We start from the raw sequence: 1,153,433 nt of genomic DNA on the forward strand, positions 1-1,153,433 counted from the left end.
CCTGACCATAACACCCCATAAGGAGATTGGTGCTAAAGAAGGAAACCAGGTAGATACGGGATGCTACATCTTGTACTGTGGAATTACATGTTTTTGCCAGTGTGTGGCTTGTGTTGTTGATAAAGTTGGAAGAATCAAAGCTATATGTTTCTGATGTATATGCAGAGATGTACCATTTGAAGATGAAAATGCTAAAATAGAAAGAGGATTTTTTTTTATTTCAAGCTAAACAGCTGATTGGAAAAACTACTACCAGAACTGAAAAAAATGAAGCTTCAGACCTGAGGAGGTAGCAGAAGCACTCAGAATCAAAGAAATCACAAATGTGAATCTATGGCTATGTCTACCCTAAAGAGCTTTTCCGGGGCTACCTTTGGTATTTTGGAAAAACTCTACCATATCCAGGGAATGTATCTGCTCTTCCACATTTTTTTTTTTGGAAGAGCAGACGTGCTTTTTCAGCATCTCTGTAAACCTTGTCTTACAAGGAAGAAGGGATGTTTCAAAGAAGGTTTTTTTTTCTGACATTTGGCCGAGTGTAGATGGGTCAAATGTTGCAAAAGCCTCTGCCGAAAAAAGAAGTGGAAAAAGCTACTCAAATTGCAGTTCGCAATTTGCGTAGCTTTTTCCAGAACAGGGTAGTGTAGACACAGCCTAAGAGGAATTCTGCATCACTTAAGATTAAAACATCAAGAAATTTCCAAATCTGAGAGTGAAAAGTGGATAAGTACGGTCCTGAAAAGAAACCCCAGAAATCTAACTCCAAATAGTATAATTTGTAGAGAGGATTTTTTTCCTTAATGAGAAATAGAAGGTCTGCTGAACAACACAGAGATGCAGTGCAGATTTAATTAAAAGTGAACTCCAAATTTGCATACATTGCTGGTTATTCTTCAGCAGAATCTGGAGTTACAGAGTGTGGCAAAAACCAGAAAGACATACACCTGTCATATGTGGATAAGTATTGCTTAACAGTGAGATATAAACTAGACACCTCCAATGTCACAGGTTGCCATCCCTGAAAACAATCAGGCATTGGCACGCCTCTCTAGCACTACATATGTACTATGAAGTCAAGAGAAAAGGAGAATCTTATCACTTTCATGGAATTGTAGGGAGAAGTGTCAGTAACTAGCGGAGCTAAATCCAGGCTATAAGGGGGGTTGTCATGTGGAAGAGCAAATTTTGGAATTTTTAAAAGCCCCACATTTGCAGTCAGATCATGTTCCTGCTCTGGTCAATAGCAACACTCTGACTTCTGAGGAAATGGGATCAGACTCTGGAGAGCTTTAGAACTTTGCCCACCTCCAAATTCTGCAAATGTTTCGGAGCTTTGCAAAGCTCTCAGGGCAGGAGCTCTCATCCTTTCCAGACTGCTGTACCCCTCACAGGAATCTGACCACTCTTACGTACCCCAACTTTCACCTCACTTAAAAACTACTTGCTTACAAGAGTCAGACATAAAAATAGAGAATTATCCCAGCACACTATTACTAAAAAGGGGCATACTTTCTCATTTTAGCATAAAATTATAAATCAGTTGGAGTTAAAATATTGTACTTACATATTGGCATATAGAACACTAGAGGACTTACTCAGTATTGCCTGAGTCCTAAATACAAATAATTTGTGTTACTCGTCATTTAAATCATTGCTCTAGGGTGGGGTTGGGGATGAGGGGTTCAGTATGCCGGCTGCCCTGGGGAGAGAGGACTATGCTGGCCCTCTCTCACTGAAGCAGCTTGGGGCCATGTGAAAAGTGCTTGTCCATGGCCCCTGCAGATGCAGCAGGCACAGCCAGGGGAGGAGTACATGTCCCCCAGCTGTGGGACAGACACACAAACTCTTTCAAATATATAGTAGATAGCTGTGGCTTTCTCCACTCTTGGTCCCAGCTGCCCCAATGGGGTTATAGGTGTCCTAGTTCCCATCTCTGGCCCCTTGCTGCCCTTGAGGTCATTGTACTGTATAGCTGTCCCCTGCTACCACCCCCCCTTGCCATTTTATGAGAAGCAATTCTATGCCAGGCATACCCCATTGGCTTGGCACAGCCAAACCCTGACCTCACTTTAAGTTATGATCAGAGGAGGCTGCATACTGAATTTGGAGGTCCTAGCTCTTACAGTTTAGGAGAAGTTCTTGAACAGACAGACAGACAAATATATAGTAGATAGAGCAGTACAAACAAGTCATTTGTCTGTATGAAATTGTAGTTTGTACTGACTTTGCTAGTGCCTTTTATGTAGCTGTTGTAAAACTAGGTGAATATCTGGATGAGCTAATGTACCCCTGGAAGACCGCTGTGTATCCCTGAGATATGTGTACCCCAGCTGAGAACTACCTTAGTGTTTGGTACAGAAATGTACATGTTTTCATTGTTCAACAAAGGCCTACTCCAAAATGCATTGAAGTTAGTGGGAACCATTTACTGACTTCACTGAGCTTTGGATCAGGCCCCAAAGTGAGATTAAGTATATTCGGCAAATGAGACAGAATGAGCTACAGGTTTATAGCATGAAGACAATGCTGAAATGTTGTTGCACCTGATTAATGCACTCTATCAATGTCTGATTAAAATGAGCAGAATTTTTTTATTTCCTCGGCAGCGAAAGAGCTCTCTTACGTGGCAAGTGCTTCTCTTAATTACCACTCTCAGTTAGGCACCATCTCAGCTAGGTACAGCATCAGCATCATAGATTAATTTTTCTGCCTTAATAACATTCTCATTTCATAAATGTATTAGGCAGGATTATATATGTGCAGGGCCTTTTCCTTTGGTCATGCACAAATGTCCTTCACACAGTAATGGAACTGGATAATCTCAGTGTTGGAAAAATAGGATGATCTATTCTTATAACCATGCAAGACAGGCCCATGCCAAAATCTTTGAGGAAGGAGGAGTCTAGACTCACAGCTAGTTTGGTTTTATACTGGAAGGAACCAAACTCCTCTGTTTAAACACTGGGTAAAATCTTGGCCCCATTGATGTCAATGGCAAAATTCCATGCAGTAAAGTCAGGATGTTGCCCATTTTAAAAATAGAATTTTAAAATAACATGATCTGTTGGAGTCAGGTGCCATAGTGCCTGGAGGATTCCGTCCTTAGTGACTAAACGAACTGTGGATGTAATGCAGTTTATTGGGCTGCTAGTAAAGTAGCTGATATGTCATCAAAAAATCTTATACCTGAAATGAATTCTAATAGAAAACTGTCAGATGGATTGGAAACTGGCTGCAAGACACACACATATATACATCATGATAAACTGCCGGGTATTGAACTGTGGGGGAAAGCAAGTAATAAGGTAGCACAAGGACTAGAGTTAAAACCAATCTTTTTTTCACATAATTTCACCCTGGAAATCTGATCAAAATCGAGTCTCCATCACATTATGTATGAGAATGTTCTGGAAGAAGGGGCAAAACAGCAAGTTAATGAAATTAGATGATAATAAATTGAGAATATTTGAAAATGTCATGAAGGATAAGTGGAAAAATTAGGGGAAGGCTAGAAACATAGGTGGAAAATGAGATTCAGCTGGAAAAATGCCAGATGGTGAATATGGGTAAGGGAATAGCCAAATGCAGCAAAAATGAAACAGCTCTTCCATACAGAGACAAACTTGGAGTTGATAATACAGAAAAAGATGTTACAGGGTAACAAGGTCTGTTATTGTTTGTATGACAGTATTGTATAGAGGCCTCTCCTGAGATCCAGAGGCTCTCAGGTTGGTGAGAAAACACTGGTTTGTTGAACCTGAAATGTCTTACCCACGTCGGGTGGGTCTGACTAATTTTCATTGGCTCACCAGCTGGGTTCACACAGAAAATTGCCTGGCTCCCTGCCATCTCCTTGCAGGCTTTTGGGAAGCCCAGGTTTCTGGGGTCCACAGCAGTCCTGCCATGAAGACTGCCTGGAGCCCTGAGGCTGCCATAAAGTCTATTAGAAACAATAAAACTGACAAGAATGTCATCTTCATTTAGTAACTGCCGGCCCTGGGACTCATGTTTCATTAGGAAACACCATGTGTCAGTGTTCTGAAAGAAATGTGTTCCCAGATTGCCTGTTTGCAAGACATTTTAAAAAATGTGGGTTTGGTCCAATTTGGATCAAAACTGAACTGTGAAATCTCAACATTTCTCACAAGCGGAAACCCTTAAGATTTGGCCGGCTCCTTACGTTCAGCATTTCTGCCTGTTCAAATAGGAATTAATTAATCCATCCTAGGGGGCTGTGTAATATAGGAGGTCAGACTTGGTGGTCACAATGGTTCCTGCTTTCCTTGGAATCCTTGACTTGATGTACTATGAAAACTTAGAGATGCCACATCCGATCAGTTACAAAATTTTGGCAACTGCTCAAAGCTTCAAACAGCTGAATCTTATTGATTTTTGTGAAAACTGAATAATTAGAAAAGCTACCCACCTTTAAACAGTCGCTCCTTGACCTGCCTGCTGAGCCATCCACCAGGGGAAGGGCAAGGTAGAGGGCAATGAAGGTTTCATTCCTTCCTCTGTCCTAGTGTGCTGCCTCCCCAAAGCCAGCTCCAAGGCTGGGGAAAGGGAAGACACAGAGAGGGCAACATCTGTCTGTTCCTCCCTTCCCATCCCGAGGGAAGAAAGGTGCTTTGGAGGTGCAAAAAGAGAGACACCCAGAGCCAGGGGCAGCAGATCAGGAGAGGCTAGCAGGCTATGGCTCCATTGCTTTTTACCATCTGAAAGGGCAAGATAAGGCAGGGAAGAGGATGTGAGCAGTGGGCAGGGTGTCCTGGGAAGAGGCAGTGCAGGAATGGGGTCTCAGAGTGAATCGGAGGCCTGGAGGGGAGGCCACAGAGGAAGGGTGGTGCAGGGGGAGTGGCCATGTTTCATGTGCTGGTGACCCTCCTTTTTTAGGGGGGCCACCAGCACTCCTGCTCAGAGCTCCTGGGGGATTCACTCTGTGGGGGATGGGAATAGGCGCACACAGAGCCCTGGGGTTGGGGGAAATGGAGGGGCACACCCATGGACTTCAAGCAGATCACTGATTGATGGCAGTGATGATTGCCTTTGAGCAGAACAGGGGTGTAATTATTAACATCCAGTTTTCTCATCAAGACATTTAACCTCACAGTCCCAATCAGTTTTGCTCCCTTCCTATTCTCATTGACTTTAAGGCCCAAAGGGACCATCATGAACCTCTAGTTTGACACCCTGAACATGGCAGGCCACAATACTTCTCCCAGCCACTCCCATGAAAGGCCCAAGACACCTGTGGCTGAGTTCCTGGAGTCTTTGGAGCTTGATTTAAAGGTTTCAAGCCACAGAGAATCCACCAGTTATTCTAATTCAAACCAGTAAGTGACCCATGCCCCACCCTACAGCTTGATTCATGCCCTGGGGTGTCTGCCAGTCTGACCACAAGGAAAACTTCTTTCCCAGCACCAAATATGATTTGGACCCTGAGCATGTGGCAAGATTCCCTGGCCAGATGCCTTGGAGCTTTCTCTCCCATTCAATGTCTTCTCAGCGAAGCAGGAAAAACTGCTTTCCATGGCCTCCTTATTGCTGTGTTTATGGAATCAGTTAGCTGGGACAGACTTCAACCCAATTCATTACTGTCTCAGCCCTTCCAGCCTTAGTTTCCATATCTAAGGTTTCAGTTTCTGGCAGAAGCTATGCTCCGATTGTGCCCACCCTCTATTATCTGTTCAGATGGTCCTTAGAACTGAAAAGCCATGTGTGCATAAAAAGTCAGGTACACAGTGTTTGTTCCTCATGAGTGGGGGGGACGGGGACGGGCTGGTCGGGGAGAGGGCGGGCTGTGTGCAGCCAAGGGGAGCCACGGGAAGCCGAGTGAGTCATACTGTTTCCTGCAGCTCCCCTTGGCTGCAAACAGTCCCAAGGGGAGCGGCAAGGCTCTGTGGCTATGGAGGCGTAAGTACAAACTGGAGTAGCACAGTAGCAGCTTTCTCAGAGTAAGTCCATGGACCACGTTGAGAAACACTGGTCTAGGGCCAACTTCTGTACCAAATTATAGTCTGTCATTCTGTTGTAGACCTCAGAATCGGTGACCCTTCAATACCTCGGTGGTAAGTAAGTGCAGATTGTGACAAGTGAGATACAACCCCCCCTCCCACCAGTCCTCACTGATGTGGCCGCCAACTGAGAAGGAGACACTCCCCTCACGCAGCAGAGCCTGGGGGGAAGGACTCACACTAGCACATTTTGTGTGCTTCAGCCCCACAGAGGCAGTGGGGGGCTGCAGTGCCAGCATGGACTCCCCAATGCAGGGGAGGGGCAAAGCCCTGAGCTTTGGGGGGCCAGATCCAGGCAAGCTGGGGGCCACATCCGACCCCCGAGCCTTACGTCCCCCACTCCTGTTTTAAAAGAAATTGTCTGAAGCCAGGTATTTTATTTCCCTTATTATTCCAAATATTTTTGTTGAAAAGAGCTTATGGATTTAAGGAAAAGGCACGAATCAATCAAGCAATAGCCTGTATCTGACTGGAATTACTGAGCTCCATTCATCTCCTCAGCAATTAGCCAGGGAAACCTGAAAAAAACCCAACTCACCCTAGAATATAAGCAAATGGATTCCCTTGATAATGGAAGCTTTTGCAATGTTCATGGAAGCTAGCGTTTATCTGGTCCAGCAGACAGTGTGCAGACAGGCACTGGGCTATGGACCATAGCAGATGCCTACCTGCTTTCTCTCCTTGCTGAAGTTCAGGTGGTCTGACGCATGTACAAAGGAGCTGGCAATTACTGAACCCTGCAAGATAGAAAGGCTGTGGAGTTTAGGAGCACAGCACTTGCCATATGTTCATACGCTGCCTAGCAGCATGTAGCTTGCTAGCCCTTGTCATTTTAGGGAGTAGCTACACTAGTGGAGTGCATTCGCCACCACGATTGGAAACAGGGCTCTCTGAGTGCCGCTCCTGCACATGAGCTGGGCTTGCTGTTCTGTCACAGTGAGAAGGGGAGCTGAGAAACCTCATGTAAATGGCCTGCTTACTGCTGTGTGATGCTGCATTGCAGTGCTTACCGGATAGCACCTGATGGTGTGAGGATTAGATTTGAACTGGGGATGTGAATGGTGAACCCGTTATCTGGTAAGCCTCACCCTGCCCTCCCGTGAGGTCTGCCACAGGCAGGGGCGCTCCAGCTGGCCAGAGCAGCTCCTAATGGCAGTGGACCCAGCCCCAGGCTGCTCCAGCCAGCCAGAGCAGCCTCACCCACGGTGGGCCTGACCCAGGTGCACTACAGGCAAGGGCTGCTCCAGTTGGCCAAAGTGGCCCCTGTCCATGGTGGAGGGGCCACTCCAGCCCGGCCATGGTGGGTGGTGGGGGAGGGAAGGCTGCTCCAGCCCAGCTCAGCTGAAGTGCCCTCCTTCCCCCATCTGCCTTTCCTTGACTTGGTTAATCGGTTAAACACCACATTTAACAGGTTAGCCACTTAAACATCCCTAATTTGAACGTTGTGCTATTTAACTAGTATGGTAGGTGCCAATGGATGGTGGTGTTAAATAGGGTCTTCCAAATTCTTTTTCTTAGGCTGAGAGTAAATGTTCAGTCTTGGGGAGGCATGCTGTGTGGGGCTAGCTTTGCTATGCTGCGTTTTGGGGAGAGGGAACAGTGTGAGTAGCTGCGGAGTTTGCTCTTAGCCTTGGTCTCTGACTGGAGTTAATTCTTAGTGACGTTTCTCTCTGGCACCTGGGCTCTGCTGCTGGGCTGAGATACGTGACAGTAGGAATTTACTGGCATGCTGCCTGTGACACTTAAAATTTGTGCCATTGTTTGATATTTTTTTCCTTCCTCCACTGGGCAGCTTGTCTACAAAACAACAAAGCCCCAGACATTTGTTACTGCTTGCTATGTGGGAAGACGAAGCAACATTTTTATTGGTATGTGTGTGTGTGTGTGTGTGTATATAGGTATATAATATACTTATTATTTTTAAGATGTTAAAACACTGTAAATTGCATTGAAAGTTAGGAAATGACAGCAGAGATTGCCTATGCAACTTTATTTCTTCTGCCTTATGTAACTGTTGGCTTCAAGTATATGTATCTAGCTCCCTCGTTCCTATAAAATTCAGGGCTGCTTAGATAGAAGGCCAATTCGGGCTTATTTCTATGTTATGGACCGATGGTTCCTGGCTGAACTAGATGTGCCACGAGGAAAATGGTGCCTTCCTTGTTCGTGCCACTTTGCCATGGTTTGGCACCCTCTCATTCAGGAGCACATGGCCCCAGTCCCTGCTAACAGAGCTGCTAGTGCTATTTGACCTTAAAGGAATGCTGAGGGTGGGCTGGTGGTTCTGTTCGCCTGCACTAGACATTGGCTGTTCACCTCATGCCAGGGGAGGCCTAGCTGCCAGTGCAGGGTGCACCCCTTGGAGAGAGCTTAGGAGGAATTCCGTCTGGCTCTCTCGCTGCAGTACGTTATCTCCAATGTGCCTCTGGCTGAGAAACTGGAAACCCTGCCCTATACCTGCAGTTGTCTTAATGGTGTGTAAACTTGGTACCAAAAGGCATTCCCCATAAGGATGCAAAAGAATAGTCGATTAGTTGACTACCCAACAGCCTAGGCTTATCAGGTAGTTGAGTTGACTACTCATATTTCGTCCTCCCCTCCATTGCTGCCCCTTAAAAGATGGTTCCCCTCAGCACGGTCTCCATGGTGCCACTTGGCCCCCCTCTGCTGCTTCTATAAAAGGCAGGGGAGTGGGGGGAGAGGAGGATGCTCCGGCAGCAGCCTCAGTCCATGGTAGATCATAGCTGGTGGTGGGGACCCCCATGGACAGGGGCTGCTAGACCCGCTGCAAGCCGCTCAATCCCTGCTCATGCCAGCTCCAGGAACTAACCCGCCCCCCGCACCCTCCACTGTAAATGTAGTAGGAACCGAGCTCCCTGCACACCCAGCTCTTATTACATTTAAACTGCAGAGCTGCAGCAGGGGTAGCTCCTTCTAAGTGCCTTCCCTTATTGACTAATTGGGTAGTCGATACAAATTGTACTGACTATGTAATTACCCACCTCTAAACATCCTTAATTCCCAAGCTGAAAACTCAGTGGGTGAACAGTGAGCCTCTTGCAAAATGCACATGCAGTGCAAAGACATTCTCAGCAGTGTGAGGGGCCATTCTGGAAATGAAGCTTCTTGACCACAGCAGAATGTAGCCCGGTACATTAATAGCTTCCCGTTATCTCAGCATTTTAGTCCTTTGCTCAGCACTATGTCGTTTTCTATTCATGCTTGTCAAGCCTGTATGCAGATTGGGGAGAGACGCCTGCCAGACGCAGATACTAGGGGGACTGTTATAGCCAGGCCTGTTTGAAGCGTTGTCCTGAAGTGTCACAGAGTGAATTTAAATGGATTGAAAATGCCACTTGGAAGATGCTGCACAATATATCTCCCTCGTCTCTGAAATGCAAGAGCCCCTCTCTGCATATGTCTCTGAGCACAGAGCAGCTCCTGTGTGAATGAACGAAGGCTGGAGAAAGTCAGTGTTAGAAAGAGCAGAACAATGGGGAGAAGACTGCAAATGCCATAGCAGAATGGCTCTTAGCTTGGGGTTCACAAGTAGGATTCAGGGGGGCTATGTCACCCTTGCATTATGCTAGCAGCATTTAGCTGGTTTGTAACATTACAGCACTGTATAGAAAAGGTTATGAATGGATGAAGTGAAGGAAAAAAATGTTTCCTGGTAGCTGGTCTTCACATAAACAACTTCAAGGTTTTAGGACAATAGCAGGCAAACATCTGTACTACCGAGGATAGCTGTTCAAACTATGAGTTCATTCTGGGTAAATTAACTTCTACTCAAGGCTCGTCCACCACTTACCTGCATATTAAACCATCCCTGAGTCAGTCCTTATCTGTGAGTATTTGCCTAATCTCCAGTTCTTTGTGGAAAAGTTCCTGAATGATTCCAGAAAGTGCCCAACATATTAGCCCAAATGGCCATTTCTCCAGAAATTCAGGCTGAATTAACTTTATTCACAATTTATTTTATTTCTGTTTCAGAAAGTTTTATCATCCAGTTAGAGAGCAGAGTAAATATCATGTCACTTGCTTGATCAACCTCAAAACAATAGTGTATGGCAAATATAACTCAAGTGAATAGTTTGAGTAACCAATATTATTAATGGTTATACTGTGGTAGCACTGATGAACCCAGTTAAGGATCTGTGCCACACACAGAGACATACATAATGAGAAAACAGTGCCTAACACAAGAGCTTACAATCTACATAGTAAGAATTTCACCCCATGGCATTTGGTGAATATTTACAGTGAATGAATGCAAAAATCTGGGATTGATTCAGAAATTATTTGTTAACCTACCAAAGGAGATAAAAATTCTTGTGAAATTTACATGTGAACACTTAAGTCTCACTTATGTCCCTATCCCACCATAGTGAATCATATTATTGTACTATTTTTTCTTCTTTTCTTTTGTCCTCTTTGGTACAAAATTCAGACTGACATTTTCCCCTGATAATGTCAGATTTCCTGATAAGCTCAGCATTTTAGGTAACCGCCTGTTGCCTTGTTGTTGGAGATACCACTAATTAGGGTGAGTGATTTAGTCACTAAGGGCAGGGATAGAAGTCTGGAAATGGGCTTTGAGATGCCCAACTAGGAACATCTGCATGAAAATTTTATGTCATTGTTTTGCAAGAACTGTAACCAGTGGCAGGTGTCCATCTCCCTGCTGACTTATCCTTTCAGTACCTGAAGAAGAATGCCCAGCTTTCTTTGAGTGATGCTCTTAATCAAAGTATAGCGTGTTATTTTTCTTACAAAGATCAAGGTACCAGAAAACTGTCACTTACAAGGAGATAGAAGGAGCTACTCAGCCATCATAGTTCTAGGAGTCTGCTCATGTTCGCACTGAAGGCATGGCAAACCTCCAATTGACACAGGTCAAGGCTTTGGGAGAGTGAGCTTGGAGCACTGAAGTGGACAGAACAGCATCTCACTGTTGGGACTCTGTATTAGCAGCACTAAAACTGATCCAGACTGACGAACTCCAGATCACAAGGGGCTAGACTACAGTCAGGACTCTGGGTTTTAGCCAGAAAGATTAGCTCCATATACTTAAAGTGGTTGGTTTTATCTAAAGGTCTGGTCTAGTTCTTACCCTGTGAGCTGATCTCTTCATCCTGCACAGCCATGCAGTTGTTGTAGAGAGACTTTGCACTTTACTCATTGTGAAGGTTTGGATATGGAGAACCCAGTTTATTTTGAAGTCTTTGTTGGTTAAATGAGGGTGTGTCTACACCGCACTGTAACTCGCAATAAGATATGCAATTTGAGCTACGCAAATTGCATATCTTATTTCGATGCTATTTTGAAATAACTTATTTCGTCATTTGGTGGTGTCTACACAGCACCAAATTTCAAACTAAAGCACTATTCCAAAATGTCCCTTCCTCCTCATGGAACAAGGCTTACAGGGATGTCAGAATAGCAAGCCCAAAATAATGGGCTTGCTGTGAAGACGCGGGATAGCTATTTAGGGATACTCCAGTATCCCCAAATAGCGTAGCAATATAGATGCGCCCCAAGTGTTCTGGTTAACTGAGTGCCAGATAACTGAGCTTTTGCTGTATGGTTCTCCCAAATATTTTTCAAGAACAAAGAGAGCAGTAATAAAGGAGAGAAAGGAACACAGAAGTAAATTTATCTGGGGGTACGTCTACACAGCAATATTATTTCAAAATAACTAGGTTTATTTTGAAATAACTTAGTCCACATCTACACAGCAGGCAGTTATTTCAAAATAATTATTTTGAAATACTGTCAAGCTGGAGGACTTCTTACTCTGACTCTTGTAACCCTCGTTGTATGAAGAGTAAGGGAAGTCGGCGGAAGAATGCTCTATTTGGAAATAAGTGCCATGCAGATGCTCCCAATTTCAAAATCAACTATTTTGAAATAAGCTATGCAATTGACATAGCTCAATTTGCATAGCTTATTTCAAGGTAAGCTCTGCTGTGTAGATGCACCCTTTGTGTGTCATGAGTGCATATAGACCCTGTAGCACATACCAGAGTACTTGCTTCATCGTGAGCTCTCTGGTCCAAGGATGCGTCTATGCTGGAGGTGGAAGGTATAATTCCTAGTTGGAGGAGACATACCCATGCTAAAAGTATCAGTGTAGCCACTGTGGTATGGGTCATGGGACAGGTAAGCTGCCTAGGCTCTCTGACAGGGTCATATTCAAGGCAGGGAGCTGATCAACAAACGGAAAAATGGTTATATGAAACATTTAGAAGCTTAAAATTTTGTTTTTGTTTTTCAATTATTTTTGCATTATTTAAAAATAATTGTACATCAACATTATTAATGAACAAATTTTAGTGAAAGAAAATCTAGTTTTTAATTATTCTGATTTTAAAAAATCATGATGAATGTAGTAAAAATTGAAAAAAAAACAATTTTTCAACAAAATTTTCTTTGAAAAAAATTCAACTAGGTCTAGTCATTTTTGCTGCCAATGGATTAAACTAACATGATTTTTTGCATACGTTTTAAAATTGCTTTTGTGTACAGAATCTGTGTAGGCTATATTATAAAGTGAAAATAGAAATACATATTCCTTACCAGACAATCATATTTTAAAAGAACAGTGGATAATAGAAACAAGCAAACAAACTTTACTGACCCAAGGAATGATCAGAAATGTTCAAATCCCCTGGAACTATAGGAGCTGGTGTTCGTGTGTTGTTCACTGTGTGACACTGTGACCAAAACCCTGACCACACATAACCAATCAGTCATTATTGTCAGGCCTTGTCTTAGGCACTGCTACAGCCACAATCACTATGGCATCTTAATCTTCCCTCAGAGGGTGGAAATACTCTCAGGAATGACAACATCTTGGACGGCCACAATTACTATTATTTCAATGCAAAGGCTGGATGGGCATAACCAACCATGGATAGCAAAGCTATATCAACTGCTTTAAAGCTAGACCTTACAGCAACAATCTCTTAAAATGCTTCCTTAGAAGCTGTCCTGGAGAAGGCTTCTGTGGTCTGTGCCAGTGCATTACAACCAGATTTTTGCAGGGAGAAGTAATTTTTGAGCTTTCCTCACTGTACCTTCCATGAGGTGACACTAGAATAGGTGTGTCATCACAGCCTTGCAATGCTCGAGTAATTTGATACTTTCTTAAAATGCAGCTTGGGAGGAGTCAACTGGTTGCCTGAGAGGTGCTACTGAATAATTGAATGACTATTTGCCAGTTTTGCACTGAAGTACTAACAGCTGTGGTGTGTTTTGATATTTATGAAGCTAGATAAATTATGCATTAGCCAATGCAGTGAGCCCAGTGTGATGCCTATTACTGCCAGCATTTCAGCAACTATGATATAGCATTCATTTCATTTTACTTCCATTGCGGTGTTGAATACGCCTGGTGTCTATTACTGGACTTAATAGACCTTGCTTGAAGGTTTAAACTCCAGTCCCTAAGATCTGATGGAGTATTTTAATTTCTTCTTCACTCTGCAGACCTTAAAATTACATGCTGCATCTATATTTCAAGATTACAGGTTGTTGCGCTGGCTCATGGGAATAGATATTGTTTTAGTAGTGGAGAATTGCATATATAGCCAAATCCCAGGGTTAAGCTGAAAATTGCACAAACTCAGATATTGTTATCAAAGCATGGCACAGTGTAAATACATTTTGTGGTCTCTGAGGTGCCCTATCTATTCTATAACCTTTTCCTCCTCTTCTAATTCATTAATCAAACTAGGCTTGCCCTATGTTAAAACTCTTTAGTCAACTTTTTATTTGCTGGGCAGATTCAATTTCATTGACCAACAAGTTTTTCTTTGCAAACAAACTCAGTTCAATATAGAATTGTCCCCTGTATGTATGAGTCCGATGCCTGAATGATCCTGAAAGGAGCTGTAAATAAGAAAATAACATTTTGAAGCAGCAGATGGCATCCTACCATGCAGAAGCTTCCTGTTAGTGTAAAAGTATAACAAATCAGTATATAATAGCAAACATTTGAATTCTTTGGTTATCATTAGGACAAAGACTCTGTAACAAAGCTGGGGATTTTGCTCATTTTAACATTTTCTTGTAATTAATATTTATAAATTGGTAAATAATATTTATTAATTGGTAAAACTTAGATAGACTCTCCCATGTCTCTCTCTTTCAAAACAGTTGCCCAAACAATGTGTCTTAACTAACATGTTAACCTGACATTTTAGGACTCAGTAGACACAAAAACCTTTTTAAAAAATTACCTGCAATATTATTTTGATTCTTCCCTAAGGTATTTAACAGTAACACCTTGCTCTTTGTCAATGGAGTTCCAGACTATAGTTCAGGATAGCTGGATTCTATACCTGGCCTGGCAATTGGCCTGAGAGGAGCTCTTGGTCAAGTCCCTTTTCCTCTGTCAGTTCTCAGGTGTTCCATCTGTAAAATGAGATATTTGCCTCCATTGCAAAATAAACTTTGTGACCTACTAATGAAAAATGCTACACAAGATATATGAAGGGCTCTGTATAAAAGCTTGTCTCTCTCATCAACAGAAGTTAGTCCAGAAAAAAATATGGCTCAGCCCCATCCACCTTTTCCTTCTAACATAAGATCTAGGTATTCTTATTGTTGTAGAGCATATTTCATTCGTAGAGCTAAAGGCATTTTAGAAAGGAGACAAATATCCTTACTCCCATTTTGCAGATGGGAAAACTGAGCCACAGAGATACATGGTGACTTGTGTAACATCAGTAATCCAGCAGGCTAGTGGTATGGTGACCAGAGAGCAAGTGTAAGAAACTGGAACAGAGTTGGGGGAGAGGGAGAGGCTAACAGGAAAAAGCCCAAAATTTTAAGACTTTCCCTGTAAAATTGGGACATCTGGGCAGTGTCAGAGGTAGGAATGGAATCGAGGATGCAATGCCCTAGCCTCGACTCTATTAATTGGGGAATGCTTGCCATGTATTCCTTCACTAACTATAGGTACCATATAACAGTTAACCTTTGTCGAGAAAGTCAGCTGTAGCCTTGAAACTATCTTTTAAGTATATATAGCTACAGCATCTGCCAGAATGTTATAAATCTATGGGCATTTGAAAGCAAAAACTGGTACCTCAGATCTGGGCCTGAATGAATGCTTTACTGAAAGCTAGCTGGAAGCAAGGAGAGATGCTGGGTGTGTCTATGTCAATACACATATTTGTTCCTCCTTTGCTTAGATTTGCTTGATATTCAGCAGATGGAACTATGTTTTGCTCATTGTAATCAACTTAATGTTTGACACAGCACCAGCTATGTTTGTATTAAGTGCAGAGATAGTGAAATATGGTTTATATTGATGTTTGTAATTACTGTGGGAATACAGAAAAGCAGGATGGTGCTTAATGTGTTCCAAATGAAAAAGCTCCCATTTAGCAGAAAAGGCATTGCCAAGCAGGGACTTGACTGTCACAGCCCTGTGAGAGTAAGAAGGTATTTTGGTCAAGAGGCTGTGCACTTTTGGTCAAGAGGCTGTGTACTACCTGGACTGGTTGGACCTGTTACTCCCACTGTTCAAAGAATAGAGCTAAATGGGCTTCAATAGGAGCCTCTTTCTTATTTTAACTGCTTCTGCCTATTCAGAGTTAAAATCACTGGGAGCTGAAATTGCTCGAGATGGGGCAGTGGTTCTGTCCAGCCTGCAAATAAGATGAACATTACTAAGAGAATGACGTGCGGAAGTCACAGTCATGAGGTGCTTGGCAGTGGATGGTGACTGACAGCCAGCAGGGCTGTAGCAGAGAGGTGGGATGAGCAACCAGTAGGGCAGCACTAGAGAGCAGTAAGCAGGTGGGCAACAAGCAGAGTCAGTAAGATGACTCATTTTAACTCTCTCTGCCCAGGGTGGGAGGTGAATTCTGCAGATGCACCTCTTAGCTTTAGGCCTGCTCTGATCAGGGCAGCAACTGTGAATGGGGTACAGAGGTGAAAGGGACTTTTGGCTTGCTGGACTTAAAAACCTGAGGGGAAAAGGGCACAGCCCAACCTACTTGGGGTGGGTCTTTTACTCATGGTTTATATTTATGAACCCTATTTTGGGTGTTTTCCCAAATTAATGCCAAGTTATTTCCCTCCATTTATTAAATGTTTCTTTTCCACACTCTGACTCTTCGCTTGTAGGTGGGAAAGCATCTCAGAGGTGCCCAGGGGTGTTGAGCGAGCTGGTTCTGTGTTGGACTGATAGAAAGGAACCCCTAGATATTGAACCTGGCTCTGGCTGCTGTTGGGTCCACCTGGCAGAAAGGTTACACTTCAATGATGTACTTCGGAGAGGGAGAATTTGGAGTAGGAATGGAGAGATGACAGATGCTGTTATGTTAACAGTAATGGTGGTTCATGTATTGAAAGTGTGCTGCTCTGGGATATGACTTGGCATATTCCTTATAGGAACAGAAGTTGCAGACACTTTCTCAGAAGTCTGAGTTGAGTTATTGTCTGCTATTGGCATTTGTTGTGTGATGATAAATTGTTTACATTCTGCCACTAGTGGTTACAGGGAAAGTTAGTTCTAGCTCAGTTTACTTGGAATTATATAATCAAAGCAGTTAGAGGGCTAATTAGGTCATTTAGTCCTTATCTTTTCTTCCAAGCAAGGACAAATCCCCCACAGTTCAGAAAGTTTAATGTTTTCCAAGTCTCAGTCAAAAGACATTTTCCCAACAAAAATTACAGCACACAATATAATGTAGGTAGAATGGGTAAGCAATTATTAGATAGCATTTATTATTGCACTGCCATTCACAGCTGAGCTTGAATTGTTTTCCCAGCTCCATGATCAACAATAAATTACAAACTTGTTATAGTTAAGTCCTTAATCAACAACTCAGAAGCTACGATTTTCACTCCTGGTTATTGCATTGGGAGTTCTTTGCAATTCTGTTCACATTAGTTAAGGCATAAAGTAATACTGGCAATATCTGGTTACTGCTTTCATTCTCAGCCCTGATTTCCTTATGGACCATTAGCATTTGTGGGTGAAGGGTGTGAGTACAGTCACTGGCTCACAGTGATTGATCTAAGCTAAGAACACCATGAGCCTTTCGTTATCTTTGTTGCCCTCAACCTATCTCTGTATGTGTGTATTTCTGACTGCTCCAAGCATGTCTAAAAGCGACAAGTAATTCAAAACCTGGCTTGACATGGTGGCTTAGCAAATACATCTGATGCTTTGGACACGTAGGTCATCATTTTCTGTGCTGTATAGATTACTGCAGTCGAGGATACAAAAGCAATAGTAGCTCAACCTAACAGGGCTCAACTCTGGTTCTTAAAGAGAGGTGAATGGTTGGGTTACTCTTTAAAGCAGAGGGCGGTCTAGGAGCCCTGGCTGGGGTTGTAAATGACTGGGGATCTTTCCTGACCTGGGGCAGGCTGTTTCCTATATCTATAGTGCTGTGCCTGGCATTTCTACACAGACGGAAAATTCATTGGGAATGAGGCTTTTACTCACTATTTGTACAGCACTAGCACAATGGTTTGCTGATTATGGGTCAGGGCCCTTGGGTGCTATTGTAATGCTAAAATAATGAAGTGCGCAGGCCACTGGCAAGGTCTACAGTCTGCATAACTAATAAACATTAATGCTAGTGTTGCTCTGTCAAAGCACAACAGATTGTTAGGAGATAAAGAGAGCCATAAATCATTTTCACAGCTCCTGCAGTAATCGCTGATGCTGAGGTGGTACATTCCAGAGCCTTTCACACACAGCGTTGGATAATGTGAAACTGAGGAGAGTGGAGCTGTAATATGAGGCAATTATGATGTGATAAACACTGGGACAAGAGCTAATAATGGTAGTAACGTATAGCTGATGTAGAACTATTTCATTCAGGGGATTACTCTGGAAAACTAGCTACAAGTGGCTGCCCCAGTTTAGTAATTTGACAGGCTTGTAAGCAAGTACTGCAGATGTCAAATCTGACACTATCTCCCTGACATCCCTCATTGTCTCACATTCTGGGGACATCCAATGGGAAACCCCTTTTTAAAGACGCGAATGGATGTGATTGGTTTAACAGGTAGGATTCAGATTCATCATTGCTGAGATGATTTTGAACTGACAAATGGATGAGCCAATGGGGTGGTACTAAGTAGCAGTCTGTGACTGTATGTCAGAGAGGATTTTCTGTGAGTTATGGTAAACATGCACAGTGTATTGTGGACACAAAGGCTATGTCTACACTGCACATTTATTTTGGAATAAGCTATTCCGGAATAGTTACAGGAAACCCCTGAGTTGCGATCACCCACGTTGCGACCCCCTGCACTTACAACTATTTTTTAAAGTGCAGAAGGAGCCAAAAAAAAACCCAGCTTACGTCCTTGGCCCACATTTACAATGGCGCATGGCACCTGTCATCAATGAGGGTTCGAGTTACGATGCCCCTGACTTGTGATGCTTCCCCAGGAACCAATTGCATCACAAGATGGGGGTTGCCTGTATTCTGAAATAGCTTATTTCAAAATAGCACGTTTACACTGCAGGGAAGACTCAAAATTAGTCCGAGACAGGCTTCCATAATGTAGATGTGCTATTTCCATTTAGAGCCTCAGGAGGCACTGGGGAGGAATAAGTTAGAATGGCCCTGGTGAGGGGCTAGTTCAAAATAGCAGCAGTGGACTGTCTACACAGCCCCTATTCCAAAATAACTATTTTGGAATAGGCATTATTCTTTGTAGAAGGAGGTTTACAGAAGTCGGAATAAGCCTCCCATTATTTTGAAATTATTTCACAATAATGGAATTACTGTGTAGATGCTCACATAGTTATTTCGGAATAACGGCTGTTATTCCAAAATAACTTCTGCGTAGATGCACCCTAAGTGGCTGAATGCTAATAGAGAACTGCTTTGCTGGAATCCTGGGTCCAGTGTGCTAGTTTCTGTGTATGGGGGGTTTATTGAATCATCTTGCTTGCATTTTGTTTTGGGTTGTTTTTGTAGGGGAACAGTTTATACTCTTAGAACATCATCCTAAAGGAGGCAGCGGGTAGTAGGTGTTTTAATGCTTGTGCAACCCAGCTGCCAATCCTCAGGACAAATTGCACGTCAGTTCAAATTACCTGTGGCTGCTTAACACAAATTACATTTCAGGACCTTGACAACAGCTGCTGCAACCACGAGAAATGTATGACCTGTGTGTTTGTAACCAGTGAGCACGAAGGAATAAATCTCAGTTCATTGAGAGCAAAGTGTATCATGCTCTCTGTACCACAGAGATACCTTTTCTCTTTTTAATTTATATTCCACATTAAAGTTTAAAGGTGAAGCATGGTTCATCGGAGCATGGTTTGTTCTTGTGTTTTATTATTCCACAACATACAGTCTGCTCTGTCTCCTGTCACAGCTATGTCTTGTCCTGGCTCCAGTTTGCTGCTGTGCTCAGAAAGAAATATTTTACTGAAATAGTTTCTGATAACCTGGTCGTGCTGATTGATAGGGACAGGATGAACTTTATTAAATTTTCTTTTTAGAAATGTCTTAAACATTTGCTACCCTTGCTCACATTAGCAGGAACCATTATTTTAATATATGGCTTATTAGTGTGCTGAGAGCTTGCCTACATATATAAATGGAACTGCTCTAACTATATCTGGAGAGTTAAAACAATACACGCCCACCTCAAGAATGATCAGTTATAATGTCATAAAAGAGCATGGGCCAGGATCGCTCATTCCTGTATGGCAGTGTTTCCCAATTGGTGCTCCATGGAACCTAATTGGTGGTCACAAAAGTAAGGGTTCGGCACTCCTTTACTCCCTCTCAAAGGATTTTTTTTGTTTTGTTTGACAAATTGCACGGTGGGGTGTTTTGTTTTGTTTTGTTTTGCTTGGAACCTAGGATCAGATGTATCTGCTAAGCCACCATGTCAAGCCAGGTTTTGAATTGCTTGTCGCTTTTAGACGTGCTTGGAGCAGTCAGAAATACACACATACAGAGATAGGTTGAGGGCAACAAAGAAAACGAAAGGCTCACGGTGTTCTTAGTTTTCAAGCCAAAAAGGCTTCTGTGGCCAAATAAAATTGGGAAACACTGCTGTATGGTAAAGCAAATAAGCAGTGCTGCCATAAGACACTTTTATGTTGGTAGAATTGCATCCACATGAAAGCTACGTCTAGACTGGAATGATTTTCCGCAAATGCTTTTAACGGAAAAGTTTTCCGTTAAAAGCATTTGTGGAAAAGAGCATCTAGATTGGCACGGACGCTTTTCCGCAAAAGCACTTTTTGCGGAAAAGCGTCTGTGCCAATCTAGACGCGCTTTTCCGCAAAAAAGCCCCGATCACCATTTTCGCAATTGGGGCTTTTTTGCTCAAAACAAATCTGAGCTGTCTACACTGGCCCTTTTGCGCAAAAGGACTTTTGCCCGAATGGGAGCAGCATAGTATTTCCGCAAGAAGCACTGATTTCTTACAGTAGGAAGTCAGTGTTCTTGGGGAAATTCAAGTGGCCAGTGTAGATGACTGGCAAGTTTTTCCGCAAAAACAGCTGCCTAAGGCTTTTAAGCCATATAATGCTTTATGTTTGTAACCATCACTGGGTGGATTTGAGCCTAGGACCTCTGGCCTACTCACTAGTTTGCTCCCCCCCCCCCCAACCCTGCACTGCCTCCCAGTTGCCAGCTGAGCACTGCTGCCAGTCACGACTGCTCTGAGGCTGCCATGCAGAGCTCCACACAGTCCTCCCACTACACAGCAAAGTGCTCTTCCATGGCCGGGAAGAGCTCCTGCCCCTGCCCTACACGGCCTGGCAACAGCCCAGTCCCCAACACGCACATGGGCTCGGTGGTGCCTGCGGGACAGGGGCGGGTGCACGTTTCTGGTGACTCGAGAGTTCCTCCTCAGGCCATTAACCGTTGGGGCCTAGAGGTGCAGAGTCACTCAGCCTGCACATGTCTCAGGCTAGCAGCACCCCCACAACAGCCGGGCAGTACTAGCCTCACCTGACACCCTCTGGTTTGAATCAGGGAGCCTGGCTCCCACCGCACATCTCTGACTGGTGCTGCCAGCTGCGATGCCCCAGGAGGTTGGGAAGCAGCCAGACATGTGGTGCAGGCCAGAGCCAGCAGGGAAGACCCTAGAGGGGAAGTTGGGCCCTGCTGGAAGAGGGGACGGAAATCATGGACTCCCAGAGCAGCTCCCTGAGGCCTCTAGCCTGATTGTCCACGGGGCACTCATGGCTGTGAAGGCTCTGCTCCCCTGCTCCCAAACATGCTGCCCGCAATGGACCGGACACGGAGCAGCTGACCACCATGCAGCCCTGCTGGCCGTGCCACATGGCTGCTGTCGGAGCTGGAACTGGGGCTGTGATGAGGCTGCCCCAGTAAGGACAACCTATATATATTAGGCAGAATATTCAATGAAGCTTGGTCCTTAAAAAAGCTTCTCTAGCCCCCCCCCCCCAGCCTAATTGGGGTCTCACTAAGCTACAGCATGACCAAAAAAAGCCAACCCAGCCAGAATGAAGAACAAGGGGCAGAAGAAAACGAAAGCGGTACAGGGCCATCTCTTTAGTGATTAAGAGGACAGATTCTCCTACCAGACAGCACAGCAAAAATCCCTTTGTTACAAATACGTCTACAGCCTTGTTACAATTGTAGCGGGCCAGTTTTTAAACCTGGAGTCCTGCTCTCAGTAAGCTTCTGGGCCCCAAACAGCTGGGGTAACCCTTTGCTTCCCTTTGAAGGTATTTTTTAAAAATCAGCTAATTTAGACCCTATCATTTTGTGTATTTAGGGGGGATTATGTTTTTCTATGTTCTTTAGTTTGTATTTGCCAACACACCATTTCATTTGACATTTTGTTGCCCAGTCACTCATGTTTATGAGCTCCCTTAGTAGCTTTTTGCCGTCAGCTTTGGACTGAGTAATCCGGTATTGTTTGCAAACTTTGCCACTTCTCTGTTTTCCCTCGTGTGCAGATCATTGATGAATAAATTGACTCCTCCCAGTAGCCTTTGACACTCCCCCCCAACATGTGCTGTACAGTGTGAAACCTGGCCACTTATTCCTCCCCTTTGGTGAAAAGACAGGAACTAGCTACTGATTAAAACAAATAAACCATGTTCCCATCATCATCTCCCGCTATTTCAGAGATGCTCTGTGCCCCCCTGGTCTCGACTTGTTGGGTACTGGGAGCCATGCATGGTGGAGAGCAGCAGCTCTTCCCAGACTTGGTTGCACAGGGGTCCCTTGGCAGTGCGTTCATTGGCCCTCCCACAAGGTCAGACACTGTTCCCCGTTTGTCTGGGTGTCCCTCAGCCTAGGCAATGGAGTTGGATTATGGAGGAGCTTTGGGCACAAGAGCTGCTCTGGGTTCACCAGTCCGGGACTGGGGCGGGGGGAGGATATCTGAGGTGAGCACGGCAGGGATGGGTGCTGGTTTGTAATGAGGCAAGGGGTGCTATGCAGTGGGGGGGGGTTGTAACACTCTGTCTGCTGGGGCACTAGGAAGTGGAGGGATCTGTGGGGGGTGCTGGGCAGTTGTAGTGGGGCTGTGGGTGCACTGGACGGGGTGGTGGTATGCAGAGCACTGTGTAGTTGTGGGGAGAGACTGAGTGCGGGGAACTGGGTTAGAGAGTCAGAAGCTGTTGGGGGAGACGAGACTGTGCGACATATCACAGGCCTCCCCCCCCTCCTGAATACTGACAGCAAAGGGCCGCGTGGCCAGTGTAGGTCTGGCAGCTGCTGGTTTGTAAATAGTGCTGTCACACTAGGCTAGGCAATGCAGGGACACCCTCGCCATTCTGTGCTCTAATGTCCCCATGAGACCTACAAATATATTTAGCGCCAGGCCCACAAAGGGTTAATTCAGCCCTGTTTTCCCCTCGGCCACTAACTGTGTGTCAGCCCTAGTCCCCTCTGCCACAGAATAGCTAAATACCCAAGTGCCTTTCCCCCATTCTCTTCCTTCAGTTACAAATCCGTGTGCCTCCCCACTTCCACCATGACGTGTCTCTCCGAGCAAGTCAGGTGCATGTGCCACCATTTCCCCCCATTTTTATTGCTTGTCTTTCTGTCTGGGAGGGGAGGCCTTTGGGATTTGGACATGTTAAACTTGTGGGGAGCGAGGGATATACTGCAAGGTGCTCCTGGCTGGGTCTTGGTCTTTGATCTATAGCTAATTAGGTATTTGAAACTCCTGGATTTGCTAACCAGTTGGCAGGGGCGCGCAGTCTCTTATTTCCCCAAACCCATAAGCGTGCTGCTCAATACACCCATTGTTGAATGTTTAGAATGCATCAGAGGCAAGGTTCAAAAGTTACCATGTTCCAGCCAAACAAAAATGCCATCAAATTGAGGGTAAGAAAGATCTGACTTTTCTCTACTAATACAATAAAATTAATTACATAAGATTAATTAAAGTTTAGTGTAACTACAGCAGTACTTTATGTCCATAGCAGTGATAAATATTATTGATGCTCGTGTTGCTGGTAGCAGAGATTTAAAATGAAATTGCCTTGGTTTATTGTAAAAAACTGCTTGTTACGCTCCTTCAGAGAACATAAGAACATAAGAATGGCCATACTGGGTCAGACCAAAGGTCCATCTAGCCCGGTAGCCTGTCTGCCGACAGTGGCCAGCACCAAGTGCCTTGGAGGAGGTGGACCAAAGACAATGATCAAACGATTTGTCTCGTGCCATCCGTCTCCAGCCTCTGACAAACAGAGGCCAGGAACATCATTCCTACCCCTTGGCTAATAGCTTTTTATGGACCTAACTTTCATGAATTTATCTAGCTTCTCTTTAAACTCTGTTATAGTTCTAGCCTTCACAGCCTCCTCCAGGAAGGAGTTCCACAGGTTGACTATGCACTGTGCGAAGAAGAACTTTCTTTTATTAGTTTTAAACCTGCTACCCATTAATTTCATTTGGTGTCCTCTAGTCTTTATTATGGGAACTAATGAATAACTTTTCTTTATTCATTCTCTCCACACCACTCATGATTTTATATACCTCTATCATATCCCCCCCCCTCAGTCTCCTCTTTTCCAAACTGAAAAGTCCCAGTCGCTTTAGCCTCTCTTCATATGGGACCTGTTCCAAACCCCTAATCATTTTAGTTGCCCTTTTCTGAACCCTCTCCAAAGCCAAAATATCTTTTTTGAGTTGAGGAGACCACATCTGTACACCATATTCAAGATGTGGGCGTACCATAGTTTTATACAGGGGCAGTAAGATATTCTGTGTCTTATTGTCTAGCCCTTTCTTAATAATTTCTAACATTCTCTTTGCCTTTTTGATCGCCACAGCACACTGTGTGGACGTTTTCAGAGAACTATCCACGCTAACTCCAAGATCTCTTTCCTGATTTGTCGTAGCCAAATTAGCCCCCATCATACTATAGGTATTGTTGGGATTATTTTTTTCCAACGTGCATTACATTACACTTATCCACATTAAAGTTCATTTACCATTTTGTTGCCCAATCACTTAGTTTGGTGAGATCTTTTCGAAGGTCTTCACAGTCTGCTTCTGTCTTGACTATCTTGAACAATTTCGTATCATCTGCAAACTTTACTACCTCACTGTGAGTCCCTTTCTCTAGATCATTTATGAATAAGTTGAATAGGATTGGTCCTAGGACTGACCCTTGGGGGACACCACTAGTTACTCATTCTGAAAATTTACCATTTATTCCTACCCTTTGTTTTCTTTCTTTTAACCAGTTCTCAATCCAAGAAAGGACCTTCCCTCTTATCCCATGACAATGTAATTTACACAACAGCCTCTGGTTAGGGACTTTGTCAAAAGCTTTCTGAAATTCTAAGTATACTATATCTACTGGATCCCATTTGTCCACATGTTTGTTAACCCCTTCAAAGAACGCTAATAGGTTAGTAAGACATGATTTCCCTTTACAGAAACCATATTGACTTTTGCTCAACAAATTATGTTCTTCTACGTGCCTAACAATTTTATTCTCAACTATTGTTTCAACTAATTTGCCCGATGTTAGACTTACTGGTCTGTAATTGCCGGGATCACCTCTAGAACCCTTTTTAAATATTGGTGTCACATTACCTATCTTCCAGTCAGTAGGTACGGAAGCCGATTTAAAGGATAGATTACAAACCACAGTTAACAGTTCTGCAATTTCCCATTTGAGTTCTTTTAGAACCCTTGGATGAATGCCATCCGGTCCCAGTGATTTGTTCATGTTAAGTTTTTTTATTTGTTCCAAAACCTCCTCTAATGACATGTCAATCCAGGACAGTTCCTTAGATTCATCTCCCACAAGGGACAGTGCAGGTTTGGGAATCTCCCCAATATCCTGAGCCGTGAACACTGATGCAAAGAAATCATTTAGCTTCTCCGCAATGACTTTATCGTCCTTGATTGCTCCTTTTATATCTCGATTGTCTAGGGGATCCACTGGTTTTTTAGCAGGCTTCCTGCTTCTAATGTACTTAAAAAACATTTTGCTATTATTTTTTGAGTTTTTGGCTAGCTGTACCTCAAAATCTTTTTTTGTTTTTCTTATTACATTTTTACACTTAATTTGACAGTGTTTATGTTCCTTTCTATTTATCTCACTGGGACTGGACTTCCATTTCTTGAAAGATGCCTTTTTGTCCCTTGTGGCTTCTTTTACATGGTGGTTAAGCCACGGTGATTCTTTTTAAGGTCTCTTACTATGTTTTTTAATTTGCAGTATACATTTAAGTTGGGCCTCTATTGTGGTGTCTTTAAAAAGTTTCCATGCAGCTTGCAGGGATTTGGCTCTCATCACTGTGCCTTTTAATTTCTGTTTAACTAAGCTCCTCATTTTTGTGTAAGTCAGTCCCCTTTTTGAAATTAAATGCCAGAGTGCTGGACTGCTGAGGTATTCTTCCCACCACAGGAATGTTAAATGTTATTATAGGTCCAGCACTGTAAATAAGCTACTATTATATCATTCTGAGTTTAGACCATCTACCCTAAACAATCAGCAAGACATCATCTGAAGAAGTGGGCTGTGCCCACGAAAGCTCATGATACCATCTACATGTTTTGTTGGTCTTTAAAGTGCTACCAGACTATTTGTTGGTTTTAACGTTTTTCCCGTTACAGACTAACTTGGCTACCCCTCTGAAGATCATAAAATGTGTTTTCCTCTCCATCATGTTTGGTGAGCAATTAGTCCATGACCAAGCCTCTGACCCTACGCTTTTAAAGGGATAACAGGAGAAAAAAAGCATCTAGTGGAAAGACAAGTTCTGGGAGTGCAGATTCCAAACTCCCTTTGAAGTAGCAGCCCAAGGCGGAGAGCAGCATGTGATGTTTGTGTGCGTGTGTGTAAGAGGTTAGGAAGATAACCAAGGTTTATAATGGGAGAAAACTCCATTTTATCCCAGAGTGTATGGCAACCACGGATGTTCTCCAATCTGAGAGATGCTACATATAATATGTGAAGAAAATGTAGCCCTTACTTAGCAACCAAGGAGCTCAATGCCATGTTCCAATGGGTATTGTCCCCATGTTACTGACAGACACACCTACACACAGGTAACTTGTACATAATCTCTATGTAGCTGATTTGGTTACTTCTTCACTGTATCCCTTCTGTTATGTAATGGTCATGCCATTTCACTTTCAGAATATGGTCTGAAGAAGTGGGTCTGCCCCACGAAAGCTCATCACCTAATAAACCATCTTGTTAGTCTTTAAAGTGCTACATGATTGCTTTTTTTATTTTATCAAGATCAGACTAACACGGCTACCTCTCTGCTACAGAAAATCAGTGTTAGAATAACACTCCCATTTCTTTCACTTAACCTGACAACCGTCTTTCTTCTAGCAGAAGAGACGGAATACATGGCAATAGAGTTAAATCTCTTTTGTGGTCTTCACTGCAACTTGCTATAAATGATGTTAAAAGGCCATTTGGCCAAGCTTCCCTAGCTGAGAATACTTGACTATAGCCTTGCCATTAGCTGCAAGCAAGAAATGGCTAGCGGGGTGGACTGTAGAAAGGCCACTGATTACTTCTATGATGACAGAGAATGTACAGCAACAGACACTGTTGTCAGAAAAGATGGTTGAGTAACAGAGGACTTCAAATTAGATTTTTTTGGACTGATCACATTCTACAGCACTTCACATCTTCCTCAGAAACAGCACTCCCTTGTTAGGGAGATGTGCTTAGTAAGTGGCTTTCTGCGTTCACACAAGATGTTATATATTGAGTCTGTTCAGCTGGGGTTTGGTTGCCACTTCAGTTAGAAATCACACTTATAATAACTATTATTTAAGTATGTAACTAAAACACAAAAAATAGCAAGCAGGGTGGTAAAATAATGTTTTATTCCATGGATGAACAAACACTACCATGCCACATCCTAAATGTCCTCCTACAAAAGATTGCGGACAGAACAGATTTGATGTTTTTCTGATCCAGTTCATTTCAGACTTTTGAGCCCATTTAGTGTAGCGAAACCTGGACACACAGCATTCGTATTGTCTATTTGGCATACTGCCTAGTACAGCAGATTTATACTGTAGTTCCTGTTCGCAAAATGTCACTGCATTGTAAATTAAAGATTCCCCCCTCCCCCAAAAAAAACCCCCAAATTAGATTGTTTCGATGATTTACCAGGATAGAGTCCATGATGGTCTAATTACAACCAACAGTCAAAGCTTAGAAATTAAAATAAAAAAAAGAACTTGACACCTTAAAGAACACAATGGATACATCATCATTGCTGTCAGGATGTGAGTTTACCCACAATACTGTGTAAAAATGTAGAAACCTGCGCTGACATTCATGTTGTCAAAACAAGAAAAGAAATCACATTAATTGATATAGTTTCAAGCTAGTACCTCTAGAGAGTCCTGATCAGCAAAGGAAGGTTATAGCATGCATGCTCAACACAAGACTAATATTGGATTGGAGACCTGACAAATAACTGACTTACATTCCTTTATATACAACAAAATGAAATATACAATATTAATACTGGCTGTACATTTGGTCAGAATATCTTACAATGAGCAACACTAGCCAAAAATCTTTATGATATGATAACCGCAAGTGAATTAATAATTTTTGAGATTTGAAAGATTTTCATGAGGGTTTTTAAACATTGTTTTCCACCCCTGGAAAGAGTAGTACAATTTGAGCATACATGCTCTGAGTGTATAAATCTCCTGCAAACAAAAAACATAACAAAAAGTGGAATATGACAATCGTTGACTTGGAATCCAAAATCAAAAGTAAGCTGCAAACAGCATGTGAAATAAACCTATCCAAATTGATTTTCTTTTTTAATGCTTCACAAGTATCTGATACAAACTTCCACTATCATAGTGTAGATTGGTTCTCAACCCTTTCAGGTTGGTGATAGGGATGTAAAAATATATATAAAAATATTAACCGTGTCACCGATAAAAATTCTATCAGTCACACGGTTAATCATGGGTGCTTGGCTGCTGGCTTTTGGCCCTGTGAGGCTCCCAATGGGCGGACGGGTAGGCTGCTCCGTCTGGGCTGGGCGCTGATTAACCAGTTATCCATTTACATCCCTAGTTGGTGACCACTTATTCAAAGTAACAAATGTTTGCGTTTACTCTCTAGAGGAGTAAAATGTATCAAAGCTAATCCTACATTCATAGATTCCAAGAGCAGAAGAGACCATTGGGTATGACCTCCTGTATAACACAAGCCATTGAATTTCCTAAAAATAATTTATTTAGATATGCGCTTGGAGAGGCTACCAGAGAATAACTGAAGGGTGTGCAGGAAGGGAAGGAACAAAGATTTTCTTTGCTTTACACTGTAATCAAATGTAAGACCTTGCACCCTCCCCCCTTTCCCTGATTGCCTTTGTGACCCCCTTCTTCTGTCATGACCCACCGACTGAAAAAACACTTGTCTAGTTAGTTCAGTGCCTGTTTTCTTCCACATCCAAGACAAGTTGTGAAGCTGATAAGGTAAGCATGAGACCAAATGTAAAGAGGAATAGGTAAAAACAATATAAAATAGTAATTAATTATATGAGATTAATTAAACATTAGTGTAACTACAGTGATACTTTGTATAATTAGAATCTGTATGCCCCATAGCAATGATGAATATTCTAAACATGGGGGAGAACAGGCGAATATGTATGAATCTGTACCTTAAAATAATTGTGCTATAATCTTTTTCATTTGTTAAGTTTTATCTGACACAACAGGATGCTATGGTAACCCTAACAGAGAGGATGAATTTCATTGCTACTACTTCATTGTTTCAATGCAAAAAGGGCCATTTAACCTGCTAGTCCACAAGGTGGTTTCTTGGGGTGGTCCTTCAAGTCCAGTTTCTTGAAAGCCTTTTACTCCAGAAGTCATTTTGTGGCAAATAAGGTGGTGATGTATGTGACGGATTCATGTCAGACAGCAGTTTCTGCTGAGTTCATCATGCTTAATGTTCTTCCATTCAGGAAGGAGTTGCTGTCCGTAAAGCAGGCAGGCTGCTTTCAGTTTTGTTTAAATACATGCTAACAACATAACATTTCTTTCTCCAGGAAAATGATTCAGTTGCATATTGTTATAAAGAACGGCTTTGTGCTTAGCACGAACCAAAAGGGTTAATCTTCCTCCTCATCCTCTTTCAGTGTGACTATTGGGACTTTGTCCTGAACTTTGAAACATTCCACAAAGAAATTGACAAGGGATTGGTACAAGTGTTGCTCAAGCATGGCATTGTTAAAGTAATGGCTTTCATCAGGGTATATCTGCAAAGGAACCAAGGAGATTGTGAGTAGCTGTATGCCAGATTAGAAATGGGCCTGAACTAAAATCCCAGATGTGAACACCTGGGGTCGGTCCAGAGCTTACTTCTGCAACTCAAACCCAGCTCTCGCTAACAGACCTCACATAAACACTATTGTACGACACTTAGAGGGCTTGTCTTGCACTGGCTAAACCAACAAACTGTATTTAAACAAGGTAGTGAAATTGGTGCCAACGTCTGTGTGGACACACTTGTTTCAATTTAAAAGTTGATTCTGATCAGGTTTAAGTTAAACCTAAATAGGCCTTAGCTACAGGACAAATGTTCTGGAGGTAATAGCTGTATCAGCACAGCCTGCTACTGCAGATGCAGCGTATGCACACAGGAGTTTTTCTGTCAGTATAGAACAGCCAGCTCCAAGGAGAAGAGAAATTGGGAGTGTTGCCAGCCAACCTATGCCCCTTGGAGGGGGTGGCATTTTTTTCATATTCCTCACCAACAAAACTATGCCAACAAAATGTTGTAGTGTAGATATGCTCTTAGGGTGACCACACTGGGGTGCTACCAGGTTCGTCCGGTAGTGCTGCCCCTCGCTGCGAGACCAACTCGGCAGCACCTCAGCTGCTCTGTCCCCGGTTTCCCTGATTCAGCTGCTGGTCAGTTTCAGCAGCGGCTGAATCGGGGAAGCCGGGCGCAAAGCAGCTCCAATTGTCCAGCTGCCCGGAGCACTTCCGGGTTCCTGATGGTGCCGGACCATCAGGAGTGCCAGAGCATTGGATGCTGGACCAATGGAGTTTTACTGTAGTTTCATTACTTTAAAAAGTTGAATGCAAACCTATTGAAAAAGGAATTTATTTGTTGGTAGAAGGAACTTTAATAACTCTCTAAAGGAAATTTCCTAAATTATCTCAGCTATGCTTTTTACTTAGATCTAACAGGCAACTTTGCTACATGTTAAATGAATGACAGTTAATTATAACAGACTTTGAAAGCTACAATTTTCGAAAGGGAATGTGGAGTTGAGCGCCTAGGTCTCATTGACAGTCAGCAGGAGCTGAATATCAAATTTCTTTGAGAATCTCATCCAATGTACATATATTTTGAGATTTGACCTTGGAGAAGTATTGGGCAAATCTAAATAATGATTGTGTATGTGTGGGTGATAGAGAGAGAGACAGAGACAGTTAGAGACAGAAAGAGAAAGAGAAAGTATAACTACATAATGTACATATAGCTTAGAATTGCAGTTCTAGTTGTATTTCTATATTGTATATACAGTGAGGGTTTTCTAAAGTTTATTTAATAGTATCTGGCTTCTGTTCCAAGTGCAAAATGACTAAGTATGAAAAAAAGGAAACAACCACATACTGTACCTGTAAGCTGTAATTAGCCTTTGCCCTAATTAGGTGTGTAATAAGGTCTGCAGTATGCTGGAAATGGATTTTTTCTGTAAAATCAGATTAGTATCAATAAATGCATAAATGTGACAAATTTAATTAAGAAAAAAATCAGTGTGTCATAAAATACATGATGTATCACACTAAAATAGTGAATTAACTTACCATCAGCTGTGGCATGAATGATCAAAAACTTTTGATCTTTCAGTAATGAAACTCTGTGTGCTAATTTGGTGATCTATGAAGATAAAAGTTGCAGGTAAGAATAACCCAGAAAGTAGTGATTTATAAGTACAAAGAAAAACAGCATTTTAACTGTTTGATATGTGACCAACAGAATAACTAGCTAATATCATTGCAACCTCTTTCTCTTGGCAGCTTAAATCATTACAGCAGCAAAATAGAGGAGAAACTATGATGTTCTTTTCTCTAACCTTTTCTTGCACTTCATGACCAATCCTGCCTTTACAGTAAATGGTGAGTATGATGTCACACCCTACACACTAGTGTAATAATCTTTGTATAAAGTATACCTTGTGAGATATCATTTGAAAACTCATAACTTGCTGATCAGTATAGTTATGGTGAAATATATTTAGAAACATAAGCTACAATTCATTGTAAGAGTTATTAGTCCAGTCAGAAGTCAGTAAACAAAGGAATGCGTGTTTGCCCTAATTTGCATTTAAGCAGTTAACAGAGTTATTAAGCAGCAATGGGAGAGGAAGGAAACGAAAGGAAACCTGCATGTAAGTGTATACAGGTGAAAAAAACCCAGCAGGGAACATCCTTCCACACAAACATTTTGTTTCTTGGTTCTCATCTACAGGGAATCCCTGTTATATGTCAATTCTATACTAACATTGTTGATGGTTGTAGGAACTATTGTGCTATAAGTCTCCATTTCCTGCTCTAAAGTCGTGTGCAAAAAAAAAAAAAAAAAAAAGAGAGAGATCAATTTGTGCAAATGGAAGTCAGCTGCAGAAAAAAAATTCACCGCTTTATGTCGTTTCGCTATATGCCCATGTTTTTTTGACTGTATCTTGGACATATAGCAGCGAGGCCCTGTAGTTCCCTGCCTGGTGCTCTTTCTGTTATAACATTGCCTCTAGTGGAAAATCATAGCTTATAAAAGTCTGCACCAGGCCTTGGGTGATCTGGTCTTTACAAATTCCACAACATAGTTCCAAAGCTCAGGAAATAGCAGTTTCATGCTCCTCAATTATTAGAGAGTGCATGCCACAGTTGTGGTGTTTAAGGAGCATGTGCTACATCAGTGTCTAGGCACTGTCATTAGGCCACACTTAGAACACTGCAATGTTACATGAAATCACATTGAACAGCTAAATAGTTCCCTCCTCAGGCTAATCTAAAATACCCGTACTTATCAAAACCAACCTTCTGAATCAAATAGCCAACATATTTTGCACTACACCCAACTGAGAGAACTGATTGCTTTGCTTTCACTTTGTCTGATTCGTTTTCAACTTTCTAGAACCCCCCCCACACACACACACACAATTACCTAACTATGGTGTTGAAATTTTAGAGGACAAGGGAATTCACTATATGGATCACCTACCCACAAGCCCTACCTGTTAAGGAGAAGCACATGGTATCTGACTGATTTTTCTCTTCTGGCTGGGTGCAGGGTTAGTACCTATTTTTCGGCACTTCGCAGACACAGACCAGGGACCCTTTCCCTCCATGTAGTTACTCTTTTCTGGCTTCTACAAACTAATGGAAGCATTCCTACCCATTGAGCCTCCCTCATGTCCTCAGCAATAACACCGTATCTAATGAGCTAGCTGCAATTTTAAACTTTGCTAGATTGAAGCCCAGATTTCTGGGTACCACCACCTTAAGCTTCAGAATTCCAAAATACCCATTCTGTGCTTATCACCATCAGCAGCTCAACATTTAACTTGGGTGAAATATTAAAGTGACTTTAAATGGACTGTAAATGAAAAGGCATGATCTAATGGGCTGAGTATCAGAATAGCGTTCTAATCAAAGCTTTGACACTGTTTCCTCCTGTGACCATGGACAAGTCACTCATTCTCTTTGCCTCAGCTTGCCCACCTGTCAAATGGGGCTAATAATAACTCCCTACTTTAGAGGTGTATCCTGAGGATTAATGAATGACCAGGTTATTAATTATACTGTTACATTCAATGAAACAAAACCAGCTTTTCAGTCTGCAGACTTAAAGCCAAAAAAACTTTCAAACAAATACTCTTTTACTGCTCTCATTGCTTTTGATATTTCCCTCCAAAACGTAAATAAGAAGATAGGGTTAAAAAGTTAAAGAAAGGTTTACATTTTGTTTGGAAAGAGACTTAAAGCTCTGTTCTCAACTCCATGCAATTACCTCATATGCTCTGTTATCAATGCCATGTAGTCCCAAATACCTTTCAGAAAAGGCAGAAGCTTGAAAAGAAATAAAGAAAACATATTGGTCAATCTTTAGTCCAGTGCAGTCCGTTCCAACAATAAAAGCCTTATTTTCTGACTCAACTTTCATTCAATGAGAAATATTTGAGAATCTCTTGTGTTTCTGTTTTGTTTTAGAAACTTGGTCAGAATTAATGCCTCACTCTGTAATGACACTGATGGAGAAAATTTTATTCTAATTAAAGAATAGTGAAAAAATACCTGAAAAGCCAAACCTTTGTCACGTTCAGTTAGCATATGATTCACTATGCTACAAGGCCTTTCTCCATCAATGTATATTGAGAGGTATTAAATTAATCACAGGAGGGTTCTGCTATTGATTTTTGAATGTAACTGAAATATACCGAGAGCTACAAGTTATATCATTTCTATTCTGCTTTCATCTAATGGCTGATCCAAATTCAGTTGAAATCAATGGGAAGATCTTCAGTGGCTTCAGTGAAAGTTACTGGGGACCTAATACAGGTGATGCATCTTGATTTTAATGGAACTACTCCTGATTTACACAGAGCAAAATAAGAGGAGTGCCAGTTCCACTGACTAGCCAGCCAAGGAATGTATGGAGGAGTATCAAGAAGGCTGTTATGCCTTCCAGCAGCTAGGAGGAAAATCTCTATATAGGTCTACTGGGTGGGAATGGGGTAGCTTCCTCTCAGAGGTGTGCTTGATGGGAGAGGCTACGGAGTGGCCTTAGATCAGTTTCTCTTTGGCTGAAGGAGCAGCCCTTCACAAACCCTGATGGGAATGTTAGGACTTTGGAAAAAAATGAGTTTTGATTTTTCAATGGGCTGATAAAAGTGTGAATTTGCAGACCCAGCAGGTCTGCCCCTCAGTACATAAAGCCCAGCGCTCCAAGCAGCTCTTAGGGTGGTGCTGAGGGCTGGCTGCCTCAGCCCAACATCTTCTAGGAGCATGGAACCAGTCTGCCCACCTTGTGCAAGAGCCTGGCAGGCTGTCGCCTCCATTGCCTGCAGCCCCCTCCAACGCGTCAGCCCAACACTATAAACAAGACTTTCTGTGCGGATCAGAAATGCCAGAGTTTCGAGCCTGCTGACTGATGAAGTGCTGGATGAAAAGGCTTTTGTTTATCGTACATGTGTAAGATGATATATAACAGTCCTCATGTACATGTCAAGAACTGAATTGGTCGAACAAGCCTAATAGCTTTCTTTGATAAGGTAACAAGGCTGTGTGTGTGTGTGTGTGTGTGTGTGTGAGAGAGAGAGAGAGAGAGAGAGTGTGAAGGGGGGGGGGAACACTATATGTGAGTTATATATCTTGATTTTGGTACTGTCTTACATGACCTTTTCATAAACAAACTAGGGAAATACTACCTGCATGGAGCTACTATAAGGTGGGTGCATAACTGGTTGGAAAACCATTCACAGGGAGTAATTGTCAGTGGTTCATGCTCACACTGGAAGGGCATATTAAGTGGGGTCCATTACGGATCAGTTCTGGGTCTGGTTCCATTCAGTATTTTCTTCAGTGATGTAGATGATGGCATAAAGAGTAGACGTAAAAGTGTGAGGATGATAACAAACTGGGAAGGGCTGCAAGTGCTTTGGAGCAGTGTTTCTCAACCAGTACCCTTAGGAGTACTCGAGAGAAGTCTGGGGGGTACGCCAACACAACTGAAATTTGGAGAAAACTGAATTTTTATTTTAAGTTTTATAGCGCTTTATTATTTTTGTACTTTTTACAAGCAAAAATTTAATCGCCCGCCTGGCTACGATTAAGTTGTTTAAACAAATGTGTTGCAATGGTAGAAAAAAATTGTGTGTGTCTGAAAACTGTAGGTACTTACAATTTTTTAAAAAGGGGATACTTTATAAAAAAAGGTTGAGAAACACTGCTGTGGAAGATAGGATTAAAACTCCAAATAATCTGGACAAACTGGAGGAATAGTCTAAAGTAAATAGGATGAAATTCAATATAGACAAATGCAAAGTACTGCATCTGGGAGAACTATGACCTGGGGGCTGGATCCAGCCTGCAAAGCCACTGGATCTGTCCCACAGACCACCGTGCCAGGACTCTCAAGCACGCAGCTGCCGCGGGTTTAAAGTGCAGTCCGGCGACTCTCTGCTCTGGAGGGAATGACAGGCTTCATGCAATCTCCCCGCCCCAAACCCAATTTTCAGCTCCTATTGGCCAGGAACAACAGGCCAATAGCAACTGACCTCAGCCAATCTCTCAGCTCCTATTGGTGGGAAACAACCAACCAATAGGAGCTGAGAGATTTGCGTGGATGATGGAGGCAACGCAAGCTTCTCCCTGTCCAGGAGCTGAGAGCCACATGGATGGAATAGCCTGCAGCTCTAAGTGATCTGGGGCTGCCGCAGGCAGGGAGCCCAGCCTGCCTTGGGGGTTCTGGCCAGGAGATGCTTAGGTAAGTACCTCCCAGTCAGAGCCTGCCTCTGGCACCCCCGCCCCTCCCGTACCCCAACTCCCTCCCCCAGGTTACCATCCAAACCCTCTGCACCCCCTGCCACAGGTTACAACTCCCTCCCAGGCCCTGTACCCCCTCCTGTACCCCTTCCCCAGGCCAGAATCCTCTCCTGAACCCAAACTCCCTCTCAGAACTCACACCATCTCCTGCACCCCAGTCCCTTACCCCATGTGACCTTCTGCACGCAGCCTCTTTCCTACACCCCGCATTTCCTCCACAGAAAGTGCGGCCCTTGACCACTTTCCAAAATCTTGGAGTGGCCGTGCACCAAACATTATTGCCCACCCCTGCCATATATGAATGAAAAATCAGTTGCAGACATACAAAATGGGAAATGACATCCAAGGAAAGAGTAGAGGAGAAAGAGATCTGGGGGGTCACAGAAGATCATAAGTTAAATATGAGTCAACAGTGTTAACACTGTTGCCAAAAAACCAACCAACCAACCAACCAAATATCATTCTGGGCTGTATTAGGAGGAGTGTTGTAAGCAACACATGAGAATTAATTCTTCAATCCTATTCAGTGCTGATTAGGCCTCAGCAAAAATACTGTGTCCAGTTCTGGGCCCAGATTTCAGGAAAGATGTAGACAAATTGAAGAGAGTCCAGAGGAGCGACAAAAATGATTAAAGGTCTAGAAAACATGACCCATGAGGGAAAATTAAATGAACTGGGTATGTTTAGTCTGAAAAAGAGAAGACTGAGATGAGGATATGATAAATAGTTTTCAAGTACCTAAAAGGGTGTTACAAGGAGGAAAAGGAGGAGGAGAAGAAGAAGCAAAGGGCTTAAATTACAGCAAGGGTAGTTTAGGTGGCACATTAGGAAAAAAACACCCTATAGGGTGGTTATGCACTGGAATAAATTGCCTAGGGAGGTTGTGAAATCTCCATCAGTTGAGATTTTTAAGAACAGGTGAGATAAACACCTGTCAGGAATGGTCTAGATAATATGCAGCCCTGCCACAAGTGCAGGGGACTGGACTAGATGACCTCTCAAGGTCCCTTTTAATGTTCCCTCTAATTTTTTCCATCCATGTGCAGAATAAATGTTATTATATGCACTGAGGCATGTGCCAAAGTGAACCACCAGTAGAAACACATGCTGCCAACTATGGGCACTCTGCTAATCAGCTAGGCAGCACATAAATCTCTTCTGGGTGGCCGTCCAAGTATTCAGCTTAATGGGAATACTGGTCCCTTCCAGTCCTATGTGTCTGTCTATACTACTATGGGCGAGCTTCCAGAATGTCTGCCGTATTGTAGTGGCACTGTAGATGGCTGCACTTCGCAATCATTACCACTGTTGTGTGGGCTCAGCGTGGTATAAGAGCCAGAAGGACAGGGTCCTACCTTAAGAAGCCTACTATCTGAGGCCTTATTGTGGGGCTCCTATTTATGAATGCAGGGGACTCATCCCACTGAAGTGAAGGAAATATTTTGAGTGACTTAGCAGAACTGTTTACCAATGGAGTAAAGGTTTTACACTCTGGCTCAAACCGAACACCACCAAAGACACTAGAAAGGCAGAGGCAAGCTTTTTAAGAAACAAAGAGAAGGAAGCCCTAGTAAGGAGAGGGTGGGAATGTTGGTTGTGGCTGAGAGCTGGTATTCTGTGGCCTCCAGGGAGTGGTGCTTACCGTATAATTTCAAGTCTGTCAATGGAGAAAGAGAGGCTCCACAAGTGAACACTTGATTCTCTTCACCAGCCGGAAGAATAAAAGCGCTCAGATAGCCCCCATAATCCTAGAGTACAGACAGACAAACAGCCACATGCATCAGTGAGAATGTAGAAACTGGTGGCACAAAAGCAGTCACCTCATGCACAATGCTCACGCAGCGTTAGCCAGAACAAGGGCCAACCTGAAGCATTGCAATGCTGTGCTAGCAAGTAGCAGAGGCAGACCAAGAACCCTGTGGGTGCCTTATGACAAATAGCGTACAGTCTCTTTGTTAATTTTAATTTGTGTTGTACCTAGAGATGCCAAACCCACCCTGTACAGACATGCATCAAAGAAACGGCTCCCTGCCTGGAATGTTGATAGTCTAAGGGTATGTTTACACTTTGGTCAGAAGTATGCTTGCAGCATGTGTGGACATATCCGAGCTTGCTTTGATCTAGCTAGCTTGCTAACGTGAACCCAAGCATGGATTATACAACCCTGCCTGGTCCAAACTGCTGTGGCTGCATTGCTAGTTTAGCTAGCTAGATCAAAGCAAGCTTGTCTGTGTCTACATGGGCTACCGGCACATCTCTGACTGCCATGTAGACACACCTTGAGACCTGGCTGTGGATCAGTGGGAATTCGCTGTAAATTGAGCCCAACTAATACAAGATAAAGCCTTAGCTTGGGTGTTAAGTGCACACAAATTCCCTCCTTCCCACCTCACTTTAGATGAGGCAAAATACCACCAGGACCAGGCACAGCAGAGCAAGGTGCTCATTTAGATAAAAACCATTCAACCCTGCTTCACAATGAAAGGGCTGGTAGCTAAGTGGGACACAGTGAGGTGCATTCTGGCAAACCTGCCAGAATTATCTATGCCCCTGTGCGTGCGGGGCAGTGGTGTTCTTAATACACACTCTACGAAATGGGACACAGGGTGCTAAACAACTCCACCAAGAGTTAATAAACTAGCCAGGACCTAAAGCCTCATTCTTGCAGGCTCTAAACAGACAAATCGTCCCCTTTGCTTCAGCTGGAGTTTTGCACTCGTATACAGTGGAAGCCTGAGTCCTAACTCTGGGCCTGATCCTGCAATTATTTATGCATTGAAGTAACTTTGGGATAGATCCACAAAGGAATTTAGGTGCCTAAGTCCAAAATTTAGCTCCCTAAACTCTGCTCAGCTGCTGCCTGCCCATGCAGGTGCCTAAGTCCTGAGGTCACTAAATTGCCACTGACAAAGTCCTGTGGCACCTATAATCAGCATCTGGGCATGTGGGCATGTGCACAGCTTCCTCAGTCCTGCTGCCCAGGCAGGATCCTCAAGCAGGGTGGTCCCCCCTCTATCTCATCTGGGGCCTCACCTGGAATAGAGGTGGAGGAGGAGGTGAGGTGTTAGCACCCAAATTGCTGGGAGTTGTCTGTCTGGAATGGGTCTCTCTCAGTCTCTCCTATGGAAGCTGCTCACTTTGTATAGCCTATTAAATGGTCATTGGAAGAGGGACTGGAATTTGGGTCTCCCACACCACAGTCATTCCGGCTGTCTCTCTGTCAGGCCTAGGACTCAGGGGTATAGCCACAGGCGGGCCTGGATACACTGCAGTCCACCCACTTAGTATCCAGGCCCATCCGACCCAGTGCTGACTCTGGGGTCCAGGGGCTTGCCCCTCAGGCCATGCTCTGCTCCACTCACCCAGAGCTCCTGTCAGGGAGCCGAGTAGGGGGCTTGCCCTATGCCCTGATCCAACTCTCTGGCAGGAGTGCCTAGTGGGCAGAGCAGGGCAAGCACCCCTACCCTGCTCTCCAGCTGGAGCACTAGGCAGAGCAGAATAATATCCTGCACTCCGACCGAGCTCTGCAGTGGGAGAGTGGGTGGAACAGGGTTAGGTCCCCAATCCTCCTCCTCGGCCGGAGAGCGGGATAAACCCAAGCACCTAGCAGGGAAGGGGAATGGAGAGGGGTGTGTGGGACACATTTTTATGGAGCTCCCCATGCCAAAACATCTGTCTCCCCCAGAGCCAGCTGTGGGGCAGAGAGGCAGCCACATCATCCCTCACCGTCCACACACCCAACCAGCTTCAGCCACTGAATGAGACCCACTCCAGCATTCCTCAGGTCCCCCCTGACTAGGGCACTCACTTGAGAGGCAGGAGTCCTGGATTCAAATCCTTGCTCCACACCAGTCAGAGGAAGTGGGATTTGAACCTGGGTCTCCCACATCTTGTGTGAGTGGGCTACCCACTGGCTAAAGCTGAGCACATATGCCTGTAGGTGTGTTTGTAAGAGGGGACATTCCCCCTTGTGTAAAGCTATCAGGCATCTTTCTGTGCAGGAAGAGGTGTGAGAACAGTGCATGGGAAGTTCGTTAGAGACCCTCAGACAGGGTCTCTAAGGAAAGCAATGGCCATGGCAGTCCCTGAGAGTGTAGAGCTGTGGGCAGAGGTGGGTCCTTACAGATGGCCAAGCCTCCCCCAGATCTTTGGGGAACTGCCTGGTTCAAGGGTGGGCCCCATGTCCTAAGCCCCTAGTTCCTCTTGGCCATTCTCACTTGCCCCACAGCTCCCTCCTACATGCTCTTCCAAAGGAGAAGAATGATCTAGTCCATGAGGACCATTTCAGTCATCAAAATAACTGTGACCAGGATTGGGCTCTGTAATTGGATGGTTATATACAGTCTTGTTTGTTGCAGAGTTTGTAAAACTGAAACATCCTCTAATAAACATCAGTCACTAGTGCTGAATTTGGTTACTGCAATACCCAGTATGCCAGCAAAGATGCTAGAGGTGTCTCATCTATCTGAACCAGAATTTATAGTTGGATTCACACTGATTACACTTAGGCTATGTCTACACTACGAGCTTTTGCCTGAAGAGACAATGCAAATGATCCTTATGTGCAATACAGCCACGGCCACACTGCTTGTTTTTGCGCAAAAAACTCTTGTGCAAAAACGGCTCAGAATAGATTATGCAAATGAAGCTTGACAAAATGCTAATCAGTGCTTCATTTGCATTGCTTCTTCCGACAAAAACTAGTAGTGTAGACAAAGCCTTATAGCCTAAATTGGCAGCCCCTGCCGGGGCAAAGCTCCTATTTTGTTGGTGAAAGGTCTGAGTTTTCTAAGCTACAATGGTACATTTATTGTATATTGTCAACCTTAGTATGTTTTCCCCTCAGGTCTGAATGAACTGGTACCAAGACAAGAACCCATCGCCTTTCCTTGCCCGCTTCAGAAACAGCAACAATAACAAAACTGATATTAGCATTTCAGTGACTGTTATGAATTGGGAAGCAATCCTGAGACAGGAATTCTATTATTTGTTCAGCACTTTTCACTCACTTTATCACCCTACCTATATCAAATAATATTTTCTTCTAACAATTCCCTTCTCATATCTGACATATCTAATAGATTTTTTTTCCCTTTTCCAGATAATTTCAAAGGAAACACTGATAAATGGGCTGAAAAAAAAAGAAAGCTCTCATCCAAGCAACAAGCAATCCATGTTAAAAAAAAAACCATCACCACAGGTACACTCAATAAATCATGATTAAGCACAAGTGTTTAAACACATCAGCACACTACCAGAGGGCAGGGATCATAGGAAAATTTTACCTTCCCAAATACAGCAACTCGCATTTTATCAATATAATGTTCTTTTAACATTGTCCTAAAATATGAAACAGATGAGAAATAGTTCAGTCCAAGAAAGACACTGTTAAATATATGGAACAGATGATGGCATTGTGTGGCTTGAGGATTTTATCAGCATGAGTTTAGGATGGTTGTGTTATCCAAGACAGAAGCAAATTATGTAGGCCAATCTAAACCCATGATGAGGGCTACTGCTTTCATGTCTCTTTCTCTTTGATTTGTTCTTGCTCTTTTAACCCATCCCCTGATATGGACTATTCCAGGTATATCATGCAGAACACATCTCCTATGAGCCAAAATATACCCAGTATACCCTAATTTCTCATCATTTTGATTGGATCATGGAAGCAAAACATTGCCCGTAGAATCAACAAGAAAACTGTCATATATACATAGTTCCAATGGCATTTTTAAGGTGTGATATACTTAGAACAGTTACTTTGCAAACAGTACAGGGTCATCATTATTGCAATGACTTCCATATAAAAAAAAATTTCACTTTACAAATCAGAAGAGATTTTTTTTCCCAACTGCAAGTGCTGCAAAACTAATCCAGGCACTCAGAATCAAGCAGTATTCTTTTGCCCCTCTTGCTATTTAGCTCCAGTGGCTCTTCTGTGTATGGAATCACTCTACAGTGCTAGCAGTAAGGGACAATTTTTTTTACAGTAAAGTAAGTGGATAGGACTTGAACATAAGCAGGGTCAGATCACTTCATTTAACAATGTTTAAATATTTCAGTTAGCCAAAATCTCTATCTGTGCAACAAACAGATCATTATAAGAAAATAATTCATTATAAGTTATTGGTAAAACTAATAATAAAAGAAAAAAATTATTTGTTTTTCAGAAACATTCTTAATCATCTTTACTATAGTCCCCCAAATGTTAATCTAAATAATCTTTCTGTTGGTCCTTAAACACCCTAATCCACCACATTGATGCTAGATTATTACTTTAATAAAGGCTGCTTGTTTATTTATTATAATAAACAGTAGCTACAATCATCCATATGCATGCCCACTTCCTTAGAGACCAAGTGTATATTCAGTGAGTGTCTTGTTGATGAGTCCCAGACATTGCATTTGATGTGGCAATGCAGATGTTAAAGGCAGGAGAAATTGGCTTTGTAATGCATCAACCAGTTAATGTCTTTATTCAAGTCCAGGGTAATAGCGTCAAACTTGTAGATGAATTCCAGTTCTACAGCCTCTATCTGTAATTGGTGAATGAAATACCTTTGTTGAAGAATGGCTACTTTTAAATCCATGATTGAGCGACCTGGCTGGTTAAAATGTTCCCCATCAGATTCATGTGTTACCAATTCAGATGTCTGATTTGTGTTCATTTATCCTACGTCATAGAGACTGTCTGGTCTGGCCATGGCAGAGGGACACTGCTGGCACTTGATGGCATATATCACATTAGAGCAGAGGCGGGGAACCTTTTTTGGGTCAGGGTCCACTGACCCACAGAAAAATAAGTCGAGGGCTGCACACAAAAAACCCCTCACTGATGTGGTGCCCGTCTGAGAGGGAGAAACATATTCCCCTTGCACACCAGAGCCTAGTGGGGTCCAGCCTAGTAGATTTTGTTTGCCCCAGTGCCATGCATGGGGGTGGAGGGCTGGAGTGACAGCGCAGGTTCCCCAATGCAGAGGGAGCCAGATCCAGGCAAGCTGGGGACCACATCTGGCCCCTGGGCCTGACGTTCTCCTCCCCTGCATTAGAGGATGTTCAGTTGTATGAGCCCCTGATGTTGTGGCTTATGTGGTTAGGTCCTGTGATGGTGTCAGTTGTATAAGTATGTGGACAGCGTTGTCAATGGAGTTTGTTATAGGGGTAGGTTCCTGGGTGAGTGTGTCACACCTCAGATACACTCACCCACAACACCAGGTCCTACAATTGACAGGCACGTCTTTTGCTCTTATATCTATCTTGGTTTCTGTTATTTTCACTCAAAGGCTACATCTACACATCTATCGAAATATAACGGGCTTGCTATTCCGACATCCCTGTAAACTTCATTGCACAAGGGATAAGGGACTTTTCAGAACAGTGCTCTGTAGACAGTGCCAAATTTCAAAATAAGCTATTTTGAAATAGCATTGAAATAAGCTACTCAATTTGCATTGCATAGCTTATTTTGAGGTAAGGGTGCTGTGTAGATGCACCCAAAATGAGCTGAGGAAGTGGGTTTTACCCACAAAAGCTCATGATTCTATATATTTTTGTTCTCTAAGGTGCCACAGGATCACTCACTGTTTTTTAAAGTTACAGACTAACACGGCTATTCTTCTGAGACAGGTATATATTTTTATAAACCATACTAGCTATATACTGGCGTGGAAGCACCATTCCTATATATTATGCTATTTCTGTAATCACATCGCATGCATTACACTGGTGGTTTTGCAACACTTCTATGCAACACTTCCCAGGACTCAAACAATTCTTTCTCTTAACAACTGAATTGGCCTTCAATCTAGCCCAACCATTTTTTAAGATTTTTCCTTCTCTTACTTGCCCAAATACTTCAAAACAGACCCTTGGACTTTTCAAAGGTAAGCCCTTTATCTCAGCCTCTATTCATGTTAATATCAGAAGATAAGTTTTTTGGGTACATGGAATTATTATTTAGCTGACATTTTACTTCCCATATTGAAATATATTGCAGTGAATTTATCCTTTCAATTTATCATGTTTCTTCAATTGTTTACATAAGAGCACTCAAATAGGAGATGTATTTCTGAGTGGTACCTAGAGAGACAAAACAATTAATTGACTTTAACAATAACAACAGGTCGGTTCTGGTTGCAGGGGGAAGGGTGACCAGATGAACAGGGCTTTCTCTCAGGGAGACCCTGATCCTGGAAGAGTATTGTGTAAGGAGGCTTTTCCCACCCCTGCTTCACAGATCCCTGTTGACTTCAATGGGATCTCATGCTATGTCTATACTGCCGAGTTATATCGGAAAAAGATACACAATTTGAGTATCTTTTTTTTCTGGAAAAGGCTTTTCCAAAATTTGGCCCATCTACACGGGGCCAAATTTCAGAAAAACCTCCTCTTTCGGAACATCTCTTGTTCCTCATACAATGAGGAATACAATGAGGATGCTGAAAGAACACGTCTTCTTTTTTGGAAACTGTTCCGAAAAAGCAGATGCGTTCCTTGGATACAGTAGAGCAGTGTAGACATAGCCTTACTGACGCAGTTCTCTTTGCAGGATCAGGGCCTTAAAGTATTTTCTAGTGTCCAGATACAGATGAAGGGCCTTTGAGAACACATTTCAATATTAAATGCAATTTGGACAGTGTCATTCACCGGAGAGCTTCCAACTGATCCTTTTCCTCCAGAAGGACCAATCTTCTCTTAACTTCATGTAACAACTTAGTGCCTTGGAATCCGCTACCACGGCCATCAAACTTCATCACAATTGCATTGTGAGAGCTGACCAGTACGCTTTCCCAATTCACTTCAAACTTCTCTGTTACACTTTGGCTACCAGGCGTTCCATCACTGAAACAAGAACAGATACAAACCATCTTACTAATGCTCAATGGAACAATGTCAAGGCTGCCAAAGACTAGAGACCTTTCATGTCCCATAATCTCCTTTTAAAAGTGGCTGTGTAGTCTTTCCTTTTGAAGGTGAATTTGAAGACCAGCGTGCACCAATGCCACATGCATGCCCAGAGTTTTAACGAGAAAGTCATGAGATGTGTCTTAATACAGAATTGTTACAGGGAGGTAAAAAGGAGATCGCTTTTTCAACACTTTCGCAGTGTAGACGCTCTCTTTCGGAAGATGTTTTTTCGGAAGATCTCTTCCAGAAAAGCTTCTTCCAAAAGAAGCCTGTAGTCTAGACATAGACTGAGGGATTTGGTCTTATTTAGTCTACAGAAGAACGAGGGGGGATTTGGTAGCAGCCTTCAACTACCTGAAAGGAGGGGCGGGGTTCCATAAAGGATGGAGAGAGGCTGTTCTCAGTAGTTACAGATGACAGAACAAGAAGCAGTGGTACAGTGTGGAAGGTCTAGGTTGGATATTAGGAAAACTATTTTACTAAGAGAGTGGTGAAGCACGGGAATGAGTTCCCCATGGAGGTGGTAGAATCGCCATGCCTAGAGTTTTAAGTCCTGGCTTGACAAAGCCCTGACTGGGATGGTTTAGTTGGGGTTGGTCCTACTTTGGTCAGGGGGTTGGACTCAAGGTCTCTTCCAGACCTAGGAGTCTATGATTCTATGATTTCTATGCAGGGAGGTTTCCTGGCTATTTATCTAGATTCTTATATGGCAGCTGCCACCATGATTTGTGTAACTCTGAAGCATCCCTATAAATGGGCCAGATCCTCAACTTGGTGTAGTGACGTAATTTCACTGAAGTTAATACTGTTATGCCATTATGCACAGCTTGAGGAACTGGTCCCAATATACTTTTTTTCCCCTTTCTCTCTCATCCCTCCAGTTGGAAGGGGCTGAACTCTGGCAGGGTTGCTGGCAGAGATTAACTGGAAGGGCCTCGCCTGGGAACACTGCAGAAAGTTTGGGGGAAGTAATGCCTTTGGAGCCGTTAGACTCCTGTCACCCATCATAAACTTCCTCTCTCTTTCAAGAATATCACTTGATGTATCTATTTTTAAAACAGATACAAGTGAAAGGCAAATTACAAAACAAAACTGAAGATAAAACAGTTGACTTTTATAATAATTCAGCTCTCGTTGCAACTTTGGAGTGGGCAGAGTGATCAGTCGAACAGGGATCCCTCTCAGAGAAATTCTGAATGTGGAAGAGAATTGCGCAGGCAGACTTCTCCCCCATATCCTGCCCTGCACTCCCAGACTAGGTTCCATCAATGAAGTTCTCATTCTAAGATCAAGGCCTTAGCTTGCATGCTATTTGATGATACTCAGTCCTAAATGGTCTTAAGAAACACACATGACCACACAAATACACAAAGCAGAAATTACAATGCATCCACAGAAATAGGGTGAGCAGGGACAGGACATTTTGCTGAATTAGTTCTAAATGACTCAGGATAATGACCTTTCCACCCACTTTCCTTGCTTTTTTGGGCTCCCAGAGACACAACAAAACTTCTCCCGATATTTTAACATGCAGATGTCTTAAGTTATTTGCATTCGCTCCACAAAGGCCCAGGAGCATCCACTTTCAGAGGCAGCCTAATCAAGTGTTGTTAGCTTGATGAGTACCAATCTTCCTCAAGCACTTGTATAATGAAGTATGTTTTTGCTGAAGTAATTTTGTGATGTGGTAGCGTGTTTACTGCAGTGCTTTTGTCCTTCATTGAAAGAAGCTGCAGGGTGATGTTTTGGAATTCATTAGCAATGCATCTTTGCCTCCTTCATTCCCATATCAGAAGCCTTTCTCTTGGCAAAGTGCATCCCTATTTGAAATCAATGGGAGTTAGGAACCTGAAAAATCTTTAAGGATCTGGGGCTAAGTGATTCAGTGACCTAGCTGTAAGGACAGCTCAATTGTTGGGATAAATGCCATTAACAGTTTGGTGCTGAGATGAGGAAAACTACTTTTGGACGGAGGTGGCTGGTTATTAACTTCTATTTCTAGGACCACATGGCAGACTAACTTGAGGCTGAAGCTGCTGCAGAGGCTATAATAGCCCATTAAAAAGTAAACATATAAACTATTCTTCAACAGCAGGAAGACTATGCATCCCATAATATAGTATTCTAATGTGAGTGGGCTCAGCCAGTCATGTTAAGAGATTCTCTGAAATTATAATATTCAGGAGCCATGGGAGGGAGGGATGTGCAGGGGTTTAAATAAAAATGTCCTTCCTAATAGGTGCAATATCGAGAAAAAGCTGATTTCACAACTTTCTGCTAGGTTTAAAGTGAATTTTCATTAAGACTGTGTTTATTTTTGCCCGAGGCAATTTGTTGTGTTTGTAGCCAGGGTTGAGAGAGATAATAACCAATTTGGAAGAGGGGAGTGGAGCCAGCACTGTTATGTGTGGTAGAGAGATGACACAACTTGTTCAGTGAAAAATCTATTTGAAGATCTTGAAGGAAGTTTCACATTTCAGTAGCAGATTGAAAAACTCTGTAGCTGACCCCTCAGGTTCACCCGAAAGGTAGCAGGATTAGAATTTTTTTTAAAAATGCTGACATTTTCATGTGACTTGTTCTCTCATAGGCAGCCCTCCTCTCCTTTTAAAGACATCTCCTTTATTATCCTGAAATAGCTGGCTCCTAGTGGGTTTGGTCTGCTATCACTCTGGCTTTAACTATGCAGATCTTTTGGGTACGTCTACATGGCAAGTAGGGTTTCACAGCCACAAGTCTAAGAGCCTGGGTCTACAGACCTGAGTTTACACTTTGGCACTAAAAATAGCTCCAGACTCAGCTTGAATGTCTATACAGCTATTTTTAGGGCTTTTGCATGAGCCAAAGTCAATAGACCTTAGGCTCTGAGACCCGCTGCCATGAAAGCTTACTTGCTTTGTCTATGTGTCCTCAGTCTAAAGAAGTTGGACTTGCATGCAGAGAGTATTGTCTGTAGTCAGTATCAAACACAGCACTTGACTAGGTATAAGAGATCTCTGTAAAATGTAGTGTGTTTCTTGAAGTCAATATCAATACTCAGAGGGTATGTCTAGACTACATGGCTCCGTTGACGGAGCCATGTAAACTATCAGAGGTTTACACTATCTGACGAAGTGGGTCTTTGCCCACGAAAGCTTATGCTCCTACACTTCAGTTAGTCTACCATGTAAACTAGTTTACACGGCATAGGCAAAGAAGTGGGGATTTAAATAATCCCCGCTTCATTAAAATAAACATGGCCGCCAGACTGTGCCGATGATCATCTGATCTGGCACGGTAGTCTAGATGCGGATCAGTCGGCTGGGGAAGCCTTTGCCGACCGATCCCTTATGCCTCGTGAAACGAGGATTACAGGATCGGTCAGCAAAGGCTTCCCCAGCCGACCGATCTGCGTCTAGACTACCACGCTGTGCCGGATCAGCTGATCATCGGCACAGCGCAGCGGCCATGTTTATTTTAATGAAGCGGGGATTATTTAAATCTCCGCTTCTTTGCCTGTGCTGGGTAAACTAATTTACATGGCTCCGTCGATGGAGCCATGTAGTCTAGACATACCCAGAGTGTGTATAGTTCAGCATGTGTGTAATTCTTTACAGAATATGGGCCTTACATGGAATCATCTTTTATTTTCTATTTCTATTGCACCTTGCATATTAGAGCTCTGATCTTGATTTCTTTTTGGTCTTAACAAATAAAAATAAGAATTACAGTTTAGAAATAAAAATAAGAAAACTTACACAACCAGTAGCAAAGGATAGTGTATGGTGTCCGCAAAGGTTGCTGGCTTTAAGATTTGCATTGGCAATTCTAGGCAAAAGTAACAAATAACAACAAGGGGAATGTTGAGATAACTATAACAGATTTTTACAGCGTTGTGGCTACTTAGCAGCAGAAATAAAACAGCATTTTATACGATGCTCTGGTAAGTAAAACCCTAAAATCACAGATGTAATTAAGGATAAAATCCAGACCTTTATAGCTGAGGTAACAAAAAATTTAAACCTAGAGTGAGCTATTTAGTCATGCATCACTTACACAACATGCAATTAACATCTGGCAATAGCTATTATTTTCCCTTTAGGCAGCTGGATGAGTGACACTGCCAGGAATCAATATTTTTGGGAAGCAAAATAGAAAAAGAAAAAAAAAGAGGGTAATGATAGCTTAAGACAAAAGGAATGTGAAAGTACAATTGCCAATTAAAATATAGTTGATGATCTGACAGCTAGAATTTTTCTGGTGTAGGGGCTTCAAGATACTTAGGGGCTGGACTTGCCTCTTAATACTAAATTCTGGGCCCCTCAATTTTGATCTCACTTCTCTGGTATAATACAAAGCAGGAGTAACTCCAAGTTGACAGAGTTACATTGGTATAAGATCAGTGCATGTGACAGCTGAGTCAGCCCCAGTTGTGCTATGACACTCCCCAAAAACTTCATGTAACTGCTCTGAAATGCACTTCTTGACCACCAATCGGTATATGAAATTGCTCCCATACAAACGATTTCTGCATTAAGGAGACACCATTTGTCTTTAAAATATTAACTATAATCCAGATTACCAAAGGCATGGCAATTAAATTGGTATTAGCAGGATTTTCAATACAATTAATATACAGATTAACCACTAGATTTAAGTGGTTTATATTGCAATCATTTTCTGATATTCAGTCTAATTACTTATTCCATCTGAATGCTAATGGACTGCAATGGCCCAGGGACAGTTAGAGACACACTATTTGACTTTAAATATACATAAAACGTGGCACACACTGCTCCCATGACTCGGACGCCTTTAGGGCAGGCCTTGGACACATGGCAAAGGCACATGAAAAAAATCCAATCAGCTTGTATTTATTACACACAAAAACAGGTTAGTAAAGATCAGCAGAAGATACTTTCACCAACAACTGCAGTTATCAATGCCAGCAACAGTTCTTGAGTTATTTATAGTAAATTCAAAATATGATTAGGAAATGGTTCATGTGGTCTGGACAGAGCAGGATCTTAATGATAGGCTGTCACTTATCTTCTGTCCTTGCCCAAAATGTTCAGGAAATGCACAGCTCTGTTTTCCTTTTTTTCTATGAATCAATTTCTCTTCATAACAACAATGTTAGAGGCAGAGCATTTTAGGTAATTACTGCAGTGTTCAGATAGCTGCAGAGACTCGGCTTTTGGCCTTGTGTTTAATAACACCACTCACTAGTCCAGATTATGCAGTAACACTGCCTCTCTCATGCCTTTTTCTGTGTCATTCTATGTTGTATTTGAAAGGTTGTTTTCACCATTGTGCATTTGAAGAAAATCTCTACTATGACCAATCCCATCGTAGGGGAAGTATCAAGGAACATATATTTAGCCCAGTTTCCTTAACTGCTTCTGAATTGTCAAGTATAACCACACAAACGCCATGCAGAGATTAAGATCTGTAGGAGTCATTACATATTTTGGGATTTCAAATGTGGAGCTTGCATGTAATAAAACAGATGCTCTTACAAATGTTGTAGGTGCAGCTAAGGAGGCTGGCAGGAAATATTTGGCTCTAACTTTGTCTATATTATGTACATTTGTTTGTATCTTTGCCCTCATCCTCTTCCTTTAGTCTAGCCTCATTTGCACACAAGATGTGAAAAGAATATTTAATTAAGAAGTGTCCAAAAAAAATAGGGCTACCTGCATTCTGCATTTTTAAACTGTTCCATTTTCATTCTTCTCTTCTGCAAATAAGATCTTACTTTGCTTTTCTTATACATCTGCTTTTCTCAACCTCTATCAAATTACAGGGTTTCATGAACAAATTTAAGTTACTGAGACTAAAAATCTCTTACATGCCTGTATCCTGGCTATTGCTTGAATTACTGCAATTTATTGCTCTGTGCTCAGAGACTGCCACAGTTGTAGCTAGCAAGCACATACAATATTCCATTTCCAACCTATTTTAACTAATAAACCAGTCACGTTTGAGCCAACACACCCTGTAGTACTGCTGAGCCATATTAGGTCACCTCCTAGTATGATTTTTTTGAATATCAAATCTAATTTGTATCCTTTTCTCTTTCTGTCTCCTCCTTCCTCATCAGCACCTGTCTCCAAAATAACTTCCTTCTATGCAACATACCCTAACAAATTACCTCCCAAACAGGACAACATTACTGAGAGCCACAGTAATTTTTCCTCCTGCCAATCCAGGCAAGATGATTGTGCTATTTCACCACAATAATTAAACAAGGAGAAAAAAGCTACTTACTGTAATCGTCTATCTTGATTTCCATGTACTCCACTTTAGGCATTTGCCTGTCATTGACAGTCAGCTGCACGTTTTCATTTACCTCCAGCTCAAATATTTCTAAAAGAATAAGGGCAGAAACCGCACAAACCCTTTGAAGTTATTTATAGATAACTTAACATTTTACCCATGCCCCTAATATTTGTAAATTATATATTTTCCTACTAGACATGCTGTCCCGTCTGAAGTCTATGGTGAGAGATGCACAGTTAATATGTAATAGATACTTTGTGCTATTTCTGAAATGTGCTCTATATCCAAAAAATTATAATAGGCTCTGTATCCCATAGAAAACAAATCTTCATTCCAGATCAAGAGTGGTATACACTAGCACCCACTGAAATCAATCGGACTAAGTGGATTTACACCAGCTGAGGATCTAGCCTTGTAAGTCTAGATGTTGTAACTGTTTTAGCCTCAGACAAAGCAACAGAAGATATGGGATGAATCAATTCCCTTGAAGAGCTCACTCTGAAGTTCAAGTAGATTTGGAGAAGAGGGTTTTTTTGGTGCATGTTTATGTTCAGACTCACTCTTGAGGAAGATATTCTGTTGGAGAGTTCTCCAGGCATGTGAAATCAATATGAAACAATTAAAAGTCAATGAAATCTCTAAACAGAACATCATTCATCGTCTACATAAGAACATAAGAACGGCTGTACTGGGTCGGACCAAAGGTCCATCTAGCCCAGTAGCCTGTCTGCCGATAGTGGCCAGCATCAGGTGCCCCAGAGAGGGTGGACTGAAGACAATGATCAAGCAATTTGTCTCCTGCCATCTTTCTCCAGCCTCTGACAAACAGAGGCCAGGGACACCATTTCTATCCCCTGGCTAATAGCCTTTTATGGACCTAACCTCCATGAAATTATCTAGCTTCTTTTTAAACCCTGTTATTGTCTACCACACTGGTCTACGAATTGCAGCAGAGCTTGCTCACATTTTAAATATCTTCCTTGGGTCAGCATTATGCTCTGTATCCAGCAGGCAGAGGATTCTAGTGGTTAAGACCGAAGCCCTAGATTTTCAAATGTTCCACCAAATATGAGTGTCCTAGTTTCAGGATTCCCAGCTTGAGGGCTGAGCCCACTTTGACTGGATTCATGGGTGCTTGGGACCAGGAGTGGCCCTATTTTATAGGCTTATCCTGCAGTTGCCAAGAGTGGCATCTTCCTCATAGCTATTCCATTGGCTCCTGTTAAACTGTCCCTGTCTCCTGATTGGCTATTTTCCCAGCAGCAGTCCCTTTCCTTCTCCCCAGGTTGTACGTAGAAGCTGAGCAGCCTTCTGCTCTGAAGTCAAATTCTCCAGCACTCATGGGGTGAGTCATCTCCAGATGGCCCTTCCCTTCCAGCCAGGAGGCCAGCAGCTAAGCTATTTCTCTCCAAAACAGCTTACAGATGGACCTGGAGCTGTCCCACCCCCTATACTCAGCTGTAGTACCCATAAGGTTCCTAGCAGCAATGTATGCTAAGTGGAGAGTAGGCCAGGATTCCCAACATGGAGCAACTGTGTCTGATCGTGCATGGCTTTCCTGCAGGCCAGGTTCCATTCTTAGCCTTTCTGACAAGACTTGTTTTCTTTCCTCCCCTTGACAGAGAAGGCCTAAGTCATTCCCTTCAGGAAATGAAGTCTGCCCTGCGTCAAGGACCCCTATCTCCTAACAACTCTTTAGGTCAGGCCATTGGAAACAAAGTGCCACAGCAACTCCCTGGTTCCCAAAACTGTTAGGGCGCATCTACACAGCAGGGCTAAAGCTGAAATAAGCTGTGCAACTTGAGCTACGTCAATTGCGTAGCTTAAGTTGAAATAGCTTACTTCAACGTTTGGCATTGTTTATGCAGCAGGAAGTCTGTTAGAGCATTCTCTGACTTCCTTTACTCCTTGTAAAATGAGGGTTACAGGAATTGGAGTAAGAAGTCCTCCAGCTTGACATTATTTCAACATACTGTCAAAATAATTGCTTGATATGTAGACACAGACTATATTGTTTCGGAATAGCATCGGTTATTCCAAAATAACTGCTGCATAGATATAGCCCTAGAGATTGTGCCTCTATTTTCTCCCTCAGCCATGATTACACTGAACAACACAACCAGAGTGGCCAGCCTGAATCATCAAGGCAGGACCAGAATGTTCCATTCCAGGGAGAATCCAATGTCCTCTTCCACTGGGGTCCATCAAAGCCCAACTCTTTGACTCTTCCAATGGACTGGCTGTGCCAGAAATGACTCTGTCAGAGGAGTAGTCCCTGTACCGGCAGGCCTTCAACCAAGCACTCGCCTGACCCTAGCCTCCCTCAGTCAAGGGCCAGCTGTAACTCTCAGGTTCCCAGATTCTGCACCACACACCTGAACCCTAATACTTCGGCACAGGCTATCTTTTCTGTGTCATGGGTGCAGGGAACTAGTTTATATCTTCCCTCTACTCCTTAATACAGTGGGCTGTGACAATGGACAGTGCCTTTTGATTCTCAAAGCCACAATCTGGCGGATACGGGCTTGATTCATGACTCTCATGTGTGTGTCCTAAGGTCTCAGATTCTACATACAAGGGTCTTTTCCAGAAGGGGTCCATCCTTCTGACCCCATCCTTCTTGAAATGTGGGCCCATGAACACTTCATCTTCTGTAAGCTGGGTGTCTGAACCAGAATTATTTTTCCTATGAAATCGTAATACATATGGCCTATTTGATCTGGAAGACACTGAGTAAAATATAACGTGGAACCTCCCAACTCCAGTTACACATTTTATTGACTACAAGTGCATTTTAATGATACTTATGCTTATGGATACTACTCCCTCAGGCCCTCCTGAAAATATAATACTGTAGGTAGTTCACAATCATGTTCTGAATCACATTTAGTCATGCCCATCATCTCCAGTGAATAGAAAAGCACGCACAGCACAAAAATATGTCGTTACCAGCTAATACATTTCACAGCTCTTTCAGCAAGTGGCTATAATGGTTCAATGACTATTCAACATGTTTTTGAATAGCCTGGCTCATCTCTATTGAATTCATAACCCCCACAAAAGCTCCAAAGCAACAGTCTATTAAGTTTAGTTAAATATTAGAATTCCCTTTTAATTATGGCCCACACAACTAGCTTTATCAGCAGAAAGAGGTCTGTCACACAGGGGAGTTCAGTAAAGCCATTTTATTTGTTCATATAATTGCATCCAGAGAAAGGCAGGAACAGAGTGAAGGAAATAAGGAAAGATTGGCACAGCTCCTAAAGGACTTTCTTTTCTGCTTTAGGACTACAGGGAACACTAGACTGTGAAGTACAAATGGTCAGTGCTTAATTAAATGTAAGCACTCTATAATATTCAGCGTGACTCATTGTTATCAGATTACTGCAGAATATTGAGACAAATGCTTTTTATTGAGTAAAGGTCTTATATTAAATGAACAAATTCAGTAACAGGCAACTGCCATAACTGTCTCCATTATTCAGAAGAAAACTGGAAAATGAGGAAACAAGGGAAACACTAATCAAAGGTAGAAATCATGCATTTTAGCAAAGAAAATGAGTTTTGTGCAGCTTCTGTGCAATAAATACTATGCAATAAATACTACACACTATAACTCTTCATATACATCAACATTCTCAGTATGTTTTATGCCACTTCAGTGAAGTCTTTTATTTGCTTTGGGCTTTCCATGATAACACTGTCTATAGTCATTTATGATCCTGTCTTCAATATTATGAGAGTATTATAAGGAATATGCTGTTAAATGCAATCAGAAAATCAAAATATTTATATCAAAGGAAAAAGAAAATCGAAAGAAAAAATCCAGTCTGGTTTTGAATGTCCAACAATTAAATCACCTGCATGCAAAAGTCCAAAATCAGGACGAAATCTTGACTGCTTTAGTCATGCTCTTAGTTTCACTGACATTGAGAGAAAACAGAAAACAAGCAGATACAAAACAGGCCACTTTCTCAGTTACTTAAAATAATGAGCTCACATAGCCTCCTTGTAATTGCAATTCACAGAGTTATGAAGCAATCCCTGGCATGTGGAAATGTTTCTGACAGCCTAATGCTGTAGCCTCCTAGGACTGGGTAGCCTGCAGAAACACAGAAATTACCTTGGCTCAAGTTCAGCTTTTTCTATGGCCCTGATGTTCCTCTCAGTTTCTTCTAATTTACACCATTGTAACTCTACTGACTGTAATGCGGCTACATCTGACTTAAACTGGTACAAAGTGAGGGGGGAGGGGGAACAAGCCAAAGCCTCCATTGGAGACAAAATGAGCTAATATACCATAATAGCTGGAGAGACTACAGAGAGGCTGAGAAGTTGGTAGGTACTTACACAGTGTGTGGAGATTATCGAAACAGCATGTTTGCAGTATATACTCTATATTATTAACCTGAAATGTAAAGAGGTTATTTTCTGAGCCTCTTTGACTGTTTTAGCATCAACTACCTATCTTTAAGTACCAGCTGGTATTTATGCATTGCAGAAGCTGCATTTTCACCAGGGCCCAGCTCCACACATTGGCAATTCTTTTTGTACTTGGATCTGCTTTTGTCCTACCTCCCTGGCACTGTTTCCATCTGCTCTGCATTGGGTCCCAGAGAGGGAGTTCTCCAGACCTGGGGATAGTTACCCCATTTTCTTATTCCCCCTGTTAAAACCAGCAGTACATCTGCAGAAAAACAAGCTCAGGCCCAGGCCAATATAACTACTTTACACTGCTTAGTCTATGGTGCCAACCCTGTTTTAAAGGTGGCTCCAGGGTAGCCATGCTGGGGACCACCAGAAAAGGTACTTTGAAGGATCCGTGGTGTCCAACAGAGCTAGAGGGAGCTGCAGGGCTTCTCTGGGGTGCTGTGCTTCTGGTGGAGGGAATAGTCACAGCAGCGTGAATGGCAGCAGGGTATAGCCACCTCAAGTTCACATCTGTCCAAGATGCTAGGTATGCACTCAGGGCAGTGAGCCCTTCCCACTGTTTGCATCATCCTGATTACCCTAGCTTGAGCAGAAGGAGCACAAATTTGGTTTCCTTGAGCTGGTCATCACCCCTCCACTCTCGATCACATTTCTTACAACTGCTCAACTCTGGGTTTGTTGTTGATAACAAAGTTCTTGGCCTCACAGTTTCTTCAGTGCTAATCCCAATGCATGAGAGAATTGCCCATTTTGAAATAACTCCCTAATGTTGACCAGGGCTAACAGCTTTATTTGGGCATAGACTTCCATTGATCAACAATATTTTGTCAGATGTACATGTAACCACCACAGGGCAGATCTGAACCTGGGACCTGAGAAGCTTCATATAGGACCCTTTACAGTTTGGGCTATAAAGCCACCTGGCACGCAGCTTAGACTGTAGAGCTCCCTTGTTCTTTTATCTCACTGTAAGTGGTCTAAGTGCCATGGAACAGTGGAACCACATTAGGTGTATGGGTTACACTTTGAGGTGGCTATACCCTGCTGCCACTCACGCTGCTGTGACTATTCCTTCCACCAGAAGCACAGCACTTTGACATGTCACAATTTCATATAGATCAGCTCATAAAACTAACTCCGCTCATCGGCTCATCCACAGTCGGCTGAATGTGTGGAGGGGGATTTATATTCTGTTTGGGGAGCCATGAATAAGCTGTAGTTTGGCCAAAGATAGATGGACCAGGTGTAACCCACACACCTAGTGTGGTTCACTGTCCCATGTACTGGCACTGAGAGCAAGCACTAAGAACAAGGGAGCACTACAGTCTAAGCTGAGCTTATGCTGTAGTGGCTCCTACGCTAAGCTCTACAGGCCCCAAGTTCAAATCTGCCCTGTGGCAGTTACACATGGACAAAGTGTTTTTTACCCTTAAAAACTTGTGCCCAAATACATCTATTGGTCTTTAAGGTGCCACAGGACTCCTTGTTGTTTTTGCAGATAACATGGCTACCGCTTTGAGGCTTGTCTCCTGTCACAGACTCCTATAAAGTGCCCTCAGATCCACAGCCTTCAAAGGGAAGTGAGAGGTACTCATCCCCTAGCAGGCTCTGCATTTGTGGGCCAGGTTCACTGGTACACTCTGGCAACTAGGAGCTGCTCTGGCACCACTAAATAGCTGCAAAGCCAGTTATACCAGACTGACAGCTGCTTTGCATCGCCAGGGCCATGAAAAGAAGCTGGAGCATATCAAGCCTCCTTACTGTTTATCATCAGCCTTATGGCAATGCCTAGAAGCCTCAGATACACAAAACAAGGCTCCAATGTGCTACCCATCGTACAGACGTGGTGAAAACAGGGTTCCCACCTCACACTGCTTACAGTTGAAATGTATGAATATGGCTCTGGATCGTAATGGGGGCAAGCCAGATAGTAGCTGTGCAGAGAAGGGACCTTGCCTCTATTTCTTTGTGTTTTAAAGAGCTGGGCATGTTTAAAGTGAAGCCACAGCCATTTGCAGGTCTGGGTTGTGTGAGGGTCAGGTTAACTAAATTCAGTATCTGTCCTCTATAAAACTGTTTATTATCTTGTGGGGGAGATGGAAAGGGGGAGGTTAACACACTCTGGCTTCATATGAGATACAGTCCCATTCCCTGTTTCCCAGGATTGCTGGATTAAAGAGGTTCAAGCATATTGCTTATTATTTGTATTACCGTATTGCCCAAGGCTCCTTTCAGCAACTAGGGTTCGTCTGTCCTAGGTGCTGTACAAACCCTTACTAAAAGGCACCCCTTGCCTCAAAGAAATTTCAGTTGAGGCTACAAAAACATGCAACTGGTAGATGAAACACATAGCAGGGGAGGGGAGGGCAAGGTAAAATTAAAACATGCACATTGTGCCTCTAGCACAAAGAGGTTCACCCGAGGTGCACCATCTTCCTAACAATCTGCTCAGTACAACACATATTGGTTTAGGCCCTTCAGTTCCAGCTAAGATGCCTCTGTGGCCCACCTATAGGCACGTCTGGGTACTTCCAATTTAAAGTCTAATGGAGAATGGCTGTGTTTTATTATATTGCCTGACTGCTTTTCTTTGACAATGTGCACAATATAGCCCAGTACTTACTTTGTTTATCTGTCATGTTATGAACAGTCACAATTGGAACTCTTGGACCTTGAAAAGAAGGAAAAGAAAGGCATTTGGTTAAAACAAACGCATATATATGTGTACATATAAACCCATTTTCTAATCCATTGAAGTTGCAGACTTCTTAGGAATTATGTGTCATGGAAGAGTAATCTAAACAGCCAATCACCCAGGTATACATAACAGCCTATAAATTAATGGCAGCACTATAAACTCCAAGACATGAAAGGTTTAAGGACCCTTTCCCGATGGGACAATAAATGCATCTTTCTCAAATTTGTAAATATTTTAATTAGCACAAACACAATTCAATCATTTGCTTTTTAATTTATTCTAATGACACACAAACATCATTGCAAAAAGCATTCACATTTGATGTGCACTGGTTAGTAGTTGCTTTTACATAGATGCTGTAAATTTTTTTAAAATCAAACACCGGGTAGGTTCCAAAAATACAAAAGGTCACAGGTTCACTCTAGAGACGCACTGCATAGCTACTGTGCAATGTGTATCCACCAGTTTGTAAACAGAGTGACTATTGTTTAATATTTATATTGAGGTAGCATCCAAAGGCCATGATCAGTGTCCTTAGATTCTGTGTAAACTATGGTAGGTACTGTGCAAATACCTGCTAACAGGAGGGAGTGATTTTCTCAGAGAAGTTAGCAGAAAAACTGACAGTAAAGTCTAAAGGCTGCCCTTTGTTATTGGAGGAGTCACAGGAGAGGTGTGCTAAGGAGAGGTAGGGAAAAGGGCAGAAAGGTGAAGACTGCCCAACCATTTCATACCAGCAGTCCACCAAACCCAATATCCGGTTACTAACCGTGTTCCTTGTCTTCTCCCATTACCACACCCAGGCAATAAGAGGGAACAATAGTGAGGGCTGGATCTTAGTGGCAGGGGGACCATACTCCCAGTCATCCAGTGCGCACACTATGGCTGGCAGTACAGTACATGCTAGCTTTGTGGACAGACAGTAAAGTGCTGTCCCAGAGTGAACCTTTCAAAGTACAAACAGGAGTGAAACAGGCCTGTATCGTTGCCCCAACCATGTCAGCAGTCTTTACTGCAGTCATTTTTTACCTAATTGCTGGGAAGCTCCCAGCTGACATTGAAATCATCTACAGAATGGATGGAAAGCTGTTTAGGCTTAGCAGGCTGAAAGATAAAAGTAAGATTTCCACCACATCTGTCATGGAACTTCAGTGTGCTAATGTCAATGGAGTTTTTGCCCACACTGAGAAAGATCTTCAGGCTATGCATGTCTGGGTCTCACCCTCAACATCAAGAAAACCAAAGTGCTCCATCAGCCCTCTCCAAATGAGGTACCATGTGCCCCATCTATTAAAATCAACAGAGAGGCACTGGAGAATGTTGATTATTTTCTATACCTTGGAAGTTGTCTTTCATCAAGGACAGATATTGCTTTAGAAATCCAACATCGTATGAGCTGTGCCAGTGTGGCCTTTGCTCATTTACAGCTCAGGGTTTTTTAAGATCATGTCATTGGAACAGACACTAAACTTCGTGTCTATCAGGCTGTCATTCTTCCAACACTATTGTATGGGTCTGAAACCTGGACAACCTACAGACACTACTTCAAAGTCCTTGACAGATATCACCAGCACTCCCTCCGCAATATCTTGAAGATCAAATGGGAAGACAGGCGTACTAACATCAGTGTTCTGGAAGAGGCAAAGACCACCAGTATTGAGACAATGATCATCTGTCAGCAACTTCACTGGACTCGTCACGCTGTTCAGATGCCAGGCCATCGCCTCCCAAAACAGGTCCTATTTTCTCAGCTGAAAGGATACTGTAATGTGGGATGCCAACGGAAGCATTATAAGGACTTGCTAAAGGATGACTTAAAGAAGTGCAACATTGACATTGACACTTGGGAGACAATCGCCCAGGATCACTCAAAATGGAGACAAGCTCTACGCAATAGCTCCCTGCATTGTGAATTTGCCCGATGACATGCTGAAGAGGAGAAGAGGTGCGGGAGGAAGGAGAGACTAGGTTCTAGTCATGGTCAGCAGCCTTCTGCTGTACCTAGAAACATCTGTCCTCACTGTAATATAACTTGTGGTTCAAGGATCGGCCTTAACAGCCACCTGAGGGCCCATAACTCTCATGGAAAATAATAATGCTTGGCAATGAGTGATTGCCCATCATCATCACAGTCTAGCTTTGTGGACAGACAGGAGCTCCTGGCAGCTCTTTCTACCCTGAATCTTTCTGAGGCACTGGCTCCAATGTAGGTTCATTGTCAGTAGGGCTCCCTTCCCTGCTGGCACAGGCTTAAATCTTAGTGGCAGGGGTTTGCTCCAAGCACATATAGTGTATATTTCCAATGCGGCTCATGAATGCTGTGTGGCTAAGCAACCTGCTGAGGCTGCAATGTTTACAACTGGCTGTATAGGGAAACCCACCAGAAGGTTGGTTAGAAACCTTATCCCATCACTGTCTTTAAGGTGGCATTGGAAGGGGCTCAGAAGAGTCTTGTGGCATTTCCACTGTTCCTCTTGTGCTAACAATTTCAAGGCACAAGTGATCTGAAGGGTGCAGGCAGCATGCTCTGAGTTGCATGGGCTGTGAGCATGTGGAAAGTGAACTGGATAGGCACTTTAAGCTCTGGTCTACACTACTAAGTCCATTATTTCAAAATAAGGGGCTGGTTATTTTGAAATAATAACTCCTGCTTTCCACAAGGAACTATGCTAATTTTGAAATAGTTATTTTGAAATAGCAGTAGTGTGGACGCTCTGGTGCAGCTATTTCGAAATAACTACTCCCCAGAGTATTTTGAACTAATTACTCTAAGTCAAGGCAGCATGTCTACATTAATGGACACTGCCTCAAACAAATTTCGAGGCTTCCCTATAGTGTGGACACACTATTTTGAAATTATTATTTTGAGAGTTATTATTGCCCTAACAGTCCTATAGCTAAGGCCCTGATCCTGAAAAGCTCTGAAAACTCTGGCACCCACCCAGCAATGCACTTAGGCAATGGGATAGTTTTAAGCAGATGAGCAGTCCCATTGAAATTAATGGACTGTCCATTTGTGAGCTGCTCGGCACTTGGCAGGATCAAGCCCTGAAATACATGTTCAAGATTAAAAATATAAACAACACATCCATTCAGCAGCACCATTGTTTCTTTTTTCTTTGTTTTCCCTATAGGCCAGTATTTTCAAAAGTGACTAAATTATTTTGGGTGTCCAACTTAACACTCCGTCGAACAGACTGATTTTTGGATGGTGCTCAGCATCTGTCCTTGAAGAATCTTTTCTTTTTACACTTTCCTTTTCCTCATATTCAGTGCCCCACGACAAAAAAAAAAAAAAAAAAAAAAAAATCCAAAGCACATGCCCATCACAAGTCACTTTTGAAAATCTTGGCCATGGAATTCTGTGAAACTTTTTGAAAATATTCAGTCAAAACTTATTTTTGACTGCCCCCCAACCTGCCTTTTTTCCAAACAAAAAATATCACTGACAGACATCCAAATATTTTCTTTTCCACTGACAAACTGGAAAATGTCAGTGGTCAGATCTGCACTAGAAAAGATTTACTAGTATAACTATGTCATATATATATTGTGTAGGTGCAGCATATACTACAAGTTGCACCTCTAAAATCTGGGAGTCTCTGGCCTGACAACATCTGTGGTCCCGCATGACCACTGACGTTTCAGGATCAACTTAAAAAACAACAATAGACTAGTAGCACCTTAAAAACTAACAAAACATGTAGATCAGGCGTGGTCAACCCGTGGCTCGCGAGCCACATACGGCTCTTCTCCTCCTCCCCCATCAGTGTGGCTCGCGAAGCCGCCCTAGTGCCCCTGAGAATGGCCCACGCCATTATAATGGCCCCTGTGCTCACTGGGGCAGGGAAGCTGTCTGGTGCTTCCAATATGGTGGTGGCTGGCAGGAGCCTGCTGAGGCCAAAAAGCATAGAAACACGCTTCTTAAAGGGGCAGGCCTTTTTTTTTTTTTCTTGCTCTACAACTTTGCTCCGGCTCTTTGTGCTGATCCGGCTCTTTGCTCTGGCTCTTCATCCGGAACGGGGTGGCCACTTCTGATGTAGATGGTATCATGAGTTTTCGTGGGCACAGCCCACTTCTTCAGATGACAGGAGTATTAGTGCTTTTCTACATGTTTTGTTAGTCTTTAAGGTGCTACTAATCTATTGTTTTTTTAAGTTTTTCCTGTTATAGATTAACTCGATTACCCCTCTGAAGCTTTTGTTCCAGGATCAGAGAGACTCGGCACACTGCAGGATGGTGGGCTGCAAGGGGAGTCTGGGAGCCAGCATGTGGCTCAGTTGGGCTGCAAGGGAGGAGCCAGGAAGCTGGGCGGGGAGAGGCAGGGGGGCCAGAAGCAGGGTGCCGGAAAAATCCTTCACCAAGGACCAGTCAGGTCCTGAGGATACTGGACCAGAGAGGTCCAACCTATAGCAGACAAGTGCTTTTGCCAGTATTGCTTCTACTGCCTTGGTAATCAACATAAGCAATCCAGGAAAAAAAGCACTTTTATGCCAGCTCTACTTGCGTCTACATAAGGAGTACATCTATGTCCTTAAAAAAAAACAAAACAAAAAACAAAAAAGCCCCACTAACAACATCAACCCTGCACCCTAACCAATATTACTATGGCAGCAAAAGTGTAGATGTAGCCTAGAAAATTTTTGAAAAAACCAAACAAAACTATTTTTTAAATTTTCTTTCTGAATTTTTTCATGCAAAATACTTATTTTCAGATTACTGCTAGTTCTTTACATTCAGTAAAAAAAATCATGTGTTAAGATGTGCCATTGGACACAGCAAATGCTAGTTTTAACGTTATTGAGCACAGGGGACAATTTATACCTTCTAGTCAGCAGCACTGCTATGGGTACCTGCATAGCCCCACAATATGCCAACATTTTTATGTCTGACCTAGGATGTTTCCTCAGCTCCCATCCTCTGGTATCCCTCTATTTACACTACTCTGATGACATCTTCATCATATGGACCCATGGGAAGGACATCTTGAAGAATTCCACAGGGATTTCAACAATTTCCACCTCACTATCAACCTTATCCTGGATTAGCATACACAAGAGATCAATTTCCTTGACACTATAGTACAAATAAGTGATGGTCACATAAACACCACCCTATACTGTATACCTATTAACTGTTATTGTTACCTACACACCCAACAAGGAAAATAACAGAACATCACTGGTCATTACCTACAGCTCCTAGCTTCAACCTCTCCAGTACATCATTAACCATCTACAACCTATCCTGGAAAATGACCCCTCACTCTCACAGACCTTGGGAGAAAGGTAAATCCTCACCTACAGACAGCCCTCCAAACTTAAGCAAATACGTACCAGCAGCCACACACCATTCCACAAATATACTCATCTAGGAACCTACCTCTGCAACAAACCCCAGTGTCAACTCCACATAGCTATACAAGCGACACCATCATAGGACATAACCACATTAGCCACAACAACAGGGGCTCATATAACTGTATATTCTCTAATGTGATATTTGCCATCAAGTGCCAACAATACCCCTCTGCCATGTATATTGGCTAAACTGGACGTCTCTATGACAAAGTACTAATGGATACAAATCAGACATCAGGAATTGTAAGACACGTGTCTCCTATAGGGAAACATTTTAACCTCCCTGGATATTCAATAATGGATTTAAAAGTAGCTATTCTTCTATAAAAGAAATTTACCCCTGATTAGCGAGGGACATCTGAACTAGAATTCGTTTACAAATTTGAAACTATAATATTGGTCTTCATTCTTCTATAAAAGAAATTTACCCCTGATTAGCGAGGGACATCTGAACTAGAATTCATTTACAAATTTGAAACTATAATATTGGTCTTGAATAAAGATACTAACTTGTTAATGGACTACAAAGGAAATTTCCCCTGCCTTTGATATTCACATTTACACATCAAAAGCTATGACTGGGACACGTCCAGCCTGACTACATTAGCTTTATTAACACTGGTCCCACAATTGACAGGAAAATGCTTTCACTCTTATATATATGTGGGATTCTGTCATTTCCACTCCAATTCATCTGATGAAGTGGCTTTTACCATGAAAGCTCACAGTATAATATATTTGTTAACTTCTACAGTGCCACAGGACTGCTCATTATTTTTAAAGTTACAGACTAACATGGCTACACTTCTGAGATTTACAACACTATGGCTGTGCTAAACTGGCATGAATTTCCGGAACTGCTTAAAACGGAATACTATTCCGTTTTCAGTTTTTCCGGAAAAGGAGCGTCTACATTGGCAGGCTGCTTTTCCAGAAAAGCCCTTTTTTCGGAAAAGCGTCTGTGGCCAATGTAGACGCGCTTTTCCAGAAAAGACTACTGGGCTGTCTACACTGGCCCTTTTCCGGAACAGTGTTCCGGAATAAGGACTTATGCCCGAGCGGGAGCAGAATAGTTTTTCCGGAATAGCGGCTGATTTTGTACAGTAGAGCGTCGTTGCTTTTCCGGAAATTCAAGGGCCAGTGTAGACAGCTCACAGCTTATTCCGGAAAAGCGGCTGATTTTCCGGAATAAGTGGCCCAGTATAGACACAGCCCGATATGTATTTCTCCCAGAAAGGGAAAAAGTAGCACAGAAGTATGGTATTTTTTCCTTTATAAAGAATACAAGGAATCAATCAAATTAAGTGGATTAGATTCTGATGTCAGTTATATCAGTGTAAGCCAAACAAGAACTGTGTTACAGTCAATGCTGTTACTACAGAGTTTATGGCAGTATAAATAAGATGAGGATCTGATATAGAAAAAACATACTGTGGCCAAGTTTATATCATTCTTCATTTCAGAAAGATTTGCCATTTGTGCAGTCCAGATATGAATGGAGGCACAGTAGGTGTATTCATTATACAGTTTGAGTGATGTGGGTAGTCTGATTTTCAGTCTATTAACAGCAAATTTTGTTCATGGACAATGTGATTCCTTCATTCTCTGTTTGCTAAATGGTTTCAGAATGGAACTGAATCATCACAGTTCATGGTGAGAGGCTAGTAATTTTGTTTTGTAGGTAGTAAGGTAAATAGACAGTCAGTTTCAAAAACAATGCTAAATATTTCTGAAGAAACTGGTACAACTTTTCAGCTATTAATATACAGTGACAACAAAACTTCCCCCCAATCACTGAACTAAGGTTTTTGGAGTGAAACAAAGTTAAAGTACTATTCAAGTAGGGCCTGATCAAATTTCCATTGAGGATAATGGGAGTGTTTTAATGGAAGCTTAATCAGTCTCCTACTAATAAAGATATCCCTTATACAAAGAAGAGAATGCAAGTGAGAAAGATGTTGCTCACTCTGATTTCTCTTAAGGTGGTAACATTACATATACAGTAATTTGTATTATTTAGGTGGATATTCTCTCACTCCCTGTTGCCCTTCTGCCAAAGAAATGTTATAAAGCTAAGCAAAGGTCCCTGTCTCTGGTTCTCATTTTATAGCGATATCAAATAAGGTATCTGAAAAAAATATATCCACAACCTGAATGAATTAGCATTCTCAACTGTTTTCTTTGCAAGTGGAAAAAAACATAATGGTAGACATAATATATTGACTAGAATCATCCAGTACATTTTAGAGTTTATTCCTTACAATTTAGTTAAGTATTCCTGAAAAATACATAGTTTAGTTATGGCCAGGGTGTAAATCTTTGAGAAAAAAAAATCTATAGACACGAAGCAAATAATGTTGTTTAATCTTTATGTTTAAACCAAGTTGAATAAGACCAGTTTAGAGGTTAGCCTGGCAAAAAAGGTGAAAATTCGTTAACTGTTTTTTACCACACATAATGTACTAAGTGGCCAATGTCTGTTGCTGCAGAGTTGAATTCTGGAAATTATGTAGTGCATGTTCATTAGCTGCCTTCCAGTACTTTAATTTTAAGTCTGTAACAACATGACAATTAAAATACACACACCATCTGGCAAATGCCATCCACTGTCATTTACAGATCTAATAGCGAAATCTAATTTGTTCGATGAAATGTTCAAAGATGACAGAAACAGAGTGAAGGTACAGTTTGCATGGCTCTCTCTCTCTCTCTCTGGAGCCTTTTCAAATAGAAGTCTGATTGGGACTCCTGAGTCCTGACAAATTCCACTTATTATTTTTAAAAATAATATTGATTTGTGGGTGTTTACCCCTCTTATCTCTGCTCTATACCAGGTTCTTGGTCTGCTTTCAGTTACACCCTGAATCAGCAAAGCACTGACGTAAATTCCTAAATCTCAATAAGATTTCAGAATTTGCTTAAATTGATCACCTGCTTAAGTATTTTGCTGATTAGAGATGGATTTAGGCATATGCTTAAAGTTAAGCATGTACTTTAGTGCTTTTCTGCATGGGAGCCTTGCACCATGAGAGTCTGATCCTGAGAGGTACTGAACCCTTTTGTACCCACCCATTATCTTCGGAGGAAGCTGAAGGCACTCACCACTTCACCGGATTGAGCCCAAAATCAAGAGTAGCAAATTCATGTAAATCAACAGAATTCCATCAGGGTAAAAGTGGTGTAAACAAGATCAAAATCAGGTCAAAATAGTTCAACACTTCTTATTGTGGCACCAGGGGGCTGTCTTTAAGATTTAAGGGGCTCTACACAGTACTATTAAATTGGTGTAGCGGGGGTGTATGTGTGTGTGTGTGTGTGTGAGATTTTTTTAGTGATGCGGTTTTATAATCTTCAGACTAACTCAGTAATTCAGAAACTGACCGTATATACCTGGGGTTGGTAAATGCCTGTTAAATGGCTTCCTTGATTGGCTCTTTTACACATTCAGTGTTCTTCTAATAGGTTTTTTCACTCTTAAGTTGGCTACAGCTTTTCTGGAGGAAGTGAAACAACAGCACAGGGATAGGAAGAGGTGGGTGAGTAGGTGGACATTAAGACTCAGTGGTGTCCCTAAATTTTCAGGTGCCTTATGCAGCTGCATATCCTGTGTGGGCCAGAATGGAACCTCCCACACTCTGCATGGCCCTTGAAAAGCCAACACTATCATAGACAGCAAGGAAGTGCAAGGCCTGGAGGTGCCTAGTGACTGAAAGGGGGTGGGAAAGCAGCATAGTCATGGAATAATACAGCAATTATCAATCGGCAGAGTGTGCTTTCTCACCAATATCAGAAAGAGGCAATATAACATGGCTTATTAGTTTAAACAGTTTGCTTCTCTCCCTAACCCAGTTTACATCAATGTAACTCTACTGACTCCAGAGTCAATGACAGCTCTATTCCTGATTTACATTTGGCATAGGTGAGAGAGGAATCAGGCCCAAATATTTTCACTGGGGACTTGCATGTAATGCCAGGTGCTCTTATTTGTTACTGTAGTTAATGATGCTCAGTCCACAGCCATAGGAACAAGATTTCCAATTCATAAAACTAGTAATTTTGCTTCCCCATATAGCTTTTCATGCAAACACAATCACAGCTATTATCCATGCTGGAAGCAACTTTAAGTCATGTCACCACAATGACAAGGGGAAATTAATTAAAGAGTAGTTTTAAACCAAACAAAAGGAATTACTTCTTTACAGAATGCAGAATCAACCTGTGGAACTAATTGTCAGGGGATGTTGTCAAAGCCAAAACTATAATGTGTTCAATAAAGAATTGGATATGTTCATGGAGGATACATCCATTAATGGCCATTAGCTAGGATATCTGGGGATGCAACTCTATGCTCTGGATATCAGCCTGCAAACTGAACTCCTCATCCCCAGCCCCACCTCAGAATAATGATTTAAATGAATAAAAACAACACGTATTTGAGGTAAGGACCTGAGCAACACCAGGTAAATCTTCTACTGGTTTATGTTTATGACCCGTTTGCGATGTTTTCTCAATTCAATGCTGTGTTGCTTTCCCCTTTTTATTAAAGTTTCTTTGCTACACTCAGACTTTGTGCTTGCAAGAAAGGAAGTGTTACCTCTTAGACTAGGTCTACACTACAGCGTGTTTTTGCACAAGTAAAATGAAAGAACAGAGGGTTTTTTCTGGTGTAGGTATTCCTCTTTCTATGAGGAATAACTCCTTTTTGCACAGGAGCTCTTGCACAAAAAGGTGTGTGTGGAAAGGGAACAGGGTTTTTTTTGCGCAAAAAGAGACAATCAAAAAAAGCCCAGGTGCCCTGGTGGCCATTCTGTAAATAGCAATAAGAGTTTCCTTTCAAAAGAGCATCCATGCAGTCTGGACACTCTCTTTCGCAAAAGCGCATTGCTTTTTCAATGCGCTTTTGCAGCATGGATGCTCTCTGGCGCAAGAAGTTTTTGCGGAAGATCTCGTCTGGAAAAAGCTTCTTTCTCAAGAAGCCTGAGGTGTAGCCATAGCTTCAGAGATGTCAAAAGGTAGTGTGCAATTGTCCCAGATCATTGGGTGGGAGCTAAAGACAGTTTTTTTATTGAAAAACTTTTATTGAAAAGAAGCCCCTAGATACTGAATCCAGCTGTTGTTGCTGCCAACTCTGATTAGCAGAAGAGCTACATTATACTGAAATTTAGCAGAAATAAAGCAATACTCTGAAAGTAAGCATGAACACAATGAGCAATTTAAATGAAAATGCTAGTGGCCATAGCTCATATTTTTTAAAGCAGCTTTTATCATTATTTTCCATGGAAAATTCTGCTTAAAAACTGAGAGCAGGAAACAATGCTAGGTGTTTAGGTGGCAAAGAATAGATTGCTGAATTAGAAACTGAAATAAAAAAATCACATTCTATCACTTGACAACTCCATGAGTAAAATGTTTGCCATGAATTCATTTAGAAAACTTGTGAGAGTTTTTTATTTTGTTCTCAATTCTTCCATGCTCTGAGTAGCATAGCAAAAAAAGAAAAACAAAACAAAAAAATTGCCAATTAAAAATTAAGATTAAACAACAGCCACAAAAATATAAAAATGCAAATATAAAGATATATAGATATGTAGTTGCTGTTTGTCCTGTTCTTTTAATCTGTATTCTCTTAGAGGCTTCAATGTGGCAGATAATTTCAGACCAGAAGCTAACCTCGCACTGTGTAAACAATGAAAATTCAAATTGTCTCTGTCAGTGCCACCAGCATATCTCTTAAGCACTGATGAATGATTTAAAAGAGCAGCTGCAAACAATGTGAACGGAGCGGGTCTGGCTCTGCAGAAGTGAGATAATTGGCATCAGCCCTCTCTGCGTACAGATTCCAGATCTCTTTATTTGTTCATTCATGAATTATTTATACATAATGCATAAAGATCATACATCGGCCTGATATTATCATACTAATAAATAAAGGCATGGGGAGTCTGCTGAGCCACTGCTTATAATTAAAATATTTGTCCCATTGACAGTGTTGCCTAGTCAATGCCACAGACAAATGTTCAGATGTTTTGTTTTGCAACCCTGTTATCACAAACATTAGAGATTCACCCCCTCCCAAGACATTTCATTTTTTAATCTTTAGTTATATGTGTCTAACCTAAAAAAATAATCATCACTCCTGTCTTGTTTTCATGTGACACACGGCACTGAGCTGTGCGTACAACACTGATAGTGCTGCATGATTCTGGACTGCTCTAGGCTGATAGCGTGCTTACGTGCCTGAAGTACAGACATGCCTACTTGTCCCAATGAAGAAGAGTCTGAAGATCAACTGAGTGAAGAAAAATTAAACAATATTGACCCTAGATCCTGTGAGGTGTCAGGAATCGGAGCAAGATTACATTTCTGTACAGTCCCATCGAGTTCACTGGGGCTGTGTCCAGACTCAGGGGTTTTTTCAGGAAAAGTAGCCTTTTTCCGAAAAAACTTCACCTGCGTCTAGACTGCAGCCGCGTTCTTTCGAAATTAAATCGAAAGAATGCGGCTTTTCTTTCGACGGCGGTAAACCTCATTGCACGAGGAAGAACACCTTCTTTCGAAAGTGCTCTTTCGAAAGAAGGCGTTCTTGAATGTAAATAGGGCTTCTTCGAAAGAGAGCATCCAGACTCACTGGGTGCTTTCTTTCGAAAAAGCGGCTTGCTTTTTCGAAAGTTCCGCATGCAGTCTAGACGCTCTCTTTTGAAAGAGGCTTGCAGTCTAGACATAGCCTGGGAGATTACTGACATGAATAGGTATTTGTGGGCTTAGGGTAGACTGAAAGGAATGAGGATTTTTTTTTAACATAAGCAGCAAGGAGACGGTTTTGCTAGGGAGTATTGGCTTTGGCAGGTGCTTGTGAAGGTATTAGTGCTTTCAGGAGCAACCTGGATGGCTCTTTCTCCCTTCTAGCCACACACTGATCTAAGCTTTCCAAACTATCAAGGGACCTGTCTAATGTGTGTGGGTGGCTGTAAGGAGAAATGTGAATAATCTGTGATCTTTAGGAACAATTCACTGGCATGTCCACATACTTCCAGTGATCAGGCCAGATGGAAAAGAGCTCCTTAAACCGGGGGGCATGCAGCTAGAGGGGGCCGTGAAACTCCAAAGACCCATGTGACATGGAGCAGTAGCACAGAGTTACACCTTCACCTTTACTGAGGCCTCAGCAATGTTCCCTGCAAGCTGAGCACTTGGGCAGTCACCCAGGAGACATTCCACTGCTGCCCAGCTGATTAATAGAGTGCCCACAGCCCCCTGCAGCATGTGTTCCTACTGGAAGTGCACATCTGCACATGCTTTGGTGTACATAACAAAATTTATTCTGCACATGGATGGAAGAAATTGGAGGGAACATTGGGCCTCAGATGTGTCAATATTAGAGCAGGGGAGTGAGCTACATCATTCACAGTTGGGTCCTAAAAACCCTTTTCTCCCCACCCCGCAAAATAAAAAGATATCATTTGGATCCAGTATTGTAGTTCCAAGCCATTGCTATGAAGTTCAGATTGTGATCCAAGCTTTCCCCAAGTGGAGATTTGTTCTACTTTGGGTACTCGATCAAGTTAGGCTTGTGCAATGAAGTTTTAATCCAAGCTTTCCCCAGGGGTCACTTGGAAGCATGGGTTACCATTTATGCGTATTTCTAAAATATACTGGAGTTTGTTATAGGATTCAATATGCTAATACTAAGAGAAACACCATCTGCAGGTATGTGCCCATATGTTTGCGATGTGTATATGCCAACATCTTTATGGCTGACCTTGAACAACATTTCCTCAGCTCTCGCCCCCTAAAACCCTTACTCTACTTATGCTACATCGATGACATCTTCATCATATGGACCCACCGGAAAGAAACCCTTGAAGAATTTCACATGGATTTCAACAACTTCCACCCCACCATCAACCTCAGCCTGGATCAGTCCACATGAGAAATCCTCTTCCCTGACATTACAGTACTAATAAATGATGGACAAATTTCCACTATCCTATATCAGAAACCTACCAACGGTTACACTTACTTTCATGCCTCTAGCTTCCACCCCAGACACACTTCCAAATCTACTGTATACAGCCAAGCCCTAAGATACAACTGTATTTGTCCAATCCCACAGAGACAAACACCTACAGGATCAATATAGAGCAGTCTTAAAAATGAAATACCCACCCGGAGAAGTGAAAAAACAGGTCGACAGAGCCAAAAAAGTACCCAGACATGAACTACTTCAAGACAGGCCCAGAAGAGAAAACAACAGAATTCCACTTGTTATGACCCACAGTCCACAAGTTAAAACCCTCCAATGCATTATCCACAATCTATCCTGGAAAATGACCCCTCACTCTCAGAGGCCTTGGGAGAAAGGCCAGTTCTCACTTACAGACAACCCCCTAGCCACAAACAAATTATTTCCAGTAACCACGCAACACACCTCCATTATAATCATCCAGGAACCCACTCCTGCAATCAGCCCCAGTGCCAACTCTGCCTACACATCTATACCAGCAATTTCATCACTGGACCCAAAGACATCAGCCACCAAATCAAAGGCTCATTTAACTGCACATCCACTATTGTGATCTATGCCATCAAATACCAGCAATGCCCCACTGCAATGTATATTGGTCAAACTGGATAATCTCTATGAGAAAGAATTAATGGACACAAATCAGATATCCAAAAAGGCAATACACAAAAACCTGTTGGAGAACACTTTAATCTTCCTGGACACTCATTAATGGATCTCCAAGTTGCCATTTTGTTTCAGACCAATGCCACAAGCCAAATACACAGAGAAGGACTGGAACTTAACTTCATTCACAAGTTTAATTCTTGTGCAAATGGTCTGAATTGGGATTTAGGCTGTCTCGCACAGTATCATCTACCTTTTAATGACTTAACCAATCAAACAAACAATGGAGGTGCTAATGGTTCTTTACAGCCTCTTTGAACTATTTGAACTATCTACTCACTGTCTCTCTTTTTCTTCCTTCTCTCCCCCCCCCCCCTTCCCTTATTTATTCTTGGATCTGGACGACTTATACTACGGTCATCTGAAGAAGTGGATTTTGCCCACGAAAGCTCATGATACCATCTACATGTTTTGTTAGTCTTTAAGGTGCTACTAGACGATTTGTTGTTTTTTAAGTTTTTCCTGTTACAGACTAACTCAGCTAACCCGCTGAAGCTTTTGTATGTTTACTGTGCAGTCAACTTTATGCAGGAGAAAAGGGTGTTTCCTTGTTTCATATAGGAGATGATCACTTTTCAATGCACTTATGTAACTCATTTGTACTAATGAAAAAAATTGAGGTTCAAAGGAGAGAGATGTGCCCCTAAATATACAACTGTGCGTGCATTTGCCTTTATTTAGCTTGCCAAATTCTTGCAATTACGTAGCATAGCTGATTTAAAGAGCCATCTTAAACTATTCTCTTCCCTAAGAAAGTTTCTACTACTTCAACATAGTAGTTTCCTAGCGAGATACCCAGTCACTAATGCTACATATATAAACTTTTTCAGATTTATTTCTTAATCTATTTTTCCTCAGACAGGTTCTCGGGTTTTAATATGCCCTTGTCTGCTTTAATACGATGCTAAACGAGCATCTCACAACCAGAAGACAAAAGCCAGTAATAAACATAATAACTGGTCCAGGTGAATAAAGCAGTTTTCCTTAGAGCAAGCTTTAAATCTTGTGGGACAGTAATGTCTATATTGTACCCCCAAGAAAAATGGGTTCATTCAAGGTCACTCTTATAGCCAAAAATAATTCTCAGAGGGCAGGCTGCCACTGCCTGATTTGTGAAGGTTCATTATTTGAAGCATGTTGGAGGTCCAGTTGTCATGGTCATTTATGTCCCTTGAGTAGAGTTTTCACATATAAAAACAGTCCAGCACAACCAACCAATGAGGATTTCTGGCTATAAACAACCAATGTTTGAGCACTGTGGGGTGGCTCATACATACAGAGGAAAATTAAAGAACAAAACAGGATCCAAGAAAGTTAGTGATTTTCTGAATCTGGGAGTGATGGGATTTTCATTTCTCATACCATAAATGTTCTGGTTTTCTTACCCTGGAAAGTACAGGTAGCTCTTTATGTTCATTCCTTTTTTATTATTAAACACTCCTATGAATCATTTCCTATTCACTTTTTATCCCTGTCAGAGAGCAATTAGGGGTAATTTACACAAAATTAATGATGCATAACACTACAATGAAATATTTTATAACAGACAAATGAAGGCCTGCTCAAAGGAAGCGGAAATGTAATTTGAACATCCACAAAAGTGACAATTTTAATTAATCTCAGACTACTTTAATAACTATATTGTAAACGACTGACAGAACAGATGTTCTCTTTTAAAAACCAAACAAGCTAATATGCTCCTACTTTTTTTTTCCTGGAGGAAAAGCTCCTAGGAGGGCTTTTGCTTGTTGGAAACGAACTTTCATATCAGCCTTGTATTCTGAAGCCATGCTACAATGAAAGAAGAGGCACTCTGTTTATTTCCTTCATCCCAACGAGTTTTGACACAGAGCCATACACAAAGGAGCTTGGAAACATGAAGCCATCCTTAACGGTTAAGGATACAGATCCTTTGGAACTAGGGACAAGTGAATGCAAATGTGAATCATACAGTAATTATAATATAAATGGGACCGAGAGATTAAGTCTGTGCAAGCATTCAAAGACCAGAAACTAATTTAAGCTTTACAAGCCTCAGGAAAAGTTCCAGAAGGTCACCATTTGCCTTGAAGCATTAATTATAACCTCCTGCTACTGAGTATACAAAAAAAAAAAAAACCCAACAACTTCATAATTGTCCTTGTGTAGGAAGCCATTCTGGCCACAACAGATAACACTCATTTAGTGATCTAATATGCTAGAAACAACCAACACTCCCTTCCAGGCAAGAATCCTACAGCTGCTCTCTTTAATATTCCACAGAATGGGACACAAGTATCTCTGTCATTTTGTCATGCCCAAGATTTTGCAGATGCATTGACATTTTATTTGGCCTGCTAAGTGTGCTCTGCAACTGTGTATGAATAGTGGTTCCTGCATTAAATCCCTCTCCCACCCCCGCTTCAAGAAAGGGGATCTGGATGAGCCTGCCCATGTGCGTGGGTAAATGGCGTTGCCACTGGCTCAAGGATGAGAAAATACAAAGGCTTTTTTTTTTCCTGATCATTCTTCCCTTATGGCACGCCAAACTTGTGCCAAGTGCAGTGCCAATCTACATTTGACTTCAATTTAGTTGTGGTATGCTTCACTACTATATGCACAAGAGGATAGTACTAAACAGATGATAATCATATACATGGTTGTGAATAAGATGTTTGATGGCTTCAGTTCCTGCTTTGGTTCACAGAAAATGAAAGTCATGATTATCTGATAAGAACACAATAACATAAGAATGGCCATACTGGGTCAAACCAAAGGTTCATCTACCCCAGTATCCTGTCTTCTGACAGTGGCCAATACCAGGTGCTTCAGAGGGAATGTCCAAATAGCCAATCCGCAAGTGAGCCATCCCTTATTGTCCCCTCCCAGCTTCTGATAATCAGAGACAAAGGACACCTAGAGCACAGGGTTTCATCTGTGGCCATCTTGGTTAATAGCGATTGGATGGACCTATTCTCCCATGAACTTATCTAACTGATTTTTTGAAACCTACTATAATTTCTGCCTTCACAACATCCCCTGGCAATGAGTTCCACAGGTTGACAGGGGCTATGTCTACACTGTACCTCTCTTGCACAAAAGCCTATGCAAACGAAGCATGGATTAGCATATTGCTGCACTTTATTTGCATAATTAATTAGGGGGTGTTTTTGCACAAGAGGCTTTTGCTCAAAAAGGAGCTGTGTAGATGGCTCCTTTTTGCACAAAAAAACCCTCTTGCGCAAGAGCAGTTCTTCCTGACAAAATGAGGAAGAACGGCTCTTGTGCAAGAGGTGGGTTTTGAGCAAAAAGGAGCCATCTACACAGCTCCTTTTTGTACAAAAGCCTCGTGTGCAAAAACGGCCCCAATTAATTATGCAAATGAAGCACAGCAATAAGCACAGCATAGGCTTTTGCGGTGTAGAGGCAGCCTATGCGTTGTGAGGAAACACTTCCTTTTTTTTAAGCATCATTCCTGTTCATTTCATTGGATGGCCCCTCGTTCTTGAGTTATGTGAAAGATTAAATAACACTCCTTATTCACTTCTCCACACCATTTATGATTGTATAGACCTCTATCATATTCCCTTCCTGAGTCATCTTTTTTTCCAAGCAGAAAAGTCCCAGTCTTATTAATCTCTCCTCATAAGGAAACTGTTCCATACCATCAATCATTTTTGTTGCCTTTCTCTGTATCTTTTCCAATTCTATTTTTTCTCAGATGGGGTGACCTGAACCGCATGCAGTTTTCAAAATGTGGGCATACCATGAATTTATATAGAGGCTGTCTGCTGACTATCGTAACAATAACTTGCTCTCAGATAGCATTTTCATCATTAGTTCTCAAAGTGATTTACAAAGGAGGTCAGTATCATCATCCTCATTTAATAGAAAAGAAAACTGAGGCAGAGAGAGGCACAGTGACATGCCCAAGGTCACTCAGCAAGTCAGGAGCAGAGCCCAGACTAGAACCCTGGTGTCCTGATTTCCTGTTTAGTTGGTAGTCTTCCACAGAAATGACACCAGACCACACATCACCGCCATTTGCAGTTGGCATTAACTGCTGGCAATCTCAGCAGAGAGGCTGTGTGGACTGAATAGGCCTGGAGGCTGAGCTATTGTCTTGCTACTATCATTATTGAGGCTGATTGGAAGAGCTGCAGCATTGTTGTTTCCTGCTCAAACCTGTGGCTAAATAAAGGAGTTCAATTTCCAACTCTCTTTATTCCATAGTTTTCATCATGAATGACTTAATTTATTTTTAAAGACAAACTGATTGCACATTAATCCTACCCCATATTCTGTCAGCAATACAAGTATTCATATAGCATCTTGGCAGGCACTAAGAATCATGAAATAAGACACTGGCATGAAATGCTCTTTAACTTAAAGTAAAGTAATGCACATCGGGAAAAATAACCCCAACTACAGTAGACTTCCGATTATCCGGAACCTATGGGACCTATCAGATATGGGACCTATCAGGAGGTGCCGGATTATCAGATATGCCGGACTATCAGGAGGTACTACAAGGTGGTTATATATATACTGTATATTTTATATATCCTTTTTATTGTACATACTGTATACAGTATACTGTAATGTTTTAGTTTTTTTAAGCCTTTTTTACCCTTTTTGCTCAGTTCAGCTGCTGCCGCTGTTACCTTGTGACTCATTTTTTGCCGAAGCTCACTCACTAGGCTCTTGCCATTTTGATGCCGGACTATCAGGAGTGCCGGACTATTGGATGCCGGACTATTGGAGTTTTACTGTATACGTACAGTATGATGGGGGCTAATTTGGCTATGACAAATCAGGAAAGAGATCTTGGAGTTATTGTGGATAGTTCTCTGAAAACTTCCACAGTGTGCAGCGGTGGTCAAAACGGCAAATAGGATGCTAGGAATTATTAAGAAAGGGATAGAAAATAAGACACAGAATATCTTACTGCCCCTGTATAAAACTATGGTACGCCCACATCTTGAATACTGTGTACAGATATGGTATCCTCACCTCAAAAAAGATATTTTGGCCTTGGAAAGGGTTCAGAAAAGGGAAACTAAAATGATTAGGGGTTTGGAACGGGTCCCATATGAGGAGAGGTTAAAGCGACTGAGACTTTTCAGTTTGGAAAAGAGGAGACTGAGGGGGGATATGATAGAGGTATATAAAAGCATGAGTGGTGTGCAGAGGGCAGATAAAGAAAAGTTATTTATTAGTTCCCATAACAGAAGAACTAGAGGACATCAAATGAAATTAATGGGTAGCAGGTTTAAAACTAATAAAAGAAAGTTTTTCTTCACACAGCGTGTAGTCAACCTGTGGAACTCCTTGCCAGAGGAGGCTGTGAAGGCTAGCACTATAACAGAGTTTAAAGAGAAGCTAGATAATTTCATTGAGGTTAGGTCCAGAAAAGGCTATTAGCCAGGGGATAGGAATGGTGTCCCTGGCCTCTGTTTGTCAGAGGCTGGAGAAGGATGGCAGGAGACAAATTGCTTGATCATTGTCTTCAGTCCACCCTCTCTGAGGCACCTGGTGTTGGCCACTGTTGGTAGACAGGCTACTGGGCTAGATGGACCTTTGGTCTGACCCAGTATGGCCGTTCTTATCCTCTTATGTAACTTTAGTAGGGATAGAGGATACAGGTGCACTTGATTGGGAACCTGAGTCCCAACCTTAGTATGTCTTAGATTCAGGTTAAAGCTTTTCATATGTTGAAAGGGCACCTAAGTAGGAAATGCTTTGTCATAATCACTTTAATTTTAAGATGCTGCTAGAAGACAATGAACCACATTCCTCATAGACACTTTCTGACAGAATTTCTACTTAACTGAGTGAGTTTAAGAAGGGATTCAACTCGGATTCTTTTTTCTGTGAATTTATTGCTTGTGAATCGTCCTAGATTGAAATCCAGGCATAAGCCGTGGCAACACAAGCTACCTCAAGCCACCGGAAGTGTTCCCGCTCTGGCTTGATGTGTACAAAAATAACAAAAAGCAGCTTAAACAGCTAAGTATGGGTAGAGTATATGGAACTATATACAAACAAACAATTGCCCTTATTTTATTCAAATCTTTACTGAAAGTTCACATCTCTTGTATGACCTGTATGAAATAAGTGGGTTCTATAGTTCATTAGACATACACAGACAGAGCCATCAAGGGCTACACATGCCAAAACAGAGTAACTGCCTATTCTTAGTACTGCTCTTCCTTCCTTTCTTGCTTCATCCATCCTTCACTTGTTGCATCTTATCTACAACTAGACTGTAAGCACCTAAAGGCAAAGCACAGGAGTGTTTTTATCTTGTGCTCTGAGAACACTTGGGGCTCTACAACAGGGATGATACAACCTGGCGATTCATGCTGAGATGCAATCCTGCACTGTGCTGAGAACCTCTGCCTTCTACTCCCACTGAAATCAGTGCAAGTTAAGACCGTTCAGCATCTGAGAGGATCGGGCCCATTGCTATTCAAATTTGCTATGTAATTACAGCATGGCTATTGAGTTGCCACTGAGGCGAAACACTGTACAGTGCTGTGAGCTAAAAACAGATGTGAACAACCACTGAACTTCATGAACTCTTCACTGCTGCATGGTCTAATCAGCTTGCATGCTGCATTTTTTACAGGAACCTTTGGCTACATGTTAATAACCAGGTTTCTCTTTGGTAGGTTTCTGGGCAATTAAGGGATTCAAGACTCATTGAATCCTATGGAACTGCTATTTTTTAATTTATCTGGGAACTTACAAGCCCCACATTACCATAGAATCTGAGCACCTCATAATCATTAATGGATTTGAGCTTCACAGCATTCTGGTGAAGCAGAGAAGCATTAATCTCATTTACAGATGGGAAACTGAGGCATTGAGTGATTTACTTAAAGTCACATGGGAAGTTTGTGCCATAGCAAAGAATCTAACCCAGGTCTAGGGCATTGGTTCCCAACATGTGGCCCACAGGTACTGTAGAGGGGTCTGTGGAACATTTAGGAAAGGAAAGGAAAAGTAAGGATCGGGCCCACCGAGGGACTGGGACTTTCTGCCAGGTGATTCTCACTTGAGGGTTTGCCATTTGTGACCGGCCGCATGCACGTATGCACGCTGTCTCCTGCCCTTGGGATGGGATCTTGATACCTCAGGAGGCACCATCTGTCCTCCCACCCCCAGCAGTGCTGCTGTTTATGCTCCAGCCTTCTCCCTACACCCAGTCCCACAGTGAACCTGATCCTTACTTTTATTTTCCTTTTCTTTGTTTTCTTCCCCAGGGCTCCATGCCCAGCCAAGGACAGAGTGCTGGGGCAGGAGCTGCATTTGGCTACGAGAGACCCCTCACCGTATCCTCAGTGATGGGCAGGAGATGGAAGGGGCAGGAGCTGAGGAAGCAGTATGGGCCAAGGGATGTGCTGGCCATCACTTCCCGCCCCTCCCATTGGAGGGTAATGTAAAATTTTAACAGATTGAAAAGGGGTCCGTATGCTTGAAAAGGTTGGGAACCCCTGGTCTAGAGCGCTTCATTACACCATCCTTTCCCCTTTGTAATAGTGAATTAAATGCCTCTGAACACTTGCAGCTCAAAGCTACATTTGGCAGGATTGGAGTGATATCAGTAAATATCAGTAAACGCTGACCTTACTATACACACATAAACCAACAAAAATGTTTCCTGATAGGCAAAGAAAGACAAATGAGTTTGACTTAAGGAAACTTACTTTGTATATTATAACATAGGATGCTGACAATTTATGTTTTCATGTTTTTAAAGCTTTAACTTTTTGAATCTCAACATCTAATCTTAAATTTTCATAGTTGGACCCTCCATAATTTCTCAAAACCATGACAATTTAAATTGATAAACATAGAAAAATGCTTGAAAATAAGCATCAATATTAGCTACTCAATTATTTTAAAAAATCTAATTCTGCCAAGTATGCTTAGAGACTATTTAGCATTTTATGCCTATTTTGTGATTATGCCAACTACACAGGTCCACATTTGGAATGCACGAAATCTAGATCATTGGCAAGGGCTCTAAAACTAAGACTTCTTTCTATTATAAATCATGAAGAGGCCAAAGAAGTCAGTGCACTTACTGCTTTCTCTAATTTCCCTAACACTTTGGCTACTGTGTGAAATATGCCAAACTTAATATATTCCCACCCCAAAAGCAGCACATTTTCACCATAACTCTCATTGATGCTAATAAGAATGAGAATTAGGAAAAAAACTACTTAAAACAAGCAGATTTTAAGATGAATGAACCATATAGCTGGAACAGTGATATACATGTTTTCTATCAGATACTTGATACAACACATTAGTAACTGCAGTTAAGCTTTTGATACAAAATATTGGATTAAGACTTAGTTTCATTGACTTGGAGAAGCCCTAAATCAAGCTAAGGTTAGGTCTACACTGCAGGTAGGCACTCATGGTTGGTCTACACCCACTAACTCAGGCTCATGGGGCTGTTTAAGAGTATTGCAGAGATGTTCAGGGCTGGGCTGAAGCCTGAGCCTCTCCTATCTCACGGAGTCCTTTAGCCCCCATGTCTATTTAACCCACATACCTTCTGGGTGTGGTTCACTGGCCCATGTAGTGGCACTTAGACCACTTACAGAGAGAAAAATGAGTCTTTTTGGCAGCCTTAGCTGAAAGGCAGCTGGCTTTTAGCTTGAGCTGTAGAGGCTCACGTGCTACGCTCCAGAGGTCCCAGGTTTGGTTCTGCCTGTTGGCTGTTAAATCTACACTGCAGTTAAACAGCCCTCTAGACTGAACCTCACGAGACCGAGTCAGCTGCAAGTTTTTAATTGCAATGTAGACATACCCTTAGACATTTCTAAGGCTCCTGTCACTTTGGTGTCTAAGGCTGGTATCAAAGGACTTGATCTCAGTATTTTCCATTGAGTTCCATGGACACCAGGGCTGGCCCCATAAGCATAGGTTAAAAGGTCTGATTAAATGAAGGAAATGTGAAAGGAGTACAAAGAGCTTCATTATTCTCATGCTTCAGGGCACGAGGCAACCTTCCACTAAGGGGGTTGGGAAGACATGTCCCCTAAGGACAGATTATTACAAGAATTTTGAAGCTAGTAATTAGGTACCTTCCACTGACAGGCTACCGACCTAGACTGATAACGGATCAGATCCACTCTCTTCCCTGGAGTGCTGTCTAGTAATGAGAACAGGGCAATGGGGTCAGGCCAGTCAGCTCAGTGTGTGGCTTTGTACAAGTCACTAACTCATTCCGTGCCTCAGTTTCCCAGTTTGTAAAATGGGTGTTACTTCTCTGCTTCACTCAGATATTGAGAGGATTGAAGAGTTAATGTTGCAAAAGCAAAATAAAAAGGTGAGGTACCATTTGTTTTACAAAGGAGGAATTTTCTACCTAGACACTTGTATTTAGATAATTCATAATGCAGAAACATCCAGAGGAATGATATAATAATATTTAGTATTTATGCAGCAGTTTCCATGTTCAAAGTGAATTACAAATCCAAACTAATCCTCACAATATCCCTGTACAGGCCTGTCAACAGGGAGCTGTCTCCCCCCACCTCCGCACACACACACACACCTTGCCCAAGGGCTGTTGGCAGCCCTGTCCATATGACACAGGTAGCTAAATATTATTCCAGTGCTAAAGATAGGGAAACTGAGGCAAAAGGTGAAGTAATGGCTCAAGATCAAAGAGCAAGTGTCTGATAATATACGGTCTCCAGCCTTTTTAAGCACAGGGTCACTTTTTAAATTCAAGCACAATCTACAATCTACCTCAAACCCAAATATTCAAACCCCACCTCCCTTCCCACCCCAGCTGCACTCCTTCTCTAAGGCCCCATCCTGTGCACTCCATCCCCTGGCCTTTTTCCATCTTGGGAGGGGTGGGGGAAGGTTCTGGTCTTGTGCTCAGGAGTTCAGAGTGTGGGAGAGGTTCTGGGCTGAGGCTGGGGCAAGGTGTGGATGTGCAGAAGAGGTTCAGGGTACAGGCACTGGGAGGTAGTTTAGGTGCAACAGGGGCTCAAGGGTCATCAACATCCCTTCTCTGCTTCCCCTACTCTGCACAGCAAGCAGGAGGCTCCCAGGGGACAGCTTCAAGGAAGAGGGCAGAAGCATGGCAGTAGGGGAGGGGCAGCTTCAAGGCAGAGGGCAGAAGCATGAGAATGGGGGGGGGGGGAGGTGCAGCTGAAGTGCCCACAGTCAGGATCACCTGTCAGAGGCTCCAATATTTACCAGTAGACCCGGATCTATTGGTTGGTGACCACTGCTCTAAAGTTTTATAGATTCCAAGGCAAGAAGGGATCTCTGTGATTATCTGGTATGCCCTCCTTTGTAGCACAGGCCCAAATCTCCCCCACAATAATTCCTAGAGCACAGCTTCTGGAAAAAAAAAATTCCAATCCTAATTAAAAATGGTCAACCATGATCTTTCATAAATTGTTTCAGTGGTTAATGGGGAACAAGGAACTCAGCACTTCAAATGAGACTCTTGCAGGATAAAGCATCTGTGTAAATTCATTACAATCTTACTGATTAGCATTTGTTCAGTGGCACCTCACTAAAACTAATATGCTTTTTTCCTGTGTAAATTCTTGAACATTAAAAACTAGCTTACTCAGGGTACGTCTACACTACAGCGCTAGTTCGAACTAACTTAGTTCGAATTAGTTAATTCGAACTAAGCTAGTTCGAACTAACGCATCTAGAACTAAAAACTAGTTCGAACTAGCGTTTTGCTAGTTCGAACTAGTAAGTCCACATTGAGTGGACTCTGAACAGGGCTTAAGGATGGCCGGAAGCAGTGCCGGCAGGGCATAAAAGGAGGACTTAGAGCATGGAGATACTGTCTCAGGCTAGCCGAGGGCTGCGCTTAAAGGGTCCCGACCCCCACCCCGGACACACAGTTCTAAGGGGTGCCCCGCTTGCAAAGAAGTTCTGGCTTGGAGTGCCCTGAGTGCCCACACTGGGCACATCACACCACTCGGCCATCAGCCCGGCTGCACTTGCCGCAGGCTGCCATCTGGGGAGAGGGAGTAATTGGGGGCTGCAGGAGAGCTTCCACCCCCAGAAGCCCGCAGAGCCAGCCCAGTCCTCCCCATCGGGGGCTCGTACCCCATTCCTCCCTCACCTCCTTCCACTTGCCCTTCCCTAGCCCCCCTTCTTCTTGATGTACAAAATAAAGATAACGTTTCTTCCAACATTGACTCTGTCTTTATTGAAAAAAACTGGGGGAGACTGGGAAAAGGAGGTGGGAGAGGGGAAGAGAAAGGCTGGGAGAGGGGAGGGCAACTAACATGATCAGGGGTTGGGAACAGGTCCCAGATGAAGAGAGGCTACAGAGACTGGGACTGTTCAGCTTAGAAAAGAGGAGACGGAGGGGGGACAGGATAGAGGTCTGTAAAAGCAGGGGTTGGGTGGAGAGGGTGCATTCAGAAAAGTTCTTCCTGAGTTCCCATAAAGAAGGACTAGAGGACACCAAAGGAAAGGAATGGGTAGCAGGCTTGAAACTAGTAAGAGAAAGTTGTTCTTGACAAAGCAAATAGTTAACCTGTGGAACTCCTTGCTGCAGGAGGCTGTGAAGGCTACAACTAGAACAGAGTTGAAAGGGAAGTGAGATCAAGTCATGGAGGTTGGGTCCATGGAGTCCTATTAGCCAGAGGGTAGGAGTGGTGTCCCTGCCCAAAGTTTGTGGAAGGCTGGAGAGGGATGGCACGAGACAAATGGCTTGGTCATTGTCTTCGGTCCATCCCCTCCAGGGTCCCTAGGGTTGGCCGCTGTGGGCAGACAGGCTACTGGGCTAGATGGACCTTTGGTCTGACCCAGGACGGCCATTCTAAGCTCAGGGCTCAGTGTCGGGGGTCTCAGTGGACCCCCTTGATTTTCATGCACACCTGGTCCTGGGTGGCCAGGCTGGCAGCTCTCCTGCCCTAGACGGCCACTTTCCTGTGCCTAGTGCGGAGATCGTGGACGAGGTCCACGATGTCCGCACTAGCCCAGGAAGGTGCCCGCCTCTTGCGGTCCAGGGCAAGCTCCCGGGAGCCGCCAGCCTGGTCCCGGCAAGAGGGGGTGGGCTGGGGGGCATCGGGTGGGTGGCTCTGTGCCGTGCCAGGTGCAGGGTCTGCTAGCTGGGTGCTGGCAGGCTTGCACCTGGCACGGGCACCGTAGCCAGCCCGTGCCCCTTTAAGGGGTCCGGGGCCGGGAGGGGGCATAGAGTTTCCCTGGTGTTGGCCAGAGTGGCCACAGGGAAACCTGGGGAGGGCTAGCCTCCCACTAGTTCGAACTAAAGGGCTACACAGCCCTAGTTCGAACTAGCTAGTTCGAACTAGGCGTTAGTCCTCGTAAAATGAGGTTTACCTAGTTCGACTAAGCGCTCCGCTAGTTCGATTCAAATTCGACTAGCGGAGCGCTAGTGTAGCGCATAGGAAAGTTAGTTCGAACTAACGTCCGTTAGTTCGAACTAACTTTCTAGTGTAGACATACCCTCAGAGTTTTACTTGGCTTTTAGGGTTATAAGACATGCTGATAAGGTATATCTGCTTCAATACATAAAAAGCAACCTTGCAAAAACTATTGCTTTATTACAGTAATATTCATCAACAAATCCAAATGGTTTATTGGTTTTAATTGATCTCTGATCAGTAAAACATGCAAGCCTGGTTAACGTAAATCTGAAACTGGTAATTACTAAATATAGGGATAGCACAACACTGACACTTAAAGAGGGCACAATCTTAAACTGTGAAGATAATTACCTTTGCAGTATTGGAGCAAATCCTGGGGTGTTTGCTCAAATAACATTGAATCCATCATTAACAGAGCCCCAAAAAATTCATGGCCATGAAAAACATATCACAGATCATGAACTCTGGTCTCATCCATGAAATCTGATCTTTTGTGTACTTTTACCCTGTACTATTCAAATTTCACAGGGGAAATCAATGTGTCTCAAACTTGGGGTCCTGACCAAAAAGGGAGTTGCAGGGTAAGAATTAGAAGTTTATTGAAGAGGGTCACAGTGTTGACATCCTTACATCTGCAGTGTCTTCAGCACTAGATAGCCAGAGAATTACAGCTGTTAGCCAGGTGTCCAGCTCTGAAGGTAGCGCCCCACGAGGAGCAATGTGGAAGCGAGGTCCTACCATATCATGTCATCCTTACTTCTGCACTGCCATTGGTAGTGGCGCTGCCTTCAAAATGGGGCTACTTGCCTGTAGCCACTTCTCTCCACAAGCCCAGCTCTGAAGACAGTGCTGCTGCCAGCATCAGTGCAGAAGTAAGGCTGGCAATATCCCACAACCCCATTTTAGGTCACGATACCTACAGTTACAAGACAGTAAAATTTCAGTTTTAAATATCAGACATCATTACATTCACTGTGAATTTGGTAGGGGTCTAATTATTAACAAATTACTCGCTCGATATTAATGTACATACTCAATTTAGTGTGATACTAATGGTCAATACAAGTGAAAGATGAAGCCAGTTGATTTTTAGTAATGCCATCCAGCAAAGAATATATAACATTACAAGCAGTGGTGTAAATTTTATGTCTACTCCCATGTATCCTTTGTCCCATCACTGGCCTTTTAAGCCTCTGGTTTACACAGTGCTATATTCTGATCCTAATGCATACAAACAATGCCTACCAGAATCTTATCTAGGTTCATCTCGCAGAACATGGCATACTCGGTTAGCAGCATATGTGGTCATAGTAATCATCTAATTTACCCAGTTTCCTGATGAAGTCCAACTTCTTCTTAAGCCTCTTTCATTAGGGAGGTTGCCTAGCACAGTTCTTAGTAAGAATTCTCTGTCCACATTGTTCATGCTTAGAACCTAGGTAGCAACAACATGATTTAAACATGATTGCAGCTAACATGGTTCTGATCCCTGTACACACAGGTCTTAAAAGTATAAGCTCAAAGCTGACATACCTTGCTGAAATTGCCCTCATGAGAAATAATTGACTTCAGAGCATGACTAATAATGTTCCTTAGGTTTATATATATGCAAAATGTACCATGTCAAGAGATCATAGCATTACACAATTGTATTCCAACCACGTTGTAACCCAATGTTATATATTGTAAAGGATTGGGATGTAATAAAATTATTCCACTGCATGGTTTTGGATTTGTCCATACCTGTAAGCCCAAACTTGCTAAAACATAATCTGGACATTGCTGAGTTACAACACAGTTAAAAATATAAAGAGGATGGGCCCCTAAAAATAGAGATGTTCAGCACAACTTGGTAGTGAAAACTTTTGATGAATCCAACAATAGCCTACAAATAAAATAAATGCAGAATAATGAAGAAACTTTTAAAATGCTTAGACATAAACTTGAAAAATGGAGGCAGCAAATATCTATTGCATTTATGTGCTCCATTTTCTGGACGTTGTTTGCATGTTCCTTATAATACGACCTGTTAAACTCTTCCTACAGGGAGGTAAGGAGATAAATTATATCCTCAAGAAACAGTTGAAAGAGCTCAAGCATTTATAGCTGCAGGAAGACTCTGTAAATGTTAAGCTTGTAGCACACCGATTTTATTCTAATAAACATAAAAACGGCAAGTATTATGTATAGGGTTTAAATAACAATTTCAACATGTCGTGAACAGGCACTCATTAGTATCATGCTTTCTCCGCTCCCTCTAACATCTGTCATAGTGATGGGGCTTCTGCAATGGCTCCCAATTACTTTCTCTACCAAGCTTCATTTATTACAGCAATAACCTGCATTCAATCATAAATCTATCCCAGGTTTTACTGTTACTCTTGACTGGTTTTTTTGCCACTACAGCAGGGACGATGTGGTTCAACCCTGCTATGGTTTCTAGCATTAATCAGCTAACTGAGAGTTGTTCCAGGGAGTTGAAGGAGATCGTATGCCTTTATTTCACTTGTACATTGTTATATGGAAATTATATTTCTTTGTTAGGCCCCATGGACTAGAACTCACATGTGTGTGTGGGGGTCCAAGCATGGCTTAGTGCCCCACAGTGCCACATCAGGGGAGCACTGGGGTGAGCAGGTGTTGCAGGAAGTACTGCCCCAAGGACCCAGAGTGCTAGCACCCTGCACCCCTTTGATTGGCCTGGCACACTATTTATCCCTGGCCCATGGCCCAGGATATTGTCTAGGCCATCACACAGACTTCTGGCCTGATGTGACTCCAGACCTTACCTCATCTTCTGATCTCCAGCCTCTGACCCTGGCCCAACTTTGACTCTTGCTTATTGAACCTGGCTCTAGTGATTCCTCTGACTCCTGATTGCCATCTACCTTCCTTGGTGTGTGGACTTTAGCCCAATTTTGACTGCTAGACAAGATTGCCTGTGCTTTAGTACCTTACAGTATTCAACCCTAACCCTCCCATACCCCGATATATGTACTTACCTTCCTTGTCCCCCTCTCTGCCAAACACGTACACACATGAATACCTTTAGGCACATGTGTACTTCCACTAAACTCAGATAGAAGTTGTATACCATAATGCATTGATTGGCATGGTATAAGACCCCCAAAAAACTAGTAAATGTGTATAAATGTGCACTTAAATTATAAATTAGATCTTAAATTATAACCCCTTCAGGGCAGAGACCGTGCCTTTGGGTGTGTTTGACACCTAGCACAATGAGGCTCCGATTCTGACTGAGGATTCAGGGCACACCATGATATAAATATGAAATAACTATAATAATCTAGCTATGATGATGAACATAGTAACAGATGCCTCAATGTCATGGCCAATTAAGATGAAGTCATTTGAAATTTGATGCAGACTATCATTAATTTGAGTATGTTGCTTCCATGTCACAGTGTATTCCCTGTCCTCGACTTTCTAGGTCTGATTCATTGATTGGAAATAGCAGCACAAAGGAGATATAACACCAGATTTACTACCCCCCAGTAGGACTCCTTATGCCTAGGGGTATCCTCCAGCATTATGGGATCACCATCGTGGCTTCAATGCTAGCCCATCCTTGCCACTGGAATAAGGTACATGGCTAGAAAAAACAGATATTAGCTAGGGTGCACCTGGACCTAGAATCCTGGCTTCCCACAACTCTTGAGCTCCTGTGTCTAGCACAGTTTGATTAGATCTGAGAATCTGGTGCTACATCTGCAACATTTATTTGCCAAGAAGAGTGGGAATGATATCCCTGCTCTCGTGTGAATCCTAACCTACAGCAAGGCCAAGGCGATTTAGTATCTCTTTCCTGCTCCTTCCCTGTGCTGTTCATCAGAACTACCTTTCAAGTATACCAACACAGAAGATGTGGGGCTGCAGAGAAACTATATGAGATGCATGTGCAAAAGAGCTAAAACAGATCATACTTACTGACAAATATTTTAGACAAAGACAAACTTATTAGTTCTGGGAAAGGAGAATGGATTTGAGATCCATTGGAGATAGACAAAGCATTACATCATCTAGCTGACCATAAGGTGGCATTGTGTCTCTCCTAAGGCAAGACTACTTTTTTCCCTGTCCACTGACTGAACCCTCAATAAATAATGGGATATTGTGTACTCTAATGGCTAAGGAGTGATTACCAACCACAGAGACATTTCTGAGCAAAATACAATAGCCAGCGCTTGCTTCCTTCCTTCCTATCTACCTACGGTATGTCTAGACTACATGGCTCCATTGCCCTTAAAGGGATTTTTGTTTGAGAGTAGACACCAGACTCAAGCCTTTGCTGTAAATTGATGGAGAAACACACAATTTGCCAGCAACCAAAACAGGCTATGCATCCCTCCCTCCCTTAACTGCACTGATCATTTTAGCAATCCCATTAGGTTACGATAATGAGTGAGGGAGGGATCCTTTGAACAGTGGCAGGCAGTGTAGCTACAGGGATATCCCTGGATCTTAAAAAGCTTGGAGACCACTGATCAAGGAGGAGGCAGCACAAGTGGGTACCAGCAGGAAAAGCCTGTGATAAAGAAGGTGCTGTGAAAGATGTGGGGAAATAGCCCAGGAGTTTCTAGCTGTCTCACACCTGGTGTGGGAGACTTTTACATACAGCAGCTTTTACAGGGCCCTGGGCTGGAACCTGGAGTAGAGGGTGGACTAGGTCCCTTCCACCTCCCATTTCTGCTCGAGAGGTCCCCTCCACTCCCCCCCCCCCATTTCTGCTCGAGAAAAAGACTGATTGGGAAAAAGAAAAGGGTTTATCCAGCCCTGTGTCATTTTTGAGGATCCACTTAGACTGTGACATTTAGTTTCCTCTGTTCCTCATGCTGGTCAATGATGAGAGTAGCTCAACAAACAAAATGGTGCCTAAACTGAGGGCTGCTGTGAGCCTCTTGGGCAAGCAATCCTCCTGAAAACACAGGCCCACCAAGGTTGAATAGGAGCTTTGTCACATTCCCTACAACAATTCAATGAAACTTAGATGTAAATAAGTTAACTAGCAATGTTCCTTCTAATTTTTTCCATCCATGTACAGAATACATTTTTATGTGTACTGAGGCATATGTAGATGAGCACCACTAGTAAAAACAACAAATTTAGCCACACTGACCAAACACATTTGGGAAGCTTTGGTACAACTCATTTGATCTCAAAGGTCAAAACTACTAACAGTATTTTTCAGCCACTGGAGACTTTAGATCCCCCAAAGCACTTGTTTGGCTGAATGTCTGCTCCGTCAGTTAATAATTCCACATCCTATCAAATAAAATGATTCTTCATGGACAGTAAATAATATGATTTTAGATATCTACAAAGATATATGCAGCTGGCACAAAGATAGAGTTATACAAAGTGTACTGCTTCTATACACATCCTTTGGTAAAATAATTATATGGCTTAAAATGGGAACACAGAAAAATGTGAACCACTAAAGGAAGAATTACAAATAGTTCCTTCTAATAGTTGAAGATGATATAAACTTCAACTAGTCAACAAACCAACCAACCAACCAACCAACCAACCAACCAACCAACCAGTGTTCTGGCTTTTCATGTAGAGCATGGAATCATGTCAGATTTTGTCTACATTTTTTGATTTTGTGGGATATAGTAAAATACATCTTGAACTATAGCACAAGGGAACAGCAAAGCAATTGATCCCTAGTCATGGACAGATGAAGACAGATGCAACATATTGGCTACGTCTAGACTGGCATGATTTTCCGGAAATGCTTTTAACAGAAAAGTTTTCCGTTAAAAGCATTTTCGGAAAAGAGCGTCTGGACTGGCACAGACACTTTTCCGCAAAAGCACTTTTTGCGGAAAAGCGTCCATGGCCAATCTAGACACGCTTTTGCACAAAAAAGCCCCGATCACCATTTTCGCGATCGGGGCTTTTTTGCGGAAAACAAATCTGAGCTGTCTACACTGGCCCTTTTGCGCAAAAGTTTTGCGCAAAAGGGACTTTTGCCCGAACGGGAGCAGCATAGTATTTCCGCAAAAAGCACTGATTTCTTACAGTAGGAAGTCAGTGCTTTTGCGGTAATTCAAGCGGACAGTGTAGACAGCTGGCAAGTTTTTCCGGAAAAGTGGCTGATTTTCCGGAAAAACTGGCCAGTCTAGACACAGCCATTGTGTCTACTATAATCTAGAGAACTGGAACACAGAAATGTCAGGAGTATGGAAAGTGTAGACAAAGACATTAGAAAGATTCTTGCATTTTCCTTCAGGAATGGCTGGCTGCAGAGTCAGCCTCAATGCTCTCCACTAAGAGAAAGGCATTGGTCTTCCAATATGCATGTAAACAGTTTTATGTCTGTGTGGACTATGCTTATATGGGGACACAGAGGGAGATATGACTACTTACTTATCAGGAAGTTCCTTCCAAAACTCTGAGCTATACAGCAGCCATAACAAACATTTTGAATACCAAAGTGGAGCAAGATTAATGCTAAGCATGATGAAGAGCCATGAATAAAGAATTCGCACATTATTGCAACTCATAAAATATAAGAGACCTAATTTTCCTCTTACATCAGTTTTACACCTGTGTTGTTCCACTGATTTCTGTGTGATTTACTCCTGATTTTTAGCACTCTGAGAGAAAGGCAAAGACCAGTGTGCTCTCTGGGCCACTTAACATGAAGTGTAATGAAGATGAATATGTTGCAAAAGAAAAAGTTTAAATTATGAAGTGCCTCCACATATTGCGGTAATTAACTCAACTTTTAGAAAAGCAACTCCAAATCAGTATGTATAACACAGCTCAAACCTTATTGTTGATTCTAATTACTTTGCCCATACCTGGAGCAAAACAATGTTTTCTATGTATGAGGGTTGAATATAAAGGGCCTGATATGCCTTTCACTTCCAGTAGTGTGAATCATGTCAATGGAGTAACATTGATCTAAAACTGACATATAGGAAAGCCAAATCAGGATCACTATCTTTTTTTGTCTTTGTACTCATTCCCAGTTCATCTCATTATGGAAATGTCAATAGCAATTCCATAGTTAAGATTGGGTTGAGTTCTGCATTTAAACTGAGATTACATTTTGAGAACATGGTATTGTACAATTAAAATCCAAAGGGACATATCCTAAGTGGCTGTCAGTCAGCATAACTCCATTGAAGTCAATAGTGTTATGATTTACACTAGCTGCAGAGATGGTCCAGAGAATTTTAGTTGAAAGTCATTTTCGTAGTTGGGTCCATTATTACTACAGGAATGTGTAGTCTAATAAAATATATTAATCTTCAACGAATTCCAACAAACTTATTGTAGATAATGCAATAGGAATTAATTAACACTTAGAAGTTGAGAAGAACCATAATCTTACTATTCACACGTGCTTCTATTTGTATTAAAACATTTCTCTCTTGATATATATGAAAAAACTTTTCCTGTGGGATGACAGAGTGACGTCATTATGTCACTCTGCATCCTGCCTGCTTCCTCCTTCCCTCCCTCCTCCGCAGTCCTCAGGGGGCAGGTGCTGCACAGCCTCCCTCCTCCCCGGTGTTCCGGGGAGGAGCCAAACCTGCCATGACAGCCTCGGCCCACCTCTACCCTTTGGCAGCTGGAGAGAGAGAGTCGGGCCTGCCACACCACGGCGTCAGCCTGGCCCAACCTCCCGGCAGCCAGAGGGAGAGAGCAGGACCTGGTGAGGCCTTGGCCCAGCCCAACGTCTCAGTAGCTAGAGAGAGAGAGAAAGACCTGCTCTGCTGCAGCCCAACTCCCCCAGCGGCTGGGGAGGGGGGCGAGAGCCGGGCCTAATGAGGCCTCAGCACAGCCCGCCATGCCTCCACCTGGCCCTCCTCAGCGGCCGTGGGGAGAGCCAGGGCTGCCTACCCCCAGAGAAAGAAGGATTGACGAGCACAGCAAGCAGGGGACGCTGCCCCCTTGTACTCTATAAAAAGGGGAAAATGGGCAATGTCGTCAGCAATTGCGATCAGCCTGTTTTCAAATGGATAGTTTTTGAACACAGCTTTCCTTGTCAACAACAAACCCAATCAACATGGTAACATTTACTGTACTTATTTGATAAGATTCTCTAAAATGGGAGTACTCACCCAAGTGAGCAAAGGGCCTGCCATCTGGTTCTACCCTAATCCCAATCTGCTCTCTACCCTTCAACACTCTGATTCTGAACGCCAATCGTCCCACTCTTTGAAATCCCTCCTACCCATCTTTTTCCACCACCTCTCAGATAACAATTTTCTTTAAAAATATAATTATATAAAAAGGATAGAAAACTAGGCCCACCAGTGACAATTACAGTTACCTATGTGTTGACGTTATTGGTCCCAGGGGTATACTCCTTTTAAATACAGGGAATCTGAAACTGAAAGATTCTTTCAAAATAAAATAAACCTATTCAGTTAAACTACTGTACCATGATGTACTCTGTATCATTCAGCAACTTCATAACCTTATTCAGCTCCTACCCTTTTCCTTTAGTTATTTCCCTCAGTATCCTGTTTTGTGTGCTGTCTTTTGCTTACTACTACAAAAATCCTCTATACACAGATAGGCTTTGCCTACACTGCTGCACTATTTTGGGGTACCGTAGGTATCCTGAAATACCTATTCTGTGTCTTTTGAGCACGTCCATTATTTCAAAATACAATGGGCTCGCTATTCCAACAACCCTGTAAACCTTATTCCGTGAGGAGTAAGGGACATTTTGAAATAGCGATTTATTACGAAATACATGCTGTTCAGACTGTGCCAAATTTTGAAATAAGCTATTTCAAAATTAACTCGAAATAAGCTACGCAATTTGCATAGCTCAAATTGTGTAGCTTATTTCAAGCTTTAGGTGCAGTGTAGATGTACCCCTATAGTGTTATATTCACTTATATTTGATAATAATATTCAAAACTCTGTGTCAAACCATAGACGTACCAAGTAATATTTGAAAAGCAAATAAGTGATGTAAGAGCTTAAGTTCCAAAGTGACTTGAGTATTTAGGGCCAGATTTTCAAAAGTAATTAAGTATATAAAGATACAGAGAAGCTTTTCAAAAGTTCATAAGCAGATTAGGCATCAAATTCCCACTGAAATCAAGAGTCTACATTTATTGAAAATCAATGACACTTAGGCTCTTAAGTGCCCAAGTCACTTTAGAAAATGGGATTTAGGCACTTCTGGAATTTGTACTCACAGTCACTAAATTCATTATATAATACAGTATAATGGATCAAGGAAATCACTAACATCTGAATGAGAGAGAACCACTATCATCAGTTAGGATTAAGATTTGTTTCTTAAAATGTGTTTTTTAAATCATCAAGCAAAATGAATTATTTGAAGGCAACAGATCTTTGTGCTGCTAGTTACAGTTTGGAGGTACATACCGAGTTTGGTTATTGCCTGCTCTAAAAATCTATCCTTAATAATAAAAGAAACATACCTTCACAAGTCAGTAAGAAGTACTCCATGTTGTGACTGAATGATGCACTGAAATAAGTACAGTTTTCAATCAAATCACAGGACAGACACTGCCTGTTGAAGTTTCCATTTGTGCTTGCACTGAAAAAGTTAATACATGTACAGGAGGGTCAACTAAGCAAGGGTTACATTGAAGCAATATCTTTTGAACTTTATTGCAGTGAGAGAAAAAGAACATTAATGTGTTCAGCATTACTAACAGACTAGGCAATCTAAATTGCTAGATTGTGTTTTTTTTACAAGAACTGAAAAGATAAATAAAGGGCGTTGGTGGCTTTTGTGCAAGGCATGTGGTTATATTTGAGGGCTACAGCTTTTCAGAAAATGATGAATGCACCTGAACTTTCAATATAAAAATAACGCGTTTTAATTCAGGGAATAGACATGTAATTAAGAATTGTTTCTATGCTACTTTATGTTTACTGCAGACAAAAGAGAACTAGAGAACTTTTCTTGAAGAGGCAGTTTTTATGACTTGCTAAGGGCTGCCTCATAGAAAATCCTCTGTCTGTGCATCTAAATAGGGGACTAACCACAACATCTAGCTAGAACAAAAAGAACCTGTTTTGCCTGCTTTATTTTTGAAGTACAAAGTCTGTCCTGTGCATGTGCTAAAGAGTACCATGCCGGATAAAGACTAAATTACTATTTATTAACAATGAGGAGCGTATGGCACCTTATAGATTTACAGTTTTATTTGGATATATGCTTTCATGGGCAAAAACCACTCTGTTAGACACACAAAGTGGTTTTTACTACAAAAGATTATGCCCAAATAAATCTGTTAGTCTATAAGGTGCCACAGGATTCCTCATTTTTGCAGATATAGATTAAAATGGCTATCCCTCTGACATTTATTAACAAATAATAAATAACACTTAGCACATCTATAGCAATTTGCAACTTCAAAATACTTTATGAGCATTAACTAAGTAATCCTCAGAACACCCCAGTGAGACATGCCTAGAGTATTCTTCCATTTCACAGGTAGCAAAACTGAAGTGAAGCAGCTGTGTGAACTGGTCAAGACCAGAGGAATCATCACTGACAGATCCAGGGTCATGCCCAGTTCACCCCAGCTCCCATTCCTGTTTTCTCTCTAGCTCACACTTTCTTTTATGAGAGCCAACCCAGTGCATCTTACTTATTCAGAATTTATATACCGAGGGCCAGATCCTCAGCCAATATAAATTGTCACAACTCTATTGACTTCAATGGGGCTATGACAATTTATGAAAGTCAAAGCTCTGTTCTTTACAGTTCACTACATGAGTCACCTTCCAAGGCTGGTGGGGTTTGGCAATGTGGAAGCAATGTGAATCATGCCAATATTTTCTGTGAAGGAATTCTCCCTGAATTGAACTTTCAAACTTAGTTTTGTTCGCTCCAATACAAATGCCTAGTCCAAACAGATTGGTTACGTCTAGACTGGCCCCTTCTCCAGAATAGTCATTCAAAGCAGGTAAGTCAGAATAGGGAAATCCGCGGGGGATTTAAATATCCCCCGCGGGATTTAAATAAACATGTCCGCCGCTTTTTTTCCGGCTTGGGGAAAAGCCGGAAAAAAGCGTCTAGACTGGCGCGATCCTGCAGAATAAAGCCCTTTTCCGGAGGATCTCTTATTCCTACTTTGAAGTGATCCTCTTTTCCATTTTGGTGACATACTCATATTTATTTCTGAAATTCAGTTGGAGAACAAACAATGTCAGTTATGAGGGGCACAATCCATTTTCTGTGATGACCTCATTCATAGAGGAATAACTGGAAAACGATCTCAATGAAAGAACTGAAAACATACCTATATAAGTGTCGCCGTCTTGGTAAATCTTCTGTGCTGAGGAAGTAACTAAGAATAGAAAGTACAGCAATGAGAAGTAGAGTTTTGGAAGGGGATTTACAAATCACAGAATCATAGAATACTAGGACTGGAAGGGACCTCGAGAGGTCATTGGGTCCAGTCCCCTGCCCTCATGGCAGGACCAAATACTGTCTAGACCATCCCTGATAGACATTTATTTAACCTACTCTTAAATATCTCCACAGATGGAGATTCCACAACCTCCCTGGGCAATTTATTCCAGTGTTTGACCACCCTGACAGTTAGGAACTTTTTCCTAATGTCCAACCTAAACCCCCCTTGCTGCAGTTTAAGCCCATATTATTAAACATCATCTCCATCCTCATGTCTATCCTGTGAACATTTCCTTGATCTTGTGAGGCAAACTGAAAGTATACGTGACTTCTCTATTTCACTAAACTGGAAAAAACAATCAGAAGGGCCTTCGCTTCAGCACAGGAAATATTTGGTAAACTGCATAGCAATTTAAAATAAAAACAAAAATATTTCAATGGTGAAGTGTATGTGATAGTTGTGCTTCAAGGTAAAAGTGTTCCATGCAAAAACCCGCCCTGAATTCAGGTATGTAGGCCTGGCTTGATATGAATAATTGGACAAGGGTGAAACCCCATTTCTTGGGAGACAAGATTAGGCAGGCAAATGGATCAGCAGATTGGAAATAGAATTGTCTGTACTAACTAAGATGGTGGTGTTGGTGGGGATATTCAGGGGATCATTTACTGTGAAAAAAATAACAACATATACATAAGTTGGGAACATAAAGATTCAGTAAAGAGTAAGTTGTACAAGGGCAGCGAGTGGACAGGGCATGCTATACAGCAGGGGCAGGCAAAATATAGCCAGTGGGCCAGATCCAGCCTGCCAGGCCTTTGGATCTGGCCTGCAGCCTGTCAGGACCCTTAGGCAGACTCCCTACCTGCCACAGCCCCAGGCCACTCAAAGCAGCCAGGAGGGTTGTGTGCCTCTAGGTGCTGCGTGCCCCTTGCGGGCCAGACCTAAAAGATAAAAACCTGTTAGCTTGCCATTACACCGACATCTTTACTTACATTTTATGCCTCTTTTCATCATATGCCAAAATCTTTGTCACGTCCCAATCACCAGATGTAATGGACTGTAAGTTATCACTGCTGCTATTAGGCTGGCAAGAAAAAAAAAGTGTTTTATTTTTTCTGAAAAGACAACACTTGAAAAAGACTAAAAAAAATTGTTTTTATTTTTCAAAACACAGAGCTCTCGTGACTCCTCCATGACTTATTAAAAATAATCACTCATTTGTGATTCTCCCCCCAAAGTACTGCTATGAATTTGCAGACATTCTTAAATGTACTGAATCAGATTAATCTCTGGCATATCTGCATTGATGATAATGGGATTAATTGGACCCAACATAAATAATACATAAGGAAGTCCTTTCCCTTGTTCATCTTCTGCCCATGGATTCTGGTTAATAACCTCAGATGACTGTGCAGAGAATCATTTATTTAGAAATAATGGAGGAGGAGCTTGTTTAAAAAAACAACCCATAACATTCTTTGAATTTTGCTTAAAATGTGAAGACCTTTTAATTATTATTCTAAGCAAACTGCATCAGTTCAAATTATTGTTCCTCATATGCCTGAAATGCTACTAGCCTCTAGCCCAGTTAAGGTATTCATCCTCATGGCCAGAGAGTTTCAGACTCTACATAGACACCTCACCATATCTTGGGTTTAAACACAGATATCTGTCCATGGCATGTTGTAGTCAGCAATGGCAAAGAATAACAACAGTGGTTGTTTTCACCTGTGATGACGACATGGCAATATGGTAGAATTTTCCTCGTCCTCCTTGAGGAATGGCTCGGATGAAGAAAAACTTCCGTCCATCTTTAGAAAAGATTGGCTCTTCATTCTGCAAATGTCAATCAAATGGGTTTAATTGTCATTAGATAGGGCTTCTTGGTGTTTTTTAAAACTCTTCAAAACTTGCAAAAAATGAAGCACTTTCTAACAACCTAAGACAAAGAAACAGCTTCCTCAAAACAGAGAAGAAAGTCCTGAAATTCTGAAACCCCTTGTTTTTCTGTCCACTGAGGAGCAATTTTCTTTTAGCTAGCTTCTTTTGGAATTAAAGGCAGACAGGCAATAAGGAAGCATTCTTGGTTTCAAAGGAATATCCATTTGTGAAGCACAAAAAATCTACATACCTACAGAGAAGCTTTTTAGGGGGTAACCAGAATGAAGCACTTTTATAAGCACACATTTAGCAGTGTGTGGCAAACCTTGTCTACTCAGCTGGAAAAACTGCATTGGGTTGTGTATTATTCAATATACATTTTCTTAAAGAAACACCATTGACGTCTTTCAGAGTCTAAGTCCAGTCTCCTTCCCTTCCTTCTCATAGAAGATTAGTCAGGGGCGGATATAGGGCAGGGCGAACGGGGCGGCCACCCTGGGCCCCACGCTTCAAAAAGCCCCCCTGTGATTAGTTTACAAAATTATTTACAAAGCGGGGAGGGCTGGATGGGGGGGGGGGGGGGGGAGGAGAATGGCTACCAGGTGAACCTGGTGATTGATTTTCATCCCATTTTTATGACTTTCAGTCAGAGAAACACAAGGTACTGTGTATGGAAAATTAAAAAAAAACTGCAGATAGCAAATAGTTCTTTTCAGAAAACTGCTTTGTTTTCCACTATATGAATCCATGGGTGGATGGGATCTTTTTATTGGAAGAAGCTACAACAGAACTCAGAAGACTCCGATATATATGACAGCAGAGAGTGGCAAAAATCATTAGCTCCCTATATCATGGCATTCAGCTGGTTGCACATCCTTTGTTCTAGGTTTTCTTTGTAGAAAGGCTGGTTACTAAAATAAAACTTTCAGAAGTGCATATTGAATTAATTTAGGAAGAACCTGAAGCTTTCCTTCCCACAGCATTAGGCACTGCTTGGAGTACGAACAGGGCCCTGCCATCCCTGTCTATCCTGAGGCACTCATTGCATATTCAGTAATCCCATAAGTATCCCCCTCCGAGAGTACTATTCAATGGACAATCGTCCCTTGTGTGGTTCCACCAACTACCCAATGGACACGCCTGCCATGCCAGATATTCTGCTCTCATTCTTAATGCATGTCAGACAGAACCATCCAAGATCAATAATAATAACTTGATCATAGTAGGAATTGTTTTAATGTTACAGATTATTTTTTTCATTAACTGCAAATTAATCAATTTTACTTTTTTTAATGCTGCCACAGTATTTTTGCTTTATTTTACTTTGTTCCTAGTTATTACACTAGTATTTTTTCACTTTCTATTAATGTTACATTTACAAAGTCTAAATTTTGGATCTACCCTGCTAGGTTTCCTTTTGTTTTTTCTTCTTCTAGAATATTTTAATATTCAGTTTACAGGCAGTCCCCGGGTTACGTACAAGATAGGGACTGTAGGTTTGTTCTTAAGTTGAATCTGTATGTAAGTCGGAACTGGCGTCCAGATTCAGACACTGCTGAAACTGACCGCCAGTTCTGACTTACATACAGAATCAACTTAAGAACCCCAGGCATCCCCAAGTCAGCTGCTGCTGAAACTGATCAGCAGCTGATTCCAGGAAGCCCGGGGCAGAGCAACTCTGCCTGGGGCTTCCTGTAGTCAGCGCTGGTCAGTTTCAGCAGAAGCTGACTTGGGGACGCCTGGGGCAGAGCAGCTGGGGTGCTACTGGACCAACCCAGCAGCACCCCATCTGCTCTGCCCCAGACGTCCTGATTCAGCCGCTGCTGAAACTGACCAGCAGCGGCTGAATCAGGACCTGGGGCAGAGCAGCTGGGGTGCTGCCGGGTTGGTCCAGTAGTGCCCACGGGCGCTGCAGGACCAATCGGCAGCGCCCCAGCTGCTCTGCCCCAGAGTCCAAAACAAAAGCCTGGTCTGCTGGGGGGGGAGCACACTAGCTGCGCCCCCCCCCAGCAGACCAGGGACACGGGGAGCAGAGCCGCAGCGGCAGTGGGGTGCCGCGCCTCTGAGGCTTTGCTCTGGCAAAGCCTCAGAGGCGAGGGACCCCGCCGCTGCTGCCGCTCCAGTCTGGGTGCCTGTGGTCTGCTGGGGACGGTCCCCAGCAGACCACAGGCACCCGGACTGAAGCCGCAGCCGCGGGGGGGGTCCCGCGCCTCTGAGGCTTTGCCAGAGCAAAGCCTCAGAGGCGCGGGACCCCCCCGCGGCTGCGGCTTCAGTCCGGGTGCCTGTGGTCTGCTGGGGACCGTCCCCAGCAGACCACAGGCACCGGGTCTCAAGGGGCAGCAGCAGCGGTTCCCGTGCTTCTGAGGCTTTGCTCTGGCAAAGCCTCAGAAGCGCGGGAACCCGCCCGGTGCCCCTGGTCTGCTGGAGACGGTCTCCAGCAGACCAGGGGCACCGGAGCAGCTTACGAACGGGGCTTTCTCGCCCCGACTTCCGGGGCGAGAAAGCTCCGTTCGTAAGTGCGGATCCGACGTAAGTCGGATCCGCGTAAGTCGGGGACTGCCTGTATATAATATTTTAAAGGATGTCCATATCTTGCTTGGCAAAATTTCATGGACTACATCTCACCTGTTTCTTATATTGTTTAAAAGTTTAATTACGAAAATCTATATGATTATTTCCAGAGGCAAGCTAAGAGGATTAAAAAACCCACTGGCAAACTACTACCACACAATGGGACAAATTTTATGCTAGTTTAAACTAGCACACTTCCACTGTAATCAATATAGCAGTACCAACCAACAAAGGTACATAATTTTACCATTTGTACAAATTTATATTATTGTAGCAGCATTATTCTTGACTGTGGAAGTAGACTTTTTACAGATTAGTTTAACAGTTTACTTGAATCTACTTCCCACTACACTGAAAAGTCATAAATGTTGCTCTCCATCAGTACTTCTCTCAGTATAAGAGTGGCCTGTTTGTTGTATTACAGAGACTTGCTATGGACAAAAAATCAAACCAAACCAAAAAAATAACACTTCAGAAATTTTTGGGTTAGCCCACTAAATTATTTTCATGCCAAGAATAAGCAATAAGCATGCCAAGAATAAGGTGTGGCGGGAGCTTACTTATTCTTAGAGCTAAAGGAGTTAGGGTATGTCTACACTGCATCCCTAGTTCGAACTAGGGATGCAAATGGAGACAATCGAAGTAGTTAATGAAGTCAAAAAATGAGGAGTAACATTAGTTCGGACTAAGGGCTTTAGTCCGAACTAACGCGTCCCGGCGCGCACTTCCTGGTTCGAATCAGCTGTGATTCGAACTAGCGCGCCGGCGAGATCATGTTAATGGAGCGCGGGATATTTAAATCCCCGCTTCATTAACTACTTCGATTGTCTCCATTTGCATCCCTAGTTCGAACTAGGGATGCAGTGTAGACATACCCTTATTTCTCCCCCCACCCAACTCTCATCTCCAAAGCTAAGAGGTTAGAATCTCCACTCCTTGTGCCTCCTTTCACCCCATTACCCCCTCCACTAGAACACAACACATATACTGTGATTACGGAGCAGCCTGCATATGTCTATGCATATCCCTGCTGTCTACTGGATGGACTCAGAACTGTTCAACAAAGCACCATTAGCTTGAGGCTGCTCCCAACCAATCAAGTCTCCCCTTTAGCTCAGGCAGGCAAGGCCTGTGAATTATGAGGTTCTGAGTTCTATCCCTGCTGCACTAGACACTGGAAGGCAATCGCAGAGCAGCTGCAATGAAATCCAAGGCAGCTGGGCATTTTATATACTCCACCAGTTCTAAATACAAAAACCTCATTGATGGTTGAGCGTAACGTGTTAAAAAGCCAGGCTTGTTTTAAGGATCCCAGAGCACTAGTGGCATTGAAAAAAGTACTTGAGGCTGCCTATCAACCAGTGAGAGAACCATTCAACCTCTCTATTTCTCATCGCTATGGCACCAGCTCCCTCCCACTTCTGGCTATCAAAACATGGGCCCACTGCTGCCAGGAGCTAGCATCCCATGTTTGTAGCTCCTGTGGTGTGGCAGTACCGCTCCCAGCCCTTCAACACAGCTGCGCCTCCGGTCTGATATCTGGATGACAGAGCGGGGGGTTGGGGCTGGAGGCAATACAGCTATGCTGGGAGAGCAGCTGGCATGGAGTGCTAGCTCCTAGGAGCAGTGGGGCCATGCCCTATTTCTTTCACTGTTGCCGACATCTGCAGGTATAAATGTGTATCCATGCAGAGTTAAAATCTACTTGCATCACAGTATATCTGTCATCTTATTGATATTACCCACATTCTGTTTTCCTCTCCCAACATACTGCCACATTTCCCTTTGTTACATCCTATCTCATATACTTTGTTAACTCTTCAATATAGAGATCACAGGTAACATTTTCAAATGTGCCTAAGGCTATGTCTACACTACATGTTTCTCTCTGCAGCAAATAGAGTATGTTCTTGAATAGTTCCTCCTCCCCCGCTTCCAGAACTGGCTTCAGTAGCAGTATAGATAGTGAGGCATAAGTACAGACATGCCTGAAAGATCTGGGTATATGTGACAGAGCATTCCATATGCTTTACGAAAATCTGCTTATGATATAAATATATCATAAATGAGGTGACTTATGCAAGATGTCTCATGTAACCTATCATTGGAAAGGTTGTGATTTATTGAATATGAGTATCCCATTTGAATGCATGAATCATTTTTTTAGCTCAGATTAGGAACTGAACTGTGTATCTGTAATTGCATATTCGCTGCTTTGGGTCACTCTCACTGATTACATTTCAGGGCTGTGATGGCTCATTAGCAAGAGTCATTGGAACAGCCATTCTGTAACCTTCCTGTAGACGTGTGGGTGAGCCCACGAATTATAGAGCCTTACAGAGAGATCTGAATCCATCTTAAACTCTGTACTTTTCCATAGGATGCAGGTAGGAGTTTAAACTTGAAACAAAGGTGTGCCGCCGTATGCAAATACTTCTTAATAGTGAGGAGTGGAGCAATCCTAGTCATCAGTTCTCCCAAGATACCTTGCCCAAGATGACTGCTGGAAACTCCTAAGACTGAACTGGTGGAAGGAATTGGGCCAAGACTAGAAGGATGTCTAGTCTGTTCGGAAGCTTATTAGACCAACTTTTAGGGAAAGATATTAATGTAGCCAGTCTCTTTAGTGTATAAAGCTTGGTTTGAGTGTTCTGTTTTATTGTCCTTAGTAACCTACTTTGGTCTGTGTGTGATCCCTTATGACCATTTAAATCCTACCTTTTACACTTAATAAATTCATGTTTATTATTAAATGTTTGTTTATTAATAAACCCTGTGCAAATAATTGTTACTTGAAGCTGCAAGGAGTCTGTGCATTTCTCTCTTCGCAGTGAAAAAGAGGGCAAATTTAATGAGCTTATATTGTACAACTCTCTATGCAGCCCAAGACAGATTTATCTAAGGGTTCAGATCCCAGAGGAGCAATGTACTTGAGTGTTGGGGAAATGTCTCACACTGTACTGCTTACAGTATGTGTTTGCAGCCTTGAGGATGTGGCCTTGTCCCTGTGTCTCACATGAAGCAGGCTGGAGAGCTGGGCTCAGCAAGACAGGGTTACAGGGTGCCCTGGCTGTCTGTATATTAGTCTCAGTGGGGTCTCAGCACATCAGGGAACAGCCCCGTGTGGGTCATGACTTGTCACAATATGTACTCAAGTACCTATCCTACACATAGATCTTTACTCTCCAAAGTGGTGCCCTCCTTTCTACACTGCTGCTTTCAGCCATGTTGTGTCTTGTGGCTTCCCACTGCTGGAGCATTTTTCCGCCACAGGAAAGAGTCCTGCTGAAGTGGAAGGGCTACCCCTATCACCACACCTAGACCCCTTCCTGGCCGGGGTAAAGACTCTAGCAGCGGGGAAAGATTTCAGCAGTAAGAAGCCAGGAGGGAAAGGCTTGGACATGGTGGAGGCAATGGAGAAAGCAGATTCTTACCCTGACTTGTATAGCTGCACAACACAGTGTGGATGAAGTTGCACATATCCCACACGCTGCGAGATATGGTATGTAGCATAGACTCAGGAGCCTGTGTCATTTTCAAAAAATGACTCAGGCACAAAGTCATGTTGATTTTAAAACACAATTTAGATGGTTTCGAATATTTTACTCTGACCTCTAAACATCTAAGTGACTTTCAAAAATGGGACTTAGGCTCCTAAGTCACTTAGATTCTTTATGAAAATTTGGCTTTTGAACATTTAATTGCAATGTGCAGAATACACCTGTATGGCAAAAGGCCAATACACCACTTAAACCCAAGGTAAGCCCCAAAATAAGAGCTTGGTCAGGGACTTCAGTACAGGACAGATCATGTGTTGGCTCTCGGCAAATTCCACCTCACATTTGTTTTTTTAGATTGTTTCAATTCAGGTTCAACATATGCTGGGAATTAAATTTCCAGCCACTGGGGTCTGCTATGTAAGAAAGTATCTCAGCTATATTAGGTGGAGATGCTCCTTACTTCAACCAGAAGAGCTTATGTATTTAGTTAAGAAAATCCCAATACGAACCATCACAATTTCAAAGTACCAGTTGGAGTTCCAAAAATAAGCTTTTGATCTTGGGGAAAGAGAGGTGCATGGAACCATCCGAAAGTATAATAATGAAGAGAATATCACTGTTACCTGTCTGTGTAGCCAGGCTTCGCTTTCATCTTCATGTTTCTAAAATGAAACAACATAATTAAATAGTGTCGTTTTCCTGGGTTACATTTTGTTCAGCAGTGCAGAAAGTAGTTTGACTGAATTTGAACAGGGGTGAACAAGCAGCGAGGAACTGCTCAAGCATGCTGTTTCAGAATGTAATCTTGGGCTGCTCTTCTTGTCCTCTATTGTTGCTCTCTGATAAACAAGCAAGTGAGCATATGGGAAGGCATGTTATCATACTGACAAAAAACAGAATCCCAACAGATAAATTATTCCCTAAAGAAAGTAGCAATTTAGTTGTTGTATGCCATTCCCAGCAACTTCATGTGGGCCTTGACTACACATAGTTTGCACTGACTTTAACAGTACTAGTTCGAAAACCAAAATTGGTGCATATCCCCCCGCTAGCGTGGAGGTACCAGTTAAAAGGTGCTTATATGTTGGTACTGAAACAAACGATAGTGATATACATGTCACTATGTGTGTATAAATGTGCCCCCATAAGGGAATAGGAGCAATTTAACTAAATTGGTACAAAATTTTGTATAGACAAATCCATGTGTATTTCTATTGAGCTCAGATGTTAAAAAGGACACCAAAGTTAAAAATAGTAAGGGTATGTGTGTGAGAGTTCACAACAGAGAATGCACCTATAGATTTTCTCACTTTCTCTCCTCTCTCTCTATACACACACACAAACATTGCACAGATAGGACTGGACTGTGATTAGCTTTTCTTTTCTGTAGTGGGCCACAGGTAGCCCACACTCCTTGCTCAGCAAATATTGTGCATGTCTCTTGTATTCTTTCTATACATAAAGTACTGTAATCCACTTTCAGATAAAAGAACTGAAGGATATTCTCTTCGTGAGGATTACACAAATGGAAGGTCAAACAATTTTCTTTTAAGAGTCTTTCCTACCTTTGTGCAGACTCCAGTGGTAGCATCACACAGTGTCAGGATAGAAACATTCTGTGCCCGGTTTAGCCAATTTACTGCCACTTTGGTGCTAGTGGCCCATTTCACCATGGTTATGTAGTAGTCCCTGGAAACATGTAAATGCATTCAGTGGTCACTGCTTCAGGTTTACATCACTAAAATAGTGCAAGAGATACTTATGCTACAATGTTTTTCAGCTCAGCAAATCACTGGAGTTTGTGGGCCCTAGAATGAATGGATGTGAAAGGAAAAGTCTATTGCTATTAGAACATCTTTGTCTTGATCTTTCTAGGGCAAGTTATGCATTCATATAAACCCCTGAAAACGTCATTTTTAGGGCTATGCATGTAACTCCAACTTCCCATTCTGCATGTCAGCTGTAAAATTTGTTTTTCATAGGAGTCAAATCTAACAACACAACATCGCATATGTTATTCAGAACCTCTCAACAGTAGGTGGAAAATGCATGTGGCTACATACCCGAGCATATGTGACCAAATAAACAAATTGCATGTGTAGTAAGATGAGGGCTTAAACCATAAGCCACAGTCCTGGTACGAGGCCCAAGGCCTAGCCAACAATGGTCAAGACTTTGCTAATATAAAGGAAAATTAAGCTGTGAGCAAGAGACAAGACCTGTACTGAGAACTTGGCATGAACAGGGCTGATAGTGTAGAAATACTAATTGGTACTAGGCACTGGCTGTATGCTCATTCCAGAGGGATGGTAACATCACCTCATTAAGAACAGCTTAGTACTAACACACTCCCCGCAGATAACAGAGACATACTGACCCAGGTTCAGGACAGCATAAAAAATGACAGTATGTTGGACAGAGATGTTTTGATTGAATCATGAGGTGCAATGTAATGGATGATATATGGGTAATGTCAGAGGGTGGCAATGTAATCCCTGTATATAAATTTGTGTCTTGGAGGAGTTGTCTCTGTCTGGCTTAGGGGGAATTGATTATCCCTCATTGCAGAAGGAATAACAGCTAATTCAATGTAGGGCTTTAATTCGGAATCCCATTTCACTGCCGCGTGTAGACACGGGCAGTTACTTCAGGCTAGTCAATTTAAATCCCGCGCTTCATTTGCAATTTCGGTCACCCTGATTAGCCTCCCTAGATTGAACTAGGGGGCTAGTGTAGACATATCTGTCAGGACCCCACACTGGTAACTTCTGACCACAGCATGGACTATTTCAATTCTCATATAGAACTAATTGCCTCTAAATATGCATATTAGTTAAATTACCGGTTAGGGTCTGGAGAGGAATAAAAAGAGGTGGTTTATAGATTCTGGTGGCTCTGGCCCAAGAGGTGTGACCCAGCTAAGGAATCTGGAAAGCAAACTAATCTCCCATTCAAAGATCCCACTAGAAGCAGTATGAAACAATTCTTTAATAGTGGCGCCATGCTGAAAATAAACTAGTTTTAAGGAATACAAAGTCAGACTGCAGGTGTTTTGCACAGCAAAAATGTGTATAAAGAAGTCAATGGAGTTGCCCTGGTTTACATCAGAAACTGGCCCACAATCTCAGTCATCATCTTATTATTATTAAACGTTTACATTATGGTAGCTCTGAAGGAGCACAATCAGCTTGGATCTCATTATGCAGGGTGCTGTTCAAACATATAATCAAGGACGGTTCCTTCCCCAATGACTTTATAAAAGTAAATTGCAAAAACTGAATGTTCCTGGGGTGGAGAGGAGAGATGGGTAAACAAATAAATATAATGGGAGATGCAAATTCCTAGCTAGTTAATGGTAGTGATCACAACTGTTCATGTTCAGTCACAGAGGAATTCATCTAAAGGGTGAGACACTTGCTGAACTGACAAATCTAGAGATACAATAATATACTGGAGGAGTGTGTAGGCCAAAAACACCCTTAAATTATAATACAATAACTGCTCATAGAGTGCAGTCTATAAAAATTTATTAGTTCATTTGTTTGCTATAAAATATGTATAAGGAGTTGTTTCTCTCATTGGGATTAATGTGCTGTGTCACTAGAGAGTACTCTGTGTTCTGGCAAGGATTCCCATACAGACCGCAGAGAAAGGGCAAAAGCAACAAAGATCTGTTTGTCTAGCAAAATAACAAGCTGGAAATTAATTTTGTAGCTTTCAGCAATATTTAGAGCATGAATTTGGCTGGGGAAAAAACAAATGAGTTCAGCTGCATGAACAATACAGGAAGATAGGGCACCTTTGGGCAAGGTAATAGTGTCCTGGAAATTTGGTGGCTGAAAGAAATTGTCATATTACTCCATATCAGCAGTAGCATATTCCCTAGCAGGGGAGAAATGGTCACACAAAATTAAATTGTGCTAAAAAACCCATTTGGCAATAAATAAATGTATTAAAAAAGTAAAAGTAAATGTTCATTTAGGACAAATTGTTGATTTGAACATTTTTCCATAAATTTTGCAGAGAATCTGAAGTAACTATGTTACATTTTGATGTCATACAAGCTTGCAGAAAATACCTTGCAGAAAATTAAGATGGTAGTGGAATATCAAATTCCCTACTTACCACTTGCCTCTAACACTGCCTACAGAACATTATCAAATGGCTATCAAAGTAGTTATATGGCTTCCATTACCATGATAGCTGAGCACTTGCCTGTGAGGTAAGGAAACGCTAGCATCCCCATTGTACAGTGTCTGGGGGGGGAGGGAGGAGCGGGAGGGCTGAGCTATAAGAAGACTAAGTAACTTGCTCAAGGTCACACAGGAAATTTGTAGTTGAGCATGGAATTGGCCCTAGATCTTTAAAGTCCCATGCAAACCACTGGATTATATTTCTTCTTAGTTAATGTTTAGGCAAGGGGCAAACTGAAACTCCTCCTTAGTGTTCAGGATTCCTCACTGCTCCACATGCATTGCTGAGTGCCCCACCTGACATATGTCTGCCTATCCACCTTATCCATCCTATCACAATCGTAGATTGTCAGCTCAAAAGGGGAAGTATCATCTTTTTTATTGTTGCATGTACAGCACCCAGCACAATGGCCCTCAATGGAAAAATAATAAATGACAATAATAGTGAATCTCATTTGTTCTTAAAGAAAATTCTTATGCCTCGTGAAACAAGGTTTACCGGAGCGGTTGACAAAGGCTTCCTTTGTCAACCACGCCGCATCTAGACTGCTGCGCTGTGCTGCACCAGCTGATCGTCGGCACAGTGTGGTGGCCATGTTTATTTTAATGAAGCAGGGATTATTTAAATCCCTGCTTCTTTGACTATGCTGAATAAACTAATTTACATGGCTCCGTCGATGGAGCCGTAGTCTAGACATAGCCCTCTTGTCAGCACAGGTAATGTCTGCACTGAAGCACTACACCAGAGCAGATACAGTGTGGCAATTTTTCAAGGATAGCCAAGCCCTACTTCTACACGAGATGTGCACTGTCTGTTCTAATGAAACACAATCACACTAAGCATATCATTTTAGAAAAAATATGCATATTGACAATGTACCCCTCTGAGACCAGCAGCACCGCTTGCAGTATGCTTTAGAAATGTTATGTTTTTGAAGAAATGTACAAAGAGTAAATAATTATGGTATATTTTGCATCATTGTTCAATTATATCAAATATATTATTTTTATCCATGATTGTTAGAACTGACCCCCACACACTACACCTCTTTATTAGAATACGAAGATGCTGTGTTTCTATAAACAGTTTCAAGCTGTTATAAACAACCATGTTAAATAATTTTAGCTTGAACTTTGCATATAGACAATGCTATTTCCCTTTCAGCAGTCCAACAGAAAAATGACTAACGATGGTCTTAAATCGCATGACACTGAGCCACTGCTTGATACATGCAAATTTGAAATGTTTTTTTTTTTTTATAAGACAAGTCCTGTTCTACATATTTTTGAGTGTATTTGCTGGTGACACTTCTGTCTTATCAATGTAAATGGATTTGTAAAGTAACACTTTAGAATGACAATGCGAAAAACAGTATGGGGAAAATTCTGATACCCCAGAAGGTGCTTAGATATTCATTGAATCATAAAATCATAGAACACTAGAACTGGAAGGGATCGCGAGAGGTCATCGAGTCCAGTCCCTGCCCTCATGGCAGGACCAAACACCATCCAGGTCATCCCTGTTAGATGTCTGTCTAATCTGCTCTTAAATATCTACAGAGATGGAGATTCCACTACCTCCCTAGGCAATATTCCAGTGTTTAACCATCCTGACAGTTAGGAAGTTTTTCCTAATGTCCAGTTCTTTCAGCCTTCCTTCATAGCTCATGTTCTCTAGGCCTTTAATAATTCTTGTGGCTCTTCTCTGGACCTTCTCCAATAAAATAATCGCGGCTTCATTTAAATTTAAATGGCTGCCCCGCTCTGCCGATCAGCTGTTTGTCGGCAGATCGGGGCAGTCTGGACGCGCCGCGCCGACAAAGAAGCCTTTCTTGATCGGCACAGGTATGCCTCGTGAAACCAGGTTTACCTGTGCCGATCAAGAAAGGCTTCTTTGTCGACGCGGCGCGTCCAGACTGCCCCGATCTGCTGACAAACAGCTGATCGGCAGAGCGGGGCAGCCATTTAAATTTAAATGAAGCCGCGATTATTTTAATCGCGGCTTCATTTCCCTCTGCCGATCTGGCTAATCTACATGCCTCCGTCGACGGAGGCATGAAGTCTAGACACACCCACAGAGAATTCCCTCAGGAGTAAGAAGGGCAGAGAGGTTGGGAGCTCAAGTGAGGGAAGCTGGAAGTGGAGGGGTGAGACACTGGAAAGAGGGACATGAGAGAAGTGTCAGGGGAGGACTGGGGGAGAATAGGTAGAGGGTCTCTGGAGGACCCAAATGGTGAATGGTGTTTAAGAGAAGGTACAGTTCTTCATTTGCCTAGATGTACTATCTGGGGGAATTACAGTGCACATGCACCAGTAAAGAAAACCCTTGGAATGGTCTCTAGGCAAACATTTCATACTTGCCTGGGTCACTCAAAGAACTGTGCCAACATCGTTGCCCCCAGTGAGCATCCCACCAATGACAGTTCTAGTCCCATCTTTTGTACACCTGGGCAATATAAAGATTTAATAACTTGCTTCCCCCTTTAACAGTACTACATGGAATTCTGTGTGTGGGAGCCAACGGTCTGTAAAAGGCTTATACATTTCATAGAATCATAGACTACTAGGCCTGGAAGGGACCTTGAGAGGTCATCAAGTCTAGTCCCCTGCCCTCATGGCAGGACCCAGTACTGTCTAGACCATCCCCTACTCTTAAATATCTCCAGAGACAGAGATTCCACAACCTCCGTAGGCAATTTATTCCAGTGTTTAACCACTCTGAGGGTACATCTAGACTACATGGCTCCGTCGACGGAGCCATGAAGATTTGTTGTTTTGGCAAAGGCAAATGAAGCCACAATTTAAATGATCGCAGCTTCATTTACATTTACATGGCTGCCGCGCTGAGCCGACAAACAGCTAATCAGCTGTTTGTCCGCTCAGCGCGCTAGTCTGGACGCTCCCCTGCCGACATCAAAGCCCTTTGTCGGCAACCCCGGTAAACCTCATCCCACGAGGAATAACGGGGCTGCTGACAAAGGGCTTTGATGTCGGCAGAGGAGCGTCCAGACTAGCGCGCTGAGCCGACAAACAGCTGATCGGCTGTTTGTTGGCTCAGCGCAGCAGCCATGCAAATGTAAATGAAGCCACGATCATTTAAATCGCGGCTTCATTTGCCTTTGCCTATGTGTCTAATCTACATGCCTCTGCCGACAGAGGCATGTAGTCTAGACAAAGCCTGACAGTTAGGAACTTTTTCCTAATGTCCAACCTAAACCTCCCTTGCTGCAGTTTAAGCCCATTGCTTCTTGTCCTATCCTCAGAGGCAAAGGAGAACAATTTGTCTCCCTCCTTGTGATAGCCTTTTAGATACCTGATATTTCTGCAATTGTAGAGTGAGCAGAGTAAAAGTCTGTATGATAATGGGGTGTATTGGGGCACTTCTGAAAGAGAGCAGTGCAAGGTTTCCTAGGCAACCCTAACTCTGCATTTCCTAGTTTTCAGAAGTTTGTTTTTTCCTCATCTTAATGTTCTACGAGGGAATGACATATCACCAAGCAATTTGAAATTTGCACTAACATAGCTTTTTTGCCACTAAATAGGCTTAACTTCCCATCAGGTTTTCAGGTGCTTTGCTGAATAGTAATAGACTTAAGCACATGCTTAAATATAGGCACATCTTTAACTAGTTTGTTGAATCGGGGGGCTTACTCTCTAAAAACTCAAGCCTATACTGAATCAACAAAAAAGTTTTGCTTCTGCTTTGATGAAAGGTTCTTGGATCAAAAGTATTTGTATAAAGCCTGTTTTGTTTCAAGTTCATGTTTGAGCCCCAAAGCAGCTGAGTTTTGTGTTTGCACTGCAGTAGTTATATGTCTGCCCAAGGGTCCAGTTTGGAGGTCTCCCCTATATGGGGAAAATTGGAATTAAAGTATTGGCTTTACAATTGTGAAAATCAGCATCAATTTGTTGAGCTGGATTTTACCGCAGACCTAAAGACTTTTCTCACAATGGCCCTCAGTCTAATACTTGAGGAAAATGATTTTAAGGAGAATAAAAAAACCAAAAATAACCTTTATTCAACATCACACTTAAGGAGCAAAAAAATCTCTTTCAAGTGGGTCAAGTAGTTTCTTTTTTTTTTAATTTGCACAGAATGAAATTACTTAATACTAGTGAAGGAAAAGTCTGTGCAATTAATATTTATAAAGTCAATCTTTGATTTAAGGCAGTGGCATAATGAAAGAGCCACATGCGCAACATATTAAGCAACATACCTCATTCTTTGATCATCAGGGGGAGTCATCTCCAGATCATGGGTAGGTCCATTCAAACCAATGACATGTAAAGAAATGCTTGGATTTTCCATTCCAGCCTGGAAATTAAAAACAAGAGTATATTACAACAAATAACACCTTACATTCATAGCTATAACCTTTCATATGAACAGATCCTAAAATGCATTGGAATCCAAAAGTTCTTTTCTTATGTAGTTCAGCCACTTCTGGGCTGGAATGCAGCAACTGTTTAACAGTGCACAGAAAAATCAAACAGCCGTTTAGACCAGGCACTGATGTATGAGCAACTTAGGATGGTAGGATGTAACTGTCCACATTGAAATTTGGCTAGAACACTGATGATAACATTCACCGCTTTTATGAAAAATGTCATGGTTGTTTTAGCAACAATACCGGGAACTCAAGTTGATGCCTTATTTGAAAAGAGTAGGCTGTCTCTTAGTGCCATGTTGGATATTGCATAAACATGGAGTTATACATAAGAGCACCTCCTATCGTAACATCAGCACCATTTCCTTCAGCATCTAACTATTCTCTTGACATCACCTATCTTCAAGAGTGGCTGGTCTGACCTGGCTTAGCATGTGAGGTCAGAGGGAACCACCCCCTACACAAGGTGAGATGTCTGAAGGAAGCAGCTATGCAGAACCATGCAACATATTATAGTGCAGCAGAAAGAATTAATAATATTTCAACACTGGCTGGAGATTTATATGGTGCTGTTCACCTACAGTGACACTATTCTGCAGGGCTCTATGAAACAATGAAACATTGGCCCTTTCCCATTCCCAGTTCATTTTCTACTCTAAAGCTAAAGTACAATGTGTCCCAGAATCCTGACTATTTGTCCTGACTATTAGTCCATCTTGAATTTTACAGGAAAATCTAAGTACTTAATTTTCCCAAATGCCCTTTTGATGCAAAGGCATAAAACCAACAAACATAATTTTGTTTGCAACATCTCAGAGGTAATCACACCCCATCTAGCATCAAAACAACAGATTTTGTCCAGGTATGAGAGAAAAAGGGTTTAGACTTTACTTTTTCGCTTTATATTTTTGAATGGCTAATACCTGTGTCAGAAAAATGTACTTTTACAGAAGCAGATACAAAACAATGAAGCCCACAGTTTAACAGTTCAATGATGAATGATCTTTTCTCTGTTCATTGTACTGTTTATAAATATGTCCTATTATGCATTACCATAGTGGAGTCAGCTAGAAACAAAACTGTGAACATTTCAAAAAAAGCATTGACTATGTGTTTATATTTTCTCTTACCTTTGGATAATGATATGTTTTAATGGTAGGATAAAGGCTGCCAGTGTAGACTGGAATTTCCATAATAGGGACTCTGGAGTCATTTATTGTTGCATACGCTAACCTGGTGCCATCAGGAGACCACCAATGTGCTATATGGGTCTTCAATATCTCCTCTAATTTAAAAATAAAAATGCACCTCTTAGACATATAACGCTAGTTACCAAACTGTATAGAGTTGAAGAGCATAGTATAATCACAAGACATGGAGGATATAATAGGAAATTCTGTAAAAAAAAATACTCATTACATTATGCAATATCACTAATGCGCACAATTGATAATTATTCTCAACATATAGGTTAGTATTGCTCAAGAAACATCAGGTTGCTTATACTATCAGGCACACATCTCTAATACCATAAAAGGCACTGCTGTCCCTGTGTTAGGCATACTGTACACAGGTATGCGGATGTACATTAGTTGCATACTGTACATGATGTTCTGTGTAAGGATATTGACAGTCTGAGACTATAACTCATTGGTGGTAACAAAAAGGATGATATTTTATGTGGGGAGTTATATCGAGTCTGCCTGCAGAGGTGGTACATGGAAAACTCCAAAACCACAAGCTTTCAGGTGTCACTAATGGAGACAGCCAGGCACCCATTAACAATCCCTGATATGGCAACAATGATCATGTGTAAGGGAAAATATAAAGAGAAGTAGGGGATTTAGCAGAGAAATTAGAGGGCAATTATTGGACCAAGTTTGAGACCAGAATTGCCCACCTGGGAACGGAGAGGGCTGATGATTACAATAGAGGGAAATGCACAAGGATCTGGGTACTCACTCTTTGGGACGTGGGGGAGGCGAACGAGTGGTACAGCTGTGTTTTGCAGGGTGTAACAGGGTTTCGGCTACAATAAACCAAGCCATAACCAAAGACTCCAGTCTCCATGTGTTCCTACATGTTTGTTGGTTATGTCTGAAGACATAGAATACCCCAACATTTCACAGCTTTTATGGCTTATTGAAAATGCTTCACAGATTGAGATTTTAGTCTCTTTAAGGAGAGACTTGTGGCCTTATATCATTATAGCACTGAAACATAGAAACAAGCATCAGTCAAGGACTGAAATTTTTCATCTTTCTACTTACTGCTGCCAGGTTTGGAAAAGTTTGCTGGTCTGCTTGAGGGCAGGTTACAGTGGCACATCAGAAGCCATTGGCCTTTAAAAGCATGTCATTCTGATTACCATTGTGCATTTTATTACCACATCATTTCTGACACCATTTTTAAAAACCAGTATCTTATAAACTGCAGTGATTAATGCTTCACAGCCCTGAATGCTGGGACTCCGGACTTTCAAGTATATATATATATATATATATATATACTTTTTGTTCACACATGAGCCACAAAAATTATGTCAGAATTCAAGTGTGTGAGAGTTAGTCTGGTGGGAAATCAAGAGGATACTCAGAAAGAGCCTGGCAATATGCCAGGCCCAGAACCACCACTAATGTTTACCTAATATGAATGCCAAGAAGTATAAAAGTAGCCAGGATTGGAATGTGACAGTGTAACCGTGTACACAGTTAACTGATGAACCCGGGCTCATTGGTTAACCTTCATGGTTATATGCTGCTCCCCTCCCTGGATACAGAGGCAGCAGGGAGGGGAGGAAAGGGGAGACAGGAACCAGTATATGCAGGGAGCAGGCCTTAAAGCCATGTCCCCATGAATGCTGGACCCACCTGTCCCTCTTTCCCCACAGAGGGGCCAGTGACGGCAGCAAAGATCCACCACCTTCCACTCTCCGGCAGCTTCAGGGGAAGCAGAGCAATGTGGCCCCAGCTGCTTTGCTCACCCAGCTATGTCGTTCCACTTTCACTGGGGATTGCGGGGGCAGTCCTGCCACCTCTCCCAGAGCGGCATGGCCAGGGAATCAAAGCAGCTCTTCTTCTCCTGCTGCTGCCGGTGAGTGCAGAGGGACAAGGTCGGCCCATACTGTTGGTGCAAGCGCTCCCTTCCCCCTGCTAATTCCCCTACCAGCTGCTGGCCAGCCTCTCCCACCCATGGCATTCGGTGGGGCTTGTGTCTCCTTGTGCCCCCCAGTGCATCACCCCTGCTTAGGCCTGATCCTTTCATCTCAGCTCTGCTGAAATTTTAACAGAAAAGGTCTAAGTCAGGGTTGGGGAACCTCAGGACTGGGGGCTGGATGTGGTCCCTGACTTGCCTGGATCTGGTCCCCAAGGAGTAACGGTAGTTTGAATTAGAAAGCCTAATTCGAACTACCGACTCCGTGCCGCATGTAGCCGCGGGCACGGAGTCCGCACTAACGGGGATTTAAAAATGGCGGCGCCTGGCAAGATGCAAATGAAGCCTGGGATATTTAAATCCCGGGCTTCATTTGCAACTTTGAATGACTACATTAACCACCCTAGTTCGAACTAGGTGTAGACATACCCTATGAGACTTGGTTGTCTAGATGGGAGCCAAGGATTGGCTTGCCTAAAGGGGACTGTGTTTCACATTTTATTAACCAGTGGGTACTGCAGAATTTCTTTTGTTACTAGCTTAGTGAATCTACCCATAGAATAAACCACCAGTTTGGGGGATTGTCTGCTCTATTTTTTGCAGTCTGCACTGAGGGTGGCAATCTCCGTGTGGCCAATCTAGACTCGTTCACACACGGGGGCTGTGTCTACACTGGCACCCTTTTCCGTAAAAGGGATGCTAATGAGACACTTTGGAATTGCAAATTCCGCGGGGGATTTAAATATCTCCCGTGGCATTTGCATGAACATGGCTGCCGCTTTTTTCCGGCTCGGGGTTTTGCCGGAGAAAAGCGCCAGTCTAGACGGGATATTGTGGAAAATAAGCCCTTTTCCGGAAGATCCCTTATTCCTACTTGAAAGGAAGTGTCTCATTAGCATCCCTTTTATGGAAAAGGGTGCCAGTGTAGACACAGCCGGGGTGTATAGAGTGAGCTAGGATTTATTCAATGTAAGCTAACTAAGAAAGAGATGGTCACAGAATGCTGTTTTTTTGTTCTGTGGGGGAAAGAATTTAAACATATTACCTAGAGTAGTTACTTTGCATAAACTGTCTTTATAGCTTTTAAAATATTTTTTTCAGGTATATATGATTGAAAATCTTTGGTTGTTTCATCCTAGTCCCTAAAAACTCAAACAACAACAAAATCCCATGGCATAATTTGGCAAATGGATCAAGAGAACCATTTTTGAACAGATGATAATCATGCAGCCTAGGGTTAGATAACTGTGGGTATGTCTACACTAGCCCCTTAGTTCGAAGTAGGGAGGCTAATGTAGGCATTCTAAGTTGCAAATGAAGCCCGGGATTTAAATATCCCGGGCTTTATTTGCATCTTCCCATCAGGGCGCCATTTTTAAATCCCCTTAGTCCGAACTAACTGCTCGCAGCTACACGTGGCAGTCAAATGTTAACTCTAACTAAGTCCTTAGTTCGAGTTAACTATTACACCTCGTGGAATGCAAACATTGCACTGAGATTGTGCTTACTGTCCAGTTATACAAGGTAGTATAGGAAAATTTTTAATGGCAACCAGTGTAAATAATTACTTACAATAATCATAACATAATGACTATCCATTACCTTCCAAATAAATACTTGGGAGGGCAAGAGAAATGTGAAATATTGCAAACAGCAGCATAGATCAACTTGGCAAAATGTTGCTGCAATATTTTCATCGCGTGTCCTAAAAAAATACAGCTCTTGGCTTTTTATGTTAGCAGGTCATTAGAGATATAATTAAGCATTAGCCAGAAAGGGGTAAAAAGGATGGCGGGCAAATCTTCGACATTTTCATATTAATTAGGAATGACTTTATTCAGCAAACATTTTCTCCAAGCTCTTAGGCTTAATGAAACAGTTCAGCTGAAGGTCACATGCCAACTGATGTTTTAGTGCCCATTTTGTAGGCCTCTGCTGCTGAGATTTAATTGCATGAACCTTTGCCTTGAAACAAAGCCAGGATCATCTTGCCATTATTAGAAAGAACAATTAGCTTTAGCAAATCAGAAAATGTATTTATGAATACAAAGTGACTAAGTATCGGAGATTAAACTTTCATTTGGGGCCTCTTTATTCTTTGTATTCAGAATCATCTCCTGAACATAAGGAACGGTTAGTAACCCTTCAGCAACTGTGCATCTTCAAGATGCTGTAAATATGGACCCCGCTGTACAGCAACCTGGGATCAGTGTCTTTAGCTGGCAGTGTCCATTCGGGCTGCGCAGGCACATTCTGTCTCCTAATGCATCCGTGTGCGAGTATAAAAGGCAGGGTTCCTGCGACCCTCCCTGTCCTCTCTTGTAACTTGAAGCACATGTTATCCGAAGTCTCTGAAAAGCAGGGTTGGAGGGTGGGTCATGGGATCCACATGGACCACATTACCTGAAACAGCCACACTTACTGCAGGCTAAGGTATCTTTCTTTGAGTGTGTGTCAGTGCAGAGCCCTGTGTAGGTGAATGGCAAGCAGCATCCCCTCAGGACAGTGGGAGTGAAGAGTTTCAGCATGTCAGTGAAACAGCGATTGTAGTATTGCCTTGCTGAATGTGGCATCTGACTCGATGCATAAGTTCAAGGCTCATTGTTTGACATGTCAGTAGGTTACTCCACATTCTAGTACTGGCACATTCCTGAACCAAACAGAGGATGCTGCTTTTGTTCTTGTGAAAAGAGCCTTGATGTTTGACGGAAGTGGCTCCACAGCCAACTTCTTTAGTGATGAGACATCTTCATGAACATCCCATCCAGTGGCTAGAGATAGAATAACATAGTCTACCAACTTACTAAGTCCTGGATACATCTAATGTGTGTGTTTTCTTTTTCCATGTGACTTAGGGTGGCTTTGGGAAGAAGACAGACAAGTTAGTTGACTGGTTTAAATAAAATTCTGAAATGCCCCTTAGGGATGAACTTCAGGTAAGCTCTCATGACCACTCAGTTCCTATGGAACATCATATAGAAAGGTTTAGGTACAAATATATGGAGCTTGTTCACATTTCTGGATGAAATAATAGCCACCAGGAAAACAGTCTTCAGAGTGATGTAAAGCATGGAGCTAAGGTTCAAATGGAGGGCCCATGAGTCTCAGAAGGACATATTGTGGATCCAGTGGGAAAAACTTTTGATATCGTTGCGTAAGAACAGATCAGATACAACAGCACAGGCAGATGGCAAATCAAAATTGCCACAAGAAGCACCTTATTCAAGCTTCACGAAAGGGTGGCCTGCTTCAAGAATAATAGACAGCGCAGGATCTGTAATCTTGGGGTTTGTAAATGTTACCAACGAGGCTGGGCTGCTCATATCAAGAACCTCTTCCATTTAGACGCGTTTTCCTGGTAAATGTTTGCCTGCTCTGAACCAGGATTTTCAGGAGCAGCAGAGAACAGCCCCTGTGTATCATACTCAACAAGTCAATACGCTCCTCCCATGGATTGTTAACAGGTTAAAAGGAAACAAAGGGTAGAAATAAATGGGACCCCGCCACGGCTGCGGCTTTGCTCACGGTGTCCCTGGTCTGCTGGAGATGGTCCCCAGCAGACCAGGGGCACCGGGAGCAAAGCCGCAGCCGCGGCGGGGTCCCGCGCTTCTGAGGCTTTGCGCAAAGCCTCAGAAGCGCGGGACCCCGCCGCGGCTGCGGCTTTGCTCCCGGTGCCCCTGGTCTGCTGGGGACCGTCTCCAGCAGACCAGGGGCACTGGGAGCAAAGCGGGTCCCGCGCCAGAGCAAAGCTTCAGAGGCGAGGCACCCCGCCGCTGCGGCTTTGCTCTCCGTGTCCCTGGTCTGCTGAGGGGGGGGGGGCGCAGCTAGTGTGCCCCCCCCCCAGCAGACCAGGCTTTTGTTGTGGACCCTGGGGCAGAGCAGCTGGGGCGCTGCCGGTTGGTCCCGCAGCACCGCTCTGGGCCCTACTGGACCAACCCGGCAGCACCCCAGCTGCTCTGCCCCAGGCGTCCTGATTCAGCCGCTGCTGGTCAGTTTCAGCAGCGGCTGAATCAGGACGCCTGGGGCAGAGCAGCTGGGGTGCTGCTGGGTTGGTCCAGTAGCGCCGAGGAGCGGTGCTACTGGAGCAACCCAGCAGCACCCCAGCTGCTCTGCCCCAGGCGTCCCCACGTCAGCCGTTGCTGAAACTGACCAGCGCTGACTACAGGAAGCCCGAGGCACAGTTGCTCTGTTTCAGCAGCAGCTGACTTGGGGTTCTTAAGTTGAATCTGTATGTAAGTCAGAACTGGCGGTCAGTTTCAGCAGCGGCTGAATCTGGACGCCAGTTCCGACTTACATACAGATTCAACTTAAGAACAAACCTACAGTCCCTATCTTGTACGTAACCCGGGGACTGCCTGTACTTCATGCTCTCTCTCCTCATGTCTCTGTTGTCAATAGCTCAGTTAATCTCAACATATATTAATTTCCCCATAAGAAATTATGCAAAACCTTCTTTGTCTGAGGTACTTTCCTTTTCTTCTGTTGTTGCTTTGATTGCTGATATGTTAAACCCAGAAAGAGTTACTGCTGATCAAGGAAAATCAGCAGCTTTATTTATAGAACATATTGCGGATGATGTTCAAATATTTGGTGCAATGAAATCATTGGATTCCTTTGTTAAAATTGTTAATAAAAAGGAAGTTTAAACAAAAGGAAATTACAGTCTAAGACCACATTTCATATTAGGATAGAAAATTCAAAGAATTTGTCAGTAAGAACCACCAAAAGAAGATTAGAAGAACAGACATCAGACAAAGGAAAGAGAGTCTGCAAAGGGAGAAAACAAAGACTTCTTTGAGATAAGGGAAATCCCAAAGGTCTTCACTGAAATAGCAAATACATACATTGAAATAGCAAATAGCTTATTTGACAGGTGCCATCTTTTAAAAAATCAATTATTAGATCATCTCAAATCACTCAACACACATCTAACAAGATTATCATTTTACAATCTTAAAGCAGGCAGTTTTACTCCGGTAGAGAAACCACTGTATTGTTCAGATTGGCCTTCAATGAGACATACTGTGATGATTGTTTCCAAAGATCACTGTGTCATATTCTCTACATGCTCACTTTGATTTTCCTTAAGTTTCTTTGGTGCAATCCAAGAATAACACCGACTCCATAATTTTATGTTCCCTACTTTCAAGTAGGAATAAGAGATCCTCCGGAAAAGGGCTTTATTCCGGAGGATCGCGCCAGTCTAGACGCTCTTTTCCGGCTTTTTCCCAAGCCGGAAAAAAAGCGTCGGCCATGTTTATTTAAATCCCGCAGGGGATATTTAAATCCCCCACGGATTTCCCTATTCCAAAGTTCGAAATTAGCATGCCTCTCCCGGAGAAGGGGCCAGTGTAGACGTAGCCGAAAAGTTCCTGCTCTGAGGAACTCGCAGCCAAGTGACAGCAGAGCAATAGAGAAGCCATCCCTGTGAGGCAGAGAGCAGAATGAACAGCCTTTATTTAGGAAATGCCTGGGTGCAAGTAGCAGGTCTATGTATTTCAAAAGTTCTAATCTCAGGGAAATGAGAACAGCTGGTCAGTGTGTATTCTCTCTAGCACAAGGAAGTTGTGGGCTGGAACTGTCATGTTAATCTCCTCCTAGTCATAAGTTTAATTACTGGGAACACATTGTTTTCCGCTCAGACAGCCTGGTAGTCTCTGGCATTGACAGAAAACACTCTGTTTTGTCTCTAGTGTTCATCAAGTGGACTCCATCTGCTTGAAAAGTGATAGGCAAAGAAGGGGTTTATTGACTAACCTAGACAATACATGTAGGCTATCTCTACACTCGCAGCTTCTTGCGCAAGTACAGCCATTCTTGCGCAAGAATCCGCAGAGCATCCACACTGCCCGCTTGCTCTTGCGCAAGGAAATTTATAGTATGGCGTGGTAAGAGAGGGCTTCTTGTGCAAGAGCTACGCTCTTTTTTAACAGGTGTAAGCCCTCTTGTGCAGGAACTCTTGCGCAAGAGGGCAGTGTGGACACTCGGCAGGGTTTTCTTGTGCAAGAAAGTCCTATGGCTAAAATGGCCATTGGAGCATTCCACACATGGCAGTGTGGAAGTTTTCTTGCGCAAGACTTCTTGCACAAGAACCCTTGCACAAGATGTTCTTGCGCAAGAAGCCGCCAGTGTAGACATAGCCGTAGTGTGGTGCTGATCACCTAATGGTGTTGGTATGTTACGTCTCCACTGCTCTGCCAAATCCTGTCCCGGTGGGAGCAGAGTATGGGCAGAGCTTCCTTTGGTATGGAATCTTCCCAGCCAGGGCAGAGTTCTTTAGGGTGTACCAGCAAAATACCCTTTGGGGTGCCCCTGACTGCTGCTGTGAGAAGAAGCACAGTATAGTACTTCCTGCAGCTTGCCTGGGCTTACTGTCATTCACAAGATATGCATATGACCTGATTTGCATTGATACTGAATGGAGGTTAATTGGAATGAGATTATGGGTGTTTAGCACTTATCAGGCCTGGGTGGGAAGCTAAACATGTTTCATCACCTATAGATCAGCAATGGGCAACCAAGCCCAGTGAGAAGGCCACATGACTGACATGAGAGACCTTCCTCATCTCAGTGGCCTGCACAATTGTAACCAAGACAGTGCCCTGGGACAGTGTAGTTTTGCTAATTGCGTTTGCATATCTCGAATTTGTGGGATGTGCCGACTGAACTGTAACAGCGCTTTGATTGGATGCAAAGGGAGCGCACAGCTCTCATAGTCCATGTTGTGTGCAATCAGCAGGCACCTCACTTCACATGCCCCCACATTATGAACAGATCACTTTAGTAATACCAGTAGGAAAAAAGCTACGTGGATGGAAGCCAGTGGAATCTGGCAACCCTGTGAGTGGGTAAACAAAATGCCTTGTGGGCCACACACAGAACCCTGATTGGCCACATACAGGCCTTGGGCAGCAGGTTGCCCACTAATGCTGTAGATCGTGAGCTCTTGGGGAATGTGGTGTGCAGGCTGGCAGCTTTGCTGGCCAGGTCTCTGAGTGCTCGCAAGAGACTGTGCTTCACTGCTTGAGCTACTGTGAGCTCCTTCTCCCCACGAGCGGGCAGGATCTAGCCCATATTCTTCATAAAAAAAATCCCCAAAGCACAAATTTCTTAAAGTATTGTAATAAGGATTATCACCAAAACCACCAACCCCTGGGTTCACTGCCAGGTCTATGATATTTATTTATTTCAAGGCAAAAAGGGACCATTGTGATCATCTAGATGGGCATCCTAGGCTAGTGAGTGCACCGCATGAGTGGTCCTCCATCTCAGTGGGATGCAAAAGTGTCCTAATCTTGATGATCTCCTGGATTAGGGTAGTTTTGCTAACTATGCTTGTGTACCTAGAATTTGTGGGATGTGCTGATTGAATCATAGCATAACCTGTGACTGGATGCATGGCTCTCAAAGCCAATATTGTGTGCAATCGGGACACACGTCACTTCACATGCCTTTCCTTTACGTGAAGATCACTTTAGAAACCGGTAGGAAAAAAACAACATGGATAGAAACCAGTGGAACTGAGCAACCCTGTGCATGGGTAACAGTAAACAAAATGTCTTGTGGGCCACAAATAGAATCCTGATGGACTGCACAGGGCCCTCAGATGCAGGTTACCTACCACTAATCTAGTCTGACGTCTTGTGCAACCCAGGGCATAGAATATGTCCCAAAGAATTGCTAGAGATTTCAGACATACTGGAGTTGACAATAGCTGTTACCATTCAAGAAAGGGATCTTGGAGTCTTTGTGGGTAGTTCTCTGAAAATATCTACTCAATGTGAAGATTTAATACTGAGTGCAGAGCTGATCATCCCATCACAAAAAAAGATGAATTGATATTGTAATAGGTTAAGAAAAGGGCAACAAATATGATTAAGGGTATGGAACAGCTTCCCTATGAGGAGAGATTAATAAAACTAGGACTTTTCAGCTTGGAAAAGAGATGATGAAGGAGGGATATGATGGAGATCTGTAAAACCATGACTTGTGTGGAGAGAAAATAAATAAGGAAAAGGGCCCCCGTGCTTACCTGGTTCTGCAGGGAAGTTGCCTTCTGGCTCCGATCAAGAAAACATCATGGCCCCCAGCAAAAAGCCTAAAGACTTTTCTTAAAGGGCCCATGCTGTTTTAATGCTTTTTTTTGCTTAACAACTCTCAGTGTCCCTTTTTTTTTGCTCAACAACTTTGGTCTCCCCCTTTTTTTTTCCTCAACAGAATTTTTTCCCGGTGGTTTCTTTTGTGGGGGGAAGAGGAGTGGTGTTTGGTATTTTTTGTTAAACCATCTGGCAACCCTAAAGGCAAATCAGTGGGCTTCGGAGAACAACAGAGGTAAAAATGGCCACCCTTTTTTTCTTTTTTTTTTTTTTGCTCAATAACTTCCGCCCCATCCTTTTTTTTAAATTATTTTTTGCGCAACAAAAAATGCTTGGTGTTCCTCATAAAAAAATTATTGTTTGGTGTTCCTTGGTCTTAAAAAGTTTAAGAAACACTGTTCTGGCCAGCACAGCAGTCAGTTCTCTCTCTCTCCAGGAGTCCTTCTTTATATAGACCCCAGCTGGGCCCTCATTAGCAGAACTGCCTCAGCTGGGGCTTCAGTCTCACCCCTCACTCAGGGCTGGGGTTTTGCCCTTAAAGGGCAAGTGCAAGACAAATACCCTGTCCCACCTACTCATAACACCAGCTAATGGATTAGCCATATCAGCCACTTCATTATCTTGCCCCAGATCAGTGTCAGTTTGACAGGCCCAGGGCGTTCCTTTTACCTCTATAAAAAGTTGGCACATTAACTTTCTTTCAGACTTCTGGAACTTCCCCAGTGCTCCAAGACTTATTATTGAAAATCAGCATTAATGATCCAGTAAGATTTTTGGCCAGAAATTTAAAAACTCTTGGATGCAAATTAACTGGGCTTGCTGATTAAAAAATGCCTAACTTGAATAGCTTCTGTTTGACAACCTGCAGGGATACTAGTGGAATGGAAAGTGTTATCACCATAAGAACAGCCATACTGGGTCAGACCAATGGTCCATCCAGCCCAGTATCTTGTCTGCTGACAGTGGCCAATACCAGATGCCCCAGAGGGAAGGAACACAACAGGTAATCCTCTCCTGTCATCCATTTCCAGAGAAACAGAGACTAGGGTCACCATTCCTACGCATCCTGGCTAATAGCCATTGATGGACCTAACCTCCATTAATCTGTCTAACTCTTTTTTTAACCATGTTAAAGACCTAGCCTTCACCACATCCTCTGGCAAGGAGTTCCACAGGTCAACTATGTGCTGAGTGAAGAAAAACTTCCTTTTGTTTGTTTTAAATGTGCTGCCTATTAATTTCATTTGGTAACCCCTAATTCTTATATTGCGGGAATAAGTAAATAACTTCCTTATTCACTTTTTCCACACCAGTCATGATTTTATAGACCTCTATCATTTCCCCCTCTAGTCTCCTCTTTTCTAAGCAGAAAAGTCCTAGGCTTTTTCATCTCTCTTCATATGGGACCTGTTCCAAACCCCTAATCATTTTGTTGTCCTTCTCTGAACCGTTTCCAATGCCAACATATCTTTTTTTGAGATGAGGCAACAACATCTGTACGTATTCAAGATGTGGGTGTACCATGGTTTTATATAGAGTCAATAAGATACTTTCTGTCTTGTTCTCTATCCCTTTTTTAATGATTCCTAACATTCTATTTGCTTTCTTGACTGCCTCTGCACACTTAGTGGATGTTTTCAGAGAACTATCTCAATGACTCCAAGATCTCTTTCTTGAGTAGCTGTAGACAAATAAGTCCCCATCATATTGTATGTGTAGTTGGGATTATTTTTTCCAATGTGCATTACTTTACATTTATCAACATTACATTTAATTTGCCATTTTGCTGCCCAATCACTTAAGTTTGGTGCTATCTTTTTGAAGCTCTTTATAGTCTGCTTTGATCTCAATTATCTTGAGCAGTTTGGTATCATCTGCAAATTTTGCCACCTCACTGTTTACCCCTTTCTCTACACCAGTGTTTCTCAACCTTTTTTTTTATAAAGTACCCCTTAAAAAAATTGTAAGTATCCCCAATACATATAGTTTTCAGACACAATTTTTTTTCTACTATTATCAGAGGGGTAGTCGTGTTAGTCTGAATCTTGCAAAAGCGGTGAAGAGTCCTGTGGCACCTTACAGACTAACTGAAGTATTGGAGCATAAGCTTTCGTGGGCAAAGACCCACTTCGTCAGATGCATGTAGTGGAAATTTCCAGAGGCAGGTATAAATATGCAGGCCAGAATCAGGCTGGAGATGACAAGGTGGATCCAATCAGGGAGGATGAGGCCCACTTCTAGGCATTTATACCAGCCTCTGGAAATTTCCACTACATGCATCTGACAAAGTGGGTCTTTGCCCACGAAAGCTTATGCTCCAACACTTCAGTGAGTCTATAAGGTGCCACAGGACTCCTCGCCACTTTTTCTACTATTGCAACACATTTGTTTAAACAACTGAATTGTAGCCGGGTGGGCGATGAAATTTTGGGGTGTAAAAAGTACAAAAATAAAGCGTTATACAACTTAAAACAAATATTTAGTTTTTCTCCAATTTTCAGTTGTGTTGAGGTAGCCCCCAGACTTCTCTCATGTACCTCTAAGGGTACTCATACCACTGGTTGAGAAACACTGCTCTAGATCATTTATAAGTAAGTTGAATAGGATTGGTCCCATAGGATAACTATTGGATAATAGAGAACACAGAACAGAATTTTTTCTGAATACATTTGCCTTTTCTTCAGTGTTGTAGATAATAATGGGTTTTGAATGCATTTATTTTAAACATTCACCAATACTGAATGGCACCAGACTGAGAGCCCACAGAGCAGGTACAGGTAGCTGCATGTCCTTGAATTGCCCCTCACCCTGCCTGAATCCTGACCGGTAGAGTATAACTGCTGAATCCATCATTCTTAGCCTCTCTCCTAAGACTGCCAATAAGAATGCCTATTAGGACCTACCGGGATGATAGTGTTTACAAAGTGAGCACCAGTCCACTGGGTACTGGACCAAGATCATCAGCTCGTTTGAAAATGGGCCACCAAGGTGACAGTAAAGGTTTTTCATCCCCACTGACTTGGACCATCTCAGAACTGCTGCTCTAAAAAGCTCTGTGTATCCAATTACCAATCCTCTGAGCCATCCACCTGCCCATTTAGTTGCATTTTATACAATGAAAGATGCAGTAGTTCTCAGAAATGGACTGTGAGGCAGCTACATAAAATACAGCACGCTTGGGTACATGAGAGCATTAGCACTGAAGAAGATTATCAATAAGCAATTGGCCAACATCCCTGCTTTCAAGGCATTTGGAGGGCTTAAAATGCTGATGGTACCCATTAACTAAGGATCTAATTCTGCTCTCAGATAAATCCTGCAACCCCAACTGGTGTGCATATGTAGAGAGTAGAATTGGGCTGTGAATATTTCATTGAAGTGCAGTTCTACTAAGCAGGTAACCATAGCGCAGGCATGTCAAACTTGAAGCCAACTGAGGGCTGCACAAACAAAAACTGATAGCTTTCAGGGCTACCAAAGAAAATGTACTTCTATCAGAAAGTCGTAATTATTTATTATTATAGATTATGTTTTAGGTATATTTTATAATATTTTTTCAGGTCTTGTTTGAATATAATACAGTAATTTGATGCGTAAAATTGTTGTTATTTCTCATATATAATAATTTGTAATTTAAATATAAATGTAAGGTACTTTTTAATTATTTTTATATGTTACATAAGTTGTTTTGTTGAAATAAAAACCAATATAGACAATGGTTAATGAAATAGAATAGGATTCTGTGAAAATTTGAGATACTTTGTAAGTTTGAGATTTTGCATAAACATATAATTATTTGTGTGATTGCAAAACACGGACATATATTTATTGATATAAAATTAATATAATATGTTTTGTGATTTTATTTGGGAATACAGAAAAAAAATATTAAATCAATTTTTTTATTATTCAGCACTGAGAAGCAAATACAACAGTAGCATAAGAATAAAATATAATAGCGTGAAAATTTAAAATTAAAACCTGCAGCATTTCAGTCCCAAGTATTTTTTCCAGAGAGCTGACACCGCTTTTGTGATACCAGTTTTTCAATATTTGGTTTCCTATTTTGAGCTGATACTACTCTAATTATTGCTGATAAATGTTCATCACTTAACCTTGACCTTTCGGGTGTTTTGTTGGCTTTATAAGCGAAGACAGTTGTTCACATAGGTATGTGCTACCAAACACTGACAATATTTTGATGCAAATTTACCTACTTCAACAAATTGCCTGGGCACATATCTGTAAAAATCAAGAATGCCAACTTCATTATATTTGTTTTTCAAAACAGAGTCGCACTGAATTTCAATAAGTTCCATTTGTATATTTCCTTCAGCCTTTTGAAAATCATAAGAAAACAGTGCTGTAAACAAGAAGAACTTATCTTCACGTGATCTGAAATCCTGGAATCTGTCCTCGAATTCACGTCGCAGCAGTACAATATTTGATGCATAATTAGCAAAATGCGAACTGGGGTATTTGCTTTTATAGTCTCGGCATGTAATGAAAGGAGTTAAATCTTTTTTTAACTGTATTTCCCAAAGACTAAGTTATATCATAAAAGCTTTTATACTGCCATACATAGTAGTACTACCTGGCACTTCTCTTGAAGTTTTAAATTCAGGTCACTCAGATGTTTGGTAATGTCAACTAAAAATGATAAATCTTGTGCCCAGTTATTGTTATTGATTAAGTCTGTGTCCTGTCCTTTCATTTCAAGGAAAATAATGATTTCTTCTTGTAGTTTCCAAAACCTCTCAAAAACTCTTGAACAAGAAAGCCAACGGACCTCAGTATATATAGTCCTCAATATATATAGTATGGCAACCCTTCACACTCAATTCCAAACTCATTTAATAATGATAAAAATTGACGTTGGTCCAAACCACGTGCATGGATAAAGTTTATAATTTTTTTCACAACTTTGAGCACATGCTCTGTGTTTATAATCTTTGAGCACAGCACCTCCTGATGGATTATGTAGTCGATATGGTTAAATTTTATGTTTCTTGGTACTAAGTGTTCTTGTAATCTAGCCACAAAACTGCTTCTTTTCCCAGTCATGGAAGGAGCACCATTGGTCGTTATGAAAACCAAATTTGACAAACTTAAATTATATTTCTCCAAAAGTACAATCACGCAATTGAAAATGTCATGGCCAGTTGTAGTGTCATGCATAGGTACTAGTTCAAGACTCTCTTCAGTTAAATTGAAATCACAGTCACAAGCACGTAAGACAGTCAGGTGCGCAACATCGCCAATATCTGTACTTTCATCAAGAGCAATTGAAAACACTTCAAAAGTTGATGATTTATCTTTTAATTGCTCACTTAAATCACTTGCCATTTCATTTATCCTCTTCCAACTGTGTTCCATGACAAGAGATATCTTTGAACGCTGTCACATTTCCAGGACATACAATTTCAGCCGTTTTCACCATGCACTCTTTTATAAATTCACCTTCAGTGAATGGTTTTGAACTTTGCACTATTAATTCTGACAAAACATAACTAGGTTTAACTGCAGCTTCACTTTCTGTTAATTTTTGTAGACACACGTTGCTATCTATTCAATGCTGTCTTTAATTCCAGTAACTTATCTTGCTGTAATTTCCCTTCTAATTTATCATACTTTTCTCGGTGGGTTTCATAATGCCGCATGATGTTATACTCCTTTGGAAAACTGATAATTTGATTGCATATTAAGCAGATAATCTTGCCTCTTCAGTTGACAACAAAAATAACATAGTTCTCATTTGTCCTGGAAAACAAGGTGCTCGTCTCCAATCTTCCTTTCTATAGATGTACTACTTTCCGGTTTTGATAGTGACATTGGAAAGGACTTTTTATAGCATAAGAAGCACAACAATCCATGATGAATGAAAATCACAAACTGATGAATGTGGCAGAGAAAATGGCAGAGCGCAGCATGCGTAATGGCAGCGTAGAGTGGGGGGCCAAAACTATACCCGTCCTACTCACACGTGCAAGTATGGCTTGGTATGAGATCACGCACCACGGTGGCATTGTCTGCATGCAACTTAATAGCAGCTGATGTCCTGTGCACATGTACAAATTGAGAGTTTTTTCTTGGAAGGTCCCACGGCCCTATACCTACTTTATCAACAATGTAACTGGGCGGGCCATACTTAGATACTTTATAAACATGTAGTTGTGGGCCAGAAAAAAATTCGATCGGGCCGCATGTTTGACATGCTTGCCATAGTGGGATAAAAACTCCCCCCTTCATGGGCATAAACAGAAAAAAGAGAGAAGGGCCAGAAACACATTGCGCCAACCATAGTGTATGTCTGGGTAGATGGCAGATTCTCCTCATGGGGGAGAGAGACGGCAGATGCTCAGGGGGCCGAGGCACCTTGACATTCCACAGAGTTGAAAGTCAGGTCCCAGCCCTGCAGATCTGGGGGTTGTGAAGTGTGTCTGTGCCTTCACACTGCCCTTCAAAGTTCCTTTCAGTCTTGGCTCATACAAGAATCACACTGCCAGTAGCCTCACTCCAGGAGGCAAAGAGATCATGGAGGGGGAGTATTTTTCACTTGGAAACTGCTGTTTCTCTGTGGGGACTAGAGTAATCCCACCTCTGCTGAGGTCTGACTCTTCCTTCCAGTATGGGTATCATTTATTTTGCAGTCCACTCAGAGGCCCCTGTCAGTATTGGGACTCTGATGTGCTAGGCCCGGTACTATCATATAGGAAAACATAACCCTTCAGGCAAGTACAAGAGCTTCTATGTAGCTCTTTCTTTCCAGTTCGGCTGTTTTCAGAACCTTCTTGCCTCCTTTTTAGGCTTTTTGTCCTACCCTGCAGAGGAGATCAGTCAGTTCACACTCTCTTAACACCCATAGCTGTTTGCTGTTAAATACATTCAGGCATGTGATGGATTAATATCCTCAGTGTTTCCCAGGATGGCACTCAACGCTGAGCAAGCTGTCTTTTTTCCCAGTTTAAATCAATCACTGTCACTGTAAAATCTTTCCTGAACAACTGTTGCCAGTGCTCAGAAGGTATTTTAGGAACAAGTGAGTTCTCATCTGCCAAGATACCTGGCAACAATCAAAACAATTAATGAATTATGAAAAAGTAAGGGTGTTACTTACTGATTTCATAATGAATCATTCTCCTAACATCTGTTCCAAACAACACGCACACCTTGAAAACCCAGACCAAAGCAGCAGTCTGCTAGTGTATTGCTAATGCACAGTAAAAATGTAATTTCCCATCACTTGGCATAAACATAAACCTGTGACCTTTTGACAGTTTTCCAAGAAAGCCTGTGAGACAGAGGTATTGAATCTGCAATAGCCTTTTGCGAGTGGAAATCCTCTGAGGATTTTCAATACTTTGAACATGCACTTTTTGTCGGTATAGTTGTGCATGTTCATTGCAAGGAGGGCATATCAAAACTGACCCTCCGAGCCGCATACAATAAGCTTCAGAAGTTCAAGAGCTGCAAGCCATACACAGCCTACTCCACAGTGTTATGCCTTCTGGGGCATGGAGCTAAAGCCCCAAAATTTCCCTCCCCAAAGGGTAGAAGCCATTACCCTCCTCACCACACACATAGGGCAAGCCACTCCTCATCTGATAGGTGAAGAATGGGGAGAGCTTGAGGGACTTTAACTGTAAAAGAGCTGTCTGCATCTCACAAGCTATGATTTGTTCATGCCTGTCATAAGGTTTCAGTTAAGACTCAACCCAGACAGAAGTGATGTTTGCAGATCTGACTGGAAGACTGTGGCTACATCGAGACTGGCATGATTTTGTGGAAATACTTTTTACGGAAAAGGTTTTCCGTTAAAAGTATTTCCGCAAAAGAGCGTCTAGATTGGTTCCAGAGTTATTGTAACAACGATGCGCTTTTGTGCAAAAGCGCATCTACATTGGCGAGATGCTTTTGTGCAAAAGCAGAAGCCTGGAACCATTTTGAAGAGGGGAAAATGGCACCAGCCCTTTCTGCGGGTGGGGGCTGGAGCTCCTTTGAGATACCTGCTTAAAGGGATCTCCCTGGACAGCCGTTTCTCTCCTGCTGCGTGCTATAGGACCTCTTGCAGTGACTGACAGCTGTAGCAGTTTTGGTGGTTGCCCTCTGCCTTTTTGGACACCACTTCCTTCTGCCTTTTAGTGCCTTTGCCTGGTTTTTTTTCATTTTGCTTGTTTTGTCTGCCATGGAGCCAGGGGTGGCCATGTGCCTGCTCTGGCCCCTACCGGCCATTTTGGAGAGCCTACAGCTGGTGCTCCAGGCTGGTGCCCTCCTGTTCCAGGACCCGGAGGCGCACGTCGCTTTGGACTTCCTCACCACGGAGGCAATGGCATCCCTGTGGCATCCCCACCCCAGCGTGGAGAGGCTACTGTGGAGACTGGACACCAGTACGGACTGGTGGGACCCGCTGGTCCTGGGGCAATGGAACGACCAGCAATGGCTCCGGAACTTCCGCATGCGAAAGCAGACGTTCCAGGAGCTGTGTGCCTGGCTTGCCCCTGTGATCCAGAGAACCACCACCCAGCTGTGGGCACCCATCCCCGTCAACAAGAGGGTCGCCATCGCAGTCTGGAAGCTGGCCACTCTGGACAGCTACCGATCGGTGGCACACCAGTCCGGGGTGGGCAGATCCACCGTTGGTGTCGTCGTGATGGAGGTAAGTCCCAGGGGGAGTGGGGGGGGGAGGGTGCTGCACTCCATGCCCAGGGGCAGCCAAGACTCCAGGCTGGGTCACCCAGGGGTTTGGGCCGTCCCTCCCTTGCACAGACCTGCTGGTGGGGGGGGGGGGGGGAGGGACGTGGGGCGAGGGGGCCCTGGTGTGTGTGTGAGCACAGAGGTCATCATGGGGAGGAGGGGGCCAAGGGAGCGCACACTCACCCTGTCTTATGTGATGTGTTCCCCTGTGTTTCTCTGCACCCTTCTGCAGGTCGTCCATGCCATCAATGACATCCTGCTCTCGAGAGTCATTCGCCTCCACGACGTGGACGCTACGGTGGCCGGCTTCGCTGCCCTCGGGTTCCCCAACTGCGGGGGAGCCTTGGATGCAACCCACATCCCTGTCCGGGCCCCAGAGCATCGAGTGGCCCGTTTTATGAACAGGAAGGGGTACTGCTCGATCATACTCCAGGCCCTCGTGGACCACCGTGGCCGCTTCCTGGACGTTTATGCGGACTGGTCCGGCAGGGCACATGACTTCCGCATCCTCCAGAACTCCGGCCTGTTTTGGAGGCTGGAGGCGGGCACTTACTTCCCCGGGTGGGAGTTTACTGTCAGGGATGTGCCTATGCCCATCTGTGTCGTGGGGGACGCGGCCTACCCCCTGCTGCCCTGGCTACTGTGGCCCTACACGGGGCGACTGGACCAGAACCAGGCCCAGTTCAATGACCACCTCAACCGGGCCCGGAACCAAGTGGAGTGCGCCTTCGGCCGCTTGAAAGCCCGCTTCCGTTGTTTGCTCACCTGTCTTGAGATGGGTGAGCGGAATGTCACAGAAGTAGTGGTTGCGTGCTGCGTGCTCCACAATCTTTTTATTTACAATGGGAAGAGGGGAGATCTAGGATGGGAGGGGGAGGAGACCTTGAACTGGGAGGGGGAGGAGCTACTCATGGGAGGGGTGGCCCTTGCGACTGCTCCTGCGGGGGGCAGACCTGCACACGGGGGGCAGGCCACATCGGGGCAGGCAACACGGGGAGGTTAGCAGGAGGGGCAGGACCAGGAGCAGGAGGGGCAGGGACAGGAACAGGAGGGGGCAGGGGCAGTGCTAGGGGAGGGATGGCGGGTGCATGGGGCAAGGCCATGCCATAATGGATGGCATGGCCAATGTGTGCAGTGAGGGTGGCTATTGAATCTGCCATGCGGACGAACTGGGCCTGGAAGGAGCCCCAGGCCTCCTGGCGCCACTGCAGGTCCGCCTCCACATGCCGTGTGATGGCTGCCTCGATGCGCTCGACAGCCTGCATGTGGCACTGAAGGAGCTGGTCCCGGTGGCGAAGCCGCCGCTGTGGTGGTTGGGCGGCTGGGGGTGCTGCTGCCTCTGCTGCAGGCTAGAGGGTCCCCGGCTTCTGCTTGGTCCCGCTGCAGGGAACAGAAGAAAAGACGGGTCAGTCAGGCAGCCCAGCCACTGTCCCCACACCGCACGCCCTCCACCCCTGAGCCCAGGTGATCCTATAGTAGTGTGGCTTGGGCCCACTCGGTTACCCCCCCCTTCCCCCTGTGTTGTATGTTTGCATACAGGACCGCCCTTGGAGTAGGGTCCTCCTCCATGTATTGGAACCACCAATCTGTGTCCTGACCCCTTGGTAGGTGGGAGGGCGCTTGTGTTGTGTTAACCTGTGGAACTCCCTGCCGGTGGAGGCTGTGAGGCTTTGGGCTAATCAATGGTGTTTGACAGGGAGCAAGATGAATCCCCACACAGTGCCTGGGAGCACATCTGGCTCTCAGATCCCCATCACGTGGGATGTCTCCTGGACAGAACCAGGAGAGTGACTGGGGAGTGTACCGTCCTTGCAGCAAAACTTAGGCAGCCCTAGGGCCGGCCTGAGCACTTCCCCTCCTCCCCCTCCCACTAGCCCTCACACATGTAGCCCAGGGACATGTGTGGCCACAGTGGGGACCTCCTTCAGGGGGCCAGCCAAGGCACCGGGAGCAGGCGAGGGGCTCAGTGGGGGCCACGCTCACAGGCTGTGACGCTGCTGTTTTCCCAGGAGCAGCTGGCTGTGCCTCACAGTCAGGCATGGGACAGTGTGCTGTTCTGTGTGCTGCACCCTGGCAGAGGTGCGGGCTCTGGCCTGAGCCCCTGGGGCCCTGGCTGGTTCCAGCCGGCATCCACCCTTCCCCCCGGTCCTGCTGGATGTGTGTGAGCAGCACTGTCACAGGCGTGCCCTAGAGCTGCCTGCCCCGGCCACATGGTTGCACGTGCTACATACTGCCTAATGCTACACAGCCCGTGCAGCTCACGTGGCCTGAGTGACGTGCTCTCCTCCTCCCCGCTCTGGGTGCCTGGCTCCCCCCCCCCCGCCCTTGTGAGTGCAAAGTGCAACACTCACCACTGGATCCTTCCCCGGCCTTGGAGGATGTACGGGAGACGTTGGGGCTGCCAGAGGGGGCATGAAAGGTGGCAGTGCGGGCCTCGTCTTCCAACCCGCTGCTGCTGTCTCCTTCCCCCTCCTCGGTGGTCCTGGTGACGGGGGAGGAGGGGAGAAGCGCGCATGCAGGTGTCCACAGAGACGTCTGGTCCCTGCGGTGCTGGCTGGCCCATGATGGCATGGAGCCGTCGGTAGCGAGGGCAGGCGTCGGCTCCTGCCCCCTGGCCCTCGCTGGCCCAGACATAGCCCAGGCGCAGTTCTTTCACTTTAGCCTGGACTTGCTCCAGGGTCCAAGCTGGATGTCCCTGCTGGTCAAGCACCTGGGCCATGTGGTGAAATATGTCTGCATTCCGGCGCTGGGAGCGGGTGTCATGCAGGGCCTCGTCCTCCTGCCAGAGGTCCAGCAATGCCTCCAGCTCCCCCGAGGACCAGGATGGGGCCCTTCTTTTTTGGCCCCTTGGGGCCTCCTGTGCTGGGGGTGCAGGTGCTTGATCCCCCCCTGGAGCTGCCATCGTGGTCTGTGTGGCCTTGGGGACAGCAGGAGCTGCGTGGCAGAGCTGTGGCCAGAGGTCCCAGAAGGGCTTCTGCCTTGTGGCCTCAGCAGTCTGGTCTGCCTTTAAGGGGTCTCGGGTTACCCGGAAGTCAGGAGCAGGCTTGCAGCTATGGAGCATCCGAACGGCCCCCTAGGACTTTTTTCCGTTTAGCCTGCTTTTCCACAAAACGTCTTAGCTGCCTGTCTACACTGGCCCTCTTGCGCAAAATCATTTCCACAAGAGGAATTTTTCCTGAACGGGAGCGTCCAAGTATTTGCACAAGAAGCACTGATTTCAGACAGTAGAACATCAGTGCTCTTGCACAAAATCAAGTGGCCAGTATAGACAGCTGGCAAGTTTTTGTGCAAAATCAGCCCCTTTTGCGCAAAATCTTGCCAGTCTAGATGCACCCAATATGTCTGGAAATACTCTTTGCTCATCTGTGCAATGCAATGAAACAAACTGGGGCTTTCATGATAAGCAGAAAATTAGTATATTCAGTCTCACTATGAGTAGGTTTCACTGCCCCTTTCCCTTTAAATAAAAGGGTGATAGACTCTGCCTGGCTGACCTGTAGGCTTTATGAATGAAAAACAATGAGCTGCAGAGCTTGACACAAAGGACCAATGCCAACTGAAAGTGATGTACTGAGAAAGTGAATAACCACAACTCCTCTGAATTCCACAATCCAAAATTCATTACAAGCTTGCTTTGGGCATTTGGGGTGTGTCTAAACTACATGGCTCCATCGATGGAGCCATGTAGATTAGGCTGATCGGCAAAGGGAAATGAAGCCGCGATTTAAATAATCACAGCTTCATTTAAATTTAAATGGCTGCCGTGCTGAGCTGACAAACAGCTGATCAGCTGTTTGTCAGCTCAGCGCGCTAGTCTGGACACTCCCGCGCCGACATGAAAGCCCTTCCATTCCATTCAAAAAGCACCTCGTTCCATTCAAAAAGCACCTCGTTCCATTCAAATCCCGGGCTTCATTTGCAAGTGCGGTATGCCTACATTACCCCACTAGTTCGAACTAGCGGGGTAGTGTAGACATACCCAAAGAGAAGAAGGCTGGACAGCAGCACATTGCTATTACAGAACCTGATTCTGCAGTCAAAAGGGCTTTTAGTAGTGCTCATGCAAGGTGCCCTCTTTGTAGTCAAAACTACTTGGGTGAGCAAATGGTTACTCAGTCTGTGTAGCACTTATTCACCCATGTAACCCTGTTCACTGCAAATAGGTCACCTGGTGTAAGTGCTAATATATGCCAGTAAAGGTTGCACAATTAGGTCCAAAGTTGTAAAACAGGAAACCATAGCACATTAATAATTTTGATTCAGTCCTGAAGTCCTTACCCAGGCAAAAGATAACCCTATGAGCCAACATATGAAACCCTCGTTTAGAGGGTATGCTTATCTTTTCTCAGTAAGACTCCCATTGGCTTCAACACTGAATAAGTATTCAGGTTCTGGTCAAATAACAGTTATCTGATTAAAGATTACATGCCTAATATGATCAAACAGCAGTATAAATCAGAAGTAACTCTATTGAAGTCAAGGGAATGAAACTGCAAGGGAGATGGCAATATTTCAGGAACACAAATGCCCAAAGCAAGGGATATAATAGAGGAATGAGTTCAAGATTGAGTCCACAGCAAAAAAGCCAGAATAGCCGTCTTTTTAAAGAATAGTAACTTTTATTATTAAAATGCTATTATTATACTGTTGACATGCACTAGTCAGGCCCTAGATTGGTGACTCTAGTTTCAATGCATTTATTAGAATAATATGGTTTGCATTCAATAGATAATTCACCAAGGAAACACATTTCAGGATAGTTTTCTGGTGGCAAGAGGAAGAGGAGCAGAGCATGGAGACAGGCAGTGATAAAAGATAAATAACTTTTTCAAGCTCAGTGCAAAAAGCCCTAGCAGAGAAAACATGAACTTATTACGGTAATTGTTACAGACAATGGAAAGGAAATCTGTGCTACACTCACTCATTGGAGATGGACTTTGCAATCAAGTCCACTAATGACATGGCAGGAGCTCAAAAAGAAATGGACAATTTTGCACTCAGCAAACCCTTTTGGAACGACACAGGGTAAGAGAGGCATAACAGAGACTTGTGCTTTTGAGCCTGTTTGGGGGCCTAGCCACGTTCACTCTTTACCCACATTCATGCCTCATACAGTTTTTTCTCCAAAGCCTGTTATGACTGGAGAGCCATCACGGTTCCATAAATGAGACTAGCCTGCCAGAACACTGAGTTTTGGAAATCACTGCACTCTGTATAAATTCTGCAGCAAAACTAAAAATAAAATGGGTCTGAGGCATTCTGGAAAACAAGGCTTCCCACCAACTGAAGAAGTGTTTTGCAGAAACACTCCAGTATCTGACCAGCATTCCCATTCTTCTGTGTGAGTCTTAGGAGTTCCCTACTATTGAGTCAGGTAAACACATACTAATGAGAAAATCTGAGGATATTCACCCACTGAAATCCCTTCTGTTCCTGCTACTCTGGAAAATATAAATTCTGCTAGAATGTCTCTTTACTACTAGCCCTATGAATTGAGTGGCATTGCAGCCACAAACAGCCTGGGAAAGGGACATATGTCAGAGAGGCAGCATTACCTTCCTGCTATCACAAGAAACTAATCTACTACTCTACTTTATCAGTAAGGGTATGTCTACACTACCCTGCTAGTTCGAACTAGGAGGGTAATGTAGGCATACCGCACTTGCAAATGAAGCCCGGGATTTGAATTTCCCGGGCTTCATTTGCATAAGCCGGGCGCCACCATTTTTAAATCCCGGCTAGTTCGAACCCCGTGCCGCGCGGCTACATGCGGCACGGAGTAGCTAGTTCGGATTAGGCTTCCTAATACGAACTAGCTGTACTCCTCATTCCACGAGGAGTACAGCTAGTTCGGATTAGAAGCCTAATACGAACTAGCTACTCCGTGCCACGTGTAGATTCGCGGCACGGGGTTCAAACTAGCCGGGATTTAAAAATGGCGGCTCCCGGCTCATGCAAATGAAGCCCGGGAAATTCAAATCCCGGGCTTCATTTGCAAGTGCGGTATGCCTACATTACCCTCCTAGTTCGAATTAGGAGGGTAGTGTAGACATACCCTAACAGATTACCACCCCACACATCAACTGAGCTGCATCAGCTGGCACATAGGGGCTGAAACTGAGAATGCATAGGATTCATAAATGCTCTAAAACAACGGTTCCCAATTGCCAGTCCGCGGGCTGGCAATGTGCCACAAACCACTCGCTGCCAGGCCGCAGTGGATTTGGAGGACGGGACAGGAGAACACCACCCAGAGCCTCTCCTCCTGCCACAGCTATTGAGAGAGATGTGTCCTGCCCTGCCTCTCAGCCCATCAGCGACGAGCAGGGGCGGGGTCTCTTTCCGGCTGCAGAAGAGGTGTGGGAGAGGCTCTGGGGGCTCGGGCTTTTGGTGAACTGGCAACATTTTATCTGCATATTCACATATTCATTATTTGCATAATGAAAATGCAACTATGCAAATAAAATGTTGCCAATCTCCAGTATCAATAAGGTTGTGAAACACTGCTCTACAAGGATTGCACATCTCTGGAGTGGACCTTTAATGAGCTCTTCATAAAAATTAGGCAAACACATTCCAAATCAACAAAGAAACACCAATGAGGGATAGAGAGCATAAAAACCAAATTCTGGAGTCTTAAGGCACTGAATGTCACCCTCACAGAGTGGGGTAACTCATCAGCTTGAAGGAGAATGACAAAATGGATCCTCACTTGCACATACTTTTAGAAGAGATAAACTCTTTGGGTGAAGGACCATCTTTTTGTTTTGTGTATGTATTACACCTAGCACAATGGGGTCCTGAGCCATGACTGGTGCTCTTGATACTACCACGTTACAAATAATAAAACAAATAGCTGGTAGATTCTTCTAAGGTAAAACATGGAATTTCTTGTTTCCAGCAGAATCTCAGCTGACATCTGTTCAGAAAATCCACTCTTTTGAAAACCCCATAAGCACATAGTGATGTGGGCTAGGAAGGACGAGAGCTGAAACCTACCTCCTGCTGACTTGCCCTAATTTTGATTGAGAGCTCTTGGGGCAGGGGTCATCCTTTTAGGTTATGACTTTATAGGGGCTAGCACAGCTCTTGGATTGGTGTCTGTAGATGCTATTGGTATACAAACAACAAAAACAATGAAGACCAACAGGGAAACTCCCAGTGAGGGGCCCAATGAAAACAAGGATGGGGCTTATTCCCAGTAATCTGTTTCAGACAAGCATGGCTCTGCCCACTAATTTTTGTAATGTGTTAGGCTTAAATGTTAATGAGCAAATATTGTGAAAGTATAAAGACCCCCTGAAACAAGGGGATCTAGGTCCTAACTCCCTTAAGCTAATTGGTTGGGATTTTGGTAGCTATATTTTTCACACAGGTAGAACCTACTGCTTGCCTGTGAGTGCAGCAACTTTCTTACTGACTTTATCACAATTTTTAATTTCCTTAGAGAGTTCAAAGTTTGTTCTGGTGACTTTTCTCTAACAACTGATTATTTCACCATAAAACTATAACAATTAGAGCTGTGTAATGAGAGTTTTAATTGAATAGTGAATGAGATTAACTATTCACTTTGGTAAAGGAGTTCCAGCATTTTTTATTGTTGGTATTGTTTGGAGTTCTCCTTTTCCTTGTTGCATCTTGCTGTTCAAGCCCATGTACCGGCTGTTATTTTCTGTAATACTTTTGTTTAAAATAAATTGTCACACTACAGCATAGGCCGTAGAGAGGAAATGTCAACATAATTATGCCTAAACTTGAGGAAAGAATGCAGTCAAAAATGGATAACACAGGAAGATAATTAAGAATTTTATGTCACCCCCCCACCCTAATTAATTAACCACACATTTTAAGTATTACTTTGAACTGCTCTTTACACCACAGTATCAAATTACTAATCATCTTTGCCTGCACTGCTCAAAGAAAATGAATACACATTTTAATTTAGACAGGAGCAAGCTGAACATACTGTGATCTTGCATGGAAACTCCTCCCCATTACCATATAAATGAGATGCACAGATTTATAAATTAAACACATAAGATTTTGCCAGTGTTACTCCCAAGATGTAGCAGGCAAATAGTCAACATTATAAGTTTATCAAAAAGTGTATAGCTTACCAGAGAATAAATTCACTCTACACAGCCCTAATTTCCCACCCATCAAATGACTATTTCAGATGCTAACTGCTTTTGCTGATCAAGAGTAGCTTTGGAAAACTATAGTTTTAAAATATCTGTTGAATTTTTTTCTTGAATGGTTTGCTATGTTTTTTGCTAAGACATTCAACCTTGTGGGTGCAGAAATTACACAACACTTTACATTGTCTTTCTAATAAACTACTGGGCTTCACTTTTCAGCCCTTTCACAGCCTAACCCAGCCTACTTTCAGCTCTCAATCACTGTAGAGATATCGACTCCCACCTCTGAGCCAATCATGGTGCCAGCCTCCATTACCCACTTGCTAAATTTTCAAACAAGCACCTTCATGCTATCTCTTGTGCTGCCCTTATTTGGTGGAAGGTGCTTCACTAAACATTCACAAAACTAGCTCTTATCCTCCTCCAACTTTCCTTTTCCGTGATGCTCACAAAACACTTGACAGTGGTTAGGCTGCTGTTGTGCTAAGACCACTGTCTATCATGCTAACCAATACTACTGTCTCATTGTGCTCTCTTGTCCATCTATCGGTATCTACATCAGACTGGAAGCTTTCCAAGGCAAAAACCATCATTATGTTCTGTGTTTGTACTTCACCTAGGCACAATGGGGTCCAAGCCCTAGACTAGGGCTCCTTGGCACTGCTGCAAAATAAACAATACATAACAACAGCAGGAATATGTTGAACAAGTTAATCAGTGATCTGTCCGTCTCACTGAGGTTGCATCGCTGTTCCAAAGTGCCTTGTGGCGTCTAGATGAAAAGCATTATAAAACCTCAAATTATTACAGTTGCCATACCCTGACTCCTGTCGATGTGAATAATTGTCATTTATTGGTTAGAATCAGAACCGCTGACTCATGCACCCAATTCCTATACTGACAGCTAAAGTTGATTTTCCTTTACTTTCTGTTGCTATTATTGGAGAATTTGGATCTGGGTCCTATCTTTGTTGCTGCCAAAAGAGGAAAACAAAATATTGTGTGCACTTGAAGCAGAGTTAGTATTTAAACTTGCCTGGATCACTGTTACGATAGTCTCATGGCAACACTATTCCCCTGGTTAAATTAGCATACTGAAGAATGACTAAGGGTATGTCTACACAGCAAAGTTATTTCGAAATAACTTTCATAGCATCTACACAACCAAATCGCTATTTTGAAATAAATTCAAAATAGTGGAGCTCTTATTTCAAATTTGGTAAACCTCATTCTATGAGGAATAATGCCAAATTCGAAATAGCTATTTCGAAATAAGTGCTGTGTAGACACTTAATTCAAAATAAGGGGCCTCCAGCCTTTCCAGGGTGCCCTGCTGGCCACTCCAGTCTGAATGAAGAACACTCCTCTCTTTCCCCCCAACCCCTGAACCCTGAAAGGGGTTGACTCTGGCCACAGTGCCTGTGCCAGATTCAAGCCTGCCAGCCCAGAGCCAGCAGTCACTGCCCCGACCCAGTGGCCCCAAAACATGAGCCAGCAAGTCACTGGCAGCCAGCCCTCCACTGCTCCCCAGGAACAGTCTGCCAGCTCCCAGGAGCACTCTGCCTACTCCCAGGAGAAGGTGGGTGCCTTCCTGGTCCAGGGTGGAGATCATGGACCTTATTCAGGTTTGGAGGGATGCCCCCAACGTCCATGATCTCCGCACTAGACAGAGAAACGTGGCTGTCTATGGCAGGATAGCTGCCAGCCTGGCCACCAAAGGTCACATGCGAACCCAGAAGTACATTTGCATGAAAATCAAGTTCATCCGGTGAGACCCCCACCCGAGCCCTGAGCTTCCCCTACCCCTTCTTCTCCTTGCTTCCCCCTTCCAGCTCCCTCCTCCCAGGTTTCTCCCTTCCCTCTCCCACCCTCTCTTCTCCCGTCTCCCACCTCCTTTCCCCAATCTCACCAGAGTTTCATTCCCCTCCTCAGTTTTGTTAAATAAAGAGAGTTTATGTTCATGAAAATGCGTGTATTTTATTTGACATCAGGAAGGGGGGTTAGGGAGGGGTAAGTGGAAGGATGTGAGGGAGGAATGAGGCACAAGCCCCCAGTGGGGCAGACCAGGGAGGCTCTTAGTGCTCCTCAGGATGGAAGCTATCCCGCAGGGCCTCCTGGATACTGACAGCCTCCCGATGGACCTCCTGGGTGGCAGCCTGCAGAAAGTGCAACCAGGCTCGCAGCAACGCGTCCAAGAGAAGCACCAGAGTGCCCAGGGGCAGCTCTAGCTCCATGTTGCTTAGTGCTGTGGTGTCCCGAGTGAGGGCAACCAGAGTATGCAGAGACAAAATGCTTTGTTGTCCCTTATCGAGGTAGACAAGCAAGCAGGGAAACCTGAGAACTGGCTGTCCGGGGTGGGTCCCTTTAAGCACAGACCTCAGATAGCCTCAGGCAGCAGCCCCACACAGTAAATCCTTACCTGGTGCCCTGTTGGAATTGGTTTCAGCCAGCCTTAAACGCGATTCAGAGTCCACTCAGTGTGGACATGCTATTTCGAAATGCATTTTGTTTGTAGATGCGTTAATTCAAAATAAGATATTTTGAAATATCATGTAGTGTAGACATACCCTAAATGTTCCCTTTAGCCTATACTTCTAGGCTCAGGACAGTTCCTGGAACATTAGCCCTGGACTCCAGGGGAATACAGATCAGTATGTGTAAATGCATATCAGAAATAGTTACAATGATTTATCATTCTGATGTCTTCAAAGGAATATTTCTGTCTCACTCACTCATATCCCTAGAGACTACCTACTTTACTCTGTAGTTATAAATTCTGGTTATTTCACATCAGCACGACAGGTGTGAGGTTTCATCTAGATCAGGCATCAGGCTTAGAAGATTTCTGCTAGAATACTATAAAATGTGTTAAAAATAGTAGAGATGGGGTTATGTTTGATCCACTGCGTGAGTCAGATTTTTATTATTTTCAATTTGAAGTAGCTGGAGACTTTTCTATGAAATACTCACTGAAAGTTTAATTTCTCTATGCATATTCATTAGCTACAAAAAAAAATCTAACGATGTTATACTGTCATAACCTCAACCTCTGTGCTGACCAATAGCCTGCAAACTGGATACCTTTGTATTATGTATATAGACACTTGACTTAGCACAATTTTAGGGCCAGGTTCTCACTCTAAAATTCTGCGGTGTAATGTCACAGTATGTAATGCTATTCTTGGTCAATGAAGCCTAATAAAGTATTTGTAAGGGCCAAAAAACCTCCTTGACATCCAAGCAAGGATTTCTTGCATAACACATCAAGGCATGTGTGGATGTGCACCACCAGTACAGACACATGCGGCCAGCTGTGGGAGGCTGTGAGTGCTCTGCTAAACAGCTGGGCAGCACTGGAATCTCTCCTGGGTGGCTACCCAAGTGCTCAGCTTACAGGTAACAGTGCTCATCACTAACAACTTAAAAAGAAAACCCCAGGTTTAATTCAGGAAAGACAGATGTTCCGCCACCTAAGTTATATGTGAGATCTGCTGGTGGTGCCCATCTAATGATAATTAGCCCCATGGTCAGAGTACTCACCAAGCTTAATTTCTTCCTTTGTCTGAGGGAGAGAAAGGATCTGAAAATCCATCTTCCATCTCTCAAGAAGGGGTCTCTAACCACGGCACTATTATGATAAATAATAAAAGAGTCATTGGAATAGTGGGACCAGATCCCCCATCTCTTGGGTGAGCGCTCTAACTACCAGTCTACAGAGTCTCTCTCCTGCTCGTGTCCACTTTCTCTGTATGAATCATTTGATCTAAGGAGGAGAAAGCCCAAGCAGGAGAATGACTTTATAGCTAGGCAGTCAAAGAACCCACCCAGTGTGGGAGAGGCAGGATCCAATCTCCCTCCCCCAATGACTTTTACTTTGCTATTAAACTTTCAGTGAATCTGTACTAGCCACCTATACTCAGGCACAAGGAAAACAAATCATAATGGAGAACACCCCGCCTGATTCAGAAACAAAAGTATTGCTGGTTTGAACATCCCTGAGCTTCATTAGGGTTAATGGCAGTAAAGGGTATTCTCTTCTGTTCCATTTAGGTTGTTATACTGTGCTCATCATTATAGTAGCACATTAAACTATGCGACTAATATCTGTTGTGTGTTGTTTGGTCTCTTATCCTCTTCCCAGGGAGAAAAGTATGAACAGTGGAGTTTTTTAAATAAACATGTTGCTATGTATTTATATTAGCAAAAGCAAGATGAGAACATAAGAACAGCCATATTGGGTGAGGCCAAAGTTCCATCTAGTCCAGTATCCTGTCCTCTGACATTAGCCAAATGCACAGAGGGAATGAACAGAACAGGTAATCATGAAGTGATCCCGCCCCTACCACCCATTCCCAGCCTCTGACAAACAGAGGCTAGGGACACCATTCCCATCCATACTGGTTAATAGCCACTGATGGACCTATCCTCCACAATTTATCTAGATTTTTTTTAACCCTGTTAAAGTCCTGGTCTTCACAACCTCGTCTAGCAAGGAATTCCACTGGTTGACTGTGCATTGCTTCTTTTTGTTTGTTTTAAACCTGCTACCTATTAATTTCATTTGGTGATCCCTAGTTCTTGTATAAAGTAAATTAACTTTTCTTTATTCCCTTTCTCCACACCAGTCATTATTTTATAGACCTCTATCATATTCCCTCTTAGTATACTCTTTTCTAAGCTGAAAAGTTCCAGTCTTTTAAATCTCTCCTCATACAGTAGTTATTCCAAACCCCTAATAATTTTTGTTGCCCTTTTTTGAACTTTTTCCAGTGCCAAGATATCTTTTTTGAGATGAGGCAAATGACATGTGCATGAAGTAATGTGGGTGCACCATGGATTTATAAGATCAAAGAAAAGCACCTTGCACTTGAAATAGAAAGAGTTGAGGAATACCTTAATGAAGTAACCATAGTAATAGCATATAAAGGATATATAGACTCAATCAACCAACCCTTATGGAAAAGTCCTATGTAATTTCATAATGTTTTATAAAATTAATAAAAAAATCCTAAATGTTTTAAATTCACATATTTGGTATCTAATTTGATCTTGCAGTGCCCCATTAAAGGCAGAATATTGAAATACTTCTTCATTCCTAGTACACTGCTATTATCTTCCCCTTTTGCTGGGCTCTAATAGAATAGCATTCTTCTATAAGAAAAGCAAAAACAAAACAAAACAAAAAATAAGTACATTTTCTTCTGTCATACAAATTCACTCCTCTTGCAATTTTCTTTCAGTCTGAACTGCCATTAAGAATTGTTTTACTACTTGATCTGCTTATTAAAGATAACATTGGATATGTCTACACTAGCCCCCCAGTTCAAACTAGGGAGGCTAATGAGGGCAACCGAAATTGCAAATGAAGCGTGGGATTTAAATATCCCGTGCTTCATTAGCATGTTCCCAGCCGGTTGCCATTTTGGAAATTGACTAGCCCGGAAGAACTGCCCACGTCTACACGCGGCAGAGAAGGGTGATTCCGAAATAAACCCCTTACTTCGAATTACCTGAGGTTTAATGCCAGGCAGTTTTGAAAGCAAAAGCTCCAAAATGTGGCATTTTTCCTTAAACATCCATTTCAAAATCCAAAATCTGGCTGGACAAGTTCTAATAAAAAGCACAGTAATGATAACGCTCCGTTAATGACAATGGGTACATGCTTCTCATTCAGCTCCCAGGATCCTGAAGTTGATACACTGAGTATTGTTGTGAAAAGACTTGCACAAGTTACACATTATCTTCAATAGAAACTTTTAATATTGACTGTTGATCAAACACTTTTTCCTCCTGTGAAGAAGATAAAATGACCCGTACAAGAATATAAACATCTCCCGATTCCACTCTTAGGAGGTCTACACATATCAATAAACTTCCTAAAAGCCCTGGGGGAGCATACACAAGATTTTGGATTGTTATGTTCGTGGACTGAAAGTGGAATTTTAGACAGATGAGTGATATAGCATATAATTGCTGGTAAAATTATGCAAAAGCCATCTTGTGCTCACAAGATCACTCTGCAGGCAACAATGCAACTGTTAATATCACAACGCCTGTGCTATCAACAGCTACATAACAAAAAACTAAAAAAAAAAAAAAAAAAAAGCCTGTGTTGTGCAGAAGATTACAATAACCCAGTGTTTCTTCTGGCAACTTTCTGTCATCAGATGGCATTATCTGTGCTGAGCAACATGGATAAGCATCTCAATTTCCGGTACTGGTGGCAGTACATGGATATGGCGTATATCCTCATACTCTTCAGCACAGATCTGGGAGCTTCATCTGCACGCGTTCAAAAGAATGCATCCGTTCTTTTACTGATATCGCCGTACAAATTATGCTCAACAGGGATCTGTATACTTAGCAAAAATGAACCGGCTCCCTCTGAAGGTTCTTTATGAGTTCTATAGAGGCAAACCAGTTGTGAAAGTTTCCAACCACAGATTCGATCAGGTAGATCTGGTCCACTTCCAAGAGTGGCTCAATACCACTGATTTAAAAAAGGAGGGTGCGGAGAATTAGAGGTATTACAAGAACAGACTTAGCCTGTTGGGTCTCTCTTATAATCTAGGTACTAAAATTACATCCCAAACCAGATAATTGTTCATTCTTGAATATGCGGACCAAATGGATCCACACCAGCCTGAAAAACAGAGTGCTCATGTTGATGAAAATATAGTGCTAATGATACTTCATAGATTTGAAGTATTCATTCATGAGCCTGCCTCCAACATACTGCAGAATATTGTAATGAAGAATTTCACTCCTGAAATAATTGAGGAGGCTCTGATGATGACAAAAGTATTTGGCCAGGAGCAAGTGAATAGCTTTGTTCAGGAATGGCTCATGATGCCGAAGGAGGGAAGCCCATACCAAATTCTGTGAACCACTGAAAAAGACAAGAACTCTCTCATTCTCCTCTCACCATGTAGTGAGAAAAGAAAAGAGAAAAGAGGAAAAAGAGATCACAATAAAAGTGATTGTCTCATATGACAGCTCTTCATTAGTCTATAATGCGGAAGGACAGTAGGTCGGCATAAATATTGCATCATGAACTAAAGCCAGTTACATTTGTTCTTGCTGAGGTACAAGTGTCTTAGAGTTCAAAATAAGTCTGTTATGATAGATGATGTAACCCAGTGGTGGGCAATAATTTTTGAAGGGGACCACTTCATGAATTTCAGAAGTGGTTGTGGGTTGCCCCAGAAGGGAGGGTCCTTGAGTTGAAGGGGCAGGGCCAGGAGACTTTGTGTGCTCCCCTGCTCACAGATCCTGATTAGCCTGGGGGCAGGTAAGCGCATGAAGTCTATGCCCTCTACCTCCAACCTGCCAGGGGTGCACAGAACTTAGAGAGAACCGCCGGCTGTTCTCAACAACTGGTGGTTCCCTCTGGTGTCACGTGCCCCTGATGTGGGGGGAGAAGATTTTGTGCCTGGGGGTGAAGGAACGGCAGAATGGCTGTGGGCTGGATCAAAGGACTTGGCAAGCCGGATCCAGGCCGCGGAAGCTGTCTTGCTCACCCGTTATAACCAAAACACATCCCTTGTTCTCCTGAGATGACACTTAATAGTACATCCTCTGCATTGATGGATGACCAAGCATGTGCAATGGCACTGGGAAAGCTTCTTCTATGTACACCTTTGGTCACGTTGAAAACGTTTTTGTTGATTGAGCTCTTCATTCTGGACAGCATTTCCACAGGATTGATTCACTTCTTTTAAAGGAATGATGCAACAGAAGCCCTTCAAAGCTTCTAGGTCAATTCAAAAATCACTAAGGACAGATCTGTTGCACCTCCTATCAGATGGCTGGACTCTTTGGCCCAACCCAAAAATAAGCCTGATCTGGCTTGCTTTTCCTCTGAAGAACTCCTAGCCAATTCTCCACAAAACAAAACAATTGTCATATAGGGAGATTTCAGGTAGAAGGGTTAAATCATCAAACCCAACTCATGCAAGCTGACCATGAAGGGGAAGATACTGCGATTGCCTTGTACTGCATGCATACAGATGCTGACTGTGTCATTATGTCAGCACAAGAAACTGATGTTTTTCTTCTGTTAGTGGCAAACTACAACAAAATGTCTTGAAGCAAATTGTGGATGAAGGACAAAACATTTTTAAAAATCCCAAGTGTGCCATTTTGGGGAAGTTTCTGCCTATAATTCCTCAACCAGACATAAAAACAATATCTTTTCTCCATGCACTGACAGGCTGTGATACTGTATTCCACATGGCTGGGCACAGCAAGAAAACTGCTTGGGCAATATTCATGGAGAAATATAGACTTCTAAGGAACATGGGTAAGGTGACTAAGAATGAAACAGTCATTTCAGCAGAAAAGCTCATCTGAAAACTGTACAATTTGCCTGAAGAGGAGAGCTGTAAGAAGGCATGGGTGGCATTGGTCTCCAAGCATTTGATCAACAGAGTGATGCATTGCGCCATTGTGCCAAAAGAACTCATGGTGCAGATGTTGGCATATTACAACAATCCTACGCTACCTTCATTAGAGAATATAAATTGGACCAAACAGTGGAGAAAAGGAACCCAAGCTAATCTCCCTGAAGCCACTCCCTGAAAGTTGTGTGGGGATTGTTACCAGTGGACAGAGGGACTGGAAGTAGCGGTGATGGGGGTGCTGTTACACTCCTGGCTTGAAGTGGTTTACATCATATACAGTGTTGGTTCAATGGCTCTCTACATGCCCACTAAACAAACTGTTCCAGCCTGTAGACGTTCTAAGGGGTGCATCTCTCAATAGTGTCACTAAAGAATTGTGACACTTTCATGCCCTGGAGCCTATGAGTGCAGAGTATATTGGCACCTGTTGCAACTGTTAAACTATGCTTGTCTAACCAATATTCAGGATATGTAGTAACTCTTTGTCGTGAAATAAAAATAATAGAAATATGATTTTTACTTAAAGTTTGGACCCCAGTTTAGCCAGTAAAATATTCAAAATCCAGCTTGGCAAGCATTTTTTTTCAACTTCAGCACAATCAAGTCATGAAAGATAATTCTTTACCTACTCCTCCCACCAGAAAAAAAAAATCTCCTACATCTTATTTTATAGAAAATATACCCAGACTATTATAGGTATGGCACAGAATCCCAACTATCAAGTCTAAAGTGGCTTTTAAGCTCTTTCTGGCATGCTTCTGGTCTCCCTTTCTGTATTTCATGCTGTCTAGCATGTTGCAGTGTGCTCTAGAATCAGACATAATAATCACCATGCATATAGCACGGGACAATCCAATATGCAAACAAATTTAAAAAATTATGTACTGATTGTTTTGTTCTAAATAATGTGATGTGGTTAGAGCCTGTGATGGGGGCTGGAAAAATCAAAATAAATGCAACAGATGTAATGATTTCTAGATAATTTGCATTAGGAAAGATTTCTTTCTTTCTCTGACCTCAGGAGGCTACCCTAACTCTAATAAGTACGGCAGCATGGAAAAACCTTGCCATTGCTTCATCTCTTCCCTGCCCAATTTGGATTGGTTAGTACATGTGGATAGCTAGATAGTGAACAGGGCCAGTCCCTTTTTCAGGAAGGGGCAATTGAAGAGGTTCATTTTGTCCTTCCTGCCTGTGCATGCTAGCATAGAGGTTAGCAATAATCTGATATGAAATTGGTATGAAAAGAGGATTGCTAAAAGCTCATCAAATTCACGTTCTGAAATCATGATTACCTGACATCACAGTAAGTTCCACAGCTACTACTTGCAATGGCACAAGAGATTATGAAGTAAAATTGGAAGAAAAGCATAGGCTCACACAAATACATAGGAAACCCAAATCCTCTTCTTAATATTAATATTCTTAAGCAGAATGTTTTCCAGTTTTTTTTTCTTTGGTGACGCTTCAGAGGCCCTGTGTTTCTAAACATGATAGAGCTGGAATGTGTCCCAGAACTACACGCTGTATTTGAGAAAATCAAAATTCATGGAGAACCTTGGAAACAATTACAAAAGACAAATAACCGGATGATGGATTTTTGTATTCATGAAGACCTGTAAATGTCCTAATTTTAAAACAGAGAACAATTTATTTATTCATCTCCATATTCTGCTTGCTTTCCTTTTCCACTGGCTATTTCATGCAAGAGGTAGAGATTTGAACTAAAATTAGAGTAAAAAGCATATATTCATCAATAAATAAACTGAGATTTTTCCTTGCACGACCTCCCATTTCTAATCAGAGTGATGTTATTTGCATATTATATTTATTCCCTCAGAATAAATATAAACAAAGTCACTCAGAATTATGATTGTTTGGAATTTCTGTGTCAAATAAATGCAGCTAAAGTGTAATTCTAAAAATGCTGTTTCCTTACTTGCAATACTTTTACCACAAGATGGCGATATAACATCCATCTTTCTATTAATGGATAAGGGACAAGTTACATTTCTTATTTCCTGTTTCATTACCTCTTCTTCAGAATCATTATTATCTTAGCAGGAAGCCATTACAATCTCTTAGGTGGCTGCTTTCCATTTCCTCTAGAAATTTAGCAAAATATAATGGATTTTTTTTCAAATAAACGATCCTGCATTTCAAAGAACTCTAAATAATGCTATGTAGTAGCTTTTCTCTTTCAATTAATGTAATATAACAAGTTTTCCAAACTTGAAACTAAACCCAAAATTGAGATGATCACTTAAAAATTATTTTTCTTTGCTGAATACATTCTTTTACCTCCCTGTATTCACTTCTTTCCTTTCATGATGTGGATAGTCTATTTCCTCCTTTTAATCTTTTTAATATACATTTTTTTAAACAAATTTCAGTGATTTGAAAAATAGTTTAAAAATGACTCTTGAAAAGAGCAAGTCCTGAAGCGCAACAGAGAAAGACAAAGGCACAGAGGGAAGATAAAGAGCTAGGAGCAGAAAGGAATGCAGCAAACCTCTTGCAAAGGAGATTTAAAGGGAGGCTGATCAAAGCATTAGAAAACTTGCACTGCCTATAAGTAGTGATTGCTGCATGTATTTAAAATAGAAATTTCAAGGTACAAGGTAGAACCAATACACTGATTTTTAAAAATTGATTCTAGGGATATTCTGAATCCAATGAACCCCTTTCTCCTCACTTTCAGAATTTTGTGGGGAAACTGATAATACTTCTCAGACTGTAGTGATAATGCTAATCATTCTTAGGCAAAACCCACGTTCTTCTAATCCCCTGCTCACACATCACAAATTTAAGATTTAATTGGTTATACTCAATTTTGGCAATCCAATGCAAAGTGTAATGTCTTCAGGACCATTTCAAGAACGCTCAGGACCAGATCAAGTAAAGCTGTTGGAAGGAGAGTGTTCATTTGTTACAGGAATCAGCTTTGTACAAAAGTTCTCAGTTTATCATGCTGATGTCAGCTGCACTTCTCTGTGCCCACTAACCTCCTGTGCTAGGGAAGTGGGAGGGCAGGTAACCCCTTGGGCTCAAAACCCAAGACTCCACCTTTCTTTAGGCAGTCACTGAGGTTCTCCCTCCCACACACTGTCCCTTTTCCCTTCCTCTGCCCTGGACAAAGGTCCCCATGATCTCTGTCCCCCTGCTCTGTGTCCAGGAGTCTGATTCTCAGAGTCCATCTGTCTGGCCTGGAGTTCTGGGCCCCATCCTCTCATGTGGCTACAGTAAAAAGCTAATCACAGAAGGAGCCACTTTCTTCTAATACTGAATAAGGAACCTAATTAGAACAAGGGGAAAACAGCACTGCCTTTTGCACAGTGCATACTGTGAACAGAAACATGTTCTGAGGTATGATGAAACTGTTGTGCTATAATGAGTTTTTAATATCCTGCTGAATGTATAAGTGTCAAACAAAGCTGCAGCAGCATTTGCTCATACTGCACAATTTTGCTCTGGGCAGGAAATATGAACAGGATTATAACACATGGGCTTTGTGTCCATTTTCTTCTCTGACACATTTACTCCTAGGCATTAATATCACACTGCTAAGGGAATGATGATATACCATTATGCATGCTAGAACTTGAACTCTACTTGTTGCATATTTCCCTTATTTAAGCTTATGAGCAGAGGGGGAGAGGAAATCATTTGGTGCATGATGTAGTTGCATTCATTGTGGTTAACTGCATTCACACGAGCATACAGTGGCCCTGTCTGCAGCACTGTGCATTAGGAGACCAAAACAGTGTAGAACTAGAGATTTTTTTAGGCCTTAAGTATAACAGTATGTCGCAGAATCACCCAAAGGTAAAAGAGCATTCTGTGTTGAAGAGCTATCTGGTAATATATTCAAATTGCCCCCATTTAGATTTCCAATCACTGGAGACTTAATGCAGCTAGAACTAGAATATCTTTTTTGGTCCTGAAATGTTTTGTGATTAACACACGTTACATTTCCAGTCCTAATTTTTTTTTAAAAACTATAACCTTTTACTTAGTCTGTGCCTAATTTTGCTGAAATAGGTGTGCTGAAGAGAGAGTGGTCTCCAAGTTGGCCAGCATGAGAGAGAACCACTCACAGGCTGAATGAGTCTGCGTGAGCAGGAAGCATAACTGGTTATAATGCACTAAAACCTCACCTTGCAGGGCTGGATTAAGGGAAACTAGGGCCTTAGTCACACTTTATATGGGGCCTCAGGGCCAATACTGCAAGAGAGAGGACATGTGGCAATTTGGGCCAGCACAGTCCTCTTCTACTTCCAAGCAGAGTCAGTGCAATACCTGCAAAATAGGGAACCAGGTCTGCCCTAGTGGTGGGTATGGGGCCAGGAGGCTTCCTCCCTGCTGGAGACTGCCTGCAGACTCTGTCTACACTTGCACCCTCTTTCGAGAGAGGGATGCAAATGAAGACATTCGAAATTGCAAATGAAGCTGGGATTTAAATATCCTACGCTTCATTTGCATATTCACGCTATGGCACTATTTCGAACTAGTGCTATTTCAAAATAACAGACGCTGTTAAGATGCGGTTGTTTCGAGAGAAAACCCTTCTCTTGAAATAACCCTTATTCCTCATACAATGAGGTTTACCAATAATTTTGAGAGAAGGGTTTTCTCTCAAAATAACTGCATCTTAACAGCATCCGTTATTTTGAAATAGTGCCCTAATGTGAATATGCAAATGAAGTGCAGGATATTTAAATCCCGGCTTCATTTGCAATTTCGAATGTCTTCCTTTGCATCCCTCCCTTGAAAGAGGGTGCAAGTGTAGACATACCCACACAGACATTTCAGCACTGGCATAACACTCAGCAATGGCACTTGACTCTGAGAACTACCATGTGGCCCAACATCAGTGTGCAACAAAAGCTGGTATGTGAAAACTCCTTTCAGGTCTCAGCCCACTTTGAGGTAACTATGAGAGTCTGTATAGAGTTTTGCCATTGTGGACTCAGGAGAAATATATTTCAGCAAGTATGTAAGGTGTCCAAGCATTGACTACAGGTTTTTAACGTACTTTAGGGCAGAGTCTTTCACATCAGCTTCTGCTGATGTTAGGTGCTGTCTGGATTCTGTCAGCATTCACAGATGATGTAGTTGCATTCATTATGGCTAATTGTCAGGAATGATGGATGGTGGGTTTGAGAATTAAAAAATGTGGCTCTGTACTTCATGGATTACATGCCAGTTACCAATCCTGTGACACAAAACAACCATAAACCCACTTTAACCATCCAGTTAAGATGGGTTTTCAGGCACTCAGTGTCCCAAGATCAGTATAGTGCAGTCAGAGCACACCTGGCCCCTTACATTAGAAGTGGGTTGTGCCCACAAAAGCTCATGATACCATCTAAATTTTTTGTTAGTTTCTAGGGATGCATCTACACAGCAGGGCTTAACTTGAAATCGGCTATACAAATTGATTTATGTTAATTGTGTAGCTTATTTTGAAATTGGGAGTGTTTACACAGCACTTATTTCAAAGTAGATCACTCTTCCTCTGACTTCCCTGAATCCTTTGTACAAGGAGGGTTACAGGAGTCAGAGTAAGAAGTCCTCCAATTTGGCAGCATTTTGACATTATTTCGAAATAACTGCCTGCTGCGTAGATGCCGACTAACTTATTTAGAAATAACACTAGTTATTTTGAAATAATGTTGCTGTGTAGATGTACCCTAAGGTGCTGCAGGACTATTCACTGTTTTTAAAGTTTTTTCTACATGTTTTAAAACAGCCTCTGAAATAAGTTAGTTCTCTCCATTTCTCTAATCACTGTTAAACATTGACATGACTTTGCACAAGTGTCCTTTGTAGACTAATATCCACTGATGATTGGAAAACAGCTGGTGTAGAAGCTATGCCATATGGTAGTTACTTACGGAAATATAAGCTTAATTGAGCGTTGATGGTGATATAATCTCTGGATGCTTTATCTGTTATTTATTGCTAGCATGTCAGCAAGAAGTCTTGCTTCAAGAATCCATGCACCATGAACAGTTCTTCTTGGTGTAGGTATAGTGTATCAAGTCACCCTCATTCCCTGGTTAATGACACTTTATAGTCACTATAGAAACAAATAACTTCATGTGGGCTTTGGTATAGATTACACTGAATAATATGCATTCTCTATGACATCCAAGTTATCTCAATTCCTCTGAGGTTCTGTCCTTTAAAACACAGTAAACAGAATATGGTTGGAAAGTTTAGGAGTAAAACTGTATCTTGTTTCCAGGTACCCTGAGTGACAGCTATAGTGCCCAATAAAATGTCAAACATTTAGAATATGTATAGCAATTTTTCAAGGACGCTTTCTTTATACAAAGGTTTAATCTCTTGCCAGTTCAGTAGGAGGAAAGAGTCAATTCCAGCTTTGCAGAGCCACTCCTGATCCCAAGATAACATACAATAATAACTGTGCCTATTACATTTCATAGGTCACTTTCACCACGGGATTCCCACTCAGACAAACTCAGTGACCAGTGAATGATTTTAGCCTGATACTGAGGACTTGAAGATGTAGCTCTTTAAGATTTACAGGGTTGTTTTTAAAGCAGCAAAATTAGTGATATGCCTGTGTCCAAATTCCATAACTTGAGCTGCTTTTCTTTTCAATTTCAATTGTAATTTCTGGATGCTTTTTCAATTTTGCACACTTTACAGTACAACTAAGCAGGTCAATTCTCTGGTGGTATTCACACAATCTCACATGTAGCTATCACTTGTTTTATTTTGAATATGTTTACTTTTGTTTTTACCCTCTGTTTGTAATCCTCTGAGTTATCATAGTCCAACTTCAGACAGAAAGCCATAAAACATTCTAAAATATTCTGAAATAATTTTCTGTATAAAGAAATGTCTCAGCTTTATCTGTTCTAAGGCTAGCCTGTCCAAATATCTATGTTTCATGTATAAACTCCTGAAGATGAGTTTGGTTCAAAGTTGGTTAAAAAAATCAATATGCAGAAAAAATCACAAGTCGAAAGCATTTAAATCTCTGGTCCAGTCAGGCTACAATTGTTATTCTTCTGTTTTATTACAAGCATCTATGCTTTAAATCATCGACATTACAGGGGGAAAAAATGAAACTCCTAATATTATTTGAGTTTACCACAAGGTGGCATGTAACATTCATACATCTTTTCTACGAATAATGTCTAAGCTTAAAACATAGCCTGTGCAGCTAGAGTTATAGTGAATTGAGAGCATAAATATTATACTTGAACAAAATTCTTCTTTTGGGCTGTGTCTACACTGCACCCCTTTTCCAGAAAAAGGATGCAGATGAGACAAGTCAGAATTTCAAAAGAAGTAGGGAATTTAAATATCCCCCGCTTCATTTGTATAAACATGGCTGCCGCTTTTTTCCGGCTCAGAGCTTTGCCGGAGAAAAGCACCAGTCTAGACAGGGATCTTTCAGAAAATAAAGCCTTTTCCGAAAGATCCCTTATTCCATACCATACGGTACGTCTACACTTGCACCCTCTTTCAAGAGAGGGATACAAATGAAGACATTCAAAATTGCACATGAAGCCGGGATTTAAATATCCTGTGCTTCATTTGCATAATCGTGTTATGGCGCTATTTCAAAATAACAGATGCTGTTAAGAAACGGTTATTTCAAGAGAAAACCCTTCTCTCGAAATAACTGGTAAACCTCATTGTATGAGGAATAAGGGTTATTTTGAGAGAAGGGTTTTCTCTCGAAATAACCGTGTCTTAACAGCATCCGTTATTTCGAAATAGCGCCATAACGCAAATATTCAAATGAAGTGCGGGACATTCAAATCCTGGCTGTATTATCAGTCTTTGGGATATTCAAATCCAGAAGACTGTAGAATCCTGCTACTAGCACAACATTCCCTCAGATCCTAGCTCACAGATAGGGTCCATGTGAGTGTGATGGAGCATGGAGAGGGATCTGACCCCCTTAGGTGGCCCAGGGGTCCCTCAGATGCTGTCAGATGCAAGGAGGCATAAAGGATCTGTCAAAAAAGGCTTTCTTTCTTGACAGATACCCCTCTAGACTGCTGCTTTTTGCAGACAAAGTGCTGAGTCGGCAAAACATGGTGGCCATTTTTATGCAAATTAGGTGCGGTATTTAAATCCCTGCCTAATTTGCAATGTCGACCTGCCTAATCTGCATCCCTCTGCCAACAGAGAGATGCAGTCTTGACATACCCCAAGTTACCAATGCCTCTGATCTCCCACACCACCTACCATTTACCCCTTCATAATACCCTTGATGCAGCCCAAACGCCTTTTACCTCTGTTCCCCCATTCCACTACCCCTAAAATGCCCCCATGCAAGCATTTGCACATTTACATTTTTGTACAAAAATTGTTCTTTACATTCACCTGCTCTGTCCTCGAAAAAAACCCAGATAGATTTTAGCAATACGCCTTCCAACCTTTCCCAGATTTCTGACCAAGGTGAAACTCAACTTATCACTGGCTGAGTGAGTTCAAATTCAAAGCCTTACTATTTATTCTTTTGAGCTATTCACCTCTAGGACAAGCTTTCTACCTATAAATCCCCTTAGCCTTACTCTAAAAGGGTGACCTATTTGGTTGACCCTTACTCAAGAGACTACAGGAGAGCCCAATTCATTTCTAATAATGCTCCGAAGTTTGCTCCCCCAAAGTGCTAGTGGGTGCTATTAACTCTCTGGGGGTAACCCTCAAGCAAGTGAGACCATTGTGCCAGGATCAGAGTCTAGGCCAGGGGTGGACAAGACGGCATCCATGTGCCAAGTCCAGCCAGCCAAACTGGTTGATCCAGCTCGCAATCACCCTGCTGATCCCCTGCCCCAAGATCAATTGAGATTTGGGGATGAGGGAGCATGTGAAGTCTCCTTTCCCTACAGGGAACCATCAGCTGTTCAAAACAGCTGTTTATATGCTCCCCCGCCTAGGCCAATCAGGACGTGGGGGTGAGGGAGCATGCAAAGTCTCTAGGCCCCACCCCTTCCAGAGCAGCCTGTGACCACTGCCAAAATTTGTGAAGTGCCACCCCCCTTCAAAAATTGTTGTCCACTGTTGGCCTGGGGAAAAGGACATTGGCATAAAATACCCTTAGAAAAGCTGTTATTTGAGGGGTTGAATCTCAGAAACACTGGGTTAATTTACCCCGTATTTGGATCTCTTACTCATGCACTTCCAAGAGGAACACCAAATTCTAAGGCAGTCTGAATAGCCACTGAGAAAAGACATGATTTAGAAAAAATTTAGTCAGCTTTAACTGTAAGGACACACCAGGTGAGAAAATACCCTCAGTTCATAGAACAAACTTTGCCATTACAAGCCCAGAAAAGCTTTTGCCATATGTGGATTGAGTCTAAGTCAGATAGCTTTCGATCAGTCCTTATCTCGGTTCAATGCTACAATGAAAGGGAAACAGAAAATAGCAGGGGTGGGCAATAATTTTGGAAGGGGTACCACTTCACAAATTTACAAGCTGGCCACAGGCCAACCCAAAAGGGGTGGGGCCTTGAGTGGAAAGGGCGGGGCGTTGGGCAGAAGGGGAGGGGTTGAGAACTACCCTGAAGAAGTGGGCTGTGCCCACAAAAGCTCATGATACCATCTACATGTTTATTAGTCTATAAAGTACCACCAAACTATTTGTTGTTTTTAAAGTTTATCCTGTACAGACTAACTTGGCTACCCGCTGAAGTTGCTGGGTACGGTGACCTTATTTTCTGAATCAGTTGCAGCTAGGGAGAACAATTTAATTTAAACTATGGAACAGAGTAAGGGTATGTCTACACTACAGCGCTAATTCGAACTAACTTAGTTCGACTTAGTTAATTCGAACTAAGCTAATTCGAACTAATGCATCCAGACTAAAAAAGTAGTTCGAATTAGCGTTTTGCTAATTCGAACTAGCATGTCCACATTAAGTGGACCCTGAACTGGGGTTAAGGATGGCCGGAAGCAGTGCCGGCAGGGCATCAGATGAGGACTTAGAGCGTGGAGCTGCTGCCTCAGGCTAGCCAAGGGCTGTGCTTAAAGGGACCCGACCCCTTCCCCGGACAGACAGTTCTCAGGGGTGCCCCGCTTGCAAAGCAGTCCTGGCTTGGAGTGCCCTGAGTGCCCACACTGGGCACATCACACCACTCGGCCATCAGCCCGGCTGCACTTGCCGCAGGCTGCCATCTGGGGAGAGGGAGCAATTGGGGGGCTGCAGGAGAGCTTCCACCCCCAGAAGCCCACAGAGCCAGCCCAGTCCTCCCCATCGGGGGCTCGTACCCCATTCCTCCCTCACCTCCTTCCACTTACCCTTCCCTAGCCCCCCTTCCTGATGTACAAAATAAAGAAAACGTGTGGTCAAAAATAGAATCTCTCTTTATTGAACAAAACTCGGGGAGACTGGGAAAAGGAGGTGGGAGAGGGGAAGAGAGAGGCTGGGAGAGGGGAGAGCAACTAAAATGATCAGAGGTTTGGAAGAGGTCCCATATGAAGAGAGGCTAAAGAGACGGGGACTTTTCAGTTTAGAAAAGAGGAGACCGAGGGGGGATAGGAGAGAGGTCTATAAAAGCAGGAGTGGGGTGGAGAGGGTGCATACAGAAAAGTTCTTCATTAGTTCCCATAATAGAAGGACTAGATGACACCAAAGGAAAGGAATGGATAGCAGGCTTCAAACTAGTAACAGAAAGTTGTTCTTCACAAAGCAAAGAGTCAACCTGTGGAACTCCTTGCTGCAGGAGGCTGTGAAGGCTAGAACTAGAACAGAGTTTAAAGGGAAGTGAGATCAAGTCATGGAGGTTGGGTCCATGGAGTGGTATTAGCCAGGGGGTAGGAGTGGTGTCCCTGCCCAAAGTTTGTGGAAGGCTGGAGAGGGATGGCACGAGACAAATGGCTTGGTCACTGTCTTCGGTCCATCCCCTCCAGGGTCCCTAGGGTTGGCCACTGTCGGCAGACAGGCTATTGGGCTAGATGGACCTTTGATCTGACCCAGGACGGTCATTGTAAGCTCAGGGCTCAGGTTCGGGGGTCTCAGTGGACCACCTTGATTTTCATGCACACCTGCTCCTGGGTGGCCAGGCTGGCAGCTCTCCTGCCCTAGATGGCCACTTTCCTGTGCCTACTGCGGAGGTCGTGGACGAGGTCCACAATGTCCGCACTAGACCAGGCGGGTGCCCGCCTCTTGCGGTCCCGGGCAAGCTCCCAGGAGCCGCCAGCCTGGTCCCGGGAAGAGGGGGAGGGCTGGGAGGCATCGGGTGGCTGGCTCGAGCCGTGGCATCGGGTGGCTGGGTGCTGGCAGGCTTGCACCTGGCACGGGCACCGTAGCCAGCCCGTGCCCCTTTAAGGGCTCCGGGGCCGGGAGGGGGGCAATAGAGTTTTTCTGGTGTTGGCCAGAGTGGCCACCAGGGAAAGCTGGGGAGGGCTAGCCTCCCACTAGTTCGAATTAAGGGGCTAAACACCCCTTAATTCGAACTAGTAAGTTCGAACTAGGCTTAGTCCTCGTACAATGAGGTTTACCTAGTTCGAACTAAGCGCTCCGCTAGTTCGAACTTAATTCGAACTAGCGGAGCGCTAGTGTAGTGTAGTCCGTTAGTTCGAATTAACTTTGTAGTGTAGACATACCCTAAGTGTTTTAACTTTCTCATGTTTGTTTATTAAACTTCATTTTCATTAAAGTAAAATATTATGTCGAACACAAAAGGTTTCCATGTTTTCTTTATTTATGGCAGGGGTGGGGAACCCTTTTTGAGTTGGGGGTCACTGACCCACAAAAAATCAGCTGGGGACCACACAAGTGAGGAGCAAAAAACACATTCAAAAACCCCCAGCGCTCACTGATGTGGCCCTGACTGAGACACCTCACTTTTCTGGTGCCCCAGCATCATGGGTGAGGGGGAAGGGAAGGTGGGGATGGAGGTTCCCATAGACCAGACTTACTTTTCTGGGGTTCTGGAGTTAGTGGATTTTATGGACCTCCTTAGGCTCTGGAGTAGGGACAAAAATTAGGTACAATGCGCGAGACGGGGCTGCCAGTAAGTAGGATACGTATGGGGTACAGGATCTGGGAGGGAGCTGGTGTGCAGAAGCAGGCTGGGAGTAGGGTGCCTAGCCCGGTAGAAGGATCAGGAACAAGGGAGGGTGCCGTGTGCGGTTAGGAGAGAGGGTGCAAGAACAAGAGAGGGTGTTGAAGCAAGCTGGGGATCCCGGGCTTTGTGGGAGAGGGAAGTGAGGAGATTGGACTGGGGGGCTCTGGGCATGATGGTGAACCTTACCTGGCTTTGTGCCCCCTTGCAGCAATGGCTGCAGCCATGCTGTCCCAGACACCCCGGAGACAGGTCTTGCTGCCGTGGCAGCCACACAGTCCAGGGCTGGCCCTGGAGGCTGGAGGCATCATGGCCATGTGGCCCCAGATGCCAGAGGCACTGCTGCCACAGCCACGGGTCTGCACCAGAGGCTGGAGGCACTGCTGCCATAGCTACGTGGCCATGGGTTAGCCCCACAGGCTGGAGGTGCCGCTTTCGTGGCTACTTGGCCTGGGCCCAGAGGCACTGCTGCAAAGGCCTTGTGGCACAGGGCCAGCCTGGAGATGCTTCTGTCATGGCCATGGGGCCCCCGGCCAGCCCTAGAGGCTGGATAAGCTGCTGCAGCAGCCACACGGCTCTTGGCCGGCCCAGGAGGCCGGACATGCCGCTACCCTGGCCACATGACCCCGGGCCAGCCCCCGAGGCAGGAGATGCTGCTGCTATGGCTACACAGGTATTGCTGTCACAGCCCCGTGGTCCAGGGCCGGCCCTGCTATCTTGGCCACGTGGTCCAGGGCCAGCCCCCTTCCTTCAAGGCATGCATGCCACAGGTTGGGCACGCCCATTAGGTGGCGGGGCATGGAACTGCCTCACGGGCTGGTTCAAAACTTGAGGTGGGCTGGATCTGGCCCACTGAGAGGCTTTTGCTCACCCCTGGAAAACAGTAATGGAAAATAGCAGAGTTCATTAGCTTAATGGTGACATCAGAGTTTCTACAGCATAGGATTTGCTTGGTGGCAAAGCCCCAGACACTGAGACCTCACTGAAAGGAAGCAGTGAGTTATCTCATGCAGTACTCTTCACCAGGTTCCTTATTGAGCACCATGACCTCTGTAGACAGATTTAGTGATATCAGGGCAGATGTCTGGCCTCTGTCCATGCTCAGAGGAGAACACTGAATAGAGCAGTTTTCATTTCAAAAGTTGAAGTCCAAATGATGGGAATCCAAAAAATGGAGGGTTACAATTGGCCAGCCATCATTTTCCAAATGACCTTCCCCAGAAAAGAAAGGGAGAGAGTGGACTGAAGTTGGTAAGTGCTGTTTTTTTGAGAAAGGACTTGGGAATAGCAAGTATTTAATTCCTCAGAGGCTTTTTGTTTTGCAGACAGGCATTCACAGTCTAGACTGGTAAATGGTCCAGACAGCCTTCAGTGGTTTTAACCATCTGAGAAGGACAAGGAGCCCATTCATCTCTCGGATGCAATCTATACAGCATAACTCACCTAGACAACCAAAGTTTAGCCCATGCATCAAGTTGAATGAGGAACTTCCGATATATCAAGAACCCTGCATTGCTTGATTGGATGAAACCTGAGTTGTAAAGGCTGAGCTGCCTTTCCCCTTCAGTAATACTATGGTTCATGATGCTTTGGAAAGATTGTCCCAAATATGATCAATCTTCCCTGAAACAGAATTATTTACAGTGGGGGGGAGCTAACTTGTGTGTGAGGAGAGAACTAATCTGCCAATCTCACTTTGTTGTTATAGCAAGGACCACAGAAATTCTCTTTCACATTCACTGGTATCTTACTCTACAAGTAATTCCACTGGTTAATAGGGTCCTAATAAATGTAAGTAATCTGCTCCGACAGCTCAGCTGCTGCTCCAGTGACACAGACCTAATGATGGGCAGGTATTTGACAATTCCTGAATAACATCCACCATAAAACATGGGGAAAGTTTGTATTTAAGCATTCTGATAATATTCTACCAGTGATATGTTTCTGCTGCCATAGAGAAAGATGAAAAATGTAGGCCCTCGGCCATGTCCCAACAGTCAGCCACTCAATAAACAACTATAAAAACAGTATGGGCTGAATTCTTTGCAACTCCTCTCAAATTAAACAGACACTATTAAGATAGCATGAAAAAAAATCCCTGTTGACTAGATATCAAATATTCTGTCATCTGGTGATTTCCAGGTGTGATACAAACTCTGTGTCATTATAACTAGGGATGTCTCGGAGCACAAATTTAAAGGACCTAGTGCCTCAGTTGCCTCCTTACACTAGAGGAAGATCTTGGAATTTAGAAATCTTTGTGACAAGGCACTAATCCTACACTGGCACCCTATAAGGTTTAAAGGCAACCCCAGGAAGGCAGTGCAGTAGATAGCCAATAGAAGGGTGGACTGGAAGATACCCAATCCATAAGAAGATGGATTGAAGAACAGTCAATCAGAGTTGAGCAAGCCCTGTATAAAAGGAGCTGAGGGATGGAGGAGTTTATTTCCTTCAAGAGAGCCTGGGGAGGTACTGATTCCCAGTAGGCGAGGGAACCATCAGCACCATGGAGAGTGCAGTGTTGGGCAGTTAGGGGACTGCTAGACCTGGGGCCTGAGCAAGAGCAGGGAAGATGCTAGGGTATACAAAGGAAGTGGTTTAGGGAAGCAAAGAAAGAGGGGAAAGTTGGAGGAGGGCAGGGGGAGGCTGCCACTAGAGGGTTCCTGAATTGGGGCCTAGAGTAGTAGGCAGGCCTAGGCTTCTCCTTTCTCCCCACACTTGCCAAGAATCAGAACAGATTGCCTCTAGAGCAAAAGGCTAGAATGCTGACTGCCGTGGGCCACTGAGACGAGTGAGAGAATAGCGAACTTCTACTCCCATGATGGTGGAGAAGGACAATATAGTGTAGCACAGCCAGAGGGCAGTGACCAGAAAGGGGATGTCATGGTCCAGGGAGAGATGTGGACCCTGAAGTGAAATGATGATAACGAGACACCACCAGAGGAGGGTGTCTCTCCTTTCCCCTGTAATTCCCAGTGGGAAGGGCCACGGTTTTACCTTTTAATGTGAAATATTAGAATGCCCATTCTCTTTCTCTGGTGCCACCTAGCAAGAATTTTAGGTGTAATTCACTTATAGCTGTCATCACTCTTGGCTCTTCTTCAACTTCATGCATAAATTGACTATGAAAGGTCTCAGTTTCAAGTAAGAAGAACTCGCAGTTCTAATGTTACAATTTCAGCAGACTCTAATGCATTTCCTATATCTATCATGTGGGCAAAGTCGGGATTTTACAAAGCTCCTGTATTAATACTTCATTTGACACCAGCCTAAGCTATGAAGAGAAAAATAGCTACTTCAGGTACTTAAAATATTAAAATTATAAGAAGTACTGCTCAAAGTAAACATGCAGATACTGTGAAGCACTGTGCCTCTTAGACAACCATGAATAATATACTCTCTGATTTTTGAGAGATGTTGATTAAGTTATAGAGGAAGACTTTTCAGAATGACATCCTGCACTGTCTTTTTTAAAGTCAGGAAAGGGCGCAGAATTACAAGGCAAGATTGTGTTGGCAGCTGTGTATATGCAGCTGCCAGACGTTTAGTGGCAACTGCACAGAAGCATCAAAGGGCAAAAATTGGGATTATTTTGCAGTGTCTTGCAGCAAATTCCTATACATTTATAACATATGCAGCCTTAACGAGGACGACATCCTGGCCTCTCCCACCAGGTGTCACTGCAAAGTCACATTACAGTATCTAGCATGATAATATTTGATGCAGACAAACTGTGGATTATGAGGCTATGTAAAGGTCACTGAGTAAAATAATCTTTTTTCATTACTTTTTTTGCTCTCTCTACTAGCCAAAAATAAAATATAACAACACTTTGCTTTGTGTGAAGTTCAACAAAAGAACAGAGGTGTGACTGTAAATTGTGGGTACAAATATCTTTTATTGCATAAAAGTCTGTAAGAGATTGACATTTAAGATGCTGTTCCTGCCCACTGCCACAGATATGGTACTCCCTGACTCACAAGTAGGACAAACAGCAGTTTCATGGCGTTGTAATCAGAAAATCAGGGCAAGCTTTAAAGATGAGCCAACACCAATCTGTCTACTTGAGAATGTCAGTTTCTGGATGACAGACTCATAGGTTAACTGCTGCTTGATCATCACTTGTGGTCACCACTCCAGATGGGGAAGAAAGTCAACATCTGATTTTTCCCTCTGGCAAACAAGGTCCCTAAAAATCACAAAGCCTGCCTGTAATGGGCAGCATTCACCTCTTGAGACTCTCTGAGCTGCTACATATGGTACTATAGTCCTCTTCTTGTCCCTGGTGCCCCTTGCAGGCTGCCAGCTGACCTTTGAGAGTTTTCTATGGTTTGGGCAACTGACTAAGTCACAAAGTCCAAAATGAACCTCTTCTGGGCTATGAAAAAGTCCCCAAAATAACAGCCTATTTGCTCTCATTGGGATCTTCAACCCTGTCTGAGCCCTTACCTTTGGCCTTTTGTTCTGGCTCCAGTATAAGGCCTGTTTCCTACCTGGAATTTATGCTACTTTACCTGTGGCTGGCTCATGAAACTGTACCTGCCCACTATTCCGGGTTCCAACCCATGGCCACATAAATGGAATCTATACACCACTTGATTTCAGTTCATTGCTGTTTCTTCCCTGGCCCTCCTTCTATCTGGCATCATTTATTTTCATCCCTATCACAGAATTAAATCCTCTCTCTGCACGACCAACTTAAGAAAATGCAGCCAGAAACACAATGGTTGTCTGTCAAGCCTTGTTGACCAGAGAGGAGCACACTTCCTTGCCTTTCCCGTCCTCTCCTGGAACTGAACTGCTAAGGTCCCAAGCTCCTTTTATTGGAGCCTGCTGGGCTCTGACTGGCTGTCTTCCTAAGCAGTCGTACACAACAACCTTCAGAGTATGGTGTAGTAAGTCTTTAGAGCTTCCTGTATGGAGCTGCGAAGGCCAGGTTCAACCAGCCACACTGTCTTATATATTAACTCTAAAAGCAGCTTCTGTGCCTTTGTGATGGGCTACATTTTATATCCACGGAAATGTGCACATAAACCAAAAATGAAATGCCCAGTTTGATGGCATATAAATACGAGAAAGACCTATATAAGAGCCTAAAGTCCCTGCCTTAGGTCTTACAGAGCACAGCCAAATGAATGAAGTTCATGTGCTAAAGTGGCTCAAGGAAGAGCTCTGTGAAGCTTGAAAACTGTCCCTTCCACCAAAAGACACTGGAACTCTACATTGTCTCTTTTAAATCCACTCACATTCTCCATGAAGGAGAAGGCAACACATCTAACAGAAAAGAGTGACTCCAACTTCTAAAGAACACTGTGGTTATAGACTAGCTCAAGAAGGCCAGGTAGTGATTTTATGAGAATGAAGCAGCATGGGAAAACTGCTTTTAGTGTAGCATAACTTCTCTGTAAATAGCTTTGTAAATAGGGCCTGAACTATAGTACTTACATACTGCCAGCTGTTCCGTATAAGTACAGCAGTCGTGTGTAGGCATGTATTTATTCACAGGCTTTTCTACAGTATGTAGCAACATAGAATCTCAGCACTTCAGAACAATAAAGCATTTTTTAGCCTCACAACACGTAAGCTTGTGAAATATTATTGCCTCTGTTTTCAAGTGGGCAAACAAAAGTTCAAGGAAGTTGCAACTTTTCCAAGCTCACATGGGTAATCCGAACCGAGAACAGAGTGTAGGTCCCATGACTCCCATCCTCTAACTTAACATGACCTCTGGACACTATCTGTAGATGTTCAGAATGTTGGCAAATATGAAGTGACATTAATAACAATGTGTGTGACAATATTTGGTACTGCTGTCAGGGTGTTATAACAAAGTGTGTGATTGCAATGCATTCTAAAATTCACTACATTTTTTATGGAAGTGTATTTTTGTCAAATTAGTACTTCATTTCACAGACAACACTTTCAATCATGCCTCTATTCTTTAAAATTATCTTTAAATTCCACTGTTTCTTACATGTGCACACATACACACACAAATTGACAGTGGTCGTGCATAATAAATGACACTGTTGTATAAGTTTTCCCTCTTTTGTCTCTGGGCCAGTTTGCTCTCCAGGTATTGAGAGGGACAGAAGACATGTCTCTCTCCAAGGAAAAGACTCTTCAAAATGTGTAAGAAGGGTAAAGTTTATATAAATCTGTTAGGTTTTATTGTTTTCTGTTGTGGGACTGTGGATCTGATGTCTGTGCTGTTAGAAATGGGGTTTCCTCCCTTTTGTGACTAAGTCCCGAGGCCATGGGAGTCCCCATGTGTATATTAATTGGTGACTTTTTCCAATCTAGTCATTATGCTTGTAACAGGAGGATTGTTTTAATAATACAAGTTCTTTCTTTTTTATTAACCTGGTATTGGTTCAGTTCTGTGTCCTGACTAGAAGGCAGCTACCACAGACTGCAATTGGTATTTTCTTTTCTTTTTCAAGCTCTTTGGGGAAAAGTACTTGGGGTGCCCTGGAGTTAGTTTCAAGTGTCCACCCCTGTTTTTGGGTTCAAAAGCACTTGATGGTGGCAGCGGATTTTATCTCCAAAATCCAGGTATTAGGATTTTGGGGGGGGGGAGTTTTATAACAAAGCCTGTAAAGATACGGTTTTGGGGTACTTTTGCGGGCCCTCACTTCTGCATTCATCGTGCCAGAGTGGGGACTCAGCCTTGACAAGTAGTTACATATTTATGGACATAGCTTGTTTACAGCCTCAGGACTCTTAACGGGCATCCAACAAAGATACCTGGAATAGCACTGGATATGTCCCATTTCTGTGCTATCACTTCAAATTTTACATTAGACATACAAGGAGCATAGCAAAAAAGAAAAAAAAACATATCAGACCATACAAAAGCACTGGAAATGTTTATTTTAGCTTAATCTAGTCTTTCATGTTATTCTAATCTATGTATCAGCCTATAACCTTCCAGCTAAATGCACTAAGTAGATTAAGCTAATACATCAGCTCTGATTGATTTGAAATGTTTTTCACTATACTATCAAGAGTCAACAGTTCAGCATAAGTACCTTGAAGGAAGTTTTCTCCCTTTGGCTAATTTACAAAAGCAAATGCTTCAAATGAATCACAAAGAATTTCTGCATTTTACAGGAAATAAAAACCATCTTCAAATCCACTTTAAAGCTGCTTCTGCTTCCAGATTTACCAAGACCATCTGATTAATACTAGAGGGTACCTATTTTATCATGACAAAAGCAATCATGTTATGAAGAAAAATGGTCCCTTTGGGGCCTGTCATTTGTATTAACCAGTAGCAGTGGCACACAAATAGATTGTACCGCTGGGGCTGTAATTTGCATAGCTAATATGCAAAACAGCTCTGAGATTTGAGAGGCAGTAAGGATTTTGCTAGCACATAGTTATCAACATTATATAAAAGAGTTTTATAATCTTACTCTTTAAATTTGAAAAGTTTTTTGCACTTCATTTGGAGAAGGTAGCAAGTAGGGTCATAAATTTTAACCGTAACCCAAATGACTGATCAGCTGCTAATATTATCAGAGATCATGAACATCAGTGACAAGAACACAAAAGAGAAAAGAATAATACTCTGATTCGTTATGCTAATACTGCAGCCTTCACTGGAGCATATATTTGCATAGCTGGAGCAAGAACTTGGCATATGTTCAGAATCCATCTCAAGAACTTGCTGAGATGTTGGCAACACAAACAATTACAAATGTGGCACTGAATATCTGGCCTGTCTTCACAGGTGAGGTGAGAGAGACATTGTGATAGGAACTTCTGAAAAAGGTAAAGCACTAACAGTTGGATGATCCTGAGATTCACATTTTAGATCTTTGTCCAGATTTCAAATAGTTTTAGTTTGGCTCACTATTAGAGCGAGGTAGTAGTGCAGAGCGTGTATTACTAGTGGGAAGGTGACTGACATCAGCAGGGACATAACAGCACAGCACTGCACAGCACAGCACAACACAGACAGCTAGGGTAAATCAGACAGCTTCATGGAAACTGATGTTAAAACTCCCATTGACTCCTGGACTCCAGCTACCACTGCTCCTGGAGATTCCCTTAGCCCTGCTGAACTCCACAGTTCCTCTGGACTTCCCACACATTCCAAATGCAGAATAGTAATAGAGATGTAGCCGTGTTAGTCTGGTCTTGCTGAAACAAAAGACAGGACTATGCAGCACTTTAAAGACTAACAAGATGCAGTGTGCCTTCAGGGCTCCTGAGTTCCATAGGGTGCTCTGGCTATACCAGATCCTGTAGCCCTCTGGCTTGCTTGCTATCCATTTGGTTTCACCCAATCGTCAGTTCTCTGCTCCCTACTATTTTGATCCCAACGTCCTGTTCCAGCATTGCCCTCTACAGATTTTTTTTAAATCTGGTGAACCTCAGGCTCATGGGCAGACTGTGAATCAATTTAGGAAGCCAAAGGGATGCTGAGATATGGAAGGGAGCTGACTTATGGAGACTAGCTGGAAGCCAGAGACCATCCACAGCACCTAACTTTCACAGAGCTTTCTGCTTCCTGGTTCTCCCATTCACAATCCACTGCAGAGTGTGGGGCTTCTGGGATAAACAAGAGAGACAGGTCCAGCCAGCAAAATCAGATTCTGAACTCTACCTCAATACTCAGCGGGTGTTTGCATCTGGGGTTTTGGTTTGGATCCTTCTCTACTCTTCTCATGGGGACTGGTCACTTTATTATTCAAGTGTTAACTGTCTTCAGCCACATAGTCTGTGACACTGACAGCATCACAGACAAAAGGCTTAAGTATGTACATCATATAACAAAGAAATCACTGAGAAATACATGGATACAGTGGACCTGATTCTGCATCCCATACTCACAGGGAGAAGCACTTTCAATGGGGTTATTCTGTAAGTGTCTTTCAGTGTAAGGAGTGCAGAATAAGTCCCTGTATATATATGTTGTATTTAATCATAGAATCATTTACTATATCAGTAAATTAACACAGCTTCAGTGTGATAATTTGTTATAAAGGACCAAACAAAGTCACTGTATCCAAGAAATAACCTGAGTAATGCAGAATAGTAATAGAAATGTAGCCGTGTTAGTCTGGTGTAGCTGAAGTAAAATGCAGGACTATGTAGCATTTAAAGACTAACAAGATGGTTTATTAGATGATGAGCTTTCGTGGGCCAGACCCACTTCCTCAGATTAAATATCATTATTTTATCTGAGGAAGTGGGTCTGGCCCACGAAAGCTCATCATCTAATAAACCATCTTGTTAGTCTTTAAAGTGCTACATAGTCCTGCATTTTACTGAATAATGCAGTAATTGAATAAAAATGTGTGTTGGTGTAACATCAGCATCACTGGGTGGTAGCTTGCTCACTCAGAGTTTGCTGACATGATAAACTCCTTGTGTCAGCAGCATGCCCTGTATGCAGCACGGTCTGAGAGGATCTTAGATACTACATGCTGTTTATCAGCAAAACAGAGATACTGATATGTGCACTTGACCTACAGAGTTGCAAAACAGAAACCTCATCTCTTTAGGAAAAATTAGAATAAATTAGCATTTATAGCCTATAAGCCACTCTAAGTGCAAAATGTTTTACAGGCAAAATGTTGCATACAGTGTTGTTGTAGCCATGTTTGTCCTTGGGTATCAGGTAGAGCTCTGGGAGGGGCATAAGCATCTTTTGCAAAAACCCCTTCTGCAAAAAGAAAGGGCAGAAAATATGCTAATGATATCACGACTCATGCTAATGAGCCCCTCATTAGCACATTTTCTGCCGTAAAAACTCGCAGTGTAGACAAAGCCTAAGTTTGAAAGTGTCTCTCTCTCTCATACACAGAATTCAGGCCAATCAAAGATATAACCTCACCCACCTTGGCCCATTATAGGGACAATGTTAACTGTTAAGTATTCTGTGATACATAACTATTTCATCTTCAACATACATACAAACACGAAAAGCAATTACAAGCTGATGTCCAAAAACTTCATGTATGTGTGTGTATAATTTAGGACCCTGATTCTTTGGGAGTGATGACTACAAAAGGGCTGGTTTTAGTTTCCTGGTTCTTAAGGTCAGTTCTCTACCAGCCTTAGCATTGGCACAGTGCAGAACAGTCTAGATGGGTCTACACTTTGCCAGCTGGTAGTGGTACACAAGGGGATATCTGCCAGCTGAGAATAGGAGGAGTGCAGCTATGGCTCTCCTCCTCTCATAAGACCATTATGTGGAGTAGGAGTCAACTGCCCTGGTTCTGTGCCAGCTGAGGACTTGCCCATGGCAGAGAAATTATCAGCTAACGAGATCTGCACAGCTTCCAGCTCCTTTGTGCTACCTGTCTTGATACAAAAGGGCAAGAGCATCTGGTTCTAGAAGTCTAAATCATAGGAGTTTTTTTAGCAGCTTCTCACCCTTAATTCCCCTACCCACCCTGCCCAATGTCTGCCACTTACTGGGATTAGAAAATAAGCACATCTGATTATTGCAGGTGCCATTACATCATGAAGCAGTTCTGTTCATTAACACGTTGTGATTTATCACCCTTGAAAGAGTGGAGAGGAGCCCTGGAAAAAACTTTTCTTATATCCTTTCACATTATTCCCAGTTCAGCACTTCAGATAAGCATTAGAACTGCTTAATTTCCAACTAATAGGCCATCGTCCCAAGAAATCAAATGCTTCACTTCTAATTTTTACCCAGTTCTCCAAACCTAGAGCTTAAACTCATAACTAACGGCAGCCTTCAATATTGTGTCCTACCTTCATATAGCCAGTCGCTGAGGCCATTGAAAATAACACCTTCCTTTCCAGTGGAGACCACTCGGATGGCTTGCTTCCCCACATGGGCACAGTAATAGATGTTATTCTCAAAGATAAATATCTAATTTGAAGGGAAAAAAGAAAAGAGAACACTGTTAAGCAGGGAGTCCATTATAAAACTGCAGTGCTTTCACAATAATCAGCAGTACATGGCGATAGCTCACTTTTTTACAGTAAGTTTCAACAAAAACAGTCTCAAAGCCCTTTATCTACTATTTTGCTAGCTTCTCAGCTGATTTAAGTTGGGAAAGTTCCATTTACTTTAACAGAATCTGCTGATGATTTGGCCTAACAAACAAGTATTACTTCACTCGCTACTAAAATATTGTCATCACTTCAGATATTGAAATATAGCAGTTAAACAGTAATGATCTGCAGCTTAAGGCCAAGATGTAAAGAATGCTATATGTCCCCAATCAATCCCAAATCATTGTGCTTAGACCATGGGTGGTCTGCAGAATGCTTGCTTATGTAGAGACCGGGCTGGTTCTCCTTGTTTGCAGGTGATAATGTTTTCTTAAAAGATAATAAATACCTTTTTAATAGCGATTTCAATCCAAGGACTGGCTCTAGATGCTACAAGAATGACGAGCACTCATGAATAGGAGGGGAAGTGGGCCGTGTGATTACCAGCAGCTTAGAAAGTGCTCAAGGCAGTCCTTAAGATTTATGGGGCCCTACGCAATTCTATTAAACTGGCGTCACTATGTCCAACAGTAGCTAAGGGGAGAGCTGCGGATGATGATTTTTTAGAGATGTGATATATAGTCTTTAGCAACATACTAATGAAATATTTTTAAAGCAAATTTTAAACTAAGGTCCCATAGACTAATAGTAAATTCAAAAGTTCTGGTAGCTGTGTTAGTCTGTAAGAGTATGTCTATACTACGGCGTTATTTCAAAATATCGTATTTTAAAATAGTTAATTCAAAATAACATGTCTAGCATTTTGTTATTTTGAAATAGTGCGTCCACACTGAGTGGACACTGAATCACATTTAAGGCTGGCTGGAACCAGGTCCGGCAGGGCATCAGGTCAGGAGTTACTTTGCATAGTTGCTGCCTGAGGCTATCTGAGGCCTGTGCTTAAAGGGCCCCCCCACCCCCCCGGACAGCCAGTTCTCAGCTTTCCCTGCTTGCTTGCCAACCTTGATGAGGGACAGCAAAGCATTTTGTCTCTGCATGCTCTGGTTGCCCTCACTCGGGACACCACACCACTCTACAACATAGAGCCAGAGCTGCCACTCTGGTGCTTCTCTTGGACACGTTGCTGCGAGCCTGGCTGCACTTTCTGCAGGCTGCCATGTAGGAGGTCCATCAGGGGGTTGTCAGTGTCCAGGAGGCCCTGAAGGAGCACTAAGAGCGTCCCTGGTCTGCCCCACTGGGGACTTGTGCCCCATTATTCCCTCACGTCCTTCCACATGTCAAATAAAATACACATATTTTCATGAACACAAACTTTCTTTATTTAACAAAACTGGGGCAGGGAATGAAACTCTGGTGAGACTGGGGAAAGGAGGAGAGAGAGGGGAGAAGAGAGGATGGGAGAGGGGAGGAGGAAACCTGGGAGTAGAGAGCTGGAAGGGGGAAGCAAGGGGAAGAAGGGGGAGGAAAGCTCAGGGCTCAAGGGTGGGGGTCTCGCTGGACCAACTTGATTGTCATGCGAACCTGCTCCTGGGTTTCTATGTGGCCTTTGGTGGCCAGTCTGGCAGTTATCCTGCCATAGATGGCCGCATTCCTCCATCTAGTGCAAAGAACATGGACATTGGGGGCATCCCCCCAAACCTGAATAAGGTCCATGATCTCCACCCTAGACCAGGAAGGCGCCTGCCTTCTCCAGGCCCTGGCAGGTTCCTGGGAGCTGGCAGACTGCTCCTGGAGAGCGATGGAGGGCTGGCTGCCAGTGGCTTGCTGGTTCATGTTTTGGGGCCACTGGGTCAGGTCAGTGACTGCTGGCTCTGGGCTGGCAGGATTGGAGCTGGCACAGGCACTGTGGACAGAGTCAACCCCTTTAAGGGCTCTGGAGAGTGTGGGAGGGAGAGGAGTGTTCTTCGTTGAGGCTGGAGTGGCCAGCAGGGCACCCTGGGAAGGCTGGAGGCCCCCTATTTCTAAATAAGTGTCTACACAGCAATTATTTCAAAATAGCTATTTCAAATTTGGTGTTATTCCTCGTGGAATGAGGTTTACTAATTTCGAAATAAGTGCTCCGCTATTTCGAATTAATTTTGAAATAGTGGTTTGGCTGTGTAGACACTAGTAAAGTTATTTTGACATAAGGGCTGTTATTTCAAAATAACTTTGTTGTGTATACATACCATAGGTGAAAAAAATTGCCGTACATGGTAACATCTACAGTAAATTCAAAAACTGACAGCATATACCTGGGCTTGGCAAAAGCCTGTTAAATGGCTTCATTACCATTTGAATGGCTCCTTCACAAGTTCAATGTTCCGCTAATAGGTCTAGCAGGCTTTTTCTCTTTTAAATTAACTTACTAGATCCTGTCCAGAGGAAGCTGAGCCACAGATCAGAGATAGGAAGAGACGGGTGGACATTAAGACCCTGTGTCAGTGGTGCCCCAAATTTTCAGATGCTCTATGCAGCTGTATATTCCGTGTATGATGTAAGGACAATCCTGAAACTGCTCCACAAGAAAATCTTTTCATGTGGCCCACATTATAAGGGCTGAGCAATCTTCTCCCATATACCATTGAAACTGCAGGGTAAATATAGGTTGTTGGAAGGTAGTCACCCAGCATGAAATTTGACCAGGATTCAAACATTATATTATATATATATGTAATTACTATTATATTGCCAGCTATACTTTTGAGAAAGGTGACAGGAGAGCCTTTATTCAATAGAGTCCAAGGCCAGAATGGACTAGTGTGATAATCTAGTCCGTCTCATTGTAAGGACAATTACTGGTCAGGACCAAGGGGCCTGACTCTGGAAACCTTTACACACACACAGCTTTACTCAGTCAGAGGGACCATCTGCATGACTAAAGTCTTGTAATGTCATACCTCTAGGGTTTATGAACAGGAAAGAACTCAGACTAACCACATAAAAAATGGTGCCTATACTTACACTTCTAATAATTCATCCTGGTTTTCAATGTTTCATGCACCCGTAGATTTGGTTTTAGTCAATGGGACCAGGTGGGTGCTAGGGCCTTCTGAAAATTAGGCCACTTATTTAGGTGTTTAAATATGGCTGTAAAAGCAAAACTGTAGGTACCTATTTTTGAAAATCTTGGACCTTGCCCACAATCTCTGTCATTAACGCTCGCTAAATGCTGATGATCCTGTATCACTGTCACATGCAATACACGGATTTATTTGCTTATTTTCTCTGCAGACAGTTTCATCCTTTTAAAAATAACACTCTAGGTTTGAAAACTACTTTTAAATGTCATTCTATCAGGCTGCAGAGATGCACAGAACAGAAATATCAGCAAAGCCATTGAGTCTGAAAGACAAATTGTTAATGACATTTAATGGAGCTTAAATGTGGGATTTTTATACATTTAATGATATTGGAACAAATGTAAGAATCTGTTCCATGATTCTAGAATACAATTTCCTACATTGTGCTTTTGAAAAGGTAGAACTGGGAAAAATATTTGCTTTCAATTCATGTTTCACATCCTATTACAGTACGTATTTCAACCAAAGATGAGTTGGAATGCTGCCAGAAGCAAGTATAGATCCTAATTTAATTTCAGCAGCTGTTATGTCTCATCTAAAAAGTAGCACTAAATCTGAAACTTTTTTTATTCTTTTCCAGACTAAATGAGCTTTTGAACCAAAAAGAACTGCGTCCAAGTAATATATTCTAAAAATAAAAATATGCTGTGACAGATACTAAATGCTCCTGTTTCTCCTGCCTTTATTTTTAGTATGTAGATAAACCAAATGAGAGGTGCTGAGCATATAGACTATTCTATTAACTAATACATTTGCATATGCTGAAGTTTAGGTGTACATAAGAAATCAGGACTAAGCAGAAGAACATACTGTAAGAAGAATACTGAATTTTTCTTTTACACTTCTAAAATCATCTCTCCTCCTTGGATGAAATAAAAATAATAATAAAAAACTATTGTAGTCATGAAAACTAAACACAAATCAAACTCTAAGTCACAGAGAACTAGGACACCTGATTATGAACACATTGCCCTTGGTTTAAATCCATTCATGACTTCAGTGAAACTACTCATCTTACAGACTCAGGCTCAGAGGTGTCCAAACTTTGCTCAGACACACTGTAAACTAGCAAAGAGACCAAAGGACTACAGCTAATTTGCATCAAAGAGAATAAATTGTGGCCACTGGGCATGTGTGGTAGCAGAAGGATGGTATATTCATCTGTCAGGCAAATAACTATCACATTATGGCTACTAATGCAATCTAAGGAATATTCATTATAAAAAAAACACTGTTGCACCACATTTGTATGAGCCTTAGGGTTGTGGGAATTCCTGTGGGTTCTGCATCCCAATGGCACAGACAGAAGGTCCCAGGACTCCCGGTGAGAGTACACTGTGGGTGTTGTACAAATTCCTTTCCTTCACTGAACTAGTGGTTCTTTAAAAAATTATATTGCTCTCCACACAAAGCCTAGTTCTCTCTGGGATTGGTCAGCTTCTAGCAACTCCCAATCTCTATTGTGAGACAGGCAGGATAGTCTTATAGTTATGGTACTAGCTTACGACTTCACACACATGGATTCAATTCCCTGTTCCTCCACAGACTTCCTGTGTGACCTAAGGGAAGTCTCTCCCTTTATGCCTCAGTTCCCCATCTGTAAAATGAGGATAACAGTCTTTCCTACTCCACAGGAGTGTTGTGAGGATAAACACCTTACACACTGTGTGATGCTCAGATACTAGCTAATAGGTGACACATATGTACCTAAGATAGATAGCCACATTTATTGCTGTCTGGGTTTTGGTGACATTCATTGTATGTACCAAAGACGTAAGGCAGTGCACCATTAGTTGTTAATATAAGGGCTATTTATTTAGACTGTGGTAGCACTAGTTTTTTTCCAAAGCTATATGAAGACACTTCTTCTGAACAGAAAAGCCTCCCAAAAGGGAGAAGGACAGATCATAACTGGCCTCCGGGCACTTTTCCAACACCTTTTTTCTCCAGTGAAAGGAAAGAATAGGGGTCCTCTAGACTCACAGCTCTTATACATTCAGGTAGAGCTATTGGTTTAACTTTAGATGGCCCTGTTTGAAAATTGTGGCTGTAGATTTTGAATTTTAGGTCTATCCCCATTTTCACTGAAGTCCATGTGAGCTTTTCCAGTCACATCAAAGGGAGATGGATTGGGCACTTGCAGACTTACTGTGCTACTTTCCTAGACAACATCATCCTTTCTATGATATGATGAATAGCAATGAACACAGTATATTCTGGGGGCCTTGTCACTGTACAGGAGGACTCCATTTAGTCCTCTCTAGCTGAGATTTATTCCTCTTTTCTGCAAAGTTCACTCAATCAAGCATCCAGATCAGAAGGAATTATTCAAGTGATGCAACATGCTCCTTGCTCAGAGTTTCACAGTAATTGAAAAAGAAGGACTTGCCATACTTTGGATGTTACTTACTTTTCAACAAATCTATTGGAAAAGTAAACTACTGTAATCCGAGTTATGATCTTTTTACACTTTTGCACAGTGATGCCCATATTTCTTTACTTTTTGCATCCTCAGAGCTTTGCTACACTAAGCAGTGTGCACATTGCGTCAAGTAGGCTTTTTGGAAAATCAATACAACATTTTTACTTTAAAGTAACTTCCGTGGAATCCAGAATCAAACTGCAGCACCTCATAGAGAATTTAAAATTATCCTCTTAACTACAGTGCTTTGTACTCTGAAAATGTCAGCCATAATCAAGATAAAATGTAACAGAAGCAGCACATGGAAGACTTCTGTGTAATGTAGTTTATAAATTAAGAAAAAGCTTTTGAACTTTCGCTATCCATCAAAAAGCAATGTCTTCATGTTACTTCGTATCCCAGGTTACAGAGATATGATTTTATGAAATACTATTGCAATATTGTATTTTCATTTTTTATATTAGAAGAGAAATATGCCTAATATAGGCAGAGTACTTTAACTTAATCAGAACATAAGAATGATTTATAAAACAATATTTTATAGACATCATTTCTACACTATTTTATGTTTACTTATAAAGAAGTATATTTCACCTCTATCATAATGTATGGCAATTAGATGATTTGATCTGACTCCCATTAAGGAGAGGGAAAACAAGCACTAAATTTCTGGTTTCCTTTCTTTTTTCTGAGATAGGCAGCATGAATATAGTCAATTAAAAACTTCCATACACTGACAGACTGGAAAGACTGGGGCAGTTTAATGGAGACAAACAATGAGGTAAGACATAATAAAGATCTGCAAACTAACAAATGGCAAGAGATGGTAGATGGGGCACTGCTATTTACCTCTTTTTAAAAACAAGGGAACTTTCAATGAAAATGAAAGACATGAACGTTTAAAATTGATAAAATGATTCTCTCCTTCTCCCCTAAATGTATAATTAACCTGCAGAACTCACTGGCATGAGATATAATCAAGGACATGAAACCCTCTTTTATATCAGAGTTCAAATGATTGGACATCTATTTATATAGATAACAAAACATTCACAAATACTATTGTCAAGGATGTTCCCCACTCAGGTCATTTGAGTGCAGAAGGTGGGGCCCAAAAGAGACCTTAAAATACTTTGCCATTTAAGGCTTCTGTTTAAAAAACTCCCCAAGGTTACAGACTTCCTGACCCAGGTGGTACACCGCTACCACCCAAGTGCAAAAACCCCTTGAAGCCAGGAAGAAGCACTTGGGAACTTTTCCTTGTGGGGTAATACCAAGATTTTAACACTCCCTTAAGAAAGCGCTTGAAAACAAACTAATTTCTTAATAGCTGACTTACTGTTGAGGCACATGGACACAGAAATTATAGTCTGAAAAAGAGGATATTTGGTAAAGCATACTTGGTTGCTAGGCTTTACAGAACAAATAAAGAAAAAAAGATTAAAGCACAGAGAACTGCTTCCCTGGGATTCAGTTTCAATTACAGTATACAGGCAGGAGGGTTACACAGAGGAGTTTGACTAAACTAAAACCAAAGGGTGCATCTAGACTACATGGCTCCATCGACGGAGCCATGTAAAGTAGTTTACTCGACATAGTCAATGAAGCAGGGATTTAAATAATCTCCGCTTCATTAAAATAAAAATGGCCACCGCGCTGCGCTGACAATCAGCTGATTCGTCACAGCGCAGCAGTCTAGATGCGGCGTGGTCAACAAGGGAAGCCTTTGTTGACCGCTCTGGTAAACCTCATTTCATGAGGCCTACCGGAGCGGTCGACAAAGGCTTCCCTTGTCGACTGTGCCACGTTTAGATTAACGCGCTGTGCAGGATCAGCTGATTGTCGGCACAGCATGGTGGCCATTTTTATTTTAATGAAGCGGGGATTATTTAAATCCCTGCTTCATTGACTATATCGAGTAAACTACTTTACATGGCTCCGTCGATGGAGCCATGTAGTCTAGATGCACCCAAAGAAAATAACCTGATTGCATGTAACTATAAATATTCTCTATTCTATTTACATCTCTGTTGTTCCAAAATGTAGGTTTCTTTTCTTAGACATGGATATTTCTGGGAAATCCATGCCTTATTACTGCTTAGTCCATTTCTCTCCCAGCTCTTGCTGACACACACACAGAAAAAACGTAAGCAGGCAAAAACTTGTTTCATTCAGTCTGCAGACTATTTCTAAGATTCCCAAATGGCTCGCACCTCCATTCAAAAAGTTAGAAGTCCACAAATGAAAAAAGGTTGAAAACCACTGGTCTAGAATATATGACCAGTCTGATTCAGCATGAAAACTGTGGGGTTTTTCCAATGAGATAAGATTGGGCCATCTCTTTTTTTTTTCCTGTCCCAGGAAAAAGGGTGCCAAAAATGTAGCAAAAATCTGAACATACAAGAAGCATATTCCCTCAGCTCTAACCCTTTTAACAAATATTACGGTTTAAACTGCCACAAAATATAGCCTGATTCATTTAAAATATATGAGGGTTTCTTCATGAACGTGGCTATGGAAAACTCAGTTTTTTAATATTTCTGCAGTCATTGTTAGGTTTCTAAGAGAACTTTCTCTTGCTGACCTGGACCTACCATAGTATTAACAATATTAAGCTTTAGTCATGAAAATAGTGGAATAAACTGAACATTTTGAATGTGTGACATTCTATGAGCATTATTACAAGAATCTCTTTAAGATTAATGTAAACTACTAGTCAGCACTGAGCAGTGCTGTTTCATATCCTGCCCCTTGCTATAGCAGTACAATCCCTGTTCCTTGTCAAAAAAATCCAACACAGGTGAGTGCATTTCCAATTTCCTTACAAGACGACAGAAAAATCAATTTACTCCTTTGTATTTTTACTGCTTCTATTTATTTTCCAATTTGAGGGCAGAATTCTAAATTGATGTTCTGTTTCCCCTATAATTTCCAGTGTGTATACCTTGTCAAGTAAATGAGCAATATCACCCAAATTTATCACCATCAGGCATAAGCCTTATGTTCTGACTGTTTATTGCATTGCATTATAGACATTGTTACAGGGAACTTTTCATACAAGTTAAAGGGTACCTCCTTTGACATTTTGAGCTTTATGTTTTCCTTTTTTATTTTTTTACCTGTGCTTCATATTTGTACTCTTGCATTTGGAGGAAAACATTCACACCCACCCAGGAGTCCACTGACTTCAACAGGTCAGTCCAGTTTAAGTCTCTGCCCACACCAATACAACCGAAGAATCAGGGTTTTAGTCCTGATCATGTTTGGGCTTTGGCTTTATTGAGAGCACCATAGAGGCCTAACATCTTGGCATTTCACATATTTTAAAATTGAAAACCATCTCAAATCAGCCCTCAAATTCCAGTAAACTGAAAAGGCACCAAACTAACATGTCTCATTGATAGGCAGGGAAAATATATAAGCAGGTCAGCATTCTGCCTACAACTAGATTCTGCTAGCTACACTGCACTCTCTCTCTCTCTTGTTTTTTAGCACTAATGACTCATTTCTCCCCTAATGAATTCTCTCTTTTTTTTTAAATTGGCAAACTAGTTTGCATGATGGAGTCTTTTGGCAGAACAAACAACACAATGGTCCGAGGACTCTATACTTTCTAGAAAAATGTTCACACAAAATTCCATAGAATTGGTGAAAGTGTAACCACGTACAATCTGTATTATCATGATCATTTATTATTTACATTATTGTAGTACTAGAGGCCCCAACCAACATCAGGGCCCCACAGTGCTGGTTGTTGCATCCTGAAGAAATGAAGCATACAGAGTTTAAAAGACTTGCCCAAGGTCACCCAGGAATTCCATGCAGAGCCAGGAGTTACACCCACATCTCCTGAATCCCAATCCAATGCCTTAATCACAAGACCAGACTCTTTTTAGTTATCATGTCAGTGATTAAACAATGATGACTGGAAGTCAGAACAGCCACATGTTCCCCTGAATTTCCAGTCTCACCCTGTGCAAATCACTTAAACGGCCAAATCAATTTTAAAATTAGACTTCTGCCTGAAAGTATTTTAACTATTACTGTTACAATCACCACCTTCCATAAAACCATTGTAACTAAAAGATTAGAGAAAATTAAAAGTTTTGAAATTTCTTGTTCCACACATTGGACAGCAATCTATTTTCGCTGTTTGTCCCATCAATTATGCATATGAACAAAGCTTCATTAAAAATTATAAGAATGCAGGATTAGAAGGGACCTCCTGGATCACTGAGTCCCATCAGGTGACTACTGCAGGTAATCCTGCCATATAAAAACTAAAAAAACAACAATTGGTCTAGTAGCACTTTATAGACTAAAAAAAAAATGTAGATGGTATCATGAGCTTTCGTGGGCACAGCCCACTTCTTCAGATGACCAAAGTTTGAAGAAGATTAAGAAGATGAAGAAGTGGGCTGTGCCCACGAAAGCTCATGATACCATCTACATGTTTTGTTAGTCTATAAAGTCCTACCAGACCATTTGTTGTTTTTTAAGTTTATCCTGTACAGACTAACTCGGTTACCCCTGAAGTTTCTATATCTAAATTAGTTAGGTTATTTACCCCCACTACTCCTGTTGGGAGGCTGTTTAAGAACCTCACTTCTCTGACGGTCTGAAATCTTCTTAGAATGTCCAGCCTAAACTTATTCATGGCCCATCTGTTTTTGTGCCAGAATTGTCCTTTAGCATAACTAGCTCTTCTTCCTGCCTTGTATTTATCTCAGATGTACATACAGGGAACAATTCGGGAAATGGCCACTGTCAGAAGACAGGATATTGCTAGATGGACTTTTGGTCTGAGCCAGTATGGTTGTTCTTAATCAGATCCCCTCTCAGTCTCATTTTGTCAGACTAAATCAGACGAGCTCTTTTAGTTTCCCTCATAACATAGGTTCTCCATTCCCTTGATCATCCTAGCAGTCCTTCCTGCACCTGTTCCAGTTTGAGTTACTCTTTCTTAAACATGGGTGACCAGAAATGTACAGTCTTCCAGATCAGGTCTTATCTGTGCTTTGTAGAGGGGTATTAATACTTTCTTATCTCTACTGGAAATACCTTACCTAATACATCATAGAAAACACTTCAGCATCGTCTTGTTAACATATTTTAGCCAACCACACATGCAAAAATGATAGGTACTGAGATATTTTGTTGAATGGTGTAATTATTATGCACTTATTTATACAGTCTTCATCAGTGCAGCATCTGAAAGCAGGGGAAACAACAGCCTGTGCAGTCCCCTGGGCTGCAGGGGGGTGGAGTTGGTTCCATGCTCATGGAAGGGATAGGGCCTCACATTGAAAGGCTGGGGATCGGGGCATTGTGTCCCAGCCCTCTGGGACATTCAGAGCACACCATGCCAGCTCCCTCCTGCCCTCTGCACTGTCCAGAGAGAATCATGCCACCCCTCAGTCCTTAGAGTCACATGGATTGTGTCGTGTGGTGCTCTGGCAGCTATTTAAAGGGCCCGGGGCTCTGGCCACCACTATTGCCACAGGAGTAGTGGAGGTGGCTGGGAGCCTCAGGCTCCTTTGAATCTCTGGGCCCTGGGGCAACGGCCCCATTACCTTCCACTCCCTTCGTGGGTGGGCGTGTCCAAAATCCAGACAAATATATCCTCTCACATATCCCTCTCCTAGAATGTAGGGAAGTACAGTCCCTTTACACACACTAAGTGATTTGCCCTATGTCCTCCAGGAAAACTGTGGCAGAGTCAAATCTTAGGCCAGGTCCTTATCCTCATAGGCACTTAACCTTTTATCTGACTCTTATTTCTGCAAAGCTGGGGCCTCAGGATATGCCTACACTGCAGGGAAAAGTCAGAAAAAGATACACAAATTGCAAACTGCAATTTGCGTATCTTTTTCCACTTTTCTTCTGAAAAAGGCTTTTCTGACATTTGGCCTGTCTATATGGGGCCAAATGTCGGAAAAAAACCCTCTTTTGGAACATCCCTTCTTCTTTGTAGAATGAGGTTGACAGGGATGCCGAAAAAACACATAATCTTTTCCAATTTTTTTTCTGTAAAAACAGACACATTCCTTGGACGTGGCAGAACTTTTTCGGGAAACCTTCAGTATCCCGGAAAAGCCCTGCAGTGTAGACATAGCCTTAACCAGCTTGCAGTGAACTCCATGGATGTTTTGTCACTGAAGTAGACTAGAGCAAGACTGGGCCCCATGGCTGCTTATGAAGAACCGTCTGTTTCAAGATTCCTTGTACTTCCCACTTCCAGTTCAACACTTCGATGATACCTTCTGGGGGCTTCAGCTATTCCGCTCTTGAATGAAACCCAGAAACACAGGGTATGTCTACACTGCAGCTGGAAACCCATAGCTGGCTCATGCCAGCTGACTTGGGCTCACAGGGGTCTGGCTGAGGGGCTCGTTCAGTGTGGCGTAGATGTCTTCAAGATGCCATGGGATAGGAGGGTCCCAGGGCTCTGACTAACCCTGGAGCCTGAACATCTTCATGACAATTAACCATCTTCTTAGTCAAAGCCCACAAGCCCGAATCAGCTGGCATGGGCCAGCCACTATTGTCTAGTTACAGTGTAAACATACCCAGAGGCCCACGAAAATGAAAAACAATAAAGAGAAAAAGTTCCTTGCTCATAGGTGCGGGAACTACGGATGCTGCAGCACCATGTGGCTTGAAGTGGCTTGCAATTTGGTTTAATGGTTCACTGCATCCTCGCTGTACAAAGTATTTCCGTGACAGATTTACATTTGGAGCCAGCTCGCCCATCTTTGCCCATAATCCACTTTGAGACACATCAGAGAATCACAAGTGTGTTTTCTTTGGGGCACATAAAAACCTTACAAACATTGTACAGAAAATGTCTTGTCACTTTGCCTTTACTAGTCTTCCATCAAAGGCAGCAGCATAAACCTATGTGATCAACTAGCAATCAACTCTAATGCCTATTGCTGATTGAGTATGCATTATTTAATGAGTACTTCACCAGTATATCTTTTCTTTTGGCTCTACAAAACAATCCAACCTTTGATGTTTAGCTCACTTCTATTAATAAATTCTGCTGCTGGTGTTGTTCTTCATGCATTTGACACAATTATGCCAGATCTTATCATTTCTTCAGATAGATTACAACAAAACTGCAACTCTTGTTTTCACTGACAAACTTCAAGACTAATGAGCATGACTTTTGCTGACATGTGGCATTTTCAATTAGTTTTTAAGACTATTGTTTAAATTTGACAGCAGAGGGAAAAAAAAGTTTTGAAAATGGAACTAGACATCACATCTCCAGAAATTATGGAATTTTTTACCCAAAAATGGTCAATATTTTGCATATTAGGAAAGAGAAACAGACAAGATTAAGGTGGAGGTATGGGAAGGAGGGGATTGTCAAGAGTGTTTCTTTATAAGCGGCATAGTCCAGCCTTCCATTAACATCTTTACTTCCATGCAAATTTGCCATGTGATCAACCACATATGATAATTTCATTGACACCAAAGTCACAACTCTTCATACAGAGATTTAGGTCTGAAACTCTCATTTATAATAAGTGAAAAGTAGCAGCTAAATTGCTCCTTAGCAAGAAGAGAACATGGAGGAATTCAATTGTTTTGGAGGGAACAGTGTATAGTTGCATAGACCTTGCTACAAAAAGGGAAGGAAATAGTGTCCTCAGTTCTCTTGACCCAAGCATACACAATTAGATAGCTGGATAAGTTCAGACTGGAAATAAGGCATACATTTTTAATTGTGAGAGTAATTAATCATTGAACAATTTACCAAGAGTCATGGTGGATTCTCCATCAATGTCAATTTTTAAATCAAGATTGAATGTTTCTCAAAAAGATCTGTTCTAGCAGTTACTTTGGGGCTAATTCTATGACCTCCATTATACAGGAGGTCAGACAAGATGATCACAATGATCCTGGCCTGAGAATCTATAAAATCTTGGGGACTGGAACCCTCAGATCTGCCACTATTTTCAGGAGCACTGGCTAGATGCACTAGAGCAGATAGGAGAGCTGTAAAGCAGGTCAGGCTATGTCTACACTGTAGCCTTCATCTGGAAAAGCTTATGCAAATGAAGCATAGAGTGGAATATTCCCACATTTTATTTACATAATTAATTAGCAGCCATTTTTGCACAAGAGGCTTTTGCACACAGCTCCTTTTTGAGAAAAACCGCCTCTTGTACAAGACTCGTTCTTCCTGAAAAAATGAGGGGACGGACGGACAAAGAGGAGCCATCTACACAGTTCCTTTTTGCGCAAAAATGGCTGCTAATTAATTATGCGAATGAAGCGCAGCAATATTCCACTCCATGCTTCATTTGCATAAGCTTTTCCGGAAGAAGGCTACAGTGTAGACATAGCCTCAGAGCCACTCAAGGCCTTCTGATAACAGAGGAGGCAGGAAGGAAGGACAGCAAGTGTGTCACATGAAATCTGGTCTGAATTCCCAGGTCTGACTTTTGTGTAATTTCAGGTATATAATTTAATGTCTCTGTGCCTCAGCTCTCTCTCTATAAGGGCAGGTGAGAAGATAGATTGAGAAATATTTGTGAGATGCTCCTACTGTATAGCAATGATGAAGAGAGACGGATCTTCTCCTCTGACAAAATAGGGAGAGAAGGACAGATTCCTGGCCCCAGCAGCCACCTCATGGATCAAATTCTGCTCTCAAATGCACAAGGGCTACCAACAGAAGAATTCTAACCAAGAACTTTCAGTGGGTGAAAAATAATTCAATCATTCTTCAACATAAAAATAAACAATTGCTTGTTTTTGAATTCCAATAGTGTGGAATTCCAATAGCTCAAATCAGTTCAAAACACCGTTGTGCTAGGCGTTGTATTAATACATAGCAAGAGATTATCATTCTTCCTAAGGGCTTATCATTTCAGTTTACGAGAAGACAAAGCAAGTAGGTAGAAGCAATCAACTTGGGCATAGGTGGAAAGGAAGATCAGAGTAACTGAACTATGAACATTTTTAATAGGCTAGTTGTGTGCACAGTTTAAAGCAGTGTATTTTTCTTGGCTTGTAAGTTAAATACACCAAATAAATACACCACCATAGCTGTAAGATGTACATCAAAGTAAGTTTTAATGAGGGATTTGTAGGAAAATAGGGAAGTGACTTTAAAGATTTTGTTCTTTTGTAAAAGAAGTTGATTTTAGAAAAAGAACATATGTAAACAAATTCCTTTTGGGTTATACTATTACTTTAGGAAGCATTTTCTGTAAAACCTCACGGACTATATTTCAGCCTCTGTGATGCTAAGGTATTTCTAACAATGTACATCTGCTCTTACATTTACTAAGATACAGATCCTGGAAGTCCATTTTAATAGTGTGTCCATGGCTTTTGGCTGCATTGACAGCTTGAAAGCACTTTTTAGAAGAGCTGTTGAGACTGCTTTTTGAAATCAGAAGGATTTGTGACATACTGCAGGTTTCAAAGTTCTACTCTGAGAATCTATAATTGCCAAAACATATATGCATGTTAGTCATATATACCAACTGCATCTCATGGAACTCTATGACCTGACATTATCATCCAAAATTTCCCTTGAAGGACATGCACGGAAGAGTCAGCATTTTTATCCTGGCACTCCCAGCCTAGTCTGTATATATTATATATCTCCACATGCTTCTTCAGGTTTCTTTTAATTTTACATATTTCATCGTTACAGACTGCCGTGCATTTCACATTTATATTCTGTGAGCAAGCTGTTCCATATACTACATGAATCCTAATCAGGCCTATAATTTGAGGTGTCCAGCAAAATCAACAGATATAGTACTTTTGGAAATGTCTTTAAAATATATTGTTCTCTCTTATTTCTTGAAGAACTGAAAAGAGGTTTTATGCTATATCTTTTAATAGAGCGACCACTGACTGAAATTCCTTGACCCTGTTTTTAATAAGGTTATTTTAATTTATAACTGCCTTGTTTCATTATTTAAAGTGTATATATGCAAGTGTTCCTTTTATTACCGAACTCTGATTGTGCTTTTAAATTGTGTGATGGATTATCTTGTTGTTCTGTAACCTAATACCAGTGTTCACTATGTAGGGCAACATTGTAAATTAGATTTCTTCATCTGGGATGATACACTGTTTCACTGAAAATATTTTATTATATTATAATGTCTGACTAAGAAGAGAGCATTTTCTTGTGGCTGGCATACAGAACTGAGAGTTGTGATTCTGGGCTCCTGCACCAACACGTTAAATCATTGTGGATAATTCACTTGATTGCTAAAAAGTCAGCAGGAAATATGTTGACATTCCTTTAAAAAAAGTAATTAGAAATGTAAATCACTAATGTTTGAGAAATCAACTGGCTTATTTCATTCAGCTAGATGGCACCATAGGGTATATAATTCCATAGATAGATAGATAGATAGATAGATAGATAGATAGATAGATAGATAGATAGATAGATAGATAGATAGATAGATAGATAGATAGATAGATAGATAGATAGAGAATGGCTTCTAATTGCACTTAATGAAGATGAGGCTTCCACCACTGCGCTGGAGAGACCATTCAACAATCCATTATGGTTCACTCTTTTGCTCAGCTCTTGCCTCCTAGCACCCTAATCTTCTTACACTACATTGATGACATCTTCATCATATGGACCCATAGGAAAGAGACCCTTGAAGAATTTCACAAGGATTTCAACAACTTCCATCTCACCATCAACCTCAGCCTGGTTCAATTCACACAAGAGATCCACTTCCTTGATACTACAGGACAATTAAACAATGGACAAATTTCTACCACCCTATACTGGAAACCTATCAACCGCGACACTTACCTTCATGCCTCTAGCTTCCATTCCAGACACATTTCTCGATCTATTTTATACAGCCAATCCCTAAGATACAACCCGGATTTGCTCCAATCCCACAGACAGAGACAAACACTCACAGGATCTATACAGAACATTCTTTAAACTGAAATACCCACCCGGAGAAGTGAAAAAACAGATCACCAGAGCCAAAAGAGTACCCAGACATGAACTACTTCAAGACAGGCCAAAAAGAGAAAACAACAGAATTCCACTTGTCATCACCTAGGCTATGTCTACACTGGCTCCTTTTCCGAAAGGGCATGTTAATTTCACAGGTCGTAATAGGGAAATCCGCGGGGGATTTAAATATCTCACTTAAATACTTCAACGTAGGAATAAGAGATCCTCCGGAAAAGGGCTTTTTTCCGGAGGATCGGGGCCAGTGTAGACGCTCTTTTCCGGCTTTTCTAAAAGCCGGAAAAAAGCGGTGGACATTTTTATTTAAATGCCGCAGGGGATATTTAAATCCCCCACGGATTTCCCTATTACAACCTGTGAAATTAACATGCCCCTTTCGGAAAAGGGGCCAGTGTAGACGTAGCCCCCTAGGGCGTGTCTAGACTACATCCCTCTGTCGGCAGAGGAATGTAAACGAAGCACTTCAAAAATGCAAATGAAGCGGGGATTTAAATAATAATTCAATAATAATAATAAATGCATAATTCAATTTTCAGGATCTTTCGAGAAAGCACCCCATTTTCAAAAGAACTGGGTCTAGATTGCAGTTTATTTTGAAATACCGCTTTTTTGAAAGAGCGCCATTACGTGATTATGCGAATGAAGCGCAGGATATTTAAATCCCCGCTTCATTTGAACTTTCGAAGTGCTACATTTACATCCCTCTGCTGACAAAGGGATGTAGTCTAGACGTAGCCCTACAGTCCACAAATTAAACCCCTCCAACGCGTTATCAACAATCTACAACCTATCCTGGAAAATGATCCCTCACTCTCACAGGCCTTGGGGGAAAGGCCAATCCTTGCCTACAGATAACCCCCTAACTTCAAACAACCACACAACACATCTTTCCAGTAACCACACAACACATCTCTGTCATAATCATCCAGGAACCTACCCTTGCAATCAGCCCCAGTGCCAGCTCTGCCCACACATCTACACAAATGATTTCATCACTGGACCTAACAACATCAGCCATTACGTCAGGGGCTCATTTAACATCATATCCACTAACATGGTCTATGCCATCAAATGCCAGGAATGCCCCACTGCCATATATATTGGCCAAACTGGACAGTCTACGAAAGAATTAATGGACACAAATTATATATCCAAAAAGGCAACACACACAAACCTGCTGGAGAACATTTTAACCTGCCCAGGCACTCATTAATGGATCTTCAAGTCACCGTGTTGTTTCAGGCCAATCCCATAAGCCAAATAGACAGGGAAGGGTTGAAACTGAAGAATTAAACTTGTAAATGAAGTTATCAGAATAGAATGAATAGAGATATCGGCTGGCTCGCACACTACCTTCCACATCCTAATGACTTAACCAACCAAACAAACAGTAGAGGTGCTAATTGTTCTTATCAGCCTCTTTTAACTACTTGAACAATCTATTGACTGTCTTTTTTCTCCTTTTTTCCTCCCCCCTCTTCCCTTATTTATTCTTGGATCTGGACTTATAATACATCAGTCATCTGAAGAAGTGGGTTAGGCCCACAGAAGCTGATGATACCATCTACATGTTTTGTTAGTCTTTAAGATGCTACTACACTATTCATTGTTTTTTAAGTTTTGCTTGAAATCATTCATTCAGGAGCAATGCTCTTGAACTTCTAGGGCCAAGTAAGGCCCCAGTGAACTTGATTTTTTGAGGTGGTATTAGTAATAGACTTTTCTTTGTTCCAAATCAGACTCAGATGATCAAAGAGATGTAGTTTGAACTGGACACGGATGAAGACTTGTTCAAGTATAGGAAGAGAAAATTTCCTCTTTTTCTGAGATATACTACTACACAAGCATTTGGTAAATACCACAGAGTAGAGGACAAGCCAAAGGGAAACATGCAGTACTGATAATGCAGATTTGCAACTATACATGTCAGAAACTTCCTATGCTTTGAAATATTGCCACAGTGAAGGAAGTGTCCTGAGTTTGAGGGCTACAAACAAGTTGTTGTCATTTAATGCACTGAGCATAGTTGCTAAGGTAACCATGTGGAACCTAATGTAGTTGATGTACTTGTTGATACTACAAAGATCAAAGCTAGGTCACATCCCTTCCTTGGATCTGGGAATCAGGAAGTACCATTGTTTCAGTGCATGGCAAGGAAAGAGACACATTGGATGAGGATCCATGGTTACACCTATCTTCCTGTCTTCCCCTTGAGAGAATAACTGGATAAGGAACTGTGTACACTGCTCCTAGGCTGCAAAAACCTATGCAAACAATCATAGAATCATAGAATACTAGGACTGGAAGGGACCTCGAGAGGTCATCGAGTCCAGTCCCCTGCCCTCATGGCAGAACCAAATACTGTCTAGACCATCCCTGATAGACATTTATCTAACCTACTCTTAAATATCTCCCGAGATGGGGATTCCACAACCTCTCTGGGCAATTTATTCCAATGTTTGACCACCCTGACAGGTAGGAACTTTTTCCTAATGTCCAACCTAAACCTCTCTTGCTGCAGTTTAAGCCCATTGCTTCTTGTTCTATCCTCAGAGGCCATTAACAAGTTTTCTCCCTCCTCCTTATGACACCATTTTAGATACCTGAAACCTGCTATCATGTCATAGAATCATAGAATCATAGGACTGGAAGGGACCTCGAGAGTTCATCGAGTCCAGCCCCCCGCCTCAAGGCAGGACCAAGCTCCGTCTACACCATCCCTGACAGATGTCTATCTAACCTGTTCTTAAATATCTCCAGAGAGGGAGATTCCACCACCTCCCTTGGCAATTTATTCCAATATTTGACCACCCTGACATTTCCTAATGTCCAATCTAAACCTCCCTTCCTGCACTTTAAGCCCATTACTCCTTGTCCTGTCCTCAGAAACCAAGAGGAACAAATTTTCTCCTTCCTCCTGTGACACCCTTTTAGATATTTGAAAACCGCTATCATGTCCCCCCCCTTAATCTTCTTTTTTCCAAACTAAAGAAGCCCAGTTCATGAAGCCTGGTTTCATAGGTCATGTTCTCTAGACCTTTAATCATTCTTGTTGCTCTTCTCTGTACCCTTTCCAATTTCTCCACATCTTTCTTGAAATGTGGCGCCCAGAACTGGACACAGTACTCCAGCTGAGGCCTAACTAGTGCAGAGTAGAGCGGCAGAATGACTTCACGAGTTTTGCTTACAACACACCTGTTGATACAACCTAGAATCATATTTGCTTTTTTTGCAACAGCATCACACTGTTGACTCATATTCAACTTGTGGTCCACTATGACCCTTAGATCGCTTTCCGCCATGCTCCTTCCTAGACAGTCACTTCCCATCTTGTATGTATGGAACTGATTGTTCCTTCCTAAGTGGAGCACTTTGCATTTCTCTTTATTAAACTTCATCCTGTTTACCTCTGACCATTTCTCTAACTTGCTAAGGTCATTTTGAATTATGTCCCTATCCTCCAAAGAAGTTGCAACCCCACCCAGTTTGGTATCATCTGCAAACTTAATAAGCGTACTCTCTATCCCAATACTACATCATTGATGAAGATATTGAACAGTACGGGTCCCAAAACAGACCCTTGCGGAACTCCACTTATTATCCCTTTCCAGCAGGATTTAGCACTGTTAACAACAACTCTCTGACTACGGTTATCCAGCCAATTATGCACCCACCTTATCGTGGCCCTATCTCAGTTATATTTGCCTAGTTTATCAATAAGAATATCATGCGAGACCGTATCAAATGCCTTACTACAGTCTACTTATATGACATCCACCGCTTCTCCCTTATCCACAAGGCTCGTTATCCTATTAAAGAAAGCTATCCGATTAGTTTGGCATGTCTTGTTCTTCACAAACCCATGCTGGCTATTCCCTATCACTTTATTACCTTCCAAGTGTTTGCATATGATTTCCTTAATTACCTGCTCCATTATCTTCTCTGGGACAGACGTTAAACTGACCGGTCTGTAGTTTCCTGGGTTCTTTCCTTCCACCCCTGTTCATTTGCCCCAGTCTCTTTCTGTCTACATCATCTGGCTGCTAGACACTGCATCTCCCCCATAATGTTTCATTCAAACAGGACAGATTTAATTGTTTTGGAAAGGCTACCCTTTTCACCTTGTTGCTAACAAGCACACCAAACCAGATTAATTACATATGGCAGACTGCAGCTTAGTATTCATTCAGATGTCATCACAATGGAAAATATAGGAGAACAGCAGTATGAAAAATTAATGAAGCAGAATCTATGATACAGTGCTGGAAACACACACTCCTACAGGAATTATATTCTCAAAGCAGATCAAAGGCCCTGTTGGATTAGAAGCAACAACAGATGATTCACTTACTCCTGTGAAAGAGGTCTTCCTCAGTTGATATCTGCTTAGCACTTCTGCCTGGAACTAAGCTAGACTGACAGGCATGAATTCAGGCAAAAAAAAAAAAATCTAATTACAGGAGTCAGTCCAGTTTAGTTCCAGGTGCCATCACTTACCCAACATTCCACAACTGAAAAACCCTGCTAGCTTGGACACACATACTACAGAGTTGAATTAATTCAACATCAGCCATATGGAGAAATTAAACAGATCTGTCCTAGTCCTGTACAGTAGCTTCTGTGATTCAATTCTTCAATATGTATATTCAGTGAAACCTTTGTTATCCGGCACTCTGTTAACCAGAAAACTTTGTTAACCGGCATTGCACCCAGACATAACACTGTCGCATCTTCAGGCGCACAGGCCTGGCTTGGTTTACCATGATTGGACTAATAATTTTGTATTTAAAAAGTACTAATCAGCTTTAACTCAAAATAGAAATGTGAGACCAACTGCCTCACACTACAAAACTACCAATATTAAAAACTCAAGTTTTACTATTATTGTCCATTGGTTTTTCCTAGATTGATGGGACCCTCAGATAACTGGAATTTTTAGATAATCGGAACGCTCTAATCCCCAAGCATGCCGGATAACACAGGTTTTACTGTACACGGTTGTTTTACTTTTCTCCACACTGCACTTTCTATACAGTGCCAGCGATTACAGGGAGCTGTTCACGTTCATTAATGTTCATTGCTTGAGCACTTTTAAAACCTGAATCTGCCAGTGGCTGATGTATGCTTTTTATTCCCAGCATAAGAATTTGAGATGTCTTCTTGAAATTACTACACTTTGTTTCAAACACAACTTTCATCATCATCATCATCATCTATTTTTTTAGCACTGACTTCCTGCTCAGAGCTGAACAAAGCACAAAAATAAAAGTGCCTCTTCCCCAAAGAGCTTACATTTGAAAAGATACATTGACTTTTGTGGAAATAAAAGAGGAATGAGTTTCAATAATCATGTAGATTTGTAATAAACTTCAGGGTAAAAAAAGTTGATTGGCTGCTATGGACAGACACAATCCCCTTCCATGTTTCTCATGCAATTTAAAAAGTCAGTGGAAATGGCAAAGAAGTGATGGGGCCAAGAGCACCAGCATAAATCATCACTCTTCAGGCTAGGATGAGAAGTATAATCAGAGGAAGAGAGGACATTTGAATTATAATTCTTGGCTGTAGAGGGCTCCACAGAATTGCACCTCCAGCATCCAACCCAGGACTGCATCATGAATATCAGTTTGGATAGCAGTTATGAATTCACATAGAAAAAAAATCTTAAATAGCAATTATGACACATGGCCAGAAGGGGTGAAAGAACTTGTGGGTTAAATTACCCTAATTCAATCTTTTGGGATATTGTGGTTTTGTATATATGTATATTGTTAGAGACAAACAATGTCATCAAACAGTCCGTCTGTGCTGTTTGCTATTAATGCAGAAATCAAAAGGAACTCTTAACTTATCAATGAACTGTAAATACAGTGATATCACTGTGTTCATCTCTCTTGGAAATATATAGCCATTCATCTGCAAATGGTGAAAAAACAGCAATTGCTTTATGTTAATTTATGCAGCTAATTACTGGTGATATATAGGAAACAGGTCTATTTTAGAGTCTCCATGATTGTCTCTCGTTTACCTAAAGTTTCCAAGCTCTGAAAAGGAGGCCTGGTACGATATACAGTTCTCTTGGGTCCTGAACCTTTATATCTCTATCAACTTGATGCTTCATGCAGAGAAAGCTTAAATCATAAGATTGAGATCTCCAGTCCCACCTGGATCACCCTGAATATGGACATTGGACTATAACCTATGGACTAATTCTGAAAGAACTCTTTGCAACTATAAAGCTCACCACCTCTACTATGAGTCTGATTTCAGAACTGTACTCATGTCTGTATGTAAATTGATTTGTTAAATCATGTTCTCTTCTCTTTTTAAATAAATATTAGTTTATTTAGTAAGAATTGGCTATAAACATGTATTTGGGTAATATCCAAAATATCCATTAACTTGACAGGTAATGTGTCTGATCCTTTGAGACTGGTAGAACTTTCTTGTATGATGAATAAGATTGTCAGCAATCCTCACAGTATTTGACTTGGGTGTCTGGGAGGAGGCCTAAGGCTGGCTTGCTTTAAGGCAACTGTGATGTTGGCTTATGGGTAACCAGTAAGGTAATATAGAAGCTGTTTTGTGCTGGTTTGATAAATCTAAATATTGGAATGTCCACCAGCTTTGGGGCTTCTCTGCCCCTTTCTTTGCAGTGTATCCTAAGGCTACTTCTACACAGCTGCATTATTTCAGAATAACTGATGTTATTCCAAAATCACATGGTATGCGTCTACACGACGAGCCTTTATTTCAAAATAATGTCGAGCTGGAGGACTTCTTACTCCAACTCCTGCAACACTCATTTCATGGGAGGTAAGGGAAGTTGAAGAAAGAGTGTTTTTCCTTCAACTTCCTGCTGTGTAGACAGCACCAAAAGCCAAATTAAGCTATTTCAACTTCAGCTATGCAATTCACACAGCTGAAGTTGGATAACTTAATTCAACGTTAGCCCTGCTGTGTAGACGTACCCTAACTGAGTAACCTTAGTGTGGCTTCTTTGGGACCCCAGGCACAGCAGCATATCAGCAATCCCTCTGATTTCAACATGGGAGTTGAACAAGTTTTGTGAAAAGTGTTTTCACCTTGTGGAGACACATTTTGTAGGCACTATTTCTAAGGCATTTCCAGAAAATCATGCCAGTCTAGACATAACCGTGCAGTCTAGTGGCACTCAGATGACAGAAACACTCAGATGTTTCTCTCCTTTAGTGTATTTTTAATTTTCAAACAGTGGAGGAAGAATTGTTGCGAAGTATTTATTTCAGTGGGTCAGAAGTGAAATATATTTGCACTTTGTATTTGTAACTCAAGTAGATTTTCTCAGCTATGATATCTGTTGCTATATAGCTAGCTACACAGGTGCACATGACACTTTACAGAATAAGATGCCTCTATAAATTGATCCTATTGATCATGCCCTAAGGAGTTTTTAATCTAAAACAGACAGATAACATAACAGGAAAAGACAAAAGAAAACCTGGACAAAGGGAAATTGCTCCTGGGAAAGGATTTTTACAAAGACTGCAGATCATTTAGGGTATGTCTATACTACCCCGCTAGTTCGAACTAGCAGGGGTAATGTAGTCATCCGCAGTTGCAAATGAAACCCGGGATTTGAATTTCCCGGGCTTCATTTGCATGAAGCCGGCCGGCGCCATTTTTAAATGCCGGCTAGTTCGAACCCCGTGCCGCGCGGCTACACGCCGCACGGAGTAGCTAGTTCAGATTAGGCTTCTAATCCGAACTAGCTGTACTCCTCGTGTAGCCGCGCGGCACGGGGTTCGAACTAGCCGGCATTTAAAAATGGCGCCGGCCGGCTTCATGCAAATGAAGCCCGGGAAATTCAAATCCCGGGCTTCATTTGCAACTGCGGATGACTACATTACCCCCGCTAGTTCGAACTAGCGGGGTAGTGTAGACATACTCTTCGTTTCTTTCTGCTTCAGGTTTTTTTTCTCTCTCTCTCTCTAATATAATTAGGCACACAAGACAGAGGAAGAGCTGACATTAGTGACTGAAGAAAGGGATATTTTAAAAAAATAGCCACAAAAAGGATAAAATACTGGAGCCAGATCCTCCACTCCTATTATTGTGAAGCAGCACATACCAGCTGGAAAGCTGTCCTAAATGGGGAGACAGCTTTCCCCTCAACAGAGGGGAATCCCAAGCTGGTGCAAAGCCAGTGTAACTGGCTTCATGTTACCTGTCCCTTCCAACCCATAACATTCCTGGCTTGCATAACATGGCTGGCATCAAATTATCATATTCAGGGCTGCCAGATCTGCCATTATTTTTTGAGGCTTCTTTGCTTGTTCTTCTGAATGAGTGGATGGATAGAGTCAAAAACATTTTCTGCTCTGGGTGACAAAATACCTGGTGGAAACACTACAGCTTAGTGTCAGATCCAAGGCCATTTTGGCCTTCCACTGGGTCAGGATTGGGGGAGCAAAAATAAGACTTACAGCAAGCTGCCTTCTCCCATCCCTTCACTGCTCTCACTTGCATCAAGTATAAGCTCAGGACACACAGCTGAAGTCTGAGCCGAAGTTGTTTACAAAGACTGGGGAGATTCAAGAGAAATACATATATAGTCTGTTCTCCTCTTAATGTGAGAGAGAGACTGGGTGAAACTCTTAGACCCGTGGTCCCCAACATTTGCATGCGCCCGCCAGGTGCTCGGGGCTGGCCTGGCCCCGGGCACATGGCGCGGCGCTTGCGGGGAGCGTCGGCCCCGGGCGCGCGGCGCTTGCAGGGGGGAGGGGGAAGCACCGGCCCCGGTCCTGGGCGCGCGGCGCTTGCAGGGGGGAGGGGAAAGCGCTGGCCCCAGGCGCGCGGCGCTTGCAGGGTGTTTGCGGGGGGCCCTGGCCCCCCGGGCATGTGGCTATGGCGGGGGGCCCCGGCCCCGGGCAAGTGGCTATGGGGGGGCCGCCCCCGGGCGCGCAAGTGTCCCCGCCCCCTGGGGCCCGGCAGGCGAACGGCCACGCCCCCTGGCGCCCGACAACCTCAAAAGGTTGGGGACCACTGTCTTAGACCCTTACCAACTTTTTTCAAAGAGAAAAGAATATATCAACAGGACTCAGCAGTGGCTTCCCTGCCCCCCGCTCCCGGCCACCTGCAACTGTGGGCTGCCCAGCAGCCCAGCCTGTGTGGTTCCCCTTTCCCCCACATCCCTTCAGGCTCAGGGAAGCACTGGAGCAGGGAAGCCCTGGCAGAAACCAGCCATTGGGAGCTGCTTGTTAGAATAACAGGCAGCTAAGAAGAATCACACCCCCTCCCTGGCCTCAGTTATTCATGAAGCACATGGCCAGGCAAGTAGGCTGGCTGGCTGGCTGGAAAACATTTTAAGCTCTGCAGGCAGGCAGGCTAGTTTGGCAGCTGACAAATAAGTCTCTTGGTCATAGCCTGCTTCTGGCACAGCAGTCCTTTCCTGCCCCCCCCCCCATATACCCAACCATCTATCCCCCTCTTACACCCATACCCCTCCCAGATCTGGCACCCTAATCTCCTGCCCCAGATCACAATCCCCTCCTACCCTAGGTCACATCCCAAACCCCTGCAGTCCAATCCTCTGCCCTAGGTCATAACCGCCTGCTTCATCCCAACTCCCTCCTGCACCCCGGTGCCTTACCCTAAGTTCCCTTCTGCACCCAGCCTCCATTCCAGACCCCGCATCTCCTCCATTAATATCATGGAAGAGTGCAACCCTTGAACACTTTCCAAAATCTTGGAGTGCCCCCTCCATCAAAAATTATTGCCCACCCCTGCTCTTAGAGTTGCCAGCTTTCTAAATGAACAAAGCCAGAATTCCTTGGTCTACCCCTTCTCTACACGTCCATCCCATCCACTCCATCCCCTCTCCCTCCGTTGTTCACTCTTCCCCACTATTACTCACTTTCACTGCTTGAAGATGGAGTGAGAGAAGGGTGTGCAGTAACAAAGGGTACGTCTACACTACAGCGCTAGTTCGAACTAACTTAGTTCGAATTAGTTAATTCGAACTAAGCTAGTTCGAACTAACGCGTCTAGAACTAAAAACTAGTTCGAACTAGCGTTTTGCTAGTTCGAACTAGTAAGTCCACATTGAGTGGACTCTGAACAGGGCTTAAGGATGGCCGGAAGCAGTGCCGGCAGGGCATAAAAGGAGGACTTAGAGCATGGAGATGCTGTCTCAGGCTAGCCGAGGGCTGCGCTTAAAGGGTCCCGACCCCCACCCCGGACACACAGTTCTAAGGGGTGCCCCGCTTCCAAAGAAGTTCTGGCTTGGAGTGCCCACACTGGGCACATCACACCACTCGGCCATCAGCCCGGCTGCACTTGCCGCAGGCTGCCATCTGGGGAGAGGGAGTAATTGGGGGGCTGCAGGAGAGCTTCCACCCCCAGAAGCCCGCAGAGCCAGCCCAGTCCTCCCCATCGGGGGCTCGTACCCCATTCCTCCCTCACCTCCTTCCACTTACCCTTCCCTAGCCCCTCTTCTTATTGATGTACAAAATAAAGATAACGTTTCTTCCAACATTGACTCTGTCTTTATTGAAAAAAACTGGGGGACACTGGGAAAAGGAGGTGGGAGAGGGGAAGAGAAAGGCTGGGAGAGGGGAGGGCAACTAACATGATCAGGGGTTGGGAACAGGTCCCAGATGAAGAAAGGCTACAGAGACTGGGACTGTTCAGCTTAGAAAAGAGGAGATGGAGGGGGGACAGGATAGAGGTCTCTAAAAGCAGGGGTTGGGTGGAGAGGGTGCATTCAGAAAAGTTCTTCCTGAGTTCCCATAAAGAAGGACTAGAGGACACCAAAGGAAAGGAATGGGTAGCAGGCTTGAAACTAGTAAGAGAAAGTTGTTCTTCTTGACAAAGCAAATAGTTAACCTGTGGAACTCCTTGCTGCAGGAGGCTGTGAAGGCTACAACTAGAACAGAGTTTAAAGGGAAGTGAGATAAAGTGATGGAGGTTGGGTCCATGGAGTCCTATTAGCCAGAGGGTAGGAGTGGTGTCCCTGCCCAAAGTTTGTGGAAGGCTGGAGAGGGATGGCACGAGACAAATGGCTTGGTCATTGTCTTCGGTCCATCCCCTCCAGGGTCCCTAGGGTTGGCCGCTGTTGGCAGACAGGCTACTGGGCTAGATGGACCTTTGGTCTGACCCAGGACGGCCATTGTAAGCTCAGGGCTCAGTGTCGGGGGTCTCAGTGGACCCCCTTGATTTTCATGCACACCTGGTCCTGGGTGGCCAGGCTGGCAGCTCTCCTGCCCTAGACAGCCACTTTCCTGTGCCTAGTGCGGAGATCGTGGACGAGGTCCACGATGTCCGCACTAGCCCAGGAAGGTGCCCGCCTCTTGCGGTCCAGGGCAAGCTCCCGGGAGCCGCCAGCCTGGTCCCGGCAAGAGGGGGTGGGCTGGGGGGCATCGGGTGGGTGGCTCTGTGCCGTGCCAGGTGCAGGGTCTGCTGGCTGGGTGCTGGCAGGCTTGCACCTGGCACGGGCACCGTAGCCAGCCCGTGCCCCTTTAAGGGGTCCGGGGCCGGGAGGGGGGCATAGAGTTTCCCTGGTGTTGGCCAGAGTGGCCACCAGGGAAACCTGGGGAGGGCTAGCCTCCCACTAGTTCGAACTAAAGGGCTACACAGCCCTTAGTTCGAACTAGCTAGTTCGAACTAGGCGTTAGTCCTCGTAAAATGAGGTTTACCTAGTTCGAACTAAGCGCTCCGCTAGTTCGATTCAAATTCGAACTAGCGAAGCGCTAGTGTAGCGCATAGGAAAGTTAGTTCGAACTAACGTCCGTTAGTTCGAACTAACTTTCTAGTGTAGACATACCCACAAGGAATCTTCTACAAACCATTTTTCACATGTATGGAAACCCATGTATCAGTACTGTTGTTATTTGTGCAGTAGCTACTGGTCTGCCACTGCATCAAGGCTAACTTTTCTGGTGAAGTAGAAGACAAGTATCATTCCTGTGACTCCTACAAGCAACAATGTTGAAGAGGGGAGTTAGGTGTCAGGAATGGCAGCCACTACCATTTCCTTGTCATGAACCACAGAAGCATGTGTAAGGCTCCTTTGGTGTGTTGGAAACCAGAACATAGTAATGCCACATGCTGAACATTTTGACAGCTAGCCTGTGAGAATGTTTCTTGAGACTAGAGAAAAACAAGTGTGGTTTCCCTGGTCAGTTTTCAAGATTAATTTTCAGTGTACAAGTCCATTTGAACATGCAGTCACACAAATGGCTCTAGCAGATGATAATCCCTTAGAACTGGCTACAGCCACTTTCTCCAGGAAAGTACAATTTAAATGAAAGGTGATGAATTCTCTGGACAAACTTTCATGGCTTCCTCCTCCCCCCTTCCACAAAGAAAGTCTACCAGCCTGCAAGCAAATCTTAAAACAGGTTTTCTATAAAAGCAAAAACATCATGGCTTAACTACCTGGTTCACAGACTCTGTGGCTGCCACCATTTCATTGTGCCTTCTGAGAGAAAGTGAAAGTCAGCAGCTGAGATACTAGATTTGCAACAGGAAATGAGGGCAGGGATTCTTGCTTTAAGCAAGGACAATCCCAACCTCGCAGGAGCTGTGAGCTGACATAGCTGAGATTGCACAACTTTCATGGTGTGGAAACCTGCATTAGCCTGAAGAGACCATGACAATTTTGTAAACAAAACACCCCCAGGTCTACATTTGTCCATTTCACAAGCATCCCGATGCAAATCCAGAGTCAGTCTGGGGAAGCTGCTGTGTACACATCTCTCATCTCTACAAAGCTCTGTCAATCTTAAACTATTAGTCTTAAACTATCATTTCCCTGCTACTCCAGAGGATGATGTCCTCTTCCGACTCTGCCAAATTACAGTGTTGCAAATCAGGGGACACACTACGGAAACAGAAACCTCTCATAAAGAAGTGATGTTTCCCCCAAAATATATTGGCAGACTTGTGACAACAGGAGAATTCTCCTGATTTGATTCTCCCGACAACAGGAGAATCAAATTCAGGATCTCAAGTCACTACCAAGAAAATGCTACTTTTCTAGATTTTGCCTAATCAGCAGCTTGCACTAAATCTATTGAGTTTCCTACTGTAGAATACTACTACATAATATTTGTTATCATTAAAAATAATCCCTATACATGTTTTCCCTTTCAGAAACATGAAGGACTGATCAACAGGAGGGACTGGAGGCAGGGCATGGAGCAGAGTAAGGCAAAGCCAGCACAAAAGGAGACAATTTATAGTAGATAAATGGGGAACAAAGCTTTGGCAGCAGTGCCCACAGAACACCAAATATTATTAATTATCTGCACTGCAAATACATTACAGTGCTGAGGGGATCGTGGCTTCACTGTGCAGTGCTGTACAAACATGTTTTGATATTGGGCACATGAGCAATGGTATGTGCCGGCCCAAAATGGCAATACATCCCCTTGCACTGAGTGTCCTACATGTACAAGTTGGGTGTGTGCTAAAAAGTTGGGGTCACCACATTCAGAGATGACTTAGGATTTAAATAATATGGGGACAATATACTATAAATGCTCCAGACATATATTTGCCATGTTGTTTGTAAGAAATCAACCAGTTAAAGATGGTTCTAGAAATGAGGTGAGTTTGCACAATATGCATTTTTAATTATTTTTTTAAAATTAGAACAGTATGTGTTTGTAAAAACTCATTTGCATGCATGTGCTATCTTACCAGTTGTTGCCCCTTTGGACCCCATCCAGCGTATTGAAGCTTTGCATTACTAACTTCAGGTGGATACAAACTCTGGGCGTCCCTGCAAAAAGACAAACAGATACTTTAGCCTCTAGAATTTCATCCTTTACACTTACCTAGTCCCTACTTTGAATTTCTATCTCATCCACTTCCAATGTCAGCTTCTTTGGGTAAAACTTGCTAGTACTTACTACTGAATTTCAATGACTGCTTAATGTGTAGTCAGCACTACCTGTGGCACAAGAGTTGGTATGATCAGCTGACATATCTCTTGTCACTAATATAAGACTGAAATGTATTATTTCTTCCATTAACTAGCCTGAGCCTTAAGTATTAGTGAAGGGAAAGCAAACAAAATAATTGTATTTATCAACACTTGCGATAGCCACAAAGGACAAACAATAATTAGGTCTGGATCACACTGCCATGAGATAATATAATTTCATCTTCTTCTCCCTATGGCTTTTCTGCCTTATAATTTCCTTCAGAACATGATGGTAGGGAACTTTCACATCTCTATTGCTACTTCATAAACTTGGCTTTCAGGGGGAAAGCTGTTTATAACACTGAATCTCAATCTGTTAAAAATAAAATTGAGATGCTTTTTCTGTTTCTTCAGCCGTTACCTTTGTTTTAGAAAAGAACATCAGCAGACATAGCAAATGCAATAAAAAATAATGCACTTTGGTAAATGTCAGGCCTGCATAATGTCATCTTGTCACATGACAGCATGATGTTTCCCATTGTTTTGATGGTATTTATAATCCCAATGCAAATAATTATTTTTGATATTTTGCAGTCACTATTACAACCCTTTTTATTTACATCATAACTCTAAATAAGAATAATAATAAAGCTTTCATATAGTGTTACTCATGGTAGCTCTCAAAGTGCTGTTCAAAGGAGAGCAGAATCATTATTGTCATTTTATAGATGAAGAAACTGAGGCATAGAGCAGCAAAGTGACTTGTCTAAGGTTACACAGAAGGCTGATGGTAGAGCTGGGAATAAAAGCCAGATGCTCTAAGTCTTAAATCAGTGATCTACCACTAGCCCACGCTGCCTCTCTTCTTTTATTTGTATTACTTATTTCCTCCTTAAACATATTGTTTTTTTCTTGCCTCTTTTAACTACAATGAAATGAAAGACAATAATCAGATACCACCAGTTAAATCGAATTATTTCTAAAAATGTGTTCCCTTTTCCCTTTTAGACTGGAAAACACTGAGGCTCCGTCTATACTGCAGGCTTCTTGTGCAAAAAATGTTTTGCGCAAGAGTTCTTGCACAAGAGCACATCCACACTGTCATGTGCTTTTGTGCAAGAGATGTGCTTTTACAGAAGAGCGTCCATGGCACTGTGGACGCTCGCTTGCGCAAGAAAGCTCTGATGGCCATTTTAGCCATAGACGTTTCTTGTGCAAGAAACCCGTTGCCTCTCCACACTGCCTTCTTGCACAAGAGCTCTTGCGCAAGAGGGCTTATTCCACTCGGGGGGGGAGGAATAACTCATGTGCAAAAAGTCCTCTGTTCCAACGGTTTACTGTAAATTTACTTGAGCAAGAACGCGCATGCAGTGTAGACGCTCTGCAAGTTTTTGCGCAAGAATGACCATTCTTGCGCAAGAAGCCTGCAGTGTAGACAAAGCCAATAAGTCCACATGCACCATGTTTTCTGGTTAATGATATGTATTAGGGCCTGATCCCACTCTCTTTAGTTAGTGAAAAATTTATTTTCTTCACTGTGGGGGGATTGTGTATGGGTATGTCTACACTACAAAGTTAATTCAAAATAACAGCAGTTATTTTGAATTAACTTTAATAGCATCTATACACGCAAACCGCTATTTCGAAATAAATTCGAAATAGTGGAGCCCATGTTTCAAATTTGGTAAACCTCATTCTACGAGGAGTAACACCAAATTCAAAATAGCTACTTCGAATTAAGTGCTGTGTAGACACTTAATTCGAAAAAGGGGGCCTCCAGCCCTTCCCAGGGAGCCCTGGTGGCCACTCTGGGCACAACCAGGAAAACTTACTCTCCTCTCCCCCAGCCCCAGAACCATTAAAGGGGTAGACCCTGGCCACAGTGCCTGTGCCAGCTCCAAGCCTGCCAGCCCAGAGCCAGCAGTGGCCACCAGGGCCCCTGATCCAGTGGCCTCAAAACATGAGCCAGCAAGCCACTGGCAGCCAGCCCTCCACCGCTCCCCAGGAGCAGTCTGCCAGCTCTCAGGAGCCTGACAGGGGCTGGAGAAGGTGGGCGCCTTCCTGGTCCAGGGTGGAGATCATGGACCTTATTCAAGTTTGGGGGGGATGCCCCCAATTTCCATGATCTCAGTCCTAGATGGAGGAACACGACCGACCGCCTATGGTAGGATAGCTGCCAGCCTGGCCACCAAAGGCCACATGTGAACCCAGGAGGAGGTTTGCATGAAAGTCAGGTTGGTCCGGCGAGACCCCCAACCCTGAGCTCTGAGCTTCTCCTCCCTCTTATTCCCCTTGCTTCCTCCTTCCAGATCCCTCCTCCCAGGTTTCTCCCACCCCTCTCCCATCCTCTCTCATCCCCTCTCCCACCTCCTTTTCCCAGTCTCCCCAGAGGTTCATCCCCCACCCTAGTTTTGTTCAATAAACCCGGTTTCTATTTTTGAACATACGTGTCTTTTATTTGACATCAGGAAGGAGGGCTAGGGAGGGATAAGTGGAAGGACGTGAGGGAGGAATGGGGCACGAGCCCCTAGTGGGGAGGACCGGGGAGGCTCTGAGGGCTCCTCGGGGTGGACGCTCTCCCACAGGGACTCCTGGATCCTGACAGTCCCCCAACAGACCCCCTGGATGGCAGCCTGCAGCAAGTGCAACAGGGCTGATGGCAATGACCCCACGAGTCGCACCGGCGTGCGCAGGGGCAGTTCTGGCTCCATGTGGCCGAGCGCTGTGGTGTCCCGAGTGCGGGCACTCAGGGCACTCCAAGACAGGACTGCTTTGCTGTCCCTCATCGAGGTAGACAAGCAAGCGGGGTACTCTGAGAACTGTCTGTCTGGGGTGGGGGTAGGGTCCCCTTAAGTAGGGAGCTCAGTTAGCCTCAGGCAGCAGTCCCACACACTAAGTCTTAACCTGATGCCCTGCCGGCACTGGTTCCGGACAGCCTTAACTTCGGTTCAGGGTCCACTCAGTGTGGACGTGCTATTTCGAAATAGCAAAACACTATTTCGAAATAGTTTTTGTGTATAGATGCATTATTTCGAATTAGCTTAATTTGAATTAACTATTTTGAATTAAGTAAATTTGAAATAACACTGTAGTGTAGACATACCCTATGCGAGTATCTATACAGCAATAGCGTTATTTTGAAATTATTTTAACATAATGGGCATCTTATTTTGGTGTTGGTAAACTTCATTCTATGCCAGATAATGTCTTTTCCAAAACAGCTATTTGGAAATAGGGGTTGTGTAAGGTTAGCCCTTCCCACGGTGACCTGCTGCCAACTCTGTCTACACTCAGTCAGTCTCTGTGGGTAGGTCTACACTACCACCCTAGTTTGAACTAGGGTGGTTAATGTAGTCATACGGAGTTGCAAATGAAGCCCGGGATTTGAATTTCCCGGGCTTCATTTGCATAAAGCCAGGCGCCGCCATTTTTAAATGTCCGCTAGTGCGGACTCCGTGCCCGCGGCTACACGCGGCACGGAGTAGGTAGTTCGGACTAGGCTTCCTAGTCTGAACTACCGTTACTCCTCGTTTCACTTCCTAGTCCGAACTACCTAGTCCGTGCCGCGTGTAGCCGCACGGCATGGAGTCCACACTAGTGGACATTTAAAAATGGTGGCGCCCGGCTTTATGCAAATGAAGCCCGGGAAATTCAAATCCCGGGCTTCATTTGCAACTCCGGTTGACTACATTACCACCCTAGTTCGAACTAGGGTGGTAGTGTAGACATACCCTAAAATCCTCCTTTCCCTGGAGCTCTTAAAGCTGCAATCTCAGGGGAAGGGCTTGTGGCACAGAGGAGGCCCTGACAGCCCTGAGCCACCCAGCAGCTGCCACAAATTTGGAAAAATGAGCCAGTCTGCAGCTCCCACCCAACTCTGCACTGCTCCCAGGGAGCAGTCAGACAGTTCCCAAGAGGCATGCACCCAGGGATGCCAGGTGTCCAGTTTTGAACCAGACAGTCCAAACAAATTGAGAAAATATAAATGAGAAAACCTAAATGTCTGGTATTTTCTAAATAAGGTGTAATGTAAATTGTGATGTAATGTCAAGTGTGTCCGGTACTTTTGTTGAAACCATCTGGCAACCCTACATGCACCTTACTGGACTGGTGCAGAGATCCTAGACTTCATTGAGGTCTAGGGCAAGGAGGCAAACCTCCAGGATAGAATACACAGAATACTAGAACTGCAAGGGACCTCGAGAGATCATCAAGTCCAGTCCCCTGCCCTCATGGCAGGACCAGTCACGGTTTATATCATACCTGATAGATGTCTGTAAAACCTGCTCTTGAATATCTCCAGAGATGGAGATTCCACAACCCCCCTAAGCAATTTATTCCAGTGTTTAACCCCCCTGACAGTTAGGAAATTTTTCCTAATGTCCAAACTAAGCCTCCCTTGCTGCAGTTTAAGCCCATTGCTTCTTGTCCTATCACCAGAGGCTAAGGAGAACAATTTTCCCCTCTCCTCCTTGTGACACCCTTTTAGATACCTGAAAACGGCTATCATACCCCCTCTCAGTCTTCTCTTTTCCAAACTAAACACGCCCAATTCTTTCAGCCTTGCCACATAGCTCATGTCCTCTAGACCTTTAATCATTCTTGTTGATCATCTCTGGACCTTCTCCAGTTTCTCCACATCTTTCTTCAAATGTGGTGCCCAGAAATGGACACAATACTCCAACTGAGGCCTAATCAGTGCAGAGTAGAGTGGAAGAATGACTCCTTGTGTCTTGCTCACAACACTCCTGTTAATGCATCCCAGAATCATTTTTGCTCTTTTTGCAACAGTGTAACACTGTTGACTCATATTTAGCTTTGGTCCACTGTGATCCGTAGATCCCCTTCTGCTGTACTCCTTCCTAACCAGTCACTTTGAAGCCTTAAAGTTTTGTAACTAAGTAGTCAGTTAGTTATAATGAATGTATGTTATAGAAAAAGGTTTGGATTAAACTTAAATACAAGATGTAGGCCTCAGACAGGCCAGGCAGCTTTGTTAACTTAGCTCCAGCTGTTTGATGTTAGCATATTGAAGTGAAGAGGCGGAACATTGTAATGCATAGTGATGCTAGTGTTAGATAAAGCTTTGTGATAGAGAGGAGGGTGTTAACATGTTGAAGGACCTTGTTAAAGTGACTAGAAGTACCCTCTTCTGTTCCATGCTGCAATTATGCTAAATATATTGTTTGGGTGAATGACAGAAAGAATGTTTGAGAAGAGATTATTACATGCCCAAATGGTCAGAGGAGGTGCCGGGAACTCAGTCCAGCAACAAACGAGTTGTCAATTGGACTGGAGCAGATTGACCGGCCCTCAAGTTAGTGGCAAGCACCCTTTGATAGTGAACCGATAACAACTTTCACCCTCGAGGGTCATTAACATTTGTATATCAAATGACTGAGAGAACTACCTCCCGATTAGAAGACTGATTGTGATGCGGAGTGACTGATTGTGATGCGGAGTGACTGATTAAGTTTAATAAGGCAAAATGCATAGATTTACATGGAAGGAAAATCCTATAAATGATGGGGTGTCTTGTATAGTTCTTTGGGTTCCTGTCCTGCCAAGTGGAACATCAGTCCAGACTGACAAGGACCCAGATCTTTCCTCGCACCCGACCTATCTGGCCAATGGGTTGGGCCGAGCAACAGACTGGTAACTATTCCATCAGCAGGGCATGGGCGTGGGCGTGTGTGTGTATAAATGCATATGCTACTTTGTTATATTGTCAATAAATGTGGCGTGTTGCCTTATCCCCCTTAAAAAGATCCCGTGTGCTTCTTCTAAGCATAATAACTTCCCATTCGGTATGTGTGAAATGGATTGCTCCTTCCTAAGTGGAGTACTTCGCATTTGTCCTTATTAAACTTCATTCTATTTACCTCATACCATTTCTCCAGTTTGTTCTGATCATTTTGAATTACGGCCCTATCCTCCAAAGCAGTTGGAACCCCTCCCAGCTTGGTATCATCTGCAAACTTAAAAAGTGTTCTCTCTATGCCAGCATCTAAATCGTTGATTAAGATATTCAACAGAACCAGTCCCAAAACAGACGCCCGCGGATCCCCACTTGTTATGCCTTTCCAGCATAACTGTGAACCATTAACTACTCTGAGAACTGTTATCCAGCCAGTTATGCACCCATCTTAAAGTAGCCCCATCTAAGTTGTATTTGCCTAGTTTATTGATAAGGTCATGCGAGACCGTATCAAATGCCTTACTAAAATCTAGGGCTATGTCTACACTACATGTGTTGTTGGAAGAGGCAATGCAAATGAAGTGCTGATTACCATTTCCTTGTGCTTCATTTGCATGATCCAGTTTTGCGCAAGAGGTTTTTGCCCAGAGAGGCATAAGGACGTCACACAAAAAGGGGATTTTGCACAAAACAGACATGTCCACACGGCAAAAACCTCTTGCACAAAAACGGATTGGAATAGATTATGCAAATGAAGTGCGAGAAAATGCTAATCAATGCTTCATTTACATTGCCTCTTCCGACAAAACACATAATGTAGACATAGCCTCGGTATACCACATCCACTGCTTCTCCCTTATCCACAAGACTTGTTACATATCAAAGAAAGCTATCAGATTGGTTTGGCATGATTTGTTCTTTACAAATCCATGCTGGCTATTACCTAACACCTTATTATCTTCCAGATGTTTGCAGATGGATTCCTGCTGCATTACCTGCTGCATTATCTCTCCTGGCAGAGAAGTTAAACTGACTGGTCTGTAGTTTCCTGGGTTGTTCTTATTTCTCTTTTTATATATTTGCCCTTTTCTAGTCCTCTGCAATCTCCGCACCAGACACAGGAACATGGATGTCTATGGCCAGATGGCCAAGAACCTGGCCACCAAAGGACACATCTGCACCTAGGAGCAGCTACAGATGAAAGTCAAAGAGCTCCTCCAGGCCTATACCAGGGCCCAAGAGCACAGTTCCTGCTCTGGGGTGGAACCCTACACCTGCCCTTACTTTGAGGACCTGAACTCCATTCTGAGGGGCAAGGAAGTCCCTCTCTGCCACCCCCAGTAGAGGACTCAGGGCTCAAGATGCCCGTTGTTATCCTCTGGGGGACAGAAACAAGGAGGATGAGGAAGAGGAGGAGGTGGATGAGGCCAGAACCATCACCCTCCTGACCCTCAAGCTGGTACCACACACACTAGATGTGTCCCAGTCATTGTTTGAGGCCAAAGAATCCACATCAAGTGAGTGCCATCAGGTTCCCTATGCATACAGGGTGGAGGGGGCAGGAAGCAAGGGACTAGGACGTGCACCTCACTCAGCCTGTGTGTCTTGGGGATCACGCAGCAGCCTGTGCAGCATCACTGTGGAAACAGCCCCCAGCAGGCTGCACCAGAGGACCCTTGTGCTAATGGCCACAAGGAGTCTGGAGAGGCCTGCCATACTCATGGCACCTGGGTAGGACATCCTAGTCTCTCCAAACACCACCACTAAAAGGAGGCTCGGGATATGGACACACACACACACTCTCAGTGGTGCCGCACATGGCACACAGGCATGCCCGCAATCTCGGGGTAGCATCGACTCCCGGAGACAGGGCGGCAAGGCACAGGAGCATCTGCTGCTCACACACCTCCCTCCCCAACACCCTGTCCCCCTCTCTCCAGGTGGGCAGGGAAACAAGCCCTCTCCCTGCAGGATGTCACCACTGCTGGACCCGGCGGGCGTGTGGCACGGAGGAAAGCCCCAGCTGCCCCATGCCTCCCGCCCCACCTGCAGGATCCCGGTCTGGCCAGCACCTTCACATGCTTGCTTGCCCCCGGGAAATAGTGAGGCTAACCCCCCTAGGAACATCTCCATTTTCCGGCTAGAGCACACATGGCGTTGCCTTCGTTTGAGCTGAGAACTCTCTCTTGGCTCAGAAATGGGGCTAGGTTTCAGGCACAGTGCTTCCTGAGATGACTCTTTACTCCCTGGAGAGCGCGCGCGTGAGAGCGCACACGCGCACACACACACACATACACACACACTCTTTATTCTCTGCATCCAGATCAGTGCAAGAAGGGGGCAGTCGACACCACCCGGGGCTGTCTCCTGAACCCAAGGGACCCGCAGGCACCGGAGACCCATGGATAAGTTCCAGAGGGAGCACCGCGCAGCACCCCGATCCATGGAACAGACCATAGACCGCAGGTGTAGCCAGACAGGAACCCCCCTGTCACATTCATTTTTGCTTGCCTGGAGCATACAGGGCACACAGAGCAGTAAAAGCCTTGAACAGAAGGCCCGGATATGCAGGCTGCTGTGACCCTGGATGGCTGTAAACAGAGATACGTCAATTGCTGACCAAGAGGCTGCCAAGGAGTGCCCTTGACTGAAACCTATATCGATATGAACACACACTGTCCGGGGGAGGAATCTCCCGCCAAGTAAAAAAAAAAAAAAATGTCCAGTACTCACAATTTAGTTCTCTCTCTTGCAAGTGTAAATTAACTTGAAACTCCCTTGTAAGAACTGGCGTCACAAAGACAAACCAACACAATTCGTCATCTTAGATAAGAGAGGATACGGGCCCCTATGGGTATAAAGATGGGTCCAGCATCACATTTACTCTGAGTGTCAATCTACCATCTATCTGCTGGTTGAGTTTGGTGTTTGACCTGCTGAGGTTCCACGGGGATGCCCACCTCGTATTTGTCTTTCCTAGGAATTGAGGGACTGGCTCTGGCTTGACCCGCTGGAGTCAAGAGGCACAGAAAGGGGTAAAAATTGTACCTGGATGTGGTCCTTTGTCTTAAGTGTACACATAGACTTAGAGCTCTTTAAAGATTAAGCTGTCACTTGGTACCATTATTTCTATTTTCTATCTTTATTTTCTTTGTAACCATTTTTAAGATCTATATTTGCTAGCAGTTAAGAAATAGAGCAATAGCTATTGCAACCATATGATTTATAAGCTTCTTTAATAAACCTGTAACTGTTTAAGCTTTAACCTGACTCCTTCAGTTGCTGTAACAGAACCAAGCACAATTTAAAAGAACTTCAGCCAGTCATAAGGGACAGATATAGGAAGAGCTGGGCATTTGGATCGTATCGCTTCCAGGGGACAGATCCGTAGGGACATCTCTCAGCCTTCCCTAGGCTGCCCGCTGCGAAGGGATCCTGTATCCTAGCAGTTAAAATCTGAGATGTAATAAGCTCTTCCTATAAACTCTGGGGTGTCTGTCAGCCCGTTGGCTGCCCTCCTTGACAGGACCCCGGTCCTAGCGGTAAAGACACGGACGTTAACTTCTCGGGGTGCCCTTCAGCCTCCTAGGCTGCCTGCTGCGATGAGACCTTGCGTCTCAGCAGTTAAAGACTTGGGTGTGACACACACACACACACACACACACACACTGCCCTGACCATTGGCTGACAGCAGGCTACAGGAAGACATCCAGCTGTGGCAAGATTCCTGGCGGGAGATGCTGGATCAGGGCCACATCATGGGCACGGTGTGCAATCCCTGGTTACCAGTGTACTGCCTGCTCCTGCCACTGCTCCTCCTGCTTTTCCCCCCACCACAGCTGTTGAGGCCCCCACACCTGTAGCGGTGGGACCTCCAGAGCCAGGTGCCACTCCCAGCCCTGAGCCTTTCCTCACCCCATCTCCCCTTTTCTGCCTCCAAGGTTCTCACCCCCCATTTATCCCCCTCTCCCAGGTTCTTTCCCCAGTTCCCACCTCCAGTTACTTGGACCCCAAATAAAAAAACAGAGTTTGTTTAAAAAAAAGTCTGTTTTATTGTCTCTGCAGGGGAGGGAAGGCAGGGATGTGGGAGGAAAGACAGTGAGGGGCTATGCACATGCCCCTGGTGGGGAGGCCTAAGGGAGAGTCCTTGTGAGGGGTCTTTTTGAGAAACTCTCTCAAGGCCTCCTGGATGTGCACGGCTCCTTGATGGGCCTGCTGGCTGGCAGCCACATGCGACTACTTGAAGGCCCTGTCGATGCAGTCAGCCTTTGCCACTAACCCTGGCAGGAACACCTCCCTCTTCCTCACAAATTATGTGGAGCACACAACTTGCAGCCACTATGTATGGGATGCTCTGCTCCCTGAGGTCCAGCCGGGTAAGGAGGCATCTGAACCGCACCGTCAGATGTCCAAAGGCGCCCTCAACGACCACATGATCCCTGCTGAGCCTGTCATTGTAGCATTCTCTGGAGTGGTCAAAGTGGCCAGTATAGGGTTTCATGAGCCAGGACAAGAGAGGGTAGGTCTTATCCCCCACCATGCACATGGGAATGTCCATGTCCCCAACCCTGATAGTGTGGTTGGGGAAAAAAGATCCGGCATGCAGCTTCTGGAACACGCTCAAGTTGTGGAAGATGCGGGCGTTGTGCACCATCCCCGACCACTCAACATAAGGTCTGTGAACTGGCCCCGATGATCTGTGATGGTCTGCAGGACCATCAAGAAGCATCCCTTCTGGCTGATGTAGACAGAAGCCCGTTGGTTGGGGGCCCGAATGGGGTGGGTGCCATCAATAGCTCCTCTCTCTCACAGTTGGGGAAGCCCAGGTCCACAAAGCCAGTGATGGTGTCTATGTCATCGAGGTGAATGACCATGTGCAGCAGGATTGTGTCGATGGCCCTCACCACCTGTAGAAGGAGACAGACAAACACACATAGAAACAAAGAATTAGAGGGTGGCTAGAGTCCTCAGGAAGTCCCTAAGCCCAACCCCCTCCCCCTCCCCTACACTTACTCCATCCCCCATCAAGGCTTTCTGAGGGTGGGACTGAAAATCTCCTGGGGAAGGGGCTTAACCACCATCCCTATCCCCCATTCTCCTTTTCCTTAGGGAACCCCATTCCAGCAGTCCACCCCTCCCTTGGGACAATAGCCAAGCGCATCATACCTGCATGAGCTGGGCCCCGACAGTCAATCTCCCCATGCCTCGGTAGCTGTCCAGCGTGGCGAGCTTCCGGGGGTGATGGCAACCCACTTCTGGAGGGAGATGACGGGTCTCATGTAAGTGTCCTGTCACCTGAGGGAAGGGGCGAGCCACTCAGAGCTCCAGAAAGGTGTCCTTCCTCATCTGGAAATTCTGGAGTCATTGCTGGTTTCCCCACCGCTCCATGATGAGCCAGCTCCACCAGTTGGCACTGGTGTCCAGACGCCAGAAGCAGCAGTGCATTGTGTGTAGGGAAGGGCAGTCAGGATCCAGCAGTATGAGCCATTCAAGGAGGGCCTCCTAGCAGAGCAGGCGGTTGGATTCCTGCAGGACCTGGGAGGCAGCCTGCAGAAACTGCTGCATGAGGTGCAGCACAAGCTGCAATAGCTCAGATGTAGGTGCCCAGAGGTAGATCTGGCAACATGTCTAGAGAGCTAAGGTGTCCGCAAGGGTAACTACAGCAAGCAAAAGAAAAGGCTCTGCTGTCCCTCAGGAACAGCTATACTGGGGTTTCCCTTTAAGCATGAGCCTCAGGCAGCAGCTCCAGGAAATAACTGCTGTACTGACACCCTGCCTGAAGTGGTTCCAGGTGGCCTTAAATGCAAGTTAGCATCCAATCAGTGAGGATGCTCTATTTTGAAATAGCTAAGCGCTATTTTGATGAGTTTTTGGTGTGTAGGTACGCTATTTTGAAATAAGCTATTTCAGAATATCTCTTCTGAAATTGCTTACTCTGAAATAAATGTGCAGTGTAGACATAGCCTGGGTGTCCCCTTGGCTTAAGCTTTGCAGTGCTGGGGCCTGAAGATACTGGCAACAAAGGCTGTGTCTAGACTACATGCCTCTGTCGTCAGAGGCATGTAGATTAGACACATAGGCAAAGGCAAATGAAGCCGCGATTTAAATGATCGCGGCTTCATTTACATTTACCTGGCTGCTGCGCTGAGCCAACAAACAGCTGATCAGTTTATTCCTCGTGGGATGAGGTTTACCAGGGCTGCCGACAAAGGGCTTTGATGTTGGCAGGGGAGCGTCCAGACTAGCGCACTGAGCGGACAAACAGCTGATCGGCTGTTTGTCGGCTCAGCGCGGCAGCCATGTAAATGTAAATGAAGCCGCGATCATTTATATCGCGGCTTCATTTGCCTTTGCCAAAACAACAACGACGGAGCCATGTAGTTTAGACGTACCCGAAGAGATGCAGAGCCATGTACAGCCTGTTCTTGGATGGGTGCACAACGGAAGGTAGAGTGAGCCTTTCCCTTGTGCGCCTGTCTGGAAGACAGCTAGAATACTGCTGCTTGCACTGCACAAGAACTGCAGGGTCCCAAATGGGGCATGGCAGGGTGTGGGTATAACTAAAGTTGTCACCCTGCTCTTGCCACATCAGCTGGTGGCCTTGTGCTTAAGGATGAACATGGAATCATAGCATCATAGAATCATAGGACTGGAAGTGACTTCAAGAGTGACTGACTCGTCCAGTCCTCTGCACTGACGGCAGGACTGTGCATTATCTAGACGAGGGGCGAGGAACCTTTTTTGGTTTGGGGGCTGCTGACCCACAGAAAAAAAATCAGTTGGGGGACGCATATAAGTGACAAGCAAAGTGAAAGCTCAGACTGAGAAGGAGAAAGACGCTCCCCACATTCCCCTTGCACACCAGAGCCTAGGAGGGCCCCAGGCTAGTAGATTGTGTGCTCCAGCTCTGCAGGTGGGTGGCACAGGGGATAAAGCGCCAGCGCAGGCTTCCCAATACTTGGGGTGGGTGGGAGGGATCCCTGTGCCTCAGGGGCTGGATCCAGACAAGCCAGCGGCCCCATCTGGCTCCCGGGCCTGAGGTTCCCCACTTCTGATCTAAACCATTCCTGACAAGTGTTTGTCTGATCTGCTCTTAAAAATCTCCAAGCATGGACATGCACAATCTCCCTAGGCAATTTGTTCCAGTGCTTAACCACCCTGACAGGAAATTTTTCCTAATGTCCAACCTAAGCCTCCCCTGCTGCATTTTACATCCATTGTTTCTTGTCCTGTCCTCAAGGTTAAGGAGAACCATTTTTCTCCCTCCACCTTGTAACAACCTTTTATATATTGGAAAACTGTTATATCCCTTCAGTCTTCTCTAATCTAAACAAATCCACTTTTTTCAATCTTTCCTCATATATCATGTTTTCTAGACCTTTAATATTTTTAGTTATTTTTCTCTGGTCTCTCCAATTTGTTCACATATGTCCTGAAATGTGGTGCCCAGAACAGGACAGAATACTCCAGGCAATACCTAATTAGTATGGTGTAAAATGGAATTACTTCTCATGTCTTGCTTACAACTCTCCTCCTGCTATATCCCAAAATGATATTAGCTTTATTTTTTGCAACAGGGTCACACTGTTCACTGGTATTTAGCATGAGATTCAACATGACCCCCATATTCCTTTCTGCAGTACTCCTTCTTAGACAGTCATTTCCCATTTTTATTTGTCCTTATTGAATTTCATCCTCTTTATTTCAAACCATTTCTCCAGTTTGTCCATATATTTTAGAAATTTAATTCAATCTTCCAAAACAATTGCAAACTTCCAAGCTTGGTATCCACAAACTTTATAAATGTACTTTTTATATCATTATCTAAATCATTGACCTCTCAAGGTTTCTTCCAGTCCTGTGAGTTTATGATTGATGAAGATATTGAACAGAACCAGGGCCACAACTGATCCCTGTGGGACCCCACTTGATATGCCATTTCAGCTTGTTTGTGAACCACTGAGAACTGCTTCCTGGGAATGGTTTTCCAGTCAGTTATGTACCCACCTTAGGTTAGCGCCAGCTAGGATCTATTTCCCTATTTTGTTTCTGAGGAACATCAAATGCCTTTTTAAATCCAAGTTATATCACATCTGCCACTTCCCCCCTGCCCATCTTCAACACTTGTTACCCTGTCAAAGAAAGCTGTTAAGTTGTTGCCCCCCAATTTTAATAGGTGCATAATGTGTGTTGCTCTGGCATAACATGCATGCCCCCTGTGGCATTCATGCAGTCTATATCCTCCATAGGCAGAATGTCTCCTGGAGCTCTTTCAGGATCAGTGCAAATTCTGCTTCCCTCAGGGCAGGTTTGATTATAATGGGCTTATTGTCGTCCTTATTCACTTTTGAAAGCTAAGAGCTGGGGAGCAAGGAAATGAATCAGTCTATCCTGAGTACTCTGTTCCCATTAACTTCAGTCACGAAGCTCCCAGTGACCACAATGGAGAAGTTCCACAGGTGGTTATGTTTAATTCTAGGGTTACATCCACTTTGGGCTTGTCTACAATATGGAAAAGATGGACTCTCTGGAGGTCGCTCTACTATCGTTCAAATTAGTGGATCTAGTGAAGACCTGCTAATTCAAACTGAGAGGGAGCTCCTTTTGGTGTCAATTGTCCTGCTCCTCATGAAGGAGTAAGGGAAGTCGACAGGAGCATTTGCTCCCATCAACCTCCCACTGTGTGGACAGCCCAAAAACATGATTTAAGATACGTAGACTCCAGTTACATAATTAACATAGCCGGTGTTGCCTATCTTAAGTCGACTTTCCCCTTTAGTGTTGACTAAGCCTTTATGCCTCAACCACTCAGCCATTTTTGTCAAAATTCCAGCAACATGATTAGTCATTTTGGTTACCTCAGCAGAGAGCAGCCTGTGTGTGGCAGAAATGTCACAAGCTGATAAATTATGAGAAATTTCATTGTGATTTACTGAGAGGAAAACACAATTTACTTGTTACAAAAATTACTTAGGGCAATTTTTTTTACCTGTGCCAATAAGATAAGCAACATATTTTAATATAATATTCCCACCCAAATGAACAGACTAGACAAACTACAAGAATCTAAACTCTCATAATACATCCAAGAAGGCACATGGAGCTGACTGATATGCATATCCATTACAACCAATAATTCAGACAAGTCATGTCAGTTCTGCTCACTGCATCATCTTTCAGGAGAGCTAAATTCTGTTACAATGAGAACTGCATCACAAACAAGATTTGGTAGCAGATAGGGGATTGTACAACAAAGAAGGATAAAAACCACCATTCGCTCTGCTGGAAAGGAGCTCTGCTAGTGACAAAGAAGCAAGAGTCATCCTCTGGGGCTCACACTTATTTTTAAAGACAAAACAAATTTCATCCGCTTGAAATTAGCTCCTAAGTTGTTTAGATGGACTGCCTGATGTTTGTGTAATTTAAAAAACAGCAAAACCACTGCTGCAGTTGCTCTTCTGTTCATTCAAACCTTTTGCTATCAACTGCAAAGATAAGAGATAAAATATTATATATACACTGAGTGGCTGAAGGAATAAAAGCCATGCATTCAAAGTAGTTGTTTTCAGTGCTAACCCTTGATTTCAAACCAGCTTGCTCAGTGCAGTGCATCACCACAGCATGGGCCAGATCTTAAAAAAAATAAAATAAAAAAAACCTCATCAGCACAATGGGTCCTGAGCCCTTATGAAAATCCAGCCCCAACTGTGGGTGCCAAGCACCTGGAAATCTGATCCTCAGCTCATTCAAAAATCCCTGTTCAGTAGCTGGACCCCGTTCCTGTAGTATCTGAGTACCTTGCCTCATGCCTGTGAGACAGGGGAAGGCTATTATCCCATTTTACAGAAGGAAAACGAAGGCATAAAGTGACTTGCCCAAAGTTATACAGGAAGCCCAAAGTTATACAGGAAGTTGTTGTCTCCTCAGTCCTAGACTAGCACTATAGCCACTGAACCTCTCTCCTATCTTAAACCTGGTCTACACTTGCAATGGTGCATATAAGCAGATACATGCTGTAGTGGAAGGCAGGCTGCATTGACACTTACTGCAGTGTAGCCACACTCAGCAGTGAAAGACTAGCGCAGGAAGACAGCAAGGAAAGGCTCCCGGCAGCTCTCTGCTGCTGGACATTTTAACTACCCTGAAGTCCACTGTTAAAAGATCTGCCAGAAAAAAAGATAAAATTCTACCCACAACATTTGTAGGTGGAACTGGCTACAATTCTGTATTGTTACTTCAATGGAAAAGCTGTTACTTATCTTCAGATTATTTCAGTTTTGTTTTCCTATTTGAATCCCTACAAAACAAAACTCGCCTTAGACTCACCCAGACATTTCTGATTCTCTCCTGGGTTTCCTGGCTGTTGTACCCCATACCTGCGGTCAAGAGTGCCTTACAGAAGTCGGAATCCCCTCAGTTGTGCTAAACTTTCCCCTGAAACTCTAATGGCGTTGCCTAATTTTTAGGTATTTGTGTGGCGGCCTGGCCAACCAAGCCTTCCTGGGAGCCATTACCTCCTTCTTCTGGTCTCCATTTCTTCCTAGAACTTACTCCTGGGGGAACTCCACACAGAAATTTAAAAATCCTGTGAACAATATTTTAAAACTGCATGTTTTGTCAAACCACCACAATACAATCGGGCAAGTTATTATTTTGGTAATTTAATTAAAATTTTTGGAAGCACTTGTGTCTAATATCCCCTCCCACTAACCCTTCTCAACTCCAGTCTCTGTAACCTCCCAACAGTCTCAGGCATCCCACTCTGTTCTGCCCTGTGCCTCAGCACCTTGCCTATGGGTAGGATGCTGTGAGGAAAGTAGTCACTCCTCCACCCTTTTGTGAGCTGGCTGCTCAAGCCCTCAGTCAAATGCTCTCTCCTCTGGTGCCACATCAGCCCCCAGTGTGCAAAAGGTGCACAGTACCTCCCTGGAAGAATTTATTTTCTATGAAAGAAAAATAAATCTGGAGGGGACATGAAGTCTGCACACACGCAGTGGTGCAGAATTTCCAACAGGAGTACACTGTTATCATTTGCCTGAACATCCCGACTTCTCAGAAGATCCTGTGTTTCTCACAGCTACTCATCTCCAGGCCTTGCAGTTTTTTCTGAACCTTCGCATGGTATGGAATGCTTGATAATGCCTGATGTTGAATTCAGTCTTCGTGAGCTTTTCTATTAGTTAGTTCATACCACGTTTAGTAATGAACTGTTTCCATTATAGATTTATATTTCATTGTACGTTATCCTTTTCTATAACCAAATATTGTACATTTGTCTTCATTTCCAACCAGGAAATCACTGAGAACACTCCCACAAAAGGTTTAATGTGTCCTCTTTTGTCCCTTAAATTTGTGATTGATATTAGTGATTAGGAAGTGATGGAACAATATTCACTGTTTTGAATAAGATATAAGATGGAATAGTGGATCAAACTTTCCCAATGCACCTCAGACTTGACTTGCTTCAACCCTTCTCTAGTAGGCTTAAGTATCTTTAGAAGAGAGACTGCTGAAGTGTTTCAAACAGTCTGGTGAATGTGTACAAGCAGAAGAACTGTGATCACTATAAAGTTAAGCGTATGTAAGATATCAGTAAAGCAAAAGGGAGCACAAAAGACATTGTTGAAGAGATTAAGATAAATAAAAATGTATCCAAGTACACAAAGAACCAAAAGTAGTGACTTGAGAGAGAAGGCAAATCTTTCAAAAGATGAGAAGGTTATTTGACAGAAGGAAAAGACACCGTTGCACACTTAAATGACTTGCTTATTTCAACATACACCAAGGAGGTGAAGAGACAGCTGTCAGAAAGAGAAACACTTCTCAGGAAAGAGAAAATACTGAAGGGAATAAATATTTGTTGGAACAGTTAATCAAGGACTCAAATGATCAGAAAATGCAGCACAAGGCTCAAGGATTCCCCCCATCCCAAAACAAAATAATGTAAGTTTTTATTTTCCACTGTATGTATCTTCCATGATATTTCAGACTCTCTCATTTAAGAGTGTGGGTGTGTGCATACATGAATGTATGTAAGCATACACACCCAAACAGATTTAAAAGATCTTATGAAATAACTAAGCGTTTTATTTTACTCCCCACTAAAGTAAGCCTGACAGTACTTTTCAATGATCAAAAAGAAGATGTAAGCAATGAAAGCAAATCAAACTCATTAAAAGTTCAATCAGATATATAGCAGTTCTGTGTTTTGGTCTTAACAACCAGGGATCCCACAAGTCTAACGCAAGGAGTGAATTCCACACAGGTAGAGCTTAACACACAAAAGCACCAGGTAACAATACAAGTCTGCCTGACACAGTCAGCAACCCAGTCAAATTCAACCACAAATGTAAGACGCTAACCAGTCTAACTGACTACAGTCTGCCCATGCGTAAAACAATGTAATACAGTATTTGGTAGCAGGTCAGGCAAAATACTAATATAACATTAAAATCAACCATTTGCCATAGCAGGAGCCAGTGGATATCCATTGAGAATGATATACAAGTCATGGCACAGGCTGGTCTTTGGTGTGAAATTCTGCAAACACTGGAGCTGAGATTGGGAAAGCGTAAGGAGGTAACAATAATCTATTCCAGAGGATATGGAGGCATTGACTGGAATGTCTAGGTTTCTCTAAGCATCTTTAAAAATCTCATGGTGGGGATTCCTCTCCCCCTCCCCCCCCCCCCACACCCTTGCTTATGGAAGGACTCTTATGCATTGATCTCACACATATATGATGGTGCAGAAGGTCAGTCACCTCCATGTCCCATTGCCTCCTCCCCTCTTCCATCCTCTTTGGTGGTTGTTCTGTGAAGCAAAGTTCTGTGCCAAGAGGTGGGATGGGAGAAGGAAGAACTGGCATGCCTATGTATCATTCCCCACTTCCAGTTTCAAAGTATCTCATCAGCTGGGTATCACATTATGTTTTCCACAGAGAGTCTGCTTTCAGCAGCAGCCAGAAGACCCCCTAGTAGCAGGGTGCTAATGCCACCATGCATGTGGGAAAAGTCAAGTGCAAGGAACCGGAGTCTGTGCGCAACACTCACATCATTGCATTCTTTAGGGAACAGCTTATAGAGGTGAATCTTTGGCCCTCACTGAAACCCATGGAAGTGAGGAGGTGCTCAGCACCTTGCAGGATTGGGCCTAGAGGTTGCAACTTAAGGAGCACCATACCTTTGTTTGTGCCTTACAGTGTACTATGCACAAATCAGCATGTTATGTAATTAAATAATATTATATCTGGATTTTAAATGGGCGGAACAAACTGTCTGAACCTACGCTGTGCATAGTTGGAAATGGTAATCAAAGCCCATGTTTTTATGGTCTCTTTCCTGTGGTAGGGGCCACCATGCAAATGGATCTCTTGGGGAAATGCATCTGGTTCTTCCAACCTCCAAAAAATGCAGAAGAGTCCCAACTAAGCAACAATCCTCTCTTCCCCCGTTTTCTCTTCTTGGTGGTGCGAAACAGAAAAGCAAAACAATTGAAAGGGCTTCCACAAGGTTGGGTGGCCTGCTTTGTGTGGAATGATGGTACTGTAATCGAATGGTTTCTCTTTTTCCTCTGTTCTTGTTTTTTCTAACAGTGCACCTTGTCCTATGTTGAAAATGCTGGGTATAAACAAGGAGCGCAACTCAGTCCAACCTGCTGAGATTTGTGCTGGCCAGTTTGGTGAAGGGGATACAGAGCCTTGGGGTGAGTTGAGGGTTCAACTGAGCCTGAAAGAAGATGGAGGAGATTCACCCAAAAAAGCACAGGGTTTCCAGCTTTATTAGGTATGAAAATCTAAAACCTCTCATATTTAATTTTAGAATGGAATTTAATGGGAGTACTTCCAATGACATCAATGAGTACGGAAGTCAGGCCCATAGCTCAATAAAAGGTGTTGTCTAGGATCTTAAAAATACCCCCTCAGTTAGCTGACAGGCAATAAGCTATTAATCTTTGTGACAAAATGATTTGCTGAGCTTTTTCCCATTTAGCAATTAACATCTGCTCCGAGTTCTAACTATTAATTACTAAAAAGATTATTATTGTATCTGCATCAGTCATTACTGCAGTTCTAAATATCAAATTCCCCACTCAGTTCCTGTTATTATTATGCAAGGAAGAAGGGGGCTTCTGAAAAAGGTTTTTTCCAACATTTGACCCAGTCTAGATGGGCCAAATGTTGGAAAAGCCTCTTCCTACAAAAGAATCGGAAAAAGGTATGCAAAAACCTGTAGTCTAGTCATACCCTAAGGGTAGACATGTCCTCATTTCCACCAATTAAAATCCAAATGGCTGAAATAGATATCATCATCATCATCATCATCATCATCCTTTGTACTTCTGTAGCATTTGCCACCCCAGTACCTCAAAGCACTTTATCAACATTAATTAATACAAACACCTCTGCATAGTAGCTAAATAGAATTATCATCAATGTTTTAACAGTTGGGGGAACTGAGGCACAGGCAAATTATTGGACTTGCCACAGTGTTCAGATAACAGTGATGGGCCATTGGGCAGCAATCAGAAAGGAAGAGATTAAACAAACGTTTGGTTTAAACTCAGTTCTCTTTATTGTCAGTACTTCTATTTTTTAGCCATGAAACTAATATTAAATAATTTCTCTCTTCTGTCACAAACACTGTATGTTATGATAAAATCTTGCTGTCAATCAACAAGAAAAATTTTAGCCTCTACTGCTTCACAATGAAATTTTTGTGCATTCGTGACAACCATCTTTCTATGCATGTCTGCCTTGGCTTTCTTTAATTTATTTTGTTTTATTCTGTTTGCTATCAGACAGTTTGCTATCAAATCTGTTTGCTAGCTGGTGTAAGAAACACAGGATGAATTTGAACATTAGAGGGAGTTGATCAGTGAAATCTTCATGCACTGGCTTAAAAATGTATCCCAGATGCACAAGGAGCAAAATTCTCCTATTTCCTATCCACTGTGGATTTTGCAGTTAGTCCACACAGAGCTTCTCATGATGGTAATCAGAGTTGTGTGGGAGAGGAATGTTCAATACTGAATAGAATTTGACAGCATGGATATATGAACAGTATAACTGTGTTCTAAGATTGCTCCTTGGATACATCCACCAGCTGCCTCCTGTTACACAGTATAAATCTAGCAAGAAGAAAAGGTCCTGCCTAGAAGCTGCTATGCACAATTCCCTCCTCTCCACATGTAAAATAAACACTATGAAATCTCCTCTTGTCTGAGCTTTATAGGTACATTTAGGAATTCTGGGTGGTTTTTTTGGGGAAGGGTTACTCACAAATTGTGGCAAGGGTTCAGTTTGGCAATCTTTTCCTACCGGTAATGCTAAAGGATAACAATCAGCTCAGGAATGAATGCACAGCACGAAGTTGGACAGAATGTACTTTTTATGCTAGATTTTATTCTGGGCTTAAAAAAAAAGCAAAACCAGAAATGGTGGCTTTTTAGACCACAGTGAAGGCAGAAGATATGGTTACTTGGTAAAAGAACAATCAAATGTTACCTCTTCCACAGGTGTTGCCATACCAGAATAGAGCTGTGATCCTCCTAATGCCACATGCAGTTTTAAAAAGCAGCCAGTAACCAATGCCCTTACAGTCAGTGGGCAGGGATACATGAAATAAACAATCTTCTAGAGCACTCAAGAGAACTGGGTTCTAGACTCAATTCTGATACTGGGTGACCTTAGACAAGTCACTTCACCCTCAGTTTCTCCATCTATAAAATGGGTTTAATGATACTGACCTTCGTAAAGTGCTTTCAGAGCTATGGATGACAAGCATTTGATAAGAGCTTATTATTAAGTGTAAGGTCCCAGTGCAGAGCCCCAGTGGGAAAAGGGGGAAAAAACCCACCATACAGTCAACTAAATATTGTGTTGGTTGTAAATTCAGTAACAGGAACCATGCAGCAAAAGTACTAATAATATGTAATGCAACCTAACAACGCATAGTATCAAGAGGAGTAGCTGTGTTTGTCTGTATCTACAAAAACAATATGGAATCCTATGACACATTAAAGACTAACAAATTTATATGAGCATAAGATTTCATCAGCAAAATCCCACTTTGTCAGATGCATGGAGTGGAAATTACAGAGGTAGGCATAAATATTCTCCTATCCTATCTTACTAAGTCATACGATGTAGTTTAATTTAAAAAAACCACCACCACTTTGGCACATGATTCTCAAGGGGAAGAGTCAAGCAAGTAGTACACAAATATCTCCCAGCTCAGTGGAAGATTTGTTTGCAGGCTGGGCATTAGGGGCCCGGGAAGGATTGATTACACTGAGGAACACTAGTGAGCAGAACTCATACTCCTCGGAGTAAACAAAAGAACATTCAGAAGTTAACAAATAGGCCTGTGTTCCTATCCTGTATTTCTACTGCACATATAGCAATGGGGATCTGATCCAGGAAAGGGGCTCATAAGTTGTATTGCAACACAAATAATAAACAAACAAACAGGTTGTCAATGACAGTTTGGCAAGTGAAGCCAACATGTTGCATTAGAAGTTTGGCAAAACGATTTTAAAGGCAGATAAGACCATTTCTATCCCAGCACCAGTAAGGGAAAAAACAAACGTGGGATGCAAAGTGGTGTATGATAAAACACCTTCTAAATTTTTACAAAAAATGACAAATCCACTAGATGGCACCCAAGATCAGTATGAGCTTCATTGCTTTGACACCTGGTAGATAAAAAACAGGGATATAGATTAGGGATGTTACATTTTGATTAGCTGACTAATCAAATAGTCAGTGCAATTTGCTGTTGCTACACCTGAAAGGCAAAAGCACTGCAGGGAGTATGGGGCCAGACCCCGTGCTCCCAGTGGCATTTCAAAGCAGCAGTGCTGCACAGAGCGCAGGATAAGCAGGGGACTCTCCTGCTGACCCTGAGCTCCACGTGGCACTGATGCTTTGAAATGCCACGGGGAACCCAGCATCAGGCTCCACACAGTGTTTCAAAGTGGCAGCACCACATGGAGCCTGGGGTCAGTAGGGGAATCCTCAACTGGTCCCGGGCTCCACAGGGCGCTGCTGCTTTGAAATGCTGTGTACAGCTTGGGACTGCCTAGCTGGCCCCAGGATGCATGTGTAGCCCACACATCTGGGCTATGTCTACACTCGCGGCTTCTTGCATGAGTAATATGCAAATGAGGCTAAGCGTGGAATATCACCGAGTCTCATTTGCATACCTAATGAGTCACCATTTTTTTCAGAAGAGGCTCTTGTGCAAGAAGGAGCGTCTACACTGCCCCTTCTTGCGCAATGCTGTTCTTCCTGAAAAGTAATAGGTGTAACAGCATTGCCCAGGAGGGTTTTTCTTGCGCAAAAAGTGGTTTTTCTTGCGCAAGAGCCTCTTCTGGAAAAAAATGGTGGCTCATTAGGTATGCAAATGAGACTCGGTGATATTCCACGCTTAGCCTCATTTGCATATTACTCATGCAAGAAGCCGCGAGTGTAGACATAGCCCAGATGTGTGGGTTACACATGCATCCTGGGGCCAGCTAGGCAGTCCCAAGCTGTACACAGCATTTCAAAGCAGCAGCGCCCTGTGGAGCCCAGGACCAGTTGAGGATTCCCCCGCTGACCCCAGGCTCCATGTGGTGCTGCCACTTTGAAACACTGTGTGGAGCCTGATGCTGGGTTCCCCGTGGCATTTCAAAGCATCAGTGCCACATGGAGCTCAGGGTCAGCAGGAGAGTCCCCTGCTTATCCTGGGCTCCGTGCAGCACTGCTGCTTTGAAATGCCACTGGGAGCACGGGGTCTGGCCCCATACTCCCTGCAGTGCTTTTGCCTTTCAGGTGTAGCAACAGCAAATTGCACTGACTATTTGACTACTGTGGTTACTGAGCAATGCAAGTGGTACCTAGACCATAGCAACAGTTAAGATCAAGAGACCTTTACAGCATGGGCTGGGAGCCAACTGGCTTTTAGCTCAGAGGGTAGAGGCTCCTATACTCTGCTTCAGAAGCCCCAGGTTCAAATCTGCCTAGTGGTGGTTACACATGCAACGTTTCACAGTAGCAACGCCATGTGGAGGGTCTGGGCCCAGGCTCCACGTGACACTGCCATCTTGAAGCAACTCCTCCTCTTCCCCCCGCCCTTCTACCTCTTTCTGATAGATAGCGATGGGAGCGGGAGAAGCGACTAGTCGACTACTGTGTTGACTGTCTGATAAGCATTTGCTTATCAGATAGTCGACTACTCGACTAGTTGTTCATGTCCCTACTACAGATAGTGGGTTCCAGGTTTCCCATTTGATTGAGCAGCTTAAAAAAAGACCAACAATCCCCCAACTGTTCACTCTTGAAAATAAAAACAACTATAGAACATCAGTCAGTCTCATCATAAAAAAAGCCCTAAAAACCTTCTAAAGATCAGTGGGAAATTTGGCAAAATACAAGGGATTTTTATCCTGAATCTACAAATATCTGAAGAAAGTTGAGATAACGGGAGGGAAAGGAAATGGTTATTATCTGCTTTTAATAAGATACCATGGAGCTTGCTTACTTCTGTCATTTATCACTCTGCACCAGGGGCCCAAACCTGCTTCTTTTATTCATGAAAGTAGTTTGATTTACTTCCCCAAAGATACCAATAGGAGAAAGGGCTGCAGATGGGAACATTTTTACACACCATTCATTCATGCCTTCACTTGAATTGTACATTATTGTCAAGGGCGCCTTGTCCACCTACCAGAAAGGGTGGCAAAAGTCCTCTGCAGCCCCTCAAGCTCCCATTCTAGATAGGGTAGCCAATTAGCCACAAAGTCTATGTACTGCAACCTATGCTCAGGGCAGTACAGCCGCTCCCCGAGTTACGAACACTTGGTCCGTAACTCGAAGTGTTCATAACTCGGATCCCATAGAGTTACATGGCAACCGCACTGTTCGTAAGTGCAGATCGCCATTCATAACTCGGATCTGCATTTACGACCGCTTTGGTAGTAATGCGGATGGTTGTAAGTGGAAGAGGTCATAACTCGGGGAGCGGTTCTATGGCCCTGGCAGTCAGAGTCTAAACATTCCCTGTTTTGTTCAGGGTAACACAGTCCACTGGCCTCAGTCGGTATACAGTCCCCCTGTATTCAGGGTAACACAGTCCACTGGCCTCAGTCAGTATACAATCTCCCTGTACTCAGAGTACTACCCTGAGTTCATGCACAGGACAGCCCAGCAGCCTCAGAGTTTATATCCAGTACAGCCCAGTGGCCTCAGAGTCAATATAAAGTCCCTCTCGGATCAGGGTAGTACAGTCCAATGGCCACAGAGTCCATATATAATAAACAAAGCTCCCTCACATGTGGGTAACTGAGAAGGGGGGTAGGAGAACCCTGGCCCTCCCACTCCACCGGGCTCAGGGCCCTGTTAGCAGTGGCACAGTCCACTGTTAGTTCAGCAGGGAATTCTATTGCAGCACACCAAGCTCTTGGGGAGCAATTCCCCATCCTACCCAGTTCTTATAAGAAGTCCTCCCTGTCTTCACATTCTGGTCAGGGGGCTTCTACTGCAGGCCCTCTGAGTCGGGTTGCAGCTGTTTGGTCCAGCTATGCTTCCTACTCCTACAGCACCTCCTTTCCCTGCAGCAGTCAGCCCTGACTGAGAAGCTCCAGAGGCTTTTATAGCCAGCCTCCAGTTGGAGCATGCCCAGCAGGATTGTGGGGGTGGGGCCCTCTCAGCCAGCTGGGTCAAGTTAACTCCTTCAGCACCAGTGCAGGGTTGATACACCCACTCACAATTATAAACTGAAAATGGACCCAAGTCAAACGCCCAACTGGAACGCCCCTGAACTTAGGGAAAATTCAAATATAATTGATGGTGGCTTGGGTCCATCTCTGTTGCAAACATAACCAGGATCCGCAGGAAATCAGCAAAAAAATCCATGATTTCCCTTGAAAATACAGTTTATGGGGAGAATTGAATTAAATTAATGTCATGTTCTTTAAAAGTGGTGACACTAATTGGCTCTCTTATTACTAAGGCCCAGCAGAGGCAGCAAGGGTTACATGAGCATGAAGGCTGAACTACCTACTCCTCCCTATATGAAAGGTTTGATTTGATGGCAAGGATGGTGGGTGAGACAGTGGAGGGAAGCTTACACGCGCATGGCTGCTAGGGCATACGTTCAGTGGAATTCACATTTAGAAACAGCAGGATTGAGATGGGCTAGGGTCACAGCTAATGAGGCCACCTATGCTCAAGCTGTGGCCACTGGCTTGGAAACGTGATCAGGCCCCAAACCCCCATCTGGCAGCATGCTAACAGGGTAGACAGACTGTCCCTTTTTGCAGCAGAGGTAGGGTGCACTGCACCTGAAAGGGCTTTGGGGGAAGGAGATGAGGGTCTTCTTTGGCAGGATTTGGGGCTGAGCAGCTTTTCAGAAGATTTGTCATTTTTACTGACTGCAAGCTGAGGTAAATGGTTTATTCCACTTGATTATTTTAAGGCTGGTAGCTAGTGAAATTCATGTGTTTGACTATTGGTGCTAAAGCTGCTGGGTGGTTATTGGAAGTTTAATTGCTGTCAAGGCGCTCAAAGCATTTACAAGCTCTTTGTTCATTAATGTCAAATCTAAAGGAATACAATAAAATAGATACTCTACTCTGAGGCAGCTGGTGGGTGTTTATGCCCCATCCCTGCCAGAACAACAGCCTCACTTCCTCATCCCCACCCTGGCTGATGAGAGAGTTCTGTTCTCTAAATGAAATCAGTGCTTTTGGGTTGTGCATCATCCTTCCTCGCCCACTCTCAGCCCACTTGGCTGGGATTACCTTGTTAACTGTACCCAGTAGAATTCCCTAAACCATTTGCAAAATTCCAAATACACTACTTGAAGATGATAAATTCCCATTCAGTAGCCCTAATCAAGGGATACATTTACAATGTACTTATTCCCCTATCACATCATGCAACACGACCCACTAGGGGAGGGGAACCCAACAACTTGTTACTTGCTCTACAATACGGATAAAATATAAGCTTGCAAGATCTACATATACTTACATAAACCGTCCATACTATGCAATCAAAACGTTGTATAACAACAAACAGAGCAATCCTACCAATTCTCTCCATTAAAATATCTTCCTGCTCCACCAACACATCATACTATGGGAAAACCGACAGGATTCTGACATAATTCAGTGACTCCTGACACTATAATCCTTTCATAATCTTCACTTCATACTGAATGAAAAAATGAAATCAAAATTATTCATCCAACACTACGGTTCCATCGCAGAACCAAAAAAGATGCAATATGCAATGTATATTTGATGTAGGGACGTAAAATCTCATTTAATTGGTTAACCAGTTAAATGTAATGTTTAACTAGTTAACCGATTAAGTGGGGGGGCTGACCAGGAAAGGGGGCACATCAGCCCATCTGGGGGGGAGTGGCCTCCTCACCTGCCACTGCCGGGCTGGAGCGACACCCCAATTTTACGTAGGGGCTGCTCCTGTGGACAGGTGCTGCCCCAGCCATCCAGAGCAACCCCTGTCCATGGTGGGACCGGATGTACCACTGGCAGGGACTGCTCTGGCCATTTGGATGGCTGGAGTGCCTGTTCCCTCAGCGCACATGGGCCCACCGCAGACAGGAGCTGCTTCTGCATGGCCAGAGCAGCCCCTGTCCACAGTGGGTCCTGCAGAGCTGGAGCAGCCCCTGCCCACAGCAGGCGAGGAGCTGCTCCAGCCCCTACTGGTTAACTGGACCTAGTAAGCCTTACCCATTAACTGGTCAACCTTCCACATCCCTAATTTGGTGGGGTGGACGATGAATGATTCCGTGGTGGTACAGAAGTGACTGGATTCCTAAACTGCTAATATAGAAAGTTTCTAATATTTTGGGGTATTTTAAAAATATGTGCAGAATACTGAATTTCTGTAAAGAAAACATAATAATGTTTCCTGGCTGTTAATTTGACATTGGTGAAAGAAATTCTCAATGTGAACTCTTTTTAACTAAGTGGGGGAATATACCAAGATATCTTATTGACACCACATATGAACATGACCAGTATTTTAAAGAAACTAAACATGATGTCTGTCTGTCAAGCTGAGGTCTAAATTGTGCTATGAAGTCAGGGTCTTTATTGTCAAGTCTCAAAATCAGAGCAGTCTTTAACAGGAAAACGAAGGCCCTGATTTTTAAAGGTGCTTAGGTGTTGCTGCACTCACCATCACAACACCTAACCAATTCAGGAGCCTAAATCACATTTTCAAAAGGGACTAATGCATGCAGCATCTAAACTGCATTGAGTCAATGGGATTTATATTGCTAAGTACTTAAATCCCTTTTGATAAGCTCCTAAATCATGTAAATATGATACTGAGCACACCTAAATACCATTAAAATTGTGCTGAAGTGACTAAATTCTGTCATACTTGAATTTTTATATAAAATATTATAATAATTGCTCTCCAGGAGATAATTATAAATACTTTGTATTTCTCCTTTCCTGTTATATACACAAATATATTGAAAAATGTAAAACCAATTTTGGGGCCACATTGTGATACCCACTTACTCGTGAGTGCTGGCAACTTATTCATTGAATATTTACTGACTTTAGTGGGGTTTCATGTAGAGGAAGGTAATATAAAATATTGTAATCGACCACTTTACAAAAAGGCATCTAACATCTCTCCTACTCCTCCCAGTTTGTCTCCTTAGGTCCTTATGCTGAAAAAATGTATGCACATGCTTAAATGGTCACAGGATGCTGATTCACTAAAGCACTTAAACCTGTACTTAATTTCATGCATATGCTTAACTTCAATTGAAGTAAAAAAAAATCCCACTGAAGTCAGTAGAACTTAAGCACATGCTTAAGTGCTTTGATAGATAACAGGTGAGTAGTGTCATTGACTTTAATGAAGCTATTCAGGGGCTTAACATTAAGCACACTTGCAAGTCCTTGCAGGAGCTGGCTTGTAAGTATGCAAAACACTTATTATCTATTTGGACACTCTATATAGAACTAATAAACCAGTGAATGAATACAATGTTTAGCAAAAAAAGAGCATTAGTTTGAGAATTGCACTTGCCATATTTTATTAACAACAGCAAAGCATGGACATATTGCAGTTTCTCTCCTTTTTTGCTGGTGAAAATTTGCACATATGACTAGCAGCCAGTATAGCCTTCAAAACACACCAATTTATGTTCACTTCCCAGTTTTTAGCTAAATACACTATTTTCCAGCCAACAACATGAAAACTGGGCCCTCTCTAGGAAGTGGACTACTCTTACTTCTTCCATGGTATGTGTTCAGTTGTGCAACACACAGTACAGTGGAGGCTGCACTGAATGTTGGACTGTGGCACAGAATTGTTACAGGCAAGCCATTAGTTGTATCTTGTTTTACTTGGTAGAATTTGAAATGTCTGTGTTTTAAAATGAATACTGAATTAGAGCTTACCCAAAAGGTATTTTGCTGAGGACATAATATGCTGTATACGAATGCCGATAAACCTGCAAAAGAAAACAATATTAGTAATGTAATTTATGTTAATGGGGCTCTTATCAATGCAAAGTCTAGCATTTTTGGCCAGGGAGCTGTTAGGAATACTTTGTACTTTGTTCTGGAAAGGAACAATAAATTAATTCACCTAATGGCAATGTGTTATATTCACCTCACACCTTGTTAAAATGTTTGGCAAACTGTATCCATCCAGATGCTCTGTGTCGTTGCCATGGCTACCAGGTCTTTGATTAAGGTAGGGGCACATGCTCCCAACAATGGCTAAATATAGAGCAATCATTAATGAGGACATCTTGGTCACTTGGAGACAGGTTACATGGTTACACACAATAAGAATATAATATACTCCCTGTTTTGTTTCTCCTTCAGCAGAGAATAATACTCACTAATGTCAGTGAATGCTGCAACATCCTTTCGAAACCATCAGAGGAAAACTAATTGTCTTTGGGCTCAGTACAAACTTAAGCTCTATTTGACCCTGAGAGATGCTGAATAGCATCTTCAACTCTCATTGACTTTTCTGGGAGGTGAGGGCACTCCACACCATCAAATTAGACCTTTAGAGAAGGGAAAAATTATTACTGATTTATGGACTGATTTTAAGTGAAAACTGATTTGCTGAAGGGATTTTTGATTGCTCAATGGGAGTAATGGGTGCCCAAGACCTGTGAAAGTCAGGCTGCTAATTTTGGTATGTACATATAGATTTAGGTCTCTGACGTTAGGCATCCATGCTTTCAAATTCCGGTCTTTTGCTTAAAGCACATTAAAATGTCAACATTTACCCCCATATACCATCTGATGGCATCTGGAATACAGTGTACTACTGTTATTTCAATTTCTAATTTATCTAGTCTCCAACATGGCTTGTAAAGCACTTGAGCTTTGTCGTATGTTGAGAAAGAGGGAACTCTTGAAAAGTAGCCCATACACAACATTACTGTTTTCTCTCTAAGGCTACATCTACATTGGCAAGATTTTGCACAAATATTTTTAACGCAAGAGATTTGCATTAAAATATTTGCGCAAGAGAGCATCTACACTAGCATGTGCTTTGCGCAAGAGACGTGCTTTTGCGCAAAAGCATCCGTGCCAGTGTAGATGTTCTCTTGCGCAAGAAAGCTCCGATGGCCATTTTAGCCATCGGACTTTCTTGCGCAAGAAATTAATGTTACCTGTCTACACTGGCCTCTTGCGCAAGAACACCTGCGCAAGAGGGCTTATTCCTGAGGGCTTATTTGCGGCCGCTTTTGCGTAAAATCTTGCCAATGTAGACACAGCCTAAGAGTTACCTATTATCTTGCACAAAATTTTCTGACTCTTCCCACAGCCCTACAGATAACCTAACGGGTGACAGAAGCCTTGACATGACCATCACACAGACTTATTGCTTTGCTTGATTGTGATGACACAGCCAGGGCCATGGAATACAAGATATTGTTATAGAATTGTAGAGAAGCAACCGCAGAAATGAGTTTAAAAACTGACAGCATTACTTAGCTGCTTCCCATCCCTTCCCTTTCTTCTTTACATTGTTCCTTGTTTTGTTCATGCTGTAGACACTGATTAATGGGAGAAAGTCAGATAAGTTAGGGCTAAAGTGTAAGTTTCATTATATCAATGACAAAATAGATCAAACTATAATAATAGAAACGCTTTGTGAAATTTTTAAAAAAGGAAAGCATGAGGGCCAACATCTTGCTTAACCCAGTAGGGATTGAATGGGAGGTCTTCAAAGCTCATAGAAGAATTTGCTACAACATGAGCTAGCCAGACATGGATGGTTTGCACAGACACACCTCCTCTATGGATCAGGCAGAGAAAAGGACATTTAACACACACTGATTCCTGGATTCCTAATGCAGACACTCCTTCCTAGTGATCGCAGCCTTGTGCTAGTACTTGAAAGCTGGTGAATAAAAGAGGAAAGTAGCTGTCAGAGTGTAGGGGGATCTGTCTCCCAAAAGCTGGAGGTATGACATTGGATGAATATCTAATCAGTTACAGGTGACAATCTGCATCTTCTGTCTTCATTCATTCATTCATTCATTCATTCATTCATTCATTCATTCATTCCTTTACAGACACAAACTCCTTGGGGAACAACACAACATCACATCCTGTTAACCTGTGTTAGATTTCTGGGTCTCTGATTTACTTGATAGATAGGTACAATCACTTGTAGCTTAGATAACTACCTCATGGTTACACACCTGAGAAGGCTCAGGAATGCAAATGATTTTGCTGCAGGATGGCATTTATTTATGCTCAACAGGAACCCTCTACTCATCTGAGATGATGTCCTCCAGCCCTTAATTTCATTAAATTTGAAGAGGACTCCTCAAAGGTCATAGAGTTTAAACTTAGAGAGCTGCAATGTGAGTCTGAAGATAACATAGTCCCCTAGGTTTTATTTCAGTGTTACCGAAGAAGATATAAACCTGTTATGATTCCCCAAAGGGAAAGACTGAGAACAACACATCCCAAATAAAAAGGAGAAACATTGCATGGAGCCATGCAGTAAAATCCTGGCACAGCTGGGCTAGAAAGCTTTTCTGAAATGTCCGATAAGATTTTTCATGTGAAGTCCGACCAAAGAGTCCTCAAAATAATTCCCTTTATACCTGTGTTTAACACTATAAAAACACACTGAGCACTGTTCATCCTAAAATTCCATGGAAACACTAACACTCCTACAAAACCTCTAGGAAGGGGGAAAATTAAGCAGACAGATAAAGTACAGGGCCATAAGAAGGGTAGGTCAAGCAGGGTGCTCGCCCTAGGTGCATCATAATCAGGGGCACAAAGACACAATGGCTACGTCTAGACTGGCATGATTTTCCGCAAATGCTTTTAATGGAAAAGTTTTCCATTAAAAGCATTTGCAGAAAAGAGCATCTAGATTGGCATGTACGTTTTTGCACAAAAGCACTTTTTGCGGAAAAGCGTCCATGCCCATCTACACGTGCTTTTGCGCAAAAAAGCCCCGATCGCCATTTTTGCGATCGGGGCTTTTTTGTGCAAAACTGATTTCAGACAGTAGGAAGTCAGTGTTCTTGCAGAAATTCAAGCGGCCAGTGTAGACAGCTGGCAAGTTTTTCCGCAAAAGCAGCTGCTTTTTCGGAAAAACTTGCCAGTCTAGACGCAGCCAATAAATAAAAGTAATAAGCTGCAAAAGTAAAGAGCACGACGTGTGCTAACCTAAGGAAAAGGGGTGCATAATTAATATTTTGCCCTGTGTGAAAGAATATCTCTTTATGGTGCTGCTGGAACATGCTTTTAACATAGGCAGGTTTTTAGGCATTTTGCCTCCTGCTCTGTATGAGGACCATCCTCCATATCAGAAGATAGTTGAAGTACCAGCGTGAGCACTGACACGCTCATACCAAGGAGATGGAGAGAAGACGTGATGCGGGCGGGGAAATAGCCAGGAAAAGGCATTGGCTAGTGCTTTTTCCTGTGGTTACTATAGGATTCAGGCAGAGGGAGCAATGCTACACCAATTAGCACTGTCTGAGGCAAAGGGGTTTTCAAGGAGACACAGCAGTTGAGAGGGTAAACTGGGATGAGAAAAATGCAAGTGGGAGGGAGCATACAGGAGCAGCAGAAAGTGCAGAGCCTGAACCTTGCAGAGTAGCAAATGGCCAAGTTTGTTCTCCCTGGGAGGATTTTTATTATTTGATCATCATCCCACACTAGCTCAGGTCTGAGACCAGCCCTTACAGGTGCACACAGGATCATCTTTCATTAAATAGTGAGATCCATCTCTCTCGGTCTCATGACTCACTTGTGTTATATTGGGTTTCCCTGTGGTGTGCTGTCTCCCATGGGGACTTTGCTTACAAAGCTCACACGTGGCAGGAACTGTTGCTCATGTGAGCCATCCCATTGAATCCATGATATCAATACAACTAGTTACATGAGTGAAGGCTGCAGGAACAAATCCTAATTATAGTATGTCACCTTTTATGCTTAGTAGACTATGGGCCCCAGTGGCTCTGGTTACTGCCATTGTCCCATGCATGCTTACATGACACATGTATGCATATTCCTAAAACAGAAAGCAATGCAAAAGCGACAGACTAGAACACTTTGGTGCAATATGAAATAGCTACATCTTTCTTTGGTATGAGGATCAGAACCAAATTATTCCAAAGTCCTGGGAGAGTTGCTTAATATCTCCATGGCAAATTGTTTTTGCTTCTGATGCAGTTTGGAGCCATTTTCTTATTTACCTGCCAAAATGTCCCACACAGGGCAAAACATAGGACAGAGTGACCTGAAATCAAAAACATAGGCTTTGTGGCTGGCTAGTTCTTGAAATTATTTTCTATTTGTTCCAATTCCATACCTCAAGTAATGAACAACATATGAATTTCTGATGATAAGTATTGGGCTTTCATAGCATGGACATGAGAGAACCCTCCTGTCTCTCGATTGGCTAATCTTTGACTTAGAGGGACAGCATGGTTTAATGAGGTGAATAACAAAAAAAACCCCTAAAATAATCAGTTTTAAACCAAGCTGTGCCAAAGACTTACTTGGTAGTGAATCGTGTAATCTTTCTCTGTCACAGGTTCTGTGATAGAGAAAGCAGAAGAGGGGAGACAATGCCCTGAACTCATTTTATACATGCATCCACTCAAGAACAGAACTGGGTCCTGATACTGGGAATGCAAAACAAAAGAGAACACAGGAGCAGAATAGTCACTTTCCTAATCTCCCATAATAAGGAGTAAGTGGAGAGGGCCACAGGAATACAAGGTGTGGGAAACACCTTCCAGCCTCTTGCACTGAAGAAAATGGTATTGTATCTATAATAACCCATGGAAGTACTAGGCCAGCAAGGCACTTATGCATGTGCTGCTTACGTACATAAGTAGTGCCATGAGTCTGACTGCATTTACTCATTGGTATAAGAATAAGTGCTTGTTTAAGTGAAGCGTTGGACTGAGCAGCCCATAGCTCTTGCTCCTGCCCCAAAATTCATTAGAGTCTCAGCAGCATTTGATAGTGCTCCATGCATCAAAAGAAGGATGTAACTCTGTTTTTCTTCCAGACTCTGGCCCAGGTAGCTGATCTTCCCCTGCTCTTGTGCTTCATGATTAGCTTATAGCTGTTAATAACATAGGTGTGCTTCCACTGTTCCTTTCATCCAGTACAGTCACACACAGCCAGACAGAATCTGGCAATAAAATGGTCCTTTGCTTTCCAAACATCATTGATTTTAAAAGTTTCCTAAATTTCTTTAGAAATGTCAGTAGAAGATTTTAGATTTGGCACCATACAATTATTTCCCAAAGAGGAAGATAAAGTGAAAGAAAAATTAAGAGATCACACCATGCACCCCTCCCCTGGAAAGGAAATGATTAGAAGTGAAGGATAGAAGACTGATCTATTTTCTGGTATCTCTGCCGCCATGGAAGTGATTTGCTTCTACAGATGGAAAGAGTAATCAAATTTCAGAGGAAAATGAATCACTACTTGGAAAGAGTCAGAAACAAAACAGAAGCAGAATAGCCGAGGATCAAAAAGTGTCTTAGACACTAAGGCTCCAGGACATGTCAAATATATGCCCATGAGAAAAATATGGAGCAGAAGCTGAAAAGCTTGAGACTCAGTGATGAAAGCACAAGTGTCACTTTAAACTGAAAACATTACTTACTAAGAATATAATCGGAACACTTTAAAAAAGGAAAATCGAAGTGGAGAGAACTCACCGAATCTGAAGCTCACTGGGGTCCTCCAAGAGCAACCAATTATCTTACTCTTGCACCACTGGTCACTGAGCTCAGAAGTTCAATTTATTGACAGTTCACAAAAGGAAAAATATTTTAGAAGGAAGTTGGGGGAGTGGTAGGAAATCTTTTACTTTCAAACATCTCGGCTGGAACAACACAGACGTTAACTAGCAAGGATCTACCACTTACTTCAGGAAAAGGAAGAGTTTATTTTATATTATAGCGCTCTACCTGTTATGTGGATTTCTATTGTTTTGTAAACACCCTTCTTGCTAGCATCAGCAGTAACCAACATTTATCCGGGGTGTTTCCTTTTTTTATACTTTTTTATAACTGGTGAGCTGACTTGGCACAAAGAAGACATGAATGAGGTCAGTGAAGGTTTTCTTCCAACGATGTCCATAAGCAAAGAACACAAAATGTAAGGAAAAATATTTTCAAGTTTGAGATTCAGCCCAGTCCTCATCTTCCCAAAGATAGTTTCTCAAATAGTCCACCAGAATCCTAACTGCTAAGTGGATGAAGATTGAGATACGCCCCTGGTGATCCTGCATCCTGGATATTCTCATAATTAGTACTGTTGCTATTTATTTATTTATTTTAATATACACATGAAGGAGTCATTTAAAGTTGACTCAATTGGAGCAGACTTGGGCACCATGTGGAGTTAATTACAGGACCAGAGCCTTGGAGGTGAATCTTCTGCCTCCCGTCTTGTTGTTAGTCTGATTCTTTGAAAAGACATGATCTGGCCTTGACAGATGAAGAGCTATATTTTAAACCAACAAAACCGGACTTTGGGAGACAATACCAGGGTACTCATCACACTGTAAATAGTCAATTGATGGAAAGACTTAAGTTTGATATTTACTGTTAACATTCTAAATACTCACCAGAAACACCCTGCTATCATGCCTGTCAATAGGAAATAAAGATCTTCAACATTTTTAAGTGATTAACCATGAACCAATCAGTGCTTTTCTATGTGAAAAACGCCACATTTCTGTCAACAATAATGAAGAGTATCCCCAAAGAAGAGATTCTTTCTGAATCCTCACTAGACACAAATGATTCTTATAATCATTTGTCCCTTTTCCTCTCCAATGAGACGAGTACAGTACAAATAAAACTCAGATGGCGTGTGTGAAATTGGAGCTCCTAGATCTGCGAGCAAATCCTCCATTAATTTCCTCTAACAAAATGGCTTGTCAGCAGAAGGTTCATATACCTCATTTTTCCTATCTTTACTGCAATTGTACAATGCAGAAATGAATATACCACTGTCAGACCAAACACATAACTCTTCAAAAGAGTTAACTATTAATACCACTTCAGAGTGGACTTGATAGCATGGCTACAGTAACCTGCACTGTGATGAGGGAGACTCAGGATAAAAGATGCCTTGAGACATTTTGCTCTTTAGGCCTGTGGAAATATTCTGAAGCTGAAAAATTATGGGTACCAAGAAGGAAAAAAACTGTACTAGTGAACAGGTGGAGTTGTAAGGGATCTGCTTTGAAATCAATTAAATGGATCAACAGGAAAAATCTATTCTGAAAGGAAATAAGATCTAGGGGTATGTCTACACTACCACCCTAGTTCGAACTAGAGTGGTAATGTAGTCAACCGGAGTTGCAAATGAAGCCCGGGATTTGAACCATTTTTAAATGTCTGCTAGTTCGGACTCTGTGCCCCGCGGCTACACGCGGCACGAACTAGGTAGTTCAGACTAGGCTTCCTATTCCGAACTACCGTTACTCCTCGTTCCGCATGTAGCCTAGTTCGTGCCGCGTGTAGCCGCGGGGCACGGAGTCCGAACTAGCGGACATTTAAAAATGGCGGTGCCCGGCAACATGCAAATGAGGCCCGGGAAATTCAAATCCCGGGCTTCATTTGCAACTCCGGTTGACTACATTACCACCCTAGTTCGATCTAGTGTGGTAGTGTAGACATACCCTAGGTGTTAGTGGTAAGCTGCAATTCTCTGTTACACATTATTAAGACTACGTCCATATAACATGCATTATTCATGCTAAAACATATGACCCACAATAACAACCAGTTTACTTTTCTATTATCTTGAGTCAATCAATTAAGAAGTAATATTGGATTGTTACTTCCTAGTGACTGAAATCTTCCTGCACTGGAGACTAATTGTCAGATTGAAAAAAATCATCACATTTCCAGTTCATTAAATTCTTTAAAGAACTGGAACAAATCAGTGCACCCCTCTGGGTAAGAGTTCTGTATTTTTATACAACACAAAAGGGTAACTTTTCACTGTAGGATTAATTATATTCTAAGCCAACCTGTGAGCCCACTGATTTTAATGGGACTGTATGAGCTGAGACTAGTCAGTGCATAATCTGGAGCATGTTTCTTTCTGCTTTTTCTAACCAAACGTTGTAAACAAAGTCCTATTTTTGTACTGTCTACTGTATGGTCTGTCATAGGATAGAAAGATCCAGTTTTGTAAACTGGACACTGTAACCATGGCAATCCCATGGCAGTGTTCTGTTAAACTTTTAACCTTTTGGAACACATAAAATGCAATTACACTTTGTTCTTCATGCTTTTACATATGAAAGACTTATAACACTAAGAGCAACCTCCAGTTGAGGCATTTCCTACTGCTTGGTAGATCACTCTGAGCTTCTCTAGATGATGATAAGTTGTGGTAACGCCCTCATCACAGATCAGTATTGCCAGCTCAAAACACCATCACCATTTTATGGCTAAAGAAAGAGTTCCAACAAGAACCTTGTTTCCTGCAGAATCCAATTCAACTGAGTAAATCTCTGTGCCTTCTCCAGTCAGTGCATTCCAGAAATGTGGACTCCATGCAAATATACCTGTGTCCTCAGCTCACTGAAACTCTGCTATTTGCAGGAAGAGAGCCAAAGGATAATTTTAAGTAATTAGAGGCTTTCTATCCACCTCTCTAACCGCTCCCATTTATCATGGTGCCTCTCTGATGTGCCACCTTTCCTTCTATGACAGATGATTTCTGTTTTTCTCTGCACCTGTGACAAGGGCGTGTGACCACCACACTGAGCAACAAGGAGCAAAGGAAATACTCTGGGCTCACCTATAGCAAATATGCCAACTATAGAAGGAGATAAAAAGCAGGGGAACAGCTCGTTTGGGATCAGAAAAGGGAAGAGAGAAGACCTGCTACCAGCAACTCCAGGAGAGAGAGAGGCTGAGAGAAGGCAGAAACTCTCTCTAAACAATTGCCCCAAGGCCCCTCCCAGAGGGAAGAGAGAACCTGCTGAAGGGACAATCTGAGAAGGAAGCATCCCATTTTATATAAATACTGGATCAGATTGACCCCTTTCACTTTCTATTTGGACTACCCCTGCATGGGAAAGCCCTTAGACTGAGCTGGCTCAGGAGGCTAGGCCATACCACAGGAAGGGGCAGTTGTTACCTGAGGGCAAAGGAGAACATCTTTGCTATATACAGCCTCTGAGGAAGAAGAGGTGGAACAGCAGGAAGAGTCTGTACAAAGGCCTGCACAGGGCTTTTTCTTATTTTTGAGAGGGGTTGGTATGGGGGGTCCACTTAGTCTTAGAGCCTAAGACTTAGATGAAACCATCTGGGTCTATATGACATAGCACTGGAACACTACAACATTAGCCTAAAACAGCCCTCACTTTTGTGAGCTCATCCCTAGAGCATGGACAGTGGAGACAGGTGGCTCCTTCTTGTCACACAACCAGCTGGGGGGTCTTGAAGCTACTTGACTAACCTATTCCAGGAATGGCCAGCTCTCCTCTGCTAGCTACACTCTCGGCGTGGTCCCTTGGAGCACGAACACTTCCAAGGTGATGTGGAATCATGAAGTGAAAACACATTTGTGCAATAGGGTCATTTAATCCTGATAAATTGTAGGCTTTTGTGGCTAGAACACAAGCCTGTTGTAATAAATCAACATGCTGCAGGCAACTGACAAACTCACTATGCAAATCCCACACACAATCACACACAGAGCATGCTGGGATGAGGAACCTGCTTCCTCAGCTCCAAAATCAAATGCCTCTGAACCAGCTATCCCATTAGCTGACAGCCTCATCTCCAGTATGTAAAGTGCTAACCAGTAAAACAAAGTATTTTAGCCAAAGTAATGTGGATAGACTGTTGTACTGTAAGATAGTGATGCTAATATTGTACAAATTGAACTATCTAGAGCATAACCAGCTAGTGCCATGCCCAGTTAGTAAAGTGGATGCAGCTGAAGTAAAGTGGATGCACTTCTTTACAAATGCAGTATGGAATCAATACAATCTACAGGTATTAAACATACAGCTTGAGTGCCAGATCCAGCCCCCAGGAGAATGTTAATCCAATCTGCCAACTGCTGTTCTATTCGAATACAGAGTAGACCCGCCAAGCAATACAAAAACCTTTTGCTTCTGAGCTACCTGGCCTCTTCTCATCACAAAATTGGCACTACTGGAAATAGTAATGGCTAGCAATGACTGAGTGACTTAGAGAAATGCTGTTTAATTTTTATTGGTAAATAAATAAGGGCAGCTTCAAAATACTCTTAGAATTTCCTGCCTCCATTTGTGCTGTGTACTGTTTATATTCCAGGTTACTGAGGAGCAGCTGCAATCAAATTACTGAGAACTGAGAGTGAAGTGCATAAGCAATGAGCATTTATTGTTCATAACCTTTTTATACATGTTTAAGCATTCAGATGGCACTGACTAAACTCCCAAAGCCCTGAACTGGTATGCAATAGGCTCAGTGTAAAACCAGGCATAGATTTTCCAGGTGTAGTGTCTCTGTGTGTTATAAAGTTCCGAACAGGATAACGCATTACAGAACTCTTGCTTGATCTTATTATTCTACCAGACTTAATTATTGCCCCCCCACACACACCAACATTAATATGCAGTTAAGACTGTGGCCATGTCAATACTAGGGAACTATTCTGAAATAACTAAACTTGACTTAACTCCCGATTTTGCAAAATCGAAATAGTGTGTCTCCACTACAGGGAAGCCTCGAAATTAGTCCAACACAGGCTCCATTAATGTGGATGCACATGCTCAGCTTAGAGCCCCAGGAAGCACTGGGGAATAATTAGTATGAATTACTCTGGGCAGTCATTCTTTCAAAATAGCAGCACCGGAGCGTCCACACTAACACTATTTTGAAATAACTATTTCAAAATTAGCATTATTACCCGAGAAAAGCAGGAGTACAAATTTTGAATTAAGTGGCCCCTTATTTTGAAATAACGGGCTTGGTAGTGTGGACTTTCTGCTTATAAATTTGACCTAAGAGGGGTTATTTTGAAATAAAGCCCTCGTGTATACCAGGTATACTAGAGACCTATCAGAAAATTAAAGGCAAAATAAATACAAACATGTCAAAGTAAGAAATGCACAGTTAAGGCACCCAACCATTTTTTTGCAGCAGGCCAGGTGATGGTGGCAGCATGATTGGGGCTGCCTGACCATTTTATCATTTTATAGTATGACTAGAGATGGGCAAATAATTCACAGTTACATAATATCAGTCTATTTCTTGGCTTTTTTCTATGAAGCACCTTAAATATATTCATGATATACAGAACAGGTTTAGGCCATCACTGTAGAATCAAGCAGGAAGAACCAATCTTGATAGAGAATTAAAAGTGCAAACTGAAATGCCAATATCTAGATGCTGTCTCAGAGGAAGAATACAAGAAATTAGTGACATAAACAAACTAGCAAAAAATGAAAACAAAAACAAAAAAAACCCCTGTGCTAATTTGTGTTTTATCTTCTAAATGAAAGGCATTGACACTAATTTCTGTCAGCATGGAAACGAAGAAGATGGAAAGTAAACATTGTCCTCCACTGTGTTGATATTACAGGCAGTCCCCGGGTTACGTACAAGATAGGGACTGTAGGTTTGTTCTTAAGTTGAATCTGTATGTAAGTCGGAACTGGCGTCCAGATTCAGCCGCTGCTGAAACTGATCAGTTTCAACAGCGGCTGAATCTGGACGCCAGTTCTGACTTACATACAGATTCAACTTAAGAACCCCAGGCATCCCCAAGTCAGCTGCTGCTGAAACTGATCAGTGGCTGATTCCAGGAAGCCCGGGGCAGGGGCTTCCTGTAGTCAGCCACTGGTCAGTTTCAGCAGCGGCTGACTTGGGGATGCCTGGGGCAGAGCAGCTGGGGTGCTGCTGGGTTGGTCCAGTAGCGCCGCCGCTCCTCGGCGCTACTGGACCAACCCAGCAGCACCCAAGCTCCTCTGCCCCAGGCGTCCTGATTCAGCCGCTGCTGAATCTGACCAGCAGTGGCTGAATCAGGAGCCTGGGGCAGAACAGCTGGGGTGCTGCTCGGTTGGTCCAGTAGCGCCCAGAGCGGCGCTACGGGACCAACTGGCAGCGCCCCAGCTGCTGTACCACAGGTGTCTGGAGCAAAGCCACAGAGCACGGGGGCAGCGGGACAGCCCAGATGCGCCGTGGCTGTCCGCTGCCCGCGTGCTCCGCGGCTTTGCTCTGCTTTGCTCCCCCCCCCTCCTGGTCTGCAGACCAGGGGAATGGGGGGGGGGGCAAAGCAGAGCCAAGCCGCGGAGCGTGCTGCCAGCTGACAGCCCAGACGTCACACAACTAGACGTCTATGAGACTAGAATTCAGAACAGGAGAGAGTAAGATGAGGGGAAAGGTTTTAAAGAGTCATGGCTAGACAGTTGTATGGGAGACATGTAGGGAGACTGAAGAGACGGGCATGAAGATGTATGACCAGGGTAACCTTGGCCTGGGACTCAGTGAGGGTACGTCTACACTACAGCGTTAATTTGAGTTAACTTAATTCGAAATAGTTAATTTCAATTAAGCTAATTCAAAATAATGCATCTATACACAAAAACTATTTCAAAATAGTGTTTTGCTATTTCACAATAGCGCGTCCACACTGAGTGGACCCTGAACGGAAGTTAAGGCTGGCCGGAACCAGTGCCAGCAAGGTATCAGGTTAGGACTTAGTGTGTGGGGCTGCTGCCTGAGGCAAACTGAGCTCCATGCTTAAAGGGACCCTATCTCCACCCTGGACAGACAGTTCTCAGGGTTCCCCGCTTGCTTGTCTACCTCAATGTGGGACAGCAAAGCAAAGCAGTCCTGTCTTGGAGTGCCCTGAGTGCCTGCATTCTGGACACCACAGCACTCGGCCACATGGAGTGTGCATCTCATGGGGTCGTTGCCACTAGCCGAGCTGCACTTGCTGCAGGCTGCCATCCGGGAGGGCCATCGGGGGCTGTCTGGATCCAGGAGGCCCTGCGGGAGAGTGTCCGCCCCGAGGAGGCCTCAGAGTCACTCTGGTCCTCCCCAACCGGGGGCTTGTGCCCCATTCCTCCCTCACGGCCTTCCACTTACCCCTCCCTAGGTCCCCCCTTCCTGATGTCAAACAAAAGACATGCATGTTCAAAAATAGAAACTGGGTTTATTGAACAAAACTGGGGTAGGGGGTGAACCTCTGGGGAGACTGGGAAAAGGAGGTGGGAGAGGGAAAGAGAGAAGTTGGGAGAGGGGAGGGGGAAACCTGGGAGGAGGGAGCTGGAAGGGGGAAGCAAGGGGAAGAACAGCAAGCGGAAGCTCAGGACCCAGGGTTGGGAGTCTCGCCGGACCAACTTGATTGTCATGCAAACCTGCTCCTGGGTTTGCATGTGGCCTTTGGTGGCCAGGATGGCAGCTATCCTGCCATAGACAGCCTCATTCCTCTGTCTAGTGTGGAGATCATGGACATTGCGGGCATCCCCCCAAACCTGAATAAGGTCCATGCTGGCTGACAGTGGCTTGCTGGCTCATGTTTTGGGGACAATGGGTCAGGGGCCCCGTGGCCACTTCTGGCTCTGGGCTGGCAGGCTAGGAGCTGGCACAGGCACTGTGGCCAGGGTCTACCCCTTTCTTGGCTCTGGGGCTGGGGGAGAGGAGAGTAAGTTTTCCTGGTTGTGCCCAGAGTGGCCACCAGGGCTCCCTGGGAAGGGCTGGAGGCCCCCTATTTCGAATTAAGTGTCTACACAGCACTTAATTCGAAATAGCTATTTTGAATTTGGCGTTACTCCTTGTAGAATGAGGTTAACCAAATTTGAATTAAGTGCTCCGCTATTTCAAATTAATTTTGAAATAGTGTTTGCATGTATAGACACTATTAAAGTTAATTCGAGATAATAGCTGTTATTTCGAATTAACTTTGCAGTGTAGACATACCCTGCGGGTACGTCTACACTACAGAGTTAGTTCGAACTAACTTAGTTGGAATTAGTTAATTCGAACTAAGCTAATTCGAACTAACGTGTCTAGAACTAAAAACTAGTTCGAATTAGCGTTTTGCTAATTCGAACTAGCATGTCCACATTGAGTGGACCCTGAACAGGCCTTAAGGATGGCTGGAAGCAGTGCCGGCAGGGCATCAGAGGAGGACTTAGAGCATGGAGATGCTGTCTCAGGCTAGCCGAGGGCTGCGCTTAAAGGGACTCGACCCCCACCCCGGACAGACAGTTCTCAGGGGTGCCCCGCTTGAAAACCAGTCCTGGCTTGGAGTGCCCGGAGTGCCCACACTGGGCACATCACAGCACTCGGCCATCAGACCGGCTGCACTTGCTGCAGGCTGCCATCTGGGGAGAGGGGGCAATTGGGGGGCTGCAGGAGAGCTTCCACCCCCAGAAGCCTGCAGAGCCAGCCCAGTCCTCCCCATCGGGGGCTCGTACCCCATTCCTCCCTCACCTCCTTCCACTTACCCTTCCCTAGCCCCCCTTCCTGATATACAAAATAAAGATAACGTTTCTTCCAACATTGACTCTGTCTTTATTGAACAAAACTGGGGGAGACTGGGAAAAGGAGGTGGGAGAGGGGAAGAGAAAGGCTGGGAGAGGGGAGGGCAACTAACATGATCAGGGGTTGGGAACAGGTCCTATATGAAGAGAGGCTACAGAGACTGGGACTGTTCAGCTTAGAAAAGAGGAGATGGAGCGGGGACAGGATGGAGGTCTCTAAAAGCAGGGGTTGGGTGGAGAGGGTGCATTCAGAAAAGTTCTTCATGAATTCCCATTAAGAAGGACTAGAGGACACCAAAGGAAAGGAATGGGTAGCAGGCTTCAAACTAGTAAGAGACAGTTGTTCTTCACAAAGCAAAGAGTTAACCTGTGGAACTCCTTGCTGCAAGAGGCTGTGAAGGCTACAACTAGAACAGAGTTTAAAGGGAAGTGAGATCAAGTCATGGAGGTTGGGTCCATGGAGTAGTCTTAGCCAGGGGGTAGGAGTGGTGTCCCTGCCCAAAGTTTGTGTAAGGCTGGAGAGGGGATGGCACGAGACAAATGGCTTGGTCACTGTCTTCGGTCCATCCCCTCCAGGGTCCATAGGGTTGGCCGCTGTCGACAGACAGGCTACTGGGCTAGATGGACCTTTGGTCTGACCCAGGACGGCCATTGTAAGCTCAGGGCTCAGGGTCGGGGGTCTCAGTGGACCCCCTTGATTTTCATGCACACCTGCTCCTGGGTGGCCAGGCTGGCAGCTCTCCTGCCCTAGATGGCCACTTTCCTGTGCCTAGTGCGGAGATCGTGGACAAGGTCCACGATGTCTGCACTAGCCCAGGAAGGTGCCCGCCTCTTGCGGTCCCGGGCAAGCTCCCGGGAGCCGCCAGCCTGGTCCCGGGAAGAGGGGGTGGGCTGGGGGACATCGGGTGGGTGGCTCTGTGCCGTGCCAGGTGCAGGGTCTGCTGGCTGGGTGCTGGCAGGCTTGCACCTGGCACGGGCACCGTAGCCAGACCGTGACCCTTTAAGGGGTCCGGGGCCGGGAGGGGGGCAGACGAGTTTCCCTGGTGTTGGCCAGAGTGGCCACCAGGGAAACCTGGGGAGGGCTAGCCTCCCACTAGTTCGAATTAAGGGGCTACACACCCCTTAATTCAAACTAGTAAATTCGAACTAGGCTTAATCCTCGTAAAATGAGGTTTTCCTAGTTCGAACTAAGCGCTCCGCTAGTTCGATTTAAATTCGAACTAGCGGAGCGCTAGTGTAGCGCCTATGAATGTTAGTTCGAACTAACGTCCGTTAGTTCAAACTAACATTGTAGTGTAGACATACCCTGCGTGAGTAATAAGAAAGTATGTCAATTTCAAAAGAGATCAGCTGCCTCTGAGGTATAGCCTGAGAGACACTAGCATGGGTGGGTCTAATACAGATGAAAGAAAGCAATGCATTTCCATGGCAAAATTGGGACAAAACAGCTGAAAATGTGAAGATGGTACCCTAGACTCTGGGCATTCTGCCCCTCTTGTATGTCATGCTTGTGACATTAGGGATGTTAAATTTAGTTTAATCAACTAATTGACTAGTCGATGGATTTTCTGTTGATTAGTCAGTAAGTGGGGGAGTTGCAGCAGGGTTAGCTCCTAGACCCGGGAGCTAATCCTGCTGCAGCTCTGCCTTTTAAATGTAGTAAGAGCAAGTCTCTCTACTGCACTTCAGCTTTTTAATCATATTAAGAGCCTGCTGGCTTAATAATCCCTGCATGATTTACCCCCCATAGCAGCGGTACCATCAGCAGAATAGGTAGGCAGGGGTTCTTTCACATAAAAACATATTAAGGCTGATGACTCAGGCTCCACTGTGTTGTAGCACATTTTTATATGAGGAAACCCTTTAATTTTCTCAAGATAAGGCCCTTTGCAATGAGAGAATGGAAAGAAAAAAAAGAAAGAAATCCTATTTCCAAAACTGGAACATTAGCTGCCCAAGGAGGAGCATTAATTACTGGTTTTAACACTATCTCCAATCAAGACACAGGTCTTCAGGCAGCTACTAAGATTAAAGAGACTTGCTCAAGGTAAATACAGAGCAACACATTCTCTGGAATTAGTCAAATAACTCAAATAAAAGGGAGTACATTTCTGTCATTAAGACTGGAATTCTGTGCACTCTGAGCACCTGCATTTAACTGAGGGTTTTTATGTAGCAAAATTTAGTGTACTAGAGGAGGGCATTAAATATATTTTTCTGATTTCAGTTATGGGAGAAAAAAGTTGGCAGAGATCAGAAAAAAAAGGTTTAAACTATTATGCTAGCTTGACTCCAGCTAGTGTGAGTCTGTCTATCAGGATCGGATGGCTCACTTCCAGCTGCAACACCAAAATATCCTCCATATCTGCAGTGCCCAGCAAAAAGAAAGAATTTCACTTTACAGCTCTCAAATTTTGCCTCTCTAATGTCTTTTGCCTAGTCTTGTCTTTCCTGTTTTGAGTTCCAGTCTCAAAGTTTTTCTGTCAATAGAATTTTTAAACAAACACAATCACTTGTACCTATCAATTTCCAGACCCAGATAACGAGTATGTATTTTAGAGGAAAGAAGGGAGACAAAACTGGACTTAAAACTGAAACTCTGTTGCAATAAGGAAGCTTTAACCACCCCTACCATAATAGAAGGGATATAATTTTCTATTAAGTTTTATAGGCTTTCAGAGTCATTGTATAAAACTATATTTATTTCATCCCTATTACAGTCTAGAAAAGGGCTACTCAATACGTGGCCCGGGGCCCATTTGTTTGTGGTCTGCGGTGAGGTTTGGGTTTACGCGGGACTCATCACAGGACCTTTGAACATAGCCTCCACTGGCAACACGCTTCACAATGGCAAGTCAATATAATGGTCTTCTATTGATATGAGATTTAGTAGTTAAATTCCTAGACTGTCATTGCTCATTAATAGTGCTGTCATATGGGTGGAAATCGGGTATTACATTTTGTTAATATCAGCAGAACTGACTTAAATGGGGCCTGTGTGTTGCATAGTCTTGCCTTCATCTTTGTATTCATGCCCATCAGTGTGAAAGAAGATATTTGCATATATTCCATATATATTTGCATGTATATGCAACCACACTTAAGTTGCAGCCCTGGGCACATGTTGTGAGTATCACTCTGGCCCCCAGGGTTTCCAAAGTTGAGTAGCCCTGGTCTAGAAGATTCTTCCATGAGGGTTTCACTTTGCTCTTAGACAGATATAAGAAAATTGTATTTCCGTTCAGTTCTCTGCTGAATTCCTGTTTGCCATCAACATAGGCAGCTGGTGAAGTTGCTGCTCCCTTGCCTGTGGCCCCTGCCCATACTCCACCCCTATTCTGTTCATGCCCCACCCCCAATGTTCCCAGGCCCCATCCACTCCCCACTGTCTGCCTCTTCTCTTCCCTTCCTCTCCCTGCTCACTCTTTCCAGCCAACCCCCTGACTCCAAATGTAGCAAATGATATTGAAAAAACCCCACTCTTCTACAATTTCTTTCTGAAGAAAAAGGAGCATGTTTTCCCCTTGCATGCCACATGGTAAAGATTGGACATGCAGAAGTTACTTAATTGAAAGCACTAAATTTGGGAATAAAAAATGTCTCTCTCAGATTTTTTTATATACCCTGAAATTTGTCAGGGATTTATTTGCAAGAACTTTGTATAGTAAGGGCAAGCCAGCTGTCCTGATGAATGCAACATTAAATATTATGGAATACATGATGCAGCTCTTCCTTGTTTTACGTTTTCTTCATCAGTCTTTCTAAGCTGATGTTATATAGGTTCCACCTCCCAAATCCAGGCTTCTCTTGTTTGGCAACATCCATGTTCCGGCATGACCACGGATGTTCCTGGATAAGAGCGCCCCGGGGCAGGAGGGCCAGCAGCTGGGAGCCTGCTGCAACCCTGCGAGTCGGTGAGCATTCCAGCTGTCTGTCATCTGGCAGCAGGGCTGGGACCACAGCAGCCCAAGCCTGTAAGCCTGGCCAGGCCGTATCAGCCTGGGAGGCAATGGGTCCACAGCAGGCCAGGTGGCAATGGCAGCATGATTGGGGCTGCCTGCCACCCAGCAGCAAGACCAGGGCTGCAGACTCAGTGGCCCGGCAAAATCAGTACGGCCAAGGCCATGTGCCACCTGGCAGCGGGGCTGGAGCTGCAGCAGCTCAATCAGTCTGGAGCTGACCAGATAGCTGGCTGCAGAGCTGGGGCAGGGGTTGGCCTGCAGACAGCCCAAATGGGCTGAAGGAACCTGCAGCGGGCTGAGGGGCTGGTATCAGGGAGGGGCGGTGCTCTCAGGCCACATCACGACTGGCGGGCCAGTTCAAAAGGGCCCACCAGCAGCAGGGAAGGGGGCAAGCTCCTCCGCCGCAGGGAGTGGAGGGCCGGGCCGAGGACAGACCGGAGCTCTCCCCGAGGCCGGCAGGTGGCCCATCCCCGCCCCAGGGCATCCCGGGACAGTCCCCGCTGGCGGCGGACAGCCAGCCCGGAGGCCGGAACCGACCGGGGGAACTCCCGCTGTCCGAGGAGAGTGCGATCCGGCAGGGACTCGGCACAGGGGAGCGGAGCCCCAGGAGGAGCGACCGAGGAGCACCATAGGCACCAAGCACCAGAACCCCGGTAGGCAAGGGGGGGCTAGAAATCGGGCCCTCAGGGCCCGTGGAGGGGAAGAAGCAGCCCGGGGTGGCCCATGGACAGGTGCGTTTCAGGAATAAACCCCCATCTGTCATGCAGGGGTGATGGTGAGCCCCTGCACTTAGGACCCCGGGCTGGGACCTGGTAGCGAAGGTGGGTCCGGGTCCCCCTCTCCCTACCCTCTTCATCACAAACCCCACACCTCGGGGAATACGCAAGCGTGCATTTGCACCGGCGGGCCTACCAGGCAAAAGCCGCCGAGACTGGCCCCATGGAGGGGCCCAAAACTCTGGGCCTAGGGCCCACGGACCATGCTGGACTGTGGACGGCGGGTTCTCTGAATCCCCCCGGCTCACCTGAGAGGGGGTGACTGCACCCAACCTACCGGCCTCGTGACTGGGAATCTCACCCAGAGGCCAGGCAAACAGACGTGAACCCCCCTGCCCGGCTGGCAGGGGGTGATTGCACCCCGTGACTCGTCCACAGGTGGTCTTGTGAAGAATTTGTTTAAAAAATGATATGTCCAAAGATCCAGGCATTTAAGGTTAAAGCTGAGTACTCAGATTGTTCATCTAAAAATCTTTGTAAGGATTTTTGGAGATGTGATTTTATAATCATCAGCAACAAACTAATGAAATATTTAAAGCAAATTTTAAACTAAGGTCCTGTAGGCAGATAACAGTAATGTACAACTATTTTTCTCAGTAATTTCAGAAACTGACAATATTTACCTCCAGGTTTGCACATGCCTGTTAAATGCCTTCATTACCTTTACACAGGTTCAATGTCATGCAAATAGGTGTGGCAAGCTGGAAAGCTTTTCATTTTATGTTACTAGATCCATTCTTGAGGAAGACTCACCAGGCTGCAATAGCCTGCTTGGGAGCCTGCAGGAATGGTCAAAATAGGGATAGCCAATGTGGGAAGGGTAGGCACTAAGACCCAGGAAAGGTACTGCCTCCCGTTGCCTCTTGTACCCGCTACCCATGGCTATCAGCCATTTGGGAGAACATGCACGGTTACTTCCTTTCTGTTTTATGTTTTGAATCACAATCAACTTTAAAGTGTCTGGTAATTTTTCTAAGGACAGTAATCTATATATATCTGTTCAGTTTAATTTTAAAAATGTATATGAATTAAAGAAAACCAGAATGAAAAATGGTGTTTTATGACCCAAACAAAGTGGCTGTGTCTACACTGGCACCCTTTTCTGTAAAAGGGATGCTAATGAGACCAGTCAGAATTGCAAATGCCGCGGGGGATTTAAATATCCCCCGCAGCATTTGCATGAACATGGCTGCCGCTTTTTTCCGGCTCGGGGTTTTGCCAGAGAAAAGCGCCAGTCTAGACGGGATCTTGCAGAAAATAAGCCCTTTTCCAGAAGATCCCTTATTCCTTCTTTCAAGACTGGCGCTTTTCTCCGGCAAAACCCCAAGCTGGAAAAAAGCAGCAGCCATGTTCATGCAAATGCCGCGGGAGATATTTAAATCCCCCGCGGCATTTGCAATTCCGACTGGTCTCATTAGCATCCCTTTTACGGAAAAGGGTGCCAGTGTAGACACAGCCACAGAGGCATAGCTTTGTATCTGTCACGAACAGGAGGAGTGTTGATCAGCACCCGGTGACTAAGGGATTAACTCAGCTACCTAGCAAAGGTGTTGGCCAGAGGGCCAGGAGAACCAATTGAGAGAGAGGGTTGAAATTTGAACTAGATATAGGTTCCCTGCCTGCTTTCTTTGTGTGGAAGAGTTAACCAGGAATTGAGAGAAACAGAATGATTTAAACTCAGGAAGGACTGCCATGCCCCTCAGGAATTCAGGGCAGGGGAGTGGACTGAACAAAGAGAAAATTAGAAGTGAGTACCAGGGAAATGTGAATCCAGTCTTATTCAGGGTAATTTTTCTTTATTTTGTGGTTTGGTTTGAATTGATCTGTGTGATTCTATGCCTCCCCTTCCCCTTTGCCATCTAAGCATTGTGCCAGAGGTTTTTTTTTCCCCTCTATTTTAATTCGATTTCCTCAGTTGCTCTGTAACATCTAGCTACCAAGTATGGTTTATCAAGTTTATCTTTTGTAATAAAAATCACTTCTTTTAAGGTGATGATTTGATTCTTGTGTATTGGAAAGTCTGTCTGTATCTGCATATCTCTGAGGGGTCAGCTACCAGAGACTGCAGCTTGTTTTTCTCTCTTTGTTTTGTTTTGCAAGCTCTTTTGGTTTAAAAGAACTTGGGGTACCCCTGGGGGTGATTTCAAGTGTTCACCGCTGGTTTTTGGGAAAATGCACTTGATGGTGGCAGCAGTTCTCAAAATCTGTATGTTACGATTCTGGGGGAAAGTTTTTATAACCAGTGCCTGTAGAGGTAAGGTTTTGAAGCTCTCTTAAGGGCTTCCACCTTCTGTACTCGAAGTGCCAGAGTGGGGAACAGCCCTGACAGTATCATATATTTTTATCATTATCCTTTTCAATTATCCCATTTCTGTTTGATGTAAATCTAATTTGCTAACCAAAATATTTACCAAAAGCGATTGCTGAGATTGATACATAGCACCTCTCTGTATTCTTTCATGACAGGCCAATTATTCCTGATAGCTTGATACTGCTTTCCCATTCCCCAGTGCTGTTGACTTAATGTTGAGTTTACTGATGTGTATATGTGACTGTGAATAATTGGTCAGAGAATTAGTTGGACTCTGCAGTGTGCATCAAACAGCCTCGATTCCATTGAAAAACTTACTGCTAAATTTCTCCTCAATTATGAGTGTGCAAACCCACTGAAGAGTATCTTCCCAAATCACAGGGCTTAATCTTTATCCCTGGCTCTGTTTTCTTTGACTTTTTGGAGAAAGGGCTTCACAGAATCCTGCCCTTAGTTTTTCTGGTGAAATTTAATGCTTTAAGAATCTATATATTCCTATGTAACTGCTGCCATCAATATATGTTTATAATGCTGTTAATTTCACACATCCAGTAACTGATACAAGCAGTGAATTTCCTAAAATGGAGATGGCAATCAGAAACTGAGCTATGGTATCTGCACCTAAAACATTCCTACTGACAATTATAGGATATCTTCAGAGCCAGGCAAATTGGTTGAAAATATAGTGAAGAACAAAATGGTTAGACACATCGGTGAATAAGATATGTGGAAGAGGGCAGTCAATACTGCTTTTGTAAAGGGAAATCATTCCTCACCAATTTATCAGAATGCCATGCTGGTGTTAACAAGCATGTGGCGAAGGGTAATATAGATAATGTATCTGGACTTTCTGAAATCCTTTGAAAAACTCTTAAGCAGCCATGGGATAAGGAAGCAGGAAGTCTCATGGATCAGTAACTGGTTAAACAATAGGAAACAAAGGATAAAAATGAATGGTCAATTTAAAAATAGAGGAAAGACCAAAAGATCAATAGTGGGGTATTTCACAGATCTATATTGGGATCTGTGCTATTCAACCTATTCATAAATGATCAGGGAAAGGAGATATGCAGTGAGGAGGAAAAGTTTCCAGATTACTAAATTACTCAAAATAAATAAGCCCAAAATTGGCTGTGAAGAGACACAAAAGGACCTCACAAAAATGTATGGGCACAAAATGGCTGATGAAAATCAATATTGATATGTGCAAAGTAATGTACGCTGGAAAATTAATCCCAATTATGCATACAACATGAATGGGGTCCAAAGTAGCTGTCTCTTCTCAAGAAAGAGATTGTGGACAATTCTCTGAAAACACCTACACAACATGTATTCAAAAAAGCTAACAGAATGTTAAGGAGCATTAGAAAAGGGATTGATAAGAAGACAGAAAATATCATAATAGCACTGAATAAATCCATGGTATGCCCCAATTTTTAATACTGCATGGAATACTGGTTGATCCATCTCAAAAAAAGATATATTAGGACTGAAAAAAGTACGGAGAAGGACAACAAAAATTACTCGGGTATGGAATAGCTTCCATACAAGCAGAGATTAAAAAAACAGGGAGGCTATGTCTACACTGCAGGCTTCTTGTGCAAGAAGCCTTTTGCGCAAGAGTTTTTGCACAAAAACTTCTTACGCAAGAGCACATCCATACCTCAAAGCACATCACAAAAGTGATGTGTTTTTGCGCAAGAGAGCGTCCACATGGCCATGGACACTCTTGCGCAAGAAAGCTCTGATAGCCATTCAAAGAATGTGTTTTTTCCCATAGGGGTTTCTTCCGCAAGAAACCCCTCTGGAGAGCCCATACATGCCTTTTTGCACAATAGCTGTAGAGCAAAAGAGAGTTATGCCTCATAGAAGGAGATTTACCTACACCAGCAAAAGCCCTCTGTTCTGCCATTTTACTGCTGATTTTACTGCATTTGAGGTGTGGACTCTCTACAGGTTTTTGCGCAAAAATGGCCATTTTTCGTAAAAACCTTCCAGTGTAGACGTAGCCAGACTGTTCAGCTTGGAAAAGAGATAACAATGGACAAGGATGAAAATACCTATGAAATCATGATTAGCATGGAGAAAGTGAATAACACAATATATAACACAAGAACATCTGTCACAATCCTAAGGAAGTATTCGTCACAAACCACCGAGTCAACCTGTGAAACTCATTGCCAGTGGATGAGATGGCCAAATGTAAAACCGGGTTACAAAAAAAAGATTAGATAAGTCCATGGACAGTAGTTCCATCAACTGATATTGGCCAAGATGGTCATTGATGCAACCCCAAGCTTTGGGTGTCCCAAAACCTCTGACTGCCAGAAGCTGGGACTGGACAAGACAGAAGGGACCACTTGATAACAGGATCTGTTCTGCTCATTCCCTCTGAAGTATCTGGCACTGCCCATTGTCATAAGACAAAATGATGATCTAGCAAGATCTTGGTCTGACCCAGCTTGGCCATTTGTACATGATGTTCATGTAGGGGTGTGCAATGCTTTTTTTGTGATGGTAGTGCCCGGTATGCAGTACCAGCACCTCCAGTCAGTGCTCAACAACTTTTCCCCTGGAGTACCGGCACCTTTCCTTTTTTTCGTTTTTGTTTTTAACAAAAAAAGCACAGAGGGCTTGTATTTATATATTTATTCCTCTGTGACAGCTGAGTAGAAAAACTGCAGAATTAACCCCTTGCCTCACCACCCCCATTTAGGTAAATAAGGTGGATATGGTTGGAAAGAACCTGCCCTATTTGGGAAATGAGAGACAACTGCCTGCCCAATTAGCCCAGGACTAGAAAAGAGGCTGGGAAGAAGGAAGTCAGCATGGTGGAGGGACAAAGGAAGGCGAGGGAGTGCAGGCAGGGAGAAAGCCCTTCCCTTCTGGGTTGAGCCACAAGGAACCCATAGCCGTGTATGCTGTAGAGTGAAGGTGGTGGGAGCACAAACTTGTAAATAAAAGCACCACTGGTTCCTGAACCCAAGGATCTCTGAGTGATTTTATCTGAGCCTCACAGTGGCAGGAACCAGGAGGGCCGGTTTCGCGACATTACATCCTCCTACATAAATCTCACCTATTATTGAAAATAAAATGAGCCACACGGAGAAACAAAGCTAAACAAATTGAGTTCCTGCATGGTTTTACATCCAGCACCACGACAGGGTGTGAGTGGAGGTGCACCCTTCCAGCAGCTAGGGCTAGAGGGAAATGGTTTATGCAGGACTGAGCCTTGTAGACCTGAATCTGGAAGCCCACTTGAAGCAGTTCCTGCATATCCCTCAGATATTATTTTTTATTTGCAATGCAGTTGTACCTAAAGGCTCCAATCAGACATGAGGGCCCCACTGTACAGGATACTGTACGAAATACTCAACCAAAAGAAGCCTCTGAGAAGAAGAAGGCTCTGAAATACTCTGAGAAGTCTGTAATCCAAGTAAAGGAGCAACATGCGCCCCGTGCAACAAATGCCTCCAGATACAAGATAGCTTCATTCTAACATGCTGACCTATGATCCTGTGGGTGTGTGCCATGCTTTGGCCTCTCTTCAATCTTTTCACTTGGGGAAACACAAACATGTTCTCTTTCATCGTCTTTATACTGGGACACATGCAGGCTAAAGAAAGCCTCCCTACTTCCATCCACAGTGTAACAATCGCAAAAAAAATGGGAACATCATTCTGGGATGTATCATCAGGGGTGCTGCAAGCAAGGCATGAGAAATAATTCTCTTGCTCTGCTCCACACTTTTGAGGCCTCTGCTGGAGTGTTGTGTCCAGTTCTGGGCTCCACATTTCAGGAATGATGTGGACAAATTGGAAAAAGTCTAAAGAGCAACACAAATGATTAAAGGTCTAGAAAACATGATCTATGAGGGAAGATTGAAAATAATTGGGTTTGTCTAGACTGCATCCTCTTTTGAAAGAGGCTTTTTTGAAAGATGCTTTCGAAAAGCCTCTTTCAAAATAGAATGTTTAGACTACAACCAGTACTTTCAAAAAAGCGAGCTGCTTTTTTGAAAGAGAGAACCTAGACAGTCTGGATGCTCTCTTTCAAAAAAACCCTGTTTGCATTCAAGAACGCCTTTTTTCGAAAGTGCACTTTTGAAAAAAGGTGTTCTTCCTCGTAAAAGGAGGTTTACCGTGGTTGAAAAAAATGCTGTGTTCTTTGGATTTAATTTCAAAAGAATTTGGCGGCAGTCTAGACACAGGGGAAGTTTTTTTAAAAAAAGGCCACCTTTTTTGAAAAAACCTTGTAGACTAGACACACTCTAGGGCTGTGTCTACACTGGGCCACTTATTCCGGAAAATCAGCCACTTTTCCGGAATAAGCTGCAAGCTGTCTACACTGGCCCTTGAATTTCCGGAAAAGCAACAACGCTCTACTGTACAAAATCAGCCGCTATTCCGGAAAAACTATTCTGCTCCCGCTCAGGCATAAGTCCTTATTCCGGAACACTGTTCCAGAAAAGGGCCAGTGTAGACAGCCCAATAGTCTTTTCCGGAAAAAAGCGAAAATGGCGATCGGGGCTCTTTTCCGGAAAAGCGCGTCTACATTAGCCACAGACGCTTTTCCGGAAAAAGAGCTTTTCCGGAAAAGCAGCCTGCCAATGTAGACGCTCCTTTTCCGGAAAAACTGAAAACGGAAATTCATGCTAGTGTAGACACAGCCAACGAGAAAAGCCCTTTAAATGTCAGGGTACTTAAGCATTGGAACAAATTGCATAGGGAGGTTGTGGAATCTCCACAAACACCTCTCAGGAATTATGTTGTTATAACTCAGTGCTGCACTGAGTGCAGTGGATTGGATTAGATAATGCTTTATGGTTCCATCCAGTTCTATGCTCTCTTTTTTTTCACTCCAGCAGCGCTGGCAGGAGCGGCATCAGCGGCTCCAGGGCGCTGCCTCATCACTCTCCTGGAGCCGCTGATGCCGTTCCTGCCGGCGGCCGCTTCGTCCCCTCCCTATAGCACCGGGATGAAGTGGCGCCGGCAGGAGGGGCATCAGCGGCCCCAAAAGAGTGACGGGGCAGCGAGCGGGGCCATTCTCCCATCCAGCACGCTGGAGCCGCTGATGCCACTCCTGCCAGCACCGCTTCGTCCTGGGAACTACAGGCATCAGCGGCTCCAGGGCGCAGGCAGGAAGAACGGCCCCGCTCACTGCCTCGTTGCTCTCCTGGAGCCGCTAATGCCGCTCCTGCTGGTGGCTGCTTCGTCCCCTCCCAGTAGCACCCGGGGACGAAGCGGCGCCAGCAGGAGCGGCATCAGCGGCTCCAGGAAAGCGATGGGGCAGCGAGCGGGGCCGGGCACCCGGGAGCTGCAGGGAGGGAAGGGTCAGGGCCAGGCAGGGATGGGGCCAGGATACATACAGTAGAGTCCCTATCATCCGACATATTCAGTAATCTGACCACGTGTTGGTCCCGTTTAGGTCGGATAATTGGGACTCTACTGTAGTTCAAATCCAGACCTGCATGCTTGATTCACGAAGCAGCTTCTCCTTCAGAAGGACTTATAGGTGTACAACCTTCCTCCAGTTTTCCTCCCACCATCTTGTGCTGATAGCCAAGAAGTTTCCAATTTAAATGTAACATATGACACGAGTGGGAGGCAGATGACAGTAAGGAACAAGGGCTATTGCTGAAACCCAGGCATCTCAAGATGACTCAAGTTAAATATTTTAATATTATAAATATATATGCAGCTGAAGGAAGGCAAAGAAAAGGCAGTAAACATTCCTGACTGAACTTGTAAAATGTGACATTTGGAAAGCTGTTATTTGCACAAAATTTGAGGACAGCTGTAAAAATTTGGCCCGAAAGGCAACATCACTCCCTGAAGATTTGTGTATTTGTGTTTTCTCCCCTGTGCCATAACATAAATCAAGCTTTAATTAGCTTGAATCAATTACTGTATGCTATCAATGCAGTAAAATAAAACTCCATATGCTGTTGTGTCTTGACAGAAATATTCATATTTGTATATGGACAGTGATTAATTTGTAGTAGCTATAACATCTGTGTCTTCCTCTGATTGCTCCTCATGCCCCACTGGCAATAAAGCTTACTTAATTCAGTGTGACTGGGAAGCACCAGTTTCCTGCACAAGTTGCATACTTCCATTTTGGCAGCTCGCGAACGGGATTGGAAGAAGAGGTTGCTATTCAAACTAACTTTGTTGGACGCTTTCTAAAATCACCATTGCCTATTTTGTTTGTGCTGTGCACCCTGCATTGCAAAAAAATGGCTCGGGGAATTTATTCATAGTGATTTTGAGATTAGAAAAGGCAGGGGATATCTTGCAACAAATTTTAAAATAGCACAGATTAATAATTTTAAAAATATTACGCAACATACTTTTGAACTAGAGTCTTAACAATTGACTGCTCTCTAATTTTCTCAAATAATAGCTACTTCCACTGCTATTGAATCTAAAATAAACTATCGTGCACAAAATTAACCTCATTTGTGTTTCCAAAGCTCTCCCGTTAATAAAATAGTTCAGTGCATGCACGACTCAGCTTTTGTTATGTAAATGCAGTTTGAGCATTTTTGTTCATTCTTATCACTATAAATAGGGTACAAAAGAGCAGGACTAAACAAAAAGATGCTCATGGGAAATGGAGTATTATGTATCAAAAAAGGCATAAGGTGGTTAAAGTACTAGTGGGTCCCAGGAACAAAGGCCAACATTTTCAAAGTTTGGAGCCTAAATTAGGCATCTAAATGAAAGTGATATGATTTTCAGAAGAGCTGAAACCATTTCTTTGTAGCTCTGATATTTAAGACTTGTGTTCTAAAAGGAACGCCCCAAAATACATGAAATCAATGTCCACTTTTGAAAGTTTAGGCTCCACCTTCTCTTTGCCTCAGTTTCCTCATCTGTAAATAGAGACACTAATGAGTACCCTTTATAAAATGTGTTGTGGTCGATGGATGAAAAAGATTACATAAGACCTAAGTACAATGGTTGATTCTGAAACAAGTGACAGAATTCGCTATACCGATGGAAGAGATCCAACATTGATTAGAAAACTTGATTCGTTGTTACAGAGGGGAAAAGTGGATGAGTGCCCAGGCTTAAAGGTTTCCATGAAATTGCTGGGAGTCTGATGGCAACAAACCAAAGAATGAGGGGGAAAGAATCACCGAATGATTATTGTTCTTCATTGAGACAGGAAGAGAGAATTATTATTGCCTGAATTGTGTACTCAGATATTCCTGGATGTAATCTTTGCAAAACAATTCAGCTGATGAAAAGTTTGATCTTCTCAATGCTGAATTTTCATAGGCATGAGCTAAAGCTGCACTCATTTATCCAGCTAATGTGTGAGTAATTATAGCAGGTAACAAGTATGTATTTTTCACATTTAATGGTGCTACAATGTTCTGGATATGAAAATGGCAATAATGAAGGGAAAGATTGTTTAGAGACAGAACTTGTCAAATGCTCTTTTTTGACTGAATTTTAGCAATTAGCATTTGATGATAGTTAACATTCCCCTTGCAACTGCAAAATACACGAGATCTAGTCTCCATGAGCAAGTATCAAAGCCTCATCTTCCACAGCCATATAAAATAAAAGGGAATAAGTATGTCTACAGACAAGGTACCAGTTTTGAACTGAACTGGTTAAATCTGTTTCGGTTTGCATTCAGTATCATAGCTACAATATTAGCAGTATTACTGGTGATAGTGTGTAATTTTCAGAGGCGTATTTATCATAATAACAGCCCTTAACTAACTCAAAGGGATGTTCGGAAGTTTTATTAATATTTATACATATTAGTTAAGGCAGTGGGCAGACGTGACAGGTTTATACGGGAAGAGACGTTCCGGCCCCCCATTAGTCTTGGAGTCACACATCGGAAAAGTGTGAGGAATTCCTAAATCTCCCTGCTAGGGTTATGACAAAGTCCTTACCCTCACATTAGTGCCAACAGTGAGAGTGGTGGCAATATAAGGGCAACCTCCTGTATATATGCAGCAAGGGCACCAGAACCTTTACATAAGCCATGACTTCCTCTCCTCCCCTCCCTGTTTTAGCACCAGTAGAGGGAGTGGGAAGAAAAGCAAATTGTACTAGGAGTAGCTGGGGTTTGCTGGGACAGAGCCCCCACTTCCTAGGAAATAACCTTTTTGAGAAAGGCAGGGTCTGAGCCACCACTGCAGGAAGGTGAGGAGAGCCCCTCTCAGTGGAGTGGGGGGCAGAGTCCACCCATGGAGGGAAGGGGGCTGAGCAGTGACTGGCTGGGCTCGGGGGAGAGCAAAGCTCCATCTTTGAGAAGCAGATGGGGGGAGGGGTTACACTGTGCCCAGATGGTGGAACAGGAAGGAAGAGGAGATGGGGAAAAGGAAGCCCACCCCCAGTGTTGAGCAGGGAGTAAGGTTGAGTTTCCCCCCCTAACCCATAGCAGCCTCCTCCCTGCTTCCCTTCTTCACCTTCTTCCTGATGGTGCCTCTGACTGTAGCTGCTTTGTCATAGGTGTTGCAGTACAGCATGTGCTGCCCATATCCACTACTGCCATGTACATAGAGATAGAAGGGGCAGTGGTAGCACCTGCCAGCCCTTCCTTGCATCACGGCACCCCTCCCTCCCCCCCACACAGGCCAGAGGCAGTTGGACATGGTGTGGACACATGCTGAATGAACTGGGCTGGCTCACCCTATGAGCAAACTACATCCTAGCAGTATCCCTGTGCTGTGAGCTGGCCTGTCAGCAGAGGAGCGAAGGGTGAGCTGAGGAGAGATAGGAGTTGCCAGGTCAGAGCAGGAAGGGGTAGGATGAATGGGGCAGGGGTTAAGCAGAGTTCAGCCCGAGGTGTTGGCTGCCTTTTCCCATTGTGCAGGCAGGAAGCGAAGAGAACTGCTTTCAGCTGCAGAGGGAAGGAAGAGGGGAAGGAATGAACAAAGACGCTGGCCAAGTCATCCCTTTTCTGCTCCTCCTCCTTGCAGCTGGAGGCAGCTCCTTTCCCAACCTGCATGCACAGGGCTGAAAGGTTGCAGTTGGCTACTAATAGGGTTGCCAGATGGTTGAAACAAAAATACCGACCCCCCCCCCCCAAAAAAAAAACAGGAAAAATTCTGTTGACAGGGAAAAAAAAAGGGGAGAGGGAAACCAAAGTTGTTGAGCATTGCTTCCCCTAGGTCTTTTGGCCGGCAGCCATTTTGTGCCGGCAGCCTTGGGGAACCAGGTAATTATGGGGGCTGGGGTCAGGGGGCTGGGGGTGTTGGGCGCCGGAGAGGGGGAGAGGTCGGGGGGGGGGGGAAGGCCAGGTGCTGAGTGTTTGTAGGGTTGCCAGGTGTCTGGCATTTTCTCCTCCTGACTGGGAAAAAATTCAGAAAATACCGGACATTTTAAGTGTCCCATATGCTCTGAATTTTTTTACCGGATAGGAGACAAAAATACCGGACTGTCTGGGTGAATACCGGACACCTGGCAACCCTAGCCACTAATAGAAATCTGGAGGTTATGTTTCTGTTGTTAAAAAGCGGAGGCAGGGACATCCTTCCTTGAAATGTGGCGGGGAGCATGACCCTCCTGGTCCACCCCCAGTTCCAGTGCTGCTGAAACACAGTCCCAGACGAATTATTACACTTATGGGCAGTTGAGGCTCTTTAGCAGATGAGTTGGCAGCTCATCTGGGAGAAGGACAACTCTGACTACAAATCCTCCATTCACATTAGTTGCCATGCTTGTAAGTGTCCATTGCACTAGCATGGCGTTAGCTGCTTGCGAGAGGAAATGACAAAGGCCATGTACAAATCTTTTTGTAGGCTCTAAAGACATGAGAGATGAGTGCATCAACTGCTCCTTGAGAGGAACCAAACTCTGGTCAGACTGTCATCTTGGGAGACGCATAATGTCACTACACTTCCCATCGAAGCACCTCAGCAGATGCCTCACACCCAGTGTTCCCTCTAAACTTCAGGGCAGCACAGCTTCATGGGTGATTAATCATCCCCACCCAGTGAGTTAGCTCCATGCACGGAGCCCTGAGCCTCTGACTGGGCGGGGCTGATTAATCACCTGGGAAGCTGTGTTGATGCGCAGCTTAGAGGGAACACTACTCACACCACCAAAGAAGATCTTTGCGAGTGATCTGAATGATCCCAGCAAAAAGGAAAGTTGCAACAGACACTAAAGACTGTGTTCCTGAGAACTTCCCAGCCCCGCCCTCGTGGAGATTGACACCAGGCATGTCCTGGCTGGAGTCGATGACGATGGGAGAGAGAGGTCACTGGCAGCGAGCCAGGATAGCATCCAGCTGCTCATAGCCACCCCTGAGTGGGAACTCTGCTCCCGGGCCTTGGTGTAGGCCTGCCAGAGCTCTTTAATTTTCATCCGGACCTGGTCCAGGGTCCTGGTGTGTCCTTTCTCCGCCAGGCTGGTGGCCTTGTGGCTGTAGATGTTGGCATTGCACCTCTTGGTGCTGGATGTTGGTCTCCCCCCCAGACATTAATGACATCCAGGATCTTTAAGCCAGTCCAGGCTGGAGCTCTCTTTCACTCCAGCCAGTGGCATCAGAGGGTGCTGCAGGCAGGCTGGCAGCCAAGGACGGCACAGAGGGAGCATTTGTGTTGCTCATGGCTCCACTCAAGGGTGCTGTGTGGCACAGGGGATAGCAGGGCTTTCCTGGTGCCACAAGCTCCTTCCCTTCTGCCTGCAGCTTAAAGTCTACAGAGAAGGGGAGCAGTAGAGTTGTCAGGTAGGTGGCCAGCGCAACAAGTGCAGCTGTGAGAACCCTCTGTAGGCCAATTATTTCAAAATAGTGTGGACACTCGGCTGCTGCTAACACTATTTTGAAATAACAATTGCCTCATGACAAGCAGGCATTACTATTTCGAAATAACAAGCCTGTTATTTCAAAACAACGAACTTGGTAGTGTGGACGCTGCACTTGTTATTTCGAAATAAGGAGAGTTATTTGGAAATAACTCCCTAGTCTAGACCAGGGCGCAGTGAGCAGCCTGTAGGAGCTGGCATATGTTCACAACATTTTTGTCATGCGGTGCTATAAGAAACAACAAAAACTTTGTAAGTGATCATGGACTCTTGACAATGTGAAAACAGAACAAAAGGCTGAATCCTCCAAATAAACTATTCTTAACAGTTGGGCCAGCTCTTATTACAACAATGATTAATTCTTTATAGTTTTCAGCAATATACCATGAACTGCTTTAGTAGCAAAATAGATAATAATGTCTGTTGTACCCGCCATAAAAATCCCTAAGTCCTCACTGTAGTGCAGAAGACTCTAGCAGTTTGGTCTGTAATAATCAGCTTGGATTTCCTGGATATAATTGTTCTTAACTAGCTCACACACAGTAATGGGCTGCTAAATTGGAAATGAAGAACAAACAGCTTTTAAAAGGATCTGGGCAAGTTTCCTTTTACTGCCACATTACCATAATAGCCATTCATAACAAAAGCAATTAAGTATTCTCTATTTAATATCTCACTGTGTCATTCAGCAAAACCACTTTTCTCCTCTTTCATTACCAATTACACAAACACCACTGGTTATTCAGATTACCAGAAGAACTAGCACAAGTCTGTTGTTTATTTTTATAATTATAATTATTCATATCCAACTATTGTGCAAATTATGGATGTGGGACAAAATATAGAAAAGCTGCCTGGGTATTTTAAAATCCAGTCACTAAAAGCTATATCATTCTGAGCATGCAATTTGGGTGGGAATCAAAACTCAGCGGGATCCTTTGAGATTCTCTGATGACAGGCATTGCAGTTCAAATCGTTATAGCTTGCCTGAGTAGCACATACCTAGCTGAACAGAGCAGGGTCCTTTCAAAAGACTGCAGTGTCAGCTCTTGAGGAGCGTGTTTCAGGAGCACACGTAGCAAGTGGTGGCAGACCACATGCAGAAAGAAATGGTGACACCCACATTCCAAGCAGGGCTTTCTGCCAGATCACTGGTTCCAAAACTTTTTTATACCGCAGACCGGCAAACCACTCACAAGCATTTGGTGGACCAGTAACATTTTATTTGCAAAGTTGCATATTCATTAGGCGAATGATGAATATGCAAATAAAATGTTACTGGTCCACCCTCAGAGCTGCCATGAACAGCCAGCTTCAGTTCCACCAGCCCTCCACCCCTTAAGGCTTAGAGCCCCCCCCCCACCAGACTCCTCCAATGCCAGCCTCCTATTTCCCGACCCCCACTGCACCCATCCCCCCTAAGGCTCACTGTGCCGGCCCCCAGCCCCCAATATTAGCCCTACCCCATAGTCCCCCAGTGCCAGCCTTGCCCCCATAGCCCCACCACTACTAGCCCTGCCTCTAGAGCCCCCCCAGACACTAGTGTCCCCTCTAAGCTGCAGGGCAGAACAGCGTCACAGGTGATTAATCAGCTCTGCCCAGTCAGAGGCTCAGGGCTCTATGCACACCTATGAAGCTGTGCTACCCCGCTGCTCTGATGCCCCAGAGCTCCCCAGTCTCAGCCCCCCACCTCTTAAAGTCCCCTCCCCTTAAGAGAACCCACAATTCAGCAGCCTGAGGGATGGGCAGAGAGAGCTGGGAGAGGGGAAGGGGGAAGAGGCTGCTTGGAGTAACCACACTGGGCCCCTCTAGGGACAATCAGCAGCCTTTGAAGCAGCCTTCTAGATCCAAGCCCTGCAGGTTCTTAGTCCCACGCTCTAGGTGCAACACAACAGCTCATGGACTGGACAAAGGGTCCTCCACAGCAGCCTGGCTCCTCTCTCCCAAAATGCCTGGACAAGCCCCCATTTCCTCCTTTTTCCCCAAGGGCTCATGGGAGTTGTAGTCTCTAGGACTAGACTGCAGCACAAAGGATCCTCCCAGAAAAAGTCAGAGGCCCCTTTAATAAGGGGACTACACATACAAGGTTTAAAAGGAAAATATAACATGGAAACTCAAAAAGAGCATTCGGAGCCAGGCAATGTTTTATGTCCTCTTATTTAATGATCATTTAAAAGTGAACAAACTACATTTGTTTTCTTTTAAACTTGAAAACAATTAAAAAATAGCCCTCATCTAAAACTTAGTAGTAACCATGGGTGAATTTTTATGGATGATTTATATATCATTCTTGAAAAAAAGGGCTTTATAATGAAAGTGATAGCTCAGACTTAACTGCAGCACTGGGAACAGCGACACTATAATTAATGTATTATTTCACATGTGGGAGACACTGACAGTTGCTTTTTGCTCTGAGGAAGAAATTTATAGCATGACTGAGGAAGAAGTCATGGAAAAGAATTACACTAAGGGGAACAGAAATCTGTGGCAAAGACATACCTTCACAATCTCCCTCTCAAACCTTATAAAACTCTGGCATTGACAGTATTACCCCCTTGTGTTATTTATAGCTTTCCTTCTATTCGATAGGAGTGACATACACTAGGAGAATATATTTTATGGCAGAGAGGGCTTTTTTTTTTATAATGATGAATGAAGTTAAAGAATCAAAGGGAAAAAACTGATTGTTTGTTGTTGATGACATAAATGTGCTTACCGGTTCAACGTCAAATGCGTAAAGGGCATACTCCCGATCAGGTGACACTTCATAGCGAATGGCCTTTAAGAAGACCTAAAAAAAATCAGATATGAAAATACACATGTGATTTTGTAATATAATATATCAAACTATTTTCATGCTCATCACAGAGGAAGGGAGGGAGGGAAGTATAGTCCGATGTCATTATTTTTTAGATGACACTTGTAAATAATACTCTGTTTTGATAAAAAAAAAGGTGAACAGATCATATGCATTTGTTCATGTCTCCTAACACCTCCACACCCTAAGGAGATTCAGCATGATTTCTCACTCACTTGTTTTTTTCTTCCCCGTTCATTTCCTTCCATCTATAGTGTCACATACATTAGTCCCATGCAAAAAGTTGATGGGGTGGGAACTAGAGGCAGCTGCATATCAGGATGGGGACAGAAAGCAGACCATAATAAAATATAGGAAAGGGCTCTATCCCTCTCATCCCCATGGTGGCTGGGCCTGTGTTGCTATCTTCTACTTAGTTTGCAAGCTCCTGAGGCAGGAAGCCCTGCCATCTTGTATATCTGCAACATGCCCAACACTCTCTTGATGTTATATACAAGCTACATTGTGACTTGGGCTATGTGCCTGCCGAAGGGATAAGAACATCCCCTCCCTTTGCATGCCTATGCAAGCTATCTCTGGCCTGACAGCAGAGGAGTTTACTTTGTTTACTTCCTCCCTGTAGTTGAAGGGTAGGAAGCGAATAAGAAGCAGTGAGACATTAGAGGAGCCTTGTTTCCACCCAATTCTCTGCAGTCATTAGCTGATATCCTTGATCCACTGAATAGAAGTAGAGGAATATTAAATCACTATTTGTACAAGCCATTCATAAAACACTACAGATTCCCCTAGAGAAAGAAAGGAGGAACCAGAGTAGGGCTTGTTCCTCACAGGGATCTCTGAATCACCATGTCTCCCAAGATTAGTGCTGGGGTGATGTAGTTTATGTGCCAGCCTTTCCTGAGGGTCATACCTAAAATTAGCTCTAGCATTACCATTCATGCACAGTAGCTCCTGATACTTGTCTGGTGATGTTTTTTTCCCTCCTCTGCTTCTAATTTGCCTAGTGCAGATATTCCTATCTCTTTCCTACATGGTTTTAATATGCAGGGCCATCTCCTACATTTCCAAGGCCAAAGATAGATCACTCTAATATGCCTTCCCCCCTTTTGCTTTTAAATCCTTTTCTTCCACCTAACAAACCAGACGGAATTTGAGAAATTACCGATAATCACAATGTAGTAGAATCTTGGGCATAGTGCAAGTGGATGGTATCATGCAGAAAAGCCCTTCACAAGGTCAGCAAGTGGGTTTGAGTGGCATGAGTGCATTAACAATCAGATGATCTAACCAAAGGCAAGAATGCCCATAGGAGTGTGCCAACCAGCACTGTCGGCATGAAGACAGATTTTGTTTGCTGATATATTAAAAAGGTGAAGGAAGAAATCTGCGCCAAGACAGTGAAAGTTGTTTTGACACAAGATGAGGATGAAAAAAGGGGGTAGATAGGTTAGAAGGAATAAGTAAATGTAAATAAGATGGATAATATAATCCATGGCAAACCAGGCAGACTAAAAGCATAGGCAGATACAGTTTAAGGTAGTAGGACAAGGGAAAAACAACCAAAAATCAGATGATCTTTCAGTAGCTATATGATAAAACATAACATGGGAAAAGGCTTCTCCACAAAGAACAGTTCTAAACCCTCCAGTACCGGGAGCAAAGAATGGTAAAGAGAAAGTGAATGCAGCTCTGCAGTGTTTAGAGACAGAGGCCTAACATAATACGGAGGAAGGTCTTCTAGTGCTGAACAAAGGAGGCCACATTCAGATTATTGTGTGAGGTCCCGCATATCTTACCATTAAGAGTTATTGTAAGTCATAGTATTATTGTACTATCTGAATATGGTAAAGCAGTGGTTCTCATACGAGGTCTATGGACTGCCACCAGTTGGCCAGGAAAACTCTCACTTGTATATCGAATACTGAGGGCAGTTCTGGCAGGCAAGGAGTAAAGGAAGCTGACGGGACCATTTGCTCCCATTGGCCTCCTGCAATGGGTAAAGTGCCAAGCTTGGCTTAATATAAGCCGACTCCAGCTACATATTCTACGTAGCTGGAGTTGCGTACCTTAAGCCAACCTTCCATGTCTAGTGTAGACCTGGCCTCAAACGCTATCTGAAGCTATAATAAATAAAACTAGCATGAATTTGGCTAAGAAAAGTCAGACATTAAAGGTGAAGCGTAGCCCAAGGTCCAGTGTGCTTCAACAGCAGCCCTGGGAACTACCAGTTGTGGACTACAAACCGCAACATGTTCAGAGAACTTCCTGCTTCCTGCCAGGATGTGTCCTCTGCCCCCAGCAGGGTCCCAGCAGAGACTGAGCTAGAAGCAGCTCACAGACTGCATGCTGAGAGGAGGGGCTGGTGAACTGTGATCCTGTTCTGGTTTTTTATGGAATAAAGCCTGTTCCTGGTGGTTTGTCTGAGTGGGTCTGGTCTGAGGTGCACACACACACATAATACACAACACAGAGCACACCAAGGATCCTCAGGCCTAGCCTCTCACTGTTGTGTAAGAAGTCACAAAATAGTTTCCACTATGCCGAATAACCTCACACTGGGCTAGTGAACAGGAGGGGTTACAAAGGAATCTAGTCAATTCCTCTACACAGAACACAGCTGATGGTTTCTGCGGGAAAAAACACATTGATCAGTTATGGAACAATTATGATATGCTGTTGTCAGAAAGTATTCAACAGAGATAGCCTGCTGGTCTAGTTCCGGCATGTGGCACTCCCATGCAAAGAATGGATGAAAACCAGCCTCAGATTGTTGAATGGCTGATGCTGATAGCTCTGGAGAAACTTCCATTCCACTGTCATTGTCAGGGACAGAGGCACCTCAGCATGTGTCCTTTGAGGCTGGTGGGAAATGAAAAGGAAGGATGCGGGTGGGGAGGGAGCCCATGGAGCTTTCCTGGGAAAAATCATGAAATATGTGCTGTATTGTAGGGCTGTACTGTACTAAAGAAAGAAAGAGCTGGATGACTATGGGCTTTCTTGTGAGCTGAAACTTGAAAACCAGGATGAGACCTTTATTCCACAGGTCTAAAATACACATCAGAACCCCAGTGGCATGTGCTTGCAGGCTGATGTGGCTGATTTTTCATTCCCTTTTTAGCTCCCTCCCTGACATGAATTTCTGTGGTTCAACTGCAAGTGAGTGTCTCACTTTGTAAAGGTGCCAGGGAATAAGCCACTGATGTAAATAGGTATGCCTGTGGACAAAGTACTTGCAAGGGGCTTACATTATGGTAAAACAGTACAGCCTTGGAGGTGAAGCAAGGTGTGAAGGTAAAATGAAAACACGTGGCCTTTAAAACTGGATATAGCACAATGATATAAAAGGCTTGAAGGAGGCACGTCAGGATTGCTTTTAGGCCAATCTTTTAGGAATATTTAAAACACTGACATGGTGCTAGAACTGAGTATGAGCAAAATTAGATTTTTACAGCATGAAGTCAGTATGGCATATAGATTTAATATTTTTTTGAAGCCAAACAGGTTTTGGTACAAATCTTTCTTGTGTTTTTCCCCTTTTTGTTTTGTTTTGGATTTTTTGGTGGCAAATTCAGTACACAATTCCCAGAGTTCTTTTTACAGTTGTTAGGCAATTATGTTAAACCTGCCTTCAGTTTGTTCTGCTTTTGTGACAAGGCATATTTCTGGGAAGGAGAAGGAGAGGAACCTTTTGCCGTTCCCAAACGTGGAGGCACAAAAGTTTGATGCCATAGGGCAGTGGATTCTTTGAAAGTTCTCTGCACCATTCCAGCCCTGCAGAGCAGGCAGAGAAGTGGCTCTTCCAGCCATGTATGATTCCCCTGGATGTGGAAAGGCAATTATTGACTAGCAAAATAGCCTCTTGAAGGATGTTTCCAGGCAGACTAACTTAGGGCAAAATGGCTTAGCATTGGGAGGATGGTGTGTATGGGCAGGCAAAGGGGGCAAATGCCCAGGGGCCCACGTGATTTAAAGGGGGTCAGAGGGCCTGGGCACTGCTGTGATAGTGGCTGTCAGGAACTGCGCCAGGCCCTTTTAAATCATGCCCGTATGGGCAATGGGTGGAGCCCCTCTTGGGGGAAGCTAGTCCCCAGCTCCACTTCTGCCACCTGCCTCCCTCCATGGCTGGAACTGCAAGACACCCCCTGCACTCCTCCCTCAGATGGAGTCATGAGTCCCTCAGCTTGGATAAGGCCCAAGTGCCCACTCCCCAGCCACAGGAGCCCGGGGCCAGCTGCAGCCACTCCTCCCACCCCTTCCTCTGACCCATCCTGCTCTGGGGGAAAGCATCTCCTCAAAGACGTTTTTGATATGCTCTGTGTAGGTTTCTGGGTGGCTGAGTAGCAAATCGTGATGGTGGCTTTTGAAATGTGGGTAATTTTTTATCTTGTCTTTAAAAGCAGAACTGTTCCTAAATAAATCATGGAAGCTTCCCATGAGCCATGTGTGGGTCTTCACTGGTGTTTACGGTAGCAAGATGGTGAGGTGTAGCAGTGTGATAGCCTACAAGTTGTCTTGGCTTTCATACTGCCTCTCCCTGCTGCATTGCTTCAGCATGAGGTCTTGGTAGTCCACAGGCTAGAAACAGAAGGAAAACTGGTTTACACAGATCTGGATTGTGCAAGGTTGGAAATATTCTATGAAAGATGCCTGTATTCATGAGATTCTTTTTAAACATAATGTATATTTGGTATTCCATTTGGAGCTGATTAATTAATTTTTAAAAAGTATAAGACAGCTTCTTGCAGCAGGACTTTGCTCTGAACTTCTGTCTCCTCTTTTTCAGATTTTACATTCAATCAGTTTTAGAATTATTGTCCTGTTTGGAATGCAAACAACATTGTTTGTTCACCTCCTCCAACCCCACTCTTCTGGATATATGGACTCATTCCAAGGAAATGTATGTTGAAGATGGTTTCTGATTGGTTGCTGTTTCAAACGGTTAACTTTCTGTGACACATAACTGATTAGTCTGGACACATAAGAAACCCTAAAACAATCTAAAGCAATCTAAAAATTAATCTAGGGAGGTTGTGGAATCCCTGTCATTGGAGATTTTTAAGAGCAGATTAGACACACCTGTCAGGGACGGTCTAGATCAGTGGTTCCTAAACTTTTCGGCATCACGCCCCCTTTTTGATTTTTGAGAAACTCTCATGCCCCCCAAAAAAAATTTTGCAGCAAAACTTGTTGAGAAAAAGAAAAAGGTTGACCTTTTAAGAGCAGAGCAGGTGGCCATTTTGAAGTCTGCCCGGGACACTCCATCCATCCCCTGCCCCAGCTATCCTGGGGGGAGGAGGGGAAGCGGCGAGGGGAGGGATTGAGTCACCTTGTACCCCCCCTGGAATTTCTTCACACACACACACCAGTTTGGGAACCTATGGTCTTGATGCTTGGTCCTGACAGGAGTGCAGGGAATTTGATGACTTCTAGAGGTTCTTTCCAGTTCTGATTCTATGAAATCCTGTGAATTGGGTCTGTGGAAAGGAGGGGAGGCATGGCTACCACTGGTGTGCAGTTCCCCCAGGCAGGTGGGGGAGACCACTGCCACTGGCTCAGGAGTCCTCTGGGCAGTGGGAGGAAGAGCAGACAAACTCTCTGAAATATATGGTAGATAGCTGTCCCTTCCTCTGCCCTTTCTTTATTTAAATCCCCGCTTCATTGACTATGTCAGGTAAACTACTTTAAATGGCTCCGTCAACGGAGCCATGTAGTCTACACACACCCTTGTACTCAGAGAGATGCACGGAAACACACAGACAGATGCACAAACTCTGTCAAATATATAGAAGATAACTACAGTGGTTTGTACAGTAACTGTGTAAAAACCTTCTGGTTGGCAATATATGAAGTGGAAAATTAAATTCCATTTTCTACTTTATTGACCTGAATGCAAGAAAGCTGTTAAATTATCCTGCTCATACTTACAATTTTTTTGTTTTCTATTAATACTGTTGTGTTGTTTGTTTCAACATTCCACAGGATCACAGTTCCATTCTGATTTCTATAAATAAATTCTTTATCTGCAGGAAAAAGAAAAAGAACATTTAGAAATTGGACAGATTTTAGCCAGAGAAGTTGTTTATTTATGTAGAACTAATTATGGCTTTATGCCAAAACGAACTGCTATCTTTATTCTATTTTGTGGTCTTATATCACACTCATTCTAATCTGTTCTGCTTAGGTTCTAAAAACCTGCTCATGACTGTTGCCTGAACCCCTTCAATAAGTGCATTAAGCAACATGATTAACATCTGTGATGTTTCTGTTTTCTCAGCCTTTTTCGAGGGGGAGAAATGTGTGCAGGCGAGAGTTTTCATTCAGATTTTTAAATTATATGCCCATACACACGTAGAGCAAGAGGAAGAGCGCTATTTGTTTATCTAGCAGAAAGCCAAGTCAAAGAAATGACAGGGATGTGGTGAGGTTAATGAGGATTCTTCAGACGACAGGTTGGCTTGATCAGTATTTTTATGGGAGAACACCAAGGGAAAATCATTGTGCTGCATGAAGGAGTATGTAAAGGTGGTTCTCTTCTTTGCAGTCAGTAATGTACTTGTTTTCCAGTATAGCATGCTGCTGGAGACAGGGCCTTTCAAATAAAACCTAATATTGAGGTCCTGACCACTTTGTAATGAAATGACCCCATCACACTTTTCAGACATGGGTGAATTAATAGCTAAGGCTGTTAAATCCTAGCTGCCTAAATTCCCCCTTCCCATTTCAGTTAGTGAAGTAACTCTTCATTTCCTGTTTTAAAATGCCATAAACCTGCCCCTACAGGTGAAAAGTTCATGGGGATAGCAGTTGCCGGGGAAGTCCCACTTGAAGGGGGAGAATACAAAAGCCACCTATTCTATGCACCTCTGTTCTGGATAGAAGCTGTTGTTTATGTGTATGCCATTATTAGTACATGTAATAATGCTTAGCAGATTTATATATCTACCTGCAACACATCACCAGCATTTGAATAAACTACCAATACAATTTAATTGGCATAATGTACACGATATGAGGTCTTATGATTCATTCAAAAGCAAGAAAGCTGAAAAGTTTAATCTCTTAACAGTGCACGTATCCACAGCTACCTACAAAACTGACATGTCCCGCAAGCATTTTGCTCATCAGTACCACCAAAATAAAGAATTTTAAAAGTGCAAGATTCACAATGATGAACTAGGGCTGTGACATCTTACTTAGGGTATGTCTACACTACCACCCTAGTTCGAACTAGGGTGGTTAATGTAGTCATACGAACTTGCAAATGAAGCCCGGGATTTGAATTTCCTGGGCTTCATTTGCATGTTGCCGGGTGCCACCATTTTTAAATGTCCGCTAGTGCGGACTCCGTGCCCGCGGCTACACGTGGCACGAACTAGATAGTTCGGACTAGGCTTCCTATTCCATTTCACGATGCATACAGATATTTCGGAATAGGAAGCCTAGTCCGAACTATCTAGTTCGTGCCGCGTGTAGCCGCGGGCACGGAGTCCACACTAGCGGACATTTAAAAATGGTGGCGCCCGGCAACATGCAAATGAAGCCCGGGAAATTCAAATCCAGGGCTTCATTTGCAAGTTCGTATGACTACATTAACCATCCTAGTTCGAACTAGGGTGGTAGTGTAGACATACCCTCATAGGCTTCTATGTTTTGTTCACATTGCCTTACTTTATTCATTTTGCATTGTCAAGAGTAATGTGTATGAATCTTGGTAATACATGCTTGATATGCATTTTTCTTGTTTTGGCTGAAAAAAGGGTGGACAAAGAGTCTAACAATGATAGTTTCCCATGTTGGTAATAGGGATATAAAATCCTTTAATTGGTTAACTGATTAAGTGTGATCCCGCTCCTCACCCACTCCACACAGTCAACTCCTGCTCCCAGCTCCTCTGCATGCGGGAGCCTGTGGGGCTGGAGTAGCCCTCTGCCCATGATGGGCCGCAGGCAGAGGGCTGATCCCACGTACTGGTTAACCAGTTACCTGTTCACATCCCTAGTTGGTAAATGCCTATGTAATGGGCACATGCAGTTCAAACAGTTCCCCTTAAATGAATGGGATTCCTTCCACTGCCTTCACTGGAACTTGGACTTGTCCTTTAGATACCAAGTGACAGGTGATATAGAAGAACCTGGGAAAGACAGATGTGCCAAAGTCTGGAATTAATGGTTATATGCACCCAAGGCCTGAGCTTCTTCTAAGGGATACAACTGATGATAAATGAAAAGATTTGGTATCTGATCACGCAGAGATTAGCAATAAGCAAAACGCGAGATCTTAGAATGATATATTATATTCAGCACACAACAGGCCTACTGTAAGCATGGTAAGATACAATATTCAAACTATTAGGATATTTTCTAATTAAGTGAACTGAATTAAAGCTTGATCCCCACCTGGAAGCTTGACTCAGAGGCTTCATCTGCTCTGCAGGTTCCTTGTGCAAGAACTTTTTGCAGAAGAGATCGTCTGCAAAAAGTTCTTGTGCAAGAGCGCGTCCACATTTCCATGTGCTTTTGCGCAATAGAGTCCACATGGCCATGGACGCTCTTGCACAAGAAAGTTTTGATGGTCATTCACAGAATGGCCATCAGAGCACCTGTGCTTTTTCTGATAGGGGCTTCTTGCACAAGAAACCCCTGTTGTCCATCCACACATGCCTTTTTGCGCAAGAGCTCTTGGGCAAAAAGGCTTATTCCTTGTAGAAAGAGGAATAACTCTTGTGCAAAAAAAAAACACCTGTCTTCTGACGATCTACTGTATTTTTTCTTACACAAAAAAATGCGCTTGTGTGGATGCTCCGCAAGTTTTTGTGCAAAAATGGCTGGTTTTGCGCAAAAACTCTGCAGTGTAGACATGGCCTGAGGCAGCAACTGTAAGGTCAGAAGGGATCATCATGGCCATCTAGTCTGACTATCTGCATATTGCAGGCCACACACCCTCACCCCCCACTCCTGTAATAGACCCATAACCTGCAGCTGAGTTACTGACATCCTTAACTCCAAGTTAAAGAACATTCACTATTTATATTGGTTTAAACCTGCAAGTGGCCCGTTCCTTGTCCTGCAGAGCAAGGCAGAAACCCCACCGAGTCTCTGCCAATCTGAGCAGGAGAAAATACCTTCCTGACCACAAATAGGATGACTGGTTAGACCGTGACCATGTGAGCAAGACCCAATAGCCAGACACCTAGGAAGGATTATCTGAAATAACTCAGAGACCTCCCCATCTAGGGCTTCATCATCAGTCACTGGAGCTACTTGCTGCTAGCAGTCGCAGATCAGCTACCTGCTGCTGTGGACAGTCTCAGCATACCAGTCACTCCATAAACTTATCAAGCTCAGTTTTGAAGCCATTTAGGTGTTTTGCCTCCACTACTCCACTTGTAAGGTTGCTCCAGAACTTCAATCCTCTTGAACAGATAAGTGACATTTATTATTAATCAAGTGGACCTGCAGGCTTATTAATAATTAGTAATTAATTCTCAGACCATAACACAAACCGATAAGATTTATATTGCTCCTCCTAATGAAATTCCTACTAAATTTTTATTACTTCTTATTTCCCTGGTTACACTTATCCTAATGAAAAAACAAAATGCTTTAAAATGAACTGTAAATCTTTAAGGTGACTATGTAAATCCTATTCCATAGCTGGAAGTAAATAACAAAAAACTTTTTTTTCTTTAAAGTTTAACCAGCTTAAAATCTTCTGTTAATCTCTGGTATGTATTTCTAGCACTACTAAAACACGTTTTAATAAGAGATAATGAGTATTCATATGTCAAAGCTCTATATCTTGCTATCATATTTAATACAGGCCATGGATAAAGGGTCCCATTTAATGAACTGAAAATTGGTTTGCTTAAACGTAGAACAAATTGATCCACATTGTATTCCAGGCAAAACACAATAAGGTTTTGCTAGTCTTCTAGTCATGTTATCTTAGTCATCAAATGAATCAATGAATAATATTCCAAGGCTGTTTTGGAATGTGTGATTTGTTCCGGTAAAAGAGTATTCATTTTAATGGGATGTATCTCAATCAAAGACAAAAGCAGCACAGCAATCTTTGTCTCTAATGAATTCTGTCCAGTGAGCTGATGAGAAGTTGCAGTCTGATTAATAGCCATCACTACAGTTGATAAAGGTCATCACTGAATCTCATTGTTTATATCGGCCTTTCAGTGCGGCTGCTATTCATTGTAAATGTTGCTGAAAATTGTAATTTTAGGCATAAAATTGTTTATTCCATTATACAGTGGATTTCTTGAATAGCTGTTAGAACATAAGCATAGCCATTTTGGGTCAGGTCAATAATCCATCTAGTTCAGCATCCTCTCTTTCAACAGTAGTGTGTGCCAGATGCTTCAGAGGTAATGGACAGAACAGGATAATGTCAAGTGATCCATTGCCAGTCTCAACTTCTGGAAGTTTAGGTCACTTTGATTATTCCTTCCCTACTTCCAACTTCCAGGAATTTTTCTATTTTTTTTCATTTTTCTGTTATTGATGATGACAAAACTACCAGAAATAACTTTACGGCTTGCCTCTACACAGTACAGGTGTGAAACATAACAGTATTGGAGCATAGTAAAAAATAAAAATGACACACAGCCTAGGCAATGGAACACAATTCTGCATTAGTGAGTGTGCTGGGAAGCAGGAGTTAGGCTGCACAGGAAAATGTTTTAGCAGCACACTGAGTATCCATCTGATGTCCCTGTCTCTTCAAACATGGCCATCCTCTGCCCATGCCTTGCCTCTTTTAGTCACCCTATATCAGGGATGGGCAATAAGTAGTCCATGGGCAAGATGCAGTTCGCTGGGCTTAGCCCCTACGGTAAGCACCCCCGGTTAGCCATGGTTCACCGTTCCCGCCCAATGGGAACATCTGGAAGTGATGTCCCAGGCCACGCCACTTCCCGCAGCTCTCATTGGCCAGGAATGGCGACCCATGACCAGCAGGAGGTGCAAGTGGCTCTATCTGCAGATGCTCATATAAATAAAGTGTGGGCAGCCCACCAGGGGCTAAGCCTGACAAACCACCTCCGGCTTATTGCCCACCCTTGCCCTATACACTTGAAAATAAGGAAAAGGGCACTCATAGGACTTGAGATGTTCTGCTTCCCAGTGCAGAAGGATTGTACATAGCCTTGCATGAAGTTTCTTCTTATGGGACGCAACTGGGGCCAGCTCCTGCTCCAGTAAAATCAATAGTCAAACTCCCACTGATTTCAACAGAGCAGGATCGAGTATTATGGAAGAACTTGGAATAAAATTTACAAAAGAGTCTTAAACCAGATTACCAAAGATATTTAGAAGCCTACAGATAGGCACCTACTGGGGCTCCCAAAAACACTTATCCTGCTGAATTCAATTTATGTTAAGGGGATTTAGATGCCTAACCTGCTTAGATACTTAACTGCAATTGAAATCAATTGAGAGTCTCAAACAAATGAATTAAGACCCACTGAAAGTTAAGGAGACTTTTGCTCCTAAGTGTCTATATCTCTTTTGAAAATGGGACTATGTTGAAACTTTTGCTGTTGAAATCTCATTGTCTACCATGTAGAACTTGCCTTTATTGAAATACAACAGGCCATTGTAAGTTGGCTTCATTCCTTCAAAGGGAAACATCATGGTAACTCGCCTCCTCTTCTGAAGGCTTTTTAACTGAATGGACAGGATTTTTTTTTCAAGTTAATTATCCTGTAAGTTATTAAACCTTCCCACACATTGTCCTAAATCTAAGAAGGATATATAGACCTTCTTAACTGTGCATAAGATGAACAAGTGCACCATCATTACCTCTTCTAGACTGAACAACACATAGGACAGAACTTGTTAATATTACACATGAATGTACTCCTTCTGAATCCACAGAACTCCTTCCATAAGCCAGGCCTTGCCTACAATGGGAAGGCTTTTGGGTATAGTTATATCAGCATAGTTAAACTGGAAAGACCAACTTGTGTAACCACCACCAGGTGAATTTGAACCTGGGACCTCTGAAGCAGAGTATAAGGAGCCTCTACCCTCTAAGCTAAAAGCCAGTTGGCTCCCAGCCCATGATGTAGAGATCTCTTGGTCTTAACTGTTGCTGTGGTCTAGGTGCCACTGCACGGTAACCACACTAGGGGTGTGTCTAGACTACATGCCTCCTTCGACGGCTTCATTTCCCTCTTCCGATCTGGCTAATCTACATGCCTCCGTCGAAGGAGGCATGTAGTCTAGACACACCCTAGGTGTGTGGGTGAATTGCATGAATTAAGTTATGTTGCTATACCGATTAGGGTTGCCAGGTGTCCTCTAACCAGCTTAAGCTATACTAGCACAAGTACAGTTATACCAGTAAAACTGCATCTACACTGAGGCTTTTACTGGTATAGCTTTCTTGATTACAAAAAAAAATCAGGCCCCTAACACAACTACACTGATAAAACTTTTAAGTGTAGACCAGGACCAGGATTTGGCCCTTGATTAAGTTGGAGTGAAGTGTATATAGATGGAGAGCAATGTATATTTTCTTGAACAACTACGAGCAACAATAAAAATGTTTTAAATTAATATAATTTTAAGGACAGCATGCACCTAAGAGAATGTTTTATATAGATACCAACTGACTAGGTTTAATGATGTGTTCTTCCAGAGCCACCCTTCAAATCATCTGTTAAAAGACCCTGTCAATGAGAAGAGCATCCACAGAGAATCATTTAACCCCTTTTAACTTGTTACAGTTTATTATGGATTTCTGCCTGCTTAAAAGGCCCAATATTCTGTGCCCTTTTTAGCCACTAGCTAGTATAATTCTACAGAAGAACACAATATGAGATGCAGAGAATCTGATGAAAGAAATCATGCCAAAACCATTTACGGTATGTTTTACAAGGCAATAGTTAAAAGGACATTTGTGCCTCTAAATGCCCTTCAGACATAAACAAGCACACCCCAGTGGTCACAAGCAATCCAAAAGATGACAGTCTCTGATTACATTTTCTTTTTACGGCAACCATACTAAAAGAGTATCAATATTTCTTTGAAATTAAGTGGATTTTAACTTCAAACCTAAAAGAATTGTGGGTAAGGAATACATGACAATTTACTAGCAAGTTTCCTTTCTTGTGTGTGTCTGTTAGATTGATTACCCAGGACTAACACATACTCTCTGACAGCTCTCTTACAGCACATCTTTTAAATTAGTAAAGAAGTAACATACAGGCAGTCCCCGGGTTACATGGATTCGACTTACATCATATTCCTACTTACAAACAGGGTGAGGCAACCCCGCACTAGCTGCTTCCCCCAGGCAGACCAGGGAGACGCGAAGCTAGCGCCCCCCCCCCCCCCACCCCTCAGCAGACCAGGGAGATGCGGGGTGGCTTTTCTCAGCAGACACCTCAGCTTGAGAATAAAGGACTGAGGGAAGTGAGGTGTGGGAGAATAAAACTTGAGCTCTGGAGAAATGTTTAGCTAGAGTTTCCCCTACAATATGTACCAGTTCCGACTTACATACATATTCAACTTAAGAACAAACCTACAGTCCCTATCTTCTACGTAACCCGGGGACTGCCTGTAGTTTATTGTGGCACAAATTTCCATAAGTGACAAGGGATTTTAGGTGCCTCTATTTTCAGATGTCCAATTCAACACATCCTAAAGGGGTCTTATTTTCAGAAAATGCTGAGACTGGGTCTCTCAGAAACAGGTCAATTCACAATGTCTCAATTTGGACAGCCAAATAACTGACCTCTGTTGAAATATTGAGCCATTGATCTTTCTAGATACCCATGGTAAAAATAAAATTCATCATAGCCAGACATACTAAGGAATTACTGTTTGGACTAAGGAAAAAATATTTACATCAGGCTTTGTCTATGCAAATGAAGAGAAGATCAGCATTTTGCCGCTTCATTGGCATAATTTATTTGAGCCATTTTTGCGCAAGGGGTTTTTGCACAAAAACAAGCAGTGTGGACTTTTTTTTGTACAAGAACCCCATTTTGTGCAAGATCCTTATGCCTCTGCCTTTCCAGCATAAAGATCTTGTGCAAAACGGGGTTTTTGCACAAAAAAACCCATCCACACTGCTTGTTTTTGTGCAAAAACAGATCAAATAAATTATGCAAATGAAGCACTGCAAAATGCTAATCTATGCTTCATTTGCATAGACAATGCCAGCAAAGCCGGCAGTGTACATGTAGCCTCAGTGTCAAATAACAGGAAGAAATAATGGCTGTGCAACCATTCTATCAATATTAAATTGGTACAGTGATAACATCCAATATTAGAGCTCAGAGATCATAACACAAGATGCATGATAGACTGATAAGCTTTTGAGAAGAAATATCCTATTTTATTATTTGTCTCTAGAGAGCATAACTACTTGTTCAATGATACAAAGCAATAAGAATTTCATCCAGATAAATACAAAATGATATAGCCTTCTGTTATCTTTTCAAACTTAAGCAAACAAAAAATATGATTGAAACGGAACAAGAACAGATATTCTAAAACTGACATGTTGCAATTTTGCAGACATCACAGTCAAAAACAGGTTTGGTCTGTGACAGAAAATGTCCTAATTAGCAATCTAATCAAGAATCATGCAAAAAAATGACATCTCAAGAAAATTACAATTAGACAATGTCAACAGAGTTAGCTATAGACTGCCCTATGAGAAAGTTTGACTCAGCTATCTCAGGGCTGAAGTTATTCTGCAGTAGGCAATGTAAACTGCTGTGATTTAGGTGCGGTCTACGCTATAGGGAAATGTTGAATTAAGATATACAACTCCAGCTACGTTAATTACATAGCTTGAGTCAACACACCTTAATTCAAGTTTCCACATTGGAACGTCATAAGAACATAAAAACCGCCATATTGGGTCAGACCAAAGGTCCTCCTAGCCCAGTATCCTGTCTTCTAACAGTAGCCAATACCCGATGCCCCAGAGGGAGAGAACAGGACAGCTAATACTCAAGTGATCCCTCTCCTGTCATACATTTCCAGCCCCTGACAAACAGAGACTAGGAACCCATTCTACCCATTCTGGCTAATAAGTATGGATGGACCTAAACTCCATCAATTTATCTAGTTCTTTTTTGAACCCTATTAAAGTCCCGGTCTTCACATCTTCTGGCAAGGAGTTCCACTAGCTGACTGTGTGCTTCATGAAAAAAAAACTTCTTTTTGTTTGTTTTAAATCTGCTACCTATTAATTTCATTTGGTAATCCCTAGTTCTTATGTTATGGGAACAAGTAAATAACATTTCCTTATTCATTTTCTCCATACAAGTAATGACTGTATAGACCTCTATCATTTCCCCCTTTAGTCTCCTCTTTTCTAAACTGAAAAGTCCCAGTCTTTTAATCTTTCTTCAGATGGCACCCTAATAATTTGTGTTGCCCTTTTCTGAACATTTTCTAATGCCAATATATTCTTTTTGAACTGAGGATACCACATCTATATGAAGTGTTCAGGGTGTATAATGGATTTATATAGAGGCAATAAGATATTCTCTGGCTTATTCTCTATCCCTTTTTAAATTATCGCTAACATTCTGTTTGCTTTTTTGACTACTGCTGAACATTGAGTGGATGTTTTCAGAAAACTATCCACAGTGACTCCAAGATCTCTCTCCTGAGTGCTTATAACTAAATAAGTATCCAACATTTTGTATTTATAGTTGGGATTATTGATTTTAATGTGCATTATTTTGCATTTATCAACATTAAACTTCATTTGCCATTTTATTGCCCGATCACTTAGTTTTCTAAGATCTTTTTGAAGCTCTTCACAGTCTGCTCTGTTCTTAGCTATCTTTAGCAGTTTAGTATCATCTGCAAATTTTGCCACCTCACCATTTACCCCTTTCTTCAGATCATTTATAAATAGGTTAAATAGGATTGGTCCCAGTATGGACTGCTGGGGGAACACCACTAGTTACCTCTCTCCATTCTGCAAACTGACCATTTATTCCTAACTTTTGCTTCCTTTCTTTTAACCAGTTATCAATCTATGAAGGGACCTTCCCTCTTATCCTATGACAACTTACTTTACTTAAGAGTCTTTGGGGAGGGACCTTGTCAAAGGCTTTCTGGAAATCTAAGTAAACTATGTCCACTGGACCCCCCTTGTCCACATGTTTCTTGACCCCCTCAAAGAACTCTAGTAGATTAGTAAGGCATTATTTCCCTTTGCAGAATCTCCATTTTGACTTTTCCCCCAACAAAATATGTTCATCTATGTGTCTGACAAGTCTATTCTTAACTATAGTTTCAACTAATTTGCCCGGTTCTGACATTAGACTTACTGATCTGTAATTGCCAGAATCACCAATAGAGCCCTTTTCAAATATTGGCATCACATTAGCTATATTCCAGTCCTTAGATACAGATGCTGATTTAAAGGGTAGGTTACAAACCTGTTAATAGTTCTGCAATTTCATATTTGTGTTGTTTCAGAACTCTTGGGTGAATGCAATCTGGTCCCAGTGACTTGTTACTGTTAAGTTTATCAATTTGTTCCAAAACCTCCTCTAATGACACCTCAGTCTGGGACAATTCCTCAGATTTGTCACCTAAAAAGAACGGCTCGCTAATATTTTCAGCCGTGAAGACTGAAGCAAAGAATTAATTTAGTTTCTCTGCAATTACCTTACTATCTTTGAGTGCTCCTTTAGCATGATGATCATCCAGTGGCTTCTGATGTACTTAAAAATCTTTTTCAAACTGCAGGAATCCATAGAAAGCTTGGTGACAAAATAAAGAAAAGGGACAGGATAGGGGCAGTCTACACAAGCCTACACAGATCAGTAGCCATTCACACCACAGTGGGGGATGCAACACTCCAAGAGATCACTGTAGCCTCTATGCATTGTGGGGAAGGATTGAAGGCCCTGTGAGATTCAGGCCTTACAGTGTATAAGGAATTGCATTTCTGCTCTCATGCTGAAGAATAACATTTTATTGTCACAGCAGCAATAGAAAATTAATTGCAGCAAACTTCATACCTAGAAATGCTGCAAGTGGCATGGCCGTGGTGGTATCTGCATGGAGTACACATTTGTATTCACTAGGTAACCATGCCCTCCTTCCACAAACCACTGAGGTGATAAAGCAGCCTGCGAACATTGAGTCTGCAATAGGCTTACAGATTAAAAGCAGCCAACCATCCAGACAAACAATTCACCTGGACATCTGAACACGCACACATGGAATGTAAATTGTGAAGGGCTTGGGAGTTCCAGTCAAAAAAATGTTTCCTGAGTGATGGGAAATAGCAAGCATGACAGGCTAAGGTGAAGAGGCTTCGGTGTCTGTGACCAGCATACTCAATAGTGCCATAGAAATGAGCCCAAACCTACAAGGTGCAAAGATTATAGCTCCCACTGATTTTGAGAGTGGGGGAATTTGATTCTGAGAAAACAAGGACAGAGTGATGCACAGTGCAAAAAAGATGTAATTTAAAGTAACAGATAATGGACCAAAGGAAAGTCTGGTGGGAGAAGATTAATAGAGAAGATTAATAGAAACACAATGAGAAGGAAGAGAAAGACCAAGAAGAGAATGGTGGAGAAGCACCAGTATAGTCAAGCTTAGGAAGTAATATTGATTTTATACTGCATTCATGACATGGTAAGCTGTATTTTTATTTATTAGACTGTAAGCCTGGTTCTGGCTTCATTACTCTCTTTGGGTAGTACTTCTCTTATGGTAATCAGTGGCATAAGTTGCACAGTAAATGAGGCAGAACTGGCTCAAAGGAGTTTCTCTCAGGAGAAGGTACTGTGTGTTCCTCAGTATAGCAGCAAGATTCAGATATCCAGCAAGAAATAACATGGTACAAGCTCACTAAGCATTGCGCTGCTGAAATGCTGGCTTTATAAATCACACAGTTTGCCCCCAAATATGGGCAAAACTAGAAAGGCAGAGAGTTTCAATGAAGCCTTAGAAAATTACAATCTCATTTTTATCAGTCATGCTACAGTGTGTCTTTCAGTCTTCTAAGAAGTGTAGTCATAAGCCATTAGAATTAATCCCCCAAAATTACTGGTCAAGCCACAACTCAAAGCATACTCCAAACAACTTGGTTATGGGCTGGGAAAAATACCATGAGGAAAGTCTGAGAAATCCTCTCTGCACTTGGGGGGGATCAGGAAATAAGAGAAGTTATGTACCAGTGGAACTTCAAGCACCCAGAGGCACACCCTTGACTCACCCGCAATTTTACCTCCCACTCCCTCACCCATGAGTTTGGTTGCAGAATGATGTCAGGTGGAGTTGTCCTCTGAGCCAAACAGAGATGTGGCCCCCTCATGCAGTTCTCTGGTAACATTGTTCTCCAGCCTCAGCGTGAGTCTGCTCTCCACCAATATGTGTTTTTATTTCAGGGCTGCTACTCAGCAGTGCAGAAATAAGCTACAGTTTAATATACTCCCAGACACTGCTGTAAGGGAACAGCTTGCCTATAACAACATGAGTACAGCCCTTAATTCCAGGAGGAAACTCATTTTTATCTTTCTGACATTATGGGTCATTATCATTTTACTGCCTTTAGCACTTTTTGCATGAAGAGCTAGGACGAAAACTTTTCTAAATAGGTGATTTACTGCAATTTAGCTAACTGCTGAATATCACATTGCATCGGTACATTAAGTAAACACAACATGACAGAGTGTGCTTTATTATGCAAGACATAGTTTTAATCATTCGTCACTTCAATGCAGCATGTACCCATTGCACCAATCTGGTGCTTTTTCAGTGGCAGTGTTCAAGTACAACACAATTATAGCCCCAGCAAACTAAAGGTGGAAAGAATTTCCCTCCCCCCATCTATGTTCATCTAACCGCTTTTCAGATTTATGTGTCCAAGGTTAAGACAACTGAGGCCTCCTAGAAAATTTAAAAATAAAAGTCAGTTACAAAATTCTATTTATATCTTTTGTCTGATTCCAGACCCTGGAAAATCCACATTAGAAAAACATCAATTTCTCCAGATAAGGAGCAGAACTGGGACCAACTCCAAGTCTTAAAACCAAATTTCAATGAGCAGAGTTCTGAATGAAAAAGCAGTTCTAAGGGTCTGAACCAATCCCCCGGGTCAGAACAGCTCTGGTTTGGATGGGGATCCCAGCTTCGTAGATCAAATATGTCCATCTTTGGAAAAGCTGGAACTGATTTCAGTTTCACTGAAGTGCCTCTTTCCTGTCTCCCTTAGATGCTTTTACAATATGGCAACACATGCAACATATTTAAAATAAACAAAAAATCCACAAAAAAATCCACCCACAAGCACACCCATAAGCTGACCAACACAACCCAAACTATACAGGTCAATATAAAAATGCCCCAAAATAACAACAGCAAAAAACTCGAATCTCTCACTACCCACAAACCTAAAAAACAAAACCCTGGGGGAAAGGTGAACTTTATAGTGAACAAACATTGTCCCACCAAGTTCAGACAGGAAGTTCCAGAGGCAAGTCACCTGCCTGGAAATGCCCTGGCACCGGCCCCTCCCTTTATAATTTAGGGTATAGTCAGCTCAAGAAGGCCTGGCCAAAAAGTTTGCGAGGCCCAAAGCGGTTGGCTGTACCACGTGGCTGGGCGGCTCCCAGCCAGGGCAGTGAATGAGCAGCTGGGCGGGCACTGGGCAGCGCAGGGCCCTGAAGGTGCAGGGCCCATGGCAACTGCCTTGCCCTAAGGCCAGGCCTGAACTCAAGTCCCAGACAAACTGCTGTGACATGGGAAGAATCTTCAATTGTTTAGGGCAATCTAGGTTCAGAAACAAATCTTTGATCTCTACCCAGAAACTCAGTGGCACTCAGTCCGTGGGTCAGCACTGCCCTGTGTGGCTGCTCCCTTTCCTACTACCCCCGTAGGGGACAGTTCTCATGCACAGAAACTCCAATAGTCTGATGTTGGTCAGAGCATCATTCTAGGACATTTCTCTCCTGAATGCATGGGGGGCGGGGCATATCATTTAGCTATGCTTCACATAGGGAAGCATGTGACCCTATGTGTTACCCATAAATGTAATAATCCATTTGACACCAAGAAGAAAAAGCATCTATGAATACATTTTCATTCAGATCTGACCCTATAGCTGATTCCCCTAATCCCATTGTGCATTTTCTTATCTCCTTGCCTCTGCTCCCAACTGTATTGCAGATGTTAGCAGTCCTGATAGAGCACAAAGCCAGTTAAAATAAGTTTTGCTTTTTCTGTTCATGTTCAGGCCAGCAGGATGCTGCGATTGTGGTACAGACTGAAGGAAATGTTTGAATATTAACAAGCAAATTAGATTGGGCTACAGCTCTGCATTAATATTTTCATTATCACTGAATGCAATAGTGGATGATCCCTTTACTTCAAGGTACGTCTAGCACAGTGTCTGAGTCTGTGTATAAATAAATTTAATGGAAAAAACCACCCCAGCTGTCAAAAGATTTGAACTTAATGCCTTTGAAATGCAAGGCAGGCACTTTATTCAACATCCCACACATTTTAGTTAAACGGATTGGTGTCAGATTGGCCACAAGAGGTCACTCTTCCACAAAGCCAATAGGACCATCTTGAGAAATGCAGCAAAATGATGATAAACAATGGAATCTGACCTGGGGCAAAAAAAGGTAAATGAGCAACATGATGGGCAACTGAAAATCAGCATAAACAAGTGCAAGACTATGTACATTGGGAGAAGTAGTTTGTGGTTACATATACACACTAATGGATTTTAAACTGAACAGTAACTATGGAAGGAAAAAATAGCATCATCTAAAATATTTTCCTCTCTTTTGACCTCAAATTTCTCTACTGCATAGCCCCCTCCTCTTCTATATAAGAAGAGGAGACCAACGTTCAATCAAATTTGGTATCCTGCAGTGGTAGGTATTTACTTCAGTGGCATTAATCCCTGTAATATACTACTATGCAATAACACACTTACCAGGGACATTCCTTCCTAATCACAGGAAAACTTGTTGGCTTATGTACTGAAAGATGAGGGCTGATATTCTTCATAATTCTGATCACAGGTAATTTAAACCAGTTGGATAATATTATGTTAAAACACTCAATCTTTTTTTTTTTTTTTTTTTTTTTGCATTCTGCTAAACTGTTGGGCTATGTCTAGACTGGCCCCTCTTGTGCAAAAAAATATGCAAATGAGGCAAAGTGTGGAATATCACCACATCTAATTTACATAATTAATGAGGATCCGTTTTTGTGCAAGAGGCTTTTGTGCAAGAGCCGTTCTTCTGCATTTTTTTTCAGGAAGAATGGCTCTTGCACGAGAAGGGTTTTTTGCACAAACAGGAGCCGTGTAAATAGCTCCTTTTTGGGCAAAAGCCTCTTGTGCAAAAACGAAGCCTAATTAATTATGCAAATGAGGTGTGGCGATATTCCACGTTTCGACTCATTTGCATTTTTTTTGCACAAAAGGGGGCAGTCTAGACATAGCCCTAAGAAAGATCTTGTGGCAAAGAGTTCCACTACTTAATCATGTACTGTGTAAAAAAGTACCTCCTTCGAATTCTTTGAAGTGGGCTGTATTATAATTACTGAATGATTGTAATATGGCAAGCCCTGAACTTCTCTTTACCATTCCCTATTTTCAATGTCACGGTTATGTCACCTCTTATTTATCTCTATTCTAAGCTAAGTTCATGTAATCTTTCATCTCTCTCCATATATGGATGCCTTTCCATGCTGTTCTCACTGTATTTACTCTTCTCCTTTTCTATTTCTGCTACCACTTATCTTTTTCAGAAGGCTGACCCAAAGCCAGTATAGTTTATGAGCAAGGTGAGTGTATCCTACCAATTTAGATAATAGCATTACATTCTCAGTATTATTTTCTTGTGTGCTTTCTTAATATAGAGTATCATCTTTCTTGCTTTTTAGACTAGTACTGCCCATTGATCAGATGTTTGTAGTTGCCTGACCAAAAAGGATAAAAACTGAATGTTACCACATTTCTCCTCTTTTATGCCTCCATCTACATTGAATGGATATTTTCTTTAAAAACAAACAAACAAAAAAAACAAAAAAAAAAAACCTAAATATCTTGGTAGCAGATTCCTACAAAAATTAGTCTTCTCACCTTTTTGTTTCATGTGACATTCACATCTCCTTGTGGATGAAAACACAGAGAGAATAAAGTTTAATTGATTGGCATCATCATAGCAATATCCTGGATTCTCCATTTAGTTCAGTACTGGTTTCAATTGCTATTTTGCCTCAGTAAGGACTGCGTGATAAGGCACAAAGGCCCTGTTTGCTTGCAAGTTTCCCTTGGAATAAAACTTGGAAGAAGCACTGAATATCCCCTCTTGCCTCTCCCCACACAACTACCTTTACAGAAAGTCTGTGTCTACAAAATCTTACCGCCTGTCTACACTGGCCGCGAGTATTTGCGCAAGAACACTAACGTTCTAATGAACAAAATCAGTGCTTCTTGCGCAAATATTCTGACAATTCCGCCGAGGGATAAGCCCTCTTGCGCAAGTATTCTTGCACAAGAGGCCAGTGTAGATAGGCAATGTTAATTTCTTGTGCAAGAAAGCCCGATGGCTAAAATGGCCATCAGAGCTTTCTTGCGCAAGAAAGCATCTACACTGGCACGGATGCTTTTGTGCAAAAGCACATCTCTTGTGCAAAAGCACATGCCAGTGTAGACGCTCTCTTGCGCAAATACTTTAACGCAACAACTTTTGCCAGTGTAGACGCTCTCTTGCGCAAATACTTTAACGCAACAACTTTTGCCAGTGTAGACGCTCTCTTGCGCAAATACTTTAACGCAACAACTTTTGCGTTAAAGTATTTGCGCAAAATCTTGCCAGTGTAGACATAGCCAAACTGTTTTTGAATGTATGTAACAGGTTTTGATAATCAAATTAATCCTGCCCTCTGGGAGGAAAGTGAAGAAAGGGAAGAGCCTTCCAAATGAATTAGGTTCTTGGTTTATACATAAATCTCCCACAAATGCTAAATTTTTTAATATGTTGGCCCATCAGTGCCAGTGGCAGTGGATTTTCTATACGGGCATTGGTCTCCTAGGAATTGGATGCAGATCATCAGTCCACTTCAGTTATCCCAATGACCTATAAAATGGTGAAACAAAAGACAGAACTCTGTAGCACTTTAAAGACTAACAAGATGGTTTATTAATAAACCATCTTGTTAGTCTTTAAAGTGCTACAGAGTTCTGTCTTTTGTTTCAGCAAGACCAGACTAACATGGCTGTATCTCTATCACTATAAAATGGTGAGAGGCCAGAAACACCAGATGAAAGACTGGGAGAGAGGAGAAAGAATGTTTTTAATGTTCATGGAATGGATAGAAAATGTAACAGTCTCCTAAGCTCTCCAAGGGTAACTGAGAGTCTAGAAAAGCCTTCAAGGTGACTAAACCCGTAGCTAGTCTGGAACACTGCCATGTTTTGCTTCAGTACATAACATTGCTTGATCTAGAAATAAAATATGCTTTGAGGCTGACTGACTGCAATACTCTCAGCCCCAAAAAATAAAAGAATCATGAGCCAAGTTTCCCCCAAAATCATGAGACTGGTCCAAAAATTATGAGATTTAAAAATAAAATATCAGGTTATTTTCATTTGTGTTCTCATTCTTCACCATTATAATACCCTCTGGTTGCATTTTCAAGCCTTTCTTTGCAACCATGCAGCTACAAACTTCCTTTTTTTTTAATTAAAACCAACATTCTCAACTTGTTGCTTGACTCTAGGAGCTGAGTAAAACACGAACTATCAAAAAGTTCACAATAATGAGAGCTGGGAACACTGTTTTCATGCCAGCCCTCTTTCTGGCCACATGGAGACACATCACAGTTTTGTTTTTAAAGTTCAGGTCTCTTTCTCTCAACCAAAGACTTTGGACAGTAGCTTCTCCAGCAAGAATTTGTCACTGCATTTTATTTTACTCTGATCACTCCTCCCATTACTTAAACTGACAGTGGTGGTTTGGGTTTTTTAGTTTTCTTAAGCAGGCAGGGTAAGTCTACACTACAGCGCTAGTTCGAACTAACTTAGTTCAAATTAGTTAATTCGAACTAAGCTAATTTGAACTAACGCATTCAGACTAAAAAACTAGTTCGAATTAGCGTTTTGCTAATTCGAACTAGCATGTTCACATTAAGTGGACCCTGAACCGGGGTTAAGGATGGCCGGAAGCAGTGCCGGCAGGGCATCAGAGGAGGACTTAGAGCGTGGAGCTGCTGTCTCAGACTAGCCGATGGCTGTGCTTAAAGGGACCCGACCCCCACCCCGGACAGACAGTTCTCAGGGGGGCCCCACTTGCAAAGCAGTCCTGGCTTGGATTGCCCGGAGTACCCACACTGGGCACATCACAGCACTCGGCCATCAGACCGGCTGCACTTGCCGCAGACTGCCATCTGGGGAGAGGGGGCAATTGGGGGGCTGCAGGAGAGCTTCCACCCCCAGAAGCCTGCAGAGCCAGCCCAGTCCTCCCCATCGGGGGCTCGTACCCCATTCCTCCCTCACCTCCTTCCACTTACCCCTCCCTAGCCCCCCTTCCTGATGTACTAAATAAAGGACAATTGTGTTCAAAAATAGAATTTCTCTTTATTGAACAAAACTGGGGGAGACTGGGAAAAGGAGGTGGGAGAGGGGAAGAGAGAGGGTGGGAGAGGGCAGGGAAACTACAATGATGAGGGGTTTGGAACAGCTCCCATATGAAGAGAGGCTAAAGAGACTGGGACTTTTCAGCTTAGAAAAGAGGAGATGGAGGGGGGATATGATAGAGGTCTATAAAAGCATTAGTGGGGTGGAGAGGGTGCATACAGAAAAGTTCTTCATTAGTTCCCATTAAGAAGGACTAGAGGACACCAAAGAAAAGGAATGGGTAGCAGGCTTCAAACTAGTAACAGAAAGTTGTTCTTCACAAAGCAAAGAGTCAACCTGTGGAACTCCTTGCTGCAGGAGGCTCTGAAGGCTAGAACTAGAACAGAGTTTAAAGAGAAGTGAGATAAAGTGATGGAGGTTGGGTCTATGGAGTGCTATTAGCCAGGGGGTAGGAGTGGTGTCCCTGCCCAAAGTTTGTGGAAGGCTGGAGAGGGATGGCCCAAGACAAATGGCTTGGTCACTGTCTTCGGTCCATCCCCTCCAGGGTCCCTAGGGTTGGCTGCTGTTGACAGACAGGCTACTGGGCTAGATGGACCTTTGGTCTGACCCAGTATGGCCATTGTAAGCTCAGGGCTCAGGGTCGGGGGTCTCAGTGGACCACCTTGATTTTCATGCACACCTGCTCCTGGGTGGCCAGGCTGGCAGCTATCCTGCCCTAGACGGCCACTTTCCTGTGCCTAGTGTGGAGGTCGTGGACGAGGTCCACGATGTCCGCACTAGACCAGGCGGGTGGCCACCTCTTGCAGTCCCGGGCAAGCTCCTGGGAGCCGCCAGCCTGGTCCCGGGAAGAGGGGGAGGGCTGGGGGGCATCGGGTGGGTGGCTCGAGCCGTGCCAGGTGCAGGGTCTGCTAGCTGGGTGCTGGCAGGCTTGCACGTGGCACGGGCACCGTAGCCAGCCCATGCCCCTTTAAGGGATCCGGGGCCGGGAGGGGGACATACGAGTTTCCCTGGTGTTGGCCAAAGTGGCCACCAGGGAAAGCTGGGGAGGGCTAGCCTCCCACTAGTTCGAATTAAGGGGCTACACACCCCTTAATTCGAACTAGTAAATTCGAACTAGGCTTAGTCCTCGTAGAATGAGGTTTACCTAGTTCAAACTAAGCGCTCCGCTAGCTCGAATTAAGTTCGAACTAGCGGAGCGCTAGTGTAGCGCCTATCAAAGTTAATTCGAACTAACGTCCGTTAGTTCGAATTAACTTTGTAGTGTAGACATACCCCCAGTGAATACATAGGTACTAGAACTCAGAATACGTCTACACTGCGGGACAAAGTCAAGTTAGGATAAGCAACTTCAGCTACATTAATTGCGAAATTATTTTGAAACAATGGGCTTACTGTGTAGACTTGCATTCTGTTATTTCAAAATAACGTGACTTATTTCAAAATAAGTGTGCAGCGTAGACATAGCCCAAGGGTGCTGCCACATATCCTGACCTGAAGTGGTCCAACATACACAGGGTTTAAAGTTTGTTTCAATAGCTCTCAGCACCCCCACTATACAAATTGTTACAGTACCCGTTAATGAATGCCAAGTTTTACTTTACCCTTTAGATCCAACAAAGGACTTATGTTTTATTTTAAGTAACTCTAGACACTTTGTTTCAAATAATCTGAATGGATGCCAACACCAAAATATTACAACATAAAAAGAATATTTCATATAAATGGATTGCAAGAATTATAATGTATGGATACTGTATGAAGTGGAACAGAAGTCAATTTTGTAGGAGACATGTTACAGTAAATCATCATTTCTCTCTGCCTCAGTGATCCCATTTTCCATTTTGGGACCACCACAAGATTATGTCACCATCTAGCTCAGAGGTGGGCAATAATTTTGGAAGGGGGGCCACTACACACATTTTGGAAGTGGCCGAGGGCTGACCTAGAAGGGGCGGGGTTAAAAACTACACTGCTGGGTACGGTGACCTTATTTTCTGAAGCAGCTACAGCTAGTAAAAATGGTTTAATTTAAATTATGAAACAGATTAAGCATTTTAACTTTCTCTTGTTCATTTATCAAACTTCATTTTAAATAAAGTAAAATATTAGTTCAACACAAAAGGTTTCAATGTTTTCTTTAATTATGGCAGGGGTTAAGGGCTTCCCATAGACCATATTTACTTTTCTGGGATTCTGGAGTTAATGGATTTTATGGACTCTGGGATAGGGACAAAAATGAGGGGTACACTATGCAAGACAGGGACACTAGCAAGTAGGCTAGGGTTGGGGTGCAGGATCTGTAAGGGAGCTGGTGTGCAGAAGCAGGCTGGAAGTAGGGTGTCTGGCTAGGTGGAGGGAGCAGGAACAAGGGAGGGTGCAGTGTGTGGCCAGGAGAGAGGGTGCAAGAACAAGGGAGGGTGTTGGAGCAAACTGTGGGTCCCAGGTCTTGGGTGGGAGGGAAGTGAGGTCTGGGCATGATGGGGAACCGTACCTGGTTTCATGCCCCCGTGCAGCAATGGTTGCAGCCACGCTGTCCTGGCCACCTTGGTGGGAGGCCTTGCTGCCACGACGGCCGCACAGTCTGGGGCCGGCCATGGAGGCTGGATGGGCCATGGTCATGTAGCCTCAGAGGCTGTAGGCACCGCTGCCACAGCCACATGGTTGCAGGTCAGCATTGGAGGTGCCACTGCTGTGGTTACGCAGCCAGGGGCCGGAGGCATTGCTGCCATGGCCACACGACCCTGGGACAGCCCTGGAGGCTGGATAAGCTGAAGCAACAGCCACATGGCCCTGGGCTAGCCCCAGAGGCTGGACACATCACTGCCTTGGCCACACAGCCCCGGAAGCAGGAGATGCCGCTGATGCGGTCCAGGGCCAGCTCCAGAGGAGCCGCAGCCATGGGCACAGATTGCCCCAGAGGCCGGAGGCGCAATGGCCTGGGGCTGGCCCCACAGGTGCCATTGCCATGTCTACACAGCCTGGAGCTCGCCCTGGAAGAGCTGCTGCCTTCCCTCACAGCATGCATGCCACAGGTTGGGCATGCCCATTGGGGGCGGGGCTGGAACTGCCTCGTGGGCCAGATCAAAACCGTAGGCGGGCCAGATCCAGCACACTGAGAGCTTTTGCCCACCCCTGTATTAGACTGTATGGGTATGTCTACACTACCACCCTAGTTCGAACTAGGGTGGTTAATGTAGTCATTCAAAGTTGTAAATGAAGCCCGGGATTTAAATATCCTGGGCTTCATTTGCATCTTGCTGGGTGCCGCCATTTTTAAATCCCCGTTAGTGCGGACTCCGTGCCCGCGGCTACACACGGCACGGAGTACGTAGTTCGAATTAGGCTTTCTAATTCAAACTACCGTTACTCCTCGTGGAATGATACTATGCCAAATTTTAACATGATGCAATGGAAACAGTAGGTATTGAGATATATAGTCTTGAATTCTGATACAATGTATCCAGAAAATCTTTTGGCTCTTCTGGGTTATGTTAACTATATTAAAAGAACTCATTTGCCTCTAATTAGCACGACATCTTAGTGCTTCTTTTCTACTCTTAATTTATTCTTCACAGATATGAGCCATCTGTGGGCTTGTATTTTGAGAGGCAGGATTACATTTAATTAGCCTGTGATGTTCTTTTGATTCTAAATTCCCAGTTTCCTGTAATGAATGATATAAATCTAACATGTCTCATGGGAGGAAAAAGTTACCTCCTGGTTTATATCATTAAGCTATTGAACACCAGAACAATCAGAGATCCAAGAGTCACAAGAGACTTTCTTTTCTGGATGAATAAATCTTCACCCAGTATATTTTCAATTACAAATATCTGATATAAAGTCTAATTACCAGGAATATGGTATTCCCCACTGCTGACTTATCTACTCTATATTTGGGTACGTCTACACTACAACGTTAATTCGAACTAACTTAGTTCGAATTAGTTAATTCGAACTAAGCTAATTCGAACTAATGCATCCAGACTAAAAAACTAGTTCAAACTAGTGTTTTGCTAATTCGAACTAGCATGTCCACATTAAGCTGACCCTGAACCAGGCTTAAGGATGGCCGGAAGCAGTGCCGGCAGGGCATCAGAGGAGGACTTAGAGCGTGGAGATGCTGTCTCAGGCTAGCTGAGGGCTGTGCTTAAAGGGTCCCGACCCCCACCCCGGACAGACAGTTCTCAGGGGTGCCCCACTTGCAAAGCAGTCCTGGCTTGGAGTGCCCTGAGTGCCCACAGTGGGCACATCACAGCACTCGGCCATCAGCCTGGCTGCACTTGCCGCAGGCTGCCATCTGGGGAGAGGGGGCAATTGGGGGGCTGCAGGAGAGCTTCCACCCCCAGAAGCCCGCAGAGCCAGCCCAGTCCTCCCCATCGGGGGCTCATGCCCCATTCCTCCCTCACCTCCTTCCACTTACCCTTCCCTAGCCCCTCTTCTTGATGTACAAAATAAAGATAACGTGTCTTCCAAAATGGAATCTGTCTTTATTGAACAAAACTGGGGGAGACTGGGAAAAGGAGGTGGGAGAGGGGAAGAGAGAGGCTGGGATAGGGGAGGGCAACTAAAATGATCAGGGGTTGGGAACAGGTCCCATATGAAGAGAGGCTAAAGAGACTGGGACTTTTCAGCTTAGAAAAGAGGAGACGGAGGGGGGACAGGATAGAGGTCTCTAAAAGCAGAAGTTGGGTGGAGAGGGTGCATACAGAAAAGTTCTTCATTAGTTCCCATAAAGAAGGACTAGAGGACACCAAAGGAAAGGAATGGGTAGCAGGCTTCAAACTAGTAACAGAAAGTTGTTCTTCACAAAACAAAGAGTCAACCTGTGGAACTCCTTGCTGCAGGAGGCTCTGAAGGCTAGAACTGGAACAGAGTTTAAAGGGAAGTGAGATCAAGTCATGGAGGTTGGGTCTATGGAGTGCTATTAGCCAGGGGGTAGGAGTGGTGTCCCTGCCCAAGGTTTGTGGAAGGCTGGAGAGGGATGGCACGAGACAAATGGCTTGGTCACTGTCTTCAGTCCATCCCCTCCAGGGTCCCTAGGGTTGGCCGCTGTCGACAGACAGGCTACTGGGCTAGATGGACCTTTGGTCTGACCCAGGACGGCCACTGTAAGCTCAGGGCTCAGGGTCAGGGCTCTCAGTGGACCCCCTTGATTCTCTTGCACACCTGCTCCTGGGTGGCCAGGCTGGCAGCTCTCCTGCCCAAGCCGGCCACTTTCCTGTGCCTAGTGCGGAGATCGTGGACGACGTCCACGATGTCCGCACTAGACCAGGCAGGTGCCCGCCTATTGTGGTCCCGGGCAAGCTCCCGGGAGCCGCCAGCCTGGTCCCGGGAAGAGGGGGAGGGCTGGGGGGCATCGGGTGGGTGGCTCGAGCCGTGCCAGGTGCAGGGTCTGCTGGCTGGGTGCTGGCAGGCTTGCACCTGGCACGGGCACCATAGCCAGCCCGTGCCCCTTTAAGGGGTTCGGGGCCGGGAGGGGGGCAGTAGAGTTTCCCTGGTGTTGGCCAGAGTGGCCACCAGGGAAACCTGGGGAGGGCTAGTCTCCCACTAGTTCGAATTAAGGGGCTACACACCCCTTAATTCGAACTAGCTAGTTCGAACTAGGCTTAATCCTCGTGGAATGTGGATTACCTAGTTCGAACTAAGCGCTCCGTTTGTTCGAATTAAGTTCGAACTAACGGTGCGCTAGTGTAGCGCCTAGGAAAGTTAGTTCGAACTAACGTCCGTTAATTCGAACTAACTTTGTAGTGTAGACATACCCTTTGAGAGCATTTGTTTGTCTGTCTTGTCTGTCTGTCAGTCTATTTGTTCAATAACTCCTCCTAAACGGTAAGAGCTAGGTCCACCAAATTCAGTATCCAAAAGGTAAAGTTAAAAGTACATCTGAAAGGTAAACATTGGGCTGCTGTAGACACAGTCATTTCTGGAAAGCTCCACTCAAGGGGTGTATCTAGACTACACATTTTTTTTTAAAAAAAAGTAGACTGCCGCCACGTTCTTTCAAAATTAAATCGAAAGAATGCAGCGTTTTTTTCGACCGCGGTAAACCTCATTTTACGAGGAAGAATGCCTTTTTTCAAAAGTGCTCTTTCAAAAAAAGGTGTTCTTGAATGCAAACAGGGCTTTTTTGAAAGAAGTTATTGCAGTCTAGACACTCTCTTTCGAAAGAGGCTTGTAGTCTAGACATACCCAAGAGGATAGTGGTGAGTTAAAAAGGTTGGTGAGGAGATAGGAAGGGTACAGTATTGTGGGTCCAGCTCTGTAGCCTTTTCCCATGTTGAGTTGTGGTTTTGAGTATCCTTCACAGAACCACTGGAATTTGTGATGAGGTGTTCTAAGTCTGGAAGTACCCTGCTGGAGGTCTTACAGCCCTGCCTCACTCTACTCCAGAACAGAGCAGCGGAAAAGTCCTCCAGGCAGCCAATCAAGGCTTATACAATCAAGGCCCTATATAAAGAAAACCAGGTTCACGCCTTACCAGAAGGGGGATGCCTGCAAGAATGAGTGCCACCCTGTTCAAAATGAGGGAGTGTGGACACACATCTGCCAAAGAAGAGGGTGCTTGTGAGAAGTGGGTGATGACCCCTTTATAGGTCCCATTAGACTAAATGCAATGGGTGCGCCTAGACTGGCAAGATTTTGCGCAAAAGCGGCCGCTTCTGTGCAAAAACTTGCCAGCTGTCTACACTGGCCGCTTGAATTTGTGCAAGAACACTGACGTTCTAATGTAAGAATTCAGTGCTTCTTGCGCAAATAGTTTGACGCTCCTGCTCAGGGATAAGCCCTCTTGCGCAAGAATACTTGCGCAAGAGTGCCAGTGTAGACAGGCACCTTAATTTTTGCACAAGAAAGCCCGATGGCTAAAATGGCCATCGGAGCTTTCTTGCACAAAAGCGCGTCTTGATCGGCACGGATGCTTTTGTGTAAAAGCATCCGTGCCAAACTAGACGCTCTTTTGCAGAAATACTTTTAACGGAAAACCTTTTCCGTTAAAAGTATTTCCGCAAAATCATGCCAGTCTAGACGCAGCCAAAGGGATTGGCTGGGTAAGTATTCAGTGTAATTCACCAAAACCAGTCCATACTAAGGAAACAAAATATTAAAAAGGCCAAGTCCTGTCCCCATTGAAATTAACTGCAAACATCTTGAGAGATTTCAATGGAGCAAAATTGAGGGCTCAGCAAAAGCAATGAACAATGCTTCCTTCCCCACTACTACTGCTTGCTACCCACCATGCCTCTGTGGCTCTCCTTGAATCCTTTCATCTTAGCTTTCCCCTTCAAGTCCGATCATTCGATAATTCACTCCTTCCCTCTGGTTCTCCCAGCCTCCCACTTCCCCTGCATCATTCTCCCATTCTGTGCCCCTGCCCATATCTTACAGATACTCCCTACCCACACACTAAACCCACTTTACAGTGCCAGAGGTTTGTGTTCACCATCCCTTTTTCTTGATCTTTCTCATCAGTCCATTGTGCACTCTGTCACCTCCCCACCATCACAAAGCTGAACTAATACTGTGCTGCACCCTCTGAATCCCATTCCCAAATCTATACATGCGTCACTGAGGTACTCACATGGAACAGGCCATACATTTCAGAGGTGCAAATGGGGGCTGTCCAAGCTGCAGAATCCTTTGCTCCTCTTGGAATGCCTAACCTCCTCTATCAGACAGCGCACTGTGGCATGGCCCTGCCTCCCTCCCTCCTTCCCTTGGATGATATGCATCCTTGGAGATACACATGGAGGGCAGGAGGAGTGTGCAGTGAGCCCCTCAGGCACACAGGCAACAGCCATCATTATCCTATGGGTGTTGTGCACTTGCACAAGGACCAGTGACGACGTGACTTCTGGCTTGTAGATTCCTGTAGGACATAATGGCTGCCATTGGAGAAGCTCTGAGCAACCACTTCAAAATTGCTGTGGTAACCTTGCTGATTTATTGTGTCTTTCCTGACTAGCACCAAAACAACTGTCCTGGTTGCCCTGTATTAACTCCCTGGGTGGCGCACCATTTGAAGTCCTTGATTTACAATAATGCCTGGATAACTAAGGTCAGTTACAGGGAGGCCTGTCTTTCAAGGGAAATGGGCAGTTTGGGACCAGTTAGTCCTGTTTTGTGTTGTGGCCCTTTTAAGAAGAGGTACTTGGGATGGTTACTATAGTTTGGGAGACAGAGACTCACCAGACCCGGCTGGGAATGGGGACCTGGTGACAATGCCATCTGGGGATCATAAATGAGTGCTCTTAGCTCAGTCCAGGAGAAGCATAGAGACAAGAGGGACAAGGATGCTCTTCTGACATAAGAGCCTGAATGACAGAGGTCTGGAAGGTCAAGAGACCAGCGTGCCCAGAGCTGGCTGGCTCCGGTGGATGCCCCGAGAAAAGGAAAAGGATTATGGTTTCTACATGCACCTGGTGTTGGGTGGTTTGATTGTGAAGAAATTCAATGCATTCCTGAAGAGAGGCAGTGAAACCCAGAGGCTTTAGGGAATAGGTTTCGATACACTGGTTGGTGGATGGATCTGATGTCTTACAAGAGCTGCAATAACTTCTAAGTCCTAAGACTGATTGTTCCCATCTCCTTCAGAAGTCGTTCTGTACCTTGGCACTGACCAGTGCAAAAGCTGATAAACAGCATCTGCTGCCATTAGAATATAGACTCTCAGATGTTGGGAGAAGGTGGCTCAAATGGTTAATTGTTAGTTCCATACAGTGCATCCAAAATAGCTGGTCGTTGACCTGATTTTCCCTAAAACATTTAGGTGTATAATTAATATGAATACCAACCACAAACACAATCATCTCATTTGTATATGTATAGCTTGTAAGTGCACATGCAAATCAGGCACTCCCATTGTGTAGGTCATGCAGACTTCTTAAAGTATATAGAGAGAGATAAGGCCTGATTCTTTCCTTGTTATACCAACATAAAACCATTATAACTACATTGCCTTCAAAAGGACTGGCTCTTGATTTGAAGCCACCATAAGTAAGAAGAGAACCAGGTCCTGTCTTTTTAACTGGATTCAGATTCTTAAGCTCATCTGCTGAATTTGTGGTGTTATGTGGGGTAAACTGAGGCTTAGGGACTGCATCTTTAATGGTGCCCCATAAATGGTAGTTTGCCATTTCTACTCCCACTGTTAACCTGTTTATAAAGAGGCTCCCTTGGCAAATGGGGTGCAATAGCCATAAGTGTCTGCCACAGAACTGAGATAAAGCACTATAATCAACAGCTATGTGTTAGCCACTAACAGTAGCAATCCAGAATCCTGACAATGTCTGGAGCACACCACGTACTAAAACGGATGGAACGTGTAGTTTGGATGACAAGGGAGAAGATGACAGATGAGGAGGAGACACTAAAGGGGAGAACAGGTATTTAATTTTCATGGATCTGTACCTCGAACCTGTGACCAAACTTAAAACACAAAAGCACCCCTACTGCAGGAGTCCGCACATCCTCCCATTCCAAATTGTCCTCCTCATGCCCATTGCTTGCTCAGAGGTACTATCACAGCAGGAGGTGAGTGTGAGTGTGAGTATGAAAGGAAATCACTAATTTTGCTGAGTGAGGGGAAATGGGGTAATTAGTTTGCCATCCCTGACAGCTGTAACAAGTGCAGAAATACTGCTTACTGGCCTCTCCTATAGTACTACTCCAAAAAGGAGTCAATTATCTGTCTCCTTGTGTTGACTGCAGTGCTGTAGCATCTGTGTGAATCCCAGGATAAAAGAGAGATAGAAGGTGGGTGCAATTGTTCTCTTGGTGAAAGAGCTTGAAAGCTTGTCTCTTTCCCCATGGTAGTTGCCCAGGGAAAGATATTAACTCACCCAGCTTGTCTCCTTGTGTGAAGAAAATGTATGTGTTTAGATCCTGTTCCTGTTGAAAGCAATAGAAATCCTGCCATGGACTTCAATGGGAGCAAGATCAGGCCATCGATGAGTTATTAGGAAAAGTGGAATTAACTGTGTCTAGGATAGTGGGGCAGGCTAAGGCTGCTAAAACTCTTTAGGTGTTGCTTTAGAACAACCTGCCTTTTCTTGGCTTTTGTTCCCATGTTGCTCCCCATTAACCTATCCAACCTGCTGAAGCCTAAAACATCTTTTCCACCCCACTGTTCTACCAACCCTAACATTAACCTCCTGCACTGCCTCCTAATCTCCTAAGTATTTCACTTCCTCCTCCTCCTCCCTGCTAACGTCTTGCAAAGTTCTGATCCTACCTACATTTCCCACTGTTCCCTATTCACACCCTTGGCTTTCTCAGTGTAGAGCATCTCCATAACTTCCCCCGTCCTTTCTCACAAATGACTCTGCAACTTCTTACACCACTGCTCTCCTCCAAATCCCTCCTCACCAGTCACTCTTTTCATCTAACCTCTCTCAGCTGACTTTCATTCCTCATCTCCTGCCCTTGGGCTGGACTCAGTACCATCAGCATGGTGCAAAGCAAAGTTGTAATGAACTGTAGAACACTAAGGCCAGCATCTTGAAATAGAAGTGTTTAAAGTTAAGCACCTAACTCCAAGCTTGGGTACCCTAATATGTGATCTGACTTTCAGAGCTGCCGAGACCCAACAGAAGCCATGGAAGCCAGGAAGGATTGTGGGTGTTCAGCATACTTCAGAAAACCAGGCCATACAACAAGGTACCTAAGTATACCGTTAGGTGCCTATTTTAGGCATCCAAGCTGAAAAGTCGGTCTGCATACGCAAAAAAAGAGTGTCGGTTTCTTTTACCGTTGCATTTCACATTTTCCCCATACCTTCCCCTCTCACTCTTTGCTCATTATCAACTCTTGCTGTGTTCTAATTTAGACTGTAACTTCTGAGGAGCTGGGACTGCCATTTTTTGTGAAGTGCATTGCCAACTATCATAGGGTATGTCTACACTACCCCGCTAGTTCGAACTAGCGGGGTAATGTATGCATACCGCACTTGCTAATGAAGCCCGGGATTTGAATTTCCCGGGCTTCATTAGCATAAGCGGGGAGCTGCCATTTTTAAATCCCCGCTGCTTCGAACCCCGTGTAGCGCGGCTACACGGGGCTCGAACTAGGTAGTTCGGACTAGGGTGCCTATTCCGAACTACCGGTACACCTCGTTTCACGAGGAGTACCGGTAGTTCGGAATAGGACCCTAGTCCGAACTACCTAGTTCGAGCCCCGTGTAGCCGCGCTACACGGGGTTCGAAGCAGCGGGGATTTAAAAATGGCAGCTCCCCGCTTATGCTAATGAAGCCCGGGAAATTCAAATCCCGGGCTTCATTAGCAAGTGCGGTATGCATACATTACCCCGCTAGTTCGAACTAGCGGGGTAGTGTAGACATACCCATATTGTAGACAAAAACAATAAGATTCCAGTATAAATAATACAATGTTATAGGCAATGATGCCTATGAGCAGATGGCCCAGGAGGAGGAACTTATCTAGAAAAAGTCCTGTCAATAATGTACAAATACTAAGCAGAACTGTGGCTAGCCAAAGGATGCCCAAAACCTTTCCATTTAACAGCTCTATGTAGGATCACAGCATTTCTAGCACTGTAGAGAAGCACAGCCTTCCCCTGCAATGCACTAGGATAGATTTAAAGCAAAAGAGCAGATTGTAGCCTCACACCAGTATGCGTCTGCAGACTAAATTAATTTTCAGGAGAGCCAGATTGATTTCCTGTTTCCTTCTCTTTAGCAGCAACAAAACAGCTGCCTGCTGGAAATGTTTTCCTTCACATCCTATCTTCATAGGAGAGGGAACATTCAGAAACAATAATTTCAGGCTTCTCTCTCTCTAGTTTAGGGATAAATTCAGGTTCCTGCCTATATATGGGCAATATTGCTCATTTTCGGAGTTCTCTGGTATCCACTGTCTGCAGAAAGAGTCATGGAGGACATGTTACAAGGTGGAGGTCTTGAAGAACACCCTCCCTTGTTCTTGCACCCTCTCTCCTGGTCCATGTGACTATGCTTATACTTTGATTCTGTTTGCAACATTTTGCGTTGAGCATGAATGATCTTAATGGTTCTGGGGGCAAATACTCTGGCTAGACAGACCATCACTTAAGCACATGGATAGTAACTATCTTTAAGCATGTGAACAGTCCTGCCAATTTCTACAGGACTATCCACATACTGAAAATTTGGGATGTCTTACAAACCTTCATTAATTGGTGATGCCATCTCTTTTTTGTAGGTTTCTTATAGATGTTAGCAATGTTTTATTCTGTTCCTTTGAGGGGTCTGATGCTTGTAGACTTTTTCCCCTTGTTACTTGCCCTACCAATTATGTGGTATGCTGTCTTAACCATTTACCTGCCACGTTATAGTTTACAATATTCTATTTCATGGTTACAGTCTCTGCTCTAGCCTTAGAAATTGCATATTTCAGCCCCACTATACTTTTACAAATTCATATGGACCTCTTTTGCTAGCAACCCAACAGGTCCACACCTTATCACGCTCCATGAGGATTTTAGAGAAGGGTTAAGGGGATTCCTTAGCACATGGTTTTCTGTCATGTTAGATCCCAATTCCTAAAGAGCACATTTACTTACCAGATCAGTGGCTGGGGTCACCACCTGTGGTCAGAAGTCATCGATGTGCTGTCCTGACAGCTATCTTGCTCTGCCAAATGTTGATAACCATTTGGCTGTGTGAGTACACTCCCCCATGTGATAACCTCACTCTGTGCAGACAGCCAGCACAGTAGACTCCGAAAGAACCCCCAAGGATCGCAAAATCAGATAAGGAGTGAAGATGCCCAGGGAACATTTATTGAAAACACAGCACAGTAATAGTTGTCAGCAGACTCTATTGAACCACTATGCATATGTGTTGCCTCACAATGGATTTAGCTCAGCCAGTGACAAGATTTTCCACTGCCCCCTACTCTGGACAAGGATGGCCCCTTTAAGGTTCATCATTGTACACAGACACATGCAAAGTTACACTTCACTTCTGATGTAACAGGGTGCCACCCTCTGAAGTACCTGAGTATCACACATTACTTTGTACATAGTGGTTTGATCAAAACATTGCTATCATCATGTTGGGGTGGGCAATAATCTTTGGACAGGGGCCACTTTTTGAAGTGGCCCTGGGCCTCATCAGAAGGGGCGGAGCATCAAAAGGAAGGGGCGGGGCTTCCCCACCCACAGGCCATGATTGGTCTGGGAAAGCCCTTACCCCTCCCTTCCCACTAAGCACCCATGCCCCTGTTGGTGGAAGAGACTTCCCGTGCTCCCCCATTCCCCCAGACCAAACAGGCCCTGGGGGTGGGGAAGCATGTGAAGCCTCCTCCCATTCTGCCAGCAGAGCACGGCACTTTGAAGCACTATGTGCTCCTGGCAGGGCACAGGAAACTTCATGCACTTTCCCCCACCCTTAATTGACCTGGGGGCAGGGGAGTGGCAGGCTTCCGCAGACCGGATCAATCTGCTTGGTGGGCCAGATCCAGCCCGCAGAGGCCCTTTTTCCTGAATCTGGGTTGGTATGTCCCTGTTATCTGCAAGAAGTGTGTTGGTACCAAGATGTTTCCTAACAAAGTGTTCTGGTACACCCTCTTGGAATGTGTCTATATGACTGGTGCCTACTATCTCTTACAGAGATGTGTTTCTGTAATGTTAGCCTTGTCCTTGGCAAATTCTATGAGCAGTGCCTGCCTCTTGCTCACAGCTCAATTTTGCTTTATATTAGCAAAGTTTTGATTATTTTTATCTTGGCCTCAGGTCTCAAACCAGGCTTGTGGTAGGGGGCTTATGTTTCAGGCCTTCTTCTTACTACATTATAATGGCCATGTTTGGCTGCCCTTACAGTAAACCACTCAACAAACTATAAACGCCTAGTAAATGAACCTCATGAAAAGGAACTACACAAGGTCTGGGATGGAAGAAATCCAAGTTCAATCCCCCAGCTTGGTATCCCTACTATAGTTCAAAATCTCACTGCAAACCTAGATTGTCCCTTAGGCTGTGTCCAGACTCCATGCCTCCGTCGACGGAGGCATGTAGATTAGCCAGCTCGGAAGAGGGAAATGAAGCCGCGATTAAAATAATCGCGGCTTCATTTAAATTTAAATGGCTGCCCCGATCTGCCGATCAGCTGTTTGTCGGCAGATCGGGAGAGTCTGGACGCGATGCCCCGACAAAGAAGCCTTTCTTCATCGACACAGGTAAGCCTCGTGAAACCAGGTTTACCTGTGTCGATGAAGAAAGGCTTCTTTGTCGGGGCATCGCGTCCAGACTCTCCCGATCTGCCGACAAACAGCTGATCGGCAGATCGGGGCAGCCATTTAAATTTAAATGAAGCCGCGATTATTTTAATCGCGGCTTCATTTCCCTCTTCCGAGCTGGCTAATCTACATGCCTCCGTCGACGGAGGCATGGAGTCTGGACACAGCCTTAGACAGGAGACTGCAGCTAATTTATCTGCACACCTGAGAAACTGTATTCTCTCCTAGACATTTATTTTCCCCCTTCAAGACTTAGAGGCCATGAGCACATTGAAGCTGTTGCATATCTGCTACATTGCAGGGGATTTCACCACTCTCTGCACCTGGGGATAGAGATGCTTAGACACTTTGAGAATGGGCTAGATAGCTAAAATTTCACCCTAATGCAATCAGGACAAGAATGGGCCTGTAGTGTTTACATCTATCAGAAAACATTGCAGCTACATACAAAAGGGCAAAAAGCACACCCGGGCAGAACAGGAATAGGTTGCCATGAACTATGATTCCAGGACTGGCCACAGCGGGGTCAGCGGTAGGAGAGATCTCCTTGCACTACGGTTACCAGGTGGCTTAAAAAAAAATACCAGACACACTTGATCTCAGATGGGGGCGGGAACTGGCCAGGAGGAGGTGGGGGGAAGAGGGGAAACCGGCCAGCGGGAAGTAGGGCTGGCTGGAGGGGAAGCGGGAGGAGAGAATTGGCCGGCGGGGAGCAGGACTGACCTGGGTGCACGCAGATCCTGGGGCGCTGCTCATCCCGCGCACAGTCCCAGTGAAGCAAGAGTGAGTTCAGCCCCAGAGATTACCTCCCCCCCCCGGCCCCGCCCCCCCAGTGTAGTTGCGTACTGCCTGGCTGGTAGACACACTTACGCTGTGTGAGTGTATCTACCAGCCAGGCAGTTCGCAACTACGTTCTGATACTCCTAATAATAACAAAACGTACCTAATTATAAAATACCAAACATTTTATATGTCCGGTATTTTCACAATTTGTTTCCCGGACAGAACCCTCAAATACCGGACTGTCCGGTTCAAAACTGGACACCTGGCAAGCCTACCTTACACCCATCTCAGCACAACACACTTGAGAATGCAGTCTAATACAACTTGATTAATAAGGAGTTCAGCTGCAAGAATAGCCAAACAAAAATGAAAATATAACAGGTGTGATTCTTTTCCCACTTCCCCCAGATTCACACCAGCATTAATACCAGTGAAGTGACACACAATTTACACTATTGTAAATGCTAGGAGAATCAGGACAAGTATGTTGCTGTAATCTACCAGCACCCACAACGGAGAACACTAGGATGAACATAGAGGAATATGAGTGAGTCATAGTAAAGGGGAAAGATTAGAAACAAAACCATCTGAACTAGGACCATTTGGGACCATTGGTGACAAAAGAGGCAGGGACAGACTGGGCCAGGAAGATGAACTATTCTCCCACTAAGGAGGAATCCTCTTACCTGTAGGTACTGGTCCAACACCAACTGAAGTCAATGTAAGGACTCCCATTGATGTTGACAAGAGTGGTACCCCAATCCTCTTCTAATCAATCTGAGGAAACTAGCAACCTCAGCTAACTATGCTATACCACTGTGACTTCAGTCTCTAGCACTGTCTCAGTACTTCTTTAAAAAGTGAAAAATGTTAGCACTTAGAAAGTTCTAATATTTAAGCTGAATGAACCATAAATAATTCATTTACTCCACATGCGCCTGCATCATTTGAAATGCATCAGTGGCTCTATCAATATAGCGCAATGAATTTATATTATGTGGAAGAGGCTTCAGGACCTCAGGGCTCTCAAGGTGTTGTTAATCTGAGCATTATTACTAAAGGTAAACTGAAATAAATTACTGCTGCTAGCACGAGACAACATTTTTCAGCACGGTAAATAAAACATATTAGTTCTAGATCATTAAATTTAATATCAAACTTTAAGAAGAGCCTAGAGATTTATTTTATAATTATATTAATAAAATATACTATGAAACTAATGTGATGTTCAGCATTTAAAAAAAAAGGCTGAGCTTTGTTTAGATCTCAGTTATTCGGTAACATTTTTGGAAGGACCTGTGACTTACTCAAGAGCTTTTGACTTGTAATGAGATTTAGATACCTAAATGCCTGTTGCTTTTGAAAATGGGATTCGGGTCTTTTTGAAAATTGTACTCCTTGTGCCTATTCATGTAGGATGAGGAATATTATAACAATGAGAACAGATGGTCTTACGGATGAGACTCAAGCACAGGGCTCAATTCCATTATTCAATGTCTCTGTGCCCCAGGCCTCATCTGTGAAATGGGGATAATAGTTAGGATTTTTCCTGACCTGAATACGGAGCATGTGCAGAGGTGAAAGTAACTTACTTTTCTTATGGGTACTGTTGTATTGCACGATGGGACTCGGGATCGGGAGTTGGGGACACAAGGAGGTTCAAGGCAGAGGTTGGTGTGTGTGTAGGAGGGAGTGCAGGGGTGGGTGGGGCTCAGGGCTTGGGCAGAGGGACTTTCCTCGGACACTGTTCCAGACAGGGGCATTGGTGAGCAGAGGGAGGATCTTGCTGGCCAGGCTGTTGGTGAGCTGAGCACTCCGGTGAGGGTCTGGTTCTCTGCACAGTGCTGGGAGTGGGACATGCCCCACTGCATGGGATATGGAGGAGCTGTGGGGGTGAAGAAGCAAAGCAGAGAGAGGATAGTGAGTGGGGAGCACATAAAGGCTCAATAGGTGGGCAACAGAGATGACATGTAACCATCTACCCCCTGGCACCTTCCCACACTCACCAATCATGGCCAGAAATGGGATGTGGTGGGCAGAGACCTGCTGGCTGAGAGCTGGTATGCAGCGTGGGCTGCCCTGACGGACCAGCAGGGGGAGCCGCTGGCCCCTTGTGCTGCAGCTTCAGCCTACTGGCAGCCTTGTACATTCATCTACATTGTTGGCCAATGGACACTCCCCCACTCACCACTGGTGGGCAGCCAGCTGGAGAGCAGGGATTTGGCCATTAGCAGGACCTGCCAGTACTGATGGGGAGAGTCAGAAGCTAGGGGACAATTTGCCTGTTTTTAAGAAGTTAGGACACCTGCATGAGGGCTTATATATGTGGCTGTCCCTTTAAAAATGGGTTGTCTGATCACTCTAAGAATAGTAGTCTCTGACTTTCATCCTTTGACTGTCTTTTCTGTTTAGCTTGTCAGTGCATGGGATCAAGGGTCATCTCTCTCTACATGCTGGTACAGTGCTAGCACAGTCAGGCCTAATCTCAGCTGATGCCTCAAGACATTACCATAATACAAAAAATAAGCAATGTGTTGCCAGATGTTACAGCGTACACTAATTCAAGTCGGGCAGGAAAAACATCCTGCAAATAGCAGGCACTGGTGGCACACTACGTCCGGTTCTTCTTCACACAGCGTGTGGTCAACCTGTGGAACTCCTTGCCAGAGGAGGCGGTGAAGGCTAGGACTATAACAGAGTTTAAAGAGAAGCTAGATGATTTCATGGAGGTTAGGTCCATAAAAGGCTATTAGCCAAGGGATAGAAATGGTGTCACTGGCCTCTGTTTGTCAGAGGCCGGAGAAGGATAGCAGGAGACAAATCGCTTGATAATTGTCTTCGGTCCACCCTCTCTGGAGCACCTGGTGCTGGCCACTGTCGACAGACAGGCTACTGGGCTAGATGGACCTTTGGTCTGACCCAGTACGGCTGTTCTTATGTTCTTATGTTCATACAGCTGCAATAACCCAGTGAAGAGGTTGCTGTTATGTTTCCAATTAACAAAGAAAACATTTACTTTTGGTACTGGTGAAATGTACCTGTCACTCAGGAAAAACAAGCAAAAAAAGGACAAATATAAGTCTTAGTGTCCTAGCATACAATATGAAATTCATTTGTTAGTAGCCACCTTGACATGACACAACACTGCTCCCAAGGAGAATGGAGGAATGCTCCTGAGAGCTGAAAGTGCAGCATACAATTCCTTAACTGGTATATATCAGCACAACTCCCCAACAGTTAATGATGCTGTGGCAATTTACACCAGCTCAGAATCTGAAACACAATATTCCTCCTCTACATTTACTTTGCCAGTTCCTTAAGGCACTACTCCCACTGAGGGCTAGAGCTGCAATCCTGTCCCCCCTCCCCCCAGAAGACACCTCACGGAACTGATTTAGATCTTTGTTTGCCTCTAGACAAAAGTCTGGAAACCATAGGATCAAACCAAAGGTTCACCTGCACAGTAACCTGTCTTTCAATAGTGGCTGGTGTCAGATGCTTCGGAGAGAATGAACAGAACAGATAATCATCAAGTGATCCATCTGCCATCACCCATTTCCCAGCTTCTGAAATGCCATCCCTGCCCATCCTGGCTAATAGCTATTTTTAAAGGACCTATCCTCCATGTTCTAGTTCTTTTTTTCAACACTGTTGTAATATTAGCCGTTACAACATCTTCAGGCAAAGAGTTCCACAGGTTGATTGTGCATTATATGAAGAAATATGTCCTTTTGTTTGTTTTTAAATCTGATGACTATACATTTCATTTGGGGTTTCAGGGTGCAAGCTTAGGGAAGGAGTTTGGGTGCAGCGGGACTCACGTCTGGGGCAGGAGGTTGGGTGCTGGAGGAGGTTCAGGGCTGGGACATGGGTTCAGGAAGCAGAATCTGGCTGGGCACTGTTTAACTGAGACAGCTTCCGGGTGGTGGAACAGTGGGGTTAAGGCAGGCTTACTCCTGCCATGGCCCTGCACCACTCCTGAAAGCAGCTGGCAAGTACAGCAATGGTTCCATGGCACCATGCACTGCTCCTCATCCACAGGCACTGAGCTCACAGCTTCTACTGGCCATGGTTCCCTGTTATTGATCAATGGTAGCTGCAGGAGTGGTATCTGCAGGCAAGGTCAGCATGTGGAGATCCCCTGCTCTGCCTTGCTCAGGGGCTGCAGGGACATGCCAGCCACTTCCAGGAGCAACAATTACCATAGGGATAATTGGCAGTGGGATGCTGCCCCGGGCTGGCCATGAGGAGAAATTGGTGGGCGGCCTGTGCACTCACTCTCACCCACTCTGGGCCAGTCCTGGGGAGAAGCTGCCACCGTCTCAGGTCAGTCCAAAGTCCATTAAAGTACAAGAGAGTCTTTCTATTGATTTCACTGGGGACTGAATCCAGGCCTTTACAGACAATTAAGTGTTGAAGTTATAGTACCTACCAAAAACAGGGGCTAGCAAAACATATACATAGTACCAGCATGCAAGCACAGTTTAGGAAAGCTTATATTGGCACAGAAAAAGGAGAACATTACTATGCAAAGAAACACATTTTAACCATGAAAGAAATTGTTTTTGAAATCCTCAAAGTGGAGCTGAAAATATAAAAAATACATTGAATTATCAACCTATTAATATTCAGGTGGCAGAGTTTAGGGGGGAAATATTAATTGGAACAGGATATTATGAAGCAAAAAGAAATTCATCCGGGGCAAGGAATGTTTCATAATAAATTTCTGCACAGTGCCCAGAGCAGTGCCATCCTCTTTTGATTGCGGCCTTTAGGCCTGAAATTGTAAAATAGTAATTCTAACGAATGGTTTCCGAACTCCTAAATGCAAGTATTTCCACCTCTACTCTCCCCATAGATTACTGTACTTGGAGCCACATTCCAACAGCTGTACAGAAACTGAACAAGGGCATTCATCAGCCATAAGCTCTCTAGCAAGCATCCTGCCAATTGTGTTGACATACAGTGCCTGAAACAGCCTCTTCACCAGTAGCTATTGCAGCAGAAAATGTGGGCGGGGGTAGGCAGAGACAGATATGCTTAGGGCAGGAGTGGGCAATAAATGGCCTTCAGGCCCGACCTGGTTCATCAGGGTTAGCCCCTGGCAGACTGCCAGATGCTTTATTTATCTGCGCATCTGCAGGTAGGCTCCCGTTGGCCCCAGACTGCTGTTCCTGGCCAACAGAAGCTGTGGGACGTGGCGTTGACTGGGACACCGCTTTCCAGAGTTCCCATTGGCCAAGAACGGCACTCTGCAGCCAATGGGAGCTGCAAGTGGCCACACTTACATTTTCAGATAAATAAAGCATCTGGCAGCCCACTGGGGCTAACTTTGGTGAACCACGTCCAGCTCGCAGGCTGCTTATTGCCCATCTCTGGCCGAGGGTGGAGGATGCTCTAATGCAGCATAGCCCTTGGCAATCTCTCTCCTTGCTCCTCTCCAAAGGATTAAAATTACTCCCACTAGGTAGAACCCCTATAGTGAAAAAAAGAGACTGCAACAGTGAGGTCCTGGTTCAGCTCCCATTAAACTCAATACAGAGATTCCCATTTGCTTTCATGAGAGCTGGGTTGGTCCCTAAATGAGCTGTACAGCAGGTTGTTTCATCCCAGCAAGAGCTGATTTACATTGTAGTAGATACCAGTTGGGGCTGCAATTTGCATCTGTAGAGCAATTTCCACTGCTGCAAATATGGTGTGCATTAATTCTAGTATTATTCTGTCTCTTCCCCCACTACTGGAAAATTTAGATTGCAAGACAGGATTAAAAAAAAGAGCAGACCAGCTGCTGCTGGACCACTGTGTAGCTAGTTGCCTAGCAACTCTTCACCCCTCTGCCTGAAAAAATATTTTGGTGAGGGAATACATTATGAAAATATAAATCAGAAGATTTATTTTTGGTAAAATAAAAACTGACCATGGTAGTGCTCTAACCATTTGTTCTGACCACCTGCTGTATCTTGTCTGCTTATAAATTGGGATGGGGCTGCCTTTTTCACTTCGGCTACGTCCAGATTGCATCCCTTTTTCGTAAAAGGGATGCAAATTAGTCGTATCGCAATTGCTAATGAAGCGAGGATTTAACCCCCCCCCCTTCATTAGCATAAAAATGGCTGTCGCTTTTTTTCGGCACGGAGCTTTGCCAGAAAAAAGCGCCAGTCTAGATGCGGATCTTTTGGAAAATAAAGCCTTTTCCGAAAGATCCCTTATCCCTTATTTTAAGAGGAATAAGGGATCTTTCGGAAAAGGCTTTATTTTCCGAAAGATCTGCGTCTAGACTGGCGCTTTTTTCCGACAAAGCTCCGTGCCAAAAAAAGCAGCAGCCATTTTTATGCTAATGAAGCAGGGAGATTTAAATCCCCGCTTCATTAGCAATTGCAATACGTCTAATTTGCATCCTTTTTATGAAAAAGGGATGCAATCTAGACATAGCCTTCATGTATGGTGGGCACCTACCAACAGTTCTGACTAAGGCCTGACTATGATATAGAGATGTATTACTGACATATATGTGATGCTGTGTATAATGGAGAAATATCATTTATATATTCACCTTGAGGAAAGCTGGGGTAAGAATCTGGATATGGCACAACTCAGGAGAAGGAGTGAGAAAAAGAGGGAAAGAGAAAGACAGGGAGAGGAAAGAGTAAGTGAGAGTGAAATAATTGTCAAGTGTGCATGTGAGACTCACCACTTATCCATTTAGCCTCTGGATCATGAATTTTGAAATCTGCACTGAATAGATCTTCCACTGTTATCTTTTTCTTTTGAGACAGGCTGTTATCTTCAACTGTAAAATATTCACAAGGAAATAGGCATTATTCCTAATTTGAAATTTATCTGCAAATGCAATAGTTGTGAATGGCATACAACTCCCCATACTGAATTTTTCCACATTTCAGAATAGATGGGAAAACAACATGGCCTCAATTCTCAATCATGGTAGACCCCAGTAGGCAGTCTTTGTGGTTTAATGTGACCTTCATGTAAAGTTAAATCAGGCTCTATATTCTGAAATTCATATATATTGTGTTTTTGGAGCCAACACTGGGTCCCAATTACTATGAAAGCACCCATATATGATCCAAAGAATGTGTTTCTTCCAGACTTGGGCTTTTTAATGTATTCATAACAATAGAAATGATTGAAGAGACTATTTTAATATCACTGGTTTAATTATGCTGTAAATTGAACATTCACATAGTGGGAAAAGAAAAACACAAACCTAGATTGACAAAGGCTCCTAAAGATGCAGATTGGTTCTTGGTGGGATTTACAAATGCTTTCAGGGGGAATTAGGTACCTAAACTCCTTACGTGTTTTTGCAAGGCCTACTAGGTAACTCTCCGCATCTTTAGGCTTCTTTATAAATCTTCCCCCATTCAGTACATTTATAATAAAAGTAATTTATAATAAAATCATTTGCAAGAACAGTGAAAATGGAACTGCTCTCTGGATTTCATGCACATAATTCTGAGACTCGGGAAGATTTCTTAGACAGTGGAGGGACAGGCCCAGCATAATTCACACATACTGTGTCTCCTGATGATGCTACTTCTACTGCCTTCCCTTCCCCCACAAAATTACCCCATTTCCTACACCACTAGGATGCTGTTGTCACAAACTCTCATGAGACATGACCGGGTTCCCACAATATATCTTCATGTAAAAGGAAAAGAATTAATATGAACATCAAAAAGATAGAACTCTTCATACAGAAGACCACAAAAAGTAGCAACTGCTTCATGGCAGAAGGACATAAAAGGATCCCTTGAGTCTCATTCTCATCCAATGGTACACTGAGATATAATAATAGGGACACAGGGGAATTCAAACATAAATGCAAGCAAGTCTTTCATTGTTTGGTTCTAATTTCACACCATGTAGAGTCAAAGCTTCATGTATCTTCAGATATGAACTAACTTCACTTTTTTAAAACAAAGATTGCTTTGATGTGAAATTCTTCAGGGCAGGTGTTTGGGGCACTGTTTGAACACAACTGGCTAGGGTTGGGCCAAGTGCTGCCTTTTCAGGCGCTAGTCTCATTGCTGTGAAACCAGCAGGGCTGACAGCCTCTCCAGGCCCCTGGGCAAGGTCGGGGGGGGGGGGGGGGGGGAGGTAGGCTATCCCACTCCTCGAAAGAGGTGGGGCCTTGGGCAGCAGGAATGGGGTTGGGGCTAGGGCTAGGCAACCCTCAGCACTGCTCAGAGAGCAGTGCACTCTCCAGGCAGCCCTCAGTGCTACCCAGAGCTGCAGTGCTCCAGCAGCGATTTAAAGGCCCAAAGCTCCAAGTGCCTGTGCTGCCACAGTCAATGGCTGGGATCCTCAGGCCCTTTAGTATTGCCAAGGCCCAGGGCAGCTGTTTCCTTTGACCTCCCCTATCAACAAGACTGGAAATGAGGGACAAAGAGGAAAACAGCAGAACCAAAAATAAAGCTGGTTTCCTGTACTATTTATAACTCTATGGAGTCCCATTCCCACCTTTATGATGCAGTGTTGAACACCTACTGACAGCGCGTATGCACTGAAATTTAAATAGGGGTGCCTGACTGGTGCACTATAGAGCAGAGGGATTTTGTACTACTTATTAGAAAACAGAAGTATTGGAGCATTCTATCAAAGAGGCAGAATTCTGAATGGCATTATGATGCTACTTTCTCAACATTTTTCATGATTCCCCTTCTACTCTGAATTCTGAGACTCTTGCCCAGCTTTAGAATTTCCTGAGACATACTTTGGCTAGCATGAGACTGGTATAGATGCAGCATTCTAAGCACTTTTTTGGCCAACAGTGACATCAAGATTCCCAGACATTCTTAATGTCATGTCCCTTTAAAGTCTTCTGATTCCGGTATGTAATTCATGTAGGATTCTAAACAAGTGCCTGCACTGTACATTCCCAGTGGGCCCCATTAAAAACTGAACTCATATGACATTATATGTCTGGTGACAATCCAGAGAAAGTACAGCAAAGATCAACAGCTTTGTGATTCTTAAAGGAAAGTTAATTTTATTGGGAGTATAATTAATGTCTGCAGTGTTTAATAAGCACCCAGGAGTCAGGATGGTTAGAAGGAGGGCACAGCACTTTTATTAGCTTGGCTCTGGACGTACATAGTTCACACCAGGAATGGTCAGAAACTGCACACGAGGATTACTATAAATTAACATGACATACTAACATGGCATCTCATTTGTATAGTCACTACCATGCCACATACCAATCTACATACATTATCATCTGAAGAAGTGGATTGCACCTACGAAAACTCATGGCACTATCTACATATTTTGTTAGTCTTTAAGGTGCTTACTAGTCTATTCGTTGCTTTTTAAGTTTTTTCTGTTACAGACTAACTCGGCTAACCCCTCTGAAGCATTTGTACATAAATTATGTCATAAATACATGATAAAGTTTCTCAGTCCAGTGGAGGAAGAGCATATACAATATCAGTGGATCCTAGATTAAGTATATAACTGCCTGGAAAATGGAAAGTTATTGTTTTTGTAGAAAAAACAAATATCAACAATTCTGGGCCTGGACAGCTCCTTTTTGTTCTGCCGTTTTGGGGCAAACATTGAAAATTTTCAAGGAAGGTAGACGCTGCACAACTATTTTGTTTTGTCATAGACCCACTTGTTTAAAAAAAGTTTTGGTGGAAAATTTCCGTTAGTTCTTAGTACTTCTGTTTATTGCTCAAATGCACAAATCCATATTTTTTAGGTCACCAATGCATGTCTGCCTACTTCATCTGAAGAAGTGGGCGGTACCCACAAAAGCTCATACCATCTACATGTTTTGTTAGTTTTTAAGGTGCTGCTAGACTATTTGTTACTTCTATAACATCGCTGTAGAATCTGATTGCATGAGGTTTGTTGGTATCATGTGGTCCTAAACATCTTTACTACTGTTGAATGTTAACTTGTTATATGTTTAGATATATTAGAAACAGACTCCTTGAAGTCACATAAGGCAGGAGAAAATGGCTTTTTATTTTACAAATGTGTAGCTACTGAGTGACCCAGAGCCTCTTAGCATTAACTGTGAAGCATATTTAATTTCACTATCAGGTACTCAGATATCCTGTATTACCTCTATATGGTTGCAACATGTTTTTCAGTTTTCCTATTTTCAAACTATGATTGAGTCTTCAGTTGTTTTACTTGATTTGGCCTCACTTACTGTAGGAACTGAAATAGCCTAACACAGATCTCCTAACTATGCAATAATATTTTTCCAGGCTCTTCACATATTTATTAAACCAACAATATAGGTTCCAAGGAACTCAATGGAACAAATCTCTTCAATTAGGCTGTGTCTAGACTACATGCCTCTGTCGGCAGAGGCATGTAGATTAGACAGATCAGCAAAGGCAAATGAAGCCGCTATTTAAATGATCGCGGCTTCATTTACATTTACATTTACATGGCTGCCGCGCTGAGCCGACAAACAGCTGATGAGCTGTTTGTCGGCTCGCCGCTAGTCTGGACGTTCCCCCTGTCGACATCAAAGCCCTTTGTCGGCAGCCCCGTTATTCCTCGTGGAATGAGGTTTACCGGGGCTGCCGACACAGGGCTTTGATGTCGACAGGGGGAACGTCAAGACTAGCGGCGAGCCGACAAACAGCTAATCAGCTGTTTGTCGGCTCAGCACGGCAGCCATGTAAATGTAAATGAAGCCGCGATCATTTAAATCGCGGCTTCATTTACCTTTGCTGAACAAACAAATCTACATGCCTCTGCCGACAGAGGCATGTAGTGTAGACGTACCCCAAGTGATAAACAATGCTAATGGTGCTAATACTTAGTACCTGATGGCAGCAAACAGGGTAATCAAAGTAGGCGAGGGAGGAATGTTAGGGCTGCCAAAGCCTAAATAGCAAGGCAAGACTGACCGACATGGAAACTGATTACTGGAAAAAGCCACTATGAAACAAACATTTAGATATATATGTCAGGTCCTTGGTCTTCCAGCATAATTGTAAGGACATGTGCTCCCTTATAACTTGGAGATGGGGTGCAGGGTACAATTCTTCCCGATCCACATGGACCAAAGACAACTGCATCCAGACAAGCATCCAGGACTAGGCACAGAGGATTAGGCAACACTCTTGTTTCTGTTGTAGCACCAACAGGTGGAACAGAACCTGGGACCTCTGGAGCTTAGTACATGAGTCTCTATAGCAGGAGTGGGCAATAATTTTTTATCAGGGGCCACTTCAGAAATTTTTGAAGTGGCCCCAGGCTGCCCCAGAAGGGATGGGGCCTCAGGTGGAAGGGGGGAGGGCAGGACACTTCCATGCTTCCCCACCCACAGACCCTGATTGGTCTGTGGGTGGGGGAGCATGTGCAGTCTTTGCCCCGCCCCCCAGAGAGAACCGCCAGCTGTTTTAAGCAGCTGGTGGTTCCATCTAAGTGCTCGTGCCCCTGGCGATGGGAGGAGACTTCACACACTGTTGCCCCTCTCCAGGTCAATCAGGGCCTGAGAAAGGGGGAGCATGCAAAGTCTGCCTCCGCCCTGCAAGGGAGTGAGCAGCAGCTGGTGGCCGACTCTAAGTGCCGAGCCACTTGCAGGGTGGGAGGAGACTTCATGCACTCTCCTCCCCTGCCCCCAGGACAAGCATGTGAAGTGTCCTCCCACCCTGCCCCCATCCTGCAAGGAGCGCACAGTGCTTCTAAGCACCCCACACTCCTTGCAGGACAGGGGCAGGGTGAGAGGAGACTTTGTGCGCTTCCCCCTATTCCCTGGCCCTAATTGGCCTGGGGGGCAAAGGGAGTGCAAAGTCTCTTGCTCCCGGCCCTCCAGCATGCAGCACTTAGAGTGAGCCACCAGGGTTGACTCTATGTGACGCACACTCCCCCATCCCTACTCCCTGATTGGCCTGAGGGTGGGGGAGCAGCAGGATCTCCGTGGACCAAGACCCCTGTTCTACAGCATGAGCTATAAAGCCAACTGCCTGCCAGCTAAGGCTGTAGAAGAAACTCATTCTTTCTTTCTGTAAGTGGTCTAAGTGCCACTGCATGGGAGATGGAGTGTGTGGTTTACACCATCACACACTCAGAGATGCCTAGGTGAGACATGGTATCTTCCACAGCATCCCACATCTGGGCTAATAGCCCACAACAGGTTGTGGAGACTATTAACCTCAGCTAGCTATGGACAAGATAGGTTCAGGTTGGAGATTAACCAAGAACCATGTTCTGTGTTTTGCGGAGCTAGAATAAGGTACCTTGTGCCAACACCATGCACTCCCAGAGTAACACAAAACAATACAAACAAAGCATTGGTGACCGAAATGGACCTAAAGGTCTTTCCCCTTGCAGCTCCCCGTATAGCTTCAGGACCAGACACAGGAACCCAACTGCTTCCCACAGCTCCTCTTACAATTCACTTCTCTCGACCCTTTATAGGAAACAAGTGACTTCTTCTCAACTTATTGAACAAGGCAGGCTGGGTCCAGGCTCCCTGGCCCTTACCATGGCAGACCACCCTGTTACACCTTACCAGAGTTAGAGCTGTAATGCCCAGATTTGCCCCTCTGGGCAATAATAACAGGAATTTCAACACTAGAAATTCAGAAAATAAAAATGAAAAACACAGAGAAGGGGTGTTTTCTCATTGGTTTAGACTAACCAGCATGAGGTTAGGCACCCTAGGCCTTGCTCATGGCTCAGTGCAGCTGTTGGCAGTGATCAGTGAGTTAATGTTTTTCAGTGGCTGCCTTTCACACTATCTCTGTATAAAAAGGTACCTGTGACATCTGCTAAAAATTAATATGAAATTGGATGCACTTACTTATACAGCTAAAGGTCAGACTTGAAGGGAACCATCTTGGAGTGTATCTTCAGAAAGTGTTAAGGACTCAGAATACTAAGAAGCTGGGAGTTTTCTTCCCAATGTAGCCAGACCAGGGGTGGGCAAAAGGGCCTCCGCGGGCTGGATACGGCCCACGAAGTGGGTGGATCTGGCCCATGGAGGCCCTGCTGCTCCCCCAGCCCCAGCCTTCCCTGCTTTGCTCCCGCCCTGCGAGCGGCTCTTCAGGACCTAGGGGCGGGGGGAGATGCGTGAAGCGTCCTTTGCCCTGCCCCGGCACCTATGAGGAGCCATGTGCTCCTCACAGGGCGGGAGGAGGCTTCCCGTGCTCCCCCGCTCCCAGGCCCTGATTGGGCTGGGGGGTGGGGGCGTGTGCCAAGCCTCTTCCAGGGCATGGGTACCTAGTGGGAAGGGGGGGTAAATGGGCTCCCCCACCCCCAGACCAAGGTCGGGTAGCCCTGCCCCTTCCCATTTCGGTCCTGCCCCTTCCTGGGTGGCCCAGGGCTACTTCAAAAATGTTTGAAGTAGCCTCCAGGCAAAAATTATTGCCCACCCCTAGGCTAGACAGACATGCACCAGTTCTGCTAGAGTTACCATGCTAAAAATAGCAGCAAAGCCAGGTTAGGGGCTAGCTGTCTGAGTATGTACCTAGGGGTATGTCTACACTACCCTCCTAGTTTGAACTAGGAGGGTAATGTAGGCATACCGCACTTGCAAATGAAGCCCGGGATTTGAATTTCCCGGGCTTCATTTGCATAAGCGGGGAGCCACCATTTTTACAACCCCGCTGGTTCGAACCCCGTGCAGGGGCACGAGGAGTAACGGTAGTTCGAACTAGGAAGCCTAGTTCAAACTACCTAGTTCGTGCCCCGTGTAGCCGCGCTGCATGGGGTTCGAACCAGCGGGGTTTTAAAAATGGCGGCTCCCCGCTTATGCAAATGAAGCCCGGGAAATTCAAATTCCGGGCTTCATTTGCAAGTGCGGTATGCATACATTACCCCGCTAGTTCGAACTAGCAGGGTATTGTAGACATACCCTAGGAGTCTAGACAGGTTTGTCTCAAGTGGCTAATCTGAGCTGCCATCCACGCTATCCCCAACTATGCTGTTATTTTTAGCACTCTAGCTTGAGCACAGCTAGTGTGTGTCTTGCACTGGGAAGCATGCTTCCAGCTGCAGCGTAGGCATACCCTAAGAAGAAACATGCATAAAGCCATTACTTAGTTTTGCTTTCCAAACAAATGGCCCTATCTTGAAGCTCTTCCTTAGGCAAAACAGCTACTGAGGTCAGTAGGAAGTTTGCTTGAGGAAGCATTCTGGGATTGGGCCAAGTGACAGCAAGTCTCGCCTACTTTCTTTTGCTTTACATATTAGTTTTGATCACCTTCAGTGAGAAGGGAGCTAAATATTGTTTGCAAAAATACCAAGCAGACAACACTGGACTCAAGTGACCTTTTTAAAGGGTGGTGAGAGACACTGATATGAATGCAACACAGGAGCTGGCCCTGCATTTCAAAGCAGGATAGAATAACTGTCCTCACACAAGCTTGTATCTGAAGCCACAAACCTACGATGGGTTTTGTGGGCAATTTTGTGCAAGCAGATACTCACTAGCAACTATCTGCTAAGACAAGCAAATACAGGCTTTGAAAATGCTGCCCCTGCACATCTAAAGGAAAATAAATCACTGAAAACTCACAATTTTAGTAGGATTTTGTAGAATAATAAGAAAAAAAGGCAGTTAAAAATAAAACACTGCTGTCACCAATCCGATTTTCTACTGCATGTAATGAACTCTGCTCATAATTTATGGGCTAACTTAAAACAGGGTGAGTGACCCGTTTCCTAAACATCTGAACTAGCATGAATCTCAGCCTAACCGGAAATTGAACTTGGAATGAAAACCTTTGTTTGAAGGCTTGGATCAATTTGGAAGAGAAATTTTAAAAGGTACATACAATGTTATTCTCAGTTACTTGGCTCTAGTCACCTAACCTCCTAAGGAAATCACCTCCCCCCAAACGTCTCCACGCCTCCCACTCACCGTTGTCCTGGCACTGACCCTGAATGAAAACTCAGCCATTGTGGTGCTAGGCCTGGATATAATTAATCACTGCTGCTTTGCTTATAGCTGGATTGTTATCCTGCACTCCCTAGTTAGGCATTTGCATCATGCTAATGATTGATTCCTGAATATTTATGCCCTGCAAGCCATGGGGAAGCACTGCAGAGAGGGCCATTGGAGCCATATCTCAAAGCAATGGCCTAAAGTGGGAACTAGTTCTAGGTGAACGAGAGCTCTATTATAGGTAGGTATGAGGGAGGAGAAAGTGGACAAAGGTAGACGTCTTCAGCAGCAAGCCAACAGGAACAGGACAAATGATATAATAGCTTTGGTATCTTTATGATTGGGTCTGGGACACTACTATTTACAGGAAATGTTCCCTATTTTGTGTTTGCTCCATGTGTTCATATAGTTATGTGATATATGTACATACATATAGGTACATCTCAAGAAAGATGTGTATATGTGTGCACAAATGTGCTTACACACACACACACACACACACACACACACACTATATAGTGCAAATATAAAAACATACTCATTATATCTGTTCCCTATATGTATTCTGAGTGACAGCAGATTATTTCAATGACAAGTTGTATGCCAACTACTAACTCTGAAGATTCAGTGCATGAAAGTTTCTACCTCCCTAGAAGTTTATGCAAGCTGAGGCAGCAGAAACCTGAAAAAATAGCTCAATGTGCCCTGGACAGATTCACCTCAATGGGATGTTAATTTTGAAACCCAACAATGGCAGTTTAGCCAGTAACTTTGGCTACTTCACTGTAGATCATTTAGCATGAACAACCCCCAGCTACTATGCTCATCTCACAATCCCAGATTGACAGCTGCACCTTTCCAGGTGTCAAAGGCTGCAACTGCCCCTTATCCCAGCTATCTGAACCTCCAACTTCTGTCTGGTAAATCCTACAGCCCAGAGGTATGTTTTCAATTCCACTACCCGGTTCCTCAGTCCACTGATCTTGGTATTCTTACATCAATGCTGCCATGTCCGTTTACATCAGCTGAGGACCTAGCTCAAAATTCTTCTGCAAATTGAAAATGTAGACGGCTGAATAAAATATACTGAACCTGGTATCAAGTTAATTAACAAAAGGGATAATGTTGTGATTATCTAATTCATTTTCATATACAGTGTAATGGAAGCCAGCATTTCTTGATTTATCTGAGGCTGGCGCAGAATCCCCAGGATCACAGACTCCAGCTAACTTGTCATAGAAGACTGGTCAAACTTATGTAGGAGTACATGGGGCACTAGTACCTACATAAAGTTCGGTGCAATCTGGCTCCCACAGCTTGCATTTGCATACCCTATGTTCTTTTAATTCCTGCTGCTTCTCTTTGAATCCTTTCCTTATTTTGGCTTTGGGCTTCTTACCATGCTGCTTCTTATGCCTGGAACCACCCATCTGTTCTTGTTCATGGAGACCCCTCTCTTTTCCTCTTTCCAACTCATCTTTTCAGGGAAACCTTCAACCCTTCATCTTCAGCAACCGCTAAACCTTACTGCCAGGGCTTGTCTACACTATGGAGAAGATCAATGCTGCCGCAGTCTATCTTCCAGGGTGTTGAATTAGTGGGTCTAGTTGGCATCAGTAGTCCTGCTTCTCATGAGGAGTAGGCGAAGCTGATGGTAGAGTGTGCTCCCGTCGACCACCCGCAGTGTGGATGGTGCCAAGATGCCATTTAATGTAGCTGGAATTGCGTATCTTAAATTGATTTTCCCCTTTAGCGTAGACCAGGCCCCCCTGATTTTTTTGTGCTATGTCTTGTCTTACATTTGCTTGTCTTGTTTAGATTGCCAGCTCTTCAGGGCAGGGAAAGCATCTTACCTCTATTCTGTAAATAGCCATGGAAATTTATGAGCCATAAAAAAAGTAATAATCAATAAACATAATGATATCACATTAAAATTCAAGCCTATGGCCTCTGCCTGGTACTTGGCAGTTATCGTAAGAGAAGTAATTTACAAAAGCTATGCATACAGAATATAGCTGAAAGATGAAGTTTAAAGATCAACCATTGGGAAGTATAAATTATTTACTCCACTAAAAGCTATGTAGTGCACAGTTGTCTTTTATTGTCTTAGAAAAATAAAGAGCTAGGGTCTGATTCAAACCCCACAGAAGTCAAATGGATCCTTCCATCAATGGAAAAAAGGCTTTGGATGAGAACTCTAGAGAATCCTGATATTAAACAGTGTACTGGACAGGGTTCTGCACCCAAAGTTAAAGAAAGCTAAAGAATAGGAAACCATTTGATCTCTACTTTGCATTCACTTTAGCATGTCTCTGCCCTTGGAGTGCAAAATTATAAAAGAAAAACAGAATGAGAGCAAGTTAACGGATATAAATACCTGGTGTCAGGAGTATAACAGAGGTGACAATCAGGGAGCAGATAACCAGAATAACCAGTAAAGCAATTGCAATTCCTTTCCAGTTTCTTTGTGGAGGATTACTCCCCACCAGCTCCTAGAAATAACAAAGAACGTGGAATATTAAGTAAAGGCACCAGAACATGGAAACAAAAAAACAACAAAATCCAATTATTAGTGCATTTTCCCCAGTATATTCATACTGCGCCATATATTGTTATGAATGTGGTAGCACAAACAGCCACTCAAAATACAGGTTATTTCATAGTACTATATCCTGGTGTTTATTCGATTCACTCTCAATCAAAATAAATGACCAGTGCAGGCAGTTCTAGACTTTATGAGGTTTGAGATACAATGAACGACACTTACAATATTTATTTTAACTTCTGATATTGGTTTCAACTTTATAAGTTCAATCTGTAAAGGAGAAAATTCCAGTTCCAAGTTATGATGTTTCAACTTAAGATGCAATGGTTAGGAACCAACTGTGTCATAAGTCCAAGCACTGCCTGTAAATATGATGGGCCAAATCCATATCTGAGATGCTTCCTCTTAGGTAACTGTGTGTATATATGGGAGGAGAAGCCATAATGCTTTGAAGGTAGAGTTGAAAGGGTATCTCCTGTACCATTATACTTGTGAAAAAGAGGTAGCACACTCTTTCCACTTCACCCAGCCTTCCCAGCAAAGCTCTTCAGCATCTGTCTTCTGTGCAGGATGGTGGCAATGTCAGCGGCGTTCAGGCATACCTCCTTGGGGCTGTTCAGTGCTCACTACTATGCTCCCCAATCTCCTGCCCCTGGAGAGTGAAGGAGATTGGGGAGAGGCAGCAGGAACCTGCTGGGTCTCTCTCTTTGAAATGTATAGGAGAAGTGCAGCGGGATAGCGAGCATCCCCCCCCCTTATCAACTAATCAAGTAATCAATGAAAATTCCATCGACTACTCAATTAGCTGATTAATCAAAATTTCACATCCATAAACCTAGACTCACTATCCTCCCCTCACTGAGTCTGAGTATACGGAGTTTTAAAGTGACAGTCAGGAAGTCTTGCACCAAGACACCAGAAAGAGGGGTGCAAAAAGAAAAGTAACATACAGGAGGATGTAAGTACACATAAGATAAACAAGGCCATCTCCTTTCTTCACTTAGACCAATTATTCGCTCTTCAAAACATACTGCATGAACTTAGACCTCATTCCATTCACTTACACATCAGAAGGGAGTCTCTGTATTACCTCTGAGCCTGGCCCCACACATTTCAAAAGCTACTCCACTGTTTACTGATAAGCCTGACAATCTATTGAAGTTTTACCATGTACTGTACTTCTGTTTCCTATCTCTCAGGTACCTCTGCATTTCTCACTGAGGGTTGTATGAAGTGCTGTGTACACATTCACAGGATCTTAAATATTAATTGCACTTTATCCCCTGCCTTTGTTTCCCAGCTTCCACCGGATTTCCCTTAGCACTGTACATTAAAACTGATTTCATGTGTGCATGGAAGCATTCAATGGACTCTGTTTTCTGACCATCTTGAATTATCACTCAACAAAACTGGGCTCACACGTGCAACACTAAAACCTCCACATCTAGTTACTCTATTTGGGATTTTGCCAAGTCTGAGGAATTACAATAACAGTGGGGAGAAGTCACTTTCCACTGGCTCTTGTTTCAGGTGCCTTTTCTTTTGCCAGCAAAACTGCTTTGTCCAAATTAAATGCACATGGAATTCAAAAGATAAATTCAATTTGCTGCAATGGGGGGCTTGTAAAAAATGTCACTCAATGGTATGTAAAGTGGGACATTTGTGCAAATCTCACTTGCTTTGATCTTTGAAAAATGCTCTTAGTTTTTTTATACTATGATCCTCATGTCACAAAAGAAAATTTTGGAACCCTTTTTTAATGTGCTTTAGGATTAAGGCATACAAAAGATCTGGAGCTGGAACTGAGAACCCATGCTGTATGCCAATAAGCCTCTGAAAGTGGCATCTGTAATTCAGTTGTTTATTCTGTTTTATCATTCATATTAGAAGAAGAAACTGAAAAGAAGTCAGGAGCATTGAGAAATGCAAGACTAACAACAACTAACCAGAGACGCTAGAAATGCCCTCACATTGTCCAGTCCTTTCCATCGGAGCATCTGCAACATTATCCCAGTCTTTTCCATCTCAGCATCTTCACAAACATGAATTAATGTAGCATCCAATGCCTTTGTGAGGCAGGGTTGCTTAGCATTCCCCATTTTTCAGGTGATGAATCTAGGACTCAGAGAGATTTTCTGATTTCCCCAAGGAAGTCAGAGGAAGTGCCAGGAAAAAAATCCAGGACATGCCAACTGCCCATAGGACCACTCTTCTTTCAATATAAATGGCCCCAGCATCCAAATTGCACTGTGTTTTCACCTGTGTGCCAAAGCCTAACGGAGTGGTTCTTGCACTTCAATAGGCAAAAGTGGAAGAAGGACGGAGCAAGCCTCAATCTATTGCCCCTCTGCCCACTGGCAAAAACTGCTACAAACGCAGCAGAAGCACTAACAAAAGAGAGCCGAGGCCAGCAACAGCAGTATGTGTCAAAGAGATTCTTTTAGGGCAGTCTTTTCTGCTTCTCCCATTAACGAGAAAAAGGCAAGGTCTAGTCCTTGTGACTTCAGAGCAGAATTATGTAGTTTCATTCCATCAAACAGACCTTACTCTGTAGAGACATTCTGTGCATTACACAAAGCACACGAATCAATCATTAGGTCAATGATACTGATAGCTTCTGCTCACTGGAGCTGGGAGTGAGAATGGGCAATGAAATATTAGAAGATGATTTTCAGAAAAAGCCTAGTCTTAGCTCTCGTGTCATAGCTAGGCTTGCAAAACTAGCTGAAAGCCCCTCCATACTCAGGAAATTACTCAACCCCATGTTCTCACACAGCTTCTCTGGCTATGGTGGGAAGGGGTAGAAGGTAGAAAGGCTGCAGGACAGAGACAAGTCTCCAAGGGTAACTATAGAAGAGAGGTTCCACGAGGAGTACAGGTAGTTCAGAATAGGAAGCCTAGTCTGAACTACCTAGTTCGTGCCGCGTGTAGCCGCAGGGCACGGAGTCCGAACTAGCGGACATTTAAAAATGGCGGCGCCCGGCAACATGCAAATGAAGCCCGGGAAATTCAAATCCCGAGCTTCATTTGCAACTCCGGTTGACTACATTACCACCCTAGTTCGAAGTAGGGTGGCAGTGTAGACATACCCCAGCTCTTCCTCCTTCATCCCCTTCCTGCCTGCTCACTTTTGTGGGGAGTAATACTGGGAACAAGGTCCCTGCTCTATTCACCAAGGCAATATTCACAATTTCAGCAGGAGAGCTAGGGGGGGTTATTCCTCTTACTCCCTTATGTGGCCAAATCAGGGCTGTGGCAATTCAGGCCTCTGTGACGATGTTCATGATAACCACACTGGAGGATGGGCTACCCCTTGATACCTCAACATTCTGCAACCCAAACTGCAGGTTAGCTTACAGAACCCAACTTTGCTTCATGAAAACTATAGAAGAGAGGTTTGCTGTAAAGAACTTTAGAGCTCCAGGAAGTAGGACTCCTTATTTCTGAAATCTGGATTTCTTCCCGCTGTAGAAAATGCACCACAAGAAGCAGATACCAAGCCACCCTATTGACAATCTAGAGCGGGGTGGGGAATCTTTTTGGGTTGGGGGCCGCTGAGCCACTGAACAATCAATCAGGGGCCACACACAAGTGAGAAGCAACAAACAAACCAACCCTCACTGACGTGACCCTAGAGTGAGAAGGAGAAAGACACTCCCCACATACCCCTTGCACACCAGAGCCTAAGGGAGCCCAGGCTGGTAGATTTTCTGTGCTCCAGCCCCACAGGGAGGCGACAACAGGGGGGGAGGAGGGAGAGAGAAGGGAGGGCTGGAGCACCAGTGCAGGCTCCCCAATGCTGGGGGGAGCCCAGAACCTCTGTGGCCAGATCCAGGCAAGCCAGGGGCCACACCCTGTCCCAGGTCTGAGGTTCCCCACCCTTGATCTAGAGTAGTACCCACATAGCCCATAGTGCTAAATTCACTCCCCAGAAAAAGAAAGTTCTTGGTAGTGACTATGGCCTTCATTACCATGGAAATATGTGGTCCACATCTGTGGTACCAGGAGTTAGAGTTCTTGGTTCAATAATAAAGGTAGCTGCAGAATTTTGTTTGTTAGAATTATCAGAGAAAACATTTCAACAAATGAGCAAGCTGCACTCGCTTCCATTATCCCAGTTCAAAGCATAGTTATGGGTGTAATGTGGAAAGCTTTTGAGGTGAACATATGATTTTTATATTCCTCAGAGCCTGACCATTACAATCACTGGAAAAACTTCTGTGGCAATTGGATTAGGTCCTAAGAGAAATTGTAGATAAAAGGGAGTGTTAATGTATCAGGTCTTGTTCTTCTAGGGCCTAGGTTTGCCCACAAAGCCCAACCTTTCTGCATTGTCACGGGGATTTGCTTGCATAGACTAAGGACTTTTGTACACAGTGAGTTACTGTGAGGCAAGCTGATGTGCTGTACGATTCACATCCTGGCTTGCATGAGCAGTTACTCGCTATATAAACAAGCTTTAAATAGCTGCTCATCTAATGCTCAATTTGAACAACCCAATGTGGTGTACTATTGAGATGCAATACATCTGAACATATTTTCTGTATAATCCTGTACTGCAAAGTTTGATCTCTGAAGTCTTGGTTCCAGCTGCAAAATCAAAATGTAGCTCACGGTCTCTCTTCTGCCTTCCTAAATATTAAAAATTCATATTGGATGCAGTGCCTGTAATACATAACATGATTCCAGAAGTGTATAGGTCTTAATACTGCTACAGAGACTAATACTTTTCAAAGATGCTTTTTATCCTACAACTTATTGAATTGTATTTGAGATCTCACACTTTGTGGAAGTATTTGGCTAGAATTTTGTAATGCAGTCACAATCAACTGTTATTGTCTTACAGCCTTCAGCATGACAGAAGGAACTGAAGCAAGGCAAACCCATGTGCCAAAAAATGTTATAGATAACAGTTCTAGATAATAGTCAAAAGGTCATTTCAGGGAATGTGCAGTCCTGAAGTTTCAAACATCTTAACCCCTACAGTGTTGTAAGAACAAATTGGCACAAACTATGTAGTGTTAATAGAGAGAAAAGGAAGTCAAAGCATCTGGTTTCTCCTAGAAAAGACAGTATTCATTTTGCCTAAAATTGAATCTGCTTGAATATTATGACTTGAAAGTCAGATGTGAATTCCAGTTTTCTGGGGTTTGCCCTCCAATAGGACAGGATGACAACAGGAGAAGAGAGGAGAGAAAAAATATAAGGGCACATAGTAAATTATAGAGCAGAAAGCCATCAGAGTGAAAAACAAGTAGAAACTGAAAAGACTGAGCAGAGAAGGGGAAAGAAAAAAAATCTGATAAAAATAGATACAGGCTGTGTACAGAACAGCTAAGTCATTGGGAACTGTTGCCAATATAAAAGAGGCTTGCATTCAACCAGAAAAATGTTGTCACTTTTAAAATAAATCCATTATTTCCTGAAAACGAACTAACAAAAACCCAGAGGATTTAAAATTATAGAAGGAAAACCAAAAAGTCAGACACTCAAATTAGTTTTAAAACTCGGATATATTTCCACAGATTAATTTTTTTGATTCAGTAGCCAAGAGCTGATAAAACAAGGGGAAAATATTGATAAAAACTTCAGGCTTTTATATGAGACAGAAGAGCAAAAAAGGAACTTTTTTTTTCATTTTCAAGTGACCTTTAAGGGCTCTTAGATGACAGTTCCTAAAACAAAGTGAGGACTATAAACAACCGACAGTACAAAAATAGGTAAATAGCCTTATTTACCAAAGGTTGTGTTACTTCTGCTCTTGCCCTTGTCCTGCATTTGGATTCTCAGTGTCCCTTAAAATGAACTTGCTGTAACATGGAAGGAGATAGCTTAAGACCACGAGGATTGGGGGCAGGTGCCTTTTCTATCAGTTTTCTAATATATTTGTCACTTTCAAAGAAGCAACATGGATCACAACAACAAGCTTTTATTTTACAACTTGACATTTCCTCCTGCAGTGGGGGCTATTATTTCTGGCACGGTTGTCTTCAATTCCCACCCTCTGTGTTGGGGTGAAGAACCTTCCCCTACAGACTTTATGGAAGCAAGAATTTACCCAGGAATCTCTCCATGGTATAGTTCTAATCTAGCACCTTTATCACAGAACGACATAATGACTGACGAGGACAGCTCCTGTTAATAAATACAAGGCTTCACAAAGGAGCTCAAGCTTTGCAGCACAGATCCTCTCTCCCAAGTCTGCAGTCTCTTCTGGATGGCTTCTCCATTTTCAATGGGAAGAGAACTTGAGGTAGGAAGTGATTTTCTGTCAAGGCTCAAGCTAACCCATGCTCTGTAATGGAGAGATCAGCTCCTACTTTCTTCTCATTCCCTGACCAATGGGAGTTCTTGGGGCAGAGCCAGTCAGCACAGCACATCTGCTAACCAATGAGGTGGGAGCTCCTTTCCTTCCGACATTTCAGGATGTATTGCATGGGTGGGAAACCTCCGGCTGGCCCCCGGCTTGTCTGGATACAGCCCCCAAGGCTCAGGGCTCCTCTCCCAGCATTGGGGAACCCGTACTGGTGCTCCAGCTTCCCCTCCATCCCCCCCGGGGCTGGAGCATACAAAATCTACTAGCCTGGGCCCCCCCAGGCTCTGGTGTGCAAAGGGAATGTGGGATGTATCGTCCTCCTTCTCAATCAGTGAGGGTTTGTTGTTGTTTGTTTGTTCTTTGCTTCTCCCTTGTGTGCAGCCCCTGACTGATTTTTCAGTCAGTGGCCCCCAACCCTAGAAAGGTTCCTCACCCCTGATTTATAGGGTTGTCAGCTCACTGAGATGAGCATCACACCAACTGACAAAAGTTAGTGCAAGGCTCTGCAAAGGGTTAAAGTAGTTCTAGAGAAATGCTGACAACTAATCCTACCAATGAGATTCTATACAGTGTAAAGGAACTATGCAAATTGCACTTACTTTTTTAACAGCCCAATATTTAATTTTTGTTATTAATTATTTGCATTATGGTAATGGCAGGAGACCAAAATCAAGGCACTGAGGTACAAGGAGCTATGTGATCATAATCAGAGACTGACCCTGCCAACAAAGAACTTTCCTTTTAAATACAGAAGACAGACAAAGGAAGCTCTTTTACCTCCATTTTACAGATGGTGTGAGAGAAAGACACTAAGCAATATACCCAGGGTCCCTCAGGAAATTTGCAATAGAAGCAGCAAATTGAACCCTGAACCCAACTCAGTGCTCCATCCACAGGGCTATCCCGAACAGTGCTTTTCTAGGAAGCATTTCTCTGCTACCTTAACCTTAATTTCATATTATTACAAAAAAAAAGATGATTTTTAAGGTTCCAAATTTCCCCCACTTTTGAAGTGCACATTGCACCTGTTTGTTGTTATATTTGTTATATTTACAATGTAAGTTCTTTGGGGGCAGGGATAGTCTCTGATTATGTGCTTGCACAGTGCCTAGTACCCCAGGACTTTGATTTTGGTTGGGGTCTCCAGGCACAACCAGAATGCAAATAATTAACCTTTCGCGACGGTTCCAAGGGGAAATCAAACAAGTTAATGTATTATTCATAGAACAAATTGTGAGTTCCAATGGCAAATCAACTGAAATTCAAGAGAGAAACTAAATAAACTCCTGGGGACGGGCAGGGCCAAGGGGAGCAGAACTGCAGCTGAGAAATATTACACTGAGTTATTTCACTGTATAGTTCAAATAGACTTTCCTCCTAATATTTGTTGATGCTGAAAAGATATGCTATAAATTTCTTTTATGTTTCATGGGCCATTTACCACGAGTAGAGAGGGTAACAACAAATTACAAAATCAATGGTGCATACATCTCAGGCACACGAAACAGGTTTCTAATCATCTGTGTTTCTTGGGGAATGATAATAGAAGAGGGAAAACCTTGACACACTAAGAAACATACAGAACATACAGAATTTAGAACCAGGTCTATGCTGCCTATCCCAGTTTTATTATTACCATTGATTCATTTATTACTTCTTAGCTCACTGAGATTAATATGTATTACATTCAAAGTACCCAATTTATAGTTAACTGTGGATTTCATTCTAATTGTGTATAAAACTGAAGCCACAAAAAATGTGCATGTTAAGGCCCTCTGTAGAAAAGATTTAATCTGAAGATAAAGTGATGTAATGGAGTACATTAAAAAATGAAAGCTAGAAACCGATTCTTACAGACTCCAACCCTGCCACATTTACAGGAAAACTGATCTAAACCCCATTGAAGTCAATGTAGAGGCTTCAATTGACTTTAGATGTCAGTCCTTACTGAGATGAGCTAACTAGGATGAAATCCTGACTCCACTGAAGTCAACGGCAAAAAATCCCATTGACTTTAACAGGTCATGATTTTACCCTAAGTAGAGGTGAAATTCCCTGCTGATCAAGTGAGGTTTTCAGGTTAACTGAACACCAGCTGGGGCCAAATTTGACCCTTAGACATGGGCTACTTCTGCAGAATGGAAATGGAAAGAATCTTTCCCTCAAAGCTATGGAGCCATACAATGTCTCTTAGGGTGCATCTACACAGCACCCTAAACTTGAAATAAGATATGCAATTTGCACTATGCTTATTTTGAAATTTGGCGTGTCTACACAGTGCCAAATTTCAAAATAACATGCTATTTCGAGCCATCCCTTATCCTCATGCAACCAGGTTTACCCAGATGGAGAAATAGCTCACCCGTTATTTCAAAAAATATTTCAAAATAACAGACATGTGCAGTATAGTTGTATCCTTACTGCAGCCTTCACTGGGCATGAAGAGATGGGCTGGTGACTTCACACAGTCATTTTCACTGGCAGGCATCATGCCCTCTACAATTCCCCCTTCTTCCACAGTAAAGATGCATGCACCCTCTGCATGTCCTCCATTCCTTCTTTTCCTTGACGCCCTTCACAGAGGAACAGCACCAATTTCACTCCACTGTGGGCCCCAATTCAGGAAAGCATCTCCATGTAAGATAGCACCTAAGCACATGCCTAATGTATGTCATGGGCAGAGATGGAGTGTAGTAGGTGCTGAAGTGCTTTTCACATTTGGGGCCCCAGAGCCATTAGATTCCACCATAAGGAGAAGCGTAATATGCCCTGTACTGAAGGGTACCAGCATGAAGGTAAAAAAATAAGCCAGTGAGACACCACTCATAAATCATCTCAGGATGTTAATCCTAAAGATGCTGCTTTGTTTTTAATAGTGATGTCATTTGAGTCTGAGTGGTTATTACTCACATGGAAACAAACCAAGTGCACAAAATTTCCGCTCTAACAGAGCGCCAATAATACATAATCAGCAGAAAGGTAATATTAAAACAGTGTCAGTCATTTGGAGAACTCACTTGCTTACTGATACCAATGGGAAAGAATTAACTCAAAACTCAGATGACTGCTGCAAACAGCCCAAAGTCCTTCAACCTAATTTTCCCCTCCCTTTTTCTTTGCTGTTCATTCCCTCTGCCCTGGCAGCTTACATAAAAGTGAAATTGTTTCTGGATTAGAAGAGTAAAACAGATGTTACTGTAGGTTTTAAAATAAACAGACTTCACTCAAGCCGCGTATTAAACCATCTGAATATTACTGCTTTCCTCCCTTTATGATTGCTCCATAACCTTGCCCACCTCCCAAGATAAATTTGGAGCCATAAATCCCTGCCACCTATAGTATTTTAAAATTGTAGAATATGGATCTGTGATGGGTTATTCTCCTAAATGTAAAAGAATCAACGCACTGGAATGCACTGGATGAATGCTGGAAATGCTCCAGTGTGGGAAGCTGTCAGCAAAATAATTTCTGGCATGTTTATTTCAAACCTGCCAAAAATCTGCCAGCGAGGTGGCCATATTAGAATATTAATATACAGACCTAACACTCTTAAAACAAAAGCTCATCAAGCACAGCTTCTGTTATCCTTTCATTTAGCCACATTTATATGGCTACTTAAACCAAGGACAAATATTGATGTCACCTGTCAGTACTACTTATGCCCATGTATATTAACATTATTTATTAATACTATGCACAGCAAGCCAGATCCTCAGTTCTACCTTGCCGTAGTTTGTAACTACTCAAGCTGGGCTGGTCATCTGGAGTCTTTTTGATATTCTTTATGAGGAGCTACCATTTTTCAGGGACCCACAGAAAATCCACAATGTTGTGTACTCCCTTTCCAGCCACATTGTCAGCTCCCCTTGCTGACTGTGCAATGACACTAGTACATAGGGTGTAAGCCTTCTGCTGAAGAGTGGATTGAACTCGCACAGCTTGATTGATGATGCGAGGCCTTCAAAACCCAAAGGCACTCACATACCCCTGTGCCATATTGCAGTGATGTTGTCCTCTCTGAACAGATGGGGAACCGAGGCACAGAGACCTAGGTCCTGCCTAGAGTGGAGGGCTGGACTTGACGACCTTCTGAGGTCTCTTCCAGTTCTGATTCTATGATAAGGGGATGGTTGGATGAAATAACATGATCTTGGTAACTAATTGACCATTCATTTCCAGTTGGAAATAGGTCAATGGAGGGATGATAGGAGTTGCTATAGGGAACTTTCTGGGTGTCTGGCTGGTGAGTCTTGCCCACATGCTCAGGGTTTAGCTGATCGCCATATTTGGGGTCAGGAAGGAATTTTCCTCCAGGGTAGATTGGCAGAGGCCCTGGAGGTTTTTCGCCTTCCTCTGTAGCATTGGGCACAGATCACAGCTGAAGGACTCTCTGCATGTTGGGGCCTTCAAAGTATTGGAAGGCTTCAATATCTGAGATAGGTGAGAGGATTATTCTAAGAGGGGTGGGCGAGATTCTGTGGCCTGCACTGTGCAGGGGGTCAGACTAGATGATCTAATGGTCCCTTCTGACCTTAAAGTCTATGAGTCTATGAGTCTATGAGACATTGAGGACATCCAAACTGCCACTACAACGTGACAGCAATCTGAATGCACACACTTAACCTAGCTTTAATCTCACTAGCTCAGGTACCAGATCAGCAATGCCACAGGATCATGGACCAGCCTCTTGACTAATTACTCAGGGTACATCCATACTATCACAGCCTCCCTGTGCCGGAACCAAACCACACCAAGCAGTCAGCCATACTCCACAGTCTAGACTCGCTCATGGTCACACAAGGAGTCCATGGCAGAGCAGTGACAAGCTTAACACTTAACCATCAGGCCATCCCTGCTTTCTGTGGCCTATTTGTGTGAGGCCTTCAGCTTCCAAACTTGTTGACCCAACCAGTCTCTTCTGCCAGCATTAATATCCTTCTGTATCTCCCCAAAGGGAGCATTTTACAGCAATGTCCCCTCCAGCCTCTGTCCACCAACAGGGGAGATTTCAGTGGAAAGGGTGGTGCCCAGATCAGAATTAAGACACATTTTAACCAGTGTAGTTCCAGTGAAGTCCATGGGTAACACTGTGCTTGTATAAACACATTCAGGGCCAGGCACTTCTCTGAGTTATATCAGTGTATTTCAGAAGTAATTCTACTGAAATGAAATTACATCTGTGGTACATAACCAGTGATAAGCATGGTCAGATTCAGTCTCTTTGACTAGGCCAGATTCTCAACTGTACCACATTGGTACAGCTCAGTTGACTTCACAGTTCTGCCTATTTGCAACAGCTAAGTATGTGGCTTATAGTATGTAAAAGTTGCATATAAAAATACAACTCCAAAGACGCAGAGGAATGGCTTGGGGTGATCCTGGAGTTTATAACTGTGAATATCAGGATAAAAGTGAGCACGGGACAATTTAAGCTGAATATTTGGTTTTATTAAATTCCTTATAGTGAATTTTATTTAACTATGGAATAACCTGTCAAAGAAGCCAGAGGAAGCTCTATTGCTTAAGTCATTTAACACTGGATTGCACAAAGCAATGAAGAACATAGTTAAGGGAATAATTATGTATTAGTAGGATGATAGAAAACATGATCTACTGTAATAGAGCTATTCTCTTTTCCGTCTGTATGACTCCAAGATTCAGAAAATGTTTAGCACTACAGTATGTGCTTTAACAAGTGTGTAAGAGCATAGAGTGAAATCCTGACCCCACTCAAGGCAATGGCAAAATTCCCAATGGGTTTCATGGAGCCAGAAGTTCACCCACAGTGGCCATAAATAATAGCCTCTGTTAATCAAAATGTAAGTGTAAAGCCGATGGACCTAGCTGTCAGCAGGGGGGTTTAAACCTTGGACCTTAAGGGCTAATGCCAAAAGCCTCTATAACTTGAGATAAAAGCCAACTGGCCCTTAGTTAAGGCTGTAGAGCAGATCTCACTCTCCCTTTCTTGGTAGTCTCGGTACCTCTGGGTTACATAGGTATAACATGGTTAAAATGACGTGATTTTTTTTCAATTTAATGTACTGTATATACTATATACTATGATATTCAGAAAAATGTATGCTATGAGGTTTAGAAGAGTCTTAATGTTTTAGAGAGAAACATGTGCACTCCAAGTAATTATGGGCATACAATTAAATGCCTGTTATTTACAGCTGTTTATTAAGTAGTGTATCTAATTACAACTACTCAATGTAAGACTGACAGACACAGGCCTTGTTTCTCAGGTGTGCATGTAAACAGGATAAAGAGCGATGATATGGGCTCAAAGGTGGTGTAGCTATTTCTAAAACACCCTCTTATTCCAATCCTGGAGACCAAATTCTGCCAGGCTGTGCCAGTTTTGCTAAAATATATCACTCCTGCAGGCACACGGAAGTGCTGAAGACACACACCTGGGACTGAGCGAGGGGAAAAGGATGAGCTTCCACTTGCTTTAAGTGTGCATCTTTTTTGTCCACTGCATTTCTGGGAGGGGGGGTTTATGAAGGATATGTGCATAAATATTAATTATTTGAAGTATGATAATGAAGAACACACTCATAACTACAACAAATAAAGGGCTATTCATGGAACTCTTATGCATGCTGAACAGTATCTTGACTGGTCAGTCATCTCACTGATTGATTTTTAAATCTGGCCCAATGTAAATGTATTTCTCGGGAACTAAGGTCTACTCCTATGAACACAGAGAACTCTGGCAAAACTCTAAAGGTGTTCAATGGGAATCCAGCCACAAATGATTATCACTAAAAATTGTTGTATGTTACTATCAGCTGCTAAGCATTGCTACTAACGAAGTACAACATGAATACCTCTTACTCACACATTACTAACTGTAGTAGCAATAAGAATATGTTCATTATGGGGATAATAGCCATATACTTAAAACCAGAACACAGACTGCTAGGGTGCTGAGGCCATTACCAATCCTGCAGACCATTATTGCCTCATTTTTCCTTGTGTTCTCCTGTCTGTCTGTACCCACCTTTGTTTCTTGTCTTATACTTGACCAGATGGGGCTGGAACTACTGTTCCTGTCTGTAAAGTGCCTGGAGCAATGGGTTCCTGGTGCATGCATGCCAGGGGCTTCATGGCACTACCATAATGCAAATAAGTGACAACCCTAACCATAAAAATAAAAATACACTGTTTATAATAAGGTGTCAATACATCTCTTTGCTCTGGTTTCAGGAGGGATGTTTATGGGGGTTTTTATTATTAAAAGAATGTCTTTTTTATTTCTCCCCCATTCTCTTTCTATTAGCCTGCCTTCTGCAGACTCACTGTGCATTACTGGGTTTTTTTATTCCAGCTGAAGAGTGATGCTAAAGAACAAGACTCTTCCGTGGGGGAAAGGTTTCTCCAACCCTTGTGCTTTAGATTTGAGAGGTGACGATGCTAACAGTCACCTCACTTTCTGGTGCTAGGAGAGACACAAAAGCTTGGACCTTCTTTTAAAGGAAAGATGGATAATACACCAGCCTCATTACAGGTGTCCTTTGGCAAGATTCAGAGGATTACAGAAAGGAAAACATTGCAACAGGCCATGACTTCCTGTTAGCTGCAATGATAAAAGGCAACCAGGCCACGCTTATCTTCAACTTACTGGCTAAAAGTTTTATATTTCTTAGCAAGGAGCAATGGCTTAGTTTTATACCTAAATCCCTGTTGGCAAGTGTTTGAAACTGTGGGACAGACTCTTGTGTCCTGCTTAACTACAACATACTATTTTAGCCTCAGAGCTCCTCTTAAGAACCCCGTTGTTCATATAAGTAAAATATTTTTCTCCCTACAGGTATGTCTCTTGTAATCATTTTAAATAAAATATACATTAAAAAGTGTTGAAGTCTAATGTTGAGGGAATATTTGAGAATGATACAGAAAAAAAGGCTATTGTTGTCATCTTCAGGTTTTAATAAGAATAATTCTTGCATGTTTGATGTCTTGAGATCAAGCCTCTAATCTTTCAAGTTGATATTACAGAGCCAAAAGTAGAAACCAAATGCCATCTGCCTCATATACACACAGGCTTTCAGTTAGCTTTCACAGATGACAATTCTCCTGAAGCAATGGAGCAACACCAACTTATACCAACTTAAACCAACTGATAAACACATGATGTCAGGTTGAGAGAGAAGCAACAGACCAAGGACTAAGAGGAGGTGTATTTTTAAAAGACCAGGTGAGGTCAGAGGGGCAATTAGCCGCTTCTTTGTGACAGGCTGGACTTATTTCTATGTCCTCCTCCTCTGCCTCTTCCCCACAATGTTGTAAAATTGTTAACTGTTAACCAGTTAAATGATAAGTTTAATGCTTATCAATTTCTGTTTATGATTAAACTTCATCCAGATTCCTGGCTGCTGCTCTGCACATCCAAGGGTCCTGTCTGGCACGGTGTTTGGGGCTCTGCTGCCATCTGTGCCCAGAATCCCAGCATACCTACGGTCCCAACTGCCAGCCCCATGCCTCAGGTCCCAACACCCAGGACCAGCAGCAAAGCCCTATATAAAACGTGGGGCATTCCACAGCATCTCTGTACCCCAAGTTCCCCGGTTAAAATAGAATTTTAATTGGTTACACAGTTATTGTTCTGATATGTTGTGATGGGCTGGATCCCTTGCATGCCACCCGACCACTGTGTCAACCAATTCTGCCAGTGTAGGTCCTCTTTCCCTGACCTTGTTGAGCCAGGCACTAAAGCCTCCTCCAGCAAAGAACACAGGTAGGGTCATACCCAGCTGCAAACACTGAAATCAGCTCTGGGAACACTTAGCTTAAGGGACTTGCCCCAGCACCCAGAGGTACACACCCTCCTGGGGTACAAACTCAAAGTTATATGAAATTCACCTGCTCTCACAGGCTATGTCTACACTGCCTTTTTTTGCTGCAGAAGATATGCAAATTGTATTCTCATTTGCATATCTTCTGCTGATCCTTTCTGCAGAAAAGATTTTGCCTCTGAAAAGCCATGTGTAGATGGAGCCATTTGTCAGAAAAACACTCCTTTTGCGCAAAAGCCCTTATTCCTCAAAAAATGAAATTTACAGGATCTTGCGAAAAAGGGGTTTTTTTCCCCAACAAATGGCTCTGTCTACACAGGGCTTTTAGTGGCAAAACCTCTTCTGCAAAAAGGATCCGCAGAAGATATGCAAATGAGAGCACGATCTGCAAATCTTCTGCTGCAAAAAAAGGGCAGTGTAGATGTAGCCTCAGTGTGGAGGAAGGTGCACAGCTTCTCGCCTGCCCACTTGGAAATTACATAAACTGGGTTATTTTATAAACAAAGAATAAGTTTATGTGGTCAAAGTGATACCAAACAGAACAAAGCAGAGTATTAAGAAAATAATACAAAGAATGTAAACGAAGCTAGATTCACTAAAGGAACTGGCTACACATCGTAATTCCTGGAACAGTGTCAAAAAACTGTCAAGCTGGAGGACTTCTTACTCACTGTATGAGGAATAAGGGAAGTCGAAGGAAGAATGCTCTATTTCAAAATAAGCGCTGTGTAGATGCTCCTCATTTTGAAATAAGCTATTTTGAAATAAGATACGCAATTGACGTTGCTCAATTTGCGTAGCTTATTTTGAGTTAAGCCCTGCAATGTAGATGCACCCTTACTCAGACTTCTGTAAACCTCACTGTATGAGGAGTAAGGGAAGTTGGAGGAAGACTGCTGTATTTCAGAATAAATGCCCAAATTCGAAATAAGCTATTTTGACTTGAGCTACGCAATTTGCATAGCTCCAGTTGCATTTCTTATTTTGAGTTTAGCCCTGCTGCAAAGACGTACCCTAAGAAATTCTAGTCCCAAAGAGTGGTGAAGGACATGCTTCCTTGGGATTTGGGGAACTAGCAGCAGAGACCACTCGACAACCCACAGTTGTGTCCACTGGACATTTTTCAAGGCTCCATCCTATTCACATTGGTGGAACGAAGAATAAAGCCTATGGAGAACTTGTGTTTCAAAATAAGGTAAATCTCATTAAGCTTGTAAGCCTGGACATCTATGAGGAATTCTGGGATAATTGAAGAAGTGAGTTGTTTAATCTCACAGAGTAAAAAGACCACATTACCACTACTGTTTAACAATACATATTCCCGGAACACAGTAGCCCTCAAGCTGTGGCCAGCAGGCCATTTCCAGCCCAATCAGCACAGAGCTGCTCCTTGTGTAATATCCTTAGAGCCACACAGGTAATAACTAGGGTTGCCATTTGTCTAAACACAAACCCAAAAACTGCGCCAGACCCCTTCACTGAGACCTAGGTTCCTGCTCACTCCATCCCCTCTCTCTCCATTGCTCACTCTCCCCCCATACTCATTCACTTTCACTGGGATGATGCAAGGATTTGGGGTTTGAGGGGGGATGTGGGCTCTTGGCTGGGGTTGAGAGGTTTGGAGTGTGGGAAGGTGGTCCAGGATGAGTCTGGAGCAGTGGGTTGGAGCGTACGCTCTGAAAGGGAGTTTAGGTCCTGTAGGTAGTTCAGGGCTGGGGAAAAGGGTCAGGCACAGGGAGGAGTGTGGGATGCTGACTCCAGGCTGAGGCAGGGTACAGGGGGTCCAGCCTGGCAGTTATTACCTCTCAGATGAGAGAGTGGGTTTTGTCCACGAAAGTTCATGATTCATTTTTTTCCTCTCTCTCTCTTTGTATATATATATATATATATATATGTATGTATGCATATGTTAGTCTCTAAGTCTAAGGTTCTACAGGACCACTTTTTATTTTTTTTTTAAATTGTAAATAGGTTGAGAACCATTGTCTAAGGCATGGGTTCCCAAACTGGGGGGCATGCCCCCCTGGGGAAGCATGAAGAAATTCCGGGGAGAGAGGCGCAAGGCAACCCAGCCACCTCCCCTCCAAATTTTGCTGCTATTTTTGTTTTTCGGCCCAAGTTAGTCCCCCCCCCCTTTTTTTTTTTGCTCATCAAGTTTTGCCGCTATGGGGAGTGGGGCTTGAGGGTTTCTCAAAAATCAGAAAGGAGGCATGATGTCAAAAAGTTTGGGAACCACTGGTCTTCCTCCCCTGAATTTCATTTCTAAATAATATCCTTCTAAACAACCTGAGACGTCACAAAAAAACAGATTTTAGGACTAACAGAACTGCAGAGGCATCCAGAAGAGGTTTGGTCTTGAATACATAAATGATATGGACACCTGGGTTCATTTTCAGCACTTCTTGAGTGTCTATCAAACTCAGGATGCAAAAACTGCACTGCTTCTGAAGAAAGTAAATGTTCCCTTGGCAGCTTACTTGAAACCAAATGAGTGATAAACTAATTATTATTATACTAATGCATAGATGAATTAAAATAGCCAGGGGCTCACCCTCCAGTTAATAACATATCCACTTCTCATTAGCGCTCATCAGACTTCAATCAGAGCACACATGGAAGAGAGAATGTTAACCTCTACGGGGCTTCAATAGCAGGACAGTAACTTAATATAAATCTTTACAAGACCTTGCGTGACAAAAAATAAATCTTTAAACAGAGGCAACCCATACTGGCTGGTAGCTAGGAGGGGAGAGAGTGAGGGCAGCTGCTTCAGCAGATGTTATTAAGTATGTTCTGGCTGAGTGAGTGTCCATGTGTTGCCTCTTCTTTTAAATAAGGGAGAAATGCATAATACGGGGTGTTACTGTAATGACATAGACCCTAGTACCACTGGCTGAAATTACTCACTTGCAATGTAGCAATGTAGTCAGTAGCAATGACATTATCAAATTAGCTTGATGGCTGCACATGAAAACATTCCCCATAAGGGGATCATGTGCCCTTCCCACATGACTTCCCCCTTTTACTCCTCCCCAACTCATCCCCAGCCTGACGCCCCAGCACTCTCCCTACCCCATGTTAACTGGAGGCGAGGGTGGCGAAGCTCTGTCCTCTCACTGTGATGGCTCTCCCAAGCATGTTTGGCGGCACAATGCAGCACAGTAACTACCTGGGAGAGTGCCTGGCTGAGGCAACAGTGGTCTGTGTGCCTCCTGGGACAGTGGCAGGGGGAATCACAGGAGCAGGGGGATAGGAGCAGGTTTCCAGCTCACTCAGCCTAGTCTTGGTGGGGGTTGCCACAGCCAAGTGTTCTCCCAGTGGCCAGGACCCTGTACTGCACTGAAGTAGGTAACATCCCCCTGGAAGAGGCTCTGGCCCCACTTCTTCCCTTCTGGCTCGGATCCAGCTCCTTCCCTTCCCTGGCCAGCTGCTGGAAGGGTGCTTGACACTTGGGGGGGGGGGAGCATTTGCCCCCTTTTGTCCCTCCTGCTAGTCACCGACCCACTGAAATCAATCACAATATTCACTGTTGCAGGATAGAATTTTCTTTTAGTTAATTTTCATATGGAATATACATTTAGTCAAAAATGTGATGCACCCAAAACTCCCACTGAAATCAAACTGAGCAGCTGTGTGTGTCAAGAACACAAGACTGACTCCCATGTATATGGAAGCAGCAAAAATTTATGGAAGGCTTTTAACAAACAGTGAAAGAGCTACAGAAGCTATGGCATAATTTTTATTTGAACCATTTACTGCTTTGAAAAGTGCAAGACAGCTAGATTACCTATCATATAATCTTCATTTTTCCAACGGTTTCTAAAACAAAAAGAACTTGCTGTCTAAAAAATACTTTGAAGTCATACTTAATTTATGGGGCTTTAATCTTTCATTCAAATCTGTCGCATCTAGTTGAGTGTTCAGGATAATTTTTGGAAAGACTCTACTTCAATTGCCTTGCTTGTATTTATTCTAAAGGTACTGGCATGGGGAAAACATTGCTTATGTCTAGATCTGGTGTGACACCATGAAGGAGGTGAAAAAAGAAAAAGGGAAAAGCTGAATTTCATTGAGATATGCTTTAGATCAGTTTCCAGCACCATCATTCATAGTGTCTCATATCTTACTCCATTGAGCTACTTGAGGAGTAATGTTCACCACAACTAGTCCTTTACTGATGGTATTTAGTCCTTGCGAGGACATAATGCTGTTTTGCCATTTCCACCATTGTGAAATATAATAGTGTATAATTATTAAAAAAAAAAAAAAAAGCAAAATAATTTTCTTAGAAATAAATAACACCCCATAATCATTAAATAAGATGAGAATGCAGCAAACCAAAGCCTAGCATGTGATTGTATATATGGTCACTATTTTTCAGCTCAGAGCAATGACATCACATCAAAGAGACACTTTGAATCATTGCTTGTGATCAGTTAATTTTATTGAATTTCTCATCAAAGTCTGACTTCACCCATAGAGCTCCTTTTGAAAGGCAGGGGAGTTTGAATCAAAGGCCTGGTCTACATTAGATCAAGAAGATTGGCTTAAGGTATGCAACTCCAACTACGTAAATTGCGCTTACATTAAGCCAAGCCTTGGTGGCATCCATACTACAGGATGTCGACAGGAGCAAATGCTTCCATCAGCTTCTCTTACTCCTCACAAAAGGAAGCATACTGGATGCCGGTGAGAGCTGCCCTCAGCATTTGATTTATGGGTCTATAGTAGACCCAATAAATCAAATGCCATAAAATCAACCTCCACAGTGTCGATCTTCTGGTAAATATAGATGTGCCCATAGTTACTAACTCCACTCTCTTCTTTAACTCTTCGTCACTTGAACAGTGCTTCTTCACTGATACTTCTTGAGTAAGTGCCACGCAAGCAAAAAGCTGCCGAATTGGATCTCAAGACAACAAAATGACACCTGATTTTTCTTCTGCGAATTATAAGTAACCCCCTCTGATTTCAATGGGAACTGTTTGTATCCTGCGGTGGAAGAATATAGCCTTGAATTAATGGCTTTATTGAACTTGATTATAAGCCACATGCATCCTCTTAGTTCTTTTCCTAGTGCCATGTGTTATAGTTTCTTCAGATAGCCTTGAACAGTGTTGCAAGTGCAGTATGTGCACATTCCAGGTTGACAGTACCAAAGTTTAAACAAGTCCCGATCTCCAGAGGCCACTGTCCAGCTCTAACTTGGTAAAATGCAGTCGGAAGAATTATAACTCTTTGGAGGATTTTAAGGCCTTTGTCATGAAATGCCAGCTCCCTTTGGCTCAATATAGAATGCTGCTATCAGACACAGTGGCTCCAAGGTCTTTGAAGCTTTACAAGTCTTATGCTTGGTTTATTTTAATTGATTTCTATTTTTATTAGGCCTCCTACAGCACGTTGCAAAGAGCTTTGTAAAGAACTCATTTTCATTTTCAAAAAGCAACCTATTGGACAGCAGCAGATAGCAAGTAATTTCTCCTTAGGAAAGCAATATGCTAATTCTCTTTCATATATCAGGTTATCTTAGCCCTGGCACTGTAAGGAAGGAACATGTATGCTTACATATGAGAAACACTGTTCTTGAACACTATTAATCTAAAAAGAAATGCTCTTGATGAAATAAAATAAAACCCTGGAAATGGGTTCAGAGGAAATGAATTAAACAACACACAAAATCATCATTTTCCTCCTAGAAAATACAAGCTATTCTATTAAGGCTGCTATGCCATTCAGTTCCAGCACAACAGTTGAGCCAGTGCATTGTAATAGTTATTTGAATCCCCCCTTCTGCAACATGGTAACTCATTTAAGCTTCTTAGTGGTGAGGGGGGAAAAACAGACCAGAGAGAAATGATTTGGTTACAGGCTTCTGGTTGACCTGGATTCTTTCCACTGGTTTCAAACCAGAAGTTTCCTCCATTATCAAAATATTTTCTTGAAATATGGTGGGTATCTTGTTTCACCCAAGTTTAGGGATTTAAAGGCAAGAGAATGATGGATCAATGACTGCAGGACTATCTAACAAGGACTCACCACACAGGGAATAGAGGCTGAACACAAGGGCTGTGTCTAGACTGGCATGATTTTCCGCAAATGCTTTTAACGGAAAAGTTTTTCCGTTAAAAGCATTTGCAGGAAAGAGCGTCTAGATTGGCACGAACACTTTTGCGCAAAAGCACTTTTTGCGGAAAAGTGTCTGTGCCAATCTAGATGTGGTTTTGCACAAGAAAGCCCCGACTGCCATTTTTGCCATTGAGGCTTTTTTTGCGCAAAACAGTTTTTAGCGGTCTACACTGGCCCTCCTCCGCAAATACATTTGCGCAAGAGGGCTTTTTCCAGTACAGGATCATCATATTATTTGCGCAAGAACACTGACAATCTTCCATTAGATTGTCAGTGTTCTTGCGCAAATTCAAGCGGCCCGTGTAGACAGCTGGCAAGTTGTCAGTCTAGACACAGCCAAGGATTTTACACTAATTTAAACATGCTATAGGATTTGAAAAGAAAAAAAAACAGCCCGATGGAGACCATGAAGATGTGTTGGGTCTCATGATCCAGTTCACCCCACCCATGGGAAAACTCCTGGGAGAAGGAAAGAACAGTGCCTGCAGAGTTTGCTCCATTTCTTTGTTTCCTCCACCAGCCCCATCTCCCACCCTCAGAGCAGACAGTGTGAGGGCCAGCCACACGCAAGCTGTATAGATCTAGGGGAAGTCACCAGAAGAAAAGAGCCATCTATATTAACTCCACCAAGGATGGAACGGAGCCCCCTGGAGCAGAGATAGCTAGGTACTTACATGGTGAGTTATCTGAAAAGTAAATCCAAGGAAGAAGGCTCATAATAAGATTTACATTTGTGAGCTATCATTTGAGTGACCAATGGAACCAGGTCCCAGAAAGGGTTTAAACAAAGTGGTGAAATCTTATCCCTATTGAAATCCAGGTGAGTGACATACAGAGAAAGGAAGGAAGGCCCAGGAATTCAGATGCTAATCTAGGACTTGAAAGCTGTGAGTTTAAATCCCAGCTCCACCACAGACTTCCTGTCTGATCTTAGGCAACTCACATAGTACCTCAACACTCACCAGAATACTCTGAGTTGCTCATTTAGTAGGGGGGCGAGGCACAAGTGCAAAAGACAGACCGCAACAGTGCTAGGTTTTCACCCCATGTGTGTTGCTTCATTTGAAAACCGAGTAGGAACTACATCATACATTTCATATGTACATGTGTCTATACAGGCCAGAGCTGAAGAATCACTTTTTCCTTGGACACATATCATAAAAGAATGAAAAGGCTAAGGCAGCAAATGTGAGTGCACTTTTAAAAATCAATTAAAAGGGAATTTTCTCTGTCGTAAATTAGGTTGTGGCATTGGGGAAAACAAATCTTACATTAACAAAGGAAACAAAAGAATTTCATTTCAAACTATCTTGCAAGTGTAATGCCCATGGATTCAATCAAAAATCAGCAACATCCATTTTGTTTTTTACATTCTTTAACTAAGAGTAAGGCTATTATATGTGAAACATTATTGAGTCGTGAATAGAAGTGGTATTCTTTCTGCTACCAGCCTGAAGATCCCAGAATTTTATCTAGCACAATATAAACACATAATGTGAAAGACAGTTCAAGATTACACTGCTCCATACGATGTATCCCAAAGGGTTATGAATCACCTGTAATCCTTCTGCTGGTTTCATTGCCGAGTCTTGGTCACTCCATCAGGGTTTAAGTTTAGAGGTAGTAGTATTAAAGATGGCAACATTCTGTTACATGCTTGCCAGAGAAGAGTGTGTGTGTGTGTGAGGGGGGAGAATATGGCCTTTAATGTGTGTTTGTTGTACCAACCTTAGTGCTGCGTTAAAGATAATAGGTTCCATGGGTAAGTCAAGATAAATCAGTTGTGTCACTTTCTTGTTACTTTCAGGATACAAATGGCTAATTTACCCCTCACACACAGCTAACAACCCACGGTTCTCATGTGGTCCATCCATAATAACTGCATTTACAAGGGATGCTGGTGTGCAATGGTACAATGACATTGAATGACATTTCAGTATGAAGTAGGGATGTGAAAATGCATTTAAAAATGTAACTGTATAACCAGTAAAAAATCAGACTGGTTACATGGTTACTCACCTTGGGTATGTCTACACTAGTGTTATTTTGAAATAATGCGTCTACACACAAAATGCATTTTGCTATTTTGAAATAGCATGGCCACAGTGAGTGGACTCTGAATTGCATTTAAGGCTGGCCAGAACCAGTTCCAGCAGGGCACCAGGTCAGGACTTACCATGTGGGGCTGCTGCCTGAAGCTATCTGAGGTCTGTGCTTAAAGGGACCCACCCCAGACAGCCAGTTCTCAGGTTTCGCTGCTTGCTTGTCTACCTCGATAAGGGACAACAAAGCATTTTGTCTCTGCATACTCTGGTTGCCCTCACTCGGGACACCACAGCACTCGGCAACATGGAGCCAGAGCTGCCCCTAGGCACTCTGGTGCTTCTCTTGGACGCGTTGCTGCGAGCCTGGCTGCACTTTCTGCAGGCTGCCACCCAGGAGGTCCATCGGGGGGGCTGTCAGTATCCAGGAGGCCCTGTGGGAGAGCTTCCACCCTGAGGAGCACTAAGAGCCTCCCTGGTCTGCCCCACTGGGGGCTTGTGCCTCATTCCTCCCTCACATCCTTCCACTTACCCCTCCCATCCCCTCTTCCTGATGTCAAATACAATACACATATTTTCATGAACATAAATTCTCTTTATTTAACAAAACTGGGGAGGGGGAGGGAATAAAACTCTGGTGAGATTGCAGAAAGGAGGCGGGAGAGGGTGGGAGAGGAGAGGGGGAAACCTGGGAGGAGGGAGCTGGAAGGGGGAAGCAAGGGAAAGAAGGGGGAGGGGAAGCTCAGGGTTGGAGGGTCTTGTCGGACCAACCTGATTGTCATGCAAACCTGCTCCGGGGTTCGCATGTGGCCTTTGGTGGCCAGGCTGGCAACCATAAATGGCTGCGTTCCTCTGTCTAGTGCGGAGATCATGGATGTTGGGGGCATCCCCCCCAAACCTGAATAAGGTCCATGATCTCCACCCTGGACCAGGAAGGTGCCCGCCTTCTCAGGGCCCTGGCAGGCTTCTGGAAGCTGGCAGACTGCTCCTGGGGAGTGGTGGAGGGCTGGCTGCCAGTGGCTTGCTGGCTCATGTTTTGAGGCCACTGGGTCATGGGCAATGACTGCTGGCTCTGGGCTGGCAGGCTTGGAGCTGGCACAGGCACTGTGGCCAGAGTCTACCCCTTTAAAGGCTCCGGGAGGAAGGGGAGGGAGAGGGAGAGAAGTGTTCTTGGTTGAGGCCGGAGTGGCCACCAGGGCACCCTGGGAAGGCTGGAAATAAGTCTACACAGCAATTATTTCGAAATAGCTATTTAGAATTTGGCGTTATTCCCCGTAGAATGAGGTTTACCAAATTTGAAATAAGCCCTCCACTATTTCAAATTTATTTCAAAATAGCGGTTTGGCTGGGTAGACGCTAGGAAAGTGATTTCAAAATAAGGGCTTTGCTGTATAGACATACTCCATGTCAATAAGCTTTGTACAGGCAGTCCCCGACTTACGCGGATCCGACTTATGTCGGATCCGCACTTACGAACGGCGCTTTCTCGCCCCAGAGGTCAGGGCGAGAAAGCCCCGTTCGTAAGCTGCTCCGGTGCCCCTGGTCTGCTGGAGACCGTCTCCAGCAGACCAGGGGCACCGGGCGGGTTCCCGTGCTTCTGAAGCTTTGCCAGAGCAAAGCCTCAGAGGCGCGGGGAACGGCCACTGCTGCCGCTTCAGTCCGGGAGCCTGTGGTCTGCTGGGGACTGTCCCCAGCAGACCACAGGCACCCAGACTGAAGCGGCAGCAGCGGCGGTTCCCCGCGCCTCTGAGGCTTTGCTTTGGCAAAGCCTCAGAGGCGCGGGACCCTGCTGCCGCTGCGGCTCTGCTCCCCGTGTCCCTGGTCTGCTGGGGGGGGGGCGCAGCTAGTGTGCTCCCCCCCCCCCCAGCAGACCAGGCTTTTGTTTTGGACTCTGGGGCAGAGCAGCTGGGGCACTGCCGATTGGTCCTGCAGCGCCCGCTTTGGGCACTACTGGACCAACCCGGCAGCACCCCAGCTGCTCTGCCCCAGGTCCTGATTCAGCCGCTGCTGGTCAGTTTCAGCAGCGGCTGAATCAGGACGCCTGGGGCAGAGCAGATGGGGTGCTGCTGGGTTGGTCCAGTAGCACCGAGGAGCGGCGCTACTGGAGCAACCCAGCAGCACCCCAGCTGCTCTGCCCCAGGCGTCCCCAAGTCAGCTTCTGCTGAAACTGACCAGCGCTGACTACAGGAAGCCCGAGGCAGAGTTGCTCTGCCCCGGGCTTCCTGGAATCAGCTGCTGATCAGTTTCAGCAGCAGCTGACTTGGGGACGCCTGGGGTTCTTAAGTTGATTCTGTATGTAAGTCAGAACTGGCGGTCAGTTTCAGCAGTGTCTGAATCTGGACGCCAGTTCCGACTTACATACAGATTCAACTTAAGAACAAACCTACAGTCCCTATCTTGTACGTAACCCGGGGACTGCCTGTACTGCAGAGCCCACAGAGAAGCATCCTTGGAAGCACCCACTCACCACCCTCTGCTAAGCCAAAGATATTCAGTATTCTTGATTTCTCTCGCACTCATATACAGTTGTCTTTGTGCCTTTCTTTCTGCTGGCCCTTATGCAGAAAATACCCTTTTCCAAATGTGTGTGCATTCTCCACCCCATCTCATGACGTCTACAGCAAGGGTGGGCAATAATTTTCACGGGGGGGGGGGGTGTACTTTATGAATGTTGGTACATGATCACAGGCTGGCTCTGGAACCCCCATACCCACCATGGAATGAGCAGGGTCTTGGGCAGAAGGGATGGGGGTTGGTGCTACAGAGAGGGAAAGACTGTGGAAGAGAGATGTTGTGTGAGAGACAGACTCTGTGAGACAGATTGAGTGTGGGTGGCACAGAGATGGGAAGCGTGTGTGGCAGTGTGTGTGTGTGGCAGTGACTCTGTTTGTGGCAGTGAGAGGGTGCGCACTGGCTGCTGCAAGGTATATTTCTGAAATAAGCCATGTGCTGTCCTGCTCTATTGTCTCCCCCCTTCCCCACTCTGCAGAGATGGAGGTATAGGAGTGTGGGGGGGGGGGGGGGAAGCGTGTATGTGTGAGTGAGAGAGAGAGAGAGAGAGAGAGAGAGAGAGAGAGAGAGAGAGAGCACTGAAATCACCTCTTAAGACAGGCACTGCTCTGAGTCAATATCCATGCTTCAGACTGGAGCAGCTCCACTGTGTGTCTCCTTTTCCCTGACCCCTGCTCTGCAGAGATGGGCTACAGGGGCAGGAGGACACCCGGACTTCAGCACTTCCCTCTTCCTCTACCCCAACCCCACTCTGCACAAGTAGCAGGAGCTTCCTGGGAGCAGCTTGGCTGCAGAACAGAGCAAGGTCGGGGAGAGGTAGCTGAACACACACTGCTGTCTGTAAGTTTGCACGCTCCACTAATCAACTGGGCAAGCTGGAGATAAATATTTGGCAGGTCAGATCTGGCCAGATCTGGCCCCTGGAGTGAGGAGAAAGGGAGAGGCTTCAACATATGGCCCCCATCCCCAGCAAAATTTCTCAGTTTCTACTAGCCAGAAACCAACCAATGGGAGCTGAGAGATTGTGCTGGAGACAGGAGCAGTGAAGCACAATTTCTCAGCTCACATTGTTTAGTTTCTGGCCAATGGGAGCTCAGATATTTTCCTGGGGGTGGGTGAAGCAGTGTGTAATGCCTCTTGCTCCTTACTCCCTCCCTGCAGTGCAGTGCAGAGAGCCATGTGCAGAGCCAGCCATCTGGGGCTGCTGGCAGAGAAGCTTGCCTGAGAGTGTTTAGGTAAGTGCCCCCTGGCCAGAGTCTGCCTCTAGCACCCCACACACTCCTGCACTCCAACTTCCTGCACCCACCCCATAAATCTTCCTCCAGGCTAGTATCCTCTCCTGCATCCATACCCAGTACCAGACCCTGCACCCCAGTTCCCTGCCCAGGTCACAACCCCTTCCTTCACCCCAACTTTCTCTCAGACCCTCTCCTGCACCCCAGTCCCCTACCCTGAGCTTCCTTCTGCACCCAACCTTCAGTCCAGATCCCGCAGCTCCTCCACAGAAAAGTGCAGCCTTTGACCACTTACCAAAATCTTGGAGAGGCCCCCCAATCAAAAATTATTGCCCATCTCTGCCATAGCAGGTGCTTTCTTCCCTCAAATTCCCAATGAAAAGAACAGAAATCCAGCTGCTATCTTTTTCCTCTTCATAGTTTTCTGCATCGTAGCTGCTTCTAGTAGTAGTCATATCCTTAGCTAGCTATTACTATGTTTCCCCTCACTGTCCTCTTCACTGTCTGAGGAGAGGGAACATTCTCACCCTATGAATTGTCACAAGACTTGTGGAAAAATACTATAGCTGTTAGGGCATCTACAGAGGGGGCTCATGAATTTCCATTGAAGCCCAGTACCTACGTTCTTATCACCTGTGACAGAGCAACTTCCTTTAAAAGCCACATTTCCACAGCTTCTTTGCCCACGGGTGGAACAAAACCATGCCATTAAGGATTTTGAGAGCATGGGGGGAGCCTCTGAAGGTTAGCATTAGTGTGAGAATGTGCCCGTCTAAGTATAAAATTAGTTCAGTTTGGTATAAGAAGCACTTTCTCATGTTTTCTCCACACTACACTCTAGTCTGCCTGTACAGGTCTAAAACACCTGCCTGTGTAAGCGTACAAAGAGATGGGAATGACTGCAAAACAGAAAAATCTCAGGAGCAGACTGCTGGCTGTGGCACTGAGGAAAAATACAGTTGACAGGGTTTTCTTTGAAACACAAAGGGCCAAAGTCTCCTCTTGGTACGTGCTGCCCCAACGCCACCAAAATCCATAGTGGTCCGCACTCTCATGCAAATGAAGGACAGATAATATACTACCCAAGTTCAGGGGCTCTGGAACAATTTGTATAATAGAGGTGCTGAGCGCCTTATATATGATGGAAACCACGTCAAGCCAGCGGATGCAGCAGCACCCCCAGCACCTCTAGTTCCAGCACCTCTGCCCAAGTTTCAACACTGCAGCTCGTTTGACATCCATATGCACCAGCAGCTCAACTGTGGCGTGAGCAGCGTGAGGAAAGGAAGGCATCATTTTGAGTAATGCAAGCAGGCAGTTACTGTTAATCAACTGTCATTACCACAGACAATCAGAGCTTTTCTCATTACCTTGTCAGGAGAGGAACATTTCAACTCTGCTTGAAGAATACCACTGGGCATACTATTCGTCTTCCATTATCTTACACAGGTAGATCTAATCTCTGTATATTTTATTAGCTCCTCTTATGCTGCATGAACAACTATCGTTTTTAGTTTCACATTAATACCTTTATTCTGAATTATTAAACTATGAGTTGCAGAGAAGAATCCTTCACCCATGCAGAGGAGTGCTAACTGTTAGAGAGTTACAGCGGAATGTTGAATAGTTTCTTTCGCGTTGCCTGAGAACTGGAAAACATCTTTGACATGAATTGGCACAGTGGCATGGACCATAGGCATCAATGGGAGTTCAAAGTGGTTGGCACTCTGCGGCACATGCTGAGCATTCCAGAATATCGGGGTCATGCTGCATGTCAGTTTTCTAGAACATACTTTCTGCAAATTGAGTTCATCCAATTAGCTCAGACTTTCACTGATGTGCACAGATGATGTGGGTGTCGCTTTTGCATTGAAAATTCCATCTTCTGTGTAGTTTTTGTTTGTTTGTTTGTTCTAAGAGGAAGACAGGTAGGTCAGGCAAACCAAACCCATAATTCCTGATGCAGCTAAAGCATGTCCTGTATTTTGATTTTGCTTGTTTGATTTTGTGTTTAATTGTAACTGCATTGTTCCTTATGGCACTGCTGATTTCGTTATTTGAATATAATTTTAACAAGTGCATATTATGGAACGTTTCTAATGAGATTAAATACTCCATTAAATTCCTTTCAGTATATATTAGAAAACAGTGCCATCAGTGTAGGAATTCATCAATTAAGAAATGATACTATACTGTGGGTTAGTATCCCCCATCTCTGTAATAGGATGCGCTCCACATGCTTATAAAACAGGAGTGAATGATGATGTGCTATAGTGCTTGGGGGAAAGCAATAGCCTCCTTTTGTCCTACATTCCCCTAGGGTCCAAAGATGTCTGTGTTTCAGGAAATCCTTAAATCCACCTGGATACAGGCAGGCTCTGTGCTCAAATCCCATGGACTTCAATGGGACTAAGAGTGGAGTTTAAGAACTTCCCTGAATAGGGATAGTTTGTTGAGTCAGGGCCTAAGTCCTTTAACTACCAAATAACATGTTTAATTTTAATGTAATAGTCATTCAAGAATACAAGTTACAATTGACACAAACTATGTATTAACATCTCATAAAAGGTGCCAGAATCTATATTGTATGTTTCTGCTTTTAATCAGTTTAATATATGAGATATAAATGGCGCCACCCTGGTACAATTTCAAAAGAAAATTATCAAGGAGATTAAAAAGAGTAACCACAGTTTACTAGCATCTTTCTCTAAAAATGTAACATTCAAAACACAATAAAAAAAGAGATGTTAACAAGGTAGAGTCAAAACCCAAAAACTCTAATTAAGTTTTATTATGATTGATATTGCAGATTTAACCACTCCCTTGTGCTAGGCAAACCAATGTAGTGATAATACGTTTTCACATCTTGCTTTAGCCTGTATCTCCAGGGTGTTTATAAATAGTTAAACAACTATATCAGAAGTCATCAATTTTTACAGAAAAATTAAACCTCAACATTGTAATATATGCTATAATGACTCACAAATCAGCACATAATTAATCTTGATATTAACTGCATACCCTTGTGACATATGATTTATTATGTGTTATTCATCTAATTTCTTCTACAGGAATTACATCATGCCCATACAGTTTAATAACTTTCTATGCAGTAACAGGTGCTACTCCATAATACAAACATTAACTTTTTTGGAAAATATCATTTTATATCAATTGATGACATTATATTTCCTCTTCCCTAATGGATTTGCTAGTGATTAAAAATTAATACAGAAACATACATCTTGTTCTTCCGTCCTCCTACTGATTACCTTTCTCATTACTTTTTTTCCTACAGTACTGCAGCTTCACAAACCAAAGGTAAATGACATAGCTGCTTTTGTATCATGTACTCATTCTGGGATGATAATATCCTATGTAGTTTTCACCACCTGGACTAAGAGTGTTCAGAGAGATTTAAATTTCAACATCCATTCAGTCTAACAGCCAAGACTTACTTGGACCATATATATTAGCGTACCACAGGCTATGACTGCCAGTTTCCTTTGGCTTAAAACTCTAAGCATTCTTGCCAACAATAAAAAAAATCATCTCCTCTTGAGCAACAGGTGGCTATTTATTGATGAAAACGGGCATCTGTAAAACAGTTCCTGGAGTTTCCCGACAGGTCTTTATTTGTTACAGAATTAGAGGGACATTTCTACAGGACATGATGCATGAAGTGTCTAAAGGGAAGATTCTAATATAGACCAAATAATGTTAAAAGAATGCATAGAAACAAATTCAAGGGGTATGTCTACACTACCCCGCTAGTTCGAACTAGCGGGGTAATGTATGCATACCGAACTTGCTAATGAAGCCCGGGATTTGAATTTCCCGGGCTTCATTAGCATAAAGCCGGCTCCGCCATTTTTAAAAGCCGGCTAGTGCGAACCCCGTGCCGCGCGGCTACACGCGGCACGGGCTAGATAGTTCGAACTACGTAGCCATTCCGATCTATCTGTACGCCTCGTTCCACAAGGCGTACAGATAGTTCGGAATAACTACGTAGTTCAAACTATCTAGCCCGTGCCGCGTGTAGCCACGCAGCACGGGGTTCGCACTAGCCGGCTTTTAAAAATGGCGGAGCCGGCTTTATGCTAATGAAGCCCGGGAAATTCAAATCCCGGGCTTCATTAGAAAGTGCGGTATGCATACATTACCCCGCTAGTTCGAACTAGCGGGGTAGTGTAGACATACCCAAGGAGATTCTTCAATCCCCAAGAAAAATATAGGAGAACAAAATCTCTCTGCTGAAATCAAAATGATTATGTGGAAACAGAACTAATATATGAACACCAAACCTTTTCACCACCTTCAGCCATTCTTCCCTCTCAGATTAATCAGTCATCTATAGATTCCTGCCCCCCTCCTAATCCTTGTGCAATCAGAAGTCTCCATGACTTTCCTGCTACCAAGTAAGGATATGACACTAGCAGAAAAAAATGTTGTGGCATTCTAAGAGCACCACATCAAAGTGCCATTGAGGACTTCAGATCAGCTCAACCTTACTATATGTCAGAGGTCCAGACTGAGGCAGCAATGACAGCCAGATGTTTCTGTGACCAACAACACAGATGGTACCAGTGCTGGCTGTACCACTAAAGATCAGAAACCAGATTTTAAAGTGTTCAGCATCCACAATGGGAACGCGATTCCCAGAAGAGCTCCACTCCCATTCAGGCACCTAATGAATGGCCCAATTTTCAGAAGTTTTCACTCAAAACCCAGTATCTTCCATTCTGATACTTACTGTCCAGCTTCTCAAATGAAACCAGCATCTGTTAGGCTCATTGCTCCTGAAAATTTGGCCATTTATTTCAGTGACTAAGGGAAAGCTGAGTTACCTTGAAAAGCTAGACCTCCATTGTTATAAATATTATTTATTTGTGATATGGTAGCACTCAGAGCCCCAACCATTGGCAAACTCAGGACAAAAAAGAACTCAGTTACAGATTCTCACCGAAGGAATTCCAGTGCCATGAGTCTGGCAACTAAGGAGTTTGATGAGGACCACTTAAATTTCACCTGCATCACCAATACATCTCCAAGACTGAGCATAGCAAGAAGCTGTGAAATACTTTAAAGCATGATAACCATTTTTACCACTCTCCTTTATAATTAATGCTTTGAGGGTGTGAGGGAGTGAAGAAAGAAGGGCCCGGCACACAGGGATTAAAGAAAGCCTCTGGGCACAGCTAACTCCACCCTGCTTTACCTGAAACCAATGCTAGGCCTGGAAGGAGGAGAAAAAAAAGGAGCCGGGCTCAGTTTGGGGCTGACTAGCAAGGAAACAAGAGCCTAGTTTAGTGGTCTAAGGACATGAACCTGTCCACTCAGCAGCCACAAGGCCCCACCCAGCCTCTCTGAGAAAAAGGGGGGAAACCTATTGAGAAGCCTCAATGAAGGGGAGTCTGGAGTCTTGGGACCACGCTCTAAACTTAAGGATTTGAACAGGGAGTTGTTTGGAGTTCCTGGGCCAGCTTCCTCAGTGACCTAGCCACTAGGCCACACAGTCACCAGGGATCTGGCCACAGAGGGACTCTCCCCACTTCTCACCAGGTCCTGAAGTTTAAGGTCAGAGAGTTCATGTTGATGAGTTCAATGTATAGGAATTAGGCAATGCTAGAAAAACATTTGTCTCCTCCTGATAAATGATGTCTTGATGCTATATCCCAGAGCAGATCACATACCTAAATTACAGTCATATAGCCAACTCCAAAAGGATGAGAAGAAACAGCTAAATTTACTGTCTGTGTTTATTGATTACTGTTAGAGTATTGCTTGCAGCTAATAGCTGTATCCTTCTAGTCAGGCAATACCCTAAAAATGCCTACGTGAATAAAATAATAATGTAAGAAATAGAAACAGGCGAATGTGATGACCCAGGGGAGTGGTAACAGTATACAAAGGAGTACAATTGCAAGTATCTGGTTCAAATTCACCCTGTATTAATAAGGGCTGAAAACTTCTATTTGACAGCTGTTCTGTGGTGCACACACACAACACACACACCAATCATACCCTTGAGGTTTGTAGTTGCTGCCTTGAGTGAAAAGTTATAGACACTTCCAGATCATTAGAGTATTCCCAAAGCCACGAGCCTGTAGCCACATGCCCACAGAGTGGTGATGTCTGCACAATGATACCATTAGAGAATGGTTTGCAGTGCTGTTGTCAAGAATTAGAACAAATTACATTAATCTAGACCATCATAATCATTACTGCATTACACTTCAAAGTTTAAAGATTTAATCCTGTTTAGAAAATTCAATTAGTTTTGACAAAAAGTAATGATAAATGTTTTATATAAATGGATCTGAGCTAAAAATAGAATGGAATGATTGTTTCAGTGAATTTCAGGATGCAAGAAAATCAATTCATTGTGTCATATTCCTTTAAAATATATTTTACAGCATGGATTGATACATCATGTCTACATGGATATATAATTTAAAGCCAACTTTGAATGGGATTATGGGGATGATGATTATATTATAATAACAGTTTGCACTTTTGATCCAATACATGTAGAATAAGTGGCTTAAGTATTCTGACCCCTAAATTTCTGTCCACAAAGTCTCACTGTCAAATTTTTGTTGATTTCAACAAAGAATGTGGGTGTGCAGCTTTTCTGAAAAATTTGTAGTTAGGTATCTAAAATATTGAGTTGGGTCACTTTCAAACACCTACATTTGAAAATTTTGGCCACGGTACATTTAGTGATACATATTTTCAGCTGTGCAGTAAACTGACTCCCTGACTAATCACCAAGTGAACTGAAGACTGAATTCTTAATAAACTAGGGCAAGGAGATGATTTGAGAGGGAGAGGGAGAGAAAGAGACAATCATGGTTAAATAATGTTTTGTTATTTGGTTTTTTTTTAACTTTATTTCTGGTGTTTTAATGCTGATATAACTCTAAAAACAACATGATAACAGAGTTCTAAATAAATGCCAAGAAAATCTTTGGGTGAGAGAGGAATATGCTTTTTAGTTCTCAAATATATCATAGTATGAACCTCTAAAGAATTCTTGAAGATCTGCCAACATTTCCAATGACTTTCAAAGTCATTCCATTTTGTTTTACTTGCCCCAGAACTGCTGATATCAACAAGAATGTCGTTCTAAATAATTTATCGGCATTTCTACATAAATTAGATACTTAAAGGTGAAGATGTCATGAACCTTGTGGAGGCTGAGTGCTCACTACATGGGCTATAATCCATCAACTCAACAGACAGATTTCCAAACCGGCTTAAACCCCAGCAGGTTTACTGCTTGGAAATAGTTCAAGGACTCCAGAGACTGCAATCTGCTACCAGAATGCCACATTAAGTAAAACCACATTGTGCACAACAATTAATCACTATGAAATAAGACATAAACCTAGGATACATATAAACTCATCTTTTAAATCACACATTAGTAATTGCTTATGAAAAATAACCAATGCAAAAAATGCTAACTTTAGATATGGAAAATGTCATATAAAAGGCAGCCACATTTTACAAGAGAGAACTGCAACTATAATACAGATCAGTGTAAATATTACATTGTTTTAAATGCTGGATTTTTTGGGTCTCTTTTAACCTGATCCTAGTCAAGTCTACACTACACAAGATTGATGCTGCTGCAGTCGATCTTTCGCGGTTTGAATTAGCAGATCTAGTGAAAACCCACTAATTCAAACTAAGAGGACTCCCCTGTTGGTACCAGTAGTTGTGCTTGTCACAAGGAGTAAGGGAAGCTGATGGAAGTGTGTGCTTCTGTCGACCTCCCGCTGTGTGGACAGCACCAAAAGACTATTTAAGATACTTGGACTCCAGCTACATAATTAACGTAGCTGGAATTGTTTATCTTAAGTCAAGTTTCCCTTTAATGTAGACCAGGCCTAAGAGTAGGCTAGAGCTCCTTCTCAGAGCCCTAAATCACAGTACAAGTTGAACCTCTCTACTTTGGCACTCTCTGGTCCAGTGAGGGGAAGAGAGTAGAGGAGTGCTTTGTGAGACATGGGCATGGAGAAGAGCCCCTATAAGCACCAGTCACAGTTTGCTGGTTGAAACAGACACAGGAAGTATCTGCCCTCCTGATGCTCTCCCCAGAGTGCTTCCTGGGGCTATAAGTCTAAGGCAGGCCCCATTAAATGTGGATGCAGTATTTCACAATAATTTCGATGCTTCCCTGCAGTTAGGACACGGACGTTCAAATCTGTTAAATCAGGTGTCCAGAAGTCGAATTTAGTAAATCTGAAATAATCTCCTAGTGTAGACATGGCCATGGAGTCTGTCACTCTGCTCTCTGATTGGTTAACACCAAAAACTCAGAAAGGGCTTTCAAAATGAGTGACAAACGCTTTCAAGGTGAATACACGTGTAGAATGCAATCTGTTCACTTGAGTACATACTCACACTGATATCTGTGATACTTTCTCCTATGGCCATCATCCTTGCAAACAAAAATTCACTCATAAACACTGTTCATGAAAAGCAAAAGCAAATGCAATCAATGTGAATTTGCAGTTGTTATTCAAAAGAACGCTTTCAAAAAATGTTCTATTTTCCCATAGCTAGAATTCTAACTATTTGCGGAACAAAACAAAAAACAAAAAACAAAAAAAGTAAAGGAAATACATCCAAGAGAGCTGCAGATATTCAAAATTAGGATTCTGGGCTTTCTCCCTTTATCTTTTGAATTGTCTGTCATGAGACAGGATTAATAATGTTTTATTGTCTGTTACTGTTTCAATCCCCAGAAAAAAAAAAGATTAGACTTTTAATACATGCTATAATATGTGTGTTTTGTATTGCACTCCGGCACTTTGTCCTTATTAATTTTTTCCTTCTGACTCTGACACATCCCTCTCTTCTCAGCACTATTCAGATTATGGCTTTGAGAATGAGGGGAAATAAGGAAAATTGTCATCTTCATGACAAGAGATGGAGTAAATCACCAAATCAGAATTCAAGAGCGATTTCAACTGAGTTAAATACAGAGCCCCACCATTATTACCTATGGTGTCAAGATTTACCAGCTACATAGGGCTAGATGACTACGGGAGCTTGGGGTGCTGCTCTCACATACAGTGCTGTCCCTTTATCCTGAATGATTGACATACCCTGTTTAATAAAACCCCTTTTGTCAATTTCATTACATCTTGCAAAGTCAATGGTTTGGTAGCCACTGCTGCATTAATTTTGATTCATGGCTCATTTTAAATATGTATATAGGACAAAATGCTTAAGTGAAGGTCAATAATAGACAAGACTTCAAAGTATAAAACTGCCACCTGTAGTGCCTATCTAATTTTTGTCATCTTAATTTAATGAAAGAGATGTAGGGTGTGATGAGGCTACAGTATACAACAGCTGCAACTTAGGCAAATCTATCGAACAAAGAAAAATATACATACCGCAGTAACAGTTGATTTACCACCTACAAATAGTTTTGCATCACCATCATAATTATGCATGTACATTGTGCAGAAACCTCCTTTACCAGCATGCATTGCAACAAAAATGGTTTAGTTATTAACAAAAGGTATCTCAAAGAATTTTATATTAAAATACAATTAAAATATAATTCAATAAGTATGTATTAAGGGTAAAGACCTGTCCTGCGATGTGGCTGTGACAAAAACGGGGAGAGGATGCAAGAAGGACTTTCTCTAGGCCTTCAGTGCTCAGCAAAAAAATATGAGTTCTTTGAGGATTTTTTTGAGTGCTATTAGCTGGTACTATGCATCTCCCATTCTGCCTTAGCTATTCTCTTCTGTGATGGCAGAAGGGCTCAAAGAATCCACTCCCAGGCTGCTCCACTTCCCTCAGCTATCTGGCCCTAACATTAAATACGTGAAGAATTTCCCCCCATTGTGTACCAAAGCTGAAATCCTGCACTCGAGAACTACTCGAAGCTGTAATAAGGAGTATCTCATTGCCAATCTCCATGGCAGAATGCCATTACAAGCAGCCAGGTAACCTCAAAAGGACATCAAATTAAATGACGATCAGACTGCATCCCCCTCTCTAATAACTATACAAAAATGTAATGCAAACTATGGAATTACCGTAACTAAAAGATGAGAATAACTAAGCTCCAGAAATTCCTTGAAGGACACTAACAAACTTTTACTAAAAAACATGTCATAGTACCCAAAACCCAGGCATGCACTACACGTAGGACAATAGGATGGGTAGTCCAGCAAAAAGCGGTAACATAATGAGCAACAAGGCAGCAAGCGCATTAATTAAAATATTTGGATAATTATTAGTGGGGAAAGAACTTCATTCTAGTGACATTATTGTGAAGAGAAACATCCAGTGACATTGTCAGCAGCTTTTCTCATAATTAGACTGGCAGCTAAACGAAAAGCAGTTTCCTGCCAGAGGAGACAGTCACAATATGACCATTATAAAGGAACGTGACAGACGCACCAAAATATTATAAAAGTGTATTGTTATTTATACTGCCCCCAAGGTGGTGCTAAGCTGCCTGAAGCCCAACCCTGAAATCAAAGACAAAATTGCCCATCGACTGCCAGAATGCAGAAGCAAACCCTTGCTGCATAGAAACATTATCTGAGCTGTAGTTCAGCTGAATTCACTCCACCTGGTCCATGTGACAGAATAGAGCTAGGAAAAGTTGCAGCGAAGAGTTGTCTGTGGAAAAGACAGACTGGCTATTTCTTCAACACAAAAGGATGAAATTGAACCCTAGCCATGATCCCATCCATACACATCTTCCGAAGCCTTTGGAAGTACAAAATTCTCAGGGGGAAGCCACGTTAATCTGTCTACATCATGAGCTTTCAAAATTAGGTTCTGTTAGTCTCTAAGGGTATGTCTAGACTATAGGGCTCTGTTGCCAGAGCCATGTAGATTAGCTTAGTAGACATACCCAAATGAAGCGGCAATTTAAATAATGGCCACTTCATTTAAATTTAAATGGCTGCTGAGCTGTGCCGATCAGCTGTTTGGTGGCACAGCGCTGTAGTCTGGACGCTCTGCGGTCGACATCAAAGGCATTTGTCAACCTCCCCGGTAAACCTCATCCCACGAGGCATACTGGGGAGGTCGACAAATGCCTTTGATGTCGACCGCGGCGTGTCCAGACTACAGTGCTGTGCCGCCAAACAGCTGATCGGCACAGCGCGGCAGCCATTTAAATTTAAATGAAGCGGCAATTATTTAAATTGCTGCTTTATTTGGGTATGTCTACTAAACTAATCTACTTGGCTCTGGCGACAGAGCCATGTAGTCTAGACATACCCTAAGGCTAGGGCTACACTTAAGCTACGTCTACACTGCAGGCTTTTTGCAGCCGTTCTTGCTCAAAAAGCTTGCGGAGTGTCTACACTGCACATGCATTCTTGTGCAAGTAAATTTACAGTAAGGCATTGGAACAGAGGGCTTCTTGCACAAGAGTTATTCCTCTCCCAATGAGGAATAAGCCTTCTTGTGCAAGAGCTCTTGCCCATCCACACTTCCTTTTTGCGCAACAGGGGTTTCTTGCACAAGAAACTCCTATGGCTAAAATGGCCTTCAGAGCTTTCTTGCACAAGAAAGCATCCACTCTTGTGCAAAAGCATTTCTCTTGAGCAAAAGCACATGGCAGTGTGGATGTGCTCTTGCACAAAAAGCCGGCAGTGTAGACGTAGCCTTAGGGATAAGTTTGAATTAAGATACTCAACTCCAGCTACGTTAATTGCGCAGCTTGAGTCAAAGTATCTTAAATTGAATTTTGTGCTGTCCACACTGTGGGACATCAACGGGAGCACAATCTCCCTTCGACTTCCCTTACTCCTTGTAGGAGCAGAACTACCAGCATTGGCAGGAGTGCCCTTTCAGTTCAAATTAACGCATCTTCACTAGACCTGCTAATTCGAACCTTGGTAGATCAACTGCAGCAGCTTTGATCTTCTCTGTAGTGTAGAAATGGGCTAAGGAGCCACATGTTTTATTGGAAGTATGGCCATTCTAGTTACCCAAACTAACAGCTAGGGCTGTGGCTGGAAATGTGAGACTCCATTTCCAATATACATCTCAAAACTTGTGGCCATTGTCACAGCAGCTCTGAAGAGCACTCATTTGATGTACTAGCTTTGATTATGGAACCAGTTTCCACTTGGAGCATTTCCACAAGGGTTATTGACCAAGAGGATGCTGATGAAGCTGTAAAAAGATGCCTGAAATATTTCAGGTATATAAACAGAATGCCGGATATATTTCCTTCTTCCTTGCACATTACCCCATTGCAGCTGTTTCCACAAATTTCATCTCTATACAAATTCAGTTATGGAGCAGAAGTAGCAATTTAGTCACTATTGTATTTAATTGCTTAAAATAATTCCAGAACCATAAATGTACAGCCAAAGAAACCTCATTCCCTGTCTCCAAAGATGCTTTTTTTCAGGGAGAGAGAAGAGTAGATTTCAGTGTCATCAGCCAAACAATAAAATAATCCATAAAAATGTAATAGTCAAAACAGAGCCCGTACATATTAAAAAACATGGAATCTGAGATGAAATCATATTGCCTTAAAGCTTAATATATAATTTGGTTTAAAAGAGGAAGTTATATTTGTATTCCAAGCTGTGCAGCTACCTTTATTGTTATAGTTGTGCAAAGCACACTCTTCTCTGTACTGCCTGATGGATTAGCAGATAAAGGTAATTTTCTTTGTGCTGAACCGTAATTCCTGGCCATTGTAAAATTAGGAAGAATAAGTTCTCTTATGCCTGAGCCAAGTATCTACATGAAAATAAATGAGACACGGTGATTTTCTAAATATTGGAAATTGGTTTTTAAATATGGATGTGATTAAAATGAATTTATTGCAACTCTGACATTTTATTTTCCATGCCTCCTTGAATACTAAATTCCTTTTTCTATGAAGGTATATGTAAAATAAAGAGTCCTGGAAAATGATCCATCTCAGCAGTTCCATTATAATTAAATGCAGTCACATACTGGCAAAAGTAATGACCACCATCTGTTCAAATACACGGCTAGTCCATCCTTCGCTCCAAATCACAAATCTCCAGCAAATTACCCATTACCAGCAGATTCTCCAAAGCACCATATCAACAATCTGAATGTGCAACATGTTTGCTACAGATGAGTGCTAATGCACATGGTCTCTAAAAATGGGAGCACATTTGAAGAGATAGATATTACATGAAACAACTGATATTTAAAATATCTTAATGATGCAAAGTCAAGGACTCTAAAGTTAGAAAGTGCCTGAATTAAGGTTGCCCATTCAACACATGGGCATTTGCATGAAGATTAGGGATGTAAAACCCTGTTTAATTGGTTAACTTGTTAAACATTATGTATAACCAGTTAACCGATCAAAATGGGGAGCATGGGCTAGAGCGTCCCCACACCATGGACAGAGGCTGTAGTGAGAGAGGGCAGGGGAGCTGGCCCTGCCATAGACAGGGGCTGCTTCAACTGGCCAGAGTTGCCCCTGCTTGTGACGCACTGCCCTGGCCAGGCCCTCCACAAATAGGAGCTGGTCTGGCCAACCAGCCAGAATAGCCCCTGCCTGTAGTGGGCCCTGCGGGGCAGGGGCAGCCCCCTGTCTGCGGTGAGCAGGGAGCTGCTCTAGCCCCTATTGGTTAACCAGAACCAGTAAGCCATCCACATACCTAATTAAGATATAAGATTATGTTTTTAATTACACGATTACATACTTTTTCCCACCACAGAGCCCCAGGCCTCGTTCAATCCACAGAGTGAATGAAGCACTCTGAACAGGCTATTTAATGGTTAGTTTTATTGCTTTTGTGCCCCCATCATATTTTCTTCACACTCCTTGAAGCCTGTCCTGGTTACAGAATTATTAATTTCCTCGTCATTTTTTTTGATGGCGCTCCTCATCCTAGCATGTGAGTGCTTCTCAACATTAAAACATTTATCTTCACAACACCCTTGTGAGGTAGTTGGTTATTATGCCCATTTTAAAGATAGGGACCACTGGCATAGAGACATTGTCAAATTTGTGGTGTCCAATTTAAGATGCCAATGTATGACTTTTCAGAAACCTTGCCACTTTCCAGAACTTGCTATGTTTATCACACACCTCTTCTTGCAGTCAGGTGCAGTTATTTCCAGAAGTGCTGACCAACCACAAACCACACCAACATGGGCACCCAGAAAACGAGGAACCCTGTCAGTGGCTAGAGTACAGTTAGTGAAAGGTTTGGTTTAAAACACTTGCCCAACATCACAAAGGAATCCACTTCTTCAGCACTGTATTCCACCTGCCCTAACCATAAGATCATCCCCTTTCTGAGGGTATGTCTACACTACAAAGTTAATTTGCACTAACAGACGTTAGTTCAAATTAACTTTGATAGGCGCTACACTAGCAAACCGCTAGTTTGAACTTAATTCGAACTCGCGGAGCGCTTAATTCAAACTAGGTAAACCTCATTCTACGAGGACTAACGCCTAGTTCGAATTAATTAGTTTGAATTAAGGGCTGTGTAGCCACTTAATTCGAACTAGTGGGAGGCTAGCCCTCCCCAGCTTGCCCTGGTGGCCACTCTGGGCACCACCAGGGAAACTCGTCTGCCCCCCTCCTGGCCCCGGAGCCCTTAAAGGGGCACGGGCTGGCTACGGTGCCCGTGCCAGGTACAAGCCTGCCAGCACCCCAGCCAGCAGACCCTGCACCTGGCACGGCTCGAGCCAGCCACCCGATGCCACTCAGCCCTCCGCCTCTTCCCGGGACCAGGCTGGTGGCTCCCGGGAGCCTGCCCAGGTCCGCAAGAGGCGGGCGCCCGCCTGGTCTAGTGCGGACATCGTGAACCTCATCCACGACCTCCGCACTAGGCACAGGAAAGTGGCCGTCTAGGGCAGGATAGCTGCCAGCCTGGCCACTCAGGAGCAGGTGTGCATGAAAATCAAGGTGGTCCAGTGAGACCCACGACCCTGAGCTTAGAATGGCCGTACTAGGTCAGACCAAAGGTCCATCTAGCCCAGTAGCCTGTCTGCCGACAGCGGCCAACACTAGGTACCCTGGAGGGGATGGACCGAAGTCAATGACCAAGCCATTTGTCTTGTGTCATCCATCTCCAGCCTTCCACAAACAGAGGACAGAGACACCATTTCTACCCCCTGATTAATAGCACTCCATGGACCCAACCTCCATGAATTTATCTACCTTCTCTTTAAATGCTGTTCTAGTTCTAGCCTTCACAGCCTCCTGCAGCAAGGAGTTCCACAGGTTGACTATTTGCTTTGTGAAGAAGAACTTTCTGTTATTAGTTTGAAGCCTGCTACCCATTCATTTCATTTGGTGTCCTCTAGTCCTTCTATTATGGGAACTAATGAAGAACTTTTCTTTATGCACCCTCTCAACACCACTCATGCTTTTATAGATCTCTATCATATCCCCCCTCAGTCTCCTCTTTTCTAAGCTGAAAAGTCCCAGTCTCTTTAGCCTCTCTTCATATGGGACCTGTTCCAAACCCCTGATCATGTTAGTTGCCCTCCCCTCTCCCACCCTCTCTCTTCCCCTCTCCCACCTCCTTTTCCCAGTCTCCCTTGGTTTTGTTCAATAAAGAGAGTTTCTATTTTTGAACACACGTGTCCTTTATTTTGTACATCAGGAAGGGGGGCTAGGAAGGGGTAAGTGGAAGGAGGTGAGGGAGGAATGGGGCACGAGCCCCCGATGGGGAGGACTGCGGTGGCTCTGCGGGTTCCTCGGGGTGGAAGCTGTCCTGCAGCCCCCGATTGACCCCTCCCCCCGGATGGCAGCCTGCGGCAAGTGCAGCCGGGCTGATGGCCGAGTGCTGTGATGTGCCGAGTGTGGGCATTCAGGGCACTCCAAGCCAGGACTGCTTTGCTGTCCCTCATCGAGTCAGACAAGCGAGCGGGGAACCCCTGAGAACTGTCTGTCTGGGATGGGGGTCGGGTCCCTTTAAGCACAGCCCTCAGCTAATCTGAGACAGCAGCTTCACGCTCTAAGTCCTAATCTGATGCCCTATTGGCACTGCTTCCGGCCATCCTTAGCCCTAGTTCAGGGTCCACTCAATGTGGACATGCTAGTTCAAATTAGCAAAACGCTAATTCAAACTAGTTTTTAGGTCTAGATGCACTAGTTCGAATTAACTAATTCGAATTAAGTTAGTTCGAATTAGTACTGTAGTGTAGACATACCCTTACTGAATCCACTGCCTCCTTCTCAGTTCACCTTCCAACTTCTGCAACAAATGAAGCACAGATCCCACAGATAGAGCCTCATTCACGAGACAACCCGATTCATTCACAGAGCACCGTTCTTGAACTGTGGACAGAATGAGAGCAGGGCCCCTTGGAACAAGGCCCATGTGATCCTGAAATGAAAGACTATCATAAGACGTACATACAAGGTGGTTCAATTAAGATTAGATGGGCAACTGTAATTATGGCATTTCCTAACTTTTGAGTTCTCAACTTCATAATTTTAACATTCCTGTAATGGAGTATTTTTGTTTCACTTCCTAGAGCAGGGCTACTCAACACGCAGCCCACAGCCCCTTTGCATGCGTCCTGAGGCACCGTGAGCCGCCTCCCGAGCTGCCTGCCTGACTCATTGCTGGGCTCCAGTGGCAGCACCGAACCGTGAATCAAGCCGCGCAGTTTTGAGCCAGGCCGTGTGGTGGGAGGAGGGAGGGAGGAGGAGAGGCAGGGGCAGAACATGCCTGCCACGTCTGCCACAGCAGCAGTGCCTCCCCACGAGCAGAGCCACGTCTGCGTGTGCGTGGGATTTGCTGGCTGGGGGGAAGGGGAGGTGGCAAAAGGCACGGCAGAGCATGCCTGCCGTGTCTCCTATAGTGGCAGTGCCTCCCCAAGCCAGGCCACATCAGTGCATGCACAGGAGCTGCTGGGGGCGGCAAGAGGCACATGGCAAGGCAGTGGCAGAGTTGGGCAGAGAGACAGCGCGGTGGCAGCGGAGCCAGGCAGCGAGGCCAGGGTGAGAAAGGTCTATGCTGGGGCTGGGGCTGGGGCTTGGGTAGTAATCAATGGAATGGTCTTCTATTGATATGTATTTTAGTAGTTAAATTGCTGAACTGTTTTTGCTTATTAAAAGTACTGTCATATTTGTGGAAATCGGGTAAATATTGCATTTTATTCATATCTGCAGATCTGACTTAAATGGTGCCTGCGTGTTGTGTAGTCTTGCCTTAATCTCTGTTTTCATGCCTGTCAGTGTGAAATAATCTATTTGCATTTATTTGCATATATTTTCATATATTTGCAACCATGCTTCAGTTGCGGCCCTTGGCATGTGCTGTGGGTGTCGCTGTGGTCCCTGGGGCTTCCAAAGTTGAGTAGCCCTGTCCTAGAGTGACAGCAGTAGGAAGCTGAGCTCCTGTAGGCGAGAGGGACATGAGAGTCATTTTGTCAGTGGGTTTCAGAGGTATTTGCTAATTGCAGAAGAATGTGGAGACTTGGGAATTCTGGGTTTTGATCCAGGCTCTGTGAGGAGTGTGTTCTAGTACTCTCAGGGTATGACTACACTACAGAGGAAGATCGAAGCTGCCGCTGTCGCTCTTCCAGGGTTCAAATTAGTGGTCTAGTTAAGACAGCTAATTCGAAGTGAGAGGGGCCCTCCGGTTGATGCCGGTAACACTGCTGTCACGAGGAGTAAGGGAAGTCAAAGGAAGAGTGATCTTTCTTCGATTTCCTGCAGCGTGGACAGCGCCAAAAGCTGAGTTAAGCTACTTCGACTTCAGCTACGCAATAAACGTAGCTGAGGTTGCATAGCTTAATTTGACTTTGTCCCGTAGTGTAGACATACCCTCAGAGTTTTCTGCTCCTATATAAGAACGGCCAGACTGGGTCAGACCAAAGGTCGATCTAGCCCAGTATCCTGTCTTCTAACAGTGGCTCATCCTAGATGCCCCAGAGGAAGTGAACAGAACAGGTAATCATCAAGTGATCCATTGGATGCAACAACAGGAGGGAAAGTCCTGCTCAGCCTGAAAAGGAGCATGCTCATTCCACAAGGAAGAAGGCAGGAGCGTACTGGCAATCAAAATAGACCCAGTAAATGGGTTGAGAATGGCCCTCCCCAAGACATCACCCCTGCGTTCCCCAAAAGCCCTGCCCCCTGCGTCATGTCCGGCACGCGGTGGGTCGGACTCTGCATGCCGCATAAAGCACAGACGCAGAGCCACTCAGAGTGAGGGGCAATGGCGTGCGGACACAACAGCCCACCAGATGATGGCCCACCGGGAAATTCCCAGTTTCCCGCTGGTCCAGTCCTCCAGGGGGCTCTTCCAAAAGAGGAGGTTTTTCTGGAATTTGGCCCAGTGTAGATGGGCCAAATTTCAGAAAAGCCTCTTCTGACAAAACTATTGGAAAAAGGTACACAAATTGTGGAACGTAATTTAAGTACCTTTTTTTGATAAAACATTGTAGTCTAGATGTAGCCTAAGAGACAGACTGACATTTCAAATCACTGCTCCAAACCATGGATGTGCCAGAGCTCCTCAATAATGTGGTTGTAAGAAAGTTTTTAAAATGGGCAAAACAACAGAATTTTTTCCTAACCCCATTCCGAGAAATGGCTGCACTGTTTTAACTGAAATGTTTCAAATCCAGAGTCCACTAAGGGAGATAGCCAGTATGAAAAATGTCAGCCCAAGAGAAAGAAGTGTAGCAAAGTTATAAGCTAAAGAGAAGACAGTCTTACAGTGGAAAGTGTTTGGATTACTTCAATTGTAGCCATACCTGTGCCACCTATAATATATATCGATAGCTCCACTGGGGGAGTAGAATTTCCCCAAAGTTAGTAGGGGAAATAAAACAGCCTAAAGAAAAATGCATTTTCTCTCTTTAAACAAATGTTCAGCTGGAGAATAGTTACATTATGCATACCTAGATGTTATATTATATAGTCGCCCACCTACTTTATTAGTACCACAGTAATTTGCTTTTGTACATGTTACATTTTTAAAATCATCTTCAACTCACTTGGTTTTCGGGGGGTGCATCTAGACTGGCAAAATTTTGCGCAAAAGCATCCACTTTTGCACAAAAACTTGCCAGCTGTCTACACTGGCCGCTTGAATTTGCGCAAGAGCACTGACTTTGTAATGTACAAAATCAGTGCTTCTTGCGCAAATACTTGCGGAAGAGGGACAGTGTAGACAGGCACCTTAATTTTTTGCGCAAGAAAGCTTGATGGCTAACATGGCCATCGGAGCTTTCTTGCACAAAAGTTCGGCTAGACTGGCATGGATGCTTTTGCGCAAAAGCACTTTTTGCACAAAAGCATCCTTGCCAATCTAGACGCTCTTTTGCGGAAATACTTTTAAAGGAAAAACTTTTCCATTAAAAGTATTTCCGCAAAATCATGCCAGTCTAGACGCAGCCTAGGTATTGGAATAAAAAAAACAGCAAGTTCGGAAATTCTTTTAGCTTCCCCATGAATTGTAAAAACTAACCAAGCCTTTGTGCTGGTCTGGTGACAACACAGTGCTTGTACATTCCGCCTTTCTGGCTCTAGCTTAACCAGAAAGTTACTGGTAGGTTCTGGCTACACAGCTTTATATGTGCCAGGATATTAGGCTGGAGAGGGGGGAAGCCACCATTAAAGCTCTAATGTTCAGACATTGGCTAGATTGACTATTTACAGATTTTTTAATTTAAAAAATATGTGCATGCAAAAATGTCAAAGACCTGCACAGGACTGTACTCGTGCAAAACACCCAGATCCCAAGAGCTCTGCACATCCATGGATATCCACTCTGTATACACACCTGCAGACCATTTCTGTAGATCACAGATTGGATGCAGATACAAATGTTTTACCCACACATGCCTCTATGGATCTCTGACTCATGCACCTGGCTTTGAAAAACATGGACCTAAATATTTAGATATGGGGGGAAGGGGCTCTGTGCTGATCAGTCTACAATAATACTCCTAAATGAGCATCACTGCTTAATGGAATCCTCGTCCACTTCAACAGCTTTTTCGGGGCCAGGATTTAACAGGCCATTCAGTGGGTGCACAGGTAAGTTCCCAAGGAGCCACCTCATGTTGTATTCTGTGTTCAGGGAAGCACAGAGACTGATCCTTTATTACACCCTGGAACAGCACATATTCCCCCAAAAGGTGGAAAGTAGTGAGGGCATGAGCCTATGGAGAACAGATTGCACCATCATCTCCATGTGCAATAGGCAGCTTATGCACAATCCTTCCCAGGCCTCCCCCTACATACTCAGAAGCCCCTCCACCCAGAGTTGCCAGTCTTCTCCCATGAGTCTCGCCTGACCTCCTCTTATAGCCCCTCCCTTCGTCCTCACGCCCCTCCATTTCCCCAGCTGCCTCTGCCCCACTCCCTTCCCTTTGGGCCATTGCCCAGGGCAGCTGCGTGGACGCCGGTGGCAGTCCCCCTCTTCCCGAGGTGCATGCACTGGCATCCTCCGGACTCCTCTCCTCTCCCTCCCCCGCTCACCGGCAGTTCGGCACTCCAGTGTGTCCTGCTGGGGCACCTGCCTCGGCAAGCATCTGGGGTGAGTCTGCGGCAGTTTCCCTTACCACTGTCTCGGGAGGGCTCCCAACTCTCTGCCCTCCTCCCCTGTACTCCGGGGCCTCTTGCCCAGTGCGGGGTTGCTTCACACCGTCCCAGACCCAATAACCCTTGAGATCACTGGAAGTTATTCCACAGTAAGAAATGCAATCTAGATTATTTACCTCTATGGACTGATCTTATTATCTATGTGCATGTGTAAGTAAACACACACAGGGCTTGTCTAGGCAACAGTAGTATGTGGCAAGCTTGGTGTAAACCTACTGTGCTCTAGGCATTCTGCACACAATCTGTCCGTGTGGACCCTGCCCTGCACAGATCACATTCTTGCATCATTACTTATGTGTTGATCAGATTGCCTTGGTCAATTACGTATTAAGACTCATATTTAGCCCTTATATACAATAACGATTGACATTTCACAGCGCTCCACAAATAAATACTTTCTAATTAACACTATATACCTCTGGTATCAAAGACCCTGATACTCTTTCAGATCAGTAACCATATATTACACCCACTTTACAGGTAAAGTGACTCAGAGGGGCCTTTCATCAAGTATATATTAATTATTAGGAAATACAAATTAAATCCATCCCCAGTACAAGCATGTTAAATTATATTCATTTTTCTCAGTGCTAGGGCCATTTATTTTGATGGGAAGAAAGCTACTGGGTTAGAACTTTTTTTCCTACCAATATCTTCCATCACACAGGATAAAAGCAACTCACTCTCCCTGCTCAGAATTAGTGATGATCAGAGGTTGCTTAAAGAAATGAAATATTTCTGTCATAAAGTGAAATTATATGGCTTCAACATTTCATTTGAAGCGAGAAAAGTAATTTTTCCTTCATAACTAAATATCCTCCTGGATTTAAATTGTTGTCCTTACATAGAACAAGTGGGCATAAGATGCAGCATACGCATTAAGGAAAAGCATTGAGAAAAGGTTATACAGATGGAATCAATCTAATTGTTCTTTAGATATAATTACAGTTTCTCCAAAATTCTGCTTAAAATCACATTTGAGACTAAATAAGATTACTAATAACAAATGGTAGCTACTGGCAAATTTCAGTTTGAAATGTTTGATACATTTTTAACTGTCATATAAATGAAAATTATACACTCTTTCAATCAGTTTTTCCTAATCAGATGCAAAAACCACCTGTATTCTTGTCAGTGAAAATCAAGGCTATTTCAACTGTAGAATACAATATACAGTGCCTGCTTACAATTAACTATTATTATATTTTCCAGTGGAGGTAGTAGACATGAGATTATATTGGTAGTGGCATACTGAACATATCAACAGTTGATTATTGATTTGAATCCCAGAGATGGCCTCCAATCTGCAAGCTCCTCAATACTTCATTATGGACAAGGTCATGCATGTTTAAGGGGCACCCTCCCCCTTTTTTTTTGCTCAACAACTTTGACCATGTTTGGTATTTTTTGTGAAGGTATCTGGCAACCCTAATGAACACATTCTATGGCATTAACAACTGGCAACTAGATTTTCAAACGTGTGTGTGTCAGAGAGAGAGAGTTTTTGTTGCATGCATATACTTAAACTGTGAGCTATTCCCAGCTGATGGCAACCCAGCAGCCTATGTGAACTAATTTTGATGGTCTCAGGGGAGGCCACCCTAACCCTAACCCTAACCCTCCCCTCTTACAAACTGCAGTTCCCTAAGATCACACAGAACACCCATGGTAGAGACAGGAATTGAATCCAGATCTCCTAGATCCCAGTCCAGTGGCTTAACCACAAAACCACCTCCTCTGTTTAAAATTTCTAAGGCTATAAGGAGACACCGGGAAAGCTGATGTAAGAATCTATCGCTGTCAATTTTGAGTAATGAAACACCAAAAATTCCTATTAAATTAGCATTGAAGGTAAAAGATGTTCTAGCTCAGACAATTATTAAGAACCTTGCAACAGCACTGCTGGTCTAGCACTGACTAAACAAGTTGTGAATAATTCAGCAGGAGGAACTGCCACTGCCTTAATATCTGCAACAGGCAAGAAGACCATCATTCTTTCCCTGCAAAGGGAGGTAAAACATTCAGTTTTCTTAATTACTTAACATTTTCTGTAGCATGTTGTATTGCCCATGTGGGAAAACATTTGCTGGAAGAAACAAAACACATTTGAAGCACCATACAGATAAGCATCCGGCAGCAATTAAATCCAACAAGAAAATGATATGCCATGGATGGACACTTCTAGCGTAATTATCAAATCAGTGCATATTTCACCAAAAAAGCCCAAAGCACTTTGCAAGCTGCAAACCCATCCATCCTACCCCTCCACCGTTTTTCCTACATAAGCGCTTGAAAATCCAGTGAGTACGTGCTGGATATTCCCCCTACTTCACCTCCAGAGATGCGGTAGGGAGGTCAGCCATGAAAGTGTGAAAGGATCTCTGGATAACCCTGTGGGTAAAGCATTCACAGTTCCCACTGCTTCCACGCTTCCATCATGGCTGTGCTACCACAGAGCAGTCAAGCAGCTTCCCTCCTTCAACAGTGGCTGCATCAAAACTCCTACCACAAGGGGGACTAACAGACTTGCTGGACCTCTGGGAAAGGTGGAAGGGCACCTCTGTGCTCCTGGAACGGGTGGGGCCTTGGGTGCAAGTGGCAGGGCTGGGGCATCCAACTCCCATCCCTGCCTGGAACATGCCACACCATGGCCCCCCTGCCCCATGTAGCCCTCAGAGCTGCCCAGAGCATGCCATGTGGCGCTCCAGAGGTGATTTAAAGGGACTGGAGCTCTAGCTGCTGCTGTTGCTGTTGTAGTAGTAGCAGATGGAAGCCCTGGGCCCCTCTGAATTGCCAGGCCCCAGGGCAAAGGCCCCCTTTGTTGCTCCCCTCCTCCGTTGGCAAGCCTGCTTGTCTTAAAAGGGTTCAGAGTCCTGTAGGAAAGGTTCATGCTAGTGTGATGATAATAACTTGCAAGTAGACTTCCAGGGGCAAATTGTTCCACACCTAAGAGGACCCTGATGTATCCTGAAGCACCTTCCCATCTCCACCCTCAGTTCCACAAATAGAGCCCCTACTCTACAATGGAGCCTGAACAAGATCCGTGTGACAACACAACAATGCAGGAAGATCACAGTTCTCCCCACCCACTTGGGGATCCAGAACAACCTACACTGGGCAAAAATCATGAGTTAGGCCCCCATAAATCATGAAGCTGACTTAAAAGTCATGAGGGTTTTTTGTTTGATTTTAATTTTTAATATAAGTAATGCATTTCCCCTTCCCCCCGCAAATTACCAGAGGAGTTTGAGTGATGCCACTATGGTGCCATTCCCACAAAGGGAAAATCCTAATGTGGTAAAGGGTGGTAGCACTCAGTGAGTGGCATGTATAGCCCATGGGACCCAACATCTACCAGGATAAGCTGTCAACTCTCCCTGGGCCATGGAGCATTTCAAGCGGGGGAGGGCGGGGGGGGGGGGTGAGAATGACAGCACGCAGGGGGTTAACAGGTGAGCCTGCAATCTGTTCACTCTGACACTAATTGGCTCCCCAGAAAGATCTGATTTGGGAAGGAAATGTAATTAGCTCCTCAGGATAGCAGGCTGAGTGAGCTAAAAAGCCAATCAGCCCATCAGTTGAAGATGGATAAGAAGGGTACAGGAAGAATGTGGGCTAGCTCAGCCCAAAGTCACAGAAGGGAGACCTCTTCCCCTTTTGGGCCCTGGGAAATGGATGGAAGGTATAAAAGACATTGCAAAGAGTATTGCTGCTCAAAACAGTCAAGGTGTTGGTGGAGGAAACATAAATAGCATGCTGAGAATAACCCACCAGTGGAGTCTGAGCAGGTTAGTGTGGTGCAAGAAGGTAGGAGAGGACGATGTCCTGCTACTGGCAACTTTTGCCCTGAGAGTAGGAAGCGGCTCTCAAATTTGGATGCATTGAGTCTGGAAGCTTTGGGTGACAGCTGATCTAGGAGAAGATAAACTCCAAATGAACAAGGCTGCAGGATCAGCAAAGTGGGCCAGCATTGACTAGGAATGTTTGAGACTAGTTGACTATCCACTAAGCATAAGCAACTAGTCACTTCTCCCCCAAACTCTTGCTGCCTCTACCAGAGGCAGCAAGTGGCGGGAGCAGGAGCTGGTGCTGGAGCTCCCACCACCACCTTCTCCGCAGGGGGCAGGGGAGGCAGAGAGGTAACAGGGACTGGGCATGAACCTGGAATCAGCTGATTCCCAGCTCACGTCCAGTCTCAAATGCTGCACCTATGCTTTTTAAATGTATTAAGGCCCAGTAGGCTCTTAATACGTTTAAAAAGCACAAGCACGATGGGGGGGGGGACCAGTGTGAGCTGGAAATCAGCTGTCCTGGTGGAGTCCCACCCCACACTGCACACCAGCTTTTGAAGTGTAGTAAGAGCCTGCAGGTCAGGACCTAACTCTGCTGTAGCTCCCCCGCTTATCGACTAATCAGCTAGTCGATGGAAATTCCATCAACTAGTCGATTAGTTGATTAAACTTAATTTAACATCCCTAGCACTGACAGACGATTTATCTCCTAGGTTCTTTGTGTACCGTGGATTTATTTAAAACATGCTGCTGCATTCAGAGTAACTGATGTGCCATCTTCTGAGCAGCAGACAAACTGGCAAAGATCTGAGAATTGCAACTTGGCACATGGGTCTCTTATGAGCAGGTCAAGAGAGACAATGGCCGGAAGGAGAACCCTTGTACCATATCTGCAGGAAAATATAGGATATAGCGGCAAAGGGGAAACACTGAAAAATGACATTAAAATATTTTGGTCTGGAAGGAAAAAAAATATCGTGAATGCTATTGTCTTGAGTCCAGAGACTGCCCAGGTGCCATGAGGGCAGAAGGAAAAGGAGACTGTTTGACAGCAGTATGGCTGGTGATACTCAGTAGGATTATGTGTGTGATGTCAGCATATGCTCCACAACAAGACAGACTGGTGGAAGAAAAGGAGAACATTGGAAAGAAATTGGAAAAATCAGTAGTTACAGGGGGTTGAGAGTAACATCTTGCGAGCGGTTGATTGAAATTTAAATGCTATGTTGGTCAAGGAAGCCCAGCAGAAGGAGCGGTGGGCAAATACCACTTTTTGGTAAAAGAAATGCAGGAGAGAAGTGAGTTGAGCTGTCTGTGTTTAATAGGCTTTCAGTGATGATTTGAAAAAAGTGAATCTCACAAGGTGACATGGGCGGCAGGTAATGTAGGTGAAGAAAGGCACAGCCTCCCCCAAATGGACTACATGCCCAGCTGCTGAAGACTTGGGCCACAGCATGGCAGCTTCACAGCCACCAGGGAGGTATGGGGCCATGGCACAGCAGCCCAGCTTCCTTGCTGGGAGGGATGGGGCAGTGGTGCTGCTTCCTGACCATCTGACTAGGAAGAATTGGGATGGGGGTGGGCAGGGCTTGGCTTGGGAGGAAGGAGCAGGGCTGGGCCTCTTCGTCCCCAGCTGCTGGGCCTTTCCTTCACCCGCCGCTCATGCAGGTTGATGCATTACAGTAGTAAAAGTAAAGTCCAGGTGGCCTACATTTGGATAAAGTGAACGTATGAAAATGGCAAAAGATGTGAAGGTAACACCAAACAAGATGAAGAAGGTAAAGCAGCTGGAAAGATGAGATAATTATTGAAATGACTGAGACAGTTGGAAGTCCTGGTGTAAAGCGGCTTCATAGATAATTGTGTGTTTGCTGGGCTCCAGCTAGGATACCAGACGACTGAAGAACAGGATTGATTGTGCCTCTTGGGTGGGATAAAGTGACACAAAGGATCCAAACATGTATCAGGGCATCACCATGTTAAATCAGCTTCTCAAAGTGTTTGAGAGAGTTTTGGGGGCAAGGTGGAGGAAAATACCAGCCAGGAAAGGGGGAAGGGAAGGAGAACTCTTGACACCGATTTGCAATGAGACAGTTTGAAAGATAAATTAAGGCCAGAACTCTTGCATAGCACTTACTTATTCTTAAGAAAGTTAATGACTTGATTCTGCAGGAACTATTATTTGGAATATTGAAATGGAAGGGGATAAACTTCATGAAGAGGAGTTGAGAGCAGAGCGGTATCAAGAGTGAAGAGCTAAGGTGGTGACAATACATGGTATTTTGGAGAGCTTTGAGATGTTGGTGGGTTTGAGACAAGGCAGCACACTGAGTCCACTTCATTCTAGTTATGGAGTTTCATTAGCAGGAGATCCAGGCCTGTGGAGATACAGATAAAACTAACTATACTGCTGATCTCACCCTTTTGGGGTCAGCATGGACATCAATGTCAGACCATGATTCGAAAGTAAACCCAAAGAAAACTAAAGTATAGAAGTAGGGAATGTGGAAGACTTGCTGTTGACTGGATTTTCAGGAGAGAGGCTGAAACAAAAGCAAGACTTTATGTACTTGGGAAGTGTACTTAGTGCCACTGAAGAGAGATATGGAGAATCAAAAAGAAGAACCAAAAGTACCTGGGCAGTAGTGAATAAGCTGGCAGGAATTCTGTTGGACTGGCAATTAAAAATACACTGAAAGGAAAATTCTATATTATGTGTATTTGTCCTTGCCTGCTCTATGATTTGGAAATGGTGGATTTTCTGAATATTCAAGAAAAGAAGATACGGGTACTAGAAAATATTATATTGAGGAGAATGGCAAGGAAGCAGTAGGTTGACAATGGGCATGGAAGAAGTTAGGGGAAAGAAACTCGGGACTGTCAGTGGCTGGGCATGTGATAAGAATGGGAGAGGAATGAACAACAAAGAAAAAATCAGGAGGAAGAAGACAGCAAGAAAGATGTGGAAGAGTGAGGCTACAATGGAATGAGAGAAACATGAAGACAAAAGGAATGGGACAAGACCCACAAACCCATGCCATGGACCACAAGGAGTGATGAAGGATCACGGGCTCCTCCAACCCCATGTATGTAGGAAAAGGAATTGAAAAGGAAAGAGAAATAATGAATTTTTGTATTTGCCTTCTGGTTGGAGGAGAGGGGCTTTAGAATGCACTCAGTTCAAATGTTTTCAATAGAAGCTGAGGTTTTCATGTAGTCATTCAGAGCCAAGAGTTACAGCTTTTAAGCAAATACCAAGTATCACCACACGTGATACAATCACAAGGGCTGAAAACAGTGATAACCATCACTTTTAATAGCAAGTGTTGCACGTGGCCTGTCTGCCTAGACAGATAAGAAGTAACTCAGAAGTTACTCTATGGGCCAGCCAACTGTAGGGTGTTAATGTGGCAGCCAGCAAAACAGCCACTGGATCTCAGCTGAAAGGGTAATACATAAATTACTCTTATATTTTTGGAGGTTGGAGAGAAAGCCATAGATCTTTACAAAGCTATCAATGGGCCGGTACAAGGGTTTTACATCTCACATGAAAAATGGTATACGCTGATGGAGGTGCCAACTAGAATTATACCGGCCCACTGACTCATTGGTGAGTCAGAGAGAGCAGTAGGGGACCAGAAGCAGGCAAGAAGCTCTTCACAATTCTTTCGTTTCTGTCCTACCTCTGTCACAATGTTAAATGCACTAAATCATAAACCTAGCTTCTAGCAATGCCTGGAGACTTCTGGAACTGATGAAACCTCATTTTCTTCAGTTTTAGAGATCTTGTCATAGTCTATATGGAGATGGCTGCAGGCCATTAAGATCATCCACTTAGGGTAACATTTAAATGAATTGGTGGGGAAGAATACCAGTGAGACATGGAGACAACATGGATACTGCCACCAATCTGAAACACTTTATATCTAAACCTTGGAACCTGGAGAAATCGTTGGCCTCAAAGACACAAATTATTGTATAACTCTTTGTAATTCTCAAGTGTGGTTTTTATCCCATAGATACCTTCATTCAGTCTCTTAGTTTTGATTACATTCTGGTTAATTTTTAAAATATGTAGTTTGCCTTCTTTTGGCATGTGTCTCAATTCATTTTTTTTTCCTGGAGAGAAGAGGGTTAAATGGTATGTCTTTTGGCAGACCTTTAGGGACTAAATCCTAACCTTTACTTTGCGGGTATAATTCTATGGTAACTCCATTGACTTTAATAATAGAATAAGAGACTGGAAGTTGACCCTACCTATTTATTTTTACTGAAAAGTGATTTTTCTGACTCCAACTCTTTCTGCTATTTAAAACATTTGCTTAGCTTTTCTTAGTCAGATGCATGTTTAAAATAATACAGTTTGGCCTGTTAAGTGCTTTTCCAAATATTGAATGAAATCGTTTAAATTAATGTGGTTAATCTGCAATCAATTTTGTAGTTTAATTAATTTCTTAATTCCTCTGTTTCTTGAAATAAGGGAGCAGAATTGCTTATTTCAGCTGGGTTCCCGGGGGAGATATGTAAAAAAGCACGGGCTTTTTTCCCCCCTCTTACTTTGCTTTGTTACAATAAAACTGACTGCTGGAGGGAGAAAAATTCAATGGAAGCAAGTCAGATCCACAAAGAGCTACCACCTTTCACAGTTTCACTCCTGACTTTTGGGCATGATCTTTCACTCGACAGTCAAGCAAAACTAATTTTGGTTTCAGTGAGTCTGGTATAAAGATTTCATAAACACCATTTATCCTACTAGCTAAGGAACTTTTATATGCCTCCCCCCATCATCACAGAGCCTGAATGGCTCACAATTCTTAGTAAATTTATCCTAACAACATCCCTGGGAGGTCATGAAGTACTACTGTCCCTATTTTACAGAAAAGGGGCTGAGGCACAGAGATGCTCAGGGTAAAAAAACAAGCTACCATCAAATTCACTGGGGCAAGGATTTCATCCTGAATGGGTTGCCTAAAGTCATACAGAAATTCTGGGGCAGAAGAGGAAATTGAACCTGGGTTCCAGATCAGGGCTCTCACTGCTGGATCATCCTGCCTCATCCTCCACACAAAAACTCATTTGATCTTTTCCATCCACTTTCTGTTGGTTCATGTTTTACATACAATCAGAGTAGTAAACATATAATAAGCATGCAGATCCTCCTCCCCAGCTCTCGCCATTGGCTCATGACTCCCACATCACCTAGGTGCTAGAGGATATTGACAAGGCATGTGTTGAATCAAGGGATTCTCCCAGCTGTCTATCAGCAGGTTCCTGCATGGCCTCAGTCTTTTAAAAGCCTTGTGGCTACTCAGGCCTTAGGCCAACTTATGCAGCCTCATGCAGTCACAACCCTTTCTGGGGTATTCTTCTAACAGAGGCCCATCCTGGTGTTCTCTATAGAGTGTCTCTCCGGCTATGTCTACACTGGTGGCTCCTTGCGCAAGAACTTCTTGTGCAAGGGTTCTTGTGCAAGGAGCCCCGCAAAAGAACACATCCACACTGCCTTGTGTGAGATGTGCTTTTGCGCAAGAGCGCCCATGGCAGCATGGATGCGTGGCAGGGGTTCTTGTGTAATAAAATTCTATAGCTAAAATAGCTTTCTTGAGCAAGAGTGTTCACACTTGTGCTTGTGCAAGAGCTACACTCTTTTCTTACAAGTAGAGGCTGTTTTGGCAAGAGCTCTTGCACAAGAGAGCTTACACTTGTAAGAAAAGATTGTAGCTCTTGCACAAGAAGCCGTCTCTTACCACGCCGTACTGTAAATCTTCTTGTGCAGGAGCAGGTGGGCAGTGTGGATGCACTGCGGATTATTGCGCAAGAACAGTCGTTCTTGCGCATGAAGTCGTATGTGTAGACATAGCCTCTGAGTCCAGTCTCTCAATCTGTTTACCCACTCAGTAGGGCTACGTCTACATTGGCCCCTTCTCCGGAAGAGGCATGTTAATTTCCAACTTCAGAATAGGGAAATCCGCGGGCGATTTAAATATCCCCCGCGGGATTTAAATAAACATGTCCGCCGCTTTTTTTCCGGCTTGGGGAAAAGCCGGAAAAAAGCGTCTAGACTGGCGCGATCCTCCGGCATAAAGCCCTTTTCCGGAGGATCTCTTATTCCTACTTGCAAGTAGGAATCCTCCGGAAAAGGGCTTTATGCCGGAGGATCGCGCCAGTCTAGACGCTTTTTTCCGGCTTTTCCCCAATCCGAAAAAAAAGCGGCGGACATGTTTATTTAAATCCCGCGGGGGATATTTAAATCGCCCGCGGATTTCCCTATTCTGAAGTTGGAAATTAACATGCCTCTTCCGGAGAAGGGGACAATGTAGACGTAGCCTAGGAGAGTGGTGCGTCCAGGACTTCTCCTCCCAGAGACAGCATTTGGAACAGCTGCCCACTCTGAACTCTCCTTGGTTCTGTCAGCCAGCTACCCCTAACCATCTCCCTTCCAGGTCTGGGCTGCAACTGAACTATCGCTAATCCTCCAGTTCCTTTTGTAGTCCTCCCTGGCACCTAATTGGCCAGTTCTTCCGGAGGCTCTCTAGCCTCTTGGAGGATTTCTCTATGGCCCTTTTGGTCTAGCCCCATTACCCAGCCCCTCTGTTCCAAGGCACAGATTTTTGTAATCCTCATTGGAGAATCATTCTTGTATCTCTCTCTCTCACTCAGCAGCAGCAACTCCACCATTCCTCAGTAATTTCTTCAGGGCCCATGTATGAAAACAAGGAAACAGCCTCTTTGTGACAGCTTTGAATTCCTGTTCACAGAGCAGCTCCATGGCTCCAGACCACTAAGCATACACAGTGGATCAGCCTGTTTTGATACAGAGACAGGTGATGAGATAGCAAGGGATACTAATGAGATGACAGGCCAGGATTCAGTCTGTGAAATAGTGATACTGTTTCAAAACCCTTTCAGATTGTTCAAAGTTAAATAATTTAGGGTCTCCTTTTTAGAGCTCCAGTAGCTGTTCTTACTGAACTTGGTGGCTGTAGGGCACTCATGCTTTCTGAAAATCAGGTCCTGTTAATAATTTCCTTAAAGCCCCTGTTCTTGGAGTCATGTGATTTTGTGACAATTGCTTTTTTAAAAAAAAAAATTCCCCTCATGGTTAGAGAGATGCATGATGGTATGACTCAAGTACATCTTTAAAGGCTCAGAAACAAGAAGGCAACTATAAAGAACACACTGTCATCACTTACATGTAACCCTGTCCTATTGTGTTGGGGGTGGAGAAAGCTGGTTTCCCATTTTTGAACCCATGAGGCTGGCAGCGTTGTAACAAATACATAGCAGATTCAGATCCTCTGATGGATGGTGCAAAGGAAATGCACAGAACGTTTACTTTTGTAATTTTATGGGGTATGTAAATCCATTTTTGGCACAAAGCTTATGCCTGTGGCAGGTGTGGTAGGGCACAGAGGCTCTTGATTGGGCCAGGGAAGAACTGCTAGTGCTTTTGGATCTTTTGTGCCTGCAATTCCTGGACCAGTGAAAGGCATTTCCCTCATTTTAGCATTTGAAGTCATTCCCAACAAGGCAGGGAGTGCTCTGCCTGGCACTGTAAACATACTGCAATTAGGCCTCTGCATGTGGGATCCTAAAGATACAAAGCCAGTAGGAACAATGTCAGCTTGCAACGGTAACAAAGTCATAGCTACTGCAATCTAGTGCTGTGCTGAATACAGTGCAAAGGAAGGGTGTTAACATTATTGCACTATGAGGTATTATTCCCAGCTACACACTCTAATAGTTCACCCAGCAAGTGGACTTTCCAGGAGCCCTCTGCAGGTTGTAATCAGCTGCTAGTCTTGTGCTACCATAAGCGCTGAGAGGAATGGGGTTAGACAATGCAGACATTACAAAGACTTGTGCCTGCTGGATGCTCCAGGCTCAATGCTGTGCAGCTAGCAGACACTCTCCCATGCTTATCAGGGAGAGCAAAAGGGCTAGGAAAGAGAATGGATGCCTGAGAAATACAATTTGCCTCATTGTGGACTCCTGTGTTTCCAATGACAATCCCTGAATATGGGGCCGGCTTTGTGAATTGCCACTGTGGCTAGGTAGCATTTAGAAACAAAATCCTTCTTTGTGACATGATTCACATGGCACTGAGTCAAAACCCCTTTTCACATGGTCCTTTCTTTGCCTCAAAAAACAGTTATTACATATTTGCCTCTGCAGGGGGGTGGACTAAAGGACCATAAACGCAACCAAATGTAACTTTGCTTTTAATCAAAATAATAATGAAACCCCTCTCTTTGTTTATTTGCTTCATTGGATACCAGTTTTTGGCAATCACTACTGCTTAGATGAATTGAACAGCATACCTAGACTACTACACACTGACAAACGTGCATTCTAGTAGTAGAAAGGTTCAGAATTCGGAGTTCTTTTTATATTTAGGATCTCAAATATCATATTCTCTTTGCCTTTCCTGGTTTCAATTCAAGATAGTTAAGCAGGCAGTATACTCGGTTACCGAATGTTGCTCGGTTGAGCTCACTCCACCTTCATTAACTTCAAACAGGCTGCATGGATGTGTTTGCCAGGCTGGAGATATGAATATCAGACTCCACAACCCCGTCTCTTTCTGGATGCATTTGCTGGCACATCTGCTAGCAAATCAAACTCAGTATATGCCTACAGTAATGTTTCAACAGCACAATACCTGCTCAAGATATTTTATTTATAAATTGTTATAGATCAGCCCCCCTGTCCAGCATGAACACTTGTGAGAGTCAAAACCAAAATTGGATGGTTATGGACTTATTTTTCCCGCCGAAGTTGCTCTACCACAGAAAACCTTCACTAAAATCACAATGGGAAATCTACATATGGAATAGCTCTAGGTATTAGTATTTTAATGAATACTATGCTGCCTATTGCTTCCAATGGACTCAAAGCTTTCTATCCTGTACAATCCCTGCACTTGCTTCCACTGTACACATTTTGGCAATAGCACTTTTTCAGGATGTTGATGTTTGTGTGAACATCTTAAGTTATTCGGGAAGCCTGTTATGTAGTAGAAATTAGACTTGTGGTCTGTTCTCTACCCTAAATCTGTACCCATGAGACAGTGAAAAATGGCTTTATTTTCTGCCATTGTACTACTTGGTGTACAAAGGCAACATTTATTGACCTTACTGAAGCTATGATACAATTAAAGGCAATTTGGTTCTTGCAAAAATGCATGAGATTGACCCTACTTCATTAGTCTGAAGATCATTTTACAAACAGAGAGCAAAGTGCTGTGATTTAGCAGATGAACTACAATAGCTGATTCATTTAATCTTATTTCAACTCCAACAAACCCAGTTACCTTTGGGAGATAATGCATTAATGAAATAGACACTATAAACATATTGGTTCAAGATCAAAGAAAATTAGTATCTTTTTTTTAGATGTTTATTTCAAATAGATCTCCTTGAGCTTCACTGTATTGATTCAAGCACTAGGTTTGAGATAGGCAGATAGAGGCAAGTGGTTCATCTGATTTACATTCATCATATCACATGAATGTAAATCATTAGAATCAATACATTCAAATGCTCTTTCAGCTTTACTCTTGCATAAGCAACCTGTGTATATCCAGGGCACAGATTGTGAGAAGATGATGGGAGAAGGAACAAAGAGCTTCTCCAACTCTTGTACAAAGGGCAGGCACAGAATCACCCTTTAAGCGCAGGGGAGAATTCCTGACCCTACTGAAGTCAAAGGGAGCACTGCCATTGACTTCAAGGAGGCCAGAATTTTACCCCTAATGCACAGAAGGCCAAGAGTGTCTAGAACTACCAGATGTGGTGATACTATAAAGGAAGTGGAAGGGACAAGGTGAGAGCTATAGTCCTGCCTCCTTTCCACATGACGACCAGTTGGTATAAGTATCCTAGGGGAAGAATGGATGATGCATTACATTTTCAGTGTCCTAGCTGGGAGAAAGAGTAAAAGATGGGATTTTCAAGGGCACCTATGGGAATTACACATGTAATTCTCAATGGTGATTAAGGGAACTAGATTACCTTTGAGAATCTGAGCCAAAACAAACAGTGTGATGCTCCTAAGGGATACCCAGGAACAAACTGTGAGGCACCTTGTCACCAGCTGACCTCAGCGTGAAGTCATCTTCTCTGTTCTTGCTGTGGATATCTCTCCCTCTCCCCCCCCTCCACTCTTCCTCTCTCTCCTGCCCCGAGGCCCTGGAGTGTTGTCCACTGAACACTCACAGAACTACCAGGCCTGCTGTTCCCAAAGGAATGTAGAAACCAGTTTGTAAGATGCTGTTCAGGAAAATCCTTTTGCTTGACATTAGCACATAGATATTTTTATAGTGAAAGCCAGAATAAATTTATAATGAAAGCAGAGAGATTGAAGTAATAGTAAAAATAATGAAATAGTTACATATAAAGCAACATCACAATATACTATTGGAGACTAAATTTAGCTAATAGGTTAACTTCCTGTCTAAAAATGTTTTATCCTCACTCAAAGTCCTTCGCAGTGTTTTCAGACAAGCTTTGAGACCCCCTTTTCATTAAGCAAAATCACTGTCCTTTTACTTCTTCAGTGAAGGGTGCACAGGTGTCTTTTTTTGCCCACAAAATATAGTTAATCCAACCTTTGAAGTGTACCTCCAGATAAAGTTCTTTCCCTCCATCATTTCTCTCTTCCTGTTTGATTCTTTCTGAATTTCTGACAATCTTTTATTTGCATCCAGTTCAGATAAACATCACCTGTCTGACAGAAAACCTGGTGACCAGTCTCAACACACTTTACAAACACATTTTTAGTATACATATACAACTCTCTACATCAGTGGTCCCCAACGCGGTGCCCGCGGGCGCCATGGCGCCCGCCGGGGGATTTCTGTGCGCCCGCTGAAACATCTGGGCTGGCCCCGCTCCCGGCGCACGGCACATGCATGGTGCCGGCTCCAGGCGCGGGACGCATGGGCGGCCCCTCCCCTGGGCGCGCGGCACATGCGCAGGGCCGGCCCGGGGCGTGTGGACGGCCCCAGCCCCGGCCCCAGGGCACATGTGCGGTGCCGGCCTGGGGCGCGTGGCTCGTGGGCGGCCCATGCGCGGTGCCGACTCCGGGCGCATGGCTCATGGGTGGCCCCGCCCCCGGGTGCGCGGCGCATGCGTGGCCCCGCCCCCGGGTGCGTGGCGCATGCGTGGCCCCGCCCCCGGGTGCCTGGCATGTGAGTGGCTCTGCCCCCGGGCGCCCGGTAGCCACGCAACATTGGGGACCACTGCTCTACATAGTATTTGGACATGCAATATTGTGGTAATCATACTGGTCTCAGGACAGTCCAGTGACAAGGTGCATGAGATAATATCTTTTATTGGACCTACTTCTGTTGGTGAAAGACACAAGCTTTTGAACTACCTAGAGTTCTTCTTCAGGTCTGGGAAAGGTACCAAGAGTGGCACAGCTAAATTAAAGATTGAAGAGATATTTTAACATTAGTTAGCACACATTGTAAGGGAAGTGGGTCCGTTAACTACCCTGCAGTTATAGGATAAAAAGGGGGAGTTAGTGGGTTACAGATTGTTGGTCTATTACAATTGGCATTAAGAAGTTCTTGGGTTACAAAGAGTGAAAAGTACTGTATACTATGGGCCAGATTTTCCATTGGAGTAAGTCACCATAACATTATTGAAGACATGGGTCTATGGCAATTTACACTGAGAATCTAGCCTTATATTAATAGTCTTTCGATCTGAATCAACTTGTGAAAGAGGTACAGACATTTCTTCATCTGTTCTGCATGTCTGGTGGTGGTGGTTGTTTTGTTTTTGTGTAAATACATGTTTGTTTTTTTTAGCTCGTCAGTAACCCTTTTAAACTGAGGAAAAAGTCAGGAAAGACCCTCACAGCTTATATGCAGTAGTTTGATGCTAGACCACATGGTAGAACATGATTTGAATTAAAAATCCTGCCTTTCACCCTGACTTGTCATTGATCACACCTCCATTAGAGGCTTAAAACAATTGCTCGTGCGGAATGGATTTCCAGAAAACTCCAGTAGCGAAAGACAGCATTGGTTCTTTCAGTACTCTCTCCTTCTGGGAGTGGAAGGAGGAGGAAAAACTGCTGACATAGTAGATGAAAGAACATGCTCATTTTCAGTCATCTGCTAGAATTTGTAAAGATTTTCAATAGTGCACCTGACTTTCAGCAAACTCATCTAGCTGCACATTCTAGCCCTGCTATTTACTGTTTATATCTGGTGTTTCAAGTGCACTGCTTACTCCCAAAGTGCTTGGGTTCATAAAGCAGGCACAGATAGGACACAAGCAAGAAGGGCATTCTGGGAGCTAAACTGGAATTTATACTGGCTTGTCTCAAATTGCTCATTCCTGTTCATTCTCTTTTCAAAGCCAGGGAGAGAGACCACTCTACTTGAAGCTGTGTGCCTAATCCTACCTGGATACCTGCCTCAGAAATGGGTAGAGCTTGCTTACAATCTGTTTGCCACTAGCTCCTTTTATAGTTTTCTTCAAATATATATGTACCCACTTGCTTAATTTCTTTTTATTTAAGAGAGAGAGCCTGGTTCACTGAGTCTCAAGGGGGTAGCTGTGTTGGTCTGCAACTTTAAAAACAGTGAGTAGCCCTATAGCACCTTAGAGAGTAACTATACATTAGTATCATGAGATTTCATGGGTAAAATCCAATTCCTCAAATTCATTTGGTGTTTTAAGAATATTATTAATTCTGTAGTTGACTCCTTTTGCTATTCTTCTGAATTTTTGAAAGATGCAGAGTTGATGCTCCTGAATCAATTATGTTAGCAAGGACGTCTTCTATTCTCAAGCTAGTAGCAGCACAAAAAATAACCACTCAGTTAGATGCAGTTTGACTTTAATAGACTGAATCATTGGCTGCTTTTGTCTTTTGTATAAAAGAAGAATCACAGCCTCTGTAACCATAGCTCTGTTTCAACACCAAGAAAAAACTCTTCCATGTGCCAACAAAACCAAATGCCCATTACATAAAGACAGCACTGTTAAAATTCCCATTAGTCAGCCCATAAAATATATTTTAATCTGGTTAGATATTGTACCAGCTCTTTCATACCAGTTATCAGCACAAATGTGTCCTTCATCCTATTAAATTACCATTGAAATGTCCTTAAACTCTCCATAGTTACACAGTAACAGTTCACTTGGCAGTTCCAGTCAGTTTGCATTTTGCATCTTTTACTGCCTAAGCCATCAATCTACTGGTTTGACTCTGAGACAAAACAAATTTTGCATCTAAAGCCAGTCAGTCAGTTTTACCACTGTCAAAGATGTTCACAAGATGCAGGCTTATCCATTTTTCAGAATCGTTTCTGCCATAGAAATGAAAAGTTTTACTTGAAAATCATAATTTTGCTGCATTTCATACTTGGTCTCCATTTAAGTATTAGGTCAATCGAGCTAGATTGCTCAGGGCTGTAAAAATGTTATGCCTTGTAAGACCTAGTTAGCTCAAGCAAGCCCCCACAGTAGATGCAGCTAGGTCAATGGAAGGATTCTTCTATCGATGTAGCTAACACCTCTTGGAGAGGTGGATTATCTACAACAGTGGTCCCCAACCATTGGAGGTTGCCAGGTGCCAGAGGGCGGGGACACTTGCGTGCCCGGGGGCCGGCGCTCCACTGCCCGCCCCAAGCGCCGTGCGCCCAGGGGCCGGCGCTCCCCCCCACCTCCAAGCGCCGCACGCCCAGAGCGCGGGCAGCCAATCCGCGGTGCTCCCAGGGCCAGCGCTCACCATGTGCCATGTGCCCAGGCCGGCTCCGGCACCATGCATATGCCATGTGCCCAGGGCCAGGCCAGCCCCGAGCACTTGGCGGGCGCACACAAATGCCCCCGTGGGTGCCATGGCACCCGCGGACACCATGTTGGGGACCACTGATCTACAACAATGAGAAAAATCCCTTCCGTCAATGTAGGAAGTCTCTGCACTAGAGCTGCAGTGCCACAGCTGTAGAACCACAGCTACATCAGCCCGGGATGTGAGGGTTACAAATGGCAGGCAGGAATGCCAAGCAATTTTCATCTGGGGGTTTGGTATAAAAGAGTTTACAGCTGCTGCTTGTGCCAGACCTTACTGATCTATTGATTTTTTTGGGGTATGTGATTAGTAACCGAGACTTTGTCTGGGTATAGGCTCCCCTGATTTTAGTAATGGGTGCACCTATGCAGACTGCACATGGCACCAGTGATGCTTATGCAAACTTGAAGCCAAAGTGGGCTCCATCCACTTGAACTGTGACTTTCCTTCTCTACACGAGATGCCTGCGCTGGACTGGCTATACCACCAGTTACTGAAATTTGGGGCTAATCACTATAGACAAGACCTAAATTCCCATGCCCCACAGCACTTACACAGGAGAATTATCATGAAAGATGTGACAGTCTTCCTGTGAGTTAAAGTAACAATGTTAGGGTATGTCTACACTACCCTCCTAGTTCGAACTAGGAGGGGTAATGTATGCATACCGCACTTGCTAATGAAGCCCGGGATTTGAATTTCCCAGGCTTCATTAGCATAAGCGGGGAGCCGCCATTTTTAAATCCCCGCTGCTTCGAACCCCGTGCAGCGCGGCTACACGGGGCTCGAACTAGGTAGTTCGGACTAGGGTGCCTATTCCGAACTACCGTTACTCCTCGTGAAATGAGGTGTACCGGTAGTTCGGAATAGGCACCCTAGTCCGAGCTACCTAGTTCGACCCCCGTGTAGCCGCGCTGCACGGGGTTCGAAGCAGCGGGGATTTAAAAATGGCGGCTCCCCGCTTATGCTAATGAAGCCTGGGAAATTCAAATCCCGGGCTTCATTAGCAAGTGCGGTATGCATACATTACCCTCCTAGTTCGAACTAGGAGGGTAGTGTAGACATACCCTCACTTACTATCTCCTTAGAAGCACATAGAATGGCCCTGCCTGGCAAAGCAGTAGTAGGGATCCTTGGAAGTGAAGCAAACCTGCTATCTCCTGTCTTTCCTAGGCCTTTTCAGCACATCCAATCTCCATAATGTCTTAGGAGAGGAGGCTGCGTGGAGGCAAGTTGGGAACCACCCTGGAGTTCTATTTGCAGCAAAGGTTTATCTATAAGCAGGCACGGTCAGGCATACAAGACTGCAGCAAACCACTAATCTAACTTGACAATGCAGGAAGTAAGGGCAGACTCCCTGCCTCTTCCAGATGTTTGTGGGCTTCTGGAACTAGCTCTTTTGAGATACTCTTTGAGGTAGAAAGCACTCCTTAAAAATCGCCCCGACAAGTATTTCACCTCTTGGTTTATAATCTTGGAGGGCAACAGCAACTACAAGAACCTGCACCAATGAGCTAAAAGGGATATTTCATAGGTGAGATACTTCTTGCCTCTTGCTCTTAGTGCCAGGTTTCTAACTCATTTTGAGCGAGAAGCAGGGTCCGCACTGGTTTTACCAGGTTAATCTGACAAGCATCCCTACTTCCAGAAACTGCCCTCCAAATAGATTTGTCTCTCATTGAGGTAACAGGCTAACATGGCATCAGAGGGGAGCATTTTACAGCTCCCTCTCTGACGTCCTATCCAGAACTTGTCCCAATTATTTTCTGTGAATAGAGAGAGCAGAACATGGCAGTGTGGCCATTTTTGAGTGAGGTCCTTGGAAGTGAACAGTAGAGGAAAGCTAGCAAGATAAGTGATAAGAGAGAACTTGGTGAGCTCTGCACAAAGGCAGTTGGTGCTTCTGACAACTAGTCCTCTGACACAAATATTGGACCCTGCCATTTGAAACTGGCACATCAAACACTGCATAGGGAGTGGATTTTTCCATATGGCACCTCCGGCTGAATGCATTCGCAAACAGAGATTTGATTGACAGCCTCCACACACAAATCTTCTGAAATGTTAGGATGTTAATTCACCTCTTGGTATGCATGCTAAAATTAATGGGAGCAATCTATCTCAAAATAAGAAGAGATGCTGTCAAGTATAATTATACCCATGAGGATAAAACACAAGGCGTTTTTATTGTTCTCTATGCTTTTCACTGGCTACTGTTACATTCTTATTGTGATAATCCCCAATCAAGACTGGAGCTGTGTGTTGTCAGGCACCATAGCTGAGAGACACAGTCCCAGCTTCAAGGAATTAATCATCCAATTGGAACAATCTGAATCAAGTGAATATGACAAACAGAAGTTCTGAAGGAAAAACCCAGGTAACAAAAATATGATTACACAGTTACACAGGTATTTCCTACACAACTTGATGGGACCCAAGTGTAGCAAAATCAGCATTAACTTTACTATGGAACTGAACAGGCAAGCTGCTAGCTTGACATACAGTACTACTTCTTTCTAGACAAATTAATATTCCTGAAAAGCACCGCGAAGACTGAAGTCTTCCATTTATCGACAGAACAGGACAGCAGAAGAAAACACTGACTACCCTGCTGTTTTGCTCACTGCTGAATGTAGGAGCAATTGCTTCAAAGACCAAGAGAGCAGTTGAGTCTCCATGGTCTTGGAATCTCTGGCCTCTGCTGAAATTGTCAACCAAGGTGCCAGCAGTGATGGCTATTTTTGTGATGTGTACAGTTTTCATCAGGGACTGGAATTAGTCCATCAACTCGCTTCACATAAGCCTCAGAAGAGTCAGACAGGCAGTAGTTTTTAGTCACTGTAGTGCAGAATTGGAGTGGTATCCATGACATAAATGAAATGTTCCATATTGCATTAAATGTACGATGAGCGGGACACTCTAACCAACAAAATTATCCCAATTCACAACACAAATTTTTGCATTTGAGACTGAATTCTGCTGCCAGTGACAGCTGTGGAACCCTGGGGAGGACACGGGAGACTAGAGGCCGAATCTGGCTTACTATGCTTATTATTAAATATGTTATCATTCCCCCGTTATGAGAACAAACTCTGCTTCACCATGCCTCAGCCTGCAGCACAGATTTCCAAAGCAGTAGGGATAATTAATAGCTTTTGTTATCAGACCATATGCTAACTGACCATTTCTGCTGTATTATTCAGGCATATTAGGACAGAGGTAAGATGTTGAACTTCAGATGACATCTTTGAGGGGAGGAGGTTGCCTGAAAACAGTAATACTATTTTAATATTGTCTTTTTGTTTAATTTGCTATAAGGCTATACCGATGGCATAGAGCTAATAAAGAAAACATCTATTTATTCTTATCCCAGTTGAGTGTGGAGACATGGAATCAGATCCAAGAACATATTACCCTCTCATTTCCTATATAAATAACAGAATCTATGCTTACTCTTGCTCCACACACAGCTTGTGAAAGAACCATGGCATGCTGTTCCTTCCTCAATAGGGAAGAGCTTTCATTTGCTCATGCTACTCTCTGGAGAACATATTCTATAGTGATTCTGTGGGTCTGTATGTATCTGTAGGGAATGAGGAGTTATGCATGACACTTTTCTTAACCATAGAACTATGTGATATATACCCCCGCATACTTCCCTGAAAATTCACCCCAGAATCTCTAGCTATAGTAATATGAAGTGATTTTATGCTGCCTTATGAAACCCCATTAGCTATTATAGTCTGTTTGCTTAGGGAATTTAATTATATGAATATTTCAGAATCCATTTGTCAGAATCTTTCTTGAGGTCAACTCCCATTGAAGGTTTGTTGCCTTGCTGCTGACAGCTGAATGACAAACCAGTGCAAGTAAAACTATTTGAAGTAACTGGAAAAGAACCTATTTCTATGCTAATACGTTTGAAAAGCTACAGTCCCCTGACAGTATCATAATGTTGTCATCTACCAATGTCTGTACAACATTTGTTCTATTGCTGCATTAATAAACACACATTCATTATTCTAATTTTGTCCTTCAGTCTTTGTAACCTTTGAACAAGGAAAAACATAAAATGTTCATAAACATCACTGGTAATAAATTAAGTAGAGGACACAGACACAGTACAGTACCAAAATGCTAGTTACTGCAAGTAAATTTAGATTTCTCTTTAATCAGATTTTACAAGTAATTAGCAGTCAGCCATGATTAATTACAATTCATTTTGTGTTGATGTCATGTTTTGGTCATAGAAAGTGTATACAGTATTTCAATGGCATGGTTTAACAGTTTATTCTTACATACACACACCAAAGTTATGCAAACTATTTTTTTTAGTTCATCTTTTTACATCAGAGCCTGATGTAGGCATAGAGAGTTTCACTGGTGGGAGACTCCACCAGTCTTGCAAGCTACTCTGCACAAACATACTCCTGAGCCATGTGCAACCGTACTGCTATCAACGTGGCTACACTTACATAAAACAGAGTTCAGGATTGGGGACAGGTCTTACAGGAGCAGTTAATGTGGGGGAACAATCCAATGTGGGGGATTTAAGGCGAGGTCAGGCTCCATGAGGGATCACTTACTCACTTTGGAGAAAGTGGAGGGTGAGGGGTGTGGAGCTTTGAGAAGGCCACAGCCTTGCAGGCTGGAATTCCTTGTGTCCTAGTTATGTAAATATATTATTTTATTTCTCTTGTAACCCATGTACAGTAACTCTGCAAGAACAGCAGAGGAACAAAACTGCACTGACTTAAGGGCTGTTCCTTTTTTATAGAAAGAGCTAATGCACTCCACCAGTTGACAAGTCCACTTGAAAATAAGCTATCTGTTTTCCTCTGCCTTCCCCATTCCATAAAAAGGATGTGTCTGAAGTAAAATATTTCATCTCGCTTTACAAATATTACTGGACAAAGGCTTGCAACACCTCGTGATAGATGTTGGTAATACTGCCCCCAATTTACAGATGGGAAAATAGAGTCAGAAAAATGTTAATGCCCGGTTTTCAGAAACCAAAGCACAACATGAAAAACTGATTTGCTCAAGGTTATAAGTGACAGAATTGGGAATACATCATAGGTGTTGCACTTTCCACAAAGCAGTGGTAGGCAACCTGTGGCCTGTGAGCTATTTCTATGTCTGGCCTGTGAGACGTTTTGTTCACCGTTGCCCATGACAGCATTGCCAGATTCTACTGGCTTCTGTCTGCATACGTTTTTTCTTACTGGTATTACTAAAATGACACGCACGTAAAACAACGTGAAGTGAGCTGTGTGCTGGTTGCATGCAACATTGACTGTGAAAGCCGTGCACTCCTCCTGCATCCTATCAAAGTGCTGCTAGAATTCAATCAGCACACCCAGCAAGTTCTAGGTACATGAGCGCAGTTAGCAAAACTACCCTATCCTGGGAATAGAGATAGAAATGTAGCTGTGTTAGTCTGGGGTAGCTGAAGCAAAATGCAGGACAATGTAGCACTTTAAAGACTAACAAGATGGTTTGTTAGATGATGAGCTTTCGTGGGCCAGACCCACTTCCTCAGATCAAATAGTGGAAGAAAATAGTCACAACCATATATACCAAAGGATACAATTTAAAAAAATGAACACATATGAAAAGGACAAATCACATTTCAGAACAGGAGGGGGATGCCGGGGGGGGGGGGGGGGGGAGGAAGGAAGGAAGGTAAGTGTCTGTGAATTGATGATATTAGAGGTGGGGAGAGTGCGATGTTTGTGAGTTAATGGTGCAGGACAATGTAGCACTTTAAAGACTAACAAGATGGTTTATTAGATGATGAGCTTTCATGGGCCAGATCCACTTCCTCAGATCAAATAGTGGAAGAAAATAGTCACAACCATATATACCAAAGGATACAAAGGGAATCCTCTGAACTGTCATTCATGTTAAAATTCAACACTCTCCAAAAAGGAATGAACAAACACTCAAGCTATCTTACCCATACCAAGATAGCTTCCCCAATTATCACCTCTAATACCATTAACTCACAAACATCCCACTCTCCCCACCTCTAATATCATCAATTCACAGACACTTACCTTCCTTCCTCCCCCCCCCCCTGCATCCTCCTCCTGTTCTGAAATGTGATTTGTCCTTTTCATATGTGTTCATTTTATTTAATTGTATCCTTTGGTATATATGGTTGTGACTATTTTCTTCCACTATTTGATCTGAGGAAGTGGATCTGGCCCATGAAAGCTCATCACCTAATAAACCATCTTGTTAGTCTTTAAAGTGCTACATTGTCCTGCATTTTGCCTATCCTGGGAGATTGTCTTGGTTTCAAGAATCTTGCAGCCCTCTGAGATCAATGAGGGCCACTCATGCGGCCCACTCACTAGCCCAGGTTGTCAATCACTGCCATACAGAAACGTCAGAACACCCACTACAATTGCATACTGACAGCTATATTCAGAGTACAGTACTGTAGAGGTACCTGTTAGACCTCTTAATGGAAACATATTCATTCTGCCCGTGTAGCACTTAATTTCCATATTTCCCTAAGTGTGTACTGCAAACTCCTTGGTTGATCAACTGTAAGCTACAGTGTGTAAATAAAGGGTATAATCAAACATAGAACACTAGTACAGGTGGTATTAAAGCTTCCTTACAATACAACAGAGATATTGCAGTTACAGTACAGGCAGACCCCCGACTTACGCGGATCCGACTTATGTCGGATCCGCACTTGCTAACAGGCCTATCTCGCCCCGGAGCTCGCAGGCAGCGGTCCGCCACCTCGACCTCCGGGGCGAGAAAAGCTGCTCCTGGTGCCCCTGGTCTGCTGGGGACCGTCTCCAGCAGACCAGGAGCACGGGGAGCAAAGCCGCAGCTGCCGTGGGTTTGCTCGCGGTGACCCTGGTCTGCTGGAGACGGTCCCCAGCAGACCAGGGGCACCGCGAGCAAAGCCACAGCCACGGCGGGGTCCCGGCACTACTGGACCAACCCGGCAGCACCCCAGCTGCTCTTCCCCAGGCGTCCTGATTCAGCCGCTGCTGGTCAGTTTCAGCAGCGGCTGAATCAGGACGCCTGGGGCAGAGCAGCTGGGGTGCTGCTGGGTTGGTCCAGTAGTGCCGAGGAGCGGCGCTACTGGAGCAACCCAGCAGCACTCCAGCTGCTCTGCCCCAGGCGTCCCCAAGTCAGCCGCTGCTGAAACTGACCAGCGCTGACTACAGGAAGCCCGAGGCAGAGTTGCTCTGCCCCTGGCTTCCTGGAATCAGCCGCTGATCAGTTTCAGCAGCAGCTGACTTGGGGACTTGGGGTTCTTAAGTTGAATCTGTATGTAAGTCAGAACTGGTGGTCAGTTTCAGCAGCGGTTGAATCTGGACGCCAGTTCCGACTTACCTACAGATTCAACTTAAGAACAAACCTACAGTCCCTATCTTGTACGTAACCTGGGGAATGCCTGTAGTTCTACACAGTTGTGTGGACTAAGCCTTGGTCATTCACTGTCATGCAGGGAAGTGAGGACAGAAAGGACCCACCCTCTGAACAGCCAGGTAAGACCAGCTCAAATACTGGCTCTCAGTTCAGAGCAAAGGTATCAGGCCCCATGTGTCCATCTCCCCACCCTCAACGTGAGCAAATAAGTCGGGGAGCTCTCCCTCCCCAGTGCACGAAGGAGCCAGAATGTGGTAAATTACAACTCTAATACAGGATGAGGTTGTGGGAAGGAACAGTGACTTGAAGTTGCAATTCCTTCCCCCCTCCATTTCATACCACCCCTTCCTCAGGACTGAGCTTGAAGACTCCAGGCAGCCCATAGCACCTACTTTGAGATTCGAGACCTATGTTTTCCTGCCAGCCTTCAACAGAATAGCAGCCACCAGTGGTTTTACCAGCCTACCCTAGGCTCCCTGTGATCAAGCCATTTAGTTCTACGAATAAACTAGAAGTTATAGAAATGCTATCGTAAGGTCACAGGGGCTAAAACCTCAACTCTTGACTCAGGGCCCCGTCCTGCAGGCTGCAGCCCTTGCTCTCGTGAGCAGTGCTGATGAACCCACTAATGAGACCAAGTGATGAAAGAAAGGGTCTGTCCTCCCATAGCCCCTATTTCCACACAATCCCCATGAGAATACTCTCAGTCTTTCCCAATATAGTGTTCAAGATGATACAAGTTTAATCTCATATTGGTCCCAGTTTCCTATACTTAGTCGAAATATTATAATCCAGATTCTGCCAGCCTTTCCAAGGCTGCTGAGTAGTTCAGGTTGCACCTCTCTAGTCCAGCACCCTTGGAAGTGCCAGTGCCAAACCACAGGAAGTCAATATTGTCTAGCAGCATTACCAACGCTTCCACTGCATAATGAGCTCCTAGAAGACATTTTGGGGTAAATTAGAGCTCAGTAACAGCACAGAACACTGAGAGCCAGCACTGGTGGCTAGAGACAATCTTTATGGGACTGTGGAAAACTTGGCCACACCCAAGAGAAGTGGACATCTGGCTCACTAAAATCACACTGGACCACAGATGTTGACGGATCAGAGAGTGCTGGAGTAGAGAGTTTCAATCTGTAGTAACACCATCCTACATAACGTATGATTTCAAAAGACATACTCATGGAGTCAGAAGCTATCTTTCGTCTAATTTTTTCTATTCATGTGCAGAATACATTTTGTTATGTGCACCGAGGCATGTGCAGATGTGCACCACCAGAAGAAACACATGCTGCTGGCTGTGAGTGTTGTGCTAATCAGCAGGGCAGAATTTGAATCCCTCCTGGGTGGCTGCCCAAGTACTCAGCTTACAGGGAACATTGGTCAGGAGTTATTCAAGATAGCAAAGCGAAGAAGGTGAGTAAGAGCAGATTTGAAATATAGGGCATTGACTGTGTATTCAAATGCACGTTTACAGCACTTTGCACAAGAGCCCATATCGACGGAGCACCACTCCAATATTAATAGTAATGCTCCTTTCAAATGGCAAGTTCATATATTATATTGCACTAAACTTATTAGAGAAACAAAGTGAATACAGTATGAAATGGAAAGACTAAAGGATCAATTAAGTGAGATCTTATATATCATTCATGGAGGTCTCTACTGGAATTGAATAAAGCATTCTTGCTCCAACAAACAAAATAAATCATTTATCAAGAAGATACAAAAGTGAGTTTATTTTACTTATATATGATAAATTACTTACAAGTATGGTTACAGTTCATACATTATTTTAATTGCTAAAAGTGCGGTACTGAACTTATTGTATAGAAACCAACTTCTTAATATATAATATAATATAATATAATATAATATAATATAATATAATATAATATAATATAATATAATATGTCAGTTCACTGACAAATCTTCTATATCAAGGAAGGCATATTTCACTTATTTTGAGGATGTCTTTTATTTCCACACAATCTATTGCCCTCAGAATTCTTATTCTCTAAAATCAATGGGGCCAGAATACTAAGGTCTCTCAAAACAAAAAATGGGACCATTCCATCCCATATATTAATCATTAGCTCCTTCACCAAATCCAGACTTCTCTCTTTGGATTCAAAACTCTCTTGTCATGCTCTGCTTTACCCCTCTGATTTAATCTACATCCTGCTACTCCAATCTTCACTTCTCCCCGCAGAAGCAGATGCTTTTGTTTTAACTGCCCTTAACTGTGTCACTCATCCTTCATTGAATCACTTTGTTCTTACTCACTGTAAAACATTCTATTGAACAGTATATTAAGGACATTAAGCATAAATAATGGAATTTGAATTCCTAGCGCATTAGGTTCTATTGAAAATTTCTCCTGGATTTTAAGGTTAGCTTGTGTCTGTAAAGCTAACAAACATATTTACTGATGTGTACATGTATCCAACTGGCACAGGCATAACTGGCAAGGTGCATGTGCAAAATCCCTATCTGTGCATGCAAACTCGATAAAGCTCTTTTTCAGATGTTGGAAAAGCACTGAGAGCATCACAGCTAAATACAAAATGGAGCAGATTGTTTAGCACAGGTAGTTAGCATGTATTCGAAGGGACTATTCAAGATGCAGTGGCTTGTTAAAACTTCTGAAATCATGGGACAAAAAGGGAGGAGGGTTAGTTGGGTACAGATTGTTGTAATCTTACTCTTTATTTTAGAAATGAGCGTCTGTCTATCTGCATGTCCATCTGTGCGTCCATTTGTTCAAAAACTCCTCCTAAACATTAAGAGTTAGGACCACCAAATTTGCTTTTCAGCTTCCTCTTATCATAACTTAAAAGCAAGATCAGGGTTTGGTTGTGTCCGGACAATGGGATATGCCTAGAATTCAACTGATTCTTGTACAATGGAAAGGGAAGAGTCTGGCAGGGGGGACAGTTATACTGCAGAATTGACCACAGGAGGGCAGTAAGGGGCCAGAGATGGGGACCAGACAGCTATAATCCCACAGGGCCACAGGGGGTAGAGTGGAGAAAGGGACAGCAATGTATCAACTATATATTTCAAGAGTTTGTCTACTTGTGTGTCTGTCACTCCTCCAACAGGCTGTGCTTGCTGCAGCTATCAGGGACACCTGGCCCCAAGCAGCAGCAGTGAGAGAGGGTCAGGTTTTATCTAAGTTAAGAACCTGAGCAATGGTGGGTAAATCTTCTAGTAAACCATAAATCCAGTGTCTTGAAGCCCACTGAGATCAGTCCATGATTTCTAGTGTTTAGCAAAACTACGAATTTAAGCTCCCAGACTCATCTTAAGAAAATGATGGGCAAGTTTCTTTGGGGATGAGGACTAATAGGTCATAATGGATCACAAGCTAAATATGAGCCAACAGTGTAACACTATTGCAAAAATTCAAACATCATTCTGGGATGTATTAGCCAAAGTGTTGTAAGGAAAACTCAAAGAAATAATTCTTCTGCTCTACTCCACCCTGATTAGGCCTCAGCCAGAGTATTGTATCCAGTTTTGGGTACATTTCAGAAAAGATGTGGACAAATTGGAGACAGCCTAGAGAAGAGCAACAAAAATGATTAAAAGTCTAGTAAACATGACTTATACAAAAACATTGGAAAAAATGGATTTACTGGAGAAAAGAAGACCGAGAGGGGATACAGTGACAGTTTTCAAGTACATAAAAGGGTGTTGCAAGGAGGAGGGAGACTTGTTCTCGTTCACCTCTGAGGAAAGGACAAGTATTAACAAGCTTAACTTTCAGCAAAGGAGATTCAGGTTAGACATTAGGAAACACTTCCGGTAAGGAGATTTAAACACTGTAATAAATTGTCCACAGAGGTTGTGGAATGTCCCTCACTGGATCTTTTTAGGTTCTCTGTTCCCAGCCAATGGGAGCTGTGGGAGGCAGAGCTTGCAGGTGAAGAGGCCTTAGGGTCGTGCTGGCCACTGCTTCCTCCAGCTCCTGTTGGTCAGGAATGGTGAACCATGGCCACTAAGAGCTGCCGGGGCAGAGGGAGGGGGAGAGTGTGTGCTTGCAGATGGTTAATGTTACTAAACTGTCTCAGGGCCTCCAATCAGAGTACCATGATGTGGGCCAGGTTGCCCACAACTATCATCAATACCCTGTCATTTAATGTCATCAGGTGTTCCTCTGTTTGCATCTGATGGCTAGGTTTTTAAATGCTCCATTGAGAGACAACAAAACAACTGAAAACATAGGCAAAAATAGCCTATAAGATAAGCAGCCATAATCATTTTGCAGACAGGGAGAATGAAATGTCAGCAGTTACCACTGAGAGCATTACTGCAGAGAACAGAATGAAGCTCTCCAGTCTGAAATGTGCTTGGGGGAAAAAAGATAGTTTCCAAGTAAATTCTCAACCCCAGGAAATGCAAACTAACACTCACACTTGCAACTAATCACAACCCTTTCTCCACTGCCAGTTCAACTAGTGCCTTGAGGCTATTACCTGCTGACTCAGTGAAAGAAAACCACACAACCATATTAACAGCCTTACTCTCTGAATTCAAACAACAGTTGGTAGCTTGTTAACGGGGTCACAAACTGGGGCAAACACACTAAAAATATAGTAAATAAGCTGAAAAATACTTGAAATAAATGTCCAAAATCTCCAAAAGAAACAGCAAAGAACTAAAAAACAAACACTCCTTGTGAAATGGAAAGTATTCAAAGCACAAAGAGGTTCTCTTTTATATATGTGACCTAGGAACTCCTTATCTAGATCTAATATAAATGTAAAATCTCGTGTGCATGTGTAATACAGACACATGTAATTCTGAAGTCTTAGCAGTGACCTGCTGAGGAAATTAAATTGGAGGTAACCTTTTTAATGGTTCTTCATGATTTTATGTACGAAGAAGGCCTGAAAAGATGGGTTGTTTGTTTTTCTCGGCTGCCTGTTTTTTGTTTTTGTTTTGTTTGGTTTTTTTTAATTAGAAATCCATGTTCCTCTGGTACATGGTGACTTTATTGTGCAGAAAAGAAGTGAAGTTAATTATTTTATTTCATGAGTTCATCGTAATTATAAAAAATGCCCTTCAATGACTAACATTTTCAGGACAGGAAGTCTTTCAGAGAGCAGAGTCTGGATCCCTTCAATTAGTGTGAGCGCTCATAATAAGCACCTCCTCCAACAAAATCAAGGAATTCTGATATTTGTAAGCTTAAAAAAAAACAAGCGGAAAATGTATCTCTAAATGTATCTGTGTACAAAGAAAATAAATCAACTAACCTTTCATGTCTACATTATACATCATATGGAAGCTAAAGAGGGAACAATTCTTTTCTAAAAATCTTTTTTTTTCTGCAGTGAATTGCTGATTTTACAGTGGATAATCTTGATTTCCTGTTAGAAAATGCAGACATTTCCCTCCTGGAAGACAGATAGCACTTTAAAGCTCCAGTAGTTTGTATTTTCTATATGAAAGATCCATATTAAAACAGAACAGGGTCTGCTTTCCTATCTTTCATGGATAACTTAACATTTTCGGTCCATAGATATTGGTGGATGTTGAAGTAAAATGGTCTATTTGAATGACACTAAAAATATAGATCTGATCCTGCTGCCCATAATTAAGTAATTTTTAACCAAGAAAGTCACCCCACTGAAGTTAAGGGGGCAATTCACATGACTAAGGCACATAGGATTTGTCAATAAATATGATGTACAACCAGTAATGTAAAGGCTTGAAAAAGCAGCAACTATGAAATATCTTATAATTTATTCATTAGACAATGTATAATTAATATGTTTATGTAACTAGACATGGGAAGGAAGCCAACAGTGGTGGGTGTGGAAGGGCACACAATGCTTCTTTGGTTTTATCTTTAATAAATAAGTAAATTGGTTCATAAGTTGAACCACGTTTATTATTAACAGGCTGAAAGCTTAAGCTAAATGGTGATAGGTATTATCTGGAAACCTATTGTCTCAATTGCAAACAATGAAACTCAGAAGCATCAACAGGGCACAGAGAATCATAACAATGCAAGGTGAAAACAGCTGTTCCCAATATACCAAGTGTGTCCCGCTGGAGCTAATTCCTGATCATAAAAATATCACTTTCTTCTTCAAGTTAATGAAGAGAAATGGCACTTTAATTTTAGCTGCTCCACTGGGTTAGAAGTACTGTGCATCTATCATTAGTATTTCTTATCCTTGTGCTCATAACAAATAACTGCTAATAGGGTTTGCACTATCTTCCTCCACCCCACCTCTGATTGTTTGTATCATCAATCTGTCTGATCTTGTCTTTCAGATTATAAATCTTTGGGGCAGGAACTAACATTTACCATATGTTTGTATTGGAGCCTACACTACAGACCCAGCTTGGATGTGGTGTTTAACTGTACTACAACATGCAAATTAATAATGTAAGGTCTTATGCCCTGATCTTACAGTGGTCTGTGTGTAATCCACTGTGTAGAGCTTCAAGAAAATCAAACAGGGCTCTGCCTGGGTACAAAGGTCCAGCCACACGGAGTCAGCTGCAGGATCAGGCCCCAGGACTGTAAACCAGAGATGGGCAATCTGTGGCCCGCAGGCCAGATGCAGCCTGTTGGGGTTGTCTGTGTGGCCCACAAACATTTTGTTTACCATTACTCAGGGCTGCCAGGTTCTACTGGCTTCCATTCACCTAGTTTTTTTTCCTGCTGGTTTTGCTAAAGTGATACACACGTAAAGCAAGGGCCTGTGAAGTGAGGTGTGTGCTGACTGCACAGAACATTGTCTCTTACAGCCGAGCGTGCCTTGGCATCAAGTCAGAGCACTGACACTGTTCAGTTGGCACACCCTGCAAATTCTAAGTATGCAGACACAGTTAGCAAAACTACTCTATCCTGGGAGATCATCTGGTTATGACAATCTTGCAGATAAAGGAGGCCACTCATGCGCCCCTCTCACTAGCTTAAGATTGCCCATCACTTCTGTAAACCTTCTGAGGTGGTGATTACTGATTTATTTCCTATACACAGTGCTTTTTTTATAATGGTACAGCATACCAGCACCTATTTTCCCAGCCCACAGAAAAGGAATGGAATTTCCCCCAGTACCTGTTTTCCTGGGATGGCTCGGATCCTGATGGAAGCCTGCTCGGGATGCGCGGTGGGTTTTTTTCCAGCTCCCAGCATGGTACTTTGGCTCTTAAAGGGACCGCAAGCGCATTCAGAGCCCCAGCACTTTTTGTTTTGCTCAACAAGTTTCCTTTTTTTTGTTTGTTTTTTGCTCAACAAGTTTGCCCTAGAGTATCAGCACCTTTTTTCTTACAAAAAAAAAGCACTGCCTATGGACATTACAAAAGAAGCAATTTGTGGAGTAATCTGAGTGACATTTAGGTCTTCGCCCTCAAGTGCAAAGGGCAGGGTTGCCTATTTTGATTGGATATATTCCTGGAGATTTCATCACATGACAATCCTTAATGAAAGATTAATCTTTAATTCTTGGGGACTCCAGGAGAATCCTGAAAGGTTGGCAACCCCCCAAAAAGGAAAGATATTTCTCATTGTGGTAGCATATCAGGGTGTAACTGTGTCACGTGGATGACCAAAGCAGAGCAGATCTCTAATTAAGAGCACATGAATAAAAACAAAATTCACACAGAACTCAAAGGAATCACTTATTCAGAACAGCCACTGAACCAAAGCCAGAAAACTAGAGTGTGTCTGCAGTAACAGAGCATGGCAACAGACAGGGTGATGAGGAAGAAGTGAGGCAAATTACACTGAGGGAAACGAAGTTTGTTAAGCATGATGCTCAGGTGGATACTCCTTGCTTTGGGAGTTCTCACACTTTCAAACTGTTTACATGCTTGAGCCCAAAGAAACCAAAATCATGAGATGTTTATATAAACATTTCAAACACATACAGAGACCACGCCAACTAGAGGACAATCTCTTCTTTCAAAGATCTTTAAAAAAAATGTCTTTCATGCTGGGTTTTACAGAGTGTCCAAGGCCTTATTTGCACAGAGAAATGTGTTTGAAATGTTTCCCTCTGTAAATAATACAGAGGAACTACAATGAAAGAGTGCATCTGCATGACTTGTTTATGCTAGCTTAAGCAACTGCCCTTGTGAATTGTTGTACGCTGCACTAAGGATGTTAAGGACTAGTCGACTATCCGATAAGCAAATGCTATCAGATAGAGGCTGCAAAGGGGAGGGTACCTTTGAAGGGGTACTTCAAAGCAGCAGCACCACACAGCTGATCCTGGGCTTTGTGCGGCGCTGCAAATGCCGTGCAGAGCCTGGGATCAGCTGGGGAGTCTCTTGTGCATTTCAAAGTAGAAGCGCCCACGTGGAGCCCAGAGTCATTTGTGTGGAATTCCAATTTTGAAATGCAGAAGAGACCCCGCTGGGACTCTTGTACATTTCAAAGGAGGAATGCAAAAGTGCCTATCGACTAGTTGATGGAATTTCCATCGACTACTCGACTAGTAAATTCATTGATTTTTAACATTCTTACTCTATACATTTTCAAAACCATCTCCCAGTTCTCTGGAAAGATATCCCATGGTGCAATATTCTGACACTATGTTCTATGCATGCTGGAATTTATATATAGTGTGCGATGCCTACCAGAACCTAGTGGAATTCAGGGATCTGAGGTCAGACTAAAAAATTCCCATGATTCATTTCCTGGCAAATTCCATAAGCATTCTTTTTCTTGAAAGCTAGCCCCATTTTCGAACTGTAGCCAGGTGGCATGGAGTGCACATTGCTGAGCCAGATTCTGCTCTCTCCCACATCAGTGGGAGAAAGTACTGGAAGCTGCTTTTCCCGCAAGGTGACAAGCACCCTCAAAAGCCACTGTAGGTAGAACAGAGAAGACTCAACCACTCCAAGGAGTGTTCAGCAATTCCTAGAACAGCAAGTGGCCAGGGAAGAAGACAGTTTAGACACTGGCTCACAAATCACTCGATCCAATATCCAGCAAGGTCAAAGGAAAGATTTCAATGGACTTCAGTGGATATTAGATCAATTCATGATCACTGCTAACTATTGTTTTAACTAACAATGGTTGATTTCTATAAGAAACTGAAAGAAAGTGTAATTATAATTCTAGTAGGAACAAAACTGAAGACAGCAATTCATTTCCCAAAGCCAAAAGAATAACTACAATGTAAGGTTGACTTATGTTCAAGGCTTCACTTCAAGGCAGTCATTTAGAGCCAAACTGGATGTCCACTGGCATCACTGCTAACACTCCCTTTGCATTTAGTAAAACAAAGATTTGCCCCCTAAATATAACCCCATTACTAATCACTAAGGTCAGACAATCTTTTCCAATTACATAATTTTTAGACGTTTGCAACAAGCTCTTTATTTAGGAAAAAAAGTCTAACTTCTTTTCATGTAATTTAAATATACTGTAAGTTCACCAGAAGGATCCTTTAAGTTAATAATGATGCCAATGATTAATGATAGCACTGGCTTCAATTGGCAGAGTAATTTCAGAACACAATTAGACTTGGTTCAGTAACTTGGGAATGTTTAAATGGAAGTCACTTGGCCAAAAGAAGCTGGAATAGTGCATTTTTGCTTCATACCACTTACAAGTGTAATAAAATTAAAACCAACCTGCTAGTAAGTGAGAAATATAACACTGTTTGTAATAAATGCATGAGGGAAATACAGAAATCTGCATAAGACTGTTATTCTATAAAAACCATCATGTTTCATACATTGTTTTTATTGTAACAAATTTGATCCTTAATGTGACAACAGATTGGACTGAGTTGATGCAGTTGTAGAATCTAGATGGGTATAGGCAGCTAATTTTGTGTTTCAAAAATCGAATTATAAATGTCTTTTTTTAAACTAGCAAATGTTGCTTGGCATTACTAAGAAAACTGAACAGAAAAAAAATCTTTAATGCATTGGACGAATCTTTCACTTCTGGCATCATATTTGTGGGGAAGTGGAGAGTGTAGTTTGTAACAAAAACTAGCACAGACAAGATACCTGGATAGTCATCACTGTGTCAGAGATCAGAGCTGGACCCTAAGCAAAAAATTATTGGGGATCAATTGGGAATGGCCCCATGAGAATGCGCAAGAACTCACGCATACCCTTATATTCCTACCCAGAAGCCAATCACAATTATAGACCTTTTTGCACTCCAGATAATAGGAGCTGATGCCTCTTCGTGCTTTCAGGCTCACAAATCATCCTGAAGGATGTAGGGAGGAAGTTCCATCCAGATCTATGCAGTACCAAGTCCAGCAGATTGAATGTGGCACCATCCCAAAGAGAGTGGAGAGGAAGCTTGTTTTCCTCTCTGCCCACAAGTGCATCCCAGCGCTGTCACCTGGGCTAGCGCAACTCCGCTCTACTCCCACGTGGTCCACTCCCAACAGCGATTCACAAGACCCCCACATTTTAGAAGTATCTGGGTTTCAGTAAAAGTAAACAATTTATATCTTGGCTCAAAATGGAAAAAAAAAAAAAAAAAAAAAGCCATCTAGAGAAGCCTGCTAAGAGAAGGAATTTTGCTGAAGTAACATGGATGTGCAAGATCTCATGGAAGACAGATAACATGCTGTTTTACTGAGAAATGTAAGTAAGTGGGGGGGAAAGGGAGCCAGTAAAACGTCAAAGTAACTAGAAGAAATAACAGTGTGTCAAATAGCAGAATTTAATGGCTCCAGATATCACTTGCTGTTTTAGATGCGTTTTAAACAATCCAGACATTTGATGGAGCTGACATGCAATTACTGATGAAGCTGAATTCTCTCTTCCTCTCTCTCATTAAATGCGTCGTAATCCAAGTTTCCAAGATTAACACTTGTTCTGTATTTATAATGTCTTGGTTAGATGGTTTTGTTGAAGTTGTTCAGAGAGGGATTTATACCAATTACTGGAGAATTTATACCAATTACTGTAGATAAGGGGCCAAATCCTGCTCAGTTTACTAAATACTCTCATTCATGGCCCAGTTTGTAGTCCACTATGAGCTAAATAGGGTATGTCTACACTACAAAGTTAATTCGAACTAACAGATGTTAGTTCGAATTAACTTTGATAGGCACTACTCATACAAACTGCTAGTTCAAACTTAATTCGAACTAGCGGAGTGCTTAATTCGAACGAGGTAAACCTCATTCTACGAGGACTAACGCCTAGTTCGAATTAATTAGTTTGAATTAAGGGCTGTGTAGCCAGTTAATTCGAACAAGTGGGAGGCTAGCCCTCCCCAGCTTGCCCTGGTGGCCACTCTGGCCACCACCAGGGAAACTTGTCTCCTGGCCCTGGAGCCCTTAAAGGGACACGGTCTGGCTACGGTGCCCTTGCCAGGTGCAAGCCTACCAGCACCCAGCCAGCAGACCCTGCACCTGGCATGGCACGTGCCAGCCACCCGCTGCCACCCAGCCCTCCGCCTCTTCCGGGGACCAGGCTGGCGGCTCCCACGAGCCTGCCCGGGGCCGCAAGAGGTGGGCACCCACCTGGTCTAGTGCAGAGATCGTGGACCTCATCCAGGTTTGGGGGGAATTCTCCAACGTCTACAACCTCCGCACTAGGCACAGGAAAGTGGCCGTCTAGAGCAGGATAGCTGCCAGCCTGGCCACCCAGGAGCAGGTTTGCATGAAAATCAAGGTGGTCCAGTGAGATCCCCAACCCTGAGCCCTGAGCTTAGAACATAAAAACATAAGAACGGCCGTACTGGATCAGACCAAAGGTCCATCTAGCCCAGTAGCCTGTTTGCCGACAGCGGCCAACACTAGGTACCCTGGAGAGGATGGACCGAAGACAATGACCAAGCCATTTGTCTCGTGCCATCCATCTCCAGCCTTCCACAAACAGAGGCAAGGGACACCATTTCTACCCCCTGGCTAATAGCACTCCATGGACCCAACCTCCATGAATTTATCTAACTTCTCTTTAAACTCTGTTATAGTTCTAGCCTTCATAGCCTCCTGCAGCAAGGAGTTCCACAGGTTGACTATTTGCTTTGTGAAGAAGAACTTTCTGTTGTTAGTTTGAAGCCTGCTACCCATTCATTTCATTTGGTGTCCTCTAGTCCTTCTATTATGGGAACTAATGAAGAACTTTTCTTTATGCACCCTTTCCACACCACTCATGCTTTTATAGACCTCTATCATATCCCCCCTCAGTCTCCTCTTTTCTAAGCTGAAAAGTCCCAGTCTCTTTAGCCTCTCTTCATATGGGACCTGTTCCAAACCCCTGATCATTTTAGTTGCCCTCCCCTCTCCCACCCTCTCTCTTCCCCTCTCACACCTCCTTTTCCCAGTCTCCCCAAGTTTTGTTCAATAAAGAGAGTTTCTATTTTTGAACACGTGTCCTTTATTTTGTATATCAGGAAGGGGGGCTAGGGAGGGGTAAGTGGAAGGAGCTGAGGGAGGAATGGGGTACGAGCCCCCGATGGGGAGGACTGGGGTGGCTCTGCGGGCTCCTCGGGGTGGAAGCTCTCTTGCAGCCCCCCGATTAACCCCCCCCCCCCGGATGGCAGCCTGCGGCAAGTGCAGCCAGGCTGATGGCCGAGTGCTGTGACGTGCCAAGCGTGGGCATTCATGGCACTCCAAGCCAGGACTGCTTTGTTGTCCCTCATCGAGGTAGACAAGCGAGCGGGGAACCCTGAGAACTGTCTGTCCGGGGTGGGGGTCGGGTCCCTTTAAGCACAGCCCTTGGCTAGCCTGAGGCAGCAGCTCCACGCTCTAAGTCCTAACCTGATGCCCTGCCGGCATTGCTTCCGGCCAGCCTTAACCTCGGTTCAGGGTCCACTCAATGTGGACATGCTAGTTCCAATTAGCAAAACGCTAATTCGAACTAGTTTTTAGGTCTAGATGCACTAGTTCGAATTAGCTTAGTTTGAATTAATTAGTTTGAATTAAGTTAGTTCAAATTAGTGCTGTAGTGTAGACATACCCATAGTGACCTTGCATTATTCAGCTGTGCAAAGGAGCAAGATCTACTTTCTGTAAACTCCCAGGTATAACTGAGTGATGGAGAAGTGAAGAGAGGTGGATAGTGGGCAGAGCACACAAGTCATGTGCCCCCCATTTACTGCTTGGCTTGGACTGAGCATGTGCATATGGAGTGAGCATGCTCACTAATACCAATGAAGCCAGCTGTCCTCTGCTCTCCCCCCGCCCACCCCACACACAGTCAGTAGGCAAAAGCTCATCTCTGGGTAGAAGCCTGAGCCACTACAGACCCTGGAACCGCCCCAGTTAACAGAGGTGGGACAGCACAAAGAGAGAGGTAAAACTGAATCTTTTTTTAGGACTACAATAAGTCACTTCACTCGGAGGGTGCTGGTATATACTGTCCCTTAGGGCTGCCTCAGTCGATCTTCTACCTCAGTCGGGGTTCAGTTTAGTGGGTGTAGTATAGACGTTCTTGCTCGGACTCAGAGTGCCCCTTTAGGTGCCGGAACTCTTGCTCCCCATGAGGAGTAAGGGAAGTCTAAAGCAGCATTTGCTCCCATCGACCTCTCACTGTGTGGACAGGGATTGAAGAAACTTCAATTCCAGCTAAGCAATTTACGTAGCTGGAGTTGCATCTCTTACTTTGACCTTCCCATGTAGTGTAGACCAGACCTCAGTTAGCACAGGGAGTAAAGTCTGAATCCAGCCCTCAGTAAATAACAACACTAACTTTATGATAAAGTTATAGTCACAGAGTTTATTCAGATCTTATAATCATTGCCTTTATTATGGAACAGATCCTTGTGACACATGACAATAATTCACTTTGCAGTGGAAATCTCCCTTTACAAAAATCTGTTGAGAGTTGAATAAAAAGAAGAATTTTCACTCTGTAGCTGGTTAAACCAGCTGTTTGGAAAATGCACTAGAGAATATGGGTGAGGTATGCATAGCACCCCAGAACAGTAGGTGTACAACGAAGTGCAGAATTTAGCCACATAATTGCAACATACTCTGGCTATGCAAATCTTGATAACCCTTGAAACCTCAAATAACCTTTGATGCGTGGTTGATAAAGGATGGCGATTTCTCTCTGCAGAATTTTAACAGACAAATAGAGCATGACCCGCCTCACAGACATGGACATGCATCAGTGCACATCATGTGAAATCACCTACTATCCTTTTGCACACGTGGTTAGCAGCTAATTTCATAAGATGCACAGTGGCATGTAACTGCCTGTGACAGCATAGGATCAGACTCTCCACTTGCTGGAGCTTTGTTTTGCACCTAGCATTTAAAATCTCAAGGTCTTGTGGACTGTAATGATTTGATTAGGAATTTCAGAGAAAGTTAAAATAGGACATTCCGGACTCCAGAAATGAATATTTTTGAAATCCATAGAACAGAGGAAGGGGTTAACTATCTGGAGAGGAAACAATGAAAGCAAGGTGTTTGACTTACCCTTTGAACTAGGATTCCATAGCCACTGCCTAGTAGGGCCTCCATTGCACAGATTATCTAGTCCTATAACAGACCTTTTTGAGCTGCACTCTGGATTTTCCTCTTGAATCAAGGGTGGAGAAGGGATACCACTTGAAGTCCCTTTTAAAACAACACCGTATTCCAAAATAGCACTCAGTTTCACATTGGAGAATATTTATTTCTGTTCACATATCTGTACTCAGAGCTGTCCCATCCATAGCATTCTTAGGGGAGACTGCCCCAGACCCCACATTTGGGGGAGGAGCCTGTGGTGCCTGCGCAAATTGTACTACAGACAAGATGCCCCCCATATTGATAGTAGCCCGCGGGGCTGAGGGCAGCCCAGGGTATTACCAGGGGGGTGAGCCCCCTTGTACTCACTACAGTGGCAACAGCTCAAGATGCAGAATGATGCACGCAACTGCCTGTGCTGCTCCGCTGCCATCTCCCAGCCAGGTCGCTCTGCTTCATCAGCCACAGACCGCAGCACTCTGTTCCCCCCAGGCTTGCATTGCTTGGAGGAGCAGAGCAGGCTTGGCCAGGGTGCTCCACTTCCTGGTACCATAGTGAGGTGGAGCGACCCAGCTGCCATGGTGAGTGTGAGAGTCCCACCCTTGCTGCCACCCTGCACTAGGCCCCATGGTATTCCCCCAGGTCACGTAGCTCCAGGGAGAGTACAGGAGGGGAGAGGGGAGCCCAGAAAGGGCAGGAGGAGGGGAGCAAAGCAAGGACAGGGTTTTGGGGAAGGGGTGGATTTGTGGCAGTGCGGAAAGAGCCAGGGATTGGGGAAGGGGTACAGTTGCCCTGTCTGCAGTTATGTGGTCTTTCTTCAAGGCTGTTGGCTATGGACCACCTTCTTTAGTAGATCACTGCTACACACTTACCACACGTCTGTTACCCTGTTCCCTCTCCTGGGAGGAAAACAGTCGCCACTGGCCTTTTATTTCTTTTTGCTCCACTGCCTGTCCGTCTATCTCCACCTGGTGTCTCAAAAGAAGTATTGTGTGCTGTGCTTGTTGAGTGCCTAGCACAACAGGGTCCTAATCCAGAACTGGAGCTCCTAGGTGCAACCACAGTACAAATAAATAAAACAATCACTGGCTAATGAGAGGTATGAAGAGGCAGAACAATAATCTAATGGTGTTGGATGCTGGGTAAGTATATCTCCGGCAGGATATATAGAATTCCATTTCAAGTAACTGAGATCAACTGATGTCAATGGGAGTTATTCAATTGCCGCGAATTCTAATTCGTCTCTGAATCGATTCATCATACGTTGGCCTTGGGCAGGTCACTTAACCTCTCTGCATTGCAGTTTGTCCATTTGGCACATGGGAACCATATCACTATGGAGCTTTGTGAAGAGCAATTAAGGTAATGATATTTGTAAAATGCCTTGCAAGAGAGACAGGCTAGGTATTATTATTAACTTTGGGCAGCTCATCTCTGCATGGTAGATACGAAGCAGCAGACCAACGGGAGGGGAAATATATCAAAGCAATTATGTTTCTATTAGAGGAAACAGAGACCAGGTAGTTTTTCAAAGTACATTTTTAGGGGGCCAAATTGGACTGCGTCCAGTGGCTAGCGCAGGCACTTACAGCTAGGTATTAGATTATGCATTATGTGTTTCACTTTTCAGGCTTACATCTTACAAATCATAACACAATCGCTATAATTAATAGTTTGTTTCTTAGGTTGGAAAAGTTTGCTTGACAACACACACACACAAATAAAACAAAACAAAAAAAACCCTCAGTGAATGAAATTACATATTGTTGTGACTTTCTCTCTTGAGCAGCCAGTCATTTGTTAATAGCATCAGCACTGACTGCCATCCAATTTAAAAATTTTTAAGAGTACAAAGAAGAGACGGCAGGAGGCATGGGAAAAATAATAATAGTAGTATGTCTTGTTGGTAAAGGAAGACAACCATTTGCAACTGTTCTAATATTCTCAAGTATATTGACTACTGAAAGAATTGAGGGGGAAACTCTAACAAGATACTGAGATAGCTAAGCATATACATCAACTTTGAATAGGATGTCTTTAAAAGAAAAGTGAGGAAAAGATTAAGACACTTCCATAGAACTCAAGAGGTCAGGGTTCAGTTACTGGCTTTGCTTCAGGCTTGCAGTATGACTTAATCTGTCTGTACCTGAGTTCTCCAAGAGGAAAACAGGAATAAGAATTATCCCCTTTCTCTCGTTTTGTGTCTCTTTAGATTGTAAGCTGTTCAGGATAGGGAAGATACAATATTTAGCACAATGGGGCTCTGGTCTAGCTTGAGGGTTGCAGCACTAATATAAAAGAATAAAATGCTACCTGTGTTCCTTTAAATCTATGCATGCCAAATAAAACACACTGTTACTTCCAGGAGGCTAAAAATTCAGCCAGGTCATTGAAAATCTCCATTCAAGGTTAATATGAGAAATCACGTTCTGTACTAGCAAACAGTAAACACTGCCAACAACTAAATTTAGCATGTCACACATCAAGTTGTTTTTAATAGAGAAAGCAGGCAGCCCTTTGGAGTAACAGGTTCTTTGCAGAGTTCACACACTGAAGTAAGGTATGGTATTTTCTCTCGGTGTATTTCTCAGAGCACTTATGGGTCAGCAGAATTACAGTAATCATGCAGGATCTTAAAAGCATTTAACACTGGCCTAACTTCTGCTTCCACTGAGGTCAATGGTAAAACACTCATTGACTTAAAGGGCAAAAGAATGTGGCTAACACTGAGTGCTTTTGAAAAACGTCACCTTTATTGACTGTTGCCTACAAAAACCACATTAAAAAGAATGTTAAAGTTACAAAGTGAAGCACTCAAACCTTAGGAACAGTTGCTTGTGCAATCTTAATTCAGTCGCCTTGTCTGTATGCATTATAGGAATCTTAAGCACATGATCGCATACTATGTTTTCCACAGGACCCCTGCCTCATTCAGTGCACAAGATGGCTGGTGCTCATTTAATGCACAACTATGCAATAGTTTGTTTTACTCTTGTGCAATCAGTGGCCTTAGTCCTTATTTTCTGAACACTGCCTAAGCCCTGCACTGAAGGCAGAATTACCTGATGACCAAAAGTTGGGAGGCACTGTTAAAACTGAGGAAAAGCACAATATTATAGAGGAAAGATCTGGATGACCTTGCGGAGGTATATCCCCACCTGGCCTGACGTGACAGAAATGGGATGAAATTGAATACTACAAATTGCAAGGTTTTGCACTTAGGGTCTAACAATAAGAATTTCTATTATAAGCTGGGAGTTTATTAGTTGGATGCAACAGAACTGTAGAGAGACCTGGGTGTGTGTGTCAATCATAGGATGACAATAAGCCACCGATGTGATACAGCTGTGAAAAAGACAAATGTGACCCTATGAAGTTCATGGTGAGGCATTCTTTAAATAGACAGAGAAAAATCAATGCCATTTTATTAGGAAGTAGCAAGGCCGCATTTGAAATACAGTGTACAATTCTGGTCACCTATGTTCTAGTAAGATTCATTCAAACTGAAACAGCTGCAGAGAAGAACTACTAGGATGATCGGGGAAATAAGGACCTATCTTATCACAGGAGACGAGAAGAGCTTGGCCTTGTTCATCTTACCAAATCAAGGTCTCAGGGGGAATGTTACTGTTCTCCATAAATATAATGGGGGGAGGGGGGGTAAAAGCACCTTGAAGATAGCAGTTTTCAAGTATATAAAAGGATGTTACAAGGAAGAGGAAGAACAACTATTTTCCTTGGCCTCTGAGGATAGGACAAGAAGCAATGGGCTAAAATTGCAGCAAGGAAGGTTTACGCTGGACATTAGGAAAAACTTCCTGCCTGTCAGGGTGGATAAACACTGAAATAAATTGCCTAGGGAGGTTGTAGAATCTCCATTTCTGAAAATATTTAAAAGCTGGTTAGACAGACACCTGTCAGGGATGATCTAAACAGTGCGTTGTCCTGCCGTGAGGGAAGGGGATGAGACTTGATGACCTCTCAAGGTCCCTTCCAGCTCTAGTATTCTGTGATTCTATTATTCTAATTGTCAGAGGAGTACTATTCTAGAGCCGCCTCTCAAAAGGGATTGTGAGAGCTAACAGTTTCAAGAAAGTCTGTCAAACTAGTGAATGTAACTGTATGCTGCAGTTGCTTCAGATGGTAGAGGGTAGAGAGGTCAGAAGTCCTAGAAGTCCCTTCTGGGATGTCCTTATGAATGTAAAAGTGCATGCTTCTGGGCTTCAGCCATCTTCCTGTAGGAGTCAGGAAGGTCTTCCCCAATGTTTTCTGTGGACAATACATGGTCTTCTTCCTCTGAAGCACCAGGTGACCACAGCTAGAGATGGGATACTGAATGAGGGACTTAGGTGCATTCTTTCTCTCAGGGACTTAGCTGGCTGGGTCTTGCACACATGGTCAGTGTCTGAGGGTACGTCTACACAGCAGGGCTAAACTCAAAATAAGCTACGCAACTTGAGCTATGCTAATTGTGTAGCTTAAGTTGAACTAGCTTATTTTGAATTTGGGCATGTCTACAGAGCACCTTCCGTTAGGGAAGCACTACAGCACTAATTCGAACTAACATAATTCGAATTAGTTAATTCAAAATAAGTTAATTCGAATTAGTGCATCTAGATCTAAAAACTCATTCGAATTAGCATGTCCAAATTGAGTGGACCCTGAACCGAAGTTAAGGATGGCCAAAACCAGTGCTGACAGGGCATTAGGTTAGGACTTAAGATGTGGAGCTGCTGCCTCAGGCTAGCTGAGGGCTGTGTTTAAAGGGACCCGACCACCCCCCCTGGACAGACAGTTCTCAGGGTTCCCCGCTTGCTTGTCTAACTCGATGAGGGACAGCAAAGCAGTCCTGTCTTGGAGTGCCCTGAGTGCCCGCACTCAGCACATCACAGCACTCGGCCATCAGCCCAGCTGCACTTGCCGCAAGCTGCCATCCGGGGGGGTCAATTGGGGGGGTTGTCAGGATCCAAGAGGCCCTGCAGGAGAGCTTCCACCCCAAGGAGCCCGCAGAGCCACCCCAGTCCTCCCCATTGGGGGCTTGTGCCCCATTTCTCCCTCACCTCCTTCCACTTACCCCTCCCTAGCCCCCCTTCCTGATGTAAAAAATAAAGGACACGTGTGTTCAAAAATAGAAACTCTCTTTATTTAACAAAACTGGGGGGGGGGGATTAACCTCTGGGGAGACTGGGAAAAGGAGGTGGAAGAGGGGAGGGGGAAACCTGGGAGGAGGGAGCTGGAAAGGGGAAGCCAGGGGAAGAAGGAGGAGGGGAAGTATAAATCTATGGTATGGCATATCTTCAGTACTGTGTACAGATGTGGTCTCCTCACCTCAAAAAATATATTTTGGCCTTGGAGAGGGTTCAGAAAAGGGCAGCTACAATGATTAGGGGTTTGGAACAGGTCCCATATGAAGAGAGGCTAAAGAGACTGGGACTTCTCAGCTTAGAAAAGAGGAGACTGAGGGGGGATATGATAGAGGTCTATAAAAGCATGAGTGGTATGGAGAGGGTGCATAAAGAAAAGTTCTTCATTAGTTCCCATGATAGAAGGACTAGAGGACACCAAATGAAATTAATGGGTAGCAGGCTTAAAACTAATAAAAGAAAGTTCTTCTTCCCAGGGCGAGAGACAAAGGGAGGGAGGTGGAGACGAACACCAGGTGTCGGGGGAAGGGTCAGTTGCTGGCTGAAAAACATGAAGGGAACAACCTAAGCTGAGGACTGAGAGTCTGAGGGGGATGGATGGACCCCTTAGCCTCAGGGGTCTGAAGCATCCTAGCCTTGACTCCTGTAGCCACATCACGTCTGTGCCCTGCTGTATCCGGGAGAAGCAATAAACCCTCTCTGTTCTACTGGCTGGCAGAGTCTGTTTGCTGCTACGGGGCTGCAGGATCAAGGGGAGTCCCGACGCATCGTCACACCTGTCTTAACTGGATTTCTCTGTATCATGGACTGCAATCTTGAAGAGTGTATCACCACTTGCCCTGTAATCCTGGGTGTCTGAAATGCCCTGCAGCTGTAACTCCAGTCTGGGACACTCACAGTCAGGCTAAGGCATGAAGGTTACAGCCTGAGTGTCTGTGTCTGGACAACCCTGTTTCAGCAGCTGTGACCCTCAACAGCCTCCCAACAGCCCCACTCTGACTGCCACTAGCCTTGAACAAACCAGCATGGTGACCCAAGCACACTTCCACTCCCAAATTTTCCTAAAAACATGTGTTTTGCTGGTGTGAGTTTACAGGCCAGAGAGCTGGGGTGTCTCACTAGTATCAGGTTATGAATTTCAGCTGGCCTGGCCCATTCAGTGTACTCCATAGCTATCTACTTGTCTCCAAAGAAATTAAGCAAGGTGAGATCCAAAAACAGCCGAGGCCTCATTTATGTAGAAATCAGCAAGGTGATGAGAAGACCACAAGGGAGGGAGGAACAGCGTCAGGTCAACCTGCTTCTTGAAGCAAAGTCAGTGAACTCAGAGAGATGCTTTTCCAAAAGTTTACTGGACTATAAAAGGGAAGGGACAGAAAGCCTCTATGTTATGTATCATGAGACAGAGATAGGCGCTCTTGCAAACTGAGAAAGATGAGTCCTTCAATGAAGGAAGGATTGAAGTCTCTTATATGAGAAAAATGCTCAGGCAAAGATCTTTTACTTAGGAAGACATAGGAAGCTGCATCTGGTACTTCTGCAGAAGGTCCTCATTGAGGAAAAGTCAGTCACTGCTGAGAAGATGACATAAAGCCACCTTGAACAAAGCACGTACCTTTGTTTCACTTGTCTTTGCTTGTAACCCGTATTTTCACTTGTCTTTGCTTGTAACCCATTCTAACATTATTTCCTTTATTTGACATAATTTAACCTAGCACCTACTGTAAATACAATTTAAAAACATATATATATATGCTTTCGTGGGCAAAGGCCACTTCCTCAGATGAGCTGGAGAGGAATGACAGAAACCCAGAATTTATAACAGAAAAAAAAGGGGGAAAAAAGCCACCTGTCTAATTCTAGGACTGGTGCTAATAAGGCTATTTAAGTGGGCTGGATGTGCTTAGCTTTTGATATAAAAAATGAGGTATCAAATTCAGGGAAGGATGGTGTTATTTATTTACAGATCATGTAGTCTGACCTTCTGTATATCAGAGGCTACCAACAGCACTTGCAGCAGTTTGGCTTGGGATCAGCTAGTTAACTGCAGCTGAAATTCCTAATGGCCTGATTGGCATTGCTGAGTTTGCTCTTAAGCCCAACAGCAGCACTTGGACAGGAGCTGCTCAGTGTTATACCCATAGCTGCAATCACTCCTGTGCTTGCCTTGTTCTCAGCCTTGCTCCTACCCTTCTGCTTCGTTTCTGATCCCTGACCACAGTAGCTTTTGTCTGTAGGGCCACTGCAGAAGTTGGAACCTGGGTAGTGAATGAGTTAGGGGAATACAAGAGAAAAACTGAGGTTCTTAAGGTTGAGGTTAACAGCCCAGGTCTAGGAGATTTCTGGTCTTAAGTTCTATTCATTATTAATTTCCTAATTGACTTTCTTATGTTGAGCATCACTAGTCTATCTGAGCATTTCACCAACCATAATGGATTTATTCCCACCTCACCCATATGGGTTGAGGGGCTGGTACTTTCACAGATGGGGAAATGAAGCATAAAGAGTATTAAGGTAAAGAATGTCCACTGATTTGGGGCCCCTGATTTGCAATTCCTAGATCCTAACAAGACTACTTAGCATTCTACTGCACTTTATTTGCTCAGGGAACAGCTCCCATTAGTTTCACTTACAGCTGAGATCTCAGAACTTCAGATACCAGGGCTATGTCTAGACTGGCATGATTTTCCGCAAATGCTTTCAACGGAAAACTTTTTGCGGAAAAGCATCCATGCCAATCTAGACGCGCTTTTGCGCAAAAGCGCCCTGATCGCCATTTTAGCCATCGGGGCTTTTTTGCGCAAAACAGTACTGTGCTGTCTACACTGGCCCTCTTGCGCAAATGATTTGCGCAAGAGGGCTTTTGCCCGAACGGGAGCAGCATAGTATTTCCGCAAGAAGCACTGATTTCTTACAGTAGGAAGACAGTGTTCTTGTGGAAATTCAAGCGGCCAGTGTAGGCAGCTGGCAAGTTTTTCCGCAAAAGCAGCTGATTTTGCGGAAAAACTTGCCAGTCTAGACGTAGCCCAGTTGGGCACCCAGAAAATGAGGAAAATACAGTTAGTGAGCACCTGTGAAAAGTCTGGGTTAAATGATTTGCACAGAGACACTGCATAGTAACATTCAACTATATTAACATTTGGTTAACCTCAACCATAAAAACCTCCGTTGTTTCTCCTGCATTCGCCTGCCTCATTCACTATACACCTTCCAACTTTTATTCCAACTTCTTCAGTGGCCCTACAGATAAAAGCCTCCTTTGCGTAGTCCCAAAGCAGGTCCATCTTGACTTTCCAGAACTGTAATTTTTAAAAAGTTTCATACATTTATAACTAGAGTTCTGACACCAGGACTAACCATTACTAATTAAAGTGTTCACAATACTAACAGTATATTAAAGTTGGGCAGGTTTTTTAGGGGTGGAGGGTGTTATTGAGAATCAGTCCAATTAGGAAACAAAAAAAATGTAGTTCAACCCTAAAATCATTTACAGAAGAGTATGAGTTTTTCCCAACAACCAGGAGAGCAGATATTGTAAGTATGTTCAAAACTAAACTATTAAGCCAGGAGAAGGGAGCAATTTGCAATCATTACTTAGAGACAAAGAGCTATCTTCCTTAATTGGAAAGTATTTCCTGAAAATAACATTTATCACAGTCCTCCCACTGCCAGAACACTTATTTTCTTGAAAACAGAGCAGCTGCTCTCACGGCAAACAGGTTGTGGCTAACCACCATTATGACTGCTTTTGCTGCTAGAGCCAGGCGAGGAGGAGGAATCCTATTCAGACTTTTTCATCACAGACATTGTCTGCGGTTTTATTTGCAGTTTTGCTTAAGTCAACAGAAGGAACTAGAAAGTGAAACAATGGCTTTCTGGTGAAATGATGGACTTATGCTCCAACAAGTTTTTATTTATTTGATTTTATTTTTTCAGTGCTATAAATCCCTCCCGATCCGTCTCCACACGCTTCCATGGCCTGAAATGTCCTTCTGAGTTGAGGCTTGCACAAAAAAAGAGCCTGTCACCAGGCTAGAATACCCAGGAGAAGGTCAAACCTGGGCCTTTCTGAAAACCTTATAAGCTTCTTTCTTCCTACACAAATGACTTGCAGCAACAAAACCATCCGCCCACTGGGCAGTGCTCATTAATGCCACACTTGAATGTCTAACAGCTACTACTGCAGAGTGACATACTCTAACTCAGTGGTTCTAAAGTGTGGTCTGTAGACCATCTTGCAGGCGGGCTTGGGGCTCATCTCCCTACCCTGCAATGGGAAGCCTGCACTGGCACTCTACCCTGTGCCTCACCCTAAGTGCTTGGAGCACTAGTGCCGGGTTCCTTTTGCAGAGGGGGCAGTCCCAAGCCTTATGGGCTTGTGGGAGGAGGAAGCAGCTCCACGCATGTGCTGCTGCTCTCCCTCTGCCCCCTAGCTAGGGGAATGACAATGCAGAAATTCACTTGCCTGGAGGCTTTCCCTGCTGCACCTATTGGTCAGAATTGTAGCCAATGGGAGCAGTGGGGGGGCCGTGCTGGAGGTTGGTGCTTGGAGGTCCCCAGAATCCACACCCCCTTCACACACCCAGCTCCCACCTCGACCCTGCTCTTGCACCCTCCCACCCAGAACCCCCCCTTCAGCCCGCCCCTGTACCCAACCTCATAGCCAGACTCCCTACCTCAGCTCGCTCCTGTACCCAACCACCCTTCCTCCTGCCCAGACCCTGCACTCCTATCCCTATCCCACTCCCTGGAAGTCCTCTTCCACACACCAAGCCCCTCATTTTTGGCCCCACCCCAGAGCCCAGGGATACCGCAAAATCTACTAGACCTGGGACCTCAGAAGAGTTAATCTGGCCTGTGGGAAACCCTGGCCACCTCCCTGAGGGTTTTTTGTTTTGTATTGTTGCTTCTCCCTTGTGTGGATCCTAACCGATTTGTCTGTGGATTCCTCACTCCTGCCATAAATGAAAACAATGGTGAAACCTTTTGTTTTGGACATTAATAATATTTTACTTTATTGAAAACAAAGTTTGGTAAGCTAACATGATAAAGTGCTTAATCTATGTAATAATTCTGATTGATTAATAATGTTTCCTTTCTTACTAGTTATATACATCCCCTTATGTTACAGCTGCAGATTTATGCCTTTATGGTCCAGAAGCTTAATATGAATCATTTAGTATTTAAGGTATTTAGAGAAAAGTAAATGCATTTTGTCATGATAGGTGGTCCACAGAAAGGTTTGAATTGAGCTGGGAAGTGGAGAGAGGGGTGCATGGGCCAAAAAGTTTGAAATCTACTGATCTAACTCATTACACAAGGAACTGGACATCCAAATAGGTTCTAGTGCTCCGGCCACTATCAAGCAAGGAAGTAAGAAACTGAATTCAGAGTGGGGAAGGATTACACCAGCATGTTGCAAGGTTAATTACAATAAACATTGTGAGGAGCTCATATAGCATGGATCCAGGTAAGTACTCTGACAGATAACACATGAGCTCTTTTCTTTGTCACCACATATGCACCCACACACTGCTCTAGAATTCACCCAAACACAACAACTGAAATTTTAAGGTCTCTCACTTGAGGAACGTCACAAACACAATACTGCAAACTTGATGAACATGTAATAATTTCAGTGTAGGATCTTTGGGACAGGGACTCTCTCTTAGTCTATGACTACAAGAACATGCTGGGTCACATCCTTAGCAATGGGGAGACATAATCACTAGTTGAAGTATTAAATGGTACAAATCAAGGATGTGTCCTTGCTTCTCTCCTGTTCAGCATCTATTTTTCAGCGATGTTGTTAGTTGCTTTCAAGGACTGCACATTGAGCATACCTATTTAGTTCAAAATGGACAATAGAACTACCAGATTTCTGAAGGTTTCAGTCTCGCATTGAAGTGTTCACTACAACTAGCCGTGACCTCCTGTTTGCTGATGACTGTGCATTGTTGGCTCATTCAGGCACAGGAGATTCAGTCATTTTGCTACTTCTGCTCACCGTTTTGGACTCATCATGAGCCTCAAGAAGACAGAGGTTATATCTCAGTCTGTTCAGAAGGAGCCCAGCACTCCAGTGATAACTGATACTGTCCTTAAGGCTGTTGATAAAGTTTACTAGCTTGGAAGAATACTGTTCCCCAGCATCAGTGCTGATGTCGATGTATCCACTCGACTAGCCAAAGCCAGTGCAGCCTTCGGAAGATTGACCAAGTGCTTATGGAATGACCATGTGAATTGGTGGAACAAAACTCCTAACATGGAGGTCCTTAAGCTGTGTGATATCATAGGTGTAGAAGCGATGCTTATGAACAGTTTCACTAGATTGGTCATGTTATGACGATGGATGATACAGAAGATGGTCTTTTACGACCAGCTTGTTCACAGAAAGCACTGTACTGGTGGTCAATATAAGTGTTATGAAGTTATCTTCAAAGCCAATGTGAAGTCTTGTGACAATCTCCCAGTGACTTGAAAATCATAGCTCAGGACAGATTGTTCTAGCAGCAAACTATTGCATAGGCTCTCAAACACTTAAGGAGTCGATGTATCCAGACATTACCAGAAAAAAGCACAACACCCAGACATGGCAGACTTTTATGAGACATTGTCAGTCTCTATGGTACATAATAATCTGACTTTGTTAACCTTCAGGCAGTGTGGCTGACAGACTCGCTGGGCCCCTGGGCAAGACAGGGAATGGGATGGGACGGGCTGGCTCCAGACCCCAAGAAGATCTGGGCCTTATGCAAAAGAAGCAGGGCTGGGGCTAGCTTCTGCCAGCAGCCCCAGATCTGTCCAGAGTGCTCTACAGTAAATCATATGTTTAGTCATTGCCCGAGTGGCAGCAGCAGCTGGGAAATCAGAACCCTTCTGAATCGGTGGGTGCTAGGTGGGTCTGCCTTCAGCTCTTGCTACCCGGCCTATCTTTTCACAGTGGTAACTTGTTGGAGGCTCTATTGGTGATCAGTAGTTGCAGGAAAAGTCTGGTGGAAGACTCACATAGAAGGGCTTTGTCATCTGTGTTGCTATAGTGGTGCTGTGATCTTGGGGTAAATGCTGGCGCTGATTTTACTGTGTTCTAAAAGAATGTCAAGATCCCTAGAAAGGTCCCAGGATGTGCCAAGAATTTGGGATCTATCTGATTTAAAATCTGAATAAATAAATTAATATCATGGGTAAAAGTTTCAAAATGGCTAAGTGACTTAGGAGCCCAAATCACTTTTTCAAACACACTTTAGGCTCTTTGGTTCCAAAACCATTCATGAACTCTTAAATATGTTAATGTCGATCCTTTATCCAAAAGGAGAAGACTTGAAGACTAAAAAATTATGGTTGCATAGTTTGAACATGAAAATAGCAGAAAGAAACGCCCATGTTTTCCTCCTAACTCCACCAAAGCCGTGGTTTGGGGCAATTCACTTCCCCCCAGATTCTCAGTTCCCTCAGTGATTTACCTGCTTCTCTAAGCCCTGGTCTACACTAGGGATGTAATAGTATAGTTGATTAACTGATAAGCAAAAGTTTATAGGTTAATGCTATAGACTACATGTGTCCCCCCCCCCCCAATACCTTACCAGTACATTTTTTTTTAGCAGGCTGGCCAGCAGCCCAGCTCAGTCCTGGCTTCCACTGGGTCTGGGACCTACCCCCGCTGCAGTTCTGCATTTAAAGTGAGTTAGGAGCCAGGCAGGCAAGGAGCCTGGCTCAGTTCTGGCTTGTGCTGGGTCCAGGAGCTCAGACCTCTCCCTCCCTCCCTCCCTCCCCCCCCCCCCCCCCCCCCCCCCCGCAGACAGGGGCTGCCTGGGGACTATAAAATAGTCAACTAACCGATAAGAATTCATGAGGTTAATCGACTATTCAATTAACCAACATTTAACATTCCAAGTTTACACTAGGGAGTTATCATAGAACACTAGAACTAGAAGGGACCTTGAGAGGTCATCAGTCCAGTCCCCTGCCCTCACAGAAGGACCAAGCACTTTCATCCCTGATAGATGTCTGTCCAACTTGTTCTTAAATATCTCCAGTGATGGAGATTCCACATCCTTCCTAGGCAATTTATTCAGTGTTTCATCACCCTGACAGTTAGGAATTTTTTTCTAATGTCCAACCTAAATCTCCCTTGTTGTGATTTAAGCCCACTGCTTCTTGTCCTGTCATCAGAGGCCAAGGAGAAAAATTTTTCTCCCTTCTCCTTGTATCACCCTTTTAGATACTTGAAAACTGCTATTATGTCCCCTCTCAGTCTTCTCTTTTCTAAACTAAACAAGCCCAGTTCTTTCAGTCTTCCATCATAGATCATGTTTTCTAGACCTTTAATCATTTTTGTTGCTCTTCTCTGGGCTTCTTCAGTTTTTCCACATCTTTCTTGAAATGTAATGCCCAGAACTGGACACAATACTCCAACTGAGGCCTAATCAGTGCAAAGCAGAGCAAAAGAATGACTTTGTGTGTCTTGTTCACAACACTCCCCTTATTTTGAAATAACAAGCGGAGCGTCCACCCTACCAACCCGGTTATTTTAAAATAATTCCTGCTTTCCATTAGGAATAATGCTTATTTTGAAATAGTTATTTAAAAATAGCAATAGTGTGGATCCTCCACTGCTGCTATTTTGAAATTACTCCCCAAAGTCATTCAAAGTAATTACTCCACAGTGCTTTCTGAGGCTCTAAGTTGAATTAGTGCATCCACTTTCAGGGAGTAGCCTCAGACTAATTTCAAGGCTTCCCTGTAATGTGGACTTGATATTTTGAAATAGATAGTTCTGCAGTTATTATTTCAAAATAATTTCCTAGTGCAGACATGCCCTAAGAAGTTATGAGGAATACCTATTTTTAAAGTGTCTTGAAGACAAATTACTCAGTGTAGCAAATGCTAAGCATTATTATCCTATTATCTTTCTGGGAGAGCTGAAAGGTAATACCCCTTTCTGCAAGGGGATAAAGTACAGCAACATAGCCATGTACTTGCCTCTCTCACTGTAAACTTTAAATAACTATGCTGCCACTAAAATGGCAACATAATTACCAGTTGGGTCAAAGAAAAAAAAGCAAACTTCAGAAATAATATCTTTTGCACTAAACTCTGAATTTAGTTACCCTGGCCATCTTTATTATTACTGGCCCTAAGGTAATAACCCTTTCCCATATTTAAATGATAGAATTTGTTTATACAGTGGGTTGTATGAAGTGGTATACAACCAAGAAGTTGTATAAAGTTTATCAGCTTCTTTTAAAATTAATTTATTTAGGAAATAAAGACCAGTTCACTGGCATATGATTTTAAAACCATCCCTCTTCACTGACAAGCATAACTAAGCTACCAAGTCCCTGCGGAATCTCTTAAATAAATCGCTTGATTTTCAAAAGTGCTGAGCATCCAGAAACCTCCAACAAATTCAACAACAGGTGCTAGGAGCCCAACAATTTATCACGTGGTTCCACAATTTCTCCTGTGGGTCTGTGGCATACACTCGGTTAAATGAGTTTACTGTGTACTCTATGAGTAAATATGATTTGAGACTGTAATCATCTAATTCTGTTAGGCACCTTTGAAAATCCCACTCCAACTACTTGAGCATATTTTTACAGAGATGACATTGCATAAAACACACACTTATTTAAATGAACATTGCAAAGTGGGATTCAAATGTCAGGACTGACACACAAGTAAAGGTTATATAAAGTAATGATTAATTAGTGCTCTTCCTCATTCTAGTTTTACTTGCCTGTCAATAAGAGATGGAGGATGATCTCCTAGCGAAAATATGCATTACTTCTAGTTCTCTAATATCACTGAAAAGTGGGTAGGAGTTCAATTTGACTACAATAATTTATTGTATAAATTTAAGATTCTTCAGGCAACTTTCTCTCATTTGTCACCTTCAATGCTTCCCACAGCTATTTGGTTTTGAGTTAATTGGTCAGCTCATACCAAATCCCAGCTGTCTAAATAAGGATCTGTAGGCTTTTATATTTGTTTAAAAATGTAACATGCCAGCCAGGATGCCCAGATCTGCAACTCTATTGAGAAACATGACCACAGACTTCAACTAAGTCGCCCAAAAATAATGGAAGGCAGCATTTGTCCCACATATAGTTTCTTTAAAATCTGAGGCTATTCCCTATTTATCAACTCCACTCCTGGGTGTTTACAGCCCCAGACAAACCCCTGAGCACCAGCTGAGTAAGAAGAAGGCAGGAAGAATAGACTTTTTTATGAGAGACGCCGTTGGGAAGCAGCTGTGCTATTTCAGTCCTATCCCATCCTTGCCTCAGCTGCTTGCCTCTCTGCTGAAGTGTCAAACAATGGAACAAAATGACACTGGGAAACAGGCAATTCATTTAACCTTTGGATATTAGGGGGCCAGCTAAGCTTCACAGTGCTACTTGCAGGGAAGTGAGGAAAGTGAGATAAGGGCTGCGGAATCTGTGTTGCTCATTCTCACAAGTCTCACAATTTTTGCTGCTTTTCTTAACAGTCTCTGCTCCTGAGACAAGAATCTCTGCTTTCACTTAAAAATCCATGCATATACCACCTTGTCTTTGTGACTGCAGAGAAAAACCTAAAAAGTGTAACCCAAGCACAGCCACATGGATCCAACACTTGAAGTTAAATAAAAAGAACCCAGCCAATAGTTTCATATTGTTTTTAAAAGGATTCATTTTAAGGCCTCGCTTGTGACTTTTTGAATATTTGGGGCTGGCATTACTGAGGCTGACCATTCTCACTCCCTCTCGTGCCTTTTATCTGCATGCAAAAATGCATGGGCAACTACTTGCCTAGGGCTGCCAGGTGTCCAATATTCACCCGGACAGTCCGGTATTTTTACCTCCTGTCTAGTAAAAAAATTCAGAGAAAACCGGACACCTAAGATGTCTGGTATTCTCTGATGTTTTCCCCGGCCAAGAGGCGAAAATACCAGGCACCTGGCAACCCTACAAACACTCAGCGCCCGGCCTCTGCCCCCCCCCCCGAGCGCCACCCTGGCTCCCAACACCCAGCCCCCCGACCTCAGACCCCAATATTACCTGGTTCCGCAAGGCTGCTGGCACAAAATGGCTGCTGACCAAGGCTTCCCCAGGGTCTTAATGCTCAACCACTCCCCTGTTCCTATCCCTGCACTCAGTCTTAAAGGGGACATGCTGTTTTATTTTATTTCTTAATAAGTCTTGGAGTCCTTTTTTTTTTTTTGCTCAAAAACTTTGGTCTCCTCCCCCCCCCTTTTTTTTCTTCAACAGAATTTTTCCCAGTGTTTTTTTTGGGTGGGGGGGTGTTCGGTATTTTTGTTTCAACCATCTGGCAACCCTAGTTGTCACTATTTGTGCACCCAATTACTGCACCTGGACACACAAATGCCGGGAATAAGCACTCTGACCTCAGGCCATACTTTTTCACTGACAATTATTCCCCAAGAAAATCAAATTTTGGCTGATCTGTTTCCCAATCAGTTATATTGTCCATGTTGCTAAAGAATATTAAAAATTCCCATTCAATAGTTTCCTGGCTTGGGGCCATGTACTAATCCTTATGTGGTTATTGAAGGGTTGTAGAATGGAAAGAAACTCTATGGCAGCTGTCAAGTCAGTGAAAAGTAATGAAGTATAAACATAGTAGTATCACCTAAATTCAGTCTCTGTAGAGCACCTGTCATCTCCTGTTTCATCAACCATTTCAGTAGTAAAAAATAAATGGAAGTCATGTGTTGCAGCTTATGAACAACTGAGCAAATATAAAAACATAAACAGTATTTGATACCTGGCTTGAAACAAATTAATTTCTTTTCTCCACAAGAATGGCTTCTCCTTAACTGACACTAAGTAGTTACTCAAGAAAGGAGAAACAATGGCAAACCATGACTTTGCTAAATATTAGAGAGTTGTTACTGGCAACCTGTGGGCACTTGTGATGAGTATGGTATAAGCAGCTGAATAGAATGAACAGAATAGAACAATCAACCTGTATACATACTGTGAATGAAGTATGTAAACTCCTGTTCACTCACACTATGGGCTTGTAGGAGCAATGGTGACGTCATTTAGTTCTGTTACATTCCTCCGATACCTACTCACATAATATGTTTCCATCACATGTATTGTTTTGTCTACATTATTAAACAAAACTAGTAGATTACAGCCTTACTCTCTCTCAGCGTGCAAGAGAACTGTCCAAACAAGCAAACTAATTCCAACTCAGATTCCCCCTCTATTTACATAGGGGCCAAGGGAATGAGATATAAAGGCAAATATTTGGGTGACAATACCTTTGACAAGTCATAGCTTCACATCAAGAGGAAAAAGTACTGGACTGAACTCCAAACTTAGTTTTATTTCATGTTTTTAACATTACCTCTTGACAATTTTGATCACTTCCTATGTTTGGATCCAAAAATATTTTTCAGATTGCTCCCTCTTCTATAATAAGTCAAAACAAAACCCCACAACTTATGCAGCATTGGCCCAGAAGTTTTTTCTTCTATACAAATTCGAGATATTTTAAAAAATTGCCCAACCAGAATTGGGACAAAAAGAGAAATCTCCAAATTTCACAAATCAAAATCAAAAGCATTTTTCATTCAGTTCAGTCAAAACACTTAGTTTCAATAATTTCAAAACATCTTATTTTGATTTTGACCATTTTATTTTTGTAGCCTTTTTAAGTACACATTACTAAAATCTCAAAACAGAAAATTGTTTTAAGGAACTGAACCTTTCCACTTTCAAAATGTCAGTATGGGATTTTGCAACAATTTTGATACTTTTTTTTTTCAAAAAATGTTTTGTGTCAGGAGAGCCATTAAAACTAACCAGATTTTCCAAAAGTTTCAGTTTCAATTAATTGTTAGGGTTTTTTTTTTGTGGCAAAAATGGTTTATTTAAATATTCCCAAGCACGTCAAATCTGCCTTAATGCTAACTGGAGAGTCCAGACCTGTCCCCAAACCTGAGGCAGACTAAGTCATATAAATGGCTGAGATAGATGCACACAACAATGCAGCACCAATTGCATGCTCAGATTTTCAGCAGTTCACACCAGTGCCCTGGCCAGCTAAAAGGTTTTTGGCCTTCTTGCAGGAAATATTGTGATGCTGATACATTAGAAGCAAGAGGAAGACCAAGGACAGGGTAGGCCCACTGCTCAGTGAGGAGAGAGAAGCAGTAACAGGAAACTTGGAAATGGCGGAGATGCTCAATGACTTCTTTGTTTCGGTCTTCACTGAGAAGTCTGGAGGTGTGCCTAACGTAGTGAATACAAGCAGAGAGAGGGTAAGTTTAGAAGATAGGATACACAAAGAACAAGTTAAAAATCACTTAGGAAAGTTAAATGTCAGCAAGTCACCAGGTCCTGATGAAATGCATCCCAGGATACTCAAGGAGCTGATAGAGGAGGTATCTGAGCCTTTAGCTATGATCTTTGAAATGATCATGGCAGACAGGGGAGATTCCAGAAGACTGGAAAAGGGCAAATATTGTGCCCATCTATAAAAAGGGGAATAGGAACAACCCAGGAAACTACAGACCGGTCAGTTTAACGTCTGTCCCAGGGAAGATAATGGAGCAGGTAATTAAGGAAATCATATGCAAACACTTGGAAGGTAATAAAGTGATAGGGAATAGCCAGCATGGGTTTGTGAAGAACAAGTCATGCCAAACTAATCTGATAGCTTTCTTTGATAGGATAACAAGCCTTGTGGATAAGGGAGAAGCGGTGGATGTCATATACCTAGACTTTAGTAAGGCATTTGATACGGTCTCGCATGATATTCTTATTGATAAACTAGGCAAATATAACTTAGATAGGGCCACGATAAGGTGGGTGCATAATTGGCTGGATAACCGTAGTCAGAGAGTTGTTGTTAACAGTGCTAAATCCTGCTGGAAAGGGATAACAAGTGGATAGAGAGTACACTTATTAAGTTTGCAGATGATACCAAACTGGGTGGGGTTGCAACTTCTTTGGAGGATAGGGACATAATTCAAAATGACCTTAACAAGTTAGAGAAATGGTCAGAGGTAAACAGGATGAAGTTTAATAAAGAGAAAAGCAAAGTGCTCCACTGAGGAAGGAACAGTCAGTTCCATACATACAAGATGGGAAGCGACTGTCTAGGAAGGAGCATGGCGGAAAGGGATCTAGGGGTCATAGTGGACCACAAGTTGAATATGAGTCAACAGTGTGATGCTGCTGCAAAAAAAACAAATATGATTCTAGGTTGTATCAACAGGTGTGTTGTAAGCAAAACTCGTGAAGTCATTCTGCCGCTCTACTCTGCACTAGTTAGGCCTCAGCTGGAGTACTGTGTCCAGTTCTGGGCGCCACATTTCAAGAAAGATGTGGAGAAATTGGAAAGGGTACAGAGAAGAGCGACAAGAATGATTAAAGGTTTAGAGAACATGACCTATGAAGCCAGGCTTCATGAACTGGGCTTGTTTAGTTTGGAAAAAAGAAGATTAAGGGGGGACATGATAGCGGTTTTCAAATATCTAAAAGGGTGTCACAAGGAGGAAGGCGAAAATTTGTTCCTCTTGGTTTCTGAGGACAGGACAAGGAGTAATGGGCTTAAAGTGCAGCAGGGGAGGTTTAGATTGGACATTAGGAAAAAATTCCTAACTGTCAGGGTGGTCAAATATTGGAATAAATTGCCAAGGGAGGTGGTGGAATCTCCCTCTCTGGAGATATTTAAGAACAGGTTAGATAGACATCTGTCAGGGTTGGTGTAGACGGAGCTTGGTCCTGCCTTGAGGGCGGGGGGCTGGACTCGATGACCTCTCGAGGTCCCTTCCAGTCCTATGATTCTATGACTTCCTTGCATATAGTACCAAGATGCTATGGCGATAGGTGTGCTACAAATGACTGGCCAGATGTTGAGATATACAATAAAATAATTTACACAATGGTCCTGGATCTTTCAGTCCTTACTGAGTTTATACCGTGGAAAATTAAAGAGAAATTGGTCAGATGCTGAAAGTAGCATTTGTCTTACTAGTGGAATTTCCCACTCCTTTTCAGAGTGTCTGAAAAGAATGATCTTCTTCATTCTTCCCTCCTTTCAATTCACTTTCACTGACCCTTAAAAAATAAAATATATCTAGATTTAAAGCTTTTTGCAAAGAAAAAAAAACCCAGAATGATGGCTGGAGTGTCTGAAAAGAATGATCCTATGCTCGATCAAAATGAAAACGGGATCCCTGTTTGATAATGGTGGGACATATTTTTGGAAGGGATGGGGTAAGAGGAAGTAGAAATTGCTTTACTTTTCAACCAGGAAACCATTTAATCAACAAAGGGAGAGAGAAGAAATAATTTCCAACATTCAAAACTTTCTGGATTGCACCCCAGATTCCTGATGAAAGTAGCACGGGCAAATGTTAGAAGAGTTGCTGGCAATAAGTTCTTCTCTTTATCAGATTCATGGTCCCAATTTAATTCAGAGGAACTTCCATTCTGATAAAAAAAACTTGCTAAGGAGCTAGATCCAATACTTACTGAAGTCATGGATATTGGATCAAAAGGCTTCTCACCATACATTACATTGATTTCCTCTCCAGATGTTTTCCAAGTGTGGGTTGCTATTTACCAAAGACCTCTGTATTTTGAACAGTAGACTATGATTGCTTATAGTCTACTGTTGCTTTCTTTATCCCAGAGTGAAATCATCACACTCATATGTCCCTGGTAAGAGACTGCATATCACAGAATCTAATATTTTAGAATAGTGGTAGAAATGTAGCCGTGTTAGTCTGGTGCAGCTGAAACAAAAAACAGGACTGTGTAGCACTTTAAAGACTAACAAGTTAGTCTTTAAAGTGCTACACAGTCCTGTTTTTAATATTTTAGAAGCTTCAGAGGGTAGCCGAGTTAGTCTGTACAGGATAAACTTAAATAACAACAAATAGTCTGGTAGCACTTTAAAGACTAACAAAACATGTAGCTTTCGTGGGCACAGCCCACCACCATTTACATGTTTTGTTAGTCTTTAAAGTGCTGCCAGACTATTTGTTGTTTTTTTAAGTATATCTAATATTTTATTTAGAGCAATCTTCAAGGACAATTTTCCCAACATGCCAGAAGATCTGCTACTGCACCATCCTTCTTCTCTCTTTTACTTACTACAGTTGTACATAATGCTGTCTGTGCCTGAAACACCTGACAAACAGGGGAGCCACCCACTGCTTAGTGCAGATTGCCCCTTTCAGTCACTCCCCTTTTTGGCTACACATGTCAGGTAGAGCAAGAAGCACTGCCATTTACAGTAGGGCTACGTCTACACTGGCATGAATTTCTGGAAATGCTTTTAACGGAAAAGTTTTCCGTTAAAAGCATTTTCGGAAAAGCGCGTCTAGATTGGCAGGACACTTTTCCACAAAAGCACTTTTTGCGGAAAAGTGTCCATGGCCAATCTAGACGCGCTTTTCCGCAAAAAAGCCCCAATCACCATTTTCGCAATCGGGGCTTTTTTGCAGAAAACAGTACTGTGCTGTCTACACTGGCCCTCTTGTGCAAATGATTTGCGCAAGAGGGCTTTTGCCCGAATGGGAGCAGCACAGTATTTCCGCAAGAACACTGACGATCTTACATGAGATCGTCAGTGTTCTTGCGGAAATTCAAGTGGCCAGTGTAGACAGCTGGCAAGTTTTTCCGCAAAAGCAGATGATTTTGCGGAAAAACTTGCCAGTCTAGACACAGCCTAGTTGTGGGAGAAGAGGGCATCAGCAATAAACAGCTCTTCCAATTAACAACTGGGCTAGGGGAGATGAGGATGAAGGGGTATCAGTGAAAGCAGATTAGGGTATCTGTAGAAAAATACCATAGAGCATTGGAGTTAAAAAGACCTTCACCAAAAAGTGATGGTTAAATAATAGTGGCAGCCAGTTCATGTCAGGGAAGGCTGCGTATTTAAACAATAAAGCACTGAAAAATCTTCAACCTTCCCAACAGGGAAAGTCGAAAGGTTCGCTAATCAATACACATTTTACTAATGGACAAGCCTTATGTGCTAAGTACTTTACAGGGCTATTTCAATCAATTTCTCCTTGGATTTTGCTATCCTGTATATTCACAACTGTTCTGCCTTTTATCTGGGTGTTTTAACTCTGAGCCTGGGGTAATAAAACTTCTAATTATAATGACACTGAAACAATAAAGTCAAACATCAGTATAATCTATATAAAACCATGTATTACCCTGTAAGAGGAAAAGACCACAGAAAAAGAGTCTGATTTAATGTATCTGAATCCTGTGCTGATTAAGTTTCACCAAGATTAATCTGTGAAAGCTGTTCCATTCAGTGGAGCGGCAGCCTAAGAAATACTTGTGCTTTGAGCTTCTGTGTCAACCACACTGCAACGTTACAACAACAAAAAAAAACAAAACAAAAGAAATCAAAACAAAAACCAGAAAAGCTTTGAATACTATTAGGTTCTTGTGAATTGGAATATATTGTGACTGCCAGAACTTTGTAAGTGAAAGAAATACATATATTTCCTATGATGATGATCAACACAAGGTCATCTATAAAAGCTGAAATTTACAGAACACCAAAAAAAAAAAAAAGTTTCACTGGTTTCTAAATCTTAAGCATCACTCTGGTCCCTATTAAGGATAACGAAGAACCTACCATTTTATTACCTCTTTCAAGCTATAGAATTAGTTCTGCTTGCAGTAACCTATTTTGCAGAGCCAACAATGTCTTTGTATTCTGTCTCTCTCATTATAATAACAGTTACATTTCAATGTTTCCCTTTGCATAGCTGTCTGTGTCTCGCCATTAGTAGCTAGAAAATGCTACATATAGGATAGTCTATTTTCTCTTGGCCATAAAAATGGAAAGGTAAAAGTTTAAGGTTGTCAACATACAAGCCTATGGCTTAATGTATGCTAATTAATTCTTACAACCATATGGAGATTAAGTATTTGGTCCCTCCAGGCTTTACACAAGAACAGTTGAGAGGCTGGTCATAGTGTATGATTATGCTAAATTAAAGATGCAAAATGCATTCTGCATAATATGAAACTACCTAGATTTGCCACCAGTCAACTCCCCTGTTTATAGTGGTATCTTGCTCAGCTAAGTTAACAGTAAATCACCTTCTAAGTTGCAAATTCACTTTTGACAAGTAATACACTGCAGCTAAGCTTTAAGTATCATAGTGTAGCTATTCAGCGGCAGACATAAGTGAAGGTAATGGAGTCAAAACTGCAGACTAATTGCTTCAGCCAAAGGCTTATTATTGCTCCAAATTCAAGCCCAGCAGCAGTTAAGAAGTAATATAAACTACTCTACGCCATATGCGTGTGAATCTTTTTTCTAGAATTCAACTTCATTTTCATCTAAGCTAGTTTTTATAAATAGCAAAATCTGCAATTTCTGTTTCCCTACTCACCAATCTGGGGAAATGGGGGTGGGGAACCACAGAAGTGTATTAAGAAAGCACTTAGCACTGAGGTATCAGGTTGTTGTTTTATTACTATACTGATCAAACTCGGTCTCCTCTATAATGGGCCTTCTATAATCATTTTCTCCTCAAGTCCACCTTAACTTTTTTTTTTAAGTACCTCCTGTGTCTCCTGTTTCTCTGCCTGAAATAACTAGGGCCTGATGCTCTATGGCCTTGTGCTGTCCCAGACACCGGAGAAAAGTGTGCAATGTGGGAACACCAAGCTTTCCCACTCTAAGCTGGCAAGATTATTGGTGCATGCTGTCTGTGTGTAAAGGACTTTCCATGGGCAGGGCAATGGAAAGCCTATATTACAGCCCTCATCAACAGGGTTCCAGGGAACTCAATTTGTATAATAATTCTCTTTGTTTTTCAAGAATTGCATGTTATTTAATGTTATCCAATCAAATGTTGAATTTTTATTACCTGTACATTAATCAACTGTCTCAAATGACCACCTGTAAATCCCTACATCAAGCCTGCTCTCCCCTCCTCTGCCACCTGCTATTGCAGCACAGGGCAGGAGGGCACAGATCTGACACTGCTGCCCAATAGCTGTACAGGCTTCCCCTTCCCCTCATGGTGCAGCTCCCTAATGAGCCAGGCTGTCAGGGACTCCTTTCAGCGCCACCAGCGAGCAGGGACCAGCCTGTCTGCTACCAAAGCAAGTAGCATTGTGATCCGGAGCACAGGGCTGCAATGCCGGGGTACCATGTCAAGTCAAACAGTTCTCCTCATCAGGAGAAAGGCAGGGAGCTGAGGCGCATGCATTCAGCTTTGTGAAGGCTGGTGGTCCCTGCTACAGGCTGCAAAGCATCTAAGGGGTGGTAGGGCTAAAACTGCAGCTACTGTAACTAGTGATCTTTCTTGGCATTATTTTTATTTTCTTTCCTGTTATTTCGCATCTGAGAAATCACTTCATCTCATCTTTCTCCGTCTCACAGCTACTGTTATCACTGAGGGACAGAAGAGGGGTGACCCCAATTGTTCCTTGCTTAACCACCAGCCTCCCTCTCCTCAGCAAGTGTCTGGGGAAGATGATCCTCTTCTTCCCACCTCACTAAATCTAATTTAATTCTGGTCTGACACATTTTACCTTTTCCACTTGGCACCTCACTAACCACTGGATCTTTTCTCCTTCATTTTGCTTGGTCTCTGTATGGTTTTCACTCATCCTCATGCCCAACTGCTTCAAGCAAGAAGATGGGGTCCCCAGCACTGCTCTCTTCTTTCCATTTCCAGCTTACCTTTTAAGACTCCCCCCTCGCTTTTGGTACAGTCTTTGCCTTTCACAATGGAGTGCCACAAACTATTGGGCTTGAACCTCAGCCCCTGTACATGTGTCCTGCTCCATCGGCTTTGCTGTGTATTGCGCCAGACCTCAACTCCCGAGGGTCCGGCCCCTCACTTTAGCCCCTTTCTCTACACCACAGGTCTTCTCCTGCTACACGTTCTCAATTCAGCCTTAAATATGACTGTTCCCAGGATGCCACCCAATTCCACCATCATCCTAGATTCCTCCCGACAGCCAATGGCCTGGTATACACTAGACCATAGCTGGAGTCAGCATACCTTAGGCTAAGCTTTGGCAGTGTCCACACAGCAGGAGGCCGACAGTAGCAAACACTCCCATCGTCCTCCTTTACTCTTTGCAAAAGGAGGAGTACTGGACGCCCGCAGGAGCTGCCCTCGGAGTTTGATTTAGGGGTCTATACTATACCCACTAAATTGAACACCAGAAAATCGACCACCGGGGCTTCAATCTTCCAGTAAATATAGATGTGCCCTATGTGTTTCACCTCTGCCAGCTTCCAGCAACACTTTATACTCCTACTGCTGTTTCCCTTTTAAGTAAAAATGTTTTTTTTGCCCTATATAAAGTGATGCATGCTCCTGTTCTTTCATCTGAACTCCAACTTTGTTTGCTTCTAATTCCAGAAACCTTAGCATCATATGTGAACCAAAGCTATCATTTGCCTTCCACATTGCTTTTGTCTTCAAGTCTGTTTGATGCCACCGCTGGAACCCTGCCAGTATTTGTCCTTACCTCAACTTTCTTTGGACAATATCCTCATTCATTCCTTTATTTTCCATATTGGATATTTCAACATCCTCTTTTGCAATTTCCCCAAATATCAAGTCTCTAAATATCAAGCAGTCCATAATGCCATAGCCAAACTTTCTTCTTGAGTGGTGCCAAGTCACTCCCATCTTCCAGTACCTGAACAGGCTTCGTCAACATTTCCAGCTCTGAAGTGCCTTACTAATTTATAAAACACCTTGTGAGCTGGCTTAGCCCACCCATTTCATCCCCCCAATGTCTCCACCCAGCCACAAGGGGCCTGTTCTCTCTGATTTGCAACCCTGCTGTTCCTTATTTAAATCCCACTTTAAAACTGTACTTTTTCATGTAGCCTACTCCTTCTTCAAAGCATTTGGCCACAAGATGCATTTCAAATAACACACCAAAGAGAAACATTTAGTACAGTGGGGGGTTTTGCTATTTTATATGGTACAAAGAACACAAATACAAGATTTTTTTTGTCATTTAAATTATTTTAAATTTGCTACCTTGCTTTGAATTCAGTCTAAAGTGACCATGATTCATGGCTACTTAACAAATTGCAAAGATCACAAAGGAGCAGCATTAAAAGACAAGGGACTACAAAGCAGAAAATCTTAGTTCACTGGTTGACTGCAGCAGTGTATGACATTTCCTCAGTGCATCACAGTTGGGTTCAGGCTGCGAGATGCTCCACAGGAGGACAAAAGGAGCCAGTTAATTCCCTTTCCTTTATAAAGCAGGTTTTCTTCTGGCATTTAAAGCCATGTTTTGCAAATGCTACTGCCCTGGCTAACTACTGTGTTCTTCTGGCTTCTGGGGAACTCAGGGTATCCCATTACAGAAAAGGCAGCTGTAATGTAGGGACTTCAGCAGTAATGTAGGGACCAACCGCCAAGCAAAGCTGTCCCAATGGAATATGATGCTGGCTAAGCAGGTAAAGTGCCTAGAACACCCGAGAGATGTGCACATCCTATCTCTGCTTAGGCATCCCACCTCTGCAGTGGAATCCCCAAAGAAGGGAGGAACCCTCAGAGCAGCAGTATGGATGTGCCAACTGTGTGTGGAGGGAGGGAGGTGACTCTGGGAGATGAAGCCAGGGTGAGTCAAGCCCAATGTGTTTTCACTTGTTTGGGACAGAGCCCCAGAGTTGCCATGTATTTGCACAGTGTCTAACACAGCAGGGTTCAGAGAACTAGGATGAGGCCTCCGGGTTCTACTTCAATAGATATATGAAATCTACTATATATTTGAGAGTGTCTCTGTCCACCCATCGCATGTTCAAGAACACCTAATAAGCAATAAGAGCTAGGACCACTACATTCTGTATGTCACTTCCTCTTATCATAACTTAAAACAAGATCAGGGTTTGATTGGGCCAAGACAATGGGATCTTCATGGAATGGGATTACTTCTCATAAAAATTACACAAAAAAGAGAGAGAGAATCACCAGGTAGGTGAAAGGGGCTGGCTGGGGTTGTCCCCCCTCCTGTCCTGGACTGCCCCAATCCCAAGCCTCCCACATTCAGTCTCCCCCAGTTTCCATTCAGGGAGGACAGGGGAGGCTGAAACTCCTCCGACACCCTGAAATTCACACAGGAACATTGCTGGCTGTTCTCCTTAATCAGGGAGAGAAGGAAAAGTGCAGTTTGCTGCTTTCCTCACTCTGGTTGGGGAGTGCAGGGAGGCAGATGAACTTGGACCTGCCCCAGCTGAGGGACATGAACTTTTCCCCAGTTGTGCCCGCTGGAGCTGCAGCAGCCAGGAGAGGTACTTCTCACCTGGCCCCCAGCTGCTTGGGGCAACCTGCATACTGAACCCCTCATCCTCAGCCCCAATGCAGAGCAATGATTTAAATGAACCATGTACATTTTTATTTTCTCTCTCTATATATATTAGAAAGTTTTTCCTGCTGTGCAACAGAATGACATCAGAAAGTGGCCAGAGAGAGGGTGGTTGGCAAGCATAGCGAGCAGCGGGCGCAGCCCCCTACTATTTTCCAAAAAACAAATTTGAGTTAAGGACCCAAGCAACGCTGGGTAAATCTTCTAGTTACTCATAACTGTAAATGATTATGGGCCAAATTTACTCCTTTCCATCCCTGTCCTCTACCACCTTTTAATTAGTGGCTTATTCTCATCTTAGCAACTTGAAAAAACTGCCATAATTTGATGCAATTTCATGTTCTTGAACACAGTGCTCTCAGGAGCCCTATTACAGAAATGTAATCTCTTGTGAAATAGATCAGATACCACAAATAGAATAGACTAGAATAGAAACGAAATGAAACGAAACAAGTGGTTCCCAGTGACTTCCTGGAGAAAGTCAGTTTTGAATCTACAGTACGATATGTGGTTTACAGAAAACTTACCAAATGAGAAAATTATTCTCATGTCAACAGCTTTCTTTAAAAAAAAATTAAATGTGCATTTAACACACGCTTTTCTCTACACAAACCCAGGTTTGTTTTCGCTCAGGCTCAGCAGCTCTTTTCCTACTCTTGAATGTCAGCATTCCCCGGACACTCCTCTTTGCCTTCTGCATAACTATAGTAAGCAGAGCAAAGCCATTATGTATTCTTGGCTAGAAACAATGGTGCGCACATGTGTGGATTCACTTTTGGGAAAGGACAGTTATCAGCTCCAGCCAAGCCTCTATAGGAGCTCCAGTGCTGAGGATGTGCTGAATTAGCTCATTTCCTGGATGCCCTACACCCATCTGACCCACCCCACATTACTCCTGTCCCCCCTGTAGAGGTTGGGTAGCAGACAGACAATTTTTGCCACCAGTTTCCTCAGTTCCATTCCAGGTGGGTGTTGTACACCAGGACTCTGCAGCAGGGATTCTGACAGCATAAGGAGGCAGAATCTGGCTAGTGAATCATGATTTTCTTGCTGTAGGAAACATTTCCACCCCAATTCACCCCCTCCCCTTGAAACCAACTGCAGAAATCTCATAAGACAAGCCAATACCAAAGAGGCGGGCCCAATAGCCAGCAGGAGAGAATACTCTTCAAAATCTCCATTACTACGCCATGGACTTTTCACACCACTCTGGCAACGTAAAGCAGCCTAACCCTCTTTAAGGCCATTTTATATTGCCAAGGTGGCATGAGGAGGCTTTAGGGTAACAGACTCAGGTTTATTGTATCCTCTTTAGTACAGGTTTGTAGGGTATACTGTGTAGCCCAGCATGTGCAGCACACATTAATGAGGACTTGTGGGACCAGCAATCAGGTTGGCAGAGCCAGGGGCAATTGAAAGTAACGTCACATGGAACACTGAACCTTGCAAATTTTCCAGTTAAGAGAGTGTATTCCCCATACATGAATATACAATTTTAAGTGTGTTGAGTCACGGTCTCCCACTACTGCTAAAGACACATGCAGGGCTTGCTCACAACTCTTACTGGCTTGAATGACACTGGAGAGGAGGTGGCAGCACACAACCCAACTGGTAATGACTGGACATATATGTGACTTTGAAAGAGGCCTCAAGGGAGTGTGGAGCTGGACAGCCCTTGCTACAGTGGAAAACAGGCTTGTCCAAATTTCCCTCCAAGCAGTCATCCTGGCTTACAGGAGGTGGGGCCATGCCACATGCCTAGAAATTCCCCTTTTTGGAACCACTCAGATTATACCTGGTATCCATTGGTGCTCTTCCAGCAACCTTGCAGAAATTGAGGCAGATTTTAACACACTATATAAGACATTATTATTGTACTACTTGGACAACGTACCACAGGTTCTGCCTGTGAAGTATAATGTGCCATGGTAGACTGGGAGTGTATTGAATATTAATCTTTCTACCCTTCTACTCCTCACAGATCTTAGATTAGGTTTCCTGAATTATCTATCTTCCCTCCCCCATCCCTGCTTTTCAAACTCCTATCATTTGAAATTAGAATGGCACATTTGAAAATAAATTTTTAAAAATTATTAACTTAATGACGATTAGAGAGAGCTATTTTATCGATCTGACTTCATTTCATTTCCTTCTGGGAGTATATTTCAATCCAAAATCTTGTCTTTTTATCTAACATTTGGTTAGCACATGTGACAACACACTGGGCATAAATGGTCGTCATTAAGTCAAGCTTGTCTAGGAAATGTCTGTGTTTCAGAATAAAATCCAGCTCCCACTGAAGTCAATGGCAAAACTCTCATTAACTACAGTGGAAGCAGGATCAGATTCTTAATCAATTTTGTATGTTGAAGTATGAAGCTAATCCAGCAACCTTTTAAATTATAGGGTTTTTTCCCCAAAGAGAAGGACTGTTCCTTCACTATCTTTTATTCCTATCGTACATAACTTAAAATGTCTAAAAAATCTCTTTGTGGCATTATGCCAAGTGCCAAATTTTGAAAGAAACTAGCCCTATTATTTTTCTGTAAGAATCCAGAGCTATGTATATCCCCATGCCTATCACATCACAAAATGCCATGTAAGAGCAGAAGAAAATAAGACAAGCCATATATAAAATACACAGTCTGCTGCATTCGAAACATTTTTTTCAGGCTACAGTTAAAGACACTGGGCCAAATCCTCAGCTGATGTACATCACGGTAATTCCACTGACTTCAATGCTGTTTAAATTTTTCAGGGGCAAAAGGAGCTTTCAGAGCTCATTTGCATGTCCCGTTAGCAATCCCCAAAGGCACGGGCAAAACCTTTGGTTTTTTTTCTGGGCCTGAACCAGAGCCCATGGTGGTCTTTCCACTGACTTCAATGGGCTATGGATGAGGCTCTATGCCCACATGGACATCACTAACATGCAACGTTCTCCAACCATTGTGGGGAGGGAATCATTATTGTGGGAGAGGAAACTAAGCATAAGTTTAAAAAAATAAACTACATCCAACTCCATTTTGGTAAAGCCATCACAGACAGTGGGGTTTAGATAGCAGCACAAATCACTGGAGGGCATCTTTCCTCTACTTAGGAGGTTTCATGGTTTAATTTGGTATAATATACCATAAGCAAGGAAGTAGAAGGCCTATTACAATTCTAGAGAATCTAAGCAAAATGAAGGTGAATTAGAAGGCCAATCAGAAAAAAAAGTTGAAATAAACATTTTTAATTAACAAGTTGGGAATTGTTCCTTCATTTCTTCAGGCTGCCGAATCTCTGCATAGTATATCCTCAATCCTGAGCAATTTTTTATTTCATGTTTCAAGAGCCATCATACCTTCATCTCAATACAACCTCATTTTCCTTGCAGGCACACAGATCACTATAAAGGTTTTGATTTAAGTATAAAACCTTTGATCAGGGACTCTGGAACAATTTTTATGGTGGGGATGCTGAGAGCCATTAAACAAAACTGTAAACCCTCTTTATAATGGAAATTACTTGAAGCCAGGGAGTACAACACCACCCTCAATGTCTCCAGTTCTAGCATTTATGTCTTTGCTTGCATGAAAAAAAAAAACTTTCTTTGCCCCCTCCTGCAGTGTTATTTGACCATTTTCAGTTTAGCTTAGTACTATAAGGAAAGAGAATATACCTCTGCCAACAGTGCAACTTGAATGCCTCCGGATCAAGAAGATGTCACAAAGAAGAATGCAGCAAAGAAACAGTCACAATCTTACATGACAGTACCAGCTGCTTCTATAGAACATTCAATCCTACACAGTCAGAGTAGCATTTTCACCTTCAGTTTTACCCCACGTAAAATCTTCAGCTTAATCAGTTCCAAGCAAGAGAAGAAAAATATATTTTTAACAGCCACAAGACAATATCCAGTGGGAAATGTTTGGAGAAATCTGTACATATTTACAATTATGAACTACTTAGTTAAGTCAGATGGGGCCCAGTTCCTCATCTGGTGTAACTGGGTGCAACTGAACTGAAGTCAATGAAGCTGTTCCCAGTTACAGCAACTTAGGTTGTGGCCCAAGGTGTCAAGTAGTTTTATGTAGTGGGGAAAAAAACTCCACAAATTTTATAGCAACTGGCAAACTTTTGTACTGATTCGAAGGCAGTATCCACTGATATTTATATATATGCCTGATATATCTATTTCATACTCATATTAGGACTTTGCTAAGGCAATGCACGCTTTTAGAATTATTAAATGTACCATAACGATTGAATTGCTACGTAGTTCCATAATTGAATGAAAACAATTAAGAACCTTTGCATCAGGCAAAAGGGTGGACACACATGCTGTGCACTAAAAATGGGGAAAGGTCACAAAGGGACAAATCAATAACAAAATGGCATTAGAAAGATAACTACTTAAAAAAAAAACCCAACGTACACTTTCTGAACCCCAGGGCCTTAACAACTGCTTTTACTAATGTTGGGGAGAATAATCCCTACAGAAGCCTTTGTTCACAAGAAACAGTTTTTATTTTCCAACATCCTAGAAATACAGCTTTATTCATTTTTATCTGCAGCAAGCAATGAGAATGGGTAGGTCCCAAAAATAAGCAATGAGAAGAGAGAGTGTGTGCTGTAGATGGCAGGTTTACTCAAAGGCAGCTTATGTGCTCTCAGGATCAAAGTTGTTTTCTTCACATTTTAACAGAAGAATCTGATTATGCTCTGGCCCTCAGTGAAATGTCACCCTGCAAATAAATATCAAATTATGCTACCTTTCGTGGCAGGACACCTAATGAGATTTCAACCTTTCCCTTCCCTACCTCTCTAAAATATAACACCCAGGAAAATGCATAGTGTTCTCAATATATTGAGCTAGGAAGAAACTATTTTAGGAATTAATTTGTGTCCCGGGAGAGCTGTTTAAATTATCCTCTCGTGCTGTCCTAACCAGTGATTAAAGATGTGAACTTCCCATCTTTTAAAGGATACAATGAAAATATAAGAATTCAAGAAGTGGAGCAGGCAGATTCATCTTTATTTCCCTGTAGACTCTGACAATGTGTGGAGGGAAGCAGGGCTGTGGAGAGAATAGAACTGCTACTATGCTGCCATATAAAGAATCTCTGAAATCTTTGCCATCCTTAGCTGTGTCTCAGCCCGACTTCCCTTATGTCACAACTTCTTATCTTGCATATCACTTAGGGCTAATGATGCGGCTCCTGCATTTCTGTCAAAGAAAGTTTTCCCCTTTGCCTACCAGCACAGAATGAAAATAATCAAAAAACACAACAGAGACAACAGAACAGAAAGGAAATTTAAGTTTAACTGTTTGTATATAAAAGCATGCATTCATGCAAAGAGCAACACATAGAGACAGCAAATCAAATTCAGAGGTTGTGTAAGCAGCTGCTATTTCGATGTAAGTCCCTGGGAATGGTGCTTGCTTCGTACAATGGCTCTACATGTGGCAAATACATACTGAACATGTACACACGGAACTCTGAAGCAACTGAAATCTACTTTTGCTATTTTGTGCCCAGCTAGAAAGTAGTTGTAACAAACCTTGGAAGTTCCACATGCAGAGTTGAGATTATTCCAAGGGACCCCTGTCCCAGGCCACTGTACCAAACATCCACCCTTCCCCCATCACCTAACTGAGGAAGTTACAGAGCAGAACGCTTGTCACCTATACATTGCACCCTGTAACCAGTCATCTGTTAAACAGAAGAAAAAGGCCCCGAACAAGCAAACCACACACCTGCCCCACAGCACTTTCCTCCCTCCACTGACTGGTGACTCTGGTGGCAATTTTAGTAATAGCCCTTGAAGAGAACAACAAAACCCAAAAAACATAAAGGAAATTGATAGCCATAATGCAAATCTACATTTGTTTCCACTTGAGGAAAATAAACAGCATTACCTGTTCTTGTTGTTGTTGGGTTTGTTTTCCTGATGCATTTTGCTCCTTGGCTGTAGTCATGCTCACCTATTTGTGCCCACTGCAGTGGCAAACAGGATTTCACAGAGAGAGTGTGTGTGTGTTTTCAGGGACACACTCAAAAGCTAAGGGATAAGGATGTGTAACTAGTCCATCACTTAATCACTAGCTGAGAAAGAAAAATCCCCCCATCCCCACCAAAAATTTTAAAAAAATGTAAAGCAAAAAAATGAAAATAAAAATCTCAGACTCTCTCCCCTTGTGCCTCTAAAACAAAATCATGAAAAGGAGGAAGAGAAGGATGCTGAGGGGGCTTCTTCAATTAGCAACAGCCTCTGCAATCGTCACAGAAACAATGATAACTGCTTGGCAACCAGCAACTGGCAGCTCAGAGCTAGAAGACAGCGATGTGGTCCTCACTCCCCCACCTCCACTCACAGTCAGCCCTGAAGCTGCGCATGCACCAGCTGGTGTTGTAACAGAATGTGCCTCCCTCTCAGATCGTAGCTCAGCAGCCACTTGAATTCCCAGCAGTTAGGTTAAAGGATCTTGGGGTGCAAATATTAAAGGGATACAGGGCACCCCATATACACTGATCTCTCACACACACCCTCAGTGTTTTCTTCTGTTCAGAGAAGGAAGAGTTTGATTAAGATGACACACACCACAAAAACAGCTGCCCCCCCATATCTGCTTTCATGACAGCTGCCCCAACCCTCACCTGTTTGCACTCCCTGACTATAAGGGAAATATATTCCAAAGTTTACAGTACACTCCACCGATACTGAATCCCTGCCTCCAAAGCAAATCACAGAGAATAAAACACACTGGGGGGGGGGGGGGATTCCAACAGATCTCATAAGTGCATCAGAAACTGCTGCACACTCAGCTCTTTGCCTCACTAGCCAGAGAGCAGCACTGTGAAAAGGGATAATATACCCACCCACACACACACACACTAATATACCTATACCTATACCTACACACACACACTAATATACCTACACACACACACACACACACACACACACAGGAACCTGCTGTCTTCATCCCTAGTCAGGAGGGGGCTAGTTCACATTTCTTTTTGGTTACTGTTGCAGTCTCACACTAACTCTCAGCTGTCTCCGTAGGTCAGATTGCACATAGCACTCACTCAAGCTGCTTTGTTCTGTTCAGCTGGGCCAGTTCTGAGGACTCCCTCTGGCATAAAGGGAATCCCTAGGCTGCATGGACCTAGCCCTCAGCAGGGAGCATTCCTAGGAGAAAGGGGAATATGGTTGGCTGCTATATTTGGCAAGACATAACTCCTGAATGGCCCCTTTGGGGACACAGGCAATTGGGCATAATTTAGAGCAGCTCTGAGAATGCTCTAAATTATGCTGGGTACAGATCCAGTTTCTAATCAGCTCCAATATTGGAGGGGTATGAAGATGTCATAAAGCCACCTCCGTCACCATTCCTCTGCCAGCTGAGCGACAGCCATGAACTGGATGCTACACTTTAGTTCAGAATGTGATTACACCTTGTTCTAGCATCCTGGAAATGTTACACACTGCTCCTCAGGGTACAGTGCCCAAGTCCCTGCTGAATCTGCAGATTGCTGACCAAGCAAGTAGACTATCAGGCTATGTCTACACTGGCAGGTTCTTATGCAAGAACATCTTGCGCAAGAACACGTCCACACAGCCATGTGCTTTTGCACAAGAGCATCCATGGCAGTGTGGATGCTCTCTTGAGGAAGAAAGCTCTGATGGCCATTTTAGCCATAGGGCTTTCTTGCACAAGAAACCCCTGCCGCGCGTCCACACTTCCCTCTTGCGCAAGAGCTCTTGCACAAGAGGGCTTACGTTTGTAAGAAAAGAGCATAGCTCTTGTGCAAGAAGCCCTGTCTTCAGACGCTGTACTGTAAATCTTCTTGCACAAGAGCAAGTGGGCAGTGTGGATGCTCTGCAGGTTCTTGCACAAGAATGGCTGTTCTTGCACATGAACCCACCAGTGTAGACATAGCCTCAGAGTGTTTCTAAGGCACACAGTTAACCAATGTCCATTTTTATTTCAGGAATTATTCACTTCAGGTCAAATTCACCATAGGCAAAACTCAGCTGAAGTTGATGGAAATGAGCCTCTTAGATCCATGGTGAATATGGTCCTAAATGCACAGAAGGGGCAAAATAAGGCTGAATTTTCCTAAGAGTCTTTCCACTAATTTACCAACAATGGGCTACACGTTTCTGCATTACCACTAGCAAACTGAACTTCAGAGTAACTATGATATGAAATAGGTGTGAAACACAGAAGCGCATGTATGAAACAGGATCTTATTACCTGCTCTCACTCGCCTGAAGGTCTGCAGAGGCCAATGAGCCACTTCACAGCTTTACCCCCTAACAAGAGGTTCACATTTAAATCTAACACTTGGGCCAAACTTGGACCCAGGGGAATCAGGAATATCCCATGGCTCCAGGGAGTTTTTGCATTCTGTTCCCAGAATTCACTGCAGATTTCACACAGATAATTATCTTCAGTGACAGCACTCACACCTAGTCAGAATAGACTATGTTGGATTCTGTTCTCACACTTCTCAGTAGCCATATGTGCACTATGGATCATGCTTAGCATTTCTGATCTTGTGCCATGTGATACTGTGACACAAAATCTTTTCATTACAATCCCATTACAATTTCAGTGCTATGGTCCCAACAGGGGCAGATGACCGTTTTGCGGCGCCCTGGGCAGCATAATTCCGTGGGGCCCCCCCTTTGCCACGGCGCATGCGCAGGGCTTTCTGAAGCGCGGGGCCCGGGGCGGCCGCCCCGTTCGCCCTGCCCTATATCCGCCCCTGGGTCACAACAGAATTTGGTCCCAGTTGTTTGGGTTTTGTTTCATTTTTGCCATCTACCCAACTAGAATTATTCTCTGGGTCTTGTAAACTTTTAATCATTTTGTGTTTCACATTTGGCTTGGCTATTTTTCCTTTAGATGTAGGTAACATTGGAGTCATATTCATTGGAGTCACTTCAAAGTAGGAATAAGAGATCCTCCGGAATAGGGCTTTATTCCAGAGGATCGGGCCAGTCTAGACACTTTTTTCCGGCTTTTCCCCAAGCCGGAAAAAAGCGGCGGACATCTTTATTTAAATCCCGCGGTGGATATTTAAATCCCCCGCGGATTTCCCTATTCTGAAGTTGAAAATTAGCATGCCCCTTTCAGAAAAGGGGCCAGTGTAGACGTAGCCACCATGTTTTGTTGGTTGGGTTATCTTTGTTATTGTAAGCGGGGGAATGGTTCCACTATTGTGGGGAACTTTCCTGGCTTCTATACCACCCCGGTGAAATGGATCAGCGAAAGGATCTGAGTCCCCGCTCCCACTTCCTTTAGCCCACGGCTTCCCTGATCCTGAGGGCTCCCCCTCCACTCTCCTGAGTAGCAGAGTCCTCGAAACCCCAACAAGGCTGGGCCCAGGTTTCTTTGTAGTCACTAGGGGCAGGAGTTAGGGTGTTCCCACTCCGAGGTGCTCTCTTCACACTGCATGCTTTCTTGGCCCAGTGATCATTTCATAAGGTTCAAAGCAAATACAATTTATTAAACATCAACTGATTAAATAGAAAAGAATAAGAAAAAATGAGAATGGTTAAATGAGAACACACAGCCCTGCTCTGTAGCACAGGAACATCAAAACAGCAGTCTGCAGAGGGACAGTTCACAGTCTCTTCCTTAGAGGCCCCTTAGAGGCCCTGGATGTGCTGCAGGGGGGTTGCAGGCTGGACACGCTTGCTCTGGCAGTGACCACACAGCCTCAAGCTCTAAGTGGCCAGACCCCTCTCCCAGTCTGGCCTGCTTGGCCTCTTGGCTGGTGATATCTCCCTGCCCAGAGCCTCTCCCCGCACTTTACTGGTCCCAGCTGCTCACCACACCCAGCTGCAGGCTGTGCTGCTTTGCCAGTCTCCAGCTCCTTGCGTTGCTTCTCTGTCCCTTTTGGCTCTCTGAGCACTGCCAGTCTGCTGCTCAACACAGGGTCTGCGCTCCTTGAGCTGTGTGTGCCTGGCTCTGTTGCTGCAAAACTGCCCCTCAGCACAGCTTGCACTCCTTGGGCTGTCTGTGCCTGGCTCTGTTGCTGCAGGACTTCTTCTCCTCACAGCTTGCTCCTCTTAGCAGTCTCTCAACTCTGTCCTTGCTCAGAGAGACCCAGAACAATCCCAGCTCACAGAGAGGATGGGGCCTGGCCTCTCACTTTCCTCACTGGCCTGTCCAACCTGTCAATCAGGCCGAGCTGGAGTGTTGGCTGCTTTCCATTGTCTCTGGGGTCTGTCAGTCTCAGGGCCCTGATTTCTCATGGACCCTTCCCCTTTTGACACTGGCCTATTTGAAATCATGGGAAGGTGGGCGGGCAAAGCCCGCCCACGTTCTAAAAGCCCCCCTTTTGACACTGGGAGCTGGCGAACCAAAAACTCCCACAGAGTTTTAGTAAGGGGCTAACCGTCCCCTTACATTATTTTTAAGCTTTTCCTTAGTCCCGCGGCAATAGCAGCTGCCCAATGGCCCTTCTGTCTCCAGGCTACACGGGACTCTGGCTGGGCTAAAATTGGCTGCTTCATTGTCATCAGTACTTGGAGAAAGATAATGTCCATGGCCTTGCACAGGTGGCACTAAATGCAATTTGATTATATAAATCCTTGCACAGTCTGCTGCTTACTTCCCCTCTTCATTTCTCCCCAGAAGAGCCAGCACCAGCATAGTGCTACGCTCCTGTATAACATCCCTGAGTCGTACGATGCAGCTATCACTTCTTCAGCAGAAGTTCTGAGTTTCACTCTTCATGCAGCTTCTTCGTGCAAACCCAGCCCTCTGTATTTCCCTCTAGATATTAATCAGTAACAATCACTGTTGCTTTGCCTGATCTCTCAATTCAGGAGTGGCACGTGACTCAAAGAGAACACGTACCCTTGGAAATCTGCAGCAGTGTTAAAGCCAATGTACAATCCCCTTTTTCCTGGGCTCGCTCGTATGCAGGCAGTAAAGGAAAGACCTTCCCTGCAAAGGTTTTAGCATGTGGTGTCATGGGCCGAACAAGCATTAGCAAGGTAAACAAGACAGAAACAGCAAGAGGCAACCTGTGAGTGGTCAAGTCCAGAGGAAGGTGGGGAGAGGAGCTTGTCAAATGAGCTAGCCAGTGGAATTTCTATTTTTTTGCATGTGTTACTGTTATTAAGGTGGAAGGAGACTGATTAAACTTGGATTAAAAGAGACCCACAGGAGACAGAGGGGAAAGCGATCAATATGCAGTGCCGCTGCTTTCCGGAGAGGAGACAGGAGAGCAGGACACAAGGTTGGCAGCTCTTCAGGCAGCAGCAGCAGCAGCAGCGAGCTGCTGGGAGCCCCCAGTGCTCAGTAGCTGAGCGATCCGTTCAGCCCAAATGTGTTCTGTGCCCCTAAGCTCAGCAGCAGTGACATCCTGGAGGGGAAGCACCACTCATCCTCCAGGCCAGCCGGAGCAGGGCTACAATCACCTCTCTACTCCCTGCTCACAGATCTCCTGTCAAGGAGGGAGCTGAACTTACCCTTCAGTGCCAGATGGGCTTGGCTCCATTGCCAGGCACAGGGAAACAAGTCAGCTGGATTTATACAAGGCAGCCCATTAGCAAAACCACCATCACATCAAACTGTGCCCCCTGCATCAGGATATGTCTCAGCTTCCAGCAGTGTATTGTACGGTTTCCCAACACAAGCTCACAAAGTAGGTTTGGAGAAGTCAGTGCACACTCAGTAGCAAAAAAGGGCACATTTCGGCATGACATGACACTCTGTATTGTTCCTTTGCCTGCTGATGTGTGGATGTTATTGTTCCTCATTGCTGTACCCACATACATACAGCAGGGGTACCTACCTATGAAAAGCAAAGACCATCAGAAAACAGAGTGCATTTACACAGCATTCGAAACTCAAAATAAGATACACAATTTGTGCTACACAAATTGCGTATCTTATTTCAAATCTATATAAAAATAGCTTCTTTTTAAATTTGGCGCATCTACACAGTGCCAATTTTTGAAATAACGTGCTATTTCAAGCTATCCCTTAAACCTCATGCAAAGAGGTTTACCGGGATGGTGAAATAGCACGCCCGTTATTTCGAAAAATATTTCATAATAACCAGCAGCTTGCTGGTAGCTATTTCAGGATACCTCTGGTATCTCAAAATAGCCGTGCAGTGTAGATGTACCCACAGAGAATCCCAGGATGTGATTATATATAATTTAAAGCTTCATACTTCCTCGAATAAAGACCCTCTTTAAAAGGATTTCTGCTGTGGGGACTAGAGTAGTTTGGCTGTTTATCCCTTTAAATATGTTCTATGGATTTTCTTCTGATGGGAAGAATTTGTTTTTGTTCAGAAAGTGCAATTCACGCCCTGTCCTTCTCCAGGAATGTGGCGACCTCACTGAGAGGGATACTACAATACTGGTCTCTGTCACAATGGAGAACTTGAAACACTTAACAATGAGCTTAGCGGACACACATCTTTACTCCATAGAAGGGCAGCAGAAGTACTTATAGTCATTACCACCCTCCCACCTACCACGCTATTTGCCGCCTATATATCTTACTGACAGTGGAACAGCTAACAAACATATAACCTTGCTCACAAAGGAACACCCATCTCTTAAGAAGAATTGATAGGTTTTTAAAGACCTGCTGCATCATAAAAGATTTTGTTGGAGGGGGGGGGGGGAAGCCACCATCATTCAATGATGTGAACAAATAAGCTTTGTCTTACAATAGCCTTGCCCTTGGTATCCATCTCCTGCTGTCTCTGCAAGGCTGTGATCCTGAAAAAAGATACCTCTGGGGAAGCACCATGGACCCCACCAACTTTAGTGGGACTCTATAGAAACAGCTCACCCAGGCAGATTGCTCTCCAAACATAGGACCTGAAAGGTGATCTAGCATGTTAGAGACATTAACAATTTAAAGATCTAGCTACAGATAAAAATACAAAAGGCTTCCATTATCCACGAACTGTCCATGAACTGCCTTAGGAAGAAACCTGTTTAATGCAATATTTTCAGTCAGTAGTTTCAGCTACTATCTGTTGCTACAGAGAACCCACACTAAAAAGTGCTTCTATTCCTTGCACTAGTTTAAGACCACCTTCCTATTGGTCGAATGGACAATACTGGTAGAACTGACCCCACCCACTGTCTGGTAGGTTGGGCAAAAACCAGTCTTGGGCCCAGAGAAGGACCCGAGGGGGCTCTTATTGTTAATGTTTAGAAGTTGCTCTTAGCTGTGCTTCCAGAATTGCAAGGCTAGGTATGGAAAGGCAATGTAACACCACTATAATAGATTTACTTGCTGAATAAGCAAGCCAGGTTTACTTGCTGCCTACTGGGCACTGTACAGAATTCCAGACAAGCTCTGGTCCCTGGTAAGCAAAGGAGAATGCTGGGACACGAGCTGTGAAAAGCCTGCTTGTTTGTCCGTAGCTTGTATCTCTTCTGTATAATAAATGTCTCCTGTCTAAAAGGGCCTGTGACACCATATATCATGGTAGGCAACTCTGCCCCACACCCATTTGGATAATGTGTGCATCTTGGCTGTGAGAACCTGGCTCCTTGTAAATAAAGATTAATCAAATGTGCTAATATGCAGGATTCACCATTTAAAGGGATTATGATTTACAAAAGAAAGTTTATTATGTACAGGTAGTGCCCGAGTTACGCGGATCTGACTTACGTCGGATCCGCAGTTACGAACGGGGATTTTCTCGCCCCGGAGGACTCGAGCGGCGGGACGCCTGGTCCCGCCGCCCGCCTCCTCCGGGACGAGAAAAGCTGCTCCCCGTCTCCCTGGTCTGCTGGAGGAGCCAGCAGACCAGGGAGACGCTGAGCAAAGCGGCGGAGGACCCGGGGCCGGACTTGCGGCCGCTTCCAGATCAGCTGGAAGCCCCGCGGGTCGGGCCGGGTCCTGCGCGGCTTTGCTCAGCGTCTCCCTGGTCTGCATATATAAATATGCTGCAGACCAGGGAGACGCTGAGCAAAGCCACGCAGGACCCGGCCCGACCCGCGGCGCTTCCAGCTGATCTGGAAGCGGCCGCGGATCCGGCCCCGGGTCCTGCACCGCTTTGTTCAGTGTCTCCCTGGTCTGCAGACCAGGGAGACGCTGAGCAAAGCGGCGCAGGACCCGGGCCGGACCCGCGGCGCTTCCAGCTGATCTGGAAGCGCCACAGGTCCGGCCCCGGGTCCTCCGCCGCTTTGCTCAGCGTCTCCCTGATCTGCAGACCAGGGAGACGCTGAGCAAAGCCGCAGAGGACCCGGGCCGGACCGCGGCGCTGATCTGGAAGCGCCGCGGTCCAGCCCGGGTCCTCCGCCGCTTTGCTCCGCGTCTCCCTGGTCTGCTGGGGGTGGGGGGGACGCAGTTAGTGCCCCCCCCCAGCAGACCAGGGAGATGTGGAGCAAAGCCCGGGGCCTGTGGTAGAGCAAGTGGGGCGCTGCCGGTTGGTCCCGCAGCACCGCTCCTTCGCGCTACTGGACCAACCCGGCAGCACCCCAGCTGCTCAGCCCCAGGAGTCCTGATTCAACTCTGCCTCGGGCTTCCTGTAGTCAGCCGCTGGTCAGTTTCAGCAGCGGCTAACTTGGGGACGCCTGGAGTTCTTAAGTTGAATCTGTATGTAAGTCAGAACTGGTGTCCAGATTCAGCGGCTGAATCTGGATGCCAGTTCCGACTTACATACAGATTCAACTTAAGAACAAACCTACAGTCCCTAACTTGTACGTAACCCAGGAACTGCCTGTATTGGGGTGTTCCTTGATCACTGAATATTTTTCACTACCGCAGTATAACTCCAAAAGTACATGCTTATGATCCTCATAGTCACTTGGCATTTTATGACTGCTACTTATAATATGGATTTTACTACCATGTTCTCCTTCTGTGACCTGGCTAGAATAAGGTTGGCAGTTGTCATGTAACAGATGCCTAGTTCTAGCCATTTTTTATAGGGGGAGAATTCTGAGGTCCCAATCTCACTGCCAGCTGTGAAATAGGGTCCTCATAGCCTAGCTTGCTCTTCTGCTCCATCCGTCTGATAAATTAGTCTTCGCGGGCAGTAGGGGGAGAGCCTCACTACTTATTTCTGGGTAGGTTCTGAACTGATTCCTTGTTGCCTGAGTGGGGTTTTTGTCTCGGGTTTGGAAATTTATTTACTAATTATTATTATTTATTATTATTATTAAAATGTGAGGTCCATAAAACGACCACTCATGTATTCCAAGTACTCACAGCAAGAAAAGTAAACTCTCTACTAATGAAAGGAAGAGAGATGTTAAAAGCCCCCCACTACACTCAAAACAGAGAATCCACATCTCTTGAGCAGCTGTAGACATATTAGAGTTGATTATGGAGCCCTCTTTAATGCCTGGAAAGGAGAGAACTTCACCTTCATTTTATTTATCAGAGTACAGATTTATAGACTGAATAAATTATCTGCATATAAGATGATGAGTAGTTTTCATGTTTTCATAGCATTTACACTTATGTAAGCACATGCCATTGCCTCAGATCCTTGCTCATAAAAGACACAGCTGGAGTGCGTGGCTATTTAAGCATTTGTTTTATGAAGCACACTTTTCATTGCAATGACTTGCTTTTATTTTATATCAGCCTTAGAAATCAAGAAAGCTTACAAGAAAAAACCATTGTAAGCTTCACAATAAGCTTACAATGTTTTCAGTGCTGGAAGCTATGTAATATAAGTAGTTAGAGACACCTCAGGTCTAATCTACAACTCCACACTAAAAGCGACATATTTAGCTGCAGCTCATACCTCCTCATCCCGTGAGGTCGCACAAGTAGCCAACTCCAGTCCCCAGCAGCCAGCTGATACCAGGTAGAAAGTGGATGTTTTACAACATGCCATGCAAAGTTTTACTGTATATAATTGCTGAATAAACTGACCAATACCAATTGTAGGAATATAATAGTGTAGTTGGTTAACAGATAAGCAAAAGATTATAATGCTACAGACTGCATGCATTTCCCCTTCCTTCCCCCACCAGTAAATATTTTAGCAGCCTGGCCAGCAGCCTGGGTTAATCCCAGCTCGCACTGGGTCCAGGGCCTACCCCTGTTGTGGCTCTGCATTTCAAGTGTATTAGGAGCTAGGTGGGCAGGCAGCCCAGCTCAGTTCCAGCTTGTGCTGGGTCCAGGAGCTCAGACCCACCCCCAGACAGGGGCTCCTGCCACCCTATGCTGCTACCTCTGATACTCAGGCAGCAGCACGGGGTGACAGGCAGCTGGTCCGCGAGGGGAGCTGTTTTTTTAACTGACTCCCCTCGTGGACCAGCTCCCGCCTGACACCTTGCACTGCTGTCTCTGATATAGATGCAGCAGCACGGAGTGGCAGGGGGCTTCTTGGGATTGGGGCTGGAGCACACTGGCTGCTGACCCCACCCCTGGGGAGCATAGAATGGCTGAGTAACAGATAAAAATTCATGAGGTTAATTGACTATTCAATGAACCAATATTTAACAACTCTAACCAATAGCTGCACAAAGTGATTTAAGAATGGGCCAGATACCACAATACTTAGTTTTATTCAGGCCATGCAATGGAGAGTGGATAGGGAACAACTGTCCATAGGTCTAGGTGATATAAAAGTGGCAGCAGCCAGGAATCCCAGACCCTTTTAAATGGCCCAGGCAGGCTGCAGGATGACTTGGCCTGTGCAGAGTGGTACTGGCAGCAGCAAAGGCAGCCAAGTAGGCATATAGAAACCCTGGCATCTTGGAAGAGTGCACCCAGCAGCACACCTGGCAGCCTGCTAGGCATCTTCCAGCATAGGTGCAGCTCTGCCCAAACGTCAGACTATGTCCACACAAGCACAGCTTCTGCATGCGGAAGGTCCCATTGATTGTTCTGCCCTGGGGCCTGGAATTGCTGTCAGTGGGCCTGGTTTTACTTTCTTCACTCCTAAATCATGGGTGAAATATTTGCCCCGTGCAGAGGGCCAGCAGGAGTCCTATGCATAATGTAAACCTAATTTTGTGGAAAAAGGTGGAGCATGGGCAGTTTATAAATCCTCAGCATCAGGTGAATTCCATCTCCAGTAAAATGCTGAACATCTAAAACTTCCATTGACTTTGGTGGGCCTTAAGCTGCTCAGCAGCACCGTATCAGGGAATCATTGCAGAGCATTATTTACAAAGACATGGCTCAATCTTGCTCCGGCATTGGCCCATTGGTATTTGCCTGTATATGGACTTCACGATATGGCCCAGTATGTTTGTGTTCATATGGATAAAACTCACTACAGCATTTCGGAAACACTGAGAATAGGGCTGTCAGTTATCACATATTTAATAGCAAAATGCAGGACAATGTAGCACTTTAAAGACTAACAAGATGGTTTATTAGATGATGAGCTTTCGTGGGCCAGACCCACTTCCTCAGATCAAATAGTGGAAGAAAGTAGTCACAACCATATATACCAAAGGATACATATTTAATAGGCTCTACTGCCATATAACTCTGAATTGACAACTAGTACACATCCACGCTATACAAATGAGCATGTGTGCAATAAAAGCTCTCCAATCCTACTATTATGCTGTACATGCTGGCATATTGTAAGAACAGCAAAGAAGAAATAATGGTTTGAGCACTGTTTCAAGGTCATTATTCAAATCACATCTCTGAAATGCACCTGATGCAAGGCACTTTTTATTTCCCTTTAGTTTACAAAGGAGCACTAGGGCAAAAGTTTCAGATCCTTTGAGGACTGACAGGAAGTTCTGTAGTATCCCAGTATGGCTCATATGTAACACATAAATATGCAAGAATGTGTCTTTGCAAGGACATATTTGGGACAGAGACAATACTCATTTGCAAATGAGCGTCCAATAGGAAGTCAAGGAAGTATGAAACTCCAGCTTTCCTAAAAGCAACTAGAACAGTGACACTCAAACTTCAAAAAACAGGACTATGTAGCACTTTAAAGACTAACAAGATGGTTTATTAGGTGATGAGCTTTCGTGGGCCAGACCCACTTCCTCTTAGGAAGTGGGTCTGGCCCACGAAAGCTCATCACCTAATAAACCATCTTGTTAGTCTTTAAAGTGCTACATAGTCCTGTTTTTTAATTCAGCTACACCAGACTAACATGGCTACATTTCTATCACTCAAACTTCAGTGATTCATTTGCTGGATTAGTGACGAATATTACCCAAAGTAGCCACAAAAGTGTAAATTTATGGTTTCATTTACTGTATTTATACACATTTTTCTCACAGCAAAATCATTGATCAAGTATTCTACAATTGGCTAACAACATAGTAAACACATCCTGATTGGCTAATAACTTAAGACTAGTTAATAATTAAATCCTACAGTCTTTAATATCATGTGCTGCAAAGAGCAGCAGGAAACACTTTCAAGAGCCTCAGTCTGAGTATCATTGAGAAAGAACATGCCATAAGGCCACCAGCAGAATCACAGGTACAAATGCACAGTGTTACAATATAACAGTATGTCCATATTGGGCAAGCAGCAAGCATGCAGAAGAATTTGGCTTCTAGAGCTACACTCACACCACTCAATAGCACAGCTTGTGGAATATCTGTTTGAGGAACTATGAAAGGACAGATGGAGGAGGAGGAGGAGGAGGAGGAGGAGGAATATACAATTGTAGAGTTGCAGTCAAGTACAGGAGTCAATACCAGAATAGTATTTGAATCATGAGCTCAAGCCAACCTGCTTTGTATGCATGTTCTTTTGGAAGGTCCAGAATTTATTCCTAGCTCCATGTCATGTGTTAGTGAAAATATTTGCACTTTTAATAGGATTGTGTTAGGAAAACTTGCAAGGATTTGCCTGACTTAGAAAACACAAGTTGCACATTGCTATGCACACACTGCATTGTGCTGTAAAACATGTGTGCCACTGAGATAAAATATTTTCCTTGCATTATCATGCCTCCAAATAACTTTATCACCAGATATTACACAGAAACTGTCTTCTGGTCCTATTTCCTAAAGACAGACATTGTAGATAATGTTTAGACAGGGAATGGGATCCCTTTTTGCTCTATTCCCCGTCCTTGTCCCAGCCAAAACACTTTTATGGGCTATATCTTGTATGGTGTAGGCCAGGGGTGACCAACCCATTTAACAAAAAGAACCAAAATAGCAGTGGAAAAAATGCGAAGAGCCGCACCAGAATTGTCAAGCAAAAGAAAGAAAGAAAGAAAGAAAGAAAGAAAGAAAGAAAGAAAGAAAGAAAGAAAGAAAGAAAGAAAGAAAGAAAAAAGAAGCTCCTCCCAGAACAGAATTGTTCAGCAAAAAAAAAAAAAAAAATTAAAAAGAATTTTTTTTAAAGGAGGCTGCCCCTTTAAGATGGCTGTCATCTTGGGCACCATTTTTAAAACTCTGCAGCTCCAACCTGGTAAGCACAGGGAAGCCAGGGCCGGGGGGGGGAGGCAGTGGAGGGCGGGGATCGCTTGGGGAGGAAGGCGCAGGAGCATCTTTGCAAGCTGCACTTTTGGGGGCAAGAGCTGTATATGGCTTGCAAGCCGCGGGTTGGCCACAGCTGGTGCAGGTAATGGTCTGAAATCTGATTAAGAGGAGTGGCTGTTTTTGGTGATCTATAAAATGAAGCTATTGGAGACTGGAATGTTGGGCAAGGAAGCTGACCCAAGAAAATATCTTATTTTACAAAGTAGTGCCATGAAATAAGTAGCTGGTGAACTCCTGATTTACCTCAAACCACATTTTTATTACATGTTAAGGTGTTTTTAAAAGTGGTTATGATACCCTCGTTATAATGAGAGGAAAGAAATGGGAGTAGTGGTTACATTCCTATTTCCCAGTAAAAATATTTCTATCAAGGGCTATGTCTAGACTGCAAGCCTCTTTCGAAAGAGGCTTTTTCGAAAGTATCTTTCGAAAAAGCCTCTTTCGAAAAAGAGCGTCTAGACTGCAAGCAGTACTTTTGAAAAAGCAAGCAGCGAGTGAGTCTGGATGCTCTCTTTCTAAAAAGCCCCGTTGGCATTCAAGAACGCCTTTTTTCGAAAGAACACTTTCGAAAAAAGGCGTTCTTCCTCGTCAAATGAGGTTTACCGCCATCGAAAGAAAAGCTGCGCTCTTTCGATTTAATTTCGAAAGAACGCGGCTGCAATCTAGACGCAGGTGAAGTTTTTTCGAAAAAAGGCTACTTTTTTAGAAAAAAACCCTGAGTCTGGACACAGCCAAGGAAAGGAAATTCTTGCAAAAAGGTTGAGTGGTCAAGTACCAGGGAGCCATGAAGAATGTCCAAGTTACACTCTGGGTTTTGTCTTGTGTCTATGACACTTTCTAAAGTTGGAAACGTGTCCTCTTTGTACAAAGGCAAGAGCATGGAAGTCAACTTCAATGGAGCAGAATAAGGTCTTTAATTACTGTTTAAAGTTAAATCAACAGACAAGATTTCTAAATTAGATGGCTTTATTTTCAACAAGGTCCCTCCTCCTTAGATGTCTCAGACAGAAGTTGTATGTGTTTTCCTTTTTAAAGGAGCCATGTAACACAAATCTCATCCAGGTCCTATTAAGATATGTTTTATTTCAATGTGATTTCATATAGGATGATATCAGAGGTGGATTTGCAGGGTCAGTATTTATGGCTAAGATATGTGTGTTGCATGTTGTGTATTCAGGAAGGTAACTACTTTAGCTTTGCAGTTAGCAATATAAGATAAATAGTGTGTAATCACGGTAAGCATTTCTATGTAAAATTACATTTTATGTAAAAGTTGTTTTCTTGGACTTATCCATTGTGATAAAAGGACCTGAATAAAAATGAATGATTCTGCACTTCTTTAGTAAATACATTCTCTATGTCAGGGGTTCCCAAACTTTTTGACACGGGGACCAGTAAATCCATTCACGAGCTTTTCGGGGACTGGTAACATTCATTTGCATATTCATTAAGCAAATGATGAATATTCAAATAAGTTGTTTCTGGTCCTCCCAAAGCCCCCAGTGCCAGCTTTAGCAAAGCTTTAGCAAAGCTTTTGATACGGTCACCAACAATATTCTTGCCAGCAGGTTAAGGGAATATGGATTGGATAAATGGACTGTAAGATGGATAGAAAGTTGGCTAGACCAGGGTTTCCCAAACTTTTTACTTTACTTGGACCCCATTTTTTTTCAGTACTGTTTTCTGCAGCCCAAAAATATAAACACATATAAAAAAAAGAATTAAAAATGAATAAATTTTCAGTGTTTCACCTGGCTGCATCCTCCTCCCAGTCTGAGCCAGGGCTTGGGGGACCCAGCGCCGCATGGGCACTCCAGGAGGTGGGAGCAGGAGCAGATTGGGGGTAGGGTATCTGGCTAGGAGGGAGGGTGCAAGGAGGGGTAGGGTTGTCAAGTGTCCCATTTCGTACTGGACAGTCTGGTATTTGAGGGTTCTGTCTGGGAAACAAATTGAGAAAATACCGGACATATAAAATGTCTGGTATTTTTGAATTAGGTAAGTTTTATTATTATTAGGTGTATCAGTCCGTAGCTGCAAACTGCCTGGCTGGTAGATGTGCTCAGGCTGCGTGAGTGTGTCTACCAGCCAGGCAGTTCGCAACTACTCGAGGGAGGATATGGGGGGTGGGGGAAATGGAATCCATGGGGCCGGACTCACTCGTGTGCCCAGGTCTGCATGTGTCCAGGTCAGTCCCACTTCCCACTGGCCGATTCGCTCCCCCCCCCCTCCCCCGCTTCTCCTACCGATCTCCCCTGGCCAGCCCCGCTGCCCCCATCCAGCCCTGCTTCCGGCGGCCGGTTCCCCGCCGCTCCCTACCGATCTCCCCCGGCCAGCCCCGCTCCCCCCACCGCCTCCCAGCCAACCGATTCTCCCCCGCTTCTCCTCCCAATCTCCCCTGGCCAGCCCTGCTGCGCCCGTCCAGCCCTGCTTCCAGTGGCCGGTTCTCCAGTCCTCCTCCTCCCGATCTCCCCCGGTCAGCCCCACAGGCTCCAAGCCAGCCCTGCTTCGGCTGCCTGCCTCCCCTCGATCTCTGCCGGACAGCCCCGCTGCCCCCAACCCTGCTTCCCGGAGGCCAGTTTCCCCACACACACACCTCCCCCCAGCCTGCCCCGCCCTGCTCCACTCCCAGCAGCCACGCTGAGGCCCAGTATTTTTTTACCGGGCCGCAGCCCATAGTTGGGAAACGCTGCTCTATATCATAGCATATCATTCACTATAGATATATTCTTTATTGATGATTATTATAATAGGATGGTAAATATCTTCTTGGAAAGCTTCTTTTCTGTTTGATGTGAATGTAAGTCATTAAAGCTAACAGGAGTTAATCACAGATCGTAAGGGGAGAGCAGACCCCCAAAATGTATTCAGACTTTTGCTGATGCAACAGAGCCCAAGTCTGGAGACTTTTAGGGCACAGTGCAAGACTCATCTCTTCTGAAGCTTTGGCTGACTGAAGGAACAGCTGTTAGTGAATTTTGTGTTCTTAGAAATTCAGTTTCTTTTTAGGGACACAGAAACTATGTTTTCTTTTCAAATTTCTGTATTATAAATAAGCCTTGAGATTGTATTGTTAGGGACAGCTGAAAGGTGAATAAGTAAACATATGGCATCTATCCAGAGCAAATACTTTGGCCCTATCCTGTTTTTACTTAGGCCACTTTACTCTGCCTTGTGCAGTATAAAGGGGCCTTTGTTAAGTGAGACTCTGACCCTGTGTATCCAAAACGATCAGGAAAAGGCACTGATTCTGAAAATTTCTATTGTGTACTGTGGTTTGTGTGTGGAAAGTAGGGTTACCAGGTGGCATGAAAAAAAATACCGGACACACTTGATCGCAGATGGGGGGGGGCAGGCGGCCGGGAGGGGAGTGGAGCTGGCAGGAAAGGGGGCGGGGGGACCGGCCACCGGGAAGCAGGGCTGGCAGGGGCGGGGGGGGGAGAGGGGACGGGAGCAGCAGGGCTGGCTCGGGGAGATCGGAAGGAGGAGGGGGGAAGAACTGGACGGCAGGAAGCAGGGCTGGATGAGGGGCAGGAGTGGGGGGAGAGAACCGGCCGGCAGGGAGCAGGACTGACCCAGGCGCACACAAATCCCGGAGCACTGCCCATCCTGCACATGGTCCCAGCGAAGCATGAGCGAATCTGGCCCCAGGGACTCCCTCCTGCCCCGCTCCCCCCCCCCAGCGTAGTTGCGTACTGCCTGGCTGGTAGATACGCTCACATAGTGTGAGCAAGTCTACCAGCCAGGCAGTATACAACTATGTACTGATACCCCTAATAATAATAAAACTTACCTAATTAGAAAATACCGGACAATTTATATGTCCGGTATTTTCTCAATTTGTTTCCCAGACAGAACCCTCAAATACTGGACCGTCCGGTTCAAAACCAGACACCTGGCAAACCTAGTTGGAAGCCTATGTATTAGCCAAATTCTGGAGTGATGCTAACCCATCAACACATGTATTCATTGTGTTATTTATCGTTTGTATTATGTTTGCACCTAGGAACTCTTATCATGGACCAGGACCCCACTTTGCTAGGTGCTACACAAACAGAACAAAAAGGTGGCTCATACTCCAAAAAGTTTATAATCCAAATATATTATGACTCACTGTACAGCATTTGGCTCTGTCTCGGGGTAGGATTTTTTTTTTATTAATAGCAAGAAGTCTGATTAAATCATCCAGGACAGAAGGTTCACTCTCCCACACTTGATTTGAGGCACCCTACAGCTGAAATACACTTCCTGAGCAAGTCTGCCATGCCTTATACATCTCCTTGCAGATCATAGGAATGCCTGGAATCTAAAAACTAAAAACCCCTAAAACTACATCACCAGCCAAGAAGTTTGGCTTCTGTTGTATCCTGTGCACCATCCTTTGTAAGTTGTCTATTTAGGGCTTGACACAAAGTCAACTGAAGTTAATGGCATCGCTCCCAAAATGAACATTGGTCATAAGCAAGGTTCCCTATAATCTTTTCCATCCACTTGTGCAAATTTTTAATGTGCACCAAGGCATATGTACATGTGCACCCCCAATAGGAACACAAAACCTAACTGTGGCAATTCTGCTAATCAGCTGGGAAGCATTTTAATTTCTCCTGAGTGGCTGCACAACTGCACATCTTACAGGGAACACTGGTTGCAACCCCCAAGACTGTAAACTCTTTGGGGGACAAGGCCCCAGTCCTCACACTTACCAGTAGATGGCCTTGCATGCCGATACCACAGAAATAATAATAGCTACATCACAAGTTAATGTTAGGGGACATTTCAAAGTGAAGCTTTATTTTTAGTAGAACTTGTCTAGAGATCCATTCATGAAGAACATCTGATCCACACAAATAGGGCCATGTCACTACATTTTTATTTCAGAACTCCATTATGGTTAATTGTGCACTGTTTAAATTGCTCTGCCCCATATCCAATATTATATTGCCGTACTATCCCACTTAATGTACTCTAGGAATACTATTCAAGCCAATGTCAATTACAATAAGCTGATGTGCTTGTTTAAAAAAAAGTGAAAGAATTCTTCCTTTGAGAAATTCAGTATTTCTCATCTGCATTTATTCCAACTGAACCTTTTTGTGCTTTATTCAATTAAGGATCACTGAATATTACCTTGATTCAGGAAATGTTAAATGGCAAACGTTGATTCAGTATAACTGCAGCTGAGTCAAGAGCCATTTCCAACAGCGTTATCAGACTGTATAAAACTGAATTACAGCTCTAAAATAATCTTCTAATTGAATAACAATGATTAAAAGCATCTTCCAACTATATTTGTTGGCCCCTGGCACTAATCTGTGCTTCTTTAAATCATTATGTGGGGTAGAAGTGCACCAGAAATTGAGGACACTCCACATTAATCCACAACTTTCCAATTCCAACATACAAGCTTCTGAAAAACTTGAAATTCACTAGATAATTTGTGTATTTCTCTCATTTTCTACTTATACGTTTATAGAGAAAAAAAATTCAGAACGACAGTCACATCAGGCCAATTGACTAGCAATATTCATGGGAGTTCAGATTTTCCCTCGTTTTCTGCAGCAGAGAGATTCCCTAATGGCAAAATAGAATTTACCAACCTAAGCTCCTGGGTACTCAGGAAAGAATTCAAATGGCCCTTCACTTAACATCACTTCTTCCTGAAAGCCATATTTAAGAGGGAGAAATTGTCAGCTATTGCATTGTGCCATAATATACATTTTCAGGTAGCAGTTGTTTAACATAATGTAATTCCCCATACCTGATATGACTTGATCAGAAGCACTGATGTCAACTTGAAAAGGTAAAGAGGTTTTAAAAGGGCACCACCAATTCTAACCAGACCTTTAACACAGCTCTTTCAAAATGTCAGTTTTCCCTTACAGAGCTGGGTTCTTTCCAGAAGCTTTCTTCTATAAGTATTTTTTATTATTAACATCAATTTTCAAGTCACCATTCATCTCAGAAGAACACCTTTCATAATTTACAAGTCTTGCCTACAGTAACTGCTTCACCAATTGCAGCCAATGTTACAATGATACAGGGCAGCTGCTCAACAGAACACCTCAACATTTGACAATTTCAGCCAGTAAGTGAAGAATACCATAGGCCAGAGTTTCTCAATCTTTCCAGGTTCAAGACCCCTTACTCAAAGTAAAAAATATTCATAACCTTCAGACATACACTAATAAAGGCAGAAGAAAAATCATGCACTAAAACCAATAGGCCTGTTTAATGTGTGTGTTTGTTCCATGAGCAGGACAGAATACATGACCTTGAAGGATAAAGCTGTGCAGAACATGGGTGAGAAAGTTTCTTTGCTTTAGATTGCAATAAAGTGTTCAACAACTTGCCACCCCACTGATTGCCTTTTTGTGACTTTCCCACCTCTAAGAATTCATGACCCACAGGCTGAGAAACATTGCCATAGCCAATTCAAACTGCGTAGAAAAACGTAGACAAGTAGAAATTAATTACAGTGGAATTTAATCAGGCTGTGGACTAACAACCTCCCCATCTTGTTAATAAATGCCATGGGAGTTTTAATTATTACAATTACCATTTTAATAATTCTCAGCACTTGTATAGCAAATTTTATTGATGCATCTCAAGGTGCTTTATAAAGGAGAGTAGTGACTAAGTGATACTATGGACCATTTTCGGGAGATGGAGCACAAAAATTAAGTAACTTGTCCAATATCCCAACATCTCACATCAAGTTATATATTATTAACATAACAACAGAAATGGGCATGATTCTTAACCAACAACAAAGACATATCCTCTGCCAATCAAAGCTCCTAATCAACAGACAAGGTCCTATAGATCCCATATGCCTGGTTACAGAGTATGGTGGGAATAAGGTTTCTCCCTCATCACTTGTGGGAACAGCAAAAGGACTGGGCTGAATCACAGGGGAGCACATAAACGATTCACTCCCTTTAGGGTACAGAAGGCTCTAAAAGGATCAGAGAAGGGAAGGAGGAGAAGGCTGGTTCATAGCTCTCCCTTCCCCATACGAAGGCCAGGGGAGCAAGGATTCTGGAAGTGGATAGCAGTGTACACTGCCTTCCTGTGCACGAACTGAAACAGTGCATCTTCCATGCAGCAGTATCCAACATCAAGCTGGGCATTGGTTCCATCAGCAGTGAATTAAAGGAAGAATGCCACTTCCTACTGAATGGTAGCTCCATTCTCTAAAGCTCCAGAGTGGGCTTTCCTCATTGGTGCCGGGGCAGCCCATTATGAGGTTCATCATTTATAGATGTGTCCTTAAAGCTCCACCTCCTGGAACCATGAGACTATCTGACAATCTCAGATTTCATTTAAGAACATGAGTTTCTAGCCTTCAAGGCTTTGGAGAGAAGCGGGAAAGCATTCACCCATAGGCCTCAAAAGGAGAAGCACAGTTAATCCAAACTGTCTTGCTTTGAAAGGGGTGTGGCTGTTAACGATTTGAGATTCCCTGGCTCCATTTTGAACTCTTGTGGCTGGCAATCCTGCAGGTCTCCCATCCAAGAACTGACCATGTTTACTTTCAGTGAGCTGAGGACATCAGAGCCCAAGATAATATAGGCACTGTAGCGGGGCTGACTCACCACCATGGCACCTCTGGTCACACTGGGAATTAGTTCAAACATCCTTGGCATGCACGGCTTTCTGGTTGGTGTCTCGCCTATTGTCCCTCCTCCACGCTGCTATCTCCACCATCTGGACCCGCACCACTCTCTGTACTGCAATGCCCTCTTTAGGGTGGTGTCCACTACTCAAGTCTCCCCTATTCTGGAGTATCAACAGTCCTCAGTCCTGGCACTTACCTCTGTGGCCAACTGCAGCCAAGGTCTAGTCCCTCACCTCAGGGCAAGCTTCAGTCTATATTGGCCACTCTCCAGTATGGCCAAGTGCGGTGCAAGGGGGAAGGAGGGAACCCATGCTCACTCACTACTCTGGGCCCTGATTCTGGAACCTTCTGGAACCCTGCCCTCCTTCTCTCCCCTCTACTACTCTCACTGTTCCCTGGGCCCCCTCCCCATGATCCTTACCCCTTCTTGGCCCTTTTTATCAAAGACCATAGCCTGGCAGATATCAGGCTGGAGCTCTCAGGGGGGCCAACAGAATTGTTAGGCCCCTGGCCAAGGTGGAGAGGGGCAGGGTCTACTTTCCTAGAAGTGGCAGGGCTAATGGCTAGTCTCCCTGTACCGGCCCTTCTGCGCCGTTCAGGGATCCAGTGGCAATTTTAATGGCCCACAGGTCAGGCTGTCACTACTGTTGCTGTAGCACTGGCAGCATCCAGGAGCTCTGGGCTCTTTTGAATCACCTGGCCTTGGTGGTGGTGACCCCTTTTGTTGTTCCTTCCCCCCACCTCTGCCATGGTAGGCAGATCTGCTCCCTCTATTGCTCCTCTGAGCCTGTGTTACATATCTCTGCCCAAGGTGCTGCCAGTTTCCTACCTTTCTGGTCAACTCACATGTGAGCACCTCTCCTTGCTGACACCTTTCTTATAAGGCCTGGCCTGGCCCTGATTGGCTGTCTCTAGCTGCACTCTGATTGGCTGGGTTTGCAGAGGCTCCACCCAGCCTGATTTTAACTCTTTGGTTGCCAGAGTGGGACAGTCGGCCTACTAGAGGCACATCACCACTTCATATAACATTCAAATGCACACAGCCTACAAGCAAAACCACAGTTGTGTACAGCTTTGTTTCATTGCTGTGACACTCACAAAGTAATACTTCCCTTTTCTTTGTTGTTTTTTTTCCAAGTCAAAATGAACAAGAGAATTTTAGACAAGATACTTTCTATTAGTGGGGGGAAAAAACAGAACATAATTTAATCTATTGTAATAAAATTAAATATTTCTCCTTATAGCTTATAGAAGGCCCTTTGGTCAAAATAATGAACTTATAATGATTTTAAAGAAGAAGAATATTTTAAAATGTAAAGGTTTTTTTATTTAGTTCTGCCAATAGTATCTGTGACATAGCAGTGTTGGATGGTATGAGGGTGTAAATCTGACAACTGTTGTCATGCAATTGTCTGAGTTGAAGCCCATGAAAGTATGCCTGCTGGGTGAAGACATCCCAAGCAATTGATATAGTTCTACTGAAACAGAAGAAAATAGGAATTGCCATATTGGATTAAACTAGTGGTCCATCTAGTCTAGTTGCTGTCTCTGACAGCAGACAGCATTAGAGTCAGGGGATGATGCAAGAGTACCTGAAATGAGAAGTTATTGGAAATAGCAGGGACATGGATCAGACTTTACAGCACATTGTCAGAATTCAGTGCAAGCCAGAGAAGCTAAAGATCCAACGGGAAGACCAAATTCAGTGATAAATCCTGGTCCTGTGCCACCTGAGAGCATATTCTAAGAAGAAGATGGGAAAATGCGTCAAGCCATGAATATCCCCAAGATGGAGAATTTATACCCTTTCTAAAGCTTTACATTATTTTTTTAATTTTATAGTCATAACCCTGGATTGTCTTGTTATCTAACAGGCCGGCACACTGAGGTTCAGAGACTGGATCCTGTCCAACACCTACTGTTTCAGAATCAAATGTAAGAATCTGTCCCCCTCCACACACCTATCAAACAAACCTCTAATCCAGTGTTTCCCAATTTTATTTGGCCACAGAACCCTTTTCAGCTTAAAATAATTTCAAGGAACCCCTGGGATTCCCAGGGTAAAATTTGGCAAGCAAAAAAAAAAAAAAGCCCCGCCAAAATTGGTTAAGCAAAAAAACCTGCAAAAAACTCTGTCTCTTTAAGAGGGGGCGGGGCAATGCTGCGTTCTCGTGGAACCCTTACTTTCGCTTTGCGGAACCCCGGGTTCCACGGAGCACCAATTGGGAAACACTGCTCTAATCAGATCTCATCTTGTCTCTGATAGGAGATTGGGCTAAGCCGTGAAGCATGAGCTTTACTATCACCATTAACTATAGCAACTCAACAATAGACATACTATCCATATAAGTGTTGTGCTCTTTCTGGGATTGCTAAATTGTAGACTCAGTATCTTCCTGTAGCAATGAGCTCCATAGTCAAGTGATGTGTTGTGTCAAAATATATTTCCTTTTATTGAATTTTCAATATTTTAAAGAGGGTCTCCTTGTTCTTGGGTTATAAAGGACAAGTGCCTGATCCACCTTCTCTAAACCAGTCCTTATTTTATAATGACCCCTCAATTTCCTTTCTAAGGTAAACAATCCCAATCTTTTCAATCATGCTTCATGTGAGAGTTTTCCAAAACCCTAATTTATCTTGTCATTTGTGTGTGAATCCTCCCTAATTCTGCAATATCTTTTTTGAGATGGGGTAACCAGTATTGCATAGTTTTCCAGTTGCTGCTACACATAGGTTTGCATGATGACACAATTGTCTCTCTGTCTTTCCTTATATATTCTACCTTCTTATTTGCCTTTTTGTCCCTTCCTTTTCTGCATCCTCCTAAGATCACAGATCCAATGATATATTATGGCAATGAGTTCCACAGGCATATTTTTAACACAGTCAGTTACTATTGTCAATTAAACTATTTCCATTGTTTGTTGCAAAATTGAAGCCTTTTTTACTCCAGAACAAAGGCATGTCTTTATCACTGTTTACATACTGGGATAGCTGAATCAACTTAGCAACACATCAGCTATGAAGCTTACTCTGGAATGTAAGACTACCCGTGTGCCTGTTCCCCAAGGATGTTTGAGGTTATATGCAAAAGGACACAATGGGGAACTGCAGACAGAACCACAGCAAAGGCAAGCTAGAAAAAATGAGGACTTCCCTACATCAAGGGGCAGACTCCACTGCATTAAGATCTGACCACAGCTGTCTGCTGTTTTCTGTAGAGTTGAAGCATTCATTTGAAAGATATATTTGGTAGCTTTTCCCATTATGAAGAATGCTTTCAAAAATCTCCATGCCAGAAATTTTCCCCCAGCAGCAAAGCAGATGTGAAGTGAACTATGCACCCCACTCCAATTCAAATTCATTTTCATCGCTTCAGGCCCCCAGTTCCCTCCAGGGCCCCACTGACATCAGCCTGTGCATAAGCAATTGCAGGGTCAGCACCATAACCCCATTTAAATGTGGACATTATTAAGTAACACTAGAGTAACCTAAGAAACGCACAGTTCAAGCTTCTGCACAATTATCAATTATTGTTCCTTCCTTGTGTGGACATCTTCCCTTCATAGTGGGCCTTTCTTCTGCTTATTCTTCTCTTGCTGTACCAGGCAGAAGGATGTGGTGGTTTTCTATTTCCTATTTATCCTTAGAACTGGTCCTGTTTATTTCCTTCTCTGTAGTGAGTTCAGCAGAAGATGGTAATCCCTGTTTTAGGAGCTGTTAACTTTGGCCAGAGAGATGGAAAGCTGTCTTCATAGATTTAGCACACATCTTTTCCATGCTTCATCTTTTCCAGCTCCAGGCATGAAAAGTCCAGTTCCATGCTCAAATGATCTTTTCTAATACAGTTAGACAGAGACCAACTGTGAAGGTCAGAAGAGACCACTATGATTACCTAGTCAGAGGTCTCCTGCATATCACAGGCCACAGAAGAACTTCAGTGATTCCTACACTGTGCCATTTGATGCAAGCAACAGAACCACAGAGAGGTGAACAATAATGTGACACTAATCTAATTAATCAAATGGCAATTTTTAAAATATGCCCAATACTCTAATGTTTAGGGCCTGCTCACAGTAGCCACTCAGATGCAGTATAACACAAAAAATATGGATGAGAATGGAAGGAAAAAATATTTGCCAAATACAGAAGGATGACCTATAATTTAACCAATTTAAACAATAAATCTTCTGCATTTTCATAAATAGGTCTCTGCATAGCAGCTTCTCTCTTCCTTAACCCTAATCCACAATTTCCTATTTGAAGCCAATTATTGCAACATGACTTTGCTAGTACTGCCATTTTCCTTTCATACCACATTGTAACACAAAAAGGACCGAGGAGAACCATGCTCCACAAGTAACCCCAAAGGGTCATAGTGGCAGATTCAGAGCCTTAACTTGTATTTAGTTCCTCTCCCTTTTTGTTATGATAAAAGACTTGAGTTTCTGTTTGTATTCAAATCAGGGGTGTTTAATCTGTCCTCCCCTAACTTCTACCCTCTAAATCCTGAATCATTGTCACTGACTTCTGCTACTCTTCTTCAGTTAGAATATGGTGACTAGAAACACAGACAATATTGTTGATGGTGGCTTTACTTCAAACATAGATGTTGTTTGGCTTTAAAAAAGTCATGCAAAATATTTTGCAGACATCGTGTGTGTGTTATGTTCATGATCACCCCCAGATCTTTCTGTTTCACGTTCCAGATCACACTCATAACTGACTGTATTTCCTAATATTATTTTTGTCCTCTGGCCAGAACACTGTCACATCAGGAGCTCAACATGCTATTAGGCCTACCAATTTGTATCCTCACTTTCTATACTTACATCTAGACTACATCCCTCTTTTGAAAGAGGGATGTAAATTAGACATATTGAAATTGCAAATGAAACCAGGATTTGAATTTCCTGTGCTTCATTTGCATAATCACATCACAGCATTTTTTCACAAAAATGCTATTTCGAAAGTGAAACCGCAGTCTAGATGAGGTTCTTTTGAAAAGAAAAGCCTTTTTCGAAAGATCCTATACTCCTCAAAAATGAGATTTACAGGATTTTTCAAACAAGGCTTTTCTTTTCAAAAGAACCGCATCTATTTCACATTTGAAATAGCGTTTTCTGAAAAAAATGCCGTGACGTGATTATGCAAATGAAGCGTGGGAAATTCAAATCCCAGCTTCATTTGCAATTTTGATATGTCTAATTTACATCCCTCTTTCAAAAGAGGGATGTAGTCTAGACGTAGCCTTAGTAGCAAAGGTAAGCAGAACACCACACAGAGAGTGCCGTTAAGAGAGGTTGTTTCCTTTACCTTTTCAGGAATAAAATACTGCTGAGTCTAGTGGCATTCCCTATTGTACAAGTATAGAGAGTACTTGCTTAGGAAGTATTATTTATGCAAATAGAATGGTTGAAATTATCTTATCATTGTTTCATTTCTTTGAGGCATCAAATTTAGTAGTATTTGAAATATCATTAATACACTGAGGATCAACTTTCAGCCTAGCTCACACAGCTGAGCTACCCAGAATGAGGAGCTACTCAGCCGAGACTATTTTAGCAAAATGGTAGATGTAGATTTGCATAGCCCCAATCACCCCTTAGCTACTATGCCTGGCTTGCACATTTGCATAGCCCATCACAAGTCCTGGCCCTGTGTGCCACTGAACAGCACCTCAGACAAAGAAGAAGGGCACAAGGTGGCCTTTTTCTCCCTTATGTGGAATGTTATGTCAAATTACAGCTCTCTGTAAGACATGCTGCCTCAGGCCCTTAGAAAGCAAGTCTACAGCATAGAACATCCATTGTTTACATTCCTGCTGTCTCTTTGCCCTCAATGATTACTCTCAAATATATTGCTGAGAGTGGCAGCTTCAGTGTGAGTTCATGGGTTCAGCTGCACCCGCAGAAATCACAAGGGTGCAATGCTTGACTGGTGCTGTGACCCCATGCACCAGCTCAGTGCCTGGAGTGGGGAGCCAGGCTCATAGAATCATAGAATAATAGGACTGGAAGGGACCTCGAGAGGTCATCGAGTCCAGCCCCCAGCCCTCAAGGCAGGATCAAGCTCCGTCTACACCATCCCTGACAGATGTCTATCTAACCTGTTCTTAAATATCTCCAGAGAGGGAGATTCCACCACCTCCCTTGGCAATTTATTCCAATATTTGACCACCCTGACAGTTAGGAATTTTTTCCTAATGTCCAATCTAAACCTCCCCTTGTCCTGTCCTCAGAAACCAAGAGGAACAAATTTTCTCCTTCCTCCTTGTGACACCCTTTTAGATATTTGAAAACCGCTATCATGTCCCCCCTTAATCTTCTTTTTTCCAAACTAAAGCATGTCTGTGGGACAGGAGCCACTGCTGTGGGAGGAATGTGGGGTAAGTTTGCTCTCCAGCTTCCTTACCCCCCTTCCCCCAACTGTGTTGCAGTGCCAAGGCTGCTGGGGTATTTTGCGCCCCCTTGACTACAACTCAAAATCATGTCCAAGAAGAGGTTTAGTATAGAGCACCCTGGCAGCTACATCTGCCCGTTACTGACACTATTTGTTCTTTCAACCTACTAATTTTGAATCATTTTTAGTAGCTAACACATGCTTATTAAACAGATCAATATTTTGCATGTGAGGCTCTCAGAAAACCCAGATAAATTATAGGCATTGCTTTACTTTTGTCTACTGGTGCAATAATGTAGTGCAGAAATTCAAACACATTCATCAGCCAGGAGCTCTTTTCCCTGAATCCATGAACACAATCCATTATCACACACTTGCATAAGCAGAATATGCTTCTCCTTTATCAGTATCATTATACTCCTACCTACAGACTGTAGGGAGGGTGCAATTTCCTGGATCTCCTTTTGATCACTGTTTAAATATAGGAAATGCATTAGTCCCTCTTTCCTTTCAGTCCTCTTGAACCAACCCGTCCTTGGAGGGCTATCAAAAATCGCTGCCAAAGCTTTACTTGCTGCTTCCTTCTCAATTCTGGGATGTAATTCATCTGGACCTGGTGCCTTGTCAACTTTTAACAGTTCTAATTGCCTAACTATCTGCTCTGGCATAATCATAAAACCTTTTAACATTTCACATTGCCCCTAGGAAAATGTATTCTAGACTCTAGGATGTGACCTTCAGCTTTTTCTGTTAATACTGACAGCAAAGAATTCACGAAGGGTTTCCACAATATCAGCCTCATCTGTCACTTCCCACTCATGTCTCTTAATGCCCTCAATGACCTCTTGTCTGCCACGTTGCTTGAATGCTACTTAAGGACAAATGCATTACTTTATTTATTACTTGTTTAAGTTTAAGGTTTTAGATATATTTTTCTTTGAGTGTTTTTTTCAAATGACCCTCCCTGTTGGTTTATTAAAAAGGCAATTATTTATTTATTTCTCAGGATGACCTGACAAGAGTGATGAGCCCAGTGCAAAATAAATGAAGTAAGCACTTTACCTGAGTAAGAGGCCTACAGTAACACACACATGCACATACACAAGCCCCCATTTATTTTAGGAATCAATTTTTGAAGTACAGGTTGAACCTGTCTAGTCCGGCATTCTCTGGTCCAGCAACATCCGAAGTCCGGCATGATTTTAGTTAGACGGATGTCCACTTACAGTGGTCCCATAAAGTCTGTTTACAGCCAGCAGTCCTGGCTTTCAGTGTTCTGTGCTGTTATTTAGCTCTAATTTACCCCTAAATGACTTCTGAGAGTCCAGTAAGCAGTGAAAGTGTTAGTAATGCTGCTAAGCAATACTGACCTCCTGGGCTCTGGTTCAGCACCAGTCAGGTCCTGAGGGTGCAGGACTAGAGAGGTTCGACCTATATTAGATTCAGGTACAGAACATTCCCAAAACATTCTTCCATCATCTGGAGATGCTCACGAGAGAGCAGACAAACCAGGTGAACTAAGACACCATTTTTTAAGATGAGAACTCGAGCCAAATCTTTCAGTTACTGAAATGCCTGGTTAATGATTTTAATTTCAGGATCCAAATAGTACAAGTTGAAATTCTCTTAACCAGGACTCTCTGGTCCAGCAACATCAGTGGTCCGGAAGAACCACAGGCATTCCAGGACCACAGAGTCCCAGTGGACAGCTAGCGCCTGGGAGCCCTGCAGGCAGGCAGGGTAGCAGGAGCCTGACATGCAATAGTGGAGCTGCCCCTCAGGACTGAGGAAGCCCTACATAAAGTAGTGGGGCACGCAGAGGCAGCATGGCTGCCCAACATGGCAGCAAGAGCTCAGTTCATGGGGTGGGGGGGGAGCTGCCTGGCACAGCAATAGGAGCCCGGCAAGCGTAGGCTGCAAGAGCCGAGTGCAGGAATGGGAGCCCAATGATCGGAAGCAGCAGGGCTGCCCAGTGCAGCAGCAGGAGCCCAGTGCATGGACAGCCTGCTTGGCAGGGCAGAAGGGGCTGACAGGGCAGTGGGGGCCAGCGAGAGTGGGGAGTCAGCTGGGAGGCCGGTGGTCGGGCCAGGGCTGGAGGGGGCTGGTGGTGAGGCGAAGGAAGAAGTGACTGACCCTGGTTTGGCAAAATCCTTCATCCAGGAACAGTCAGACCCCGGGGTTGCCAGACCAGAGAGGTCCAACCTGTATGCATATTACAGTATCACCCAAAATTGAGGAAGGGGCAGCATGGACAATGTACAAGAGATCATTTCTGTCCCAAAAAGCTTATGTGCTCTTAAGGATTACAACATTCTCCTGTGCAAAAAAAGCCCTGCTTCTTTCTTACAATAAACACCCATCTCAATTGCGACTTTTTAATATTAGTCACCACACTATTGTTCACTGAGCCAATTTCATTATATTGGCTAAGGAATAGCTAGCATGTCACATTTAGATTGTCCGTATGTTCCAGATCAGCTGCTTTTTGTTGCTTGCTGTGAGTTTTGCATTTGCACAAAACATTTGGATGTAGAAGGACTTCCACAGTAATATAGTTTGGAGATAATTTGCTTTCATATTAATGCCCATAAACTCTGCATTAAATCTGCTGCTTAATTAATTTCCACTCAAAGTGCATGTTTTTCTTTGTCTTTCCTCTTACCAATATTTCTGTTCTTCTCTGCATCCTCTTTATGATGCAGTTGCCCCTTCCACCTCAGCTTCTCTGCACAGCTCTCCTTATCTCTGACAATGTTAAGGGCTCATTTCTCCCATGTGTAGCCCAGCTACGTGGGCTGCATACACAGTGTACAAAGCTTCATCTATTTAAAAACAACTGTCAGAATTAGCCTCCTTTGAGATTTTGTTCTAAATCAGATAGGTACACTCACTTTCATATAGCTCCCATATTTGATAACAACAAGGGGGAGAAATCCCTTTCTCTTCATTTGAAATCCATACTCAGGAGCGTGCAGCTAACATAGCCCACCCCAGATAAGAGCTCCTCACTATGAGCTGGAGATGCACTTTTCTGATCACACCCAGCACGGATGACGCTTTAATTTGGTCACAGAGATTCACAGAAAATCTCCTGCCCCAACAAAGCAAACTCTGTCCTTGTTCTCCCTCTCCCCAAATTGATGCTTGTACCTCTCCTATTCTTATCCTTCGCAAGATGCTCCTCTCCACCACGTGCTAAGTTAACGTGCACCGAGGAACATGTGGTGCATGACATATTGGTGCACATTACAATTCACTGCCTGCTGAGGCATGCTTCTGCACCATGCAGAGAACCCTTGCCATTGCATACAATATTCTGCACTAAAATTTTGCCAAACATCAAGAAGGCATTTTCCTTCATGCATTAAAGGAGAAGGAAAGAGAGAGCTCTGATTCTGGCATCCACTGGTGTGAAGCCACTTTCATTTTCCCACAGCATCCCCTCCTGGCAGTGCTCCTGACAGGTTGAACTGAACCAGAGACCTTTGGAGCTGAGTGCACAAGTCTCTACAGTTTGAGCCAGCTGGCTCTCAGCTACAGCTGTAGAACCCACCCATTCTTTCTCACTGTAAGTGGTCTAAGTGCCACTACATGGGACAGTGAAGCACTTGCAGTAGGTGCAAGTTCCACTGCCACAGGGGCACCAGAAGGCGGGGGATGAGGGAAACAAGGGGGAATGTTGGCTCACAGCTGGTAGTATTGCTGCAGCCACAGAGGCAGTGTGGAGCTGTGCTGTTCCTGCTGCTGGCCAGTAGGGTGAGCACGGCCTGTCTGAGGCTACCCAGAGATAGGGAGGGATGGATGTCTAGGAGCCAGAGCTGGCTCTGAGGGTGCTGTATGGAAGCAGGGTGCTGGGAGAGCTGTCTCTGGAGAAGGAGTGTTGTGGCCTGGGAAGTGGTGTTGCCAGCACCCGAACCTTTCTATCACGCAGCCCATACCTAAGAGCCCAAACTCCACCACTGACTCCTAGTATCACCTGAGGCAGTGCAGGATGGTGCCAGACTGCTGTGTGTGTGTGTGTGTGTGTGTGTGTGTGTGTGTGTGTGTGTGTGTGTGTGTGTGTGTGTGTGTGTGTGTGTGTGTGAGAGAGAGAGAGAGAGAGAGAGAGATCCACACACCTACTAAGTGTGTTTCATTGTCCCATGTAATGGTAGACCACTTACAGAGACAGAATGACTTTCCTCTACAGTCTTAGCAGCAAGCCAGCTATAGAGGCTCATGCAATGAGCTCCACAGGTCCTACGTTTGGTTCTGCCTGTTGGTGATTCATATGCACAAGAAAGCACCAACCCTGCCCAGAAATTCAGCTTTTTGGATCATGGCCAGATCTGGCAAGGCTCAACTCCCATTCCATTGACCCACCAGTTCCGACCTCAAATCCTCCCCACTCTCCAGGCATCTACCCCAGGATCCATAATCCACAGCCTATTGATCCCACTCCACACCCCCAGGATTCAAGCTCCTAAAATCCATCTCCCACCTGCCCCTGTGGCCTCCAAACCAGTCTCTGGGGGTATGTCTACACTACCCTCCTAGTTCGAACTAGGAGGGTAATGTATGCATACCGCACTTGCTAATGAAGCCCGGGATTTGAATTTCCCGGGCTTCATTAGCATAAGCGGGGAGCCGCCATTTTTAAATCCCCGCTGCTTCGAACCCCGTGTAGCGCGGCTACACGGGGCTCGAACTAGGTAGTTCGGACTAGGGTGCCTATTCCGAACTACCGGTACACCTCGTTTCACGAGGAGTACCGGTAGTTCGGAATAGGACCCTAGTCCGAACTACCTAGTTCGAGCCCCGTGTAGCCGCGCTACACGGGGTTCGAAGCAGCGGGGATTTAAAAATGGCGGCTCCCCCCTTATGCTAATGAAGCCCGGGAAATTCAAATCCCGGGCTTCATTAGCAAGTGCGGTATGCATACATTACCCCGCTAGTTCGAACTAGCGGGGTAGTGTAGACATACCCTGGGTTCTGGTAACACCCTCACACAATTTCAGAAAACATTGGATAAGCTTTTTAGACTTCACTTCCCTTGCTTCAGATCTAAGTGGTGCCGTGGCAACTGAATGTAACTGTCAGATGGCATTTGTTGTCAGATCCTTTGGAAGGCTGACATCTGTGGGAACAACAGTGCATCTCAGGTTGGCTGCTTCCTGCCCAGGACTCTTGCAACATTTTGGCTGCTGTGCAGTCTGCAGCCAGCTATTCACAATGCATAAAAACAGCAGGGGCAGAGTCACAGCTACTCACAGTAACTTAAAACAGTGTTACATAAGGGTAATATGCTCCATGAATGGCAGATTACTATTTTCTTCCTGCAGCCGGACCTGGCTTTGGCTATGTGGAACGAAACTCCCACTCTGCAGCTGTATAATGGCTGGAGGCAGCAGTTCAGAGGAGTATTGCTATCCTGTAGCCATCCTTTCCTCTTCATGAAGCCTCTCTCAGCCTCCACAGTGTGGGTTTGCACACTGCAGTGAAGAAAAATATCTGAGATTTAAGACATCTCTGGAATCACTGTCAAGTCTTTGACATATTTCCCTTACTCTGTACTATATGTATAATTTTCTATAGTGGCTAGTTGATTTCTACTAAATATTGCATGTAAGTCCACAAATAATGACCTTACTGCACTGCTGAATACACCATATTTTATATCTTTATCTAGCAACCCATTTACAAGATTTCAGGGGTTTTTTTCCAGTAAAAATACAGCACTTTGTAAAAGTAAATCTCTTTCATTTAAAGAAAAGAGCACTAAACCACTCCTTGTACATACTTGTGCAAATTGATTTCATCTGAACATTGCTCACTCCATCAAGAATGAAGAATGGGATCATAATGGATTATCTTAGTACCATCATTTGATGTTTTGTATTGGTGCTTTTTCAAAAAAGATGTTTAATGACAACAGCTGACAATCTATAAAATTCAGTACTTATGGAATGATGCCTTGAAGTTGAGAGTGAAATTGCTCTGTGGAAGGATAAATATACAATCAGAAGCTGAAAATGTACTAATAGAAAAGATGCCATTAAAACATTTCCATTCTAAAACTTTAATGCTACATATTTCAAATGAAGCCCTTTTATAATTAGCCAAAAAACACACCATTCAAGTTAGAAAAATAAATAAATAAAAAGGAGGAAATGGTGGAATGGAAAAAATATTGGCACCACATTACAGTCTCAATAATTTTTGCACTGTCCAATGTCAAAGAAAGGACTACAGATAAAAGCACACAAAACCTGCATCTCTCATAAAATACCATGCCAAATTCAATTTGCATTTACTTCTTTTGCACACCCCTGTCTTAAATCAAATAACGTTAAGCAGAATTGAGTCCAATGCATTTAGAAAAGTATCTAACTCAACAGATCTCAAAATGACACAAAAGGCAGAAGTTTCTATACTGACAGGCAAATCTAGATAATGTTTCAGTTAGAAAAGAGATGCTATTTTGAATCAAGCTTAGAACAATATGCTTTAACCTTTCCAAATTCCTGATAACCTCAACCTGGTTCCAAAACCCTGTTCCCTCTAGTGTGTGTACTAGAACAAAAGTCAGCCACGTATGACTTTTCGTTTCTAAATAAAGATTTAAAACAAAATCCAGTTGATGATTGGCAATTTGATACCATGGTGATAAGAGACTTGTATATACTAGGGGGCATATTACTCAATGCTTAAGATAGGAGAAGATAGATAGCAATGCAGTACTTGCCTCTTTTACAGTCTGAATCTGACAGTTCCTTATTTAGAATATCCCCAGCATAATCATCCCTATTTTAAACAGAGAAAGATACTACCCAATGACGACTTTGTGACAACTATTAGCCATCATTTTTGCCTAGGCTGATGGTATATAAAATACCACAGACAGATTATATTATTCACTATGCTAATGTCTGATAGCTAAAATTATTAACAGTATTCTTCAGGATCCAAAACATTTCTGTTGTAGATGCTGAAAAGGTAGAAAGAAACATGGGCATGGTTGGCTGGAAGGGACCTCAAGAAGTCAAAGTCCAACCTCTTGTACTGAAGGATCCAGTAAACCCAGACTATTTTTGACAGGTATTTGTCCAAACTATTCTTAAAAACCTTTGATAAGGAGAATTTCACAGCCTCGGTTGGAGGACTATGCTAGTTCTTGACTACACTTGTATGTCTCATTAAGCGATAAAAGGAGGGGGGTTTGAGCTCAGTTTCCATGTATAACTAAGGGTACGTCTACACTACAGCGCTAGTTCGAACTAACTTAGTTCGAATTAGTTAATTCGAACTAAGCTAGTTCGAACTAACGCATCTAGAACTAAAAACTAGTTCGAACTAGCGTTTTGCTAGTTCGAACTAGTAAGTCCACATTGAGTGGACTCTGAACAGGGCTTAAGGATGGCCGGAAGCAGTGCCGGCAGGGCATAAAAGGAGGACTTAGAGCATGGAGATACTGTCTCAGGCTAGCCGAGGGCTGCGCTTAAAGGGTCCCGACCCCCACCCCGGACACACAGTTCTAAGGGGTGCCCCGCTTGCAAAGAAGTTCTGGCTTGGAGTGCCCTGAGTGCCCACACTGGGCACATCACACCACTCGGCCATCAGCCCGGCTGCACTTGCCGCAGGCTGCCATCTGGGGAGAGGGAGTAATTGGGGGGCTGCAGGAGAGCTTCCACCCCCAGAAGCCCGCAGAGCCAGCCCAGTCCTCCCCATCGGGGGCTCGTACCCCATTCCTCCCTCACCTCCTTCCACTTGCCCTTCCCTAGCCCCCCTTCTTATTGATGTACAAAATAAAGATAACGTTTCTTCCAACATTGACTCTGTCTTTATTGAAAAAAACTGGGGGAGACTGGGAAAAGGAGGTGGGAGAGGGGAAGAGAAAGGCTGGGAGAGGGGAGGGCAACTAACATGATCAGGGGTTGGGAACAGGTCCCAGATGAAGAGAGGCTACAGAGACTGGGACTGTTCAGCTTAGAAAAGAGGAGACGGAGGGGGGACAGGATAGAGGTCTCTAAAAGCAGGGGTTGGGTGGAGAGGGTGCATTCAGAAAAGTTCTTCCTGAGTTCCCATAAAGAAGGACTAGAGGACACCAAAGGAAAGGAATGGGTAGCAGGCTTGAAACTAGTAAGAGAAAGTTGTTGTTCTTGACAAAGCAAATAGTTAACCTGTGGAACTCCTTGCTGCAGGAGGCTGTGAAGGCTACAACTAGAACAGAGTTTAAAGGGAAGTGAGATCAAGTGATGGAGGTTGGGTCCATGGAGTCCTATTAGCCAGAGGGTAGGAGTGGTGTCCCTGCCCAAAGTTTGTGGAAGGCTGGAGAGGGATGGCACGAGACAAATGGCTTGGTCATTGTCTTCGGTCCATCCCCTCCAGGGTCCCTAGGGTTGGCCGCTGTGGGCAGACAGGCTACTGGGCTAGATGGACCTTTGGTCTGACCCAGGACGGCCATTGTAAGCTCAGGGCTCAGTTTCGGGGGTCTCAGTGGACCCCCTTGATTTTCATGCACACCTGGTCCTGGGTGGCCAGGCTGGCAGCTCTCCTGCCCTAGACGGCCACTTTCCTGTGCCTAGTGCGGAGATCGTGGACGAGGTCCACGATGTCCGCACTAGCCCAGGAAGGTGCCCGCCTCTTGCGGTCCCGGGCAAGCTCCCGGGAGCCGCCAGCCTGGTCCCGGCAAGAGGGGGTGGGCTGGGGGGCATCGGGTGGGTGGCTCTGTGCCGTGCCAGGTGCAGGGTCTGCTAGCTGGGTGCTGGCAGGCTTGCACCTGGCACGGGCACCGTAGCCAGCCCGTGCCCCTTTAAGGGGTCCGGGGCCGGGAGGGGGGCATAGAGTTTCCCTGGTGTTGGCCAGAGTGGCCACCAGGGAAACCTGGGGAGGGCTAGCCTCCCACTAGTTCGAACTAAAGGGCTACACAGCCCTTAGTTCGAACTAGCTAGTTCGAACTAGGCGTTAGTCCTCGTAAAATGAGGTTTACCTAGTTCGAACTAAGTTAGTTCGAACTAGCGGAGCGCTAGTGTAGCGCATAGGAAAGTTAGTTCGAACTAACGTCCGTTAGTTCGAACTAACTTTCTAGTGTAGACATACCCTTAGAGATCTAAACAGAACAAAGAAAAAGGTTTTTTATAATTCTAAATATCATACTGTTCCCTAATGTGACAAGATCAATATTGCAACTTGGCGTTCGTTGCCCTGACAGATGGTGCTATTAAAAATACTGAGCAACATCTCTCTCTCTCTCTCTCTCTCTCTCTCTCTCTCTCTCTCTCTCTCACACACACACACACACACACACACACACACACGCGCACACACACCCCATGTTGTTTCCATCAAATTTGCAACAAAGTAACAAAGCAGCAGAGCAGTATTATTGCTCTCATTTTGGAATGGAACTTTTGGTTGCTTGATGTGAATTCTCAGTTTCTCCAAAACCAGTTTTTGTTATGTTCAGAGCTGTTATGTTCAGAGCTGCTTCCTCCTTCACTCTATTTTGCATTAATTTCACTAAGTCTTTCATAAAAATCTGTGAAAGAGCTGATGAGGTTGGGAAGGTTTTTAATCTTCCTTATAATTATCTGTTTCTGTCTGCTGCGAACCTTTTACAAAAGAAAAGGATGCTGATAATGGCTGAGTTGTTTTCTGATAATACTAGTTATTTTCAAAAGCCATCTGAGTACGGGCACTTGCAACAACTATGAGCACTGAAACTACTAATTGGTGGAACCAACTATAACTCCTCCATAATGCACAGACACCACCTCTGGGAGAAACCATGAAACCAGGGCTCAACACTTGGACACTACATGATCCACTAGCATTATCAACCTACCAAGACTGTCCCACCACAGAACCTGGGGCAGTATAGAACTAGAAGAATTCTTCCTCTGACTCTGCCTTATGGAATTCTTTCACAATAAAGATGAGACCACACACAAATCCCATATTCCCAACAGTCATAAGAAAAAAAGAATCAGCAGCAGAAACCACAAAGTGGATTATTACATCAGGAAAACAGACGTGAAATCTTTGACTATTATATCCAGCATGGTCTCTCTACCACTGAGAGAATAGCTCTATAGTCTCTGAAATCCATATAGTGATCAAACCATGAGACAAATAGGGTGCCATCACAGTGCTTAATCGTGATGATTATATCAACAAGGCAAACAGACAACTCTCTGACTTGACCTTTTATACAGAACTCAAAGATCCTACACACAACAACTCATACAGGAATTTTCCAAAACTCAAAGAAAATCTTTATAACCTCTTCCCCTCCATACCCACTTAGACATCTTCTGTATGCTTACTAAGATACACAACCAGAGGAACCCAAATAGATCCATCAGTTGTCCACTGTTCTCTTACTGAAGGAATATCAGGATTCATAGAAACTAACCTCAAATCACTCACCACCGAAAGAGCCAGCTTCCTTCAAACTACCACTGACTTCTTCTAGAAACTCTGCAATATCAACAACATCATATTTTCCCAGAACATCATATTTTCTATTATGGACATTACCTCCATATACAACAATATCTTTCATCACTGCCTTCTTCAAAATACCTATGGGTACGTCTACACTAGCCCCCTAGAGCGATCTAGGGAGGCTAATGAGGGCGACCGAAATTGCAAATCAAGCTCAGGATTTAAATATCCCGCGCTTGATTTGCATGTTCCCGGCCAGTCGCCAGTTTAGAAATTGACTAGTCCGAAGTAACTGCTTGTGTCTACATGTGGCAGTGAAACGGGATTCCGATTTAAATCCCCTAAATCGAATTAGCTGGTGAACCTCATTTAAGGAGGAATACCAGCTAATTTGAGTTAGGGCCTTAAATCGGAATCCCATTTCACTGCCGCGTGTAGACCCGGGCAGTTATTTTGGGCTAGTCAATTTCTAAAATGGCGACTGGCCGGGAACATGTAAATCAAGCGCAGGATATTTAAATCCCGGGCTTGATTTGCAATTTCGGTCTTCCTCATTAGCCTCCCTAGATCGATCTAGGGGGCTAGTGTAGACGTACCCTATAAGATAATTTGCAATGCTCAGTAATACACTGTAGTCACATTACAAAACTCATCCATTTCATCCTCATTCACAACAACGTCATATTTAATAATAAACACTTTGTTCAATATATAAACCTCTTCATGGGTTGGGTGGCAGAAGAATTTTTGGAAAAATGCAACACAAAACCAATGGTACACCTGAGCTATAACAATGATAAGAAAATCATCTCCTGGACAGAAGATCTAAACTCCTTCATAGATCACCATCACAACTTCAGCAATCACCTCCCAGCCATCCAACTTTATACTTTCTGGACATTTAAAAAAATGTACCAACTTTCTGGACATTTAAAAAAATAAATTAAGGTCCAGCCAAAGAAAATATGATCCTTTCTAATGTATAAATATGCTCTTTCCCTTCATTTTTGCGGCCTAAAAAATAAGTAAGCATACAGCTGCTCTTCTTTCTTGTGTCTTTTACCTACCCTCCCTGGCTCTGTATAAATATTTCAGGGTTACTTTTCCTGTAATCTCTGTAACCTGCTAATTAAAAAATCATAAAAAATACTAATATAGCATAAAAAAGTATTAATTTATTTAAAATTCTGTAGATAATAATTAAAAGCAAATATAATTGTATTCATCACCTGCTTACTAATATTCATTATGTAAAAAAGTTAACATTACTAACTAGCCAATTAGCCCGTCACAAGACGGGATTTTCAGGTCTCTCCTCCACGTCAGTCTTCTCTCCTGAGCCTCTGGTCTCTCGCTCCATATATCTCTCTCTCAGCTTTCCTCCGACTTCTGCCTCTCTCTCCATCTCTCTCTTTCTCTTCTCCCCCTCCTGCCTCTCACTCTCCCTCCACTCCTCTCTCTTTCTCTTCTCCCCTTCCTGCCTCTCACTCTAGCACTGCTCTCCTCTGTCTCCGTCGGGGATGCACACTCATCCATGCCCTGCCCCCTGGCCGTGTACGTCGCCGCCCTGCCCCCCTTCGCTTCCCTCCGTGGCGCTCAGATGACTTCTGCGCTGCTCAGCCGGGCTGCCACACAGGAGCAAGCGACTATTTGGGCTCCCCCACAGCGGTCCAGCTGAGTGGCGCATAAGTCAGACGAGCGCCATGGCAGGAAGTGAAGGGGGGCGTGAAGGGGGGGCGGGCGGTGATGTACACGGCCAGGCCCCGCCCCGCCCCCTGGCTGTGTACGTCACTGCCCCGCCCCTTCCCCTCCTGCCGTGGCGCTTGGCTGACTTCTGCGCGGCTCAGCCGGGCCACCACGGGGGAGCAAGCGGCGCAAGCAGCCGTTTGGGCCCCACACTCCCTATGTAGCACGGGGGTGCTGCATGAAGACTGAGGCACCCAAACAGCCACTTGTGCCGCATGCTCCCCTGCGGCAGCCCGGCTGAGCCACACAGAAGTCAGCCAAGCACCACGGCGAGAGGCGAAGGACATGACTCAGGCAACAGTGCCGCCCAGAGGGAACAGCCAGGGAGGCAACAGCGCCACCCAGAGGGAACAGCCAGCATTTCAGCATTACACAGTCTCAAACATTGGGTTACTATATATATGATAAGGTTTTAAAAAAATAGTAATAATCATGTAAATTAACATACTAAAAATAAATAAAGAATGTAATTAGTGCTAAATTGTTGCTACTCGGACATTGTGTTAAATATCCGAGGTAAACTTGCATGAGCAATAAAGCAGTTCCGTTTACCCCATCCGCTCCTGGGTCACCTGTTTCTTCTCAAACAGAAAGTGTCTTAGTTATATAGTTTGGTCTATATGCATTTTTTGTGCAAGCATAACTATTTTAGTTAAGGTAAGGATTTTTTTTTTAATCAAAAGTGTTATATTGGCATGACCTCTAGTGTGGCTGCAGTTAGACTGGGATTATAATACCTTATTCCCCTTCTGTACAGGAATAGCTATAGCAGTGTATAGTACGTTTATACTAATGGAGCTGCACCCACACCAGGGAAAATTGTGTGGCATACTGAGGATTGTGTTACAATTGCAAACCATTACTTTAAGACTGAGTGAGTGTGTTGTGGGGGTCAAGGGAGGAGATTCCCTGATCCTGCTTATAGGGTACAAGGCTCTGTAGGAAAAAAGTCAGAGTAACTGTGGAAAAAGCCATCTGTGACGTCCCCTCTCCCCCATGCGTTATGAAGTTCGGCTTATGAATATAAATATGCCTAACTCGAAGATGCTTTAAACAAAATGCTTCATGCAACCTATCAATTTTAATGTTACAATCTGCTGAATCTGTATATTATATTTTCATGCACGTATCATTCTTGTATGTAATGTTAGAAATATGAAGTAAGAGACTGTTTATAGTTTTAAATGTTCTAATGAGAGCTATTATTGCTGTCCTGGGAGGGGGAGGAGGAGCCATAAATGATTTGTAAACAGCCTTGTTTGTCCTGTAAGTCCAAAGGTGATTGGACTAGTAAGACATGTGACCATACTACATGGTACTGGGATTCCATTTTGACCCTAGTAGTTTTCCATGGAAGGGGGGCATGTAGAACAAAAGATTCCCATCCTGGGGGAAAGACTATTTAAGCAATGGGAAACTATCAGCTCCTTGTCTTTGGCTGAGAGCTGGGAACGCACACCAGGGTAAAAGAGTCTCTGACCTGAAAGATTATGCCTAGAACCAGAACAGCTCATTAGAGTAAGAAAAAACTTGCAATATGTTATTAGAGAATTTGCACTAGCTATGTATCATCTTTTCATTTTAACTTGGTAACTTACTTTGATCTCTCTGTTTTCACTTGCAACCACTTAAATCCTATTGTTTGTACTTAAAACACTTTTTTGTGTTCTGTTAGGCCCGGTGTAAATAATGGTTACCTTGGGGAATGATCAGTGTGCATCTCTCTCTTTCATTGATAAAGGTGAACATCCTCATGAATTTTCCTCGTGGAAAACTTCTACACAGAAAAAAGATGGATTTATTTGGGATTTCGATCCCTTCTAGAGGTTGGTTTCCTGGGTGTTATTCCCTAGAACTGCATTCTCACAGAGCTGAAGTGGTTCAGTGTCTTCATTGCTCTCCAAGAGGGTGGGTGGTTGCCTCAACTCTGTGCCTTCTTGAGGGAGACCAGAGGATTTGGCTCAGCAGGACAGGGTGGTCGGGAGCCCCAGAGAACAAGGTGGCAAATGTCAGTGTCTTAATGAGCACATCAGGGAACAATCTCAGGAAGTCTTCTCTTACTACTCCCCATCACACCATCTTAAAGCAAGGTAGGGTGAATTGTGCCTCGCTGCTTTGCAGAGAAGTCTGTTTTGGTTCTCTCTGGTTTGGGGTTTTTTAAAAATTAGAAATGCTTTTGAATGCTTGCTAGATTCTTCTGGAGAGATATTCATGTAGGATCTCCTTTCATACCGAACTGAAGCTGGGGCAGAGTGAAGAAAAGATTTTAATTGTGGATTGCATTAGACTTCCCCAATAACTTTCTTTTGGTGACATTGGTGGCTTTCCACTAGGAACTAGATGGAAAAGCTGGTTTCCAAGTTTGAAGCCCCAGAACCTTTTGAGAATGAAAGCAATGAATGTTTGAGTTACCTGTTAATCCTCCTGTAAATGAGTCAGACATTTTGGTATGTGGGCTGTTACGTTTTGGGGAGGAGGGAACTCCCAAGAGGTGGAGGTCTGAAGAAGAACCTAATTTAAGGGATGTTAATACAGTGGAAGTTATTGATTTTATATATTTTGAAGCATGTTGGCACCATGTAAAGCATTAAAGAGGTTGATCTGAGACTATTTTGCATCTGCTTAGTACACTGTGCATCATTCCAGAACTATGATCCTAAACCATCAATTGAGTCAGAAGGTTAAAAATAAAAGTCAAAGGACTTATCTGGACAACTCTAGAAATGACCTTTCAAAAAAAGATATACAGCACTGCCAGGCCATAGAGACAAATTCAGCTGCCTGTAAAATATGAAGCACCTGGCACTACTGAATATGCCTTTGAAGCTGATTCTTCAATCAAGAAACTAACCTCTTTTAGAACTGAATACAATACCATTTTTATTCAGTAGCAACAACAACCAGTTAAATTGCCAACTGTTGCATTTTACAAAGGTTAAATCATTTCAGCTCACTATGTATGGTTAAATTGCACTGTTTCCATACATGAATAAGAGAAGAGGGTGGAAAGAAGGAGTTTCACTTTAATAGTCATTTAGGAACCTTTCAAGGAAGAGCCTGTAAAAGAATAAAAGATCTTCACTTGAAAGAGAAAGTGAAGTAGACTGCTGACAATGAAAATTAATAATGTTTGAGAGATTGTTTAAACTAGGAGCTGGGGGGAAAGCTAGCAGATGTTTGGAAGAATTAGGTCAGGCAATTAAGTCTGGGAGAGCAGAGGTACAAGATAATCTATGAATCTAATAGCAGGGGACAGGACAGTAGTTATTTGTACTTTGAGGAAGTACAGGGAAAAGGCAGGGGAAAGGAAAAACAATACAGTAAAGTATAAGTACAAGGTGCCTGAAAAAGAGGTTAATAAAAAGTGACCACTATACTGTTAGAAATAAGGGACAGGACTCAGATCTCAATTACTGTACACCAGTGTAAGTCTAGAGCAAGCCTGGTATAACTTAGGTCAGGTTCCTTCCCAGAAACTACAAATGCAAGACACATCAAAACCGCTATAAAAATGTGGTAAATACTGAAGATAGCTCTTAATTATTAGGAAGGATGAGACAAAATTCAGGTATTTTTGGCTGTGCTATAAGAGGCTAGGTCAAAGGCAGGGAAAAGGATTACATAACCCTAAGTAAAATACTGACCTTGTTTTAGTAATTAAAGGTGATTGAGCCACTAAGTCAGTGACCACAATTTAATTAAGTGGATTAAGCAGGGAGCTTCTTAAAGTTAGATTGTGATGGACTACATGCCTTTGTAAGTAGTAAGAATGCTGCTTTATATCATCAGGCATGCTACCATACACAGACTGTAAACGGGAGAAAGCAGGACCAAAGCCAAGTGGGTGAAGAACAGCCACTCTGTGTTCCCTGGCCAGCACACCTGAGTCCTTGCAGTGGATGTGGTTATTACATGCTAGTTATAGGCCAGCAAGCTGGTGAGGAACTCTGGCTCAAAGGCATATCTTTGTGTCACAGTGTCTCCATGCGTAATCTTAGTCACAAGCTTCAGGGCTAAGGATGTTAGCGACTAGTCGACTATCTGATAAGCAAATGCTTATCGGCTAGTTGAGTAACCACTCAGCTATTCGCTTCCCCCACCTCTTGCTGCCTCTGTCAGAGAGAGGCAGTAAGGGGGGAGGAGCAGGAGCCGATGCTGGGGGCAGGTGAGGCAGAGGCACAAGACTGTCCCCTGTGAGCAGGGGCTGCTGGACTCAGCTGATCGCTGCGCCTCTGCATTTTAAATGTAGTACATTTAAAATACTACATTTAAAATGCAGAGCAGCAGCGTGCGTGGCTCCAGAGCCGGCTCCTGGAGCTACCACTGCTGCAGCTCTGCACAGCAGTGCTTATCGACTAATCGTATAGTCAATACAAATTATATCGACTATACGATTAGCCAGATAATCACATTTGAACATCCTTATTCAGGGCATGGATCATTTCTTCACATTCAGAATGTCTATTTCATTTATAGCAGGGGTGGGCAAAAAGCAGCTGGTGGGCCAGATGCTATCTGCCAGGGTTAGCTCCTGGCAAGCCACCAGATGTTTTATTTAGCTATGTACTTGCCAATACAGCTGCTCAAAGCTCCCACTATTTGTGGTTCACCATTCCTGGCCAATGAGAGCTGTGGCACTTCCCAGAGCTGCCATTGGCCAGGAACGGTGAACTGTGGCCAACGGGAGCTGTGAGTGGCCATATCTTCAGAGACGCAGGCGAAAAAGGCATCTGGCTGCCCACTACATGGGTGAATGGTGTCTGGCTCCTGGGCTGCTTATTACCCACCCCTAATTTATCGGGTCATCTCTCCTCCAGGGGCTCTCACAACATGTTCTTTACCTACCACTATACAGATTTGTCTTTTTTATTGTCTTAAGTTTTCCTATCAAGCCGTTTCTAAATAATGCACTGACTTCCTTACTAGTTTAAAATCCCCTTCCTCCCAAAGACCACTCTAAAATCTATTAAGCCAACATTCAGGCTAGTAAAGAACAGCTTAGGGAATTTCAGGCCCGAAGGATTTTTTTAAAAGAAAGAAAATTTGTGTGTGATCAAACAACAAGGTACCTAAAAGACATGGGCCAAGAACATATCCAGACAAAGAGCCACTAATAATAAAGTACATTTGACATCAGACCTGCTGTTGAGAAGGTTAAGTCAAAATGTAAAGAAAAATTAAGCTAATTTATGAAGCAGAATTACATTCTTGAGTCCATCAGAAGCAGGAAATCCATAGGAAAGTTAATGGGGCCACTGAAGCATAATGGTGGGAAAGAGGCAACCAAAGAGAAAAAGAAGCTAAATGACTGTCAAGGAGCAGAGGCACTATTCTTTTTCATCTTTATTTACTTCGGAGGATGAAGGAGAAATATCCACCCCAGGATCACACTTTCTAGAGATAATGAAGCCAAAGATCCCACAAAGGTAGATGTATTCAGGAAAGAAGTGATAGATCAGTTCAATAAATTAAAATGCAAGAAAACTCGTAGGTTAGTTGGTATCGCTCCAGGGATTTATAAGAAATGAGGAAGGTGAGCTGCTAACAAATGTACATGTTAGTATCAAAAACACACGTAGTACAATATCAAGGGGATAGCAGATGACTAGATAGTGTCCATTTTTTAAAAAGGATTTATGGTGCTACTGGCAATTATAGAGTGGTGAGTCTTACCTCAGTAATGTACATGGGATGGGAGTCGGAAGAGATGTGAAAGTCATAGTCATTCAAGGCATTGTTATAAAGAATAAGAAGACAGGCAAAACCACAAACCAGCATGATATTTGTAAGGGCACAATGAGCCAATCAGATGAGAATAGGAAATTAGGGTCATTCCAATCAACAAGATTTCTGTAAGGGAAGGTCATGTTACTCTCACTTGATATAATTCTGAGGATAAGTTAACAAAAAAGCAGATCAAGAAGAAGTGAAGGAATTTCAAAAAGGCCTTTGTTAAAACCCTCTCTAAGAAGCTATTAAGGGAACTTGGTAATGCAGAGTGGGAAAGAGGAAAAGCTCTGTCATGGACTTAAAAGATAGGAAGCAAAGCATAGAAATTAAATGTGGACTAATTCTCATCACAGAAGGAATGATAGTAAAGATCCCCGAAGACTGAGAGCTGGTTGACACATACACTTGCACCAAAAAATGGAGTTTTAGTTCAAACCTTGTTATTTCAGAACTAATCTGGCTGTAGCCAAAGCTTAATTCCAAAGTAAGAGCATCAATTTTCTACTCCTTCAGCCCAAGTGCACAGGGTCCAACAAGCTCTTTTCCCTCCCCTCCCCGTAGGGGTCATTCACAGCATGAGAGAAGATTCTGCAAGGAGGGGACTTTGAAAAGACCAGACCTCTAGAGATCTTTTTCAGAAGCAGCTGTCATGTGCTCAGGAACCTTTGACACAGGATGTAGATCTTTCTTCCATCCCATTATCTTCTTCAGTCAAGTTAAAAAACTGTCCCCATGATGCAGCTGTATGCCTGTGGATGGTAACACTGTAAGGGTACATGTACACTGCAACACTATTTCAAAATAACTAGCGCTATTCCGAAAACTTAGTTTGTGTCTCCACAGCAGGCAGTTATTTAGAAATACTGTCAAAATACTGTCATGCTAGAGGACTTGTTACTCTGGGTATGTCTACACTGCAGAGTTTTTTTGGGAAAAGGGCCATTTTCCAAAAAAACTCCAGTTACGTTCACACTGCAATCATCTTCTTTCAAAAAAAATTGAAAGAAAAGAGGGCGTTTTCTGACATTGATAAATCTCTTTCTACAAGGAAGAATCCTTTTTCTGAAAGAGCTCTTTCAGAAAAAGGCATGTGTGGACAGGGAAGAGGGAGTTCTTTCGAAAGAAGAGAAAAGGAAAAAGCACATGTGCCTTGGTGGCCACTCAGTCCATAGTAATCACAGCTTACATGCAAGATAGGGTCCATTCAGTGTGGACACTATCTTTCAAAAAAGCAGATCGCTTTTTCTGATGTACTTTTGCTGTGTAGATGCTCTCTTTTGGAAGAAGTTTTTTCAGAAGATCTCTTCTGGAAAAGCTTCTTCCGAAAGAAGCCTGTAGTCTAGACATAGCCTCTGACTCCTGTAACCCTCATTGTATGAGGAATAAGATAAGTCAGAGGAAGAATGCTGTATTTCCAAATAAGTGCTGTGTAGACACCCCTATCTTGAAATAAGATACACAATTGACGTAGCTCAATTTGCATTGCTTATTTCAAGTTAAGCCCTGGGCTGTGTCTACATTGGCACCCTGTTCCGGAAAAGGGATGCTAATGAGCCCAGTCGGAATTGCAAATGCCGCAGGGGATTTAAATATCCCTCGCGGCATTTGCATGAACATGGCTGCCGCTTTTTTCCGGCTCGGGGTTTTGGCGGAGAAAAGCGCCAGTCTAGACGGGATCTTTCAGAATATAAATCCTTTTCCGGAAGATCCCTTATTCCTACTTGAAAGTAATAAGTAGTAGTTCCTACCCAAGAGTTGTGACTTGAAAGTAGGAATAAGGGATCTTCCAGAAAAGGGTTTATTTTCCGAAAGATCCCGTCTAGACTGGCGCTTTTCTCCGCCAAAACCCCGAGCCGGAAAAAAGTGGCAGCCATGTTCATGCAAATGCCGCGGGGGATATTTAAATCCCCCGCGGCATTTGCAATTCCGAAGTGTCTCATTAGCATCCCTTTTCCAGAAAAGGGTGCCAATATAGACACAGCCCTGCAGTGTAGAGGCACCCTAAAAATGCCTGCCTTAGCTCAGACTTAAATTATCCTGGGGCACAGTACTTGAAACAGGTGCAGGGAAATGCATTCCCTTTCCGAGGGAAGTCAGGACCAAGAACTATTGAACCTCATGCATCCAAATATATCCAGCTGTTTTCATTAAGTTGATTTCCATCACTGCATACATAGTATTGTGCAAATAGCCAATAATTTATTTATTGGATGAAGGTTAAAAAAACCCACAATACCTCCACCAAACTATCACATTCTTCTAACTTTATTTGCTTGGGGTAGAAAAAAATACCACTGCTAGATATTACATTATTCTTTAACTGATTCTGCTGCACACCTCAAGTTATTTGGTTATTGCACCTTATGTTGGTTTCAAGCTGACAGAAGGCAACAAAATGTCCTGAAGTGATGAATTCAGGAACAGGATACCTTGAGGATCATGAAGGCACCCACAGCATTGTGAAACCCCAGAACAATCTCTTCTCACAAGTACTCATTTGATTTGGGTTTAATTTTCTGAAGTTTTATCCTCCCCTGGAAATATAGTGTTCATCAAAACTAATGAGCCAATAACACTTTTTGGAAAGAAGCAAGTTACTGGAAGATATGGACTGCATCACACTATTCTGCTACTGCACTTCAAATGTGATCTGTGCCAGATTTAACTCCAGGAGTGAAATTCCTCACCTGCTGCCTAGTTTTCATCTGTCCATTCCACTACTTCAAAGGTCAGGTCAGGATTTACAAGACTGGGCTCGCAGTGCTCTGAGCAGCTGAGAAGTGATGCAAAAATGGCTTGAGTCCACTTGTGCTGACTTCCCCCAGCCTTGAGGCCAAGGGCGCTTTACACTAGATTTGTCCCCTGGCACAAGTTTTAAATTATTCTGGCAAGTCTCCACAAGGAGTCATACAGCAGCCAGTGATTGTGGAGGCACAGGAATGCCCTGTCCTCAGAACTTGTGCCAGCTGCAGGGATAAAAGGCATCATCCCAGGATCCCCCAATTCAGGGATGAATCTCCCATACCCAGATCTTGTCCCTTATGTGGTGATACTGGCGATTTTAGCCAGGTTGAAATCTGCCTGTCTGTCCGTACCTGGCTGCCTCATGAAGAATCTTCTCTATACTCAATAAAACAGTGTCCTGTCCTCCTCTACTCAAGAGACCACCTTGCTGTTTCCTGTGTCTCTTGGGAATTACCCAGCCTGACCTGCACATGCTTACTACAAGACTGGCTGGCAATACATAAGAATTTAAATTCATGCAAGCCAGAATCAGGATGGCATGCTAGTGAGTGCCCAACACTCCTTAACTGCAATCAACTCTGACTCTTACCAATCAATTTACACGGCTATTAGAGTTACAGACCAAATCCTGGTCACTGGTGTCAATAGGCATTTTGCTATTATATAAAGTCTTGTGACTTGTGCATTGCTACATTGAGAGACAAGTTCCTTGAAGCATCCAGTGAATGTACCATTTGACACAAAGTTTAGTATTTTTACTGGGGACTGTAACAGGATTGTGACTCACCATTGTGGTGCCTCCTGCTGGTCACACTGGGAATTAGCTCTGTCCTCAGCAGGGTGCCCCCTTCTGGCCAGTGTCTCACCCATCATTGCGCCACACTCTCTCCATACTCTCACTTTGGACCCAAGTTGCTCCCAGGACCACAGTGTCCTTTTCAGGAGGCTGCCCTCCAGCAGTGCCCACCACATTGGTTTCTCACCCCCCTTCCATAAAGTCCATAAAGACCACTCCTCAGTGTGGCTCGTTGCAGTGCAAGAGGAAGCGGGGACACAGGCCCACACATTATTCTGAGTCCTGGTCCAGTGGCAGCCTTGTCCTGCTCTCCTTCTCTCCCCCTCTTCTGCCTCCTGTTCCCTGGGCCATTTCCCCATGATCCTTGCACCCTCCTGGCCCTTATATCAAGGCCTGCGGCCTGGCAGGAATCTAGCTGGAAACTCTCTTGCTCTGCTCCCCTGAGCCTGCCCAGCACTGCTCTATCCGAAGAGCTTCTCTAGGAACTAGCCCTGTTCCTTCTCTGCTCAGGACCTAATTTCCCACTGCTGTGCTGAGCAGCTCTTAATAACCAGAGCTGCCCCAGAAAGGCACCTTCCCATTGGCTCCTTCTAAGCCCCTTTCTGTTTGGTCAGGGCATTATGCAGGCTACTTCCAGCCTGATTTAACCCCTTCTGGGCAGCGTGGGGCAGCTGACTCATTATAGGGACACATTTAGATTTAATGTGCACCGTTCCACACATCATGAAGATCGTTATGCTCCAATATCTGGCATTTCACTAGTGCCTTTCACCAGAGGGTCTCAAAGCACTTCACAAACACCGGCCATTTCTCATGGTATTTCTGCACGCTTGTTGTTAAACCCCTTTGAATGAATGAAAAATGGAGGTACATTGAAGACAAATCATTTGCTTCAGACAAACCAGTCTCTGAGTCAGGAATAGAACTGAGGAGCCCTGAATCTGACCTCTGCTCTAACCATTAAATATACTGGATCTCATATGAATTTTATAAACCTTCCACAGATGGCTAAAACAAACAATAATTCCATGTTTTAACTGGCTGCCTTCAAAAAAAGAATGGTCCAGCATTACCTTGAGAGACAGGTTCAGTTCCCTCTTCTCTGCCACCAATGTTTTGTGTTATCATATGCAAGACACTAAATTTGTTTGTGCCTCAGTTTCCCCCAATGTTGCAATGGGGAAAATGGCACTGCCATTACCTCAGTGTTTTCATAGACACCAAGACCAGAAGAGACCATTATGATCATCTGACCTCCTTGCAGGAGGAATAACGGTAGTTAGAATTAGGAGCTTTAATTCGAACTACTTGGTCCATGTCGAGTGTAGCTGCAGGCAGGTAGTTCAAACTATGGGGCATTTAAAAATGGTGCCCGCCCAGGAACATGCAATGAAGCCCGGAATATTTAAATCCCAGGCTTCATCTGCAAGTTCAAATGCCTACATTAGCCACCCTAGTTCGAACTAGGGTGGCAGTGTAGATATACCCTAATAGATTAGTAAGACATGATTTCCCTTTACAGAAACCATGTTGACTTTTGTCCAACAAATTATGTTCTTCTACATGTCTCACAATTTTATTCTTTACTATTGTTTTGACTAATTTGCCCGGTACCGACATTAGACTTACCGGTCTGTAATTGCCAGGATCGCCTCTAGAGCCCTTTTTAAATATTAGTGTCATGTTAGCTAACTTCCAATCATTAGGTATGGAAGCCGATTTAAAGGATAGGTTACAAACCACAGCTAACAGTTCTGCAATTTCCCATTTGAGTCTTTTAGAACCCTTGGATGAATGCTATCCGGTCCTGGTGATTTGTTAACGTTTAGTTTTTCTTTTTGTTCCAAAACCTCCTCTAATGACACTTCAATCCAGGACAGTTCTTCAGATTCATCACTCACAAAGGACGGTGCAGATTTGAGAATCTCCCCAACATCCTCAGCCGTGAAGATTGAAGCAAAGAAATCATTTAGCTTCTCCACAATGGCTTTATCATCCTTGATTGCTCCTTTTGTATCTCGATCGTCTAAGGGACCCACTGGTTTTTTAGCAGGCTTCCTGCTTCTAATGCACTTAAAAAACATTTTGCTATTGCTTTTTGAATTTTTGGCTAGCTGTTCCTCAAAATCTTTTTTTGATTTTTTTATTACATTTTTTACACTTGATTTGACAGTGTTTATGTTCCTTTCTATTTATCTCACTAGGATTGGACTTCCACTTCTTGAAAGATGCCTTTTTGTCCCTCACTGCTTCTTTTACATGGTGGTTAAGCCACGATTACTCTTTTTTAGGTCTCTTACTATGTTTTTTAATTTGGGGTATACATTTAAGTTGGGCCTCTATTATGGTGTCTTTAAAAAGTTTCCATGCAGCTTGTAGGGATTTGGCTCTAGTCACTGTGCCTTTTAATTTCTGTTTAACTAGCCTCCTCATTTTTGTGTAATTCCCATTTTTGAAATTAAATGCCAGAGTCCTAGACTGCTGCGGTGTTCTTTCCACCACAGGAATATTAAATGTTATTATATTATGGTCACTATTCCCAAGCGATCCTGTAATAGTTATCTCCTGGACCTGATCCTGCACTCCACTCAAGACTAAATCGAGAATTGCCTCTTCCCCTTGTGGGTTCCTGTACCAGCTGCTCCAAGTAGCAGTCATTTTAGGAACAGAAATTTTATCTCTGCTTCTCTTCCTGAGGTGATATGTGAGGGATGTTGTCCGGGAGAGAGGGGTTGGGGACGTTTAGCCTATATATATGCCATGGAGCCACTTTTATTGTTTATTTCCCAACGATGTGCCAGATGCTGCTTTCACACCTGTCTGGAGTAACTCCAGTGCCTCTCCTGTCTGTTACAATATTTACATGGTGGTTGCATGTCCAGAGGCGTAGCGAGGGTGTTATGCGCTCGGGGGTAAAGGCAAAATTTGTGACCCCCTCTGCCACCATGCCCCCGAACTCAGCACACGACTGAGCCCAACCTTGGGAGGAGGGAGGGAGCTTGTACTGTGTCTTTCCCTGCCTCCTCCAGTTTGGGGCCGGGCCCCCACACTCACCAACCCACCGGGGGAGATGGAGGAGGGGCAATCATTGAAAAACAAAACAAGAAACATTTTTGTATTACTGAAAAACTGAAAACACTCCTTGAAAAATATCTCAAATCAATAACTGTTGCATTTTCCATTAAAAAATCAAATTCAATTATTTCTTTGGGATATTTTTTGGGGAGTTCTTTCAGTGAAACGAAAATAGATTTTTCTTGTTTCTTTGTTATTGTTTTTTCCTGGAAAGGAAGCAAAATAGCCTATTTTGAAATAGACTCGAAAGAAGATATGCAATTTGTGTAAATCGCTCATCTTATTTTGCATTTAGGGTGCTGTGTAGACACACCTTTAGATTTGATGGCAAGTATTTGAAGATCTTTTCACAAGAAAAAAGGGGAGAGTTAAACACATTTGTTTAGTAACAGAAAACCAAAATCAGCTTTAATTTTCCTGAAAAAAAAGTGAAGAAAGTGAAAACGTCAATCAAAATTGTCCATCCAAATATTGTTTGAGCAAATGGAAAGCCGTGTTTCATACATATTAATAGGCTACATCTACACAGCAGAGATATTTTGGGATATGGAGGTATCTTGAAATAGCTACCCCGTTTCTTAGAAATGTGCCCGTTATTTTGAAGGATCACATTAGCCATTCTGGACACATCAGCCTAAAGAGGGAGGGAGGGCATGTTCAGGTGGTTATCCATCAGAACCCTGCAAATCTTTTTTTCAGACTCATTGCTTCCCAGGATGGAGTCATTCCTCATTTGTAAGTATGGGCTATGTCTTTGTTCCCAGATGCACTGTTGCTAGGATGTTGTTGTTAGGATGAATACACTAGACTGTGTGGTCTTTTCAAAGCCCATCGTATCAGCTGATCATCTCCATTCAAGAACCCTACTTTTATCGGCCTATCCTCTTGTTCAACTTATTTGAAGTTATAGTCTCTCTGCACAGATCTTTCCCAATGGTCTCTGGCTTTGCACTTTTGCACTCAGGTGAAATGATTGGCCTGCTCAGAAGAGCTGATGAGGTACAATCGGCAATTATTTATTTTTGACATATGCAGGAAATCTAGTAAAGAGTAATTAAAATTCTGTTACTGGTGATGAACTCCTTTTGCAGAGTGATGCATTACAGCGCTCATCTCCATTTCCAATAACTGAGGCTCTTCATTCAAAGGTTGGTTGAAAATATGATATGCAGTAATATGTTTCTTATCTTTTCTGTGCATGCCCTCTGCTATGAAAATTTCATCTCAGTGTAGTAACCTTTCGTCCATTAGTTAAGCTTTTTAAATATGCTGCAGTAGTGTACTGCTATTTTTTCAAACAAATAATTTTGTAATATTCTTCATTATATTGTAGGTTTCATCCATTCAAGTATTGTGTTCCTTCTAATGAGAATACAGGAAAAAAAAACTCTGTTCACAGATATGCCTGGTGGAACTCTACTTGGAAACTATAATAATAGGCTCATTAGAGTGATTATACATTAGATATCCTACTATCCCAGTAGGAAACCTGTGCAAGCAGGGCAAACCGAGCCAAAATTAGTTGTGTAGATATTTTTTTAAATTGCCATTGGCAAATTATATTTTGGACAATGGGATAGAACAGATACTCTGTACATTATTATAACTTTAGTACATGCCTCAGTGCTTTGCTCAATCCAGATCTTGCTGAATTTTCCTAAGCATTATATCCAGGGAGACTTGGTTTGAATTTGAAAAACTCATAACTTGAATATTACTTTTGCAAAATTAGAGCTGCTTAGATCAAGTGGGGTAGAGAGAGGCTAGGTCAAAGGTTACAGTTGAGCCAGTCTCCACTTAGCAAAAAAATAATTTAAGGTGCTTTTAAGTTTGTTTTTAGGAGAAATTAAATAAGTTATTTAAAGGACAATGTTGCATTGATGAGGAAGCATTTGAGATTTTCTAGTCTTTCTTCAGTTCTCAATATGAAAAAAAATAAAAAAGAGCAGCAAAAAAATTAACAAAACACAATATCAGAGCACCCCATTTTCTGAAAAGGTTTGTTTGTTGCATGGCTGTAGGAAGATGCTCCTTTCATGACCAAATTTTGACCCACAGGCAGATCCAAGTAGAGAAGTTTCAAATCCCACTGCCTATGTTAGCATTGTGATGAAGCCAAAGAGTTCTTCTTACTCTCCAGAAATACCAAGGCAGTAACTTGCAAATGAACAAAATTGCCTACAATTTATTTTAAAATTGAGTATTACATTTTGACCTTTTGTGTTTGTGATGGATGGGAGGGGTACTACCTTTTTCTAAACATTCCCATGTTTAGTAACTAAAGAGTTAAAAGAACAGTGGGTAGCCAGGAAGGGTTGGCAGGGAGCCAGGAGAGTCAACAGGAAGAGGGTCAGAGATTTTTTTAAATAAATCAAATTTTGCCTATTTCAGTTTCCTTTGTATGTGAGTTCATAGTGGGGCTGGGAGAGAAAATTTACTAAATAGAGATAAGGCACAGATTTTCCAGTAATATCCACATCTAAGGAAGAAGCCTAAACTTCGGAGCTGATGTAACAGAACAGAAAATGTTTAGTTAGACATGATCAGGTTATTTTCTTTATTTTTTTAGTTTGGTTAAACTCCTCTGTGCTAAACCCCCCTGTACACTGTATGGCTATGTCTAAACTGCATTCCTCTTCTGAAAGACGAACGTAAATGAGCCCGATCAAAAATGCAAATGAAATAGTCTAGATGGGGTTATTTTTTTTAAAAAAGCCTCATGTTTTTCAGGAGTAGGGGTTCTTTCGAAAAAGGGTGGGGTTTTTTCAAAAGAACCCTGTCTAGACTGCAGTTTCTTTTTCGAAAAACCATTTTTCGAAAAAGCGCTCTTATGCAACTATGCAAATGAAGCATGAGATTTGCATTTTCGATCGGGCTCATTTACATTCCTCTTTCAGAAGAGGAATGTAGTTTAGATGTACCCTAACTGAAACTGAATCCCAGGGAAACAATTCTCTGTGTTTTAATCTTTTGTTGCTGTTGTTGTTGCTCTATAACACCTAGCAACCAAGAAGCTCTTCTTTGTTTTGTTGATAAAATTACCTTTTTTAAGACTATGATCTGATTCCCATGTTCCAAAAAAGCAGGAAATTCTGTGTGCACATGCCTAAGACTGAAGTTCTGCTCTTAAGAAATTAAAGTTTGTTTTCAAGCTCTCTCCTTAGGGAGAGTTAAAGAGTTTGGGAGTTATCCCACAGGAAGATGTTCCCAAGTGCTTCTTCCCAGTGTCGTACCTCGGTGTTTTCGTACCTCGGTACCTTCGGTGGTCTGGACTGTCAGTGTCAGCGTCATCTGGTCAGGGTTGTCCTGGCGCGCTCCTGACAGGACCTCTACTCCGTTGTTAAACTTTCGGCTGCGTGTGTAACAATCGTTACTCCCTTTATCTAGACTGTTAGACCCCGTGCACTTGGGTCAACACAAGAGATCTCTGAGAGGCCCCGGAAACGACAGATGCAGGCAAGGTTTGAAATCAATCGAGCAGGTTTATTGTCAAATGCGAAGCTCTACCAGTTGGTAACAGAGATCAGTACATTGTTACACCACTGGGCACTATGGCCCACGTTGATAAGGTACCAACACCGGGCAGGCCTATTGCCATATAACAGATATTAACAGCAGTTAGTCAAAGTTAAGCTACTGTGCACTCTGTAAGTTTAGGCAATGACACCTGCCGTTCAGGCACCTAGTGCGCCCCCCCCCCCCCCCCAAGGTCGGCCGGAGAGCACCCTCTGCGGTGTCCTTTTATAGACAGGTACAAACAACTTACATCATTTCTTTACGTACCAGGTTACCACCCTTTGTTGCCTAGTTACCTCCCCTCACCTTATGAAAGGGGGGCTTACTTACTATCCTTCATGCTGTCAGTTTCGACCTGGTCCTGAACCTAGGTCGGTATGTGCATTAGTTTTTAGGGAGTTTTGTACCAAGACATTTCTTATTAAGATGTTCCATTACTCCCCTTTGGCTTACATTCTGTACCCAGTGCCTCCCTGTGTCCTTCCATGCTCGACCTAACTTACACAATCGCACAGTTATCAATAGGGCCTCTTTCTTGGCTCCTGTTACTGAACCAAAGTCTTGCTCACTAGATTGCAGGCCTGTTGCTGTTTTCATGTTACAGGCCTCTATTTAGGCCTGCTGACTCAATGTTACTGACCCTCAACTTACTACAATCCCCCACTTTTTATCCTTTTATGGGGAGGATGTTTACCCATCGTCCGGGAAAAGCATAATGTATGAACTGAAGGTGACCCAGTGGGCTAAACACTGTCATGTGGACACCTTTGTTGTACCGTTCACACACTCATGCCCCATCTGTCCCTTAGTCTGCACATTCCCTCGTACGACTGATGGACAGATTTTATTTTCCAATTCTGTTAGGTCCCTTATGGTGGGCCTGGGAATGTTAGACACGGGAACGGACTGAGGAATGCAGGGTGTTTTATTTATTTATTTATTTATTTATTTTTTACTGAGTTTTAACAGGTCTCAAATAATTAATATGGAAATGGTGTATCTTTTGTAGAGTATTTAGGCATATTTGCTCAGTGTGCCTATGTATAAATGGCATAACCTTATAACCATTTGTAACTTGGTATTGTGATTTGGCTTGTGTGGTACTGCTGATAGCCATACACTTCAATTAGGGCATATATAATTAACATTTGTACTATTATTAATAGTAGATTGAGTGTTTTTTAGTGATTTTAAATACTGGGATAGACATTGTTAGAGTGTGTCCCACAAGATTATATATGTTAGAAGCAAAACAGAAATTTGGAGTAGTGACATTATAAATGAGGCCTGTTGCTGTTTTCATGTTACAGGCCTCTATTTAGGCCTGCTGACTCCATGTTACTGACCCTCAACTTACTACACCCAGCTTTCAAGGGGTTTTTGCATTTGGGTAGTGGCTGCATACCAGCCAAGATCAGGGACTCTGTGACCTTGGGGAGGTTTTTTTTAGCAGAAGCCTTTAGTGGCAGAGTAGGTTAAGATCTCTTGCAGAACCTCCCAACTTCTGCATTCAAATTGCGAGAGTGGGGAACAGGCTTACCCGTGTTTATTGAGCATTTCTGTGGAACCTAATCTTATGGTGTGAGAAGATATTGATTTAGTCATTTGGTTTTTATTTTTGTTTTTCCTTCTAAAATTCATTCCCTTATACTTAAGCTGTTGAATTCTATAATGATGTCATTCTTAAAATGTACCGTTATCAGTGTAATAAGGGAAAACAATTCCCAGTTAGATTTTCCTTATGTGATATTGTTCATTATTATTGATTTTCTGTTTTCTCCTTGACATTTCTAAATGAGTTAGGTAAAGTTTAGTTCTCATGAGAGATTATTTTCACTGGCAAGAGTCAGAGATATTCGTGTATGAAAACTTCCTTGGGCAACTCTGCCAGATTGCCTCGTTCTTAAATTATAGTATCATTAATATTTGAGCCTTGAGCTTCTTTTTACGAGATACTGCAAGATCTGCAACCAACAACAGTCCCACCAACTGTGGAGGGACTGTAACTGTTATTCCTTACATAGATTCCATTCTCGTAAAAAACAAAAAATCCTTTGCTTGCAAATAGTGCCACTAGGGTTGCCAGGTGTCTGGTTTTGAACCGGACAAGAGGGTTCTGTCTGGGAAAAAAATTAAGAAAATACCGGACATTTAAAATTTTCTAATTAGGTAAGTTTTATTATTATTAGGAGTATCAGTACCTAGTTGCGAACTGCCTGGCTGGTAGACACGCTCACACTGCGTCAGTGTGTCTACCAGCCAGGCAGTACGCAACTATGCAAGAGGAGGCGGGGGCGGGGCTAGGGTGGGAGGGAATTACCGGGGCTGGACTCGCTCGTGCTTCGCCGGGACCGTGTGCGGGACGGGCAGCGCCCTGGGATCTGCGTGTGCCCAGGTTAGTCCTGCTCCCTGCTGGCCAATTCTCTCCCCTTGCTCCCCCCCGCAAGCCAACCCCGTTCTCCCTGACCACCTCCCAGACAGCCCCACTTCCTGTCAGCCGGTCCCCCGCCCCACAATCTCCCCTGTCCAGCCCCGCTCCCCCTGACCAGCCCTGCTTCATGCTGGCCAGTTTCCTCCCTCTCCTCCCCCCGATTTCCTCCAGCCAGCTCCATTCCCCCCGACCCCCTCCCGACCAGACCTGCTTCCCACTGGCCAGTCCCCAGCTCCCGATCTCCCCCCGCCAGCCCTGCTGCCCCTAAACCCCCGCCGCTAGCCCTGCTTCCCACCAGCCAGTTCCCCCACACACATCCTCCCGGCCAGCCCTGCACCACTCCCAGCCGGTGTGCCCCCCACCCCACACACATCTGAGATCAAGTGTGTCCAGTATTTTTTTTGAAGCCGCCTGGTAACCCTAAGTGCCACTGCAATAAGATTATTCACATACATGAAGTTAAGCATGTACTTAAGTATTGCTACTGGGGTTTTAGAGCAGGTGAAAGATGATAAAATGAGAGCCCATGAGTCCGAATACCTTCATTTATTTTCAGAATACACACCACATAGACAGTAACATTTCCTTGTCCATATACCTGCTACCCTTCTCCACCAAATGCCACTCAATCTATGGGATCTCTTGAGATGAGAATGATGCTCAGTCTCCACAGGGAACATTTTCAGATGCACAAATGGCAATCAGCAGTCTAATCATATATATAGTAGCCCAATGTCTGTGACTCTGTAACGCTGAAACACAGGCTGTTCCCTCTGGGCGGCACTGTTGCCTCCCACCATGGTGCTCGGCTGACTTCTGCACTGCTCAGTCAGGCCGCCGTGTGGAAGCAAGCGGCACAAGCGGCCGTTTGGGGTCCATGATCCACATGCAGCACAGGGGTACTGCATGGGGAGTGTGGGGCCCCAATGGCCACTTGCGCCACTTGCTCCCGCGCGGTGGCCCGGCTGAGTGGCGCAGAAGTCAGCTGAGCTCCATGGCAGGAGGCGAAGAGGGGCGGGGCGGTGATGTACATGCCCAGGGGGCGGGGCCTGGACAAGCGTGCATCCCCGATGGAAACAGAGGAGAGCGAAGAGAGAGTGAGAGGCAGGAAGGGGAGAAGAGAAAGAGAGAGATGGAGAAAGAGGCAGAAGGCGGAGGAGAGCTGAGAGAGAGAGAGAGAGGGAGGCAGTAGGAGGAGGAGAGAGAGAGAGAGCGAGAGAGCGAGAGAGCGAGAGACTGGAGGCTCAAGAGAGAAGACCGACGTGGAGGAGAGACCTGAAAATCCCATCTTATGACGGGCTAATTGGCTAGTTTACAATAACAGTCTAACTATCATGTGTGCCTTTGAAATATCTCCCATAAAGACAAGCTGGATAAGCTCCACAGAGTTCTAAAACTTCTTCCTCCATCAGACATTGGTCCAGTAAAAGATATTGTCTTATCCAATTTGTGTCTCGTAGGGTATGTCTACACTACCCTCCTAGTTCGAACTAGGAGGGTAATGTAGGCATACCGCACTTGCAAATGAAGCCCGGGAAATTCAAATCCCAGGCTTCATTTGCAAGTGCGGTATGCCTACATTACCCCGCTAGTTCGAACTAGCGGGGTAGTGTAGACATACCCTGATATAGTAGGTCCAACACTGCTACAACAACACTGTCTTCTAGAATAGGAGTGGTGGGCAAGATATGGCCTGTGTGCCGGATCTAGCCCACACATGCCTCTGTGGCGCAAAGCGGCTAGTTTCTTCCTGTGGCTTCCTGCAGTGTGGGGAGGGAGGAAGAGACTTCAGCATGCTCTCCCTACACCCAGCATAATCCCTCAACTCCTATTGGCTGGAAACTGGCCAATGGGAGCTGAGAGATTTAACTGGCGGCAGGGTCAGCATGGAAAGCCTCTCCCTCCCAGCAGCAAAGAGAGCCACATGCACAGCCAGCTAGCAGTCTGGGGCTGCTAAGGGGAAACCTGCCTGAATGTGCTGCTGGTGGGGAGCTGCTTAGGTAAGCACCTACCCCCTCCCATCCTCCAACTCCCTCCCAGATCCTGCACCCTCTCCTAAATCTTTCCTCAAACCAGAATCCATTCCTGCACCCACATCTCCTCCTGGAACCTGCACCCCAATCTCCTGCCCTGGGTCACAACCGAAAACCTCTGTACCCTCCTCTCTCAGGACACAACTCCCTCCCCCGCAGACTCTGCACTCCCTCCTACGCCTCTCCTCCAGGTCAGAATCCTCTCCTGAACCCATGCCCTCTCTTATACACCAGTCTTTAACCCTGTGCTCTCTTCTGCACCCAACCTCTGTCCTAAACCCTGCACCTCCTCCACAGAAAAGTGCAGCCCTTGACCACTCACTAAAATCTTGGAGGGGCACCCATCAACATTTATTGCCCATCCCTGTCCCAGAGTCTATTCAGTCTTGTGCGTTTCAGGATGAGATTCCCACTGAGGATGCCAAACCAATGCCACGCACAGCTTTGTATACATGGGCACTGGCCCCTGGCCTGGACTGATATGATGACCAACACATTTCTCAGGCTACAGGACAACCTTCCTCATTGAGACAGATTTCTTCATTCTGACCAAGTGAACCTGGGCTGGATTGAAGCCCGTGCTCTAGAAGCAAAGGGCTGTGTGCTGGTTTTGCAATGTGAATGTATATTTATACCTAACCACATGTGTATATTTATATTACGGATGAGGCCAAAAATCATACTTATTTCAGTCTAAGTCAAACTTAAATGAAAGTCCTCAGAGGTGACAGGTCAGTACATGTACCCTGTGGCTAATACATTAACCACTCATTCACTGTTATTGATTTATATATGGCTTTTCTTGCCAACTAACTACACTGACAATGAACAACACATTTTATAAATCCATAAGTCAATGGCACCACTAAATGCAATTAAATCAGTTCCACTTTACTGCACAGTTTTACCATGTATGCTGGGTTTGGCACATCATGCACTCTCCTCTGGTCACCAAAGTAAATCTGAAAAATGAAAGTGCTGAGAAGTTTTAGCAACTTTGAATAATTAAAAATTCAAGAATTTGCTTTGGTAAAAGTTTACAAGCTGAGAAAGAATAAGGAGTACGCAGGAGCAACTATTTTGTTGTTCTTTTAACCTAAAAATAAAGCTTCTTCTGACTAAAGGCTTCAGTTTGCATTTTGTGTATGGAAGAAACAAGGATTTTTTTTATCTCCGTTTTACAAATAGAAATAACACAGAAAGTCAGACTAGAATCTAGAAAAAACACATTACATGAACGAGAAAGATTTTGCACAGATTTTCTTAGAAAAAAAAAGTAGTTGCATGTTGTCACATATCCACAATATCGGTGCAATGGCCTCAGATCTGGAGGGTTCCTGCGAGGAACCTCTTCGGTGTGCCACCCCCTCTAAGAGTCCCATTCTTCCTTCAGGGTAAGCTACACAGCTTCATCACCTCTTTAGGCTGACCTCCAGCACTCCTGCTTCACACTGCCAGCTCAGTTAAGTAACACCAGCTGAGACAGACTCCTGATGGAGACTTATACACAATTCATGGATTAATGCAAAGAGGTAAGAGTAGGGTGGCCAGGAATAAGGTTTTTGACTGGAACATCTAGTCAAAAAGGGATCCAGGTGGTTCAAGTTAGCACTGCCAATCAGGCCATTAAAAGTTCGGCTGGCAGCACAGTAGGGATAACGCAGGCTCCTTACCTGCCCTGACTCTACATGGCTCCAGGGAAGTGGCCAGAGGGAGGGAAGGTACACAGGTAAGGTTTTAGGCATATGGGGGTGAGGTGGGGAAGGGAGGCTCCGTGCACTGCCCCTGCCACGAGCACTGGTTCTGCATCTCCTATTGGCTAGGAACCTCAACCCAGTGGAAGTTGTGGGGCTGGTGCTTGTGGCGGTGGGTGGCATGAGGAGCCTCCCTGAGAGCCACAGAGACCAGCTGGCCATTTCCTGGGAGCAACCTCAGGTAAGTGCCACTTGGACACCATACAAGTCAAACTTGTCCTAACCCTGGCCCCCCATCCCAAATCTGAGCCCCTTCCGGCACCCGAAACCCTCATCTCCAGCCTGGAGCCCCTCCTGCACGCCAAACTCTTTATTCTCGGCTCCACCCCAAAGTCTGCTCCCCCACATGCCAATCCTCTGCCCAAACCCTGAATCCTCTCCCACACCCAAAATTCTTCCCAGAGTCTGCAACCCCCGGCACTCCAAACTCCTTAACCCAGCTAAGAGTCACCTCCTGCACCTCGAATCCCTTATTCCCAGCCCCTCCCCAGAGCTTGCACCCCCAGCCAGAACCCTCACGGCCTCCCTGCAGCCCAAGCCCCAACCCCCTTTATCCTTGTGGGTAGGATAAAGATTTTGTGCCATTAAAAGAGAGCAACCCTAAGTGAGAGCAGGGGAGAAAGTTTCATGGGCCATGTTTCTACTGACCTGCCTGATTCAATTAAATTAAAGAGTTCTGGGTCTTTATTTTATCATCGCCACCCAGTAATGGGCCTTTACTCTTGCTAAGATTTCTTTTCTTCCTAATATTCTTAAAAGAACAAACCAAATACACAAAAAAATCCTTCTTATTGTCCTTAGTCTGCCAGTCCTGGATTTGTCTTGGATGGTTTTGACTTTTAAATCAGTTTTCAACATATCATAGCATTCTAATGTGTATGTATTGCTATTTTATTGCTTCCCCCATTCGTTATATTATTGCTTTAAAAAAATTCTTTCCCAGGAGACAAGCTGCAGGCTGCTGGGGGCAGGGGCAGGGGCAGGGGCAGGGGCAGGGGAGGTCCAGGCCAGCCTGCAGAAACCCAATCCCCACCTGACAAGCACACAGCCCCGGATCCACACCTCCCAGGAAGACACTCTCTAGAATGCACAGCCCCAACCCTTTGGGAGTAGCCTCTCACCAGAGAGCATTGCCACAGTCCCGTGGGAGGAGCTACCATCAGAGCCCACACGCCACTTTAGCACCCTGTCCTGAGCCCCCTGCCCTGCAGCTCCCTCCTCCCTTGACTTCTGAACTCCCACCTCCTCCCTCTCTCCTAAGGCCCCCATTCCCTGCCTTGAGTCCCTCATTTCTTCCAACCCTCTGCCTTAAGCCAGCCCCCCGCCTCCCTCCTTACCCCCAAACCCTTACTCCAGCCTTCATTTTCCTTCATTGTTGTAAAAAAAATACATTCATTGAAATAAAGCATATACATTTTTCATTTATTTCCTCCCCCCAAAATGACTTCAGTTAAAGAGCTGAGCAACATCTGCTAGTTTCAAAATAATTTTTGCTTTGTGTCTGAAACTTATCGGTATTAGAATTTTCACATATACAAATTCTTCACAGGGAAAATACATTTTCTAGCAAACTCTAGTGAACAGTAGAAGGGTTACTGTCAGGCTGTGTCTACACTGGGCCACTTATTCCGGAAAATCAGCCGCTTTTCCGGAATAAGCTGCGAGCTGTCTACACTGGCCCTTGAATTTCCAGAAAAGCAACGACGCTCTACTGTACAAAATCAGCTGCTATTCCGGAAAAACTATTCTGCTCCCGCTCGGGCATAAGTCCTTATTCCAGAACACTGTTCCGGAAAAGGGCCAGTGTAAACAGCCCAGTAGTCTTTTCCGGAAAAAAACCCCGATCGCGAAAATGACAATCGGGGCTCTTTTCCGGAAAAGCGCATCTACATTGGCAACAGACGCTTTTCTGGAAAAAGGGCTTTTCCGGAAAAGCAGCCTGCCAATGTAGACGCTCCTTTTCTGGAAAAACTGAAAACGGAATAGTATTCCGTTTTAAGCATTTCCGGAAATTCATGCCAGTGTGTAGACAGCCTCAGGGTGTGTCTAGACTACATCCTTTTTTCAGTAAAGGGATGTAAATTAGGCATATATTGCAATATTGCAAATGAAGCTAGGATTTGAATTTCCCGCGCTTCATTTACGTAATGGCGGCCACCGCTTTTTTTTCGAAACGGGGCTTTTTCGGGAAAAAAACCCAAATGGCAGTTTAGACGGGGATCTTTCGAAAATAAAACCCTTTTTCGAAAGAGTCTATAAACCTCATTTTTTGAGGAGTACAGAATCTTTCGAAAAAGGGTTTTATTTTCGAAAGATCCCTGTCTTAACTGCTGGGGTTTTTTTTTCTGAAAAAGCCTCGTTTAGAAAAAAAGCAGCGGCCTCCATTATGCAAATGAAGCGCAGGAAATTCAAATACCAGCTTCATTTGCAATATTGACGTGCCTAATTTATATCCCTTTACTGAAAAAGGGATGTAGTCTAGACACACTATCAGACAAATTGAACAGATAGCTATATAGTGGATCAAGTTCATGATGCCTTCCATTGACAAATGAAGTCAATGGGAGCTCATCCATGGACACTGATACACAGGAGATGGAGCCCATTAAGTCTTTTGTCCCTTTGGACTACTCTACACTGGAAGTGCTACATCAGCAACACCTGCACTGAGGCAGCTGCACTGCTGTAGCATGCCTTGTGAACATGCACGATGCTGATGGGAGAGACATAATTACTCCCATCAACATAATTACTCCACCTCACAAGAGGTGGAAGCTATGTTGGTAAGAGATGCTCTCGCCAATGTAACACCACTATAGTCGCTACTTAGGTCACCATATCTTGCATTGATCAGATGCATCGACTTAGGTGGTAGTGCAGACCTGCCCTTTGTTACACTTAATTTAACTCCAGTACATATGTTAGATGTACAAGTTTATACAAATCTCATATTTAATGGGTATGTACCTCTCTCAAGGAGGAGTTGCAAAAATTAACTAATATTTACACCACACATTGAAAATATGGGTTGAGCTTTTCAAAGTTACCTGGTAGATTCTGATACATCATTCCATTAATTTCAGATGGAAATGTATTTGTAAATCCTCTATGTGTCCACACCCATAATTCACTATGGTATAAAAAAAGTAAATATAACATGAAGTTCACATAGGAATTGCAGAAAGAAATACCAAAATTAGTATTCTGCACATATATTTTATAAATAATTTTCACATTCTTACACAGACTAGAAGAGATGAAATCAGTGAAATGAGTCACTTTTCTAATTAGCTTTTTAAAATAAAATCTAATCAAATAATACTTTGAGGAGATCAAATCTTATGGTTGTCTTATTAATATTCTCTTTTCTTCTCAGCATGACCACACCAACGTCATGATTTATAAAGTTAAGGGATTTTAGGTCTGATTATCCAAATTGGTACAATGTAGTTAACGACCAATCCATACTGCTTTAGTAAGGAGCTTTGCAGTTTCCATTTTGATAGGAACAGACTTTTATGCCATTAGAATTGCTCTCAGAATTCAAGGTTATAATAATCTATATCTATATATTTTAGAGCGTGTCTGTCTATGAGTCCACCTATCTGTGCGCAGGAGCGGCCCGAGGGTGGCTGTGGCAGCTGGCGCCCCAGGCGGAAGGTGCGATTGGCGCCCCTGCCTTCACGGCCGTCAATGGCCATGACATCATCATCGGGCGCCCTGGGCCGGCAGGGCCCTAGGCGACCGCCGAGTCTGCCTAGGTTCACGGTCTGTGCGTCTGAGAGTCCATTTGTTCAATAACTCCTCCTAAACTAAGGCTAGGACCACCAAATTTGGGATGCAGATTTCTCTTACTTTAAACTTACACCAAGGTCAGGATTCAGTTCTGCCTGGAAAACAGGAAGTGCTGGAAATGGGACTGTTTTCTATAACATGGAAAGGGAGGGGGCAGAGAGTGGAGAGATGCCTGCAAGCTGTGGAGAGGGGCAGCTGGAAGGGAGAGCAGCCCTCGTAGCCTGACCCCTCCCCAGACTCATAGAGTTTAAGGTCAGAAGGGACCGCCATGATCATCTAGTCTGACCCCCTGCACAATGCAGGCCAAAGAATCTCACCCACCCCTCCTAGAATAAGCCTCTCACCTATATCTCAAATATTGAAGTCTTCAAATGATGGTTTAAAGACCCCAAGATACAGAGAGTCCTCCAGCAAGTGATCCGTGCCCCAGCTACAGAGAAAGGCGAAAAACCTCCAAGGCCTCTACCAATCTATCTATGCCAGACAGCCTGCAGGCCATGGGGTGGGGTGGGGGGACCTATTGGAGGAGAGAACAGTGCCCAGAGCCTAGTCTCCCCCAGATAGCCTGCAGGCCCTGGAGAGGAAGCTCTGAAAGCTGGGGGTAGCCCACGGAGTCTGGCCTAGTCCCAGAAATACCCCCCCCCCAAAGGCTGTAGGATGGAGGGGGCTGCTGGAGGCTGGGGCCAGCCTGCAGAGTGCCACCCACCCCCAACAGGCACAGGACGGGGTGGCAACTACCCCAGGCAAGGACCCTCCCATGTAGTGGCAGGCCAGGGGGAAGGGGGCAGCAGTGCCTAGGAGCTCCAATCATGGAACAGGGCCCATTGTTTAGGCAAAGACAGTCCCTTCCCCAAAGCTGCAAGGGCTTGGCACAATTACAGGTCTTGCACTCCAGGCCATGCTCAGAGCTTGAGAGCTGCTTGCAGCTGGTGCCCTCAAAACCACTAGCCACTCAAAGGGGTCAGAAAAGGATAGGAAGGGGGCAAAGCCCCATAGTGACCAGCAGTAGGTTGGCTTTTCCAAACTAACTAGCTGGCCCTCTGCAGAGGCCATGTATGGTGCACTCTCCCAAAGGGTAGGGTAGAGGTGGTGCTTTCCTAGTCTCCTATCTGGAAACATCGTGCCTCCCAGTTTTCCTGTTGAAAAGATAAACCCGCCCTAGCATTTGCCTTGTCATTACATGTGTATAAAAGCAAGTGCAAGGTAGGTGTACAGCACTCTCAGTGGTGGGAGTGCCACTGATGTAGTGGCATTTCACAGCCACCTTGCCGAGGTGTAAATGACTGACAAGGTTATGACGCGATGGGGAATCAGGCACATCAGCTGCAGTTGAAGCAGCTGTTCTTTGAACAGATTCTGCTGATCTCTGCAATAGGCTAATGGGAATCAAAAACGCTATTATGAATTGTAGAAAAGGAATCATCTTTATACTAGGGATTAATTGAAACATGATAAGATTTAACAAGTCTATTATATCCTAACTTGCAAACTTTATGATGGTTTGGAACCCCTCCAAGGTTGTTCATCCAGCCATTCTCTGAATTCCGGAGAGGTTAATAACAATTCTCTGATTACTTTACACCACTTATGCCCCTGGAAATTTAGAATATTGGTATTCTAAGACAATAAATGAACCTATTTAAAAAAGAAATCACCATTTTTACATATTATTTTCAAACAGTAAAATCTTCCTTTTGAAACTATCTCTAACAAAGCCTAGCCCCAGAACCAGTGGTGAGCAACCTGCAGCCAGGTTCTATTATGTGTCCTGCAAGACATTTTGTTTATCTCTGCTCACGAGGAGGGTTGCCTGATTCTGCTGGCTTCCATCCAAGGCAGAAGGAAAGGTAACTCAATAGAAAAATAGCCAATGCTTCTGACACATCACTGATAAACCGTTAGCAGATTAAAAACACCAATGACTGATAACTATGCATGCAACCCATTCAGTGTTAGTGCGCTAAGTGTGGCCTTCAGACTCTTAAAAGACTAGAAGACGTTGTTCATGTTTGAGAACTTGTGAAGTTCCATCCGCAGCATGCACATTGGTTGTTAATACCCGTTTAGTGTTTCTGTTTGTAGTGAGGAAAGATGGCCTCTCTCTGAGGCTGACTAGGAAGAACCACCCCCAGCTTCCTGGTGAGCTAGGTCAATCCTTCCCCCACATTGGAAGCAGAGGGGTGGGGCAGGGAATATAAGGGGTGGGGCTTCCAACTTGGTTGGGGGGATGTCAGGAAGATGGCAGAAACCCCTTCCTCACTGCTGAACCCTGGATTGAGTGGTTCATGCCTGACCTCAGGGTGGAGCTGCTGGGACTGCCATGTGCCAAATGCCCAGATACAGAGGACCCAGGAATAGCAGAGCCTTATGACAAAGCTGAGGTAGGAAGTAGTCCAGGGAAACCAGACATTAGTCTGACTGCATAACTGCAAACTGAGTCCGCATGTTGTGGTGGGATCCTGCATGACCCAGTGGCAGGATCATTTGCCACTAATAGGATCCTGAAGATTAGGTACCCAGAAGATTAGGGTGGGCCCAGGTCCCTCTACCCACTGCTGCTGACCCAATTCCTCGGAGGGGGGAGGGGGTTCCAACCCAGTTGAGGCTGAAAACCCACTTTCTTTGCTGTACTGACCCTACCTGAAAGCTTGGAGCTGAGAGACTTGCTGGGCCCCTGGGCAAGTTGTGTGATTGGGGGCAACTCTATGCTCCCAAAATGGGCGGGGCTTCTATGAGAAGGGGTGAGGCTGGGGTCCACCAGCCCTTAGCACTGCCCAGAGCGTGCTGCACAGTGCTCCGATGGTGACTTAAAAGGCTCAGGACTCCAGCTGACACCAGTCGCAGGGGCCCCGGGGCAGTGACTCCTTTGTTCCCCCCTCTCCTCCCATTGGTAGGCCTGCCAAAGACTGCTAAGTGGGCTAGAGTCTGACTGTGATAGCCATCTGCCCAAGCGAGAGAGCTTGGGTGACAGATGGCTGGTTATCTGCCTCTGCCCTAAGGGGCCAAGGCTCTAGACATTAATAGGTACTATTCTGTGCTAATCTCCTGCCAATGGACTCTTGATATCTAGGTGGCACAGTGCGGCAGAATGGCCTTCCTCTGAAGTTGACTAGGAGAAACCATTGTTCTGTTTCTCTTTCTGCTTCCTTTATTGATTATTATCATTTAGATAGATAGATAGATAGATAGATAGATAGATAGATAGATAGATAGATAGATAGATAGATAGATAGATAGATAGATAGATAGATATTCTTAAGAAAGGTACACTGCAATTCACAAAACAGGGCACATGTCTCCAAAATAATTTTTAGCTGCATTGTAGAGAAGGAGGGAATCTGGAGTCAAAGCAGGAAATAGGAGATGCTCAAAACTGAGATTGGAACTATTGCAAAATTGAAACAGTACTGGTGTTTTGTATGAATTTGTGTGAATGCGCAGCACGGCCCTCTAGTGAAATGTCAGACATCGTGTACAAGAGTTCTTACTTTTACTAAAATAAACAGAAGCATCTATGTCATTAGCCTGACGATCATCAGTCGTTAGCCTGACGCTAAATGCTGCATACTTTTTTTGATCAAGAATTCAATTTGTATTTTTGTAAGATAAGGAAGAGTAATCAGCTCTCGTGTTGGAGGATGTCATTGTAGTCTATGGCTGCAGGATTTCAACAACTATCAACAGTGTTGCACAATTGACTAGATGCATATCATGGTGGGTGTGGGTGTGTCCATCTTCTGATACATTAGGTATTGATCATTGCCAGAAGCTCTACCCCTAGATCGGGGTGGGGAACCTTTTTTGGGTCGGGGGCTACTGACCCAGAGAAAAATCAGTCGGGGGCTGCAGACAAGTGGGGTGGTGGTGGGGTCTGGAGAACCAGCATGAGCTCCCTAATGCTGGGGGAACCTTGAGTCTCAGGGTCTGGGTCAGGAATGCCCAGAGGCTGCATCTGTACCCTGGGCCTTAGGTTCCTCACCCCTGCCTTAGATACTATGAAGGAGACAAATGGCCTTCTTCACAAGGTCTAACTCAAATAGGGCACTGAACTGCAATTCAGGAGATCTTGCTTCAGTTGGTTGCTAAGCCACATATAATTGTATGACCTTGGGAACATTACCCTCTGCCTTGTGCCTCAGTTCTCAATCTGTAAAATGGGAATCATTCTTTCCTCCTTCCCAGAGGCATTGTGAATTTAAAATCCAATGCTGATTACAAGGTGATCATGTATTTGGCTGCTGACAGCCATATAAGTAGCTAGCTTCACTGTGGCATGCATATATAGGCAGTTATGAATCTTTGTGTCAGCTCTCCCTTTACTCCATAAGGGTATGTCTACACTACAAAGTTAATTCGAACTAACGGCTGTTAGTTCGAATTAACTTTGATAGGCGCTACACTAGCGCTCTGCTAGTTCGAACTTAATTCGAACTAGCGGAGCGCTTAGTTCGAACTAGGTAAACCTCATTGTACAAGGAATAAGCCTAGTTCGAACTTACTAGTTCGAATTAAGGGGTGTGTAGACCCTTAATTCGAACTAGTGGGAGGCTAGCCCTCCCCAGCTTTCCCTGGTGGCCACTCTGGCCAACACCAGGGAAACTCTATTGCCCCCCTCCCAGCCCCGGACCCCTTAAAGGGGCACGGGCTGGCTACGGTGCCCGTGCCAGGTGCGAGCCTGCCAGCACCCAGCCAGCAGACCCTGCACCTGGCACGGCTCGAGCCAGCCACCTGATGCCCCCCAGCCCTCCCCCTCTTCCCGGGACCAGGCTGGCGGCTCCCGGCAGCTTTCCCAGGACCGCAAGAGGCGGACACCCGCCTGGTCCAGTGCAGACATCGTGGACCTCGTCCACGACCTCCGCACTAGGCACAGGAAAGCGGCCATCTAGGGCAGGAGAGCTGCCAGCCTGGCCACCCAGGAGCAGGTTTGCATGAAAATCAAGGTGGTCCACTGAGACCCCCGACCCTGAGCCCTCAGCTTAGAATGGCCGTACTGGGTCAGACCAAAGGTCCAATCTAGCCCAGTAGCCTATCGGCCGACAGCGCCCAACCCTAGAAACCCTGGAGGGGATGGACCAAAGACAGTGACCAAGCCATTTGTCTCGTGCCATCCCTCTCCAGCCTTCCACAAACTTCGGGCAGGGACACCATTTCTACCCCCTGGCTAATACCACTCCATGGACCCAACCTCCATGAATTGATCTCACTTCTCTTTAAACTCTGTTCTAGCTCTAGCCTTCACAGCCTCCTGCAGCAAGGAGTTCCACAGGTTGACTATTTGCTTTGTGAAGAAAAACTTTCTGTTATTAGTTTGAAGCCTGCTACCCATTCCTTTCCTTTGGTGTCCTCTAGTCCTTCTATTATGGGAACTAATGAAGAACTTTTCTGTATGCACCCTCTCCACCCCTCTCATGCTTTTATAGACCTCTATCATATCCCCCCTCAGCCTCCTCTTTTCTAAGCTGAAAAGTCCCAGTCTCTTTAGCCTCTCTTCATATGGGACCTGTTCCAAACCCCTGATCATTTTAGTTGCCCTCCCTTCTCCCACCCTCTCTCTTCCCCTCTCCCACCTCCTTTTCCCAGTCTCCCCGAGTTTTGTTCACTAAAGAGAGATTCTATTTTTGAACACAATTGTCCTTTATTTTGTACATCAGGAAGGGGGGCGAGGGAGGGGTAAGTGGAAGGAGGTGAGGGAGGAATGGGGTACGAGCCCCCGATGGGGAGGACTGGGCTGGCTCTGCGGGCTTCTGGGGGTGGAACCTCTCCTGCAGCCCCCCAATTGCCCCCTCTCCCCAGATGGCAGCCTGCGGCAAGTGCAGCCGGTCTGATGGCCGAGTGCTGTGATGTGCCCAGTGTGGGTACTCCGGGCAATCCAAGCCAGGACTGCTTTGCAAGCGGGGCACCCCTGAGAACTGTCTGTCCGGGGTGGGGGTCGGGTCCCTTTAAGCACAGCCCTCGGCTAGCCTGAGGCAGCAGCTCCACGCTCTAAGTCCTCCTCTGATGCCCTGCCGGCACTGCTTCCGGCCATCCTTAACCCTGGTTCAGGGTCCACTCTGTGTGGACATGCTAGTTTGAATTAGCAAAACGCTAGTTCAAACTAGTTTTTTAGTCTGGATGCGTTAGTTTGAATTAGCTTAGTTCGAATTAGCGCTGTAGTGTAGACATACCCTAAGAAACTATGTATAGTAGGAGAGGAAACAAACTTAATTTGTGTTTGCAGGCACTTTGGACTTCAGGTCAAATATTTTTTGCCCACTAGTGCCTTCATAACTTCAGATTTCCAGTGGGCACCTTAATATGATGATCAGTTTATATGTTTGGAGGATGAACAATCACTTACATATAGACACATCAACTGTATTTGCCTATATGCAAGTTTTATGGGCTAAATATTGAATTTGGATGTTTTACTGAGGTTTCCACGTTTGGAATTTGGGCTTTCAGTGTTGCCTTTATTTTAATAATAAATGGTAAGAGTGCCAGTTTTCCATCACATTATGCTATTGTTGTACAGTGATGGTTATTTTAGAAGTACCTGGAGACAATTTCATAGTATGAATTATCTGTAAACGGGAAGACAGGAAAATGATGAATCATATTGTACTACTTCTTAATGCAGAACTTTAGAATGTATAATTTAACATTTATTTTTACTGCTAGTAATATACAAATATGTTAGAGCACAAAAAGCCTATCAAATGCATTAGCAAACAAAAGCTATATAAAAATTCCTGCAACCAAAAGACAATTTATAAATAATTCAAGTTTCCATGCATTAGCAGTCATCCAGATAAAAACACACAGTGCACTTAACTTGTCCTGAAGAAAACTGATAAATTATCTGAATAATTGCACATAGTATCAAGATGATATTTCAGTTACTTTGAAGGACAAAGTTGCTTTCTTGGATGCCTTGGAAGGCAATTTGCAAGCTTGCTCAATTTATGCTGACAGCAATTGCTGTACAGCTGTCTGATTTAGATGCGAGGAAAAAACCAGGATGTACTGTTTCAAATTACATCTACAGGAGAGAAGCTGCTATGCTGCGTTTTGGTGGCATCTCTTTTGTACTCAGTGACAGGAATGGTGCCAGCTCTTCAATTACCTGAACAGAGCTAACATTGTTTTCACTGGTAATTATACCCAGAAAAAATTACATTTTAAACCACAGTAAGTAGTTTTATACTGATGATAAACTAAACATATATAATATATTAAAATGTAGAATTTGTGCAATATCCTATGATTTTAGCTCCACTCTATTAGAATTCCTTGAACAGGCCAACAAACATGTACAAGAGTGACTCAGTGGAATAAGTATACTTAAACTTTCAGAAAGTCTTTGACAAAGTCCCTCACTTAAATGCTTTTAAGCAGAGTAAGCAGCCATGGGATAAGAGGGAAGGTCTGCTCATGATTCAGTAACTGGTTAAAAGACAGGAAACAAAGGGTAGAAATAAATCAGGGATGGTATCCTGTGCGGAGTTCTAAATGACTGCCTTAAAAGGCCGGAGCTTTTTTTTAATTTTTTTTTTTTTTTTGGTTCAACAACTTTTTCCCCTGAGCTCTTTGTGCTGTATCCACCAGTATTTTGACTCTCCGTTTGTAACCACCCCTGAAATAAATGGTTTTCAAGATGGAGAGAGGTAAATAGTTGAGTCTCTCACAGATATATATTGAGACCCATGCTGTTCCACATACTCATTTTTGATCTGGAAAAAGAGTTAAACAGTGAGGTGGTAAGCTTTGCAGATGTTACAAAACCACTCAAGATAGTTAAATCCAAAGCAGACTGTGAAGAGTTACAAAGGGATCTCATAAAACTGTGTGACTAGGCAACAAAATGGCAGATGAAGTTCAATGTTGATAAATGCAAAATAATGCAAACTGGAAAACAAAACCCCAGTTATGGGAATGATACAAAATGATAAAGCCTAAAATAGGGACGTAAAATCCCAGTTAATTAGTTAACAGGTTAAATTCAAATCCCGGGCTTCATTTGCAAGTGCGGTATGCTTACATTACCCCGCTAGTTCAAACTAGCGGGGTAGTGTAGACATACCCTAGAAAACAAAGACACAGAATTGCAGGTTAAAAACTGTGAGCAGTCTAGTTTTTACTAGATTATTACAGTCAAGCTCCATCCTCAGACATAAGAATCTCTGCTCAACTTTGTTCTTTGCTACATTTCTCCATCTACAGCCCAGAAACAAGTTATATGGTGGAGACAATGGATAATTTTTGATCTGCCGTTTCAAAGCAAAATGTTCAGAAATTGTGTTGGGTTAGTATTCCCTCAGTACCGGCCTAGGTCTCTTGTATCTTTATACTGGAATTTTAAAAATGAATGTGGTACCCATGTACAATGCCAAAAATGGATGAAATCTTCCACTTATCTGCACAATAACAAAACAGTGGCAACGCAGCTTTGACCACTTTGGCCAACGAATATGGTTCCACCTTATTTTGGAGGGATAATTTCTAACTGAAGTTTAGACAACATGAACATTCAAGTTGCCAAGGCTGAGGGTTAGTGCGAGACAGGCTGGTGATATGGGATCGCTACTCCTGATCAGAATGTAAGATGTAGGATTGGAGAGGCTCTACATTCCAGCTGTAAGGCACTGAGCCATCTAGAGTAGCCCACCTGCATGTAGCTTTTGTCAAAAACCAACAGGAGTTACATGCATGCATAGAATCATAGAACCATAGAACTGGAAGAGACCTCAGAAAGTCATCAAGTCCAGCCCCCTGCTCTAGGCAGGACCAATTCCAACTAAAACAATCCGGCCAGGGCTTTGTCAAGCCGAGACTTAAACACCTCTAGGGATGGAGACTCCACTATTTCCCTAGGTAACCCATTCCAGTGCTTCACCACCCTCCTAGTGAAATAGTTTTTCCTAATATCCAACCTGGACCTCTCCCACCACAACTTGAGACCATTGCTTCTTGTTCTGCCATCTGTCACTACTGAGAACAGCCTCTCTCCATCCTCTTTGGAACCTCCCTTCAGGAAGTTGAAGGCTGCTATCAAATCCCCCCTCACTCTTCTCTTCTGCAGACTAAACAGACCCAACTCCCTCAGCCTCTCCTCATAAGTCAGATGCTCCAGCCCCCTAATCATTTTGGTTGCTCTCCGCTGGACCCTCTCCAATGCGTCCACATCCTTTTTGTAGTGGGGGGCCCAGAACTGGACACAATACTCCAGATGTGGCCTCACCAAAGCCGAATAAAGGGGAATAATGACATCTCTGGATCTGCTGGCAATGCTCCTCTTAATGCAACCTAATATGCCATTAGCCTTCTTGGCTACAAGGGCACACTGTTGACTCATATCCAGCTTCTCATCCACTGTAACCCCTAGGTTCTTTTCTGCAGAACTCCTACTTAACTGGTTGGTCCCCAACTTGTAACTATGCTTGGGATTCTTCCGTCCCAAGTGCAGGACTCTACACTTGTCCTTGCTGAACCTCATCAGAGTTCTTGTGGCCTAATCCTCCAATTTGTCTAAGTCACTCTGGACCCTATTTCTGCCCTTAAGCATATCTACCTCTCTCCCCAGCTTAGTGTCATCCGCAAACTTGCTGAGGGTGCAATCCATCCCCTCATCCAGATAATTCATAAAGATATTGAACAAAACCAGTCCTAGAACCGAACCTTGGGGCACTCTGCTAGAAACCGACCACCATCCTGACATCGAGCCGTTGATCACTACCCGCTGTGCCCGGCCTTCTAGCCATCTTTCTATCCATCTTACCGTCCATTTATCCAATCCACATTCCCTTAACTTGCTGGCAAGAATATTGTGGGAGTCCGTATCAAAAGCCTTGCTAAAGTCAAGGTATATAACATCCACTGACTTCCCCATGTCCACCGAGCCAGTTACCTCATCATAGAAGCTAATCAGATTGGTCAGGCACGACTTGCCCTGTGAATCCATGCTGACTATTCCTAATCACTTTCCTCTCATCCAAGTGCCTCAATATGGATTCCTTAAGGATCCCTTCCATGATTTTTCCAGGAACCGAGGTAAGACTGACCGGCCTACAGTTCCCTGGATTGTCCTTCTTCCCTTTTTTGAAGATGGGCACTACATTTGCCTTTTTCCAATCATCCGGGATTTCTCCCGATCTCCATGACTTTTCAAAGATAATAGCCAAAGGCTCCTCAATTGCAGTGGACTTAATTCACATCATGATGAGTTTTCCCAGTTTAGGCATGAGAACAAAACACAGGATTTAGCACCTAACTTAGATAAGGAAAAACCATGTATTAAAATGTGCTGGTTGGTTGTGGTTAACCTGTCATAGAGACCTAGGAAATGTTTCTTTGTTTTGCTAAGTTGCCCCTGTTCATATTAAGAGCAAAATTATATTCAAATAGTGTAAATGCACATGTATTTTTAAGTTTTCTAATACTATGCATTTTCCTAGAATAAGGCTACTAAGGGGAGACCAGGCCCACTGATGGGGAGGGGGTGTAATGAGGGTAACTGCCCCAGGGCCCGGTGATTCAGAGCCCTTTGTGGCACTGAAGGACACGGAGGAGGGGGAGGCTAGCCCTAAGCCCGTTCTTTCCACCCAAGGTCCTGCCCCTTCCAGGAGCACGTAGCTGCCCTCCCTCCTGATCCAGGGATCTGGTAATTCTGTTAGCCCCCGTGGAGGAGACGATAGAGCTTTGGGTGGGAGAACTGTTTCTGAAAAATCAATGGCTTGGGAGAAAAAGGACTGGCCCCAAGAGAGAAAAGAGAACAAAAGGCAAAGGACAAGGTGGTTTTCTGTTATGGAAGGGAATCATTGCTGATGCCATGGGGGTGAACATATATAGTCACCCCTTTACGCCACCTAATATTATAGCTTGCCTTTCCATTAAAAAGGCCTTCTGCACTATCCTATCATATAGGAGATGAGCAGGCACATTAAAATACTGTAATTCTCAAACCTATTAGGCGATTCCCACCCCTCAGGAATGGTCCCCCTTGCAGTAAAATATACTACTGAATAATTCTCTTTGGAAAGAAAGGATCGTTATCATTCTTTACAAAAACACCACTCTGGGTAGGTTTCATTAGCCATCACTCAGCACCACTCTGCCATCCCTAACCAGCATGGCTCCAGGGTGCTGTGGCTGCTCAGTAGCACTCACAAAGAGGTTCTGGTTTTCAGCAATGCTAATGCTGCACCTGGTTTTGTACAGAGCAGCTGGTGCCTTGTTTCTCACCGCATCTGCCCACAGACACTCAGCAGAGAGCATCCCTGGGGATTCAGGGAGAAGGGCTGGCTACTACAACCAACACTTCCATGTGGGAGGTGGAAGTTGTGTCTGCATAAGTTCCCATCACTTAAAACATGTTGTATCTGTGCCCTGTGCATGATGATAAATAAAGAGACTGAAGTTTCACAAGTCTGCTAGCTTCAGATGCTTCCAGAGTCTGTTAGGTCACTCTTTAATACACAGTTACAAATAACGCTGTGCAGTTAACCATCGTGTAAGACATTTAATTTGTCTTTCCTTTTCCTTTGTCAGTGAGTCAGACTTGTAGTTAGCAGATCAATTTTACAAATTACATAACACAGAGCAATCACTTAATACTTATTATGGAGTGCAGAAGTGAGACATGAGGAGAGTAACTATCTATAATGTATCCCGATGGGCTAAATCAGCCAGGGGTCTCTGAAAAATGCAGGGCTTGGACTATCACAGGGAAGATGTGGTTATGCAAAAGTAAAAAAAAAAAAGTTAGATAAGCCGAATATGCACTCATCATAAATTATATCTTAAGATCCAGTGGTCAGGCTAGGAGCTTTCCATCTGAATATTTATGGCTAATTGGTAGATATAAACACAGAATGTAGGCCAAACAGAAAATTGCCTAGAGCCCGGGGCATAGCTTTCTTCAAACCTATGCCTCTGTTCCCTTCATTACACTTTCCATTATTGAACATAAGGGAACCATTACACATGGGTTGAGGATAACTTATACTTGTGCATCAGCCTTAGTGGCACTCATGGTAATAGCAATGAGGCTGCTACTGCATTTCTTGTACACCCCAAACTCTTATGGAGCTTGCTAGGTCCTCATTCTCATCTTGCTTGCACAGAATTGGAGTAGCTCAAACTCAGTCATTCATCCAAAGGGAAATTGCCTACTCCTAACAAACTAACAAGAAGCTCTTAACATACTAAGCTACCAGGAGGACATTTCCAAGCCGTGTATGTAAAATGCAGAAATAATATTCATAAGTCAACATTGAACTTTATCACTTGTATAAATAGCATCCTACAAAGAGGATATAATGGGCTATTTCAAGGCATCCACTCATTCCTAGAACCTACTTTGTTCAGATATGCTACAGAAGAAGCAAAATCTAACATGACTAATAATGCCCTCCTCTTTACAGCATCCTTGAAAGACCTTTTTATATTACTAGTATATATTATTATAGTAAAACGCTAATTCGAACTAGTTTTTTAGTCTGGATCCGTTAGTTTGAATTAGCTTAGTTCGAATTAACTAATTCGAACTAAGTTAGTTCGAATTAGCACTGTAGTGTAGACATACCCTAATTGAAGCAGAAAATCTAAAATAAATATTATGTTATCAATATTAACATAAATATTTTAAATGTTCTGCTTCAATTAGAAGCATTCACAGATGTTCAGCCAGTCAGATCACTCAACTGCCTGAAGAATTGTCATCACCTTCTCCATTTATTTAATTGTTTTATGGTTACTGGTGACAAAGGAGGTTACTTTAAGAAAAATAGATTTATGGGGTTATTTTTCCCTATGTAAAAATGTCTATGCTCCATGGGTACTTTAGAATGTTTGTACCCAGCTATCATTTCACTCTGCTAAAATATTACAGAGCCCTCCCAATTGCCTTGAAGTCCATTTGGTCTTTCCCAAGACAGGAAATACTTTCAAACACCAGATGCTGTCTCTCACTCAAGAACAGCCTATTCAGAAGATAGCCAAACCACTTATGTCATAATTGCCATCACAATCTCTGTCGTTTGATATTGCTGGGCCCGGGCATTCAATGGGAATTACGACTGTCATGTTATTGAAAAAACTTTAAAAACAACGAATAGTCTAGTAGCACCTTAATGACTAACAAAACATGTAGATGGTATCATGAACTTTCATGGATGCAACCCACCTCTTAGATGACTGGAGTATTAGAAGTCCAGATCCAAGAATAAATAAGGGAAGGGAAGAGGAAAAGGGAAATAAAAGAGAGAAAAAAAGACGGGAGTAGGGAAAAAAAGAGAGAGAGACAGTGAGTAGATGTTTCAAGTGGTTACAAGAGGTTGATAAGAACAATTAGCACCTCCATTGTTTGTTTGTTTGGTTAAGTCATTAGGATGTGGAAGGTAGTGTGTGAGTCAGCAGATGTCCCTGTTCATACTATTTGCATAAGAATTAAACTTGTACATGAAGTTAAGTTCCAACCCTTCTTTGTGTATTTGGCTTGTGGAATTGGCCTGAAATAACACTGTGACTTGGAGATCCATTAATGAGTGTCCAGGCAGATTAAAGTGTTCTCCAACAGGTTTTGTTTACAGGCAGTCCCCGGGTTATGTGGATCCGACTTATGTCGGATCCCTACATACAAACGGGGCTTTTCTCGCCGTAGCGAGAAAAGCCACTCCGCGTCTCCCTGGTCTGCTGGGGAGACCCCCCAGCAGACCAGGGAGACGCGGAGCAAAGCCGCGGAGGACGCGGGCGGCGGGAGCACGGCGCATCTTGGTGGTCCCGTCACCCGCATCTCCCTGGTCTGCTGGTCAGTTTCATCAGCGGCTGACTTGGGGACGCCTGGGGCAGAGCAGCTGGTGTGGTGCTGGGTTGGTCCAGTAGCGCCGCGGAGCGGCGCTGCAGGACCAACCCAGCAGCACCCCAGCTGCTCTGCCCCAGGCGTGTCCGATTCAGCCGCTGCTGGTCAGTTTCAACAGCGGCTGAATCTGGACACCAGTTCCAACTTACATACAAATTCAACTTAAGAACAAACCTACAGTCCCTATCTTGTACGTAACCCGGGGACTGCCTGTATTGCCTTTTTGGATAGATGATTTGTGTCCATTAATTTGATTTTGTGTTCATGCAAGAGCATCAATGCAGAAAGGTGAGTGGCGGGCTCCTGTCCTTGATCATAGATGGCCATTGCCCAGCACTTTTGTGGAGGGCTTTCACAAAGAGAGAGGGGTGTTCCTCCCCACAATTGCCAATAGGTGGAATTTTCAGCCCTCTAAACCCTTTATGTCTTCCCTGATAAGCTCCCTCTTAATACCAGGGAGGCAAAGGACCAGGCCTCGAGGTGGTGTATCTCAGTGTAGCTCCATTCAATCAGCAGAGCTACAATGATTTACGCCAACTAAGGATCTGGCTCTGGGTCATGAGACCCCTTCGCATTTTACCCTTCAAGTGTCAGGCAGCCAGAAGAGTCCCCACCCCATGGTGAGGAGTTGCACATGTAAGTGGCCTCACACTACTGCTGTGTAGCCTGGGAGACCAGCAGCCATAAAGAGACATTTGCATGCATGTGCAGTCATTAGCATGCACTATACAGTCCCACTGATCAGTGCTGGGAGGGTGTCCTGAGCACAGTGGAGTCCACACTTCAAACATTCCCTCACAAGGTGAAGGTTTCCACTTCAAAGATCTGGCACTGCTGAGAGAGGTTTTCAGCCTACAGAGAGTTCATATCGCTTGAGAGAAGTTCATCCGCCTCACTTTCACACAAAAAGAAACCCATGCCAGCAATGTCTATAGCCTGTGAAGTTCCTTCAAAACAGCCCTCCCTCAGGGCAGCGATGTATGTCCTCTCCCTTAAGAACTGTTACCATATATGGGTAGCCTGTTGGGAAACCTTGACATCACTATAGGGAGGGGGATCCCTACTCATAGGATGGAACATAGGCTGTAGTGGTAGAACAGTTTTTAGGGTGGGTATGCTAAGCTGCACCCCCCCCCCCACACACATACACTTCAACCCTTATGTGCTCCTTACCACCCCAAGTGGGGTCACGGCAGGGGACATCTTTGGAGCCCCAGGTGCAGGACAGAGAACTGGGGCCCTGGAACCTGAAGCAGAGATGCCAGGACCTGAGGCAGCAGTGAAGTCCCGGCAGCCAGGACCCCAGTCCAACAGTGGAACCCACAGGCTGGCAGCAGGGACCCCAGAGACAGTGGGGTAGGTTTCTGGGATCCCTAGAGCCTGCAGTTGAGCCCTTGTGTGGCAGTGGAGACCGTGGACATGGACCGGAAGCTAGGACTCTGGCAGGGGGTATAAAATCTGAGGGTATGTCTACACTACCACCCTAGTTCGAACTAGGGTGGTAATGTAGGCAACCAGAGTTGCAAATGAAGCCCGGGATTTGAATTTCCCAGGCTTCATTTGCATCTCGCCGGGCGCCGCCATTTTTAAATGTCCGCTAGTGCGGACTCCGTGCCGCGCAGCTATACACGGCACGGACTAGGTAGTTCGGACTAGGCTTCCGTGAAAAGAGGAGTAACGGTAGTTCGGATTAGGAAGCCTACACGCGGCACGGAGTCCGCACTAGTGGACATTTAAAAATGGCGGCGCCCGGCGAGATGCAAATGAAGCCCGGGAAATTCAAATCCCGGGCTTCATTTGCAACTCTGGTTGCCTACATTACCACCCTAGTTTGAACTAGGGTGGTAGTGTAGACATACTCTGAGGGGGGTGCTGTGCAGTCTTACTTCCCGCACCTTACTCCCTGGCACCTATGAACATAGGATGGAGTCAGAATTTCTGAATTTTTATCCCAATTTTGGTCCAGGCTCCTGTAGATTTTGTCCAGAATCTAAGAACAACATTTTACAATCCGAAAGTTCAAAATACAGTATCAACAACCCAAAGAGACCTGGGTTTGAGAGGTGATGAACACCTACAGCACCCATTGACTTTCCTGTACATTACCTGCCTAATCTTAGAAATCCATTTTTGAAAGTTTTGTCCTTAATCTCTGTTTTACTGTTACAGTCTGCAGAGTGAGGATGCTGATACCTATCTTAGAGGACTACTGTAAGGATTAGTTAATGTTTATATTGTACTCTGAAGATTTAAAACACTGTGCAAGGGCTAAATATTATTGTTCCTGCAGGTAATCTGAAAGAACATTTCCATGATTTATAGTGGTTATCCTGCACTGATACTATGTATACTAGAATTATTACAGAACCTTGAAATAAAAAATGTTATAAACAGGGAACAACTTTTTTTTCTGAACATTGAGAGAAGCAATATCTAATGCCTTTGCTGAGGATATGATTAGGTGTAACAGCTGATTATGAAGTTCAGAATTAATTTCAGCAGCTACAATGTATTCCCCAAATTCACAATATTCTTGGGACATAATATAGCAAACTAACACACATCTCTTATATTTTGTTTACCCTTAGTAGATAACTGGCAAATTCAGAGAGCCGTTGGATCCCTAAAGCTAATGATGGATGAGAATTATTAGATTATCCAGTCCATAACTCTGCTAATGTAGGACTGTCACCTTAAAATCAATATTCTAGTGTTTCCTCCATTCCAATTTTAGAATTCTCATATAAAAGAATAATAGGATTTTTGCTGCTACCACTTGGGAGACTAGTCCATAACTGAGTAGTTCTTTCAGTCAGGTCTCAGGCATTTTCCTTTGAAATTATTCTACATTATACTTCAATGTGCTACACTAAATATTTCCTCTCCTTTCTTGGTGTTTCCATTCTTCAGATAGTTGTTGACTCGTATAATCTGTCGCTTTTAATCATCATTTTGCCAAGCCACTATGTGCATATTTAGCTCTTTTAATCTTCCATCAAACACTGATCACTCCAATTTCCTGAGCAGATTTGTTGCTTTACATATAATAGGAAGGAGAGACCAAGGAAACACTAGCAATGAAGGAGACCTTGGAGTTCACAGCAGAGAATAAGGTAAATACAAATCTGTAATAGGATATGGCACAAAGAAAGGCCAATGGAAATCTGAACTAACCACTTAGAGGAACTATATCTTGAAGGAGGCAAGCAATTGTCTTCGGTGTGGTGCTGGCATTAACATGTGGCTCACTGAAGCCAACGAGAACTTCTTCATTGAGGGCACAGTATTGCACTCAGTTCTGGGCACCAAGTTTCATGATTGACAAACTGGAGGGAGATCACTAAAGATCAACAAAAGCAATCCAGATCAGGTGGCATTAATTTACAATGAAAAATTAGAAGAGTTAAATTTCCAGACTGGAGGTTGGGTAATTGAAGAACAGGGAGGGAGGGGGGAATGAGAACAGACTACAAATATTTGGAGGGTATAGAAACCGTTGGGTTAATCCTGCCTCCACACTGCATCTGACAAGGATCCTGAATGCAGTGGAATGAGGACAGTTCTGCAGCCCAGGGTTTGGGAAGTAGCATTTGAAACTCAGGCTCTGCAGAGGTACCCTGCGCATCCTTCAGCAATTGAGAATTGTGTGAGACAAGGCAGATCCTCCATTACGCAAATCCCAGAAGAGCAGGGAGATTAGGAAAGAACCCCAGAGTTTAGCATCTATCACAGACATCTCCTCCCATAGAAACCACATGGGCCAAACTCAGCTACTTGGATATGGCACATGAGATAGAATCCAAATTGGAAAGCAGGTACTTATTATACGAATATAATGAATGTTTCTATATTTGTATATGCATCCTAGAATACTCAAGGAGCTGAGAGAGGAGGTATCTGAGCCTCTAGCTATCATCCTTAGAAAGTCATGGGAGACAGGAAAGATTCCAGAGGACAGGAAAAGGGCAAATATAGTGCCCATCTATAAAAAGGGAAACAAGAACAACCCAGGAAACTACAGACCAGTTAGTTTAACTTCTGTGCCAGGGAAGATAATGGAGCAAGTAATTAAGGAAATCATCTGTAAACACTTGGAAAGTGGCAAGGTAATAGGGAACAGCCAGCATGGATTTGTAAAGAACAAATCATGTCAAACCAATCTGATAGCTTTCTTTAATAGGATAACGAATATTGTGGATAAGGGAGAAGCGGTGGATGTGGTATACCTAGACTTTAGTAAGGCGTTTGATACGGTCTCACATGATATTCTTATCAATAAACTAGGTAAATACAACTTAGATGGAGCTACTGTAAGGTGGGTTCATAACTGGCTGGATAACCGTACTCAGAGAGTAGTTATTAATGGTTCACAATCCTGCTGGAAAGGCATAACAAGTGGGGTTCTGCAGGGGTCTGTTCTGGGACCGGCTCTGTTAAATATCTTCATCAACGATTTAGATATTGGTATAGAAAGTACGCTTATTAAGTTTGCAGATGATACCAAGCTGAGAGGGGTTGCGACTAATCTGGAAGATAGGATCATAATTCAAAATGACCTGGACAAATTGAGAAATGGTCTGAGGTAAATAAGATGAAGTTTAATAAAGACAAATGCCAAGTACTCCACTTAGGAAGGAACAATCAGTTTCATACATAAAGAATGGGAAGCGACTGTCTGGGAAGGAGTATGGCAGAAAGAGATCTAGGGGTTATAATAGACCATAAGTTGAATATGAGTCAGCAGTGTGATGCTGTTGCAAAGAAAGCAAACATGATTCTGGGATGTATTAACAGGTGTGTTGTGAGCAAGACACAAGAAGTCATTCTTGCCCTCTACTCTGCGCTGGTTAGGCCTCAATTGGAGTATTGTGTCCAGTTCTGGGCACCGCATTTCAAGAAAGATGTGCAGAAATTGGAGAGGGTCCAGAGAAGAGCAACGAGAATGATTAAAGGTATAGATAACATGACCTATGAGGGAAGGCTGACAGTATTGAGTTTGTTTAGTTTAGAAAAGAGAAGATTGAGAGGGGACATGATATCAGTTTTCAGATATCTAAAAGGGTGTCATAAGGAGGAGGGAGAAAACTTGTTCCTCTTGGCCTCTGAGGATAGAACAAGAAGCAATGGGCTTAAACTGCTGCAAGGGAGGTTTAGGTTGGATATTAGGAGAAAGTTCCTAACTGTCAGGGTAGTCAAACCCTGGAATAAATTGTCCAGGGAGGTTGTGGAATCTCCATCTCTGGAGATATTTAAGAGTAAGTTAGATAAATGTCTATCAGGGATGGTCTAGACAGTATTTGGTCCTGCCATGAGGGTAGGGGACTGGACTCGATAACCTCTCGAGGTCCCTTCCAGTCCTAGTATTCTATGATTTACATATCTATACAAGCAAATTCATTGCAGCCTCTTCCCGACTTACGAACCGGTTACAGACCAAGCAATTGGTCGTATCTCAGTTTGTTCATAAGTTGGATCCCATAGAGTTACACGCGACCACGCTGTTCATAAGCGTAGATCGCATTCGTAACTCGGGGTCCGCCATTTATGACAGCTTCTGTCATAACTGCAAATGGTCATAAGTCGACCGTTCACAACTCGGGGACCGGCTGTACTGGAGCCAACCACGTAAGCTACCAAATCAGAGGTTCATTTAATTGCACATCCAGGAATGTAATCTATGCCATCAAATGCCAGCAATGCCCCACTGCCATATATATTGGACAAACTGTACAGTCCCTATGGGAAAGAATTAATGGACACAAATCAGATAGCCGTAAAGGGAACATACAAAAACCTGTTGGGGAACACTTCAATCTGCCTGGGCATTCATTAACAGATCTTCAATTGGCTGTTTTGTTACAGACCAATTCCACAAGCCAAATACACAGGGAAGGACTGGAACTACAGTTCATTCACAAGTTTGATACTCATGCTAATGGATTAACTAAAGATACCAGATGGCAGGGACATTATCAACATACCAAACAATGAAGGTGCCAATTGTTCTTTGTCTGTATAGTATCTGCTGTTAGTACTCTTCCTCTCTAATTGCCTACTAATAGTTCTTATCTGCCCCTTTTGACTATCCAGTCTTTAGGTGCTTAAGACTATTTGTTTTTCTTGTTATATTCCAGCTCAGCTTTCCCCTTGATATTTTTATGCCCATTGCCTCTTCTTGTTTCCCCCCTTCCATTTTTTCCTTCTCTCCCCTCCACACCCACCGCTATTTATTTTAGTTCTGGACATCCAACATTCTGATCATCTGAAGAAATGGGCAGTGTCCACGAAAGCTCATGATACCATCTACATCATGGGTTTCCAAACTGGGGGGCATGCCGAAATTCCAGGGGGGGTGCGAGGCGACACAGCGCCCCTCTTAAAATCTCCTTGCCACCAAAGTTTTGCTGCTATTTTTGTTTTTCCACTACCCCGGTCAGTTCCCCCCCCTTTTTTTTTCTTGCTCAACAAAGTTTTGCTGTTACTGGGGGGGGGGGGGGGGAATGAGGGTTTCTCAAAAATCAAAAGGGGGCGTGATGCCGAAAAGTTTGGGAACCACTGCTCATCTACATGTTTTGTTAGTCTTTAAAGTGCTACCAGACTATGTGTTGTTTATCCTGTACAGACTAACTCGGCTACCCTCTGAAGCTCTATATTTGCAAGTTGTAAAAGGGTGAAACTGATAAGGAAAACTGCATGGGTGAGAAATAGAGTACTAAGCTACAGAGGCATCTCAGGGCAGTGGGAGTAAGCTACAAAGGACGTGGATCCTATAAAAGATTTATGCATCTGCTTACTCTATGCACTGAGATACTCTACTGAAATAAATGGAATTATAGTGCATCAGGTTCAGCGTGTGCTCAAGTCTTTGCAAGATCAAAGCTACAGTTTGCAACATTTAAATCCAGATTGCACAAAATACTAGAAAATGCATAGTGGAAAGCAACCCTGTATTGATATGGAGTTGGATTGGATTATCTAACAGGTGTCTCCCATCCCTAACTTCAATTACTATTTCACATACCATCTTGGGCAATATCTAAGAAAAGAGCTAATTACAAAAATTAAAAAAATAAAACATTTTTAATCAGCAAAAAGCTGTCAAAGAAAAAAATTAACTGTAAAGAATTTATGAATTACAGCAAGTTCAATGTAGCACTTTAAAGACTAACAAGACAACCACCACAGGACATACCACACTAATACCAACCCTGGTACCTTCCCTTGCAACAAACCCCGTTGCCAGCTTTGTCCACATATTCATTCTGCTGATACCATTATTGGACCTAACCAAGTGAGTTATAAGATCAAGAACACATATTCCTGCGCATCCCAGAAATATAATCTATGCTATCATGTGCCGAAAGTGTCCGTCTGCTATGTACATTGGACAAACATCTCAGACACTTCGCCAAAGGATTAATGCCCACAAAACAGATATCAGACAAGATCACAAAGAGAAAACAGTTTCTTGCCATTTTAACCAGAAAGGACACTCTCTCAATGACTTAATCACCTGCATTCTGCTACAAAGACCTTTTACATCTGCACTTGAAAGGGAATCCTCTGAACTGTCATTCATGTTAAAATTCAACACTTTCCAACAAGGACTTAACAAACATTTGAACTATCTCACCCATTACCAAGACAGTTTCCCCAATTATCACCTCTAATACCATTAACTCACAAACATCCCACTCTCCCTACCTCTAATATCATCAATTCACAGACACTTACCTTCCTTCCTCCCCCCCCCCCCCGCATCCCCCTCCTGTTCTGCAATGTGATTTGTCCTTTTCATATCTGTTCATTTTTTTTAATTGTATCCTTTGGTATATATGGTTGTGACTACTTTCTTCCACTATTTGATCTGAGGAAGTGGGTCTGGCCCACGAAAGCTCATCATCTAATAAACCATCTTGTTAGTCTTTAAAGTGCTACATTGTCCTGCATTTTGCTTCAGCTACACCAGACTAACACGGCTACATTTCTATTACTTTTGTGTTAATTGTCTGCTTTAAATGCTGTTTTGATTTTAGTCAAACTCTTCTAGTTCACTTTCTTAGTCTGTGTGATTCTTTAGCTCCTCCATAAATGTAGCAATGGGGAAAGAGTCCTTTCTATTTTGTTGCTTTCAATTTTTTTTGTATTTTCTTGTAATAGGGTTTCTTTAAGTCTGTTCACTTGTGAGCTGACTAGTAATCAGTGAGCTGGCTGCCTAGCAGTGACCATAGCAGAGGAAGAGTCTGCCTGGACTCCAGCTGAGGATTCCCTACAAGCAAGTGGAGAGAGACTTCAGACTCAGCATATGGTGCAGATTTGATATCAGAGGCATAAACTGAGACTTTGGTGAACCAAATCTAAGCTCTTGGGACCTCTCAGTCTTTTCTTACTGTGTTTGTGTGGACTGAACTGTTCAAATTTCAGTTTTCTCTTTACTTAGGTTTATTGTAATTATAGATATTATTTGTGGAGTATAAAATAGCTGTGTTCTGCTGTAAGAATTAGATTATTTGTTTCTTCTTAAAATTTTATAAAGTTATTTAATTAAATTCATTCTTTTGGAACTTGAATGTAGGGAGGCTGACACTGTGCAATCCTTGCTGAAATTCCTTAAGAGTATGTCTACACTAGCCCCCTAGTTCGAACTAGGGAGGCTAATGAGGGAGACCGAAATTGCTAATGAAGCATGGGATTTAAATAGCCCGCGCTTCATTAGCATGTTCCCCGGGTGGTCGCCAATTTGGAAACTAACTAGCCCAGAGTAACTGCCCGCGTCTACACGTGGCAGTGAAACAGGAGTTCGAAGTAAACCCCTAATTCGAATTAGCTGTTACTCCTTGTGGAATGAGGTTCAATGGCTAATTCAAGTTAAGGGGTTTACTTCAAACTCCCGTTTCACTGCCACATGTAGATGCGGGCAGTTACTCCAGCCTAGTCAGTTTCCAAAATGGCAACCGCCCAGGAACATGCTAATGAAGTGCGGGATATTTAAATCCTGCGCTTCATTAGCAATTTCGGTCACCCTCATTAGCCTCCCTAGTTCGAACTAGGGGGCTAGTATAGACGTTCCCTTAGGGTATGTCTGTTACACCTCATTCCTGAACTAGGGGGCTAGTGTAGACGTTCCCTTACCGACTAAACTCTGGGTCTCCAGTACTGCAGTGGAAGTGGTGGTTTCTTTAGACTCTGGAGAAGGGCAGTGAAGTCTAGCCCAATCAAAGTTACACTGCCACAGTAGCTCCTGTATCAGGGCCAGGGGACAGGCTGCCCCTTCCCCATCAGCCCACGATCATCGGACTTTTAGTGATATGACTGGATGCTGCCAGGTTCCTTTTCAACTGGACTTTCTGGTTGAAAGCCTGACACCTGGCAACCCTCCTCCTACTCCTTCCCTTTGTAGTCAGAGCCTTTTCCCAGCCTGACCACAGCCCCACTGGATGTCTCCTTGTTCCCACTGCTCAGGCTCAGTAGGCTCATTCCTGGTGTGCTCCGGAGGCTCGGCAGAGCTCTGTACCTGCGCTCACGTTCTGGGAATGCTGCTCTGATTCTGCTTCAAACAAGATCGCAAGACAACCTGTGCAATCTCCACACAGCTGCATTCTGCCAATGGAAGGAGGTGATCCCTTGGAGGCTGCTGGCCCTTCCCTGCCTGCCCTGTGTGGTGCTGCATTGATGAGTGAGAACCCTCATTTCATCTCCTCCACTCTCCCAAACCATTGCTGCTTTCCCCGTGGTGCTGCTTGAAAGATGAGAGAAAAGAAATTATAGAAAAGAAATTTAACTGATGGAGCTTAATCCTATGAGTCCCTCCTCTACCAGCTACCACTGGGACAAGAGGAAGAGGACCCAAGGAGCAGATGCTCCCAGCAATATGCTCCCTTCAAAACCATCTTGCACCATAAGCTTACCCTATGTATTCACATCTCCTTTAGGTGGGAGTTTATGACTCCTGCTGAAGTCATGCTATTGTGGAAAAGGCAAACAGAGGCATCCTGAACACTGCATGAAAGCAACTGGATTCTCAGCAGAGTTGCAGTGGCAACCTATTGCTAATTAATGTATGTGTCACAAACAAATGGACACAACTATTCTACAAAGCCGCACTCCAGAGACTTTGGCTACATGCGGGCATTCAGGAAAGCTAAGGTGAAAATCTACTAAATAGCATGGAGTCAAGGAGCATAAATTAAGCTGTGAAACCTCTCCTCACCTCGTGGTTGCTTTCACTCAGTAGCAAAGTGGCTTTAATTCAGTGTAACTGAGGATAAAATTACAGGGAATTAAAATCCTGAGCAACCACACACACTCTCTGTTTTAATCCGCTTCAGCCTTTTAACTGATTCGCCTTAACTTTCCTGACTCTCTCCCATACCCTCAGAGGAACATGTATTAGAACCCTGCTTCTTCAGCACAACAAAATGCAGGGCTTTCCTAAATAAACTGAGGGAGAACTTCTTTAGTAAATAATCATAAATAGCTCCTTTAATCTATGAGAGAGACAGTAGAGGGCAACACCACTCAAACAGAAAGGCCATCAGTTAAAACTCCCATTGTAGTCACCTAAAGATGATCTCTGTGAAGCTAAAAGCTTGTCTCACTCATCAATAGAACTTGGTCCAAGGAAAGATATTACCTCACCCACCTTGTCTCTCTCACTGCAGATACAATGTTTTAACTAAATCACGACTACTGGATTGGGCCTGCAGTGAGTTGAAATTTTTAACCTTTTTGGATTTAGGGGGTGAGGGATTGGGCTGTAGTTTAAAAGTGTGAAATTATTTTTTAAAAAGTTTCAAAAAGAGGAATTTTGGGGATTCAGGCACTTACATACAGGTCATTACTTCTCTCTCTCTCTCTCTCTCTCTCTCTTTCTCTCTCTCTTTTATTTATATAAAAGCTGATCGCACTGCGGCGCCATGCCGGGCTAAGATGCCCTAATTGTTGAGCCCTGTGTATATATATATAATTACTGATAAACAGCTAACCCAAGATTTACCATGGGCTATTTTTTGAAGCTGGGAAGAGAAAGACATGGAAATTGCTTCAACAATGGTGCTTTTTATACCAGTTTTCAACTTAAAACAGTTTTATGAAGAAATTATAAACCTGGGGGAAATGCAGGTTTTTGATGGAAACATTGGTGGTTTCTTGAGCTGGGGGGCGATAGCCACTCTTCAACATCAAGCCCATTTTTCTAAATAAGTTATAGGGTTGATTTTTTGGGAGGAGATGGGGTGGCGGTTAAAATGCATGTTTATACTGAATACATCCCTTTTAAAACTTGCCACAAAATAGCATTTTTATAGCTGTTATGTTCTATTGGGTCAAAAAATTGTGCTTAAATGATTATGTGTACGTTCACAGTGGGGTATTCGACTGAGTAAATAATGCATGCTTTAGACATTTTCTAATTAAAGACTTACAGAAAAGCTTGCAGTGGCTTTAAAGAAGCTGTCATACCCTTCATATCAATTTTCATATGAATTCATGACAATTCCTTTTCTTTTTTATAAGTAATAATAATTAGCACTGTGTATCAAAGCACAGAACAAATGTTAACAAAACACTTCTGCTGAATTAACAAACATAACTAATGAATCCTCAAGACACCCCCATCTGTAAATTAATTATAATCTTCAATCTTTTTAATTACTAAAAGCAGATTATTTTTAAAGCAAACACCCTCAGAATCAACTGCAGTCAGGTTTCCTCTCACTCCAACCTTGGAACCAAATTAGCCTTGACTGAATGCTTCTCCAAATTTCCATCAGCAGTAAATCTGGCCCTCTATTCTGAATTAGCGTGGTGGTGCTTTAGTTTTGCATCACAAATATGGCCAGATTTTTAAGTCTTCAGGATCTAGCAATTCCTGGTATTCTCAATGAGAGCCATGGAGCAATGAGCACTTTTGGAAATCTGGTCATCATATAAGTCATCCAGCTTTTGGAGACCAGAGCACACCCAGGGGCCTGATGATGCCAGAGTCAACTGACGAGAGACTTTTCTTTGACTCCAATGGGCATTGGAGGAAAAGATAAAGACAAAGTGTTGCTGTCTTTTGCGGATTTAAAATAGAAGTTATTCAGTAACAAACAGCTTTCTCTTTTTATGTGACTATGATTGATAATGTTCAAACATTGTTTTCATTTAATTACTTCAGAATTATCTCTGAAACTTTTCTTGCTTTAATAAGTAGTTCCTCCATTCAGTTATTACTAATAAAACATTTTAAAAATGGAGTTGATCATTAACAATATGGGCCAGATTCTCAGCTGGTGTGAAACAGCATAACTGAACTGATTTCAATGTAGCTACACTATTTACTCCCACTAGGGAGAAGGTTCTCCAAACCTTTTTGAAAACATCTTGCAAATTCATCAACACAAAACAATTAAGAACTTACGTTTATCTGGTACTGGATTCAGTTTCCTACCCACAGGGTATAAAGAACTCTGGAGAGCTATGGTTAGTGATATTCACACTAAGTATTATGTAAAACATGACTTTGATACAGCTATCAATACTGAGCAAGTTAAGGGTCAGAGTGAAGTGGGTGAAAGGAGTGCATGCCTTATTATACACACATATAATTTCCTGCTTACATTTATTATGACCTGTTCTAACTATGCATGCTTCTTGATAAAATGTCCCTCTGTTATAGTCTAATTCCAGCCATAACAACTCACTGCAAAGCTTAGGTGTATTTCTAATTAGAATAGTCGAAACTAGGAAAAAACCTCAAAAATAAAACTTAAATGTTTGTTTCCAAAAACTATGTAGCTTTAAAATACTAGGCATGGAAATACTACAAGAGCTTCAGGTAGGTAGGATGTAATTGCACTAAATAAGGGAAGCATAAGTTCTCACAATTGAATAGTTCTTATAGTTTCTGGCTTTTCCTATGCTAAAAGATGAAGTGCTGCACAACAGAACATTATAAAAAGTTATATGTAAATAAAATATATCTATTCAAGGAGGACATCTTGCCTTCTTAAAATTAAATTGCTCCCTAAGCCCGTTTAACTGCTCTGCTTTGACAGTAGTAATTATCTCATGTCACTTAATGTGATATAATGTCTACTTATGTGTAATGGATATGCCTTAATTTTCAAGGAAACAGTTTCTGTTTTGCACAACTGAAACATGGTCTGGTGATTAAAATGTAATTTTCACTCAAGCAGTAATGCATATTTTCCTATAAACAAATACTTAAATAAACACATCACTGTCATTGCAAGATAGACCATTAATACTGGGGAAATCCCATATTACTCTCTTCTTGACTACAAATAGCTGTATAATCATGAAAATAATCAATTTCCTGCCACTGACAGAACCTCACATCACAGCTAATGTTAAATAGCCAAATCAATATTGTTGTGAAGCAAGTCAACATGATTTGAGGTCACTGAAAATATATATGCTATTTAAAAACTGTATTAAAGACATTTCATGGAATTACGTTAAGCGATATCAGTTCCCATGCTCAACACACAGAGATAATTTAGTTCAAAGTGTTTTTGAAACAATCCCTGATTCTATCATATGTATTCACAATAAAAAATACCCCAAATTTGTTCTATCAAAATTGAAGAAAATAATCAGAGAGACATGATGGCTGTAACCATTTCACTTGTTGCACCAAATTTAGCCTACTTATTCCAAAGAATGATATGTATGACTTCTCTGTGATGTGATCACAATCCAACAAACTGTGCAAGATCTATTAAGATTAAGATGATATTAGAATTCAGCTCATTTGGCCATTGCAGAGGATAACAGTGTAAGACTGAAATGTGTACTGTATCTCTCTGGATAATGCAGGCAATTTATTCCTGGGTAATCTCAAAAATTCATCATTATCAACAGCATGAAAAAATACTACAGCTTTTCAGAGTTCCCCCTCCTCACAATCTAAGAGTTCTATTTTGTTCCAATTTCCGCAAAGGCAAAACTGAGAAGATTGCTTCACAGTATTTACTTTTCATACCTGAATTACCCTCAACTCTGAAATATAGTTTCAGAGGAGAGTGAATGAAAAATGCTGTTGTATATGCATGTTACAGTAATTTATTTTTAAAAAACATGAAAGAAATCAGGCTGGTATTCACAATTGTTTTTACATAGAAACACTGCATCTGTTTCAAACTCTCCTAAACTTTTCACATACCAGTCAAATCAAATGGATGCTAAATGTGCCTTGCAAAAAGTGTGTTACAATGAAATTAATTTGTAAAGATACCAAACATATATAATCAAATCATACATTAAGTTAGATAAGTTAAGTTAATGCAGTTGGTCATTTATCCTGAACTATATCACCTGCTTAAAATTTATATTTTTACCATTACATTTTAAAGAAGGCTAAAGTATATTTTTTACTCACCCTCCACAATTTTTTAAATCTCTTCACTCTGGATAGTTTTGATTTGTTCATTCCTGATGTCTGCAGGTCAAATATGTATCCTATGTAGCTTCAAGTATTTTCTACATCAGCCTGGTGTCCAAAACAGTAGCGTGCTAGTTTATTCTTGAAAACAGAGGCACTCCCTAGCTTTTAATGCTGCTTCCAATAACCACACTCTTCACAGCTCAGCATAAAGTAACCAATAGCTGAACATGACATTAAGGGGGAAAAATGCTCCACAGAGATCATAGACGGAGCAAAACTTGATCTGTCCAATGCTTGATTTAGGTCAGGGAAAAAATATTACTGTCAGACATCCAACCATCAGAATACTCACGAACTGAAAATGGTGGTAGTTTGAGACACTGTCATGCTTAGTTTTAACTTACTTAGGGATTGCTTTAATCCTACATTAATAAAACCCAAAGCTGGTTCAAAATATATGGAAATGAACAGACATTAAAAATTGTCTGAAATAATCTTCAGTGGAATGATGCTTAGAGTTTCCTCATGCAATAGCTTCGGTTTTGTTAAATTATGCTTCTTGGCATAAATTCAGCAGAAGGAAAAAGGATTCAAAGCATTAAAAACTCAATTTTAGTAAAAATATAACTCATTATTTTGCCCTCCGTTTCTGGAATGAGAAACTACATTTGTTTACAGAACATTCCTATAACTTATGGACAAGTACTGATGGTAAGGGCAGATCATTACAGCAGCTGATTATTTTACCGGTTATCACAAATAAACCTGCAATCATATCATTTCAGCATGCAGTCTAGTCACATCTCACTAGATGAGCAACATCAGTCCTGGTCAGGACTCTGATAGGTGAATTTCAAAAGAAAAATCACAGAACGCTCTAGGAAATATCCTTGGTGACTTAGTAGGCTGAACCTTTCTTTCTGAGTCAACAGTAATCCATGGTGGAATGGAACACTACGATTCTGGAAGTCAGTCTTTCAGATGAGACACAAAAGCAGTCTTCACCTGTAATGGTCATTCAGCGTGATAAGAGAGGCCATCTCCAGTGTCCTATTCAAACACTATTTAATTCATCACAATTTTACATGCAACCTGCCAAGCTTTTCCTACAGTTTTAACAAAAAATAGAAATATTGCAGTATACGTGGGGCCAAATCTCAACATTATTATTTAATTTTCATGCAGTGCTTGTGAAATAGTAGTAAAGTGTGTGTCATCTCTCCCTCTAGTGTCTTGTCTACTAGAGGATTAAGTGCCTACTACTACTACCAATTCTCCTTTAGCTCAATAGGCAAAGATTTATAGATCTGAGCAATGGATCTGAAGTTACAGGGCTGAAATCTTGCCGCTAACAGTTGCAGTGGGTCATCAGTGATAAAAGCAAAATTCTTATAGCAAGAAAAAATGAAATAGATTCAGGATTTGGCCATTAGCTTGTAACCATAAAGAAATTTTATACTCTATGTAAGACTTTATTCCTAAAATGATATCAAGGGTACATCTATACTGCAAGCTTCTTTCAGAATAAGCTTTTCCAGAAGAAGCAAAATGCAGGACAGTGTAGCACTTTAAAGACTAACAAGATGGTTTATTAGATGATGAGCTTTCGTGGGCCAGACCCACTTCCTCAGATCAACTACCCCAGACTAACACGGCTACATTTCTATCACTTTTCCAGAAGAGATCTTCCGGAAAAGCTTATTTAGAAAGAGAGCGTCTACATGCCAAAAGGGCAACAAAATAGAGGTTTGCTATTTCAAAAGACAGCATCCACACTGATTGGATGCTATCTCGCATTTAAGAACCAGTTCAGGCAGGGCATTAGCTTAGCAGTTGCTTCCTGGAGCTGCTGCCTAAGGCTGAGATGCATGCTTAACGGAATTTCCCTGGACAGCTGTTTCTCAGGTTCTTCTGCTTGCTTGCCTTCCTCTCCGAGGAATAACAAAGCATTTCATCCACATGCTCTGGTTGCCCTGCTTCAGGACACCACAGCACTCGCTGCTGTGGAGCCGCAGTTGCCTCTGGGCATACGATGGCCCCACACTGCCGTGCTGCAGCTTCTGCAGGCTGCCTTCATGGCCCTGCATGGGCTTGACCCCATGCTCATCTTTGAGAACCTCTGCCTGTTTGCAAGAGTGATGCCCTTGCAACCGCACCCTATGGTGGAGCGACGCTTTTGGAGGCTGGACACCAGATCTGACTGGTGGAACTGGCTGGTGATGGAGAGGTGGGACGACCAGCAGTGGCTCCACAACTTCTGAATGAGGAAGGAGCCTTTCTTGGAGCTGTGTGCCTGGCTTGCCCCTGCCCTCAGATGATGGGACACCCAGATGCGACCCACTATCCTCCTGGAGAAGCGGTTCGCCATCGCCATCTGGAAGCTCACCACGCCCAAGAGTTACCGGTCCATGGGCAACCAGTTTGGTGTGGGGAAGTTGATAGTTGGGGCCCTCCTCATAGGTAAGGCAATCTCAGGCTTCACTCCCTTGACCGGAGGATACTGGAAAGGGGGACCCTAGAGAAAGCAGGGTTGAGCGTTTGGGGGAGGATAGGGGTAGCAGGGAGAACCCCATCCCCGGAGGATTCTCCAGTCCTGCCCTCACACAGCCCTGCTGGGGGGTGGGCAGGCTTCATAGGAGGTGGTTCCTGGGATGTTTGTGGGGGATAAAAGGGGACGGCTCGGGGATCTCCCAAGGGCTCAGGCACCCCCTTTTATTCTCTGTTTTGTTTCTTTGTCTCCTTCTGCAGGTGGTGAGGGCCATTAACACCGTCCTGCTGCTCAGGGTCATTTGCCTGGGTGACCTGGACCCCATCGTCGCTGGATTTGCTGCCCTGGGCTTCCCCAACTGTGGAGGGAGGGGAGGACTATTGATAGAACCCACATCCCCATCTGGGCCCACAACCACTGTGCAGTGCAGTATATAAATTGGAAGGTGTACTTTTCTATGGTCCTGCAGGCCCTGGTTGACCATCGTGGCCAATTTTCAGACATTTTCATTGGCTGGTCGGGGAAGATGCACAACGCCCACGTCTTTCACAACTCCAGCCTCTACCACAAGCTGGAGACCGGCACTTTCTTCCCCAAGCGCAACATGAAGGTTGGGGACACTGAAATGCCACTGTGCATTGTAGGGGACGCAGCCCACCCCCTCATGCCATGGCTGATGAAACCCTACAGCAGCCACTTTGACCCGAGCAAGGAACGGTTCAGTGGCCGCCACTTCAGGGTCCACATACAGGCCAAATGCTCCTTTGGACACTTGAAGGTGAGGTTCAGGTGCCTCCTGACGCGCTTGGATGTGGGAGAGCAGAACATCCCCCAGGTGATGTCCGCATGTTGTGTGCTCTACAACATCATGGAGAGGAAGGGGGAGGCCTTACTTTCAGGGTAGGGGGCAGAGGCCAGCTGGGAGGCACGGGCCTTTGAGCAGCCCTGCACAGCTGCCATCTACTGGACCCATCAGGTGGGGGTGCACATCCGGGAGTCCCTGAGGGTATGTCTACACTACCACCCTAGTTCGAACTAGGGTGGTAATGTAGGCAACCGGAGTTGCAAATGAAGCCCGGGATTTGAATTTCCCGGGTTTCATTTGCATAAAGCCGGGCGCCGCCATTTTTAAATGTCCGCTAGTGCGGACTCCGTGCCGCGTGGCTACACGAGGCATGGACTAGGTAGTTTGGACTAGGCTTCCTAGTCCGAACTACCGTTACTCCTCGTTCACTAGGAAGCCTAATCCGAACTACCTAGTCCGTGTCGCGTGTAGCCGCGCGGCACGGAGTACTAGCGGACATTTAAAAATGGCAGCACCCGGCTTTATGCAAATGAAGCCCGGGAAATTCAAATCCCGGGCTTCATTTGCAACTCCGGTTGCCTACATTACCACCCTAGTTCGAACTAGGGTCGTAGTGTAGACATACCCTGAGAGTTTCTCTCATGACACCCAGTCACTCTCCCTAAGGCCTCCTCCCCATTAGGGGCCTCTGCCCTGCCCCTCTCTGCCTTTCCTATACAAACCCCTTCCTTCCCCTCCCCTCCCCACTCCCCTGCAGAAACAATACAAAATGTTTGGTTTTGAAAAAAAGAACTGTTTGCTTATTTATTTGAGGTAGAAGTTACTGGGGAGGAGGGGGGGTGAGAACCTGTAAATCGGGAGTAGGAGGGGGCTGAGAACCTTGGAAGGGTGAGGAGGCTGAGAAACTTGGAGGGGGGAGGAGAGTTTCAGGGCTGCAGCTGAGAGTGGTGTGTGGCTCAGGTGCTTCCTCTGCCTCATGTGCAGGTACTTCGGTGACCTCGGTGGTGGGAGTCCAGGGAGGATAGAGGGATAGGCAGGAGGGGGGCCTGGAGCGGGTCAGGCATGAGAGGGGGCAGGGACTGGGACTGCTGCCGGGTAGGTGAGGAGCTCCTGGATGGTCGCACACATGTTGCATTCCTGCTGCAGCAGCTCAGTCCACATCTGGGCCCGCCACTGCGCGTAATCCCGGACCTGCTGGGCCAGCATCTGCTGCATGTCCTGGAAGATGGAGAGGTGCTCCCTCATGAGGTCCTTCTGAACCCATCAGTGCCTGTGGCTCCCAAGGGGTCGGGCGGCTGGCTCAGGTGGTGTCGACTGCCCCACAGTCATCGCTGGTCCAGCTGGGGACAATAAACAGAGGTGGTTGGTCATCCCTGGAGACAAAGTCCCAGAGGCCTTGCCCTCATCTGTGAGCTGAGAGCAACAGTTCCTGAGTTAGAGGAAGGCGACGTCCTGGAAGCAAGGCCATGTGTGGCCTAGACAGTGGGTCCTGTCTTACAGGGGCCTAAAGGTCCTCAAGGGACCATGCTTCCCGCCCCCCTCAACCCCCCGCCATGTCCCAAGGACAAGCAGGTAAGGGAAATGGACACACACCTGCACCTGGCAGCGCTGTCCCCAGGAGTGTGTGCTGCCTCAAGAGTGCAGGCATGCGCCTGTGCTGTGTACGGCCCAGAGTCGGTGTGTGTGGGTGCATGGGTGTGCTCTTGTCCCCAGCCTCCTTCCAGAAGTGGCTTGTGTAGGAGGACATCCCCCTTGGGAGTTAGAAATGTAAGTGGCCTCCCCAGAGCCTTTGAGCTGGAGCCCAGGGGTGCTCTTGATGTGGACTGGCATGACATGTGCATCCATATGCACCGACTGCAGCGCGATGGCCAGGCCGAGAAGGCCAAGCAATGATTGCACTGTATCCCCTCAGCACCTACCACCCCCACCCTGTGTGTGTGAAAAACTAAGACCACTCACCTGATGATCCCTCCCTGCCCTTGGAGGATGCCCGGGACACATCCAAGCCGTGGGATACCAGCTCCAGGGTGATGGTGGTCATTGTGCTCACCACGTCCTCCTCCTCCTTATGGGCTGGGACCCCGAGCGGGCGACGACAGGCATCTCCAGCCCCGAGTCCATCACCAGGTGTGGGGAACAGGCTGCACTCCCCGCCAGGATGTGGTGCAGGTCCTCAAAATAGCAGCAGGAGTTGGGTCCTGCCCCGGAGTGTGAGCTGCACTCCCTCACCCTGTCAAGAGTTCTTTGAACTTGCTCTCGACCTGCTACAGGGTCATGGTGTGGCCCTTTATGGCCAGGCTATCGGCCATCCGGCTGTCGATGTTGGCATTGTGCCATCTGGAGCAGAGATCCTGGAGGTTCTTCTCATTGCCCTATACCTCAAGGAGGGCCAGGATTTCTGCCCCAGACCACAACACCACACGCCTCTTGTGGCCCCTGGCAGGCTCTTGGGATTCTTGTGGCTGGGATATGGTGCCCAGACCATAGGCAATGTGAGCTGCGCTGTGTCTGGAAACTTTGAGGACCTACTTCCTGCTACAGACCCTCTCCCCTGTGTCTGCAGCTTTAAGAGTTGCTGGGGAACAGGAACTATAGAGTTGCGATGAGTGTAGACAGGGTGGCCAGTAGGGCACCTGTGGGATTTTTTAGAGGCATCTTTTTTCAACAAAAACTCCCTATTCCACCTCCACACACACCCTCTTCTGAAAAAGCTTTTTCATAAAAGAGCTTATTTCTCATGGAATGAGGTTTACCACCGTCAAAAAAAGCTGTCCGTTATTTCAACTTTCAGGCAAAATAATGCAATTGTGGTGTGGATGCTAGTATTGTTTTTCTGGAATAACAGCCCCAAATTTGGTTCACATAAAAGAGAAAAAATAGCACTTCTTGAAGAAATAGACTGCTTTTGTGGATGTATTTAGTCTTGCTAAGTTTGTTTTAATGTTTGATGATAAAGACCTGATCCGACTTCCAGTGAAACCAATAAGAACCTTACCATTTACTTCAAAGGGGCGGGATAATAAAAAATAAAAGCCCCTCATGTCTGGTAGAGAAACATGTTACACATAATTTGCTGCTTTATAGATACTTCAGCTCAGTTTAATAATGAGTTTCAGAAATTCTCTAATCACACTGATCCAGGATACTATCACAACTCTATTTTCAATCATGCTGACAATTTGTTATTAATCTAATTAATATTGAAAAGCCAGATAAAACGATTTCATATTCATAGGCACTTAGGGATTTAGAAAATACAAAAATATCTATCAAGTACTCGTGAAATTATGTAGTATTTGTACTTAAGAATGTAGTAGTAGCAGCTAAGCTGTATGTAGAGAAGCGATGACATGGAAACAAAATATATTAATACTGAAAAGTGGAGCAGTTGCAAAACACCTCCCTCCTCAAAAAAGGAATAGTAACTTAAGCAACAAGAATCTTCAAGTAACGGTATTGCCTGCTACAAAACCATAAAAATTGAACCTGCTGCATTCCCGTAAAAACATGGCTGTCTAGTGAGAGCTGTATCAACAGGACCAAGCTGGGACTCTTGCACCCTTCCAAATCAATGTCTTAAAAATGGTTGGGATTCAGGAAACTTCAGTCTGCCGTTTTATAATATGGTGCAACTAATCTTATATAACACACATTGTTTCTTCTCTTAGCATTTTCATATGAGATTTGGGATTATTTCATTCAGGATTTAGCACAGGTGACAACTTTCCTTTTTCTGGGTTGGTGCCTCATCCCTTTCCCCAAGGCCCCACCCTGCCTCTTCCCACACCAGTATGACCCTCCCCCCATGCCTCATACCTCCTGCGAAAGCGCTGATTGGCAAGGCCTGCTGATCGGTGGCTGGTGGCTGGGTGCCAACCAGCCACTGTTTGTTTTATCTGTGGATTCTCCAGCCCTGGAGTACCCACAGAGTTGATGCCTCTGGGATTTAGTGTCAGATTATATATGTTGTAGAATGAGTGCAATGTTCAAGGAAGTGCAGTATGTTGGGTCTAATCCAGTGGTGGGCAACACTGAGGCTCCCTGTGTGGCCTGCGAGACATTTTGTTTACCGTTGTCCATGTACAGGGTTGCCAGATTCTGCTGGTTTCTATCTGTATAGTTATTTTTCCAACTGATATTACTAAAGTAGCACAAACGTAAAGCAAGTGCATGTGAAGTGAAGTGCACGCTGATTGCACACAACTCTGATTGTGAGAGCTGGGTGCTCTCTCTGTATCCAGTCAAAGCACTGATATGGTTCAATTGGTACACCTTGCAAATTTTAGGTACGCAAATGCAGTTAGCAAAACTACCCTACCTGAGGAGACTAACTTGGTTAGGACAATCTTACAGTCCACTGAGATGAAGGAGGGCCACTTATCTGGCCCTCTCACTAGCGTAGGCTGCCCCTCACTTGGCTAAACTGACAGTCGCTGATCTGTGAAAGCTGCTTTTATCTTGGGGTCAAATTCGTGCTTCCGTTTGAATCTAGATATCCCCCTAACCAATAATTACCCCATGGACTGTGGTACAAATCTGTGGTACCAGGCTTCAAATTGTAACAGAGTTCTCATGGCTCACATGTTTCTGTGACAGAACTTCTGTACTAATGCCAAGGATTAGAAAAGGAAGAAGGATGATCTGGACATGAGAAGGGGGAATTGAATAGCTATTACAGGATGTTGATCAGTATATCTAGAATTAGGTTGGCTTTGCTGTGAGTGAAAAGAACAATGGACCAAGTTCTCTAATCCAGCCAAGGATTAGCTAGAAATAGGGGTTCACAGGCCATGCCCCTATGTCCCTGAAACTTCTTCTATTCTTGGAACTGGGAGAGCAGTGGTATGAGAGCTGCTAGCTGGTCCTATGCCGCCTAGGGATTTCCCTACACAAGTAGTCAGTTTTAAGATGCCATAATTAACCTACTGAAGCAGAGGCCAGAATTTGGCTCATTCCACTCTCCTATTTGTGTTCATAGTGCAGGCTATGGTCATGGGAAGTACGGTATGCAATTCATCAAGATTCCAGTGGCTATTCAAAATGAAAGCAGAAAAAGAATCCACCATACAGTTCTTTGCCTTCAGAAGTTTAATATGAACTTCTGACCCTCACTTACTATAATGAGTATACAGACTGAAAATTGCTCACTGCAATCCTTTGGCTTGCATTGATCAATGCTTCTAAATAGCATTGTATGCCTGGGTCAAGGTCAAGGTGAACACTATTCAGTCTTGCGGTTTTCTTCTTTGTGGTTTGGGTATTACGATTAGAGCCATGAAAAATTATGGTTACACCTGAATTAAATCCAATTTGGAATCATGCAAAATGCTTTGACCGCTTTGTGGGCTTCCAAAATTTCAGTCTTTCCCCCTAGATACAGATTTCAGGGTAAAGGCCTAATCTCATGTAATCCAGAAGAGTTAATTTGCCAAACTCCTTTAACTGAGACACATGCTTCAGCAAAACCACTTTCCACTGTATTCAAAAGGCTGAAGCCCACAAAAGTCAAAGCAATGACATTCAGTAGGTACCTTGATTAGGGACAAGGGACCCGAACGAGTGCAGTACACTGATCAGCTGGCATTACCAAGCTTTATCAACATTAAATCTGACCTGAAACTCAGGGTCCATTCAGTCAAAACAAGGTGCCAACAGTTCAGTGTCTTTTATCTTCAAATCAATAGCTACCCTTCTATTATTAACCCATTGATAATTTACTGGACGAACTACACTTTCTAAGAGAATTACAGTAGGCCACAGAGGGAGACACCTTGGAAGAACACAACTCCGGACTTTGAATTCTACAAAGAGAAACTGACATTTACTAAACATGCGAAAATGGAAAAAATACCACTTTGTACAACAAAATCCTTTCCCCCAGAATTCTCATGGTCCCGTCCTCTTCCTCAGTTCTGTCAACATGGTTCCCTTATTAAAAACCCTTTCTTTTCCCCATGGATCAAACTCTTCTCATTGCTGCCCTCCTGCTGCCCCAAACTGCCTACTCACTAACTCCACTTGCTTCTCCTCAAACCTCCATTCTGATCTTTCCCCTTCTACTTTCCCTCAATTTTCACTGTATACATTTGCCTTCTTCTGTCCCTGTCACCTTGCTCCCCTCTCTTCAATCCCTTCCCCAGTAAGCTCTCTTGGACATCACTAATGCTGCAAACCTATACTATGCCCAAGGATATAATGAACCTGCTTTAAAAAAAATTATTTTGGGTCTGCACATCCTAAACTCAAAACTCCAGTCATCTGAAGAAGTGGGAGCTCATGATACCAGCTACATGTTTTGTTAGTCTATAAAGTGCTACCAGACCATTTGTTGTTTTCTAAGTTTATTCTATATAGACTAACTCGGATACCCCCTGAAGCTAATTCATTCTGTTCAGCTTGTGAGCCGATGGAGAAAAGGGGCATGGGCAAGGGCTCATGTCTAGTTGTTACTGGGAAGTGCTGAACCCATTATCAGCAAGGGACAGCCCTACATTTCTCAACAGCTCTGAAGATGTGTCCATTTTTGTATAGAAAGGTATAATTGTCAAACATTTTAAAAGTGTATTTTTCACTCAATATCATACAGGTAGTGTTGCTAATAAACTCCCTTTCCCCCACAGGCATCTATTCCCACCTATTTCCTTTTAACATTTATTTTTCTTACTTTTTATGTTTTCCCATTGTCTTTTCCCAGGGTGTGTCTAGACTACATGCCTCCTTCGACGGAGGCATGTAGATTAGCCAGATCGGAAGAGGGAAATGAAGCCGCGATTAAAATAATCGCGGCTTCATTTAAATTTAAATGGCTGCCCCGATCTGCCGATCAGCTGTTTGTCGGCAGATCGGGGGAGTCTGGACGCGATGCCCCGACAAAGAAGCCTTTCTTCATCGACACAGGTAAACCTGGTTTCACGAGGCTTACCTGTGTCGATGAAGAAAGGCTTCTTTGTCGGGGCATCGCGTCCAGACTCCCCCGATCTGCCGACAAACAGCTGATCGGCAGATCGGGGCAGCCATTTAAATTTAAATGAAGCCGCGATTATTTTAATCGCGGCTTCATTTCCCTCTTCCGATCTGGCTAATCTACATGCCTCCGTCGAAGGAGGCATGTAGTCTAGACACACCCCCAGATAAGCCTTGTTTTTTCTTAATTCTATATTGGCTTTAATATCTTCCTTCATGTATTTTCTTTTCATACAACATCTCTCTATTACTATTAGGGCACAGGCTCTCTCATTCTCAGGACCCCTTTAGGAGTATAAAGTTGGGCCTCCAAAAACTGAGGGTCCCCAAATCTTGAGTCACTATTAGAACCTGTTGGGTGTAAATCAGAGTAGCTCAAGTGAGCCCAGTGGACCCACAAAAATTTATATAGGATCTGAATGCATAATATTCAATAACCAAATGCATGTTTCATGCAAGAACATGCCACCCCTCTGATATTATTGAAGTCACACCTATTTACACCAGGCTTAAATTTGGCCCTATAGTTCACAAACAGATTTTTCATGAATACAGCAATTCTAAATCTCATAGCTGGTAATATTTTGTGTGTAACAAAACCATTTCTGTTGTTCTACCTAGAAATTCTTAAGTCTTTTCCTGGACTCTTTTTTGTTATTTCAAAGCATTTCTACAGTAGGTTTTATAACACTTGTTGTACAATGTAAGCCAGTGGTAGAACATTTTGCACCTGATGTGATGCCTTGCAGTTTTCTGCTTTTATGAGTTTGTAATTTGTAGGCATAGATTGTAAGGAGTGTTAATGGGCATCAAGCCCTGGAATTATTTACGTTGCAGTTCACAGTTGCTTAAGCTTTGAGCAATTCTGAGGCCACTTAGAGGTAAATTAGCCCTCCACCACAGCAAGCACAACTGTATTAAATAAATATCAACAGGACTGATTTTAAGAGAATACACAGCAAACTACTTTTTTAATGAGGAAAATAACCTTGGCATTTTAGTTAAACAATGTTGATTTCTAAAAGCACAACTCTAGATTGTTTTGTTTGTTTTGAAGAAAAGCAAATGGAGTGATTTTGAAAAATGCCAGATTGGGAGAATGCTGTCATCTTTACCCCCAGGCAGCAGTACTACAGGAGCCCCTAACCCACCTCTCCATTTGAGTTGGAGTAACAAATTGTTCAGGGGATATATAAGTTCAGTCAGTATCAATGCTTATTGGGACTTTGCTTTTTTGGCTGAAACTTCCACACAGGCTGCTAATTCAGACAGTGTTTTGTATGATGTTGGCCATCATCCATGTCACAAGGAGGAAGGAGAAAATTTGTTCCTCTTGGTTTCTGAGGACAGGACAAGGAGTAATGGGCTTAAAGTGCAGCAGGGGAGGTTTAGATTGGACATTAGGAAAAAATTCCTAACTGTCAGGGTGGTCAAATATTGGAATAAATTGCCAAGGGAGGTGGTGGAATCTCCCTCTCTGGAGATATTTAAGAACAGGTTAGATAGACATCTGTCAGGGATGGTGTAGACGGTCCTGCCTTGAGGGCGGGGGGCTGGACTCGATGACCTCTCGAGGTCCCTTCCAGTCCTATTATTCTATGATTCTATCCCATTAATGACATAACTATCGAACACAGTGTTTCTCAACCTGTGCTCCGCGGAGCTCCAGGGCTCCGCGAGACATCTCCAGGGGCTCCGTGAGGTTGACAAACTGGTAACATTGTTAGGTACAACACATACAATCAGTGGACCGCTGGGACTCCACATAAGTACAACACATAGAATCAGCGAACCGCTGGGGCTCTGCATAAATTTTTACACATGTAAAGGGCTCCGGAGCCCAAAAAGTTTGAGAACCGCTGATCTAACACTAACAGCTATTGGTTATTACTGAGCTGGATCATTTTGAAAAGATTATTTAGAGGTAAAATGCTACTTCTACTATTACCTTAAACACCTTTACTTAGCTACTAGTATGTTACTGTCCATACCGGAGTGGGAGGTAAGAAGAGAGATACAATGAAATATGTCCCCAGGCCTTAACTGGTTTGGATGCTAATCCTTTGAGTTCCTTCCCCATCCTTACAGAATTGTTAGCTTTGTACTGAAGGTACATCTTCACCACGCACTCCTTTTGGTGGTGTGTGGAGTTCATGCATTACTCATCCCCACTAGCCTGGGTGCAGGGCCAGACTGAGGGGTGGGCAAGCCGGGCAGCTGCCCGGGGTGCCAACCGAAGGGGGGCGCCTCATGACAGCTGTAAGGGGCGCATGGTGTCCCTTATAGCTGCCATCAGGCGCTGCGCGCCCAGCTCCCGCAGCGCCGGCCCTGCGGCGCCATCCAGCAATGCCCTTCCCCCCCATGGGTGCAGGGCCCTGCATGGTCCGGCGCGCACGCCAGCAGCGGTAGCCGGACCAGGCTAGGCAGCGCATGCACCATGCACCCTGGGGGCGGGCCCGCGCATGCGCGATGTGCCTCGGGGGCCAGCCCGCGCCCCCTAGGGGGGCAGGCTCGCGCCCCACGGGAGGGCCCACGCATGCGCCGTGCCCCCGGGGGCGGAGCCGTGCGCCCGGGCCCAGGGTGCCAAAATGGCTTGGGCTGGCCCTGCCTGGGTGTAAATAGCAGTGTAGACTGTGAGGCACTGCACAGCTGAGTAGTGTCAAGGTACACCTGTAACTTGTGGGTATGGATCCAACACAGCTCTCTACTCATCCAAGTACTGCCTCCCTCCATCTACTTTGCTATTTTTAGCAGTGAAGCACCCTGCTCCTAGAAGCTATGTCTAGACTATGCTGCGTCTGCTTTTTCGCAACAATTTCCGACAAAGCGTACGCGTTCTTTCCCCATCCCTGTAATCCTCATTTTATGAAGAAAAAGGGATGTGTCAAAAGAGGAGGTTTTTCCAAAATTTGGCCCCATGTAGATGGGCCAAATTTCGGAAAAGCTTCTTTCAAAAGAAAAGCGGAAAAAGGTATGCAAGACCTAGCCAGAGTCTTTCCATGTTGCTTCCACCCTGTCATAGCCTCTCACTGACATGTAGCTATGCACCACAGTGTGGACTAAGCATGCTTTTCACTGTGGCATGTAGCTATATGTACCTTGAAAGCTGCTGTACAAAGTGTACAGTGAAAATGTAGGCTTACAATCCAGATCTACGGATCGAGGCTTGCACTATGGTACTAAAAATAGCTGCATAGTGATTTCCCACTCACAATGTCAACACAATTTTTAGTGCCATACTGTGAATCCTGTTCTGCAGAACCTGGGCTCTCAGCCTCGCTGCTGCAGCTTTCTGCTTGCCATATAGCTGTCCTCTACACTTGTGGTGGGAATACCTCAAAGCTCAGGTTGTGTCCAGAACTAAGTCTCCACTGCAAGTTCTCAACTCTGGCAGAATCTCATGGACGGATACCATCATGGACTGCTTGCATTTAGAAAACAAGAATGAGCATGTGTGTGAATGTGCATGGAAGAGGATACCTCTGCATATAAGTCGATGTACTAGATATGGATGTTCCCCAGGGAAATATGCTCCTTTGTGCTCGTTACTAGAAAAGCAGAAATGCTGATGGGCTCCCTCTATTACTACATTTCATAGCTGATAGTGGATACCTGATTATGGAGCTCCCTCTTCCTCCCTGAATCCACTTCTGCCCCTGAAGCACCTAGTATGAGACATTGTCAACATTGGACCCCGTAGAACATAAGTTTATGCCATTCCAATCTGGTGATTCCTGGGCCTGTTTCCTCATGTGCAGAATAACATACATTAGTCTAAGAGCATTGTGAGGCTAAATGTCCTTCACTTTTTTAAAGATCCTCAGATGGGATAATGCTATATAAATGCAAATGTTTTATTATTATACTCAGCATCCTATAAGGTGTTGAGAGGTTCTTGGTAAGCCCAAATCATGACCGCTGGTGCTTGGAGGAGGGGCAGAGGAGAGAAAAGAGCGCTGAGCAGGTTGTAAAAATGGCGTAATCCTATATTTTCAATAACAACTGGGCATCTGTCTACGTACAGGGCTCCTTTCTACTGTCAAGTTGGGAAGCTAAAAACTGAGATACTGAAAATCACAAGTCACTTTTGAAAATTTAGGCCGTAGTGTCCCATTCTGCTTGAAGCAGCAGAAAAACAGAAGTGGTACCCATAATATTAGGCTCCATCCCCACTTAAAACGTTTTGATTGAACAGGAAGGCTAATGGCATATGATAGAAGAGGAAGCTAATTTCATAGCCCCAGCATTCTGCTCTAATGAAACCTGCAGTTTCCTCTATGCCTCTCCATCATATCATTCTGTTTATAAATCCTTGTGGTAGCAAGCTGTGCAAAAGTATCTGGGTCATATAATCCAGTAGTTGTTCAGTACTTACATTAATGTATTGATTCTAAACAAAGTGGAACAGAAACATGAACAAAAGGAGATCATGATTAAAGTACTGAAGTGGTTAGATGGGAGGCTTTGTAAGCATTTTAGAGATTAGTGATGTAATAAATTATTAGTTCCTTTAAAGCTCAGGATCTGGCTAAAGAAACTAAATCATAAAATTGGATCATTAGCCTTTGGCAAATTGCCTCAGTTTCTGGTAGCACAACCTGCTACAAGTCAAGAAACGATATGAACTGCTAAAAAAACCCTAAACCCCAAAACAAAAGTACATAATTTCACTCCATTAATTGTCGTGAGTTGAACAAGGTCTGAAAACAACATAAAAGGTAGATTTGTTGTTCCCAAAGGTAAATGAGGATCCCTGTTACTTTTACAGAAAAATATTACACAAAATCATTATGATCATCTCAGTTTGGAACTTGAAATGCTTTTAGCCCTTTAAAATAAATGCCACGAGTGCATTCGGAAACATACAGGACAACTGCTAAGCCCATTTTTGGTCTTGTTTGAGACTTCTTAACTAGGGCTAGTTTATAGCATTGATTGCTCGTGGGTTACTCATTAAATACAAAATACGGGACTATGTAGCACTTTAAAGACTAACAAGATGGTTTATTAGATGATGAGCTTTCGTGGGCCAGACCCACTTCCTCAGATCAAATAGTGGAAGAAAATAGTCACAACCATATATACCAAAGTCACATATGGTTGTGACTATTTTCTTCCACTATTTGATCTGAGGAAGTGGGTATGGCCCACGAAAGCTCATCATCTAATAAACCATCTTGTTAGTCTTTAAAGTGCTACATAGTCCTGTATTTTCTTTGAGCTACACCAGACTAACACGGCAACATTTCTATCATTAAATACAGTTTGCATATACTTACAAATCGCAAGAGGTTTGAGAATGTCTGTACGGCTAAGCCCTGACAAAGGTATGGTACAATGCTGCACTACCCATGTAGAGAAAGATGGTGGTTACAGAGGCACATCTTCTCTGTGCTCCCGGCTGTGCCAGGGGAGTGAGTAGACTGCACACAATCAAAAGCAGGGTCTGAAAGTCTGCCTGACATCTTGAGCTCTCAGTATAGAGGTAGGGGAAAGGCTCTTTCAACTCTCCTTGCACATTCATGTAAATGGCAGGAACAATACAGCCCAATGCTAGGACAGCTGGAGCAGAGGTAGATAGCGCTGCTGTGTCTGGCCTCCATTTGCCAGCTATTCAATAAGGATAATAATACATATCTACCTCACAGGAGTGTTGTGAGGGAAAATTCATTCATAATTGTGAGATGTTCAAGTATTACAGTGATTGGAGCCATGTAAGTCAATAGATACACAAGACCTGTATGGCACAGAATAGCCTTTGTTGAGGAAATAGCAATGCCTATGGCCTTGATTAGTCCTAGGTTTTCTAGGCCTTTGAGCAGAGCACATTATAACAGCAGCAGTCTCAGGCTATACACTATGGAGTTTTTCCGAGATGCCAAAGGTATCCTGGAAAACTCCGCTGCATCCAGGGAACGCATCTGCTCTTCCAAATTTTTTTTGGAAGAGCAGTCATGCTCTTTTGGAAACCCTGAATTCCTCATTTTATGAGGAATAAGGCTCTTCAGAAAGAGGAGGTTTTTCCGACATTTGGCCCTGTATAGATGGCCAAATGTCAGAAAAGCCTCTTGCAAAAAAAGAATTGGAAAAAGATACACAAATTGTGGTTTGCAATTTGCGTACCTTTTTCCGTAAAAAAATCAGCAGTGTAGACATAGCCTCTGGGGCCTTGTGAATAGCAGACAGCTGAAGGCAGTCAGCCTCTGTGGCTATTGGCCGGGCTAGCCCCTGGCTGTTGGCCCTGCCCCCCAAAGCTGCAGGGCCGCAGGAACTGCTAAGTTTTAGTCAGCGATATTGATATAGTAAAAGTCCTGGACATGTCACAGGCCCTGAATTTTTATTTCTCATGACCTCTCCATGCCTTTTTCTAAAAATACCCACGAGTAAATCTTAGTGTTACCTATAATTTGCTCAACAAATTTCCTTTTGGACTGAATCCTCTTGCCTATAAGTTATTGCAGGGGTAGACGTTAGTCAGAGATTGGAATGTGAAAAAAAATGTGAGAGACTGGTCAACTGAAGGCCCATTAGTCACCATTAAAAAGTCAGCTTCTACCATCAGTCACCACACAAGTATCTGAGATCACACAATCTTCTCCACTGCCGAGAGCAGGAGATAACATTGTGCCACATTATATAACAGCCAGATTTTCTTTTCTTTTCTTTTCTTTTCTTTTCTTTTCTTTTCTTTTCTTTTCTTTTCTTTTCTTTTCTTTTCCCCATTGTCTCCATCAAAACCTCATTCCTCTTCAACTATAGTTACCAGTCATATTCGGTGAGTTCAAGACTATAATAAAGCTCATGGGGGACAATTCATCATTTATTGGTAGTGTTATGCACATTCATAAAAACGTCCTTGCTTTCATAGCTGAAAAGCTCATACTGAAATTTCTGAGTGATGAAACTACCCTTCAGGCTGAAGCGCTTGTGCAGGTCATTCAAGTTCAAGGATCAGTTCATTAGTTAGAAAAAATACAAGGCTTGTTTTAAAGACATTCTGGCTGTTTTGCCAGGGCAGATGATTCTTCTGAATTCATTGTGATAGGAAATAAGCCTTTAAGAAACTTATTAATTCCATTTTGCATTAAATGAATGGTGGGGCGTTGGAGGGAGAGAGAAAAGAGAAGATAGTCTCGCTGAGCCCATGGAAAAATTATGGATTTTTGTTAAAGATAAAATCAGAACTATTTTATAGGCCAATTTTATTCATTTCTGTTGCTTTTACAAGGATCTCAAAAGGAACACAATCTATTTAATACATGATCTCAATGATTAAAAAGACTAATTACTGGCTAGATTGTCTCTTTGGGTATGTCTACACTACAAAGTTAGTTCGAACTAACGGACGTTAGTTCGAACTAACTTTCCTAGGCGCTACACTAGCGCTCCGTTAGTTCGAACTTAATTCGAACTAACGGAGCGCTTAGTTCGAACTAGGTAAACCTCATTTTACGAGGACTAACGCCTAGTTCGAACTAGCTAGTTCGAACTAAGGGCTGTGTAGCCCTTTAGTTCGAACTAGTGGGAGGCTAGCCCTCCCCAGGTTTCCCTGGTGGCCACTCTGGCCAACACCAGGGAAACTCGTCTGCCCCCCTCCCGGCCCCGGACCCCTTAAAGGGGCACGGGCTGGCTACGGTGCCCGTGCCAGGTGCAAGCCTGCCAGCACCCAGCTAGCAGACCCTGCACCTGGCACGGCACAGAGCCAGCCACCCGATGCCCCCCAGCCCACCCCCTCTTGCCGGGACCAGGCTGGCGGCTCCCGGGAGCTTGCCCTGGACCGCAAGAGGCGGGCACCTTCCTGGGCTAGTGCGGACATCGTGGACCTCGTCCACGATCTCCGCACTAGGCACAGGAAAGTGGCCGGCTAGGGCAGGATAGCTGCCAGCCTGGCCACCCAGGAGCAGGTGTGCATGAAAATCAAGGGGGTCCACTGAGACCCCCGACCCTGAGCCCTGAGCTTACAATGGCCGTCCTGGGTCAGACCAAAGGTCCATCTAGCCCAGTAGCCTGTCTGCCGACAGCGGCCAACCCTAGGGACCCTGGAGGGGATGGACCGAAGACAGTGACCAAGCCATTTGTCTCGTGCCATCCCTCTCCAGCCTTCCACAAACTTTGGGCAGGGACACCACTCCTACGCCCTGGCTAAGACCACTCCATGGACCCAACCTCCATGACTTGATCTCACTTCCCTTTCAACTCTGTTCTAGTTGTAGCCTTCACAGCCTCCTGCAGCAAGGAGTTCCGCAGGTTAACTATTTGCTTTGTGAAGAAGAACAACTTTCTCTTACTAGTTTGAAGCCTGCTACCCATTCCTTTCCTTTGGTGTCCTCTAGTCCTTCTTTATGGGAACTCAGGAAGAACTTTTCTGAATGCACTCTCTCCGCCCAACCCCTGCTTTTAGAGACCTCTATCCTGTCCCCCCTCCGTCTCCTCTTTTCTAAGCTGAACAGTCCCAGTCTCTGTAGCCTTTCTTCATCTGGGACCTGTTCCCAACCCTTGATCATGTTAGTTGCCCTCCCTTCTCCCAGCCTTTCTCTTCCCCTCTCCCACCTCCTTTTCCCAGTCTCCCCCAGTTTTTTTCAATAAAGACAGAGTCAATGTTGGAAGAAACGTTATCTTTATTTTGTACATCAATAAGAAGGGGGGCTAGGGAAGGGTAAGTGGAAGGAGCTGAGGGAGGAATGGGGTACGAGCCCCCGATGGGGAGGACTGGGCTGGCTCTGCGGGCTTCTGGGGGTGGAAGCTCTCCTGCAGCCCCCCAATTGCCCCCTCTCCCCAGATGGTAGCCTGCGGCAAGTGCAGCCGGTCTGATGGCCGAGTGGTGTGATGTGCCCAGTGTGGGTACTCCGGGCACTCCAAGCCAGAACTTCTTTGCAAGCGGGGCACCCCTTAAAACTGTGTGTCCGGGGTGGGGGTCGGGACCCTTTAAGCGCAGCCCTCGGCTAGCCTGAGACAGCATCTCCACGCTCTAAGTCCTCCTCTGATGCCCTGCCGGCACTGCTTCCGGCCATCCTTAAGCCCTGTTCAGAGTCCACTCAATGTGGACTTGCTAGTTCGAATTAGCAAAACGCTAATTCGAACCAGTTTTTAGTTCTAGACGCGTTAGTTCGAATTAGCTTAGTTCGAATTAACTAATTCGAACTAAGTTAGTTCGAACTAGCGCTGTAGTGTAGACGTACCCTTTGAAACCTCTACTTTAATATTGTGATACACTAGCAGATGGACCCGGTGTGGCTTAGGTCCTTAACTATTGTAATATATATATATTTTTTTAAATTAAAAGGGAAATGTATATGCTTTATTTAAATTATTGTATAGGGCTGTAGATTAGGATGGGGGGGGGCTCAGGGCAAGGGATGAAGGGTGCAGGAGTCAGGGTAGAGGTTGGAAGCTCAGGGAGGAAGTATGGGGGTATAGGAGTCGAGGCAGGGGGTTGGGAAGTGTGAGGGGCATGGGGTTGGGTGTGAGGGGGCTCAGGGAAGGGTGTGTGGATGTAGAAGTCAGGGCAGGGGCTTGGAGGTGTGGGGGGACTCAGGGCAGGGGGTGCTGGAGTCAGGGCAGGGAATGGGGGCTCAGAAAATGAAGTAGGGGTGGAGGAGTCAGGAAAAGGGGCTGGGAGATGTGGGGGAGTCTGAGGCAGGGGGTGGGGAGTGCAGGAATCAGGGTAAGAGGTGGGGTTAGGGTAGAGGAAGGGAGGTCTGGAGGCTCAATGGGGCTGGCTGCAGTGGCAAGGGCCACACTGGTCTGGTAATAGTGGTGGCTCCCCAGGGTGCCCAGGCCCATGCTGCTCCAGGGGCAGTGGATCCCAGGGGTTCATGGGATTGCACTGCTGTGGCGGCTGCCAGTGCTTGGGCAGGGCAGTGTATTGGGCTCTCCCAAGAGGGCATGGTGGTCACCAGGGAAGGGGACAACCATGTCCAACCCCAACAGGGGAACCTTACTCATGGACGGTAGCTGGAAATATTCAGAGACCCTCCCCCAGCTGCCCACTCTCTTACATGTGCAGCTGCCCACCATGATCATCCAGCAGTATAACTGTGACTACTAGCAGATCCCTCCCTTAATGTTGTATGAGAAACAATCACATTCCAGGCAAATCCCATTTTCCTGGTGCAACCAAACCCTGACGTTGCTTTAAGTTAGGATAAGAGAAATCGGCATTCCAAATTTAGTGGTCCAGGCTCTTACCGTTTAGGAGAAGTTCTTGAACAAACAGACTCACAGATGGACGGATGGGGAGACACACACACACACACACACTCTCTCTGAAATATATAGTAGATAATGGTGGGGTGCCATATTGACAGCTTTGGAAAGTCCATCATATTGATATTAAATAAATATAGGCCTGAACTGTAACCCTCAATCTCTGAACAAAGATATGCATTTAACTATTAGGGCCTGTAGTCTAATTCAGGGGTTCCCAAACTTTTCTTACTGAGTGCTCCCCTGAAGATCTACCAGCTGGCTATATGCCCATATCCTTCTCATCATTGATACTTTGTGTGTTCTTAACATTGCCTATCTTTAGCTGTCTCTCCATATTTCACTGCTATGTACAGACATAGTTATAGTATGAGGTATACAACCTACCTCCCCTGAGATGGCTCCCTCTATCCACAGGGGTACAGGTACCACAGTTTGTGAACCCTTGGTTTAGGTCACAGTCCATTGCTGAATCCAGGCCAGGACTTAGGGAGACCCTGTAAGCTGTCATGTGGCAACACAAGCTCTTAGTTTGGGAGTCAGAATGCCAGAAAGAATTACAAGACAGGGTATGTCTGTATCCAGCCGCTCCAAGAAAGAATCACCTTTATATTTGTCACATCTTGACTAATATGAGAGGGGAAAAAATGTGGCCTGACTCTAAAACAGGCCAGCTGAGAGAATTGTTGGTCCCTTGATCATTTAGATCTCGCTCTGCAGGAAAAGCAGGCCAGCAGGTCTTTAGCTTTCTTTGCAACCAGAGAGCCATGTGCTACTGTCCCAGTTTCAAGTAAATTATAAGAAGGGAAAATATGGCTACCTAGTGTTTCCAGTTGTGTGGATAATAATAGGCCTAATTTTTTTTAAGCAATCGGGGGAAGAGGGTCTCTTTAGACACAGGGAATTATTATTAAGGAAGTATTTTTGTATGTATAGACCCTCCTCGCAAGAGAGAGAGAGGATCAAGTGAATCTTCTGAATGAGTTTTTGAAAGTTTGGCAGAGGTTCCTTATCCAAGGAGGTCTGCATTTGAAAATGAGATGTAAGACCTCAGAGGGATGTTTTTTGCACAGAAAATCATACTATTATAATTCATGATGCTACCTTCCAAGTTCCTTAGGACAGGGGATAGCCCTCGGCTCTGGAGAACCAGCCATGAGATTAGCTGAAGAAATTACTTGATTTGTCAGAAAGATCAGGGATGGTTCCCCATATAGCTGTTCAATGTTTTATTCATATGGATAAAATATTTAATTTCAAGCAGAGTCTTTTACATTTTATTTGGCTTCTGGCTTTACTGTGATTTGCTTTCCACATCCAAGGTCCAGGGACAAGTGCCTCTCTGCCCCCCTCAGGGGAGCAAATCATCTCAAAAGGAGGAAATGAAAAGAGGGGGCACTGAGGCACAGAGTAAATGTCTCCCCCTCGCCCCCAGCTCACACACAGACGTGTGTAGAGACACATAGAAATGGAACCTAGGGCTCCTTACACCTAGTCTGGTGCCTTAAATACATCACGTCTTCATGCTAAGCAAGACCCCTTGTCACTTACTATCCTTTTAAGTATGAATGTGAAGTTCTCTTGGGAGAGGATGTTTCAAAGCACTTAATAATCACTTTCATGAAATTCAGTGCATTTATTTGCTATCACTCTTCTGGACTTCCACAAAACTTTTTTACTTGTATTTCTTATTCTTGTTTCATATCCTGAGTACTCCACACTGTCTCTTGGTATATTGACAGTCAGCTCCATTATCTGAGACATTCAAACCAACCATTTGCCTTTCTTTTTTCCCCCTCTGTTTACTTTACTATTTTTCCTGAGTCCTTGGAATTATCATACACTAATATTTGAGGGCTAACCCTTTCGGTATACTTAATTCATCTTTAAAATTTAGTCTTATTTCATCAGCTGGTTATGAGTTTCTTTTATGTTTGACTATTGCATGTCAGGTTACATCACTTGGTTTCTTGAATATGTCTCATTTGTGCATTATATATATGGCACCTGATATGTGTGTGAATTCTTATCAAATACACACACACATATAGGCTAGGACTACACTGCAAAGCTAAATCGGAAATTGCGTATTTTTTCTGATTTACTTTCGAAAGAGGCTCTTTCGAAATTTGGTGCGTCTACACGGTGCCAAATGTCAAAAGAAAGTCCTAATTAAGTGGGTTGGATGTGTACCACACACAGCTTTCATCTAGCCCACTTAATTAGCCTAGTTAACACAAGTCCTACAATTGACAGGTACTTCGTCTGCTGTTCTATGTATCTCTTGGTTTCTGTTATTTCCACTCCCATTTATCTGAGGCCATGCTGGGCTGCTGGCAATGACTGCACTGGGCCCCTGGCAGTGGTGGTTTCTCAGGCCCCAAGAGTCATGCTCGGCCACCCATGGCTGCGCTGGCATGGGGCAACCAATGGTAACATCTCCCCAGGCTGTCCAGGGTTGTGCTGGCACTGGGATGCTGCAGGTAGCACCTCCACGGGGCCACACTGAATTGCCACCAAGGGCTCCCAGGGCACCTGCAGAGATCGGGGCTGTGCTGCCCACTTGGCCCCTCCCCTTGTCTGGCACTGGAGGCAAGGATGGGGGGCAGTGGCTTGGTCTCCTCCTGTGGTGATGGTTGTGAGCAGTGGTGTGGCCACCCCCTTGTAATTCCTATGCTGTGTAACTCGCCCTCCTAGCAGCCCCATCCCTTTCTGTGTTCATAGAATCATAGAATACGAGGACTGGAAGGGACCTCGAGAGGTCATCGAGTCCAGTCCCCTGCCCTCAGGGCAGGACCAAATACTGTCTAGACCATCCCTGATAGACATTTATCTAACCTACTCCTAAATATCTCCACAGATGGGGATTCCACAACCTCCCTGGGCAATTTATTCCAGTGTTTGACCACCCTGACAGTTAGGAACTTTTTCCTAATGTCCAACCTAAACCTCCCTTGCTGCAGTTTAAGCCCATTGCTTCTTGTTCTATCCTCAGAGGCCAAAATGAACAAGTTTTCTCCCTCCTCCTTATGACACCCTTTTAGATATCTGAAAACTGCTATCATGTCCCCTCTCAATCTTCTCTTTTTTAAACTAAACAAACCCAAATCCTTCAGCCTTCCCTCATAGGTCATGTTATCTAGACCTTTAATCATTCTCTGGACCCTCTCCAATTTTTCCACATCTTTCTTGAAATGCGGTGCCCAGAACTGGACACAATACTCCAATTGAGGCCTAACCAGCGCAGAGTAGAGCAAAAGAATGACTTCTCGTGTCTTGCTCACAACACACCTGTTAATACATCCCAGAATCATGTTTGCTTTCTTTGCAACAGCATCACACTGCTGACTCATATTCAACTTGTTATGGAAAACAATCTCATTCCAGGCATATATCATTCTCCTGGCACAACCAAACCCTGACCTTGTTTTATGTTAGGATAAAGGAATACCAAATGTGGTGGTCCTAGCTCTTACTGTTTAGGAATCGTTATTGAACAAATGGACTCACAGACAGATGGTCAGAAAGATGTGCTTTTCTAAAATATATAAGTAAATTGAATCAATTTCTTCTTCAGGTTTGGGAAACTCTCTCAGAGTTCGTTCAAAAACTTGTGTCTCTCAGGGTATGTCTACACTACAGCGCTAATTCGAACTAACTTAGTTCGAATTAGTTAATTCGAACTAAGCTAATTCGAACTAACGCATCCAGACTAAAAAACTAGTTCGAATTAGCGTTTTGCTAATTCGAACTAGCATGTCCACAGTAAGTGGACCCTGAACCGGGGTTAAGGATGGCCGGCAGCAGTGCCGGCAGGGCATCAGAGGAGGACTTAGAGCGTGGAGCTGCTGCCTCAGGCTAGCCGAGGGCTGTGCTTAAAGGGACCTGACCCCCACCCCGGACAGACAGTTCTCAGGGGTGCCCCGCTTGCAAAGCAGTCCTGTCTTGGAGTGCCCTGAGTGCCCACACTGGGCACATCACAGCACTTGGCCATCAGACCGGCTGCACTTGCCGTAGGCTGCCATCTGGGGAGAGGGGGTAATTGGGGGGTTGCAGGAGAGCTTCCACCCCTAGAAGACCGCAGAGCCAGCCCAGTCCTCCCCATCGGGGGCTCGTACCCCATTCCTCCCTCACCTCCTTCCACTTACCCTTCCCTAGCCCCCCTTCCTGATGTACAAAATAAAGGAAACGTGTGGTCAAAAATAGAATCTCTCTTTATTGAACAAAACTCGGGGAGACTGGGAAAAGGAGATGGGAGAGGAGAAGAGAGAGGGTGGGAGAAGGGAGGGCAACTAAAATGATCAGAGGTTTGGAACAGGTCCCATATGAAGAGAGGCTAAAGATACTGGGACTTTTCAGCTTAGAAAAGAGGAGACTGAGGGGGGATAGGAGAGAGGTCTATAAAACCATGAATGGGGTGGAGAGGGTGCATCAAAAAATGTTCTTCATTAGTTCCCATAATAGAAGGACTAGAGGACACCAAAGGAAAGGAATGGGCAGCAGGCTTCAAACTAGTAACAGAAAGTTGTTCTTCACAAAGCAAAGAGTCAACCTGTGGAACTCCTTGCTGCAGGAGGCTGTGAAGGCTACAACTAGAACAGAGTTTAAAGAGAAGTGAGATCAATTCATGGAGGTTGGGTCCATGGAATGGTATTAGCCAGGGGGTAGGAGTGGTGTCTCTGCTCAAAGTTTGTGGAAGGCTGGAGAGGGATGGCACGAGACAAATGGCTTGGTGACTGTCTTCGGTCCATCCCCTCAAGGGTCCCTAGGGTTGGCCGCTGTCGGCAGACAGGCTACTGGGCTAGATGTAAGCTCAGGGCTCAGGGTCGGGGGTCTCAGTGGACTACCTTGATTTTCATGCACACCTGCTCCTGGGTGGCCAGGCTGGCAGCTCTCCTGCCCTAGACGGCCACTTTCCTATGCCTAGTGTGGAGGTTGTGGACGAGGTCCACGATGTCCGCACTAGATCAGGCAGGTGCCCACCTCTTGCGGTCCCGGGCAAGCTCCTGGGAGCCGCCAGCCTGGTTCTGGGAAGAGGGGGACGGCTGGGGGGCATCGGGTGGCTGGCTCGAGCCGTGCCAGGTGCAGGGTCTGCTAGCTGGGTGCTGGCAGGCTTGCACCTGGCACGGGCACCGTAGCCAGCCCGTGCCCCTTTAAGGGATCCGGGGCCGGGAGGGGGGCAGACGAGTTTCCCTGGTGTTGGCCAGAGTGGCCACCAGGGAAAGCTGGGGAGGGCTAGCCTCCCACTAGTTCGAATTAAGGGGCTACACACCCCTTAATTCGAACTAGTAAGTTCGATCTAGGCTTAGTCCTCGTACAATGAGGTTTACCTAGTTCGAACTAAGCGCTCCGCTAGTTCGAATTAAGTTCGAACTAGCGGAGCGCTAGTGCAGTGCTTATCAAAGTTAATTCGAACTAACGTCTGTTAGTTCGAATTAACTTTGTAGTGTAGACATACCCTCACAAACTGAAGTTGGTTCAATAGAAGATTTTACCTCATCCATTCTATTTTTTGATACAAATAAGGGCAGCAGAATGTAACCCTATAGGGCTACAGAGCTCAGGAAAACAAAGTTAAAGGGGAACTGAATGATCATGTAGAGCTATTAGAGGAGGGAGAATATTGAGTTTGAATGGTAAAAGAAAGTATAGAAACTAGTAATGAGATGAAATTGAGCAAATAAAAATATAAGATGAAAAGAAGCAAACATGTTAATAAAAGGCAAGATCAAATAGGCTGAAGACTAGTCTCCCAGTGGGAATGACACAAGAAACAATCTTTCACTATATGAATATATTCACAGCACTGTGGACAAAGTACTTACCAAGGCTAAATGGCAGTGGGATCTATGGACTAGAGGATCTAATTATCTTTTCCATTGCTACTTCTAAGTCTACAAATGCTTGATGTTTCTGGAGAAATACAATTGTTATAGAGAGTACAATAAATTCACTAAGATCTCAAGCACTAATTTTGTTAATTACTGGAGGTCATAACTGTAATTATGGTACAATGTTTATTTGATTGCTGGTGCCACATTTTCTAGTAGGTCAGCTCCTAATTCAATTGAGCAAACTTCCACCCATAATTCATTTACTTTTTTTACATTTATGTACGTTAGCGCTAGAGATTTATTAGAAGCCTGTTGTGCTCAAATGAGCTTTTAGATTTCCATATTGTCCACAAATGCAACAGTATATCTACTATATGTTTCAGAGTGTTTGTCTGTCTGTGTAACTGTCTGTCTGTCTGTTCAAGAATTCCTCCTAAACAGCAAGAGCTAGGATTGCCAAATTTGATATACAGCTTCCTCTTATCATAAGTAAAAGCAAGATAAGAGTTTTTTTGTGCCAGGAAAATGGGATGTGCACAGAATGAATACTAAACCCCTCATCCCCAGCTCCACCCCAGAACAATGATTTAAATGAATCATGTGCCTTTTCATTTTATATTCCAAAAAACAAAAATTGAGTTAAGGATCCAAACAACACCATGTAAATCTTCTAGGAATATTCTGTTTTCTTCCCCATACCCTTACAGTTAAAAGTTTTGTATTCAATGACTACTGAGTAATATTTCTGATTCTATTTGTCCATTTTCAGTTTAGATGTACTTTGCCCCATTTTCTTTAGTCCCACTTAGTATATGTATGCCAAGCCAGGTCCCCAGAGATGGTCATTTATTGTCTCTGAGTTGGTTGGAGGGATTGGAGGAGTCAGGGTTGATTATGTAGGAACGAAGTCAGTGTTGTCAGGATCATATAGGATAAGGAGAACGAAGCTGTTAGGAAGACAGCAGAAGAAGACTCAAACATATGGATATTTTGGATAGGGAATTGTACAATCTAGTATTCTGGGAGTTAAAAGACTTGGGTTACAATCCTAGCTCTGCCATAGACCATTTTTGTGACCTTAGACAATGTACTTAACCGTGGCTTCCCCATTTGTGAAAGGGAGAAATAATTAATAATCCTTCCCAATCTCACAAAGGTTTGGTGGGAGGCTAGACACAAACAGCACATTGAGATGCTTAGATGAAAAGCACCATAGATGCTAAAATACAGAATTTTCAATGCCCATATAGCAAGTGAAACGTATTATCATTATAATTATTCTACGCTTCAGAAAACTACCTGTACTTTCAAACACTTCGCTCAACTGAACCCTTTGAAGTCTGTCCAATATTAATACTTTCCTCCTTCACTACCTGTGCCTACCAAGAATCCATTAACTCAGGAGAGTTGGGAGGGAATGACTAATCCAGATGCTTCCCCAAACTTTCGGCCATCACCTTCTGGACCAGATTTGAACAAATTATTGCTGCAAAATCCAGGAGAGCTCATAAACTTAACCTTCACAACTTGCAATTAGGGTTGCCAGATGGTTGAAACAAAAATACCGAACACCTCTTCTCCTCCCCCCCCCCCAAAAAAAATGGGAAAAAATTCTGTTGAAAGAAAAAAAAAAGGAGGGAGACCAAAGTTGTTGATCAAGAAAAAAAAAAAGGACTTATTGAGCCAAAAAAGAAAAAAATAAAACAGCACGTCCCCTTTAAAAGTGAGTGCCGGCAGCCATTTTGTGCCGGCAGCCTTGGGGAACCAGATAAGCATGGGGACTGGGGTCAGAGGGCTGGGGGTGTTGGGAGGCAAGGGGGAGAGTTGGAGGGGGAGGCCAGGTGCTGACTGTTTGTAGGGTTGCCAGGTGCCCGGCATTTTCGCCTCCTGGCCGGGGAAAAATTCAGAAAATGACGGACATTTTAGGTGTCCAATATTCTCTGAATTTTTTTACTGGACAGGAGCCGAAAATATTGGACTGTCCGGGTGAATACCGGACACCTGGCAACCCTACTTGCAATGCTAATATCACTCTTCTATAATAACACTGCCTCTGCATTTCAAACTGCATTTACAACGTATTGCAGTTTTTCTTCAGAATAGGTTATTAATCTAACACAGAATTTTGCAGTGTTCCTGCATTTGAATTCCTGCATAATGTAGAAGATATCAAATTTGACTGACCCAATGGCTCTCATCACTTTATTATCTTTTATAGCAATAGCAGATTTATACAGCATTCTTTTTTTAGAAGGATCGTTAGTTAGCATGACAATAAAAAAATTCCTGAGATTGCCTGCCATCTTGTACAGTAAATTATTTCTGATTTGTTCGGTTTCATTTTCTTTGTACGCATTCTTCCAGAGGTACTTGTCCAGTATATACAGATCTCTAAATATAGGATTGTTTTTGTTGTGCAATTTAATATGCTAATTTATGTTGTATTCTAAAAAGTGGTTCTTTTAAAATAGCATTGTGGAGTTTCATACCATCCCTCACGGCCTGATCTCAAGCTCTCTGAAATCAATGAGAATCTTTCCATAAAGGTCAATGGGTTTTGCATAAGGTTTCAATGAGTTCTGTATTAAAACTTCTTTACCTTATGTATTAAAATATAATTTTTTCATGGCTACAAACTTAGACTGAGATCTGAAAATCAGGCTATTTTCTATCTACCTCTGAAATCAGAGCCGGTAATAAATATTCTGCAGTCAATAAACAATAACAAACTAGAACGCAGACAATTTTCTGCTTTCTATCTGCATTATAACATAATGCAGCTTCATCTTCCATAACTATAAGGGTAGTATAGACATTTTCTCTGTCAGTAAAGTCAGCAGATAGGAGATACAATAGTATTTCAAACTAGGTTTGTCAGGGGCAGGTGAGCAAAGCCCACAGGTAAGTGCTGAATGTGCGGGACTGGGAGATGGGTTGGAAATGGGGGGGACTACGGCCTATAATGGCAAGGAGAAAGGAGGGTCAGGGCACAACAGGGAGGCAAGATCAAATCAGTATCTTAGATGCCTATATACAAATGCGAGAAGTATGGGTAATAAGCAGGAAGAACTGGAATTGCTAACCAATAAATACAACTATGATATCATTGGTATTACAGAAACCTGGTGGGATGGGACGCATGATTGGAATATTGGTATGGAAGGGTACGGCTTGCTCAGGAAGGACAGACAGGGAAAAAAGGGAGGAGGGGTTGCCTTGTATATTAAAAATGTACACACTTGGACTGAAGTGGAGATGAACGTAGGAGATAGCTGTGTAGAGAGTCTCTGGGTTAAGCTAAAAGGGGTAAAAAACGAGGGTGATATCATGCTAGGAGTCTACTACAGGCCACCTAGCCAGGTGGAAGAGGTGGATGAGGCCTTTTTTAAACAATTAACAAAACTATCCAAAGCCCAAGATTTGGTGGTGATGGGGGACTTCAACTATCCAGACATATGTTGGGAAACTAACACAGCGAGGCACAGGCTATCCAATAAGTTTCTGGACTGCATTGGAGACAACTTTCTGTTTCAGAAGGTTGAAAAAGCTACCAGAGGAGAAGCTGTTCTGGATTTGCTTTTAACAAATAGGGAGGAACTAGTTGAGAACTTGAAAGTGGAAGACAGTATAGGGGACAGTGATCACGAAATAATAGAGTTTATGATCTTAAGGAAAGGTAGAAGGGAGACCAGCACAATTGAGGTTATGGATTTCAGGAAGGCAGATTTTGATAAGCTCAGAGAACTTGTAGGTAAGGTCCCATGGGAAGCAAGACTGAAGGGAAAAACAACTGAGGAGAGTTGGAAGTATTTCAAAGGGACGTTGTTAAGGGCCCAAAAGCAAACAATTCCGCTGTGTAGGAAAGATAGAAAATATGGCAAAAGACCAGCTTGGCTTAACAAGGAGATCTTGCATGATCTCAAAATAAAAAAGGAGTCTCATAAAAAATGGAAACTAGGACAACTAACAAAGGATGAATATAGGCAAGCAACACGGGAATGCAGGGGCAAGATTAGAAAGGCAAAGGCACAAAATGAGATCAAACTAGCTACAGGCATAAAGGGAAACAAGAAGACCTTTTATAAATACATTAAAAGCAAGAGGAAGACCAAGGACAGGGTAGGCCCACTGCTTAGTGAGGAGGGAGAAGCAGTAACAGGGAACTTGGAAATGGCGGAGATGCTCAATGACTTCTTTGTTTCGGTCTTCACCGAGAAGTCTGGAGGTGTGCCTAACATAGTGAATACAAGCAGAGAGAGGGTAAGTTTAGAAGATAGGATACACAAAGAACAAGTTAAAAATCACTTAGGAAAGTTAGATGTCAGCAAGTCACCAGGTCCTGATGAAATGCATCCCAGGATACTCAAGGAGCTGATAGAGGAGGTATCTGAGCCTTTAGCTATGATCATGGCAGATAGGGGAGATTCCAGAAGACTGGAAAAGGGCAAATATTGTGCCCATCTATAAAAAGGGGAATAAGAACAACCCAGGAAACTACAGACCGGTCAGTTTAACGTCTGTCCCAGGGAAGATAATGGAGCAGGTAATTAAGGAAATCATATGCAAACACTTGGAAGGTAATAAAGTGATAGGGAATAGCCAGCATGGGTTTGTGAAGAACAAGTCATGCCAAACTAATCTGATAGCTTTCTTTGATAAGATAACGAGCCTTGTGGATAAGGGAGAAGCGGTGGATGTCATATACCTAGACTTTAGTAAGGCATTTGATACGGTCTCGCATGATATTCTTATTGATAAACTAGGCAAATATAATTTAGATAGGGCCACGATAAGGTGGGTGCATAATTGGCTGGATAACTGTAGTCAGAGAGTTGTTGTTAATGGTGCTAAATCCTGCTGGAAAGGGATAACAAGTGGAGTTCCGCAAGGGTCTGTTTTGGGACCCGTACTGTTCAATATCTTCATCAATGATGTAGATATTGGGATAGAGAGTACGCTTATTAAGTTTGCAGATGATACCAAACTGGGTGGGGTTGCAACTTCTTTGGAGGATAGGGACATAATTCAAAATGACCTTAGCAAGTTAGAGAAATGGTCGGAGGTAAACAGGATGAGATTTAATAAAGAGAAATGCAAAGTGCTCCACTTAGGAAGGAACAATCAGTTCCATACATACAAGATGGGAAGCGACTGTCTAGGAAGGAGCATGGCGGAAAGGGATCTAGGGGTCATAGTGGACCACAAGTTGAATATGAGTCAACAGTGTGATGCTGTTGCAAAAAAAGCAAATATGATTCTAGGTTGTATCAACAGGTGTGTTGTAAGCAAACCTCGTGAAGTCATTCTGCCGCTCTACTCTGCACTAGTTAGGCCTCAGCTGGAGTACTGTGTCCAGTTCTGGGCGCCACATTTCAAGAAAGATGTGGAGAAATTGGAAAGGGTACAGAGAAGAGCGACAAGAATGATTAAAGGTCTAGAGAACATGACCTATGAAGCCAGGCTTCATGAACTGGGCTTGTTTAGTTTGGAAAAAAGAAGATTAAGGGGGGACATGATAGCGGTTTTCAAATATCTAAAAGGGTGTCACAAGGAGGAAGGCGAAAATTTGTTCCTCTTGGTTTCTGAGGACAGGACAAGGAGTAATGGGCTTAAAGTGCAGCAGGGGAGGTTTAGATTGGACATTAGGAAAAAATTCCTAACTGTCAGGGTGGTCAAATATTAGAATAAATTGCCAAGGGAGGTGGTGGAATCTCCCTCTCTGGAGATATTTAAGAACAGGTTGGATAGACATCTGTCAGGGATGGTGTAGACGGAGCTTGGTCCTGCCTTGAGGGCGGGGGGCTGGACTCGATGACCTCTTGAGGTCCCTTCCAGTCCTATTATTATTCTATGATTTAGAAGAGCTAGCTAAAATTTTTCTAATGAAACCTTTTTGATAGAAAATTGGATTAACTGATTGAATTAACTCAGTTGAATAATTTTTTCACAAAGAGTGTATTTTGCTAACAATTTTAATTTTTCATTGAAAAAATGAAATCCTGAAAATCAGAATATTTCAGTCAAAACCCAGAAAGTCCAGATTTGAAAATGCTGCAGCAGTGCCTCCTGTGACCTATAGTTCATTTGCCTCATAGCCTCATTCTATTCTAGGGACTGGGCTACAACTCCCATGAGTCACAATGGACAGGATCTTCCATGACGCAATGCCTTGCATCTTCAAGAGGCAAGACTGTGGTACACCATAGAAGAGATAGTCTGGGGTATGAAATATAAAAAAGGTCTTACCAGTACAGGAGGAGAACCATGTGAACTCCTCACATAATCCCCACATAACTCCACCATGCTACACCCCCCCAAGCTCAGGACCCCTATGCTCTTCCCCTACCCAACCCACATTACTTGGGGAGGGGCAGAGGGGCTGGGGGAAGTATGGCAGCCAGAGGACCTGCTGGCAGTTCTGCTCCTTTCCCCACTGCCCTTCCCAGCAGGGGAATGGAGAAGAGCTCCCAAACCCATCCCACCCCTCCAATTTATTGAACAACTTGACTAGATAAGAATAAAATGGTGGCATTTTTAAACACCAACTTTTACCACTACAGGGCGTACCTGCTATAAGCTGCCCCAGAATACATCCATTCCACACTGAAGTTGTTGACGCTTATAAGAACTAATATGTTATAAGTTCTCCCATTCCTTGCTCTTAAGTCGCGCAACCCCCTCCCCCGCAATTTCCCTGCTTTAAGTTGTTTTGCTGTAAGTCCAAGTGTTTTGGAAGGTATTTTGGACTTATAGCAAGGACAGCCTGTATAACTACACCTGAATCATTTTTGTTTCTCTGGGTGCTGAGTGCCTTCTATTCCCACTGATTTCAGTAGAAGCTGAGGATGTTCAGTGCCTTGAAGAAGATGCTCAATGTCTTACAGGACTGGAATCTCTCTTAGGGTATGTCTACACTACCACCCTAGTTCGAACTAGGGTGGTAATGTAGTCAACCGGAGTTGCAAATGAAGCCCGGGATTTGAATTTCCCGGGCTTCATTTGCATGTTGCCGGGGCCACCATTTTTAAATGTCCACTAGTTTGGAGTCCGTGCCCCACGGCTACATGCGGCACGAACTAGGTAGTTCGGATTAGGCTTCCTATTCCGTGGAACGAGGAGTAACGGTAGTTTGGAATAGGAAGCCTAGTCCGAACTACCTAGTTCGTGCCGCGTGTAGCTGCGGGGCACGGAGTCTGAACTAGCGAACATTTAAAAATGGCGGCGCCCGGCAACATGCAAATCAAGCCCGGGAAATTCAAATCCCGGGCTTCATTTGCAACTCTGGTTGACTACATTACCACCCTAGTTCGAACTAGGGTGGTAGTGTAGACATACCCTTACAGTGTTTTGTATATTTTTTATTCCAAGACTAGTTTTGATTCCAAACCTAAAAGTGCCTATTTTAGGTTTGTTCTTTATTTTCAGACTGAAAGCATCTTCCTCTCCACCTCAGTTCTACAAAGATATTGAAATTTTGCAATATGCTCCTGTGAATTCCCAAATGCAATATATTACCATGTTGTCTTACTAGTAAGTATCAAACAGTAACATCAGGGAAATACATATTATTGTACTTCTCTAACTGCATGCCAGATGGTGATACTCTGATTCACACAAATTGAACACTAGCACTTGTTGGGAAATTCCACTGAACTGTTTATTTACGACAAATAGTTCTAGCAAAATCAAAATTTTCCGTGGGAAAATTTCAATTTTACAAAACTATTTCAATTTTCCATCAGGAAAACTAAAATGAAACTACGTGATTTGTCAAACAAAATAAATATGATTCATTTTGGATCCCTCTGACATTCGTCTGGGTCCCCCAGATCAGCTGCAAACCTTCAAGGAAGTTGTAAAGTTCAAGTGGCTCATTCTCCTATTCTTCTCTATCTCCTTGGATGGACTACATTATGTATGATGCGCTGTATCATTACCTGAGATGCCCCTCTGGTTAAACTGACAATGCAATATGTTGTATAGATCACATGACCCATGTGCACCACAGGAGATATAGTCCAGCCAAAGAAGAATGGGGGCAGGAGGTGTCAAAACTATATCTTACATGAGACACTGCAGGAGGCTCAAAAATACACAGATTGATGGCAAAACAAAGCAAAATTGACCATTTTGACTCTGCTAAACAAGAATAAAGCTGTATGATATGAGACTGTTGAAATGTTTCTTACAATCGGATGCAGAATTTTTTGACATTTCAGTTCCAAAATATTCAGAGCTTTCTCGTCTGTGAAAAAATTTGTTATGTTGTCCTCCCAATTTGGAATTTAGACAAATTTAAAGATGAGACTTTCCTTTGGGACAAAAACTCTGCTTTCTGACCGACTTTACAGCCCTTGAGTATCTGTTCTTCTTCCATGCTCCCATGGTACTGTCCAAAGCCTATTCATTGCATAGTGTGTTGGGATACATAGGCATTTAAAACACATATTTTTTAACATTGAGGGTGGTTAACTATTGGAATAAACCACCAACTGAAGTGGTGGTTCTCCATCTCTTGATGTCTTCATCTCAATACCGGATGCCCTTCTGTAATTTATGCTTTAGTCAAACACAAAAAATGCACTTCAGCAGTCTAACACTGTGGCATTTAATTTCAGAAAGGGGAACTACACAACTACTTCCCGGCCCCACACCAGCCACCATAGCAGGCTTCCGCACCCCAGCGGCTGTCTCCACCAGCCCCGCTCACCAGAGCAGCCACCTGCTGCACGGCTCTCCAGAAATGGTGGGTGAGGGAAGAATTTTTTGTGTATGACTGCGCGGGTGCGCACCTTAGCAGGAATTATGCTGACTTTAGACTACTCTCCCCTTTTTATCTACAAGCTACAAGAATGGAACTCCGCTTTTATTCACTCCAATTTTCAGTTTACTTAGCAGCTTACAGAGGCGCTGCGAGAGTGCTATGCGCCTGAGGGCAAAGGAAAAATGTGTGCTTGCCCCGTCACCGTGCGGTGGGGACCTGAACCTGCTGCACAGCTGAGCCCGACCCTGGGAGGGGGGGGGGAAGGAGGAGCTTGTACCATGTCTTCCCCCACCCCCACCAGTTTGGGACCAGGTGGGAGATGGAGGAGGATCGGCAGGAAGAGATGGGGGCAGAGAGGCGGGGAAGAGGCTGCAGCCGATAGCGGCAGGCAGAGGAGAAGCAGGCTAGCTGAGGATGACAGGAGGAGCAAAGGGGGTCTAAATTGGCGCCCTCCCAGCATGGTGCCCGGGGGCAACTGCACCCCCACTTGTTACGCCACTGGCAGCTTAACTTCTGTGGGTGATTTGTCTGCTTTATTTTCTCTCCCCCCAACACCTCAGACATGATGTTGTACTTTGAATAAGAAAGACTCTGCACAATGATCTTATGAATTCAAAAGCCTTAGACAAAACCCTATTTTCTTTTACACTCAGATTTCACCATCTCTCTCTGCCAACTCTGCTCCAAACTCTAAGCAAAGGGTTCCTATTTCCAGGTGCTAAAAATAACCCACATTTAATATTAGCTCCCATTTTGTACTATCAGAGTAAAGAGGAGCAAAGGTTTGATCCATTTTACTGAGAGCTAATTATACTTTCACACTAGGCTGGTGATAAAATCAATCAAATCTGAGTTCTAGAATACTTTATAAAACTGATAAATATTGATCCTGCAAACACACATATGGATAACATGGTTAAAATTAACAGTCCCAGTGTTTGCAAGGTTTCAGTGATGGCAAGATTGAGGCCTGAGATAGTAACATTGTCTTGGTAAACAAAGTGGATTTCTTTCCAGCCCACAAACACTTCTATGCCTCAGCTCTGCTCAAAATGAACTCCCAGTGAAAACAATGCTTTCTGTGCCAGATTCAGAAGCTTCGCATTTAAATGGCAATACATGACAATAGTTTCTGTGCCCTAAAAGTACACTCCTAGAATTCATGAGAATTTTAGTCATTCAAAAGGCAGTTTACATAAGCATTGCACTCTAGTATGACATATAGCATCTTATAGTCTGACCCTATAGTCAAAGCTGCCGAAGTTGTAGAAATGCTTCTGCCCTACTCAAAGGAAAAAATTCCTTTGAAATAAACTGCTTACGTATACACTACATTTTGCTAGAATCCACCTTCAATAGGTTTCAGAGAAAGGAGCATGGCAACGTTATACTATGTAGCTTCCTCCAGTCTATAACCGGAGGACAGCGGGAAACAGCTTGGCCCCAGGTTGACCTCAAAACTCTAGGGCTAGGAGAACACTTATGAAATACAAAGGACCAAGAGAGAAGACCAACAAAACCACTTTGGTAATGGTTACTCATCAACACGACCCCATTGATTCTCCTAACAATACTTCACACCATTTGGCCCTGAGATTTCTAGTCCCACAGCCAGTCCTTCTAGGTGCCCAGTGTCCCAAGGCCCTCAGCGCACTTTGCTGTCCATGCTCGTCTCCTCATGGGATTGATCCCTAAGTAACATGGGATGGGAGCATCCGCATCCCATTCAGCATCCTACTGAAATCTACTGCTGTTGAATTGGGTTCAGGACATGCTGTTTTGTTTTCCCCTGAGTCAACCATGTCTCAAAAAATCTCAAGAACACCACAGAACTCAGAAGGTGGAAAGGTTGCTATATCCTTCAGACATCCCAAAGGAGAATCACATCTCCCGCCTATATTTTAATATATGCCTTTGGCAACCAAGTGATTTTGGAAGGAACAAACTAAAAATAAAAAGGAATAATTTTAAGGTTTCCAACTTTCTAATGGCTGGAAATGGAATGTGTTTGCCCACTCTCTACTCCACCTCTTCCCCTACCCCCCACTCACTCCTTTCCCCCTCCCTCCGTCGCTCACTCTCCTTCCTCCCCCACGCCCGGCTCACTCTCTCCTCTCCATGGAGTCACCTGCTGCATGCATAGCCAGCCTGGGGGAGCTGACATGGATCCTGCCCAATCTGAACCCTGCGGAGGCTGGTCCCTACAGCAAGGAGCCAATCCCAGTAGCAAGGGTCAGTTGGGGCACAGCAAGGGTCTGTCTCTGGAACAAGAGACTAGGTTGAGGAGGGACTGACCCCCATAATAATGGGTTAAGAACAGAGCGATTGGGACACAGTAGTAACTGATCCCCAAAGTGATGGACTGGGGCAGGAAAGGGTCTGACCCCAGAGCAAGGCTCTGGGGCAGGGCCAAGGCAATAGGGGCACAGCATGGGTTGCTCCCCTGACCAAGTGGCTCTAGCAGAAAGGAGTTGGTCCCCATAGCAAGGAACCAGGGTGGGGGCAACTGAGGCACAAGGGGGTTGGTCTGGTAGGGAGAGATTGGTCCCCATATTGAGGGGCTGGAGCAAGGGCCAGGGTAATCCAGGTACAGCAGGTGTTGGTTCTGAGGGGTTAGAGAAATTGAGGCACAGCAGAGCAGAAGGGAACGGATCAGGTACCCCACCAGGCAGCAGCACCTTCCTCTTGGAGCCCAGTCTGAAAGCCAGCCACTGCTCTCTGTCTCATCAGGCATCAGCAACTGAACAGGGCAGTTGCTCCATTTGGCAGCCCTAGCAGTTGCACAGAAATCCTTACACCCATGAAATGAGTAAATGCAGCTAGGTCTATCTTTGAAACAGTTTTGAAACAACAGCTGTGAGGGGCTGAACTGCTCCATTCAGCTCAACGTTGTTAACTATTTCACTGCTGATCACTTCAGCAGAAAAAGCCAATGAATGTATTTATCCTATGATCCCAAGACACCTCCCATATCTTTTTGGTATTCAAAGCCCCAACTCCCTGTGACCAAAATCTCCATCTTCCACCCTGCAACATCAGGAAGGCATTCATGAATTGCAAATGCAAAAAATCTGTGCTATGCTAAAAATAGAAAAGGTAAGGCAAACTAGATGTTATTTTATATTAAATTCCAGCTTTAACTGTAGTCTTCCTTTACATATTTAAATTTTTAAAAGTCTCTTTTTTAATGTTTCTGCAGTTGTTGCATAATTTACCATGTTCCACATTAATGTGCTACAGAAACTAAGAACTCTTGTCTCAGAATTTAAGCCTAATTTGTCTTGGAGTACAAACCCTCTCCTAGGTCATGTCTACACTACAGAGAAGATGAACCCTCCAGAGGCCAATCTTCTAGAATTCAATTTAGTGGGCCGAGGGTAGACCCCCAAATTGAACGCCAAGGGCAGCCCTGGCATCCTGTATTCTTCAGTCTGCAAGGAGTAAAGAAAGCCAACGGAAGCGTGTACTACGGTCGGCCTCCTGCAGTGTAGACGCCATGGCAAATGGCAACTCGGCTTAAAGTAAGCCAAATCCAGCTATGCATTTTGTGAAGTTAGATGGTGAATCTTAAGATGACCTGCCTGATCTAATGCAGACCAGGACCTATAGAGGTCAGTAGAGAGCAGGGTTAGGATCAAAAGAGGAAAAGGTGTATAGATGTATTTTAACAGTGTTAGTGTGTTTTAGCAGTATTTGTGTATCTGGCTCAATTGTTGTACTTGTACCCTTAGGGATATGCAGAAGCCTTCCATGAAAATTCATTTCATCTAGATCAGTATTGCTCAACCTGCAGCCCTGAGACCAGTTTAGGGGAGTTGCAAGTGAAGGGCCAGCATTAGGAGTAGGCAAACAGGGTAACTAACTGAGGCCCACTACCACAGGGGTCCCCACACATCTAAATTACATTTCTGGGCACAGGCTTCAACACCACTGCCTGGAGCTTAGGCTTCAGACAAGACTTACAAGTGAAAATCAGTCTCAAATATCACACTGAAATATTTATATTCCAACCAATTTATGTTATATGGTAAAAATAAGAAATGAAATGATTTTTTTAGTAATAGTGTGCTGTGACACTTGTATTTTTAGGTTTGATTTTGCAAGCAAATAGTTTTTAAGTGAGGTGAAACTTGGGAACACAAGACAAACCAGATTCTTGGAAGGGGTAGAGTAGTCTAAAAAGTTTGAGAACCACTGCTGTAAGTAATACAATTTAGTTCACGATTTTTCTCTGTAACTTTGTAAAAAGAGCTGGGCTTTCTTCAAGACTAGAGGTTTCAGAAATGCAGGTCTGCAGCTGGAGGAGTCAGGTGAAGCAGTCGACCCCAAGGAGTTAAGAAAGTCCATAGAACTCATGGCTGTTGAATGTTTATCTAGTGAAAGTCAAATAGGGGTAGCCAAGAAGAATATCAACCTGTGATTGCAAGCTTTCTCTTGTTCTGGTTGGTTTCTTTGTACGTCAGCCAGGGCTATTCATGAAACATTTGTAGATAAAATACATCTCATAGACTCATAGACTTTAAGGTCAGAAGGGACCATTATGATCATCTAGTCTGACCCCCTGCACAGTGCAGGCCACAGAATCTCACCCACCCCTCCCAGAATAATCCTCTCACCTATATCTCAGATATTGAAGCCTTCAAATACTTTGAAGACCCCAAGATGCAGAGAATCCTCTAGCTGTGATCTGTACCACATGCTACAGAGGAAGGCGAAAAACCTCCAGGGCCTCTGCCAATCTACCCTGGAGGAAAATTCCTTCCCGATCCCAAATATGGCGATCAGCTAAACCCTGAACATGTGGGCAAGACTCATCAGCCAGACACCCAGAAAGTTCTCTATAGTAATTCCTATCATCCCTCCATTGACCTATTTCCCACTGATAATGAATGGTCAATTAGTTACCAAGATCATGTTATCTCATCAAACCATCCCCTTCATAAACCCATCTAGTTTAATCTTGAAGCCAGATAGATCTTTTGCCCCCACTACTTCCCTTGGAAGGCTGTTCCAGAACCTCACTCCCCTAATGGTTAGAAACCTTCGTCTAATCTCAAGTCTAAACTTCCTACTAGCCAGCTTATATCCATTTGCTCTTGTGTCCACATTGGTATTAAGCTTAAATAATTCCTCTCCCTCCCTGGTATTTATCCCTCTAATATATTTAAAAAGTGCAATCATGTCCCCCCTCAGCCTTCTTTTGGTTAAAGTAAACAAGCCAAGCTCCTTGAGTCTCCTTTCATAAGACAGGTTTTCCATTCCTCGGATCATCCTAGTGGCCCTTCTTTGTACCTGTTCCAGTTTGAATTCATCCTTCTTAAACATGGGAGACCAGAACTGCACACAGTATTCCAAATGGGGTCTCACCAGTGCCTTGTATAATGGCACTAACACCTCCTTATCCCTACTGGAAATAACTCGCCTAATACATCCCAAGATCGTATTTGCCTTTTTCACGGCCATGTCACAATGGCAGCTCATAGTCATTCTATAATCAACCAGGACTCCGAGGTCCTTCTCCTCCTCCGTTACTTCCAACTGATGTGTCCCCAGCTTATAACTAAAATTCCTATTATTAATCCCTAAATGCATAACCTTACACTTCTCACTATCAAATTTCATCCTATTGCTATCACTCCAATTTACAAGATCATCCAGATCTTCCTATATGATATCCCAATCCTTTTCTGAATTGGCAATAGCTCCCAACTTTGTGTCATCCGCAAATTTTATTAGGACACTTCCACATCTTATCTGGCTGAAGTGATATTTCTGCATTCGGTTGTTTTCCTTTGTCTGGAGAGTTACCCAAGAAATGTCACCATGCCACTTTCTACCATATGTGACTGAAATAAATCACTGTGTATTGCAGCGTATCTCTTACAACAGTACAAGCAATCATTTTATAAATCACAAACAGAAAGTAGGCTTCTGGTTGTGGGTGCCTCAGTTTCTCCCTGTCTAGGACCTTAGATCTCATTTTCAGGAGTTCTGGGCACTTGAAGTACCCACTGACTTCATGACTTCTGAAAACTATACCCTGTGGCTACGTCTACATTGGCAAGATTTTGCACAAATACTTTTAACGCAAGAGTTTTTGCGTTAAAGTATTTGCACAAGAGAGCGTCTACACTGGCATGTGCTTTTGCGCAAGAGATGTGCTTTTGCACAAAAGCATCCGTGCCAGTGTAGACGCTCTCTTGCGCAAGAAAGCTCCAATGGCCATTTTAGCCATTGGGCTTTCTTGCGCAAGAAATTCATGTTGCCTGTCTACACTGGCCTCTTGCGCAAGAACAGTTGCACAAAAGGGCTTATTCCTGAGTGGGAGCATCATAGTTCTTGCGCAAGAAGCACTGATTTCACACATTAGAACGTCAGTGTTCTTGTGCAAGAACTCCCCGTCAGTGTAGACAAGCAGCATGTTTTTGCGAAAAAGTGGCCACTTTTGCGCAAAATCATGCCAATGTAGACACAGCCTGTGTGTTTCAAGCTGGGCCTAAAAATCAAGAGATAATTTTTTAAAAATATAAGCAACCATATACAACAAAAAATTCTGTGCATCTTCCTTTGGCCAATTAAAATCAACAAAACAGAGGAGTCAAGAAACTGACTTACTACTTCATAACTACTATGGGAGGAAAGAATAAAAACAATTCAATCAATTGGGGATCCGTGACAATGTCTGCAGTCAAAGGATGTCCTCAAACTACTAATGATCTCCCCTTAAGTAATACCTTAGGGTATGTCTACACTACCACCCTAGTTCGAACTAGGGTGGTTAATGTAGTCAATCGAAGTTGCAAATGAAGCCCGGGATTTAAATATCCCGGGCTTCATTTGCATCTTGCCGGGCGCCGCCATTTTTAAATCCCCGGTAGTTCGGACTCCATGCCTGTGGCTACACGCGGCACGGAGTAGGTAGTTCGAATTAGGCTTTCTAATTCGAACTACCGTTACTCCTTGTTCCACAAGGAGTTCCTCCTAATTCGAACTATGTGGCGTGTAGCCACGGGCACGGAGTCCGAACTACCGGGGATTTAAAAATGGCGGCGCCCGGCAAGATGCAAATGAAGCCAGGGATATTTAAATCCCGGGCTTCATTTGCAACTTCGATTGACTACATTAACCACCCTAGTTCGAACTAGGGTGGTAGTGTAGACATACCCTTATTTCCTAAATGGTATTACTGGCAGGGTAAAATAGTACTCAAAGGGGAAAAGTAGGCAGAATCAGGCCCCTGCTAATTGGCTGGCAGCACTAATGCATTTTGCAATACTCCATCACATTGGGAATACAGAGATCCTGGGGAGGAGGGATAGCTCAGTGGTTTGAGCATTGGCCTGCTAAATACAGGCTTGTGAGTTCAGTCCTTGAGGGGGGCCGTTTAGAGATCTGGGGCAAATCTGTCAGGGATGGTACTTGGTTCTGCTGTGAGGGCAGGGGACTGGGCTTGATGACCTCTTAAGGCCTCTCCATATATAACACTGCATCTTGGGTATCGACAAGTGATCAAGGGCCTCTTGCTAAAATGTGTCCTACCTCTGACAGATCATTGCTTCCTCTTGATAGTGCTCCAAACACTACCACTTTCAGAAATCCGTGTGCCTTGCAATCTGATTACAGATTTAATCATACAACACCTCTCAGATGATATCCTGTTATCCCAGATAACTGGGAGAAGATTGACATCCTCACCCAAACAGGACCTCATTCTGTAAGCCACCCGACTGATTTCAATGGGAATATGCCCAGATGAAGGCATCGCTCTGGAATATAGCCCTGGTTTAGGGAACACAGAAAATTATGGAGACCACCTCCTTGAAATGTGTTAAATTTGAAATCATTCAAATAATTACACAATATTCGTTCAATAGTTCTGGACTCCTCAAATAATTTTATATTTAATAAAATACAGTAGGTAGAAGTACTCTAACCAGAATGTTATATACATCTATTATTTCATTCCATTTAATTAAATGCTTGTATAGCATCATTGAGAAAGTTCCTGTTGGAGAAGTACATTTTCTTGCAGTATGTATTATATTATATTATATATTCTGGGTTGTATTTCATAAAGACTTATGTTTTAGCAATGTGGGCTTTTAATGAACTTATCTAGGATATGTTAGATATGAGTAGTCTGTGCTTACACAGAAATCTCAGTTCAAATGAGAAGAGCATAAGCTAAGAAGTGAACAGATTGGAATGATCCAAACCCAAAAGCGAAGTCATTACAAGCAGGAGGTTTAAGCAATGATATAACTTCTTCCTAACTAGGTTAAGTGCCCTGGCTACCACTCCTCCCACTTGTACGCAGCACTGTATGGTACAGTGACAGGAAGTCTGACATTGCCATTGAATTTTGAAGGGAGTAGAGTCAGAAGTCTGTAGCAGCACTGGAGAGCTTGGGCTGGTACCTCTGTACCTCCCTTGGGGAGTCTAGGAGACTGGAGCCAAGGTGCTTGCCATGTAACTACTGCTGTAGCTAAGGACCCCTTGTGCCAAGAGATATCAGATGGTTCTGAGGCAGGTGTGTCCCATGGTTGCCTAGCAGAAGGTTTCCAGATTGAGGCAGTGCAGATGCCTCAGTACAGATTTCTGCCTCAGCAGTGCCCTTGTGGAACACGAGGTTTCCCAGGAGCCAGATTGACAGGGTCACTCACCCTTTTCTTAGACGCCATGGAAGGGAAAAGATGATTCTTTTTCTTCTACATCTTCATCTCCAGAAGTGCTGCCGCGGAGGGAGGGAGAGGTTCCAGCAATCCCTGGAGCAGCCTGAGATGTTGTAGGGAGGGGAAAGTGGATCTGGCTGGACTAGGAAGCATTCCATTAAGAGGAGCTTCATCTAGCCCCTCTGTCTTTTTGAGGCCCGATTCCGAAGCCTGTGCAGATCTTACACTCTGATGGGACATGGGTGTCTCAGAGATACCATAAACGGCTAGAATGCCCTTCGCTATGGTGGACAAGACCTGTGGCAGGTCTGGAACTCTGCAATTTTTGGCATAACCCAGAGAAGTGCCAAAGCAGTAAATAAGTCCAGATGGGGGAGGGGAGGAATCCCTCCATGTTACAGCACAAAGATGCTGAAAATGAGGGAAAAAATAAGAGATAAAATAAAAATTAAAAAAATAAAAACAAATAATAATTCACTATAAGTGAGAAAAGGCAGGATGTGGAGAACGGTGGACACCAATAATTCTTCGTCTGGGTCCATAGGAAGCTGAGAAGGTACTGAGTGATAGCAAGTCCACGCCTCCTTTTGCCCTCATGTTGGAACATGTGGTGCTGCTCCATGCAGGAATGGGAATATGGCCTCTGCTTTGACAAGTCTCTGGCCAAAAGTGCATCCTACTATGGTGCATCCACAGGCACATACACCGAAGAAGAACTACATACATTTGACTGCCAAAGTAACTGCCAGTTGGGATGAAGTGCAGAACCAGTGACTTTCCTGAATTCTGCAGTACATTTTAATGGGATAATCTCTAATCTGATGTAATTTAGATTTGCAGTGCATTACTTGGATCATCAGTGAAAATAAGTGCTGATAAATTAAACGCTGAAAATAGGTACAACACACGTCTCACAATTGCCAAGTGATAAATCAGCTGGGAATGCAGAAATCTTTGATTTGGAGATGGGGAGGGGAGAAGATGAAAATGGAAAAAGAAAGGGAAATTAAGGAAGGAACCTGGCTGGGTAGAATGAAACAAGGGAGGCAGAGATCAAGTAGAGAATAATAGCAGGTACAAAGCCCAAAACAAGGACTGAACACCCAGAGAGAGATGGGCAGTAACAATAGAAGGAAAGAGATGGGGCAGAGAGCAAAAAAGAAATGGACAAGAAAGAGACTTCTAGGTAGGGACTCTGTCTAATTATGTATTTGTATTACATTGTCAACTAGAGCCTCCAAATAGAGCATTTAATTGGGTGCTGTAAAAGCATATAAGATGTCCTTCCTCTTTTATGAAAGAGGGTTTGATCTTCACCTCGAAAATGCCTACTCCATTTTGGAAAGAAAAAAGTGTGTGAGGTAATATATTTTATTGGACCAATTTCTGCTGGTGAAAGAGGCAAGCTTTCAAACTATAATTTAGTATGTCTACAATAATAAAGGAAGAAGATTAGGACACAGAAACTATAGAAGAAAGGAGACAAATGAGACTGAATATAAAAGGACAGACCAACTGGTGGAAGGAAAAGAAGAGGTATGAGGAAAAACACAAGGGCCGTGTCCAGACTCAGGGGTTTTTTTCGGGAAAAGTAGCCTTTTCCCAAAAAAACTTCCCCTGCGTCCAGACTCAAGCCGCGTTCTTTCGAAATTATTTCGAAAGAACGCGGCTTTTCTTTCGATGGCGGTAAACCTCGTTTCACGAGGAAGAACGCCTTCTTTCGAAAGTTCCTCTTTCGAAAGAAGGCGTTCTACAATGTAAAGAGGCCGTCTTCGAAAGAGAGCATCCAGACTCGCTGGGTGCTCTCTTTCGAAAAAGCGGATTTCCTCTATCGAAAGATCCGCCTGCAGTCTAGACGCGATCTTTCGAAAGAGGCTCTTTCGAAAGATGCTTTCGAAAGAGCCTCTTTCGAAAGAAGCCTGCAGTCTAGACATAGCCAAGGTGTGTGTGTGGGGGGTGGAGGGGGTGGAAGGGTGAGCAACAATAGAGTTGGTTAAATATTTTTCTATTGAAAACACATTTCAGTGGAAAATGACCTTCCCCCCTCAAACTCAAAAACTTCTTGTGGAAAATTCTCATTTTTACTAATTTTTTTTCAGACACAAAACAATCCCCAATAATATAGCTCAGTTATTTTTTTCATTCCCCACTCCCATTTTTCCTCACTTTTCTCCTTTCTTTCCTCCTCACCCTAAAAAGGACGAAAGGGGACAAAGTAGGGAAAACAAATAGATCAAAATCATTTGGAAGAATGTAAAAGAAGGGAGTGGGAATATGGTGAGAAATTTTGAAAAACTTTTTTTTTCCAAAAGTTCCAGCAAAAATTAATACCACTAGAAAGAAAAGGCAGAAGTGGAGAGCAATCAGTCTCCTCCCCAGCAAAGGGAATGCAATAAGCTAGATGAGAGATTTTCAAATTTGTTCATGAAATGTTGTTTTCTCCCACAACAGACTCTTGCTCACATTGCAGACAAGAACAGGCCTTTGTTTGGGGATTTTATTTTTATTTTTGTCCAGTAATAGCTAGCAAATCTCCTAATACTGTGTCTGCACTTTATTAACATTGGGCCATAATTCTTATAACTACTCTGCAGCAAAGAGTCATTTCCTCTAGTGAATTATATATTAAATGTTTCTACTTCCATACAAAATGCCTGTGTGCTTGTAGACAAGAAGTAATTCTACAGACAACTGCCAGATTGATAGAGCTTTTAGGGGGTATCAATAATGAGGACTGACTGGACTGAGTTGGACTACACCATTTAAAGTCTGAAAGATTTTAAAAAGCTGTATGGGATCGTAATAAAAAAATGCAAATCTCAGCTGAAAGCAACATTTTTTAAAACAAGTGGTCATTGTGGGAGTTAACCTGTGGCTTGATGGTGTTTATTTCCAACTTGAAGATAGGGAAGAAGTCAATAAGGTCAGGTCAGCAGGGTTATATATGCAACACCGGGAGGATTCACCATACGGGGTGCTATAGCCAACCTGACAGGTACCGCTAAGGAAAAGTCTTCCACATGGCATACACACACATATTGGAATGCACATGAGCTATCACTCAAAGAAGAACTGTAGTAAGTGCTGTGACCAACCCACCGACAATGAGGGTGGGAAAAGAGAGGAGGTTGTCCAATTAGGAATTGTGGTCCACAGAGGATGGGAAAGTCATTCCCCAAATGAAGAGCTGCTTCCCTCCCCTCCCCATCCCATTCCAACCCTTGTTCAATCTTTCCTTTCTATGTCAGCTTAATGCAGAGGCCTCATATACTGACTGCTGGGGACTAGGTGGCCCAAACACACACTCAAACCCCATTACTTTCTGTTAATGTTGTTATTTCTAGGGGATCTTCCTTAAGGTTCTGAAAGCATGGATGGAATTAAAAGGTAAGTTTTAGCTCAACAGCACCATGCCAGCAAGGGCCAACATTAGACATCACATCAGACCTGGCTCCACTCACTACTCTGCTTCCCTAGAGAACACTGCATCTAAACCAAGGTCCGTGCGCGACCTTGTCTTCAGTGCACCAAATGATCTGGGCTAGAGATACCCTCCCCCCCCCCAAAATAAAGATCTAAACATCCAGATCACGGACCCTCTGACAGTGCTGGGACCCAACAGCAGACCCAGCACTCTGGTCACTGAAACACCAATTAATCCTTCTCGCCAGGGTTGGCCAGACAGCATGTAATTAGAGGGTTAGAATGGATTAGGGGAAGACTAACAAGCAAATTGGACCATTAACACAGGAGGTATAAGAAGGCATGGGATAGTCCGTGGGGATAAAGAGTCAGGCAAGCAGAACCAGAATCAGGACTTCTGGGTAGAGAGATCTCTTCTCTCTCCTCTCCCCGGCAGAGATCTGAGGAGATAGTGCTACCTTACATAATTATGGCATATAGATCAGTCAGGTGGTAAAATGAGAAAAATATAAACAAACTGCACTGGGGTATCTAAGAACTAAAGGTTTCGAAATCTGTGTAGACAAAGCAGAAGACAGAAGCAGGATGTCACCCTGTCACAGACCTCAAACAACAGCTCTATCAACAAATGTTCTGCCACAGGAGTAAAGCTTCCTTGTGGTGGAGACAAAGCGTTCTCAGGGGCCCAGTCCAAGGTTGTGAAACTAGCTCCTGGATGGATCTGAAATGCACCACAAGTTCCACCGCATCCATTTCAAGTGCCAGGCACCTTTCTTTGACCATCTCTTCATTAATCAAACCACAGAACACATCTCATTTAAAATAAAAGAATATTTTCAAACTCAACACGCAATTTCCTCCCTGCCAAAAGGAAGAGAGAAAACAGAAACAAATTGTTTATAGCAGATATAACCTATATCACTTACTGCACTTCTGGAAGGCACTCACATTCCCTAGTGAGAGGTACAGTATTAAATCACCCAAATGCTAGAGATTTCAGCCCTGTGTTATCAATGGGAAAGGTGATGCTCTATTCAATATGGTTGAATGCTTTAATATATATTTAATATAAGTATTTTTGGTTGTTTTTTTTTTATTGAAACTCTCCAAAGCTTGTATTAATGAGAAGGTGTAAATGTACTGACTAATTATAATGATACCCAATTTAACATGATTATAGTGTATCTAAAGAAGAGGGAATATTTAAGGATAGATTAATGTGTGAATGATGTGTAGTGGCAATGTTTTGTAATAAACAAAATTAATAATAGCAATATTAATTTGGAAAAAAAGCCTGTGCTACCTAATGGAGCTTTAATTTAAGAGATGGCACAACAATTTTAGAGAAATGCAAGTCTGACAGAAATCCAACTAAATCCAATCTAAAGCAAGCAAGTCCATTATAGCAGAAATTTCACTTCTTACTATGCTAAAGGTGTGCCCCTGCACAGCTGTCTCTTGACATATTGCATTGTTGTAGCTGTCATGCTGCATGAGAAGAGAGATAGGTCATGGGAAAGCAGCTACACATTCTGAAAAACCCAGTGCTCTAGGAGCATCTGTTAAGAGCACAGGTATGTTAGAGAGATCTGGCCTTTTTCTTCACAACTGTCCCAGGACAGCCCACATTCCAATGTACTTCTGTACTTCAAATACAACGAGTAGTCCTATGGCACCTTAGAGACTAACAAAAACATAGAGAATCATGAGCTTTTGTGGGTAAAATCTGCTTCATCAGATGAGTTGGAGTGGAAATAACAGAAACCAAGATATATATATATATTATATTATTACTATATTATTATATATATATAATAGCAGAAGTACCTGTCAATTGTAGGATCTGTGTTAATGAGACTAATTAAGTGGTCTGGATGTATCCCATTCATAGCTTTTGATGTGAAAATGCAGATTGTAAAGGCAAGAGAAATTGACTTTGTAATGTGCCAACCAGTGAATGTCTTTATTTAAGACCAGGGTAAGCGTCAAATTAGTAGATGAATTCCAGTTCTGCAGTCTCTCTCTCTAACCGGCTAGTGAAATTCCTTTGTAGAAAAATAGCTACTTTTAAATCAATGACGAAATGACCAGGCAGGTTAAAATGTTACCCTATAGATTTATGTGTGTTACAAATTCTGATGTCTGATTTGTGTCCATTTATCCTTTGTCGTAGAGACTGTCCAGTTCTGCCAATATACATGGCAGAGGGGCATTGCTGGAACTTGATGGCATATATCACATTAAAGGATGTGCAATTGTATAGGCCCCTGATGTTATAGCTTGTATGGTTAGGTTCTGTGATGGTGTCGCTTGTATGATATGTGGACAGAGTTGGCAATGGGGTTTGCTGCAGGGGTAAGGTCCTGGGTGAGTGTATCTGAGGTGTGATGTGTAGTAGTAGAAAAGATTTGCTTCAGGGAGTTTATCTGTAGGCGAGGATTGGCCTGTCTCCTAAGGCTGTGAGAGTGAGGGATGGTTTTCCAGGATAGGTTGTAGCTTGTCAATGATATGCTGGAGGAGTTTAAGCTAGGGGCTATAGTTGATGACCAGTGGTGTTATCAGTGCTTTTTTTTGTTTATAAAAAATTTTAAAAAAGGTGCCGGTACTCCAGGGGAAAAGTTGTTGAGCTCTGACTGGAGGTGCTGGTACTTAGTACTGGGCAGTACAGTCACGAAAAAAGCACTGGGTGTTGTTATTTTCCTTGTTGGGCCTGTCTTGAAGTAGGCAACTTCCGGGTATTTGTTTGGTTCTTTTAAGCTGTTTCCTCTCTTCCCCAGATGGGCATTTCCTTTTTAAAAGTGCTTGATAAAGATCTTGTAGGTGTTTGTCTCTGTCTGTGGGATTGGAGCTGATCTGGTTGTATCTTAGGCCTTGATTGTAGATAATAGATCTTGTGATGTGTCCTAGATGGAAGCTAGAGGCATATAGAGGTCAATAGGTTTTTTTATATAGGGTAGTCTTTATGTGACCATCGTTTATTTGTAGTGTAATGTCCAGGAAGTGGATCTCTCATGTGGACTGGTTCATGATGACGTTAATTGTTGAAATTTCTGTGGAATTCTTCAAAGATCCCCTTCCTGTGATTGAGAGATGATGATGAAGATGTCATCAATGTAATGTAAGTAGAGGAAGAGTGCTAGGAGACAGGAGCTGAGGAAACATTGTTCTAGGTCAGCCATAAAAATATTGGCATATTATGGAGCCATGCAGGTACCCATAGCAGCACCACTAACCTGAAGGTATAAATTGTCCCCAAATTGGAAATAGTTGAGTGTGAAATCAAAGTCACATAGCTCAGCTACTAGGAAAGCCACTGTTCTTAAATACTGAAATTTCCTCAATCAGACCCCTGATTATGGAGGAATCGTGTAATGCAATGACTGCTATTGTCAGAGCTAAGTTTGGGTATTGGAAAATGAATGTGTATCTGACTTCCAACCTATTTTCTTTGAAAACATTAAAAATTTAACTTGATGCATGTGGAGTATATTTGGTAAGCTGAAAGAATGGCTTGATCAAATCAATGATGAGCAAGCAGTAAATCAGCAAATCAATCAATGGTACCAACAGAAATAGTTTCTATAATGAGGCTTTATGGAGATTTCTGTTCAGTGATTTATATCCCAATAACAAATTGTGATAAAAGTATGAAAGTAATACCCAGGATTTAATATATAAAGAACTAAGAGTGTTTCTCATACTTACGTTTAAGTTTGGAAAAAATGATTGAGTGCATGACCCTAATCCATAGAGACTTTCTGCTTTCAGTGCCCTGAATCATTTGTCCTTCAGGGATATTACATTTTATTTGTTAAAGTGTGCTAGTGAGAGAATGAAAAGACCCAATTTAGTTTTCACATTTTCAAGCTCATATTTAACTTCTCAGAGCAGCATACAGTCTATTACATGGAATTTACTTCAGTTGCAATCAGAATTTACAGAGTAGACAGATCGCATTTCATGCTGCATTATGCATTTTTGAAATGCAAACAGGAATGTGCAAAGAAGGTATTTCCATAGACAGAAACTAGATTATTCATTAAAAATGTCCTAAAATCCTTATTTTCTCACAAATTTCAGCAATATTTATTCCCACAGTTATAATAAATTCTAAATTAAGAATAGTACCAAGAGCTTACTACTGTATTACTGACCAGATAAAATAGTTTTAAAAATAAGTATTCAAACCTATTCTGTATAAGCAATACATCTGGCAGAAAAAGCTCATGAACATTTTGCATTGGTGTTTTTCTTTGATGACAACTTGTAGTCCCCTAAACAGATGTAGTGCTTGTCATCACTTCCTAGCTTTAAAACAGCTGACTTTTTCCCCTCTCTACATTATAGATCAAATCCTTACTCCAGTGAAGACAAGGGAAATGTTGCCGTTTACGGCAAGAGGACAATGATCTCACCTGATTTTATTTATCATTCATCCTCCAGTCTATTTATACTGGGGATGTTAAAATGCATTTAATTATGTAATCCGCTGGGAAAAAAAATCACTGGTTACACGGTGGGAGAGGGGCAGGCAGCTCTATGAGAGTCTGATATAGAGGCAGCAGCATGGGGGAGGCCTGCATGTAACCGTGTATGTTAATTAACCATGTAAACAATTACACTTTCACATCCCTAACTCATACATAATTTCTCTAGTTATCACAAATGGCTGGAGGACTTATTGGTGAGTTAGTTAAGTGAACCACCAGAAAACACACACACGGAAGGATCCAGGACACTGCAACACAACCCAGCTTAGTTTATTTAATTATAAATAGAGCAGTATATATTGCGGGGATGTTAAGAAGTGTGTAATTCGTTAATCGTGTAGTTGACAAACATTTTGTCAACTAAACGATTAATTGATAAGGATTAGCACTGCAAGCACTTGGTCCTGACTTGCGCCAGGGGCCTGGAGCTACCCCCGCTATGTGTCTGCGTTAAAAGTATTTTAGGAGCTGGCAGGCAGGCAGCCTGGCTCAGTCCCAGCTTTCACCAGGTTCAGAAGCAACCCCCCACTGCAGCTCTGCAATAACCTGGGTTGCTCCTGGACCCAGCATGATCTGGGACTGAGCCAGGCTGCCTGCCAGCCAGCTCCTAAAATACTTTCACAGCAGAGCCATAGCAGGGATAGCTCCTGGGACTGGTGCGAGCTGGGACTGAGCTGGGCTGCCTGTCTGCTCGGCTCCTAAAATACTTTTAATGCAGAGCCACAACAGGGGTAGCTACTGGGACCCCGAGCCAGGGACTAAGCCAGGCTGCTGACCAGCCCTCTAAAAATGTACTGGTGTTGTGTGTATGCGGGGAAATGCATGTAGTGAGTAGCAATAACTAATACACTTTTGCTATTGGTCTATCATTTAATCGACTACACTATTACATCCCTAATATATTGTAGTATCAGGAGCCTTCTATGCAGCCTACTACTGACCTGTTGCTAAACATTAGGGAGTTGATTATCATCAGGTACCTCCTGTGCTACTGAGTCATAGTAAGGCTAAATATCTGTCCCAAAGAGCTTAGGGTTTGAAGTGGAGTCCAAGAACCAAATTGTGTTTTGTAAGGTGGTAATCAACTCACTAGCCAGTACATCAAATAAACCCAGAGGTTCTGGAACTAGAGGTGTGAGCACCCCCTCACTTGAAGTGGTTTCCATTACATAAAGAATGTACAGTTTGGTTCAGTGGCTCACAACACCCCCACTATAAAAAACCTCCCAGCCCTCCTGAATAAACCTGCAAAACAGAGCAGAAATTCAGTCCCCTCCTTCAGAGATGGATTTATTCCTCAAAACCAAAGCAATCTAATATCAAAGAGATAAACCCTGGTCCTGTTCTCCCATGACCGAGGGTCTCCTGCAGATTTCTAGCCATATGTCTATGCTGCAAGTAACCTGTAGCTAGCCCAAACCAGTGACTGGTTTATGTTGCTCAGGCAAAGGGGCTATTAATTGTGGTGTAGACATTTGGGCTCAGGATGAGAAACCTCTGCACAGCTTGGCAGCTACATAATAATTAGTAACTGTTAGCAACCAAAGGGGGCTATGCACAGCCCAACACAGGAAAGTTATGATGAAACATAGTATTCTTCCATCTTCAGCGCAAATATAATCTGCCATCAAACTGGAGCCCAAACATTGACATCACAATTAAACAGCCCCTTAGCCTAAGCATCGAAAGCCTGAGGGTACGTCTACACTACATGGCTCCATGAAGATTTGTTTATTGGTCAAAGGGAAATGAAGCGGCGATTTAAATAATCGCCGCTTCATTTAAATTTACATGGCTGCTGCACTGAGCCGACAAACAGCTAATCAGCTGTTTGTTGGCTCAGCGCGCTAGTCTGGACTCTCCCCTGCCGACATCAAAGCCCTTTGTCAGCAGCCCCGGTAAACCTCATCCCATGTGATATCAGCTAATCCCTAGTTTCAACCCCATCCCCCTGGGAGGCAGCCAGTAAGTAAAAGGGGTCTAAACTTAGTTATTTTCAAGAGCCAACCCATGCTATGATACAATCTGCTCCCTGGTACGCCAGAGCTCTGGAAAGGTGTGGGTGGGTGCACTAATCTATGACAACCCTTTAGCTCAGCGTTTCCCAAACTACTGGACACCTGGCAACCCCACCCTTCCTTGCACTCTCCCTCCTAGACGGCTCCCCTACCCCCAGACTGCTCCTGCTCCTACCTCCTGGAGTGCCCATGCAGTGCCGGGTCCCCCAAGCCCTGGCCCAGGTTGGGTGGAGGATGCAGCCGGGTGAAACACTGAAAATTTATTCGTTTTTCGTTCTTTTTTTATATGTGTTTATATTTTTGGGCTGCAAAAAACAGTACTAAAAAAACCGGGTTCCAACTAAAGTAAAAAGTTTGGGAAACCCTGATCTAGCCAGCTTTCTATCCATCTTACAGTCCATTTATCCAATCCATATTCCCTTAACTTGCTGGCAAGAATATTGTGGGTGACTGTATCAAAAGCTTTGCTAACGCTGGCACTGGGGGCTTTAGAAGCACCAGAAACAACTTAGTTGAATATTCATCATTTGCTTAATGAATATGCAAATATATGTTACTGGTCCTCCAAAAGCTCATGTATGGATTTACTGGTCCCCGTGTCAAAAAGTTTGGGAACCCCTGCTTTAGGTGGTATAGATTGTTTCTCCTCCTTCACTGGCTAGGGATTGGGGAATTGGCTGGAACTGAGGCTTTGTGATTCCTCATTCATGTGTGCAGAGAGGCTGCTCTCCTCACTCTACTGCTCCCTACAACATGGGTAGCTAATACAGAAGACAAAGAGGTCTTCTTACCCCCTACCAGGTAAGTTACTGTCATACCCCAGACAGGTGAAACAGACAAAGGTTGGAGGGGAACCAAAGTCAGAGAGAAATCCCTGCCCAAAATCACACAGGAGAGCAGTGGCAGAGCTGCATACCCATCCCGATGCCCAAACCAGAGCCCCATCACTAAACTGTCCTGCCAATGGCTGTCAGAATGACTGCACTGCACACTAGAGATGTGAGACTTCATGGGGTTCTGGGGTAGTAGTGAAATGCATCACCAATTGGGGTAGAACATTCCTGTTCACATCACACCATGCTGTCTCCTGCCCACTCCTGTTCTCTTCACATTCCACTGCTTCCAGTCTCACTTCATCATCTGGGATTCTCTGAATTTACCATTCAGAAACCCTTCTTGCATCCTAATGCCTTGCCACCCTGAAACACTCTCATGTGCTAGGTCCCTCACCTCTCTGTGCACTTGACAGCAACTTCTCTGTCACCTCAAACTCCTCATCAGATTTTTCTCTATGGTGCTGTTGGATGCTTACTGTCTTCAGTAATTCCTTCACTCCACTCTACATTTCCAGTTATCCAAAATCCTAATTCCAGTCCAACCATTCCAAGTGGCTCATCAGATCCTACCTTCCTCTGTTTGTCTTTGCATTATGTCACACTGAGAGATAAACTTACACAGCGCTTGGAGACACCTCTAGCAAATATCAGCAAGCTACCCTGGCTCTTGATTCCCCCCAAAGCATGGCACTAGCAGTCTGTTTCTACTGTACACAGAGCTGAGACAAAAGGAACTGCCTGCTTTGAGCTCTTGCTCTCTGACTAGCAGAGCACATGCATGTACTGCAGAGAAGATTCAATTAATTGAAAATTAAGTCCATGGCATTTGTCTTCTGTTTGAATAGACTTGCTGTGTGTGCCCATTTGCACAAATGCCAAGTTAGAATCACTATGAGCCAAAGCCACAAGGAAAGCACTAAACAAGCTTTCACTTGTGGCTTTCATATACCACTCTGATTGCAATAGCAGCATTTAGTTATAATCAGCACGCGCACACAAATGTCAAGTCTCATAGCCTATAGTGAAAATATAAAACAGAAACGGGCAATCTAGTAGTTAGGCTCTTGACTGAAATCTTATTGTACATTTTCCTGCTTAGTTTGCACAGCTGTTATAAAAGCTGTCTTTCAATTCTGTCCTGTATTTTTGTCAACCCACTTGTCCTTTCAGTCAAACCAACATAATGCAGGAGGTGTAACTGGGGCCCTGTTCTCCCCAACGTTTTTTGTGGCAGCTGCATTTCATGGCGTACTGCAGCACACCTGCAGAATGACTGCAGTCCACAGGGTGCAGTGCTGAAAAACACAACCATGTATAAAGGAGATTTATGGCTAGCGTGGAACAGCTTAATTAACAAGGTATTGGTATTCAGCATGCACATTCAGTTGGATGTAATCTGGCATGAAATGGTGAGCGCTGCCATTTATAGTATAAAGAAGTGATTGTGACCTCTTAATGTGGTGTTTGCTTTCGTGTTATCACAAACATGGTATTACACTGCCAGGCAAAGCTGTTCTGGAAAAGGAACTCAACTTTACAAAATTCACCCCTCCAGCTGAGTGCTTCAGTGCATCTGTAAACACAAATTAAAACCAGAGGCAATTAGCATCCATTTATGTTTCCAAGGTGAAATTCTATACTTGTACCCCATGCAATTCCACAAACTTTGGTAACAAGGCAATTGCACTCATTGGGTTGTAAGTCAGTACAGAATTTGCCACCCACCACTTCAATTATGTTGTTTCCTAGGAATTTTTTAAGAACAGAAATGTTGAGCTTTCTACGTATGCTCCTGAAATATTTAATGCACTGTGTATATAGGAGGGAGATCAGATCTGGGTCAGATCTTCCCCTCTACTTCTTCAAGAAGAGAGGACTTTGATTTGGAGGGAAAAGTCCTCCTCCCAGACTCTCAGAACCCCCTCTGTGGGGATTAGATTCCATTGGGTTTTAAAGAGTGACAACAGGGGCATTCCCTCATTCCCTCCAGAAGCAACATTAACCCATGCCCTGTACTTGGAGCTCAAACTCTAAAGGAAGATGGGCACCTGGCCACCTGACAAGGCTGAGGAACAATAAAGTGGGTATGGACTGGAGGTCCCCCTCTCTGAGAACCCCAGTGATCCACTGGTTAGAGAGGCCACTATCCCTGCCTCTTTCAGAGACTCTCTAGTCCCTCTCCAAGAGTGGGTAGAGCTTTCTGGCATCATTCTCCTCTTTCAAGAGCCTGCCAAAGGAGGGTGCATTTTGGCCCTTTATGCCTCCTTTAAAACAATGTTTGCAATTCATTGTTTGTGCCTGAAGAGTTCACTGCAACTAGGACACAATCATCTGGTAATTGCCAAAGGTTCAGATCTAGGCCTCGGGGGTGGAGGCAGCCTTCCCGAGGGGAAGGTGCATGGCAGCACTACTCAGCACCTGGGCCCGCTGCAGCCTACACAGCGCTACCGGCTGCTGCTCTGCCGCCCTGTGCAGACAGCAACAACGTGGCTCAGTCACTGGGTGCGGGGAAACCATGGCAGGGTCCAGCCAGGGGAAGGGGCATGATGTTGACTCCGACAGCAGTGTGCCACCAGCTCCCATCACTGCTGCAAAGGGGGGAAAGGAGCACCCTGCCCTGGATTCCACATGGCTGGGCCAGTGGGTGTCCATGCTATTTGTGCAGCATTATGCAGTGTGGCCATTTTACACTCCAGTGGCACAAAGGTACCCTAAAAGCAGTGATCTCACTTCTCTACTTGGGTCTAGTCCCCAGTGTAGGGAGAGGACTCCCTATCTTGCTTAGAGCCAATGAAATGGCTCAGTAGTGCTCCCCCATAAAGCTCCCAAGAAAACTAGAGTAGTGCTGCACTGTGCTTATTTTTGGCCACTTATGACTTCTATGGATCTATGGACAGTGCAGACTTAGAGTAGCCTTGCAGCTCATTTAACATACAACAGCAGCTGGACTTGCTTCTGGCAAGATGGAAAATACAGAAGGCACAAAAGGGGCTTAGCTACACCTTTCACTCTTTCAGCATCCTTGCTTTGTTGCACTGTGGTCATGCCTTGGTATCCTAATAAAAGTTGAGAGATGCTGTAGTTCAAAGTTTTCGGCTGGATCTCATACTTCTGATATTGCTGGAGAACCCTCCAGCGTCCTTTTGGTGTTTGAATTCTGACAGTAATAATAGAATCATAGGACTGGAAGGAAGTTCATCTACTCTACATCTAGCTGGGGAGGGTCTGGCAGAGGTCTCTATAGCCTAAACTGAGAGCCAGCTGGCTTTATTGCTCAAGCTGCAGAGGCTGTAATCTCCGGAGCTCCCAGGTTCAAATCTGCCCAGTGGTGGTTACACTAACACAATGTAAATGTGAAATAACTGCAAAAGGGGGAAAGAAAATGTTCTTTGGCACAGTGCTGCCTGCTTCCCTGTGGAACGGTGTATTAAGGATCTGTTAGATTACAAGACAATGTGATCACTCATCCTTTATGTGGATACCCATGATGCTACAATATTGTTCAGTGTCCTGTTGTCCACAGGGCTGATATACATATTTCCCACGGCCTTTATTTCCTTTAATCTCTTTGTTTCTGCAATTAAGCGCATTTTCAAACATTGCCCAGGCCAGGCTCAAAGACATATCTTTTCATAAACTGTAAGTTTTATATATATATAACTTCAATATACTTCTGAGTAAAACCATCTCATGAATAAAGACCATTTCTCATCTTTTCAGGTTAGTTAGAGTTTTCTGTGGTTCGTTTAGATTATTGAATTCTTTAATACCCCATGAAGAACCACTCTCTCCCGCTATCTACGAATTTCTATTAAAGGGCAAATTGGCGAATGATGAACTTCTGGGTGTACCAGGGAATAAGTTATTGGCTAATTCCCAATAGGGCAACCTACCTTATTACAGACGTATTGTCAGATAGAACCATCATCTCTGCACATATAATTCGTGGGTCCCAGCTGAGAGTTTATATATTTTGTTATAATAGTGACTTGAGGACCCAGCTGAGATCAGGATCTCCTGATGACCTGCACTGTATAAACCCATAGTAAAAAAAGATCAGCTGCCCCCAAAGAATTTACAGTGTTAGGCTCCAATCCTGCAATTGATATCATGTAGATAGACCATTGAGCCTCTGTGGACCCCATTGATTTCCATGCATGTGCTATCAATTGTTTGATAGGAACCTTAACAGACAATGCAAACAAGAGCACAAGTGAAATGACTTGCTCAATTGCTACCAGTCATACAGCTCAGGTCTCTTGGCTTCCAGTCCCGCAATCTACTCACTGCACAACACTGCTTCCTTACTGGAGCGTGCTTGATTACATATCAGGTCTTACCTAGAGTCACTGAGGGCTGTTCACAAATAGACGTCAGTTGTAATATCAACTTTGCCTGTTACTGCATTTCCCAAGAATATTCCATCCATAGACCTGGGAATTTACATCCCTGACAAACTCAGTTTGGGTTTGTTCCGCATGTATTTTGTTCCCACGCCTTTTCTATTTGGATAGATCTGCAGAAGACACATCACTAGTGCTAAAATTGGAGCTGAGGTGAATGATGCACATTTTGTTCAAGTCGATGAACCAGTGACTTGGAACTGTGACACTATGCCTAACAAGCTGGTACTGTTCGGTGGGGGTTTTAAATTCTGGCCTTTTAAAATCTTTCATACTAAAGATTCTTGATTCTGCACTCAGATACTTCCTTGTAAAATACAGGCAGTCCCCGGGTTACGTACAAGATAGGGACTGTAGGTTTGTTCTTAAGTTGAATTTGTATGTAAGTCGGAACTGGCGTCCAGATTCAGCCGCTGTTGAAACTGACCAGCAGCGGCTGAATCGGACACACCAGGGGCAGAGCAGCTGGGGTGCTGCTGGGTTGGTCCCGCAGCGCCGCTCCTCGGTGCTACAGGACCAAACCGGAAGCACCCCAGCTGCTCTGCCCCAGGTGTTCCCAAGTCAGCCGCTGCTGAAACTGACCAGCGGCTGACTACAGGAAGCCCGAGGCAGAGCTGCTCTGCCCCGGGCTTCCTGGAATCAGCCACTGATCAGTTTCAACAGCGGCTGAATCTGGATGTCCCCAAGTCAGCCGCTGCTGAAACTGATCAGCGGCTGATTCCAGGAAGCCTGGGCGTCGGCGAGAAAAGCCTGGTCTGCTAGTGCGCCCCCCCAGCAGACCAGGGAGACGCGGAGCGGATTTTCTTGCCGTGGAGGACGTGGGCGGCGAGAAAAGCCGCTCCGCGTCTCCCTGGTCTGCTGGGGGGAAGCGCCCCCTGCACCGCCAGAGGTGGCGACAGTGGAGGAGGCACCCCGCACTAGTGGGCCCCCCCGGTTCGTAACTAGGTGTCCGACGTAAGTCGGACTGACGTAACCGGGGGACTGCCTGTACCACATTTCTTTAATACTGAAGATGCCGCAGTTGCTGACTAATGATGGCAAGACTGAGGAGTCATTTGGGAATAGTGTATTGATCCTAACACAACTACTAGCAGACTTACCTGGCATTGCCTGGGCCCTTTAGGGAAGGGGGCTGGCACTATAGGTGGTGCAGGACTCACAGTAGGGCCTTGGGGATGGGGAGGGGAGGGGTTCAGGAGGCTGTGTACAGAGGGGGTGTGAGAGAGTGAGGGTTGGGGGTGAGGAGGGTCTGAAGGTGGGAGCCCCATCTGGGATGGCCTCTTTTCTCTCCGCCAACCCCCTTCTCCGGCTACCAGGGACCTGTTTTCTCTCCCCACAGCCCATCCCCTCAGCTGCCAAGGGCCTGTATTCTCTCCCTCTACCCACTCCCCAGCTGCCAGAAGCCTGTTTTCTCTCCCCACCGCGCAGTCTCCACCAGCCACCAAGGGCCTTTTTTCTCTCCCTCCGCTGGTGCTGCAGCCAAGGGCTAGGAGGAGGCAAGGGCTTAGGGCAGGGAACTACTTACCTAGAGTGTTCGCAGACAAGATGGAGAAGCCCCAGCCCTGCTCATGGCCCCGGCTGTGCTCACGGTGGCAGACCCAGTAGCCTCAGCCCTGGTCATGCTGGCAGGCCCAGATCCTGGGCTGGGACAGGTGGGGCCCCAGCCACAGCTGCATCTCCAACCCCAGCACGGCTCCTGCCCTCCCCCCAGTGTGATGGGGCACACAGATCCCTGACTTGGTCTGCACTGCAGTGGCCCCAGATCTAGGTCTGGGCAGGGAGAGATGGGAAAGCAGCCCCAGACCCCGGCCGTGCTTCAGCGGCCCTGCCATGCCTGTCCACAGCCCCATGAGAGCTCTGCCTGGGCTTAGGGTTGCCAGATACTTTCACAAAAAATCCCAAAAATGCAGGAAAAAAAATTGGTTGAGGCAAAAAACCAACAACAACAACAACAAAAAGTTGCTGGACCTTTAAATATCCCCAGGCTCCTCACTCCCCCCGCCCTCACCAGATGCGGCAGGGGAAGAACGTCCCTGCCGGCCTTCCATGTGAGAGAAACAGTAAATACTGGACATTTACATGTTTGGTATTTTCTGGGGGTTTTTACTGGACATGGGCCAGAAATAACGGACTGTCCAAGTGAAAACCAGACACCTGGCAACCCTACCGGGCTGCCCTGTATCTCTGGCCCAGCAATGGTTAATTGGCTAAACTGTATAATTTTAATCATTTAACTGGTTAACTGTGTTGAATGATATTTACATCCCTACTCAAAGGCATTGCTGTCAGTTACATTTTACATTTTCCTGAAGCTTTTTACCTTCCATTGTTCACAGATGTGCTTTCGGGCTGGTTTCCCCAATTAAATGTAAAATGATCATTAGACTCTCACAGTGGCGAGCCAATCAGAAGCCTAATTTCCTGCAGCTGTGAAAGAGGCGCCACCAGTCCTGTAAGCTGACCCATGCAGGCAGACCCTTCCGGCTGTGTGAAGCTAACAGGTCTCCAGGAGGGCATGGGTTCGGCCACAAAGGCTTGCTTCAGGCTTTCAGATGTGACATTTGCTACTGTTATCCATGCCTTAGTCATTTCAACATGAGCCTATTGCAACATTCTCTTCATGAGGCCACACCTTAAAGCAGGGGTCTCAAACTCAATTTACCACAGGGACAGTGCCAGTGCTCCAATCCTTCTACGGGGCCTCTGAGGCAGGGCTCTCGGGGTCATGGTGTGAGGGTCTCTGCACATTCTCCCTGTGCATCTCCTGGCCTGATTTAACCCCTCCCCCTTGGGGGCCCATGGTGCCACCACCAGTAGCACAGCAAAGCTGGAGGGGCTTCCAGCTGCTAGCTCTGCACCATGGCTGGCATGTCCCTGTGGCCCAGAGGAAGTATGTGCAGAGCCATCCCATCCATAGGACGGCTCACCTCTGCCACCCTGAGCCTCGCACTTTGGGGGTCCCCATGGCAGCTGCCCCAACCATCCTCTGTCTGGGATGGTCCCCCAAACTCTGGCTAGCTCACGAGGCCCTGGGCGTGCTGGGGCCAGCAGCAGGGGTCGGGCCTGCTGCACTCAGCATGGCGGTGGGAGCCACAGGGAAGCAGAGCTACACAGCAGCCTGCTCCGCTCCATCACCATCTCCCAAGCTGCCTATGCTGGGGCTCTCCTTCCTGCCACTGCAGTGAAGCAGCGTGACCGGGCTGGCCTGGAAGATGGTGGCAGAGCGGAGGCTGCTGCATCGCTCCACTTCCCCACAGCTCCCACCACCATGGCGAGTGTAGGGGGAGCCTGACCCCTGCTGCCAACCTGTGCCAGGCCCTGTGGTAATCCCTGAGGCCATGTCCCTCAGGGGAGGGGGCTGGGGGAAGGAGTGCAATGAGGGGAAGATAGAGAAGGGGCAGTGTGATGGTGTCACCGCCGTGTCCCGCACTCCAGCCGCGCCGGCCCCAGTGTTCTGGGGCGAGAAGGTACCGCAGCTTCAACTGCGCCCCTGCAGTGCATGCTCCGAGGCTGCCAACAGCCTCTGGAGCCAAAGGACGGGGAAGGGGAGGAGGCGGGGCCGGAAGGGGCATCCTGGAGTCCCCAGTGGCGTCTCCGCCAACTTGGCAAGATGCATAAAAGGGAGAGTTCTCCCTGACTCCGGGGGAAGAGGGGAGTAGAGGAGCAGCAGACAGAGGGCCGTGGGAGCTACACTCCTCACCTGCAGCGTGGGAGGTAGGAGGAGGCCCAGGCAGGGCTATAGGCATAATCCCACGGGTTGGTGAGTTGCGGACAATGGCCCCACCAACCAGACAGTGGGCTCAGCCCCTGACCTTAAGGCCCTGGGCTGGGACCCGGAGTGCGGGTGGGCCCAGGTCCCCCCACCTTCCCCAGCCCTGTGGAGTATTGTCCGCTATCATGGGTGCTGGACGATATTGTCGAGGGTTATCTGATTGGCAGATCCAAAAAGACTGCGCCTCGGGATCCAGTGTAGAAAGACTCAGCTTGTGGGGAAAGCCTCAGCGCCCAGTATTGCAAACATTGGCGTCGTGAGACCCCGGTCCCTGGCAGGACGTCAGGTCCCCTAATTGCTTTACTAAGGCCCAGAGAGGAAGTCTGGTGGTGGGAGGGACCCTCACCAGATGGATCGCTTTAAAGAATCCGGTAGGGGAATCGGCAGCCCCCATCTGGGAAAAATGAGGCCGTGGGACCTTATTTCTGAATTGTATTTTTTTGGTTTGTGGTCAATTAAAAGGGGCCACGGCCTCAGGTTGAGTCCGGGGTCGTCACAAGCAGGAAGAGGTGGGGTGGGGGCACAGCAGGGGCTGGACTTGGGGGAAGGGTACACACACACTCCCCCACTCTCCCCCGCCCGCCACTCCCCCCAGGGCCACAGGGACTGCCATGCCAGCAGCTGTGTGCAGGCTGGATTGTGGAACTGATCAGGCTGCAGATGGCCTGCTGGCCATGAGCTTGAGACCCTTGCCTTAAAGTCATTCAAACACTAAAGCTGCTGCAGCATGTGGTAGTTTGCATCTTCCCTGACTCTAGTGTTCTGGGATCTGCATTAGTCTTGGATAAAGTTTAAGGTGACAGGTGATCTAGAAATCCCTCAATGACCAGAGACTCACCAGTCTATGGAAGGTACTGACAAGGCCCTGTCAGTATAGTAGCTGAGCTCTGTGCAGTCTTTAATGTCCTTATCCTGTGAGGGACAACAGTGCTATGATTCCCCCTTTACCAACAGGAAACTGAGGCACAGAGCCTAACTAACCTGCTGAGGATTGCACAGGATATTTGTAGCAGGGAAGGAACTGAATACAGGTCTCCTTTAGCAAATCATTGGACCAACTTTCTTCTCCCTTCACAGCTGCCTATCTGAGGTCTTGCTTTTCTTCCCATGGGCATGGTCGCACAGTTGCAACAAGCAGAGGCGCTTGAAGTGGATGGCCCTTTCTCCTTACTCAAAGGAGCAAACCACCAGCAGGGTGTTGTCTATGACAGCCTTTCACTCTAGCACTAGCTCCCCTTCCTGGCTCAAAACAGCTAGAACTCAGTGGCCTCTAGGGCACCATACTGAAGCCATGTATTTGACAGAGTTTGGAATAGGGGGTGAGGAAAAGAGGCTTTTCAATTAGAACAATTGATGAACCTATTCTGCATGAATTTATCTAGCTCTTTTTTTACACTGTTATAGTCTTGGACTTCACAATATCCTCTGGCAAGGAGTTCCACAGGTTGACTGTCTGTTGTGTGAAGAAGTACTTCCTTTTGTTTGTTTTAAACTTGCTATCTATTAGTTCTTGCGTTATGGGAAGAAGTAAATAACTCATCTTTATTCATTTTTTTCCACACCAGTCATGATTTTATAGACTGTTGTCATATCTCCCCCCCCCCCGGTAATCTTTTTTTCTAAGCTTAAAAGTGCTAGTCTTATTAATCTCTCTTCATATGGCAACTGTTCATATCTCTAATAATTTTTCCCCTTTTCTGAACTTTTTCCAGTGCCAAGATATCTTTTTGGAGAAGAGTCGATCACATCTGCATGGAATTGTTTTAATTTATTGGCCAGCTGAAATTATGGATGCCTCAATGACTATTTAACATTGCTGGCTCACGGAGCTGGTTTGTTACCTAACTACAAGTAGTTAATGCTGCTTGAGGATCATTTTATTGTAAGTTCAATGTATTGTTAGGTAGTCTAGAGCTTTTATATGGGTGAGGTTATTTGGGCTGTTTGCATCTCAAGACAAAATAGCATGTTACTTACAGATTTTCTGTATATTGTCTCACTGCTTCATCTCAAACTTCTTACCGCACACACTACACCTAATTGTCACCTTTGTTCTGAAGTGTTTTATTATATCATTATTAATTCTCTTATTTTATGGTGGTTAAAATTATTCACAGCACCTTCAGCTCCCTGGGAACAAGTGCTTTTTAAAATAAATCTTAAAAGCATCTGTGTGACCAGAGCTTTTCCCCCATAAAACAACTTAACATTTGCTTGGTAGCTTACAAGCTAGATATTGCACTAGCTGCAAACTGAGAGGAGAGTATAACTCTAGTTATTGGACTCCACGCTTGATGGCAAATAGGGGACCAGCCTCATTGGCAAAGCGATGGGCTTGATGTGGTAATGGCTCTTTAATTTCTAATTCCTGTGAGTCTATTCAGTAATATGATGCAGCTCTGTAATGTTTCCAGAATAATCAATGTCCCTGTGACATTTAAGGGACAGCCATTTAGACTGTGGGTGCTCTGTGACTTACAGCAGGAAATAACCGAAGCGGTTTAATTTACCCTACATACAAGACTTTGTTGCATAAATTCTTCGCTAAGCTCCTATTTGTCAGAAATTAGACTTGCAAGCACCTACTTGAGGAAGATTTGGCTTAGCAACAGCAAAACCTGACTTTGATTGAATGGCCTAGAGGAGGGTGAGGGTGCTAGAAGAGAACCAGTGGAATTTATTTATAGTATGCAGGGAATGGCAAATGTGCTGATTGAAAGCCATTGCAGTTGGCTGAAATTGGACAGTTTTCGCTCCAAAATTTCCGTTATCTGACTCAGTGTCTAAAATTAAGGCTTGTGACAAATGGATAATCTCATTACTAAGTGCTGTATGTGACATATTCATCACAAATATTAGCTTTCCATCTTCAAAGACTTTCCTTATCAAGAACATGGCCAGACTGTACCTGGCTATATGTAAGCGAAGGAGTGGAAGCAGTGTTTCTCCCTTGGCAGAATCTGTTTAAGAGCCAGCTACTATGGGTGTGAATGTTTAATCAGTTAACCAGTGAGCCTCACTACTGATTGATGTTAACCAGTGGGGGCTGGAGTAGCTCCCTGCTTGGCGCAGGCAGGGGACCCGTCACGGACAGGGGCTGCCCTGGCCAGGCTGGAGGTACATTCAGAGGAGCATGCTCTTCTGCACTTCCCAAAGGACACACAATGCATGCGGAAAGAAGAAACAGGGCTATACTCAGCTGCTCATGACTGGCCTGCAGACCAAGTTGGGGAGATCGGGGACAGAAGAATGCAAATTTCAGGTACACCAGGTAGCTCAGAGAGGCATCCTATCTCGCTGAGGAATAAATCCCTTTTCAAGTGTCCTCGGGCAGGTTGGCCCTACACTGCTCCCAATGCTGGGCTACGACTTAGAAGTTCCACACTTCATCTCTCAGGGCTCGTCTACACTGGCCCCTTTTCCGGAAGGGGCATGTAAATTTCATGAGTCGTAGTAGGGAAATGCGCGGGGGATTTAAATATCCCCCGCGGCATTTAAATAAAAATGTCCGCCGCTTTTTTCCGGCTTTTAAAAAAGCCGGAAAAGAGCGTCTACACTGGCCCCGATCCTCCGGAAAAAGCGCCCTACTTCAAAGGGCACTTTTTCCGGAGGATCGGGGCCAGTGTAGACGCTCTTTTCCGGCTTTTTTAAAAGCCGGAAAAAAGCGGCGGACATTTTTATTTAAATGCCGCGGGGGATATTTAAATCCCCCGCGCATTTCCCTACTACGACTCATGAAATTTACATGCCCCTTCCGGAAAAGGGGCCAGTGTAGACGTAGCCTCACTGAGTTTCTGCTACTCATTGAATATTGGTCTTTTAGCACAGTGCTGCCTTAATATCCACTTCTTAGTTCTTATTTATCATTGCAGCATTCAGCAGCAAATTCTTTGTGGCAGCTGCCGTCTTCCAACACTGGTTTTCAACAGAAACATCCCATAGCAGCTACATAAGACACCAACAAATCTGAGTTCTCCCCATGTATCTGATTCTTTAGGCAGCACTAATGTAGTTAGTTTATACCTCACTGATCACAAATACCAAAGTGCTTTACAACAATATCATATAGAATCCCCCAAATGTAGACATTTAATCAAGTCTTGCTAATTCTACTTGTCCACTCAGCTGGGACATATAATTATTTTTGATGGATGAGTAAAATGTCATTAGTTTTTCCAGCCTGCTAAGGCTAGGAGATTAGACTTTATGCCTAAGCTGGTAAATTTCCATGGCAGTTTTGCAAAGATGAATGAATAAATAGGTTTAGTCATGTTTCAATAACTATACAAAATATCTGTCATGGTATATAAAATCACTGTCCTTTTCAAACAGGAGTCTTTTTATATAGAGAAAAAAACAATTAACTACAGAATCAAACAGACTTCTACACAGCTTGAGTTCCTGTTTTGTCCCAATTATTTGCTATGGATCGAGAGGTCCCAGAGACATCTAGAGGCTGAATAATACTGCTGGTATGCATATGATTTCAGTATTTCCTGTATGAATAAAACAGAGTTTTTCTTACCTCCCTCCCAGCATTCTCCATGATCCTCTGGTTCAGCCTCCTCTACAATACCATCTACGGATGTAATAGTATAGTCGATTAACCAATAAGCAAAAGCTTATAGGTTAATGCTATAGACCAGGGCTACTCAACATGTGGCCCGTTTGTTTGTGACCCACAGTGAGGTTTGGGTTTACGTGGGGCTCAACATGTGGCCCGTGGGCAGGAGCCAAAACAAAAAAGTAGTCAATAAAATGGTCTTCTGTTGAAATGTGAAATTTAGTAGTTAAATTCCCAGACTGTCATTGCTCATTAAAAGTGATATCATATGGGTAGAAATTGGGTAAATATTGCATGTTATTAATATCAGCAGAACTGACTACAAATGTGTTGTGTAGTCTTGCCTTAATCTTCGTATTCATGCTCATCGGTGTGAAAGAAGTTATTTGCATATATTTGCATATATTTGGTACCACACTTAAGTTGTGGCCCTCAGCATGTGCTGTGAGTATCGTTGTGGCCCCCGGGGCTTCCAAAGTTGAGTAGCCCTGCTATAGACTACACACATTTCCCTCTCCCTGACAGGGAATTTTTTAGCAGGCTGGCCAGCAGCCTGGCTCGGTCCTGGCTTGCAATGGGTCCAGGACCTACCCCTGCTGTGGCTCTGCATTTAAAGTGTATTAAGAGCTGGGCAGGCAGGCAGCCAGCTCAGTTCTGGCTTGTGCCGGGTCCAGGAGCTCAGACTTCCCCTAAACAGGGACTCCTGCCACCTCATGCTGCTGCCTCTCTCTCAGAATCAGCAGTACAAGGGGAACTGGTTTTTAAAGTGGATCCCCTCACGGACCAGCTCCCACCTGGGACCCCACACTGCTGCCTCTGATACAGTGGCTGCCGGCCCTGCCCCCAGGGACTATACAATAGTCGACTAACCGATAAAATGTTATGAGGTTACTCGACTATTCAATTAACCAATATTTAACATCCCTAATACCATCCCAAGTGTTCTGTACCACCATCCCTTCTCCCCATACATCACTTATATCCTCTCTGTCATCAATACACCATGGACCATGCAAACAGCTGAGAGAGGACCTCAGGTCTTTTTGTTGAAGGAGAGCTGCTAGTGCAAAAGGGTCACTTTTCAGGAGCTGCTGGAGGAAAGGAAATTTGAAAACAGGTGCTAGATAGAAGGGTGAAACGCCTCTTCCACCCTTCCCCTGCCTACAAAGAGACACTTTGGCTTGAGGCATTTTAAAGAGCATCAATTCCAAGGACACTTCTGAAGCCTAGGTCACTAGGGAAACAATCTAAAATGGTATGGAAAATTCACACCCATCATCTTGTTTGCATTGCAACATACACACACAACTTCTTGAAATTAATCTCCATGAGCAGTCAGCTACACAATTACGTTCATGTCTTCCATATCAAATTCCAGGCTCTAATATATTCTAAGAAGCAGGAGACAGAACTCTTTATCTTTTTACACGAGCAAGATTGCTCCATTTTTACATATTCTAAAGGACTGGGGGAAAGGGAATGATGCTATCATAGAGGCCAAGCATCTTACCCTAAATAATAGGAGGCCACTGCGATGTTATTTAAAAGCTAAAACCCTGTAACCTCAAAGGAAATGGAAACACAGAAGGTGAGAAATATATCTGCAACAAAATTTCAAGGTGCATCAACAAATCACAGGAAAACATGTTTACCTTGCAGATCACTTGGTCAGATTAAATTCAGGTGTCACAGAATTTTTAAAAAAAATCAGGACGCCTGCGTCAGAGCAGCTGGGGTGCTGCCAGGTTGGTCCAGTTGCGCCCAGAGCGGCGCTGCGGGACCAACCGGCAGCACCCCAGCTGCTCTGCCACAGGCGTCTGGAGAAAAGCCTAGTCTGCTGGGGGGGGGGGGGGGTACTAGCTGCGCCCCCCCCCCCCCAGCAGACCAGGAAGACGCGGGCGGGGGACCGAGACGCACTGCGGTCCCACCACCTGGGTCCTCCGCGGCTTTGATCCCAGTCTCCCTGGTCTGCCAGGGAGACGGGGAGCAAAGCCTCTGAGGACGCCAGCAGCTTTGCAAAGCCTCGGGGAAGCCTGCAGCGGACCAGCCCAGGTGCGCCTGGGCTGCCTCGCTGCCCGAGCCCCCCCGCGGCTTTGCTCCGTGACTTCCTGGTCTGCAGACCAGGGAGACGCGGAGAAATCCCCGGAGTACACGGGCGGCAGGACCGCGAGGTCCCGCAGTCTGTGTCCTCCGGGGAGCCCCGTTCGTAACTGCGGATCCGACATAAGTCGGATCCGCGTAAGTCGGGGACTGCCTGTATATTATATGCAGAGAATATACTTTTGAAACTATATTAAAACATGCAGTTTAGAATGGCTATTTGGAAGACAATTTAATTACAATTTTTAGCAACTGCTCCCTCCTCCAAACCCTGTTCTCACTCAAGCTTTAATTTCAGAGGGACACCATGAGCTCACAGAATAAAAGGCTACTCACCATGGGTATGTCTACACTACAGCGCTAATTCGAACTAACTTAGTTCGAATTAGTTCATTCGAACTAAGCTAATTCGAACTAACGCATCCAGACTAAAAAACTAGTTCAAACTAGAGTTTTGCTAATTCGAACTAGCATGTCCACACAGAGTGGACCTGAACCGGGGTTAAGGATGGCCGGAAGCAGTGCCGGCAGGGCATCAGATGAGGACTTAGAGCGTGGAGCTGCTGTCTCAGGCTAGCCGAGGGCTGTGCTTGAAGGGACCCGACCCCCACCCCGGACAGACAGTTCTCAGGGGTGCCCCGCTTGCAAAGCAGTCCTGGCTTGGATTGCCCGGAGTACCCACACTGGGCACATCACAGCACTCGGCCATCAGCCCGGCTGCACTTGCCGCAGGCTGCCATCTGGGGAGAGGGGCAATTGGGGGGCTGCAGGAGAGCTTCCACCCCCAGAAGCCCACAGAGCCAGCCCAGTCCTCCCCATTGGGGGCTCGTACCCCATTCCTCCCTCACCTCCTTCCACTAAGCCCTCCCTAGCCCCCCTTCCTGATGTACAAAATAAAGGACAATTGTGTTCAAAAATAGAATCTCTCTTTATTGAACAAAACTCGGGGAGACTGGGAAAAGGAGGTGGGAGAGGGGAAGAGAGAGGCTGGGAGAGGGGAGGGCAACTACAATGATGAGGGGTTTGGAACAGGTCCCATATGAAGAGAGTCTAAAGAGACTGGGACTTTTCAGCTTAGAAAAGAGGAGATGGAGGGGGAATATGATAGAGGTCTATAAAAGCATGAGTGGGGTGGAGAGGGTGCATACAGATAAGTTCTTCATTAGTTCCCATAATAGAAGGACTAGAGGACACCAAAGGAAAGGAATGGGTAGCTGGCTTCAAACGAATAACAGAAAGTTCTTCTTCACAAAGCAAATAGTCAACCTGTGGAACTCACTGCTGCAGGAGGCTGTGAAGGCTAGAACTAGAACAGAGTTTAAAGAGAAGTGAGATCAATTCATGGAGGTTGGATCCATTAGCCAGGGCGTAGGAGTGGTGTCCCTGCCCGAAGTTTGTGGAAGGCTGGAGAGGGATGGCACGAGACAAATGGCTTGGTCACTGTCTTTGGTCCATCCCCTCCAGGGTCCCTAGGGTTGGCCGCAGTCGGCAGACAGGCTACTGGGCTAGATGGACCTTTGGTCTGACCCAGTACGGCCATTCTAAGCTCAGGGCTCAGGGTCGGGGGTCTCAGTGGATCACCTTGATTTTCATGCAAACCTGCTCCTGGGTGGCCAGGCTGGCAGCTCTCCTGCCCTAGACGGCCACTTTCCTGTGCCTAGTGTGGAGGTCGTGGATGAGGTCCACGATGTCTGCACTGGACCAGGCGGGTGCCCGCCTCTTGCGGTCCTGGGCAAGCTCCCGGGAGCCGCCAGCCTGGTCCCGGGAAGAGGGGGTGGGCTGGGGGGCATCTGGTGGGTTGTTCGGGCCATGCCAGGTGCAGGGTCTGCTGGCTGGGTACTGGCAGGCTTGCACCTGGCACAGGCACCGTAGCCAGCCCGTGCCCCTTTAAGGGGTCCGGGGCTGGGAGGGGGGCAATAGAGTTTCCCTGGTGTTGGCCAGAGTGGCCACCAGGGAAAGCTGGGGAGGGCTAGCCTCCCACTAGTTCGAATTAAGGGGCTACACACTCCTTAATTAGAACTAGTAAGTTCGAACTAGGCTTAGTCCTCGTACAATGAGGTTTACCTAGTTCGAACTAAGTGCTCCGCTAGTTCGAATGAAGTTCGAACTAGCAGAGCGCTAGTGTAGCGCCTATCAAAGTTAATTCGAACTAACATCTGTTAGTTCGAATTAACTTTGTAGTGTAGACATACCCCATGAGCAGAATCGGGCCCAGTGTCTAAAATGTATCAGAACTTCTGTGTTTTGCTCACCCTATGATTGATTCATATTGTTTAAAGCCTAATCCCTTCTCTATATCTCTTCATTTTGTGTTTTTATCTAATTTTGTCCCACTTCTGATTGTTTTATTCTAAACAATTTCTTATATCTCCCTCACCACTATAGTATTTGAGCACCTTCCAGAAGTACATTAAGTGCCATGATAACAGTCACATGGTTCATTCTTTCTTTTGTTCTTTCCCTAGAGGAAAATTGTGCATGAAGTAGCACTTCAGTTTGTTTTTTTGTGTGTGTGTGTATATATATATATATATATATATATATATATATATATATATACACACTCACACACACTGTGCTCTTTGTTTATATTACCAAAGGCAAGGCTGGAAAGATGCACTTTCCATATAGACCAGAAGGTACAGGCTGAATCCCCCAAATCTGGGACTCTCTGCTCCAGCAACATCCGTGGTCCAGCAGGGAGCAACTCAAGGGCTGGGGAGCCCTGGCTGGGCTAGGTGGCATCAGGGGAGACCCCACCCTGGCCAGGGAGCCCTGGTGTCAGCGGGGACAGGTGGCATTTGGGGAGACCCTCCCTGCCCTGGCCGGGAAATCCCCAGTGCTAGTGGGGCCAGGCTCCTGCCCAGCCTGGGAACCCCTGGCATTAGCAGGGCCAGCTGTCTGGGGAGTCCCTGCCTCATCTGGGGAACCCCTCACTGCAGCAGAGCTGTCTGGATGGCAGCAGCCAGGAATCCCAGCAAACCCCCGGTGGTAGCCGAGCAGCCTCTGCCAGGGAACCTCCCAGCTGAAGTGGGGCTGGTAGAGGTTGGCAGCTGGAATCCCCAGTGGCAGTGGGGGCAGCCCCAGCAGCGGTTTGGAGCAGCCAGGCACCCTGGCTGGGGAACCCCTGGCAGCAGCAGGGCCAGCAGCATCGGGTGTCCCCCATCAGGAACTCTGGGGAACACTCTGTGGCAGTAGAGATCATGGGGCAGCAGGCTGCAGCAAGGTGAGGAGCTGTGCTGGGCCAGCATTATGGGGGCCAGCAGCAGGGCACTGAGCCCCAAGGAGAGGAACCCAGCAGTGGGGCAACCAGCAGGGGAGCACTGACCTCCCCTAGTCTGGCAAATTCCCTGGTCTGGGATAGCTCAGGTCGCAAGACTGGTGAACCAGGGAGGTCCAACCTGTAGTAACATATGTGATAGATCTCATACCCACAGCTGAATGTCTTAGACCATGTGTGGGTGATCATTTTTGATGGGGAAAAGTCTTGGGGGGGGATCCATGTTAGTCTGTAACTATAAAAAAAATTTTTTTAAATTTTAAAAAGCAATGAATGGTCCTGTAGCACCTCAAAGACTAACCAAAAAATTTATATGGTCTCATGAGCTTTTGTGGCACCATCTTCTTCTTCATATGAAAAGTGGGTCTTGCCCAGAAAAGCTCATGATACTATCTATATTTTTTGGTTAGTTTCTAAGATGCTACAGGACCATTTTTGATAGGGGCCCCTCCGAGAATGTGGTAAGTGAGTCAAGAGCCTCACTCTTCCATGATATTAATAGAGGAGGTGCGGAGTCTGGGATGAAGGTTGCGTGCAGAAGGGAGCTTGGAGTAAGTGGCTGGGGTACAAGAGGGGGTGTGGGATTTGGGAGGGAGTTCAGGTGAAGGAGGGGGTTGTGATCTGGAACAGGGGACTGGGGTGCAAGGTCTGGAAGGGACTATGGGTGCAAGAAGGGGGCAGAGGGTTTGGGTTACGTAGAGTCGGGGGGGAGGGGAAATTGGAAGGAAGAGAGTTGGGAAAAGGGAGGGAGCTGGAATGCCAGAGGTAGGCTCTGCCTGGGAGACGCTTTCCTGGGCAACCCCCAGCCAGCAGGCCAGCAGGTTCCCTGCCTTCCATACCCCAGCAGCCATTCAGAGCAGCCGGCTGCAGTGTTTCTAAAAAGTAGTGAGCCTGAGAGGAGGGAGGGATGGGTACTTCACCCATTGTCTGTTCTTCAGACAGACAGCTTCCACTGTCCAGAAACTTCCTCCAGGCTTCCAGCTATTCACAAACTGCCAGCTTTTCTGAGTGGTGTGTGGGGGCAGGGCAGGCAAGGAGCTTGACCAAGGCTCCTGCTGTCTGTGCCTGCGGGCCAGATCCGGTGACTTGATGGGCCGGATCCAGCCTGTGAGCCATATTTTGCCCAGCCCTATCTTAGACCCTGCAGACATATTTCCATTGCTACAATGATCAATTCCTTCTATAACACACCTTTCAATGTCCATGGATCCTGTACATGCCTACCATAACATGTGGTGGACCTCACTGTAGTAGTTGGTGGTTGTGGTCCCTCTGGATCCATGGGATGCCACTCTGCCTCACTGCGTCTCTGTGCATCACCTACCATAGAGAACTAGCAGGGTAACAAGAGTTTCTAGGCTGAGCCTGTCTTTAGGCCAAATAGCAAAGACAGGGCAATGAGAGTCTGTCGCCCAGACTTGTATTCAGGACAAGCAGCAAAGGAAGCCGGGCATCTAGACTCCTGTTGCTGACTGATGAACAGAGGCTTCTTGGTGGTCTGCCAGAAGTCAGTGGGGATCCTGACCACAAAATACTCACTTACTCTCGGACAGTGCTGTAGCCAGGATAGAGTCGCCTTCCTAATTCAGGGTATGTCTACACTACCACCCTCGTTTGAACTAGGCTGGTAATGTAGGCAACCGGAGTTGCAAATGAAGCCCGGGATTTGAATTTCCCGGGCTTCATTTGCATAAAGCCCGGTGCCGCCATTTTTAAATGTCCGCTAGTGTGGACTCCGTGCCGCGCGGCTACACGCGGCACGGACTAGGTAGTTCGGACTAGGCTTCCTAGTCCGAACTACTGTTACTCCTCGCGAAAAGGAAGCCTAGTCCGAACTAGGAAGGAACAATCAGTTCCATACATACAAGATGGGAAGCGACTGTCTAGGAAGGAGCATGGCAGAAAGGGATCTAGGGGTCATAGTGGACCACAAGTTGAATATGAGTCAACAGTGTGATGCTGTTGCAAAAAAAGCAAATATGATTCTAGGTTGTATCAACAGGTGTGTTGTAAGCAAAACTCGTGAAGTAATTCTGCCGCTCTATTCTGCACTAGTTAGGCCTCAGCTGGAGTACTGTGTCCAGTTCTGGGCGCCACATTTCAAGAAAGATGTGGAGAAATTGGAAAGGGTACAGAGAAGAGCGACAAGAATGATTAAAGGTCTAGAGAACATGACCTATGAAGCCAGGCTTCATGAACTGGGCTTGTTTAGTTTGGAAAAAAGAAGATTAAGGGGGGACATGATAGCGGTTTTCAAATATCTAAAAGGGTGTCACAAGGAGGAAGGCGAAAATTTGTTCCTCTTGGTTTCTGAGGACAGGACAAGGAGTAATGGGCTTAAAGTGCAGCAGGGGAGGTTTAGATTGGACATTAGGAAAAAATTCCTAACTGTCAGGGTGGTCAAATATTGGAATAAATTGCCAAGGGAGGTGGTGGAATCTCCCTCTCTGGAGATATTTAAGAACAGGTTAGATAGACATCTGTCAGGGATGGTGTAGACGGAGCTTGATCCTGCCTTGAGGGCGGGGGGCTGGACTCGATGACCTCTTGAGGTCCCTTCCAGTCCTATTATTCTATGATTCTATGATTCTATGACATTTAAAAATGGCGGCGCCCGGCTTTATGCAAATGAAGTCCGGGAAATTCAAATCCCGGGCTTCATTTGCAACTCCGGTTGCCTACATTACCACCCTAGTTCGAACTAGCGTGGTAGTGTAGACATACCCTCACTTTCAGGGTGTACATACGTCTGTAGGGGTCCTCCAGATCATCAAAGTAGAAGGTCTGCAGTAATCTTGGCAATTCCTCCAGTGGCCCTGGATAGTCCTCAGCTCCACCAGGGCCTGTGGCAGTCTTGGGAACAGGCAGGGGGCATCCATCTAATTGGCTCCAAGCCTGCCTTTTATACTTCCTGTCCCACCCAGTACCCAGTGGGTGGCATGGTCTGGCTCCACCTACCAGAGCTCAATGAGGGGTTCCTCTCCCTCTAGGTCCATGAGAGGCCATTCTGTCTCACTACACTCACCCAGTGCACTAAATACCCCAATAACAACTATGTGGGTGAAACCAGATACCCGCTACCCTCCTGCATGAACTCACAGGGGAAAATGCTAAAAGACAAAAACACCCGATTTCCTGTGGGTGAAATATTTTCACAAAATGATCACTCTATATCTGACCTTTGAGTCCTCATACTTAAAGAAAACCTGTATAACACTTTGTTAAGACAAGCCTGGGAACTGTTAGACACTAAAACATGTTTGACTAAACAGAGATATTGGATGTATGGCTTATCGCAAAAATCTGTAACCCACTAATTCCCTGTTTGTACTATGACTGCAGAGGTGTTAACAGGCCTCTCTACCTTGAATGGTCCCTCATGATATGGGCAGAATACTCTATTACATGTTGCATTTTGCTGTAATCCTGGGAGTACCTTTCCCCGACCTGAAGAAAAGATTTTGAAGAACAGCTAGCCAAAAACTCAAAAAACAATAGCAAAATGTTTTTAAGTACATTAGAAGCACGAAGCCTTTTAGATACCTGAAAACGGCTATCATGTCCCTCCTCAGTCTTCTCTTTTCTAAACTAAACAAACCCAATTGTTTCAGCCTTCCTTCATAGGTCATGTTCTCTAGACCTTTAATCATTCTTGTTGCTCTTTTCTGGACCCTCTCCAATTTCTCCACATCTTTCTTGAAATGCGGTGCCCAGAACTGGACACAATACTCCAACTGAGGCCTAACTAGCACAGAGTAGAGCGGAAGAATGACTTCTCGTGTCTTGTTCACAACATAACATGTGGACAAGGGGGATCCAATAGATAGTATATTTAGATTTTCAGAAAGCCTTTCAGAAAGCCTCACCAAAGGCTCTTGTGTAAATTACATTGTCATGGGATAAGAGGGAAAGTCCTTTCTTGGATTGAGAACTGGTTAAAAGACAGGAAACAAAGGGTAGGAATAAATGGTAAATTTTCAGAATGGAGAGGGGTAACTAGTGGTGTCCCCCAAGGGTCAGTCATAGGACCAATCCTATTCAACTTATTCATAAATTATCTAGAGAAAGGGGCAAGCAGTGAGATAGTAAAGTTTGCAGATGATACTAAACTGCTTAAGATAGTCAAGACAGAAGCAGACTGAAGAACTTAAAAAAGATCTCACCAAACTGAGTGATTGGGCAACAAAATGGCAAATGAAGTTTAATGTGGATAAGTGTAAAGTACTCCATATTGGAAAAAATAACCCCAACTATACATATAATATAAAGGGGCTAATTTGGCTACGACAAATCAGGAAAGAGATCTTGGAGTTATTGTGGATAGTTCTCTGAAAACATCCACACAGTGTACTGTTGCGGTCAAAAAGGCAAATAGAATGTTAGGAATTATTAAGAAAAGGATAGAAAATAAGACACAGAATAACTTACTGCCCCTGTATATAACTATTGTATGCCCACATCTTGAGTACTGTGTACAGATGTGGTCTCCTCACCTCAAAAGATATTTTGGCCTTGGAAAATGTTCAGAAAAGGGCAACCAAAATGATCAGGGGTTTGGAACAGGTCCCCTATGAGGAGAAGCTAAAGCGACTGGGACTTTTCAGTTTGGAAAAGAGGAGACTGAGGGGGAATATGATAGAGGTATATAAAATCATGAGTGGTGTGGAAAGGGTGAATAAAGAAAAGTTATTCATTAGTTCCCATAATATAAGGACTAGAGGACACCAAATGAAATTAATGGGTAGCAGGTTTAAAACTAATAAAAGAAAGTTCTTCACACAGCATATAGTCAACCTGTGGAACTCCTTGCCGGAGGAGGCTGTGAAGGCTATACTATGAGGGTATGTCTACACTACTACCCTAGTTCGAACTAGGGTGGTAATGTAGGCAACCAGAGTTGCAAATGAAGCCCGGGATTTGAATTTCCCGGGCTTCATTTGCATATTGCCGGGTACCGCCATTTTTAAATGTCCGCTAGTGTGGACTCCATGCCCCGCGGCTGCACGCGGCACGGACTAGGTAGTTCGGACTAGGCTTCCTATTCCGAACTACCGCTACTCCTCGTGGAACTACCGTTACTCCTCGTGATAATTCAAATCCTGGGCTTCATTTGCAACTCCGGTTGCCTACATTACCACCCTAGTTCGAACTAGGGTGGTAGTGTAGACATACCCTAACAGAGTTTAAAGAGAAGCTAGAGGTTAGGGCCATAAACGGCTATCAGCCAGGGGGTAGGAATGGTGTCCCTGGCCTCTGTTTGTCAGAGGCTGGAGAGGGATGGCAGGAGACAAATCGCTTGATTATTGTCTTCAGTCCATCCCCTGCGGGGCATCTGGTGTTGACCACTGTCGGCAGACAGGCTACTGGGCTAGATGGACCTTTGGTCTGACCCAGTACAGCCATTCTTATGTTCTTATGTTCTTATCCATGTGCTCCCCTGCGCCTGTCACTGCCCTTCCTAACTCCCAAGCAGCAAGGGTTGGGATGTAGGTGGGGTCTCCAGAAGCATCTGGCATGTCCCTGCAGTTCCCAGGAGTTCCCTGCCTCCCTATTACTTTCTTCTCCTTCCTTTATAGCTGCACTTATTTTCTTTATTGATCCCAACTATGGGGGCCTGCCTCCATGATGGGCAATTGTAGCAACTGCACTGGGGTGTAGTCAGCCAGGTTTCTTGTAAGCCAGGAAGACTGCCATCTCCCTTCTGCCTATTACAGCAAATGTGAATCAAAATAATTCTTAAGTAGTCAGTGTATTAATGTTAAGATCAAATCTGTGCCTTATTAATCACCACCCCAAAGAAATAACTAATGCAGGGACTTTCTTATGGGCAAGGTACCAGACTTTGACAAAGCATAGAAGAAAGAGATCATTAGTTTGCAAGCCCCATAAATCTAGGATGTCCCAATTTTCAAAGCACTGACAAATTATCTTCATAAAAATGACTAAAATTTTCAGATAGTAACATATCCCAAGGCCTTACACTAAAATAGCAAGAATTGTAACAGGAACCTCAAAGTGCCATTTTATTGTTTGATTTACTATGGAACTTTTAACTAAATTATTATTTCCCTGACCCAATGATTGAGCCTCAGTGGCTGTTGAGCTTTCTTAGGGTATGTCTAGACTATTCCAAAATAGCTACACCGCATCTTTGAAGTGTTCCCATTATTTTGAAATATTTTTTGAAAATAACTGGTGCACTATTCTGGCATCCCTGCAACCCTCGTTCCATGAGGGCTAAGGGATGTCTCAAAATAGCATGTTATTTTGAAATTTGGCACTGTGTAGACATGCCAGATTTTGAAATAAGCAATTTCAAAATACAATGCAGTAAAATAAGCAAGTAAAATACGCAAATACGAAGTAAAATTCTGTAGATGCACCCATAGACTTCAATGGGTTGGGACTGATGTAGATGAAAGAAAATTGAGATAATGAATGAGTCATGTCAAATAAGTAGCTCAGGAATAATAGTGAGAGCTGCTTGAGTGACTGGCATATATTTTTGTGCCAAACTCCATAGATGAAATCCTGACCCAATTAAAATTAATAGGAGTTTTTTCCAGTAACTTCGATGAAGGTAGTATTATTTCACCCTCTTACTGCTTGCTGCACCTGTTATGCTAAGTATTCATATGGCCACCAGTATATTAGCAAGTGTGTTTGGATCCCAAAAGTTGAATGGATTTTAGAATGATGAGTTGTCTGAATATTTCTGCCCAAAATGCCTTGTTATTAATCATTTAATATCTTCTTTTTAAAATAGTAATCCAATTAGTGAACAGAAACAATGTAAGTGACCAGTGAAACAATGTAAGCTGATGTAAGTGACCAGTCACACTCGTCAAAAGGTCAAAGTTCACACACATCCCACACATATAAACTATGATATGAACACTTAAAATAAGTAAGTACACTCAAATAAATCAATATTGGTTTGCAAACAATTAAAATATAAATAAAAGACTAAATTCGTGAGATAGTTTATTTTCATTGAATAATTCAACCTGATCTACAAACAATATACTAACATAGTTTTCCCCCCACCACCTCCTCCTTTTTTTCCTCTCCGCTATTTATTTTAGGTCTGCCCATCCTTAACTCAAAACTCTGATCATCTGAAGAAGTGGGCTGCGCCCATGGAAGCTCATGATACCATCTACATGTTTTGTTAGTCTATGAAGTGCTACCAGACTATTTGTTGTTTTTTATAGTTGTCCCAGTTCACTGATATTTCACTGTGGAAACCCAAAAGCAGCCAGAAGAGCTATCTTAATTAGCTAATTGCTGGTACATGATTTTATTTATCACCAAAGCCACCATTTTTCAAACAGCATCTCAGTGTTTATTCTAAAGGCTTAAATTTCTTTTATGGGTTATGATATATTTTTCTAATCCCCCGCACCAACACGCTTTGACTAATTGCTCTAACAAGACATCATGTACACATGTGCCACCAAATAGTCATAAACATGCTTGACCCATCATGGGTGCTCTTTAAAATGCCCTGTTGCCCATTATAAAGATGCTCAGTCTATTCCATTCCATTCCATTGAGTAAGAAAATTGACAGTGCTTCTTGTTTTGTAATATAACTGCAGCAAACATCACTGGCTTAAAAAAAAAAAGAATCTAGAGGCTGAAAATCAGCTAACAATTTCTTCATTTATTTGCTTTGAGTCTAAGAACTTGCTCAGATTCTGTGTCACTGGAAAAATCCTTTTTCTAATACGTTATTGTAGCTGTTCATGAAGAGGTCAAGCAGACAATAATCTGGGCTCCTTCACTATGCTTAGCTGAACCTGAAAGGAAGAGTACTTTTATTTACTTTTCTTTTCAGCTAACTTGAAAGGAAAGCCATCTTTCCCTGAAAGACAGCCACTACACCTACACCTAAAACTTTCACCTGACCTCAAACTTCTTTGGTATACCACTGACCTCACCATAAAGCTAAAAACGCACTCTACTCTCAGTTGAACGATAGCAAGCACCAGGAGAATGACGTCTCCACAAGCAGACCTACATTTAGGGAATTCATGTTTGTTAGAGCTGGTTTGGGTCTTTCCCATTACTTGATGATGATGTGGTTTGTTGATCAAGATATTGTTGGTTGGTTGTTTTACACACAGAAGCATTCCTGTTCTAAAGTGGATATTTACTAGGGTTGCCAAATGGTTTAACCAAAAATACTGAACACCTCTCTCCAAAAAAACAACAAAACACCGGGGAAAAAATTCTGTTGAGAAAGAAAAAAGGGGAGTCCAAAGTTGTTGAGCAAAATAAAATAAAATGAAATAAAATTTAAAAAACCAGCATGGTCCCTTTAAGAAATGTTTTTGAGGCTTTTTGCCCCTAACAGGCTGCCAGTGGCCGTCCACCATCTCGTCTTCCTGCTCCGGGCCAGACAGCTCCTCTGTGGAACCAGGTAGCACCCGGTATTTTTGCCTCCTGGCCAGGAAGAAAAATCAGAAAATACCAAACATTTTAGGTTTCCGATATATTCTGAATTTTTTTAATGAACAGGAGGTGAAAATACCAGACTATCCGGGTCAATACCGGACACCTGGCAACCCTGATATTTACTAGCCCAGGCATCATTAGTATGTATGTGATAGGGTGGACTAGACACCTCAGGGCTTGGTCTCCCTGATTCTGGGAAAGGAGCAATAGAGAGGTCCTTTAAGCAGGCCAGAGTGGCTGCAGGAGAAGCAGCGAATCTGGGCCTAGGAGGGCCATATAAGTATCTGAAAAATAGCGCAGTAGTTAGTTGATGTATAGAGCTGGAGAAATAGCACTGCAGGCTTGGAAGAGCAGTAGATCCATGGACAGTGTGGGCAGGGACCCGGGTCAGGCCAGAAGGAGCAGGGCCTAATCCGGAAGGGGTGGGGTGAGAATGCTTCTGGGCTTCCCTGCCCCCAGACCATAATTGGTGTAAGGGTGGGAGAGCCCCTTTGCCCCCCACCTTCCCACTAGGCACCCATGCCCCTGGCAGGGTGGGAAGAGGCTTCACACACTCCCCTGTCCCCAGGCCATGATTGGCTGGGGAGTAGGGGAAGCGCATGATGTCTCCTCCCGCCCTGAGAGCAGCACGGGGCACTTTGAAGTGCTGTGTGCTCCTCCCAGAGCCGGGACAGGGTGAATGAAGCTTCACGTAGCTCCCCCACCTCCAGGCCCTGATTGGCCTGGGGGCAGGGGAGCGCATGAAGCCTCCTCCCGCCTCACCCCCACCCTGCGAGGAGCACCCTGCACTTCAAAGTGCCACGTGCTGCTCTCAGGGCGGGAGGAGACGTCATGCGCTCCCCGCCCTCAAGTTCTGATTGGCCTGAGGGCGGAGGAGCTGTGCGAAGCTTCCCTCACCCTGCTCCCACCCTGCATGAGCGTATGCACTTTGAAGTGCCGTGCGCTCCTTGCAGGGTGGGGGGAGGGCGGAGGAAACTTCGCATGCTCCTCCTGCCACTAGGCCAATCAGGGTTTAAGGGTGGGGGAGTATGTGACGTCTCCTCTTGCCCTGTAAGCTGCGTGCGGCACTTCAAAGCACTGCGTGCTGATTACAGGGAGAGAGGAAGCTTTGCACGCTCCCCCACCCCCAGGTCCTATTTGGGGGAGCGGCAGGGCCTCCACAGGCTGGATCAACCCACTTAATGGACCAGATCTGGCTGGTGGAGGCCCATTTGCCCACCTCTGACTTAGACTGAGTAGGGACTGAGCCTGGGGAGGGCTGCAGGAAGCAAGTATCTCCTGGGACAGAGCCTTGGGGATACAGCTTCATACCAGGGCTGCATTAATTAAAAACCAAAGCTCAAAGAAGTGTAGAAAGAGATGTCACCACAGGAGTATTGAGATGGCTCTGGTGGACAGTATTCCATTAGAGGGGTCTGTTCTGATTTACATGAAGACAGTGTATGACTTAACTAGAGCACTGTGTCACTGGAAAGAGGCCACCAAACTAAAGAACACAATACATGCCGAACCGGAAAGGGGCACTTGTGAAAGCTGGAAGCTGACTCTGTTCTGGTTGCTGATCTACTGAAGTTTTGCAAACATACCAGTGGCACTAGCCCAAAATGAGACAACAGCAGCAAAATTCTACACATGTGAAGCACAAAAGAATCAATGTAACATGCTGGCAGAGCTGGCCTTTAGGTATTGATACTAACATTTTGCACAGCCTTCTGCAACACACCTCTTAAGAGTAAACAACAAGGAGATTTCATGAGATACTACTCATTTCCTCAGATGCTGAAGAGAAAAGAAAAAAAGGAAGGGATACAGAAATGGGAGTGTGATATCAGCGCTAATTAAATCCAAATGGATGTGACTCATCTATAACAGTGATGAAAAGCTTCAGGGGGTAGCTGAGTTAGTCTATATGGGTATGTCTACACTACCCCGCTAGTTCGAACTAGCGGGGTAATGTATGCATACCGAACTTGCTAATGAAGCCCGGGATTTGAATTTCCCGGGCTTCATTAGCATAAAGCCGGCTCCGCCATTTTTAAAAGCCGGCTAGTGCGAACCCCGTGCCGCGCAGCTACACGCGGCACGGGCTAGATAGTTCGAACTACAGGGTTCGCACTAGTCGGCTTTTAAAAATGGCGGAGCCGGCTTTATGCTAATGAAGCCCGGGAAATTCAAATCCCGGGCTTCATTAGCAAGTTCAGTATGCATACATTACCTCGCTAGTTCGAACTAGCGGGGTAGTGTAGACATATCCCCTGGGATAAACTTAAAAATCAACAAATAGTCTGGTAGCACTTTAAAGACTAACAACACTCAAGAAGTGGGCTGTGCCCACAAAAGCTCATGATACCATCTACATGTTTTGTTAGTGATGAAAAGGTGAGAGTACCTGAAGAGGAAATTACCTATTGTAATGTGAGAACCGCTTAAAACCTTTTTTTCAGTGTGTCAAATTGGCATATGAATTCCAGCTCAGCAGTTTTCCTTACAGTCTGTTTTATATTGCCTCCCCGCCCCAACGATAATGGCAACTTGCAAGTCAGAAACTGTGTGTCTAGGGAGGTTAAAGTGCTCCCCCACTGGTTTTTGTATGTCTTTTTCTCAAGATGAGAAGAAACAGAAAATTTCCCTGGTTGGGGTTCAGCCAAGTCCTCTGTGAATATGGGCACAAAGAGTGGCCTTCATAAAGCCATTCTTCCCAGCTCAGACTCCCAGGCAACCATTTAATAGTCGTTCCCCTGAGCAACTATGCAAGGAAAAGGGTAAATAAGTCCAATGAATTCCTTGTTAACAGGGATCTACAGAGTGCTCTTGTCACAAGCAGCCTACAACTTACAGAATAAATACGCAGTTATACTACAGTTATACTACTTCAAAATCCTAAACTATCAATAAACCGAGGCCTTGTCCTATTGGCAGCTGAACATCTGCATGGAAGCATCCGAAAATTAGCCACACAGACCAAGAAGGAATGCATTTAGTGTGAATTATGAACTCATATCTAAAAATCACTCAAATCTTCTTAAAGGTGTTTTATCTTATTAGTGATCTGCATAATCTGTTATCGGGGAGCTGACAGGATTGCCGGGCCCCTGGGCAATGGGGGCAGGGGCTGGCTCCATATTCCCGCAAGGAGTAGGACCTTGGGTAGAAGAAGCAGGGCTGGGGCAGAGTTGGTGCTCATGGAGCACAGAGCTCTAGAACACACATCCTGGCACTCCAGTGGCGATTCTAAGGGCCCAGGTTCCAACCACCAGGCCTGGGAGTCAATCTCTCCCTGCCTATCAGCAGGCCTGACTATTATTTAACATAGGAATGTAGCTACTCACTCTCCTCTAAGATACTATCAGCCGTCCACAGAGAAAAACTGCAGTGCTGAATGTACAGTAGTTGTCAAAGTAGTTAGGACACTATGAACTTTCCCTTCAAGGAAGAGTCAAGATACCAGACATGATTTTGTGAAACATTTAGCTTTCTTATCAAAATACCAGCTGTGCTATGTCTTGCAGCAATTCTTGGCAGAGCCACAAAAAAGTCAAAAATTCTTCTTCTTTCAATCCTTTGACTACTCTAATCACACTCCAGATCTCTCCACCAGTTTCAAAATTTCAAGCATGAAGTGAGCACAATCTCTCTATCTAAAAGAATCCCTGTAGCTCTTTTCGCCTATCCATGAGAGTCTCCAGTTTATCCTATAAACACCCCTGTGAGACAAGGAAGTACTATTATGTCCATTGTACAGCTAGAAATGAAACAGAGAAGTAAAGTGTCCAAGGTCACATGGGAAGCCCATTGGAATGCAGGTCTCCCAAATCTTAGGCTAGTAATGCTGCACTGGATCATCCTTTCTATCAGTTCTTGCCAGAATAGCAAGGCTGCTCTTGATAACATTAATGGGGCAGGTGCCCCTATTCCCCCATTGGGAGAAGAATCCATCTCCTCTCTGCTTAGCACTAGCGTGTAAGGTTAGTACAGTGCCCTTAGGTAAAAATTGGAACAGCAGCAGTTTCCTTTTGTGAAATTCAGTAAGTAACAGAACATGCTTCGTGGGTGATCCAAGCCAGAATGTTCAAACAGTGGGCCTTTGTGACTTCCCTGATAATGTGGTTTGTGTGAGCCTTTAAAACACAGTAATGAGATTTAACTGAAACTGCACAGCTGAGCTTGTTACTAGCCAGCATGCTACACAGTGCACAGTACACACCCCGGCGTATAACCTTATACTTCCAGCTCAGCCCTCCTAGTCATGTGCATTAAGAGTATTACCATAGCCTCTTAGAGCCCCAGCCATGGACCAGGATCCCACTGTGTCAGTCACTGTACAAACACAGAACAAAATCATGGTCCCTGCCCCAAAGAGCTTATGATCGATTCAGGAAAGGATTTAGGTGCAGCTATCTGCCATTTTAGTTATCTAAATCCCAGAAACAGGCTGCACTGAGATTCACAAAGCTCCAGCTCAGCAACCCACAACCCCTATTCGTGCTGACATTTTTGCAGTAAAAGTTCCCTCTGTGCCTATGTTTCTGCTTCTGGGTCTGTGTGCTATAGCCCCACACCAGGTATCTGGATGTCTAAGCCCCAGCATGATGTATGAACCTGGGAAAAATAGGTGTTCCTATACCTAATGCACCCCTGGGGCCCAATCTGATAAGCCAACTCTGAGTCCTCCTACCAGCTTGGACCCTATAGAGGGAACTCACCCAGGATGTGGGAAACCCGACATTTAAGTCTCCCCTCATCACAAGGGGACAATGGATTTGAACAGGGACCAGCTATCTCTCAGGTGAGAGCGCTGTGGGTCAGGTAACCAAGTGGGTCTTTGCCCACGAAAGCTTATGCTCCTACACTTCAGTTAGCCTATAAGGTGCCACAGGACTCCTCGCCGCTTTTGCAGATTCAGACTAACATGGCTACCCCTCTGATACTTTAAGACGGTTATAGCATCAAAACCACGTGTTGCAAATGCAGCTTACTTCAGCTAGAATAAGCGTGTGACAGGCCTCTGGCGAGGAGGCCCGAGCCAGGGCTTTATCACACCAGCTCGTCAACTCGTTAACTGGAGCTGGCTGAGTCAGCCCAAGCCTAAGGGGCAAAGGGGAACAGCTGTAGGCCTCATTAGCCAGGGTGTGACATAAGGCTGGCAGGAAGGAAGTAGAGGAGGGGAAGAAAGGGAGGAACCAAGTAGTGGAAGGCAGTGCTCCCTAGCTAGCTGGTGAAGCTAGTGGTCCTTGAGGCTACAGGTCTGAAGCTGTGTGTAAATAGAAGATGGTGGGAACTGGCACTGTCAACAAAGAGCATAGGTGATTGCACCAAGCCAGAGGTTTCCAGCTAGACTGTGGGCACAGAAGTGGCAAAAGATCAAGGGTCCTACCTGTGCCCTGTTACAAAGCTATACTGTCAATCACACAGTTTTGCCAATATAGCTGTGTCAACACTGCGAGTGCTTTGGCAGTAGAAAACATCAGGACTTTGCCTATTCTGGCAAAGCACTCCGAATATAAACATGGCCCAAAAAACAATTAAAATAAATGGTAGCTAAATTGAGTTTTAAATTAAGAAAATACATAATTAGAACAGACACATCTGCTTTCATTAGTAAGTTGCCACAGAGGTAGAAGTAGCGACGAGGAGTCCTGTGGCACCTTATAGACTAACTGAAGTGTAGGAGCATCTGACGAAGTGGGTCTTTGCCCACGAAAGCTATGCTCCTACACTTCAGTTAGTCTATAAGGTGCCACAGGACTCCTCGTCGCTTTTGCAGATTCAGACTAACACGGCTACCCCTCTGATAGAGGTAGAAGTAGAACACATTGGATATGAATCTCATCCCGCCCATAGGTAAATCAGAACTAATTCCATTGATGGCCCACAAATATAAATGAGAGGAGAACCAGGTCTATAGATTTAAATTTCTTCAGGTGTGTCAAAACTTCTTTTGGCTGCTCTTCCTTCTGGTAACCTTTGGCTCAGCAGCGTCTCCCATTCCCCATATACATTTCTCTCACAGACACACCCAGGGTTTCTAATGGATGGAACTGACAAGCCAGATTGAAGACATCAGGGTGTCATGAACTCTTATGGTTTGCATGGCATTTGTGCGTGAGGATCACAGAAGAAGCAGAAAGAGCTCTTTGGAGCTAATGGAGACAATGCTTTCAGCAGCTATTCAACAAGACTCAGCCCACATTACTGACACAGTAGAAGACAATCTCTAATGTATTTTTAAAATGTATCCATTATTCAAAAGATCAGCATGAATTATTAATACTTTTCCATTATTTTCCAAATATGAACTTTGGAAATGTCAATACCATTTGAAGTTACCTCTCAGGGCACTCTGTACACACAATTGCCAGCTGCCTTTCAATTATTACTGCGTAACATAGCTTAAGGACATAGATGTAAAGAAATGATTTGACTGAAATTCTGATTCTTCATAAGAATGGCCATCCTGGGTGAGCCCAGTGTCCTATCTTCTGACATTAGCCAGTGCCAGAGCCTTCCAACAGAATTAACAGAACAAGTAAAATGTTGAGCAATACATCCAGCCTAAGCTTCTGGCAATCTGAAGTTGAGATTGGTCCTGCTTTGGGCAAGGGGCTGGACTTGGTGACCTTGTAAAGTCTCTTCCAGCTCTATGATTCTATGATTACGTTGGGTAATAACTACTGATGGACCAATCACCCTCCATGAACTTACCTAGTTCTTTTTGAACCCAGTTATAATTTTGGCCTTACAACAGCTTGTCAGCAAGATCCACTGGTTGACTGAGTTACGTGAAGTACTTTCTTTTCTTTGTTTTAAACCGGCTGCCTAGTAATTTCACTGGGTAACTCTTGGTCTTTGTTGTGTGAGGCATAAATAACTGCTTCACATTTACCACACCATTCATGATTTTATAGATCTCTAGCATATCCTTCTTAACCATCTCTTTTCTATGCTCAACAGCTCCAGTTTTTTAACTGCTCTTCCCGTGGTAGCTGTTCCATACCTCTAATCATTTCCGTTGCTCTTCTCTGTGCCTTTTCCAATTCTAATATAACCTGTTGAAATCAGGTGACCAGAACTGAACACAGTATTCAAGATGTGGGTGTGTCATGGATTTATACAGGGGCATCATGATATTTTCTCTCATTATCTATCCCTATTCTAATGGTTACTAATATTCTCTCAGCTTTTCTGGCTATCTCTGCACGTAGAGCAGATATTTTCAGAGAACTATCCACAATGATGCCAACAACTTTTTTCTTGAGTGATAACACAAGTTCATAAGACAAGTCACTTTTGCTTATTGGCTCAAATGGGAAAGCTAGAGGTGGGCATTTAATTCTTTACAATCAAGCTCTTTTCTGGAAAAAAAAATCACTGGGTTAGTGTGTTACCTGTTGTATTGTACTGGATTGCTTTGATCAAATTATTCTACATTACAGGGTGTGAAATGTCTATCACAACCCAGACCGATGGACAGTTAGTCATTCAATCACATGCATTCATCATTTAATACACATATAGACATGGTATGCTGAGACATAAGACTTAGCACCTGGTTGGAATAAGTTTAAAAGACAAAAAGGAAAAACATTTTGTCCTTTTAAGGTACATACTAAAGGAGAGAGGCCAAATTCCACCCTAGTATAACTGTGATGAAAACAACAATTTCCTCACATGTGCTAATCAAGTAATAGACTAAGTACCAGTTGAACCTTTCTAGTCTGGCACTTTTTGGTCTGGCAATATCTGTGGTCCAGCATGACTTTAGTTAGCTGGATATCCACTTATCATGGTTGTGGCCAAGTTTCTTGAGGTGCCATAAAGTTTGTTTACAGCCACCAGTCCTGGCTCTGTGATCTGTGCTGTTATTTAGCTCTAATTTACCCCTAAATGTCTTCTAAGAGCCCAGTAAGCAGTGGAAATGTTGGTAATGCTGCTAGACAATATTGACCTTCCATAATTCGGCAGAGTCTCTGGTTTGGCACCGGTCATGTCCCAAGGGCACTGGACTAGAGAGGTTCAATCTGTATCACAGAAAGAGACAGCTAGGCCTCTGTCTTGGCTCAACCACATGCAGGCCAAGACAGGGATGAAGGCTCATCACTTCCTTCATTCTTCCCACTTCCCTTCCAGATTCTAGTCCTTTCCTTCTCACAGCTTAATTTGTGCTGGTTTATAGCCTCCTATTAAAGAATAGGCTGTTTGCTACCAGCATAACCTACCTTGTTTGCAGAGTACAAGGATATTGCCTGGCTAGAGCCATTTTTAATCTTTTCCCTGCTACACCCTGAATTCTGTTCTTACACTCCATTTTAGTCTGCTTTGAATCAAATCCCATTTGATCCCAAAAAGACCCAGTTTTCAAACACTGCTGTTTGTCAGGTGAAGGAGCTCCTTTTACTGGACAGAATCTAGGCCTGCTTGATCATTTGCACTTCCCAAATGCACAGGGCAATCTGAGCCCACCCCAGCCTTCCTACCTGCTTCACTGTAGCTGTTTCCTCTACAAAGAATTCTTCCATCACCACGGCTGCCCAGGGAAAGAAACTCAGGGATCTTAGAAACTGGCATGACTCAGCTACTGAGACTGCCAGGGAAAATTCCAATATATAGAAATATATACAACTTAATTTAAATTATTTAAATACAATCCAGCAAAATTAAAAACAAATGAGCTGATTTTTAAAATATTTTAATGCCTGTTACATTGATGAGATGGTGGAGTTGCAAAAGTTTCAAAGGCGTTTTGCTCCCTGCACAGAAGTGAGTGGCAGCTGCAGCAGCAATCCTTTGAAAAGGATAACCAGCATAGGTCACCTAGGTAACTTGCAAAGAGACTCAAGTGGTCCCAGACATGCTAACTACCAGAAGAGGTCACCTAGAACTGAAAGCAGCCTGAGGAAATCACTTAACCATTTCTAGGCTGCAGGAAGCATCAGTGGTATAACAGTCTCATCGGAACAGTGGTATCAAAGGGTAAAACCAGGGACATGAGATAATAGCTAAAGCAAATGTTGCAGTAACGTATTTGGGGGACAAATGTTACAAATGCAGACCTAGCCCTCCCTGTTTGAGGCTATTACAGATTCTGAGGTTTTGAGAGATTCTCAGCTGTTGGAAACCACTCCTCTCCCCCCCGCCCTGCTTCATTTTCCAATTTGTCTTCATTGTTAAATCTGCATCTCATTGTGTGCCACATCTCGGGTATATTATAGTCCAATCCACTCCCAGTGAAGTTAATGTCAAAACTCTCCATTGATTCATATGGGACCAGGATCAGATTTATACACAGCAATTTTGTGGTTAAGACAAGTTCTCAATGCGCTGTAGGAATGGCAGTATCATCTGGAGCCTTAGTGAACTTGCGTGGAGTGATCTGAAATAGACCTAAGTGCCTTGGAAGCAAATGGTAAAAATATGATACCAAAAAAAGAACAGAAGAAAATAAAGATTAACTGAAAAATGAACGGGAAACCAAACAATATGACTGGTCAACAGGAAATACAGTACTGGCCTGTACAGAAAAAAATATGGGCTGGAATCTTCTTCAGCCATTCAAACCAGCTTACATCTAAGCCAAAGACATAAAATATTTGCTCTGATATATATAAAGAAAAATAGTTAAAACACTATTGTATACTCGCCAGATACAAAATAATCACTTGTAAGTTTGTTTGTTTATTTGCCAGATACTGGGACAGGATGATAGGGGATGGATCACTCAATAATTGCTGTGTTCTATTCATTCCCTCTGAAGCATCTGGCATTAGCCACTGTCAGAGGACAGGATGCTGGGCCAGATGGACCAGTAGTCTGACCCAATATGGATGTTCTTATGTTTGTTTCAATAAATATATGACTTTATTATCACTCCCCAAAAAAGAATCCAAGGGGGTCATTAGTAATGAAAATACCTTAAAAATCCACTTTTCATTGCTTGTAGTGTACACTGAATTGCCACAAGAGAAATCGTATATTACTTTATTTGTTAACAGCAAGAGCTGTCATTTTCTGCAATAACCCGGGGCTATAGAAAAGCGTATTCCCACTAATAATTAGCATTTGGCATTGAGCAATATTTTATCAGGAAGGCAGCTGTGGCTCTAAATAGCACATCTAGAGCAGATTTAATAAGAGACTATGGAACGTTTGGGGCTTACCTATCAATTTGCCTTTAAGGATTTTAAATCAGACCCTTATTGGTGGTGATTTGCACTTTAATATTTGTCAGGACTAAACCTGGATGAAAAGTTCTTTGCATACAATGAGTAAGGTGAATTCAGAATTTACAGTGTAAAAAACAGATTGGGATAAAAATCCAGCATGGAAAAAACTGCTTTTCTTAGTCTAGTTTGGAAATAGGTATCTTCCCTATAAATGCATTTATCCAATACAGCAATCACTGATGCATGTACTTTACTTTAATGCCATGCTTATGTCTATCCTTAAAGATAATTATACAAATGTTTGCAAGGGATATTAAATTGTAGAGGAACAGACTGTCCCAAATCTCTCTATTGTGAAGTCCTTGCACCTTTTTCCTCAAGCAACTGGTTCTGGACACTGGCACAGACAGGATAGTGGACTAACTGGACTTTGGGTATAACCTAGTAAGGACATGCTTACATTCTTAGCATGATATTCTCATACTGTTCTGAACTGGGGCCTAAGAGATTAAAATTTAACACACAGATAAGGGTACCAAATCATAGCTAATAAAGCTGCCAAAAAAGTAATATTGAGGATTTTATTGCAAAAGTAAAATCTTAATTATAATAGATAGATAAACAAATCTTCATTATTTTCATTTTATTTTTTGGATATGAAACATTGTCATTAATATTGTAGAAAGTTCATTGAACAGATCTCCAAGATAAATCAGAAAAGTACCAATTTTTATTTAAAAATAATAAATGCCTTTCTCCCATTTCTGAAAATTGGAAGAGAAGAAAGAATATGTCTATAGCAGAGCTTCTACATAATTTGTTAGATGCTCATATATCATGAGGATTAGAGTGTGGCACAGACACGCAGGTTCTTAGATTTTAGAGACAGAACAGAGCACAGTGATCATCTAATTTGACTTCCTGCCTAGCACAAGTCATAGGACTTCTCTGAATTATTTCCTGTATGAAGTGGAACATACGTCTTAGAAAAAAAAATCAACCTTGTTTTAAGTTTCCAGTGACAAAAAAATCCACCACAACTTCTGGTAAATTGTTCCGGTAATTACTTTCACTGTTCAAATTTTATTTATTTATTTTGAGTCTGAACTGTCAAGTTTTAATTTCCAAATGCTAGATCTTGTTATACCTAGTCTGCTAAATTAAAGAGCCCTTTATTCTCAAATCCATGTTGTCCATGTAGGCATTTGGACTGTGATTAAGTAAGTAATCCCTCAGCTCTCTCTAAGGCATGTTTTCCAATCCTTTAGTCATTCTCTTGGCTCTTTTCAAACACTGTACCATTATTGATCATATCTCTTGAACTGTGTCCTCTTTGGGTGGGAAGAACGTTTCAACTGTCAACTGAAGACAAAAGACTAATTACTTTCCATTCTTTAAATAGATTTTTCCCAGGACGGGAATTCTTTGTTTAACACTTCCCAACCCCATGGAAAAATACCAGATTCAAGATGGATTGGATTCTAGCACCATGTGGCATGGTTACTTGTCTTTGTAGGACCAAGGACAGTTTGGGCTTAGAGGAAAAACAAAACCATTTGCAGAGTGTTGCCTTGAGAAATAAGTCATTATGTTTCCGGAGTATCACTAATGGCCCTCGTTAGCACATTTAGAATTATAAACAGATTCACACTTCATATGTCTCACTTCACATTCAAGAATGATACATGCACAGAAATAGAATATACTTTCAGACGATTGTAACTTTACAAATATATCACATGATGCATTTTGTCTTCAAGTTATGCATATTCATAAGCCAATTTTCATAAAGCATGGGGTGAGGGGGCTGTTACACTGATCACAGTGCTTAGAACTGATCCCTGTAGGACCCCACTAGAAACACACCTACTTGATGATATTTCCCCACTTATAAATACATGTTGAGACCTATCTGCCAGTTTTTAATCAATTTAATGTGTGACATCATGAATTTGTGGTGTTCTCGTTTTTTAGTCAAAATACCATGGGGTACTGGATCATATGCTTTACAGAAGTGTAAGCAGATTTCACCAATATTCAGGGTTGCCAACAGGGGAACGAAGAGGGGCAGCTGCTCTAGGGCAGGGTGATTTAAAAGGGCTCGGGGCTCCTGGCTGCCTCCATCACACCTGAGGCAACAGCAGCAGCCACAGCCCCATGCAGCTCACTCTGCGTGCCCTTGAAGGGCTGGCTGAAGGAGGCTAGCCCTAGCCCTGTCCTTCTGCTTGAGACCCTGCCTGATCCAGGGGGCACAGAGCCTGGCCCCCTCTCAGAAGCCATGTCTACACTAGGAAATTATTTCAAGATTACTAAATTTTGACTTAAGAACTCCTGATTTAACAAAATCAAACTTGTGTGTCCCCACTACAGGAAAGCATCGAAATTAGTGCAAGGCGGCTCCCTCAATGACAGGATGGGCAGGAATGGTGTCCCTAGCCTCAGAAGTGGGTGACAGGGGAGGGATCATGTGAGGATTACCTGTTGTGATCCCTCCCTCTGGAGCATCTGGTATTGGCCGCTGTCAGCAGACAGGATACTGGACTGGATGGACTGCTAGTCTGACCCAGTATGGCTGCTATTTTGGACTCAGAGCTCCAGGAAGCACTCTGGGGAGCTGCAGGTGGTCTCCTGGAGGTTAATTAGTTTGAATTAGCGGCACTGGACCATTCACACTAACGTTATTTCAAACTTACAAGTTCAGGAATAGTGTTATTCCTCATTAAAAGCAGGAGTAGAGTTCGAATTCCACAGCCCATTATTCTGAAATAACGGGCTTGGTTGTGTGGACACACCTCTTACTAATTCAGACTTGGGGGGGGGGGGGCAGTATTTTGCACTGAAGTCCTAGTATAGACCAGGGCACCTTGTCCAGAGTCCCTGCAAGTCTCTCTACAGCCCTGTCAATACTATTATCTTATCAACCATAGTTGTAATCTCATCAAAAAAGGATGTCAAACTTGATAAGATCTATTTTCCTTAAACCCACAGTGGGGATTTACGTTAATTGTATTACCCTTATTTAATTCTTTATTAGTTGAGTCTTGTATCATTCATTCCCTTATCTTGCCTGAGATCAGTGTCAGGCTAACGAAATTAATTTTCTTCCAGGCTTACCCACCATCTCAAGACTTATTGAAAATCAAGATTAACAGTCCAGAGGGCTCCTACACCAGCTCTTTCAAAATTCACAGATGAAGTTATCCAGAGCTCCTGGTTTAAAAATAGCTAACTTTGGAAGATGTTAAACAGCAGCTACCAAATTTATTGCAGGAATGAAAGGGATATCATCATTGTATAATGTGAATGTCATTAGGCTTTTCACCAAATACAGAACATAAATACGTGCTCAACCCTTTTGCCTTTTCTACATTGCTAGTGATAACTCTATCATTTCCATCCAGTAATGGACCAATACCACTGTTAAAATTCCCTTTATTCCTCATATACTGAGAAACATTATTAATGTCATTAACTCTCCTGGCCATTGATTTCCCTTTCTGTCCTTTTGCTTCCATTATCAATTTTCTACAACTCCTACCTCCTAGCTTTTAATATACATTCATTGTTATCAACTTCCCCCTTTTTCTACAAGACGTCTTACTAGATAATTTAGAAATGTGCATCTGTTTGTCTGTCCGTGATTCTGTTTGTTCACAAACTCTTTCTAAATAGTAAGAGCTAAGACCACTAAATTTGGTAGGCAGCTTCCTCAGATCATAACTTAAAGCAAGGTCAGGGTTTGGTTGTGCCAGAAAAATGGGATGTGCATGAAATTCAATAGTTTATCATAAAATTGAAAGGGAGGGGTCTAGTAGGAGGTATACTGCAGAATGACCACAGGGGAGTAGTAAGGGGCAGGGATGGAGAAAGGGACAGCTATCCACTATAAATTTCAGACAGTCTATTTGTGTATCTGTTTGTGTGTCTGCCTGTCCCCCAGCTGGGAAACATACACCCCTTCCCAGCTATGCCCATTGCAGCTGTAGCAGCCACGAACAGGCACTTCTCACATGGCCTGAAGCTGCTGCAGTGAGAGAGGGCTGGGGTTGTCCTCTCTCCTTAGGGCAGTCTGCACACTGAACCCCTCATCCCCAGCCCCGCCCCAGAGAAATTATTCAAATGAAAAAAAAAAGTATTTATATTATGGGCTGGCACAAGACTGGGTAAATCTTCTGGTACTGTGTATTTTAGATCAGCATGTCTTTAAGGGGATAGGGTCAAACTCATCTAGCAGTTTCAGTTTGTTTTGGTTCTTCCAAGTTTTCTTCAGCTTCAGTTCACAAGTTCATGGTCCCTAAAGTTATTTGAAATTGGTATTCCAACTGACACAAAGTACCACTCAAGCAAACTCAAGCAAAATCAGATCGTATCATCTGGATTTTGGTTAAGACTATGTAGATTTCACTAGGTCACTTTGCACAAATACAAATCAACGCAGGGTTTCGTGAAGAAATCACAACATTTGGCAGTCCTGTCAACAAATCTAGACTGGGTTTTGAGAGTCTGTGACAAAAAGAAGTTTGCTTGTTTTGTGGGCTTGATCACAAATACTTTGCACAGCTCAATTTATAAGCAACATGTGTGTCAAGTTGCCTAATATCTTAAGAGATGTTTGACAAAGTAAATGCTGTGAGTCTTCATGTATATTCTGGACTGGATTCAGAAATAGAAATATGCAGGAAAACCTGACAGTTTGAAGTGCTTGCCCTTCATACAGCCTGTGGATTATGAAAGGATAGAACCTTTACTTCCTTGGACATTCCTGTCTGCAATATTTCTAACATTCCACCCCTTTTCATAGATCAGGTGCATATTATAACAATTATTTAATGTAAAAAAATTTTTTGCTTTGGAAATGGATATTTTGAGATGGAAGAATAGTTTTAAAATTAAAATGTGCAAAACTTGGGTTGGATTCCTACTTTGATACTGTTCTTTTTTGTATCAGTACGGTGCGTGCACCATGAGAAAGTGCTGTTGCTATGACAACTACTCATTATTTTTCAATAGCAGACTATCCACTTTAAAAAAATCCCACATATCTCTTCAGTCTCTCTCAAGAGTCTTAATTTATACTGTACACAGACTTTCCTTCTTGTCATTTCCTTAAATATTCCATGTACTGCAGTGCACTGTAATCCTAAAACCTCCAACAAATCTACAGATTCATTTGCAAATGAAGTTTCAGGAACAATTTGGTTCTGAAACTATTTTTCATCTGAACCCATTTTGCCATTTTTATATTTCTCTGTGAATCTGTTAAGACCAGAGCTGTGCAAATAACACAGTGTTTCAGTGTTTACAGTGTCTTAGAAACACCTGAAGTAGAGACAATGTCACTTAGTTGTATTAGAAAGAGGGAAGGATGGTGCAATGGTAATGATGCTAGATTAGGAGATTGGGATTGTAAGCTTTGTTCCACCACAGAATTCTTGTTGACCTTGGGCAAGTCACTTATCCCCTCTGTCCTCCGTTTTCCATCTGTAAAATTAGAATAATAGCACTATCCTACATCCCAGGGGCTTTCAGAGAAATAAATATATTTTAAGGTATTCAGAAATGGGGCCATGTAAGTATGTTAGATAAGTTGATAGTTATGGTGCTTTTCAAAATATTGTAGCAGCATCCGCTTCCTCCAGCATATACTTTGTGCTGTATAGCTATTTTGCTTGGCAGTCTGCAAAGAGCTGCTGTTCTCTTTTCAGAAAGTGATTGAAGCATCTGTTGCTTCTGCAGCCATGACTAGCAGAGCCAACACAAAGAAATCCATCTTTTATATAAGATAAGACTTCCTAAGAATCAGAAGAATCCCAGGATAAGTGTGTAAGTGTAGGTGCCAACATCAGAACATCAGCTGGTACCTGAACAAACTCTTCTTGAGAAACATCTGCCTCTAGTCAAAATATTTTTCTCTGAACATCTGTCTTTGAGGTCTTTTTTATTTATTCTAAGCAGAGCAGTTCAAGTAAGTCTAAGTGTTGGTAGCACTTCCTAAAAATGCACGATAGGAAACTCTTCAGTAGTTTGCTGTGCCTAATCCCCTGCAACCAGCTCTCTATCTTGCTATTATAGGCATTTGTATAGCATCCATTAATACAGAATCGAATTGCTTTTACTGAAGTTAATGATAACACTCATCAAATAATAAACATAAAATAAGACAAAACTCCCTTTGAGATTAAGGAGAGCAGAAATGGGCCCAATATAAAATCTAACCCTTTCACTTATATTTACAGAAATATGGACAGTGTTTATTTCCTTACTCTGTACCATTTAAAGTCTCAGAGGGGTAGCCATGTGAGTCTGTAACTTTAAAAACAATGCACAGCCCTGTGGCACCTTAGAGACTTACAAATATATTATATCATTGTGGGCTTTCGTGGGTAAAACCCACTTCATCAGAATTTCTTTCTCCTTACTGAGTCAATTCTGTACACGCTGTGTGAGTGTAACCTTGTAGAATGTATACATGGAGTCAATTCCTGAATTAGACATAAGCAGTAGATTAAAGGAAATAGCAACAAGAATAGCGAAAGCAAGAGTGAGTTTGAAGGCGATGGATAAGATCTGGAAAAGTAAAGCGATTAGCTTAGGAATGAAGCTGAGCATCTTGAAAACGTTTGTATTTAGCAGCATGTCATACGGATGTGAGACATGGGCGATAACGAAAGATTCAAAGAGAAGGATATTGGCGTTTGAGAGGAGCTGTTATAGAAAGATCCTGAGAATAGGATGGATGCAGAAGGTCACCAACAAGGAATTATATAGGAAGATACACCTGAAAGAGAACCTACTAAACCTACTGCAGAAGGTTATACAACAGAAGTTACACCTATTCAGGCTTATCTGCAGAATGAACAACTAGTGAAAAGTTAAGACCCCGTACTCGGCATAATGGATGGTCCGAATAGGAGAGGCAGACACCACAGAAAATGGGCAGATGATATAGTAGATTGGTGCGGAGCTAGTCTACAGAAACTAAGCCACTCCACACTGGACAGGGAAAGATGGAAGGAAAGAGTGAGGGAGGCCCTGGATATCAACGGGCATTGAGCCCATGGTTGTTGATTATGATGATGATGAGTTGATTAAAGGGATATTGTCAAAGTAGAAAGGCCCAAAGCTAACTCTTTCTCCTTGTACATAAAATTTCCTTCGCGCAGTTTTAAAATAAATCAATTCTTCAAAGAGATATTTTCCCCAAAAAGTTTTTAAATCCCCGTTCCTAGTCTGAGCCATCCTATGACCATAGGAAGAGAACTATTATTCTATTAAGCCCTGATGGATCAATAAAGGTATCTACCAGTACATTGGTCTTTCTTAAAACCTGGTTTGGGAAATAGCTCTGACAATTTGTCACATATGATCAGAAATTGCTTGGGAGCATCTAATATCTCCCAAGCGATTGATGGATTGATCACCCAGGATATGTCCCTGCTACAATCAGAGCTAGTTTTGATATGACCTTGATCTAGCTAGTTCAAATACCATAGTGATGAAACAAGGGTAGCATGGGTGTGGCATAGGATGGACTAGCCTACCCAGGTCCCTATATTCCTACTAGTGCTGCTAGCCCATGCTGCTGCTCCTGTTGCCATGGCTTTACTACTACTGTTATTTCCAGCTAGCAAGATCAAAGTTAGTTCTAGTACTTCTACACCTGCTGCAGTCAGACCTCTGGTTGTGGCATAGGCATATCCCCATATAGGAAAAGGATGCTGTCAACAAACTTTTCATCCCCCGCCCTACACACCCACCTGCTATTAATAACCATGCTTGGACAAAAAAGCCTGGAATTTATTTCTGTTCACAGTAGGTGAAATTCACCCTGTGCACAGAGATAAATTTCACCCTTCATTTTATTGCATTGCAGTTTTATTGTATCACTGTACTGTACCACTATATTGTCATTTTAAGGTTTCTCAAGAGTGTGGGGGTGACTTCAATTATTTGCTTTTTACCAGTATTTACGAACATTAGCCAACAGTCCCTTGTTCAGCATCTGCTTAAATAACAGAGGTCATAAGAATAAGTTGTGGAATAAACCCACAATGAATTACATATATTCTGCAAACAAATGTAGGAAGAAAGGCCAAAGCCGAACCTCAGGAAATGTGAGAGAGTTCTTTTAAATAGGCAAAATTCCTTCTTTATTCATTGCTTGGTTCCTTTCTTTCTAAGTCTTATTTTTCTTACTCACAACAATTTCTAGTCAGCAAATCCTGCCCTCTTGTGACTTTATCACAGTAGTGCAATCTCTGCTCCGTGCTTTGATTGCAATCAGACTGCAATGAAACAGAAAGCTGGTCAGGATATATTGCCCTTTGGGTTTTGCATGCTCCAGATTAAGAGCGTTAATTGGCAATCATTCAGAAGGGTGTACCAGAAGGGTGTACCATTCCAGACTGATCTGCACATTTATTCCACAAAAGAAATGCATAGCACTGAGCATTATATGCATAAATTATGTTTCTAATTCATCTCCTTTTTCATTAAATCGACCCCCTTTCCCTGACTGCAAGGAGTACTGTTGCTAACCAGAGCCTCCCTCAGCATTTGATTTAGCAGATCTTAACTAGACTTGCTAAATCAAATTCCAGAAGATCAATCTCCGGTGTGGCCACTGGAGACATGGCCCCAGTGAATTCACTGGAACAGAAGCAGACATTTAAAAGGCACTGGAGAAGGAGCATTTTTGCTAGGCCTCAGTCCTGCAAAGTCTTATACACACATTTTATTCTATGCCCTATGGGTAGTTCCCCTAAATGCAATGGAACTATACAACAAACTAATGTTAAGCATGTGTGTAAATGTTCAGTAGGTTCATGGCCTTAAACTTATCACATCTGGCCAATCAGGGACCTGAGCTTTTCCAAGACTAAACAGCTTTTAAAATCAGAGCAATAGGATGTGGCATACTATTTAAGTTAGACAACTAGATTAGATATCATTTAAAAAAATATGCATATTTATAGTTTTCTTCCTTTTTAAACTAAAACCATGTATGAGGTTGATTAATTTCATTCCACACTATTCCTCCTATTGAGGGGTACTGATACTAGCTTTTCTGCTGAAATGAAGATATTTGTGAGTTCCAGCTGTTCATATAATCCTGTGCAAAAGACATTTTCAAAAGTTCATATTCAAACTCCTTATGTGAATCCACTCATGTCTAAATTCTATTTCCAGGTAGATACCAGGCTAATGCTATTTTTCTATTTGACTTACATGTCCTATGTAAGCCCTCTATAATATATAAAATCACCTGATCGTGAGCCACAGAAACAGAGGAAAGTTCTAAACTTTTACTAAAACCCCAACACACTGGAATGTTTATAAAAATAAATAATATTCCTGAATTGCAACTGTTGATAGAGATATAGAACTAGCCTACGGTATAAGTTAAGTAATTGGACTTTATTTAGTAAGGGTCATACTATGAATTTATAGATCCCAGTCATTCTCCACTGAGGTTAATGGGGGCTTTGCCATTGACTTCAATGGACACAGAATCAGACCCATAAACTTCCAGGGCAGGAATCAGTATATCACTCCATTTCCAGAAAGACACCCAGGCTATGTCTACATTGCACATTCTTGCACAAGAAGATATGCAAATGAGGCATGGCGATGAATATCACCATGCCTCATTTACATACCTAATGAGCCAGCATTGTTGTGCATGGGGCTCCTTCTTGCACAAAAAAACCCTCTTGCACAAGAGCCATTCTGCCTGAAAATAAGCAAGAATGTGCAATGTAGATGTAGCTCCAGAGTTTACTGTTCCATTGCTAACACCATTAAGAATTGCATGATCCACACCTTGTGCACCGCTTTGAAAACTTACAAGGACTGACTGTTTTAAGCTGCAGGATCTTCTACTGTCATCCCCCAGTAAAGGAGGCAATCTCCTAGCCAACCAGGGAGAGTAGAAAGTGATACTGGTACCTAAGAACTTAGCACAAGTGTTGGCAACCTTCAGCATGTGTCCCATCAAAGTAATCTGCTGGCGGGCTATGGAACATTTTGTTTACGCTAACATAATGCTGCCCTTGTAGCTCCCAGTTGCCACAATTTGCTGTCTTGGCCAACAGGAGCTGTAGAAAGTGGTGCGGGCTGCAGGGACATCCTGGCCACTGCTTCCCACAGCTCCCGTTGTCTGGGAACAGTGACCCATGGCCGCTGGGAGCTGCAGCAGGCCATGGCTCCAGACTGTCAATATAAACAAAATGTCTCTTGGCCTGCTGGTGTACTACCCTGATGGGTCACATGCTGAAGAATGCCAAGCCCTGAGTTAGCATTCGTAAGAAATACAGGAGCACCCTTAAGCTAGGGGCTGAATCGACCCATTAACTGTGAATACCTGAAAGATAATGCACCATTTCAAAATGCTTCCTTGCTCTGTTTTGCTTAGGTTACATTCAACCAGCTGTATTTCCTCATGAGACTATTTTATTCCAACACTTGGCTGTCATGGCAATAGTAGTGTGAAGGATAAGCTTTGTTTCATCAGTCCATTGCTGGCATTTGAGTCCATGTCATCTGATCCGTTCATCCGGTGCTGGCATGTAGACACTGAATAGGATCTAGAGAGCGAGCTGACGCTTTAGGAACTCCACAAGTGAGGGTAATGAGGATGTAGTAACCCATCATTCCTTTCCTTTTGGGTAGGACTCACACCTTTGTAGCACAACCTGTCACCTCTCTCAGGCAAAACAACAGTATTCTGTGGGTTGACAGTGTCAAATGCTGCAGAGACATCCAGGAGGACAAAAATGGATATTTGCCCTCCATCCATCAACAGGAGGAGATCATCCATTAATGCTACTAAAGCTCTTTCTGACCCAAGTCCTGGCCTGACTCCAGATTGTGCTGGGTCTAAGATATTTCATTCAATTAGATGAACTTGCCATTGGCCTTTGGCTAGTTTCTGTTCCAGCTTGCTCAGGAATGGAAGCTTTGGCATTCCAAAGAAGAATTTGAGGTAGATAAGAAAGAGCCCTCCCTGAACAAGACATCAACCATCCAGTTGCTTGTGACTCTTTCATTAACCGGGAAGGACAAGAGACAGAGGCATAAGTCGGGTCGAAGCTCAAGCACCTGTACTTCTGGAGGAGCAAATGTACTGAACTCTGAGAACGCAGGCAGGTGTTACTGGCTGGTAGGGGGACCAAATCCAAGCTGACAGAGGCAGCTTCCCGAACGTGCATGACCTTTCCAGTGAAATAGGATGATAGTGCTCTGCTGCACTTGGTGCTAGTTTTATTGAGGGATAGGCATTTGGGATAGATGCAGCTGGTTTACCACCCATGATAGCTTCCTGAGGTGGGATTTGGCACCTCAATGGAGGCTGATAAGCAAATTCTCCGGGCCTATAACAATCTCCACAAGGCTACCCTTTCTTGTACTCACAGCACAATTACTCTTTCTTCCATAGTCTCCTAGGGGATCTCTCTTATTTACTACTGATGAGATTTTAATTTTAGTAATAGCTTGCACATAGAAAGCACTTTTCATCTTAGGATCCTACAGATCCTTGGAAGCCATTCATTAACTGCCAAGTGAGCATGTGTGCTAATTCGATGTCTGAAGGCTAGTGTGTGCCAGTGTTGATACATTAGCCACATGCAGGGGCACACGGGTTGGTTTGAAGCATAACTCATGAGAATCCATTCTAGCTACACTGATGAATGCTATGAAGGTGCATGTGCCAACTACTTTTGAATTATATGTGAGGGATGTTGAGTGGAAAGTCTGAGATTTTTGATGGGAAAGAAGTTGCAAAAAGCACCTCCTACACTGGACCATGGATATAAAGTATGTGGCTGAAAATGTATTCCAACTCTTACGTAGTAAAGGATTCCTGGCATGGGCATGCTGCCTTACAAAAAGTTTGTGTTAGTGGTGAAAAAGAAAACAACGGTCTCCAAAATTGCTTGAAACAGACAAGATTTTGGCTTCCAAGTGAGCCATGGTTTTAAAGGGACTCTGACTGAAGTAACGATGTCCTTTTAAGAGCTAGTTTATGATTCAGCTCCCTTTTTCCTTAGCAGTTCTAATATAAGTTGATGCATTTTACCCTGAGGAGTTCAGTGAGGTTGTAACAGATCTTGCTCCACATCAGACATGCTATCACAGACTGGGTGTTAACTACACAGAGAAACATCTTTCTCGCACACTGACTTCTGACCCCTTCATCAGACCATGAGAGAACACCATCCTAACCACTTGAATTTTAAGTTTGGTTACCTTTGCAAAGCTCCGTTTCCTAGATTAGCCTGTCTATAGTACAGCCTTTATAAAATATTGAACACAGGACCTCCTGCTCCCTGGACATGTCTCTCACAGAAGGGAGCATAGGCAAGTCAGAGAACACACCACCAAATGTGTTGCTATAACAACACGTAGCTCTTTTCCTTAGCAGCTCTCAAGATGCTTGCAAAGGAGGTCAGGATCAGTATCTCTATTCATATGAAGAACATAAAAATGGCCATATTGGGTCAGACCAAAGTTCCACCTAGCCCAGTATCCTGTTTTCCGACAGTGGTCAATGCCAGGTGCCCCAGAGGAAATAAACAGAACAGGGAATCATCAAATGATCCATCCACTGTTGTCCATTCCCAGCTTCTGACAAACAAAGGCTAGGGACACCATTCCTACCCATCCTGGCTAATAGCCATTGATGGACCTAACCTCCACGAAAGTGGCTAGTTCTTTTTTTGAACCCTGTTAAAGTCCTGATCTTCACAACATCCTCTGGCAAGCAGTTCCACAGGTTGACTATGCGTTATGTGAAGAAGTACTTTCTTTTATTTAAATCTGCTACCTATTAATTTTGTTTGATGACCCCTAGTTCTTGTGTTATGGGAGTAAATAAGTAACTTTTCCTTATTCACTTTCTCCATGCCAGTCTTGATTTTATAGATCTCTGTCATATCCCCTCTTATCTCCTCTTTTCTAAGATAAAAAGTCCCAGTTTTATAAATCTCTCCTCACATGGCATCCGTTCCAAACCCCTAGTAGCTTTTGTTGCCCTTTTTTGAACTTTTTCCAGTTCCAAAATATCTTTTTTGAGATGAGGTGACCACACCTTTACTTAGTATTCAAGATCTGGGTGTACCATGGATTAATATAGAGGAAATAAGATATTCTCTGTCTTATTCTCCATTCCTGTTTTTAAATTATTCCTAATATTATCTTTGCTTTTTTTGACTGTTGCCAGAGAACTATCCACAATGACCCCAAGATCTTGAGTGGTAATAACTAATTTAATCCTCATCATTCTGTACGTATAGTTGGGATTAGGTTTTCCAGCATGTATTAATTTGCATTTATCAACATTAAAATGCATCTATCATTTTGTTGCCCAGTCACCTACTTTTGTGCAACCTTTTTGAAGCCCTTTAGAGTCTGCTTTGGACTTAACTATCTTGAGCAGTTTAGTATCACCTACTAATTTTGCTACCTCTCTGTTTACATTCTCCAGATCATTTATGAAAACATTGAATAGGTTTGAGAAACTGAGAAGCTACTGGCTGTGACAGGAATAAAACCTATGTCTTCTGAATCCCAGTTCCACAGTCTACCCATTAGTCACGTCTGCCTCCCTGTTCAGGTCTGGACTTCCTATCTGCTAGGCATGTTCCTGTCTGCTGGTCTCTTAAGATGCAGCATTGCTGGAATGTGCCTCTCCAACATCTATACTCCCATTACGCCTTTGTCCTGACTTGTCACCCCATTCCACAAGGCTCCTACTTCTTCCCAGCTCTTCCCAGAGGACTTGAAAGGGGAGTGTGTTGGGGGGGGGGGGAATAAAACGCCCCTAATTTTGGCTGCTCCCTAATCCTGTGTGGGAACCAAGGAGTGAAAAGGGCACTTAACCCCATTCTTCAATGCTCCCCAGCTTAATGCTTGGGGACAGGTGTGGAATAACAGAGCCACCGAGGTCTCAGTCAATCCCTGCAGAGTGGAGGGGACTCGTTGGGTATATCTAGACTACAGGGTTTTTTCGAAAAAAGTGGCCTTTTTTTTAAAAAAAAAACTTCCCCTGCATCTAGACTGCTGCCACGTTCTTTCGAAAGTAAATTGAAAGAATGTGGCAGTTTTTTCGACCACAGAAAACCTCATTTTAGAAGGAATAACACTTTTTTCGAAAGTGCTCTTTCGAAATAAGGTGCTGTGTAATGCAAACTGTGCTTTTTCGAAAGAGAGCATCCAGATTCCTTGGGTGCTCTCTTTTGACAAAAGTGGCTTGCTTTTTCAAAAGTACTGGTTGTAGTTTAGATGCTCTTTTTCGAAAGAGGCTTGCAATCTAGATGTAGCCTTTGTGTCCCCACAGGCCTATCCAAGAGCCTGGGTAAGTGAGAAAGGGCATCTCCTTGCCACCATCTTTGTTCCTAAGCTCTAGTACAATGGTCCCTGGGAAAAGCAGCCCTCTAGTCCCAGCTCCAAACTCAGGAAGAACAGCAGAATTTAGGGCAGAGCATGGTGGTGAGGTCCCTTCAGAACAGCAGAAAGGGAGCAAGGTCAGTGTGTTAGCGTGACTGGTCAGTCACAAAGCAGTGAAGACTGGAAAGCAAAGTAAACAAGCAGATAAAAGAGAAACTTTTTCTACCCCACTAAGTTCTCTCCATCACAGGGATCCTAGGTGTTACTGCTAATTAAAGCACATTCAGTTTTCAGACTGTGTGAATTTCAAGTTCACGGTGTCCTGTAAAACAGATTTTCCTCTCTCCCTCCTCCTAGTATTAGAGCACCAGTTTGCTCACACTTACCCAGAGTCAGCACAGTGCTTAATCATAGACTTAAACCAACAGGACATGAGCATGTGAGCAGGGGAGCAGATAAGACTACAGGGGCCCCTGGGCAAGGGGAGAAGGGTCAGCTCCACACTCTTAGAAGGGGCAGGGCCTCAGGTGAAAAGGGGGGGCTGGGTAACCACCCCTCCACGCTGCCTGGAGCACACTGATCCCTTCCCCTCCCCGCCCTCAGAGCCGCGTGAAGCATGGTGCTCTGGCATCAATTTCAAGGGCCCAGGGCTCTGGGTGCCACCGGTGCTGGACAGCAGGCAGCCTCAGGTCTCTTGGAATCACCAGGCTTCGGGACAACTGCCCCCTTTGACCACCCCCCATCAGGAGGCCTGCATATGAGTAAGTGCTTTCCTGAGCAGAGACAGCATGATGCACATACTTACATGTACACCTGTCTGGGAGTGCCTTGCTGAACCAGCACCACTGGAAAATCAGCTCCTATAAGGAATGGGATTTTGGCCTCTACTGCAAGCTGATTTCCACTGTAAGCCTTTGCCAATTTTTAGAACTGTCAAAGGGAAAGCCTGCTCTGACTGGCCCCTTCCTTGTTTTCCCACCTCCTAGGAAAGAGCAGCCAATCCTAACTGCTGTGGGAGGCAGGCAGAGTTGTCCCACTCTCCCCTCAGGACTGGGATGTTCTGGGGTTGAGGAAGGGCGAGAGGGAGCAGAGATGCCATTGTCTCAGAGAGGAGAGAAATAAGCCCAGAAGTTCAGGTCTCTTCTGCTCCATCTTCTCCCCTTGTGAAAAGTGGCTTGACTGGTCTTCTCTCTGCATCTCCCGCTCCCATCTCCTCTCCAGCCCTACAAAACAAGGCCTGGGAAAGGAAGGATGACAACCCCTGCTGGAGGCCAAGGGGTGGGGAGTATGGTGAAGGGTATCCACAGGGGCAGAAGGGGCTGAAATGGGTCACAGTGTGTGTATGCAGCACTGATGAATGCCAGGGACTGAAGGCACAAAAGTAGCTGATGAGGGCCTGCGGGGCCACAGAACTGATGTGAGGCCAGGGGTCTGGTACTGAAGGATGGGCATAGGGATGGGAGATGTTAGCACCCAGATATTATAGTCTATTGGGATTCTGGGAGATGGTGGAATTGCTGCAGCATTTGGAAGCATTTGGCACAAATGTGCCCAACTTGAGCTTAGATCAGTCTTCTAGAGAGCTCTTGCAGCAGGAGCCAAAATTGCCTGGCTCACTGTACGTGTGCAAGAGAGGGAACACTATAATTGTCTCCCACAGGCCGAGGGGAGAAGGTCAAAGATCAGAAGGTAAACCAACAAACATTGAATTGATATATTTTTAAAACCTAATCTACTTTAGATCAATCTCATGTTCTGAAGGGGGCAGGGGTCTAATGCATGATTATTGCAGCTTTTGGAGTTTGCGAAACCATGGCAGTCTGTACAGCACTGGAATGGTGAATGGCCTCATTGCTCTAAGGATATTTAGGGCCTATTTGTAGCAGGGCAAATGCAAGAATGTAACACAGGGCTTATAGTAGTGCAATTTACATTTTGTAAATTGCAGCTCAGCCAGACTGCATTAGGGATCTGGTACCATAATACAAATGTCTCTAATGCAGGCAGAACCTCAGTGGCCCACTGGGCTTTGCTTTTCATGCTACCAAAAGTAATGGGAAAAGACGAAGGAATAATAAGGCTCTAATTTACTTGTTATCTTTGGCTCCATTTCCATTACTCCCTCTTTTCTCCCATTGGCCTTCTTTTCACCTATCTGCTTGTGCCATTAATGACTGACTGCTCTTATAGGTCTTTAACTTTTAAACCTATACCTGGCAGATGCACAAACACTTGTGCAATTTGCCTTCTCTAGTGAGCGCTCTTAAAGACACATCTGGAAGACAGGAAACTACTGCTATCTTTATTTCAGGGAGCAATACCCTTTATACTATTCATGATGCTTTAATTGCATTTTGGAGGCTTAAAGCCAGGGCAGAGGACTGGATTTCAGGCCATGTGTCTTACAGCTTTTCCATTTTACTCTACGGCTGTGTCTACACTGGACCCCTTTTCCAGAAAAGGGATGCAGATGAGACAAGTCGGAATTGCAAATGAAGTGGGGGATTTAAATATCCCCCGCTTCATTTGTATAAACATGGCTGCCGCTTTTTTCCGGCTCGGGGCTTTGCCGGAGAAAAGCGCCAGTCATGACGGGATCTTTCGGAAAATAAAGCCTTTTCCGAAAGGTCCCTTATTCCTCTTAAAATCAGGAATAAGGGATCTTTCGGAAAAGGCTTTATTTTCCGAAAGATCCCCGTCTAGACTGGCGCTTTTTTCCGGCAAAGCCCCGAGCCGAAAAAAAGCGGCAGCCATGTTTGTACAAATGAAGCGGGGGATATTTAAATCCCCCGCTTCATTTGCAATTCCGACTTGTCTCATCTGCATCCCTTTTCCGGAAAAGGGGTCCAGTGTAGACACAGCCAGCATGTTTGCAAATCACTATATAGCTCGACAAGTCCATTACACAATGTACCAGCCCTTCTCAGGGTAGGAGGCAATCCTACCCATCCGTTTCTGAAGTCTCTCCCCTCTCTATCCCTTTTTCTGTATCCTGTCTTTTATTCTTACCGTTTCTATTCCTCTGAATGTCTTAAGCACATTCTGCAAATGCTATCACTGTTAGAGCTTGAAACTGACAAGATTTTAAAATGCTTCTCCTTTGGGAGCTGCCTACGAAAGTTCTGCCCATGTCAAGTTGTCCTGGAGACACCAATAGTCTCTCTAAACCAGTGTTTCTTAAACTTTTTAAGACCGAGGAACACCAAACAATAATTTTTTTTTTATGAGGAACACCAAGGATTTTTTGTTGAGAAAAAAAAAGGTCGCCTACCTCTTTAAGGGTGGCCATTTTGAATTCTGTTGTTCTCCACAGCACACTAGTGTGCAACGGAACACAGTTTAAGAAACACTGCTTTAAACTCTGGCATATACTGGAGACAAGAGGGAGCAAATTCAGTCTCTCATTGACTGCATCACTAAATGAGGCAATAACTTTGCAATAATTTTTGCACCTCTACCTTTTCCTCACACAATGTGCTTCAAACATTGATATTTGGCCAATGCAAAAAGGGCTTTGCAGACACATTTTTAACAATTACTGCATCAATCAATATAGCAACTGGACTGTTTTGAGAATCAGTAGTTTCTAAAGTGTTTTGAGATCCTCAGGTGGAAGGTGTCACACCCATGTTCATACTGTTAGTAAAGCATAGGCCAAATTCATTACTGCTGTAAGTGGGTGAAATTCAACAGAGCTATGTCTATTTAAACAAACAGCGAATTTATGGGGAATAAGCCATCTTTGTTACAAATGACATAGATTTATATAAATAAATACTCCTGGAGGAATTCTGTGACAAAAATAAATAAAAATTCTGTGGCAAAAATTAAAACTTCTATGCACAATATTTTAAAATGTTGTGTATGTATTTGTCAATATGATACAATATAATCATGTCAGTTTCAAAATACCTGTCAGCAAGTGTGTCTGTAACCATACAAATCAAGGAAAAAAAAGGAAGATTCTAATATTTTTTTGACAAATAGATTCTGTACTAGGCATATGAATACAGAACTTTGAGAAATTTATTTACATTAAAATATAGAATGGTATTTCCCATACCTGCCAGGAGCCATGCAAAGGCTTGGGGGAATTGGGGTAACAGAGGAGCTGAGGGAGAGAGAAGGAGCCTAGAGTGAACCTGGAGAGGATTGTTGGGCATGGATGGGAGATGTATGAAACCAATTTTGGCAGGGGAAAGGTAGGATTGTTAGAAAGCTGAGGAGTCTCACTCATGCAGACCCCGGCTGACCCAAGCCTTTCCCATTCAGTCAGGCACAACTGCCCCATCCTTCCACATCCCATCCCTATGAATCTCTAGACAACCCTTCCCCAACCTCATGTGTCCCTGCAACCGCTCGCCCATGTGGCCTCGCACCACCACTCTCGCTCAGTCCTTGGCTCAATGCTATCACTCCATTAGCTCCTGGGCCCATGTCCAAGTCTGTCCCTTGTCACTAACCATTCTGAACCACTCCAGCACCCATTCCCCACTCTGCCTCCTAATCTGGCTTCATGGGCAGGGTGCTGTGATGAACTTCTAGTCCTGGGAAAATTCTGAGCCGCTGCATACACAGAGAATGTCTCCTCCCCACCTTCCCCTTTCACTCTCCCCCTCCCCCATGCACACACAGAGAAAATGTTCTGCCCCAGAAGTGATGCAGTTCTGCCTTTTGCCCACCAGAGACCACTGTGGTACTAAAACAACCAACTGTATTCACGCTACTGGCTGGATTTCCTCCTTTCATCCATCGGAGGCGGTTATGGCAGCAAGCCATAACCGCCTCCGATGGATGAAAGGAGGAAATGCAACACTTCTTGGGCAGAATGTATTTTCTGCGGGAAAAAGAAAAATTCTGTGAGACACATGGATTACGCGCACATGCAGTGACACAGATTTCCCCCAGAAGCAAAATAACATATACATTTTTTAATCGGGATCCAGCAGCTTATACTTATGAAAAGATCAGCTGATCCTTATGAAATATTGGCTTTCTTTTCTCAATTTCTTATATGTCACAGGAAAAATAGTATCTAAACCACTCCATAGTCTGTTAATATAGTTTTCTTGACCCATATGCGTTGCATCATTTTGTTTAAGCAACTTTGATTGAGCTGTAGATGCTCATCTAATGACACTGTGAATAGTTAAAATGAAAAATAGCATTCAGCATAGAGGAAGGCCCCTCATTCAACACAGAGGAAGAGGAATTTATTTAATTCATTGCTTTATAGAACCTAAGTCCTTCAGGAAAGCCATACAATGTCCCTGAATAGACACTGGAATTTGGATCTGAAAGATACATTAAATCACATGTAAGCAGGTAACACTCATGTGTCCTACAACAACGGAAGCATAGTGTACTTAAAGCATGATTGTTTTAGGTGGTACAATACTAAGTAGGCATCTGGTACCAAAACAAACTCTTATGACATTTCATCTAAAGACCTGCTAAGTCCATGGCAAGACCCCCACTGATTTTGGATTAGACTCTTAAGGGAAAGGACTCTACTATCATAAAGGCAGATGTAGAGACCTGCAGTTTTTTGTAGAATGGTAAAAAACTAGCAAATCATATACAGTAAAAATCTTCCTAATCACGGTTCAAAAGATCTTCAAGAGGCTGTCTTGTCACAAACTAATTCTACTAGCCAGATATACAGAGAAGCATTGGAATTAAAATTCATCCACAAATTCAATTTGCATGATAAAGGACTCAATCATGATGAAGGCTGGTTGGGGCACTATCTACTTAACTTTCAATAGAGGTGCTAACAGCTCTTTGTGTAGATTCCTGTGTCAGGAAGGATACTATCAATTGACTTTGATTCTTATCTGCTTCCTTTTAACTACCCAATCTTCAGATACTCACTGATTCACCTAACCCCCCTATTTTCTATATGCTCTGCTCCCTGTCTCCTACCCCCTTCTTTTTTCCATCCCCCCCCTTTTCTCCCATTTATTTTGGGTCTGCACATCCTAAACTCAGAACTCCGGTCATCTGAAGAAGTGGGCTGTGCCCACAAAAGCCCATGATACCATCTACATGTTTTATTAGTCTATAAAGTGCTATCAGACCATTTGTTGTTTTTTTCTGTACAGACTAACTTGGCTACCCCCTGAAGCAGTAAAGCCTGTGTTATCCAGCATGCTCAGGGATTAGGGCATTCCGGTTAATTAAAAATTCTGGTTATCTGAGGGTCCCATCAACCTAGGAAAAAACAATGGATAATAATAGTAAAACTCAAGTTTTTAATATTTTTAGTTTTGTAGTGTGAGGCAGTTGGTTTCACATTTCTATTTTGAGTTAAAGATGATTAGTACTTCTTAAATAAAAAATTGTTAAGCCAATCATGGTAAACCAAGCCAGGCCTGTGCTCCTGAAGATGTGACAGGATTGTGGCTGGGGGCAATGTCGGTTAACAATGTTTTCTGCTTAACAGAGTGCTGGATAACAAATGTACTGATGCATGGTGTATGCTGGTAGTCCCTTTAATGATGCTTAGATACCTGGGGTGAAATTCTGGTTCCACTGAATTTCACCCAGTGATCATTAATGCCTTTTGAATGCACTAGAGAAAGACTAACATATACATTGTTTGTTTGTTTGTTTGTTTGTTTGTTTGTTTGTTTGTTTAAATGAAGGTCCTCAAGCTGGGTCATGGGAGCAAATGGGACTCTTGTTTCTTGAAGAATTTATAACCTACCCCTGATCAGCTCACACACGTCTTTCTCACTGGCATCAATAAGGGTTTGCTATCTGCATTAAGGACTGGTATGGATCTCCACTAGATTTACACTCAATGCTAGTTTTTGGGGGGAAGGGAGGTAGCATGGAACAGGCTACTTCTGAAAAACCCATGGTTTGAATCATTTAACATTGGACTGGACAAAACATTAGACAATACTGTAGGATCATCCTGCTGCAGCAGGCAGGGAGACAGAAAAGATGACCTACTTGGTCTTTGCTATTTCTACATGTCATTCCCAGACTTTAAATTCCATGAAGCAAGAGTTCAGTTTAAGACTGTATTGTCCTTTGCAACAGTATTAGCAGAATGTTGTGAATTGTTTTCTTAAAAAGACTTAAATGCTTTTAAATCAAGATTTAATTTTCAGCCAAGCTGAGCAGCCACAACTCTGAAGTTGAAAGGAGCTCCTCTGTAAATCAGGCTCTGGAGAAATTCCCAATCAAGGTTTCAACACCTACTCCTTAATCTACCCAAAACTAGTCTAGTCTGTTTACTTCATTTGCACATAAAGTGGAGGCCAAATCTAGCTCATTAGGAACTCAGAGGAAGGTGCTGCTTCTGTTACATGGGCTCTACTGTTATACTTTTTCTCACCTGCATTGTCACTTTGCCTCTGCACACCCCTCCCCCCATTTGTTTGATATCTTGTGTCTATTAGCTTTGGAGACATAAGTGTTTTCCATCCCTTTCTCTCTTTCCCCTTGAATTTAAGTGGGGGGTGGGAAACTACATCAGTCCATCAGTAACTGCTGGAATCTGAACTAGCTGCAAGTTTTCTGAGTTTCTCATTTAAAGCAATTTGTTGTTGTTTTTTAATAACATTTTATTACTAATATTGTTTTAGAGAGCAATACAGTCTCAGCCTTTACTTTTGGGTAAAGTGAAGGCAGACACATTCTAGCGGAAGGAGCAGTTTATTCAAAATGGATTAATATCCTTCAGAAGAATTTCCATTCTAATCATTCCCAAGGGCCAAGAGTTAGATGAAGAGGAGAGTTCACTTTCCTTGCAGAGTCCTATGTGGTGTGAATTAATCCTCATTTGGATTTCATGACAATAGCGATAGATTATAGGGAGAAGGAGGAAATAACTTAGGATAATATGACTCCATAATGAATCTGTGCAGAATCAGCACAGGTTTCTCATCACACTAACAAGACAGTCAATGAAGTATGGGGAAAAATGAGGAAGAGAATGTGAGAACACCGGGAACTGTGTATTTATCAATTCCCAGCCCAGGGCTTGGTGTCATGCCAAAATTTATATGTACCTATATGGGAATCAGAAATGTGATAATTCAATGTAGCAGACAAAGGTATAAGATCAAACGAATGGAAGCAGAAAAATGTAGACTAGAAATAAGATTTTTAACAGTGAAAATAATTAATCATTAGAACAACTTGCTGTGGTGGACTCTTCATCATTGAAAATTTTTAAATCAACACTGGGGATTTTTTCTAAAAAAAACCCACCTAATTCAACCACAGCTATTGAAGTTGAAGCAAAAATTAATTCAGGCCAGACCTACCGTCTAAGGTCAGGCTAGGTTCTCACAATGTTCAGTTCTGGCTGTCAAATCCATAAAATACAAACATAACCAGACCTTTGGTCCCAAAAAGCTTATTAAAATCCTGTACAAATCTAACTAGTCAAACACACAGGCCTGGATGTGAATATGAGCTCAAAGTAACCAATGTTTTGAGGAGAAATTTGAAGGAGTAAGAGAAGGTCATTTGGTGCCAGGGAGGAGAAAAATAATTCTAAGTTGTTTAGAGAAAACAAGAAAAAACAATTTTAGGGGGTAAATGGAATCTCAATATGAGGTGTACTTCTCAGTGTGCTTTATACAATCTGAAATGATCACACACACACTGGCAGAAGAGTAGATGGGGGAGTAGAAAAAACAGTTTGATGGGGTTTTTTTAAATCTCATGATTTGTGGGGCGAATTTCATGATTTTTGATAACTGGGCTCATGAATTTTCATCTCTTGTGGGGGTTCAACTCATGCTTTATCTCAAGGTTGGCAAGAGTGTAGAATTTCTGCCAATTTCTTTAGGAGATTGTTCAGTGACCTTTTAGACAGTGTTCCCGCTAAGATTTTCCAACCATGAGCGTAGTGAGTTTTGGCTTGTCCACCAATACTGAGGTCATGTGCACTGGTTTGGATATGTGCCACCTAATTTATTAACACACACACATTCCCGGCTGCTAGAGCAGACCCTGCCCCATCCCCGCCATGTAGCATGTTCCGTTCCTGGCTGCTGGAGCAGATCCCGTTCCCCGCAGGCCACACGGCATGTCTCATTCCTGGCCGCCACAGAAGACACCCCGCACTCCACTATGGGGCAGGCCCCAGCCACCAGAACAGGCCCCGGTGCCCCCTGCCATGTGGCAGTCCCACCACCGGAGCAGGCCTCCCCACCTTCCTATGCGGCCATGGAAGGTCCCGGTCCCCTGCCCCACGACACTCTCACCACACTGTCTCAGCCGGCCCTGCCTGCCAGAGCAGCCACCTGCCACATGAGTGCTGCTGTGCGGCTCTCCAGAGGAGGTGGGTGGGAGAAGAATTTTTTGCACACAGCACGCAAAGAGAACTGGCACGCACCTGAGTGGGAACTGTACTTATAAATATTGCCATTAAGAAATTCTCCTTATATTAAGTTATATATTTTCAGCTTTTTTTCCTTTTACCCCCTTCCACTACCACAAGCAAATCCCCTTCCTGAAGGCTGTTTATATGCTTCAGACTCTTCTAAAAAGTTATTTCTCTCTCACACATTGAGTCACAATTTTGTAAAGCTGTATGTGTTTCTTTTCATCTTTCCCCATACATCAGTCCTCCCACTCCTCAAGTCAGGAGTGTTCCCATTTTCCCACATATGTAAAAAGCCACCAGCAGTAGAGAATATGGAAGAAATTTTCTCTCTCCTGCTGTTCTATTTGGTATAACTAATTCAGTATTCACTTGGCAAGAGAACAAGAGATGGATTGATACATAGTTTGTGGAAGGCACTCTCCTGGGATGTGACAAACCAAACTCCTTGGGGCAGAGACTTTTTTATTGCTTGCATAGTGCCTCGCACAATGGGGTCCTAGTTCAGGAGCAAGGTACCTTGGAACTGCAATAATACACTCATAATACTGCTACCACTGACTCCTTTAGCAAAAGTTGCAGAAGTTTATGCTGTGGATTGAACTGTTCTTATGCTGTTGATGAGCCATCTGGGCATCAATATGGTTCCACAGATTGAAATTCTGGTATTTCAGTTTGCTACTTTAAAAACAGAGGAAATTGCATATAAGAAAACCACATTAAAAGAACATTACTGTCAAGTAAAGTAAAGCACGCAAAAGGTAGGAAATGGAGCATCCCAAATGACATTACCACATACTCTTTTTCCACAGGAAGAGAAAGGATAGTCTTGTGATTTGGGAAGTTGAGTCTGACTTTGGTGAATCAGCTTCTGTCTCTGCCTCTGCTGCAGAGTTCCAATGTGATAGTTGGCAAGATGTTTAACCCAAGCGTTTGACAAGTTGTCCATTACTTGTGTGTTCCTCATTTTCTGGGTGTCTAATCTGAGACACTTACAATAGATTCACAGAAGTGTTGAGTAGATGTGTCTGCTACTCAAGTCAGTGGGACATTTGGGTGTGCTCTGAATATATAAAGTGCTACATTCTCTGAAAAAAATCAAGCTATTGGAACCCCAAATTAATCAACACTTTTGTCATTAAATCTTGCTTGTGCCTCTATTTACCAGCTATAAATTGCGGATCATTATAAACAACGCCTCCCCCCATTGGCGAGTTATGAAAATAATTTCATTAATATTTCTGAAATGCTCAGATACGAGACAGATGTAACAGAAAAAGTACATGAGCAAATTAACAATTCTGTCTTCAGAACAGGGTTCCAGTAATGTACATTAGATAAGGCCCAGGACTACACATTGAACAATGAAGAGAAAAAAAAATCAAGTAGCTGCTTATTAAGTGAGCACCATTCTGGTCACTAAAAAAGGCACGTGCTTATTAAAAAAAAATATATATATGTGATCAGGTAATTAAAGACTGAATTCTGATACATATGTGCCCAAGGGGGCCAAATTAAAAGTTCCCTGGGCAACCTGTATTCATGATTGGCAACCATATTATTGGTCATTTAGTGTAATGTCATTTAATGTATGTTATGTACATTGTCCCTACACAACAAGAAGTTCAATGCAGGCAGGCAGACCCCCATACCAAATGAGTCATACATTTGGTAGCTTCTGTAACCCCAGTCCAAATAACCATAAAAATAATCAGTGTTACATGTATATGATCACTTTTATCTACTATATATTTTAGAGAGTGTGTCTGTCTCATCAAGAACTACTCCTAAAAAGTAAGAGCTAGGACCAACAAATTTTGTATATAGCTTCCTCTTATCATAACTTAAAGCAAAGTAAGGGCTGATTGTTGCAGAAAAATGAGATGTGCCTAGAATGGGATTGCTTCTCAGAAAACCATAAAGAAAAGAGACAGAATCACCAAATTCAGTACAGTCCTCATAACTGACATAACTGTATGAATGTTGAAAGAGACTGAACCAAGATGAGCCAGAACAATAGGATGAGCCTGGAATTGGATTGCTTCTCAATATACCTTAGAGAAAAGAGAGAAAATGAAGCAATTCAGAGTAGTGTTCTGTTTTGGCACAGCTAAATCAATGCTTAAGTTTTGAAAACTAGAAGACAATATTATTGGAAATCACCAGAGCCCTTTTTTGTTAAAACACAGTGAATTATAAGTTTCTAGGCATAAAGAAATAAATGCACTTGGTGGAATTCCCATTTAAAAAAGTTACTAAAAAGAATTAAGTGGTCACATTTTAACAATCCACTTTTTAAAGAAATCAGACAAAATTTACCTTCATAAAAATAACACTGTATTTTTAAAAAATAGAACCATTTAAATAAAGCATGTACATTTTCCTTTTAGTTTCCATAAAAAAAATCAATTCAGTTAAGGACCCAAGCTACACTGGGTAAATCTGCTAATACTGGATTGCATGGGCTTTGTTGTGTACAAAAAGACCTGGTATGACTGTTAGTGCTTAAGAACTTTGACTTCGTTGAATGAATCCGTTCCATCACAATATTATTTAGTCCAGGGATTATGAAAACCATCAAGAACAGAAAGGCCAGTAAGATTATAAGATATAATAAGAACACTTTATCCTCAGTACAGAGCAGATACATGATCACCAATAGCTTCCTTTGTATAAACCAAAATCTCCTGGAAAATCTGTCCAAAATTACAATGTTTTCAAAGCTTCTGACTCAAATGAAGTGAATGCCAGATGGGCAGATTTGTTTGAGTCTAAGTCATGACCTCTATCTCTTTTGTGTGAGGCTCTCACTGTCACATAAAGGGTTAACAATTTTTTCTTGATTCCCATCCAACCTCTACTCTTCCTTCTCCACTCTCAACAAAGGAAGTTCTTATTTCTATGAGCCTTTTCCACTACCATACTGCTAGAATCACTGGTGAGATGGTTTAAGCAAATGAAACCATTCTACATACTTGTAGTCTGCTCATTTGCCTACATATTTTTCTTACAGATTTCTTAGTTTCTGATGGGTTTGATTATTTGTTTTATTATAATAGGTTATAATAGAATTATAGATTGAGATTAAAGTATTTTGGCTGTAATGGAAGGGATCTACAGGTCACATCCTATGTGCTGTGCTAAGGCAAAGTTAGCATCTACATGTCTGAGACCTTTCACCCAGATAGCAAAGTTAGCATACATATGTTCAGGAGTTTTCAGCTAGATAAGTGGTGAGGATCGTAAGATCCATATATGGCTGCAAACTTTAACATAGCAAAATAAAGGATGCGTCGAAGCAGATTAGCATAGGGAGCCTCCTAAGTTCATACTCTTTTAAACTTAACAGGTGCATTGTAAAGAAACAACCGAAATAACCAGTTAAGACAAAAATAACAGATTTGAGAATGAGTTTATGTTATTTGTATGTATAAATATGTCATCAACATGTACAAACATACCAGCCTATGGAGTAAGTGCAGCCAAGAAAACCTAGTTTGGACATGAAAGTAGTACTCAAGCTCCATTAGAGGGGTGACCCAGCATGCCAAGGAAGCTTCCAAGTTCCAAAGCTTCTAAGTTTCAGATTTATTATTCTACTAGTTCTTAATTGTAAGCTTTAAGTCAGTTCAGTAAATCTAGCTCTTTAGCTTCTCCTAAACTCTGCTACTCCCACTCTAAAACTGAGAAACCTGGACCTGAATCTCATGGCATGCTAGAGGCAAGAGTGGCCCTCTGTCTATATCACCAGCTTAACAAAAAAAGGGTTTGAATATATTAATCAAAAGCTATATATTATAGAATATCACTTGTATCTCTAGAACAATATTACTGCAATTGTAACTGGTTATTTTACCATTTGATACTATTTGAGTTCTATACCATTTATCTCAAAAAAAGTTTTAAAGACTATATGGCTGCGTCTAGACTGGCATGATTTTCCGCAAAAGCAGGTGCTTTTGCGGAAAAACTTGCAAGCTGTCTACACTGGCTGCTTTGAATTTGTACAAGAACACTGACAATCTAATGTAAGATTGTCAGTGTTCTTCCGCAAATACAATGACTCTCCCTTTCGGGAAAAAGCCCTCTTGTGCAAATGGTTTTGCGCAAGAGTGGACAACTGAGAATCGTTTTGCACAAAAAAGCCCCGATGGCGAAAATGGCGATCGGAGCTTTCTTGTGCAAAACCGCGTCTAGATTGGCATGGAGGCTTTTCTGCAAAAAGTACTTTTGCGGAAAAGCGTCCGTGCCAATCTAGATGCTCTTTTCCACAAATGCTTTTAACGGAAAAACTTTTCCGTTAAAAGCATTTGCGGAAAATCATGCCAGTCTCAATGCAGCCTATTTGTCTCAGTGTGGGCATACTGTCACAACCCCGAAAGTCCTAACAAACTCAGTGTAGCCCGATTCTGGAATTATTATCTTTTGATTAGATTAATTAGAGAGACTATAAAGTAAACCATACTATCCAAAATATTATCCTCCAAAAATCAAGCAACAACACTGAACTCACTAAATTTTATATCTGAATTAAAGAATATATGTATATGTACATAAATACTCACAGAGATTTCCTGTAGCACTCATCACTATATTTGAAGATGTGGCTGTTATTAAAAGTCTCTTGGAAATGCTGCTTGTTTCCTGTGCCAGACATGGGATTTTGCTTGCAAACACCAATAGGATCAAAGTTTGGTAAATGTGGAGCACTTTTGGAAACTCTGTTCTGTGTTACTGAGAGAGGAGTAACCCTGACCATTTTAATAAATGTGATTTGCATAGTCTGTGATTTGCATGTTCAAGTGAAACCTTAGGGCCCCTGACAGCAACTCAAACACCATACTGCTGCATAAAAGAAATGCTTATGTGGTACTTGCCCTTTTTTTTCTAGTTCTAGGCTTCTCCATTTATATTTAGAATCACAGAATCCAACAACTGGAAAGGACCCCAAGGAATCATCAAGACCAGTGCCCTGCCCTCATGGCTGGACCAAACACTGTCTAGACCATCCCTAACAGATGCCTATCCAACCTACTCTTAAATATCTCCAGTGATGGAGATTCCACAACCTCCCTAGGCAATTTATTCCAGTGTTTAATCACTCTGACAGTTAGGAAGTTTTTCCTAATGTCCAACCTAAACTTCCCTTGCTATAATTTAAGCCCATTGCTTCTTGTCCTATCCTCAGAGGCCAAGGAGAACAATTTTTCTCCCTCCTCCTTTTAACACCCTTTTAGATACCTGAAGACGGCTATCATGTCCCGTCTTAATCTTCTCTTTTCTAAACTAAACAAGCCCAATTCTTTCAGTCTTCTCTCACAGCTCATGTTTTCTAGACCTTTAATCATTTTTGTTGCTCTTCTCTGAACCTTCCCCAAATCTTTCTTGAAATGTGGTGCCCATAACTAGACAGAATACTCCAAATGAGGCCTAATCAGCATGGAGTAGAGCAGAAGAATGACTTTTTATGTCTTGCTCACAACACTCCTGTTAATACATCCCAGAATCATGTTTGCTTTTTTTTTTTGCAACAGTGTCACACTGCTGACATATTTAGCTTGTGATCCAATATGACCTCTTTCTGCAGTACATTTTCCTAGACAATTGCTTCCCATTCTGTCTGTGTAAAACTGATTGTTCCTTCCTAAGTGGAGTACTTTGCATTTGTCCTTATTAAACTTCATCCTGTTTACCTCAGGCCATTTCTCTAGTTTGTCCAGATCATCTTGAATTTTGACCCTATCCTCCAAAGCACTTGCTTGGAATCATCTTCAAACTTAAGTATCAGAGGGGTAGCTGTGTTAGTCTGGATCTGCAAAAGCGACAAGGAGTCCTATAGCACCTTATAGACTAACAGATGTATTGGAGCATAAGCTTTTGTGGGCAAAGACCTACTTCAAAGTGAGTCTTTGCCCACGAAAGCTTATGCTCCAATACATCTGTTAGTCTATAAGGTGCTACAGGACTTCAAACTTAGTAATAGTACTCTCTATGCCATCATCTAAATCATTGAGGAAGATATTGAACAGAATCAGTCCCAAAACAGACCCTGTGAAACCCAATTGTAATGCCCTTCCAGCATGACTATGAACAGTTAATAACTACTCTCTGAGAATGGTCATCCCGTCAGTTATGCACACACCTTATGGTCGCCCCATCTAGGTTGATTTTCCCTAGTTTATTGATAAGAAGGCCATGCGAGACCATATCAAATGGTTTACTAAAGTCTAGGTAAACCACGTCCATTGCTTCTCCCTTATCCAAAAGACTTGTTATCCTATCAAAGAAAGCTATCAGATTGATTTGGCATGATTTGTTCTTTACAAATCCATGCTATTACCTATCACCTTAGTGAGACAGTCAACGCTATTTCAGATAAAAGAAACATTTAGGAAGCCTGTTCTGTACAGAAAAGGCAGAACAAAACCTTTTGGATGAACAAAATCATGAAAGAACGTAACAACAGAAAGGTAAAAAAGAAAAATATTCAGTCATATATGCTAGCGTAGAACAGGAGAAAGGAAAAGGGAAGTGAATGCTATTGCCCTTAAAGTGAGCAGAGTCCATTAACATTTCACCCTGTGCCTCTTGGCTCATAGGAAGTCTAGAGTTCTCTAAGGACTTGTCTCTACTTACCAGGAGATCCACGCTGTGGAGATCATTCTCCCAATGTTCGATTTAGTTGGTCCCATTAAATCGACCTGCTAAATTGACTGCTGATGTTATCCTCATTGACACTAGTGCTCCACCGGGCCATGAAGAGTAAGGGAAGTTGAAAGGAGAGTTTCTCCTGTTGACCTCCTGCAGTGGGGATGCCACAGAAACTCGACCTAAGGTATGTTGACACCAGCTACGCTGTTCACATAACTGGAATTGTGTTATCATAAGTCAATTTTCTCCCTTAGCTTAGATCTGGCCTAAAAAACAGATTACCAAATTTCTGGTAAATCAAACAAAAGAGCAGTTGCCTGGCTGTATCGGTTGTTCTTCAAGAGGTGATGCAGCCATGTGTTCTACTTAGATATGTGTGTGCCTCGCAGGCTGGACTAGGACTACTTTGCCTTATAGGATCCCCCAAGGAAAGAGATTCTACTCCTGGTATTTACTGGTTTCCAAGCCAATGAGAGTGTAAACCCTGTTTGTTGACAGGAGGGACTGAACCTGCAACCTTAGGATTTTACTTAGAAGGTTCTAGAAATTTGTCTGCAAACTTAGACGTGGCCATACAATTGACAAAATCCTATTTAGAGAGCAATACCTGCTAGTTCATGATATGCATCAGCAGAGAAGAGGAGATACAAATCTTCCTCCCCATTAAGTTCATGTTCTTGGATTCTTTGTTCTTAGGGATTCTTTGAAGTGGCAGGAAAATTCCAATGCATAGTGTTGCTTGTAAACAGACTGCTTGGGCAGCCACCCAGAAGAGACTCAAATGTCGCACAGCTGATTAGCAGAGCACTCACAGTGCCCACAGCTGGCAGCATGTGTTTCTATTCATGGTGCACATCTGTACATGCCTCGGGGCACATAACATTTATTCTGTACATGGATGGAAAAAAATTAGAGGGAACAGTGCTGATGTGCATCAGTTCTGAGGGCCAGTCTCCAGGGCTGTCAAACTACTAAAATGATATACAGGCAGTCCCCGGGTTACATGGATCCGACTTACATCAGATCCCTACTTACAAACGGGGTGAGGCAACCCCGCACTAGCTGCTTCCCCCCAGCAGACCAGGGAGATGCGAAGCTAGCGCCCCCCCCCCCCCCCCCAGCAGACCAGGGAGACACGGAGCGGCTTTTCTCAGCAGACACCTCAGCTTGAGAATAAAGGACTGAGGGAAGTGAGGTGTGGGAGAATAAAACTGAGCTCTGGAGAAATGTTTGGCTAGAGTTTCCCCTACAATATGTACCAGTTCCGACTTACATACAAATTCAACTTAAGAACAAATCTACAGTCCCTATCTTGTACGTAACCCGGGGACTGCCTGTATTTCAATTCTGAGTTATTGAAAGGGAATGTTCAGTTAAGGTATTTTGGATATTTTTTCATTTTAATCTTTTTTTTTCAAGTTTGATATGAACTAGATGTTGCTAGCAGCTACCAAAATGTCATCAACATCTCTAATTTCTTTTTCTCATTTTAGTTGTTGGGTTTTTTTTTCCTTCAGTTAAAGGCAATATATCCTGAGGGAAGCAGGGTTACGTGATAGTCCCTGGGAGGCTGCAGGGAAGTTCTGAGTCTGGATCCCACTTGATGCCCTCAGAGTGGATGCTGCCCAAATAGCCTCCATATGCAGCTCCAGAGAGGGCAGGAGAAACCTGGGAACAAAGGTCAGAGACAAGAATGGGACCAAGCAGCCCCTCCACAGGGAGGAAGAACAGCAAAGCTCTTGGCTCAGCATGGTCAGAAGAGGGATGTCCTCTGACGTCCCTGTGGCCAGGAACTGCCTTCTGCCTGTCAGCTTTGCTGCCCAGCTGCCAGAAACTCTGGGATCCATCTGTCACGTTACTGGATTTTGAGGGGAGCAGCCAGATCACTGATGCACCCATAGGTGGGGTGTTGGCCCCAAAAATGGTATAAAAGGGGGCCATGTGGGGTGTTGAATAGAAGCTTACTGTCTGCTAATCCTATGTACGATAGTCATGTGATTGTATAATGTCTGTGTGTGTAGTTAGGAGTCTGTAATCTGTGTAGATACTGAATATTTCTCTGCATGTGGTTGAGCAGTGGGCAGAGCCCGGCCTGTGGACATGCTAATCAGCGAGGCCCCGTGGGACAATGGCACTCAATGGGCCAAGGACACACCTAAAGAATGAGTGGTGACTCATACCTAAGGGCTACCAACAGGGAACACAGAGGAATAAGCCATGGGCCAGGTGACCTGCTGTAGCCAAGAAGAGACCAGGAAGGAGGGATAAATAGGCCATGTGGGGGACTCCATCTTGGTTCTCAGCTCAGCACTTCATCCCAGAGGCAGCAATGCAGGGATCGAAGAGCCAGGAAGAACTGTGGACCCATCCTGATTCTAGGATGCGCAACAAGGATTTTTAACCAGCAGCTGTAACATTTCTGTTAGAGCCTGCATCGAGAACTGGGAGATTCGACGCATGTAATGTATGATTCTTTAGCAACCTCACTCTCATGCTTTTCTTTCTTGTGGTAATAAACCTTTAGAGGATAAATTCTAAAGGATTGGCTCAGCGTGATTTGTGGGTAAGGTCCAGAGGGTAAATTGACCAGGGATCTGTGGCTGGTTTCTTGGAACCGGGCAGAACTTGTTCGGGATAGGTGGGATTGGGTGCTAAGACCCCCCACTTATGTATAGGCCTGGGGCCACCTGGGGCATGGATATTGCTGGGATGTCAGAGGGGTTTTGCTCGTGAGGCTTCAAGCAGGCTGAAGCGCTCTGTGGGACTGGTTTGTGGCCTGGTTGGAGTGGTCACCAGTCTGGGGACTGTAAGGAGCCCCGAGGTTGAGCAATTCGCCCTGAGCAGATGCCCTCAGCTGTGCCCAGACACGGCCCGGTCCGTCACACCATCTGTAGTACTTCTGGGATCCGACTTGAGCAGTGCCACCTGCACAAAAGAAAGCAATAGGGCTCAAACCTAAGATCCAGCTTAACATGGACTTGGATGCTCCTGCTCTGCATGGTTCTGGGATCCTGGATCCTAGGTGGTGTGTGAACACGAGGATGGGGGCTGACTTGAGCCATGGCTCAAGCCAACGCTTATGCTGCTGTGTACAGGCGGCCCCTGACATGCGACGTAATCAGTTCCTGGGGAAGCGTCGCAAGTTGGGGACGTCGTAACTCGAATCCTCATTTACAATAGGCATTGTGCGCTGTCGTAAATGAGGGACAAGGACGTAAGTCGGGGGGGTTTGGCCCCTTCTGCACTCACAAAAATGGTTGTAAATGCAGGGGGTTGCAACCCAGGTGGTCGCATCTCGAGGGTTTCCTGTACACATGGTATTCTTCGGGGAATTCTGTGCCAAAAAATGACAAATTCTGTGCACATATTAAAATTCTGCAAAATTCTACATATTTTATTTGTCAAAACGACACACTGTATCATGCTAGTTTCAATTATTTTGGTAATTTATTTCAAAATTTTGGTCAGCAGTTATGTCTTTATAATGCAGAAACAAAAAATTATTTTGGAAATGGTTTTTGACAAATGGATTCTTTACTGGGCATATTAACACAGAACTGTGAGTAATGATTCATTTAAACTACAATACATAACTATTTTTCCCACACCCCTCAGAAACAGCACAAACACTTGGGGGAGTTTGGGGTATGGAGGAGCTGAGGGAGAGGAAAGTAATTGCTGGGAAGGAGCCTGGGTATAAACTTAGAGGGTTATTGGATATGGATGGGAAAAGTATGGAACAGGTTGAGGGGTGGGGGGAATTGTTGAGGAGCTTTCCCCATGTAGATCCCTGGCTGGCTGACCCCTTGCATCTCCCATTAAGCCAGGCACATCTGCCCCTTTCTGCATGTTTCTCTGTGTCCTCACTCAGCCATCCTCCTTCCACCCGTAGCTCTGCACTGCCTACCTCTCTGTCCACATGGCCCAGGTCTTCCCTCCTGCTGTAGCCCTGCACCTCCACTCTCATTCAGCTTTTCCCCCAGACTGTCCTCTCCCACTAGCGCTTATGAGCCCCTGTCTGTAAGCCCCCAGCAGCCCTCGCTGTCTGCCCCCCGTAACTCCTGTCTCTAGGGATGTTAGATACAATGTAATTGAATAGTCATGTAACCGCATGAAATCTTATCAGTTACATGACTATTCAATAGTCCCCCAAGGTGGGGCTGGCAGCCAGTGCACTCTTGCCCCAACTACCAGGGAGCCTACTACCACCTTGATCTCCTGCCTCTGTATCAGAGGCAGCAACATGGGGTGGTAGGCGAGAGCAGGTCCGCAAGGGGAGCCAGTTTGAAAACCACTCCCTGCACAGACTGGCTGCCTGCCGCCCTGCACTGCTGCCTCTGATACAGGGTGCAGGATGGCAGCAGCCCCTGTCCATGGTGGGTCTGAGCTGATAAAAGGCAGTAATGCAGGGGAGGGGAACAGGTGGCACTGCGGAGCTTTTAAGGTGGCTCCGCCCAGCACTGGTTCCTGCCAGTTCCCCTTCCGCCGTTGCCTCCATAGGAGGCAGTGGGGTGGGAAGGTGGGTTTGCAGAGCCGGCTCACGTGGGGAACCTGCTTAAAAGCTGGCTTCCTCTGCATATTGGCTCCTGCCTGCCCCCCTCAATTTCTGCGCTGTTGCCTTTCTATCAGAGGCAGCAGCATGGGGATAGGAGGGGGCAAGCGGATCCGGTGTTTGCAGGGAGCCAGCTTTTAAGTCAACTCACAGGCACTGGCTCCTGCTCCCCACCCTCACTTGCTGCCTCTGACAGAGAGGCAGCGGGGCTGGAGGGAGGGAAGAGTGCATTTAGTAGACAAGATTAACTGATAAGCCCAAGCTTATTGGTTAACCATGTCATTGTCTACATCAGCGTTTCTCAACCAGTGGTAGGAGTGCCCTGAGGGGTGCTTGAGAGAAGTCTGGGGGGGGGAGGGGTACGTCAACAAAACTGAAATTTGGAGAAAACTGAATCTTTGTTTTAAGTTTTACAGCACTTTATTATTTTTGTACTTTTTACACCCAAAAATTTCATCACCCGCCCAGCTACGATTAAGTTCTTTAAACAAATGTGTTGCAATGGTAGAAAAAAAATGTGTGTGTCTGAAAACTAGGTACTGGGGGGTACTCATAATTTTTTTTTTTTAAAAAGTGGTACTTTATAAAAAAAAGGTTGAGAAACACTGGTCTACATGTTGACATCAGTGTTTCCTCTAAACTGGGCCAGAGCACAGCTTCACAGGTAATTAATCAGCCCCGCCCAGTCTGTCAGCTCCAGAGCGCTGAGCCTCTGACTGGGTGGAGCTGATTAATCACCTGTGAAGCTGTGCTGTGGCGCAGTTTAGAGGGAACAATGGCTGACATCCATACCTATCTCCTGACCTGTGCAGAAGACAGGCTCTTTCTCTTCCCTATCCTGGCTGGGGCTGCTGTGTTTTAATGTCACATCGCCCTCTCGTGGGCAGAAGGGGAACTGCAGCAACTTTTCATTAGAAGCTATTTTGTAAAATAAAATAAAATATGCACAGGAGTGCAGTTGCACAGAACTCCCTTGAGAGTAAATACCCTTTATGAATGAATGAGCTGTAGGTTGAGCACTGCTCTTTGGTATGTCATTTACTGAGATACAAGCACCTTGTGTGGGGATCACTATTGAAGATGCTCCCTCTCCCCCCTCAGACAACAGACAATGCTTGAATCCTGCTGAGAACGACACAAAGGGCAATCAACTACTCTAAGTAATACTAAAATAATAGTAAACTTAACCTAAGATATTACTAACTGCTACCCCCAAGGACATGTTCTCTGAAACAAGACCAAAAACGCATGGTGAAAAAAATGCCATCCAGCACTTTGACTTGAGCCACAGGCTATGAGGAAGAAGAATGGGAGGTTGGAGCATCACATCCTCCCACAGGACTGCTACCTCTACGGGTATTGGTAAGCAAAGTGTTCCAGCTCTGGTGCACAGGACACACACACCCCTAAGTATAATACATGGTTGCATGTACTCAAAGAAGAAAATGTACTTAATATTATGGATTTTTTTTACATTGAATCTCTCAAAAATCGAAGTCCTGGAAGCACCATGAATGAACATGGCCAAATAGTCTTGAAAAGCCAAGGATTTGTGCAGGGTTGAATTTGGTCCAAGCTGCCTTTCTTACCCCCACTAAAACTTTATGAATTTTTAAAGCCTATCTAATAATGACTGAGGCTTCTTTGAAAAGATATTTGCCCTGTTAATTAAAGATCAAATTCCCCCATTCTGAAGCCTGTCCTACATTTCGTGGCTAGAGACAGAGTCTTCCCTATTGGCTGCACCACCTGCTATTAAATACTGATGGAACTGCCACCTTACAGATTTGGATAAAAAGACTATAGAATGTGGAGGCATAATAGGGAAAAAGGTTGAGGCTGTTTGGACAGAACGGTCTGGTGCCTCATCCCAGATGGGCACCTGAAAGATGGAAAAATGTTCTTCACTCCCAAAATTCATAGGAAGCATCTATGTCCCAGAATATTATCCTTCTTTTATAAGAGATCCCCTACTCTTACATATAGTAAGCTTACTTGCCCCTCAGAAGACATGCATAATTCCAGTGAGCATCCTTGGAGGTTACACATATATTGAGATTGGAGTGGGCTCTTGAGATTTTTCAGGACATATCAAGCATTCTCAATTTGTTTGCGATATACAGATGACAAGCACTTTTTAAGTGATAAGTGTGCTAGATTCATATTGAGGGCCCGATCCAAAGCTCACGGATGTCAATGGGAAGGCTCCCACTCACTTCACTGGGCTTTGGATGAGGCCTTTAGCAATCCATTCCACTAAAAGCAGCAGCCAAGATTATAGCACAATTTTCTTGACATACTTCCTCATTCAAGAATCACTGATGTAAGGACATTATAATCAGTTTGGTTTACCTGATGGCTTGCTGCTGCAGGTGGGTTTCTTAGCTACAACTTAACTGAATACTTAGAAAGCAAAATAAACCAAAACTGATCTTCTTACTCTGCCTTGATTTTAAATGTTGTTTGAAGGTACAGGAAAGGTTTGCTAGCCCATGAAGCAGGCCATTTACCATTCACCACGGCTAAAAGCATTGAGCCTTGTAAAATGTAAATACACTGCAGCAAGCTGTAAAGGCTCTCTTACACATATGCCATTATTTGTTCTTTAATTTAATTTTAACACAAAGCTTTGCATTTTATTAACCTTCCCTACTATTAATAATTACTTTGGCAATCTCCCATTCAATCAATGTTCACAAAGCCTCTTACACAGGCTCCTAAAGACCACTGAATGAGTTCTTTCTCAGAAGCCTCACTGATAATATACATCTGGAGTGCTTTTAATCATTTTACTAAGTTAGGAAATTCTCATCTATTGAACTCCAGTGGACCAAGGAGAAATGTTATGGCTCGTCACCAACTATGATCAGGTGAAAGGAATGCAGAACATTGCTTTCAAATTAAATTATACTTGTTCGGGTTGGAGTGGCACAATCTGTCTTTAACAAAAGAAGAGTCTTTTGTGGAAATTTTAGGGGAAACTCATCTTGCTGATTCACACTGCAGCTTTCTAAATGTTATGCTAAATTGCATAGTTAACAACCTTCTGGTATATTTTCCTAATCCACTGGTATTCCACCATCTTTCCAAAAGCATAGGTTTTCAGAAGCTCATCTTGGTGGAAGCAGGTCTCCTACAGTCTGGGAGGATATAGTAAAAGTGTATTCACTTATTCACTGGAGAGATTTTAACAACTATTTTGGGACACACAATTTGCAATTGATTGAACTATAAAAAGATCAACCACTCCTAACTCTTCTACAAGTACTAATTCAGACTGTAAAATTAATCATTTTGGTTATGCTTTCACCACCTTTGAATTTGCTTTTTGGCAACATTCAGGGCAACTAAGCACTGCTTGAGGACAGGAAGTGATCACCTTAGTTTCCAGCAAGGGAGATTCAGGTTTGATATTAGGAAAAGCTTTTCATCTATAAGGATCGTTAAGTACTGGAATAGGTTACCAAGAGAGAGCAGGGACTCTCTCTTACTGGAGGCTTTTAAAAACCATTTGTATAAACCCCTAGTAGGATTGGCTACGTTATACGTAGTCCTGCCTCAGCACAGGAGGCTGAACTAAATAACTTCTTAAAGTCCCTTCTAGTCTCACATTTCTATGATTCTATAAATGTTCAGAACCATACACAAGAAGGGAATGTTTAAATCACTTTCTGTGAGCATTTTTGCTGGAAATCTGATCTGAGCCAGTGCTGTCAGCAACTCTCCTTGTACCTCAAATTAACAGAGGTGTACAGGAGTGTGCCCAGGGAAATGCAAGAAGGAAGATGACACAACAACATGTATGCCACTCCTCTAAGCTCTGTAGGACACATGGGGAGAACCCAGGCACCGATGCATATGGTAAGGATAGAGGGCTCAAGGAGACTTTTCCTCCCTATACCCCTGCAGAATGTTATTCAGGAACACAAGCACAGCTAGCTCCCTGTTGGTACAGATGTAAGCTACCCCGGAAATTTGGAGAAAACTGAATATTTGTTTTAAGTTTTACAGCGCTTTATTATTTTTGTACATTTTACACCCAAAAATTTCATCATCTGGCTGGCTACGATTAAGTTGTTTAAACAAATGTGTTGCAATGGTAGAAAAAAAAATGTGTGTCTGAAAAGTGTAGGTACTGGGGGTACTTATAATTTTTTTTAAAGGAGGTACTTTATAAAAAAGGTTGAGAAACACTGGTATAGGCTGCCTGCTAGATTCCAAGAGGAATTTTGTCCTTGGCTACTTGCTTAGTGCACAGTGCACAGTTCCCCTACATTCCCCTTCCGGATGTTCCTGGCTGTTAAGTGCTGGAACCTAGCCCTGCATCCCAGAGCTTCTCTGCCCGCTTCCCCCAATTCATGTTCTACTCTTCTTTGGTTGCCTTTTCATGATTCTCTTTCTCCTGATGCTTTCTTCCTCATTGGGCTTCTCTGTGTCTTTTCTTCACCTAGTGATAATTTAAAGAGAGGATGTGGTTTGGAAATTTACATCCTGTGTCGCCATTACTGAACTGGAGCCCTGTCACTCTTGCCCCCCTGGGTGAAATTCACCAAGGCTATGTCTAGACTGCAGGCTTCTTTCAGAAGAACCTTTTTTTGGAAGACATCTTCCAAAAACACTTCTTCCAAAAGAGAGCGTCCACACACAAAAGTGCATCGAAAAAGCGATCTGCTTTTTTGAAAGATAGCATCCACATTGAATGGACGCTATCTCGCATTGTAGCCAGACAGGCTTGTGACATCCATCTTGTAACATCCATCTTTGCTTGCCTGGAAGCATACAGGGCACACAGAGCAGTAAAATCAGCATAGTCTTTGAAGTCTTGACAGGAGGCCCAGATATGCTAGCTCATAGTGACCCTGGATGGCTGTAAACAGAGCTATGCCAATTGTTGACCTTGAGGCTACGAGAACTGCCTTGACTTGCACCTATATTGATACGAACACACACTTGTCCGCGGGGGGAGGAATCTCCCGCCCAGTAAAGAATGTCCAGTACTCACAATTTAGTTCTCTCTCTTGCAAGTGTAAATTAAGTTGAAACTCCCTTGTAAGAACTGTCTTCACAAAGACGGACCAACACAATTTGGCATCTTAGATAAGAAAGAGGATACGGGCCCCTATGGGTATAAAGATGGGTCCAGCAGCACACTTACTCTGAGTGTCAATCTACCATCTATCTGCTGGTCGGGTTAGGTGATTGGCCTCCCGAGGTTCCACGGGGACACCCACCTCGTATTCGTCTTTCCTAGGAATTGAGGGACCGGCCCTGGCTTGATACGCTGGAGTCGAGAGGCACAGAAGGTGGTAAAAATTGTACCTGTATGTGTCTTTTGTCTTATGTGTGCACATAGACTTAGAGCTCTTTAAAGATTAAGCTGTCACTTGGTACCATTATTTCTATTTTCTATTTTTATTTTCTTTGTAACCATTTTTAAGATCTATATTTGCTAGCAGTTAAGAAATAGAGCAATACCCATTGTAACCATATGATTTATAAGCTTCTTTAATAAACCTGTAACTGTTTAAGCTTTAACCTGACTCCTTCAGTTGCTGTAACAGAACCAAGCACAATTTAAAAGAACTTCAGCCAGTCATAGGGAGCAGACGCAGGCAGAGCTGGGCATTTGAATCATGTCGCCTCCAGAGGACAGATCTGTGGGGCGCCTGTCAGCCTTTCCTAGGCTGCCCGCTGTGAAAGGGACTGTGTGCCCTCGCAGTTAAAGTCTCAGGTGTAATAAGCTCTCCTGCAAAAACTCTGGGGCGTCTGTCGGCCTGTTGGCTGCCCGCTGCGAAGGGACCCCGGTCCTAGCCGTCAAAGACACGGATGTAAAACTTCTCGGGGCGCCCGTCAGCCTTCCCTAAGCTGCCCGCTGCGACGGGACCTTGTGTCCCAGCAGTTGAAGACTCGGGTGTAACACACACACACACACTCTACCCTGACCATCAGCTGACATGCATTTAAGCTGTGATTAATATAGACAGAGTGGCCACCAAGGCACCTGTACTTTTTCCTCTTCTTTCGAAAGAACTCCTTCTCCCCATCTACACGCCTTTTTCTGAAAGAGCTCTTTTGGAAAATGGCTTCTTCTTCATAGAAAGAGGTTTACCAATGCCAAACCAACCTGATCTCCTTTTTTGAGAAAGTAACAGATTTTTTAGATAAAGGAAATGCAGTGGATCCAATCTACCTCGACTTTAGTAAGGCATTTGATACAGTACCACATGGGGAATTATTGGTTAAATTGGAAAAGATAGGGATTAATATGAAAGTTGAGAGGTGGATAAGCAACTGGTTAAAGGGGAGACTACAGCGGGTCATATTGAAAGGTGAACTGTCAGGTTGGAGGAAGGTTACTAGCGGAGTTCCTCAGGGATCAGTTTTGGGGCCAATTTTATTTAATCTTTTTATTGCTGATCTTGGCACCAAAAGTGGAAGTGTCCTAATAAAATTTGCAGATGACACAAAGTTGGGAAATATTGCCAATTCAGAAAAGGATCGGGATATCATACAGGAAGATCTGGATGATCTTGTAAATTGGAGTGATAGCAATAGGATGAAATTTAATAGTGAGAAGTGTAAGCTTATGCATTTAGGGATTAATAACAAGAATTTTAGTTATAAGCTGGGGACACATCAGTTGGAAGTAACGGAGGAGGAGAAGGACCTCGGAGTCCTGGTTGATTATAGAATGACTATGAGCCGCCATTGTGACATGGCCGTGAAAAAGGCTAATACGATCTTGGGATGTATTAGGCGAGGTATTTCCAGTAGGGATAAGGAGGTGTTAGTGCCATTATACAAGGCACTGGTGAGACCCCATTTGGAATACTGTGTGCAGTTCTGGTCTCCCATGTTTAAGAAGGATGAATTCAAACTGGAACAGGTACAAAGAAGGGCCACTAGGATGATCCGAGGAATGGAAAACCTGTCTTATGAAAGGAGACTCAAGGAGCTTGGCTTGTTTACTTTAACCAAAAGAAGGCTGAGGGGGGACATGATTGCACTTTTTAAATATATTAGAGGGATATATACCAGGGAGGGAGAGGAATTATTTAAGTTTAATACCAATGTGGACACAAGAACAAATGGATATAAGCTGGCTAGTAGGAAGTTTAGACTTGAGATTAGACGAAGGTTTCTAACCATTAGAGGAGTGAAGTTCTGGAACGGCCTTCCAAGGAAAGTAGTGGGGGCAAAAGATCTATCTGGTTTCAAGAATAAACTAGATGGGTTTATGAAGGGGATGGTTTGATGAGATAACATGATCTTGGTAACTAATTGACCATTCATTATCAGTAGGAAATAGGTCAATGGAGGGATGATAGGAGTTACTATAGAGAACTTTCTGGGTGTCTGGCTGATGAGTCTTGCCCGCATGCTCAGGGTTTAGCTGATCGCCATATTTGGGGTCGGGAAGGAATTTTCCTCCAGGGTAGATTGGCAGAGGCCCTGGAGGTTTTTCGCCTTCTTCTGTAGCATGGGGTACAGATCACAGCTGGAGGATTCTCTGCATCTTGGGGTCTTCAAAGTATTTGAAGGCTTCAATATCTGAGATATAGGTGAGAGGATTATTCTAGGAGGGGTGGGTGAGATTCTGTGGCCTGCACTGTGCAGGGGGTCAGACTAGATGATCATAATGGTCCCTTCTGACCTTAGAGTCTATGAGTCTATTTACTTTCAGAAGAATGCGATTGCAGTGTGGATGTAGGTTTTGTCAGACAAATCTCTATAGTGTAGACATACCCCAAGATATTAGGGGCCTGGCACAAGGCTTTCTGCACCTTTTAGTGCAAGTCTTGAATTGCATCACATAGGCATGGGTCATGGACACAGCAGCCAAGCAAGAGTCCCTGCATGCTGTTGAGGGGGCCTATAGATGGTAATGGACCTCAGTACACAAACAGATGTATTTATATGGCTGCCTTCCCAACACTATTAAAGTGCCCAAGGCTAGTCCTGAATGTAGATTGGCCAAGAGGTCACTAAATCTGAGTTTAACATAGCCCAAGGGTCCACATGATGCCAAACACCTGCCACTAAATTGGGAACAGGTGAGATGAGACTTTGTTGCAGCACTGCAATCTGGATCTGGCTTGGAAGCGTAGATTCCACCTTTCCTTCTTCTCCCATGAAACCCTCATACAAAGCCCAAAGAGCTGAGCTATGTGTGGCCAGGCTTTCACCTGCTGGGTGCACCTACAAGGCAATGAAACACTTGTTGCTTGCCCATGTCAGCTGACAACTGACAGTATAGACATTTGGGCTTGGGCTGGGTTCTGGAGTCCTGTGAGGGGAAGGGTTCCTGAGCCCAAATATCTACACTGCCATTTTATAGCCCCCCAAACCCAACCTGACTCAGTTGACACCGGCCAGCCCTGGCTATTTTGATGCAGTATAGACATTCCTTGAAGTGCTCATCTTGGAAAAACACAGTCGTGGCATGGTAAATGATTTTTTTTTCCAGTGGGCACATCCAGGTTGTGTACACAGACTATAACCAAACAATGAAACTGTTCAAAGAAAAATGTTTTTTAGAAGTTTACAAATGCACTAAAATAGCCAAAAATACAAACACTACTGAAAACAAGTAACAACAGAGACTGAAAACCCGAAACTCCTAAAACACTTTCTACGAAAGGACCCCAACATACCAGCCACCTCTTCCATATTCCCATTTCTTTTCTCCTTGATCTCTTCTCATGATTTTAGCACATGACTTTTAACCCAGGCAACACTTCCATCTCCCAGCAGCCTGAAATATGTTTACACTCCCCAGGATTAACCTTGTCATTACACCACATTAACTCATATTTCCATCTCCGTCAACTTGCAGCATGTTCTCACAGCCAACAAGCCACTTGCTTTTATATGACACATCCCACTTTAGCAGTCAAAGTACAAACAATGTGATAACTACTCATCGAGCATCATGTATATTCTTATTATCTGTTACATTATGCTTACCTAATTGCATGCACTTTGGCTCCGTCTGACATTTTCAAAGCTACAGATGCTTATTAGTCTTTCTTAAGCTAGAAGAACATGTGCATTATAGTGATTATCCACTCATGGAACTGCATGTGACATGCTTCAATGACTGAAAGACCTTTAACCTACCACAAGCAAGACACAATCATAGTTTGGGAATTAGTGATTCTCTGGCAAGCATTGCTTGGTCCAGAATGGGTGACTGGGCCACAATATCAATAGGAAAATATCTTCTATTTCTATAGATCCTTCTCATCCCAGAGGATACCATAGCACTTTGTAATTAAATATACAAAAGTTACTTCATCATGCCACTGAAGTGCAGACACTTTAATTGTGGAGCACCACCTAAAGGTCACATCTGAGATGTAAGCCCTATTGTGCAAGCTGCTATGAGGCTCGGAGTGCCTTTCCCAGACCTGGAGAAGAAGAGCTCAATGTGAGTTAGATAGCTTGTCTGCCTCAAAAACGGAGCCTGGTCCAATAAAACCTATTACCTCACGCATACTAGACCATACTGCATTCCTTACCATACCACTCTGTAAGTGACAGCCTATAACATATAAACTTAGCATTTTGAGTAAAATCACCTGATAACTAGTATAGCAGTCCTAGCAGAGCAGAATTTCACAAGGTATCTGAAATGGATCAGGTTATTGTGGCTTTAAACCATTGGCTATGTCAGTCTTCATTAATTGCAATGATTGCAATGAATCACTGTATGTGTTTTGACAAGTATTGTTTACCCTGTGGTTTGCAGGTGAATGAAACAGCTGTTTCAGCAAAGACTGTATTATTAGAGATGTAATTGTGAAGCATTATAACACCCTTTAGAATTCTCTTCAGGTGCCCCTTTTGTATCTAGGATTACAAATGCCTGAGCAATAGATACTGTGTTATCTGTATAAAAAAGAGAGAATGTGGGACTGTATCAATAATGCTTTTGTACTCACTAGAGCAAACAAAACATGGTTCACCATAGGCCATTTATGGTTCTATAGAAACATCATTGTGGCTTTTTAAGGCATTCCTATCTGCACTTTAAATAGATGTCTGGTCTGTGTCCTCTTTCTTTTTTTGTAGCTAATGGAAGTAGGAAAAAAGCAAGTAATTTTATTATTGAATCTGTCTCTACTGTAACATTAGGAGAGATTTAGCAACAAATAGCAATCAAATTAAGATGGACTAACTCAAAGGACTGTCCTGGGGTTAGAACCCATTTTAATAATAAATAAGTAATAGCAAATGGATTTATGTATTAAGTGCACACAAATGAATGTCTGCAGCATAACAAGAGTTAAAGTTTCAAAGCATTTTTCCATTGGCTCCTTCCCATTTCACGCACCTCTGCATTTTTAAAATATTCAGATTTTGAAAGGCAATGTTCATGGTTTGGTGCCAGGGTGGGGCTGAAATTTCTTGAAAAGTTGGAATACCATGAAATACAATACAAAAGACAGGACTATGCAGCACTTTAAAGATTAACAAGATGGTTTATTAGGTGATGAGCTTTTGTGGGCCAGACCCACTTCCTCAGATCAAACTGTAGAAGAAAATTGGAGTCTGGCCCACGAAAGCTCATCACTTAATAAACCATCTTGTTAGTCTTTAAAGTGCTGCATAGTCCTGTCTTTTGTTTCAGCAAGACCAGACTAACATGGCTACATCTCTATTACTATGAAATAGAATGAAAGTGTTAATAGGTACAAAATTGTACAGTACAATCTGAGAAGGAATTAATGGGAGTGACTGGATTACATTTGTTCTGTGCTTCTCATGCTGAGGGAATGTCTCTGCGCTCCACCACTTTGATGCCCATGAAGTAGCTGGGCACATTCTGTCCTCCATCCCCAAATGGTTAATTTTGTTTGTTGGCTTGCAAGCACTTTGCGGCAAGAACTTTTTAAAATTATTTATTTACTAGCAGATTTACCCAATATTGCTCGGGTCCTTAACTCTTTTTTTTTAGCTTAAAAGGAAAACATACATGCTTTATCAAAATGAATGTATTTTTTCAAAAAATTGTATTATGGCATTAATTTTAATAATTTTTAAAATGGAAATTCCATCAAGTAGATTTTTTCTTCAGCCCTATAAACTCTTTTTTCATTATGTTTTAACAAAAAAAAGGATCTAATTAATGAGGTTTTCATTAACATTGTCTTCTAGTTTTAAAACGTTAAGCATTGGTTTAGCTTTGCCAAAACAGAACACTACTCCAAATTTCTCTTCTTTATCTCTTTTCTGTAAGGTTTATTGAGAAGCAATCCTATTCCAAGTTCATCCAACTTTTCTGGCTCGTCTTGGTTTGGTCTTTTTCAATATTTGCTCAGTTATGTTAATTTTGAGGACTGTACTTGATTTGGTGATTCTATATCTTTTCTGTTTGGTTTTATGAGAAGCAATCCCATTGCAAGCACATCCCATTTTCCTGGCACAACCAAATCCTTATCTTGATTTAAATGATAAAAGAATCTTTATACCAAATTTGGCAATCCAAGCACTTATAATTTAGGAGGAGTACTTGATTAAACAGACAAACTCTCTCTAGCATATTTGTAACCCTTATAGGCTACAGTTGAGATTGGGGCACTATTGTGCTGGATCTCAAAGAGTTTACAATCTAAGTGAAAAAGGCTGACAGAGTAAGAGAAAGTATCATTATCCACATTTTACAAATAGTGAAACTGAGGCACAAAAGGATTACTTGATTTTCCCTTGGTGACATAAGAAGTCTATCGTAGAGTTAGGCACTGAACCCAGATTTCCTGGAATCTTAATCCAGCAATGTTCGCTGCCTGACCTTCCTCTCTCTTTGTTTCCTCTAGAGTACAGGCAGTCCCTGGGTTACGTACAAGATAGGGACTGTAGGTTTGTTCTTAAGTTGAATTTGTATGTAAGTCGGAACTGGTACATATTGTAGGGGAAACTCTAGCCAAACATTTCTCCAGAGCTCAGTTTTATTCTCCCACACCTCACTTCCCTCAGTCCTTTATTCTCAAGCTGAGGTGTCTGCTGAGAAAAGCCGCTCCGCATCTCTCTGGTCTGCTGGGGGAGGGGGGAGGAGGAGGCACTAGCTTCGCGTCTCCCTGGTCTGCTGGGGGGAAGCAGCTAGTGCGGGGTTGCCTCACCTCACCCCGTTTGTAAGTAGGGATCCGATATAAGTCGGATCCATGTAACCCGGGGACTGCCTGTATAAGAAACTTTTAAAAGTAGCGAACAGTTTTTCTTAGCATAGATCATGAATTTCTCTGTCACTCTTCCTGTGCTTTAAAATGGCTCAACCATTTTAGAAGAAAATTTGAAAATATAGTTAGTCCCTAAAAGAGCATGTCAGCATAAAACCTTCAGAAAATCATAAGCAACAAAAAAGACCCTCAATAAATAGGCAAAGTGGATAGGTAATATATTTAATTGGACCATCTTCAGCTAGTGAGAGAGACAAGTTTTTGGGCTTATACAGAGCAGTTAAGAAAATTAGCCCTTAATATACAGAATCACACAGATGACCTTTACACATAGAAGTGGGTATACGAACAAATGGTTCATGCCTTGCTACAAAAAAAGAGGCTATGTTAAGTGATTTATGGCAAAATACTCAATAAGAGATGCTGCCACTCCTTGGCCACAGTGTGGAAATCCATATGTAGAGCTGCATTCTGCCATCACAACCTGCAGGCCATACATAGGCAAGCAAAAAAAAAAGTTGAAATCATTGGGCTCGAAGGGGATCTTTGCTAGGAGACAGACTGAAGAATCAACTCTTAAAGTGCATTTATACATATGATTCAGCTCCTGCAGATTGTATTTCTTTAGCGCTCCAGGAGAGTTTTCCAAACCTTTCTTGAAGCTCTGAGAATCCACCCTTCCCTCCCCTGTTTCTTGCCTTTAACTGGATTCATGACAATGGAGAATTGTATACAGCTTCATCTGGAGCCCACTGGCATCCTTCTTTTGGTCTGCTGGCAGGTTCCAAAGCAATACAAAACATTTCCTCCTGGGACTCTGTACCTTCCCTTCACACTCATCCCAGCCCCTGCCAGGTCAGGAGAAGGATCTGAGCTGAGTACTCTAGGGTGGTGAGATCCAAGTTATTGTGCGTTTTACTACCACTAGATGAGTCAAACTCTTTGCATAGTTATTCTTGCATGTTAAAATATATTCTACCTAGCAAATTTTTCATACATGCATAATACATCAAGGGCCTGATCACTGTTAGAAAGACTTGTAGAATGGGAAGGTTAATTTTAAACCAGCAACAAAAATCACGAAGCCATCAAAATCCAAATATAACAATTGATAAAGCAATGCATTTAAAGCTCCTACTGAAGTACGTTTAAATTATCCAGTGTTAAGTTACATAATTAAATATATAATTGACTCATATTCAGACAGATTAGACAGATTAACTTTATGAATATATTATTATTACTCTTCATAGAGCTAAACTGTGTTTTAATAATTTTCAAGAGCTGCACTGAACAAATCAATAGGGACCTAATTCTACTTCACTTGAACTTAGTGGCCTCATTCCCATACAGGCTGCAGGGTAACTGCATCCAACAATCCTAGAACTTACCAAGAATAAGCTGCTGGTGAGACCATTACAAGGCATCAGATAGTGCAGAAAGAAAACTGTTGATCTGATCTATATACAGATTTTTGGAAGCCATATGGACTTCACTATATACTGATTTATGACTACTCCAAAATACATAAAAAAATTAAAAAATCATCTATTTGGAAAAGACAAACATTTCTGATATTTGAGTTGTTCTGCACTTTGATACTCTCTTCTAGGAAGCAATAGCTTTTCCAACTGTACAACTATGGATTGAAAATTAATAATTGTATGGAATGTGTTAACAAATCTTACAGATTAGATTTTTTGAGGGGTTGTAATATTTATAATATTGTTCAGACAACACGAACAATATTAAAATATGTAACGTTAGGTTTACTTTTCAAACCAGCAATCTCATGTCTTTGCTTCTTACAATTAAAATGATCATTTCTATACAATATTCCCAGAATGAATTATCAATATGGAAAATTATAAAACTATAATATAACAGAAGTTCCTCCTTTTTAAAATTAGCCTCAATTTATAGTTAGGCAAATATTTAAAATACAACTGAATGAAAAGTATTCCAGATTTTAAAGTAAAAATGAGAGCTACTTCTTTTTGGTCCAATTCTTTACTCAAGTAAAAAATGCCATTCAGTCAATAGGAGTTTTACCCGAAGAAGGAATGAAAAAGGAATGCAGCATTTGACTATTTATACAGAAAATCTATATGACACTTCAGTAGAATGCTTTAACACATAATTTATCATTGGGAATTTAATTTTAAATGGATTACTGTGGTTATCATTTTAATAGTCAATGTCTTATGAAATAGATCAATATTCTGTATTACAGAGAAGTGCTCAATTTCTTATGCACTTGATTAATGCATTGTTATCATCACAGTAATTAAAAGGAACAAGGTTATACACAATCATCATGTATATCTTACTCAGCAGCTCCTGGCAGTTGCCTACAAAAATTAAACTCATTAATCACTATGACGCCAAAGAAAAGTAAGCTTGGAGAAAATGAAAAAGCTCTATTTTATGTGTTTGTGTGTGTGTGGGGGGGGGGGATTTCTAAAGCTAGCATCGAGAAAGATCTTCTTTTTATATGATAATATAAAAAGCAAGAGTCTCATAGTGGAAAAAAAGGTGATTATATTTCCAAAACATAAATTAATACTCTGTATTTTAACACTCTGGATTTTCTTTGCATTCTTCACAGGTACCGTACCATATTCCAATACATTAATTTAAAAAGGCATATTTATAGCAAAACTGTTATGTCATCTGGGTTATGTTTACATGACCACTCGTTTTGCTGCTTTAATAATTGACCCCAATTCAGTACGTCTATTGAAACTATTGAGAAATTGACTTGTGCAAAGAGAACTGAATCAAGGACATAATTTAGAATGATATAACTGTATAATAAAAACAAGTACAAATGTCAAAAACATATCAGTATTTTACACATGTTCTCTGGATGCCCCAAATCACTCAACATTTGATTGACTGATTGATTGATTGATGTGCAGAACTAGCTACCAGAATGAAATACTGTGAAATTTAGATGCCAAAATACCAATTTCATCCAGGCAACTGGTTTATCTCATTTATAAAACTTCAGATTTAATCATGAAACTCAACTCACTCTTATCAGCTACTTCATGGTGGGATGGGGAGTTTTAACTTTAACTCTGAAATTTTTCATTTTTAATTTTGTTGGTACACAACAGACTCTTTGCATTGCTTTAATACAGGTTTTTGATTCTCATTTTAATCACATGCAAGTTCCCTCTAGTACTGAAAGTAATACATTGGAAAGGGGAAATATTGCATATAAATAACAGCATAGATTGGAGAGGCCAGAACCCTGTCTTCATCTCCGACTTGCCTTGTATAGCACTGGGAAATGTATTAACATGTAAGAAATACTTGAGAATAATTGACCCCTCAAAATAAATCCATGATGCCGAAAGCAGAATAAACATCTTTAAGATATTAAAATACTCATGATCATTATTTTTAAATCCTCTCAACCTAGCTGATTATTATTCACACTGTAAAACAATTCAGTAGTTTTTAAAAAGAAATCTTAGTTTTATTTTTAGTTGAAGTATAACACACACACGCACACACAGCTTTTTTTAAAAATTTCCCACCTCTGACTTAAAAACTGTTTACCAAATTAATCTGAAATTTGGAAAAGAAAAAAATCCTCTACTGAGAAAAACAGCTTCAATGTTCAGTTTCAGCCTCAGTGTGAAATTGACATTAGAGATTTAATTCTCTCAAAAGGGGCTTAATGTGCAATCACTGACAGACTGCCCCAACTGCAAACAGCACTAGCATATGCCACTACAATTCAACAAAACTGCCAGCACTCAGTATTTTCTCTCTTTAGTGTAAATGGATTCTGCACATGTACATCACCAAATCACACAATCATTGCACTTCATTCACCCGGTTTTGTCCTTGTGCCTGCCTCACATTTTGTTTTCCCGTTAGGGATTTTATGCCAAAAGCTGCATCATTTGGTCCTGCAAAAGGCTTATTGTCACTGTCGTCCAAGACATTCATCAGCTAGTTCGGCTGCAAAAAGAAAAAAAATCGTTCTCTTTACTGAGAATGTTCAATAGCCAAGGTCAGAAATCCGACTGGTGTCTCTCTGAACACACTTCATAGGCTGACAACAAAGACAACACAGCAATAAAGCCACCAGCTTCCGTTTGATTTGCTCAGTGCAAAGCGAGAGAGAGAGAGAGAGAGAGAGAGAGAGAGTAATTTCCTGGCACAGTTGAATCACTTCAGCACCTGGGACAGCTCACAAAGTCACATCTCCCAAGAGCGAATGGGGAAAAATGGAGGGAAATAAAGCATAATTTGTTCCTCTACTTTTTGGAGAAAATATGCATTTTCAAACTCCATTTTACCACCATAAGAGTGTCTCATTATTCCTTCCCTTAGCACAATTGGTTTTAAAAAAATTAATGATTTACCATACAGATCGAACCAAACCAAGGGTTATTACCTCTACTGTGTGACTACTTGGAATTCCTAGCGCAAGCAGAGTCAGACATATCCACTGTATATTTCTACAATAGTTACTTTAAAGGCAAATTTCATTACTCCCTTTCTGGTTTCATCTTAACCTTAACTAGCTAAATGACACTCTAGAGAAATGTATGTGAAGCTTGTGAATCAATTACATTTGCATTTGCATTGCAGTCCCCACGCTTTAATTCCCGGGTGCACTTCGGCAATAAAATAAAATAAATGCACTTGCCGTCTAGCAATGTAGTTCTGGAATTGATCTGCACTGTTTGTGTACGCTCAGAATCTCTATTTGCCCCCCGCTTAGAAGGAAAAAGCCTTTGCAATGCAGATTTGTTATACAGATCACTCTTCTAATGAGTCTAACTTTGGAAGAGAGGGTTTGTTTGGTTGTTCAGAGCAGTGTCAGCAAAAATCATCTGCACATGTTAAATTCCCTTTGTTTCTCGGCTCAACGCTTTTGATTATCAGACAAACAGTCTCAGACATCTGTCGTATTGAAAACCAAAAAAGATACGCTCCAAGCTAAATAAAAAAAAAATCCAGTGGAGAAAAATATACCGGAGACCAATAACAGACAGAAGCAACTTCGCTTTCTCGTAGCGACACCTAGAGGCCAACATGCTGAAATTTCGGCACATTTCCGCTACAGGGTCATAACAGAAAGCCCTCAAGAGATACCGTTTCAGAATTAAAGGGTTTAAAATCACCACTTTTAAATAAGTGTCCGGAGTTTCAGTTTGTGCAGGTCACTTTACTTTAGGCGTTCCCTCACCCCCCGGAAACGCCTGTCGTGTTTATCCCACCAGTCACTGAGAAAAGTTAACTCCTCTTCCTGAGCGAACTTATTGGCCCTGGGAAGCAACAGAATGAAAAGTCTGCCGGGGGAGTTGAGACCAACTTTCCTCTCCGCTAGAAAAAACTTAACCCGCTTTCCCTGTACAAAAGGTTGAGGGTTTTTTTATGGAAGGGGAAAAAAAAACAGGGCAAAACCAAAATCCCAAAACTCTCTTCGCTACAGTACTTCTCTCAACAGAGATTTCAGGGATTCAGACATAAAATTACAGTCTCAGCAGTTACTAATAAGGGATAATTATCAGTGATTTCTATAATTAAAACTGGTCACAGCTCCAAATCTACCTTCGGGGGAAAACAGCAATATAATTATTCCAGACTGCAGCTATTTCCTCCCTTACGCTTTTACACACGTACCCTATCCACAGCAAGGCTGAACTAATGATGGGGAACTATTTGATGGATTGCATAGACCTTCTCACCCTCCGCCCCCTTTCTAAATCTGCCCCCAAGAAATAATGAGGAACAATCGATCCTAGGTGATTTAACTCTTTCCCTCCACGAGTCCCAGCGGCAAGCCAGTGGGGCCTGGATGAGTCATTTGTTTCTAAGGCAATATGCAAATGCAAGGCATTGAAACCGCTGCTCCCCGCCGCAGCAGGGGAGGCGCGGCGAGGGAAGTTTGCACTCCGACCAGTTCCCCGGGCCGCGGCTCGTCCTCCCTGGCGCTCACCGGGAGTTTCGAGCAAAACCAAAACAAAAATGGCCGCGCCGGGTGCCAAGTTCTCCCCGGCCGGGCTCTGGAGCTGGGCAGGCGGGGCAAAGCCAGGCTTTTTGCCCCCAGCCATAAAAGTTGTAGCCTCGCTCAGAGGGGACTCGAGGCAGCTTCCCGGGCCGGTTTCCAGGCAGCAGCCACGGCAAGAAGCCCGAGCTTCCAACCCCGACGCGGTGACTCCCAGACAGGGTCCCCGGGACAGCGGGAGCCGGGGGGGCATTAATAAAGCACCGTCTTGCGGGGCGCAGGGGGAGGTAGGGAGGCAGCCAAGCATCCGGGACCTGCCGCCAGACCCCCAGCCGCGCGCGAGAGCCAGACCCCCAGACCCAACCCCAGAGCAGGCTGGGGGGCTTACATCTTCCTCCTCGCCGTCGCCGCGGGGCTGGTACTGGAAGCGGGCTCGGCTCTCCTGTTGCGGCGGACGGGCGGTCTTGCCGGCAGCGCTGTCCTCCTCGGGGCACGGCGCACCCAGAAGGTGACTCGCCTCGGGCGGCGTGGGGAAGGAGCGGGAGGTGTTGATCTTCCCGCTGAATCTCTGGTACAGCGAAGCCATGAAGTCAGTCCGGAGAGGGGCGGGGGGCAAGAGACACGCGTGGGGAGCGGGGGGTTACAGCGCGCGACACACAGGGGAGCTCTTCGCCGCCGCGCATCCGTGGAGCTGGGGTGGAGGGGGGAGCGAGGGAGGCAGCATCTTTATTTCTCCCCGTCCGTCCGTCCTTCCACCACAGCCCGGGAGGGAGGGGGGCTTAAAAACACCAGCAGGCCCCAGGAGTGTTGCACCAGCCGAGCTTGCTGCGAGCCACCCGGAGAAGCAGAACCCCAGCTAATGGCGCCGGAGAGGAGCGGTGCTAAACGGGGCTGGGGTGCAGGGGCAGGCGGCCGAGCCTGCGGTCAGAGCCTCCCCGGGCTGGCCAGGCGGCTCCGAGGTCGCCTGGCAAGAGCGCGAGCGGAGCAGGCTGCGAACTGGGGAGCCTCATTCAAAGCACGTTGCTCTTCTGGGCAGGGAGGGCGGGCTCCGCTCCCGCTGGCTTTTCGGGAAAGAACTTGCAAAGGAGCAACAGACACCTGATCGCAGCCGGGGGCAGGAGGCGGGACCCAGCGGCGCGGAGCTGGGAGCCTGACGAGGTTTCTACGCCTGACAACCCAGCTGGAGTCGCAGCGATGCCCCCTCGCTGGTGCCGAGCCGGCGAGCAAGCCGCTTCCCCACTTTCAGGGCGCTTTGATCTCTGGTGCGGGCAATGAAGCAGCGACCCAGCCTTCCGAAACTAGCCGGGGGTGGGGGGACTTCCCAGCCCCCACCCTCAGCCTCTTCGCGATTTATTTTCTTTTATGAAATCCAGTAAATTGTGCCTCTTACTATTTTTGTATTAATTCATTTTGCTGCATTAAAACGTGCTTCAGCGCCCCTCTGTGGAAAACCACCCGAACTGTGCTCCTAGCCAGAGGAGCCAGATAAACAAATGGGAACTATCGAGCTAAAAACTGCCTAGAGTGGCGGGCGAAAACTGCGAGGGGGGTCTCTCGCTGTAGCCACCCTCGCCCCTTTTCACTTCGAAACAATACGAGCTGGACCTTGTGCGGTGTTAATTTTAAGGCTAAACGGGGCCACTAATTAATGCGCTTTTACAGCTAGTGGAGGAGAAAATGTGCACCTGATTAAAGTGGACACGAGAGAATCTGCAATGGGCGCCCAACATGTTTCCAATGTCATTACTTTAGCAGAGAGGGTTACAATTCATCTTCTCTGAGCATCAGGCTCCTGGGTTTCCATAGCAACGGATGCTTAGGTTTAAGTCGGAGGCCAAGGAGAGAGAAGCCAGAATTGTCATCTCCTTCCCTTCCTTTATCAGAAGTCTTCTCTTTCTTTTTGATGATATCCTAATCCAAGTTAACCAACAACTATTAGACAAACAACACACAACATAAGCTATATCTGTCTGTGCCTACATACAGATCACACAAGCTCTTTAGAAAATCTTTTCCCTCTTTTATAGTTAGAGGGAATAGATTCAATGGGGGAAATTATTCCTTTTTAAACTCTTAGATCTTACTTAACTTTTTATTGATTACATCAATAACTCCACAATCCACTTATTTTTAAATAATGTAAAACCTATAGTGTGAAGAAAAATAAGCAATGTTTCAATTAACCTGCTTTTCTCTGTTAAAATACCATTTAATCATCAATCACTTCATACCCAACCAATTTTCATGCACTTTTTTTATGTCTTCAAAGTCAGACATGGAAAGTCATAACATTTAGATGAAAAGGAACCCTTAGCTCATCAGGAGGGGAGAGAAAAACACATGCGGTGCTTCCTTCCTGACTGCACTTGAAAGAAAAAAAATAATCATGTTGATCTTCAGAACTTAGATCCTGACATTTAATTAAAACTGAAGCTGAACTCATGACTCTTGGAAGTAAAAGTCTTGTTATGCATTGTACCACAATTACCTAAATGTAACCAATACAACTTTCTATAGGTCAGTGGTCTTCTTGGTTGATTCATGGTTCTGTCACCAGTGAACTGAAAATTAGTCCAGAGTCCTTGTGAATTTCCTCATTTAAATCTCATTATGATCACTGAAAAATTGCATTGACAAGTCAGTAAACTCTTCTGAGATTTTATGACTAATTGGAACTATTAGCAACAACCACCAATGAAAAAGGGTATAAAAGGAAAAAAATAGTTGTTGTTGTTTTAAATGAGCATAAAGGAAGCATCAAATTCAACAATAACAAAGCAAAAATTGCACCAAAATCATGAATGATTGCATAAAAGTGAGAAAAATAATTGATGACACAGGAAAAAAGAACATACATCTGGTCTCATCCACAGTTTAAAGGGGAAAGTTTAACATCCCTGAACAGCTCATATAATTTCAATAGCTTTCTAGTATTCTTAAAATTCTTGATAATTGAAATTTCATGTGTTCAAATTTGGACTGTATGTGTGGTACATATGTGTGTTTGAACATACACATAAAACACTGCATTAAAAGAGCATTCCGACTGCAAAGTCAAATACTCTAAAATTAGGAAATACCAAAATTAATTCCTGATCCTGTACTTCTTATGTGCAGATGAATTTCCAACCCTCTGTGGAACACCACCATCTTCCAAGGGTTCTATTTAGAGCAGGGATGTTTGCCAATGCACAAGAAGTCTCAGGATTTGGATGTACAGCTGCCTTTGTAACCTAACATAAGCCCTCTTGTGCATATACATTATGATTAGGTTTGGAAGGATTAGATTTTTATCAGTAAATGTCAATATACATTGACTTCACTATACCCCTACAAACCAACAAAAATGTTTCCATCAACACTAACTGAAATTTACAATAGACAATGTAACAAAAAGTGCAGCTTCAAAAGTTTAAATTGTGAATATTTAGTTGGTACATTTTGACATGCGATGTTGACCATTTGTGTTTAATGGTTATAATGCTTTAACTTCTTGAATCCCAATATTAATGGTCATTAAGTAATTGTTGTCTGACCTTCCATGTTGTCTGACCCACCCCCCAACAATTTCCCCACTCTGAAAATGTGTCTGTACAATGTAAAAATGCTACAAAATAATATTATTCATTACAATTATTAACAAGCTAAACACTGAATTCTGCCAAGCCTAATGATTATATCTTGTCCATGTTGCAAAACCAAGGAAAGAACCCAGTACTGCTAAGTCTCAGTTCAATACCTGAAACTTAGTGTTCCCTTTTTCTTCTTTCAATTCTCTGCCTCATTTACTGCTCTGTTGTGCCTGACTGTGCACTGAGTGAGATTGGTCTATGTATGTGATTATATAATGAAACAGTGTATCATAATGAATATGTACCATGGTGGCACAAAGAACAGGACAGCCCGCCCCCCTTCAAAGGAAAAAGTACTAGAGTTTGAAAGATAATATCCAAGTGGCAATAAATAACTCCTATACAGATATTGCATAAATGGGGTTTCATTACAGAAAGAGAGCAAGTCAGCTTGGGAGGTTATTTTTGGTAATGAAAGTAATTTATGTTGTGAAATAAACTTGGAAGTCAAATATAAAAGTTTCCAAAACAACAATTACTGGGATCTGAGGTATTTAATTAATCTTCTTCAAAAAAATCCTGTCCTTCCCCTTCCCTGTCCTTTGTCCCCTGGGAACAAAACTAAATAAGACCCTTAAAAACAAATATGATTCCTCCCAAACACCTCCTGGTTATCTAGTCTGGGATACAATATTGCATACAGAACAAAAGTACCTACTTAGTAACATATCCTTCAATATTTATGAAGTAGATATTCTAATATGTATTAATGACATTCTTAAAGCTACAGAAGGATTGGCATTCCCTTGATTTCATTTTAAGCAGAGCAAATGATCTAAAAGGTGAATACAGTCGAACCTCTCAGTAATGATCAGAATGTAACTAAATATAACAACCCTGAAACAGGGAAATACACACCACAGTAACATTTAACTGCAAGAAGGGGAACTACACACAATTTAAAAAGGTAGTTAAATGGAAGTTAAAAGGACAGTCACAAAAGTGAAATGTGTGAAAGCTAAATAGAAAATACTAGAAAAAGAAACACTATTTTCCCTCACAGTAAAAAAAAAATCAAAACCAAAAAAACAGTAAGAAGATCAAAAATTCCATTGTGACTAATCAATTGAGTAAAAGAGGTAGTCAGAGGCAAAGACATCCTTTAAAAACCAGGAATCAAATCCTAGTGAGAAAAATAGAAAAAAGCATAAACTCTTACTTGCAAGAGTGTACAAAGACAAAAAGTAGGTCAAAAGAATCCAAAGATTAACTATGAAAATGCATAAAAACTGAACAGCAAAAAATGTAAGTACATTAGAAGCAGGAAGCTGGGCAAACAATCAGTGGGGCCACTGGATGATCAATGTGCTAAAGGAGCATTAAAAAAGGCAAGGCCTTTGAAGAGAAACTACATTAATTCTTTACATCAGTCTTCACTGCAGACGATTCCCATATTTGAGCCATTCTTTGTAGATGACATGTCAGGACTGAGGCATCACTAGAGGAGATTTTGGAAAAAATTGATAAATTGAACTGTAATAAGCCACCAGAACCAAATTGTTCCACAGAACTCAGATACAAAATTGCAGAATTAAAAGGTACCTAAAAGGATGTTACAAGGAGGAGGGAGAAAATTGTTCTCCTTGGACTCTGATTATAGGACAAGAAGCAATTGGATTAAATTACAGCAAAGGAGGTTTAGGTTGGACATCAGGAAAAACTTCCTAGCTGTCAGGGTGGTTAAGAACTGGAATAAATTGCCTAGGGAAGTTGTGGAATATCCATCACTGGAGATATTTAAGAGGTGAAACATTTGTCAGGGATGATTTAGATCAGTATTTCTTAAACTTTTTAAGACTGAGGAACACTAAACAGTATTTTTTTTTATAGGGAACACCAAGGATTTTTTTGTTCAGGAAAAAAAAAAGCCCCAATGGAAAAGTTAATCTCCCCACCACCCCAAAAAAGAGGCTTGTCCCTTTAAGCCATTTTGAATTCTGTTCTCTCTGCAGCATACCTCGGACTGCCTCATGGCACACTTTAAGAAATGCTGATCTAGATGGTACTTGATCCTGCAGTGAGGGCAGGGGACTGGATGTGATGACCTTTCTAAGTTACTTCCAATGGTAGTATTCTGTGATTCTATGAACTAGTAACTGTGAAAGGTAACCTATCACTTAATCAGCTTTTGTATAACATGACTTGAGGGTAAAAGGCTGCAGTGGCTATCCTGGCAATTACAGTCCAATATGCCTAACTCCAGGACCAGACAAAATTCATTGAAAATATCAGATAAAAGTGCAGCAGCAGTCAAAACCAAAACAAAAAACTATGTTAGGAACCATTAAGAAAATAATAGATTTTAAGACAGAAAATATCATGCCACCTTATAAAGCCATGGTATGCCCACACCTTGAATATTGCTTGCAGTTCTGATCACCCTAATCTCAAAAAATACATTAGAACTGGAAAAGATATATAGAAAAACAAGAAAAATGATAAGGGATGTAGAATAGCTTCCATGTATGGACAGACTAAAGATTGTGACTGTTCATTTTAGAAAGTGAAAACTAAAGGGAGACAAGATAGAGGTGTCAGAAAAAAATCACGAAAGATGTGAAGAAATAGTGTTATTTATCCCTTCACATAACACAATAACAAGAGATCACTCAACGGAATGAATAAGAATGTTTAAAACAAACATAAGGAAGTACTTCTTCACACAGTATACAGTCAACCTGTGAAAGTTATTGCCAGGGGATACTGTGAAGGCAAAAAGTATAACTGGGTTCAAAAAAGAGTTAGATGAGTTCATGGAAGACAGATCCATCAATGGCGGTTAGTCAAGACGGTCAAGAATGCAAGCCCATATTCTGAGTGTCCCTAAACCTCTGAGTGCCAGAAGCTGGGAGTAGACAAGATGGGATGGATCATTCGATAATTCCCTGGTTCTATTCAATCTATTCAGTGCTGTCCACTGTCTGAAGACAGGATACCAAGGGATCATTGGTCTGATTCAATTTGAGTCCTACCAGTATTAGGCTCAACTTAATTTCTGATGGCCTAAGACTGACTGACTTTTAGGGCTATATAGAAGACATCTTTTTTCTGCAAGACTTCTCAAAATGGCATTTTCAGGGAAAAAAGACCTTAGTATTCTTTCTCCTCTGCTTTTAGTATTACTTTTATTCCTCACGATGACTAAGTTTAAGGATTGTAAACAGAAGTTCTTAATGTTTCACCTTCATTTTTTTTAAAATGGCTGTCTCTATTTACTTGTGATCTTGACATCCAGACACCACAGCATATGTTGAATGAAAACGGATACATCTAAACAACAGCGCTTCCTATTATTTTCATATGTTCATAGTCACAAGTAGTAAGACACTATTTTTAAGGGGAAACACTAACATGACTTTTCAGTTGGGACCTGTCATGTTGCAAACACATTTCATCCTGAGGCAGAATGGCTCAATGGCCACAGTCTATAACACAGCCATGGGGTTCAAGGCAGCATCATCTAATGGCTAGAGTCAATAAGAGTCCATAACACAACCCTGGGATATGGGGGCAGCACAGCCTAATGGCTAGAGTTACAGGGATTTGGAACAGCAGCCCCGGTAGCAGGGTCCGGGTCTGTCCTTCTCAACCGGACCCCGACCCTATTAGTGACAGTGAATCTGACTTGCTCAGCAGGGAATCTGACTGCAACAGATTGAGCTCACTCAGGTGGGAGAAACCGCTTGTGCACCCTCCGTGGGTCACTTCCTACCAAATCTAGAGTTGGAGTGCTTCACATACTTTCCAGGTCATCTGGTTCTGTAGAGTCTGGGTTTCTGGCTAGTCCACCTCTGGAGCAACTCTAGAAGGTCCTTCCTCTCTAACATCCAGCCCAAACTGAGCTGAGTTGTTCCCTTTGAAGCTGCTCCAGCCCTTGGTGCATGTCCAGAGTGGCTGGGGAATGGGACTTCCACTGCCCACAGGGCATTACGCCCGCCTGGCCACTGCAGGGTATGCACACCCCATCACAGGCCAACTGGTATTTCAAGATAGAAAAAAAAACCCTTTCTAACTAGTCATTTTATAGAAGGTCTTAGTTTGCATGAAAACAAAGTATTTATGATTTAAGCTATGGCTAGTACACATCACCGGGACTTAGGGTATGTCTACACTACCCCGCTAGTTCGAACTAGCGGGGTAATGTATGCATACCGCACTTGCTAATGAAGCACGGGATTTGAATTTCCCGGGCTTCATTAGCATAAGCGGGGAGCCGCCATTTTTAAATCCCCGCTGCTTCGAACCCCGTGTAGCGCGGCTACACGGGGCTCGAACTAGGTAGTTCGGACTAGGGTCCTATTCCGAACTACCGTTACTCCTCGTGAAACGAGGTGTACCGGTAGTTCGGAATAGGCACCCTAGTCCGAACTACCTAGTTCGAGCCCCGTGTAGCCGCGCTACACGGGGTTCGAAGCAGCGGGGATTTAAAAATGGCGGCTCCCCGCTTATGCTAATGAAGCCCGGGAAATTCAAATCCCGGGCTTCATTAGCAAATGCGGTATGCGTACATTACCCTCCTAGTTCGAACTAGGAGGGTAGTGTAGACATACCCTCTGTGTCCTTAATATAATAAATTTTATGCTTATTGTGGTTAGATTATGTCAATAAGTTTTCTTTCTTTCTTCCTTTCTTTCTCTTGGAGGCCTAATGTTTATTAAAATGTAGCTTTGTCCACCAATTACAGGTCGATCCTCTCTAGTTGAGCACCCGTAGGACCTGACCTTTGCTGAACCAGAGAATTTGCCAAACCATGGGAGGTCAATGTTGTCTAGCAGCATTGCCAACACTTCCGCTGCTTACTAGGATCTTAGAAGACATTTAGGGGTAAATTAAAGCTAAATAACAGCACAGAACACTGAGAGCCTGGATGGATGGCTGTAAACAAACTTTATGGGACCACAGGAAACTTGGCTATGCCCATGACAAGTGGACATCCAGCTAAAATCACGCAGGACCACAGATGTTGCTGGATTAGAGAGGTTCAGCCTATAGATGGACATTAGTTTTAGCCTAGGCTATACCACTAATTTTATGGCATGAGGCTAACTGCTCTGCAAAAGTCTCATCAATGGTTCACTTGGCAAATAGAGAGTTCTCCTCTAGTGTCATGTGCCACCATAAAATTCGTAGCTGTTCTTACACAGGATCTCATTTACCTAGAGATAAATAAAAAAATACTGCAAGAGATGTTAAATACCAACTTCTCAAACATGAAACAGATTTTTTGTACTCCTATAAGAATTTATTTTTCTTAGATAAAACTTTCAATGTATGAAACTTTAATGGCGCTTATGCCAGCTATTTATTTGTGATTTTGTGCCTTCTAAAAAAACAGAAGAACACAATCTCTCTTTTCTGTGACAAATGAGTACTGTGTACCAGATTAACAATCTCTGGGGACATACTTGCTCCAGTTTTTATCTAATAGCTGTGCTGGGAAGAGCAAACAGGTGGCTTTTAGCTGACACTTAGACCCCATTTCTGAAGTTTAGGGAAACACAGGACTTTGGACAAATGCACAAAGCTCACACTGATTTTGCTGAAGACTAGGGGGAAATGTGCTGCTTGAGAGAGGCATACAATACTCTTCAGCTTCTCTTTCTATAGCATTTTTGGGCACACTGCATCACAAGCCAATATCACATTTAAATAATTTTTATATAGACAAGCAGCTGGGGACAGCACTGATTCAGGGAGATAAATGGGAAGGACAAAGGAAGTATTTGTCCCAGGCTGCGGGGTTAATCAGACAAGTAATAATTCCTCGTTTATGGCTGCATATAAATGCTTCTGATCCTGAATGGAGAGGTACATTTGGGAAAGAATATTTTTCCACGGCTTCAGTGGTCCACTGGGTGGAGGGGCAGAACTGCCCATGGGGGAGAAAAAGGTTTGGGAATAGGCAATTCAAGGTGTATTAGAACAAGAGGCTCCAGGATTCAGAGTGAGGGTGGAAACAGGTGGATGAGCTCCAACAGAGGTAGGATATAAAAAATAGAAGAGGGGAAGGGGTTGGGAGCAGCTGAGGATGAAGTAACAAACCTAAAAGCAGAAGGTGATGAGGACTATGGATGATGCAGGGGAAGGAATTGGTTAACTGCACAAAAGAATGGTAAAGAAGCAACAGAGGTGAATTTTAGGGAGGAAGGCAAGGCAGGAGCAGCTGTACCTAGCTTCCCCCCACCTCAGACCCTAACATGTTTAGCCCCTAAAGTCTTCATATATTTCTAAGATTAAGTGCTGCTTTTCCTATTGCAACAATTTCTAAGGCATGGCCTCTTCCAATTTTTGCCACCCTGAAAAACTTCAGGTTTCCTGCAATGGGCAAATGCCACGTGTATAGGCTAACTCTGAATAGCACTCATGGAAAGTTGATGCAAGACATGAACAACTGAGAGAAAATACATACAAAAGAACATGAGAACGGCCGTACGCGGACAGACCAAAGGTCCATCTAGCCCAGTAGCCTGTCTGCCGACAGTGGCCAGCACCAGGTGCCCCAGAAAGGGTGGACCAAACACAATGATCAAACGATTTGTCTCCTGCCGTCCATCTCCAGCCTGGGATACCATTTCTATCCCCTGGCTAATAGTCTTTTATGGACCTAACCTCCATGAAATTATCTAGCTTCTCTTTAAACTCTGTTATAGTCCTAGGCTTCACAGCCTCCTCTGGCAAGGAGTTCCACAGGTTGGCTACACGCTGTGTGAAGAAGAACTTTCTTTTATTAGTTTTAAACCTGCTACCCATTAACTTCATTTGGTGTCCTCTAGTTCTTCTATTACGGGAACTAATACATAACTTTTCTTTATTCGCCCTCTCCACACCACTCATGATTTTATATACCTCTATCATATCCTCCCTCAGTCTCCTCTTTTCTAAACTGAAAAGTCCCAGTTGTTTTAACCTCTCTTCATATGGGACCCGTTCCAAACCCCTAATCATTTTAGTTGCCCTTTTCTGAACCCTTTCTAAGGCCAAAATATCTTTTTTGAGGTGAGGAGACCACATCTCTACGCAGTATTCAAGATGTGGGCGTACCATAGTTTTATACAGGGGCAGTAAGATATTCTGTCGTATTTTCTATCCCTTTCTTAATAATTCCTAACATCCTATTTGCCTTTTTGACCGCCGCTGCACACTGTGTGGAAGTTTTCAGAGAACTATCCACAATAACTCCAAGATCTCTATCCTTATTAGTCATAGCCAAATTAGCCCCCATCATGCTGTACGTATAGTTGGGGTTATTTTTCCCGATGTGCATTACTTTACACTTATCCACATTAAATTTCATTTGCCATTTTGTTGCCCAATCACTCAGTTTGGTGAGATCTTTTTGGAGTCCCTCACAGTCTGCTTCTGTCTTGACGATCCTAAACAGTTTGGTATCATCCACAAACTTTACCACCTCACTGCTTACCCCTTTCTCCAGATCATTTATGAATAAGTTGAACAGGATTGGTCCCAGGAAAGACCCTTGGGAACACCACTAATTACCCCTCTCCAATCTGAAAATTTACCGTTTATTCCTACCCTTTGTTTCCTGTCTTTTAACCAGTTCTCAATCCATGAAAGGACCTTCCCTCTTATCCCATGGCAATGTAATTTATACAAGATCCTCTGGTTAGGGACCTTGTTGAAGGCTTTCTGAAAATCTAAGTATACTTTATCTACTGGATCCCCCTTGTCTGCATGTTTGTTAACCCCTTCAAAGAACGCTAATAGATTAGTAAGACATTATTTCCCTTTATAGAAACCATGTTGACTTTTGCCCAACAAATTATGTTCTTCTACATGCCTCACAATTTTATTCTTTAGTATTGTTTCGACTAATTTGCCCAGTACTCAAGTTAGACTTACTGGTCTGTAATTGCCAGGATTGCCTCTAGAGCCCTTTTTAAATATTGGTGTCACGTTAGCTACCTTCCAGCATTAGGTACGGAAGCCGATTTAAAGGATAGGTTACAAACTACAGAGAATAGTTCAGCAATTTCCCATTTGAGTTCTTTTAGAACCCTTGGGTGAATGCCATCCTGTCCCGGATATTTGTGAACATTAAGTTTTTCTATTTGTTCCAAAACCTCCTCTAATGACACTTCAATCTGGGACAGTTCCTCGGATTCATCACATACAACTGACCTCTTCACAGGACAGCCAAAATCTTAAAATATTGTTACTTATGTATGTATGGATCCAGAAGTTCTTGATCTTTTCAAGCTTTTGTATCCTTTTCAGGAGTCTGATTTGTCTTGTATTCTCCCAAGTTTCACCTCACTTAAAAACAGCTTGCTTACAAAATCACACATAATACAAAAGTGTCAGCATGCTGTTACATGTAAGGTTGCTCACTGCCTCATTTTCACCATATCATTATAAAATAAATTGATTAGAATATAAGAATTATACTCATGGTTCAGTGTAATCTTTGAGTCTGTTTTTCACTTGTGTGTGTCATCATTTTGGGAAGCAGTGAAGCAACAGCAACAATTAAGTTTTTCTACACATTGAGTTTGTTTCTGCTTTTTGTTTTGATGGCAGGCATAGCAGAAAAGGAGACTTCACAAAGAAATGTTGACCCAAAAGGTAACAGAGCATCCAAAGCCTGGTTCCCAAGGTCACTGTACTCTTTTTGTACTAAACACCAGAACTGGGCTCTTGTGAAGTCATTACACTTCATTTGCAGACTGTGGTCTGAGGACAGCTCAAAAGATTTTCTTGGTGACTGGCAGAGAGCTTACTAGTTCTAACATCTGACAAAATGAATGGGTTCTTACCCAGTTGAGTTGAGCTGAGTTGTGTTCAATGGTGGGGAAATATCACTTGAACTCAGATGTCAAGTGGGCCAAATGATGTATATAGGAAGCTTCAGGTGCTGTTACAGAAATAGTTGAAAGCTTTTTTTTTCATATTTCATTTTAAGCTCTCAAATCTGGAACTCAGAAAGCTTCCTTCAAAAAAATTCTACTGGCTTACCCGCATGTACAACATATTTTGTCCTCAAATGTCATTGCAAATGCACCTTTTCATACTGTTATTTGAGAGAGCCTCTCCTGAAAGGGAACACAAAGCTTGAAGTGGATTGCAATTTGTAGATGTGAATCCAACAGAAACACATTCCTTGCAGAACTGAGGATGGGGTTTGTATTAGTCATTTTCAATTTCTTACAATTTTCACTGATGTTACTACTGCTTCCAGCTCCTTGGGTTTTTTGTTTTTTTAATCTATCCATTTTTACATTACAACGTCATCTACACCATGACAAGTTCAACATCATTAACATGTTTGCAAACATTAGCAAATGACATAAAACACATGTCTAATACAGTATGTACATGCACTTTACATTATCGTATAATTGAGGGTATGTCTACACTACAAAGTTAGTTCGAACTAACTTTCATAGGCGCTACACTAGCACTCCGTTAGTTCGAATTTAATTCGAACTAGCGGAGCGCTTAGTTCGAACTAGGTAATCCTCATTCCACGAGGATTAAGCCTAGTTCGAACTAGCTAGTTCGAATTAAGGGGTGTGTAGCCCCTTAATTCGAACTAGTGGGAGGCTAGCCCTCCCCAGGTTTCCCTGGTGGCCACTCTGGCCAACACCAGGGAAACTCTACTGCCCCCCTCCCGGCCCCCTTAAAGGAGCACAGGCTGGCTATGGTGCCCGTGCCAGGTGCAAGCCTGCCAGCACCCAGCCAGCAGACCCTGCACCTGGCATGGATCGAGCCACCCACCCGATGCCCCCCAGCCCTCCCCCTCTTCCTGGGACCAGGCTGGCGGCTCCCGGGAGCTTGCCCGGGACCGCAAGAGGCGGGCATCCGCCTGGGCTAGTGCGGACACCGTGTACCTCGTCCACGATCTCCGCACTAGGCACAGGAAAGTGGCTGGCTTGGGCAGGATAGCTGCCAGCTTGGCCACCCAGGAGCAGGTGTGCAAGAGAATCAAGGGGGTCCACTGAGACCCCCGACCCTGAGCCCTGAGCTTACAATGGCCATCCTGGGTCAGACCAAAGGTCCATCTAGCCCAGTAGCCTGTCTGCCGACAGCGGCCAACCCTAGGGACCCTGGAGGGGATGGACCGAAGACAGCGACCAAGCCATTTGTCTCGTACCATCCCTCTCCAACCTTCCACAAACCTTGGGCAGGGACACCACTCCTACCCCCTGGCTAATACCACTCCATGGACACCACCTCCATGACTTGATCTCACTTCCCTTTAAACTCTGTTCCAGTTCTAGCCTTCACAGCCTCCTGCAGCAAGGAGTTCCACAGGTTGACTCTTTGCTTTGTGAAGAAGAACTTTCTGTTGTTAGTTTGAAGCCTGTTACCCATTCCTTTCCTTTGGTGTCCTCTAGTCCTTCTTTATGGGAACTAATGAAGAACTTTTCTGTATGCACCCTCTCCACCCCACTCATGCTTTTAGAGACCTCTATCCTGTCCCCCCTCCGTCTCCTCTTTTCTAAACTGAAAAGTCCCAGTCTCTTTAGCCTCTCTTCATATGGGACCTGTTCCCAACCCCTGATCATTTTAGTTGCCCTCCCCTCCCCCAGCCTCTCTCTTCCCCTCTCCCACCTCCTTTTCCCAGTCTCCCCCAGTTTTGTTCAATAAAGACAGATTCCATTTTGGAAGACACGTTATCTTTATTTTGTACATCAAGAAGAGGGGCTAGGGAAGGGTAAGTGGAAGGAGGCGAGGGAGGAATGGGGCACGAGCCCCCGATGGGGAGGACTGGGCTGGCTCTGCGGGCTCCTCGGGGTGGAAGCTCTCCTGCAGCCCCCCAATTGCCTCCTCTCCCCAGATGGCAGCCTGCGGCAAGTGCAGCCGGGCTGATGGCCGAGTGCTGTGATGTGCCCAGTGTGGGCACTCAGGGCACTCCAAGCCAGGACTGCTTTGCAAGCAGGGAACCCTGAGAACTGTCTGTCCGGGGTGAGGGTCGGGACCCTTTAAGCACAGCCCTCGGCTAGCCTGAGACAGCATCTCCATGCTCTAAGTCCTCCTCTTATGCCCTGCCGGCACTGCTTCCGGCCATCCTTAAGCCTGGTTCAGGGTCCACTTAATGTGGACGTGCTAGTTCGAATTAGCAAAACGCTAATTTGAACTAGTTTTTAGTTCTAGATGCGTTAGTTCGAATTAGCTTAGTTCGAATTAACTAATTCGAACTAAGTTAGTTCGAATTAATGTTGTAGTGTAGATGTACCCATAGAGACCAATATAAACATGACACTGTATGAAAATTTTTGTTTTTATTGACTTTGCTAGTATTTTATGTAGCTATAAGAGTTTTGCTGTATGAAGCCACAAAACTGTCATTAAGACAGACAGCCATACTAAATATTCCTGCCTTAAGATGAGGGGTTGTTAATAGATGACCTATGGAGGTCCCTTTCAATCCTCCATTTCCATTGTTATGAAGTACAGTTATGGAGAGATGCAGCTATCCTCACAGTACAAAAAATGTCTGAGTCTTTTGTGCAAGACCTAGGAAATGCTGGAACCTGCTCTCTAATATTCTTCATTATCTGACTGTACAGCAAAGTTTTGCCAATATTTGATGGTAAAATTGGGAACATGTAGCGGTGCCAACTTAGCTGCCTGATTAAGGGGATTACTGACAAAGATTATCAGTGGAAAATGATCAGGTGTTGCTTCATAAAGAAGCTGTAAAGGCTGAGGGGGCAGTTGTAGGACTGTGGGTTTTATCTCTCAAGCCTTATAAAGAATAGATGGGGAAATTCCATCTTATTCAATCTCTGTGAAGTTTTACACACTATCATGTTTGAGAAGTTCCTGCTTATTGTATAGCCTGGACCACTTCCATCCCTATTGCAGGAATACCACTGACATCATTCTTTCTATACTTACATTCTAAATTACCGACTAGACGCATGAACTGCATATGTGGATGCAGGGGCAGATGACAGTTTTGCGGGGCCCCGGGCAGCGTAATTCCGCGGGGCCCCCCCTTTGCCACGGAGCATGCGCAGTGACACCATGCGCATGCGCAGCGGTGCCACCGCGCATGCGCGGGGCTTTCAGAAGCGCGGGGCCCAGAGCGGCCGCCCCGTTCACCCTGCCCTATATCCGCCCCTGTGTGGATACAGGTTTAGAGGGCTCTCCATCCTAGCACCTGTAATGTGTCTGGGCTTTTTTGTCTCTCCATTATGGAATGGCCTAGTGCTAACCCACTATCTTTTATCTATAATCAATATAACATTGGCAGCACAGAATAAATGGACTTCAGAGAAATTCTGATTTTGCCATCTGCCAAAAGGAAATTGCAAACAAAATAAAATTCTAGTGAAATGCAAGGGATTTAACCAGGCAACATTTCAAAGACATGCCAGAGCTATATAAAGGAACAGACAAGATATAAAATAGTTTTGTCTGAAGACTTCTTTTCTGTAATAAAAAAGATTTTCTTTAAACGGAATTGTGCTTCTCGGGACTTTTTGTCACCAAATCTTTAGCTGATAGACTAGACAGCTTTCTTGTTGAAGTAAAAGGAAGTAAACTGAATCTGTGAATGTCCAACTGAATATCAGATTGATATTTATATTAAAGAGAAGAAAGGTTAGTACTGGTATATGGTTTTTCCGGTCCATTCATCTCCATTAAAAGAAATGAATTAATCAACCTCTAAAGATTTTTCAATACATAAATTTTCCCATTTATTTAATTCCTGGTCACATGAGGCCCAAAACAACGTAAGACTGCTAAAGCTGGTTAAAGGGTTTGTTAATGTTTTTGGTCAATTGTTATTAAGTATTTGCAAATAAATTGCCTTATAAATGGGTGTGCAGCCAAATGTATTAATGTCTCATGGAACACAAAACATGGGAAGAAGAGTGAAATACTGATGGAAGATTATCTAGCCATCTCCTTTCCGGTTTAACAAAAGTTTATGAGCACAGGCAGAGCTGCACATCTGACTTAATGAACCTGAAAGTCACATAGGAGATTTAATTTCAAACAACTCATCTAAATCTTGTTGCACTTATTGTATCAGGATATATGCTTCCTTTTAAAAACTTACTCCTCTCCCTCAGAGTGAGGCAATGAAAGAGATTATGGGGCAGATTTCTAAAGGTTCAGACAGGTGAGAAGCAGCATTCTGAAATGCACTTAGGTTTTTTATAGCAATAGCAGTTAGGCATAAGGACAATTATGAAAATCTCAAAAAGGTACCTACTTTCATTTTAGGCACTTATCTTTAGGGGTCTGGTTCTATATGCCAAAGACAAGGAGATTTGACTTCCTCCTATTAGCCATACTAATGTACGTTTTACAGTCTAACCAAGCAATATGTTTTCTTACACAAACTCCCAAAACTTTATGAATCAAATTATGTTCTCAATTATGTGCTCCTTGGGTTTATCTTGACTGACTGGAATATGCAGTTAAAAACATAATTGAATTCCTGTGCATATAGCAATGGAATAGATGTCAATTAACATTAAAAATATTTCCAACCACAAAACACCACACTGTTGATGCAAAAATATTAACATTATAATAATTTATTCTTTTAACATTAGGTCTTTACAAATTTGCCTATGCGTTTGCTGAATTTTCAAGGAATGCTATTATTCTCACAGACACCCTTTTTGGAGAACATGGTAGCTCTCATGATTACATTTTAGTTGCTTATTTAATTATATGGACTCTTCAAGCTAATTAAGAAAATTCCTAGGAGAGTTGCATTTTCTGTCTACCAGGGACATGCCAAAAGAGTCAAAGAAGATAACACTGTTTCATAGGATCTATTTTGCATTATCATTCTCTGCTATTTTCTTCTATACTGTGTTTTGAAAGAAGCACATAAATGTTAGCTATTATAACTGAATTGTACAGAATATTTGATATGAGTGTTTAATTGAAAATTGCAAATTTACTGAAAATGGTAGGACATAAATCTAGCAACTATTTAGTCAAAGAAGCACAAAAATCTCTCTCTTCATTTAAGACACCAATATGGTCTAGAGATGATCGCTCTCTCAGGAAAATGGACTCTGTAAAATATTTGTTTGACAACAAACAGGCCTATAGCTATTTTCAGCCAAGAACCCGAAAGAGGCTTGCCTCATGAGACTTGTACTAAGTAAACATCATTAGCCTTAGTTTACAAATGAGAAACGGAGACATGAAGGAATTAAGTGATTTGTTCAGAATCTCACAAATCTGTACCAGAGCACAGAACCCTGATCTCTCATATTCTCATATCCTATTGACTCCCCCCTTCTTTGGGTACCAGAAAAAGGATTAAGTCCCTGGAGAGGATGTCATGAATATAGGATGCTACTAATTTTTTGAGGCAAGACTTTGTCCTCTTGTTGGTATTTACAAGAGGTAATTCAGAGTGTCAGAGGATTCAGGCTTGCTTATACAGGCAGCCAAAAGAGAGACGCTGAAATCACAGTGCTTCATAGGTGAACCTAACAAACTTCAATGAGACAGTAAAATTCATAAGTAACTGCAGTTAGATTCACTGAAACGGTGCAGCAAATGCACTGAGTTTCAGATGTGCTCTTGCCATCTCCAGTTTCTGCCATTCCTTCTGTCTCTGTCCTATGCATTAAAAAGTCCTAGCTTCTGTTTCTCTTTTTTCTCTGAAGTGTTATAAAGATCAGCATATTTGTATTTGCAAGCACAAAAAAGCAGCAGCACGTGTTCCCAATGGTACAAGAAATGTTTTATGTGCCACATAAAATCATCCGGCACTTCAAAAAAAGCTTTCCCATGTTTCCACTTTAGATTGCAGTTTCACTACAGGGCATCCCCGCTATAAGTTGCCCCAGTATACATCTGTTCCACACTAAAGTTGTTGAAAAAATTCCCCACTTTAAGTTGTTTCACTGTAAGTCCAAGTTTTGTGGAATGTATCTTGGACTTATAGCAAGGACAGCCTGTAACTATAATCAATGGCTATTTTACCCAAACAAAGAGAGCAGGATCAGACTTTGGATCTAAACTGTTCAACACGAATGAAGCTTAATCACTTGCAGCCTGGATAAAAAGATTAGAAAAAGCTATACATAAAGATCAGCATCACCACTTGAGGGTGCTACTGTAGTTCTTAAATATTAACTCAAAAATGTGCTGCAAGACTGATCCTTGTACACAGAGTCACATTGTAGTAATTCAGCTAATCATTTCAATTTATTCACTTTAACATTTAGAATTAGTTTTTACAGCACAGGCTAGGGTTGGACAAAAGAGATTTTCATTTTAAAAGAGAATTTTAATTCAAAACCATTGCTGAGTGACCAGAATGACCAAAATGGGATTCTCCCCCTCTCTCTCTCTCTTTAATGGGATTACATATAAGAAAAAGGCAACATCAGTAATGCACCATGGATACAATTCCATGCTTCAGAAATTCATCATAAATATAAATTCTGAAGGTAAGTGAAAGTATTCCCTCAAATGCCATAATATATAATATTTCCAATACATCGATTTTTCTATAAACTAGTATAGAGTAGGGCATTTGAATAGTCTCTACTATAGGAAATAAATAGGACCAGTCCCTGCAGGAGACATATTGAATATTCGATAAAAACAAAAAACAAGATAAACACAGCGGATAAGGATTTAAAATGGACACAACTGCCTATCCCAATGGTTTGAGTCAAATCTCAGCCCCCTGCCCTGAATCTTTGTACAGGGTGAAACTCTCTTAACCGGGATTCTCTGGTCCAGAAACATCCATGGTCTAGCACAGATGCTGCATGACTAGAGAGTCCCGGTGGAGGGCGAATGGGAAGGATCCTGGGAGGGCAGTGGGCTGCCTGCAGGGCCATTCAGCATATGGCAGCAGGTCTGCGCTGCGGGGTTGGGAGACACACATGGCTACTGGGAAGGGCTGCGAGCAGCAGTAGCTCGGTGGGGCAGGGATCTATGGTGTGCAGCTGCCCAGCGGGTCCTGGAGCCCCAGCATAGCGTGCAGGGCTGCCCAGTGGGACCCAGAGCCCCAGCGCGGCATGCACAGCTACCCAGAAGGGCCTGGAGCCATGGCACAGATGGCTGCTCAGCGACTGGCAGGGCAACAGGGCCAGCAGAAGGTGAAGCACCATCTGGAAGGCCAGCAGGCCAGGTGTGGGGGAGGCAGCAGGGGGTCTAGAAATGACCTCCCCTGGTCTAGCAAAATCCCTCCCCCAAGACCGGTCAGGTACAAAGGGTGCTGGATCAGGAAGGTCCAACCTGTACTGTATTTTATTAGTATCTTCCTTTCCCTGTAAAGGTGGTTGTGGGCATGCAGTAGCGTGAAGCTGTGTGCTTGAAAAGAAGAGAGTGAATTATGTAAAAATGGGGAAAGGTTACCTGTTATAATAAGAATGTCACATTGCTAATTTAATTGAGATTTCTAAGGTTTTGGGCTGGTTGGCCTTCATGATACTGGCTCCTATATCTTACTGGCCCTTTATATATAAGAGATCTCACTGGAACTCGTTGGGAATTTTTTGATAAAATGATTTTTCATCAGAAAATGACAATTGGTCAAACCTGAATTTATTTACAGGGGGAGGGTGAATTTCAGGAAATGTCTTTTTTGAAAAGATATTTGGAAAAAGTTTTGAAATAATCAAAGTGTTGTTGATGCACTCAGGATGAAAATGCTGATGGTGACAATCTGGACCTTGATCCTGCAACTTCTGACCAGACACTAGCACAGAAAGTAGGATTCTGGTGTTCCAGCAGAAGTGTGACTGAAGGATGCAAATGAGGTAAACGATAACATGAGGCTGGCAACCCAGCACGGATAATCCACTGGTGATCTACAAGACATTTTTTCATATTGACCATCTGCAGGCATGGCCCCCACAGCTCTCTGTGGTCACTGGCCAGGAATGGTCACCTGCAGCCACTAGGAACCGCGGGAGATGGGGGGGGGGGGCATTCCTGCAGACAGTCAACGTAAACAAAATGTCTCAAGGACTGCCAACACATGACCCTGATGGGCTGCCTGCCAAAGGCTGCTGATCCCTGTGCATGGAATAGTTGAAAGTCTCAAGCCCCTTGCATGCCACCTCTCTTATTCTCTACAGCAAAGTAGGACAAAAGGAAAGAGTATGAGCCAAAAATGGGCATGTTTGAGAACATGAGTCAGAAATACTCAGTATACAAATGGGATGATTAGCAACATACTACCTTTGACTTTATTCCTACTAATAGGCAAGAGCAATTTGGCAGACAGACAACCATCATGCTCTTAACACCAGGGAGGAGACTGCAGAAATTCACTAGTATTTGGTGCTGATATAGCAAGTAGCAACACCTGTCCTGAAATACACAAGATAATACACACCCAACAGGGGAGTGATCTAATGCTTGAAATACTCAAAGGCAAAACTGAATCTTCTAGCTAAAGATCAGAGAATCCTTCACTTCCCAGAAGAAACATCATGGCCCATCCAAGCCAATATTACACCTGTATGAAAGACTCCAGAAGCAACTGTCTATGGTGATATCCAGCAACCATGTTGACACCTGGTCAGAGATTGTACCAGAGCTGTTATGAATCATGGACACAGAGTTGACCTTTATTACAATTACAGTTTCAAGCAGATGGGATTTGATCAACCTATTCCTGAAAGGCCATTCATTAATTCATTAGTGCATACCAAGGGGTTTTGCCTTGGTCCAGGTAAACTCTTCCAACTCTAAGGCTTGCCTCCCCCACAAAAAAACCCCTAGTTTAGCTCCCCTCCCACTCATTTATCCACCTCCTAAACCTTCCCAACTAGTGCCTCCTTCACTGGATACCAACATCAAACAAAACAGAACAAAAATCAAAACCAGCAGGGACCTGTAGATCTCTCCCCTCCCCCAAAATTAGAATAAAAATGAAAAGGCAACAATATTAAGCTCTCTCTGCTCACTCCTCTGGCCGTACTTGCAAACAGAAATTTTAAACAACTGAATCTGTATCTACAGGGAGCTTTCACTAACCCATTTCAGTAGCTAAAATTAGAACAACTTTCCCAAAGTCCACCTTGCATAACAAGTATCCACCTAATATGGAGACAGTATCCACATAATATGAGACCAGGGTGATATTTAGCGCAGCACAGTTACTAGTACAGTTTGTTTACTCACATACTCACTTTTAGTAATCTCAGTTAATCACAGAAGGGCCTACATTCAGTCATCATGAGGTAGCTTTATAAATGCCTCTAAGTACTTAATTCTATCAGAATATTCACTAACTTCTCTATGCTAAGACCACAAATACCACAGGGAACATTTTCAGGGTGTAAAGGGAAAACAATAAACACTTTAATATCAATCACTGTAATGAGATTGTACTCTGATGATTCTGTAAAAGAGAACAGAACCAAAGCTGGGCAACATTAAAGGCAAAATTAAAATTCTTGCTGACTTAAATGGGACTACGATTTGGCCCATGCAAAAGGAATGATAGGTAGAATGGAGAAAGGTGTGGCTTAGCACTCTGACCATGGGACTGGTGATCTGGAATTCCTGACTCCTAATCCTGGTTTGGACACAGAGGCCATGTCTACACTAGGAAACTATTTCGAAATTAGTAAATTTGCTTTAACAAATTTGAAATAGTGTGTCAACAATCCGGGGAAGTTTCAGAATTAGTCGGAGGCAGACTCCATAAACTTGGATGTGCTTCCTTAGACTTAGAGCCCCAGGGAGCACTGGGGAGTAATTATTTCAAAATAGCAGCAGTGGAACAGCCACTCTACTGTTATTTCAAAATAACTATTTAGGAATTACAATTACTCCTCTTGAAAAGCAGGAGTACAGATTTCGAATCTACGGCCCATTATTTCGAAATAGTGGGTTTGGTAGTGTAGATGCTCCACTTATAAATTCAACGTTGGGTAGGTTATTTTGAAATAAAGACCTAGTGTAGACCAGGGCTGAGGGTGGAACCCTGATCCTGTTAATTTTAATTCAGTAGGGCCAGAATTTTACCTTAGGCTATGAAACTTTAATTTTGTGTTTAAATTTACCCATGAATAAGGATGTTAAGAACTAGTCAACTAGTAGATTCCCCTCTCCCCCTTGCTGCCTCTCTCAGGGTATGTCTACACTACCACCCTAGTTCGAACTAGGGTGGTTAATGTAGTCAACCGAAGTTGCAAATGAAGCCCGGGATTTAAATATCGCGGGCTTCATTTGCATCTTGCCGGGCGCCGCCATTTTTAAAGCCCTGGTAGTTTGGACTCCGTGCCCACGGCTACATGCGGCACGGAGTAAGTAGTTCAAATTAGGCTAATTCGAACTACCGTTACTCCTCGTGGAACAAGGATATTTAAATCCTGGGCTTCATTTGCAACTTCGGTTGACTACATTAACCACCCTAGTTCGAACTAGGGTGGTAGTGTAGACATACCCTCAGAGAGAGACAGTAAAGGGGGGGGGGGAGAAGAGAGTACTTCAAAGCAGCAGCACCGCACAGAGCCCATACCCAGGCTCTGTGCAGCGCTGCTGCTTTAAAACACCATGGCGGCGTTTCAAAGGGGCAACACTGCATGGAGACCGGGGTCGGCTCCATGTGGCACTGCTTTGAAATGCTGCCTCAACGTTTCAAAGAGGCAACAATTCACAGCTAAGCCCGGGATCAGTTGTGCAGCACTGCCCCGTTGAAATGCCGCCATGGCATTTCAAAGTGGCAGCGATGCATGGAGCCTGGGGTCAGTTGGGGATTCCCCAGCTGAACCTGGGTTCCAGCGCGGCATTTCAAAGTGCGCTGAGCTCGGGATAAGCTGGGGACTCCCCAGCTCACCTGGGCTCTGTGTAGCATTTCAAAGTGGCATTTCAAAGTCCCCTGCTGACCCCAGGCTCCATGAGAGCACTTCCACTTTGAAATATACAAGAGCCGCTGCTGGGGACTCTTGTACATTTCAAAGCTGGCATGCTGTGTGCTGCCCAGAGTCAGTGGGACTTCCTGCTGGCCCTGGGCTGCGTGCGAAGTTCCGCATTCCATCGACTACTCTACTAGTAAATTACTCGATATTTAACATCCTTACCCATGAATACAATGTATCTAATATCCCCAACCTAGCCCAGAGTGATTTGTGCAGTTTAGTGTTGGGAAAGCAGTTTGAAAATGTTAAGTATTATTATAGGGTTAGTTTCTTTCTTTCGTTCAGGGATACACTGACAAAGACCTCAAAAATGATACTTGTTTGTGTGAAAAAAATGTTTTTTTATTTAGGGAGGAGGGATTGCTCAGGGGTTTGAGCATTGACCTCCTAAACCCAGGAGTGTAAGCTTAATCCTTGAGGGAGCCATTTAGGGATCTGGGGTAAATTCGTCAGGGATGGTACTTGGTCCTGACGTAAGAGCAGGGACTGGACTCAATGGTCTCTCAAGGTCCCTTCCAGTTCTATGAGATAGGTTCTCCATACTATAGGTGTTTGTTCTATTTATGTTGATAAATGAAAAATAATCTGACCATTTTGTCTCTTAGCAGATAGTTACAATTAGTTCAGATTTAAAACATGGTATCTAGATGAGTTTTGGAACTATAGATTTGAATTAATTGACATAATTAACAACATATGACATTCAACATTGTGTATAGTTGATTATGCAAAGGTCACTGTAACAAATATGTGATGACCTCTTATACTTGGACAACTCAGCCTGATTTCTATAAATTATATATTTCCCTTATGACTTGCTTTATTGCAGTGCCTTATTTTTAAAAAGGGTTTTTTTTTGTACAAAATTCTGAGAATTGTGTATTTTATTATTAAGTGTGCCATTCTCTGGTTCAATACTGGTTCTCCAGTATTAGAATTATGTTAGGAGCACATAATTTTTAAATAATAATTTGTATTATTCATCAAGTGCTTATCTTACAGTTCACTCAGTTTAATCATATCAGTTTCTAATATCTTATTTTTCTATCTGTGTAAATATTGGAATCACAGCAGATGCCTATAAGCACTCATTATAACTGAGGATGCCAAACAGTGTCCGTTAAGCAGTCTGCTTTCACATGCTCTGACGTTTCTAAAGAATGTTGATTTTTCAGCTGAAATTTTTCATGCTAAGCAGTGCAGGGGTGGGATCTGTGAGTGCACATGTGCCAGTGAGAGAGAGGTTTTTAATATTAAGTTATGGGAAAGTGTTATTAAGTTATGGCAAACTGAACTTTCCACTGCTGGAAAAATTCTAATGCATTCAGTATGAAATGGGATTAATTCTCACTCCAAACTAATAAGGGCTGAGTACTTCTGCTTTTGGCACGTATAGGATCTGATTTATCACATAGTCTGTTACTCCAGTTTTATGCTGTGTAATGTTTTTGTAGAATTAGAGCAGTGGTCCCCAACCTTTAGAGCAGTGGTCCCCAACACGGTGCCCGCGGGCGCCATAGCGCCCACGGGGGCATTTCAATGCGCCCGCCAGGTGCTCGGGGCTGGCCTGGCCCCGGGCACATGGCGCATGGGCGCTTGCGGGGGGAGCGCCGGGCGCGCGGCACTCGGCGGGAGGCGGCGGGGGGAGCGCCGGCCCTGGGCGCGCGGCGGGGGGAGCGCCGGTCCCGGGCGCGCGGCACTCAGCGGGGGGGGGGGAAGGAGCGCCGGCCTCGGGCGCGCGGCACTCGGCGGGGGCGGGGGAAGGAGCGCCGGCCCCGGGCGCGCGGCCCTTAGAGGGGGCCCTGCCCCCGGGCACGCAGCTATGGGGGGACCCCGCCCCCGGGCGCGCGGTAGGTGGGGCCCCGCCCCCGGGCGCGTGGATGGGGGGGCGCCCCCGGTCCCCGCCCCCTGGCGCCCGGCGGGCAAACAGCCACGCCCCCTGGCGCCCGACAACCTAAAAAGGTTGGGGACCACTGCTTTAGAGGCTCCCGGGCGCCCGGGAGGTGAGGGCCACTCACGCGCCAGGCACCCGGGGGCGGAGCCGCGCATCCGGGGGCACGCCAGGGGACTGGGATGCCCTTGCACCCGGCGCTGGCGTGTGCCCTAGGGCCGGGGCTGGGGCCACCCTAGGGCCGGGGCTGGGGCCGCCCGAGCGCCTTGTGCCGTGGGCCCGTGGCTGGCGCTGCCACTCGAGCCAGGCGCCTGGGGCCGGCACCGGCGCCGCTCGAGCACCGCGTGCCCGCATGTGTCCCAGGGCTGGGGCTGCCCGAGCGCCGCGCACCCAGCGCCAGTGCGATTCGCGTTGGGGACCACTGAATTAGAGTAACATACTGGTCACTCGGGGCTATATTCTCTTTCAGTGGCCTGACTGGAAGGGCAGGGACAATGCTACCACTGAAACAATATGCATGAAAGAAAGATTGTAAATGTTTTACTGAAACGTGAATAACAAAAGATATTAAAAAGCCCTGGGAGCTAGACCAGAAGAATATTAAAAGCTTGGGGACTGAGAAATCACACACTCCAGAATTATAGAGCTCACTGCAATTTTTGCTAGATTTTGAAATACTCTGCAAATACGCAGGATGCACTCCAACCCAGGGTCACACCCAGCACCATTACAATCAATGCAACTATTGCCATTGTTTTCAATGAGAAGAGGATTGGTTCTCAAGTTAGAAACTTTTAAATAGGATAATACTAAAAGTGCAGTCTCATCCAGAGGTGCAGAGATCCCTCTGTGCAGGACTGGGGCCTTAACTTTTGCCCTTAACCAATACATTTCTACACAGCCCCAGTGATATCAGTTAGAATCCTAAGGCAGAAAACCAAGAGAACTGGAGAAAGCTGGTCAGGATCCAGCAGCTTTGGTCCACTGGAAACTGACATTTATCATTTCTTTTCCACTCTAAATTTAAAAAACATTCAAAATTTCCCACAAATCAAAAATTCTGAATAAACTGATTCAGGAGCCTTGAAATACGTTGTTTTGAATTTTTATTGTTTCAGTTAATATTGTTTTAACGTTTCTATTTTATTAAAATGCTAACAGACTTACCTGGTGTTGCCAGGGTGGGCAGGGGGCTGGTGGTGAGGAGTCAGGGCAGGGCCTTGGGAATGTGTGTGGGGGGAGGAGGAGGAGGCAGTGCAGGAGGCTGGGGTTTGCAGGGGCAAGAGGGAAGATTGGGTGGTGAGGAAGGCTCAGGGTGGGGGGTGCCATCTGGCATGGGCCTTTTTTCTCCCCCCAGCCTCTCCCTGGGTGCCAAGAGTATTTTCTCTCCCTCCAGCGTCCCTCAGCTGCCAAGGTCCTTCCCCTCACCCCCAGCACTGCGGTCAATGGTCGGGGAAGAAAAGGGCTTGGGGCAGAGGGCCTACTTACGTGGTGTGTTGGCAGGAAAGATGGCAGAGTCCCAGCCCCGTTGGCCACCCCTTTGGTGGTACGGCTGTTCCCAGTGGACACTCTGCAAGATAGCTCTTGCCGGAGGGCTTTAAGTTAGAGGAGAAAGTTGCATACCAAATTTGGAGGCCCTTGCTCTTACCGTTTAGGGGGAGTTCTTGAATAAACAGACTCACAGATGCACACATTTATATATACACACACACACACACTAGATGGCTGTGCTCCCTCTCTCTGTGGGTAGGCAACCCCTGTTCTCCCCCTGGCCACTGGGGAAGGCCAGCCCCCTCACTGCCCGGATAGGCTGCACCAGCCCCAGCTCTCCCCCTGGTGGCCAGGGAAGGCCAAGGCTGCTGCACACCAGCCCTGTGTGGCTGCCAGAGTGGCCGGGTCTGGCAGTGAGTGGGGCTTGGCTCCAGTGATAGGCCTCAGGCAGAAGGTGCAAGGCTGGGGACTGGGCTTTACCCGTCCATGACTACCCACCCCCAGCCTGTGGATTCTGTGACTTGATTATATCACTCTGTCGTCCCACAGGAAAAAAATATTTTTATAGGTAACTTATTGTATCTACCTAAAATAAAATTAATAGCATTGCTTTGACATTATGAAAGGGAAATGACAAAACTGTTACATTGATTTTTTTCAAGGCACTGTCAAACTAAGTGTCTATATACCTCAAGCAGTTTTGGAAATCTCAGCCTAATTACATATTTAAAGGGAGGCTGAGTCCCAGTGGATTTCAAACACTTCCCCACATTTTGTGCCTTTTACAAATCTTCCCTGTAATTGTCTTCTTTGCCAATATACAAAAATAAGGACCACCAGTTTTAATTTTTTCCTCCAGCATCATAAATTAATCGGAACAAGAAAATGTTTAAAAATGTTTTGAGGTTTTAATTCTCATCACAATTACTTGTAAGTAGTTTAGACCATGAGGAACTTTCCCACACCAAAATTTAAAATGAAGGGCCAGATAGGGAACTCCTTCCCCAGGGCCATCCTTAGCCATAGACAGAATAGGCAGTTACCTAGGGCACCAGTATTTCTGGGTCACCAATCTGCCAGGATGGATGAGAATCAGTGGGGCACGAGTAAGCAGGGGGTAAACTACTGCTTGCTAAAAGGAGAGAGCTGCCCTGTGGGTGGGTGTGCTCACTCCAATTGTTTAGCTCTGCAAGATAATTAACTGTTGATAGGTAAATAGGGCTCATGCCAGGAGAGGGAAGGAATCTGAGGTGTGGCTATGTAAATCTGATTCAGCCAGGGCTGATGGAGGATCAGTGTTGGAATGGAATGTGATGTACTGTAACTAATTTGGGGCTGTTGTGGGGAAACTGTAAAATATGACACTAGTGCTTGTAGGGGAGACACCATCATTATAAGAGGACTCAGAGGAACAAGCCTCCCCCCTGCCAGAGTTGAGTGAACTGAGTAGGGGTGGGGGAAAGGGCTTGAGGACTAGTCAGCCTGCTTCATGCTTGCCAGGTGTGAGCTGGCTCAACCTGCTCCTTTCCCTCTGGTTTTAAGGACAGACCTAAAGCAGACTCCATGAGGAGTCTTTTTGCTAGTCCAGTGGAAGCTGGAATCTTTTGCCAGCCTAGGTGGTGGTTAAAGAGTTGAAATCACTAAGAGCCGAAATCACTGGTTTGGCCGGGAGGCAGACCCATTGTAGCCAGTGGAGCGGCCGGTGGTGCAGCTGGTGGGAGCAGTCAGCGTACTACAGGATCAGCACAAAGGTGGCCTAGCCTCAGGCTCAAGGAGGAGAGTCATCCGGATGATCTGTCAGGGTCTGCACTGACTGGACAGAGCTGTGAGTGGGGCATTTGAAGTGGGGTACAGAGAAAGTTTGGGTAAGTGAACTCTGTTGTGGTATTTTCTCAAGATAATGCCATGTGACTTCTCTCTCTTTCATTAAAAGTTTCTTTGCTTCACTCAGACTGTGCTTGCGAGTGGGGAAGCGTTGCCTCTCAGAGGCGCCCAGGGGTGTGTGAATTTCCCAGGCTACTGGGTGGGGGCTCAAGCCGGTTCTGTGTGAGATGGACCCCTAGATATTGAACCCAGCCCTGGTTGCTGCCGGGCCTACCCAGTGGAAGGGTTACACATGTAACAGCAGAGCTGGATCCTAGAGAGAGCCGAATGCACTGCCTGCAGCACAGTCTGAGGGAGGGGATTGGCTGCTGGGGTCTCTGGGAAGGGGAGAGGGTAGGGGTGGAAGAGCAAGTCAGGCATAGGGGCACCAATTTAATAATCCTGCCTAGGGCACCACAAATCCTAAGGATGGCCCTGTCCTCCCCATATTAGTGATTGGTTGCTCACACAAGCAGTTCCAGTGACATCAATGGGAGCAATCATGTGAATATTGGCTTCCTACTTCTATTAATTCTATCTAAAATAAGTTAATGATGACAGTTGGTCTCAGTTGAAGAGATTTTTCTCTAAACATTGTAATTATACTATGTCTATAGAATAACATGGGATTTTTCCTGGTTTAATTAGCTTTTTACTAGATCAATTCTGCTCTCGATTAAACTGGTATAAAAACAGCAACTCCTCAAAGGTCAGTGGAGTTTGTCCTTAGTTAAGTAGAGTTGGGTCCATATTTATAATAGTGTAGCAGAGAAAAATAGTGGCATTTAGCATCATTTGATTGTTTTGGTCACTATGATTTTAGCTACTGGGTGTATTATAATTGTTTTGCATTAATATCTGCAATATGCATAATAACGAAAGCAATCAAGTGACGCAAAGGGAAAGAGTAGCTAAGCTAAGGGCAGCAGAGGCTCAAAGAGTCAATGTCTGGTATGGAGGGAGGGAAAGTGCTAGCAGTTAATACTGCTGAGAAAAAAATTGGCAACACATATGCATCAGAACAGTGGTTACTGGTAACCGGTAGTTCCAGGGCAATATGCAGCCCATTAGGGTTCTGTGTGTGGTCCATGAGATATTTTGTTTACTTTTGCCCAGGTACAGCGTTGTTTGATTCTGCTGATTTCCATCTGCATAATTTCTTTTCCTACTGGTGCTAATAAAGTGACATGCACATGAAATATGGGCATGCGAAGTGAGGTGTCTAAGTGCACACAACACTGACTGTGAGAGCCATTCTCTCTGCATCAAATCTAAGTGCTACAGTGATTCAATCGGCACACCCTGCAAATTCTAGGTACGCAAGCACAGTTAGCGGAACTACTCTATCCCGGGAGTCCATCTTGGTTATGACAATCTTGTGGCCTGCTGAGATGAAGGAGGGCCACTCGTGTGGCCCACTTACTAGCCTAGATTTCCCATCACCGCATTAGAAGCAGATATTATTCCTGCTTGTTTCTGAGGCATTTACTCCATTTTTCTTTTGGATTTTGTTTCCAGCTTTAGAGAGGGTGTCCTCTCTTAAGCCTCAGTCCTCCAAAAGGCTAAGAACTAAGGCAGAGTGAAACTGAGTAACATAACCTGCTCATGCATTACCTCCACTTCTCCACAGATCACATGGCATAGCAGAGGGAGCTTGTGACAGGGTGGACTAAGCCCTGACATTCTGCTGGAGGCCTTACCACACCCTGCCACAGTGAGAGGAGCAGAAGAGAGGTCCTCCAAGAAGGATAGAGTGCCTGCCTCTGCTGCAGACAATCAGGGCACAGCAGGCCACTATAAAAGAAGCTGCTAGGGTAGGGCCTGGCAGTTCCTCACAGGAGCTCAACCCAGACAGACTGACTGACTGGGAGGACAGCAGCACCATGGACAGCTCCGAATGGAAACTGAACTTTAGACTAACCGAAAGTTAGTCTGTAACAGGAAAAACTTAAAAAATAACAAATCATCTGGTAGCACTTTAAAGACTAACAAAACATGTAGATGGGATCATGAACTTTTGTGGGCACAGCTCAAGATATCATCTACATGCTTTGTTAGTCTTTAAAGTGCTACCAGATGATTTGGGTTTTTTAAAAGTTTTTCTTGAACTTTAGGTGAGAGCCAACTCCAGTGATGGAAGACTAGCCACAAGCTGTTTACAAGACTTTATAGCAGCCTGGACAGGGTGTGTGGAAAGACTAGCCTCGAACCCTGAGATAGCTGGACGGAGCAGCATCCTGGGGAAGTGGCCCAGGGAGCAAGGAAGAAGGAGACAGTGGAGACTTGTAGCTGGCCACTGCTACTAACAGGGTCCCTGGGCCAGGACCCAGAAGAGAGGGCAGGCCTGGGTCCCCTCCAACCCCCAGCAGTCACAGCAAGGGAGTAAGAAAAAACCTGATCCCAGGACACATACCGGACACTCCCTCTCCCACAGACAGCTAGGCAGAGAGATTACAAGATACGCTCTAAGCCACAGAGGGGCACTCACAAGAGGGTTCACCCCTTTACAGAACACCATTTGTTATGCTGTTTTACATTCTGCAGCCACTATTCATCCTTGTCAATGCAGACACACAGAGAAGGCACCACCCCTTACCTTTGGGGGCCTGATTAAGACTATGGGTCACCATAGAAACACCATAGATCCATGTTTCCTCTGCTGTAGCTCACTCCACCTACTATTTGCCTAATCTGGAATGCCTCTCTTTAAAAGAATACCTGGTACCTAGATATAGGGATGACTGCCTGACAGGATAGGCTGAAAGAAGGAAAAGGCACAGGAGTGGGGTTCCTCAGCCCCGGCTATTCCATGATTTGTAGTTCCTATGCATCACATTGCAACTATAGATTAGCCCCTGCATGCCCATTCCCTCTGCTCTAATGACTGCAGAACAGAGGGGAGAAGTTCTGGTGATGGGAGGGGTCAATGTCAACAGCAAAGGGGATACCTGAAGTGCTACAGCGATGCATTTAGATTTAAGTTAATTTTCAGACACCTCTGCAAGGCTTCCAGTACCCTAACAACAAAAGTTGTCAATTTAACAGGCACACATCCAGCCAGTCACCTATTGAGACAACTTTCTATCCCATCATCATTATGGGAAGCAAATCCTTAGCTTCAGCCCTCTCTATAAACCCTATTGAATGTTTGGCCCCCTGTAACCCAGACTGCAATAGTTTGGTCTTGAGGTGACAAAAGCCAGGATAACAGTGGGAAAATCTGCATCCAGGAGAGTTGACAATCTCCAGGGGTTCGTGGGCAAGGAGGGAGGGGCAGCACCATGCTCCCAAAAGGGGAGGGTGCTCAGGAGGAAAAAGTGGGCCAACAGGCCTCAGGACTGATTGCAGGAAATCACACCCCTTCAGCCATCGGAGCCTTACAGAGTGTGCAGCGTGGCACTCTGATGGCAATTTAAAGAGCCCTGAGCTCCACCACAGCTGCTGCCCCAGGAGCAGTGGTGCTGGATGGGAGCCCCAGGTCCCTCTGAAGTGCCAGGTCCAGGGCAACTACCTCCTTCTTCCTTCTCCCCACGCCCCCTGTCAGTAAACCTGCCTGTGTCCCAAAGAAAAGGTCACAACTGCCCGCCCAGACGCACACAGCAAAAAAGTGATTGGGTTACTACGGTAATATGATCCTCAGACAGCAGATTGGGGGTCTAACATAACTCTAGCTTGTGAACACTAATAACTAATGGCAGCAGTATTCCTTGATAGCACCTCCATCTCCACTTCTGGTTGCTTTCCCCCAACCCATCATCATCACCTCAGCCTTGTCTAAGTTGAGCTTCACCACCTCACCCTCATCCATGCAGATATTGGCTGAGGCGTGAAACCTCATCATCCACCTCAGACAAGACAGAGACCAACAGTTGAGTGTTGTCATCGTACTGAAAACAGCAAGTCCCGTGGTTCTTTATTAACCCTTCTAAGGACCACATTGAAACATTGAACAGAAAGGGTGACAGAATAACAACCTGTGTCACCCCATGTTTGAGAGGCCTTTGGGAAGAGAACTACTTACAACTACCCATTAAGATGTCTGAGGGAATAGAACAGAACTGCCCATTTCATTCCAGCTAGGGTCTGCAGATGAGTCCACAACACGTCATGACCAGTGACATCAAATATTGATAAGTCTAATAGCATCAGCATGGACACCAGGTCCTCATCCATTATCAACCAATGCAGTCTCGGGGCCAGGTCTATACCCAGACTGACAAGAGTAAAGGAGATCAAATACCATGAGAAGTGTCTAACCACAACCTTGTCCATGACCTTAGCTAGAAAAGGAACATGTGATACTGGTTCATAATTAGTGAGTGTGTCAGCCTGCAGAGCAGATTTCTTGAGCAAAGGCCATGCCAATGTTTCTTTTAAAGCCATAGGCAACCCACCCTTTCCAACAGAGGCACTGACAACCTCCACAAGAAAGGGACTTAGTTACCCACTGGCCTTCAACTTCCAGAAAGGACATGGATTCAAATTAAGGGCTGTGATACTACCAGTATCTCAGGCAGCATTACCAGCTGAAATCCACCAGTGAAGGCAAGGCTCTGTGCCCTCATGACCTTGCTCTGCCACAACAGAAATAGGCAGCCCATTCCTAATCTGATCAATCTGCAAACAACAAGCCATTTCCTCAGAACAGGACAGACTCAGACAGCTGAGACAATCCAGATTTACCAGACCATCTACCACATACAACAAATCTGCTGTCTGAGATTTTTAGAATATTATAGTGAAGGAAAATAACTTTTTATTCGTCCCCCACATTGCCAGAGCATGAGAGATAAGAAAAACAAAACAAAACAAACAAATACCACCTGCTTAAACACATGATTTGGGTACAAATGTGCAGTGGGTAAAAATGCCAGTGTAATACCAGATTGGAGTAACTGCCCTTCATGGGTGCAGATGGAGAAGGATCTGAAGTAATAGTATCTTTGCATGTACAACAGTTATGGTAATGTTCCAAATGCCACGTTAAGTGTGTAATATGCACATATACGATGGCTAAGATTTTTGAGAGCAACTAATATTTGGGGGAGCCCTCCATTTTGGGGGCCCCAACAGCAGATCCTAAAAAGGGAACAAATTAACAGAGGATGTGTCCTCCTACACCCAAATGTCACTGTTGGAAATCTTGACCCATTTGTACATTTTATAATATTTTTTAAAATACATATGTCCGAATTTGGCACCTCGACATAGACAATGAGCATGCACTGGAGTGGCCCTAGATGTTTTGCCAACCAGTGCCGAAAATGTTTTTAGTGTGTGTTTCCCAAGCAGGCAATTAAAAACATTCACCAAGCAGTCCAACTTTACAATGCCTCCTGGAAGATGGCACCCACAGTGATCCTTGCCCCCTGCTCACTTACCCCTAGAATCAGCCCTTGGTATGCTAGATCCCAAGTCAGAGGAATTTTCATTACATTTTTACTTGTGCTTGTTTTAAATGTTTTGCTTTAAAATACATAAAAGAAGAGTTACTCTGTGTTGCTCAGGTCTACCCGGGCATGGGGGCCAAGTAGGCATCCTTCCAGCACTTCCCGGGTCCAGCCTGGGTGGAAGAGAAAGGGAGGGGCTGTGTAGTCCCGGCCTTGCATCATTCCCTGGGCCTGGCCCAGGTGGTGGAGAAGAGGGGGCTGCACAGACCAGCTAGGGCAGCCATGCTAGTGTCCCAACAGTGCTGGTGGGGAGTGGGGGGCTGGGTTATGGCTCCTGTGGGAGTGGTGGGGGCCAGGGCTATGCTTCCCAGGGGAAGTTGCAGCAGGAAGCCTCCATGGCAGACCTGGGCAATCCCAGATAACTCTTCTAATTTGATATATTTTAAAACAAAACATTAAAAACAGGCACAAGTAAAAATGTAGGTTGGTGTGGAGTCAGTTTGGCTTCCCCCCCTTCCCCAGTCCAGTGCTATAGTCAATGGCCAAGAGGAAGGAGTTCGAGGCCAGGGAGCCACTTGGGCCGGTGGCTGGGAAGTTGGCAAGCTCCATCCACAACTAGCCAGTCTCTTCCTGGTGCAGCTTCCCCCAGTGGTCACTCAGCAGTATCACTGTCCTCTGATCATTCCCCTCCCTTTCCATGGAAAACAGTCCCATTCCAAGAACTTCCCATTTCCCTGGTATAACCAAACCCTGACCTTGATTTAAGTTAGAATAAGAGGAATCTGCATAGTAAATTTGGTGGTCCTAGCTCTTACTGTTTAGGAAGAGTTCTTGAACAAAGAGACTTGCAGACAGATGGACAGACTTGCAGACAGGCATACTATAATTATATATAAACACTTTATAATTTTGAGTAAAAGCTATTTACACAATGGTACAAATTCAAAAGCCTGAAACACCCACTGTAATAAACAAATTAAAAGCACCATATCGAAAAAGCACTAGCCCCTTCTATTAAGGCTAGATTCTCCATCATTAGCAGTTTTAAAATCAAGATTGAATATTTTTCAGGAAGATCTGCTCTACTCAAGGAAGTTCTACGGCCTGTGTTCTCTAGGGGGTCATACTGAATGATCACAAAGTCTCTTCTGGCTCTACAGTCTATGGATCTGGCTGGCCACTGATGAGTGGGGCCTGATTCAAGGAACACTCACATCAGCAGAAGTCTCTCCATTGACCTCACAGGCATTTGATTAGGCCTTCTGTGCAATGTGTGGAGGAGATATTCAATGTTAGCTAAGTCCTCCATGACAACTTTACATATCCAGATAATACTGCATAAAGCTGCGGACATTTCCTAGACATTGTACTGAACCCAGAGTTAATTATATAGCAAAGAACCAGGCTTTTGATGTATTTGTGTGGGAAGAAAAGGATTGCCACAACACACAGTCTAAATGAACAGGAAGACTTGATATTTTCAGTATGCTCTTCTTTCACTTTGATCTTCAGCCATCATGCTGTGTTCCATGTGAGAGCTGCATGATATTTTAAGCGGGAATGGGACAAATGGTCTACGGAAAGCAGATGTTTAATACTTGGATGTTTCTTTGGAAAAAGTATTTTTGTCATTTTCCTAGTATGTTTTATTGCATTATGATGTACCACATATTGTTACAAAATAATACCTCTATATCATTTCAGAAACCTCATTCCCATTGAAGATGTGTAAATGGGATAAGCAAAAAATGCAACTTTAGTTTAAAAAAATCAGCATTGAAGGTTGGGAAATGATGTAAATCTGAGTGAACTGAACATTTAAAATGGGTAATTTTCTTCCTGCTGTTTAACCAAATATGTAAATGAAAGCAATAGTTTCAAATACATAAGAAGAAAAAAATCTTCCATATTTTTATACTATATGGCCTATTCATCTGTCAGTGCGATAGTCCCATTATCATTCATACATCAGTATTCCCAACTGAAAAAATTCTGTTTTTTCTTTATTGAAATAATGCAGAGAATTGATGTAGCACAAAAAGGAATGAATTAAACCAATATTTGACACCCCTTATTTTGGTTCATCTCAGTATTGTAAATAAACCGATCTTTTCTCCTTATAATCAACCTTTACTTTTTTAATAAAATGCAAACATTTTACTTCTAATATGTATGATCATCATAAATGGTAACTGGTTGTTACTTACTGACTAATTTTAAAGAATATAGATCAAATTTGTACTGATTTAAAATTCACACAATTCAACTGAGTTACAAAAGGTATAGGATTTAGATTTAGTTATGGTTCTGTTATTTGATGCTTTCCATTTCCCCATACGTCCTTCTAAAACTGATGTGTGTCAAAGTTAAATTTTATCAGCACATCGTATTTTGCACTGTTCCTTCCAGATTGCAGTACTTAGACTTTGCTACACCAAAGACCAGCAACTAGTCTAACACGCATAAATGAGGGAGAAAGCATGCAAGGAAAACAAAGGCAATCCTAGGGAGGAAAACCTAGAAAATCCCAAAGGGGAGTCCCAAATCCCAAAGGGGAGTCCCAAATCCCAAAGGGGAGTCCCAACTCTCCATGGACCCCAAGAACACTCCCTCCCCCAGGACTTTGAAGATCTGTACCAGGAAAGGAGTGACCGGTGCTGGATACTCTCTACATACTATCTCTCTACCAGGGAAGATAATGGAGCAAGTAATTAAGAAAATCATCTGTAAACACTTGGAAGGTAGCATGGTGATAGGGAACAACCAGCATGGATTTGTAAAGAATAAATCAAGTCAAACCAATCTGATAGCTTTCTTTGATAGGATAATGAGTCTTGTGGATAAGGGAGAAGTGGTGGATGTGGTATACCTAGACTTTAGTAAGGCATTTGATACGGTCTCGCATGATATTCTTATCAATAAACTAGGCAAATACAGCTTAGATGGGGCTACTATAAGGTGGGTGCATAACTGACTGGATAACCATACTCAGAGAGTAGTTATTGATGGTTCACAATCCTGCTGGAAAAGGATAACAAGTGGGGTTCAGCAGGGGTCTGTTTTGGGACCAACTCTGTTCAATATCTTCATCAACGATTTAGATATTGGCATAGAAAGTACGCTTATTAAGTCTGCAGATGATTCCAAGCAGGGAGGGGTTGTGACTGCTCTGGAGGATAGGGTCATAATTCAAAATGATCTGGACAAATTGGAGAAATGGTCTTAGGTAAACAGGATGAAGTTTAATAAAGACAAATGCAAAGTACTCCACTTAGGAAGGAACAATCAGTTTCACACATACAGAATGGGAAGCAACTGTCTAGAAAGGAGTACGGCAGAAAGTGATCTAGGGATTATAGTGGACCACAAGCTGAATATGAGTCAGCAGTGTGATGCTGTTGCAAAAAAAGCAAACGTGATTCTGGGATGCATTAACAGGTGTGTTGTGAGCAAGACACGAGAAGTCATTCTTCTGCTCTACTCTGCGCTGGTTAGGCCTCAATTGGAGTGTTGTGTCCAGTTCTGGGCACTGCATTTCAAGAAAGATGTGGAGAAATTGGAGAGGGTCCAGAGAAGAGTAACAAGAATGATTAAAGGTCTAGAGAATATGATCTATGAAGGAAGGCTGAAGGAATTGGGTTTGTTTAGTTTAGAAAAGAGAAGACTGAGGGGGGACATGATAGCCATTTTCAGGTATCTAAAAGGGTGTCATAAGGAGGAGGGAGAAAACTTGTTCATCCTGGTCTCTGAGGATAGAACAAGAAGCAATGGGCTTAAACTGCAGCAAGGGAGGTTTAGGTTGGACATTAGGAAAAAGTTCCTAACTGTCAGGGTAGTCAAACACTGGAATAAATTGCCCAGGGAGGTTGTGGAATCTCTATCTCTGGAGATATTTAAGAGTAGGTTAGATAAATGTCTATCAGGGATGGTCTAGACAGTATTTGGTCCTGCCATGAGGGCAAGGGACTGGACTCGATGACCTCTTGTGGTCCCTTCCAGTCCTAGTATTCTATGATTCTATGCCACAGAAATTCTGTACCAGTTATTCCCAATGGTGTTCTTGGCAGGGATGTAAAATCCCGTTTAATTACTTAATTGGTTAAATGTTAAGTTTAACCAGATAACTGATTAAATGGGGTCAGGCAGGAGCACCTTCCCCTCCCTCCCACCATGGGCAGAGCTGCTCCATCCCGGCTGCTTCCAGTCTCATGTGGGGCTGTCGTCTCCAGCCTGTGTGGACCCAGAAGTGGAAGCCCTGTATGGGGCTGGCAGAGCTCGCAACCACTCATGGGTTGTGGAGCTGCCACTTCTAGCCCCACATGGGGGCCTGGCAGTGCTGAAACAGCCCTCTGCCCATGGTGGGCTGCTCCCCACGTACCACTTAAGCATCACCCATTAAGGGTAACTGGTTACCCGTTCACATCCCTAGTTCTAGTGGAAGGCACTAGCTGGAGAATCCATAGCAGCACATCTCTCTGGAGCAGGACTATTACAAAACCAAAGCTTGGCAGGGAATCTAAAAGAGTTCAAAGGCATAGGGCCTCAAAAATAGCCCTTGAGAGTTGTGTGAAAATGAGACTGGGCCAAAATCCCAGCCATTACAGCAAGGTGCAAACCATTCACTGGCCAGAATGAACCTTCTTTCATCAGTCACAACATGCAAAAATAAAAATAAAAATGGCAGAATATCATGTTCAGTCAAACAATCATTGTATCTGTGCAGTCGGAAGAATATATGGACCCAATCTTGTATGTCTTATTCTGGTAAATTCCCCACTGCAGCCAAAGATTTTTTTATGTCATCAGGAGTGTTGCATGAGTAGCAAATATGATATTTCCTGAAAGGTCTTCCCCCATTTTGCAAAATAATTTTTTGCAACATGGGAAATATGAAGACTATAAAGCATCTTGCACCAAAGATGCCCTGCATTCAGTTGGGGCTTTCAGATGCTACTGAAATACAAATAATGATCTTGTTTTTTTTCTTTCACTAGCTTTAACTCTACATTTTTTGATACACTTGAACCTCTTTAATCCAGAAACCCTGGGAAACAGCATTTTCCGGATTAAAGATTTTGCCAGGCCATGGAAGGAGTAAGGGGGCTGTAGGCAGGGTGCTTATCTGGTGCTCCACATCCCCTGCCGCTCCCAGGCACTGCCCTCCCCCCTGCCTCTCTACTATGGGAGTGATGAGTAAGAGCCTCCAACAGAGCATGTTGTTGTGCTGCCATTCCCCCAGCTAAAGGTGAGCAGCAGCATGCAGAGCCATTTAGCTTGCCAGTGTCCATACCAAATTAGGGACACCCAGAATACAGAGGTTATAGTGTATTTCCCTTATGGTAAAATAGTTTTCAGAAAAGAATGTTTTTCCTTAGCAAGAACTCCAGGATCAGGCTCGCCATTTTTTTTTATAGGAAATTACTTATAAAAGAGACAAACAGGTAAGATGGTAAGGGAAACCAGCACTGAAAGGTGAACGAACTTATCAAAAGTAAGCTCATTAGCAGAACCAGAAACTGAACCCAGATCCCTCCCAACTCTTACTACCATCCTTTATCTATCAGATTACACTGTCAGTGCCAATGACTACAAAAATATAATCTCAAATAGTTCAACACCTTGGATATTAACCTCTAAGGCTATGTCTAGACTGCAGGCTTCTTTCGAAAGAGGCTCTTTCGAAAGCATCTTTCGAAAGAGCCTCTTTCGAAAGAGAGCGTCTAGACTGCACGGAGAAATTTCGAAAAAGCGGCTTGCTTTTTCGAAAGAAAGCATCCAGTGAGTCTGGATGCTCTCTTTCGAAGACGCCCTATTTACATTGAAGAACGCCTTCTTTCGAAAGAGGAACTTTCGAAAGAAGGCGTTCTTCCTCGTAAATTGAGGTTTACCGCCATCAAAAGAAAAGCCGCATTCTTTCAAATTAATTTCGAAAGAACGCGGCTTGAGTCTGGACGCAGGGGAAGTATTTTTGAAAAAAGGCTACTTTTTTCGAAAAAACCCCTGAGTCTGGACACAGCCTAAGGATCCACAATCACTACAACTTTAAGCTGTGGTGAGCGTGCACAGAAAGGCAGCTGAACCCCACCTAAATGACAAAATGGAAAAGGCCAGCTTATTCAGCTATAGTTCTTCAGAATTTTATTGTTCCTTTGTCCTCTACTTCTTTTTTATTGTCCTTTTAAAAAGGGAAAAAGAAAAAGTAGTTCACCTCTTTTCTGGCAGTATGAAGCCATAACCCTATGAAACCATAAAGAAGATTTATTCTCCTCCATGTTTATGATCCTCTCCACTGAAAGAGGTATGGGGACAACTTCAAGGTTCATCAGGGTGTTCTAAGGGTAGATAAATGCCTTTGTTTCACTTCTGCAGCTTGTCTCAAACAAACAAACTGTGAGTCTACAGAGAGGATGCAAAGATTTTTTACATTAAATCATCTTGTAAGGCGGTTGAGCCTACTCACAAGGCAGCGAATGGTTTGTACCTAGCTTTGTTTGCAAATTTCAGGATTCTAGATTTTACAGAAAATAAATAATATTTTCTGTTGCCCTATGACATCTCCATTGCTCTTATGTTCTAATTTATATATAATACATTTATAATTAATAAACAAGATGGGCCGCACTTTGCTAATCTCCTAACATGCCTTTTTGAATTATTCATGTTCTCATGTTAAGTTTAATTACACTTTAATCAGTCATTTTAGGAAAAAAATAAAGAACACCAAGCAAAGGCAACAAAAATTAACCCGCTATGCCACTTCCCTCATGTGCCTACTTGACAGCAGAAAAATAAGCATGCATTTTTAGGAGCCTTATTTTGTATCAGTTTCACCAATTTCCCTTTATGATGATTTCATTGGTCCCAATTTGTATTACCAAAAGGTGACATTATTCACAGCTGGAAGGTCTTCTCAGCAGTTCTATCTGAGAGGTGGCAAGACAAACAGCTGGAAGAACATATAAGCATAGCTGCTTATATTAGAGTTATTTGAACAGTATTTGGTATATGAAGGAAAAAGTATGTGATTATTATATCAACAGTTAGGAGATGGTGCTTTAATTTCAGGATCACTTGGGAATGTGTTATATGAATGAATGAGTCCAGATATTCATGCGTGTGTGTGTGCATATATTAAACGTGTATTCACCCAGAGCCAGTGTACAATAAATAAGGAGTCATAAAAAAGAATTCCTGCTCAGAAGTGGATATTTAAAAAATATCATTTTGCTTCATTTCTCTTGTGTAAAATCTTTATACCACCAGGTTTTCATAATTCACACCCTTCAGAAATTCTGGTTTTTTAAACTGTCACAAAGCAGAAGAGGCACTTTCAGTAGGCTAGTAAGAAATAAGATTTTGAGGGAAAGGGAGGAGGATTTCATTAGGAAGATAGAAGAGAAGAAATACAAAAGAGTTAAAATCTTTTAGAGATCATGGTTAAGGTTTATAGACCCAAAATGTAACCTGTCTTCAAAGTCTAGCAGCTCCCCAAAGTAAAAATTAACCACGGCTAAAATCTACCTATTTCACTATTATCACAAGAGCACACACACAACACCAACTTACTGCTCTCCACTTTGTTTGGGGAAGTAACCCAGCCTTTGAAATACACAAGAACCCAATTTGCAGAGGTTCAGTTTTCATCAATTCCATAATACTTTGATTTGGAGCCTGGAGAACAAAACATTCTAATGAGACTGCTTTTAAGCATAATGACTTCCATGTGAAAATACAGCAATTAAAGTTAGGAGGCTAGTTAGACATCTACCAGCACTGAGAGCTACTCCCATTGTCATCAAAGGTAAAAATTATATTTCTACACAGATGGATGTGTGCTTAATGTACACACTATAATAGCTGAGTGCTCCTGTAATCCTGTCCAGTGAGCTCTGTGCCCTGAGGATTTGGGACTCTCATTTGAATGTACAATAACTTCTAAACTCTCCAAAGCCACCAGTTGATGATGTCAGATTGCAAGTGCATTTGTCTGGTATACATTTACCAGACTGGAGTGTGGAAAAACAGAGGGTATATCTACACTACAAAGTTAATTTGAACTAACAGCCGTTAGTTCGAATTAACTTTCATAAGCGCTACACAGGCAAACCGCTAGTTCGAACTTAATTCGAACTAGCAGAGCACTTAATTCGAACTAGGTAAACCTCATTCTACGAGGACTAATGCCTAGTTCGAATTAAGTAGTTCAAATTAAGGGCTGTGTAGCCACTTAATTCGAACTAGTGGGAGGCTAGCCCTTCCCAGCTTGCATTGGTGGCCACTCTGGGCACAACCAGGGAAACTTGGCTGCCCCTCTCCCGGCCCCGGAGCCCTTAAAGGGGCACGGTCTGGCTACAGTGCCTGTGCCAGGTGCAAGCCTGCCAGCACCCAGCCAGCAGACCCTGCACCTGGCATGGCACGAGCCAGCCACCCCCTGCCGCCCAACCCTCCGCCTCTTCCCGGGACCAGGTTGGCGGCTCGCAGGAGCCTGCCCAGGGCCGCAAGAGGCGGGCGCCCGCCTGGTCTAGTGCGGAGATCGTGGACCTCATCCAGGTTTCGGGGGAGCCGTCCAACATCCACGACCTCCGCACTAGGCACAGGAAAGTGGCCGTCTAGGGAAGGATAGCTGCCAGCCTGGCTACCCAGGAGCAGGTTTGCATGAAAATCAAGATGGTCCAGTGAGACCCCCCCCCGACCCTGAGCCCTGAACTTAGAACATAAGAACATAGAATGGCTGTACTGGGTCAGACCAAAGGTCCATCTAGCCCAGTAGCCTGTCTGCCGACAGCGGCCAACACTAGGTACCCTGGAGGGGATGGACCGAAGACAATGACCAAGCCATTTGTCTCGTGCCATCCATCTCCAGCCTTCCACAAACAGAGGCCAGGGACACCGTTTCTACCCCCTGGCTAATATCACTCCATGGACCCAATTTCCATGACTTTATCTAACTTCTCTTTAAACTCTGTTATAGTTCTAGCCTTCACAGCTTCCTGTGGCAAGGAGTTCCACAGGTTGACTATTTGCTTTGTGAAGAAGAACTTTCTTTTATTAGTTTGAAGCCTGCTACCCATTCATTTCATTTGGTGTTTTCAAAGGCCAAAACATCTTTTTTGAGGTGATGAGACCACGTCTGTACATTGTACTGAAGATACGGTGTACCATCGTTTTATACTTCCCCTCCTCCTTCTTCCCCTGGCATCCCCCTTCCAGCTCCCTCCTCCCAGGTTTCCCCCTCCCCTCTCTACCCTCTCTCTTCCCCTCTCCCACCTCCTTTTCCCAGTCTCCCCAGAGGTTAATCCCCACCCCGAGTTTTGTTCAATAAAGAGAGTTTCTATTTTTGAACACACATGTCCTTTATTTTTTACATCAGGAAGGGGGGCTAGGAAGGGGTATGTGGAAGGAGGTGAAGGAGGAATGGGGCACGAGTCCCCGATGGGGAGGACTGGGCTGGCTCTGCGGGCTCCTCGGGGTGGAAGCTCTCCTGAAGCCCCCCGATGGACCCTCCCCAGATGGCAGCCTGCGGCAAGTGCAGCCGGGCTGATGGCCGAGTGCTGTGATGTGCCGAGTGTGGGCACTCAGGGCACTCCAAGCCAGGACTGCTTTGCTGTCCCTCATCGAGCAAGCGGGGAACCCTGAGAACTGTCTGTCCGGGGTGGGGGTCGGATCCCTTTAAGCACAGCCCTTGGCTAACCTGAGACAGCAGCTCCACGCTCTAAGTCCTAATCTGATGCCCTGCCGGCACTGCTTCCGGCCATCCTTAACTTCAGTTCAGGGTCCACTCAATGTGGACATGCTAGTTCGAATTAGCAAAATGCTAATTCAAACTAGTTTTTAGGTCTAGATGCACTAGTTCGAATTAGCTTAGTTCGAATTAACTAATTCAAATTAAGTTAGTTCGAATTAGTGCTGTAGCGTAGACATACCCAGAGATATCTATTTGAAAATGAAGCCCACTGCATAAGAAAATAATCCCATTCCTTGAGGTGGTGTAAGCTTCCTTCACTAACTATCTCACTATTGTTTTCCTGTTTAGTATCTAAGCTGTTGAAATCTACAACCAAAGTACCACCGCATTTCTGACAGACCTCACAGAAATGTTTGGTCATTTTCTGCCTGGGAAGTACACAGCTGAGCCAGAACACTGGGCCTAATCATTAGCACTGTTTCTATTCAGAGATGTTTTCCCTAAGCAAGGACTCCAGGATCAGGCTTGCCATATTTTTTCTTACTTTCTTTTCTTCATTTCAAAGGTCCTTGCTCTACTGAACCTGGGCTTGGTCCTTGAGTCCAGCTGATTTCTCTGTAATGAAGAACCTGAGGGGAAGAGGTACCTAAGTAGCTGCATGTCCTAGGCACAAGTTAGAGCACCCCCCAGAAACAATGCCCACCTGGGGCCATTCAAAGCAGTTTGGAATCACCAGAGCACAGTGAAACTCCTATGGTATCCCCGTCCTCCACTCACATCCTCTCTGCTGCCATGATATAAATCCACCAATTCTGCTCTATGCCAAGAATTCCCTTCCCCCAGAGGAATTCTCAAGTACCTCACCTATACCAGAGCAATTCAAAGGTTCCACGTTTATTAGGCAAGGTACAAAGCAGTTGGGTAGGATAGGCGAGGCAAAGGACATGCCCCATAATATTCGCTCATCCCAAATTTCAGCTGTCAGTCATGTTTCACAATTTTGTCATGACTCCAGAGTTAGACTAGGAGGAAGACGCCTTGTTCTCTCCCACACTAAGCCAAGAGTTTTGTCCTATATAATCCCAAGAGACTCACATGCACCCCTGTCACTTTCTTCCCTCAGGCAATTAAATTTCCCCAGCCTGTGAACTTACAAGGGCTACACCTATAATAGTCAAGTTTAGCTATGCATGTGCTTAAAGTACCAGAGCCATGCTAGAGTCACCTTACCTGAAAAACCAGCACGTGTGTACAATCCAGTGGTTTGTCAGTAGAGCAAAGAATTCTACCTAGCCAATAAAAATACACCACAGAAACATAGGCAAATAAATGCTATACAGAATTTTACAAGCTGATCAAAAAGATTTTACTTGACCTGCAGGACCACTGGGTTTAATAGCATTCCATCAATTACTACTGGCCCATGCTGTTCGATAAAGATTTTATGATGAAAGACATAACAAGCATAGCAGGTCTAATTTTTTAGTATGCTTTGTCAACTATGACTAAATCAATACAGAGCACCAACCTCAGAGTTTCCAGGCAGCAACACAATATGTCTTTCCTCTTCATCCAGCTCCTTGATAGCTAAGAGCATATACTGAAACATTCAGCAGAAGAAATAGGACCGCTGTTTACGCCTGATAGTCTGAACTTACAGACCAAATGCTCCCCTTCACATGTTGTAAATGATCTTCAGGCTGAGTCAATGGGAAGGAGATGCCGGGAGACAGCCATACTCCATTACATTCTGCTTCTCCTCCAGACAGGCCAGTGCAAAAACTGCTGATGCCTAAGCAGCATGAAGTCATGTGGGTTCACCTTTTCCACTATGCAGCCCCCTTCTGAGATACAAGGAACAATGCATGCAACTCTGCTTTATAGCGCTGCACCCATGCTTCCAAAGGGTACTGAGGCTATGTCTAGACTTCAGGCTTCTTTCGAAAGAATCTTTTCCGCAAGAGATCTTCCGAAAAAACTTCTTTTGAAAGAGAGCATCCACATTGCCAAAGCACATCGAAAAAGTGATCTGCTTTTTTGGAAGATAGCGTCCATTCAGTGTGGACGCTATCTCACATTTAAGCTGTGATTACAATGGACGGAGTAGCCTCCTTTTTCCTGGAGGCCTCTTCTTTCGAAAGAAATCCCTCTTCCACATCCACACATGCTTTCTTCCAAAAGAGCTCTTTCGGAAAAGGCGTTCCTCCTCAGAGAATGAGGTTTACGAATGTTGGGAAACCCCTGCGTTCCTTCGATTTTCTTTTGAAAGAACACAATAGCAGTGTGGATGTAAATGACTTTTTTTGGAAAAACGATTGTTTTTCCGGAAAATCCCCCCTGCAATCTAGAAGCACTCTCTGCCAGTTCTTCCTTTTCCTTGCTGATTAACAATACTGTAGATGTGACACAGTTCCTAAGCCCCTTTGAAGAGTTCCCCCTTATGCATTGAACAGTCACAGAAATAAATGGAATCTTGATTCTTGTGCCATCTGGTTCTTACCAGTACTGTCATTCCTCACTGCTCTGAGTGTTAAACCAATCCCAGGCATTTGAAAAAAAATCACAACAAACCATATATGGTTTTGTTACTAAGATTGGTGTTTCTACAGACTATTTTAAAGAAAAAAGGCATCTCAAGCACATCACATCATCATCTCAACCACGACTTCAAGAGTAAAATTTAAAAAAACCTAAGATTTAGGGTCTTAAATCTTGAAGTCACTTTTGAAGCTGGGACTTAAGACTTTAACTTCCATTGACTTTCAATGCCTGTGTCACTTTTGTAAATGGGGCTTAGAAAGCTACGTCGCTTAAAAGCTTTTGAGAATTGTATCCAAGAGGAGCTTTTCCAGAATCACAAGTGTCAGTCCAATATCTCACTTTCTCTGACTTGCCATTTTTGCCTTTCAAAATCTTTCCCCAAATGCATACAATAGTGCTTAGTGTATACAAATAAAAGAAGAGCTTGTGAACCCAGGACCAACATATACACGCACACAAAGCCCCTACAGCCAGCATGCAGAATTCAGGCATTTTGTTTGTATTGCCATTGTATTTAACAGAGGCAGAGAACAGAATTTCCCCACTGACTGCATTCACATTCTCAACATGCAAATTTTTTTCAGCACATTGTTGATGTGTATGAGTTCACCTTGATTTTTTCAGAGGATAAAAGCATAGAAGAAAAAAAATGGCTTTTTTTCTACTATGCCTTCAGCTTGAGAAGCGATAGAAAAATTCTCTCTGTGCAGAGCTAGGTAATGCTGTAGTGCTTTTTGTCACTGTCATATACATCTCCTGGTTATTAATAAGATGTTTTGGAAAACGCCGCAGTCGTTCATTATTTACAAAACAGAATGGGTCTGAACCAGGCCCATCAGGTGAGTTCCATTACTTTCCCTAGACACACACAGGGGGAGGCAGCAGTATGCGGCAAGGGGCTGTGAGCGCCTCACTCAGCTTTCTTGTCTGGGCATTGCACAGCAGCCTGTGCATGTGGGTGCACATGGAGCGGCAGTCCGGAGCACTCAGCCGCACTGAGACTGCCACACAAGAACCTTGTGTGCCTGCTCACAGGGTTCCTACATAGGCCTGCCTTAGTTCCAACCCCGTGGTGTAACACCTTCTCACCGCAAGCCACCACTGTAGAGAATGGACACACGCACAGCAGTGTCCCACTCATGCCAGCACTCTCAGGGAAGCATCCACTCCTGGGCAAGTGTGGCAAGGCGGAGGACACTGAGCCCCTGCCAGGGGAGCCTGCTGGCAGTGGCAGGAAGACGACAGTACCCCAGCAGCACCCTCCCCAGCAAGCAGCATCTGCCCCCCCCCCCTCACACACACACAACTCCCCCAACACTCACCAGTGGGCAGGAATAGAAATCCTCTCTCTGCAGGATGCCGCCATTGCCAAACCCGGCATGTGTGCAGCACACAGGGAAGTTGAGTCATCCCATCACCCCTGTCATAATCAGGAGTGCTGACCAGCACCTGGTGACTAAGGGGTTAACTCTGTACCTAGCCAGGTATCGGGTGGTCAGCCAATAACAATGCAGGTTGGCATTTCAAACTGGAAACAATGGGGTTTTCTCTCTTTTCTGTGTTTGAGATACAGAGCAATTTCTTCCAAGTACTCAGGGAGATGGGAGACACTTCTCTCTCTACAAACAGACTTCTTATTAGGTGTAAGTAGGGAAAAGTTTAGCTAGTCTGTCAGGATTTGTTGTTTTCCTTGTTTGGGGATTTGAAACTAATGTCTGAGCTGTTAATTGTGGGCGGAGGGGGTGGGGGTAGGGTTGTAACTAAGACTTTTAGCCCAGGGATTTTCCTTGAGTATCTATATCAATAGGTGGCTCTTTCCATCTAGCCAATGTACTATTCTTGCAACTGTAGTTTTGTTGTGATAATAAAAGTTTGTTCTTTTTTCTAATTAGCCAGTATTGGTTGATTTGTCCTGGAAGGTCTATGTGTATCTGTATGCCTCTGACTGAAGGGTCAACTACCACAGACTGCAGCTTGTTTTTCTCTTTTATTTTTCAAGCTCTTTTGGGAGAAAAGAGCTTGGGGTACCCCTGGGATTAGTTTCAAGTGTCCACCCCTGTTTGTGGGTTCAAAGCACTTGGTGGTGGCAGTGGATTCCCCAAAATATGAGTATTAGGATTTTGGGGGGAAGTTTTTGTACCAGTGCCTGTAGAGGCAAGATTTTGGAGTGCTCTTGCGGGCCCCCCAACTACTGCATTCATCATGCCAGAGTGGTGAACAGCCTTGACAACACCCCTCCTGCCTGCAGGCTCCTGGCCTGGTTGGCACCTTCTCATGTCCCCAGGACATAGCGGTAGCGACACTTTCCCCTGGAACATCTGTGCCCCTGCAGGAAAGGGCCAACCCAGGGAGGACCTCAAGCAGGAACACGTAGCCTGCCTCCATTCCCCACTGTGGTCTCTGGAGTGGCAAGACCTTAGGATGGACGTGGACCCGAAGGAATGCCATGCTGACTTGGAGCTGTGCCACACCACCTGGTAGGAGATGTCCCGGGGGCTCAGAGCATGTGTGCAGCATATAGCACTACCATCAACCACCTGGTTGCCATGATTGAGCAGTTCAGCAGTCCACATCCCCAACCCTGATGGTACAGTCAGGGAATAAAGTGCTGGCGTGCATCTTCTGGTAGATGCTGGAGCTGCAGAATATGTGGGCATTGTGCGCCTTCGCTGACCACCTGACACTGATGTTGGTGAACTGGCCTCAGTAGTCCACAACAGCCTGCAGCATGATTGAAAATTACCCCTTCCAGCTGATATGATCTGGGGCCTGGTGGTTGGGGGCCCAGATGGGGATGTTGATGCCGTGAATGGCCCTCTCTGCAGTTGGGGAAGCCCATGGCGGCAAAGACAGCGACAATACGGTCAACATCACCCAGGATGATGACCCTGTGCAGCAAAATAGTGTTGATGGCTCTCATCGCCTGTAGAAGGAGACAATCAGAGCATCATAGCATTGCCAGAACCCTCAGGAGGTCCCCGAGGCCAACTCACCCTTCCCACACACCAGGACCAATCCTTACTTACCCCATCCCCCAGCAGGTCTTTGTGAAGGCAGGACTGAAACACCTTCATGGGAGGAAGCTTCCACCCCCATTCCAGTAGTTCACCACCCTCCTAGAACAATCATAAGATAGTTATACCTGCATCAATAAAGCCCAATAGTCGATCTCTCCATGCCGAACTGGTTCTTGATGGAGCGGTAGCTGTCCAGTGTGGCGCGCTTCCAAAGGGCGATGGCAACCCGCTTCTGGTGGGAGATGGTGGGTGTCCCATCACCTGAGGTGTCCTTCCACATTGCGGGTTCTGTTCCTCCAGAACCATAAGGGCAGACTGCAGTAACTGCACCAGGAAGCGTGGCATCAGGTCTAAGAGCTGGCAACTGCTTTCCAACAGGTCTGGCTCCTGGCTGTGAGTGCTGTGGTGTCCACAAGGGCAACCAGAGTGTACAGTGAGATGAGTTTGCTGTCCCTCAAGGAGGTAGGCAAAGATGAAGAGCCTGAGACACGGCTATACAGGGGGGTCCCTTTAAGCACAAGCCTCAGATAGCATCAAGCAGCAGCTACTGGAAGTGACTGCTGTCCTGATGTCCCGCCCAAGGTTCTTCGGGGGGTAGGGGGAGTTAAATATGATTCAGCCTCCAATCAGTGTGGGTGCTCTACTTTGAAATAGGTCTGCTCTATTTCAATGGGCATTTGCAGTGTGTACTTACTATTTCAAAATAGCTATTTCAGAAATTTTTATTTCAAAACAGCTTATTTTTAAATAAGTGTGTCACATACCCTAAAGGAGACCAGGATTGCATGCTTTTCAGTCTTCTGGGATTTTATTTTATTTTATTTTATTTTTTGTGGCAGGCCACTAATGCTCTCTAGTTTCAGAGCATGTGTCTATAAATTGCTCTCATGATCCCTTTTGATGGGGATGGCATGAAGATGCTTGTTGGAGACACACTTGCTTACGCTGTAACAAAAAAGACAGATGAACCACCAAAGAGCCCTGCAGCTGGAGCTAGATTGATTTGTAAATCACTCTAGCAGCTTTTAAATACAGGTAAATTGAAAATCTCTTCAGCAAACTGCTGAATACAGCAGACCGCTAAAAGGGAAAAAAAAGCAATGGAGTATATTAATCTCACTGTAAAAAAAAGTACCCACAAAAATGTCCACAGAATGAAGACCCACATGCTGCAGCAATGCCAAAAAGGAGATTTAACCTGAATTTTGCATCTCTAGGGTCTGATCGGACGCACTTTGAGATCACACACACAAACACATCAGGAAACTGATAGGATCAAGAATTTTTTTTTTTTTACCCAAATCCCCGATGTCTAGAGAAAGCCTCTCAGCATGAATAGTGCAAACATGTAAATGACTATGGGGGGGTCTAAACAAATGCACTTGTATGCACATTTACATCACAGATAACTAACAACTCAGTAGCAAAAGTACTTAAGGGGGAAATATTCTAAAAGCTTTCTGTTCCATCACAGAAAACTAAAGAGTCCCAGAAGTGTTGCATCATTACCAAAGCTCACACCTCTGATATGTAGATATCACCTTTATAAATATAAATATTATATTCTGCATCTTCAGAGTACTAGTCTGGAACAAATATGATTTGACCAGAGGACTCCATCAGACAGAATACTGTAGGTGAACAGTACAAATTCCGCAGAACAGTATTGCATATCCAGCTGGTGTGCTGTAGATTCACACACTGGCTTTATATGGGCTAATGTCCTAGGTAGACAAGCCATTACCTAAAGCAGTAGTGCGCAACCTTTTTTGATCTGCGACCAGATCTAGGCGCCGCACGGCCACCAACGGCCGGGCCCAGTCTCCAGCCGGCCGGATCTAAGTGCCATGACCCCCTGAGAAGACATCCACAACCCCCTTCGGGGTCGCGACCCACGGGTTGTGCACCACTGACCTAAAGCACAGCATTTCCCACTCCAACACTGCAGACACCCTTACTGCCAAGGACCATCTGCATTTGTTCAACCCCTGCCTTACTCTTCTTTCTTCGTGGGGCTGTTCTTGTCACTGTCTCATAGAATGCTAAAACTGGAAGACCTCAAAAAGTTTTCAAGTCCACTCCCTTGCACTCACAGCAGGATGTGATCATCCTTGACAAAATGTTGGAGATCCTGCAACCTCCCTAGGGATATGTCTACACTTGCTCCCTAGTTCGAGCTAGGGATGCAAATGTAGCCAACCAAAATTGCTAATGAAGCAGGGATTTAAATATCCCACGCTTCATTAGCATAATCTCGCCTGTGCATTATTCCGCTCAACAGCTGATTCGAACCAGGAAGTGCACTCCGGGATGCATTAGTTCGAATCAAACCCCTTGGGGAGTAATGTTAGTTCAAATCAAGGGGTTTAATTCAAACTAACGTTAGGTGTCTCCTAAAACTGGGCACAATACTCCAAGGGTACGTCTAGACTACACGCCTCTGTCGCCAGAGGCATGTAGATTAGGCTACCAGACATAGTAAAATGAAGCGGCGATTTAAATAATTGCCGCTTCATTTAAATTTACATGGCTGCCGCGCTGAGCCGAACAGCTGATCAGCTGTTTGTCGGCTCAGCGCGGCAGCCATGTAAATTTAAATGAAGCGGCGATTATTTAAAACGCTGCTTCATTTTACTATGTCTGGTAGCCTAATCTACATGCCTCTGGCGACAGAGGGGTGTAGTCTAGACGTACCCCAAAAGAGGCCTAATCAACACATAGCAGAGTGGAAGAATGACTTCTCGTGTCTTGCTCACAGCACTCCTGCTAATGCATCCCAGAATCATGTTTGTTCGTTCATTCGTTTTGCAATAATTTCACACTGTTGACTCATATTTAGTTTGTGGTCCACTGTGACCACTAGATCCCTCTCTGCTGTACTTCTTCCTAGATAGTCAATTCCCATTTTGTATGTGTGAAACTGATAGTTCTTTCCTAAGTGGAGCACTTGGCATTTGTCCTTATTGAATTTCATTCAACCGGGACTCCCCCATCATCACTTTTCAAAGGGCTAGACAAAGGTGCAGATAAGGTAGCCAGCTTTATGCGGTGTGTGCAGTAATTATGTGTGCTGCAGGGAAGGATGGATCATTTGTGGCAGCAGGCACCCTGTGCTGGTCTGTCCTTGGGGCCGGGGCCAGCTAAGTGGGACTGGGCGGGACAATAAATGGCCAGGAGGAATGGATCCCCTCCACCTGGGCCAGAGCCTGTCAAGGCATTCCTATAGGCAAGCAGTGGTCTGGGCCTGGACTATTAAGTTTTTTTACGTGTTCAAATTCTGTGATGGGCAGACCAGGGGGAGCACTTGGCTGGGGAGGGCAGTGAGATTCCCTGGGCTCCCATTGCTCAGAAAGAGGTGTGGAGGGAAGTAAGGAGTGGGGCAGAGGAGAAGGGATGTGGTGGCAGGAAGGAGAGGAGGTATTGGTAGGATAGGTCTCTACTCTTTTCAGTCTCCACTCTTTTCATTGATTGGGAGATTACATTTTGCTGGTGAGAACAGGACCAGGGATTTAGTTCCTTCACCCCCGGGGGATACTAGGTCTGCCAGTCTGGAACATAAAAGTTGGCACCTCTATGCTGCCTCAGTAAGACATGTTGCCTTCTTGGGCCTGTAGCTGAATGAGTGCTATTGTTGTTAAAGCAGCAGCTAGCCTTTATTTTACTGATAGGATCCATGTCCCCTGGCAATTCTTATTCGCTGTCTGAGATGCTTACTGCTGTTGAAACAATAAACATAGGAAGCCCTCAACTTGTTTGAAGCAAAATGCAGGACAATGTAGCACTTTAAAGACTAACAAGATGGTTTATTAGATGATGAGCTTTCGTGGGCCAGACCCACTTCCTCAGATCAAACCCACGAAAGCTCATCATCTAATAAACCATCTTGTTAGTCTTTAAAGTGCTACATTGTCCTGCATTTTGCTTCAGCTACCCCAGACTAACACGGCTACATCTCTACCACTCAACTTGTTTGTGTGAAGTGAAAATGAGGTGGCAGCCTTTGCAGTCTGATTCCAGTCATTTTCTTCCTGTTGGGGGCAAATGCCCGCTGAGGATGAGACCTGACACCTTGTTTTATTGTGTGAAGAAAGGATGAGATTTCTCAATTAGTTTTAACTGGTGCTTGTCATTATGTGTTCCCCAGAATCAATGAGAGGGACTCGGAGAAATGAGAGGAGTTTGGGGTGTTTGCAAGCTGGCTGCTATCAGAGTATATAAAAACCCATGACAGATTTCTTATTCCCAAATTTAGTGCTATTAATTAGGCACCTTCTGCATGTCTGGTGCATGATACAAAACATACTCCATTTTGTTGAGAAAATGTAGAAAAGTGGAGAGTTTTTTTTTTTTTCAAAAATAATTTGCTTGGGTTCAGGGGTTTGGCTGGAAGGGGACAAGAACACAGTGAGCAGAGATATGGGGTGCACAGAGGGAAGAGATGTGGGAGACAGTAGGAGGGGGTGAGGCCTGGGCAGGGGAACTAGTGCCTTCACAAGTGAAAGCTTCACCCATCACCCATGTAACTTTGCCTTCACACAAATCATTGCCCACACTTTTTGTGAGGTATCAGTGGGATTACAGTTTATTATATATTTTTATATAAAAGATGTGTGGCCAAATAATAGGGCTAAGATACCAGGTCTAGCAAACATGATTCTCTTATTTTGACATTGTATTTTGAAACTTTGTCTCTACTGGTTTGCTTAGGGCTGCTTTGCCTTGTGCTCATTGGCTGTTTGCTCCAGTCCTCTCTTTCCCTCCCACCCTACTTACTCACTGTCTTCACCTCAGCCTAATGCCACATCTGCCCCTCTTACTTACTCCAACTCTCCTCTGCTGTGTCCTCATTCCTTTTCCCTTCCTCTTTTCTTTCTATTTAGCTGGTTGCCTCCTCACTAACCTCACTAACCAATAAATAAATAATCCATAATTTTTAAAATTGTGGCACTAACATGCCTTTTGCAACCATTACACTAATTGCTTGTCTTATGTAATATACCTTCCCCACCTGCATCCATCTTGTCTACTCACCTGTAAACTCTTCAGGGCAGGAACCATCTACAGCTCCATTAGTACAGTACACAATGGGCTCTACTCTTGGTTGGCCCTTAATAAGGATAAGGGGGAAGGGGAAATGTTGAAACAAGAAAGTGCCTCCTAAATTCCCATCCATTATTTTGCCTCAGGGGTAATTTGAGGAACTAATACTAGCTAACAAGTTCCCTCAACCTGAGGATGGGCTAGAATAAGAACTGGTAAGTTTTGAGGGGCTGGCCCCATAGCTTCTAATTTTTTCAATACACTACGTTTTACATCTTAAAAGAACAACTCATTAAATCACAAATATGTTTGCTGTTTTTTCACTGATAACATACGTCAAACCATAAATCTAGCATAGAAGCGTGTGTAACTGACGTAGGCGAGATGTTGAAGTACACAGAGCAGTAAATGATTTAGTGAATCATTTTGTTTGTCCTTACCTTCTGAAGCCTTCCACTCTCATCTGTGGGTGGTGTGGATGTGAGTCTCCATCAGCAGTGCCTGTCTCTCTCCATAGAGAAGTTTTTATTTTTAGAATTCCAGAGCACAGAACTGACCTTCATTTCCCAATATGTTTGCCAGCTCCTTTCCCCGCACTCCTTTTTTCCCAGGTGGCAGACAGTAAGTGGTTCCTATCTCAGTAGGGAGGAAGAATTACAAACCTGCGGCTGATCCAATGCTAGTCAGTAATGCCTGGACTGAAGGATGACTGGGAAACACCTGGGCTGCGTCTAGACTGGCAAGTTTTTCCGCAAAAGCAACTCCTTTTGCGGAAAAACTTGCCAGCTGTCTACACTGGCCGCTTGAATTTCTGCAAGAACTCTGATGATCTCATGTAAGATTGTCAGTGTTCTTGTGGAAATGCTATGCTGCTCCCATTCGGGCAAAAGCCCTCTTCCGCAAATGCTTTTGCACAAGAGGGCTAGGGTAGACAACATGGTATTGTTTTGCGCAAAAAAGTCCCGATCGTGAAAATGGCAATTGGGGCTTTCTTGCGCAAAACCACCTCTAGATTGGCATGGACGCTTTTCCGCAAAAAGTGCTTTTGTGGAAAAGCATCCGTGCCAATCTAGACGCTCCTTTCCGCAAATGCTTTTAATGGAAGAACTTTTCCGTTAAAAGCATTTGCAGAAAATCATGCCAGTCTAGACGTAGCCCTGTTGTTTAGTCTTTCCTTCTCGCAGCAATAGGAACTAATTCTCCCACAAATATCTAAAGCCAGATTGGAAAAGGATAAATGATCAGGAAAACAGTTTTATATAGAAGAGGAAACTTTTCCAGAGACCAGTTCCTTAACCCTCTTGTCCAAAAGGCAGGACAATGTAGCACTTTAAAGACTAACAAGATGGTTTATTAGATGATGAGCTTTCGTGGGCCAGACCCACTTCCTCAGATCAAATAGTGGAAGAAAATAGTCACATCCATATATACCAAAGGATACAATTAAAAAAAAATGAACACATATGAAAAGGACAAAAATCACATTTCAGAACAGGAGGGGGATGCGGGGGGGAGAGGGGGGGGGGTGGAAGGAAGGATGGTAAGTGTCTGTGAAAGGACACTCTCTCAATGACTTAACCACCTGCATTCTGCTACAAAGACCTTTTACATCTGCACTTGAAAGGGAATCCTCTGAACTGTCATTCATGTTAAAATTCTACACTCTCCGGGAAGGAATGAACAAACACACAAACTATCTTACCCATTACCAAGATAGCTTCCCCAATTATCACCTCTAATACCATTAGCTCACAGACATCCCACTCTCCCCACCTCTAATATCATCAATTCACAGACACTTACCTTCCTTCCTCTCCCCCCTCCCCCGCATCCCTCTCCTGTTCTGAAATGTGATTTGTCCTTTTCATATGTGTTCATTTTTTTTTAATTGTATCCTTTGGTATATATGGTTGTGACTATTTTCTTCCACTATTTGATCTGAGGAAGTGGGTCTGGCCCACGAAAGCTCATCATCTAATAAACCATCTTGTTAGTCTTTAAAGTGCTACATTGTCCTGCATTTTGCTTCAGCTACCCCAGACTAACACGGCTACATTTCTATCACTATTGTCCAAAAGGGATATTTAAGTGGCTTCTTCACTGAAGGTGAACAAATTAAATAAGAGGTTTGAACAGAGTCCTTTCACCACTACTTCTTCCAGGGTCAGATTTCTTGGATTCTTCTTCCTTGGAAATGATGTCTGGAGGAGAATTTCTTGTCCCAGTTTGTCTGGGGCACAGACTGTAAGATATCAAAGAGCTGGACTAAAAATATATGATTAAATCTTCGCCCTTTTTTAAACTGAGGCTGGGGGGGGGGGGGGGGGTCAAAGGATCCTAAGGCAGTTAGATGCCCAAATCTCATCTGGATTTGAGCAGGCTTCTTTGAACACCCAAGAGCAGCAACCTTTTGAGGCTATTCCTGAAAGTGAGGTCTCTTACATTGCAATAGATTTGGCTAAGTCTAGCAGTGTTTCCTTGTTCCTTTTGTTGTCTCCTGTGACATGACTGGCCTGCCCTTGCCTTTAACCATGTGATTACTGGTGAAGGAAGATATAACTGGTGCCTGAGACAAGTCCTGTGGGGAGTCCAGCAAGCTTGGTGTGATGTACGGAAACTTGTCTCTCTGTAGCTGATTTTAGCAGTGACCTGATTAGAGGTAATTCATGCCCTCCTGTGTTAATCTGCTGAGGTCAGTTTAAGGTGGTGCAATGGAGACAGACCACATCACTTTTTGCACAGTGATGTGCAAAAAGCAATCAAGCTTGGAGTTATGGGTCACCTCATATACGAATCCTAAGTGTATAAAACTGCCCTAGAAACCAGTCGTCGAGAGTCTGGGGAACAGCCCCGAATTCTATTTCTTAGCAAAAGAAAATTTTCTTGTAGGGTTTTAGCAAGAGGTCTGACTAAAACTAGACAAATACTCTATGAAAGGTGGTAACCAAGGATTATTGAACCTCTGAAATATAGCTATTTACAATCAATAAATGGTCCTTTTATTATTGCTTGCCCATCTTCTAGATAAAGTTGTGAGAACAACTCTTACAGTACATGAAGGTAACTGTAGAAAACTATTTTGGAAAGTGCATGCATCAGGGTTGCCAACCCACAGAAATTTCATTTACGGACAAAATGGAAAAAAATTTACAGACACATTTTTTTACGGACATAATTTTTATGCTATATTAAGATGACATAAATGGCCAAAAGTGAAATGTAGTCATTGTCATTCATACATCACAAGAACAATATGCTATTTAACTCATTTTCATTTAGTTAGTCATGGTCCTGGAAGTTTTCCATTTTGTGATCGTTCATCCGAACACTGACACTGTCAACCACAGCTGAAGTAATTGTCCCAGATAAACTTCTGACAGTTATTAATCCTTCAAGCATAGGAGTGGAGAGTTTATTTCTTATATTTGTTTTGATGAGCTAAATAAATAACTAAAATGTCCAATTTCTGCTGCTCCGCAGTAAAATGGCTGAAGCAGCACAGAATAAATTTAATTGCTATAGAATAATTGCTGTTTTTTGAAATTTTATTGCACTTTTACAAAATTTACAGACACCTAAACTTTTTAACGGACTTTATGGACATCTCCAATTTTGGCTAATTTTTTACAGACTGTCCTTAAATTTACTGACAGTTGGCAACCCTGGCGGGCATCAGCCTAGATTGGGGCAGTTGGGGAGTGGACTCAATAAAGAGAAATCTTTGGACTTACTGGTCTCTGGATAGCAAACGATGCTGACAGACTGATAAGAAGGGTCAAAGGCAGAAGATGTAACTTTACTTTGTCGAAGGTGAGAATGCTTTCTCTAGTTTAGCTTAGGAAATGTACATCTGGATAAGTTAAGTAAACCATTTATTTTGAAGATGCAGAAGATAGATCTAAATTTTAACCACCACATTGTTAAACATTTTATGGTCACGGCCACACAGGACTTTTCACAATGAGCCTGAAACATTAAATACAGTGTTTTTAAACCCAGTCATTAACAGAAGGCTTGTGCAATCTTGAACTTTAGAACTAGGTGTGGTCCAATACATTTTAAGTGAAAGCATTTTAATCTGCCAAGACCTGTGAACAGGGTGCTACTTCTCCTGGAACAGTTGACGATTTCCTAATACAGTCTGTGAACTGTAGTGCCTTGTTGATGTTTAGGGGATTGTGATACCATTGACTTTTACAAGAAAAATAGCCCCCAAAACACTTGGATCCTGCCACATAAAAAAAAAAACTGGTCCCGAATCCTGCATGCAGGTAGACATTGGTGCCCAAGGCACACCACATTATAGCTAGACTGCAGTGTGAGTCTACCCATGCGCAACACCCTGCAGTTTTGGGGTCCTAATCATTTTGTTTTTAAAATAAAACTGCAATCTGGGCCAAACTTTTTAAATGGTTCCCACACAGTACCCAATTCTATCCAGTTGGTGCCATTTTGTCAGGGAGCCATGGGAGAAAACTGGTCCCCAAAGAAGAGCCAAGCTCTCAGAGAGGATGGCCTTGTAGTATAGCATATCTCTCAAGATCTGCAGCATTAGGCAGCTGCACTGGGGCCTGGCCTGTGGAGGAGGGCAAAATGCACCACCAAGATGTAAAGAGCTGAGGAAAACTGCATGGCTTGTTGGGCAGAATTCTCTTTGCATTTGGGAACATTTGGTCACCTACTTACACTGTAAGCTCTTCAAGGCAGGGACTGTCTTTTCATTCTGTTTGTACAGCACCTAGCACAGTTTGGTCCTAGTCCATGACTAAGATTCCTAGGAAGTACTCAATGTCAATAATATAAATGTCAACTTAAGCCAGTAGAAGATTTCCCTATAAGCAAGTAATATCACAAATAACTATCACTTTATGCCTTCCTGTGCTTTTTTATTTCAGCCATTGGTATGCCCTGCATCTGGAACAATGTGTTAGTTAACAGTCAGTTTTAAGGACTCGCTCCCATGCTTATTCCACAACACTAGCCAAGATCTGTGCAAGAGTCAACGAAACATTATGATCATTGACATTAAAGGCTATTAACAGAAAAGTATGAGTAGTTGACCTTTGTCCATCACTGGGGACCTGATCCAAAGGCCATGTAAGCCAACAATGCCCACAGTCAAATTAGTCCAATTGTCTTGCCAAAAACCAGACAGAAGAGACTGAGGAAATCTAAGGTCCCAATTGCACCAAAGTTGCCTTATGACTTTCCCAATAATCTTACACAAAAAGGGTTAAATGTAGAGTTCACCAATGTTGAGAGATAGACAGTAGAAGATGTTGCATACTGAAAACTGCTAAAATTACATGTCACCACTTTGAATTGTAAGAAGTTTCCTGGTCCTGCTTGCAGCCTTGGGGGAAGCACAGAATCTATCCTCAGCAGTCAGCTTGCAAAAGAACCACTCTAGGGCGATGTAAATTGAGTTGTACTTGTCTGCCTTAGGTAGCAGCCTGAGATTTCTCTCTCTGTATTTGGTTGTTGTGCAGTAAATTTCTGGATTCTAAGGAAGTAGTGTTATATTGCAACCCTTCAGGAAAAGTATTTGTTTCATTTCTAACTCTCGGGATTTATGCCATGAATAGAACAGACAGACATTTGTAGAGTTGCAGGAAAACTTAATGAATTAGCTTCCATCCAAGAAATAAGATTAAGAGTCTAGTTCTCTGCTGCCTGGCACCTTAAGTCATTTGTGTAGGAAACTGAGGCACCAGGAAGTCAGTCTGTTTGCCTATGGTTGGCATCTTTGTAAAGAGCTCTCTTTATGACAAGTCAGTGTAATTCAAGAAACATGGAATCTCTTCATGTACTTCCTACCCAGCATGCAGTACATGAAACAATATATACCTGTACAAAGTGAGTGTAAATCACAACCATTGTGATGTCAAAGTACATCACCCCTTTTGCCAGGTGTTAGTGACCACGTGAAGCACAAAGAACTAAGCTTGAATTATTTAAAAAATGATCAGAGCAATGTATTAAATGCAAACATTATCTCACTGCACTGAATCAACATTTTGCTACTAATTAACAACATTTACTATTCATACAAACATTTACTATTCGAAATTTTTATCAATGTATTTTCCATGTATTGAATTCCTCAAAGAGTATGTCAGCATGATTCAGCTGGCAGCTCTCCTCTTTCAGATGGATTATTGTGGATCCAAGTCTCACACAAGGATTGGAATTGTACCTAATCCATTGTTATTTTAAGGATAGTCTATTATTGAAAGATATAGGTAATACAAGACTTCAGATCAGATGTCTTAACAAGGTCCTGCAATCATGTTTTTAGTGGCAATCTTGGTTGAAATTTTTTATAAAAAGGATGACTGCAATATCCTATATTCCATCAGATTCTGTTACACAGAGTTGTGTGATTTACTGATGAGCACAATTGTGTTTCTTGCCCACAGTATCAAGCTGTTGACGAGGTAGGAACTGTGACTTATTCACACAGTTATGCATAAGCATATATGTATTCATGACACACTTTTGTACACAAGTTTCAGAGGGGTAGCAGTGTTAGTCTGTAACTGAAAAAAACTTAAAACATAATTAATAGTCTCGCAGCACCTTATAGACTAACAAAAATGTAGATGGTATCATGAGCTTTTGTGGGCACAACCCTCTTCTTCAGTTTTGGGAATCATGCATGTAAAAGTCAGCAATAGGCATGCATACATGCTAACTGCCTTAAATGACTGGCCATGAAAATGTCTGATTTGCACATGCAAATGGGATGTCTGTGCTCACACATGCATCTGTGCAGGCAAACACTCCTAATTTTAAGTCTCACCCACCACTTACTCTTATATCAGACAACATGGTTAAATATTTAAGAGGAGGCTTGCAAAAGGAAGTTGGAAGGGTGACCACATTGGCTTTCCCATTATTCCAGAGCCAAGAGGTAACTATAACAGGACCGCTTGGAAATAGTGACATTTAACATTCCTGTGATGGGAAGAACACTTCAGCAGCCCAACACTGTGGCATTTAATTTAAAAAAGGGGAACTATGCAAAAATTAGGAGGTTAGTTAAACAGAAATTAAAAGGTACAGTGACTAAAATAAAATCCCTGAAAGCTGCATGGACACTTGTTAAAGACACCATAATAGAGGCCCATCTTAAATGTATACCCCAAATTAAAAAACATAAAAGAACTAAAAAACAGCCACCGTGGCTTAACCATCATGTAAAAGAAGCGGTGAGACATAAAAAGACATCTTTTAAAAAGTGGAAGTCAAATCCTAGTGAGGTAAAGAGTAAGGACCATAAACACTGTCAAATTATGTGTAAAAATGTAATAAGAAGAGCTAAAAAGGAGTTTGAAGAACAGCTAGCCAAAAACTCCAGGGGTATGTCTACACTACCCTCCTAGTTCGAACTAGGAGGCTAATGTATGCATACCGCACTTGCTAATGAAGCCCGGGATTTGAATTTCCCGGGCTTCATTAGCATAAGCGGGGAGCCGCCATTTTTAAATCCCCGCTGCTTCGAACCCCGTGTAGCGCGGCTACACGGGGCTCGAACTAGGTAGTTCGGACTAGGGTGCCTATTCCGAACTACCGGTACACCTCGTTTCACGAGGAGTAATGGTAGTTCGGAATAGGACCCTAGTCCGAACTACCTAGTTCGAGCCCCGTGTAGCCGCGCTACACGGGGTTCGAAGCAGCGGGGATTTAAAAATGGCGGCTCCCCGCTTATGCTAATGAAGCCCGGGAAATTCAAATCCCGGGCTTCATTAGCAAGTGTGGTATGCATACATTACCCCGCTAGTTCGAACTAGCGGGGTAGTGTAGACATACCCTATAGGTGGTAATAAAGTGTTTTTTAAGTATATCAGAAGCAGGAAGCCTGCTAAGCAACCAGTGGGGCCCCTGGACGATCAAGATACAAAAGGAGCACTTAAAGACAATAAAGTCATTGCAGAGAAACTAAATGAATTCTTTGCTTCAGTCTTCACAGTTGAGGATGTTAGGGAGATTCCCAAACCTGACCCATCCTTTGTAGGTGACAAATCTGAGGACTTGTCTCACGTTGACGTGTCATTAGAGGAGATTTTGGAATTAATTGATAAACTTAACAGTAACAAGTCAACAGGACTGGATGGCATTCACCCAAGAGTTCTGAAAGAACTCAAATGTGAAATTGCAGAACTGTTAATTATGGTTTAAATCAGCTTCTGTACCCAACGACTGGAAGATAGCTATTGTAAGGCCAATATATAAAAAGGGCTCTAGAGGCAATCCCAGCAATTACAGACCGGTAAGTCTAATGTCAGTACTGGGCAAATTAGTTGAAACAATAGTAAAGAATAAAATTGTCAGACACATAGAAGAACATAATTTGTTGGGAAAAAGTCAACATGGTTTCTGTAAAGTGAAATCATGTCTTACTAATCTACTAGAGTTCTTTGAAGGGGTCAACAAACATTTGGGCAAGGGGGATCCAGTAGATATAGTGTACTTAGATATGCAGAAAGCCTTTAACAAGGTCCCTCACCAAAGGCTCTTACGTAAATTAAGTTGTTATGGGATAAGAGGGAAGATCCTTTCATGGACTGAGAACTGGTTAAAAGACAGGAAACGAAGGGTAGGAATAAATGGTAAATTTTCAGAATGGAGGGGGTAACTAGTGGTGTTCCCCAAGGGTCAGTCCTAGGACCAACTTATTCATAAATGATCTGGAAAAAGGGGTAAACAGTGAGGTGTCAAAGTTTGCAGATGATACTAAACTGCTCAAGGTAGTTAAGACCAAAGCAGACTGTGAAGAACTTCAAAAGGATCTCACCAAACTTAGTGACCGGGCCACAAAATGGCAAATGAAATTTAATGTGGATACATGTAAAGTAATGCATATTGGGATAAATAACCCCAACTATACATATAATATGATGAGGGCTAATTTAGCTACAACTAATCAGGAAAGAGATCTTGGAGTCATCGTGGATAGTTCTCTGAAGATGTCCACTCAGTGTGCAGCTGCAGTCAAAAAAGCAAACAGGATGTTAGGAATCATTACAAAAGGGATAGAAAATAAGATGGAGAATATCTTATTGCTCTTATATAAATCCATGGTATGGCCACATCTAGAATACTGTGTACAGATGTGGTCTCCTCATCTCAGAAAAGATATACTGGCATTAGAAAAGGTTCAGAGAAGGGCAACTAAAATGATTAGGGGTTTGGAACGGGTCCCATATGAGGAGAGATTAAAGAGACTGGGACTTTTCAGCTTAGAAAAGAGGAGACTAAGGGGGGATATGATAGAGGTATATAAAATCATGAGTGGTGTGGAGAAAGTGAATAAGAAAAAGTTATTTAGTTGTTCCCTTAATATAAGAACTAGGGGCCACCAAATGAAATTAATGGGCAGCAGGTTTAAAACAAATAAAAGGAAGTTCTTCTTCACACAGAGCATAGTCCATCTGTGGAACTCCTTGCCTGAGGAGGCTATGAAGGCTAGGACTATAACAGGGTTTAAAAGAGAACTAGATACATTCATGGAGGTTAAGTCCATAAATGGCTATTAGCCAGTATGGTAAGGAATGGTGTCCTCAGCCTCTGTTTGTCAAAGGGTGGAGATGGATGGCAGGAGAGAGATCACTTGATCATTACCTGTTTGATTCACTCCCTCTGGAGCACCTGGCATTGGCCACTGTCGGCAGACAGGGTACTGGGCTGGGTGGACCTTTGGTCTGACCCAGTATGGCCATTCTTATGTTCTTATGTTCAGGATGCCCTCCTCCTTGTTTGCTCCAGCCTATTACACAAATCTTTTCTGACACTGCTCCCCTCCATTTATCTACCACCAGATTAATTTCTGCCTCTTCACACAATATAGGCCCTGCTGGTGTGAAGATCACCTCTGCTCTTTAGAGAGGTCTTTCTGTAGCTCTCCTCACTGCTTTTCCCTCAGTGTAAAAAAAATCCAGACCCACCCACCATCACCTTTTTCTCCTTAAACCCACTTGCCACAGCCAGAACTACTGCCATTATAGGACAGCTGGGGAGCAATACTTATACTGTAAACACAGCTAGCCAATATGACTGGTCACATTATTGTTCAATCACCCTGCCACCCCTTTCCATCCTTATTCATTTGTCTGTTTCATCCACCTGCTGCATCTTGTCTTTAATCAAGACTGGAAACTCTTTAGGGCTGGGGCTGTGTCTTGCTATGTTTATCTAGCACATGGGGCTATGGGCTCAGTCTGGAGCACCCAGGAACTAATGGAATATAAATAATATTACTAGTTGCCTTTACCATCTATTTTCAAACCTCAGCAGAAACCATTATTCTTCTCTTGCCTGCAGCTCTTAATTTGTCTCTGCCTCTGCCATTACTTACAATTTAATGCTCTGACTGTTATTTAACTCTGCAAAGCATGCAGTTTATATGAAAGATGGGATACAAATTCAGCTTGGTTATGTTGTTACCATAAATAACTAAATGAGAAAAAGCCCTAAGATTAATTTTGATCGGTTTTCAAATCATAACAGGATAAACAGTTTAAAAGTCACAGAAATACATTTCTGTGAGAAATGTAGAGTCAAAATAAAACAAACCAAACATGTTATCAACCTGCTTATTAGCTGCTGTTAGCCAAGTGCTTGAAAGATGAAAAGTGCTGTGAAAGTGCTAACGTGATGGAAGTGCTATTCATGCCCTGTACAGGAGAGTGCTTTTCCACTACACAGTCTCCTACCTGAAAATTATTGCTCAGGCTTCTAAAAAAGCTTTTCAGTAAGTATTTTAGGTGATCAGAGCGGCAGGTGACAAATGTACCCTATGGTTTAAGCCTCCAGAGCTGCCACCTAAGGGCATTAGCCAAGCCGCATGTGTGCTGATCAAGGGACACACATTGGAAAGGTCTTTCCTCAAGCAATCATCATAACTGCAAAGCATTCCACCAACATTCGCTGGTGGCAGAACTCGCTCGGGCGACGGGGTGAAATCCCGGCTGCACTTCAGTCAAGTGGCCAGTTTCCCATCGTCCCAACTCCAATCTAAAGGCAAGTCTACATTAGCGGCTGTGAATCACACTGCTGGCGGCGGGGGGAGCCCGGGGGTTCCAGCTCTCAGCCCGCCGCGGGGCCGACGAAGAACCAGGGAACGCTACGACCCTGCCGCATGCACGCGAGGCTCAATTCCTCCAGGGGGCGCTCTGTACTGGGCTTCAGGGGAGAGGGGAATCCGATCGCAGCCTGCTGCCCTTTCGACTTAAAGGCAGAGCTCCACCGCGTGCTCAGATGCAGCCGCGTTAACCGGGCGGTGGGCGCCTGCTCCCCGGTGCAAAGGAGCCGCTGGAGATGGCAGTGCGATGCTATCTGTAGGGAGCTTGGGTGCTCCCCGGGCACACTCCCCAGCCGGTGCTGTAGGTTCGCCGCCCCGCCCACTAGGTAGGCTGGGGTCGGAGACTCGTGGAAGTAAGAGCGATGATTTATGGTGCCGGACGGGACGATGGGTCGCACGAATTGCACATGGGCAAGGAAGCAGCAGCAATCTCAGAAGCGATCCACGTTTCACCCATGTTCAAAAAAAGCCGGGTGGGGAGAATCTAAGGAGCCATCCCACGGAGCATTAAATCCCAAGGGGTTCCCTGGTCTCTCTCCTTCGCTGCGGAATCTCTCTCCACCTTCTCCTCCCCTCCGTCTCCCTCCTCCCCCCAACCTGATCCTAATCCTCGCTTCTTCAGAAAGACGCATACCGTATTCCAGGGGGAAATATGCTTGGCTGGAAACTTAGCAAAAGCAGAAATGCTGCTGCTGCTGTTTTGAACGAATGGAGTAATTCACCTCGCACTATTCACCGCCCCACCATTTCCTCAGAACACCTCTATATATCACCCACAGCTTTAAGCTGACTCTTTTTTATGCCTCGGGAGGAGGGACAAAACAATCCATTTCCATACCAATTTGTGGCTTCCCGAAACAGTGAAAGCACATCCAGGAGATGCCTGGATTCTTCCATTTTATCAATCTGTCTGAACTCCTGCTGGCTCAAGTATTTAAGATACAATCAAGTTCGCATAATGTTCACCCCCTAGCAAAGTTCCCGCCCCGGGCTCCGCAGCACAATAGAGCTGCCTGCTACTAATCATCGAAACAAAGCCAGGTTTGTGGATACAGAGTTTACAGGAAAGTTTCTCCCTCCACAATGCACGAAGGAAAGGCTTCCCCCCAGCTGCACAGCCGGGATCTAAAAGAGGCAACTGCAGAACCCCCACCCCCCTCTGGTGAGCTATTGGCTCGGGTACACTGGAGAGGTAAGTGCTCAAGGAGCTTTGTGGCTGCTCGGGGAGCATTAGATGGAAGGATACCTACCAGCTTGCTGATGGCTGTGGTGGCGGTGGAGAAGGAGGTGCTCACCTTCTGGTGAGCCGAAATCATCACTGACATTGTTGCAAAGCAGGAGAGAGATGCCTTTCCCAAGGAGACCAACAGTCCCTTCTCCCGTGCCCTCTCCCTGGCCAAAAACTCCAGTCTCTCCTCCTCCGCTCATCAGGAAACCCATCCCGGGGCAGCGGGCATCTCGTCACCCACCCTGCTCAGAGTCTGATGGCTCCTCAAAACGAAATCTCCATGCCCCCAGGCAAGAAAAGAGTCCTTGTTTCTCCCCGGTTATCTCCGTGTTGCTGGGGACAGCGGGGGGTCCAATTACTAAAAGTCACACCACGGCAAATCTTACCTGAACCCTTCACCCCAACTTGGGGCTGCAAAGGCTCCTAGGAGGCGTTTTCCCTTTTCCTTTCTCCCGCGCACATCTCTTCCACTAGCCCAGAGTGGTTTACTATTTGGGTGTGTTAAAGCACCAACAATATTTATGCGGTTGCCTCGCCCATCGTAAGTTATAGCCTCTCCCAGGAAAAGAGAGCCCCCTTTGGCTCCGCAGAGGATGCCATATTATTTATGTTGCACTTACATACCTGAATATTGAACTCTGCATTGAAATCAGACAACAAATCAATGCTCCACGGGGATAAGAAAAATTGCAGAAAGTCTCTTGCTTTTCTCCTAAAACACAGTGCTTTTGGAGGGAGGGTTGCTGATGAAAGGAGAATAATGGCAATCTAGCAAACTGCATGCCACCTTTATCTCTGGAAAATAATCTGATTAAATTGTTCTTCCTCTGCACTCAAATAAACGTGCTCAAAAGAAGGAAGGGAATTAAAGCAGATGATATTTCCTTGAGTTTGAATGTATCTAGAAGACCTGGGATTAAAAAGTTTCCTTCCTTCCTAAAACAAAGTTATGTACTGGAATCTGCAGTATTTTAGGTCATTTCTAATTATCTGGAGGTTAGGTTGCAAGAACCAGTCTCTCAGAGGTATCAAGGAAACACAGCTGAACTTTAAAGAGCACATAGTGCATTTTCCATTTATTTTTATTATGTTCTCCCCAGATAGGATTGAAAGTCACATGAACACTGTACAATGAGATCATGGTTTGTCTGTTACAAAGCCAAAAATCACCCGGGAGCATGCAAATGCAACAGCACTCATGGGACAGCTCCTTCAGTCATCCCTTTGCAAAGAGGGTTTTGGCTCAGTGCGCTCCAGAGGATCAGGCCTATTTTGTTTGTGTGTTTACTCATGTAAAATAAAATATGAAAGCATCACCATCACTTGTCAATAGTAACTATCTAAAGCAGTATTGTCTTGCTGTCCTTTGTGGTTTGCTTCTGCTGGTGGTGAAGCTGGTACATCAGGCTCTCTTTCTCTTTCAAGAGCTTGTCTACACAAGCATGGTGCTGCGCTGTAACTTTCTCACTTGGGCATGAACAAACACATCCCAGTGCAGCAACTTACAGTGCTGTAAAGCACAGAGTAAACAGGCTCCCAGCGCTGTTAGCTGCTCCCCTCCTGGAGGTGGTTTACCTGGAGCACTAGGAGAGCTCTGTCTCAGAGTTCTTGGCCTGAGCACATTGTTGCATTAAAGCCCTGCCGGGCTTGCACTTTAATCTTAGAAGTGTAGACAAAACCTAAAGCTGTTCTTGTGTTTCATGCCTTTTTATAGCCCCCAAAGCACTACAAAATTAGAAACAAAAAATACCTTTCCTGTCTGCACTTTACCATAGCACACACCCACTACAGGCACCTTCTCCAACAAAAACGATGCCTCTAGAAGGAGATCACCCAAAAAGATGAACTCACATTATAGATACATTTTTAGTGCAGTTAATGCTGTAAAAGGAAAATCTTCATACTTTCTAAAAATGAGTTTTGTTAAAGACAGAACAGAGGTGGGATTATTTTTCTTCACTTTTCCTGGATTCAAGTGTATGTTCAGAAAGGATAACATGACTGATCAGCCTTTTCTAGGCATAACTAGGCAGAAGGGAATGCTTCATAAAAATATGGAACCTGGTATGACTGAAAATCAGCAAACTCTGCAAAAGGACTTAGAGGGTGAGTCAACTGCTTTAGCCAAAAAAATGTAGCTTGCTAAGGTTATGCTTAGACATATGCTTTTGTTTAATTTGTAACCTACTCAGTTTCCATTACACTTACAAATCTACCTTTGTTGTTATTATTATTTTTTCTATCCTAAATAGATCTCAGTGCATTAATATTAAGCAAAGTATTAACTCTTAGTTGAATCAGACAAGTTGGTGTTTGCACTGTCTTTTTGGAGATCATGGTTTTGGTAATTTCTGTGAGCATCCAGTGATAGGAGCTGGATAGGCCTAAAATACCCTTCCAGGAGGCACAGGAACTAGGGTTAACAAAGGCAAAGTAAGGCTAGCTGAGCTTTGGAGATTGTTTAGGTAGCTAACAGACTGGGGTGACAGAGAGCTGTTCAGTCAGTTTTATTTCCACGAGTCTCATTTTTGCTAAGGCAAAGGAATAACAAGGTTGCTCATAGTTCTGGGTGCCCTAATGAAATGTCTCAATCACATACAATGCCACAACACAGAGTAAAAAGGTTCCTGAGCCTTTTGGAAAACATGTAATGTGCAAAATGCTAGCAACTACATATTAGTAATGCACAAAATACATCAATTTCAGAATCTTTCAAGAAACAGATTTAGCCAGACCTGGTAAGGATCAAGTATGCCCACCCAAAATTAACCCAGACTGCAAATCTTTGGAGAATCACCAAATCTGATAAGTACCCAAAACAGCATTAACATGATTAAGACTGAATGAGGGCATTTCCTACCCATATGTGTTAAAAATATTTTCAGTGACTGGGTGTCTGTGGTTTATAACAAGGGCACACATCATTGAATGAGCACTCAGAATAAGCATTTTCACAGTCAGATTAACTTGTCATGAATAAATTTGTTCAACTTTACGACATTAACAAGAGTATGTTACATGCTAGATTAGACACCCAAACACCAGCGTGATGGGTATCAAGCTGTCTGGAGTGACTAAAGAGTGTGGGGGCCAATCTCAGGGAAGACTTTAAGAAGCAGGGTACCAATCCCAAACTAGTTGTGAATGCTATACTTCGATTTCACCAATCAAGTTGGCTTCCCAGGCACCACAATAACTTAACCATGAAGTTACACACAGTCCCCTTGGGTACTCCTATATATCTTGGCAACCTGGCAATCTTTCCTTTATGACAGATGATCCTTTATACCACAACAGTAACAGGTTACTCCCAAACCCAAAGGTTCAGTCACTTAAGCCAAGTCAGTTGAACCTTAAACCTCACACCAAATACAATACTGCAGCCAATCCTATAATAACCCATTTCAGTTTTATTAACTAAGACAAGAAAATAGTTATTTACAAGGTTAAAGCAGATAACTATATACACACAAATGAGTTACAGTCTTAGGTTCCAAAAGATGATAGAAAATGCCAGAAATATGCAAGCTCATTTTTGTCTTTTAGGGCTAACCTAGCCTAAGCTGGTTGGGGATCCTTTGCTTATGCTTAGAAAACTTGCCTTCCCATACTCTAAGCAGCAAAGAGATCAATTCATTCCCTTCCCCCCAAAATTCAACCTGATGGTATGAGTTCATGTGCATATATCCTTCTCCCCCTCCCCCCCAGAGGAAATGGGAGGAAGGATCTAACACCTTCTGTAGGCAGCCATAATTTTACATTAATTAATGCTTCTTTCCTGGTTGATGAGCTATACCAATACAGAGGATTACAATGCAAACCCTTAACAGCAACTTATAACACGTGGTATAAATGCTATAAATTGGCTCCTAGTTCCCTCTTATTATGAGCATCAAGAAATGGGGCATGTAAAACCTCCTTCAACAAACATTTCATTTTTATTTCTATATGTTTTTAAAAATCTTAGCTTCATGTTATCTTGTGATGGGTGAGTACTTTGTATGAAGGGATTTTTATGGCAGAAATGCATTGCCATAGAACCATGGCCTTGTCCTCTGTGCCAGTCTTCTGAATGGTGATGGCATACACTATCCACGTGCACATGGTCATTTGGTTGTGGGTAGAAGTATTGATTAATTGCAGTTAATTCAAGTGATTAATTTTAAAAAATCATAAACAATCACATTGTTAAACAATAGAATACCAATTTCTACATTTGCAAATAGTTTTATCTCAGTTACATCACAGAATACAAAGTGTAATGTGCTGACTTCATATTCTTTTATTACAAATATTTGAACACTGTAAAAATTATGCATAAAACAAATCTTCTTTCAATTCACTTTATACAAGCATTGCAGTGTAATTCCTTTTTATACATAACTACACTGAAAAATAAAACAATGTAAAACTTGAGAGCCTTCAAGTCCACTCAGTTGTAATTCTTTGTCAGTCAATCATTAAGACAAACAAGTTTGTTTACATTTATGGGAGATAATGTTGTCCCCAAAGTCAGAATAGGAGTTCATATGGTACTTTTGTGGCCTAAATTTCAAGATGTTTACAAGCTAGATATGCTAAATATTAGTATGTTCCCTCCTGCTTTGGCCACTATGCCAGAGTACATGCTTCAACATTTTTAATACTCGTTTAAAAAAAAAGCATTAATTAAATTTATGACTGAACTCCGTGGGGGGAAGGAGAGAATTCTGTCTCCTGCTCAGTTTTACCCACATTTTGCCATATATTTTGTTACAGCAGTCTCCGATGATGACCCATCACATTTTGTTCATTTTAAGAACACTTTCACTGAAGATATGGCAAAATGCAAAGAAGGTAACAATGTAAGATTCTAAAGATAGCTACAGCATCAACACAAAGTTTAAGAATCTGAAGTACCTTCCAAAAATGGAGAGGGATGAGGTCTGGTGCATGCTTTCAAAATTCTTAAAAAAGCAACATTCAGATATGGAAAATACAGAACCCAAACCACCTACAAAGAAAATCATCCTTCTACTGATGGAATTTGATTCAGATGATGAAAATGAATATGCACTGGTATGCACTGCTTTGGATCATTATCGAGCAGAACCTGTTCTGGATGCATGTCCTCTACGGTGGTGGTTGAAACATGAAGGAACATAGGAATCTTTAGTGCCTCTGGCATGTAAACATCTTACAACACTGGTTACAACTCTAAGTGCGTGTTCTGACTTTCAGGTGACATGACGCTGCAAACAAGTGGGTTGCGTTATCTCCAGCAAATGTAATCAAAGTTGTTTGTCTGAAAAACTGGCTGAACAAGAAGTAGGACTGAGGGGACATGTAGATTCTAAAGTTTCAATTGTTTTATTTTTGAATGGGTTCTTTTGTATGTAATTCTACATATGTAAGTTCAACTTTCATGATAAAAAGATCGCATTACAGTACTTGCATTAGCTGAATTGAACAACAGTATTGTTTTTACTGTGCAAATATTCATAATTATACATAAAGTGAGCACTGTACCGTTTTGTATTCTGTGTTGTAACTGAAATCAATATATTTGAAAATGTAGAAAACATCTAAAATATTTAAATGGTATTTAAATTGTATTCTGTTGTTTAACAATGTGAATAATTATTTGCGTGATTAATCACAATTTTTAAATTGGATGTGATTAATCTCAATTAATTTTTTTCCCTTTGCTTGACAGCCTTAGTTCTGGTATATGAGGTGTCCTACATACCAATTCCTGTCTCTTGTAAAGAGTTAGGTTCTTTTCCATCTTGCCTTGCAGCTGACATTGATTTTTATTCAGATGCAGCAATAACTTAACAACCCTAAAACAGGACTATACTTACATACTATTCAATAGAAAACACACACTCTAGCAGCCTCCTGAGGCTGTTTGTTTGTGGCTCAGTCAATATAATGATCTTCTGTTGATATGCATTTTAGTAGTTAAATTCTTAGTCTGTCATTGCTCATTAAAAGTGCTGTTATATGGGTGGAAATAGGGTAAATTTTGCATTTTATTAATATCAGCAGAACTGACTTAAATGAGGCCTGTGTGTTGTGTAGTGTGTCTTGGTATTCAGGCCTGTCAGTGTGAAAGAAGCTATTTACATATATTTGCATATATATTTGCATGTACATGCAACCACACTTAAGTTGCGGCCCTCGTCACGTACTGTGAGTATCTTTGTGGCTCCCAGGGCTTCCAAAGTTGAGTAGCCCTGATCTAGACCATCCCCGATAGATGTCTATCTAACCTGCTTTTAAATATCTCCAGAGATGGAGATTCCACAACTTCCCTGGGCAATTTATTCCAGTGTTTAACCACCCTGACAGTTAGGAAGCTTTTCCTAATGTCCAACCTAAACCTCCTTTGCTGCAGTTTAAGCCTATTGCTTCTTGTCCTATCCTCAGAGGCCAGGGAGAACAATTTTTCTCCCTCCTCCTTGTAAAACCCTTTTAGATCTTTGCAAACCGCTATGACGTCCCCTCTCAGTCGTCTCCTTTCAAAACTAAATAAGCCCAGTTCTTTCAGTCTTCCCTCATAGCTCATGTTCTCTAGACATTTAATCATTCTTGTTGCTCTTCTCTGAACCTTCTCCACATCTTTCTTGAAATATGGCATCCAGACCTGGACACAATATTCCAGTTGAGGCTTAATCAGCATAGAGTAGAGTGGAAGAATGATTTCTTGTATCTTGCTCATGACACTCCTGTTAATGCACCCCAGAATCATGTTTGCTTTTTTTTTTTGCAAGTGTCACACTGTTGACTCATATTTAGCTTATGGTCCACTATGACTCCTAGATTCCTTTCTGCTGTACTCCTTCCTAGACAGTCGCCTCCCATTCTGTATGTGTGAAACAGATTGTTCCTTCCTAAGTGGAGTACTTTGCATTTGTCCTTTTTGCTTCAACATTATTAAACTTAATCCTATTTACCTCAGACCATTTCTCCAGATCATTTTGAATATGAACCTATCCTCCAAAGCAGTTCAAACCCTCCCAGCTTGGTATCATCTGCAAACTTAATAAGCATACTGTCTATGCCAAGAGTGGCCAACCTAAACTTGAGAAGGAGCCAGAATTTACCAATGCACATGGCTAAAGAGCAACACTTATTAGTCACCAGCCCTGATCAACTCCCCACCACCACTCTCAGCACATCCCACCCACTGGCAGCTCCACCGGTCAGTGTCTCCTTCTTTTCCTCCTGCCCACTGTAATCAGCTCTTTCTCAGTGGGAGACACTGGAGCAGGGAAGCATGGGTGTGACAGACTCGGTAGAGAGGGTAGGAAGTGGCAGGATCATAGGGGGAAAGGGTGCAGGGGGACAGCACCTAGGGCAGAGCTGGGATTGAACAGTAAGCACCTTCCAGCCCAGTGGAAAGTTGGCACCTAAAGCTTCAGACCTGGATTTAGTACCTATGTAAGGAGCCGCATACTAACTTCTGAAGAGATGCATGTGGCTCGGGAGCTACAGGTTGGCTACCCCTGCTCTATGCCAATATCTAAATTGTTGATGAAGATATTGCAAAGAACCGGTCCCAAAACAGACCCCTGCAGAACCCCCCTTGTAATGCCCTTCCAGCATGACTGTGAATTGTTAATAATTACTCTCTGACAATGGTTATCCAGCCAGTTATGCACCCACCTTATAGTAGCCCCATCTAAGTTGTATTTGCCTAGTTTACTGGTAAGAAGATCATGTGAGACCGTATCAAATGCCTTACTAAAGTCTAGGTATACCACATCCACCGATTCTTATCCACAAGACGGTTATCCTATCCAAGAAAGATATCTGATTGGTTTGACATGATTTGTCCTTTACAAATCCATGCTGGCTGTTACCTATCACCTTATTTTCTTCCAGATATTTGCAGATAAATTCCTCAATTACTTGCTCCATTATCTTTCATGACACAGAAGTTAAACTGACTGGTCTGCAGTTTCCTGGGTTGTTCTTATTTTCCTTTTTGTAGATGGGCACTATATTTGACCTTTTCCAGTCTTCTGGAATCTCTCCTGTCTTTCATGATTTTTCAAAGATGATAGCTAAAGGCTCAGATACCTCCTCTATCAGCTCCTTGTGTATAATACAAGGATGCATTTAATCAGGCCCTGGTGACTTGCAGACATCTAACTTTTCTAAGTAATTGTAACTTGTTCTTTTTTTATTTTATCTTCTAATCTACCCCATTTTCACTAGCATTCACTATGTCAGGCATTCCTTCATCATCAAACTTCTTGGTGAAGACTGAAACAAAGAAGTCTCATTAAGCATCTCTGCCATTTCCAAGTTTCCTGTAATTGTTTCTCCCTCTTCACTGAGCAATGGTCCTACCCTGTCCTTGGTCTTCCTCTTGCTTCTTATTACCCTTTATGTCTCTAGCTAATGTGAGTTCATTTTGTGCCTTTGCCTTTCTAATCTTGCCTCTGCCTACCTGTATTGTTTGCTTATATTAATCCTTTGTTTAATCCGAATTTCCACTTTTTTGTATGACTCCTTTTTATTTTTAGATCATGTAAGATTTTTTGGTTAAGCCAAGGTGGCCTTTTGCCATACCTTCTATCTTTCCTATGCAGTGGAATAGTTTGCTTTTGGGCCCTTAACAATGTCCCTTTGAAAAACTGCCAACTCTCTTCAGTTGTTTTTCCTCTTAGTCTTGCTTCCCATGGGACCTTACCTACCAGCTCTTTGAGTTTACTAAAATCTGCCTTCCTGAAATCCATTGTCTCTATTTTGCTCTTCTCCCTTCTACCGTTCCTTAGAATCATGAACTCTATGATTTCATGATCACTTTCACCCACGCTGCTTTCCACTTTCAAATTCTCAACCAGTTCTTTCCTATTTGTTAAAATCAAATCTAGAACAGCTTCCTGCCTAGTAGCTTTCTCAACCTTCTAAAATAAAAAATTGTCTCCAATGAAGTCCAAGAATTTACTGGATAATCTGTGGCCCGCGTGTTAGTTTCTCAACATATGTCTGGATAGTTGAAGTCCCCCATCACCACCAAATTCTGTGCTTTGCATGATTTTATTAGTTGTTTAAAAAAAACCTCATCCACCTCTTCTATCTGGGCAGGTGGTCTGTAGTAGACCCCTAACATGACATCACCCGTGTTTTTTACCCCTTTTAACTTAACCCAGACACTCTCAACAAATCTGTCTCCTACATCCATCTTCACCTCAGTCCAAGTGTACACATTTTTAATATAAGGCAACACCTCCTCCCTGTTTTCTCCACCTATCCTTCCTGAGCAAGCTGTATCCTACTATACCAATACTCCACTCATGTGTATTATCCCACCAAATCTCTGTGATACCAACTACGTCATAGTTGTGTTTATTTTTTAGAACTTTCAAGTTCTTCCTGTTTATTCCCCATATCTCTTGAATTTGTATATAGGCATCTAAGATACTGAATTAATTTTGCCTCACAGTTCTGCTTTGTCCCTTCTTTTTCTCTATTATAGCCCATGCTCCCTCCCATTTCCAACCCAACTCCTAGGTCTCCATGTTCTTCACTTACCTGTGGGCTTTGGTCACCTGCCCCATCGAACCTAGTTAAAGCCCTCCTCACTAGGTTAGGCAATCTGCATCCAAATACGGTCTTCCCCTTCCTTGAAAGGTGAACCCCATCCCTGCTTAGCAATCCTTCTTGTAACAGCCTCCCATGGTCGAGGAAGCCAAAGCCCTCTTGGCAACACCAACTTTGCAGCCAGGCATTCACCTCCAGGATGCACCTCTCTCTGCCTGGGCCCCTACCTTTGACAGGGAGGACTGAGGAGAACTCCATACTCCTTCACGCATACTCCTAGAGCCTTGAAGTCACTCTTGATCTCCTCAGTGTCACACCTTGCAGTATCATTAGTGCCCACATAGATGAGTAGCATGGGACAGTAGTCAGAGGGCTGGATAATTCTTGATAATGCCTCCGTAACATCTTGGATACGGGCCCCTGGCAGGCAGCATACCTCCCGAGATGACATGTCAGGGTGACAGATAGGTGCCTCCGTCCCTTTCAGAAGAGAGTCTCCAACCACCACTACCCTACATTTCCTCCTCACAGTGGTGGCAGCAGATCTCCCAGTCTTTTGGGTACAAGGCTTCTCTTCTTCTGCTGTAGAGGGTGATTCCTTATGTCCTATATCCAGAACAGCATAATGGTTCCCCAGTACCATGGTGGGAGGGTTGGGAGCAGGGGTGGAGCAATGTCAGAAGTGACCAGCTGCCATTGTTCCCCCTGAGCCATCTCCTCTTCCACAGTGGTGTGTCAGCAGTCTTGTGTAGCTACCTCTGCCTCAGCTATCTCCACATAAATACTCTCCAGGAATTCCTCGAGGATTCAGATGCTCTTCAGCCTAGCCAACTCCTCCTGTAGCTCTCACACCTGCTTCCTGAGAGATTCTACCAGCAGGCCACTTTCACATTGGATGGTGTCCCCAGCCTGGATTTCAGTAAGAGGGAATTGCAAGCCACAGTCCTTGCAAAACCACACCAGGATCTAGATATAGGCATCCATGGTCAGGTGGTCTGTCTAGCTACAGGCACAAGCGGAGGAGACAGAAGCAGGCTGTCAAAGGAGTTGTGGATCTTCCTAATCATATTAGAACTCCCTCTGTCAAACTCTCTCTTACTGTGGAGGAGCTACTGAGACCCCTTTGCTCGGGCTGCCTGGATGAGTCAACAGAATAACTCTGCATCGTCACTTGGGTTTCTAAAGCCTGACACCCTGGTGTGATTTGCTTTTTCTTTTTAAATTAGTTCTTGGGATAATGGACTATTTCATGTTTGAAAATGATAAAATTCTGAAGTAAGATGAACATTAGTCATGTGAACAGTTTGGACTCCCACAGAAACTTCCTTTGAAGAAGTTGTCACTTGCTTTGGACTGTATGTTAGCTAGTAAGAAACACAGGATGCATCAGACCATGCTTTTGTACAGCACCTACCCCTGAGGGTCCTGATTCTTGATGGGGCAACGACTGAAGTAGCATCTAACTAAGGAGAAGACTACATCTCTCGATACCCAACTCACCACTAGAGACACTGAGTTCCCCATTACACTCAGCATCATTCTTGGAAATATTCCCTAATACTGCAAGATTCAGAAGAACAAGTGGTACCTGTGTGTAATGCTTAATGACACAAGTATTCTTGTTTTCAGGTAAAATTAAAACATTTATAATTCAAGAAAACTTGGGTGTAATTTGAATATTTGGAATATTAAGCAATATGAATCAATACTGGCTTCTGATGAAAAACAAGAGAGCTCTGCACTACAGAGCAACTTGCTCTGCCCACTAACAGAGGATGAGAACAACGTGTATATTTCTTGTCCAATGTACGGTATACAAGGAATACTCTCAAATTAGTTTGATGCTTATAGTGCATGGTCATCAGGATAGATTTTGCATAAAGCAGACTTTTCAGAATAAAAATATAATGGACAAAAGTCTTTGGTGTATTCAATTACATGTCTCTGAAGTTACATCAGTCATTCAAACATTGATCAGCTTGTAGCAGTTTAAAGCTATAGCATGTGGGGATCACACACTTGAATTTGGTTAGAATAAATGCAACCTTTAATTGGTAATTCCAAGGTGATGGTATAAGATCTTTCTAACTAAAAGTCTGTTTCTTGCTCAGAATCTCTTTGAAAAGGATCCCATTTATCAGAGTAAAGTGATGTATCCTGGATGTACATTTTAATACCGTAAATACATAACCACTGAACTTCTGCAAAAGTCCTTTTTGATATGGAAGTGATGACACATTCAATAGTAAACAAACACACAACATCATGAAAATATCTGTATAAAATAAAATTCAACATCTGTTCTGTATCACATGCTCTCCACAGCAAGCAAAAAGCAGATTCTCTTAGGTATCTAATCATTCTGTATTAGGAGTAATGTTAGTTCGAACCAAGAGGTTTGGTTTGAACTAACACGTCCGGGTGTGTACTTCCTGGTTTGAATCAGCTGTGATTCGAACTAGCGTGCCGGTGAGATCATGCTAACGAAGCGCGGGATATTTAAATCCCTGCTTCATTGACTATTTTGAATGCCTGCATTTGCATTCCTAGTTCGAACTAGGGTGCAAATGTAGACATACCCATAAAGACCTGTCTAGTAACTTGATATTTATTTTTCTCTCTATAATACTCAGAGGAAAACTGAGGCATGGGCAATATCTTGCTTTATTCCTATGCAACTTGCCCTAAAAAACTACAAAAAGAATCATTATCAGAGTTCAGATTCAAATCTACCGTTACTTGCCTCCTAGTCTTATGCTCAAAACACCTTCATGTTTCTATTGTTCTTGTGGGCCGGGTGCTGGTAACTTGTAGCTTGTATTGGATTGTTTCATACTGAATAAAAAATATATATCTGTTATTGGAATATATCTCAGCAATTCACTTGATTTCAGTGAACAAACCTATTTTAAGATTTCCTCTTTTGTCTGCTATTCTTTTTTATGGAAGGCTGTGCACCATAGTACACAGAACCAATATTATAAAACTCTTCCTTTGGCATCTCTCAGAGTCAGTTTCTAGTGAACTGACATATCTGGAACAAAAGATTAGCACAATATAATATACAGGCTGCTTGATTCAGCCATGAGAAAAGACTACCCCACAGAAGGGTCACACCAATTGCAACACGCAATGGAATCAGTAAAGGTAGAAATATTGTAACAGCAGGATATGAACAAAGACTTGCTGAGGCATGTGTGTTTTGTTTATAATAGCAAAACACCCTTTGACGCCACTGGAGATAAATACACCACCTTGTTCTGGTTCCTCTTTCTCTGTGTAAGAATATACAGTAGAATCCCGTTAATTGGCATGTAGTTTAATAAATGAAGCACTTTCTTAACCTGAGAACTGATTTTCAATAAATGGTTTCAAATGATGCTCTACTCTGGCTAATTCACATAGTGATTACTCATACATGCCTGGAGTGGTACAGAGTGGGACTTCAGAGGTGCTAAGAGGTAGCTGTATTCTTTACATTGCTGACTGTGGTGTTCTGATTAGTTTTCACACTAAATCTCATCTCACTTATTATGCTGCAGTTCGGCTTCAAAGCAAGTTACTGTCAGTGCCTGTCTGCATTGGAAAATTGACTGGCATAGCTACACAATTATATGACTACAACTATGCTGGTCAAGCATAGAAAAGCTCTTAGGTTCAAACATACCAACTTCATGAGTGTCTATACTACTGTGGGTCGTCAACTTTCTGGCCTCATGTAGAAGCCCCGCATGGGGCCAGAAACAGCAGCTTCGTGTGAAGCTGCTGCTTGTGGCCCCACACAGCTCTGCCGTCTCTGCCAGCCCTGCACTGTGCTGGGAGCCAGCAGCCCCATACAGGGCTAGAAGCAGTCAGACTGGAGCAGCTCCTGCCCAAGACAGGGGCGGGGGAGAGGAGGATCCAGCCGCCCACCTCCATTTTAATCAGTTAACTGGTTACACTAAACATTTAACTGGTTAACTAAATAAATGGGATTTTACATCCCTACGTTAAAGGCTGTCTTATGCACTTTGCTTTGCCATTCAGCATTAATGCTGCAGCACTATTTCTGCAGGTCATCATACGCAATGTTTTTCATATCTAATGAATCTGCATGAAGTTCTCAAGAAAAAAATAACTGATGAAAGGCAGACAACTGTAAAATTGTTTTAAGGTAAAATCTATTTTTTTTTACAAAGTTTATTTGTCCATGTGCTGACTAAAGAGTGAAAACCTATTTTTGAAATTTTGATGTTAACATAAGACTGGCCATACTGAGTCAGACCAATAGTCCATTTTACCAGTAACCCATTTATGACAGTGGCTAATGCCAGATGCTTCAAAGGAAATGACCACAGAATGCCAATTATCAAGTGATTCTTCCTTGTCATCAAATCCCAGCCTTTGATAGTCAGAGGCTTGTTCATTGGAAGTGTTTGTTTAATGAATTTAATGTTTTTGCTTTTTTATCATTTTTTTCTCCAAAGTTTTATATATAATGTTAGCCAAGTGGTTATTAGAATCCTGATTTACTGAACATAAACTAAGATTGTGGGTATACTTCAGTGAATAGAAAATTCTGATAACCATTTTCATAATATTTTCAAAAACAGTGGGAAAACAAATAAAGCAAATTATTTTTCTAAAAAAAAATTCCTTTCCTGAAAAAGGCCCTTATTCAAGAAAAATTCTTTTTGTTCAATAAATATTGACCAGCTCCATGGAACATTTAATCAACTATTAAATTAACTGAAAATATTTTAAAAACAGAGTTTACCTTAAAGCAACTTTCAATTGTCAGATTTTTAGTGGAACCTCAATTTTCTGCAGTTTAAACAGCCTTAAAAATGATGACTTCCTCCCTCACCGTTAATGACTTTTTCAAAATTGTATTTCATGCCTTTCACTTATGCTGGTGATTAACTCCTGTTTGCAATTATTTTTAACTACTGAAATTATAAGCTCTTTGGGGACAAGGACCATTATTTTGTTCTGGGTGTACATAGTGTCTAGCACAAAGTGTCCTGGCTTGTGAATGGATCTCCTAGGTGCTTCCGCAATGCAAATAAACAATTAATTAGATGTAATGCTTATATTTTATAACAGCCTTAAATTAATTGTTCAGCATGGTATACTAGCAAAGTGCACGTTATTGGGCTGAGAGTAAAATTGTCTCTAGTAGCATTGGTGTTATGCTGGTTAACTGGGCTCCACAAGTCTCAGGGCATCAGCAAAACCATCCGAGGTATCTGTGAAGTGCCCCCACTCAATCCAACAATCAGACCTGAGGGACACAGAGTCCCTCAACTGTATTGCTAAGCTATACCCTAGTTTAGGAGTGGGCAAAATACAGCCCATGCCTGGATCCGGCCCACAAAACCACCAGATCCAGCCCAGCAGGAGTCTCAGGCAGGCTGCCTTCCTGCTACACTCTCACACACTGCTCAAAGCAGTCAGCTGCTGGGACCAGGTACTCTCTGTATGCTGTGCTTTCCTGGGGTAAGGTAAGTGCCTCCCGGCCAGAGCCTACATCTGGTACGCCACCCCCCTCCTATACCCCAACTCCCTGCCCCATGTCACAAACCAAACTCTGCACTAGGAATGTAATAGTGTAGTCAATTAACTGATTAACTGATAAGCAAAAGCGTATAGGTTAATGCTACAGATTCAATGCATTTCCCTCCCTCCTGCAGGCTGGCCAGCAGTCCTGGTTTGCAGTGGGTCTGGTACCTACCTTGACTGCATCTCTGCATTTAAAGTGTATTAGGAGCTAGGTGGGCAGGCGGCTTATCTTAGTTCCAGCTCAGACCCCCCCGCTCCTAGATAGGGGCTGCTGCCTCCCGCGTTGCTGCCTCTTTATCAGAGGCAGCAGCACAGGCAGCTGGTCCATGAGGGGAGCTGGTTTTCAAACCTGCTCCCCTCACAGACCAGCTCCCACCTGGCACCCCACACTGCTGCTTCTGATAAAGTGGCAGGGAGTTCCTTGGGTGTGAGGCTGGAGCCCACTGGCTGCCAGCCCCACCCCTGGAGACTACAGAATAGTAGATTAACCAATAAGAATTCATGAGTTTCCTCGACTATTCAATTAACTGATATTTAACATCCCTACTCTGCACCCCTTTCTGCAATCCTGTCCCAGGTCACAATCCCCTCTCAGACCCTGCACCCCCTCCTACATTCCTCTTACACTTCAGAATCCTCTCCTGCACCCATACTTCCTCGTAGACCCTGCATCTCCTCATGCATTCAATCCTCTACCCCAGATCACAACCCCCTTCTTCACCCAAACTATCTCCCAGACCCCACACCTTTTCCTGCACCCCAATCCCTTATCCCAAGCTCCATTTTGTATCCAGCCTTCATTCCAGACCCCATACCTCCTTCATTAATATAATAAAAGAGTGCAGCCCTTAACTACTTACCAAATTCTTGGGGTGGTCCCCAATCAAAAATTATTTCCCACCCTTGCCCTAGACATATGTCATGCTTCCCTAATGTCCCTTTAGCTGGTGGGGACCTATGGCTTACTGACAATTGGAGAAAGACTAACCGACCTGCAGAGCCAAACACAGATTTCTCCTGACAGTTTCAAAATTGAGCCCTTAGGTACACTGTAGAAAGAGGCTGTGTGGATTAAAGAAGCGTTATCCATGGTGACAGCCAGGTGGGCAGATCAGAGGAGAGAGCCTTAGGGTGACAGTAACTAGAGGACCTGGCAAAGGGGTGAGGATAGAAGGGTCTGGTTTAATACAAGATTGCTCAGGGGAAGAAGAGCTCATTTGCAGCAGTCACTGCCACATGCTTCCCCAAATAGCACCACACTGCTTCACTACAGATCAGGTATAGATTCCCTATGCTTCTTCTCGCACAGCAGGGGTTCTGTCCTTTGGACCAGTCAGACCAAATGTGTTAGTCCACCCAGAACCTTTCCTGATATTCATCTTGAATTATATCCTTTACTAGATTTCCACTCTTTCTTTTTAATCATTATATCCCCTTGTAATACCTTAGCTGTTAATTCCTCTCCCTAATTTAGGGAATTTTCAGTAGCCCATTTACATTGGGCTACATATCTTTTCAAGTTTAGTTTTTGTATTTAAAGAGTCTCAGGAAAAGGCCTTAACAATCAGCACCCTTGGGATATTTCATCTGATCTACACCCTTCAACAAGATTTTACATGTTATTCTTTAAAAACTGAAGTGATGAAATGCATTAGTGGCTTATGATTATTTCACCATAGGCCATCTCTCTGATATCTCAAAACACTCACACAGAAGGCAGCAGATTGGGAGGTTGCTGTTCATTTTGTAATGCTATATAGTGGTTCCCAAGCTTTTCAGCATCACGCCCCCTTTTTGATATTTGAAAAACCCACAACCCCTCCCTCCCTCCCCCCCAATAGCAGCAAAACTTAATGAGCAAAAAAAGGAACTGACCGGGGCAGCAAAACTTGATGGGGGGGGTGGAGGGAGGTGGAGGAAGCTGGGTCACCTTGTGCTCCCCCTGGAATTTCTTCACGCCCCCCCAGTTTGGGAACCCATGCAGCTATGGTATCCAAAGGTCCACTCAGGACTGGGCCTTACTGCGTTAAATGCTGTGCAGGTTTGTGCTCTCACTCTAGTTCCTAGTGGATGAGTGTCATTAACAAATGCCCTCTTAGTGCAGGACAAGCGCGGATGGTCATCCAGAATGTCAGCTTCTGGTGCCTCCAGGTGAGGCCAGACACACTTATAAAGCAGTCTGGAAGCCTGCAGTGTCGATAATGTGCCTGCAGTGGGGCAGAACAGAGGACTTTAATCTCTAGACCTGCTAAGTTAGTATCTTTAACCAACACTAAAGTCATCAAAAATTTAAAACTGTATATTCACCATGAGCTTTGGGCCACATTCTCTGGTCTGAACCTCACTCTTTGTCCCCAGAGCTCTGACATTAAATATCTGGGAAATAGCAGCATAGGGGACTTGGTTACCGCATAGCAATGAGAAGCCCTAAATGCGTTAAACAGGTATTTAAGAAGTGCACCTTAAGCCTGCCCGTGGGTAAACTCTGCACCAGCTTAATGGTAGTACTGTAGTAGTACTGAATACGGACATTTGGAAACAAAGAGCTACACTTGTGCCCTTATTTGCATGCTAATCCTTGGAATGCTTTTTCCATCTCACAGCTACTTCACAACTCACAGCTACAGGTTGGACCTCTCAGGTCCGCGCCCTCGGGACCTGACTGGTCCCGGATGAGGGATTTTGGGAGACCAGAGGAGGTCATTTTTAGCCCCCCTTGCCACTGGTCCCTGCCAGCCCTGACCCAAATTCCAGTGAATCTATGATGAGCTATTCCACTAGAAGCCAGCAAAACTTCAACAGTATACTGTCTTTTTTGCGTTCTGGAAGACACTGCCAGACTCCTCACTGCAGATACTGGGGTCCAAGTTTCCCTTCTCATTCTTTTGCTTTCCTGAAGTTCTCATGGACCAACATCTGCTTCCCTTTATTTGATGTAAAGCAGCCTGAAACAGTCACAGATAAGGGGGAGCTGTCTGAAAGCACTGTCTAAACAAGGCAGCGAGAGAAAGGGAGCTCAATATTCTCTGCTTTAGCAGAAGATGGATATCTTTGCTCTCTTCCCATCTTGCCTTTGCTAATGAAACTGTGGTTGGGGGGTATTGAGTGGAGTGGGGTCAATTCTACAATCACAGGTATGGAACCTTGTCATGCTTTTTCCTACAATCTGCAAGGGAAGTGTGCTTTTGTGTGCAACTCCTATGATTTTTTAATTAAGAGGATTTGCTTGGCTAAATCAGGCTAATGTAGTCTCTCGTGAATGGCAGAATTTAATTAGGCTGTGGTAGGTGCTGGCTGCGTTGAGGAAGACTGAGGCTTGGGGAGTGGATAGCAGCCATTTCAAGACCGAGGAAAAAGATAAACAGAATGTCAGTTTTTCTGACAGGGTCCAAGGGTCAATGGGCCAAATTCATCCCTGGAGGCAATATCATACACCATGGATTTGATGGGCACGTATATTAGTGACACCATGGTGAATTTGGTCCAATACATCAGAGATGAACAGTGACATACAGAATAATCACACTGTGTGCAAGGAAAGATAGAGGGGTTTTTGTGGGGATGTCATTTGGAGAAATACACCCACATGCACACATTCCAAAAGTACACTCCATTGGCCTAATTTGGTCCCCATTGGAGCCAATGGCAAAACACCCAGATTCTGATTAGTCCATGGGCGGCAGGTTTGTACAATTTTTGGTGGTGCCCCATTAGCCACGCCCCCTGGCTCACCCCCCTGCTAGCCACTCCTCTGGAGGTAAACGCTCAAGGCAAGATGGACACATGACCAGAAGTAAAAGGTGTCATGTCACCCTTCTCAAAGGACTTTTCCCACCATTCTCCTACCAACAGGGATTAGTTTGGCCCCCACCAAACTCCCTCATGCAACTATCCTGCAATTGAATTAACCCAATGTGTGTGACATTAATACAGGGGCAGAGAGGCTGGGGGAAGTGTTCCCTCTAAGGCTATGTCTACAATCACAGCTTTTTGTGCAAGTACAGCCGTTCTTGCACAAGAACCCACAGAGCATCCACACTGCCTGCCTGCTCTTGCACAAGGAAATTTACAGTACAGCGTGGTAAGAGAGGGCATCTTGCACAAGAGCTATGCTCTTTTCTAACAAGCGTAAGCTCACTTGCGCAAGAGGGCAGTGTGGACGCTCGGCAGGGATTTCTTGCGCCAGAAACCCCTATGGCTAAAATGGCCATTGGAGCTTTCTTACGCAAGAGAGCGTCCACACTGCCATGGATGCTCTAGCGCAAAAGCACAGCTCTCACATGGCAGTGTGGACATGTTCTTGCGCAAGGAGCATTATTTTATGGTGTGTTCATTTTACCATGGGTGCGGTTGCTATGATAAAGAAGCAAATATTTTGGTTTACAAACCAAATAATTATAACGCAATTTTAACGCAAACACCTTAGTGCAGTTGGCAATGCCCATTATTTCTTTCCATACTGTGACTGTGGAACAGCTAATTCAGGCCACTCAAGCTAGGATTCACAAGGCAAAGGCAGATGAGAGACTCTCCTGGGGATACCTTTGCCCACTCTGCCTACGTGGGACTGAAGGCTGGACTCCACCCTTAGAGCTAGGCATGTGTGCACAACTCTCTCACGTTAGAGATTTTTACTTGCAATTACAAAATGTGAGTTTTCCAAAACTTTACTGCTTCTAGAAAACATTTTGCAATCATAAGGGAGATTCCTACACTGCCATTTGTGGAGAACTGGATGATCATGTGAAGCCTGACTCACCTCCTACTCTCCAGCAGCTAACCTGTATTAAGCAAAATGAAAAAGACACTAATTATTGGGCTAACATTACTCTTTTAAGGTAAGAAATTACTATTGTTGACACAAGGATATTGTGAAAGGGAGAGGGCAACCTCTGCATTGCCACGTGGACCATGCAATGAAAAAGCCTGAGAAGCCCAGCGGGGTAATACATAACCAGGGCCGTCACAAATGCATGCTCCATTTTGACCAGTTTCACAACCAGAGAAGGGCTTTAAAACTGGCCACTTTCATGTTTTCAGATATTCACATCTGAAGTTTCATGCTGTGTTAAGTGTAGGGATCCCAGTACAAAAGAGAATCACAAAGCTGAGGCGGGGGAGTTGAAGGATTGGCACCCTGACAGCTGGACTCTGAAAGCAGCACAGCTGTGGAGCTTCTTGCAGCCAGGGGAGATTCCTAGAGATGGAGGTGGGTCAGATCTTCCCCATGCTGCTGGAAGCCTTCAGAGCTGGCAACAGCTGTGGTACTTCCTGAGGCCAAGGTGGGTAACCAGAGGGGGAGGGGTCTGATCACCCTCTAAGATCAGCCATACTGAGGAAGAAAAGTCCCATCCCTCCCCAGTGCTGTGGATGAACAGCTGGAACCAGTTGAAAAATTGGAGCCCACCCAGCTGAGGTGCCCCCAACCCTGCCACTCCCTTATCCCTCCAATAGCTATATTTCACAGAGTAGGTCTGATTTCATACTGTATGACTTCCCTGCCAGTGAACCCCCCCCTTGCCCAGCTGTCCTCCCCCCCGCCTGTGTACCCTTGCCCACTGTCCCATGACCCCCCCCCCCCACCTCTCCCTTCTCTTCTCCTTCCGCGGCTCGGCCTCTGCCCAGCAACCCCGCACCCCACCTCCTGGCCCACTGCAACCCTGCTGGGGCGCTTCCTGGAGGGTGGTGCGGGGCAGCTGCTGCTGATGACATCACAAGCAGCGGCCGTCCTGCACTGCTCTCCAGGATGTGTCCCAGAAGGGGCCATGCTTCGGGGCTGCCCACACAGCGCTCCTAGCACTCTGGGCGGCCTCTGCGGGGCTCCCTGCCTGATCCTCCTTGGGCCAGAATGCCGCCCCGCCCCCTGGCAATGGGCCGGCTCTGCTCCCAGGAGGCCAGTCTGCTCCTGTCTGCAACCCATCTTCTGCCTTCCAGTTTGCAGGAGGGCAGCTCCAGACCACGCGGTGCAACGCTGGGCTGTGCGGTTTGAAAGTCCTGGGCCGTGACGACACGCCACGCCCAAGCGTCTCCCCTCCCAGCTGCTGTGTGACGTGTCAGCACGCCGCGCATGTGCTCTCTCTGCCCCACAGGGCCTATACTGGCTGGCGCCGGGAAAATCAAGGCTCCAGAGCCAGGGAGAAGGACGCATGGCCGGCGGGGTGGGGGCTGGAGCCCGCTTCAGGCAGGGCCCGGGGAGAAACCCAGCTCCAAATATTGGTGGAGCAGGGTCCCCGGCTCTGAATATTCCTGGAGCATGGGTACCACGAGCCCATATAACTCGCCGCCTATGGATTAGTCTGTTTATTAGGGATACTTTTAGACTGAAATCAGCCTTGTCACACTGCATAGGGATTAAATCAGATTAATTCCAAACAAGTCAATCACTGCTCAAATGCATTGCTGCTTCCTGCAACCTTACTGAGAATCAATCCTCTGGGTATATCAGCAGTGGGTAGATGAAGGTAAAACAATATTCAGCTAATTTCATGAAGTAGCAGGGAAGCTGCCACAACCCTGAAGTAACCCCTTAAGGGGAGGATCCATCGATCCAGGAACTTACCACTGACTGACTGAGATCCATCAAGGTGCAGATCTGGAAGTTCCTCTTCTACCCCTTACATAGTGCAGAAACATCCCTTCAAAGCCAATTTTCACATTGCAGTGGGTGTGTGTGTGGGGGGGGGAGGTATTTACTCCATATCTCATTTTACACACACACACACACACACACACACACACACACACACACACACACACACCTCTCACACCACTTCTGCTTCCCAGGGGAACTCTACAACCAAGAGGAAAAGGCAGAATTTTCCCCTTTGAAAAAATGCCCTTGAGACCCCTCTGTTCCCATGAGAGTTGAAGTGGTTACCACTGACTAGTGCAAAGGACTGCCATTGTATAGCTGGCGAACAGCATTCCAGAAGTCACTATCACTAGTCACTTGCAAATTCCATATATGTTTTTAGTATAGAACATATGTTTTTAGTATAGGACTTATCCACAAAATTGTGACTCGGGCTAAAAAAATGGTTATTTCTTTACTTGTACTGTTCTTTGTTCAGTTAGATGTTTGATAAAAATGGTCTTTCATCGTATCAATAGGGTCTGTACTGAGATTCTGATCAGCAGCACAATTAGAAAATCCATAATATTCGAACACTGGTAAGAAAACTGATTCAACTTTATAAATGTCTTTAAACTTCAATAACCAAAAGCAGATATGTTTTGTTTAGTTTTCTATTGAATATTGGGCCTATGGAAGAAAAACAGCTGAAATACTAAAGCCCTCATACATATTTGCCCCGGGGCAAAACCTGAAGGATATAAAATATAAGTTGCATCAATTTACTTGACATAATAGTGAAACGTACTAATGGTTTGATCCTGCAGACACTAATCCAGATGAGTGACTTCACTTACACAAGTCACCCCAGTGAGTTAAAAAGCACTTAACATAAGAACTGCCATAACAGGTCAGACCAAAGATCCCTGTAGCCTAATGTCTTGTGTTTGACAGTGGCCAGTGTCAAAGCTTCAGGGGGAGTGTACGGTACAGAGCAAATGGGGTGATCCACCCAGTCTCTCTCTCTCTCTCAGCTTCTGACATTCTGAGGTTTATAGATAGCCAAGACCATGAATTTGCATCCTTGACCATCTTGGCTAATAGCCATTGATGGACCCAATCCCAAAAAATATTTAGTTCTTTTTTGAAGCCAACTATGCTTTTGTACTATTCTCATGTGTAAAGTTACTCACGTGAATAAATGCTTGCAGGATAGGAGACAGAGGGTCTGGTCCAATAACCAATGAAGTCAAGGAGAGTCTTTGCATTAAACTCAGCAGGCTTTGGATCAGGCCCCAAATGAGGAAAACTGTGCCAAACTGCAGATAACATTTATCATAGACACCTTCTCTGTGTGAATAAATCCATGTGAAATAGGTATATTTCTGTATAGCTGTGCAAGCCCATTGCAAATTAGCAGCAGAAGTGCAGAGCTGTGTTAGTTTTAAAAAAGCTTTTTCCTTTTTTTTGAACACAACTGAAGGTTTGTTTGTTATGTTTTTAGTTGGGGGTTGATGTATATCAATTTATTTTAAATATACAATTTTTTCTATTTGTCAGCCAATTCAAAAATAATGTTACCTACCATCAGAGTTTAGACTCTCAGAAAAAAGAACGCATCCATCTCCCTGTTAAACCATGTATAGTCACAATTAATTACAATGATGCCTTCTTGAGAGTATATCCCCCATTTGCAGAAGCCTCACAGATTGTCCTAGGCATCTACAGAAGTTATAACATTATTACTCTGATTACACCTGCCATAGAGACATGTGAATTTCAAATCAACTCTGGGGTACTGCACAATTCCACACCAGATTCCCCAGTGATCCCTTTGAGATATTATTTACATAGGATCAGCTTAAAAGTATCCTTACTAAATAAGTAATAAACAACTTTAATTAAAAAAAGAATTACAGCCAAATCCTCCCACTTCCTGCAATAAAACTGCAAGGCAGGCACTAAGGAACCTAGGAGCCAAATCAGCAAAAATACTGAACTGCCCAGATGGATGTAAACTTGTAGGGAAAAAAAGAAACTTTCAGAGTTATGAGGAGAAATTGTCATTGGCATTTCTCCAGCAGTAACATAAATGCCATGGAAAAGCCAAGGCACTTTGCCCCTGCTTAAAACTAAGGATATGCATAAGCTATGTTGCTGAATCAGGGACTTAGGTTCTGATTCTGTTTGCATTGAAATTCTATGAAACTATAAAGTCAATGGCAAAATACCTATTGACTTCAACAGGAACAGAATCAGAGACTTAGGCTATGTCTACACTGACTGCTTTTGCCAGCAGAGAATATGCTAATGAAGCGCTCATTAGCAACTTCTCATGCTTCATTTGCATAATCTCTGCCTAAGGCTTTTTGCACAAGAGGTTTTTGCGCAAAAACTTGCAGTGTAGATGGATCCGTTTTTCGCAAAAAACCCTTTTGCACAAGATCCTTATGCCTCAAAAAAGGAGGTATACAGATCTTGCGCAAGAGGGGTATTTGCACAAAATGGATCCATCTATACTGCTAGTTTTTCCTCAAAAACCTCTTGCGCAAAACACCTCAGGCAGAGATTATGCAAATCAAGCATGAAAAGTTGCTAATGAGTGCTTCTTTAACGTACTCTGTGCTGGCAAAAGCCAGCAACATAGATATAACCTCAGTGGGGGCTGTCTGGATATAGGAGATTTGCCTTTTCCCTTGAGATCAGTGTTTCAGGCATGGCCAGCCAGTACTGTATTTCACAGCCATCACTGGTAACATATGTGAAATGAGTCTCAGGGTAGTTCCGAGCAGACAGGTTTCCACCGCACATCTCAAATGGTTCACTTGCAATCTTGGCAGAATGGCCAAGTTCTGAACAGGCATAAAAAATGAAGAACCCTGTAAACAATATCTCCTGGAACAGAGCTCATGCTCTTGGAGTGGGCAGTATGTTGACAAGCCTACTCATGGCTATCCCACTGTGCAGAGGGACTTTGGTTTTCAGTGCTATCTGGCATCTTTAACCAGTCTTAACATGGAAAGAACAAACCTCCCTGGCTTTTCCTTATTCTAAAACCTCACAGAAATGACCAGCACAAATACACACATTCTAACTGAAAGGCAAAAGGGTTATTTAGAAAAAAATTTAGATAAGGAATCTTAAACTCCCCACCCATGGGCCATATGTGGCCCAAGCACTTCCCCAATCCAGCCCAGGAAGTAGCTGGAAAAAGCTATTTAATCAGCCTCACATAGCTGGGGTGGTGGGGGATGGTGGCACATAGGGACTGACCCACGCACATGGCTCCCAGCAGCACCCAGGATCCCAGTGCTCACATAATCAGTGGTGCCACTCAGTCCGGGAAACCACACTGGCTGCTTCTGCTGCGATGCAAACCACAGTGGTCAGGGTGCCACCAGAGCGGATGTGTTTCTGCACCCAGTGGGGTGAGCTGGTGGGTTTCACTTTTGATTGCCTGGCAGGCACAGGGAGCAGGTTGGGATCCCAGTATGAGGTGCAGATGTTAGCGGAGGGAAGGCATCTCAGTGCAAGGATATGGAGGTGTAAGAGTAAGGACTCAATTTCAGGTCTTTAGTAGGATCCTGGTCTCTGTCTGGGCTCCTGGATACAGGGGGAGACACTATCAACTTACACGTGCTGTATTGCCAAACCCAAGAGTTCAAAACTCATGAATCAGCCTCCCCTTCCTCTCCCTCCCCTTCCCTCCCCACCCCACACACACACACACACACACACACACACACACACACACAAGAGAATGGCTTCTTGAAATCACAGATAAAAATAATCTTGGGAATCTTTTTATTTGGCATCTGGTGCTTGAGGTCTTTGGTTGACCTTGGGGCACATTTTCTAGCTCTTCTCCACAATCCATTAGACCTGGGCTACGTCTACATTGGCCCCTATTCCGTAATAGGGATGCAAATGTAGCACTTTGGAATAGACAAATCCGTGGGGGAATAGGCAAATCCACGGGGGATTAACATGGCTGCCGCTTTTTTCCGGCTTGTAGATAAGCCGGAGAAAAGCGCCAGTCTGGACGCGATCCTCCGGAAAATAAGCTCTTTTCCGAAGGATCTCTTATTCCTACTTTCAAGTAGGAATAAGAGATCCTCCGGAAAAGAGCTTATTTTCCGGAGGATCGCGTCCAGACTGGCGCTTTTCTCCGGCTTATCTACAGGCCGGAAAAAAGCGGCAGCCATGTTAATGCAAATGCCGCGGGGGATATTTAAATCCCCCGCGGATTTGCATATTCCAAAGTGCTACATTTGCATCCCTATTACGGAATAGGGGCCAATGTAGACACAGCCCTAGTGTCTTCCTTTTCTTAAAAAGGAAAAAGAAAAAAGACAAAGCAGGCTGGAATTCTCTTCTAATACCATGCACCAACCAACAAGCATAATCTACTAAGTCTGAGCAATAGAAGATAGCGGTGAATGAGACATCAGGTAGTGAAGTTCCCAGATCTGGCTTAATTCTAATAACATACCTGGGGCTTTCCAGAAAAAATAAGAAAGCCCCAATATTTAGTAGGTTTGTGATCAAATCCAAACAGTTGGCATCACTGATATCTAGTCAGTTTCACAAAATGAGTTGTTTCACAGCTCACACCTATGGATGGGATGGCTCTTCACACACCTTCCCAGGGCTACAGGAAAATGTTGGCAATGTCATGAAGCTGATCTAGCCCTGTTGTGCTGCCAGGAGGGGAGGGGGCTGACGGGCTTTAAGTCACCGGGGTGGCAGAAAAGGCCGGGGTTCACTCAAGGTGGGGGTGGGAGGGAAATGTGCAGAGATACCTCTGTCCCCCAGAACTCTGCAAGAAGGGGCTGTTCGCTGGACCGGTAGGAGGATGTGTGGACTGGTACAAAGGTGAATTAAGTTTGAGACCCCTGTTTAGCCAAAATAATAGCCACTCTGTAGGTACAACATCCAAGCTGACATCCAAATCCCAACAAGGATTTCAAAAAAATCTCAGCCATACTGTAATAGCAGGGCAACTCTGATCCCCTACCAAGGATGCTCAGAAACTATTATGATGGGTCCATATAAGTACCTAGATGGTTCTATTATATCAAATCACCAGGATAGCCCCATCTCTCATCAGAGATTCATCTTTAAAGATACATGGACTATTTTTTTTTCCTCAGCAACTAACTTCTGCTAGAAAACGTTCCCAGCAGCTGGCAAAACTTTGCTCCTGTCTGAATACACTTCATCTTTAGTGCATGCTGCGAGTTAAATTGACTTGCTATTGTGTGCCTTTAGTCTAATTTCCAAGGCTACATGTGAACCACTTCAGATTAATATAAATTTCACTGTACAATAAGAATTGTGGACAAAGTTGCTTTTATGCAAGATTAGAGTGCTTGTTTCTCTGCAGCTGACAAGTTGATTCTAATTTTTTAAAAAGCAACAGTCAAGTAAGGCAAAGAGTTATTAGCATTTACACAATGTCTTTCATCCAAGGATCTACATGCACTTTATAAACCTCAATTAATTAAGCCTCACAACCCCCCTGTGAGATGGGCAGCTTAGCACTTACCTATTTTACAAATAGGTAAACATACGACACGTACTTGGGGCTTATCTGTAATGTGGATTTCTGCACCAATGTGACTGCTCTAATGTACATCCCTAGTGTAGATGTGGGATACTAGACTGGCTATTTGAAGCAGTGAGGCTTACTCTAAAAACCAGGGTAAGCTGTGCCAGTACTTCTATTCTAGTCTCAGTTTATACTTATCAACAAGACCTGCCTAAGACAGCAGTTTTCAAACTTGCAATGAGACCCCATTCTGACAACAAAAATTACCACATGACCATGTGGAGGTGGCACAGGTAGAGCCCAATCCCCACTGCCCCAGGCTAAAGCACAGAGGCTTTGGGTTCAATCCTGGATTCCAACGAGTCTAACACTGGCCCTGGTGATCCCATTAAAATGGGCTTGCAACCCAATTTGGGGTCCCAACCCACAGCTTGAGAACCATTGGCACAAGCAGAGTCAGTGAGTTAAATGTGCAGTTGTGAAAAGAGACCAGAGATAAGACATTCAGACCAGCAGAAGACAACAATGGGAGGCACATAGGCTATGTCTACACTGCAGGCTTCTTGCACAAGAAGCTTTTTGCGGAAGAGATCTTCCTCAAAAACTTGCACAAAAGCATGTTAGCACTACAAAAGTGCATCGCAAAAGCAATGTGCTTTTGCACAAGAGAGCATCCAGACTGCATGGATGCTCTCTCGAAAGAAAGCTCTGATTGCTATTCACAGAAATAGCCACCAGAGCACCTGTGCTTCTGTTGATTGGCTCTTTTTGCACAAAAACCCCCTCTTGCCCAGCCACACACACCTTTTTGCACAAGAACTCTTGCACAAAAAGGAGTTATTCCACATAGAAAGAGGAATACCTACACCGCAAAAAACCCTCTGTTCTTTTGATTTACTGTAAAATTACCTGCACAAAAACACGCTTAAGTTGTGGATGGCAAATAAAGGGAGGGCAAAAAACAGCCATTTTTGTGCAAAAACCCTGTAGTGTAGATGTAGCCACAGACACACATCAGAAAGAGGGTGATTGAAAAGCATCACCTTCTAACTCTGATCTCTCAGAGTATGTCTACACTTCCCACCTAGTTCAAACTAGGGAGGCAAATGAAGCATACCAAAGTTACAAATAAAGCGTGGGATTTAAATATCCTGTGCTTGATTAGCATATTCGCGGCTGGTCACCATTTTAAAATGCCGGTCGCCCAATTTAACTTGCCACGTGTAGATGTGGTAGTCCGATTAAAAACCCTTCCCTCAAATTTGCATCTCTCCTCATTGCATGATGAGTAATAGTTAATTCGAGGGAAGGGTTTTAAATCAGAGTACCGTGTCTACACGTGGCAAGTTAAATCTGGCGATCGGCATTTTAAAATGGCAACTGGCCGCGAATATGATAATCAAGCGCAGGATATTTAAATCCTGTGCTTGATTTGCAACTTCAGTATGCTTCATTTGCCTCCCTAGTTCGAACTAGGTGGGAAGTGTAGACATACTCTGAGAGATCAGAGCTTTTGTAGTGTGAACATGCTTTTGTGCATCCCACAGCGCAGTGTTGTGGGAAGGCAATGCTGAGAAATGTCCAAGCAGCACAATGTCTCTCCAGCCCTCCCACTGCAGCAGCACCCTGCCTGCTGCTGTGTTCCTAGCAAGGCAGAACAGAAGCATTCTAATTATTTGCACTTTTTTTGCTCCCCAAATGGAGCAGCTCACTCAGCTGTCAGATACTTCCCAGAATTTTGGAAAGGGAGGGGTGCATGCCTGTATGATAGCAGAGATCACAAAACTCTGAGCACAGCCCTCAAGACAGGCATCGTGTGATACTGGCAGAAGCCAGTTCTCTTGACAAAACAAACAGCAGAATCCACGTTAGCTCATTGTCAACAATAAAGGGAGGGCAAAAGACAAATGTCTCTCACTGAGCTGGAATATTTTGTCACCAAAATGGGATGTTTTTCCTGACAAAAGTCACATTGCAGTATAAACACTCTTACTGTTTTGTCTCCAAAAGGCAGCTTCTGGTGACAAAATGTGCCAGTGTAGACAAATCCAAAGGTTAGTGTGTGCTATTTAAATTTTCCTTTTTGAAAACACAAGGGACCAACAAATTCTGATCCATTTGTTCACTGACCCTAGACTTATTCACATTAGCTGATGGATATTTGTGCCTTACGCTGCTATCCTCTTGCCCCTATTGACCTGATGCATTCAGAAAGGATTGGAAAACTGATCTACTATAAGCTTCTGCAGGAGATGGTAATTTAAACACAATAAACAACTAGCCAGTGCTTTTATGAATAGTTTGCCTGATGACAGCCTGAAGTTTAATGTTTTAACCTTTAGCAGTGAATAATAGTCACCTATCCAGCAATCTGATTAGAGAGCACAGATTCCATTTGCTATAATTAACAATCTTGTTCAATGTCTTTCACATCATTGCCCATTAGGGTGGAAAATGCAGAGTCATTTATGAAAGTGATAATCAGGGTCATTTACAGGAGCACTCCACAAGTCCCTGCCATGCAGGGCTAGAAATCCTTCAGAGGAAGATGGCTTTATGTATTAGGCCATCCAGCCTTCTGACTCGATCAGGCCAGCTTGCCTTGTACCCAGCATCTATGTGTGGCCTTCTACCTATACAGCACAGAAGACTAAAAGGTATCATTTCCTGTAGATAAGGCTCTTACCTCCACTGTGGACTTAATACAAATCATTGCTGTGCTTTTTAAAAGACCAAGTTATGTTACTCAGAGTAGCAACTGCTGCACATGTTCAGTTCCTACTTTTGTCTAATGCTGCATATGGTTAGTGTGCAAAATTAAGCTCTTTGGACTCAATGTTTACTGATATGATTTGCAACAATACACCACCACATCCTGATATGACATGTCAGAGATATAATGTTAATAAAAAACAGATTCTATGGGGATACCTGAGTGTAACATCCAAATAGGGTTGCCAGGTGTACGGTATTGACCCATACAGTCCGGTATTTTCACCTCCTGCCTGGTAAAAAAAATTCAGAAAATACCGGACACCTAAAATGTCCGGTATTTTCTGTTCTTTTTCCCCGTCAGGAGGCGAAAATACCAGATACCTGGCAATCCTATGATACACTCGGCAACCGGGCCAGTTTCGGCCCCCCCCCCCATGCTCCTGCTTACCTGGTTCCGCAGGGGCTTGTCATGTGGCTAGCAGAAAAACAAAAGGGTCACCAGCAAAAAAGCGTCTTCTTTTTTTTTTTGGTCAACAACTTTGGTCTCCCCCAGTTTTTTTTTTCCTCAACAGAATTTTTTTTCCCATGTTTTTTTGGGGGAGTGGGGGGATGTTTGGTATTTTTGGTTAAACCATCTGGCAACCCTACATCCAAATCCCTCACAGAAGTTCAAATTGTTCTATGCACAAGTGCTCATCACTGTACATGAGATATCAACATCAGGGCCTATAGACTGTGCTCCAAACTTATGCAATTACAGAAAGGAGTGTAAGGGGCATCAGATCTTCCATCCACACTATGCACCCAGTTCTCTTAACTGTAGGCAAATGGGCAGGGAAAAAGATGGATTCCTGATATTCACTACTGCTAAAACTGGCCAGTGTCATGTTACTGAATTTTAGGGAAGCAGCCAGATCACTGCTGTACCCATGGGGGGAGGGGGGGTTGGCCCCAAAAGTGGCACAAAGGGGGCCATGTGAGGTGTCAAATAGAAGATTACTTTCTTCTGATTATCTATATGCTATTCATGTGATTGCATAATGTCTGGGTGTGAAGTTATGAGCATGTACTTTGTATGAGTACTGAATATTTCTCTATATGTGGTTGAGTAATGGGCCAGGAATGTTTGCCTATTGACATGCTAATGAGCAAGTCTCCAGGGAACAATGGATCTCTGGAGGCCAAAGACACACCTGGCCACTTGCCATGTGACTCTAGCCAGCTTGGAAGAAACCTGGAAGGAGGTTATAAATATGCCATGTGGCCGACTCCATGTTGGTCTTCAGATCTGCTTCTGTCTCCAGATGCGGCCTTGCAGGGAATCACGAGCTGGGAAGAACTGTGGACCTATCATGACATAGGATATGCAACAAGGACTTTTAAGCCAGCAGCTATAACATCTCTGCTAGAGCCTGCATTGAGAACTGGGAAATTCGATGCATGTAATGTATGATTCTTTAACAACCTCACTCTCATGCTTTTCCTTCTTGTACTAATAAACCTTTAGATTGTAGATTCTAAAAGATTGGCTCAGCGTGGTTTGTGGGTAAGATCCATAGAGTAAATTTGCCTGGGATCTGTGGCTGGTTTCTAGAAACCAGACAGAACTTGTTTGGGGTAGGTGGGATTGAGTTCTAAGACCCCCCAGCTGTGTATGAGGCCCGGAGCCATCTGGGGCACGGATACTGCTGGGGTGTCGGAGGGGTTTTGCTCATGAGGCTTCAGGCAGGCTGAAGTGCTCTGTGGGACTGGTTTGTGGCCTATTTGGGAAGGTCTCCAGTCTGTGGGCTAGACAGAGCCCCAAATTTGAGCAATTCGCCCTGAGCGGACGCCCTCAGCTCTGCCCAGACCTGGCTCGGTCTGTCACAGCCAGGCAAGCAGGGAGAGCATGCTACATCCTGAAAAGAAGGAAGGGGGAACTGCTCTCTAGAGCAAGGGCAAGACATGAGGAGTTATGACGGAATCATATTCTTTTCACTGTGCTTCTCCTAGGCAGATGCAGCTAGACTCTGCCCCTTCTGCAGAGGTAAGTCTAAAGGCTCAGACTATGCCATGGAAGTACCTGAGCATAAATAGGGATTTAGCCATCCAGTTCGGGATTTGCAGGCTTTATTCCAGGGGGCCACTTCTGAAGGAGATTTGTCCACAAGCAGAGTTGGGAATAATACATTGGAAACCAGACTGTGTTGTTTGAAGAAGGCACTGAGGATTACTCTGTGCACCCTGGGTAATGACTTAGGACATTTTTATAGAGACTATAACAGCTGCAAAACAGCCATTGCATTTTTACTGAGCAGGACGTAATGATTCCTTTGGAATCAGATCAGCTCCAAAGGGATTGCAACATAGAAGCATCTACCAAACTCCTTACAATATCAACTGGGAGATTTATTCTCTTTTCTAATAAAAGAAGGAAAACAAAATTAAATCTCCAACTATGTGAAATAATTGCTACTGTAATTTAAAATCACTCTGGGCCAAATCCTGCTTACTTTATTAATGCAAACATTCAATGGAAGTCAACACACACTTTAAATATGGTGCTGGCTATTATAGGGGTTATTCAGAAATTTGTGACCACTCATAACATGGATTATAAGGGCAAAGGATGAAAAAAATTGTGGAAACATGACATTTGCTGTCATGTTGATTGCTCTGCTTGTGTTTTGTTTTCCTTTCCCCATTCTGTGTCTGTCTTGTCTATAGTGTAAACTCTTCAGGGCAGAGCTGTGTACTACTCTGTACAGTGAGGCCCCAGTTTTGGTTGGCCCTCAGGCAGTGCCATAATAAACTTGTTACTTACGAATACCAATTGATAGCGTTATATCTCAGCATGTGTTCTTCAGTCAGTTCAGTGTTACAATATTTTTCAGACTATGCATGAGTTATAGGGTATATAGTGTAAGAAAGAATGTGTGTATTAAATGTATAATCAGTAGAGCTTTGCAATACCAGGAATTTCCATTTGTTGCATGCAATTTCAAAATTTGATTGTGTTTCAAATTGTTCCACACAAACAAAAAAAGACAAAATTAAAATGAAACAAACTTCAGCTCAGGTCAATCAAAATATTTAATTTCAAAATTCAACATTCTACTTTTTTTGTAGTTGGCGGATCAAATGTCATTTTGGCGAAAAAGGACAAAACCCTTCTATTTCTAAAAGATCAAAATTGAATGTTAGAGACACATGAAGTGTGAGGTGATATTTTTCATTGGACATACTTCTGTAGTGAGAGAGACAAGCTTTCATACTTACACAGACCAGAAGAGAATCTCTGTGTAGCTCAAAAGCTTGTTTCTCTCATCAATAGAAGTTTGACTGGTAAAAGATATTACCCCACCCTCTGTGTCTCTCCAATATCCTAGGAACAACATGACTCCAACAATACTTGCCTATAAAATTGAGTGTTTAAATCTTAACACTGTTCCCATTCATTTTTTCAAAACAAAATTTCGTCAAAGTTCAAATGTTCTCATGGTTTTAAGGAAACAGCATTTTCTAACAGTAAACATTTATTGGAAAATTTTTGACCAGTTCTAAAAATCATCCATAAACTGTCACAGTCATTTAAAAAATATTTATTAGCTTTTTTTTACATGTAGAATAATGTGTGATCCAGGAATAAGAGTAAATTGCTGTCCACTACATATGAAAAAGCTTTGCTTGGGTTCTTGATTAAAGAAAAAAAACACACTAAACAGACACAAACATAGATCATGTCCAAAAACAGAACTTCTACAACATTTTCCTTATTATTCTTTGTAAATAAAAAAACAGTAGCCACTGTAGATGCATTTTGACTCACGTGGAGCAATATTTTAATAACTAATTGTCAATTCTTACATATACACAATTTTCCATACATCAACCAAATGCTTATTACACATTTATTATAACAAAGTAGCTTTCAAACATCACAAACTAGCACAATGGAATCCTGTTCTCGGTAACACAAACAGTAAGCCACTCCTCATCACAAAGAGCTTACAGCCTAAATAGATAAGACAGACAATCAATGGAAAGCACTACCCCATTTTACAGACACTGAGTTGAAATATACATCTACACTTACAACAGTGTGTAGAGTACAGAAACTACATGCTCCACTAACATGGGTAGATAGGGCAGTGTTGCCAGTGAGGCACAGCTTAGATGACTACAGCAGAGTGCCCTACATACTTGAGCACCAAGAGTATATACCCTATAAGGCTCTCTCCATGCCAAAACAGTGTGTCCCACATCTACACTGCTATTTTTAAACAATGTGGAGTCCCTCTGCCTCTGGCTGCTAGTGTATTTCTGCGCTGCAGTGAAAGGCAGAAGCAATAGGAAAAGGTTATGGCAGGAATTAAGGCTCCTTTCCCCAGCTATTAGAGCCTTTCACTGCAGCATATAGCTACACATTTAATGTCTGTACTATACATACCATTCTAGGTGGAGACATAGCCTAAGACAGCAACCCAAGGTCTGTGGAAGAACTAAGAGTTGAACCCAGAATTGCTGAGCATTATTTCTGTGCCTTAGCTGCAAGACCGTGCTTCTTCTTGGGATGTGTACAATGTTACATTAATGTCTGTATAAAGATAAGGACACCATGGCATCCACAGATTAGATTCTTCTGTGTATTACCTCTGTTGGCATTTTGATGCAGTTTTCATTTTACATTTCCTCTCTTTAGGCTGTAGGAGGAGAATCTTGTGGACTATAGGAGTTGAGTGACACATTCATAAAAAAGATTAGCATTGTATTTCCATAGGTTTGTCCTCTCTCATGTTTATAGTCATGTCTCTAGACTTGCCCTTCCCAGCAGAACATTGGGTATTCACATTAACAACTTTTTAAGCATCTCTATATTGGAGAAATGTGCATCTGACTTTCAATAATATTGTGTCACACTAAAGCTTTGCATCAATAGAGCTGAATTAATATTCTTTTCCTTTTTATACCAGCATGTCTTCTTAACAGCTGGGAATCCTGACAGCCTTTCTTCACATCATAAAGTTGTTTTTCTGCACAATACCATCAATAACAGTTCTGCCTTTCCTCACACCATCATGTGACACTCTTTCTGCTTGCAAACAAGTGTATAGTAAACAATACCACCTTAAACTTCCACTGCCATCAATTTGCTATTCCTCACATTCCCAGAGTACTTCCCATACTTGTATAGATATACAAGCAGTATCAGTTTACTGACATCACATAACTCTGACCAGAGGCACACTGATGTTGTTTTGTCTTCCCTCATATTATAAGAGCCACTGTCCCCAGACTTTCATCCATGGCATTTTGATACACTTTTTGTTTTATATTACAGTGCTTATGCCAGCATTTTGGTGGCTGATGCCTCCTTTATTCACAGAATTGATACAGCCTGGTGAATGGTAATGCAATTCCCACTCCACCCCCCATCCAAAATCACTTTGCCAATGTATTTCAAACCTGCTCTAAAGGAATCACCTTCTGGGAGTGGGTAAATCATTAATTTTCCTTGTCCAGTCAGACCTTACTGTTCCACGAGGCGTACAGCTAGTTTGGATTAGAAGTCTAATCCGAACTAGCTAGTCCGTGCCACGTGTAGCCGCGCGGCACAGAGTGCGAACTAGCCGGCATTTAGAAATGGCGCCAGCCGGCTTCATGCAAATCCCGGGCTTCATTTGCAAGTGCGGATGACTACATTACCCCCACTAGTTTGAACTAGCGGGGTAGTGTAGACATACCCATGGAATGGAGTGAGGAATGGAATGAGGTTTAACTGTTAATTCGAACTAAGGGGTTTATCTCAGAATCCCACTTCTCTGCTGTGTGTAGACACGGGCAGTTACTTCGGGATAGTCAGTTTCCAAAATGGTGACTGGACAGGAATATGCTAATCAAGCGCGGGATATTTAAATCCCATGCTTCATTAGCAATTTCGGTCGGCCTCATTAGCCTCCCTAGTTTGAACTAGGGGACTAGTGTAGACATACCCTCAGAAACACATTAACTGGTTGCCCCGGTTTGTTTATTTACCGGCATCATGGCCACAGAACCTCGCGGCTCCCATTGGCTCCGTTTCGTCCTTTGCAGCCAAGGGGAGCCACGGGAAGCGGCGTGGACCAGGCCACTGCTTCCTGCTGCTCCACTCGGCTGCAAAGAGAAAAAAAGGAACCAATGGGAGCCGTGAGGCTCTGTGGTCACAGCACCAGTAAATAAACAAACCTGGGTGGCCAGCTAATGCGTTTCTGAGAATGATTCCGCGGAACACTTTCAGAAATACTGCTTTAGATGACATCATTTTGGCTTTCCTTAAATCATAATTTAATCTCTCTAGATCTGAGTTTTCCTTTCCCTACGCTTTTATACTTCAAAAAATTTGAACTGATACTTGTTGGCTGTTCCTAGCATTATAACACAATTCTCATTGCTATTGCTTCTACTTTGTCCATACTGCATCTGGTTGCCAGTAAGATTGCTTTAGTGTTACTTGTCTTTCTTTGATGGGTAAAGTGCTAACCATCCTTTTTGCACCATTATAAATCTTGTTTTCCTTATATCGTGGCTGGATCTCCTTTGACTTGACACATCTTTGCCTCACCTCACTTCTCTTAAGAAGGTCAGCCCAGATCTTCCTATACAGCCTCAGAATTTGTTTGACATTTTTACCATAGCTATTGTCAATGGACTTTAACTAACATTGCAAACAAACTTGTAAGTACACTAAACTTGATGAGAAGTAGCAACCGCTCATACTCAAAGCCAGCTTTTAATCTTAAATAATATTCCAAACTAGGGAGAGATAAGATTCAGGGGCTAATAAACATGTACATCATGAAAACACCGCTCTTACTGGTAGCCCTGTCCTGGATACTATGTATTTGATATGTTCCAAATTCATGTTGGCAATATGGAACTGAATTGACATTGCATAATCACAATATCTCTTGGAATGTGTTGGCTATACAATAGTCCACCAGTTTTCAACCACTATGGGTATGTCTAGACAGTGGGGCTATTTTGGGATACTGAAGGTATCCTGAAATAGATAACCTAAGTCTTTTAAATGTGCCCATTATTTCAAAATATTTTTGTGGAGAAATTGGAAAAGGTCCAGAGAAGAGCAACAAAAATGATTAAAGGTCTAGAAAAAACATGAGCTATGAGGCAAGGCTGAAGAAATTGGACTTGTTTAGTTTGGAAAAGAGAAGATTAAGAGGGGACATGATAGTGATTATAGAACAAGAAGCAATGGGCTTAAACTGCAACAAGGGAGGTTTAGGTTGACATTAGGAAAAACTTCCTAACTGTCAGGGTGGTTAAACACTGGAATAAATTGCCTAGTGAGGTTGTGGAATCTCTATCACTAGAGATATTTAAGAGCAGGTTAGACAGACATCTATCAGGGATGGTCTAGAGCAGTGGTCCCCAACATGGCGCCTGCGGGGCCACTTTTGTGCGCCCGCCAAGTGCTCGGGGCTGGCCTGGCCCCGGGCACGTGGTGCATGCGCTGTGCCGGAGCCAGCCCTGGCGCATGGTAAGCGCCAGCCCCGGGAGCGCCGTGAATTGGCCGCTTGTGCCCCGGGCACGCAGCGCTTGGAGGGCGAAGGGGGGGAGCGCCGGCCCGGGCGCGCGGCGCTTGGCGGGGGAGGCGCCGGCCCCGGGCATGCGGCGCTTGGGGGGGCCTGCCCCAGGAGCGCGACGCTTGCGGGGGGGGGGCCCGACCCCGAGCACGCGGCTATGGGGGGCCCCTCCCCCCAGCACACGGCTATGGGGGGGGCCACCCGCCCCCTGGCGCCCGGCAGGCGAACGGCCACGCCCCCTGGCGCCCGGCAGGCGAACGGCCACGCCCCCTGGCGCCCGGCAGCCTCTAAAGGTTGGGGACCACTAGTCTAGAGTCTAGACAGTGCTTAGTCCTGCAACGAGGGCAGGGGACTGGACTTGATGATCTCTCAAGGTCTCTTCCAGGTCTAGTATTCTATGATTCTAGATTTCAGCATCCCTGTAACTCTTGTTCCACAAGGGTTAAGGGCTGTGTTGAAATAGTGCATTATTTTGAAATATTTTGAAATTTGGCTTTGTGTAAATGCACCAAATAGCATATCTTATTATGAGTTTAGGGTGCTATGTAGATGCACCCTAAGTGAAAAAGCAAAAACAACACTATCCCATGACAACATCCATAACCATAGAACACAGATAAGCTGAAGATCCCAGGAAGTCTGCTAAGGAACTTGTTATACTAAGGGGTGCATCTACACAGCACCCTAAACTTGAAATAAGATACGCAATTTACGCTACACAAATTGCGTATCTTATATAGATTGTATTTTGAAATAGCTTATTTTGAAATGTTGCATTTACACAGTGCCAGATTTCAAAATAATGTGCTATTTTGACACATCCCTAAACGGTCGTGGAATGAGGGTTGCAGGGATGTTGAAAGAGTGCACCCGTTATTTCGAAAAATATTTTAAAATAGTGGGTGTGTTTAAAAGACGTGGGGTAGCTATTTCTGGATACCTCTGGTATCCAGAAATAGCCCCGCTGTCTAGATGTACCCTACCTAATTAACTTTGAAAGTGCTTATCCAGCATAGGGCTGGATACCAGTAGAGAACTAAAAGACAGACAGCTAGACAGCTAGACATCCCACTCTCCCCACCTCTAATATCATCAATTCACAGACACTTACCTTCCTTCCTTTCCCCCCTCCCCTGCATCCCCCTCCTGTTCTGAAATGTGATTTGTCCTTTTCATATGTGTTCATTTTTTTTAATTGTATCCTTTGGTATATATGGTTGTGACTATTTTCTTCCACTATTTGATCTGAGGAAGTGGGTCTGGCCCACGAAAGCTCATCATCTAATAAACCATCTTGTTAGTCTTTAAAGACTAACACGGCTACATTTCTATAGCTAGACAGGTGTTACTCTATTGGGCCTGTATGATAGTCTTCTTATAAGTCCTGATTCAGTAAAGCACCACAGCTATGCTTCCTTTTACAATTAAACACATAATCCAAATATTTTGCTGAATTAAGACCATAACTGGTAAAGTGTCATAGGTGTATATGATTTTTAACCATTATTGCCTATACATATCATGTACTTATTTGATAATTTTAGGTAGCATCCAAAGACATCCCATCCTCCAACCAGATCCCTGTTGTGCGAGGTACTGTATAAAAATCAGTCCCTTCATAAAGACAAAACAAACCTATACAAAACAACTTTTTACAGCTCAAAGAAATGAATACAAGATCAACAGAATACTTATTAATGTAGCTCCTTATTAATGTTTTATATGTGTGAATTCATAGTGGGTGCCCAGATCACCTAGAAAAGCAGCTTTATTTAAAAAAAAGAATTTAAAACAAATTTAAAGTAATTGTGGTACAGTATGCAGAAACAATACAGTACAAGAACAGTATGGGACTGACCGTAACCCTCTACAATAGCAAAGCTCCCAATGGAGGGGAAGATTAGGCAGGGTTGGGCCCTATTAAAATGGAGACATGCTGCTCCATTCACCAGCATTTCAGACATTCTTCCTCTGGACCACAGATCTGTTTTTAACTGGATCAATAAACCAGAGTTCACACAAGTTAACATTGTTGTATTACAATCATTTGCTTTATAAACTAGATCTTCATTCAAGGTACTTTCAACCCTCTTAAAACCTGATGAGAAAACATTAGTACACATATTTTTTTTCACATCTCATAATTAGACAACAAGAAAAAAGCAATATAAACTCATTGCTGGGATGTTCTGTGTTATATTTTGCAGAAAAAACATTCAGCATTTACAATAGAGAAACATGCCAAATTATGTTTTTCATTTATGTCTTTAACAACATCAATGCAAAAGGGTAAACAAACAAAACATGCCAGACATCCTCAATTGCCATATCTCTAGCAAACATCTGCATCGTCAATATAGTCACAACCGAACAAAGGCCCTAGAGTCTGGTGAACACTGTGAGCAATATGAGGGACTGATGAGGTTTTGCACGTAGAAAACTTTTTTCTCTACCATATACATTACTGTGAACAGCCAATTGAAAGACCAAAGCCAGAAATTGTAACTACTTGAGTGTTAAATGTCTTGCTTTGTTTTTATTTTCTTTCCGTTGCCTCCCCTCTTTTGGTAAAATCCAGTATATTTCACCATTTCAGATCTTTTAAATACCATGAAAAGGCCTTATGTTAAAGATTGTCACTAGATTTGATCCTGAAGACAGTTACTCAGTTAAAATTCTCACCGAGCTCAATGGGAGAAATAATCACATTAAATTTGCTGGAAGTTTTGCCTGAATAAAGGCTGAATAATGATTTCAGAATTAGGTCCTCTAATGGGTCATCGGCATTTAATACCAATAAACTTACATACTGTCTGGATGCATGCCTGATCGGATAGAAGACTGTGCCAGGCAGATGATTTTAATTCAACCTAACAGGGATTTCTCACACTTAGAGCTGACTACTTTACTTATCACATATGCAGTTTGCTGCATCAGGGCATGCAGTAGTCATGAGTAGAAATGATTTTACTGCAACTGAAGGTAAGCTGTTTGCTTTCTATTTCAGGACCATTTTCAGTATTCACCAAAGTACACACCTTGCTTACTTCTCACAACACAAGACTCAGATTTGATTAAACACTAGGGTGCTTTTCACATTCACTTATTCTCTCACCTGTTCTCACAGGTTTGGGAGTGTATTTTCACCTGGAAAAAAAATGGGCCACATCACGCATGAGACTTTATTTACATTGGGTGAAACAAAAAATCTACACATCCTCTATGCATTAACGGGAAAGCTTTGGGTTTGCTGTTCTCATACAATACCTTACAGACATACACAACAGCAATCTTAAGTGTTTTACAAGTATTGGCTGTAACTCAAATCCAGCTGAATTCATGCCATCTGCAGTGGTTTCTCCCACTGGCCAAAAAGCTACAAATGCTGCAACTGTGCCAGCTCATTCAGTTCTTCTATCCAGCCTCACATAGTACAGCAGTAAGGACCCTATATACTGGATGACTAGATATCATGATTTTATATTGACAGTTCCAATATTCAAGGCTTTGTCTTCTACAGGCACCTTTATCCCCCAACCTCATCCTGATTTTTCACACTTAGGGTGTGTCTAGACTACATGCCTCCGTCGACTGAGGCATGTAGATTAGACAGATCGGCAGAGGGAAATGAAGCAGCGAATAAAATAATTGCGGCTTCATTTAAATTTAAATGGCTGCCCCGCTCTGCCGATCAGCTGTTTGTCGGCAGATCGGGGCAGTCTGGACGCGCCACGTCGACAAAGAAACCTTTCTTGATCAGCACAGGTATGCCTCGTGAAACCAGGTTTACCTGTGCCAATCAAGAAAGGCTTCTTTGTCGACGTGGCGCGTCCAGACTGCCCCGATCTGCCGACAAACAGCTGATCGGCAGAACGGGGCAGCCATTTAAATTTATATAAAGCCGCGATTATTTTAATCGCGGCTTCATTTCCCTCTGCCAATCTGTCTAATCTACATGCCTCCGTCGACGGAGGCATGTAGTTTAGACGTACCCTTACTGTCTGATCACGCCAGCCCTTTAAGCAGAGAGGCAGTTCCCATAATGCACTGCCTAGCTTTTGGAAGTTACCTGTAGGTCCTCCACAACTCATAGGAACAGCATTAAGCACAATCGAATAGTTGCTTCAGGAATTCCCAGACCCACACTGATACAACCATGGACGCACCAATATAGCTCTGTCAAAAACAGCATTTTAGTGGGGACTTGCTAAATCATGCAAGAACAAGCAAGAGATCCAGCTATTTCATGCAATCAGTGTTCATACAGGCGTTCCTCAAGTTATTGCAGATACAGACAAAATAGGTGGCAGACTTGCACATTCCACAGAATCAACCAAAATGTCTGCATCAGTGCCTCCATTCTGCAACCTTGATATAGTGAAAATTTCACTTCCAGGGATCACCTTCTCTTTGAAGAAAACACCATCTGAGTCTTCTATATTTGGCACTCCATACTAGGAAGGCCTCACTTTCTAAATGACAGCACTATGCATTAGTGGATTATACAAGATTTACCATACATAAAGCAATTTAATAAATGGGTTTTGCTTGGTAATCGTACATGAGCCACTGCATATCAGCATAATATATAGATAACACACACATCAGAAACCAAGAAAACTGAACATGTTTACATATGCATTGTGCTTTTGAGACTATCAAACTACTTATATGATTTAACACATGAATAGATTAAAAACCTGAACAGACCATTACAATCCACAAGTCTGACTTCCTGTATATGCCATAGAATTGCACCAACGGAGTCTTGCATCAAGACCACAGCTTCTGGCTATGCTAGAGCATATATTTAAGAATGGTGGTTTTCAAACTTTTTTTCCCATGACCCAGATGAAGAATACTGTTGATCCCCGTGATCCAACATAAGTTAACTAAATTGTGAGCTGCAGGGCATAGGAGGGGACTCCGACTTTGGGGGTCTGTGGTTCAGGGCTGGGAAAGGAGGAGCTTACCATGAGCAGCTCTCAGCCAGTGGTGCAGCAGGGGTGCTAAGGCGAGCTTCCTGCCTTTCCTGGCACCGCAGACCATGCTGCCCCCAGAAGTAGCCAGCAGCTGGTTCCCAGCCAATGGGAATGCTGACCTACTGCACAGGGCAGGGGCAGTTCGTAGAGCCCTGTATACTTCCCCCTCCACACACTTAGGAGCCAGACCTATTCCAGCCACCTCTGGGGTATGGGGTACAGCGCAGTCTGTGATGCCAGCACCCCCCACTGCTCACCTGATCACCCTGCAGACCCAGAGTACATCTAGACTACATCTGTTTGTCGGAAGAAAAAAAAAAGCATTTTGCATAGCTTTTTCCTATACTTTTGTCAGAAGAGGCTTTTCTGACATTTTGGTCCATGTAGACTGGGCCAAATGTCAGAAAAAAAACCTCTTTTGAAAGCCCCCTTCTTCCTCGCAGAATGAGGAATACAGAAGCTTCCGAAAGAGCGCGTTTGCTCTTCTGCAAAAATAGCAGAAGAGCAAATGCGTTCCCTGGACGTAGCAGACTTTTTTCGGGATACTTCTGGTGTCCCAAAGCCCTCACGCAGTCTAGCTGTACCCCAAGGCTATGTCTACACTGCAGGCTTCTTGCACAAGAAGCCTTTTGCGCAAGAATTTTTGTGCAAAAACTTCTTGCACAAGAGCACGTCCACACTTCAAAGTGCATCACAAAAGTGATGTGCTTTTGCACGAAAGAGCATCCATGCTGCATGGACGCTCTTGCGCAAGATGGCCATCAGAATACTTGTGCTTTTTCCCTCTGGAGCGTCCACACTTGCCTATTTGCACAATAGCTGTAGTGCAAAAGGGAGTTACGCCTCATAGAAGGAGGTTTACCTACACTGGCAAAAGCCCTTTGTTCTGCCATTTTACTGCTGATTTACTTGTGCAAAAGCGCATTTGAGATGTGGACAATCCACAAGTGTTGAGACTCGTACTTTGAAAACCACTGTTTTAGAAAAAAATCCAATCGTATCTTAAGGATTTCACGTGAAACTCTACCACGTTCTTAGGTAAGATGTTCCAATGGCTAACTACCCTCACTGGTAAAGCTGTGCCTTATTTCTAGTTTGAGTTTGCCTCATTTGGGCCTCCAGCCATTGGATCTTGCTATACTTTTCTCTGCTAGATTAAGGGGCCAGATTGGGGTTGAGAGAGAAAAGTTTGATAACAGAGAAGGAATTCAGGCTGGGGAGGGAATTGGGGGGGAGGGACAAATTAGGGAATCGGGAAAAGAGTCCTTAAATTATTATTGCACCAGGGGCTGCCTTATTACACTAATGGCTCACTCTTCCTAGTTGGTACTTATGTGCTGGGCTGCTCACCACAGAGTTATCCCTACAATCTGCGTACACAACATCACAGTGTGATCCATATGGGAGGTGAGTGTGTTACAGCTCCTAGACACAGAGCCTGCCTCTTTCACTCAAGTTGTAAAGGCTATCCTTTCAGCTCTGGAGATCGCAGCTTCAATCAGCCAAGATAGTGGTCATCCCAATAGCACACAAATTATGACCTGGATGTGTGATAAAAGTATTGCATGTTCTAAAGAAAGGGGACATGTGGGACTCAGAGGAGAGGAAGCCAGGGTGCAAGGAGAGTCAAAAGTGGAAGATTTCATAATGTACTTCAAAATGTGGATTTCCCAACAGCACACAAATTATGTGCTATAATATAAGAACTAGCGGCCACCAAGTGAAATTAATGGGCTGCAGGTTTAAAACAAATAAAGAGAAGTTCTTCTTCACACAGAACACAGTCAACCTGTGGAACTCCCTGCCTGAGAAGGTTGTGAAGGCTTGGACTATAACAGGGTTTAAAAGAGAACTAGATAAATTCATTAATGGTTATTAGCCAGGATGGGTAAGGAATGGTGTCCCTAGCCTCTGTTTGTCAGAGGGTGGAGCCACGTAGGCTGACTACACCAAATCAGTGCAAAGACAACTGTAATCTGGCTGAGAACCATTATGGCAAATTCGAGTCTGATGTGATTTATATCGCAAGCAATAAACCTATGAATGAAATATGGTGAATAAAGGAAATTACAACAAACCACTGTTGTCTTTTGTTTAATTTTAATAGGAATGTACTGCTCATGACAGGCACCAGAGTGACAAGACCAGAGACTGTATAGCAGAACGGGCAGTGGCATACCAAACTTCTCAATTTTGTTGCACCCACATGTTTCCAATCTGGCACGGATGGTCCTGTGGTAATGATGAGAGAATAGCTCAACCTCTATATCCATACAATCCGTAAGCTCTCTGATGCATCAGACAAGGATGCCAACTGATTTCTTTTGCTGTGAACACTTGCGACTAATCTTATTTGACAGTCACTTGCAAATGGCAACAATTTTTGGTGACAGCTAATGTGGCCTGGATTTTAATTCAGCCTAGATGTGAAAGGCTCCATGTGTTCCCCTCCTAATCACTTAGCATAGAGTACATACACAAGGCTCTATACATGCGCGCACACACACACACACACTTGTACACACACTGTTTTCATCATCATAAAATGTAAAAGGGAGTCTAAAATATGTCTAGATACTTTCCAAAAACAGAAAATATTGTACCCAGAGGCTGAAATTCTGAACAAGAACTGGACATCACCACTCTTGCTAATAGACCATTAGTTCTAGTGCTGTGAATGTTCCTCTCACTGCTCCTTTGAATAATAAATTGTATAGACAATACAGTCATAAAATTGTCCAGTACATACAATTCTGCCCTCCATTATTCATGCACAACTTCACTGAAACCATTCTCTCACTGAACTCTTAAGTGTCAAGTTCACAGCTGGCAAATGTGGGTGCAACTTCACTGACGTCAGTACAACTGTGCCTGACATTATTTGGCCCACTGGGTTTTCACAGGTGTTAATGGAGGCAGATTTTGACCCAGAAGATCTCCCTGCCTTAGAGGTTATTTTCTAAAATAAGGTTGAGCTATTCTCTAATCATTACCAGAGGACCATCCATGCCAGATTGAAAACATGTATTGTTTTGTTATGTATTGTTTTTGTTGCAAATGTATAAGAAAACTGGAATGTGTTAGGTGACAGTTTCTGCAAAGCCATGGAGCCATAGATTTATATAACACGCACATACTTAAGAGAATTATTCATCTTCTAAACTTGTCTCAGACTGAAAGGGAACCAAAAGAAATAAAGTTCTAATAAAAAAATTAATTAATATGTAATAATTGTATGTAAGGTAAAGACAGAGCAAAGAGTTGCTGAATATGTAACATCCAAGTCCTACTACCACACAATCATTTGAAAAACATCCTGACAAGCTCATGAAATATGACCTAGTTATGAAAGGAAACAACTGACCACTTTCCAAAGCATTCCCATGAAAAGGAGAGAGGCTCCATTATAAATGCTGTGAACTGTGTTTCCATATAGGACAGTCTCTCCACTCAAATGATAAATAGGAATGAGTTTAGTAAAGTAAAAATAGACATTTGCCCAGGTAATTTTTTAAGATAAAGTGAAAGACTACCATAGGCATACAAAAATTTATCTTATTCTTACAAGTGTGACTTCTCTTTTGGCGTGTCTAATTAAAGTAAAAAAGACATCCCCATGTGCTATCTCTACACTTCTAGGGCACATTGTGAGGTAAGGGGTCACTGGGCTGAGATTCTCATACACTGTCACAACATTTTAAGAAGAAAATGTCTCATTTTGAGAGAGATTTTTAAAGAGAGGAAGAAAATCAATATCTACTTAGTTGCATGTCAAGTTCATAATCTACAGTGAAACTGTCAAAAAAATGCAAACCACAGTGAGCTTTGAATTTTCAGTGACCTTTCTAATCCTGCCAGGTAATTAAGATAATACATACTGTAATACAAAAAGAGTCATTTCAGACAACACACAGGATTTTGAAAAGTATATTGCCATATGCATTATCTAACAAGGGCACTTAAAATATTAGGCTTGGAATAACCCAAGACTACATTTTCCTAGTATTAAAAATGATAAACGGGTAAAATGAAAAAAATACTGAAATAGAACTTTTTAAAAAGTGTATCAGAATAAGAAGTGCACCAGTTTAAGTTGCTAGAACTCCCATTAAAGTCAATGGTAATTTTACCCTAGAGTCATTGGGATCAGATCTCATAATTGTTACGCTGAGGAAAGGTAAGAGCTGTTTAGTATTTTCTGGCTAAAATATCCTGAGCATCCATCAAATTTAAATATTAGCTGCATCCTCAGTTGCCATATACCAAATTATAGCTTCCTGTGGCCAAATTATCACAGAAGCAACTAAAATAAACCCCCAAAGTTAAGGAGCATGGATCTAAGTCACCCATGCCAGTTTAACAGTTACACTCTCCTAAAATCTCAAAATATGTATCAAAATCCAGTTGAAAATGTTATTTTTCAAAACCAAGATAAAACCTGACAGTTGAGCTGGGGTACAGACTACTGGGTGGCCGATAAGGTGTTATGCCTGCTACTTAGCAAGATCCTGCCAACCCCTCAGTCAGTGGCCAAGCCTCCACTGACTCCTCTAGCATCACACTCTGACTGAGTGGACAGCTCCTACCGTACTGTTTTGGTTTTCAAAGCAGGCACTCCAGCTCTCGCATGTCTAGCACAGAAGTGCTTAGATGGATCCATTTTGTCACAGATAGAAACACCAGTAGATACAACAGTTTGAATAAGTAACAGAGATGCGATCCCTTCCGTCCAATTATTTCCTGACTGTAGAGACCATCAAAGGATAATGTGTTCTAGGTGTTTATTAATTCTGTGACACTGTGTATGTAAATTACGTATTGCCATCCTTTAATAGACAGCATCATCTCAGGTGGTTAATTATTCTTTTATCACTCTAATCAAGAACTATTATGATCCTTACAACAGTAGTTAAAAATCAGATTCCAACCACATTCTTGAGAACCCCAGAACTACGTATTTTTACAGGCATAACAATAAAAAATAAGCTGCAATCACATGTAACGTTCCAATGGGAAAATATTTGCAGAAGTTCCTGTTCAGTTCTCTTAGTTGAATTTACAGGTCACATCGCACTGCACTGTTCTTTTACAACTAATACTGGAAAAAGTAACACGATTGTCCTAACAGTATAGAAAATGAGTTATTTTACCACATGATTTAGAACACTCGGGCGCTTCTTAAACATTTCAGGATGGGAAACACGAGTGCCGTCTTTGTGACATTAAATGTGAACATTTCCCTAAGAGGGGGACACAAGGAATATAAATCTCACATACTCTCTCTCATTCTTCTAAAAAAAGCCAACAGGTGTCTTTAAGAGGCTTCAGGGTCATTTACACGAAGTTGGGGGGGAGGGGGTTAAGCCAAAGCCTCTATGAAGACATCACGTTTCACAGCATCCCTTGCTCAGCACAAAGACTGCCACCACGCAGCTGCAATCCACTTTCACTACCTATGGCATCCCTGCAGTTTGGCAAGTGTCAGCTCATGCAAGCCAAAAGAAGGGAGTGGGGGAGGGAAATACTCCAGCCAAGCAAAAAAACCCAAACACCTAAAGCGGCTCAAGACAGCAGACCAAACAGACAAACATCTCTCCAGCAGCACAAGATGGCAACCGGCACTTCCTCCGGGAGATCATCAGCCTTTGGTAGGGGGTTCCCCCATCCCCTTCTGGCTGCCGAAGTTCTAGGGACGGATGTGCGGAGACACAAACGTGCATGGAGACAACCGCTGCCGAGAGTCACGCCGGAGGTAGACTAGGAAGGGGGGAAAACCCCCACTACGGCCCTCAAGTTATCAAAGTTGTCTGGGCAGCGATGCGCTTCTGCTCGCCAGCTCCCCCAGAACAACCGCATCTCCGCACCACCCCCACCGTCCCCCGGGCATTTTGTAATCCTGGGGCGCTGCTAGGGTCCTCAACCTGCCCGTCGGTGCCTGCTTCTCGCCACAAGAGTCCGGGCAAACAGCTGCAGCTCCCAGCAAAGTGCAAAGCAGCCGGGGGGAGTGGAAAAGCGGGGGGGTGCGGGAGGGCTCCCTCCAGCCCCACAGGGGCGAGTCAATTCCCCGCTCCCTGCGTAAAGAGGACATGACAAAAGGCCCCTGGCCAAACCTGCTAGGAATGGGGTACTCCACCGCCACGATCGAGCCCCGAGAAGAGGCATCTCTGAGCACAGCGAAGGGATGGAGGGAGGGGGAGAACCGGCCGGGGGCACTCAGCATGCTTCCCTTAAAAGGGGATGGGGGTGAGCCTAGCAAACCCGAGGAACCAGCCCCACAGTTACTTACAGTCGCTGGAGGCGGCGGCAGCCACTTACCATCATGTTCCCTTGCATTTTAGCGGTTTTTATCATTGCCTTTTCCTTCATGCTGGCGCTGGGTGTGAGCGCGAGTGAGGGCGGCTCTCCAGGAGTTACTTAATCCAGCGGCTCCAGCACTTTAGCGAAGAGCTCGCCTGCCCTTGCGGACGTGGTTTGGGGACGGTGAGGGGTGGGGGGGGCTGGTGTCTTCCCACCTCGGTGTCAGAGTATTGGCAATTGTTCCCCCTTGTGCAAGAGGAAAACAAGAAACGTTTTGCAAGTGGGGGCGGAGGGGAGGGTGCCCTCAGTCAACACCCGGCTTCAGCTCCTGTCCTGCCAGCGCTCCCGGGTAAACAGAGACACGCACCAGCCCCATCCCCGCACACTCGCTGCTCACACGCTATGGGGAGTAGCCGGAGGAGGGGGGTTCGCCTGGGGGGCGGGGGTCGCGGGACGGCTGCTCACACTGGACAAGGCAGAAATCGCCAGCGGGAGGAAGGTCCGGCCCATTCAGACCCTGCCGGGGTGGGAGGGGGCGGAGCATCCTCCCGCCCCTCTCCCGGGGGGCTGGCACAGGCTTCAGCACAAACAGGAACCGCGCGCCGTCTGGCCCGGGAGCCGGACCCGCCCCTCCCCGGCGTTAACTCTTCCCCGCCCGGCGACCGCCCGCAGGGTGGGGCTACCAAGCCCGGCCTTGCAGGGGGTCGGGGGGGGGGAAGCACGGGGCGTTGCCATGGTTACGCTCCTGGAGCCTCGCCGCTGCCTCCCCCCCCCCCCCCGTGACTCCGCTCAGCCGCGGCGAGGCCACCCCGTCCCTTCTCCCGGGCTCGCTGCTCCTCCCGCCCTCTCCCTCCTGCAGGGGCGGCTCCCCCCCGGCGCGGCATCCCCGGCTCAGCCCCTTCCCCCTGCGCGGAGCCAGCGGCCCTGGGGCTGGTGAGAGGCATGCACACACCCAGCCGCCCCCTAGGGTCAGCCTGTGGCCTCGTCAGCCACCCCCTGCCGGGCAGTCACACCCTGGTGCTGCCGCTGTGCAGCGCACCCTCTCCCCGCTCGGGCCCTTCCTCCTCGGCCACGCAACACCCCGCTTCCTTGCGGGTCTGACTCCCGGAGAGAGGCAGGCTAGGCAGCAGGGTTCATTTACAGTCCAGTCACACTAACGCTATAGCCAGACCCTCCTGCTGCGGCTTCCTTCCACAGGTGCGTGCGGCAGGGCAAAGGAATCGCTTGTAGGGAGGGGCGATTCCTAAAGGTGTGTTGGGGGGTGGGGGTGATATGGTTTATACCCCCTTTATTAATAAAATACAACAAACCCCATCATGTCGCTCCTGCAAGCTACTGAAAACGGGCAATTTGCATGCTGTACGGCAGCAGAAAATACAAGACAATCCTATTAGCGTAAAACCCGAGGCTGCTTAACGCCGCATCAGAGAAAGATCGCGAGGGTCATCTAAAGGGGGTTACAAAAATGGGCAAGAGCCCGGAGCAATTTACTGTGTGAGGTGTAGCCCTTATGCAGGCAGCACGAGCAGCACTGCGCGAGAGAGGCGCTGCCATCTGGGAGATGCAAGGAGAGGGTGACCGTCTATATTTCCTAAGGCCAAACATCTGTCATTCTCTTGCTCTCACTCCTTGGACCAGTCTCTCCTCCCTTTTTCATAGATCTCCCCTTCTGCATTCCCATTCTCCTTTAATGTGGCAGGGGGCCTCATGCTATCACTACTTTCCCCAGTGGAGGAAAGCTGGAGGTGGGAATTGCAGCACCTAGCAATCACTGCTCCTCACTAGACCAGAGGAGGTCGCTAGAATTAAGCTTGGTGCTCACTGGGTGACCTGCTCACATGTGACCGACAGTCATTCCCTAATAGTAACATTGTTAAAGGTACAGTGTCATGCTTAAGAAACATGTACCAGGTCTCCTTTTTATCAAGTACCACCAGTGAACCATAGGGTTGCACTTGGATCAAGATGTGCACATTCCTGAGCTAACATTTTAAAAATTCCCTGTGAAAAACAGTTCCTGCTCTCTCCCTCCTTCTATCTGAGTGTGATTTGTTCCCTGGTACTGTCAGGAATAGCAGCAAAATGAAACTGATACAACCTACTTGGGCAGTAGTCTGCCTGGGAGGAGTAAAATGGAACTAAGATCCCATCCATTTCACTTTTCAGTGTTTTTCTGCTCTTTCAGGTGCCCACAGATAAATATTGGCTGCAGCCAGGAATAACGGAATGCATGGAATCCACAGGAAAGGAAAAATCCTGGAAAAAAGGAGAATTGTAACCAGTGGTTACAAATAGCTTGAATATGGAAGGGGGAAATACAAGGAGAAGGGGGGAGCATTGTTAGTCAAGCTACGCCTGGGAGGCAAAACTTCTCCTTTTAACAGAGGAAGAGGAGCTGCATATCTGTATAATTCCCCCTTGCTTTAACCTCTGTCTCTAACTCATTTTCAAAAGGGGTTTATACTCTGGATCTTTATGGTTCAAAGCCCAAGCTTGAGCTCATGAACTTAGGCCATTAACTGGCAGCTGTAGCAAACTCATTAACCTCTTATATGGACCAACCAGCAGAAGGAAAAACAGACTCACAATCTCCTAGTGAGGGTTACAAATTACAGTTTCCTTCAGCTACCAAGTTAACAATCCACCCAAATGGACAGTAAGTTGAAAGACGCTCAGAGATTTAGGATTCACACATTTCAGAGTGTGTACAGAAACAGATACATGCAAAAATCAAATTTTCTATAATAGATGCCTACCCACTGTAGAAGATAATCTTCCAAAAAGAAGGAGGGGATGGCACCAGTGTCAGCTTCTTATGGTTGGGAATGGCACATGGTGCTTGAACTAACCCTGCTGGTCTGCTCTGCTCAGATAGGAAGATTTACAGATATCTCACCCCGGATTCATTGTCTGTTCAGTTGCCTTTAGGTGGTAGGTGCTTACAGCTTATGTATGCTGTTCACTCTGACTTGAAGTTCTTCACTGTGCTCCACAAAATTTTGACTCCTACTTTTTTACTTTCTCTATTGCATCTGAGTGCTTTACCCTCAGATGTTTTTAATTATGTATGAAGACAGAGTATTTGTTACGTGCTTCACAGTAGGTAGTTCCCATTTGCCTCCTGAATGATATTATACACCAACAGAACCACTTACTGTGCATTTAACTCTGGCAGCACTCTTCCTCCCGCCCCCAATCTCTCATAATGCAGCTTATTGGTTTTGTCTGCCTTCTCTTATTTAATGTCTAATTTATGTGTCTTTGGAATTGCTGTAGCAATTGCTTTGATTAAAAGAGTTTAGTTTGAAGTTGAGATTGCTGGCAAAATGCTTGGTTTCACTTCTGATACCATTCAGGTTTCTCCCCCATGGCTTTCAGCACAGACACTCCCAGTCCTTTTGGCTAGCATTATTGCACTGTTGCTTTTCCACTTTGGCCATGGATCCTACTCTCGTCACAGTTATTGACTCCAAGTGATATAGCAACAGACCTTCCACGTGCACCAATATTATTACAGTAAACATGGTTTTCCAATACAGTACAGAAAGTGGGAGTGGGAAAAATGGGACAAGAAAAATTCCTTTACAAAACTGAAATTCCTATTTTTGTGGCATGTTTTGCTCCATGACTTTGTCCCCACACTTCTCCCTAATTAGGCAGGCACTAGAAAGGTTTCAGAAATGAGTCAACAGCCTGGCACCAAAGGTTTAAGACCCACAGGCTGCAAAACACGATCTGTTTTCCCTAAAAAAAGGCATGAGCAATTTTTTAAAATTGGCCATCATAGTGCTTAACATAGAGCCAAGATGCTACTTAGTGAATTTGAAGGGATAGGTAAAACTCTTGACGTGAGAGATTGTCACCTATATCATCTTCCAAGACAATTTGAAATATTCTTTACTGATGAACACTTTCTGATGCCTTCACTTGTGTTCATCATGTTCCAAGATGTGGCCAAGATTCCGGTTACTGCCTTTCTTGACACTGGCTGAAGATATCTGTCATGGATGGATCTATCCAAATGTCACTGTAAGGCAAATTGTATATCACTTCAAGTGATACTTAGCTCTGTTGGAGCAGGAATTGACTTTCATGACAGGCATGACAAGGTACACTAGGAGCTATATGAAAATGGCCTGCTATTTTTCATTTCTTCTTATTTTGTTATTATATAACATAGGCTTGTCTAACAAATCTTTTGATTTATAAATCTGGAACATTGGCTACAGTGGCCATTGGCAACAGAAGCTGTTTTGGGTTTAGGACCAAAAGGTGGAAGCCCAGAGGATTTCCACAAGGAAAGTTAAAATGTGTGCGCAAAAAATGCCTTTGACATAACTGCTTTTGGCATTTCCCAGCTATACAGTTATTTCCAATCCTATATAAGCCATTAGATATGATCAAAGGTAGGCTTTCAGAACACATATGACTCTTATGATTCCTTGTGTAGGAGCCCATTGAAATTTCACTTTCACTGGTGTTAACTATATATTTCATTTGGTGTTACTCCTTCTTTACATACATGAAAATGTTATCAGACTCAGGCTTCACTGGCCAGATTTCAGAGGGAGCCACTGGCTTCTGAGCACTTTGGAAGATCTACCCATTAGAAGAGAAGACACTTTTCAACGGGAGTTCCCTAAGTTCAGAAGAATATATCTATAAATTTGAACAAGACTGTGTCTCCAAATTTCAGGTACTATGATGGTAACAAATATAGCACCCTACATGTCAGGGACAGACAAAATATGGACGGGCTGGATCCAGCCTGACAAGCTGTCAGATCCAGCTGCAGCTCCCTATTTTCCAGACATGCATGCCACTCAAAGCGGCCAGCTGTGGGGGCCATGTGTTCTCTGCAAGTGCCAGAGGTGTGTGCGTGGGAAGATGTAGCTCCCTGTGTTGCTCCCGCCCCCAGCATAATCTCACAGCTCCCATTGGCTGGAAGGCAGCCAATGGGAACTGCCTGGGCCATACTTGAGGTGCAGGTAGCAAGTGAAGAACCCCCTCTCCAGGGGCTCACTGAATGCAAAGAGCACATGGCCCCTGCAGTTGGCTGCTCTGAGCAGTGTACAGAAGCATGGAAGGCAAGGAGCCTGTTTGAGATTCTCGCTGATGCTGGCTGGGAGCCACTTTGGTAAAACCTTCTGGCCAGAGCTAGCACCTGGAACCCCAGCTACTTCCTCCCCCAACCCTCTACTCCACCTCCTACACCAGCTCACAACCCAACCCACTCCTAGACCCTGCACCCCCTCCTCTAACCCTCCTCCAGGTCAGAATCCTATCCTGCATCCATATCCACACCCCCTACCAAACCCTGCACTCTCTCCCGCACCTCAGTCTCCTACCCCAAGCTGCCTTCTGCACCCAACCTCCATCATAGGCCCACCACCTCTTCCATTAATATTATGGAAGAGTGCAGCCCTTGATCGTTTTCCAAATTCTTGGAGTGGCCCACCCCTGCTATGTGTCATTGTTTTTATCAGTCAGCCTGGGCTCATCAGTTAACCTTCATTATTACAAGCAGCCCTTCCCACCACCCCGTGCTGCTAGTGGTGGCCCGTGACTACAGGCTGATTCAGCCATCACCTAGAGCACCGCCTTCTATGGGGCACCTGATGATGACGTCACGGGGTGCCCAGGGTGCCCGATGATGACGTCACTCATTGACGGCCATGCAGGCGGGGGGCCGATTGCACGTTCTCCCTGGGGCGCCACCTGCCGCAGCCAGCGTTGGGTTGCCCCTGCATGCTCCTGCCTCTTTATCAGAGGCAGCAGTGCGGGCAGGGGGCAGGCGGAAGCTGGTGCTCATGGGGAGCTGGTTTTAAAGTTCCCAGGAAACCAACCACCTGTCCACCCGCCCCTCTCACTCCCCCGTGTTGCGGCCTCAGGGGGTGGAGAGGCAGCTTTGTAGGAGCCAGTATGTGCGGGGAGCCACCTCCCAGAGAGCTGCTGCCCCCTACATTTAAACATGTATCCCTTATAGTATAAAAAATACTGTGTTAATCCAGATATCACTATGTCAAAAGTTTTGACTTTGTAATAGCAGTCATCGTCTTTTAAAAAGACTGATCTTCTAAATGTTGATTATTTGATCTTATTGTATCCTATCACACCAAGTGGTAGGCATATGAACTGTAATACTGTTAGTATTCTATGACTCCTTTGTCTTTCTCCATCTATTTTCTTTTTAAGTCTCTCCCTTCATTTCTCATAATTCTAGCTTTATTAAAATGTGCTTCACATTAAATATAGGAGCTATATCATTGAATGAAAGGCATTATTTAGATACCTAAAATGCTAGATTTTACTGCATTAGAAAAGGGTGTTAACACTGTTAGTCTGTTTGAGGAAGTATTTCCTTAAGGGAGTAACTGGACAACGCATTTCTCATTCTTCAAAGTTCTGCTTGAAAATCTCTGGGGACTGGGAAAGCCTTTTCATTTCACTTATCAACTCTATTCAACCACTTAGTGTACAGACGTGTGCTTTGATGTCTGGCTTTTAGACAACAGAGGAATTGCTAGATGTGATCTGATATTGAAAAACTTCACCCACACCCTTTACTTAGCACCTGTTAGAAATATAAACCTTTACTCTCACATCAGTTTTGGTTTGCAGGAAAGGGTACAAGAAAAGTTGAAAAGGCATTTTGTGCACAGCTTCTGAGGTGATTACAAGGGTGACTGCAGTTCAGATCTAAGTTAGTAAATAACAGCTCCCACAAAAACAGGTTAGGACAGAGGTTCTTACACTGTGGCCTGCGGGTTGCTGATGTCACATTATGTACAATTCTAACATACTACATTTTGAAATAACTGTGCTGTGTCAACACACCCATTGTTGCTGTTACATTGGCGCTCCCTGTCCTTGCTCCAATCTTCTTACAAAGATAACTTCTCAGTCTCTGCTGTGTGGAATCAAAAGTGCAGTGTGTGTGCGTGTGTGTGTGTATTACCTGGATTCTTCAGAGCCGGAGAAGAATGGTAGCCCAAAAGTTCCCCTTCAGACTCCTCAATCTCCTCAGCAAAAGCAGCATAGCTAGCAGCAAATCAACAATCGGTATCTCCTCAGATCCAGTAAGACAATCTGGATCCAAAATGGAACCGGATCGGGGATGCTCATTTCACAACAAACACATCTTGATCCTACGTTGGTCAAATGAGTCCAAAGGGCTGTCTCTAACTGCGCCAGCTGGGGCTATCACCCCATCTGCAGTATTATCTGTCAGGCTGTGTCTGCACTATGACTTTTGCCACAAGAGGCAATTCAAATGAAGCACAGATTAGCATTTTCTCACACTTCATTTGCATATTCTCTTTCGTTCCGTTTTTGCGCAGAAACAGGCAGTGTGGCTGTTGCCATTTTGCGCAAAGACCCCTTTTTCTGCAAGATCCTAATCTGCACTTCATTTGCATTGCCTCTTGCCCCAGAAGTCATAGTGTAGACATAGCCCCAGAGCACAGCCCCGGCTCTATAATTGGCCTCTTAAGGGCATCATCGTCTTCTCCACCTCCAGAGACATGACTGGATTGTCTGTGAGGGTGAAATTCATATGAATCTTGTGTAATATGTTGAGGGGGGATGAATTGCAGAGTCTAGGACTGACCTCCAGGGGGAACAGCATGCCACTCAGATGCGTGGGGCAGGAGATGTTAGAGCTCCCTGTAGTTGGATTTTTATTCTCAATAAAATAAACAAAATGCACAAAAAGCCCTTCCCTTATTTATACTCCTTCCCTCACTGAGTGTCATTTGAACCAGCTGTGTCATGGTAGATGTGAGGAACCTGCTAGACTCCTTGCCCTTAATGCACAGTTTCTCTCTGCACAGTTTCAGAGAGATACTGAGCATGACCAACAACTACCATTCACCCCCCATCTCCTCTAAAAGCTCCTAGACCCTTCTTATTCACTGCCTGTTCTCTCCAAGTGCAGAAACAAAGAGCATTAGACAAAAATGTGTTTCCTCCCACGGCTTTTCCATCCTCATAGACTCAAGCAAAACAATATCAAGTGTTATAGTACAAACATCTGGCTTATGCACATATAGTGCTGGGTTCTCCTCCATGTTTTCAGATGCTAAACTCCATGAAAAGCTTAGGAAAAAGGAATATTTGCCAAATGTTACTCTTCCAGGAATGACCTTGCTGAAGCAGCCACAGATGCATGATGTGATGGTGAATGGGAGGTGTCTATGAAATCATTTCTGTATGAAAATATGATCTGCCTCATGTAAAAATTTGAGAACCCTAGGTTAGAACTGTTCTAGGGCTTTTGCAAATCAGGTTCCATTGCAGGGTGCAGAGAATGTGGGGGGAGAGGGTGTCAGAAGAGATACGGGAAATCTAACACTAAACTAACAATAATCACCTTTGAGTGTCCTCCTGTTGAAAACACTTGATCTTTGGACTTGCCTACATTTGAAATGCTACAATGGCACAGCTGCATTACTGGAGCTGTGCCACTGTAGTACTTCAGTCTAGAAACTTCCTAGATATTTCCTACTCTTACAGGAAGGGCTCTCCCATCAGTGTAAGTAGTCCATCTACCCAAGAGGCAGTAGCTGGGTCAAGAAAAGAATTCTTCCATTGGCCTAGTGGTGTCTACACTTGGAATTAGGTCGTCTTAACTACACCAGTAGCGGATGTGGATTTTTCATATCCCCAAGCAACATAGTTACAGTAACTTAATTCTAATATACACAAGTCCTTAGTTAACATTGTCCTCTGGCTCTGCTGTGGAAGCCAGTTCACTGAGTTTCCATGACATATGGAAACTCATTTACAATTTTTGCTGATGGATTAATAGATTTTAAATGATGAAGGGGCCATTATGATAATCTAGTGTTACCTCCTGCATAACAAAGACCATAACATTTCACCCAGTGATTCCTGCACCCAGTCCAACAATCTGATTGAGCTATGGGTATGTCTACATTGCAGAATTTTTCCAGAAAAACGAATGTTTTTCCCGGAAAAACTACACTTACGTCCACTCTGCAATTGCGTTCTTTTGACAGAAAGTCAAAAGAACGCAGGCATTTTTCTGATAGCAGTAAACCTCTTTATACAAGGAAGAAGCATTTTTCCGAAAGAGCTCTTTCGGAAAAAGGCACGTGTGGATGGGGAAGAGGAGGTTTTTTTGGAAAAAAAGAGGCCTCCAGGAAAAAGCACGGGTGCTCTGGTGGCTACTTGGTCATAGTAATCACAACTGAAATGTGAGATAGCGTCCACACTGAATAGATGCTATCTTTTGAAAAAGCAGATCACTTTTTTGATGTGCTTTTGCTGTGTGTGGATGCTTTCTTTCAAAATAAGTTTTTCCAGAAGATCTCTTCTGGAAAAGCTTCTTCCGAAAAAACCTGTAGTCTGGACATAGCCTATGTATTCTTTAAAAAGACATCCAGTCTTTACTCAGAAGACCCCCAAATAATGGTAATTAGCCATCTCCTTTGGTAATCTGTTCCAATAGTTTAGTGGTATTACTTTTTAAAATGTGCATTTTATTTCCAGTTTTAACTGTGATAATTTTAACTGCCGGCCAATGGATCCTGTTATGCCTTTGTCTGCTAAATTAAAGAACCCTGTGTTATCAGATGTCTTCTCCTAGCGTTCGTCTAGACTACATGCCTCTGCCAGCAGAAGCATGTAAATTAGACTACCTGACATAGTCAATGAAGCGGGGATATAAATATCCCCCGCTTCATTAAAATAAAAATGGCCGCCACGCTGTGCCGGCTCAGCTGATCATTGGCACAACGCGGAAGTCAAGATGCGGATCATTCAGCAAGGAAAGTCTTTGCCGACCAATCCTGTAATCCTTGTTTCACGAGGCATAAGGGATCAGTCGGCAAAGGCTTTCCTCGTCGACCGATCCGCGTCTTGACTGCCATGTTGTGCCGACGATCAGCTGAGCCGGCACAGCGCGGAGGCCATTTTTATTTTAATGAAGCGGGGGATATTTAAATCCCCGCTTCACTGACTATGTCGGGTAGTCTAATTTACATGCCTCTGCTAGTAGAGGCATGTAGTCTAGTCATACCCCTACTGTAACGAAAGGCCTCCAAAAAATCAAAATTATTAAGCACGCAATAAATAACATGAAAACACACACCATATTTAAATTATAAAATGTTAAAAACAAAATTCTTAGGAATTATTAGTGATTGAAATAAAATATTAAAATCTTTTATTTTAAAATCTGAAAGTGTGATATGGTAAATGTTCTATTTTAAAACATTTCAATTCCAGTACTGGTCTGACAGTTGAAATCATCTGATGACAACTATGTTTGAAAGGCAAAACACACTGAAGTGCCTTTCACTCAAATGTTCAATCATGGTAGCAATTCCTGCCAACTTGGAAACAAATCACTTCTACCATTACTAGCTTGACAAAAATAGATGGAGAATCTAACATATTGCAATGACTATGCCAAACATTAAGAGCCAAATACATTGGCTCTGCTGAAGAGTTTTGTCATTTAATTATATAGTACAGAATCTAGCCCTAAAACTTCACTTTAAATATACAATAATAACAAACAAGTAAAAGAAGTAGTGACAGATAAAAAGACATCTTTTAAAAAGTGGAAGTCAAATCCTAGTGAGGAAAATAGAACGGAGCATAAACTTTGTCAAATTAAGTATAAAAATATAATAAGAAAAGCCAAAAAGGAATTTGAAGAACAGCTAGCCAAAAACTCAAAAAGTAATAGCAAAATGTTTTTTAATTACATCAGAAGCAGGAAGCCGGCTAAACAACCAGTGGGGCCCTTGGACAATCGAGATACTAAAGGAGCAGTCAAAGATGATAAAGTCAAAGCGGAGGAGCTAAATGAATTCTTTGTTTCAGTCGTCACGGTTGAAGATATTGGGGAGATTCCCAAACCTGAGCCATTCTTTTTAGGTGACAAATCTGAGGAATTGTCCCAGATTGAGGTATCATTAGAGGATGTTTCGGAACAAATTAATAAACTTAACAGTAACAAGTCACCAGGACCAGATGGCATTCACCCAAGAGTTCTGAAAGAACTCAAGTGGGAAACTGCAGAACAATTAACTGTGGTTTGTAACCTATCCTTTAAACCATCTTCCGTACATAATGACTGGAAGATAGCTAACATGACACCAATATTCAAAAAGGGTTCTATAAGTGATCCTGGCAATTACAGATTGGTAAGTCTAACATCAGTACTGGGCAAATTAGTTGAAACTATAGTTGAAAATTGGCAGAAACATAGATGAACATAATTTGTTGGGGGAAGTCAACATGGTTTCTGTAAAGGGAAATCATAACTTACTAGAGTTCTTTGAGGGGGCAACAAACATGTGGACAAGGGGCATCCAGTGGATATAGTATACTTAGATTTCCAGAAAACCTTTGACAAAGTCCCTCACCAAAGGCTCTTAAGTAAAGTAAGTTATCATGGAATAAGAGGGACGGTCCTTTCATGGATTGACAACTGGTTAAAAGACAGGAAATAAAGGGTAGAAATAAATGGTAAGTTTTCAAAATGGAGAGAGGTAACTAGTGGGGTCCCCCAAGGGTCTGTCCTGGGACCAATCCTATTTAGTTTATTTATAAATGATCTAGAAAAAGGAGTAAACAGTGAGGTGGAAAAATTTACATAGGATACCAAACTGCTCAAGATAGTTAAGACCAAAGCAGACTGTGAAGAGCTTCAAAAAGATCTCACCAAACTAGGGGTACATCTAGACTACATTCTTTTTTTGAAAGCAGATATGCAAATTTGGTACTAATTTACATATCTTCTTCCGATCACTTCTTTGAAAGTGTTTTTTTTCGAAAGTGAAAGCAGTTTAGATGGGTTTTTTTTCAAAAGAACTCCCTTTTGCGAAGAACCCTTCTTCCTTAAAAAATCAAGTATACAGGATTCTTTCGAAAACGGGGGGAGGGGCATTTGAAAAAAACCCATCTAAACTGCTTTCACTCTAAAAAATAACTGCTTTCGAAAAAGCGACCGGAAGAAGATATGCAAATTAACACTGAATTTGCATCTCTCCTTTCGAAAAAAGAACATAGTATATATGTACCCCAACAAAACGGCAAATGAAATTTAATGTTGGTAAATGTAAAGTAATGCAGATTGGAAAGAAATAATCCCAACTATACATACAATATGATGGGGACTAATTTAGTTACAACTACTCAAGAGAGAGATCTTGGCATCATTGTGGATAGTTCTCTGACAACATCCACTCAGTGTGCAGCATCAGTCAAAAAAGCAAATAGAATGTTAGGAATAATTTTAAAAGGGATAAAGAATAAGACAGAAAATATCTTAATGCCTCTATATAAAACCATGCTATGCCCACATCTTGAATACTGCATACAGATGTAGTCGCCTCATCTAAAAAGATAGATAGATAGATAGATAGATAGATAGATATGCATGCATGCATTGGAAAAGGTTCAGAAAAGGACAAAAAAAATAATTAGGGGTTTGGAACAGGTCCCATATGAAGAGAGTTTAAAAATACTTGGACTTTTCATCTTAGAAAAGAGGAGACTAAGGGGGGATATGATAGAGGTCTATAAAACCATGATTGGTGTGGAAAAAGTGAAGAAGGAAAAGTTACTTACTTATTCCCACAATATAAGAAGTAGGGGTCACCAAATGGAATTAATAGGCAGCAGGTTTAAAACCAACAAAATGAGGTTTTTCTTCACTCAGCACACAGTCAACTTCTGGAACTCCTTGCCAGAGGATGTAGTGAAGGCAGGATTAAAAAAAGAGTTAGATAGATTAATGGAGGTTAGGTCCATCAATGGCTATTAGTCAGGACGGGTAGGAATGTTGTCCCTAGCCTCTGTTTCTCTGGAGGCGGGTGACAGGGGAGGGATCACGTGAGGATTACCTGTTGTGTTCTCTCCCTCAGGGGTACCTGGTATTGGCCACTGCTGGCAAGACAGGATACTGGGCTAGATGGATCATTAGTCTGGCCCAGTATGGCTGTTCTTATGTTCTTAATACTGTGGAACAGATTCCCTGCTTGTGCAAAGTGGCACCATTCCACTGTGTAAACTAGAACCGAGTTTATACCCGTAGAAGATTTGAGCTTATGAATACGTGTGCTAGTTACATGGCTTGTGGCACATCTGATGTGTTGATCGTGGTATACAATGAAAACAATTAACATTTGCAAACCGTAGCCTTAGAAATATAACTACGCTGAGAATCACAAAAACAAAACTACTTCATTCGTGAAATTATATAGGCTTTTCAAGAAGGTAATTTAACACTTGCCAGTTCCCATTAGTTTTTAACCAGACTCTATCCTAGAAGACCTAGTGTCTGCCTAATATTTAGAACAGTCTTATTTCAAATCAGGTAAGCTTTGTGTTTTGACAAAATAAAATCTATTTTTTTGGTGATATGTATCGTGAAATCATCACTGAATCAGCCAGAAATACCCTTCACAGGACAAAAATGTTTCAACAATGTAAGGCTAAATTGGGTTGTATTATATTTTTGCACATGTCCAGATTGATGTGAAGCTAGTTAATGCATTTTTATGTGTGCAGTGCTAAATTTTCTTGCTTCTTTCTAGGCTGTGTCTTGTTTCTGCCCTAACTACAGATTTCTTAGCTTCAATTTTAAATAGATATTCTATTGAAATAAATGAAACACCAATTGGATTACGTCTATACTGCTTCCTTCGGGTGTGTCTAGACTACCTAGTTTTGTCGACAAAAGTGGACTTTTGTCGACAAAACTATACCAGCGTCTATACTATCGACAGAACTCAGCAGTTTTGTCGACGCTGGTATACCTTATTTTACGAGGCATAACACCTTCTGTCGACAGAACTCTGTCGACAGAAGGTGTTATTGCCTGTAACGTTGCGTCCAGACTACGGAGTACTGTCGACAAAGCAGCTTGCTTTGTCGACAGAACTCAATGTGTCTGGACACTCTTTGTTGACGGAAGTTTTGTCGACAGTATCTGTCGACAAAACTTCCGTCGACAAAATGTGGTAGTCTAGACGTACCCTTCTTGTGTAAAAGCCTATGCAAATGAAGGGCAGATTAGCATATTGCCATGATTCATTTGCATAATTAATTAGGGGCCGTTTTTGCACAAGAGGCTTTTGCACAAAAAATCCCTCTTGCGTAAGAGACTTTCTTCCTGAAAAAATGAAGAAGAATGGCTCTTGCGCAAGAGGGGTTTTTTGTGCAAAAACGAGCCATATACACAGCTCCTTTTCGCGCAAAAACCTTTTGTGCAAAAACGGCTCCTAATTAATTATACAAATGAAACACAGCAATATACTAAACAACGCTTCATTTGCATAGGCTTTTCCACAAGAAGGAAGATGTAGCCCAAGTTTTGGAACACAAGAGATGTAACCTCCCTACATCTATTTAGTACAGTAATGCCTGCTTCTGTCCTATGGAATTTAATGGCAAATTTTCCTGAGCTTCAAGAAACAAAAGTCAGCACTAACATGGTCTAGTGGCTTGAACTGTGGTTTGGGCCTTAGGAGACTTAGGTTCTAGTACCTGCTTTGGTCTTGGGCAATTCACTTTATCTCTTTGCATCCCTTCCATGTCTTGATCCTTCATTTTTAGTACACTGTAAACTCTTAAGTCAGAGGCTTTTATCACATGTTTTTACAGTGTCTATAGGGCCCTAATCTCTGTTCTATAATAAATAACAGTAGAATATTTCTTTTTCTAATGTCAAAGATGGACCCAAAAATAAACCCCTGGATCTGAACACCCATATACTTTTGGGAGACATGGATTAAAATCTGATCTCCTCAGGCAGAGTCTGATTCTATGCAGTATGATAATTATGGACCCGGTGCTGCTTCCAAATAAATCAATGGAAGTTCTAACAAAATTAATTATATGAAGGATTAAGCATTATGTTTGCCAGTTATGGGCCCAGAGAAAGAAGGTTAATCTCAGACAGGATTGAGTTTTCATTAAGTTCTGTCTCTTTTGGACTTAGTTACATAATTACATTTTCTCCCTTTACTTTCTAAATGCAGTGGAAATTATATCTAGGCACAATCACTTAAATACAGGTAAAGAGTTAAGTTTAAAAAAAGAGTAATCGAAAGAAATGACATGGTGACAGCAAAGAGAGAATGTTATACAAGTTTCCAGTCATCTAGGTATTTCCATCAAATAGCATATGGGTTATCATGACCCTCTTTCTATATATCTAGTAATAGAGATGTAACCGTGTTAGTCTGGTTTTGCTGAAACAAAAGACAGGACTATGCAGCACTTTAAAGACTAACAAGATGGTTTCTTAGGTGATGAGCTTTCTGGCTTTTTAGATCTGGCCCACGAAAGCTCATCACCTAATAAACCATTTTGTTAGTTTTTAAAGTGCTGCATAGTCCTGTCTGTATATCTAGGTACTTTTCTGGCTCCAACCATAGTAGTGTCCAACTATCCAACAGTCTTTAATGTATTTATCCTAACTAAGACCACCGCGAGGAAGGGAAGTGCTATTATCTCAAAAAGAGAATCAGATATGACAGAAATGGATTCCAACTACAGGCAGTCCCCGAGTTACGCGGATCCAACTTATGTCGGATCCGCACTTACGAACGGGGCTTTCTCGCCCCGGAGTTCGCAGGCAGCGGGACCGCCCAGAGCGCAGCGGTCCCGCCACCTCGACCTCCGGGGCGAGAAAAGCTGCTCCGGGTGCCCCTGGTCTGCTGGGGACCGTCTCCAGCAGACCAGGGACACCTGAAGCAAAGCCGGGGAGGCGGAAAGGTCCCGCGCCTCTGAGGCTTTGCTCTGGCAAAGCCGGGGACGCGCGGGACTCCGCCGCCACTGCGGCTTTGCTCCCGGTGTCCCTGGTCTGCTGGAGACGGTCCCCAGCAGACCAGAGGCACCGGGAGCAAAGCCGCAGCAGCGGCGGGGTCCCGCGCCTCCCCGGCTTTGCCACAGCAAAGCCTCAGAGGCGCGGGACCCCGCCGCCTCCCCGGCTTTGCTCCGGGTGTCCCTGGTCTGCTGGGGACCGTCTGCAGCAGACCAGGGACATGGGGAGCAAAGCCGCAGCGGCGGCGGGGTCCCGCGCCTCTGAGGCTTTGCCAGAGCAAAGCCTCAGAGACGCGGGACCCCGCCGCCGCGGCTTTGCTCCCCGTGTCCCTGGTCTGCTGGGGGGTGGAGGGAGGGCGCAGCTAGTGCACCCCCCCCAGCAGACCAGGCTTTTGTTGTGGACCCTGGGGCAGAGCAGCTGGGGTGCTGCCGGGTTGGTCCTGCAGGGACCTACCTGGCAGCCCAGCTGTTCTGTCCCAGGCTCGAGATTCAGCCGCTGTTGAAACTGATCAGTGGCTGATTCCAGGAAGCTGGGGGCAGAGCAATTCTGCCTCCAGCTTCCTGTAGTCAGCCCCTGGTCAGTTTCAGCAGCAGCGGCTGAATCTGGAGCCAGTTCCGACTTACATACAAATTCAACTTAAGAACAAACCTATAGTCCCTATCTTGTACGTAACCCTGGGACTGCCTGTATTACTCAAACCCTGCTTACCTTACTCATGCAAGAAGTTCCATTGACTGCAGTGGTAGATGGCAAATTCCGTGACAGTGAGGTGAACTGGAACTAGTTGAGACTCTTGTTTAAGTTAGCCATTTGAACAGAGACACCGTGACCTAGCTTGGCTCTTCACATACCTATATCTTTACAAACATACCTTCTCTCTCTAATTCATTCATGTTTTACTTATGTCACCACTTGTTTAGGAGTTTTATACACAAGTATTCTGCTCTCCCTGCTTTATGTTACTGTTCTGGGGCATACTTTCATCAGCTTTCTGGGAATTCCCCTGCACAAAGAGATCTCTGGGCAGTGCGGATTCCCAAAAAGCCCACCTCACCCCTTCTTTTATGTAAGGGAGCATGTCAGGGATCAGCTGAGGGACCAGGGGCATGGTTATGCTCTGTCTGTTCTCAATTGCCCGCACAGCAACTTGGAGCTGTGAGCAGAAAAGCACAGCATAGAGCACTGGTTCTCAATCTTTCTAGATTACTGTTCGTCTTTCAGGAACCTTGATTTCTCTCGTGTACCTGAAGTTTCACCTCCCAAACTACTTGCTCACAAAATCAGACTCTAAAAATACAAAAAATAGCTCAGCATACTTTGAATGAAAAAATGGGTTCATTTCTCATTTTTAACCCCACAATTATAAAATCTATCAATGGGAATATAAATATTGGACTTACGTTTCAGTGCAATACTTGAGCCTGTTTTTCACTTGTAAGACTTATGTGAAGCTGGAGCCCTGAGTGGTGGAGATAAAGCCCAAACCCTGCCAACTAGGGCTGATGCATATAACTTAGCTTCATGAGGTTTGGGGCCCCAGGAAATTTCCCTAAAGCCAGCCTTGGACTAGGAACCCACTTAAACCCATCTTGTGACACTCCTCCCCACTTCCAGTTGAGAAACACTGATCTAAATTATCTGAGTTCGCCCTGCAAGACTTCTGCTTACCTCAAGGGGTCTGTGTCCCCCTGGTTGAGAACCACTGGCCTTTGAGCTGCTGTAATTTATGCCCAGGACCAAACAGGCCCATGGCCATTCCCAGAATGCAACATCCAAACACGTTGCAGCATCACCTTTGTCCATAGCTGCCCTGAGGTCAGAATCAGGGCCAATGTCACTGACCCGAAGAGCATTCAAATTACACAATCAATGGACGAATGTAGAACAGGGACTGGAATGAAATAAAAAGCAGAGTGATTGAATGGTATGGGGTTTGGATGTGCTTTGCTGGTTCTTCAGGTTTGTCTGAGTTATTTATTTTGGATTTCCAGTCTAATTTGTTCAAATTGTTTTGCTGAGAAGAGTAAGACTCATGGGATGTTTTGGACATTTGTAGACTGTATAAGTTTGTGTGCGCCAAGGTAGCTAGAAACATGTAAATGTAACTTAACTTCATTACTAAATTAACAATAAACAGTCTCAACACAGCCTGCTGGGCTCATAATTCTAATTACACAGTACATCTAAATTAACTCAACCACATCAAACCACTTTCATTTTCTCTTATCATATCTGAAAAACAAACCCATATTTATTAAACACCAGGAGGCAAAATGGTTGCATTTACAAATCAAAATACATCTACAGAAGAATTTTAGATGAAAATTAAGATTTTATTTTTGTTAAAAATTTCTGTAGAAAAATAAAGTTCTTAGAATTCTAGAAAACTGGAACTGGAAGGGATCTTGAGAGGTCATCAAGTCCAGTCCTCTGCCTTCACGGCAGGACCAAGCACCGTCTAGACCATCTCTAATAGATGTCTATCTAACCTGCTCTTAAATATCTCCAGAGATGGAGATTCCACAACCTCCCTAGGCAATTTATTCCAGTGTTTAACCACCTTGACAGTTAGGAAGTTTTTCCTAATGTCCAACCTAAATCTTCCTTGCTGCAGTTTAAGTCTATTGTTTCTTGTCCTATCCTCAGAGGCCAAGGAAAACAATTTTTCTCCCTCCTCCTTGTAACACTCTTTTAGGTACTTGAGAACCACTATCATGTCCCCTTCTCAGTCTTCTCTTTTCTAAACTAAACAAGCCCAATTCTTTCAGTCTTCCCTCATAGCTCATGTTCTCTAGACCTTTAATCATTTTTGTTGCTCTTCTCTGGACCTTCTCCAATTTCTCCACATCTTTCTTGAAATGCGGTGCCCAGAACTGGACACAATACTCCAACTGAGGCCTAATCAATGCAGAGTAGAGTGGAAGAATAACATCTTGACCAGCGCCACCCTTACATCCTGGTTTTTCTCCAAAAATATTTTTATTTTTCCCATCAAAACAAAAATTGTATGTGGAAAATTCATTTTTCTAATGGCATTTTTCAGTCAGTTTATACAGATATTTTTTTCTCTATTCTGCACTAAGGATCTGACTTCCTGTGTGCTGAGCACTCTGAATTCATTAACTTCAGATGGAGAACCAGGCACAGACAACTGAAAAACCAGGTCCTAATTCCTCACAAACCAAACTAAAAACTGACTTACGTCAATAGAAGTTGCATATGTATGCCAGGAAAGCTATTTGCAGGAGCGTACTGGCAATCAAAATAGGCCCGGGAAATGGGCTGATAACGGCCCTTCCTATGATGTGACCCCTGCGTGCCCCTCAAGCCCCACCCCCTGCGTCATGTCCGGCATGCGGCGCAGGCGGCAGGTTGGGCTCTGCATGCTGCCTATAGCATGGACACGGAGGCGGTCGGAGTGAGGGGCAATGGCGTGAGGACACGACAGCCCACCAGACGATAGCCCACCGGGAAATTCCTGGTATCCCGCCGGGCCAATCCACCCGTGGCTATTTGCTCCTAAGAATAACTATACAATGTGAACCAACTACATTATTGGTTTTTTTTAAAGCCATACAAACAGTAGAAGTAGAATAGCTGGTTTCCAGAATGAATTAGCAATAGACAGAAAATGTAAATTGCATAGCTAGATCTTTGCCGTAAAAGAGACAGAGATCAAACAAACAAAAATCACAAAAGCCATAGAAAGGGAAAGATAGCCTATTTTTTTCACAGAACTTTTGAGGTTATATCAAAGGAACTAGGTTATAATTCAGAGAGACCAGCCACCTAAAGTCAATAAGTAGTAAGTGTTTTATGAATAAATTCAGAAGTATAAATACTTTGTTCGATACTGAATCATTGCTGTGGTTTTGAATGATCAGATGTGAAAGGAAGGCTAAATATGTGAAAATACATATTAGCTAAGGAATAACTCCTGCTTGTCACATTGATCACACTTGTCTCACCACTATCTTGTGCTTCCCCTATATGTTTGCTTTTTCCTCCTATTGTCTTTTGTCAAATACAAAGGGCCTAAGTTCCATTTCCCTGTAAGCTGAGCGCTTGGGTGATCACCCATGAGAGAATCAAAGGCTGCCCAGCAGATTAGCAGAGCAGCCATAACACCCATAGCTGGCAGCATGTGTTTCTTTTGGTGGTGCATGTCTGCACTTGCCTCAGTGCACATAACGTTTATTTCACACATGAATGGAAAAAATTAGAGGGAATGTTGCTGAACTCCATTGAGCTCTGCATAGGTATAGATCCATTTACAGGATCTATGAAAAAGACCATAGGCTCTTTGGAGAAGGGCAGGAATTGTTTTTTCAGTGTATGTCTGTACAGGGCAGGGCAGATACAAATATTTTTTTAAGTTAAATATTGTTTTTAATTTAATTCGATTTTTTAATTTAAAAAATCTTCAATAAAATACTAATTTTTCATTTAAAAACAACAACAATGACATTTTATTACAAACATGTGACATCTACACTTACTGTCTCATAAAAAATGAATTAATGGCTCTAGTATGTCCAGCCTAACTACCAGCTCTTGGTTCTTGAAAGTTCTGGGCTTTCAATTTTTGTTGCTAAGCAGATTAAGTAACATGTTCAAAGAAAGACACAGGCTGTATGGGATTGTTTTTATTGTGTGCTTATGTGGAGGTGGACCTGGGCCAAGCATGGCAGAGTTAGTTAGGGCACTGTCTAAAGACAGAGCGACAATATAAAGGAAAAAACGGAGGCAGAGTAGAACAGAATAGTGGAGCTTACTGAAAAGAAAAAGGGAAAACATTATTCAGCAAACACACAGTTTCCCATATTTCCCTTCTCTTTTGCCACAGAAAAACTATGATGGCTTCTGGGTATAAAAGGGTATAATTAATAGCCGTTATTTCGTAATAACTTTACTAGCGTCTACACAGCCAAACCGCTATTTCAAAATTAATTCGAAATAGTGGAGGGCTTATTTCGAAATTGGTAAACCTCATTCCACGAGGAATAACGCCAATAACTATTTCAAAATAAGTGTTGTGTAGACACTTATTTTGGAATAGGGGGCCTCCAGCCTTCCCAGAGTGCCCTGGTGGCCACTCCAACCTCAACCAAGAACACTCTTCTCCCTCCCCCCTCTCCAGAGCCCTTAAAGGGGTAAACTCTGGACAGTGCCCAAAGCCAGCAGTCACTGCCACTTACCCAGTGGCCCAACAACATGAGCCAGCAAGCCACTGGCGGCCAGCCCTCCACCGCTCCCCAGGAGCAGTCTTCCAGCTCCCAAGAGCCTGCCAGGGCCTGGAGAAGGCGGGCACCTTCCTGGTTCAGGGCGGAGATCATGGACCTTATTCAGGTTTGGGGGGATGCCCCCAACGTCCATGATCTCTGCACTAGACAGAGGAACGCGGCCATCTATGGCAGGATAGCTGCCTGCCTGGCCACCAAAGGCCACATGCGATCCCAGGAGCAGGTTTGCATGAAAATCAAGTTGGTCCGGCGAGACCCCCAACCCCGAGCCCTGAGCTTCCCCTCCCCCTTCTTCCCCTTGCTTCCCCCTTCCAGCTCCCTACTCCCAGATTTCCCCCTCCCCTCTCCCACCTCCTTTCCCCAGTCTCACCAGAGTTTCAACCCCCTGGCCAGATTTTGTTAAATAAAGAGAGTTTGTGTTCATGAAAATATGTGTATGTTATTTGACATCAGGAAGGGGGGTTAGGGAGGGGTAAGTGGAAGTAAATGAGGAAGGAATGAGGCACAAGCTCCCAGTTGGGCAGACCAGGGAGGCTCTTGGTGCTTCTCAGGGTGGAAGCTCTCCCTCAGGGCAGCCCCCCGATGGACCTCCTGGATGGCAGCCTGCAGAAAGTGCACCCAGGCTCGCAGCAAAGTGTCCAAGAGAAGCACCAGAGTACCCAGGGGCAGCTCTGGCTCCATGTTGCGGAGTGCTGTGGTGTCCCGAGTGAGGGCAACCTAAGCACGCAGAGAAAAAAATGCTTTGCTGTCCCTCATCATGGTAGGCAAGCAAGCAGGGAAACCTTAAAACCATCTGTCTGGGGAGGTCTCTTTAAGCACAGGTCTCAGGTAGCCTCAGGCAGCAGCCACACAAGGTAACTCTTGACCTGATGCCCTGCCAGAACCGGTTCCGGCCGGTCTTAAATGTGATTCAGTGTCCAATCAATGTGGACGCGCTATTTCAAAAGAGCAAAACGCTATTTCGAAATGCATTTTGTATGTAGATGCATTATTTCAAAATAACTATTTTGAAATAACGCTGTAGTGTAGACATACCCAAAGAGATCCTTTTCTGGGAATATTTTGAAGAAATTCATTCCATAAATAAAAACGCAAATTGTGTTAAGTGTAAGCAGCACAAGAAGAAAATGCAGGGCCTAGCTGCAAAAATGAAACATAATGAAAACTGCTTATTGTGAGAAAATGATGTGGATGAAGATGTGGTTACATCTGAAGAAAAATGGGAACCAACTTTTCAATGCATCATTGTTCAATACTCTCTATGCCTTTCACTGTGATTTAACGAAACAAACAAACAAAAAAATCCCAAGCTGTTTGCTATGTTGGATGTTCCTAGAAAAAAAAAGTTTAGCCTAACTAGCTCTGAAAAAGGGAAACCCATCCAATACTTGTTAAGCTGAATCATGTCTTCCTTTCTCCTTATGGCTTGTTTAATTAGTTAACTAGGTGTAGAGTATATCGTTCAAGTATGCAATACTGAAAGCTTCAGTAAGAGAAATCTAGAGTTACCAGTTGCCACTAGTGTCATTTTCTTATTTTGTATTATATAATACACACCCTTTATTTTTGCACATCATGGTCACATCCCACAATGGTGATGCCATACATCTATTCCCTATTTTACTTCAGCATAACTCAGCTTTCCCAAAGGAAGTCCATCCGATACTTGTTTTCAATGAGGCTTACTCCAAAATTAAGTGCACTCTAAGCACAGTCAGTCTTAGCTTTTTGGTAACTTGGAATCAGATGTACATCAAAATTACATTGGAAGTGGGGAAGATTAGAGCAAGATGTAGAAGTCTTAAAGACACTGTACATTGAGCCCTGGTCAACACCCTTATTCTGAAATAACAGTGGAGCATCCACACTACCAAGCCTGTTATTTTATTCTGAAATAATAACTCTTGCTTTCCACAAGGAATAATGCTTATTTTAAAATAGTTATTTCAAAATAGCAGAAATGTGGATGTTATTTCAACTCCCTAGAGTCATTCAAAGTAATTACTTCCCAGTGCTTCCTGGGGCTCTAGGCAGCACATCCACATTAAGGGAGCCTGCCTTGGACTAATTTCATGGCTTCCCTGTAGTGTGAACAGGCTATTTTGAAATAGTTATTTCGGAAATTATTATTTCAAAATAAGTTGTTTTGAAATTATTTCCTAGTGTAGATGTGCCCTAAGTGTTCTGAGGACTTGTCTGTTAGAGTTAATGAAATTAAAAAATAATGTTAAGGACAGCCAGTAGCTCAGGAGACTGCTGTAATTGTAAAAGTGAAACATTTATGTAACATTTAAGATTTAGTTTAATAAAATATGTGATATTGTGTTTATGTGTGTGATTTAGTTTTTACCATTCCTAGTATACTGCTGCTGTATCTGCAGTTTGACACAGACAATGAGTATTGCGTACTACTGTATTTCCTAAGGAAATAAAAACCAAATTAGCTAAAAAATTACACAAAGTATACCTTCTTAGATATTTTTAAATGTTGTACAGAGTTGTTAATTATTGGAAGAAATATGAAGATGTTTCAGTGGGAAATTTGATTTAAATCAATGATTTTTGTGTGATTTAAATCACGATTTAAATCAATGAATTAAAATAACTTGATTTAAATCAGTTTACACTGGTACAGGGTTTACAACATAGTGGGGCACTGACTTCTGACAGAAGCCTTTAGGTGCTATCCCAGTACAAATATTAAAGAAACAATTATTAATGTAATTTGCATAAATCCATTTCACTTTTGAAAATGGTTTAGGATTCTAATACGTCCTGTATGTAAGTGGCACGTCAATAACAAACACTAATCCCATACTGACAGCTAGTGTGATTTCCATCTGTATCATGAAAACACGAGAGGCATCAACTCAGAAATTTTCACTTATTCAAATTGGCTACCATCTCCTAGTACTGTCCACAGGACTGAAGCTAACAAGACAGACGTCATCTCTCTATGGCCTCTCTGTCCTTGGAAGTGAGGTTTCCCTTAATAAAGCTAGCTTGTCCCCTTCCAGTGTTTCATGTGATTGAAGTTTGTACTCACAGAATGCCTCTCTATGGTTCACGGGATAAAAGGATACATCACAGATACTGTGAAAGGTTGATGGGGAGAACAAGGGTTTCCTGAAGGGATGGGAGATTGTAGAGGAATGGGATGCAGGGGACAGTTGGAGAAAGAGCAGGAGAAGATGGGGGGACTGAATGGCATTTCCACCACCCTGGTGGTCATGGCAGATCAGGGGAGTCCCCTCTGAGCAGCCAGGGTATGAAAGTATTGTCGTTTCTTGCAAACTGATCGCCAGTTACAGGACTTTGAGGTCTGTGGAAGGAGCTGTTGTGATGGCATGAAAAATTCCTACAATCCCATGATTTTCAGGGCTGAGGAGAGCGGTGTTGAAGAGCCTCAGGGCTGAGGACACAGGCCTGGCCTACCACTGAGCCTTACGGCAGAGAGGGTATCCTAGGGCATCAGGAAACAGGGGACTGGGGAGTCAAGGAAGAGGTGCTGCTGGGTTCCAGGTAAGCAGCAGGGGCAGTGAGGTGTTGTTGCTGGGTCAAGACAGTAACAGAAAATGAATGAGGAGTCTGGTGGCACCTTAGGCTATGTCTACACAACAACATTATTTTGGAATAACTGATGTTATTACAAAATAACAAAGAGCGTGTCTAAACTACAAGCCTTTATTTCGAAATAATGTTGACCTGGAGGACTTCTTACTCCAACACCTGTAACCCTCATTTCACGAGGAGTAAGGGAAGTCAAAGGAAGAATGAAGTTCTTGATGCAGCTGAAGTTGCATAGCTTAATTCGACTGTAGCCCTGCTGTGTAGACATGACCTTAAAGATTAACAGGTTTGGGGGGCATAAGCCTCTGACAAAGTGGGTTTTTGATCACAAAAGCTTATGCCCAAATAAATCTGACTCCTCGTTGTTTTGGTGGATACAGACTAACACGCTACCTCTCTGAGACTTGTCACCATGCAAGAAAATGGATGGTAGTTCTCTTGTCATAGGGATGAAGGAGAAGAAAAGCAGAGTGCCCATCTGAGTAGTCAAGAGCAATAGAGGAGAGTTAAGAAGTCAAAATAGAAACTAGAAAACATGATTTGTTTTTTAGATTTTATAATTTTGGGGGATAATCAAGGCTTTTTAGATCCTGATTCATTATTTTTGATCTCTTGACAGGGATACGACTAATGATTTTTGACTTTTTGAGGTTAGCAATACTGTTAACCTCAGATTCTATTTGAATTTAGAATTCAGTTCTGCTACTAATATATTTGGCACTCAGAACCACATTGTACTACGTAGGCCTGATTCTCATTTACAGTAAAGCCCTGTTCTAGCAGTGGAAAGGGGCCAGAAAGTGAAAATAAATGTAACAATGTACACAAGAACAAGGCTCTGTCAAGAGCTCGCCTCAGCCAACTATTCCACAGAGCTGGCTCACCTCAGGTTTTACAGAACACAAATTAATGCTGAACTCAAAATAGCTATCTGGGCATTGAAGAAAATAAAAACAAAAATCCTCCACAGAGGTCCAAGGCAAATAATGCTAAGGATATGTCCTTGACAAGGGCAGCTTACTTGTGTTAGGGCTGGGAAAGCCATCCTTCACCGTCCTGGCTTTATCCAAAAGTGGTCTCTACCAGAAGAAACCAGGCCTTTTTATGTGGTCTGCTGAGCTCTTTTTGGCCACTGCCTGTTCCTGGGCTTCTTGGTACCAAAGGATCAACTCAGACTGGTTCTGCCACGAACTGATCGTGGTATGCCTCTCTAAACAATCCCTGGAGGTCTGAACTTGATGTTCTTCCTTTTCAGCAAGTAACCCTCTTGCAGCAGGAAATGCCAAGTTGGCAGTACCTTCAGAAGGGAGCAGCAAATGTCTGGTAGACCCCATACCAAACCCCTCTATACTTTGCTAGTTAGATTTAAGTTATTTTCTTTTGTGAGTCAGATTATATCTGGGTTATAAAACACATGGAAATATTTTGCTAAGGGGGGATATTTGTATGAAAAAAAGAAAACAATGAAATTGGAGAAAATACAGTTACATTTAAAAATTGAGTAAGCCACAAGATTTTTTTGTTGTTGCTCATCTCTCATTCAGTCCCATACTAATGCAAAAACTTTACTCCTCCTGCCTAACACCTTCTCCTCGACGAACTTAAAATAGTTCAAATGTTTTAAGAGAAAAAAATTGAAATAATAATTTCTGAAATGATCATACAACACTGGACCGAATCTGGTTTGCACTTGCACTCATGCTGCTCCAATCTGAGAGCAGGATATGACAATTACAGTCATTGCACATTTCTTCTTAAATGTTTGAAAAATATAAAATGTAACCTGATATAATTTTATGGGAGCATTTTTACTGTAAAAGGGATGAATGTGGTCTTTAACCAGCAGTAATGCAAAGCTATTACTCAGAAATTTTAACAATTCTCCCTTCTCCCTGTACAGGACAGTGTCAAAAGCATCTTATTAGGGCAGAGTTTACTGCTACCCCCGTCTCCACTCCTCCTCCCCACTCAACCTCCCCACCACACACACATCTTTCTTAGAATGCTTTTGTACCTTGCATATACAACAAACGCTTCCTCCATTCTGTTTTCAGCTGACTGCAGCTTCTTTGTGGGTTTATGCATATATGTGGTGAATAAATTAGATGAGAGTAAATATGATGGAATGCAAGAGAAATTCATTTTCCTCTCTGTGTGTAATGCCAGTGAACTCATTTCCATACCACAGCTACTGTTTTTAAAAAGTAAAACCAGAGAACTATAGCTTGTGCAGTAGAGCAATACATTAGTCTTTGATCTCAAGAACCGAATTCAAAGCCAAGTTTACATGCAAGTGAAATGAATTTGAGTGTCTCAGCTATTCCCCCTGTGGACTTTGATCCACATAATGAAGCAAAAGAGGGATGCTAAGTCATTAATTAGGTGCATTGTCAAGGATACAGAGGGAATTTACACACCATTTAATAGTACTGTTCCTACTTACATCACTGATCCTGATCATCTCTTTCAGGAAGTAGGGGACAAGGGCAGGACAACACAACAACATAGTAAGGGACTCTCACTGGGGCTACGTCTACACTGCACAGTTATTTCGGAATAAACTATTCCACAATAGTTATTCCGAAATAGCTTATTTCGAAATAGCTTGTTTACACTTCAGGGAAGCCTCAAAATTAGTCAGAGGCAGGCTTTCCTAATGTAGACGTGCTATCTCGATTGAGAACCCCAGAAAGCATAACTTAGAATGGCCCTGGTGAGGGGCTATTTCGAAATAGCAGCAGTGGATCGTCTACACATGCCTTAATTCGAAATAGCTATTTTGGAATAGGCATTATTCCTCATAGAATTAGTTTTACAAAAGTCGGAATAAGCCATCCGTTATTTTGAAATTATTTCTAAATATCGGAATTGTGTAAACACTCGCATAGTTATTTTGGAATAACAGCCGTTATTCCAAAATAATGTTGCTGTGTCGACACATCCTAGGAAAGGAATCTGAGAGGATCACTTTATGGAAATCCTCCCATATTGTCTCCTATTAAAGAGATGACAATTGGAGACAATAAGGGAGATTTCCATAAAGGGATCCTCTCAAATCTTAACTTCCTTAAATATCAAATCTTAAATGTAAATGCTTAAAAGTGATTCTATTGGTAATTACAGTATTATTGGTGTTACTTTACTGCTCAGAAACACCCATCAGGATCCGGCTTTGCTTATTGGGTGTTGTACACAGTACAAGCAGGGCAAAACACAATTCCTTTGCCACAGGGTTTCTATAATCATTCTACATAAAGGACCAGCCAAAAAAAAATCTGAATGACCCTGACCCCCAATACTCTCCCTTTAATTTAATTATTCTCCCTTGAGATTAGATACATCACTATGATATCCCATATATCAATATGATAAATTGCAAAGCTATGTGATTAATGGCGGTCATGTGAGAAATTACATTATGATCCTTTGACAACTTGGCTTGCACTCAACTCATTACTCCAGTTTTCCTGGTATATTTGCATGTCAAAACCTTTGAGCAGCTTCAAACATCCATTTAAAACAAACTACCCCAACATTTTTTGCTCCTGTATCACAAATATTTAATTCTCCCCTACCACGACCACTACAAAGTTACAATGGCCAATGCTCCATGGGGGGCAAAATTCAGTCCTGGAACATTGAGAATGTTGAGGTCTATTATATCTCAGTTCTTCATCATTGTTTTAGGAGAAGGGGGATAAGAACAGCTTGCTGATGGAGCACACAAAATTTGTGTCTATCCTTAGAAGGAACCAAGATACTGTGACATTTTCATGCATAGGAAATCTATTAGGCGATGAACATGGGTTTTTCAAATATATTACAATAAGAGATCTGTATACCACACAGGAAAAATGATCCAGTGGACGGAGCACTTGTGGTGGGATGGAAACTTGGCTTTACAGACAGAAGGATACAAAACATAGTCCAAATAAAAGTTTTTCAAGCTTTCCTTATAATCGCCTTTCCTCAGGATGCAGAGTACCAATGGGACTCCTAAGTACCAGGTACTTGAGTTTTATGTCTGTTGTAGCCCATACGGTAGTTACAAAATGATTTCACAGATATTTTCTGGAGGTCTAGGTAGTCACAGATCCCTGATTGAGCTCTCTATACTAGGGATGTGAACGGATAACTGGCTAACCAGTTACCCGGTAAGCATCACCCTTAATGGGCGATGCTTACTAAGTATATTAAGTATTGAGTATTGAGTACATGATGAGTCAATAAGGGGCTGCTGCGGCTCTGTAGTTTAAATGTAGTAAGAGCTGGGCATGCAGGCAGCCCAGATCCTACCACATTTAAACTGAAGAGCCGCAGCAGCAGTATGTCTGGCACCTGGCACAGGCGAGGACTCTTACTACATTTAAAAGGCCAAGCCACAGTGCCGCTGCTGCACCTCTGCCTCGCCTGTCCCACGACCCCTGCATGGCGGAGACAGGGCTTTTAAGCTGGCTCCCCCCAGCACCGACTCCTGCTTCCCCCTGTTGCTACCTCTGATGTAGAGGCAGCAAGGGGGGGGAATCTGAGTAGTTGACTTGACTACATGGTAAGCCTAGGCTAACTCTTAATCATTACCCAGGAGCAGCTCCCTGCACATGGCCCACTGGGGCAGAGGGCTGCTCCAGCCCTGTGGGGCTGCCAGCTCCTATTCCATGAGGGCTAGAAGTCAGCATTCTTGGGGGGGGGGGCACAAAATCAGCAGTGGGAAGGGGCTGTGGTTGAAATCCTCACGCGGGGCAGAAGCAGCAGCAGGGGTAGGGTCCTGGCCAACAGCACTCCCCAGTTGCAACTGGGAACTGGCAACTCTCACCTCCCCACTGCTGCTTCGGGCCTTGTGCAAGGCTGCCAGCTTCCAGCCTATGCAGACTGGGAGCTGGCTGCCCATCATGGGGTTAGAAGTAGCCGGGCTGGAGCAGTCTGGGCCTGGCCCAGTCATGGCGGGGGGGGAGGGGGGAGGAACACTGCAGCCCAGTGGGCTGGAATGGCCTCTCTGCCTCCTGTTTAATCAGTTAACGGGTTAAACGTAACATTTAACCGGTTAGCTAATTAAACAGGATTTTACATCTCTATTCCACAGCAGCCTCCTCCCCCCATGCAGTGAAACTACATGGGTTCTGTTGCCTTTCAGACTCTGTTCGCCCGCGGAGCAGGTCATTAATGTTCAGGATATGCACCACATTTGATATATTTTATACCAAAAGCTAATTTACTATTGTTAAAATCCTGCTCTTGGATCCATGCTATTGACCTCCCAATGGCAGCTGCATACTGTGCACCTGAATTCCCAGGGGAAATCTGCATAAAATCAAAGGAACAATTTGCAAAAGGAAGCCAAGATTAAAGATCAAGAATATACCTGTAGCCAAGTTAACAGAGTTGTGCACAAATCCAGAGCCCTGTGTATGGCCAAAGAATAGATGGACCAGGCACTTGGCTGATGACTAGCAAGCTAAAGGAGAGTCTCTCTCAGATTACAGAGATTATTCCAGCCTAATAGCTGAAGTGCTGTCTGCCTGGCCATACGTGTCCCTCCCCTTTGCATGGGGGAGGGGGAAGATGAGAGAATCCATGCATCACCAGTCCCAAGCCATCTTCTGTCTCTTTGTGCCCAACTGCCATATAGACCAGTCACACTGCCACATAGAGAATGTGTATTGAACCAGGGATTCACATCAGATGGTACCTCACATTCAACAGTGCTCATGCAGAACAACTGCATCTGTTCCATTGCCAAGAGACACTTGGTCATCCTAGAAGAGGCAGCTAAATCTGGTGTTTTAGGAAATCAAGCGTGGGAAGACCTTAATCTGACCCATGGTGCAGTTCTACTCTGCTATGCAAAAACCACTCAAAAAGCTTTTGATTGTTCTTTAAATAAAAAACCCTTATTCGACAAATTTATCCCCATCATACAGTCAGTTATACCTGCTGTTTTTTTGGCTCTAAACCAACTTTGTCCTTGGTTAAACTCTGATTCTAGGGAGAACTGGGAGTATATCCAGCCTATAACACACTGCCCTTCGTTTGAAGGCTGGAGTGACATGTACTGTCAAGGAAAGCTAGGACAACACGTCCAAGGAGAGTGACCATTGTGGCACTATGCATAAGAGAGTAGTGCCTGGTGCAAGTGTCTGCTGATGCCCGTTAGGAAGCCTTACAAATGTCATTAATGGGGAAATTATTAAGACAGACAATGATCACGTGGAACATGTTCTGAAGGAGATAGGAGGTTGTCTCTTGTGGAGTTTGTAAAAGACCAGCAGCATAAACTGACGGATATCCTCCACACATTGTCTTCCTCAAAGATTGCAATGAGGCCCTTCTTGAGCTTGTGAAGGTTCTGTGGCAGACCTGGCTTCCATCCTTCTGAACAGCAAACACGCCAACACAAAATATTATGTTCTGGCAAAAGATACCGCATGTTATTTTTGCACCCCATCCCAAGTTTTTTGGTGGTCAATGTGGTGTAGTAGAAAGGCCATCCATACCAATCTCCAGCTAGCAATCTAGACAAAGATGGGAAGTGCCTAGATCTATCTGGGTGTAAGACATACTCTTCAGCCATGATACAAATTAGGATTTCAAATTATGAAGCTCTTGTGGCCAACTATAATTATCCAAACTAATCCAAATTGGAGGAACTCTGCCATAATCTACCAGAAACAAAACAAAAAAAGGGGGGGGGGAGAGGAGGAATTAGCCTTTTACTTAGACAGCTATTTCTCTTCATTTGGTACTGGTGGTGATATGACTTCCTGAGCAAGAGATCAATGGAGAAGCAAGAAGTTTGAAGCTCTGGCTTTGCTCTCTGGGAGAGTTCCCAAATTGTGCCCTGAACGTGGTAGAAAGGTCCCAATATGGCCAGTTTGGTGGGAGTGGCACCTGTGGCTGCATCCACAGGAGTCCCCTGTCATGACTGGAGGCCAGAGGTAGTCCTGAGGAAGTGAGGAAAAGACAGTACAATTTGTCCAATAGTCAAGGGACATCATCAGCATCCTCTTCTTTATCCGCCTCCTCTTCACTGGGGGAAAAGAGCTGTGGTCCTCCTCAGAGAGATGGAGGAATGTCATGAGTCCAGACAGGATGATAAAAGTGGGGAGAGATCGTGTTGAGGAAGCTGAGATTCAGGAGTGTTAGATACCAGCAAGCCATTACAATATCTGAAGTCTTGTAGAAGAGGAAGGAGCATTATCGGTGTCATTGTAATGCACAGTGCCAAAGAGAGGATGTATGTCCATGAAATTGCAGAAGATGGTGCCAGAGTGTTGGCTGGTTCTAAAGACTTGGCCAGTGCTGCAGATTTGAGTGTTGATGGTTCAGTCAGTGCTGGTGACTTGGCCAATGCTGATGACTTCATTAGTGCCAGAAATAGCTTCGGCGCAATGGCTCCTGCAAGCAGGACACCTTGGTCCCCAGAGCTGGGAAATGGTGCCAAGGGCTGAAGGTTTGCCCAAACAGGATCATCAGACTGTCTTTGGCCAACAACCTGGCAAAGCATGAGAGCGTGCCTGGGGAAGAGTCTGGGCCCAGGGCCAATATTGGATGTGGTGAGCTCTTCATGATGAGAAGTTTCAGTCTAATATCTCTCTTTTCTGGGTCTGGATTTCAGATGAGCCAGTGGGAACACTTTTGTCCACACAAAATGCACCTCTTAAACCCAGGAAAGCAAAGCCTATTTGAAGGGAAAAGGCTTCCCAGTCAGGAAGGGGGGGAAGCAGGAAAGACTAAACCTTAGCTATGAGAAGAACTACAAAGTTAAAACAAAAATTATTTACCTGTTTTTGCTCCAGATGGAGAAAGAAGAAGAAAATACTAACAGGCAAGGCACTAGGTGTAAGGAAACAGGAAAAGTGAGCTTGCTAGAAGATTCCATCCCAGACCAAAGATGGTAGAGAAGGAAGTGACTGGACTGTACAGCACTATAGATTGGTCCCATACATAGGACAAGGGAAGGGAGGTGCACATATGGTCGGATGGGCTCTACTGGTATTACATGGAGCTCCTGCACCTATAGTGAGGCACCCATAGGACATCATTCGAATAAGAACTGTGAATTAAAAGAACAAAAGTAGAGGTTTACAGATATTCAGAAATGGAATATTTATCAGGCATTACTATCCTGAGTGTTATAAAAAGATGAAGCACATGTGTTTGCACAGTGGGGAAGTCCAGATGGCCTTGTTACAGATAGTGCTCACATTTCATTGATTAAGAATCGAAGCCCTATCTGAAGAAGCAGGATTCTTGCTATGTAACAAACAGCCATAGTATCTTCTAATTTGGATATCCCCGCAATAAACTGTAGAGCCATGTAGTCCATTTTATTTATCATGTACCTTTGACCGACTTACCTGTCTTCTGCTACCTAATTCATCTTGCCTGGACTTACTCCAATGTCCAAAACACTGATAAATTGCAAAGAGCCTCCATAGAAAAGAAATCATATTCCGAAAAAAATGTTTGTTTTCTTAGCTCAAAATGAAGAATTCTCGAGTCCTTACCCACCTCCAAATGTACCCCTAATGGAGACCCGAAGCAGCAGTATTCAGTCCTGGGCCTACATCAGGTTTTGCACATATGGAAATGTCATAGTGTTAAAGCTGTTTTTCTCGTAGCCTCAGATGACAAGAAACAGGAACTTTATGCCAGTGCAAAGGGAAGACCTCCTACTTCTTAATGGGGCCTACCCTCTGAGGTATCAGACTTTTAATCTGTGACTTTTTTTGGCACACCAAAGATGTTTTACAGTTACTGTCTTAGATTCTTATGGCTCCCTCTGACCTCTACACTGTTGGACTTATAAACCCTCTTACCAGTATATCCTGCCAAAAAGTGCTCTAGAAAAGGCAAGCTCTGTGAAGATCCACCACCCTGCCCTCCCCATGTGAACACCCTATCCCCTAAGCCACGCCAGAACCCGCCCTACCACCTTACTCTCAGGGCACCCTTTTTCACCCAGACAAATTAGCAGGTTTTGCTCTTCCTTCCTTATAGACCAAGCTTCCCCAGATTCTTAGGGATTTCAAAGTTTAAGGTGAAAGGACCTTGACATCCTCTAGTCTCACCTCTTGTACATCAGAGGTCACTCACCATCACCCAGCCACCTCCATGTGAAGTCCAACAACCAATATTACACCAAAGCACAGCAGTCCTCGGGAGATTAAATACTGTGCTCCACAGGGAAAGAACAACCAGTGTTGAGGTGCCACCAATCACAGACATCAACTCTGGATGCTCCAGGGCTCAATCATCACTCCAAAATAGGGGATGCTCAGTTCCCACCAACTACAGCTAATCTTGCTAGGGTCTGATCTCCTGGCACTGCTAAGGTCATAAATGTCTAAAAAAATCTTTTTATGGCAATGACAAAGTTACAAAATGATTATAGAATTTTGGGAGGTTGCAACACAATTCCTTGTCAGGGTTCTATAATCATATTGCCCCCATACACTCTTAAAAATAAATCCTTGTATTTGAATGTTGATATCTTTGTGCCAAATTGGTGTGTGCTGGTATACAGAACAGCCTTGAGTGTACACAAAGGGATGCTGTATGAAACTAATTTTCTGTGTGGTCATTTTTCATGTGAACACCATGCTTTTTTAAAATCCAAGGACCAGTTTACCCTGTTGAATGTACAGATGATGATAAAGGTGAGCAAATCATCAGGAAGTAATGTCTGTCTATTCTAAACTCCTGTCTCTTTTCTCTAATTGGTCATAGTATCAGTGATGTAGCTTTGCAATCCAGTAGAGGGCAAACTTAGTCTGTATATTCTCAAAATGTTCATAACACAGTAAGAAAAAGCTATTATTTTCAGATGTTTATCTTTCATTTGATATCCTACAAAGATATATGGCAACATGTAAAAACAGAGCTTAAGAGATGCATCAGCATAAATCATACTTGTCACTCAATGGCTTTTCCATCAAGTCAATTAACATTTTACAAAATCAGCAAACTGACAAGAAACAAGACATTAAATACCAGTAAACTACTGTTTTACACCATTAATCCTCCCCTGAATTCATTACAATTGCATACATATTTTCTGGAGGTTTCATATGTTTATAACCAAGAATCAAAGAACTCACTTTCCTGCTCTGTTATTAAGTAAATGACAGAATATTTAGCAATTCAACAAGCTCTGTTTTCCTGAATACTCAGCTTCTGTCTAAAGAAGCAATGTTTATTCCAAGAATGAGACATCATGACACATCCAATTCTTTTGAGACTCCTTGAGAACATTTTCTGAAAGTACCTATGGTCTCTGGCACAGATTCTAAAATTACCCCTTAATTGCCAGTTATGCAAAACCAATAAGACTATTAGCTGAAAAGATTCCTGGCTGGATGGATTTAATAGGTAGAAAATTAATCCCTTTCTGTTTTAAAAAGATGATTCCCTGAGTATTTCTCTGTACTAGCACAGATCCAATGGAATAACCCCTGCAACCGGCAGGTGGAGACTGATAAAAATAAAAGTCAAAACACTCTCCGGCCTGCTTCAATCAACTGAATTCCAGAGCAGCAGGAATACACTGAGGTGCAGACAGGAATCATCAATATGCATGGTCTCTGTCTCAGCTGGTTCCACTTTCCTCTGGTAGTTTATTTCCATCAAGGCAATTGGGGGGCTGCAGGAGAGCTTCCACCCCCAGAAGCCCACAGAGCCAGCCCAGTCCTCCCCATCGGGGGCTCGTACCCCATTCCTCCCTCACCTCCTTCCACTTCCCTAGCCCTCCTTCCTGATGTACAAAATAAAGAAAATGTGTGGTCAAATAACAGCCAGGAGGAGACACAGAAAGAGGGACTACTAACACCTGTCTGTATTGCCATGCAAAGATCTTGTGTCAGCAGCAACTTTCCTGTGCCATTCCACTTCCCTGTGTTGCTCCTGATCTGGCTCCACCCCCTGTAGACCATGGAGCTTCAATCCTTGAAGGACAAAGGAGTCACAAATGAGGCACTTCCTCTACTCCAGGCATGTCCAAAGTCCGGCCCGCGGGCCAATTGCGGCCCGTGTTCCGGTTTAATACGGCCCCACAGGTAATTTGGCAATACCTATCTTTTATGGCCCCCAACGAATCCATATGTATTGAGATGAATACATTGTAAAATCTCAGTTAATGTCAGTTGGTCTAAATCAGTTATAAATATATTTGGACACAACATGTATACTTGGTGTTATGTTCCTGTTCATATTTTTTGAACTTAAAAGTTGACAGACAACCTTTATTACCAATAATATGTAATGTACTTTACAATGTTCCTGACATATATTTCAGCTTCCTGGATTTTTTTTTCATCTGGCCTTCAGATATGAAAGGCTGAGTGATTTAACACCTGTTTAGATTTGTCATCCATGTGACGAAATGAAAAGTATGCCGTTTGCAATAAACTTTGCATAAAATAGTTAATTTGCATTTAATTTTAATGGCTCAAAGAATGTCAGGCAAAATGGTCGGCCCTCACGCATGTTCACTTCATCAAATCTGGCCCTCTTTGAAAAAAGTTTGGACACCCCTGCTCTACTCCTTGCCCTTTCACTATTAAGAGGGGGAGGTCAACATACAAAGGAATCCCACCTTCTGGATCCACCAAGAGTGATCTAGCCCCTTGTATTTTACAGTGTTTCAGCAAGGGATGTAGAACAAGAACTAATAATCAACTTTTCAATTATTTTTTCTTTGGTAGTGGTCAGGCAACAGGGCCTTGCTGAACAAACTTAATGAAGCTGAACTTCCCAGCAGGATGGCATGACTCACTCCAGGAATATACATGACTCAAGATTTCGGTGCAGTTCTGCCATTGGCCTTTCTGGTGACCCTGGTAAGACACTTCACCTCTATGCCTACATCTCCCCATTTATGGCATGGAGAGAAAACTGATGTACTTTGTCTGGTGCTTTGAGATCTACTGATGAGAAGCACTAAGAACGAGATATTCATTATTATTAGTATTGTTATTATTGCAAGTAATACTTGTTCACCATGAGCTTGATCACACAGTGTGTTAACCTCCCTGCCTCCAACTCAGCAAAGCAATTAAGCATATGCTAAGATGTCAATGTAAATATTTGCATACCAAAATTTAACCATATGCTTATATGTTTATCTGGATGGAGACCAAAGTGCTCAGCGCCTTGCAGAATGGAGCCTTATCCCAAGGAGCCATCATTTTCCTTTGCCATTTAGAAACCATTAATATCAGTCTGGTCCTAGGAGTGCTTTGGTGCTGATAATTCTTTCTAAAGATAAAAGGCCAAAGGTGGAACCAATACATCACTCCCTCTCGGGTGAATACCCTAAAAGCACAGTTAACTAGGCTGGCGCAGGGAAGTGCCATATGCCAGCCTGGTCCACCAAGGGGGAAATCTGGCTCATGTAATTTCTATGGCACTATCCTTCCAACAAGCCCATCTTGCAGCTTGTACAGCTGGCGTCTGGTTAATCCAAAATTAACCATGTGTTATTAATTAACCTCTCATATCATCTATCTTCCTGAGGACATCAACCTGTCTCCCTGAATCTGCAACTCGATCCATCAGTGTCTTAAACTGACAACACTACAAGTAACAAACATTCTTTTACTTCTACAGAGCCATCAGAAGAGTGACAATCAATACCTCTCACTGTGCTTACCACAAAATATTGGGCCTTCATCTTTTTAAATAAAAGGACTGAGGGCCAGGCTCATTGGAAGAAAAGTTGGGATAAATCAAAGAGGAAAAAAAGCAGCAGATACAGGTCTGTGTTAATGTTGCCTCTGTTATAAAAATACCAGTGTGTCAGAGGAATCCGCATAAGGTCCAGATTACTTAAATATTAAGGATGTTAAGAAGCAGATAACTGACTAATCGTGGACTTGATACAATCTGTATCAAGTACATGCGTAGTTGATAAGGGGCCCTGCTACTGTTCTGCAGTTTACATATAGTCAGGCGCTGAACCTGGCTCTTACTATATGTAAACTGCAGAGCTGCAGCGGAGCTAGGTCCCAGACCTACCCGGCTGTGGCTCTGTCTTTTAAATGCAGTAAGAGCGGGCTCGCACTGGGTCCCTGACTGCTGTGCCACTGCCTCCACCGCCCCAACCTCCCACATCACAGAGATGGTGCTGGAAGGAACCAGCTTTTAAATCGGCTCCCCCCTGCACCGGCTCGTGCTCCCCCACTTCACTGCCTCTGATATAGAGGCAGCAAGTGGGAGAAGCAAGTAATTGACTAATCAACTACTCTTTTATATCCCTATTGAACACCTTTACTAATCTGACATTTAACTGAGAAGAGAAACTTCAGTTGAACTTCTGTCAGTTAAATTCCTCGGAAAATTGATGAATGCAGAAATAGCCTAATTGATGGGCATAGAAGTGGCAGTCGTGCATTTCATTGTCCGAGGATGTGTTCAGAAAGATACACAACACTTACCAGGTGCTGTCTGAAAGACTTAACCCTTTGTAGTAGGATGCATAGTTGGGACCCTATCAAATTCATAGTCCACTTTGGTCAATTTCATGGACATAGGATTTTAAAGATCATAAGCTTTGAGCCCTTTAAATCAGAAATTTCACAGTGTTGTAATTGTAGGGGTCTTGATCCAAAAAGGAGCTCTGGAGGGGGGGATGCAAGGTTATTTTGTGTGTCTGTGTGTGGGGGGGGGAGGCACCTCAGGTAAATATGCAATTGCAAACAAACTGTAAGGGCTCCATGCCTTTATAGCATATGTATAATCTGAAGAAAAAGTGAGTGCAGTGGGAATCTGCTTCCCAGTGGCCACACACAGAAGGTGCCTGGAAAAGCCTGTTTATATGCACAGGGATGGCCCAGGATCCCTCCATGGGGATTTCTAGGAAACTTTCACAGCAGTGCTCTACAATCCTTTGCAAAAAGTTTCTGGGTAGCACTGCCTTATTTCTCTTGCCACAGTAGGACACTTTCCCACACCACTCCAGTATTAACTCTGCTGGCATCACTGCGGTACACAGCTGTCAAGGCTTTTCCCCACTCTGGCGTGACGAATGCAGAAGTGGGGGCCCGCAAGAGCACTCCAAAACCTTGCCTCTACAGGCGCTGGGACAAAAACTTCCCCCCAAAATCCTAATACCCAGATTTTGGGGAATCCGCTGCCACCACCAAGTGCTTTTGAATCCACAAACAGGGGTGAATACTTGAAACTACCCCAGGGGTACCCCAAGCTCTTTTTCCCGAAAGAGCTTGAAAAAGAAAAGAGAAAAAACAAGCTGCAGTCCGTTGTTGGACAGAGACGTGTCTCCCATCTCCCTCAGTCTTGGAAGAAACTGCTCTGCCTCTCAGACAAAGAACAGAGATAAAAACTCCTCTTTTCCAGTTTGAAATTCCTACCTGCATTGTTATTGGCTGACCACCCGATACCTGGCTAGGTACAGGAGGCATTAGTTAACTCTTTAGTCACCAGGTGCTGGTCAGCACTCCTGATTATGACACACACCCCAAATCACAGACGGTCTGGACAAGCTTCGGGCCATACTAGCTGTGATTTCTTCTTGGAGGTCTGGGATAAAACATAATTAATAAGTATATGCACATGAATCAAACAAACCCCTTCCACACCTGTGGAGTACAATGACTGACATGCAGGGAGAGTCCTAAGCAGATTTATTTTCAAGCATCAATTTTGCCAGGCCTCTTTGCAAAGACCCTCATATCATTGTTGACTCATTTTACCTGCCCTTAACCAACCAAACTCTCAGTTCCACAATCAAATTTAGAATTGTGTGGAGTCCTGACCCAAAGCTTAATTGACTACGTTCTGTGCATTCTGCCGAATACACCACTGTAATACACCAGTCCGGGTCTTGGCACCACTGAGGATGTCAGCTCAGGGCAAATTGCTCAAAACCGGGGTTTACTTACCGCCCTCGACTGGAGTTCTTTACTATAAGGCACCACGCCAGTCACACAGAGCACGTCAGCTGCCAATCCAGCCAGCAGGAAGCCTCACCAGCAAAACCCCTCAGACAGCCCAGCTTCACCGTGCCACAATCAGACCCAGGCCTCCCACACAGGTGAGAGGTTATAAAACCTACACTCACCAACTCCAAACAGATCCTCTTGGTCCCAGCCACATTCCGAGGCCAATTTACACTTTAGATCTTACCCAGAAGAGCACGCTGGGCCAATCCTTTGGAATCTAAAATGTAAAGGTGTATTAATGAAAGAAAGAAAAGGTTGAGAGTGAGATTGTTAAAGAGAATACATTACATACATCAATCATCAAGTGCTTGATGCAGGCTTTTAGCAGAGATATTATAAACTGCCAGCTGAAAAAGTCTCTGGTGCACATCCTGAATCAGGATGGGTCAGCAATCATCCCCGGCTCTCTGTCCCTATCAAGGATGCATGTGGTATCAGGAGCAAGATTGGAGACAAAGATGGAGTGAGATCAAATGTCTTGTCTGTTACACATGCAAGTAGTCATTACACCGTGGCTGATCTGCAGGCTTCCAGACACATTCCTCTGGTGTGTGTTGGCCACTCTGAGAGCCATTGTCCATGAGGCAGTGCTAATTTGCACAACCATTCACTGACTAATCATTCCTTACAGTAGGCAGACCAGGCCCATTGCTTCCTCCCAGACAGAGAACATTCAAAATACAAGAAGAGAGAACAATATCCGTAACTTCATATACAAAAATCATACAAGTACACAAATATCATACATAGAATCAGCAGAGTACAAGCTTTCATTTGACACCTCACAAGGCCCACTTTACAGAATTTGGACCAAACAATCATTAGTGGGTACAGCAGTGACTTTGCTCAGAGCTACAGAAAATAGTAAATTTATCCATGCCAGCTTTGGCAACTGTCTGAAATCCAATTAACATTGAGTTAATGAAGGTATTTTCATTCCCCATAGGGTAGGCATCTTGGCACTTAGTTATGGGAACTAAATGTTGTTGTGCCTCAGTTTCCCTTTCTATAATGCACCCCAGTTCTGGAATGCCCCTTCTCAGGTGAGAAGTTCCAAAACTAGTTTCAGGTATCAACAGTGAAATACCAGTATCACAAGGTTTGTTAACATACAGTGTGTGTTCTTTGGTACATTTCTTAACAGGTTCAGTGGTCTTTCGAAAAAAGCATGTACATTGGACATTTTTACAATCCTTAGCAACAGCACATTGGTTACAAAAGTTAACATCAGCAATAGGAACAAATCTACAGCATGTGTACACGGACAATACTTACTGTCATGAAGCATTTTTTACTCAATACTGATGGACAGGGCTCGATGAACTGTGGCAAAATCCACTCACCAGCCCCGCACTGCGCATACGCCAGACCCGCACTGCACATGTGTGCACCGCCGGTGAATGGGGCGACCGGCTGAAATCTACTTGTCACGGGCAAGTAGATAGGAAGATTTGTCGAGCCCTGCTGATAGAATCCTGGCCTCCCAGCAACACACATTTCTCAGCAAGCTGGTCACACCCAGTAACTTGCTTATCAGGGGGCTGGTTCATTTCTCTGGTGGCTTCCATTTTACCTGAAACAACCTTTAGTCCCTCTACAACTTCCTCAAAACTGTCCACACTGGATCTTTCTAAATCCAAGTCAGTGGAGTCACTGCCGCTAGAAAATTTCTGCCTATTAAGCACTGACACAAGTGTCTCACAAAATAGACTGCTGCCTCTTATAGGAAGAGCCTGCTCCTGATTTTCCTTAATCAAGCCACTCTCAGGGTATGTCTACACTACCCCCCTAGTTCGAACTAGGGGGGGTAATGTAGTCATACGGAGTTGCAAATGAAGCCCGGGATTTGACTTTCCCGGGCTTCATTTGCATGAAGCCGGCTGGTGCCATTTTAAAATCCAGCTAGTTCGGACCCCATGCCGCGCGGCTACACGCGGCACGGACTAGCTAGTTCGGATTAGGCTTCCTAATCCGAACTAGCTGTACGCCTCGTTCCACGAGGCGTACAGCTAGTTCAGATAGGAAGCCTAATCTGAACTAGCTAGTCTATGCCGTGTGTAGCCGTGTGGCACAGGGTCCGAACTAGCCGGCATTTAAAAATGGCGCCGGCCGGCTTCATGCAAATGAAGCCCGGGAAATTCAAATCCCGGGCTTCATTTGCAACTCCGTATGACTACATTACCCCCCTAGTTCGAACTAGGGGGGTAGTGTAGACATACCCTCACTCCCTTTAGGTGCAGCAAACTGCTTGTCAAAATCACCATAAGGATCCTTTTCCCTATGAGCTCCTGTAAGCTACAGCTCACCTTTCCCCGGCCCTACAGTAGCATCATTCTGCTGAGCCACCATCAACTCCTCCTGAGTTTCCCTTACACCCTGAATCACCTGTGGCCCACCAGGCAGGTCTCCACACAACCCCCTTTAAGGCAAGCAGACTCCTGTGGCAAGATGTCAGAGACATTTTTCTTCCCCTTGCAGCTTTCCAGACTGCTACAAGCTTCCACACTGTCAGTAGGCACCCCAATTAACTCACTCTGCTGCTCTCCCTGTGTCCTGGCTAGGGTAGCCCCCTGATCACACAGAGTCACTTCCCCCTCCCCCAGCAACACACCAGCAACAGTCAAAACACAAGCACCAGAATTGTCTGATCCCTGGGGTCCTGACATGACACTGACTGGATCTACCTCAGTCAACAGAATCATTCCCCCCAGCAGACACAAACCTAGGGCCCTCCCCTTTCCGGATTTCAGCTGTCCCCAGAACCAAATCTGGGAACACAGCACTGTCCTCAGACATTCAAGGCTGACAGGCAGTCCCAGCACGCCTGGCTGATCTCAGATACACATACTGACACACTACCCCTCCCAGCAGTCAAACTGCCAGTCTCCACACACACAGGCTGCTCACCCTCAGCGCTTTCACACAATTTACTTTTAGCTTGTAGAGGTCCAGATTCACAAATTTCAGCAGCCACCAACTCATCACCCGCTATTAGGACCTCACCCTGGCCAGTCACTCCAGACTGCTCCAGAGAAACACTTCCCTGATCACTGGGTTCTCCCTGACCTGTTTCTGATTCCAGCCTCACCTCTGAGACATCAGGCGGGCATGCAGAAACCCCCTTCACAGACACACCTATCTCCCTCAGGCATACACTTAGAGATACTCTCCCCTTGGACACAGTAGGGCTGGCTAGACACAGAGAACTTCTCAGAGTTATACACCCCTTCACCAACTTCCCTGTTAGCTACAGGTAACGCATACATGCTCTGGGGCTGGGTTAAGATAACAGCCCTATTACACATACCTGCCATGCTATAATCACATCCCATACCCGCATGGTACACTGAACTCCTAGAAGAATACAATCTCTGCTGTTCTTCCATCCTCTGGATCTGGAGTTTCATAGGGTGTTGAACAGTGATTGGCGCATTAGTGGGAGCAGGGTGGTTAGTTGGTGAAGTTGGAGTGACCTGCTGCTTAGCTTTCATCATTTTAAGTATGGCCTTTGCTTTAGCACATCTTGCCTGTGCTTCCGCTTCTATTTGCCTCATCTCTGCCTCTACTGTTGCTAGTCTCACCTGTTTTTCCGCTTCTATTTGTGCTAGTCTTGCCTTGACTTCCACTCGTGCGTGCTTCTCCTCCATCTGTAGGAGAAACTCCATCTCGTCCTTAGTTAGAGATCTGCCTGCCCTAAAGGCATTTTCCCACACAGAAGAGAGTGGCAAGTGAGGAGGAGGGCTGCCCTCCGCTGCTCCTGCCCTCTCAAGGTTACTTCCCCTTGGACTCACAGAGATATGCTCCTGTCTCCCCTCCTCAGGGTGTGAATCTTCCCCGGAGCAAGACAACTTGCCCTGATCTAGCCTAGCTATCCAACTGCCCCGAAAACTAGAAAAAAACTGTTTGGGTTGGACTGTCTGGCTTTAAGGTTAACCTTCTGTGTGACTCTCCCCAAGACAGCGACAGAAAGGAAAAAGAAAAGTAAAAACCCTCCAAACTTGCAACTAGTCAAAAGAAAAACCTGTGTCCTTTTAAAATTCAGGGTTCTCAAAATGACCCCACCGCTCTGCCACCATGTCAATGCTGTTTCGCACTCTGGCACGACAAATGCAGAAGTGGGGGCCTGCAATAGCACTCCAAAACCTTGCCTCTACTGGCCGCATAAGGGACTAGTCTGTACCCAATGCTTGCAGCGTGTGCTCCCTTACCACCTTTGTTACCATCAGGAGACTGATATCATATAGGGTCGACAAGAGAGCATGTGATCCACCAAACATGGTGACTTCTGGATCCTGCAACCATGCTTTCCGTAACATACCAGTAATTAGGTTGGCAAAGACTGGTGTAGACCTCAGATTCTGCAAGTCCACGGTGACTACTGCCAGCAGCATTAAGAGAAGGAGGTGGGTGGGTGGGCTTCATGACAATGTCCATGTTGCTATATGGGGTGGGAGCAACCTGTGCTGTCAATGAGGGCTTGCCACAAGTTGCTGTGAAGCCATACTCACCATGGCTAGAATAGCAAAGCAGCTCTTTCAATAGCTAGGGATTCTGGCATATTCTGCTTTTCACTTAAATAGTAGCTTTGCACTAGACACAGAATATGTGCGGACAATGGTTGCCTTGTGCTTTGCATGTCTTACAGTGTAAAACAGCAGTTTTAAAACTTTTTTTCTCATGACCCAGTTGAAGAAAATTGTTGATGTCCACGACCCAACGTAATTTGACTAAAGCATAGGCTCCATTGTGGGGGTGAGGATGAGAGTTTTGGACTATAGGAGAGGGCTCCGGCTTTGGGGAGGGGGGGTTCAGCTGGGGCAGAAGGAGTTTACCGTGAGTGGCTCCCAGTCAGCAGTGCAATGGGGGTGCTAATACAGGCTTCCTGCCTGTCCTGGTGCCACAGACCATGCTGTACCTCAGAAGCAGCCCAGCAGCAGGTCCCAGTCAACAATAGCTCAGAGCTAGTGCTCAGGCCAGCGGCAGTGCATGGAGCTCTAAGCACTCTTCCCTGCCACTCTTCCTCCACCCCCCCACCCAGGAACCAAGCCAGCTGTTTGGGGTACAGCGCAGTCTGCGGTGCCAGAACAAGTATCAGCCCCCCCACTGGTCACCTGGTCTCCCTGAGCAACAAGACCCAGTGCCTGACTACTAGGTCACGACCCATAGTTTGAAAACCACTGGCATAAAGCATGTCTTTCCACACATTCTCCACACCGGAAGAGAGGCTTTCATAGATGAGAAGGTGGAAAAAGAGGACCTGCGATGACATGGTCAGTGAGATAATGAACGCCTCTGGGACAGCTGAGACAGAGCTAAGAACCTGAAAGATTACATATCTGAAAAACTGGACATGGGGAGCAGGAGAGCATCCCAGAAGCATGGATATCCCAAGCAGGATGAGATATTGCAGTTTACAAAGGACCAGATACGTTGAATTTACAAAGCAGCTAGAGGCTGAACTCCCTCTGCAGATCTGCCTGCAAGCACTGTCTTGTTCACAATCTCTCTGCCCCCAAAGTACCAAGATGTGGAGGATGGAGTTCAATATACCTTCCACTCAACATTGGAGGAGGGTACCAACTGTGGAGGGCGAAGGACATTGTTATCTGTTTGCAAGTTATAATTAATGTAAAGCTGAATTGTTATCAGCTTAGGTTCTGTAAATTCCCCTTATGGTTCCCCCTTCCTGAATGAACACATGGCATGTGTGGGAAACATACACTCAGTAGGGGTAAGTCTACATTACCCCGCTAGTTCGAACTAGGAGGGTAATGTAGGCATACCGCACTTGCAAATGAAGCCCGGGATTTGAATTTCCCGGGCTTCATTTGCATAAGCGGGGAGCCGCCATTTTTAAAACCCCGCTGGTTCGAACCCCGTGCAGCGCGGCTACACGGGGCTCGAACTAGGTAGTTCGGACTAGGAATCCTAGTCCGAACTACCTAGTTCGAGCCCCGTGTAGCCGCGCTGCACGGGGTTCGAACCAGCGGGGTTTTAAAAATGGCGGCTCCCCGCTTATGCAAATGAAGCCCGGGAAATTCAAATCCCGGGCTTCATTTGCAAGTGCGGTATGCCTACATTACCCTCCTAGTTCGAACTAGCGGGGTAGTGTAGACATACCCTAGGTGATGAACTTTTACTCACCTGAACTTGAGTGCACATGGCTCCTGCACAGAGTGCACATGGCCCCCTGCAGTGTACACGGCTCACAAAGGACAGTGAGGAAGGCCTATGGACCCAGAAGCTGCACATGGCCTGTAACATCGTTGATCCAACAAAGAGAGAGGACACGAAAGGAGATCAACAAGTAGGACCTCCCGAGGGTGGCCTCTGCTCGGATCAGCTGGTCAGCAAACCGGTTCCAGGGTCATCATGGGAAGATACCAATAGCATGAACCTCAGCATGAACTCCTGGTGCCTGGTGCTCAACCTGTATTTTGTTGGATTGTAAGTGTGATTGTGGATAGTGAGAGTGAGTCTCCTCTTTCCCCTCCTTCCAGAGTTGGTTAAAGCAATTAAAGCCATTTGCACTCGTTAGCTCGTGGTTCCAATCCTTGTTAGGCCAAGGTTAGTTGCATGCTTGCAACACCAACAACAAAAGGTGGCCATTCAAAGACCACTGATGGTCAAAACTACTGTGCTTTCACAGACAAGCTGACCTGGTTCCTCCCCTCCTGATACTGTTCTTTAAGTTTCGGTGTATGTGCAATGTGGATATTCAAGAAAACGGTGATATAAACATCATCCAGGTAACACCCCAAGGGGCCAACTGGCAGCTCAAATTGACCTGGATGGAATCTTACTCAAAACTGTGGCCCTATACAACTTTTGCACTGGAAAAAAATATGATGATTATGACAATGATTCCTCAGTTTAAGTCAAGTCTGTTTTGTGCCGGACTGTTGAGCCCAAGAAGAATTGATGGAGGAATCCAATGTTATAGAAATGTCATGGCAGATCCTGAACCTTTAGGGCCCTGACCTCAGAGAAGAGGATGGGGATGGGATGTCCACCCATCTTGTAATCCCCATATTGTAAAACAACCCTCCTGACCACTAACAGCTAGCAGAATACAGAGTAGCCCTGAGGCAGATCTGAACTATGGCTCAGCATTCAACTGGATCTGGGATATGAGGGCACATTCTGTGCCAAGAATCTGCTTCAAAGCATGGTTCTACTCTGAAAAAGGACTATACAAAAATGACACCACCTTAACCACAGAACAGATCTTTGTGTCTATTCAGAAATATCTGACTTTCAATTTGTTACTACATTTTAATGTGTTATTAGTCCTGCTGAAGTTTAACAACTCTGGCATAGAAAGGAAATTTGTTTGTGTTCATATCAGGAAATAATTATTAACTATTATCTAATCATAGGGATACATCACAACTCCATTCCACCTGTGTAACCCCACTGAAATTTACTTACACCCTAGCCTCACTGGGCATGCTGGAATGTCACTGGATTAACCAAGAGCAAAAGTTAACTGTAGAATAATTACTGCTGAAGATGTGTAAGCAGAGAAGAGCCTAGCTTGGCTTACAGTTCTCTGATTGAGTTCAATGGGCTAACAATTTAAAAAAAAACCTATAATTTAACTTGTAAACAGGATAAGGAAGAGCGTGACACACAACAAGCAGGGAAAAGGAACATGGAACTCTACCACAGCATTGAGAACTGCATCATACTTTAAAGTGTTTTCAGAAAGAAGCCAGCACCAGACAAATACAACAATTATTATACTGAACTTCAGCTGTGAATTTAATTCTCATTTGACACAGGCATGCATACCATAGCATCTGTGCTCAAGATACATGTTTAAGCATCATATTTACACATCATTTTGAAAAATGTCTCAGCATAGCTTGAAAACCAAGGAAACACTTGATGCATAACCATTAGTGAAATACATAGTTTTAAAATTTTCCACAAATGGCATATCTAATGAAATGCTCACACTGCGCTTAATGTCAAAGACAGCTGGATACACATTTTAATAAGAACTCAGAAGTTATACAGAACTATCCATTCTCCTATACTGGGATATCAACCTCAAAACTCACAAGCTACAGTCATTTCTAATGCAGCAATGTCTGAGGGCATGTGGCCGTTGTAGGTTCATCCACCATACCACCCACCTATTCTTCGTATTGTTCTTTCCCAGAGCTGATCTTGGTTTTTTTTAAATGCACACAAAGTTGCAGCCCACATTACTTCCTCTTTGTTCTACACATCGCCTTCTGGATAAAGGACCATCAATATCCACTGAGCCAGTTTAGGCTTTTATTGCTATATGTGATACACCACTGACATCAAAGGTTGTATGAGTGGAAACTATATGACTCACTTTCTTAATGGAAAGGAAAACTCGGGAACCCGTATCCTGCATACATATGGAAAAAAGGATCGTTGGTACTAGATCTAGGTGGAAATCAGAATTTCTATGCCATGGGAAATTATGACAGTGAAAAAAAATTCACAATCTAGACTACAATTAAAATCTGGAATTTTGAAATATTTTGCAAAACTTAAAACAAGGCAAACAAACAAAATCAGAAAATTTCTCTTGGGAATCACTGAAACAAAAATGTTTCAATAGCTCCAAACAGAATTTTTTCTGAATTTTTTGTTTGTTTTAATAATGTCAAAATACCATTACATTTATACACAATTTTAATATTAAAAAGTCAAAACAATAAAGTCAATACAAAACACTTCAATATTAACAAAATTAGAAAGTCAAAACATCCATTTCCAAAGAATCATAGGACTGGAAAGAACCTCAAGAGGTCATCAAGTTCAGTCCCCTGAACTCTTAGCATGACCAAGCACCATCTAGACCATTTTTCCTCCCTATCTAAAATTTCTCGAAATTGACACATTCCAACTACATGTTTCAAGTTTGACAAAACTGATCCACCACATAAGTTTAAACCAGTTTCATGTGGGAGTCTCAGAACAATCTAATCCACTGTTCAAAATAGTAGGGAAACATGGTAATTTAAGACATGGCTGTGAATAGATATATTAGGTTAGTAAAATGGCTACATGATGGTAGGATTCTTAAGTCATGTACAGAGATACAGAACCAATATAGATTCCCTAGATAAATGTCAGTGAAATTCTATACATCCTTCCATGCTGATTCCAAAGCACAGAGGGTGCATCTACACAGCACCCTACATTTGAAATAAGATACACAATTTGCACTACGCAAAAATCGCATTTCAAAATTGCTTATTGTGAAATGTGGCGCATCTACACAATCCTACATTTCAAAATAACGTGCTATTTCAAAACACTACTTAGCCCTCATGGAACGAGGGCTACCGGGGATGCCACACCCATTATTTCAAAAAATATTTCGAAATAATGGGCGGCTTGTGTAGACGCAGAGTAGCTATTTCAGGATACCACCAATATCCTGAAATGGCTGTGCACTGTAGACGTACCTAGATCGACATCCCAAGCATCAGGCCATCATTCTTTATTCATTCAAATCCCTCCTGAAGATTTACTTCTGCAAGGGCTATCCACATTAACCTGTCAGTCATTTTCCTTCTCTACCTTTTATAGAAAAGTGAGAGAAATAACTAAATCGATAGATACAAGTTAATGCCTTCCTTGCACCTCTCAGTGCATCTTGTCCTATCCTGTGTCTATCTGCATAGTGCAGGGACTTATGCTCTTGCTTCACTTGAAGCATGTGACCAGACTATCTGTGTCCTAAGGTTAAGCATGTGCATGAATTTGTGTTAGACCAAAGCCTTAGACTGAACTCTTTGGAGGCAAGATCTCTACTAGCATGTTGTACAGTGCCAGGAACTAGCATGTTGTACAGTGCCAGGAACATCATCTGCTTTTACCAGCAAATAAACATAATATAACAATACAATAATTTATCGTTCCTTCAGCGCCGGCAGTGTCTTGATAAAATGGGGAAAAAAAAAACAGATTTTAAGGTGAAACAGAACTAGATCATTCTGACAAATGACAAAGCAGACCTTTTTCTTCACCTCAGGAGAAGGCAGCATTCCAAACAGAGGAAGAAGGCCAGCCAACCTATTCAGAAACCAGCCTGTCCTGGGAAAGGGACTTGGGAGTGGAAATCATCTGCTAGAAGCGGCGGAAAATAATACCCTGTTATATGAACACAGCAAGGGACAGCAGACTGAATTGTTCTTTTTCAGCTTGTAAGCCTTCCAGAGCAGGGAATGGGTTTTCTTTTATATTTAGTAACTAGCACTTTGTGGGTGCTACCCAAAACAAGACATAACATCACCTGACACAGTACAAGCAGGGTGCTTATTTTATACAAACTCTCTCTCTTTTTAGACCTAAAATAGGGTGGCCAATTATTACTCATTATTTACAGGGTGGAGGAACTTAACAAATGTATTCCCTGCTCTTCAGATAGCTTCCAGTCCAGTGAATAATCTCCCATTTTAAATACAGAGAATAAATGCCATTACTGGTAATATTTCTAAAAGCAGAATGGCCTTTTAAAGTGCATCCATTGCATAGTATGCATGTGCACAACAGTCTGCAAACTTAAAAGATGAACAGATCCCTGCACTAAAGACTTACATTCTAAATTCAACAGAGTGCACAAATAAAAGAGGCTGTGGTGTACGAAGGGTAGAAAATGGGGCATGAAAAGACAACAGCAGGCAATGGAAAAAGTAATAGAGTTGTGGAAGAGAGTGGGGGCTTCCCATGAAAGCAAATCACAACATTTGTCTTGTTTCACATATTCTCAGCTTTAACATTTCTTTTTTTAGTGATCAAATACCACTACAGTGGAAGCAGATTGTGGCAGAGATAAGATTAGTGGTGCAAAGCTTGCAAAGAAAGGGCATTTGTGGAGGGATTTGAAGTAGATTGAGATTACTTAGCACATAGGAGGGGGTACAGTGAGGAGGTACACCGTCCTCTCCCTGCTGCTCTGTGCCTCCCTCCCAAGGGGATTCCTCATTAGTGGGAGTCAGAAGGTTTGACCTGTGTATGGAGGGCTTTATCATCAGAGATAGCACATTGTCATCTGCTTCCTGCTAAGCATCCTGTCCAGTTAGCCAGAGAAGCAGCTTTCCTCCTTTCCTCCTTATCCTAATCTAATGACACCCGCCAATGGTACCCATGTGCAGCACTGGACTCTGCTTGGACCCATTCTGGTGCATAATCAAAGCATCTGCAGAGAAGCATGATTCCACCTACTTCTTGTGCTTCACATTCTGCATAGCTATAGCTTCTCTTATATCATCTCTGTGTGCCTACCTGTTGGCAGGGAACCACCCTGTGATCAGTGCAGCTGCCCTATAACTATAAAAATATGAACAGAAATGTGTGATTAGTGTTATAGGCCATTTTCTAACCCAAATTATTTTAGGTGACTCAGACATGGCTATTGCAGAAGCTCCTCTAAAAGCTTTCACTTTATTCAGAGACTGTAAATTCCCACTAACATCAGCTGAATTCACTCTCTCTGTGTACTTTTTGATTTTAGCAATTGTTATTTCTTAATGAGTTTTCAAATAAAGAGGTAAATGCCCTTAAGAGTACAGTAAAACCTGTCTTCTGTGACCACTCAAGGGACCAGCACATATTGGTTGCAGCAGTAGTGGTGTCCAAAGTTGGAACAGAATCTCTCCCTGTAAAACACAAAGATACTACAGGGCTGCTAAGAAAGGATGATCTCTTGCACTTGTTTCATTGCATTTAATTTTGTACCTCAAAGAGGAAACCCTGTAAAAGGAAAACTCCCCAGTGCTATGTATGCTTTTTAAAAAGTTTCAATATACAATTTCCCAGTGTATCTAGTGGCAGTGGACTAGTATTTTACTACATCTGGCTGGAATACAAAAATAGTTGATTCTTACCCTGGTATGTAAATTTGTTTGATGTTGTCTTGCTCTTGGCCAATCACCTATGTACATTGTTTGACTAAATGAAAATGCACTACTTAATTTTAAAAAGGCAATTTTAACCATTGTGAAAAATAATCTTTTTAAGCTCTCTACCTATATAGCTATGGGGAAGTAAATGACCTGGAAAGAGTCCAGACACAAAACTTGCATCTGCTACAAAGCAATGCAGAATGCAAACCCTGAGACCACCTCATTAGCTGTGAGTTCCCAATGCTCATAATTTCACGGAGTAAAAGACTGTGCCTCTCTATTCTATAACAATTCTTTTGACATGTTATCAAGGTTGTTCACCACTCTGGCACTTCAAGTGCAGAAAGTGGGGGCCCGCAACGACTTGAAATTTACCTTGCCACTACAGGCACAGGTTACAAAAACTTCCCCCAGAATCACAATACACAGATTTGGAGGTAGGGGGATTGCTGCCACCATCAAGTGAATTTTAACTGTAAAACTGGGACAAACACTTGAACCCATCCCCAGGGTACTCCAAGCTCTTCTGCCACAAAAGAACTCAACAAAAGAAAAGAGAGGGGGGAAAAAAACAAGCTGCAGTCTCTAGTAGCTGACCTCTCAGTCTGAGACATGCAGAAACGCACAGACAGAGAGATCTCCTGTTCCTTCCAGGACACAAGAATCAAATCATCACCTTGAAAAAGTGATTTTTATTACAAAACAAAAGATATACTTGATAAAGCATACTTGGTGGCTAGATGTTACAGAGCAACTAAGGAAAACAAATTAAAAACACAGAAAATCTCTGGGAACAATGCTTAGATGGTAAATGGGAAGGGGAGGCATAGATTCACATGGAGCAGTTGAAACCAAACCACAAAATAAAGAAAAATACCCTGATCACGACTAGATTCATTTTTTTCCCCCTTTACTTATTCACAATCTTCATTTTGTTCAGTCCACTTCCATGTCCCGAATTCCTTGGAGGCATGGTAGTCCTGCCTTGATTTAAATCATTCTGTGTCTTTCAACTCCTGGTTTAGCTCTCCCACATAAATAAAACAGGCAAGGCACCTTATACAATTCAAATGTCAGCACTTTATTCCTATTGGTTCTCTTGGCTTCCTGCCAACCCTCTTGCTAGCTACCCAAGTTTAATCCCTTAGTCACCGGGTGCTGGCCAGCACTCCTCCTATCCATCACACATGTCAACAAAATAGTGGGTAAAGAAAAAAAGAGAATATTAGGAGTTTCAAAAAACCCTTGACAATATCCAAAAACCCCAAAAGAGGATATTAAGATTCCATTGACTTCAGTGAATTTGGGATCAGGCCCTGAACAATCATGAGATGAGATTAAAGTGCTGTCATGAATGAGAAACTGGCTAAAACAGAAAATGGAGTAAGAATGAATGGTCCCTTTTCAAGATAGAAAAATGGGTAAGAGTGACTTTTTCCAAGATCTATACTAGAACCTGTGTTATCCAATATATTTACCAGTGTTTTAGGCATGTTCTATGAGGTGGCAACATTTGCAGATAACACAGTTAGATTAGTCAAGACTACCACATCTATAGGACACTCTAGATAGGTCAGACTATGCTAGATGAATTGGCTGCATGACAGCAAATGAATTTCAGTGTTGGCAAATATACAGTAGTGTTTGCATAAAGTATAATTTGACCTAATTATACATATGTTTGATTCTGACAAATTAACAGGATGTCAGACAAAGGAGTTAAATAAACATAAAGAGATGTGAAAAATATAAGCTATGAAGATCAGATCCTGAGCTGGTGTAGACTGGTGTTGCTCCACTGGCTTCCATGGAGCTAAGTCAATTTATATCCGCTCAGGATCTGGTCCAATATGTCTGTATGCTAATGCAAGACCTCTGAAAGCAAACAGGCAAACTAGAATGCTTGCAATGGAAGAATCCCTTGACATAGTAAGCGGTAAAATCCAGTGGAATGACAAAGAAAAACTGTGGGATAATATAATACCTGACAATAAAATATATAGGAAAGACAGAGTGGGTGAAAGAGCAATGCGTAGTACTATTCCTAAAACACTCCAGAGAATCTAGTGTTACCAGAATTTCTTTTAAAATCTCCAGTCATAAGCACACACATAAATTTTCCAGACCAGGAAAAGGACATTTCTTTTAGAGAAATCAAAGAGGCAACAAAGTCAAAAAACAGGTAATAATGGGAGACTTCAATTAAACTAATCAAATACCATACTGGGACAAATAAAGAAACAGTTTTTTGGAATCTTAAATTATTGTTGATTGGAATAGCGGGTCTAGAACATAGAAAAGGAGAAGCTATTAAATAAGTATGCCCTGCATCTTCTGAGTGGCACAGCCTCTCCCCAATACTCCTCTATGTCTTGTCCTGGTTTAGTGTGGGGTCCATAAACCCCGTCCTAGTACTATACAGCAATTCCCATGCAAGCTTATTTTATTCTTGAGGTAGAAAGCATTGCAGAGAAAACAGATGCTAATAAGCTTATCTAAGTTCATGCCTCTCAGTACCGCCCTCCTGCAGTTCCCATTGGCTGTGATTCCAGCCAATGGGAGCATTGGAGAAAACCTCCAGGTGAGCAGTTTCCTGCGCTGCCATTCCCCCAACCAGGGGGAGAGGGTGCGGCAGCACATGAAGCTGCTTCACTTCCCCACAAGCCGGATCTGGCCTGCAAGGCTTCCCTCCCACCCCACAGCGGGAAGCCAGCACTGGTGCTCCAACCTCATGGGAGGAAAGCCAGGGCTGGAGCACCCATATGGGCTCCCTGCTGCAGAGGTGAAGAGAGAGCCCTGAGCCTGCAGCCCAGCTGGAAGATGGCCATGGACCACATTTTGAGAACCATAGCTGTAGGCTTCAGGGTCCCACCAAGCCTATCTCAGGAAAGGAGTATAAGAGTAGCCCTTCAAGCAGCCTAGAGGGGCTGCAAGGGAAGCAGTCAGAGTGACACAGGGAACAGCCAATCCAGGTCCCAGAGGGTCATAGAATCATAGAATAATAGGACTGGAAGGGACCTCAAGATGTCATCGAGTCCAGCCCCCCGCCCTCAAGGCAGGACCAAGCTCCGTCTACACCATCCCTGACAGATGTCTATCTAACCTGTTCTTAAATATCTCCAGAGAGAGAGATTCCACCACCTCCCTTGGCAATTTATTCCAATATTTGACCACCCTGACAGTTACGTGCTGCACTTTAAGCCCATTACTCCTTGTCCTGTCCTCAGTAATCAAGAGGAACAAATTTTCTCCTTCCTCCTTGTGACACCCTTTTAGATATTTGAAAACCGCTATCATGTCCCCCCCTTAATCTTCTTTTTTCCAAACTAAACAAGCCCAGTTCATGAAGCCTGGCTTCATAGGTCATGTTCTCTAAACCTTTAATCATTCTTGTCGCTCTTCTCTGTACCCTTTCCAATTTCTCCACATCTTTCTTGAAATGTGGTGCCCAGAACTGGACACAGTACTCCAGCTGAGGCCTAACTAGTGCAGAGTAGAGCAGCAGAATGACTTCACGAGTTTAGCTTACAACACACCTGTTGATACAACCTAGAATCATATTTGCTTTTTTTGCAACAGCATCACACTGTTGACTCATATTCAACCTGTGGTCCACTATGACCCCTAGATCCCTTTCCGCCATGCTCCTTCCTAGACATTCGCTTCCCATCTTGTATGTATGGAACTGATTGTTCCTTCCTAAGTGGAGCACTTTGCATTTCTCTTTATTAAACCTCATCCTGTTTACCTCTGACCATTTCTCTAACTTGCTAAGGTCATTTTGAATTATGTCCCTATCCTCCAAAGAAGTTGCAACCCTACCCAGTTTGGTATCATCTGCAAACTTAATAAGCGTACTCTCTATCCCAATATCTACATCATTGATGAAGATATTGAACAGTACGGGTCCCAAACCAGACCCTTGCGGAACTCCACTTGTTATCCCTTTCCAGCAGGATTTAGCACCGTTAACAACAACTCTCTGACTACGGTTATCCAGCCAATTATGCACCCACTTTATCGTGGCCCTATCTAAGTTATATTTGCCTAGTTTATCAATAAGAATATCATGCGAGACCGTATCAAATGCCTTACTAAAGTCTAGGTATATGACATCCACCGCTTCTCCCTTATCCACAAGGTTCGTTATCCTATCAAAGAAAGCTATCAGATTAGTTTGGCATGACTTGTTCTTCACAAACCCATGCTGGCTATTCCCTATCACTTTATTACCTTCCAAGTGTTTGCATATGATTTCCTTAATTACCTGCTCCATTATCTTCCCTGGGACAGATGTTAAACTGACCGATCTGTAGTTTCCTGGGTTGTTCTTATTCCCCTTTTTATAGATGGGCACAATATTTGCCCTTTTCCAGTCTTCTGGAATCTCCCCTGTCTGCCATGATTTTTCAAAGATCATGGCATATAAAAGGAGCTGCAGAGCCAGAAAAAAGTTGGTATTTTCCTAGAGCTAGAGGAATGTAGCTTGTGCTGCTGGCTGGCTAAGGGGAGCTTCAGCACCATGGATAGCTCAGAGCGGGCAGGGAGTGAGGCAGAGCTCCTGGCTGCCTGCTGGGCTCAAGTTTAGAGGATCCCTCAGACAAGGGGAAGTTTTGGTGAAGGCTGGCATGTGGGGACATGGCCCAGGGAGTTGGAAGCAGTTTAGTTAAAGGGACATGGTGACATGTGGCTGATATTTGTAGGGTTTCTGAGCCAGGACCTGGTCCCCCCATGGGCTACCGGGGAACTGGCCTCCCCTCAGACAATGACAACCCCCTGGAAGGGGAATTGAACTGTTAAGAGGCCCAGCTGAAGAGCTGGAGCCAAAACAGGCCAAGAGGATGAAACCAGTGCCTCCAGGGAGGGAGCCTGAAACCATGATCGTTTAAAGACTGCAGACCCATCTCATCAGAAGGGGGCAAGATGTAGGTGCCACATGATTACAATTCCCAAGTCCAACATAACGTCTATTAGGAGTAGCCCTTCAAACCCACCCAAAGAGATTCTTTGTGGTTACAAGTTCACCACAGCTCCAACTCTGTACAAGCACTCAGTTTTATTAGGCCCCAGTAGGTCCAATCCTATCCCAAGGAGTGGGATGCTCCAAGGACTAGGGTCCTGTCCATTTCCTGGGTCAGGAAGAAGGCCCTGAGTCAGTTTAAAATCAGGCTATTTATCCAAAAGAATATTCTTTGTCTATTGATCCCTAGACAAACCAGTTTGAACTAGTACATGCATATCTGATTTGAGGGGAGTGGAATTAAAGGGCCTAAGAACATTAGGTTATTTTTTTTAAATAGTTGGCTCCAACATGAAACAGTTACAAAGTGAAGTGAAGAAGTAACAACAGACTGTAACAGTGTGTGTGTGTGTACGTACATAGGCACTGGGGAAAGGTTCCTAGTTCCATTGGAAAACAAGCTGATTCCCAAATCATGCTAACAAAGTTCAGTCCATTAAGCAAAACCCTGGATCAGTATTTTACAGATCTCTTGTACACAATAGACAATAATGGCACCACAGAAGCTCTTAAGGCCTTTTATGAGAACTTGCAACATGAGAAAGGGGGGTTTATTTTTTTTGACAAGTTAGTCCTTTAAAACACTACCAGTAAGAGAGAGAATACAACAAGGCAAAGCTAGAATTTTTGCTTTCTCTCTGTATGTCCATCCTTTCCACTCATTTAAGGTAAACTTTAAAGAGACATTACGATTTTTAAGGCCAAAATGTAATAAAATGCACTGTGCCACTATCATACTGCCGAGGACTATTATTCTATAGATGTCTAAATTTACCTACATTTCTGATCGTAAGAGACAGAGCTATATAGATAGAGATATCTGAAAAGCAGTCATAAAACAACCCAAACTGATTTTACTGCATCCCACACAGCAGCCTCTGTTTGTGGGGAGCTCAGACACCATATGGACAGAGGCTATTTCCCCCTCACGCTGCTGCCCCTGTATCAGAGGCAGCAGTCTGGGATGGCAGGCAGCCGGTCTGCACAGGGAGCTAGTTTTTAAACTGGCTCCCCTCACAGACTAGCTCCTACCTTCCACCCTGCACTGCTACCTCTGACACAGAGGCAACTGCGCAGGGTGGTAGAACTCTCCCCAGGAGTGGGGATGGGAGCGCACTGGCTGCCAGTCTCACCCTGGGGACTATCGAATATTCATGTAACTGCTAAAATTTCCCATGGTTACATGACTATTCAGTTGCACACTAACATCCCTACCCTCTGCCCCAAGTCCATGGCGCTCTGCATCTTCAGATATGACATGGGTTCTGAGGGGCAGAATGCTCCCTAGTGAGGATGGTGGTTATTCTCCTTCAAGCAACATTAAGCCTTATTTTTTACCTGTGTCAGCACTACGGTTGTGGGGAGAAAGTAATTATCACCACTGAGGTGTTAGCAATGCTTCAGGTCTGCAATTTCATCTCCTGCTTGCGCCTCTGTCTACAGAAGTGTTTTTCCATAGAACTCTTTGAAAGGATGCTCATGGGAATTCCTGGGCCATTCATTCCAGTCCTGTGGGTTGTATCATGTGATCCTTAAACATATCTTTTTACTCTGAAAGACTGAAATTTCAGGCAGCTGGTTATTTCCCTATACTTAGCCACTGTTGTACCATAATGTGACAGGGTGAGGAGACCCTGCACTAGCAGGGAGACCCCCGAGAGGATGGATCCGGGGAAAGGCCAGGCTCCCACCAGCACGGCGGGAGAAAAAGCAGCGGCCGGCGTGAGCCGCGAGAATGCTGGTGCATGTGCATCTGCAAGTCCAGAGGATGTGGGCGCATGCGCGGCTGGGGGAGGGGGGGGGCTGATGTCAGGACACAAGGGCCCGGTCCCAGAAGTACGGGGCAGCCCCACGGGACAGGGAGGAGCAGGGATTGGCTGGTGGAAGACGGGCAGCCCTGTAAGAAGGGCACAGCAAGCCCAGAGAAGGGGCAGACATCTGGAGACAGTGAGGTGGGGCTACTTGGACCCAGTGAGCTGCCCAGGGATGGGTCTGCACCAGGGAAGGCCATAGGGGGGGTGAGGAAACAACACAGGGCGGGCAAGTGGAGCCTGCTGGCTGACGAGTGGCAGCAGACAGCCCCGTCATCCAGGTTGGGGGGGGGGAAGGAACTCCCCACCTTAGGCCCTGGGTTGGGACCTGGAGAGAAGGTGGGCCTCGGCAGAGTTGGCGTGTGTGTGGAACGTGGCTTAGGGGATAAAAACAGCCAAGGAGGCGTGGCGGGCCAGAGAGCGAGGTTGAAATGGATATGGAATGTAGGATTAAGTCAGTGACCTTCCCAAAGTGTCTTTTGACATATATATATATATATAAAAATACCGTTTCATTTTTCTTTTGGAGTTACGTAAATCATTAAAGTCGCCCCTGTAATCATTTGGCTTAAGCTGAGCTGACTAGAGAAACTGTTGCAGGGCATTATCCAAGAGGCCAAGGTCACAGGAAGAAATTCCGTTTGAAAATGAAAACGAAAAGACATTGCTTAGATACAGGTCTTTTTTTACAGCGTAATGAAGATTCCACTTTAACAAAAATTTACTAGCAATATTGTTAAACTGTTTCCCTGCTAGTCAGTCTCCATTTGTAATTAAAGACAGCTGTACTGTGTAGAAAAGAGACTAATGTCTCTGGAAAGAGTGAAAAAGGTCTGCTATGCCATTGAGTTCTTTAGGCTGTTTCTAACACTTGAGCCACTGTTCTGGTGTTACTTGCACAGCACAGATTAAAAATACCCATCAGAAATACACAGCCTCCTTCTAATGTCTGGGCAAGTGGGATTCTATTGTACCCTTAACATTTTTTTCTGTCTGGTATGTGGATTTTCTTACATCTAGGGTTAGGGATGTAAATGGTTAACCAGTTATCTGGTTAACTGGTAAGTCTCACACTTAACAGGTGAAGCCTACCAGTGCCAGTTAATCAATAGGAATTGCAGCAGCTTCCTGCCCACAACAAGCAGGGAGCTGTGCCAGCCCCATGGGGCCCAACACACACATGGGTTGCAATGGCCAGCTGGAGTAGCCCCTGTCCGTGGTGGGCCCACCAACCTCCTTCCTCCCGCCACAGGTCACATGCTGGTTCCTGGGAACAGGGCCATCATAGGCTGATGCTCACTCCTGGGGATACTTTACTGCAGGTTCTGCAGTCGTATAATTGCTAGGATTTTTAGCCATTACAGTTACATTTTTAAATGACTTTTTACATCCCTATCTAGCATGTGAAGCCATGTAGGCCATTTGCCTTAGGGGGGTATATCATCTCTTGTCAATGTGCAGGGACTTGCTAGCCTATAGTCCTAAATCCTTATGTTAAACATACCTATGAAATGTTAGTTCTACAAAGCCAAGAGCCATCAAAGTAGACAGAATTTTTACTTGATAGAGCCCACCCCCAGAATACCTCAAGGTACCAATGCAAGAACAACTGGCAACATTTCAATATCTTGGATTCCAGCATCCCATGTTCCTACCTATTTTATAGCAAGATACAGTATTTTAGGCATACACTACACACATCCTGCCTTTTTTCCTACATTCACTAAAAATGGAGGGTGCTTTTTATTTGCATACAAGAGGCCTGTGGCAACATTAACTCTGAGATTCCATTTAGAAATTGGAAAGGTTTTAATGTACCACAAAATAAAGGCATCTACTTCTACACACCTGTGAATATTTTAAACATGTACATCCATGCAAAGGGTCGACTACAGATCTACAGTATGTCTACACTGCAATGGGAAGGTGTGACTGCAGCACGTACAGAGATAGATCAAAGCTTGCTTGAGTAAAAATAGCAGCGAAGCCTGGATAAAGATGGTGGTACTGACTAGCCATGCCCATCCAGTACCCTCAGAACTAGGGATGTGAATGGTTAACCGGTATCGGTTAACTGGCCGGGACTGGAGCAGCCCCCCCGCCTGCCATGTCAGGGGGATGCTCCATCCCTGTGGGATATGCTGTGGATGGGGACACTCCAGGCTGGCCAGAGCAGCCCCAATCAATGGCAGGCCCATCCACTCCTATTTAATTGGCTAACCGGTTAAACATTATTATTAACCATTTAACTAAATACATGGGATTTTACATCCCTATTCAGTACTCAGCTTAGGTGTGTCTGCAAGTGCTGAAGTCACACCTGATTGCAGTGTAGACATGCCCCAGGAGTGAGTAAACTGTATAGATATTCAAGTCACATGTTAGTACTTCAAGCAAAGTCACTGTTTACACAAATTTCCAAGTTTCCTCACATTTTGATTTAAATAAGACTAGGAAGGGACATGAAGTCCAGCCACAACTATTCATGAAAGTCACTGTTTTATCAACTCTAACAGAACTCACTCAGCAGTGCTTACTTATACGTAGCACTAATGACTTCAGGAGGTTTACGGACTACTTGTGAAAGAAAGGTCATTATGGTATGATCCTGCTAACTCTCACTGTTGTGTATAATACCTGAACGATCCTAGTGAGACTATACAGGACGGAAAACTCTAAACTGGTTTGTGGTGCACGATGGGAGACACAGGGCCAATCTACCTAATACACACATGATCCCACTGAAGTCAATGGTCCATGCATATACATACTGTTAAGCATATGCATGTCAGCAGGATTGGACCTTCATTTTCATGGAACACAAGAACTGGAGAAATGGCAGAGTGGAAGGGAGAGCAGCTTCCTTGTTTCATGAGTCTGCACAATGTTGTTGAAAATGTTGGGGGCATTTCCCCAGTGTTCAAGGCAGGGTCTGGCTTCCCTGATTAATGCAAAGCATGGAACATGTGGCTGGCACTATACAAATAATAAATATAGCACATAAACAAAAACAGAGTAGTGCATAAGCAGGCCAAGTTTTGTTCTGAATGAAAGCACTAAAATCAGAACAGGCTCAGACTGTTTTCACAGAGGCTTCCTTTTACTCACTATATCATATGAAGAGTGCCAAATTATACAGCCCTATGCTGTCAAAACAATATAGTTAGAAGTCTGGTATCTGTTTTTATGGTGTACAGGTCCATGGATGTGAGTGATAGCTGTGTTTTATAAATACAGAATTTAAATCTGAGTTCAGTTTTGTACAGATGGCTCTGTCGCTATAAAAGCTGCTTGCTCTCAAATTAACATTTTGTTGTACATACATTTAGAAAACCATAATAAAAAAATAGCAGAGATGCTCTCTCTTGTCTATGTTTTCTTCCTTCTATGTAAAGTGTCTGGGGAAAACTATTTTCCTCCCCACACCTACCGCATTGACAACAAAAATAAAACAGCTGCAGAGTCAATGGGAAAAGTTGCTCCTACAGCATAAGCAATGGGTTGCCAGATTTTCAACATTTGCATATAAGACTTTGGCAAATATGCAAATACAAGCTTAGAATAAACAAAGGGGAAACAAAAAAACCACTACAGTCAGACATTTTGATCAATAAAGACAATAAAATCCAAGATATCAATAGAGAGAAAAAATAATGTGCCCTGGAAAAGCAACATTAAAAGAAAAAACGGTTCTAGCATGATCACTGAGAAAGAGATTTGGAGCTGTTTGGAAGATTAAGGGTTTTTATTGTGGAAAAAAATCCCTAAAGCCGTTAGCCCAATATGTAGCTGAAATGAAGAAGGCAAACAGAATGCTTGGTTGCTAGGGGACTATAACATAAATCAAAAGCACTGCTATAATTGCTATGTACTGTAAGAAACTGATAAGACCTCTCCTAGTGTACTCTACCTAGTCTTGGTTACTGTAGCAAGGAAAGGCTCCAACGCTTTTTAAAAGAATGCAGTGCAAAGGAAAACAAGGTGAATACAGAGTCTGCAGTATTTAAATTATTAACTACAAAAACAGTTCAGGATGAGAAACTTAAAATTGTTAAAAGAGAAAGCAAGACGGACATGAGCTTAAGGAGTGAGTATCATTCAAGGAACTCTGTCAAGGATTGCAGACCCTACATTGTAGTCTTGTTATTTGATTTTTTTTTTCAGTTTTTCCTCTGTTTGAAAAATCCATAAATCACATCAGTGTGTCTGAACCTTTCCTGTGCCATGACCCCCACATTACAACAGAAAGCTTTTCAAGAACACCTCTTCCCTTCCAGCCACAGAGATAGGGAAGATGTTTACAAAACTCCAGACCAAGTCACAGCTTGTACCATGAGAATCCATGAGCTAGATCTCATCCTGCACAGGGTAAACCCTTGCTGAGACAGCTGACTGACTAACTTTCAATCTGTGTAGATGGCTGCAGAGAAGTAAATGGAGCAATGGTTAGGTTCATCTCTTAGAATTTTTGAGTCCTTGTTTGAAGTCTCTGGTCTATTAGGGTATGTCTACACTACAGCACTAATTCGAACTAACGGTGCAGTGGTCATAAACTACAGTTTGGGGGCTATATAAGCACTTATGACAGACAGACTTTGAGAAGGTCACTCAACACCTCTGCCATCCCTTTAGGATTGGGAAGTAAGATGCTCTCCAACATGAGTAAGGGAAGCAGATCATGGTTCTTAATGAAGCTGGGGAAATAACTGACTTTTTGCTTTGCTGGCAATTTTGAAAAGTTGAAATGAAATTAATTTTTGGTTGGACCAAAAACCACCAATAATTTTCTAAGTTCTTTGAAAATCAAAAAGTATAACAAATTTCAGGTCAAATTAAGCTTTTTGTTCAACCTAAAGCAAAAGGTTTCATTTTGATCTTGAGCATTTTTAAAAATGTTTTGAATTGTGTTGGAATGATGGGATCTTTTTATAAAGAGTAGATATAAAATTGCAAAAAATGTTGGTGTTGCTAAGATAGCATTTTTCATTAAAAAAAACTCCATTTTGGCCAAATAATTTCACCCACTCCTAACTTTTTTCCCCCTATGTGTAGAACAGGCATCCAGATACTTTTCTTCTGTGATAAAGAATAGTAAGCCCTATGGATGGCAAATAGTGTTGCTGTTATTATCCATATTATTTATTGTAAGGTGCTGCCATTTTGATCAAACTGGGGACTTCAACAGCTAATGAGCATGAGTTGCTACAAGTTGAACTACAGACTCAGGGTTCCCTACTTGGGATTCTGAGAGACTCATAACCTCGCAGGGGACCTATAAACATAGATGCACTAAGGAAGATTCCAAGAAATACTTCAGAATGTAGGTAGGACAAGGCCAACAAACAGAACTAGGGAATGTCCAAGCATGCTCCTCATTCAGGGATGGTAGAAACACTGTACAGATTCAAGATAAGGGTCCTTTGGTGTACAGCAGAAACTCCCACTTAGACACGGTTGAAAATTAACTACCAGCTCAAAATGGCACAGAATTCATTTTTATTGCTCAACTCTCAAGAAAGGAGTCATTTCCCTCCTGTCACATACATGAAAAGTAATTCTGTTTAAGGCCAGATTCTCAACTAGTGAAGCACTGTGCAGAACTCAGCGAAATGATGCTGATTTACACCAGCTGAGGATCTGCTCCTAAGCTATTATATCCAGGCTCCTAAACTATTTTTGTAAGTGTCAACAATGCAGGGGAATAAAAAATAGATAGTTCCTATTTTGTATCCCCATCCTCCACTGATTATATTTACTCACAGGGGCAGTTCTGGTGACATCAATCAGGCTCCTAAATATGTTAGTGCTACTCATCCTTATAATAGTGTGCTACAACAATGGGCCCAGATTGCTCATTATTATATTGTGATTTATTAGGATTGCTGAAGTAGCCCTCTAAAGAGAGTTTTCATTAGCACAGCAGTGCCACGGCTCACCCTCATCAAATGCATATATTTGCAAGGATTCTTTTGCCTTCTGTGTATTTAATAATGTTATTGGAGGGCAGATGCTCTCTCCAGGTGCTGACTTACTCTAATAAGCTGTTTACAGTTGGGTAATTTCCTTCCTGTTATTCCCCACATATTTAAGACCGTGCTGGAGTGTAGGCCAGGGAACTGCCGCTTGCCTTCGTTAGTGGTTTCCACTTGTGTTATTTTTTCTTTTTAATTCCTGTGAACTTGAGGGGCCTGAAGAGCTGACATGCTATAAAAACAAAACAGCTAGGAGAGAGGTGAAGTGATTTGCACCAAGTTACACAGCAGGTCAGCAGCAGAGCTGGGATTAGGGTTCAGGTGTCCTGCTACCCCAGAACAGTGCTTTTGTCCACACCCAACCCTCCCGGCTTAATTGGGAGTCTCCCGGAATCAGAATCATTCTCCTGGTGGCTTCTGAAACCAGGCTGTGAGGTTTCAATAGTCTGCTAAAAGTCTGGTTGTTGGCACAGTGGGGCTAAGGCAGGCTCTCTAGCTGCCTTGGCTCTGCACGGCTTGCGGCTTTCTCTGGCTTCCAGGCACTCCCCTCCACCCCGAGCACCAACTCCGCAGCTCCATTGGCCAGGAACCACACCAGTAGGGGAGCATCTGCAGGCAAAGGCAGTATGTAGGGTCATCTGGCTGCCCCTGAGCCTAGAGGCTGATCACGCCGGTCACTTCTGGGAGCCACTCGAGGTAAGCACTGCCTGGCCAGAGTCTGCATCTCAAACCTCCTCCTGCACCCAAAGCCACTAAACGAGCCCTCAGCCACCTCCCACACCCCAAACTTCCTCCCTCAGCCTGCACACTACATCCCCTCCTGAACCTCAACCCCTGCCCCCGGCCTAGCCCGGAACCCTTTAGCACACACTGAATCCTTAAGCCCCAGCTGCTAGCCCACACCCCCTTCCGCACCCCAACCCTCTGTTCCAGCACAGTGAAGGTGTGGGAGAATGAGCAAAGGAGGGAAGGGGGATAAGAGAGTGGGGACAGGGCCTCAGAGAAGGGACCGAGCAGAGGCATGGCCTTGGGAAAAGGACAGGGATGTTGTGAGTGAGTTTGGTTTTATGTGATTAGACAGTGGGCAACCCAATTTGACTAGTAGACCACACTGGCTCCTGTTTATTCCCCAAATGAACAGGGCCAACCTTACCCATACACAGAATATGCAGCTGCATAGGGCACCCCAAATTTGGGCCACCACTGGGTCTTAATAGCCACCCTCCCACTTCCTCCTATTCCTGTTCTGTGTCTCTGCTTCCTCGGGAGAGGACCTAGTTAACTTAAAAAAAAGTGAAAAAGCCTGCCAGACCTATTAGCAGAACACTGAACCTGTGAAAGAGCCATTCAAGTGATATTGAAGCCATGTAAGAGGGATTTACCAAACTTAGGTAGATAGTGTCAGTTTCTCAATTTAATGTGTTAGTCTACAGGATCTTTAAAACTTACTTTAAAAATTGCTTTAAAACTATTTTGTTACTGGGTGAAGAATATAAAATCACATCTCTAAAAACTCACCATCTGTCTGTCATCAGGCATAAAAGGACACCAGTTTAACAGTACTGCATAGAGGCCCATAAATCCTAAGGACATCCCTGCAATAGGGGAAACCCAGGTGTAACGAGAGCAGAGGCGTACTAGTAAAAGTCTGATCTTTGTTGCTTAGCCCAAGTTTCATGACATAGGCCGGTTACAATCTTGTTGTGGGTATATGTCTCTGAAATAACACTTTCATAAGTCTCAAATTTATTCAGACTACACTGCCACACACATCCTCAAAGCCTGCCCATCAATAATTATGTACAATCAATGCCAAACCTAGCTGTTCTGATCACAGAATTAAAATGCAAACCAAAAGTATGAAGTTCCCGTCCTTTTGGTAGTTTCAATTCAGCAGTTTGAGCAGGGATAAGTGTACTCTGTTCTTGTCCCCAGACGTTTGGAAGCAGCAAACTAATTTAGCAGGCTATATTCCTATAAAAAACTATCTTTTTTTTCATTCGGGATCCCTTGCTGACTGGTTTAATGATACTGTGCACTGTGGAATGACATTGGTTTTTATCATGTGCCTTTTTATAAGAACTGTAGTTCAACACAAAAGACCATCCAACTACAGGTTTTTAGAGCAAAGTTGTTGCACAAGTGCACTCAAGATATGAGCAACTGAATGATACTGCCTCTCAGGATTATTAAGTTCACAGCACATACAAAGCAGTTAAATAAAAAATACCAAATACTTTTGCTGGAAGGTAGAATTCAGATCAATTAATAGGCAAGAGTGATATATATGGCAATTTCCTGCAATCTCCCTGAAAAACATTCTGGTATTAAGGTTATGTATTATTATGGGCTTGAATTGAATGTAACCTCTCTCCAGGGGAGATGTGACCAACATTGAAATGCACTTTGGAAACCATTGCTTTAAGTAAATGGTTTATGTATGATTGTGTTTGGCTCCACCGGGAAGGGCTATCACAGCTCCGTTGTGAATTAAAAACAGTGGGTGGTGATTGTGGGCCAGGAACTTCTTGATGGCAACTGGCAGAGGACATGAGGGACATATAAGGTTTTACAAGCATCCACTGAGTTAGACACAAGCATGTTAATTTCACCAAAAAGTAAATATTTTATAATAAGCCAGGACCATCAAAATCATTTTGACATATATGCATGTGCAACCCACATACCTTCTGGGGGAGGTTCAATGTGCCATGTAGTGGCACTTAAACTATTTACAGAAAGAAAGAAGGAGTTTCCTCTACAACCTTAGCTGAGAGCTAGGTGATTGTAGCTTTCATGTAGAAGCTCAGGTTGTAGAGCTCCAGAGATTCCCAGGTTCAGTTCCGCATTACACGTAGACAATATTTAAAAAGTTTGTTATCTACAAGAAAGCCTTGGAGTCAACCTAAATACCTAACAAGTCTTCAAAAAGTTGTTCTTTCAAGCAGCATGTAGCAGATGCTTGTCCCCCTCATGCATTGTGTCTCTTGAGGAGGCCTATTTGCATATGGAGACAGATTAGCCAATTAAAAACTGCAAAGTCCACAAGCGAGGGCAGCCACAGTTAAAAAAAAAATCAGCAGGGAGTGTTCCTGTTTATAAAAAAGAACAAAAGAATGACCTAATATGTACAGGTACTAAGAAGCACCTGGCATCCTTCACTGAAGTGACAAGCTAACAGCATGTCTCACTTCATGAAAATGTTATCACAGTCTGCCTGGCTGGAACATGCTGGCAAGCAATACTTTATTAGACATCAGAGTATCTTGTTAATTAAGTCTAGGCTTTAGAAAGTATGTTATGATTTCATATGTAACCATATATTTTCAGGTCTCAGAGGAGTAGCCGTGTTGGTCTGTAACTTAAAAAAGCTTAAAAACTAATGGTTCTGTAACACCATAGGCTATGTCTAGACTGCAGCTCTTTTCTGGGATACCGGAGGTATCCCGGAAAAGTTATGCTGCGTTCAAGGAATGTGTCCGCTTTTCCGAAAAAAAATTCGGAAAAGTGGATATGTTCTTTCACCATCTCTGTAAACCTCGTTTTATGAGGAAGAAGGGATGGCTCGAAAGAGGAGGTTTTTCTGAAATTTGGTGCCATGTAGCTGTGCCAAATTTCAGAAAAGCCTCTTTAGAAAGTAAAGCGGGGGAAAAATGTGTGTGTGTGTGTGTGTGTGTGTGTGTGTGTGTATATATATATATATATATTATCAGGAGTTTTCATGGGCATAACTCACTTCCACTCACCTGAAGAAGTGGGTTGTGCTCACGAAAGCTCATGATACTATATTTTTTTTAGTCTCTAAGGTGCTACAGGGCCACTCTTTTTTTTTTTAATTTTCATATTTTTTCAATATTTTTACCTGCTGTTACACAAATCTCTCTACTTTATAGTGAAAACAAGTAAAGATTTATTTCACAAAGTTATCTAAGCACTGTGTGTTAAGCAAAGCAGCAATCTGAGATGTAACTGGTAAACTGCGATGAATTATGTCTTTAAGATCAGCCAGGTACGTGTCACAAATTGTTGTGATGAGCCCTGAAACTACAGCCCTGTAGAGGCTATAATTTTTAGTATCTCACACTGTTATGATTTAAGTTCTCAAGCTCACCTTTTGGAGATGTGCAGTTGCCCTCCAAGGACAACTACTGAAAGATCAGCTCTGGAGCGATCACTTTGGGTGTGTCTAGACTACAGGGGTTTTTTTTAGAAAAAAGCAGCCTTTTTTCGAAAAAACTTCACCTGCGTCTAGACTGCTGCTGCGTTCTTTCAAAATTAAATTGAAAGAATGCAGCAGTGTTTTTCGATCATGGAAAAACCTCATTTTACGAAGAATAATGCCTTTTTTCAAAAGCGCTCTTTCAAAAAAAGGTGTTATTGAATGCAAACAGTGCTTTTTCAAAAATACTGGTTGCTGTCTAGACGATCTTTTTTAAAGACTCTTTCAAAAAAGCCTCTTTCGAGAGAGGCTTGTAGTCTAGACGTAGCCTTAGTGACAGGTGTTTCCCCATTGGTCATTTGATATTTTTGTCTTTTATCATTCTTCTCTATGAGCTCATCTGAGAGTGGAATGATTGCCTGGTTTCCTTCCTCATACCTTAAGAAGCAGTCTGAATAGCTTGAAAGTTAGTACCTTCCACCAAGAAAGGTTGAGCCAATAAAAGGTATTACCTCACCTGCCTGGTCTTTCTCAGTGCACCATTTTAACATAGTTTTAAATATACCACAAGGAAAAAAATAGCAAAAAGCTGCTGTATGGAAATGTTGTTGAAACTAATCCCAGATGCTTTTAGGACACCAGTCTACAATTTAGGGCTGTCAACTTTCTCAACTAGATGGTCAGGATGCCATTTGATACAATGACATCCGGACGGGAAAGTTGGCAACTCTAACCTTAGTGATATCTACCTGTCAGGGTTTGGAACACCTAGGATGCCAACTGAAGTGCTTAAGACATCACCAAACCCACCTTCTCAGTCAGCCAGGATCTCCTTTTACCTGGTCTTGCTGAGCCAGCTCTCAAGCCTCCTTGAGCAAAGTACATAGGGAGGGCCACAGCCAGCTGCCGATGCACACACTGAGGTCAGCTCTGGGAGGACTCATCTTAAGGGATTTACTACAGCACCCAGATGTTCACCCATTCTTTGGGGTACAAACACCAAGTCATACAAATTTCACCTCCTTCCTCAGTGTGAAGATGTGCACAGCCTCCCCCCAGCTCCGCAAGTTAGAAATGACAAACTGGGTTATATTATAAACCAGAACTACATTTATTAAGTATGAAAAGGTGTATTTTAAGTGGGTAAAAGGTTAGGAACAGCTGCCACATGAGGAGAGATTAATAAGACTGGGACTCTTCAGCTTGGAAAAGAGATAACAAAGGGGGGACATGACAGAGGTCTATAAAATCATGAGTGTTGTGGAGAAAGTGAATAAAGACACAACACAAGAACTAGAGGTCCCCAAATGAAATCAATAAGTAGCAGGTTTAAAACAAATACAAGGAACTACATCACACAATCCACAGTCAATCTATGGAACTCCTTACCACTGGATACAGACAAGATTACTGGCCTACTGGATGAGGGGAGGAAGAAAGCTGTATTTGTGATGTATCTAGATCTTGGTCAGGCATTTGACACAGTCCCAGTTGACATTCTCACAAGCAAGCTAGGAGAGTGTGATCTAGAAGTAGAGTGTGAAGAACCTTTGTCTGCACTTGCTGGGGGCCAGCTTCCCTACCTCACTGGACATTGGTGACACAAGCACTCCTCTTTAGCCCCCCAATCTTTCTGTGGGTTAGCAAGAGGCACAATCCAATCCCAAACCCTCCGAGCATCTCCCTAGAGTGTCCAGTCCTGCTCCAATGGAGAGTCAAAGTATTCACAGACTCACTGCTTCTGAAGAAGTCATAGCATCTCAGATCACCAATCTGTTTAACTCACCACACTCACATTTATGTAGAGTGAAATCAAGAATGAGTTTAATGAAGCACAGAGATTCAAGTAGTACAGGTTGGACCTCCCTGATCCAGCACCCTCTGAGAGATGAGAGATTTTGCTGGACCAAGGGAAGTCATTTCTGGCTGCCAGCCCTCCCACACAGCCCATTGGCCTCCCAAATAGTGCCCCCCTCCTGCTGGGCCTGCTGCCCTGCTAACCCTGCTGAGCAGCCATCGCTGCAGTGGCTCCAGGACCTGCCGGGCAGCCGTGCTTGCCACACTGGGGCTCTGGGTCCTGCCGGGCAACCGTGCATACTGCGCTGGGGCTCCAGTTCCCACAGGCAGCGGCATGCACCACACTGTGGCTGTAGGACCCACTAGGCAGCTGCATTGCCATGCTGGGGCTCCAGGACCCATCAGGCAGCCGTGCACCGTGGATCCCTGTGCCACTAAGCTACTGTGGCTCCCAGCCCTGCCCGGCAGCCACGCTGTGTCTCCCAATCCCACTGGCAGACCTGCTGCCATGTGCTGGATGGCCCTGCCATCAACTTGCTGAGGGCAGCCCACTGCTCTACCAGCCCTGCAGGGATTCTTATCACTGGCCCTCCACTGGGCCTCTCTGGTCCTGCAACATCTGAGCTGGACCATGGATGTTGTCGGACCAGAGAATCCTGGTTAAGAGAGTTTCAACCTGTAGCAAAAGTAGTACAGTAGACTTCCGATAATCCGGAACTTATGGGACTTAGGTGGTGCCGGATTATCAAATATGCTGGACTATCAGGAGATACTATAAGCAGGTTATATATATACTGTTTACATTATATACTGTATATAAAGTGTTCTTAACCTTTTTATTGTACATACTGTATACAGTCTACTGTAATGTTTTAGTTTTTTTAAGCCTTTTTTACCCTTTTTGCTCAGTTCAGCTGCTGCCGCTGTTACCTTGCAACTCTTTTTTTGCCGAAGCTCACTCATTAGGCTCTTGCCATTTTGATGCCAGACTATCAGAAGTGCCAGACTATTGGATGCCGGACTATTGGAGTTTTACTGTACTAGAAACTAATAGTTACATATAAAATATAAAATCATAGCATGCATTCTAGAGCTTACATTTAATTAAACTAAATAGTCTCCTATTTAATAAGTATTGCTCTTACAGAAAGGGCCACATCCCTCTTTTGTGACCCTTCTTTTATGAAAGTCAACACTATAAGAGGGTTAAAAAAATGAGATATGTTTTTGAAGGATAGGTCCATCAATGGCTATTAGTTAGTATGGGCAAGGATTGTTTTCCTAGCCTCTTTTTGTAATTATCTGGGAATGAGCAAGAGGGGATGGATCAATTAATAATAACCTATTCCGTTAATTCCCTCTGGGACACCTGGTATTGGCCATTGCCAGGAGACAGGACACTGGACTAGATGGACCTTTGGTCTGACCCACTATGAAACACACGCACTGTTTGTTTGTCCCCAGAACAGTGTTTCTCAAACTGTGCTCTGCGGAGCCCCAGGGCTCTGTGAGATATCTCCAGGGGCTCCGTGAGACATCTCCAGGGGTTCCGCGAGGTTGACAAACTGCCCTCTCCTCCTTGTTTTTAGCTACATTTATAGGCTACCAGAATGCTTACCCAGCATTAGTCAGGGTCAGCCAGTGGTGGTGGGGGGAACCATGTTGCCCACCTGCTGGCTTCTTCCTGAGGCCAAATCAGGACGGGGGCAGGGCCTGCGCAGCCCGCCTGCTGGATTCTCCCTGGAGCCATCCCAGGCTGGGGGAGGCCATGCAGTGTCCATCAGCTGCCAACCAGCACTAATTCTCTGGGGCTGGGGTGCTTGCTGTCCCCTGTGGTCACTCCTGGATATAACAGTCCCTGCTCTCATACCCCTCCCCTTCTGATTTATGTGAAACAATCACATTCCATGCACATTCCATTGTCCTAACACAACCAAATCCTGATCTTGCTTTAAGTTATTATAAGAGGAAGCTGCATTCTAAATTTGGTGGTCCTAGTTCTTACCGTCAAGGAAGAGTTCTTGAACAAATGGACTCTCAGACAGATGGACACACAAGACAGATGCACCAACTCTCCAAAATATACAGTAGATCTATAGGCACTGCACTGATGCCTATAAATCATTGGGAAGCAAAGAGGTGACAGCAGATCTTGCCATATGACTTGCCAGATCTTCATGATCTGCCAGTAAAGCTCTATGGACCACAGCTAGTCCAAGAACACCAGTTTGGGTATCCATGTCCTGAGCTTCATAGTAGTTATTGGAAACAGCCAGTAAGGTAATAACAGCTAGAGCATCAAACTAGGAAGGAGAATTGGGTTTCTTTTCCTGGCTCTACCACTGACTTACTATGTGACCTTGGGCAAGTCACTTCATCGCTCTCTTTTATGTCCTTTGTCTTTGATATTTGGATTGTATTCTCTTCAAAGCAGGTGATTTCCCAAATTAATACTGAGTTACTGCCCTCCTTTTAGTAAAGGTTTTTGCTAAACTCTGTGCTTGCGAGAGGGGAAGTAGCTATCCCAGGTCACTGGATGAGGGCTCAAGCTAATTCTCTGTTGTATTAATGGAAAGGAACCCCTAAATCCTGAACCTGACTCTTGTTGCTGTCAACCCACTCAGGTAGAAGGGTTACAATTAAGAAGCACCTGTAACACACTGAGTCCTTGATCTTGGGTGGGCCCACTAAGTGCTGATATTACGCAATCAGCAGCAACAGCATGAATATATTAACCACTAAAAATGCCACTCTCAGAATATTGACACTCCTCAATATTTCATTTCTCATTCACTCAGATTTGTGGGAATTAGATATTTATAGCACCATGCTCATTAAGACCAACAGAAATTGAGTTCCAAATACTAAAAGAATGTTTTCATATTTCATAGGCTCATTTACAAGAGCCTATTCTTATCCTAGTTATTCCAGTCTGTGATCAAACTATATTAAGATATGCATTCATACGCAATGACAAGTTCAGTGCCATGTGTTGAAAGGTAAGAGAACGGTTAATTTATTTTTGCTGCTATCAGCGTAGCTGCTTATAATTAACATCCAGAAATGTAAAAAGGTTCTTCTGTAGCAGGAGCACAGTTTAAATATGCTAGTGCATCTCCCAGTGTCTGGCTGCTGGCCCCCTGTGGTTAAGGCAGATGTAGATGGGTTTAAATGGGCTGAGGGGGAAAATAACAATGAAGAGAAAAGAGAAATTTAATTTCTGTTGGAAACACGTGCCATGGAATGGTTTTGCATTCAGATCATGAATGCTATTTCGGGCTGGATTCCCCATAGTTTGGGCAGGGAGGTGTAATTTACAACTCCTTGAGCCAGCAAGCCCCTTTACATTCTGCAGGGGACTCATTTGGGAAGGCACAGGCAAGCTGAAGAGCATCTCCCCCCCCCCCCCACACACACACACCCGTTCGGCCCCAGGCATGGAAAGCACTTTTAAATCCATAGCTGGGACTCTGCGGGAGCTCCACTGACAGAAGCCACTGAGTTAGGATACTGAATCCCCTCCCCCCTCTCCCAAGCCAAGCCCTTTCTTTCCAGCCAGTGCCCTCCACTCCTACTTTTTGGGCAGTGCTTTGATTGCCATTAGTTACTCATATACACCTACTGATGGATAGGGAGCGTGATCAGGACTGGTCTCCATTGTAGCTCTCTCTCTCACGCATCCCCAAAGGAGCCCAATGCCTTGAAAGGAGGTGAGGAGGCTCACTCCTACTTCAGGCTAGTAACTAAATGCCAGCACTTGGTCCGGTGTTAAAACAGGAACAGGGATGTGACAAGAAAACGATGGCAGTCTCTATAGACCCTCTTGACACTAGTGGGCTTTCTGCTGCTGGTGACTTGTGCTAGGGTTTATCCCTGTCACAGCTGGCAAAACCCCAGGATAAATCTGACCCTGTACTGTTAACTGCACTCTATTAGTTATGTTAGAAGCCTCATTCACATTAGCACATGCAGAACTGGAGGTGAATCAAATTCAACTCTCATTTTAGCAGGGGCATATACTTCACTCCGATAAGCCACATTTCTGTGATTTTATGTGGCATCTGTATTGTAACAAAATACACAAAATGGGATGACTTATCTACAGTACAATGGTTAGAAAATGTGTGGTGTTACAATGCCTTGTGAATATTGCTTCTTATGGGTCTACTGACTGTGCATTCCGTAGAACAATCTAAGGCTTTGCTTCCAGGGTCAAACTATATCTCTTTATTATACTTCTACAATTTTCCATCATAGGCAATAAAATATTTTATTTCTCTTACTTTTATGGGAGCTGGTTTTGTGTTATTCTGCTTTTTTTGTTCCAGAGAAAGGTGAGCACAACTGTATTAGATGCTGCGGTTGTTTTTCTATCAAATAAAGGTGGTGCACAAAGTTAATGTTCCGACTGAGTACCAACATTTAGAATGAAGGGAGAGGTGTAAAGGCCCAAATCCTGATGTTTTTAGGAAGAGAACCCAGAAGATTTTAAAAGGGCAAATCTAATGCCCATCTATAAAAAGGGAAATAAGAACAACCCAGGAAACTACAGACCAGTCAGTTTAACTTCTGTGCCAGGAAAGATAATGGAGCAAGTAATTAAGAAATTCATCTGCAAACATCTGGAAGATAAAGTGATAGGTAACAGCCAGCATAGATTTGTAAAGAACAAATCATGTCAAACTGATCTCTTGGCTTTTTTTTTTAAAGGATATCCACAAGACTTATTAAGGGAGAAGCAGTGGACGTGGTATATCTAGACTTTAGTAAAGCATCTGATACAGTCTCGCATGACCTTCTTATCAATAAGCTATACGGAAATACAACCTAGATGGGGCGACAATAAGGTGAGTGCATAACTAGCTGGATAACCATTCTAAGAGAGTAGTTATTAATGGTTCACAATCGTGCTGGAAGGGCATAACAAGTGGGGTTCCACAGAGGTCTGTTTTGGGACAGGTTCTGTTCAATATCTTCATCAACGAATTAGACATTGGCATAGAGAGCACTCTTATTAAGTTTGCAGATGATACCAAGCTGGGAGGGGTTGCAACTGCTTTGGAGGATAGGCTCATAATTCAAAATGATCTGGACAAACTAGAGAAATGGTCTGAGGTAAATAGGATGAAGTTTAATAAGGACAAATGCAAAGTAATCCACTTAGGAAGGAACAATCAGTTTTACACATACAGAATGGGAAGCGACTGTCTAGGAATAAGTACTGCAGAAAGGGGTCATAGTGGGTCTAGAGGCCATAAGCTAAATATGAGTCAACAGTGTGACACTGTTGCAAAAAAGCAAACATGATTCTGGGACGCAGTAACAGGAGTGTTGTGAGCAAGCCACAAGAAGTCATTCTTCTGCTCTACTCTGTGCTGACCAGGCCTCAGTTGGAGTACTGTGTCCAGTTCTGGCCATCATATTTCAAGAAAGATATGAAGAAATTGGACAAGAGCAACAAAATGATTAAAGGTCTAGAAAACATGACTTATGAGGGAAGACTGAAAGAACTGGGCTTGTTTAGTTCAGAAAATAAAAGACTGAGAGGGGACATGATAGCGTTTTTCAAGTATGTAAAAGGATGTCACAAGGAAGAGGGAGAAAAATTGTTCTCCTTGGCCGCTGATGATAGGACAAGAAGCAATGGGCTTAAAATACAGCAAGGGAGGTTTAGGTTGGACATTAGGAAAAACTTTCTAACTGTCAGGGTGGTTAAATGCTGGAGTAAATTGACTAGGGAGGTTGTAGAATCTCCATCATTGAAGATATTTAAGAGCAGATTAGACAGACATCTATCAGGGATGATCTAGACGGTGCCTGGTCCTGCCATGAGGGCAGGGGACTGGACTTGATGACCTACTGAGGTCCCTTCTAGTTCTAGTGTTCTATGATTCTATGAAACCATGGATACTATTGCGCCATCAGCGAGTCCCACCGACTTAGGACTCAGTGTGGTCTCAGCAACATCCCCTCCTCCCCCCCCACACACACACATGCAAGCAGTTCCAGTCCAAAGGACTTCCTAGTAATAGTGTTGAAATATGTGATTAAAATGTGTTTAAACAAGGCACGACAGGTGAGCTGATAAATAGGTTTTCTCCAGACAAAGGAAAAAGAGCAACAACCCAAATAAAGTGTGGACAAATTCAATGGGCCATTCATTTGTACCCGAGGTTGCAGAAAAAGAATTTTTCATTGTAAAAATCACATCTAGGGGAGAAGATAACATGAAACCCACACCAGACAGCATGACATCCCCATCACACAGAGAAAAGGAACTTTATCTTGGATACATTTCAGAAAAATAAATTTCAAAGATTTACTGGACTTCTAAGAGATGAGGGATGAATCCCCAAGTTATCCTTCAACAGAGGATAAAAAGAAGCCCAGTGCTTTGAGCTCCATGTGTCAAGGCCTGGCTAGAGGGTCTGGTCAGCCATGCTGGAAAAGAAACTTATTGGGAAACTACAATTTCAACAAGAGACTCAAATCTGTTACAGCTGACTTTAGTCTTAGAGGTGTATTTTTACTATTGTTTGTAACCCTTTCTACGGTTGCTCCTTATACTTGCTATCACTTAAACCCAGGACTTTGTTTAATAAACTCGTTTTACTTTTACAATAAGACAATTTAGTATTGTGATTGTTATGTAAATAAGATGCTTCTTTTTCTGTTGAAAGAAGCAACTAATTTAACTTCTGTAAGTGTACAGTGAGAGGGCTATATATTGCAGGGACATAGTTTTTAGGGGGGAAGAAGATTCGGAGGGAGTTGAGCCATGAGACACTGCATGCTCCATATTTTTATGGAAATGTCTTTTTTAATATGAATGTATATAACTCAAATATGCTTTATAAAAATGTAGCATGTAACCTCTCATTGAAAAGCTTGTAGTCTGCTGAATGTGTATATTCTGTATGTGTGCATGTATTATTCTTATTTTTGAAGGTAGAAATATGAAGTGTAAACCTCTTTATTAAACTAGAGCTACATCTATACTGCAACCTTCTTCCGCAAAAGCTTATGCAAATGAAGCGCGGAGTAGAATATTGCCATGCTTCATTTGCATAATTAATTAGCAGCTGATTTTGTGCAAGAGGCTTTTGTGCAAAAAGGAGCTGTGTTGACGGCTCCCTTCTGTGCAAAACCCCCCTCTTTTGCAAGAGACGTTCTTCCTCATATTTTCAGGAGTCCTTCCATGGGCAAAATCTATTTATACGCAGGGAGCCAAACAAGGGGGAGCTGTCAGTTGGAAGACATACACTGCTTACCACCAAGATGACTGCTGGGAACATCTGACAATGAACAGGGAGAAGGATCTAGCCCAAGCTAGGAAGCTGCTTACCTTATGAGAAAAGATAATTAAAACTACTGTTAGGTAAGGAATTACAAGTAGGAAGTTTCTTGGAGTATTAAGCTTAGATGGCAAGTTTTGCTTTATTCTGTCTTAATAACTTACTTTGAGCTGTCTGTCATCACTTGCAAACACTTAAATCTTACTCTTTATACTAAATAAAATCACTTTTGTTTATTATCGAACCTAGTATAAAAATTGTTACGTACGTACGTGTGTGTGTGTGTGTGTGTGTGTGTGTGTGTGTGTGTGTGTGTGTGTAAAACAGATGTTCATATCTCTTTTTGATTGATAAAGGAAGCAAACTTTATGGCCTTTCTCTATATAAGACTTTAATCCAGAGTAAGACAGATTTACTTGGGGTTTGGGTTCTCCTGGGGCTGTGCACATGGGTGCTGTCAAGTCCCTATGGCTGAGCCCTCCTGGAGCGGAGCTATTCTCAGTGTCTGTGATACTCTGCTGGGGTGCTATTCCCCCAACTCTGTGCTTTTTTTGGAGACCAGAGCTTCTGGCTCAGCATGACAGGGTGGTAGGGTACCCCAGAGAGCAGGTAGATGGGCTCAGTGGTGTGATCAGCCTATCAGGTGACAGTTTTAAGAGGATCTCTGTGACCTAACCTGTCATAGTCACTCTGCAAAAATGCAACTGAGAAGTGGAAGACAGGTGCAACCTGCATGCTTGTAAGGCTGGATCTTGATGTCAGTTCTGTGAGATGCAGCACCACAGCATATAAAGCAGTGTTTCTTAAACTTTTTAAGGTTGAGGAACACCAAACAATATTTTTTTGTAATGAGGGACACCAAGGACTTTTTTTTTTTTTTTTTTTTTTTTGCGCTCAACAAAATGTCAGGGGGAAAAAGGATCTGGGGAAAGTTATTGAGAAAAAAGGTTGTCTGCCCCTTTAAGGGCAGCCATTTTGAATTCTGTTGTTCTCCGAGTCACACCTCAGACTGCCTCACGGCACACAGTTTAAAAAACACTTATATAAAGTATGCAGAATTGCAGGGCTGGGGGTGACACACCCTCTTACTTCTCTGGGTTGAAACCCAAAAGGTCACAAACCTTCCCGCTTTGGCACTTTTGCAAACACTGCAAAGCAGCATTAAACTGAGGCCAAGTCTACAATGGTAGAGAAAATCGATGCAAGATATGCAACTCCAGCTATGTGAATTACATAGCTGGAGACGATGTATCTTGCACCGATTTTCTGGGATGGCCCCATAGTGGGAGGTTGATAGGAGAAATGCTCCTGTTGATTTCACTTACTGCTTACAACAGTATTTACTAAACCCACTAAATTGAACCCTAAAAGATCAATCAGTGGTGCATTGATCCTCCAGTAAGTGGAGATGAGGCCGAAGTCAGAGAAGAACAGCAAGAAAACTGGAAGGTTTTTTGACTGTATCTACTGGGAAAGAGGTTGAGTTCAAATCAGTCTTCTGTAGCATCAAAAAAGAGAGCAGCTAACTAAGCCCATCTTAAACTTAACTTGACCAGTTTTCCTCATCTACATAATCATAGCAGGGATGGACCTGCACCATAAACTTTAAGTTCAACATTACAATTCCTAATTGGAACCTGAATTGTGTGTTGGGTCCCATGAGTATCACTGGGCAAATAACAATCCCCACCTTGATCATCTCTGACTTTCAGAGCTGAACTTTTTCGCTCAAGTCCAGCTCTAATTTCTAACATATCAGCCCACTCACTTACTGAAAGACCACTTCAGATTATTTATTAAACAAAGAATCCATGTTATACTTATCACAGTAAAACTGCATGGATTGAAGAAAGTCATTCATTCCTTACTTGGACAATTCTCTAATAAGAGTCACAACTCCACATGGAATCGCCATGCTTTGGATTTTGCATATGGATTTCCAAGTTAGCAGAAAGATATTGGGGCAGGGGAACATATACAGGCAGAGAGTTCCCTACTGACTCTGTCTGAGTAGGTTTATATGAATTTTTTATAGAAGCTGGTTCAAGGAATATTTTGCATGCATAAGATAGCTGCAGAAATGCAATGTTCGGAAAGGACTACACAAAGGCTGCTGTATAAGGCTAAGATGTCCTGGTTTGGATCAGACTAGGACCCATTTCCAGTATCCTCAGCTAGAGGCATAGTAGAGATCTGTGGCAGAGTGGTAGTAAGGTAGTCCATAGAATCCATGAATGCAAATATCTCACATTCTGCCTCTTCCCACGCACAGCAGAAATGCACAACTTCTGTTGCATCCTGGACAGTTCTACTCTGAGCAAAAAGAGCTGGACTATAGGGAACTGGACCATAGGGAACTGGGATTCGAATCTCAATTTGTAATAAGAAAGCTGTTTATAGTCCAGAAACAGTTAAATGTGTGCCTAGCTAACCAAAAATGCAGAAAATGACAAAATATATGTTAGAAAACCCAGGAAATAAATTAGCCTGATACAGAGCCTATCCTTGGAAATAAACAAACCCTGGTTGCTAAATATAGTACCCCATGTAAACAGAACTGCAAAAACATTGCAGCCCTTGAGTTGAGTATCTGACAAAAATATGACAGCTTTGTGATCAACTATGATCAACGCTATTTATTTGTCATGAGGGGAAAAAGGGTGTGTGAGCTATGCTTTATCACAGCAAACACCCAAACAATAAAAAGCTAAATTATAAGGCTAGTCTAAAAAAGGAGAGACATGGTGCTCAACATATTAATTAAAAGCCAGCTTCCTGCAAGCACCGGCTCCCACCTGCCCTCCCACCCCACGCTGCTGCCTCTGATACAGAGGCAGCAGCATGGAAATGGGGCAGATGGCTCTGTGGGAACTAGTGCTCATGGGGAGCCGGTTTAAAAGCTGCTTCCTCACATATCAGCTCCCACAGATCTGCCTCCTCCCCTGCATGTAAACATGTAACCGCTGACATTTTCAGCAGTTACACCTTTACAAAACAAACCCCACTTTTTAACATCCCTAGTGGAGAATGAGTCCTGGGCTACATATACACTGCAGCAGTTTTTCGGAAGAAGAATGCAAATAGAGTTCTCATTTGCAAATCTCGCATTTTCATTTGCAAATTCTCTTCCGGTCCTTTTTGAGGAAGAGATTTTGCGATAAAAGCCCTGTGTAGATGGGACCATTTGTTGGAAAAACCCCATTTTGTGTAAGATCCCTTATTCCTCAAAAATGAGGTTTATAGGATCTTGCGCAAAATGTGTTTTTTCCCCAAATGAGAGCACGAGATTTGCAAAGGAGTGCTCCATTTGCATTTCCTCTTCCGAAAAACTACCGCAGTTGTATCCTGAGAAGGAGTTTTAGTAAAATTTGGATGGGTTAGGCTTGCCAATCTGACCAGAAAAATCTAGGTACATCCTCTATCCCAGGTTACAGTTCAGTGGAACCATAAGATTCCCTCTCTTGAGAGCCGGCAGGTGACCAACAGCAACCACACTTTAACTCAGGGAATTAAATAGAAAACAACTTTATTGCTAAAGGAACACCTATAATGCTTATCACAACAAAAACAGTGGCAAGAACAGAAATCACTTGAATTCCTTCCCAAGATGTCATTAACACAATCAAATTAAAACTGATCCAAGTATACAAAGAGTAATAAAAATAATACTTCCTACACGCAAAGACCCCAAGGTTGGATGGAAAAGAGTGGTTTCCCCCTCCCTGGAAGACGTTGGAGCAAGTGGTAGTAAGATTTCTAAAAGCAAACTTAAGCAAAATTACGGAAGTAAGAAAGCCGTTATAGAAAGAGATAGATATAAGTATTTACAGGCGGTCCCCGGGTTACGTACAAGATAGGGACTATAGGTTTGTTCTTAAGTTGAATTTGTATGTAAGTCGGAACTGGCTCCGGATTCAGCCGCTGCTGCTGAAACTGACCAGGGGCTGACTACAGGAAGCCAGAGGCAGAGTTGCTCTGCCCCCAGCTTCCTGGAATCAGCCTGATCAGTTTCAACAGCTGCTGAATCTGGAGCCTGGGACAGAACAGCTGGGGCGCTGCCCAGTAGGTTCCCACAGGACCAACCCGGCAGCACCCCAGCTGCTCTACCCGAGACATCCCACAACAAAAGCCTGGACTGCTGGGGGGGGGGGGGCGCACTAGCTGCGCCCCCTCCCCCCCCAGCAGACCAGGGAGACCTGAGCAAAGCCGCACAGGCGGAGGGACCCCGCTGCCCATGCGGCTTTGCTCCTGTCTCCCTGGGGTGCTGGGGGGAGTCCCCTCCCAGCACACCAGGGAGACCCGAGCAAAGCCGCACAGGCGGAGGGACCCCGCTGCCCATGCGGCTTTGCACCTGTCTCCCTGGGGTGCTGGGGGGAGTCCCCCCCAGCACCCCAGGGAGACCCGAGCAAAGCCACACAGGCGGAGGGACCCCGCCGCCCGTGTGGCTTTGCTCCTTTGCCCCCGAGCAAAGCCGCACAGGCGGCGGGATGCCGCCTGTGCGGCTTTGCTCCTGTCTCCCTGGTCTGCTGGGGGGGGGGGGTCCAGCAAAGCCACTGGACCCCCCCAGCAGACCAGGGACACCCGAACAAAGCTGCCGCCTGAGCGGCTTTGCTCGTTTGCCCGGGAGCAAAGCCACCCAGGCAGCGGGACTCCCACCGCCTCGGCGGCTTTGCTCGGGTGTCCCTGGTCTGTTGGGGGGGGAGGGTCCAGCGGCTTTGCTGGACCCCCCCAGCAGACCAGGGGGACAGGAGCAAAGCCGCCCAGGCGGGGGGAGTCCCGCTGCCTGGGCGGCTTTGCTCCGGGGCAAACGAGCAAAGCCGCCCAGGCAGCGGGATTCCCGCCGCCTGGGCGGCTTTGCTCGGGTGTCCCTGGTCTGCTGGGGGGGTCCAGAGGCTTTGCTGGACCCCCCCAGCAGACCAGGGAGACCGGGAGAAGCTTTTCTCGCCCTGGAGGACACGGGTGGCGATCTGCCGCCCGTGAGCTCCGGGGCAAGAAAAGCCCCGTTCGTAAGTGCAGATCCGACATAAGTCGGATCCGCGTAAGTTGGGGACTGCCTGTACTTTCTGACCTGAAAAGATAACACTCCGGAGTGGACTGCTTCAGCAAAGCTGGGACAGCAGCCCCGATCTCCCAAATCCCTAGGCCTAAATACCCCTTTTGGCACCAAAATATTCTGGACATACAACCTCTTTTCCATAACTGGACCTAGCGCCCTAAGATTTCTGAGGGTATCATCTATGATTGGAAGAAATCTTCGGGGCCCTTATGAATATTTATTAAGAATGACTGATGTTTTCTTGGATAATTTCCCCAAACCACTTGGAAAGTGCGGGAAGCTGCAGTCTAAAAACCTCCATCTGGACTGATTGCACAGGAAATTCGAAATGGCTGTTACTGCTTTGTTAACAGATTTGTACTGTAAATTCCGGGCAGAATTGTAAAAATAAACTCTTGTGCCAACCACAAACTCTTGCTTCACCCCTTTTTGGAAAATTACAAAGAAAAAATACAAGTATTTTACTAACTACCTACTGCTATAAGCCATCTCATAGAAAATGAATTCTGCAGGACCCTTGCATTACAGCATATTTAAATCTATATTAAGGACAAACAATAGTTCTAAGATGAAATCATAGAACTATTAATTAACTAAAATAAAGCAAATATCATTTTAGTAGGCCGAGATAAAACAGGCCTAGGCTACACAGTGTAGACATAGGCCTGGGGTTTTTATTTTGGGTGCTTTTATAAATACACAATCTACAGCTCTTGGAACCCATGGAAGAATCAGCGATATCATAAAATACATAGCATCAATAGCAAGCAGCGTATAACTGTAAGAAATTTAATTTAGCAAAAAAATGAGCCATAGCATAGCTGGTGATTGACTTACTAATGTTTGTACTGTGCCCCACCAGGCTCTCAAAAGGAGCTTGCAGCCAAACAAACTAAAGTTCATATCACACTGACAATTTCAGCTGAAGCATGGTTTAGCCTTGCCTAGCTTTATCTAAATCTTCCTTCAATTCTGTACAGAGACTCATAAATCTTCTCTCCACTGGCATCAATATCTTTGCAACCCCTCGTCAAGTGAGCTTCAAAAGGATTGGTTGAGCTGGTTAATCTTTTCAGAAAGGATATCTCCTGATTCATCTCAGTGTACATTCTGGCTTGATCTGGCACCAGAACAACAACATACCATGTTCAGAGTTCATCATGATTGTGGGTGTGTGCAACTACTTAAATTTGTATGTTGTTGGTAATTGCTTGGCTCACCAAACATCTGAGAACCTCCAGCAAACCTGTCCTGTGTTAAGGGCCTCACTACCTCAGTTTATATATTGTTGCCCCACTGGCAGGTGTTTTTTGCTACTTTTCCCAAGGAGCATGCCCCACAATTTAGTGCAATCCTTCTCTTCCTTTCTTACAAACATCGATAAACAATGACATACTTAACAATGATGCTCAGGTAAAGTATCATTGCTGTCCTCTGAACTACCACCCATCAAAAAGTTTTAAGCATGTCACATGTTTCAGCCGAACTACCACCCACTGAAATGTTTTAAAGCTGTCACAAGGAGAGACTGTTTCATCCTCTCTGAAAATGCAGATAGATATCCCTGCACTGGCTATATTTTTTATGTAGTTTGAAGGTTTTTCTCTATACCTATGGCAGCTGGAGACTTACTGATTATTATTTTAAATGCTTCCGTCCTCATAGTCCTCTGGAGAACCACACTTTGAAAAACACTGTCCCAGTTGTGAGTCTAAAATATTGAAACAAATTATTAGTGACCAACTACCTTCATGTTTTGCACACCCAAAGCCACAAGCAAACACTAGTTACTTCTCATAGCTAGACCAGTTGCATGATGGTATAGGTCTCTTTTTTGGCATGAATTGATGGGAGCTTGAACTTTACTGTAATATGCAAAATTACATGCCTATTGATTTTCATAATCTGGAGTGGTTTCAGAGTTAGAACTCATATATTCCAGTTTGCACACAGAACTCTGCTTTGATTACACTTACATATTTTCTCTCAGTATCTGGGTGCATCTGACTGTTTTGTTTTTGTAAGAAGTAGCTATTTCTCACCTACATACAGTAAGGCTACGTCTAGACTGGCATGATTTTCCGCAAATGCTTTTAACGGAAAAGTTTTTCTTTTAAAAGCATTTGCGGAAAAGAGCATCTAGATTGGCATGGACGCTTTTCCGCAAAAGCACTTTTTGCGGAAAAGCATCCATGCCAATCTAGCCGTGGTTTTGCACAAGAAAGCCCCGATCGCCATTTTTGCGATCAGGGATTTTTTGCGCAAAACAATACCGCATTGTCTACACTGGCCCTCTTGCGCAAAAGCATTTGCGCAAGAGGGCTTTTGCCCAAACGGGAGCAGCATAGTATTTCCGCAAGAACACTGACAATCTTACATGAGGTCGTCAGTGTTCTTGCGGAAATTCAAGCGGCCAGTGTAGACAGCTGGCAAGTTTTAACTTGCCAGTCTAGACGCAGCCTAAGTGTCGCGAATGTTTCCAAGCTAAAAAAAAATACACCAAGTTATCTTGTTAGATAGAAGACCTAAAATAACTGACAAAAAACCCTCGTATGATTCTTAAAACTTCAGATTTGGTACAATACCATATTGAGTTGAGTTCCTACTTTATTAAGATAGCCGGCCCAAATCTGCAAACATGAGGATGTGTCTGTGATGTCTAGGGAGAAGTCAAAGAAAAGTCGAAGTGCATGAGTTAACAACCTGCAAGTGACAGCTCATGGCTAAAGCATTGATTGTGGATTCTGATATGGACACTGTCCAAATAAATCCTTACAAAGAATTTAGAATAGATGAGTGTTGAAACAGATTAAGTGATGTATGGCAATGTTGCTGCGAACTACAATTTAAGGTGCTGGAGGCCTCATTTTTGAACAATCACTAAAATCTGAGTGCCAAGAAGCATAGTTTCATTATGCTTCAATAAATATTATGCTTTATATTCTGAAAAATCTTTACTGGCTATTCTCTCCTATCAGTGAACATCAGATTTAGGTGTGTTGCTCCCATTAATATTAATGGGAATTAGACACATAAATCCCACTTGCATAAAAAAGAAGTCTCTTTAATCTCTTTGTGTATCAGTCAGCAATCAGAATTTCCCAGGGTACAATCTGCTCTATGAAACATGGAAAGCACATGAAAAATAATTGACCAAGGAAGGCTAATAACTAAAGGTTACTTACAGTCTTCTTGTGTCAAAGGTGTAATTTCTAACAAGATATTTTTATCATAACAAGGTGATCTCATATAACATTTATTACACTGCATTAAAACCATAGTAATATACTGTAGTCTTCTACTTTCAGGAAAAAAATGCACCAAGTATTGTCAGAAATACAATCGCTGAATGGTGGCCTACAGATTCTTTCACCTAGATCCCTGGCTAGAAGAGGTCCTACATTTTCAAGAGCAACTAATAATTTTAGGTGCCTTGTTTTTCTGGATGCCCAGTTGGAATCATCTTAAAGGACGCAAGTCAGGAGTGATGAAGAGTTGCGAAGCCTCTCTGTATCCTATGTGAGAAGAAATGTGGTGGTGTTGATCCAATGTCTATTGGACAGGTATCTATTAGTGGCCTTTCCAGGTCAAGGCTTATTATCATGGAATGGCGTCTGAACTACACGTTCTAGAGGGACTCCAATGGCATTTCAGGGCAAGGTCACCAATAGCCTCCATGGACCTGTGGGTAAGGTGTGAGGGGGCCCAGTTCTGCGCTCCTGGAAGGGTGGGACTTGGACAGAAGGGGTGGGACCTCATGCAGAAGGGCATGGCCTGGGCAGCCAACCCTCTGCACTGCCTGGAGCAGAGTGCACCCCCCAAACGCTCCCCGCAGCCCTCAAAGTCGTCCAGAGTGCACAGCCCAGTGCTTTAGGTGGCAATGTGAAAGGCCTGGGGCTCGAGCCACCGCCACCACTGCTGGCCAGGAGACCCAGGCCCCTTAGTAGGGTTGCCAGATGGTTTTGAGAAAAATACCAGAAACACTTGATCTCAGATGGGGGAGTGGGAATGGCCGTGGGAGGAACGGAGCTGGTCGGGAGGAGGTCGGTGGGGAGTGGGGCAGGCTGGGATAGATCGGGGGAGGGGAGGGGAACTGGCAAGTCGGGAGCAGGGCCGGCCGGGAGGAGGTCGGGGGAAATGGGGCTGGCAGGGGAGATCAGGGGGAATCGGACGGTGGGAGCAGGGCTGGTCAGGAGGAGGCTGGGGGAAGCGGGTCTGGCCAAGGGGGAAGAGCAGGGGGGAACCAGCCAGCAGGAAGCAGGGCTGGCCCGGGTGCACAGTGATCCCGGGGCATTGCCCGTCCTGCGCACGGTTCCGGTGGAGCGCACAGGCGAATCTGGCATCGAGGATTCCATCCCGCCCTGCCCCCCAGGCACTGCGTAGTTACGGGCTGCCTGGCTGGTAGACATACAGTAATTCCTCATTTAACACTATAGATAAGTTTCAGAAAATGATCGTGTTAAGTGAAAACGTGTTATGCGGGGTCAATTTTCCCATTGAAAATAATGGAAAAGGTGGAGGTAACGTTTCAAGCGGTGGTATCTGCTGAGACTGGAACATAAGGTTGGGAGAGAAAAGGGACTGGGTTACAGCAAGGAGGGGAGGCTCTGGGAAGGGAAGTGGAGAAGAGGGAAGGGGGATTGGGTTGGGAGTATCCCCGTGACGGGTCTGCTGGGACCTGCACTGTGTCCAGCGAGGGGGCGGGGCACCGGGGAATGGTGCGGTGAGCAGCAAACCCTCCACCACTTTGCAGGGAGGCAGGGGAAGCCCCACGCAGCTGCCAGCGACCGGTCGACTGGGGAAACCCAGCCGCTGGCCTGCAAGTGGGGGCGGAGGAGAGGGGGCAAGACGTCCAGCGAGGGGAAGTCAATGAGGAATGGCGCAGCAAGCAGCAAACCCTCCGCCACTTTGCAGGGAGGCGGGGGAAGCCCCGTGCAGCTGCTGGCAATGGGCCGGCTGGGGAAATCGTGTTATTCCAGGGAAGGTCGTGTAATTGAAAAAACGTTCCCTAAAAAAAAAAAATTGTGCTATCGTGAAAATGTGTTAAGCGTGTTATTATGGGACCCATGTGTTAAATGGGGAATTACTGTACTCACGCAGCATGAGCGTGTCTACCAGCCAGGCAGTATGCAGCTACGTACTGATACTCATGATAATAATAAAACTTATTTAATTAGAAAATACTGACATGTATATGTCTGGTATTTTCTCAATTTGTTTCCTGGACAGAAAGCTCAAATACCAGACTGTCCGGTTCAAAACAGGACACCTGGCAACCCTACAGCTTAGACTTGCCGGGCCTTGGGGCAACTGCACCCTTTGTCCCCCCTCCCATCAGCAGACCCGCTTCAGGGTCAAGATTGAGTGGGTATCACCAGGATAGCAGGGGACAGATATCTGTTCTGCGAAGAAGCAAGACTAATTGAACTTTATTTTTACAAGGGCTAAATTCATTTTTAAAATACTGCATTAGAAATAGCATATGCAGCATTCACCCCTGCTATAGAAAATATTGCAGAGGTAGCACAGGAAGAGAGTAAAAGCTGTGTTGAACATCAGACGAGGGAATGAAAGGTTTCAGTCGTATGCAGATGTGCTATGCATGCGTATGTAGTTTGATAGTATTTACCTTGATGCTGCTTAATACAGGTGACTAAGTTATCAGCAAACAAATCAAAGCTAACTCTAAGCTCTTTGGGACAGGGACCATCTTTTTCTTCTGTGTTTGTACGGACACACAATGGGGTCTTGGCCTAACACTGGAGTTCCTAGGGTCTAGTTCAATACAAATCAATATTGGAGTGGAAGAGCAGTTATTGAATGTGTATTACACTGGGCTTTTTGAGTAAAGTCGTGCATTCCCATAGGTTCAGATGACAGGGCAGACACTCCATCATAAAAGCTCACTGATTCTCAAAACCTGAGATTTGGGATGATGTCACATTGAGTGAGTTCCTGTTTTAATAAGATTCCTTGCCCAAACTTTACAAACACAAGGATGCATCTGTGATTTCTCGGGAGAAGTGAGAGAAATGCCAATGTACACTAGTTAGAACCTGTAAGCACAACCTAACTCACTAAAAGAAAAAACAACAAATAGTCTAGTAGCACCTTAAAGTGGGTTGATGAAGTGGGTTGTGCCCATGAAAGCTCATGATACCATCTACATGTGCTGTTAGTCTTCAAGGTGCCCATCTATAAAAAGGGGAATAAGAACAACCCAGGAAATTATAGACCGGTCAGTTTAACGTCTGTTCCAGGGAAGATAATGGAGCAGGTAATTAAGGAAATCGTATGCAAACACTTGGAAAGTAATAAAGTGATAGGGAATAGCCAGCATGGGTTTGTGAAGAACAAGTCATGCCAAACTAATCTGATAGCTTTCTTTGATAAGATAACGAGCCTTGTGGATAAGGGAGAAGTGGTGGATGTCATATACCTAGACTTTAGTAAGGCATTTGATACGGTCTCGCATGATATTCTTATTGATAAACTAGGCAAATATAACTTAGATAGGGCCACGATAAGGTGGGTGCATAATTGGCTGGATAACCGTAGTCAGAGAGTTGTTGTTAACGGTTCTAAATCCTGCTGGAAAGGGATAACAAGTGGAGTTCCTCAAGGGTCTGTTTTGGGACCCGTACTATTCAATATCTTCATCAATGATGTAGATATTGGGATAGAGAGTACTCTTAAGTTTGCAGATGATACCAAACTGGGTGGGGTTGCGACTTCTTTGGAGGATAGGGACATAATTCAAAATGACCTTAGCAAGTTAGAGAAATGGTCAGAGGTAAACAGGATGAGGTTTAATAAAGAGAAATGCAAAGTGCTCCACTTAGGAAGGAACAATCAGTTCCATACATACAAGATGGGAAGCGACTGTCTAGGAAGGAGCATGGCGGAAAGGGATCTAGGGGTCATAGTGGACCACAGGTTGAATATGAGTCAACAGTGTGATGCTGTTGCAAAAAAAGCAAATATGATTCTAGGTTGTATCAACAGGTGTGTTGTAAGCAAAACTCGTGAAGTCATTCTGCCGCTCTACTCTGCACTAGTTAGGCCTCAGCTGGAGTACTGTGTCCAGTTCTGGGTGCCACATTTCAAGAAAGATGTGGAGAAATTGGAAAGGGTACAGAGAAGAGCGACAAGAATGATTAAAGGTCTAGAGAACATGACCTATGAAGCCAGGCTTCATGAACTGGGCTTGTTTAGTTTGGAAAAAAGAAGATTAAGGGGGGACATGATAGCGGTTTTCAAATATCTAAAAGGGTGTCACAAGGAGGAAGGCGAAAATTTGTTCCTCTTGGTTTCTGAGGACAGGACAAGGAGTAATGGGCTTAAAGTGCAGCAGGGGAGGTTTAGATTGGACTTTAGGAAAAAATTCCTAACTGTCAGGGTGGTCAAATATTGGAATAAATTGCCAAGGGAGGTGGTGGAATCTCCCTCTCTGGAGATATTTAAGAACAGGTTAGATAGACATCTGTCAGGGATGGTGTAGACGGAGCTTGATCCTGCCTTGAGGGCGGGGGCTGGACTCGATGACCTCTCGAGGTCCCTTCCAGTCCTATTATTCTATGATTCTATGATTCTATGAAGGTGCTACTAGACTATTTGTTGTTTTTTAAGTTTTTCCTGTTACAGACTAATTCGGCTACCACTCTGAAGCTAAAAGAAAAAAAACACATTTCAAGTTACTGCTGTCTTGGGTAGCAGTAAATTACTCTTAGCAATGTCACTGGAATGCCAAGCACAGAAAGGTCATCTGCAAATGTGTGAGGGTCTGTTGACCTCATACAATACAGGGCTCAAAAACATTGATCTGCTGCCTCCTTTTCAATTCACATGCACTCTTGAAGGATCACAGTGCTTAAGATCATTGCTAGCCCATGATCTGTATGTCTCAGCTCTCTGACGTTTCCACAGGAGACGCACATCCTTGGTTTGCTATAACTTATTTCATTCTGCATATCTGATGGCATGACCCATGGAAACATCCTATGCAGACTTTCTGCAAATTTGTATGCATTTCTGTCCCTTCTAGGGATGTAAAAGCCCATTTAATTAGTTAACCAGATAAATATTAAGTAAGAACATAAGAATGTAAGAATGGCCATACTGGGTCAGACCAAAGGTCCATCTAGCCCAGTATCCTGTCTGCCGACAGTAGCCAGTGCCAGATGCTCCTGAGAGGGTGGACCAAAGACAATGATTAAGCAATTTGACTCCTGCCATCCATCTCCAGCCTTTGACAAACAGAGGCCAGGGGCACCATTCTTTATCCCCTGGCTAATAGCCTTTTATGGACCTAACTTCCATGAATTTATCTAGCTCTTTTTTAAACTCTGTTATAGTCCTAGCCTTCACAGCCTCCTCTGGTAAGGAGTTCCACAGATTCATTGTGTGCTGGGTGAAGAAGACCTTTCTTTTATTTGTTTTAAACCTGCTACCCATTAACTTCATTTGGTGTCCTCTAGTTCTTATATTATGGGAACAAGTAAATAACTATTCTTTATTTACCCTCCCCACACCACTCATGATTTTATATACCTCTATCATATCCCCCCTCAGTCTCCTCTTTTCTAAACTGAAAAGTCCCAGTCTCTTTAGCCTCTCCTCATATGGGACCTGTCCCAAACCCCTAATCATTTGAGTTGCCCTTTTCTGAACCTTTTGTAATGTCAAAATATCTTTTTTGAGGTGAAGAGACCACATCTGTACACAGTATTCAAGATGTAGGCATACTATAGTTTTATATAGGGGCAGTAATATATTCTTCATCTTATTTTCTTTCCCTTTTTTAATCATTCCTAGCATCCTATTTGCTTTTTTGACTGCCACTGCACAGTGCGTGGATTTTTTCATAGAACTATTCACGATAACTCCAAGATCTCTTTCTGTTTAGTTGTAGCTAAATCCGCCCCCATCATATTATATGTATGGTTGGGGTTATTTTTTCCAATATGCATTACTTTACACTTATCTACATTTAATTTCATTTGCCATTTTGTTGCCCAATCACTCAGTTTGGTGAGATCTTTTTGAAGTTCTTCACTGTCTGCTTTGGTCTTGACTATCTTGAACAGTTTAGTATTGTCCGCATACTTTGCCACCTCACTGCTTACCCCTTTCTCTAGATCGTTTATGAATAAGTTGAATAGGATTGGTCCTAGGGGTCTTTGCTAACCCCTTCAAAGAACTCTAAGGGTATGTCTGCATTACAGTGTTATTTCGAAATAGCTATTTTGAAACAGCGCGTCCACACTGAGTGGACTCTGAATTGCATTTAAGGCTGGCCAGAACCAGTTCTGACAGGGCACCAGGTCAGGACTTACTTTGTGTGGCTGCTGCCTGAGGCTATCTGAAGTCTGTGCTTAAAGGGACCCCCCCGAACAGCCAGTTCTCAGGTTTCCCTGCTTGCTTGTCTACCTCGATGAGGGACAACAAAGCATTTTGTCTCTGTGCTCTGGTTGCCCTCAGTCAGGACACGACAGCACTCTGCAACATGGAGCCAGAGCTGCCCCTGGGCACTCTGGTGTTTCTCTTGGACGCGTTGCTGTGAGCCTGGCTGCACTTTCTGCAGGCTGCCATCCCAGAGGTCCACTGGGGGGCTGTCAGTATCCAGGAGGCCCTGCGGGAGAGCTTCTACCCTGAGAAGCACTAAGAGCCTCCCTGGTCTGCCCCACTGGGGGCTTGTGCCTCATTCCTCCCTCACATCCTTCCACTTACCCCTCCCTAACCCCCCTTCCTGATGTATAATAAAATAAATGTATTTTCATGAACACAAACTCTCTTTATTTAACAAAACTGGGGGGAGGGAATGAAACTCTGAGGAGACTGGGAAAAGAGGTGGGAGAGGGGAGAAGAGAAGCTGGGAGAGGGGAGGAGGAAACCTGGGAGGAGGGAGCTGGAAGGGGGAAGCAAGGGGAAGAAGGGGGAGGGAAGCTCCGGGCTCAGGGTTGGGGATCTCACAAGACCAACTTGATTTTCATGCAAACCTGCTCCTGGGTTCGCATGTGGCCTTTGGTGGCCAGGCTGGCAGCTATCCTGCCATAGATGGCTCCGTCTAGTGTGGAGATCATGGACGTTGGGGGCCCCCCCCCCAACCTGAATAAGGTCCGTTATCTCCACCCTGTACCAGGAAGGCACCTACCTTCTCCGGGCCCTCGCAGGCTCCTGGAAGCCGGCAGACTGCTCCTGGGGAGCGGTGGAGGGCTGGTTGCCAGTGACTTGCTGGCTCATATTTTGGGGCCACTGGGTCAGGGGCAGTGACTGCTGGCTCTGGGCTGGCAGACTTGGAGCTGGCACAGGCACTGTGGCCAGAGTCTACCCCTTTAAGGGCTCCGGGGAGGGGGGAGAGGGAGTGGAGTGTTCTTGGTTGAGGCTGGAGTGGCCACTAGGGCACCCTGGAAAGGCTGAAGACCCCCTATTTCAAAATAAGTGTCTACACAGCACTTATTTCAAAATACCTATTTCGAATTTGGCGTTATTCCTTGTAGAATGAGGTTTACCAAATTCGAAATAAGTGCTCTGCTATTTTGAATTTATTTCGAAATAGCGGTTTGGTTGTGTAGACGCTAGGAAAGTTATTTCGAAATAAGGGCTGTTAGTTTGAAATAACTTTGCTGTGTAGACAAGCCCTAATAGATTAGTGAGACCTGTTTTCCCTTTACAGAAACCATTTTGACTTTTGCCCAACAAATTATGTTCTTCTATGTGTCTGACAATTATATTCTTTACTATTGTTTCAACTAATTTGCCCGGTACTGACGTTAGACTTCCCGGTCTGTAATTGTCAGGGTCGCCTCTACAGCCCTTTTTAAATATTGGCGTTATGTTAGCTGTCTTCCAGTCCTTGGGTACAGGAGCTGGTTTAAAGGATAGGTTACAAACCACAGTTAATAGTTTAGCCAGTTAACTGATTAAATAGGGGTGGGCGGAAGGGCCCTTGCTCTGTGGGCAGGCACAGCTCCAGCCTGCTTGCTCAAGCTCCATGGGGGCTGGCTCCCAGTCCACACAGGTTAGAAGTCAGCAGCCTTGTGAGTGGGAGGAGGGAGCGTGGGACCTTGTGTGTGGGAGGAGGGAGAAAGCGGTGGGAAGGGCTGCCGGCTCCCAGCCTGCACGAGCTTGGAGTCGTCAAGCTCGTGCTGAGCAGAAGCAGGGTAACCAGTTAACCAGTTACCCATTCACATCCTAAATCCCTTCCAGGGATTTTTTTCTCTGCAAAAAAAAGAGAGACTATATACCCTTAATTAATAACATCAAGTTGTGTAAGATGCTCAGATTTGTATAATTTTATGTTATAGTAACACCACCCAGACACTGCAGGGATCAGGGCTCCATTGAGGTAGGCACTGTTATGGTACATCTACACAGCAGGGCTCAAGTCGAATTACGCTACGCAACTTCAGCTACATCAATTGCGTAGCTGAAGTCGGAATAGTTTAATTCAGCTCTTGGTGTTGTCTACAAAGCAGGAAGTTGAAGGAAGAGCACTCCTTCTTCAACTTCCTTAACTCCTTATGAAATGCAGGTTACCATGAGTCAGAGTAAGAAGTCCTCCAGCTCAACATTATTTCAAAATAATGGCTTGCAGTGTAGACACGCACTATGTTATTTTGGAATAATGTCAGTTATTCCAAAACAACACTGATGTGTACACATAGCCTAAGAGATACTCTTTGCCCCTAATAAATTAAAATGAAAAAATAAATACTATTATCCATATTTTTTACAAGTGGGAAAATGAAGCACAGATAATGGCCACAGTCCCACAATGGCAAACATCCCTAGTCCTGAAATGGCTCCCACTGATTTAATGGGGGGAGGAGGGGGATTATTAGACTCTAAAACAGAGGTTTTCACTGAGGAATATGCATACTTCCGGGGGTATACAAGCATCTTCCAGGGGGTTTGTCTCGTAAATATTTGCCTAGATTTACAACAGGCTATATAAAAAGCCCCACTGAAAGCACCAGTGAAGACAATACAAACTAAAGTTTCATACAATGACTTGTTTATAATACATACTGAAATGTAAGCACAATATATATTCCATTTGATTTAATTTATAATTATATGGTACAAAATGAGCAAGTCAGCAATTTTTCAGGAGTAGTGTGCTGTGATTCTTGTATTTTTAGTTCTGATTTTGTAAGCAAGTCGTTTGTAAGTGAGGTGAAACTTGGTTTATTCAAGACAAATCAGATTCCTGTAAGGGTACAGTAGTCTGGAAAGGTTGAGAGTTACTGCTCTATGTGATTAATCCAATCTCTGGGGAAGTCTGGGCTAAAGCCAAAAATCAACCCAACATTCACACTGCAGCCCAATGCCTTAGCCACAAGACTATCCTTTCTCTCTAGCACTACTGAGATGATGGCCCTACAATTATCCAGGCCAGAAATGGGCAACCAAAAATAATGAGTGGGCTGCATGAGTGACCCTTCTTCACCTCAATGGGCTACAGTAACCTGTAACCCACCTGAGGTTCCACCTGCAGCCCCACGGTTCCCCTGTCTGCCCCTACCCCACAAATTTCTCACACACTGGGTCATTGGAGCCCCACACTTACCTGCTCCTCCCTGTTCCTCCCAGCACTTTTGGAGCAAATTAAACTGCATGTTACTCAGTGAAAGCTAACTAATACTCAGACTACTGCCACAGGAAAAAAACTGGACACAGATGGATCAACTTTATCTCCTGTCTAAAGGTGAGAATGAAGGACTATACCGTTTCTTCACAATTTAGAGATTAAAAACCAAACTCTATCCAGACAGCATATTCACTCAGAATAAAAGGGCCCAGCATTGGTGAAGTTTGAGCAAATAAATCTTTCCCCTCTTGATATAACAACATTCATATAAGTGACCCAACCAGATACCAGGGAAAAAGGAACTGAGTCTGAAACATAGTAATGTTCCCCTCCTAGGGGACCAATTTGATTCCTAATGAAATTACTCGCAATGGCCCTAGATGAACTATACTATATTCACAGCACATCATTTTTGACTTATGAGTACCTACACTGATTTAAATGCTAAAATAAATCTTCACATTATTTGAATTAAATCTTTGAACACGGAAGTTGATAAGCTAGTTTATTTTGACTCAAGTAGTGCACTACTCTCAATATTACAAATTTACATCACTACTTTAATGCAGCTCATAGTTTTTTAATGACTGATCTCCTTCAAGAAGTTTTTAATCTGCTGACAGCTACTTAATTTGTGCATACGTACGGTAGTATGGTTTTTCATGAATTTCCATTCACCTGTTTTAACTAATAAGCTAAATATGAATGTGAAACTGTTACATCATATAAGGTTCTCAGACATTTGCAGATGCCTGCTCTACACTAGTTAAAAAACCATTGCATATTCTAACAAGGGTGTTATGCCTGAGTTTTTAGAGCACCAACTGTTTGTTAATTTTGTTAGCGTGAACACCCAATAACATTGTATGTGTTTAGCTCTCATTAATGATGAAAAACAGCAGCAGAGATCAACACCCACGGGTACACACAGACCAGAAGAGCACTGAAAATTTCTAAATTTCCAACCCCAATGAAACATACAGGGAGGGCTCTCTTACCCCTGCATGTCAATGCACTGATATACCAATCCAACAACTGATGTGTGCTTGAATAATACATTAACTGGTGGAGCTGCAGGGAGCACCATCTCCTGTCCCATTACAACTAGGGATGTAATAGTTTAAATGGTTAACCAATGAGCATAAATGTAATGGTTACTGTAATGGTTACATGCCGGCTCCTGGCCCCAGTCCCAAGGAGCCGGCTACCGCCCTGCACTGCTGGTGCTGCATCAGAGTGGGTGCATCAGCACTGGGTGGCAGCTGGCTCCTTGGAAGAGGGGCCAAGAGGCAGGAGTGGGTCCAGAAGCTGGATCCCAATGCATACCTGCTCCTCAGGAGTGGGAGCTTAGACTTCAGAGCCTGCTTCACTAGCTGCAAGCCCTGCTCCCAGCAAGCCAGCTGCACTGCAGGCTCTGCAGTATAAGCTTTATAGACTTAGGGATGTCTACACTAGAGCTGGAAGTGTCATTCCTAGCTCAGGTAGACATACACATGTCAGCTTTATCAAGCTGTCAGTTGCAGTGACACTGGGACAAGGACAGCCTTGCTTCCCAAAACACTATCCTGCCCTAGACTGTAGATACCTACTCGGGTGGGTAGCCCGCCCATCTACACTTATTTTAGTGCACTAGCCAGCATCGTTAGGTGCTGCAATGCTGAGCACAATATTTAATCACCCTGCCACCTAATGGAGTTCACAACTACAAATTAGGGACACAGTCTCGTATACAATGCACAGGGAAAGTTGGGAGCCCAAAAATGAGCTTCACAAAAGCCAGCAGACCAGAGGTGTTGGAATGAGAGGTGCTGCTGTACCCTCTGGATTGAAGTGGTTTCCAACATATATGGGTTTACAGTTTGGTTCAAGGGCTCTTATCACTCCTGCCCTACAAATTGTTCCAGCAGACTGAGCTGACTGAGCAGCCTAAGCTAACCAACAGGAAATGCCAAGGAGCAATGTACGGCCTAACCATGACTCCCAGTCCAGTACTGTGTCCATTAGATCACGTTGCCTCTACTTGTGGGAGTTTTCGAAATGTGGCAAGACTGAGCCCTAAAGGAAGGCAAGCTGATAGACCATTCATCGCATTTAACTTTCAAAAGTTATTTGATGTCTAACAGATATTTATGTTGCCAATAAATGTTATGGTGTCACCTTCTTCTCTTGAAGAGAAAATATATTAGGGGGTCATTTTGTTTTTAAAAGGAAGATTCAGGTCTTTCTTTGCAATTTATGGAGCTGAATCTGCTATTGTTCTGCATGTAAAATTCCCATTAATGGTAATGGGAGCTTGGAGGAAGGCTGATAGTATAACTGACCCAAACGAGTCCCCTCTGGAACATAAATTGAATTTCACTGAAAATAAACACTAGACTTTCAAAGAAAATATGAAGAGGCCAGAAACTCTAAAGTCTGAAATAAAATGAGACTGACACTCTGGCCAAGAACCTCACAAGCTGTCATTAGTTCTAGAACTCTCATCGCATTAATTAAAGTCTGGCTAAGAGGCTTACAAAAGCAACTTCTTTTAATTTACATCAACAGCTGCAAAACACATTTACCACTAATTTTGCTTATTAAAAACTTGAAATCTTGTCAGTTTAAAAAAAAGGGGGGGGGGGGGGAGAGAAAAGCAATGTCAAGGACTAGACCCTCCAGAGTTCCCCTCAGGTTTTTTTTTTTTCTACACTTTATGGATTTTTTCCCTATTTTGACAAATCCTTCTCTCTTCTGTTGCCATGTGAAAGACCCACACAAGCAAAAGGAAGAAATGCCTAATTATACCCAGGAAAGAGTGAAATCAGCTCTACAGAAATGCTGTCAAATGAAACACACAGACAGGAAACATTTTAGTAGCTTTAAGGTGTTACATTTAAAAAAATATTCTAATTCTGCCATAGACCTCCTGTTGATTCTGGGCAAGTCACTTAACCTCTGTACCTCATTTCACTAACTAAAACAAGGATAAAAATTCTCATTTCTCCCACTGACTGTCTTGTTTACGTTGTAATCTCTTTCAAGGCAGGAACTGTTTCTCATTATGTGTGTATACACAGCACTGAGCACAACAGGATCCTCATCTCAGTGTGTTACTGTAATACAGCATTAATAGGTAAAAATGTTCTGACAAATGTGATTTCTAAGGGACTGGCTAGACTAGGATAGGAGTTGTACATTTAAAATGTCCAAGCTAACATATTTAGGGAACATACCTATTACTGTGAAACGACCTGTCCCCCTATTCCTGTCAATCTTTCAATATTTAGCCTCCGTGGAATATTTCAGCAGAAAAGATGGAGACGACTTGACATCAAAATACCCCATTGCACATGTGGTAAGAGGAGTCTCCTGAAAGGTGTGGGAGACCCTCTGTTCAAATTATTTTTCCTTCTCTGCCTAAGAGGAGGGAGCTGAACCTGTGTGTACAACATTCCAAGCCAGTGCTCTAAACAATGGGGTAAAAGTTAAAAGATACTCCCCCCCACACACACGCGTGCACGCGCACACACACACACACACACACTTTTCCAGCTGGATTTCTGAACTGAACCCAATTCAGTAGTTGTGCTAAGAAGCCACCTACGAGACTGATCACCGAACACCACTTGGGCATCTGGCCACCTAATTTTCTCTGGTTCGTGAATCACTCCGAGGCTCATGTGGGACACAGGTTCACAGTTGCCTGGAGGGGGGCCAGTAGTGTGCCCAACACTAGGGATGGAGTGAGATTAGGTGTTTACAGAGTTTGATGGAAGTTTTGTGGACCATAATGGAGCCAAAATTTGGACTTGGATTACAAGATTTAGGTATCTAAGCCTATGCCACACTTAAATATAAAAAATATACGTAACATTTAAGCACCCAGGTACCTTTGTGGAGCCCTCTTTACGTAGATTAGAAGTTTCATTTAAGAAAATTAGTCTTCATAATAGTAATAGGTAGCTACCAACAGTGCACTCAGTCCTGAATGTTTTATTCAGACTAATCTTAAGAGAGCAAGGACTTCATAGAGGAGTAGAAAGCAATTTTTAAAAGCCCTATAATAGTTTTCCCCATCCTCTTTTTCAGAAGTTGGTATCACTAATTAGTACAGTTGTTTTTCCTCAAAGCAACGTGTGCATAAATCATTTATTTTTATCCATAGACGTAATTTATTGTGAGAATGGTCAGGTTTCAATAGTTTAGACTGCTGTCCGAAAACAATTCTTTTATGCCCCAACTTTACTATTACTTATATTTTTAATGCCAAGATATGGCTCATGCTTAGTTAATATCCACAATAACCTAAAGAGTCTCCCACTAGCAGCACTTAGTGACTCTTTCTATCATTTGAGTTCCCAGTTCAACATTAATGCAATATTATTGGATTTAACCAAAAATGCAGCACTCATGCTTGCTGTATTTGTTAGTGATTACAAACCTTTTCAAGTGCTTTGATTTATGGCCATTTACAGGATCTGATCCAGCATGCTGGGAAGACATTGGAAAATGTCCCATTGACTTCCACAGGCATGGAACCTGGCCCTTAAAGGGTACTGTGGAGTTGAGTTTTTGAATGGACTAATGTATTTAAAATGATATCTGGAAGGTTCTTATGCAGTTCACCAAATAAGAAAGTCAAAAGACACTCTGCTTATCATACCCATTCTCCACGCCACTGCTTAGGAAACCCACACATGTGGAAACCTACTGCACATGTGGTTCATTGTAAGGATGTTAGATATCGTGTAACTGAATAGTCATGTAACTTCATGAAATGTTTGCAGTTACATGACTATTCAAAAGCTCCAGGGGGAAGGGCCAGCAGCCAGTGTACTCCGGCTCCACCCCTGGGGAGCCCCCCGCCACCCAGTGCTGCTGCCTCTTTATCAGAGGCAGCAGCATGCAGTGGCAGGTGGGAGCTGGTCCACGATGGGAGCCAGTTTTAAAACCATCTCCCCGCTTGGACATGTGCTACTGCCTCTGAAACAGAGGAAGCACCATGGGGTAGCAGCAGCCTCTCTCTGGCCGTGTCCAGACTCAGGGGTTTTTTCGGGAAAAGTAGCCTTTTCCCGAAAAAACTTCCCCTGCGTCCAGACTCAAGCCGCGTTCTTTCGAAATTATTTCGAAAGAACGCGGCTTTTCTTTCGATGGCGGTAAACCTCGTTTCATGAGGAAGAACGCCTTCCTTCGAAAGTTCCTCTTTCGAAGGAAGGCGTTCTTCAATGTAAAGAGGCCGTCTTCGAAAGAGAGCATCCAGACTCGCTGGGTGCTCTCTTTCGAAAAAGCGGATTTCTCTTTCGAAAGATCCGCCTGCAGTCTAGACGCGATCTTTCGAAAGAGGCTCTTTCGAAAGATGCTTTCGAAAGAGCCTCTTTCGAAAGAAGCCTGCAGTCTAGACATAGCCTCTGTGGGGGGTTTGAGCTCTCCTCAGACAGGGGCTGTTGCTGCAAAGCAGCCTCTGCCCACAGAGGGCCCAGGTTCGCTGTGGACAGAGGCTGGTCCATGGGATGCTGCTCCATGGGATGCCCAGGCTTATTGGTTAATTGTTTATTTGACTATATGCTAACACCCCTAGTTCACTGTCCCATGGAGTGGCACTTAGACCACTTACAGAGAGAGAGAATGAGTTTGCTTTACAGCCTGAGCGGAAAGGACGGTGGCTTTTAGCTCAAGCGGCAGAGGCTCATGCACTAAGCTCCGCAGGTCCCAAGTTTGGTTCTGTCTGTTGGCATGACACTATATATCTATGCCCATGCCTGCTGCTTTTCAGCAGCCACCTTCAGGTAAGCATGAACCTCTCTTTGGGAAGTACAGAGGAGTGGTAGGGAAAGAAGAACCCTGTCCCCAGCTGCTCCCTATTAGGTTTCCCTTGCATCTTAGCTCTGAGTCCAGATGTAAGCAGTTAGGATGATCCTGGCACCACCATCCAGCCCTCTGCAGGGAAATGGGGAGTGGAGTTTGGTTGCCCCTTACTCCTTTGAATCCCTGTTACCTTCCAAGTGCTGTGCAGAGGATTGAGGCCAGGTCTACATTAGGGGGGCAATGTCAAACTAAGATGCACAGCACCAGTTACGTGAATAGTGTATCTGGAGTCGTCATAGCTTAGTTCGACTTACTGCAGCGTCCCTCTTGCAGGGAGTCTTGCGACCGGTAGAGTACCAGAGTCAACAGGAGAGTGATCAGCAGTTGATTTAGCACTTCCTTACTAGACCTTCTAAATCAACCCCTGGGAGATCAATCTCCATGACGTCAATCTCCCAGTAAGTGCAGACAAAGCGTGAATGAAAGAAGTTCCCTCTCATTATCCTCCCCCATCCCAGCTCCATGCAGGGAGCATGAGGAAAGGCATTAAGCTCCTGGCCCCAAATACCCTCTTGCAAGACCTGTGGAAGAGAGTGTGCTTGAGCAACTCTCAAGGCAGCACAAGAGTCAGAATGATATCATCATGTGAGAGCAGGAGACTGGATGTGACACTGGCCATCAGAAAGTAGTGAAACTGACCACGCACAAGGTCCTGTCAAAGGTCCAAAGGAAACAGGACTGTAAAAAGTAACACCTCCGATCACTGTAACTGAAAGAAGCTAGGGAGGAAAATGTATCTATGGGAGGTACAATGCTTTCACCTGGGTAGTTTCCAGAATCCCTTTCTATTTTCCAGATTGCTAAGGTAGAGCTAATGGAGATTTTTTTTCAATAAATCATTCTTTATTTATTGAAAACCAAACGTACATGTTCTAAGTGGTAAATTCCAGTTTTTCAGTTCAAAATTATTTTGTTTAAAATGAAAGTTAATTAGGCTGAACAAATAAAAGGTTATATAAAAAATTTGGAATCTAAAGGAAACATTTGATTGTGTCAAAATGAAAAATATTTTATCAGCTTATGAATATATTCAAGATTTTTTACTTTTTCTCCTATTATGAGATGGGGAAAAATTCAAATTCTGCAAAATAGCCACAGGATAAGAAAACCATTTCCTGCCTAACTCTACTTACACGGCTCCCATCGCCACAGTATCTGAGTGCTTTGATCTTTATTGTATGTAACCTCACAACAGTCAGAGAGGCTGTGTTCTGACATTATTCCATTTTACAGATGGGGAACTAAGGTACTGAGGAGACAGCTACACAGTTAGTGGTAGAGGTTTCAGAGTGTGGAGTGACACATTCAGACTTGTACTATGGCCCTAAAAATAGCTGTGCAGACACTGCAGCTTAAGCTCTGAAATTTAGGAAGGGGGATGCACCTGAAAGCCCAAGCCATGATGTCTACAAAGCTATTTATACCACTACAGTGCAAGTCCATCAACCAAAACTCTGAGGGTATGTCTACACTACCCCCCTAGTTCGAACTGGGGGGGTAATGTAGTCATACGGAGTTGCAAATGAAGCCCGGGATTTGAATTTCCTGGGCTTCATTTGCATGAAGCCGGCTGGCGCCATTTTTAAATGCTGTCTAGTTCGGACTTCGTGCCGCACAGCTACACGCGGCATGGACTAGCTAGTTCGGATTAGGTTTCCGAGGCCTACAGCTAGTGGAACGAGACGTACAGCTAGTTCGGATTAGGAAGCCTAATCCGAACTAGCTAGTCCGTGCCGCATGTAGCTGCGCAGCACGGAGTCCAAACTAGCCAGCATTTAAAAATGGCGCCGGCTGGCTTCATGCAAATGAAGCCCGAGAAATTCAAATCCCGGGCTTCATTTGCAACTCCGTATGACTACATTACATTAGTTCGAACTAAGGGGGTAGTGTAGACATACCCTGAGATTCATTGCCACAGGCTGGCCCTTACTGTGTAGACATACCCACAGAGGCTATAGAACTTGCTCACAGTTGCACAGAAAGTTTGGTAGGGCATGGAATTAAATCCAGCTTTCCCAAGTCCTAAACTAAACCCTGAACTACTGGACCATCCTGCCTTTAACATAGATTTGAATAGCTTGGGTCCAATTATACTTCCATTGAAATCAATAGAACACTTCCTCAATGACTTCATAGTAAACAAAGGTGGACACTCACAACATTTGCAAATTTAGAAAGCCTTACACAAAGGTTGTTTCCCAGGGAGTACTACTGTGGAACAAATCCTTCTCATATTGTTCATACAAACTGTCAAGGAGGAGGCAATGGTATTTCATGGCATAAAGGCTATGTTGCATACAAAATATTTTCTCAAAATTATAGGTTTTCAGTGTAACTATGAGTAACATGGAGTCATGTTTATTAAGCCAGACCAGCTAAAGAAGTCAAATTGTTTTGCCAGTAAGATTAAAAAGATGTTAGTGGATGCTTACATATTGCTACAGGTCAAAATTTCAATCTATCCACTTTTATAATTCATTTAATAGCACCTCCATCTTCAAAATTTTGACTCTATTGATCATTGCAAGCATGCAAAGCTGGAAATCTTGCAAAAGAAAGTTACTGTCTGAGTGATTTAGTTTAGAGAGAAAAAAACACAGCTAAGACAGAAAAAGAGACTGGTCTTCCCCAACATGTGGGGGAAGGTTAAACTTGAAAACTTCTATGCTTTTCAGTACCCAACATCCCAGGCAAGTTAACTAATTTTAAAGAGTCAAGAGGCAGAATTGTTATTTGTTTTCAGCCCTCTCCTGGCAGATATTATGTCTGAACTCTGGAAGGCTTCCTTGCAACAGAATCAATCATGCATTGAGCTTTATATGTTTTAGTTTAAAAGTTTAAATCATTAGTCAGCTGTTGCAAAAAAAGCAAACATGATTCTAGAATGCATCAACAGGTGTGTTGTGAGCAAGACATGAGAAATCATTCTTCTGCTCTACTCTCCACTGATTACCCCTCAGTTGGAGTACTGTGTCCAGTTCTGGGCACCACATTTGAAGAAAGATGTGGAGAAATTAGAGAAGGTCCAGAGAAGAGCAACAAGAATGATTAAAGGTCTAGAGAACATAAACTATGAAGGAAGACTGAAAGAATTGGGCTTGTTTAGTTTGGAAAAGAGAAAATTGAGAGGGGACATGATAGTGGTTTTCAGGTATCAAAAAGGGTGTCACAAGGAGGAGGGAGAAAATTTGTTCTTCCTGGCCTCTGATGATAGAACAAGAAGCAATGGGCTTAAACTGCAGCAAAGGGAGGTGTAGGTTGGACATTAGGAAGAAGTTCCTAACTGTTAGGGTGGTTAAACACTGGAATAAAGTACCTAGGGAGATTTAAATATCTCCAGAGATGAGGATTCCACAGACTAGATTAGATAAATGTCTATCAGGGATGGTCTAGACAGTACTGGATCCTGCCATGAGGGCAGGGGACTGGACTCAATGACCTCCCGAGTCTCTTTCAGTCGTAGTATTCTATTATCTTAAAAAAGAAATATATTTCCAAAGGAAATAATGGCTATAGCTTACAGGGTTTTATTTTAATTCAGAGACACCTACATATTTTCAAACTATATCTATTATCTAGTGGGAACACTGGAGTTTGACCTACTTGGTCAAAACATTGTATTATTAATAATTGTATTTTCATAACACTTTAGAGTCCCAGTCATGGATCATGATTCTACTATACTAGGCACTGTATAAATACAGAACCAAAATGGGAATCCCTCTTTTTCTCCTCCTCTAAATAATGATAGAGCAGCATTTGATATGATTTATTGAATGATTAATAATCTCCATCAAATAAAAACAGGGGTATCAAAGGAGGCCTCACTTTGAAAATATTTACAAGACCCATTTTTGCAGATTTGGGCACCAGCTTTGTATACATACATTTATGCAGAAGCTTAACGTGATAAGTCAGGAAGTGGAGCCAATTGATTTCAGTGAGTTCATCTAATCCTTTTAGATACTTATTGCCTATAAGTTATAGGTCTTTCAACACTACAGTATCTGGTCATACTCTCATGAAATCAATCATTAATGGAGTTTATCCTCACAACAATCTGTGAGGAAGAGCAGTATAATTATCCCCATTTTACAGCTATGAGAAACTAAGACAAAAGATGGATTAACACAGACAAGTGTTTGCAGGGTCAGAATGCTGCTGGTTAAAAGCAAAATTGTAGAACATGCCATAATGAAATGGCATGAAATAAATCACAAAAGACAGACCATCATTTCAGTGCTGAAACATAAAAGGAAAAATAATTGCATATAATTTTTCTGGGGGGAAAAATTGTGATTCTTTCTATGTTTATTCAAAATGTGTCCCTTTTAATACCATGTAACATGCAATATAAAACTCAGGCTACAGTCAGGTATTTAAAATTCTTTACAAAAAGGGAAAATTTGCATTAGAAACATCAGAAAGGTTATCCTGAACAGACCACACACTCTGCAATCAAAACGTTTGTGTACCTGCTTAAATAGCGCAGCATATAGTTAGCAGTGCTTGTGTCTGTTAAAGAAACTTTAAAAGACATGTTAAACAGCTAACCGGGAATACAGTCCATATATTATCAATGTCTCTCTAGGAAAGTTTAAGATGGTGGAGAGGAAGTTGTTTTATTTTATTTTATTTTTATTTTGCAGCGAGTGACTAGTTGCTACGGCCAGGAATGCTCCAGAAATAGAGACGCCAGAGTTCCCTGCATAAACGTCTTTAAAAAAACCCCACAGAAGTAGTTTTTTATGGCTCTGCAGTGAGTATCCATGAACAAAGTGCATGATCACACAGTGCGTAAAGCCAGGATCCATTCCAGGGGCTTCCCCTCTTACAAACACATCATAGCCCCATGTGCTCCTTTGCCTTTCGTCCTCTCGCTCTGCTTCGCCTTGCCTGGGTTGCACGTATAATCCTCGCCGGGGAAGGTTTCCCTTCGCTGTCGGTGGCTCCCCGGCTTGCCCGCTACAGACGCCAGCTTTCGCTACAGACCCAGGGGACCCATGGAGAAGGCAAGACCCCAGCTGTTCCCGAGCCTTCAAACTGGCCCCTTCCCTACCCCAGCTAAATCACAATTTCATCCCATTCGGGTCTGGACACCCTGACGGTGGGAGTAAGCCCCGCGCCTTCGGGCACACAGGACAGGCGGAGGAAGGGGTTTAGTAGGGTTCTGTCCCCCCAATCTCCCAAACGCGTCTCCCCGGGGGCACAGCAGCATCGCTACCAAGCAAACAGCTTCAAAGTCCAGCCCAGCCTGGCCCACATAATCAGTGTGTGTGTGACCACTGTAGAGTGTGTGTGTGTAACACCACTGCGTGTGCATAACCAACGTGCTCTGAATCACGAACCGATCTTACACACACACCCCCCACCAACAATAACAACAACTTTTCCAACAAGGGCTGCCCGGAAGCCGGGTCCCTACCGAAGCGCCGCGCAGCCGCGCTTACCTTCGGCCCCTTCCCGCTGGGGCAGCGGACGCTGTTGGACACCCCCGCCGTCTGGTTCATCTTCGGGGCAAGTTGCGGGCGCGCAGCGGCGGGAAGCGCCTCTCCTCCGGGGCAGGCTGGGGCGGGAGGTGCCGCGCGGCTCCGGCAGGGGGGACACTTCCCCGGGGGGGGGCAGCCCGGCCCTGCGCAGCGAGCCCCGGGGCTCCCCGGAGAGGCCGCGCCCGGCTGCAGCTGCCCAGGTCGGGCAGGAGGCGGGAGAGGAGAAGAGGGCGGGGAGCGGGCGGAGGCTCCGGGGTGCCGCCTTGTCTGCTCGCCACGTGCTGCCGCTCGCGTCGTGGGACCCCCGCCCTCCGCGCGGCCAGGGCAGAGCCCGGCAGAGGCGGCTCCCGCGGCGCGCCTCGATGCTGCGAGCGCCCCGCCACCTGCACGGCCGGCGAGGGAGGCGCAAGGGTTAATGAGCGCGCCGCGCGCCCGCCGCCTTGGCCCAGCCCTTCCCGGGACCGTCGGGAGGTGGCACGCGAGGCTCTGCCAGGCGCCTGCCCCCTCTGCGCGCAGCAGGGCACCGGCGGGGCGCACGGAGAGGAGCCTCCCGCCTGGGACCCCTCTGGCCCGCGGTCGCGTGCCCCGCTCCTCACCCTGCGCTGGCAGAGCAGCCGCTTGCGGAGCGCGGTGACCCCCGGCAGCTGGCTTAGGGCCAGCGACAGCTGGATCCTGCCCAGTTTCGGCCCCGCACTTCTCCTGCCTTTGTACTAAGAGCGGAGGTGGTTGGGTGCAAGAACCAATTATATTTCATTCCGATGCAGCCCGCAGAATTGGGGTTAAAACTTGGCAGGCGCCAGGAGCCAGCTCTTGGTGCATCCAGGTCCAGCTCTTTGCAGCCGGAGTAAGAGCGGCTACACTTGTTTGCTGATTGCGTTAGCCACTTTGGGACCAAGTAGTGCCAAGATCCAGGTACTGGGTGGGAAGAGGCTGTACGGGGAAGCATACTCCTACCTGCAGGGGAGAGACATCCTCAGCATTGCCAACTCTCACAACATGGTTGCAAGTATTCCTCAGTTGTTACATTTCAGTCCCAGCTCAGGTTGTCAGTTAATTAAGCAGAAATGTCTGCTTTCATTGTTTCAATGAAAATACATTTGCAGACCTCATGCTTGCAGAGAAAAGCTTGAAAACAGACACCTGAGGGCAAAGAAAAAACAGCACACTTAATTATTTGGTGTCACACTTTTAAAGCCAGTCCCCTGATTTGGGGTACCTCCCCCATGATTTTTAAATGCATAGGATTAGCAATGCTGGACTTCCCTGGCCTGGCATTACAAATAAAGAGCCAAATACATCCCTTATCTGACTTCATTGATTTCACAGAGGTTGTCCCAGGGTCTGACCCATATGATAAAACATAAGGAGGGGGGCATGTGTCCATTGAGTGTGTAGCCCACTTGGCTGAGTTAATGCTGCTTTGGAAACGATCATGTCTCAATCCGCTGAGTTTGATCTCCTGACTTTGGGTGCTTCCTTTCCCAGCCTGAACATTGCAGTCACTGAAATTTCTTCCCTCGGCCACCTATAAGGCCACCAGTTTGTCCTGTAACAAATGAGTCACATGAATGGGGACTCACTGAGGATTTTGAAGTGACACAAAGGCGGATTACATCCTGTGGCTTGTACAGTTTTGCTCACTTAGGTCCCTGTGCAGTCTATGTTCATATGATCCTCACCTTCTCCTGTCACCACCCCTAACTCTCTGTGTGTGTGTGTCCCCTTCCAGAGGACAGGAGAAATATTCTTTCCCTCCACCGGCCATTCCAAAGAGAAGCCCAGGACCCAGAACCATTTCTCTCTCCATCATGGAGTGTGCTTGAAGGGCTGGCCAAATCTTTTTTCCAACTCTAGAGACTTTGATCATGATAACTCATAAAACAGAAGGCAAAGGCACAGTCAGAGCCGTTCCTCTAACTTCTGAACCAGGGAAGTGTGGTCCCTGACACCTAACCCAGAATGTAATAGCCTCTCCCCCTCCCTCTTAGTATGATGGCTTGGGCTTTAAAAGAGTCAGTAATGTCATCCAGCACACCAGGGACATACAATAGCAGAAATAGGTCCCCCAGGCAAGAAACCATCTCCTAGGAGGTCAGCCCTTATTCCCTAATAGGCTTTCACATTTTATTACCTATACTTTGTTCTTGTCATTTTCAGTAGGCTTTAAAACAATCTTTAATTCCCAAGGAGGTTGTTTTGTTCTTCCTGAGCAGCACCACGGTAAGCTTCTGTTCACTGAGAGCATCCTAGTCTCTGCCCAGGCATTGGATAGGCAAAGCTCTACCCTACACTCAGTGATTTTTTTTTGTCCACATCTCTGATGGCGCTTCCTTTTCACACTGATTAAGATTTAAAGTTTACAGATCTGGCTGGCTAGTTTGCTGGCTCAGTTTTCACACTTTACTGAGCAAGATGCTTCCTAATAAATCAAATTATATGAAATATTCAACTAGCAATTTATTGGTAGTGCAGCATATTATTCTTTTAGCAGAGTATGCTGCTTTGTGACATGCACGGTACCTCCTTAGTGGAGCAATCTGCACTTTCAAAATGGTGGTGCCCAAAGAGATTATATATAAAGAGATATACCTTGACTTTAGTAAAGCTTTTGATACCGATTCCCACGGTATTCTTGTCCACAAGTTAAGGAAGTATGGATTGGATAAATGGACTGTAAGGTGGATAGAAAGCTGGCTAGATTGTCCATCTCAACGGGTAGTGATCAACGTCTCTGTCTGGTTGGCAGTCAATATGAAGTGGGGTGCCCGAAGGGTCAGTTTTGTTCAACATCTTTATTAATGACCTGGATGAGAGGATGGATTGTACCTTCAGCAAGTTTGCAGATGCCACTAAGCTAGGGGATGAGAAATATATATATTGGAGGTAGGAATAGGGTCCACAGTGACCTAGACAAATTGGAGGATTGGGCCAAAAGAAATCTGATGGGGTTCAACAAGGACAAGTGCGGAGTCCTGCACTTGGGATGGAAGAATCCCAAGCATTGCTATACCGGGGACGGAGTGGCTAAGCAGCAGTTAGATAGAAAAGGACCTGGGGATAACAGTGGATGAGAAGCTGGATATGAGTCAACAATGTGCCCTTATAGCCAAGAGAGCTAATGGCATATTAGGGTGCATTAGGAGGAGCGTTGCCAGCAGATCTAGAGAAGTGATTATTTCTCTTTATTAGGCACTGGTGAGGCCACATCTGGAGTATTGTATCTTATTCTCTCCCTCTCTCTCTACCCTCCCTCCAACCCCACTACAGAAAGGATTTGGACACATTGGAGAAAGTCCAGCAGAGGGCAACAAACATTATTAGGGGGCTGGAGCACATGATTTACAAGGAGAATCTGAGGGATTTAGGTTTGTTTAGTCTACAGATGAGAAGAGTGAGTTGGTATTTGATAGAAGCCTTTAACTACCTGAAAAGAGGTTCCAAAGAGGATGGAGAGAGGCTGTTCACAATAGTGACAGATGGCAGAACAGGGAGCAATGGTCTCAAGTTGCAGTGGGGGAGATCTAGATTGGATATTAGGAAAAACTATTTTACTAGGAGGGTGGTGAAGCACTGAAATGGGTTACCTAGGGAGATGGTGGAATCTTCATCCCTAGAAGTTTTTAAGTCCCAGCTTGACAAAGCCCTGGCTGGGATGATTTAGTTAGGGCTGGTCCTGCTTTGGGCAGGGGGTTGGACTCTGTGACCTCTAGAGGTCTATTCCAGCCCTATGAGTCTATGATTTTAAATGTATCACACTTGGTTGCCTTTTATATGAGACAGTAGCAAGTTCTGTTATTTTGCTTCCCTTCTTTCAGGTTTGCAAGACCTGTCTCTCACCTACACCATTGTTATACAGACTGAATACTTCCCTGGTCTTCTCCTTTCCAAAGGACATATGTATTAAAATTTGTTTCTTTAAAGCTGTGGTCACCAACCGGGTCGATCGCAATTGACTGATCGATCACGAGGCCTCAACCAGTCGATCACAAGGCGTTTGGGCCCCTGCACCCGCATTCTCCCCCCCCCCCCCGAGAAGCCCCACTACCTACCTCCAGCGTAGTGCTGGCTTCCCATGGGGTGGATGGAAGTCCTGCCTGCAGCTTTGCGCCACTTCCGGGGGTTCCGGAAGTGCGCTGGCTGCTCCCCTCCCACAACTCTGTGGCATGCCGGGCGCGCTGCAGGAGTGGGCGTCGGCCCCAGAGGAGGAGTGCGGTGGCTTCCCTGCGCCACAGGAGAGTTGAGTCGAGCTCATGGGTTGGCCCCGGGGTTTGGCCACAGGGCAGGTGCAGGTGGGGGTTTGGCCCCTGGGCAGGCACCCGTGGGGGTTTGGCTATGCTGCGGGAGGGGGGATTTGGCCCCGGGGCAGGCGCGTGGGGGGGGGTTTGGCTGCGCTGCGAGAGGCACACGCCGGCCCCGGAGGAGGCACGTGCCGGCTTTCCTCTGGGGGGGGGGGAATCTTGGGAGGAGGTGGGTGCAAGAGACTTTCTGCCCTCACTGCCCCCCTCTCCCCACGCCCCGTTCCCTCTTCCCACTCCCCTGTTCCCTCTCCCCAGCCTCAGAAACTTGTCCCCACTGGCACCCTGTCCCCTGCCCTCCTGGCACCCTGTCCCCTCGCCCATCCCCAGCTTCAGAACTCTGTCCCCACTGGCACCCTGTCCCCTGCCCTCCTGGCACCCTGTCCCCTCGCCCATCCCCTGCTTCAGAACTCTGTCCCCACTGGCCCCCTGTCCCCTGCTGAAGCACCCACTAGCACCCTTCCCCAGTACTATGTCCCTGCTCCCACCAACACAGTTGGGGCCACATTAGTGAAGTTTGCGGGGGCAGAGAAGATGGTTTTTTTGCATGTCACGTGTGTGGCCCCAACTGACTTTTTTGTGGGTCAGTGACCCCTGACTCAAAACAGGTTCCCGGCCCTCCTCAGAAATAAAGACAATGCAGAAACTTTTTGTGTTTATCATAGTATTTTATTTGAAAATGAAGCCTGGCCAACAAACCCCCAATTGGGGCCAAGCCCCCATCTGGCTACAGCATCATAACACTACTGCATTCCCCTTTCCCCCAGACCCTACATCTGAGCCTATCATACACTGGAACCCCCAGCTGTGAGCCCCTCACATACCCCAACCCAAATTTCTGAACCCTCACATCCAAAAGTCTGTGGCTTGCTTAGTACCCTAACCCTACATCTGACCCCAACACTGCCCGGCCTGGAGCCCCCTCCCCGAGCCAGTGTTCCCTTATCCACCTCCTCCTGCATCCAGATTTCTTCCCAGAGCTTGCAGCTCTCACCCCTTCCCACACCCAAATCCCTCATTCCCACCCCAGAGCCTATACATCCTATATCAACCCAGCGACTGTACGGCTAGACTGCAGGAGTTTTTCAGGATTCCGGAGATATCCCAGAAAAACTCTTCTGCATCCAGGGATGCGTTTGTTCTTTCACTTCATTTAGTGGAAGAGCAAACATGATCTTTCGGTCACCCCTATATTCTTCTTTCCATGAGGAATAAGGGGGCTTCTAAAAGAAGGGGTTTTTCTGATATTTGGTCCAGTCTAGACAGGCCAAATCTTGGAAAAACTTCCTACAGAAGAATTGGGGAAAAAAGCAGTATAAGGGTTGGGGATAGCAAGTGATGGAGAGGACAACAGAGAGGGCAGGGCTTCAAGGAAGGAGCGGGGCAGTAAATCTTAGCTTGTTCTGTCATTTAAAAAGTGATCTTGGGTGTAAAAAGGTTGGAGACCACTGCTTTAAAGGAATTATCACCAGAAGACTACTGGCAGGACACAAGAGTCTGAGATTGTATCTTTAAGGATGTGTCTATCCTTAAAAACACAACAGTGTAATCTGCTCCCCAAGAGGTAGTAGCTAGGTTGGCCTAATGCTGTCTACACCAAGGATTAGGTTGGTTTGACTGTGTTGCTTAGGTGTGCAGATTTTTCACCCCGCCCCTGACCTAATTTCTTTGTGTAGGCCATGCAGCCTAGAGAAGGGTGCAGGAAGGTGCAAAGGTGAAGGAAACCAGCTCCTCTAGCTGGTTTATGGAAAGGCTGGGTGGGAGAAAAGAGTCACAGAGAAGGCAGAGCCAAAGTCCCATTTGCCATCAAGTTCAGTGGCTAGAATCCCCTGAGTAGAGAAGAGAAGTTCTCTTGCATTTTACCCTTCAGCCAGAGGGAGGCCTACCACAGATTACATGCCCTTCCCACCTATAGGCACTTCTATCTTGGATTTCATCTGTTCATGGAAGCCCCCAAATAGCTTAGATTGCAGTGTTCACAAGAGCACTTTGCTTTTAAAGAATCTTTTTTAATACTTCAGTTTTGTTCGGTTGTTTCAAAAGCCTACGAAACAATTGAACTATTGGAGAGGAGGATGGAACCTGTGCTTAAAGCACTGACCAGAATTTGGGAGATTTGGATTTCATTCCAGTGGCATGTCCATACTGGGAATGCTGTGTGCAGTTCTGATTGTCCCATCTCAAAAAAGATATTACAATTGGAAAAGGAAGAAAGACAGGACAACAAAAATGATTAGGGATATGGAACAGCTTTCATAGGAGGAGCGAATAAAAAGACTGGGAGTTTTCAACTTGGAAAAGAGACAACTGAGGGATATAAAATCATGAACTATGTGGAGAAGATGCATAAGAAAGTGTTATTTATTCCTTCACATAACAAGAAACCATGGTAACAAAGGAAAGGCAGCAGGTTTGAAACTAACGAAAGGAGGTACTTCATACAACACAGTCAACCTGTGGAACTCATTGCCAGGGGATGTTATGAAGAACAAAACTATAACAGAGTTCAAAAAAAGATTTTTGTAAGTGAATAGAGGGTAGATCCATCAGTGGCAATTAGTCAAAGTGATCAAGGTTGCAACCTCATGTTCTGCATGTCCCTAGCCTCTGATGACCAGAAACTGGGAGTAGAGGATAGAGGATGGATCATTCAACGATTACCTGCTCAGTTCATTCCCTCTGAAGCACTGGATATCAGCCGCTGCAGATGCGGCCATTTGTCTGACTCAATGTGGTCATTCTTCATGTTCCCATCTTTGCCACAGACTTCCTGCACAACGTGAGGGAAGCAACAGTGTTTTTGTGCTTCAGTTCCTCGTTTGCAAAAAGGGGGTGATATGGGGACTTCTCCCAGTCATAAATGCTGACTCCAGGGCTGGCGCACCAATGGGGAAAAATTGGTGCTGAGCACCTACTGGCAACTCCCTTATTTGTTCTTCCTCTCTCCTCCCCAAGTACCGGCCACCCACCAGTGGGGCCTTGCCTTCGGCAGTTCCCCCTCTCCACAATCCACTGTTTGATGGCATTTGGGAGGTTGAGGGGCGAGAGGAGCAAGGATGCAGCACACTCACCGGAAGGAGGTGGGACTGGGAGGAAAGAGGAAGGTCATGGGTTGGGCACTGGTGAAAAGAGTGGAGTGGGGACAGGTCCTGAGGCAGAGCAGGGGGGTGTCCGAGCTTCCCCCCAGGTCTTTTGAAATTTGGCACCTGTGCTCTCAGCCATAGTCTATTAGGTCTAACTGTAAATATATTGGGGGCAGGGACTGGATCTTGATATGTACCCACAGAGTGCTTTGCATAATTCAGCTCTTATCCCAGTCGGGGGTCTCATACCATAATACAAATAAAATTACAGTATATTGCTTCTTAGTCTAAATGATATTGCATGTCTTACTTTTGCAAGCTATGCAAACGGACACATTCTAGAAGTCACAAATTCAAATATTAATTTTAAATTATATAAAAAAACATTAGTGTGTAGATTAACATAGGCTGTTCAGTGAAGTACAAAAGAACAACCATATGCATTCATTTAAGAAGCACTGCTGAAACATCTTAGGGCATTTTTTCCACTTTGAAAAGGATTACACACACACACACACACCACATTCATATGAGAACAGCATTAAAAAGGAGAGGTCTTAGTCCTACTTTTAAGAATATCTAATAACTGGGAAGCAGAGTTAGAGCTGTATAAAATATTCACAACCAAATTAAAAATCATGCAAAATCATTTTGCTAGCTGCAAGTACTCAAGAGACATTAGACATACCTCCCCCATAAAAAGAACCCACAATGTATTATTTTAAAAAGGAAATCTCATGACGTTGAATTTAAATCATGACATTCTTGTTTAAAAATACTGTTCATTTTTGTTTGCCTTCTGGTTTGAGGCTATAGATCACACAGCTGAACTTTTCTCTGGATTTAAGGGACTAGAAAAGTATTTTAAAAATCTGATAGCCTCAAAAGCCAGGAATCAGGGCTTTAAAAGAAACCTAGACTTGAGATACAACTGTAAAAAGTGGCAACGTGATGAGATTTATCTGGTTTCATTATACACACCAGACTTACACCAGGTCTCTGGAAAGATTTGCTAATGTTTGAGGTAGCTCATTGTCAAACAGAACTAGACTGCCTTAGGGGTTTGCTTTACCTTTATAGGCAGTTCATGGTTTTTCAGGTTGTCAGCATAACCCCGTATATTTGATGTCATTTTGACCTATAGCAAAACTCAGTGATGTTCAGATTCTCCCTTGTTCTGCACCAAAAGAAATCAATTGCACTAGTACCTAATGGGTTAATAATCACATCCGCATGGGAATAGTATATACCCATTTTGCACAAGTATAAGTGACTATACAAAAAGCAGAGCACTGGAGAATCACTTCCACAGTGTGTGAATTCACATTGATTAAAACTATTTACATTGGGTAGGGTGCTCCATATAGGAGAAGAATGGTGGGCAAATATCTGATGGCAAGTAAAATAAAATCCAGGCTTGGAGAAAAAAAGAAGCCTGCAAGTGGAATCTGGACATGTGAAAGGAGCAATGGGAACAAGGAGGTCTTGAGAAACAAGATTATAGAGTGCTAAGAATGCCATTCCAAAAATCAATGTGTTGATGGATTTGGAATGAATGCAAAAAGCACAGCATGGGAATGCTATAATTAGATGATTTAGTCATAGCCAGGAGCCAGGCTGAGCTTTTTGAATCCACTGAAGTGGACACAGCTAATGCAGAGAGCCTGGCAAGAGAAGAATTGTAATAATCAAATGTGCTCATGAAGATTTCACAGATGAGAGTAATGTTATCATTCACAATCTCAGCTAGGGCATACATGAAAAAACCTGACTAACCCAGGTGTCTCCTGTGAGTGGATGTCCCCTACCTCCTTGTCTCGTCTGTATTAGCTCTTTAGTTCAACATTTCCACTCTTCTAAGTGCAACAGTGGGAACTACTAGCGTAAAGTGGTTTAAATGCTGACAGTCTGAGTGTTCTCTAGGCCTGCTCTAAGCAACTTTAGATGACACAGAAATAAAATGCTAATGGTGGTCTAGACTAGAGCGCCTGTTGTTTCTACCAGCTGTGGAGCTGAATCAGTGCTATTGCAGTGGTAGGAAAATGCCAATGTAGGAACAGCCTCTGATGTTAGCGCTGAAAGGGCCCTTCTGCTTTGGCTTGCAGGCTTTATTAATAGGGACTCTAGCAACTTAGGTGAGTTACCTTAAACCTGGAGTTAGAAGAGTCTTTGGGCAGAGTATCACAGTTGGTCTTTCTGAAAGCTTTGACAATCCATGAAGTGTATAAAACTCCCATCCCACAGTCTTTTGCCTACACCTACAGCCCTCATCCTAGCCAAGCCTCCCTGTCACCTCCATCAAAGCTACTTCTTCTGCAAGGCCTACAAACCTCAGCAGATCCTGGTGAGAACAGGAGGAGACTCAAAACTACCACAAGAGAAAAGAAAAACAAACACTCACACATATGATGCGTGCAGGTAGCACTGCTCACTCATGCCCTTATTTTCTTGCTGTCTTTTTTCAGTCTGACCTTATCTGCTCACAAGCAGATTCTGGAATCCATTTGAATCCCCAGTAAGTACGGTGCTTCTCTGTGCAGGGATATGGTTCAGCTTGCACAGAGCAGCCTACAGGCCTGGGCCTTAGCTCGTAAGACCCTTGGTGCAGGAATCCTCTCTATGGGTACGTCTACACTACAGCGCTAGTTCGAACTAACTTAGTTCGAATTAGTTAATTCGAACTAAGCTAATTCGAACTAACGCGTCTAGAACTAAAAACTAGTTCGAATTAGCGTTTTGCTAATTCGAACTAGCAAGTCCACATTGAGTGGACTCTGAACAGGGCTTAAGGATGGCCGGAAGCAGTGCCGGCAGGGCATAAAAGGAGGACTTAGAGCATGGAGATGCTGTCTCAGGCTAGCCGAGGGCTGCGCTTAAAGGGTCCCGACCCCCACCCCGGACACACAGTTCTAAGGGGTGCCCCGCTTGCAAAGAAGTTCTGGCTTGGAGTGCCCGGAGTACCCACACTGGGCACATCACACCACTCGGCCATCAGCCCGGCTGCACTTGCCGCAGGCTGCCATCTGGGGAGAGGGGGCAATCGGGGGGCTGCAGGAGAGCTTCCACCCCCAGAAGCCCGCAGAGCCAGCCCAGTCCTCCCCATCGGGGGCTCGTACCCCATTCCTCCCTCACCTCCTTCCACTTACCCTTCCCTAGCCCCCCTTCTTATTGATGTACAAAATAAAGATAACGTTTCTTCCAACATTGACTCTGTCTTTATTGAAAAAAACTGGGGGAGACTGGGAAAAGGAGGTGGGAGAGGGGAAGAGAAAGGCTGGGAGAAGGGAGGGCAACTAACATGATCAGGGGTTGGGAACAGGTCCCAGATGAAGAGAGGCTACAGAGACTGGGACTGTTCAGCTTAGAAAAGAGGAGACGGAGGGGGGACAGGATAGAGGTCTCTAAAAGCAGGGGTTGGGTGGAGAGGGTGCATTCAGAAAAGTTCTTCCTGAGTTCCCATAAAGAAGGACTAGAGGACACCAAAGGAAAGGAATGGGTAGCAGGCTTCAAACTAGTAAGAGAAAGTTGTTGTTCTTCACAAAGCAAATAGTTAACCTGTGGAACTCCTTGCTGCAGGAGGCTGTGAAGGCTACAACTAGAACAGAGTTTAAAGGGAAATGAGATCAAGTCATGGAGGTTGGGTCCATGGAGTGGTATTAGCCAGGGGGTAGGAGTGGTGTCCCTGCCCAAGGTTTGTGGAAGGCTGGAGAGGGATGGCACGATTCAAATTCGAACTAGCGGAGCGCTAGTGTAGCGCCTATTAAAGTTAGTTCGAACTAACGTCCGTTAGTTCGAACTAACTTTGTAGTGTAGACATACCCTGGGTTAGTAAAACACTTACCGGTAGCATGCCTGTAGCAATAATCCACCATGAAAGGGTTGGGGAAGACTCCGCCCCTTGAAGATTGGAACTAGAGATGCAGGGGATGCTGTAGCACCTCCTGGCTTGAAGCAGTTTCCATTATATACAGGGTTTACAATTTAGTTTAATAGCTCTATGCAACCCATTATACAAATTGTTCCAGCACCCCTGCCCAATTCAGGCATGGCAAGCACACCCCATCGCTCTTAGGGTGTAGGAGTATGGCATATGAAACCTACATCTATGCCCTCTTAGCTTACATAAATATATTCACCCATGTTAGGAGGGCAATGAGGCTTAGTAGCCAAAGTTAAGGTACTTCTACTAAAAACAGTTGATATGGAAAATTTGTGATCAGCTTTAGTTCTCATTCATGTTGTGCATGATCTGTTTTTTAATATGTGTGTCATTGATACATAATATCCCTGAGATAACTACAATAGTTGCTTACATGAGAAAGTAAGAGCAGGAAAAGATTCAAGCCAAAGTTTTCAAACTGACCAGTAATTTTGGGTGCCTCAGTGACTGGGTGACCAACTTGAGACAACTTAAGTGACCTGCTTCCAGGAAGTATTGAGTTGTTGAACTGTTGGGTATTGATCAGCCACTGGTGGCAAATCAAGCCCCTTTAAAAAGCTACAAGTTGTACTCCCCCCAAAAATGAAGCTGCTTTTGAAAATATTGGCCTTAATATATTTTTAGCTGTCGCTCCGTGCAACTTTATAGGGTTGCCAGGTGTCCGGTTTGCCACAGACCACGAGCAAGTGCTTCCAGCTTACAGCATGCTATAATCTACACCTCATCCCCACCTTCAGCTGGCAAAGAACTCCAATTGCCTCAGTCTGGCTAAACTAATCCTCCTCAATACAACAGTATCCCTCTACCCTGGCTCTCACTCATACACAGTGTTTAAACATTTCTCTATTCCTTGCCAATGTTTAAAATAAATTCTTGTTTTGCATTAACTCCCCTTTATTTTATACATCATTAAGAACACCATTTAAAAGTAGTTTTGCCTACAATTGTGAATTAGCACATGTATGTTCCTATATTTAATTGTATGCAGATATAAATATAAATAAACACAGGAACATACATGTGGTAATTGGTGTGGGGGAGTCATACTTGTAAAAATCATGTTATGTTTGTTAACTATGAATCACAGACTGCAAGTTGCAAGACACATCATCATTATGATGTCTGCTTTTGAGTTATTTGATCTAACCTTCTTCAGGTGTCTTACTACTCTCATTTTATTCAATGGAAGTGTTTCTAGTGCTTCAGTAAGATCAGGAATAGACTCTGGTAGACTAATGATACCTACTAGATATCTGGTACTGGAAAAAAATCTTGTTGTCTTTTACACACAGGACTGGCTTGAAGATATTCTACACTTTCAGATTTCTACAAGTACTTATGCACATATTCAAAGTTATTAATGTGAACAATTCCATTTAAATCAATTGGACTGTCCTAAGTGTTTATAAAGCACATTGGGATGATCAGATAAAGCATATTGTAGTACAGGTAGTTCAATATATTATTGTTATATCCCCTGATGGAGAAATACCTCCTGAAGACTTTCATTCTCCAATTTTAGGCTTTTCTCTCCTAGCAGATGGTTTCGCTTTTGTACTTCTCCACGTCTTCATTTATACTTCTATTGAACAATTTGACTAAATTCACTAACAAAAATGTGTAATATAATACTATTAGCTTGTGTTTCAGCTAAGTCACAGAATCAACCTCATATTTTTTTACAAAAACTCAATGGGCCCTATTATTTGTTCGCCCTGATCCAGCAAAGCACTTAAGTGCCTGCTTAACTTTAAGCTCTTAAGTAGTCTCATAGCAGCACTTACAGTCAATGCCATGCTCAAGCGCTTTGGTGGAGCAAGGCCAGGATGCTTAGCACCTTGCAGGATCAAGCCCATATTATACATCTGGTTTTAAGAGGGGCACAAGAGATGAAATCATGGCCCCACTGATTTTGACTTGAATGGGGTCAGAATTTCATTCATGGTCTTTTAAATCCAAATTTTCCCTCCATGAAACATTGAACAATTAGATTAGCATGGTGACATGTAGTATGTACAGGAAATAAATGGGAGAAGTTCTGCTCTGAGTTATCCTTGTGTAAAACCAATGATGTTAATGAAGTTACTCCAAGATCATGGCTTTAAGTAGAGGAATCATCAAAAGGGCATTGGCCCTCAACTTTAATTATTGCACTGATTGTGATAAAACCAGAACATGACTCACCAAGAATCCATTCTAAGAAAATGACTCCAGATCACCTCAGGCTCCACCCTGAAAGCAAAAAAGGAATGCCTTCCTCTCTCCCCTCCCCCTCACATTCACACTGTTGCAATGAAATTAACTCCAAACCTTAGAAAAGGCCTGTTAAGGCTGGGCTTCAAACATGGTAAGACACAGAGTGGTTTCTGTCAACAAGACAATATCAAAGAGGGGAACAAGCTAAAAACATTTCTCTAAACCAGTGGTCCCCAACCTTTTGGGGCTGCTGGGCGCCCGGGGGTGGGGCCACTCATGCACCGGACACCCAGGGGCGGGGCCACACATGCACCCGGGGGCGGGGCCGCCCATATGCTGCGCGCCCAGAGGACAAGGCTGCCCATATGCTGTGTACCCGGTGCTGGCGCCACCCACGCGCCGCACTCCTGGGGCCGGCACCGCTCCTGTGCCGCATGCCCAGGAGCCAGCAGCACCCATGCGCTGCGTGCCTGGGGCCAGCGCTGCTCCTGTGCCACATGCCCAGGGGCGAGGATACTCATATGCCACGGGCCCGGGGCCGGTACAGCCCATGTACCGCGCACCCAGGGGTGGGGCCACCCATGTGCCGTGTGCCATGGGGCTGGCACCACCCATATGCCACGTGCCCGGGGCCGGCACAGCCCTTACGCCGTGCATCCGGGGGCAGGGTCACCCATACGCTGCACGCCCAGGGGCCGGGACCGCTCATGCACCACGTGCCCGGGGGTGGGGCTGGCCCCAATCACTCGGCGGGCGCACAGAAATGGCCCGGCAGACGCCATGGGCACCGCGTTGGGGACCACTGCTCTAAACCCCTTCCAGAGCTACAAGCCCAGATGCGAGAAGTTGCATAAAGCAATGGGCAGGACCATCCCAAGGCATATGCAGTGGGAACCAAATGTTCAGGTGCTGTACCCAGCTGCAGGTGCTTGTGTGCCTAAGTATGGCCCTATCACCTCTGCTGCCTGGTTTCTCTCTACCTCCCCCTAACCACTGCTCTATCTTGCTGGCAGCAGCCGGGCTGTTTTCTCTCTGTCCCCTCTCCTGCACATTGCCCCCTCAGCCAGCATCTGGCTGTCAGTGAGGGCTTCCTCCTATCACCTCTGCTGCCTGGTTTCTCTCTACCTCCCCCTAACCACTGCTCTATCTTGCTGGCAGCAGCCGGGCTGTTTTCTCTCTGTCCCCTCTCCTGCACATTGCCCCCTCAGCCAGCATCTGGCTGTCAGTGAGGGCTTCCTCCTGCCAGTCTGGGGGCAAAGAGGAGCCTTTAGTCTCTGTGTCGCTGCTCCAGCCCCAGGGAAGCCCCGGCCTCAAGGAAGAAGTCTGCCACATGGGATGGAGAGAGAGAGAGAAAATGCCAGGGAAGTTACAGGGCCCTGGCAGAAGCCAGCGGGGGCAGGGGGGGAGGGAGAGGAGGAGGGGGGGAGTGAAGCCTTGATCCCCAGGACCTTGTCAAAAGGTGCACAAGGGAAGGTCCCCAGAATAAACTGTGTGGAGAGAGGCCGGGGAGGGGAGGAAGGGAAGCCCTGAGCCCCAGCAGAAGTCCCACCAGGTGAACAGTCTCTTTTGTGTAGGACCCATTAAAGTATAAGGTTGGCCCTGCCAACAGGTATGAGTCAAGCAGGAAAATGTAAACAACATAGCACAACACAGAGGGACACTGTAGTCTAGAGGTAATGTCAATATATTAGAAACAGCCAGTGATGCAGTGAGGAGATGCCTTTAATATGGCACCAGACTAGCCACCTTCTCAATTTCACTGTTATTGAAGATAAAACCGGTCTTGAATAAATGCAACCATGAAACAATCCTGTATTGGAGGACAGCTCAGGCTGCCCTAAAATTCTACTCAAGTAGTAAAATAAGACCATTACAAGACCTGTTTGTCTGATATTTCTGCCTTATGTCATGCATTGGGGCCCCTCTTTGCAGAGTTTGGCGATTTTGTATGTGAGCTTAGATGAGGAAAAACCAGCTCTGAAGCCATGTAACTGGGACAATTTGCAAATTGGTCATAGGATGCTGTATGCAAATGTAGCTTTCCTCTCTGATAGAACTTAGATTCCCAGACCATTGATATAATTAGGATTATTTGTTGTTTGCCTAACAGTAGGACCCAGGGCCCACGTTGTGCCAGACAGTTTATAGACATGCAATAAGAGGCAGTCTATACCCCTAACAACATGCAATTTAAATGGACAAGAAAAACCATGATCAGAAAAACAGAGGTGTAGTGACTTGCTCATGGTCACATAGCAGGTCAGTGACAGAACTGGGCACAGAATCCTAGTCTTGTAAATCCCACTCACAGGCCATGTCCACTAGTCTAGTGCTTCCCAATAACAGATCCACAGACTGATGTCAGTCCCTGGAATCTTCCTGAGACAGTTCAGGAAGGCAGCAAGCCAGTCCCTGGTATTAAAAAGGTCGAGAAATATTGACTAAACCATATGCCTCACACAAGAGCCCCCCAAACCATATCATATGTGAGCATATGACCAGCTCAGTTGTTCCACCCTTGGATAAAGGAATTGCTGATTGCACACAAAACACATTCTAATCAGAAGACTACATGGTGTGAGCTTTATTCAGCTACGTAACAAGCAACGGGTGGATGGGCCTCCCACTCTCTAAACAAGAGGTAAGAAAAGGAGTCAAGCATACTCTATCCCATAATATGCTGCACAACCCACTTACCTCAACTGTTGACCACGTTACTACAAACTTTACTCTTACAGGAAATTTGAGCCAAAAATTTACAAATTCTATGACCGACATTTTAAAACCTGCAAAATTCTGCATATTTTATTTTTCAAAATAACACAACATAGTCATGCCAACTTCAGTTATTTGTGTAATTTATTTCAAAATGCCTGTCAGCAAGCATGTCTGTAACAATACAGAAAACAACAAAAAATTATCCAGGATTTTTTTTTTCACAAATAGATTCCTTACTAGGCATATTAACACAGAACTTTAAGTAATTGGTTTAAACTACAATAAAAGAAATGTATTTCTGGCACCTCTCAGATACCCCAAAGGCTTGAGTGAGTCAGGGGTAAGAAAGGAGCTGAGGGACTGGGAAGGAGAATGGGAGTATATCTACACTACACAGTTTTGTCAGAAAAACAGCCATTTTTCTGACAAAACCTGAGTTACGTCCACACTGCAATCATGTCCTTCTGAAAGTAAATTGAAAAAACAGAGGGGTTTTTCCAGCATTGGTAAACCTCTTCCTACGAGGAAGAAGCCTTTTTCCGAAAGAGCTCTTTTGGAAAAAAGCGTGTGTGGACGGGGAAGAGGTAGTTCTTTCGAAAGGAGAGGAAAGAGGAAAAAGCACAGGTGCCCTGGTGGCCATTCCGTCCATAGTAATCACAGCTGAAATATGAGATAGCGTCCATTCAGTGTGGATGCTATCTTGTGAAAAAACAGATCTCTTTTTTTGATGTTCTTTGGCAGTGTGGATGCTCTCTTTCGGAATAAGATTTTTCAGAAGATCTCTTCTAAAAAAAGTTTCTTCTGAAAGAAGTCTGCAGTCTAGACATAGCCTGAGAGTGTACCTGGAGGGTTGTTGGGTGAGGAACAATTTTTTTGTGGGAGTGGGAATTGTTAGAGGTTTGGGGAGCCTTCCCTGTGTGCATCCTGGCTGACCCCTAGCCTTTCCCTTTTAGTTAAACACATCTGCTCTTGCCCTGTGTGTTCTTGCAGCCCCTACCTCTTTTCCCTCGTGGCCCTGCAGCCCCCTCCAGTTCACCTCCTGGCTCAATGCTGTCATCTCACTAGCTCCTGAACCCACACCCCAGTTTGTCTTCCCCTTTGATTCCCAGTCTGTGACCTCCTAACAGCCTCTATTACACCACTATGTCCACTCCATGCCTCCGCACCTGGCTCCTCTCCATGGAACACAGTCCCCACCTGGCTGCCCTCTCTTCTGGCACCAAAGAGGCCCATGATAGGTAAAAGTTAACTGCCGTGCTCTCCAGCAGAATTTATATTTTGCAGAAAACAAGAATCAAGAGGCATGAATTCTGAATGTGTACACTGGTGCAGAATGTCCCCAGAAGTAAAACCTGATACAATTTCCATTGGCTCAGAGCTCTAGGCCACAAACCTAAGGGAGAGAGAGGTAGTAGATGCATTAATTACCTGCCTGATTATGCAGATTACAGGTAGAATGTTATTCATTTATTGGAAGGTAGGTGCCTGGTGTGTTGCACCCCCGTTTTTGCTCAATTTTTTCTCCCCAGAGGCTAAGCAACTGAATGTGCTAACACAGTGTTTCTCACCTTTTTTTATAAAGTTCCCCTTTAAAAAAAAATATAAGTACCCCCAGTACCAACAGTTTTAAGATGCACAACATTTTTTCTACCATTGCAACACATTTGTTTAAACAACTTAATCGTAGCAGGGTGGGCGATGAAATTTTTGGGTGTAAAAAGTACAAAAATAATAAAGCACTGTAAAACTTAAAACAAAAATGCAGTTCTCCAAATTTCAGTTGTGTTGACGTACCTCCCCAGACTTCTCTTGAGTACCCCAAGGGTACATCTATCACTGGTTGAGAAACACTGTGCTAACAGACCCCACCTGACTGGAAAAAATGCTGAGTGCCAATTGCTCCCATTGGCATCAGGTGCAGTTGTGGGGCCTCAACACCTCATGCAAATCAGACTCCTTGTGTTAGCAGGTTAATAACTATTAATTGCCAGTGTTTGGTCCGCTTATATTTGTTGTATGATGAATTGTTTTTGCCATACAACTCCCAAGTCAACAGATGAAACACCATTAGATGAGGGCTATTGACATTGGGGAAAAGGGTTGTGAGGAAGGAAAGTATCATCAACTCAGCTTTTCACATTGGGAAACTGAGGTGTAATAAGTTTAACTTTCTCTAATGCTGGGCTCAAGGTATTTACCTCCCACAAATGTGTGCTGTGAAGCCTTAATGTGAACTGCTGTATACTGCTCATGTACAGGAATATCAAGGGCTAGAAGACGAGTTCTGGTCTCACTCCCGAGGCTTATACATGTAGGTGATGTTCCCTCAAAGAGTTTCATCCTCTTCAGGATTTACAATGTTGCAAGCCTCCTTAGATGTTTGTAAGATTTTCTGGATACTTTTAAAGTTCTTCCAAATGAGGTTACAGTTTAAAATGGCTAACTACTATGCAACAAAAGATTCTGTGACATATATGCCCCATATGTTCTGAACAGTAGATTGGTCAAAGAGACTCAACAGAAACTCCTAGGCTGTGTCTACATTGGTGCGATCTTGCACAAAAGTGGCCACATTTGTGCAAAAATTTGCTGCCTGGCTACATTGGCCGCGAGTTCTTGCGCAAGTACACTGACATTCTAATGTATGAAATCAGTACTTCTTGCGCAAGAACTATGATGCTCCCGCTCAGGAAGAAGCCCTCTTGCGCAACTGTTCTTGCTCAAGAGGCCAGTGTAGACAGGCAACATTAATTTCTTGCGCAAGAAAGCCCTATGGTTAAAATGGCCATCAGAGCTTTCTTGTGCACGAGAGCGTCTACACTGGCAAGGATGCTCTTGCGCAAAAGCACATCTCTTGCGCAAAAGCACATGCCAGTGTAGACACTCTCTTCTGGAAGAGTTTTTGCACAAGAACTCTTCCACAAAAGAGTTCTTGCACAAGATCATTCCAATGTAGACGTAGCCCTAGTGTGGCATTCGAACTTTCAACATATAAATCACTCAGCCAGTTTCCTTAAAAACTTGTTCTTTAGCTCTAATAAGAGTTACAAAACAAGCCAACTCTGAGCAAAACTCAAGCATGAGCACAATTTAAGATCTGACTCTATGACACAAGTGTGTGTTGTTCCTTTTTGTGTTTGTTTTTAACCACAAACAGCTGAACAGATAGGTTTATACTGGAAGTTTTGTTGCATCCCTAAATCACGATCACTAGTATAAGTGCTATAATTAACACACACACACTTTGTCAGGAATAAAATACTCTAAATGTTGTATTTCTAGAGAAGGTTCTGCTCACTTGAAGTCATATGGTGTCTACCCTTATCTATTGTATATTTGAGTTTGTCTATCTGAGAGTGAACAAGTTTTTCTGTCTGTCCATCTGTTTGTTCCAAAACTTCTCATAAGCGGTAAGAGCTAAGACCACCACATTTGGTATACAGCTTTCTCTTATAACTTAAAGCAAGGTAAGAGATTGGTTTTTTTGTGTGTGCAGGGGGTCTGAAGCTCCCCCCAATGCATACAGGGATGCATAAAACTATGCAGAAAAGAATCACTAGGCAGGTGAAAAGGGCTGGGTGGGAGGTGCCCCAAGCCTCCCACCCCTAGGAGCAGTTTAGGGAGGGTGTAGGGGCTACAGCCTCCCTTCCCTCAGTTGGTGTGGCAACATTGCTGGAGCAGGAGGCAGATGAACCTGGACCTGTCCCAGGAGGGGACCTGCACCCCTCCCTGGGCTGTGCCTGCTCGAGCTGCAGCAGCCATGGAGAGGTATTTCTCCCCTGGCCTCAAACTGTTGCAGTGAGAGAAGTCTGGGTAGTCATGTGTCCCTGGGCCAGCCTGCATACTCAATCCCTCATCCCTAGCCCCACCCCCAGTGCAATGATTTAAATGAAGAAAAACAAAAATGTATTGAGTTAAGGACCCAAGCAACACTGGGTAAATCTTGTAGTGTCTTATAAATACCACACAATGTATGTAATAATTACTCATAAAATCTACATGGAAGACATCATTTCTCAGATTTTAACCTTGCACTTTCCGTACAAATTGTATTGGCTCTACCAATTTTATCTTATAATAATGGCAAGAGATTTTACTGAGTTATTCCCCATAGTATAGTATACAAGTTATAAAACTTTGTGGTTTACCACTGAGGCTTCAAAAATGTGGAAAGAGAAGACATTTACATCACCAACTGTAACTAAAAGTCTAAAAACAGCCCCAGTACCAGTGTGTTGGTTTGCAAGCTGAGACCATCTTCAGAGGATTAGAGGAGGTTGTAAAAATCTAATGGATGGGGGCAACTGAGAGGAAATTAGATGCATAATTTCCATATAAAAATCCAGGATAACACCAATATAAATGGACTTCTTACCCTAGAACAACTGTACCTGGGGTCTGATAAATATGACCTTTGAGAGAGACTGGGAGGTAGATAGGGATTAGGTGTGTTCTAGCTGTATTCATTGGCTTTCTGAGACCCTCAAGGTGCAGCCGCATTTATAGAATTGTTCTGATGCACTCTGTGATGGTGGATTCGATCTTTCATCACTGTGAAATGCCGCTGAGTGGAACCCCCTTACTCAGTTTAGCTATTGGTTACCTTGTAAGCTTGTTTTAGCCGTATATATATTAAACACAATCACTCTTGACACTGAAACAAAATAAAAATCACATATTCAAGCATCCCTGACAGTATCTTACATAGGATTATCTTTACAGAACGGCTGCTAGCATTAAAAGTTACTGATGATCAGGGATGCATAAAGGAATTGGTATGTAAATGTGGTATTATGGTGTGAATGCTTAAAATGCACATCGTAACACCCAGTTTAGCACTAAAATCTATAATGATTCAACTGAATCCTTTTAAAAAGCAGGGCATATTATCTCTCAATACCTAACTAATTTGAGTGAGTCATTAGAGAGATATTTTAGTGGCCCTAGAAGTGAATTGCAAGAGGATGAGAAAACCCACGGAGCATGAAAGAAATGTTCAGCATCTCTAGAATTTGCACAGAGTGAAAAGGGACCACCATGGTTTTCTGAGACAAATTCTCATTGCACCAAGGCCAGGAAATGGAGAAATTGCCATTGTATTATTTATCAGAGGAATGAAGCATGTAATGGAGTGCAGGTCTTAGAACAGTTACAAAGAAAAAAACAAGTCATACATATGTGGCTTTTGTCTTTCCAAAACTTTTTATTAAAAAGGAATTCTTTCAAACACTTTCTATTGAATAAAAGGCACATATCATACAGAACTGTACCCAAAATCAATGAAAAGACTCCAAATGATATAATGGATCTGGACAGGACCATAGCTGCCACTTTGAAACAATAGGTCATCTAGATTTTTCCCCAGCATATGCGAGATTAATAATGATTAATTTTCATTGTGATGTTATAATGAATTCTAAGGAATTCATGATAACAACAGTATCAGAGGCAAGCACAGTACAAGCACATGCCATCTTATTTTAATTAACATTAAAGGAACACACAGCAGTCTTATACTCCAGAAGTGTAATATTTTTCATATAGTTAAAGTTGTAAATTCTGATAAGAAATGTGGTGTTTGTTAATTGGAATCTATCTGAAAAAGGAGAGGGGTGAAATTAAATTGATCCTCTAGTGATGAATTATTCAAAATGAAAAACAATCAACCCCAAGACCCTAACAATCCACATTGGCAATCAACAATCAAAACACATATGCTCCTGATTCTACAAATAAAGCCCTTTGAGTGCTCTGTTCAAGATGTTACATTTTGAATTAATCTGTGGAGGAAGGATTAAAGAAACTATACACAGAAAACTATTTACTTCAACAGAAGTTATATGCACATATAACATTCAGAATCAGGCCTTTCATTGAAAATGGAAACATTTTTGACACAAAGGTTATTTTAAGAACATCAGGATCTGCATTCTTTGATTTCACTGGAAGTTTTGGGTGAAATCTGGTGGGTCTTTGAACAGGACCCTATCAATTTCATTGGATTCTGCTCTTGGATCATAGGCCATGAGCAAATGTGTGGTCTGAGATGTCCCCTTTAAGAGTTTTTTTTTTCTTTCTCTTCATAATTGCTTAAGCTTCTTTGAATCACAATCCACATATGACACTGCTGTACCCATTGTCAGTATTCTTTAGTCCTTAACATGCTCAGTAAGAAACTTTCGAATAGCATGACCTTGTGATCCAAAGCCCAAGTCTGTGGATTCTAACCAGACTACACCAGTATAAACCAGTGCCTGGTGTGGGTCACAGCTAAGAATGACGAAGTTGAGACAAACATAAAAATATGGCACGCACATCCTAAACTGGAGGTTATTCTAACTTTAGGTTTACCTAACCAGTAACAAAATGAGATCCTGTAGTACTACATTGGTTAATAAGAACCAAAAAACAGAGTTTCGCTTAGGAAATTCAGTCCTCATCACCACCCAGTTTCTATGATGAGAGGTTACTGAAAACTAGATTCTTGCAGTCCCAAAGTGTCAGCCACCTGCCAATGTCAATATATAACTCAAATCTTACCCCAAAACACTTTTATAGCCATTCCTTTACTAACTAAACCACTTTAATAATACAAAAAGAAAAGAAGCAAAATGCAGGACAATGTAGCACTTTAAAGACTAACAAGATGGTTTATTAGATGATGAGCTTTTGTGGGCCAGACCCACTTCCTCAGATCAAATAGTGGAAAAAAATAGTCACAACCATATATACCAAAGGATACAATTAAAAAAATGAACACATATGAAAAGGACAAATCACATTTCAGAACAGGAGGGGGATGCAGGGGGGGGGAAGGAAGGAAGGTAAGTGTCTGTGAATTGATGATATTAGAGGTGGGGAGAGTGAGATGTCTGTGAGCGAATGGTATTAGAGGTGATAATTGGGGAAGCTATTTTGGTAATGGGTAAGATAGTTTGAGTATTTGTTCATTCCTTCCCGGAGAGTGTCGAATTTTAACATGAAAAGAAGAGAGTTATCCAATGGTGAAAGAATCATACACATTACAACTGATTTTTAGAGTTTGCAGATCAGGTTAATAGCAGTGGTGTTCAATCTGCTAATTTGTAAAGCATCTCTCTGGTTCACCTAAGCAAGTTGGGGTTCATTCAGTCCTTTGTTCAAAGCTTCCCCAGAAAAATCACTGTCCAGAGAGAGAAGCAGGAATGAGGACAAAGCACTGATGTCTCAGCTTGCAATTTAGAGCTCAGCTCACATGTATGGAAAATGACTGGCAGGATGCAGTCTTAGATCACATATCCTCATCATATATCCTTACATGTTTTGCAGAATTATAGGACTAGCCATTGGCTCCATGCTATCTAAGGGTATGTCTACACTACAGCTAATTCGAATTAGCGCATCTAGACTTAAAAACTAGTTTGAATTAGCGTTTTGCTAATTCAAACTAGCATGTCCACACTGAGTGGACCCTGAACTGAGGTTAAGGATGGCCGGAAGCAGTGCCGGCAGGGCATCAGATTAGGACTTAGAGTGTGGAGCTGCTGCCTCAGGCTAGCCAAGGGCTGTGCTTAAAGGGACCCGACCCCCACCCCGGACAGACAGTTCTCAGGGGTTCCCCGCTTGCAAAGCAGTCCTGGCTTGGAGTGCCCTGAGTGCCCACACTCGGCACATCACAGCACTCGGCCATCAGCCCAGCTGCACTTGCTGCAGGCTGCCATCCGGAGGGGGGGTCACTCGGGGGGCTGCAGGAGAGCTTCCACCCCGAGGAGCCCGCAGAGCCAGCCCAGTCCTCCCCATTGGGGGCTCGTACCCCATTCCTCCCTCACCTCCTTCCATTTACCCCTCCCTAGCACCCCTTCCTGATGTACAAAATAAAGGACACGTGTTCAAAAATAGAAACTCTCTTTATTGAACAAAACTCGGGGAGACTGGGAAAAGAAGGTGGGAGAGGGGAAGAGAGAGAGGGTGGGAGAGGGGAGGGCAACTAAAATGATCAGGGGTTTGGAACAGGTCCCGTATGAAGAGAGGCTAAAGAGACTGGGACTTCTCAGCTTAGTAAAGAGGAGACTGAGGGGGGATATGATAGAGGTCTATAAAAGCATGAGTGGCGTGGAGAGGGTGCATAAAGAAAAGGTCTTCATTAGTTCCCATAATAGAAGGACTAAAGGACACCAAATGAAATGAATGGATAGCAGGCTTCAAACTAATAACAGAAAGTTCTTCTTTACAAAGCAAATAGTCAACCTGTGGAACTCTTTGCTGCAGGAGGCTGAGAAGGCTAGAACTATAACAGAGTTTAAAGAGAAGAGAAATAAAGTCATGGAGGTTGGGTCCATTGAGTGGTATTAGCTAGGGGGTAAGAATGGTGTCCCTGGCCTCTGTTTGTGGAAGGCTGGAGATGGATGGCGCGAGACAAATGGCTTGGTGATTGTCTTCGGTCCATCTCCTCCAGTGTACCTAGTGTTGGCCGCTGTTGACAGACAGACTACTGGGCTAGATGGACCTTTGGTCTGACCCAGTACGGCCATTCTAAGCTCAGGGCTCAGGGTTGGGGGGTCTCACTGGACCACCCTGATTTTCATGCCAACCTGCTCCTGGGTGGCCAGGCTGGCAGCTATCCTGCCCTAGACGGCCACTTTCCTGTGCCTAGTGCAGAGGTCGTGGATGAGGTCCACGATGTCTGCACTAGATCAGGCGGGCGCCCGCCTCTTGCGGACCTGGGCAGGCTCCCGGGAGCCGCCAGCCTGGTCCCGGGAAGAGGCAGAGGGCTGGGTGACAGCGGGTGGCCGGCTCGAGCTGTGCCAGGTGCAGGGTCTGCTGGCTGGGTGCTGGCAGGCTTGCACCTGGCACGGGCACCGTAGCCAGCCCGTTCCCCTTTAAGGGTTCCGGGGCCGGGAGGGGGGCAGAAGAGTTTCCCTGGTGGTGCCCAGAGTGGCCACCAGGGCAAGCTGGGGAGGGCTAGCCTCCCACTAGTTCGAATTAAGTGGCTACACAGCCCTTAATTCGAACTAGTTAATTCGAACTAGGTGTTAGTCCTCGTAGGATGAGGTTTACCTAGTTCGAATTAAGCGCACCACTAGTTCGAATTAAGTTCGAACTAGCGGTTTGCATGTGTAGTGCCTATCAAAGTTAATTCGAACTAACGTCTGTTAGTTCGAATTAACTTTGTAGTGTAGACATACCCTAAGGCAGTTTCAGGAAGGACTCACCGAAGAGCTGATTCTCATCAATGATCCACCACCCAAATCAACCAATGATGGCCAGCCTGAAAGTAAATTTGTCTGGCTGCAGGGTATCACACAATGCATATCTGAGATAATATGAACATTTGCTATACATGTGTGTCAGATGTAAAGATAATATATGCATATATACAGGCTTCACATACTTACCACATTGCTGTCCATTGATACCTTACATGACACTCTTTGTACTGTGGTACATGAATGTTACAGTAGTGATTGTAGCAGTAGTGTATGTCTGTTTATACTTTTTACTGCGCATCACAGGATTCATGGTTAATTATTTATATTATGCTAGTGCCAGACCTCCCTGTCAGGACTGAGGCTCATTGGATTTATACAGTATCTACCACAAAAAGAGAAGAGAACCCAGCCCCAAAGAGCTTGAATTCTAGCCACTATTATATGATGTTAATACCAATTCTAGCAAATAAATGCGGTCTGAGAGTGTGGATTTACCAAAGTTTCTCAATGGTGTATTTATTTAAAAATATATGTCGCAGAAAAGACAAGAGTGTGTCTCCCAAGCTATGGGCTCTCTCAACAAACTCTTAACATTTATATTTTAAAATAAAAAAATTCCAACAATTATCCAACAGGAACACTATATAAAGGCACAAACATTTGGAAAAAATGTAGCAAGTCTCTAAGGAAATCAGTCAGAATCTACCTGCAGGCACAGCCCCTCTGTCAGTTGCCACTGAGCCAAGGAGAAAGGATAGGCCTTGCAATGTGACCTTTAAGACATCTCAGCTATTACAGACCATGGAAAATATTCTGAGTTCAAATACAAGGAACAACACTCAAACACAGAAATGTTTTCAACAGCAGCACCAACCAGAGCTTCTGAGCAATCAACTGCAACTTGCTAGCATCTGTGTGTCAGCTTTTGGGGCTGGTCCTTAAGGATATGTCTACACTTGCCCCCTAGTTTGAACTAGGGAGGCAAATGAAGCATACCAAAGTTGCTAATGAAGTTGCTAACAAATTAACTGTTACTTCTCATTGCACCAGGAGTAACAATTTGAGGGAAGGGTTTTGAATCGGACTACTATGTCTACACGCAACGAGTTAATTCGGGCTACTGGCTTTTAAAATGGCGACTGGCCACAAATATGCTAAAAGTGCAGGATATTTAAATCCCGCACTTCATTAGCAACTTCGGTATGCTTCATTTGCCTCCCTAGTTCAAACTAGGGGGCAAGTGTAGACATACCCTAACAGAATTACCAAACTGGTGGATGAAGGCAGCATGGTTTCAAGTTCTCATCCTGCAGCAAGCCCCATAGAGGCAGCAGCCCATTGAATCTGTGTGGCATTTTGGCTACATCTACACTGTACAGTTATTTCGGAATAAGCTATTCCAAAATAGGTATTCTGAAATAGCTTATTTCAAATACCAGGTCTACACTGCAGGGAAGCCTCAAAATTAGTCCAAGGCAGGCTTCCCTAATGTAGATATGCTATCTCGATTTAGAGCCCCACGAGGAATAACTTAGAATGGCCTTGGTGAGGGGCTATTTCAAAATAGCAGCAGTGGAGCATCTATACACACCTTATTTCAAAGTAGCTATTTCAGAATAGGTGTTATTCTTCATAGAATGGGGTTTACAGAAGCCAGAATAATCTGTCAGTTATTTCAAAATTATTTGGAAATATCGGAATTGCTGTGTAGATGCTCGCATAGTTATTTCGGAATAACAGCCATTATTCCGAAGTAACTTTGCTGTGTGGACACACCCTTATTGATTTCATTGGAGTTTGTCCAACTGGAACTTCTTGAAGAATTAGGGCCTTAGTTCCACGCCAGTAAGCTGCCTTTTTGCAGTAATTGAACTTGTTCAGTATGGTGCACAAGGAAGGACAACTCCAATCAACTTTGTCCTCTAGGCATCTATCAAAGCCTTTATTCTGACTCTGCCTTCTGACCTCAGTCAAAATTATGAAGTGGCCAGAAAATTTGAAACAGGGGTCATCTTTCTCTAGTTTTTTTAAATTGTGTACCAAAATTTTCACTCACATTCTTCTCCAATGCAAATTTTTGCTGTTATCTGTGAAAGTTAAAGCACAATGTACAGGATCACCGTGAGCTCAGTGAAGTTGACTGAATGGGGCTGAAGCTTGCGACTGAACTGAAAGACCTATGTGCTTTAAATGCCTATTATAGGACAGAAAGGGAAAGCTAATATTCCCTGACACTGTGATTTGAGGTTAAACCATATAGTCATGAATCATGACTTTGAGGGCTCTCTGGATAAAACCAAGAAAACATGACTTGTGAAACAGCAAGGAGTGTGTTTCACTTGTTTCCCCATCTGCAGAACATATTGAAATTAGACAGATTTTTCTGGCTGGATTGTCAATGTTTTCCAAAAACTATAGCTATAAATGTTTAATATAAATGCTGGTTTCATATTCTGTTTTAGAGTTTAGATAGAGTATGGGATAAAGCAGTGATGCTATTTTCATGGCGGTTTGTTCTCTCGGCTTATTTTTTAAAATAAGGCCAGTGGGATGTTAAGATTGAAATCCTTTTATTTTTGAGTGGTGGAGGCAGTCTTTCCACTCACACCCCCTCCCATTTGTATCTTCTTGGCTTTGATCTGGTTTTCCCTTCAGATGGATCATCTTTCCTCAGTGTCTGATGCTACCTGACTCCTAAGGTCTCATCACTGTAGCAGCTAAACACCTCATGGTCTTTAATTTATTTACCCTCACAACACCCCTGTGAGCAGGGCAGCAGCCAGGAGGGGCAGGCCCCTTTGAATTGCCAGGCCTGGGGCAGTTTTGTCCCCCCCCCCCCCATTGGTGGGTCTGCCTATGAGGTTGGATGGAGCTTTTATCACAATTTGAAGAATGGAGGCACACAGGGTGAGATTCAAAAACAAGACAATGCTCAATTTGCAACCCCCCCTTGAGACTTCAGAGGTGGGTTAGGTGCCAAGCAGCGGGGCAGTAACAAGCCTGAAGAAATTCTATGCATGCCCAGATAGCATACTATAGGCATCCTGGAAACTTTTATAGCAAAGGCACCTGGAGAGAAAGGTGGTAGCTGAGCAGGGGTTTTGTGAATGGCAATGGAGTCTCAGTCTTGGACTTACTGCACCTAAACCCCTTTGTCAATCTCACCCTAAGTCAGGTAAGCAACCCTTAACAGGCAAAGAGCCAAAATAGTGGTGGACATAGCGCAAAGAACTGAGAGAAGTTATGGAGGAAAACAAAAAGAATGCTGCCCCTTTAAATGAAAACTCCAGTTTGGCTTTTTGGCCACATCAGGCTCCTGTCGGCTGGTGCCATCTTGCGGGTGACATTTTGCTTCCCCATGCCAGACAGCTCCCCTACACGCGGGGAGCACCGGGGGCCAGAGCCCTTTGTAGGGGCACAGGGGCAGCTTCGTGAGCTGCAGGGGATGCTTCACTTTCTGCAGTGAAGAGCCGCATGCGACTCGCGAGCCGCGGGTTGGCCACCCCTGCCCTAAGTCATTATTTCTCACTCACTTGCTGCGTTTCTAAACGGTGTCAGAGAGCTCTCAGAGTTTGGCCATTGAGAAATTTGGCTCTAAGTGACTTGCTCAAGACTCTGGAGGTCTGCGGGGGCAAACAGAATCAAAGCTGGCTCTCCTAAGCCCCAGATGAGCATCCTACCCACTGAAGTATCCTTCTGCTCTGATTACCTGTGCAGAGTAGCACTTCTAGCCTGTGGATTCCAAGGGGCTCCTTTTCAGAGTAAGCCTCTGATTTCACAAAACCCTAAACGTGTTTATAGACCCCACTGAGGTCAGTAGAAGGTAAGCATACATTTAAATGCTTTTCTGAATACTTATACTTACACAGGGATACTTACACAGGTTGGAGCTACCTGGTCTGGCACCCTCCGGACCTGACTGGTCCTGGATGAGTGAATTTCCCAGACCAGGGGAGGTCATTTTTGAATCCCTGCCACTGGCCCTGAGCCCCACCACTAGCCTCCCAGCCGGCTTCCCACGTCCTGCTGTCGCTGCTGCCCTGACGACCTATTGGCCAGTCATCACAATGGCTCCAGGCAGCCACACACATTGTGCACTGGGGCTCCGGACAGCTGCACGCATGCTGGGGTTCCCTGGGTAGTACCATGTGTCGGGGTTTCCCGAGTAGCCGTATGCCCTGGGCTGCCATATGCCAGGTCTCCTAGCCCCGCTGGGCAGCCCCACTGCCACACACTGGGTAGCCCCTCCATCAGCTTCCTGAGAGCAGCCCACTTCCCTGCTGGCCCCACAGGGATTCTTACTGCTGGCCCTCCACCAGGACTCTCTGGTCTTGCAACATCAATGCCGGATTATTGTGACATCTGACATTGACAGTTTGCATTTTAATGATTATAAAGGTTAAACTTTTTAAATCTCATTAAGTATTTTTTCCAGTTTTATCCATGTAAATTTTCATATTGTGCAAAATTATTTATGGGTTTTAAGTATTGTTTCTATTTTTATCTATTTACATTTTCAGTAGATAAAAATAGAAACAATACAGAATGAGAAATTATGGAGGGAAACTATTGTTATGTAATATCTACTGTCATGAGCTACCAAAGCATGCTGAGATATTTTTTTCCCGCTCTCTCTCTCTCTCTCTCTCTCTCTCTCTATATATATATATATATACACATATATACAGAAATTTTCCTGTGGAATGAGAGAGTGACATCATCACGTCACCGGCATCCCCCAGCCCCAGGCAGCTCCTCTGGCCTTTACATTGCTCCCCCATGTGGGGGGAGGTTATCTTAGACTGCCACCAGCAGCTCCTCTCCCACCCCCTGGCACTGTCCGCCTTCCACACTGACTTGTTTCTTCTCCCTCAGCCTGCAGCCCCTCTGCATGCCATGCTACCATCGCCGCTGGCCACCTGGACCTGCCCCTGTCCCCAGCTGCCTTTCATGCTGACCGTCCTCTTTCCCCACAGCTCTGTCGGCAGCAGCCCCTCCTCGCACCACCCCCAGCTCCCACACTCACGCCTCCCCCAAGCCAAGACCCTGCACCCCAGTCCGGTCACTGCCCTGCTGAGACCCCACACCGCAGGCTGCCTCGCCCCCTGTAGCTCTACTGTCTCCTCCACCCCCGTGAGGTTGAAGCACCAGCATCAGCTTCATGCTGCGGGGGAGTGGGGGCGAGTGGAGAAAGCCCCAAGGCTGCCCACGAACTACTGCTTCCTCCCCCCCCCCCCCAGCTGGAGGAACAGCAGCACAGAGACATGCTTCAAGGAGGCTTTTCCCGCTGCTGTTCTCCCAGCTGGGAGAGGGGAAGTGAAGTGGCAGTGTAAGGAGCCTCAGGGCTTCCCCTCCCTCAGGAAGCTGGTGCTGGAGCTTCAACCTCACAGTGTGTGGGGGGGGGGGAGGTGCAGGAGGGGGAGGCTGCGGTCTCCCTGCTGTGGGGGAGTGTGGTGGTGGTGGTGGAGGGGGTTGCTGTCTGCTGAGCTGCAGCTCAATAAGGGGCCTGGGAGTGCAGGGCAGGGCTGCGAGTGAGGGGGTGGGGGTGTGGGGCCTTGGCTTGGAGAGGGGTGAGGCTAGAGCACCAGCGCAGGCTTCCAGTGCAGCCCCAGCCCACTCATTCACCACCTTGCTGAGACCCCGCACCCCAAGCCCTCTCACTCACCGCCCTGCCAAGACCTTGCATCCCCAGCCCCCTCACTTCCACCTTCCACCGAGACCTGCACTCTCAGCCTGCTCCTGCAACTTCCCCCCCATCCAGACACCAACCCCCACCCTGGCTCCTGCCCCCTCCCTCCTAGCCAGACACCTACCCCTAGCCTGCTACTGCCCCCTCTCCTCTGGCCAGACAATCTGACCCTAGCCCATTCCTGCACCCTCCCCCCTGGCCAGATACCTATCCCCAGAGAGAGGGAGGTTGACAAGCATAGCTGTCATGCTTTCTGGTGATGGAAACCACCAAAGAGAGGGGGATTGGTGAATGTAGCGAGCAGATGGTGCAGCCCCCTAGTACTTAAAACAATTATTTGCAGCATTCTGATTCATCATAAGAGTTAGGCTCATGGATTGGGTTATTTTTCTGTGCCCTTCATGTTTCAGTGCAGCTGTGATTGGATTTGATAGTATTCATGCCTATTCATTATAATAAATTATAATTGCATGTTAGAGATTATTAGGCTGTCCACTGAAAACATGAAGAGAAAAGAAGGAAACAAGCTATACTGTGACTATCAACTTGGTCCAAATAGTGTGTACTGTATTTGATCTCCAAGTAAGCCACGGCAATGTTATTTGTAGACCCCTCATAATCCTGACTCTGTAAGGAAACAGACATGTCCATCATGTTATGAGATATTACCAAATATAGTTACCATGCCAGCAAGCAACCTGCGGAGAAGACAGTATCCAATTCCTACAGCAACTAAAGATTATTATTGGGGTTATGTTATACACATTCTATTTAGGAAGGTAAAGTGAAACCCATTCTGCCCACACTTCTGTGTATTTCCCAGGAGATAGCATCACTCTATCTAATCTAATGTTTCTAACAGACCAAAGCTTGAGAGGCGCAAAGACACACAAGTCTCATTGAAATAATGGCAGGCCTCAGGCAAAAAAGCAACTGTGAAAACTTTGCTGAACTCTGCTTCTTACCCACATTTGCTAATAAACCTCAGGATGGAACTTTATAAAACAAAACCGGAGACCCATGTGCATTGCTGCTTATTGTGCATTGTCATGTCTATTTCCTGCCAGTAGAAGTACAGCTGTATATGTACAAATCACCCATCTAAGCATCCATTTGCAGGAGCAAAACTCTTAATTTGTCTCTGCAATGGTGATACTGGCCTACATAAAAGTAGGAATGCAAGAGAAACATATGCATGAGAATTTGGCCTGGGATTATGAAAATCTGAGCCTCAGTGTCCTCTTGAGTTTTGCAAAATTAAAAACCTTTGTTATTCAACTGTGGCTTTGAAATAGCATAGTGGAAATCCTGTCTGCGGGGTTGCATAGATGTAAAATAACTGTAAAATTTGTGTTGGAGTTACTGCAACTTCAACCATAGCAGAAGAAATCACTACACTAGCTTACTGCAAGCATTTTACACAATTCAGGACCTGAGATCCCTTCCTTTATCTCAACGAGCATTTTGCCATAAGACAGTTAGTCATGCTTGCAAAAAGGCCGTGTAACATTAACACAGGAAAAGATTCATGAAATATATGGCAAGGACAGGTTTTTAAGACAGATAATGAGACTTACACAAGTACTTTCTTGACTAAAGAAAAGAGAAAAAAAACTATTCAGAGCTCTCTACTGATGTCTGGGTTGATGGTATGGGCAATAGAATAAACCTAAGAGCTACCCAGAAGCTATAAAACAGTACTTTCAATATTTTTACAAGCATGCTTTAATAAGTTATGAGGAAATAAAGAATTGTAGTGAAGATGGAAATGTTGAAGAGCTCTGTGTAGTTTGAAAGCTTTTCTCTTTCATCAACAGAATTTGGTCCAAGAAAAGACATGAATAACCTCATCAGCTTTGTCTCTTTAACATCTTGGGACCAACATAGATATAACAACACTGCAAACAAGATGGCAGAACAGTCCTTTTCCAGTTGGATTATTCTAATACCTCATTGGTGACTCTTCAGTATTAGCTGGCGATAGGGTTGCCAACCCTCCTGGTTTCACAGGCAGTCTCCCAAAATTGGGCTCCATTTCCCAATAGCTCCAGAAGCCAAACAGGAGATCAGCCAGTAGAAGTCCAACAGTGCAGCGGGGCTAAGGGAAGTTCCCTGCCTGTCCCACCCATGGAAGTGGCCAACATGTTCCTCCTTGCAGCTCCTAAATAGGAGAGGAAAAGGGTCTGTTGCCCCCATCCTTAGCACCAACTTTGCAGCTCCCATTGGCCAGGAACTGTGGCCAATGAGAACTGTGGGGGGGACAGTGCCTCCAGGCAGGAGTGACATGCAGAGTCACCTGCCTCCATCTCTGCTGAGGTGCTGGAGGAGCATGCTGGCTGCTTCCAGGAGCAGTGAAGGGCCAAGGCAGGCACAGAACCTACTATGCTGTTAGGCCTACTATGCTGCTGACTAGGATTCAGAGCCAGCTGAGATAAGCACCACCTGGCTGGAGCCCACACCCAATCCCCTGCTGCACACAAACCCCCCGCCCCAGCCTTGAACCTCCTCCCAGAGCCCACACCCCACACACCTACCACACCAGAATCTATTCTGCAACTTAGCCCTCTGCCCCAGTCCTGGTCCCCATCCTGCCCTCAAACTCCTACCCAGAGCCTGCACCCGCTCCTGCACTTCTCCTCCACTCCAGAACCTGCACAATCTCCCGCATGCCTACTCCCCAGCTGTAAGCCCCCTACACCCAAACTCCCTCTCAGAGCCCTCGACCCTTCTTGCACCTCAGCTCCCTGCCCCAGTCCTAAACCCGAAGTCCCTCCCATTGCTCACAGTCCTACCTGCACCGTAACCCCCTGCCCCAGAGCAGCCCACAGCCCCCTCTCACACTTCAAACCTCTCAGCCCAGCCCAGAGCCCATGCCCTCTCCCACACCTGAACCCCCTTCCCTATGCTGGTGCAAGTGAGTGAGGGTGGGGAGCAGTGAGTGGCAGAGGGAGGGGGAATGGAGTGAGTAGGAGTGGGGCCTCAGAGAACGGGCAGAGCAGGAAATGGGGCAAGGGTGTTTGGGTTTGTGTGATTAGTCAGTTGGCAGCCCTAGGGGGAGGAAGGGATGGTTTTGTGATAAAGGCAGTGGGTTGGAACACAGGAGCTATAGCTTCAACCCTTGACTTTGTCAAACTTCATGTGTGACCTGAGTCAGGTCACGTGTGCTCCCATTCCTTATCTCACGGGGAAACTGCGAGGGTCAATTCTTTAATATTTGTACTGTGCTCAGGCCACACAGAGATGAGGAACATTACTGGATGCCTGGTGGAAGTACATTCGGTAATCAAAGTGGCTGAAATTATCTTTCACTGTTCCCATTGTCACAGCTCCAGCCGTTAAATGCTGTCCCTGGCTTCCCATTAATTTATTTGTTGAGCATTGTGTTTTGACCCTCCACCTTGAAAACCTGCTGCTCTGGAATGCCAGCCAACACATATAATTTGGTTTCTGTAATTACACCCACTCAGAATCTCTGCTCAATGTTTTAATTTGTAGTTACAGGCTCACCGGTCCTTTATTATGATAAATACCAGGCTCCTGCCTGGATTGTCCCTGTGGGGCAGAACTCTCTATTTCACTCCATTTGTGTCTCAGCAGGAGAACTAGGATTCAGGGAAGCCCAGGGGCTGTTTATAAGCAAAGTGATAAGAAAGTGAATACAGCCCTTCTAAGTGAGAGTGATCTCTGGCTTCTTTTGGAGAGGTTACTTCACTGACACCTTTCAAATCTAATTGGAAATAAGGCAGCATTAGAGAGAACCAACTCATACAGCCAGATAGCCTTAATTCAGCCAGACACTTCAGCATATTGTTATAAGCTGAGTGAAACCTCGTTATGAATTGGGTTGAAAGGTGTGAATGAATCTCCCATTTAAGATAGCCTTAAGAAACTATTAAAAGGCCACACATAAAATAAACCTATTAGGCTGCCCAGAAACTAGTCCCAGTCTGATGAAAGGTTTGACCAGGTATTGTGACTACTGGGAGGCCTGCAGAGAGAACACAGAAAGCTAAAAGAGAGAGAGAAACAGACAGACAGAGCCAGCACCAGCCTCATGGAACAGTGAAAGCACAAAAGTGATTCTAGAAGAGCCCCAGGGAAAGATTTTTGAGTTAGGGTGCAGGTTGCAAAGAAAGCTCTGGGTGCTATAGGTAAAAGTTGCTTCCTGACAGGTCCACCGAAGGGGGAGGGGAGGCAAAGGGGGTAATTGTCTTGCAGCCCACCAATTGCCACAATCGCTACTGTGGTAGTGGTGTTGGCCAGAACCAGGGGCCCTTTAAATTGCTGCCAGAGCCTAGCACGGCAACTCCGGGCATCCCCAAGAGCTGTCTGGGAGGGGGAGGGGCGTGCAGTGTGATCCAGACAGAGCGGAGGGCTGGCTTTCCAATCCCCACCCCTTCCATCCGAGGCCCCACCCCATCCTAGAGTGTGGTGAAGGGGCCCCCCTCCTAGCCCAAGCAATTCTGTCAGCCATTCTGTCACCCCTCCCCCCGCTTCCTGCTATTTGATTATTTCTGCGTTTAAGAGAGAGATGAGTCTGTGAACGAACAAACTGTATTGAAGACAAACCTATCACCAGTTTCTACTTCCTGGGCCCCAAACCTTGGCTAGCCGCTCAGGTTGAAAAGGGGCATCAATATACTTAACTTTGCGCAACTGCTTAAGTCCACTCCTGCTTCTTACAGTTAAGTATGTGTCAAAGCTTTGCCGATTCAGGGCCTGCAGGGGAAGGACCATGAAAGCCGCTCTAGGCACCGTGCTGCCAGCAATTTTAGGAATCTGTCAGTGAAGGAACAAGCTGGGAAACTAGTAACTAGCCCGGAGGCTGGAGAAGGGGCAGATAAAGGAAAGCTGGGGGGCTCCACAGAGCCTGCCAAACTACCTGTAGAAGGATGATGTAGGTATGGTGGCTTCTTCCCCCCCCCCCATCCATGCACCTCAGAGGGGGCCCTAGTGTAAAGTGTGCACTCCTTACTCCTTTGTGACACTCTGTTCAAAAAGCTGAAGGAGGGACAGCATGAGCAAATGGTCAGCCCTGGATGCGTGTGTGTTTGGGAGGTTTAGGAGACCCCCGACACTTTCCTCTTTGTTTCTTTGGGGATATAAAACTCCACTCCCTGCTTAAGTGGGTTCTGACGTCTTCACTCCAAGCCAGGCCATCTGCACCATTACCTGGGCTTCTGGTTTTGGCTGCAGGCCCTGCAGTAGCTCTGAGAAGACTAGAAGAGAAGGGCCCCATACCCCTACCTCTGCCCTAAGAATTATGGGCAACAGCAGGGTTGACTGGGGACAACAGTCCCTTTGAAGATATAGAGTAGAAGCACCAGCAGGGGAAGAGGAGGTGCATTTGTGCTCCCATTGCCAAGGAGACCGGAAGGGAAGGAACACTCTCCTCATGGGAGATGGCAGAGCGAAGACAGATGGGCTGGGGGAGGGCAGCAGTACCATGTCCTGTGAACCTGACCACAGCTCCCTCTACCACATGTTTCCACATTGGGAGTGTGTGCAGGGAGAGGCTATGGACTAGATCTGTGCAATGAGGCCTCTGCACCTGCTGCATGCTTGGGAGAGGATGCTCATAATGGTGTCCCACTAGCCAGAGAGGAGGACAGGGACAGACCCAAAGAAGAGACTACAAGGTCCAACTTGAGGAAAGTTGTCCAGAGGAGCTGCAGTCCTCTTCTGTACAGAACTGTCGAGTTCTGGCCCATTAGTGAGAGGAATGTCCATGGGACATTGCAGTCCTATGTCTGGCCTCAGACCTTTCATGTTTCCCCCCTGCTTTAGTTCTGTGCATGAAGGTGGGTGTGAAGGGAAAGTCATTCTATATTTGCCTAGTGACCTTCCCACCAAAATCTTATGAAGGAGGCAGAGATGGGAAGCTGCCCCAGAGATAACAGCTCAGAAGGCTGAAGAACTATTTCAAGAGTAGCTCAACAGCAGTAAGTCAAAATATTTCATCTCAGCAAAAAGCTGGGTTTTTATTGGAAACCCCCCAGATGATACTAACCTTCAAGTTGACACTAGATTTACTGCTCAATTTCAGGGGGTAATGATCTGATTATACCCATTCAGAGAGAAAAGAAGGCAAACTCTCCTTTTTACTATCTAGAGAGAGCTAAAGAGATTTCATTCATGTCCATCATTAGGAAAGTCTATGACAGAACACTTGAATTGCTCTAGATGGGGTAGTACATTCAGTATTTCTTAGTAGAAACCTCTCTACTCTTCCAACAGTGCTGATGCCCAAAAAAGAAGTAGTCCGCTTTAATTTGCTGTTGTAGCTACACTACATACAGGGATAAAGGGAGAGATTAAATCAATTTATATTGACACATTTTCAACTATTACTTATCAAAATATGAGATGAACACATTAGTAGTAGTTCAGCTGCTTAACGAAGTGTAATCCAACCCTTCTGCTAGATGGAGTTGGCTAGGGTTGCCATATACTTTCACAAAAAATACCAAAGATGGTGGGAAAAAAATTGGTTGAGCAACAGCAACAACAAAAAAAGCACCAAACTTGTTAGCAAAAAAATAAAATAAAATAAAATAAAACGGGAGCCGAAGTTGTTGAGCAAAAAAAAAGAAAAAACCAACCATCCAAAATAAAAAGGGTCACTGCGCCTTTAAATACCCTGCTTCCCCTCCATCCCCGCCAGATACAGCAGGGGAAGAATGTCCCTGCCGGCCTTCCGTCCAAGAAAAACAGAAAATACCAGGCATTTTATATGTCTGGTATTTTCTGGGTTTTTTTTGTTTTGTTTTGTTTTGTTTTTTACCAGACAGAAGACCCAATTACCAGACTGTCCAGGTGAAAACCGGACACCTGGCAACCCTAGAGTTCTCAGTAACAAGGACCAGGTTGAATATGTAGGGATCCTTTTTAACAGTACAACACAGAACTGACTTGAGTCCCCATCCAGTCATCACAGAAATTTTCACACAATCCCTGAGAACCCTAACAAAAGCATTACAGCTTCATACCATTTTCTCATTTTAACTACTTCATTTGCTTTCCCAGAGATTAACCATGTATTTAGATGACATCAAGGTAATAATAAAAACAATACATTTTTAAAATATCTCAAAACATTTCTATAGCACTAAGATTTATCTTGATTTCCACCCCTTTTTGTACTGAAAAAGTAATGCCCAATATTGTAAACTGTAACTACAGCACAGCACTCTAGCCACCCAGGAGTTAAAGGGACTTACCAATTGAAGGCACACAAATCCTGTAGTTAATGGTAGACTGGATTGAGCAAAAACCCTGTAGCCATTTCTTCAACTCCATACCTAACAGTTCATTAACTAGATAACCATGAGGGAAGGCTAGAAATAAGTCTTAGAGCAGTTTAGAAATTTGCTTTCCTCCACAAAATTAAAGCAAAAAGAAATGGATAGTGCATGTATCTTGCATTTGAAATCTTCTGAGTTAAATTAAGATATGGCAGGGATGTGAGTACATTTTGGTGTTTGCATGATTCCATATGTGCTTGCTGGGTACATTATACTGATTTTATTCTTCAGTATACTCTCTGGATTTTTATCAGTGCCATTTTACATTAAAATGCATAGCCAAATAAAATGAATAGAAATATAACACAATGAATGACTTTTTTATGTGAAAGGTTTGAAGGACTGGGTTTTTAATTGCAGAATAGCAACATTACCCAGGGCTGGTATAAACTGCCATAGATCCACTGATATAAAAATGTTTTTAAAAACATGGATTTATTGGGAGCCAATTATTTAAATAGATATTTCCCTTATTTTGGAGAAAAATGTATGCATGCAAAAATAGGCATGCGGTTGCTTTAGAGTTCACTTTTCCGTGAAGTTTTGCTATGGCTATGATGCAGAAAATTATTTATCACCTGCTTTTCCATGTTACAGTTGCATTGTTAACCAGGTTTTCTGTTTCACTCAAGTAATTCTGTTGCACTAAAGATGGTTTACTCTGTGCTTTGGTTTGCAGTGTGGCTATGTTCATGCCATGCTTTATTCTCTTTTTACTTATACAGATCATAGCTTGTCTCTCCCACCATAGAAGTTGGTCCAATAAAAGATATTACCTCAACAATTCTGTCTCCGATAGCTTGGAACTAACTGTTAAAACTATATGGCATACAGGTCAGAGGAATTATTGGATTGCACCACTCCATTCTGTTAATTTGGCCCTGCTGTAGCAGTCACTTTCCTGCCTTTTGGGTGGCAGGATTTTTTAAAATTGTAGATAAGGCCCAGATCTCTCCTCCTTACTCACACTGAGTAGTACATTACTAGTTTAGGCTTCACTTCTGCAATAACATGGGCATATGTGCACTTGTACTCACCAAAGTGAATTCTACTACTCACGTGAGTAAAACTTGCATATGCATGTTGCAGGATCAGGGGCCTTAAATGGGATTGCTTAGAGAAGAAAGTAGAGCTCAATGAGAGTTAAGAGTGTCAGATTAGGGCTATAATTTGTGTAGAGAGAAATAAAACAGGAACGAAATGAAGTAACATTACCTCATAGGTAGGCTATAGGTAACAGAAGCAAAATGGTCACAAGCTATATTTTGTACAGAGTAAATAAGAACAGCAGCCATGTAACATTCTTTCTAAAATGCTGAAATATAATTTATTTGTCCTAGTGTGAGGAAAGCTTCCAGCTGAATGAGTCAGCTTTTCCCTTTTCCCACCATAGTGCATTTTGTTAACATATCTTTGGAGAGAGCCCACTGTTTTCTATGTGGCAACCAAAGAATCCCAAGTAGCTTTGAAACTCCTGTGAAATACATTAATTAAAAGGAGGGTAAAAGAAGACGAGATAGTGAGAAACAAGAACAAAACATTCCACTAGTCGGCAAAGGAACAGAAGAAAACAAGCAACATGAGAAAGATTGCAGAGAGATGTACCTCAACAATTTCTTTCCGATAGCTCTCTGATAGTATTCATGCCTGATGGAGGTGGGGAGGGAGAGGGATATATATATATATATATCAACAAACTGCTATTGATTTCAATAATTTTCATCTCCTGGCATTATGGTTATGTACCTTAGCAAAGACGGAGGGAAACCTTACCTTTCTAAATGCACAACTTTCACATCAAAAAGCAGTCCTGATACCAAAGATTTTGAAAACACAGCATCATGATTGATGTCTTTGTGCTAGACTACATCCCTAGGATACAGCTCATAGGTAGGAGCTCATAGGTAGGAGCATTCTTCCCCATTTCCTCTTGATCCAGGTGAAAAATTGCAGAAAGATGTAGCTTAACAATTTCTCTCTGCTAGTGTTGATGACTGATAGCTGATAGAGTTTCATTTTCAAAAATAAACATGGAAAAATAGTACTGAAGGTCATCTTGCATGTCCTTCTGTCCTTGTTTGAGTGTACAGTCTTGATTAGTATCTAGCCCTGTGTATTTAATACGATCTAATTTGTCATAGTAGGTAGTGTATTAGGTCCCAGCAATTCAGTAGAATACTTAAATTCTTAACCTTGCAGTAAATGAGACTTAAACATGTGCTCATGTGCTTTGCTGTCTGGAAGCCATAATTTCCCTCAAAATTGCTTCCTAATCATAAAATCACAGAAATCATGGAACAACGAGCAGTCTTATGGCACCTTAGAGACTACCAAATTTATTATGTCATCAGCTTTCATGGGTAAAACCCACTTCATCCGATGAGTTGTCCAACTCATCCTCCAACTCATTGGATGAAGTGGGTTTTACCCATGAAAGCTCATGACCTAATAAATTTGTTAGTCTCTAAGGTACCGTAGGACTGCTCTTTGTTTTTAAAGTTAATGTCTAAGGGTATGTCTATACTACAAAGTTAGTTCGAACTAACGGACGTTAGTTCGAACTAACTTTCATAGGCGCTACACTAGTGCTCCGTTAGTTCGAACTTAATTCGAACTAACGGAGCGCTTAGTTCGAACTAGGTAATACTCATTCCACGAGGATTAAGCCTAGTTCGAACTTACTAGTTTGAATTAAGGGGTGTGTAGCCCCTTAATTCGAACTAGTGGGAGGCTAGCCCTCCCCAGGTTTCCCTGGTGGCCACTCTGGCCAACACCAGGGAAACTCGTCTGCCCCCCTCCCGGCCCCGGACACCTTAAAGGGGCACGGGCTGGCTACGGTGCCCGTGCCAGGTGCAAGCCTGCCAGCACCCAGCCAGCAGACTCTGCACCTGGCACGGATCGAGCCACCCACCCGATGCCCCCCAGCCCTCCCCCTCTTCCCGGGACCAGGCTGGCGGCTCCCGGGAGATTGCCCGGGACCGCAAGAGGCGGGCTCCCGCCTGGGCTAGTGCGGACATCGTGGACCTCATCCACAACCTCCGCACTAGGCACAGGAAAGTGGCCGTCTAGGGCAGCAGAGCTGCCAGCCTGGCCACCCAGGAGCAGGTGTGCATGAAAATCAAGGTGGTCCACTGAGACCCCCGACCCTGAGCCCTGAGCTTACAATGGCCGTACTGGGTCAGACCAAAGGTCCATCTAGCCCAGTAGCCTGTCTGCCGACAGCGGCCAACCCTAGGGACCCTGGAGGGGATGGACCGAAGACAGCGACCAAGCCATTTGTCTCGTGCCATCCCTCTCCAGCCTTCCACAAACCTTGGGCAGGGACACCACTCCTACCCCCTGGCTAATAGCACTCCATGGACCCAACCTCCATGACTTGATCTCACTTCCCTTTAAACTCTGTTCTAGTTCTAGCCTTCACAGCCTCCTGCAACAAGGAGTTCCACAGGTTGACTCTTTGCTTTGTGAAGAACAACTTTCTGTTACTAGTTTGAAGCCTGCTACCCATTCCTTTCCTTTGGTGTCCTCTAGTCATTCTTTATGGGAACTAATGAAGAACTTTTCTGTATACACCCTCTCCACCCAACTCCTGCTTTTATAGACCTCTATTCTGTTCCCCCTCTGTCTCCTCTTTTCTAAGCTGAAAAGTCCCAGTCTCTTTAGCCTCTCTTTATATGGGACCTTTTCCCAACCCCTGATCATTGTAGTTGCCCTCCCCTCTCCCACCCTCTCTCTCTTCCCCTCTCCCACCTCCTTTTCCCAGTCTCCCCCAGTTTTGTTCAATAAAGACAGATTCCATTTTTGAACACAATTGTCCTTTATTTTGTACATCAGGAAGAGGGGCTAGGGAGGGGTAAGTGGAAGGAGGTGAGGGAGGAATGGGGCACGAGCCCCTGATGGGGAGGACTGGGCTGGCTCTGCGGGCTTCTGGGTGTGGAAGCTCTCCTGCAGGCCCCCAATTGCCCCCTCTCCCCAGATGGCAGCCTGCGGCAAGTGCAGCCGGGCTGATGGCCGAGTGGTGTGATGTCCCCAGTGTGGGTACTCTGGCCACTCCAAGCCAGGACTGCTTTGCAAGCGGGGCACCCCTGAGAACTGTCTGTCCGGGATGGGGGTTGGGTCCCTTTAAGCGCCGCCCTCGGCTAGCCTGAGACAGCATCTCCACGCTCTAAGTCCTCCTCTGATGCCCTGCCGGCACTGCTTCCGGCCATCCTTAAGCCTGGTTCATGGTCCATTTAATGTGGACATGCTAGTTCGAATTAGCAAAACGCTAATTCGAACCAGTTTTTAGTTCTAGACGTGTTAGTTCGAATTAGCTTAGTTCGAATTAACTAATTCGAACTAAGTTAGTTCGAATTAGCGCTGTCGTGTAGACGTACCCTAACACTGCTAACCCTCATTATAGAAATGTATAGCTGGAAAGACCCAAGCACACTTAGATTATCCCTAATAATTATTTGTCCAATTAGTTTTTAAAAATCTCAAGTGAGGGGGTTTCCACAATCTCCCTAGTAAGCATATTCCAGTGCTTTATTACCTGTACAGTTAGAAAGTTTGTCCTAATATCTAACCTAAATCTGCCTTGTTACAGATTGTGTCCATTAATTCTCGTCCTAACTTTTGTGGCCATGAAGAACAATGGATCACTATCCTCTTTGTAACAGCACTTAACATATTTTGACTGTTAAACTAAACATGCCCAATTTGTGTAACATTAGGGTAAAAGGTTAGTTTTCTACTGAAACTTTTATCAATTTCATTGTTCTCTTCTGGAATCTCTCCAATTTGTCCACCCAGAATTCAGTACAATACTCCAGTTGAGGCCTCACCAGAACCAAGAAAAGTGGGAAAATTGCCTCCTGTGTTTTACATAAACTTTCCTATTAATACACCTGTGACAGAGTGAACTAGGCCCAGAGATCTTTTGTTGGAGGCTTCAGTGTCCTGCCACAACCATTCCAGAAAAGGAGCAGTAGAAGAATTCTCCAAGCAACCTAGAGTGGATGTAGGGAAAGTAGCCAGAAACTCTGCAGCGGCAGCCAATGGGGGGGCAATATAAAAGGAGTTGCAGAGCCAGAGCCAGCCAATCCTTTCCTAAAGCTAGGGAGGAGTGTAGATTATGCCTGGGAAAATATGGAGTGCAGGCTGGATTCGGCCCACCAAGCCACCAGATCTGGCCCACGGAGGCAGCAAGGAGCCCCAGCAGGCTCCCCTGCTTGGCTGGCAGCCCTGCAGGCCATGCAGAAACGTGGCTGATGGGCTTCCTTTCTGTTTCAAAACTGGAGGGGAGGGGGGAAGTTTCAGGAGCCACCCCACCCCCAGCACAATTCCATTTGCCAGTTTCTGGCCAGAAACTAGCCAATGGGAGCTGTCTGTTGGAATAACAGGCAGCCAAGAAGAACTACACCCCCTCTCCACTACTCAGTTATTCACTGAAGCACATAGCCAGGCAAGCAGGCAGGTTGGCTGGGAAACGTTTTAAGCTCTGCTAGCAGGCAGGTTGGTTTGTGTCCTGGCTGGTAAGTCTTTTGGCCACAGCCTGCCTCTGGCACCTCAGCTCCTCCCTGCCCTAACCCTCTGCTCCCCCACTCAACATACCCATACCCTCTGTTCTCCTCTTGCACCCATACGCTCTCTCAGATCTGGCACCCCAATCTCCTGCCCCAGATCACAAGCCCCTCCTAGCCTAGGTCACATCCCAAACCCCTGCACTCCAGTCCCCTGCCCTAGGTCACAACCACGTCCTTCACCCAAACACCCTCCCAGACTGTAGTCTCCCTCCTGCACCCCTCTCCTTCCCCCAAGTTCCCCTCTGCACCCAACCTCCATCCCAGACCCTGAATCTCCTCCATTAATATCATGGAAGAGTGTGGCCCTCAACCACTTTCCAAAATCTTGAAGTGCCCCCTCAATCAAAAATGATTGCCCACCCCTACTGTAGATGATGCTCTGGCTGGCTAAAGGGAATAGTAGCAAGTGGTAGCAGTGAAGAAGAGCTCTTGGATAGCTGCTGGTCCTGAATTCAGATAAGTCCCGATGTAAGGGTGAAGCTTTGATAAAGGCTGGGGCTATGGGGAAGTGGCCAGGGTACTGACAGCGGTGTAGTTAAAGAGACAGAAAAGTATGTGGCAGCTGTTTTTTGGGCTGCTGGGGCTGTGACCCAGAATATTAAGTGGGTCTGGGGCTCTCCTCACCCCCTAGGTCACTGATGAGCTAATCAGACAGCAATTAAACCCCGAAGGGGAACAGAACTACTTAGTGCCCCAGCCGTGACCAGACTAGACAAAGAGGGCAAAATCACTGTTTTCAGGAACGAAGTCCTGGGGGTATGGCCTGATACTAGGACTGAGTCTATATAAAGACTGCAAACACACATGAGTAGAAGGGGTGCTTGTGAGAGGTGGGTGCTATGTCATTACAATACCTCAGAAGACTGGCCATTTTTGTGGCTGCATTACATTGTTGAATCGTAATAAATCTGTGATCTACTATAATGCCTGGATTGGCATCAATGGTACTGCTACCTCGCCAGTTATTCCGTTTTGTAGTTGTGCTTTTGATTTTTTCCTTATTAAGTGAAGTATTTTTCACTTGTCTCTCATAGAATTTCATATTGGTGATTTTAGACCAATTCTTCAATGTGTGACGGTCATTTTGAATTCCAGTCCTATCCTCTAAACTGTGTACAACTCCTCTTGGCATACTCTCCATTTAGTAATCCAGTCAGTAATGAAAACATTAAATAGTAGCAGACCGAGGACTGACCCCTATGTGACCCCACTAAATACCCCTTTTCCAGTTTGACAGGAAACTATCAATAACTACTTTGAGTATGGTCTTTCCACCAATTGTGCCCCACCTTCTTGAAATTTGATCTAGACCTATGTTTCTCTAACTGGGGTCTGAGAATCCCTGGGGGTCCATGAGGGAACTCCAGGAGGTTCACAGGCCCTGCTGATCAACTCCCTCCCTCTCCCTCCCAGTGCCTCCTAAGGCCTACAGCTAAGGCAGACCAGCCCCCTGCTTCAGCTTGGTGAAAGTTAGTGAGGGTGGGGGAGGGTTAGGGTTATGTTTACAAGCAACAGAAGGAGGGGAGATGAAGCAAATGGGGAGGGGGGCCTCAGACAGGGGAGGGGAGTCCTGGTTTGAGAGCCACTGATGTAAACCACATTTTCCCAGTTTGCTTACATGAATGTCATGTGGAACTATGTTAAGCCTTTCTAAAAATCAATTCCTATCACAACGACAGCTTTCCCCCTACCCAGGAGACAAATAATCTTCTCAAAGAAAGAAATTAAGTTTGTTTGGCTTCATTTGTGCTTGACAAATCCATACTTGCTATTCCTCATCAGCCTATTATCCTCCATGTTTACAAATTAATTGTATAATAATTTGTTCCAATATTTTTTCAAGTTTTGAAGTTAGGCTAATGCTCGAATGCAGCATGTTTTTTATAATGACAAAGAGGAGAGAGAGCAAAAAAGCTTTTTGGGGGGTTTAATGACTGCTTTAAAAGATCTGAGAATTTCTTATGCCCTTACCCCTTTGATATTCTATTGGAGCTCAAAAATGCAAATGTAGACAGAGATGCTAATTCATCTCTTCTGAAATTGTTGGATTCCCAATAGGTACAAGAGTCTTTGATATTTAAAGGATTAGGGAAATTCTTTTTAAAGTACAGATCTTTAAAAAAAGGTAGATGGTGATACCCTTGCTTGCACTGCATCTATATCTTACTCTATGATGATGTCCCATTGGTGTTACTGGAACTTTTTGTGGAGCGAAAGTACTATCAAACAGGAGTTAAAGATTCTGCCATCTCATCTGTAACTATGTATGTCTATTAAAAGAAGACATATAAGAAATAGTTTCACTTAATATTAATCTAAACTCAAGATTTTCAATCTGGGAGATTGTCAATTAGTGTCCAACTTTATTCTAGTCCAGCCGTGGCCAACCCGCGGCTCGCGAGACACATGCAGCTCTTGCCCCCCAAAAGTGCGGCTCGCAAAGCCGCTCCTGTACCCTCCCAAAGGCCCCTGCTCCCTGCTGGCTCCCCCCTGGCACCTGGCTTCCCTGTGGGTCGGAGCTGCGGGGTTTTAAAAATGGTGCCCAAGATGGCGGCTGTCTTAAATATTTTTTTAGTTTTTTTGGTTTTGGTCAACAATTCTGTTCTGGGGGGCTGTTTTTTTTTTCTTTTTGCTTGACAATCCTGGTTCAGCTCACATTTTTTTTGCTGCTGTTTGGCTCTTTTTGTTAAATGAGTTGCCCACCCCTGTTCTAGTCTCTTCATGTCCTCTGGGTCCCACACTTCTGACAGTGTTTGCCTTAGAGACTTGCTGTGACCCTCCACACAGCCTCTTCTTTTTCTAGAAGCAAGGGTCACAGCCTATTGAGCCATACTCATCATAGGCTAGTCTCCAGTTTGGGTAAAGACCCCTCCGTAGTCTTGGTCTCCCCTTTCAGGGGCAGACTCTGTGCTGGTGTGGGAAGGGTCCTGCCCTGTTTGGTCTATGTGCCATCATAGGGCTCAGCAGCCTTGGGCACAAAAAAGGGGGATTTCCTCCCACTCTCCCTAGATGTCTGACCCTGGATCCCTAAACAAATGTCCCTTCTGTACCTATCTTGTCTATACAATGAAGTCTCCTTCCCACTGGAAAGAACAGGCCCTTCCTCAAGGCCTTCAATACCCTGTTAAGAAATATTGCTCCTGCCCCTCACTACAGGTAAGGGTAGCCAGCCTTTTCCCTGTGGCTTTTGTGGCAAACCCCTCCCTGAGCTCTCTTGACATGTAGCCTGTTGGGCTTCCCCAGGTGACGTGGCTGCCTTTTATCAAAAACCCCCATGGATGCTTGGTCATCTGACTGAACTACCAACTCAACTTAATCATCCAAAAAGAACATGACCAGGCACGGATGAGGCTGAATCCAACCCTGCCTGCTTGAAAGGCCTTCCTGTCACAGGTCTACTCACTAAACCATCCTCTACAGCAGTGGTGCGCAACCTTTTTTCATTTACGACCCCCACGGGGCCATTGAATTTGGTTGAGAAAGAAAAAAGAGGCCTTTCAAATTGTTGGGCTGCTTTTCTGCCACTTCCCCACCCCTGCCACGTGTATGACGGGTACTGAACTGGGAAGCAAGGAAAAGTGGCCGGCTGGATCCAAAAACTGCGCCCCCCCCACCCCAGGAAGGCAGCCGCTACCTCCAAGGGCGTTGTGACCCATGGGTTGCGCATCGCTATTCTACAGCAGTTATGGGCAGCCTAGGCAAGTGAGTGGGCTGCATGAATGGCCTTCCTTCATCTCAATAGGCCACAAGACCAACATGGCCTCTTGGGATAGTGCAGTTTTGCTAACTGAACTTGTGTACTTAGAATTTGTGGGGTGTGCCAGTTGAACCATAGCAGCGCTTTGCTTGGTTACAGAGGGAGTGCACAAGCTCTCGCGGTCAATGTTGTGTGCAACCAGCACGCATCTTACGTCGCATGCCCTTGCTTTACGTGTGTGTCACTTTAGCAATACTGGTACGAAAAAACTATATGGATGGAAACCCACAGACTCTGTCAACCCTGAACATGAGCAGCAGTAAACAAAATGTCTCACAGGCCACATGTAGAACCCCGTTGGGCTGCATGTGGCCCTCAGGCCACACATTGCCCACCACTGCTCTATAGGCTGGTGTAAAGAGGCCTTTCTTAGTTTAACTGAAAATCCCTTTGTGTTCTGAATGAGCATGAAGTTACATCTTGATTAAAATAATCTAAGGGCAGGAAGTCCAGAGGGATTTTGCACCTTCCTCTGTCATTGATTTTCAAATACAGACAGTATAAGCAGTCGTGGCATAGTTGTACAATAGACAGTTGCCTCTTTGACTGGGTGGCAAATACCTTGCTTTAGTTATTTATTTTTAATTGGTTTAATTTTTCTCTCTATCTTGCCTCCTCAAAATGCATATACTACAATTTGAGATCTGGGTGTAGCCCCAAAGATACAGTGATGGAAATCCCCTCCAAAACAAGTGTCTTAGAACCGTGACTGAAAAGAGTGAGGTGCAAAATGAGATTTTCGGGATTACCATATATATTTATTCAGCTTAAAGCTCAAGTCAGATAATTTATAAGAGTCACTCTCTGCTGCTTCCTAAGGAAGGAACAGCAGTTACCAGAGATCATCTTAATAGTCAATAATGTCTACTAGGCACTGGAAAATTCCTGCCTTAGGACTTCTGTTAGTGCTAGACTCTGACCTAGTTTTTACAAATATTTAAACCACACAATGTGCATTTCCTGCAACAGTGAAGTTCAGATAACTCTGCGGACTTTGCAAAACACAGAGGCTGTGCCTACACTGGGCCACTTATTCCGGAAAATCAGCCGCTTTTCCGGAATAAGCTGCGAGCTGTCTACACTGGCCCTTGAATTTCCGGAAAAGCAACGATGCTCTACTGTACAAAATCAGCCGCTATTCCCGAAAAACTATTCTGCTCCCGCTCGGGCATAAGTCCTTATTCCGGAACACTGTTCTGGAAAAGGGCCAGTGTAGACAGCTGTAGTCTTTTCCGGAAAAAAGCCCCGATCGCGAAAATGGTGATCGGGGCTCTTTTCTGGAAAAGTGCGTCTACATTGGCCACAGACGCTTTTCTGGAAAAAGGGCTTTTCCGGAAAAGCAGCCTGCCAATGTAGACGCTCCTTTTCTGGAAAAACTGAAAACGGAATAGTATTCTGTTTTAAGCATTTCCGGAAATTCATGCCAGTGTAGACACAGCCAGAGACATCAGTGGCACTTTGCAGGTTTCTTGTACAAAATGCTTTTATCAGCAATAATTCTGCTGAAACACAGGAGGCCCATCTCAGGAGGACAACCTGCCTTATTGCCATCATCATTTATCGTTATCTCACCAGGGTGATGGTTTTCATTCCAGGCATTTTCCTCAGCTGCTCTATTTTAAGTGTCAAAACAAGATCCACAATGAAGTTTTGGCAACTTTCTTCATACAGATGTTATTAGGATGGAAGACCAGCAAATCATGAAGCACATTTACATAGTGTGCTACTACAATAAAGATTACTAGTGTTATGCCTAAGTACATAAGACCTTCCATACTGGGTCATACCAATGGTCCATCCATCCCAGTATTCTATCTCTGAAAGTGGGCAGTACTAGAGCTTCCGAGAGAGTCTACAGAACAGGGAAGTTGAAGTGATCCAATCTTTCAATCTTGTAATACTCAGAAGTTCAGGATTGTCCTCACCATGAAGTTGCATCCCTAATCATCTTTGCTAATAATAGTTAGCCTGTGGCACAGGAGCCAGCCAGCAGAGCTGTGAATGAGAGAGTTTGAGTGGAAACTTGGGGGATGGGTATATATGATGTTCTGGTTTTGTTTTGGTGCTTGTTTGGTTCTTTGGTTTTGTTTTTCTGTTGGTTTAATTTTTGGCTTTTTCCTTAGCAAGACTTTACACGGTAGGTCTGTGACAAATACAGAGGCAACAGTCGTAGTGACCCAAGGATTGGAAGAGGCAATGAAGATGACTGAATCAGGGTGGAGGGTTGTACATGATCCTGAAGCAGGAACCTGAAAAGAGCTTCCTTTGTATGATGTGGGGCCTGATAGAGCTGACGGAAGAGAAGATCCAAGGTTTGGAGAGGCAGATGGAAACTATGGTTGAGTTTTGAAGGGTTTTTGAGCAGGTGATGGAGGGAAGGGGAGAGGAGAGGAGGCTGAAGGGAAAAGTCAAGACATGCAGATGGAAGCTGGACCCACTGAACGACTGAGAAAGGACCACAGAGATGTGGAAAGCCAGGAGTAGCCAATGTTGTGGAAGTCTGGAGAGTGCAAGCTGTTGAGAAAGATCATCAATTGATGTTAAAAACAGCAGATGTAAGGGTATGGGGAACAGAGCCCCTGTGATTTGGCCAGGAAGAGATTGCTTTTGACAATGTTCTAAACAGTCTTTTTGAAGGGGGTGGGTTTTCAGGATTGGTGTTGTTGACAAGGAAGTGATTGTTCTCCCAGGTGTGCACAAGGAATTTAGAATCATAGAATCCTAGGGGTGAAAGAGACCTCAGTTGGTCATCAAGTCCAGTCCACTGCCCAAAGCAGGACCAATCCCAACTAAATCATCCCAGCCAGGGCTTTGTCAAACCAAGACTTGAAAACCTCTAGGGATGGAGATTTCACCATCTCCCTAGGTAACCCATTCCAGTGCTTCACCACCCTCCTGGTGAAATATGTAGGAAAAATAAATTTCCTAATATCCAACCTAGACCTCCTCCACTGTAACTTGAGACCACTGCTCCTTGTTCTGCCAATGCTCACTACTGAGAACAACCTCTCTCCATCCTCTTTGGAACCTCCCTTCAGGAAGGTGAAAGCTGCTACCAAATCCCCCCTCACTCTTTTCTTCTGCAGACTAAATAAGCCCAAATCCCTCAGCCTCCTCTCATAGGTCATGTGCTCCAGCCCCCTAATCATTTTGGTTGCCCTCTTCTGGACCCTCTCCAATGCATCCACATCCTTTCTGTAGCGGAGGGCCCAGAAGTGGATGCAATACTCCAAATTTGGCCTCACCAGTGCAGAATAAAGGGGAATAATCACTTCTCTAGGTTTGCTGACAATGCTCTTTCTAATGCACCCTAATATGCCATTAGCCTTCTTAGCTACAAGGGCACACTGTTGACTCAAAGGTAAGTATAATCACCACTAGGTGGATTTGAACCTAGACCTCAATATAAAAGCCTCTACAGTTTGAGCTATGAAGCCAGCTAGCAAGCCAGCTAGAGACGAAGGAAAGAAGGGAGATGTGGCACTAGCTGGAGAAGCAGGAGGGGATGGAACTCCATGTTTGAACTCTGAAAGGGTGACCCAAAATAGGGAGAGAAAGTCTAACAAGGAGGGAAGAGAGCTCTGTAGCCAGGAAAGGATGAAGTCTATAGTGTGGAGGAAGACAGCAAGCAAGAGACCTTATAGTCAAGAGTAAAAGAGGGGATGAAAGAGGACATTCTGGTGGCTCTTGTCAATCTTACAAGACCATTTTTTATGTTTAAAAAAAATAAAGGTTTGCAAGTGACAATGTGGTTTGCTGGTGTGGAAATTAATATGCATGGAAAGACAATTGTGTTTGAAAAAAAAACCAAGATGAAAGAATACAAGACACACTCATTGTGGGAGACATCTGTAAGGTCACTAGGATCTTGTCTTGTGTTGGATTAAGAGCAGAAGAAATGGGCACTGGGTGTAAGATGGGGTTGGAGAAGCTGACTGCCTTGAGAGAGAGGTGCAAAAGTGTCAAGGGAAGAGGAGAAAATGAACTGGAAGGAACTCAAACAGTGACTTGATAGATTTAATTGTCAAGAGTGCCAATTGGTTGGAAGCCACATGTTAAGGTTAGAGCTATGATGGAATAATTAGGAATGAAAAAACAATTTCCCTACCATGATCACATTGACAACTGAAATGACATGTTGCTTTTTCCTTTGCTATTTAATAAAAACTGTTTTTTCAGAGCAAGCAAGAAACCTACAGCTCAGCCTCCCAGAAGAGAGCTGCTGCATTGAACTAATTGCCAGTTGGTTGTACATTTAATATTTGATATCAAGTATTGGACATGCCGAAGAGGCCATTTTATATTTCCCAGCACAGTGATGTTTCTACATAGATTCCTTTCTCTTGATAGCTCCAGTAATACCCTAGCTGTGATGAGCAATGGTTTGTAAATTATTCTTGGGTGTGGCTGGGAGTTGCTTTTAATTTGATATTGCAGAGATTCAATTTTTTCTTCCAAAAATGCAGAGACATCATTACATGCTGGGCAAGGACTCACCTGCTCATGTACTGGTACGCAGGTTGGGGTAGGGTGGGAAAAGAAAGAAAAGGGGGTAGGAAGCCCTTTCTGACTTTTACAAGAAAGCATGAAGACAGGCAGTGGGCCCAGATAGTTACAGCACCACCTGAGGATTGTCAGGGTGTGACCACAGACCTCATTCTGTATTACTAGTGAGTGGAAGGTGTTAGAGGGAAGAAAATATGATGCCCCCTTTAAATGGATTAGCAATAGCTACTAACAACATCTGCAGGGCCAGTACACATCCTATTATAAGATTTACCTTGTTATACTTGCTTGTAAGTTTAACAAATTTTAAAGTATATGGGTAGAAATTTTCCACGTTGAGTGTCCCAGTGTAATTTTGGTTCAGCCATGTCTGAAAACAAGGTTAGGGGGAAAAAACCCATTGGTTTGACCATGTTCAGAAAATTCTGGCAACTTCTCTTTTGAAATGTTTTTAAGCCCACATGGGGTGCGTCTATACAGCACCCTAAACTCGAAATAAGATACGCAATTTGCGCTATGCAAATTGCATATCTTATTTTGAAATTTGGCACATCTACATAGCATCAAATTTTGAAATAATGCACTATTTTGAGAAAACCCTTAACCCTCGTGCAACGAGGGTTACAGGGATGCCGAAATAGCACACCCATTATTTTAAAAACTATCTTGAAATAATGGGCAGCTTGTTAAGATGTGGGGTAGCTGTTTAAGGATACCTCCAGTATTCCAAAATAGCCACACAGTATCCATGCTTACGTGCTTTGGAGCAGACCAAGACATTTTGCAAAGGGGTGGCCTTTGTGTCAGTGTTGTGCCTTTTTCTGACCCGTGAAAATCTGCCCAAATTTAGCTAAGTGTATACCTTTGAAAAGTCAGCTTTTACATGCTCATTAGGTGTTTGCTAGAATTTGATGGCTAAATTCCATCTGCATAGGGGCTTAGAAATACTTTCCTTGCAATTAGGTCTGCTTGTGCACCCGAAGCATGGAGGAGGAAGCCACACAAACTGCATGAAGAGGAGAAAAGTCTACAGATAAGTCTCCTTCACTGCACTGCCGTGCTCCATCCCCAAAGCAGACCTCCTCTGTTCACTGAATAAGGCAGGGGCCCTGTGTAAAAACTAGTATGCAATGATGTAATTAAGGATTACATCTTAATGCATATGCACAAGGGAGCTGTATCATGGACTATGTCTACACTGCAGAGCTATTATCCCGGAAAAGCTCTGCCGTGTCCAAGGAACACGTCTGCTTTTCTGGAAAAAATTTCAGAAAAGCAGACTTTTTTTTCTGCATCCCTGTAAACCTTGTTCTATGAGGAAAAGGTGATGTTCTGAAAGAGGGTTTTTCCCCACATGTGGCTCCATGTAGATGGGCCAAATGTCGGAAAAGCCTCTTTTGTAAGAAAAGCAAAAAAAGATATGCAAATTGCAGATCGCAATTTCCAATATCTTTTTCCAACTTTTTTTTGTATTGTAGACATAGCCATGGTTTCACAGGCAAACACTAATACAATGGCCTTCTGGCTTTCCTGAGGTATTACTCCCTTCAAGCATTTGGGTCTTCTGAATCTATTGCCCCTTTAGCACACAGGTAATATAAACCTTGAGGTGGTGATGTAACCCAGCATAAAATACATAGTATGATTTAAATACGTGTACATACCTCCATTATGATAATGTTCTGTGGGTTACTGTTGCTTAAAACATTTAAAAAATGGTCCTGTAAATACCTTAGGACATGTTTACACTAGGAAATTAATTTGAAATAATTTATTTTGAAATAATAACTCCAAAAATAATTATTTCAAAGTAGTATGTCCACACTGCAGGGAAGTCTTGAAATTAGTCTGAGGCAGACTCTCTTAGGGTATGTCTATTCTATGGAATAAGATCAAATTAAGATGCGCAATTTCAGCTACGCTGAGTAGCTGAAGTTGAAGTACCTTAACTCAACTTTTGGCACTATCCACACTGCAGGAAGTCAAAGGGAGAACACTCTTTCTTCGACTTCCCTTACTCCTCGTGGAAGCAGGACTACCAGCATTGACCAGAGAGCCCCACTCAGTTTGAATTAGTGTGTCTTCACGAGACCCACTAATTTGAACTCTGTATTGTAGACATACCCTGAATGTGGATGCACTATTTCTACTTAGAGCCCAGGAAGGACTGGAGAGTAATTACTTTGAATGACTCTGGGGAGTAGTTATTTCGAAATAGCAGCAGCGGAGTGTCCACACTATTTTGAAGTAACTATTTCAAATAAGCATTATTCCTCATGGAAAGCAGGAGTTATTATTTCAAAGTAACCATCCCCTTATTTCTAAATAACGGGCTTGGTAGTGCGGGTGCTCACCTAATTATTTTGAAATAAGGAGAATTATTTCAAAATAATAATGTAGACTAAGGCTTAGAGACTAACCAAAACAGCTACCCTATGGGACTTGCTTAAAACAAGTTAGAGGAAAGTGTGTGCTGTCAGTTTTTGGACGGAGGTAACACATGCCAAATAATTAATTGATACACAACTCATGTAGATTTAAAGGAAATGTGGGGTGGTGTACAGGTCACCTAAGCAGCAGGACAGATAACAGATGGACACAGATAATCTTGGATTGGATAGTGAACAATGAAAATGCAGCAGACAGACTGAAATGTCAACAGGCAATGTGAAACAGTCCTCTGGGCTGGAGCCTGCAATCCTAACACATGCAAAATTCCCAATTAACTTAGTCAACGTTCCCAGGAAAGTCAAGAACACATGACAAATTCTAGCAGTAAAAAAAAAAAAAAAAAAGCATGAAAGACTGAAAACAAAAAGCTTTTTAATTAGTTTCCAAAGAACACTACGACTCCTGCTTAAAGAAACTGGAAGTCATATTCAAATCTGTGGCTTAAAATGGAAAGATGTCTAACCATTTAATTGCTACCCATATGAGTATGAGGCACAAACTCATTCTCAGTACGCTGATGTCAGCAATTATCTAAATGTACATGAAATGGCGATCTAAATTAATGTGGTACTGCTTTCTTGTCTTTACACTTCTATCCAAGATATTCAAATCACCTATAATGAAGAGGTACTATTTATTGAAATAAAAGCCAATGTCATATATTATCATTCAGTTTCAAGAATACGATGCCTACTAAGAACCAAACAGGGGAGGGTAGCGGGGGACATGAAGCTATAGAAGTATTTGGTTCAATTTCTTTTTTAAATCATGTGGTTTCCTTGTTGCTCTCTCTTTACTCTGTGTAAAAACATTGCCTGATGAATGCAAGATTTACATTGCAGGCTCTAGTTGCTTTGCTATTCCAAGCTACCTAATTACAGATGATATTACGTCATTTCAATGCATCTCAACCCCTATGTTTAGGGATTATAGTCCATTAGGGATTTAGATGAGACCACAAAGTCTCAATTCACTTCAGACATTTCACAGATAACAACTAATAATGATTTTCGGTCACTCTATTCTGAGCTGGATATGAAATATTTAATCTCATAAATCAGCAAATCCTCCAGTCTGTTTTATAAACACAGAATTCATGGGTTATAATAGACAATTGAAGCTCTTCACACCTGCATCTAGCAATTTTTTAACACAAGACTAAGCATCAAGAACAGTCTATGATATGTCTTTGTGAAGGCTGGAATAAGGGAGTAATTTACAGGAATTAGAGGGTATTCACAGGATGACAGGCAAGTCTGATTCTTTGTAATTTATTTAAATTCCACTACCAAAAAGAATGAGACATGCTGGATGGAAGTTTACTGCTGAAGCCAGGAGCTTGATTTCATTTATTTATTTGCTAAAAATATGAATTTGCTAACTCCAATGATTTTGAAATGTCCTAAAAAGTTTAAAACTGCCCAGAATATTTGTTTCATTAAAGAAGGTTTACAAGGTTTCCGGACTTCTGTTTCTACTAACTTCTGCTTTGCTAACTCATTCACTCACCGTGCCCTGTGAGAAAACTCGTAATGAGAGCTCATCCAAAAACTGGAATTTCCATCCCACAGGACATTCCAAGTCTCCAACATTTGGTTTAATCCCAAATCAGAAGAAAACCTAAAATTTGAATTTTTACAACAAAATACTCAGAAATATTTTGCTTTAATCTTATTTATGTTTTGTTTTGATAAGATTGAAGTGATTTCTTTGTTATAAGTTATAATGTACACATTGAAATGAAACATTTCAACCTTGTAGAACTGCTTGGATAATTTCCCACTGAAATGTTCAATAAAGTTGATACAGCCTTGCAAAACATTTCAGTTCAGTTGAATTAGCAGTTTCCAATGGATAACTATTCCACTAAACACTTTTTGACCAGCCCTCCAGGTAACATAATATAACCTCTGTAGTACTACTTCAAGAATTGTTCATTCTCAGCCATACTATACAGTATTGATTAATCAAAGTCCAGAGGCTCCAGTTAAGATTGGATTGTGCTCAGTGCTATACAAACCACTTTAAAAGTCAGTTCTTGCTCCATGTTTAGCAGGGTTTGTAATCTTGAAGGAATAAATGGGAGCTCAGCACTTAACTGTCATTGCTTTTATTAGGAGTTGGGGTCCTAGTTCTTGTTTTGGCCTTTGAAAATTCTCCCCTGACAGCATGCAGATATATATGTACACACACAAAGGTGGAATTCTGACCCCATTGCAGTCAATAGCACAATTTCTATTGACTTAAATGGAACCAAGATTTTACTTGGTCTTTTCCCTCTCTCTCTTCTCCCACTTCTCACAAATATGTCTTTGTCTTCTCCATACTATTATCATCAGTCTGCTCTATACACTATTCCCTTTTGTTTCTAAAATATGAAAAACATTCTATAAAAATGTGAGTGGAATAAAAGACTGGCATTACCCATAATTGTCTGGAAGAGAATGAAATCTTTAACTCAGGTTCCCGTCCATTACACAGATGAAAAATTTCATCTTTTCTCTTGTTGCTGCTCTAAGACATAAAGCTCAGCCTATAATTTTGCCGTGAATTTAGTTTTTATTAATTATTACTCAGTAAGAAAGTAATTCAGCTGATCTGTGAACTTAAGCAAGTTCCAATGTCTATGTAATATAGCACCAGATCTGGTACCCACATCTGCCCCTGGAAGAGGCTTTGTTTAACAGTGCTGCCCATCCCCGTACTGGCAATATGGCTCTGACTCTTCATAGACTTGTTCCACATCCCATGAAGTATACCTGGAGACTAGTCTCCGGAGCCTTATGATGCTGTGCTTTGTTGGGACAGGGTAATGCACCATTAGAGAAAGGATTGGTTAGTGGTTTGAGGGCGAGCCAGAAATGTGGGTTCAGTTCCTGCTCTCTCACATCCTCTGGGACCTTGCTCAAGTCACTTTGCCTCTCTGTGACTCAGTTTCCCTCTCTAAAATGAGTTAAAAGCACGATCCTATCTCATTGGGGTGGGGTTGTGAGAATGAATGTTAAAATTGGTGAAGGGCTCAAGTACTGCAGTTATGGATGCCATAAAATATCTTAGATTGATTGTTATTCACTAACTTGAAGTGAAATTGGTGTTTGGATCACATAGAAGTCTAATCTTCCTAGGGACCCTACAATGTTGCCTACACTCACACTGTGCCAAAGCCTTTTAAGAAGCAGATACTTGGATTCAAAATTTGCATTGGATATTTATTATTGTTGCCCCTCTGTTGAGTGGCAGCAGATGTCCAGGGTCTCGCAGGTCTATCTCCATTGGAAAGAAATCTGTGGTGCAGGCTGGAAATTCTGCCAAGTGTAACTTGTTTTATTTGCACTAGTCCTAAAGCAGAGTTAGTGAAACAGCATGCAGAATAATTCCTTTGCCCACCACAGCCCAGTTCATAGGGAGCAGCTCTGCACCATAAATTGATTCCTGTCTGTCACTGAAGCTGAGAATTAACTTTCCTGTTTCAGACAACATTCCATAGAATCTTGCATAACAAACATTACCGCTGCCATATAGCATGTGTCCTGAAAGACTGAAGGTTTGCTCAGCATCAGAAATGTTCCTGGCGGACACACAAATCTTTTACACATCAGACCCTAGCTTCAGGATTTGTGAGACAGGAGGTAACAATTCTGGCTTGTCAATGATATTTCTATGATGAACTAGGTCGTGCTCTCACTTGGTGGGTTTTACTTATACACTTTTGGGCTAGATCCCAGCCTCACTGAAGTCAAAGACATTGCTCTCATTGATCATTTTGTGCAAAGGGTCAGGGCCTTGGACAGGCCAGAGTGAAGACTGCATTTGCAGAATTTTTGGACACCATTCTGGGGATTCTTAAGACTGATTGGTAAGATGGGAAAAGACAGGCAGTGTTCAACCTTTACCAGCAGCCATATCAGTTTGTTTGCCGTGTGTGTTGGTTGTGGGGGGGATGACAGACATAGGAACTTTCCCCACTTCTATTGCTTTTATGCTCTGCTCTAAAGGAGTACTAGAAAATTTGCTGCAGTAGCCTACCTGTCCAATAACATGTGAGCTACAGCAATATGTTTCGCCCAAGATGAATGCAAGAATGCAAACTGTCTGGATCTCTCACAGACCTCCAAACCACTTATGAAGCCTGAGAAAGGGCAGAGACAGAGAGGCTGCATTATATGGTTGGATCATTACAGAAGTATTTATTGAGTTTGTTAGTTTTGTTTTGCTCCAGTCTCTGGTTTCTTATCTATTAGTAATATCCTCATTTCTTCCCTCGCCTCCATGTTCTTCCCCCCATTTTAATGAGGAAAGGCATGCTTAAAAGCAGGGAAACTAATTAAATAAAGTTCTGAAAGTTATGTGAAAGACAAGAAACTTTCAAAGAGTGAAGCAAATACAACATCTTTAATACTGATTTAATTACGTCTGTCGCATTGATACAGAGCTAGCTATAACATAGATGTAACCCCACTCTAAGGCCAGGTCCACACTACAGAAAATCAAACTAAGATAATGCAACTCCAGCCTCACGAATAGCGTAGCTGAAGCCAATGTACCTTAGCTTGACTTACCATGGTATTACCACTTCAGAAGGTTGACAGGAGAAACTCTCCCGTTGTCTTCCCTTACTCCTTGCAACTCGGTGGTGTACCAGAGTCAACAGGGGTGCCATCAGCAGTTGATTTAGTGGGTCCTTACTAGAGTCACTAAATCAAACCTTGGGAGATCATTATCTGGAACACTGATCTCTGACTAAGTGAAGATAAGCCCTCAGAGACATTTTAAAACCTAGCACCTAAGGCCCTGATTGAGCAAGCTACTTAGTGATATGCCTTCATTTTTAGCACATAATATAGTCCTATTGGACTACTCTGTTTTTTGAAGCTGGGTATGTTTTTAAGCATGTTGCTGAACAAGGGCGGATGAGGGTTTTGTGGGGCCCAGGGCAGCACAATTTTACAGGGCTGCCCCTTTTGACATGTGCCGTGGCACCACGGCGCATGTGCAGGGCTTCTTGAAGCGCAGGGTCCAGGGCGGCCGCTCTGCTCACCCTGCCCTATATCCACCACTGTTGCCGAAACAGGGCCTATGCTTATGATATAAAGCAGAAAATGACCTTCCTTTCAGAGGTTGAGAGCACCCACAACTCCCATTGAACTAAATGAAAATGGTGGGCATTCAGCCTCAAAGTCAGGCCATGCCGCATGATTTAGGCTCCTAATGTCAAGTTTCCAGGTTTGAAAATCCTAGCCATAAGTTTGACCAGCTGCTGTTTATCACCTGCAGAAAGAAAAGTAACAGATTCCTAAACATCAGGTAGGGGGGTAAAGGAGAATCTTCCATACAATGCTTTGTAGGGCTGTGGAACCTGAAAATTCATTGGCCTCCTCTTGCAACATTGTACAATGGAGCCAATTAACCCTGAGAGAACAGCATTTACGGTAACACAGAGAGCACTTGCCAAGGGAATAGAAGAAGAATAGCCTTTCTGTGCTATTGCACTCACCGTTTTGAACTATGGTCTTCAAAACTAGTATGATAGAATATCCAATGCAAAAAGAGCCAATTTGAAAAATGAAATGAACTCTGGGGTTGAAAGTCTGAGTACTTTCAAAAAGCAGCAGAGTGAATCCTCATTTTTTGAGCGTAGTTTGTTATGGGCAAGATGCATGGTGTTTCAGTGCTAACGTGCATGAAAGTTGTGTGGTTTACTGTTTTTCAGTGCCCTGTTTAGAGATAGAGTTTTATTATTAAATAGGTTCTGAAGAAACGTTATTTTAAGCACACCGTGCTGAATGAATATTTACACTAGATAATCAGTTTGAACAACTTTTCTGTGCAAAGCTGCAATAAAATACTTTTACATTTATCATCTCAGTTAATTGTAATGAGTCTAAACCCAATGAGCCTTACCTCTAAACGCCATTTAAGACAATAGCTAATTGCTCTATTTTAATAAATGTTGGCAGCATGGTGAGTATAACAATGACTGAACTTTCAATTACTACATAGGCTAGAAAATGAAGATATACAGTACTAATGATATACACAATCTGAAAAGCAATTAGGATTGAGGAGGCAGAATAGGCATTTCTCTTAGAAACAGGGTAATAAAAGAATTTGATTTGAACATAAAGTGGAAAGTGATTTCAGAAAGAAGAAAGTCACCATTCATTATGCAATACCATACCTGGAATTTTAGTTTTATTCATTTCTAATTCTACATCCTTTGCATTGTGCTTTTTATCCACTTTGTGTACAAGACCCATGGATAGCAGTGACATGGGAAGGAGAGAGGGATTTAATGAAGACCCAGAAATCCATGTATAGTATTCTGCATTTATACACCACCTGCCCTCTGAGGATCTCTAAGCACTCTCAATTAATCTTCACTGTACCATTGGGAGACAGGGAAATATCATTATCACCACGAGACAGATGGAGAAATGGAGACACACAGGTTAAGAGACATGACCATTGTTACTCAGGGAGCTGTGGAAAAGGTGGGATTAGAAACCAGGATCCAGCCAATTCTATGCCTTAGAAAGGCAGTGTTAGCTTCTACTTTGTCCCATCATTTTGTAGATACATGGAGCAGGGACAGTCTCCTCCTAGGCCATAACATGTTGGGGCTTCAAAGATGCTACTGAAATACAAGTTGTTAACAACAGTAACAATCCAAAGAACATTTGTTGTCCCAGGGAGTATGTCACAACTGTAGGTGACTGTTAAACATTGTCCATTTTCCCATGCTCCACTCCCAGTGTGATGCAGGACTCCCTTCGGGCGCTAGCTTTCCAAGTTTAATGCATTTCCTTCTTGGCTATCATTCTTGAGGCATGAGAGGCGGGGGGAATGTTAGTTTGGAGTAGTGTCATCAATCTCATTTGAGAATTTTAACATCTCTATTGCCTGGTAGTCTTTAATCACTGGTGGCGAGGAATAAGCTTAATTTTCATTCACATTCCTCATAACTCAAAGCTTCGGGATGTGTAACTTTTCACTTCTTCCATGCTGTGCCCCATTAAAAGGAGTTATTTTCTTCCAAAGATATACTGACAGACACTTTAGGTGACCTGTAACCAGTACCCTATATAGCAACACTGTATTACCACTTCCTTTGATTTACTGAATAATTATTTTTCTCTGGCAACTCAACCCACAATCCTGTTTACTTTCTTTAGAGAAACCACAGCCTGAGCTCAGGACATCCTGGATTTGATTTTCTCCCCCTCTTACAAGCACTCCCATAGCTTTTCTCTTGGCAGTATGCTGCAGTGCATTTCCATTTTGCAATTCCTCTTTTGGTTCTTTGTTCCATGACTGATTGTTCTCTGTTTATCTATATTTAATCACATTTGCCATTTAGATATTACTTTGGAGTCCAATTTCAAAGCTCATTATGATTTGTTGGTCTTCAGCATAATTTACAAACCTGAAAAACCTTGATTTCATTGTCATTATGCACATTGTTAATATAAACAGTAACAAAGCTCATGTCCCAATGCTGCTTTCTGCAGTTTTTCTGACAATCTTAAAGGGGAAAAAAGCCCTACTGCATCTAGCATTAGTCTAATTTAAAGCACTGCACTAATATCTCACGGCTCCATGCCTCTGCCCCTTAGATGTTATTTTAATTGGAAACTGAGGAATTGTGTTAAAAGCTTTATGAATATCCTAGCACTGTGTAGTGTTCAGTTTCATTACAGTCGGCTTTGCACTGACAGTAAAACTCAAAGAATGTTAACAAGCTACAGGTAGTGAAGCTTAACCTCGTTTTCCTGAAGTCACGGGAGTTTTCCTAAATGGACTCCATCCTACACATTCGTTGGGCTTTACAAAATTTGGCTAATGATTTGGATAAATCCCTACTGTTTCCATGTGATAAAGATACTCTGCCATATATTTCTACACTTGTACCAAGTGACATGACATCAGTGGGAATTTTCAACAAAGATGAAGACTACATTATGCCCCAGACTGGAGGAATTCATGTGGGTCACTATTTCTTTCTTGTTAGTCCGATCCTGTCAGTTCTGATTACACTGCTCTCGTCTGTAAGGAAACCCCCTTTTCTGAATTTGCTTGGTAACTTGTCTGGGTGTGTCTGCAGATGCCTTCCCTGGTTTGACTTTAATGAAGCAGTGCAGCAATATTTGTTCAACAGGGAAGGAGGCAAGTATGTTGAGATGGAGTTGAAGATGTTGCCTTTTGGGTGGCTTTTGGGTGGCTACAGAGGCGGTCACCCTGGCTATTTTAGCTGGTTGAAAATGCCTCCTTGATGTGGTATTACACAAACACTATAGCTGGGGCTGATAGTGCTGCCTGTTATTAAAACCCATTATAAGCCCCCTTTTCAGTTGCTTTTAACTTTGGCAAACTTTAACCATTTGGGTTGACATGCCAGTTGTTTGCTTCAACCTGAATTTCTGGGTGGAAAATTTCGGCCAAAATATTTCAGCGCAAGCAATCTTCATTTTGGCATTCCCCTAGCTTTTGAGTACTCCACGTTGCAACGCCAATGTTTTTTTAACATTGTGTGTGCATGTGTGATTTCCTTGCTTGATAAAAAGCCAAACTAAATTAATATAAAGCCGATCATGTAGGATCGTTGATACCCATATGGTTCATCAGCAGGGCTGGAAGCTTTCCATCCAGTGCACAGAAATCTGCCCCTTCAGCTAAAGGTGTAATCGATAGAAGTTCTAGGCTGTCAGCCGCTATGTGGACCAGTATAACAAAGGGACACTTAGTCAATGGGCGCAGCAGAGATTTGCTGACAGCAGAGGAAGGGTGAGACTCAGCAACCTTGCCTTCCATTCCAGGCTCTGGAGAAGTGTGGAGTGGGCACAGACTCTTCTGCCCATTTACCCCCAAGTTTGATCCCTTTTTGGTACATTCACTCCAAACTACCTTTGTCCTGCCCCTGGCTCCTTGTCCCCAGTCCCAGTTCCTCCTCCATAATTCTCATCCTGCTTCTCTCTTCTCTGTCTCTCTGAGCTCCTCATTTAATCACAGTCTCCTACTGCTCTGTGTAGGGCTCCTTGTCTAGACAGTCTCAGGCTCTTGCTCTCCCCAGCTCCTTGTGCAAACTCAGTGTCTCCAGGGGGTTCCCAGTCACCCATCTACTCCCTACCCCTGCCCTGCACACACCCTATTTCCCTCACTGTCTCCCAGTTCCAGACCCACTCTTCATCCCCTCTTCCCCTCTCCCACTGCCATCTGGATTGTGTCCCTCAGCAGAATCAGAAAGCTTCCTCCTCCATGATGCCTAGGGTGGCAGCAGGGGGATCATTGAGAGCCCAGGAGAGACAGACTCCCTGCTCTCAGTTCCAGTGCCTGGCCCAGAGTAGCTGGAAGCAGCCATTATAGGTAGGGCCTTACCAAATTCATGACCATGCAAAATGCATCACAGGTCGTGAAATCTGGTGTCCTCCAGTGAAATCTGGCCTTTTGTGTGCTTACCCTACACTATGCAGATTTCATGGAAGAGACTGTGTTTCTCAAACTGGGGGTCTTGACCCAAAAGGGAGTTGCAAGGGGATCACAAGGTAGTTTTAGGAGAGTCACAGTATTGCCTCTCTTCTGTTGCCTTTAAAGTTGGGCTACCGGAGAGAAGACTGCCAGCAGCAGTGGAATGAGGAGTAACGGTAGTTCGAACTAGGAAGCCTAGTTCGAACTACCTAGTTCGTGCTGCGTGTAGCCGCACGGCACGGGGTTTGAACGAGCGGGGATTTAAAAATGGCGGCGCCCCGCTTATGCAAATGAAGCCCGGGAAATTCAAATCCCGGGCTTCATTTACAATTGCGGTATGCCTACATTACCCCGCTAGTTCGAACTAGGAGGGTAGTGTAGACATACCCTGGGGGAGGAAATACCATACCCATGCTACCCTTACTTCTGTACTGCTGCTTTCAGAGCTGGGTGGCCAGTGTGGCGTCTGCTAACTAAGGGCATGTCTACACTACAAACTTAATTCGAACTAACAGCCGTTAGTTCAAATTAACTTTAATAGCGTATATACATACAAACCGCTAGTTCGAATTTAAATCGAACTAGCGGAGCGCTTAATTCGAACTAGGTAAACCTCATTCTACAAGGACTAACGCCTAGTTCGAATTAAGCAGTTCGAATTAAGGGCTGTGTAGCCACTTAATTCGAACTAGCTGGAGGCTGGCCCTTCCCAGGTTCCCCCTGGTGGCCACTCTGGGCCAAACCAAGAAAACTCCTCTCCTCTCCCTCAGCCCTGGGGTCCTTAAAGGGGTAGACTCTGGCCAGACTGCACGTGCCAGATCCAGGCCTTCCAGCAGTCTCTGCCCCTGACCCAGTGGCCCCACGATGAGCCAGGGAGCCAGTGACAGCCAGCTGTCCCCCACCCAGTCCCCCAGCACCCAGGGGCCGTAGACGGCGCGTGCCCTCCTGGACTAGTGTGGAGGTCATGGACTTCACTGAGGTTTGGGGGCAGGTCCACAACCTCCATGATCTCCTCACTAGGTGGAGGAATGTGGCCGTCTACAGCTGCATAGTGGCCACCATGACGCAAAAGGGACACAGGTGCACCCAAGAGCAGTGAAACAGCTGAAAGTGAAAGTGAAACAGCTGTGGCAGGCGTATGCCAGGGCCACCAGGGGCAGCGCCACAGCAAGGGCTGCCACCTGCCCCTACTTCCCCGCCCTCGACCGACTCTTGGGGGGGCGGGGCGGTCCGCGCCATCTAGGGAGGCAGCGAGCCGGGACCGGAGGGCCCTGACCCGGGAGCACCGGAGAGGCCACCGCAAGCAGTTCCAGCACCGGAGTCGGCAGGGTCATCCGGGGAGGCCATACCAGGTAAGTGCTAGCACTCTCCCCTGCCTGGGGGGGAGGCAGGGAGGGAGACTAGGGACCGTGCGCATGGGCCATGCCTCCCACGGATCATGCAGCCACCTGTGCACGTGCGAGCACGTGTCATGCCACCCTTGGGCAGGTGGCTCCAGCTGTGTGACACCCAGGGGCCATGGCCCAATAGGCACATGCGTGTGTGAAGAGACCTGACATGCTCCCGATCCCGGGGCGGGACCCAGCAAGATGCTCTCCCTTCACATGCCCCCTCTACACAGAGGCTGGAGACATCTCCCCCCTGCTCCAGCCACACAATACATGGCACAGGGACATGGGCGCGGTCTTGGGGCAGCTCCCAGTTCCAGGGAGAGCCAGACATCCTGACCTCTGTACAAGCACAACGGCACTGATGGTGCAGGGCACGGTCGCCCTCACGTCGCAGAGGGGTGGGGGCGAGGGCTGGGCATCATCCACTGTGTCCCCAGGGAGAACTGACCACTTCTCTTCTTTCTCTACAGCTGCACCACCCTGCCCAGGACATGCTCCCACAACCGCAGCCTGCTCCGGAACACCACCACGGAGCAGGAGTACTGGGACCAGCACCTGGGGTCCCTGTGAGCCCTGAACCGCACTGTGGAGGCCTGGATGCGGGCAGATGTGAAGCTCCGCCAGGAGCTGCTGGTTGAGGAGTGAGCCAGAAATGCAAACCTGCAGGCCCTGCTGCACAGCATGATACCCTGTGCCGGTCCTGCGCCTGCTGCCCCCCCCAACAACTATCCCTCCTCCCACTCCTGCCCCCCCTTCCACCTCTTCCTCCTCAACCCCCACACCCTTCTCCTCAATGTCCACACTCCCCACCTCAATCTTTGCACCCTCCAACCCATCCCCCAGGGGACACTGAGGCCCCCTCCCTCGCAATGCTGGGAGGCGATTGGCCCGACGAGACCCCTACCCCTGCTCCCTGAGTTTCCCCTCTCCCTCCTTTCCCTTGCTTCCCCCTTCCAGCTCCCTCCTCCCAGGTTTCCCCCTCCCCTTTTGCACCCTCTCTCCTGCCCTCTCCCGCCTCCTTTCCCCCGTCTCCCCACAGTTTCATTCCCCCTCCCCAGTTGTGTTAAATAAAGAGAGTTGTTATTTTTGAAAATACGTGTCTTTTATTTGACATCAGGAAGGGGGGGCTAGGGAAGTGGAAGGAGGAGAGGGAGGAATGGGGCACAAGCCCCCAGTGGGGCAGACCAAGGAGATTATTAGCGCTCCTCAGGGTGGAAGCTCTCCTGCAGGGCCCCTTGGATCCTGACATCCCCTCGATGGTGCTCCTGGATGGCAGCCTGCAGACAGTGCAGCCAGGCTGCCGGCAACGTGTGCATGAGACGCAGCAGAGTCCCCGGGGGCAGGTCTGGTTCCATGGTGCAGAGTGCCATGGTGCCCTGAGTGAGGGCAAGCAGAGCACTCCGAGACACAAATGCTTTGCTGTCCCTCAGCAAGGTAGACCAGCAAGCAGGAACCCTGAGAACTGTGTCCGGGGTGGGGGTCGGGTCCCTTTAAGCACAGCCCTCGGCTAGCCTGAGACAGCAGCTCCACACTCTATGTCCTAACCTGATGCCCTGCCGGCATTGGTTCTGGCCAGCCTTAACTTCGGTTCGGAGCCCACTCAATGTGGACATGCTATTTCAAATTAGCAAAACGCTAATTCGAATTAGCTTTTAGATCTAGATGCACTAATTCGAATTAGCTTAGTTTGAATTAACTAATTCGGATTAAGTTAGTTCTCATTAGTGCTGTAGTGTAGACATACCCTAAGGCAGCAGGGTAGAAGTAAGGGTAGCAACATCACACCATGCTGTCCGTTCTTCCGCACTGCTGCTGGCAGTCACCACTACCTTCAGAGCTCAATTCCTGGCCAGCGGCCGCCACTCTCCAGCTGCCCAGCTCTGAAGGCAACGCTGCTGCCAGCAACGTTGCAACCCGCACACAACGCTTTTTTGGGTTGCTACCTTGCAACCCGCACACAACGCTTTTTTGGGTCAAGAACCCTACAGTTACACCACCTCGATATTTCACATTTCAATATCTGAAATCATGAAATTTACCATTTAAAAAGTCCTATAACTGAAATTGACCAAAATGGGCCATTAATTTGGCCCTTAATTATAGGGAAAGTTGGGCTTTTCCCTTATAGCCGGGGCTGCCGATGGAGTAGGCAAAGGGGGCAACTGGGAGTGTGGAGCCAGCCCCCTGTCTACCTTGCCCAGGGCCTAGAAAGGCTGTTGGCTCCCCTGCCTTGGGGTTGGTGGGCACATGGTTAGTCATTCCATGGAGATGGTATATACACAGTCTGGTCCATACGAGGATCTATGAGAGACTTGAGCATGCTCAGCATGATGAATATTTGGAGATTTTAGCTAAGCCAAAATTTGGCCTCTTAACTTGAGCCCCCTTTGCACTCACATTATGTCTCTAATTACAGGACCAGGGATCCTAGTTTTTCTGTGATAATCCTTCCCAAATTCTCCAATGAAAAACTTAAAAATACACATTTTCCTAAAATACTGCACTTTAGTTTCCCCAGTCTCAATATTTAAATTAGTTGAACACAATGTTTTATTGATATATTTATAAGTTTTAAGTACATTTGAAGCCTATAATCATCGTGAAATTTATCCTTGCCATACTCAGTTACATGCTCTTACTTTTAGGGGTGTTTTTTAAAGTTTTTGGCATCCTTGCATAACTGTAATGGCATTTGGAGACTGAAGTGACATTTGAGATGCTTTGAAACATGATCTCCTATATGCCATTGAATAACCTCTCTATGCCGGAAGCAATTTATTAGACTATGTTTAGCTATCTAAGTTAAAAGTGCTACACCAGGCAGGCCTGGGTTATGTACAAGAGGAAGAAGTCTTCCCCCAAGGCCATATTGCTTTATGGTGCCTACCTCTTTTTGTTGATGGGAAGATTTGAAAGATGCACATAGTAACTAGAGCAGCATCCCAATCCCATCTCTGCCCACCCTGGCCAGCTCCTGTGAACTAAGCCTACAGAGCAAACTTCTGTGCTCAACCCTTCCATACAACCATTCAAAATACTGCCTCCCTTGTGCAGAGAAAGTGCAGAAATTCTGCAGCCATTGGTTCTCCCACCTGCACAGGGAAGACTATGCAAGCCCTTTAGTTATTGCCACTTTTTGTTTCAAATAGATGGCGCAATCCGCCATTCTTTGTACACCCAAAACACCTGTGGCAATGAATTGGAATTCTGTCCATGGAGGGCTGGAAGGATTGGGCCCAAATACGACAAAGATAAGTCATTGCTATAAACGCCCAGATATTAAGAAAGATACAGGTGATAGCTGCAGTAGGGGCCAACAGATAATTAGACACCTAGAATTTCATTTTCAATATTTTAAAACTGTGGATCAAAGACCACAGAATGGCCAACAACTATTCTGTGGCCAATTATATTCCACAACTCTTTGTGGTTGCAAAGGACTATGGGGTTTGGCCAGTGCTTAATTTGTAACGAAAGAGGAACAATTAGGTGCTGGAGTGCAGGCAATTTTTTAAAAAAACTTTCCTAACTAAAACAGCAAGCCCAGAAGTGTCTGGCTTATGAACTGTAAAGCACAGAGGTGTCAGAGCTTAACCCTGGTGAGCCCCAGAACAAATTAAGCCCTAGATTTGGGCCAAGGAATGATATTTTCAGGGTTTTTTTTCAAGTGGAGATGGAACTATTGCTACATGGCGAAAAGTTGGCCAGCTTCACCTGAAGACCGTAACACCTTGGATATGTCTAGATTACATGCCTCTGCTGACAGAGGCATGTAAAATAGGCTACCTGACATAGTCAATGAAGCGGGGATTTAAATATTCATGGCTTCATTAAAATAAAAATGGCCGCCATGCTGTGCTGGCTCAGCCGATCGTCAGCACAGCACGCGAGTCAAGATGCGGATCCGTCGACAAGGGAAGCCTTTGTCAACCACTCCTGTAATCCTCATTTCTTGAGGCATAAGGGAGTGGTCGACAAAGGCTTCCCTTCTTGACTTGCGCGCTGTGCTGATGATCGGCTGAGCTGGCACAGCGCGGTGGCCATTTTTATTTTAATGAAGCCGGGGATATTTAAATCTCTGCTTCATTGACTATGTCGGGTAGCCTATTTTACATGCCTCTGTCAGCAGAGGCATGTAATCTAGACATACCCCTTATTACCTGCTTTTATGTCTCTGAAAATGAGACTGATTTTTAGTGCCCAAGGCTAACCACTACATAGAAGTTGGAAGTAACAGCCAAAACTGAAAACATGGAAAAAACTATGACAATTTACTTCCCTGTAAAGTGGAAGCTACGGCAGCTTTTTTTTTTTTTTTTTTTTTTTTTTTGTGAAACCCTGACAGAGTGAAATGGCTTTTTTGACAAGAAAGGGGGAAATCCACAAGGAGTAACGGTAGTTCAAATTAGAGAGCCTAATTCGAACTACCTACTCCGTGCTGCGTGTAGCCACGGGCACGGAGTCCGCACTAACGGGGATTTAAAAATGGCGGTACCCGGCAAGATGCAAATGAAGCCCTGGATATTTAAATCCCAGGCTTCATTTGCAACTTCAAATGCCTACATTAGTCACCCTAGTTCGAACTAGGGTGGCAGTGTAGACATACCCTTAGTGGTCAGGTGATCCAGCCATTTTCAGTCACTCTTCCTTTGGCTCGGAGAGTATTTTCGTGCTGGTAGAAAGTGGAATAGCTCCAAATACAGAAGGGAGAGCAGCTCACCCTGGAGCAGTCTGCTGGCTGGTGGCTAAAGAATGCTCGTCTAGCTGTGGGGAAATCTGATGTCATGTCCTTGCTTCAGAGTGGGGATTCAAAGCAAGGGCCTAACCGCTGGGATGGAGGTTACAAAGGCAGGCGTGCACCCTCACGCATGAAGTGGACTTCTCCGATTTGCTGATGAATTCTGAACATTTTCAGGCCTGCACAGAATAGTTTCTCGTTTGCTAACTGCAACAAATAGTTATTTGTTCGGCTCTACTCCCAGGTCCCCATCCTATTCACTTAAGAAAGTGGGAAGACTCTGAGGCTATTTCTACACTGTGCGCTTTGAAAGAGCTTATTTCGAAATAATAACTCCCAAAAGAGCTATTTCAAAATAGCATGTCCACACTACAAATCCTCATTGAAATAGCACAGATTTATATTGAAATAGCACGTCCCACACTGATTGGAGGCTGAATCGCATTTAAAGCCCCCTGGAAGCACTCCTGGCAGGGCATGAGGAGAGTAGTCACTTCCTATAGCTTCTTCCTGAGGCTATCTGAGGCTCGTGCTTAAAGGGGCTCCTCTCGACAACCGTGTCTCAAACTCTTCTCCATTGCCTACCTCAAGAAGCGACAGCAAACACCACACTGGATGCTCTGGTTGCCCTTGCAGATGCCACAGCACTTCCATCAAGGAGCAGGACTGGCTGAAAAGCACTCACTAGCTCCTAGACCTCCTGCTGCAACTCCCGGTATAGTTTATGCAGACTGCCCCTGTGGCACTGAAGGACCACGAGGACCAGCCCAGGTGTTCCTCATGCCCCACAGTCCTTTCCATCTTCCCCTGTACACTGTGCACTGCTGCTCCCGGCGCTAGGAGACCAGTTCTGACTGGTAAGACCACATCGTCATGGAGCAGTGGGACAACCAGCAGTTGCTCCAGAACTTCTGCATGCGAAAAGGACACCTTCCCGGAGCTCTGTGAGTGGTTCACCCCAGCACTCCGGCAACAGGACACCCTCATGCAACGTGTCATCCCCTTTCTGAAGCATGTTGCCATTGCACTTCGGAAGCTTGCCATGCCAGACAGCTACTGCTCTGTCGGGAACCAGTTCAGCATGGGGAAATCGATTGTCATGGCCGTGCTCATGCAGTTATGACTATCTTGCTATTGTCCTAGGAGTGTAGTGAACTACTGGAATGGGATACCTGGGAGGGAGTGTGGAATCTCCATCCCTAGAGGTTTTTCAGTCCCGGCTTCACAAAGCCCTGGCTAGGATGGTTTAGTTGGGGTTGCTCCTGATGTGGGAAAAGGCTTGGACTTGGAGACCTTCAGAGGGCTCTTGCAACCCTGTGATTCTATGTTTCTATGATTCTACAGGTGGTGAAGGCCATCAACGCCATTCTGCTGCACAGGGTCATCACCCTCATTGACATACACCCCATCTTTGCTGGCTTTTGCTGCTATGGTCTTCCCCAACTGCAGAGGGGAGCATTGAGGGTACTCACATCCCTATCCTGGCCCCTGACCACTGTGCCTCGGTCTTCATCAATAGAAAGGGGTACTTTTCCATGGTCCTGTAGGCCTCATGGACCACCAGGGCTGGTTCACAGACATTTATGTCAAGTGGTCAGGGAAGGTACTTGATGCCCACGTGTTCAGGAACTCCAGCCTCTTCCAGAAGATGCATGCTGGAATATTTTTCCCTAACCAAACCATCGGGATGTTAGGGGACATGGGATATGCCTATCTGCATTGTGGGTGACACAGCCTACTCCTTGCTCCCCTGGCTAATGAAGCCCTACATGGGACAACTTAGATGGGGCTACTATAAGGTGGGTGCATAACTGGCTGGATAACCATACTCAGAGAGGAGTTATTAACGGTTCACAATCCTGCTGGAAAGGCATAACAAGTGGGGTTCCGCAGAGGTCTGTTTTGGGACCAGCTCTGTTCAATATCTTCATCAACAATTTAGATATTGGTATAGAAAGTACACTCATTAAGTTTGCAGATGATACCAAGCTGGGAGGGGTTGCGACTGCTCTGGAGGATAGGATCATAATTCAAAATGACCTGGACAAATTGGAGAAATGGTCAGAGGTAAACAGGATGAAGTTTAATAAAGACAAATGCAAAGTGCTCCACTTAGGAAGGAACAATCAGTTTCATACATAGAGAATGGGAAGCGACAGTCTGGGAAGGAGAACGGCAGAAAGGGATCTACGGGTTATAGTGGACCACAAGTTAAATATGAGTGAGCAGTGTGATGCTGTTGCAAAGAAAGCAAACATGATTCTGGGACGTATTAACAGGTGTGTTGTGAGCAAGACATGAGAAGTCATTCTTCCGCTCTACTCTGTGCTGGTTAGGCCTCAATTGGAGTATTGTGTCCAGTTCTGGGCCCCGCATTTCAAGAATGATGTGGAGAAATTGGAAAGGGTACAGAGAAGAGCGACAAGAATGATTAAAGGTTTAGAGAACATGACCTAAGAGGGAAGGCTGAAGGAATTGGGTTTGTTTAGTTTAGAAAAGAGAAGATTGAGGGGGGACATGATAGCAGTTTTCAGATATCTAAAAGGGTGTCATAAGGAGGAGGGAGAAAACTTGTTCATCTTGGGCTCTGAGGATCGAACAAGAAGCAATGGGCTTAAACTGCAGCAAGGGAGGTTTAGGTTGGACATTAGGAAAAAGTTCCTAACTGTCAGGGTGGTCAAACACTGGAATAAATTGCCCAGGGAGGTTGTGGAATCTCCATCTGTGGAGATATTTAAGAGTAGGTTAGATAAATGTCTATCAGGGATGGTCTAGACAGTATTTGGTCCTGCCATGAGGGCAGGGGACTGGACTCGATGACCTCTCGAGGTCCCTTCCCGTCCTAGCATTCTATGATTCTATGATTTGTCCACTCTACTTTTACAGGAAATGTGGCCATCCTACAGGCTCTCAGACATTCCCTTGGAAAGTTCTGGGACTATGAATGAGGTTTGAGAAGAACACTAATAAGTACTAGACTGAAAAGCATTTCCAGTGGCTTGAGTATTAATTCAGAATGAACATTTCGAATTGCAGTGACATTGGATATTCCTGACAAACAATGGGAAATATCAAGGGTATTATTTAAAATGAGATAATCTAGCCCACAAATAAATAGGAAATTCTAAGGAAATAATCATAAACTTGTCTTTGGCAGCACATCATGTGAACTTTGCTTCATCCATAGTAGATGACAAGATTATGGATGCAGCTAGGAATAAAAAGGAAATTTACTTCCATGTAAATAGATCTATCTGTTTCCAGAGCTTAAACCAAACAACTTAGAACAGACAGAAACAATTTTCTTTCTAAGGAAATATCTGAAGCATGAGAGCAGAAGTATCAGTTCTGTACCCTGTAAAGTGAAGGGCGATTTATCATACAAAGGGATTCTATGGGCTACATTCTGCCATTGATTTTTATAGGAGGGTAGAAAAATTAGTTTTGCGGCTAAGGCATGGGACTGAGAGCTAGGAAGTCTGGTAGAACTGGCTTCTATTCTCAGACTATCTCAAGACTTACTGTATGATCTTGGCAAGTGGCATGACTTCTTTGTGCCTCAGTTTTCTTGTGAAATACTATAAATGGCTTAATTCATTGATATTTGTGAAAAAAAATTAGCTGTGTGACACTGCTGCTGCAAAAAAAAAGCAAACATAACTCTGGGTATATTAACCGGAGTTTTGTAAGCAAGACATGAGAAGTAATTCTTCTGCCTCAGCTGGAGTACTGTGTCTAGTTCTGGGCACCACATTTCAGGAAACATTTGGACAAACTGGAGAATGTCCAGAGTAGGGATGTTAAGCTGTGATTAATTAGCTAATCAAGAAGTTGATGGAATTTCCATTGACTATTCAAATTAGTCAATAAGGGGATGGTGCTCACTACCCCTGCTGCGGCTTTGCAGTTTAAATGTAATAGGAGCCAGGCATGCATGCAGTCTGGCTCCTACTACATTTAAACTGCAGAGGCTCAGTTGGGGTCAGCTCCCGGGGATGGCGTGAGCAAGGACTGAACAGTCACTGAATAGTTACTCCTAGTTACTGAACAGTCCCAACTCACACCAACTCTAGGAACACTGCGCCTCTGCCTTCCCTATTCCCCCGTTCTGTGGGGAGATTTTAAGATGGCTCCCCCCAACACCAACTCCTGCTTCCCCCCACCCTTGCTACCTCTGACACAGAGGCAGCAAGGGGGGTGGGAAGCAAGTAATTGACTCGACTACCCAATAAGCACAGGCTTATTAGGTAGTTGACTAGTGGACTACTCCCTTAGGGTACGTCTACACTACAACGTTAATTTGAACTAACTTAGTTCGAATTAGTTAATTCGAACTAAGCTAATTCGAACTAACGGATCCAGACTAAAAAACTAGTTCGAATTAGCGTTTTGCTAATTCGAACTAGCATGTCCACATTAAGTGGACCCTGAACTGAGGTTAAGGATGGCCGGAAGCAGTGCCTGCAGGGCATCAGATTAGGACTTAGAGTGTGGAGCTGCTGTCTCAGGCTAGCCGAGGGCTGTGCTTAAAGGGTCCCGACCCCCACCCCGGACAGACAGTTCTCAGGGGTGTCCCGCTTGCAAAGCAGTCCTGGCTTGGAGTGTCCTGAGTGCCCACACTGGGCACATCACAGCACTCGGCCATCAGCCCGGCTGCACTTGCCGCAGGCTGCCATCTGGGGAGAGGGGACAATTGGGGGGCTGCAGGAGAGCTTCCACCCCCAGAAGCCCACAGAACCAGCCCAGTCCTCCCCATCGGGGGTGCGTACCCCATTCCTCCCTCACCTCCTTTCACTTACCCTTCCCTAGCCCCTCTTCTTGATGTACAAAATAAAGGACAATTGTGTTCAAAAATGGAATCTGTCTTTATTGAACAAAACTGGGGGAGACTGGGAAAAGGAGGTGGGAGAGGGGAAGAGAGGGGGTGGGAGAGGGGAGGGTAACTAAAATGATCAGGGGTTGGGAACAGGTCCCATATGAAGAGAGGCTAAAGAGACTGGGACTTTTCAGCTTAGAAAAGAGGAGACGGAGGGGGGACAGGATAGAGGTCTCTAAAAGAAGGAGTTGGGTGGAGAGGGTGCATCAAGAAAAGTTCTTCATTAGTTCCCATAAGGAATGACTAGAGGACACCAAAGGAAAGGAATGGGTAGCAGGCTTCAAACTAGTAACAGAAAGTTGTTCTTCACAAAGCAAAGAGTCAACCTGTGGAACTCCTTGCTGCAGGAGGCTGTGAAGGCTAGAACTAGAACAGAGTTTAAAGGGAAGTGAGATCAAGTCATCGAGGTTGAGTCCATGGAGTGCTATTAGCCGGGGGTAGGAGTGGTGTCCCTGCCCAAGGTTTGTGGAAGGCTGGAGAGGGATAGCACGAGACAAATGGCTTGGTCACTGTCTTCGGTCCATCCCCTCCAGGGTCCCTAGGGTTGGCCGCTGTCGGCAGACAGGCTACTGGGCTAGATGGACCTTTGGTCTGACCCAGGACTGTCATTGTAAGCTCAGGGCTCAGGGTCGGGGGTCTCAGTGGACCCCGTTGATTCTCTTGCACACCTGCTCCTGGGTGGCCAGGCTGGAAGCTCTCCTGCCCTAGACGGCCACTTTCCTGTGCCTAGTGCGGAGGTCGTGGACGAGGTCCACAATGTCCGCACTAGCCTAGGCGGGTGCCTGCCTCTTGTGGTCCTGGGCAAGCTCCCGGGAGCTGCCAGCCTGGTCCTGGGAAGAGGGGGAGGGTTGGGGGGCATCGGGTGGGTGGCTCGATCCATGCCAGGTGCAGGGTCTGCTGGCTGGGTGCTGGCAGGCTTGCACCTGGCATGGGCACCGTAGCCAGCCCGTGCCCCTTTAAGGGGTCCGGGGCCGGGAGCGGGGCAGAAGAGTTTCCCTGGTGTTGGCTAGAGTGGCCACCAGGGAAACCTGGGGAGGGCTAGCCTCCCACTAGTTCGAGTTAAGGGGCTACACACCCCTTAATTTGAACTAGCTAGTTCGAACCAGGCTTAATCCTCGTAAAATGAGGTTTTCCTAGTTCGAACTAAGCGCTCCGCTAGTTCGAATTAAATTCGAACTAGCGGAGCGCTAGTGTAGCGCCTATTAAAGTTAGTTCGAACTAACGTCCGTTAGTTTGAATTAACTTTGTAGTGTAGACATACCCTTATTTCCTTAGTCCAGAGAAGAGCAACAGACATGATTAAAGATTTAGAAAACATGACCTATGAGGGAAGATTCATTTAATCTGGAAAAGAGAAGACAACAGACATGAGAACAGTTTTCAAATACCAAATAGGTTATTAGATGGAGGAAGAAGAAAAATATTCTCCTTAGCCTCTGAGGATAGGACAAGAAGCAATAGACTTAAATTGTAGCATGGGCAGTTTAGGTTGAACATTAAGAAAAACTTCCTAAGTGACAGGGTGGTAAAGCACTGGAATAAATTGCCTAAGGGGGTTATTTAATCTCCATCATGGATATTTTTAAGAGCAAGCTAGACAAAGTCCTGTCAGGGATGGTCCTTGGTCCTTGGTCCTGCCACGAGTGCAGGGGACTAGACTTGATGACCTCTTGAGGTTCCTTCCAGTTCTATGATTCTTCTTATATTGTGTGGTTGGCATCTAGGCCTGATTATCAGGTATCTGTATTGGACAGGAGATCAGGCTAGACAGTGGGTGTTTTCAAATGAGGGGTTGGAACCACCCCCCCTTACTTTATAGCTAAATGGGATGCTGGGGAGAGGTGCCAAAACATTTTTTTCTCTTGAAATAGGAGGTCAGACTCTGAAAGATACTGAGAATCACTAGACTGCATGATTAGAATGGTTGCACTTAGCTTTTAACAATAAATATGTGACTCTATCAGGCTATGCATTTAAGTAAAGCTTACAGATTCAGCTCATGGTACATCATAGATCTTGATCAATAGTTGAGGTGATGGGATCAAGCAGAGGTTATAGGAATGCAAAATGGTTGCACTCCAGAAGCAGACAAAACTATTTAATGAAAGGGCATGGGCAGCGTTGGCAGGGATTGTGCAAATTATCCTCTCCTCGATCATTATGATGGGATGCATGGTAGATTTTAAAGCTACTCCTAGTTATTAAAATCTCCCTGCCCTCTCTGGGGTTGATCCCCACTCAAGTATGAAAGGCAAGACTGGTGCTGGGAGGTAAAAACTGCACCCAGAGCATACACTTGTGATTACTATAAAAGCTATTTTAACTTTCTTGGAGACAGTGAATTGCATTTCAGCCAGTGTGAGGAGAAACTCAGAGAAGCATTGAATTTATTATTTGTATTATTTTATGTTTGTTTGGCTTCAGTCTTAATACTATTCTTGGAATCATTCAGGAACAGTAATGGAGAAGTGGAGCAGAGATATCATACAAATAAGCAGGGCTCAACTCGATCCTGAAGACAAGCAAGCTATATCAAGAGGCTGATCCTACACTCCTTAAGGATTCATTTCGATGAGGGTTTTGCCTGAGCATGGAGTACAGAATCAAGGTTTGTAGTGATATTGGGTGACCTTGAAACGAAAATGCCACTGTAACTGAATATTAATATGAAACAGAGACAAAAACTCAGCTAATATGACCTTCAGTAAAGGCAGAACCCTAAATATGCCATCAAACCAGTATGCCTTTAGGGGAAAATGCAACATACAAGTAGTTCTGTTACTTTCAATGGGATTACTCACATATGTCAGGTGAGCAGGACTTCTGTGCATGACAATTTACCGTAGTTCACAGCATAATACTGAGAATTCCAATTACCCTAATGCTCAAGCATTGACCCTTAATTAATTAAATAATCAGAGTGCTGATCTAGTTAGATTTGGTACTGACTGTCAATAAAAATGCATGCAGCTTCTGAATATTAAGAACCCAAAATGATCAATATAAAACATTGGCTACTATAAATACTAGTTGGACACAATTCTCTGATTCAAGGGGAGAACATATACTATCTATATGGTAACAAGTGTAGATATAGCTTTGACAAATGCTTTAACTCAAACTGTACAGGTTTATGCTTTTGGCTCTGGAGGTGCCCATTCAATCATTGGTGATGGTCAGTCAAGATCAGTGGTCACCAACCAGTAGCTCGGGATCTACTGGTAGAGCTTGGAGTCTCTGACAGGTGATCCTGACTGGTTTGGCCAAGAGGCTGTCAAGTGCTGGTACTTCAGCTTCCCTTTCCCCCCACAGCTGCTCATTTCCTGCCCTTTACCTTGGAGATGCCCCTCCCTCAGGGAGCCTCCTGCTTCTTGTGCAGGGCAGGAGAGGGAGAGGAGGGGTGCTGATGTCATGGTGACCCTTCCCACTGTATCAGAGCAGAGAGGGGGCACAACAGGACTGGAGATGGAGCATGCTGGCTGCTTTTGGGAGTGGCCCAGGGCCAGGGCAGGGATGAGCCTGCCTTATTCTCACTGCATCACCAACCAGGAGCCACCAGCAGTGCCCAGCTGGAGCGCACATCCCAAACTCCTACCCCAGTCATGAACCCCCTCCTGAACCCCAAGCCCCTGCCCTAGCCCGGAGCACCCCTGCATCCAAATGCCCTCCCAAAGCCTGCACCTAGAACCCCCTCCGGCACCCCAGCTGCCTGCCTTAAGAGCAGCTCAGAGCCCCTCGCACTCCAAATCCCTTAATCCAAGACCAGAGTCTGAACCCCAACCTCTGCCCCAGCCTGGTGAAAGTGAGTGAGGATGGGCAAGAGACGGAGGATGGAGTGAGCAGGGGTGGGGCCTTGGAAAAGGGGCAGGAAGGAGGTGGGGCAAGGGTATTTATATTTGAGGTAGATCTTGGATTGCACTTAAATTAAAAAAAGTGATCTTATACTCAAAAAAACCACTGGTCAAGATGATAGAGGTCATACTGGCATAATTCTACTCTCACAGAAGTCACGGGGAAAACTGCCACTGACTTGATTGGGAGCAGAATTAGGCCAACGCTGAGCACTTTAAAATATCCCAGTCAGGATACTTGCAATGAATGGCTTCTGGTCAAGCTATTGACCAAGGACTATATACAGAAGCGAGGATTCCATTACAGAGTGTAAATCACTATCTGTTCATGAAAAGTTTATCATAATCATAGGAGGTAAAGATTTATTCAAGTATTTGACCAGCTTTTGTTAGCTGTAATAAAAAATTGCAATAAACATTCGCTGAAATAAATCCTTACAAAAAGTTACAAAAAGCTACCCCAGGAGCCAAGTCACAAATGTATATCTCTATATATGAGAGAAGATGAACTTTGGCTACCTGAATCTCTAGTTTAATTAAGAATAGTGATAGAAATGTAGCCGTGTTAGTCTGGTGTAGCTGAAACAAAATACAGGACTATGTAGCACTTTAAAGACTAACAAGATGGGTCTGGCCCACGAAAGCTCATCATCTAATAAACCATCTTGTTAGTCTTTAAAGTGCTACATAGTCCTGTATTTAGCTTAATTAACATTGTGTTGGATTGGACCTGTCCCTATGCTTTCCTCTGAGGGTGTCTGCTTCAAATAAGTCTCTCTGTTCTAACCCTCCTTAAAAACAAAGAACCAGTGCTCACTACTTCTCTTCACACACAACTTGGTGAAAAATGACCTGCATGAATACATGAAAGAAAATCTTCATGATGTCACGTACCATTTCTTGTTTAATTTGGACTAGATCTATAGGGCAGCCTCCTTCGCATCGAAGCAATTTGCATCTCCAAGTTTGGTATGAGGGTACTTGAATACTGGCACCAGCCGCCATAAGGAAACAAATATACCAGTCAGTCCAAAATGCAGCATCTGGCCTCCTGTGCAACACCAGCCTTTGCAAGTACATCATCTCAGTGCTTTGCTCACAATGGCCAGTGTAGTTTCCGTGGGGATCTATGCATGGCCGCATTATGACTTTTGTGGGCCCTAGGCACTTTTGCCTTCGTGGGCCCCTTCCTCCATAAAAAAAAAATATTAAACATTATTTTTGATATAACTTTAAATACTTCAACATTTTATTTATTTTCTGTTTTAGGCAAAATTTAATAGGTTTTTGTGGGCCCTAAAAGTTTCATTTTTTTCTGATGTGAGAAAAAAATTAAAATATTTTCTTCGACCCTAAAAGTTCTTTTTTTCCTTCTGATTTTAAAAGAAATTAAAACATTTTCGTGGGCCCCTAAAAGTATCGTGGGCCTAGGCACTGTGCCTACTGTGCCTAATGGATAAATCGGCCCTGGATCTATTTCAGCTTAGCTGTTGGATTCAAGGAGGGCAGGAGCAGGCTCTTCCTAGAAACAGAGGTTAATATTGAGATAGTGCCCCTGAGAAGAGAATGGTTAAGGACTTCAGTGTCCTCAGGTGGAAATGAAAGACTCACCTTCCGTGCCTTCTCACATCACCAGCAGAGACTAAAAAAAGGCTAGGAGAATAGGAGCTGCCACATATACTCATTCCTACGGCACAGGGAAGGGAATCCCTGCCGGATAGTTCTCTTGTAGTATTATGCAACCTGTCCTTTTCTAAGCTCATCATTGCCTGCCACCATGTACCCAAGGGCAAGGGTATGGTCAGTTGCTGAGTAGGCAGCATGCCATGTGAACAGATGGTTGTGGGAACAGTCAAAAGACTGTCGGTGAATCAGATGTGAATGTGGAAGGCACAAATTACACAAGCACATTTAAAGATCTGTCCATCCTGAACACACCCATCTGTGTTAAGAGTGGAGAGAGAGGCTCTGTAGAAATCTCATTATTGATAGTCATGCTACTGTGTAGTATGGTAGCAGCTAAAGGCGCCAATTAAGGACAAAGACCTCACAGTGCTAGAGTTTGTACAACACAAAGAAAAGACAATTCTTCTCCCCCAAACCAGGCTATAAAAGAATAACTTTTACTTCTGCCTAGGAATTCTTTCTTTCTTTCTTTCTTTCTTTCTTTCTTTCTTTCTTTCTTTCTTTCTTTCTTTCTTTCTTTCTTTCTTTCAAAGATAATCGTGAGATTTGATTCCCTACTGGAAGTCACTGTGGAGTTATGCCCAATGGAACAGAATTTGATTGATCTAACCCTCATTGTAGAATTCTTCCACCAGCGTAACTACTCACAGAAGCAGATTATCCACATTGGCAGAAAACCCCTTTCCATCGGTGCGGGAAGTGTCTCCCCAGCACTGCTACAGTGGCACAGATGCAGTGCTGAAGCTGTGCCACTATAGTGTAGACATGCATGCAGGACTGAATGACTTCCACTCCTTCTGATTAATATTACTGCTAACTGACTTCTTGTATAGACAAAAAGCAGCAAGTCTTTGGGAAGTCATGAACTGAAGCAATCTCTGCTGCTCAACTACTGGATTAGCAGGAAACCTGATGCAAAGGGTGCATAATCCACAGACATTACTGAAATCCCCTGAGCACCGATAGGAGAAATGACTCCTTAATGTTTAATAATTCCTACACTGACATAACTTCAGCTTTTAGCCTCATCTTCTAAACAGTGAATTAAGAAGATCACACAATTTCTTTACATTCACGCTGAGCAAACAGACACAGGTTCTTCTGTTACTCTAATCCCACCTTAGAAGTAGTCATGCCTGATGGCTCAAAGAAAAACAAAAGCATAATCATTTTATTACTTTTCCCTAAATCTTCTGTTTCCTTAGTTTAATTTTTTTTCATAGTGCATATTTGAGAACTGTATTTACATGGAGCAAATATATGTACCTATTATTTTTGTTTAATTTGAAGGAACACAGGTCATAAAATTACCAGGTGATATAATTAATGTTTCAAAACAGATTCCATAATAAAAATCCTGATTTACAAATGAAAGCCAGGATCCTTTTTGTTATTATTATTGGAATCATATTATGAATAATATCAGCCTGTGGAGCTCATGGCAACAACTTAGTAGAATTAAACAAGGATTAAACACTACATTGATAATACATTTATAAGCAAAATGAACGTACTTGCAAGAAGGTATTATGTGTATTCCCCACACTAACCCTTCCCACCAGGTAGGCCTAACTACCACTTAAGCTGCACACAGGGGAGAGATGTGGTCTACAAAGAGGCCACTAATTAGAAGCAGGCTTGGTTGGGCAAGAACAGTATAAAGCCCAGAAGTGAAGGCTGTAGCTGCACTCACACCCAGGAGACAGGAGATTAGACTGGTAAACCTAAAAGAGGGCAAGAAGCCAAGCAGCTCAGGGAAACAGCAACAAGGGCTAGGGCAGTACAGACCTTTGATGCATGTTATAGGGAACCGGGCAGAATCCCATGTAGAGAGCAAGTCTAGGTTCTCCTGCCAGTCACTGGGTTGTGGCACAGGGTGTTGGAGAAGTCAGCTAGATAGCTAGTCTGGAAGGACTATGATTTCCCTGGAGGAAAGGGCCTTTGTGACCTGACTGGAGGGCCAACCCATGAACCAGAAGCTGCTACTCTGAGACTGGCTGTAAGCAGAGAAGATGGGTAGAGAGATTGTGGAGGAGAGGACAGCACCTGGCAAAACTAATCTCCAGGAGAGCCGGGGGGAGGTGTAAACCCACCACCAAGGCAAAAGCCAGCCCCTGTAGGCCAGGGGTTAGGGATACACTTTCTCTACATGCAGGTTGTTATGCATTTCTCCAGAGTGAAAGAATAATCTAGCAGTTAAGATGAGACCTGAGTTCCTTTTCTGTCACAGCCTGTGTGTGAGACCTGGGCTACCTTTCCAAACATAGGCTGGTGCCTAATCTTTAAAAATTGGGCCCCTTGTCTCTCTGTGCCCCCATTCCCTGTATGTAAACTGGCAATCCTAACATTTCCCTGTCTCTCAGAGGCTGTTGTGAGGTACTCAGCCACTATAATAACTAAGGTAATAGATAGTTATGGGCATTTTCCTTTGAAGAGAATGTAGGTGATGATATTGAACTAGTGGGCCAATGGGGTTGGATATAGCAGGAAATAAACTCTTATGTTGCTTTGCTTGGCTGAAACAACATAAGAAGCCAGCAATGCTGGAAAAGCAGTGGCAGCAGGCCAAGCTCTGTTCTCTCTCCAACACTACACTCTCTGCATGTTTGTGAACAGTTAAGGGGTAAAATCAACTGCTGTGTCACTGTTCTTTCAATTTGAATTTGCGTTTGGATTTGATTTAGCAAGAGGTTTGCATGCTGGGTGCTTCAGCTGCCAAAAACCATAATATTAATATACCCTAATGGGCAATGGGGGAAATCAAACTGCCAGATTCCAGCATCTGGCTCACCTGCTCACATTTTCACAGAAGCAATGGTACACAAGGCATATGCTCATCAGCACTGACAATGCCCTCCACTCCTTGGAGAGTGTTCACTGGAGCTGCATTCCCAAGCAGAGGAGCCTCAGAAAGAGAGGAATAGTGATAGAAATGTAGCCGTGTTAGTCTGGGGTAGCTGAAGCAAAATGCAGGACTATGTAGCACTTTAAAGACTAACAAGATGGTTTATTAGATGATGAGCTTTCGTGGGCCAGACCCACTTCCTCAGATCAAAAAACCAGAAAGAGAGGAGCCACTGTGTATAGCCCTTCTAGTGATCCCAGAGCCTCCACACAGCTGAGAGCAAGAAACATGTCTGATGCTAAGAGCAGACCAAAACATAGCCCCTAGCCCCCTAACTGAAAGATGTCTGGGAGTTCTTTCTCCCTGGTCCCTTCCCAAGAGTTTTGATATGTGATTGAGAGATGCAGCTGCTAGTTTTTGGAACCAGGAACAGCAGTTAGTTGTGCAATCCAACTGAAATACCTGTCCTAAACAAGAAGGTCAGGATGGCCAGATCCCAGTGTCCGAAGTTACAAATGATGCTCTTCAAACGCTTTGCTCTGGTTGGCACCATGGGAACTGTGTGTCACAGCAAACCATTTCAGGAGATGAGAATCCAAGATTAAGGCCAAACTTGGCCTGCCACTACCAAAAATGCAGGACTCATCACTAATGGCTGTATGTGCTCAGGGTAGATTTCAGGAGCCCTTTTAGACACACAAGACAACAATCCTCTTCAATATTTGGCTTTTTTAAAATATATTGCTTAAATAGGAAACTTACGCAAGAGGCTCCAGCATATTTGTCCAGAGATGTAGCACAAGAGAGCACATTTAGCATAACTGTGATCATCATGATGCAGAACACTGGTACTTTAATGGCCACTCTGCATATTCTGCTCTGGTGGGAATGGAGAGAAGTGAAGCCACACACAAGGGCTATGTCTACATTGGCATGATCTTGCGCAAATACTCTTTAAAGCAAGAGTTCTTACGTTAAAGTATTTGTGCAAGAGAGCGTCTACGCTGGCATATGCCTTTGCACAAGAGATGTGCTTTTGCGCAAGAGCATCCGTGCCAGTGTAGACGCTCTCTTGCACAAGCAAACTCCGATGGCCATTTTAGCCATCGAGCTTTCTTACGCAAGAAATTCATGTTGCCTGTCTACACTGGCCTCTTGCACAAGAACAGTTGCTCAAGAGGGCTTATTCCTGAGTGGGAGCATCACAGTTCTTGTGCAAGAAGCACTGATTTCACACGTTAGAATGTCACTGTTTTTGTGCAAGAACTCCCCGCCAGTGTAGACAGGAAGCATGTTTTTGTGCAAAAGCGGCTGCTTTGGTGCAAGATCGTGCCAATGTAGACACAGCCTTAAATTTATGCTGCTGGAAATGCTAGCTTACAGTGGTTGCCTCAGGCCACAAAGTAAGTTAGATGCAAGAGCCAAGACTAGAAGCCACTAGTCTTGTTTCATCAGTGACCATCAAGCCACTAGACCATGCCAGGTTTCTTCCCAGCCTGCCTCTACTTAGGCAATGGGTGATTTTCAGCCACTGTGACTAACACTGCACCAGTGCTGGAAGTAAGAATGGTTTCCCAGAAGTGCAATGTCTTCAGAACTTGGAGTTAAGCAGTATACCTGTCTTTTAATAGAGCAGTCTCTTGTGAACACACTGACATCTGCCCTAGGCTGCAGGACTTCAAAGAGCAAGCCCACCAATAAGTCAGCTAACCTGTGGCTATAATAGAGTCTTTGAAGATACTACAGATGTACCTAAAGTCCATAGTGTATTTGTACTCTGCTGAAATAAGACACCACCACACAACAAAAGGGAATAGTGTTAAAGATTTTCTTTTTTTCCCTTGCCTTTTTATTGCCCACTTGGCATGCTGACTAGTAAATTACAACCTGAATGTATGATTTACATGCAGGACTTGACGTTAGAATTGACCAATCAAATGAGTCCCCCAATTCCTGGCCATGTTGTAAGAGTTATGAATACCCTCACTGCAGCGCAAGTGCAAAATATTTTTTTTTAATTTACAGCAGCACTGAAATGATTGGTATTTCACACTGATCAATTAACAGTATTTCACCCTAGAGATTTGTTATAATAGAGAGCAGTAACTGCTATTCTTGGGCTCTACACAGAATGCTGAGAGTTTATTGAATTTGTGAGTGATGGAGACATTTGTTAAATATGTAGCCTGTGTGAACTAAATTAATAAATTCTCCTCAGACATTTGTTTTACCCATTGTCAGCCAATGGTCAGGGCAGCGTGTAGTGTGTGTGTGTGTTATACACCCGAGTCTTCAACTGCTAGGACCGGGGTCCCTTCGCAGCAGGCAGCCTAAGGAAGGCTGATGGGTGCCCCAAAGTTTGCAGGGAGAGCTTATTACACCTGAGACTTTAACTGCTAGGACACACAGTCCCTTCGCAGCGGGCAGCCTAGGGAAGGCTGACAGGTGCCCCACAGATCTGTCCCCTGGAGGCAACACGATCCAAACGCCCAGCTCTGCCTGTGTCTGCCCCTATGACTGGCTGAAGTTCTTTTGATTGTGTCTGGTTCTGTTACAGCAACAGGAGGAGTCAGGTTAAAGCTTAAACAGTTACAGGTTTATTAAAGAGGTTTCTAAAGCACGTGGTACAGTGGCTATTGTTCTACTTCTTAACTGCTAGCAAATACAGATCTTAAAATAGTTACAAGGGAAAAAGGAAGATAGAAAATAATGGTACCAGGTGACAGCTTAATCTTTAAAGAGCTCTATTCTATGCATGCACTAAAACAAAAGGACACATACAGGTACAATTTTTACCCCCCTTCTACATCCCTTGATTCCAGCATGTTAGGTCAGGATCGGTCCCTCAATTCCCCAGGAAAGACGAATATGAGGCTGGGCGTCCCCATGTGGACCTTGGGAGGCAATCACCTAACCCAACCAGCAAGTAGATGGTAGATTGATGCTCAGAGTGAGTGTGCTGCTGGACCCATCTTTTACCCGTGGGGTCACGTATTCTCTTTCTTATCTGTGGTGCCAAATTGTGCTGGTTTGTCTTTGTGACACCAGTTCTTACAAGGGAGCTTCGACATAATTTACACTTGTAAGAGAGAGAACTAAATTGGGAGTACTAGGCATTCTTTCCTCAGAGGGAGATTCCCCTTCCAGGGACAGCTGTATGATTGTATCAATATAGGTGCCAGCCAAGGGCAGTTGTCACAGCCTTTTGCAGGTCAACAATTGGCGTTTCTCTGTTTACAGCCATCCAGGGTCACAGCAGCCAGCATATCCGGGCCTTCTGTCAAGGCTTCAAAGACTATGCTGATTTTATTGCTTTGGGTGCCCTGTGCGCTTTGAGGCACCTAAAAGGGGCAAGCAAGATGGATGTTGCAGGGGGGGTTCCTGTCTGGCTACACCCATCTATTCTGGGTGTTCATTTCTAGAAAATGAAATGGATCAACACATTAGCATTTTGATCTGACCATGTAAGAACATAAGAGCAGACATACTGTGTCAGACCAAAGGTCCATCTATCTCAGTATCCTACCTTCCAACAGTGGCCAATGCCAGGTGCCCCAAAAGGAATGAACAGAAAAGATAATCATCAAGTGATACACCCTCCTGTCACCCATTCTCAGCTTCCACCAAACAGGGTGGGGGCACTGTCTCTGCCCATCCTGACTAACAGACATTGGTGGACCTATCCTCCATGAAATTATCTATTGAGGAACAACTTCTAGGATTTGTACCCCCTTTCAAGTTTATTGAAGTTTGCTGAGGATGTATGTCAGTGTAGACTATATTTGCACAATATTTTATTCTTGTGGCAGAGCTAAGCCTGTAAAAGAACATTGACTTAACTTCAGAAGTAGTATAAATAACCTTATTTTCAGTACCAAGATTTTTGTAAAAGGTTTTTTTAGCAGGTTTATTGAAATAAACTTTGGTATATGTAGCAAAATATAGTGGATATGATGTATGTATACAGGTATTTATACGTTCTTCCTCAATGTGGTTTCTGAGCACTTTGAAGATAAATTCTCTCTCAAGTGCGTGTTTGAGTTGCGGGGGTGTGATTTGTAGCATGTTTATTAAAGTATAGAAGAAGAGAAAGTAAATGATGTGATGAATGATGTAGAATCTTCTAATAGAAAAACCTGGGCACAACTAAGCCAACACCTGTAGCAGCTTAAGTTTTCAGTTTACTATAATGTATTTAAAATAAATGCCTCCAGAATTCAAAGGGAGGATATTTCAGACTACTGTAGGGGAGTGTTCTAGGCCAGTGTTTCTCAACCAGTGGTACAAGTACCCTTAGGGTACTCAAAAGAAGTCTGGGGGGTATGTCAAAACAACTGAAATTTGGAGAAAACTGAATTTTTGTTTTAAGATTTACAGCATTTTATTATTTTTTGTACTTTTACACCCAAAAATTTCATCACCTGCCTGGCTATGATTAAGTTGTTTAAACAAATGTGTTGCAATGGTAGAAAAAATTTGTGTGTGTCTGAAAACTGTAGGTACTGGGAGTACTTATAATTTTTTTTTTTTTTGAAAAAGTGGTACTTTATAAAAAAAAAAAGGTTGAGAAACACTGTTCTAGGCCATGTGCTTCTCCCTCCATGCAATGGTGTTGATAAATAGTTTTCAAAAGCAACACCACTTCACACATATGGGGGATGGACAGATTTAAAAAAAAAATCAATGTTTGCTCAATGTCCTCAGAGCTGTTGAAGAACTGGCTACTTACCAAGATATTTCAGAAGGAGCAGAGGCCTTGACAGTCTTGTTCTGGATGTGTGCATGCTAGTTCCTTCTGAAAATTCCAGCTGTGTTGGGCTCCTTCTCTCTGGCTGTGTCCAGACTCAGGGGTTTTTTCGGGAAAAGTAGCCTTTTTCCGAAAAAACTTCACCTGCATCTAGACTGCAGCCGCGTTCTTTCGAAATTAAATTGAAAGAATGCGGCTTTTCTTTCGACGGTGGTAAACCTCATTTCACGAGGAAGAACGCCTTCTTTCGAAAGTGCTTCTTTCGAAAGAAGGCGTTCTTGAATGTAAATAGGGCTTCTTCGAAAGAGAGTATCCAGACTCACTGGGTGCTTTCTTTCGAAAAAGTGGCTTGCTCTTTCGAAAGTTCCGCGTGCAGTCTAGACGCTCTCTTTCGAAAGAGGCTTGCAGTCTAGACATAGCCTACGGGTTTGGAGCCTTCATTTTACGACATCTCAGCCTGGGGAATCTGTCTTTCAGTTGAACTGAGTGACTTCAGAAATGGAAATGTAGCCCACAGTCCAATCCTTATATTATTTGCTTAATATTTCATTTAAATTCTGAGTTATATAGATACAATAGTCACCATTAAACCAAAATTATTTATCTCTACTGTCTCAAGATGCTGCATTTACTTCCTATTCTAAGCATTAAGAAACATGACCATCTGAATTATTTGCATTGTGGGATTCTTAGGGGATCCCTAGTTATTAACCAGAACCCCATTGGGCTAGGGGTTGTACGAGCCATCACAGAGCAAGAAGAGAGTTCCTGGCCTGCAGCGCTTAAAGGATAACATGTATTCACCTCTACACTTTTCATCAGTTGGCAGAAGAAAACCAGCCAGGGTACGTCTACACTACAGCGCTAGTTCGAACTAACTTAGTTCGAATTAGTTAATTCGAACTAAGCTAGTTCGAACTAACGCATCTAGAACTAAAAACTAGTTCGAACTAGCGTTTTGCTAGTTCGAACTAGTAAGTCCACATTGAGTGGACTCTGGACAGGGCTTAAGGATGGCCGGAAGCAGTGCCGGCAGGGCATAAAAGGAGGACTTAGATCATGGAGATGCTGTCTCAGGCTAGCCGAGGGCTGCGCTTAAAGGGTCCCGACCCCCACCCCGGACACACAGTTCTAAGGGGTGCCCCGCTTGCAAAGAAGTTCTGGCTTGGAGTGCCCTGAGTGCCCACACTGGGCACATCACACCACTCGGCCATCAGCCCGGCTGCACTTGCCGCAGGCTGCCATCTGGGGAGAGGGAGTAATTGGGGGGCTGCAGGAGAGCTTCCACCCCCAGAAGCCTGCAGAGCCAGCCCAGTCCTCCCCATCGGGGGCTCGTACCCCATTCCTCCCTCACCTCCTTCCACTTACCCTTCCCTAGCCCCCCTTCTTATTGATGTACAAAATAAAGATAACGTTTCTTCCAACATTGACTCTGTCTTTATTGAACAAAACTGGGGGAGAGTGGGAAAAGGAGGTGGGAGAGGGGAAGAGAAAGGCTGGGAGAGGGGAGGGCAACTAACATGATCAGGGGTTGGGAACAGGTCCCAGATGAAGAAAGGCTACAGAGACTGGGACTGTTCAGCTTAGAAAAGAGGAGACGGAGAGGGGACAGGATAGAGGTCTCTAAAAGAAGGGGTTGGGTGGAGAGGGTGCATTCAGAAAAGTTCTTCCTGAGTTCCCATAAAGAAGGACTAGAGTACACCAAAGGAAAGGAATGGGTAGCAGGCTTCAAACTAGTAAGAGAAAGCTGTTCTTCTTGACAAAGCAAAGAGTTAACCTGTGGAACTCCTTGCTGCAGGAGGCTGTGAAGGCTAGAACTAGAACAGAGTTTAAAGGGAAGTGAGATAAAGTCATGGAGGTTGGGTCCACGGAGTCCTATTAGCCAGAGGGTAGGAGTGGTGTCCCTGCCCAAAGTTTGTGGAAGGCTGGAGAGGGATGGCACGAGACAAATGGCTTGGTCACTGTCTTCAGTCCATCCCCTCCAGGGTCCCTAGGGTTGGCCGCTGTCGGCAGACAGGCTACTGGGCTAGATGGACCTTTGGTCTGACCCAGGACGGCCATTGTAAGCTCAGGGCTCAGTGTCGGGGGTCTCAGTGGACCCCCTTGATTTTCATGCACACCTGGTCCTGGGTGGCCAAGCTGGCAGCTCTCCTGCCCTAGACGGCCACTTTCCTGTGCCTAGTGCGGAGATCGTGGACGAGGTCCACGATGTCCGCACTAGCCCAGGAAGGTGCCCGCCTCTTGCGGTCCAGGGCAAGCTCCCGGGAGCCGCCAGCCTGGTCCCGGCAAGAGGGGGAGGGCTGGGGGGCATCGGGTGGGTGGCTCTGTGCCGTGCCAGGTGCAGGGTCTGCTAGCTGGGTGCTGGCAGGCTTGCACCTGGCACGGGCACCGTAGCCAGCCCGTGCCCCTTTAAGGGGTCCGGGGCCGGGAGGGGGGCATAGAGTTTCCCTGGTGTTGGCCAGAGTGGCCACCAGGGAAACCTGGGGAGGGCTAGCCTCCCACTAGTTCGAACTAAAGGGCTACACAGCCCTTAGTTCGAACTAGCTAGTTCGAACTAGGCGTTAGTCCTCGTAAAATGAGGTTTACCTAGTTCGAACTAAGCGCTCCGCTAGTTCGATTCAAATTCGAACTAGCGGAGCGCTAGTGTAGCACCTATTAAAGTTAGTTCGAACTAACGTCCGTTAGTTCGAACTAACTTTGTAGTGTAGACATACCCCCAGAGCTTAGAAGGCCAGATATTTGGCAAATATAGAGTTGAATGTATAATAAAGAAAAGTAGTAAGCTCCTGAATACATTGTTTACCCTCTAGTAATACAGGACTATAAACGGCAAGAATTCCCTGAAAGAAAGCAAAAGAAATCATGAAGCCATGGTGCGACGCAGGGAAAGGGAAGAAAGTGCATATGAAGCTCTCTAACTGCTGCCAGTCTCTGAATGGCAAAAGGTAATAAGCTGGCAAACACATGACTGATGACAGCTCACCCGTGAAGGGGGAATGTAAAAATTTCTTTTATGACTTCTAAAACACCTATAACTTTATTAAGTTCCTTTTTCCACCAGTAAAAGAAGTTTAATCACCCTTCAAGGGCAAGGAAATGTGTTTATTGTAACGCAATTCATTTTTGTCTCTGTTAAATGTTCACTGCTTTTCGTTTTGGCTATGCTTGCTCATCTAATTGCCATTAGCTAGGCAGTGAAACAGCATCACCAAAGCATAAGCGGACTATTGGGCACTGATGTGTCATTTTCATTATGTACTTTGATACTGGGGAACATTTCCAGTGGCTTAGAGGGGAGAAAGATATCCTACTCCTATTTGAGTTGAAGGAAGAATTGGAGGCCTGAAACATGGTCAAAAATTTTAAACAATGACTAGTGATTTTGGCACCTTAGTACCCCAAAGGGATTTGATACTCAGAACACCACACTCTCAAAATCAAGTCTCTTTGTGGTTCCTCAGGTTGGGCACCGAAAATCACTGCTTTTGAAAAAATCTCGTCCATGACTTCATGGAGCCATAATGTGCAATAAAGAATTTCCAGATATTATGCTGCCTTCTCTACCCATTCTGTTTTATAGTTTATATATTTTTTAAAAACTCACATGATGACAACTGAGGCTTTTGAATGTGCTAAGATCATAGAATCATAGAACACTAGAACTTGAAGGGACTTTGAGAGGTCATCAATTCCAGTCCCCTGCCCTCATGGTAGGACCAAACACCGTACAGATCATCCCTGATAGATGTCCATACAACCTGCTCTTAAATATCTCCACTAGTGGAGATTGCACAGCCTCCATCGTTTAACCACTCTGACACCTAGGAAGGTTCTCTAATGTCCAACCTAATCCTCCCTTGCTGTAATTTAAGCCCATTACTTCTTGTCCTATTATCAGAGGCCAAGGAGAAATGTTTTTCTCCCTCTTCCTTGTTAACATCCTGTTAAATACTTGAAAACTGGTATCATGTCCCCTTTCAGTCTTCTCTTTTCCTGACTAAACAAACCCAGTTCTTTTAGTCTTCCCTCATAGGTTATGTTTTCTAGACTTTTAATTATTTTTGTTGTTCTTCACTGAACCTTCTCCAATTTCTCCCATCTTTCTTGAAATGTGGTGCCCAGAACTGGACACAATACTCCAATTGAGGCCTAATCTGTGCAGAGCAGAGTGGAAGAATTACTTCCTGTGTCTTGCTAATCTCTCTCCTGTTAATGCACACCAGAATCAAGATTGCTTTCTTTGCAACAGTCATATTGTTGACTCAGATTCAGGTCCCTTTCTGCATTACTAGACAGTCGCTTCTCATTCTGTATGTGTGAAATTGATTGTTCCTTCCTAAGTGAAGTACTTTGCATTTGTCCTTATTAAACTTCATCCTATTTACCTCAGACCATTTCTCCAGTTTGTCCAGATCATTTTGAATTATGACCCTATCCTCCAAAGCACTTGCAACCTCTCCTAGCTTGGTATCATCTGAAAACTTCATAAACATATTCTTTCTGCCAATATCTAAATCGCTGATGAAGATATTGAACAGAACTGGTCCCAAAACTGACCCATACAGAACCCCACTTGTTCTGGCCTTCCAGTATGACTATGAAGCAATAACTATTCTCTGAAAATCGTTATCCAGCCTGTTATGCACCCACCTTATAGTAGCCCCATCTAGGTTGTATTTCCCTAGTTTATTGATAAGAAGGTCATGCGAGACCATATCAAATGCTTTACTGAAGTCTAGGTATATCACATCTACCGCTTCTGCCTTATCCACAAGACTTGTTATCCTATCAAAGAATGCTATCAGATTCGCTTGACATGATTTGTTCTTTACAAATTCATGCTTGTGGTTACCTATCCTCTTATTATCTTCCAGAAGAATTCCTTAATTATTTGCTCTATTATCTTTCCTGTCACAGAAGTTAAGCTTATTGGACTGTAGTTTCCTGGTTTGTTCTTATTTCCCTTTTTGTAGATGGGCACTATTTTTCCCCTTTTCCAGGCTTCTGGAATCTCTCCCAACTTCTATGACTTTTCAAAGATGACAAGTCTAATGGCTCGGATATCTCCTCTATCAGCTTCTTGAGTGTTCTAGGATTCATTTCATCAGGCCCTGGTGACTTGCAGACATCTAACTTTCCTAAGTAATTTTTAACTTATTCTTTTTTATTTTAACTTCTAAACCTCCCTATTTCCACTAGCATTCGCTATGTTAGTCATCCATTCACCATCAATCTCCTTGATGAAAATCAAAACAAAGAAGTCGTTAAGCACCTCTGCCATTTCTAAGTTTCCTTTTATTGTTTTCCCCTCTTCACTGAGCAATGGATCTACTCTGTCCTTGGTCTTCCTCTTGCTTCTAATATAGTTGTAGAATGTTTTCTTGTTACCCTTTATGTCTCTAGCTAGATTGAGCTTCGCCTTTCTAATATTGCCCCTACATACTTGCGTTATTTGCTTATATTCATTCTTTGTAACTTGACCTTGTTTCAACTGATCCCTTTTGATGATATTAACCATGTTTAATCACAGGAAATTAAAAGGCTATGCTGTGATGTAACCATATACCTTACTTGAGGAACACCTCCAGTGAGAATGAAGGCTCATATCACAGCCACAAAGCAGTGATAGTCATTGTCCTCCTGCTTAAGATGGCTTCACTATATTTTCCAAACATTTTACATGCTTCTCTGCTGTAAGATGCCTTCAGTCAGCTTGGGCTAAGTAGCTGAAGTTGTCTGAAGAGATACAGTAATATGTATTACGTGTGGTGTTGTAACACTTAGGGACCCCAGTCACAATTGCGAACCCCACTGTGTTAGGCATTGTACAAAAACAGAACAAAAAGTGGTTTGCCCAAAGAGCTTACAGTCTAATTAAGATCTGCTCTTAGATTGCCAAACGAGTTTCTCAGGAATTATCTGCATTACAGTTTCTACATTTAATGTACTGTGGTGCTGAATGGCTTTGAGAAAGATGGTTTACAGAAGAGATTCAAAAGAGGGAATGACACTCATGAAGTTGGAGTCTGTTCTCCCTACCTGGAACAAGCAGAAAATGCAAGGTGGAACGATGAAGCGAAGAGACTATCTAGAAGAGGCCTCTGTAATCCACACACCTAGTGGGTGTGGTTCACTGTCCCATGTAGTGGCATTTACACCACTTACAGAGAGAATGAGTTTCCTCTACGTCCTTAGCTGAGAGGCCACTGGCTTTTAGCTCAAGCTGTAAAGGCTCATGTACTAAGCTCCAGAAGTCCTAGGTTCAGTTCTGCCCATGACCCTACACCTATACAGACTCTCAAAGGCCAAGATATTATATTGTTCTAAAGCCTCTGCCTCATGATTGCCTGGCTTCTATTCTAGTTAAATTACTTGCTTTGTACCTTCATTTGCAGGTGTGATACAAACTTTTGTTTGATAGTTTTCACATTTTTTACAAGTGGTGACTGAAACATTCATCTTGTTTTTCCTTTTGCATTTTGGTAAGGATACATATTATTTTGAATTAATTAATATGCTATTCATTGGCTGACCTATTGATTTTTAATCAAGTCAGACTGTCATAACAAGACTGATTTTAAGTCACAGATTTAAAGTTTAGTGCAAAATAAACTTGTTTTGGCAGCAGCAGAAATTCTGGAGAGATAGGAAAGTTCTGATTTTAACAGTGTAAGAACCATATGTGGTTGTAACATTCTGACTGAGTTACTTGTTATCAGCAGGACTCCACAAACTATGTAATCTACTTACCCGTGGCGAGTAGATTACAACCCAGAAGAGCCGGGTTCCTGTGATCTGCGCATGCGCAGATCGCCGGACAGCATGGCTGGCAAGCGGGGCTCACCATGGTTCGGCGAGCCCTGGTTATCATGGGCGGCCCGTGACTATAGGCCGACTTGGCCATCGCCTAGGGCGCTGCCTTCAATGGGGTGCCTGATAATGATGTCATGGGGCGCCCGATAATTATGTCATTCCATTGACAGCTGTGCAGGCAGGGGCGCAGATCGTGCGTTCTGCCTGGGGCGCCAGCTGCCTACCTTGGGCCACTCCTGCTTGTAATCCATATACAGGAATTGGTGGATCAAATGAGTAGAGAACAGAGAACACAGCCATTAATCAATTATTGCAAGCAGCCATTTCTAGGTAGTCAATTTAGTCTCAAATTTTCAAATTCTCACCAGTCAGCACAAGTTCAGATGGTGTTAGAACATGAATTTTTACAGTTAAATGGTTTTTTTAATGACCTGAAATGGGAATATGAATGTCACCACTCAGATTCCTGCTACATCTAGTAGGCATTTGATTTTACAAGCATGCATTTAAGACTGGAATTGGATACATGTGGAGAAGCCCTGCACCTATAAGGAGTCCCAATAAAGCAGATAGGTGGTTGGGGTGCGGAGGGGGAGGCAAGTGCAAGATTAAGGCCACTAGAAGGAATAATCTTTTCTATACCTCTGAATCTACCCAAGATTTCTACATCTTTTTAATGTGTCTTAGTTTATAAACTGGTAATTTCAGCCCCCAACAAACAACTAAATTACTGACAAGAACATAGCACATGAAAATTAAATCTGGGAACTTCCCTTTTCCGAATAATAAGTAGTAAACTATATTTTCCTTTATTGTACTATTGCTGTATAGGAGTTGTGATGCACACATATGCTAACCTATCATTAGTGTTGTAGGGTGGTAATGACAACATTTAAACAAAGCAAATTTCTAACTTTCCGATTAAGTTATATTTCCTCAGTGTTTATTTAGAGAGTTTGCTCTGTATGTAATAAGGTAAGACCTGTTAGGTTAACTCCATTAAGAACAGAAAATGGGACCTTGAGTTTGCAGGATCTATCTGAATATCATCTCACCCCTGATGTTACACTCTGAAGGGATTTGAATAATGTGCTGGTATCTAACCTCTATAAGCAGATTGGATGGGGGATTCAAGGACATTGCTCTTGTTCTTGCTGCTGTTCTCTCCAGCCCACTTGACCTTCCACTGGCTGAACAAGTGTTCCTGCTTCTGAGACCAGTGCAGTCTGTTTTTCTTGGGAGGGGAGAGAAGATTATAGGTAGACTACAGAGCAGGGGGGAGAGAAATTCACATGTCTAAGACAAGTCATGTTCTCATTACTTACGAAAACCTTATGTCTAGTATATCTTGCTTTCAATGCTAACAAATTTTGCTATGAAAAAGGAAATTTGTGGACTAAACTCTCTCCCCAAGCCAACAGAGCAGCTAGAGGAAGCCTGCAGAACCAGAGTGAAATAAATGTTTTTTGGGTTTTTTTATTAACTGCCCCACAGCAAGGCATTCTACCAGTTCCTGCATCTAATCTTGTACGGCCCCCTTTCCCTAGCTGGACAATTGTCTGAGACAACGAAACTAAACCACAACAGCTAGTATGGCCAGAAATGGTGGAAACATCTTCAAAGCCATCAGCTGGAATGAGGTACAGAAAATTCTACTAACTCAGACCTTCTCTCCACTTAGGGTGTGTCTAGACTACATGCCTCCTTCGACGGAGGCATGTAGATTAGCCAGATCGGAAGAGGGTTTCACGAGGCTTACCTGTGCCGATGAAGAAAGGCTTCTTTGTCGGCGCGTCGCGTCCAGACTGCCCCGATCTGCCGACAAACAGCTGATCGGCAGATCGGGGCAGCCATTTAAATTTAAATGAAGCCGCGATTATTTTAATCGCGGCTTCATTTCCCTCTTCCGATCTGGCTAATCTACATGCCTCCGTCGAAGGAGGCATGTAGTCTAGACACACCCTTAGTGGGAGATCGACGCTGTGGACATCGATCATCCAGAGTTTGATTTAGTAAGTCTAGTAAAGAGCCACTAATCACTGAAAGACCACTGATCGCACCCCTGTCAACTCTGGTACTCCGCCGGTTTGCGATGCATAAGGGAAGTCAATGAGAGAGTTTCTCTCATCAATCTCCCAGCGGAGATGCTGCAGAAATTCAAACTAAGGTACATCAGCTATAGCTATGTGTAGTTCGATGTTGTCTGCGCAGAGAGCTGGGGGGTATCCACATGGTGATTGGTTCTTGCACACATAGCCAGTGTAACAGCAGAGGACATCAATAGTCCATCTGTATAGAAGACTCTATGGTCCTTCTTCCCTCCAGAGAGCAACCTGAAATGGGCAGGGAGAAAGTGGGGCTATGCCCCATCTCTATCCCTATCTTAGCCTGCAGAAAAGTGCCAGTGCACCAGAGGCAGCAAGCTATGTGATTCCTAGAGCTGGCACAGACTAGGGCTGGCCCCCTGGGTGGTGCAGGGCCCAGGATAAATCATCATCCCTGTTACTCACTTGGCCTTCTGCCCAAGTGCCTGACCAGCTGGCTGCCACTTGCCTCATCACTTTCTTCCCCCCGCCCGCCCCTGGCCTGCCTGCTCTTCTCCTCCTTTCTGTCTGCCCATCTATCTGCTTCTTCAACTCCTTGCCTGTCTGTGGCTCTCCTCCTTGCCTGCTTGCCTGCCACTCACCTCCTCACTCACTCGCCTGCCTGCCTCCTCCTCACTGCTCTGCCCACTTCCTCACTTGAATACTGGGACAAATGGCAGCCTGACTGTATATTGGTTGGGGGAAAGGGCCAATTTTATTGGAACACAGGGCTCTCCAAAGCATTGCTCTGATTCATCATGCCCAAAGGACAGCCCTGGAACAGACTAATACTCCCAAAGTAGTTTTTCTGTGACTCTAAAAAGCCCCCTACACCTGACTTTCTGCTAGATGCATGCTCTACCCCTTATGTTGGTGGTGGACCAAGGAACCTCAAGCTACAAAGCCTAGACCACATAGTTTTTGTAACATATCCCGGGTACACCCCATGGCTAAGGGGGCTCCGAACTTGGGTGTGGGCTTACCTCTGGTGGATCCCATGCAGCAGCACAGCGGAGGTGTAAAGGCAGGGTTCCTGCCTGTCTTGGCACTGTGGTATGCACTGTGTCCCAGAAGTGGCTGGCAGCAGGTCCATCTTCTAGGTGGAGGTATCTAAAAGGGCCTGTGCACTGCTCTTACCAGCAGGCACTGCTCTCCTCCTCTCCCCCCCCCCCCCCCCCGCCCCGCATACTCCAGTTCTCCTTGTCTCCTATGCCCAAACTCAGCTTCTGGCCGCTTCCTGGGAGCAGCACGACTTGCAGTGCTGGGACAAGCAGGAAACCTGACTTAGTACTTCCACTGGTCACCTGGCTACCATACAGCAAAGTGACCCAGTGCCTGGCATTCTGCAATCCAGTGCTGGGTCATAGTCCATAGTTTGAAAACCCCTGGTCTAGAGGGACATAAGCAGTTGCTGCTCTTAATTATTATATAGCATCATATGTGTGCACAGCACTTTACAGGAGACTAGAGACATACAGTTTCTGTCCCATGCAGAAATGGACTGTAGCTGGAGAAACACAAATGGAGAGAGACACACGAAGGTATTAGCTTAAAAACTCATTAAGCTTCTGCCCCTTCTGCAATGGCGAAGAAGGCAGAAAGACCTTTGTGTCTCCCTACTCTCCCTCCCCACTTTCATTTGGTAGATAACACTTTGTGCACCTTTCTCGAGTACGGTAGGCTATTTATATTCCTAGATCATTGACATGATTGGTATCAAAGGCTCCCTCAGACCATGAAATTTGAATCAAGCTAAATATCCTCATTCTTATGGAAAAGCAGCTGTGAATAAAATGAATGTATCAAAAATTGTTAATAATATATTGACATTGATAAACAGATTAAATAATAATTCATCCAGACTTTAACATTTAACTTGCCTCTTTTACTCATGCAATACATGAACAATCTATCAGTCTTCCACCACAGCTGTTGCAAGTAATATGATATCTTAACACAGCTTATAGATAAGAACTGTACAAGTTATATACAGAAAGCATATCATCAAAACAAACAAAGAAACAATCCTTTTCTGAAAAATGTTCTTTAAACCATTTACATTTAGCCAAGTCAGAAGGCTATGAGGTAAAGATTTCTTAGGCTGAGAACGTTAGTTATGTACAGAGGTTTGGATGACAGCATTATATCATAGTTTCATTTCTAGTGGATGTATCCAGTTAGAAAGGAAGAGGTACTACAAAGCAGATCACTTGTTTATCTATGCAAAGACCACCGTCAAACTCACATATATAGTTCCACAGTCACTTAGGCTGGTATTCCTTCACAATAGTACTCACTGTAATGACATTTTCCTTCACACTCTGTTCTTAAGCAAGCCGGTATCCCTACTATTTCAGGGATCACTGCTTATTTGTTTTGTGGTAGAGGCTTAAGATCCCAGTAAGGGATTGGGAATCCAATGTACTAGGTGCTTTCCAATTCATAAAATAAAGTTGTCCTTGCCCCAAAGATCTTACAAACTAGTCCTGAGAGCTAACAGATGCCTTGCCCTGTGTTATGTTCACAAGGTAACAGTAAGATGAGGCTATGTGGAATAAGCAGTGGTGATGGGAAACCAGATACCTTGGTAATGTCAAGAATCAGTCTCCTGATTCTAACTAATTGTAGTTCCTTAAATGCTGCTGCAGAGGTAGTCACAGTGGGAATGACTGCAATTAAAGGTAGTTGGTATGTATACTGTGCAGAACTGTATCATTAAGACATTGTCTGGTTGGATTAACAGTAAAGGTATGAGGAATTGTGGAGATACACAGGGAAGTGATGAACTAATGAAAGAAATGAGGGAAAGGTAAAAAAAAAAAAGTGAAGTGAGAAATAAAAAAGCAGCTATGAACATCCATTTCAGAAGTTCTCAAAATGTGGGGCAGAACTCCAAAGTGGATTATGACCCCATGTTAATGCGGTGGTCAGGGCCGGTATTAGACTGGTTAGAACCTGGGGCCAAAGCCTAAGGCCTACCACTGAAGGATGAAGCCTGCGGCTCAGGCTTTAGCTTCAGCTGACAGGCCCCCTGCCTTGGAATTAAGCCAGTGAGCTCCTGCTCTGGCTTCCCCACCCAGGGCAATAGAGCTTGGGTATGCTTGGACTTCAGTCCCCCTTCTTGGTTTTATGTAGTAATTTTTGTTGTCAGAAGAAGGTCACAGTTCAGTGACGATTGAGAACCCCGATCTATTTTATATATTGCCCTTCTGCAACTAGGTTGGAGGGCCCAATGCAGGCTTCACACTGCTGAAAGTCAAGAGCAACTCCACCAATGTCAACAGACTGCTGAGGCAATGTGGGGTGAGCAGTGTCCAAATAAGGGCCCGCATCTTTAGTTAAAGTGCATGCTGGATGCTGCAGGTGGCACTCTTACCAAGAGAAGGAGCATGTCAATTTGCCATATTTCTATTTAAGTAATATAGAATATAGAAATTATATATATATATAATTATAGAAATTATATTCAGCACTGCCTAAATATTCACCTTGCATATCAGCCTACTCTTCAGAAGAAGGGCAGTCCACTCAAATGAACATTGAATTTGCTGTGTACTTTGTTTCTCAGAGGGTGCACACATGCACAGAGGGCCATCTGTCATATTCACCAATCACTCAGTTGCATAGCTATAGCATCCTCCATGGGGAAACACCAGTGCTATAAAAATACAATAGAGATGCGAACACCCAGTTCTTGGAGAATGGTTTAAACACAGACATCCTGCCCAGGAGACAGAGCAGGGAGTTTGGCAATGGGTGGGTGGGACTCTGCACTGAGAGTCGGAGGCTTTGGTTGGACTCCATTCTGCAGAATGGTCTGATTCCTTTCTGGCTAAACTCAACTACTTTTGCTTTATTGTCATAAATATTAATTCTCCAGGGAAAGGAAGACCCTGCTCACTGCTACTGGACATACTTTCCTGCTGAATTATTCCTCAGGTTACAGGCCTCATTCTGAAAAGGACTGAGTGTCCTCCACTCCAGACAAGTGCAGTGGGAACTCAGGGAGTTTGGCATTTTTCAGGAGGAGCTAAGCACCTTACAGTCTTACAGAAGCCTCTCCTCTTGCTTCTACATCCCCACTCAAAACCAAACCCAGAGCTGTAAACAAATCAAACTAGAGTCAAACCTGAGGAAGGAATTGGGCTGGACAGAAAATTGTGTGAGATGAAACCAATCTAAACAAAATAATAGGGAACTGATTACAGTATTCAGACGTGTATTAAAAAGCAATTTCATAATATTACAGGTGCTGTTTATCATTACAAGGGCTTTGTTAGAAAGTGCTTTCTTAGATAGTATCTGCCCACTGTCTCCAGGAGTGAAGAGAGAAGGTATATCTACAGTGCAGTAAAAGGTATATGCACGCATCAGTGTGATGCTAGCTGTTTACACTGGAATTTTATAGCCCCATAGCCCAAGCCTGGAGTGCTCCAGTCAGCTGACGTGGGCAGTTTCAGGTGTTCACTGCAGTGTAGACATATCCAGCGGGGCTTGGCACAACTACACCAGCTGCTATCTGGCTGCCTCAAAGCAATTATACACAATACAGGTCTCAAGTAGGTGGCGTGTATTACCGTCTAGTATCGCTGTACTAAAAATATAAAAGGGCTGTCAGTGCCAGCTTGATGGGAAGTGGAAGGATGGTGCAGTGGCTAGCACACTAATTTGGGACTTAGTATTCCTGGGTTTGTTTCCCATTTCCCTAGAACCTTCTTTTATGATCCTGGTGGCAAATCACTTTGGGGCCACATTTTCAAAAGTATTTAGGCACCTAAAGGTACAGATAGATGCTTTGTGGATTTTGAAAACCACCCATCTGCTGTGTTTGGTGCTTAATTACCTTTAAAAATCTGTCCTGGTCTCTGCAAACTTCAGTTTCTCATCCCTATAGTGGGGATAACAGCACTTCCTTACTCTCGGAGTGTTGTGAGGCTAACTACATCAAAGCTTGAAGCACTCAGTATGATAGTGAGACTTGTACAAATATGTTTATCTCCAGGTGACAGAATGTCAGCCTAGCTGTCTAGTGGTTACCTCAGTGTCATTCAGCGGACAAGGGTATGAGTCTCACACCAGCCGCAGAGCCTGGGAGAGAATGGGAGATGGGGGGAGGAAAACACCAAAAAGTTTTCAGAGACGTGTATAGTCATTAATCCATGTAAAACTGAGCCAGTAATATTCAACTACATTACAGGGATGCAACTTCATATGTGTAAAAGTCTGTGAAAACCTGATTATAGGATACGATGTCCATCTTCTTGCTGACTGTAGGAGTGAGACAAGAACTCAAGACAGCTCGATTTCTGCACTCACTCAAAGTGAGTAACACTCCAGTGCTTGCTGCTGTAACTGCAAAGGGAGCTGAAATCCACTCATAGTGGAGTTACTGGTGTTTGTATACTGTAGTGAAGAGTTGTACTCTCAGAGGCTTCCAGTCAGTGAATGAAGACTTAAGCCTTACATTAACACTGTGTGATACCACAAATACCAGCAGTGTGTTCACTAGCTACACAATTCCTGCAGCCTACTCCTCATACCTGGCTAAAGGCAATAGTCCACACCATAGCTAATAGACTGAGATACTAGCCCACGTTGGGTTTTGTGGGGTGGAGATATTGCAAGCCAGAAGGACATAGGACAATTTCCAAATGAGCTCCAGTTTTGAACCCTTCTCTGTCCCCAGTGCCTTTTAGTCTGTGTCTTAAACTTTGCAGGAGAGTTCAAATCTGTCACTGGATCACATAGGTGACATCTCAGGTGGATTTTTTTAGTTTCGGCAAAGTTAGGAGAGAGCATGTATACATCAAAGACAAGCTTGCAATGACCAGGTAGCTTCCACTCTAAGGCTACGTCTAGACTGCAAGCCTCTTTCGAAAAAGAGCGTCTAGACTGCAACCAGTACTTTCGAAAAAGCAAGCTGCTTTTTTGAAAGAGAGCACCCAGGCAGTCTGGATGCTCTCTTTTGAAAAAGCACAGTTTGCATTACATAGCGCCTTTTTTTGAAAGAGCACTTTCGAAAAAAGGCGTTATTCCTCCTGAAATGAGGAGTACCACCGTCGAAAGAAAAGCCGCATTCTTTCGATTTAATTTTGAAAGAACGTGGCTGTAGTCTAGATGCAGGTGAAGTTTTTTTGAAAAAAGGCTACTTTTTTCGAAACCCCCCTGCAGTCTAGACACAGCCTAAGTAGTTTTGTTAGTATAAGCAGTGATTACCGTATTAAGCTATCTGCATCTGTCTTTAAAGGCAGACAACTGCATTTCAGGTCTTCTCTGGATTTTCTATTATCTCACCAAGAGTTTCTGTACTAGATTTCCAGGCAGACATATTAAAATATAAAAATATAATATGCTATTATTAGAGGTATGATAGATACAGAAGTGATTTATAGGCTGATGAGCTTTTACCAGCTGAAAAGAAACAAATCTTTCCAAAAAGAGATAAATATACATTTTGTTGCATTGTAAGAGTAATTTAGACAGTTGTTTGGTTGTTTTAAAGTTTTAGTGGTAACATAAATGAGGCTCCTGGCTTTGAAAGTTCTTATCCATTAGAAGATTTACTATCAAATCATTTAACCTATTTTAATAGCAGACGAGTGCCTTCTGTGATTCCTATCACACATCACTCTCACTGGGGGTATGTCTACACTACAGAGTTTTTTTCAGAAAAACAGCCATTTTTCAGTTTCTCGATGCGCTTTGGTAGCATGGACACGCTCTTTCAGAAGTTTTTTTTGGGAGATCTCTTCTGAAAAAGCTTCTTTTGAAAGAAGCCTGCAGTCTAGATGTAGCCTTAGGTGAGAAAGGGGAAAAAGCTCTTCTTCATCAAAGTGTTCATACTTGGCTTGCTGAAGTTCACCTTCCTGTGTCAGATTATGTTGAAATCACCCCACACAAATGACTGAATTGACACCATTGCTCCTCGGATGCTTATCTTCTCATCTGGGAAAGATCCTTTGTCTGATTCTGCTTCTTATTTCTCATACTGAGCAGTGAATCCCTCCATGGGTAGTTCCCTTGATTTTAAGGGCAAGGTACTCCTCAACAAGAGTAATCATGGCAGAACTAGGTCCTCTATGGTAAAATTATTACTCATTATTTGTATTCTGGTGGTGCATAGGATCTCCAGTCACGGACCCAGAACTTCTTGCGCTAGGTTCTGGACAAAAGAAAGGGTTTATTTTTAGTGTGCTGATACTTTGCATTATTAGGGTGTAGACTGATTTAGACTGCCTTCAACTGAGCCAGGCACTTTTCTGAACAGGAATGAAGACAAAAATTGCTGAAGTGACTTATGAACATTCCAGGTTTAGACATCTTTTTGAAGTAAGGAAAGTAATGTAACTAATTTGTAACAATGCAGCTAGATTAGGTCCCCACCAGAGGTTCCATCCACCCAAAATAATCCTAGGACAAATAAAATAAAGGTGAAAGCTAGAGTTGTGTGACATATAGGCTGAGGTCCATGAACACTATGGCTGTGTCTAGACTGCATCCCTTTTCCGTAAAAGGGATGCAAATTAGACATATCACAATTGCAAATGAAGCGGGGATTTAAATCTCCCCTGCTTCATTAGCATAAAAATGGCTGCCGCTTTTTTCCGGCTCGGAGCTTTGCCGGAAAAAAGTACCAGTCTAGACGCGGATCTTTCGGAAAATAAAGCCTTTTCTGAAAGATCCCTTATCCCTCATTTTAAGGGATCTTTCGGAAAAGGCTTTATTTTCCAAAAGATCCGCGTCTAGACTGGCGCTTTTTTCCGGCAAAGCTCCGAGCTGGAAAAAAGCGGCAGCCATTTTTATGCTAATGAAGCGGGGGAGATTTAAATCCCCGCTTCATTTGCAATTGCAATATGTCTAATTTGCATCCCTTTTATGAAAAAGGAATGCAGTCTAGACATAGCCTATGGGTATGTCTAGACTACATGCCTCTGCCGACAGAGGCATGTAAATTAGCCTACCCAACATAGTCAATGAAGCGGGGATTTAAATATCCCCCGCTTCATTAAAATAAAAATAGCTGCTGCACTGTGCCGGCTCAGCTGATCATTGGCACAGCGCGGCAGTCAAGACGCGGATCAGTTGACGGGGAATGCCTTTGTTGACCGCTCCTGTAAATCTAATTTCACGAGGCACAGTGCGGCGGCCATTTTTATTTTAATGAAGTGGGGGATATTTAAATCCCCGCTTCATTGACTATGTCTAATTTACATGCCTCTGTCTGCAGAGGCATGTAGTCTAGACACACCCTATATGCATGAAGAGCACCACTGTCAGGCTTACTTATTTTTAAAAAGGAAGGCAAGACTTTCTGGGAGTATCAGTTACTTCGTTCTCATTCCCCTACTAGGTGTCTTCTGTTGCTGTCACCTCTTTCCATAGTATAATTTCAAACTGGGTTGAAACCAGAAAATCCTTCACCAAAAAGCACAGAACTTCCATCTCATGGTAACCACTCCCATTCCCACTTCAGCCACTACTCAGCAGGGCTAGACTGAACTAAGGAACAAGAGCATTGTTTACATTGCTTCCCTGTTCATTTACCATACATGTCTCCTAAGTCCTGCAATGGCCACATTTTAGAATGTGTAACCTGTTAAAAACCAGTAACAATAATTTAATCTACAAAATACCATGCATTTCAGTACACAAGCCAAGGACTCTGATTAAATATATAAAAAGAAGCATATGCTTGGATTTTTGACAGCTGTATAATGAATTGCTGATTAACTATGCAGTCACCACTCACAAAAGAATTATAGACTGGGAAAGGAAAAGAAAATGGAACATTTTGACAGCAACGTAATGACTTAGATCCCAGTACTGAAAATGCTTCCGCAGGCCCATAAAAGTTTAATGCAATAAAATCATGTGTTTCTGTTGTGGGGGTAGACCCAGGCATGGATCTCCGAGTACACATGACTTCTCTGATGAAGTCACAGGTGAACTGCAACCTGGGATGTGTGGGAACAAAGGTCATGCAGTGGCAATCTACACTGCCTGAACCCCTGCTGGTGAGGAATCTGCAGAGACATCTGCCACTTCTAATTTGTACTGCTGCCCAGGGCCAGACACACCAGAGCCCTAAAGTATATGTGGGGGATTGAGAACGTCACTTCTCAGAAGTCCTGGATCAGATCCACAGGCACATAAATCAGCACAGCTTCATTGACTTCACCAGGGGAGAATCTGCCCCATTCTCTTTCTACTGCTGTGCTTGCAGACAGAAAAAATCCTTGTGTTCTCAGGCTTTGCTTAAGGGTGAGGGACACTGTTTGGTTAACATTCATCACAGCTCTGTGACAGTCAAGCTGAAAGCAGTAAATGGGCATGGCATTAAGAACTGTGTCCTGCTCCTTTTGAGAGCAATGGCAAGTCTCTCATAGACTTTGGTAAGTGCAGGACCTAGTGCTGTGGTGGAGTGTGGCCTACATGGCTGTGCATACATAATCAAAAGAATCTACTTCAAGAGTTGTCATAATCTCCGTGCAGACAATTGGATGGGAAACAAAAGGGAAAGCAAACAATCGCCCAGCTTCAGAAAGGAGTAGGAGCCGTGAGTCATACCATAAACAGAGAAGAAACGGGCTGAAGGCGGGTGGGTGAAATAATATACAGAGAAATGCAAAACACGCTAGTTAAAAGGGAATGGAAGCTTACATTCATAAGTACAGTACAATGTAAAATGACAGAAAAATGAAATAAAATAATAGGGAAAGAATCAATTATAATAAGAAAAGATGTAACCCTTGGGTAATAAAATCTTGGAAATAGGAAAAAGAAAAAGACACATGCCAAATGGAAGAATGAAGGGAAGATAAAGAGTGGCACGTGCAATTCTGAAACTTTCTTCAACATAGGAAAAAAGACCCACATCATTTATTGTAAAAAATACAACTTTAGAGAGCTGGTATGATGTGAAATAAAAAGTGAATCATCCAGATAAGCAATGCTAGAGCAGAAGGAAAAATGCAAATATTACAGCCAAGGACAAAAAGGTTTTCAGTAAGTTTAAGGAAGGAACAGGAGAGGGAGGAGGGAACCACAGGCAAATATTGTAGTTCCAGGAGTTAAAGAGGAAAGCAAAGTAGACGGGAAGACAATATGGAGACAAAACAATGAACACACTAACACCCACACAATGTATGTGAAGAAAAGGGGTGCAAAACCAAAGCCAAAATCAACAAAACAGAATGAGAACAACTGAAGACGTAATATTCTGGATAGAACGGAGGTAGGAATGACACAGCGCTAAATGAGAAGTTACAGACAAGGCTTTTTCAATAAATCTTTTACGCATAAAGCATAAAAGAAATGAGGAACATCTGACTTCCCTCCACTGGAAAGACAATAACTTAAAAGAATGAAACCCTTATTATTACTTGTAATATTGTGTGCTCAGAGGCCCTAGTCATGGATCAGGGCTCCATTGTGCTAAGCGCTTTATATTCATGAAGTGGGGCCAACAGCCACTGCAGGCTCAGGGGCAAGGTGCAGGAGTGAACTGGCTCTGTGCCCCTGGAAGGGGCGGGGCCTCTGATGGAAGGGGTGGGGCCAGGGACAGCCAGCCAGCCCTCAGAGCCCTGTGAAGTGCCTAGCATGGTGCTCCAGCAGTAATTCAATGGGGTCCAGGGCTCCAGCTGCCGCCTCTGCCACAGCAGCAGCAGCTGGGAGACAAGGAACCTTTGGAATCACTAGATCTTGGGGCAGCTGCCCCCTTTGCTTCTGCCATTGGCTGGCCTGCATACATGTAACAAGAAAACTGCCCTGGCCTGGAAGAGGTGAGACTCTGAGGACAAGGCATGAAACAAGACGCGCGGCTACAACAGACTTAGGGGGGCACACAGCAGCAAGGCAATGGAATTGGTGAGCATGATTAGCAATAATCACAACACACGAGACGCCTAACCATTGCCATGTTTTGGCATGCTGTATTGGGGCTGCAGTGGTATCTAACGGAGAAGACAATGGCCTGGGACTCAGAAATAAATGATCATTCTCCCTGTGGCTTTTCAAGATGTGGACCCCCCTGGGTGCTCCACTCCAGGTGTACTAGACCCCTTGTGCTTTTGACTAGGGATTTCTCACAGCAGATTCACTTCAGCCTGCACATTTGGGTTAGTTAGTTTCCATCTGGAGAGCTCTGAGGTAGCACCATTGGTACCAGGCAGACTTCAGGTGATCTTGATGTTCTTGGTACTACCAACATGTTGGAGCCAAGCAGTGAAGACTTGCAAGTTTCAGATAAAGCCAGGTCCTAGGGAAAACCAAACTCCTGCAGTACTGAGTGTTATCAGTACTGAGTCTGTAGTCGGTACCTAGGTGATCAAGGGCACTGACAATACCGTAGGCATTGCAGAGGGAAGTATGGCTCTAATATCATGGAGGCAGCAGATTTGCTCAGAAACCACCCTTTGCTGGGAATGGGGGAGGGGGAAGAGACTCTTGGCCTCTCAGACACCAGGCATAGAGAGCTGTCTAACATGAGGATGTGAAGCTTTATCTGTTTTTTTTTCTGGCCCAATTCCAAAGCCAGAAAAAAATTGCATTTTGGGGAAATGTGCAATTCCCTCTTAAGGCAATGGATGCAGGAGGAATCCCTGTGGCTTACTAGGCTTGTTTGAAGCTGGGAGAACTGTGCATAACCTCCCAGTAAGAACAACTAACTAACTAGCATCTATCTAAATAAAATAAGGGAGCAAATAAAGAGATGTTTTTACTCTAAGATGTTATTACTCCTGTAATCCTTCTGCCAGGGGGAGCTAGCAGCAGCCATGGCCAGATTCAGTATCTAGGGGTTCCTTTTCAACAGTACAAAACAGAAGTAGCTGGAGTCCCATCTCCAGTAACCTGGGAAAATTACACAACAGCCCTGGGCACCCCTGGGGGGCTGTGCTTCCCCACTCGCTAGCGCAAAGTCTGAGTGCAGAAAATAAACTTGTAATGAAAGGAGAGAAATCACCCCTCTTTAATTAGGGAAAATGCTGCAAGCAGGATTCATAAACATAAATAAGTGAGCAGGACATTCTGTTCCCCCTGAGTATGTAGGGCAGAGTCTTCTGCCCATGTTCTTGAGTTCTACACACAAATGTTCCTTTGCTGTGCCCCCCTCTGCTCCCTCACCACACCCCACTCAGAGTGGTTGTCATTGGTCAGTGAAGGCCCTCGGTTCAGAAGTGCATGTGTGAGTTCACCTCCCACCGGGGGAAGAAAGCACCTGGCTTTCTCCATCTGAGCATTTGCTCTGGCCAGGTCTGGGCAAAGAGTTTGTGGGGTCCAACGCGACATGTTGTGGTTGGCTGCACTGCGTGGCCAGATGGCTTCCAGCCAGGGCAACGAGTGGGCAGGCGGGCACCAGGCAGCGCGGGGCCCTAAGGTGCGGGGCCCAAGGGAACCGCCTTGCTCACCTTGCCCTAAGGCTGGGCCTGGCTTTGGCTGGCCACCTTGCCAGCTGCTGTTCCGTGCTGCCTGGCCACCCCTTTTGCCAGCTGCCCCCACTGCCTGTCAGTCACCTTCAGCTGCCATCCGACTCTCTCCTGTGACCTGTGTAGGTCAGTCTCTTTGTGATTTTTAGCTCTCAACAGGCCAGGCAGCTGAGCTGTGGAAGCCAATGGCACCTGAAGGCACTCAGGTAGATGGTGCTTGGTTCTTTACAATTTTGGGCTCCTACATTGCAGCCAATGGATTTTATACCAATCATTGTAGATCAAGTCTCTGCTGTGTCTCTCACCAAGTCATTCCTGGTATCAGAAAACTGTGGCACTTTGGCAAAAATGAAGTACAAGAGAAGACATCCCACACAATGGTGGGGCTGACAGGGCCTGAAATTATGGGTTTTAACAGTGCATTTAGTGTCAAAATTTTTCCCTGATAGCCTTTACATGTCTGGCTCTGTCCACATGAGTGACTGAAGGCTGGTCTTGCTTGCATTACTAGACAATGCATTGACTGTCAGAACTATAATAAGCTGCTATTACTGCTAGCGTCCCTAAGCTTGCTCTGCTGTTACTAAGGATCAAACAACTTTCTCCATCAATAGTGTAAATGCACTGTGAGTACAAGATGAAATCCCCACTCTGCATGTTTCAGCACCCAGTAGAAGAAGAGGAGGCAGTCCCTGCAGTCTACATTGGTGTGATAATAGATAAAGGAGTCACATTGCCACTGAAGGCATTTTATTGTCTCATTCGGGGGCTCATTTCTCAGGCAAAACTGCCTCACATATTAGAGTTTTGCCTTAGTGAAAACCAGTAGACTAGGGTCATTAGGACAGGGTATAATTAATCCAGTCTCAGTGCCAGGGAAAGACATGGGGTATGTCTGCACTACCACCCTAGTTCGAACTAGGGTGGTAATGTAGGCAACCGGAGTTGCAAATGAAGCCCGGGATTTGAATTTCCCGGGCTTCATTTGCATAAAGCCGGGTGCCGCCATTTTTAAATGTCCACTAGTGCGGACTCCGTGCTGCGTGGCTACATGCGGCACGGACTAGGTAGTTCGGACTAGGCTTCCTAGTCCGAACTACCATTACTCCTCGTGAAACGAGGAGTAGCCATAGGTGAGCAGAGAGAGGCAACGAGGAGTAACGTGAAACGAGGAGTAATGGTAGTTCGGACTAGGAAGCCTAGTTCGAACTACCTAGTCCGTGTCGCGTGTAGCCGCGCGGCACGGAGTCCGCACTAGCGGACATTAAAAAATGGCGGCGCCCGGCTTTATGCAAATGAAGGCCGGGAAATTCAAATCCAGGGCTTCATTTGCAACTCCGGTTGCCTACATTACCACCCTAGTTCGAACTAGGATGGTAGTGTAGACATACCCTGAATGACAACTGTTATGTTCCACAGCTTACAAACAGAGAAATTAGATACAAACAAAGTACTTGTGCTGAGAGGTTGCAAAGTAACACAACAGAACACACAGGAACCCCAGAAGAGAGACACCATCCATATGGGGGCTACGCTATAGTCCTAAGGTCTCTTCTAGCCCTACATTTCTGGTCAAAGAGTTTGCGGGGCCCAAGGCGGCATGTTGTGCCACAAAAAACTCAGTATATCCTTTTACTTGTTCTCAGTTCAGGAGACTAGTCCAATGCTAATTTTGGAAGGGCAATTCTTCAGTCTTTTGCAACGAAAAAGTGCCTCTCTCTGCTCACCTATGGCTACTCCCGTATCCACAAGAAATTTGGATCTGCAAAAGTAATTCCTCATGGGAGAGTTATTCACCTGTAACTGGGGTTCTCACACACTTTCCTCCTCCACTGGCATTTTACTACTTCAGAAATACAGGCAGTCCCCGACTTACGTGGATCCGACTTATGTCGGATCCGCACTTACGAACGGATCCGTGTCCTCTGGGGCGAGAAAAGCTTCTCCCGGTCTCCCTGGTCCGCTGGGGGGGGTCCAGCAAAGCCGCTGGATCCCCCCAGCAGACCAGGGACACCCGAGCAAAGCTGCCACCTGGCTTTGCTCCCTGAAGACCAGGGAGATGGGGAGCAAAGCCTTGGAGCACGCCCGCAGCGGGACAGCCCAAGCGTGCCCGGGCTGTCCCGCTGTGGGCGTGCTCCGCGGCTTTGCTCCCCATCTCCCTGGTCTGCAGGGAGACGGGGAGCAAAGCCTTGGAGCATGCCCGCAGCGGGACAGCCCAGGCGCGCTTGGGCTGTCCTGCTGCGGGCATGCTCCGCGTCTTTGCTCCCCGTCTCCCTGGTCTGACCAGCAGACCAGGGAGATGGGGAGCAAAGCCTCGGAGCACGCCAGCAGTGGGACAGCCGCGGCGCGCCTCGACTGTCCCGCTGCCCGTGTGCTCTGCGACTTTGCTCCGGGTCTCCCAGGTCAGCAGACCAGGGAGACGGAGCAAAGCTGTGGAGGACTTGGGCGGTCCCGCCACCCCCGTCTCCCTGGTCTGCTGGGGGGGGGGGTGCAGCTAGTGCCCCCCCCCAGGAGACCAGGCTTTTCTTGCCTACCCCTGGGGAAGAGCAGCTGGGGGCTGCCGGGTTGGTCCCGCAGCGCCGCTCCTCTGCCCCAGGCATCCTGATTTAGCCGCTGCTGGTCAGTTTCAGCAGTGGCTGAATCAGGACGCCTGGGGCAAAGCAGCTGGGGTGCTGCTGGGTTGCTCCAGTAGCGCGGAGGAGCCGCGCTACTGGAGCAACCCAGCAGCACCCCAGCTGCTCTACCCCAGGCGACCCCAAGTCAGCCGCTGCTGAAACTGACCAGCGGCTGACTACAGGAAGACCGAGTCAGAGTTGCTCTGCCCCAGGCTTCCTGGAATCAGCCGCTGATCAGTTTCAGCAGCAGCTGACTTGGGGACGCCTGGGTTTCTTAAGTTGAATCTGTATGTAAGTCAGAACTGGCATCCAGATTCAGCCGCGGTTGAAACTGATCAGTTTCAGCAGCAGCTGACGCCAGTTCCGACTTACATACAGATTCAACTTAAGAACAAACCTACAGTCCCTATCTTGTACGTAACCTGGGGACTGCCTGTATGCAGAGGACAGTTGTGGCTGCAGACCATCAGAGAGCTTCCCAATGATGACTCAGTTCCGTGACAGAGCACGGGAATTACCAAAGAGGTCCATTTAGACAATATAGAAGAATTCCGGCTTGAGGCAAGTAACATTCCTTTTCTGATTCTGAACACTAGGACACATTCCTTAGTGTTCAAGATAATCATGTCTTTCCACTAGAGGAAAAAGGCCTCTTCACATTGGTTCTAAGCACCCTGTTGTTCATTTTCCCGAGGGGGCTTTGTTCTAAGTGTGACCTTCTATACCCACCAAAAGCTCTTTCTTCAGACTCGTTTGTGATGACCCCAAATGATTCTACCATCCTTAATAAGTTCACTCCGAAGTCCAGCTTCTTTCTTTTCTTGCAGTACTTCAACTCCAGGTCTGTTTCTCAGTCATCTAACTTAGGTTTTGCTGAGTGCAGAGAATTAATTTGCCTGATGAATAACTTCTAACCATTGTAATTCTAGGCTATTCTGTTTCTGTCTCACCCTGCAGAGGTTTCTCAGTAGGCCTCTGATAATTCACATTATTATTATTTAATTAACTTTGATATCTTGTGGGGGAGAAGGGAAAGAGTGGGCTCTATCTGTCTCTGTCACACAGTGGTACACACTGGCTTCCTGCAGAAGTTGTGCAGCTCCCACTTGACTTGATTGAGGACCATATCACTGTTCCAGATTCCGAGTAAGAAGTTACGCTCCCCCATTATGGCCAAAAGAGGAGCAGTTGCAGAGCCTGGGCCATGTAATGTACTATATACTGAATCAGCAGGAGAGTTGTATCGTACACCCTGATGCTGTCATTTAATGTCCCTTTAGAATTTTATGCCATGCTAAATATAATGGTTTATTTTGTGTCACCAGACTGCACATTGTTGGTTACGCTTTATATAAACATTGTGCTTTCATCAGCCAACCTTTTGTTTCTACATGCACGTTTCCTGCATGCCAGGCCAGCGCTGTACTCAAGCTGCACAAGGTTAGCAATATACCACACTTTAAAGTGATAAGTGCAGGGTTAATTGAAGCATGGCTGCTGCACTCCTGAGGAGCTTCCCCAGCTGTATATACCCCACATTGCTATACTGGATCCAAACCTTGAGTTCTATGTACACTTGGCTTGCTGGGGCTGGGCAGAGCTCCAGCCCCACTAGATGCACATTCCAAGTACAGAGTCTATGTCTGATACCCCATTTGGCAGTGGGGACCCCACAGTCCAATTGCCTAGGCCCTGAAGCTACTGTCACTTCTCCTCAGGCTGTCCAATGGCTGTTCCATACTCTTAGGAACCTATGGCCTGGGGGCTGGATCTGGCTTGTTGCTACATTTCATTCTCTGCTCCCTGCCACCCTGGAGCCATGGACACCAGCTCACCCCACGATGGTGGAAAGCCCTGAACCTCTGAGCAGAGGCAGGGAAACTATGGTGCAGGATGTGCTGCAGCACCCCCAAGTTTTGCATGGGGTCTTGATGCTGTCAAACTCCCACCCGGGCCTCTGCCCCTAGACCTGCACATCGGGTTCTGGCTGTTGGCACTGCACCTGGCTGTGGTCTTAGCTTTAGTCCCATTAACCCTTTCTGTGCCCACACCTCCCAACCTCCTAAAGCCATGGGCCAGATGTGGCTTCAGCTCTAGTGAGAGGGGGTATGTACAGGGTAAGAGGGGTGCCCGGTAAAAAGACCCTGGGCTTTCAGCAACCCCCTGTGAAAATAGTTCCAGTGCCACTGCCTCTGTGACCCTTTGCTGTGGGGAAAAGCCCCATGGCTTCATGTCCCCTGGCAGGTAAGTGGCCTGTGACTGATTTTTTTTTTCTGTGGGTCAGTGCTCCCTGACAGAAAAAAGGCACACATTCTACCTTACTCACAGGGAAGGAAGAAAGGACTTAAAAATCCTTGCAAAAATAACACATAGGTGTATGCAAAAAACCTCCTTCCAGTGTCCTTTCCACTCAGAGCCCTTGTGTTTTAGTCAGTCCTTTCAAGGTCCCAAGACCCACCTCTCCACCTTCCTTCCTTTCTCCTGCCCAGTCTTGCTTTTTTCATCTGTTTTGTAAAAGAGAGTGCTTCTCAGAGCATACCTAGTCCTTTTATCACTTTCTAGTTTCTTCCTATCTCACCCACTTGATCAGGCTCAAAATCCATTCTCAGGTGATGGTATCTTGGAAAAGCTCTGCCGCGTCCAAGGAACAAGTCTACTTTACCGGAAAATTTTTTGGAAAAACAGACACGTTTTTCAGCATTCCTGTAAACGTCATTCTGCAAGGAAGAAGGGATGTTCCAAAAGAGTCATTTTTTTCTGACAAATGGCCCAGTGCCGATGGGCCAAATGTTGGAAAAGCCTTTTTCAGAAGAAAAGTGGAAAAAGATATGCAAATTGTGTTTTGCAATTTGCATATCTTTTTCTGATAGAACTTTGTAGTCTAGACACAGCCTAAGTCATTCTTGTGGCTTTTTTCTGAACCCTCTCCAATTATTAGTAATAATGCAGAAAAGGTCAAGTTATTCAATACATATTTCTGTTCTATATTTTCTCTCCAAACTTCAAACTAGTCTCTTTTAATACTTATATAGCCTTTTCCCTCAGTTGTGGAATTGGCTTTTTGGGCATCCAGTATGGTGTTTTTAAATGATTCATAATTACAATACATATATTTTGATTAGCTGAAATGAAATAATTGTCTGTGCACATTTTGTTTTCCAAGAGGCCTGGGACCAACAAAGAGAGGAAGCCCGGCAAGTCATCTATGATTTTCAGGTCACTGATGGTGACCTCGCAGAATCAAGATAATCAAGATGAAAAGGCTGTAGCTCAGACCTGTTTTTACTTTCAAGCTCCATCTAAAATCAGCTGGATTACAGATGCAGAGTTTAAAGAGTTCCCTTAAGAATGTGAGGAAACATTTCCCAAACACCCTCCCCATCCTGCACCAACACAATCCTAATCTGATCAGTCTATTGACTGACAGGGAGGTAATGAAGATCTATTGAATAAATGTGTGGTACTCTACACACACAGGTGTAAAAGCAGGTCCTGGCAGCTTTATGCTCTTTAGGTATTCTGTTCTTTCTTATTATATCTGTTTGACTGATGAACTTCCCTTTGATTTTCCACTCAGTGACCTGCTTCATTCTTATTTATAAAAATCCAATGTTTTAGGGACTACAGCAGGGACCCCATCTTCTGTACTAAATCTGATTTGTCAGTTTAATAATGTGTTCACTTTTTTCATTGTATTCCTTTGGTATATATGGTCATGCCAATTCTCTTCCAGAATATGATCTGAGGAAGTGCGTCTGGCCCATGAAAGCTCATCACCTATTAAACACCTTGCTAGTCTTTAAAGTGCTACGTAGTTTTTCCTTTTGTTTTAGCAAGATCAGACTAATACGACTTCCTCTCTATTACTATCCTGCTATATTATATTATTGTAATTCTTGTATTTCATCTGACCTTTTTTCTTGAAGCTCAGAGTGCATTGCAGCCCAATCTGTCCTTCCATGAAGCAATAGTCATTTCATTTTGTTCCCCACAAGCTAGATTAGCACATGCAAACAGGATGGCAGGAACCCTCCATACTTTGCATAGGCTACCCAGGACTGTGCTTCAGTATGTAATCACCTTGTTGATCTGTTTGTATGGTGTCTAATACAATGTGGGATTGGAGCACCTAGAAGTTATGGTAATATGAATAATAGTGCACACATAACATACTTCAACAAGAATACTCACATGCTACTAGTGAAACACATGCTTAAATACTTCGGTGCCAGAGTACTCAATGCCTTGTGGGATTGAGCCCTTAGATCAAGGGTGGGCAAGACAGAATCCGCGGGCCAGATCCAGCCTGCCAAGCTGGTTGACTCAGCAGCCCACCACTGCCACATCGCTCTCCCACCCCTAGGCCAATGGACACCTGGGGATGGGGGAGCGCATGAAATCTCCTCCCCCAGCCAAGGATGCATGGCACCAGAGGGAATCACCAGCCGTTCAAAATGGCTGGTGGTTTCGTCCAGGCACCATGCACCCCTGGCAGAGCAGGAGCAGGGGGCAAAGACTTTACACATTCCCCCACCCCCAGGCCAATCAAGGTCTGTGGGCGGGGCAGCATGTGAAGTTTCCTGGCCTTGCCCCTTTCAGGGCAGCCCATGACCATTTCTGAAATTTGTGAAGTGCCCCCCCCCTTCAAATATTATTGTCCACCCCTGCCTTAGATAGTAACACTGGAGTAAATCCACCAAAGGAGGCCAAATCTTCATCTGCATAAACTGGCCTGATCCTATTGACTTCTAGTCTGGCATATCAACATGGATTATCACATGGATTATCACAAACTGTCCTAAGATCTATCCATCCAGTCCAAGTTATCAAAAAGTACCCCATATGCCCAAGTCTACATAAAATTAGCCCTAAAATTTCACAGTGGTAATCATGCAGGTTAGCAAAGACCCTTCCCTGGTATGAATAGGATGGGAACTATGCAGCTAAATTTCTCACACAGTTAATTGAAATTGCAGGGAGTTAGCGTCTCAATACCTTATTAATGCTGACTGTATGTAAAGACCAAATTCTAGCTGCTGCTTCTCTTATAGCTCCTATTTATATCAAGGACATTTCTGCACTTGGATATAGGGTAGAAGTTGTCCGGTTAAATCTATTTTCCAGATACCAAGGACATGTCTACACTACAATAAAATGCCTGGCTGCTTGCCTGTGCCAGCTGATTCAGGCTCACAAGACTCTGGCTGCAGAGCTATAAAACTGCAATGTGGAATAGTAATTTGACTTGGACTGGAACCTGGCTGTGGCACCCTTCCCCTTTGTGAAGGCCCTGAGCTCTGTCTCCAGTCTCAGTCCATATGTCGACACTAGAGTTTTATAGCTCTGAAGCACTATGAACCCAAATCAGATGACACAGCCCAGCTGTGGGTGTTGGCAGGTATGTGTACATAGCAGTGTGAGCCCAGGGTTCAGACTCAGGCTCATGACTAACCCCCTTCCTTTTATGCACATCTCACATTAACCCAAGGCTTGGACCAAGGATCACAAGACCCTAAGGAAATGGAGGGTCTGAACCTGAGGGAAGCCAGTAGCCAGGGTGCAGTGTAGATACAGTCCCACTGGACTTGTGCTCTGGGAGTCAGGCCAAAACCATCCTACAATTCCTGTCTTTGTCCTCTGGACAGTTAAGTTTTGTGAAAAGTCGAGTTTTCCCATAGTGGGACGGTCTGTGGGTGGAGATCCCAAAGTGGATTGCGATGGTGTGAATGGGGTCACCAAGGCTGCCTTAGACTTGCTGGGGCCTGTGACTTAGGATACAGGCTCATACCTGGGGCTGAAGCTCTTGGGTTTCAGCTTCACCTCCCCATCAGGGCAGTGAGCTCCCTTCCCCACACCTAGTACTTGTACTAATTTTTGTTGTCACAAGGAGTGCAATGAAATTTGAGAAACAATGCCCTAGTTTAACAAACCCAAGGTCTGCTAACTTGAGTTCTGCTAAATCTGGGCTTCATTGCAGTGTAGACATACTCTGAGGACCTGATCCTCATCTTGCTTGCACTGGTGTAACTCAGGAGAAACTCCATGGAAAATAATGGAGTTAGATGGTAACACCAATGCAAAACCAATGTGAATAGATATCTATAAAAACAGTAGAACAATTTATATCCTGCACATTTATTTCTCAAGCAGAATCTTTCTACAACCCCCAGCTAAGGCAGTGCAATCTGACAGCTTTTCATTTCAAATGATTACTAGAAGCAACAGTTTAAATTAGAAAATTATCTTTCTTCTGCCTTGATCTTTTCCTCTCAGTCTCTGTCATGGTGCATTTCATAATCTTTTGTGATGTGAAAGCTACCCAAACCCCTAAACCTCAGTAGAGCAAAGTGTTGATGAAATCTCTCCAATTCCGAGCCAATATTCCCACTTCTTCTATCAAGTTTCATTCTAAAAACAAGCCAGGCAACTCCCACACTTCACAAAGTTGCTCAAAAGAAAAGACTGAATTATTATTCTCTGGCTTCTTTTTAAATGACTCCCCACTCTCTCTCTCTGTCCTTCTGCTGCTCCTCAACACTGGGCTCCTAAATGAAATTGCCTCAGTTTGGGGCCCTCTCAATTGACACCTTTGGGATGTCCCTGTTCTTGCCAACTGTACACACAGGGTATGTCTAGACTACATGGCTCCGTCGACGGAGCCATGTAAAATAGTTTACTTGGTATAGTCAAAGAAGCGGGGATTTAAATAATCCCCGCTTCATTAAAATAAAAATGGCCGCTGCACTGTGCCGACGATCAGCTGATCTGGCACAGCACGGCAGGCTAGATGCGGTGCAGTCGACAAGGGAAGCCTTTGTCGACTGCTCCAGTAAACTTCTAAAACTCACAAACAGATTGTTGTGATTTATATCTATTCTCTGAATAGGTGCTGAAAAACACATTGAAATGTAGGCAGTAAAGGGGAGTAATGGGATGAAATTAAATGAGAGAGAAAATTACCTGAATATCTGGGAAAGTTTCCAATACTGAAATCAATTAAGCACCACAGTAACACAGATAATTAACAGTAACCTTCATGTAGGAGCCCCAGTCATGGTCCAGGACCCCCATGTGCTATGCATTGTACAAACACAGTACAGAGAGACAGTCCATGCCCCGGGATCTTACAATCTAATGGGATAATCTAAGGAAAAAGGTGGAATCCTCACTGCTTTTTTATTTATAATTGGCCAGCAGACGCCAACAGAGATAGGGTTGCCAGGTGTTTGGTTTTGAAGTGGACAGTCCAGTATTTGAACTTTCTGTTCAGGAAACAAATTGAGAAAATATAAATGAGAAAATATAAATGTTGGGTATTTTCTAAATAAGATGGCATGTAGATTGTGATGTAATGTCAAGTGTGTCTGATATTTTTGTTCAAACCATCTGGCAACCCTAAACAGAGATCATTTATGAGGAACAAGCTTTCTGTAGATGGTTATAATAATCAGTTTCTTCCTGCTCTGAGAGCTCCATTTCTAGAGTGCTGCAGGAGTCCATCATCTCTCATGTGATGCCAGGGGACAATGTGGGCCCCATAAGAAGACACTGTCCTTTTCTCTTTGAAGAGTTCCTCATCACTGTGCTCCATGCAATTGTCATCACCAGCTTGGGTGCCTGCAAATGCAGAGGCCACGTGGGTTGCTAAAGCCCCCCTCCTAAGTGAGAGACTGAAGAAAGAGAGTAGCTTCTTCTCCCTGGAGCATGATGAGTGAGAGTGGAGAAACAAGGTCAGGTTTCTGGAGGGACAGAGTTTGGTGTCGCGCCAGGAGACATAACGAATCTATCTGTTGGTAAACAGAATAACAGCACTGCAGTATCTAGTGTGACTATTGGCCATAGTATTTGGTCCTGCCATGAGGGCAGGGGACTGGACTCAATGACCTCTTGAGGTCCCTTGCAGTCCTAGTATTCTATGATTCTATGATAATATTTCTTTCCTACAACGGTGCCTGATCCTTTATTGCTAGTGAAATGCTCCCCATTGCCTCGGTATCCACTGCAGGATCAGACCTTTTAGAGATTTCACTGGACTAGGCTCAACTTACCTCTGGGATTGCCTGTCCCACTGTTTACCACTGCAGGAGGTGACAGCCCCCAAGGGGATACTCACAGGAGCCAGAGAAGGCAGCTATTCATTGGGAGGGCCTAAGCTGAAACTCCCCTCCAGTAGCAATCAGGATGAGCCCCAGACTGACCACACCTGAAGACTCCTTTTCCACATGATGGAGTGGCAGAAAGGCTGAAAGCATTATCAGCCTCTTGGCAGAGAGTGCGAACGGCAGTGCCAGTTAGTATCACAGGTAATGTAGAGACCTAATGCTGAGTAGGTTGTTAGCTTAGGGTACAATACAAGGTCCGTTTTTGTTCTCTTTGTCTTTTTTTCTAGGTTTTGAAGGGCCTGTGGATCTAGAGGCTATTGATAGTGCTAGGCCAAATATTTCAAACTTGAATGTAAAATTACACACCTAACTACACAGCCCAATTTGGACAATGAGCACCCACAGCTGCCACTTCTGTCGGGGGAGATGCTGATGTTCACATTTGACAAATCAGGCCACTTTTTTAGGTGTCTAAATGGGAGATCCAGGGCTCAAGTTTGAAAATGATCCTTTTAATCCCATAATTAAGTCACCCTGAGGCCTGTCTTCAGTAAATACCCAGGAGTATTAGACAGTAACAGATACCTAACAGGCATGATATTTAATTAACCATTGCTTAATATTGTACTAGAAACACTGAGAATACTTAGAAGTGACCACTTCAATGGTCTCCTGTGTGATGCAGGTGAGCCAAGGGTGGTGGAATTCACCCACTCGTTTGTCATGTGCGCGCACACACACACACATACACACATTAGTCTACTACAAAGCTGAACAATCTTCTGCCCTAAGTGACAGCTCCCTCCATCTTAGCAATATGTTACTCTCCCAGGCACAATTTTCCTGTTTGCCATAGCCAAGATTTTGTTTTCCTTCAGGTCACTCAACTTCATTCTCCACCCATCTCTGTTCTCATTCCAGATCCATCAGATAGAGATAGAAATCCTTCTTGTACTGCAGACCAAACTTCCCAAAGACTTCCTCCTCCGTGCCCATCACCAGCTGTTGCAATCACAACATTTTATCCATTGGTTGAAATTTGTAGCCAACGGCCTCATCTGCTGTAAGCCTAATGCAATTATTGTCTCACTCATCAGCCAGCTTGGAAACGTGCTGGATCAAGCAAACCCCTGTCAGTCCATGAAGTGAGTTCAGTACTACACCTGAGCTCTATCAGCCTTCAGAATGAGAAACTGAACCAGGGCAAAGTTTTGTTCAACTTTTGTTAAAGTGGCCCTGTCAGGGGGTCCGCACCCCCGTGCGCCTCAGTGCCCCCTGACTGTCTTCATATAGCCCATCTCAGGGCAGAATACAGTCTGTATGGGTTGCTCATCATAGGCATCTGGGCTTATCTCAGTGGCCCTGCTTACCTAAGTCAGGCTGCCACCTGTCTCCACGCCCGGGCCTTTCCTTCAGCCCCTCATCGGGGTAGCCTTAGCCGGCCTTCTCCCAGCTCTAGCTGGCTAGCCCCAGCAGGTCTCCCTCCTGGGAGCTCCTGCTTCCTCCACAGCCAGTCCCTCACTGGCCTCTCTCCTCCCCTTGAGCAACCTGGGCTCCTCTATATATACACAAGCCAGCTGTGCTCCTACTCGCCCTAATGGGTTCAGCTGGCTTCTCTCAGCCATGCATGCAGTCCTGGGTCTTTGTCAGCTGGGCTCTCCCCTGCCCTAATAGGTTCAGCTGGCTTCTACCAGCCATTTGTGCAGTCCTGGGTCTTTGCCAGCTGGGCCCTCTCTAGCCCTAATTAGCTCCCGCTGGCCTTCTCTCTGCTAGCCCCGGCTCCGGGCCGGAGTCCGAGTATTAAAGGGCCAGTGCAGGGCAGGCGCCCTGTCACAGGCCCTAATTCATAGAAGGAGACATGGAGAGTCAGCACGTTTCCTAGGACTTTTGCTGTTTTATGGAAGCTGGAAAATATACAAATAGTAAAAAATGTTCTGACCTAAGCTTGAGTGGCATGATATTTTCCAGTAAAAAATAATGTACTTTCGTGAGGATTGATCACCAGATGACTAACTGAATTGCTTATATTCTGGCCCTACAAGACACTAAAGTCAATGCTGTACCTGAGTCAAAATTTCAGTTCTGATTTTAAAAACAAATTCTATGGATATTCCAAAAACACATTTGATATAAGGTGTTTAGGGCCAGATTTTGCTGAGACTTACCCCTCTACTGCCCCACTGATTTGAAAGATTTGAGTAGCCTGGCTATTAGACAGCCATAAGTTTGTAATTCAAAATGGTTCAGACAAAATACACTGTGACTCACAGCTGAACTTGCAAAGGCGCCACTTCCTGTTGCAGAGAGGCAAGAATCCCTTTCTTTGTGACACTAATAAGACTGCACAAAGATACCTGCAAAATTGAAAGAAACTTAAAGAAACAACTGAGTTTATTATAGATTTGGAGGAGTAGAATTGAGGACAGATTCAAGAGATCTAAATATATAGGGAAAGTAGAGTGGGATATGAATGCTAAGGGTATGACTACACTTCAAGAAAGAAAAATGCCATCAAGTCTCAGAGCCTAGGTCGATTGACTCAGGTTTGTGCTACAGAGGTTAAAATAGCAGTGTAGATGGTTGGGCTCCCACCCAGAAAGTAGGCATGGTCTTGAACCTCAGACTCTGAGACCCTGCCTCTGTCCCCAGGTTTCAAATCCTGGGCTCCAGCCTGAGCCCAAATGTCCTATTTTTAGTCATCTAGCATGTACCCACATCTGTTGACTCTATCTGAGAGTCTCAGCTTAGGGGTTTTTCAGTGTAGACATACCTTGACTGGTAGCCATTGCATACAAAGAACAAACCCAGATGCTTTCAGTTAGACTGTCTTATCCTAGGAGAACAAAAACAAAAGGGAAGTCTTCAGGGGAGATCACCCGCAACTTGATTCACAAAGAAATGTAGGTGTGGAGATGTTCAGCGTCACCATACCTCATTCTGAAGAGCCTATAAAAACCACTGGAATTCAGAGACAGAGGTAGGTGCCTAGGCTCAGTGTAATCAGTGGGGAGACAGAGTGCTCAGAATAGGCCCCCAACAAAGGCTCCACTCTCTCCCCAGTCCTAGCCATGGTCTCCAGATGGGGCTCCATTCTTGGGCCTGCCCCCTGCACCCAGCTACAGTCCCCAAATGGATCTCTGCTCCCAGCCTATACCTCTTGTGGCCTCCAGCCAGGGTTTCATTCCCAGGCCTACCTCCATACCGCATCCCCTCCAGCTGCAACCCCAGCCTTAGACCCTCATCCTTTTCTGCTCCCCTCCTCTCCAGAGCCATGATCCCCTTTCTAGCTCTTGAGGGTGGGGAGAAGACGTGGAAAGGAGTAAGGGGCATGATCCTGAAAAGTTTGGGGACCACTATCCTCGGGAGAGATTTTAAAGATTTAAAGGTGCAGAACATAGAAAGCAAAAACATAGCAATTACTTGTCTGGGTGGTACTATTAGGTCTGAATTTTAAGTGGTATAAGTGCTGATAATGGCTTACAGTGGTACAAACGGTACAGCTAGAAATAATAATAAGAATTAAGCAAAGAAGTTCAAAACATTTTTCCTATTATTCAGATCAACATGAGAGTGTGTAATTGTTATTTTAAGAGAACAATTCAAAACTGAATCATTCCACTCCTTTTAAATGGGACAAAACACTATATATGCACTAGATAACAGTCCAGTAATGGCAATACGATGAATTACCTGACCCAGTAAGTCTTTTCTGTCTCTAATCTCTATGATTAGATGAACTAATATGAATGAAGAGGACTTTTAGCACCAATAACATTCTCAGCACAGGTCTCTTTCATCCAAGAAAAAAAATCAAAATGTGTGTTAAAAATGAATAGCTGTGCTCATACATTTTCAAGAGAGGTTTTCAGAAAAGCCTTGGGCATCGGAGTGACACAAAAAGCACTTTGCTTCTTCAATGACACATTGAATATAAAAGAAATCTAAATATGATAGTTTTCAGTCCTATAATTTGCTTTGTCATCAACAAGTGTGAACAAAGAAACATTACATAAAAATGTTACTAATCACTAAAAGCCTTGTATTTTCAGTCATTAGCAATGGGCACTTAGGACTAACTGCACCTGATGCCTATGGCAAGATTTCCTATTTGGCATCTGGTTTTCTTGGCAAAATTCAGGGTAGGTCTACACTACCACAGTAAGTTGACCTAAGATATGCAACTCCAGCTATGTGAATAGTGTACTTTAGTTTGAGTTACTGTGGAGTCTACACCATGTGGGGTCAACTGAAGACACACCTCTTGATTTACCTCACTCTTCTTATCAGAGGTAGAGGACAGAGGTCGACTGGAGAGTGATTTGCCGTTGATTTGATGGGTCTTCATTAGATCCACTAAATCAACCTCTGGGGGATTGATCCCTGCGGTCCTGATCTCGTGATAAGTACAGGTTGAACCTATTATCTGGAATTCCCTGGTCCGGCAACATCCGTTGTTTGTAGCATAGTGGGGCTCCCTGGCAGGGTCGTTTTGTTGGTTTTAAACCTGCTGCCTATTAATTTCATTTGGTGACCTCTAGTTCTTATACTGTGGGAATAAGTAAATAACTTTTCCTTATTTACTTTTTCCATACCCGTTATGATTTTATAGACCTCTATCATATCCCCCTTTGGTCTGCTCTTTTCTAAGATGAAAAGTCCAAGTCTTTTTAATCTCTCTTCATATGGGACCCATTCCAAACCCCTAATCATCTTTGTTGCCCTTTTCTGAACTTTTCCCAAGGCCAATATATCGTTTTTTAGATGAGGTGACCACATCTGTATGCAGTATTCAAGATGAGGGTGTACCATGGTTTTATGTAGAGGCAATAATATACTTTCTGTCTTATTCTCAATTTCTTTTTTAATGATTCCTAATTTTCTACATGCTTTTCCATATGCGGTGATCTGGTGCTGTAGTACATCATGACAGAACCTTTGTACACATTAGCACATGTAAATATACATGGAGAAATGCACAATATGCATTGTGCTGCAAAGGTCCTTGATTTTGATTATCCCAGTGTTTGATGTTAAGATGATGGGATTGTAGTAATTGTTCACTGTTTGCAGATTAATTGTAACATTTTATTAGCAGCATAGGAAGGTCTGAAAATATATAACAGAGCATCTGTCACTCTTCATCATAGTTTCACTTACCCTCTTTGCAATCCCAAACCATATTTTTTTTACAATGAGGTAATCTGTTGATCCTGTCATCTCTTTGATCCTTAAGGTCATTATAATCTGATGATGCATGAAAGGTAAATGACAGTGATTCATAGTAAAATAGAACATTGACACTCAACCTCTTTCATCTATACATCTCCACACATAGTCCAACCTGATTTTTCAGCACCTTTTCTGAAACAGCTGTAGTTAATTTACCATGCCCATAGAAGCAAGCTTTTGTCTCCCTCAGTGACAGCTGCCATTTTACTCCTATTCCCCAATAGGGATTAGGAGGGATTGCGTGGTTTCACCACAGTCTCATAAAGTTCCTGGCTCTCAGTCTTCTGTGCTGTTATTTAGCTCTAATTTACCCCTAAATGACTTCTAACAGCCCAATAAGCTGTGGAAGTGCTGATAATGCTGCCAGACAATAGTGGCTCCCGTGGTCTGGAAAATTCTCTGGTTTGGAATCAGTCAGGTCCCAAGGGTGCTGGACTAGAGAGGTTCAACTGATACCACCCCGTGTCAGAGCCCCAGGACAATTTACAATGCTGATAGACCCTGGTCATCAGCAGGCAGGATCAGACTAGGGCTCTCTGAAGCTTATTGCATGAGTCTCTACTACATGAGCTAAACAAGTCACCTGGATCTTGGTGAAAGCTGTAGCAGACTTGTCAATTCTGGACCAGTGGCTCTCAACCTTTCCAAGCTACTGTGATCCTTTCAGGAATCTGATTTGTCTCGTGTATCCTAAGTTTCTCCTCACTTAAAAACTGTTTTCTTACCCAAAAAAAAAATAAAAAAAAAAAATACGAAGGTGCCTCAGAATACTACTACTTCTTATTTTTACCATAAAATTGTAAAATACATGAACTGGAATATAAATATTGTACTTTCAGCGTATCTCATAAACAAGCCATTGTATGACATTTTTGTTGGTACTGACTTCACTGGTACTTTCATATGTAACCTGCAGCAGGGAAGATGTCTCCTCAAGCCCTGGACCTACCATAGCACCACTCTCCTGGCCCTGACTAGCCCCGGCCCAGACCTGCCATGGCCTGGGGGAAGGGACAGGAACCCTTTCCCAGCCTGATCCAGCCTAACCCAGAGCTATTAAAGACATGGAAAGATGCCTCTCATCCATCCCCTAGTTACTGCACTGAGAGAAGGCTGGGGGAAGTCTTCTCTTCTGGTCACAATCACTGAGCACCCTATTGCACCCCAAGCCCATTGTCCTCAGACCCATCCTAGACCCTACACCCTCCAAACCCCAAGCTTCTGTCCCAGTCCTTAGTCCCCTCGTACACTCCAAACTCCTCATCCCCAGCCCCACTCCTGCCCTCCCTCCCTCCCCGCTCACACCTCAACACTCAGCCTCAATTAGCCTGTGATCAGGAGAGGAAAAGTAGGCTTTAACAGACCCCTAAGGCCTCAGCCAGTGCTGATCTGGTCTGGTGTTCTGGTGCAAGTTCTGGCCAGCTCCCCATGGGACATGATCCCTAGACCAGGGTTACAGTAGGAGGAGGGTGGTTTAGGATCTGCTACAGTCATTCTGTGGTCCTGGAAGATTCAGCCAGACACTAGGAGCATATCTACACAGCAGGGCTAAAGTTGAATTAAGCTACGCAACTTCAGGTATGTCAAGTGCATAGCTTAAGTCGAAATAGCTTACTTCGGCTTTTGGCACTGTCTACACAGCAGGAAGTCAAAGGAAGAGCACTCTTCCTCCGACTTCCCTTACTCCTCGTGAAATGAGGGTTACAGGAGTTGGAGTAAGAAGTCCTCCAGCTTGACGACATTTTGAAATAAAGGCTTGTAGTGTAGATGTGCACTATGTTATTTTGGAATAAGAGCAGTTGTTCCAAAACAACACTGTTGTGTAGACATACCCTGGATGTCCTCAGTGCTCAGCTTAGACAGCTGGGAGAGAAGTACAAAGTCTTGCTAACAGTCTGGAGAATCTGACCTCAGTTTCTTTGCAAAGAAAGTCAAATGCCTCAGTGTGTATTTTTGATCTTAGCAAGTTAAAAAAATACATCCAAATATTTAGGGAAAAATGTTCAGAATTATTCTGCATCATCTTTACTTTGCTCCCACTGAAAACAATGGATGCCTACTACTGAAAGGGTACGTCTACACTAGCTTGGTAGTTCGAGCTAGGTAGGGTAATGAGGGCAAGCGGAGTTGCAAATGAAGCCCGGGATTTAAATATTTGCATGTTCCTGGGAGCCGCCATTTTTAAATTCCATTCCATTCCATGAGGAGTAACGGTAGTTCGAATTAGGATCCTTAATTCGAACTACCTACTCCATGCCGTGTGTAGCCGCAAGCATGGAGTTCGGACTAAGGTGGATTTAAAAATGGCGGCGCCCGGGAACACGCAAATGAAGCCTGGGATATTTAAATCCCAGGCTTCATTTGCAACTCAACTTGCCCTCATTACCCTACCTAGCTCGAACAACCGAGCTAGTCTAGACGTGCCCAAACAGAGGTAGGCAAACATTGGAAATTCTGAAAAATCCTATCCTTAATCAACAACTTGATATTCTCTCTTAATCTGTTTCACCCCTACCATTTTCAATCTTTTTATCAGCTTCTCCTTTTACCACATCTCTGGTTTGCAGTGCAAAGCCACATGCATTCCCCTCAAAGATTATACAGTCACTGCATGAATTCTGCTCCCTCAAAAATCCCTGTTTGAAAGATCTTTGAGCAGCAGTGCACTTTACTTTCATTGCAGCCATCAGTGAATGGTGCGTCTACATTGCCTTTATACGTGGTATCTGGTCTGTACTAACTGGCTCACGCTCCCTGACCTCAGGCTACTAGGATGTTTAATTGTGGTGTACATGTGCAGGCTCAGGCTTCCGGGACTCTCCCACATCACAGGGTCCCAGACCCTGAGCTCTAGGCTGATCCCAAACATCTATACGGCAATTAAACAGACTCTTAGCCTGAGTCCTAGGAGCTGGAATCAGCTGGCATGATCCTGCCACTGTTTTTTTTAATTGCAGTGCAGATATACCCCACATGGCAAGACAGTGCACTGCATAGGAAGAGAAGATCCTTCTGTTCTGAGGAGAAAGTAAGCAGGTGCGCCCAGGTGTGCAGCTCTGGAAAGAGCTGGATGAGCTACTGCAAAAGTCAGCAGGGAGTTATTTAAAGTGCTGGCAGGGACTTGGGTTGCAATAGGATGTACTTGCAAGAAATTTTAAGTAACTTTCACTGTTGCTTCTATTTCTAGTGATGTAGAAACTACTTGGCTGCATCTACACTGGCAGCTTCTTGCGCAAGAACAGCCGTTCTTCCGCAAAAACTTGCCGGCTGTCTACACTGCACATTCTTCCAGAAGTAAATTTACAGTACAGCGTTGTAAAACAGGGCTTCTTCTGGAAGAGTTATTCCTCTCCCCACGAGGAATAAGCCCTCTTGCGCAAGAGCTCTTCCAGAAGAGGCCAGTGTAGACAGGCAACATGAATTTCTTGCGCAAGAAACCCCTATGATTAAAATGGCCATCAGAACTTTCTTGTGCAAGAGAGCATCTACACTACCATGGATGCTCTTGTGCAAAAGTAAATGGCAGTGTAGATGCTCTCTTGTGGAAGAGTTTTTGCACAAGAACTCTTCCACAAAAGAGTTCTTGCACAAGAAGCTGCCACTGTAGACATAGCCCTTGATTACACATTTCACTCCCATGTTGAGTGAAAGTGAAACACTGATCCTTAACCAAAAAGGGCCATTGCTTCTCTTCGTTGCCTGCCCATTGTTCTCTTTATTCATTCCCAAATCCTATATCTTCACAATCTGCACTAGGTCTAAGTAAAAAAGCTTGCTTTATTGGAGAATACAGGGAAACACAAATGCATATTAAAGCTGCACTGTCATCTGAAGAAGTGGGCTGTGCCCACGAAAGCTCATGATACCATCTACATGTTTTGTTAGTCTATAAAGTGCTACCAGACCATTTGTTGTTTTTTAAGTTTTCCCTTTTACAGACTAACTCGCCTACCCCTTTGAAACTTTTGTCATACTAGTGACAGCCCTATCTCATGGATGTCAATAATTTAAACAATATAGCACAGACCAGAATACTCATTTTCTCTCTTTCCCTCAAATAAAGATGGATTACAGGGGGAAATTGCTAAATATCCACACCTAAGCATCCTGCACATCCAGAAATAACTACATTCTCGTCAACAAGCTTAAAAATACCACCACAAAAGTTACAGTTCAGGGCAAACTTTATACCAGTGTTATGCCTCTTCAGCAGCTCATGCTAGATCTCCTGTGTTCGAAGGGTTAACCATTCTGAGCCAAAGCAAGGCAGGGAGGCGAAGAGCAGGTAGACCTGAGGCAGTCTGACTGGCATATAAAAAATACTCTGACAGCTGAGGAGCAGGAAGTCTGTATGTGACCCACATAGCAGTGATGAAGAAAACATACATCGCTCCAGAGGCTCATGGGAAATGTCATCCACATGGAAAACATTTCCACCTGGCCTCTGTAGACTTGTTAATGATTTGATCTGCCCACAGCTGTGCTTATTCACTGAGTGGAGATGGTGCAGGTAACGTGCTTTTCACTACAGTCAAATCCTACAGCCCTCACTCACCAAGGGTATGTCTACACTACCACCCTAGTTCGAACTAGGGTGGTTAATGTAGTCATATGAACTTGCAAATGAAGCCCGGGATTTGAATTTCCTGGGCTTCATTTGCATGTTGCCAGGCGCCGCCATTTTTAAATGCCGGCTAGTTCGGACTCCGTGCCCGTGGCTACACGCAGCACGGACTAGGTAGTTCGGATTAGGATTCCTATTCCGAACTACCTGTACACCTCATGGAACGCCATGAGTCCCGACAAGTGGTCCCACTGAAGGAAATGGGATGTGGGAATAATGCATCTGCACAAGGGAGCTGTATCACGGGCTATGTCTGCACCAATGTATTAATAACTGGCCCAGTTGTTAGTGAGGATCTGCTGAAGACTACCCCCAAACCATGCTCACAGATACCACACAAAGGAAACTTCCATCCCAGCACGCAGCCTCTCTGCTCCAAAACCTGGTACCCCCAGCAACACGGAGCCCCAGCAGCTCTCTTCCAAAAACATCCACAGTCCTGTTCCTCCTGGGCCACTCTCTGGTCCCGCAGGTTCCCCGTCCTCTGGACCTCCTTGAACCCTGGGGCTCCCTCACCTTATTGAACATCTTCAAGCCCCGAGGGACCACCTGCTTCCTCCCGTTGTATCCCTGAGACCTTCTTCTGAGAAGGTTCCCTTCCATCTAATCTACACCCTCTGCTTTGAGTCCCAGAGGTTCCTTCTCCCCTCTTTATCCTCCTCTAGTCCCCCCATCCATGCCTGACATCAGGATCAGGACCCATCACACTGGGGAGTGTGCAAACGAAATTAAAATCCCAGCCCCCAGAGAATTTACAATCTAAGACTCCTATCCAAAGGCATTTGATGCAAACAGGAATCTCTTCCAATTATCAGTGCTCCATATCAGATCCTAAGCAGGGATGAGATATCTGCCCCTGCCCTGATTACAGAACCCAATGGAAAGGAGGAGGACCCCAAGACTGATGTCAATAGGAAAACGACATTACACAGAAAGGAGACAATCAATCTAAAGGCCAATATTTATTTCTAATAGCTCTGTCTGTCTACACATTGTCTGTATTACAGTAGCCCCTAAAGGCCCCAATAACTGTAAGCTCTTGGGGAGCAGAGGACTGCCTTTTTGTTCTGGGGATTGTTCAGAAATTAGCACAATGGGGCCCTAATACATGAGTGGAGCTCTAACTGCTACCACAACACACATAATAGAATTGGGACCAATTACGCAAGGTGCTATACATATACATAGTGTGAGATAGTCCCTCTGCCCCTCTCTAAGGCCAGATCTAAACTACTGGAGAAAGTGAACCTCAGATACACAACTCCAGCAACGAGAATAGTGTAGCTGGAGTGGACACACCTTATGTTGAATTTCTGCAGCATCCCCCACTGCAGGAAGTTGATGGGAGAAACTCTCCCATTGACTTCTCTTACTGCTTGCGACTTGGTGGCATACGGGAGCACTGTCAGTGGTCAATTAAGAGAATCCTTATTAGACCCCCTTAATTGAATCCTGGGAGATCGATCTATGTAGCATCGCCCTCAGGGTAAGTGAAGACAAGCTCTTAGACAGAGGATGGAAGAGGAAACACCAGAGAGAAATGACATGCACAGCATTATACAGCAGGTCAGCAAAGTAGCTTGGAATGTCGCCCAGGTTCCTTGAGCTGCAATCCAGTGTTCTAACCACTTGATCACACTGTTCCTCAGTGTAGAAGGCAAAAAGCTGTTGGGTGCCCCTGCAGGAAATCGAAATAAACCAGATGCCAACAGGTTGGGATGAAACAATTCTTGAAATTCATTTAAACATGTCTGTACAATGAACTTCCCACAGGCAGAAAACACATTTGTTATCATTCTTACGACAATCTTAATTCCTTGGATAGTCGGGTGTCACTGATGGAAACTGCATTTCTCACCCTCTCACACCTGCGATATTTCCTGTGAAAATCTGCAGGAGAATTCTCCAATGATAATTTTTCTTCCACATTGCTTGCCAGGGCAGGGAAATGGTCCACTGCCTGGGTTGACTGCCATAACTCTCCAACCCTACGGGTCCAGTGTTCCCTCCCTGGATCGCTTCCTACTGCTACTGGGCTGCCTACTCTTAGCCGTCCTCTGGCGTTGGGGCCAAGGTCTGGAGGGGTTGCGTTGGTCAGGATGAGCGTAGCAATGGCGGCCAGAACTGCTGGAGCTAGAACCAGAATGGCGGTCTCACTGACATGGCCCGGAACAGTTCCCCGGGCTGAGGATGCCCCATCGTCCGTGAAGCCCCAGTCTGTGCAGGAAGTGTGGCGCTGACAAGTCTGGTGGTGGCCCTGACGTTGGGGAAAAGGGATCAGGAGAGGCATCCCCCTCCACTGAGAGGCCAACCTCCCCAGGGGCCACAGGGCTTCCCCCTGGCGCTGGTGTGGCCGTGAAATCCAGGCCCACTCCAGGCGATGGCAGCGGTGTCCCTGGCCCAGTCGGCAGCTCCAGCCGCGTCTGTCTCACCCTGTGTAGGAGCCCCTGCTCCCCTAAAGCTGGTCAGGGCAATCTTCCCACTGGCCACTCCTCCCTCCAGATGCCTTCCCCATCTTCCCAGCTCAGCGCCACTTATAGCCCTGACCAGCTGAGTGCATGTGCGGCTGAGCATCCGCGGCGGAATCCTCTCACCCCAGGATGCGGTGCTCCCCATGATCCTAGAGCAGGGTGGGTTTGCCCCGTCTACCTGGGAGCATGCGCAGCAGGGCAGCCGTGGCAGAGCCTTCTCACCCCAGAACACAGCACTCCTCCCAGCCTCAGTGTGGGGTGCGGACACCCAGTCACAGATGGGCAATAATTTTTGAGGGGGGTCACTTCAAGAATTTGGTAAGTGGTCAGGGGCCGCACTCTTCCATGATATTAAAAGAGGTGTGGGATCTGGGAAGGAGGTTGGGTACAGGAAGGAGGCTTGGGGTAAAGGATTGGGATGCAGAAGGGTGTTTGGGGTCTGGGAGGGAGTTGGGGTGGAAAAGGGGGTTGTGACCTGTGACAGGAGACTGGGGAGCAGGAGGGGGTGCAGGGTCCAGGAAGGGGTCCCGGTGTAGGACAGGATTCTGACCTGGAGAAGAGGTGTAGGTGGGTTTGCTGTATTTGGGAGGGGGTTGTGACCTGGGGTAGGTGTACAGAAGAGGATTCAAGGTTTGGGAGGAGTTTGTGAAGAGGAGGAGAGTTGTAGAAGGTGGTGCAGGTTTTGGAAGGGGGTATGGGTGCAGGAGATGGGGTGCAGAGGGTTTGGGTTACATGGGGTAGAGATACAGGAAGGGGGCAGAGGATTTGGGTGGAGGGAGGAGCTGGGGTGCCAGAGGTGGTCTGGCTGGGAGGTGCTTACCTGGGAGACTCCCAGCCAGCTGTCCTGCTGGTTCCTCTGTCATTATCCCTGCCTTCCATGCTACTGCACCAGCTGCAGGGGCCATCTGTGGCTCTGAATGCTGAGACCTCTGGTGCGGGGGTGAGGTACATCATGTGCTGCCTGGAAATGGGCTAATGGGAGCTGTGAGGTTGTGCTAGGGGCAGGAGCAGCATGCAAATTCTCTCCCCACTCCCCCCAGGCTTCCTGCTCTGAGCAGTGCCAGGGACAGGGCAGACAAGGAGCCTGGCAGAGGCTCCTGTGGGCTTGAGTTGTTTGCTTGGTGGGCAGCATCTGGTCTGTGGGCCATATTTTGCCCACCCTTGCTTTTAGATCCTACGAGCTCGTTCTGTCCTTGTTCAGTAAGTCACTCAGACACACACATTTGTTTGCATTTTCAGGAGATAATATTACCTGTTTCTTGTTTACATGACACCTGAAAATGAGAACAGGCATTCACATGGCACTGTTGTTGCTGGTGTTGCAAGATATTTACATGCCAGAGGCATTAAAGATTCATATGCCCCTTCATGTTACAACCACCATTTCAGGTTCTGCTTGAGAATGATCCAAAGCAGTGCACTTATACATGTTCATTTTTATCATCGGAGCCGGATAACACCTGCAGAAGATTGATTTTCTTTTCTGGTGGTTGAGTTCTGTGGTTTCTGCATTGGAGTGTTGCTCTTTTAAGCTTTGTGAAAGCATGCTCCATGCTTCATCCCTCTTAGATTTTGGAAGGCACTTGGGTTGAGTGCAATAGCTATCTTTAAAAATCTCACATTAGTGCTTTCTTTGTGTTTTGTCTAATCTGCAATGAAAGTGTTCTTAAAATGAACATGTGCTGGATCATCATCCGAGACTGTTATAACATGAAATATATGTCAGAAAGCAGGTAAAACAGAACAGGAGACATACAATCCTCCCCCAAAGAGTTTAGTCACAAATTTAATTAACAAAAACATTGACACTTTAAGTGGCATTTTCACGATATAGAGATTGCACTGCAGTGCTTGTATGAGGTGACTTGAAAAATACTATTTCTTTTGTTTACAAATATGTGCACTCTAAAAAAGGAATGAAAATAATAATATAAAGTGAACACTGTACACTTTGTATGCTGTGTTGTAACTGAAATCAATATATTTGAAAATTTAGAAAAACATCCACAAATACTTAATAAATTTCAATTGGTATTCTATGATTTCACAGTGCGATTAAAACTATAATTAATCATAATTCATTTTTTCATTGTGATTAATTTTTTAGTTAATCACATGAGCTAATTATGATTAATCGACAACCCTACTCCAGATGTTTAAAGTAACTAAAGTAGGCCAAAATGCTGCTCAGTTTGGCCCATCTACCCCTTTATAATTGGAGGGGAAGCCAGGTCAAACATGAGTGGCACTGTGACTCTGGTTGGGGGCCCTTCTCAAATGAAGGGTCTTGGGCAAAGCACCCTTTTTGCCCCCTGTGAATTATTCAGCACACACAATCTAATGAGCTACATTCACCACATGTGGTTATTAAATTCCAGGGACAACACAGTATAACAGTAGGTGGGTGGTGGACCCTTCCTGCCCCCTGGTTAAGCCTTTTATATTTAGGTTTTCTTCCCTACATTCTCCAGTCTACTGGCAGAACGTTCAATTAAATAATTCTACAATAAAGCAAACCACGGGATAAGATAGAATAGGTAGGTAGGGAACATAAAATCCCCAAAACAGACCAGCTAATTGGCAGAAACTGTTGATGTCTGTTACTGACTGCAGGAAAAAAATAGAAATAGTGTCAAGAATAGAAGCACAGGGATCCTTCAGAAGGATGTGAGATCCAGGCACGGTACATGGCACTGCAGGAATTTCCAGAAGAAACAAAATGGTAACATTGAACTTATCAAAGATTCACGGCTAGAGTCTCATCTCCTGCTGCTTTACATTAATTGAATCCACGGGTGGGGAGCCTCAGGCCTAGCTTGCCTGGATCTAGCCCCCAAGGGTCATGCCCCCCCTTCCAGCATTGGGGAGCCCACTTTGGCACATCCCTGCCGCCCCACCCTGGGGCTGCGGCACACAAAATCTACTAGGCTGGGCCCACATTGGTTCTGGTGTTTGAGGGGGGGAATGTGGGAAGTGTCTTTCTCAGTGAGGGCTTGGGGTTTGTTGTTGCTGTTTTTTTGTTCCTCTAATTTTTCTGTAGATCAGCAGCCTCTGACTCAAAAAAGGTTCCCCACCCCTGGTTTAATCCTATTGGTTTCAGTGGCATGACTCCCAAAGGACACTGGAGTGAGATCAGAATCTGTACATCAGGCAATGTAGCAGATGATAAAACAAGGATATAAAAAAGAGGGCCAGGAGAGACCAGGTTCTTTTGGGAATGAATGGGCCATAAAACAAAAGTGAAAAAGGTACCCTAGGGAATCTTTATCATTTTAAACCAAACGCCACAATCCTAGTTGTTTTCTGAGCCCAAGAAAAATTATTTTTAAGACAATGGCATCCAGATGGATACCTGTGTAGAGGGGAAACCTCCTCCCCTCCCCTAAAGCAGAGGTTTTATAACCTCACATTTAACTTCTCAGGTTTAATTACAAAACTCCATTTGGTTGTAGGTAAAGAAGCTACCTACATTTGAAATGTTAAACTAGGGATGCAATAGTATAGTCGATAACTGATTATTCGATAATCAAAAGCTTATAGGATAATGCTATAGATTACACGCATTTCCCTCCACCCCCCCGAACATTTTTTTGCAGGGTGGACAGCAGTCTGGCTTAACCCTGGCTCGTGCTGGGTCTGGGACCTACCCCCACTGCATGTAAAGTGTATTAGGAGCTGGCTGAGCAGGGAGCTCATCTCAGTTCCGGCTCTCGCCAGGTCTGAGAGCTCAGACCCTTTTTCCCAGACAGGAGCTGCTGCCACCCCGTGCTGCTGCCTCTTTATCAGAAGCAGCAGCACAGGGAAAGAGGCAGCCAGTCCGTGAAGGGAGCTGTTTTTTAAACTGGCTCCCCTCATGGACCAGCTCCCGCCTGGCACCCTGCGCTGCTGCCTCTGATACAGAGGCAGCAAAGCAGAGTGGCAGAGGGCTCCATGGGAGTGAGGCCAGAGTGCACTGGCTGCTGGTCCCGCCCCCAGTGATATAGAATAGTCAACTAACCAATAAGAAATCTTGCGGTTACTCGACTACTCAATTAACCGATATTTAACATCCCTATGTTAAACCACTGAGTTTGATAGTCTTTGTAAATTGATTTCATTGCCCCTTGCAGACAGTATAGGATGAAGGGAGATACTAAATCTCAGGTAAAGGGAACTGAGAAACTTCTGTTTGAACAGGTCTGAATTCTAGAATTATTTCCAGTTCACATAATCCTGTAGAACAGGAATATTTAATATTTAAATGTAGCTTTTATACAGACTTTTGTGTATTCAAAGCGCTTCACGAACAGTAACTAACAGTAAGTAACCCTCTTCTGTGAACATTATGGCTACGTCTACACTGGCCCCTTTTCCGGAAGGGGCATGTTAATTTCAGAGATCACAATAAATAAAAATGTCCGCCGCTTTTCTACACTGGCCCCGATCCTCCAGAAAAAACGCCCTTTTCCGGAGGATCTTATTCCTACTTTGAAGACAATGAAGACTTTGAAGTAGGAATAAGATCCTCCGGAAAAGGGCGCTTTTTCCGGAGGATCGGGGCCAGTGTAGACGCTCTTTTCCGGCTTTTCTAAAAACTGGAAAAAAGCGGCGGACATTTTTATTTAAATGCTGCGGGGGATATTTAAATCCCCTGCGGATTTCCCTATTGCGATCTCTAAAATTAACATGCCCCTTCCGGAAAAGGGGCCAATGTAGACGAGCCCTATTATTCTCAGATTACAGACAGGAGTATAACTTCCAACCTATAAGGTATCCACACAGATCTGCACTAATCTTAAGGTGCCCCTGTGTTTTAGAGACCATGCTTCTAGGCCTGACCGAATACAAAATAAATAATAATCATCAGTGACGTTCCTCTGTCTTACACTGGTGTAACTGAGAACAAAATTTATCCCTTTGCTGTTACATTCTGTGGAAGGGAACCAGTAAATGTCTGGTTTTTTGCAAGTAACATTGCACAGTTTAGCTTTTATGCTTTGGCACTGAATGATATATGGTTATGCAACGTATTTAGGTGAAAAAATATCAACTAATAAAACAAAATAATAATTTACACTTCAATAAAAAAGAGCGATGGTATTAGCCATGGGATTTACTGACTGTAACTAGCTGTGGTTATATATCTGATAAAGCCTTATCTTGTGTAGTCAGATGTAATGGGATTTTCTAAGGGAAATGGAGCATCAATAATTATGTAAGTATTTATTGTATAATACTTTATCATAGTGCTCAGATAAGATTTTTGGTATATTGAGATCTACTGTGCAAGTGCATCCAGTCAAAGATATGCGAGAAAATACAAGATTTTGCTTTGCACAAAGAGAAAGGAGATACCTAACTCCCTTTGCTGTTCAGTAGGATGTGGGTGCCTAACTGCCCCATGTGCCTTAAAATATCCTCCCTCTTGGAATTGTCAAGTAAATTGACAATGTGTACAGCAAAGATGCAAACAGAAACACTTGTTTAAGAAGAGGGAAGGTGTAGAATGACACACAATGAAACTAACCCACTGGCAATGTTACTGCTGGGAAAAATCAACAACTTCTCATGACCAAGTTCTAAAATTCCACAGAGGGATTAACATACATATGGAATGGACCAATTACATCATATACAGGTTAGACCTTCCTGGTCTGGCACCCTCTGGACTTGACTGATCCAGGGTCAGTCATTTCTGGCTTCCCTGCCACTGGATCCCCAGCACTGGCCTAGGAACCAGCCTCCCAGCCAGCTCTCCCCGTGCTGCTGGCCCCACTGCCCTGCCAACCCCACTGGGCTTCCTGGCCCCATTGGGCAGCCCTGCTGCTGCAAGCAGGCTCTTGGCCTCACCACGCAGCCCCACTGCTGTGTGCTGGGCTCCCAGCCCTGATGGGCAACTCCACTGCTGCTCCTGGCCTCATGGCCTGCAGGACTCCCAGCCACTAGCCCTGCGGTCATGGTACATTCATGGTTGTGCTAGACCACAGATGTTGATAGACCAGAGAGTCCTGGTTTAGAGAGGTTCAGCCTGTTGTTTATTCAGTGACCAGTAATGGATTGTTTCCTAGAGTAAGGGAGTGTCTGGACAGATGGTACCGGTTCTGATCTGCACATTGTATTGTTTTGTTGTCTCCCCATCTTCTCCCTAGCATATTTGTTTGTCTCATCAACATGTTATGTCTTTTTTACATCTATAAGCTCTTTGAAACAGGGACTTTATTTTTAGTTTGTTCATGCAGCACCTAGCATGGAGGAGCCATGACCTGGGTGCCTCTTGGAGTTAGTGAAGTATACGTGTTTTATTATTGTTAATAAGAATCGAGTATATTCTTTAGTGATTAGTCCAGTGCAATTTGAGTAACTCAGGCAATGTAGCATCCACTATATTTAGGGCCCTACCAAATTCATGGCCCATTTTGGTCAATTTCACAGACATGGGATTTAAAAAACCATAAATGTCATGCTCTCAGTTGTTTAAATCTAAAATGTCACAGTGTTGTAATTGTACGGATCCTGAGCCAAAAAGGAGCTGTAAATGTCTGTGTGTGTGTGGGGGGGGCGAGTGGGGACCATGCTGCAAGGTTATTGTAATGGGGGTTTCAGTACTACCAGGGCTTGCCGAACTGCGGCGAGCCCCGCTCGCCAGCCGCGCTGTCCGGCAATCTGCGCATGCACAGATCGCCCGAACCTAGCTCTTCCAGGTTGCAATCTACTCGCCACGGGTTACTTCTGTGCTGCTGTTGGATAAGGAGCTACCTTCAGAGTGGTGGCTGTTACCCAGAGTCCAGCTCTATCAGCAGAGCTGCTGCCAGCAGCACAGGGTTAAGAGTGGTATGGGCAACAAAATGGCAAATGAAATTTAATGTGGATAAGTGTAAAGAAATGCACATTGGGAAAAAATAACCCCAACTATACGTACAATATGATGGGGGCTAATTTGGCTATGACAAATCAGGAAAGAGATCTTGGAGTTATCGTGGACAGTTCTCTGAAAACTTCCACGCTGTGTGCAGCGGCGATCAAAAAGGCAAATAGGATGCTAGGAATTATTAAGAAAGGGATAGAAAATAAGACCCAGAATATCTTACTGCCCCTGTATAAAACTATGGTACGCCCACATCTTGAGTACTGTGTACAGATGTGGTCTCCTCACCTCAAAAAAGATATTTTGGCCTTGGAGAGGGTTCAGAAAAGGGCAACTAAAATGATTAGGGGTTTGGAATGGGACCCATATGAAGAGAGGTTAAAGCAACTGGGACTTTTCAGTTTAGAAAAGAGGAGACTGAGGGGGGATATGATAGAGGTCTATAAAATCATGAGTGGTGTGGAGAGGGCCGATAAAGAAAAGTTATTTATTAGTTCCCGTAATAGAAGAACTAGAGGACACCAAATGAAGTTAATGGGTAGCAGGTTTAAAACTAATAAAAGAAAATTCTTCTTCACACAGCGCATAGTCAACCTGTGGAACTCCTTACCAAAGGAGGCTGTGAAGGCTAGGACTATAACAGAGTTTAATGAGAAGCTAGATAATTTCATGGAGGTTAGGCCCTTAAAAGTCTATTAGCCAGGGGATAGAAATGGTGTCCCTGGCTTCTGTTTTTCAGAGGCTGGAGAGGGATGGCAGGAGACAAATCACTTGATCATTGTCTTCGGTCCACCCTCTCTGAGGCACCTGGTGCTGGCCACTGTTGGCAGACAGGCTACTGGGCTAGATGGACCTTTGGTGTGACCCACTACAGACGTTCTTATGTTCTTATAATATGGTATTGCCATCCTTATTTCTGTACTGCTGACTACAGAATTAGACCCTGTCTGGCCAGCTCTGAAGGCAGCAGCACAGGAGCAAGGGTGACATGGTATGGTATTGCCACCTGTGCTTCTGCACTGTTCTTGGCAGAGCACTGCCTTCAGAACTGGGCACTTTGCTAAAAGTCACCATTCTCTGGCTGCCCAGCTCTGAAGGCAGCACAGAAGTAAGGGTGACAACCCTAAAATAAACTCGTGAAGAACACAAAAGACCAGATTTCACTGGGGGAGACCAGATTTCATGGCACACAAAGGTGCCATTCCAGGAGAGCGACGGGGGCAGCAGCCATGTGTGGGATACGGCTTGCTTGTCTTCCTGTTCCCTGATCTATCAGGGAACAAGGGGAAAGTATTTGCAGTTGTTTTTTTGCAACAGCTGGCCCTGGGAGCACTTCCGCCATGCCAAACGGAAGCCCGCTTAGGACACGTGGCTATTAAAGGGGCTGTGACTGCATTTTGGCCCCAAGCTCCCAGGTTACTCCCTAGTTACTCCCCAGAGCTGGTGTTTTTTTTTAAACCATCTGGCATCCCTATTACCAGCACTGAGTACTTGTATTCCATGAATTATTCCTCTGCTCCCTTCCTTCACCATCCAGGAGTGAGAGGCATGCCTGGAATCCAAGTACTTTCCCCTCACTCCCTTATCATCTGGGGAACAGGAAGAAAAGCAAGCTACATCCTGGTACGCATGGCTGCTGCCCCCTCCATGCTCTCCTGAAATGGCAACCTTGATATAGTCCATGATATGTTTTTCATGGTCATGAATTTGGTATGGCCCTAACTCTTTTCTTTGAGAGACTTGTTTTTTTTTTTATCATCTATCATATCTAAATTTTTTATTATGGCTAGAATGGTAAGAAATTCATAGTTAAGTCTAGACTTCAATTCAAGCCTGTCTTCTACAACTCTAACCCTTGACTGATGTAACCAACTTATTTGGCAGTGGGATGGGGAGGAACAAAGAGAAATAAACAAACTGTTAAATGTATGATTTGGACTAAGCCAGTATTTGGACAGGAGCAGAGGCAGGATGCTCAAATGTGGCTTAAAAAAACCTCTGACTACTTGCTATGCTAAGTTGTCTTTGGTCTCATCCCAGTATCTGGGCAGTAGTCTCCTTTAAAAAAAAACTAATCTCACACTGCATGGAAAGGTATCAGAATCTAGCAATATGAATTGTAATTTATGTACTATTTCTTTATAGATAACAAGTAGACCTATGGCACCTGAGAGCAAGGGCAGATGACCGTTTTGTGGGGCCCCGGGCAGCATAATTCCGCGGGGCCCCCCCTTTGCCACGGCGCATGCGCAGGGCTTTCTGAAGCACGGGGCCTGGGGCAGCCGCCCCGTTCGCCTTGCCCTATATCCGCCCCTGCCTGAGAGACTAACAAAAATAGGGTATCATCAGCTTCCATGAGTAAAACCCACTTCATCAGATGAGCAGCGTTTTAAGGTTTTACCCATGAAAGCTGATGATACTCTATATTTTTGTTACTCTCTAAGGGTATGTCTACACTACCACCCTAGTTCGAACTAGGGTGGTAATGTAGGCAACTGGAGTTGCAAATGAAGCCCGGGATTTGAATTTCCCGGGCTTCATTTGCATAAAGCCGGGTGCCGCCATTTTTAAATGTCCGCTAGTGCGGACTCCGTGCCGCGTGGCTACATGCGGCACGGACTAGGTAGTTCGGACTAGGCTTCCTAGCGGACATTTAAAAATGGTGGCGCCCGGCTTTATGCAAATGAAGCTCGGGAAATTCAAATCCCGGGCTTCATTTGCAACTCCAGTTGCCTACATTACCACCCTAGTTCAAACTAGGGTGGTAGTGTAGACATACCCTAAGGTACCACAGGACTACTCATTGTCTTTAAAGTTACAGACTAACACAGCTACCCTTCTGAACTATTTCTTTTCACCTAACATCTTACCCCCATCACATACCAATACTTCAACTCCATAATAAACACTATGGGTGTGTCTACTAGATGAGTTTACTAGACATAGTAAAATAGTTGTAGACATAGCAAAATGAAGCGACAATTTAAATGTTAAATAATTGCTACTTCATTTACATCAAAATGGCTGCCGCGCTGATATCTGACGACAAAGGGCTCTGGGGTCAGCTGATCCCTGCCTAGACTACCATGTTGTGCCTACAATCAGCTGATCGGCACAGCGTGGCGGCCATTTTGATGTAAATGAAGCGGCGATTTGAATAATCGCCGCTTCATTTTGCTATGTCTAGTAAACTCATCTACATGGCTCCATCGACGGAGCCATGTAGTCTAGACATACCCTATATGTATGTTATGAAAAAGTATCTATTAATGCCAATAATTTTCGACTTGATGATGAGAACCCCAGAATGGAATATGAGCCAGAGAAGGAGTTGGAGTTGGTGGCATTCATTTCCATTACCAAAGTTTGGAGTGATGTGCAGAAGGTTATACTGATGTATGGTGCTTGGCGCATCTCCAAGTAGAAGCTGCCGTGAGATTCTTGCAAAAGATTTTTTAATAGATTTTTTCCCCATACAAGTGCACTAAAGAGACTATAAAAACTCATGTGGAAGGGCTCAGGGATCAAACACAAAGCTCATGAGCTGAAAGTGTAAAAAAGATCACATAGAAGAAAGGCCATTCTGAGATTCTTGTCATGAAGTCAAATGTACCTGGTGCTAACTGATACTTTTTATGTTATTCATAGGGTGTTCGTGATGGAGCTGAAGTGCAGACATGTGATACCCTTGAGGTGCTTGATAACAAGAAGTGTTTAGATGTAAGAATTCAGATTACTAGTTCTGAGTCCATTCTCTTCCTTCATATTGACGGGTTTGGGTTTTTCAGAGGCTGTTCCCCAGATGCTGACATGCCACTGAGGACCACTTGGCATAGTAGGGTTCAGAAGTGTCTTTAAGCCACTGCTCCTGTCCAAGCACTGGCTTAACCCTCTGTTTGTGTGATAGTTTAATAGCCAAATAGGATCATTTAGTCTGACCTGCATATCACAGGCTATTAATCTTCAATGAGATATCTCATATTTAACCCAACGACTACAACATTTCAGAACAGGAGACCTAGGGTGTGTCTAGACTGCAGGCTTCTTTCGAAAGAGGCTCTTTCGAAAGCATCTTTCGAAAGAGCCTCTTTCGAAAGAGAGCGTCTAGACTGCACGGAGAAATTTCGAAAAAGCGGCTTGCTTTTTCGAAAGAAAGCATCCAGTGAGTCTGGATGCTCTCTTTCGAAGAAGCCCTATTTACATTGAAGAACGCCTTCTTTCGAAAGAGGAACTTTCGAAAGAAGGCGTTCTTCCTCGTGAAATGAGGTTTACCGCCATCGAAAGAAAAGCCGCGTTCTTTCGAATTAATTTCGAAAGAACGCGGCTTGAGTCTGGACGCAGGGGAAGTTTTTTCGAAAAAAGGCTACTTTTTTCGAAAAAACCCCCGAGTCTGGACACAGCCCAAGTGTGTACGTGGCCTTTGAAGTGGAAGGGAATTGATTAGGTGAGGTAAGCCAAGAGGTCAGCTATGCCTAGGGGTCAATGAAAGACACCAAAGCTCACCTTCTTGCATCTGACCCTCATGTGAGGCCAGGAGAAGTTGCATATTTTCAATGACAATCAATATACATCAGGCAATTCACTTTGTTCTCCATTGTCTCTGTGGCAAGCCTACGAACTACTCCAACAATTTCATGCTTCTGTCCACAAGCTCAAATTATCCAACTATGAATATGGAGGATTATTTATTATAGAGCCCATACGCTTATCTTTTGATTTACTGAACACAGAGGCAGCTGGGATCTAATCGATGGCACATAGACAAGGCAGAGAATAAGGACACAAAAATCCTGTGTCCTATTCTTCCATTGACAAGCCATGTCACCTTGGGCATATCATAGACACCATAGAACTGAAAAGCTCTATTATTAAAAATATAGGATCCATCAACTGCTGTATATGAGGCAGCTCTAGAGGCATGGTATGGTATTGCCATCCATGTGTCTGCACTACTGCTGGTGGGGCACTGCCTTAGCATCTGGGCGCCGGCCAGCAGCTGCTGCTCTCTGGCCGCCCAACTCTGAGGGCAGCATAGAAGTAAGGATGGCAATACCGTGACTCTCTAAAATAAACACATGTAATATATGCCTTTGGGTTCCATACCATAAGCCCTCTCATTAACATTAAACAACAGGAGAGGCAAAATTTAGGGAGGTTATCGTCCTGCTTTCAGTCATGGGAATTAGGTGTCCTGATTTTCCCTCTCCTTTATATTTTATGAACATGCACTACAGTGCCTGAAGACATGAGAAACACCAAAAATGAATAAATGGCAAGGGAAAATTGGAAGGGGGTATCTGACTCTGGCATTCAAATGAAATACATTCCTGTCTGCTCTGCTGTCATGCTTCATTCCTGTCATCGAAGATGGCCACCTTTTGACTGATCAAGTTACAAAGGCTCCGCTGGTGAGCTCCTAAAACAATTGTCTGGTGCTGTAAATAAACTCCGTACATGTGAGGAAGATATCTTTTTCTCCTGGACATTGTCTGTAGGAGGGAGAGTATTAGCCACTCCTGTGTACAACTTCCCTTTAGACGCATGAAAGCATAAAATGTGCAAGGAAAGAGCTATTATTAGCTGGAATGAAGTGTCTGTTCTGTTTATTAATCCTTATTCTTTTCCACTTTCTCTTAATCCCTTGGTCAGGAAAGTGGGATACATTTTCAAAAGTTCTTAAGTGGGAGCCTAAATTCCACCAATTTTCAATGGCACTTAGGATCTTAAATCACTCAGGTGCTTCTAAATTACTCCCTCAACATCCCTATTCAGTAAGGATGATTAAGCACAGGCTTTATTTTAATGGGACTCTAGTCCTCAATGGGGCTTAAATATATGCTTAAAATTAAACACATGCTTAAGTGCTGTCCTGAGTAGGGATGGATTTAAACACATATCTAATCACTTGTTTTATCCATGGTCTTAATCCTTTTTATTCTATGAATCTTTTTCTTCTGCTGTTACTTATTGCTCACACTAAAACCCATCATTAATTGTAAAAGTTAGTGCTTCTCTTCCAGTGAAGCAAAATCGAGTACAATCTCGCTTAGAGAGGTCCTTGGCCTAGGTTCTGGCTGAGATAGGAGCTGAAATAATAGGGTGATGTGCAGCAGCATAAAAGCCTGAGATAGCTAGAGAATCACCCCTAGGGTACGTTAGCATTAATTTGAGTTAATTTAATTTGAAATAGTTAATTTGAATTAAGCTAATTTGAATTAACACATCTACACACAAAACCTATTTCGAAATAGTGCGTCCACACTGAGTGGACCCTGAACCGACGTTAAGGCAGGGCATCGGGTTAGGACTTAGGACATCGGTGGGAGTCTTGCCGGACCAACTTGATTTTCATGTGAACCTGCTCCTGGGTTCACATGTGACCTTTGGTGGCCAGGCTGGCAGCTATCCTGCCATGGACGGCTGCATTCCTCCATCTAGTGCGGAGATCATGGACATTGGGGGCATCCCCCACAAACCTGAATAACGTCCATGATCTCCACCCTGGACCAGGAAGGCGCCCACCTTCTCCAGCCCCTGTCAGGCTCCTGGGAGCTGGCAGACTGCTCCTGGGGAGTGGTGGAGGGCTGGTTGCCAGTGGCTTGCTGGCTCATGTTTTGGGCCACTGGGTCAGTGGATCCGGGTGGCCACTGCTGGCTCTGGGCTGGCAGGCTTGGAGCTGGCACAGGCACTGTGGCCAGCGTCGACCCCTTTAATGGCTCCGGGTTGGGGGAGAGGAGAGTAAGTTTTCCTGGTTGTGCCCAGAGTGGCCACCAGGGCTCCCTGGGAAGGGCTGGAGGCCCCCTATTTCGAATTAAGTGTCTACACAGCACTTAATTCAAAATAGCTATTTCGAATTTGGTGTTACTCCTCATAGAATTTACCAAATTTGAATTAAGTGCTCCGCTATTTTGAATTAATTTCAAAATAGCGGTTTGCATGTACAGACACTATTAAAGTTAATTCGAAATAATGGCTGTTACCATTGCAGTGTAGACACACCCCTAGACAGAGAAAGGGCAAGTGGGATTTAAATGTGCTTAGGCCTTATGCTGGACCTCTGTATAGGGGTTAATTTCACTCCCCCTGCATGACTAAAATTCCCTCTAACCCCAAAGAGAGCACTGGATGCAGAAGGAATGGAGAATCAAATCTATTATGTATCAGTACTTGGCACTCTTTAAAGATGACTTAGGTTTCTCAGGCTGGACATTTTCTAATTGCTTATATGCTTCTCTCTGGGCAAGCTGTGTTCTGCTTGTCGACAATCTGTCTCCAAGCATCATAAACTTTTGATCCCTGGTCTGACATTTATCCCTTTGTGTTTGTTGTTTTAAAAGACCTTTCTAGCGCTTGCACTATTCATCCTTTTATCTCTTTCCCCGTTTGTTTCCTGTACAGTGGAATGCTGATGAGGTTTAGGTTCGCAGTGGTGTTATTACTTGCCTCAGCTGTATTTAGGACAGTTGTGTGAAGTATGTCTGAAGGCTGCATGCTGGGCAAATGCTCACGAGGAAAGGCACTGCTGAACAATAGTAGAATAACTGCACTGCTTTGCCTGTATCCAGACAATTGGGGTAAAAGCCTTGGAGGTAGTAGAGGCACTTGCTGTCACCACAGCAAATCATACTTGGGGAACTAATAATGCATTTGTTTTAGCTACTTATCAGAAAGGTTTGCACACATTCTTTTATGTTCTTCCCTGTCAGCTTCTCAGCCATAAAAAGCATCAGCTGGCTGAAAAGGGGTGCTGCCCCCAACTGGCCAGTGGGAATGAAGTTGTGACTTCTTAAGAGCGCCATGTTCTCTGTCCTCTCAGATTCCAGTGTGTCCTTCCCATGTTCAAGAGTGGAACAGGGTCCCTCCTCCCAACTCATCTACCCCTCTGATATCATTTCTGCCAGACAGGCCCTCATCTGCTATACTTACACTTTGCACACAGTGAAGTTTTTGTGTGAGAAACAAGCCACTATAAGACATCACTTATCTACATGGGATCTTGTCATTCTTTAAAGCATTATTCCTTCTACCACATTTCAAACAAGGCAACCAAACCCTGGACAAAGAGGTATCTGGTATCTCCATATTTTTCTATAATATGGAAATGAACAGTTCTTGGGTGAAATCCTGACCCCATTTAAGTCACTGGGAGATTTGCTATTGGCTTCCATGGGACCCCAATTTCACCCTTTCTGTCTACGGTGCATGCTAGAGTGATAGGGTAGAATGGTGGTTGTGTGCAACCATTACAACCTCACCTTATTGCTTCTGTTTTCTTCCACTCAATTTTTCTCAGAGGAGAAATCTTTGGAAACCCCATGGAAACACTCACAATGAATGTGGCTTTTGCAAAATCCTGTCGCTTTAAAGGAGATGTGCAAATTTTTCGGGTACTGTTTTATATGCCCTTCACAGGTCTGACCTCTGCGCACAGATCCACACATGACTTATGTTTCAGACTCAAGTCTCTGATGTATCACTCAATTGGTTCGGTTTCTGGAGTTGTAATCTTAAAAGCTACATGCTCAAAGGGCTTGTAATAGCATTCAAACTTCCCCATCACCCTAGAAAAGTTAGCCTTTCTACTTCGGTGAGCACAGAACTGTACAACATTTCCAAGCCTGCTTAACTTGCAGTTGTTAACACTAAAGTAGTCTTCTACGAGTTATTTTTACAGATACTGAAGCTGTAATAAAAAGCTCACAGCTCTTCATTTATCTGCCTTTCAGGTCTGAAAGATGGCACCTAACTATCAGTTCACTAGGGTTTAGGATGTGCGGTTCAATCTTCAACATGCAGCACCATCCGTTATATACATTATTGTCTGTTAAAAATAATGGCAAATGGTTGTGTAATGCCTTTTGCACCTGGCTAATAATGTATCCTATAAAGAAGGATGTTCTAGCTTTTCCCAGTCAAGGCCTGAATTGGCATATTACCAGAAGCTTGGAAGCTATGCCCAGTTCAGAGAAATGAAAAAGGTCACAGCAACCTCGTTTTTAACAGGAAGTTGGTATAATGTAGCTGTGCTCCCTCGGGGATGTTATATGTTCAAGGCCCTTGTCCTTCCTGCTTCAGAATACATCTTGGAATATGGAATATCCAGCAGTAGAGGCAGGAGGCTTTGGGCAGCAGATCTCAGGAAACCAGCCTAGGGAACGTAATGTGGCAGGAGGAGGGACATTGCAAGAAAGAGCATGTGGGGAATTGGAAATATCCCTGGATGGAACAGGGTAGATAATGCTGAACAACTAATGCTTACATGCCAGTGGATCATGCCTACAGATGCAACAAGCAACCAGTCTATTTGACAAGCCACAGAATATCCAGCTGACAAGTTTGACTCTGAAAAGGGACCAGTTCTGCAAGCCATCCACACAGTGTGCTTCCATTAACACCAAAGGCCGCATGCCATGTTGAGCACTTGCAGAACTGGACTCATTAATGAAAACTAAAATTGCCAGCTGACTAATTGTAGAGGCTTAATATTGGATTCTAGACACTGATTCAGGAAGCTCTTTATAAAATGCCATTTATAACCATTCATGATATTAACTAACATCCATGGTAAACAGCTAGTCCGGCACCATGTGCACAAAGCATTTATGAGCACACGAGTAGCTACAGATAACCTAGTTATTCACTCACTATCAAAAACACTTGGAGTCTGGTGGCATTTTAAAGACTAACAAATATATTAGGGATAAGTAGAGCCCTGCAATCCATTTAGAGCCACTTTATAGCCCCAGATATCCACATCCACGGATGTTGATGCAGATATCCGCAGCTCATTTTTGCAGACACAGATGTGGATACAAAATTTTGCATTCATGCAGGGCTCTAGGCATAAGCTTTCATGAGATACAACTCACTTCTTCAGATGCTTGAAGAGAACAGAAAAGAAAAAAGGAAGGGATACAATGTGACATCAGTGCTAATTAAATCAGAATGGATGTGGCTCACCTCCAACAGTGATAGGAAGGTGAGAGTACCTGGAAGGGAAATTCCCTATTGTAATGAGAGCCAGTCTATGTATCTATTTAAACCTTTTCTGACATTGTGAATCTTTCATATAATTCCAGCTCAGCAGTTTTTCACTGTTTTTGAAGTCTGTTTTTGAAGGGATTTTTGCCTGAGAATGGCAACTTGCAAGTCAGTAACTGTGTGTCTGGAGATGTTAAAGTGCTCCCCCATTGGTTTTTGCATGTTTCCTTGCTTAATGTCTGATTCATTTATTTGAATGTCCACTTATTCTTTTGCACAAAGACAATCTGGGTTGTCCAATGTACATGGCACAGGGGCATTGCTGGCACATGATGGCATATATTACATTAGTAGCTGTGCACGTGAATGAGCCGTTGATGGTATAGTTGATGTGGTTAGGTCTATCTTACTAGGATAGATATGTGGAAAGAATTGGCAATGAGGTTTGTTGCAGGGTTCCTGGGTTAGTGTGTCTGTTGTGGGGTGCGAAATTGGTGATGAGTATTTGTCTCAGGTTGGGGGGCTATCTATAAGAGAGGACTGGCCTGCCTCCCAATGTCTGTGAGAGGAAGAGATGATCATCTATGATGGGTTGTAGACCATTGCTGGGTAGGAGAGGTTTTAGCTGAGGGCTGTCAGTAAGGGTCAGTGGTGTTCTGTTGCTTTCTTTCCTTGGTGTGTCTTCTAGTACAGGCAGTCCCCGACTTACGCAGATCCGACTTATGTCGGATCCGCACTTACAAACAGAGCTTTTCTCGCCCCAGAGCTCACGGGCGGCGGGTCGCCACCCGTGTCCTCCGGGGTGAGAAAAGCTTCTCCCGGTCTCCCTGGTCTGCTGGGGGGGGAGGGGTCTAGCAAAGCCGCTGGACACCCCCCAGCAGACCAGGGACACCCGAGCAAAGCCGCCACCTGGGCGGCTTTGCTCGTTTGCCCGGGAGCAAAGCCGCCCAGGCGGCAGGACCCCCGCCGCCTGGCTTTGCTCCTGTCCCCCTGGTCTGCTGGGGGGGTCCAGCAAAGCCGCTGGACCCCGCCCCCCAGCAGACCAGGGACACCAGAGCAAAGCCGCCACCTGGCGCGCTTGGGCTGTCCCGCTGCGGGCGTGCTCTGCGGCTTTGCTCCCCGCCTCCCTGGTCTGACCAGCAGACCAGGGAGATGGGGAGCAAAGCCTCGGAGCACGCCAGCAGTGGGACAGCCGCGGCGCGCCTGGACTGTCCCGCTGCCCACGTGCTCTGCGGCTTTGCTCCGCGTCTCCCAGGTCAGCAGACCAGGGAGACGGAGCAAAGCCGTGGAGGACTTGGGCGGTCCCGCCACCCCGTCTCCCTGGTCTGCTGGGGGGGGGGGAACAGCTAGTGCCCCCCCCCAGCAGACCAGGCTTTTCTTGCCTACCCCTGGGGTAGAGCAGCTGGGGGCTGCTGGGTTGGTCCCGCAGCGCCGCTTCGGATCAACCCCGCAGCACCCCAGCTGCTCTGCCCCAGGCGTCCTGATTCAGCAGCTGCTGGTCAGTTTCAGCAGTGGCTGAATCAGGACGCCTGGGGCAGAGCAGCTGGGGTGCTGCTGGATTGCTCCAGTAGCGTGGAGGAGCCGCGCTACTGGAGCAACCCAGCAGCACCCCAGCTGCTCTGCCTCAGGCGTCCCCAAGTCAGCCGCTGCTGAAACTGACCAGCGGCTGACTACAGGAAGCCCGAGGCAGAGTTGCTCTGCCCTGGGCTTCCTGGAATCAGCCGCTGACCAGTTTCAGCAGCAGCTGACTTGGGGACGCCTGGGTTTCTTAAGTTGAATCTGTATGGGTATGTCTACACTACCACACTAGTTCGAACTAGGGTGGTTAATGTAGGCATACGAACTTGGAAATGAAGCCCAGGATTTGAATTTCCCAGGATTCATTTGCATGTTGCCGGGCGCCGCCATTTTTAAATGTCTGCTAGTGCGGACTCCGTGTCCATGGCTACACGCGGCACGAACTAGGTAGTTTGGAATAGGCTTCCTATTCCGAACTACCGTTACTCCTCGTGGAACGAGGTGTACAGGTAGTTCGGAATAGGGAGCCTATTCCGAACTACCTAGTTCGTGCCGCGTGTAGCCGCGGGCACGGAGTCTGCACTAGCGGACATTTAAAAATGGCGGCGCCCGGCAACATTCAAATGAAGCCCAGGAAATTCAAATCCTGGGCTTCATTTGCAAGTTCGTATGCCTACATTAACCAACCTAGTTCGAACTAGGGTGGTAGTGTAGACATACCCCCAGTAAGTCAGAACTGGCATCCAGATTCAGCCGCGGTTGAAACTGATCAGTTTCAGCAGCGGCTGACGCCAGTTCCGACTTACATACAGATTCAACTTAAGAACAAACCTACATTCCCTATCTTGTACGTAATCCGGGGACTGCCTGTATATCACTTCTGGGTACTTGCCTGGCTATGCCAAATCTGTTCACGTCAGTATTGTAGTTTTAAGAATTCTTGATAGTGATCCTATTAATGTTTGTCTCTGTCTGAGGGATTGGAGCAAATGTGGATGTATCTTAGGGCTTTACAATAGACAAGGGATTGTGTGATGTGTTCTGGATGAAAGCTGAAGGCATGTAGGTAAGTATAGTGGTAATGGGTTTCCAATATAGGGTGGTGTTTATGTGGCTGTCACTTACTTGCACTGTAGTAGTGCAAATGGAAGTGGATCTCTTGTGAGGACTTGTCCAGCCTGAAATTGGTAAAGTGCCATAGGACTTCTTGTTGTTTTTGCTGAAACAAACTAATACAGTGATCTACCTAAAACCTGTCACTCACTACAGCTCACCCGTGGACAAAATAACCACCTACAAGTCCCTCCCTCCCCTTATAACATTTTTTTCCTCTTCTGTTCAGAAAAGCAGGTGGGTCGAGGGATGGCAATGGAGTCTGAATCCTTTAGAATGTTCAATGTCTATATATGCAATTGCCCTTTAAAATTTAAATTAAGCATTACTTCCGTATTGTTGTTTTTCTTAAATAAATATATTGAGAGACATCTTTCACTAGATCACAGCCAGGGTACTATTAATAGGAGCCTTGAAAACAAAGCTTGTGCACTCTTCTCTTTCAGCCTAAGAAACTCAGTTCAGTTAGCTTTTTTTCCCAGTGATTCAGACAGCTCTGTCCCTAGGAGCATAGATTTTTGGTTTGAAAAATACAGATTTTTTTAAAATTGCATTATGCTTTGCAGGATGTTGAAATTGTTCGTGAAACCTCACAGCTGTTGCTTGCCAGAGCCAAAGAGCTTCCATTCAGTCACATAATCATTGAGTGTAAACAGTGGGACAAATTCTGTCCTGATTTACTCCCCACTCAAGTCAATTGAAGTCTTTGGGATGGCACAGGATATAAATAAGAGTTCAACCCCACAATCCTCAAAGTAATTTTTCAAATAATTCCAATATACCCTAAATCAATAGCCTTCTATGTGCACACATGAAAAATACATCTCAGCAGGGGACCGTACTTCTGCTGGGAGTAGCAGCTACCTATAATACATTCCAGACCAATGCTAGTTCCTACAGGAGTGCATGTATATTCGCCTGACAAAATCCTTGAAAGCAGCTGGAATGTAAATAATCACAGGAAAAAGTTTATGGTCAGGCACCACCTTTGACTGAGAGAAAAAGACACAACAAGATTTATTTAGAAGGAATAATAACTGTGCAGCAACTTGTATGGATTTTTCTGGAGGGATGGGTGAGCTGGTTTAAAAATAATAAAAACCCACTTGGTACTTACAGCTATGTTCTCATACGTGTTTAGAAAGCACTTTATATCAGGGATGTTGCTGGAATACTAATGAATACATCAGAATAATATTCTAGTTATTTTCACACAAAGTGGGGTTTTAATTGAGTTCTGAAAGGTGGTCAGACTAGAGTACATAAGAACAGCCAAGTATTATTAGTCTATTCTCCTCTGATAGTGTTCGAAAACCTTGGACTTAGCACCGAAAATGCCGAATCTCAAGTCCTAAAAAGTAACCATCTATTTAGAGGTTGCTGATGACTGGAGCTATCCAGAAAATGGAAATTTTGAGCCTTGTGAAATTCTGACATTTTGAAACTGGTTTTCACTCTAAACCAGAATACAGAGTTGAAATTTCAAAGTTTTCCACAGAACAAAAATATTTCATTCTGTGACTGTTGAAATATTGGACTAATAATCATACTTCACTTCTATATAACACCTTCACAATCTATTAAACTTAATATTTTAAAAGAACTCACAAATTTAACTGAAATGATTTGAAATCAAATGTTTTTAGCTAATTAAAACAAAACAAGGAAGTCAAAACAATTGATTTTGGTATTTTTCCAATGGAAAGTGTAATCAATATTTTTCCACAAAATATTTTGATTTCAATAAATCTGCATTTTTGACAGAAATTTTTTGCCAGATCTACTGATGACTCCCTGTTGACTTAGGCTATGTCTACATTGTCAGCTTATTTTGAAATAACAGAGTGCACGTCTACATAGCAAGCCTGTTATTTCAAAATAATTTCAAAATAACAGGCAATTTACTGCAACTTTTGTAAACCTCATTTCACAAGGAGTAAGGGAAGTTGAAGGAAGAGTGTCCTTCCTTCGACTTCCTGCAGTGAAAATAGCACCAAAAGCTGAGTGAAGCTGCTTCCACTTCAGCTATGCAATTAACATAGCTGAAGTTACTATCTTAACTTGACTTTACCCTGCAGTGTAGACGTACCCTCAGGGAGTACACCCTAAGGGGCCCTTGGCTTAATCTACTTCTGGTTATGTAGAATAGGACCAGGAGTTTGAATGTAACCCATTATCAGAGGTGAAAGAGCCATTGAAGTGTGAGGAGCACTCAAGCCCATGGAGGCAATGGGCCAAGGTTCCAGGTGACTTAAAAGGGTCCAGGGCCCTGGTCACTGTCATGGTAGCAGCAGCTGGGGATCCTGCCAGTCCCTTTTAAATTGCCCAGGTGGGTCATAGGCATGAGCGTATGGGCAGCAGGTGGAGGCGGTCTGGGGGGAGGCGAGGCTTTAGCTCCATTCCTTCCACTTACAGCCTCCCCCTATGGCTGGAGCCACAAGATCCTCTCTGCCCCCTCCTTTGACTGGAGCCACAAGCCTGGCCAGAGAAGCCCTGGGCCAGCAACAGCCTGCTTCCCCTCCCTTCTCCAACCTGCTTTGGGATAAAGCATCTCTTCAGAGCTGCTTTTGATATGCCCCAGGCAGGTTCTGGGGCTGAGGAGCAAATACACTTGGATTTGATCTGGGGAAGTGAAGGGAGGCATGGCTGCAGCTGGCGAGGGGCTTCTCCAGACAGGTGGCTAGGTACTGGGACTGGTCAGGAGGTCCTCTGCTCAAGGAGGGATGCTTGGGGTTTCTCTGGGCAGGGGGGCTTGTGACTCTTCCCGAGGGAGGTGGTCAGGGAGCCCACTGATTGTTCCACTTGGGTCCGGAATAGCTGTCGCCAGGCCTGGGAGTGCTACAGTGAGAAGCTTTTGATGGCTCTTCACATTTAGGAGGTGAATTGCTGCATATTGAATCACCTGGAGTTTCTAGTTGGCCTTGGTTAAGGCTCGTCAGGGACAGGATAACTACTTGAGTAGCTGGCTATTATATTTTGCTATTTCCCATTGATAGAAAAAGAAAGCACATATTTTATGCAAAGCACATCTTTAATCAATATGTAATGGAGAAGTAATTTGGCTGATGAGATCAACTGGATTTAAATATGCTAGTCCTTCTGTACCTCTATTAATAAATGTCATGTACTCATGCCAGCAGAGCTAAGATGACATTGAGCTTTGCAGTCATGGTATTGACTATACTATATTTCAGAAATGATGTTTCAATCAATCTATATTACAAATTTCAAGAAGAGATTCTGGATCAAATTCTCCACTCACTTCCATTAGCCTTAGTCAAAAGTAATTCCACTGACTTACTCCAGATTTAAATTAATGTCACTGACAGCAAGAATTTAGTCCTTTGCACAGATTTCAGATGCAATCTGTTACCAAGTTTTGTGTGATGCAGTTTGTTTAACAAGGTCACTGGGGTGAAAGGAAATGTGCTGTGGTCTACCTTCCATTTGGCACCTTTCTCATAAATTCAGAAGATTCACTGTGGAGAACTACATGTGCAGAATCAATGCTGTTTCCAAACTTGAGTGATTCCAGGGACAATTTTCACCTTCTTAAAGCAATTCATTAACGTTTCTGAAAGATTTTTCAAACTGCAATTTATTTTCCATGATATCTTCAGAGAACAGAAATGTCTGGAGTCCTGGGAAGAGGGGGAAATAGGAAACTTCTCCCTTCAGCACACACCTCAACCCACAATTGTATGAGTAGATCCAAACACACATGCTCTCTGGGTACTAGAATTCAGGTGCTGCCTCCTCTGTCCTCCTCACTTCTTATGGTGTTAGGGAACAATTTCTGGTAGGAACCAGCCAGAAGGAGCAGGTGCGGAAGCAGCCAAAGCAGGGGTCTTCAAAGAACTGAGGATAGTTTTGATGGGATTTTCTCTGTCCTGTGTTAATTGGCTATTTGCTCCAGCTTTCTCCCTCACAGTCTCTTAACCTCAGCTTCACTCCACACCTGATGCTCTTATCGCCTACCTTGTCCCCTTTACCCATTCTCCCAATGTGTCATCTCCCTTCATTTTTTTCCATTTAGTTGATCTTCTTCTAAATGCCCCCCCTCAAAATAAATAAATAAAATCATCTATCTGGCATGCCATTTATTGCCATTACATGGTTCACTCTGTCTGTGTGTACTGCCCGTTCCCACACCCTGTGCCTGTCAGTCCATTTAAATGGTAAGTTGTTTGGGGCAGGGACTGTCTGTGACTGTACACCCCCTAGCACAATGAGGCCTCATTCTTGCTTAGTTTCAGGCACTGCTGTAATTAATAGGGTCCTGAACAATATTCAAGAGTTTATTTATACTGGCTCGTTAACCAGTGCTCAGGAACCTGCAATCTTGCAGTGAATAGATTCACATTAGTCCAGACCCAAAGACCATTGACGTCAATAGGTTGAGATGGGGTTCATAGTGTCGATACAATATATAAACTTGTGAAATGGAAGCTATAAGTAATAGTACCACCCTAGATAATTTATCTAAAGATGCTGATACATAAATTCAATAGGAGTCTTTTAGAGGGCCCAGTCCTATTCTTGTTGTCTTCAGCTGGAGCAGGAGCAGGTCCTGGATTTGTAGGGTTCAGATACAAATGTGTCTTATTGCATGTGGAAGTGTAACAGCATTACATTTCAAAGTTTGAAACAATGCAACCTGACACGAGCAGCTGTAGCATGACACACACCAAGCATTCCTTCCAAATCTCAAAGGAACTCCACTTCTAGTTATCCTCATTAGAAAAGCAATTAGCTAATGCAAATTAAAAGAAACAAGTTAATTGTTAAATCTGATTATTAAAAAAAAAAACATTCTAGTTAGACCCTGCTCCCCAGGCTTTTCATTTCCACAACTATTAACTATTGTTGTAAAATACACTCACTGTATCAAAAAGTAGTTATATATGTGTTGGGTGTGTGATTCTTACTAAGATCTAGTAAAAAGCTACATTTTTACATGAGTTAGAACCACTATATTCTGGAGTACTCTCTTCTTTGAGGAGAGCACTGTTCCCTATCAGAAATGCAAGGTGCATTGTGTCTTAATTTCTAGGAAGGTTACAAACTATTTGTAATGGGGATCATTCCTTTTGGGTCTGAGCACAGGGGTTTCACTCACTGGGCCAGATTCACACGGGCCACTGATAGAAATGGAAACAGAATGCCGGTATGGTGTTTTATAACCCTCTGGCCCTAACCACTGTAGAAAATTGCTTCTCTTTTCTTCATGCTGCAATGCTAAGGTAGTCTGCCAGAGAGGTGAGGGAGAACATGCTATTCCCATGTGTCTGAATATCAGCAATGGGCACATATAGGAAGTTGTATGCTAACAAGATAGACATGCACTGGATAGATATGCACACTATGCATGTGTAGCATTGCCCTCTGCTGGGGAGAAACAGAGATTCTCAATTGTATGACATAGACCATTCCCTGCTGAGTTCTGTCTCTGCTGTTATCCCGACATTTTCCTGCACTGGGAACTAATATTACAATGGAAAATAGATCTTCCAGTCTCACCCAGACTTTCAGGGTTCTCCTCCCATCTAGCCACAAGTGAGAGAGAGTGGCAATTCTGTGACCTGTTTACAGCCTTCTTGTGGGTCACCAGTCCTCAGACGGAGAACTCACAGGTCACACCGTGGCCAGAGAGAGGGAAGTGGAAAGTCTTTGCTGTTTGTTATTGTTGGCTGCTGACCCATTTTCCTACAATACAATAGCATCACACACTTTGGTTCAGGCCTTTGCTTCAAGGCACCAATTTCTGTTTGCCTCAGCAATCTCCAGCAAACCCTAGAATAAAAAAAACTTCAACAGAAACCCAACAGCTCCCATCCCCTGGTCCACAGGCTTCCTCGCCAGAGACTCACTGCTCATGGCACCTCTCCCCCACTCCTCTTATCGGCCATCTATCTGGGAGTCCCCTGCTGCAATAACCAACCTGCCTCCCATACATTTTCACCTCGACTGAGCTCTTTCAGTCTTTCTAGGAATTAAATGCTAACCGAGCAACCATCTGATTCATTCCTATTTGGGTCTGAGAGACTCCTCTACTCGCTGTGCTGGAGGCCTGGGACAAGCTCAGCACATAGATACAGGAATGTGGCCTTGCACATCCGAAAATTCTGCAGTCACTGCTCATCATCCTAAACCCACATGACAATGTGATCCCACCAGTCTGTGCTTGTTTCATAGGCTCAGGACTTAGCCATTTTTGAGGATAGGACCTATGCTCCTATGACACTTAAGCACTTCTGAAAATTTTAGCCAAGACAACTAACTTCTAAATAAATCTTATGCACACTGAGATTCTTCATCATTCCTCCCCCCTCTCAAAATTCATACTGGTTATAAAGCTTTCCAATGATAATCTGTTGAAGATTTGTTTTTAAAGAAGGCCAATAACACTGCTTTGATACCTGCTTTTCATTTGATCATATAACAAATGGTATCATTTGACTAATTTAGAAGACAATTTCCTACTGTCAGGAACCAGATCTTCCTTGAAACATATTGATGGAACTTGCCAAATAATAATGTACTACAGTCAAGTTAAACAGAGTGAAAGGTACAGTATTTGACAGTGTCCCTTTACATCGTAAAAAAATGTTAATCCTGGAGTTTCTGTGCTGCTAATAACAAATCTCAGTGTATGTAGTCCTGTTTTGTTGTCAAAGTACCTCTCCCCCAAAATGTCAGTACATCTATTTAGTTGATTACTAAAGAGTTTGTGTATAGTACTACAAGGCTTCATGAGGATATAGTATCTCCTGGAAAGGCAATATATTTGTGGTGTAGAATTAGTGTGGAACATTGCCACATACAAATGGTTTCCATGGTGCTCATCATAGCTAAGGTAAAGGGAAACAGAGATGATTTTCCAGGGAATTAGCCAAATACATCAAATAGTTTATAAACAATTTGGAAATAGCAAGTGTGCTTGTTGTTTTTATTGTCTCAAAATAATTCTGATTATAAAATATTGGCTGTGAAATATGATGGCTGTAGAAGCAAACTATCTGCTAGTATAAAAACGCAGCTACATCAAGCTAATCTCCAACAATGCCTTCTACTTTCAATATTACTCATGTTTACTACATCAGTTTATTATCCACTGGAAAGCACTTTTGGCAAATTCTTCCCATGACATCATCATGTCATCAAAAAAAGGAAAAAAATTCAAATAATTTTGAGAAGGCATCTTATGATGATGTCTGATGAATGATTGAAGTCTGAGTAATTAACGTATTTAATTGTCCATTGTACAAAATAGGAAGTTTTGGCAAAATTTGGGGACATGAAAAAAATGAATTCTTTAATTTACCTCTCCCAAAAATGGTGGATTTGAACAGGGAATAAATCATGTAAAGCAGAAGTGAGAGTGGAGGAATGAGGTGATTTCATTCATTGATTTGCACTGTATAAAGGGTAATTTGAAGTGTGAGAGGCAAGAAAATCTCTTTAGCAGAAGGCCCATGAGCATTCTGCCTGTAGCTAGATGGACTTAAGGGGAAGCTTGCAATGTTTCATGAAGTGCACCAGGTAGAAGTGGAGAAAGGAAGTAAAAAAAGGAAGCTTGCAGTTACACTAGCTCTCAAGAGATTTGGGTTTATTCCCCAGCTTTGACAGATTTCCTGAATGACATTGAGCACATTACTTAAGATAACATTTTCATAAGAGCCTAAGGCCCAGATTTTTAAAGGTATTTAGGCATGGCTCCAACATATGATTTGAGGCTGAACTAATTCAGGGGCTTCAATCTCATTTTCAGAAGTAACTTAGGCATTTAGAAGCCCGAGTCTCACTAAATGTAAATAACCTTTGGTAAAACAGAGATTAATAGTTACTTTCTCCCCCTCTTTATCCATCATGCCTCTTTATACTGGGAGCTCTTCAACTCAGGGACTTATCATGTGCTTGAACAGTGCCTGGCAAAATATCCTTAAACACCTGAAAATTAAAACAGAAATGAACCCAAACATGCTGCTATCAGAAAATCCAGTCTTACCAAAGAGCCTGCGAGAGGACTTTGTCAGATGGAGCATGAAGTGTTAAAACTATGTACTAACAACCATATTTTGACCTTCCTCCCCAATCACAACAAAAACAAGCCCCAGAAAACAAGTCACTGCTTCAGTAATTACAAATCCAAGTGCACTGCCCAGGCTTAATAAGCAAATTAATTATCTTCACACTTAGGAAATTGTTATTACTGTTAATTTTGTATATTATTGTAGCACCTAATAGCCCCTGTTCTTTTTTCATATGGCTGGTGTAGAGCAGCAACTACAATTTCACCTGAAGTTGATGGAGTCAAATGGCTACACCTGGAGTATCAGAATTTACTGAAGTAATGTTTCCTTCTTGTTTAAAACTGAGCAACTTTTCCTCATTTGTGACTTCAGTGAAGGAGTCAGTGCAGACAATAACTCATGGCCTATGACATTTTGGCATTGGCAAGATGAAGGAGAATGGTCAATGACTTGTTAAATTCTGTTCACCAAATCAAATGTGTATTACCCATTAATATTTGACAGGAAAAGATTACCACAAAATGTCATAGAGACATCCACAATCAGGCCACTAGCACCAATTAGACCTTGCTAGCAAGCGTCAGGATGAAAGACCCACTCTTAGTGCAATACACTTGCAAGTTCCACAGTGCTGACTGTGAACTGACCATACTTGATTATTACCAAAGTGAAAATTACGGCTAAGAAACGTCATAGAACAAAATCTAGGAGCAAGCCTCAAATCAATGCTATTAACACTGAAAAACCAAAGGAAAAGCCAAGAGTTTGTGAAGGCTTTTGAACTTATTATGCATGGGAAGTCATTACCTGAAAAGGCAGAAGAATTTTGGGAAGATTTAAGAACAAAACAGCTTTAGCTACATTTTGAGGAAAGAGACGAGAAAGAGAGAGAAGGGAAAGAGTAAGGGTAGATGTCTACCAACCCTGTTAAGTCTTATATGTTCATTCCACAACAACATGAGAACAACTGTCTAGTTTTATGGGCCCACTTCGGACAACTTTAAGATGAAAAGTGGAGTGAAGCCAGGATGTGTTCTTGCCCCTGAACTGTTTGGAATCTTCTTGCTACTCTTGACCTGTGCATTTAAAGACTTAAAATATGGAATGCATCTCAACACAAGACCGGAAACTGTTCAACCTGTCCTAACTCAAGTCAAAGATCAAAGTAAAAAAGATGCTAATCAGGGAACTTTTATTTGTTAATGATGAGGCCTTCACAGCTCACAATGAAGATCTACTACAAAAAGTCATGGACCACCTTTCAAGTACTTGTCAGACATTTGTTCTCACCATCAGCATCAAGAAAATGGTTGTATCAAGGACAGAGGGTTCCACAATATCCTTCAAATAGTTTAAATGCAAACCAGCTAGAAGTGGTGGAAAAGTCCAGCTATTTAGTTGCTACCGTGACCACCAACTTCTCAGTGGATGAAGAACTAAATGTTTGCATTAGAAAGGCTGCCACTGCCTTTAGCAGATTAACTAAAAGACCATGGAACAGCTCGAAGCTTGACATCAAGACCAGAATGCTAGCGTACCAAGTGCTCTCATGTATGGTGAGGAAACATGGACAACTTATGCTCATCAGGATAAAATGTTAAACAGTTCCATTTATGTTGTCTGTGCCACATACACAACAACAAATGGCACGATAAAGTCACCAACACAGAAGTTCTTCAAAGGACAAATTTACCAAGTGTGACAGCTCTGGTCAGGCAAAGATTACTGCACTAGCTGGAACATCAAATTGATTGGAAAATGGACACACTACCCAAGCCCATTCCAAGTGGGGAGCTATCAGAAGGAACAAGAACAACAGGACATCACAAACTTCACTATAAAGACACATGCAAGCAAGAGATGAAGGAATTTGGAATTGATCTTGACCAGTGGGAAATCTTGGCAACTGATCGTGACATATGATGTTTAGTTGAAATAGAAACTTTTCACGGGCAATGTCAACATTGATAAAGTATTCCAGTTTTTCAATGGGAAAATTCAAATTAAAATGTTTCTATTAAATCAACTTTTTTTACATTTTAAAATCTGTTTACTTTTGATCAAAAGGGTCAGAACTTTTCATTTTGATATTTCTGGGTATGTCTACACTACCACCCTAGTTCGAACTAGGGTGGTTAATGTAGTCATTCCAAGTTGCAAATGAAGCCCAGGATTTAAATATCCCGGGCTTCATTTGCATCTTGCTGGGCGCCGCCATTTTTAAATCCCCGTTAGTGCGGACTCCGTGCCTGCGGCTACACGTGGCACGGAGTAGGTAGTTTGAATTAGGCTTTCTAATTCGAACTACCGGTACCTACTCCATGCTGCGTGTAGCCGCAGGCATGGAGTCCGCACTAACGGGAATTTAAAAATGGCGGCACACAGCAAGATGCAAATGAAGCCCAGGATATTTAAATCCTGGGCTTCATTTGCAACTTGGAATGACTACATTAACCACCCTAGTTCGTACTAGGGTGGTAGTGTAGACATACCCTCTGAATCAAATTCTTTCAGAATTTGTGTTTCAAACATTTGGCCTAATTTGGGGAAGAAAAAATTCCATTGACTAAACATCTTTGTCTTTAAAATTAGCCTAGCTGTTAATTTTATTTCTACAGCAATATGACCAATAATATGGATTCTCTTGATGGGAACTTATTTGTGCTTGTTGTTCACCATTCAACTACAGGAAAGGAAAATAGAGAAAGTTATGTAGTAATCCTTCCTTTATAACAATTCCCATAATTCATTCACTCTGTATCATGTTTTTCAGTTGTTTGCTTGATAGCTTCTCAGATAGTCCCACAAAGGGTGTTTTAGGTGGCAATTTTCAGATTTTGTTGTTAAAGTCAAATCCTTTTTTTTTTCCTGAAGAAGAAACAAGTGAAACACCCACAAACAGGGAGTTCTAAAAGCCATCACAAGCTCTTCCAGCTAAAGAAAAGAAAGCAAATTATGTCGTATGGACATTCATTTAGATTTGGAAACATGTAACACACAAAAGTAGTCCAATTCCAGAGCTCAATCCTGCAAGATGCAAAGCTCTCTGGCCCTCAACCAGTAAAGCACTTAAAGTCCTGCATATCTGACAGAGCAGGGCAAGAATACTCAGCGCCTTACAGCATCAAGACCCAAATGATTTGCCCAGTGCCACTGACATAGCTTTATAAAACCCATTAGGCTCTGATTTCTGCCAGGACAATTTCTTAAACTATATGAGTAAATGGGAACAGCTTTTCCTTTGGAAGTCTGCTCTGTCTTTACAAGCTCTTGTAGAATGTTCCTACTGTGTTAAAAATGCAACACAGATACACAGCCTGGCTTCCAAAGGGATTCAGGTTTTCTAGATGATATGCTCTGAGCAGTCTGACCTCATACAGGCTGAACCTCTCTAGTCCAGCACTCTCTAATCTGGTAGCATCCATGGTCTGGATTGATTTTAGTTAGCTGGATGTCCACTTCTCATGGGTGTGGCCTAGTTTCCCATGGTCACATCAAGTTTGCTTACAGCCACCAGTCCTGGTGCTCAGTGTTCTGTGCTGTTATTTAGCTCCAATTTACCCCTAAATGTCTTCTAAGAGCCCTGTAAACCATGAAAGAGTTGATAATACTACTAGACAATATTGACCTCCTATGGTTCAGCAAATTCTCTGGTTTAGCACTGGTCTGGTCTCGAGAGTGCTGGATTAGAGAGGTTCAACCTGAACCGAGCAATAGCAAAGCTGAGGTATGAGTGTACCAAGATCCCTGTTTATGGCCACAAAGGTCTATAGTCTCTGGACTGTCAATTCCATACTTATAAATAAAAGGCTTATGAAATTCTCAAATGAAAACATTGCAGAGAATGATTTCAGATTCTTGGAACATGACTGGCTGTCCCATGATTTGTCAAGTCTCTCTAAGACTATAAGGTATTTAGCGCTTAGAAAATATCTTACTAGATTTGTAAAATACTGTATACATTTATATTGCAGGTTGCACATCTATAAACTAGAACTCTGATTCAACAACATCCTTGGTCTTCTAGCAAGACCACAGATGTTCCAAGATCAGAGAGTCCCAGTGTGCTGCTGGGGGCAGGGAGAGGAGGGTAGCCCAGCATGATATGAGGGTAGGCAGGAGCCCAGCATGATGCAAGGAGGGGCGGGAGCCTGGTTCATGGCTCAGCTGGGCAGGGGGGAGCCAGAAAGGCTGGTGTGTGGCCCAGTTGTGCTGTGAAGCCCAGCATGTGCAACTCAGGTGGGCTGCCTGGGGGAATCAGGAAGCCCGGAAGGGAGGCAGGGCAGGGGGTGGGGCCGGCAGCAGGGGGGGCATAAATGACCTCCCCTGGTTCGGCAAAATCCCTCATCCAGGACTAGTCAGGTCCCGAGGGTGCTGGACCAGGGAGGTCCAACCTGCAGTAATAAAAATACCTGCCATTAATTATGGTAATATGAAATTCATGGATCAGTTTTTACATCCAAGGTTTCATTCTCTTTTTGCAAGTGCAAACACTTACATAAAAGAATAAAATGAAAAATATGGTGTGCCAAGTGCTGTAGTTTTTACATAGATCTAACTCAGGCAAAACTTCTACTTTATATATGTTGCTGAATTTAATGATTGTTCATTATTTTATATTGTACCTAAAGTATTCTAGGTGCTTGTATTAGAGTGAGGACAGCTTGAATTTAACCAAGTGATATATTCACACTAAAAGGGGCATTTGATCTATCTGAATGAGTTAATGTACACATTAAATAATGGCAGGCCATTTGTCAACCCTTTGTTATTTTTGAAATATGAATCATAATTTTAATATAGCATCTTTGTTTATTTCTGATGCTTTAGAGTCCCCTGGATACCTTGTCGGGTGATTTATAATGGAGGGAAGAAAGAAAAACAATTTTAAGACCAGACCTATCAAATTAAATATTAAACTAACTTCCAGCAAGGATAATAGAACTCTGCTTACAAATGAACGCCAGCAGCTTTCAGGGATATTTATCAAGGACATTATAGGTGTTTAAGAGCATTCTTCTGCAAAGCTCTTAGCTCAAACGTTGTAGCTTTTGTTTTATGGCTTTGCATTAGAAGATGGACACACAGCATCAAAACTAGACAAGCAGAGCTTTTACATTAATGGCACAGCACTAGTTAAGTGGCTTTGGGTACTAGCCTTTCCTCTCTGGAGACCTTGGTTTGGTTCCCAGTTAAGGTCAAGTGAATTTGATAGTCACCATTAGTCAGCCACAAAATTCAATTAGATTTGAGCAATAAGTGGGAGGCAGTCCCAGGCATGGAATAGTGCTGACCACCAAGATAGAAGATTGTGGGCACAGCCACAGTTGGAAGCTTGCGAAACACATGCCCGTACTCAGCAAACACCCTCTAACTTTAAAATGGAATGAACCAAACCTCTGTCCCCAGCTCTCAACACCACTGAACTGGTTTCTCGTGCAAATCTGAACTTTGTGGTTCTCACCTCTCCCTTCACTTTACTGAGCTGATCCCAGCAGCCTGCCCTGCTCAGAAAGGAAGGAAAACCTTCTTCCTTCATGTTGCATGGAAGGGCAGTAGCAGTGGGAGCTGACATGAAATGACCCTTCCTCAGCCCATGCATCCTTGTGGCAGTGCAAGGACCAGTGTAGGGTTTCAAGGAAGGTGGCTTGTGCCAATTAATCAGCTGGTATATAGCCCTGATGGAAGCTTGGGAAGCCTGACTTCTGCCCTTAACCGTGCTCCAGGCTGACATAACCCCAATGGGGCTTGTGCCAGCTACTAATCAGCAGGACACAAGAATGTCCTGGGCATATCTTTGCCCATTCCATTCCTATGGGCATACCCCCTTGTGTGTGAGTGTGCGTGTGGGGGGGGGGGGGCTCTGTAGAAGCTGGTCAGAGTCCATGGGATTGGCTCTGAGGGAGGGGGCACTATGACTGCCTTGAAGTCATTTTACAGTGATAGATCCGATATAAAGTGACGGTAGCACAGTGATGCTATGTGATGTTAAAGCACAGGCCCCTTAGAACTTACCTTAGGCATGTGACAAACTGATAGAGCACTCAACGGGAACTCAGAAGATCAGGTTTCTATTCCCAGCTCTTCTCTTGGCCTATTAGGTTTAAAACAAACAAAAGGAAGTTTTTCTTCACTCAGCACACAGTCAACCTCTGGAACTCCTTGCCAGAGGATTTAATGAAGGCTAGGACTTCAACAGGGTTAAAAAGAGAGCTAGATAGATTAACGGAGGTTAGGGCCATCAATGGCTATTAGCCAGGATGGGTAGGAATGGTGGCCCTAGCCTCTGTTTGTCTGGAAATGGGTGACAGGAGAGGGATCATGTGAGGATTACCTGTTGTGTTCCCTCCTTCTGGGACATCTGATATTGGCCACTGTCGGCAGACAGGATACTGGGCTACATGGACAGCTGGTCTGACCCAGTATGGCCATTCTTATGTTTTAATATTAGATTACCTTCAGTGATTCTGTCACTATCCCCAGTTTCACCATCTGTAAATTGGAAATAATATTTAACTCCTTTGTAAAGCTTTTTTTTTAAAGACCTGAGGAAAAGTGTTATACGTGCCAAGTATAATTATTAGAATAGTGTGGCACGCTGGCCATTTATATGTCAGTAGCATTCCAAACACACTTATTTGTAAAGCAGAATGAGCTCTGAGTACAAAGGAGAAGTACTGAATGCTGGCGGGGACGCCCTTTGAGTTCATTTAGAGTAGGCATGTCCAAAGTCCGGCCCGCGGGCCAATTGCAGCCCGCGTTCGGATTTAATACGGCCCCCGCTTCTCTCCCCTCTCCTGGCTTCCCGGCGCTCCTGTGAACTGGCGCGCACAGTGCGCCGCTTCGGTCCGTGCTGCCGCCGCCGCCGCCCTAAACCCTGCCCTGTAGGGCACGTCCGCAGCCCCGCTCCCCCACTTGGCTGCGAGTTCGCCCTGCCCCCGGGCCGCCGTGAGGCCGGCGTGCCCTGCACTCTCTGACCCCGCGGGCCCTCCGCTTTGGGGCTGAGAGTGCGGGGACAGCCCCCGCTTCCTCCCCCTCTCCTGGCTCCCCGGTGCTCCTGTGAACTGGTGCTCGCAGTGCGCCGCTTCCGGCCTCGCCGCTGCCGTCCATGGCGGCCGCCGCGGTCCTAAAGCCTGCCTTGTAGGGCACGTCCGCAGCCCCGCTCCCCTGCTTGGCTGCGGGTTCGCCCTGCCCCCGGGCCACCCTGAGGCCGGTGTGCCCTGCGCTCTCCGCCCGCCTCCGGCCCTGCGGGCCCTCTACCTTGGGGCTGACAGTGCCGGGACGCACTCCGCAGCTGCTGAGATCAGGAAATCTCAGTATCTGTGATTGGCCCTGCGCACTGTCAGCTTCCTGGTGGGCTCAGGCACGTGGAGCTGCGAACACGCCCGAGCTCATCATTAGACACTTCACCACAAACAGCCACAAAGGCAAGAGAATTCTTGTTGGGCAGTGTATTAGTGCAGTGTATTACTTGGGCAGTGTATTAAACCGCTGGCACTGCGCTCACATGATCCCTTCCCCTTCTGGTCAATTTAAAAAAATGGCGACTGTAAATAAGAGAAGGAAAGTTGACAGTGAGGGCCGCCGCTTCCAGGACAGGTGGAAAGTGGAATATTTCTTCACTGAAATACAGAATCACTGTGTTTGTCTGATATGCCAAGAGACTGTGGCTGTTTATAAGGAATTTAATGTCAAGAGACACTACCAGTCGAGACATAGCACATACGACAAGCTAACAGGGCATGACCGCAGTGAAAAGTTGAAGCAACTTGAAGCTGTTTTAATGTCACAACAGAAATTTTTCATAAGAGCCCGTGAGTCAAATGAAAATGCCACAAGGGCGAGCTATGAGGTGGCAACGTTAATTGCTAAAAATTGCAAATCTTTTGCTGAGGGTGACTTTATCAAAGAATGCGTTATGAAAATGGTTGAGAATATCTGTCCCGAGAAGAAGCAAGAGTTTGCCAACATTTGCCTGGCTCGTAACACTGTAGCACGGAGAATTGAAGAGATTTCATCAGATATTAAGAGACAGTTGACGTCCAAAGGAGTGGATTTTGACTTCTTTTCAATAGCCTGTGATGAAAGCACGGACCTATCTGACACAGCTCAGTTGCTGATTTTTATGAGAGGGGTGGACGATGAAATGAATGTGACTGAAGAGCTACTTGACCTCCGGAGCCTTATGGACCAAACAAGAGGAAAAGATTTATTTGTTTCTGTTAGTTCCGCCATAGATGACATGAAACTGCCTTGGAACAAAGTTACTGGGATTATTACTGATGGGGCACCTGCCATGGTTGGTGAACGAAGTGGATTATCAACCCTAATCTGTAACAAGGTGATCGAAGAAGGAGGCAAAGCTATTAAACTCCATTGTATCATTCATCAACAAGTTCTCTGTGCTAAACCATCTCAAATATGATCATGTTATGAAACCGGTGCTAAAGACTATTAATTTTATTCGCTCTAAAGCCCTGTGCCACCGCCAGTTTAAACAGTTTCTACTGGACATCCAGGCTGAATACGAAGATGTTTTATATCACAACGATGTAAGATGGCTCAGTCGGGGGTCTGCACTGCAGCGTTTCTACTCTCTCAGAAAGGAAATCGGAGAATTCTTGGAAACAAAGGGACAACCAATGCGAGAACTATCTGATCCTATTTGGCTGGCTGATTTGGGGTTTCTAGTTGACATAACAAAGCAACTGAATGTACTGAACACGAGTCTTCAGGGGAAAGATGCAGCGGTGAACCAGCTTTATTCACACCTCAAAGCCTTTGGGACAAAGCTGCAACTTTTCATAAGGCAGTTGTCACAAACACAGCCCAATACCATACATTTTTCAGCGTTGCAGGAAATAATGAACAGTTTTCCACAGGACAATATCAGTGCGCAAACGAGCAGGTATGCAGCAGACATCGCATCTCTGGCTGGGGAGTTTAAACGGCGCTTTCAGGATTTTGCAGCTATTGAAAAGGAGATCAGCCTTTTCTCCTCTCCATTCTCTGTTGACCCCGATGATGCTCCAGATCAGCTGCAGCTCGAGCTCATTGAGCTGCATTGTGACAGCGAGTTACGCAATCGTCACCAACAGCTCTCTCTTGTGAACTTTTACCGCCAACTGGATAAGAGCCGGTTTCAAGAGATTTGAACATTGGCTAAGAAAATGCTGAGCTTGTTTGGCTCAACATATATGTGTGAGAAGACATTCTCTGCTATGAACTTTAACAAGAACCGTGTGAGGACAAGACTAAGTGACTCTCACCTGCGTGACATTTTGCGCATCAAAACCACTGCCTTTGAACCAGACCTAGCCTATGTACTGCAGTCCAGATCTCAGTTTCACCCTTCACATTAGTGTAGGCAAGTTTTTTTTTTCAATTGAGATGAATACATTGTAAAATCTCAGTTAATGTCAGTTGGTCTAAATCAGTTATAAATATATTTGGACACAACATGTATAGTTGGTGTTATGTTCCTGTTCATATTTTTTTAACTTAAAAGTTGATAATATGTAATGTACTTTACAATGTTCCTGACATATTTCAGCTTCCTGGATTTTTTTTTTTCATCTGGCCTTCAGATATGAAAGGCAGAGTGATTTAACACCTGTTTAGATTTGTCATCCATGTGACGAAATGAAAAGTATGCCGTTTTCAATAAACTTTGCATAAAATAGTTAATTTGCATTTAATTTTAATGGTTCAAAGAATGTCAGGCAAAATGGTCGACCCTCACGCATGTTCACTTCATCAAATCTGGCCCTCTTTGAAAAAAGTTTGGACACCCCTGATTTAGAGAGTCTGAACTAGACTTGCTAAGTCAAATTCCAGAAGATCTATCACAGCAGTAGCAATCTTCCTTTTATTATAGACAAGACCGGAGTTAGTATTCTTGTGTGCCCTGGACTGCTGAAATCAGTTTCATGTGGTTTCAGTAAGACAGTTTCACACATGTTTATGGAATCACAACACCGTCAGAGAAAATTTCCCAACCAAGACTGAATCGAATAGTTCCCTCTCCCACTGGCCAACTATTTCTTACAAGTTTTATAATTCCTTAAAGAAATGCTGCCTAGACTTTTTCCATCCCATGTATCTCTCTTAATTGTTAATTATGTTGAACTTTTCTTGACCTCTGGTTCAGCAAGAGTGGAAGCTTACAGTGTGCTTAACAAAGTATGAGCTCTAGACTGTGGTAGTGGAACCAACATTTCAGCAGCAGTGTAACCCTTTCTACTGCTTTAAAGTGATTTATTGCTGAGCATCTCAGCTAAGATGAAGTGCACCATAAATTTAATAGACAATATAGTATTAGCTGGGGAGACTGTGTCCTGCAATCACAAGGGAAGAGGAGGAGGCTTGAGCTGATTGTTATTTTCTAGTTTCAAATCCTATGGCCCAATTAAAAATTAATGGAATCATCGAACACCACAACTGAAAGGGACCTCGAGAGGTCATTGAGTCCAGTCCCTTGCCCTCATGGCAGGACCCAGTACCATCTAGACCATCCCTGATATATGTCTATCTAACCTGTTCTTAAATAGGGAGGAACTAGTTGAGAACTTGAAAGTGGAAGACAGTATAGGGGACAGTGATCATGAAATAATAGAGTTCATGATCTTAAGGAAAGGTAGAAGGGAAACCAGCACAACTGAGGTAATGGATTTCAGGAAGGCAGATTTTGATAAGCTCAGAGAACTTGTAGGTAAGGTCCCATGGGAAGCAAGACTGAAGGGAAAAACAACTGAGGAGAGTTGGAAGTATTTCAAAGGGACGTTGTTAAGGGCCCAAAAGCAAACAATTCCGCTGTGTAGGAAAGATAGAAAATATGGCAAAAGACCAGCTTGGCTTAACAAGGAGATCTTGCATGATCTCAAAATAAAAAAGGAGTCGTACTGTTCAATATCTTCATCAATGATGTAGATATTGGGATAGAGAGTACGCTTATTAAGTTTGAAGATGATACCAAACTGGGTGGGGTTGCAACTTCTTTGGAGGATAGGGACATAATTCAAAATGACCTTAGCAAGTTAGAGAAATGGTCGGAGGTAAACAGGATGAGGTTTAATAAAGAGAAATGCAAAGTGCTCCACTTAGGAAGGAACAATCAGTTCCATACATACAATATGGGAAGCGACTGTCTAGGAAGGAGCATGGCGGAAAGGGATCTAGGGGTCATAGTGAACCACAAGTTGAATATGAGTCAACAGTGTGATGCTGTTGCAAAAAAAGCAAATATGATTCTAGGTTGTATCAACAGGTGTGTTGTAAGCAAAACTCGTGAAGTCATTCTGCCGCTCTACTCTGCATTAGTTAGGCCTCAGCTGGAGTACTGTGTCCAGTTCTGGGCGCCACATTTCAAGAAAGATGTGGAGAAATTGGAAAGGGTACAGAGAAGAGCGACAAGAATGATTAAAGGTTTAGAGAACATGACCTATGAAGCCAGGCTTCATGAACTGGGCTTGTTTAGTTTGGAAAAAAGAAGATTGAGGGGGGACATGATAGCGGTTTTCAAATATCTAAAAGGGTGTCACAAGGAGGAAGGAGAAAATTTGTTCCTCTTGGTTTCTGAGGACAGGACAAGGAGTAATGGGCTTAAAAAGCAGCAGGGGAGGTTTAGATTGGACATTAGGAAAAAATTCCTAACTGTCAGGGTGGTCAAATATTGGAATAAATTGCCAAGGGAGGTGGTGGAATCTCCCTCTCTGGAGATATTTAAGAACAGGTTAGATAGACATCTTTCAGGGATGGTGTAGACGGAGCTTGGTCCTGCCTTGAGGGCGGGGGGCTGGACTCGATGACCTCTTGAGGTCCCTTCCAGTCCTATGATTCTATGATTCTATGAAATATCTCCAGAAATGGAGATTCCACAACCTCCCTAGGCAATTTATTCCAGTGTTTAACCACCCTGACAGTTAGGAAGTTTTTCCTAATGTTCAACCTAAACTCCCTTGCTGCAATTTAAGCGCATTGCTTCTTGTTCTATCCTCAGAGGCCAAGAAGAGCATTTTTTCTCCCTCCTCCTTGTGACACCTTTTAGATACCTGAAAACGCTATCATGTCCCCTCTGAATCTTCTTTTTTCCAAACTAAACAAGCCCAATTCTTTCAGCCTTCCTTCATAGGTCATGTTCTTTAGACCTTTAATCATTCATGTTGCTCTTCTCTGGACCCTCTCCAATTTCTCCACATCTTTCTTGAAATGTGGTGCCCAGAACTGGATGCAATACTTCAAGTGAGGCCTAATCAGCGCAGAGTAGAGCAGAAGAATGACTTCTCGTGTCTTGCTCACAACACACCTGTTAATGCATCCCAGAATCATGTTTGCTTTTTTTGCAACAGCGTCACACTGTTGATTCATATTTAGCTTGTGATCCACTATGACCCCTAGATCCCTTTCTGCAGTACTCCCCCCTACACAGTCATTTCCTATTCTGTATGTGTCAGACCGATTGTTCTTTCCTAAGTGGAACACTTTGCATTTGTCTTTATTAAACTTCATCCTATTTACCTCAGACCATTTCTCCAGTTTGTCCAGATCATTTTGAATTATGACACTATCCTCCAAAGCAGTTGCAACCCCTCCCAGCTTCATATCATCTGCAAACTTAGTTGGCTACGTCTACACTGGAACCCTTTTCCGGAAATGCTTAAAACGGAACAGTTTTCCATGATAAGTATTTCTGGAAAAAGCGCATCTACATTGGCAGGATGCTTTTCCGGAAAAGCACTTTTTCCGGAAAAGCGTCCGTGGCCAATGTAGACGCACTTTTCCTCAAAAAAGCCCCTATCGTCATTTTCGCGATCGGGGCTTTTTTGCAGAAAAGACTACTGTGCTGTCTACACTGGCCCTTTTCCGGAACAGTTTTTCCGGAAAAGGACTTTTGCCCGAATGGAGCAGCATAGTTTTTCCGGAAAAACAATGACGATTTTACATTAGATCGTTATTGCTTTTCCGGAAAAGCAATCGGCCAGTGTAGACAGCTGGCAAGTTATTCCGGAAAAGCGGCTGCATTTCCGGAATAAGTGGCCAGTGTAGACACAGCCACTAGTAAGTGTAATCTCTATGCCAATATCTAAATTGTTGATGAAGACATTGAACAGCACCAGTCCCAAAACAGACCCCCGCAGAACCTCACTTGTTATGCTTTTCCAGCAGGATTGTGAACCGTTAACTAGGAGACCACCCAGCCAAACTGGAAGTAGGAAGAGTCAAAGAAGAAGTCACTACAAATCTTCAATGAGTTGTGGACCAGTTTTCTAAAGGTAACCCTGAGGCAAAGAGATCTACTTCATGGTAAACTCCTATTGAATATAAATAGGGATGAAGTCCATGGAGAATTTGACAGAGAAAGATATTCTTTCTATAAATATTTGGAATCATCCCACAGAATTCTAAAGCAAGGATAATTTTCTATTGCATTCTATGAAGTAGTTAAAATGTTAGTGTGTTCTATTAATTGTAAAGGAGGTTTTCTTTTCAATGAGGATAGGTTTGGAGGTAGTTTATGCCAGACCAACCTGATCTTTTTTTTTTTTTTTTTTTTTGAGAAGATAACTGATTTTTTTTATACACGGAATTGCAGTAGGAGAAAAACTGGTTAAAGAGGAGACAGGAGTAGGTTATGCGGAAAGGTGAAATATCAGGCTGGAGGGAGATTCCTAGTAGAGTTCCTCAGAAGTGGGCCTTGGGACAAATCTTATTTAACATTTTTATTAATGACTTAGACAAAAAAGTAGGTGTGCGCTAATAAAACTTGCAGATGACACCAAGTTGGAATGATGGGACTATCCATCAAGATGACCTAGGTGACCTTGAAATTGGGAGTAATAGAACTGGGATGAAATTTAGTCATGTGCTTTGGAATTGACAAGAATTTTTGCTATAATCTGGGGATATGTTAGTTAGAAGGGATAGAGGAAGAGAAAGACCTGGATGTATTGTCAATCACAGGATGACTATGAGCCACCAGTGTGATGCAACTGTGAAAAAGGCTAGTGCAAGTGTAAGTTGCATCAGGCAAGGTATTTTCAGTAGAGACAGAGAAGTGTTAGTATCATTGTACACTCCACTTTTGAGACCTTCTGTGGAATATTATGTTCTGTTCTGACCCTCCACGTTAAAAAGAAATGAACTCAAACTGGAGTAGGTGCAGAGAAAGACTTCTGGGATGATCAGGAGAATGGAAAACCCACCTTATGAGAAGAGACTCAAAGTGCTTGGCTTGTTTAGCCTAGTGAAACAAAGGCTGAGAAGAGATATGTTTACTCTCTATAAATGCATCAGAAGAATACAATCTAGAGAGGGAGAGGAGTTATTTAAGTTAAGTGCCAATGTTGGTATAAGAACAAATGGCTATAAACTGTCCATTAACAAGTTTAGGCTTCATTTTTGATGCTGGTTTCTAACCAGCAGAGAACTGAAACTCTAACTGCCTTCAAAGGGGAAAAAAAAACCTAAATGTTTCAAGACTCAGCTTGATAACTTCATGGAAGGGATGGCATGGAGAGATTGCCTACAATGGCATATGGCCCATCTGCAATTGCTAGTAGCAAATGCGGGGTGGTGGGGAGAGAAAGGGGGCTCTGAATTACTACAATGATTTATTTCCTAGGAGTGTGTCTAGACTACAGGGTTTTGTCGACAAAAGTGGACTTTTGTCGATAAAACTATACCTACGTCTGCACTGCTGCTGAGTTATGTCAACATAATGTCGACAGAACTCAGCAGTTTTGTTGATGGCTGTAAACCTCATTCTACAAGGAATAACGCTTTTTGTCAACAGAAGGCATTATTGCATTTACACTGTCCTTTGCGTCTACACCAGGGGCAGATATAGGGCAGGGCGAGCGGGGCGGCCACCCCGGGCCCCGTGCTTCAAGAAGCCCCGCACATGTGCCGTGGCGCCACCGTGTATGTGCCGTGGCAAAGGGAGGCCCTGTGAAATTATGCTGCCCTGGACTCTGTGAAATGGTCACACTGTCATGTCGACAAAGCGGCTTGCTTTGTCGACAGAACTGGATGTAGTCTAAACGCTCTTTGTCGACAGAAGCTTTGTTGACAGTATCTGTTGAGAAAACTTCTGTCGACAAAAACCTGTAGTCTAGACGTACCCCAGAAGTCTGGCTGGTGGGTCTTGCTGACATGCTCAGCTGATTGCTGTATTTAGGGTCAGGGAGGGACTTTCATCCCTGGTCAGATTTGCAGAGGCCAGGGTTTTTGTTTTTTGTTTTTGCCTTCCTCTATAGTGTGGGTCATGGGTCACTTGGAGGTTTACGCTAGAGTGTAAATGGTGACTTCTCTGTAATTTGAAGTCTTTAAATCATGATTTGAGGACTTCAGTAACTCAGTCAGAGGCTACTGATGTATTATAGAAGGAGATGGATGAGGTTCTGTGGCCTGTGATATGCAGGAAGTCAGACTATGGTTCCATCTGGCCTTAAAATCTATGACCCTATGAATTGACAACTTTACTATATATCAGTAATCTATAGCTGGCTATGTATCCTTATACAACCATATAGATTTGCAAAAAAAAAAACCCACCCACCATCATGATACATTGAAACACTGACAAAAACATTGTCATACTGATAGGGAAAGATCAGTGTTAATGCAGGGCATGATTCAACCTAATGTAAAATACAATGTAATTACAATGTTAGCTGGATGGTCCTTCATCTCCCTTCCACCAGTTGTAAGTGCTCACAAAATTAGATCAGTAACCTTCCTGTACTAAACATGGTATTAAAAGAGAGAAACATGCTTCCTAATTTAATTTAACAGACACAGATGCAAGGAATACATAGAAGGGACTTTCAAAGTGTGGTACATTTAACAAGTGGTAGAATCATAATTGAAAATTGGTACAGAAAGAAAATTATGGTAGTTATGACCCCAGAGGGAGATTCTGCAAATGTAAGGAAATTAGAATAGTAGATCTGAAGTATTTTGCAGAGCATATTAACATTAGTGAGGGAACCATACCAAATGGCTAGAGCAGGATACTGGAAATTACACTTCCTAGCTTCTACTCTCAGCTCTTTGACTGGCTATGTGAGAATTTGATCATCACCTGCTTTCTCTGTGTTTCAATTCACCCATCAATAAACTAACTTAGCTCTTTCACAGGGAGGTCATGAAGTTCAATTTGTTAAGTCTTGTGAAGGTTTTAGAGTTCCTCCAATAGGAGATATTACAAAAGAACAAAATGCTATTATTGCAGCATTCTAACTCACTCAGCTGAAGTCAAAGGGCTTTGTGAACACTCTGCACCTCTAAAAGGCAGGCCAGTTGGATTTAGGTGCCTAAATATGGGTTGGAGCCTACTGTCAAGCACTCTGTTTTGAAGATTTGGCCATTAGGAAATAAAAGAAGTGCAAAACACATGTTGCACAATATTAATCCAGCCCTTGTTTCTTCAGAATATATTTCAGACACTATTTCCTTATATTTAATATTTGAGGAATTAGAGAACCTTTGTATGCCCAAGTATTTATAAAGCGCTGGTCACCATCATGTGGAGAAACAGTCAGATCCAGAGGCAGCAGGATAACGATGTATTGCTGAGCTCCCTGAGTGTGGGGAGCAAATGAAGTGTGAGAAGGGCAGGAGAAGGCCTTCCTTGCTGATAGCTCCCTTGAACTGCATGAATCTGGTAGCAAAATGTTTTTATATAAAATATCTGGACTCTTATCTTCCCATTCACAGCATACCCAAAGGCTATTTTTCATTTTTCTTAATGAAGTAGCAAGTTCCATCTAGCCCAATATCTTTTCTGCTTAAATGACAGACACGGATACTTCCTAATATATCCAGTGCAATATACCATTGGCTACTAATCTGAAGGGTTAGTGTTAAGACTGGTTTGTTAGGAGGGACTTGAAGGGTGGTAAACTGCAGCACATAGCAGTGAACAGCTACAATATTAGCACAGAAATGGTTAATAAATCCACCTGTCTGTTAAGCCTCTGAATATTTTCAAAACCACCACCATGAAAGTACTTTGTATTCCTATCCTGCCTTCTCAGCCATGTGGGTGAGGCTGTCTCCTTCTTTGCACCACCTTCTTCCATTTCCTCCATATGGCGTAGGCCTGCCATGTTAGTAGGACAGCGGAGGAGATGGGAAATACGACAAAGGAAGCCAAGATGATAGGTTTACCTGTCCACTGAAAGTCTAATTTTAGAAGCACCATCCCATCCATTCTAGATATGAACTCACCATCTGCACTGAAGTTCTAATTGTTAGTTATGAAAGTAACAAGCAGGAGTAAGGATCATACAGAAGACCCAGGTCAGGTCAGTCTGCCCTGGTCTACACTAGGGCATTGTTTTGAAATAACCCCTCTTCAGTCGAATGTATAAGCGGAGCGTTCACACTACCAAGCCCGTTACCTTGAAATAACCAGCCTCTTATTTCAAAATCTGTACTCCTGCTTTCCTCAAGGAATAATGCTAATTTCAAAATAGTTATTTCGGAATAGTGTTAGTGTGGATGCTCCAGTGCCACTATTTCAAAATAACTACTCCCCAGAGTCATTCAAACTAATTACTCCCCAGTGCTTCCTGGGGTTCTAAGCTAAGGTGGCGCATCCACATTAATGGAGACTGCCTTGAAATAATTGCTTCCCTGCAGTGGAGACATACTATTACAATTTTGTTAAATCAGGAGTTAAGTCAAATTTAGTTATTTGAAAATAATTTATGGGTATGTATACATACCTTCTGATATGTTGTCAGGAAGGGGTCTCAGAAACCTCCCTTCCTTGCATGGTCTGCCTAATACTCAGACAGAATTACAACCCTTCACTCTGTGGAATATAGGGCTGATCTGATCTTACTCTTCAAGTAGGTCATTGGACAATAATTTACCATTTAAACCGTCTTTATAGTAAAAAGAAAATAACATGGCCTCTGCCTTGAAGGTCTTTTGCAATCTCATTCTAGATTAATTTTAATTAATTTTTGATTTATGCAGACCTACATTTTCAAAAGTGACTATTTTCAGGTTCTTCAAGATCTGAAGGCGTCAGATTTTATAAACCACTGAGAACCCAGCTGGGCCCCAAGATGTAGTTTCCCACAATCACTCAGCACTTTTGAAAATGTAGGCCCTGGGATATAGCATGCTATGTCCTGTACACATCATGTAAGCAAGAAGAGACACTCCCTGATCTTATATATGTATAATCTTAGATAACAATTGACAGATAAGGGGTGGGATGCAAATTTATTTGGCAAAACTCCTTCACAATTTTAAGTGTGCTATATATATTCCATCTGAGCAATTCCGAACCAGAGAACTTGCCAGACCACAGGAAGTCAATAATATCTAGCAGCATTACCAAGACTTCCACTGCTTACTGGGTTCTTGGAAGACATTTGGGGGTAAATTAAAGCTAAATAACAGGACAGAACACTGAGAGCCAGGACTCATGGCTGTAAACAAACTTTATGCAACCATGGGAAACTTGGCCACACCCATGATAAGTGGACATCTGGCTAACTAAAACCATGCTAGAACATGGATGTCACCACACCAGAAAGTGCTGGACTAGAGAGGTTCAACCTTTAGCATAATTGTGCACATAAGTCATGTAACTGAATCTGCAAATCTGTCACATTAACCATTTGCACAAAGCAGTTAAAAATTAATAGCCTAACCCACTTTGGATCCCGCATTAAGTAATCAAATTTCCACTAGCATTTAGAGGTAGAAGAATAAGCTATACACCAAAATGCAGCGTTTTCTTAGTATTTAGAAAGTATATCTGATTGGGTGTTGTATATTTTTCTGTTATTTACAGGAATGCCTGCAATGGAAGGGATTGTTATTACAAACCATAAATAACAGAATTAAATTTTTATGATTCTCCAACTAGCATGGCTGAGCAGCGTGTGGCAAATTTAGAAAATATACATAGCAAAAAAAAATCTTCACAATCTATCAGCACTTAATGACTAATTTTTCTGTCAATTAGAAGAGATGGTATGGTTGGTTAGATTTATAATTAACAGTTTAATTTGTATGGTGCTTGAGTTTTTATTCTGATTGTCTGAGTGTTTTCATCTTTAATGAAAGCATGATTTAAATTAGCCCCCATAAGTTAAAAAGTCATCTGTCACAGCAGGCAAACAATTAATTTTGTGTTTGTTTCTTTGAAGCTGAATTTCCTAATAATAATACCATGTGCCTCAGGCCCTTACCACATGGTGGGTGGCAGCTGTTGCCATGGCCCCAGCTGTGTCCAGAGCCACGTGGCAAGAGGTGGCTGTTGGAGCCACGTGGTGGGCGGCAGCTGCTGTTGTGGCCCTGGCCAGGGGTGGAGCTGCGTAGTGGGTGGAGGTTTCTGCCAAGCCGCATAACGAGCGGAGGCTACAGCTGCATGGCTGGAGCCAGAGCCATGTGGTGGGTGGCGGCTGCTCTGGCAGCCCAGCCCTGAATTCAGGGTTTTAATACAAAGGCCCTGGACTGCACAAGCTTCTGAAAGTACAGAGGTGTGCCCTGTGCTCTATTGAAGAGTCCAGCTGAGTTGGTGGAAGGTGAGTGCAATAAAATTGTATCTAATGAGCCCCGGTATCCCCATTACATGTGCCAATCACAGGCAGGCCTGCCAACAGCAATTCCGGACCCAGGGCAGAGCAGTCAATGGGCCACCACACGCACAAGCGGCACCTGCATGGAGGTGTTCCACTTGATGTGCCAGTTACGGTGTGGGGCACTCTCTTTGGGCACAGACAGCGCTTCCACATGCTCACCTGGTAGAGTTGCCAACTGTCTAATTGGGCAAATCCCAAAACTCTTGCCCTGCCCCTTCCCTGAGGCCACTCACCTGTCCCACCTCTTCTCTGAGGCCTCCACTCACTCCATCCCCATTCTCCTTCATTCCTGCTCTCCTGAACCCTCACTCACTTTCACCAGGATGGGATAGGAGAGTGAGGACATGAGGTGCAGATTCTGAGTTTCGGCGAAGGAGATGGTACGGGCTTCAGGAGGGAGTTTGGGTGTGGGAGGGCAGGCAGGCTCTGGGCTGTGGCAGGGGGTTGGAGTGCAGGAGGGGTGTGATGGTTGATGCTTACCTTGGGTGGCTCCCAAAAGTGATGGGCACACCCTCCAGCTGTGGCTTGTAGGCAGAGGAGTCGGGGCAGTATTCCCTGTAAGATGTGTGCCTGTGTGAGCCCATACCAACAATATGTCTCCCATCCACCCCTCAGCAGAGATGCATAGTGACTGGGAAAGGGCTGTTGTAATAGTCTTTCTTTCATAACATATATATATATATATATATATATATATATATATATATATATATATATACATAAAATGAATACGATATTTCTTAGTAACTGGTGGGTGCAATGGTGGCACGCATCCAAACAAGTGCACATAACCTCAATATTGGTGCACAAGACAAAACTCACTCTGCTTATGAATGGAAAATCTTAGAGGGAATACTGCCAGTCAGGTCCCGAGGGTGCCAGACTAGAGAGGTTCGACCTGTATTATCAATTGTTTATAGGATGGTGCTACTTAGAGGGCCTAAGTAAAGGACTCCATTTTGCTAGGCACTCTACAGATGCATAGTGAGAGACAGTCTTCTCACCAGAGATCTTACAGCTTAGCGAGACATGACAAAGACTAGGGGACGAAACAGGGACATCGAGTGACTTGTACCAGGTCATACTGAAGGTCTGTGGTAGGGCAAGGAGTAGAACCTATGTATCCCAAACCTTAGTCTAGCGTGTCAGTCACTGAATTACAGTGCCTCCTCTAAGTACAGAGTGAAGTTTGCCTCCAACTTAGCCATTCCATTGATGAGCCTCTCATACAGCCCTGCAAATTTCTCCCCCCCACAGGGAGGACATATATTTTTCCTCAGCAAATGAAGTGGCATCATTTTTTTTTTTTTGAATTATTATCTTGGCAAACGGTAAGCAAGTCTAATCTGTGCATGAGCTGTTATACTGTCATGAGGGTGTGATGGACCCTCCCCCCCCCATGCTTTTGGAAATGGACTCAGGGACATGAATATACATAACTCAAAGGTGGTTTGAGCAAATTATTTCATGTAACCCATCGATCCTCATGTAATGATCTGCTGGTTCTGTTTATCTTACTCTGTTGTATGTATCATTTGTGTGTGGAAAATTAGACACGTGGAGTGGGGAATACTTGGTGAGTTTCAAATATGTGAATGGGAGACATGAAGGATGTTACCCGCAACTTCTAGATGAGCCACTGTTAAACAATCTTTTGTCCTTAAGTCTGAGCAGCGGTTGGTAGGGAGGGGCCTCAATTCCTTAACAAAAAGGATGGGAGAGGAGAGGCCTTGCTCTTTTGGCTGGGCTGCACCTGAAGGAAGGAGCCTGAGACCCCCAGGGTGGGGGAAGGCAGCCCTGGTTTAGAGTGGCAGCTGGAAAAGAGGTTTTAGGGTGAGTTTAAGTTTGCACTGAGGTTTCAGTGGAGAATTAGCCAAGCGGTTTTGTTTCTTTTGATTTGTAACCTACTTTGCTCTGCCTGTTTTCACTTCTTACTACTTAAGTCCTACTGCTTCAACTTAATAAAACCATTTTTATTTTTTATCAAACCCAGTGTAAGCGATTGTTACCTGGGGGGGAGGGAGCAATCAGTGTGCACATTCCCGCTTTCATTGCTAAAAGGGGCTTACCTAATTCTTTGGGGTTTGATCCCATCTGGGGAGTGCTCTCTCAGGAGGCTGGGCCCTAAACTGCACTCTCCTTGGCCCTGAAGTGGTTCAGTGTCTGTACTGCTTCTCGGAGGAGGCAGGGACCTCAGCTCGGGGCCTTGGCTGGGGGAGACCAGCGGAGCTGGCAGTGAGGAACCCCAGAGAGCAGGAAGGCGAGTGGCAGTGGCCGTGTCAGCACCCCAGGAGGTACCCCCGAGGGATCGTCTGTGACTGCACCCCATCACAGAGGGTTTTGCAAGAATGCATTTACCTGGATTCATCAGAGAAAAAATGTCCAGGGCAGCAGTTTCTTCCAGGTATGCAACCAGATGGGATTTTACCTACTACATGCTTTATGAGAAAGCAACAATTATTTAATACATCATGTACAATTATATCAGCAAGGGCATTGTTCTCTACTCTGCCTACTGGACCATGCGTCAAACACCTCCCAAAGCCCTTTATAATTGTCACAGAACTAGTCAGAGCTGAAGCAGAACTCTTAAGCAGCTGTCCCATTTATCTAGGTTTTGAAAAACACAAATGAAAAAATCCAACAAGAAAAACCCAGATCTCTACAAGGCCACTAAGGGTACTGCAACACTATTTCGAATGAACTGGCGTTATTCCAAAATAACTTAGTCCACGTCTATACAGCAGACAGTTATTTCAAAATAGTGTCAAAATACTGTCAAGCTGGAGGACTTCTTACTCCGACTCCTGTAACCCTCATTCTACGAGGAATAAGGAAAGTCGAAGGAAGAGTGCTCTATTTCGAAATAAGTGCTGTGTATGCGCCCCCTATTTCAAATAAGCTATTCAATTGATGTAGCTCAATTTGCACAGCTTACTTTGAGTTAAGTCCTGAAGTGTAGACGGACCCTAAAAAAAAGTCTGTGTATCCTCTTGAAAAGTTACAATAAGTCACTATTTTCCATCCAACTCTAACCCTAATGCTAACCCATCAGGTCCTACTCTATTTAGAGTTATCTTCTGGAACAAGTATGTGGGAAAATATGCTTAGCATTTAACTGCATGGTAACTAATGTCATACAAATACTGACTATTTAATAATCACAGGGATGCTGCTCCACTGGACTTCTCCCTGCCAATTGTACAGATAGACAGAGAAAGGACTAATATTATTACTTGATTAAATTAAGGCGCAGTTGTTGTTTGTGGGCTAACAGAACAGATGTGCCCCATCTCCCAGGATACCATCTGCAAACACGACACCCTCACACAAACCATAGTCACAGTACTTGATTGTGATGTTGTCAGTGATACCTGGTATCATTTAACAAGCTAACATACCATAAGAGGCAGGAGTGCACTGTTGCTATTCTCTTGCCAAGACAGAAATATACTCAGCACAAATAACACTGACATAAAGGAGGGTCTCCAGTGATGCTATTATTCTAAGGAAAGCAGCTAGCCAACACTTGTAGCTATGGGCACTATGTAGCTTGGCTAGCCAAGGACTGTCTGAAGAAACATAGAAATGTAGGATTGAACTGACCTTTGTAGGGGTATGTCTACACTACCCTCCTAGTTCGAACTAGCGGGGTAATGTAGGCATACCGCACTTGCAAATGAAGCCCGGGATTTGAATTTCCCGGGCTTCATTTGCATAAGCGGGGAGCCGCCATTTTTAAAACCCCGCTGGTTCGAACCCCGTGCAGCGCGGCTACACGGGGCTCAAACTAGGTAGTTCAGACTAGGCCTCCTCGTGGAACGAGGTGTACCGGTAGTTCGGAATAGGAAGCCTAGTCCGAATTACCTAGTTCGTGCCCCGTGTAGCCGCGCTGCACGGGGTTCGAACCAGCGGGGTTTTAAAAATGGCGGCTCCCCGCTTATGCAAATGAAGCCCGGGAAATTCAAATCCCGGGCTTCATTTGCAAGTGCGGTATGCCTACATTACCCCGCTAGTTCGAACTAGCGGGGTAGTGTAGACATACCCTCGGTTATCTAGTCCAGCTCCACATAATGAGGCAGGACTAAATATTATCTAGACCTTCTCTGACAGATATTTGTCTAAACTTTTCTTTAAAACCTCCAGTGACTGAGATTCCACAACCTCTCTAAGTAACTTATTCCAGTGCTTCGCTATCCTGATAGTTAAGAAGTTTTTCCTAATGTCTAACCTAAACCTCCCTTGATATAGTATAAGATTGTTGCTTCTTGTCCTAGCCTCAGTGGCTAAGGAGAACAATTTATCACCCTTGGCATAACAACCTTTTATGTACTTGAAACCTTATATCTCTCCTCAGACTTCTCTTCTCCAAACTGAACAAAACTTTCCTTTTCATTCTTTTCACGAGTCATATTTTTCTACTTCTTTAATAATTTCTGGTTTTCTCTGGATTTTCTCCAATTTCTCCAGAACTTTCCTGAAATGTGGTGCAGAGAACTGGACACAGTACTCAAGTTAAGGCCTTATCAGTGCTGAATAGAGTGGAAGAATTACTTCTTGTGTCTTGCTTACAACTTTCCTGTTCATACTTCCCATAATGAACAATGGAATCGGGTAAGAAGCAAAGATTAATGCCATGTCATCTGTAGATGTGGAATATTAACTTTACTTTCAGAGTCTAGTTTTTGGCTTCAGTACAGTTATAGGAGCAGATAGATTTATTTCTCTGATGAAGTCTCAGCTGCTGTCGCTTGCTGGGGTTTTGGAGGTGCTGAGAACATGCAAGGCAACAGCCGGGGAGGTGGAGCCAGGCTTGTCTTTAATTGTTGGGCCCATTAAGGAAATACTCAGACTCCTCTCAGTGCAGACTGACAATAAGAGAGCAGTGAGCAGGTTCACCTTAAGAAAGCAATTGCTAAATCTTGTATCAGGAACCTCCCTCTTGAAATGGGCACTACCACTGATTGACGGCTTTGGAACCTCATCTGTTATTTCAGAAAGGTAGGTGGAAAAGTAGGGACATAACACATTTATTTCTCCTAAAAGACCTCAGTCTATTCTCAGGTTAGGTAATTGTAGAAAAACAGCACCAGTAGCGTTAGCCAATGCCATCTTTCTGGTGACAGACTGGGGTCATGCATCCATTCTTACTCTTAGACCTGTGAGCTGCCTCTGACCTTGCTGATCATGACATTTTGATGACATCAGTGTTGTTAGAAAGTCAATTGAGCTCTGCTATAGAATTACTTCATCCTTTGTTTTAAAGTGTCCCAGAGGGTGAACTGAGTAATTGTCTTGCTTGTTCAATGTGCAAGTACAGCTACTAGGAGGGTGAGGAACTATTAGCTATGGTTCATCAGGAAATGACTTTGACTCCCAGCTCTGTTTCTCCATCTCAGCTGATCATACCTTTTCTCAGAATTATTTTATTCTGATCAACTACCTTTGAGTAGAAGGTATTTATATCCCAGGTGGTATACACACCTTCAACTGCAGATAGTGAATTTATATAATTTATAGCTTTGGTGAATTTTTCAGTGTGACTTTGGAAAATATATAACTGAAAAATTATTTAATAAATTTACTGCTATTTTCCATGTGAGAAGCATAGTATAAGATATCATAGTATTGTATGTAGTTTCAACAGCACTGTGTTCCTTTGCTTTTATCAGGAGGACCTGGAAAGCTAAAATTCGGTGTGAAAATTTATCCCATTTCCAGGTGTCTAATAATCTCACAGACATGCTGTATTGGTCAAAGATCACATCACCTTCATTTCCTTTGAATGGGCTGTTTTTTCTGGCAGAGAAGTTACTATTGCTGATCTAAGGATTGACCAAGTTACTGTCAGAGATCTGCAGAAACATTCACTTTTACATTTTCACTGAGAAAACAGTGAAGAAAATCAAAAGCAACTCAGTCAAAATCCTGGTGATACTTTGTTGTATTCAGTCACAAAAATGCAATAAAACACATTATTGTTGACAGAAAAAAAGAAGTATTTTATCATCATATCTCATATTTTATTAGATATGAAATTACCATTTTAGGTTGAACTCTCTCAATGCATCTCAGAAATAGTCAAAGAGCACTCACTTAGTACATGAAACAGGAGCTTGGTCACAGCAGTAAACACTCTCCATGTGTCAGAGGTCATTATTCTGGAATTCAGTGCAAGACCTTTATCCTTGACCAATAACTCCACAGGAACTGCTTGCTAACAGATATAGTTCCCAGGGGTGCCAATAAAGTTAAAAGGTGAGTGTATGAAATCATAGTTTGACCCCACTTAATGTACAGAGCAGAGACTTGGTCAGCCACAAGAAAGGAAATTAGTGTGCTCTCTACCACATAAATGAAGATGTTGAAATGATCAGCTGGTCAGACATCCCATTATAAGACAGACAGATTATAAGGAGCCTAAGGTGAGTTTGTCCACTTGAAGACAAATTGAAGGAGGCTAGGCTAGGCTAATACAGGCATATCTAGCAGAAACTGGAGACTTATATTGGTCTCTTATATTGGTCTCTTATACGTATATTGTTATAGTGAACTGGTTAACGTATAATACCACCAGCTTTCCTTATGTTCAACACCCTATTGACATCAAGAGCTAAGTATGGGACACTTCCAGTCCACTCAATTAGCCTCATTAGTTCCAGGACTACAATTGATTTTTTTTTCTCCCTCTCCCTTCTTATTCTGAGGGTTCCTCCATTCTTTTGTTAGTCTTTAAGGTGCCACAGGACTACTCATTGTTTTTAAAGTTACAGAGTAACTCGGCTACTCCTCTGAGAAGGGTAGGAGGACCCTTGCAAGATTATAAGTGGAAAATGACCAAGACAGAGTCCAAAGACTCCGTAGGTGGGCCAGACATGTGTAGAATTCTGAGTTCAATCTGCAGGACAGCCTAGTGTACAATTACGAGTTTTGGAAGATGGCTATAAAAGTCAGCAGCCCTGAATAGGGAACTGGCAAGAAAAATGGCGTGTTTTCATGGTGTTAGTATAGTCTGGACCTGCAGTGAGGACAGATTTTTTTTAAAACAGGTCTGCTATTTATATGGCCCTCATTGCCATAGTATTTGTGCAAGTCACCATCTTTAAAAATAGATGCTCCTCTGCACTGACTCTCAAAGCACTTTCACAATAGACATGTATCATTACTCCCATTTACAGATAGGGAAACCAAGACACCAGGCTGTGAAGTGATCTGCCCAAAGTCACCCAGAAGCAGAACTGGAAATGGAATTCATATCTCCTGAATCTCACGTAGCTGCTCTATACACTAGCTTACACAGCCTGATCTATTTATCCTTGGCACCCCTTGTGAAATAGGGAATCACCATTGCCCATTTTAGAGATGCGGACAATAGGCAGAACAAGGAAACTAAGTGGCTTGCCTAATGTCACAGAGGAAGTCTGTGGCAGAGAAGGGACTGACACCCCCACGCCCACACACACACACACACACACACACACACACACACACACACACACACATCACTCATGACCTTCCTTAGAGTCCAAAGCACCAGACCATCTTTCCTCTCTAGCAGAAAGGCTCAATAGCTGAGTTTCTGCATGGCTCCTTAACACCATCATAACATGGAGCTCAGTTCTTGAGTCTTTACATAGCCCTTACCTTTGACATGACTCCCGTTAATCTGGCTTTTTCAAAGACAAAGCACTGAGAATGGGAGGCAGGGCCAGGCCCCAAGTCTATAATGGTGCTGACTATGGATGCAGGCCTCTACCCACCATGCTTGGGCGTAGTAGTGAGGTTTAAAGCCTCACTGTGGGCAGTGACCCTAAACAACACAAAACTGCACCTGGCCTCCTAACACATTCCCAGTCAGATCCTAGGCTCTGGGCTTCCTCTGCCTGTTGTAGCCGAGGCATTGTCTGTTATTCCTATCTGACGTTGATAGTGTGGCAGCACCCACTGCCTCACCAGGTCAGGCCTCCATTGTACAAAGGTGTTCTGTGAATGACAGTCCCTGCCCCACGGAGCTTCCAGGATAAAAGAACCTTAAGATTCATGTCACTTTTGTGCTCCCATTATGGGCTGCACTACACCAATGTGGCTGTCCCCAGCTCGTAAGCACCATTTCATAGCCGGAAATACCACAGGCATAGGAATATCACACCCACACTGGGGCTATGTCTAGACTACAGGCTTGTTTCAGAAGAAGCTTTTCCAGAAGAGATCTTCTGAAAAAAAGTCTTTCGAAAGAGAGCGTCCACACAGTAAAAGCACATCAAAAAAGCAATTAGCTTTTTCGAAAGATAGTGTCTACGCTGAATGGACATTTAAGCTGAGATTATTATGGACAGAGTGACCACCAGGGCACCTGTGCTTTTTTCTCTTTCCTCTTCTTTTGAAAGAAGTTTCTCTTCCCTGTCCACATAAATACTGGAATAAGGTGCCTAGGGAGGTTGTAGAATCCTCATCTCTGGAGCTATGTAAGAGCAGGTTAGATAGACATCTATCAGGGGACTGCGCTCGATGACCTCTTGAGATCCCTTCCAGTTCTAGTGTTCTATGATTCTAAGAAATGTGCTTCAGGCATGTGGAACACTGTTTCAGCAACAGAGTTACCACCACTGCCAGATACACGTTAGCAATGATATCACACTGGACCCATTCAACAGCTTCTATAAAAAGATACCCACAGACTGGATTAACAAGCTTTCCTGACATATCTTTAAAATTGAGGGAGGGTAGGAAGTACTGCACACTGAACCCTCTTTACAAGAGGGTACACAGGGCACAAAGAAGCTAAGCACCTTCCCTCTGAAAGACAGCAACATAATCTTGAAGATGGTTCCAGGAAATCTTACCGTGCAGTTTCCTGAGGTAAACACTAGTTTTTACCCTCTCCTTTTCTTAAAACCATGGCAAACTGATTTTGTGATTCCTTTCCCATTGGTACTGATTAGAAAGCTTACTCAGCACACTAATGTACTTTCTAATAACAATAATTCACCCTCCGCCCCATCTCTGCAATGTCACATTTCAGTATTCACCACCGAAACAGCCCATCTATTATAATTTACCACCATGGAAGATGTGATTTTGCTGTAAGAAATGTTTAAGCATGACATCAGTGAAGAAATAAATCAAACCGAAACAGGTAGCTGATTATAGGGAGAGACAAATTGCAACGTTTATGCAAGAATCTTGGCAATCAGCAATGATGGTGAAAAGATGAAGGGGAAATAGGAGAGATTCATGGGCTTTAGGGAAATGCTTTTTAAAATAATTGCATATGTGTGAGGAGTGCCCCTTCAAGATGAGCTTCCCTCAATCTTTCGCAGCAAGATGTCTGCTTCAAAGAGTGGGAGAAGGACAATCAACATAGTTATTCAAATGGCAATTTGTAGAGGCCACCAAGATATTTCCCTCCCTTTTGCAGAGCTGTTTGCTCTTTCAGGAATTGCTAGCCTGCGTAAGGAAATGCTAATATTCTGGAACCTCCCACTTCATTTGGCAGGTTGATGACTTACAGCAACTCAGCAGTGTTCGTATATAGACAGTGTGATTAGACTGACAAGATAAGTCTAACCTAGGTGATACCTTTCTTGCCTTGTGACTTCCATGCTGATGATGGATGGTGAACATAACTGTTTCCATGCAGCAAGTACCAAAATCTCCTGTATCAGACTATGACTGGAATGAGAAAATATTGATTTCAACACAGCCATGAATCATAAGCCACAGTAAAGACAAAAAATACCTTCTTTATCACTATACCTATGTGCAGGAAAAAAATAGCATTTGTGGGAGAGTGGGGGAGAAAAGACAAACCAATTAAAAAGGAAATAACATATATTTCCACAGTAAACTACTGAAAGATCACATAGTGGGCCAGTTTTGTGGCTCTTTACATCATGTAAATCCAGAGCAATGCCACTGATTATTAGAATTACTTTGTATTTACGGTGGTAAAAAAGAACTGAATTTGGACTTGTATATCCCATTTTAGTGTGAGCCACCTACTGTATGTCTACACGCTACTTACCCATCCATAATTCCATGGGAAATAATGGTCTTCCTGAAAAGATGATGAGCAAAAGCAAAATATGCATGAGATTAAGATTAAAAGACTACAGAAGATGGAGCGTTGGTATCCTTCCCAGAGTCTTGTAACCTTGTCAATAAAAGGGAGAAAAATAAAGACATAAGACCAAACTGGAAAGAACATAGGTCTTAGCAAGTAGAAGATATTTGAACTCCTGGAGATAATGTATATTGGTGTCAGAGACTATGTACAGAACTTATACTTTCACATACCAGCATGCTGCAGAGCTTATAGACCAAAATTTTGAGCCAGTCATTACTGGTGTGATTATATTAAGTTTCACTGTGTTCAGAGGCTTGCATTGCCAATAAATATGGCTCTTTAATTCAGACAGATTAACTATTACTCCTTCTCATCCCTCTTCACAATGAGATGACTAGAAAAATAGCACTAAATATAATAATAAAGTACAAAAATATTTCCTCATTTTGCTTTTGAAAACATAGCAAAGACAGTTAAGTAATTTCTCTACTTGAATAAATAATGGAGAATAAAATCAAGCCCACATACCGGTATTTGACGAGGGCTTAAATTTACTGAAAAAGCATCCATCCCCCTATTTGACTTCACAGGGTTATCACATTATGTTCAGTGCTCTAGTTCTTTAGCTACACACCAGGTCTTTTGAGGCAATAAGTCACACTATAAAATCCATAGAAAATTACCACTATCTTGTACTCCAGGACAAATGAAATATTTTCCTCCCAAGACTGATGTCTCCTAAATTGTTTTACTGCACTGTACAGTTAAAATTCACTTCTCCTTGTAGCATTGCAGATGGAAATCCAATTAGTTTTTCCCTGAATTCCCACTGTGAACAAGACTTTTAGATTAGACAAAATGTTGGATTCACATGCAAGCTCATATTCACTTCCTCTCCCTTTCCTTCTGCTATAAACTCATTTTACTATCAATGGTACAATTAAGAACAGCAATAACAACTTTGTTTTAGGAAGCTTGTTTATGATGTTTTTAAAGAGGTATTTTCGTTTCTTGTCTCCAAAAGAATAGTCCTTGCCTGTGTTAGTGCAACAATTCATCACTCCACTGGCTTTAAGAAGCCCTAAAGTCAACTTAACCAATCACAGAAGAATCCCTCCAGTGCAGAAAAACTCTTGGGTGGCACAGAACTGCTGATGTGGCTCCCAAGCCACCCTTATCCTTGCAACGATGCTGAAGTGTGACAAGGAAAAAGGGTTCTGGCTGTGGATCTTTTACACTCCAGCAGTCCCCATTTGCTGTAACAGGCTGTAGAGTGATATGCAACCAATGCAAGTTAGAGCACTCTCCAGGCTTCTCAATGTGTTATGGTGGAGTGACACAGCAAAGGATAGTCCCAGGATTGAGAAAAACAACTTCATTTGTTTTAAGAGAGAGCTGGACAAATGTAAGAGTGTGATTGTACGACTAGATTGCTTGGGATAGTGAGGGCAGGGCTCAACAGCCCTAGGGCTCACTTCTAGTTTCTGCTTTATGTCTCTAAAAGCTCATGCCTCAGGACTTCAGCCAGATACCTGAAGGAGCAAGGAAGGGATTCTCTCCTCCCCAAAAGGCTCTCCTAGGTGTTTTCATCTCTTTCCTCTGAAGCATCAGAGATGGGCACAGCTGGAGATGGAATATTGGGCCAGGGCACTGAGATGACACCAAACAGTCTCTCTCAGGTATTTATAGCTGGCTGGTTCTTGCTCACATGAGGTTGGCTTGCTCCCACAGCACCCTACAGTCAAAATAAGATACACAATTCGCGCTACACAAATTGCATATCTTATTTCAATTCTATTTCACAATAGCTTATTTTGAAATTAGGCACATCTATACATTGCCAAATTTCGAAATAACGCCCTATTTCGAGACATCCCTTAACCTTCATGGCACAAGGGTTACTGGGATGCCGAAATAGCACGCCTGTTATTTTGAAAAATATTTTTAAATAATGGGCGGCTCATTAAGACGTGGGCTATCCCGAAATAGCCGCACAGTGTGGGCGTACCCATGGTAAGGATCTAACTGAGCGATATAGGTGCGGATGGAAAGGGATTATTTCCCCCAGAATGGCAGTGACCCTTTTTACCTTCACCTGCAGTGTATGATGTAGGTCACTTACCCAGATGATCCTAGCATCTCTCACTCTCACCCTATTTATTTCCTTAGTATTTGGGGGGCCCTGGGCACTGGTCCATGGCACATAATGGACTTCTCTGTCCATGGCACATAATGCTCTAGTTTCTTATGAGCTGTAATACTTTGCTCTAATTTTGGTTGGTGGGGTTAGTGTGTGTGGGAGTCTTGGTGACCTGTTGTTATAGAGGATGCCAGACTAAAGGAGCTGATGGTTCCTTCTGCTCTTAAACACTACGCCATTAAGTTCAAAGGGGGTTTTGACCTTCCCACATCCCCTGTCTAGTTAAGCTGTTCTAACTGATGCTTCAATGGCAGCCCAACATCCAGCTCTATTTTGGGTGAGTGCCCAATTATCAAGACGGCCATTTTGCCTGGGAATAGTGCAGGCAGCTGTGGCCCCCATAAATGGAACACAGTTGTATCTGCAGATCTGAGTGCCTGAACCTGCAAGCCCTACTCCCTAGTGTGAGCTGATTGCCTTCAACACATTACAATCCACCGAGGCTGGGAAGGCCTGCAGGACTGGGATCTGTGTGTGGGAAAAGATAGAATGTCCAGAATGAAAGGAAAATTCTATGGTTCTTTGCATTTAATTTTCTATTAAACTGCATGTAGAAAAAAAACATATCTCATGAGGAACATTAACTACTGTCTCTCCAAACCGCTTTAAAAATATATTAAGCCATCTAATCCCAATATAAAACCTAATCTTTATTTTTAGCCCAATTTCCAAAGTGATCTTGAATGTGTTATTTTTACCCCAGCAGTCTAGATTTCATTTAGTGTCATATTGATTGTGCAGTGTTTGATGAAAGGCACTTGTGGGTATCCCTTACATCTTTGTCATTGGTTCCTCTTTTGCTAACAGGTTCAGTGCATTTGACTCAGCTTTGATTCCCAGAAAGCCATAAAAAGCAACATATTAACCATTTCCCATCTAAAAAAATGTTATCCTCATGCTGAAGAAAAGCCCCAGCACCATAGATTTTGACTGTATAACTTAGAAGAAGTTAAATGTATTCTCCACACATCAAGAAGAGCTGAGTATATTTCTTAAGGGAAGTGTCAAGCGTTGGTCCATGAATTATTTCTCTGTTCTTGATGGCTCTAAATATTCTGAACTAGTAATAGAGAGGTAGCTGTGTTAGTCTGATCTTGCTAAAACAAAAGGAAAAACTATGTAGCACTTTAAAGACTAACAAGATGGTTCAATAGGTGATGAGCTTTCAGGGGCCACACCCATCAGATCATATTCTGGAAGAGAATTGGCATGACCATATATACCAAAGGAATACAATGAAAAAAGTGAACACATTATTAAACTGACAAATCAGATTTAATACAACTGGTTTTTCCTTGTGAAGATGTCTGACAGACCAGTTGCTTTTCATTTCAACCTACCTGGACATAGTCTTAACGACCTTACTACATGCATCTTATTTCAAAGAGACTTTAACATCAGATTACAGAGGGAAACTTCAGAACTTTCTTTCATGCTTAAATTTGACTCTTTGGCCGTGTCCAGACTCAGGGGTTTTTTCGGGAAAAGTAGCCTTTTCCCGAAAAAACTTCCCCTGTGTCCAGACTCAAGCCGCGTTCTTTCGAAATTATTTCGAAAGAACGCGGCTTTTCTTTCGATGGCGGTAAACCTCATTTCACGAGGAAGAACGCCTTCTTTCGAAAGTTCCTCTTTCGAAAGAAGGCGTTCTTCAATGTAAAGAGGCCGTCTTCGAAAGAGAGCATCCAGACTCGCTGGCTGCTCTCTTTCGAAAAAGCGGATTTTTCTTTCGAAAGATCCGCCTGAAGTCTAGACGCGATCTTTCGAAAGAAGCCTGCAGTCTAGACATAGCCTTTATGAATGAGCCTTAACAAAGATGCTAATTACCTTAACCATTACAAAGATAGCTTCCCCACTTATCACCCTTGATTAGCCATTCATTGACTCATAAATAGTTATTCCCTCCCTCCACCTCACATACTAAATCTGATTTGTCAGTTTAATAATGTGTTCACTTTTTCCATTATATTCCTTTGGTATATATGGTCATGCCAATTCTCTTCCAGAATATGATCTGAGGAACAAGACTGGCTTGAGCCATTCCTGCGCCCCAGGCAGCAGGTGTGTGACGCATGCGCAGCCCCACCCCCGGGCACACGGTGCATGCACAGCCCTGCCCCCAGGCACGCTGCGCACCTTACAGCTGCAATTGGGCGTGCAGCGCCCAAGGGCAGCTCTAAGGGGCGCCGCATGGCCCCCAACCCCGGGCGTGCGGTGCACCTTACAGCTGCCATCAGGCACCCCCAATAGGTTGGTGCCCCGGGCAGCTGCCCAGCAGCCTCCCCCTTTAATCCGGTCCTGCTGAGGAAGTGGGTCTGGCCCACAAAAGCTCATCACCTATTAAACCACCTTGTTAGTCTTTAAGGTGCTTCATAGTTTTTCCTTTTGTTTTAGCAAGATCAGACTAACACAGCTACCTCTCTATTACTATTCAACATGTGGCCAGTGATAATAGATACACCTTTTAGGCACCTCAATAATTAGCTTGCTTGAGGTGCTAAGCACTTGCAGCTTTCACTGAAGAAGTGGAGTAGGTATTTAAGGACCTAATTATGAGCACCTTGGTATGAAAAATATTAGCAAACTCCTTTTACTATTCATCTAAAAGTCCCATGAAGGATGTCCTATTGATGTAAATGTATTGCAGCACGTATGTGAATAGGTAGGATCATCACCCACTCTACCAAGTCTACTTAAACCTGAAAGAACAATAAATGATGGTGAATAACAAAGGTAGATTTTAAGAGAGATGGAAAGTGCAGGGAAATCACAACTAATATACAGGCCATTTAGCTAAAGAGTATTTAAGAATGAAATGGAGCAGTCATACAATGTACAGTGTTGATGGTGTGGGATAAGTTGTGGAAATATTCTTAACTCACAGACCAATAGGATCATGGGAAAAGGACAGCAATAGAAGGATGGAAATGCAGCAAGTGTAAAGAAGTAACAGTGTATTAACATGCAAGGCTCTAGTTAGTTCTCATACTTGGAACTGCGATTTGATTACGGCTGGTTTCTGTTAATAAAGTCTAATGAGGTTATGATTGTTCTTAATGGGAAGGAAGACAACAGGATAACCAGAATTATGGAGAGGAATGAGAATGCCTAATAGATGATGTGCACAGTACTGAGTAATTAAAGATCCAGGGACTGCAAGCTAACCATTAGGAAATTCAAGCAGAACAATTTCACACACCAAGCAGTAAACAAAGAGCTTGATTCTACTCTCACTGGCAACGTGCAAAAAAAATCAGTTTTTGCATTTTCAGTGACTGATAGATCATGATAGGATCCTACATATCTGAACTTAGAATTGAGCCCGCCAAAGAAGACAGGCCAAATCAGTGAGACCAGGATATGGGTTGAGGCTCAAGAAATGTAGGTTAATACTCTACATAGAACAAGTGAAAATTAGTTAAACTAGTCTGTGCTGGATAAACCCCCCTCCCTGTAAATTGAATGTTATAATAAACTTTTGCTCTGGAGTGGCTCCAGGAAGGTGGTCCTGGACAGACTTGGAGTGATATACTCAGGCATCTAACTAAGGCTATGTCTATACTGCAAGCCTCTTCTGCAAGAGGAAATGCAAATGGGTGCTCATTTGCATATGTTGCACTTGCATTTGCATTTCCTCTTCCTTTCCCTTTTGTGCAAGAGATTTTTGCACAAAAAAGAGCTGTGTAGACAGCTCCTTTTTGCGCAAAACCCCCCTTTTGCACAAGTGCCGTTCTTCCTCAAAAAATGAGGAAGGACGGCTCTTGTGCAAAAGGGAAAGGAAGAGGAAATGCAAACGCAAGCGCAACGTATGCAAATGGGCACTCCATTTGCATTTCCTCTACCGCTAGAGGATCGTAGTGTAGACATTGCCTAAGTCACTGATATGGCCTCCCGTTACTGCAGTAACTGATTGCCTTCCACCAACCCCTGAGAAACATGTTTGAAAACCACAGGTGGGCAGAGATAGCTCCCTACTGACTTTGTGTCTGCCAAGGCTCAAGTGAGGTGGGGTTTTTTTCTTGCAGCTAGGAACATATTGCATGCATAAAATATGCACCAGAAATACAATGTTTTAGAGAAGGCTGTTGTATAGGACTTCTGTCTACCTAATGAACTTTTATGACACCCCCATTAGAGCACTAACTGAACAACTCAATTTTCTAAAAAGCATTTATCCTCACAACGTCCTTGTGAGATAGAGCAGTGCTTTTATCTGCCAGTGGGGACTGAGGCTAAGTGATCTGCTCAAGGTCCCACAGGAAATCTGTTGCAGAATAGTGAACTGAATATGGGTCTCCCATAGCCTACAGTCCTCTAACCACTAGACCATCCTTCCTTTCTACAGTTGAGTTCTACAGAAAAAACCTATAGATACCCATGAACTATGCCTTCCTTCCCCTTCACAAACACTTCAAACTTACAATTTGCTCCAAAAAATTAGAACTTAATGAGTCAGTGAGAAGATTTTAGGGGGGGAAATGACCAAATGCAAATATGTAGTTGTCGTGTAGTTCAATTTCTTTTAGATCCAAGGGAAACCAGGACACTCTGGGGATACTTAACCACTTTCTTATTTATTGCAAGTTTTAAGCAGTTAATGCAGTTGTTTAAGTTTTATAAGCCTAAAAAACAATTACTATACAATGTAAACCTTAAATACTATAAATTCTAAAGCAATTAACAGGGCAAAGCAATGCAAAAGCAATTAATAGATCTACTATAATACAATAATAAAGCCTAATTCATTTACACTTCACCCGTATGCTATGTACAATGCCAGGCAAGAGGTTGTGGTTCCTTTTCTTCCCATACAATGGAATGCCATACACTGGGTTGCTGGTGTGAAGGGCCTGTTTACTTCTAGTTACATCGAGCAGGACCTGTGGGTCAATCCTGCACATTTCCTACCATCGATTGTTCTTACTAAGCCCATTTTATAGCAAAGCGAGACTGGTCATTCTGATAATAGTTACCAATTGATTACGTATTGTGTCGGATACATAAAATACCCAATGCCCCTATTTGCAGTACATCCTGTCACTCAGGATGTTGCTACTATGTGCGTAGTTGACAGTTGTATGGCTGCATCTGTAATTTTTGGTTATCAGAAACAGAAGAACCCGTACAAGGCTGCTTGTCCTGTGTTCTTGATGTGGTCTCATGTACCATGCGTAATCTGCATTGTTATTCAAAGCATTCCTGTCTCTCACAGCTTCTCTCTCCCAAAGCATGCCTGTGTGCTTATGTGCTCCAGACTTGAGACAGGCCTGCGTTTTGCCTTTTAGAGATCAGCACTGTGGACAAGGCAGAAATCACCATTTAGTGTCAAGGCAGGGTAGTCCAGGCTCCCTTACAGTAGTTCTGACAGACTTGAAGGGGGCAAATGTAATGTGAAATGGCTGAGTTATTAAGCCCAGGGAGTCGATGCTTACAGTGCAATTGACGGCTGTATTTCTAAGTGATGTGAGTGACACTATTCAGAAATCTTCCCCCAGTTTCTAGCCCTAAACAACCAGTCAGAGCAAATGAGGTAGCTATAAGGAACTACTAGAAGTGAGAAGGGGGGCAGAGAGAATACATAAAAGGAACAGAGCCACTTGCTGAAAACTATTAACACCACCAATCTCAGACACAAGTGGGAAGAAACAGAGGATCAGAAGAAACTCTGGTTATTCTGGCCACACCTGACAATGCTATGCTGCCTTTAAAACTCCTGTGGGATCACAATTAACCACAGAACCAGAACTAAATGTATAATTCATTATGTAATTAAAAGACTATCACTGAGTTGAATTAAGGCTGCACTATAGTCTAACTTTTATACCCTGCTCATGACAATTGTATCTGAGCACCTTCCAGTAGCGTAGCAAGCACATTGAATACACATCTGTCATGGGTTGTTTGTTCTTGCATCCTCTCTCTGGGTCGTGGTGGGGGACGCATGTGCATGAAGCTATGGTCTTCATCCCAGAGCATAAGTCTGACCTCCTGTGAAACACAAGCCATAGAACACCCCCCAAATAATTCCTAGAGCAGATTTTTAAGAGAAACATTGAAACTCGATTTAAAATGGTCAGTGATGGAGACTCCAACCCTGGACACATTGTTCTAATGGTTAATTATTCTGTTAAAATGTTATGCCTTATTTCCACTCGGAATACACCAAGCTTCAATGTCCAACCATTGGTTCGTTATACCTTTCTCTTAGACTGAAGAGCCCACTATTAAATATTTGCTCCCCGTGCACCTACTTGTAGACTAATTACAACTTAATTTTCTCTCTCTTGAGCTAAATAGCCTCAAATAACTTAACCTATCACTAAAAGACATGTTTTGTAGCCCTTAAATCATTCACCTGCTTCTTCTCTGAGTCCTCTCAAGTTTATCCTCCTCTTGCTTGTATTTGATTTAGCAATTCAAGCTGGACTGGCAACTGCATTGGTGCGATGAAATCTTTTAATTGATTTGGTAAATCTGCTCCTTAGTACGTTAGATGCTGCTTCTGAACCACCCTTCAGTTGCCAGCTAAAAGGTGCTACTAGCCAGCTATTGCTAATAAGTAGAAGGCAAGTTGGGGAAGCTACAGTCTCACAAAGAACAAAGTGATGAGAGGTCCTGGCTGCAGCCCTGCAAACCTGCCTGGGAGGAGGCAGTGCCAGGGCAGGGTGGCGGTCCAAATGCTGGCGCTGTGATGGGAGTGGGGGTGCTGGGATGTGGACTAATGGAGCTGTCCCTTTGTACCTCTCCCTGCCTCCTCTGGACGCTGAGGTTCAGCACATCTCACTGCTTCCCATGCAACCTTCTAGCAGGATGCAGCCTAAAGAGCACAAGGAGAGGTACCATGCAGCTCCAGCATGTGGGCTGCAGCCTTCCTCCCTGCTACTGCCTTGCTCCCAGCCTCCCCCTTCCTTTCAAAGCTTGTGTGCAGGAAGGTTTGCAGGGCTGCCGACCCAGAAGGAAAGTCTGAGAGGATGCTGGGCACCAAGCACAAACTAGTTTGCAAGACTGTAGTCCCTGTATTTCTTTCCCTGGTTGCAACCCTGCAAACCTGCCTGCAGGGGGTGTTCTGCACAGAGCTTTCGTCTGATGCAGAACCCTTGCAAACCCCTGTGGGTGGCACCATTCTCTCCAAAACTTGCTAATAAGTTGCATGCCTTGCTAATATCCAAGTGCCATTAACATTGATATTAATTGGACAGGACTGGTTCCCCGCAATATGTTGCCATTAACAAGAAGTTGCTAATATCAGGATTGCTCTTAAGCAAGAATCCACTATAAATATTCCCCTGGCCAATGTAAAGTTTGTTTTTGGTGTGTTTTGTTTGTTTCATTTCTGCCCAGACTGGTGCCACAAATAAATATGTAGAATGCCAGGAAGCTGCTAAATTATTCATGCCTTAATACTATAACTTTGAAAGACCATCTCCCTAACTAGACCTACTCTTCCGAAGCAATGCTTTATTCATCGGTGATTTTATTTCCATATGTATCTTGCCTTTCAGCACACAGCAGAGTCAGAAGGTGGGGGTGGGGAGGTGAGATTAAATATTTTGAGGTATTTAATATTACCCCCGTTTTTTCTTCCCATTATTCACAAATAAGAGCTGCCAGGTAGAGTAATTTGAGTTTTGTCTTTTAAATACAAAGATTTTGGATGAATTTTTGTGCTCTCAAAATTGGAATGAATAACGCTAGCTAGACAGCAGTATTAGCAAGGAGCACTAGTTTCTGATCAGGAGCCCATAGTGCTAGGTGCTGTACAAACACAGGTAAAAAAATTGTCTTTACCCTGATAGGCTTACAAAATATAACACAAGAGACAACAGGTAGGTATAGACAGTAGAGCACAAGGAAACATGGAACGCTATTGGTCAGCATGATAGGCTATGGTATCAGCACACCATTGCCTAACTTTTGTCAAATTGTTTTGTAGGCAGGGAAGTGCTAACCAATTTTCCCCCGGCAACCTGTGCCAAACTGTGCACTACCACACTCCACTTCTTTTATCAGCCTTTGATCCCTTCCATGGCAGATGGCTAAAAATACATCCCAAGACTTGGTGCATGGAATTATACTACCCGGTCCCCGAGTCGTGAACAGTCGATGTATGACCGTTCGCATTTATAACCAAAACTTCCATTGAGCAGTCATAAAGGTGGTCCCCAAGTTACAAACGCGACCCGCGCTTACGAACAGTGCGGTCACAATGTAACTCAGTGGAGTCCAAGTTACAAACATTTCGAGTTATAGCAAAGTGTTTGGTCCGTAACTCATTCGTAACTCGAGGAGAGGTTGTACATGCATGTTGGTTTCAGAAGCAAACACATGCTGTTGCATGGAGAATTTCTTCACTTCGAAGAAAGTATCAGAATTTAGAGATTGCCTTTGAAAATCTGTTCAAAGTTTTGCTGGGGCCAGCAGCCTAGGACAGAAGCATGGCCAGGAGGGGAGCCCGGCGTAAAGGAGTTTGGCAGCCCCTGGGTCAGCCTGGATGCTGGCAGCAGGGGGCCAGAATCAACCTCCCCTGGTCCAGTAACTCCCTCATTCAGCACTGGTCAGGTCCCAAAGGTGCTGGACCAGGGTGGTCCAACCTCTATATCAAGAAAACAGCATTTGTCCAAAGACCAATGTCCATTTCTCTGCACTGCATGCATATTTAAGTTGTTACCCAGAAATCTACTAGTTTGGCTCATAAAGTTAAGTGAAGGGCTTTTAAATGTAGTGCAAGACCACTGGAAAGTCATAATCCTAATGGAACACTTCAAAAACCAGATGAGAAACTTTAAACCTTGGCCTCTGGGAAAAGGCAAATGCTATCAAATGGATACATTTCTGTGCATGCATTTCCTACTGTCAGGGTTGCCACTGGGCATTCCATATAGTTTATTCTCAAGCTCAAGAGATAAATTTGAGTCTTCCTCTAGGGTTGTAAAAATGAACAACTCTGATGTAGGATTAAATTAATTAAACTAGATACACATTTGGTGAGGAAGGATTAAAGATACCCAGTGTCCATTGGCCTAAAATGTTTTTTTTCCTGTCAGTTCATGCTGGGTCAGAATCATAAAATGAATGCCCTGGACTCAGATTGAAAGAGACATAAATAAAACTTTACCTACAAATGTATATAAAGATCTCAAAACTAAAAAAAAAAATCCAGTTAGATACTTGCCAAGAAGGTTTGGAATAAATAAAAAAAATACTTAGTCCTTGTATAGCATGTATCTGTAGATCTCAAAGCACTTAATAGAGGAAAGTGTTATCATTATCCCCGTTTTACAATGGGGAAATTGAGGCACAAGGCGGTGACATGACTTAAGCAGGCAGTGACAGAGCCAGAAATAGAATCCAGATTGCCTGTGTTTCATTTCAGTGCACCATCCAATCAGCTACATTGTCTCCATGGGGGCAGAGGTGAAGGGGTAAAACCAGGGATGTTTACTGGCGTGGCACTTCCATGACTGGTATGATTAGGAATAACTACACTGGCAATTGGATGAATACAAATATAGTAGAGATATCAGATTATATACAGGCTTGGAAGGATTTGATTGTTATTGGTAAAGCTCAGTAAACATTGTTTACACCAGAGACACACAAGCTACTGAAAAATATTCCTATCAATATTAAGTCCAAGCTTCCAATTGGGAAGCTAAAAAGAGAACGTGGAGTCCTATCTTAGTGTGTAGCAAATGTAACACTGGCCTTCATGGAGCTGGAGTAGAGGTGCCATTTAAGAGCTTTAATTTTTAAAATCTCTACATTCGCTGTAATTAAAGACACCCCTCCCATTTCCTAGGACTGTGAATTATCAGCTGGAATTTTTAAAAAAACAAATTCTGCCAACCCTCATACACATAGTGTTATCTGCCAATCCATGGAATGTCCCGGGGGGTTGAGAGCACTAAAAGGTAAAGAGCATGTATTTTTCCTTGCTCTGAGGGAATAATAACTATTTTAAGATACAATATCTGATGAACCTCCAGAATAAACCTCCTGCTGGTTTAAAAACAAAATTTATCATTTATCATTTGAGCAATTCTGTTGAGTTAATGCGCTGAAATTATATGTTTGACTGATTGAAGACGGACCAATTCCTAACCACGTCTCCCCAGTCCTCCCTCCATCGTCAGCTTCACAGTCTTGGTTTTAATTGGCCTCATCTGAGGAACCTAAAGTTTAAAGGAACATTTAATGCCACACTCCATCTGGAAGTTTGGAACTGCTACTTTCCAAGGGGATACAGCAAAACCATCTACCTCTAGGAGTGCAAAATGCTCCTGTTTCAAACAAAGGCTCACGTTACAAAGGAAAAACCATCCGGATAATCTGCAGATTTAACAAGTGAATTGGAATTTTTTAAAAGCGTGTTTAGTCACAATAAAGAGATACAGAATTTTAGGAAGATTGCCCTGGGAAAGGCTGGAAGCATATTGAATACGTCTGCTACCTCCACTTTTCTAACATGCATGCTATTCCAACCAAGCATAGTTACTTCCATCAGAGAAACATGATGATGTTATGTAACCCACTAGTGAATATGCTTCAATCCCCGAGGATGTGTCTGTTACCATGGGTGGAGGGTGTAACAGGCCCTTCCCAAACAGCCAGGCATGGCCCTCCACCTTGATGTTCCTTCCTGTTCCCTTCTCTTCTCCCAGTGGCCCCAGCCCAAGCTGCTCTTCTTCCCCTGAAATGGGCTGGGCTAGGGCTAGGGCTGGCTGGCCATGGCCTGGGTCTTGGGGAGGCTGGGACTGATGCTTGGGCTGCCCAGTCCTCCTCCTGGCCACTAGGTTTTTTAGCTTTCTCCCTCTTCTCAAGGCCTGCCCATTCTCCAAGGCCCTGCCACTACTCACTCCATTCCCCTTCTCTCCAGCACTCACTCTCCCTCAACCCCAGGGCAGGACTTAGAGGTGGGCTAGCCAGGCAGCTGTCCAGGGTGCCAACCTATGGGGGGTGCCGGGCTGCAGCGGCCACCCAGGGCAGGGGCCATGTTAACCCCCGCAGCACCGGCCACCCCTAGGCCTGAGGGACATGCCAGCCACTTTCAGGAGCTGCATGGAGCCAGCTGCTGCACTGCTAACCAGAGCCATCAGGGTCTGTTTTCAACTGCGTGTTCTGGTCATAAACCAGAGACTTGACAACCCTTCTGCCTGCCCAAATGGGATAGTCCAAGGCTGGGGTGAGGGGCTGGCAGCCACAGTGCAGGAGCTTGGGGATCCGGCAGAGATGGAAGGGGCCAGAGGAGGGAGTGGCATGGCTTGGGGACTAAACTCCTCGAATGGGCGGTTCATGCTCTGCCCATGTTGTTACACCTCTCAGCCTGAGAGCCTGACTCCTTTGCTCAAGATCGTGGAAATCATAAATGGCACTGGCAATAGTGCAACATATTTTCCTTTGCTAGTTGAAGACCACTCTAGCTGCTTCTACTGGCTACTACACATCAGTGGAGCAGCCAGAATGTACCAGTGAAGTTAGTCCCATTACTAGGAATATTTGAAAAAAGGCAGCGAATATCACACCCATTCTGTTCCACTCCCACCATAGCACCATGACTACCGCCAACCTGGGTGATCTTTCCTGTAACAACCTGACTCCTGTTGCCCCCAGGGAGAAGCCGGAAGGTAGAATGTAGAGGAAGGAGCGAAGGTTGCAGGAAGGAAGAATTTCAAGAGGCACCTGGGAGTAAATCTGTGTACACATGACTGGAGTGCTAGCTGCGACATCTCTGTAATTAGTTGTTTTAAATAAAGAGTCAGTTTAGTTATCCAAGCATATTATTACCCAGTGCACGGTAAACGAAACCCCTCTCCTGGAATCATTATTTGCAAACAGTCATTCTGGAAACAACCTCCCAAATGAGACAAGGTTGAGTTCACATTGCTAGCAGATGATGTCAGTCTCAGAAAAAGAAGATATTTACTTTGGCAATAGGAGCTGCCTTCTCTGTCTTGGGCGTGTATCTGCCCAACTTTTGTCACATCCTATATTTCAGACAACTGGATTAAAACAGCCTCTTATTGCTAATGCTCACCTCTGAGTAGTTTGCTTCAAAATAATTGTCTTTATTCCATTTATGGAATGCTGTTTTTTCATTAAGCCACAAGGCCCTTCCAGGCCCAGCAAAATGAAACAATACTCATTTGTATTTATATAGCACCCTTCATCTTGGAAGATCCCAAAGCACATTAAAAACTCAAACTGATACACAGTCATATAAAGGGGTCACTTTGTGCCATGCTGAAATGTATCCAACACAATAGCAATTTCTCCTTTCTAAGTACTAGGGCATAGTTATAGTAATACTTTGCACATATGTTACTTTTCTTCCAAGGATCTCAAAATATCTGTTAACTGCAGCTAACTCTTCTGAGACTGAAATACGCACAGTAATTATTTTGCTGTTACACTCATATTGTGACTGGGTAAACTGAGGTAAAACAACTTCCTTAAATCACACAATGAGAGGGAGATGGCATCTGGAATAGAACCCAGTCACCTTGATTTGCCTGAGTCATATTCCTCCTTTATATAGAAAACATTGCCTGGGTTTGGAGTTAGCGCAAAGTGATGGGGGACGCAGTGCTCACCCACTGACTTATTCCTGGGTCTACCCTGGGGCAGGGGATGCAGCCTGCACACCATCTTCTCCCCAGGGGCAGCCCTGGTCAGGGCAAGGGGGTATGCAGGACACCTACCGGCTTCTCCCTGGGGGCAACAGGAGCCATGCAGCCGGCTTTTTCCTGGGGCCTGCCCAGGACAGAGAGGACTTCTCGCTGGGGCCGGCATAGAGCAGTGGGGAGCCAGCAGCTGCTCTCCAGTGCAGGTCAGGTGGCAGGGGGCTGTGCTGTTGACCAGTGGCTGCTCCCCAGGGCTGGAGTGTTTGCTGCTCCCCTGTGGTAATTTATGAGTATAATTGCTCCTACTCTCACACCCCTTTCTTTCTGTTTGATGCAAAACAATTGCACTCCACACACATCCCATTGTCCTGGCACAACTCTGCCCTTGCTTTAAGTTATGACAAGAGCAAGCTGCATAGCAAATTTAGTATTGCTAGCTCTAATCATTCAGGAGGAGTTCTTGAACAAATGGACTCAGACGCACATACAAGCAGACACACAAACTCTTTAAAATATATAGTAGATAGTGCTTGGCTTGATTATAGTTCCTTCTACAATTCCCGTAACTGTTACACATTATGTCCGTGGTCCCCAACACGGTGTGCCCGCCAGGTGCTCGGGGCTGGCCTGGCCCCAGGCACATGGCGCACGGGCGCTTGCGGGGGAGGGCGCACTTGGCGGGGGGAGCACCGGTTTTGGCGCGTGGTGCTTGGCGGGGGGAGCGCCGGCCCCGGGCGCGCGGTGCTTGAGGGTGGGGGCGCCAGCCCCGGGCGCCCAGCCCTTGGATGGGGCCCCGCTCCCGGGCATGCGGCTATGGGGGGGGCCGCCGCCGGGCGCGCAAGTGTCCCCGCCCCCTGGCGCCCGGCGGGCGAATGGCCACGCCCCCTGGCTCCCGACAACCTCAGAAGGTTGGGGACCACTGCATTATGTTATGTGGCCACAAAGTAAAAGAGGTTACATCTTGCACTGGAAGACAAAAGGAAGATACCTACTCCTGAAGATTCCAATTTTCTTGCTACATTTTTGCAGTACATCTATTTCTACAGTATGTTTAAGAAAAAAAATCCATCAACCAGCAGCAATATTGCATTCAGAGCTGTCATTGGAGTTGCTGATAGATGCTTGCCCCTTCCCACCCACAACCCTCCCCCCGCCCCACCATTTGCCACCCTCACTCTGCCCCACCCTCCAAATGCCTCCTGCATGCTGGTGGCAGATGTTGGGGAGAAACTAATCAGAGGGGGGCTGCTAATGGGGACTGAGCACCCACTATTTTTTTTCTGAGAGTGCTCCAGGTCTGAATCAACCCATAGATTCAGCGCCTATAATTGCATTCACATATTACCATCAAGATCATAGAGCAGAAACCCCCAGAGATTAATCACAACTGTAAAACAGAATTATTTTTTAAATTCTGTTCCTTAATTCATGTACAGTGAATGTTAGCAGCAGCTGCTGATAATTTAGTACAGTTAAATATTCAGGAATCTGTTACTAAACAAATCTGTTCATGTATTCAGTCCAAGCTTTCCCCATGGAACACTTGGGCTTGGAAAAAGTTGAGACTGCAGAAGAAGAAGAAGAAGGGGAAAAAGATAAATGAAACAGTTTTCCTGTCATTAAATGAGCAAGTCTTCTGTGTCACTGGAAGAGACAGCAATTCAAAAAGGTGCAAAGTCATCAGGAAAAGTGGTGTGTTCTCTGCAAATCACTGTGAACCAAACATTTTATGGGCAGAACAGCATGTGACCTAGAATCGTTAAGGGCATGCTGTATCTGGCAGCCTGGCAATGGATTTTAGCTGTCTCAATTATTTATTAAAAGGGAGTGGTTAGCAGGACATCAGACTGTATCTCCTGCATGCACTGCACACTCCTTTTAGTGATTACAGGCAGTCCCCGAGTTACGCGGATCCGACTTACGTTGGATCCGCAGTTATGAACGGGGCCCTTCCTCTCCCTGGTCTCCAGCAGACCAGGGAGAGGAAGCAAAGCGGCGGAACACGCGGGCAGCAGACAGGGCTGTCCGCTGCCCACGTGCTCCGCAGCTTGGCTCTGCTTTGCTCTGCTTTGCCCCCCCCGTCCCCGTCTCCCTGGTCTGCAGAACAGGAGGATGGGGGGGGGGGGGGCAAAGCAGAGCAAAGCAGAGTCAAGCCACGGAGCACGCGGGCAGCGGACAGCCCAGACGCGTCTGGGCTGTCCGCTGCCCGCGTGTTCCGCCGCTTTGCTCCCCGTCCCCCTGGTCTGGAGACCAGGGGGACAGGGAGCAAAGCAGAGCAAAGCCACAGAGCCCGAGGGCAGCAGGACAGCCACGGCGCGTCTGGGCTGTCCCGCTGCCCCCGTGCTCCACGGCTTTGCTCCGGACACCTGTGGTACAGCAGCTGGGGCGCTGCCAGTTGGTCCCGTAGCGCCACTCTGGGCGCTACTGGACCAACCGGGCAGCACCCCAGCTGCTCTGCCCCAGGCGTCCTGATTCAGCCACTGCTGGTCAGTTTCAGCAGCGGCTGAATCAGGACGCCTGGGGCAGAGCAGCTTGGGTGCTGCTGGGTTGGTCCAGTAGCGCCGAGGAGCTGCGGCGCTACTGGACCAACCCAGCAGCACCCCAGCTGCTCTGCCCCAGGCGTCCCCAAGTCAGCCGCTGCTGAAACTGACCAGTGGCTGACTACAGGAAGCCCCTGCCCCGGGCTTCCTGGAATCAGCCACTGATCAGTTTCAGCAGCAGCTGACTTGGGGATGCCTGGGGTTCTTAAGTTGAATCTGTATGTAAGTCAGAACTGGCGTCCAGATTCAGCCGCTGTTGAAACTGATCAGTTTCAGCAGCGGCTGAATCTGGACGCCAGTTCCGACTTACATACAGATTCAACTTAAGAACAAAGCTACAGTCCCTATCTTGTACGTAACCCGGGGACTGCCTGTACTAATAACTCTTCTGCATAAACCAAACCAAATAAAACAAATGGTATGCCTCATTGACTGGAGGGGGCAGGATTCTGTCTTGCTCACAAGAATGTAAGTAGGTGAATAGGACTCTAGTGGTATAAGAAAAATCAGAATCTGGCCTTTAGAGTGTTCTGGCATCCCAAGTCTGGGATATATGTGTAACCCGCACACCACCTGGTTGTGGTGTACTGTCCCATGTAGTGGCACCTAGACCATTTAGAAAGAGAAAGAATGAGTGTGCTTTACAGCATTAGCATGGAGTGAGTTGGCATCTGGCTCAAGTGGTAGAGAGTTGTGTACTAAGTTCCAGAGGTTCCCTGGTTCTGTTTGCCTGTTGGGGTTACATATACGATGCACTCGCTCAAGACTATGAGCAAAATGTAGATTATGGTGCATTCCATAACTTTATTTTAAGTCTAGCAGGAGTGACAAGGGCAAAGAACAAGCATTTACCCTCCCTCACTCTTGCTCCCACTCCCCATTCTGTGGCTTACATGCTAGAGTGTATTTACGCAGGAATCTTTCTTCACCATCTCTCATATCACAATCATTGAAATATTGGGACAACAATGGCCACATTTTCATGATTTGTAGGCTGAGATTGTACTAGGACCTGCTAATCAATTAGGAGGAATTCATAGGTATGATATGGTTCTTCCAAGATTATGTCCTCTGACTATCTACCAGCATAGTTATTAGCACTTACATTCTACATCTATAAGATCTTCCAGTGATCTCAAAGTGCATTGCAAATATCCATAAATTGAGCCTTACGACATCCATATAAAGTAGGAAGGGTTTAATAGCCCCAGTATGCAGATAAGGAAATGGAACCCTGAGAAGTTGAGTGCCTGTATAAAGTACTGGAGAGGGGTATTTTATTTACCTTGTAACACATTTTGGATCATTGCCTGGAGGCTCATCACTTTTTCTTTTCTCTCCAAACCTTTCCTTTTTTGCATTGTCTTCTTTTTTTATGTAGACTGAGCTGGAGGAAGGGAAGGTGATTTTTAAATAATGATTTAGCCCCCAGAAGGAGAGAAGAATGCTTAGCCTAGGACTTGAGAAACCTGGACTCAATTTCATTCTCTGGCACAGACATCTAGTGTGACCATGGGAAAGTCACTTAGTCGCCTATGCTTCAGTTTCTCATCTGTAAAAAGGGGATACTAGTACTTCCTACTTCTGAAAGGTGTAGTGAAGCTAAATACATTCTAGAGGAGCTTAGATGAGGATCCTAGAAGAACCTAAGGCATGGCCTACATTAGAAGTTCAAGTTGGCCATAAGTCAGTAGACATGCCCTTCGACAGACCAGAGTACACTGTCCCTGAAGGTGTTAAACAGCCTGTCACTCAGGAGCTGTGCAGCTCTCTTTGCTTCCTGACACACACGCTGAGTTGAGTACACAGAAGTTCTGAATGCAGAAGGGAGCCAGCTCAGCACAGTAACAAATCTGGTTGACAGCCAAAGAGCAGTACAGTGATAAGAATGATTAACATTTACTTTAAACATTGATCTTTCCCAGTCAAGGCAATGGAGTCCTTAAGGTAATGGGCACAATTATATTAATGCCACAATGGGCAGACTCGCTAGAAGAGAAGTCTACGGAGCTTGGAATGGGCAGGACCCTGACTGAGTTTGAGCACAGCAATTCAACATCATGGATTATAATCCTGGGGGGCAGGGGAGAGAGTGGTGTCTGAAATTGAATAATTTCTGGGGGACAGTGAAGGGCAGAGTATCATATTCCTGGAAGGAGCTACAGAAGTAAGTAGCAAGGGAAGTTGCAGTGATTTTATAGACTCAAGGGCAGAAGCAGGTTTGAATCAGATTGGATCTATTAGTTCAGGAAGGGTCTGCAATTGGATGAGGTTTTACAATCCCATCTCCCTCCTCCAAGCATGAAATGGAAATCCTACATTTGCATTAGCATGAAATTTACATTTAGCATGTCTGCTCAGAATCAGGGATGCTGATAATTAGGCTTCACCCTGTGGAGATAAATGAGGGTGCGGATGGCAGTGCCTAACTCTGTTGGCACTCTTGCTTCTGTGTCTCTGGTTGGAGACTCAGAAAAGTGAGGACCTGATGCTAGTGATTGCTTAGTGCCCCACTTATGCAGGTATAAGGAACTAAGAGTGCTGGGTATCTCCTGGATATGGCCAAATCCTCTACGGTTCATGCTGTGATCCAAAAGGCCTACAAGAAATTTTGTTTGAAAACAAAACATAGACACTTAAATTCTGGAGTAAATTACATATGAAGGTCCCAATGCCATGATTCCATCAATGGTTTTTTTTGTTTGTTTTTTTTTTGAATGCAGAGAATTATTGTTTTTGACCAGACACCCCTTGAAACGGAGGCTGTCATTTTATTCTGTGTTCATACAGCACCTTGCACAATGGGTCCCTGCTCCATAACTGGGGCTGCTCGGCACTATGCTAATACAAATAGTAAATCACCATTTATGACAGCACAACTTATGCTGCTCAGGGGTGTGTTGTTTTTTTTCATGTCCCATGAAAATTCTACATTTTTTTAATATAAGTGGTAGTATAGTCGTGACCCCAACTACCCCTACATGAAATAAGTTATACTGGCACAAGTGCAGTTTTGCTGGTATAATTGTATCTACTCTAAGGGTATGTCTACACTACCCTGCTAGCTTGAACTAGCGGGGTAATGTAGGCATACCACACTTGCAAATGAAGCCCGGGATTTGAATTTCCCAGGCTTCATTTGCATAAGCGGGGAGCCGCCATTTTTAAAACCCCGCTGGTTTGAACCCCGTGCAGCGCGGCTACATGGGGCTCGAACTAGGTAGTTCGAACTAGGATTCCTATTCCGAACTACCGGTACACCTCGGTAGTACAGACTTTTGCCCGAACAGGAGCAGCATAGTATTTCCGGAAAAGCACTGACAATCTTATATGAGATCGTCAGTGCTTTTCCGGAAATTCAAGTGGCCAGTGTAGACAGCTGGCAAGTTTTTCCGGAAAAGCGGCTGATTTTCCAGAAAAACTTGCCAGTCTAGACACAGCCTCACTGTGAAGGATATGGGAGTAACAGGGAGAGAGGTAAGGGCATTATGTGGGAAACCCAAATTCAAGTTTCTGCCTAAATCAGAGCGAACATTGCAACACATTGAGAAAAATCTCAGTTTTGTCCCGATACAAAATGGAAAAAATGTTGAACTCTCATCAGTTTTTTAAACATTAATTTGAGAAAATACCAGAGTTCATAAATGATGAGTAAGGGTCTGTCTAAACAGCAGCGTTATTTCGGAATAACAACCGTTATTCCAAAAAAAAATGCGAACATCTACACAGCAATGCTGTTATTTCAAAATAAATTCAAAATAATGGACAGCTTATTCCAACTTCTGTAAACCTCATTGCACGAGGAATAACACCTATTCTGAAATAGCTATTTCAGAATAGCAGTAATATGGAAACTCCACTGCTGCTATTTCGAAATAGCTCCTCCCCAGGGCCATTCAAAGTAATTACTCCCCAGTGCCTCCTGGGGCTCTAAATCAAGGTGACACATCCACATTAGGGAAGCCTGCCTCCGACTAATTTTGAGGCTTCCCTGTAGTGTAGATGTGTTATTTTGAAATAAGCTATTTCTGAGTATTTCTTCCAGAATGGCTTATTTTGAAATAAGCGTGCGATGTAGACATACCCTAAAAGTCCTACCCCCAGTAAGTTGAGCAATGTCCTTTTCCCCTCACATTCTTAAGTCCAGTGACATACATGTCCTCTTCACATGCCCAACCCTTCTCTGCAACCCTACTCACAGTTGCTACCCTTGGTCGGTGCAGACCCAGAGTTCAGAGGTGCATATGCAGAGTTCTCCTCCCATCCTTAGTAGGAAAAGAGGTAAAGGGCATTGTACTTGCTCCACTGGCCACCATGGCCCTACTGACTGTCAGTCACCATCTGCTGCCATCTACATCTTGGATGTGACCTTTGCACATCAGTCTTAAGTGATTTCAGTTCCCTGCAACTTTAACACATAGCAGGCAGGGTAGAAGAAACACAGCCCTACCACAATTAACATATAAAGGCTCCCAATAAAGTCTACTTAGCTCTATTCAATGAGCAGTGGGGGGGAACAGATCAAGCCAGTACAAACAGTACCCCTGGGAATATCTGTAGCCTTTTGCAGAATGTTTAGGTTAGTCAAGACAGAAGCAGACTGTGAGGGACTCCAAGAAGATCTTACCAAACTGAGTGATTGGGCAACAAAATGGCAAATGAAATTTAATGTGGATAAGTGTAAAGTAATGCACATCGGGAAAAATAACCCCAACTATATGTACAGTATGATGGGGGCTAATTTGGCTACGACAAATCAGGAAAGAGATCTTGGAGTTATCGTGGACAGTTCTCTGAAAACTTCCACGCAGTGTGCAGTGGCGGTCAAAAGGGCAAATAGGATGCTAGGAATTATTAGCAAAATGCAGGACAATGTAGCACTTTAAAGACTAACAAGATGGTTTATTAGATGATGAGCTTTCGTGGGCCAGACCCACTTCCTCAGATCAAATAGTGGAAGAAAATAGTCACAACCATATATACCAAAGGATACAATTAAAAAAAAATTAACACATATGAAAAGGAATTATTAGGAAAGGGATAGAAAATAAGACCCAGAATATCTTACTGCCCCTGTATAAAACTATGGTATGCCCACATCTTGAATACTGTGTACAGATGTGGTCTCCTCACCTCAAAAAAGATATTTTGGCCTTGGAAAGGGTTCAGAAAAGGGCAACTAAAATGATTAGGGGTTTGGAACCCCATATGAGGTCCCATATGAGGAGAGGTTAAAGCGACTGGGACTTTTCAGTTTAGAAAAGAGGAGACTGAGGGGGGATATGATAGAGGTATATAAAATCATGAGTGGTGTGGAGAGGGCCGATAAAGAAAAGTTATTTATTCGTTCCCTAAATAGAAGAACTAGAGGACACCAAATGAAATTAATGGGGAGCAGGTTTAAAACTAATAAAAGAAAGTTCTTCTTCACACAGCGTGTAGTCAACCTGTGGAACTCCTTGCCAGAGGAGGCTGTGAAGGCTAGGACTATAATAGAGTTTCAAGAGAAGCTAGATAATTTCATGGAGGTTAGGTCCATAAAAGGCTATTAGCCAGGGGATAAAATGGTGTCCTTGGCCTCTGTCTGTCAGAGGCTGGAGAGGGATGGCAGGAGACAAATCGTTTGATCATTGTCTTTGGTCCACCCTCTCTGGGGCACCTGGTGCTGGCCACTGTCGGTAGACAGGTTACTGGGCTAGATGGACCTTTGGTCTGACCCAGTACAGCCGTTCTTATGTTCTTATGTTCTATGTTCTTATGAGAATAGAGATCAGAGTGAGAATAACCTGCTCTCACTCTTCTTATTCTCATAGAACTCTGAAAGTCGAACCCCCTGCTCAGTGGTGGCCCGTCAATACGGGCGAACTAGGCAGTCGCCTAGGGCACCAAGATAAACGGCTGTTGAGGGCTTTGGAGGAGGGGGCGCAGATCACGCGTTTCGCCTAGGGCGCCAGTTGCCGGCAGCTCGTCCAGGGCTGCTACTGCTCCTGCTTAGCAAGGTTCCCTCTGCTAACTGTGAGCCCTTTCCTTTTGAACAGAATAAGCACACTCCTGCTTTTCTGTATTCCCACAATAATTGCAAACATCCGTTACTATATTTCAGCTATCCCTGCATTTAATAACTGGTTCTTGGTTACAAATAAAGTTGGTTACAGTGAGCAAAATCCCATTTCATCTGCTGAATAGCTAGCAAATCCAAGCAAAGTAGGAGCAAACTGTATTTACGTAGACACACCCAGGGTCCATCCCCCATTCTATTTAGCTGTTGGGGAGCATTCCTTCAGATCCTGCTTCCGTACCTAAAGTGATCAGAACTCCATTTTGATAGGCACTCTAAAAAAAGATACAGTCCTTGCCTGAAAGACCTCACAAGCCAATTAAGTCAAAGGCCTTTGAAGAAACATATATACACATGCACTGGGCCTGATCACCATACATCAGAACAAGATCATCTAGTATCTGCCATTTTTTAATCACTGCCTGTGTTTTTTGTGGAGCAAGACATACGAAAGCTAGTTGCTGGAGGATGCTCTAAGAATATAATGTTGAATAGCCCAGTTCTTTCAGCTTTCAGAAGGAGGAGATGCCTCACTTCCAAAAGTGGTATTTATAGATCTAGCAAAAGCTGAACTAATTTAGCTGTGACTTGCTTATAAATATCCCAGTATCATGTGGGGAGTTGCTAAATTAGGCTTCAGTTTGTTTTACTGACTTGGAGGCTTCAAGGAAAGCTAGCTTATTACGCACAGTGAGAAGGTAACCCTTATTTTGCAGGTACCTTGTCAACAGGCTCTGGGGAACACTACATTATCTCTGTAGCTCTCTAAATGAAGTTGTATTTCCCTTTCTTATTGTATAATTCAGCTAACTCTTCACTTTAGTCTGTTGAATTTTGGACAGAAATGCTTTGTTCTAGCCAATATCTAAGCTGTGTCAAAGGACACAGTGAAGACCATGGGTCAAATTCAGCCCTGCTGTAAATGGGTGCAAATCTGTTGACTTCAGATCACCAGAGTTCAATTTGACCTACAAAGTGATGAAGATTTAGTGATTTACTGTATCTATTTGTATATAAGCCTCTGCTATTTGGTTAAGGAGCAAAAGTCTTTTTTAGAACTGAAGGAGTACAAAACCTTAGCAACGATAAAACAGTGCTGGACCATAGTTCATGAACTTTGGATGCGCTCTCTTCCTTTCCCAGTTTTAGACTATTTATTGAGTTACTTCTGATATTACAATCATGACTCTTACTCTGAGTTCACTTGCATGCAACAAATGTCATTATTTGTCAGACGGAGACTGCACAGATAGTGGATTAACTGGTCTGATTACCATGGTTCTTCAAAAACAAGCACTCAACACAATCACAAGACACAATAACCCCAAGCACTCATAACTCCTCATTGCAGCACCTATCCCTCATTGGCCAACTCTTCTAGGTTTGTCTGCATGTTACTATGTCTGTTGAGTAAGAGTGAAGCAATGGAAGTAGATAAAAGCCTGTCTAAATGCCCTTTTTGTTTAATTATAGCTAGGTTCAATATCACTGGGTCCTGGGAGAAGAACCAGATGGAATGTTGGCATTTAAAGGTTCCGTGGCAGTTGAAAAGTGACAGTTGACCAGAGAAGGTGGCTATAACAGCAACATAGGGCTCGTCTACACTGGCCCCTTTTCCGAAAGGGGCATGTTAATTTCACAGGTCGTAATAGGGAAATCCACGGGGGATTTAAATATCCCCCGCGGCATTTAAATAAAAATGTCCGCCGCTTTTTTCCGGCTTTTAGAAAAGCCGCAAAAGAGCGTCTACACTGGCCCCGATCCTCCGGAAAAAAAGCCCTTTTCCGGAGGATCTTATTCCTACTTTGAAATAGGAATAAGATCCTCCGGAAAAGGGCTTTTTTTCCGGAGGATCGGGGCCAGTGTAGACGCTCTTTTCCGGCTTTTCTAAAAGCCGGAAAAAAGCGGCGGACATTTTTATTTAAATGCCGCGGGGGGTATTTAAATCCCCCGCGGATTTCCCTATTACGACCTGTGAAATTAACATGCCCCTTTCGGAAAAGGGGCCAGTGTAGACGTAGCCATAGAGTAACAAAGAGATGGTTGTGCCTCCAGCAGCTTTGGGATACAAATGTTGGGTGATATACACACACCGGCACTACTCAGTACAACACAGTGCATGGAAACAAGAGCTCCAAAATGCTACCTACCTAGGGGGCTTTACCCCTGCTATACATATGCTTTCTGAACCACTAACATGTGCTCATTTGTGTCATGTTAGTATGCTTACTGCTGAGATGTTTCCTGAGCGTGCTTCATGCTATGGTGTTCAGTGAAATAGTAGACAGGCATACTCCAGAAGGCTTTCCCCAAGTATTGAAATAATCTGACTCCCAGCCATACAGAATTGGGCACAACTGAAAACATTTCCCCCATGTACTGCTATATCCTGGCACAATTACCTTTCTTATCTTAGACCATGCACAATGCCAAGAAAGCAAGTTACCCTCGCTGGCTACAGAGAAAGAAACACTATGGAGAAAAAATCAAATAGTAGATTACTTGGCCCAACTGCCACCTTATTATGGGGATCAGTCACTGTTAAGGTGACTCCTCCTGAATGCTCTGCGCATTACTTCCTTGCAGATTCAATATCCCCTTCTGCTGATCGCTGAAGGCACATCTCTATCCCTATGACACAGGAAGTTCCCTCTTCATGGCTTGGCCCACTGACCAGGTCACTATAGTTAGAGCCTGTGTGAATACAAACTTTGTATTTGCATCTGCATCCGTATCCATAAAAATATGCTGCGGATATCCACATCCATATCAGCGGATTTGGATACTCATGGATATAAAGCAGATATCCAGGGATTTGCAGGGCTCTATCTATAGCCAGGGTACCAAAGCCCCATTGGATAACTAATCTAGGAAGCCATCTGCTCCACTGCCTGGTCTGTGCCACTTCCCCAGTGACTGGTTGGCTGGTAGGGGAACCTAGGCCTACCCACTACCTTTGCTTCCAACCCAGAGACCCTATTACCAGCAACCAAGCCTACACTGTCCCAGACCTTGCTATGGTCTCCCTGGGCTGCTTCTGCTTTGCCTCTATCAGGCTGGGTTTCTATGCTCCTCCCTTTCCCTAGAGCCAGCACTCCAGGCCTTCTATTCTTTCCTTAGTTTGTCTTTCCCTCTCAAAATCTAACAATTGACTGCAATCCAGCTTCCTCATTTTACACTGCTTCAGCCTGTTCCTGTGCAGATGGGCTCCATTTCTATTTGGGTTTGCCTAGCTAGCCTAATTTTCCCCCAGGTGCCCCTTCTCCACCACCTCAAGCCTTTCAGATGAGGGGTGTGTCGAGTAAAAGAAAGGGCTGTCTTGTACTCATACAAATAATAATATTGTCTCAATGACAGCATTCTCAAATGTGCTCAGTTTATGGTGATTTTTCTAATTGTGTTCTTAACCTGAGATCTGAAAATCTTGCTGTACTCTTTCTGCCTCTCATAGCACATCAACAACAGTTAACATTCTGCAGTTGAAGCTTTCTTCATTATGTTGATGATGGTGAATGATCCAGAATTAGATGCAGCTCACTCACCCATGGCTGTCATGGTTTGCAATGCAGAGTCAATATAGCCTGCAAGCTGAAGTGAACACTTGTATTCATCAGCAAAGCAAACAGAGAGGATGTGCATGTGCACAAGGAAACATTATACTGAGTAACAACCATGCCATCCCTCATAATAATTTGTGACTACAACTAAATTTGAAGGCAATAGAGACATTTGCTATGACAAAGAAGTTCTCTTCATTCTTCTCTAGCTCTAGGGCATAACACCCACTTTGTCAGGTGCTAGAGGAATTGTGATAAAAGAGGGCAGATCTACACTATGGGGAAAAGTCTACTGAAACTATGCAATTTGAGTTATGTCAGTAGCTTAGAGCTACTTACCATGAAGTCCACACCATGCTGGGTCAATGGGAGAAACTCTCTTGTCAATTCCCCTTACTCTTCTCATTCTGGTGAAATACTGGAATCTGATGGGAGAGTGATCAGTGATTGATTAGCAGGTCTTCGATAGACCCGGTGGATCGATCACTGCAGCATCAATTCACCCAGTAGTAGAGATAAACCCAGGTTTTCCTAATTCTTTTACCACAGGGGACAAATATTCACATCCTTGGAGCACCTCACTTTGCTCTAAGTTGTTTGGCCTCTGTCTCTGTGTAACAGGGCAGCTGCCCTGTACTGGCCCCTTAAGAGCCAAACCCCAGCCTGGAGCAGGCCCGGGGAGTCCAGCCCAGCTGGGTGGCATTGGCCAATTAAGGCCCAGCTGGGGGCTATAAAAGGGCGGGGCTGCTTCAGCCCAGGCAGTGTGAGCCTGGCTGCTGAGGGAGCAGAACGCTCTCTGGAGCTAGGGCAGGGCTAGAGAGACAGGCTGGGCCAGGACGCTTGGACAGCCAATCGGCCAGCCTGCTAGGCCTGCGGCAAGAGTGTGAGCCTGGCTGCTGAGGGAGCAGGACGCTCTCTGGAGCTAGGGCAGGGCTAGAGAGACACCAATCCCCCGGAAGGGGGGCTCAGAGCGAGTGACTTGGGCACTGCCGGAGGGCAGTGTGGCGAAGAGAGCAACGCGACTAGAAGATTCCAGAGGGGAAACGCCACGTGAGCGGAGGCCTGTGCGGGCGGAATGGACTGATTCCGGGGACAGATGACGGACCCCCGCTACGGTGGTGAGTGACCCCCTCACAGATGGTGGAGAATGTGGGTACTTGAAGCTACGCGATCCCGGCCCTGACGTAAGGGCTCCGCGGGTGCCTCCGTGGACCCTAATCCAAAAAGAGAAAAAAAAAAAAAAAAAAAAAACCCTCACGCAAAAAGAGAGAAGTTTGCGGGGGTTCCCTCCTCTCCTCTCGGCGAACTCGGGCGGGAGGGCCATGGAGGGAGAGGCAATGCCTGAAGGACTGACTAAGGGGCGACCGCTGCCCGTGAAGCTGCGAGCCCAACGATTGGCGGCGCAGCTCCGACAACAGCAGAGGCTGGTACAGCAGCTGGATGCCCAGTACCGCCAGGCTCTTCAGGAGGTGGCGGAGCAGGACCAGGCCGGTATGGGGGCCGCCCCGACTCCACCGGCTAGCTCCCCATCCCTGACCACGTGGGGCCCCGCGGGGGACCCCGCGGTGTTTGCCCTCCTTGACTCGGGATGCAGCCAGACGCTTATCCGCCCCGATGTACTGCCTGACACCGCGGCGCCCGACGGGGAGATGCAGCTGCGGTGCGTACATGGGGATGTGAAGACCTATCCTCAGGTCCGGCTCCCCTTGAGTGTGCGGGGAGTCACCCGAATGATGCGAGTGGGCGTGGTGCCGCACCTACCATACCCTATGGTGCTGGGTCGCGATTGGCCAGGGCTTACGGCTCTCATTACAGACTCACCAGCGCCGACCGAGCCCCATGTGGAACTCCTAGGGGAGGAACTCCAGGCAGACCGACCGCCGGGGTCGCTCGACCGGGAAGGCCCCACCCAGCACGACGCATCTGGCCCGGCCGACCCAGGGCGCTCAGACATGGAGGACGTGCCGATTACACTGGACTCGGCAGACTTTCCCCGTGACCAGCGGGAGGATCCCACCCTGCGGGAGGCCTACGTCCAGCTTGCTTGTGTGGATGGGACGGTGGTGGATCCACAGAGGGCGGCTCACTGGCCCCGGTTTGAGCTACGAGCCGACCGGCTCTATCGGGTCGGGCGGAACCCGCAGACGCAGGAAGAAGAGGCCCAGTTGTTGGTACCCCGGGTCCATCGACGAACCGTGCTGAGGTTGGCGCATGACCTTCCGGCCGCCGGGCACCTCGGGCATGAGAAGACCCTGGCCCGAGTCTTGGCCCGCTTCTTCTGGCCCGGGGTGTACAAAGAGGTCAAAGACTATTGCCAGTCATGTCCAGCCTGCCAGCTCGCCGCAGCCCCCGGGGTGCCGAAGGCTCCCCTCGTCCCTTTGCCCGTGGTAGGGACCCCCTTCGAAAGGATCGCCTTGGACATAGTGGGGCCCTTTCCACGGAGCGCGGCGGGATTTCGATATATTTTAACGATCATGGACTATGCAACCCGGTTCCCTGAGGCCGTCCCCCTTCGAAACACCCGTGCCCGCACGATCGCGAATGAGTTGGTGAGGATTTTTGCCTGGGTGGGGCTACCTCGGGAACTACTGACCGATCAAGGAACGAACTTTACCTCCCGGTTGCTGCGTCAGGTCTGCGACCTCCTGGGTATTCACAAACTACAGACCTCTGTCTACCACCCCCAAACCGACGGGCTGGTAGAGCGGTTCAACCGCACCCTGAAGGGGATGCTGAGAAGATTTCCGCCACCGGACATGAAGCACTGGGACCAGCTCATCCCCTTACTCTTGATGGCGGTGCGGGAGGTGCCACAGGCCTCCACTCGATTTTCCCCCTTCGAGCTCCTGTACGGCAGACGACCTCGGGGCGTCCTCGATCTGGTCAGAGAGACCTGGGAATGGACCCCCTCCTCCTCGGTTGGGCTTCTGCAATACGTACTCCGGCTTCAGGAGAGACTCACGCAGGTGGGGGCCTTGGCTCAAGAAAACATACAGGCGGCCCAGGGAGCGCAGGAGCGAGCGTATAACCGGGGGGCCCCGGAAAGAGTGTTTGAACCCGGGGATCGGGTGTTGCTGTTACTCCCCTCAGAGGAGTCAAAATTGCTGGCCCGCTGGCAGGGGCCGTATGAGGTCTCCCGACGAGTGGGCCCGGTTACCTATGAAATTCATCAGCCAGACCGGCGAAGGAAAAACCAAATCTACCACGTGAACCTCCTCAAACCTTGGCGAGGGCGAGAAGGCATGTTGGTTGCGCCTTACCCGTCGGAGCCCGTGTTAGGTCCCCGGGTCCCTGACGCCAAGGAGGAGGAGATACCCCAGCTCGCGGATACCCTGTCGAAGGACCAACGGCGGGTAGCCCAGGTGCTCATCGAAACGTTCACCAGGACCTTTACTTCGCGTCCGGGCCGAACCTCGGTGATAACGCACACCATCCGAACCCCGCCCGGACAGGTTGTTCGCGAGGGAAACCGACCTCTTCCCCGACGGATGCGCGACGTCGTGGAACAGGAGGTTCGCACCATGTTGGAGCTGGGAGTGATCGAGCGATCCCGAAGTGAGTGGAGGAGCCCAGTCGTGTTGGTCCCTAAGCCAGATGGAAGCATTAGGTTTTGCATCGACTTTCGAAAGGTGAACGCGATATCGAAGTTTGACGCCTATCTGATGCCCCGGACGGATGAACTGCTGGAGCGCCTGGGAAAAGCCAAGTTCATAACAACCCTCGACTTGACCAAGGGCTATTGGCAGATCCCGCTGGATCAGGAGTCCCAGGAGAAGACAGCGTTCACCACCCCGTCCGGGCTCTTCCACTTCGTGCGCATGCCGTTCGGCCTCCATGGGGCACCCGCCACCTTTCAGCGGATGATGGACCGCCTGCTCGCCCCTCATCTGGAATATGCTGCAGCTTACCTGGATGACGTGGTCATCTATGGTCGCGACTGGGAGGACCACATAAACCAAGTGGCGGCCGTGTTACGGACGCTCCGCGACGCGGGTCTCACAGCCAACCCCAAAAAGTGCAAAATCGGCGCACAAGAGACCACCTATCTGGGGTATCGTTTGGGGCGTGGGCTAGTCCGGCCCCTGGTGGGGAAGGTAGAGGCCATACGAAGTTACCCCACACCGACCACGAAGAGGAAGGTCCGACAATTTCTGGGACTGGCGGGGTATTACCGCCGATTTGTTCCCCAATTTGCTAGCATAGCGGCGCCGCTCACCTCTCTGCTCACAAAGGACAAACCTCAGAGAGTGAGGTGGGACACAGAGTGTGACTCGGCCTTTCAACAACTTAAAGAAGTCCTGTGTAGCGAGCCCGTTTTGCTTAGCCCAGACTTCGATAAACCTTTTTGTCTACAGACAGACGCCTCCGCCACTGGGCTGGGCGCCGTACTCTCCCAGGAGGTCGATGGAGAAGAGCATCCGGTGGTCTTTATCAGCCGTAAGCTGTTTCCCCGAGAACGCCAGTACTCCGTAATCGAAAGAGAGGCCCTGGCGATCAAATGGGCGGTTGAAGCCCTAAGGTACTACCTGCTAGGGGGGGAGTTTACGCTATGGACAGACCATGCCCCGCTAAAGTGGCTACACACTATGCGGGACACCAATAGCCGCCTCATGAGGTGGTATTTAGCCCTTCAACCCTATGTGTTCTCCATACGCCACAGGGCAGGCAAGGCCAACGCCAATGCGGACGCGTTGTCCCGCCTGGCCGAGGAGCCGGGATCCAATCCCGAGGTGGGGGACCTGGACTTGTGGGGGAGGGCAAGTAGCAGGGCGGACTGGCCGCCCACTGACCCAGAGGAGGAGGAACCCCTCAGGACGCCCGGGTGGGCGGAGGCGGACCCCACCCCGTCACCTGACCGGAACCCGGTGGGCGGGGCGGGGAGGATAAGAAGACGGCGGGAGAGGGCAGTCAGGGCCCAGCCGCTGGAGGAGCTGGAGGCAGACCCCAAACTCCTGCCCGGGGAGGCCGAGGTCCGGGCTGGGCGGCACCCAGCTGAGTTCCTGGAGGCCGGCCGAAACGCCCCAGCCTGGGGCACGGAGACCTGGCCCAGACCTGCGGCCGGAGCACCCCTGGATCCCGAGGACGACCCCGATGGGCTGGACCAGCTAGATCCCCGATGGGTGCTGGAACGCCGCGGCCGACCCACCGGCGGGACCTCGCAGGACCCAACCCTGGACCCCTGGAGTGGGCCACCCGGACCCCACTAGGATGACTGGGACAGCGCGACAGCCCGACGAGCCCTCAGACGTACAGGTACCCGGGAAGGGGGGGAGAAGAAGGGGCCCAGGGATCGCTCAGGCGGGAGAGCCACCACGGCCAGCAAGGCCCGGACTGAGCCAATTGCAGCGACGCGGCTGCACTCAGGGTCCCTGGGCCGGGGCGCAGTGAGACGGGTGGGCCTGCGCCCCCTCCCCCCCCCCTCGCCCCGGCCGGGCCGTCCCGGGTTCACTCCGGGAGGAGGACTTGATATGGACACGCCGGGAACTGTGGCCTGCCTCATAGCGAGAGGGGGACTGGGGCTTGCGGAACAGGGCAGGCAGCAGGGAAACCCCTCCCCCCCCGGAGATATTTAAGGGGGAGGGTGTGTAACAGGGCAGCTGCCCTGTACTGGCCCCTTAAGAGCCAAACCCCAGCCTGGAGCAGGCCCGGGGAGTCCAGCCCAGCTGGGCGGCATTGGCCAATTAAGGCCCAGCTGGGGGCTATAAAAGGGCGGGGCTGCTTCAGCCCAGGCAGTGTGAGCCTGGCTGCTGAGGGAGCAGAACGCTCTCTGGAGCTAGGGCAGGGCTAGAGAGACAGGCTGGGCCAGGACGCTTGGACAGCCAATCGGCCAGCCTGCTAGGCCTGCGGCAAGAGTGTGAGCCTGGCTGCTGAGGGAGCAGGACGCTCTCTGGAGCTAGGGCAGGGCTAGAGAGACACCAATCCCCCGGAAGGGGGGCTCAGAGCGAGTGACTTGGGCACTGCCGGAGGGCAGTGTGGCGAAGAGAGCAACGCGACTAGAAGATTCCAGAGGGGAAACGCCACGTGAGCGGAGGCCTGTGCGGGCGGAATGGACTGATTCCGGGGACAGATGACGGACCCCCGCTACGGTGGTGAGTGACCCCCTCACACTCTGCTTGTGTTTATTCTTGGGAGGTTCCAGTGGTATGTGGCAGACCGGAAACAAAGTAGAGTAAGACCTCCATACTGTGATTTGAGACCTTCCGAATTTCCTCTTGTTCACAGGAATGTACATATTGAGAAATTGAAGGATTATGCCTGAATCCTGTAGAGAATACAAGGACTCATCAGCAGTGGACTCACAAAACAACTTGGATCTGTTGAAGAGGAAATCCCCCAAAAGTATTCTGGCAAATAAGCACAACACATAACAATCACTGTCACCAGAGAGTGCTGTGTCAGCTACATCCAGGGAGGACTGTAGTGAACTCTCCACAATCAATCAGTGGTAGCCTGAAATTGCTCTTGTTGTTCTTGAGGCAGATGGTCAATAAAGGCATTGAACTTCCCATAATTGCTGGAGTTATATTTTGCCATTAGGGCTTGGTAATTGGCAGTTCTAAATTGTGATGTAGAAGAATAACTCTTGCAACGAAATAAAGTCTAATTGTTTTTTGGTATTTATCATGAGTGGTACTGCCTGTTATATTCATTGACTGCATCAATCACCAAGGAGTCCAGGGGCAAGTGTGTGAACAGGAACTCTGAATCCTTAAGGGGAACATAGCACATCTTGTCTACCCTCTTGCATGCGTGGTGAACAAATTGCCAAACTGACTTTTCACATTCAAATAGAGCCTTGTATATAAGCAGGGTTACCCTGACAGAGGAAGCAGGATGAAGGGTATCAATTCATTTGTATTGAACCTCCTCCCAAGAGACTGGGAGAAAATCTTCAATTCTTTAAATGAGATCCTGAAATAAGATCATCTACATATGGGTATGTCTACACTACCCCGCTAGTTCGAACTAGCGGGGTAATGTATGCATACCGCACTTGCTAATGAAGCCCGGGATTTGAATTTCCCGGGCTTCATTAGCATAAGCGGGGAGCCGCCATTTTTAAATCCCCGCTGCTTCGAACCCCGTGTAGCGCGGCTACACGGGGCTCGAACTAGGTAGTTCGGACTAGGGTGCCTATTCCGAACTACCGGTACTCCTCGTTTCACGTGAAACGAGGAGTACCGGTAGTTCGGAATAGGCACCCTAGTCCGAACTACCTAGTTCGAGCCCCGTGTAGCCGCGCTACACGGGGTTCGAAGCAGCGGGGATTTAAAAATGGCGGCTCCCCGCTTATGCTAATGAAGCCCGGGAAATTCAAATCCCGGGCTTCATTAGCAAGTGCGGTATGCATACATTACCCTCCTAGTTCGAACTAGGAGGGTAGTGTAGACATACCCTATGAGTGCAGAGGAGGCAGGTGAGGAGAAAGATATTAGTCTGGAGTGTGGCTTCCTCACTAGTCCTTCTCTCCTGATGCTTGAAAAATTCCTCTTGAATAGGCAATTGACATGGAAGGGCTGGAGGAGTAGGAGGTTGTTGTATCTGATACTGTAGTTAGGCGCTCTGGAGAACTGTCCCTAAAGGGACGTCATGAACCCCAGAGTGACTAGGAGGAATATGGGCTGACCCAGGCATGTCTATGCCTTGAAAATAACCTTAAGGAAAGGTTGTTGGAAAAGGCACTTCTGGTGTGATAATCTAACAAACATCAAACAGATATTTGAGAGTCAAAGCAGCTACACTCATCAGAGTCTAGATGTGGGGGCAGGTGAAGGGGAAATTGAGACTAGGGATGTTAAATATCGGTTAATTGAATAGTCGAGTAACCTAATGAACTCTTATCGGTTAGTTAACTATTCTATAGTCCCTGGGGGTGGGGCCAGCAGCCAGTGTTCTCCAGACTCACTCCCAAGGAGCCCCATGCTACTCTGTGATGCTGCCTCTGTATCAGAGGCAGCAGCACGGGGTGCCAGGCGGGAGCTGGTCTGCAAGGGGAGCCAGTTTAAAAAACAGCTCCCCTCGCGGACTGGCTACCTGTTGCCCTGTGCTGCTGTCTCTGATAAACAGGCAGCAGTGCGGGGTGGTAGCAACCCCTATCTGGGGCGGGGAGGGTCTGAGCTCCTGGACTTGACGCAAAATGGAACTCAGTTGGGCTGCCTGCTCACCCGGCTCCTAATACACTATAAATGCAGAGACACAGTAGAGTTAGGTCCCAGATGCAAGGAGTGAGCTGGGCTGCTGGTCAGCCTGCTAAAATATTTAGTGGCGGTGGGGGGGGGGGGGAATGCATGTAGTTTATAGAATTAACCTATAAGCTTTTGCTTATCAGTTAATCAGTTAATTGATTACACTATTACAGCCCTAATTGAGACAGGATTTCAATCTATGCTGATGGATGGTATCAACATTAGCTTAAGTACTGAGTGATGATGGGTACTTTGAGCCTTAGAGTTACATGGGACTTTCAACGAGATACTCTGTCAAGGTTTCTCCCTCACTCTGGCACCAATAACTGTGGAAGTGGGGGCCCGCAAAAGGACCCCAAAACCTTATCTTTCCAGGCTTTGGAATAAAACTTCCCCCTAAAATCTTAAAACCTAGATTTTGGGGATAAAAAATCCGCTGCCACCACCCAAGTAATAATAAAGAAACCAGGGAGAGGCCACTTAGGAAATCTCAGCCCTAAAAGTAAAACCAGGACACAAAAATTAACCAATACCAAGTTAGTAAAAAGAAAAGAGAAAGAACTTTTATCCTCACCACAATATTCCTGTTGCAAGCATAATGACTAGATGGAAAAGTCACCAATTAATATACTCGTGAGGGGATTCCACCATGGGCCAAAACTTAGTTACAAAGTAGAGGAAAACCCATTTTTAAATGCACAGACATTAGATTCCCATTCCCAAACCATAAAACAATAAAACCTAATGGATTTATCTAAACTTTACCCTACTTACAGATAGTGAAGAGTCTTTTCCTGGAGAGAGAGAGACATGTCTTTCCCCCTCAGTAGCTGGAGAGAAACTGCCCAGGGACAAAGGAGGGAAAAAAACCCAAATTCCTTTGTCCCAGTTTGAAATTCCTACCTGCATTCCTATTGGCTGCCAGCTACCTGGTTAGGTAAGGGACATAGTTAACCCCTTAGTCCCCCGACTGCTGTCTAACCCACATGGTCATGCCACACTCACTATCAGAGGATCTTGGAACCTTAACCGCCCTCTCTTTAGGATGTGAGGCCTACCACATACTATGTCACTGATGTGACCAGAGCCTCTTAGTCCTGACTCCTTTTTTAGAGGATTCAGAGCTCCTCTTTTTAGAAGCTTTAACATTGTTTCCCACACAATTGTCCTGAACAGACCTCCTGTCTAAGTGGCCTCTCCGGTTCTCAGAACTCTAATGCACCAAGGACAAGGTGAGGGGGGGAGCTGGTGTCTGGGGCTGGATCAGAAGAAGGACAGAAGGAATGACCTATAATAAGGAGTCTAACTTTGTCAACCTGTTCCTCCTAGATCTAGTCTTGAATCTGGAGCAAATCCTTCACTTAGAAGGGACATGAGTGTCTCCTAAGCAAAATGGCTAGAGTGGCTGTCTCTAACTGAAAGACTCGTGGCAAATAGGTAATTCTTAAATCCTGGAATCTAGGCATCGCTGCAAGGAAAAGAAGTAAACTCCTTTGAAAGAAGAAGGAACGCCCCTCTCCCAGAAAGGGAAGCGCAGGGAGATAAAACCAAGGTGTGGGGGAGAGAGACAAAAGTCTCCTGGAAAAAAATCCACTCAAACTAACAAAAGACAAAAGAAAAGCTACATAAAAATGTAATCAGCACGCTAAAACTACAGAAAACACTAGTTCTAAAGCCAACCAGTTAAAGGAGTGGGCACTTCAAGTTGCTCTCTCAGGCTGAGTGGATCCAAATGAGATCTGCTTGTCTGGCATGGCCCTATAAACACTGTATATGACATAAGAATAGCTAGAACACAAATGTGGCCTGAATGGGCACTGCTACCTCAAGACTCCCATCAAAGGCACATTGGGTGTGTGAACAGCTGAAGTGGATCACAGGGACAACACCAAAGAAGAAGCACCATTGTCTTCAAATATTCATGAAAAATCCCTACCAGCTTCAGCTATAAAGGCAGCCACAGGCTGCAGCAATCTTCTCTCTCCTGCCCATGATTCAGGCTGCCTCTTCATGCCTTCCTACAAGGTAACCTTTATATTTTTGCTGTTCACTAAAAGCGTAGTCAGACCTGCTTCGATTAAGAGTTCAGTTAGAAATAGCCACTGCAGGTTTGAGTGGGATAGTGTTGTTTTCCATTTAAGGACACCACTGCAGTGTTTGGAAAGGATGTTTTCGAAAGGAGAGAACCCTCTGTGGGGCACCTGGGCTGCTCCTCAATTAACTGTTACTTAACCCCGCTCCCAGTTCACCTTCTTAAAATTCTCAGTACTGTTTTCAGGTAACATTAAGGCCATGTCTGCACTAGCCCCAGCAGCTCAGCTTAAGGTACACAACTCCAGCTACATAGAATACGTAGCTGGGGTCAGCTTCCTTAAGATGAGGTTGTCAGCATCCGGTGACCAGGAGGCTGATGGGATCTAATGCTCTCATTGGTTTCCCTTACTCCTCACAACTGCAAGGAGTACAGGCACCAGCTGGAGCTGACCTCAGCGTTCAATTTATCCACTACATCAAACACCAGAATCTCGATCTCTGGCACAGCGAGTGAAGACATGCCTTAAGACACTGAACAAGCACTGCTATTGGAGGACAGAGAATGGGTAGAGGGGCAGAGAGAAAATGGAGGTTTAAGCCTGCCATCTACTCCATACTGTACCTTTCTTAGGGCAGGAGGGAGGAAGAGAAGGGCTGGGAAGGAAGTACTCAGTAATACTACAGGAAGTAATCCTGCAATAGAAAAATCTTCATGGATTAGAGGACCGAATAAGAATTTATTATATTTAGTTGCTCAGAGCATTCGGCAACACATATATTTGTTTATCTTACTTTGTGACTGTTCAGGAGAATATGGCATTCTGTTAGTAGGTGATTTTGCATGCTGGAAAGAAAAATGACACATTCAGGCCTAGTTCCTAGGTCTGACTGAGGAAGGAATATGGATGAGATCTGACAGGGAAAGTCATATGCATTAGATCTGACCCTACCTGCTCTTCCATTCCTTTAGATGTTGAAGGTGTTTAATTTCCCCTTTGTAGAGACTTGTCCCTCACATTAATATGATTAGGTAGTATATATACACAACAAGGGAGATTATACCTATTAGCTAGCACTATATGGTGAGGAGTGCAGGAAATAGCAAGTAAGGACTTCTGCCTTTTAACCCATATGTCTCAAGGACATTGTGCTTAATGATGCCTTGTGGAGTGTTTTTGCATATTAGAAGGTCTCTCCTGTAAATGAGCCACTTTTTGAGTTTCTCCTAAGGCTTTCTCTTGCCTTCTGTGTCACGGATGATCTTCTCCCCTCTGCCTCTAAGGTCCTGCCTAAATCCACCCTGGTTTCCTTTCTTCTCTCCACCCTTCACCTGCTTCAAGATCTGCCTTGCCCTTTGTTTTCGTCTCACACACAACTCCACTTCTTCCATGCTGTCCCACTGTACCTGGAATTCTCGTTCTACATGAGGGCACCAAACATCCACCTTCTTTTCTTTCTAACTCTCTCTTCAATACCCATGGCATCTGTGAATCCTACAGGAGTAAATCCACATAATCAACAACAAAATACCACCATTCACCCATCACAAGTTTGTAGTAAATAACTGTACTATGATCAAACTTTCTCCACAGGCTCTCCTACTGTGTCCTGCCTAATCCACTCATAAGGTCCTTTCAGCAAGAGCCACGTCCTCCTCTGGGTCACCAAGCCTACTGTCATCCCTGGTTTTTTGATAATATTACAGAAGTGTCTTCCTCACAGGCTTTGTTCCTTCCATGTTGTATCAGCTGGACAAAAATGTTATTTATTGTTTGTATTGTGGCAGTACCTAGGAGCCCCAGGTATGGACAGTGATCCTACTATCAGGCACTGGACAAAATAAATACTCTGCCACAAAAAGTTTACAATCTGTGACTCAGTTTACTCCAGAATTAAGAGACTACTCAAATTAATGAAAGCCTTTCTATTGACTCCAATGGATTTGTGCTTTGGACTCAATAGGTACCTGGCTTCTAGGAATTTTGCTACTTCAGACATAGTTAATCCATGCCTATAAAGAATTTTTATTGGTTCAATGGAAGATTACATAAGTATCCTTTATATCTCTTACATATAGTAGGCCTCAAATGTATAGATTATGACATATCTGGAAAATACTAATCTTATGTTATTTGTTCTGGAAAAATTGGTAAATTTATGTAATATCAAACATGAGCAGGAATTAAAGCAATCTCCTCTAAAGACAGTAAGAGGCTGTTAAAGGCTTGTGAGTCCCCTACTTGCTTATAATTCACTTAATTAAAGTGGAGCAGGAATTAGGTTGAAGGAAAAGAGTTTACTAAACATATTCAATGTCACATCTCTCTGTCTCTTTATTACACATGGGAATATTACCAACAACAGACAGCTTAGTGCCAATTTTAATGTCTCTGAATGAGAAGAAAATTGCCCGTCAGGAAGATTGGCAAGTATAAAAATTACATAGAGCAGTAGAGATTTCATTCTCCGTAAAATATTTTCCACAAATCATCTGCTTTTTTCTTAGTTGAAAGGCAAATGTTGTTAAAATATAAAGATTTCCCATTGCCACTGAAGCTCTCTCAGGGATGACAGCCGCAATCCTCTCCCCCCCGTGAGCTTTGGCAAACAGATGGAACAACGTTTTTAAGCTGAAGGCAGACAATCACGTGACCACTTGTTTTAGAATCTGTTAAAATCCTTATAGGGATTCTCATAGGAAACAATGGGGAAAACCCAGCTATCTGCTGTATTTCTTTGGAACCCATCACCTTGGGATGTAAGTCATGGAGTTCCACATGGGATGAATGTGACCTAATTACTTTTACTTTATGTATCCTACTACCATGCGGTATTCATTATTTATTATTCTAGACCTACAGTCAGGTCAGGCCAACCTATGCTCAGTGCAGAACCTCAGAAGATGGGGCAAATTGGCCTTATACCACCATAAACCTCATCCAGTCCTGAAGCTGGCTAATTATAGCATACTAGGACCTTGAGAAGTCATCAGGTCCAGTTCCCTGCATTAACAGCAGGACCAAGCACCATCTAAATCATCCCTGATAAATGTTTATCTAATCTGTTCTTAAATACATATCTCCACTGTTGGAGATCCCACAACCTCCCTAGGCAATTTATTTCAGTGCTTCACGACCCTGACAGTTAGGAAGTTTTTCAGCCTAATGTTGAATGTTCAACCTAAACCTCCCTTGTTGCAATTTAAGACCTTTGCTGCTTCTCCTATCATGAAAGGTAAAGGAGAATAATTGTTCTTGCTCCTCCTTGTAACACCCTTTTAGATAGTTGAAAAATGTTATCATGTCCCCTCTCAGTCTTCTTTTTTTTCAAATTAAACAAACCCCGTTCCTTCAGTCTTCTCACAGATATTATGTTTTCTAGACTTTTAATCATTCTTATTCCTCTTCCATGAACCTTCTCCAGTTACTCTACATCTTTCCTGAAATGTGGTGACCAGAACTGGACTCAATACTCTAGGGCTACGTCTACACTGGAATGCTTTTCCGGAAATGCTTTTAACGGAAAAGTTTTCAGTTAAAAGCATTTTCAGAAAAGCGCGTCTAGATTGGCAGGACGCTTTTCCGCAAAAGCACTTTTTGCGGAAAAGCGTCCGTGGCCAGTCTAAATGCACTTTTCCACAAAAAAGTCCCGATCGCCATTTTCGCAACCGGGGCTTTTTTGCAGAAAAGAAATCTCAGCTGTCTACACTGGCCCTTTTGCGCAAAAGTCTTTCGGAAAAAGACTTTTGCCCGAATGGGAGCAGCATAGTATTTCTGCAAAAGCACTGACAATCTTACATGAGATCGTCAGTGCTTTTGCGGAAATTCAAGCGGCCAGTGTAGACAGCTGGCAAGTTTTTCTGCAAAAGCAGATGATTTTGTGGAAAAACTTGCCAGTCTAGACACAGCCTAGATGTGGCCTCACCAGTGCTGAATAAAAGGGAATTATCACTTCCCAAGATCTGCTGGCAATGCTCCTACTAATGTACCTAAATATGCCATTAGCCTTCATGGCCACAAGGCCGCACAGTTGACTCATATCCAGCTTCTCATCCACTGTAATCCCCCGGTCCTTTTCTGCAGAACTTAGCTAGTCGGTTCCAAGCCTGTAGCTGATGGAATCTTCCTCCCTAGAGGTTTTTACGTTCTGGCTTGACAAAGCCCTGGCTGTGAGGATTTTTAGTTGGGATTGGCCCTGCTTTTAGCAGGGGGTTGGACTCAATGGGTTCCTGAGGTTTCTTCAAAAACTATGATTCTATTATGCTATAATTCTGTGATTCTAGTTGTAAAATATATCCCTACCAATTAGCTAGATAAAAGTGATTTCACAAGTCATTGAAAAATTGGGAGGTGGGTTTCTTTTTGCTCCTGTTTAAGTCAACAGAAGTTAGCTTAGGCCCATTTTAGCCAAATTCTCCACTGCCCTTTGTAGACATTTCCACCTGTGCCATGTGATTGACAAAAAGTATAAACACTATCAAATCAGAAAGGCAGATGTTTGCATTTACGTTGGATTTCATTTACCAGAAGTGCAAATAATTGTATAACGGGTAAGACTGTGGAGACTAGGAACTTGGACTACACAAAAAAATTGCCCTGGGTTAACTGAGCTTATCATTTTAATGCAACAAAATAATGTGCAGAGGTACTCTTAGTTCAGTTTAAACCTGACTAATTTTGGATTACCTTTAGTCTGGAAGAAAGAGATTTAAGATAAAACAAAGTACGCAATTTAAATTGAAATAAGAGTTTCCACACAGTTGTTTTCATTGGTTTAACTAACTGGTTTAATAACCAATTTAAATTAAACTGATGGAATTTGTATGCTTAGATAAGGCCTCAGGTCTTAAGTCTCACTCAGGATTTTCAGCCATGCAAGGGCAGGACATCATACCCTCTAGTTCTGATACACAGAGATGATCATTCTGGTGGGTATAAATTTAACTAATAGTAATACTCATAATTAATAATATCTATCTATATTTTTGAAATATTTGTTGACTCTTCATTTTCCAATCTCTTAATAAAATAATTACACAATTTAAACATTAATTTAAAGTAATTCATATCTAGACAATTTCAGAGTATTAAATTCCCCATAATTAACATTTCCTATATTACTTCCATCATTACAGCTTCAGCATTAAGTTAATTTGTTTTATATAGAAGGCAAGAAAAGAAATATAAATCTTCACATTATTGCCTGTAGCTTGCAAACTTACTATTTTGATAAGTTGACAGATACAGATGTGTTTACCCTCCTCCAAAGATGATTGGAGATCCTTGTTTCCTTGTTTGTCTTAATTATTTAGTTAAGCTGCCTACTAACAATTTTGAGCAATAAAATATACTGTAACCTGTACTTAATGACATTAATATAAATTAATGTATTACAGTTATTTTCATCTTTCTACAAAAGTTTATTACAGATACTATGTAGATATGTAATTTAAAAATAAATCTGTCCTTCTTTTGCTAGTCAAATTACACCAAGTACTGCCAGAAGAAGTTCTGCCTCAATGTAACATAGAAAATTCAGACATGATTTATGAACAGCTTCATCTAACATTAATAGACCTATGGAGATGGTTTGCCCTTAGTCTCTCTTATATTATGAACAGTTAGTACAAAAATATGCTCAGAAATTGGCTATGTGAGAAGGTACCAAAAGAGTGAAGAAGAGGAAGAAGTGGGATTTCAGTCTTGTTGCTCTGTCTCAACTATAATTACTCAGTTTGGTCACGGAATGAAGCAGGTAGAATGGCCTGGGAAACTTGCCTATGTCAGCAATCCACAGGAAATACTAATGAAACTCCACCCTCGTCCCACAGAGCTTTAATCATACACAAGTCCTGTGGTAAACTCGTATTACCCCATTACACCCAATCGCCCAATCACCAGCCACCTGAATAATAGCAACTTGGCTCACTGAGTTGCCAGGTGGGGTGGCTGATTCCCACACCACTCCAGGCTCTCATACACTATTGTCTGTTAATGCCAGAGAAGGGGAAAAAACTGCTACCCAGAGGAAAATGCTGCCCCAAAATAGGACCAGGAGAGATTGTCTCTCTCTCCTCTTTGGTGCACAGAATTGAGCTTCCAAATAAGTGCATAAGAGATGCTACTAGCATCTACAAAGAGAGGGAGCCAATGCCACATGGTTGGATTTGCTATACATGGCTGCCCTCATCCTTCATGCAGCCTCTTGGACACTGTTAAGTATCAGAGGGGTAGCCGTGTTAGTCTGAATCTGCAAAAGCGGCAAGAAGTCCTGTGGCACCTTATAGACTAACTGCAGTGTAGGAGCATAAGCTTTCGTGGGCAAAGACCCACTTCGTCAGATGCATGTAGTGGAAATTTCCAGAGGCAGGTATAAATATGCAGGCCAGGATCAGGCTGGAGATGACGAGGTGGATCCAATCAAGGAGGACGAGGCCCACTTCTAGCAGCTGATCTGGAGGTGTGAATTCCAAGAGAGCAGAAGCTGCTTTTGTAGTTAGCGAGCCATTCACAGTCTTTGTTTAATCCAAAGGGGTGCTGTGGTCATTATGAATAAGGCCGACTATAACCAGGAGGCAACCAGACAACTCTCGAACACCACATTTTACAAACCTCTCCCCTCTGATCCCACCTTGGACTACCAAAAGAAACTACACTGTCTCCTTAAAAGCCTCCCCACAGCTACTCGGGAACAAATCCTCACAGAATCACCTTCTGACCCCCGACCAGGATTGTTCTATCTACTTCCCAAGATCCATAAACCTGGGCACCCCGGACGTCCCATCATCTCTGGTATTGGCACGCTCACTACTGGTCTATCCAGCTATGTAGACACTCTTCTCAAACCCTTCGTAACCAATACCCCCAGCTATCTCCGAGACACTACTGACTTCCTAAGGAAATTACAAAACATCGATAACCTCCCCAATAATACCATCCTTGCCACCATGGATGTAGAAGCTCTATATACCAACATCCCACATGAAGACGGATTACAAGCAATTAGAAACACTATCCCAGAGGACACTACTGCCAACCTGATAGCAGACCTATGTAACTTTGTTCTCACCCACAATTATTTCCGGTTTGAGAACAACTTATACCTCCAGATCAGCGGCACAGCCATGGGTACACGCATGGCCCCACAGTATGCTAACATCTTTATGGCTGACCTAGAACAACGTTTCCTCAACTCCCGTCCCCTTTCACCCCTCCTCTACCTACGGTACATCGATGACATCTTTATGATCTGGACACATGGCCAAGAAACACTGGAGATATTCCACAGAGATTTCAACAACCTACACCCCACCATCAACCTCAGCCTGGAACATTCTACACGAGAGATCCACTTCCTGGACACCACCGTACAAATCAACAATGGAAAATTAGACACCACTCTCTACAGAAAACCCACTGACTCATACAGTTACCTACATGCATCCAGCTCCCATCCAGAACACACCACACGATCCATCGTCTATAGCCAAGCCCTTCGATACAACCGCATCTGCTCTAACCCCACTGACAGAGACCAGAAGCTTCAGGATCTCTACCAAGCATTTATAAATCTCAACTACCCACCCAGAGAAACAAAAAAGCAAATTGAAAGAGCCAGACGAATACCTAGAAACCATCTACTTCAAGACAGACCCAAGAAAACCAACAATAGAACACCACTTGTCATCACCTACAACCCCCAACTTAAACCTGTCCAACACATTATCAAGAAACTACAGCCTATATTGGAACAGGATACCATACTCAAAGAGGCTCTGGGAGACAGACCCATAGTCTCCTATAGACAACCACCTAACCTCAAGATGATTCTTACCAACCACCACAGGACATACCACACTAATACCAACCCTGGTACCTTCCCTTGCAACAAACCCCGTTGCCAGCTTTGTCCACATATTCATTCTGCTGATACCATTATTGGACCTAACCAAGTGAGTTATAAGATCAAGAACACATATTCCTGCGCATCCAGAAATATAATCTACGCTATCATGTGCCGAAAGTGTCCGTCTGCTATGTACATTGGACAAACATCTCAGACACTTCGCCAAAGGATTAATGCCCACAAAACAGATATTAGACAAGATCACAAAGAGAAAACAGTTTCTTGCCACTTTAACCAGAAAGGACACTCTCTAAATGACTTAGCCACCTGCATTCTGCTACAAAGACCTTTTACATCTGCACTTGAAAGGGAATCCTCTGAACTGTCATTCATGTTAAAATTCGACACTTACCGACAAGGACTTAACAAGTCTTTGAACTTTCTCACCCATTATCAAGACAGTTTCCCCAATTATCACCTGTAATACCATTAACTCACAAACATCCCACTCTCCCTACCTTTAATATCAGCAATTCACAGACACTTACCTTCCTTCCTCCCCCTTCCCACCCCCCCGCATCCTCCTTCTGTTCTGCAATGTGATTTGTCCTTTTCATATTTGTTCATTTTTTTAAATTGTATCCTTTGGTATATATGGTTGTGACTACTTTCTTCCACTATTTGATCTGAGGAAGTGGGTCTGGCCCACGAAAGCTCATCATCTAATAAACCATCTTGTTAGTCTTTAAAGTGCTACATTGTCCTGCATTTTGTTTAATCCAGAGTTGATTGTGTCAAACTTGAAGATGAACTGTAGCTCAGCAGTTTCTCTTTGAAGTCTGGTCCTGAAGTTTTTTTGCTGCAGGATGGCTACCTTTAGATCTGCAATTGTGTGTCCAGGGAGATTGAAGTGTTCCCCTACAGGTTTTTGTACGTTGCCATTCCTAATATCAGATTTGTGTCCATTGATTCTTTTACGTAGGGACTGTCCAGTTTGGCCGATGTATATAGCAGTGGGGCATTGTTGGCACATGATGGCATATATTACGTTGGTAGATGTGCAGGAGAATGTACCAGTGACAGTATGGCTGATCTGGTTAGATCCTGTGATGGTGTTGCTGGTGTATATATGTGGGCAGAGTTGGCACCGAGGTTTGTTGAATTGCATGTTGCAATTCCTGATATTAGGAATGGCAACATACAAAAACCTGTAGGGGAACACTTCAATCTCCCTGGACACACAATTGCAGATCTATAGGTAGCCATCCTGCAGCAAAAAAACTTCAAGACCAGACTTCAAAGAGAAACTGCTGAGCTACAGTTCTTCTTCAAGTCTGACACAATCAACTCCGGATTAAACAAAGACTGTGAATGGCTTGCTAACTACAAAAGCAGCTTCTGCTCTCTTGGAATTCACACCTCCAGATCAGCTACTAGAAGTGGGCCTCATCCTCCTTGATTGGATCCACCTCCTCATCTCCAGCCTGATTCTGGCCTGCATATTTATACCTGCCTCTGGAAATTTCCACTACATGCATCTGACGAAGTGGGTCTTTGCCCACGAAAGCTTATGCTCCTACACTGCAGTTAGTCTATAAGGTGCCACAGGACTCCTTGCCGCTTGGACACTGTTATGTGTGAGAGGGACCTTCCACTCCATTGTGTGCTGAGGGAGAAGTTGGGGATATGGTCCTGTGGTGGTAATAAGACTGATTGTGGAATAGTTTATCCTGGTTAGAAGAGCCTGGGCTTTAAATGAAGCCCTTTTGTAAGAAGAATATTTGCAGTCTTTTGGAACAGCCCACTGGACATTCCCCAGCAAAGAAGAGACCACAGATGCAGCAAACCCTTCCACATAAAATTAGGAATGCATACATTTACATTAGTATTTCCCGGTTGGCTTCATATAGATTGTTATCACAGTCCCAGAACTGTTTAGAGAAATTGTCAGAGAACTAAATGCTAACACAGCAGCTCCCAAGCAAGTTGCTGTATTGATCAGAATTTTAAAATTTAGAATCCTTTTGTTCTAAGAAGAAACATTACAAAGAAGCCTGGAAACTTGGTTATAAATACCCCAGTGAACAAAAGCTTAATTTAGAATAAAGCTCTGTAAATGAACTGGCATCAATAGCAGTTCCATATGCCTGAGAAGAGGAAAGCATCAGAGTCAAGATCTGCTTTGCAGATCTGAGAAGGGAACCATGTCCTAGAGAATAATCAAGCTACAAAATGCTTTGTCTGATAATAAAAAGTAAATGATATCAACACACAAAATACATAGGATGTAATAATACTGCTATTTCTTACCACCCATCAGTACTATTATAAAGGGAACATTTTGGAAGTTCAATTACTTTTAAGAGAAAAAAAATTCAAATACAAAAAAAAATATTTTTTTCCTCTTGGTCACCACATCTTCCTTTGACATAGCAGCAACAAAAAGAAAATATGGGGAGCAGGCAAAAATATATTATTTGATGAGATTTCAAAAGGGATAGTTAACTGAAAAGAGGGAGGGCAATTGGTCAGGTGACATGAGCTGCAGAGGAGACAGCTCTTGCACTCACCACATTGGGAGTACATGAAGGAACAGAAGGGCAAAGTGAAACAAATACACCAGATGTAATAAGACAAATGCGATATGATGTAACCTACCCACCAGGTCCCTGGGCTGCTGAAAGGATGGCAAAACCCAAAGCCACCCTGCCAGTGGAATCTGCTGGTGAGGGAAGAATTCCTTTGCAGGCCCCAAAAGGCAATTAGCATAATGCCCACAAAAACCTGCTCCTACTCTCATCCTGTGGCTCCTGAGCACAGAATAATACCCTTGTCAGGGGAAGGAGCAGGACTTATAAGCCTAACCTTCAGGGGTACAGGAGCCAATGGGCATCCGCTATACCTGCTACCCAGCCTCCCTTCCCCAAGGCCATAAGAGGCTGAAAACCCACAAGCGGGGCGTGGGGGAGAGCAATCTTTTGGCCTGTGGGTTTACTTTCCCTTATCCAAAGAGCTTCCCCACCTCTGAGGCTCCTTTAATCTCTTGTTCCTCTTTCATTCACATTTGATCAATGTTGCTCTTCTCTTTGCTAACTGATATGTATTTTGTGCTCTACTACAGAAAATACTGGGCTTCCCAGTAAATAATTCAAAACCAAAGCTTCGCATAGCACTTCTGATCACTGGGACTTGCCTCCACTGATCTTCAGCCAACACATTCCTGTTGGTTTCTTAGGGTTGCCAGACGGTTTCAGAAAAAATACCGAACAACAACAACAAAAAACACACCAGAAAAAAGTTTGTTGAGAAAAAAAAAAACCAACACAGTAGCCCCTTTAAAAACCGTGTGGTGAGGCTTTTAGGCCCTAACAGGATGCCTCCCTGTGCTGGGCTGGACAGCTCCCCTGAGGAACATAGTAAGCACTAGGGTTGCCAGGCTGCCTCCTTATTGAACCGGACAGCCCGGGCTTTTCACCTCCTGGCCGGGAAAAAGTCAGAAAGTACTGGACATTTTATGTGTCCAATATTTTCTGAATTTTTTTACGAGACAGGAGGCAAAAATACCGGGTTATTCGGTTCAATGTCGGACACTTGGCAACCCTAGTTTCAGTCAATATATATTTTTAATAGAAGAAAGCTGACATTGCAAAACATGTGGCTCCTGTCCCAATACGCTGATCCATACCATGTATGTCATCTAGGAGCTTTATCCTGCATCCCACTAATAAATTCAATGGCCTAGGGGCTGTGCTTCAGTCACTGGGTCCCTTTAAAAGTAAACGTTTCCTTCTTAACATTTCTTTGTTTTGTGCATAGGTTAGTAATTGTAATTACATTGTAATCATTAGGGCTGGTGATAGGTTACACAAAGTTGCTTGCAAACATTCATTCATTCAACAAATCCAAATCTCAACATTCATGATCCTTTAAGTTTGCCTTGTACAAATAATCAAGAGGGAATCTTTGTCTTCAAGGAAGTTAGTGGAATGTCAATTGCTCATGCAAATAAATTGCAAATGAATACAAAAAGCAATACTTATAGCAGATAGTTTAGCAGTAATGCATATGCCAAAATAAAAATAAAAGTGAACCTAAAAACAAAGGGATAAGATTTGTAAATGGATGCTGAAAGTTAAGGTGCTGAAAGCTAAGTCCATATTTTAGTGTCTAAGTTACTGGACTGATTTTCAAAAGTTCTGCTGGGCATGCAGCAGCCCCTGTGAATCACAGTGTTCACATATTTAACAATTACAGGATATATGTGTGAACAAATATTTGTACCAGCTGAGTTAATGCTTCCATTTGAAGAGTTAATTTTGTATGGGATTTATAAACTCAGCAAATGAAAATTAACCTTTGCAGACTGACAAATGTTTGCTTATTTATGCATTTTCACTGGGGAGTTCTACATCATCATTAACATTTGGAAGCCCTTGGGGTTTAGAAGCTGGGTTAGGAACCTATCTACTTACAAGATTTCAACTACTGTATATTTAATGCAAAATGCAGGACAATGTAGCACTTTAAAGACTAACAAGATGGTTTATTAGATGATGAGCTTTCGTGGGCCAGACCCACTTCCTCAGATCAATGTATATTTAATGTTCTTCCTGCATGGAGATGTGTTATCTCTTTAGAAGTAAGAAAGGGAAAACAGAGCAAAAGATAAGAATTCTTACTAGCAAGAAGGAAGGGAGATGCAGCAAACTGCTGGCAGTGGTAAAATAGCCATATCTCTACTAAATTTAAAGGGCTAGTTCAAAAAAGGCAGGCTGGGGTAACATTTCTACTAGAAGAATTCACTCTGTAGGGTGTGGCCCTAGGGACCAGGCAGTGGAGACATGGCCAAAGGAAGAGATACATAATAACAGGGCAGCTTTTGTTTAGGCTGAGAAGAATGGTGCTTGTTTTAAAATGCCACTTAGCACCTACTCACCCTAAGTAAATAGTTTTCTCAGTCTAGACAAATGCATCCTGGATTAAGTGGCCAGCTAGATACTTATTAACCTCAATAATAAAACAAGAAAATGTGGTCATTTGTGGAGCCTCAGAGTGTACTTAATCTTTCAAGTGGCTGTGTTCAAACTGACGGGTGTGACTGGGGTTCAGCCCTGATGAAAACACAGGAAAGCTTGAAGGGAAGGGGAAGAAAATATACCTTTAAGCACATATTCTTCCTATCCTGCCTTTAACACAGTATGTACAGACTGATCTTACCCTCTTTTTCTGATTTGTCTTCTTTGTTATCTTAAACTACTCTCAGGAAACAATTCTGTGGTAGGGTTGGCTTTTCCTAAGATATATTTCCCTCAAGAACTCTTTGCCCCTGTCACTAGTTCTCTCTGCTTCAAGGACATATATTCAAACCATTCTGTGCTCCTTGTACATGACATGTTAATAGGACCCAATTGGTTCAGCTGCCATGGTGAGTCAGCAAAAAAAAATGTGCACCACTATGAAGGGTTCTAGCACTCAGCATTCTTTGTTTGAATGTTGGTGATTCTAGTGAGAAAAGTTGAGCTTCCACACATAGTTGTAAAAAATGTGCAGCTGTTCACTAAGGTGTAACTTTACCATCACCTTGCAAATCAGATTTTTCAAAATGGCAGGTTTTCTCTTCCCTGATTTTCAAAGACATTTGGAAAGTGTTTTCCATTAGTTAGGGTCTGATTCTGCTTCCATTCAGTGCTCTAGAATCACCCCTTTGGTTTTGCACAGCCATAAGTAATAATGTGACAAATGAGTTTAATAACTGTAGAAAATCAATATGCCATAGTGAATGTTGCATTTATGTTTCAATGCAATATCTGTAATGTTGTCCACAAGGAATGCTCATGATTTTTCAAGATATGGTACCTAGTTGGATGGCAGTATAATAACATTGCATACATATTTCTTGATAGAGCCTTTCATATGATGTCAATCACAAATTTTGCAGTCCCATAACTGTCAGTCTCAGTGAGTCCTGACTTTGTACCTAGCTTGGGAAACACACAACTCTTGCTGTAAAGTATTAACACTTCAGATTGAATATAACCTGTAACTTCCCATTCACTCCTAGGGGGCACAAACACATCATATTTAAGTACTGCAAATAGCACAAGTGTTAGTGGAGACAGAATGATGCATTCGTAGAGCTTAACAAATCAATTTATGTTGCTTTCAGGGCTTCCTGACCCTGCCTGTCCTGCGGAATATTATTTAACGATTCACTTTGGTTAATGCTTTCAAGGTCAGACACAGGTAGCTAGCCTGAGCTATACTAGGCCAGGTTAACCAGGCAATTGTTCTCTAGCTGTGCACCAAGGAACTGGCACTAGGGCTTACACACTGCTTTGGGTTATAAATTAATGAATGAATGCTGAGTGGGGTTTTAAGGGTCAGCTCTTGGTATTTTTCTGTGCAAGTCAATCAGTATAGAAAAAGAAGGTAGGGTGGGAGTGCGTGGTTCTGTAGAAAGCTCTCCTGCAAAAGGTCTAGGAGCCTATTTGACACTCAGGATTTAAAGGGAGATGATTCATCTTCCAAACCGAAAGATGGGCAGGGACAGCCCGTGAGCCTAGGTAAACTAGGCAGGTGCCTAGGGCGCCACTGGCTCGGGCGCCCGATGATGATGTTGTGCAGGTGGGGGCACCGATCCTGCCTTCCGCCTAGGGCGCCAGCTGCCGCAGCCAGCCTCAGGCTGCTCCTGAAGATGGGTGTGCAATAGTGCTCCCCAACAAACTCATAGTGCAACTAGGTTCCACTCCATCTACTTAGTGGGGCTATTAAAAGAAGGGCTAAGTCAGAGGAAGGGATTATTCGCTCACAGGGAAAGACAGGTTGTTGTGATATCTGCAGATATTTTTACAGATGTGGAGACCAATTTTGTATTTGCGAAGGGCTCTACTCTTGAGATCTCCTCCAGTCCTACAATTCTGTGATTTTACAACAGGGGATGGATCACTTAATAATATTCCTTTTCTGTTGATCCACTATGAAGCATCTGGTACCAGTCATTGTCAGAAGACAGGATACTGAGCCAGAAGCACCATTGGTCTGGTCTAGTTGGACTCCTCGCCGCTTTCTCTTGATGTGTATTTAGACACCTAATGGGGAGTTCACCACTCAGGACGTGGCTTACAGACTCGGATTCTATATAATGTAAAAAGTTGATACAATTCACATCCCTTCTACTGGTAACCAAGCTACCACAAGTAATATCACACACCTGAACAGGTCCTTGGCAGTGCGGATTGACTCTGAAACATCTCTGGTTCCAACTGCATGAGCCCCTCCTGCCTGAGGCTCTGTCTACACTACAGAGTTTTTTTCAGAAAAATGGTTGTTTTTAAAAAAAAACTTCACTTATGTCCACACTGCAATCGTGTTCTTTTAACAAAAAATTGAAAGAAAAGAGGGGTTTTTCCAGCATTGGTAAACCTCTTTCTACAAGGAAGAAGCTGTTTTCCGAAAGAGCTCTTTCAGAAAAAGGCGTGTGCGGATGGGGAAGAGGGAGTTCTTTCGAAAGAAAAGGAAAGAGGAAAAAGCACAGGTGCCCTGATGGCCACTCTGTCCATAGTAATCACAGCTTTAATGTGAGATAGCGTCCGTTCAACGTGGATGCTTTCTGTTGAAAAAGCAGATCTCTTTTTTGATGTGATTTTGCTGTATGGATGATCTGTTTTGGAAGAAGTTTCTTCAGAAAGTCTCTTCTGGAAAAGCTTCTTCCAAAAGAAGCCTGCAGTCTATACATAACCTGGGTGAAAAAATAGGAATCTAGCAGGCTCATCAATCTCTAGGTGTAGCCCAACTTCCACACGAGACAGACTGGCAGCCCCATGGCATGCCTATGGGCATTACTAATAGACCTTTATCAAACTTAATACATTCAGCAGCCACTAGCTCCCATTTCCTGTTAAAATGACTTTTGTTGTCAGATCCTCCCACCACCTCCTACTGAAAATGAAATGAAAAAAAATCATTTCTGCTCTCTAAGGGCGGGCTTCAACGTATTAAAATCCCAGCCCCATATGGGCATTATCCAAAGCCCACTAAAGGCAGCAGGAATCTTTCTATTAATTTCAGCTCAAGCTCTTTGTCCAGATGTAGAATAATTATAAAAAACTACCTGCTTTATATTTTGAAAAACTGACCAGTGACAGGGCCCTTTTTGGATGTAGTGTTGGTAACTGACAGTGGAGTTCAAAGCAAAACACCACTTTCATTAGTATCCAACTTTCTGAGCCTAGCATAGGGATGCTCTTTCCCACTGATTAGCAGAGCTGTGACTCTCTGGAGTCTTGGACTTGGTTCTTATGTGATCAACTGATGAAAAAACATCAAAATGTTTCAAGATTACCTTTCCTTTGGAGTGGCCTTAAAATGCTGCCCAAAGTTAGGGATCACCTCAGTATACAATTAGCACTGCTGTATGGTGCCAACCTAAGCAAAAGTTATGGGACAATTGACATCATATGCCCCATGGCAAGAAGCAAACTGTTTTGCAGCAAGCTCAAGAAAGCATTCATCTCAGTTCTTAAAATATCATTCAGATACACCATGTCAGTTCCAATAGGCCCAACAGCAGATTTATCAGCTGTTCCAAGAGTTCTTTGCTGTTCTATAATCTAGGTTGGCATTTATGCTAATATAAACAGGAAAGTTTAACAGGAGTTTAAAAATAACACCTTAAGAAAATGAAATGAGGTCCAACACAAAACTCCTGGACTCTGCCACCATTTCTCAGGTTGACTTGTACTTTAATATGTAACACACCCACTGATTTCATTTTGAGTAGTGCCTGAGTACCCTTAGCCCCGGGCCCATTAAATTGCTGCCAGAATACCATGCTGCAGGCAGTACTAAGGACTGGTAGGGGTGAGCTGCACTCTGAGTGGTGTTGTGGGCAATGCCCCCTTTGGGAGCACAGTGCTAGGCCCCGAGACCTTGGCCACGGACCTGGAGAGGCTGTCAGTGTCCTCGATAACACGAGCAGTCGCACTGAAATTCATAGTCCTGCTTGCATTGGGCCTTATGCTCTCAGATCACACCTCATATCACCTTACTCTGTAAGGTGTCCCCTTAATGACCTAAGTTTGAAGACAATGGGATTTCTAATGGGATAAGGTGCTGTTCACTGTGAGTAACGGTATTAGAATATGGCCCTCATAATTGTGCAAGAGCAGGCCCCAAATAAGCACAGCTCAGTCTCACCTGAGAGGAGCCATTTGAAGATTCATTGTGAATTCTGTTAATTGAAATAGATCAGAGCTAGGTGATGCTAACTTCAGGGAGTTACAAAAGAAGATGCATTGGTTGTTATTGAGCTATGACACAAGGAAGAGAACGACACAAGGAAGAGAATGCCAAGACCCATCATCTCTCTAAAGAAGATCAGTGAAATAAGGGATAAGAGATCTTTTGGAAAAGGATTTATTTTTCGAAAGATCAGCATCTAGACTGGTGCTTTTCTCCGACAAAGCTCCGTGCCGAAAAAAAGCGGCAGCCATTTTATGCTAATGAAGCCTGGGAGATTTAAATCCCCGCTTCATTAGCAATTGCGATACGTCTAATTTACATCCCTTTTCCGAAAAAGGGATATAGTCTAGACATAGCCGTGAAGATTTGCCTCTCTTTTAATCTTGTTAACTTGGCTTTCTTTTGACTGTATAAATCAAGGAGTTTGAACCTTGTATGGTACTCACATTTTCTGGGTGCATTTAGCATAGCGGCTTTGCTAATAAACAGAGCGGTCTGACAAATCTGTGAGTCCTGTCTGACTTTGACACCTACCACTGTCTTAAAGTAGGGGTCTGGTTAAAAATAGGCCTCTGAAGTTAGGCTTCTAAGTCCATAAATAAGCAGTTATTTTGAAATAGCGGCATTGGAGCATCCACACTAATGCTGTTTCAAATTAACTATTTCAAAATTGGCATTATTCCTCGCAGAAAGCAGGAGTTATTATTTTGCAATAACTAGCCCGTTATTTCAAAATAACTGGGTTGGTAGAGTGGACGCTCTACTACTTATTTTGAAATAAGGGGAGTTATTTTGAAATTACTCCTAGTGTAGACCAGGGCTAGGAAATGACATCAGAGATCCATAGCCTGCACAAAACCATGCTCCTCCTGTACCACTGGCTGAACCTCCCAAAATATCCATGTTTGACCCTGCTCTTCTCCTAAGTATTGCCCGTATTTCACCGAAACCATAAACAGCCCAAATTTGCTAAAAGTTTAATCACCATTTACCAAAACTTGCAGTAAATTTACCCCAAGTTCTGAGCTTGCAATGAAACTGAAACCAGTTGTATTTTACAAGCCTTTGATTTCAGGATAAGTATTTCAGGGAGCTTAACTAGTTTCCTATCTCCTATAAATGTCTTTTCAGTGGTTAGAGCTCCCTTTGAAAATATGAAAGATGTTCTACTTTGAAAAAAATGTTTTCTAGCTAAGGCTTCTATCCCTATGATCAATTTTTCATGCTGCCCTTTTTCTGTCTTCATATTCCTCATGCATGTGATTCTGATTTTCAGATGCTATCCTACCAGACTCAGAACACATTTTATTTTTTGTTGAACTACAGTATTTATTATGTTATTTAAAAATAACCCCTCCATCACATTTCTTCCAAACAAATCATGTTATATTATGCAGATTTTTTTCTTTGCAACAAAAATATTCCTAGCAGTTTCTTAAGTAAAAAGACTGGAATGTTCTTCTTATGAAAGTAGGGTTATAGATGAGATCTGGTTGATCAACATTTGGGATTCATGGGCAAATCACTTTAAATTAATAAGCATAACAATGACAGTCTGCATGAGGTGCAAACAGGATTTGAACCTAAAAAACTTTTGAACCACAATACAGACATCTACCATTTGAACGAATGGAATAGTTGCTACCTTATAGAAGGCTGTTATCCTCTAGTGGACTAACTGCTAGATGCAACTAACCACAGACCAAGCTCAAGGCCCCACCACAAAACCAAGCCACTTATAGAGTGATTGGGAAAACATAAATATTAAGTTAACTTTCATTTGTCTGGAATGTATTTCCCCATTCATGGGTTTAAATTTGTCTGGGACTTGAATCAAAAGGATTATCAGACAGTTTAACCTCACAGCATTTCTAACCAAGCCAGAATCAGTAGTTATCAACATTATGTTTTCCTGTGACATTTCCCGAATAGTTTCTAAAGTAGGAAGGCCTGGAGAAAATCAGTTATGCCCCTAAAAATTGCCCATACTGACTCAGATTCTCAGCCTTTAGCAATTTAGCGATTTAACCACAGGGCTAAATCCTTCACAATTGGACCACTGTGAGTCCATTGCAAGAATCACATTTCAGATACTACACCATTAAAGTTGGCAGCTTTGCCACAGATTTAAATGTGCATAGGATCAAGCCCAAGTCAGTTCTGCATGTAGCATTTGGACCACAATCAAAACTGCATATTGGACAGGAATATTATTTGTTTGGGTCTCACATTACACACATATGGCGCCCTTGAGACATATGTGCTACTCCCAATGATGCCAAAGGATTCTCTGCATGAACTGAGAGAAGTATATAGACCCTAGGCATATGCTAATATTGGAAACTCCATGGAATTTTTCCAAATTAATGTGTCTTGTCATATTCAGAATATATTTTTAAAATTGTATGTTTCTTATAAATTAAACTCTTAGCACCTTTCATCTTTTAGCAGGAGCTCAGAACACTTTAAAGAATGGAATGAACAAACTCTCACAGTTGGAGCTGGATAAAATATTTACACAGACCCTAGAAGCGATTTGGACAGAGCTCTGCATTCTAGCATGGAGCATATTCACAACCCCTACTCTGATGTTCTCAGAAGGCTTTCAGACCTTTGCTGCGATGGTTTACTACACTGTTCTGCTGTGTGAATCCCAGCTGACCTTTTGGACACTAGAGTTAATTGAACTTCTGGTGATCCTGCAGCACAGATTTGGAAGGGTCAAACTGCCAGAGGGTTGGCACAGTCAGGCTCACAAGATGCCTGTGTGGAAAGGAAGTATTCTGAGACCCATTTTGTAAAGAAACCCGGAGGAAGAGCTGAAAACTGCGATTAATACACAGGAAAAATAACAAAATCAACTTAAAAAACAACAAATAGTCTGGTAGCACTTTAAAGACTAACAAAACATGTAGATGGTATCATGAGCTATTGTGGGCACAGCCCACTTCTTCAGATGACCAGAGTGCTGGATGTCCAGAACTAAAATAAATAGGAGAGACGGGATGGGGGGATGGGGGTGGGGGGGGGGGGGAGGAAACAAGAAGAGGCAGTGGGTATAAAAATATCAAGGGGAAAGCTGAGCTGGAAAGTAACAGGAAAAACAAAGTCTACAAGCACCTAAAGACTGGATAGTCAAAAGAGATAGATAAGAACCATTAGTAGGCAATTAGAGAGGAAGAGTACTAACACCAGATACTATACAGACAAAGAACCATTGGCACCTTCATTGTTTGGTAGGTTGATAATGTCCCTGCCATCCCATATCTGTATTTAAACCATTAGCAGCACAAGTCAACACTATGTTTGTTAGTGGTTACACGTTAATTACCCAACACTTAGGGGCTACGTCTAGACTACATCCCTCTATGAAATAAGGAATAAGGGATCTTTCGGAAAAGGCTTTATTTTCCGCAAGATCAGCGTCTAGACTGGCACTTTTTTCCGGCAAAGCTCCGTGCCGAAAAAAAGCGGCAACCATCTTTATGCTAATGAAGCGGGGGAGATTTAAATCCCCGCTTCATTAGCAATTGTGATATGTCTAATTTACATCCTTTTTACGAAAAAGGGATGTAGTCTAGACGTAGCCACGGTGTATCTACACTGCAGGGCTTAATTCGAAACCAGCTACGCAAAATGAGCTAAGTCAATTGTATATCTTATTTTGAAATAGCTTATTACAAAATAGAGAGCAGCTACACAGCACTTATTTCGAAATAGAGCACTCTTCCTCTGACTTCCCTTATTCCTCATACAATCAAAGTTACAGGAGTTGGAGTAAAAAGTCCTCGCTTGACAGTATTTTGATACTATTTCAAAATAACTGCCTGCTGTGTAGATGTGGACTAAGTTATTTTGGAATGGCACTAGTTATTTCAAAATAGTGTTGCAATGTAGACGTACCCTTATATTGGCAACAAATATTAGTTAATCCAGGATCAACAAATACAAGTGATGGAACAAAACAAACTTTTTTAAAGTTGCATGTTGGGGCTCATACAATGTGAACTCAGTACATCAACATTGGAAATATTTCACGTATGGTGGTTTGCTTTCAACACTTTATTGCTCAGGCCATCCTATCTGCCCTCTCCAAGCACATGCTTTCTGGATGCACTTCTTGCTCCATATCATGTTTTCAGTCTCATATGATTTCAGTTGTTGAGTAAGAACCTGAGTGCTGATAGCCTGTAATATAGAAGATCTGACTTGATGGTCCCTCCTGCCCTTAAACTTGTGACTTATTTTTCTCAGAACCACTTTATTTTGGCAAGAGGAAGGAAAAGCATCTTCAAAAACATTGAAAACCCCTTTGTTTTTGAGGTGAACATACTTTTCTATTAGTCTTTCTTTTAGCCCTTGTCTATTCTGGCACTTTCCCTAGATTTTCCAGTTTTGAACTTGCAGTGGTACAGTTCCACCTGGGTTTTAGTGATGGGCTTGCTAGTGAAGAACACTATGGCTGTGTCTACACTGGGCCACTTATTCCGGAAAATCAGCCGCTTTTCCGGAATAAGCTGCGAGCTGTCTACACTGGCCCTTGAATTTCCGGAAAAGCAACGATGCTCTACTGTACAAAATCAGCCGCTATTCCGGAAAAACTATTCTGCTCTCGCTCGGGCATAAGTCCTTATTCCGGAACACTGTTCCGGAAAAGGGCCAGTGTAGACAGCCCAGTAGTCTTTTCCGGAAAAAAAGCCCCGATCGCGAAAATGGCGATTGGGGCTCTTTTCCGGAAAAGCGCATCTACATTGGCCACAGACGCTTTTCCGGAAAAAGGGCTTTTCCGGAAAAGCAGCCTGCCAATGTAGACGCTCCTTTTC

At 43.8% G+C, this 1,153,433-nt stretch overlaps 1 protein-coding gene and 1 long non-coding RNA gene across 4 annotated transcripts; one reads left to right on the forward strand and one right to left on the reverse strand.

Moving 5' to 3' along the window:
* Positions 1-27,299: 27,299 nt before the first annotated feature.
* DPP6 (dipeptidyl peptidase like 6) lies at positions 27,300-798,630 on the reverse strand. Of its 3 annotated transcripts, none has more exons than XM_006129324.4 (26): positions 798,027-798,630; positions 323,801-323,915; positions 313,234-313,332; positions 272,847-272,941; positions 266,820-266,894; positions 231,693-231,745; positions 202,333-202,414; positions 171,972-172,092; positions 113,817-113,971; positions 112,516-112,613; positions 105,671-105,794; positions 104,729-104,767; positions 97,882-97,989; positions 97,146-97,237; positions 96,040-96,087; positions 94,204-94,322; positions 58,257-58,304; positions 51,191-51,289; positions 48,679-48,748; positions 44,681-44,875; positions 41,317-41,371; positions 37,674-37,779; positions 33,498-33,556; positions 31,292-31,364; positions 31,103-31,176; positions 27,300-29,730 (listed from the first exon to the last, which is right to left on the reverse strand). In XM_006129324.4, the coding sequence occupies exons 1-26, from the start codon at positions 798,075-798,077 to the stop codon at positions 29,584-29,586; spliced, it is 2,400 nt and encodes a 799-aa protein (XP_006129386.1). In that variant the 5' UTR covers positions 798,078-798,630; the 3' UTR covers positions 27,300-29,583. The 3 variants fall into 3 exon arrangements, with proteins under 3 accessions (XP_006129386.1, XP_075778886.1, XP_006129385.1); XM_075922771.2 differs by lacking the exon at positions 798,027-798,630 and adding an exon at positions 682,939-684,135; XM_006129323.5 differs by lacking the exon at positions 798,027-798,630 and adding an exon at positions 444,403-444,952.
* Positions 798,631-1,087,691: 289,061 nt separating this feature from the next.
* On the forward strand, positions 1,087,692-1,090,231 carry LOC142826860 (uncharacterized). The gene is made up of 3 exons (XR_012901129.2): positions 1,087,692-1,087,883; positions 1,088,738-1,088,881; positions 1,089,940-1,090,231. It is a non-coding gene; the product is annotated as an uncharacterized LOC142826860 (long non-coding RNA).
* Positions 1,090,232-1,153,433: the final 63,202 nt, after the last annotated feature.

This window comes from Pelodiscus sinensis, chromosome 2, assembly GCF_052426305.1.
Source record: "Pelodiscus sinensis isolate ZL-2025 chromosome 2, ASM5242630v1, whole genome shotgun sequence".
Classification (NCBI taxonomy): domain Eukaryota; kingdom Metazoa; phylum Chordata; order Testudines; family Trionychidae; genus Pelodiscus; species Pelodiscus sinensis.

What these genes read in the sequence shown, in the direction of transcription:
- DPP6 (XM_075922771.2), bottom strand. Translation starts at nt 683,136, where the DNA reads ATGGCTTCGCTGTACCAGAGATTCAGCGGGAAGATCAACACCTCCCGC. An exon ending in CTTCTTACTGACTTGTGAAG is followed by an intron (nt 58,305 to 94,203) that starts GTATGTTTCTTT and finishes CTTCTTTTCAAG; the next exon opens with GTCCAAGAGTTCCAATTGTG. An exon ending in TATCCTTTGCTACTGGTTGT is followed by an intron (nt 44,876 to 48,678) that starts GTAAGTTTTCTT and finishes TTCTTGTTTCAG; the next exon opens with TGATGGAACGCCTGGTAGCC.